This window comes from Hoplias malabaricus, chromosome 15 (genome assembly GCF_029633855.1).
Source record: "Hoplias malabaricus isolate fHopMal1 chromosome 15, fHopMal1.hap1, whole genome shotgun sequence".
NCBI classification, from domain to species: domain Eukaryota; kingdom Metazoa; phylum Chordata; class Actinopteri; order Characiformes; family Erythrinidae; genus Hoplias; species Hoplias malabaricus.
The window spans coordinates 24,604,091-25,544,090 of NC_089814.1; the positions used below are offsets into that span (position 1 = coordinate 24,604,091).

At 46.1% G+C, this 940,000-nt stretch overlaps 21 protein-coding genes and 950 non-coding genes across 991 annotated transcripts in view; 332 read left to right on the top strand and 639 right to left on the bottom strand.

Moving 5' to 3' along the window:
- ntng2b (netrin g2b) overlaps positions 1-44,873 on the top strand; it is an 83,916-nt gene extending 39,043 nt beyond the window's left edge. The window contains exons 4-8 of the mRNA XM_066645564.1: positions 6,371-6,543; positions 9,626-9,655; positions 30,879-31,046; positions 38,214-38,348; positions 44,524-44,873. Of these exons, the coding sequence (XP_066501661.1) occupies positions 6,371-6,543; positions 9,626-9,655; positions 30,879-31,046; positions 38,214-38,348; positions 44,524-44,768 (751 nt within the window). The 3' untranslated portion in view covers positions 44,769-44,873. The remainder of the gene's footprint in view (positions 1-6,370; positions 6,544-9,625; positions 9,656-30,878; positions 31,047-38,213; positions 38,349-44,523) is intronic.
- Positions 44,874-55,432: 10,559 nt separating this feature from the next.
- setx (senataxin) lies at positions 55,433-81,011 on the bottom strand. Of its 4 annotated transcripts, none has more exons than XM_066645557.1 (25): positions 80,847-81,011; positions 77,501-77,689; positions 75,072-75,279; positions 74,728-74,837; positions 74,179-74,395; positions 73,831-73,950; positions 73,391-73,565; positions 73,136-73,229; positions 68,505-71,987; positions 68,319-68,415; positions 66,295-66,468; positions 65,975-66,204; positions 65,370-65,522; positions 65,125-65,275; positions 63,683-63,775; positions 63,081-63,193; positions 62,869-62,940; positions 62,591-62,740; positions 60,742-60,849; positions 60,337-60,524; positions 59,140-59,232; positions 58,583-58,726; positions 57,803-57,913; positions 57,292-57,379; positions 55,433-57,217 (listed from the first exon to the last, which is right to left on the bottom strand). In XM_066645557.1, exons 2-25 carry the CDS (start codon positions 77,684-77,686, stop codon positions 56,753-56,755), a joined length of 7,023 nt encoding a protein of 2,340 aa, XP_066501654.1. In that variant the 5' UTR covers positions 77,687-77,689; positions 80,847-81,011; the 3' UTR covers positions 55,433-56,752. The 4 variants fall into 4 exon arrangements, with proteins under 4 accessions (XP_066501654.1, XP_066501655.1, XP_066501656.1 ...); XM_066645558.1 differs by having other exon boundaries at positions 55,434-57,217; positions 60,349-60,524; XM_066645559.1 differs by lacking the exons at positions 77,501-77,689; positions 80,847-81,011 and having other exon boundaries at positions 55,434-57,217; positions 75,112-75,198.
- Positions 81,012-86,650: 5,639 nt separating this feature from the next.
- Positions 86,651-86,723, bottom strand: trnav-cac (transfer RNA valine (anticodon CAC)). The gene has a single exon. It is a non-coding gene; the product is annotated as a tRNA-Val (tRNA).
- Positions 86,724-87,053: 330 nt separating this feature from the next.
- trnad-guc (transfer RNA aspartic acid (anticodon GUC)) lies at positions 87,054-87,125 on the bottom strand. Its single transcript has one exon. It is a non-coding gene; the product is annotated as a tRNA-Asp (tRNA).
- An 893-nt stretch (positions 87,126-88,018) lies between these two features.
- Positions 88,019-88,091, bottom strand: trnav-cac (transfer RNA valine (anticodon CAC)). The gene has a single exon. It is a non-coding gene; the product is annotated as a tRNA-Val (tRNA).
- A 453-nt stretch (positions 88,092-88,544) lies between these two features.
- On the top strand, positions 88,545-88,616 carry trnag-ucc (transfer RNA glycine (anticodon UCC)). The gene has a single exon. It is a non-coding gene; the product is annotated as a tRNA-Gly (tRNA).
- A 370-nt stretch (positions 88,617-88,986) lies between these two features.
- Positions 88,987-89,059, bottom strand: trnav-cac (transfer RNA valine (anticodon CAC)). The gene has a single exon. It is a non-coding gene; the product is annotated as a tRNA-Val (tRNA).
- A 453-nt stretch (positions 89,060-89,512) lies between these two features.
- Positions 89,513-89,584, top strand: trnag-ucc (transfer RNA glycine (anticodon UCC)). The gene has a single exon. It is a non-coding gene; the product is annotated as a tRNA-Gly (tRNA).
- A 370-nt stretch (positions 89,585-89,954) lies between these two features.
- trnav-cac (transfer RNA valine (anticodon CAC)) lies at positions 89,955-90,027 on the bottom strand. Its single transcript has one exon. It is a non-coding gene; the product is annotated as a tRNA-Val (tRNA).
- A 180-nt stretch (positions 90,028-90,207) lies between these two features.
- On the top strand, positions 90,208-90,279 carry trnag-ucc (transfer RNA glycine (anticodon UCC)). Its single transcript has one exon. It is a non-coding gene; the product is annotated as a tRNA-Gly (tRNA).
- A 1,169-nt stretch (positions 90,280-91,448) lies between these two features.
- On the top strand, positions 91,449-91,520 carry trnag-ucc (transfer RNA glycine (anticodon UCC)). The gene has a single exon. It is a non-coding gene; the product is annotated as a tRNA-Gly (tRNA).
- A 370-nt stretch (positions 91,521-91,890) lies between these two features.
- Positions 91,891-91,963, bottom strand: trnav-cac (transfer RNA valine (anticodon CAC)). Its single transcript has one exon. It is a non-coding gene; the product is annotated as a tRNA-Val (tRNA).
- A 453-nt stretch (positions 91,964-92,416) lies between these two features.
- trnag-ucc (transfer RNA glycine (anticodon UCC)) lies at positions 92,417-92,488 on the top strand. Its single transcript has one exon. It is a non-coding gene; the product is annotated as a tRNA-Gly (tRNA).
- A 370-nt stretch (positions 92,489-92,858) lies between these two features.
- Positions 92,859-92,931, bottom strand: trnav-cac (transfer RNA valine (anticodon CAC)). The gene has a single exon. It is a non-coding gene; the product is annotated as a tRNA-Val (tRNA).
- Positions 92,932-93,384: 453 nt separating this feature from the next.
- On the top strand, positions 93,385-93,456 carry trnag-ucc (transfer RNA glycine (anticodon UCC)). Its single transcript has one exon. It is a non-coding gene; the product is annotated as a tRNA-Gly (tRNA).
- A 370-nt stretch (positions 93,457-93,826) lies between these two features.
- trnav-cac (transfer RNA valine (anticodon CAC)) lies at positions 93,827-93,899 on the bottom strand. The gene has a single exon. It is a non-coding gene; the product is annotated as a tRNA-Val (tRNA).
- Positions 93,900-94,079: 180 nt separating this feature from the next.
- trnag-ucc (transfer RNA glycine (anticodon UCC)) lies at positions 94,080-94,151 on the top strand. Its single transcript has one exon. It is a non-coding gene; the product is annotated as a tRNA-Gly (tRNA).
- A 1,169-nt stretch (positions 94,152-95,320) lies between these two features.
- Positions 95,321-95,392, top strand: trnag-ucc (transfer RNA glycine (anticodon UCC)). Its single transcript has one exon. It is a non-coding gene; the product is annotated as a tRNA-Gly (tRNA).
- Positions 95,393-95,762: 370 nt separating this feature from the next.
- trnav-cac (transfer RNA valine (anticodon CAC)) lies at positions 95,763-95,835 on the bottom strand. The gene has a single exon. It is a non-coding gene; the product is annotated as a tRNA-Val (tRNA).
- A 453-nt stretch (positions 95,836-96,288) lies between these two features.
- trnag-ucc (transfer RNA glycine (anticodon UCC)) lies at positions 96,289-96,360 on the top strand. The gene has a single exon. It is a non-coding gene; the product is annotated as a tRNA-Gly (tRNA).
- Positions 96,361-96,730: 370 nt separating this feature from the next.
- On the bottom strand, positions 96,731-96,803 carry trnav-cac (transfer RNA valine (anticodon CAC)). Its single transcript has one exon. It is a non-coding gene; the product is annotated as a tRNA-Val (tRNA).
- A 453-nt stretch (positions 96,804-97,256) lies between these two features.
- Positions 97,257-97,328, top strand: trnag-ucc (transfer RNA glycine (anticodon UCC)). The gene has a single exon. It is a non-coding gene; the product is annotated as a tRNA-Gly (tRNA).
- A 623-nt stretch (positions 97,329-97,951) lies between these two features.
- On the top strand, positions 97,952-98,023 carry trnag-ucc (transfer RNA glycine (anticodon UCC)). The gene has a single exon. It is a non-coding gene; the product is annotated as a tRNA-Gly (tRNA).
- An 89-nt stretch (positions 98,024-98,112) lies between these two features.
- On the bottom strand, positions 98,113-98,184 carry trnad-guc (transfer RNA aspartic acid (anticodon GUC)). The gene has a single exon. It is a non-coding gene; the product is annotated as a tRNA-Asp (tRNA).
- Positions 98,185-99,090: 906 nt separating this feature from the next.
- On the bottom strand, positions 99,091-99,163 carry trnav-cac (transfer RNA valine (anticodon CAC)). Its single transcript has one exon. It is a non-coding gene; the product is annotated as a tRNA-Val (tRNA).
- A 614-nt stretch (positions 99,164-99,777) lies between these two features.
- trnad-guc (transfer RNA aspartic acid (anticodon GUC)) lies at positions 99,778-99,849 on the bottom strand. Its single transcript has one exon. It is a non-coding gene; the product is annotated as a tRNA-Asp (tRNA).
- A 210-nt stretch (positions 99,850-100,059) lies between these two features.
- Positions 100,060-100,132, bottom strand: trnav-cac (transfer RNA valine (anticodon CAC)). Its single transcript has one exon. It is a non-coding gene; the product is annotated as a tRNA-Val (tRNA).
- Positions 100,133-100,585: 453 nt separating this feature from the next.
- On the top strand, positions 100,586-100,657 carry trnag-ucc (transfer RNA glycine (anticodon UCC)). Its single transcript has one exon. It is a non-coding gene; the product is annotated as a tRNA-Gly (tRNA).
- Positions 100,658-100,746: 89 nt separating this feature from the next.
- trnad-guc (transfer RNA aspartic acid (anticodon GUC)) lies at positions 100,747-100,818 on the bottom strand. Its single transcript has one exon. It is a non-coding gene; the product is annotated as a tRNA-Asp (tRNA).
- A 906-nt stretch (positions 100,819-101,724) lies between these two features.
- On the bottom strand, positions 101,725-101,797 carry trnav-cac (transfer RNA valine (anticodon CAC)). The gene has a single exon. It is a non-coding gene; the product is annotated as a tRNA-Val (tRNA).
- Positions 101,798-102,411: 614 nt separating this feature from the next.
- On the bottom strand, positions 102,412-102,483 carry trnad-guc (transfer RNA aspartic acid (anticodon GUC)). The gene has a single exon. It is a non-coding gene; the product is annotated as a tRNA-Asp (tRNA).
- A 209-nt stretch (positions 102,484-102,692) lies between these two features.
- Positions 102,693-102,765, bottom strand: trnav-cac (transfer RNA valine (anticodon CAC)). The gene has a single exon. It is a non-coding gene; the product is annotated as a tRNA-Val (tRNA).
- Positions 102,766-103,218: 453 nt separating this feature from the next.
- On the top strand, positions 103,219-103,290 carry trnag-ucc (transfer RNA glycine (anticodon UCC)). Its single transcript has one exon. It is a non-coding gene; the product is annotated as a tRNA-Gly (tRNA).
- Positions 103,291-103,379: 89 nt separating this feature from the next.
- trnad-guc (transfer RNA aspartic acid (anticodon GUC)) lies at positions 103,380-103,451 on the bottom strand. Its single transcript has one exon. It is a non-coding gene; the product is annotated as a tRNA-Asp (tRNA).
- A 210-nt stretch (positions 103,452-103,661) lies between these two features.
- On the bottom strand, positions 103,662-103,734 carry trnav-cac (transfer RNA valine (anticodon CAC)). Its single transcript has one exon. It is a non-coding gene; the product is annotated as a tRNA-Val (tRNA).
- A 453-nt stretch (positions 103,735-104,187) lies between these two features.
- trnag-ucc (transfer RNA glycine (anticodon UCC)) lies at positions 104,188-104,259 on the top strand. The gene has a single exon. It is a non-coding gene; the product is annotated as a tRNA-Gly (tRNA).
- An 89-nt stretch (positions 104,260-104,348) lies between these two features.
- On the bottom strand, positions 104,349-104,420 carry trnad-guc (transfer RNA aspartic acid (anticodon GUC)). Its single transcript has one exon. It is a non-coding gene; the product is annotated as a tRNA-Asp (tRNA).
- A 209-nt stretch (positions 104,421-104,629) lies between these two features.
- On the bottom strand, positions 104,630-104,702 carry trnav-cac (transfer RNA valine (anticodon CAC)). Its single transcript has one exon. It is a non-coding gene; the product is annotated as a tRNA-Val (tRNA).
- A 453-nt stretch (positions 104,703-105,155) lies between these two features.
- Positions 105,156-105,227, top strand: trnag-ucc (transfer RNA glycine (anticodon UCC)). Its single transcript has one exon. It is a non-coding gene; the product is annotated as a tRNA-Gly (tRNA).
- An 89-nt stretch (positions 105,228-105,316) lies between these two features.
- On the bottom strand, positions 105,317-105,388 carry trnad-guc (transfer RNA aspartic acid (anticodon GUC)). The gene has a single exon. It is a non-coding gene; the product is annotated as a tRNA-Asp (tRNA).
- Positions 105,389-105,597: 209 nt separating this feature from the next.
- trnav-cac (transfer RNA valine (anticodon CAC)) lies at positions 105,598-105,670 on the bottom strand. The gene has a single exon. It is a non-coding gene; the product is annotated as a tRNA-Val (tRNA).
- Positions 105,671-106,123: 453 nt separating this feature from the next.
- Positions 106,124-106,195, top strand: trnag-ucc (transfer RNA glycine (anticodon UCC)). The gene has a single exon. It is a non-coding gene; the product is annotated as a tRNA-Gly (tRNA).
- Positions 106,196-106,284: 89 nt separating this feature from the next.
- trnad-guc (transfer RNA aspartic acid (anticodon GUC)) lies at positions 106,285-106,356 on the bottom strand. The gene has a single exon. It is a non-coding gene; the product is annotated as a tRNA-Asp (tRNA).
- A 209-nt stretch (positions 106,357-106,565) lies between these two features.
- On the bottom strand, positions 106,566-106,638 carry trnav-cac (transfer RNA valine (anticodon CAC)). Its single transcript has one exon. It is a non-coding gene; the product is annotated as a tRNA-Val (tRNA).
- A 453-nt stretch (positions 106,639-107,091) lies between these two features.
- Positions 107,092-107,163, top strand: trnag-ucc (transfer RNA glycine (anticodon UCC)). The gene has a single exon. It is a non-coding gene; the product is annotated as a tRNA-Gly (tRNA).
- An 89-nt stretch (positions 107,164-107,252) lies between these two features.
- Positions 107,253-107,324, bottom strand: trnad-guc (transfer RNA aspartic acid (anticodon GUC)). Its single transcript has one exon. It is a non-coding gene; the product is annotated as a tRNA-Asp (tRNA).
- A 209-nt stretch (positions 107,325-107,533) lies between these two features.
- On the bottom strand, positions 107,534-107,606 carry trnav-cac (transfer RNA valine (anticodon CAC)). The gene has a single exon. It is a non-coding gene; the product is annotated as a tRNA-Val (tRNA).
- A 453-nt stretch (positions 107,607-108,059) lies between these two features.
- Positions 108,060-108,131, top strand: trnag-ucc (transfer RNA glycine (anticodon UCC)). Its single transcript has one exon. It is a non-coding gene; the product is annotated as a tRNA-Gly (tRNA).
- Positions 108,132-108,220: 89 nt separating this feature from the next.
- On the bottom strand, positions 108,221-108,292 carry trnad-guc (transfer RNA aspartic acid (anticodon GUC)). Its single transcript has one exon. It is a non-coding gene; the product is annotated as a tRNA-Asp (tRNA).
- A 209-nt stretch (positions 108,293-108,501) lies between these two features.
- On the bottom strand, positions 108,502-108,574 carry trnav-cac (transfer RNA valine (anticodon CAC)). The gene has a single exon. It is a non-coding gene; the product is annotated as a tRNA-Val (tRNA).
- Positions 108,575-109,027: 453 nt separating this feature from the next.
- On the top strand, positions 109,028-109,099 carry trnag-ucc (transfer RNA glycine (anticodon UCC)). The gene has a single exon. It is a non-coding gene; the product is annotated as a tRNA-Gly (tRNA).
- An 89-nt stretch (positions 109,100-109,188) lies between these two features.
- trnad-guc (transfer RNA aspartic acid (anticodon GUC)) lies at positions 109,189-109,260 on the bottom strand. Its single transcript has one exon. It is a non-coding gene; the product is annotated as a tRNA-Asp (tRNA).
- Positions 109,261-109,469: 209 nt separating this feature from the next.
- On the bottom strand, positions 109,470-109,542 carry trnav-cac (transfer RNA valine (anticodon CAC)). Its single transcript has one exon. It is a non-coding gene; the product is annotated as a tRNA-Val (tRNA).
- Positions 109,543-109,995: 453 nt separating this feature from the next.
- Positions 109,996-110,067, top strand: trnag-ucc (transfer RNA glycine (anticodon UCC)). The gene has a single exon. It is a non-coding gene; the product is annotated as a tRNA-Gly (tRNA).
- Positions 110,068-110,156: 89 nt separating this feature from the next.
- On the bottom strand, positions 110,157-110,228 carry trnad-guc (transfer RNA aspartic acid (anticodon GUC)). The gene has a single exon. It is a non-coding gene; the product is annotated as a tRNA-Asp (tRNA).
- A 209-nt stretch (positions 110,229-110,437) lies between these two features.
- On the bottom strand, positions 110,438-110,510 carry trnav-cac (transfer RNA valine (anticodon CAC)). The gene has a single exon. It is a non-coding gene; the product is annotated as a tRNA-Val (tRNA).
- A 453-nt stretch (positions 110,511-110,963) lies between these two features.
- trnag-ucc (transfer RNA glycine (anticodon UCC)) lies at positions 110,964-111,035 on the top strand. Its single transcript has one exon. It is a non-coding gene; the product is annotated as a tRNA-Gly (tRNA).
- An 89-nt stretch (positions 111,036-111,124) lies between these two features.
- On the bottom strand, positions 111,125-111,196 carry trnad-guc (transfer RNA aspartic acid (anticodon GUC)). Its single transcript has one exon. It is a non-coding gene; the product is annotated as a tRNA-Asp (tRNA).
- A 209-nt stretch (positions 111,197-111,405) lies between these two features.
- trnav-cac (transfer RNA valine (anticodon CAC)) lies at positions 111,406-111,478 on the bottom strand. The gene has a single exon. It is a non-coding gene; the product is annotated as a tRNA-Val (tRNA).
- Positions 111,479-111,931: 453 nt separating this feature from the next.
- On the top strand, positions 111,932-112,003 carry trnag-ucc (transfer RNA glycine (anticodon UCC)). Its single transcript has one exon. It is a non-coding gene; the product is annotated as a tRNA-Gly (tRNA).
- An 89-nt stretch (positions 112,004-112,092) lies between these two features.
- Positions 112,093-112,164, bottom strand: trnad-guc (transfer RNA aspartic acid (anticodon GUC)). The gene has a single exon. It is a non-coding gene; the product is annotated as a tRNA-Asp (tRNA).
- Positions 112,165-112,373: 209 nt separating this feature from the next.
- Positions 112,374-112,446, bottom strand: trnav-cac (transfer RNA valine (anticodon CAC)). The gene has a single exon. It is a non-coding gene; the product is annotated as a tRNA-Val (tRNA).
- Positions 112,447-112,899: 453 nt separating this feature from the next.
- trnag-ucc (transfer RNA glycine (anticodon UCC)) lies at positions 112,900-112,971 on the top strand. The gene has a single exon. It is a non-coding gene; the product is annotated as a tRNA-Gly (tRNA).
- Positions 112,972-113,060: 89 nt separating this feature from the next.
- On the bottom strand, positions 113,061-113,132 carry trnad-guc (transfer RNA aspartic acid (anticodon GUC)). The gene has a single exon. It is a non-coding gene; the product is annotated as a tRNA-Asp (tRNA).
- Positions 113,133-113,341: 209 nt separating this feature from the next.
- trnav-cac (transfer RNA valine (anticodon CAC)) lies at positions 113,342-113,414 on the bottom strand. The gene has a single exon. It is a non-coding gene; the product is annotated as a tRNA-Val (tRNA).
- A 453-nt stretch (positions 113,415-113,867) lies between these two features.
- On the top strand, positions 113,868-113,939 carry trnag-ucc (transfer RNA glycine (anticodon UCC)). The gene has a single exon. It is a non-coding gene; the product is annotated as a tRNA-Gly (tRNA).
- A 370-nt stretch (positions 113,940-114,309) lies between these two features.
- On the bottom strand, positions 114,310-114,382 carry trnav-cac (transfer RNA valine (anticodon CAC)). Its single transcript has one exon. It is a non-coding gene; the product is annotated as a tRNA-Val (tRNA).
- A 453-nt stretch (positions 114,383-114,835) lies between these two features.
- trnag-ucc (transfer RNA glycine (anticodon UCC)) lies at positions 114,836-114,907 on the top strand. Its single transcript has one exon. It is a non-coding gene; the product is annotated as a tRNA-Gly (tRNA).
- An 89-nt stretch (positions 114,908-114,996) lies between these two features.
- On the bottom strand, positions 114,997-115,068 carry trnad-guc (transfer RNA aspartic acid (anticodon GUC)). The gene has a single exon. It is a non-coding gene; the product is annotated as a tRNA-Asp (tRNA).
- Positions 115,069-115,277: 209 nt separating this feature from the next.
- On the bottom strand, positions 115,278-115,350 carry trnav-cac (transfer RNA valine (anticodon CAC)). Its single transcript has one exon. It is a non-coding gene; the product is annotated as a tRNA-Val (tRNA).
- Positions 115,351-115,803: 453 nt separating this feature from the next.
- trnag-ucc (transfer RNA glycine (anticodon UCC)) lies at positions 115,804-115,875 on the top strand. Its single transcript has one exon. It is a non-coding gene; the product is annotated as a tRNA-Gly (tRNA).
- Positions 115,876-115,964: 89 nt separating this feature from the next.
- On the bottom strand, positions 115,965-116,036 carry trnad-guc (transfer RNA aspartic acid (anticodon GUC)). The gene has a single exon. It is a non-coding gene; the product is annotated as a tRNA-Asp (tRNA).
- Positions 116,037-116,245: 209 nt separating this feature from the next.
- Positions 116,246-116,318, bottom strand: trnav-cac (transfer RNA valine (anticodon CAC)). The gene has a single exon. It is a non-coding gene; the product is annotated as a tRNA-Val (tRNA).
- Positions 116,319-116,771: 453 nt separating this feature from the next.
- On the top strand, positions 116,772-116,843 carry trnag-ucc (transfer RNA glycine (anticodon UCC)). Its single transcript has one exon. It is a non-coding gene; the product is annotated as a tRNA-Gly (tRNA).
- Positions 116,844-116,932: 89 nt separating this feature from the next.
- trnad-guc (transfer RNA aspartic acid (anticodon GUC)) lies at positions 116,933-117,004 on the bottom strand. Its single transcript has one exon. It is a non-coding gene; the product is annotated as a tRNA-Asp (tRNA).
- Positions 117,005-117,213: 209 nt separating this feature from the next.
- On the bottom strand, positions 117,214-117,286 carry trnav-cac (transfer RNA valine (anticodon CAC)). Its single transcript has one exon. It is a non-coding gene; the product is annotated as a tRNA-Val (tRNA).
- Positions 117,287-117,739: 453 nt separating this feature from the next.
- Positions 117,740-117,811, top strand: trnag-ucc (transfer RNA glycine (anticodon UCC)). The gene has a single exon. It is a non-coding gene; the product is annotated as a tRNA-Gly (tRNA).
- A 370-nt stretch (positions 117,812-118,181) lies between these two features.
- On the bottom strand, positions 118,182-118,254 carry trnav-cac (transfer RNA valine (anticodon CAC)). The gene has a single exon. It is a non-coding gene; the product is annotated as a tRNA-Val (tRNA).
- A 453-nt stretch (positions 118,255-118,707) lies between these two features.
- trnag-ucc (transfer RNA glycine (anticodon UCC)) lies at positions 118,708-118,779 on the top strand. The gene has a single exon. It is a non-coding gene; the product is annotated as a tRNA-Gly (tRNA).
- An 89-nt stretch (positions 118,780-118,868) lies between these two features.
- On the bottom strand, positions 118,869-118,940 carry trnad-guc (transfer RNA aspartic acid (anticodon GUC)). The gene has a single exon. It is a non-coding gene; the product is annotated as a tRNA-Asp (tRNA).
- Positions 118,941-119,149: 209 nt separating this feature from the next.
- trnav-cac (transfer RNA valine (anticodon CAC)) lies at positions 119,150-119,222 on the bottom strand. Its single transcript has one exon. It is a non-coding gene; the product is annotated as a tRNA-Val (tRNA).
- Positions 119,223-119,675: 453 nt separating this feature from the next.
- trnag-ucc (transfer RNA glycine (anticodon UCC)) lies at positions 119,676-119,747 on the top strand. Its single transcript has one exon. It is a non-coding gene; the product is annotated as a tRNA-Gly (tRNA).
- An 89-nt stretch (positions 119,748-119,836) lies between these two features.
- On the bottom strand, positions 119,837-119,908 carry trnad-guc (transfer RNA aspartic acid (anticodon GUC)). The gene has a single exon. It is a non-coding gene; the product is annotated as a tRNA-Asp (tRNA).
- A 209-nt stretch (positions 119,909-120,117) lies between these two features.
- On the bottom strand, positions 120,118-120,190 carry trnav-cac (transfer RNA valine (anticodon CAC)). The gene has a single exon. It is a non-coding gene; the product is annotated as a tRNA-Val (tRNA).
- Positions 120,191-120,643: 453 nt separating this feature from the next.
- On the top strand, positions 120,644-120,715 carry trnag-ucc (transfer RNA glycine (anticodon UCC)). Its single transcript has one exon. It is a non-coding gene; the product is annotated as a tRNA-Gly (tRNA).
- Positions 120,716-121,085: 370 nt separating this feature from the next.
- trnav-cac (transfer RNA valine (anticodon CAC)) lies at positions 121,086-121,158 on the bottom strand. The gene has a single exon. It is a non-coding gene; the product is annotated as a tRNA-Val (tRNA).
- Positions 121,159-121,611: 453 nt separating this feature from the next.
- trnag-ucc (transfer RNA glycine (anticodon UCC)) lies at positions 121,612-121,683 on the top strand. The gene has a single exon. It is a non-coding gene; the product is annotated as a tRNA-Gly (tRNA).
- Positions 121,684-122,053: 370 nt separating this feature from the next.
- trnav-cac (transfer RNA valine (anticodon CAC)) lies at positions 122,054-122,126 on the bottom strand. The gene has a single exon. It is a non-coding gene; the product is annotated as a tRNA-Val (tRNA).
- Positions 122,127-122,579: 453 nt separating this feature from the next.
- On the top strand, positions 122,580-122,651 carry trnag-ucc (transfer RNA glycine (anticodon UCC)). Its single transcript has one exon. It is a non-coding gene; the product is annotated as a tRNA-Gly (tRNA).
- A 370-nt stretch (positions 122,652-123,021) lies between these two features.
- Positions 123,022-123,094, bottom strand: trnav-cac (transfer RNA valine (anticodon CAC)). Its single transcript has one exon. It is a non-coding gene; the product is annotated as a tRNA-Val (tRNA).
- A 453-nt stretch (positions 123,095-123,547) lies between these two features.
- Positions 123,548-123,619, top strand: trnag-ucc (transfer RNA glycine (anticodon UCC)). Its single transcript has one exon. It is a non-coding gene; the product is annotated as a tRNA-Gly (tRNA).
- Positions 123,620-123,989: 370 nt separating this feature from the next.
- trnav-cac (transfer RNA valine (anticodon CAC)) lies at positions 123,990-124,062 on the bottom strand. The gene has a single exon. It is a non-coding gene; the product is annotated as a tRNA-Val (tRNA).
- A 453-nt stretch (positions 124,063-124,515) lies between these two features.
- trnag-ucc (transfer RNA glycine (anticodon UCC)) lies at positions 124,516-124,587 on the top strand. Its single transcript has one exon. It is a non-coding gene; the product is annotated as a tRNA-Gly (tRNA).
- Positions 124,588-124,676: 89 nt separating this feature from the next.
- On the bottom strand, positions 124,677-124,748 carry trnad-guc (transfer RNA aspartic acid (anticodon GUC)). Its single transcript has one exon. It is a non-coding gene; the product is annotated as a tRNA-Asp (tRNA).
- Positions 124,749-124,957: 209 nt separating this feature from the next.
- On the bottom strand, positions 124,958-125,030 carry trnav-cac (transfer RNA valine (anticodon CAC)). Its single transcript has one exon. It is a non-coding gene; the product is annotated as a tRNA-Val (tRNA).
- A 453-nt stretch (positions 125,031-125,483) lies between these two features.
- Positions 125,484-125,555, top strand: trnag-ucc (transfer RNA glycine (anticodon UCC)). The gene has a single exon. It is a non-coding gene; the product is annotated as a tRNA-Gly (tRNA).
- Positions 125,556-125,644: 89 nt separating this feature from the next.
- Positions 125,645-125,716, bottom strand: trnad-guc (transfer RNA aspartic acid (anticodon GUC)). Its single transcript has one exon. It is a non-coding gene; the product is annotated as a tRNA-Asp (tRNA).
- A 209-nt stretch (positions 125,717-125,925) lies between these two features.
- trnav-cac (transfer RNA valine (anticodon CAC)) lies at positions 125,926-125,998 on the bottom strand. The gene has a single exon. It is a non-coding gene; the product is annotated as a tRNA-Val (tRNA).
- A 453-nt stretch (positions 125,999-126,451) lies between these two features.
- trnag-ucc (transfer RNA glycine (anticodon UCC)) lies at positions 126,452-126,523 on the top strand. Its single transcript has one exon. It is a non-coding gene; the product is annotated as a tRNA-Gly (tRNA).
- Positions 126,524-126,612: 89 nt separating this feature from the next.
- Positions 126,613-126,684, bottom strand: trnad-guc (transfer RNA aspartic acid (anticodon GUC)). Its single transcript has one exon. It is a non-coding gene; the product is annotated as a tRNA-Asp (tRNA).
- A 209-nt stretch (positions 126,685-126,893) lies between these two features.
- trnav-cac (transfer RNA valine (anticodon CAC)) lies at positions 126,894-126,966 on the bottom strand. The gene has a single exon. It is a non-coding gene; the product is annotated as a tRNA-Val (tRNA).
- A 614-nt stretch (positions 126,967-127,580) lies between these two features.
- trnad-guc (transfer RNA aspartic acid (anticodon GUC)) lies at positions 127,581-127,652 on the bottom strand. Its single transcript has one exon. It is a non-coding gene; the product is annotated as a tRNA-Asp (tRNA).
- Positions 127,653-127,861: 209 nt separating this feature from the next.
- On the bottom strand, positions 127,862-127,934 carry trnav-cac (transfer RNA valine (anticodon CAC)). Its single transcript has one exon. It is a non-coding gene; the product is annotated as a tRNA-Val (tRNA).
- A 453-nt stretch (positions 127,935-128,387) lies between these two features.
- Positions 128,388-128,459, top strand: trnag-ucc (transfer RNA glycine (anticodon UCC)). The gene has a single exon. It is a non-coding gene; the product is annotated as a tRNA-Gly (tRNA).
- Positions 128,460-128,548: 89 nt separating this feature from the next.
- Positions 128,549-128,620, bottom strand: trnad-guc (transfer RNA aspartic acid (anticodon GUC)). Its single transcript has one exon. It is a non-coding gene; the product is annotated as a tRNA-Asp (tRNA).
- A 209-nt stretch (positions 128,621-128,829) lies between these two features.
- trnav-cac (transfer RNA valine (anticodon CAC)) lies at positions 128,830-128,902 on the bottom strand. Its single transcript has one exon. It is a non-coding gene; the product is annotated as a tRNA-Val (tRNA).
- A 453-nt stretch (positions 128,903-129,355) lies between these two features.
- trnag-ucc (transfer RNA glycine (anticodon UCC)) lies at positions 129,356-129,427 on the top strand. The gene has a single exon. It is a non-coding gene; the product is annotated as a tRNA-Gly (tRNA).
- Positions 129,428-129,797: 370 nt separating this feature from the next.
- On the bottom strand, positions 129,798-129,870 carry trnav-cac (transfer RNA valine (anticodon CAC)). The gene has a single exon. It is a non-coding gene; the product is annotated as a tRNA-Val (tRNA).
- Positions 129,871-130,323: 453 nt separating this feature from the next.
- Positions 130,324-130,395, top strand: trnag-ucc (transfer RNA glycine (anticodon UCC)). Its single transcript has one exon. It is a non-coding gene; the product is annotated as a tRNA-Gly (tRNA).
- An 89-nt stretch (positions 130,396-130,484) lies between these two features.
- trnad-guc (transfer RNA aspartic acid (anticodon GUC)) lies at positions 130,485-130,556 on the bottom strand. Its single transcript has one exon. It is a non-coding gene; the product is annotated as a tRNA-Asp (tRNA).
- Positions 130,557-130,765: 209 nt separating this feature from the next.
- On the bottom strand, positions 130,766-130,838 carry trnav-cac (transfer RNA valine (anticodon CAC)). Its single transcript has one exon. It is a non-coding gene; the product is annotated as a tRNA-Val (tRNA).
- Positions 130,839-131,291: 453 nt separating this feature from the next.
- trnag-ucc (transfer RNA glycine (anticodon UCC)) lies at positions 131,292-131,363 on the top strand. The gene has a single exon. It is a non-coding gene; the product is annotated as a tRNA-Gly (tRNA).
- Positions 131,364-131,733: 370 nt separating this feature from the next.
- Positions 131,734-131,806, bottom strand: trnav-cac (transfer RNA valine (anticodon CAC)). Its single transcript has one exon. It is a non-coding gene; the product is annotated as a tRNA-Val (tRNA).
- Positions 131,807-132,259: 453 nt separating this feature from the next.
- Positions 132,260-132,331, top strand: trnag-ucc (transfer RNA glycine (anticodon UCC)). Its single transcript has one exon. It is a non-coding gene; the product is annotated as a tRNA-Gly (tRNA).
- An 89-nt stretch (positions 132,332-132,420) lies between these two features.
- On the bottom strand, positions 132,421-132,492 carry trnad-guc (transfer RNA aspartic acid (anticodon GUC)). The gene has a single exon. It is a non-coding gene; the product is annotated as a tRNA-Asp (tRNA).
- Positions 132,493-132,701: 209 nt separating this feature from the next.
- On the bottom strand, positions 132,702-132,774 carry trnav-cac (transfer RNA valine (anticodon CAC)). The gene has a single exon. It is a non-coding gene; the product is annotated as a tRNA-Val (tRNA).
- Positions 132,775-133,227: 453 nt separating this feature from the next.
- trnag-ucc (transfer RNA glycine (anticodon UCC)) lies at positions 133,228-133,299 on the top strand. Its single transcript has one exon. It is a non-coding gene; the product is annotated as a tRNA-Gly (tRNA).
- An 89-nt stretch (positions 133,300-133,388) lies between these two features.
- trnad-guc (transfer RNA aspartic acid (anticodon GUC)) lies at positions 133,389-133,460 on the bottom strand. The gene has a single exon. It is a non-coding gene; the product is annotated as a tRNA-Asp (tRNA).
- Positions 133,461-133,669: 209 nt separating this feature from the next.
- Positions 133,670-133,742, bottom strand: trnav-cac (transfer RNA valine (anticodon CAC)). The gene has a single exon. It is a non-coding gene; the product is annotated as a tRNA-Val (tRNA).
- A 453-nt stretch (positions 133,743-134,195) lies between these two features.
- trnag-ucc (transfer RNA glycine (anticodon UCC)) lies at positions 134,196-134,267 on the top strand. Its single transcript has one exon. It is a non-coding gene; the product is annotated as a tRNA-Gly (tRNA).
- Positions 134,268-134,637: 370 nt separating this feature from the next.
- trnav-cac (transfer RNA valine (anticodon CAC)) lies at positions 134,638-134,710 on the bottom strand. The gene has a single exon. It is a non-coding gene; the product is annotated as a tRNA-Val (tRNA).
- A 453-nt stretch (positions 134,711-135,163) lies between these two features.
- trnag-ucc (transfer RNA glycine (anticodon UCC)) lies at positions 135,164-135,235 on the top strand. The gene has a single exon. It is a non-coding gene; the product is annotated as a tRNA-Gly (tRNA).
- Positions 135,236-135,605: 370 nt separating this feature from the next.
- On the bottom strand, positions 135,606-135,678 carry trnav-cac (transfer RNA valine (anticodon CAC)). Its single transcript has one exon. It is a non-coding gene; the product is annotated as a tRNA-Val (tRNA).
- Positions 135,679-136,131: 453 nt separating this feature from the next.
- Positions 136,132-136,203, top strand: trnag-ucc (transfer RNA glycine (anticodon UCC)). Its single transcript has one exon. It is a non-coding gene; the product is annotated as a tRNA-Gly (tRNA).
- An 89-nt stretch (positions 136,204-136,292) lies between these two features.
- On the bottom strand, positions 136,293-136,364 carry trnad-guc (transfer RNA aspartic acid (anticodon GUC)). The gene has a single exon. It is a non-coding gene; the product is annotated as a tRNA-Asp (tRNA).
- Positions 136,365-136,573: 209 nt separating this feature from the next.
- On the bottom strand, positions 136,574-136,646 carry trnav-cac (transfer RNA valine (anticodon CAC)). Its single transcript has one exon. It is a non-coding gene; the product is annotated as a tRNA-Val (tRNA).
- A 614-nt stretch (positions 136,647-137,260) lies between these two features.
- Positions 137,261-137,332, bottom strand: trnad-guc (transfer RNA aspartic acid (anticodon GUC)). Its single transcript has one exon. It is a non-coding gene; the product is annotated as a tRNA-Asp (tRNA).
- A 209-nt stretch (positions 137,333-137,541) lies between these two features.
- On the bottom strand, positions 137,542-137,614 carry trnav-cac (transfer RNA valine (anticodon CAC)). The gene has a single exon. It is a non-coding gene; the product is annotated as a tRNA-Val (tRNA).
- Positions 137,615-138,067: 453 nt separating this feature from the next.
- trnag-ucc (transfer RNA glycine (anticodon UCC)) lies at positions 138,068-138,139 on the top strand. The gene has a single exon. It is a non-coding gene; the product is annotated as a tRNA-Gly (tRNA).
- Positions 138,140-138,228: 89 nt separating this feature from the next.
- Positions 138,229-138,300, bottom strand: trnad-guc (transfer RNA aspartic acid (anticodon GUC)). Its single transcript has one exon. It is a non-coding gene; the product is annotated as a tRNA-Asp (tRNA).
- A 735-nt stretch (positions 138,301-139,035) lies between these two features.
- Positions 139,036-139,107, top strand: trnag-ucc (transfer RNA glycine (anticodon UCC)). The gene has a single exon. It is a non-coding gene; the product is annotated as a tRNA-Gly (tRNA).
- An 89-nt stretch (positions 139,108-139,196) lies between these two features.
- On the bottom strand, positions 139,197-139,268 carry trnad-guc (transfer RNA aspartic acid (anticodon GUC)). The gene has a single exon. It is a non-coding gene; the product is annotated as a tRNA-Asp (tRNA).
- Positions 139,269-139,477: 209 nt separating this feature from the next.
- Positions 139,478-139,550, bottom strand: trnav-cac (transfer RNA valine (anticodon CAC)). The gene has a single exon. It is a non-coding gene; the product is annotated as a tRNA-Val (tRNA).
- Positions 139,551-140,003: 453 nt separating this feature from the next.
- Positions 140,004-140,075, top strand: trnag-ucc (transfer RNA glycine (anticodon UCC)). The gene has a single exon. It is a non-coding gene; the product is annotated as a tRNA-Gly (tRNA).
- An 89-nt stretch (positions 140,076-140,164) lies between these two features.
- trnad-guc (transfer RNA aspartic acid (anticodon GUC)) lies at positions 140,165-140,236 on the bottom strand. The gene has a single exon. It is a non-coding gene; the product is annotated as a tRNA-Asp (tRNA).
- A 209-nt stretch (positions 140,237-140,445) lies between these two features.
- trnav-cac (transfer RNA valine (anticodon CAC)) lies at positions 140,446-140,518 on the bottom strand. The gene has a single exon. It is a non-coding gene; the product is annotated as a tRNA-Val (tRNA).
- A 453-nt stretch (positions 140,519-140,971) lies between these two features.
- On the top strand, positions 140,972-141,043 carry trnag-ccc (transfer RNA glycine (anticodon CCC)). Its single transcript has one exon. It is a non-coding gene; the product is annotated as a tRNA-Gly (tRNA).
- An 89-nt stretch (positions 141,044-141,132) lies between these two features.
- Positions 141,133-141,204, bottom strand: trnad-guc (transfer RNA aspartic acid (anticodon GUC)). The gene has a single exon. It is a non-coding gene; the product is annotated as a tRNA-Asp (tRNA).
- Positions 141,205-141,684: 480 nt separating this feature from the next.
- trnag-ucc (transfer RNA glycine (anticodon UCC)) lies at positions 141,685-141,756 on the top strand. The gene has a single exon. It is a non-coding gene; the product is annotated as a tRNA-Gly (tRNA).
- Positions 141,757-142,126: 370 nt separating this feature from the next.
- trnav-cac (transfer RNA valine (anticodon CAC)) lies at positions 142,127-142,199 on the bottom strand. The gene has a single exon. It is a non-coding gene; the product is annotated as a tRNA-Val (tRNA).
- Positions 142,200-142,652: 453 nt separating this feature from the next.
- On the top strand, positions 142,653-142,724 carry trnag-ccc (transfer RNA glycine (anticodon CCC)). Its single transcript has one exon. It is a non-coding gene; the product is annotated as a tRNA-Gly (tRNA).
- An 89-nt stretch (positions 142,725-142,813) lies between these two features.
- Positions 142,814-142,885, bottom strand: trnad-guc (transfer RNA aspartic acid (anticodon GUC)). Its single transcript has one exon. It is a non-coding gene; the product is annotated as a tRNA-Asp (tRNA).
- Positions 142,886-143,638: 753 nt separating this feature from the next.
- On the top strand, positions 143,639-143,710 carry trnag-ucc (transfer RNA glycine (anticodon UCC)). The gene has a single exon. It is a non-coding gene; the product is annotated as a tRNA-Gly (tRNA).
- Positions 143,711-143,799: 89 nt separating this feature from the next.
- Positions 143,800-143,871, bottom strand: trnad-guc (transfer RNA aspartic acid (anticodon GUC)). The gene has a single exon. It is a non-coding gene; the product is annotated as a tRNA-Asp (tRNA).
- Positions 143,872-144,079: 208 nt separating this feature from the next.
- On the bottom strand, positions 144,080-144,152 carry trnav-cac (transfer RNA valine (anticodon CAC)). The gene has a single exon. It is a non-coding gene; the product is annotated as a tRNA-Val (tRNA).
- A 453-nt stretch (positions 144,153-144,605) lies between these two features.
- On the top strand, positions 144,606-144,677 carry trnag-ucc (transfer RNA glycine (anticodon UCC)). The gene has a single exon. It is a non-coding gene; the product is annotated as a tRNA-Gly (tRNA).
- A 369-nt stretch (positions 144,678-145,046) lies between these two features.
- Positions 145,047-145,119, bottom strand: trnav-cac (transfer RNA valine (anticodon CAC)). Its single transcript has one exon. It is a non-coding gene; the product is annotated as a tRNA-Val (tRNA).
- A 453-nt stretch (positions 145,120-145,572) lies between these two features.
- On the top strand, positions 145,573-145,644 carry trnag-ucc (transfer RNA glycine (anticodon UCC)). Its single transcript has one exon. It is a non-coding gene; the product is annotated as a tRNA-Gly (tRNA).
- A 370-nt stretch (positions 145,645-146,014) lies between these two features.
- trnav-cac (transfer RNA valine (anticodon CAC)) lies at positions 146,015-146,087 on the bottom strand. The gene has a single exon. It is a non-coding gene; the product is annotated as a tRNA-Val (tRNA).
- A 999-nt stretch (positions 146,088-147,086) lies between these two features.
- trnag-ucc (transfer RNA glycine (anticodon UCC)) lies at positions 147,087-147,158 on the top strand. Its single transcript has one exon. It is a non-coding gene; the product is annotated as a tRNA-Gly (tRNA).
- An 89-nt stretch (positions 147,159-147,247) lies between these two features.
- trnad-guc (transfer RNA aspartic acid (anticodon GUC)) lies at positions 147,248-147,319 on the bottom strand. The gene has a single exon. It is a non-coding gene; the product is annotated as a tRNA-Asp (tRNA).
- A 209-nt stretch (positions 147,320-147,528) lies between these two features.
- On the bottom strand, positions 147,529-147,601 carry trnav-cac (transfer RNA valine (anticodon CAC)). The gene has a single exon. It is a non-coding gene; the product is annotated as a tRNA-Val (tRNA).
- A 453-nt stretch (positions 147,602-148,054) lies between these two features.
- On the top strand, positions 148,055-148,126 carry trnag-ucc (transfer RNA glycine (anticodon UCC)). Its single transcript has one exon. It is a non-coding gene; the product is annotated as a tRNA-Gly (tRNA).
- An 89-nt stretch (positions 148,127-148,215) lies between these two features.
- trnad-guc (transfer RNA aspartic acid (anticodon GUC)) lies at positions 148,216-148,287 on the bottom strand. Its single transcript has one exon. It is a non-coding gene; the product is annotated as a tRNA-Asp (tRNA).
- Positions 148,288-148,496: 209 nt separating this feature from the next.
- trnav-cac (transfer RNA valine (anticodon CAC)) lies at positions 148,497-148,569 on the bottom strand. The gene has a single exon. It is a non-coding gene; the product is annotated as a tRNA-Val (tRNA).
- A 453-nt stretch (positions 148,570-149,022) lies between these two features.
- On the top strand, positions 149,023-149,094 carry trnag-ucc (transfer RNA glycine (anticodon UCC)). Its single transcript has one exon. It is a non-coding gene; the product is annotated as a tRNA-Gly (tRNA).
- Positions 149,095-149,183: 89 nt separating this feature from the next.
- Positions 149,184-149,255, bottom strand: trnad-guc (transfer RNA aspartic acid (anticodon GUC)). The gene has a single exon. It is a non-coding gene; the product is annotated as a tRNA-Asp (tRNA).
- Positions 149,256-149,990: 735 nt separating this feature from the next.
- On the top strand, positions 149,991-150,062 carry trnag-ucc (transfer RNA glycine (anticodon UCC)). Its single transcript has one exon. It is a non-coding gene; the product is annotated as a tRNA-Gly (tRNA).
- An 89-nt stretch (positions 150,063-150,151) lies between these two features.
- On the bottom strand, positions 150,152-150,223 carry trnad-guc (transfer RNA aspartic acid (anticodon GUC)). Its single transcript has one exon. It is a non-coding gene; the product is annotated as a tRNA-Asp (tRNA).
- Positions 150,224-150,432: 209 nt separating this feature from the next.
- On the bottom strand, positions 150,433-150,505 carry trnav-cac (transfer RNA valine (anticodon CAC)). Its single transcript has one exon. It is a non-coding gene; the product is annotated as a tRNA-Val (tRNA).
- A 453-nt stretch (positions 150,506-150,958) lies between these two features.
- trnag-ucc (transfer RNA glycine (anticodon UCC)) lies at positions 150,959-151,030 on the top strand. The gene has a single exon. It is a non-coding gene; the product is annotated as a tRNA-Gly (tRNA).
- Positions 151,031-151,119: 89 nt separating this feature from the next.
- trnad-guc (transfer RNA aspartic acid (anticodon GUC)) lies at positions 151,120-151,191 on the bottom strand. The gene has a single exon. It is a non-coding gene; the product is annotated as a tRNA-Asp (tRNA).
- A 209-nt stretch (positions 151,192-151,400) lies between these two features.
- trnav-cac (transfer RNA valine (anticodon CAC)) lies at positions 151,401-151,473 on the bottom strand. Its single transcript has one exon. It is a non-coding gene; the product is annotated as a tRNA-Val (tRNA).
- Positions 151,474-151,926: 453 nt separating this feature from the next.
- On the top strand, positions 151,927-151,998 carry trnag-ucc (transfer RNA glycine (anticodon UCC)). The gene has a single exon. It is a non-coding gene; the product is annotated as a tRNA-Gly (tRNA).
- Positions 151,999-152,368: 370 nt separating this feature from the next.
- trnav-cac (transfer RNA valine (anticodon CAC)) lies at positions 152,369-152,441 on the bottom strand. Its single transcript has one exon. It is a non-coding gene; the product is annotated as a tRNA-Val (tRNA).
- Positions 152,442-152,894: 453 nt separating this feature from the next.
- Positions 152,895-152,966, top strand: trnag-ucc (transfer RNA glycine (anticodon UCC)). The gene has a single exon. It is a non-coding gene; the product is annotated as a tRNA-Gly (tRNA).
- Positions 152,967-153,055: 89 nt separating this feature from the next.
- On the bottom strand, positions 153,056-153,127 carry trnad-guc (transfer RNA aspartic acid (anticodon GUC)). The gene has a single exon. It is a non-coding gene; the product is annotated as a tRNA-Asp (tRNA).
- A 209-nt stretch (positions 153,128-153,336) lies between these two features.
- Positions 153,337-153,409, bottom strand: trnav-cac (transfer RNA valine (anticodon CAC)). The gene has a single exon. It is a non-coding gene; the product is annotated as a tRNA-Val (tRNA).
- Positions 153,410-153,862: 453 nt separating this feature from the next.
- On the top strand, positions 153,863-153,934 carry trnag-ucc (transfer RNA glycine (anticodon UCC)). The gene has a single exon. It is a non-coding gene; the product is annotated as a tRNA-Gly (tRNA).
- An 896-nt stretch (positions 153,935-154,830) lies between these two features.
- trnag-ucc (transfer RNA glycine (anticodon UCC)) lies at positions 154,831-154,902 on the top strand. Its single transcript has one exon. It is a non-coding gene; the product is annotated as a tRNA-Gly (tRNA).
- A 370-nt stretch (positions 154,903-155,272) lies between these two features.
- On the bottom strand, positions 155,273-155,345 carry trnav-cac (transfer RNA valine (anticodon CAC)). Its single transcript has one exon. It is a non-coding gene; the product is annotated as a tRNA-Val (tRNA).
- A 453-nt stretch (positions 155,346-155,798) lies between these two features.
- trnag-ucc (transfer RNA glycine (anticodon UCC)) lies at positions 155,799-155,870 on the top strand. Its single transcript has one exon. It is a non-coding gene; the product is annotated as a tRNA-Gly (tRNA).
- A 370-nt stretch (positions 155,871-156,240) lies between these two features.
- Positions 156,241-156,313, bottom strand: trnav-cac (transfer RNA valine (anticodon CAC)). The gene has a single exon. It is a non-coding gene; the product is annotated as a tRNA-Val (tRNA).
- A 453-nt stretch (positions 156,314-156,766) lies between these two features.
- On the top strand, positions 156,767-156,838 carry trnag-ccc (transfer RNA glycine (anticodon CCC)). Its single transcript has one exon. It is a non-coding gene; the product is annotated as a tRNA-Gly (tRNA).
- Positions 156,839-156,927: 89 nt separating this feature from the next.
- trnad-guc (transfer RNA aspartic acid (anticodon GUC)) lies at positions 156,928-156,999 on the bottom strand. The gene has a single exon. It is a non-coding gene; the product is annotated as a tRNA-Asp (tRNA).
- A 480-nt stretch (positions 157,000-157,479) lies between these two features.
- trnag-ucc (transfer RNA glycine (anticodon UCC)) lies at positions 157,480-157,551 on the top strand. Its single transcript has one exon. It is a non-coding gene; the product is annotated as a tRNA-Gly (tRNA).
- A 370-nt stretch (positions 157,552-157,921) lies between these two features.
- Positions 157,922-157,994, bottom strand: trnav-cac (transfer RNA valine (anticodon CAC)). Its single transcript has one exon. It is a non-coding gene; the product is annotated as a tRNA-Val (tRNA).
- A 453-nt stretch (positions 157,995-158,447) lies between these two features.
- trnag-ccc (transfer RNA glycine (anticodon CCC)) lies at positions 158,448-158,519 on the top strand. Its single transcript has one exon. It is a non-coding gene; the product is annotated as a tRNA-Gly (tRNA).
- Positions 158,520-158,608: 89 nt separating this feature from the next.
- trnad-guc (transfer RNA aspartic acid (anticodon GUC)) lies at positions 158,609-158,680 on the bottom strand. Its single transcript has one exon. It is a non-coding gene; the product is annotated as a tRNA-Asp (tRNA).
- Positions 158,681-159,415: 735 nt separating this feature from the next.
- On the top strand, positions 159,416-159,487 carry trnag-ucc (transfer RNA glycine (anticodon UCC)). The gene has a single exon. It is a non-coding gene; the product is annotated as a tRNA-Gly (tRNA).
- Positions 159,488-159,576: 89 nt separating this feature from the next.
- trnad-guc (transfer RNA aspartic acid (anticodon GUC)) lies at positions 159,577-159,648 on the bottom strand. Its single transcript has one exon. It is a non-coding gene; the product is annotated as a tRNA-Asp (tRNA).
- Positions 159,649-159,857: 209 nt separating this feature from the next.
- trnav-cac (transfer RNA valine (anticodon CAC)) lies at positions 159,858-159,930 on the bottom strand. Its single transcript has one exon. It is a non-coding gene; the product is annotated as a tRNA-Val (tRNA).
- A 453-nt stretch (positions 159,931-160,383) lies between these two features.
- trnag-ucc (transfer RNA glycine (anticodon UCC)) lies at positions 160,384-160,455 on the top strand. Its single transcript has one exon. It is a non-coding gene; the product is annotated as a tRNA-Gly (tRNA).
- Positions 160,456-160,544: 89 nt separating this feature from the next.
- On the bottom strand, positions 160,545-160,616 carry trnad-guc (transfer RNA aspartic acid (anticodon GUC)). The gene has a single exon. It is a non-coding gene; the product is annotated as a tRNA-Asp (tRNA).
- Positions 160,617-160,825: 209 nt separating this feature from the next.
- Positions 160,826-160,898, bottom strand: trnav-cac (transfer RNA valine (anticodon CAC)). Its single transcript has one exon. It is a non-coding gene; the product is annotated as a tRNA-Val (tRNA).
- A 453-nt stretch (positions 160,899-161,351) lies between these two features.
- Positions 161,352-161,423, top strand: trnag-ucc (transfer RNA glycine (anticodon UCC)). The gene has a single exon. It is a non-coding gene; the product is annotated as a tRNA-Gly (tRNA).
- An 89-nt stretch (positions 161,424-161,512) lies between these two features.
- trnad-guc (transfer RNA aspartic acid (anticodon GUC)) lies at positions 161,513-161,584 on the bottom strand. Its single transcript has one exon. It is a non-coding gene; the product is annotated as a tRNA-Asp (tRNA).
- A 209-nt stretch (positions 161,585-161,793) lies between these two features.
- On the bottom strand, positions 161,794-161,866 carry trnav-cac (transfer RNA valine (anticodon CAC)). Its single transcript has one exon. It is a non-coding gene; the product is annotated as a tRNA-Val (tRNA).
- Positions 161,867-162,319: 453 nt separating this feature from the next.
- Positions 162,320-162,391, top strand: trnag-ucc (transfer RNA glycine (anticodon UCC)). Its single transcript has one exon. It is a non-coding gene; the product is annotated as a tRNA-Gly (tRNA).
- An 89-nt stretch (positions 162,392-162,480) lies between these two features.
- Positions 162,481-162,552, bottom strand: trnad-guc (transfer RNA aspartic acid (anticodon GUC)). The gene has a single exon. It is a non-coding gene; the product is annotated as a tRNA-Asp (tRNA).
- Positions 162,553-162,761: 209 nt separating this feature from the next.
- On the bottom strand, positions 162,762-162,834 carry trnav-cac (transfer RNA valine (anticodon CAC)). Its single transcript has one exon. It is a non-coding gene; the product is annotated as a tRNA-Val (tRNA).
- A 453-nt stretch (positions 162,835-163,287) lies between these two features.
- Positions 163,288-163,359, top strand: trnag-ucc (transfer RNA glycine (anticodon UCC)). The gene has a single exon. It is a non-coding gene; the product is annotated as a tRNA-Gly (tRNA).
- Positions 163,360-163,448: 89 nt separating this feature from the next.
- On the bottom strand, positions 163,449-163,520 carry trnad-guc (transfer RNA aspartic acid (anticodon GUC)). The gene has a single exon. It is a non-coding gene; the product is annotated as a tRNA-Asp (tRNA).
- Positions 163,521-163,729: 209 nt separating this feature from the next.
- Positions 163,730-163,802, bottom strand: trnav-cac (transfer RNA valine (anticodon CAC)). Its single transcript has one exon. It is a non-coding gene; the product is annotated as a tRNA-Val (tRNA).
- Positions 163,803-164,255: 453 nt separating this feature from the next.
- On the top strand, positions 164,256-164,327 carry trnag-ucc (transfer RNA glycine (anticodon UCC)). The gene has a single exon. It is a non-coding gene; the product is annotated as a tRNA-Gly (tRNA).
- Positions 164,328-164,697: 370 nt separating this feature from the next.
- trnav-cac (transfer RNA valine (anticodon CAC)) lies at positions 164,698-164,770 on the bottom strand. Its single transcript has one exon. It is a non-coding gene; the product is annotated as a tRNA-Val (tRNA).
- A 453-nt stretch (positions 164,771-165,223) lies between these two features.
- Positions 165,224-165,295, top strand: trnag-ucc (transfer RNA glycine (anticodon UCC)). Its single transcript has one exon. It is a non-coding gene; the product is annotated as a tRNA-Gly (tRNA).
- An 89-nt stretch (positions 165,296-165,384) lies between these two features.
- Positions 165,385-165,456, bottom strand: trnad-guc (transfer RNA aspartic acid (anticodon GUC)). The gene has a single exon. It is a non-coding gene; the product is annotated as a tRNA-Asp (tRNA).
- A 209-nt stretch (positions 165,457-165,665) lies between these two features.
- On the bottom strand, positions 165,666-165,738 carry trnav-cac (transfer RNA valine (anticodon CAC)). The gene has a single exon. It is a non-coding gene; the product is annotated as a tRNA-Val (tRNA).
- Positions 165,739-166,191: 453 nt separating this feature from the next.
- Positions 166,192-166,263, top strand: trnag-ucc (transfer RNA glycine (anticodon UCC)). Its single transcript has one exon. It is a non-coding gene; the product is annotated as a tRNA-Gly (tRNA).
- An 89-nt stretch (positions 166,264-166,352) lies between these two features.
- On the bottom strand, positions 166,353-166,424 carry trnad-guc (transfer RNA aspartic acid (anticodon GUC)). The gene has a single exon. It is a non-coding gene; the product is annotated as a tRNA-Asp (tRNA).
- Positions 166,425-166,633: 209 nt separating this feature from the next.
- On the bottom strand, positions 166,634-166,706 carry trnav-cac (transfer RNA valine (anticodon CAC)). The gene has a single exon. It is a non-coding gene; the product is annotated as a tRNA-Val (tRNA).
- Positions 166,707-167,159: 453 nt separating this feature from the next.
- On the top strand, positions 167,160-167,231 carry trnag-ucc (transfer RNA glycine (anticodon UCC)). Its single transcript has one exon. It is a non-coding gene; the product is annotated as a tRNA-Gly (tRNA).
- An 89-nt stretch (positions 167,232-167,320) lies between these two features.
- Positions 167,321-167,392, bottom strand: trnad-guc (transfer RNA aspartic acid (anticodon GUC)). Its single transcript has one exon. It is a non-coding gene; the product is annotated as a tRNA-Asp (tRNA).
- A 209-nt stretch (positions 167,393-167,601) lies between these two features.
- On the bottom strand, positions 167,602-167,674 carry trnav-cac (transfer RNA valine (anticodon CAC)). The gene has a single exon. It is a non-coding gene; the product is annotated as a tRNA-Val (tRNA).
- A 453-nt stretch (positions 167,675-168,127) lies between these two features.
- Positions 168,128-168,199, top strand: trnag-ucc (transfer RNA glycine (anticodon UCC)). The gene has a single exon. It is a non-coding gene; the product is annotated as a tRNA-Gly (tRNA).
- An 89-nt stretch (positions 168,200-168,288) lies between these two features.
- Positions 168,289-168,360, bottom strand: trnad-guc (transfer RNA aspartic acid (anticodon GUC)). The gene has a single exon. It is a non-coding gene; the product is annotated as a tRNA-Asp (tRNA).
- A 209-nt stretch (positions 168,361-168,569) lies between these two features.
- trnav-cac (transfer RNA valine (anticodon CAC)) lies at positions 168,570-168,642 on the bottom strand. Its single transcript has one exon. It is a non-coding gene; the product is annotated as a tRNA-Val (tRNA).
- A 453-nt stretch (positions 168,643-169,095) lies between these two features.
- Positions 169,096-169,167, top strand: trnag-ucc (transfer RNA glycine (anticodon UCC)). The gene has a single exon. It is a non-coding gene; the product is annotated as a tRNA-Gly (tRNA).
- An 89-nt stretch (positions 169,168-169,256) lies between these two features.
- On the bottom strand, positions 169,257-169,328 carry trnad-guc (transfer RNA aspartic acid (anticodon GUC)). Its single transcript has one exon. It is a non-coding gene; the product is annotated as a tRNA-Asp (tRNA).
- A 209-nt stretch (positions 169,329-169,537) lies between these two features.
- trnav-cac (transfer RNA valine (anticodon CAC)) lies at positions 169,538-169,610 on the bottom strand. The gene has a single exon. It is a non-coding gene; the product is annotated as a tRNA-Val (tRNA).
- Positions 169,611-170,063: 453 nt separating this feature from the next.
- Positions 170,064-170,135, top strand: trnag-ucc (transfer RNA glycine (anticodon UCC)). The gene has a single exon. It is a non-coding gene; the product is annotated as a tRNA-Gly (tRNA).
- Positions 170,136-170,224: 89 nt separating this feature from the next.
- Positions 170,225-170,296, bottom strand: trnad-guc (transfer RNA aspartic acid (anticodon GUC)). The gene has a single exon. It is a non-coding gene; the product is annotated as a tRNA-Asp (tRNA).
- Positions 170,297-170,505: 209 nt separating this feature from the next.
- trnav-cac (transfer RNA valine (anticodon CAC)) lies at positions 170,506-170,578 on the bottom strand. Its single transcript has one exon. It is a non-coding gene; the product is annotated as a tRNA-Val (tRNA).
- Positions 170,579-171,031: 453 nt separating this feature from the next.
- On the top strand, positions 171,032-171,103 carry trnag-ucc (transfer RNA glycine (anticodon UCC)). The gene has a single exon. It is a non-coding gene; the product is annotated as a tRNA-Gly (tRNA).
- An 89-nt stretch (positions 171,104-171,192) lies between these two features.
- trnad-guc (transfer RNA aspartic acid (anticodon GUC)) lies at positions 171,193-171,264 on the bottom strand. The gene has a single exon. It is a non-coding gene; the product is annotated as a tRNA-Asp (tRNA).
- Positions 171,265-171,473: 209 nt separating this feature from the next.
- trnav-cac (transfer RNA valine (anticodon CAC)) lies at positions 171,474-171,546 on the bottom strand. The gene has a single exon. It is a non-coding gene; the product is annotated as a tRNA-Val (tRNA).
- A 453-nt stretch (positions 171,547-171,999) lies between these two features.
- Positions 172,000-172,071, top strand: trnag-ucc (transfer RNA glycine (anticodon UCC)). The gene has a single exon. It is a non-coding gene; the product is annotated as a tRNA-Gly (tRNA).
- Positions 172,072-172,160: 89 nt separating this feature from the next.
- Positions 172,161-172,232, bottom strand: trnad-guc (transfer RNA aspartic acid (anticodon GUC)). Its single transcript has one exon. It is a non-coding gene; the product is annotated as a tRNA-Asp (tRNA).
- Positions 172,233-172,441: 209 nt separating this feature from the next.
- trnav-cac (transfer RNA valine (anticodon CAC)) lies at positions 172,442-172,514 on the bottom strand. The gene has a single exon. It is a non-coding gene; the product is annotated as a tRNA-Val (tRNA).
- Positions 172,515-172,967: 453 nt separating this feature from the next.
- Positions 172,968-173,039, top strand: trnag-ucc (transfer RNA glycine (anticodon UCC)). The gene has a single exon. It is a non-coding gene; the product is annotated as a tRNA-Gly (tRNA).
- An 89-nt stretch (positions 173,040-173,128) lies between these two features.
- On the bottom strand, positions 173,129-173,200 carry trnad-guc (transfer RNA aspartic acid (anticodon GUC)). The gene has a single exon. It is a non-coding gene; the product is annotated as a tRNA-Asp (tRNA).
- Positions 173,201-173,409: 209 nt separating this feature from the next.
- Positions 173,410-173,482, bottom strand: trnav-cac (transfer RNA valine (anticodon CAC)). Its single transcript has one exon. It is a non-coding gene; the product is annotated as a tRNA-Val (tRNA).
- A 453-nt stretch (positions 173,483-173,935) lies between these two features.
- On the top strand, positions 173,936-174,007 carry trnag-ucc (transfer RNA glycine (anticodon UCC)). The gene has a single exon. It is a non-coding gene; the product is annotated as a tRNA-Gly (tRNA).
- An 89-nt stretch (positions 174,008-174,096) lies between these two features.
- trnad-guc (transfer RNA aspartic acid (anticodon GUC)) lies at positions 174,097-174,168 on the bottom strand. Its single transcript has one exon. It is a non-coding gene; the product is annotated as a tRNA-Asp (tRNA).
- Positions 174,169-174,377: 209 nt separating this feature from the next.
- Positions 174,378-174,450, bottom strand: trnav-cac (transfer RNA valine (anticodon CAC)). Its single transcript has one exon. It is a non-coding gene; the product is annotated as a tRNA-Val (tRNA).
- A 453-nt stretch (positions 174,451-174,903) lies between these two features.
- trnag-ucc (transfer RNA glycine (anticodon UCC)) lies at positions 174,904-174,975 on the top strand. Its single transcript has one exon. It is a non-coding gene; the product is annotated as a tRNA-Gly (tRNA).
- Positions 174,976-177,166: 2,191 nt separating this feature from the next.
- trnad-guc (transfer RNA aspartic acid (anticodon GUC)) lies at positions 177,167-177,238 on the bottom strand. The gene has a single exon. It is a non-coding gene; the product is annotated as a tRNA-Asp (tRNA).
- A 735-nt stretch (positions 177,239-177,973) lies between these two features.
- On the top strand, positions 177,974-178,045 carry trnag-ucc (transfer RNA glycine (anticodon UCC)). The gene has a single exon. It is a non-coding gene; the product is annotated as a tRNA-Gly (tRNA).
- An 89-nt stretch (positions 178,046-178,134) lies between these two features.
- trnad-guc (transfer RNA aspartic acid (anticodon GUC)) lies at positions 178,135-178,206 on the bottom strand. The gene has a single exon. It is a non-coding gene; the product is annotated as a tRNA-Asp (tRNA).
- Positions 178,207-178,415: 209 nt separating this feature from the next.
- Positions 178,416-178,488, bottom strand: trnav-cac (transfer RNA valine (anticodon CAC)). Its single transcript has one exon. It is a non-coding gene; the product is annotated as a tRNA-Val (tRNA).
- A 453-nt stretch (positions 178,489-178,941) lies between these two features.
- On the top strand, positions 178,942-179,013 carry trnag-ucc (transfer RNA glycine (anticodon UCC)). Its single transcript has one exon. It is a non-coding gene; the product is annotated as a tRNA-Gly (tRNA).
- An 89-nt stretch (positions 179,014-179,102) lies between these two features.
- Positions 179,103-179,174, bottom strand: trnad-guc (transfer RNA aspartic acid (anticodon GUC)). Its single transcript has one exon. It is a non-coding gene; the product is annotated as a tRNA-Asp (tRNA).
- Positions 179,175-179,383: 209 nt separating this feature from the next.
- On the bottom strand, positions 179,384-179,456 carry trnav-cac (transfer RNA valine (anticodon CAC)). Its single transcript has one exon. It is a non-coding gene; the product is annotated as a tRNA-Val (tRNA).
- A 453-nt stretch (positions 179,457-179,909) lies between these two features.
- Positions 179,910-179,981, top strand: trnag-ucc (transfer RNA glycine (anticodon UCC)). Its single transcript has one exon. It is a non-coding gene; the product is annotated as a tRNA-Gly (tRNA).
- A 2,191-nt stretch (positions 179,982-182,172) lies between these two features.
- trnad-guc (transfer RNA aspartic acid (anticodon GUC)) lies at positions 182,173-182,244 on the bottom strand. The gene has a single exon. It is a non-coding gene; the product is annotated as a tRNA-Asp (tRNA).
- A 735-nt stretch (positions 182,245-182,979) lies between these two features.
- On the top strand, positions 182,980-183,051 carry trnag-ucc (transfer RNA glycine (anticodon UCC)). The gene has a single exon. It is a non-coding gene; the product is annotated as a tRNA-Gly (tRNA).
- An 89-nt stretch (positions 183,052-183,140) lies between these two features.
- trnad-guc (transfer RNA aspartic acid (anticodon GUC)) lies at positions 183,141-183,212 on the bottom strand. The gene has a single exon. It is a non-coding gene; the product is annotated as a tRNA-Asp (tRNA).
- Positions 183,213-183,421: 209 nt separating this feature from the next.
- Positions 183,422-183,494, bottom strand: trnav-cac (transfer RNA valine (anticodon CAC)). Its single transcript has one exon. It is a non-coding gene; the product is annotated as a tRNA-Val (tRNA).
- Positions 183,495-183,947: 453 nt separating this feature from the next.
- trnag-ucc (transfer RNA glycine (anticodon UCC)) lies at positions 183,948-184,019 on the top strand. Its single transcript has one exon. It is a non-coding gene; the product is annotated as a tRNA-Gly (tRNA).
- Positions 184,020-186,210: 2,191 nt separating this feature from the next.
- On the bottom strand, positions 186,211-186,282 carry trnad-guc (transfer RNA aspartic acid (anticodon GUC)). The gene has a single exon. It is a non-coding gene; the product is annotated as a tRNA-Asp (tRNA).
- Positions 186,283-187,017: 735 nt separating this feature from the next.
- trnag-ucc (transfer RNA glycine (anticodon UCC)) lies at positions 187,018-187,089 on the top strand. Its single transcript has one exon. It is a non-coding gene; the product is annotated as a tRNA-Gly (tRNA).
- Positions 187,090-187,178: 89 nt separating this feature from the next.
- Positions 187,179-187,250, bottom strand: trnad-guc (transfer RNA aspartic acid (anticodon GUC)). Its single transcript has one exon. It is a non-coding gene; the product is annotated as a tRNA-Asp (tRNA).
- Positions 187,251-187,459: 209 nt separating this feature from the next.
- On the bottom strand, positions 187,460-187,532 carry trnav-cac (transfer RNA valine (anticodon CAC)). The gene has a single exon. It is a non-coding gene; the product is annotated as a tRNA-Val (tRNA).
- Positions 187,533-188,427: 895 nt separating this feature from the next.
- On the bottom strand, positions 188,428-188,500 carry trnav-cac (transfer RNA valine (anticodon CAC)). Its single transcript has one exon. It is a non-coding gene; the product is annotated as a tRNA-Val (tRNA).
- Positions 188,501-189,114: 614 nt separating this feature from the next.
- On the bottom strand, positions 189,115-189,186 carry trnad-guc (transfer RNA aspartic acid (anticodon GUC)). The gene has a single exon. It is a non-coding gene; the product is annotated as a tRNA-Asp (tRNA).
- A 209-nt stretch (positions 189,187-189,395) lies between these two features.
- Positions 189,396-189,468, bottom strand: trnav-cac (transfer RNA valine (anticodon CAC)). The gene has a single exon. It is a non-coding gene; the product is annotated as a tRNA-Val (tRNA).
- Positions 189,469-190,082: 614 nt separating this feature from the next.
- trnad-guc (transfer RNA aspartic acid (anticodon GUC)) lies at positions 190,083-190,154 on the bottom strand. The gene has a single exon. It is a non-coding gene; the product is annotated as a tRNA-Asp (tRNA).
- A 209-nt stretch (positions 190,155-190,363) lies between these two features.
- On the bottom strand, positions 190,364-190,436 carry trnav-cac (transfer RNA valine (anticodon CAC)). Its single transcript has one exon. It is a non-coding gene; the product is annotated as a tRNA-Val (tRNA).
- Positions 190,437-191,050: 614 nt separating this feature from the next.
- On the bottom strand, positions 191,051-191,122 carry trnad-guc (transfer RNA aspartic acid (anticodon GUC)). Its single transcript has one exon. It is a non-coding gene; the product is annotated as a tRNA-Asp (tRNA).
- A 209-nt stretch (positions 191,123-191,331) lies between these two features.
- Positions 191,332-191,404, bottom strand: trnav-cac (transfer RNA valine (anticodon CAC)). The gene has a single exon. It is a non-coding gene; the product is annotated as a tRNA-Val (tRNA).
- Positions 191,405-192,018: 614 nt separating this feature from the next.
- trnad-guc (transfer RNA aspartic acid (anticodon GUC)) lies at positions 192,019-192,090 on the bottom strand. Its single transcript has one exon. It is a non-coding gene; the product is annotated as a tRNA-Asp (tRNA).
- A 209-nt stretch (positions 192,091-192,299) lies between these two features.
- Positions 192,300-192,372, bottom strand: trnav-cac (transfer RNA valine (anticodon CAC)). Its single transcript has one exon. It is a non-coding gene; the product is annotated as a tRNA-Val (tRNA).
- A 614-nt stretch (positions 192,373-192,986) lies between these two features.
- Positions 192,987-193,058, bottom strand: trnad-guc (transfer RNA aspartic acid (anticodon GUC)). The gene has a single exon. It is a non-coding gene; the product is annotated as a tRNA-Asp (tRNA).
- A 209-nt stretch (positions 193,059-193,267) lies between these two features.
- On the bottom strand, positions 193,268-193,340 carry trnav-cac (transfer RNA valine (anticodon CAC)). Its single transcript has one exon. It is a non-coding gene; the product is annotated as a tRNA-Val (tRNA).
- Positions 193,341-193,954: 614 nt separating this feature from the next.
- Positions 193,955-194,026, bottom strand: trnad-guc (transfer RNA aspartic acid (anticodon GUC)). The gene has a single exon. It is a non-coding gene; the product is annotated as a tRNA-Asp (tRNA).
- Positions 194,027-194,235: 209 nt separating this feature from the next.
- Positions 194,236-194,308, bottom strand: trnav-cac (transfer RNA valine (anticodon CAC)). The gene has a single exon. It is a non-coding gene; the product is annotated as a tRNA-Val (tRNA).
- Positions 194,309-194,922: 614 nt separating this feature from the next.
- On the bottom strand, positions 194,923-194,994 carry trnad-guc (transfer RNA aspartic acid (anticodon GUC)). Its single transcript has one exon. It is a non-coding gene; the product is annotated as a tRNA-Asp (tRNA).
- A 209-nt stretch (positions 194,995-195,203) lies between these two features.
- On the bottom strand, positions 195,204-195,276 carry trnav-cac (transfer RNA valine (anticodon CAC)). The gene has a single exon. It is a non-coding gene; the product is annotated as a tRNA-Val (tRNA).
- A 614-nt stretch (positions 195,277-195,890) lies between these two features.
- trnad-guc (transfer RNA aspartic acid (anticodon GUC)) lies at positions 195,891-195,962 on the bottom strand. The gene has a single exon. It is a non-coding gene; the product is annotated as a tRNA-Asp (tRNA).
- A 210-nt stretch (positions 195,963-196,172) lies between these two features.
- trnav-cac (transfer RNA valine (anticodon CAC)) lies at positions 196,173-196,245 on the bottom strand. Its single transcript has one exon. It is a non-coding gene; the product is annotated as a tRNA-Val (tRNA).
- A 614-nt stretch (positions 196,246-196,859) lies between these two features.
- On the bottom strand, positions 196,860-196,931 carry trnad-guc (transfer RNA aspartic acid (anticodon GUC)). The gene has a single exon. It is a non-coding gene; the product is annotated as a tRNA-Asp (tRNA).
- A 209-nt stretch (positions 196,932-197,140) lies between these two features.
- Positions 197,141-197,213, bottom strand: trnav-cac (transfer RNA valine (anticodon CAC)). The gene has a single exon. It is a non-coding gene; the product is annotated as a tRNA-Val (tRNA).
- A 453-nt stretch (positions 197,214-197,666) lies between these two features.
- trnag-ucc (transfer RNA glycine (anticodon UCC)) lies at positions 197,667-197,738 on the top strand. The gene has a single exon. It is a non-coding gene; the product is annotated as a tRNA-Gly (tRNA).
- Positions 197,739-197,827: 89 nt separating this feature from the next.
- Positions 197,828-197,899, bottom strand: trnad-guc (transfer RNA aspartic acid (anticodon GUC)). The gene has a single exon. It is a non-coding gene; the product is annotated as a tRNA-Asp (tRNA).
- A 736-nt stretch (positions 197,900-198,635) lies between these two features.
- Positions 198,636-198,707, top strand: trnag-ucc (transfer RNA glycine (anticodon UCC)). The gene has a single exon. It is a non-coding gene; the product is annotated as a tRNA-Gly (tRNA).
- An 89-nt stretch (positions 198,708-198,796) lies between these two features.
- Positions 198,797-198,868, bottom strand: trnad-guc (transfer RNA aspartic acid (anticodon GUC)). Its single transcript has one exon. It is a non-coding gene; the product is annotated as a tRNA-Asp (tRNA).
- Positions 198,869-199,603: 735 nt separating this feature from the next.
- On the top strand, positions 199,604-199,675 carry trnag-ucc (transfer RNA glycine (anticodon UCC)). The gene has a single exon. It is a non-coding gene; the product is annotated as a tRNA-Gly (tRNA).
- An 89-nt stretch (positions 199,676-199,764) lies between these two features.
- trnad-guc (transfer RNA aspartic acid (anticodon GUC)) lies at positions 199,765-199,836 on the bottom strand. The gene has a single exon. It is a non-coding gene; the product is annotated as a tRNA-Asp (tRNA).
- A 735-nt stretch (positions 199,837-200,571) lies between these two features.
- On the top strand, positions 200,572-200,643 carry trnag-ucc (transfer RNA glycine (anticodon UCC)). The gene has a single exon. It is a non-coding gene; the product is annotated as a tRNA-Gly (tRNA).
- Positions 200,644-200,732: 89 nt separating this feature from the next.
- On the bottom strand, positions 200,733-200,804 carry trnad-guc (transfer RNA aspartic acid (anticodon GUC)). Its single transcript has one exon. It is a non-coding gene; the product is annotated as a tRNA-Asp (tRNA).
- A 736-nt stretch (positions 200,805-201,540) lies between these two features.
- On the top strand, positions 201,541-201,612 carry trnag-ucc (transfer RNA glycine (anticodon UCC)). The gene has a single exon. It is a non-coding gene; the product is annotated as a tRNA-Gly (tRNA).
- An 89-nt stretch (positions 201,613-201,701) lies between these two features.
- On the bottom strand, positions 201,702-201,773 carry trnad-guc (transfer RNA aspartic acid (anticodon GUC)). The gene has a single exon. It is a non-coding gene; the product is annotated as a tRNA-Asp (tRNA).
- A 735-nt stretch (positions 201,774-202,508) lies between these two features.
- On the top strand, positions 202,509-202,580 carry trnag-ucc (transfer RNA glycine (anticodon UCC)). Its single transcript has one exon. It is a non-coding gene; the product is annotated as a tRNA-Gly (tRNA).
- Positions 202,581-202,669: 89 nt separating this feature from the next.
- On the bottom strand, positions 202,670-202,741 carry trnad-guc (transfer RNA aspartic acid (anticodon GUC)). Its single transcript has one exon. It is a non-coding gene; the product is annotated as a tRNA-Asp (tRNA).
- Positions 202,742-203,637: 896 nt separating this feature from the next.
- On the bottom strand, positions 203,638-203,709 carry trnad-guc (transfer RNA aspartic acid (anticodon GUC)). Its single transcript has one exon. It is a non-coding gene; the product is annotated as a tRNA-Asp (tRNA).
- A 209-nt stretch (positions 203,710-203,918) lies between these two features.
- Positions 203,919-203,991, bottom strand: trnav-cac (transfer RNA valine (anticodon CAC)). The gene has a single exon. It is a non-coding gene; the product is annotated as a tRNA-Val (tRNA).
- Positions 203,992-204,444: 453 nt separating this feature from the next.
- On the top strand, positions 204,445-204,516 carry trnag-ucc (transfer RNA glycine (anticodon UCC)). Its single transcript has one exon. It is a non-coding gene; the product is annotated as a tRNA-Gly (tRNA).
- Positions 204,517-204,605: 89 nt separating this feature from the next.
- Positions 204,606-204,677, bottom strand: trnad-guc (transfer RNA aspartic acid (anticodon GUC)). The gene has a single exon. It is a non-coding gene; the product is annotated as a tRNA-Asp (tRNA).
- A 209-nt stretch (positions 204,678-204,886) lies between these two features.
- Positions 204,887-204,959, bottom strand: trnav-cac (transfer RNA valine (anticodon CAC)). Its single transcript has one exon. It is a non-coding gene; the product is annotated as a tRNA-Val (tRNA).
- A 453-nt stretch (positions 204,960-205,412) lies between these two features.
- Positions 205,413-205,484, top strand: trnag-ucc (transfer RNA glycine (anticodon UCC)). Its single transcript has one exon. It is a non-coding gene; the product is annotated as a tRNA-Gly (tRNA).
- An 89-nt stretch (positions 205,485-205,573) lies between these two features.
- On the bottom strand, positions 205,574-205,645 carry trnad-guc (transfer RNA aspartic acid (anticodon GUC)). Its single transcript has one exon. It is a non-coding gene; the product is annotated as a tRNA-Asp (tRNA).
- Positions 205,646-206,541: 896 nt separating this feature from the next.
- On the bottom strand, positions 206,542-206,613 carry trnad-guc (transfer RNA aspartic acid (anticodon GUC)). The gene has a single exon. It is a non-coding gene; the product is annotated as a tRNA-Asp (tRNA).
- Positions 206,614-206,822: 209 nt separating this feature from the next.
- trnav-cac (transfer RNA valine (anticodon CAC)) lies at positions 206,823-206,895 on the bottom strand. The gene has a single exon. It is a non-coding gene; the product is annotated as a tRNA-Val (tRNA).
- A 453-nt stretch (positions 206,896-207,348) lies between these two features.
- trnag-ucc (transfer RNA glycine (anticodon UCC)) lies at positions 207,349-207,420 on the top strand. Its single transcript has one exon. It is a non-coding gene; the product is annotated as a tRNA-Gly (tRNA).
- Positions 207,421-207,509: 89 nt separating this feature from the next.
- On the bottom strand, positions 207,510-207,581 carry trnad-guc (transfer RNA aspartic acid (anticodon GUC)). The gene has a single exon. It is a non-coding gene; the product is annotated as a tRNA-Asp (tRNA).
- Positions 207,582-207,790: 209 nt separating this feature from the next.
- On the bottom strand, positions 207,791-207,863 carry trnav-cac (transfer RNA valine (anticodon CAC)). Its single transcript has one exon. It is a non-coding gene; the product is annotated as a tRNA-Val (tRNA).
- Positions 207,864-208,316: 453 nt separating this feature from the next.
- Positions 208,317-208,388, top strand: trnag-ucc (transfer RNA glycine (anticodon UCC)). The gene has a single exon. It is a non-coding gene; the product is annotated as a tRNA-Gly (tRNA).
- An 89-nt stretch (positions 208,389-208,477) lies between these two features.
- trnad-guc (transfer RNA aspartic acid (anticodon GUC)) lies at positions 208,478-208,549 on the bottom strand. The gene has a single exon. It is a non-coding gene; the product is annotated as a tRNA-Asp (tRNA).
- Positions 208,550-209,445: 896 nt separating this feature from the next.
- trnad-guc (transfer RNA aspartic acid (anticodon GUC)) lies at positions 209,446-209,517 on the bottom strand. Its single transcript has one exon. It is a non-coding gene; the product is annotated as a tRNA-Asp (tRNA).
- A 209-nt stretch (positions 209,518-209,726) lies between these two features.
- Positions 209,727-209,799, bottom strand: trnav-cac (transfer RNA valine (anticodon CAC)). The gene has a single exon. It is a non-coding gene; the product is annotated as a tRNA-Val (tRNA).
- Positions 209,800-210,252: 453 nt separating this feature from the next.
- trnag-ucc (transfer RNA glycine (anticodon UCC)) lies at positions 210,253-210,324 on the top strand. Its single transcript has one exon. It is a non-coding gene; the product is annotated as a tRNA-Gly (tRNA).
- An 89-nt stretch (positions 210,325-210,413) lies between these two features.
- On the bottom strand, positions 210,414-210,485 carry trnad-guc (transfer RNA aspartic acid (anticodon GUC)). Its single transcript has one exon. It is a non-coding gene; the product is annotated as a tRNA-Asp (tRNA).
- Positions 210,486-210,694: 209 nt separating this feature from the next.
- Positions 210,695-210,767, bottom strand: trnav-cac (transfer RNA valine (anticodon CAC)). The gene has a single exon. It is a non-coding gene; the product is annotated as a tRNA-Val (tRNA).
- A 453-nt stretch (positions 210,768-211,220) lies between these two features.
- Positions 211,221-211,292, top strand: trnag-ucc (transfer RNA glycine (anticodon UCC)). Its single transcript has one exon. It is a non-coding gene; the product is annotated as a tRNA-Gly (tRNA).
- An 89-nt stretch (positions 211,293-211,381) lies between these two features.
- trnad-guc (transfer RNA aspartic acid (anticodon GUC)) lies at positions 211,382-211,453 on the bottom strand. Its single transcript has one exon. It is a non-coding gene; the product is annotated as a tRNA-Asp (tRNA).
- Positions 211,454-211,662: 209 nt separating this feature from the next.
- trnav-cac (transfer RNA valine (anticodon CAC)) lies at positions 211,663-211,735 on the bottom strand. The gene has a single exon. It is a non-coding gene; the product is annotated as a tRNA-Val (tRNA).
- A 453-nt stretch (positions 211,736-212,188) lies between these two features.
- Positions 212,189-212,260, top strand: trnag-ucc (transfer RNA glycine (anticodon UCC)). Its single transcript has one exon. It is a non-coding gene; the product is annotated as a tRNA-Gly (tRNA).
- An 89-nt stretch (positions 212,261-212,349) lies between these two features.
- trnad-guc (transfer RNA aspartic acid (anticodon GUC)) lies at positions 212,350-212,421 on the bottom strand. Its single transcript has one exon. It is a non-coding gene; the product is annotated as a tRNA-Asp (tRNA).
- Positions 212,422-213,317: 896 nt separating this feature from the next.
- Positions 213,318-213,389, bottom strand: trnad-guc (transfer RNA aspartic acid (anticodon GUC)). The gene has a single exon. It is a non-coding gene; the product is annotated as a tRNA-Asp (tRNA).
- A 209-nt stretch (positions 213,390-213,598) lies between these two features.
- Positions 213,599-213,671, bottom strand: trnav-cac (transfer RNA valine (anticodon CAC)). Its single transcript has one exon. It is a non-coding gene; the product is annotated as a tRNA-Val (tRNA).
- A 453-nt stretch (positions 213,672-214,124) lies between these two features.
- On the top strand, positions 214,125-214,196 carry trnag-ucc (transfer RNA glycine (anticodon UCC)). Its single transcript has one exon. It is a non-coding gene; the product is annotated as a tRNA-Gly (tRNA).
- An 89-nt stretch (positions 214,197-214,285) lies between these two features.
- trnad-guc (transfer RNA aspartic acid (anticodon GUC)) lies at positions 214,286-214,357 on the bottom strand. The gene has a single exon. It is a non-coding gene; the product is annotated as a tRNA-Asp (tRNA).
- A 209-nt stretch (positions 214,358-214,566) lies between these two features.
- On the bottom strand, positions 214,567-214,639 carry trnav-cac (transfer RNA valine (anticodon CAC)). Its single transcript has one exon. It is a non-coding gene; the product is annotated as a tRNA-Val (tRNA).
- Positions 214,640-215,092: 453 nt separating this feature from the next.
- On the top strand, positions 215,093-215,164 carry trnag-ucc (transfer RNA glycine (anticodon UCC)). The gene has a single exon. It is a non-coding gene; the product is annotated as a tRNA-Gly (tRNA).
- An 89-nt stretch (positions 215,165-215,253) lies between these two features.
- Positions 215,254-215,325, bottom strand: trnad-guc (transfer RNA aspartic acid (anticodon GUC)). The gene has a single exon. It is a non-coding gene; the product is annotated as a tRNA-Asp (tRNA).
- Positions 215,326-215,534: 209 nt separating this feature from the next.
- Positions 215,535-215,607, bottom strand: trnav-cac (transfer RNA valine (anticodon CAC)). The gene has a single exon. It is a non-coding gene; the product is annotated as a tRNA-Val (tRNA).
- A 453-nt stretch (positions 215,608-216,060) lies between these two features.
- trnag-ucc (transfer RNA glycine (anticodon UCC)) lies at positions 216,061-216,132 on the top strand. Its single transcript has one exon. It is a non-coding gene; the product is annotated as a tRNA-Gly (tRNA).
- Positions 216,133-216,221: 89 nt separating this feature from the next.
- On the bottom strand, positions 216,222-216,293 carry trnad-guc (transfer RNA aspartic acid (anticodon GUC)). Its single transcript has one exon. It is a non-coding gene; the product is annotated as a tRNA-Asp (tRNA).
- Positions 216,294-216,503: 210 nt separating this feature from the next.
- trnav-cac (transfer RNA valine (anticodon CAC)) lies at positions 216,504-216,576 on the bottom strand. The gene has a single exon. It is a non-coding gene; the product is annotated as a tRNA-Val (tRNA).
- Positions 216,577-217,029: 453 nt separating this feature from the next.
- trnag-ucc (transfer RNA glycine (anticodon UCC)) lies at positions 217,030-217,101 on the top strand. Its single transcript has one exon. It is a non-coding gene; the product is annotated as a tRNA-Gly (tRNA).
- A 370-nt stretch (positions 217,102-217,471) lies between these two features.
- On the bottom strand, positions 217,472-217,544 carry trnav-cac (transfer RNA valine (anticodon CAC)). Its single transcript has one exon. It is a non-coding gene; the product is annotated as a tRNA-Val (tRNA).
- Positions 217,545-217,997: 453 nt separating this feature from the next.
- trnag-ucc (transfer RNA glycine (anticodon UCC)) lies at positions 217,998-218,069 on the top strand. The gene has a single exon. It is a non-coding gene; the product is annotated as a tRNA-Gly (tRNA).
- Positions 218,070-218,158: 89 nt separating this feature from the next.
- On the bottom strand, positions 218,159-218,230 carry trnad-guc (transfer RNA aspartic acid (anticodon GUC)). The gene has a single exon. It is a non-coding gene; the product is annotated as a tRNA-Asp (tRNA).
- Positions 218,231-219,126: 896 nt separating this feature from the next.
- Positions 219,127-219,198, bottom strand: trnad-guc (transfer RNA aspartic acid (anticodon GUC)). The gene has a single exon. It is a non-coding gene; the product is annotated as a tRNA-Asp (tRNA).
- A 209-nt stretch (positions 219,199-219,407) lies between these two features.
- trnav-cac (transfer RNA valine (anticodon CAC)) lies at positions 219,408-219,480 on the bottom strand. Its single transcript has one exon. It is a non-coding gene; the product is annotated as a tRNA-Val (tRNA).
- Positions 219,481-219,933: 453 nt separating this feature from the next.
- Positions 219,934-220,005, top strand: trnag-ucc (transfer RNA glycine (anticodon UCC)). Its single transcript has one exon. It is a non-coding gene; the product is annotated as a tRNA-Gly (tRNA).
- An 89-nt stretch (positions 220,006-220,094) lies between these two features.
- Positions 220,095-220,166, bottom strand: trnad-guc (transfer RNA aspartic acid (anticodon GUC)). Its single transcript has one exon. It is a non-coding gene; the product is annotated as a tRNA-Asp (tRNA).
- Positions 220,167-220,375: 209 nt separating this feature from the next.
- trnav-cac (transfer RNA valine (anticodon CAC)) lies at positions 220,376-220,448 on the bottom strand. Its single transcript has one exon. It is a non-coding gene; the product is annotated as a tRNA-Val (tRNA).
- Positions 220,449-220,901: 453 nt separating this feature from the next.
- Positions 220,902-220,973, top strand: trnag-ucc (transfer RNA glycine (anticodon UCC)). The gene has a single exon. It is a non-coding gene; the product is annotated as a tRNA-Gly (tRNA).
- Positions 220,974-221,062: 89 nt separating this feature from the next.
- On the bottom strand, positions 221,063-221,134 carry trnad-guc (transfer RNA aspartic acid (anticodon GUC)). Its single transcript has one exon. It is a non-coding gene; the product is annotated as a tRNA-Asp (tRNA).
- A 209-nt stretch (positions 221,135-221,343) lies between these two features.
- trnav-cac (transfer RNA valine (anticodon CAC)) lies at positions 221,344-221,416 on the bottom strand. Its single transcript has one exon. It is a non-coding gene; the product is annotated as a tRNA-Val (tRNA).
- Positions 221,417-221,869: 453 nt separating this feature from the next.
- Positions 221,870-221,941, top strand: trnag-ucc (transfer RNA glycine (anticodon UCC)). The gene has a single exon. It is a non-coding gene; the product is annotated as a tRNA-Gly (tRNA).
- An 89-nt stretch (positions 221,942-222,030) lies between these two features.
- On the bottom strand, positions 222,031-222,102 carry trnad-guc (transfer RNA aspartic acid (anticodon GUC)). Its single transcript has one exon. It is a non-coding gene; the product is annotated as a tRNA-Asp (tRNA).
- A 210-nt stretch (positions 222,103-222,312) lies between these two features.
- Positions 222,313-222,385, bottom strand: trnav-cac (transfer RNA valine (anticodon CAC)). The gene has a single exon. It is a non-coding gene; the product is annotated as a tRNA-Val (tRNA).
- A 453-nt stretch (positions 222,386-222,838) lies between these two features.
- On the top strand, positions 222,839-222,910 carry trnag-ucc (transfer RNA glycine (anticodon UCC)). The gene has a single exon. It is a non-coding gene; the product is annotated as a tRNA-Gly (tRNA).
- Positions 222,911-223,280: 370 nt separating this feature from the next.
- On the bottom strand, positions 223,281-223,353 carry trnav-cac (transfer RNA valine (anticodon CAC)). The gene has a single exon. It is a non-coding gene; the product is annotated as a tRNA-Val (tRNA).
- Positions 223,354-223,806: 453 nt separating this feature from the next.
- trnag-ucc (transfer RNA glycine (anticodon UCC)) lies at positions 223,807-223,878 on the top strand. The gene has a single exon. It is a non-coding gene; the product is annotated as a tRNA-Gly (tRNA).
- Positions 223,879-223,967: 89 nt separating this feature from the next.
- trnad-guc (transfer RNA aspartic acid (anticodon GUC)) lies at positions 223,968-224,039 on the bottom strand. The gene has a single exon. It is a non-coding gene; the product is annotated as a tRNA-Asp (tRNA).
- A 209-nt stretch (positions 224,040-224,248) lies between these two features.
- trnav-cac (transfer RNA valine (anticodon CAC)) lies at positions 224,249-224,321 on the bottom strand. Its single transcript has one exon. It is a non-coding gene; the product is annotated as a tRNA-Val (tRNA).
- A 453-nt stretch (positions 224,322-224,774) lies between these two features.
- Positions 224,775-224,846, top strand: trnag-ucc (transfer RNA glycine (anticodon UCC)). The gene has a single exon. It is a non-coding gene; the product is annotated as a tRNA-Gly (tRNA).
- Positions 224,847-225,216: 370 nt separating this feature from the next.
- trnav-cac (transfer RNA valine (anticodon CAC)) lies at positions 225,217-225,289 on the bottom strand. Its single transcript has one exon. It is a non-coding gene; the product is annotated as a tRNA-Val (tRNA).
- A 453-nt stretch (positions 225,290-225,742) lies between these two features.
- Positions 225,743-225,814, top strand: trnag-ucc (transfer RNA glycine (anticodon UCC)). The gene has a single exon. It is a non-coding gene; the product is annotated as a tRNA-Gly (tRNA).
- Positions 225,815-225,903: 89 nt separating this feature from the next.
- On the bottom strand, positions 225,904-225,975 carry trnad-guc (transfer RNA aspartic acid (anticodon GUC)). Its single transcript has one exon. It is a non-coding gene; the product is annotated as a tRNA-Asp (tRNA).
- A 209-nt stretch (positions 225,976-226,184) lies between these two features.
- Positions 226,185-226,257, bottom strand: trnav-cac (transfer RNA valine (anticodon CAC)). The gene has a single exon. It is a non-coding gene; the product is annotated as a tRNA-Val (tRNA).
- A 614-nt stretch (positions 226,258-226,871) lies between these two features.
- trnad-guc (transfer RNA aspartic acid (anticodon GUC)) lies at positions 226,872-226,943 on the bottom strand. The gene has a single exon. It is a non-coding gene; the product is annotated as a tRNA-Asp (tRNA).
- A 735-nt stretch (positions 226,944-227,678) lies between these two features.
- Positions 227,679-227,750, top strand: trnag-ucc (transfer RNA glycine (anticodon UCC)). Its single transcript has one exon. It is a non-coding gene; the product is annotated as a tRNA-Gly (tRNA).
- An 89-nt stretch (positions 227,751-227,839) lies between these two features.
- Positions 227,840-227,911, bottom strand: trnad-guc (transfer RNA aspartic acid (anticodon GUC)). Its single transcript has one exon. It is a non-coding gene; the product is annotated as a tRNA-Asp (tRNA).
- A 209-nt stretch (positions 227,912-228,120) lies between these two features.
- trnav-cac (transfer RNA valine (anticodon CAC)) lies at positions 228,121-228,193 on the bottom strand. Its single transcript has one exon. It is a non-coding gene; the product is annotated as a tRNA-Val (tRNA).
- Positions 228,194-228,807: 614 nt separating this feature from the next.
- Positions 228,808-228,879, bottom strand: trnad-guc (transfer RNA aspartic acid (anticodon GUC)). Its single transcript has one exon. It is a non-coding gene; the product is annotated as a tRNA-Asp (tRNA).
- Positions 228,880-229,614: 735 nt separating this feature from the next.
- On the top strand, positions 229,615-229,686 carry trnag-ucc (transfer RNA glycine (anticodon UCC)). Its single transcript has one exon. It is a non-coding gene; the product is annotated as a tRNA-Gly (tRNA).
- Positions 229,687-229,775: 89 nt separating this feature from the next.
- Positions 229,776-229,847, bottom strand: trnad-guc (transfer RNA aspartic acid (anticodon GUC)). Its single transcript has one exon. It is a non-coding gene; the product is annotated as a tRNA-Asp (tRNA).
- Positions 229,848-230,582: 735 nt separating this feature from the next.
- On the top strand, positions 230,583-230,654 carry trnag-ucc (transfer RNA glycine (anticodon UCC)). Its single transcript has one exon. It is a non-coding gene; the product is annotated as a tRNA-Gly (tRNA).
- An 89-nt stretch (positions 230,655-230,743) lies between these two features.
- trnad-guc (transfer RNA aspartic acid (anticodon GUC)) lies at positions 230,744-230,815 on the bottom strand. The gene has a single exon. It is a non-coding gene; the product is annotated as a tRNA-Asp (tRNA).
- A 209-nt stretch (positions 230,816-231,024) lies between these two features.
- On the bottom strand, positions 231,025-231,097 carry trnav-cac (transfer RNA valine (anticodon CAC)). Its single transcript has one exon. It is a non-coding gene; the product is annotated as a tRNA-Val (tRNA).
- A 453-nt stretch (positions 231,098-231,550) lies between these two features.
- trnag-ucc (transfer RNA glycine (anticodon UCC)) lies at positions 231,551-231,622 on the top strand. Its single transcript has one exon. It is a non-coding gene; the product is annotated as a tRNA-Gly (tRNA).
- Positions 231,623-231,711: 89 nt separating this feature from the next.
- trnad-guc (transfer RNA aspartic acid (anticodon GUC)) lies at positions 231,712-231,783 on the bottom strand. The gene has a single exon. It is a non-coding gene; the product is annotated as a tRNA-Asp (tRNA).
- A 209-nt stretch (positions 231,784-231,992) lies between these two features.
- trnav-cac (transfer RNA valine (anticodon CAC)) lies at positions 231,993-232,065 on the bottom strand. The gene has a single exon. It is a non-coding gene; the product is annotated as a tRNA-Val (tRNA).
- Positions 232,066-232,518: 453 nt separating this feature from the next.
- On the top strand, positions 232,519-232,590 carry trnag-ucc (transfer RNA glycine (anticodon UCC)). The gene has a single exon. It is a non-coding gene; the product is annotated as a tRNA-Gly (tRNA).
- An 89-nt stretch (positions 232,591-232,679) lies between these two features.
- On the bottom strand, positions 232,680-232,751 carry trnad-guc (transfer RNA aspartic acid (anticodon GUC)). Its single transcript has one exon. It is a non-coding gene; the product is annotated as a tRNA-Asp (tRNA).
- Positions 232,752-232,960: 209 nt separating this feature from the next.
- On the bottom strand, positions 232,961-233,033 carry trnav-cac (transfer RNA valine (anticodon CAC)). The gene has a single exon. It is a non-coding gene; the product is annotated as a tRNA-Val (tRNA).
- Positions 233,034-233,486: 453 nt separating this feature from the next.
- On the top strand, positions 233,487-233,558 carry trnag-ucc (transfer RNA glycine (anticodon UCC)). The gene has a single exon. It is a non-coding gene; the product is annotated as a tRNA-Gly (tRNA).
- An 89-nt stretch (positions 233,559-233,647) lies between these two features.
- trnad-guc (transfer RNA aspartic acid (anticodon GUC)) lies at positions 233,648-233,719 on the bottom strand. Its single transcript has one exon. It is a non-coding gene; the product is annotated as a tRNA-Asp (tRNA).
- A 209-nt stretch (positions 233,720-233,928) lies between these two features.
- trnav-cac (transfer RNA valine (anticodon CAC)) lies at positions 233,929-234,001 on the bottom strand. Its single transcript has one exon. It is a non-coding gene; the product is annotated as a tRNA-Val (tRNA).
- Positions 234,002-234,454: 453 nt separating this feature from the next.
- Positions 234,455-234,526, top strand: trnag-ucc (transfer RNA glycine (anticodon UCC)). The gene has a single exon. It is a non-coding gene; the product is annotated as a tRNA-Gly (tRNA).
- A 370-nt stretch (positions 234,527-234,896) lies between these two features.
- trnav-cac (transfer RNA valine (anticodon CAC)) lies at positions 234,897-234,969 on the bottom strand. Its single transcript has one exon. It is a non-coding gene; the product is annotated as a tRNA-Val (tRNA).
- A 453-nt stretch (positions 234,970-235,422) lies between these two features.
- trnag-ucc (transfer RNA glycine (anticodon UCC)) lies at positions 235,423-235,494 on the top strand. The gene has a single exon. It is a non-coding gene; the product is annotated as a tRNA-Gly (tRNA).
- A 370-nt stretch (positions 235,495-235,864) lies between these two features.
- Positions 235,865-235,937, bottom strand: trnav-cac (transfer RNA valine (anticodon CAC)). The gene has a single exon. It is a non-coding gene; the product is annotated as a tRNA-Val (tRNA).
- Positions 235,938-237,358: 1,421 nt separating this feature from the next.
- On the top strand, positions 237,359-237,430 carry trnag-ucc (transfer RNA glycine (anticodon UCC)). Its single transcript has one exon. It is a non-coding gene; the product is annotated as a tRNA-Gly (tRNA).
- Positions 237,431-237,519: 89 nt separating this feature from the next.
- Positions 237,520-237,591, bottom strand: trnad-guc (transfer RNA aspartic acid (anticodon GUC)). Its single transcript has one exon. It is a non-coding gene; the product is annotated as a tRNA-Asp (tRNA).
- A 209-nt stretch (positions 237,592-237,800) lies between these two features.
- On the bottom strand, positions 237,801-237,873 carry trnav-cac (transfer RNA valine (anticodon CAC)). The gene has a single exon. It is a non-coding gene; the product is annotated as a tRNA-Val (tRNA).
- Positions 237,874-238,326: 453 nt separating this feature from the next.
- Positions 238,327-238,398, top strand: trnag-ucc (transfer RNA glycine (anticodon UCC)). The gene has a single exon. It is a non-coding gene; the product is annotated as a tRNA-Gly (tRNA).
- Positions 238,399-238,487: 89 nt separating this feature from the next.
- Positions 238,488-238,559, bottom strand: trnad-guc (transfer RNA aspartic acid (anticodon GUC)). Its single transcript has one exon. It is a non-coding gene; the product is annotated as a tRNA-Asp (tRNA).
- A 209-nt stretch (positions 238,560-238,768) lies between these two features.
- Positions 238,769-238,841, bottom strand: trnav-cac (transfer RNA valine (anticodon CAC)). The gene has a single exon. It is a non-coding gene; the product is annotated as a tRNA-Val (tRNA).
- Positions 238,842-239,294: 453 nt separating this feature from the next.
- Positions 239,295-239,366, top strand: trnag-ucc (transfer RNA glycine (anticodon UCC)). The gene has a single exon. It is a non-coding gene; the product is annotated as a tRNA-Gly (tRNA).
- A 370-nt stretch (positions 239,367-239,736) lies between these two features.
- Positions 239,737-239,809, bottom strand: trnav-cac (transfer RNA valine (anticodon CAC)). Its single transcript has one exon. It is a non-coding gene; the product is annotated as a tRNA-Val (tRNA).
- Positions 239,810-240,262: 453 nt separating this feature from the next.
- On the top strand, positions 240,263-240,334 carry trnag-ucc (transfer RNA glycine (anticodon UCC)). The gene has a single exon. It is a non-coding gene; the product is annotated as a tRNA-Gly (tRNA).
- A 370-nt stretch (positions 240,335-240,704) lies between these two features.
- trnav-cac (transfer RNA valine (anticodon CAC)) lies at positions 240,705-240,777 on the bottom strand. The gene has a single exon. It is a non-coding gene; the product is annotated as a tRNA-Val (tRNA).
- A 1,421-nt stretch (positions 240,778-242,198) lies between these two features.
- trnag-ucc (transfer RNA glycine (anticodon UCC)) lies at positions 242,199-242,270 on the top strand. The gene has a single exon. It is a non-coding gene; the product is annotated as a tRNA-Gly (tRNA).
- Positions 242,271-242,359: 89 nt separating this feature from the next.
- trnad-guc (transfer RNA aspartic acid (anticodon GUC)) lies at positions 242,360-242,431 on the bottom strand. Its single transcript has one exon. It is a non-coding gene; the product is annotated as a tRNA-Asp (tRNA).
- A 209-nt stretch (positions 242,432-242,640) lies between these two features.
- trnav-cac (transfer RNA valine (anticodon CAC)) lies at positions 242,641-242,713 on the bottom strand. The gene has a single exon. It is a non-coding gene; the product is annotated as a tRNA-Val (tRNA).
- A 453-nt stretch (positions 242,714-243,166) lies between these two features.
- trnag-ucc (transfer RNA glycine (anticodon UCC)) lies at positions 243,167-243,238 on the top strand. The gene has a single exon. It is a non-coding gene; the product is annotated as a tRNA-Gly (tRNA).
- An 89-nt stretch (positions 243,239-243,327) lies between these two features.
- trnad-guc (transfer RNA aspartic acid (anticodon GUC)) lies at positions 243,328-243,399 on the bottom strand. The gene has a single exon. It is a non-coding gene; the product is annotated as a tRNA-Asp (tRNA).
- Positions 243,400-243,608: 209 nt separating this feature from the next.
- Positions 243,609-243,681, bottom strand: trnav-cac (transfer RNA valine (anticodon CAC)). The gene has a single exon. It is a non-coding gene; the product is annotated as a tRNA-Val (tRNA).
- A 453-nt stretch (positions 243,682-244,134) lies between these two features.
- On the top strand, positions 244,135-244,206 carry trnag-ucc (transfer RNA glycine (anticodon UCC)). Its single transcript has one exon. It is a non-coding gene; the product is annotated as a tRNA-Gly (tRNA).
- Positions 244,207-244,576: 370 nt separating this feature from the next.
- trnav-cac (transfer RNA valine (anticodon CAC)) lies at positions 244,577-244,649 on the bottom strand. The gene has a single exon. It is a non-coding gene; the product is annotated as a tRNA-Val (tRNA).
- Positions 244,650-245,102: 453 nt separating this feature from the next.
- Positions 245,103-245,174, top strand: trnag-ucc (transfer RNA glycine (anticodon UCC)). Its single transcript has one exon. It is a non-coding gene; the product is annotated as a tRNA-Gly (tRNA).
- A 370-nt stretch (positions 245,175-245,544) lies between these two features.
- trnav-cac (transfer RNA valine (anticodon CAC)) lies at positions 245,545-245,617 on the bottom strand. Its single transcript has one exon. It is a non-coding gene; the product is annotated as a tRNA-Val (tRNA).
- Positions 245,618-247,038: 1,421 nt separating this feature from the next.
- On the top strand, positions 247,039-247,110 carry trnag-ucc (transfer RNA glycine (anticodon UCC)). The gene has a single exon. It is a non-coding gene; the product is annotated as a tRNA-Gly (tRNA).
- An 89-nt stretch (positions 247,111-247,199) lies between these two features.
- On the bottom strand, positions 247,200-247,271 carry trnad-guc (transfer RNA aspartic acid (anticodon GUC)). The gene has a single exon. It is a non-coding gene; the product is annotated as a tRNA-Asp (tRNA).
- A 209-nt stretch (positions 247,272-247,480) lies between these two features.
- Positions 247,481-247,553, bottom strand: trnav-cac (transfer RNA valine (anticodon CAC)). The gene has a single exon. It is a non-coding gene; the product is annotated as a tRNA-Val (tRNA).
- Positions 247,554-248,006: 453 nt separating this feature from the next.
- On the top strand, positions 248,007-248,078 carry trnag-ucc (transfer RNA glycine (anticodon UCC)). Its single transcript has one exon. It is a non-coding gene; the product is annotated as a tRNA-Gly (tRNA).
- Positions 248,079-248,975: 897 nt separating this feature from the next.
- On the top strand, positions 248,976-249,047 carry trnag-ucc (transfer RNA glycine (anticodon UCC)). The gene has a single exon. It is a non-coding gene; the product is annotated as a tRNA-Gly (tRNA).
- An 89-nt stretch (positions 249,048-249,136) lies between these two features.
- Positions 249,137-249,208, bottom strand: trnad-guc (transfer RNA aspartic acid (anticodon GUC)). Its single transcript has one exon. It is a non-coding gene; the product is annotated as a tRNA-Asp (tRNA).
- Positions 249,209-249,417: 209 nt separating this feature from the next.
- Positions 249,418-249,490, bottom strand: trnav-cac (transfer RNA valine (anticodon CAC)). The gene has a single exon. It is a non-coding gene; the product is annotated as a tRNA-Val (tRNA).
- A 453-nt stretch (positions 249,491-249,943) lies between these two features.
- trnag-ucc (transfer RNA glycine (anticodon UCC)) lies at positions 249,944-250,015 on the top strand. The gene has a single exon. It is a non-coding gene; the product is annotated as a tRNA-Gly (tRNA).
- Positions 250,016-250,104: 89 nt separating this feature from the next.
- Positions 250,105-250,176, bottom strand: trnad-guc (transfer RNA aspartic acid (anticodon GUC)). The gene has a single exon. It is a non-coding gene; the product is annotated as a tRNA-Asp (tRNA).
- Positions 250,177-250,385: 209 nt separating this feature from the next.
- On the bottom strand, positions 250,386-250,458 carry trnav-cac (transfer RNA valine (anticodon CAC)). Its single transcript has one exon. It is a non-coding gene; the product is annotated as a tRNA-Val (tRNA).
- Positions 250,459-250,911: 453 nt separating this feature from the next.
- On the top strand, positions 250,912-250,983 carry trnag-ucc (transfer RNA glycine (anticodon UCC)). The gene has a single exon. It is a non-coding gene; the product is annotated as a tRNA-Gly (tRNA).
- Positions 250,984-251,072: 89 nt separating this feature from the next.
- trnad-guc (transfer RNA aspartic acid (anticodon GUC)) lies at positions 251,073-251,144 on the bottom strand. Its single transcript has one exon. It is a non-coding gene; the product is annotated as a tRNA-Asp (tRNA).
- Positions 251,145-251,353: 209 nt separating this feature from the next.
- On the bottom strand, positions 251,354-251,426 carry trnav-cac (transfer RNA valine (anticodon CAC)). The gene has a single exon. It is a non-coding gene; the product is annotated as a tRNA-Val (tRNA).
- A 453-nt stretch (positions 251,427-251,879) lies between these two features.
- trnag-ucc (transfer RNA glycine (anticodon UCC)) lies at positions 251,880-251,951 on the top strand. The gene has a single exon. It is a non-coding gene; the product is annotated as a tRNA-Gly (tRNA).
- An 89-nt stretch (positions 251,952-252,040) lies between these two features.
- On the bottom strand, positions 252,041-252,112 carry trnad-guc (transfer RNA aspartic acid (anticodon GUC)). The gene has a single exon. It is a non-coding gene; the product is annotated as a tRNA-Asp (tRNA).
- Positions 252,113-252,321: 209 nt separating this feature from the next.
- On the bottom strand, positions 252,322-252,394 carry trnav-cac (transfer RNA valine (anticodon CAC)). The gene has a single exon. It is a non-coding gene; the product is annotated as a tRNA-Val (tRNA).
- A 453-nt stretch (positions 252,395-252,847) lies between these two features.
- Positions 252,848-252,919, top strand: trnag-ucc (transfer RNA glycine (anticodon UCC)). The gene has a single exon. It is a non-coding gene; the product is annotated as a tRNA-Gly (tRNA).
- Positions 252,920-253,289: 370 nt separating this feature from the next.
- Positions 253,290-253,362, bottom strand: trnav-cac (transfer RNA valine (anticodon CAC)). Its single transcript has one exon. It is a non-coding gene; the product is annotated as a tRNA-Val (tRNA).
- Positions 253,363-253,815: 453 nt separating this feature from the next.
- trnag-ucc (transfer RNA glycine (anticodon UCC)) lies at positions 253,816-253,887 on the top strand. Its single transcript has one exon. It is a non-coding gene; the product is annotated as a tRNA-Gly (tRNA).
- A 370-nt stretch (positions 253,888-254,257) lies between these two features.
- Positions 254,258-254,330, bottom strand: trnav-cac (transfer RNA valine (anticodon CAC)). Its single transcript has one exon. It is a non-coding gene; the product is annotated as a tRNA-Val (tRNA).
- A 1,421-nt stretch (positions 254,331-255,751) lies between these two features.
- Positions 255,752-255,823, top strand: trnag-ucc (transfer RNA glycine (anticodon UCC)). The gene has a single exon. It is a non-coding gene; the product is annotated as a tRNA-Gly (tRNA).
- An 89-nt stretch (positions 255,824-255,912) lies between these two features.
- On the bottom strand, positions 255,913-255,984 carry trnad-guc (transfer RNA aspartic acid (anticodon GUC)). Its single transcript has one exon. It is a non-coding gene; the product is annotated as a tRNA-Asp (tRNA).
- Positions 255,985-256,193: 209 nt separating this feature from the next.
- trnav-cac (transfer RNA valine (anticodon CAC)) lies at positions 256,194-256,266 on the bottom strand. The gene has a single exon. It is a non-coding gene; the product is annotated as a tRNA-Val (tRNA).
- A 453-nt stretch (positions 256,267-256,719) lies between these two features.
- Positions 256,720-256,791, top strand: trnag-ucc (transfer RNA glycine (anticodon UCC)). The gene has a single exon. It is a non-coding gene; the product is annotated as a tRNA-Gly (tRNA).
- Positions 256,792-257,849: 1,058 nt separating this feature from the next.
- trnad-guc (transfer RNA aspartic acid (anticodon GUC)) lies at positions 257,850-257,921 on the bottom strand. Its single transcript has one exon. It is a non-coding gene; the product is annotated as a tRNA-Asp (tRNA).
- Positions 257,922-258,130: 209 nt separating this feature from the next.
- Positions 258,131-258,203, bottom strand: trnav-cac (transfer RNA valine (anticodon CAC)). Its single transcript has one exon. It is a non-coding gene; the product is annotated as a tRNA-Val (tRNA).
- A 453-nt stretch (positions 258,204-258,656) lies between these two features.
- Positions 258,657-258,728, top strand: trnag-ucc (transfer RNA glycine (anticodon UCC)). Its single transcript has one exon. It is a non-coding gene; the product is annotated as a tRNA-Gly (tRNA).
- An 897-nt stretch (positions 258,729-259,625) lies between these two features.
- Positions 259,626-259,697, top strand: trnag-ucc (transfer RNA glycine (anticodon UCC)). Its single transcript has one exon. It is a non-coding gene; the product is annotated as a tRNA-Gly (tRNA).
- Positions 259,698-260,594: 897 nt separating this feature from the next.
- trnag-ucc (transfer RNA glycine (anticodon UCC)) lies at positions 260,595-260,666 on the top strand. The gene has a single exon. It is a non-coding gene; the product is annotated as a tRNA-Gly (tRNA).
- A 370-nt stretch (positions 260,667-261,036) lies between these two features.
- trnav-cac (transfer RNA valine (anticodon CAC)) lies at positions 261,037-261,109 on the bottom strand. The gene has a single exon. It is a non-coding gene; the product is annotated as a tRNA-Val (tRNA).
- Positions 261,110-261,562: 453 nt separating this feature from the next.
- On the top strand, positions 261,563-261,634 carry trnag-ucc (transfer RNA glycine (anticodon UCC)). Its single transcript has one exon. It is a non-coding gene; the product is annotated as a tRNA-Gly (tRNA).
- Positions 261,635-261,723: 89 nt separating this feature from the next.
- trnad-guc (transfer RNA aspartic acid (anticodon GUC)) lies at positions 261,724-261,795 on the bottom strand. The gene has a single exon. It is a non-coding gene; the product is annotated as a tRNA-Asp (tRNA).
- Positions 261,796-262,007: 212 nt separating this feature from the next.
- Positions 262,008-262,080, bottom strand: trnav-cac (transfer RNA valine (anticodon CAC)). Its single transcript has one exon. It is a non-coding gene; the product is annotated as a tRNA-Val (tRNA).
- Positions 262,081-262,534: 454 nt separating this feature from the next.
- Positions 262,535-262,606, top strand: trnag-ucc (transfer RNA glycine (anticodon UCC)). The gene has a single exon. It is a non-coding gene; the product is annotated as a tRNA-Gly (tRNA).
- Positions 262,607-263,511: 905 nt separating this feature from the next.
- On the top strand, positions 263,512-263,585 carry trnag-ucc (transfer RNA glycine (anticodon UCC)). The gene has a single exon. It is a non-coding gene; the product is annotated as a tRNA-Gly (tRNA).
- Positions 263,586-264,485: 900 nt separating this feature from the next.
- On the top strand, positions 264,486-264,557 carry trnag-ucc (transfer RNA glycine (anticodon UCC)). Its single transcript has one exon. It is a non-coding gene; the product is annotated as a tRNA-Gly (tRNA).
- A 371-nt stretch (positions 264,558-264,928) lies between these two features.
- Positions 264,929-265,001, bottom strand: trnav-cac (transfer RNA valine (anticodon CAC)). The gene has a single exon. It is a non-coding gene; the product is annotated as a tRNA-Val (tRNA).
- A 453-nt stretch (positions 265,002-265,454) lies between these two features.
- trnag-ucc (transfer RNA glycine (anticodon UCC)) lies at positions 265,455-265,526 on the top strand. Its single transcript has one exon. It is a non-coding gene; the product is annotated as a tRNA-Gly (tRNA).
- Positions 265,527-265,615: 89 nt separating this feature from the next.
- trnad-guc (transfer RNA aspartic acid (anticodon GUC)) lies at positions 265,616-265,687 on the bottom strand. The gene has a single exon. It is a non-coding gene; the product is annotated as a tRNA-Asp (tRNA).
- Positions 265,688-265,896: 209 nt separating this feature from the next.
- Positions 265,897-265,969, bottom strand: trnav-cac (transfer RNA valine (anticodon CAC)). Its single transcript has one exon. It is a non-coding gene; the product is annotated as a tRNA-Val (tRNA).
- Positions 265,970-266,422: 453 nt separating this feature from the next.
- Positions 266,423-266,494, top strand: trnag-ucc (transfer RNA glycine (anticodon UCC)). Its single transcript has one exon. It is a non-coding gene; the product is annotated as a tRNA-Gly (tRNA).
- An 89-nt stretch (positions 266,495-266,583) lies between these two features.
- Positions 266,584-266,655, bottom strand: trnad-guc (transfer RNA aspartic acid (anticodon GUC)). The gene has a single exon. It is a non-coding gene; the product is annotated as a tRNA-Asp (tRNA).
- Positions 266,656-266,864: 209 nt separating this feature from the next.
- On the bottom strand, positions 266,865-266,937 carry trnav-cac (transfer RNA valine (anticodon CAC)). The gene has a single exon. It is a non-coding gene; the product is annotated as a tRNA-Val (tRNA).
- A 453-nt stretch (positions 266,938-267,390) lies between these two features.
- Positions 267,391-267,462, top strand: trnag-ucc (transfer RNA glycine (anticodon UCC)). Its single transcript has one exon. It is a non-coding gene; the product is annotated as a tRNA-Gly (tRNA).
- Positions 267,463-267,551: 89 nt separating this feature from the next.
- On the bottom strand, positions 267,552-267,623 carry trnad-guc (transfer RNA aspartic acid (anticodon GUC)). Its single transcript has one exon. It is a non-coding gene; the product is annotated as a tRNA-Asp (tRNA).
- A 64-nt stretch (positions 267,624-267,687) lies between these two features.
- trnav-cac (transfer RNA valine (anticodon CAC)) lies at positions 267,688-267,760 on the bottom strand. The gene has a single exon. It is a non-coding gene; the product is annotated as a tRNA-Val (tRNA).
- Positions 267,761-268,213: 453 nt separating this feature from the next.
- On the top strand, positions 268,214-268,285 carry trnag-ucc (transfer RNA glycine (anticodon UCC)). Its single transcript has one exon. It is a non-coding gene; the product is annotated as a tRNA-Gly (tRNA).
- An 89-nt stretch (positions 268,286-268,374) lies between these two features.
- Positions 268,375-268,446, bottom strand: trnad-guc (transfer RNA aspartic acid (anticodon GUC)). Its single transcript has one exon. It is a non-coding gene; the product is annotated as a tRNA-Asp (tRNA).
- A 735-nt stretch (positions 268,447-269,181) lies between these two features.
- Positions 269,182-269,253, top strand: trnag-ucc (transfer RNA glycine (anticodon UCC)). Its single transcript has one exon. It is a non-coding gene; the product is annotated as a tRNA-Gly (tRNA).
- Positions 269,254-269,342: 89 nt separating this feature from the next.
- trnad-guc (transfer RNA aspartic acid (anticodon GUC)) lies at positions 269,343-269,414 on the bottom strand. Its single transcript has one exon. It is a non-coding gene; the product is annotated as a tRNA-Asp (tRNA).
- Positions 269,415-269,623: 209 nt separating this feature from the next.
- trnav-cac (transfer RNA valine (anticodon CAC)) lies at positions 269,624-269,696 on the bottom strand. The gene has a single exon. It is a non-coding gene; the product is annotated as a tRNA-Val (tRNA).
- Positions 269,697-270,149: 453 nt separating this feature from the next.
- trnag-ucc (transfer RNA glycine (anticodon UCC)) lies at positions 270,150-270,221 on the top strand. The gene has a single exon. It is a non-coding gene; the product is annotated as a tRNA-Gly (tRNA).
- An 89-nt stretch (positions 270,222-270,310) lies between these two features.
- trnad-guc (transfer RNA aspartic acid (anticodon GUC)) lies at positions 270,311-270,382 on the bottom strand. Its single transcript has one exon. It is a non-coding gene; the product is annotated as a tRNA-Asp (tRNA).
- A 209-nt stretch (positions 270,383-270,591) lies between these two features.
- On the bottom strand, positions 270,592-270,664 carry trnav-cac (transfer RNA valine (anticodon CAC)). Its single transcript has one exon. It is a non-coding gene; the product is annotated as a tRNA-Val (tRNA).
- A 453-nt stretch (positions 270,665-271,117) lies between these two features.
- On the top strand, positions 271,118-271,189 carry trnag-ucc (transfer RNA glycine (anticodon UCC)). Its single transcript has one exon. It is a non-coding gene; the product is annotated as a tRNA-Gly (tRNA).
- Positions 271,190-271,278: 89 nt separating this feature from the next.
- Positions 271,279-271,350, bottom strand: trnad-guc (transfer RNA aspartic acid (anticodon GUC)). Its single transcript has one exon. It is a non-coding gene; the product is annotated as a tRNA-Asp (tRNA).
- Positions 271,351-271,559: 209 nt separating this feature from the next.
- Positions 271,560-271,632, bottom strand: trnav-cac (transfer RNA valine (anticodon CAC)). The gene has a single exon. It is a non-coding gene; the product is annotated as a tRNA-Val (tRNA).
- Positions 271,633-272,085: 453 nt separating this feature from the next.
- On the top strand, positions 272,086-272,157 carry trnag-ucc (transfer RNA glycine (anticodon UCC)). The gene has a single exon. It is a non-coding gene; the product is annotated as a tRNA-Gly (tRNA).
- An 89-nt stretch (positions 272,158-272,246) lies between these two features.
- On the bottom strand, positions 272,247-272,318 carry trnad-guc (transfer RNA aspartic acid (anticodon GUC)). Its single transcript has one exon. It is a non-coding gene; the product is annotated as a tRNA-Asp (tRNA).
- Positions 272,319-272,527: 209 nt separating this feature from the next.
- Positions 272,528-272,600, bottom strand: trnav-cac (transfer RNA valine (anticodon CAC)). The gene has a single exon. It is a non-coding gene; the product is annotated as a tRNA-Val (tRNA).
- Positions 272,601-273,053: 453 nt separating this feature from the next.
- trnag-ucc (transfer RNA glycine (anticodon UCC)) lies at positions 273,054-273,125 on the top strand. The gene has a single exon. It is a non-coding gene; the product is annotated as a tRNA-Gly (tRNA).
- Positions 273,126-273,214: 89 nt separating this feature from the next.
- On the bottom strand, positions 273,215-273,286 carry trnad-guc (transfer RNA aspartic acid (anticodon GUC)). Its single transcript has one exon. It is a non-coding gene; the product is annotated as a tRNA-Asp (tRNA).
- A 209-nt stretch (positions 273,287-273,495) lies between these two features.
- Positions 273,496-273,568, bottom strand: trnav-cac (transfer RNA valine (anticodon CAC)). Its single transcript has one exon. It is a non-coding gene; the product is annotated as a tRNA-Val (tRNA).
- A 453-nt stretch (positions 273,569-274,021) lies between these two features.
- On the top strand, positions 274,022-274,093 carry trnag-ucc (transfer RNA glycine (anticodon UCC)). Its single transcript has one exon. It is a non-coding gene; the product is annotated as a tRNA-Gly (tRNA).
- A 371-nt stretch (positions 274,094-274,464) lies between these two features.
- trnav-cac (transfer RNA valine (anticodon CAC)) lies at positions 274,465-274,537 on the bottom strand. The gene has a single exon. It is a non-coding gene; the product is annotated as a tRNA-Val (tRNA).
- A 726-nt stretch (positions 274,538-275,263) lies between these two features.
- On the top strand, positions 275,264-275,335 carry trnag-ucc (transfer RNA glycine (anticodon UCC)). The gene has a single exon. It is a non-coding gene; the product is annotated as a tRNA-Gly (tRNA).
- Positions 275,336-275,424: 89 nt separating this feature from the next.
- trnad-guc (transfer RNA aspartic acid (anticodon GUC)) lies at positions 275,425-275,496 on the bottom strand. The gene has a single exon. It is a non-coding gene; the product is annotated as a tRNA-Asp (tRNA).
- Positions 275,497-275,705: 209 nt separating this feature from the next.
- On the bottom strand, positions 275,706-275,778 carry trnav-cac (transfer RNA valine (anticodon CAC)). Its single transcript has one exon. It is a non-coding gene; the product is annotated as a tRNA-Val (tRNA).
- Positions 275,779-276,231: 453 nt separating this feature from the next.
- trnag-ucc (transfer RNA glycine (anticodon UCC)) lies at positions 276,232-276,303 on the top strand. The gene has a single exon. It is a non-coding gene; the product is annotated as a tRNA-Gly (tRNA).
- Positions 276,304-276,392: 89 nt separating this feature from the next.
- On the bottom strand, positions 276,393-276,464 carry trnad-guc (transfer RNA aspartic acid (anticodon GUC)). Its single transcript has one exon. It is a non-coding gene; the product is annotated as a tRNA-Asp (tRNA).
- A 209-nt stretch (positions 276,465-276,673) lies between these two features.
- trnav-cac (transfer RNA valine (anticodon CAC)) lies at positions 276,674-276,746 on the bottom strand. Its single transcript has one exon. It is a non-coding gene; the product is annotated as a tRNA-Val (tRNA).
- A 453-nt stretch (positions 276,747-277,199) lies between these two features.
- trnag-ucc (transfer RNA glycine (anticodon UCC)) lies at positions 277,200-277,271 on the top strand. Its single transcript has one exon. It is a non-coding gene; the product is annotated as a tRNA-Gly (tRNA).
- An 89-nt stretch (positions 277,272-277,360) lies between these two features.
- trnad-guc (transfer RNA aspartic acid (anticodon GUC)) lies at positions 277,361-277,432 on the bottom strand. The gene has a single exon. It is a non-coding gene; the product is annotated as a tRNA-Asp (tRNA).
- A 209-nt stretch (positions 277,433-277,641) lies between these two features.
- trnav-cac (transfer RNA valine (anticodon CAC)) lies at positions 277,642-277,714 on the bottom strand. Its single transcript has one exon. It is a non-coding gene; the product is annotated as a tRNA-Val (tRNA).
- A 453-nt stretch (positions 277,715-278,167) lies between these two features.
- Positions 278,168-278,239, top strand: trnag-ucc (transfer RNA glycine (anticodon UCC)). The gene has a single exon. It is a non-coding gene; the product is annotated as a tRNA-Gly (tRNA).
- Positions 278,240-278,610: 371 nt separating this feature from the next.
- Positions 278,611-278,683, bottom strand: trnav-cac (transfer RNA valine (anticodon CAC)). Its single transcript has one exon. It is a non-coding gene; the product is annotated as a tRNA-Val (tRNA).
- Positions 278,684-279,409: 726 nt separating this feature from the next.
- On the top strand, positions 279,410-279,481 carry trnag-ucc (transfer RNA glycine (anticodon UCC)). Its single transcript has one exon. It is a non-coding gene; the product is annotated as a tRNA-Gly (tRNA).
- An 89-nt stretch (positions 279,482-279,570) lies between these two features.
- trnad-guc (transfer RNA aspartic acid (anticodon GUC)) lies at positions 279,571-279,642 on the bottom strand. The gene has a single exon. It is a non-coding gene; the product is annotated as a tRNA-Asp (tRNA).
- Positions 279,643-279,851: 209 nt separating this feature from the next.
- On the bottom strand, positions 279,852-279,924 carry trnav-cac (transfer RNA valine (anticodon CAC)). Its single transcript has one exon. It is a non-coding gene; the product is annotated as a tRNA-Val (tRNA).
- A 453-nt stretch (positions 279,925-280,377) lies between these two features.
- trnag-ucc (transfer RNA glycine (anticodon UCC)) lies at positions 280,378-280,449 on the top strand. Its single transcript has one exon. It is a non-coding gene; the product is annotated as a tRNA-Gly (tRNA).
- Positions 280,450-280,538: 89 nt separating this feature from the next.
- On the bottom strand, positions 280,539-280,610 carry trnad-guc (transfer RNA aspartic acid (anticodon GUC)). Its single transcript has one exon. It is a non-coding gene; the product is annotated as a tRNA-Asp (tRNA).
- Positions 280,611-280,819: 209 nt separating this feature from the next.
- Positions 280,820-280,892, bottom strand: trnav-cac (transfer RNA valine (anticodon CAC)). The gene has a single exon. It is a non-coding gene; the product is annotated as a tRNA-Val (tRNA).
- A 453-nt stretch (positions 280,893-281,345) lies between these two features.
- trnag-ucc (transfer RNA glycine (anticodon UCC)) lies at positions 281,346-281,417 on the top strand. The gene has a single exon. It is a non-coding gene; the product is annotated as a tRNA-Gly (tRNA).
- Positions 281,418-281,506: 89 nt separating this feature from the next.
- On the bottom strand, positions 281,507-281,578 carry trnad-guc (transfer RNA aspartic acid (anticodon GUC)). The gene has a single exon. It is a non-coding gene; the product is annotated as a tRNA-Asp (tRNA).
- A 209-nt stretch (positions 281,579-281,787) lies between these two features.
- Positions 281,788-281,860, bottom strand: trnav-cac (transfer RNA valine (anticodon CAC)). Its single transcript has one exon. It is a non-coding gene; the product is annotated as a tRNA-Val (tRNA).
- A 453-nt stretch (positions 281,861-282,313) lies between these two features.
- trnag-ucc (transfer RNA glycine (anticodon UCC)) lies at positions 282,314-282,385 on the top strand. Its single transcript has one exon. It is a non-coding gene; the product is annotated as a tRNA-Gly (tRNA).
- Positions 282,386-282,756: 371 nt separating this feature from the next.
- Positions 282,757-282,829, bottom strand: trnav-cac (transfer RNA valine (anticodon CAC)). Its single transcript has one exon. It is a non-coding gene; the product is annotated as a tRNA-Val (tRNA).
- Positions 282,830-283,443: 614 nt separating this feature from the next.
- trnad-guc (transfer RNA aspartic acid (anticodon GUC)) lies at positions 283,444-283,515 on the bottom strand. The gene has a single exon. It is a non-coding gene; the product is annotated as a tRNA-Asp (tRNA).
- Positions 283,516-284,250: 735 nt separating this feature from the next.
- trnag-ucc (transfer RNA glycine (anticodon UCC)) lies at positions 284,251-284,322 on the top strand. Its single transcript has one exon. It is a non-coding gene; the product is annotated as a tRNA-Gly (tRNA).
- An 89-nt stretch (positions 284,323-284,411) lies between these two features.
- trnad-guc (transfer RNA aspartic acid (anticodon GUC)) lies at positions 284,412-284,483 on the bottom strand. The gene has a single exon. It is a non-coding gene; the product is annotated as a tRNA-Asp (tRNA).
- A 209-nt stretch (positions 284,484-284,692) lies between these two features.
- On the bottom strand, positions 284,693-284,765 carry trnav-cac (transfer RNA valine (anticodon CAC)). Its single transcript has one exon. It is a non-coding gene; the product is annotated as a tRNA-Val (tRNA).
- Positions 284,766-285,218: 453 nt separating this feature from the next.
- On the top strand, positions 285,219-285,290 carry trnag-ucc (transfer RNA glycine (anticodon UCC)). Its single transcript has one exon. It is a non-coding gene; the product is annotated as a tRNA-Gly (tRNA).
- Positions 285,291-285,379: 89 nt separating this feature from the next.
- On the bottom strand, positions 285,380-285,451 carry trnad-guc (transfer RNA aspartic acid (anticodon GUC)). The gene has a single exon. It is a non-coding gene; the product is annotated as a tRNA-Asp (tRNA).
- Positions 285,452-285,660: 209 nt separating this feature from the next.
- Positions 285,661-285,733, bottom strand: trnav-cac (transfer RNA valine (anticodon CAC)). Its single transcript has one exon. It is a non-coding gene; the product is annotated as a tRNA-Val (tRNA).
- Positions 285,734-286,186: 453 nt separating this feature from the next.
- Positions 286,187-286,258, top strand: trnag-ucc (transfer RNA glycine (anticodon UCC)). The gene has a single exon. It is a non-coding gene; the product is annotated as a tRNA-Gly (tRNA).
- Positions 286,259-286,629: 371 nt separating this feature from the next.
- On the bottom strand, positions 286,630-286,702 carry trnav-cac (transfer RNA valine (anticodon CAC)). Its single transcript has one exon. It is a non-coding gene; the product is annotated as a tRNA-Val (tRNA).
- Positions 286,703-287,155: 453 nt separating this feature from the next.
- On the top strand, positions 287,156-287,227 carry trnag-ucc (transfer RNA glycine (anticodon UCC)). Its single transcript has one exon. It is a non-coding gene; the product is annotated as a tRNA-Gly (tRNA).
- An 89-nt stretch (positions 287,228-287,316) lies between these two features.
- trnad-guc (transfer RNA aspartic acid (anticodon GUC)) lies at positions 287,317-287,388 on the bottom strand. Its single transcript has one exon. It is a non-coding gene; the product is annotated as a tRNA-Asp (tRNA).
- A 209-nt stretch (positions 287,389-287,597) lies between these two features.
- trnav-cac (transfer RNA valine (anticodon CAC)) lies at positions 287,598-287,670 on the bottom strand. The gene has a single exon. It is a non-coding gene; the product is annotated as a tRNA-Val (tRNA).
- A 453-nt stretch (positions 287,671-288,123) lies between these two features.
- Positions 288,124-288,195, top strand: trnag-ucc (transfer RNA glycine (anticodon UCC)). Its single transcript has one exon. It is a non-coding gene; the product is annotated as a tRNA-Gly (tRNA).
- Positions 288,196-288,284: 89 nt separating this feature from the next.
- On the bottom strand, positions 288,285-288,356 carry trnad-guc (transfer RNA aspartic acid (anticodon GUC)). Its single transcript has one exon. It is a non-coding gene; the product is annotated as a tRNA-Asp (tRNA).
- A 209-nt stretch (positions 288,357-288,565) lies between these two features.
- Positions 288,566-288,638, bottom strand: trnav-cac (transfer RNA valine (anticodon CAC)). Its single transcript has one exon. It is a non-coding gene; the product is annotated as a tRNA-Val (tRNA).
- A 453-nt stretch (positions 288,639-289,091) lies between these two features.
- trnag-ucc (transfer RNA glycine (anticodon UCC)) lies at positions 289,092-289,163 on the top strand. Its single transcript has one exon. It is a non-coding gene; the product is annotated as a tRNA-Gly (tRNA).
- A 371-nt stretch (positions 289,164-289,534) lies between these two features.
- On the bottom strand, positions 289,535-289,607 carry trnav-cac (transfer RNA valine (anticodon CAC)). The gene has a single exon. It is a non-coding gene; the product is annotated as a tRNA-Val (tRNA).
- Positions 289,608-290,060: 453 nt separating this feature from the next.
- On the top strand, positions 290,061-290,132 carry trnag-ucc (transfer RNA glycine (anticodon UCC)). Its single transcript has one exon. It is a non-coding gene; the product is annotated as a tRNA-Gly (tRNA).
- Positions 290,133-290,221: 89 nt separating this feature from the next.
- trnad-guc (transfer RNA aspartic acid (anticodon GUC)) lies at positions 290,222-290,293 on the bottom strand. The gene has a single exon. It is a non-coding gene; the product is annotated as a tRNA-Asp (tRNA).
- Positions 290,294-290,502: 209 nt separating this feature from the next.
- On the bottom strand, positions 290,503-290,575 carry trnav-cac (transfer RNA valine (anticodon CAC)). Its single transcript has one exon. It is a non-coding gene; the product is annotated as a tRNA-Val (tRNA).
- A 449-nt stretch (positions 290,576-291,024) lies between these two features.
- Positions 291,025-291,096, top strand: trnag-ucc (transfer RNA glycine (anticodon UCC)). The gene has a single exon. It is a non-coding gene; the product is annotated as a tRNA-Gly (tRNA).
- Positions 291,097-291,467: 371 nt separating this feature from the next.
- Positions 291,468-291,540, bottom strand: trnav-cac (transfer RNA valine (anticodon CAC)). Its single transcript has one exon. It is a non-coding gene; the product is annotated as a tRNA-Val (tRNA).
- A 1,309-nt stretch (positions 291,541-292,849) lies between these two features.
- On the bottom strand, positions 292,850-292,921 carry trnad-guc (transfer RNA aspartic acid (anticodon GUC)). Its single transcript has one exon. It is a non-coding gene; the product is annotated as a tRNA-Asp (tRNA).
- A 209-nt stretch (positions 292,922-293,130) lies between these two features.
- Positions 293,131-293,203, bottom strand: trnav-cac (transfer RNA valine (anticodon CAC)). Its single transcript has one exon. It is a non-coding gene; the product is annotated as a tRNA-Val (tRNA).
- A 1,309-nt stretch (positions 293,204-294,512) lies between these two features.
- trnad-guc (transfer RNA aspartic acid (anticodon GUC)) lies at positions 294,513-294,584 on the bottom strand. The gene has a single exon. It is a non-coding gene; the product is annotated as a tRNA-Asp (tRNA).
- An 896-nt stretch (positions 294,585-295,480) lies between these two features.
- On the bottom strand, positions 295,481-295,552 carry trnad-guc (transfer RNA aspartic acid (anticodon GUC)). Its single transcript has one exon. It is a non-coding gene; the product is annotated as a tRNA-Asp (tRNA).
- A 735-nt stretch (positions 295,553-296,287) lies between these two features.
- On the top strand, positions 296,288-296,359 carry trnag-ucc (transfer RNA glycine (anticodon UCC)). The gene has a single exon. It is a non-coding gene; the product is annotated as a tRNA-Gly (tRNA).
- A 2,306-nt stretch (positions 296,360-298,665) lies between these two features.
- Positions 298,666-298,738, bottom strand: trnav-cac (transfer RNA valine (anticodon CAC)). Its single transcript has one exon. It is a non-coding gene; the product is annotated as a tRNA-Val (tRNA).
- A 1,309-nt stretch (positions 298,739-300,047) lies between these two features.
- trnad-guc (transfer RNA aspartic acid (anticodon GUC)) lies at positions 300,048-300,119 on the bottom strand. The gene has a single exon. It is a non-coding gene; the product is annotated as a tRNA-Asp (tRNA).
- Positions 300,120-301,015: 896 nt separating this feature from the next.
- trnad-guc (transfer RNA aspartic acid (anticodon GUC)) lies at positions 301,016-301,087 on the bottom strand. Its single transcript has one exon. It is a non-coding gene; the product is annotated as a tRNA-Asp (tRNA).
- An 896-nt stretch (positions 301,088-301,983) lies between these two features.
- Positions 301,984-302,055, bottom strand: trnad-guc (transfer RNA aspartic acid (anticodon GUC)). Its single transcript has one exon. It is a non-coding gene; the product is annotated as a tRNA-Asp (tRNA).
- A 1,864-nt stretch (positions 302,056-303,919) lies between these two features.
- trnad-guc (transfer RNA aspartic acid (anticodon GUC)) lies at positions 303,920-303,991 on the bottom strand. Its single transcript has one exon. It is a non-coding gene; the product is annotated as a tRNA-Asp (tRNA).
- A 209-nt stretch (positions 303,992-304,200) lies between these two features.
- trnav-cac (transfer RNA valine (anticodon CAC)) lies at positions 304,201-304,273 on the bottom strand. The gene has a single exon. It is a non-coding gene; the product is annotated as a tRNA-Val (tRNA).
- Positions 304,274-304,726: 453 nt separating this feature from the next.
- On the top strand, positions 304,727-304,798 carry trnag-ucc (transfer RNA glycine (anticodon UCC)). Its single transcript has one exon. It is a non-coding gene; the product is annotated as a tRNA-Gly (tRNA).
- Positions 304,799-304,887: 89 nt separating this feature from the next.
- Positions 304,888-304,959, bottom strand: trnad-guc (transfer RNA aspartic acid (anticodon GUC)). The gene has a single exon. It is a non-coding gene; the product is annotated as a tRNA-Asp (tRNA).
- Positions 304,960-305,855: 896 nt separating this feature from the next.
- On the bottom strand, positions 305,856-305,927 carry trnad-guc (transfer RNA aspartic acid (anticodon GUC)). Its single transcript has one exon. It is a non-coding gene; the product is annotated as a tRNA-Asp (tRNA).
- Positions 305,928-307,791: 1,864 nt separating this feature from the next.
- Positions 307,792-307,863, bottom strand: trnad-guc (transfer RNA aspartic acid (anticodon GUC)). The gene has a single exon. It is a non-coding gene; the product is annotated as a tRNA-Asp (tRNA).
- Positions 307,864-308,598: 735 nt separating this feature from the next.
- trnag-ucc (transfer RNA glycine (anticodon UCC)) lies at positions 308,599-308,670 on the top strand. Its single transcript has one exon. It is a non-coding gene; the product is annotated as a tRNA-Gly (tRNA).
- An 89-nt stretch (positions 308,671-308,759) lies between these two features.
- trnad-guc (transfer RNA aspartic acid (anticodon GUC)) lies at positions 308,760-308,831 on the bottom strand. Its single transcript has one exon. It is a non-coding gene; the product is annotated as a tRNA-Asp (tRNA).
- Positions 308,832-309,727: 896 nt separating this feature from the next.
- trnad-guc (transfer RNA aspartic acid (anticodon GUC)) lies at positions 309,728-309,799 on the bottom strand. The gene has a single exon. It is a non-coding gene; the product is annotated as a tRNA-Asp (tRNA).
- Positions 309,800-310,008: 209 nt separating this feature from the next.
- Positions 310,009-310,081, bottom strand: trnav-cac (transfer RNA valine (anticodon CAC)). Its single transcript has one exon. It is a non-coding gene; the product is annotated as a tRNA-Val (tRNA).
- A 1,421-nt stretch (positions 310,082-311,502) lies between these two features.
- Positions 311,503-311,574, top strand: trnar-ucg (transfer RNA arginine (anticodon UCG)). The gene has a single exon. It is a non-coding gene; the product is annotated as a tRNA-Arg (tRNA).
- Positions 311,575-311,663: 89 nt separating this feature from the next.
- Positions 311,664-311,735, bottom strand: trnad-guc (transfer RNA aspartic acid (anticodon GUC)). The gene has a single exon. It is a non-coding gene; the product is annotated as a tRNA-Asp (tRNA).
- A 735-nt stretch (positions 311,736-312,470) lies between these two features.
- On the top strand, positions 312,471-312,542 carry trnag-ucc (transfer RNA glycine (anticodon UCC)). The gene has a single exon. It is a non-coding gene; the product is annotated as a tRNA-Gly (tRNA).
- An 896-nt stretch (positions 312,543-313,438) lies between these two features.
- trnar-ucg (transfer RNA arginine (anticodon UCG)) lies at positions 313,439-313,510 on the top strand. Its single transcript has one exon. It is a non-coding gene; the product is annotated as a tRNA-Arg (tRNA).
- Positions 313,511-313,599: 89 nt separating this feature from the next.
- Positions 313,600-313,671, bottom strand: trnad-guc (transfer RNA aspartic acid (anticodon GUC)). The gene has a single exon. It is a non-coding gene; the product is annotated as a tRNA-Asp (tRNA).
- Positions 313,672-314,406: 735 nt separating this feature from the next.
- Positions 314,407-314,478, top strand: trnag-ucc (transfer RNA glycine (anticodon UCC)). The gene has a single exon. It is a non-coding gene; the product is annotated as a tRNA-Gly (tRNA).
- A 370-nt stretch (positions 314,479-314,848) lies between these two features.
- trnav-cac (transfer RNA valine (anticodon CAC)) lies at positions 314,849-314,921 on the bottom strand. Its single transcript has one exon. It is a non-coding gene; the product is annotated as a tRNA-Val (tRNA).
- A 453-nt stretch (positions 314,922-315,374) lies between these two features.
- On the top strand, positions 315,375-315,446 carry trnag-ucc (transfer RNA glycine (anticodon UCC)). Its single transcript has one exon. It is a non-coding gene; the product is annotated as a tRNA-Gly (tRNA).
- Positions 315,447-315,816: 370 nt separating this feature from the next.
- On the bottom strand, positions 315,817-315,889 carry trnav-cac (transfer RNA valine (anticodon CAC)). Its single transcript has one exon. It is a non-coding gene; the product is annotated as a tRNA-Val (tRNA).
- Positions 315,890-316,784: 895 nt separating this feature from the next.
- On the bottom strand, positions 316,785-316,857 carry trnav-cac (transfer RNA valine (anticodon CAC)). The gene has a single exon. It is a non-coding gene; the product is annotated as a tRNA-Val (tRNA).
- A 453-nt stretch (positions 316,858-317,310) lies between these two features.
- trnag-ucc (transfer RNA glycine (anticodon UCC)) lies at positions 317,311-317,382 on the top strand. The gene has a single exon. It is a non-coding gene; the product is annotated as a tRNA-Gly (tRNA).
- A 370-nt stretch (positions 317,383-317,752) lies between these two features.
- Positions 317,753-317,825, bottom strand: trnav-cac (transfer RNA valine (anticodon CAC)). The gene has a single exon. It is a non-coding gene; the product is annotated as a tRNA-Val (tRNA).
- A 453-nt stretch (positions 317,826-318,278) lies between these two features.
- trnag-ucc (transfer RNA glycine (anticodon UCC)) lies at positions 318,279-318,350 on the top strand. Its single transcript has one exon. It is a non-coding gene; the product is annotated as a tRNA-Gly (tRNA).
- Positions 318,351-318,720: 370 nt separating this feature from the next.
- On the bottom strand, positions 318,721-318,793 carry trnav-cac (transfer RNA valine (anticodon CAC)). The gene has a single exon. It is a non-coding gene; the product is annotated as a tRNA-Val (tRNA).
- A 453-nt stretch (positions 318,794-319,246) lies between these two features.
- Positions 319,247-319,318, top strand: trnag-ucc (transfer RNA glycine (anticodon UCC)). The gene has a single exon. It is a non-coding gene; the product is annotated as a tRNA-Gly (tRNA).
- A 370-nt stretch (positions 319,319-319,688) lies between these two features.
- On the bottom strand, positions 319,689-319,761 carry trnav-cac (transfer RNA valine (anticodon CAC)). Its single transcript has one exon. It is a non-coding gene; the product is annotated as a tRNA-Val (tRNA).
- An 895-nt stretch (positions 319,762-320,656) lies between these two features.
- Positions 320,657-320,729, bottom strand: trnav-cac (transfer RNA valine (anticodon CAC)). Its single transcript has one exon. It is a non-coding gene; the product is annotated as a tRNA-Val (tRNA).
- Positions 320,730-321,624: 895 nt separating this feature from the next.
- trnav-cac (transfer RNA valine (anticodon CAC)) lies at positions 321,625-321,697 on the bottom strand. Its single transcript has one exon. It is a non-coding gene; the product is annotated as a tRNA-Val (tRNA).
- A 453-nt stretch (positions 321,698-322,150) lies between these two features.
- Positions 322,151-322,222, top strand: trnag-ucc (transfer RNA glycine (anticodon UCC)). The gene has a single exon. It is a non-coding gene; the product is annotated as a tRNA-Gly (tRNA).
- A 370-nt stretch (positions 322,223-322,592) lies between these two features.
- trnav-cac (transfer RNA valine (anticodon CAC)) lies at positions 322,593-322,665 on the bottom strand. The gene has a single exon. It is a non-coding gene; the product is annotated as a tRNA-Val (tRNA).
- Positions 322,666-323,118: 453 nt separating this feature from the next.
- Positions 323,119-323,190, top strand: trnag-ucc (transfer RNA glycine (anticodon UCC)). The gene has a single exon. It is a non-coding gene; the product is annotated as a tRNA-Gly (tRNA).
- A 370-nt stretch (positions 323,191-323,560) lies between these two features.
- trnav-cac (transfer RNA valine (anticodon CAC)) lies at positions 323,561-323,633 on the bottom strand. Its single transcript has one exon. It is a non-coding gene; the product is annotated as a tRNA-Val (tRNA).
- An 895-nt stretch (positions 323,634-324,528) lies between these two features.
- trnav-cac (transfer RNA valine (anticodon CAC)) lies at positions 324,529-324,601 on the bottom strand. Its single transcript has one exon. It is a non-coding gene; the product is annotated as a tRNA-Val (tRNA).
- A 453-nt stretch (positions 324,602-325,054) lies between these two features.
- Positions 325,055-325,126, top strand: trnag-ucc (transfer RNA glycine (anticodon UCC)). Its single transcript has one exon. It is a non-coding gene; the product is annotated as a tRNA-Gly (tRNA).
- Positions 325,127-326,022: 896 nt separating this feature from the next.
- trnag-ucc (transfer RNA glycine (anticodon UCC)) lies at positions 326,023-326,094 on the top strand. Its single transcript has one exon. It is a non-coding gene; the product is annotated as a tRNA-Gly (tRNA).
- An 896-nt stretch (positions 326,095-326,990) lies between these two features.
- Positions 326,991-327,062, top strand: trnag-ucc (transfer RNA glycine (anticodon UCC)). Its single transcript has one exon. It is a non-coding gene; the product is annotated as a tRNA-Gly (tRNA).
- Positions 327,063-327,958: 896 nt separating this feature from the next.
- Positions 327,959-328,030, top strand: trnag-ucc (transfer RNA glycine (anticodon UCC)). The gene has a single exon. It is a non-coding gene; the product is annotated as a tRNA-Gly (tRNA).
- An 896-nt stretch (positions 328,031-328,926) lies between these two features.
- On the top strand, positions 328,927-328,998 carry trnag-ucc (transfer RNA glycine (anticodon UCC)). The gene has a single exon. It is a non-coding gene; the product is annotated as a tRNA-Gly (tRNA).
- A 370-nt stretch (positions 328,999-329,368) lies between these two features.
- On the bottom strand, positions 329,369-329,441 carry trnav-cac (transfer RNA valine (anticodon CAC)). The gene has a single exon. It is a non-coding gene; the product is annotated as a tRNA-Val (tRNA).
- A 453-nt stretch (positions 329,442-329,894) lies between these two features.
- Positions 329,895-329,966, top strand: trnag-ucc (transfer RNA glycine (anticodon UCC)). Its single transcript has one exon. It is a non-coding gene; the product is annotated as a tRNA-Gly (tRNA).
- An 896-nt stretch (positions 329,967-330,862) lies between these two features.
- On the top strand, positions 330,863-330,934 carry trnag-ucc (transfer RNA glycine (anticodon UCC)). The gene has a single exon. It is a non-coding gene; the product is annotated as a tRNA-Gly (tRNA).
- Positions 330,935-331,830: 896 nt separating this feature from the next.
- Positions 331,831-331,902, top strand: trnag-ucc (transfer RNA glycine (anticodon UCC)). Its single transcript has one exon. It is a non-coding gene; the product is annotated as a tRNA-Gly (tRNA).
- Positions 331,903-332,272: 370 nt separating this feature from the next.
- On the bottom strand, positions 332,273-332,345 carry trnav-cac (transfer RNA valine (anticodon CAC)). The gene has a single exon. It is a non-coding gene; the product is annotated as a tRNA-Val (tRNA).
- A 453-nt stretch (positions 332,346-332,798) lies between these two features.
- On the top strand, positions 332,799-332,870 carry trnag-ucc (transfer RNA glycine (anticodon UCC)). The gene has a single exon. It is a non-coding gene; the product is annotated as a tRNA-Gly (tRNA).
- Positions 332,871-333,766: 896 nt separating this feature from the next.
- Positions 333,767-333,838, top strand: trnag-ucc (transfer RNA glycine (anticodon UCC)). The gene has a single exon. It is a non-coding gene; the product is annotated as a tRNA-Gly (tRNA).
- Positions 333,839-334,734: 896 nt separating this feature from the next.
- trnag-ucc (transfer RNA glycine (anticodon UCC)) lies at positions 334,735-334,806 on the top strand. Its single transcript has one exon. It is a non-coding gene; the product is annotated as a tRNA-Gly (tRNA).
- A 1,057-nt stretch (positions 334,807-335,863) lies between these two features.
- Positions 335,864-335,935, bottom strand: trnad-guc (transfer RNA aspartic acid (anticodon GUC)). Its single transcript has one exon. It is a non-coding gene; the product is annotated as a tRNA-Asp (tRNA).
- An 896-nt stretch (positions 335,936-336,831) lies between these two features.
- Positions 336,832-336,903, bottom strand: trnad-guc (transfer RNA aspartic acid (anticodon GUC)). Its single transcript has one exon. It is a non-coding gene; the product is annotated as a tRNA-Asp (tRNA).
- A 209-nt stretch (positions 336,904-337,112) lies between these two features.
- Positions 337,113-337,185, bottom strand: trnav-cac (transfer RNA valine (anticodon CAC)). The gene has a single exon. It is a non-coding gene; the product is annotated as a tRNA-Val (tRNA).
- A 1,582-nt stretch (positions 337,186-338,767) lies between these two features.
- Positions 338,768-338,839, bottom strand: trnad-guc (transfer RNA aspartic acid (anticodon GUC)). The gene has a single exon. It is a non-coding gene; the product is annotated as a tRNA-Asp (tRNA).
- Positions 338,840-339,048: 209 nt separating this feature from the next.
- Positions 339,049-339,121, bottom strand: trnav-cac (transfer RNA valine (anticodon CAC)). The gene has a single exon. It is a non-coding gene; the product is annotated as a tRNA-Val (tRNA).
- Positions 339,122-339,735: 614 nt separating this feature from the next.
- On the bottom strand, positions 339,736-339,807 carry trnad-guc (transfer RNA aspartic acid (anticodon GUC)). The gene has a single exon. It is a non-coding gene; the product is annotated as a tRNA-Asp (tRNA).
- A 209-nt stretch (positions 339,808-340,016) lies between these two features.
- trnav-cac (transfer RNA valine (anticodon CAC)) lies at positions 340,017-340,089 on the bottom strand. Its single transcript has one exon. It is a non-coding gene; the product is annotated as a tRNA-Val (tRNA).
- Positions 340,090-340,703: 614 nt separating this feature from the next.
- trnad-guc (transfer RNA aspartic acid (anticodon GUC)) lies at positions 340,704-340,775 on the bottom strand. The gene has a single exon. It is a non-coding gene; the product is annotated as a tRNA-Asp (tRNA).
- Positions 340,776-340,984: 209 nt separating this feature from the next.
- Positions 340,985-341,057, bottom strand: trnav-cac (transfer RNA valine (anticodon CAC)). The gene has a single exon. It is a non-coding gene; the product is annotated as a tRNA-Val (tRNA).
- Positions 341,058-341,510: 453 nt separating this feature from the next.
- On the top strand, positions 341,511-341,582 carry trnag-ucc (transfer RNA glycine (anticodon UCC)). The gene has a single exon. It is a non-coding gene; the product is annotated as a tRNA-Gly (tRNA).
- Positions 341,583-341,671: 89 nt separating this feature from the next.
- trnad-guc (transfer RNA aspartic acid (anticodon GUC)) lies at positions 341,672-341,743 on the bottom strand. Its single transcript has one exon. It is a non-coding gene; the product is annotated as a tRNA-Asp (tRNA).
- Positions 341,744-341,952: 209 nt separating this feature from the next.
- Positions 341,953-342,025, bottom strand: trnav-cac (transfer RNA valine (anticodon CAC)). The gene has a single exon. It is a non-coding gene; the product is annotated as a tRNA-Val (tRNA).
- A 453-nt stretch (positions 342,026-342,478) lies between these two features.
- Positions 342,479-342,550, top strand: trnag-ucc (transfer RNA glycine (anticodon UCC)). Its single transcript has one exon. It is a non-coding gene; the product is annotated as a tRNA-Gly (tRNA).
- An 89-nt stretch (positions 342,551-342,639) lies between these two features.
- trnad-guc (transfer RNA aspartic acid (anticodon GUC)) lies at positions 342,640-342,711 on the bottom strand. Its single transcript has one exon. It is a non-coding gene; the product is annotated as a tRNA-Asp (tRNA).
- A 209-nt stretch (positions 342,712-342,920) lies between these two features.
- Positions 342,921-342,993, bottom strand: trnav-cac (transfer RNA valine (anticodon CAC)). The gene has a single exon. It is a non-coding gene; the product is annotated as a tRNA-Val (tRNA).
- A 614-nt stretch (positions 342,994-343,607) lies between these two features.
- Positions 343,608-343,679, bottom strand: trnad-guc (transfer RNA aspartic acid (anticodon GUC)). The gene has a single exon. It is a non-coding gene; the product is annotated as a tRNA-Asp (tRNA).
- A 209-nt stretch (positions 343,680-343,888) lies between these two features.
- On the bottom strand, positions 343,889-343,961 carry trnav-cac (transfer RNA valine (anticodon CAC)). The gene has a single exon. It is a non-coding gene; the product is annotated as a tRNA-Val (tRNA).
- A 453-nt stretch (positions 343,962-344,414) lies between these two features.
- Positions 344,415-344,486, top strand: trnag-ucc (transfer RNA glycine (anticodon UCC)). The gene has a single exon. It is a non-coding gene; the product is annotated as a tRNA-Gly (tRNA).
- An 89-nt stretch (positions 344,487-344,575) lies between these two features.
- On the bottom strand, positions 344,576-344,647 carry trnad-guc (transfer RNA aspartic acid (anticodon GUC)). Its single transcript has one exon. It is a non-coding gene; the product is annotated as a tRNA-Asp (tRNA).
- A 209-nt stretch (positions 344,648-344,856) lies between these two features.
- On the bottom strand, positions 344,857-344,929 carry trnav-cac (transfer RNA valine (anticodon CAC)). Its single transcript has one exon. It is a non-coding gene; the product is annotated as a tRNA-Val (tRNA).
- A 453-nt stretch (positions 344,930-345,382) lies between these two features.
- trnag-ucc (transfer RNA glycine (anticodon UCC)) lies at positions 345,383-345,454 on the top strand. The gene has a single exon. It is a non-coding gene; the product is annotated as a tRNA-Gly (tRNA).
- Positions 345,455-345,543: 89 nt separating this feature from the next.
- Positions 345,544-345,615, bottom strand: trnad-guc (transfer RNA aspartic acid (anticodon GUC)). Its single transcript has one exon. It is a non-coding gene; the product is annotated as a tRNA-Asp (tRNA).
- Positions 345,616-345,824: 209 nt separating this feature from the next.
- Positions 345,825-345,897, bottom strand: trnav-cac (transfer RNA valine (anticodon CAC)). The gene has a single exon. It is a non-coding gene; the product is annotated as a tRNA-Val (tRNA).
- A 614-nt stretch (positions 345,898-346,511) lies between these two features.
- On the bottom strand, positions 346,512-346,583 carry trnad-guc (transfer RNA aspartic acid (anticodon GUC)). Its single transcript has one exon. It is a non-coding gene; the product is annotated as a tRNA-Asp (tRNA).
- A 209-nt stretch (positions 346,584-346,792) lies between these two features.
- Positions 346,793-346,865, bottom strand: trnav-cac (transfer RNA valine (anticodon CAC)). The gene has a single exon. It is a non-coding gene; the product is annotated as a tRNA-Val (tRNA).
- A 453-nt stretch (positions 346,866-347,318) lies between these two features.
- On the top strand, positions 347,319-347,390 carry trnag-ucc (transfer RNA glycine (anticodon UCC)). The gene has a single exon. It is a non-coding gene; the product is annotated as a tRNA-Gly (tRNA).
- Positions 347,391-347,479: 89 nt separating this feature from the next.
- Positions 347,480-347,551, bottom strand: trnad-guc (transfer RNA aspartic acid (anticodon GUC)). Its single transcript has one exon. It is a non-coding gene; the product is annotated as a tRNA-Asp (tRNA).
- Positions 347,552-347,760: 209 nt separating this feature from the next.
- On the bottom strand, positions 347,761-347,833 carry trnav-cac (transfer RNA valine (anticodon CAC)). The gene has a single exon. It is a non-coding gene; the product is annotated as a tRNA-Val (tRNA).
- A 453-nt stretch (positions 347,834-348,286) lies between these two features.
- On the top strand, positions 348,287-348,358 carry trnag-ucc (transfer RNA glycine (anticodon UCC)). The gene has a single exon. It is a non-coding gene; the product is annotated as a tRNA-Gly (tRNA).
- An 89-nt stretch (positions 348,359-348,447) lies between these two features.
- Positions 348,448-348,519, bottom strand: trnad-guc (transfer RNA aspartic acid (anticodon GUC)). The gene has a single exon. It is a non-coding gene; the product is annotated as a tRNA-Asp (tRNA).
- Positions 348,520-348,728: 209 nt separating this feature from the next.
- On the bottom strand, positions 348,729-348,801 carry trnav-cac (transfer RNA valine (anticodon CAC)). The gene has a single exon. It is a non-coding gene; the product is annotated as a tRNA-Val (tRNA).
- Positions 348,802-349,254: 453 nt separating this feature from the next.
- trnag-ucc (transfer RNA glycine (anticodon UCC)) lies at positions 349,255-349,326 on the top strand. Its single transcript has one exon. It is a non-coding gene; the product is annotated as a tRNA-Gly (tRNA).
- An 89-nt stretch (positions 349,327-349,415) lies between these two features.
- trnad-guc (transfer RNA aspartic acid (anticodon GUC)) lies at positions 349,416-349,487 on the bottom strand. The gene has a single exon. It is a non-coding gene; the product is annotated as a tRNA-Asp (tRNA).
- A 209-nt stretch (positions 349,488-349,696) lies between these two features.
- On the bottom strand, positions 349,697-349,769 carry trnav-cac (transfer RNA valine (anticodon CAC)). The gene has a single exon. It is a non-coding gene; the product is annotated as a tRNA-Val (tRNA).
- A 614-nt stretch (positions 349,770-350,383) lies between these two features.
- trnad-guc (transfer RNA aspartic acid (anticodon GUC)) lies at positions 350,384-350,455 on the bottom strand. Its single transcript has one exon. It is a non-coding gene; the product is annotated as a tRNA-Asp (tRNA).
- A 209-nt stretch (positions 350,456-350,664) lies between these two features.
- On the bottom strand, positions 350,665-350,737 carry trnav-cac (transfer RNA valine (anticodon CAC)). The gene has a single exon. It is a non-coding gene; the product is annotated as a tRNA-Val (tRNA).
- A 614-nt stretch (positions 350,738-351,351) lies between these two features.
- On the bottom strand, positions 351,352-351,423 carry trnad-guc (transfer RNA aspartic acid (anticodon GUC)). Its single transcript has one exon. It is a non-coding gene; the product is annotated as a tRNA-Asp (tRNA).
- Positions 351,424-351,632: 209 nt separating this feature from the next.
- trnav-cac (transfer RNA valine (anticodon CAC)) lies at positions 351,633-351,705 on the bottom strand. Its single transcript has one exon. It is a non-coding gene; the product is annotated as a tRNA-Val (tRNA).
- Positions 351,706-352,158: 453 nt separating this feature from the next.
- On the top strand, positions 352,159-352,230 carry trnag-ucc (transfer RNA glycine (anticodon UCC)). Its single transcript has one exon. It is a non-coding gene; the product is annotated as a tRNA-Gly (tRNA).
- Positions 352,231-352,319: 89 nt separating this feature from the next.
- Positions 352,320-352,391, bottom strand: trnad-guc (transfer RNA aspartic acid (anticodon GUC)). The gene has a single exon. It is a non-coding gene; the product is annotated as a tRNA-Asp (tRNA).
- A 209-nt stretch (positions 352,392-352,600) lies between these two features.
- On the bottom strand, positions 352,601-352,673 carry trnav-cac (transfer RNA valine (anticodon CAC)). The gene has a single exon. It is a non-coding gene; the product is annotated as a tRNA-Val (tRNA).
- A 614-nt stretch (positions 352,674-353,287) lies between these two features.
- Positions 353,288-353,359, bottom strand: trnad-guc (transfer RNA aspartic acid (anticodon GUC)). Its single transcript has one exon. It is a non-coding gene; the product is annotated as a tRNA-Asp (tRNA).
- Positions 353,360-353,568: 209 nt separating this feature from the next.
- On the bottom strand, positions 353,569-353,641 carry trnav-cac (transfer RNA valine (anticodon CAC)). The gene has a single exon. It is a non-coding gene; the product is annotated as a tRNA-Val (tRNA).
- Positions 353,642-354,255: 614 nt separating this feature from the next.
- trnad-guc (transfer RNA aspartic acid (anticodon GUC)) lies at positions 354,256-354,327 on the bottom strand. Its single transcript has one exon. It is a non-coding gene; the product is annotated as a tRNA-Asp (tRNA).
- Positions 354,328-354,536: 209 nt separating this feature from the next.
- trnav-cac (transfer RNA valine (anticodon CAC)) lies at positions 354,537-354,609 on the bottom strand. Its single transcript has one exon. It is a non-coding gene; the product is annotated as a tRNA-Val (tRNA).
- A 453-nt stretch (positions 354,610-355,062) lies between these two features.
- Positions 355,063-355,134, top strand: trnag-ucc (transfer RNA glycine (anticodon UCC)). The gene has a single exon. It is a non-coding gene; the product is annotated as a tRNA-Gly (tRNA).
- An 89-nt stretch (positions 355,135-355,223) lies between these two features.
- trnad-guc (transfer RNA aspartic acid (anticodon GUC)) lies at positions 355,224-355,295 on the bottom strand. The gene has a single exon. It is a non-coding gene; the product is annotated as a tRNA-Asp (tRNA).
- Positions 355,296-355,504: 209 nt separating this feature from the next.
- Positions 355,505-355,577, bottom strand: trnav-cac (transfer RNA valine (anticodon CAC)). The gene has a single exon. It is a non-coding gene; the product is annotated as a tRNA-Val (tRNA).
- A 614-nt stretch (positions 355,578-356,191) lies between these two features.
- Positions 356,192-356,263, bottom strand: trnad-guc (transfer RNA aspartic acid (anticodon GUC)). The gene has a single exon. It is a non-coding gene; the product is annotated as a tRNA-Asp (tRNA).
- Positions 356,264-356,472: 209 nt separating this feature from the next.
- Positions 356,473-356,545, bottom strand: trnav-cac (transfer RNA valine (anticodon CAC)). The gene has a single exon. It is a non-coding gene; the product is annotated as a tRNA-Val (tRNA).
- A 614-nt stretch (positions 356,546-357,159) lies between these two features.
- On the bottom strand, positions 357,160-357,231 carry trnad-guc (transfer RNA aspartic acid (anticodon GUC)). Its single transcript has one exon. It is a non-coding gene; the product is annotated as a tRNA-Asp (tRNA).
- A 209-nt stretch (positions 357,232-357,440) lies between these two features.
- trnav-cac (transfer RNA valine (anticodon CAC)) lies at positions 357,441-357,513 on the bottom strand. The gene has a single exon. It is a non-coding gene; the product is annotated as a tRNA-Val (tRNA).
- Positions 357,514-358,127: 614 nt separating this feature from the next.
- On the bottom strand, positions 358,128-358,199 carry trnad-guc (transfer RNA aspartic acid (anticodon GUC)). Its single transcript has one exon. It is a non-coding gene; the product is annotated as a tRNA-Asp (tRNA).
- Positions 358,200-358,408: 209 nt separating this feature from the next.
- trnav-cac (transfer RNA valine (anticodon CAC)) lies at positions 358,409-358,481 on the bottom strand. The gene has a single exon. It is a non-coding gene; the product is annotated as a tRNA-Val (tRNA).
- A 614-nt stretch (positions 358,482-359,095) lies between these two features.
- On the bottom strand, positions 359,096-359,167 carry trnad-guc (transfer RNA aspartic acid (anticodon GUC)). Its single transcript has one exon. It is a non-coding gene; the product is annotated as a tRNA-Asp (tRNA).
- Positions 359,168-359,376: 209 nt separating this feature from the next.
- On the bottom strand, positions 359,377-359,449 carry trnav-cac (transfer RNA valine (anticodon CAC)). The gene has a single exon. It is a non-coding gene; the product is annotated as a tRNA-Val (tRNA).
- A 453-nt stretch (positions 359,450-359,902) lies between these two features.
- trnag-ucc (transfer RNA glycine (anticodon UCC)) lies at positions 359,903-359,974 on the top strand. Its single transcript has one exon. It is a non-coding gene; the product is annotated as a tRNA-Gly (tRNA).
- Positions 359,975-360,063: 89 nt separating this feature from the next.
- On the bottom strand, positions 360,064-360,135 carry trnad-guc (transfer RNA aspartic acid (anticodon GUC)). Its single transcript has one exon. It is a non-coding gene; the product is annotated as a tRNA-Asp (tRNA).
- An 897-nt stretch (positions 360,136-361,032) lies between these two features.
- Positions 361,033-361,104, bottom strand: trnad-guc (transfer RNA aspartic acid (anticodon GUC)). The gene has a single exon. It is a non-coding gene; the product is annotated as a tRNA-Asp (tRNA).
- A 209-nt stretch (positions 361,105-361,313) lies between these two features.
- trnav-cac (transfer RNA valine (anticodon CAC)) lies at positions 361,314-361,386 on the bottom strand. The gene has a single exon. It is a non-coding gene; the product is annotated as a tRNA-Val (tRNA).
- Positions 361,387-362,000: 614 nt separating this feature from the next.
- trnad-guc (transfer RNA aspartic acid (anticodon GUC)) lies at positions 362,001-362,072 on the bottom strand. Its single transcript has one exon. It is a non-coding gene; the product is annotated as a tRNA-Asp (tRNA).
- A 209-nt stretch (positions 362,073-362,281) lies between these two features.
- trnav-cac (transfer RNA valine (anticodon CAC)) lies at positions 362,282-362,354 on the bottom strand. Its single transcript has one exon. It is a non-coding gene; the product is annotated as a tRNA-Val (tRNA).
- Positions 362,355-362,968: 614 nt separating this feature from the next.
- On the bottom strand, positions 362,969-363,040 carry trnad-guc (transfer RNA aspartic acid (anticodon GUC)). Its single transcript has one exon. It is a non-coding gene; the product is annotated as a tRNA-Asp (tRNA).
- A 209-nt stretch (positions 363,041-363,249) lies between these two features.
- Positions 363,250-363,322, bottom strand: trnav-cac (transfer RNA valine (anticodon CAC)). The gene has a single exon. It is a non-coding gene; the product is annotated as a tRNA-Val (tRNA).
- Positions 363,323-363,936: 614 nt separating this feature from the next.
- On the bottom strand, positions 363,937-364,008 carry trnad-guc (transfer RNA aspartic acid (anticodon GUC)). Its single transcript has one exon. It is a non-coding gene; the product is annotated as a tRNA-Asp (tRNA).
- A 209-nt stretch (positions 364,009-364,217) lies between these two features.
- Positions 364,218-364,290, bottom strand: trnav-cac (transfer RNA valine (anticodon CAC)). Its single transcript has one exon. It is a non-coding gene; the product is annotated as a tRNA-Val (tRNA).
- Positions 364,291-364,743: 453 nt separating this feature from the next.
- trnag-ucc (transfer RNA glycine (anticodon UCC)) lies at positions 364,744-364,815 on the top strand. Its single transcript has one exon. It is a non-coding gene; the product is annotated as a tRNA-Gly (tRNA).
- Positions 364,816-364,904: 89 nt separating this feature from the next.
- On the bottom strand, positions 364,905-364,976 carry trnad-guc (transfer RNA aspartic acid (anticodon GUC)). Its single transcript has one exon. It is a non-coding gene; the product is annotated as a tRNA-Asp (tRNA).
- A 209-nt stretch (positions 364,977-365,185) lies between these two features.
- Positions 365,186-365,258, bottom strand: trnav-cac (transfer RNA valine (anticodon CAC)). The gene has a single exon. It is a non-coding gene; the product is annotated as a tRNA-Val (tRNA).
- Positions 365,259-366,679: 1,421 nt separating this feature from the next.
- On the top strand, positions 366,680-366,751 carry trnag-ucc (transfer RNA glycine (anticodon UCC)). Its single transcript has one exon. It is a non-coding gene; the product is annotated as a tRNA-Gly (tRNA).
- Positions 366,752-366,840: 89 nt separating this feature from the next.
- Positions 366,841-366,912, bottom strand: trnad-guc (transfer RNA aspartic acid (anticodon GUC)). Its single transcript has one exon. It is a non-coding gene; the product is annotated as a tRNA-Asp (tRNA).
- Positions 366,913-369,009: 2,097 nt separating this feature from the next.
- On the bottom strand, positions 369,010-369,082 carry trnav-cac (transfer RNA valine (anticodon CAC)). The gene has a single exon. It is a non-coding gene; the product is annotated as a tRNA-Val (tRNA).
- A 614-nt stretch (positions 369,083-369,696) lies between these two features.
- On the bottom strand, positions 369,697-369,768 carry trnad-guc (transfer RNA aspartic acid (anticodon GUC)). Its single transcript has one exon. It is a non-coding gene; the product is annotated as a tRNA-Asp (tRNA).
- Positions 369,769-369,977: 209 nt separating this feature from the next.
- Positions 369,978-370,050, bottom strand: trnav-cac (transfer RNA valine (anticodon CAC)). Its single transcript has one exon. It is a non-coding gene; the product is annotated as a tRNA-Val (tRNA).
- A 614-nt stretch (positions 370,051-370,664) lies between these two features.
- trnad-guc (transfer RNA aspartic acid (anticodon GUC)) lies at positions 370,665-370,736 on the bottom strand. Its single transcript has one exon. It is a non-coding gene; the product is annotated as a tRNA-Asp (tRNA).
- A 209-nt stretch (positions 370,737-370,945) lies between these two features.
- Positions 370,946-371,018, bottom strand: trnav-cac (transfer RNA valine (anticodon CAC)). Its single transcript has one exon. It is a non-coding gene; the product is annotated as a tRNA-Val (tRNA).
- Positions 371,019-371,632: 614 nt separating this feature from the next.
- Positions 371,633-371,704, bottom strand: trnad-guc (transfer RNA aspartic acid (anticodon GUC)). The gene has a single exon. It is a non-coding gene; the product is annotated as a tRNA-Asp (tRNA).
- A 209-nt stretch (positions 371,705-371,913) lies between these two features.
- On the bottom strand, positions 371,914-371,986 carry trnav-cac (transfer RNA valine (anticodon CAC)). The gene has a single exon. It is a non-coding gene; the product is annotated as a tRNA-Val (tRNA).
- Positions 371,987-372,881: 895 nt separating this feature from the next.
- On the bottom strand, positions 372,882-372,954 carry trnav-cac (transfer RNA valine (anticodon CAC)). The gene has a single exon. It is a non-coding gene; the product is annotated as a tRNA-Val (tRNA).
- A 614-nt stretch (positions 372,955-373,568) lies between these two features.
- trnad-guc (transfer RNA aspartic acid (anticodon GUC)) lies at positions 373,569-373,640 on the bottom strand. Its single transcript has one exon. It is a non-coding gene; the product is annotated as a tRNA-Asp (tRNA).
- Positions 373,641-373,849: 209 nt separating this feature from the next.
- trnav-cac (transfer RNA valine (anticodon CAC)) lies at positions 373,850-373,922 on the bottom strand. Its single transcript has one exon. It is a non-coding gene; the product is annotated as a tRNA-Val (tRNA).
- An 895-nt stretch (positions 373,923-374,817) lies between these two features.
- Positions 374,818-374,890, bottom strand: trnav-cac (transfer RNA valine (anticodon CAC)). Its single transcript has one exon. It is a non-coding gene; the product is annotated as a tRNA-Val (tRNA).
- Positions 374,891-375,504: 614 nt separating this feature from the next.
- trnad-guc (transfer RNA aspartic acid (anticodon GUC)) lies at positions 375,505-375,576 on the bottom strand. Its single transcript has one exon. It is a non-coding gene; the product is annotated as a tRNA-Asp (tRNA).
- A 209-nt stretch (positions 375,577-375,785) lies between these two features.
- On the bottom strand, positions 375,786-375,858 carry trnav-cac (transfer RNA valine (anticodon CAC)). Its single transcript has one exon. It is a non-coding gene; the product is annotated as a tRNA-Val (tRNA).
- A 614-nt stretch (positions 375,859-376,472) lies between these two features.
- trnad-guc (transfer RNA aspartic acid (anticodon GUC)) lies at positions 376,473-376,544 on the bottom strand. The gene has a single exon. It is a non-coding gene; the product is annotated as a tRNA-Asp (tRNA).
- A 209-nt stretch (positions 376,545-376,753) lies between these two features.
- Positions 376,754-376,826, bottom strand: trnav-cac (transfer RNA valine (anticodon CAC)). The gene has a single exon. It is a non-coding gene; the product is annotated as a tRNA-Val (tRNA).
- A 614-nt stretch (positions 376,827-377,440) lies between these two features.
- trnad-guc (transfer RNA aspartic acid (anticodon GUC)) lies at positions 377,441-377,512 on the bottom strand. Its single transcript has one exon. It is a non-coding gene; the product is annotated as a tRNA-Asp (tRNA).
- A 209-nt stretch (positions 377,513-377,721) lies between these two features.
- On the bottom strand, positions 377,722-377,794 carry trnav-cac (transfer RNA valine (anticodon CAC)). Its single transcript has one exon. It is a non-coding gene; the product is annotated as a tRNA-Val (tRNA).
- Positions 377,795-378,408: 614 nt separating this feature from the next.
- On the bottom strand, positions 378,409-378,480 carry trnad-guc (transfer RNA aspartic acid (anticodon GUC)). Its single transcript has one exon. It is a non-coding gene; the product is annotated as a tRNA-Asp (tRNA).
- Positions 378,481-378,689: 209 nt separating this feature from the next.
- On the bottom strand, positions 378,690-378,762 carry trnav-cac (transfer RNA valine (anticodon CAC)). The gene has a single exon. It is a non-coding gene; the product is annotated as a tRNA-Val (tRNA).
- Positions 378,763-379,657: 895 nt separating this feature from the next.
- trnav-cac (transfer RNA valine (anticodon CAC)) lies at positions 379,658-379,730 on the bottom strand. The gene has a single exon. It is a non-coding gene; the product is annotated as a tRNA-Val (tRNA).
- Positions 379,731-380,183: 453 nt separating this feature from the next.
- On the top strand, positions 380,184-380,255 carry trnag-ucc (transfer RNA glycine (anticodon UCC)). The gene has a single exon. It is a non-coding gene; the product is annotated as a tRNA-Gly (tRNA).
- Positions 380,256-380,344: 89 nt separating this feature from the next.
- Positions 380,345-380,416, bottom strand: trnad-guc (transfer RNA aspartic acid (anticodon GUC)). Its single transcript has one exon. It is a non-coding gene; the product is annotated as a tRNA-Asp (tRNA).
- Positions 380,417-381,312: 896 nt separating this feature from the next.
- Positions 381,313-381,384, bottom strand: trnad-guc (transfer RNA aspartic acid (anticodon GUC)). The gene has a single exon. It is a non-coding gene; the product is annotated as a tRNA-Asp (tRNA).
- A 2,556-nt stretch (positions 381,385-383,940) lies between these two features.
- trnad-guc (transfer RNA aspartic acid (anticodon GUC)) lies at positions 383,941-384,012 on the bottom strand. The gene has a single exon. It is a non-coding gene; the product is annotated as a tRNA-Asp (tRNA).
- Positions 384,013-384,907: 895 nt separating this feature from the next.
- trnad-guc (transfer RNA aspartic acid (anticodon GUC)) lies at positions 384,908-384,979 on the bottom strand. Its single transcript has one exon. It is a non-coding gene; the product is annotated as a tRNA-Asp (tRNA).
- A 1,864-nt stretch (positions 384,980-386,843) lies between these two features.
- trnad-guc (transfer RNA aspartic acid (anticodon GUC)) lies at positions 386,844-386,915 on the bottom strand. Its single transcript has one exon. It is a non-coding gene; the product is annotated as a tRNA-Asp (tRNA).
- Positions 386,916-387,124: 209 nt separating this feature from the next.
- trnav-cac (transfer RNA valine (anticodon CAC)) lies at positions 387,125-387,197 on the bottom strand. The gene has a single exon. It is a non-coding gene; the product is annotated as a tRNA-Val (tRNA).
- Positions 387,198-387,811: 614 nt separating this feature from the next.
- Positions 387,812-387,883, bottom strand: trnad-guc (transfer RNA aspartic acid (anticodon GUC)). Its single transcript has one exon. It is a non-coding gene; the product is annotated as a tRNA-Asp (tRNA).
- Positions 387,884-388,618: 735 nt separating this feature from the next.
- trnag-ucc (transfer RNA glycine (anticodon UCC)) lies at positions 388,619-388,690 on the top strand. The gene has a single exon. It is a non-coding gene; the product is annotated as a tRNA-Gly (tRNA).
- An 89-nt stretch (positions 388,691-388,779) lies between these two features.
- Positions 388,780-388,851, bottom strand: trnad-guc (transfer RNA aspartic acid (anticodon GUC)). Its single transcript has one exon. It is a non-coding gene; the product is annotated as a tRNA-Asp (tRNA).
- Positions 388,852-389,060: 209 nt separating this feature from the next.
- On the bottom strand, positions 389,061-389,133 carry trnav-cac (transfer RNA valine (anticodon CAC)). Its single transcript has one exon. It is a non-coding gene; the product is annotated as a tRNA-Val (tRNA).
- A 453-nt stretch (positions 389,134-389,586) lies between these two features.
- trnag-ucc (transfer RNA glycine (anticodon UCC)) lies at positions 389,587-389,658 on the top strand. The gene has a single exon. It is a non-coding gene; the product is annotated as a tRNA-Gly (tRNA).
- Positions 389,659-389,747: 89 nt separating this feature from the next.
- trnad-guc (transfer RNA aspartic acid (anticodon GUC)) lies at positions 389,748-389,819 on the bottom strand. Its single transcript has one exon. It is a non-coding gene; the product is annotated as a tRNA-Asp (tRNA).
- Positions 389,820-390,028: 209 nt separating this feature from the next.
- trnav-cac (transfer RNA valine (anticodon CAC)) lies at positions 390,029-390,101 on the bottom strand. Its single transcript has one exon. It is a non-coding gene; the product is annotated as a tRNA-Val (tRNA).
- Positions 390,102-390,554: 453 nt separating this feature from the next.
- trnag-ucc (transfer RNA glycine (anticodon UCC)) lies at positions 390,555-390,626 on the top strand. Its single transcript has one exon. It is a non-coding gene; the product is annotated as a tRNA-Gly (tRNA).
- A 2,025-nt stretch (positions 390,627-392,651) lies between these two features.
- On the bottom strand, positions 392,652-392,723 carry trnad-guc (transfer RNA aspartic acid (anticodon GUC)). Its single transcript has one exon. It is a non-coding gene; the product is annotated as a tRNA-Asp (tRNA).
- Positions 392,724-393,458: 735 nt separating this feature from the next.
- On the top strand, positions 393,459-393,530 carry trnag-ucc (transfer RNA glycine (anticodon UCC)). The gene has a single exon. It is a non-coding gene; the product is annotated as a tRNA-Gly (tRNA).
- An 89-nt stretch (positions 393,531-393,619) lies between these two features.
- Positions 393,620-393,691, bottom strand: trnad-guc (transfer RNA aspartic acid (anticodon GUC)). The gene has a single exon. It is a non-coding gene; the product is annotated as a tRNA-Asp (tRNA).
- A 209-nt stretch (positions 393,692-393,900) lies between these two features.
- On the bottom strand, positions 393,901-393,973 carry trnav-cac (transfer RNA valine (anticodon CAC)). The gene has a single exon. It is a non-coding gene; the product is annotated as a tRNA-Val (tRNA).
- A 614-nt stretch (positions 393,974-394,587) lies between these two features.
- On the bottom strand, positions 394,588-394,659 carry trnad-guc (transfer RNA aspartic acid (anticodon GUC)). The gene has a single exon. It is a non-coding gene; the product is annotated as a tRNA-Asp (tRNA).
- Positions 394,660-395,391: 732 nt separating this feature from the next.
- Positions 395,392-395,463, top strand: trnag-ucc (transfer RNA glycine (anticodon UCC)). Its single transcript has one exon. It is a non-coding gene; the product is annotated as a tRNA-Gly (tRNA).
- Positions 395,464-395,552: 89 nt separating this feature from the next.
- On the bottom strand, positions 395,553-395,624 carry trnad-guc (transfer RNA aspartic acid (anticodon GUC)). Its single transcript has one exon. It is a non-coding gene; the product is annotated as a tRNA-Asp (tRNA).
- A 209-nt stretch (positions 395,625-395,833) lies between these two features.
- On the bottom strand, positions 395,834-395,906 carry trnav-cac (transfer RNA valine (anticodon CAC)). Its single transcript has one exon. It is a non-coding gene; the product is annotated as a tRNA-Val (tRNA).
- A 453-nt stretch (positions 395,907-396,359) lies between these two features.
- Positions 396,360-396,431, top strand: trnag-ucc (transfer RNA glycine (anticodon UCC)). Its single transcript has one exon. It is a non-coding gene; the product is annotated as a tRNA-Gly (tRNA).
- Positions 396,432-398,456: 2,025 nt separating this feature from the next.
- On the bottom strand, positions 398,457-398,528 carry trnad-guc (transfer RNA aspartic acid (anticodon GUC)). The gene has a single exon. It is a non-coding gene; the product is annotated as a tRNA-Asp (tRNA).
- Positions 398,529-400,392: 1,864 nt separating this feature from the next.
- Positions 400,393-400,464, bottom strand: trnad-guc (transfer RNA aspartic acid (anticodon GUC)). The gene has a single exon. It is a non-coding gene; the product is annotated as a tRNA-Asp (tRNA).
- A 735-nt stretch (positions 400,465-401,199) lies between these two features.
- trnag-ucc (transfer RNA glycine (anticodon UCC)) lies at positions 401,200-401,271 on the top strand. Its single transcript has one exon. It is a non-coding gene; the product is annotated as a tRNA-Gly (tRNA).
- An 89-nt stretch (positions 401,272-401,360) lies between these two features.
- trnad-guc (transfer RNA aspartic acid (anticodon GUC)) lies at positions 401,361-401,432 on the bottom strand. Its single transcript has one exon. It is a non-coding gene; the product is annotated as a tRNA-Asp (tRNA).
- Positions 401,433-401,641: 209 nt separating this feature from the next.
- trnav-cac (transfer RNA valine (anticodon CAC)) lies at positions 401,642-401,714 on the bottom strand. The gene has a single exon. It is a non-coding gene; the product is annotated as a tRNA-Val (tRNA).
- A 614-nt stretch (positions 401,715-402,328) lies between these two features.
- On the bottom strand, positions 402,329-402,400 carry trnad-guc (transfer RNA aspartic acid (anticodon GUC)). Its single transcript has one exon. It is a non-coding gene; the product is annotated as a tRNA-Asp (tRNA).
- A 1,700-nt stretch (positions 402,401-404,100) lies between these two features.
- Positions 404,101-404,172, top strand: trnag-ucc (transfer RNA glycine (anticodon UCC)). Its single transcript has one exon. It is a non-coding gene; the product is annotated as a tRNA-Gly (tRNA).
- An 89-nt stretch (positions 404,173-404,261) lies between these two features.
- Positions 404,262-404,333, bottom strand: trnad-guc (transfer RNA aspartic acid (anticodon GUC)). Its single transcript has one exon. It is a non-coding gene; the product is annotated as a tRNA-Asp (tRNA).
- Positions 404,334-404,542: 209 nt separating this feature from the next.
- trnav-cac (transfer RNA valine (anticodon CAC)) lies at positions 404,543-404,615 on the bottom strand. Its single transcript has one exon. It is a non-coding gene; the product is annotated as a tRNA-Val (tRNA).
- A 453-nt stretch (positions 404,616-405,068) lies between these two features.
- trnag-ucc (transfer RNA glycine (anticodon UCC)) lies at positions 405,069-405,140 on the top strand. Its single transcript has one exon. It is a non-coding gene; the product is annotated as a tRNA-Gly (tRNA).
- Positions 405,141-405,229: 89 nt separating this feature from the next.
- trnad-guc (transfer RNA aspartic acid (anticodon GUC)) lies at positions 405,230-405,301 on the bottom strand. The gene has a single exon. It is a non-coding gene; the product is annotated as a tRNA-Asp (tRNA).
- Positions 405,302-405,510: 209 nt separating this feature from the next.
- Positions 405,511-405,583, bottom strand: trnav-cac (transfer RNA valine (anticodon CAC)). Its single transcript has one exon. It is a non-coding gene; the product is annotated as a tRNA-Val (tRNA).
- A 614-nt stretch (positions 405,584-406,197) lies between these two features.
- Positions 406,198-406,269, bottom strand: trnad-guc (transfer RNA aspartic acid (anticodon GUC)). The gene has a single exon. It is a non-coding gene; the product is annotated as a tRNA-Asp (tRNA).
- Positions 406,270-407,004: 735 nt separating this feature from the next.
- Positions 407,005-407,076, top strand: trnag-ucc (transfer RNA glycine (anticodon UCC)). The gene has a single exon. It is a non-coding gene; the product is annotated as a tRNA-Gly (tRNA).
- Positions 407,077-407,446: 370 nt separating this feature from the next.
- Positions 407,447-407,519, bottom strand: trnav-cac (transfer RNA valine (anticodon CAC)). The gene has a single exon. It is a non-coding gene; the product is annotated as a tRNA-Val (tRNA).
- Positions 407,520-407,972: 453 nt separating this feature from the next.
- trnag-ucc (transfer RNA glycine (anticodon UCC)) lies at positions 407,973-408,044 on the top strand. The gene has a single exon. It is a non-coding gene; the product is annotated as a tRNA-Gly (tRNA).
- An 89-nt stretch (positions 408,045-408,133) lies between these two features.
- Positions 408,134-408,205, bottom strand: trnad-guc (transfer RNA aspartic acid (anticodon GUC)). Its single transcript has one exon. It is a non-coding gene; the product is annotated as a tRNA-Asp (tRNA).
- A 209-nt stretch (positions 408,206-408,414) lies between these two features.
- Positions 408,415-408,487, bottom strand: trnav-cac (transfer RNA valine (anticodon CAC)). The gene has a single exon. It is a non-coding gene; the product is annotated as a tRNA-Val (tRNA).
- Positions 408,488-409,101: 614 nt separating this feature from the next.
- On the bottom strand, positions 409,102-409,173 carry trnad-guc (transfer RNA aspartic acid (anticodon GUC)). Its single transcript has one exon. It is a non-coding gene; the product is annotated as a tRNA-Asp (tRNA).
- Positions 409,174-410,069: 896 nt separating this feature from the next.
- Positions 410,070-410,141, bottom strand: trnad-guc (transfer RNA aspartic acid (anticodon GUC)). The gene has a single exon. It is a non-coding gene; the product is annotated as a tRNA-Asp (tRNA).
- A 209-nt stretch (positions 410,142-410,350) lies between these two features.
- On the bottom strand, positions 410,351-410,423 carry trnav-cac (transfer RNA valine (anticodon CAC)). The gene has a single exon. It is a non-coding gene; the product is annotated as a tRNA-Val (tRNA).
- A 614-nt stretch (positions 410,424-411,037) lies between these two features.
- On the bottom strand, positions 411,038-411,109 carry trnad-guc (transfer RNA aspartic acid (anticodon GUC)). The gene has a single exon. It is a non-coding gene; the product is annotated as a tRNA-Asp (tRNA).
- Positions 411,110-411,318: 209 nt separating this feature from the next.
- Positions 411,319-411,391, bottom strand: trnav-cac (transfer RNA valine (anticodon CAC)). Its single transcript has one exon. It is a non-coding gene; the product is annotated as a tRNA-Val (tRNA).
- A 614-nt stretch (positions 411,392-412,005) lies between these two features.
- trnad-guc (transfer RNA aspartic acid (anticodon GUC)) lies at positions 412,006-412,077 on the bottom strand. The gene has a single exon. It is a non-coding gene; the product is annotated as a tRNA-Asp (tRNA).
- Positions 412,078-412,286: 209 nt separating this feature from the next.
- trnav-cac (transfer RNA valine (anticodon CAC)) lies at positions 412,287-412,359 on the bottom strand. The gene has a single exon. It is a non-coding gene; the product is annotated as a tRNA-Val (tRNA).
- A 614-nt stretch (positions 412,360-412,973) lies between these two features.
- Positions 412,974-413,045, bottom strand: trnad-guc (transfer RNA aspartic acid (anticodon GUC)). Its single transcript has one exon. It is a non-coding gene; the product is annotated as a tRNA-Asp (tRNA).
- A 209-nt stretch (positions 413,046-413,254) lies between these two features.
- Positions 413,255-413,327, bottom strand: trnav-cac (transfer RNA valine (anticodon CAC)). Its single transcript has one exon. It is a non-coding gene; the product is annotated as a tRNA-Val (tRNA).
- Positions 413,328-413,941: 614 nt separating this feature from the next.
- trnad-guc (transfer RNA aspartic acid (anticodon GUC)) lies at positions 413,942-414,013 on the bottom strand. The gene has a single exon. It is a non-coding gene; the product is annotated as a tRNA-Asp (tRNA).
- Positions 414,014-414,222: 209 nt separating this feature from the next.
- trnav-cac (transfer RNA valine (anticodon CAC)) lies at positions 414,223-414,295 on the bottom strand. The gene has a single exon. It is a non-coding gene; the product is annotated as a tRNA-Val (tRNA).
- Positions 414,296-414,909: 614 nt separating this feature from the next.
- On the bottom strand, positions 414,910-414,981 carry trnad-guc (transfer RNA aspartic acid (anticodon GUC)). Its single transcript has one exon. It is a non-coding gene; the product is annotated as a tRNA-Asp (tRNA).
- A 209-nt stretch (positions 414,982-415,190) lies between these two features.
- trnav-cac (transfer RNA valine (anticodon CAC)) lies at positions 415,191-415,263 on the bottom strand. The gene has a single exon. It is a non-coding gene; the product is annotated as a tRNA-Val (tRNA).
- Positions 415,264-416,158: 895 nt separating this feature from the next.
- Positions 416,159-416,231, bottom strand: trnav-cac (transfer RNA valine (anticodon CAC)). The gene has a single exon. It is a non-coding gene; the product is annotated as a tRNA-Val (tRNA).
- Positions 416,232-416,845: 614 nt separating this feature from the next.
- On the bottom strand, positions 416,846-416,917 carry trnad-guc (transfer RNA aspartic acid (anticodon GUC)). Its single transcript has one exon. It is a non-coding gene; the product is annotated as a tRNA-Asp (tRNA).
- Positions 416,918-418,094: 1,177 nt separating this feature from the next.
- Positions 418,095-418,167, bottom strand: trnav-cac (transfer RNA valine (anticodon CAC)). The gene has a single exon. It is a non-coding gene; the product is annotated as a tRNA-Val (tRNA).
- Positions 418,168-418,781: 614 nt separating this feature from the next.
- Positions 418,782-418,853, bottom strand: trnad-guc (transfer RNA aspartic acid (anticodon GUC)). The gene has a single exon. It is a non-coding gene; the product is annotated as a tRNA-Asp (tRNA).
- Positions 418,854-419,062: 209 nt separating this feature from the next.
- On the bottom strand, positions 419,063-419,135 carry trnav-cac (transfer RNA valine (anticodon CAC)). The gene has a single exon. It is a non-coding gene; the product is annotated as a tRNA-Val (tRNA).
- A 614-nt stretch (positions 419,136-419,749) lies between these two features.
- Positions 419,750-419,821, bottom strand: trnad-guc (transfer RNA aspartic acid (anticodon GUC)). The gene has a single exon. It is a non-coding gene; the product is annotated as a tRNA-Asp (tRNA).
- Positions 419,822-420,030: 209 nt separating this feature from the next.
- On the bottom strand, positions 420,031-420,103 carry trnav-cac (transfer RNA valine (anticodon CAC)). The gene has a single exon. It is a non-coding gene; the product is annotated as a tRNA-Val (tRNA).
- A 614-nt stretch (positions 420,104-420,717) lies between these two features.
- trnad-guc (transfer RNA aspartic acid (anticodon GUC)) lies at positions 420,718-420,789 on the bottom strand. The gene has a single exon. It is a non-coding gene; the product is annotated as a tRNA-Asp (tRNA).
- An 896-nt stretch (positions 420,790-421,685) lies between these two features.
- trnad-guc (transfer RNA aspartic acid (anticodon GUC)) lies at positions 421,686-421,757 on the bottom strand. The gene has a single exon. It is a non-coding gene; the product is annotated as a tRNA-Asp (tRNA).
- A 209-nt stretch (positions 421,758-421,966) lies between these two features.
- Positions 421,967-422,039, bottom strand: trnav-cac (transfer RNA valine (anticodon CAC)). Its single transcript has one exon. It is a non-coding gene; the product is annotated as a tRNA-Val (tRNA).
- A 614-nt stretch (positions 422,040-422,653) lies between these two features.
- On the bottom strand, positions 422,654-422,725 carry trnad-guc (transfer RNA aspartic acid (anticodon GUC)). The gene has a single exon. It is a non-coding gene; the product is annotated as a tRNA-Asp (tRNA).
- Positions 422,726-422,934: 209 nt separating this feature from the next.
- On the bottom strand, positions 422,935-423,007 carry trnav-cac (transfer RNA valine (anticodon CAC)). Its single transcript has one exon. It is a non-coding gene; the product is annotated as a tRNA-Val (tRNA).
- Positions 423,008-423,621: 614 nt separating this feature from the next.
- trnad-guc (transfer RNA aspartic acid (anticodon GUC)) lies at positions 423,622-423,693 on the bottom strand. Its single transcript has one exon. It is a non-coding gene; the product is annotated as a tRNA-Asp (tRNA).
- Positions 423,694-424,589: 896 nt separating this feature from the next.
- On the bottom strand, positions 424,590-424,661 carry trnad-guc (transfer RNA aspartic acid (anticodon GUC)). Its single transcript has one exon. It is a non-coding gene; the product is annotated as a tRNA-Asp (tRNA).
- Positions 424,662-425,557: 896 nt separating this feature from the next.
- Positions 425,558-425,629, bottom strand: trnad-guc (transfer RNA aspartic acid (anticodon GUC)). The gene has a single exon. It is a non-coding gene; the product is annotated as a tRNA-Asp (tRNA).
- A 209-nt stretch (positions 425,630-425,838) lies between these two features.
- On the bottom strand, positions 425,839-425,911 carry trnav-cac (transfer RNA valine (anticodon CAC)). The gene has a single exon. It is a non-coding gene; the product is annotated as a tRNA-Val (tRNA).
- A 614-nt stretch (positions 425,912-426,525) lies between these two features.
- trnad-guc (transfer RNA aspartic acid (anticodon GUC)) lies at positions 426,526-426,597 on the bottom strand. Its single transcript has one exon. It is a non-coding gene; the product is annotated as a tRNA-Asp (tRNA).
- A 209-nt stretch (positions 426,598-426,806) lies between these two features.
- trnav-cac (transfer RNA valine (anticodon CAC)) lies at positions 426,807-426,879 on the bottom strand. Its single transcript has one exon. It is a non-coding gene; the product is annotated as a tRNA-Val (tRNA).
- Positions 426,880-427,774: 895 nt separating this feature from the next.
- On the bottom strand, positions 427,775-427,847 carry trnav-cac (transfer RNA valine (anticodon CAC)). Its single transcript has one exon. It is a non-coding gene; the product is annotated as a tRNA-Val (tRNA).
- An 895-nt stretch (positions 427,848-428,742) lies between these two features.
- On the bottom strand, positions 428,743-428,815 carry trnav-cac (transfer RNA valine (anticodon CAC)). Its single transcript has one exon. It is a non-coding gene; the product is annotated as a tRNA-Val (tRNA).
- Positions 428,816-429,710: 895 nt separating this feature from the next.
- On the bottom strand, positions 429,711-429,783 carry trnav-cac (transfer RNA valine (anticodon CAC)). Its single transcript has one exon. It is a non-coding gene; the product is annotated as a tRNA-Val (tRNA).
- Positions 429,784-430,397: 614 nt separating this feature from the next.
- Positions 430,398-430,469, bottom strand: trnad-guc (transfer RNA aspartic acid (anticodon GUC)). The gene has a single exon. It is a non-coding gene; the product is annotated as a tRNA-Asp (tRNA).
- A 209-nt stretch (positions 430,470-430,678) lies between these two features.
- trnav-cac (transfer RNA valine (anticodon CAC)) lies at positions 430,679-430,751 on the bottom strand. The gene has a single exon. It is a non-coding gene; the product is annotated as a tRNA-Val (tRNA).
- Positions 430,752-431,365: 614 nt separating this feature from the next.
- trnad-guc (transfer RNA aspartic acid (anticodon GUC)) lies at positions 431,366-431,437 on the bottom strand. The gene has a single exon. It is a non-coding gene; the product is annotated as a tRNA-Asp (tRNA).
- A 209-nt stretch (positions 431,438-431,646) lies between these two features.
- trnav-cac (transfer RNA valine (anticodon CAC)) lies at positions 431,647-431,719 on the bottom strand. The gene has a single exon. It is a non-coding gene; the product is annotated as a tRNA-Val (tRNA).
- Positions 431,720-433,028: 1,309 nt separating this feature from the next.
- On the bottom strand, positions 433,029-433,100 carry trnad-guc (transfer RNA aspartic acid (anticodon GUC)). Its single transcript has one exon. It is a non-coding gene; the product is annotated as a tRNA-Asp (tRNA).
- Positions 433,101-433,309: 209 nt separating this feature from the next.
- trnav-cac (transfer RNA valine (anticodon CAC)) lies at positions 433,310-433,382 on the bottom strand. The gene has a single exon. It is a non-coding gene; the product is annotated as a tRNA-Val (tRNA).
- An 895-nt stretch (positions 433,383-434,277) lies between these two features.
- Positions 434,278-434,350, bottom strand: trnav-cac (transfer RNA valine (anticodon CAC)). Its single transcript has one exon. It is a non-coding gene; the product is annotated as a tRNA-Val (tRNA).
- Positions 434,351-434,964: 614 nt separating this feature from the next.
- On the bottom strand, positions 434,965-435,036 carry trnad-guc (transfer RNA aspartic acid (anticodon GUC)). The gene has a single exon. It is a non-coding gene; the product is annotated as a tRNA-Asp (tRNA).
- A 209-nt stretch (positions 435,037-435,245) lies between these two features.
- On the bottom strand, positions 435,246-435,318 carry trnav-cac (transfer RNA valine (anticodon CAC)). The gene has a single exon. It is a non-coding gene; the product is annotated as a tRNA-Val (tRNA).
- Positions 435,319-435,932: 614 nt separating this feature from the next.
- Positions 435,933-436,004, bottom strand: trnad-guc (transfer RNA aspartic acid (anticodon GUC)). Its single transcript has one exon. It is a non-coding gene; the product is annotated as a tRNA-Asp (tRNA).
- Positions 436,005-436,213: 209 nt separating this feature from the next.
- trnav-cac (transfer RNA valine (anticodon CAC)) lies at positions 436,214-436,286 on the bottom strand. The gene has a single exon. It is a non-coding gene; the product is annotated as a tRNA-Val (tRNA).
- A 614-nt stretch (positions 436,287-436,900) lies between these two features.
- On the bottom strand, positions 436,901-436,972 carry trnad-guc (transfer RNA aspartic acid (anticodon GUC)). Its single transcript has one exon. It is a non-coding gene; the product is annotated as a tRNA-Asp (tRNA).
- A 209-nt stretch (positions 436,973-437,181) lies between these two features.
- Positions 437,182-437,254, bottom strand: trnav-cac (transfer RNA valine (anticodon CAC)). The gene has a single exon. It is a non-coding gene; the product is annotated as a tRNA-Val (tRNA).
- Positions 437,255-438,563: 1,309 nt separating this feature from the next.
- On the bottom strand, positions 438,564-438,635 carry trnad-guc (transfer RNA aspartic acid (anticodon GUC)). The gene has a single exon. It is a non-coding gene; the product is annotated as a tRNA-Asp (tRNA).
- A 209-nt stretch (positions 438,636-438,844) lies between these two features.
- On the bottom strand, positions 438,845-438,917 carry trnav-cac (transfer RNA valine (anticodon CAC)). The gene has a single exon. It is a non-coding gene; the product is annotated as a tRNA-Val (tRNA).
- An 895-nt stretch (positions 438,918-439,812) lies between these two features.
- On the bottom strand, positions 439,813-439,885 carry trnav-cac (transfer RNA valine (anticodon CAC)). The gene has a single exon. It is a non-coding gene; the product is annotated as a tRNA-Val (tRNA).
- Positions 439,886-440,499: 614 nt separating this feature from the next.
- Positions 440,500-440,571, bottom strand: trnad-guc (transfer RNA aspartic acid (anticodon GUC)). Its single transcript has one exon. It is a non-coding gene; the product is annotated as a tRNA-Asp (tRNA).
- Positions 440,572-440,780: 209 nt separating this feature from the next.
- Positions 440,781-440,853, bottom strand: trnav-cac (transfer RNA valine (anticodon CAC)). Its single transcript has one exon. It is a non-coding gene; the product is annotated as a tRNA-Val (tRNA).
- Positions 440,854-442,162: 1,309 nt separating this feature from the next.
- On the bottom strand, positions 442,163-442,234 carry trnad-guc (transfer RNA aspartic acid (anticodon GUC)). The gene has a single exon. It is a non-coding gene; the product is annotated as a tRNA-Asp (tRNA).
- A 209-nt stretch (positions 442,235-442,443) lies between these two features.
- On the bottom strand, positions 442,444-442,516 carry trnav-cac (transfer RNA valine (anticodon CAC)). The gene has a single exon. It is a non-coding gene; the product is annotated as a tRNA-Val (tRNA).
- Positions 442,517-443,411: 895 nt separating this feature from the next.
- trnav-cac (transfer RNA valine (anticodon CAC)) lies at positions 443,412-443,484 on the bottom strand. Its single transcript has one exon. It is a non-coding gene; the product is annotated as a tRNA-Val (tRNA).
- Positions 443,485-444,098: 614 nt separating this feature from the next.
- Positions 444,099-444,170, bottom strand: trnad-guc (transfer RNA aspartic acid (anticodon GUC)). Its single transcript has one exon. It is a non-coding gene; the product is annotated as a tRNA-Asp (tRNA).
- Positions 444,171-444,379: 209 nt separating this feature from the next.
- trnav-cac (transfer RNA valine (anticodon CAC)) lies at positions 444,380-444,452 on the bottom strand. The gene has a single exon. It is a non-coding gene; the product is annotated as a tRNA-Val (tRNA).
- A 453-nt stretch (positions 444,453-444,905) lies between these two features.
- On the top strand, positions 444,906-444,977 carry trnag-ucc (transfer RNA glycine (anticodon UCC)). The gene has a single exon. It is a non-coding gene; the product is annotated as a tRNA-Gly (tRNA).
- An 89-nt stretch (positions 444,978-445,066) lies between these two features.
- trnad-guc (transfer RNA aspartic acid (anticodon GUC)) lies at positions 445,067-445,138 on the bottom strand. The gene has a single exon. It is a non-coding gene; the product is annotated as a tRNA-Asp (tRNA).
- A 209-nt stretch (positions 445,139-445,347) lies between these two features.
- Positions 445,348-445,420, bottom strand: trnav-cac (transfer RNA valine (anticodon CAC)). The gene has a single exon. It is a non-coding gene; the product is annotated as a tRNA-Val (tRNA).
- A 453-nt stretch (positions 445,421-445,873) lies between these two features.
- On the top strand, positions 445,874-445,945 carry trnag-ucc (transfer RNA glycine (anticodon UCC)). The gene has a single exon. It is a non-coding gene; the product is annotated as a tRNA-Gly (tRNA).
- An 89-nt stretch (positions 445,946-446,034) lies between these two features.
- On the bottom strand, positions 446,035-446,106 carry trnad-guc (transfer RNA aspartic acid (anticodon GUC)). Its single transcript has one exon. It is a non-coding gene; the product is annotated as a tRNA-Asp (tRNA).
- A 209-nt stretch (positions 446,107-446,315) lies between these two features.
- trnav-cac (transfer RNA valine (anticodon CAC)) lies at positions 446,316-446,388 on the bottom strand. Its single transcript has one exon. It is a non-coding gene; the product is annotated as a tRNA-Val (tRNA).
- A 453-nt stretch (positions 446,389-446,841) lies between these two features.
- On the top strand, positions 446,842-446,913 carry trnag-ucc (transfer RNA glycine (anticodon UCC)). Its single transcript has one exon. It is a non-coding gene; the product is annotated as a tRNA-Gly (tRNA).
- An 89-nt stretch (positions 446,914-447,002) lies between these two features.
- On the bottom strand, positions 447,003-447,074 carry trnad-guc (transfer RNA aspartic acid (anticodon GUC)). The gene has a single exon. It is a non-coding gene; the product is annotated as a tRNA-Asp (tRNA).
- A 209-nt stretch (positions 447,075-447,283) lies between these two features.
- trnav-cac (transfer RNA valine (anticodon CAC)) lies at positions 447,284-447,356 on the bottom strand. The gene has a single exon. It is a non-coding gene; the product is annotated as a tRNA-Val (tRNA).
- Positions 447,357-447,809: 453 nt separating this feature from the next.
- On the top strand, positions 447,810-447,881 carry trnag-ucc (transfer RNA glycine (anticodon UCC)). The gene has a single exon. It is a non-coding gene; the product is annotated as a tRNA-Gly (tRNA).
- An 89-nt stretch (positions 447,882-447,970) lies between these two features.
- On the bottom strand, positions 447,971-448,042 carry trnad-guc (transfer RNA aspartic acid (anticodon GUC)). Its single transcript has one exon. It is a non-coding gene; the product is annotated as a tRNA-Asp (tRNA).
- A 209-nt stretch (positions 448,043-448,251) lies between these two features.
- trnav-cac (transfer RNA valine (anticodon CAC)) lies at positions 448,252-448,324 on the bottom strand. The gene has a single exon. It is a non-coding gene; the product is annotated as a tRNA-Val (tRNA).
- A 453-nt stretch (positions 448,325-448,777) lies between these two features.
- trnag-ucc (transfer RNA glycine (anticodon UCC)) lies at positions 448,778-448,849 on the top strand. Its single transcript has one exon. It is a non-coding gene; the product is annotated as a tRNA-Gly (tRNA).
- An 89-nt stretch (positions 448,850-448,938) lies between these two features.
- On the bottom strand, positions 448,939-449,010 carry trnad-guc (transfer RNA aspartic acid (anticodon GUC)). Its single transcript has one exon. It is a non-coding gene; the product is annotated as a tRNA-Asp (tRNA).
- Positions 449,011-449,219: 209 nt separating this feature from the next.
- Positions 449,220-449,292, bottom strand: trnav-cac (transfer RNA valine (anticodon CAC)). Its single transcript has one exon. It is a non-coding gene; the product is annotated as a tRNA-Val (tRNA).
- A 453-nt stretch (positions 449,293-449,745) lies between these two features.
- On the top strand, positions 449,746-449,817 carry trnag-ucc (transfer RNA glycine (anticodon UCC)). The gene has a single exon. It is a non-coding gene; the product is annotated as a tRNA-Gly (tRNA).
- An 89-nt stretch (positions 449,818-449,906) lies between these two features.
- trnad-guc (transfer RNA aspartic acid (anticodon GUC)) lies at positions 449,907-449,978 on the bottom strand. Its single transcript has one exon. It is a non-coding gene; the product is annotated as a tRNA-Asp (tRNA).
- Positions 449,979-450,187: 209 nt separating this feature from the next.
- trnav-cac (transfer RNA valine (anticodon CAC)) lies at positions 450,188-450,260 on the bottom strand. The gene has a single exon. It is a non-coding gene; the product is annotated as a tRNA-Val (tRNA).
- A 614-nt stretch (positions 450,261-450,874) lies between these two features.
- On the bottom strand, positions 450,875-450,946 carry trnad-guc (transfer RNA aspartic acid (anticodon GUC)). Its single transcript has one exon. It is a non-coding gene; the product is annotated as a tRNA-Asp (tRNA).
- Positions 450,947-451,155: 209 nt separating this feature from the next.
- Positions 451,156-451,228, bottom strand: trnav-cac (transfer RNA valine (anticodon CAC)). Its single transcript has one exon. It is a non-coding gene; the product is annotated as a tRNA-Val (tRNA).
- A 622-nt stretch (positions 451,229-451,850) lies between these two features.
- Positions 451,851-451,923, bottom strand: trnav-cac (transfer RNA valine (anticodon CAC)). Its single transcript has one exon. It is a non-coding gene; the product is annotated as a tRNA-Val (tRNA).
- Positions 451,924-452,537: 614 nt separating this feature from the next.
- On the bottom strand, positions 452,538-452,609 carry trnad-guc (transfer RNA aspartic acid (anticodon GUC)). Its single transcript has one exon. It is a non-coding gene; the product is annotated as a tRNA-Asp (tRNA).
- A 209-nt stretch (positions 452,610-452,818) lies between these two features.
- trnav-cac (transfer RNA valine (anticodon CAC)) lies at positions 452,819-452,891 on the bottom strand. Its single transcript has one exon. It is a non-coding gene; the product is annotated as a tRNA-Val (tRNA).
- Positions 452,892-454,200: 1,309 nt separating this feature from the next.
- Positions 454,201-454,272, bottom strand: trnad-guc (transfer RNA aspartic acid (anticodon GUC)). Its single transcript has one exon. It is a non-coding gene; the product is annotated as a tRNA-Asp (tRNA).
- Positions 454,273-454,481: 209 nt separating this feature from the next.
- On the bottom strand, positions 454,482-454,554 carry trnav-cac (transfer RNA valine (anticodon CAC)). Its single transcript has one exon. It is a non-coding gene; the product is annotated as a tRNA-Val (tRNA).
- Positions 454,555-455,449: 895 nt separating this feature from the next.
- On the bottom strand, positions 455,450-455,522 carry trnav-cac (transfer RNA valine (anticodon CAC)). The gene has a single exon. It is a non-coding gene; the product is annotated as a tRNA-Val (tRNA).
- A 614-nt stretch (positions 455,523-456,136) lies between these two features.
- Positions 456,137-456,208, bottom strand: trnad-guc (transfer RNA aspartic acid (anticodon GUC)). Its single transcript has one exon. It is a non-coding gene; the product is annotated as a tRNA-Asp (tRNA).
- A 209-nt stretch (positions 456,209-456,417) lies between these two features.
- On the bottom strand, positions 456,418-456,490 carry trnav-cac (transfer RNA valine (anticodon CAC)). The gene has a single exon. It is a non-coding gene; the product is annotated as a tRNA-Val (tRNA).
- Positions 456,491-456,943: 453 nt separating this feature from the next.
- Positions 456,944-457,015, top strand: trnag-ucc (transfer RNA glycine (anticodon UCC)). Its single transcript has one exon. It is a non-coding gene; the product is annotated as a tRNA-Gly (tRNA).
- An 89-nt stretch (positions 457,016-457,104) lies between these two features.
- Positions 457,105-457,176, bottom strand: trnad-guc (transfer RNA aspartic acid (anticodon GUC)). The gene has a single exon. It is a non-coding gene; the product is annotated as a tRNA-Asp (tRNA).
- A 209-nt stretch (positions 457,177-457,385) lies between these two features.
- trnav-cac (transfer RNA valine (anticodon CAC)) lies at positions 457,386-457,458 on the bottom strand. The gene has a single exon. It is a non-coding gene; the product is annotated as a tRNA-Val (tRNA).
- Positions 457,459-457,911: 453 nt separating this feature from the next.
- Positions 457,912-457,983, top strand: trnag-ucc (transfer RNA glycine (anticodon UCC)). Its single transcript has one exon. It is a non-coding gene; the product is annotated as a tRNA-Gly (tRNA).
- Positions 457,984-458,072: 89 nt separating this feature from the next.
- Positions 458,073-458,144, bottom strand: trnad-guc (transfer RNA aspartic acid (anticodon GUC)). Its single transcript has one exon. It is a non-coding gene; the product is annotated as a tRNA-Asp (tRNA).
- Positions 458,145-458,353: 209 nt separating this feature from the next.
- On the bottom strand, positions 458,354-458,426 carry trnav-cac (transfer RNA valine (anticodon CAC)). Its single transcript has one exon. It is a non-coding gene; the product is annotated as a tRNA-Val (tRNA).
- Positions 458,427-458,879: 453 nt separating this feature from the next.
- Positions 458,880-458,951, top strand: trnag-ucc (transfer RNA glycine (anticodon UCC)). Its single transcript has one exon. It is a non-coding gene; the product is annotated as a tRNA-Gly (tRNA).
- Positions 458,952-459,040: 89 nt separating this feature from the next.
- trnad-guc (transfer RNA aspartic acid (anticodon GUC)) lies at positions 459,041-459,112 on the bottom strand. The gene has a single exon. It is a non-coding gene; the product is annotated as a tRNA-Asp (tRNA).
- Positions 459,113-459,321: 209 nt separating this feature from the next.
- On the bottom strand, positions 459,322-459,394 carry trnav-cac (transfer RNA valine (anticodon CAC)). Its single transcript has one exon. It is a non-coding gene; the product is annotated as a tRNA-Val (tRNA).
- Positions 459,395-459,847: 453 nt separating this feature from the next.
- Positions 459,848-459,919, top strand: trnag-ucc (transfer RNA glycine (anticodon UCC)). The gene has a single exon. It is a non-coding gene; the product is annotated as a tRNA-Gly (tRNA).
- An 89-nt stretch (positions 459,920-460,008) lies between these two features.
- On the bottom strand, positions 460,009-460,080 carry trnad-guc (transfer RNA aspartic acid (anticodon GUC)). The gene has a single exon. It is a non-coding gene; the product is annotated as a tRNA-Asp (tRNA).
- A 209-nt stretch (positions 460,081-460,289) lies between these two features.
- trnav-cac (transfer RNA valine (anticodon CAC)) lies at positions 460,290-460,362 on the bottom strand. The gene has a single exon. It is a non-coding gene; the product is annotated as a tRNA-Val (tRNA).
- Positions 460,363-460,815: 453 nt separating this feature from the next.
- trnag-ucc (transfer RNA glycine (anticodon UCC)) lies at positions 460,816-460,887 on the top strand. The gene has a single exon. It is a non-coding gene; the product is annotated as a tRNA-Gly (tRNA).
- An 89-nt stretch (positions 460,888-460,976) lies between these two features.
- Positions 460,977-461,048, bottom strand: trnad-guc (transfer RNA aspartic acid (anticodon GUC)). Its single transcript has one exon. It is a non-coding gene; the product is annotated as a tRNA-Asp (tRNA).
- A 209-nt stretch (positions 461,049-461,257) lies between these two features.
- On the bottom strand, positions 461,258-461,330 carry trnav-cac (transfer RNA valine (anticodon CAC)). Its single transcript has one exon. It is a non-coding gene; the product is annotated as a tRNA-Val (tRNA).
- Positions 461,331-461,783: 453 nt separating this feature from the next.
- On the top strand, positions 461,784-461,855 carry trnag-ucc (transfer RNA glycine (anticodon UCC)). Its single transcript has one exon. It is a non-coding gene; the product is annotated as a tRNA-Gly (tRNA).
- An 89-nt stretch (positions 461,856-461,944) lies between these two features.
- trnad-guc (transfer RNA aspartic acid (anticodon GUC)) lies at positions 461,945-462,016 on the bottom strand. Its single transcript has one exon. It is a non-coding gene; the product is annotated as a tRNA-Asp (tRNA).
- A 209-nt stretch (positions 462,017-462,225) lies between these two features.
- Positions 462,226-462,298, bottom strand: trnav-cac (transfer RNA valine (anticodon CAC)). Its single transcript has one exon. It is a non-coding gene; the product is annotated as a tRNA-Val (tRNA).
- A 614-nt stretch (positions 462,299-462,912) lies between these two features.
- On the bottom strand, positions 462,913-462,984 carry trnad-guc (transfer RNA aspartic acid (anticodon GUC)). The gene has a single exon. It is a non-coding gene; the product is annotated as a tRNA-Asp (tRNA).
- Positions 462,985-463,193: 209 nt separating this feature from the next.
- Positions 463,194-463,266, bottom strand: trnav-cac (transfer RNA valine (anticodon CAC)). The gene has a single exon. It is a non-coding gene; the product is annotated as a tRNA-Val (tRNA).
- Positions 463,267-463,719: 453 nt separating this feature from the next.
- Positions 463,720-463,791, top strand: trnag-ucc (transfer RNA glycine (anticodon UCC)). Its single transcript has one exon. It is a non-coding gene; the product is annotated as a tRNA-Gly (tRNA).
- Positions 463,792-464,161: 370 nt separating this feature from the next.
- Positions 464,162-464,234, bottom strand: trnav-cac (transfer RNA valine (anticodon CAC)). The gene has a single exon. It is a non-coding gene; the product is annotated as a tRNA-Val (tRNA).
- A 453-nt stretch (positions 464,235-464,687) lies between these two features.
- On the top strand, positions 464,688-464,759 carry trnag-ucc (transfer RNA glycine (anticodon UCC)). The gene has a single exon. It is a non-coding gene; the product is annotated as a tRNA-Gly (tRNA).
- An 89-nt stretch (positions 464,760-464,848) lies between these two features.
- On the bottom strand, positions 464,849-464,920 carry trnad-guc (transfer RNA aspartic acid (anticodon GUC)). Its single transcript has one exon. It is a non-coding gene; the product is annotated as a tRNA-Asp (tRNA).
- A 209-nt stretch (positions 464,921-465,129) lies between these two features.
- On the bottom strand, positions 465,130-465,202 carry trnav-cac (transfer RNA valine (anticodon CAC)). The gene has a single exon. It is a non-coding gene; the product is annotated as a tRNA-Val (tRNA).
- A 453-nt stretch (positions 465,203-465,655) lies between these two features.
- trnag-ucc (transfer RNA glycine (anticodon UCC)) lies at positions 465,656-465,727 on the top strand. The gene has a single exon. It is a non-coding gene; the product is annotated as a tRNA-Gly (tRNA).
- Positions 465,728-466,097: 370 nt separating this feature from the next.
- On the bottom strand, positions 466,098-466,170 carry trnav-cac (transfer RNA valine (anticodon CAC)). Its single transcript has one exon. It is a non-coding gene; the product is annotated as a tRNA-Val (tRNA).
- A 453-nt stretch (positions 466,171-466,623) lies between these two features.
- trnag-ucc (transfer RNA glycine (anticodon UCC)) lies at positions 466,624-466,695 on the top strand. The gene has a single exon. It is a non-coding gene; the product is annotated as a tRNA-Gly (tRNA).
- Positions 466,696-466,784: 89 nt separating this feature from the next.
- On the bottom strand, positions 466,785-466,856 carry trnad-guc (transfer RNA aspartic acid (anticodon GUC)). The gene has a single exon. It is a non-coding gene; the product is annotated as a tRNA-Asp (tRNA).
- Positions 466,857-467,065: 209 nt separating this feature from the next.
- Positions 467,066-467,138, bottom strand: trnav-cac (transfer RNA valine (anticodon CAC)). Its single transcript has one exon. It is a non-coding gene; the product is annotated as a tRNA-Val (tRNA).
- A 453-nt stretch (positions 467,139-467,591) lies between these two features.
- On the top strand, positions 467,592-467,663 carry trnag-ucc (transfer RNA glycine (anticodon UCC)). Its single transcript has one exon. It is a non-coding gene; the product is annotated as a tRNA-Gly (tRNA).
- An 89-nt stretch (positions 467,664-467,752) lies between these two features.
- On the bottom strand, positions 467,753-467,824 carry trnad-guc (transfer RNA aspartic acid (anticodon GUC)). The gene has a single exon. It is a non-coding gene; the product is annotated as a tRNA-Asp (tRNA).
- A 209-nt stretch (positions 467,825-468,033) lies between these two features.
- Positions 468,034-468,106, bottom strand: trnav-cac (transfer RNA valine (anticodon CAC)). Its single transcript has one exon. It is a non-coding gene; the product is annotated as a tRNA-Val (tRNA).
- Positions 468,107-468,559: 453 nt separating this feature from the next.
- Positions 468,560-468,631, top strand: trnag-ucc (transfer RNA glycine (anticodon UCC)). The gene has a single exon. It is a non-coding gene; the product is annotated as a tRNA-Gly (tRNA).
- Positions 468,632-469,001: 370 nt separating this feature from the next.
- On the bottom strand, positions 469,002-469,074 carry trnav-cac (transfer RNA valine (anticodon CAC)). The gene has a single exon. It is a non-coding gene; the product is annotated as a tRNA-Val (tRNA).
- A 453-nt stretch (positions 469,075-469,527) lies between these two features.
- trnag-ucc (transfer RNA glycine (anticodon UCC)) lies at positions 469,528-469,599 on the top strand. Its single transcript has one exon. It is a non-coding gene; the product is annotated as a tRNA-Gly (tRNA).
- An 89-nt stretch (positions 469,600-469,688) lies between these two features.
- On the bottom strand, positions 469,689-469,760 carry trnad-guc (transfer RNA aspartic acid (anticodon GUC)). The gene has a single exon. It is a non-coding gene; the product is annotated as a tRNA-Asp (tRNA).
- Positions 469,761-469,969: 209 nt separating this feature from the next.
- trnav-cac (transfer RNA valine (anticodon CAC)) lies at positions 469,970-470,042 on the bottom strand. Its single transcript has one exon. It is a non-coding gene; the product is annotated as a tRNA-Val (tRNA).
- Positions 470,043-470,495: 453 nt separating this feature from the next.
- On the top strand, positions 470,496-470,567 carry trnag-ucc (transfer RNA glycine (anticodon UCC)). The gene has a single exon. It is a non-coding gene; the product is annotated as a tRNA-Gly (tRNA).
- An 89-nt stretch (positions 470,568-470,656) lies between these two features.
- On the bottom strand, positions 470,657-470,728 carry trnad-guc (transfer RNA aspartic acid (anticodon GUC)). The gene has a single exon. It is a non-coding gene; the product is annotated as a tRNA-Asp (tRNA).
- Positions 470,729-470,937: 209 nt separating this feature from the next.
- Positions 470,938-471,010, bottom strand: trnav-cac (transfer RNA valine (anticodon CAC)). The gene has a single exon. It is a non-coding gene; the product is annotated as a tRNA-Val (tRNA).
- A 453-nt stretch (positions 471,011-471,463) lies between these two features.
- On the top strand, positions 471,464-471,535 carry trnag-ucc (transfer RNA glycine (anticodon UCC)). The gene has a single exon. It is a non-coding gene; the product is annotated as a tRNA-Gly (tRNA).
- An 89-nt stretch (positions 471,536-471,624) lies between these two features.
- trnad-guc (transfer RNA aspartic acid (anticodon GUC)) lies at positions 471,625-471,696 on the bottom strand. The gene has a single exon. It is a non-coding gene; the product is annotated as a tRNA-Asp (tRNA).
- Positions 471,697-471,905: 209 nt separating this feature from the next.
- On the bottom strand, positions 471,906-471,978 carry trnav-cac (transfer RNA valine (anticodon CAC)). The gene has a single exon. It is a non-coding gene; the product is annotated as a tRNA-Val (tRNA).
- A 453-nt stretch (positions 471,979-472,431) lies between these two features.
- On the top strand, positions 472,432-472,503 carry trnag-ucc (transfer RNA glycine (anticodon UCC)). The gene has a single exon. It is a non-coding gene; the product is annotated as a tRNA-Gly (tRNA).
- Positions 472,504-472,864: 361 nt separating this feature from the next.
- trnav-cac (transfer RNA valine (anticodon CAC)) lies at positions 472,865-472,937 on the bottom strand. The gene has a single exon. It is a non-coding gene; the product is annotated as a tRNA-Val (tRNA).
- A 453-nt stretch (positions 472,938-473,390) lies between these two features.
- On the top strand, positions 473,391-473,462 carry trnag-ucc (transfer RNA glycine (anticodon UCC)). The gene has a single exon. It is a non-coding gene; the product is annotated as a tRNA-Gly (tRNA).
- An 89-nt stretch (positions 473,463-473,551) lies between these two features.
- Positions 473,552-473,623, bottom strand: trnad-guc (transfer RNA aspartic acid (anticodon GUC)). Its single transcript has one exon. It is a non-coding gene; the product is annotated as a tRNA-Asp (tRNA).
- Positions 473,624-473,832: 209 nt separating this feature from the next.
- trnav-cac (transfer RNA valine (anticodon CAC)) lies at positions 473,833-473,905 on the bottom strand. Its single transcript has one exon. It is a non-coding gene; the product is annotated as a tRNA-Val (tRNA).
- Positions 473,906-474,358: 453 nt separating this feature from the next.
- Positions 474,359-474,430, top strand: trnag-ucc (transfer RNA glycine (anticodon UCC)). Its single transcript has one exon. It is a non-coding gene; the product is annotated as a tRNA-Gly (tRNA).
- A 370-nt stretch (positions 474,431-474,800) lies between these two features.
- On the bottom strand, positions 474,801-474,873 carry trnav-cac (transfer RNA valine (anticodon CAC)). Its single transcript has one exon. It is a non-coding gene; the product is annotated as a tRNA-Val (tRNA).
- Positions 474,874-475,326: 453 nt separating this feature from the next.
- Positions 475,327-475,398, top strand: trnag-ucc (transfer RNA glycine (anticodon UCC)). Its single transcript has one exon. It is a non-coding gene; the product is annotated as a tRNA-Gly (tRNA).
- An 89-nt stretch (positions 475,399-475,487) lies between these two features.
- trnad-guc (transfer RNA aspartic acid (anticodon GUC)) lies at positions 475,488-475,559 on the bottom strand. Its single transcript has one exon. It is a non-coding gene; the product is annotated as a tRNA-Asp (tRNA).
- Positions 475,560-475,768: 209 nt separating this feature from the next.
- trnav-cac (transfer RNA valine (anticodon CAC)) lies at positions 475,769-475,841 on the bottom strand. Its single transcript has one exon. It is a non-coding gene; the product is annotated as a tRNA-Val (tRNA).
- A 453-nt stretch (positions 475,842-476,294) lies between these two features.
- trnag-ucc (transfer RNA glycine (anticodon UCC)) lies at positions 476,295-476,366 on the top strand. Its single transcript has one exon. It is a non-coding gene; the product is annotated as a tRNA-Gly (tRNA).
- Positions 476,367-476,455: 89 nt separating this feature from the next.
- On the bottom strand, positions 476,456-476,527 carry trnad-guc (transfer RNA aspartic acid (anticodon GUC)). Its single transcript has one exon. It is a non-coding gene; the product is annotated as a tRNA-Asp (tRNA).
- A 209-nt stretch (positions 476,528-476,736) lies between these two features.
- trnav-cac (transfer RNA valine (anticodon CAC)) lies at positions 476,737-476,809 on the bottom strand. Its single transcript has one exon. It is a non-coding gene; the product is annotated as a tRNA-Val (tRNA).
- Positions 476,810-477,262: 453 nt separating this feature from the next.
- Positions 477,263-477,334, top strand: trnag-ucc (transfer RNA glycine (anticodon UCC)). The gene has a single exon. It is a non-coding gene; the product is annotated as a tRNA-Gly (tRNA).
- A 370-nt stretch (positions 477,335-477,704) lies between these two features.
- trnav-cac (transfer RNA valine (anticodon CAC)) lies at positions 477,705-477,777 on the bottom strand. Its single transcript has one exon. It is a non-coding gene; the product is annotated as a tRNA-Val (tRNA).
- A 453-nt stretch (positions 477,778-478,230) lies between these two features.
- trnag-ucc (transfer RNA glycine (anticodon UCC)) lies at positions 478,231-478,302 on the top strand. The gene has a single exon. It is a non-coding gene; the product is annotated as a tRNA-Gly (tRNA).
- Positions 478,303-478,391: 89 nt separating this feature from the next.
- Positions 478,392-478,463, bottom strand: trnad-guc (transfer RNA aspartic acid (anticodon GUC)). The gene has a single exon. It is a non-coding gene; the product is annotated as a tRNA-Asp (tRNA).
- A 209-nt stretch (positions 478,464-478,672) lies between these two features.
- On the bottom strand, positions 478,673-478,745 carry trnav-cac (transfer RNA valine (anticodon CAC)). Its single transcript has one exon. It is a non-coding gene; the product is annotated as a tRNA-Val (tRNA).
- A 453-nt stretch (positions 478,746-479,198) lies between these two features.
- trnag-ucc (transfer RNA glycine (anticodon UCC)) lies at positions 479,199-479,270 on the top strand. Its single transcript has one exon. It is a non-coding gene; the product is annotated as a tRNA-Gly (tRNA).
- A 370-nt stretch (positions 479,271-479,640) lies between these two features.
- On the bottom strand, positions 479,641-479,713 carry trnav-cac (transfer RNA valine (anticodon CAC)). Its single transcript has one exon. It is a non-coding gene; the product is annotated as a tRNA-Val (tRNA).
- A 453-nt stretch (positions 479,714-480,166) lies between these two features.
- On the top strand, positions 480,167-480,238 carry trnag-ucc (transfer RNA glycine (anticodon UCC)). Its single transcript has one exon. It is a non-coding gene; the product is annotated as a tRNA-Gly (tRNA).
- An 89-nt stretch (positions 480,239-480,327) lies between these two features.
- trnad-guc (transfer RNA aspartic acid (anticodon GUC)) lies at positions 480,328-480,399 on the bottom strand. The gene has a single exon. It is a non-coding gene; the product is annotated as a tRNA-Asp (tRNA).
- Positions 480,400-480,608: 209 nt separating this feature from the next.
- trnav-cac (transfer RNA valine (anticodon CAC)) lies at positions 480,609-480,681 on the bottom strand. Its single transcript has one exon. It is a non-coding gene; the product is annotated as a tRNA-Val (tRNA).
- A 453-nt stretch (positions 480,682-481,134) lies between these two features.
- On the top strand, positions 481,135-481,206 carry trnag-ucc (transfer RNA glycine (anticodon UCC)). Its single transcript has one exon. It is a non-coding gene; the product is annotated as a tRNA-Gly (tRNA).
- Positions 481,207-481,295: 89 nt separating this feature from the next.
- On the bottom strand, positions 481,296-481,367 carry trnad-guc (transfer RNA aspartic acid (anticodon GUC)). Its single transcript has one exon. It is a non-coding gene; the product is annotated as a tRNA-Asp (tRNA).
- Positions 481,368-481,576: 209 nt separating this feature from the next.
- trnav-cac (transfer RNA valine (anticodon CAC)) lies at positions 481,577-481,649 on the bottom strand. Its single transcript has one exon. It is a non-coding gene; the product is annotated as a tRNA-Val (tRNA).
- A 453-nt stretch (positions 481,650-482,102) lies between these two features.
- On the top strand, positions 482,103-482,174 carry trnag-ucc (transfer RNA glycine (anticodon UCC)). Its single transcript has one exon. It is a non-coding gene; the product is annotated as a tRNA-Gly (tRNA).
- Positions 482,175-482,544: 370 nt separating this feature from the next.
- Positions 482,545-482,617, bottom strand: trnav-cac (transfer RNA valine (anticodon CAC)). The gene has a single exon. It is a non-coding gene; the product is annotated as a tRNA-Val (tRNA).
- Positions 482,618-483,070: 453 nt separating this feature from the next.
- Positions 483,071-483,142, top strand: trnag-ucc (transfer RNA glycine (anticodon UCC)). The gene has a single exon. It is a non-coding gene; the product is annotated as a tRNA-Gly (tRNA).
- An 89-nt stretch (positions 483,143-483,231) lies between these two features.
- On the bottom strand, positions 483,232-483,303 carry trnad-guc (transfer RNA aspartic acid (anticodon GUC)). The gene has a single exon. It is a non-coding gene; the product is annotated as a tRNA-Asp (tRNA).
- A 209-nt stretch (positions 483,304-483,512) lies between these two features.
- trnav-cac (transfer RNA valine (anticodon CAC)) lies at positions 483,513-483,585 on the bottom strand. The gene has a single exon. It is a non-coding gene; the product is annotated as a tRNA-Val (tRNA).
- Positions 483,586-484,038: 453 nt separating this feature from the next.
- On the top strand, positions 484,039-484,110 carry trnag-ucc (transfer RNA glycine (anticodon UCC)). The gene has a single exon. It is a non-coding gene; the product is annotated as a tRNA-Gly (tRNA).
- Positions 484,111-484,199: 89 nt separating this feature from the next.
- Positions 484,200-484,271, bottom strand: trnad-guc (transfer RNA aspartic acid (anticodon GUC)). The gene has a single exon. It is a non-coding gene; the product is annotated as a tRNA-Asp (tRNA).
- Positions 484,272-484,480: 209 nt separating this feature from the next.
- trnav-cac (transfer RNA valine (anticodon CAC)) lies at positions 484,481-484,553 on the bottom strand. The gene has a single exon. It is a non-coding gene; the product is annotated as a tRNA-Val (tRNA).
- A 453-nt stretch (positions 484,554-485,006) lies between these two features.
- Positions 485,007-485,078, top strand: trnag-ucc (transfer RNA glycine (anticodon UCC)). The gene has a single exon. It is a non-coding gene; the product is annotated as a tRNA-Gly (tRNA).
- An 89-nt stretch (positions 485,079-485,167) lies between these two features.
- trnad-guc (transfer RNA aspartic acid (anticodon GUC)) lies at positions 485,168-485,239 on the bottom strand. Its single transcript has one exon. It is a non-coding gene; the product is annotated as a tRNA-Asp (tRNA).
- Positions 485,240-485,448: 209 nt separating this feature from the next.
- Positions 485,449-485,521, bottom strand: trnav-cac (transfer RNA valine (anticodon CAC)). The gene has a single exon. It is a non-coding gene; the product is annotated as a tRNA-Val (tRNA).
- Positions 485,522-485,974: 453 nt separating this feature from the next.
- Positions 485,975-486,046, top strand: trnag-ucc (transfer RNA glycine (anticodon UCC)). Its single transcript has one exon. It is a non-coding gene; the product is annotated as a tRNA-Gly (tRNA).
- An 89-nt stretch (positions 486,047-486,135) lies between these two features.
- trnad-guc (transfer RNA aspartic acid (anticodon GUC)) lies at positions 486,136-486,207 on the bottom strand. The gene has a single exon. It is a non-coding gene; the product is annotated as a tRNA-Asp (tRNA).
- Positions 486,208-486,416: 209 nt separating this feature from the next.
- On the bottom strand, positions 486,417-486,489 carry trnav-cac (transfer RNA valine (anticodon CAC)). Its single transcript has one exon. It is a non-coding gene; the product is annotated as a tRNA-Val (tRNA).
- A 453-nt stretch (positions 486,490-486,942) lies between these two features.
- On the top strand, positions 486,943-487,014 carry trnag-ucc (transfer RNA glycine (anticodon UCC)). The gene has a single exon. It is a non-coding gene; the product is annotated as a tRNA-Gly (tRNA).
- Positions 487,015-487,103: 89 nt separating this feature from the next.
- trnad-guc (transfer RNA aspartic acid (anticodon GUC)) lies at positions 487,104-487,175 on the bottom strand. The gene has a single exon. It is a non-coding gene; the product is annotated as a tRNA-Asp (tRNA).
- A 209-nt stretch (positions 487,176-487,384) lies between these two features.
- Positions 487,385-487,457, bottom strand: trnav-cac (transfer RNA valine (anticodon CAC)). Its single transcript has one exon. It is a non-coding gene; the product is annotated as a tRNA-Val (tRNA).
- A 453-nt stretch (positions 487,458-487,910) lies between these two features.
- On the top strand, positions 487,911-487,982 carry trnag-ucc (transfer RNA glycine (anticodon UCC)). The gene has a single exon. It is a non-coding gene; the product is annotated as a tRNA-Gly (tRNA).
- An 89-nt stretch (positions 487,983-488,071) lies between these two features.
- trnad-guc (transfer RNA aspartic acid (anticodon GUC)) lies at positions 488,072-488,143 on the bottom strand. The gene has a single exon. It is a non-coding gene; the product is annotated as a tRNA-Asp (tRNA).
- Positions 488,144-488,352: 209 nt separating this feature from the next.
- Positions 488,353-488,425, bottom strand: trnav-cac (transfer RNA valine (anticodon CAC)). The gene has a single exon. It is a non-coding gene; the product is annotated as a tRNA-Val (tRNA).
- A 453-nt stretch (positions 488,426-488,878) lies between these two features.
- trnag-ucc (transfer RNA glycine (anticodon UCC)) lies at positions 488,879-488,950 on the top strand. The gene has a single exon. It is a non-coding gene; the product is annotated as a tRNA-Gly (tRNA).
- Positions 488,951-489,039: 89 nt separating this feature from the next.
- Positions 489,040-489,111, bottom strand: trnad-guc (transfer RNA aspartic acid (anticodon GUC)). Its single transcript has one exon. It is a non-coding gene; the product is annotated as a tRNA-Asp (tRNA).
- Positions 489,112-489,320: 209 nt separating this feature from the next.
- On the bottom strand, positions 489,321-489,393 carry trnav-cac (transfer RNA valine (anticodon CAC)). The gene has a single exon. It is a non-coding gene; the product is annotated as a tRNA-Val (tRNA).
- Positions 489,394-489,846: 453 nt separating this feature from the next.
- trnag-ucc (transfer RNA glycine (anticodon UCC)) lies at positions 489,847-489,918 on the top strand. Its single transcript has one exon. It is a non-coding gene; the product is annotated as a tRNA-Gly (tRNA).
- Positions 489,919-490,007: 89 nt separating this feature from the next.
- Positions 490,008-490,079, bottom strand: trnad-guc (transfer RNA aspartic acid (anticodon GUC)). Its single transcript has one exon. It is a non-coding gene; the product is annotated as a tRNA-Asp (tRNA).
- A 209-nt stretch (positions 490,080-490,288) lies between these two features.
- Positions 490,289-490,361, bottom strand: trnav-cac (transfer RNA valine (anticodon CAC)). Its single transcript has one exon. It is a non-coding gene; the product is annotated as a tRNA-Val (tRNA).
- A 453-nt stretch (positions 490,362-490,814) lies between these two features.
- trnag-ucc (transfer RNA glycine (anticodon UCC)) lies at positions 490,815-490,886 on the top strand. The gene has a single exon. It is a non-coding gene; the product is annotated as a tRNA-Gly (tRNA).
- Positions 490,887-490,975: 89 nt separating this feature from the next.
- Positions 490,976-491,047, bottom strand: trnad-guc (transfer RNA aspartic acid (anticodon GUC)). The gene has a single exon. It is a non-coding gene; the product is annotated as a tRNA-Asp (tRNA).
- Positions 491,048-491,782: 735 nt separating this feature from the next.
- On the top strand, positions 491,783-491,854 carry trnag-ucc (transfer RNA glycine (anticodon UCC)). The gene has a single exon. It is a non-coding gene; the product is annotated as a tRNA-Gly (tRNA).
- Positions 491,855-491,943: 89 nt separating this feature from the next.
- Positions 491,944-492,015, bottom strand: trnad-guc (transfer RNA aspartic acid (anticodon GUC)). The gene has a single exon. It is a non-coding gene; the product is annotated as a tRNA-Asp (tRNA).
- A 735-nt stretch (positions 492,016-492,750) lies between these two features.
- Positions 492,751-492,822, top strand: trnag-ucc (transfer RNA glycine (anticodon UCC)). Its single transcript has one exon. It is a non-coding gene; the product is annotated as a tRNA-Gly (tRNA).
- Positions 492,823-492,911: 89 nt separating this feature from the next.
- Positions 492,912-492,983, bottom strand: trnad-guc (transfer RNA aspartic acid (anticodon GUC)). The gene has a single exon. It is a non-coding gene; the product is annotated as a tRNA-Asp (tRNA).
- Positions 492,984-493,718: 735 nt separating this feature from the next.
- Positions 493,719-493,790, top strand: trnag-ucc (transfer RNA glycine (anticodon UCC)). Its single transcript has one exon. It is a non-coding gene; the product is annotated as a tRNA-Gly (tRNA).
- An 89-nt stretch (positions 493,791-493,879) lies between these two features.
- Positions 493,880-493,951, bottom strand: trnad-guc (transfer RNA aspartic acid (anticodon GUC)). The gene has a single exon. It is a non-coding gene; the product is annotated as a tRNA-Asp (tRNA).
- Positions 493,952-494,686: 735 nt separating this feature from the next.
- Positions 494,687-494,758, top strand: trnag-ucc (transfer RNA glycine (anticodon UCC)). The gene has a single exon. It is a non-coding gene; the product is annotated as a tRNA-Gly (tRNA).
- Positions 494,759-494,847: 89 nt separating this feature from the next.
- Positions 494,848-494,919, bottom strand: trnad-guc (transfer RNA aspartic acid (anticodon GUC)). Its single transcript has one exon. It is a non-coding gene; the product is annotated as a tRNA-Asp (tRNA).
- A 735-nt stretch (positions 494,920-495,654) lies between these two features.
- On the top strand, positions 495,655-495,726 carry trnag-ucc (transfer RNA glycine (anticodon UCC)). The gene has a single exon. It is a non-coding gene; the product is annotated as a tRNA-Gly (tRNA).
- An 89-nt stretch (positions 495,727-495,815) lies between these two features.
- Positions 495,816-495,887, bottom strand: trnad-guc (transfer RNA aspartic acid (anticodon GUC)). Its single transcript has one exon. It is a non-coding gene; the product is annotated as a tRNA-Asp (tRNA).
- A 735-nt stretch (positions 495,888-496,622) lies between these two features.
- On the top strand, positions 496,623-496,694 carry trnag-ucc (transfer RNA glycine (anticodon UCC)). Its single transcript has one exon. It is a non-coding gene; the product is annotated as a tRNA-Gly (tRNA).
- A 90-nt stretch (positions 496,695-496,784) lies between these two features.
- On the bottom strand, positions 496,785-496,856 carry trnad-guc (transfer RNA aspartic acid (anticodon GUC)). The gene has a single exon. It is a non-coding gene; the product is annotated as a tRNA-Asp (tRNA).
- A 735-nt stretch (positions 496,857-497,591) lies between these two features.
- trnag-ucc (transfer RNA glycine (anticodon UCC)) lies at positions 497,592-497,663 on the top strand. The gene has a single exon. It is a non-coding gene; the product is annotated as a tRNA-Gly (tRNA).
- Positions 497,664-497,753: 90 nt separating this feature from the next.
- Positions 497,754-497,825, bottom strand: trnad-guc (transfer RNA aspartic acid (anticodon GUC)). Its single transcript has one exon. It is a non-coding gene; the product is annotated as a tRNA-Asp (tRNA).
- A 735-nt stretch (positions 497,826-498,560) lies between these two features.
- On the top strand, positions 498,561-498,632 carry trnag-ucc (transfer RNA glycine (anticodon UCC)). The gene has a single exon. It is a non-coding gene; the product is annotated as a tRNA-Gly (tRNA).
- Positions 498,633-498,721: 89 nt separating this feature from the next.
- On the bottom strand, positions 498,722-498,793 carry trnad-guc (transfer RNA aspartic acid (anticodon GUC)). The gene has a single exon. It is a non-coding gene; the product is annotated as a tRNA-Asp (tRNA).
- Positions 498,794-499,528: 735 nt separating this feature from the next.
- Positions 499,529-499,600, top strand: trnag-ucc (transfer RNA glycine (anticodon UCC)). Its single transcript has one exon. It is a non-coding gene; the product is annotated as a tRNA-Gly (tRNA).
- Positions 499,601-499,690: 90 nt separating this feature from the next.
- trnad-guc (transfer RNA aspartic acid (anticodon GUC)) lies at positions 499,691-499,762 on the bottom strand. The gene has a single exon. It is a non-coding gene; the product is annotated as a tRNA-Asp (tRNA).
- A 735-nt stretch (positions 499,763-500,497) lies between these two features.
- Positions 500,498-500,569, top strand: trnag-ucc (transfer RNA glycine (anticodon UCC)). The gene has a single exon. It is a non-coding gene; the product is annotated as a tRNA-Gly (tRNA).
- Positions 500,570-500,659: 90 nt separating this feature from the next.
- trnad-guc (transfer RNA aspartic acid (anticodon GUC)) lies at positions 500,660-500,731 on the bottom strand. The gene has a single exon. It is a non-coding gene; the product is annotated as a tRNA-Asp (tRNA).
- A 735-nt stretch (positions 500,732-501,466) lies between these two features.
- trnag-ucc (transfer RNA glycine (anticodon UCC)) lies at positions 501,467-501,538 on the top strand. Its single transcript has one exon. It is a non-coding gene; the product is annotated as a tRNA-Gly (tRNA).
- A 90-nt stretch (positions 501,539-501,628) lies between these two features.
- Positions 501,629-501,700, bottom strand: trnad-guc (transfer RNA aspartic acid (anticodon GUC)). Its single transcript has one exon. It is a non-coding gene; the product is annotated as a tRNA-Asp (tRNA).
- A 735-nt stretch (positions 501,701-502,435) lies between these two features.
- On the top strand, positions 502,436-502,507 carry trnag-ucc (transfer RNA glycine (anticodon UCC)). The gene has a single exon. It is a non-coding gene; the product is annotated as a tRNA-Gly (tRNA).
- Positions 502,508-502,597: 90 nt separating this feature from the next.
- trnad-guc (transfer RNA aspartic acid (anticodon GUC)) lies at positions 502,598-502,669 on the bottom strand. The gene has a single exon. It is a non-coding gene; the product is annotated as a tRNA-Asp (tRNA).
- A 735-nt stretch (positions 502,670-503,404) lies between these two features.
- On the top strand, positions 503,405-503,476 carry trnag-ucc (transfer RNA glycine (anticodon UCC)). Its single transcript has one exon. It is a non-coding gene; the product is annotated as a tRNA-Gly (tRNA).
- A 90-nt stretch (positions 503,477-503,566) lies between these two features.
- On the bottom strand, positions 503,567-503,638 carry trnad-guc (transfer RNA aspartic acid (anticodon GUC)). Its single transcript has one exon. It is a non-coding gene; the product is annotated as a tRNA-Asp (tRNA).
- Positions 503,639-504,373: 735 nt separating this feature from the next.
- On the top strand, positions 504,374-504,445 carry trnag-ucc (transfer RNA glycine (anticodon UCC)). Its single transcript has one exon. It is a non-coding gene; the product is annotated as a tRNA-Gly (tRNA).
- Positions 504,446-504,535: 90 nt separating this feature from the next.
- On the bottom strand, positions 504,536-504,607 carry trnad-guc (transfer RNA aspartic acid (anticodon GUC)). Its single transcript has one exon. It is a non-coding gene; the product is annotated as a tRNA-Asp (tRNA).
- Positions 504,608-505,342: 735 nt separating this feature from the next.
- On the top strand, positions 505,343-505,414 carry trnag-ucc (transfer RNA glycine (anticodon UCC)). The gene has a single exon. It is a non-coding gene; the product is annotated as a tRNA-Gly (tRNA).
- Positions 505,415-505,504: 90 nt separating this feature from the next.
- Positions 505,505-505,576, bottom strand: trnad-guc (transfer RNA aspartic acid (anticodon GUC)). Its single transcript has one exon. It is a non-coding gene; the product is annotated as a tRNA-Asp (tRNA).
- Positions 505,577-506,311: 735 nt separating this feature from the next.
- Positions 506,312-506,383, top strand: trnag-ucc (transfer RNA glycine (anticodon UCC)). The gene has a single exon. It is a non-coding gene; the product is annotated as a tRNA-Gly (tRNA).
- A 90-nt stretch (positions 506,384-506,473) lies between these two features.
- On the bottom strand, positions 506,474-506,545 carry trnad-guc (transfer RNA aspartic acid (anticodon GUC)). The gene has a single exon. It is a non-coding gene; the product is annotated as a tRNA-Asp (tRNA).
- A 735-nt stretch (positions 506,546-507,280) lies between these two features.
- On the top strand, positions 507,281-507,352 carry trnag-ucc (transfer RNA glycine (anticodon UCC)). Its single transcript has one exon. It is a non-coding gene; the product is annotated as a tRNA-Gly (tRNA).
- Positions 507,353-507,442: 90 nt separating this feature from the next.
- On the bottom strand, positions 507,443-507,514 carry trnad-guc (transfer RNA aspartic acid (anticodon GUC)). The gene has a single exon. It is a non-coding gene; the product is annotated as a tRNA-Asp (tRNA).
- Positions 507,515-508,249: 735 nt separating this feature from the next.
- On the top strand, positions 508,250-508,321 carry trnag-ucc (transfer RNA glycine (anticodon UCC)). The gene has a single exon. It is a non-coding gene; the product is annotated as a tRNA-Gly (tRNA).
- A 90-nt stretch (positions 508,322-508,411) lies between these two features.
- On the bottom strand, positions 508,412-508,483 carry trnad-guc (transfer RNA aspartic acid (anticodon GUC)). Its single transcript has one exon. It is a non-coding gene; the product is annotated as a tRNA-Asp (tRNA).
- Positions 508,484-509,218: 735 nt separating this feature from the next.
- Positions 509,219-509,290, top strand: trnag-ucc (transfer RNA glycine (anticodon UCC)). Its single transcript has one exon. It is a non-coding gene; the product is annotated as a tRNA-Gly (tRNA).
- A 90-nt stretch (positions 509,291-509,380) lies between these two features.
- trnad-guc (transfer RNA aspartic acid (anticodon GUC)) lies at positions 509,381-509,452 on the bottom strand. Its single transcript has one exon. It is a non-coding gene; the product is annotated as a tRNA-Asp (tRNA).
- A 735-nt stretch (positions 509,453-510,187) lies between these two features.
- trnag-ucc (transfer RNA glycine (anticodon UCC)) lies at positions 510,188-510,259 on the top strand. The gene has a single exon. It is a non-coding gene; the product is annotated as a tRNA-Gly (tRNA).
- Positions 510,260-511,317: 1,058 nt separating this feature from the next.
- On the bottom strand, positions 511,318-511,389 carry trnad-auc (transfer RNA aspartic acid (anticodon AUC)). The gene has a single exon. It is a non-coding gene; the product is annotated as a tRNA-Asp (tRNA).
- A 735-nt stretch (positions 511,390-512,124) lies between these two features.
- Positions 512,125-512,196, top strand: trnag-ucc (transfer RNA glycine (anticodon UCC)). Its single transcript has one exon. It is a non-coding gene; the product is annotated as a tRNA-Gly (tRNA).
- A 1,058-nt stretch (positions 512,197-513,254) lies between these two features.
- trnad-auc (transfer RNA aspartic acid (anticodon AUC)) lies at positions 513,255-513,326 on the bottom strand. Its single transcript has one exon. It is a non-coding gene; the product is annotated as a tRNA-Asp (tRNA).
- A 735-nt stretch (positions 513,327-514,061) lies between these two features.
- On the top strand, positions 514,062-514,133 carry trnag-ucc (transfer RNA glycine (anticodon UCC)). Its single transcript has one exon. It is a non-coding gene; the product is annotated as a tRNA-Gly (tRNA).
- Positions 514,134-514,223: 90 nt separating this feature from the next.
- On the bottom strand, positions 514,224-514,295 carry trnad-guc (transfer RNA aspartic acid (anticodon GUC)). Its single transcript has one exon. It is a non-coding gene; the product is annotated as a tRNA-Asp (tRNA).
- A 735-nt stretch (positions 514,296-515,030) lies between these two features.
- Positions 515,031-515,102, top strand: trnag-ucc (transfer RNA glycine (anticodon UCC)). Its single transcript has one exon. It is a non-coding gene; the product is annotated as a tRNA-Gly (tRNA).
- An 89-nt stretch (positions 515,103-515,191) lies between these two features.
- Positions 515,192-515,263, bottom strand: trnad-guc (transfer RNA aspartic acid (anticodon GUC)). The gene has a single exon. It is a non-coding gene; the product is annotated as a tRNA-Asp (tRNA).
- A 735-nt stretch (positions 515,264-515,998) lies between these two features.
- trnag-ucc (transfer RNA glycine (anticodon UCC)) lies at positions 515,999-516,070 on the top strand. The gene has a single exon. It is a non-coding gene; the product is annotated as a tRNA-Gly (tRNA).
- Positions 516,071-517,128: 1,058 nt separating this feature from the next.
- Positions 517,129-517,200, bottom strand: trnad-auc (transfer RNA aspartic acid (anticodon AUC)). The gene has a single exon. It is a non-coding gene; the product is annotated as a tRNA-Asp (tRNA).
- Positions 517,201-517,935: 735 nt separating this feature from the next.
- On the top strand, positions 517,936-518,007 carry trnag-ucc (transfer RNA glycine (anticodon UCC)). The gene has a single exon. It is a non-coding gene; the product is annotated as a tRNA-Gly (tRNA).
- Positions 518,008-518,097: 90 nt separating this feature from the next.
- trnad-guc (transfer RNA aspartic acid (anticodon GUC)) lies at positions 518,098-518,169 on the bottom strand. Its single transcript has one exon. It is a non-coding gene; the product is annotated as a tRNA-Asp (tRNA).
- Positions 518,170-518,904: 735 nt separating this feature from the next.
- trnag-ucc (transfer RNA glycine (anticodon UCC)) lies at positions 518,905-518,976 on the top strand. The gene has a single exon. It is a non-coding gene; the product is annotated as a tRNA-Gly (tRNA).
- An 89-nt stretch (positions 518,977-519,065) lies between these two features.
- Positions 519,066-519,137, bottom strand: trnad-guc (transfer RNA aspartic acid (anticodon GUC)). Its single transcript has one exon. It is a non-coding gene; the product is annotated as a tRNA-Asp (tRNA).
- Positions 519,138-519,872: 735 nt separating this feature from the next.
- On the top strand, positions 519,873-519,944 carry trnag-ucc (transfer RNA glycine (anticodon UCC)). The gene has a single exon. It is a non-coding gene; the product is annotated as a tRNA-Gly (tRNA).
- Positions 519,945-520,034: 90 nt separating this feature from the next.
- trnad-guc (transfer RNA aspartic acid (anticodon GUC)) lies at positions 520,035-520,106 on the bottom strand. The gene has a single exon. It is a non-coding gene; the product is annotated as a tRNA-Asp (tRNA).
- A 735-nt stretch (positions 520,107-520,841) lies between these two features.
- trnag-ucc (transfer RNA glycine (anticodon UCC)) lies at positions 520,842-520,913 on the top strand. The gene has a single exon. It is a non-coding gene; the product is annotated as a tRNA-Gly (tRNA).
- An 89-nt stretch (positions 520,914-521,002) lies between these two features.
- On the bottom strand, positions 521,003-521,074 carry trnad-guc (transfer RNA aspartic acid (anticodon GUC)). Its single transcript has one exon. It is a non-coding gene; the product is annotated as a tRNA-Asp (tRNA).
- Positions 521,075-521,809: 735 nt separating this feature from the next.
- Positions 521,810-521,881, top strand: trnag-ucc (transfer RNA glycine (anticodon UCC)). Its single transcript has one exon. It is a non-coding gene; the product is annotated as a tRNA-Gly (tRNA).
- A 90-nt stretch (positions 521,882-521,971) lies between these two features.
- trnad-guc (transfer RNA aspartic acid (anticodon GUC)) lies at positions 521,972-522,043 on the bottom strand. The gene has a single exon. It is a non-coding gene; the product is annotated as a tRNA-Asp (tRNA).
- A 735-nt stretch (positions 522,044-522,778) lies between these two features.
- trnag-ucc (transfer RNA glycine (anticodon UCC)) lies at positions 522,779-522,850 on the top strand. Its single transcript has one exon. It is a non-coding gene; the product is annotated as a tRNA-Gly (tRNA).
- A 90-nt stretch (positions 522,851-522,940) lies between these two features.
- On the bottom strand, positions 522,941-523,012 carry trnad-guc (transfer RNA aspartic acid (anticodon GUC)). Its single transcript has one exon. It is a non-coding gene; the product is annotated as a tRNA-Asp (tRNA).
- Positions 523,013-523,747: 735 nt separating this feature from the next.
- Positions 523,748-523,819, top strand: trnag-ucc (transfer RNA glycine (anticodon UCC)). The gene has a single exon. It is a non-coding gene; the product is annotated as a tRNA-Gly (tRNA).
- Positions 523,820-523,908: 89 nt separating this feature from the next.
- trnad-guc (transfer RNA aspartic acid (anticodon GUC)) lies at positions 523,909-523,980 on the bottom strand. Its single transcript has one exon. It is a non-coding gene; the product is annotated as a tRNA-Asp (tRNA).
- A 735-nt stretch (positions 523,981-524,715) lies between these two features.
- trnag-ucc (transfer RNA glycine (anticodon UCC)) lies at positions 524,716-524,787 on the top strand. The gene has a single exon. It is a non-coding gene; the product is annotated as a tRNA-Gly (tRNA).
- An 89-nt stretch (positions 524,788-524,876) lies between these two features.
- trnad-guc (transfer RNA aspartic acid (anticodon GUC)) lies at positions 524,877-524,948 on the bottom strand. The gene has a single exon. It is a non-coding gene; the product is annotated as a tRNA-Asp (tRNA).
- Positions 524,949-525,683: 735 nt separating this feature from the next.
- Positions 525,684-525,755, top strand: trnag-ucc (transfer RNA glycine (anticodon UCC)). Its single transcript has one exon. It is a non-coding gene; the product is annotated as a tRNA-Gly (tRNA).
- A 90-nt stretch (positions 525,756-525,845) lies between these two features.
- Positions 525,846-525,917, bottom strand: trnad-guc (transfer RNA aspartic acid (anticodon GUC)). Its single transcript has one exon. It is a non-coding gene; the product is annotated as a tRNA-Asp (tRNA).
- Positions 525,918-526,652: 735 nt separating this feature from the next.
- trnag-ucc (transfer RNA glycine (anticodon UCC)) lies at positions 526,653-526,724 on the top strand. Its single transcript has one exon. It is a non-coding gene; the product is annotated as a tRNA-Gly (tRNA).
- Positions 526,725-526,814: 90 nt separating this feature from the next.
- On the bottom strand, positions 526,815-526,886 carry trnad-guc (transfer RNA aspartic acid (anticodon GUC)). Its single transcript has one exon. It is a non-coding gene; the product is annotated as a tRNA-Asp (tRNA).
- A 735-nt stretch (positions 526,887-527,621) lies between these two features.
- Positions 527,622-527,693, top strand: trnag-ucc (transfer RNA glycine (anticodon UCC)). The gene has a single exon. It is a non-coding gene; the product is annotated as a tRNA-Gly (tRNA).
- An 89-nt stretch (positions 527,694-527,782) lies between these two features.
- trnad-guc (transfer RNA aspartic acid (anticodon GUC)) lies at positions 527,783-527,854 on the bottom strand. The gene has a single exon. It is a non-coding gene; the product is annotated as a tRNA-Asp (tRNA).
- Positions 527,855-528,589: 735 nt separating this feature from the next.
- Positions 528,590-528,661, top strand: trnag-ucc (transfer RNA glycine (anticodon UCC)). The gene has a single exon. It is a non-coding gene; the product is annotated as a tRNA-Gly (tRNA).
- An 89-nt stretch (positions 528,662-528,750) lies between these two features.
- On the bottom strand, positions 528,751-528,822 carry trnad-guc (transfer RNA aspartic acid (anticodon GUC)). The gene has a single exon. It is a non-coding gene; the product is annotated as a tRNA-Asp (tRNA).
- Positions 528,823-529,557: 735 nt separating this feature from the next.
- Positions 529,558-529,629, top strand: trnag-ucc (transfer RNA glycine (anticodon UCC)). The gene has a single exon. It is a non-coding gene; the product is annotated as a tRNA-Gly (tRNA).
- A 90-nt stretch (positions 529,630-529,719) lies between these two features.
- trnad-auc (transfer RNA aspartic acid (anticodon AUC)) lies at positions 529,720-529,791 on the bottom strand. The gene has a single exon. It is a non-coding gene; the product is annotated as a tRNA-Asp (tRNA).
- Positions 529,792-530,526: 735 nt separating this feature from the next.
- Positions 530,527-530,598, top strand: trnag-ucc (transfer RNA glycine (anticodon UCC)). The gene has a single exon. It is a non-coding gene; the product is annotated as a tRNA-Gly (tRNA).
- An 896-nt stretch (positions 530,599-531,494) lies between these two features.
- On the top strand, positions 531,495-531,566 carry trnag-ucc (transfer RNA glycine (anticodon UCC)). Its single transcript has one exon. It is a non-coding gene; the product is annotated as a tRNA-Gly (tRNA).
- An 896-nt stretch (positions 531,567-532,462) lies between these two features.
- trnag-ucc (transfer RNA glycine (anticodon UCC)) lies at positions 532,463-532,534 on the top strand. The gene has a single exon. It is a non-coding gene; the product is annotated as a tRNA-Gly (tRNA).
- Positions 532,535-533,426: 892 nt separating this feature from the next.
- trnag-ucc (transfer RNA glycine (anticodon UCC)) lies at positions 533,427-533,498 on the top strand. Its single transcript has one exon. It is a non-coding gene; the product is annotated as a tRNA-Gly (tRNA).
- Positions 533,499-533,587: 89 nt separating this feature from the next.
- Positions 533,588-533,659, bottom strand: trnad-auc (transfer RNA aspartic acid (anticodon AUC)). The gene has a single exon. It is a non-coding gene; the product is annotated as a tRNA-Asp (tRNA).
- A 735-nt stretch (positions 533,660-534,394) lies between these two features.
- trnag-ucc (transfer RNA glycine (anticodon UCC)) lies at positions 534,395-534,466 on the top strand. Its single transcript has one exon. It is a non-coding gene; the product is annotated as a tRNA-Gly (tRNA).
- A 90-nt stretch (positions 534,467-534,556) lies between these two features.
- On the bottom strand, positions 534,557-534,628 carry trnad-auc (transfer RNA aspartic acid (anticodon AUC)). The gene has a single exon. It is a non-coding gene; the product is annotated as a tRNA-Asp (tRNA).
- Positions 534,629-535,363: 735 nt separating this feature from the next.
- trnag-ucc (transfer RNA glycine (anticodon UCC)) lies at positions 535,364-535,435 on the top strand. The gene has a single exon. It is a non-coding gene; the product is annotated as a tRNA-Gly (tRNA).
- Positions 535,436-535,524: 89 nt separating this feature from the next.
- trnad-auc (transfer RNA aspartic acid (anticodon AUC)) lies at positions 535,525-535,596 on the bottom strand. Its single transcript has one exon. It is a non-coding gene; the product is annotated as a tRNA-Asp (tRNA).
- Positions 535,597-536,331: 735 nt separating this feature from the next.
- trnag-ucc (transfer RNA glycine (anticodon UCC)) lies at positions 536,332-536,403 on the top strand. Its single transcript has one exon. It is a non-coding gene; the product is annotated as a tRNA-Gly (tRNA).
- Positions 536,404-536,493: 90 nt separating this feature from the next.
- Positions 536,494-536,565, bottom strand: trnad-auc (transfer RNA aspartic acid (anticodon AUC)). The gene has a single exon. It is a non-coding gene; the product is annotated as a tRNA-Asp (tRNA).
- A 735-nt stretch (positions 536,566-537,300) lies between these two features.
- Positions 537,301-537,372, top strand: trnag-ucc (transfer RNA glycine (anticodon UCC)). Its single transcript has one exon. It is a non-coding gene; the product is annotated as a tRNA-Gly (tRNA).
- Positions 537,373-538,269: 897 nt separating this feature from the next.
- On the top strand, positions 538,270-538,341 carry trnag-ucc (transfer RNA glycine (anticodon UCC)). The gene has a single exon. It is a non-coding gene; the product is annotated as a tRNA-Gly (tRNA).
- Positions 538,342-539,238: 897 nt separating this feature from the next.
- On the top strand, positions 539,239-539,310 carry trnag-ucc (transfer RNA glycine (anticodon UCC)). Its single transcript has one exon. It is a non-coding gene; the product is annotated as a tRNA-Gly (tRNA).
- Positions 539,311-540,207: 897 nt separating this feature from the next.
- On the top strand, positions 540,208-540,279 carry trnag-ucc (transfer RNA glycine (anticodon UCC)). Its single transcript has one exon. It is a non-coding gene; the product is annotated as a tRNA-Gly (tRNA).
- Positions 540,280-541,176: 897 nt separating this feature from the next.
- trnag-ucc (transfer RNA glycine (anticodon UCC)) lies at positions 541,177-541,248 on the top strand. The gene has a single exon. It is a non-coding gene; the product is annotated as a tRNA-Gly (tRNA).
- An 896-nt stretch (positions 541,249-542,144) lies between these two features.
- On the top strand, positions 542,145-542,216 carry trnag-ucc (transfer RNA glycine (anticodon UCC)). Its single transcript has one exon. It is a non-coding gene; the product is annotated as a tRNA-Gly (tRNA).
- Positions 542,217-543,112: 896 nt separating this feature from the next.
- Positions 543,113-543,184, top strand: trnag-ucc (transfer RNA glycine (anticodon UCC)). Its single transcript has one exon. It is a non-coding gene; the product is annotated as a tRNA-Gly (tRNA).
- Positions 543,185-544,076: 892 nt separating this feature from the next.
- trnag-ucc (transfer RNA glycine (anticodon UCC)) lies at positions 544,077-544,148 on the top strand. Its single transcript has one exon. It is a non-coding gene; the product is annotated as a tRNA-Gly (tRNA).
- An 89-nt stretch (positions 544,149-544,237) lies between these two features.
- trnad-auc (transfer RNA aspartic acid (anticodon AUC)) lies at positions 544,238-544,309 on the bottom strand. The gene has a single exon. It is a non-coding gene; the product is annotated as a tRNA-Asp (tRNA).
- Positions 544,310-551,990: 7,681 nt separating this feature from the next.
- On the bottom strand, positions 551,991-571,523 carry dolpp1 (dolichyldiphosphatase 1). 4 transcript variants are annotated; one of them, XR_010795481.1, is made up of 9 exons: positions 571,420-571,523; positions 566,496-566,596; positions 565,683-565,767; positions 565,428-565,527; positions 561,599-561,697; positions 561,388-561,516; positions 560,578-560,667; positions 558,885-559,053; positions 551,991-554,882 (listed from the first exon to the last, which is right to left on the bottom strand). XR_010795481.1 is itself a non-coding variant. In XM_066645580.1 (8 exons), exons 1-8 carry the CDS (start codon positions 571,496-571,498, stop codon positions 554,846-554,848), a joined length of 720 nt encoding a protein of 239 aa, XP_066501677.1. In that variant the 5' UTR covers positions 571,499-571,523; the 3' UTR covers positions 551,991-554,845. The 4 variants fall into 4 exon arrangements, 2 of the variants coding, with proteins under 2 accessions (XP_066501677.1, XP_066501676.1); XR_010795482.1 differs by lacking the exon at positions 571,420-571,523 and adding an exon at positions 569,137-569,488; XM_066645580.1 differs by lacking the exon at positions 558,885-559,053.
- Positions 571,524-577,147: 5,624 nt separating this feature from the next.
- On the bottom strand, positions 577,148-595,521 carry miga2 (mitoguardin 2). Of its 3 annotated transcripts, none has more exons than XM_066645563.1 (16): positions 595,384-595,521; positions 593,287-593,780; positions 591,857-592,064; positions 590,712-590,827; positions 590,216-590,336; positions 589,798-589,916; positions 589,502-589,619; positions 589,270-589,346; positions 588,996-589,108; positions 588,733-588,805; positions 588,376-588,462; positions 586,467-586,565; positions 586,038-586,172; positions 585,184-585,237; positions 584,656-584,772; positions 577,148-583,258 (listed from the first exon to the last, which is right to left on the bottom strand). In XM_066645563.1, exons 2-16 carry the CDS (start codon positions 593,380-593,382, stop codon positions 583,040-583,042), a joined length of 1,752 nt encoding a protein of 583 aa, XP_066501660.1. In that variant the 5' UTR covers positions 593,383-593,780; positions 595,384-595,521; the 3' UTR covers positions 577,148-583,039. The 3 variants fall into 3 exon arrangements, with proteins under 3 accessions (XP_066501660.1, XP_066501658.1, XP_066501659.1); XM_066645561.1 differs by having other exon boundaries at positions 589,270-589,376; XM_066645562.1 differs by lacking the exon at positions 595,384-595,521 and adding an exon at positions 594,714-594,820 and having other exon boundaries at positions 589,270-589,376.
- Positions 595,288-602,726, top strand: st6galnac4 (ST6 (alpha-N-acetyl-neuraminyl-2,3-beta-galactosyl-1,3)-N-acetylgalactosaminide alpha-2,6-sialyltransferase 4). Of its 2 annotated transcripts, none has more exons than XM_066645575.1 (7): positions 595,288-595,365; positions 596,237-596,369; positions 597,076-597,124; positions 597,321-597,464; positions 597,844-598,253; positions 598,525-598,632; positions 599,281-602,726. In XM_066645575.1, the coding sequence occupies exons 3-7, from the start codon at positions 597,113-597,115 to the stop codon at positions 599,477-599,479; spliced, it is 873 nt and encodes a 290-aa protein (XP_066501672.1). In that variant the 5' UTR covers positions 595,288-595,365; positions 596,237-596,369; positions 597,076-597,112; the 3' UTR covers positions 599,480-602,726. The 2 variants fall into 2 exon arrangements, with proteins under 2 accessions (XP_066501672.1, XP_066501674.1); XM_066645577.1 differs by having other exon boundaries at positions 595,298-595,365; positions 596,242-596,369.
- A 17,832-nt stretch (positions 602,727-620,558) lies between these two features.
- On the top strand, positions 620,559-632,001 carry st6galnac6 (ST6 (alpha-N-acetyl-neuraminyl-2,3-beta-galactosyl-1,3)-N-acetylgalactosaminide alpha-2,6-sialyltransferase 6). Of its 2 annotated transcripts, none has more exons than XM_066645573.1 (6): positions 620,559-620,647; positions 622,589-622,655; positions 623,235-623,429; positions 628,198-628,607; positions 629,687-629,794; positions 631,815-632,001. In XM_066645573.1, exons 2-6 carry the CDS (start codon positions 622,632-622,634, stop codon positions 631,999-632,001), a joined length of 924 nt encoding a protein of 307 aa, XP_066501670.1. In that variant the 5' UTR covers positions 620,559-620,647; positions 622,589-622,631. The 2 variants fall into 2 exon arrangements, with proteins under 2 accessions (XP_066501670.1, XP_066501671.1); XM_066645574.1 differs by having other exon boundaries at positions 620,608-620,647; positions 623,306-623,429.
- Positions 632,002-633,430: 1,429 nt separating this feature from the next.
- Positions 633,431-640,001, bottom strand: spout1 (SPOUT domain containing methyltransferase 1). The gene is made up of 12 exons (XM_066645569.1): positions 639,748-640,001; positions 639,560-639,599; positions 639,057-639,164; positions 638,237-638,396; positions 637,853-637,942; positions 637,527-637,576; positions 637,308-637,438; positions 637,069-637,141; positions 636,853-636,951; positions 636,224-636,326; positions 635,928-636,075; positions 633,431-635,532 (listed from the first exon to the last, which is right to left on the bottom strand). The coding sequence occupies exons 1-12, from the start codon at positions 639,793-639,795 to the stop codon at positions 635,458-635,460; spliced, it is 1,125 nt and encodes a 374-aa protein (XP_066501666.1). The 5' UTR covers positions 639,796-640,001; the 3' UTR covers positions 633,431-635,457.
- Positions 640,002-640,923: 922 nt separating this feature from the next.
- nsa2 (NSA2 ribosome biogenesis homolog (S. cerevisiae)) lies at positions 640,924-644,283 on the top strand. The gene is made up of 6 exons (XM_066645578.1): positions 640,924-641,082; positions 641,909-642,096; positions 642,391-642,541; positions 642,641-642,820; positions 643,353-643,545; positions 643,644-644,283. Exons 1-6 carry the CDS (start codon positions 641,080-641,082, stop codon positions 643,709-643,711), a joined length of 783 nt encoding a protein of 260 aa, XP_066501675.1. The 5' UTR covers positions 640,924-641,079; the 3' UTR covers positions 643,712-644,283.
- A 125-nt stretch (positions 644,284-644,408) lies between these two features.
- tor1 (torsin family 1) lies at positions 644,409-651,988 on the bottom strand. 2 transcript variants are annotated; one of them, XM_066645571.1, is made up of 5 exons: positions 651,647-651,988; positions 648,576-648,841; positions 647,387-647,562; positions 646,502-646,629; positions 644,409-645,663 (listed from the first exon to the last, which is right to left on the bottom strand). In XM_066645571.1, exons 1-5 carry the CDS (start codon positions 651,834-651,836, stop codon positions 645,419-645,421), a joined length of 1,005 nt encoding a protein of 334 aa, XP_066501668.1. In that variant the 5' UTR covers positions 651,837-651,988; the 3' UTR covers positions 644,409-645,418. The 2 variants fall into 2 exon arrangements, with proteins under 2 accessions (XP_066501668.1, XP_066501669.1); XM_066645572.1 differs by lacking the exon at positions 651,647-651,988 and adding an exon at positions 650,549-651,117.
- Positions 651,989-653,864: 1,876 nt separating this feature from the next.
- On the top strand, positions 653,865-680,026 carry scamp1 (secretory carrier membrane protein 1). The gene is made up of 9 exons (XM_066645570.1): positions 653,865-654,070; positions 666,774-666,851; positions 667,600-667,710; positions 671,806-671,917; positions 672,186-672,314; positions 674,864-675,023; positions 675,295-675,396; positions 675,803-675,920; positions 676,120-680,026. The coding sequence occupies exons 1-9, from the start codon at positions 654,014-654,016 to the stop codon at positions 676,267-676,269; spliced, it is 1,017 nt and encodes a 338-aa protein (XP_066501667.1). The 5' UTR covers positions 653,865-654,013; the 3' UTR covers positions 676,270-680,026.
- Positions 680,027-681,470: 1,444 nt separating this feature from the next.
- On the top strand, positions 681,471-684,957 carry chchd10 (coiled-coil-helix-coiled-coil-helix domain containing 10). Its single transcript, XM_066645582.1, has 4 exons — positions 681,471-681,629; positions 682,898-683,126; positions 684,098-684,239; positions 684,558-684,957. Exons 1-4 carry the CDS (start codon positions 681,592-681,594, stop codon positions 684,575-684,577), a joined length of 429 nt encoding a protein of 142 aa, XP_066501679.1. The 5' UTR covers positions 681,471-681,591; the 3' UTR covers positions 684,578-684,957.
- A 426-nt stretch (positions 684,958-685,383) lies between these two features.
- On the top strand, positions 685,384-687,467 carry ddt (D-dopachrome tautomerase). The gene is made up of 3 exons (XM_066645583.1): positions 685,384-685,565; positions 686,136-686,311; positions 687,079-687,467. The coding sequence occupies exons 1-3, from the start codon at positions 685,458-685,460 to the stop codon at positions 687,149-687,151; spliced, it is 357 nt and encodes a 118-aa protein (XP_066501680.1). The 5' UTR covers positions 685,384-685,457; the 3' UTR covers positions 687,152-687,467.
- A 358-nt stretch (positions 687,468-687,825) lies between these two features.
- gstt1b (glutathione S-transferase theta 1b) lies at positions 687,826-691,288 on the top strand. Its single transcript, XM_066645581.1, has 5 exons — positions 687,826-687,987; positions 688,365-688,452; positions 688,718-688,868; positions 689,050-689,226; positions 690,304-691,288. Exons 1-5 carry the CDS (start codon positions 687,876-687,878, stop codon positions 690,499-690,501), a joined length of 726 nt encoding a protein of 241 aa, XP_066501678.1. The 5' UTR covers positions 687,826-687,875; the 3' UTR covers positions 690,502-691,288.
- Positions 691,289-693,013: 1,725 nt separating this feature from the next.
- p2rx4a (purinergic receptor P2X, ligand-gated ion channel, 4a) lies at positions 693,014-702,844 on the top strand. 3 transcript variants are annotated; one of them, XM_066645567.1, is made up of 13 exons: positions 693,679-693,686; positions 693,773-693,874; positions 695,553-695,727; positions 697,481-697,552; positions 697,852-697,924; positions 698,027-698,123; positions 698,327-698,407; positions 698,527-698,668; positions 699,606-699,742; positions 700,641-700,734; positions 700,832-700,897; positions 701,063-701,158; positions 702,709-702,844. In XM_066645567.1, exons 2-13 carry the CDS (start codon positions 693,804-693,806, stop codon positions 702,724-702,726), a joined length of 1,122 nt encoding a protein of 373 aa, XP_066501664.1. In that variant the 5' UTR covers positions 693,679-693,686; positions 693,773-693,803; the 3' UTR covers positions 702,727-702,844. The 3 variants fall into 3 exon arrangements, with proteins under 3 accessions (XP_066501662.1, XP_066501663.1, XP_066501664.1); XM_066645565.1 differs by lacking the exons at positions 693,679-693,686; positions 693,773-693,874 and adding an exon at positions 693,014-693,329; XM_066645566.1 differs by lacking the exons at positions 693,679-693,686; positions 693,773-693,874 and adding an exon at positions 693,014-693,329 and having other exon boundaries at positions 695,553-695,700.
- A 1,267-nt stretch (positions 702,845-704,111) lies between these two features.
- idh3b (isocitrate dehydrogenase (NAD(+)) 3 non-catalytic subunit beta) lies at positions 704,112-714,034 on the top strand. Of its 2 annotated transcripts, XM_066645729.1 has the most exons (12): positions 704,112-704,171; positions 705,090-705,263; positions 705,437-705,557; positions 705,931-705,991; positions 706,186-706,318; positions 708,704-708,837; positions 709,120-709,222; positions 709,309-709,455; positions 709,658-709,752; positions 710,866-710,926; positions 711,204-711,318; positions 713,636-714,034. In XM_066645729.1, the coding sequence occupies exons 1-11, from the start codon at positions 704,127-704,129 to the stop codon at positions 711,291-711,293; spliced, it is 1,164 nt and encodes a 387-aa protein (XP_066501826.1). In that variant the 5' UTR covers positions 704,112-704,126; the 3' UTR covers positions 711,294-711,318; positions 713,636-714,034. The 2 variants fall into 2 exon arrangements, with proteins under 2 accessions (XP_066501826.1, XP_066501827.1); XM_066645730.1 differs by lacking the exon at positions 711,204-711,318.
- Positions 714,035-714,803: 769 nt separating this feature from the next.
- ptpra (protein tyrosine phosphatase receptor type A) lies at positions 714,804-743,528 on the top strand. 2 transcript variants are annotated; one of them, XM_066645359.1, is made up of 23 exons: positions 714,804-715,579; positions 727,538-727,584; positions 728,437-728,523; positions 730,075-730,398; positions 731,004-731,042; positions 731,285-731,369; positions 732,186-732,259; positions 732,815-732,951; positions 733,669-733,759; positions 734,170-734,246; positions 734,347-734,383; positions 734,550-734,647; positions 734,939-735,058; positions 735,204-735,370; positions 735,896-736,031; positions 736,168-736,317; positions 736,530-736,623; positions 737,803-737,879; positions 738,774-738,908; positions 739,073-739,198; positions 739,670-739,821; positions 740,145-740,280; positions 740,509-743,528. In XM_066645359.1, the coding sequence occupies exons 3-23, from the start codon at positions 728,445-728,447 to the stop codon at positions 740,581-740,583; spliced, it is 2,409 nt and encodes an 802-aa protein (XP_066501456.1). In that variant the 5' UTR covers positions 714,804-715,579; positions 727,538-727,584; positions 728,437-728,444; the 3' UTR covers positions 740,584-743,528. The 2 variants fall into 2 exon arrangements, with proteins under 2 accessions (XP_066501456.1, XP_066501457.1); XM_066645360.1 differs by lacking the exon at positions 714,804-715,579 and adding an exon at positions 716,254-716,302.
- Positions 743,529-750,141: 6,613 nt separating this feature from the next.
- On the top strand, positions 750,142-751,696 carry gnrh2 (gonadotropin-releasing hormone 2). Its single transcript, XM_066645702.1, has 3 exons — positions 750,142-750,279; positions 751,332-751,415; positions 751,658-751,696. The coding sequence occupies exons 1-3, from the start codon at positions 750,142-750,144 to the stop codon at positions 751,694-751,696; spliced, it is 261 nt and encodes an 86-aa protein (XP_066501799.1).
- An 8,139-nt stretch (positions 751,697-759,835) lies between these two features.
- LOC136668565 (beta-1,3-galactosyl-O-glycosyl-glycoprotein beta-1,6-N-acetylglucosaminyltransferase 4-like) lies at positions 759,836-768,742 on the top strand. Its single transcript, XM_066646166.1, has 3 exons — positions 759,836-760,017; positions 766,236-766,370; positions 766,875-768,742. Exon 3 carries the CDS (start codon positions 766,876-766,878, stop codon positions 768,160-768,162), a length of 1,287 nt encoding a protein of 428 aa, XP_066502263.1. The 5' UTR covers positions 759,836-760,017; positions 766,236-766,370; position 766,875; the 3' UTR covers positions 768,163-768,742.
- A 12,236-nt stretch (positions 768,743-780,978) lies between these two features.
- Positions 780,979-799,634, top strand: fam169ab (family with sequence similarity 169 member Ab). Of its 5 annotated transcripts, none has more exons than XM_066646693.1 (12): positions 780,979-781,274; positions 786,664-786,827; positions 787,211-787,310; positions 787,484-787,569; positions 790,637-790,808; positions 792,157-792,336; positions 792,836-792,958; positions 793,693-793,787; positions 794,559-794,601; positions 794,719-794,833; positions 795,016-795,160; positions 796,411-799,634. In XM_066646693.1, the coding sequence occupies exons 2-12, from the start codon at positions 786,693-786,695 to the stop codon at positions 798,028-798,030; spliced, it is 2,814 nt and encodes a 937-aa protein (XP_066502790.1). In that variant the 5' UTR covers positions 780,979-781,274; positions 786,664-786,692; the 3' UTR covers positions 798,031-799,634. The 5 variants fall into 5 exon arrangements, with proteins under 5 accessions (XP_066502790.1, XP_066502794.1, XP_066502791.1 ...); XM_066646697.1 differs by having other exon boundaries at positions 793,714-793,787; XM_066646694.1 differs by having other exon boundaries at positions 786,691-786,827.
- Positions 799,635-804,716: 5,082 nt separating this feature from the next.
- On the top strand, positions 804,717-842,543 carry pof1b (POF1B actin binding protein). Of its 2 annotated transcripts, none has more exons than XM_066645676.1 (13): positions 804,717-805,227; positions 806,552-806,623; positions 823,672-823,877; positions 825,167-825,200; positions 825,833-825,913; positions 826,161-826,253; positions 828,950-829,063; positions 830,488-830,640; positions 832,541-832,660; positions 833,577-833,705; positions 834,390-834,460; positions 834,676-834,790; positions 835,971-842,543. In XM_066645676.1, the coding sequence occupies exons 1-13, from the start codon at positions 804,847-804,849 to the stop codon at positions 835,989-835,991; spliced, it is 1,590 nt and encodes a 529-aa protein (XP_066501773.1). In that variant the 5' UTR covers positions 804,717-804,846; the 3' UTR covers positions 835,992-842,543. The 2 variants fall into 2 exon arrangements, with proteins under 2 accessions (XP_066501773.1, XP_066501774.1); XM_066645677.1 differs by having other exon boundaries at positions 836,014-842,543.
- A 23,823-nt stretch (positions 842,544-866,366) lies between these two features.
- Positions 866,367-873,699, top strand: LOC136668833 (protein sprouty homolog 3). The gene is made up of 2 exons (XM_066646557.1): positions 866,367-866,833; positions 871,885-873,699. The coding sequence occupies exon 2, from the start codon at positions 871,905-871,907 to the stop codon at positions 872,793-872,795; it is 891 nt and encodes a 296-aa protein (XP_066502654.1). The 5' UTR covers positions 866,367-866,833; positions 871,885-871,904; the 3' UTR covers positions 872,796-873,699.
- Positions 873,700-940,000: the final 66,301 nt, after the last annotated feature.

The window sequence follows — 940,000 nt, forward strand, 5'->3', positions numbered from 1 at the left end:
CAACTCCAGAATGTCTCGTCCATAGCCAGCGCCCTCACAACACCTCCACCCTTGCTGGAGGGACGAAGAGAGGGACAGTGGGACATAGAGAGGGACAGAGGGATGGAGGGGTGGAAACTTGGATGGAGGGTTGGATTAAGGAATAGACAGAGAAGGGTGGATGGAGGTTTGGAGAGAGGGATGTAGATGTAGATGGAGATATATATTGAAGTTTGTATAGGGATGTATGAATGGAAGGTGTGTGTGTGTGTGTGTGTGTGCGGTGTGTGTGTGAAAAACACACCTTTTTGCTGCAGTGTTTGTAAATTATTCACCTTGCGTGATGCAGTACAGTAACACACCCAACTGACAGCTGCAACAGACGCACTCTCTCTCTCTCTCTCTCTCTCTCTCTCTCTGTATTTGTGTGTGTGTGTCTCAAACACTTGGGTCTAGACATTTCTTGTGGCCCCTGTGGTCAGATGTCCTGCTGTTGGGCTCCTGCATGGTGCCGGGGTCTAGGTGCTGACCTCTCCAGACTCTTGGGAGAACTCCGGACTAATTCCTGGCATCCAAGAAACCAGGAATCGTAATGAGCTCAGGTGGGCTTGCTCTCTGAGTGCATGGGATGGCCCTCCCTTTCCCACATCGTTCAGCTAATGTGACAGATGTTGGCAGTTTGTGTTAACGTGTGTGCAAGTGTATGTGTGTGTGTGTGTGTGTGTGTGTGTGTGTGTGTGTGTGTGAGAGAGAGAGAGAGAGAAAGAGAGAGCGGCTGCAGGAAGTCTCTCTACTGTTGACACAGAGGCTTCCTGCGCTGCTTTCCGTGTGGACTCTGAGTTAAGTGGCTCAACCGATGGGATTAAATTGCTCCTTCAATCCCTATTGTTTCATTAGAGAACAGAAGGAGAGCCTCAGAGATGTCCACTCTCTGAAACTTCACTGTCTTTAATGTGGCGGCAGAACCTCACCGGGCTCTTGTCCAAAATAAGGTTCTGTAGAAGCAGGAGGAGGACACAGACCTTGAGACAATACCAAAACCACATGAAACAACAGACCCCTAACCCCAACCCAACAGGTGTGTCTGATTCTGGAGATGAGGTATGTGGACATGGACGTCCACCAAGGACACATGTCAGAAGGGTCACCAATTAAAGCATATCAATGACACAGACGCATATACAGGGGGGACACACCTGCCATAAGGTTCTGAGGTCTTCAGCTGCACCAGTGATAGTTTTGATTTAGTTTAAAACTGGTCCCTCACTGGGCACTATTTTGGGTTTCCGCCATTCTGTAGTATAGTCCAAAAACATAGTGGACAACATTCTGTGCACTCAAACAATCCCACAGTGCACAGCAAAAGATGTACGCTAACTGACACTAGTGGATATCAGATACCCACAGTGCACTTTGTTGTTTAAAAACCTGCAAAGTGTTTGGTGGCACGGTGTGACAAGTAGTCACACTAAATAAATAAACACTGTCACACAGCTCCGGGGAGCAGGAATTGTGTGTTGGGGGGCTCCAGGTTCCTCCCACAGTCCAAAAACACATATTGGTAACTTGATTGGCTACTCTAAATTGTCCATAGGTGTGAGTGTGTGTCGCCCTGTGAAGGATTGCCCCCGCCCTTCAGGAATTTTAGGTAGGCCCTGGACCCACTGCAACCCTGAAATGGAAATTGGCTCTAAACCAGAGCCAATATTCAACCTAAATGTATATTTAAAAAACAGTATTGTGGCATCTTAATGAAACAGCTCAGCTTTTGGCAAGGTACTAAAGTAAACAAGAAATATTCAAGATTTTTTATGGTATTATTTTGTATATTAGCTCTTTAGGAGATATTAACAAAAGTTTTTAAAAATATTTAAAATCTTCCAGTAACATCTTTACATTTATTTATTGTGGGATTTAGTCCTGAAATCTTGCACACAATGCAATCATATTTTTTCACTAGTAATAGGAAATGAGCAAAAGAATATTCTCAGAGTTTAATAGTTCCAGTACAGCCTTGGCTACGGTTGACTGCCAAAATGGCGGCAACAACAAACTTCTCGTCCGTGATATGTCATTTGTCAATGACGGTGCTTAAATGGGCCCAGAATCACGAAAGGATTGATTAATTGTGAGTTGACTCCACTTGACTCCACCCACCCTGGAATAGTAACCCTGTCTCGTTACCGTGGCAACAATAAATAGTCGGATAATTTTCTTATTTAACGTTATATTTTTTGTTCCCAAATCAGAAATATCAGGTCATTTATCAGTCTTTCCAATCTTCGTTTAGGATTTTCATTGCCAAAAAGTGCAAAATATTTTGTCAAATTTCTCCTCTTTAATATATTATTTCATTTTAGTTAGTTTCATATATATATATATATATATATATATATATATATATATATATGTAGTAGTTGTTTTCATGAAATTAACAATGGCTATTTGTTAATTTGTTAAATTAACCACAATCAAAACAGACAAACTGCAATATTATATGGATATGTTAGAATGGAAGGACAAGTTGAGAGACTGGATGATTGGATAGATTAATTAATTAATGGATGGGTGGTTGGAGGAAGGGCTGGCTGCAGGGGAAAATGTGACGTGTGCTGAGTTTGTTGTGTTGTTGTGTAACAGTGTTTACAGCTTATTGTGTGTCTGGGACTTTTCAGAAAACTACATTGGAGACCTCTGTTTAGTGCCCCCTTGTGGCTAATATTTATTAAGACAGATTTACAAATTCAGGTTTGGTCGGCATGCAACAGCACATTTGGCCAGAAAAAGACAGAGACAGAGACATAGAGAGAGAGAGAGAGAGAGAGAGAGAGAGAGAGAGAGAGAGAGAGAGAGAGAGAGAGAGCTCTATAATCCATGGAAGCAGACTGGTGAGGTTGTTTGAAGGTCGTCTCTAAACGCAGCCAATGAACTCATGACCTACTGAGCATGCTCAGTGACCGCTTGACCACCACAGTGTGTAATCCACTAAGGATTAGGCCTACAGACTTTGTTTAGTCTCCAGGAGCTCTCTCTCTCTCTCTCTCTCTCTCTCTCTCTCTCTCTCTCTCTCTCTCTCTTTCCTTTTTGATGAAATAGATGAGTGGCTAATAGAAGGAGAGCAGGTGAGGTCAGAGTGATGAACAGTGAGAGTGTGTGAGGTGGGAGTGGAGATAAGACCCCTGACTCGCTGGATGTTGTGAAGAGCATCAGTTGCTTTCAGGAGAGAGAACAGGAGGAACCTGACTTGTGAAAATTTGAACAGCGTGGTGTGTGTGTGTGTGTGTGTGTGTGTGAGGTAAAGCAGTGGTGGTCTGGGTAAAGGAAATCAATATCCTCCTTCACCCAGAACGTATTTATGAAGCTGCAACACAAACGCAGTCATGTCCAATTAGAGCAAATTTACCATCTACCATCTACCACCTCTCTCTCTCTCTCTCTCTCTCTCTCTCTCTCTCTCTCTCTCACACACACACACACACACACACTATGAGCTCACTATGAGCAATGATTCTTGCTCTGCATTCAGCCCCCTTTCACATGTTTTCTTACTTTCATCATCTCTCTCTCTCTCTCTCTCTCTCTCTCTCTCTGTGAATTGGCCTCTGAGGAAATGAATTCTTAATTAAATCCCTAGAAAGAGAGTGGGAGAGAGAGAGAGAGAGAGAGAGAGAGAGAGAGAGAGAGAGAGTTAGGGTTGGGAAAGAAAGTAAAGCAAGAGATTAAACGTGAGAAGAAAGAATCTGCTAAAAAGAAAGACAAAAGGTGGAGACTGAAATCAGAAAAGGAAGAGGGAGATAACAGTAAGAGAGAGAGAGTATGAGAGGAAAGAAGAGTGAAGAGTTAACTTGGTGCTGAAAATATGTGTGTGTGTGTGTGTGTGCTTGTGTGTGTGTGTGTGCAAGAGAGAGGAGAGAGAGAGAGAGAGAGAGAGAGAGAGAGAGAGAGAGAGAAGATGGAGTGAACAGGGTGATGGAGTGATAGAAGGAATGACAGAAGGAAAAACAGAGATAGAGTCATTAAGTGCTCCTCCAGCTGCTCCTCGTCTCCAGAGTCTCTGCACTGATGTTTGTTTTTCTCTTCTTTATTTATTCCTCTAAACACCACTCTCTCCATCCCTCCGTCAACTGCAGCACCAACATCTAATACCCAGAGAGAGAGAAAGTGAGGATTATTTATTTTTATTTATTTTTGAGAGCTTTGAGGGAGCTTTATTTTAATCAAGTGAGAGCATTCAGGAATCACTCAAAGTCATTTCAGCCAATAAATATGATAAAAACCATACAAATATATTAATAAGAAACAATTATAAAACCTGGGTCTGTTCAAAACATAGCCCCACACCAGGGTGTGTTCTGTTGAGAGAGAAAGAGATTGACAGAGAGAGAGAGAGAGAGAGAGAGAGAGAGAGAGAGAGAGAGAGTGAGAGAGAGAGATGATGTGATAGTGTTCCGTGTATAATAACAATACATTCTTCTGAAATGAGAAGTTATTGTGTGTGTGTGTGTGTGTGAGACTGAATGCCTCTGTGGAGTTTCACTTTAAAGATATAAGCAAATGTTTGTGTTGGTGAGAAATTACAGGGATGACGTGTCTGTGTGTGTGTGTGGGTTGGTGAGAGGTCATGGAGGTGCCAGATGGTCAAGGTGGATTTTGCTGACCCAGCTGCCCTCTGGGCTGTGCTCCAGTACCAGCAGGATCCTGACTTCCCTCAAGAGAAGAGCCCTACAGAGGGATCGACATGGCCTCTGGACTGTAGGGCTGTAATCAGGCCTGGAATTTCAAACCCAACCTGAATACAGTCCTAGAAACTTCCGCCTGAGACCTACCCACCCACAGCAACCGCCCTAATAAAAAAAAAAACAAACAAAAAAAAACATGTTACCACAGTAATAGGTGGTATGAATAGTAAAGATATTAATATTAATGATGTCAACGTTAATATGTATAGCATTAAACCAATGAAAGTTTGGCAGAATTTTTTCTATGAACCCTCCGTAGTTCCAGGATAAAAGTGTAAGTTAGAAAAGACGCAGATGCCTCCACCCGACCACACCCCACCACCAAACACATGCAGCAGTGAATCTAAAGGAAAATAATAAAAACCTGGGTGTTCCCTAATGTGTTCCCTAATGTCCGGTCTGCTCTTTTCTATAAGAGAACAGTGTTCCTGTCAGTCTTCACTGTGACATGACCACTAAGAATGCAGAGTGGCCTTCGTTCTTCTCACTGCAGAGCTCAGAGAACCTGTCAGACCAGGATGAGAGAGAGAGAGAGAGAGAGAGAGAGAGAGAGAGAGACGGAAAGATATAGAGGGAGGAGAGGTGTGTGTACAGTGTGAGAGTAACAATAGGTTTATTGGCAGAATTTATACAAAACGGCCACAGGATCAGAGAAAAAACAGAGAGCTCCAGCTGTCTGACCCGACTCTGCTCCAGTGCTTGGTTTACATCTTTACCTGTTGATTTCTATTTAAATGAGATTTGTTTAACCTGCATTACTTTGGCAACATAGGCATTTAACCTGACATGCTAATAAAGCACATCTGAATCTGAATCTGAGTAATGACAAGAGAAAAGAACGTACAGTGAGAGAGTACAGTGAGAACAAGTGCAAAGAAGAGGAAAAGAAGGGAGAGTGAGTATACATAAAGAGTACAGACAGAGAGTGAGGGAGGGGAAAGAGAGAGGGATGGAGGGAAGGGATGAAGGCTGGTCAGATGTACAGAAGCAGGTTGTGAATATTTGATGCTGATGGATCTGTACTCACTCCAGCAGAACAAACTGGACTGGAGCAACGTGCCCTCCTCATCTCTCTCTCTCTCTCTCTATCTCATACACACACGCACACACACACACACACACACACACACACACACACACACACACACACACACACACACAGCTGCTCAGGTGGAAAGGGTTCGTTTAAAACGAGGCCTAGTTGGTCTTACACAAAACCCTCATTTCTATGCAGGCGAACCCAATATACCAAACAACAACAGCACACCTGAGCTCCCTCCTCACACACACACACACACACACACACACACACTGGTGTAATAAGTATTTCTGAAATCCATCAGCAGAATTTGGTGGGATATGAGACGACGAGGGGCCGTGTTTGTCAGGTGTTTATCGTTTATGTATTTATAGATTTCTAAACGATGCTGCATGATTTAATCTTCTCTCTCTCAGACACACACACGCACACACACACACACACACACATGAAGAGCACACATATCAATCTTTCCACAGCAGTTATCTAATATCTCTCTCACACACACTCCCTCGTCTCTCTCTCTCTCTCTCTCTCTCTCTCTCTCTCTCTCTCTCTCTCTCTCGCTCTCTCTCTCTCTCTGTCTTTCTCTCTCTCTCTCTCCTCTCTCCAGGTGTAAATGTAACCTGCATGCAGGGCAGTGTGTGTTTGTGGACGGTAACCTGCAGTGTGTCTGTGACCACAACACCACAGGGCAGGATTGTCAGCGCTGCAAGAAGGGCTTCAAAGCCAAGAGCTGGAAAGCAGGGTCTTACCTGCCAACACCTAATGGCTCCCCCAACATATGTGAGCATCACAAACACACACACACACATGCACACAGATACATATGCAATAGTCTTATTCATGCTCCTCCAAGCATTGTGTAACTACACAACAACGTTGTTACATTGTAATACACAACATATATTCGTATAAACACCTTGAAACACATGTATTAATAGGAAATCCTATTACACAGACACCCAGATGTTTCAGACTTGCCCAGATGCAGAGGGGTGGTCTGCCATGTGTATCCTCCGCTGAACCATACTATTATATGAGGTAGTTTCACTACTTCACTGATATAGCAACATTGTAGTAACATGCTAGTAACAACTGGTCTTTAACATCTGCGCACCGCCTAAACCAGGTTAATGTCACACTCGGATATGATTCCAATTCCCAGAGATGCCATGATGTGTTCCCTTTAGAGCACGTCTTTAATAATTCCAGAGAAGCGTTCACCAGCGCCAACAGAACAAAGAGGCAAACACCGACAGCCGATCACGTCTGCCTGACATTCCGAGGAAGGAGTGATGGGAAAGGAGGGAAAGACTGGTGCAATAGAGAACCAGAGAGTGAAATTAGAGTCTGGAGAATGAGAGGATGACGAGAGAGAATAAGAGGACGGAGATAGCAGAGAGGAAGGTGGGAGCGGAATATACGTATGGGATGTCTTTTCGGATTGGATCAGACACCGATATGAAGACTAGCTCGTATTTTGCAGCAGCAGAGAGTATTTGGAACCACAGCTTTGACTTTCAGAAGTTTGAGTGGAGCTCTTTAAGCTGCTTGAAGAAGACAGGCTGGAGCCTCTGAAGCATTCCTCCATCAGGGAGTGTGAGAGAGGCTGTTGTTTTCACTCTAATACGTCTTCCCATCCCCTCAGTTTTAAATACAGGGGACAGTCCCCATCAGGCCCAAATGATAGGGGTCTAAGTCCATGCTGACCCCTCCACAGACAATAGCAGGGCTACCCAGTAGGGGATGCCTTTTGAAACCTTCCAGATGTTTTTCTTTATGTAGTGTTCTAAGGAGAAGCATGCGCATTGACTTTAAGTTGACATTCATAATTTTATCCAAATTCTGATGATGTGTCCTCACCATTTGCTACTGGAGACTGTAGCTACTACTACTCTCTCTCTATTGCGTTTACAATACCCCTGGTGTCAATAAATGGCTAAAAAAAACAAATGGTTTTGGTCTGGTAGGCTAGGCTCCCTCTCTCTCGCAGCTCACAGCAGTGAAAAGGCATCTGGAGTTAATTAGACAACAGAGAGAACTCCAAATGTTGAAAAGCATGAACCAAGATGACAGTATTTCTTTATTCCTGCTCCATATGTGGGTAATATTGAATATTTTTGCTGTTTCAGATTACTTAAGGTGGAATTAATGTCAAATTTGAGAGATCGCTAACTGCATGAAAGTAAACACAGACTGTTCTACAAAACTAAACTTGAGTTACAAACAAGTTTCTGTTCTAACTCAAACAGTGAATAAAAATGTACACACTAGTTAAACTTCAGCCACGTACAAACAACAGTCATTTTTTCCCCCTCGATCATATCATTCCACTTTAAAAGGCATGGAGTTTCATTTAGAAGCTCTGCATCTTTTGTGGAGGAATGGTACATTTGTATTAGAAGCTGACTGTGACGTGTCGCCTTGAAGGGCTCTTCCTCTGCTTTCACTCCAAGAGCCCTGAAAGACCGTCATATGCCATCCACCACAGACCAATCAGGATAGAGAATGCCTCGGATTACCACTGTAAAATCTTCAGAGTCACTCTCCACTGATCTCAGGGGCAGTACCAGCATACAATGACTTTAATACTCTTCAGCAAGGCCACACCAAGAGGACAATAGAGGGAAAGGGAGAGGATGAGTGAGGAATAATGAGAGAGTGAGAGAGAGAGAGAGAGAGAGAAGGAAAGAATGAAAGAAAGAAGGAAAGTTGGGTATATGAAGAGGGAAATCCTCTTAAAGACAAGAAGGAACCTTCCATCTATCCTGCAGATTCTGTGATCAAATAATGATCTAGGACACACACACACACACACACACAAACACACACACTTGCGCGCACACACACACACGCTTCAAGCAAATTGCAGCCGCAACTCACTGCAACACTCTGAATCCTGCATCCTGCAAATCTGCACTACACCAACACTCACTCTCTCACTTTCACATACTGTATCTCTCTCTCTCTCTCTCTCTCTCTCTCTCTTTCTCTCTCTCTCTCTCTCGCTTGCTCTTTCTCTTTGGAGCCGCAGTGCCTTTTAGCTTGCACAGATCTGTCAGTTCACAGCAAGATCAAGACCGCTGGTGTGGAGGCCCAATTCCCAAAGAGCGCGCGCACACACACACACACACACACACTGATCCTGGCCTAGAACAGCCCATTTCCAGCAGGTAGAGGAGAAACACAACCTGTTATTTTTATCTCCTCCTCTGTTTATCATAACAGAGTTATAGTTATACACCCACCAGCCATAATATTAAAACCAGTCCTTCACTCCTACTCTCAGTCTCTATTCTATGAGCTTCACTGTCCATACAGGTGCACTGTGTTGTTCTGCACTTACAGGCTGTAGCCCATCTGCTGTCCTTGTCTGTTACTTTTTCCCCTTTCACCCTGTTTTTCAGTGGTCAGGACCCTCACAGGAGCATGTATGATTTAGGTGATGGATCATTCTCAACGCTTTACTGACATTGATGAGGTGGTGATATGTTACTCTGTGTTGGGCTAGTATAAATGGATCAGACACTGCAGTGCTGCTTGAGTTTTTAAACTCCTCAGTTCCACTGCTGGACTGAGAATAGTCCACTGACCAAACATATCCAGCCAACAGCATCCTGTGGGTAGCGTCCTGTGTCCACTGATGAAAGACAATGACCATAAACTGTGCAGTGATTACATTCTGTGTGGTCAGTGGAGCTGAGAGGGTGGATAATGAGTGTTATAAATAAGGAGGTGGCTTTAATGTTATGGCTGATATTTGTACAATGTAAAAAATAATTCACTTGCCTAAAAATAATCTCTCTCTCTCTCTCTCTCTCTCTCTCTCTCTCTCTCTCTCTCTCTCTCTCTCTCGCTTTCCCAGGTGCTCAGGCTGGTACCTCCTCTGGTTCCAGTAAGTAGAGATGTTCTGCTCCCAACCACCACTCTCTCTCTCTCTCTCTCTCTCTCTCTCTCTCTCTCTCTTCTCCCTCCAGCCCCATATGTCAATCATTCCTTCTTTTCTCCCTCTCTTTCTCTCATTCTGTTGTTCCATGTTCTTTCCCCGGTTCTAGCTGCTTCATTTTTAATAGGCCGACTGTCCCAGGCCTTTCATCATCGTCACAGCAACACAAAGTGCAGGAATACTAAGAGAAAGAAAGAGTGAGAGAGAGCGAGAGTGAAAGAGAATGAGAGAGAGAGAGAGTGAGGGAGAGAGAGAGAGAGAGGGAGAGAGAGAGAGAAGAGAGAGAGAGAGAGAGAGAGAGAGAGAGAGAGAGAGAGAGAGAGAGAGGAAGGATGTAGTGATTCCCGGAGGGGTGGAACAGAAGGAGTGTGATTAGAGATTCTCTCTGAGGACACGCCCCCAGCTCAGCTCCACACACTTTTAAAGAAAGCTCTGGAAACAACACTCTCTCGCTTGTTCTCTCTGCCTCTCTCTCTCTCTCTCTCTCTCTCCAGCTGCTGTGGTTTCTCCAGGGGAGAGTGGGAGTTTGTGGTTTGACTGCATGACCATCACAATCACGACTCGCACCGGAGCTCCATCACAGAATCCCTCACCACAAGCTCCTCACTTCTGTTTGAACCTCCACTCGGGTTCACAAAGCACACAATCTCACCTTCACAGACTTCATACCAGATAATTCATATTGGATAATGCATGTTTTATACCAGTTACCCAAGGATTCTCATAGAATAATGAACTGTTTATAACAGTTAATAAGTTACTGAGCGGTTTGTTATAGATATTGAAAAATTCATATTGGATAATGAGCTGTTTTAACAGATAGTAAAAAAAATCATACTAGATACTGAACTGTTTATAACAGATTGTGAATAAATCATACTGGATATCAAACTGAGCAGTATATTGTAGACACTGAATAATCTATACTGGATACTGTATAATTATCTGTATAACTGTATTAATACAGTAAAATTCCTAGTAGTTACTAAATATGTATGTATATATATATATATATATATATATATATAATATACTAATGTTAGTTCATGGTAGTCATTGCATAAACATGCAGTAGTAGTATGCAGTAGTTCTGCATATTTAGTAATTAGGAGTTATGGCATAATCTATAATTATTGGTATTTACTACAAAGTAATTTGTAGTAGTTACTGCATAATAAGTAATCAATAGTAGATGCTTCATAATCAATAATCAACAGTAGTTACTGCATAATTAATAATCATTAGTATGTACTTCATGATTAAAAATTTATAATCAAAAGAGTTAATGTAGTTATAGCAGACTAAAAGTGCCTGTGCCTAAAACGTTCAAATGAATTTGATTTTTTTATAACTCCATTGTACAAATAGTATACAATAGAATTAATATAATAGAAGTAAATACATTCCAATCTTGATCAGAAAGCAGTGTCTGTTCTACAGGAATTAGGCGAAAAGGTCCAAAAAATTTGAACATGCTAGATTTTTCATCAAGGTTTCGTGGGGCGGCCCAGACGCCACATCGCTGATCTTTGGTTATGTCACACCACAAGACTGTTATTCACACTCGGCACTCATATTCGGTTCAGACACTGGAAATTTGTTGAATAAGATTTGGATTTACTCTGACTCCCTTTTCTTCAGAGTCTTGGACTCTGGTTTTCCCTCAGTCTCCCCTCTATCTAGGAGTAAATTACATCAATCCTTCTCTCCTCTGGATTATAGTACACACCAGGCAGAAACATGGAGTAACGATCTTAACTGTACTTGGTGTGTGTGTGTGTGTGTGTGTGTGTGTGTGTGTGTGTGATTGTGTGCTTGTGTGTGTGTGTGTGTGTGTGCTTGTGTGTCTGTGTGTGTCTGTGTATGAGGGTCAAACTGATCCAAAAACCATGTGAAGGATATAAAAGGGTATAGCAGCACGTGTGCTCAATTATTATTTTTGTTTCTAAAAGTTTATCACAGAAAATAAGCTGAGGCTATTGAGATTCAGGTAGAAATAAAAATTACTTTTACCACTTTTATTCTTGTAAAATTAGAAACGGGTCAATTTGATCTGAATACCATACAAGGGTTAAAAAACTTCTACCACGACAGAGAAAACTAATTCCACAGATTTATTATCAGCAGAGACCGTAGACTGTCATTCAGTGGGAACAGACGTGTGTGGACTCTGCCCAGTGGAAGGCGACGTGTAGACTGTTGTATGGTTGGTTGAGCCAGGTGGTTTCTCATCAGAATTGATGTTACGACTGTTATCAATTCAATTTTACATGTATCACAAATAGGTACACTTAAACAATTAGACATACCTTATTTAGACTGTTGTTCAGTGGGAGGAATATTTGTTTTTAATTAGAATAACTTATGAATTCAGTTTCTTCTAAGGCTTGAAAAAAAAAGTTTATATATAGTCTGTAAAGGTAACATGAAATAATTTTGAGTGATTTCAGAATAAACAACTTTTCTGATACTTGGCATGCTGTTTTGTTGCTTTTGCATTGTTTTCCATTGAATTTTACTTCAAAGTAACTGGCAAAAATGTCTTTGTCTTTAATACATTTAATACATTTTGCTTGTGAAAATCCCCCGAATATGAAAAGTTTTTTTCTTTTTTTTTATCTTATCTCAATCCTATCCTATCCACAGTCTAATGGGGAAAAATGCAGCAAACATGCTAAAACCTTGAGATTGCTTGCTTTTAAAAGGGGAAAAAAAAGCTAAAACAAATTCTCATCAGAAAAATGTATGACTGCAACCGCAATTGTTATTAATGTTTTACATTTGTGTCTTGGCAGAATATTTTTTTAAGTATACACTGTTTAATATTTAGAACGGTGAGTACTTCAGTAAATATAAATGATAAATTATTTAATTTAAGCCCTGTGAAGGACTGGCGCCCCCCCAGGGTGTATTCCCCGCCTTGTGCCCAATGATTCCAGGTAGGTTCTGGACCCACCGTGACCCTGAATTGGATAAGCGGTTACAGATAATGAATGAATGAATGAATGAATGAATGAATGAATGAATATTTAATTTAAAGTTCCCAGTTTTGCTCTGCTTCTTGAGCCCATGTGTAATATGGTTTTATATTGTGAACCTGTTGACTTATTATTTTAAATATTATATATTGTCATGCTTAGCTGATGATTGTTATGCAATATATTTCAGACAATATATATTCTCTACTATGACTGCAGTTTTATAGTTATACACCAATATCCATAGTTACATTTAACATAAAATTAAAAACTGACGTAATGCTGTCAGAGACGAGATAAAAGTCAACTGTCGCTGTTTCATTCACATTAGTGTTGCATGCCTCTCACAAAATATTACTTTTGTATGTCATGTGTTGTAGGTATAGTGTATATGCGAGCAGTTATTAAAAATAAATAAAAATGATTGATGACAGATTGGTTAAAACAATAAAATTGTAGTCATATTTGACAGGCAAATTATATGTCCTTTAATGCCTGGCTTGTCCTCTTAAGACAGTATCTGTTCGTGTTTGTGTGTTGTGTATGGTATGGAGTCAAAAAATGGTCAAAAAGATTTTGGGTTTGTAAAACAATACTCACAAATGTAACAGACCTTGAACTGCGTTTGAGCCACAACATACACATAAAACGAAATCTGTAACTGCGTTTGAGCAACTACATACACATAAAACGAAATCTGTAACTGCGTTTGAGCAACTACATACACATAAAACTAAAATCCACAGATGTACTGGAATGCACAAATTTAAAACAACAACAATAATAATAACTTAAAATCACAAATGTGTAAAAAAAAAGATTTGCATTTGTAAATCAAATGTCGTGAATCTGTGAATCAGTACCTTCTCAAATGGCTTAAAATGTGCAAGAGCAAACCTTTATAAGGTTCCAAATGTGACAGTGGGAGTTTTTGAATGAGGTGGAAAAAATTCACACATTCGCCTTCTCTGCTGCGTGTGCGAATCTCTTTTTGCAGTTGTGGATTTAAGACCCTGTTTTGACGGCCAATTGATGGACCAATAGGAAAGCTTTAGCTGGACCAATCAGATCGCGAGGTTTGTTTAACCAATCAGAACACTGATTTGTTGCTGTCAACCATAGCGCTTTTCCACCAAAAGAACTCTGGTTCTTGAACAGGTTCTATTCCTGATTCTTGAAACCTTGGTTCTTTCCAGTGAACTGCCGCGTTTCTACGGACAGCGGAGAAACATAACCAAGAGCACATGGCATGGCATTGCACCTAACTGCACCAGAGACACAAAAACGGAGCATGTTCCTGTTTTTTTCCTATTATTTATTTATATGAAATGTTGTAAATGACCCTATGAAGCTCCCCTGGGCGATAACGCTGTATTTAAAGCTCTGAGCTTCTGTTAACATTTCTCCGCTGTTCACAAGATCAGCAGGACGGTTCTGAACTCTGCCACAGCGTTCTCCGCTCATGACGTATTCCTGGTCCCCCTCTAAACGTGTAGAAATGCTGTGGTTCAGTGGAAAGAACCAAGGTTCCCAGAATCAGGAACAGAATCGGTTCAAGAACTGATTCCAATACATTTGTGGATTTTAGTTTTACGTGTATGTAGTTGCTCAAACTCAGTTACAAAGTCCGTTACATTAGTGAGTATTGCTTAACTCAAAATTTTTGACCCTATTTTGACTTCATATGTATGAGGTCTGTGCTTATAAACCATCCTTGTTAACACTATTCGGGTCATATCCCAATAAGATTGTAAAATGTCAGGTACGTGGTTTTCTATGATTTTAAAATAATAATAATGATTTTAAGTGGGATATATCATTAGAAGGTTTAAAAATGTTTTTGGAGATACTTGCACATCCCTAACATAAGTGGAAGGTGGTGTCCCTATAATGCCCAATAAAGGTATTGAATCAGGTGTCCCCATACACCATAGTTACCAGTATATGTGTATATGTGTGTGTGTGTGTGTGTGTGTGTGATTGTGTGTGTGTGTGTGTGTGTGTGTTGCACGTATTTCTGTAAAGTCAAACTCAAACCCATAAATCATCCTGTACTTCTTCCCATGTGGTCTAGAGATCCACATACTTTCCTTCACCAAACACACACACACACACACACACACACACCACGGTACTGTAATTAATAAATATGAGTAACCTAAAAGAGGTTTTTAAAAAGTGTGTGCGTGTGTGTGCAGTTTTAATACACAGGCGCTTGTGTGTGTGTGATATGTGTTCTAACACAGACAAGGATTATCAGGTCAGTGTTTCTTTATCCCCATTCACCACACAACCATCTGCCCAACACACACACACACGCACACACACACACACACTCTGACACTATAATCCCTGACTGTACTCTCTCTCTCTCTCTCTCTCTCTCTCTCTCTCACACATACACACACACACACACACACAGACAATTTATCTCAGCCTATTTCACTGTGTGCGCGCACGTGTGTGTGTGTGTGTGTGTGTGTTATATTTAAACACTAACTTCAGCCTCTGAGATTCACTAAAACTACTGTTGTCTCTCTTAATTGACCACAGTGGGTGATTTCCTGGAGTTCAGCGAATCCACCTCCCTCTTCCCAGGTCAGTGAGGATGACCCCTGCACAGAAAATAGAAAATATTTCTCACTCACACTCCGTATGAAATGATACAAAGGAGTAAAAATCAGACGTACTGATGAATAATATTCTTTTATTACAAAAAGCAGCATGGTGGCACTGCAGGTCCTGTCCACACTGCCACACAGCTCTAGGGTCTCGGGGTCCTGGGTAGGCTGGTTTCCTCTCACAGTGTCCATATGTGTGAGTGTGTGAATGACTGGGTGAGTGTGTGTTGCCCTTTGATGCACTGGCGCCCTTTCCAGTGTGGGTTACTGCTTTGCATCCATTGATTCCAGGTGGGCTCCAGACCAACCACCACCCTGATCAGGATAAAGTGCTTACTGAAGATACATGGATTCGCTTTTTACAGTCCCCCCAACTCCATGTATACTTTCATACGGAATTGCGGTTGTGAGAAGCTTAGGAGAGCTGACCTTGCTAAGTGTAAGTGGTTCTTAGTCCACGTAGTTACGGTGAAGAATGTAGGCTTTAGCTGTAAAGAAGTGATGTATTTCGAGTAGTGTTCTAGATCTAGATCTAGTTTGTACTCCCCATCCTCAAGCCCTCTATATGTGGCCAATTGCTGACCACACAGGTTCTCTTATCCAGATATTTTTGGATGGTGGACCACTCTCAATGTAACAGAAATCTAAAAACACTGTGGTGCCTCTTACACTCAGTGAAGCTTATAAAGAGGACAGTGAGTATTTGGCCCCCAAGTGGCTATTAGTGGCACTGCAATAGAGTAAGGCACAAATTCTTTCTTCCTCAACAAAGCTCACTAACTGCCCTCATCTTTCCCTCAACTCACCTCAGAGGAGGCCATGCCCACAGAACCCTCCCTTACAGATCTGCAGTCAATCACAATAGCAGACATGTCCACCTCCACTCAGTCTTCAGCTGCTGTGCTGTCCTCAGATGGGGAGCATCCTGTAATGGAGAGGGAAGGTAAGACACCGTTACGCAAGTTATTCAGATACACTACTCAGCCAAAACATTAAGCTATCTCACTGTCTTTTCTATCAGTTCCACTGACCACACAGGTGGACGCTGTAATTCAACAGTAACAGACTGTAGTCCATCTCTGCAAATTTAGTTAGTCCCCTTTCCCAATTGTTCAGTGGTCAGAAACCCAACTGGGCAAGCGTGATTTGGGTGGATCATTCACACTGCTGCAGTGACACAGACCCCTTGGTATTGTATTCATGTGCGTTATGCTGGATTTAATAGCTCCCAGGTCGTTTTCAATGTTTTGGCTGATATGTGTACAATGGTAGTTTGAGTTATACAGTACAGGTAAAATTTGCAGAATATAGTATACACTGGCAGTGTGCATTTTACACTCAAAGTATGTAGTATGTAGTTTTAGTGTGCAGAATACACTGGACATGTGAAGTATACTGTATACACTAGCAGTGTGCATTATATTTAGTATGCACTGTTAGCATGCAGTATAAAAATATACATGGGTAGTGTGCAATATACAGTGGTCGTGTATAATATAAACTGCTATTGTGTTGTATACAGTATAAAATGTCCATGTGCAGTATGTACTGGTAGTGTAAATTATACAGTATACACTGCAAATGTGCATTATACAGTATAAACTGGTAGTATGTTGTGTACACTGGCACAGTGCAGTATGTAGTATACTCTGATACTGGTAGTGTGGACTATATTCTTGTATTATGCGGTTTTAATCGTAGTGTGTTGTGTACACTGGCGGTGTGCAGCATACAGAATACATTACATGGTAATGTGAACTATACACTTGTAGTATGCAGTATGCAGTGGTATTGTGCAGTATGTAGTATACAGTGGTAGTATGCAGTATGCAGTATACACTGGTAGTGTGCAGTATACACGGGTTGTGTGCAGTATACACTGATAATTGCTATACTGAACACAGCCCAAGTTATAAACAGCCGATCTCAGCACAGCTGATGTTAATGAGCTTCCTCTCTGGGGTACTGTGGGGAGCCGCAGTGCCTTGTGGGAAATGAGTGCATACTTTCAGCTGGTTAAACTGCGAATGTCTGGTCTGAGCATTGAGTGATCCTGGATTGGAGGGGCAAAGTGCTCTGTATAATAAAGTATGCAGAAAAATTTGAACATATGCAAGACCAAGATGTGTCAGAGTACACACGCAAATACACACGCACACAAACACTGTAGCACACAAACTCACAAGTATAAACCCACTGACTAAAGCTGAGGCGCTTGTGAGATAATGAATCCTTCATGAAGCGAAATGAGTCGGATGGGAGGGGGGAAGGAAGGGCATGAAAAATGGACAAGTGGAGGGACAGTGGGACTCTGGGTCAGAGACACAGCAGCCCTTCAGCTGGAAATGAAAAAAGCATAAAGTCACATGGCATGTATGTGGCTTTCTGTGTGTGTCACAGCTGTATAAATTGCTGATATGCAGTTAATTTGGTGATGGTTATTTGCAAACTGCTTTAGAGTCAGAGTGCTTTAGAGTCTCAGATGTGCAAGTTAACTCTTGACTCTCTGGGACCTGGAGATTGTGGGTTCGATTCCCGCTCCGGGTGACTGTCTGTGAGGAGTTTGGTGTGTTCTCCTCGTGTCTGCGTGGGTTTCCTCCGGGTACTCCGGTTTCCTCCCACAGTCCAGAAAAACCACACGTAGGTAGGTGGATGGGCACTCAAAAGTGTGTGTGTGTGTGTGTGTTGCCCTGTGAAGGACTGGCGCCCCCTCCAGTGTGTATTCCTGCTTTGCGCCCAATGATTCCAGGTAGGCTCTGTTCACACCGTGACCCTGAACTGGATAAGCGCTTACAGATAATGAATGAATGAAAGTTCTCTGATGAAGTATCTTTTGAGACGCGTTCCCATGGATCAGTTTATTTTTTTTAAGGTATTTGTCTGCGTTTTTGCTTCCTGTCCACATGAAAACTGTATTTAAGGTCACTAAGAACGTTCTCCAAGGTGGGTATATTTGAAAATGTTGTTGTCACTGTTCTCGTGTGGACGAGAAATATGGATATTTTTGGAAATGCTGACGTCACACAGCATGCCTGTCTCTGGCTTCAATTCAAACAGCTCCTCACTCCCTACAGAGTGAAGTACATAAGTCATACATCTATAGTGTACACACACAGATAGAACTAGACTTCAGATACCCACAATCTGAGAAAATAAATATACTACTGAATAAATATAAATGGTGCTATATTAGAAATATTTAATGAATTACTATGATCTAGATTCAGTAATTTAATGATTTGCCTAGTGCACTAAATAGGCAGTATGGAATGATATGGGATTAAATCTGTGTTTTTCTAATGGTTCAAGGTGATTTGATATCTAAAGTGGCACTATGGACCCTACTGAACAGGCATGACAATGCAACCATTTTTATATTTGTCTAGACAGGGTTATTTTCCAAAATGGAGAGAGGAGAATCTCAGTTTTAAAAACAAATGGATCCATTTGGAAGGGACCTAAAGCTTGAGTCTACTATTTTGTGGTAGTGATATAAAGCTGGGGTTACACTACATGACTCTTAGCTTGATTTTGAGCCTAATTTCCTGTCGATCCAGGTCTGACCTAGTTGGGTCTAGTCTGTAGACTCTGGTGCAATCTGAGTTGTCAGTGGGAGGGACAGTCATGTTATGTACGAGGGTACCTGACTTTGGATGTAATCTCATAGTGTAAACTCTTAATCACTCTTAAGTCTGAATGACTAACAGCCAATGAGAAAAGAGCATAGAAATCTGGCAAAATGCCCATGTGTGCAGTGGAGATTTATAGTGGAGAATGGATTTAACTGTCCAACCATTGAAAACTACACAACATTACATAGTGCTAGATGCACATGTCCCCCAACAATCTATTTTATCTGTAAAAGAAACAACAGCGAGCCACAGAACACATAGTTACAGTCTTTATTCCTACTTTATTCTTGTTTTCAATTCCACCTTCAACTACGCAGCATTGTAAAGTATGCTACAGCTGCAGGTGTGACAACTCTGAAGCATTTGAGGTGGAACGTAGCCTCCAGTATATGCTATACTACTTATACCCAGCTCCCTCTGCAGTGGGTAGTAACTGTGCTGATGATGTCTTCCAGTCCACTACCCAAAAATATATATTTTTTTATTTAAATCTACTTAAATAGCAATGCAGACAATAACTGCTTGAGATGTTGCACGTCCATGTTTATAGGGGTCTTCTAGAAAACGCAAGTCATGTGTTCGGATCGGAAGTTTGGAGTCATGTAGTATATTATCCCCAGTCGTGTAGTTTGGTCTGGGTCAAGTCCTGAGTCTTGGAGGTTTGAATATGGGTCGAGTCTTGAGTCTCAGGAGTTGAGTCTGGGTCAAGTCTCTGGACTTGAGTGCAGTGTTTAGTTCTCTGTCAGTGCCAGTGTGGCTGTGATCTTTTAATGAATAATCCTCATTTTCTGCATATGATCCATTATTCATAAGCATTATTCATTAGAATATTCATGAAGTGTCAGATAAGGATAATTCCTGTCCCTCTGTCCCAGGGTCATCCAGACTCGACCCTAAAGGCCTTCACACACTGAACGTGTGGAGAATAAACAACACGGAGTCCAAATATTCAGAAACTAGCTACACTCAGAGCTACACGCAGTGGAGGCATATAGGTTAGTCCAAAAACAAGCCCAGCAATGCTGTGATCTCGACAGTCTGTGGTTCTGAGAAAAAACATGCCGTGGTTGATTATCTGTTAGATCTGTGAATATTCTTCTTTTGTATCTATTTCCTTTTCTCTATGAGGGTTTCCTTACTCCACATCCTTTCAGACACACAGTGCTGATCTGTTCTTCTCACAGCTGAAGTGAGAGTTGAGCTGGATGTTCCTCTCTTAAAGATAGACATCATAGGAGCTGTTTTTCTGAGAGAGAAGGTCTGAGTGAAGATCCCATGACCTCTCTAGGTTTTAGCTGTATTTGGAGTTCTCACTGTGAGACAGTGTGAGACAGTGAGATCACTGAAGGTGGTCTCACTGTCTCTCTCTCTCTAGAAATAATAAGCATCAAAAAGCTAATGGCTGCAGACACCATCCTTACATTGAGAGAGAGAGAGAGAGAGAGAGTGCGCGGATACGTCCTGTCCCAAATCTTGCTGACACACACACACACACACACACACTGAATTCGATCGTAGAGCCCCTGTGAGTGTGCAAGACTTTACTGGACCTGAATAACAAGTGGTGTCCAGTGTGTATCACCTCAAATTTTTGAGGTGGGAATCGCTTGAGTGGTCAATAAACGCTTCCCGAATGGCGAGCACTCCGTTAGGATCACAGGACGCTGTAATAGACATTCGATTAGAGGACCTGGGGGAACATGACACTCAGGTCAGAGCAGAAACGGCTGTGTTTGCTGCTGTATGAATTAAAAAGAGACACAGAAAAAGAGACAGTGGAGAGAGAGAAAGAGAGAGAGAGAGAGAGAGAGCATAAGTGAATGCAAACGGCACTTCCCTCCAGCAACCCCCAAAATATAACCTGAAGGATCAAATGAGAAAGAGACAGAAGAGTGATAGGTAATAGAGTGAATTGGGAGAGATAGCATTTACATGTTTCTGCTGAACCTTGTATGTTATAGGTCATTACAGTGGTAGAATCTGATGAGTCATTATAATACTAAATGCCCTTTCACACATGCATCGCATCCCAGATTTTCCAGACTTTACCTGAAGGAGCTTTATATGTGAATGCAAATGTCTAAAGCCTTTGTACTGGACATTACCCAGACTTATCCTGCCAGCCCTCGTACAAATCCGAGTAATGTCCGAGTGAGCCCATGGGGGTTATTCTGGAGAATAACAATGAACTCATCATGTCTCTTGCATGCGCCACCCCATTCCTGAGCAATGCAGAACATTTCCAGCTAGGAGAATGGACACATAAGCTCTGGCTGTGCACTACATGTGTGAAAGGACAACTCCGGAAAAAGTCTTGATTCTTTGGACATTTTCTGGAGTTCATATATGAAAATGGCTTAACACAGTTCCTGACCCCCCCCAATCCTTTGCTGTGATCTGAAACCTTCAGAGGACAAGAGGGTAAAACCAGAGGAAGAAAAGCAAGAAGGAGAAGAGGAGAAAGAATTCCTTACCCAAAAAGCAATGGAGAGTGCGAGAGAAAGAAAGGAGAGAGACAAAACCTCAGTCAAACCAGAAAGTGAGGAAGAAACAGAAAGATTATCTGAAAAACAGGGGAGAGAACAAACTTCAGATAGAGAAGAAGGAAGAGATAGATTGCTGGCTAATAAAGGAACAGAGAGAGCTACAGGACAAGAGGAAGAACACAATAGATTCTTGGAAAAAGAGAAGATAGAGAGACCTATAATGAATCAGGAAGAAAGAGAGAGACCATCTGAAAGAGAAATTGGAGGGAATGTTGGAGGTGGAGATGGTAAAGAGAGACACCATGAAGGAGAAGGACATGGTGAAGACAATAGACATAATAAAGAAGAGAGATATAGTGGTGGAGCAGGAAAGGGATTTGATGGAGGACAGGGACATGATGGAGGTGGAAGAGAGAAACATGGCAGAGTGGAGTTACATGGTGGAGGAGAAGGACAAGACAGAGCTGGAGGGGACAGACAAGGCATAACGGAGAGACATGGTGGGGGAAGAAGAGACAGAGTTGAAGAGGGAATTGTTGGTGGGGATAGAGAGACACATGGTGCAGCAGAAGGACATGGTGGGGTAGAGGTATATAGTATAAGAGCAGCACATGGAAATGTAGGTCATGGTGGACAAAATGGTCATGGAGGAGGAGAGGGACATGACAGAGAAGACAGACATAGTGTAGAAGACAGATATGGCGTAGATGGAGAAGAGAGACATGGTGGAAAAGAGGGACATAATGGTGCTGGAGGACGATTATATGGTGGGGATGGATTAGAGGGACATGGTGAAGTAGAGGGTCATGACAAATATGAGAGACAAGGTAAAGTAGAGGTACATAGTATGGGAGAGAGACATGAAGGAGGGAATGGACATGGTGGAGGTGGAGAAGAAATACATGGTGGAGGAGATGGATATGGCAGAGGAGTGGGACATAGTGGAGGAGAGGGATATGGCAGAGGTCCAGGAGAAAAACAGAGAGGAGTGGGACATGGTGCAGGAGAGGGACATAGTGGGGTTGGAGTAGAGGGACATGGCATAGGTGCAGAACAGAGACACAGTGGAGATAGAGGAGAGGCACATGGTGTAGGAGAGGGACATATCAGAAGTAGAGAAGTAGTACATGGTGGACAAGGAGTCAAGAAACATGGCAGAAGAGGAGAGGGACAGGGTGGTGGAGAGGGACAAGGTGGAGGGCAGGAACATGGCATAGGTGAAGGGAAACACGGTGAAAGAGAGGGACATATAGGAAGAGAAGTAAATGGTGAAGGAGGGGGACATGGAAGAAGAGTAATTCATGGCACGGCCACAGGAAAGGGTCATGGTGTAGTAGAGGGACATATAGCAGGACAGGGACATGGCAGAGGAGAGGTACATGCTGAAGGAGAAGGACATGGCAGAGGCAGACCATATGGACATGGAGGAGGCACAGAAGAGGGACATAGTTTATTAGAAGGACATGGCGCAGGGGAGGCATATAGCAAACTTGGAGCAGTGGGCCATGTAAGACGTGGAGGAGAGGGACATGGCAGAGTAAGAGTAGAGGGACATGGAGGAGGCGAAAGAGAGGGGCATGGTGTGGTAGAGGGACATGCAGCAGCAGTGGGACATGTCAGAAATGGTGGAGAAGGACATGACACTGGTGAAGGACAGGGACATGCAGGAGGCAAAAGAGATGCACATCGTGTGGTAGAGGAACATGCAGCAACAGTAGGACATGTCAGAAGTGGAGAAGATGGTTATGGTGGAGGAGGATATGGCAGAGGTGGAGGACAGGGATATGTTAGAGGAGAGGGGCATGGCAGGGGTGGAGAAGATATACATGGTGGAGGAGAAGGACATGGAGGAAAACAGGAACTTGGCAGAAGTGGAGGAAATGTACATAGTGGTGCAGAGGGACATGGCACTGGTAGAGGAGAGGGGCATTTTGGAAAAGAGGTACATGACAGAGTTGGAAGAGAGGGACATGACAGAGAAGACGTACATGGAGGAGAGGAACATGGCAGAGTAGATGTACATGGTGGAGAAGAAGGACATGGTGAAGGAGGTGTACATGGTAGAGCAGAGGGACATAGTGGAAGAGAAGTACATGGCAGAGGTGGAGGAGAAGTGTATGGCAGAGATGGAAGAGAGGGACATGGAGCAACAGAGGCTCATAGAAGAGGTGGAGAAGAGGTACATGGTGGAGGAGAAGGACATGGTGGAAGAGAGGGAAATGACAAAGTTGGAGCAGAAGGACATGGTGGAAGAGAGGGAAATGACAAAGTTGGAGCAGAAGGACATGACAGAGGTGAAAGAGAGGAACATGGTGGAGGAGAGGGACATGATGCAGGAGAGAGACATAAAGTTGGAGGAGATGTACATGGTGGAGGAGAGGGAAATGGGAGAGGTGGAGGAGATGTACATGGTGGAGGAGAGGGACATGGAGGAAGAGAGGGAATTGGAGGAGGTGGAGGAGAAAGACATGACAGAGGTGGAGGGGAAGGACATGGTGGAGGAGAGGGACATGACAGAGGTGTAGGAGAGGGACATGGTGGAAGAGAGGGAAATGACAGAAGTGGAGGAGAAGGATATGGTGAAGGAGAGGGACATGGTGCAGGAGAGAGACATGACAGAGGTGGAGGAGAAGAAAATGGCAGAGACAAAGGAGATGTACATGGCAAAGTAGTTGTACATGGTGGAGGAGAAGAACATGATGGAAAAGATGGACATGGAGGAAGAGAGGGAATTGAGGGAACAATTGGGCATGTAGGAGAAGGACATGGCAGAGGTGGAGGAGAGGGACATAACAGAGGTGGAGAAGATGTACATTTTGGAGGAGAGGGACATGGTGAAAAAGATGGACATGGCAGAGGTGGAAAAGAAGGACATGGCAGAGGTGGAGGAGATATACATGGTGGAGAACAGGGACATGACAGAGGTGGAGGAGAGGGACATGGCAGAGACATAGGAGAGGGACATGATGGAAGAGAAGGACATAGCAGAGGTGTAGGAGAGGGACATGTTGGAAGAGATGGACATGGCAGAGGTGGAGAAGATGTACATGGCAAAGTAGATGTACATGGTGGAGGAGAAGGACATGGTGGAGGAGATGGACATGGAGGAAGAGAGGGAATTGGCAGAAGTGGAGGAGAAGGACATGGCAGAGGTGGAGGAGAGGGACATAGCAGAAGTCAAGTGTATTTTGGAGGAGAGGGACATGGGGGCAGAGGTGGACGAGAAGGACATGGCAAAACTGGAGGAGATGTACATGGTGGAGGAGAGGGACATGACAAAGGTGGAGGAGAGGGACATGGCAGAGACAAAGGGGAGGGACATGGTGGAAGAGAAGGACATAGCAGAGGTGTAGGAGAGGGACATGTTGGAAGAGATGGACATGGCAGAGGTGGAGAAGATGTACATGGTAGAGGAGAAGGACATGGCAGAGGTGGAAGAGAAGGACATGACAGAGGTGGAGGAGATGTACATGGTGGAGGAGAGGGACATGGCAGAGGTGGAATAGGATTACATGGTGGAGGAGAGGGACATGGCAGAGGTGTAGGAGAGGGACATGGCAGAGATGGAGTAGAAGGACATGGCAGAAGTGCAGGAGAGGGACATGTTGGAACACATGGACATGGCAGAGGTGGAGAAGATGTACATGGTGGAGGAGAAGGACATGGTGGAGGAGATGTACAAGGTGGAGGAGAGGGACATGGAGGAATAGAGGGAATTGGCAGAAGTGGAGAAGAAGGACATGGCAGAGGTGGAAGAGAAGGATATGACAGAGGTGGAGGAGATGTACAAAGTGGAGGGGATGGATATGCTCAGGGAGGACATGGTACTGGAGCAGGAGATGTACATGGTGGAGGACAGGGACATGGCAGAGTTAGAGGAGATACACATGGTGGAGGAGAGGGACATGGCAGAGGTGGAGGAGAAGGACATGGTGGAGAACAGGGACATGGCAGAGGTGGAGGAGATGTATATGATGGAGGAGAAGGACATGGCAGAGTTGGAAATGAACGACATGTTGGAGGAGAGGGACATGGCAGAGGTGGAGGAGATGTATATAGTGGAAGAGAAGGACATGGCCGAGGTGGAGGTGAACAACATGGTGAAGGAGAGGGACATGGCAGAGGTAGAGGAGATACACATGGTGGAGGAGAGGGACATGGCAGAGGTGGAGGAGAAGGACATGGTGGAGAACAGGGACATGGCAGAGCTGGAGGAGATGTATATGGTGGAGGAGAAGGACATGGCAGAGTTGGAAGTGAACGACATGTTGGAGGAGAGGGACATGGCAGAGGTGCAGGAGAAAGACATGGTGGAGAACAGGGACATGGCAGAGGTGGAGGAGATGTATATAGTGGAAGAGAAGGACATGGCCGTGGTGGAGGTGAACAACATGGTGGAGGAGAGGGACATGGCAGAGGAGGAGGAGAAGAACATAGTGGAGAACAGGGACATGGCAGAGGTGGAGGAGATGTACATGGTGGAGGAGAGGGTCATGGCCGAGGTGGAGGAGAAGGACATGGTGAAGGAGAGGGACATGGCAGAGATGGAGGAGAAGGACATGGTTTAGAACAGGGACATGGCAGAGGTGGAGTAGATGTATATGTTGGAGTAGAAGGACATGGCCGAGGTGGAAGAGAAGGACATGGTGGAGGTGAGGGACATGGCAGAGGTGGAGGAGAAGGACATGGTGGAGAACAGGGACATGGCAGAGGTGGAGGAGAGGGACATGGCAGAAGTGGAGCAGATGTACGTGGTGGAGAAGAGGGGCATGGCAGAGGTGAAGGAGAGGGACATGGCAGAGATGGAGGAGAAGGACATGGTGGAGAACAGGGACATGGCAGAGGTGGAGGAGATGTATATGTTGGAGTAGAAGGACATGGCCGAGGTGGAAGAGAAGGACATGGTGGAGGTGAGGGACATGGCAGAGGTGGAGGAGAAGGACATGGTGGAGAACAGGGACATGGCAGAGGTGGAGGAGAGGGACATGGCAGAAGTGGAGCAGATGTACGTGGTGTAGAAGAGGGGCATGGCCGAGGTGGAGGAGAGGGACATGGCGGTAGATCTTATGAGAAATCTGGCAGAGGGAAGGGTGAAGCAGAAGGGCGGAGACAGCATTCCGAAGATGGAAGATGGCATGGAAGCTGGTCTGAAAGAGAAGAGCAAGAGAACCTCTTTGAGACAGAGCGGGAAAAGACAGACCACAGGAATAATAAAGGTAACAGCCTGATAGATTCGCAGTGCACTCTAGGTAGTGTAGTATTAGTACTGGGGTGTAATAGTCTTGTAGAGTAGTGCTATAGGATTGAGGGTAATGTAGTTGAGCTCTGTAGCCTGGTTATGGGCCTGAACTCTTGGAATGTGTTACTCACTATACAATGCACTTAATGTGTGTATCCGCTATCCAGCAGTGTACATGGGTTTGGATTACATTGTGGGATTGTTTGATGCATTGAAATTTGTCCACTAGGTTTTTAGACAGTACTACAAAATGGCAGAACCCTAATATAGTGCACTATATAGTGAATAGGGCACAGTTGGTCAAAGCTGGTTTATAGTTTTGAAGAACCTCATACATGTCTCTGTATCCAACATGGGCACCACACAGAGACGCTTCCATAATTGTCAGCCTACTTTAACGTAACAAGCTGGTTTCCACTGTCTGTGCTACAAACTGGACATGAACCAAAGAGGGTCACCATATTAAAAACACCCATTTGGCCACACACTCCAAAGCAGATCTGACCAAGATATAGCTGCGCTGACTCTGGCAAACTTGACATGGCCCAAACAGTTATTCTGGCAACATGTGGCCCTGGCCTAGTGTTTATGTCGCTCATCGTGGGGCAGTCTGCTCAAATGCTGTATGCCATGAGTGTGCCATGAACTTGGGACCAGAGTCAGAATCATTTTGCCATTTGGGGTAGAAGGCAAAATGGACAGCAGTGTTTCTGGTTAGAAATACCTGATGTGGTTGAAGCCTGTCCCCTGCTGGCAGTCATGGGTTAGTAGGATGTCGGGAGTGTCTGCTTCTGTCTGACAACCATTAACTCTGTTTTTGAAGTTCTGCTGAAGTTTCTGCTGTCTGGAGGACCTCAGCCTCAGAGGCTAAAGGGGATCATATATGACGACTTTAAAGGTGAGAACAGTGGAAAGATGGATGGATGGATGCATAGATCAGTAGATGTGAGGATAAATAGATTTCAGCATTGTGGATGAGTACATTTAAATGAAAACATTGATGTATGGATGGATGCATAGATGTCTAGTAGTAGACAAAAGTATGGATGGATAAATACATAAATGGGTGAGTGTAGGATAAAGCCATGCTTATTCATATTGGATGAAGGATAAGATAAGATGTAAAATACCCAATCCATTAGAGCTTCACATAGGGCCCACCCCACCCTCTTCCTACTGGCAGCCATACAATTGTTCCAATCCTACAGCTACGCCCTAAGGTTGCTTTGGGTGTTTATGATCTGATCATCAACTAGCTACCCTTAACATTCGCTGAATTAAGCCAATGACACCTCCAGAAGGCTCAACAGTGTAGTATGGCATCCCAGACCCACCCCCCTCCAAGCTAGCTTTATAGTCCTACCTTACCCTCAAGCATCAACAATCATAAATCGTCACTGGCCTTCCTGGTGAGTAGGGCTTTATCTGGCCCCACTTGCACTATTAATTCATGCTCAGTGACACCAGATCCATGTGACCATTACGTGCTACATCACCAACCACCACAACAGCACATCTTCAGTGCATTTCCCCAACAAGTCTGTGCTCTTCTTATCCATAACCACTGACTAGACCTTTCAGCTGTTTCTGATAACTCCTTCACAGCTGCCCTTATTTTCCAGCCCATGATGCCATACTGCACAAGCAGGGATGTGGCCAATTTGGCTACAAATCCTCTAACATGTATCTCCACTGGTCTTACATGTGCCTGCCACATGTTCCCTCACCTCAGCCACCAAGTCTGCATATTTCACCTTGCTCCTTTCAAATGCTTTGTCTACTGCATCGTCAAATGGAACTGTTAACTCTATGAAATAAACTATCCGTGTACTTTCAGAGTATAGCACCATAGCTGGCCTCATTGTAGTTAATGCAATACACTCTGGGACCTGCAGTTTTTTACCTATGTCCTGTCATGTGCTTCACCCCTTCTATTTATAGATGTGCATGCTCTCAAATACATTCCCCCTCATGCACAAACCTAATCACTTTATTAGTACAGCCACTCATCAATGCATTTACCTTTAAGCGTTTGCTGTCCAACAAACATGCTAAAACCCTTAGCACCTGATTATGTCTCCATGTATACTTCCCCTGTCACACATTAACCTTTCAAGCTGATAGAATATTCTTCAGCATGCCAACCCCTGTACATAATCTACAGCTGGATACCCAGACCCATTGTCCAAAAACTTAATACGACTTGCCTCCATCGCCCACAATTCTTGCCAAGTAATATTCTGCTTCTCTAGATTCTCCCAGTGAAGCCACTGGCCTTGTTTTGCCTGTGAGGCTGCTGTTGTACACCATGCCTCCTCTTCCTGATTGCGAGTAAATCTAGTCATCATTTGCCTTCTCTGTGGTGATGTGGCCCTCCTCAAAGCTTTCCACGAATCACCTGACCCAAGGCCCACTCTTCTGCATTGCACTTGGCCAATGAATGGATGCTTAGATGGATGGCTAAAGAACAGAGTGTCAGTGAGTTGGTTAAAGTGAATACTTACTCAGGTCTATCCTCTTAATGGATAATGAAGCCTCTACATTAAAGACTGTGTTTATCATCTGACATTCTAATTCTGTATTTCCTTTCTTCCTTGTCCCTGATCTCTCATTCCTGTGTGTGTGTAGTTCTGAGTGTGAACAGATGTAGGTGCACACATAAAAGTGCATGCTTAAAGGTGACAACATGTGTGTGTGAGTTTGTGTGTGTCTGTGTGTGTGCATGTGCATGTATGTGTGTGCGTGTGTGTTTAGTAATTTATATTTAATAACCTCTCCTGTTAGTGTGTGCTGAGATAGGCCCTTTACCAAATCCTCCTTCTAGAACAGCACATAAATATTTCACACAAACCCTCATACACATACACACTCACACACACACACACAGTTCTGACGATTAAACTAATTAAGGACTAAAGTTTTTCTCCAGTGGAAAATCTCTCCCACATCCAGAGATAAACACTGAGCTGACCAAAATATGCATGGGTGTGAGTATGAATGCACGTGTAGGCATGGGTGTGGGTGTGTACAGATGTGAATGTGTATATGGGGTGGCTGTGATTATGGTTGTGTGTGTGGGTATGGGTCTGGTAACAGGTGCAAGTACTGACTAGCTGTATGGATGTGTATACGGGTACAAGTGTAGGTACCGGTGTGAGTATGGGTATGGATGTGGATATAGGTGTGAGTGTGGCTACAGTGTGGGTATGGATCTAGATATTGGTATAGGTGTGAGTATGGTTAGTGGGTGTGGATGTAGATACGAGTGTGTATGCAGGTCTGAGTGTGTGTAGGGTATGGGTGTGAGTGTGGGCACAACTTGGTTATGGTTGTGGGTATAGGTGTGGAGGTGGGTATTAATGTGAATGTATCCTGTCAGGGTTTGGGTACAGGGGTGGGTATGGGAATGGGATGTGGGTGTGGGTGTGAATATGGGTACAGGAGTTTAAATGAGTGTGGGATCAGGTATGAGTGTGAGTTTGGATATGGGTGTGGGTACAGTTATGGTTGAGGCTATGAGGGTGGGTGTGGGTACAGGTATGGGAGTGAGTATGGTATGAGTGTGGGGTTAAATGTGGGTATGGGTTAGGGTACAGGTGTGGGTGTGACTACAGGTAAGATTGTGGGGTTAAGTGTGGGTGTGGTTTTGGGCACAGGTGTGGGTGTGGATGTGAGCGTGAAAATGTGTGTGAATATGGGTATGAGTGTGGGTTTGAGTGTGCTTCACCTTCAGAGAAACCTTCACACAAACACACTTTCTTTCACCTTCTACACACATTTAGGCTCTTTTAATATCGAGCATCTTATCCCTGAGGGACTCCAGCAGAGGCTACACGAAAGTGACTTCCACTCCGCTCTGGTCAATACAGTAGCTGCAATTAGAGATTTACTTCCATCAGCTGATCACATCCACCAATCAACGCTCTCGATTCACAAAAGTGTAGGGAAAGGGGAAGGATTCCATCAATTCAGAGGGGGAATCACTATAATTCCAACAATCTCTCTCTCTCTCTCTCTCTCTCTCTCTCACACACACACACACACACACACACACACACACAGCTCATTATTGTTCCCTTCCCTTTAACTTTCCTCTTTCATGTTGTCTTTTCCTCCTCTGTCACTCTCTTCCTTTAAATGAAAATGAAACATCTATTTGATCTCTCTCTCTCTCTCTCTCTCTCTCTCTCTCTCTCTCTCTCTCTCTCTCTCTCAGACTGTGAGTGTTATGGTCACTCAAACCGCTGCAGCTACATCGACTACCTGAACATTGTCACCTGTGTGAGCTGCAAACACAACACTCGAGGTCAGAACTGCCAGCACTGCCGCATGGGCTACTACAGGAACATATCTGCTGAGCTGGACGACGAAAGTGTGTGTGTCGGTGAGCACAACTCATGTGTATATATGTGTGTGTCTGTGTGTGTGACAGTGTTTCTCAACCCTGGTCCTAGAGACACCCTACTCTGCACATTCTAGTGGTGTCCCTGCTTTAACACAAACTCACTGCAACTCTGTAAAAATTTGTTCATTTACTGATTAGTTGAATGTGATGTGTTAGGACAGCGGAAATCTTTAAACATGCAGAGCAGTGTGCCTCCAGGACAAAGGTTTGTCCTGTTGTCTAAAGTTTTTTGAAGGCAGAGACTGACTGCTTAAACAAGTGGAATCATGTGTGCTGCCCTTGTCTGTAGTGAAAACGTGAATTCACACCAGTCATCCGCAGATATGTTTGGGCACTTCTGTGAAACAACTCAACGTTTGGCAGAGTACAAAAGTAAACCAGAAAATATTCTAGATTCTTTTGGTATAATTCCGCATATTAACTTCTTACAGAGGGTGGCGCAGCGGCGCAGCAGGTAGTGTCGCAGTCACACAGCTCCAGGACCTGGAGGTTGTGGGTTCGATTCCTGCTCTGGGTGACTGTCTGTGAGGAGTTGATGTGTTCTCCCCATGTCCGCATGGGTTTCCTCTGGGTGCTCCGGTTTCCTCCCACAGTCCAAAAAAATATGTTGGTAGGTGGATTGGTGACTCAAAAAGTGTCTGTAGGTGTGTATCTGTGTGTCTGTGTTGCCCTGTGAAGGACTGGCGCCCCTCCAGGGTGTATTCCTGCCTTGTGCCCAATGATTCCAGGTAGGCTCTGGACCCACCGCAACCCTGAACTGGATAAGTGGTTACAGATAATGAATGAATGAATGAACTTCTTACAGCCCTAAGGATAAGGCAGAAAATAACAAAGCATTTATAAGATTTGAAATCTTCCCTAGTCATTAATTTTGTCATTGTCAGACTACTGCAATCTTACACACAACACAATTGTATTTTTTTTTACTGGTATAAGGAAATGCTCCATTTTTAATAGTTCCAGTACAACCCTGGCCACAGTTGACTGCCAAAATGGCAGAGACAGATTTCTCATCCATGATATGTCATCTTTCAGTAACTGATTGAGGCTCTGCTTCTGCGTGTTGCTCCTCTCAATAAAGCTATATTTTCTTTTTTTTTTCTTTTAGTAGTCAGCGTGTTGCTTGTTCTTTAACCTTTTGTGTTCTTCTACAAACAAGGAGAGCTGTTCAGCTGCCATCGTCCTGCTCATTTGTTTGGCCTGTAACAATAAGAAGGGAGCCTTTATTGGTCAGCATGATTTTAAAGCATCCGTAAACATAGAACTTCAACAGACACTAAAAAACACAACGTCCACCTGTCAACAGACACAAGCTTGTCACATCTACTGCCAATAATCCTCCACACCAACAGAGGTCGCGCTCACCTGAATTTTAGAACTGGTCACATGTTTCCTGTGTCAGCCATTTTGCCTCTTCTGCCTCTCTCTGTGTCTAACTGGTGGATTCGCTTGTTTTTAAGACTCTGATAAAACTATTTCAATCACCAAAACTATTCATACACATGAGTAAAGGGATGTTTTCACAAGAAATATAAAGATTTTCTAAAATCAGATTAAAGTTTTTCAGGGTTAGAGACAGATTATCTCTTCATAAAAGAAGTAGATTGAGAGGTAGAGTGGCTAAAGGTAAATGCTTGAGAGAGCTGAGATTGTTCTGAACATTTTGATATAAAACATGTGGGCAATATATTATAATACAAGTACTTTAAAGGCGATTTTAAGAAAATTGAGAAAATGTCCTTAGACCCCAAAGGGTTAAACCTGCACTTGGTTCTAACTCCTTTTTGGAAGTCCTTCACCACAGAACTAAGGCATTCATGTTTGTTTGCGTCTGTTCGTCTTCGTTCAGTCAATGTGCTCTGGCCTTCACAGGCCCTAGTCAGAATGGCTGCCTTATGGGCCGATCCCTATTTTCGCCTTTCTGTTCTCTGTGCTGTTTAGAGTGACTCTGTTTGTTCAGAGCGAGTGAGGGAGGAGGCGACAGAATAGAGAGGTGCAGTGACCAAACATTTTCTGGCCCCTGCAGTCAGTAGAACGCTTCCTGAATCTCAATAGAATCACACAGGGCAAGGATACAAACCTGAGGTCCAGAGCCGCATGAGGAGGCCTTGAATATCTGACTCTGTTGAAGTTTCAGCGCCATGTATTTTGCTAGAGAATAAGAATTCAAGATGATGATGAGCATGCCTCAAGGAAAAGAGAGAGAGAGTTAGAAAGAGCAGGAGCATATTAAAGCGAGCTTGTTTCTGCTGTATGAACTCTGTAGACAGCAGTGATGAGCAAAGCTCACTGTCAGCGTGCATCATCAAAGAGATCTTCTGGCCAAGTAACAGCAGCAGCCTGGAAAGCCTGGAGCCCCCAGCTCCAACACAACACAGCCACAGATGACTGGTACATGAGGCAGTGGAAAGGATGGGAGCTTAGAGAGGCATAGGGAAAGAAGGAAAGTAAGGGGATATTGCAGTAACCGTATGGCAACTCTCTGAAATCTGCAAAGCCCTCAGTACAGACCCTCAGGCACAGTCTTTGTTTGTCTATTCACCTGGAGAAGTAGAGTGGCTAAAGGTAAACACTTGGCTTGACCAGCAGTAACAGGACAGTCTTCAATCATAAGCCCTGGGCACCACTCTCCTGGTACACTTCCAAAGCCAGAGCTCCAGAGTGGTCTGGATCCAACAGGGAGAACGCTCCAATAGAACCGAGGAATGCCGTTCACTTTCACCTTGAGTCTGGAGTCACACCTGGTGCCAGAACACAGAGCCCATCTCTTCATATTTACTTCCAATGATCAGAACACAGAGCCCATCTCTTCATATTTACTTCCAATGATCGCAAACAAGGCATGCTTGTTTTACTGCCCAGTGCTGTCCAAGGTGAGGAATATTGACCACCACAGGCAGGCAAACAGCCAGTGGGCTCAGAGTTCAGAGGAGCTGAAGGAGCTAAAATGCTAACTCTCCCAAGTGAGTGGACTGGGTGGCTGCAGTAGAGTCACACTGAACCCAGAACAGAGGAGGAGGATGTGAAAGTGAACGGAGGGAAGGTGCATGAATGGTCAGCGGTCAGGAAACAGCAGGTGTTTATTTCATTTCCAGCTCAAACAGCAGATGTCCCTCCCTTCACAACGAGAGAAGATAATCCACTTGCACAAGGAAGTGTAAAGAAATCAACCACTTTTCAAACCTGGAGTTCAAACATCAATAAAGCTCCAGAGAAAGTGGGACCCATCACAGCCCAATAGTGCACTACACATTAAGACAGGAAGGTGTGCCTCAATTGTGCAATTGATACCTATTCTAACTACATTCTAAATACAAGTGCATCTCAATCGATTAGAATTTCATCAAAAAAGTTAATTTATTTCAGCAATTCAATTACAAAAGTAAAATTCATATTATATAGAATTCATGTATATACATTACAAACAGAGTGATCTATTTCAAGTGTTTGTTTCTTTTAATGTTGAAGATTGTGTCTTACAGAAAGACCCAAAAGTCATTATCTCAGAAAATTAGAATATTATATAAGACCAATAAAAGATAATAATACAGATATGTTGTCCTACTGAAAAGTAGGTAATGTATATGCACTCAGTACTTGGTCTGGGCTCCTTTTGCATAAATTACTGCATCAATGCGGTGTGGAATGGAGGATCACCCTGTGGCACTGCTGAGGTTTTATGGAAACCCATGTTGATAGCTAGCTTCAGCTTGACTGCATTGTTGGGTCTGGTGTCACTCATCTTCCTCTTGACAGTGCCCCATAGATTCTCTGTGAGTTATAGGTCAGGCGAGTTTGCTGGCCAATCAAGCAGCTTTTTCTACCACGCTTTTTCCTTCCACTCAACTTTCCATTAATATGCTTGGACACAGCAGGAGGGTGCCAATAACTGCCGTCTGAAAATCTGTCAAGTCACCAGTATTCCCATGATTGTGTAGTCTCCTGAACCAGACCAAAATCTTTTGGGTTTTCATTGGTTGTAAACTATAATCATCAACATTTAAAAGAAATAAATGCTTAAAATAGATCACTCTGTTTATATGAGTTTCAATTTTTGAATTGAATTACTGAAATAAATTAACTTTTTAATTATATTATAATTTATTGAGATGTACCTGTATGTACAAGCATGAAAGTTGAACATACTACAAAAATCCTTAGATCCAGTTGATTTTATTGTCCGATGGTAATGATGGACTCTATTGTCCCACAATCCAACAGGAAACAGAAAAAGAGGAACTTGTCTGGGGAATTTTGGTTCTGTTCCAGATAGTGCCCTACTCCCTTTACTGTGCACTTCACAATTATAAGTCTAATACTCCTACAGCTAGGAAGTGCAGTAAATGTTAGACAGAGGTACGTGAAGCTTCATTAATTGAGACTAATATGTCCTCTACAAAATTTCTTTATAGATTGTGTATTTATTAATTTTTTATAACGTCTGGTTTTACACATGTATACCCCCTACCCATTGAATGTAATGTAACGTAAACCCGGCCGTCCCATTGCCCACTCCCAAATAAAGAACACAGCGCACAAACCCAAAGCACACATGCAGTGATTTAATAGACATGCCACAAGTTTGTTTTGTTGTTAAGATAAGTACTCGGAGAGACAGAGGTAAACACAAGGAAGGTATTTATAACTGGAAAAGGACACAGGAGGAAACAAACAAACCAACTACAAACAACTAATAAACAGAATGTGAAACTTTATAGCAAAACACTAGACACAGGTCTGAACAAACACTCAGAAATTACCTGACAAAACCTAAACAGAGACCCAGAATGCTAAACTAAACACAGCGAGCTAAACCTAAACAAAGAGAGCTACTTGGACAGCGACCTGGCATGTGGTCTCTGGTGGACAAACACTGAGACTCATGACAGAGCTTATAAATTTATAAACTATAGCACAGACAAGGAACACCTGGGAGGGGAGACAAGAGGGCAGAGACACAAAGAGACCCAGGTGGAGACAATGATGAAAGGCTGGATCTAAGGACCAAGGTGGGGCTAAGCTAGAGAAAAGGGAGGAGCCAAGCACAAAACAAAAAGCCATGTGCTCCTTTAGCACATGTCAAAAAAGGAAACAAAAGCAAAGCAGGAGTACACTAAACAGGACAATTCATGACATTTATTTATATGTATTTTGTTTATATGTATTGTTTTAAACCCCAGTGAAATGACGCTGATTAATAGACTTAACTGTTAACCTCCTGTGCAGTCCGAATTCCCTGTATAATCCTGGTAAAATGATTGGAATACACCTAGAATATAAAAATCATCTGGTTGTTATGCACTGTGATAAGTGACCTTCAGGGGACCACACCCGGATGTCCTCAAATGTTCTCTAAAAGTAATAAAATAACATTACCCAAGAGATGTTCCAGGAACGGCTCTTTGGGAATATTCAATTAGTTCTAGAATAGGATGTGTTGCAGATGTCCATTTAAAAGTCCTAGAAACATACTTCAGTGAACATTACAAGGGTACTGAAATAGGGACGCTGGTGAACATCCCAAGGACGTTCGTCATTTACTGGGTATATTTTGCATAAATGGTTTTATTATCCGACATTCAATGCACTATTTTAGTGCAGGAACCATTCTTTAATGACCTACACTGTGCATTACGCAGTATGGAGGGAGATATATATTGTTTTACCTTTATTTCACCAGGCAAGTCAATAAGAACAACTTCTTATTTGCAATGGCAGCCTGGCAAAAAATGTGAAGATTTTGGAGCAGCAGATATTAAAATGCATCCTTCAAAGGATGCAGATGTAGGCTGAATGTGTTGCGACTTGTCTGTTCCATTTTTGAAGCGGCCGAATATGCGGCCGACAAATGCTTTCTTTTCTCAAGAAAGGAAGGATGCAACAGGGCTATCCTTCACCAGCCAAGATATGCCATGCAATGAGCCATGGGATTTCAGAATTTTGCAACATCAGCAGAGAAGCAAACTGTGTTTTAAACATATCTTACATATCATCAAATTATTATGACACGTATATAAAAAAGGAAAATACTCAAATTTACTCAATACTCAAATACTCATGATAACTGACTTAAATGATATCTGTTTGTATTAAATATTGCCATTAAGAGAATGACAGTTATATACATTTCAATAAAACTACTCCAGAATCTACTGTCATCATTGGGTTTTTGTGAAAAAAATTATTACTATAAAAATAACCTAAAACAAGCATATAAAACCACAAAGGTGTTATAACAGCATTAAGTCAAAAGGGAAGTATCAGTTTGATTTTTTTTATGATTATGATTTTTTTCACAATAAAATAAAAAATAAAACTGTAACCAGCATTTAAAAATACGGTCTAAATTAACTTTTTAGAATTTAAATAACCCGACTCTTTTCAGTGAAATAAACTATAATAAAACACTTTCATCTCCAGCTTAAATAAATGGGCACATATAATGAAATTAAAGGTTCAGACTCCGCATTTAAAGTGCAGGTGATGTCAGGAGCAAACAGGAGTGGTGTTTAATGACAGTAACTGCAGCCAAAAGGGAAACCTGGAATAGTGTAGACTGTCCCATTTCGGTTTGGCCTCCGTAGACTGAATCTTTCAAAGAATGCAGCCCTTGTATTAAAACGCATCTAATGTTGCAACTTTGTCTGATATGTGTTGTCATAGCAACTATTCATCATGTCCTTTGTAAGGAACAGTGTAGTATGTTAAAACATTGTGTACGAGCCTGCCGAATGCATATTATTAAGATTACTTGATAGTATACACTGTAAAGTATTAGTGTGTAGTACATAATTAGGATGCAGATCTAGTCTTAGTTGTATGGGTTTGGCAGTTAAGTAACTATACACTACAGACTCGGCAGTTAGCTAGTGTGTAAAGAACACAAGTGGGACCCTCCCTGGTGTTGCATTATAATAATCCACATCAGATAAACAGATCTAAATGCATTTATGTGGGATCCATTCTCACTTCATGGGCGTGGAAGTGGTGTATGGCTTCTGTACGATTTGTAGCTGTATAGAGATCAAATGGCTTTCTGTTAACTAATAATTAACTGTAAATAATGACATATTTTGAAGATTCTTAAACATGAAAACCTCTCTCTCTCTCTCTCTCTCTCTCTCTCTCTCTCTCTCTCTCTCTCAGAGTGTGGCTGTAACCAGATGGGGTCACTTCATGATCGCTGTAACGGTACTGGGTTCTGTCAATGTAAAGAAGGTACCACAGGAGCCAAGTGTGATGAGTGTTTGCCGGGTTACTACTGGAAACAGGGCTGCTTCTGTAAGTAGGACACACACACACACACACACACACACACACACAAAGTCAGACAGATGCAGTTATGTTAAAATCCTCTGCAGCAAAATAACCAGATATTGTAAAATTTCATTTAACAGGTTAATTTTATTTATTTTTATTTTTTGTTAAAATAAGTAAAGGGAGAGTGACTGCCATGTGAGGGTGTGAGTGACGAGTTTGTGAGTCTACTCGTGTATGTGCGTGTGTGTGTGTGAGAGAGAGAGTCTGTGTGAGAGAGAGAGAGAGAGAGAGAGAGAGAGAGAGAGAGTGACAGGGTGAGTGTGTGAAATTGTCCACAGGTGTATGTGTGTAAACAGACTGTGTGAAACTGTCCACAGATGTGCATGTGTGACTGGGTGTGTGACTAATTTTCCAAAGGGGATATTCATCTTAGGCCCTGGCTACAGTGCTTATTTATTGACACCTTAAAGGAAAATCCAGGTCATGGTAGCATGTGCAGGCAGTAAGCGTCTCAGCTCTGCTTGGCTCGGACTGGTGTGGGAAGCCTTTATTTATGGGATGCTTTGTTTGTAGGTTAATGATCCCATTTGTAGTCTATCCCCTGCTGCTTAAAGAACTCCTACCTGTGCACTTTCCCTGTGATCCATCTTCCGCATGAGACAGGCCCAGAGTGGGAGACTGTGGCCCAAACGAAATGTGAGGACTACTTTACTCATGCCCTGTCTCTCAGAAACTTGAGTGGGAATATGGGAATATGTTTTGCCATCCATTTACTTTTGTCTTTTCTGTTACTGCACTGTACCCTTAACAGGCCTTTTCTGATTGGTGTGTTCTTGGTCTACCCCGGGGCCTCCTCCCCGTTGGACATGCCCAGGAACATCACCAGGAAGGCGTCCAGGAGGCATCTGAACCAGATACCCGAACCACCTCAACTGGCTCCTCTCGACGTGGAGGAGCAGCGGCTCCACTCCAAGTCTCTCCCGGATGTCTGAGCTCCTAACCCTGTCTTTAAGGGAGAGTCCAGACACCCTGCGGAGAAAACTCATTTCAGCCGCTTGTACCTGTGATCTCGTTCTTTCTACCCAAAGCTCGTGACCATAGGTGAGGGTTGGGACGTAGACTGAACGGTAAATTGAGAGCTTTGCTTTTCTGCTCAGCTCTCTCTTCACCACAACGGACCGGTACAGAGCCCGCATTACTGCTGACGCTGCACCGATCCACCTATCAATCTCACGCTCCATATTTCCCTTACTCGTGAACAAGACCCCAAGGTATTTAAACTCCTCCACTTGAGGCAGGATCTCACGTCTAACCTGGAGAGAGCACTCCACCCTTTTCCGACTGAGTACCATGGACTCGGACTTGGAGGTGCTGATCCTCATCCCTACCGCTTCACACTCAGCTGCAAACTGGTCCAGCAAGAGCTGGAGATCCCGGCTCAATGAAGCCAACAAGACCACACCATCCGCAAAAAGCAGACATGGAATCCTGAGACCACCAAACCGGATACCCTCCACCACTTGGCTACGCCAAGAAATTAAAAATTATGAACAGAACCGGTGACAACGGGCAGCCCTGACAGAGTCCAACTCCAACTGGAAACCAGTCGGACTCACTGCCAGCCATAGGAACCAGACTCCTGCTCTGTTTATACAGGGACTGGATGGCTCGTAGCAAAGAGCCCAGTACCCCATACTCCCCGAGCACCCCCCACAGAATACCCCAAGGGACACGGTCGAATGCCTTCTCCAGATCCACAAAACACATGTGTCTGGTTGGGCAAACTCCCATGCACCCTCCAGGATCCTAGCAAGGGTAAAGAGCTGGTCCTGTGTTCCACGACCGGGGGCGGAATCTGCATTGTTCCTCCTGGATCCGAAGTTCAACTATCGGTCGGACCCTCTTCTTCACTGCCCCCGCATAGACCTTACCAGGGAGGCTGAGGAGTGTGATCCCCCTATAGTTGGAACCCTCCGATCCCCCTTTTTAAAAAGGGGAACCACCACCCCAGTCTGCCAGTCCAGAGGCACTGCCCCCGATGTCCACGCGATGTTGCAAAGATGTGTCAGCCAGGACAGCCCCACAACATCCAGAGCCTTGAGGAACCCAGGGCGAACTTCATCCACCCCCGGGGCCCTACCGCCTCGGCCACATCAGCCCCAGTGATAGACGAGCCCCCCACAGGGTCCCCCAACTCTGCTTCCTCTGCGGAAGACGTGCTGGTGGGATTGAGAAGATCATCGAAGTATTCCTTCCACCGCCTAATGACATCCCCAGTCGAGGTCAACAGTTCCCCACCCCCACCATATACAGTGTTATACTCCTCTGTACCTGTCGGCTGCCTCCGGAGTCCCCTGAGCCAACCAGGCTTGATAGGACTCTTTCTTCAGCTTGACAGCCTCCCTCACCCGGGGTGTCCACCACCTAGTGCGGGGATTGCCACCCTGACAGGCACTGACAACCTTGCAGCCACAACTCCGTTCAGCCACTTCAACAATGGAGGTCCAGAATATGGCCCACTCAGACTCAATGTCACCAGCCTCCCCCAGAATGCAGTTGAAGCTCTGCCGGATGTGGGAGTTGAAGATCTTTCTGACAGGTTCCTCTGCCAAACATTCCCAGCAAACCCTCAACATACGTTTGGGCCTGCCAGGTCTGTCCGGCATCCTCCCCCGCCATCTGATCAAACTCACCACAAGGTGGTGATCAGTTGACAGCTCAGCGCCTCTCTTCACCCGAGTGTCCAGAACTTTTATACAACTATAAAGTCGATCATCGAAATGCGGCCTAGGTTATCCTGATGCTAGGTGTACTTGTGGACACCCTTATGCTCGAACATGGTGTTCGTAATGGACAAACTGTGATGGGCACAGAAATCCAATAACTGAACACCACACGGGTTCAGATCAGCGTGTTCTCCAGCACCCCCTCTAGGGTCCCCAAGAAGGCATGGTACTCTGAACTGCTGTTCGGTGCATAAGCACAAACAACAGTCAGAGCCAACCCGAAGGCGCAGGGAAATTACCCTCTCGTCCATTGGGGTAAACCCCAACGTACAGGCGCTAAGCCGGGGGGCTATGAGTAAGCCCAATACTGCCTTACGCCTCTCACCCTGGGCAACTCCGGAGTGAAAGAGCATCCAGCCCTTCTCAAGGAGATTAGTTACAGAGCCCATACTGTGTGTTGAGGTGAGCCCAACTATATCTAGCCGGTACCTCAACCTCGCGCAACAGCTCAGGCTCTTTTCCCACCAGAGAGGTTATGTACCATATTCCAAAAGCCAGTTTCAGTAACCGAGGATCAGAACACCGGGGCCCCCGACCCCGAATGCCACCCGATCCACAATGCACCAGACCCGGATTACTACCTCTCCCACAGGTGGTGGGCCCATGGGAGAGTGGACCCATGTAACTCCTTCGGGCTAAGCCCAGCCAGACCCCATGAGTGAAAGTCTGGCCACCAGGTGATCGCCAAGGAGCCCCTCCCCCAGGCCTGGCTCAAGGGGTAAGGCCGTGGTAACCATACTCTGGGCAAGGGAGGCTGTGTCCATGTTCTTGACTTATTCATCCTTGTCTTTATGGATCACTCTTCATTTTGGCACATCACCTAGGACCATTTTGCCTTGGGAGACCCTACCAGGGGCTATTGCCCACGACAACATAGCTCCTAGGCTCAGGCAGGCACGCAAACCCCTCCACCATGTTAAGGTGGTGATCCAAGGAGGAGCACACAGACACACTGCTTATTTCATACACTTTCAGTGTGAGGCAGTCTGAGGACAAGTAAATGATGCAGATCCTGCTTTGGTTAACAGTTGCAGCAGGCAGTGACTCTTTATTGCTTTTTAATGACATTTACCTTGTGTGCTAAGTGTGGTGGTCTGCAACCTGCTGGACGTCATCCACCTCACACACACCTCCCAAAAGTTCTGACTGACATAAACCACAGACACACACACACAAACAAAACAAAACAAAACAAAACAAAAACACACTGACCTGCAGATGGAGAGACCATGCATAAAGCAGACATGGGGAGAATGGTCAGGATATCTTAGTTTACACTTATATTCAAGCCACCGGTTTGTAAGTGTCATTACAACCCCGGTTATAGAGATTCCCTTATTTTATGGGACTTTTCCACTGCATGGAACCTACATGACCCTACTCTACTCAGCACGATTCTTTTGCTTTTCCACTGGCCAAATCTGGTGCCTGGTACCTGGAACTGTGTAGGTTTTCTGTCCCAGCTTGCTATGGAGTTCCAACAGTACTTAACTTGATGGAGCTATATATATATAGCTATTTTGCTATTCCGTTTTTTGTCAGTGCCTCTTTCAGTTGCATTTAATCAGTAATTATGTGACATAGCCATATTCAATATGTTGTTTTATTTTCTAAAGAACCTTTGCTACTCAAATATGTAATCACTTGAGGTTTTCATGCTGACCGATAAATCAATTTTTCTACAAATTTGTCATGTTTTGACCAAAATTTTACTTAGCGCCTGCTTTTTTTTTTTTCATATTTCTCAATGTACATCCTTGAAATCATATTTCCACATCGGATATCTTCACACAGATTGTTAGTGTGAGGTGTCTGTTAGTTGAAAACATAAGCATTTTTGATGCTAATTTATTACATGTCATATTACTGTGACAAAATAAATTTGTAGCATCAGACGGACATATTTTTCTTGATATTCTAAGCTCCAGGAATTTAGTTCAGGGCAAATATGGACAATATCCCAACAAATAAAAAACATTTTGGTACTTTGGCAGTTTTCTCAGATGCTGATAATATTTACAATTATTATTATTATTATAATAATCTTTTTAAAAAATGATGAAATAATACTTGTTTATTTAGAAAACACAAAATAAAGAATTATTTAAGCTTTTTAGTTTATATTTGTTGATCTAATGCAGTGTTATTTGATGTGAAACCTACAAAAACCTTGAAAAATTATAAATCAATAATAAGAATATGTTTTTGCTGATGACTCATATTTTTCTGCCCAGAGACAGTGGGTTGACGTTATGTGAGTCAAAACGAAACTGAAAGTAAACACCGTCTTTCTTGTCCCTTTGCAGCGTCTTTTTTTCTGATTATAGCGAATATCGTTAGAATCTTTCTTGACAAGGACATAAGACAAAAATTTTGAAGGAGCCCCTTGATTTTTAGGTGGTTTTTCACACTGGATTACTCCCAGAGGCTTCACAGCACCGCGATGAGAGTGCTATTTTTAGAAACGGCAGGATCTGCGCTTTCTAACGGTATACGGAGCTCACAGAAGCATTCAGACATTCAAGACTTACAAAGCTGATTATATAAGGTGTGTTTTTCACCCCGCAAAATGCGGCATTCGGTCCATGGTGATGTATAAACCGTGCAGAGCACTGACTGGCCAGAGCCATGTCAATCACCATGAAATGCATAGCCCATTCAAATCCAACAGAAACCGCCATTTGTAAAAGCTCTTAAGTTACCGCAGCTTTCACATTTATTTTTATCTGACTTAAAATGGCAGCTTGCCTTGAGGTGTTTTGAAGAGGTTTATATGCTCTTTGTGCCAATGGCGGACGAAAATTTCCAGTGAAAGTCAAATGTGCAATTAGTCCAAAAAAATGAAAACAACATGCGAATACACAGTGTGTAAACAGCGCCTTACTTTACCGGCACCGTTGTTGTGGTTTTCAAAGACGGCGATTGCTGTAAGAGGTGTGATTTATCGATGTTAATGACGTTTCGTGGGAGTGCCCTGCCAGTGGAAATGCGACAAGATTTAGGCGTGCGGGGCCGAGCCGTGTAGAGCCATACCCATGCAGTGGAAAAGCACTAATAGATGTGTCATGTTTTTATTATACACCAATAATCAAAAAAACATTATTGATAGTGACATGAATAAATAATGAGACAGCAATGAGACATCCTCCACATCGTGTTCATGAAGCTCTCCTTCAGCAATACAGTACAGCAAAGTGATTGAGAATGTGTATTTGTGTGTTTTCCCTTCTGAGGATCAAAGAATGATAAAGAAAATATGAGTGCGTGCGCAATAATCCTCGAGTCTGAGAGTGTACAAATGGGAGTTATAAACAGGTGGAACTCAGAGCTGCTGTTTCTTACAGCTGTCAGTGGACATCTCTGTCACAGTGTTGGTGTATTTTACAATCAGAATCTGTCTGTCTCTCTAGTGAACGTGTGTGATGAGGAGCTGCTGGTGTGTCAGAATGGAGGGACGTGCGTTCAGAACCAGCGCTGTGTCTGCACTCCTGATTTTAAAGGTGTGTTGTGTCAGCAGTCCCGCTGTGACGGGGGGAAAACCGAGGGCAAGTTCTGCAGCCATGCCGGTGTTGCTACAGTAGAGCTGAGCCTGAGCCTGCTGCTGTCCAGCATCCTGACCAGTCTGACGACTGTACTGCTGACCACCTCACCCTGAGACCCTGATGCTGTCCAGCCTCCTCCTCCTCCTCCTCAGAGAGAGAGAGAGAGAGAGAGAGAAAGAGAGAGAGAGAGAGAGAGAGATAGAGAGAGACCTGGACTTATGCAGGACAAACACACATAAAAACAGACTTTTTTAATCACAAAGCTGAAGGAGAATCATGCAAAAAAAAAAAAAAAAAAGATAAATAAATAAATAAAATAATGTACACACACTCACACAAACAAACCCACAACCCACACCTTGACTATCCAGCAAAAGGCTGCTTTTGAGCGCTGTAGCAGGCATCTCAACAATGCTGCACTTCCATGCACTTCTACAGGCTCTAGAGAGAGCAGATATATTGTGATGTGTGTCTTATTGGATTTAGAACCTACAACCAGAGGTGCTGTTTCCATGGAAATGGAGGAAAGCTCCACCCCACGAGGTCAACCTGCTCTGCTGCTTTTTTTTTTTATAGTAATGATAATGATATTGATTATGTTCATTATATCTCCATGTAAAAGCAAAAAGACCCAAACAAACAACCCCCAGTATCCCCGAGCAAGAGGAAACAGGTTGAGACACTGTTCTGCTGTTAAGAAATCTCCACCAATAGAGACACACCCTAGATGCAGGAAGAACACGCGCTGTAACTAATCTTGACACTTGAGGGTCTCATCCTTCTGCTGGTTTGGGTAGATGTTATTTTATTCAGATTTAAAGTTATATCCTTAAAGGGGAGGTTTTATTCCACTGTAACTACAGTGAACCTTATAGCACACGGCGTTGCCCACAGTGAAGAGTTTTATCACCGACGTCTATTGCACTGTAAATTTATCATTTTTCAGAGATTACAGATTATTCTATAAAAAGAGCTCAGATTATATACCCCTCCTAACAAAAGAGGAGTATAAAGAGAACATATCTTCGTCTCCAGATTCCTCCAGGTCGTAGTGGGCGGAATGGAAAAGATGTAAATGCAGTATATAGAACACCAAGACAGGAATTGGCTGTGCACTGTATGCATTACCAGAGATTCTATGACACTGTAAACTTTACAGTAAACCTGACTGTTACTTGGACAAGATCTCCATGTGTTGGTGTGTTATTGACTTATTCTTTTGATTGAGCGAGAGTGAGAAGTATATTTTATATTTGCTATGTGCTGTGTTAATTCTCTTGAACTTTATTTAATGACAAAAGCACAGACTACAAGTGTTGTTTGGGTCCAAATAAAGTCCCCAGTTAACGTTAAAGTCCCCATCACAGTCGGCTCTCATATAAGGGGCTGACCAGTCCACTACACAGCAGAAGGTAATATTTTCCAACTTGGGTGTCTTTAACTGCAGAAAGATGGACAGTTGGAGCTTGGAGGTATGGTGACAGTATTTCAGCAACAGCTACACTTGTGGGCTGTTCCTGTACCACAGTATTATGGGTATACCAAGAGTAGAGGACCCATCACCTAACATCCAGCCAGAGGTCACACTGTGGCTGGCCACAGGTAAGAGAGAGTCATGTGACTGGTATCACAGCAACCATATACCACAGCAAAGCAGCTCAGCCAGCAGTACAACAGAGGGCCAGCAAGACCAGTTTCGGCCATGACCATGCAACATAACCTGCATCAACTGCGGTACGTCTGGTATCCCACTTGTCATTGCAAACAACGTCTCACATATGCCAACTAAATCAAATCAAATCAAATCAAATTTATTTATATAGCGCTTTTCACAACTGATGTTGTCACAAAGCAGCTTCACAGAATTCCAGTAAGACAAGATTTGACATGAAATGTAAAGACAAATGTAAAACCCTCAAGTGAGCAAGCCAGGGGCGACAGTGGCAAGGAAAAACTCCCCCAGCTGAGGAAGAAACCTTGGGAGGAACCAAGGCTCACAAGGGGTGACCCATCCTCCTCTGGTCAATCTACTGGTGATGATAGTTAGTAGTCCATGAGAACTTCAGTGTAGGGACAGCTTCAAGGCACTTGGTGGTTGCTGGAGCGTGGGCAGCTGGTCTGAAGCGTGGAGGAGGATCTCGACAGTCATCCATCAGTGTCCAGACAGACAGGTGGGCAGTCGTTTACTCGGAAAGATGTAAAGGGATGGAATTAGTTTTGAACTGTTTTGTGTTTGTAAAGTAGAAAATATGAAAATTTCCAGAGTGTGGCTAATGACTCCGGCAGATCTGACTATGACAGCATTAACTAAAAGGAGAGAACCAGGAGGACACACAGACACGGGAGCATCCTGAAACACTGGCATCCCTCCGCTCCACCGTCAACAAACCTGAGTGATCGCGAGAAGCGGCGGGACGACAGCACCAGCGTCTCAGTTTACTATAATTCCCTGTGTGCATGGACCCCCCGGATCTGCCGCCTTTATCTATGGGGGAGCATTAGCTACCAAATGATAAACTAAACAAATGAGTTTTTAGCCTACATTTGAAGATTGCGACTGTGTCTGAGTCCCGAACATTTTCTGGAAGATCATTCCAGAGTTGGGGGGCTTTATAAGAAAAGGCTCTTCCCCCAGCTGAGGCCTTCTGAATTCTGGGAACATTTAAAAATCCAGTATTCTGTGATCTGAGTGAACGTGGGGGCTCATAATAGGAAATTGTATCTTGAAGATATTCAGGAGCAAGCCCATGTAGAGCTTTATATGTTAATAACAAAATTTTGTAGTCAATGCGGAATTTAACAGGCAGCCAATGAAGTGATGATAAAACTGGGCTGATATGTTCAAATTTTCTAGTTTTAGTGAGGACCCTAGCTGCAGCATTTTGAACTAGTTGAAGTTTTCTTAAATTGCTGCTGGTGCATCCTGACAGTAGTGCGTTACAGTAGTCAAGCCTTGAAGTAATAAAGGCATGTACTAATGTTTCTGCGTCCTGGAGGGATAAGGCATTTCTAATCTTAGCAATATTGCGAAGATGTAAAAAAGCTGTCCTAGTAATACTACCTATGTGTTGATCAAATGATAAATCCGGGTCAATTATGACACCAAGATTTTTTGCTGCTGAACCAGGTTTAACTGGAAAGTTAGCTAGATTTAAAATTAAGTCTGATAATTTATTTCTTGTCACTTTTGGACCCAAAAGCAGGACCTCTGTTTTGTTGCTGTTTAGGAGGAGGAAATTACGCAACATCCAGCCTTTCACGTCTTTTACACAGTCCTCTATTTTCTTTAATCTGTGTTTGTCATCGGGCTTGGCTGAAATATACAATTGTGTGTCGTCTGCGTAACAGTGAAAGTTAATGTCATGGTTTCTTATAACTGTGCCTAGCGGTAACATGTATAATGTAAATAATAATGGTCCTAAAATAGAGCCTTGTGGAATTCCAAATCTTACTTTAGAATAATTTGAATTTAGATTGTTTACTTTTACGAATTGATAACGTTCCGTTAAGTAAGATTTGAACCATAATAGGGCTGTCCCTGTGATTCCAACCATGTTTTCTAACCTTTCTATGAGAATATTGTGGTCTATTGTATCGAAGGCTGTGCTTAGGTCAAGAAGCACCAACAGGGATACGTGGCCTTGATCAGAGGCAAGAAGAAGATCATTTGTTATCTTGACTAGAGCTGTCTCTGTACTATGATGTTGCCTGAATCCAGATTGGAATTTTTCATATATATGATTCTTATGTAGATATGAACTAAGTTGTTGGGCCACAGCTTTTTCTAAGATCTTAGACAGAAATGGCAAATTAGAAATAGGCCTGTAATTAGACAGTGTACTAGCATCAAGATTTGGTTTCTTGATCATAGGTTTAATAACTGCTAGTTTAAAAGCTTTGGGTACATGGCCCAGACTAAGCGATGAGTTTACTATAGTTAAAAGAGGATCAATAATAGCTGGTAGTACTTCTTTGAGCAACTTTGTGGGAATTGCATCAAGTGTGCAAGTTGTACAGTTTGCGGAGGTGATAATCTTCTCTAGTTCTAATTGTGGGAGTGGGCAAAAGGTTTCAAGTCTTTCTTTTACAGTTATATTATGTTTTATTTCATTCACATCAGGTGGCAGCCAGGATGGATTTGATCCTGTGGCTAGAGTTTGTTGTCTAATATTCTCAATTTTATTATTAAAAAAGTCCATAAAATCTTTACTGGTGAGAGTTGCTGGAATTAGTTGTTCAGAACCTGCTTGATTTTTTGTAATTCTAGAAAACACACTAAACAGTGCTCTCGGATTATTTTTATTATGGGAGATCAGCGAGGCCAGATATGCTGAGCGAGCTTTAGTGAGGGCATTTCTATACTCTATAAGGCTGTCCTTCCAGGCAGAATGGAACACTTCAAGCTTGGTTGATCGCCATTTCCGCTCTAGTTTTCGTAATGTTTGTTTTAAAGTACGGGTCTTATCGTTATACCATGGTGCGAGCTTTTTCTGTCTTATACTTTTATGTTTAAGTGGTGCTACCTTTTCTAAAGTAGATCGACAGGTATTTTCTAGGTAATCAGTTAGTACATCTAGGTCCATTGGGTCTGATGGAGTTGGAACTGGGGTCGATAGTTCTGGTAGGTTTTCTATAAATTGTAGGGCGGTAGATGGTTTTATTATACGCCTTGTAGAATAGCGAGGGTTCTTACATATATTATGGATAAAACGTAGCTCATATGAAATTAAGTAATGATCGGAGATTGCTGAGGACTGCGGTAAGATATTAATTTTGTCAATGTTAAGACCTAGTGTCAGAACTAAGTCTAAAGTGTGGCTGCAGTAGTGTGTAGGCCCTGTTACATTTTGAGTAATACCAATAGAGTCTAAGATTGAGGTAAATGCCTTTTTTAGTGGGTCACTTTCCTTCTCAAAATGGATATTGAAATCTCCTACAATTATAACTTTATGATTGCACACCGCTAGGTTTGTAGCAAAATCGCTGAATTCTTTCAGAAATTCTAAGTAAGGCCCTGGTGGTCTGTAAATGTTGCATAATAAAAATGCGTCCTTTTTTGTGACCGGATTTGTAATAATAGTGGAGAGAACCTCAAAAGAAGAGAAGGTGTCACATTGTTTAAGACTAATTTCTAGGGTATTTTGGTAAATTACACATACTCCACCTCCTTTGCCTGATATTCTTGGGCTATGTGCATAATTATAGCCTAGGGGGGTGGCTTCATTTAGTGCTAAATATTCATTTGGTTTAACCCACGTTTCCGTGAGACAGAAAACATTGAATTTATGATCACTTATAATATCATTTACGATGAGTGCTTTTGAGTTTAGTGATCTTATGTTGAGTAACCCAAATTTTAGTTCTGAGGTGTTGCTGCTAGGTGTTGTGTATGATTTAATATTGATTAGGTTGCTGAAACAGGCTGATTTTGTTTTTCTACTTTTACATTTAGTTCGGGGGAAAGACACAGTCTCAATACAGTTGAACCTGGGTAACGTCTCAAGACAGTTCGCAGACGGTCGGTTTAGCCTGTCTGTCTGCGGCCTGGTCCCGGCTCTGGATTGTCAGCAGCTATCTACACTACTCTGCTGACTAACTAAAAGACTATGTGCTATACTGCAAGAAAGTAAGGCAGCACCCTCCCGCGTGGGGTGGATACCATCCCTACCTATAAGACCAGGCTTGCCCTCAAAACGTAACCAATTGTCTATAAAGCCCACTTGATTTTCGGAACACCACTTGGACATCCAGCAGTTTAACGCCCAAAGTCTGCTGTAAGCTTCGTCGCCACGCCGCATTGGTATGGGGCCAGAGCAGATTACGGCATCGGACATCGTCTGGGCCAGTTTAATCACCTCTCTAATATTACCCTTAGTTACCTCAGACTGCCGCAGACGAATATCATTGGCCCCTACATGAATGACTACCCTCGAATATCTCCTATTAGCTAACAGTCTAAGGTTGCCACTAATATCCGGCGCTCTGGCTCCCGATAAACAGCTAACTGTTACTGCCGGCGCCCCTAAAGGAGTAGCTAATTTCACGTGTCGAACAATAGAGTCTCCTATAACCAGAGCACTCTTAACAGGCTCCTCAGCGGGTGCTTCGCTGAGCAGGGCAAACCTGTTTGACACGCGAATCGGAGGAGCGTGGTGTCCCGGTGGGCTAGCTTTGGCCTCAGCGTTAGCATCAGCCTTAGCTTTCCGGCTATGACGCCGAGACGTCACCCATTCACCCCGCTGTGAGGGCTCTAACGCCGGAGTCGTGGGGGTGCTAACTCTCCCTAAGGCACCCGGAGTTGCTAACACTGAATCTCGCTGTTTATCCCTCAACAATAATAAGCTCCGGATGCGCACTTCTAGCTGGTCCACTTTATCCACCAGAGAGCTAACTAGCTGACACTTACTACAAATACAACCACTATATTTATCGCTAGAGGTGGAAAAGGGCGTTAAACTAAACATGCCACACTCTGAGCAGGCAAAACAGCCAGTAGTAGCCATGGAATTGCAGGTACTTACCGCTTTTAGTGAATTTTAGTAACTTACACCAAGAACGTTACTCCAGGGTCCGGTGGCAGTTTTAGTGCCTCTGTAATGAATATTCCTGCGGAGACAATCTAAAAGATAGATCTATGGATGGTTAGTAGGTTATAAAAACAGATATAAATATAGAAATAACAATGGAAACGAGTAAACAGGAAAACCCGAGCGATCAAAACAGCTTCCAAACGGGTACAGAAACAGCCAAACGGGTTGCCAGATCTCCACTCCCTAGTCAGCACTCTAGTCAGCAGTGGTCCTGTGGTGGTCCTCAAGACATCTAACTAAAGACATCAATGGACATTGGACACAGTGGAAGGTTGTCAACTGGATTGATGAGTCCAATTTCCTGTTGTGTCATGCAGATGCATGTATCTGCATCTGGTGGAAACCCAGTGAACCAATGTCTCCTGGTTGCAATGCTGGAGTGCTACAGGATGTTGGTGGTGCAATGCTCTTGGGAGTATTCTGCAACATTACTTTTTTACAGTACAGTTTAAAAAATGTGCATTATGTTTAATAATTAATATTTACATATTAAATACATATTTATTAAAATACATATTTAATAAATGTGCATTACTAGCTATAACTTTTCTAACTTTCCACACAAGTCCTCCTGTTGGCCCCATATATTCTGCAAGTGTCCACAGGTAATCACCTTCTTTTTGCCGTCTTTGTTTGGTAATCATAGTGTAGGCTTTGCTGCTTTGCACACACACACACACACACACACACACACAAAACATACAAAAACAATCTAGCTCTGCTTTTATTTAGCATGTCAACTTGCATAATTACTATGAGCCACCATGCGTTTAAGTAATGGGGGAAAAAAATGTAACCAATCTAACCCTGCAGTGATAAAAACTTGGTATGTCCTAGGATTGTTAGTCATCCTACCACAATCCTTGAACTCTACATGGACCTGTTCGCTGACCATCATCTGAAACCACACATTCAGGAGTTCTTTCCCAATAACAGTGTAATTTTTGACAGAACAATGCCTTGTATCATCAGGTTTGGACTACTCAGGAATTGTTGGAGGAATGACAATGGTCCCCAAACTCGCCAAACTGCAATCACGTGCAACAGGTTCAATCCACTCAAACTCCTCTCACAAAACAGAAGTGCCATGGTGGGCATGGTCTAGTTGTATATGGAGGATGTTTATTAGGAAGGTGTTCCTAATCCAGTGTTGGTTCACTGCAGCATGACAGTCATGAATTGCCATCTGAGGACCAGAAGGTCAAGCACATTCAGCAAGCATCCAGGCTTTACCTACATTGACTGAGATTTCTCCAGAGTTTCTGAATGTTCCATGATGTTATGGACATTAGACATTGAAGAACTCTCTGTGAATGGAGAAATGTTCTTTTTGAACTGTTTCATTCTCATGCGTAATTAAACCCAAAGTTGTGATGACACCCCCAACTTTGCTGCAGAGACTAACCCTTTGTAGACACTCCTTTTACCCCTTTTATATTCTTCTGCTTATAATCAAATGCTTCAAAAAGTTGAATCTAGAATATTCTATAATTGCTTTACTGTGAAAACCTGATGATGATGATGATGAAGGAGGTAAAATATTTCTTCAAAAACCTGTTCTTAAAATTGTTTGAAAAAGAAGTGACAAGGTTACGAATAACTGGATTATTTGTGTGTGTGTGTGTAAAAGCAGAAGATGGACCCATAAAGCACTGGAGCGAATTTTCTGCTCCATGGGCACTAAGCTTATGAAGGTTTTTAGAAAATGGCCCACCAGACATTTCAGAACAATGATAGGAAAACCTAAATAATGGCCAGACAGAGCTGCAGATGAGAAGCCGGAACTGTGTTCTGGCCAAGTCAGCCAGTTTATGAATAGAAACAGTAATGAGGGGCGGGTGGGGGGTGGGGGTTAAAATAAAAATGCTATGTCACAGTGACTCAGAAACAGCCAATACACCTGAGGAAACGAAAATCACCTCAAGCAGTGGGAATGGATTAATTTAGACAGGTGATGTGAACATGCCACAACATCAGGATTCTCTTCATTAAAGAAAACTATTCATTGATGACATTTCAATTCCACAATAAAAAGTAGATGAAAACTAAGGACTCCATTTAAATGTCAGTGAATGCAAACAATAATGTGAAAGTCTGTAATGACCCCTAATTTCTGAATTGAAACCGTAAAACGGCAAGGAAATAAAAGCAGGAAAATTGCTGTTAGTTGTTGTCAGGGCAACAGCAGCTCTCTGTTCCGAACTGCTACCCAGACAACTCTGAACCACATTTTGAAAAAAAATAAAAACACACACACACACAGATTATGGGAAAGAAGTGAGCAGCAGGATAGTCACAGTAAATCTAGTTAGTGCAGAGGAGTTGACTCCCGAAGAATGGAATGATTAAGCACCAAAGTGTTGCTTATGTCTACTGTTGGACAATGATGAATAGAGCTGAAAATATCGATTTGCAAATGCCTGACACCCCCTCCAGAGTGTGTTCCTGCCTTGTGCCCAATGATTCCCATTAGGCTCCGGACGCACCGTAACCCTGAACTGGATAAGTGGTTACAGATAATGAATGAATATTGTTTACAAAAAGTACTAGTAAATGCCTCAAATTAGCTTTAGAAAGGCATGATTTAAATTAAACTACATTAACATTTAATAGACTAAAACTAAACGAAAATGTTTTGTTCGACTAAATCGTGATTAAAACTAACAATAATTCATAATCCTTGTATTAAAATACACATTTTAGTCACAAGTTACAGACTAAAACTAAATAAAAATCAGCTGTTTTCCTGTGAGCTGTCAGCTCTGCATTGCTCCAGGAATCTATCATCAGGCCACACATACTAAAGCACAAATAATGTCACATACAACCAGTCCTGTCTTATCCCAACTGTTCCTGTCCAACAGAGGACATCATCCCACCCCAATTATTGTTTTATAAATTTGTCACTTACTTTAAACTGTTGGAGATGGAGGAGCATATGGTTGAGGGCTGAGTGACATATTCAGGACACTGGTTTTACTGTGGAGCTCTAGCAGCTTCTCCTGGATGTGCACTGTATTACAGTCTATATGGCTGCATCTATAAACATTTGCTAACTATTTTCCTCCTGCCCTAAAGAACATAGAGCTGTTGAGAGGAAAGTGGATACAGTGGAGTGGATCAGGCAGCTGTGGAGAATCAGGAATACTGGATCATTTCAGCATCAAAAGCGATGCTGACTAGAAGTAAGCTCAGTTGAACACACTGCACCCACAAGCCAATCGCTGGAGTAGCTCTACCACTTAAATGTCATAAATGCAGATGTACACAATTGCTGGTCATAATATTTATGGTCAAAATATATGGTCATATTTCAGTAATTACCTTAAAAAAGTGAAACTTGTATATTATACTCATTAATTACACACAGACTGATATATTTCAAGTGTTTATTTCTTTTAACTTGATGAATATAATTGACTAATGAAAACCCCAAATTCATTATCTCAGAAAATTAGAATTTTACCTAAGACCAATACAAAAAATATTTTAAGAAATGCCAGTCAACTGAAAAATATGAGCATGTACAGCACTCAATACTTAGTTGGGGCTCCTTTTGCCTGAATTAATGCAGCAATGCGGCGTGGCATGGAGTTGATCAATCTGTGGCACTGCTCAGGTGTTATGAGATCCTAGGTTGCTCTGATAGTGGCCTTCAGCTCTTCTGCATTGCTGGGTCTGGCGTATTGCATCTTCCTCCACGCAAAGGTCAGATGAATGAATAACTTTAGACCGCTCAGCAGCAGTCCAGTCTTTTTTGGAAGTGAGGCACTTTTGTTCAAGAGTGGCTTGACACAAGGAGAGCTCCAGCTACCTTTTCACAATATGCGGTTTTCATTGGTTGTTATATATAATCACTTTCTGTGTAATGAATGAGTATAATATACAAGTTTCACTTTTTGAACGGAATTACTGAAATAAATCAACTTTTTCATAATATTCTAACTTTTTGACTAGCACCTGTACATCTGTCTCACACCATGCTGCAGGTTTTATACTGAACAGAGAGGCAGAATACATGGACAATGTTATCCACCTGCTGTCACCGTTCTTGTCCGTACACTAATGCTGTGATGTCATTCAAAAACTTCTGAAGACTTGGGTCCTGGGTGGTGACATTCTGGTATTCTTCTATGAACCTGTAGGAAAAGCCTGAAATGTTACAGGAGCTGGAGGGAGCAGCTTCTGAAATTATCCCCTATTTTTATTTTTTTTACACAAAATAGAGATGCAATGAAACAAAGCTCTGTACAGAATAGTAAAAATTGCACACACACTTTTTTTTTTTTTTTTTTTTTTTTTTAAATATAAAAGGGGAGATTATGTACATCAAACTCCTTTTCTCAATAAGAAAACAGAAATAAGCTCCTTCCAGTCACTGTACAAGTCTTTATAATTCCATATACGGAAAATGAGCTGTTAAGCACATCAGCTGAAATTAAACCATGGCCAAAGCACCACATCCCAAATGAGAATATTAAAATACACAGACATCAAACGAAGAAAACATCTATTAGCACTTGGTGTAGTCAAGAGTGAGACTCGCAGAACAAACTCTGCCCATAAAATCTTGAAACGTTTAAACCTTCAAAACAGAGACATCAGCTACATTTAAAAAGAAAAGGGGAGGAAAAAAAACCAAACAAACAAGATAAAGAACAGCAAGTGTCACCATAGTAGTTTTTTACAAACAAGCAGCATCTGTTAAAAATGTACCGATGGAACACAGGCTGTATTCTAACACCAGTTAGCATCTGGATAAGTTTAACACAGAAGATGCCAGCTAGAAGTAAATGCTAATCTGTAGTTAGGGAAGCCTTTACCAAGCTAACCCTTTATCATTCAAGTAGAAATTTTTCTACTAAACTGATTTGTACATTTTTTAAGCCAACATTACCTTTTATTTGCTACTCAACACCACTGACTGGAAGAGCAGCAGATCTTCCATTTTGTCCACGTTTTTTTTGCAAAATTAAAGGGTATATATGTAAACAAATGTCACTGAGAGTGGTTTAGTTAAGTGATAGATGCACTGCTCTAGAAAAAGGGGGGGGGTCATAACTGTACACAGAAGTGGTGAATGGTACCCTGTGAAGGGTTTCATGGCTAATCTAACAGAAAACGGCAGAATTTGTTTGGTTCAACATTTTTATAAAGATATAAAGAGGGCATCTGCTGATGAAAGTACGCAAATATCCTTCCCAATTTTCTCCATCATAATTCCACATAAAACTTTTCTGGTCACTGGTGGTGGTGATGGAATAAGGTGCTGGGTGTGTGAGAGACAGGGTGTTGCTTCCATTCCCCACCACTGGAGAGAAATTAGAATCTCTATAATACACCATTTAATGTCTAAAGGACATTAGTTATGCAGAAACTGGTGGAACTTCCCCTGATGCAGTCACTTTCTTGCAGGCTATTTACACCCAACACTGTCTCTGTCATGAGGACTGGGTCCGCACTCAGAAGGCAAACTGAGCTTCTAAAAACAAAGGAAGGGCTGGGTGCTATCTTCTGTCTCTCCTCTCTGGGGATGAAGAGGAGGACCAGTGGTGATTGGGTCTCTGTGGTGACCGTGAGGAGTGTGGCAGTGTACTACGGCGGGCAGTCTCTCTACGTATGCGTTGTGGCTGTGGCCTGTGCCCAGTGGGGGCCCACCTCCCTCGGTCATGCATCTGCTCTCTGACTGGCTCCTGTAAATGGGAGTCTAAAGGTCTGGGCTTCAGTCGGGGGTCTCGTGGTCCACTTGTCGTCGGGGATATAGAGGAGGCAGAGGTTGTTTCCATGTTAGTGTGTGCAAGAGGCAGGGGGGAGGTAGGTTTATTGTGGCGTTGGGCCACTGGAGCAAAAGGACGGCTGCGGTCAGGCTTTAGGACTTTGGTGACAGCCTTGTGAAAATCACGCTCCTGTGTCTTTATTATAGTCCCCCTACTCCCAGCATCATTGATCAGAGCCCCCCAATCACTGTGCTCCTACAGAGAGAGACAGATTTAATCCAAAATATGGACATAATACATAAATATGTATGTGTGCATTCCTGTTTTACCCTGAGAGTGCGGAGATGTCCCAGGATGAAGAGGCTGAATTTGGCTCTTGTGATCGTAACATTCATCCTCTGACGATTTCCAACAAAACTACAGAGGAAAAGAAACATTCAAATGTTGGTAAACAAAATTTCAAACTCAGACCTATCACATTAATGTAGCTCAGATGTGCAGTAATTTTCTTATTGTGGTTTAAAAAAAAGAAGAAGAGGAAGACCAGTCTGGATGTATTGTTTAAGTAGTTAATAGTTTGAGCGCTGGGGTTCCAGAATGAAGTCTGAAAGTTTCAGGTCAGAATTTAGAACTGAGAGGCACACACTTGCACCCTAATACATGGGCTCTTCATTATCTACTAGAAACATCATTTGAGTTCCTGGTGCAAAAAAATGACCATCTTTGTCTAACAGACTGAGCTTATCAGATGACACCTGTGACCCTGAAAAGTTTAAATGTTAAGTGAAGTGATATAATTCTACTAAAAGATTATACAACCCCAATGTACAAACACATTACCCAATAGAGCCCATTTCACTGCTGGCTCTGACACAGGACACAATAATGCAGTCCATCTCACGGCCCTGGAACCCATCCACTGTGTCCACATCCACTGATCTGAGAGAGAAACTGCCACACAGGTCGACAGTCAAACAGATTTCCACACAAACACTTTAAACACCAAAAAACAAATCTTCCACAAAATTTAGCGGAACATTTTCTCACCATTTGCTACTCTCCAGTTTGTTTGCATGCTGGAAACCATTCTAATATGTTTATGAAGCCTCAGTGTTAGCAAGTGGGTTAAAATAAATGAAGTGTCCGAAACGGGTATCTATGCAAGCATGTCTCTCGTTTAAACAACTCCAGATTCCTTTTCTGTTAGAAAGGAGAGAAAGCGCTCCAAACATTGAAAAGCATGAGCTGAGGATGTTGCGCTATTCCTGCTCCATAGGTGGGTAGTAATGACTTGTTTTTGGGTGTTAGATGGTGGAACTGACTTGAAATTCTGGAGACCACTATTAGCATGAACATAAACACAATAAAACTAAACTCAAGTTACAAATGAGTTTCTCTGGCAATTCAAACAGTGAATAAAAAACAGTAACAGAAAAAAGTTTGTCTTTTTTCCTTCAAAACAACCTGTCCCACCTTAAAAGTGGCAGAACTTCCAAATGTAAACAAACCAGAGAGAACAGCACTTTCCCATAATAGTCAACATTGCCAACATGCCAACACCATGAACCATTTTTCCATCGGACTAGCATCCATTTGAATTTATGACATCAGTGGCCTTACCTGGCCTCCTTTTTGATCGCCTGCAGGATTTTCTGTTTCTGTGCATTATATGGGGTGATGACCCCAACACGCATGCTAGGCTTCTCCCAGATCCGCTTCAGCAGCATCAAAACCAGTTTCACCTCCTTCACATTACTGTAGGAGCTGAGAGGAAAAGGTCATACACACCGACACAACAGCATATAAACTTGTTACGGAGTGGTCACTTAGCCCATGCCAGGCTACTTAGTCTAGCAGTGCAGTGTGTGTACATGATGCTTGGGAAGTTGCCTCTTGTTATAATTAACGTTGTATTTATAATAATTTTAGCTTGTAAATGCAGCTTGTGATGTACACATGCCATAACATTAAAATTACCTTGTTTCTACACTTGCTGCCCACACGTAGAACAGAGACCTTTATGTTCAGTGGACTGGATAGAATGGACAGTGAGCGTAGAAGCAAGGAGGTGGCTTTAATAATTTGAATTTGTGTACATTTCAGTCTAAAAAGCAAATACAGATGTTATTCAATTGCTCTACCCCTCCACCCTGTGTACCACCATCTAATCAGCTTACTCATTCTCTCTGCTCTCTTGTCCATCTGTGACATCAAACACTCTGTAGGCCTCCAGCGGCCAGCGTACTGCACACCTCTTCTGAGCTGTCTCCCTGAGAAAGAGAAGCAAATTAATGTAAATACAGGAAAGAGTGCCTTTACTAAGCCTAACAAAGCCAACCAACAAGCTCTGGTTAGTACCATGGGATTTTGAGAATAGCATGAGCAGTGTGTGTTGCATCATATAAATAAAGCAGGGCTCTTTTCTCAATTTGCAAGAAAATGCATACTTTAGCAGCAGAAATATACTTAGTGAGGTGGGCAATGTCTGGTCAATAATATGCAAACAAAAAGTTCTGTTGCTTGCATGTTTTACACTTTGATTGGGTTTTGCCAGTTTGTGTTGCATGTAAAGAGTGCAAGTCTACAACACAAGAACAAAAAGCGTTTAAAGCACTGTGCTTCCGCAGCATGAAGCTTCATCCTAAACCTGCCCATGCCACAAGCATGATGCAGTGACCACATGGGCCTGGGATTTGTTCAGCATGTAATCCTCATTAATTATTTAAGACTGGAGTAAACCCAACCCCTCTAATAGAGTGATGGGGCAACTGCAAGTTTGATGGCAAAAATCCCAAATCTTTAATTTGTGCTTTGGATTACCCATGGACCATAATCAAGAAAATCAAGAATACAAGGTCCAAAAAAGTTGTGGAATGGGGTTTTATTGCTTCTTAACTACCAGTTGTGTGGTCTTAAATTGACAGAAAGTGGGGTGATCACCCAATACTATTGCTATAAATGCTTAGAGGAGGACACTATGGCTAGCATCTTGCTGAGACCACTGGAACCCACTGTGTTTTAATAGCTGCGATTCTAAAGCACTTACTAGTTTCTCTGTTCTATCAGTGGGTTTTGAACAGGAGTAACAGAAGTCTCTGCTGAGCGGTAGATGCCTGAACTGCACAGACTCCCCAGCACTGAGCAGTGCAATGCCACAAAACATGGCTCAGAAAGACATGGGCCTGCTCAGAACCCCAGATTCTGGCAATCCTGTTGGGAGTGCCCTGGCCAAATGACAGGACTAGTGTCTTAAATGAAAGCATACGCTATAGATTAGCCCCACCCTTATGGTTAATATCAATAGCAGTGATAAAGGGTACAGTGTGCAGAAGCATATTCTCTGTCATATCACTCAAGAAATCAACAAGACTTGCATGAAGACATACGGGTCATTCTTCAGGTTTCTGTTGTAGATGTATTTGGAGGGGAACTCGCAGATGTCCGGGTGCATACGGTACTGGACACTAAGGAAAATGCTGTGTGATTCATGGGGGTTTGACTGACGCAGACTCTTCGATAACCGGGCCATCAGGGACTGGTCATAACCCAGGTCTTTAGCTTTCTGACAACACACAGTAACAACCAATGAAAATACAAAGTGTACTCTAAGCTTGTTATTAACACTTGTTAAAATAACTAAAAGAGAATTTATATTTTAGCAAAAATTACAATAGTCATTCTAACATATTACCATGACGGCAATTGTGAATACGCTACCTGACACTTGTTTTATGGCAGTTTTAACATAAAAAGTTTAAAAGCAAGCTATGATGTGTTACCATTGACACGACAGTGGGTGGAAGCTGCTCAGGGTCACCCACTAGGATCAAGTTGGGGCATCGATAGAGCAAAGGAATCAGGGTCTCTGTCTCTTTAGCTTGGCCTGCCTGTGAGCACCAAAAAGAACAAAATCCAATTTAATTTTGGACCCAGCAAGAAGCATTCCAGCACAGGCAGGAACTCCCCAGCTGTAGCTTATTTGTACATGTGATGTAACCAGCGTTGGAAGGGTTACTTTAAAAATGTATTATTTTATCCATTACAGAATACAATGCAATATGTTAACAGTGCATGTGTTAATTTAATCCTAAGACAAAATCAATGCCTCAAAAGACTGCCAACAGTAGCAGTATTAAATAATTCTTGCTATAATTGCAAAAGTTAATTTATTTTTCCACAGTAATTCAATAAGCCTGAAGCTTTGCTAAACCCAATACCCATTCCAGGGATGATTCAGAATCAGAAGCAAAGGCCGCTATGTTTCCCAATGCCTGGTTCGCCAACACTTTGCTCTGAATTGAGTTCCTTGTCTTTTAGATATCTTAGAATCCTTATTTTTGAGATCATTCATGTAAACAGCTATTTAAAAATCAGTGGCATACTCTAGGGTGGCATATTGGCACAGCAGGTTGCGTTGCTGTCACACAGCTTAAGGGACCTGGGGTTGTGCGTTCCAGCCCCATTCTGGATGATTGATTGGTAGGCATTCTTTAAGGTCTCCCCATGTTCCTGTGGGTTTCCTCCTGGTGCTCCACAGTCCAAAAACAGGTAGGCGGAATGGCTACTGAAAAGTGTGCATATGAGAGAGTGTTGCCCTGCAAATGACTGTGGATCCAGACCCTGGGGGTTGTGTCAGAGACCCTGAACTGAATATGCGGTCATAAATTGTCCATTCACTTCAAATCTCATAGCAATGAAAACATCTTATTGGTCAATAATATTCCCATCACTTACACACTCAAAAGAGGTCTAAAAGTGAATCTCATCCTCATTTCATTACCACACTTAAGTTATGTCTAGTAAATATGCCATATAATGTTAGAAAGTCATTTTAAGCCATTTGCTGCCATAGTTTGTCACTGTGCTAGTCTGCTTATTAAATTCCTGTGTTTTACACTCTAAGAATAATTTGCTAATGTTACTGTTAAGCTTACATGAAATTATCTAATGTGATTATGTATAAAGAATAACTTTGATTCTAAAATTCAGCCAGCTTGGTCATCATAGATGTGTTGACATAGAATGAAATGTTCTCCAAGACAAAGTGCTAACATTAGTTCTAAAAGTTCTAGTATCTAAAAGCAGACTCCACTGGCCGAAACACCAAGTTATGGATAGCAAACTCTACGCTGTCTTAATTAAATTGATGATCAATGAGATGCATGTTTCTGTTTAGGAGCCATGGAGTATCTGTCCCCTTCTCATGCCGAGGGAGAGCTGCAGAGCTTGTGCCCATCTTAAACAAATTGTCTTAACAGTAAACCCATTTCAATATAGAACACAGCTTTTGGTATCCATTTGGTTGGCAACCTCTGTGCAGCTGAATGTTCATCTTAATAGTGGCAGACTCTGCTGTGGTGTGTTTAATGACTAACAGTGACAAAAATCCACCGCAGCAATGGAGAACTTTATCTATTTAACAAAGGGTTAAATACTTTAACGTAATCTATTAATTTCACAAATGTAACCATTTTGAATACTGTCTTTTCACTGTAACAATACAGTTACTTATATTTTGTGTTCTAAATACATAACACTGTTACATGTATTCCCTTACTACCCAACACGTTCCTTAAAACACAGCATTTCTTTTAATACTCAGCCAAGATTTGTTTGAGTGGATCAGACCTCGTCAATGATGACACAACTGAAGGGCTCATGTCCTAGTCGGCGGAATGCAGACTCCAGTGTGCCACGGCTGCTGTTGCTCAGTGTGCAGCAGATCACGTGAGCGTCTCTAAGAATACCAGCCTGGATCTCCTGCCTTTTACTGCCAAACTACAGATAGAGGTGTAATACAAGGGATGAAGGAATGATACATTTAATTTGCATCAGAGAACAGGTGGCAACAGGGCAAAAATATCAGTAATAGAACTGTCAAAAATGCCTCCGGATTAAGCACATACTTCTTTAAGCTGTCTGCTGAGTTTCTCACGTTCTGATAGATAATGCTGTTTCCTCTGCATCAGCTGCTTAAACTGCAGATCGTCCACCAGAGAACAAAAGGTGATGGTGACATAAGGGTGAGAGGAATGAAAAGGGGAGTAAGATTTTTGCTCTGGGGTCACAGATACACAGGCAGCAGATACTGCCCTTTGCTGTGAAGAGAAATCATTACCTCAGGGGACTGTTTATGAGTTACAGCACACTGTCGAGAGAGACTGTCAATAGCCTGGTCCAGTTTCTCCTTCTGCCTCTGCACATCAGCGTCCAAACGTATTTGGATTTTTTCTGCACAAACAAAACCACCACCAAACAAGTACTCAGTATTCAGAGAGGGGCTGTAATACAGAAGAACATTTATGCAGACATTTGGATGTCAAATAAGCCAGTTGTGCTCCTGATTCTTGAAACCTTGGTTATTTCCAGTGAACCAGACCTTGTTTCTACAACTTTAGATGGGACACACACGTTCTGTTTATTTTCTATTTTTATGAAACACAGGTTACTGAACCTCAACACATCCACAAATGACATCACCATTCGAGATAAAAACTAACTCTTTTGGTTACAACTGGGACTTTTCTGGTTCATGTCAGTAGAAACAAGCTGAACGGTCCCACATTTAGTTTGCAAACTGGAACGGTGGATAAGCACTGTGAAATTTAGTCACATCATTCATTTCAGAGGCACAGCTGACCAGGTGTCTCTAGAGTGAATAAAAACTGTCCAACCTGAAAGAGACAGGATATTTAAGACAAGTTGCTGTCCTGTACTCACTAGATGCCTGGCTTTCGAGGCTGAAGAGTATGAGATCTCTACAAATGGTCTTCTCATTGCCCAGTCTCACCAGGTTAATGTCCCCACAGTTTCCTAAAGATACAAAGAGCATCATCAACTTCACTCAAACAAACACAGAAGCAAATATAGCTAGTAGCAGTAGCTCATCTGTTGCTGCAGAGTTTGTGTTGGTCATCCTCTAGTGGACACAGGACTGTTAGCTGGATTTTTTGGTTGGTGGACTTAAAGCCTTCAGTGTCACTGCTGAACTGAACTCCTTGAGCAGCCCTCATGTCTGATCAAGTCCTGCCAGTAAAACACACTAACAGATCAATATTACTGTCACTGCCGTGCTGAGAATGATCCATGAGCCAAATCATATCTGCTCTGCAGTTGTATTGTAGTGTAGTGTAACCATTGAAGAGCAGGGTGAAACAGAGAAGAATGTAAAATAAATAAAAGCTGAGAAACAGGTTTACAGACTAGTATACCCGTTTCTCTTCTTGTATTTCTCTGCTCTGAGATTTCTTAGCACTGAGATTGGGTTAAAAGAAAGGAATTAATCTGAATACAGACAAAATACACAGAAGAACCGTGTTCTTTGGACAACTTCTACAAACGTGTTAGTAGGTATGAGGCTTTATCTTGTAAATGTGTGTGATTTGAAATGGAGTTGATGTGGTGTGCTAAACCACAAGTGCCCATTAGCTGGACAGCTGTTTTCTAAGCCCCCCCTCCCCCCCCCCCCTTTTTTAAACTTTTCTGTTCCTCCAGAACTAGTCACTGAAATGTCCTCTCAGAAACTACTTATCAGCAACATGCAGGTCAGTGCACTGTCGGGCTGAACTGCACAGTGCAAAAACCCTTCACTTAGCTTGTCATACCATATTCTGTGATGGTATTTTCTGAAAAATGGATACTGTATATCCCCAATATATTTTATATAAAAAAAAATAATAATTAAAATAAACCCAACCCACACACCTATATGGTGTCTTTAGTCTAGGCAAGCAGTTCAGCTAATATTCAAGGCTTAATTGTGTTTGTGGCGTTTGGCGTGTTCTGTGTCCACGTGGGTTTCCTCCAGGTGCTCTGGTTTCCTAATATATATATATATATATATATATATATATATATATATATATATATATATATATATATATATATATATATATATATATATATATATATATATATATATAAATGGCAAATGAACTAGCCAAGTGTCCATATGTACGTGTGTCTAAGTAGATATACTAGTGGAATGCCCTGCGAAGGACTGGTGCCTTGTCCAAAATGCATTGTGCCTTTGATTCTGTGTAGGCTCCAGGCCCTCATGACCCTGAACTGGATTAGCAGTTTCAGACTGAGTGAATGTTTACGACAGACCTGGAAGAGCAATCTTTAAAAACTCTGGGATGTGTGCACCTGTATGAGAGTACCTTGTGGGGTGAGGATGTTTCTGCACTTCTCTTTGAAGACTACAATGACCTTCTTCATCAAGCTGTCAATTGCAGCGTTGGACGGAGCACAGAGCAGAACTCTCATCCTGCGGGATCTATTTTGGTGATTAACTGAGGGATTCATATGATGCTACAATGACCCAAAAAAAAAAACCCACACACAAATGAGGAAATGCTACCAGAACACTAAAAATGACAGTGACAGACATAGCATTTTAACCTACATCAGAGAACAGCCTCTGCAGAAGGCCAACTATAGTCTTGCTTTTGCCAGTTCCTGGAGGGCCATGAATCAATATGATTTTTGGAGACCTCTCCTGCCTCTTCACCATTGCAAGACCACAGGTAATGGCCTTTGCCTGGTCTTCATTATACTCCTACAAAAGTGAAGGTTTAAAAAAAAAAACCCACAGTTATGACCTTAACAAATGCTTTCCAACAAGAAATTATGTATCATTTATAATCAATTTAGGTTTTAGTAGCACCGTTTTCATGTACAGTCTTAGGCATGGAGATAACATTTTTCAGCATATGTGCACATTTAATAAGAGACCCCTCATAAACAGAAAAAAGGTTCTTAGTGACCATTTTATTTATCCTCTTTCAAAATAAGTTTGCTCTGTGTATTTATTTCAATCCTGTTGGTTGGCAAAAAGAATATTTATGGAAAAGGTGAGAGGACAGGGACGGGGTGAAGGTGCACCTGGATTACACTAACATGACGTAATAAATGGAATTTGTTGCTGTTCAAAAACTGTCCGTCACTGTATTAAGTTCATATCAGCATGGTGCATCGGATCTATTCTTAAGGAGAAATATTCTGACTTACGGGCATGTCGAGGTCCAGCAGACCCATTTGGCAGGATGTGAAAACAGAGATGTGTGGAGTGAGGAGAATCTGAGGATGACCCATTATCCCACTTCTTAGCAGACACAGAGCTCTGAACTCCCGCATTGTGGTTACAAGAGAGCTGATCACCTCACAATGCACAGACTGAGAATCAACTGAAGACACATTTCCTCTAGTCTGAATAGTCAAGAGCAAAGTTGAGGGCTGACCTACAAACAAAGAAACGCTGACTATTCCATTAGGGTGTTACCAATTTCATCTGCTGCTGGTCACCATATTTTCACAATGTAAAAACTCACCTGCACCGTTGTTAATTACAGTTGACCGTGATACACATCCAAAAACTTTGCCAAAGCGGTCAATGGCAGACTCATATTTGGAATATGCTCCAGTGTTCTCAGGCAGCCAAAGCAGGACAAGATCATCTTCTTTTGGATACAACTGCCTCATCTCCTGCTGGGAGTTCAGGCTTGCTGCACAGACAAAACAGGAGGGAACAACTAAACACTACTTCTGACTACAATTATCATCATCCTCATCAACAACCAAGATTAGGGTTTTAGGTAAATCAATTAAATAAAAACAATAAATATATAATAAAAAAAATAAATAAATGCAGAGGCAAGGTGTACCCACAATACTAAACATGTCAAACTATATTCATGCACCATGCCACATATAACCATTTCTGCTGTTTTGTGTGCCAATAGTGTTTTAAAGAATATGCATTTGAATGGCTTTTTTACTATTGTTCACCTATGTGCATTTAATGTTTTTTTTTAATCTATGAAATAAAAGTGGCCATAAGTGTACATAACTGCATATGTTTATGCAGTATGATTTATGTACATTTCACTCCTTTGTATATTTCCCTTTCTGGCAACGGCATCTGTTTCTTGCTAGGCTACCATTATAAATAAGAACTTGTTCCTTAATGACTTGCCTGGTTAAATTAAAGGTTAAAATACCAGGAAAAAGGGCATCAAAACAATGCTAACAGCAGTAGCTTTAGCATTCTTGCTGAACGCAAAATTGTTTGTTTTCTTCTTTTTGGCAGTAAAATTATGAGCCTAAAACTAACGCGCTGAAATTCAGAGTTGTTTGTGTTTAGTAGCTATATTTCCAGAAGTAGAGGATGTGATGTCTCACTAGAAGAGCCAAGCTCCAGTCATGTAACTGCAACAACACTCCTTTCATGAATTTTCCCCAGACCTGACCTTTATATAGCTTAGGATCATATGAAGGTTAGTTTCAATCAATTTCACTATCAGAGATTTCTTCTGAATTTCAAAGCTGCAATTCTCCTTTCTGACAGCAGAGGTCAGAACTATCCACTTGTTCTAATCCTCTGAATTCAGACATACGATTAAGGTATTAAGCACACTGCACAACAACACCGCAACCTGTGCCTGGCTGTGATGTGTTTTTGTATAGCGCTGTTTACAACTGATGTCACAAAGCAGCTTCACAGAATTTCAGTAAAAGACAGAAGGTTTTGAGGAAAAAAAATAAAAAAAATAAAAAAAAGCCACCCCCCCCCCCCCCCAAAAGTGACAGTGACAAGGAAAAACTCCCTCAGAACTGAGAAAGAAACCTTGAGAGGAGCCACAAATTAATCACAAATATAAAAATAAATCCCTGATAACAGAGGTTCTCTGATAGTAATCCATATTTACCGATGTTAGGTTTATAGAAAAACTGCCCATGTTTGTGAAAATACAGCCCTTTTTTTTTTTTTTTTTTGCTAGGCATATTTGGTACCTGGCATTGATAGATTCTGTGGTCCTTGCTTGTGGTTCCAAGTGAGCAGATTAGGGACTAAACGTGATGTGCGAATCTTGAAGAACATTGATTGGCCAGAGACAACACCAATCATCCCCCAACATAAATTCTAAACTACAGCAGAGAATTGTTTTTAAACGGCAGTTCATAAAAGTAAACCATAGTCTTTTGAAGAGGTTCTAAGGCTCCTTGTGTTGGTGGACAACAAAAAACTCCTGTAAAAGCTGAATGTGCAACAAGGAACAGAAAAACTCTACTGATCTGTGAGAACTGGTGTGGAGGCATGTTCAGTTCCAAACAACAATACCACACGAAGGCAGCCTAAACATTACTGCTGTTGCCACTGAGGTTTTCAAAGCCTATGGTTCCTGCTAGATTTGGGGTTTTGCAACAGCAGCTACATTTCATGGGGCAGCTATGCTAAATGGATATGCGACCAAGGACCTGGAACTAAAACGTGTCGAGCTGTGCCAAATTTAGCAAGTACCATGCAATGAAGTACACCCCAAACTTACAAGACAATAACAATGGTAGAAATTACCTTGAAATCTGGCAATGGCAGTGTGACAACTGTACTCCAATCCTTGAACTTTGAGTTCAAGTTCAATCCTCCCACGCCTTTGCCATTCACTGGCCATCTGTGTGACAAAAACCCAAAGTGAAATGAAACTAGAGGTTTTACAGATCTATTTACAGATCTATTGCAGCTTGATAAAAACAACCCTACCTCCTCAAACGCATTGATAAGCAGAAGGGGATACATGATGCTGAAGTACTCTTCAAAGCTAGAGAACCTTGTTGGCACTTCCTTCAGGGGTAAGGAACACAAGTCTTGTGGTGGTCCAAAATTTTCATAGATCTGAAACATGTGGTACTCCCACTTCAGAATGGCTTGTGTTAAAAAGGACTGATCATAACATTGAGGCTGGCTCTGTTTCTTGACTGCTGCCCTGGCCACCGAAACAGGATCTTCTGGTCTGGAGTAGGTTTTATAGGAAGGAGGATGACGGGCTACATTATTATTAGGAACAACTGACATGGGTGGCTGTTTTTCAGGACATGGAGTATGTTGAAGAAGTTGATGGAATGCAGGTTTTAACACAGAGCGTGTAGGTGGTGGCGGCGGTGGCATTGGTTGTTGTCGCTGTGCTGGTTGTACTGCTGCTTGTTGTTTTACTGGTGGCTGCATGGCCGTTTGTGGTGGTGGCATTGCTCGCTGTTGTGGTGGACGCACAGCCTTAGCCTTACAGGCATTAGAAACAGGCAGAGGCTTGGCTGCCCTTTCCATCTCTACAACTAATGAGGCACTGCGGGAATTGGCAGCATAGATTTTTGTTGTGGAAGGCTTTGCTTTTTTCTGAGACATCTGTGACATTCCAGGCTTTAGGAATATCTCTCTGCCTTTCACAGAATTTGGAGCAAGAGGACATCTGTTTTGGGAGCCTAAGACATACAAAGGTTTAGCTAGAAGATCTGTTTCAGCCGAAGATGTACCCAGCTGGATATCCATGTCCACATCCACAGGTTCCCTTTGTGCGTTAAGGTCATGATATGCTTCCATTTGCTCCATTTGAGAACATAGCTCCATGTCTGTGGGTTCATTCTGAGTATACTGCATCCACTCATCATCATCCTCCTTTCCTGTTTCTGCAAGTTCATTTGCAGAAGCACAAGTTCCATCACCAACCTTACTATCCTGACAGGAATCAACATCTTTGTCATCAAATGTTACATGTTTTTGTTTAGGTTCTTTTGCAGGAATATTGGCTTGTTCTGTAGTCTGCGCTGTCTTTAGCGCAGGGTCAGGTTGAGAGCAGGGAAGGAAACTCAAATAATCATCTTCCTCTTCCATCTCGTCTTCTGGTTCCTCCACGGCACATTTTAGTTTGGGAGGAGGCAGTGGCACAGGCGCCCTGACTGGTTTGGCTAGTGTAGGAGATGCTTGCGTCTTATGAAGCATTCCACGGCTTTGCATGAAATACTGCATGTCTTGAGATGCAAGCAACTTCTTTCCACCTTTTGCTGTAAGCTTTGTTTGCGGTTTGAGTTGCTGAGGGACCCTTCTTTTCCTTTTCCTTGGCTGGTCAACGTGCACATTCTGGCCATGGGTCCGAAGCTCCCCCAAAGTATCCAAGGAGCGTTGTGAGAGATCAAGTGCTTTTCGCACTCTCTTTTTCAGGCCCATACTCTCTGCTACTGATTCAGGCTCAACAGGTTTGCGGACCTTCTTTGGTGGAACTATGGTAGGGGTCCCACGTGTGTGTGTGCCAGAGGCAGCAGAAGAGGAAGGTTTCTCTGACATGGTGTTGAGGGAGATATGGCATTTGTTTTTTTGTTTCAGCGGTTCAATAAGTACAGATTTTTTACCTTTGCATTGCTGCCCTTTATCAGCCAGGCCAGATTTCTTAGAGGAAATTTGAGACAACAGCACAGACTTTGGCTGGATAAAACCATCCCACTTCTCTGAGTGGTTATTTAGCTTGGGTGGCACAGGTGCACGTGGATCCTGTGACTGCTGTTTACTAATCTGCTCTTCTGCTTGCTGACAGGCTTTCTCAATGTCTTCATCTGAAACAGGCTGTGTCTCCTCAACCCAGCCCGATGCTGGTGGCAAACAGACAAAACTTGTAGATGCTTTGGCTGCATTGACCCGTTTGCACTTGATATCCAGGGAACAAAAGTCCGGGTCACCCCAGGCGGACGGCATGTTTTCTTGTGTCTCAAACTCAAATACCTGAGATTCACTCAAGTCCCCATCATAATCTAGACCTGGACTCTTCAAGTCAGAGCTCAAAGAGGGTTCACTTGTTCTGCTTTTGGCTGTATTTCCTGAACAGCTTTTATCCTCTTTATGCAGCATTTTGTGATTTGTAGCAACCTCATCATCCAAGATTATTATTGCATTATGATTTTCACCCATTGTTTTGCTATATGTCTGCACTGGTGTTTGTCTGGCATCTGTTACATCAGTGTCTGATTCACTGGAAGACCATTTGTAGGATTTTTTCAGGAGGCTCCTCCGGACATCATTCGATTCCACTTTAGAGGACTTGTGCATGCTTGCAGAGATTGTAGCCTGTGAACTTGAATCCCTGGAGCTTAAACATGGTAATTGTCCTGCATCTTTGACATCACTACATCCATTCTGCTTTTCTGCTTTCTCCTCAGGTTTTCCTGTAACAATAGCTTGTAATTTCTGATTCTCACTCAAGATGGATCTGATTTCCTGAATTTTTTCCAAGTCTGGTTTCATGCAACTTAACCCTGGAGCAGGACCACAATTTGAAATCAGGACTGGGCTCTGAGGCTCCTTCTTTGCTGTTACAATATCTTCAAGGTTGTCAAACCAGGGATCTTGATCGTTTTCATAATTCCAGAAAGGTTCCTCTTTAATTTTAGCACCACTTGGACCTGCCGCCGAGTCTCTATATTGTGGCTTCTGAAGTGTGTTTGTCAAAGTGAAATTTGGGTCAGAAATGATATCTTCTGGAGGATCTGCTGGAGGTGTTGGTGGAGCAGATGAGGCTACAGCCCTTTCCAGTAATGCCTCCACAAGCTTAGTTAAACATTTCACCAGTTTCTTGGAATCGGATAGCACAAGATCCCATGTTCTGGGTAAGCCCTCACGTAGGTGTCTGTTAAGGAGGTTATAAAAGTATGCAGCATCTGTGAATTTTCCCATTTGCCTCTCTTCTTTTAACAAACAGCAGATCAGCTTCATGCAATCCTGACCTATTCCACCAACTGCTGTAGCAGAATTTCTGTTCCCTCGACTGAAACTCACACCCATCTGACCTGGGACTGAGTTACTGCAGGTTTTGAGCGTAGAACACTGCACCACCAACTCCACCCATGTATGAGCACAGTAATTAAGAGTTCTCATGGAACCATCATGGAAAAGCAGTTTAATTATATCCACAATAATGCGTATGAAGAACTCTGTCACCTTATCACAGGTGAGTGTTTTTCCAGACAGCACATCCTTGTCCACTTCTTCATACAGATAGTGGATAACCTTATCCACAAAAGTGTCACCATATGTGCCCAGTTCCATAACAGAGCGGACAAAAGGGATGAACCAAAGGAAGGTGCTACCATACACTCGCATGCCTTGCCCCATCTCTGACTGCAAGGAATTGACAAGACAGCTCATCTCTTCAAACATCTCATTGACATAGTTCTCACCAGTGTTGCTTGACCAAACAGATGTCTACAGAAGGAAACAAATGACAACATACAGTATATGGTTTATATGCTTTCCAGCAAATACATACAAAGTAACTAGCTCTCTATATTTAGAAATTATAAAAACTTGCATGCAGTGTCTGTAATACAAGTGAAGCAGAATAGGCTACTGTCACTACAAACCCATATATCCATAAGGGATTAACCCATATCCATTTAAGGGATTAAACAAACACTGATAGGCTACTGGATTAGGAACTCCTACCTTGTATCTAAAACCTCTGTCCATTTTATCAGCTCCACTGACCACAGGAGCATTTTGTAGTTCTACAATTACAAGCTGCAGCCAGTTTAGCTGCAAAAGTTGACTTTTGACCTTGGAGTTGCGTGGCTCAGGTACAGTAACAAAGCAGACCATGTACTGCAAACTCTGTTCAAAAGCAAGCAAAGATGTTGCTTGACAGACATACTCTGTAACAAGAAAAACCCCACTGCTTATTTAAAAAAAAATAAGTAAATAAATCTATTGGCACTTTTTTTCTCACCCATTTAGGAGCCAGTAGCTCCTGAAGCAATTTTTTTTATTTTTTTTGCTGGAGCCGTTTTTAAACACTGTATCCACTCTGACACTCCTTCCTTTTTGGTCTACATTGAAGAGGTAAAGTCTGAGACAAAACCACATCCATAGCAATCCTCTAATCAGCGGTTAAAATATGCTGACTGCTGGATGTTTTTCCATTAGTGGATTATTCCCAGTCCAGCAGTGACACTGATGGGGTTTAAAAACTCCAGCAGCACTGCTGTGACTTTTGTGGTGAGCTGGTACACGTGGATAACACCACCTCCATGTCAGTGTCACAGCAGTGCTGAGAATGACCCACCAGCCAAATTATACCTGCTATGTTGGGGATCATGACTATTGAAAAACAGCATGAAAGGGCCTAACAAAAGTATGCAGAGTAACATTTGACTAGAGTCTAATTTTAGGAGTATGAAGTGATTCTCTATGGTAAGTGGGGTTGATAAAATGAACAATAAGAGTAGATACAAGGTAGGTGTTCCTAATCCAGTGACTGTTCCGTTATTTGGTTCTAATAGCTTCACTTTAAATTGCATTAATTGACCAAATCATGCTGTCCTTGTTCATATTATTCACCAGCCACTTTGCCTTACTCGGGTTGTTCGCTCTGTAGGGAAGCAGTTATACACAATCTGACTGCATGCTACCATGTCGTCGTCACTTTTAGGCTCCACTTTCACTCTTGTCCTGATGAGCACAAAATTAGGACATCCATTTATTTCCATATTAAACTCACATTACCAAATATTCACAAACACTACCTACTAGAAACCACAATAACCTCTGTATAACTCACATATTACACTGTGGTTAGAAGTCCACAAAATTGCAAGAGATTGGTCTCATACCCTGAAGTTTGTTGCCGTATCGTTTCAATTTCTGCTCTGTAACTCGCTGCCTTGGTGATCGCATCAAAAGCATCCGATGGCTCTATCTGACACCAAATCTTGGAGCCCAGTCGATCTAGAATGACCATGAAACAGTGTAGAGCTGGCCAAAACGGATCAGAGCTTGTGTTTCCCACTGAAAACAAACACATTGTTTAAAGAGGGAGATTCATGTATTTTACAGCAGGAATTTAGTCAGAGATGCTTTAGCATCACAAAGCCATTTCACAAAGTTACTTATAACTTTAGAACGCAATGACTTGTCTATGCTACTAACTAACCAACACTGACTTGGTCACCAGTTGACCAACCAAAAGATCCATTTACCAGGCTGAAAATTCTTCAAAAGGGCAAGATGCAGCATTCAGTGTGTACATAACATCATACAAGGCAGACTATACCTTCTCTGCTTTCAGTCATAGTATTCATGATGCACTGGGGAATGCTGCCCTCCTGTACTAGGCCTGTGAACAATGAATCCATGGCCTGCGAGTCCAGCTGCATCAGTAACATACAGATACCTGGAACAAGTGTGAAGAATTCAGACCACTGGTGAAAAATTTCAAAGGCTAGAAACACCACCTCAGGTTTTTAAAATCCAAACTACATCACCAAATGGACCATGATAAGTTAACATGAATGAAATTTTACCAAGATAAACATCTTGATGTTTGCAACTTAAATCTAAAGGCTGTTTTTATCCTTTCTGGTAAAGTCTTATGAAAAAAGGACACATTCAGAAATCAAACCTAGCCAATAATTCTTCTCGTTGTTGGAGTCATAGAGATGCGAAGGGATCAACTGTATCTTGCCAGAGGAGTAGGCAGTGTCTTGATCCGGAATGCCCAGAGAGATTCCTAGCTCCAGGACCAAGAACATGCGGGAGAAAACCTCCTTGAGGTCGTAATAACGGTCTCTGTCCACTCTGCCATACGATCTGGCAGTGTCTATGGCCCAGCGACGCACCTGAGAAAATGCACAAACAAAAAGCCATTACAACCCAACTCACAGAAAGGTCATGCATATTAGCAATATGCACACATTAGTAGAGATCTTGCATCAAGACATTTCCCAGGTCTGTTATCTGATATAATGATGGAAGGTAAACCCTGATGGTTCCTTAAATATATTGTGAATTTAAAAATGTACACTGGTGATTACATTTTGCAATAAATTACCTATTCCACACGTTTCTTGTATTAAGCAGTCATTAAATGTTTGACATTATTTCACTGTTGGTTTGCGTTCCCTATAAATGTAGAAGACTGAAATCATCCAAAGCAAGCACACAGACATACCGTATCATTTGGGTGAACCATGAGGAGATAAGTTCCCTGATATTTTTCGTGCACCTCAAATGGGCTGTTCATCTCATCCAGTTTACCCATCACCCTCACTACCAAGTCACCTGTAGACGAACAAAGAAAGAAAACCCAGAAGAGTTGGTACTGTTAGGCACTTAACAGGAGTGGGCTTCTTTAAGATATATTCCTGCACTCTGCTTTCTAAATTAATGTAAACATCAATTTCAGATATTCTGTGTAAAAGACATTTAAATATTTTCACCAACATATTCACACGTTTAAGACAAGCAGGAAGATAGGCAGCGTTCGAGAGCTGCTATTAAGCCGATTGGCCTTACAGAGTTCCTGGTGGCACAGCAGGTAAGGGTACTTCAGCACCTCTTCAAGGGGGTATCTGAGCCGGTTGTGAAACTCTGCACGGCTAGATTGATATACAGGCTGCTCTTGGCCATCTTCCACAATGCACAGATCATCCTCCTCCTTCATAGTCTTCAACACTTCCCGGAAAACATCACAGAGCCGCGTCGTCTCCAGCTCCCAGAGACGCTAAGATTTAAATAATAATTAAAAAAAAAAAAAAAAAGTAGGCAAATGAGTCTTGAACATATACAGTCACTGGTGGTAATATTACACTGAACAGAGGAATACAAAGAGCAACAGTGGAACATTCATAAAAACTGGAGTGTTATTATGCTACCACCTAAGCAGCCATGTGGTAAACATTGGGCCTCATTCATAAAAATAGCACGCAGAAAGTATAAGAGCATAAATTGTTAGTAAAACAATATTTCATAAATGCACAGATTAGTGTCCGTAGTGTTTGTAAGCATGAACAAAATTTACACCTGCTGCAGACCATGCATAAAGTGTGTAACATCAGTATTATTTGACATTAAGGCACTTTAAAATGAATTCAAAATTAAGATAATAAAATTCTCTTTTTAAATAAAAGGAAAATGAAATAAGCCAAATCTGTTAACATGCTTTTTTATCCGCCTCTCCCCCCCCCCCCCCCCCAACCCACAATAAAACGGTATAGGGCCTGTAAAGGCCACCTATGTAAATGGCTTGCACAGAGCTTCGCAAAGAGAAAACATTAACATAAAAATAAATGTTTATTAACAAAGTGTGGCATGAGGACTCACTGGTTTGACTATTCATTCATTATGGCTTATCCAGTTCAGGGTGCCAACAGGTCCGGAGCCTACTTGGAATCACTGGGCACAAGGTGGAATACACACCCTGGAGGGTGTGCCAGTCCTTCACAGAGCAGAACAGACACACATGCACGCCTATGGACACTTCAGTTGCCAATCCACCTACCAACATGTGTTTTCGGACCGTAGGAGAAAACCGGAGCACCCGGAGGAGACCCACGCGGACACGGGGAGAAAATACAACTCCTCACAGAGGATCACCCAGAGTGGAACCCACAACTTTCAGGATCCTGGAGCTGTGAGACTGCGTCACTACCTGCTGCCAGACCGTACAACCCGGTTTGACTACTGAGATCCATCTTAAAATATATGCAATGTTTTAGAGCCAGATTTGAGAAGGAAGTCCAACAGACCTGTACAGGTGATGTCTGTGCTTGGCTCCTTAGACCCTAGAACATTTAAACCCCTTTTATACCTGGCATTAATATCAGGCTTGGGTGATCTGATCACAAAAGTCTGCCAGGACACATAGCCATTCACAACTGGGTCTTCTGTGACCTATTGTGATTAGATTTCTCACATAATTAATACTGGAGCAGGAGCATGGTGGAGTTGTGCTCCCTTGGAAGAATTTCATAAATTTCTCAAAAACTCCCAAATAAAGCAGCAAGTTGTTTTCCTAGAATAATAACACACCTTAAAGTCTTGGTGCATGCATATTTTGCTTTTCTGTAGAGACATTGAAATCTTTGTGTTGTGATTCCGCAGTCCAAAGGCTTCCTCATATGGTGGTCATTTGAAATTGATGGGTGTGAACTATAGTAATGGTATTGTAATTGTAATGAAAAGTGCACATGCCCAATTTGCAAACATATTCTCTAATACACATTCTAAATCAGGTGTTTCTGCCAGATTTACATAAGCTGCATAACGTTTTCAGGAAAGTTAATTTATTTGTTAGTGTGGACCAAAAATGGTAAACTGTTTAACACAGACATTTTGTTTGATTATGGTCTCATGTGAAATTGTGCTTGGTAGCTTACTGAGAATTGGTTGGGTATCCTGTAGTCTTTCTCACGGTGTAAATATGTTTAGAGTTTCTTTAAAAATGTTATAAAATATTCAGTGTCAAAATAGTATTTCATCAGTAAAAAGTCCAGCATGTGTGCAAAAAACAGCTTTTTGCTAACAAATCTTCAGACCTCAGCACGAGGCTGAAGACAACTGAAGTGCCTGCAGTTGTCCATCTTAATAATTTTGATTTGCTCTGGAAAAAGTAGAACCATGCATCCTCACTACATATCATGGTGGACAGAGAGATGGGGGAGTGCAATCCTACACCCAGAAAGTGAGGCCAATGGTACTCTAGGTTTCCCAGCCTCAGATAGAAGAGGCATGATTTTGATTCAAATCTGGTATCTTCAGATGTTATGGCCAGTGCTTAGACAGCTATACCACTCAAATCCACAAAATTTAGCATTTTATTTTTTCACATTGTGAGCTTAACAGCCTTATTTACCCAGAGCAACAAGAGGTCACACTTTTACCCACAGTTCTCAAAACAGTCAACTAATTTCAGAAATATATTTTGGCTTGTAGAAAATGTGTACCTTGTGCAGGGAGGGCAGTCTATCTCTTGCTTGGTGGTATGTCGCCACACACTCATTGCAGAAGCAGAGATCATCATTGGCTTCCTGTACTTCCTTTGTTGTCAAGCCACTAGTGCAGTACTGCTTCAGGATTGCAGTGGCAGCCTCAATGCCTTCCGTTCTACACCACCGACACGTCTCCTCCATAACCTGCCCCCGACAAACACACACAATTTCATCCTGCTACATCAATAGCATTCTAACATTTGATTCATCATTCATATACTGAACAAAAATATAAAATGCAACAATTATATTTGCTCCCATTTTTCATGAGCTGCCCTCAAAGATCTAAGACTTTGTACACAAAATGCTTTTGTTCCTCCTAATTTGTCTAAATCTGTGTTAGCGAGCACTTCTCCTTTTCCGGGATAACCCATCCACCTTACAGGTGTGGCATGCTTATCAGAGATGCTGATCAGACAGCAAGATTATTGCACAGGTGTGCCTTGGTCTGGCCACAATAAAAGGACACTCTAAAATGTGCAGTTTACTTTTACTGTATTTCTGTCTTTGGAGGGGGGGGGGTGGCAGCTGGGGTAATAGAAAACTTGTCAGTAACACAGAGTTGATCAGATTGTTGATTGTAGCCTGTGTAATGTTGGTCTACACTTCAATGGCTGTGCGAAGATCATGCAGCAACATGAGTTGATGATTGTGGACAAATGGCACAACAATGGGCCTCAGGATCTCATCACGGTATGTCTGTGCATTAAAAATGCCATAAACAAAATGAACCTATGCACATTGTCCATAACATAACCTGTCCACACCATAACTAGTGTTACACGGTATACTGACTCTTTTCTAGTATCTCAATACCTTGTCAATAAAAATCGTACAACACCCCATATAATGAGTACCGGTACTACTAGAGTAATATTATGAGTGGTGTTTCCAATGAGTGGCGGGGGGGGACACTTTGCCTCCTCTGCTTCCCTTAATGATTTTGCCTCTAGTTTTAGAGACTTCAGACCTTCTAGCAAGTTATATATGGGTTTTTTTATTTATTTAAAAAAGACTAGCATCAGCGACTTTCCATACAAACAATAACTACTTTACATAGAAGAGAATCGCTGGTAGCACAACTTGTTAGAATGGGACTGATTGAGCAGGAGAGATGTCTGATTCTCTACGCGACTTCTATGCTCGCGGAGACGGAGCTCCAGAAGACAGCTTGTCAGCTCCAGAGACATAGCAGTACAGTACGCCCGCACAACAGCTCACAGATCAGAATAAGCTGCGAATGTACAAAAAGTGTTGCTACTTTTATTTTGAATGTATTGCTTTTTCTGAACTGAGATAACCATTGATTGAGGAATTCAGTTAAATTCAAACAGTAAACAAGTCTTATGAATGTATGACATGGGATCAAAAGTGCGATTGGACCCAGAAATGCAGTTAATAAATCAGTTCTCTTCTCACTTACTACCTAAGATGAAGGAAGGCTGGTTAAATGCTATAAAGAAGAATTGACCGGCTGAAAACATGCTATTCTGAAAATCAGAAGCAAATCAGAAAAAAAAAAAAAATCAGAAGCAAAAGAAAGCTATAGAAGCTAAAGAAAGTGCCTAAAATAAAAGCGGCATTAGGCAATGAAGCAGGACATTTTAAATGTGTACACACCTGTGTGTGCACCTGCTTTGGATTCTTTTCCTCGCTGTTCACAAGCTCTGCAGGATGGCTCAGAATTATGTATGATTCACAAACATGCATCAGAATGCTCTATATACCATGGATAAAGGCCTTTTCATATAGGGTCTGAAAATGCCCGACTGACTGTCAGATTTTGAAATAGAACTTTCAAAACAGGTAGTTCCATTTTCTGTGTTGACGGATGCATTAAAACTTAGGCCGACCAATCAGAGTGCCGTTGTCATGGTTACAGACCAATCAAATAAGCAGGATGACAAAGGTACTCCCAACCACCAGTGCAGGAGTTCTTCATATATAAAACACAAGAACATCGATACGGAGTCATACAGATTCTGAATTTATTACTGAAAGACACCATGGTGGGAGAGAGAAAAATAAAAAATAAAATTGCACACTCGCTAATACACACACACTTCCTCGATCAGACCCACCTCATGCTGCTCTCCAAAACAAACCCAGTGCTGCACTAATTAGCGCCCCTCTAGGAACAATTCATGCGGAACCCTTCATGAAGAACCAGCAGTAAATCTTTGATAAAAAACATAATTTGAAATGCAACTAAAATTTGAAAGAAAAGTACTTCATACAAATACTGAACTTAACTTTTTTTTTTTTGCTTTAATCCAATGTGAAATTGAATTTAAAAAGTTACAATTATCTAAGTAGTATCAGTATTGGCTACTCCAAGGTGCTATTATTGGTTATGGTATTGACACAAAAAAATTCTACATCAGTGCATCCCTAGATAGAACTGAGCTGAGACTCATCAGGGGGTACTGTTTCAGATCTGGAGAACAAAGCAAAAGGAGTTAATTTCGGAAACCTGAGACATTCACTTCGCAGTTTTAGGTCTACTCACTCCATAAGAAGTGTCCTGAAAAGGGTTGGCCAGTATAATTGTAATGCATGCCGCTGTAATAAGTAGTGTCTTTATCTTGTAAATATGGGAATCCCGCTTAAGTCAGTTACTTTGTTTACACCTGGTGGCCTGATGCGTGTTGAGTATCAGGATTATGCATAGACATTATTCAAATCACAACACGCGTGTAAGCACATCCAAGGGGATTTACACACAAATGCACATCCAAATTCAATCACTCACTCTGGTCATGTTATGAAGTTTGGGTTCATCTCTGGAAATTAAGATATGCAAATTGACAGAAAACAGATAACCTGAAAGACGGAAATCAAAAGTCTCTAATGTGGAACCCTGTGGAATTCCTCAAGCAACGTTTGGGTAAATGTCTGATTTTCTAGAGAAACTACGAAGAATACAGGAGCGAAACTGTTGTCGAACTGCGCCTTGGGGTCCTGTACGCGTTTTCAGGACGTTTTCTAATCTGCACTTAGACCCAGAAAGGTCAGTATGAGCATTTAGCACCACGGCCAACCCAGTACTGCGCATCAGCCCCTGCGGTTAGAGGACTGTTAGCCTAGCAGATCTCGAGGCGGATTAACGACTCATACTCGTCCTTGCGAGAAATAATCAGCCATTAAGCGAGGAGTCTCGTCCCGAGAACGGGCTCTGGACCTATACCCCGCTGTGAAATAACTGCGTTGTAGTTCGAGGTCCGCCCGTGTGTATTGGAACAAGTTTTTACGAGCACACGTTCATACACAAACAACAAGTAGACAGCAGTAAAAGTCTTACCGACTCCCAGCGTCTCCTCTTCAGTCCCGTAGGTTCACAGCGTTCTCACAAACGCCGACATTTTACCACTGTGTATTTTGGCTTATCGAGAACTTCTCTCTCACACACTCTCTCCCCGCTCTATGTCTGCACTTGGTTCTGCCCACGCAGCACAATGACGTCACGTCCAAATCCCGCTTCTGCGCAAAACGACACAACCCTTCGGATTTGTACACGCGAGGAACGGGGGGGGGGGGGGGTGATTGGTGGGGTTAACGACCAATCAATCAGCGAACAACCAATCAGCATCCAATTATGGAGAGAGATTAGTCTCAAAATACATTGCAAATGCGCAAATGTTAATCCACAAATTAAACACAAGTCACAAATATGTTTCACTATTCACAAATGAATACATCACAAACTGTCTCACTGGCTGCAATTTGTGCAAATTCAAAATAAATTTCATAAATACATGTTTTTGATTTTTATAGATATATCATAATTTTATGCGAAAATAAATTTGTTTAAATTTACATTCCCTATGTTTTGAGGGAAGTCTTGAGTTTAAAATGTATTTGTAAATTGTAGAATCTGCATTTGTGGAGCAAGTCACTGACTTTTTTCGTGACGTGTATTTGTTCAATTCCTCTCACAGGTTTTTGGATTATGAGACTTTCCTTTCACATTTCACCTGATCCAAATACCATGTGGTGCCAAAAGTGTCAAATTAATTTCTATGCCTTCACTCCCTCATGGCACTGAATGTCTGCCTTTTTAGTCTATAGAATGTGTTCATAACGTGTAAGGAATCGACATAAACACGCTTGTCCTAACGCATGACTTAATAAATGATCAAACGTGTAATAATGAGTGACAAAACGTGTCACTGTGTCCTCTGTTTTTCACCCTTTATTGTTTTTTAAGGACACACCATGGAAATACTATAAAGGCTTATTATCAATTGAATATCATTAATATTCAAATAACACTGTAGTACTTTTGTACAATAGTTATAATCATTACAAAGCAATGCAATGTTACATTTTAACACTTCATTTAATACTCTGTGTTGATCTGACACTGGTGAAATTGCTGTGATAGCTGATGCCTTTTTTGCCCACAATCCTTCAGCTGTGAAGTTCACACATACACCCATTGATCACAATGACCTTTAAATAATAATGCAGTGTTTTTTTTTTTAAATATATATAACATTTTTCTAAAGCAGATTTGTAGGCAAAGTAATTTTGTTGCAATTATTTTTGTATTATTGTTTTCATTTATATGGCTAGTGTTGTTCAGTGTGATCCTGGCTGGAAGAAAAAAATCTATACAATCCACTATGCACGTTTTATTGTATTTAAAATCTCTATTATAATCTCTAACTATAATACTTGAAAGAATAAGTTCATATAAAAGTTAAAAAAAAAAATACTTGAAAGACGACCTCTTGGAAGATCAGCTGGTTTTTTATTTGGGGAGCAATCTCAGAAGGCCTTCAGAGCACTCACTCACAAAGACACACAAGGAAAAAACACAGTTTACATAGGCAACTTTTGGGATGAGATCATCTTGCTTCTCCTATTTTTTTTAATTAAGTTGCATTCCATAGGACCCCAATTAAAATGGTACCCATATCTCCTAAGGATGTAGTATATCATAGGAGCCCAATTAAAAAGGTATCCATATCTCCTAAGGATGTCTTTGATATTATTTGTGTGTGAGGAAAGTCCCATGCCTGACCTATGAATAAGTAGATTCATATGTTTTTCATATGCTCACAACTATTGATCTTTTTCCTAATTTTCCATCATGTGTTTCCCTGTCTCTCTGTTTTTAGTTTATCTGCGTGTGAAATGGATGTTAAAATTGAAGCGTGGAGGGTGCGGCTGAAGAATTGTGGGTTCACTCAGCAAGGAGCAGGCAGGACTCAAAATAACTCTTTCCGTGAGAATTTATTCAAACGTAGCACACGTGATGACGTCACAATAAGAGAGGTACCCATAAATAAAAAAAAACAACAACAAAAAAAACAGCGAGTTAGAACTAAACAGACCTAGATTGTCCGTACTGCAGTTCCTTCTACCTTCCCTGTAGTGATGTGTCGGTCGCGAACGAACCGGTTCAAAGAGCCGGCTCTTGTAAGTGAACGATGAGATCCGGTTCCCGTCTAAGACCGAGCCATTTTTTTCTAAGGCTTGTCATTCAACCAATTAGATAACAACAAGCAAGCTCCAACACTCCAAACCTCCAAGCAGAGACACTTGGTTTTCCTGAATGCCAATCTGCCTTCCAAAAAATAGTTGAAGAAAATGTCAGTAAATCAGTTTAATGTTTAAAATCAGTCAAATGTTTGTTGACAGTTTTGCCCTTTGTATTTGTTTATTTTATTACCCAGAAATGGATGATTATTTAATTTAATAAGCTATTTTGTAATACCTACCTTTTGGGTTCCATTGGCTATATTTCAAAGTTTACAAGTAATTTTTTATTAAGGTGTTTAAATAAAAATCCAGTTATTTATACAATAGAATGTGTGAGTGCAATCAGTGAGTTATTACAAGACAGCCATAAAAACAATTGGCCATTGCAACACTATTTATTATTTTTAATATTGAACAATAATATTTTGTCCATATAGTCATGTAAAATGTAGGTAATATTCTTCTGTACCAGTGGAAATAAGTGGTAAAACAAAGAGCCGAAAGAGCCGGCTCTTTATGAAGAGCCAAGCCAAAACAGCCGGCTCCCCAAAAAGAGCCGAAATTCCCATAACTACTTCACTGGCTACCGCAGCCAAATCCCCCTCCTTTTAGGAACTTAGCCCCACCCCTCTCTTAATTGGACTAACCCAACTCTTACAGGAAGATATTTATTCCCTACAATATAACAAATAATTGATATCCCCAGCACATCTTATTCCAGCTTCACTGGTAAGTATTTATCTATGTACATAGTTTGTTAGTATTTTTACTTATTTGCTTTTTCCCTTTCACAGGTTCCCAAATCCAGCTCTTCCCTCCCCCTCTCTATACCTCACCGTGGGCCCTTCGGCTAGCACAAAGAGAGACAGGAAATTCGCCGCCATTCCTCTAGGAACAGGACCTGAAACACAAGGTAAGTAATAATACCGGCATACATTCCTTAATGTATATTCCAGTCTTGGTGATGGGGCCAATTCACTGACCTCATCACACTGCGTCTACCCTGGTTCACGGCTGTTTATTGTCTGTTCCTGTTCAATTTAATGTACTTGGCTTTCTGTTCAAATTTGCTCCTATTTTGTTTTAGTTTTGTTTTGGTCTTTCACTTTTTGATTTGGTTTTTCACTTTTTTCACTTTGGTCTTAATCATTTTACTTAAATAAAGTGATTCCTTGCGTGTACGTCCATCAGTAGCATCATCCATGCCCAGCCGTGACACTTCTCATTGAAATCATTTTGTTTACTTTTTAAAAGTCTTATAAGAAATCACTGAGAAATTTCACTTGTAATAGTGTTCTTGATTTAACTGGGCGCTAGGGGGCACTTGGTGCATCTTACATGTCAAAAACTAGATAGCCTTGAACCCAGAGATATCTATGACAGAGAATTGCTCTTATAATTTTTTATGTTCAAAATAGGTATTTATTCCTGAAATCTATATGATAGTATGACTTCAACAATACACAACATTACTCATTTTCACTGCAAAGGGATGTCTGACACATTTTAAAGATAGCACATAAAGTATGGAAATCTGTGTTTGGTAGATTATTTCTTTGTTGTAACAATGCTTCTTGTCAAAAGCCTTTTAAATTACCTTACCTTTTAAATGGTGCCATATTCATAAGGAACATGCATTTGTGGGATGAGAAGTAGAGCTGTGTATGTGGGTTGTGCCCATAAAAAGATTGCCAAATCCTCTCTGCCAATTCCAAACAGCTTATTTTTTGTGATGGTGTGGGGCGGCATCTCCCTCACTGAAAAACAAGGCTTGGATAATCGCAATGCAGAGAGATATCGAGTTGAAATTCTGCAACCAGTAGCAATCCCATATCTCCACAGTCTGGGACCAAGCTCTATCTTCCAAGATGACTACGCTCACTCACACAAAGCGGAGTTTATCAGAGAATTCCTCTAATTTGTGAGGGGAGAAGATGGAATGGCCTGCCAGCAGTCCTGACCGCAACCCTATTGAACACTTGTGGAATCATCTTGGAGGAGCTTTTTGTGTCACATCACCCCAAGCTGTTTCTCTTCCTAGTCACCAGAGGTCTCTCTCTCTTCAGCCCAAGCTTGTTCTCCTCCAGACCACCAGAAGTCATACTCACTTGAATTCTAGCTTGGGTTGCTCACCTGTCTCTGATTGGTCAGATTATTTGTAGAACATTTAAGCTCATTGTTTTGTTCTACAACTTGCAAAGTATTGTTCAATTTAGGTCTGCAATACTGAGTATAAGTTTATTTATAGTTTTCCTGTTTATTTGTATATTTATTTATTTATTTATTACTTTATTATTATTTTTTTAATTTTGGCTTTGGACTCGGTTCTCTCCTTTGATCAGTTTTCCCTTTGGATTATGGTTTACTCGAAAGATCTTCAAGCTCTGTTGACTCCTTTTTCCCCTTGGTTTTTGTCTCTTAAATGACAAAATCAAATGTTTAGCATTGGCCGAAAGGATTTACCAACATTTTCAAGGGTGCAACCCACATACTCAGCTCTGCTGTTCATCTGGCTATAGGGGTGAGCATAGCTGCCTTCCAAGCAGTTGACCCGGGTTCGATTCCCGGCCAACGCATTCACTTTAAAACACGTTTCTCCAACAGCAGCCACGGTTTGCGAAGCGAATCTACGTAGCGCAAGAAAATCACCTTTCTCCCCGTCGGGGAATCGAACCCCGGTCTTCCGCGTGACAGGCGGGGATACTGTCCACTATAATAACGAGGACGACTGCGCAAGGCCAGTGGGGCTGTGGGAGAACCACCACTACGAAAGCATGGACGACACTTTGAACGAATTCCTTTAGGCTGCACTTAGTCCTGTTTTTTTTCTTTTGATATCAGCTAAAATTGGCCAAATCCTAGGACCTTGAAAAAAAAAACAACAGAAGTCAAGACGAGGATTAAACAGGTAGCAAAGAGAAGAGACGCGCCTTGTGTTTCTGCCCGGCATCGATACGGGGACCTTTCGCGTGTGAGGCGAACGTGATAACCACTACACTACAGAAACCAGCCGCTGAGCAAACAGACACGCTGCCGTTCGGGTCATGGTGGACAGTGACATGGCACTTCGACATTCCGGAGAACCCAAACAGCCTGGAGGGGCAGCCACGGCTTAACGCGGATCATAATAGGACTTCAAGCAATGACGTTCGTGCAAACGGCCTAGGTCCAGCTTCCGCCCGCTGTGGCGTTGGTGAGCATAGCTGCCTTCCAAGCAGTTGACCCGGGTTCGATTCCCGGCCAACGCATTCACTTTAAAACACGTTTCTCCAACAGCTGCCACGATTTGCGAAGCGATTTGTTTTGCAAATCTACATGGCGCAAGAAAATCAACTTTCTCCCCGTCGGGGAACCGAACCCCGGTCTTCCGCGTGACAGGCGGAGATACTGTCCACTATACTAACGAGGACGACTGCGCAAGGCCAGTGGGGCTGTGGGAGAACCACCACTACGAAAGCATGGACGACACTTTGAACGAATTCCTTTAGGCTGCACTTAGTCCTGTTTTTTTTCTTTTGATATCAGCTAAAATTGGCCAAATCCTAAGACCTTGAAAATAAAAGCCACAGAAGTCAAGACGAGGATTAAACGGGTAGCAAAGAGAAGAGACGCGCCTTGTGTTTCTGCCCGGCATCGATCCGGGGACCTTTCGCGTGTGAGGCGAACGTGATAACCACTACACTACAGAAACCAGCCGTTGAGCAAACAGACAGTCTGCCGTTCGGGTCATGGTGGACAATGACATGGCACTTCGACATTCCGGAGAACCCAAACAGCCTGGAGGGGCAGCCACGGCTTAACGCGGATCATAACAGGACTTCAAGCAATGACGTTCGTGCAATCGGCCTAGGTCCAGCTTCCGCCCGCTGTGGCGTTGGTGAGCATAGCTGCCTTCCAAGCAGTTGACCCGGGTTCGATTCCCGGCCAACGCATTCACTTTAAAACACGTTTCTCCAACAGCTGCCACGGTTTGCGAAGCGAATTGTTTTGCAAATCTACATAGCGCAAGAAAATCACCTTTCTCCCCGTCGGGGAATCGAACCCCGGTCTTCCGCGTGACAGGCGGAGATACTGTCCACTATACTAACGAGGACGACTGCGCAGGGCCAGTGGGGCTGTGGGAGAACCACCACTACGAAAGCATGGACGACACTTTGAACGAATTCCTTTAGGCTGCACTTAGTCCTGTTTTTTTTCTTTTGATATCAGCTAAAATTGGCCAAATCCTAGGACCTTGAAAATAAAAGCCACAGAAGTCAAGACGAGGATTAAACGGGTAGCAAAGAGAAGAGACGCGCCTTGTGTTTCTGCCCGGCATCGATACGGGGACCTTTCGCGTGTGAGGCGAACGTGATAACCACTACACTACAGAAACCAGCCGCTGAGCAAACAGACACGCTGCCGTTCGGGTCATGGTGGACAGTGACATGGCACTTCGACATTCCGGAGAACCCAAACAGCCTGGAGGGGCAGCCACGGCTTAACGCGGATCATAATAGGACTTCAAGCAATGACGTTCGTGCAAACGGCCTAGGTCCAGCTTCCGCCCGCTGTGGCGTTGGTGAGCATAGCTGCCTTCCAAGCAGTTGACCCGGGTTCGATTCCCGGCCAACGCATTCACTTTAAAACACGTTTCTCCAACAGCTGCCACGGTTTGCGAAGCGAATTGTTTTGCAAATCTACATAGCGCAAGAAAATCAACTTTCTCCCCGTCGGGGAACCGAACCCCGGTCTTCCGCGTGACAGGCGGAGATACTGTCCACTATACTAACGAGGATTACTGCGCAAGGCCAGTGGGGCTGTGGGAGAACCACCACTACGAAAGCATGGACGACACTTTGAACGAATTCCTTTAGGCTGCACTTAGTCCTGTTTTTTTTCTTTTGATATCAGCTAAAATTGGCCAAATCCTAAGACCTTGAAAATAAAAGCCACAGAAGTCAAGACGAGGATTAAACGGCTAGCAAAGAGAAGAGACGCGCCTTGTGTTTCTGCCCGGCATCGATCCGGGGACCTTTCGCGTGTGAGGCGAACGTGATAACCACTACACTACAGAAACCAGCCGTTGAGCAAACAGACAGTCTGCCGTTCGGGTCATGGTGGACAGTCACATGGCACTTCGACATTCCGGAGAACCCAAACAGACTGGAGGGGCAGCCGCATTGCTTTTATTTGGAAAATAAAAGCCACACAAGTCAAGACGAGGATTAAACAGGTGGCAAAGAGAAGAGACGCTAATCCTGGCTTTAGTAAGCCTTGCGTTTCCGCCCGGCATCGATCCGGGGACCTTTCGCGTGTTAGGCAAACGTGATAACCACTACACTACAGAAACCAGCCGCTGGCCAAACAGACAGTCTGCCGTTCGGGTCATGGTGGACAGTGACATGGCACTTCGACATTACGGAGAACCCAAACAGCCTGGAGGGGCAGCCACGGCTTAACGCGGATCATAATAGGACTTCAAGCAATGACGTTCGTGCAAACGGCCTAGATCCAGCTTCCGCCCGCTGTGGCGTTGGTGGTATAGTGGTGAGCATAGCTGCCTTCCAAGCAGTTGACCCGGGTTCGATTCCCGGCCAACGCATTCACTTTAAAACACGTTTCTCCAACAGCTGCCACGGTTTGCGAAGCGAATTGTTTTGCAAATCTACATAGCGCAAGAAAATCACCTTTCTCCCCGTCGGGGAATCGAACCCCGGTCTTCCGCGTAACAGGCGGAGATATTGTCCACTATACTAACGAGGACGACTGCGCAGGGCCAGTGGGGCTGTGGGAGAACCACCACTACGAAAGCATGGACGACACTTTGAACGAATTCCTTTAGGCTGCACTTAGTCCTGTTTTTTTTCTTTTGATATCAGCTAAAATTGGCCAAATCCTAAGACCTTGAAAATAAAAGCCACAGAGGTCAAGACGAGGATTAAACGGCTAGCAAAGAGAAGAGAGGCGCCTTGTGTTTCTGCCCGGCATCGATCCGGGGACCTTTCGCGTGTGAGGCGAACGTGATAACCACTACACTACAGAAACCAGCCGCTGAGCAAACAGACAGTCTCCCGTTCGGCTCATGGTGGACAGTCACATGGCACTTCGACATTCCGGAGAACCCAAACAGACTGGAGGGGCAGCCGCATTGCTTTTATTTGGAAAATAAAAGCCACACAAGTCAAGACGAGGATTAAACAGGTAGCAAAGAGAAGAGACGCTAATCCTGGCTTTAGTAAGCCTTGCGTTTCCGCCCGGCATCGATCCGGGGACCTTTCGCGTGTTAGGCAAACGTGATAACCACTACACTATAGAAACGAGCCGCTGGCCAAACAGACAGTCTGCCGTTCGGGTCATGGTGGAAAGTGACATGGCACTTCGACATTACGGAGAACCCAAACAGCCTGGAGGGGCAGCCACGGCTTAACGCGGATCATAATAGGACTTCAAGCAATGACGTTCGTGCAAACGGCCTAGGTCCAGCTTCTGCCCGCTGTGGCGTTGGTGGTATAGTGGTGAGCATAGCTGCCTTCCAAGCAGTTGACCCGGGTTCGATTCCCGGCCAACGCATTCACTTTAAAACACGTTTCTCCAACAGCTGCAACGGTTTGCGAAGCGAATTGTTTTGCAAATCTACATAGCGCAAGAAAATCACCTTTCTCCCAGTCGGGGAATCGAACCCCGGTCTTCCGCGTGACAGGCTGAGATACTGTCCACTATACTAACGAGGACGACTGCGCTGGGCCAGTGGGGCTGTGGGAGAACCACCACTACGAAAGCATGGACGACACTTTGAACGAATTCCTTTAGGCTGCACTTAGTCCTGTTTTTTTTCTTTTGATATCAGCTAAAATTGGCCAAATCCTAAGACCTTGAAAATAAAAGCCACAGAGGTCAAGACGAGGATTAAACGGCTAGCAAAGAGAAGAGACGCGCCTTGTGTTTCTGCCCGGCATCGATCCGGGGACCTTTCGCGTGTGAGGCGAACGTGATAACCACTACACTACAGAAACCAGCCGCTGGCCAAACAGACAGTCTGCCGTTCGGGTCATGGTGGACAGTGACATGGCACTTCGACATTACGGAGAACCCAAACAGCCTGGAGGGGCAGCCACGGCTTAACGCGGATCATAATAGGACTTCAAGCAATGACGTTCGTGCAAACGGCCTAGGTCCAGCTTCCGCCCGCTGTGGCGTTGGTGGTATAGTGGTGAGCATAGCTGCCTTCCAAGCAGTTGACCCGGGTTCGATTCCCGGCCAACGCATTCACTTTAAAACACGTTTCTCCAACAGCTGCCACGGTTTGCGAAGCGAATTGTTTTGCAAATCTACATAGCGCAAGAAAATCACCTTTCTCCCCGTCGGGGAATCGAACCCCGGTCTTCCGCGTGACAGGCGGAGATACTGTCCACTATACTAATGAGGACGACTGCGCAGGGCCAGTGGGGCTGTGGGAGAACCACCACTACGAAAGCATGGACGACACTTTGAACGAATTCCTTTAGGCTGCACTTAGTCCTGTTTTTTTTCTTTTGATATCAGCTAAAATTGGCCAAATCCTAAGACCTTGAAAATAAAAGCCACAGAGGTCAAGACGAGGATTAAACGGCTAGCAAAGAGAAGAGACGCGCCTTGTATTTCTGCCCAGCATCGATCCGGGGACCTTTCGCGTGTGAGGCGAACGTGATAACCACTACACTACAGAAACCAGCCGCTGGCCAAACAGACAGTCTCCCGTTCGGCTCATGGTGGACAGTCACATGGCACTTCGACATTCCGGAGAACCCAAACAGACTGGAGGGGCAGCCGCATTGCTTTTATTTGGAAAATAAAAGCCACACAAGTCAAGACGAGGATTAAACAGGTAGCAAAGAGAAGAGACGCTAATCCTGGCTTTAGTAAGCCTTGCGTTTCCGCCCGGCATCGATCCGGGGACCTTTCGCGTGTTAGGCAAACGTGATAACCACTACACTACAGAAACCAGCCGCTGGCCAAACAGACAGTCTGCCGTTCGGGTCATGGTGGACAGTGACATGGCACTTCGACATTCCGGAGAACCCAAACAGACTGGAGGGGCAGCCGCATTGCTTTTATTTGGAAAATAAAAGCCACACAAGTCAAGACGAGGATTAAACAGGTAGCAAAGAGAAGAGACTCTAATCCTGGCTTAAGTAAGCCTTGCGTTTCCGCCCGGCATCGTTCCGGGGACCTTTCGCGTATTAGGCAAACGTGATAACCACTACACTACAGAAACCAGCCGCTGGCCAAACAGACAGTCTGCCGTTCGGGTCATGGTGGACAGTGACATGGCACTTCGACATTACGGAGAACCCAAACAGCCTGGAGGGGCAGCCACGGCTTAACGCGGATCATAATAGGACTTCAAGCAATGACGTTCGTGCAAACGGCCTAGATCCAGCTTCCGCCCGCTGTGGCGTTGGTGGTATAGTGGTGAGCATAGCTGCCTTCCAAGCAGTTGACCCGGGTTCGATTCCCGGCCAACGCATTCACTTTAAAACACGTTTCTCCAACAGCTGCCACGGTTTGCGAAGCGAATTGTTTTGCAAATCTACATAGCGCAAGAAAATCACCTTTCTCCCCGTCGGGGAATCGAACCCCGGTCTTCCGCGTAACAGGCGGAGATACTGTCCACTATACTAACGAGGACGACTGCGCAGGGCCAGTGGGGCTGTGGGAGAACCACCACTACGAAAGCATGGACGACACTTTGAACGAATTCCTTTAGGCTGCACTTAGTCCTGTTTTTTTTCTTTTGATATCAGCTAAAATTGGCCAAATCCTAAGACCTTGAAAATAAAAGCCACAGAGGTCAAGACGAGGATTAAACGGCTAGCAAAGAGAAGAGAGGCGCCTTGTGTTTCTGCCCGGCATCGATCCGGGGACCTTTCGCGTGTGAGGCGAACGTGATAACCACTACACTACAGAAACCAGCCGCTGAGCAAACAGACAGTCTCCCGTTCGGCTCATGGTGGACAGTCACATGGCACTTCGACATTCCGGAGAACCCAAACAGACTGGAGGGGCAGCCGCATTGCTTTTATTTGGAAAATAAAAGCCACACAAGTCAAGACGAGGATTAAACAGGTAGCAAAGAGAAGAGACGCTAATCCTGGCTTTAGTAAGCCTTGCGTTTCCGCCCGGCATCGATCCGGGGACCTTTCGCGTGTTAGGCAAACGTGATAACCACTACACTACAGAAACCAGCCGCTGGCCAAACAGACAGTCTGCCGTTCGGGTCATGGTGGACAGTGACATGGCACTTCGACATTACGGAGAACCCAAACAGCCTGGAGGGGCAGCCACGGCTTAACGCGGATCATAATAGGACTTCAAGCAATGACGTTCGTGCAAACGGCCTAGGTCCAGCTTCTGCCCGCTGTGGCGTTGGTGGTATAGTGGTGAGCATAGCTGCCTTCCAAGCAGTTGACCCGGGTTTGATTCCCGGCCAACGCATTCACTTTAAAACACGTTTCTCCAACAGCTGCAACGGTTTGCGAAGCGAATTGTTTTGCAAATCTACATAGCGCAAGAAAATCACCTTTCTCCCAGTCGGGGAATCGAACCCCGGTCTTCCGCGTGACAGGCGGAGATACTGTCCACTATACTAACGAGGACGACTGCGCTGGGCCAGTGGGGCTGTGGGAGAACCACCACTACGAAAGCATGGACGACACTTTGAACGAATTCCTTTAGGCTGCACTTAGTCCTGTTTTTTTTCTTTTGATATCAGCTAAAATTGGCCAAATCCTAAGACCTTGAAAATAAAAGCCACAGAGGTCAAGACGAGGATTAAACGGCTAGCAAAGAGAAGAGAGGCGCCTTGTGTTTCTGCCCGGCATCGATCCGGGGACCTTTCGCGTGTGAGGCGAACGTGATAACCACTACACTACAGAAACCAGCCGCTGAGCAAACAGACAGTCTCCCGTTCGGCTCATGGTGGACAGTCACATGGCACTTCGACATTCCGGAGAACCCAAACAGACTGGAGGGGCAGCCGCATTGCTTTTATTTGGAAAATAAAAGCCACACAAGTCAAGACGAGGATTAAACAGGTAGCAAAGAGAAGAGACGCTAATCCTGGCTTTAGTAAGCCTTGCGTTTCCGCCCGGCATCGATCCGGGGACCTTTCGCGTGTTAGGCAAACGTGATAACCACTACACTATAGAAACGAGCCGCTGGCCAAACAGACAGTCTGCCGTTCGGGTCATGGTGGAAAGTGACATGGCACTTCGACATTACGGAGAACCCAAACAGCCTGGAGGGGCAGCCACGGCTTAACGCGGATCATAATAGGACTTCAAGCAATGACGTTCGTGCAAACGGCCTAGGTCCAGCTTCTGCCCGCTGTGGCGTTGGTGGTATAGTGGTGAGCATAGCTGCCTTCCAAGCAGTTGACCCGGGTTCGATTCCCGGCCAACGCATTCACTTTAAAACACGTTTCTCCAACAGCTGCAACGGTTTGCGAAGCGAATTGTTTTGCAAATCTACATAGCGCAAGAAAATCACCTTTCTCCCAGTCGGGGAATCGAACCCCGGTCTTCCGCGTGACAGGCTGAGATACTGTCCACTATACTAACGAGGACGACTGCGCTGGGCCAGTGGGGCTGTGGGAGAACCACCACTACGAAAGCATGGACGACACTTTGAACGAATTCCTTTAGGCTGCACTTAGTCCTGTTTTTTTTCTTTTGATATCAGCTAAAATTGGCCAAATCCTAAGACCTTGAAAATAAAAGCCACAGAGGTCAAGACGAGGATTAAACGGCTAGCAAAGAGAAGAGACGCGCCTTGTGTTTCTGCCCGGCATCGATCCGGGGACCTTTCGCGTGTGAGGCGAACGTGATAACCACTACACTACAGAAACCAGCCGCTGGCCAAACAGACAGTCTGCCGTTCGGGTCATGGTGGACAGTGACATGGCACTTCGACATTACGGAGAACCCAAACAGCCTGGAGGGGCAGCCACGGCTTAACGCGGATCATAATAGGACTTCAAGCAATGACGTTCGTGCAAACGGCCTAGGTCCAGCTTCCGCCCGCTGTGGCGTTGGTGGTATAGTGGTGAGCATAGCTGCCTTCCAAGCAGTTGACCCGGGTTCGATTCCCGGCCAACGCATTCACTTTAAAACACGTTTCTCCAACAGCTGCCACGGTTTGCGAAGCGAATTGTTTTGCAAATCTACATAGCGCAAGAAAATCACCTTTCTCCCCGTCGGGGAATCGAACCCCGGTCTTCCGCGTGACAGGCGGAGATACTGTCCACTATACTAATGAGGACGACTGCGCAGGGCCAGTGGGGCTGTGGGAGAACCACCACTACGAAAGCATGGACGACACTTTGAACGAATTCCTTTAGGCTGCACTTAGTCCTGTTTTTTTTCTTTTGATATCAGCTAAAATTGGCCAAATCCTAAGACCTTGAAAATAAAAGCCACAGAGGTCAAGACGAGGATTAAACGGCTAGCAAAGAGAAGAGACGCGCCTTGTATTTCTGCCCAGCATCGATCCGGGGACCTTTCGCGTGTGAGGCGAACGTGATAACCACTACACTACAGAAACCAGCCGCTGGCCAAACAGACAGTCTCCCGTTCGGCTCATGGTGGACAGTCACATGGCACTTCGACATTCCGGAGAACCCAAACAGACTGGAGGGGCAGCCGCATTGCTTTTATTTGGAAAATAAAAGCCACACAAGTCAAGACGAGGATTAAACAGGTAGCAAAGAGAAGAGACGCTAATCCTGGCTTTAGTAAGCCTTGCGTTTCCGCCCGGCATCGATCCGGGGACCTTTCGCGTGTTAGGCAAACGTGATAACCACTACACTACAGAAACCAGCCGCTGGCCAAACAGACAGTCTGCCGTTCGGGTCATGGTGGACAGTGACATGGCACTTCGACATTCCGGAGAACCCAAACAGACTGGAGGGGCAGCCGCATTGCTTTTATTTGGAAAATAAAAGCCACACAAGTCAAGACGAGGATTAAACAGGTAGCAAAGAGAAGAGACTCTAATCCTGGCTTAAGTAAGCCTTGCGTTTCCGCCCGGCATCGTTCCGGGGACCTTTCGCGTATTAGGCAAACGTGATAACCACTACACTACAGAAACCAGCCGCTGGCCAAACAGACAGTCTGCCGTTCGGGTCATGGTGGACAGTGACATGGCACTTCGACATTACGGAGAACCCAAACAGCCTGGAGGGGCAGCCACGGCTTAACGCGGATCATAATAGGACTTCAAGCAATGACGTTCGTGCAAACGGCCTAGATCCAGCTTCCGCCCGCTGTGGCGTTGGTGGTATAGTGGTGAGCATAGCTGCCTTCCAAGCAGTTGACCCGGGTTCGATTCCCGGCCAACGCATTCACTTTAAAACACGTTTCTCCAACAGCTGCCACGGTTTGCGAAGCGAATTGTTTTGCAAATCTACATAGCGCAAGAAAATCACCTTTCTCCCCGTCGGGGAATCGAACCCCGGTCTTCCGCGTAACAGGCGGAGATACTGTCCACTATACTAACGAGGACGACTGCGCAGGGCCAGTGGGGCTGTGGGAGAACCACCACTACGAAAGCATGGACGACACTTTGAACGAATTCCTTTAGGCTGCACTTAGTCCTGTTTTTTTTCTTTTGATATCAGCTAAAATTGGCCAAATCCTAAGACCTTGAAAATAAAAGCCACAGAGGTCAAGACGAGGATTAAACGGCTAGCAAAGAGAAGAGAGGCGCCTTGTGTTTCTGCCCGGCATCGATCCGGGGACCTTTCGCGTGTGAGGCGAACGTGATAACCACTACACTACAGAAACCAGCCGCTGAGCAAACAGACAGTCTCCCGTTCGGCTCATGGTGGACAGTCACATGGCACTTCGACATTCCGGAGAACCCAAACAGACTGGAGGGGCAGCCGCATTGCTTTTATTTGGAAAATAAAAGCCACACAAGTCAAGACGAGGATTAAACAGGTAGCAAAGAGAAGAGACGCTAATCCTGGCTTTAGTAAGCCTTGCGTTTCCGCCCGGCATCGATCCGGGGACCTTTCGCGTGTTAGGCAAACGTGATAACCACTACACTACAGAAACCAGCCGCTGGCCAAACAGACAGTCTGCCGTTCGGGTCATGGTGGACAGTGACATGGCACTTCGACATTACGGAGAACCCAAACAGCCTGGAGGGGCAGCCACGGCTTAACGCGGATCATAATAGGACTTCAAGCAATGACGTTCGTGCAAACGGCCTAGGTCCAGCTTCTGCCCGCTGTGGCGTTGGTGGTATAGTGGTGAGCATAGCTGCCTTCCAAGCAGTTGACCCGGGTTTGATTCCCGGCCAACGCATTCACTTTAAAACACGTTTCTCCAACAGCTGCAACGGTTTGCGAAGCGAATTGTTTTGCAAATCTACATAGCGCAAGAAAATCACCTTTCTCCCAGTCGGGGAATCGAACCCCGGTCTTCCGCGTGACAGGCGGAGATACTGTCCACTATACTAATGAGGACGACTGCGCAGGGCCAGTGGGGCTGTGGGAGAACCACCACTACGAAAGCATGGACGACACTTTGAACGAATTCCTTTAGGCTGCACTTAGTCCTGTTTTTTTTCTTTTGATATCAGCTAAAATTGGCCAAATCCTAAGACCTTGAAAATAAAAGCCACAGAGGTCAAGACGAGGATTAAACGGCTAGCAAAGAGAAGAGAGGCGCCTTGTGTTTCTGCCCGGCATCGATCCGGGGACCTTTCGCGTGTGAGGCGAACGTGATAACCACTACACTACAGAAACCAGCCGCTGAGCAAACAGACAGTCTCCCGTTCGGCTCATGGTGGACAGTCACATGGCACTTCGACATTCCGGAGAACCCAAACAGACTGGAGGGGCAGCCGCATTGCTTTTATTTGGAAAATAAAAGCCACACAAGTCAAGACGAGGATTAAACAGGTAGCAAAGAGAAGAGACGCTAATCCTGGCTTTAGTAAGCCTTGCGTTTCCGCCCGGCATCGATCCGGGGACCTTTCGCGTGTTAGGCAAACGTGATAACCACTACACTACAGAAACCAGCCGCTGGCCAAACAGACAGTCTGCCGTTCGGGTCATGGTGGACAGTGACATGGCACTTCGACATTACGGAGAACCCAAACAGCCTGGAGGGGCAGCCACGGCTTAACGCGGATCATAATAGGACTTCAAGCAATGACGTTCGTGCAAACGGCCTAGGTCCAGCTTCTGCCCGCTGTGGCGTTGGTGGTATAGTGGTGAGCATAGCTGCCTTCCAAGCAGTTGACCCGGGTTTGATTCCCGGCCAACGCATTCACTTTAAAACACGTTTCTCCAACAGCTGCAACGGTTTGCGAAGCGAATTGTTTTGCAAATCTACATAGCGCAAGAAAATCACCTTTCTCCCAGTCGGGGAATCGAACCCCGGTCTTCCGCGTGACAGGCGGAGATACTGTCCACTATACTAACGAGGACGACTGCGCTGGGCCAGTGGGGCTGTGGGAGAACCACCACTACGAAAGCATGGACGACACTTTGAACGAATTCCTTTAGGCTGCACTTAGTCCTGTTTTTTTTCTTTTGATATCAGCTAAAATTGGCCAGATCCTAAGACCTTGAAAATAAAAGCCACAGAGGTCAAGACGAGGATTAAACGGCTAGCAAAGAGAAGAGACGCGCCTTGTGTTTCTGCCCGGCATCGATCCAGGGACCTTTCGCGTGTGAGGCGAACGTGATAACCACTACACTACAGAAACCAGCCGCTGGCCAAACAGACAGTCTGCCGTTCGGGTCATGGTGGACAGTGACATGGCACTTCGACATTACGGAGAACCTAAACAGCCTGGAGGGGCAGCCACGGCTTAACGCGGATCATAATAGGACTTCAAGCAATGACGTTCGTGCAAACGGCCTAGGTCCAGCTTCCGCCCGCTGTGGCGTTGGTGGTATAGTGGTGAGCATAGCTGCCTTCCAAGCAGTTGACCCGGGTTCGATTCCCGGCCAACGCATTCACTTTAAAACACGTTTCTCCAACAGCTGCCACGGTTTGCGAAGCGAATTGTTTTGCAAATCTACATAGCGCAAGAAAATCACCTTTCTCCCCGTCGGGGAATCGAACCCCGGTCTTCCGCGTGACAGGCGGAGATACTGTCCACTATACTAACGAGGACGACTGCGCAGGGCCAGTGGGGCTGTGGGAGAACCACCACTACGAAAGCATGGACGACACTTTGAACGAATTCCTTTAGGCTGCACTTAGTCCTGTTTTTTTTTCTTTTGATATCAGCTAAAATTGGCCAAATCCTAAGACCTTGAAAATAAAAGCCACAGAGGTCAAGACGAGGATTAAACGGCTAGCAAAGAGAAGAGACGCGCCTTGTGTTTCTGCCCAGCATCGATCCGGGGACCTTTCGCGTGTGTGGCGAACGTGATAACCACTACACTACAGAAACCAGCCGCTGGCCAAACAGACAGTCTGCCGTTCGGGTCATGGTGGACAGTGACATGGCACTTCGACATTACGGAGAACCCAAACAGCCTGGAGGGGCAGCCACGGCTTAACGCGGATCATAATAGGACTTCAAGCAATGACGTTCGTGCAAACGGCCTAGGTCCAGCTTCCGCCCGCTGTGGCGTTGGTGGTATAGTGTTGAGCATAGCTGCCTTCCAAGCAGTTGACCCGGGTTCGATTCCCGGCCAACGCATTCACTTTAAAACACGTTTCTCCAACAGCTGCAACGGTTTGCGAAGCGAATTGTTTTGCAAATCTACATAGCGCAAGAAAATCACCTTTCTCCCCGTCGGGGAAACGAACCCCGGTCTTCCGCGTGACAGGCGGAGATACTGTCCACTATACTAACGAGGACGACTGCGCTGGGCCAGTGGGGCTGTGGGAGAACCACCACTACGAAAGCATGGACGACACTTTGAACGAATTCCTTTAGGCTGCACTTAGTCCTGTTTTTTTTTCTTTTGATATCAGCTAAAATTGGCCAAATCCTAAGACCTTGAAAATAAAAGCCACAGAGGTCAAGACGAGGATTAAACGGCTAGCAAAGAGAAGAGACGCGCCTTGTGTTTCTGCCCGGCATCGATCCGGGGACCTTTCGCGTGTGAGGCGAACGTGATAACCACTACACTACAGAAACCAGCCGCTGAGCAATCAGACAGTCTCCCGTTCGGCTCATGGTGGACAGTCACATGGCACTTCGACATTCCGGAGAACCCAAACAGACTGGAGGGGCAGCCGCATTGCTTTTATTTGGAAAATAAAAGCCACACAAGTCAAGACGAGGATTAAACAGGTAGCAAAGAGAAGAGACGCTAATCCTGGCTTTAGTAAGCCTTGCGTTTCCGCCCGGCATCGATCCGGGGACCTTTCGCGTGTTAGGCAAACGTGATAACCACTACACTACAGAAACCAGCCGCTGGCCAAACAGACAGTCTGCCGTTCGGGTCATGGTGGACAGTGACATGGCACTTCGACATTACGGAGAACCCAAACAGCCTGGAGGGGCAGCCACGGCTTAACGCGGATCATAATAGGACTTCAAGCAATGACGTTCGTGCAAACGGCCTAGGTCCAGCTTCCGCCCGCTGTGGCGTTGGTGGTATAGTGGTGAGCATAGCTGCCTTCCAAGCAGTTGACCCGGGTTCGATTCCCGTCCAACGCATTCACTTTAAAACACGTTTCTCCAACAGCTGCCACGGTTTGCGAAGCGAATTGTTTTGCAAATCTACATAGCGCAAGAAAATCACCTTTCTCCCCGTCGGGGAATCGAACCCCGGTCTTCCGCGTGACAGGCGGAGATACTGTCCACTATACTAACGAGGACGACTGCGCAGGGCCAGTGGGGCTGTGGGAGAACCACCACTACGAAAGCATGGACGACACTTTGAACGAATTCCTTTAGGCTGCACTTAGTCCTGTTTTTTTTTCTTTTGATATCAGCTAAAATTGGCCAAATCCTAAGACCTTGAAAATAAAAGCCACAGAGGTCAAGACGAGGATTAAACGGCTAGCAAAGAGAAGAGACGCGCCTTGTGTTTCTGCCCGGCATCGATCCGGGGACCTTTCGCGTGTGAGGCGAACGTGATAACCACTACACTACAGAAACCAGCCGCTGAGCAATCAGACAGTCTCCCGTTCGGCTCATGGTGGACAGTCACATGGCACTTCGACATTCCGGAGAACCCAAACAGACTGGAGGGGCAGCCGCATTGCTTTTATTTGGAAAATAAAAGCCACACAAGTCAAGACGAGGATTAAACAGGTAGCAAAGAGAAGAGACGCTAATCCTGGCTTTAGTAAGCCTTGTGTTTCCGCCCGGCATCGATCCGGGGACCTTTCGCGTGTTAGGCAAACGTGATAACCACTACACTACAGAAACCAGCCGCTGGCCAAACAGACAGTCTGCCGTTCGGGTCATGGTGGACAGTGACATGGCACTTCGACATTACGGAGAACCCAAACAGCCTGGAGGGGCAGCCACAGCTTAACGCGGATCATAATAGGACTTCAAGCAATGACGTTCGTGCAAACGGCCTAGGTCCAGCTTCTGCCCGCTGTGGCGTTGGTGGTATAGTGGTGAGCATAGCTGCCTTCCAAGCAGTTGACCCGGGTTCGATTCCCGGCCAACGCATTCACTTTAAAACACGTTTCTCCAACAGCTGCCACGGTTTGCGAAGCGAATTGTTTTGCAAATCTACATAGCGCAAGAAAATCACCTTTCTCCCCGTCGGGGAATCGAACCCCGGTCTTCCGCGTGACAGGCGGAGATACTGTCCACTATACTAACGAGGACGACTGCGCTGGGCCAGTGGGGCTGTGGGAGAACCACCACTACGAAAGCATGGACGACACTTTGAACGAATTCCTTTAGGCTGCACTTAGTCCTGTTTTTTTTTCTTTTGATATCAGCTAAAATTGGCCAAATCCTAAGACCTTGAAAATAAAAGCCACAGAGGTCAAGACGAGGATTAAACGGCTAGCAAAGAGAAGAGACGCGCCTTGTGTTTCTGCCCAGCATCGATCCGGGGACCTTTCGCGTGTGAGGCGAACGTGATAACCACTACACTACAGAAACCAGCCGCTGACCAAACAGACAGTCTGCCGTTCGGGTCATGGTGGACAGTGACATGGCACTTCGACATTACGGAGAACCCAAACAGCCTGGAGGGGCAGCCACGGCTTAACGCAGATCATGATAGGACTTCAAGCAATGACGTTCGTGCAAACGGCCTAGGTCCAGCTTCCGCCCGCTGTGGCGTTGGTGGTATAGTGTTGAGCATAGCTGCCTTCCAAGCAGTTGACCCGGGTTCGATTCCCGGCCAACGCATTCACTTTAAAACACGTTTCTCCAACAGCTGCAACGGTTTGCGAAGCGAATTGTTTTGCAAATCTACATAGCGCAAGAAAATCACCTTTCTCCCCGTCGGGGAAACGAACCCCGGTCTTCCGCGTGACAGGCGGAGATACTGTCCACTATACTAACGAGGACGACTGCGCTGGGCCAGTGGGGCTGTGGGAGAACCACCACTACGAAAGCATGGACGACACTTTGAACGAATTCCTTTAGGCTGCACTTAGTCCTGTTTTTTTTTCTTTTGATATCAGCTAAAATTGGCCAAATCCTAAGACCTTGAAAATAAAAGCCACAGAGGTCAAGACGAGGATTAAACGGCTAGCAAAGAGAAGAGACGCGCCTTGTGTTTCTGCCCGGCATCGATCCGGGGACCTTTCGCGTGTGAGGCGAACGTGATAACCACTACACTACAGAAACCAGCCGCTGAGCAATCAGACAGTCTCCCGTTCGGCTCATGGTGGACAGTCACATGGCACTTCGACATTCCGGAGAACCCAAACAGACTGGAGGGGCAGCCGCATTGCTTTTATTTGGAAAATAAAAGCCACACAAGTCAAGACGAGGATTAAACAGGTAGCAAAGAGAAGAGACGCTAATCCTGGCTTTAGTAAGCCTTGCGTTTCCGCCCGGCATCGATCCGGGGACCTTTCGCGTGTTAGGCAAACGTGATAACCACTACACTACAGAAACCAGCCGCTGGCCAAACAGACAGTCTGCCGTTCGGGTCATGGTGGACAGTGACATGGCACTTCGACATTACGGAGAACCCAAACAGCCTGGAGGGGCAGCCACGGCTTAACGCGGATCATAATAGGACTTCAAGCAATGACGTTCGTGCAAACGGCCTAGGTCCAGCTTCCGCCCGCTGTGGCGTTGGTGGTATAGTGGTGAGCATAGCTGCCTTCCAAGCAGTTGACCCGGGTTCGATTCCCGTCCAACGCATTCACTTTAAAACACGTTTCTCCAACAGCTGCCACGGTTTGCGAAGCGAATTGTTTTGCAAATCTACATAGCGCAAGAAAATCACCTTTCTCCCCGTCGGGGAATCGAACCCCGGTCTTCCGCGTGACAGGCGGAGATACTGTCCACTATACTAACGAGGACGACTGCGCAGGGCCAGTGGGGCTGTGGGAGAACCACCACTACGAAAGCATGGACGACACTTTGAACGAATTCCTTTAGGCTGCACTTAGTCCTGTTTTTTTTCTTTTGATATCAGCTAAAATTGGCCAAATCCTAAGACCTTGAAAATAAAAGCCACAGAGGTCAAGACGAGGATTAAACGGCTAGCAAAGAGAAGAGACGCGCCTTGTGTTTCTGCCCGGCATCGATCCGGGGACCTTTCGCGTGTGAGGCGAACGTGATAACCACTACACTACAGAAACCAGCCGCTGAGCAAACAGACAGTCTCCCGTTCGGCTCATGGTGGACAGTCACATGGCACTTCGACATTCCGGAGAACCCAAACAGACTGGAGGGGCAGCCGCATTGCTTTTATTTGGAAAATAAAAGCCACACAAGTCAAGACGAGGATTAAACAGGTAGCAAAGAGAAGAGACGCTAATCCTGGCTTTAGTAAGCCTTGCGTTTCCGCCCGCCATCGATCCGGGGACCTTTCGCGTGTTAGGCAAACGTGATAACCACTACACTACAGAAACGAGCCGCTGGCCAAACAGACAGTCTGCCGTTCGGGTCATGGTGGACAGTGACATGGCACTTCGACATTACGGAGAACCCAAACAGCCTGGAGGGGCAGCCACAGCTTAACGCGGATCATAATAGGACTTCAAGCAATGACGTTCGTGCAAACGGCCTAGGTCCAGCTTCTGCCCGCTGTGGCGTTGGTGGTATAGTGGTGAGCATAGCTGCCTTCCAAGCAGTTGACCCGGGTTCGATTCCCGGCCAACGCATTCACTTTAAAACACGTTTCTCCAACAGCTGCCACGGTTTGCGAAGCGAATTGTTTTGCAAATCTACATAGCGCAAGAAAATCACCTTTCTCCCCGTCGGGGAATCGAACCCCGGTCTTCCGCGTGACAGGCGGAGATACTGTCCACTATACTAACGAGGACGACTGCGCAGGGCCAGTGGGGCTGTGGGAGAACCACCACTACGAAAGCATGGACGACACTTTGAACGAATTCCTTTAGGCTGCACTTAGTCCTGTTTTTTTTTCTTTTGATATCAGCTAAAATTGGCCAAATCCTAAGACCTTGAAAATAAAAGCCACAGAGGTCAAGACGAGGATTAAACGGCTAGCAAAGAGAAGAGACGCGCCTTGTGTTTCTGCCCGGCATCGATCCGGGGACCTTTCGCGTGTGAGGCGAACGTGATAACCACTACACTACAGAAACCAGCCGCTGAGCAAACAGACAGTCTCCCGTTCGGCTCATGGTGGACAGTCACACGGCACTTCGACATTCCGGAGAACCCAAACAGACTGGAGGGGCAGCCGCATTGCTTTTATTTGGAAAATAAAAGCCACACAAGTCAAGACGAGGATTAAACAGGTAGCAAAGAGAAGAGACGCTAATCCTGGCTTTAGTAAGCCTTGCGTTTCCGCCCGGCATCGATACGGGGACCTTTCGCGTGTTAGGCAAACGTGATAACCACTACACTACAGAAACCAGCCGCTGGCCAAACAGACAGTCTGCCGTTCGGGTCATGGTGGACAGTGACATGGCACTTCGACATTACGGAGAACCCAAACAGCCTGGAGGGGCAGCCACGGCTTAACGCGGATCATAATAGGACTTCAAGCAATGACGTTCGTGCAAACGGCCTAGGTCCAGCTTCCGCCCGCTGTGGCGTTGGTGGTATAGTGGTGAGCATAGCTGCCTTCCAAGCAGTTGACCCGGGTTCGATTCCCGGCCAACGCATTCACTTTAAAACACGTTTCTCCAACAGCTGCCACGGTTTGCGAAGCGAATTGTTTTGCAAATCTACATAGCGCAAGAAAATCACCTTTCTCCCCGTCGGGGAATCGAACCCCGGTCTTCCGCGTGACAGGCGGAGATACTGTCCACTATACTAACGAGGACGACTGCACAGGGCCAGTGGGGCTGTGGGAGAACCACCACTACGAAAGCATGGACGACACTTTGAACGAATCCCTTTAGGCTGCACTTAGTCCTGTTTTTTTTCTTTTGATATCAGCTAAAATTGGCCAAATCCTAAGACCTTGAAAATAAAAGCCACAGAGGTCAAGACGAGGGTTAAACGGCTAGCAAAGAGAAGAGACGCGCCTTGTGTTTCTGCCCGGCATCGATCCGGGGACCTTTCGCGTGTGAGGCGAACGTGATAACCACTACACTACAGAAACCAGCCGCTGAGCAAACAGACAGTCTCCCGTTCGGCTCATGGTGGACAGTCACATGGCACTTCGACATTCCGGAGAACCCAAACAGACTGGAGGGGCAGCCGCATTGCTTTTATTTGGAAAATAAAAGCCACACAAGTCAAGACGAGGATTAAACAGGTAGCAAAGAGAAGAGACGCTAATCCTGGCTTTAGTAAGCCTTGCGTTTCCGCCCGGCATCGATCCGGGGACCTTTCGCGTGTTAGGCAAACGTGATAACCACTACACTACAGAAACCAGCCGCTGGCCAAACAGACAGTCTGCCGTTCGGGTCATGGTGGACAGTGACATGGCACTTCGACATTACGGAGAACCCAAACAGCCTGGAGGGGCAGCCACGGCTTAACGCGGATCATAATAGGACTTCAAGCAATGACGTTCGTGCAAACGGCCTAGGTCCAGCTTCCGCCCGCTGTGGCGTTGGTGGTATAGTGGTGAGCATAGCTGCCTTCCAAGCAGTTGACCCGGGTTCGATTCCCGGCCAATGCATTCACTTTAAAACACGTTTCTCCAACAGCTGCCACGGTTTGCGAAGCGAATTGTTTTGCAAATCTACATAGCGCAAGAAAATCACCTTTCTCCCCGTCGGGGAATCGAACCCCGGTCTTCCGCGTGACAGGCGGAGATACTGTCCACTATACTAACGAGGACGACTGCGCAGGGCCAGTGGGGCTGTGGGAGAACCACCACTACGAAAGCATGGACGACACTTTGAACGAATTCCTTTAGGCTGCACTTAGTCCTGTTTTTTTTCTTTTGATATCAGCTAAAATTGGCCAAATCCTAAGACCTTGAAAATAAAAGCCACAGAGGTCAAGACGAGGATTAAACGGCTAGCAAAGAGAAGAGACGCGCCTTGTGTTTCTGCCCGGCATCGATCCGGGGACCTTTCGCGTGTGAGGCGAACGTGATAACCACTACACTACAGAAACCAGCCGCTGAGCAAACAGACAGTCTCCCGTTCGGCTCATGGTGGACAGTCACATGGCACTTCGACATTCCGGAGAACCCAAACAGACTGGAGGGGCAGCCGCATTGCTTTTATTTGGAAAATAAAAGCCACACAAGTCAAGACGAGGATTAAACAGGTAGCAAAGAGAAGAGACGCTAATCCTGGCTTTAGTAAGCCTTGCGTTTCCGCCCGGCATCGATACGGGGACCTTTCGCGTGTTAGGCAAACGTGATAACCACTACACTACAGAAACCAGCCGCTGGCCAAACAGACAGTCTGCCGTTCGGGTCATGGTGGACAGTGACATGGCACTTCGACATTACGGAGAACCCAAACAGCCTGGAGGGGCAGCCACGGCTTAACGCGGATCATAATAGGACTTCAAGCAATGACGTTCGTGCAAACGGCCTAGGTCCAGCTTCCGCCCGCTGTGGCGTTGGTGGTATAGTGGTGAGCATAGCTGCCTTCCAAGCAGTTGACCCGGGTTCGATTCCCGGCCAACGCATTCACTTTAAAACACGTTTCTCCAACAGCTGCCACGGTTTGCGAAGCGAATTGTTTTGCAAATCTACATAGCGCAAGAAAATCACCTTTCTCCCCGTCGGGGAATCGAACCCCGGTCTTCCGCGTGACAGGCGGAGATACTGTCCACTATACTAACGAGGACGACTGCACAGGGCCAGTGGGGCTGTGGGAGAACCACCACTACGAAAGCATGGACGACACTTTGAACGAATCCCTTTAGGCTGCACTTAGTCCTGTTTTTTTTCTTTTGATATCAGCTAAAATTGGCCAAATCCTAAGACCTTGAAAATAAAAGCCACAGAGGTCAAGACGAGGATTAAACGGCTAGCAAAGAGAAGAGACGCGCCTTGTGTTTCTGCCCGGCATCGATCCGGGGACCTTTCGCGTGTGAGGCGAACGTGATAACCACTACACTACAGAAACCAGCCGCTGAGCAAACAGACAGTCTCCCGTTCGGCTCATGGTGGACAGTCACATGGCACTTCGACATTCCGGAGAACCCAAACAGACTGGAGGGGCAGCCGCATTGCTTTTATTTGGAAAATAAAAGCCACACAAGTCAAGACGAGGATTAAACAGGTAGCAAAGAGAAGAGACGCTAATCCTGGCTTTAGTAAGCCTTGCGTTTCCGCCCGGCATCGATCCGGGGACCTTTCGCGTGTTAGGCAAACGTGATAACCACTACACTACAGAAACCAGCCGCTGGCCAAACAGACAGTCTGCCGTTCGGGTCATGGTGGACAGTGACATGGCACTTCGACATTACGGAGAACCCAAACAGCCTGGAGGGGCAGCCACGGCTTAACGCGGATCATAATAGGACTTCAAGCAATGACGTTCGTGCAAACGGCCTAGGTCCAGCTTCCGCCCGCTGTGGCGTTGGTGGTATAGTGGTGAGCATAGCTGCCTTCCAAGCAGTTGACCCGGGTTCGATTCCCGGCCAACGCATTCACTTTAAAACACGTTTCTCCAACAGCTGCCACGGTTTGCGAAGCGAATTGTTTTGCAAATCTACATAGCGCAAGAAAATCACCTTTCTCCCCGTCGGGGAATCGAACCCCGGTCTTCCGCGTGACAGGCGGAGATACTGTCCACTATACTAACGAGGACGACTGCGCAGGGCCAGTGGGGCTGTGGGAGAACCACCACTACGAAAGCATGGACGACACTTTGAACGAATTCCTTTAGGCTGCACTTAGTCCTGTTTTTTTTCTTTTGATATCAGCTAAAATTGGCCAAATCCTAAGACCTTGAAAATAAAAGCCACAGAGGTCAAGACGAGGATTAAACGGCTAGCAAAGAGAAGAGACGCGCCTTGTGTTTCTGCCCGGCATCGATCCGGGGACCTTTCGCGTGTGAGGCGAACGTGATAACCACTACACTACAGAAACCAGCCGCTGAGCAAACAGACAGTCTCCCGTTCGGCTCATGGTGGACAGTCACATGGCACTTCGACATTCCGGAGAACCCAAACAGACTGGAGGGGCAGCCGCATTGCTTTTATTTGGAAAATAAAAGCCACACAAGTCAAGACGAGGATTAAACAGGTAGCAAAGAGAAGAGACGCTAATCCTGGCTTTAGTAAGCCTTGCGTTTCCGCCCGGCATCGATCCGGGGACCTTTCGCGTGTTAGGCAAACGTGATAACCACTACACTACAGAAACCAGCCGCTGGCAAAACAGACAGTCTGCCGTTCGGGTCATGGTGGACAGTGACATGGCACTTCGACATTACGGAGAACCCAAACAGCCTGGAGGGGCAGCCACGGCTTAACGCGGATCATAATAGGACTTCAAGCAATGACGTTCGTGCAAACGGCCTAGGTCCAGCTTCCGCCCGCTGTGGCGTTGGTGGTATAGTGGTGAGCATAGCTGCCTTCCAAGCAGTTGACCCGGGTTCGATTCCCGGCCAACGCATTCACTTTAAAACACGTTTCTCCAACAGCTGCCACGGTTTGCGAAGCGAATTGTTTTGCAAATCTACATAGCGCAAGAAAATCACCTTTCTCCCCGTCGGGGAATCGAACCCCGGTCTTCCGCGTGACAGGCGGAGATACTGTCCACTATACTAACGAGGACGACTGCGCAGGGCCAGTGGGGCTGTGGGAGAACCACCACTACGAAAGCATGGACGACACTTTGAACGAATTCCTTTAGGCTGCACTTAGTCCTGTTTTTTTTCTTTTGATATCAGCTAAAATTGGCCAAATCCTAAGACCTTGAAAATAAAAGCCACAGAGGTCAAGACGAGGATTAAACGGCTAGCAAAGAGAAGAGACGCGCCTTGTGTTTCTGCCCGGCATCGATCCGGGGACCTTTCGCGTGTGAGGCGAACGTGATAACCACTACACTACAGAAACCAGCCGCTGAGCAAACAGACAGTCTCCCGTTCGGCTCATGGTGGACAGTCACATGGCACTTCGACATTCCGGAGAACCCAAACAGACTGGAGGGGCAGCCGCATTGCTTTTATTTGGAAAATAAAAGCCACACAAGTCAAGACGAGGATTAAACAGGTAGCAAAGAGAAGAGACGCTAATCCTGGCTTTAGTAAGCCTTGCGTTTCCGCCCGGCATCGATCCGGGGACCTTTCGCGTGTTAGGCAAACGTGATAACCACTACACTACAGAAACCAGCCGCTGGCCAAACAGACAGTCTGCCGTTCGGGTCATGGTGGACAGTGACATGGCACTTCGACATTACGGAGAACCCAAACAGCCTGGAGGGGCAGCCACGGCTTAACGCGGATCATAATAGGACTTCAAGCAATGACGTTCGTGCAAACGGCCTAGGTCCAGCTTCCGCCCGCTGTGGCGTTGGTGGTATAGTGGTGAGCATAGCTGCCTTCCAAGCAGTTGACCCGGGTTCGATTCCCGGCCAACGCATTCACTTTAAAACACGTTTCTCCAACAGCTGCCACGGTTTGCGAAGCGAATTGTTTTGCAAATCTACATAGCGCAAGAAAATCACCTTTCTCCCCGTCGGGGAATCGAACCCCGGTCTTCCGCGTGACAGGCGGAGATACTGTCCACTATACTAACGAGGACGACTGCGCAGGGCCAGTGGGGCTGTGGGAGAACCACCACTACGAAAGCATGGACGACACTTTGAACGAATTCCTTTAGGCTGCACTTAGTCCTGTTTTTTTTCTTTTGATATCAGCTAAAATTGGCCAAATCCTAAGACCTTGAAAATAAAAGCCACAGAGGTCAAGACGAGGATTAAACGGCTAGCAAAGAGAAGAGACGCGCCTTGTGTTTCTGCCCGGCATCGATCCGGGGACCTTTCGCGTGTGAGGCGAACGTGATAACCACTACACTACAGAAACCAGCCGCTGAGCAAACAGACAGTCTCCCGTTCGGCTCATGGTGGACAGTCACATGGCACTTCGACATTCCGGAGAACCCAAACAGACTGGAGGGGCAGCCGCATTGCTTTTATTTGGAAAATAAAAGCCACACAAGTCAAGACGAGGATTAAACAGGTAGCAAAGAGAAGAGACGCTAATCCTGGCTTTAGTAAGCCTTGCGTTTCCGCCCGGCATCGATCCGGGGACCTTTCGCGTGTTAGGCAAACGTGATAACCACTACACTACAGAAACCAGCCGCTGGCCAAACAGACAGTCTGCCGTTCGGGTCATGGTGGACAGTGACATGGCACTTCGACATTACGGAGAACCCAAACAGCCTGGAGGGGCAGCCACGGCTTAACGCGGATCATAATAGGACTTCAAGCAATGACGTTCGTGCAAACGGCCTAGGTCCAGCTTCCGCCCGCTGTGGCGTTGGTGGTATAGTGGTGAGCATAGCTGCCTTCCAAGCAGTTGACCCGGGTTCGATTCCCGGCCAACGCATTCACTTTAAAACACGTTTCTCCAACAGCTGCCACGGTTTGCGAAGCGAATTGTTTTGCAAATCTACATAGCGCAAGAAAATCACCTTTCTCCCCGTCGGGGAATCGAACCCCGGTCTTCCGCGTGACAGGCGGAGATACTGTCCACTATACTAACGAGGACGACTGCGCAGGGCCAGTGGGGCTGTGGGAGAACCACCACTACGAAAGCATGGACGACACTTTGAACGAATCCCTTTAGGCTGCACTTAGTCCTGTTTTTTTTCTTTTGATATCAGCTAAAATTGGCCAAATCCTAAGACCTTGAAAATAAAAGCCACAGAGGTCAAGACGAGGGTTAAACGGCTAGCAAAGAGAAGAGACGCGCCTTGTGTTTCTGCCCGGCATCGATCCGGGGACCTTTCGCGTGTGAGGCGAACGTGATAACCACTACACTACAGAAACCAGCCGCTGAGCAAACAGACAGTCTCCCGTTCGGCTCATGGTGGACAGTCACATGGCACTTCGACATTCCGGAGAACCCAAACAGACTGGAGGGGCAGCCGCATTGCTTTTATTTGGAAAATAAAAGCCACACAAGTCAAGACGAGGATTAAACAGGTAGCAAAGAGAAGAGACGCTAATCCTGGCTTTAGTAAGCCTTGCGTTTCCGCCCGGCATCGATCCGGGGACCTTTCGCGTGTTAGGCAAACGTGATAACCACTACACTACAGAAACCAGCCGCTGGCCAAACAGACAGTCTGCCGTTCGGGTCATGGTGGACAGTGACATGGCACTTCGACATTACGGAGAACCCAAACAGCCTGGAGGGGCAGCCACGGCTTAACGCGGATCATAATAGGACTTCAAGCAATGACGTTCGTGCAAACGGCCTAGGTCCAGCTTCCGCCCGCTGTGGCGTTGGTGGTATAGTGGTGAGCATAGCTGCCTTCCAAGCAGTTGACCCGGGTTCGATTCCCGGCCAACGCATTCACTTTAAAACACGTTTCTCCAACAGCTGCCACGGTTTGCGAAGCGAATTGTTTTGCAAATCTACATAGCGCAAGAAAATCACCTTTCTCCCCGTCGGGGAATCGAACCCCGGTCTTCCGCGTGACAGGCGGAGATACTGTCCACTATACTAACGAGGACGACTGCGCAGGGCCAGTGGGGCTGTGGGAGAACCACCACTACGAAAGCATGGACGACACTTTGAACGAATTCCTTTAGGCTGCACTTAGTCCTGTTTTTTTTCTTTTGATATCAGCTAAAATTGGCCAAATCCTAAGACCTTGAAAATAAAAGCCACAGAGGTCAAGACGAGGATTAAACGGCTAGCAAAGAGAAGAGACGCGCCTTGTGTTTCTGCCCGGCATCGATCCGGGGACCTTTCGCGTGTGAGGCGAACGTGATAACCACTACACTACAGAAACCAGCCGCTGAGCAAACAGACAGTCTCCCGTTCGGCTCATGGTGGACAGTCACATGGCACTTCGACATTCCGGAGAACCCAAACAGACTGGAGGGGCAGCCGCATTGCTTTTATTTGGAAAATAAAAGCCACACAAGTCAAGACGAGGATTAAACAGGTAGCAAAGAGAAGAGACGCTAATCCTGGCTTTAGTAAGCCTTGCGTTTCCGCCCGGCATCGATCCGGGGACCTTTCGCGTGTTAGGCAAACGTGATAACCACTACACTACAGAAACCAGCCGCTGGCCAAACAGACAGTCTGCCGTTCGGGTCATGGTGGACAGTGACATGGCACTTCGACATTACGGAGAACCCAAACAGCCTGGAGGGGCAGCCACGGCTTAACGCGGATCATAATAGGACTTCAAGCAATGACGTTCGTGCAAACGGCCTAGGTCCAGCTTCCGCCCGCTGTGGCGTTGGTGGTATAGTGGTGAGCATAGCTGCCTTCCAAGCAGTTGACCCGGGTTCGATTCCCGGCCAACGCATTCACTTTAAAACACGTTTCTCCAACAGCTGCCACGGTTTGCGAAGCGAATTGTTTTGCAAATCTACATAGCGCAAGAAAATCACCTTTCTCCCCGTCGGGGAATCGAACCCCGGTCTTCCGCGTGACAGGCGGAGATACTGTCCACTATACTAACGAGGACGACTGCGCAGGGCCAGTGGGGCTGTGGGAGAACCACCACTACGAAAGCATGGACGACACTTTGAACGAATCCCTTTAGGCTGCACTTAGTCCTGTTTTTTTTCTTTTGATATCAGCTAAAATTGGCCAAATCCTAAGACCTTGAAAATAAAAGCCACAGAGGTCAAGACGAGGGTTAAACGGCTAGCAAAGAGAAGAGACGCGCCTTGTGTTTCTGCCCGGCATCGATCCGGGGACCTTTCGCGTGTGAGGCGAACGTGATAACCACTACACTACAGAAACCAGCCGCTGAGCAAACAGACAGTCTCCCGTTCGGCTCATGGTGGACAGTCACATGGCACTTCGACATTCCGGAGAACCCAAACAGACTGGAGGGGCAGCCGCATTGCTTTTATTTGGAAAATAAAAGCCACACAAGTCAAGACGAGGATTAAACAGGTAGCAAAGAGAAGAGACGCTAATCCTGGCTTTAGTAAGCCTTGCGTTTCCGCCCGGCATCGATCCGGGGACCTTTCGCGTGTTAGGCAAACGTGATAACCACTACACTACAGAAACCAGCCGCTGGCCAAACAGACAGTCTGCCGTTCGGGTCATGGTGGACAGTGACATGGCACTTCGACATTACGGAGAACCCAAACAGCCTGGAGGGGCAGCCACGGCTTAACGCGGATCATAATAGGACTTCAAGCAATGACGTTCGTGCAAACGGCCTAGGTCCAGCTTCCGCCCGCTGTGGCGTTGGTGGTATAGTGGTGAGCATAGCTGCCTTCCAAGCAGTTGACCCGGGTTCGATTCCCGGCCAACGCATTCACTTTAAAACACGTTTCTCCAACAGCTGCCACGCTTTGCGAAGCGAATTGTTTTGCAAATCTACATAGCGCAAGAAAATCACCTTTCTCCCCGTCGGGGAATCGAACCCCGGTCTTCCGCGTGACAGGCGGAGATACTGTCCACTATACTAACGAGGACGACTGCGCAGGGCCAGTGGGGCTGTGGGAGAACCACCACTACGAAAGCATGGACGACACTTTGAACGAATTCCTTTAGGCTGCACTTAGTCCTGTTTTTTTTCTTTTGATATCAGCTAAAATTGGCCAAATCCTAAGACCTTGAAAATAAAAGCCACAGAGGTCAAGACGAGGATTAAACGGCTAGCAAAGAGAAGAGACGCGCCTTGTGTTTCTGCCCGGCATCGATCCGGGGACCTTTCGCGTGTGAGGCGAACGTGATAACCACTACACTACAGAAACCAGCCGCTGAGCAAACAGACAGTCTCCCGTTCGGCTCATGGTGGACAGTCACATGGCACTTCGACATTCCGGAGAACCCAAACAGACTGGAGGGGCAGCCGCATTGCTTTTATTTGGAAAATAAAAGCCACACAAGTCAAGACGAGGATTAAACAGGTAGCAAAGAGAAGAGACGCTAATCCTGGCTTTAGTAAGCCTTGCGTTTCCGCCCGGCATCGATCCGGGGACCTTTCGCGTGTTAGGCAAACGTGATAACCACTACACTACAGAAACCAGCCGCTGGCCAAACAGACAGTCTGCCGTTCGGGTCATGGTGGACAGTGACATGGCACTTCGACATTACGGAGAACCCAAACAGCCTGGAGGGGCAGCCACGGCTTAACGCGGATCATAATAGGACTTCAAGCAATGACGTTCGTGCAAACGGCCTAGGTCCAGCTTCCGCCCGCTGTGGCGTTGGTGGTATAGTGGTGAGCATAGCTGCCTTCCAAGCAGTTGACCCGGGTTCGATTCCCGGCCAACGCATTCACTTTAAAACACGTTTCTCCAACAGCTGCCACGCTTTGCGAAGCGAATTGTTTTGCAAATCTACATAGCGCAAGAAAATCACCTTTCTTCCCGTCGGGGAATCGAACCCCGGTCTTCCGCGTGACAGGCGGAGATACTGTCCACTATACTAACGAGGACGACTGCGCAGGGCCAGTGGGGCTGTGGGAGAACCACCACTACGAAAGCATGGACGACACTTTGAACGAATTCCTTTAGGCTGCACTTAGTCCTGTTTTTTTTCTTTTGATATCAGCTAAAATTGGCCAAATCCTAAGACCTTGAAAATAAAAGCCACAGAGGTCAAGACGAGGATTAAACGGCTAGCAAAGAGAAGAGACGCGCCTTGTGTTTCTGCCCGGCATCGATCCGGGGACCTTTCGCGTGTGAGGCGAACGTGATAACCACTACACTACAGAAACCAGCCGCTGAGCAAACAGACAGTCTCCCGTTCGGCTCATGGTGGACAGTCACATGGCACTTCGACATTCCGGAGAACCCAAACAGACTGGAGGGGCAGCCGCATTGCTTTTATTTGGAAAATAAAAGCCACACAAGTCAAGACGAGGATTAAACAGGTAGCAAAGAGAAGAGACGCTAATCCTGGCTTTAGTAAGCCTTGCGTTTCCGCCCGGCATCGATCCGGGGACCTTTCGCGTGTTAGGCAAACGTGATAACCACTACACTACAGAAACCAGCCGCTGGCCAAACAGACAGTCTGCCGTTCGGGTCATGGTGGACAGTGACATGGCACTTCGACATTACGGAGAACCCAAACAGCCTGGAGGGGCAGCCACGGCTTGACGCGGATCATAATAGGACTTCAAGCAATGACGTTCGTGCAAACGGCCTAGGTCCAGCTTCCGCCCGCTGTGGCGTTGGTGGTATAGTGGTGAGCATAGCTGCCTTCCAAGCAGTTGACCCGGGTTCGATTCCCGGCCAACGCATTCACTTTAAAACACGTTTCTCCAACAGCTGCCACGCTTTGCGAAGCGAATTGTTTTGCAAATCTACATAGCGCAAGAAAATCACCTTTCTCCCCGTCGGGGAATCGAACCCCGGTCTTCCGCGTGACAGGCGGAGATACTGTCCACTATACTAACGAGGACGACTGCGCAGGGCCAGTGGGGCTGTGGGAGAACCACCACTACGAAAGCATGGACGACACTTTGAACGAATTCCTTTAGGCTGCACTTAGTCCTGTTTCTTTTCTTTTGATATCAGCTAAAATTGGCCAAATCCTAAGACCTTGAAAATAAAAGCCACAGAGGTCAAGACGAGGATTAAACGGCTAGCAAAGAGAAGAGACGCGCCTTGTGTTTCTGCCCGGCATCGATCCGGGGACCTTTCGCGTGTGAGGCGAACGTGATAACCACTACACTACAGAAACCAGCCGCTGAGCAAACAGACAGTCTCCCGTTCGGCTCATGGTGGACAGTCACATGGCACTTCGACATTCCGGAGAACCCAAACAGACTGGAGGGGCAGCCGCATTGCTTTTATTTGGAAAATAAAAGCCACACAAGTCAAGACGAGGATTAAACAGGTAGCAAAGAGAAGAGACGCTAATCCTGGCTTTAGTAAGCCTTGCGTTTCCGCCCGGAATCGATCCGGGGACCTTTCGCGTGTTAGGCAAACGTGATAACCACTACACTACAGAAACCAGCCGCTGGCCAAACAGACAGTCTGCCGTTCGGGTCATGGTGGACAGTGACATGGCACTTCGACATTACGGAGAACCCAAACAGCCTGGAGGGGCAGCCACGGCTTGACGCGGATCATAATAGGACTTCAAGCAATGACGTTCGTGCAAACGGCCTAGGTCCAGCTTCCGCCCGCTGTGGCGTTGGTGGTATAGTGGTGAGCATAGCTGCCTTCCAAGCAGTTGACCCGGGTTCGATTCCCGGCCAACGCATTCACTTTAAAACACGTTTCTCCAACAGCTGCCACGGTTTGCGAAGCGAATTGTTTTGCAAATCTACATAGCGCAAGAAAATCACCTTTCTCCCCGTCGGGGAATCGAACCCCGGTCTTCCGCGTGACAGGCGGAGATACTGTCCACTATACTAACGAGGACGACTGCGCAGGGCCAGTGGGGCTGTGGGAGAACCACCACTACGAAAGCATGGACGACACTTTGAACGAATTCCTTTAGGCTGCACTTAGTCCTGTTTTTTTTCTTTTGATATCAGCTAAAATTGGCCAAATCCTAAGACCTTGAAAATAAAAGCCACAGAGGTCAAGACGAGGATTAAACGGCTAGCAAAGAGAAGAGACGCGCCTTATGTTTCTGCCCGGCATCGATCCGGGGACCTTTCGCGTGTGAGGCGAACGTGATAACCACTACACTACAGAAACCAGCCGCTGAGCAAACAGACAGTCTCCCGTTCGGCTCATGGTGGACAGTCACATGGCACTTCGACATTCCGGAGAACCCAAACAGACTGGAGGGGCAGCCGCATTGCTTTTATTTGGAAAATAAAAGCCACACAAGTCAAGACGAGGATTAAACAGGTAGCAAAGAGAAGAGACGCTAATCCTGGCTTTAGTAAGCCTTGCGTTTCCGCCCGGCATCGATCCGGGGACCTTTCGCGTGTTAGGCAAACGTGATAACCACTACACTACAGAAACCAGCCGCTGGCCAAACAGACAGTCTGCCGTTCGGGTCATGGTGGACAGTGACATGGCACTTCGACATTACGGAGAACCCAAACAGCCTGGAGGGGCAGCCACGGCTTAACGCGGATCATAATAGGACTTCAAGCAATGACGTTCGTGCAAACGGCCTAGGTCCAGCTTCCGCCCGCTGTGGCGTTGGTGGTATAGTGGTGAGCATAGCTGCCTTCCAAGCAGTTGACCCGGGTTCGATTCCCGGCCAACGCATTCACTTTAAAACACGTTTCTCCAACAGCTGCCACGCTTTGCGAAGCGAATTGTTTTGCAAATCTACATAGCGCAAGAAAATCACCTTTCTCCCCGTCGGGGAATCGAACCCCGGTCTTCCGCGTGACAGGCGGAGATACTGTCCACTATACTAACGAGGACGACTGCGCAGGGCCAGTGGGGCTGTGGGAGAACCACCACTACGAAAGCATGGACGACACTTTGAACGAATTCCTTTAGGCTGCACTTAGTCCTGTTTTTTTTCTTTTGATATCAGCTAAAATTGGCCAAATCCTAAGACCTTGAAAATAAAAGCCACAGAGGTCAAGACGAGGATTAAACGGCTAGCAAAGAGAAGAGACGCGCCTTGTGTTTCTGCCCGGCATCGATCCGGGGACCTTTCGCGTGTGAGGCGAACGTGATAACCACTACACTACAGAAACCAGCCGCTGAGCAAACAGACAGTCTCCCGTTCGGCTCATGGTGGACAGTCACATGGCACTTCGACATTCCGGAGAACCCAAACAGACTGGAGGGGCAGCCGCATTGCTTTTATTTGGAAAATAAAAGCCACACAAGTCAAGACGAGGATTAAACAGGTAGCAAAGAGAAGAGACGCTAATCCTGGCTTTAGTAAGCCTTGCGTTTCCGCCCGGCATCGATCCGGGGACCTTTCGCGTGTTAGGCAAACGTGATAACCACTACACTACAGAAACCAGCCGCTGGCCAAACAGACAGTCTGCCGTTCGGGTCATGGTGGACAGTGACATGGCACTTCGACATTACGGAGAACCCAAACAGCCTGGAGGGGCAGCCACGGCTTAACGCGGATCATAATAGGACTTCAAGCAATGACGTTCGTGCAAACGGCCTAGGTCCAGCTTCCGCCCGCTGTGGCGTTGGTGGTATAGTGGTGAGCATAGCTGCCTTCCAAGCAGTTGACCCGGGTTCGATTCCCGGCCAACGCATTCACTTTAAAACACGTTTCTCCAACAGCTGCCACGCTTTGCGAAGCGAATTGTTTTGCAAATCTACATAGCGCAAGAAAATCACCTTTCTTCCCGTCGGGGAATCGAACCCCGGTCTTCCGCGTGACAGGCGGAGATACTGTCCACTATACTAACGAGGACGACTGCGCAGGGCCAGTGGGGCTGTGGGAGAACCACCACTACGAAAGCATGGACGACACTTTGAACGAATTCCTTTAGGCTGCACTTAGTCCTGTTTTTTTTCTTTTGATATCAGCTAAAATTGGCCAAATCCTAAGACCTTGAAAATAAAAGCCACAGAGGTCAAGACGAGGATTAAACGGCTAGCAAAGAGAAGAGACGCGCCTTGTGTTTCTGCCCGGCATCGATCCGGGGACCTTTCGCGTGTGAGGCGAACGTGATAACCACTACACTACAGAAACCAGCCGCTGAGCAAACAGACAGTCTCCCGTTCGGCTCATGGTGGACAGTCACATGGCACTTCGACATTCCGGAGAACCCAAACAGACTGGAGGGGCAGCCGCATTGCTTTTATTTGGAAAATAAAAGCCACACAAGTCAAGACGAGGATTAAACAGGTAGCAAAGAGAAGAGACGCTAATCCTGGCTTTAGTAAGCCTTGCGTTTCCGCCCGGCATCGATCCGGGGACCTTTCGCGTGTTAGGCAAACGTGATAACCACTACACTACAGAAACCAGCCGCTGGCCAAACAGACAGTCTGCCGTTCGGGTCATGGTGGACAGTGACATGGCACTTCGACATTACGGAGAACCCAAACAGCCTGGAGGGGCAGCCACGGCTTGACGCGGATCATAATAGGACTTCAAGCAATGACGTTCGTGCAAACGGCCTAGGTCCAGCTTCCGCCCGCTGTGGCGTTGGTGGTATAGTGGTGAGCATAGCTGCCTTCCAAGCAGTTGACCCGGGTTCGATTCCCGGCCAACGCATTCACTTTAAAACACGTTTCTCCAACAGCTGCCACGCTTTGCGAAGCGAATTGTTTTGCAAATCTACATAGCGCAAGAAAATCACCTTTCTCCCCGTCGGGGAATCGAACCCCGGTCTTCCGCGTGACAGGCGGAGATACTGTCCACTATACTAACGAGGACGACTGCGCAGGGCCAGTGGGGCTGTGGGAGAACCACCACTACGAAAGCATGGACGACACTTTGAACGAATTCCTTTAGGCTGCACTTAGTCCTGTTTCTTTTCTTTTGATATCAGCTAAAATTGGCCAAATCCTAAGACCTTGAAAATAAAAGCCACAGAGGTCAAGACGAGGATTAAACGGCTAGCAAAGAGAAGAGACGCGCCTTGTGTTTCTGCCCGGCATCGATCCGGGGACCTTTCGCGTGTGAGGCGAACGTGATAACCACTACACTACAGAAACCAGCCGCTGAGCAAACAGACAGTCTCCCGTTCGGCTCATGGTGGACAGTCACATGGCACTTCGACATTCCGGAGAACCCAAACAGACTGGAGGGGCAGCCGCATTGCTTTTATTTGGAAAATAAAAGCCACACAAGTCAAGACGAGGATTAAACAGGTAGCAAAGAGAAGAGACGCTAATCCTGGCTTTAGTAAGCCTTGCGTTTCCGCCCGGAATCGATCCGGGGACCTTTCGCGTGTTAGGCAAACGTGATAACCACTACACTACAGAAACCAGCCGCTGGCCAAACAGACAGTCTGCCGTTCGGGTCATGGTGGACAGTGACATGGCACTTCGACATTACGGAGAACCCAAACAGCCTGGAGGGGCAGCCACGGCTTGACGCGGATCATAATAGGACTTCAAGCAATGACGTTCGTGCAAACGGCCTAGGTCCAGCTTCCGCCCGCTGTGGCGTTGGTGGTATAGTGGTGAGCATAGCTGCCTTCCAAGCAGTTGACCCGGGTTCGATTCCCGGCCAACGCATTCACTTTAAAACACGTTTCTCCAACAGCTGCCACGGTTTGCGAAGCGAATTGTTTTGCAAATCTACATAGCGCAAGAAAATCACCTTTCTCCCCGTCGGGGAATCGAACCCCGGTCTTCCGCGTGACAGGCGGAGATACTGTCCACTATACTAACGAGGACGACTGCGCAGGGCCAGTGGGGCTGTGGGAGAACCACCACTACGAAAGCATGGACGACACTTTGAACGAATTCCTTTAGGCTGCACTTAGTCCTGTTTTTTTTCTTTTGATATCAGCTAAAATTGGCCAAATCCTAAGACCTTGAAAATAAAAGCCACAGAGGTCAAGACGAGGATTAAACGGCTAGCAAAGAGAAGAGACGCGCCTTATGTTTCTGCCCGGCATCGATCCGGGGACCTTTCGCGTGTGAGGCGAACGTGATAACCACTACACTACAGAAACCAGCCGCTGAGCAAACAGACAGTCTCCCGTTCGGCTCATGGTGGACAGTCACATGGCACTTCGACATTCCGGAGAACCCAAACAGACTGGAGGGGCAGCCGCATTGCTTTTATTTGGAAAATAAAAGCCACACAAGTCAAGACGAGGATTAAACAGGTAGCAAAGAGAAGAGACGCTAATCCTGGCTTTAGTAAGCCTTGCGTTTCCGCCCGGCATCGATCCGGGGACCTTTCGCGTGTTAGGCAAACGTGATAACCACTACACTACAGAAACCAGCCGCTGGCCAAACAGACAGTCTGCCGTTCGGGTCATGGTGGACAGTGACATGGCACTTCGACATTACGGAGAACCCAAACAGCCTGGAGGGGCAGCCACGGCTTAACGCGGATCATAATAGGACTTCAAGCAATGACGTTCGTGCAAACAGCCTAGGTCCAGCTTCCGCCCGCTGTGGCGTTGGTGGTATAGTGGTGAGCATAGCTGCCTTCCAAGCAGTTGACCCGGGTTCGATTCCCGGCCAACGCATTCACTTTAAAACACGTTTCTCCAACAGCTGCCACGGTTTGCGAAGCGAATTGTTTTGCAAATCTACATAGCGCAAGAAAATCACCTTTCTCCCCGTCGGGGAATCGAACCCCGGTCTTCTGCGTGACAGGCGGAGATACTGTCCACTATACTAACGAGGACGACTGCGCAGGGCCAGTGGGGCTGTGGGAGAACCACCACTACGAAAGCATGGACGACACTTTGAACGAATTCCTTTAGGCTGCACTTAGTCCTGTTTTTTTTCTTTTGATATCAGCTAAAATTGGCCAAATCCTAAGACCTTGAAAATAAAAGCCACAGAGGTCAAGACGAGGATTAAACGGCTAGCAAAGAGAAGAGACGCGCCTTGTGTTTCTGCCCGGCATCGATCCGGGGACCTTTCGCGTGTGAGGCGAACGTGATAACCACTACACTACAGAAACCAGCCGCTGAGCAAACAGACAGTCTCCCGTTCGGCTCATGGTGGACAGTCACATGGCACTTCGACATTCCGGAGAACCCAAACAGACTGGAGGGGCAGCCGCATTGCTTTTATTTGGAAAATAAAAGCCACACAAGTCAAGACGAGGATTAAACAGGTAGCAAAGAGAAGAGACGCTAATCCTGGCTTTAGTAAGCCTTGCGTTTCCGCCCGGCATCGATCCGGGGACCTTTCGCGTGTTAGGCAAATGTGATAACCACTACACTACAGAAACCAGCCGCTGGCCAAACAGACAGTCTGCCGTTCGGGTCATGGTGGACAGTGACATGGCACTTCGACATTACGGAGAACCCAAACAGCCTGGAGGGGCAGCCACGGCTTAACGCGGATCATAATAGGACTTCAAGCAATGACGTTCGTGCAAACGGCCTAGGTCCAGCTTCCGCCCGCTGTGGCGTTGGTGGTATAGTGGTGAGCATAGCTGCCTTCCAAGCAGTTGACCCGGGTTCGATTCCCGGCCAACGCATTCACTTTAAAACACGTTTCTCCAACAGCTGCCACGGTTTGCGAAGCGAATTGTTTTGCAAATCTACATAGCGCAAGAAAATCACCTTTCTCCCCGTCGGGGAATCGAACCCCGGTCTTCTGCGTGACAGGCGGAGATACTGTCCACTATACTAACGAGGACGACTGCGCAGGGCCAGTGGGGCTGTGGGAGAACCACCACTACGAAAGCATGGACGACACTTTGAACGAATTCCTTTAGGCTGCACTTAGTCCTGTTTTTTTTCTTTTGATATCAGCTAAAATTGGCCAAATCCTAAGACCTTGAAAATAAAAGCCACAGAGGTCAAGACGAGGATTAAACGGCTAGCAAAGAGAAGAGACGCGCCTTGTGTTTCTGCCCGGCATCGATCCGGGGACCTTTCGCGTGTGAGGCGAACGTGATAACCACTACACTACAGAAACCAGCCGCTGAACAAACAGACAGTCTCCCGTTCGGCTCATGGTGGACAGTCACATGGCACTTCGACATTCCGGAGAACCCAAACAGACTGGAGGGGCAGCCGCATTGCTTTTATTTGGAAAATAAAAGCCACACAAGTCAAGACGAGGATTAAACAGGTAGCAAAGAGAAGAGACGCTAATCCTGGCTTTAGTAAGCCTTGCGTTTCCGCCCGGCATCGATCCGGGGACCTTTCGCGTGTTAGGCAAACGTGATAACCACTACACTACAGAAACCAGCCGCTGGCCAAACAGACAGTCTGCCGTTCGGGTCATGGTGGACAGTGACATGGCACTTCGACATTACGGAGAACCCAAACAGCCTGGAGGGGCAGCCACGGCTTAACGCGGATCATAATAGGACTTCAAGCAATGACGTTCGTGCAAACGGCCTAGGTCCAGCTTCCGCCCGCTGTGGCGTTGGTGGTATAGTGGTGAGCATAGCTGCCTTCCAAGCAGTTGACCCGGGTTCGATTCCCGGCCAACGCATTCACTTTAAAACACGTTTCTCCAACAGCTGCCACGCTTTGCGAAGCGAATTGTTTTGCAAATCTACATAGCGCAAGAAAATCACCTTTCTTCCCGTCGGGGAATCGAACCCCGGTCTTCCGCGTGACAGGCGGAGATACTGTCCACTATACTAACGAGGACGACTGCGCAGGGCCAGTGGGGCTGTGGGAGAACCACCACTACGAAAGCATGGACGACACTTTGAACGAATTCCTTTAGGCTGCACTTAGTCCTGTTTTTTTTCTTTTGATATCAGCTAAAATTGGCCAAATCCTAAGACCTTGAAAATAAAAGCCACAGAGGTCAAGACGAGGATTAAACGGCTAGCAAAGAGAAGAGACGCGCCTTGTGTTTCTGCCCGGCATCGATCCGGGGACCTTTCGCGTGTGAGGCGAACGTGATAACCACTACACTACAGAAACCAGCCGCTGAGCAAACAGACAGTCTCCCGTTCGGCTCATGGTGGACAGTCACATGGCACTTCGACATTCCGGAGAACCCAAACAGACTGGAGGGGCAGCCGCATTGCTTTTATTTGGAAAATAAAAGCCACACAAGTCAAGACGAGGATTAAACAGGTAGCAAAGAGAAGAGACGCTAATCCTGGCTTTAGTAAGCCTTGCGTTTCCGCCCGGCATCGATCCGGGGACCTTTCGCGTGTTAGGCAAACGTGATAACCACTACACTACAGAAACCAGCCGCTGGCCAAACATACAGTCTGCCGTTCGGGTCATGGTGGACAGTGACATGGCACTTCGACATTACGGAGAACCCAAACAGCCTGGAGGGGCAGCCACGGCTTGACGCGGATCATAATAGGACTTCAAGCAATGACGTTCGTGCAAACGGCCTAGGTCCAGCTTCCGCCCGCTGTGGCGTTGGTGGTATAGTGGTGAGCATAGCTGCCTTCCAAGCAGTTGACCCGGGTTCGATTCCCGGCCAACGCATTCACTTTAAAACACGTTTCTCCAACAGCTGCCACGCTTTGCGAAGCGAATTGTTTTGCAAATCTACATAGCGCAAGAAAATCACCTTTCTCCCCGTCGGGGAATCGAACCCCGGTCTTCCGCGTGACAGGCGGAGATACTGTCCACTACACTAACGAGGACGACTGCGCAGGGCCAGTGGGGCTGTGGGAGAACCACCACTACGAAAGCATGGACGACACTTTGAACGAATTCCTTTAGGCTGCACTTAGTCCTGTTTCTTTTCTTTTGATATCAGCTAAAATTGGCCAAATCCTAAGACCTTGAAAATAAAAGCCACAGAGGTCAAGACGAGGATTAAACGGCTAGCAAAGAGAAGAGACGCGCCTTGTGTTTCTGCCCGGCATCGATCCGGGGACCTTTCGCGTGTGAGGCGAACGTGATAACCACTACACTACAGAAACCAGCCGCTGAGCAAACAGACAGTCTCCCGTTCGGCTCATGGTGGACAGTCACATGGCACTTCGACATTCCGGAGAACCCAAACAGACTGGAGGGGCAGCCGCATTGCTTTTATTTGGAAAATAAAAGCCACACAAGTCAAGACGAGGATTAAACAGGTAGCAAAGAGAAGAGACGCTAATCCTGGCTTTAGTAAGCCTTGCGTTTCCGCCCGGAATCGATCCGGGGACCTTTCGCGTGTTAGGCAAACGTGATAACCACTACACTACAGAAACCAGCCGCTGGCCAAACAGACAGTCTGCCGTTCGGGTCATGGTGGACAGTGACATGGCACTTCGACATTACGGAGAACCCAAACAGCCTGGAGGGGCAGCCACGGCTTGACGCGGATCATAATAGGACTTCAAGCAATGACGTTCGTGCAAACGGCCTAGGTCCAGCTTCCGCCCGCTGTGGCGTTGGTGGTATAGTGGTGAGCATAGCTGCCTTCCAAGCAGTTGACCCGGGTTCGATTCCCGGCCAACGCATTCACTTTAAAACACGTTTCTCCAACAGCTGCCACGGTTTGCGAAGCGAATTGTTTTGCAAATCTACATAGCGCAAGAAAATCACCTTTCTCCCCGTCGGGGAATCGAACCCCGGTCTTCCGCGTGACAGGCGGAGATACTGTCCACTATACTAACGAGGACGACTGCGCAGGGCCAGTGGGGCTGTGGGAGAACCACCACTACGAAAGCATGGACGACACTTTGAACGAATTCCTTTAGGCTGCACTTAGTCCTGTTTTTTTTCTTTTGATATCAGCTAAAATTGGCCAAATCCTAAGACCTTGAAAATAAAAGCCACAGAGGTCAAGACGAGGATTAAACGGCTAGCAAAGAGAAGAGACGCGCCTTGTGTTTCTGCCCGGCATCGATCCGGGGACCTTTCGCGTGTGAGGCGAACGTGATAACCACTACACTACAGAAACCAGCCGCTGAGCAAACAGACAGTCTCCCGTTCGGCTCATGGTGGACAGTCACATGGCACTTCGACATTCCGGAGAACCCAAACAGACTGGAGGGGCAGCCGCATTGCTTTTATTTGGAAAATAAAAGCCACACAAGTCAAGACGAGGATTAAACAGGTAGCAAAGAGAAGAGACGCTAATCCTGGCTTTAGTAAGCCTTGCGTTTCCGCCCGGAATCGATCCGGGGACCTTTCGCGTGTTAGGCAAACGTGATAACCACTACACTACAGAAACCAGCCGCTGGCCAAACAGACAGTCTGCCGTTCGGGTCATGGTGGACAGTGACATGGCACTTCGACATTACGGAGAACCCAAACAGCCTGGAGGGGCAGCCACGGCTTGACGCGGATCATAATAGGACTTCAAGCAATGACGTTCGTGCAAACGGCCTAGGTCCAGCTTCCGCCCGCTGTGGCGTTGGTGGTATAGTGGTGAGCATAGCTGCCTTCCAAGCAGTTGACCCGGGTTCGATTCCCGGCCAACGCATTCACTTTAAAACACGTTTCTCCAACAGCTGCCACGGTTTGCGAAGCGAATTGTTTTGCAAATCTACATAGCGCAAGAAAATCACCTTTCTCCCCGTCGGGGAATCGAACCCCGGTCTTCCGCGTGACAGGCGGAGATACTGTCCACTATACTAACGAGGACGACTGCGCAGGGCCAGTGGGGCTGTGGGAGAACCACCACTACGAAAGCATGGACGACACTTTGAACGAATTCCTTTAGGCTGCACTTAGTCCTGTTTTTTTTCTTTTGATATCAGCTAAAATTGGCCAAATCCTAAGACCTTGAAAATAAAAGCCACAGAGGTCAAGACGAGGATTAAACGGCTAGCAAAGAGAAGAGACGCGCCTTGTGTTTCTGCCCGGCATCGATCCGGGGACCTTTCGCGTGTGAGGCGAACGTGATAACCACTACACTACAGAAACCAGCCGCTGAGCAAACAGACAGTCTCCCGTTCGGCTCATGGTGGACAGTCACATGGCACTTCGACATTCCGGAGAACCCAAACAGACTGGAGGGGCAGCCGCATTGCTTTTATTTGGAAAATAAAAGCCACACAAGTCAAGACGAGGATTAAACAGGTAGCAAAGAGAAGAGACGCTAATCCTGGCTTTAGTAAGCCTTGCGTTTCCGCCCGGCATCGATCCGGGGACCTTTCGCGTGTTAGGCAAACGTGATAACCACTACACTACAGAAACCAGCCGCTGGCCAAACAGACAGTCTGCCGTTCGGGTCATGGTGGACAGTGACATGGCACTTCGACATTACGGAGAACCCAAACAGCCTGGAGGGGCAGCCACGGCTTAACGCGGATCATAATAGGACTTCAAGCAATGACGTTCGTGCAAACAGCCTAGGTCCAGCTTCCGCCCGCTGTGGCGTTGGTGGTATAGTGGTGAGCATAGCTGCCTTCCAAGCAGTTGACCCGGGTTCGATTCCCGGCCAACGCATTCACTTTAAAACACGTTTCTCCAACAGCTGCCACGGTTTGCGAAGCGAATTGTTTTGCAAATCTACATAGCGCAAGAAAATCACCTTTCTCCCCGTCGGGGAATCGAACCCCGGTCTTCCGCGTGACAGGCGGAGATACTGTCCACTATACTAACGAGGACGACTGCGCAGGGCCAGTGGGGCTGTGGGAGAACCACCACTACGAAAGCATGGACGACACTTTGAACGAATTCCTTTAGGCTGCACTTAGTCCTGTTTCTTTTCTTTTGATATCAGCTAAAATTGGCCAAATCCTAAGACCTTGAAAATAAAAGCCACAGAGGTCAAGACGAGGATTAAACGGCTAGCAAAGAGAAGAGACGCGCCTTGTGTTTCTGCCCGGCATCGATCCGGGGACCTTTCGCGTGTGAGGCGAACGTGATAACCACTACACTACAGAAACCAGCCGCTGAGCAAACAGACAGTCTCCCGTTCGGCTCATGGTGGACAGTCACATGGCACTTCGACATTCCGGAGAACCCAAACAGACTGGAGGGGCAGCCGCATTGCTTTTATTTGGAAAATAAAAGCCACACAAGTCAAGACGAGGATTAAACAGGTAGCAAAGAGAAGAGACGCTAATCCTGGCTTTAGTAAGCCTTGCGTTTCCGCCCGGAATCGATCCGGGGACCTTTCGCGTGTTAGGCAAACGTGATAACCACTACACTACAGAAACCAGCCGCTGGCCAAACAGACAGTCTGCCGTTCGGGTCATGGTGGACAGTGACATGGCACTTCGACATTACGGAGAACCCAAACAGCCTGGAGGGGCAGCCACGGCTTGACGCGGATCATAATAGGACTTCAAGCAATGACGTTCGTGCAAACGGCCTAGGTCCAGCTTCCGCCCGCTGTGGCGTTGGTGGTATAGTGGTGAGCATAGCTGCCTTCCAAGCAGTTGACCCGGGTTCGATTCGCGGCCAACGCATTCACTTTAAAACACGTTTCTCCAACAGCTGCCACGGTTTGCGAAGCGAATTGTTTTGCAAATCTACATAGCGCAAGAAAATCACCTTTCTCCCCGTCGGGGAATCGAACCCCGGTCTTCCGCGTGACAGGCGGAGATACTGTCCACTATACTAACGAGGACGACTGCGCAGGGCCAGTGGGGCTGTGGGAGAACCACCACTACGAAAGCATGGACGACACTTTGAACGAATTCCTTTAGGCTGCACTTAGTCCTGTTTTTTTTCTTTTGATATCAGCTAAAATTGGCCAAATCCTAAGACCTTGAAAATAAAAGCCACAGAGGTCAAGACGAGGATTAAACGGCTAGCAAAGAGAAGAGACGCGCCTTGTGTTTCTGCCCGGCATCGATCCGGGGACCTTTCGCGTGTGAGGCGAACGTGATAACCACTACACTACAGAAACCAGCCGCTGAGCAAACAGACAGTCTCCCGTTCGGCTCATGGTGGACAGTCACATGGCACTTCGACATTCCGGAGAACCCAAACAGACTGGAGGGGCAGCCGCATTGCTTTTATTTGGAAAATAAAAGCCACACAAGTCAAGACGAGGATTAAACAGGTAGCAAAGAGAAGAGACGCTAATCCTGGCTTTAGTAAGCCTTGCGTTTCCGCCCGGAATCGATCCGGGGACCTTTCGCGTGTTAGGCAAACGTGATAACCACTACACTACAGAAACCAGCCGCTGGCCAAACAGACAGTCTGCCGTTCGGGTCATGGTGGACAGTGACATGGCACTTCGACATTACGGAGAACCCAAACAGCCTGGAGGGGCAGCCACGGCTTGACGCGGATCATAATAGGACTTCAAGCAATGACGTTCGTGCAAACGGCCTAGGTCCAGCTTCCGCCCGCTGTGGCGTTGGTGGTATAGTGGTGAGCATAGCTGCCTTCCAAGCAGTTGACCCGGGTTCGATTCCCGGCCAACGCATTCACTTTAAAACACGTTTCTCCAACAGCTGCCACGGTTTGCGAAGCGAATTGTTTTGCAAATCTACATAGCGCAAGAAAATCACCTTTCTCCCCGTCGGGGAATCGAACCCCGGTCTTCCGCGTGACAGGCGGAGATACTGTCCACTATACTAACGAGGACGACTGCGCAGGGCCAGTGGGGCTGTGGGAGAACCACCACTACGAAAGCATGGACGACACTTTGAACGAATTCCTTTAGGCTGCACTTAGTCCTGTTTTTTTTCTTTTGATATCAGCTAAAATTGGCCAAATCCTAAGACCTTGAAAATAAAAGCCACAGAGGTCAAGACGAGGATTAAACGGCTAGCAAAGAGAAGAGACGCGCCTTGTGTTTCTGCCCGGCATCGATCCGGGGACCTTTCGCGTGTGAGGCGAACGTGATAACCACTACACTACAGAAACCAGCCGCTGAGCAAACAGACAGTCTCCCGTTCGGCTCATGGTGGACAGTCACATGGCACTTCGACATTCCGGAGAACCCAAACAGACTGGAGGGGCAGCCGCATTGCTTTTATTTGGAAAATAAAAGCCACACAAGTCAAGACGAGGATTAAACAGGTAGCAAAGAGAAGAGACGCTAATCCTGGCTTTAGTAAGCCTTGCGTTTCCGCCCGGCATCGATCCGGGGACCTTTCGCGTGTTAGGCAAACGTGATAACCACTACACTACAGAAACCAGCCGCTGGCCAAACAGACAGTCTGCCGTTCGGGTCATGGTGGACAGTGACATGGCACTTCGACATTACGGAGAACCCAAACAGCCTGGAGGGGCAGCCACGGCTTAACGCGGATCATAATAGGACTTCAAGCAATGACGTTCGTGCAAACAGCCTAGGTCCAGCTTCCGCCCGCTGTGGCGTTGGTGGTATAGTGGTGAGCATAGCTGCCTTCCAAGCAGTTTACCCGGGTTCGATTCCCGGCCAACGCATTCACTTTAAAACACGTTTCTCCAACAGCTGCCACGGTTTGCGAAGCGAATTGTTTTGCAAATCTACATAGCGCAAGAAAATCACCTTTCTCCCCGTCGGGGAATCGAACCCCGGTCTTCTGCGTGACAGGCGGAGATACTGTCCACTATACTAACGAGGACGACTGCGCAGGGCCAGTGGGGCTGTGGGAGAACCACCACTACGAAAGCATGGACGACACTTTGAACGAATTCCTTTAGGCTGCACTTAGTCCTGTTTTTTTTCTTTTGATATCAGCTAAAATTGGCCAAATCCTAAGACCTTGAAAATAAAAGCCACAGAGGTCAAGACGAGGATTAAACGGCTAGCAAAGAGAAGAGACGCGCCTTGTGTTTCTGCCCGGCATCGATCCGGGGACCTTTCGCGTGTGAGGCGAACGTGATAACCACTACACTACAGAAACCAGCCGCTGAACAAACAGACAGTCTCCCGTTCGGCTCATGGTGGACAGTCACATGGCACTTCGACATTCCGGAGAACCCAAACAGACTGGAGGGGCAGCCGCATTGCTTTTATTTGGAAAATAAAAGCCACACAAGTCAAGACGAGGATTAAACAGGTAGCAAAGAGAAGAGACGCTAATCCTGGCTTTAGTAAGCCTTGCGTTTCCGCCCGGCATCGATCCGGGGACCTTTCGCGTGTTAGGCAAACGTGATAACCACTACACTACAGAAACCAGCCGCTGGCCAAACAGACAGTCTGCCGTTCGGGTCATGGTGGACAGTGACATGGCACTTCGACATTACGGAGAACCCAAACAGCCTGGAGGGGCAGCCACGGCTTGACGCGGATCATAATAGGACTTCAAGCAATGACGTTCGTGCAAACGGCCTAGGTCCAGCTTCCGCCCGCTGTGGCGTTGGTGGTATAGTGGTGAGCATAGCTGCCTTCCAAGCAGTTGACCCGGGTTCGATTCCCGGCCAACGCATTCACTTTAAAACACGTTTCTCCAACAGCTGCCACGCTTTGCGAAGCGAATTGTTTTGCAAATCTACATAGCGCAAGAAAATCACCTTTCTCCCCGTCGGGGAATCGAACCCCGGTCTTCCGCGTGACAGGCGGAGATACTGTCCACTATACTAACGAGGACGACTGCGCAGGGCCAGTGGGGCTGTGGGAGAACCACCACTACGAAAGCATGGACGACACTTTGAACGAATTCCTTTAGGCTGCACTTAGTCCTGTTTCTTTTCTTTTGATATCAGCTAAAATTGGCCAAATCCTAAGACCTTGAAAATAAAAGCCACAGAGGTCAAGACGAGGATTAAACGGCTAGCAAAGAGAAGAGACGCGCCTTGTGTTTCTGCCCGGCATCGATCCGGGGACCTTTCGCGTGTGAGGCGAACGTGATAACCACTACACTACAGAAACCAGCCGCTGAACAAACAGACAGTCTCCCGTTCGGCTCATGGTGGACAGTCACATGGCACTTCGACATTCCGGAGAACCCAAACAGACTGGAGGGGCAGCCGCATTGCTTTTATTTGGAAAATAAAAGCCACACAAGTCAAGACGAGGATTAAACAGGTAGCAAAGAGAAGAGACGCTAATCCTGGCTTTAGTAAGCCTTGCGTTTCCGCCCGGCATCGATCCGGGGACCTTTCGCGTGTTAGGCAAACGTGATAACCACTACACTACAGAAACCAGCCGCTGGCCAAACAGACAGTCTGCCGTTCGGGTCATGGTGGACAGTGACATGGCACTTCGACATTACGGAGAACCCAAACAGCCTGGAGGGGCAGCCACGGCTTAACGCGGATCATAATAGGACTTCAAGCAATGACGTTCGTGCAAACGGCCTAGGTCCAGCTTCCGCCCGCTGTGGCGTTGGTGGTATAGTGGTGAGCATAGCTGCCTTCCAAGCAGTTGACCCGGGTTCGATTCCCGGCCAACGCATTCACTTTAAAACACGTTTCTCCAACAGCTGCCACGCTTTGCGAAGCGAATTGTTTTGCAAATCTACATAGCGCAAGAAAATCACCTTTCTTCCCGTCGGGGAATCGAACCCCGGTCTTCCGCGTGACAGGCGGAGATACTGTCCACTATACTAACGAGGACGACTGCGCAGGGCCAGTGGGGCTGTGGGAGAACCACCACTACGAAAGCATGGACGACACTTTGAACGAATTCCTTTAGGCTGCACTTAGTCCTGTTTTTTTTCTTTTGATATCAGCTAAAATTGGCCAAATCCTAAGACCTTGAAAATAAAAGCCACAGAGGTCAAGACGAGGATTAAACGGCTAGCAAAGAGAAGAGACGCGCCTTGTGTTTCTGCCCGGCATCGATCCGGGGACCTTTCGCGTGTGAGGCGAACGTGATAACCACTACACTACAGAAACCAGCCGCTGAGCAAACAGACAGTCTCCCGTTCGGCTCATGGTGGACAGTCACATGGCACTTCGACATTCCGGAGAACCCAAACAGACTGGAGGGGCAGCCGCATTGCTTTTATTTGGAAAATAAAAGCCACACAAGTCAAGACGAGGATTAAACAGGTAGCAAAGAGAAGAGACGCTAATCCTGGCTTTAGTAAGCCTTGCGTTTCCGCCCGGCATCGATCCGGGGACCTTTCGCGTGTTAGGCAAACGTGATAACCACTACACTACAGAAACCAGCCGCTGGCCAAACAGACAGTCTGCCGTTCGGGTCATGGTGGACAGTGACATGGCACTTCGACATTACGGAGAACCCAAACAGCCTGGAGGGGCAGCCACGGCTTGACGCGGATCATAATAGGACTTCAAGCAATGACGTTCGTGCAAACGGCCTAGGTCCAGCTTCTGCCCGCTGTGGCGTTGGTGGTATAGTGGTGAGCATAGCTGCCTTCCAAGCAGTTGACCCGGGTTCGATTCCCGGCCAACGCATTCACTTTAAAACACGTTTCTCCAACAGCTGCCACGCTTTGCGAAGCGAATTGTTTTGCAAATCTACATAGCGCAAGAAAATCACCTTTCTCCCCGTCGGGGAATCGAACCCCGGTCTTCCGCGTGACAGGCGGAGATACTGTCCACTATACTAACGAGGACGACTGCGCAGGGCCAGTGGGGCTGTGGGAGAACCACCACTACGAAAGCATGGACGACACTTTGAACGAATTCCTTTAGGCTGCACTTAGTCCTGTTTCTTTTCTTTTGATATCAGCTAAAATTGGCCAAATCCTAAGACCTTGAAAATAAAAGCCACAGAGGTCAAGACGAGGATTAAACGGCTAGCAAAGAGAAGAGACGCGCCTTGTGTTTCTGCCCGGCATCGATCCGGGGACCTTTCGCGTGTGAGGCGAACGTGATAACCACTACACTACAGAAACCAGCCGCTGAGCAAACAGACAGTCTCCCGTTCGGCTCATGGTGGACAGTCACATGGCACTTCGACATTCCGGAGAACCCAAACAGACTGGAGGGGCAGCCGCATTGCTTTTATTTGGAAAATAAAAGCCACACAAGTCAAGACGAGGATTAAACAGGTAGCAAAGAGAAGAGACGCTAATCCTGGCTTTAGTAAGCCTTGCGTTTCCGCCCGGCATCGATCCGGGGACCTTTCGCGTGTTAGGCAAACGTGATAACCACTACACTACAGAAACCAGCCGCTGGCCAAACAGACAGTCTGCCGTTCGGGTCATGGTGGACAGTGACATGGCACTTCGACATTACGGAGAACCCAAACAGCCTGGAGGGGCAGCCACGGCTTGACGCGGATCATAATAGGACTTCAAGCAATGACGTTCGTGCAAACGGCCTAGGTCCAGCTTCCGCCCGCTGTGGCGTTGGTGGTATAGTGGTGAGCATAGCTGCCTTCCAAGCAGTTGACCCGGGTTCGATTCCCGGCCAACGCATTCACTTTAAAACACGTTTCTCCAACAGCTGCCACGGTTTGCGAAGCGAATTGTTTTGCAAATCTACATAGCGCAAGAAAATCACCTTTCTCCCCGTCGGGGAATCGAACCCCGGTCTTCCGCGTGACAGGCGGAGATACTGTCCACTATACTAACGAGGACGACTGCGCAGGGCCAGTGGGGCTGTGGGAGAACCACCACTACGAAAGCATGGACGACACTTTGAACGAATTCCTTTAGGCTGCACTTAGTCCTGTTTTTTTTCTTTTGATATCAGCTAAAATTGGCCAAATCCTAAGACCTTGAAAATAAAAGCCACAGAGGTCAAGACGAGGATTAAACGGCTAGCAAAGAGAAGAGACGCGCCTTGTGTTTCTGCCCGGCATCGATCCGGGGACCTTTCGCGTGTGAGGCGAACGTGATAACCACTACACTACAGAAACCAGCCGCTGAGCAAACAGACAGTCTCCCGTTCGGCTCATGGTGGACAGTCACATGGCACTTCGACATTCCGGAGAACCCAAACAGACTGGAGGGGCAGCCGCATTGCTTTTATTTGGAAAATAAAAGCCACACAAGTCAAGACGAGGATTAAACAGGTAGCAAAGAGAAGAGACGCTAATCCTGGCTTTAGTAAGCCTTGCGTTTCCGCCCGGCATCGATCCGGGGACCTTTCGCGTGTTAGGCAAACGTGATAACCACTACACTACAGAAACCAGCCGCTGGCCAAACAGACAGTCTGCCGTTCGGGTCATGGTGGACAGTGACATGGCACTTCGACATTACGGAGAACCCAAACAGCCTGGAGGGGCAGCCACGGCTTAACGCGGATCATAATAGGACTTCAAGCAATGACGTTCGTGCAAACGGCCTAGGTCCAGCTTCCGCCCGCTGTGGCGTTGGTGGTATAGTGGTGAGCATAGCTGCCTTCCAAGCAGTTGACCCGGGTTCGATTCCCGGCCAACGCATTCACTTTAAAACACGTTTCTCCAACAGCTGCCACGGTTTGCGAAGCGAATTGTTTTGCAAATCTACATAGCGCAAGAAAATCACCTTTCTCCCCGTCGGGGAATCGAACCCCGGTCTTCTGCGTGACAGGCGGAGATACTGTCCACTATACTAACGAGGACGACTGCGCAGGGCCAGTGGGGCTGTGGGAGAACCACCACTACGAAAGCATGGACGACACTTTGAACGAATTCCTTTAGGCTGCACTTAGTCCTGTTTTTTTTCTTTTGATATCAGCTAAAATTGGCCAAATCCTAAGACCTTGAAAATAAAAGCCACAGAGGTCAAGACGAGGATTAAACGGCTAGCAAAGAGAAGAGACGCGCCTTGTGTTTCTGCCCGGCATCGATCCGGGGACCTTTCGCGTGTGAGGCGAACGTGATAACCACTACACTACAGAAACCAGCCGCTGAACAAACAGACAGTCTCCCATTCGGCTCATGGTGGACAGTCACATGGCACTTCGACATTCCGGAGAACCCAAACAGACTGGAGGGGCAGCCGCATTGCTTTTATTTGGAAAATAAAAGCCACACAAGTCAAGACGAGGATTAAACAGGTAGCAAAGAGAAGAGACGCTAATCCTGGCTTTAGTAAGCCTTGCGTTTCCGCCCGGCATCGATCCGGGGACCTTTCGCGTGTTAGGCAAACGTGATAACCACTACACTACAGAAACCAGCCGCTGGCCAAACAGACAGTCTGCCGTTCGGGTCATGGTGGACAGTGACATGGCACTTCGACATTACGGAGAACCCAAACAGCCTGGAGGGGCAGCCACGGCTTAACGCGGATCATAATAGGACTTCAAGCAATGACGTTCGTGCAAACGGCCTAGGTCCAGCTTCCGCCCGCTGTGGCGTTGGTGGTATAGTGGTGAGCATAGCTGCCTTCCAAGCAGTTGACCCGGGTTCGATTCCCGGCCAACGCATTCACTTTAAAACACGTTTCTCCAACAGCTGCCACGCTTTGCGAAGCGAATTGTTTTGCAAATCTACATAGCGCAAGAAAATCACCTTTCTTCCCGTCGGGGAATCGAACCCCGGTCTTCCGCGTGACAGGCGGAGATACTGTCCACTATACTAACGAGGACGACTGCGCAGGGCCAGTGGGGCTGTGGGAGAACCACCACTACGAAAGCATGGACGACACTTTGAACGAATTCCTTTAGGCTGCACTTAGTCCTGTTTTTTTTCTTTTGATATCAGCTAAAATTGGCCAAATCCTAAGACCTTGAAAATAAAAGCCACAGAGGTCAAGACGAGGATTAAACGGCTAGCAAAGAGAAGAGACGCGCCTTGTGTTTCTGCCCGGCATCGATCCGGGGACCTTTCGCGTGTGAGGCGAACGTGATAACCACTACACTACAGAAACCAGCCGCTGAGCAAACAGACAGTCTCCCGTTCGGCTCATGGTGGACAGTCACATGGCACTTCGACATTCCGGAGAACCCAAACAGACTGGAGGGGCAGCCGCATTGCTTTTATTTGGAAAATAAAAGCCACACAAGTCAAGACGAGGATTAAACAGGTAGCAAAGAGAAGAGACGCTAATCCTGGCTTTAGTAAGCCTTGCGTTTCCGCCCGGCATCGATCCGGGGACCTTTCGCGTGTTAGGCAAACGTGATAACCACTACACTACAGAAACCAGCCGCTGGCCAAACAGACAGTCTGCCGTTCGGGTCATGGTGGACAGTGACATGGCACTTCGACATTACGGAGAACCCAAACAGCCTGGAGGGGCAGCCACGGCTTGACGCGGATCATAATAGGACTTCAAGCAATGACGTTCGTGCAAACGGCCTAGGTCCAGCTTCCGCCCGCTGTGGCGTTGGTGGTATAGTGGTGAGCATAGCTGCCTTCCAAGCAGTTGACCCGGGTTCGATTCCCGGCCAACGCATTCACTTTAAAACACGTTTCTCCAACAGCTGCCACGCTTTGCGAAGCGAATTGTTTTGCAAATCTACATAGCGCAAGAAAATCACCTTTCTCCCCGTCGGGGAATCGAACCCCGGTCTTCCGCGTGACAGGCGGAGATACTGTCCACTATACTAACGAGGACGACTGCGCAGGGCCAGTGGGGCTGTGGGAGAACCACCACTACGAAAGCATGGACGACACTTTGAACGAATTCCTTTAGGCTGCACTTAGTCCTGTTTCTTTTCTTTTGATATCAGCTAAAATTGGCCAAATCCTAAGACCTTGAAAATAAAAGCCACAGAGGTCAAGACGAGGATTAAACGGCTAGCAAAGAGAAGAGACGCGCCTTGTGTTTCTGCCCGGCATCGATCCGGGGACCTTTCGCGTGTGAGGCGAACGTGATAACCACTACACTACAGAAACCAGCCGCTGAGCAAACAGACAGTCTCCCGTTCGGCTCATGGTGGACAGTCACATGGCACTTCGACATTCCGGAGAACCCAAACAGACTGGAGGGGCAGCCGCATTGCTTTTATTTGGAAAATAAAAGCCACACAAGTCAAGACGAGGATTAAACAGGTAGCAAAGAGAAGAGACGCTAATCCTGGCTTTAGTAAGCCTTGCGTTTCCGCCCGGAATCGATCCGGGGACCTTTCGCGTGTTAGGCAAACGTGATAACCACTACACTACAGAAACCAGCCGCTGGCCAAACAGACAGTCTGCCGTTCGGGTCATGGTGGACAGTGACATGGCACTTCGACATTACGGAGAACCCAAACAGCCTGGAGGGGCAGCCACGGCTTGACGCGGATCATAATAGGACTTCAAGCAATGACGTTCGTGCAAACGGCCTAGGTCCAGCTTCCGCCCGCTGTGGCGTTTGTGGTATAGTGGTGAGCATAGCTGCCTTCCAAGCAGTTGACCCGGGTTCGATTCCCGGCCAACGCATTCACTTTAAAACACGTTTCTCCAACAGCTGCCACGGTTTGCGAAGCGAATTGTTTTGCAAATCTACATAGCGCAAGAAAATCACCTTTCTCCCCGTCGGGGAATCGAACCCCGGTCTTCCGCGTGACAGGCGGAGATACTGTCCACTATACTAACGAGGACGACTGCGCAGGGCCAGTGGGGCTGTGGGAGAACCACCACTACGAAAGCATGGACGACACTTTGAACGAATTCCTTTAGGCTGCACTTAGTCCTGTTTTTTTTCTTTTGATATCAGCTAAAATTGGCCAAATCCTAAGACCTTGAAAATAAAAGCCACAGAGGTCAAGACGAGGATTAAACGGCTAGCAAAGAGAAGAGACGCGCCTTGTGTTTCTGCCCGGCATCGATCCGGGGACCTTTCGCGTGTGAGGCGAACGTGATAACCACTACACTACAGAAACCAGCCGCTGAGCAAACAGACAGTCTCCCGTTCGGCTCATGGTGGACAGTCACATGGCACTTCGACATTCCGGAGAACCCAAACAGACTGGAGGGGCAGCCGCATTGCTTTTATTTGGAAAATAAAAGCCACACAAGTCAAGACGAGGATTAAACAGGTAGCAAAGAGAAGAGACGCTAATCCTGGCTTTAGTAAGCCTTGCGTTTCCGCCCGGCATCGATCCGGGGACCTTTCGCGTGTTAGGCAAACGTGATAACCACTACACTACAGAAACCAGCCGCTGGCCAAACAGACAGTCTGCCGTTCGGGTCATGGTGGACAGTGACATGGCACTTCGACATTACGGAGAACCCAAACAGCCTGGAGGGGCAGCCACGGCTTAACGCGGATCATAATAGGACTTCAAGCAATGACGTTCGTGCAAACGGCCTAGGTCCAGCTTCCGCCCGCTGTGGCGTTGGTGGTATAGTGGTGAGCATAGCTGCCTTCCAAGCAGTTGACCCGGGTTCGATTCCCGGCCAACGCATTCACTTTAAAACACGTTTCTCCAACAGCTGCCACGCTTTGCGAAGCGAATTGTTTTGCAAATCTACATAGCGCAAGAAAATCACCTTTCTCCCCGTCGGGGAATCGAACCCCGGTCTTCCGCGTGACAGGCGGAGATACTGTCCACTATACTAACGAGGACGACTGCGCAGGGCCAGTGGGGCTGTGGGAGAACCACCACTACGAAAGCATGGACGACACTTTGAACGAATTCCTTTAGGCTGCACTTAGTCCTGTTTTTTTTCTTTTGATATCAGCTAAAATTGGCCAAATCCTAAGACCTTGAAAATAAAAGCCACAGAGGTCAAGACGAGGATTAAACGGCTAGCAAAGAGAAGAGACGCGCCTTGTGTTTCTGCCCGGCATCGATCCGGGGACTTTTCGCGTGTGAGGCGAACGTGATAACCACTACACTACAGAAACCAGCCGCTGAGCAAACAGACAGTCTCCCGTTCGGCTCATGGTGGACAGTCACATGGCACTTCGACATTCCGGAGAACCCAAACAGACTGGAGGGGCAGCCGCATTGCTTTTATTTGGAAAATAAAAGCCACACAAGTCAAGACGAGGATTAAACAGGTAGCAAAGAGAAGAGACGCTAATCCTGGCTTTAGTAAGCCTTGCGTTTCCGCCCGGCATCGATCCGGGGACCTTTCGCGTGTTAGGCAAACGTGATAACCACTACACTACAGAAACCAGCCGCTGGCCAAACAGACAGTCTGCCGTTCGGGTCATGGTGGACAGTGACATGGCACTTCGACATTACGGAGAACCCAAACAGCCTGGAGGGGCAGCCACGGCTTAACGCGGATCATAATAGGACTTCAAGCAATGGCGTTCGTGCAAACGGCCTAGGTCCAGCTTCCGCCCGCTGTGGCGTTGGTGGTATAGTGGTGAGCATAGCTGCCTTCCAAGCAGTTGACCCGGGTTCGATTCCCGGCCAACGCATTCACTTTAAAACACGTTTCTCCAACAGCTGCCACGGTTTGCGAAGCGAATTGTTTTGCAAATCTACATAGCGCAAGAAAATCACCTTTCTCCCCGTCGGGGAATCGAACCCCGGTCTTCCGCGTGACAGGCGGAGATACTGTCCACTATACTAACGAGGACGACTGCGCAGGGCCAGTGGGGCTGTGGGAGAACCACCACTACGAAAGCATGGACGACACTTTGAACGAATTCCTTTAGGCTGCACTTAGTCCTGTTTTTTTTCTTTTGATATCAGCTAAAATTGGCCAAATCCTAAGACCTTGAAAATAAAAGCCACAGAGGTCAAGACGAGGATTAAACGGCTAGCAAAGAGAAGAGACGCGCCTTGTGTTTCTGCCCGGCATCGATCCGGGGACCTTTCGCGTGTGAGGCGAACGTGATAACCACTACACTACAGAAACCAGCCGCTGAGCAAACAGACAGTCTCCCGTTCGGCTCATGGTGGACAGTCACATGGCACTTCGACATTCCGGAGAACCCAAACAGACTGGAGGGGCAGCCGCATTGCTTTTATTTGGAAAATAAAAGCCACACAAGTCAAGACGAGGATTAAACAGGTAGCAAAGAGAAGAGACGCTAATCCTGGCTTTAGTAAGCCTTGCGTTTCCGCCCGGCATCGATCCGGGGACCTTTCGCGTGTTAGGCAAACGTGATAACCACTACACTACAGAAACCAGCCGCTGGCCAAACAGACAGTCTGCCGTTCGGGTCATGGTGGACAGTGACATGGCACTTCGACATTACGGAGAACCCAAACAGCCTGGAGGGGCAGCCACGGCTTAACGCGGATCATAATAGGACTTCAAGCAATGACGTTCGTGCAAACGGCCTAGGTCCAGCTTCCGCCCGCTGTGGCGTTGGTGGTATAGTGGTGAGCATAGCTGCCTTCCAAGCAGTTGACCCGGGTTCGATTCCCGGCCAACGCATTCACTTTAAAACACGTTTCTCCAACAGCTGCCACGGTTTGCGAAGCGAATTGTTTTGCAAATCTACATAGCGCAAGAAAATCACCTTTCTCCCCGTCGGGGAATCGAACCCCGGTCTTCCGCGTGACAGGCGGAGATACTGTCCACTATACTAACGAGGACGACTGTGCAGGGCCAGTGGGGCTGTGGGAGAACCACCACTACGAAAGCATGGACGACACTTTGAACGAATTCCTTTAGGCTGCACTTAGTCCTGTTTTTTTTCTTTTGATATCAGCTAAAATTGGCCAAATCCTAAGACCTTGAAAATAAAAGCCACAGAGGTCAAGACGAGGATTAAACGGCTAGCAAAGAGAAGAGACGCGCCTTGTGTTTCTGCCCGGCATCGATCCGGGGACCTTTCGCGTGTGAGGCGAACGTGATAACCACTACACTACAGAAACCAGCCGCTGAGCAAGCAGACAGTCTCCCATTCGGCTCATGGTGGACAGTCACATGGCACTTCGACATTCCGGAGAACCCAAACAGACTGGAGGGGCAGCCGCATTGCTTTTATTTGGAAAATAAAAGCCACACAAGTCAAGACGAGGATTAAACAGGTAGCAAAGAGAAGAGACGCTAATCCTGGCTTTAGTAAGCCTTGCGTTTCCGCCCGGCATCGATCCGGGGACCTTTCGCGTGTTAGGCAAACGTGATAACCACTACACTACAGAAACCAGCCGCTGGCCAAGCAGACAGTCTGCCGTTCGGCTCATGGTGGACAGTGACATGGCACTTCGACATTACGGAGAACCCAAACAGCCTGGAGGGGCAGCCACGGCTTAACGCGGATCATAATAGGACTTCAAGCAATGACGTTCGTGCAAACGGCCTAGGTCCAGCTTCCGCCCGCCGTGGCGTTGGTGGTATAGTGGTGAGCATAGCTGCCTCCCAAGCAGTTGACCCGGGTTCGATTCCCGGCCAACGCATTCACTTTAAAACACGTTTCTCCAACAGCTGCCACGCTTTGCGAAGCGAATTGTTTTGCAAATCTACATAGCGCAAGAAAATCACCTTTCTCCCCGTCGGGGAATCGAACCCCGGTCTTCCGCGTGACAGGCGGAGATACTGTCCACTATACTAACGAGGACGACTGCGCAGGGCCAGTGGGGCTGTGGGAGAACCACCACTACGAAAGCATGGACGACACTTTGAACGAATTCCTTTAGGCTGCACTTAGTCCTGTTTTTTTTCTTTTGATATCAGCTAAAATTGGCCAAATCCTAAGACCTTGAAAATAAAAGCCACAGAGGTCAAGACGAGGATTAAACGGCTAGCAAAGAGAAGAGACGCTAATCCTGGCTTTAGTAAGCCTTGCGTTTCCGCCCGGCATCGATCCGGGGATCTTTCGCGTGTTAGGCAAACGTGATAACCACTACACTACAGAAACCAGCCGCTGGCCAAACAGACAGTCTGCCGTTCGGGTCATGGTGGACAGTGACATGGCACTTCGACATTACGGAGAGCCCAAACAGCCTGGAGGGGCAGCCACGGCATAACGCGGATCATAATAGGACTTCAAGCAATGACGTTCGTGCAAACGGCCTAGGTCCAGCTTCCGCCCACTGTGGCGTTGGTGGTATAGTGGTGAGCATAGCTGCCTTCCAAGCAGTTGACCCGGGTTCGATTCCCGGCCAACGCATTCACTTTAAAACACGTTTCTCCAACAGCTGCCACGGTTTGTGAAGCGAATTGTTTTGCAAATCTACATAGCGCAAGAAAATCACCTTTCTCCCCGTCGGGGAATCGAACCCCGGTCTTCCGCATGACAGGCGGAGACACTGTCCACTACACTAACGAGGACGACTGCGCAGGGCCAGTGGGGCTGTGGGAGAACCACCACTACGAAAGCATGGACGACACTTTGAACGAATTCCTTTAGGCTGCACTTAGTCCTGTTTTTTTTCTTTTGATATCAGCTAAAATTGGCCAAATCCTAAGACCTTGAAAATAAAAGCCACAGAGGTCAAGACGAGGATTAAACGGCTAGCAAAGAGAAGAGACGCGCCTTGTGTTTCTGCCCGGCATCGATCCGGGGACCTTTCGCGTGTGAGGCGAACGTGATAACCACTACACTACAGAAACCAGCCGCTGAGCAAGCAGACAGTCTCCCATTCGGCTCATGGTGGACAGTCACATGGCACTTCGACATTCCGGAGAACCCAAACAGACTGGAGGGGCAGCCGCATTGCTTTTATTTGGAAAATAAAAGCCACACAAGTCAAGACGAGGATTAAACAGGTAGCAAAGAGAAGAGACGCTAATCCTGGCTTTAGTAAGCCTTGCGTTTCCGCCCGGCATCGATCCGGGGACCTTTCGCGTGTTAGGCAAACGTGATAACCACTACACTACAGAAACCAGCCGCTGGCCAAGCAGACAGTCTGCCGTTCGGCTCATGGTGGACAGTGACATGGCACTTCGACATTACGGAGAACCCAAACAGCCTGGAGGGGCAGCCACGGCTTAACGCGGATCATAATAGGACTTCAAGCAATGACGTTCGTGCAAACGGCCTAGGTCCAGCTTCCGCCCGCCGTGGCGTTGGTGGTATAGTGGTGAGCATAGCTGCCTCCCAAGCAGTTGACCCGGGTTCGATTCCCGGCCAACGCATTCACTTTAAAACACGTTTCTCCAACAGCTGCCACGCTTTGCGAAGCGAATTGTTTTGCAAATCTACATAGCGCAAGAAAATCACCTTTCTCCCCGTCGGGGAATCGAACCCCGGTCTTCCGCGTGACAGGCGGAGATACTGTCCACTATACTAACGAGGACGACTGCGCAGGGCCAGTGGGGCTGTGGGAGAACCACCACTACGAAAGCATGGACGACACTTTGAACGAATTCCTTTAGGCTGCACTTAGTCCTGTTTTTTTTCTTTTGATATCAGCTAAAATTGGCCAAATCCTAAGACCTTGAAAATAAAAGCCACAGAGGTCAAGACGAGGATTAAACGGCTAGCAAAGAGAAGAGACGCTAATCCTGGCTTTAGTAAGCCTTGCGTTTCCGCCCGGCATCGATCCGGGGACCTTTCGCGTGTGAGGCGAACGTGATAACCACTACACTACAGAAACCAGCCGCTGAGCAAACAGACAGTCTCCCGTTCGGCTCATGGTGGACAGTCACATGGCACTTCGACATTCCGGAGAACCCAAACAGACTGGAGGGGCAGCCGCATTGCTTTTATTTGGAAAATAAAAGCCACACAAGTCAAGACGAGGATTAAACAGGTAGCAAAGAGAAGAGACGCTAATCCTGGCTTTAGTAAGCCTTGCGTTTCCGCCCGGCATCGATCCGGGGACCTTTCGCGTGTTAGGCAAACGTGATAACCACTACACTACAGAAACCAGCCGCTGGCCAAACAGACAGTCTGCCGTTCGGGTCATGGTGGACAGTGACATGGCACTTCGACATTACGGAGAACCCAAACAGCCTGGAGGGGCAGCCACGGCATAACGCGGATCATAATAGGACTTCAAGCAATGACGTTCGTGCAAACGGCCTAGGTCCAGCTTCCGCCCACTGTGGCGTTGGTGGTATAGTGGTGAGCATAGCTGCCTTCCAAGCAGTTGACCCGGGTTCGATTCCCGGCCAACGCATTCACTTTAAAACACGTTTCTCCAACAGCTGCCACGGTTTGCGAAGCGAATTGTTTTGCAAATCTACATAGCGCAAGAAAATCACCTTTCTCCCCGTCGGGGAATCGAACCCCGGTCTTCCGCGTGACAGGCGGAGATACTGTCCACTATACTAACGAGGACGACTGCGCAGGGCCAGTGGGGCTGTGGGAGAACCACCACTACGAAAGCATGGACGACACTTTGAACGAATTCTTTAGGCTGCACTTAGTCCTGTTTTTTTTCTTTTGATATCAGCTAAAATTGGCCAAATCCTAAGACCTTGAAAATAAAAGCCACAGAGGTCAAGACGAGGATTAAACGGCTAGCAAAGAGAAGAGATGCGCCTTGTGTTTCTGCCCGGCATCGATCCGGGGACCTTTCGCGTGTGAGGCGAACGTGATAACCACTACACTACAGAAACCAGCCGCTGAGCAAACAGACAGTCTCCCATTCGGCTCATGGTGGACAGTCACATGGCACTTCGACATTCCGGAGAACCCAAACAGACTGGAGGGGCAGCCGCATTGCTTTTATTTGGAAAATAAAAGCCACACAAGTCAAGACGAGGATTAAACAGGTAGCAAAGAGAAGAGACGCTAATCCTGGCTTTAGTAAGCCTTGCGTTTCCGCCCGGCATCGATCCGGGGACCTTTCGCGTGTTAGGCAAACGTGATAACCACTACACTACAGAAACCAGCCGCTGGCCAAACAGACAGTCTGCCGTTCGGGTCATGGTGGACAGTGACATGGCACTTCGACATTACGGAGAACCCAAACAGCCTGGAGGGGCAGCCACAGCTTGACGCGGATCATAATAGGACTTCAAGCAATGACGTTCGTGCAAACGGCCTAGGTCCAGCTTCCGCCCGCTGTGGCGTTGGTGGTATAGTGGTGAGCATAGCTGCCTTCCAAGCAGTTGACCCGGGTTCGATTCCCGGCCAACGCATTCACTTTAAAACACGTTTCTCCAACAGCTGCCACGGTTTGCGAAGCGAATTGTTTTGCAAATCTACATAGCGCAAGAAAATCACCTTTCTCCCCGTCGGGGAATCGAACCCCGGTCTTCCGCGTGACAGGCGGAGATACTGTCCACTAAACTAACGAGGACAACTGCGCAGGGCCAGTGGGGCTGTGGGAGAACCACCACTACGAAAGCATGGACGACACTTTGAACGAATTCTTTAGGCTGCACTTAGTCCTGTTTTTTTTCTTTTGATATCAGCTAAAATTGGCCAAATCCTAAGACCTTGAAAATAAAAGCCACAGAGGTCAAGACGAGGATTAAACGGCTAGCAAAGAGAAGAGACGCGCCTTGTGTTTCTGCCCGGCATCGATCCGGGGACCTTTCGCGTGTGAGGCGAACGTGATAACCACTACACTACAGAAACCAGCCGCTGAGCAAACAGACAGTCTCCCGTTCGGCTCATGGTGGACAGTCACATGGCACTTCGACATTCCGGAGAACCCAAACAGACTGGAGGGGCAGCCGCATTGCTTTTATTTGGAAAATAAAAGCCACACAAGTCAAGACGAGGATTAAACAGGTAGCAAAGAGAAGAGACGCTAATCCTGGCTTTAGTAAGCCTTGCGTTTCCGCCCGGCATCGATCCGGGGACCTTTCGCGTGTTAGGCAAACGTGATAACCACTACACTACAGAAACCAGCCGCTGGCCAAACAGACAGTCTGCCGTTCGGGTCATGGTGGACAGTGACATGGCACTTCGACATTACGGAGAACCCAAACAGCCTGGAGGGGCAGCCACGGCATAACGCGGATCATAATAGGACTTCAAGCAATGACGTTCGTGCAAACGGCCTAGGTCCAGCTTCCGCCCACTGTGGCGTTGGTGGTATAGTGGTGAGCATAGCTGCCTTCCAAGCAGTTGACCCGGGTTCGATTCCCGGCCAACGCATTCACTTTAAAACACGTTTCTCCAACAGCTGCCACGGTTTGCGAAGCGAATTGTTTTGCAAATCTACATAGCGCAAGAAAATCACCTTTCTCCCCGTCGGGGAATCGAACCCCGGTCTTCCGCATGACAGGCGGAGACACTGTCCACTACACTAACGAGGACGACTGCGCAGGGCCAGTGGGGCTGTGGGAGAACCACCACTACGAAAGCATGGACGACACTTTGAACGAATTCCTTTAGGCTGCACTTAGTCCTGTTTTTTTTCTTTTGATATCAGCTAAAATTGGCCAAATCCTAAGACCTTGAAAATAAAAGCCACAGAGGTCAAGACGAGGATTAAACGGCTAGCAAAGAGAAGAGACGCGCCTTGTGTTTCTGCCCGGCATCGATCCGGGGACCTTTCGCGTGTGAGGCGAACGTGATAACCACTACACTACAGAAACCAGCCGCTGAGCAAGCAGACAGTCTCCCATTCGGCTCATGGTGGACAGTCACATGGCACTTCGACATTCCGGAGAACCCAAACAGACTGGAAGGGCAGCCGCATTGCTTTTATTTGGAAAATAAAAGCCACACAAGTCAAGACGAGGATTAAACAGGTAGCAAAGAGAAGAGACGCTAATCCTGGCTTTAGTAAGCCTTGCGTTTCCGCCCGGCATCGATCCGGGGACCTTTCGCGTGTTAGGCAAACGTGATAACCACTACACTACAGAAACCAGCCGCTGGCCAAGCAGACAGTCTGCCGTTCGGCTCATGGTGGACAGTGACATGGCACTTCGACATTCCGGAGAACCCAAACAGACTGGAGGGGCAGCCGCATTGCTTTTATTTGGAAAATAAAAGCCACACAAGTCAAGACGAGGATTAAACAGGTAGCAAAGAGAAGAGACGCTAATCCTGGCTTTAGTAAGCCTTGCGTTTCCGCCCGGCATCGATCCGGGGACCTTTCGCGTGTGAGGCGAACGTGATAACCACTACACTACAGAAACCAGCCGCTGAGCAAACAGACAGTCTCCCGTTCGGCTCATGGTGGACAGTCACATGGCACTTCGACATTCCGGAGAACCCAAACAGACTGGAGGGGCAGCCGCATTGCTTTTATTTGGAAAATAAAAGCCACACAAGTCAAGACGAGGATTAAACAGGTAGCAAAGAGAAGAGACGCTAATCCTGGCTTTAATAAGCCTTGCGTTTCCGCCCGGCATCGATCCGGGGACCTTTCGCGTGTTAGGCAAACGTGATAACCACTACACTACAGAAACCAGCCGCTGGCCAAACAGACAGTCTGCCGTTCGGGTCATGGTGGACAGTGACATGGCACTTCGACATTACGGAGAACCCAAACAGCCTGGAGGGGCAGCCATGGCTTGACGCGGATCATAATAGGACTTCAAGCAATGACGTTCGTGCAAACGGCCTAGGTCCAGCTTCCGCCCGCTGTGGCGTTGGTGGTATAGTGGTGAGCATAGCTGCCTTCCAAGCAGTTGACCCGGGTTCGATTCCCGGCCAACGCATTCACTTTAAAACATGTTTCTCCAACAGCTGCCACGGTTTGCGAAGCGAATTGTTTTGCAAATCTACATAGCGCAAGAAAATCACCTTTCTCCCCGTCGGGGAATCGAACCCCGGTCTTCCGCGTGACAGGCGGAGATACTGTCCACTATACTAACGAGGACGACTGCGCAGGGCCAGTGGGGCTGTGGGAGAACCACCACTACGAAAGCATGGACGACACTTTGAACGAATTCCTTTAGGCTGCACTTAGTCCTGTTTTTTTTCTTTTGATATCAGCTAAAATTGGCCAAATCCTAAGACCTTGAAAATAAAAGCCACAGAGGTCAAGACGAGGATTAAACGGCTAGCAAAGAGAAGAGACGCGCCTTGTGTTTCTGCCCGGCATCGATCCGGGGACCTTTCGCGTGTGAGGCGAACGTGATAACCACTACACTACAGAAACCAGCCACTGAGCAAACAGACAGTCTCCCGTTCGGCTCATGGTGGACAGTCACATGGCACTTCGACATTCCGGAGAACCCAAACAGACTGGAGGGGCAGCCGCATTGCTTTTATTTGGAAAATAAAAGCCACACAAGTCAAGACGAGGATTAAACAGGTAGCAAAGAGAAGAGACGCTAATCCTGGCTTTAGTAAGCCTTGCGTTTCCGCCCGGCATCGATCCGGGGACCTTTCGCGTGTTAGGCAAACGTGATAACCACTACACTACAGAAACCAGCCGCTGGCCAAACAGACAGTCTGCCGTTCGGGTCATGGTGGACAGTGACATGGCACTTCGACATTACGGAGAACCCAAACAGCCTGGAGGGGCAGCCACGGCTTGACGCGGATCATAATAGGACTTCAAGCAATGACGTTCGTGCAAACGGCCTAGGTCCAGCTTCCGCCCGCTGTGGCGTTGGTGGTATAGTGGTGAGCATAGCTGCCTTCCAAGCAGTTGCCCCGGGTTCGATTCCCGGCCAACGCATTCACTTTAAAACACGTTTCTCCAACAGCTGCCACGCTTTGCGAAGCGAATTGTTTTGCAAATCTACATAGCGCAAGAAAATCACCTTTCTCCCCGTCGGGGAATCGAACCCCGGTCTTCCGCGTGACAGGCGGAGATACTGTCCACTATACTAACGAGGACGACTGCGCAGGGCCAGTGGGGCTGTGGGAGAACCACCACTACGAAAGCATGGACGACACTTTGAACGAATTCCTTTAGGCTGCACTTAGTCCTGTTTTTTTTCTTTTGATATCAGCTAAAATTGGCCAAATCCTAAGACCTTGAAAATAAAAGCCACAGAGGTCAAGACGAGGATTAAACGGCTAGCAAAGAGAAGAGACGCGCCTTGTGTTTCTGCCCGGCATCGATCCGGGGACCTTTCGCGTGTGAGGCGAACGTGATAACCACTACACTACAGAAACCAGCCGCTGAGCAAACAGACAGTCTCCCGTTCGGCTCATGGTGGACAGTCACATGGCACTTCGACATTCCGGAGAACCCAAACAGACTGGAGGGGCAGCCGCATTGCTTTTATTTGGAAAATAAAAGCCACACAAGTCAAGACGAGGATTAAACAGGTAGCAAAGAGAAGAGACGCTAATCCTGGCTTTAGTAAGCCTTGCGTTTCCGCCCGGCATCGATCCGGGGACCTTTCGCGTGTTAGGCAAACGTGATAACCACTACACTACAGAAACCAGCCGCTGGCCAAACAGACAGTCTGCCGTTCGGGTCATGGTGGACAGTGACATGGCACTTCGACATTACGGAGAACCCAAACAGCCTGGAGGGGCAGCCACGGCTTAACGCGGATCATAATAGGACTTCAAGCAATGACGTTCGTGCAAACGGCCTAGGTCCAGCTTCCGCCCGCTGTGGCGTTGGTGGTATAGTGGTGAGCATAGCTGCCTTCCAAGCAGTTGACCCGGGTTCGATTCCCGGCCAACGCATTCACTTTAAAACACGTTTCTCCAACAGCTGCCACGCTTTGCGAAGCGAATTGTTTTGCAAATCTACATAGCGCAAGAAAATCACCTTTCTCCCCGTCGGGGAATCGAACCCCGGTCTTCCGCGTGACAGGCGGAGATACTGTCCACTATACTAACGAGGACGACTGCGCAGGGCCAGTGGGGCTGTGGGAGAACCACCACTACGAAAGCATGGACGACACTTTGAACGAATTCCTTTAGGCTGCACTTAGTCCTGTTTTTTTTCTTTTGATATCAGCTAAAATTGGCCAAATCCTAAGACCTTGAAAATAAAAGCCACAGAGGTCAAGACGAGGATTAAACGGCTAGCAAAGAGAAGAGACGCGCCTTGTGTTTCTGCCCGGCATCGATCCGGGGACTTTTCGCGTGTGAGGCGAACGTGATAACCACTACACTACAGAAACCAGCCGCTGAGCAAACAGACAGTCTCCCGTTCGGCTCATGGTGGACAGTCACATGGCACTTCGACATTCCGGAGAACCCAAACAGACTGGAGGGGCAGCCGCATTGCTTTTATTTGGAAAATAAAAGCCACACAAGTCAAGACGAGGATTAAACAGGTAGCAAAGAGAAGAGACGCTAATCCTGGCTTTAGTAAGCCTTGCGTTTCCGCCCGGCATCGATCCGGGGACCTTTCGCGTGTTAGGCAAACGTGATAACCACTACACTACAGAAACCAGCCGCTGGCCAAACAGACAGTCTGCCGTTCGGGTCATGGTGGACAGTGACATGGCACTTCGACATTACGGAGAACCCAAACAGCCTGGAGGGGCAGCCACGGCTTAACGCGGATCATAATAGGACTTCAAGCAATGGCGTTCGTGCAAACGGCCTAGGTCCAGCTTCCGCCCGCTGTGGCGTTGGTGGTATAGTGGTGAGCATAGCTGCCTTCCAAGCAGTTGACCCGGGTTCGATTCCCGGCCAACGCATTCACTTTAAAACACGTTTCTCCAACAGCTGCCACGGTTTGCGAAGCTAATTGTTTTGCAAATCTACATAGCGCAAGAAAATCACCTTTCTCCCCGTCGGGGAATCGAACCCCGGTCTTCCGCGTGACAGGCGGAGATACTGTCCACTATACTAACGAGGACGACTGCGCAGGGCCAGTGGGGCTGTGGGAGAACCACCACTACGAAAGCATGGACGACACTTTGAACGAATTCCTTTAGGCTGCACTTAGTCCTGTTTTTTTTCTTTTGATATCAGCTAAAATTGGCCAAATCCTAAGACCTTGAAAATAAAAGCCACAGAGGTCAAGACGAGGATTAAACGGCTAGCAAAGAGAAGAGACGCGCCTTGTGTTTCTGCCCGGCATCGATCCGGGGACCTTTCGCGTGTGAGGCGAACGTGATAACCACTACACTACAGAAACCAGCCGCTGAGCAAACAGACAGTCTCCCGTTCGGCTCATGGTGGACAGTCACATGGCACTTCGACATTCCGGAGAACCCAAACAGACTGGAGGGGCAGCCGCATTGCTTTTATTTGGAAAATAAAAGCCACACAAGTCAAGACGAGGATTAAACAGGTAGCAAAGAGAAGAGACGCTAATCCTGGCTTTAGTAAGCCTTGCGTTTCCGCCCGGCATCGATCCGGGGACCTTTCGCGTGTTAGGCAAACGTGATAACCACTACACTACAGAAACCAGCCGCTGGCCAAACAGACAGTCTGCCGTTCGGGTCATGGTGGACAGTGACATGGCACTTCGACATTACGGAGAACCCAAACAGCCTGGAGGGGCAGCCACGGCTTAACGCGGATCATAATAGGACTTCAAGCAATGACGTTCGTGCAAACGGCCTAGGTCCAGCTTCCGCCCGCTGTGGCGTTGGTGGTATAGTGGTGAGCATAGCTGCCTTCCAAGCAGTTGACCCGGGTTCGATTCCCGGCCAACGCATTCACTTTAAAACACGTTTCTCCAACAGCTGCCACGGTTTGCGAAGCGAATTGTTTTGCAAATCTACATAGCGCAAGAAAATCACCTTTCTCCCCGTCGGGGAATCGAACCCCGGTCTTCCGCGTGACAGGCGGAGATACTGTCCACTATACTAACGAGGACGACTGCGCAGGGCCAGTGGGGCTGTGGGAGAACCACCACTACGAAAGCATGGACGACACTTTGAACGAATTCCTTTAGGCTGCACTTAGTCCTGTTTTTTTTCTTTTGATATCAGCTAAAATTGGCCAAATCCTAAGACCTTGAAAATAAAAGCCACAGAGGTCAAGACGAGGATTAAACGGCTAGCAAAGAGAAGAGACGCGCCTTGTGTTTCTGCCCGGCATCGATCCGGGGACCTTTCGCGTGTGAGGCGAACGTGATAACCACTACACTACAGAAACCAGCCGCTGAGCAAACAGACAGTCTCCCATTCGGCTCATGGTGGACAGTCACATGGCACTTCGACATTCCGGAGAACCCAAACAGACTGGAGGGGCAGCCGCATTGCTTTTATTTGGAAAATAAAAGCCACACAAGTCAAGACGAGGATTAAACAGGTAGCAAAGAGAAGAGACGCTAATCCTGGCTTTAGTAAGCCTTGCGTTTCCGCCCGGCATCGATCCGGGGACCTTTCGCGTGTTAGGCAAACGTGATAACCACTACACTACAGAAACCAGCCGCTGGCCAAACAGACAGTCTGCCGTTCGGGTCATGGTGGACAGTGACATGGCACTTCGACATTACGGAGAACCCAAACAGCCTGGAGGGGCAGCCACGGCTTAACGCGGATCATAATAGGACTTCAAGCAATGACGTTCGTGCAAACGGCCTAGGTCCAGCTTCCGCCCGCTGTGGCGTTGGTGGTATAGTGGTGAGCATAGCTGCCTTCCAAGCAGTTGACCCGGGTTCGATTCCCGGCCAACGCATTCACTTTAAAACACGTTTCTCCAACAGCTGCCGCGGTTTGCGAAGCGAATTGTTTTGCAATTCTACATAGCGCAAGAAAATCACCTTTCTCCCCGTCGGGGAATCGAACCGCGGTCTTCCGCGTGACAGGCGGAGATACTGTCCACCATACTAACGAGGACGACTGCGCAGGGCCAGTGGGGCTGTGGGAGAACCACCACTACGAAAGCATGGACGACACTTTGAACGAATTCCTTTAGGCTGCACTTAGTCCTGTTTTTTTTCTTTTGATATCAGCTAAAATTGGCCAAATCCTAAGACCTTGAAAATAAAAGCCACAGAGGTCAAGACGAGGATTAAACGGCTAGCAAAGAGAAGAGACGCGCCTTGTGTTTCTGCCCGGCATCGATCCGGGGACCTTTCGCGTGTGAGGCGAACGTGATAACCACTACACTACAGAAACCAGCCGCTGAGCAAACAGACAGTCTCCCGTTCGGCTCATGGTGGACAGTCACATGGCACTTCGACATTCCGGAGAACCCAAACAGACTGGAGGGGCAGCCGCATTGCTTTTATTTGGAAAATAAAAGCCACACAAGTCAAGACGAGGATTAAACAGGTAGCAAAGAGAAGAGACGCTAATCCTGGCTTTAGTAAGCCTTGCGTTTCCGCCCGGCATCGATCCGGGGACCTTTCGCGTGTTAGGCAAACGTGATAACCACTACACTACAGAAACCAGCCGCTGGCCAAACAGACAGTCTGCCGTTCGGGTCATGGTGGACAGTGACATGGCACTTCGACATTACGGAGAACCCAAACAGCCTGGAGGGGCAGCCACGGCTTAACGCGGATCATAATAGGACTTCAAGCAATGACGTTCGTGCAAACGGCCTAGGTCCAGCTTCCGCCCGCTGTGGCGTTGGTGGTATAGTGGTGAGCATAGCTGCCTTCCAAGCAGTTGACCCGGGTTCGATTCCCGGCCAACGCATTCACTTTAAAACACATTTCTCCAACAGCTGCCACGGTTTGCGAAGCGAATTGTTTTGCAAATCTACATAGCGCAAGAAAATCACCTTTCTCCCCGTCGGGGAATCGAACCCCGGTCTTCCGCGTGACAGGCGGAGATACTGTCCACTATACTAACGAGGACGACTGCGCAGGGCCAGTGGGGCTGTGGGAGAACCACCACTACGAAAGCATGGACGACACTTTGAACGAATTCCTTTAGGCTGCACTTAGTCCTGTTTTTTTTCTTTTGATATCAGCTAAAATTGGCCAAATCCTAAGACCTTGAAAATAAAAGCCACAGAGGTCAAGACGAGGATTAAACGGCTAGCAAAGAGAAGAGACGCGCCTTGTGTTTCTGCCCGGCATCGATCCGGGGACCTTTCGCGTGTGAGGCGAACGTGATAACCACTACACTACAGAAACCAGCCGCTGAGCAAACAGACAGTCTCCCGTTCGGCTCATGGTGGACAGTCACATGGCACTTCGACATTCCGGAGAACCCAAACAGACTGGAGGGGCAGCCGCATTGCTTTTATTTGGAAAATAAAAGCCACACAAGTCAAGACGAGGATTAAACAGGTAGCAAAGAGAAGAGACGCTAATCCTGGCTGTAGTAAGCCTTGCGTTTCCGCCCGGCATCGATCCGGGGACCTTTCGCGTGTTAGGCAAACGTGATAACCACTACACTACAGAAACCAGCCGCTGGCCAAACAGACAGTCTGCCGTTCGGGTCATGGTGGACAGTGACATGGCACTTCGACATTACGGAGAACCCAAACAGCCTGGAGGGGCAGCCACGGCTTAACGCGGATCATAATAGGACTTCAAGCAATGACGTTCGTGCAAACGGCCTAGGTCCAGCTTCCGCCCGCTGTGGCGTTGGTGGTATAGTGGTGAGCATAGCTGCCTTCCAAGCAGTTGACCCGGGTTCGATTCCCGGCCAACGCATTCACTTTAAAACACGTTTCTCCAACAGCTGCCACGGTTTGCGAAGCGAATTGTTTTGCAATTCTACATAGCGCAAGAAAATCACCTTTCTCCCCGTCGGGGAATCGAACCCCGGTCTTCCGCGTGACAGGCGGAGATACTGTCCACCATACTAACGAGGACGACTGCGCAGGGCCAGTGGGGCTGTGGGAGAACCACCACTACGAAAGCATGGACGACACTTTAAACGAATTCCTTTAGGCTGCACTTAGTCCTGTTTTTTTTCTTTTGATATCAGCTAAAATTGGCCAAATCCTAAGACCTTGAAAATAAAAGCCACAGAGGTCAAGACGAGGATTAAACGGCTAGCAAAGAGAAGAGACGCGCCTTGTGTTTCTGCCCGGCATCGATACGGGGACCTTTCACGTGTGAGGCGAACGTGATAACCACTACACTACAGAAACCAGCCGCTGAGCAAACAGACAGTCTCCCGTTCGGCTCATGGTGGACAGTCACATGGCACTTCGACATTCCGGAGAACCCAAACAGACTGGAGGGGCAGCCGCATTGCTTTTATTTGGAAAATAAAAGCCACACAAGTCAAGACGAGGATTAAACAGGTAGCAAAGAGAAGAGACGCTAATCCTGGCTTTAGTAAGCCTTGCGTTTCCGCCCGGCATCGATCCGGGGACCTTTCGCGTGTTAGGCAAACGTGATAACCACTACACTACAGAAACCAGCCGCTGGCCAAACAGACAGTCTGCCGTTCGGGTCATGGTGGACAGTGACATGGCACTTCGACATTACGGAGAACCCAAACAGCCTGGAGGGGCAGCCACGGCTTGACGCGGATCATAATAGGACTTCAAGCAATGACGTTCGTGCAAACGGCCTAGGTCCAGCTTCCGCCCGCTGTGGCGTTGGTGGTATAGTGGTGAGCATAGCTGCCTTCCAAGCAGTTGACCCGGGTTCGATTCCCGGCCAACGCATTCACTTTAAAACACGTTTCTCCAACAGCTGCCTCGGTTTGCGAAGCGAATTGTTTTGCAAATCTACATAGCGCAAGAAAATCACCTTTCTCCCCGTCGGGGAATCGAACCCCGGTCTTCCGCGTGACAGGCGGAGATACTGTCCACTAAACTAACGAGGACAACTGCGCAGGGCCAGTGGGGCTGTGGGAGAACCACCACTACGAAAGCATGGACGACACTTTGAACGAATTCCTTTAGGCTGCACTTAGTCCTGTTTTTTTTCTTTTGATATCAGCTAAAATTGGCCAAATCCTAAGACCTTGAAAATAAAAGCCACAGAGGTCAAGACGAGGATTAAACGGCTAGCAAAGAGAAGAGACGCGCCTTGTGTTTCTGCCCGGCATCGATCCGGGGACCTTTCGCGTGTGAGGCGAACGTGATAACCACTACACTACAGAAACCAGCCGCTGAGCAAACAGACAGTCTCCCGTTCGGCTCATGGTGGACAGTCACATGGCACTTCGACATTCCGGAGAACCCAAACAGACTGGAGGGGCAGCCGCATTGCTTTTATTTGGAAAATAAAAGCCACACAAGTCAAGACGAGGATTAAACAGGTAGCAAAGAGAAGAGACGCTAATCCTGGCTTTAGTAAGCCTTGCGTTTCCGCCCGGCATCGATCCGGGGACCTTTCGCGTGTTAGGCAAACGTGATAACCACTACACTACAGAAACCAGCCACTGGCCAAACAGACAGTCTGCCGTTCGGGTCATGGTGGACAGTGACATGGCACTTCGACATTACGGAGAACCCAAACAGCCTGGAGGGGCAGCCACGGCATAACGCGGATCATAATAGGACTTCAAGCAATGACGTTCGTGCAAACGGCCTAGGTCCAGCTTCCGCCCACTGTGGCGTTGGTGGTATAGTGGTGAGCATAGCTGCCTTCCAAGCAGTTGACCCGGGTTCGATTCCCGGCCAACGCATTCACTTTAAAACACGTTTCTCCAACAGCTGCCACGGTTTGCGAAGCGAATTGTTTTGCAAATCTACATAGCGCAAGAAAATCACCTTTCTCCCCGTCGGGGAATCGAACCCCGGTCTTCCGCATGACAGGTGGAGACACTGTCCACTACACTAACGAGGACGACTGCGCAGGGCCAGTGGGGCTGTGGGAGAACCACCACTACGAAAGCATGGACGACACTTTGAACGAATTCCTTTAGGCTGCACTTAGTCCTGTTTTTTTTCTTTTGATATCAGCTAAAATTGGCCAAATCCTAAGACCTTGAAAATAAAAGCCACAGAGGTCAAGACGAGGATTAAACGGCTAGCAAAGAGAAGAGACGCGCCTTGTGTTTCTGCCCGGCATCGATCCGGGGACCTTTCGCGTGTGAGGCGAACGTGATAACCACTACACTACAGAAACCAGCCGCTGAGCAAGCAGACAGTCTCCCATTCGGCTCATGGTGGACAGTCACATGGCACTTCGACATTCCGGAGAACCCAAACAGACTGGAGGGGCAGCCGCATTGCTTTTATTTGGAAAATAAAAGCCACACAAGTCAAGACGAGGATTAAACAGGTAGCAAAGAGAAGAGACGCTAATCCTGGCTTTAGTAAGCCTTGCGTTTCCGCCCGGCATCGATCCGGGGACCTTTCGCGTGTTAGGCAAACGTGATAACCACTACACTACAGAAACCAGCCGCTGGCCAAGCAGACAGTCTGCCGTTCGGCTCATGGTGGACAGTGACATGGCACTTCGACATTACGGAGAACCCAAACAGCCTGGAGGGGCAGCCACGGCTTAACGCGGATCATAATAGGACTTCAAGCAATGACGTTCGTGCAAACGGCCTAGGTCCAGCTTCCGCCCGCCGTGGCGTTGGTGGTATAGTGGTGAGCATAGCTGCCTCCCAAGCAGTTGACCCGGGTTCGATTCCCGGCCAACGCATTCACTTTAAAACACGTTTCTCCAACAGCTGCCACGCTTTGCGAAGCGAATTGTTTTGCAAATCTACATAGCGCAAGAAAATCACCTTTCTCCCCGTCGGGGAATCGAACCCCGGTCTTCCGCGTGACAGGCGGAGATACTGTCCACTATACTAACGAGGACGACTGCGCAGGGCCAGTGGGGCTGTGGGAGAACCACCACTACGAAAGCATGGACGACACTTTGAACGAATTCCTTTAGGCTGCACTTAGTCCTGTTTTTTTTCTTTTGATATCAGCTAAAATTGGCCAAATCCTAAGACCTTGAAAATAAAAGCCACAGAGGTCAAGACGAGGATTAAACGGCTAGCAAAGAGAAGAGACGCTAATCCTGGCTTTAGTAAGCCTTGCGTTTCCGCCCGGCATCGATCCGGGGATCTTTCGCGTGTTAGGCAAACGTGATAACCACTACACTACAGAAACCAGCCGCTGGCCAAACAGACAGTCTGCCGTTCGGGTCATGGTGGACAGTGACATGGCACTTCGACATTACGGAGAGCCCAAACAGCCTGGAGGGGCAGCCACGGCATAACGCGGATCATAATAGGACTTCAAGCAATGACGTTCGTGCAAACGGCCTAGGTCCAGCTTCCGCCCACTGTGGCGTTGGTGGTATAGTGGTGAGCATAGCTGCCTTCCAAGCAGTTGACCCGGGTTCGATTCCCGGCCAACGCATTCACTTTAAAACACGTTTCTCCAACAGCTGCCACGGTTTGTGAAGCGAATTGTTTTGCAAATCTACATAGCGCAAGAAAATCACCTTTCTCCCCGTCGGGGAATCGAACCCCGGTCTTCCGCATGACAGGCGGAGACACTGTCCACTACACTAACGAGGACGACTGCGCAGGGCCAGTGGGGCTGTGGGAGAACCACCACTACGAAAGCATGGACGACACTTTGAACGAATTCCTTTAGGCTGCACTTAGTCCTGTTTTTTTTCTTTTGATATCAGCTAAAATTGGCCAAATCCTAAGACCTTGAAAATAAAAGCCACAGAGGTCAAGACGAGGATTAAACGGCTAGCAAAGAGAAGAGACGCGCCTTGTGTTTCTGCCCGGCATCGATCCGGGGACCTTTCGCGTGTGAGGCGAACGTGATAACCACTACACTACAGAAACCAGCCGCTGAGCAAGCAGACAGTCTCCCATTCGGCTCATGGTGGACAGTCACATGGCACTTCGACATTCCGGAGAACCCAAACAGACTGGAGGGGCAGCCGCATTGCTTTTATTTGGAAAATAAAAGCCACACAAGTCAAGACGAGGATTAAACAGGTAGCAAAGAGAAGAGACGCTAATCCTGGCTTTAGTAAGCCTTGCGTTTCCGCCCGGCATCGATCCGGGGACCTTTCGCGTGTTAGGCAAACGTGATAACCACTACACTACAGAAACCAGCCGCTGGCCAAGCAGACAGTCTGCCGTTCGGCTCATGGTGGACAGTGACATGGCACTTCGACATTACGGAGAACCCAAACAGCCTGGAGGGGCAGCCACGGCTTAACGCGGATCATAATAGGACTTCAAGCAATGACGTTCGTGCAAACGGCCTAGGTCCAGCTTCCGCCCGCCGTGGCGTTGGTGGTATAGTGGTGAGCATAGCTGCCTCCCAAGCAGTTGACCCGGGTTCGATTCCCGGCCAACGCATTCACTTTAAAACACGTTTCTCCAACAGCTGCCACGCTTTGCGAAGCGAATTGTTTTGCAAATCTACATAGCGCAAGAAAATCACCTTTCTCCCCGTCGGGGAATCGAACCCCGGTCTTCCGCGTGACAGGCGGAGATACTGTCCACTATACTAACGAGGACGACTGCGCAGGGCCAGTGGGGCTGTGGGAGAACCACCACTACGAAAGCATGGACGACACTTTGAACGAATTCCTTTAGGCTGCACTTAGTCCTGTTTTTTTTCTTTTGATATCAGCTAAAATTGGCCAAATCCTAAGACCTTGAAAATAAAAGCCACAGAGGTCAAGACGAGGATTAAACGGCTAGCAAAGAGAAGAGACGCGCCTTGTGTTTCTGCCCGGCATCGATCCGGGGACCTTTCGCGTGTGAGGCGAACGTGACAACCACTACACTACAGAAACCAGCCGCTGAGCAAACAGACAGTCTCCCGTTCGGCTCATGGTGGACAGTCACATGGCACTTCGACATTCCGGAGAACCCAAACAGACTGGAGGGGCAGCCGCATTGCTTTTATTTGGAGAATAAAAGCCACACAAGTCAAGACGAGGATTAAACAGGTAGCAAAGAGAAGAGACGCTAATCCTGGCTTTAGTAAGCCTTGCGTTTCCGCCCGGCATCGATCCGGGGACCTTTCGCGTGTTAGGCAAACGTGATAACCACTACACTACAGAAACCAGCCGCTGGCCAAACAGACAGTCTGCCGTTCGGGTCATGGTGGACAGTGACATGGCACTTCGACATTACGGAGAACCCAAACAGCCTGGAGGGGCAGCCACGGCATAACGCGGATCATAATAGGACTTCAAGCAATGACGTTCGTGCAAACGGCCTAGGTCCAGCTTCCGCCCACTGTGGCGTTGGTGGTATAGTGGTGAGCATAGCTGCCTTCCAAGCAGTTGACCCGGGTTCGATTCCCGGCCAACGCATTCACTTTAAAACACGTTTCTCCAACAGCTGCCACGCTTTGCGAAGCGAATTGTTTTGCAAATCTACATAGCGCAAGAAAATCACCTTTCTCCCCGTCGGGGAATCGAACCCCGGTCTTCCGCGTGACAGGCGGAGATACTGTCCACTATACTAACGAGGACGACTGCGCAGGGCCAGTGGGGCTGTGGGAGAACCACCACTACGAAAGCATGGACGACACTTTGAACGAATTCCTTTAGGCTGCACTTAGTCCTGTTTTTTTTCTTTTGATATCAGCTAAAATTGGCCAAATCCTAAGACCTTGAAAATAAAAGCCACAGAGGTCAAGACGAGGATTAAACGGCTAGCAAAGAGAAGAGACGCGCCTTGTGTTTCTGCCCGGCATCGATCCGGGGACCTTTCGCGTGTGAGGCGAACGTGATAACCACTACACTACAGAAACCAGCCGCTGAGCAAACAGACAGTCTCCCGTTCGGCTCATGGTGGACAGTCACATGGCACTTCGACATTCCGGAGAACCCAAACAGACTGGAGGGGCAGCCGCATTGCTTTTATTTGGAGAATAAAAGCCACACAAGTCAAGACGAGGATTAAACAGGTAGCAAAGAGAAGAGACGCTAATCCTGGCTTTAGTAAGCCTTTCGTTTCCGCCCGGCATCGATCCGGGGACCTTTCGCGTGTTAGGCAAACGTGATAACCACTACACTACAGAAACCAGCCGCTGGCCAAACAGACAGTCTGCCGTTCGGGTCATGGTGGACAGTGACATGGCACTTCGACATTACGGAGAACCCAAACAGCCTGGAGGGGCAGCCACGGCTTGACGCGGATCATAATAGGACTTCAAGCAATGACGTTCGTGCAAACGGCCTAGGTCCAGCTTCCGCCCGCTGTGGCGTTGGTGGTATAGTGGTGAGCATAGCTGCCTTCCAAGCAGTTGACCCGGGTTCGATTCCCGGCCAACGCATTCACTTTAAAACACGTTTCTCCAACAGCTGCCACGCTTTGCGAAGCGAATTGTTTTGCAAATCTACACAGCGCAAGAAAATCACCTTTCTCCCCGTCGGGGAATCGAACCCCGGTCTTCCGCGTGACAGGCGGAGATACTGTCCACTATACTAACGAGGACGACTGCGCAGGGCCAGTGGGGCTGTGGGAGAACCACCACTATGAAAGCATGGACGACACTTTGAACGAATTCCTTTAGGCTGCACTTAGTCCTGTTTTTTTTCTTTTGATATCAGCTAAAATTGGCCAAATCCTAAGACCTTGAAAATAAAAGCCACAGAGGTCAAGACGAGGATTAAACGGCTAGCAAAGAGAAGAGACGCGCCTTGTGTTTCTGCCCGGCATCGATCCGGGGACCTTTCGCGTGTGAGGCGAACGTGATAACCACTACACTACAGAAACCAGCCGCTGAGCAAACAGACAGTCTCCCGTTCGGCTCATGGTGGACAGTCACATGGCACTTCGACATTCCGGAGAACCCAAACAGACTGGAGGGGCAGCCGCATTGCTTTTATTTGGAAAATAAAAGCCACACAAGTCAAGACGAGGATTAAACAGGTAGCAAAGAGAAGAGACGCTAATCCTGGCTGTAGTAAGCCTTGCGTTTCCGCCCGGCATCGATCCGGGGACCTTTCGCGTGTTAGGCAAACGTGATAACCACTACACTACAGAAACCAGCCGCTGGCCAAACAGACAGTCTGCCGTTCGGGTCATGGTGGACAGTGACATGGCACTTCGACATTACGGAGAACCCAAACAGCCTGGAGGGGCAGCCACGGCTTGACGCGGATCATAATAGGACTTCAAGCAATGACGTTCGTGCAAACGGCCTAGGTCCAGCTTCCGCCCGCTGTGGCGTTGGTGGTATAGTGGTGAGCATAGCTGCCTTCCAAGCAGTTGACCCGGGTTCGATTCCCGGCCAACGCATTCACTTTAAAACACGTTTCTCCAACAGCTGCCACGCTTTGCGAAGCGAATTGTTTTGCAAATCTACATAGCGCAAGATAATCACCTTTCTCCCCGTCGGGGAATCGAACCCCGGTCTTCCGCGTGACAGGCGGAGATACTGTCCACTATACTAACGAGGACGACTGCGCAGGGCCAGTGGGGCTGTGGGAGAACCACCACTACGAAAGCATGGACGACACTTTGAACGAATTCCTTTAGGCTGCACTTAGTCCTGTTTTTTTTCTTTTGATATCAGCTAAAATTGGCCAAATCCTAAGACCTTGAAAATAAAAGCCACAGAGGTCAAGACGAGGATTAAACGGCTAGCAAAGAGAAGAGACGCGCCTTGTGTTTCTGCCCGGCATCGATCCGGGGACCTTTCGCGTGTGAGGCGAACGTGATAACCACTACACTACAGAAACCAGCCGCTGAGCAAACAGACAGTCTCCCGTTCGGCTCATGGTGGACAGTCACATGGCACTTCGACATTCCGGAGAACCCAAACAGACTGGAGGGGCAGCCGCATTGCTTTTATTTGGAAAATAAAAGCCACACAAGTCAAGACGAGGATTAAACAGGTAGCAAAGAGAAGAGACGCTAATCCTGGCTGTAGTAAGCCTTGCGTTTCCGCCCGGCATCGATCCGGGGACCTTTCGCGTGTTAGGCAAACGTGATAACCACTACACTACAGAAACCAGCCGCTGGCCAAACAGACAGTCTGCCGTTCGGGTCATGGTGGACAGTGACATGGCACTTCGACATTACGGAGAACCCAAACAGCCTGGAGGGGCAGCCACGGCTTGACGCGGATCATAATAGGACTTCAAGCAATGACGTTCGTGCAAACGGCCTAGGTCCAGCTTCCGCCCGCTGTGGCGTTGGTGGTATAGTGGTGAGCATAGCTGCCTTCCAAGCAGTTGACCCGGGTTCGATTCCCGGCCAACGCATTCACTTTAAAACACGTTTCTCCAACAGCTGCCACGCTTTGCGAAGCGAATTGTTTTGCAAATCTACATAGCGCAAGATAATCACCTTTCTCCCCGTCGGGGAATCGAACCCCGGTCTTCCGCGTGACAGGCGGAGATACTGTCCACTATACTAACGAGGACGACTGCGCAGGGCCGGTGGGGCTGTGGGAGAACCACCACTACGAAAGCATGGACGACACTTTGAACGAATTCCTTTAGGCTGCACTTAGTCCTGTTTTTTTTCTTTTGATATCAGCTAAAATTGGCCAAATCCTAAGACCTTGAAAATAAAAGCCACAGAGGTCAAGACGAGGATTAAACGGCTAGCAAAGAGAAGAGACGCGCCTTGTGTTTCTGCCCGGCATCGATCCGGGGACCTTTCGCGTGTGAGGCGAACGTGATAACCACTACACTACAGAAACCAGCCGCTGAGCAAACAGACAGTCTCCCGTTCGGCTCATGGTGGACAGTCACATGGCACTTCGACATTCCGGAGAACCCAAACAGACTGGAGGGGCAGCCGCATTGCTTTTATTTGGAAAATAAAAGCCACACAAGTCAAGACGAGGATTAAACAGGTAGCAAAGAGAAGAGACGCTAATCCTGGCTGTAGTAAGCCTTGCGTTTCCGCCCGGCATCGATCCGGGGACCTTTCGCGTGTTAGGCAAACGTGATAACCACTACACTACAGAAACCAGCCGCTGGCCAAACAGACAGTCTGCCGTTCGGGTCATGGTGGACAGTGACATGGCACTTCGACATTACGGAGAACCCAAACAGCCTGGAGGGGCAGCCACGGCTTGACGCGGATCATAATAGGACTTCAAGCAATGACGTTCGTGCAAACGGCCTAGGTCCAGCTTCCGCCCGCTGTGGCGTTGGTGGTATAGTGGTGAGCATAGCTGCCTTCCAAGCAGTTGACCCGGGTTCGATTCCCGGCCAACGCATTCACTTTAAAACACGTTTCTCCAACAGCTGCCACGCTTTGCGAAGCGAATTGTTTTGCAAATCTACATAGCGCAAGATAATCACCTTTCTCCCCGTCGGGGAATCGAACCCCGGTCTTCCGCGTGACAGGCGGAGATACTGTCCACTATACTAACGAGGACGACTGCGCAGGGCCAGTGGGGCTGTGGGAGAACCACCACTACGAAAGCATGGACGACACTTTGAACGAATTCCTTTAGGCTGCACTTAGTCCTGTTTTTTTTCTTTTGATATCAGCTAAAATTGGCCAAATCCTAAGACCTTGAAAATAAAAGCCACAGAGGTCAAGACGAGGATTAAACGGCTAGCAAAGAGAAGAGACGCGCCTTGTGTTTCTGCCCGGCATCGATCCGGGGACCTTTCGCGTGTGAGGCGAACGTGATAACCACTACACTACAGAAACCAGCCGCTGAGCAAACAGACAGTCTCCCGTTCGGCTCATGGTGGACAGTCACATGGCACTTCGACATTCCGGAGAACCCAAACAGACTGGAGGGGCAGCCGCATTGCTTTTATTTGGAAAATAAAAGCCACACAAGTCAAGACGAGGATTAAACAGGTAGCAAAGAGAAGAGACGCTAATCCTGGCTGTAGTAAGCCTTGCGTTTCCGCCCGGCATCGATCCGGGGACCTTTCGCGTCTTAGGCAAACGTGATAACCACTACACTACAGAAACCAGCCGCTGGCCAAACAGACAGTCTGCCGTTCGGGTCATGGTGGACAGTGACATGGCACTTCGACATTACGGAGAACCCAAACAGCCTGGAGGGGCAGCCACGGCTTGACGCGGATCATAATAGGACTTCAAGCAATGACGTTCGTGCAAACGGCCTAGGTCCAGCTTCCGCCCGCTGTGGCGTTGGTGGTATAGTGGTGAGCATAGCTGCCTTCCAAGCAGTTGACCCGGGTTCGATTCCCGGCCAACGCATTCACTTTAAAACACGTTTCTCCAACAGCTGCCACGCTTTGCGAAGCGAATTGTTTTGCAAATCTACATAGCGCAAGAAAATCACCTTTCTCCCCGTCGGGGAATCGAACCCCGGTCTTCCACGTGACAGGCGGAGATACTGTCCACTATACTAACGAGGACGACTGCGCAGGGCCAGTGGGGCTGTGGGAGAACCACCACTACGAAAGCATGGACGACACTTTGAACGAATTCCTTTAGGCTGCACTTAGTCCTGTTTTTTTTCTTTTGATATCAGCTAAAATTGGCCAAATCCTAAGACCTTGAAAATAAAAGCCACAGAGGTCAAGACGAGGATTAAACGGCTAGCAAAGAGAAGAGACGCGCCTTGTGTTTCTGCCCGGCATCGATCCGGGGACCTTTCGCGTGTGAGGCGAACGTGATAACCACTACACTACAGAAACCAGCCGCTGAGCAAACAGACAGTCTCCCGTTCGGCTCATGGTGGACAGTCACATGGCACTTCGACATTCCGGAGAACCCAAACAGACTGGAGGGGCAGCCGCATTGCTTTTATTTGGAAAATAAAAGCCACACAAGTCAAGACGAGGATTAAACAGGTAGCAAAGAGAAGAGACGCTAATCCTGGCTTTAGTAAGCCTTGCGTTTCCGCCCGGCATCGATCCGGGGACCTTTCGCGTGTTAGGCAAACGTGATAACCACTACACTACAGAAACCAGCCGCTGGCCAAACAGACAGTCTGCCGTTCGGGTCATGGTGGACAGTGACATGGCACTTCGACATTACGGAGAACCCAAACAGCCTGGAGGGGCAGCCACGGCTTGACGCGGATCATAATAGGACTTCAAGCAATGACGTTCGTGCAAACGGCCTAGGTCCAGCTTCCGCCCGCTGTGGCGTTGGTGGTATAGTGGTGAGCATAGCTGCCTTCCAAGCAGTTGACCCGGGTTCGATTCCCGGCCAACGCATTCACTTTAAAACACGTTTCTCCAACAGCTGCCACGCTTTGCGAAGCGAATTGTTTTGCAAATCTACATAGCGCAAGATAATCACCTTTCTCCCCGTCGGGGAATCGAACCCCGGTCTTCCGCGTGACAGGCGGAGATACTGTCCACTATACTAACGAGGACGACTGCGCAGGGCCAGTGGGGCTGTGGAAGAACCACCACTACGAAAGCATGGACGACACTTTGAACGAATTCCTTTAGGCTGCACTTAGTCCTGTTTTTTTTCTTTTGATATCAGCTAAAATTGGCCAAATCCTAAGACCTTGAAAATAAAAGCCACAGAGGTCAAGACGAGGATTAAACGGCTAGCAAAGAGAAGAGACGCGCCTTGTGTTTCTGCCCGGCATCGATCCGGGGACCTTTCGCGTGTGAGGCGAACGTGATAACCACTACACTACAGAAACCAGCCGCTGAGCAAACAGACAGTCTCCCGTTCGGCTCATGGTGGACAGTCACATGGCACTTCGACATTCCGGAGAACCCAAACAGACTGGAGGGGCAGCCGCATTGCTTTTATTTGGAAAATAAAAGCCACACAAGTCAAGACGAGGATTAAACAGGTAGCAAAGAGAAGAGACGCTAATCCTGGCTGTAGTAAGCCTTGCGTTTCCGCCCGGCATCGATCCGGGGACCTTTCGCGTCTTAGGCAAACGTGATAACCACTACACTACAGAAACCAGCCGCTGGCCAAACAGACAGTCTGCCGTTCGGGTCATGGTGGACAGTGACATGGCACTTCGACATTACGGAGAACCCAAACAGCCTGGAGGGGCAGCCACGGCTTGACGCGGATCATAATAGGACTTCAAGCAATGACGTTCGTGCAAACGGCCTAGGTCCAGCTTCCGCCCGCTGTGGCGTTGGTGGTATAGTGGTGAGCATAGCTGCCTTCCAAGCAGTTGACCCGGGTTCGATTCCCGGCCAACGCATTCACTTTAAAACACGTTTCTCCAACAGCTGCCACGCTTTGCGAAGCGAATTGTTTTGCAAATCTACATAGCGCAAGAAAATCACCTTTCTCCCCGTCGGGGAATCGAACCCCGGTCTTCCGCGTGACAGGCGGAGATACTGTCCACTATACTAACGAGGACGACTGCGCAGGGCCAGTGGGGCTGTGGGAGAACCACCACTACGAAAGCATGGACGACACTTTGAACGAATTCCTTTAGGCTGCACTTAGTCCTGTTTTTTTTCTTTTGATATCAGCTAAAATTGGCCAAATCCTAAGACCTTGAAAATAAAAGCCACAGAGGTCAAGACGAGGATTAAACGGCTAGCAAAGAGAAGAGACGCGCCTTGTGTTTCTGCCCGGCATCGATCCGGGGACCTTTCGCGTGTGAGGCGAACGTGATAACCACTACACTACAGAAACCAGCCGCTGAGCAAACAGACAGTCTCCCGTTCGGCTCATGGTGGACAGTCACATGGCACTTCGACATTCCGGAGAACCCAAACAGACTGGAGGGGCAGCCGCATTGCTTTTATTTGGAAAATAAAAGCCACACAAGTCAAGACGAGGATTAAACAGGTAGCAAAGAGAAGAGACGCTAATCCTGGCTTTAGTAAGCCTTGCGTTTCCGCCCGGCATCGATCCGGGGACCTTTCGCGTGTTAGGCAAACGTGATAACCACTACACTACAGAAACCAGCCGCTGGCCAAACAGACAGTCTGCCGTTCGGGTCATGGTGGACAGTGACATGGCACTTCGACATTACGGAGAACCCAAACAGCCTGGAGGGGCAGCCACGGCTTGACGCGGATCATAATAGGACTTCAAGCAATGACGTTCGTGCAAACGGCCTAGGTCCAGCTTCCGCCCGCTGTGGCGTTGGTGGTATAGTGGTGAGCATAGCTGCCTTCCAAGCAGTTGACCCGGGTTCGATTCCCGGCCAACGCATTCACTTTAAAACACGTTTCTCCAACAGCTGCCACGCTTTGCGAAGCGAATTGTTTTGCAAATCTACATAGCGCAAGAAAATCACCTTTCTCCCCGTCGGGGAATCGAACCCCGGTCTTCCGCGTGACAGGCGGAGATACTGTCCACTATACTAACGAGGACGACTGCGCAGGGCCAGTGGGGCTGTGGGAGAACCACCACTACGAAAGCATGGACGACACTTTGAACGAATTCCTTTAGGCTGCACTTAGTCCTGTTTTTTTTCTTTTGATATCAGCTAAAATTGGCCAAATCCTAAGACCTTGAAAATAAAAGCCACAGAGGTCAAGACGAGGATTAAACGGCTAGCAAAGAGAAGAGACGCGCCTTGTGTTTCTGCCCGGCATCGATCCGGGGACCTTTCGCGTGTGAGGCGAACGTGATAACCACTACACTACAGAAACCAGCCGCTGAGCAAACAGACAGTCTCCCGTTCGGCTCATGGTGGACAGTCACATGGCACTTCGACATTCCGGAGAACCCAAACAGACTGGAGGGGCAGCCGCATTGCTTTTATTTGGAAAATAAAAGCCACACAAGTCAAGACGAGGATTAAACAGGTAGCAAAGAGAAGAGACGCTAATCCTGGCTTTAGTAAGCCTTGCGTTTCCGCCCGGCATCGATCCGGGGACCTTTCGCGTCTTAGGCAAACGTGATAACCACTACACTACAGAAACCAGCCGCTGGCCAAACAGACAGTCTGCCGTTCGGGTCATGGTGGACAGTGACATGGCACTTCGACATTACGGAGAACCCAAACAGCCTGGAGGGGCAGCCACGGCTTGACGCGGATCATAATAGGACTTCAAGCAATGACGTTCGTGCAAATGGCCTAGGTCCAGCTTCCGCCTGCTGTGGCGTTGGTGGTATAGTGGTGAGCATAGCTGCCTTCCAAGCAGTTGACCCGGGTTCGATTCCCGGCCAACGCATTCACTTTAAAACACGTTTCTCCAACAGCTGCCACGCTTTGCGAAGCGAATTGTTTTGCAAATCTACATAGCGCAAGAAAATCACCTTTCTCCCCGTCGGGGAATCGAACCCCGGTCTTCCGCGTGACAGGCGGAGATACTGTCCACTATACTAACGAGGACGACTGCGCAGGGCCAGTGGGGCTGTGGGAGAACCACCACTACGAAAGCATGGACGACACTTTGAAAGAATTCCTTTAGGCTGCACTTAGTCCTGTTTTTTTTCTTTTGATATCAGCTAAAATTGGCCAAATCCTAAGACCTTGAAAATAAAAGCCACAGAGGTCAAGACGAGGATTAAACGGCTAGCAAAGAGAAGAGACGCGCCTTGTGTTTCTGCCCGGCATCGATCCGGGGACCTTTCGCGTGTGAGGCGAACGTGATAACCACTACACTACAGAAACCAGCCGCTGAGCAAACAGACAGTCTCCCGTTCGGCTCATGGTGGACAGTCACATGGCACTTCGACATTCCGGAGAACCCAAACAGACTGGAGGGGCAGCCGCATTGCTTTTATTTGGAAAATAAAAGCCACACAAGTCAAGACGAGGATTAAACAGGTAGCAAAGAGAAGAGACGCTAATCCTGGCTTTAGTAAGCCTTGCGTTTCCGCCCGGCATCGATCCGGGGACCTTTCGCGTGTTAGGCAAACGTGATAACCACTACACTACAGAAACCAGCCGCTGGCCAAACAGACAGTCTGCCGTTCGGGTCATGGTGGACAGTGACATGGCACTTCGACATTACGGAGAACCCAAACAGCCTGGAGGGGCAGCCACGGCTTGACGCGGATCATAATAGGACTTCAAGCAATGACGTTCGTGCAAACGGCCTAGGTCCAGCTTCCGCCCGCTGTGGCGTTGGTGGTATAGTGGTGAGCATAGCTGCCTTCCAAGCAGTTGACCCGGGTTCGATTCCCGGCCAACGCATTCACTTTAAAACACGTTTCTCCAACAGCTGCCACGCTTTGCGAAGCGAATTGTTTTGCAAATCTACATAGCGCAAGATAATCACCTTTCTCCCCGTCGGGGAATCGAACCCCGGTCTTCCGCGTGACAGGCGGAGATACTGTCCACTATACTAACGAGGACGACTGCGCAGGGCCAGTGGGGCTGTGGGAGAACCACCACTACGAAAGCATGGACGACACTTTGAACGAATTCCTTTAGGCTGCACTTAGTCCTGTTTTTTTTCTTTTGATATCAGCTAAAATTGGCCAAATCCTAAGACCTTGAAAATAAAAGCCACAGAGGTCAAGACGAGGATTAAACGGCTAGCAAAGAGAAGAGACGCGCCTTGTGTTTCTGCCCGGCATCGATCCGGGGACCTTTCGCGTGTGAGGCGAACGTGATAACCACTACACTACAGAAACCAGCCGCTGAGCAAACAGACAGTCTCCCGTTCGGCTCATGGTGGACAGTCACATGGCACTTCGACATTCCGGAGAACCCAAACAGACTGGAGGGGCAGCCGCATTGCTTTTATTTGGAAAATAAAAGCCACACAAGTCAAGACGAGGATTAAACAGGTAGCAAAGAGAAGAGACGCTAATCCTGGCTGTAGTAAGCCTTGCGTTTCCGCCCGGCATCGATCCGGGGACCTTTCGCGTGTTAGGCAAACGTGATAACCACTACACTACAGAAACCAGCCGCTGGCCAAACAGACAGTCTGCCGTTCGGGTCATGGTGGACAGTGACATGGCACTTCGACATTACGGAGAACCCAAACAGCCTGGAGGGGCAGCCACGGCTTGACGCGGATCATAATAGGACTTCAAGCAATGACGTTCGTGCAAACGGCCTAGGTCCAGCTTCCGCCCGCTGTGGCGTTGGTGGTATAGTGGTGAGCATAGCTGCCTTCCAAGCAGTTGACCCGGGTTCGATTCCCGGCCAACGCATTCACTTTAAAACACGTTTCTCCAACAGCTGCCACGCTTTGCGAAGCGAATTGTTTTGCAAATCTACATAGCGCAAGAAAATCACCTTTCTCCCCGTCGGGGAATCGAACCCCGGTCTTCCGCGTGACAGGCGGAGATACTGTCCACTATACTAACGAGGACGACTGCGCAGGGCCAGTGGGGCTGTGGGAGAACCACCACTACGAAAGCATGGACGACACTTTGAACGAATTCCTTTAGGCTGCACTTAGTCCTGTTTTTTTTCTTTTGATATCAGCTAAAATTGGCCAAATCCTAAGACCTTGAAAATAAAAGCCACAGAGGTCAAGACGAGGATTAAACGGCTAGCAAAGAGAAGAGACGCGCCTTGTGTTTCTGCCCGGCATCGATCCGGGGACCTTTCGCGTGTGAGGCGAACGTGATAACCACTACACTACAGAAACCAGCCGCTGAGCAAACAGACAGTCTCCCGTTCGGCTCATGGTGGACAGTCACATGGCACTTCGACATTCCGGAGAACCCAAACAGACTGGAGGGGCAGCCGCATTGCTTTTATTTGGAAAATAAAAGCCACACAAGTCAAGACGAGGATTAAACAGGTAGCAAAGAGAAGAGACGCTAATCCTGGCTGTAGTAAGCCTTGCGTTTCCGCCCGGCATCGATCCGGGGACCTTTCGCGTGTTAGGCAAACGTGATAACCACTACACTACAGAAACCAGCCGCTGGCCAAACAGACAGTCTGCCGTTCGGGTCATGGTGGACAGTGACATGGCACTTCGACATTACGGAGAACCCAAACAGCCTGGAGGGGCAGCCACGGCTTAACGCGGATCATAATAGGACTTCAAGCAATGACGTTCGTGCAAACGGCCTAGGTCCAGCTTCCGCCCGCTGTGGCGTTGGTGGTATAGTGGTGAGCATAGCTGCCTTCCAAGCAGTTGACCCGGGTTCGATTCCCGGCCAACGCATTCACTTTAAAACACGTTTCTCCAACAGCTGCCACGCTTTGCGAAGGGAATTGTTTTGCAAATCTACATAGCGCAAGAAAATCACCTTTCTCCCCGTCGGGGAATCGAACCCCGGTCTTCCGCGTGACAGGCGGAGATACTGTCCACTATACTAACGAGGACGAATGCGCAGGGCCAGTGGGGCTGTGGGAGAACCACCACTACGAAAGCATGGACGACACTTTGAACGAATTCCTTTAGGCTGCACTTAGTCCTGTTTTTTTTCTTTTGATATCAGCTAAAATTGGCCAAATCCTAAGACCTTGAAAATAAAAGCCACAGAGGTCAAGACGAGGATTAAACGGCTAGCAAAGAGAAGAGACGCGCCTTGTGTTTCTGCCCGGCATCGATCCGGGGACCTTTCGCGTGTGAGGCGAACGTGATAACCACTACACTACAGAAACCAGCCGCTGAGCAAACAGACAGTCTCCCGTTCGGCTCATGGTGGACAGTCACATGGCACTTCGACATTCCGGAGAACCCAAACAGACTGGAGGGGCAGCCGCATTGCTTTTATTTGGAAAATAAAAGCCACACAAGTCAAGACGAGGATTAAACAGGTAGCAAAGAGAAGAGACGCTAATCCTGGCTTTAGTAAGCCTTGCGTTTCCGCCCGGCATCGATCCGGGGACCTTTCGCGTGTTAGGCAAACGTGATAACCACTACACTACAGAAACCAGCCGCTGGCCAAACAGACAGTCTGCCGTTCGGGTCATGGTGGACAGTGACATGGCACTTCGACATTACGGAGAACCCAAACAGCCTGGAGGGGCAGCCACGGCTTGACGCGGATCATAATAGGACTTCAAGCAATGACGTTCGTGCAAACGGCCTAGGTCCAGCTTCCACCCGCTGTGGCGTTGGTGGTATAGTGGTGAGCATAGCTGCCTTCCAAGCAGTTGACCCGGGTTCGATTCCCGGCCAACGCATTCACTTTAAAACACGTTTCTCCAACAGCTGCCACGGTTTGCGAAGCGAATTGTTTTGCAAATCTACATAGCGCAAGAAAATCACCTTTCTCCCCGTCGGGGAATCGAACCCCGGTCTTCCGCGTGACAGGCGGAGATACTGTCCACTATACTAACGAGGACGACTGCGCAGGGCCAGTGGGGCTGTGGGAGAACCACCACTACGAAAGCATGGACGACACTTTGAACGAATTCCTTTAGGCTGCACTTAGTCCTGTTTTTTTTCTTTTGATATCAGCTAAAATTGGCCAAATCCTAAGACCTTGAAAATAAAAGCCACAGAGGTCAAGACGAGGATTAAACGGCTAGCAAAGAGAAGAGACGCGCCTTGTGTTTCTGCCCGGCATCGATCCGGGGACCTTTCGCGTGTGAGGCGAACGTGATAACCACTACACTACAGAAACCAGCCGCTGAGCAAACAGACAGTCTCCCATTCGGCTCATGGTGGACAGTCACATGGCACTTCGACATTCCGGAGAACCCAAACAGACTGGAGGGGCAGCCGCATTGCTTTTATTTGGAAAATAAAAGCCACACAAGTCAAGACGAGGATTAAACAGGTAGCAAAGAGAAGAGACGCTAATCCTGGCTTTAGTAAGCCTTGCGTTTCCGCCCGGCATCGATCCGGGGACCTTTCGCGTGTTAGGCAAACGTGATAACCACTACACTACAGAAACCAGCCGCTGGCCAAACAGACAGTCTGCCGTTCGGGTCATGGTGGACAGTGACATGGCACTTCGACATTACGGAGAACCCAAACAGCCTGGAGGGGCAGCCACGGCTTGACGCGGATCATAATAGGACTTCAAGCAATGACGTTCGTGCAAACGGCCTAGGTCCAGCTTCCACCCGCTGTGGCGTTGGTGGTATAGTGGTGAGCATAGCTGCCTTCCAAGCAGTTGACCCGGGTTCGATTCCCGGCCAACGCATTCACTTTAAAACACGTTTCTCCAACAGCTGCCACGGTTTGCGAAGCGAATTGTTTTGCAAATCTACATAGCGCAAGAAAATCACCTTTCTCCCCGTCGGGGAATCGAACCCCGGTCTTCCGCGTGACAGGCGGAGATACTGTCCACTATACTAACGAGGACGACTGCGCAGGGCCAGTGGGGCTGTGGGAGAACCACCACTACGAAAGCATGGACGACACTTTGAACGAATTCCTTTAGGCTGCACTTAGTCCTGTTTTTTTTCTTCTGATATCAGCTAAAATTGGCCAAATCCTAAGACCTTGAAAATAAAAGCCACAGAGGTCAAGACGAGGATTAAACGGCTAGCAAAGAGAAGAGACGCGCCTTGTGTTTCTGCCCGGCATCGATCCGGGGACCTTTCGCGTGTGAGGCGAACGTGATAACCACTACACTACAGAAACCAGCCGCTGAGCAAACAGACAGTCTCCCGTTCGGCTCATGGTGGACAGTCACATGGCACTTCGACATTCCGGAGAACCCAAACAGACTGGAGGGGCAGCCGCATTGCTTTTATTTGGAAAATAAAAGCCACACAAGTCAAGACGAGGATTAAACAGGTAGCAAAGAGAAGAGACGCTAATCCTGGCTGTAGTAAGCCTTGCGTTTCCGCCCGGCATCGATCCGGGGACCTTTCGCGTGTTAGGCAAACGTGATAACCACTACACTACAGAAACCAGCCGCTGGCCAAACAGACAGTCTGCCGTTCGGGTCATGGTGGACAGTGACATGGCACTTCGACATTACGGAGAACCCAAACAGCCTGGAGGGGCAGCCACGGCTTAACGCGGATCATAATAGGACTTCAAGCAATGACGTTCGTGCAAACGGCCTAGGTCCAGCTTCCGCCCGCTGTGGCGTTGGTGGTATAGTGGTGAGCATAGCTGCCTTCCAAGCAGTTGACCCGGGTTCGATTCCCGGCCAACGCATTCACTTTAAAACACGTTTCTCCAACAGCTGCCACGGTTTGCGAAGGGAATTGTTTTGCAAATCTACATAGCGCAAGAAAATCTCCTTTCTCCCCGTCGGGGAATCGAACCCCGGTCTTCCGCGTGACAGGCGGAGATACTGTCCACTATACTAACGAGGACGACTGCGCAGGGCCAGTGGGGCTGTGGGAGAACCACCACTACGAAAGCATGGACGACACTTTGAAAGAATTCCTTTAGGCTGCACTTAGTCCTGTTTTTTTTCTTTTGATATCAGCTAAAATTGGCCAAATCCTAAGACCTTGAAAATAAAAGCCACAGAGGTCAAGACGAGGATTAAACGGCTAGCAAAGAGAAGAGACGCGCCTTGTGTTTCTGCCCGGCATCGATCCGGGGACCTTTCGCGTGTGAGGCGAACGTGATAACCACTACACTACAGAAACCAGCCGCTGAGCAAACAGACAGTCTCCCGTTCGGCTCATGGTGGACAGTCACATGGCACTTCGACATTCCGGAGAACCCAAACAGACTGGAGGGGCAGCCGCATTGCTTTTATTTGGAAAATAAAAGCCACACAAGTCAAGACGAGGATTAAACAGGTAGCAAAGAGAAGAGACGCTAATCCTGGCTTTAGTAAGCCTTGCGTTTCCGCCCGGCATCGATCCGGGGACCTTTCGCGTGTTAGGCAAACGTGATAACCACTACACTACAGAAACCAGCCGCTGGCCAAACAGACAGTCTGCCGTTCGGGTCATGGTGGACAGTGACATGGCACTTCGACATTACGGAGAACCCAAACAGCCTGGAGGGGCAGCCACGGCTTAACGCGGATCATAATAGGACTTCAAGCAATGACGTTCGTGCAAACGGCCTAGGTCCAGCTTCCGCCCGCTGTGGCGTTGGTGGTATAGTGGTGAGCATAGCTGCCTTCCAAGCAGTTGACCCGGGTTCGATTCCCGGCCAACGCATTCACTTTGACCCTTTGAGGTCGGCTATGCCGCCGGCGGGATAAAATTGAAATTCCACATAAACACGTATATAACTCTGCGAGATTTTATCCTAAAAAAAAATACAACATACCTCGGAAACCTTGAAGGGTCTACTTTCCAACTATATATAGGATGAAACGATATATATATTTATATTCTTGTGAGAGAAGCGTAAACAACAACCGGCACATTTTTGAGGCACAAGCTTTTTTGTTCCGCCCATAGACGCGTTCTGCCATTCATATGTTGACACTATGGTAATTCGGCAGCTACTAGTGGAGGATCATTGGCTGATAATTTGCATGAAAACGCCCAAACACAGAGCCACATGTCGCGGAATTGTTTACGTGGAGCTTCGTCATGTCGCACTCACGGGAGCTGGAGCCACTGCGGAGGAGAGCTTTGTTCTGGAAAATGAAGAGAATTTCAGCTCATCTGACGAAAGCGGGGAGGACAGTGACGAAGAAAGATTTATTTTGAGATGCGGATTGATCCGAAGGAGGGTTTTTGTGATAGGTAAGTGAAATATTTCCTTTCAAATGAAACAAACCCACGCTTCGCGCTCACTGTGTACACTCCGCGAATTCCGGATAAATTAAAATAAAGAATAAATTAAATAAGTATTACTTTGTATATGAAAGCATAAATGAATGTAAAAAAAAACCTGCTGTTGTGTAAACGGGACATTCAAGTGTAGCCTGTTGCTAATCTGAGTGTGCATGCTGAGAGTGCTAACACTACCATGCGAGGCTCCAGTACCATAAGTGTGGCTTATGGCTGTATATGTTTAGCCTAGTGTGTTAATGTCATGTGTAAATGGCCTGTGTGAATGTAATAGTGTCATCCTATGTAGCTTGTTATGCTATGTACTGCTATACATAGGTCATATGTAAGTACTGTATTTGAAATACAAGAAATTATTAGTTGTAGTGACTGTTGGCATGTATAGCTAATCTTTGTAACTGCTCAGAAGACAGTTGCTCACATTTCTTATTATTTTTCTTTCAGAAATGTGGAAAATACTCCACCTCCAAGCAAAGACGACGGCGTCAACCAAGTCTGCAACCACCAACGTGTAAACACATGGTCCTTCCACATCTGCTCTGTAAGTTTAGCATTTTGCAGTACACAACTCAGCACAAAACTTTGAAGTGGTACAGAAAACTGTTTCTTCACTTCTTGGACATTGCTGCTACCAATGCCTACATTCTCCACAACAACTTATGCAACAGGACAGCCTGACCCACAAGGCATTCATGGAAGAGCTTGTTGAACAGCTGTGTGCTATGCAAAAACCCCATGGAAGTGTGAACAGTGTGATGTCTACCTTTGCATGCAGCCAGACAGAAACTGTTTTAGAGACTGGCATCTTTTGTTGAACTGACTCATACATATATACACACACAAGGATATACAGTATGACTATCTTTAGTATATTATCACTATGTTTACATGTGAACACATTTTCCATTTATTTTAATTCATGCCAGTTATTTATTTTTTTGTTTTTATTGCTTGTTTAGTTCTCTTTTTTTGAAATAAACTGTGATAAACTCTGCCTCTGGTCTCTTCTCTTTTGACAGCTGTGGCAGTGACAGCTAATGGGCCATTCATTAGGCAGTGGGGTGGGGACCTCGCACCTCGGTTTTCGCACCTATCTTCATACATATGCAACGTAGGAGCCAGTGACTGAGAAAAACAGAGTGTCACCTCACATTTGTTATGTCCTAAGTATAAAATTACATACAATTTATGAAAAGTAGAATCAGCAGTGTGTTGCCAAGACCCGTGTTCACAAAGTTTTGACCTCAAAGGTCCCGGTGAGGAATGTTTAGAATGTGTTTTTTCACAGTATATCAGCACTTCTGAAAATAGGTTTTTGGAAAGTCTAAGTTTAGAGTAAATTTAATCAAAATGTAGATGTATGACACTCTTACTGATTCAACACTGTTGTTGCAGAGATAGTTCTGAAAAATGCATGTGTAACACTTTGAAATGATTTTTTCTCAGATGCGTACAATTTGTAAAACAATCAAGGCATGTCAGACTACACCAGGGTGTCTGAAAACCCCTCAGACTCCAGGGGGTTAAAACACGTTTCTCCAACAGCTGCCACGGTTTGCGAAGGGAATTGTTTTGCAAATCTACATAGCGCAAGAAAATCACCTTTCTCCCCGTCGGGGAATCGAACCCCGGTCTTCCGCGTGACAGGCGGAGATACTGTCCACTATACTAACGAGGACGACTGCGCAGGGCCAGTGGGGCTGTGGGAGAACCACCACTACGAAAGCATGGACGACACTTTGAACGAATTCCTTTAGGCTGCACTTAGTCCTGTTTTTTTTCTTTTGATATCAGCTAAAACTGGCCAAATCCTAAGACCTTGAAAATAAAAGCCACAGAGGTCAAGACGAGGATTAAACGGCTAGCAAAGAGAAGAGACGCGCCTTGTGTTTCTGCCCGGCATCGATCCGGGGACCTTTCGCGTGTGAGGCAAACGTGATAACCACTACACTACAGAAACCAGCCGCTGAGCAAACAGACAGTCTCCCGTTCGGCTCATGGTGGACAGTCACATGGCACTTCGACATTCCGGAGAACCCAAACAGACTGGAGGGGCAGCCGCATTGCTTTTATTTGGAAAATAAAAGCCACACAAGTCAAGACGAGGATTAAACAGGTAGCAAAGAGAAGAGACGCTAATCCTGGCTTTAGTAAGCCTTGCGTTTCCGCCCGGCATCGATCCGGGGACCTTTCGCGTGTTAGGCAAACGTGATAACCACTACACTACAGAAACCAGCCGCTGGCCAAACAGACAGTCTGCCGTTCGGGTCATGGTGGACAGTGACATGGCACTTCGACATTACGGAGAACCCAAACAGCCTGGAGGGGCAGCCACGGCTTAACGCGGATCATAATAGGACTTCAAGCAATGACGTTCGTGCAAACGGCCTAGGTCCAGCTTCCGCCCGCTGTGGCGTTGGTGGTATAGTGGTGAGCATAGCTGCCTTCCAAGCAGTTGACCCGGGTTCGATTCCCGGCCAACGCATTCACTTTAAAACACGTTTCTCCAACAGCTGCCACGGTTTGCGAAGCGAATTGTTTTGCAAATCTACATAGCGCAAGAAAATCACCTTTCTCCCCGTCGGGGAATCGAACCCCGGTCTTCCGCGTGACAGGCGGAGATACTGTCCACTATACTAACGAGGACGACTGCGCAGGGCCAGTGGGGCTGTGGGAGAACCACCACTACGAAAGCATGGACGACACTTTGAACTAATTCCTTTAGGCTGCACTTAGTCCTGTTTTTTTTCTTTTGATATCAGCTAAAATTGGCCAAATCCTAAGACCTTGAAAATAAAAGCCACAGAGGTCAAGACGAGGATTAAACGGCTAGCAAAGAGAAGAGACGCGCCTTGTGTTTCTGCCCGGCATCGATCCGGGGACCTTTCGCGTGTGAGGCGAACGTGATAACCACTACACTACAGAAACCAGCCGCTGAGCAAACAGACAGTCTCCCGTTCGGCTCATGGTGGACAGTCACATGGCACTTCGACATTCCGGAGAACCCAAACAGACTGGAGGGGCAGCCGCATTGCTTTTATTTGGAAAATAAAAGCCACACAAGTCAAGACGAGGATTAAACAGGTAGCAAAGAGAAGAGACGCTAATCCTGGCTTTAGTAAGCCTTGCGTTTCCGCCCGGCATCGATCCGGGGACCTTTCGCGTGTTAGGCAAACGTGATAACCACTACACTACAGAAACCAGCCGCTGGCCAAACAGACAGTCTGCCGTTCGGGTCATGGTGGACAGTGACATGGCACTTCGACATTACGGAGAACCCAAACAGCCTGGAGGGGCAGCCACGGCTTAACGCGGATCATAATAGGACTTCAAGCAATGACGTTCGTGCAAACGGCCTAGGTCCAGCTTCCGCCCGCTGTGGCGTTGGTGGTATAGTGGTGAGCATAGCTGCCTTCCAAGCAGTTGACCCGGGTTCGATTCCCGGCCAACGCATTCACTTTAAAACACGTTTCTCCAACAGCTGCCACGGTTTGCGAAGGGAATTGTTTTGCAAATCTACATAGCGCAAGAAAATCTCCTTTCTCCCCGTCGGGGAATCGAACCCCGGTCTTCCGCGTGACAGGCGGAGATACTGTCCACTATACTAACGAGGACGACTGCGCAGGGCCAGTGGGGCTGTGGGAGAACCACCACTACGAAAGCATGGACGACACTTTGAAAGAATTCCTTTAGGCTGCACTTAGTCCTGTTTTTTTTCTTTTGATATCAGCTAAAATTGGCCAAATCCTAAGACCTTGAAAATAAAAGCCACAGAGGTCAAGACGAGGATTAAACGGCTAGCAAAGAGAAGAGACGCGCCTTGTGTTTCTGCCCGGCATCGATCCGGGGACCTTTCGCGTGTGAGGCGAACGTGATAACCACTACACTACAGAAACCAGCCGCTGAGCAAACAGACAGTCTCCCGTTCGGCTCATGGTGGACAGTCACATGGCACTTCGACATTCCGGAGAACCCAAACAGACTGGAGGGGCAGCCGCATTGCTTTTATTTGGAAAATAAAAGCCACACAAGTCAAGACGAGGATTAAACAGGTAGCAAAGAGAAGAGACGCTAATCCTGGCTTTAGTAAGCCTTGCGTTTCCGCCCGGCATCGATCCGGGGACCTTTCGCGTGTTAGGCAAACGTGATAACCACTACACTACAGAAACCAGCCGCTGGCCAAACAGACAGTCTGCCGTTCGGGTCATGGTGGACAGTGACATGGCACTTCGACATTACGGAGAACCCAAACAGCCTGGAGGGGCAGCCACGGCTTAACGCGGATCATAATAGGACTTCAAGCAATGACGTTCGTGCAAACGGCCTAGGTCCAGCTTCCGCCCGCTGTGGCGTTGGTGGTATAGTGGTGAGCATAGCTGCCTTCCAAGCAGTTGACCCGGGTTCGATTCCCGGCCAACGCATTCACTTTGACCCTTTGAGGTCGGCTATGCCGCCGGCGGGATAAAATTGAAATTCCACATAAACACGTATATAACTCTGCGAGATTTTATCCTAAAAAAAAATACAACATACCTCGGAAACCTTGAAGGGTCTACTTTCCAACTATATATAGGATGAAACGATATATATATTTATATTCTTGTGAGAGAAGCGTAAACAACAACCGGCACATTTTTGAGGCACAAGCTTTTTTGTTCCGCCCATAGACGCGTTCTGCCATTCATATGTTGACACTATGGTAATTCGGCAGCTACTAGTGGAGGATCATTGGCTGATAATTTGCATGAAAACGCCCAAACACAGAGCCACATGTCGCGGAATTGTTTACGTGGAGCTTCGTCATGTCGCACTCACGGGAGCTGGAGCCACTGCGGAGGAGAGCTTTGTTCTGGAAAATGAAGAGAATTTCAGCTCATCTGACGAAAGCGGGGAGGACAGTGACGAAGAAAGATTTATTTTGAGATGCGGATTGATCCGAAGGAGGGTTTTTGTGATAGGTAAGTGAAATATTTCCTTTCAAATGAAACAAACCCACGCTTCGCGCTCACTGTGTACACTCCGCGAATTCCGGATAAATTAAAATAAAGAATAAATTAAATAAGTATTACTTTGTATATGAAAGCATAAATGAATGTAAAAAAAAACCTGCTGTTGTGTAAACGGGACATTCAAGTGTAGCCTGTTGCTAATCTGAGTGTGCATGCTGAGAGTGCTAACACTACCATGCGAGGCTCCAGTACCATAAGTGTGGCTTATGGCTGTATATGTTTAGCCTAGTGTGTTAATGTCATGTGTAAATGGCCTGTGTGAATGTAATAGTGTCATCCTATGTAGCTTGTTATGCTATGTACTGCTATACATAGGTCATATGTAAGTACTGTATTTGAAATACAAGAAATTATTAGTTGTAGTGACTGTTGGCATGTATAGCTAATCTTTGTAACTGCTCAGAAGACAGTTGCTCACATTTCTTATTATTTTTCTTTCAGAAATGTGGAAAATACTCCACCTCCAAGCAAAGACGACGGCGTCAACCAAGTCTGCAACCACCAACGTGTAAACACATGGTCCTTCCACATCTGCTCTGTAAGTTTAGCATTTTGCAGTACACAACTCAGCACAAAACTTTGAAGTGGTACAGAAAACTGTTTCTTCACTTCTTGGACATTGCTGCTACCAATGCCTACATTCTCCACAACAACTTATGCAACAGGACAGCCTGACCCACAAGGCATTCATGGAAGAGCTTGTTGAACAGCTGTGTGCTATGCAAAAACCCCATGGAAGTGTGAACAGTGTGATGTCTACCTTTGCATGCAGCCAGACAGAAACTGTTTTAGAGACTGGCATCTTTTGTTGAACTGACTCATACATATATACACACACAAGGATATACAGTATGACTATCTTTAGTATATTATCACTATGTTTACATGTGAACACATTTTCCATTTATTTTAATTCATGCCAGTTATTTATTTTTTTGTTTTTATTGCTTGTTTAGTTCTCTTTTTTTGAAATAAACTGTGATAAACTCTGCCTCTGGTCTCTTCTCTTTTGACAGCTGTGGCAGTGACAGCTAATGGGCCATTCATTAGGCAGTGGGGTGGGGACCTCGCACCTCGGTTTTCGCACCTATCTTCATACATATGCAACGTAGGAGCCAGTGACTGAGAAAAACAGAGTGTCACCTCACATTTGTTATGTCCTAAGTATAAAATTACATACAATTTATGAAAAGTAGAATCAGCAGTGTGTTGCCAAGACCCGTGTTCACAAAGTTTTGACCTCAAAGGTCCCGGTGAGGAATGTTTAGAATGTGTTTTTTCACAGTATATCAGCACTTCTGAAAATAGGTTTTTGGAAAGTCTAAGTTTAGAGTAAATTTAATCAAAATGTAGATGTATGACACTCTTACTGATTCAACACTGTTGTTGCAGAGATAGTTCTGAAAAATGCATGTGTAACACTTTGAAATGATTTTTTCTCAGATGCGTACAATTTGTAAAACAATCAAGGCATGTCAGACTACACCAGGGTGTCTGAAAACCCCTCAGACTCCAGGGGGTTAAAACACGTTTCTCCAACAGCTGCCACGGTTTGCGAAGGGAATTGTTTTGCAAATCTACATAGCGCAAGAAAATCACCTTTCTCCCCGTCGGGGAATCGAACCCCGGTCTTCCGCGTGACAGGCGGAGATACTGTCCACTATACTAACGAGGACGACTGCGCAGGGCCAGTGGGGCTGTGGGAGAACCACCACTACGAAAGCATGGACGACACTTTGAACGAATTCCTTTAGGCTGCACTTAGTCCTGTTTTTTTTCTTTTGATATCAGCTAAAACTGGCCAAATCCTAAGACCTTGAAAATAAAAGCCACAGAGGTCAAGACGAGGATTAAACGGCTAGCAAAGAGAAGAGACGCGCCTTGTGTTTCTGCCCGGCATCGATCCGGGGACCTTTCGCGTGTGAGGCAAACGTGATAACCACTACACTACAGAAACCAGCCGCTGAGCAAACAGACAGTCTCCCGTTCGGCTCATGGTGGACAGTCACATGGCACTTCGACATTCCGGAGAACCCAAACAGACTGGAGGGGCAGCCGCATTGCTTTTATTTGGAAAATAAAAGCCACACAAGTCAAGACGAGGATTAAACAGGTAGCAAAGAGAAGAGACGCTAATCCTGGCTTTAGTAAGCCTTGCGTTTCCGCCCGGCATCGATCCGGGGACCTTTCGCGTGTTAGGCAAACGTGATAACCACTACACTACAGAAACCAGCCGCTGGCCAAACAGACAGTCTGCCGTTCGGGTCATGGTGGACAGTGACATGGCACTTCGACATTACGGAGAACCCAAACAGCCTGGAGGGGCAGCCACGGCTTAACGCGGATCATAATAGGACTTCAAGCAATGACGTTCGTGCAAACGGCCTAGGTCCAGCTTCCGCCCGCTGTGGCGTTGGTGGTATAGTGGTGAGCATAGCTGCCTTCCAAGCAGTTGACCCGGGTTCGATTCCCGGCCAACGCATTCACTTTAAAACACGTTTCTCCAACAGCTGCCACGGTTTGCGAAGCGAATTGTTTTGCAAATCTACATAGCGCAAGAAAATCACCTTTCTCCCCGTCGGGGAATCGAACCCCGGTCTTCCGCGTGACAGGCGGAGATACTGTCCACTATACTAACGAGGACGACTGCGCAGGGCCAGTGGGGCTGTGGGAGAACCACCACTACGAAAGCATGGACGACACTTTGAACTAATTCCTTTAGGCTGCACTTAGTCCTGTTTTTTTTCTTTTGATATCAGCTAAAATTGGCCAAATCCTAAGACCTTGAAAATAAAAGCCACAGAGGTCAAGACGAGGATTAAACGGCTAGCAAAGAGAAGAGACGCGCCTTGTGTTTCTGCCCGGCATCGATCCGGGGACCTTTCGCGTGTGAGGCGAACGTGATAACCACTACACTACAGAAACCAGCCGCTGAGCAAACAGACAGTCTCCCGTTCGGCTCATGGTGGACAGTCACATGGCACTTCGACATTCCGGAGAACCCAAACAGACTGGAGGGGCAGCCGCATTGCTTTTATTTGGAAAATAAAAGCCACACAAGTCAAGACGAGGATTAAACAGGTAGCAAAGAGAAGAGACGCTAATCCTGGCTTTAGTAAGCCTTGCGTTTCCGCCCGGCATCGATCCGGGGACCTTTCGCGTGTTAGGCAAACGTGATAACCACTACACTACAGAAACCAGCCGCTGGCCAAACAGACAGTCTGCCGTTCGGGTCATGGTGGACAGTGACATGGCACTTCGACATTACGGAGAACCCAAACAGCCTGGAGGGGCAGCCACGGCTTAACGCGGATCATAATAGGACTTCAAGCAATGACGTTCGTGCAAACGGCCTAGGTCCAGCTTCCGCCCGCTGTGGCGTTGGTGGTATAGTGGTGAGCATAGCTGCCTTCCAAGCAGTTGACCCGGGTTCGATTCCCGGCCAACGCATTCACTTTGACCCTTTGAGGTCGGCTATGCCGCCGGCGGGATAAAATTGAAATTCCACATAAACACGTATATAACTCTGCGAGATTTTATCCTAAAAAAAAATACAACATACCTCGGAAACCTTGAAGGGTCTACTTTCCAACTATATATAGGATGAAACGATATATATATTTATATTCTTGTGAGAGAAGCGTAAACAACAACCGGCACATTTTTGAGGCACAAGCTTTTTTGTTCCGCCCATAGACGCGTTCTGCCATTCATATGTTGACACTATGGTAATTCGGCAGCTACTAGTGGAGGATCATTGGCTGATAATTTGCATGAAAACGCCCAAACACAGAGCCACATGTCGCGGAATTGTTTACGTGGAGCTTCGTCATGTCGCACTCACGGGAGCTGGAGCCACTGCGGAGGAGAGCTTTGTTCTGGAAAATGAAGAGAATTTCAGCTCATCTGACGAAAGCGGGGAGGACAGTGACGAAGAAAGATTTATTTTGAGATGCGGATTGATCCGAAGGAGGGTTTTTGTGATAGGTAAGTGAAATATTTCCTTTCAAATGAAACAAACCCACGCTTCGCGCTCACTGTGTACACTCCGCGAATTCCGGATAAATTAAAATAAAGAATAAATTAAATAAGTATTACTTTGTATATGAAAGCATAAATGAATGTAAAAAAAAACCTGCTGTTGTGTAAACGGGACATTCAAGTGTAGCCTGTTGCTAATCTGAGTGTGCATGCTGAGAGTGCTAACACTACCATGCGAGGCTCCAGTACCATAAGTGTGGCTTATGGCTGTATATGTTTAGCCTAGTGTGTTAATGTCATGTGTAAATGGCCTGTGTGAATGTAATAGTGTCATCCTATGTAGCTTGTTATGCTATGTACTGCTATACATAGGTCATATGTAAGTACTGTATTTGAAATACAAGAAATTATTAGTTGTAGTGACTGTTGGCATGTATAGCTAATCTTTGTAACTGCTCAGAAGACAGTTGCTCACATTTCTTATTATTTTTCTTTCAGAAATGTGGAAAATACTCCACCTCCAAGCAAAGACGACGGCGTCAACCAAGTCTGCAACCACCAACGTGTAAACACATGGTCCTTCCACATCTGCTCTGTAAGTTTAGCATTTTGCAGTACACAACTCAGCACAAAACTTTGAAGTGGTACAGAAAACTGTTTCTTCACTTCTTGGACATTGCTGCTACCAATGCCTACATTCTCCACAACAACTTATGCAACAGGACAGCCTGACCCACAAGGCATTCATGGAAGAGCTTGTTGAACAGCTGTGTGCTATGCAAAAACCCCATGGAAGTGTGAACAGTGTGATGTCTACCTTTGCATGCAGCCAGACAGAAACTGTTTTAGAGACTGGCATCTTTTGTTGAACTGACTCATACATATATACACACACAAGGATATACAGTATGACTATCTTTAGTATATTATCACTATGTTTACATGTGAACACATTTTCCATTTATTTTAATTCATGCCAGTTATTTATTTTTTTGTTTTTATTGCTTGTTTAGTTCTCTTTTTTTGAAATAAACTGTGATAAACTCTGCCTCTGGTCTCTTCTCTTTTGACAGCTGTGGCAGTGACAGCTAATGGGCCATTCATTAGGCAGTGGGGTGGGGACCTCGCACCTCGGTTTTCGCACCTATCTTCATACATATGCAACGTAGGAGCCAGTGACTGAGAAAAACAGAGTGTCACCTCACATTTGTTATGTCCTAAGTATAAAATTACATACAATTTATGAAAAGTAGAATCAGCAGTGTGTTGCCAAGACCCGTGTTCACAAAGTTTTGACCTCAAAGGTCCCGGTGAGGAATGTTTAGAATGTGTTTTTTCACAGTATATCAGCACTTCTGAAAATAGGTTTTTGGAAAGTCTAAGTTTAGAGTAAATTTAATCAAAATGTAGATGTATGACACTCTTACTGATTCAACACTGTTGTTGCAGAGATAGTTCTGAAAAATGCATGTGTAACACTTTGAAATGATTTTTTCTCAGATGCGTACAATTTGTAAAACAATCAAGGCATGTCAGACTACACCAGGGTGTCTGAAAACCCCTCAGACTCCAGGGGGTTAAAACACGTTTCTCCAACAGCTGCCACGGTTTGCGAAGGGAATTGTTTTGCAAATCTACATAGCGCAAGAAAATCACCTTTCTCCCCGTCGGGGAATCGAACCCCGGTCTTCCGCGTGACAGGCGGAGATACTGTCCACTATACTAACGAGGACGACTGCGCAGGGCCAGTGGGGCTGTGGGAGAACCACCACTACGAAAGCATGGACGACACTTTGAACGAATTCCTTTAGGCTGCACTTAGTCCTGTTTTTTTTCTTTTGATATCAGCTAAAACTGGCCAAATCCTAAGACCTTGAAAATAAAAGCCACAGAGGTCAAGACGAGGATTAAACGGCTAGCAAAGAGAAGAGACGCGCCTTGTGTTTCTGCCCGGCATCGATCCGGGGACCTTTCGCGTGTGAGGCAAACGTGATAACCACTACACTACAGAAACCAGCCGCTGAGCAAACAGACAGTCTCCCGTTCGGCTCATGGTGGACAGTCACATGGCACTTCGACATTCCGGAGAACCCAAACAGACTGGAGGGGCAGCCGCATTGCTTTTATTTGGAAAATAAAAGCCACACAAGTCAAGACGAGGATTAAACAGGTAGCAAAGAGAAGAGACGCTAATCCTGGCTTTAGTAAGCCTTGCGTTTCCGCCCGGCATCGATCCGGGGACCTTTCGCGTGTTAGGCAAACGTGATAACCACTACACTACAGAAACCAGCCGCTGGCCAAACAGACAGTCTGCCGTTCGGGTCATGGTGGACAGTGACATGGCACTTCGACATTACGGAGAACCCAAACAGCCTGGAGGGGCAGCCACGGCTTAACGCGGATCATAATAGGACTTCAAGCAATGACGTTCGTGCAAACGGCCTAGGTCCAGCTTCCGCCCGCTGTGGCGTTGGTGGTATAGTGGTGAGCATAGCTGCCTTCCAAGCAGTTGACCCGGGTTCGATTCCCGGCCAACGCATTCACTTTAAAACACGTTTCTCCAACAGCTGCCACGGTTTGCGAAGCGAATTGTTTTGCAAATCTACATAGCGCAAGAAAATCACCTTTCTCCCCGTCGGGGAATCGAACCCCGGTCTTCCGCGTGACAGGCGGAGATACTGTCCACTATACTAACGAGGACGACTGCGCAGGGCCAGTGGGGCTGTGGGAGAACCACCACTACGAAAGCATGGACGACACTTTGAACTAATTCCTTTAGGCTGCACTTAGTCCTGTTTTTTTTCTTTTGATATCAGCTAAAATTGGCCAAATCCTAAGACCTTGAAAATAAAAGCCACAGAGGTCAAGACGAGGATTAAACGGCTAGCAAAGAGAAGAGACGCGCCTTGTGTTTCTGCCCGGCATCGATCCGGGGACCTTTCGCGTGTGAGGCGAACGTGATAACCACTACACTACAGAAACCAGCCGCTGAGCAAACAGACAGTCTCCCGTTCGGCTCATGGTGGACAGTCACATGGCACTTCGACATTCCGGAGAACCCAAACAGACTGGAGGGGCAGCCGCATTGCTTTTATTTGGAAAATAAAAGCCACACAAGTCAAGACGAGGATTAAACAGGTAGCAAAGAGAAGAGACGCTAATCCTGGCTTTAGTAAGCCTTGCGTTTCCGCCCGGCATCGATCCGGGGACCTTTCGCGTGTTAGGCAAACGTGATAACCACTACACTACAGAAACCAGCCGCTGGCCAAACAGACAGTCTGCCGTTCGGGTCATGGTGGACAGTGACATGGCACTTCGACATTACGGAGAACCCAAACAGCCTGGAGGGGCAGCCACGGCTTAACGCGGATCATAATAGGACTTCAAGCAATGACGTTCGTGCAAACGGCCTAGGTCCAGCTTCCGCCCGCTGTGGCGTTGGTGGTATAGTGGTGAGCATAGCTGCCTTCCAAGCAGTTGACCCGGGTTCGATTCCCGTCCAACGCATTCACTTTAAAACACGTTTCTCCAACAGCTGCCACGGTTTGCGAAGCGAATTGTTTTGCAAATCTACATAGCGCAAGAAAATCACCTTTCTCCCCGTCGGGGAATCGAACCCCGGTCTTCCGCATGACAGGCGGAGATACTGTCCACTATACTAACGAGGACGACTGCGCAGGGCCAGTGGGGCTGTGGGAGAACCACCACTACGAAAGCATGGACGACACTTTGAACGAATTCCTTTAGGCTGCACTTAGTCCTGTTTTTTTTCTTTTGATATCAGCTAAAATTGGCCAAATCCTAAGACCTTGAAAATAAAAGCCACAGAGGTCAAGACGAGGATTAAACGGCTAGCAAAGAGAAGAGACGCGCCTTGTGTTTCTGCCCGGCATCGATCCGGGGACCTTTCGCGTGTGAGGCGAACGTGATAACCACTACACTACAGAAACCAGCCGCTGAGCAAACAGACAGTCTCCCGTTCGGCTCATGGTGGACAGTCACATGGCACTTCGACATTCCGGAGAACCCAAACAGACTGGAGGGGCAGCCGCATTGCTTTTATTTGGAAAATAAAAGCCACACAAGTCAAGACGAGGATTAAACAGGTAGCAAAGAGAAGAGACGCTAATCCTGGCTTTAGTAAGCCTTGCGTTTCCGCCCGGCATCGATCCGGGGACCTTTCGCGTGTTAGGCAAACGTGATAACCACTACACTACAGAAACCAGCCGCTGGCCAAACAGACAGTCTGCCGTTCGGGTCATGGTGGACAGTGACATGGCACTTCGACATTACGGAGAACCCAAACAGCCTGGAGGGGCAGCCACGGCTTAACGCGGATCATAATAGGACTTCAAGCAATGACGTTCGTGCAAACGGCCTAGGTCCAGCTTCCGCCCGCTGTGGCGTTGGTGGTATAGTGGTGAGCATAGCTGCCTTCCAAGCAGTTGACCCGGGTTCGATTCCCGTCCAACGCATTCACTTTAAAACACGTTTCTCCAACAGCTGCCGCGGTTTGCGAAGCGAATTGTTTTGCAAATCTACATAGCGCAAGAAAATCACCTTTCTCCCCGTCGGGGAATCGAACCCCGGTCTTCCGCGTGACAGGCGGAGATACTGTCCACTATACTAACGAGGACGACTGCGCAGGGCCAGTGGGGCTGTGGGAGAACCACCACTACGAAAGCATGGACGACACTTTGAACGAATTCCTTTAGGCTGCACTTAGTCCTGTTTTTTTTCTTTTGATATCAGCTAAAATTGGCCAAATCCTAAGACCTTGAAAATAAAAGCCACAGAGGTCAAGACGAGGATTAAACGGCTAGCAAAGAGAAGAGACGCGCCTTGTGTTTCTGCCCGGCATCGATCCGGGGACCTTTCGCGTGTGAGGCGAACGTGATAACCACTACACTACAGAAACCAGCCGCTGAGCAAGCAGACAGTCTCCCGTTCGGCTCATGGTGGACAGTCACATGGCACTTCGACATTCCGGAGAACCCAAACAGACTGGAGGGGCAGCCGCATTGCTTTTATTTGGAAAATAAAAGCCACACAAGTCAAGACGAGGATTAAACAGGTAGCAAAGAGAAGAGACGCTAATCCTGGCTTTAGTAAGCCTTGCGTTTCCGCCCGGCATCGATCCGGGGACCTTTCGCGTGTTAGGCAAACGTGATAACCACTACACTACAGAAACCAGCCGCTGGCCAAACAGACAGTCTGCCGTTCGGGTCATGGTGGACAGTGACATGGCACTTCGACATTACGGAGAACCCAAACAGCCTGGAGGGGCAGCCACGGCTTAACGCGGATCATAATAGGACTTCAAGCAATGACGTTCGTGCAAACGGCCTAGGTCCAGCTTCCGCCCGCTGTGGCGTTGGTGGTATAGTGGTGAGCATAGCTGCCTTCCAAGCAGTTGACCCGGGTTCGATTCCCGTCCAACGCATTCACTTTAAAACACGTTTCTCCAACAGCTGCCACGGTTTGCGAAGCGAATTGTTTTGCAAATCTACATAGCGCAAGAAAATCACCTTTCTCCCCGTCGGGGAATCGAACCCCGGTCTTCCGCGTGACAGGCGGAGATACTGTCCACTATACTAACGAGGACGACTGCGCAGGGCCAGTGGGGCTGTGGGAGAACCACCACTACGAAAGCATGGACGACACTTTGAACGAATTCCTTTAGGCTGCACTTAGTCCTGTTTTTTTTCTTTTGATATCAGCTAAAATTGGCCAAATCCTAAGACCTTGAAAATAAAAGCCACAGAGGTCAAGACGAGGATTAAACGGCTAGCAAAGAGAAGAGACGCGCCTTGTGTTTCTGCCCGGCATCGATCCGGGGACCTTTCGCGTGTGAGGCGAACGTGATAACCACTACACTACAGAAACCAGCCGCTGAGCAAGCAGACAGTCTCCCGTTCGGCTCATGGTGGACAGTCACATGGCACTTCGACATTCCGGAGAACCCAAACAGACTGGAGGGGCAGCCGCATTGCTTTTATTTGGAAAATAAAAGCCACACAAGTCAAGACGAGGATTAAACAGGTAGCAAAGAGAAGAGACGCTAATCCTGGCTTTAGTAAGCCTTGCGTTTCCGCCCGGCATCGATCCGGGGACCTTTCGCGTGTTAGGCAAACGTGATAACCACTACACTACAGAAACCAGCCGCTGGCCAAACAGACAGTCTGCCGTTCGGGTCATGGTGGACAGTGACATGGCACTTCGACATTACGGAGAACCCAAACAGCCTGGAGGGGCAGCCACGGCTTAACGCGGATCATAATAGGACTTCAAGCAATGACGTTCGTGCAAACGGCCTAGGTCCAGCTTCCGCCCGCTGTGGCGTTGGTGGTATAGTGGTGAGCATAGCTGCCTTCCAAGCAGTTGACCCGGGTTCGATTCCCGTCCAACGCATTCACTTTAAAACACGTTTCTCCAACAGCTGCCACGGTTTGCGAAGCGAATTGTTTTGCAAATCTACATAGCGCAAGAAAATCACCTTTCTCCCCGTCGGGGAATCGAACCCCGGTCTTCCGCGTGACAGGCGGAGATACTGTCCACTATACTAACGAGGACGACTGCGCAGGGCCAGTGGGGCTGTGGGAGAACCACCACTACGAAAGCATGGACGACACTTTGAACGAATTCCTTTAGGCTGCACTTAGTCCTGTTTTTTTTCTTTTGATATCAGCTAAAATTGGCCAAATCCTAAGACCTTGAAAATAAAAGCCACAGAGGTCAAGACGAGGATTAAACGGCTAGCAAAGAGAAGAGACGCGCCTTGTGTTTCTGCCCGGCATCGATCCGGGGACCTTTCGCGTGTGAGGCGAACGTGATAACCACTACACTACAGAAACCAGCCGCTGAGCAAACAGACAGTCTCCCGTTCGGCTCATGGTGGACAGTCACATGGCACTTCGACATTCCGGAGAACCCAAACAGACTGGAGGGGCAGCCGCATTGCTTTTATTTGGAAAATAAAAGCCACACAAGTCAAGACGAGGATTAAACAGGTAGCAAAGAGAAGAGACGCTAATCCTGGCTTTAGTAAGCCTTGCGTTTCCGCCCGGCATCGATCCGGGGACCTTTCGCGTGTTAGGCAAACGTGATAACCACTACACTACAGAAACCAGCCGCTGGCCAAACAGACAGTCTGCCGTTCGGGTCATGGTGGACAGTGACATGGCACTTCGACATTACGGAGAACCCAAACAGCCTGGAGGGGCAGCCACGGCTTAACGCGGATCATAATAGGACTTCAAGCAATGACGTTCGTGCAAACGGCCTAGGTCCAGCTTCCGCCCGCTGTGGCGTTGGTGGTATAGTGGTGAGCATAGCTGCCTTCCAAGCAGTTGACCCGGGTTCGATTCCCGTCCAACGCATTCACTTTAAAACACGTTTCTCCAACAGCTGCCACGGTTTGCGAAGCGAATTGTTTTGCAAATCTACATAGCGCAAGAAAATCACCTTTCTCCCCGTCGGGGAATCGAACCCCGGTCTTCCGCGTGACAGGCGGAGATACTGTCCACTATACTAACGAGGACGACTGCGCAGGGCCAGTGGGGCTGTGGGAGAACCACCACTACGAAAGCATGGACGACACTTTGAACGAATTCCTTTAGGCTGCACTTAGTCCTGTTTTTTTTCTTTTGATATCAGCTAAAATTGGCCAAATCCTAAGACCTTGAAAATAAAAGCCACAGAGGTCAAGACGAGGATTAAACGGCTAGCAAAGAGAAGAGACGCGCCTTGTGTTTCTGCCCGGCATCGATCCGGGGACCTTTCGCGTGTGAGGCGAACGTGATAACCACTACACTACAGAAACCAGCCGCTGAGCAAGCAGACAGTCTCCCGTTCGGCTCATGGTGGACAGTCACATGGCACTTCGACATTCCGGAGAACCCAAACAGACTGGAGGGGCAGCCGCATTGCTTTTATTTGGAAAATAAAAGCCACACAAGTCAAGACGAGGATTAAACAGGTAGCAAAGAGAAGAGACGCTAATCCTGGCTTTAGTAAGCCTTGCGTTTCCGCCCGGCATCGATCCGGGGACCTTTCGCGTGTTAGGCAAACGTGATAACCACTACACTACAGAAACCAGCCGCTGGCCAAACAGACAGTCTGCTGTTCGGGTCATGGTGGACAGTGACATGGCACTTCGACATTACGGAGAACCCAAACAGCCTGGAGGGGCAGCCACGGCTTAACGCGGATCATAATAGGACTTCAAGCAATGACGTTCGTGCAAACGGCCTAGGTCCAGCTTCCGCCCGCTGTGGCGTTGGTGGTATAGTGGTGAGCATAGCTGCCTTCCAAGCAGTTGACCCGGGTTCGATTCCCGTCCAACGCATTCACTTTAAAACACGTTTCTCCAACAGCTGCCACGGTTTGCGAAGCGAATTGTTTTGCAAATCTACATAGCGCAAGAAAATCACCTTTCTCCCCGTCGGGGAATCGAACCCCGGTCTTCCGCGTGACAGGCGGAGATACTGTCCACTATACTAACGAGGACGACTGCGCAGGGCCAGTGGGGCTGTGGGAGAACCACCACTACGAAAGCATGGACGACACTTTGAACGAATTCCTTTAGGCTGCACTTAGTCCTGTTTTTTTTCTTTTGATATCAGCTAAAATTGGCCAAATCCTAAGACCTTGAAAATAAAAGCCACAGAGGTCAAGACGAGGATTAAACGGCTAGCAAAGAGAAGAGACGCGCCTTGTGTTTCTGCCCGGCATCGATCCGGGGACCTTTCGCGTGTGAGGCGAACGTGATAACCACTACACTACAGAAACCAGCCGCTGAGCAAGCAGACAGTCTCCCGTTCGGCTCATGGTGGACAGTCACATGGCACTTCGACATTCCGGAGAACCCAAACAGACTGGAGGGGCAGCCGCATTGCTTTTATTTGGAAAATAAAAGCCACACAAGTCAAGACGAGGATTAAACAGGTAGCAAAGAGAAGAGACGCTAATCCTGGCTTTAGTAAGCCTTGCGTTTCCGCCCGGCATCGATCCGGGGACCTTTCGCGTGTTAGGCAAACGTGATAACCACTACACTACAGAAACCAGCCGCTGGCCAAACAGACAGTCTGCCGTTCGGGTCATGGTGGACAGTGACATGGCACTTCGACATTACGGAGAACCCAAACAGCCTGGAGGGGCAGCCACGGCTTAACGCGGATCATAATAGGACTTCAAGCAATGACGTTCGTGCAAACGGCCTAGGTCCAGCTTCCGCCCGCTGTGGCGTTGGTGGTATAGTGGTGAGCATAGCTGCCTTCCAAGCAGTTGACCCGGGTTCGATTCCCGTCCAACGCATTCACTTTAAAACACGTTTCTCCAACAGCTGCCACGGTTTGCGAAGCGAATTGTTTTGCAAATCTACATAGCGCAAGAAAATCACCTTTCTCCCCGTCGGGGAATCGAACCCCGGTCTTCCGCGTGACAGGCGGAGATACTGTCCACTATACTAACGAGGACGACTGCGCAGGGCCAGTGGGGCTGTGGGAGAACCACCACTACGAAAGCATGGACGACACTTTGAACGAATTCCTTTAGGCTGCACTTAGTCCTGTTTTTTTTCTTTTGATATCAGCTAAAATTGGCCAAATCCTAAGACCTTGAAAATAAAAGCCACAGAGGTCAAGACGAGGATTAAACGGCTAGCAAAGAGAAGAGACGCGCCTTGTGTTTCTGCCCGGCATCGATCCGGGGACCTTTCGCGTGTGAGGCGAACGTGATAACCACTACACTACAGAAACCAGCCGCTGAGCAAGCAGACAGTCTCCCGTTCGGCTCATGGTGGACAGTCACATGGCACTTCGACATTCCGGAGAACCCAAACAGACTGGAGGGGCAGCCGCATTGCTTTTATTTGGAAAATAAAAGCCACACAAGTCAAGACGAGGATTAAACAGGTAGCAAAGAGAAGAGACGCCAATCCTGGCTTTAGTAAGCCTTGCGTTTCCGCCCGGCATCGATCCGGGGACCTTTCGCGTGTTAGGCAAACGTGATAACCACTACACTACAGAAACCAGCCGCTGGCCAAACAGACAGTCTGCCGTTCGGGTCATGGTGGACAGTGACATGGCACTTCGACATTACGGAGAACCCAAACAGCCTGGAGGGGCAGCCACGGCTTAACGCGGATCATAATAGGACTTCAAGCAATGACGTTCGTGCAAACGGCCTAGGTCCAGCTTCCGCCCGCTGTGGCGTTGGTGGTATAGTGGTGAGCATAGCTGCCTTCCAAGCAGTTGACCCGGGTTCGATTCCCGTCCAACGCATTCACTTTAAAACACGTTTCTCCAACAGCTGCCACGGTTTGCGAAGCGAATTGTTTTGCAAATCTACATAGCGCAAGAAAATCACCTTTCTCCCCGTCGGGGAATCGAACCCCGGTCTTCCGCGTGACAGGCGGAGATACTGTCCACTATACTAACGAGGACGACTGCGCAGGGCCAGTGGGGCTGTGGGAGAACCACCACTACGAAAGCATGGACGACACTTTGAACGAATTCCTTTAGGCTGCACTTAGTCCTGTTTTTTTTCTTTTGATATCAGCTAAAATTGGCCAAATCCTAAGACCTTGAAAATAAAAGCCACAGAGGTCAAGACGAGGATTAAACGGCTAGCAAAGAGAAGAGACGCGCCTTGTGTTTCTGCCCGGCATCGATCCGGGGACCTTTCGCGTGTGAGGCGAACGTGATAACCACTACACTACAGAAACCAGCCGCTGAGCAAGCAGACAGTCTCCCGTTCGGCTCATGGTGGACAGTCACATGGCACTTCGACATTCCGGAGAACCCAAACAGACTGGAGGGGCAGCCGCATTGCTTTTATTTGGAAAATAAAAGCCACACAAGTCAAGACGAGGATTAAACAGGTAGCAAAGAGAAGAGACGCTAATCCTGGCTTTAGTAAGCCTTGCGTTTCCGCCCGGCATCGATCCGGGGACCTTTCGCGTGTTAGGCAAACGTGATAACCACTACACTACAGAAACCAGCCGCTGGCCAAACAGACAGTCTGCCGTTCGGGTCATGGTGGACAGTGACATGGCACTTCGACATTACGGAGAACCCAAACAGCCTGGAGGGGCAGCCACGGCTTAACGCGGATCATAATAGGACTTCAAGCAATGACGTTCGTGCAAACGGCCTAGGTCCAGCTTCCGCCCGCTGTGGCGTTGGTGGTATAGTGGTGAGCATAGCTGCCTTCCAAGCAGTTGACCCGGGTTCGATTCCCGTCCAACGCATTCACTTTAAAACACGTTTCTCCAACAGCTGCCACGGTTTGCGAAGCGAATTGTTTTGCAAATCTACATAGCGCAAGAAAATCACCTTTCTCCCCGTCGGGGAATCGAACCCCGGTCTTCCGCGTGACAGGCGGAGATACTGTCCACTATACTAACGAGGACGACTGCGCAGGGCCAGTGGGGCTGTGGGAGAACCACCACTACGAAAGCATGGACGACACTTTGAACGAATTCCTTTAGGCTGCACTTAGTCCTGTTTTTTTTTCTTTTGATATCAGCTAAAATTGGCCAAATCCTAAGACCTTGAAAATAAAAGCCACAGAGGTCAAGACGAGGATTAAACGGCTAGCAAAGAGAAGAGACGCGCCTTGTGTTTCTGCCCGGCATCGATCCGGGGACCTTTCGCGTGTGAGGCGAACGTGATAACCACTACACTACAGAAACCAGCCGCTGAGCAAGCAGACAGTCTCCCGTTCGGCTCATGGTGGACAGTCACATGGCACTTCGACATTCCGGAGAACCCAAACAGACTGGAGGGGCAGCCGCATTGCTTTTATTTGGAAAATAAAAGCCACACAAGTCAAGACGAGGATTAAACAGGTAGCAAAGAGAAGAGACGCTAATCCTGGCTTTAGTAAGCCTTGCGTTTCCGCCCGGCATCGATCCGGGGACCTTTCGCGTGTTAGGCAAACGTGATAACCACTACACTACAGAAACCAGCCGCTGGCCAAACAGACAGTCTGCCGTTCGGGTCATGGTGGACAGTGACATGGCACTTCGACATTACGGAGAACCCAAACAGCCTGGAGGGGCAGCCACGGCTTAACGCGGATCATAATAGGACTTCAAGCAATGACGTTCGTGCAAACGGCCTAGGTCCAGCTTCCGCCCGCTGTGGCGTTGGTGGTATAGTGGTGAGCATAGCTGCCTTCCAAGCAGTTGACCCGGGTTCGATTCCCGTCCAACGCATTCACTTTAAAACACGTTTCTCCAACAGCTGCCACGGTTTGCGAAGCGAATTGTTTTGCAAATCTACATAGCGCAAGAAAATCACCTTTCTCCCCGTCGGGGAATCGAACCCCGGTCTTCCGCGTGACAGGCGGAGATACTGTCCACTATACTAACGAGGACGACTGCGCAGGGCCAGTGGGGCTGTGGGAGAACCACCACTACGAAAGCATGGACGACACTTTGAACGAATTCCTTTAGGCTGCACTTAGTCCTGTTTTTTTTCTTTTGATATCAGCTAAAATTGGCCAAATCCTAAGACCTTGAAAATAAAAGCCACAGAGGTCAAGACGAGGATTAAACGGCTAGCAAAGAGAAGAGACGCGCCTTGTGTTTCTGCCCGGCATCGATCCGGGGACCTTTCGCGTGTGAGGCGAACGTGATAACCACTACACTACAGAAACCAGTCGCTGAGCAAGCAGACAGTCTCCCGTTCGGCTCATGGTGGACAGTCACATGGCACTTCGACATTCCGGAGAACCCAAACAGACTGGAGGGGCAGCCGCATTGCTTTTATTTGGAAAATAAAAGCCACACAAGTCAAGACGAGGATTAAACAGGTAGCAAAGAGAAGAGACGCTAATCCTGGCTTTAGTAAGCCTTGCGTTTCCGCCCGTCATCGATCCGGGGACCTTTCGCGTGTTAGGCAAACGTGATAACCACTACACTACAGAAACCAGCCGCTGGCCAAACAGACAGTCTGCCGTTCGGGTCATGGTGGACAGTGACATGGCACTTCGACATTACGGAGAACCCAAACAGCCTGGAGGGGCAGCCACGGCTTAACGCGGATCATAATAGGACTTCAAGCAATGACGTTCGTGCAAACGGCCTAGGTCCAGCTTCCGCCCGCTGTGGCGTTGGTGGTATAGTGGTGAGCATAGCTGCCTTCCAAGCAGTTGACCCGGGTTCGATTCCCGGCCAACGCATTCACTTTAAAACACGTTTCTCCAACAGCTGCCACGGTTTGCGAAGCGAATTGTTTTGCAAATCTACATAGCGCAAGAAAATCACCTTTCTCCCCGTCGGGGAATCGAACCCCGGTCTTCCGCGTGACAGGCGGAGATACTGTCCACTATACTAACGAGGACGACTGCGCAGGGCCAGTGGGGCTGTGGGAGAACCACCACTACGAAAGCATGGACGACACTTTGAACGAATTCCTTTAGGCTGCACTTAGTCCTGTTGTTTTTTCTTTTGATATCAGCTAAAATTGGCCAAATCCTAAGACCTTGAAAATAAAAGCAACAGAGGTCAAGACGAGGATTAAACGGTTAGCGAAGAGAAGAGACGCGCCTTGTGTTTCTGCCCGGCATCGATCCGGGGACCTTTCACGTGTGAGGCGAACGTGATAACCACTACACTACAGAAACCAGCCGCTGAGCAAACAGACAGTCTCCCGTTCGGCTCATGGTGGACAGTCACATGGCACTTCGACATTCCGGAGAACCCAAACAGACTGGAGGGGCAGCCGCATTGCTTTTATTTGGAAAATAAAAGCCACACAAGTCAAGACGAGGATTAAACAGGTAGCAAAGAGAAGAGACGCTAATCCTGGCTTTAGTAAGCCTTGCGTTTCCGCCCGGCATCGATCCGGGGACCTTTCGCGTGTTAGGCAAACGTGATAACCACTACACTACAGAAACCAGCCGCTGGCCAAACAGACAGTCTGCCGTTCGGGTCATGGTGGACAGTGACATGGCACTTCGACATTACGGAGAACCCAAACAGCCTGGAGGGGCAGCCACGGCTTAACGCGGATCATAATAGGACTTCAAGCAATGACGTTCGTGCAAACGGCCTAGGTCCAGCTTCCGCCCGCTGTGGCGTTGGTGGTATAGTGGTGAGCATAGCTGCCTTCCAAGCAGTTGACCCGGGTTCGATTCCCGGCCAACGCATTCACTTTAAAACACGTTTCTCCAACAGCTGCCACGGTTTGCGAAGCGAATTGTTTTGCAAATCTACATAGCGCAAGAAAATCACCTTTCTCCCCGTCGGGGAATCGAACCCCGGTCTTCCGCGTGACAGGCGGAGATACTGTCCACTATACTAACGAGGACGACTGCGCAGGGCCAGTGGGGCTGTGGGAGAACCACCACTACGAAAGCATGGACGACACTTTGAACGAATTCCTTTAGGCTGCACTTAGTCCTGTTTTTTTTCTTTTGATATCAGCTAAAATTGGCCAAATCCTAAGACCTTGAAAATAAAAGCAACAGAGGTCAAGACGAGGATTAAACGGTTAGCGAAGAGAAGAGACGCGCCTTGTGTTTCTGCCCGGCATCGATCCGGGGACCTTTCACGTGTGAGGCGAACGTGATAACCACTACACTACAGAAACCAGCCGCTGAGCAAACAGACAGTCTCCCGTTCGGCTCATGGTGGACAGTCACATGGCACTTCGACATTCCGGAGAACCCAAACAGACTGGAGGGGCAGCCGCATTGCTTTTATTTGGAAAATAAAAGCCACACAAGTCAAGACGAGGATTAAACAGGTAGCAAAGAGAAGAGACGCTAATCCTGGCTTTAGTAAGCCTTGCGTTTCCGCCCGGCATCGATCCGGGGACCTTTCGCGTGTTAGGCAAACGTGATAACCACTACACTACAGAAACCAGCCGCTGGCCAAACAGACAGTCTGCCGTTCGGGTCATGGTGGACAGTGACATGGCACTTCGACATTACGGAGAACCCAAACAGCCTGGAGGGGCAGCCACGGCTTAACGCGGATCATAATAGGACTTCAAGCAATGACGTTCGTGCAAACGGCCTAGGTCCAGCTTCCGCCCGCTGTGGCGTTGGTGGTATAGTGGTGAGCATAGCTGCCTTCCAAGCAGTTGACCCGGGTTCGATTCCCGGCCAACGCATTCACTTTAAAACACGTTTCTCCAACAGCTGCCACGGTTTGCGAAGCGAATTGTTTTGCAAATCTACATAGCGCAAGAAAATCACCTTTCTCCCCGTCGGGGAATCGAACCCCGGTCTTCCGCGTGACAGGCGGAGATACTGTCCACTATACTAACGAGGACGACTGCGCAGGGCCAGTGGGGCTGTGGGAGAACCACCACTACGAAAGCATGGACGACACTTTGAACGAATTCCTTTAGGCTGCACTTAGTCCTGTTTTTTTTCTTTTGATATCAGCTAAAATTGGCCAAATCCTAAGACCTTGAAAATAAAAGCAACAGAGGTCAAGACGAGGATTAAACGGTTAGCGAAGAGAAGAGACGCGCCTTGTGTTTCTGCCCGGCATCGATCCGGGGACCTTTCACGTGTGAGGCGAACGTGATAACCACTACACTACAGAAACCAGCCGCTGAGCAAACAGACAGTCTCCCGTTCGGCTCATGGTGGACAGTCACATGGCACTTCGACATTCCGGAGAACCCAAACAGACTGGAGGGGCAGCCGCATTGCTTTTATTTGGAAAATAAAAGCCACACAAGTCAAGACGAGGATTAAACAGGTAGCAAAGAGAAGAGACGCTAATCCTGGCTTTAGTAAGCCTTGCGTTTCCGCCCGGCATCGATCCGGGGACCTTTCGCGTGTTAGGCAAACGTGATAACCACTACACTACAGAAACCAGCCGCTGGCCAAACAGACAGTCTGCCGTTCGGGTCATGGTGGACAGTGACATGGCACTTCGACATTACGGAGAACCCAAACAGCCTGGAGGGGCAGCCACGGCTTAACGCGGATCATAATAGGACTTCAAGCAATGACGTTCGTGCAAACGGCCTAGGTCCAGCTTCCGCCCGCTGTGGCGTTGGTGGTATAGTGGTGAGCATAGCTGCCTTCCAAGCAGTTGACCCGGGTTCGATTCCCGGCCAACGCATTCACTTTAAAACACGTTTCTCCAACAGCTGCCACGGTTTGCGAAGCGAATTGTTTTGCAAATCTACATAGCGCAAGAAAATCACCTTTCTCCCCGTCGGGGAATCGAACCCCGGTCTTCCGCGTGACAGGCGGAGATACTGTCCACTATACTAACGAGGACGACTGCGCAGGGCCAGTGGGGCTGTGGGAGAACCACCACTACGAAAGCATGGACGACACTTTGAACGAATTCCTTTAGGCTGCACTTAGTCCTGTTGTTTTTTCTTTTGATATCAGCTAAAATTGGCCAAATCCTAAGACCTTGAAAATAAAAGCAACAGAGGTCAAGACGAGGATTAAACGGTTAGCGAAGAGAAGAGACGCGCCTTGTGTTTCTGCCCGGCATCGATCCGGGGACCTTTCACGTGTGAGGCGAACGTGATAACCACTACACTACAGAAACCAGCCGCTGAGCAAACAGACAGTCTCCCGTTCGGCTCATGGTGGACAGTCACATGGCACTTCGACATTCCGGAGAACCCAAACAGACTGGAGGGGCAGCCGCATTGCTTTTATTTGGAAAATAAAAGCCACACAAGTCAAGACGAGGATTAAACAGGTAGCAAAGAGAAGAGACGCTAATCCTGGCTTTAGTAAGCCTTGCGTTTCCGCCCGGCATCGATCCGGGGACCTTTCGCGTGTTAGGCAAACGTGATAACCACTACACTACAGAAACCAGCCGCTGGCCAAACAGACAGTCTGCCGTTCGGGTCATGGTGGACAGTGACATGGCACTTCGACATTACGGAGAACCCAAACAGCCTGGAGGGGCAGCCACGGCTTAACGCGGATCATAATAGGACTTCAAGCAATGACGTTCGTGCAAACGGCCTAGGTCCAGCTTCCACCCGCTGTGGCGTTGGTGGTATAGTGGTGAGCATAGCTGCCTTCCAAGCAGTTGACCCGGGTTCGATTCCCGGCCAACGCATTCACTTTAAAACACGTTTCTCCAACAGCTGCCACGGTTTGCGAAGCGAATTGTTTTGCAAATCTACATAGCGCAAGAAAATCACCTTTCTCCCCGTCGGGGAATCGAACCCCGGTCTTCCGCGTGACAGGCGGAGATACTGTCCACTATACTAACGAGGACGACTGCGCAGGGCCAGTGGGGCTGTGGGAGAACCACCACTACGAAAGCATGGACGACACTTTGAACGAATTCCTTTAGGCTGCACTTAGTCCTGTTTTTTTTCTTTTGATATCAGCTAAAATTGGCCAAATCCTAAGACCTTGAAAATAAAAGCAACAGAGGTCAAGACGAGGATTAAACGGTTAGCGAAGAGAAGAGACGCGCCTTGTGTTTCTGCCCGGCATCGATCCGGGGACCTTTCACGTGTGAGGCGAACGTGATAACCACTACACTACAGAAACCAGCCGCTGAGCAAACAGACAGTCTCCCGTTCGGCTCATGGTGGACAGTCACATGGCACTTCGACATTCCGGAGAACCCAAACAGACTGGAGGGGCAGCCGCATTGCTTTTATTTGGAAAATAAAAGCCACACAAGTCAAGACGAGGATTAAACAGGTAGCAAAGAGAAGAGACGCTAATCCTGGCTTTAGTAAGCCTTGCGTTTCCGCCCGGCATCGATCCGGGGACCTTTCGCGTGTTAGGCAAACGTGATAACCACTACACTACAGAAACCAGCCGCTGGCCAAACAGACAGTCTGCCGTTCGGGTCATGGTGGACAGTGACATGGCACTTCGACATTACGGAGAACCCAAACAGCCTGGAGGGGCAGCCACGGCTTAACGCGGATCATAATAGGACTTCAAGCAATGACGTTCGTGCAAACGGCCTAGGTCCAGCTTCCGCCCGCTGTGGCGTTGGTGGTATAGTGGTGAGCATAGCTGCCTTCCAAGCAGTTGACCCGGGTTCGATTCCCGGCCAACGCATTCACTTTAAAACACGTTTCTCCAACAGCTGCCACGGTTTGCGAAGCGAATTGTTTTGCAAATCTACATAGCGCAAGAAAATCACCTTTCTCCCCGTCGGGGAATCGAACCCCGGTCTTCCGCGTGACAGGCGGAGATACTGTCCACTATACTAACGAGGACGACTGCGCAGGGCCAGTGGGGCTGTGGGAGAACCACCACTACGAAAGCATGGACGACACTTTGAACGAATTCCTTTAGGCTGCACTTAGTCCTGTTTTTTTTCTTTTGATATCAGCTAAAATTGGCCAAATCCTAAGACCTTGAAAATAAAAGCCACAGAGGTCAAGACGAGGATTAAACGGCTAGCGAAGAGAAGAGACGCGCCTTGTGTTTCTGCCCGGCATCGATCCGGGGACCTTTCACGTGTGAGGCGAACGTGATAACCACTACACAACAGAAACCAGCCGCTGAGCAAACAGACAGTCTCCCGTTCGGCTCATGGTGGACAGTCACATGACACTTCGACATTCCGGAGAACCCAAACAGACTGGAGGGGCAGCCGCATTGCTTTTATTTGGAAAATAAAAGCCACACAAGTCAAGACGAGGATTAAACAGGTAGCAAAGAGAAGAGACGCTAATCCTGGCTTTAGTAAGCCTTGCGTTTCCGCCCGGCATCGATCCGGGGACCTTTCGCGTGTTAGGCAAACATGATAACCACTACACTACAGAAACCAGCCGCTGGCCAAACAGACAGTCTGCCGTTTGGGTCATGGTGGACAGTGACATGGCACTTCGACATTACGGTGAACCCAAACAGCCTGGAGGGGCAGCCACGGCTTAACGCGGATCATAATAGGACTTCAAGCAATGACGTTCGTGCAAACGGCCTAGGTCCAGCTTCCGCCAGCTGTGGCGTTGGTGGTATAGTGGTGAGCATAGCTGCCTTCCAAGCAGTTGACCCGGGTTCGATTCCCGTCCAACGCATTCACTTTAAAACACGTTTCTCCAACAGCTGCCACGGTTTGCGAAGCGAATTGTTTTGCAAATCTACATAGCGCAAGAAAATCACCTTTCTCCCCGTCGGGGAATCGAACCCCGGTCTTCCGCGTGACAGGCGGAGATACTGTCCACTATACTAACGAGGACGACTGCACAGGGCCAGTGGGGCTGTGGGAGAACCACCACTACGAAAGCATGGACGACACTTTGAACGAATTCCTTTAGGCTGCACTTAGTCCTGTTTTTTTTCTTTTGATATCAGCTAAAATTGGCCAAATCCTAAGACCTTGAAAATAAAAGCCACAGAGGTCAAGACGAGGATTAAACGGCTAGCAAAGAGAAGAGACGCGCCTTGTGTTTCTGCCCGGCATCGATCCGGGGACCTTTCGCGTGTGAGGCGAACGTGATAACCACTACACTACAGAAACCAGCCGCTGAGCAAACAGACAGTCTCCCGTTCGGCTCATGGTGGACAGTCACATGGCACTTCGACATTCCGGAGAACCCAAACAGACTGGAAGGGCAGCCGCATTGCTTTTATTTGGAAAATAAAAGCCACACAAGTCAAGACGAGGATTAAACAGGTAGCAAAGAGAAGAGACGCTAATCCTGGCTTTAGTAAGCCTTGCGTTTCCGCCCGGCATCGATCCGGGGAGCTTTCGCGTGTTAGGCAAACGTGATAACCACTACACTACAGAAACCAGCCGCTGGCCAAACAGACAGTCTGCCGTTCGGGTCATGGTGGACAGTGACATGGCACTTCGACATTACGGAGAACCCAAACAGCCTGGAGGGGCAGCCACGGATTAACGCGGATCATAATAGGACTTCAAGCAATGACTTTCGTGCAAACGGCCTAGGTCCAGCTTCCGCCCGCTGTGGCGTTGGTGGTATAGTGGTGAGCATAGCTGCCTTCCAAGCAGTTGACCCGGGTTCGATTCCCGGCCAACGCATTCACTTTAAAACACGTTTCTCCAACAGCTGCCACGGTTTGCGAAGCGAATTGTTTTGCAAATCTACATAGCGCAAGAAAATCACCTTTCTCCCCGTCGGGGAATCGAACCCCGGTCTTCCGCGTGACAGGCGGAGATACTGTCCACTATACTAACGAGGACGACTGCGCAGGGCCAGTGGGGCTGTGGGAGAACCACCACTACGAAAGCATGGACGACACTTTGAACGAATTCCTTTAGGCTGCACTTAGTCCTGTTTTTTTTCTTTTGATATCAGCTAAAATTGGCCAAATCCTAAGACCTTGAAAATAAAAGCCACAGAGGTCAAGACGAGGATTAAACGGCTAGCAAAGAGAAGAGACGCGCCTTGTGTTTCTGCCCGGCATCGATCCGGGGACCTTTCGCGTGTGAGGCGAACGTGATAACCACTACACTACAGAAACCAGCCGCTGAGCAAACAGACAGTCTCCCGTTCGGCTCATGGTGGACAGTCACATGGCACTTCGACATTCCGGAGAACCCAAACAGACTGGAGGGGCAGCCGCATTGCTTTTATTTGGAAAATAAAAGCCACACAAGTCAAGACGAGGATTAAACAGGTAGCAAAGAGAAGAGACGCTAATCCTGGCTTTAGTAAGCCTTGCGTTTCCGCCCGGCATCGATCCGGGGAGCTTTCGCGTGTTAGGCAAACGTGATAACCACTACACTACAGAAACCAGCCGCTGGCCAAACAGACAGTCTGCCGTTCGGGTCATGGTGGACAGTGACATGGCACTTCGACATTACGGAGAACCCAAACAGCCTGGAGGGGCAGCCACGGATTAACGCGGATCATAATAGGACTTCAAGCAATGACTTTCGTGCAAACGGCCTAGGTCCAGCTTCCGCCTGCTGTGGCGTTGGTGGTATAGTGGTGAGCATAGCTGCCTTCCAAGCAGTTGACCCGGGTTCGATTCCCGGCCAACGCATTCACTTTAAAACACGTTTCTCCAACAGCTGCCACGGTTTGCGAAGCGAATTGTTTTGCAAATCTACATAGCGCAAGAAAATCACCTTTCTCCCCGTCGGGGAATCGAACCCCGGTCTTCCGCGTGACAGGCGGAGATACTGTCCACTATACTAACGAGGACGACTGCGCAGGGCCAGTGGGGCTGTGGGAGAACCACCACTACGAAAGCATGGACGACACTTTGAACGAATTCCTTTAGGCTGCACTTAGTCCTGTTTTTTTTCTTTTGATATCAGCTAAAATTGGCCAAATCCTAAGACCTTGAAAATAAAAGCCACAGAGGTCAAGACGAGGATTAAACGGCTAGCGAAGAGAAGAGACGCGCCTTGTGTTTCTGCCCGGCATCGATCCGGGGACCTTTCACGTGTGAGGCGAACGTGATAACCACTACACAACAGAAACCAGCCGCTGAGCAAACAGACAGTCTCCCGTTCGGCTCATGGTGGACAGTCACATGACACTTCGACATTCCGGAGAACCCAAACAGACTGGAGGGGCAGCCGCATTGCTTTTATTTGGAAAATAAAAGCCACACAAGTCAAGACGAGGATTAAACAGGTAGCAAAGAGAAGAGACGCTAATCCTGGCTTTAGTAAGCCTTGCGTTTCCGCCCGGCATCGATCCGGGGACCTTTCGCGTGTTAGGCAAACATGATAACCACTACACTACAGAAACCAGCCGCTGGCCAAACAGACAGTCTGCCGTTTGGGTCATGGTGGACAGTGACATGGCACTTCGACATTACGGTGAACCCAAACAGCCTGGAGGGGCAGCCACGGCTTAACGCGGATCATAATAGGACTTCAAGCAATGACGTTCGTGCAAACGGCCTAGGTCCAGCTTCCGCCAGCTGTGGCGTTGGTGGTATAGTGGTGAGCATAGCTGCCTTCCAAGCAGTTGACCCGGGTTCGATTCCCGTCCAACGCATTCACTTTAAAACACGTTTCTCCAACAGCTGCCACGGTTTGCGAAGCGAATTGTTTTGCAAATCTACATAGCGCAAGAAAATCACCTTTCTCCCCGTCGGGGAATCGAACCCCGGTCTTCCGCGTGACAGGCGGAGATACTGTCCACTATACTAACGAGGACGACTGCACAGGGCCAGTGGGGCTGTGGGAGAACCACCACTACGAAAGCATGGACGACACTTTGAACGAATTCCTTTAGGCTGCACTTAGTCCTGTTTTTTTTCTTTTGATATCAGCTAAAATTGGCCAAATCCTAAGACCTTGAAAATAAAAGCCACAGAGGTCAAGACGAGGATTAAACGGCTAGCAAAGAGAAGAGACGCGCCTTGTGTTTCTGCCCGGCATCGATCCGGGGACCTTTCGCGTGTGAGGCGAACGTGATAACCACTACACTACAGAAACCAGCCGCTGAGCAAACAGACAGTCTCCCGTTCGGCTCATGGTGGACAGTCACATGGCACTTCGACATTCCGGAGAACCCAAACAGACTGGAAGGGCAGCCGCATTGCTTTTATTTGGAAAATAAAAGCCACACAAGTCAAGACGAGGATTAAACAGGTAGCAAAGAGAAGAGACGCTAATCCTGGCTTTAGTAAGCCTTGCGTTTCCGCCCGGCATCGATCCGGGGAGCTTTCGCGTGTTAGGCAAACGTGATAACCACTACACTACAGAAACCAGCCGCTGGCCAAACAGACAGTCTGCCGTTCGGGTCATGGTGGACAGTGACATGGCACTTCGACATTACGGAGAACCCAAACAGCCTGGAGGGGCAGCCACGGATTAACGCGGATCATAATAGGACTTCAAGCAATGACTTTCGTGCAAACGGCCTAGGTCCAGCTTCCGCCCGCTGTGGCGTTGGTGGTATAGTGGTGAGCATAGCTGCCTTCCAAGCAGTTGACCCGGGTTCGATTCCCGGCCAACGCATTCACTTTAAAACACGTTTCTCCAACAGCTGCCACGGTTTGCGAAGCGAATTGTTTTGCAAATCTACATAGCGCAAGAAAATCACCTTTCTCCCCGTCGGGGAATCGAACCCCGGTCTTCCGCGTGACAGGCGGAGATACTGTCCACTATACTAACGAGGACGACTGCGCAGGGCCAGTGGGGCTGTGGGAGAACCACCACTACGAAAGCATGGACGACACTTTGAACGAATTCCTTTAGGCTGCACTTAGTCCTGTTTTTTTTCTTTTGATATCAGCTAAAATTGGCCAAATCCTAAGACCTTGAAAATAAAAGCCACAGAGGTCAAGACGAGGATTAAACGGCTAGCAAAGAGAAGAGACGCGCCTTGTGTTTCTGCCCGGCATCGATCCGGGGACCTTTCGCGTGTGAGGCGAACGTGATAACCACTACACTACAGAAACCAGCCGCTGAGCAAACAGACAGTCTCCCGTTCGGCTCATGGTGGACAGTCACATGGCACTTCGACATTCCGGAGAACCCAAACAGACTGGAGGGGCAGCCGCATTGCTTTTATTTGGAAAATAAAAGCCACACAAGTCAAGACGAGGATTAAACAGGTAGCAAAGAGAAGAGACGCTAATCCTGGCTTTAGTAAGCCTTGCGTTTCCGCCCGGCATCGATCCGGGGAGCTTTCGCGTGTTAGGCAAACGTGATAACCACTACACTACAGAAACCAGCCGCTGGCCAAACAGACAGTCTGCCGTTCGGGTCATGGTGGACAGTGACATGGCACTTCGACATTACGGAGAACCCAAACAGCCTGGAGGGGCAGCCACGGATTAACGCGGATCATAATAGGACTTCAAGCAATGACTTTCGTGCAAACGGCCTAGGTCCAGCTTCCGCCTGCTGTGGCGTTGGTGGTATAGTGGTGAGCATAGCTGCCTTCCAAGCAGTTGACCCGGGTTCGATTCCCGGCCAACGCATTCACTTTAAAACACGTTTCTCCAACAGCTGCCACGGTTTGCGAAGCGAATTGTTTTGCAAATCTACATAGCGCAAGAAAATCACCTTTCTCCCCGTCGGGGAATCGAACCCCGGTCTTCCGCGTGACAGGCGGAGATACTGTCCACTATACTAACGAGGACGACTGCGCAGGGCCAGTGGGGCTGTGGGAGAACCACCACTACGAAAGCATGGACGACACTTTGAACGAATTCCTTTAGGCTGCACTTAGTCCTGTTTTTTTTCTTTTGATATCAGCTAAAATTGGCCAAATCCTAAGACCTTGAAAATAAAAGCCACAGAGGTCAAGACGAGGATTAAACGGCTAGCGAAGAGAAGAGACGCGCCTTGTGTTTCTGCCCGGCATCGATCCGGGGACCTTTCACGTGTGAGGCGAACGTGATAACCACTACACAACAGAAACCAGCCGCTGAGCAAACAGACAGTCTCCCGTTCGGCTCATGGTGGACAGTCACATGACACTTCGACATTCCGGAGAACCCAAACAGACTGGAGGGGCAGCCGCATTGCTTTTATTTGGAAAATAAAAGCCACACAAGTCAAGACGAGGATTAAACAGGTAGCAAAGAGAAGAGACGCTAATCCTGGCTTTAGTAAGCCTTGCGTTTCCGCCCGGCATCGATCCGGGGACCTTTCGCGTGTTAGGCAAACATGATAACCACTACACTACAGAAACCAGCCGCTGGCCAAACAGACAGTCTGCCGTTTGGGTCATGGTGGACAGTGACATGGCACTTCGACATTACGGTGAACCCAAACAGCCTGGAGGGGCAGCCACGGCTTAACGCGGATCATAATAGGACTTCAAGCAATGACGTTCGTGCAAACGGCCTAGGTCCAGCTTCCGCCAGCTGTGGCGTTGGTGGTATAGTGGTGAGCATAGCTGCCTTCCAAGCAGTTGACCCGGGTTCGATTCCCGTCCAACGCATTCACTTTAAAACACGTTTCTCCAACAGCTGCCACGGTTTGCGAAGCGAATTGTTTTGCAAATCTACATAGCGCAAGAAAATCACCTTTCTCCCCGTCGGGGAATCGAACCCCGGTCTTCCGCGTGACAGGCGGAGATACTGTCCACTATACTAACGAGGACGACTGCACAGGGCCAGTGGGGCTGTGGGAGAACCACCACTACGAAAGCATGGACGACACTTTGAACGAATTCCTTTAGGCTGCACTTAGTCCTGTTTTTTTTCTTTTGATATCAGCTAAAATTGGCCAAATCCTAAGACCTTGAAAATAAAAGCCACAGAGGTCAAGACGAGGATTAAACGGCTAGCAAAGAGAAGAGACGCGCCTTGTGTTTCTGCCCGGCATCGATCCGGGGACCTTTCGCGTGTGAGGCGAACGTGATAACCACTACACTACAGAAACCAGCCGCTGAGCAAACAGACAGTCTCCCGTTCGGCTCATGGTGGACAGTCACATGGCACTTCGACATTCCGGAGAACCCAAACAGACTGGAAGGGCAGCCGCATTGCTTTTATTTGGAAAATAAAAGCCACACAAGTCAAGACGAGGATTAAACAGGTAGCAAAGAGAAGAGACGCTAATCCTGGCTTAAGTAAGCCTTGCGTTTCCGCCCGGCATCGATCCGGGGAGCTTTCGCGTGTTAGGCAAACGTGATAACCACTACACTACAGAAACCAGCCGCTGGCCAAACAGACAGTCTGCCGTTCGGGTCATGGTGGACAGTGACATGGCACTTCGACATTACGGAGAACCCAAACAGCCTGGAGGGGCAGCCACGGATTAACGCGGATCATAATAGGACTTCAAGCAATGACTTTCGTGCAAACGGCCTAGGTCCAGCTTCCGCCCGCTGTGGCGTTGGTGGTATAGTGGTGAGCATAGCTGCCTTCCAAGCAGTTGACCCGGGTTCGATTCCCGGCCAACGCATTCACTTTAAAACACGTTTCTCCAACAGCTGCCACGGTTTGCGAAGCGAATTGTTTTGCAAATCTACATAGCGCAAGAAAATCACCTTTCTCCCCGTCGGGGAATCGAACCCCGGTCTTCCGCGTGACAGGCGGAGATACTGTCCACTATACTAACGAGGACGACTGCGCAGGGCCAGTGGGGCTGTGGGAGAACCACCACTACGAAAGCATGGACGACACTTTGAACGAATTCCTTTAGGCTGCACTTAGTCCTGTTTTTTTTCTTTTGATATCAGCTAAAATTGGCCAAATCCTAAGACCTTGAAAATAAAAGCCACAGAGGTCAAGACGAGGATTAAACGGCTAGCAAAGAGAAGAGACGCGCCTTGTGTTTCTGCCCGGCATCGATCCGGGGACCTTTCGCGTGTGAGGCGAACGTGATAACCACTACACTACAGAAACCAGCCGCTGAGCAAACAGACAGTCTCCCGTTCGGCTCATGGTGGACAGTCACATGGCACTTCGACATTCCGGAGAACCCAAACAGACTGGAGGGGCAGCCGCATTGCTTTTATTTGGAAAATAAAAGCCACACAAGTCAAGACGAGGATTAAACAGGTAGCAAAGAGAAGAGACGCTAATCCTGGCTTTAGTAAGCCTTGCGTTTCCGCCCGGCATCGATCCGGGGAGCTTTCGCGTGTTAGGCAAACGTGATAACCACTACACTACAGAAACCAGCCGCTGGCCAAACAGACAGTCTGCCGTTCGGGTCATGGTGGACAGTGACATGGCACTTCGACATTACGGAGAACCCAAACAGCCTGGAGGGGCAGCCACGGATTAACGCGGATCATAATAGGACTTCAAGCAATGACTTTCGTGCAAACGGCCTAGGTCCAGCTTCCGCCTGCTGTGGCGTTGGTGGTATAGTGGTGAGCATAGCTGCCTTCCAAGCAGTTGACCCGGGTTCGATTCCCGGCCAACGCATTCACTTTAAAACACGTTTCTCCAACAGCTGCCACGGTTTGCGAAGCGAATTGTTTTGCAAATCTACATAGCGCAAGAAAATCACCTTTCTCCCCGTCGGGGAATCGAACCCCGGTCTTCCGCGTGACAGGCGGAGATACTGTCCACTATACTAACGAGGACGACTGCGCAGGGCCAGTGGGGCTGTGGGAGAACCACCACTACGAAAGCATGGACGACACTTTGAACGAATTCCTTTAGGCTGCACTTAGTCCTGTTTTTTTTCTTTTGATATCAGCTAAAATTGGCCAAATCCTAAGACCTTGAAAATAAAAGCCACAGAGGTCAAGACGAGGATTAAACGGCTAGCAAAGAGAAGAGACGCGCCTTGTGTTTCTGCCCGGCATCGATCCGGGGACCTTTCGCGTGTGAGGCGAACGTGATAACCACTACACTACAGAAACCAGCCGCTGAGCAAACAGACAGTCTCCCGTTCGGCTCATGGTGGACAGTCACATGGCACTTCGACATTCCGGAGAACCCAAACAGACTGGAGGGGCAGCCGCATTGCTTTTATTTGGAAAATAAAAGCCACACAAGTCAAGACGAGGATTAAACAGGTAGCAAAGAGAAGAGACGCTAATCCTGGCTTTAGTAAGCCTTGCGTTTCCGCCCGGCATCGATCCGGGGAGCTTTCGCGTGTTAGGCAAACGTGATAACCACTACACTACAGAAACCAGCCGCTGGCCAAACAGACAGTCTGCCGTTCGGGTCATGGTGGACAGTGACATGGCACTTCGACATTACGGAGAACCCAAACAGCCTGGAGGGGCAGCCACGGATTAACGCGGATCATAATAGGACTTCAAGCAATGACTTTCGTGCAAACGGCCTAGGTCCAGCTTCCGCCTGCTGTGGCGTTGGTGGTATAGTGGTGAGCATAGCTGCCTTCCAAGCAGTTGACCCGGGTTCGATTCCCGGCCAACGCATTCACTTTAAAACACGTTTCTCCAACAGCTGCCACGGTTTGCGAAGCGAATTGTTTTGCAAATCTACATAGCGCAAGAAAATCACCTTTCTCCCCGTCGGGGAATCGAACCCCGGTCTTCCGCGTGACAGGCGGAGATACTGTCCACTATACTAACGAGGACGACTGCGCAGGGCCAGTGGGGCTGTGGGAGAACCACCACTACGAAAGCATGGACGACACTTTGAACGAATTCCTTTAGGCTGCACTTAGTCCTGTTTTTTTTCTTTTGATATCAGCTAAAATTGGCCAAATCCTAAGACCTTGAAAATAAAAGCCACAGAGGTCAAGACGAGGATTAAACGGCTAGCGAAGAGAAGAGACGCGCCTTGTGTTTCTGCCCGGCATCGATCCGGGGACCTTTCACGTGTGAGGCGAACGTGATAACCACTACACAACAGAAACCAGCCGCTGAGCAAACAGACAGTCTCCCGTTCGGCTCATGGTGGACAGTCACATGACACTTCGACATTCCGGAGAACCCAAACAGACTGGAGGGGCAGCCGCATTGCTTTTATTTGGAAAATAAAAGCCACACAAGTCAAGACGAGGATTAAACAGGTAGCAAAGAGAAGAGACGCTAATCCTGGCTTTAGTAAGCCTTGCGTTTCCGCCCGGCATCGATCCGGGGACCTTTCGCGTGTTAGGCAAACATGATAACCACTACACTACAGAAACCAGCCGCTGGCCAAACAGACAGTCTGCCGTTTGGGTCATGGTGGACAGTGACATGGCACTTCGACATTACGGTGAACCCAAACAGCCTGGAGGGGCAGCCACGGCTTAACGCGGATCATAATAGGACTTCAAGCAATGACGTTCGTGCAAACGGCCTAGGTCCAGCTTCCGCCAGCTGTGGCGTTGGTGGTATAGTGGTGAGCATAGCTGCCTTCCAAGCAGTTGACCAGGGTTCGATTCCCGTCCAACGCATTCACTTTAAAACACGTTTCTCCAACAGCTGCCACGGTTTGCGAAGCGAATTGTTTTGCAAATCTACATAGCGCAAGAAAATCACCTTTCTCCCCGTCGGGGAATCGAACCCCGGTCTTCCGCGTGACAGGCGGAGATACTGTCCACTATACTAACGAGGACGACTGCACAGGGCCAGTGGGGCTGTGGGAGAACCACCACTACGAAAGCATGGACGACACTTTGAACGAATTCCTTTAGGCTGCACTTAGTCCTGTTTTTTTTCTTTTGATATCAGCTAAAATTGGCCAAATCCTAAGACCTTGAAAATAAAAGCCACAGAGGTCAAGACGAGGATTAAACGGCTAGCAAAGAGAAGAGACGCGCCTTGTGTTTCTGCCCGGCATCGATCCGGGGACCTTTCGCGTGTGAGGCGAACGTGATAACCACTACACTACAGAAACCAGCCGCTGAGCAAACAGACAGTCTCCCGTTCGGCTCATGGTGGACAGTCACATGGCACTTCGACATTCCGGAGAACCCAAACAGACTGGAAGGGCAGCCGCATTGCTTTTATTTGGAAAATAAAAGCCACACAAGTCAAGACGAGGATTAAACAGGTAGCAAAGAGAAGAGACGCTAATCCTGGCTTAAGTAAGCCTTGCGTTTCCGCCCGGCATCGATCCGGGGAGCTTTCGCGTGTTAGGCAAACGTGATAACCACTACACTACAGAAACCAGCCGCTGGCCAAACAGACAGTCTGCCGTTCGGGTCATGGTGGACAGTGACATGGCACTTCGACATTACGGAGAACCCAAACAGCCTGGAGGGGCAGCCACGGATTAACGCGGATCATAATAGGACTTCAAGCAATGACTTTCGTGCAAACGGCCTAGGTCCAGCTTCCGCCCGCTGTGGCGTTGGTGGTATAGTGGTGAGCATAGCTGCCTTCCAAGCAGTTGACCCGGGTTCGATTCCCGGCCAACGCATTCACTTTAAAACACGTTTCTCCAACAGCTGCCACGGTTTGCGAAGCGAATTGTTTTGCAAATCTACATAGCGCAAGAAAATCACCTTTCTCCCCGTCGGGGAATCGAACCCCGGTCTTCCGCGTGACAGGCGGAGATACTGTCCACTATACTAACGAGGACGACTGCGCAGGGCCAGTGGGGCTGTGGGAGAACCACCACTACGAAAGCATGGACGACACTTTGAACGAATTCCTTTAGGCTGCACTTAGTCCTGTTTTTTTTCTTTTGATATCAGCTAAAATTGGCCAAATCCTAAGACCTTGAAAATAAAAGCCACAGAGGTCAAGACGAGGATTAAACGGCTAGCAAAGAGAAGAGACGCGCCTTGTGTTTCTGCCCGGCATCGATCCGGGGACCTTTCGCGTGTGAGGCGAACGTGATAACCACTACACTACAGAAACCAGCCGCTGAGCAAACAGACAGTCTCCCGTTCGGCTCATGGTGGACAGTCACATGGCACTTCGACATTCCGGAGAACCCAAACAGACTGGAGGGGCAGCCGCATTGCTTTTATTTGGAAAATAAAAGCCACACAAGTCAAGACGAGGATTAAACAGGTAGCAAAGAGAAGAGACGCTAATCCTGGCTTTAGTAAGCCTTGCGTTTCCGCCCGGCATCGATCCGGGGAGCTTTCGCGTGTTAGGCAAACGTGATAACCACTACACTACAGAAACCAGCCGCTGGCCAAACAGACAGTCTGCCGTTCGGGTCATGGTGGACAGTGACATGGCACTTCGACATTACGGAGAACCCAAACAGCCTGGAGGGGCAGCCACGGATTAACGCGGATCATAATAGGACTTCAAGCAATGACTTTCGTGCAAACGGCCTAGGTCCAGCTTCCGCCTGCTGTGGCGTTGGTGGTATAGTGGTGAGCATAGCTGCCTTCCAAGCAGTTGACCCGGGTTCGATTCCCGGCCAACGCATTCACTTTAAAACACGTTTCTCCAACAGCTGCCACGGTTTGCGAAGCGAATTGTTTTGCAAATCTACATAGCGCAAGAAAATCACCTTTCTCCCCGTCGGGGAATCGAACCCCGGTCTTCCGCGTGACAGGCGGAGATACTGTCCACTATACTAACGAGGACGACTGCGCAGGGCCAGTGGGGCTGTGGGAGAACCACCACTACGAAAGCATGGACGACACTTTGAACGAATTCCTTTAGGCTGCACTTAGTCTTGTTTTTTTTCTTTTGATATCAGCTAAAATTGGCCAAATCCTAAGACCTTGAAAATAAAAGCCACAGAGGTCAAGACGAGGATTAAACGGCTAGCAAAGAGAAGAGACGCGCCTTGTGTTTCTGCCCGGCATCGATCCGGGGACCTTTCGCGTGTGAGGCGAACGTGATAACCACTACACTACAGAAACCAGCCGCTGAGCAAACAGACAGTCTCCCGTTCGGCTCATGGTGGACAGTCACATGGCACTTCGACATTCCGGAGAACCCAAACAGACTGGAGGGGCAGCCGCATTGCTTTTATTTGGAAAATAAAAGCCACACAAGTCAAGACGAGGATTAAACAGGTAGCAAAGAGAAGAGACGCTAATCCTGGCTTTAGTAAGCCTTGCGTTTCCGCCCGGCATCGATCCGGGGACCTTTCGCGTGTTAGGCAAACGTGATAACCACTACACTACAGAAACCAGCCGCTGGCTAAACAGACAGTCTGCCGTTCGGGTCATGGTGGACAGTGACAAGGCACTTCGACATTACGGAGAACCCAAACAGCCTGGAGGGGCAGCCACGGCTTAACGCGGATCATAATAGGACTTCAAGCAATGACGTTCGTGCAAACGGCCTAGGTCCAGCTTCCGCCCGCTGTGGCGTTGGTGGTATAGTGGTGAGCATAGCTGCCTTCCAAGCAGTTGACCCGGGTTCGATTCCCGGCCAACGCATTCACTTTAAAACACGTTTCTCCAACAGCTGCCACGGTTTGCGAAGCGAATTGTTTTGCAAATCTACATAGCGCAAGAAAATCACCTTTCTCCCCGTCGGGGAATCGAACCCCGGTCTTCCGCGTGACAGGCGGAGATACTGTCCACTATACTAACGAGGACGACTGCGCAGGGCCAGTGGGGCTGTGGGAGAACCACCACTACGAAAGCATGGACGACACTTTGAACGAATTCCTTTAGGCTGCACTTAGTCCTGTTTTTTTTTCTTTTGATATCAGCTAAAATTGGCCAAATCCTAAGACCTTGAAAATAAAAGCCACAGAGGTCAAGACGAGGATTAAACGGCTAGCAAAGAGAAGAGACGCGCCTTGTGTTTCTGCCCGGCATCGATCCGGGGACCTTTCGCGTGTGAGGCGAACGTGATAACCACTACACTACAGAAACCAGCCGCTGAGCAAACAGACAGTCTCCCGTTCGGCTCATGGTGGACAGTCACATGGCACTTCGACATTCCGGAGAACCCAAACAGACTGGAGGGGCAGCCGCATTGCTTTTATTTGGAAAATAAAAGCCACACAAGTCAAGACGAGGATTAAACAGGTAGCAAAGAGAAGAGACGCTAATCCTGGCTTTAGTAAGCCTTGCGTTTCCGCCCGGCATCGATCCGGGGACCTTTCGCGTGTTAGGCAAACGTGATAACCACTACACTACAGAAACCAGCCGCTGGCCAAACAGACAGTCTGCCGTTCGGGTCATGGTGGACAGTGACATGGCACTTCGACATTACGGAGAACCCAAACAGCCTGGAGGGGCAGCCACGGCTTAACGCGGATCATAATAGGACTTCAAGCAATGACGTTCGTGCAAACGGCCTAGGTCCAGCTTCCGCCCGCTGTGGCGTTGGTGGTATAGTGGTGAGCATAGCTGCCTTCCAAGCAGTTGACCCGGGTTCGATTCCCGGCCAACGCATTCACTTTAAAACACGTTTCTCCAACAGCTGCCACGGTTTGCGAAGCGAATTGTTTTGCAAATCTACATAGCGCAAGAAAATCAACTTTCTCCCCATCGGGGAATCGAACCCCGGTCTTCCGCGTGACAGGCGGAGATACTGTCCACTATACTAACGAGGACGACTGCGCAGGGCCAGTGGGGCTGTGGGAGAACAACCACTACGAAAGCATGGACGACACTTTGAACGAATTCCTTTAGGCTGCACTTAGTCCTGTTTTTTTTCTTTTGATATCAGCTAAAATTGGCCAAATCCTAAGACCTTGAAAATAAAAGCCACAGAGGTCAAGACCAGGATTAAACGGCTAGCAAAGAGAAGAGACGCGCCTTGTGTTTCTGCCCGGCATCGATCCGGGGACCTTTCGCGTGTGAGGCGAACGTGATAACCACTACACTACAGAAACCAGCCGCTGAGCAAACAGACAGTCTCCCGTTCGGCTCATGGTGGACAGTCACATGGCACTTCGACATTCCGGAGAACCCAAACAGACTGGAGGGGCAGCCGCATTGCTTTTATTTGGAAAATAAAAGCCACACAAGTCAAGACGAGGATTAAACAGGTAGCAAAGAGAAGAGACGCTAATCCTGGCTTTAGTAAGCCTTGCGTTTCCGCCCGGCATCGATCCGGGGAGCTTTCGCGTGTTAGGCAAACGTGATAACCACTACACTACAGAAACCAGCCGCTGGCCAAACAGACAGTCTGCCGTTCGGGTCATGGTGGACAGTGACATGGCACTTCGACATTACGGAGAACCCAAACAGCCTGGAGGGGCAGCCACGGATTAACGCGGATCATAATAGGACTTCAAGCAATGACTTTCGTGCAAACGGCCTAGGTCCAGCTTCCGCCTGCTGTGGCGTTGGTGGTATAGTGGTGAGCATAGCTGCCTTCCAAGCAGTTGACCCGGGTTCGATTCCCGGCCAACGCATTCACTTTAAAACACGTTTCTCCAACAGCTGCCACGGTTTGCGAAGCGAATTGTTTTGCAAATCTACATAGCGCAAGAAAATCACCTTTCTCCCCGTCGGGGAATCGAACCCCGGTCTTCCGCGTGACAGGCGGAGATACTGTCCACTATACTAACGAGGACGACTGCGCAGGGCCAGTGGGGCTGTGGGAGAACCACCACTACGAAAGCATGGACGACACTTTGAACGAATTCCTTTAGGCTGCACTTAGTCCTGTTTTTTTTCTTTTGATATCAGCTAAAATTGGCCAAATCCTAAGACCTTGAAAATAAAAGCCACAGAGGTCAAGACGAGGATTAAACGGCTAGCGAAGAGAAGAGACGCGCCTTGTGTTTCTGCCCGGCATCGATCCGGGGACCTTTCACGTGTGAGGCGAACGTGATAACCACTACACAACAGAAACCAGCCGCTGAGCAAACAGACAGTCTCCCGTTCGGCTCATGGTGGACAGTCACATGACACTTCGACATTCCGGAGAACCCAAACAGACTGGAGGGGCAGCCGCATTGCTTTTATTTGGAAAATAAAAGCCACACAAGTCAAGACGAGGATTAAACAGGTAGCAAAGAGAAGAGACGCTAATCCTGGCTTTAGTAAGCCTTGCGTTTCCGCCCGGCATCGATCCGGGGACCTTTCGCGTGTTAGGCAAACATGATAACCACTACACTACAGAAACCAGCCGCTGGCCAAACAGACAGTCTGCCGTTTGGGTCATGGTGGACAGTGACATGGCACTTCGACATTACGGTGAACCCAAACAGCCTGGAGGGGCAGCCACGGCTTAACGCGGATCATAATAGGACTTCAAGCAATGACGTTCGTGCAAACGGCCTAGGTCCAGCTTCCGCCAGCTGTGGCGTTGGTGGTATAGTGGTGAGCATAGCTGCCTTCCAAGCAGTTGACCCGGGTTCGATTCCCGTCCAACGCATTCACTTTAAAACACGTTTCTCCAACAGCTGCCACGGTTTGCGAAGCGAATTGTTTTGCAAATCTACATAGCGCAAGAAAATCACCTTTCTCCCCGTCGGGGAATCGAACCCCGGTCTTCCGCGTGACAGGCGGAGATACTGTCCACTATACTAACGAGGACGACTGCACAGGGCCAGTGGGGCTGTGGGAGAACCACCACTACGAAAGCATGGACGACACTTTGAACGAATTCCTTTAGGCTGCACTTAGTCCTGTTTTTTTTCTTTTGATATCAGCTAAAATTGGCCAAATCCTAAGACCTTGAAAATAAAAGCCACAGAGGTCAAGACGAGGATTAAACGGCTAGCAAAGAGAAGAGACGCGCCTTGTGTTTCTGCCCGGCATCGATCCGGGGACCTTTCGCGTGTGAGGCGAACGTGATAACCACTACACTACAGAAACCAGCCGCTGAGCAAACAGACAGTCTCCCGTTCGGCTCATGGTGGACAGTCACATGGCACTTCGACATTCCGGAGAACCCAAACAGACTGGAAGGGCAGCCGCATTGCTTTTATTTGGAAAATAAAAGCCACACAAGTCAAGACGAGGATTAAACAGGTAGCAAAGAGAAGAGACGCTAATCCTGGCTTTAGTAAGCCTTGCGTTTCCGCCCGGCATCGATCCGGGGAGCTTTCGCGTGTTAGGCAAACGTGATAACCACTACACTACAGAAACCAGCCGCTGGCCAAACAGACAGTCTGCCGTTCGGGTCATGGTGGACAGTGACATGGCACTTCGACATTACGGAGAACCCAAACAGCCTGGAGGGGCAGCCACGGATTAACGCGGATCATAATAGGACTTCAAGCAATGACTTTCGTGCAAACGGCCTAGGTCCAGCTTCCGCCCGCTGTGGCGTTGGTGGTATAGTGGTGAGCATAGCTGCCTTCCAAGCAGTTGACCCGGGTTCGATTCCCGGCCAACGCATTCACTTTAAAACACGTTTCTCCAACAGCTGCCACGGTTTGCGAAGCGAATTGTTTTGCAAATCTACATAGCGCAAGAAAATCACCTTTCTCCCCGTCGGGGAATCGAACCCCGGTCTTCCGCGTGACAGGCGGAGATACTGTCCACTATACTAACGAGGACGACTGCGCAGGGCCAGTGGGGCTGTGGGAGAACCACCACTACGAAAGCATGGACGACACTTTGAACGAATTCCTTTAGGCTGCACTTAGTCCTGTTTTTTTTCTTTTGATATCAGCTAAAATTGGCCAAATCCTAAGACCTTGAAAATAAAAGCCACAGAGGTCAAGACGAGGATTAAACGGCTAGCAAAGAGAAGAGACGCGCCTTGTGTTTCTGCCCGGCATCGATCCGGGGACCTTTCGCGTGTGAGGCGAACGTGATAACCACTACACTACAGAAACCAGCCGCTGAGCAAACAGACAGTCTCCCGTTCGGCTCATGGTGGACAGTCACATGGCACTTCGACATTCCGGAGAACCCAAACAGACTGGAGGGGCAGCCGCATTGCTTTTATTTGGAAAATAAAAGCCACACAAGTCAAGACGAGGATTAAACAGGTAGCAAAGAGAAGAGACGCTAATCCTGGCTTTAGTAAGCCTTGCGTTTCCGCCCGGCATCGATCCGGGGAGCTTTCGCGTGTTAGGCAAACGTGATAACCACTACACTACAGAAACCAGCCGCTGGCCAAACAGACAGTCTGCCGTTCGGGTCATGGTGGACAGTGACATGGCACTTCGACATTACGGAGAACCCAAACAGCCTGGAGGGGCAGCCACGGATTAACGCGGATCATAATAGGACTTCAAGCAATGACTTTCGTGCAAACGGCCTAGGTCCAGCTTCCGCCTGCTGTGGCGTTGGTGGTATAGTGGTGAGCATAGCTGCCTTCCAAGCAGTTGACCCGGGTTCGATTCCCGGCCAACGCATTCACTTTAAAACACGTTTCTCCAACAGCTGCCACGGTTTGCGAAGCGAATTGTTTTGCAAATCTACATAGCGCAAGAAAATCACCTTTCTCCCCGTCGGGGAATCGAACCCCGGTCTTCCGCGTGACAGGCGGAGATACTGTCCACTATACTAACGAGGACGACTGCGCAGGGCCAGTGGGGCTGTGGGAGAACCACCACTACGAAAGCATGGACGACACTTTGAACGAATTCCTTTAGGCTGCACTTAGTCTTGTTTTTTTTCTTTTGATATCAGCTAAAATTGGCCAAATCCTAAGACCTTGAAAATAAAAGCCACAGAGGTCAAGACGAGGATTAAACGGCTAGCAAAGAGAAGAGACGCGCCTTGTGTTTCTGCCCGGCATCGATCCGGGGACCTTTCGCGTGTGAGGCGAACGTGATAACCACTACACTACAGAAACCAGCCGCTGAGCAAACAGACAGTCTCCCGTTCGGCTCATGGTGGACAGTCACATGGCACTTCGACATTCCGGAGAACCCAAACAGACTGGAGGGGCAGCCGCATTGCTTTTATTTGGAAAATAAAAGCCACACAAGTCAAGACGAGGATTAAACAGGTAGCAAAGAGAAGAGACGCTAATCCTGGCTTTAGTAAGCCTTGCGTTTCCGCCCGGCATCGATCCGGGGACCTTTCGCGTGTTAGGCAAACGTGATAACCACTACACTACAGAAACCAGCCGCTGGCTAAACAGACAGTCTGCCGTTCGGGTCATGGTGGACAGTGACAAGGCACTTCGACATTACGGAGAACCCAAACAGCCTGGAGGGGCAGCCACGGCTTAACGCGGATCATAATAGGACTTCAAGCAATGACGTTCGTGCAAACGGCCTAGGTCCAGCTTCCGCCCGCTGTGGCGTTGGTGGTATAGTGGTGAGCATAGCTGCCTTCCAAGCAGTTGACCCGGGTTCGATTCCCGGCCAACGCATTCACTTTAAAACACGTTTCTCCAACAGCTGCCACGGTTTGCGAAGCGAATTGTTTTGCAAATCTACATAGCGCAAGAAAATTACCTTTCTCCCCGTCGGGGAATCGAACCCCGGTCTTCCGCGTGACAGGCGGAGATACTGTCCACTATACTAACGAGGACGACTGCGCAGGGCCAGTGGGGCTGTGGGAGAACCACCACTACGAAAGCATGGACGACACTTTGAACGAATTCCTTTAGGCTGCACTTAGTCCTGTTTTTTTTTCTTTTGATATCAGCTAAAATTGGCCAAATCCTAAGACCTTGAAAATAAAAGCCACAGAGGTCAAGACGAGGATTAAACGGCTAGCAAAGAGAAGAGACGCGCCTTGTGTTTCTGCCCGGCATCGATCCGGGGACCTTTCGCGTGTGAGGCGAACGTGATAACCACTACACTACAGAAACCAGCCGCTGAGCAAACAGACAGTCTCCCGTTCGGCTCATGGTGGACAGTCACATGGCACTTCGACATTCCGGAGAACCCAAACAGACTGGAGGGGCAGCCGCATTGCTTTTATTTGGAAAATAAAAGCCACACAAGTCAAGACGAGGATTAAACAGGTAGCAAAGAGAAGAGACGCTAATCCTGGCTTTAGTAAGCCTTGCGTTTCCGCCCGGCATCGATCCGGGGACCTTTCGCGTGTTAGGCAAACGTGATAACCACTACACTACAGAAACCAGCCGCTGGCCAAACAGACAGTCTGCCGTTCGGGTCATGGTGGACAGTGACATGGCACTTCGACATTACGGAGAACCCAAACAGCCTGGAGGGGCAGCCACGGCTTAACGCGGATCATAATAGGACTTCAAGCAATGACGTTCGTGCAAACGGCCTAGGTCCAGCTTCCGCCCGCTGTGGCGTTGGTGGTATAGTGGTGAGCATAGCTGCCTTCCAAGCAGTTGACCCGGGTTCGATTCCCGGCCAACGCATTCACTTTAAAACACGTTTCTCCAACAGCTGCCACGGTTTGCGAAGCGAATTGTTTTGCAAATCTACATAGCGCAAGAAAATCAACTTTCTCCCCATCGGGGAATCGAACCCCGGTCTTCCGCGTGACAGGCGGAGATACTGTCCACTATACTAACGAGGACGACTGCGCAGGGCCAGTGGGGCTGTGGGAGAACAACCACTACGAAAGCATGGACGACACTTTGAACGAATTCCTTTAGGCTGCACTTAGTCCTGTTTTTTTTCTTTTGATATCAGCTAAAATTGGCCAAATCCTAAGACCTTGAAAATAAAAGCCACAGAGGTCAAGACCAGGATTAAACGGCTAGCAAAGAGAAGAGACGCGCCTTGTGTTTCTGCCCGGCATCGATCCGGGGACCTTTCGCGTGTGAGGCGAACGTGATAACCACTACACTACAGAAACCAGCCGCTGAGCAAACAGACAGTCTCCCGTTCGGCTCATGGTGGACAGTCACATGGCACTTCGACATTCCGGAGAACCCAAACAGACTGGAGGGGCAGCCGCATTGCTTTTATTTGGAAAATAAAAGCCACACAAGTCAAGACGAGGATTAAACAGGTAGCAAAGAGAAGAGACGCTAATCCTGGCTTTAGTAAGCCTTGCGTTTCCGCCCGGCATCGATCCGGGGACCTTTCGCGTGTTAGGCAAACGTGATAACCACTACACTACAGAAACCAGCCGCTGGCCAAACAGACAGTCTGCCGTTCGGGTCATGGTGGACAGTGACATGGCACTTCGACATTACGGAGAACCCAAACAGCCTGGAGGGGCAGCCACGGATTAACGCGGATCATAATAGGACTTCAAGCAATGACTTTCGTGCAAACGGCCTAGGTCCAGCTTCCGCCTGCTGTGGCGTTGGTGGTATAGTGGTGAGCATAGCTGCCTTCCAAGCAGTTGACCCGGGTTCGATTCCCGGCCAACGCATTCACTTTAAAACACGTTTCTCCAACAGCTGCCACGGTTTGCGAAGCGAATTGTTTTGCAAATCTACATAGCGCAAGAAAATCACCTTTCTCCCCGTCGGGGAATCGAACCCCGGTCTTCCGCGTGACAGGCGGAGATACTGTCCACTATACTAACGAGGACGACTGCGCAGGGCCAGTGGGGCTGTGGGAGAACCACCACTACGAAAGCATGGACGACACTTTGAACGAATTCCTTTAGGCTGCACTTAGTCCTGTTTTTTTTCTTTTGATATCAGCTAAAATTGGCCAAATCCTAAGACCTTGAAAATAAAAGCCACAGAGGTCAAGACGAGGATTAAACGGCTAGCAAAGAGAAGAGACGCGCCTTGTGTTTCTGCCCGGCATCGATCCGGGGACCTTTCGCGTGTGAGGCGAACGTGATAACCACTACACTACAGAAACCAGCCGCTGAGCAAACAGACAGTCTCCCGTTCGGCTCATGGTGGACAGTCACATGGCACTTCGACATTCCGGAGAACCCAAACAGACTGGAGGGGCAGCCGCATTGCTTTTATTTGGAAAATAAAAGCCACACAAGTCAAGACGAGGATTAAACAGGTAGCAAAGAGAAGAGACGCTAATCCTGGCTTTAGTAAGCCTTGCGTTTCCGCCCGGCATCGATCCGGGGACCTTTCGCGTGTTAGGCAAACGTGATAACCACTACACTACAGAAACCAGCCGCTGGCCAAACAGACAGTCTGCCGTTCGGGTCATGGTGGACAGTGACAAGGCACTTCGACATTACGGAGAACCCAAACAGCCTGGAGGGGCAGCCACGGCTTAACGCGGATCATAATAGGACTTCAAGCAATGACGTTCGTGCAAACGGCCTAGGTCCACCTTCCGCCCGCTGTGGCGTTGGTGGTATAGTGGTGAGCATAGCTGCCTTCCAAGCAGTTGACCCGGGTTCGATTCCCGGCCAACGCATTCACTTTAAAACACGTTTCTCCAACAGCTGCCACGGTTTGCGAAGCGAATTGTTTTGCAAATCTACATAGCGCAAGAAAATCACCTTTCTCCCCATCGGGGAATCGAACCCCGGTCTTCCGCGTGACAGGCGGAGATACTGTCCACTATACTAACGAGGACGACTGCGCAGGGCCAGTGGGGCTGTGGGAGAACAACCACTACGAAAGCATGGACGACACTTTGAACGAATTCCTTTAGGCTGCACTTAGTCCTGTTTTTTTTCTTTTGATATCAGCTAAAATTGGCCAAATCCTAAGACCTTGAAAATAAAAGCCACAGAGGTCAAGACCAGGATTAAACGGCTAGCAAAGAGAAGAGACGCGCCTTGTGTTTCTGCCCGGCATCGATCCGGGGACCTTTCGCGTGTGAGGCGAACGTGATAACCACTACACTACAGAAACCAGCCGCTGAGCAAACAGACAGTCTCCCATTCGGCTCATGGTGGACAGTCACATGGCACTTCGACATTCCGGAGAACCCAAACAGACTGGAGGGGCAGCCGCATTGCTTTTATTTGGAAAATAAAAGCCACACAAGTCAAGACGAGGATTAAACAGGTAGCAAAGAGAAGAGACGCTAATCCTGGCTTTAGTAAGCCTTGCGTTTCCGCCCGGCATCGATCCGGGGACCTTTCGCGTGTTAGGCAAACGTGATAACCACTACACTACAGAAACCAGCCGCTGGCCAAACAGACAGTCTGCCGTTCGGGTCATGGTGGACAGTGACATGGCACTTCGACATTACGGAGAACCCAAACAGCCTGGAGGGGCAGCCACGGATTAACGCGGATCATAATAGGACTTCAAGCAATGACTTTCGTGCAAACGGCCTAGGTCCAGCTTCCGCCCGCTGTGGCGTTGGTGGTATAGTGGTGAGCATAGCTGCCTTCCAAGCAGTTGACCCGGGTTCGATTCCCGGCCAACGCATTCACTTTAAAACACGTTTCTCCAACAGCTGCCACGGTTTGCGAAGCGAATTGTTTTGCAAATCTACATAGCGCAAGAAAATCACCTTTCTCCCCGTCGGGGAATCGAACCCCGGTCTTCCGCGTGACAGGCGGAGATACTGTCCACTATACTAACGAGGACGACTGCGCAGGGCCAGTGGGGCTGTGGGAGAACCACCACTACGAAAGCATGGACGACACTTTGAACGAATTCCTTTAGGCTGCACTTAGTCCTGTTTTTTTTCTTTTGATATCAGCTAAAATTGGCCAAATCCTAAGACCTTGAAAATAAAAGCCACAGAGGTCAAGACGAGGATTAAACGGCTAGCAAAGAGAAGAGACGCGCCTTGTGTTTCTGCCCGGCATCGATCCGGGGACCTTTCGCGTGTGAGGCGAACGTGATAACCACTACACTACAGAAACCAGCCGCTGAGCAAACAGACAGTCTCCCGTTCGGCTCATGGTGGACAGTCACATGGCACTTCGACATTCCGGAGAACCCAAACAGACTGGAGGGGCAGCCGCATTGCTTTTATTTGGAAAATAAAAGCCACACAAGTCAAGACGAGGATTAAACAGGTAGCAAAGAGAAGAGACGCTAATCCTGGCTTTAGTAAGCCTTGCGTTTCCGCCCGGCATCGATCCGGGGAGCTTTCGCGTGTTAGGCAAACGTGATAACCACTACACTACAGAAACCAGCCGCTGGCCAAACAGACAGTCTGCCGTTCGGGTCATGGTGGACAGTGACATGGCACTTCGACATTACGGAGAACCCAAACAGCCTGGAGGGGCAGCCACGGATTAACGCGGATCATAATAGGACTTCAAGCAATGACTTTCGTGCAAACGGCCTAGGTCCAGCTTCCGCCTGCTGTGGCATTGGTGGTATAGTGGTGAGCATAGCTGCCTTCCAAGCATTTGACCCGGGTTCGATTCCCGGCCAACGCATTCACTTTAAAACACGTTTCTCCAACAGCTGCCACGGTTTGCGAAGCGAATTGTTTTGCAAATCTACATAGCGCAAGAAAATCACCTTTCTCCCCGTCGGGGAATCGAACCCCGGTCTTCCGCGTGACAGGCGGAGATACTGTCCACTATACTAACGAGGACGACTGCGCAGGGCCAGTGGGGCTGTGGGAGAACCACCACTACGAAAGCATGGACGACACTTTGAACGAATTCCTTTAGGCTGCACTTAGTCCTGTTTTTTTTCTTTTGATATCAGCTAAAATTGGCCAAATCCTAAGACCTTGAAAATAAAAGCCACAGAGGTCAAGACGAGGATTAAACGGCTAGCAAAGAGAAGAGACGCGCCTTGTGTTTCTGCCCGGCATCGATCCGGGGACCTTTCGCGTGTGAGGCGAACGTGACAACCACTACACTACAGAAACCAGCCGCTGAGCAAACAGACAGTCTCCCGTTCGGCTCATGGTGGACAGTCACATGGCACTTCGACATTCCGGAGAACCCAAACAGACTGGAGGGGCAGCCGCATTGCTTTTATTTGGAAAATAAAAGCCACACAAGTCAAGACGAGGATTAAACAGGTAGCAAAGAGAAGAGACGCTAATCCTGGCTTTAGTAAGCCTTGCGTTTCCGCCCGGCATCGATCCGGGGACCTTTCGCGTGTTAGGCAAACGTGATAACCACTACACTACAGAAACCAGCCGCTGGCCAAACAGACAGTCTGCCGTTCGGGTCATGGTGGACAGTGACATGGCACTTCGACATTACGGAGAACCCAAACAGCCTGGAGGGGCAGCCACGGATTAACGCGGATCATAATAGGACTTCAAGCAATGACGTTCGTGCAAACGGCCTAGGTCCAGCTTCCGCCCGCTGTGGCGTTGGTGGTATAGTGGTGAGCATAGCTGCCTTCCAAGCAGTTGACCCGGGTTCGATTCCCGGCCAACGCATTCACTTTAAAACACGTTTCTCCAACAGCTGCCACGGTTTGCGAAGCGAATTGTTTTGCAAATCTACATAGCGCAAGAAAATCACCTTTCTCCCCGTCGGGGAATCGAACCCCGGTCTTCCGCGTGACAGGCGGAGATACTGTCCACTATACTAACGAGGACGACTGCGCAGGGCCAGTGGGGCTGTGGGAGAACCACCACTACGAAAGCATGGACGACACTTTGAACGAATTCCTTTAGGCTGCACTTAGTCCTGTTTTTTTTCTTTTGATATCAGCTAAAATTGGCCAAATCCTAAGACCTTGAAAATAAAAGCCACAGAGGTCAAGACGAGGATTAAACGGCTAGCAAAGAGAAGAGACGCGCCTTGTGTTTCTGCCCGGCATCGATCCGGGGACCTTTCGCGTGTGAGGCGAACGTGATAACCACTACACTACAGAAACCAGCCGCTGAGCAAACAGACAGTCTCCCGTTCGGCTCATGGTGGACAGTCACATGGCACTTCGACATTCCGGAGAACCCAAACAGACTGGAGGGGCAGCCGCATTGCTTTTATTTGGAAAATAAAAGCCACACAAGTCAAGACGAGGATTAAACAGGTAGCAAAGAGAAGAGACGCTAATCCTGGCTTTAGTAAGCCTTGCGTTTCCGCCCGGCATCGATCCGGGGAGCTTTCGCGTGTTAGGCAAACGTGATAACCACTACACTACAGAAACCAGCCGCTGGCCAAACAGACAGTCTGCCGTTCGGGTCATGGTGGACAGTGACATGGCACTTCGACATTACGGAGAACCCAAACAGCCTGGAGGGGCAGCCACGGATTAACGCGGATCATAATAGGACTTCAAGCAATGACTTTCGTGCAAACGGCCTAGGTCCAGCTTCCGCCTGCTGTGGCATTGGTGGTATAGTGGTGAGCATAGCTGCCTTCCAAGCATTTGACCCGGGTTCGATTCCCGGCCAACGCATTCACTTTAAAACACGTTTCTCCAACAGCTGCCACGGTTTGCGAAGCGAATTGTTTTGCAAATCTACATAGCGCAAGAAAATCACCTTTCTCCCCGTCGGGGAATCGAACCCCGGTCTTCCGCGTGACAGGCGGAGATACTGTCCACTATACTAACGAGGACGACTGCGCAGGGCCAGTGGGGCTGTGGGAGAACCACCACTACGAAAGCATGGACGACACTTTGAACGAATTCCTTTAGGCTGCACTTAGTCCTGTTTTTTTTCTTTTGATATCAGCTAAAATTGGCCAAATCCTAAGACCTTGAAAATAAAAGCCACAGAGGTCAAGACGAGGATTAAACGGCTAGCAAAGAGAAGAGACGCGCCTTGTGTTTCTGCCCGGCATCGATCCGGGGACCTTTCGCGTGTGAGGCGAACGTGACAACCACTACACTACAGAAACCAGCCGCTGAGCAAACAGACAGTCTCCCGTTCGGCTCATGGTGGACAGTCACATGGCACTTCGACATTCCGGAGAACCCAAACAGACTGGAGGGGCAGCCGCATTGCTTTTATTTGGAAAATAAAAGCCACACAAGTCAAGACGAGGATTAAACAGGTAGCAAAGAGAAGAGACGCTAATCCTGGCTTTAGTAAGCCTTGCGTTTCCGCCCGGCATCGATCCGGGGACCTTTCGCGTGTTAGGCAAACGTGATAACCACTACACTACAGAAACCAGCCGCTGGCCAAACAGACAGTCTGCCGTTCGGGTCATGGTGGACAGTGACATGGCACTTCGACATTACGGAGAACCCAAACAGCCTGGAGGGGCAGCCACGGATTAACGCGGATCATAATAGGACTTCAAGCAATGACGTTCGTGCAAACGGCCTAGGTCCAGCTTCCGCCCGCTGTGGCGTTGGTGGTATAGTGGTGAGCATAGCTGCCTTCCAAGCAGTTGACCCGGGTTCGATTCCCGGCCAACGCATTCACTTTAAAACACGTTTCTCCAACAGCTGCCACGGTTTGCGAAGCGAATTGTTTTGCAAATCTACATAGCGCAAGAAAATCACCTTTCTCCCCGTCGGGGAATCGAACCCCGGTCTTCCGCGTGACAGGCGGAGATACTGTCCACTATACTAACGAGGACGACTGCGCAGGGCCAGTGGGGCTGTGGGAGAACCACCACTACGAAAGCATGGACGACACTTTGAACGAATTCCTTTAGGCTGCACTTAGTCCTGTTTTTTTTCTTTTGATATCAGCTAAAATTGGCCAAATCCTAAGACCTTGAAAATAAAAGCCACAGAGGTCAAGACGAGGATTAAACGGCTAGCAAAGAGAAGAGACGCGCCTTGTGTTTCTGCCCGGCATCGATCCGGGGACCTTTCGCGTGTGAGGCGAACGTGACAACCACTACACTACAGAAACCAGCCGCTGAGCAAACAGACAGTCTCCCGTTCGGCTCATGGTGGACAGTCACATGGCACTTCGACATTCCGGAGAACCCAAACAGACTGGAGGGGCAGCCGCATTGCTTTTATTTGGAAAATAAAAGCCACACAAGTCAAGACGAGGATTAAACAGGTAGCAAAGAGAAGAGACGCTAATCCTGGCTTTAGTAAGCCTTGCGTTTCCGCCCGGCATCGATCCGGGGACCTTTCGCGTGTTAGGCAAACGTGATAACCACTACACTACAGAAACCAGCCGCTGGCCAAACAGACAGTCTGCCGTTCGGGTCATGGTGGACAGTGACATGGCACTTCGACATTACGGAGAACCCAAACAGCCTGGAGGGGCAGCCACGGATTAACGCGGATCATAATAGGACTTCAAGCAATGACGTTCGTGCAAACGGCCTAGGTCCAGCTTCCGCCCGCTGTGGCGTTGGTGGTATAGTGGTGAGCATAGCTGCCTTCCAAGCAGTTGACCCGGGTTCGATTCCCGGCCAACGCATTCACTTTAAAACACGTTTCTCCAACAGCTGCCACGGTTTGCGAAGCGAATTGTTTTGCAAATCTACATAGCGCAAGAAAATCACCTTTCTCCCCGTCGGGGAATCGAACCCCGGTCTTCCGCGTGACAGGCGGAGATACTGTCCACTATACTAACGAGGACGACTGCGCAGGACCAGTGGGGCTGTGGGAGAACCACCACTACGAAAGCATGGACGACACTTTGAACGAATTCCTTTAGGCTGCACTTAGTCCTGTTTTTTTTCTTTTGATATCAGCTAAAATTGGCCAAATCCTAAGACCTTGAAAATAAAAGCCACAGAGGTCAAGACGAGGATTAAACGGCTAGCAAAGAGAAGAGACGCGCCTTGTGTTTCTGCCCGGCATCGATCCGGGGACCTTTCGCGTGTGAGGCGAACGTGATAACCACTACACTACAGAAACCAGCCGCTGAGCAAACAGACAGTCTCCCGTTCGGCTCATGGTGGACAGTCACATGGCACTTCGACATTCCGGAGAACCCAAACAGACTGGAGGGGCAGCCGCATTGCTTTTATTTGGAAAATAAAAGCCACACAAGTCAAGACGAGGATTAAACAGGTAGCAAAGAAAAGAGACACTAATCCTGGCTTTAGTAAGCCTTGCGTTTCCGCCCGGCATCGATCCGGGGACCTTTCGCGTGTTAGGCAAACGTGATAACCACTACACTACAGAAACCAGCCGCTGGCCAAACAGACAGTCTGCCGTTCGGGTCATGGTGGACAGTGACATGGCACTTCGACATTACGGAGAACCCAAACAGCCTGGAGGGGCAGCCACGGATTAACGCGGATCATAATAGGACTTCAAGCAATGACGTTCGTGCAAACGGCCTAGGTCCAGCTTCCGCCCGCTGTGGCGTTGGTGGTATAGTGGTGAGCATAGCTGCCTTCCAAGCAGTTGACCCGGGTTCGATTCCCGGCCAACGCATTCACTTTAAAACACGTTTCTCCAACAGCTGCCACGGTTTGCGAAGCGACTTGTTTTGCAAATCTACATAGCGCAAGAAAATCACCTTTCTCCCCGTCGGGGAATCGAACCCCGGTCTTCCGCGTGACAGGCGGAGATACTGTCCACTATACTAACGAGGACGACTGCGCAGGGCCAGTTGGGCTGTGGGAGAACCACCACTACGAAAGCATGGACGACACTTTGAACGAATTCCTTTAGGCTGCACTTAGTCCTGTTTTTTTTCTTTTGATATCAGCTAAAATTGGCCAAATCCTAAGACCTTGAAAATAAAAGCCACAGAGGTCAAGACGAGGATTAAACGGCTAGCAAAGAGAAGAGACGCGCCTTGTGTTTCTGCCCGGCATCGATCCGGGGACCTTTCGCGTGTGAGGCGAACGTGATAACCACTACACTACAGAAACCAGCCGCTGAGCAAACAGACAGTCTCCCGTTCGGCTCATGGTGGACAGTCACATGGCACTTCGACATTCCGGAGAACCCAAACAGACTGGAGGGGCAGCCGCATTGCTTTTATTTGGAAAATAAAAGCCACACAAGTCAAGACGAGGATTAAACAGGTAGCAAAGAAAAGAGACACTAATCCTGGCTTTAGTAAGCCTTGCGTTTCCGCCCGGCATCGATCCGGGGACCTTTCGCGTGTTAGGCAAACGTGATAACCACTACACTACAGAAACCAGCCGCTGGCCAAACAGACAGTCTGCCGTTCGGGTCATGGTGGACAGTGACATGGCACTTCGACATTACGGAGAACCCAAACAGCCTGGAGGGGCAGCCACGGATTAACGCGGATCATAATAGGACTTCAAGCAATGACGTTCGTGCAAACGGCCTAGGTCCAGCTTCCGCCCGCTGTGGCGTTGGTGGTATAGTGGTGAGCATAGCTGCCTTCCAAGCAGTTGACCCGGGTTCGATTCCCGGCCAACGCATTCACTTTAAAACACGTTTCTCCAACAGCTGCCACGGTTTGCGAAGCGAATTGTTTTGCAAATCTACATAGCGCAAGAAAATCACCTTTCTCCCCGTCGGGGAATCGAACCCCGGTCTTCCGCGTGACAGGCGGAGATACTGTCCACTATACTAACGAGGACGACTGCGCAGGGCAAGTGGGGCTGTGGGAGAACCACCACTACGAAAGCATGGACGACACTTTGAACGAATTCCTTTAGGCTGCACTTAGTCCTGTTTTTTTTCTTTTGATATCAGCTAAAATTGGCCAAATCCTAAGACCTTGAAAATAAAAGCCACAGAGGTCAAGACGAGGATTAAACGGCTAGCAAAGAGAAGAGACGCGCCTTGTGTTTCTGCCCGGCATCGATCCGGGGACCTTTCGCGTGTGAGGCGAACGTGATAACCACTACACTACAGAAACCAGCCGCTGAGCAAACAGACAGTCTCCCGTTCGGCTCATGGTGGACAGTCACATGGCACTTCGACATTCCGGAGAACCCAAACAGACTGGAGGGGCAGCCGCATTGCTTTTATTTGGAAAATAAAAGCCACACAAGTCAAGACGAGGATTAAACAGGTAGCAAAGAAAAGAGACACTAATCCTGGCTTTAGTAAGCCTTGCGTTTCCGCCCGGCATCGATCCGGGGACCTTTCGCGTGTTAGGCAAACGTGATAACCACTACACTACAGAAACCAGCCGCTGGCCAAACAGACAGTCTGCCGTTCGGGTCATGGTGGACAGTGACATGGCACTTCGACATTACGGAGAACCCAAACAGCCTGGAGGGGCAGCCACGGATTAACGCGGATCATAATAGGACTTCAAGCAATGACGTTCGTGCAAACGGCCTAGGTCCAGCTTCCGCCCGCTGTGGCGTTGGTGGTATAGTGGTGAGCATAGCTGCCTTCCAAGCAGTTGACCCGGGTTCGATTCCCGGCCAACGCATTCACTTTAAAACACGTTTCTCCAACAGCTGCCACGGTTTGCGAAGCGAATTGTTTTGCAAATCTACATAGCGCAAGAAAATCACCTTTCTCCCCGTCGGGGAATCGAACCCCGGTCTTCCGCGTGACAGGCGGAGATACTGTCCACTATACTAACGAGGACGACTGCGCAGGGCCAGTGGGGCTGTGGGAGAACCACCACTACGAAAGCATGGACGACACTTTGAACGAATTCCTTTAGGCTGCACTTAGTCCTGTTTTTTTTCTTTTGATATCAGCTAAAATTGGCCAAATCCTAAGACCTTGAAAATAAAAGCCACAGAGGTCAAGACGAGGATTAAACGGCTAGCAAAGAGAAGAGACGCGCCTTGTGTTTCTGCCCGGCATCGATCCGGGGACCTTTCGCGTGTGAGGCGAACGTGATAACCACTACACTACAGAAACCAGCCGCTGAGCAAACAGACAGTCTCCCGTTCCGCTCATGGTGGACAGTCACATGGCACTTCGACATTCCGGAGAACTCAAACAGACTGGAGGGGCAGCCGCATTGCTTTTATTTGGAAAATAAAAGCCACACAAGTCAAGACGAGGATTAAACAGGTAGCAAAGAGAAGAGACGCTAATCCTGGCTTTAGTAAGCCTTGCGTTTCCGCCCGGCATCGATCCGGGGACCTTTCGCGTGTTAGGCAAACGTGATAACCACTACACTACAGAAACCAGCTGCTGGCCAAACAGACAGTCTGCCGTTCGGGTCATGGTGGACAGTGACATGGCACTTCGACATTACGGAGAACCCAAACAGCCTGGAGGGGCAGCCACGGCTTAACGCGGATCATAATAGGACTTCAAGCAATGACGTTCGTGCAAACGGCCTAGGTCCAGCTTCCGCCTGCTGTGGCGTTGGTGGTATAGTGGTGAGCATAGCTGCCTTCCAAGCAGTTGACCCGGGTTCGATTCCCGGCCAACGCATTCACTTTAAAACACGTTTCTCCAACAGCTGCCACGGTTTGCGAAGAGAATTGTTTTGCAAATCTACATAGCGCAAGAAAATCACCTTTCTCCCCGTCGGGGAATCGAACCCCGGTCTTCCGCGTGACAGGGGGAGATACTGTCCACTATACTAACGAGGACGACTGTGCAGGGCCAGTGGGGCTGTGGGAGAACCACCACTACGAAAGCATGGACGACACTTTGAACGAATTCCTTTAGGCTGCACTTAGTCCTGTTTTTTTTCTTTTGATATCAGCTAAAATTGGCCAAATCCTAAGACCTTGAAAATAAAAGCCACAGAGGTCAAGACCAGGATTAAACGGCTAGCAAAGAGAAGAGACGCGCCTTGTGTTTCTGCCCGGCATCGATCCGGGGACCTTTCGCGTGTGAGGCGAACGTGATAACCACTACACTACAGAAACCAGCCGCTGAGCAAACAGACAGTCTCCCGTTCGGCTCATGGTGGACAGTCACATGGCACTTCGACATTCCGGAGAACCCAAACAGACTGGAGGGGCAGCCGCATTGCTTTTATTTGGAAAATAAAAGCCACACAAGTCAAGACGAGGATTAAACAGGTAGCAAAGAGAAGAGACGCTAATCCTGGCTTTAGTAAGCCTTGCGTTTCCGCCCGGCATCGATCCGGGGACCTTTCGCGTGTTAGGCAAACGTGATAACCACTACACTACAGAAACCAGCCGCTGGCCAAACAGACAGTCTGCCGTTCGGGTCATGGTGGACAGTGACATGGCACTTCGACATTACGGAGAACCCAAACAGCCTGGAGGGGCAGCCACGGCTTAACGCGGATCATAATAGGACTTCAAGCAATGACGTTCGTGCAAACGGCCTAGGTCCAGCTTCCGCCTGCTGTGGCGTTGGTGGTATAGTGGTGAGCATAGCTGCCTTCCAAGCAGTTGACCCGGGTTCGATTCCCGGCCAACGCATTCACTTTAAAACACGTTTCTCCAACAGCTGCCACGGTTTGCGAAGAGAATTGTTTTGCAAATCTACATAGCGCAAGAAAATCACCTTTCTCCCCGTCAGGGAATCGAACCCCGGTCTTCCGCATGACAGGGGGAGATACTGTCCACTATACTAACGAGGACGACTGTGCAGGGCCAGTGGGGCTGTGGGAGAACCACCACTACGAAAGCATGGACGACACTTTGAACGAATTCCTTTAGGCTGCACTTAGTCCTGTTTTTTTTCTTTTGATATCAGCTAAAATTGGCCAAATCCTAAGACCTTGAAAATAAAAGCCACAGAGGTCAAGACCAGGATTAAACGGCTAGCAAAGAGAAGAGACGCGCCTTGTGTTTCTGCCCGGCATCGATCCGGGGACCTTTCGCGTGTGAGGCGAACGTGATAACCACTACACTACAGAAACCAGCCGCTGAGCAAACAGACAGTCTCCCGTTCGGCTCATGGTGGACAGTCACATGGCACTTCGACATTCCGGAGAACCCAAACAGACTGGAGGGGCAGCCGCATTGCTTTTATTTGGAAAATAAAAGCCACACAAGTCAAGACGAGGATTAAACAGGTAGCAAAGAGAAGAGACGCTAATCCTGGCTTTAGTAAGCCTTGCGTTTCCGCCCGGCATCGATCCGGGGACCTTTCGCGTGTTAGGCAAACGTGATAACCACTACACTACAGAAACCAGCCGCTGGCCAAACAGACAGTCTGCCGTTCGGGTCATGGTGGACAGTGACATGGCACTTCGACATTACGGAGAACCCAAACAGCCTGGAGGGGCAGCCACGGCTTAACGCGGATCATAATAGGACTTCAAGCAATGACGTTCGTGCAAATGGCCTAGGTCCAGCTTCCTCCTGCTGTGGCGTTGGTGGTATAGTGGTGAGCATAGCTGCCTTCCAAGCAGTTGACCCAGGTTCGATTCCCGGCCAAAGCATTCACTTTAAAACACGTTTCTCCAACAGCTGCCACGGTTTGCGAAGCGAATTGTTTTGCAAATCTACATAGCGCAAGAAAATCACCTTTCTCCCCGTCGGGGAATCGAACCCCGGTCTTCCGCGTGACAGGCGGAGATACTGTCCACTACACTAACGAGGACGACTGCGCAGGGCCAGTGGGGCTGTGAGAGAACCACCATTACGAAAGCATGGACGACACTTTGAACGAATTCCTTTAGGCTGCACTTAGTCCTGTTTTTTTTCTTTTGATATCAGCTAAAATTGGCCAAATCCTAAGACCTTGAAAATAAAAGCCACAGAGGTCAAGACGAGGATTAAACGGCTAGCAAAGAGAAGAGACGCGCCTTGTGTTTCTGCCCGGCATCGATCCGGGGACCTTTCGCGTGTGAGGCGAGCGTGATAACCACTACACTACAGAAACCAGCCGCTGAGCAAACAGACAGTCTCCCGTTCGGCTCATGGTGGACAGTCACATGGCACTTCGACATTCCGGAGAACCCAAACAGACTGGAGGGGCAGCCGCATTGCTTTTATTTGGAAAATAAAAGCCACACAAGTCAAGACGAGGATTAAACAGGTAGCAAAGAGAAGAGACGCTAATCCTGGCTTTAGTAAGCCTTGCGTTTCCGCCCGGCATCGATCCGGGGACCTTTCGCGTGTTAGGCAAACGTGATAACCACTACACTACAGAAACCAGCCGCTGGCCAAACAGACAGTCTGCCGTTCGGGTCATGGTGGACAGTGACATGGCACTTCGACATTACGGAGAACCCAAACAGCCTGGAGGGGCAGCCACGGCTTAACGCGGATCATAATAGGACTTCAAGCAATGACGTTCGTGCAAACGGCCTAGGTCCAGCTTCCGCCCGCTGTGGCGTTGGTGGTATAGTGGTGAGCATAGCTGCCTTCCAAGCAGTTGACCCGGGTTCGATTCCCGGCCAACGCATTCACTTTAAAACACGTTTCTCCAACAGCTGCCACGGTTTGCGAAGCGAATTGTTTTGCAAATCTACATAGCGCAAGAAAATCACCTTCCTCCCCGTCGGGGAATCGAACCCCGGTCTTCCGCGTGACAGGCGGAGATACTGTCCACTATACTAACGAGGACGACTGCGCAGGGCCAGTGGGGCTGTGGGAGAACCACCACTACGAAAGCATGGACGACACTTTGAACGAATTCCTTTAGGCTGCACTTAGTCCTGTTTTTTTTCTTTTGATATCAGCTAAAATTGGCCAAATCCTAAGACCTTGAAAATAAAAGCCACAGAGGTCAAGACGAGGATTAAACGGCTAGCAAAGAGAAGAGACGCGCCTTGTGTTTCTGCCCGGCATCGATCCGGGGACCTTTCGCGTGTGAGGCGAACGTGATAACCACTACACTACAGAAACCAGCCGCTGAGCAAACAGACAGTCTCCCGTTCGGCTCATGGTGGACAGTCACATGGCACTTCGACATTCCGGAGAACCCAAACAGACTGGAGGGGCAGCCGCATTGCTTTTATTTGGAAAATAAAAGCCACACAAGTCAAGACGAGGATTAAACAGGTAGCAAAGAAAAGAGACGCTAATCCTGGCTTTAGTAAGCCTTGCGTTTCCGCCCGGCATCGATCCGGGGACCTTTCGCGTGTTAGGCAAACGTGGTAACCACTACACTACAGAAACCAGCCGCTGGCCAAACAGACAGTCTGCCGTTCGGGTCATGGTGGACAGTGACATGGCACTTCGACATTACAGAGAACCCAAACAGCCTGGAGGGGCAGCCACGGATTAACGCGGATCATAATAGGACTTCAAGCAATGACGTTCGTGCAAACGGCCTAGGTCCAGCTTCCGCCCGCTGTGGCGTTGGTGGTATAGTGGTGAGCATAGCTGCCTTCCAAGCAGTTGACCCGGGTTCGATTCCCGGCCAACGCATTCACTTTAAAACACGTTTCTCCAACAGCTGCCACGGTTTGCGAAGCGAATTGTTTTGCAAATCTACATAGCGCAAGAAAATCACCTTTCTCCCCGTCGGGGAATCGAACCCCGGTCTTCCGCGTGACAGGCGGAGATACTGTCCACTATACTAACGAGGACGACTGCGCAGGGCCAGTGGGGCTGTGGGAGAACCACCACTACGAAAGCATGGACGACACTTTGAACGAATTCCTTTAGGCTGCACTTAGTCCTGTTTTTTTTCTTTTGATATCAGCTAAAATTGGCCAAATCCTAAGACCTTGAAAATAAAAGCCACAGAGGTCAAGACGAGGATTAAACGGCTAGCAAAGAGAAGAGACGCGCCTTGTGTTTCTGCCCGGCATCGATCCGGGGACCTTTCGCGTGTGAGGCGAACGTGATAACCACTACACTACAGAAACCAGCCGCTGAGCAAACAGACAGTCTCCCGTTCCGCTCATGGTGGACAGTCACATGGCACTTCGACATTCCGGAGAACTCAAACAGACTGGAGGGGCAGCCGCATTGCTTTTATTTGGAAAATAAAAGCCACACAAGTCAAGACGAGGATTAAACAGGTAGCAAAGAGAAGAGACGCTAATCCTGGCTTTAGTAAGCCTTGCGTTTCCGCCCGGCATCGATCCGGGGACCTTTCGCGTGTTAGGCAAACGTGATAACCACTACACTACAGAAACCAGCTGCTGGCCAAACAGACAGTCTGCCGTTCGGGTCATGGTGGACAGTGACATGGCACTTCGACATTACGGAGAACCCAAACAGCCTGGAGGGGCAGCCACGGCTTAACGCGGATCATAATAGGACTTCAAGCAATGACGTTCGTGCAAACGGCCTAGGTCCAGCTTCCGCCTGCTGTGGCGTTGGTGGTATAGTGGTGAGCATAGCTGCCTTCCAAGCAGTTGACCCGGGTTCGATTCCCGGCCAACGCATTCACTTTAAAACACGTTTCTCCAACAGCTGCCACGGTTTGCGAAGAGAATTGTTTTGCAAATCTACATAGCGCAAGAAAATCACCTTTCTCCCCGTCGGGGAATCGAACCCCGGTCTTCCGCGTGACAGGGGGAGATACTGTCCACTATACTAACGAGGACGACTGTGCAGGGCCAGTGGGGCTGTGGGAGAACCACCACTACGAAAGCATGGACGACACTTTGAACGAATTCCTTTAGGCTGCACTTAGTCCTGTTTTTTTTCTTTTGATATCAGCTAAAATTGGCCAAATCCTAAGACCTTGAAAATAAAAGCCACAGAGGTCAAGACCAGGATTAAACGGCTAGCAAAGAGAAGAGACGCGCCTTGTGTTTCTGCCCGGCATCGATCCGGGGACCTTTCGCGTGTGAGGCGAACGTGATAACCACTACACTACAGAAACCAGCCGCTGAGCAAACAGACAGTCTCCCGTTCGGCTCATGGTGGACAGTCACATGGCACTTCGACATTCCGGAGAACCCAAACAGACTGGAGGGGCAGCCGCATTGCTTTTATTTGGAAAATAAAAGCCACACAAGTCAAGACGAGGATTAAACAGGTAGCAAAGAGAAGAGACGCTAATCCTGGCTTTAGTAAGCCTTGCGTTTCCGCCCGGCATCGATCCGGGGACCTTTCGCGTGTTAGGCAAACGTGATAACCACTACACTACAGAAACCAGCCGCTGGCCAAACAGACAGTCTGCCGTTCGGGTCATGGTGGACAGTGACATGGCACTTCGACATTACGGAGAACCCAAACAGCCTGGAGGGGCAGCCACGGCTTAACGCGGATCATAATAGGACTTCAAGCAATGACGTTCGTGCAAACGGCCTAGGTCCAGCTTCCGCCTGCTGTGGCGTTGGTGGTATAGTGGTGAGCATAGCTGCCTTCCAAGCAGTTGACCCGGGTTCGATTCCCGGCCAACGCATTCACTTTAAAACACGTTTCTCCAACAGCTGCCACGGTTTGCGAAGAGAATTGTTTTGCAAATCTACATAGCGCAAGAAAATCACCTTTCTCCCCGTCAGGGAATCGAACCCCGGTCTTCCGCATGACAGGGGGAGATACTGTCCACTATACTAACGAGGACGACTGTGCAGGGCCAGTGGGGCTGTGGGAGAACCACCACTACGAAAGCATGGACGACACTTTGAACGAATTCCTTTAGGCTGCACTTAGTCCTGTTTTTTTTCTTTTGATATCAGCTAAAATTGGCCAAATCCTAAGACCTTGAAAATAAAAGCCACAGAGGTCAAGACCAGGATTAAACGGCTAGCAAAGAGAAGAGACGCGCCTTGTGTTTCTGCCCGGCATCGATCCGGGGACCTTTCGCGTGTGAGGCGAACGTGATAACCACTACACTACAGAAACCAGCCGCTGAGCAAACAGACAGTCTCCCGTTCGGCTCATGGTGGACAGTCACATGGCACTTCGACATTCCGGAGAACCCAAACAGACTGGAGGGGCAGCCGCATTGCTTTTATTTGGAAAATAAAAGCCACACAAGTCAAGACGAGGATTAAACAGGTAGCAAAGAGAAGAGACGCTAATCCTGGCTTTAGTAAGCCTTGCGTTTCCGCCCGGCATCGATCCGGGGACCTTTCGCGTGTTAGGCAAACGTGATAACCACTACACTACAGAAACCAGCCGCTGGCCAAACAGACAGTCTGCCGTTCGGGTCATGGTGGACAGTGACATGGCACTTCGACATTACGGAGAACCCAAACAGCCTGGAGGGGCAGCCACGGCTTAACGCGGATCATAATAGGACTTCAAGCAATGACGTTCGTGCAAATGGCCTAGGTCCAGCTTCCTCCTGCTGTGGCGTTGGTGGTATAGTGGTGAGCATAGCTGCCTTCCAAGCAGTTGACCCAGGTTCGATTCCCGGCCAAAGCATTCACTTTAAAACACGTTTCTCCAACAGCTGCCACGGTTTGCGAAGCGAATTGTTTTGCAAATCTACATAGCGCAAGAAAATCACCTTTCTCCCCGTCGGGGAATCGAACCCCGGTCTTCCGCGTGACAGGCGGAGATACTGTCCACTACACTAACGAGGACGACTGCGCAGGGCCAGTGGGGCTGTGAGAGAACCACCATTACGAAAGCATGGACGACACTTTGAACGAATTCCTTTAGGCTGCACTTAGTCCTGTTTTTTTTCTTTTGATATCAGCTAAAATTGGCCAAATCCTAAGACCTTGAAAATAAAAGCCACAGAGGTCAAGACGAGGATTAAACGGCTAGCAAAGAGAAGAGACGCGCCTTGTGTTTCTGCCCGGCATCGATCCGGGGACCTTTCGCGTGTGAGGCGAGCGTGATAACCACTACACTACAGAAACCAGCCGCTGAGCAAACAGACAGTCTCCCGTTCGGCTCATGGTGGACAGTCACATGGCACTTCGACATTCCGGAGAACCCAAACAGACTGGAGGGGCAGCCGCATTGCTTTTATTTGGAAAATAAAAGCCACACAAGTCAAGACGAGGATTAAACAGGTAGCAAAGAGAAGAGACGCTAATCCTGGCTTTAGTAAGCCTTGCGTTTCCGCCCGGCATCGATCCGGGGACCTTTCGCGTGTTAGGCAAACGTGATAACCACTACACTACAGAAACCAGCCGCTGGCCAAACAGACAGTCTGCCGTTCGGGTCATGGTGGACAGTGACATGGCACTTCGACATTACGGAGAACCCAAACAGCCTGGAGGGGCAGCCACGGCTTAACGCGGATCATAATAGGACTTCAAGCAATGACGTTCGTGCAAACGGCCTAGGTCCAGCTTCCGCCCGCTGTGGCGTTGGTGGTATAGTGGTGAGCATAGCTGCCTTCCAAGCAGTTGACCCGGGTTCGATTCCCGGCCAACGCATTCACTTTAAAACACGTTTCTCCAACAGCTGCCACGGTTTGCGAAGCGAATTGTTTTGCAAATCTACATAGCGCAAGAAAATCACCTTCCTCCCCGTCGGGGAATCGAACCCCGGTCTTCCGCGTGACAGGCGGAGATACTGTCCACTATACTAACGAGGACGACTGCGCAGGGCCAGTGGGGCTGTGGGAGAACCACCACTACGAAAGCATGGACGACACTTTGAACGAATTCCTTTAGGCTGCACTTAGTCCTGTTTTTTTTCTTTTGATATCAGCTAAAATTGGCCAAATCCTAAGACCTTGAAAATAAAAGCCACAGAGGTCAAGACGAGGATTAAACGGCTAGCAAAGAGAAGAGACGCGCCTTGTGTTTCTGCCCGGCATCGATCCGGGGACCTTTCGCGTGTGAGGCGAACGTGATAACCACTACACTACAGAAACCAGCCGCTGAGCAAACAGACAGTCTCCCGTTCGGCTCATGGTGGACAGTCACATGGCACTTCGACATTCCGGAGAACCCAAACAGACTGGAGGGGCAGCCGCATTGCTTTTATTTGGAAAATAAAAGCCACACAAGTCAAGACGAGGATTAAACAGGTAGCAAAGAAAAGAGACGCTAATCCTGGCTTTAGTAAGCCTTGCGTTTCCGCCCGGCATCGATCCGGGGACCTTTCGCGTGTTAGGCAAACGTGGTAACCACTACACTACAGAAACCAGCCGCTGGCCAAACAGACAGTCTGCCGTTCGGGTCATGGTGGACAGTGACATGGCACTTCGACATTACAGAGAACCCAAACAGCCTGGAGGGGCAGCCACGGATTAACGCGGATCATAATAGGACTTCAAGCAATGACGTTCGTGCAAACGGCCTAGGTCCAGCTTCCGCCCGCTGTGGCGTTGGTGGTATAGTGGTGAGCATAGCTGCCTTCCAAGCAGTTGACCCGGGTTCGATTCCCGGCCAACGCATTCACTTTAAAACACGTTTCTCCAACAGCTGCCACGGTTTGCGAAGCGAATTGTTTTGCAAATCTACATAGCGCAAGAAAATCACCTTTCTCCCCGTCGGGGAATCGAACCCCGGTCTTCCGCGTGACAGGCGGAGATACTGTCCACTATACTAACGAGGACGACTGCGCAGGGCCAGTGGGGCTGTGGGAGAACCACCACTACGAAAGCATGGACGACACTTTGAACGAATTCCTTTAGGCTGCACTTAGTCCTGTTTTTTTTCTTTTGATATCAGCTAAAATTGGCCAAATCCTAAGACCTTGAAAATAAAAGCCACAGAGGTCAAGACGAGGATTAAACGGCTAGCAAAGAGAAGAGACGCGCCTTGTGTTTCTGCCCGGCATCGATCCGGGGACCTTTCGCGTGTGAGGCGAACGTGATAACCACTACACTACAGAAACCAGCCGCTGAGCAAACAGACAGTCTCCCGTTCCGCTCATGGTGGACAGTCACATGGCACTTCGACATTCCGGAGAACTCAAACAGACTGGAGGGGCAGCCGCATTGCTTTTATTTGGAAAATAAAAGCCACACAAGTCAAGACGAGGATTAAACAGGTAGCAAAGAGAAGAGACGCTAATCCTGGCTTTAGTAAGCCTTGCGTTTCCGCCCGGCATCGATCCGGGGACCTTTCGCGTGTTAGGCAAACGTGATAACCACTACACTACAGAAACCAGCTGCTGGCCAAACAGACAGTCTGCCGTTCGGGTCATGGTGGACAGTGACATGGCACTTCGACATTACGGAGAACCCAAACAGCCTGGAGGGGCAGCCACGGCTTAACGCGGATCATAATAGGACTTCAAGCAATGACGTTCGTGCAAACGGCCTAGGTCCAGCTTCCGCCTGCTGTGGCGTTGGTGGTATAGTGGTGAGCATAGCTGCCTTCCAAGCAGTTGACCCGGGTTCGATTCCCGGCCAACGCATTCACTTTAAAACACGTTTCTCCAACAGCTGCCACGGTTTGCGAAGAGAATTGTTTTGCAAATCTACATAGCGCAAGAAAATCACCTTTCTCCCCGTCGGGGAATCGAACCCCGGTCTTCCGCGTGACAGGGGGAGATACTGTCCACTATACTAACGAGGACGACTGTGCAGGGCCAGTGGGGCTGTGGGAGAACCACCACTACGAAAGCATGGACGACACTTTGAACGAATTCCTTTAGGCTGCACTTAGTCCTGTTTTTTTTCTTTTGATATCAGCTAAAATTGGCCAAATCCTAAGACCTTGAAAATAAAAGCCACAGAGGTCAAGACCAGGATTAAACGGCTAGCAAAGAGAAGAGACGCGCCTTGTGTTTCTGCCCGGCATCGATCCGGGGACCTTTCGCGTGTGAGGCGAACGTGATAACCACTACACTACAGAAACCAGCCGCTGAGCAAACAGACAGTCTCCCGTTCGGCTCATGGTGGACAGTCACATGGCACTTCGACATTCCGGAGAACCCAAACAGACTGGAGGGGCAGCCGCATTGCTTTTATTTGGAAAATAAAAGCCACACAAGTCAAGACGAGGATTAAACAGGTAGCAAAGAGAAGAGACGCTAATCCTGGCTTTAGTAAGCCTTGCGTTTCCGCCCGGCATCGATCCGGGGACCTTTCGCGTGTTAGGCAAACGTGATAACCACTACACTACAGAAACCAGCCGCTGGCCAAACAGACAGTCTGCCGTTCGGGTCATGGTGGACAGTGACATGGCACTTCGACATTACGGAGAACCCAAACAGCCTGGAGGGGCAGCCACGGCTTAACGCGGATCATAATAGGACTTCAAGCAATGACGTTCGTGCAAACGGCCTAGGTCCAGCTTCCGCCTGCTGTGGCGTTGGTGGTATAGTGGTGAGCATAGCTGCCTTCCAAGCAGTTGACCCGGGTTCGATTCCCGGCCAACGCATTCACTTTAAAACACGTTTCTCCAACAGCTGCCACGGTTTGCGAAGAGAATTGTTTTGCAAATCTACATAGCGCAAGAAAATCACCTTTCTCCCCGTCAGGGAATCGAACCCCGGTCTTCCGCATGACAGGGGGAGATACTGTCCACTATACTAACGAGGACGACTGTGCAGGGCCAGTGGGGCTGTGGGAGAACCACCACTACGAAAGCATGGACGACACTTTGAACGAATTCCTTTAGGCTGCACTTAGTCCTGTTTTTTTTCTTTTGATATCAGCTAAAATTGGCCAAATCCTAAGACCTTGAAAATAAAAGCCACAGAGGTCAAGACCAGGATTAAACGGCTAGCAAAGAGAAGAGACGCGCCTTGTGTTTCTGCCCGGCATCGATCCGGGGACCTTTCGCGTGTGAGGCGAACGTGATAACCACTACACTACAGAAACCAGCCGCTGAGCAAACAGACAGTCTCCCGTTCGGCTCATGGTGGACAGTCACATGGCACTTCGACATTCCGGAGAACCCAAACAGACTGGAGGGGCAGCCGCATTGCTTTTATTTGGAAAATAAAAGCCACACAAGTCAAGACGAGGATTAAACAGGTAGCAAAGAGAAGAGACGCTAATCCTGGCTTTAGTAAGCCTTGCGTTTCCGCCCGGCATCGATCCGGGGACCTTTCGCGTGTTAGGCAAACGTGATAACCACTACACTACAGAAACCAGCCGCTGGCCAAACAGACAGTCTGCCGTTCGGGTCATGGTGGACAGTGACATGGCACTTCGACATTACGGAGAACCCAAACAGCCTGGAGGGGCAGCCACGGCTTAACGCGGATCATAATAGGACTTCAAGCAATGACGTTCGTGCAAATGGCCTAGGTCCAGCTTCCTCCTGCTGTGGCGTTGGTGGTATAGTGGTGAGCATAGCTGCCTTCCAAGCAGTTGACCCAGGTTCGATTCCCGGCCAAAGCATTCACTTTAAAACACGTTTCTCCAACAGCTGCCACGGTTTGCGAAGCGAATTGTTTTGCAAATCTACATAGCGCAAGAAAATCACCTTTCTCCCCGTCGGGGAATCGAACCCCGGTCTTCCGCGTGACAGGCGGAGATACTGTCCACTACACTAACGAGGACGACTGCGCAGGGCCAGTGGGGCTGTGAGAGAACCACCATTACGAAAGCATGGACGACACTTTGAACGAATTCCTTTAGGCTGCACTTAGTCCTGTTTTTTTTCTTTTGATATCAGCTAAAATTGGCCAAATCCTAAGACCTTGAAAATAAAAGCCACAGAGGTCAAGACGAGGATTAAACGGCTAGCAAAGAGAAGAGACGCGCCTTGTGTTTCTGCCCGGCATCGATCCGGGGACCTTTCGCGTGTGAGGCGAGCGTGATAACCACTACACTACAGAAACCAGCCGCTGAGCAAACAGACAGTCTCCCGTTCGGCTCATGGTGGACAGTCACATGGCACTTCGACATTCCGGAGAACCCAAACAGACTGGAGGGGCAGCCGCATTGCTTTTATTTGGAAAATAAAAGCCACACAAGTCAAGACGAGGATTAAACAGGTAGCAAAGAGAAGAGACGCTAATCCTGGCTTTAGTAAGCCTTGCGTTTCCGCCCGGCATCGATCCGGGGACCTTTCGCGTGTTAGGCAAACGTGATAACCACTACACTACAGAAACCAGCCGCTGGCCAAACAGACAGTCTGCCGTTCGGGTCATGGTGGACAGTGACATGGCACTTCGACATTACGGAGAACCCAAACAGCCTGGAGGGGCAGCCACGGCTTAACGCGGATCATAATAGGACTTCAAGCAATGACGTTCGTGCAAACGGCCTAGGTCCAGCTTCCGCCCGCTGTGGCGTTGGTGGTATAGTGGTGAGCATAGCTGCCTTCCAAGCAGTTGACCCGGGTTCGATTCCCGGCCAACGCATTCACTTTAAAACACGTTTCTCCAACAGCTGCCACGGTTTGCGAAGCGAATTGTTTTGCAAATCTACATAGCGCAAGAAAATCACCTTCCTCCCCGTCGGGGAATCGAACCCCGGTCTTCCGCGTGACAGGCGGAGATACTGTCCACTATACTAACGAGGACGACTGCGCAGGGCCAGTGGGGCTGTGGGAGAACCACCACTACGAAAGCATGGACGACACTTTGAACGAATTCCTTTAGGCTGCACTTAGTCCTGTTTTTTTTCTTTTGATATCAGCTAAAATTGGCCAAATCCTAAGACCTTGAAAATAAAAGCCACAGAGGTCAAGACGAGGATTAAACGGCTAGCAAAGAGAAGAGACGCGCCTTGTGTTTCTGCCCGGCATCGATCCGGGGACCTTTCGCGTGTGAGGCGAACGTGATAACCACTACACTACAGAAACCAGCCGCTGAGCAAACAGACAGTCTCCCGTTCGGCTCATGGTGGACAGTCACATGGCACTTCGACATTCCGGAGAACCCAAACAGACTGGAGGGGCAGCCGCATTGCTTTTATTTGGAAAATAAAAGCCACACAAGTCAAGACGAGGATTAAACAGGTAGCAAAGAGAAGAGACGCTAATCCTGGCTTTAGTAAGCCTTGCGTTTCCGCCCGGCATCGATCCGGGGACCTTTCGCGTGTTAGGCAAACGTGATAACCACTACACTACAGAAACCAGCCGCTGGCCAAACAGACAGTCTGCCGTTCGGGTCATGGTGGACAGTGACATGGCACTTCGACATTACGGAGAACTCAAACAGCCTGGAGGGGCAGCCACGGCTTAACGCGGATCATAATAGGACTTCAAGCAATGACGTTCGTGCAAACGGCCTAGGTCCAGCTTCCGCCCGCTGTGGCGTTGGTGGTATAGTGGTGAGCATAGCTGCCTTCCAAGCAGTTGACCCGGGTTCGATTCCCGGCCAACGCATTCACTTTAAAACACGTTTCTCCAACAGCTGCCACGGTTTGCGAAGCGAATTGTTTTGCAAATCTACATAGCGCAAGAAAATCACCTTTCTCCCCGTCGGGGAATCGAACGGCGAATCTTCCGCGTGACAGGCGGAGATACTGTCCACTATACTAACGAGGACGACTGCGCAGGGCCAGTGGGGCTGTGCGAGAACCACCACTACGAAAGCATGGACGACACTTTGAACGAATTCCTTTAGGCTGCACTTAGTCCTGTTTTTTTTCTTTTGATATCAGCTAAAATTGGCCAAATCCTAAGACCTTGAAAATAAAAGCCACAGAGGTCAAGACGAGGATTAAACGGCTAGCAAAGAGAAGAGACGCGCCTTGTGTTTCTGCCCGGCATCGATCCGGGGACCTTTCGCGTGTGAGGCGAGCGTGATAACCACTACACTACAGAAACCAGCCGCTGAGCAAACAGACAGTCTCCCGTTCGGCTCATGGTGGACAGTCACATGGCACTTCGACATTCCGGAGAACCCAAACAGACTGGAGGGGCAGCCGCATTGCTTTTATTTGGAAAATAAAAGCCACACAAGTCAAGACGAGGATTAAACAGGTAGCAAAGAGAAGAGACGCTAATCCTGGCTTTAGTAAGCCTTGCGTTTCCGCCCGGCATCGATCCGGGGACCTTTCGCGTGTTAGGCAAACGTGATAACCACTACACTACAGAAACCAGCCGCTGGCCAAACAGACAGTCTGCCGTTCGGGTCATGGTGGACAGTGACATGGCACTTCGACATTACGGAGAACCCAAACAGCCTGGAGGGGCAGCCACGGCTTAACGCGGATCATAATAGGACTTCAAGCAATGACGTTCGTGCAAACGGCCTAGGTCCAGCTTCCGCCCGCTGTGGCGTTGGTGGTATAGTGGTGAGCATAGCTGCCTTCCAAGCAGTTGACCCGGGTTCGATTCCCGGCCAACGCATTCACTTTAAAACACGTTTCTCCAACAGCTGCCACGGTTTGCGAAGCGAATTGTTTTGCAAATCTACATAGCGCAAGAAAATCACCTTTCTCCCCGTCGGGGAATCGAACCCCGGTCTTCCGCGTGACAGGCGGAGATACTGTCCACTATACTAACGAGGACGACTGCGCAGGGCCAGTGGGGCTGTGGGAGAACCACCACTACGAAAGCATGGACGACACTTTGAACGAATTCCTTTAGGCTGCACTTAGTCCTGTTTTTTTTCTTTTGATATCAGCTAAAATTGGCCAAATCCTAAGACCTTGAAAATAAAAGCCACAGAGGTCAAGACCAGGATTAAACGGCTAGCAAAGAGAAGAGACGCGCCTTGTGTTTCTGCCCGGCATCGATCCGGGGACCTTTCGCGTGTGAGGCGAACGTGATAACCACTACACTACAGAAACCAGCCGCTGAGCAAACAGACAGTCTCCCGTTCGGCTCATGGTGGACAGTCACATGGCACTTCGACATTCCGGAGAACCCAAACAGACTGGAGGGGCAGCCGCATTGCTTTTATTTGGAAAATAAAAGCCACACAAGTCAAGACGAGGATTAAACAGGTAGCAAAGAGAAGAGACGCTAATCCTGGCTTTAGTAAGCCTTGCGTTTCCGCCCGGCATCGATCCGGGGACCTTTCGCGTGTTAGGCAAACGTGATAACCACTACACTACAGAAACCAGCCGCTGGCCAAACAGACAGTCTGCCGTTCGGGTCATGGTGGACAGTGACATGGCACTTCGACATTACGGAGAACCCAAACAGCCTGGAGGGGCAGCCACGGATTAACGCGGATCATAATAGGACTTCAAGCAATGACGTTCGTGCAAACGGCCTAGGTCCAGCTTCCGCCCGCTGTGGCGTTGGTGGTATAGTGGTGAGCATAGCTGCCTTCCAAGCAGTTGACCCGGGTTCGATTCCCGGCCAACGCATTCACTTTAAAACACGTTTCTCCAACAGCTGCCACGGTTTGCGAAGCGAATTGTTTTGCAAATCTACATAGCGCAAGAAAATCACCTTTCTCCCCGTCGGGGAATCGAACCCCGGTCTTCCGCGTGACAGGCGGAGATACTGTCCACTATACTAACGAGGACGACTGCGCAGGGCCAGTGGGGCTGTGGGAGAACCACCACTACGAAAGCATGGACGACACTTTGAACGAATTCCTTTAGGCTGCACTTAGTCCTGTTTTTTTTCTTTTGATATCAGCTAAAATTGGCCAAATCCTAAGACCTTGAAAATAAAAGCCACAGAGGTCAAGACGAGGATTAAACGGCTAGCAAAGAGAAGAGACGCGCCTTGTGTTTCTGCCCGGCATCGATCCGGGGACCTTTCGCGTGTGAGGCGAACGTGATAACCACTACACTACAGAAACCAGCCGCTGAGCAAACAGACAGTCTCCCGTTCGGCTCATGGTGGACAGTCACATGGCACTTCGACATTCCGGAGAACCCAAACAGACTGGAGGGGCAGCCGCATTGCTTTTATTTGGAAAATAAAAGCCACACAAGTCAAGACGAGGATTAAACAGGTAGCAAAGAGAAGAGACGCTAATCCTGGCTTTAGTAAGCCTTGCGTTTCCGCCCGGCATCGATCCGGGGACCTTTCGCGTGTTAGGCAAACGTGATAACCACTACACTACAGAAACCAGCCGCTGGCCAAACAGACAGTCTGCCGTTCGGGTCATGGTGGACAGTGACATGGCACTTCGACATTACGGAGAACCCAAACAGCCTGGAGGGGCAGCCACGGATTAACGCGGATCATAATAGGACTTCAAGCAATGACGTTCGTGCAAACGGCCTAGGTCCAGCTTCCGCCCGCTGTGGCGTTGGTGGTATAGTGGTGAGCATAGCTGCCTTCCAAGCAGTTGACCCGGGTTCGATTCCCGGCCAACGCATTCACTTTAAAACACGTTTCTCCAACAGCTGCCACGGTTTGCGAAGCGAATTGTTTTGCAAATCTACATAGCGCAAGAAAATCACCTTTCTCCCCGTCGGGGAATCGAACCCCGGTCTTCCGCGTGACAGGCGGAGATACTGTCCACTATACTAACGAGGACGACTGCGCAGGGCCAGTGGGGCTGTGGGAGAACCACCACTACGAAAGCATGGACGACACTTTGAACGAATTCCTTTAGGCTGCACTTAGTCCTGTTTTTTTTCTTTTGATATCAGCTAAAATTGGCCAAATCCTAAGACCTTGAAAATAAAAGCCACAGAGGTCAAGACGAGGATTAAACGGCTAGCAAAGAGAAGAGACGCGCCTTGTGTTTCTGCCCGGCATCGATCCGGGGACCTTTCGCGTGTGAGGCGAACGTGATAACCACTACACTACAGAAACCAGCCGCTGAGCAAACAGACAGTCTCCCGTTCGGCTCATGGTGGACAGTCACATGGCACTTCGACATTCCGGAGAACCCAAACAGACTGGAGGGGCAGCCGCATTGCTTTTATTTGGAAAATAAAAGCCACACAAGTCAAGACGAGGATTAAACAGGTAGCAAAGAAAAGAGACGCTAATCCTGGCTTTAGTAAGCCTTGCGTTTCCGCCCGGCATCGATCCGGGGACCTTTCGCGTGTTAGGCAAACGTGGTAACCACTACACTACAGAAACCAGCCGCTGGCCAAACAGACAGTCTGCCGTTCGGGTCATGGTGGACAGTGACATGGCACTTCGACATTACAGAGAACCCAAACAGCCTGGAGGGGCAGCCACGGATTAACGCGGATCATAATAGGACTTCAAGCAATGACGTTCGTGCAAACGGCCTAGGTCCAGCTTCCGCCCGCTGTGGCGTTGGTGGTATAGTGGTGAGCATAGCTGCCTTCCAAGCAGTTGACCCGGGTTCGATTCCCGGCCAACGCATTCACTTTAAAACACGTTTCTCCAACAGCTGCCACGGTTTGCGAAGCGAATTGTTTTGCAAATCTACATAGCGCAAGAAAATCACCTTTCTCCCCGTCGGGGAATCGAACCCCGGTCTTCCGCGTGACAGGCGGAGATACTGTCCACTATACTAACGAGGACGACTGCGCAGGGCCAGTGGGGCTGTGGGAGAACCACCACTACGAAAGCATGGACGACACTTTGAACGAATTCCTTTAGGCTGCACTTAGTCCTGTTTTTTTTCTTTTGATATCAGCTAAAATTGGCCAAATCCTAAGACCTTGAAAATAAAAGCCACAGAGGTCAAGACGAGGATTAAACGGCTAGCAAAGAGAAGAGACGCGCCTTGTGTTTCTGCCCGGCATCGATCCGGGGACCTTTCGCGTGTGAGGCGAACGTGATAACCACTACACTACAGAAACCAGCCGCTGAGCAAACAGACAGTCTCCCGTTCCGCTCATGGTGGACAGTCACATGGCACTTCGACATTCCGGAGAACTCAAACAGACTGGAGGGGCAGCCGCATTGCTTTTATTTGGAAAATAAAAGCCACACAAGTCAAGACGAGGATTAAACAGGTAGCAAAGAGAAGAGACGCTAATCCTGGCTTTAGTAAGCCTTGCGTTTCCGCCCGGCATCGATCCGGGGACCTTTCGCGTGTTAGGCAAACGTGATAACCACTACACTACAGAAACCAGCTGCTGGCCAAACAGACAGTCTGCCGTTCGGGTCATGGTGGACAGTGACATGGCACTTCGACATTACGGAGAACCCAAACAGCCTGGAGGGGCAGCCACGGCTTAACGCGGATCATAATAGGACTTCAAGCAATGACGTTCGTGCAAACGATCTAGGTCCAGCTTCCGCCTGCTGTGGCGTTGGTGGTATAGTGGTGAGCATAGCTGCCTTCCAAGCAGTTGACCCGGGTTCGATTCCCGGCCAACGCATTCACTTTAAAACACGTTTCTCCAACAGCTGCCACGGTTTGCGAAGAGAATTGTTTTGCAAATCTACATAGCGCAAGAAAATCACCTTTCTCCCCGTCGGGGAATCGAACCCCGGTCTTCCGCGTGACAGGGGGAGATACTGTCCACTATACTAACGAGGACGACTGTGCAGGGCCAGTGGGGCTGTGGGAGAACCACCACTACGAAAGCATGGACGACACTTTGAACGAATTCCTTTAGGCTGCACTTAGTCCTGTTTTTTTTCTTTTGATATCAGCTAAAATTGGCCAAATCCTAAGACCTTGAAAATAAAAGCCACAGAGGTCAAGACCAGGATTAAACGGCTAGCAAAGAGAAGAGACGCGCCTTGTGTTTCTGCCCGGCATCGATCCGGGGACCTTTCGCGTGTGAGGCGAACGTGATAACCACTACACTACAGAAACCAGCCGCTGAGCAAACAGACAGTCTCCCGTTCGGCTCATGGTGGACAGTCACATGGCACTTCGACATTCCGGAGAACCCAAACAGACTGGAGGGGCAGCCGCATTGCTTTTATTTGGAAAATAAAAGCCACACAAGTCAAGACGAGGATTAAACAGGTAGCAAAGAGAAGAGACGCTAATCCTGGCTTTAGTAAGCCTTGCGTTTCCGCCCGGCATCGATCCGGGGACCTTTCGCGTGTTAGGCAAACGTGATAACCACTACACTACAGAAACCAGCCGCTGGCCAAACAGACAGTCTGCCGTTCGGGTCATGGTGGACAGTGACATGGCACTTCGACATTACGGAGAACCCAAACAGCCTGGAGGGGCAGCCACGGCTTAACGCGGATCATAATAGGACTTCAAGCAATGACGTTCGTGCAAACGGCCTAGGTCCAGCTTCCGCCTGCTGTGGCGTTGGTGGTATAGTGGTGAGCATAGCTGCCTTCCAAGCAGTTGACCCGGGTTCGATTCCCGGCCAACGCATTCACTTTAAAACACGTTTCTCCAACAGCTGCCACGGTTTGCGAAGAGAATTGTTTTGCAAATCTACATAGCGCAAGAAAATCACCTTTCTCCCCGTCAGGGAATCGAACCCCGGTCTTCCGCATGACAGGGGGAGATACTGTCCACTATACTAACGAGGACGACTGTGCAGGGCCAGTGGGGCTGTGGGAGAACCACCACTACGAAAGCATGGACGACACTTTGAACGAATTCCTTTAGGCTGCACTTAGTCCTGTTTTTTTTCTTTTGATATCAGCTAAAATTGGCCAAATCCTAAGACCTTGAAAATAAAAGCCACAGAGGTCAAGACCAGGATTAAACGGCTAGCAAAGAGAAGAGACGCGCCTTGTGTTTCTGCCCGGCATCGATCCGGGGACCTTTCGCGTGTGAGGCGAACGTGATAACCACTACACTACAGAAACCAGCTGCTGAGCAAACAGACAGTCTCCCGTTCGGCTCATGGTGGACAGTCACATGGCACTTCGACATTCCGGAGAACCCAAACAGACTGGAGGGGCAGCCGCATTGCTTTTATTTGGAAAATAAAAGCCACACAAGTCAAGACGAGGATTAAACAGGTAGCAAAGAGAAGAGACGCTAATCCTGGCTTTAGTAAGCCTTGCGTTTCCGCCCGGCATCGATCCGGGGACCTTTCGCGTGTTAGGCAAACGTGATAACCACTACACTACAGAAACCAGCCGCTGGCCAAACAGACAGTCTGCCGTTCGGGTCATGGTGGACAGTGACATGGCACTTCGACATTACGGAGAACCCAAACAGCCTGGAGGGGCAGCCACGGCTTAACGCGGATCATAATAGGACTTCAAGCAATGACGTTCGTGCAAATGGCCTAGGTCCAGCTTCCTCCTGCTGTGGCGTTGGTGGTATAGTGGTGAGCATAGCTGCCTTCCAAGCAGTTGACCCAGGTTCGATTCCCGGCCAAAGCATTCACTTTAAAACACGTTTCTCCAACAGCTGCCACGGTTTGCGAAGCGAATTGTTTTGCAAATCTACATAGCGCAAGAAAATCACCTTTCTCCCCGTCGGGGAATCGAACCCCGGTCTTCCGCGTGACAGGCGGAGATACTGTCCACTACACTAACGAGGACGACTGCGCAGGGCCAGTGGGGCTGTGAGAGAACCACCATTACGAAAGCATGGACGACACTTTGAACGAATTCCTTTAGGCTGCACTTAGTCCTGTTTTTTTTCTTTTGATATCAGCTAAAATTGGCCAAATCCTAAGACCTTGAAAATAAAAGCCACAGAGGTCAAGACGAGGATTAAACGGCTAGCAAAGAGAAGAGACGCGCCTTGTGTTTCTGCCCGGCATCGATCCGGGGACCTTTCGCGTGTGAGGCGAGCGTGATAACCACTACACTACAGAAACCAGCCGCTGAGCAAACAGACAGTCTCCCGTTCGGCTCATGGTGGACAGTCACATGGCACTTCGACATTCCGGAGAACCCAAACAGACTGGAGGGGCAGCCGCATTGCTTTTATTTGGAAAATAAAAGCCACACAAGTCAAGACGAGGATTAAACAGGTAGCAAAGAGAAGAGACGCTAATCCTGGCTTTAGTAAGCCTTGCGTTTCCGCCCGGCATCGATCCGGGGACCTTTCGCGTGTTAGGCAAACGTGATAACCACTACACTACAGAAACCAGCCGCTGGCCAAACAGACAGTCTGCCGTTCGGGTCATGGTGGACAGTGACATGGCACTTCGACATTACGGAGAACCCAAACAGCCTGGAGGGGCAGCCACGGCTTAACGCGGATCATAATAGGACTTCAAGCAATGACGTTCGTGCAAACGGCCTAGGTCCAGCTTCCGCCCGCTGTGGCGTTGGTGGTATAGTGGTGAGCATAGCTGCCTTCCAAGCAGTTGACCCGGGTTCGATTCCCGGCCAACGCATTCACTTTAAAACACGTTTCTCCAACAGCTGCCACGGTTTGCGAAGCGAATTGTTTTGCAAATCTACATAGCGCAAGAAAATCACCTTCCTCCCCGTCGGGGAATCGAACCCCGGTCTTCCGCGTGACAGGCGGAGATACTGTCCACTATACTAACGAGGACGACTGCGCAGGGCCAGTGGGGCTGTGGGAGAACCACCACTACGAAAGCATGGACGACACTTTGAACGAATTCCTTTAGGCTGCACTTAGTCCTGTTTTTTTTCTTTTGATATCAGCTAAAATTGGCCAAATCCTAAGACCTTGAAAATAAAAGCCACAGAGGTCAAGACGAGGATTAAACGGCTAGCAAAGAGAAGAGACGCGCCTTGTGTTTCTGCCCGGCATCGATCCGGGGACCTTTCGCGTGTGAGGCGAACGTGATAACCACTACACTACAGAAACCAGCCGCTGAGCAAACAGACAGTCTCCCGTTCGGCTCATGGTGGACAGTCACATGGCACTTCGACATTCCGGAGAACCCAAACAGACTGGAGGGGCAGCCGCATTGCTTTTATTTGGAAAATAAAAGCCACACAAGTCAAGACGAGGATTAAACAGGTAGCAAAGAGAAGAGACGCTAATCCTGGCTTTAGTAAGCCTTGCATTTCCGCCCGGCATCGATCCGGGGACCTTTCGCGTGTTAGGCAAACGTGATAACCACTACACTACAGAAACCAGCCGCTGGCCAAACAGACAGTCTGCCGTTCGGGTCATGGTGGACAGTGACATGGCACTTCGACATTACGGAGAACTCAAACAGCCTGGAGGGGCAGCCACGGCTTAACGCGGATCATAATAGGACTTCAAGCAATGACGTTCGTGCAAACGGCCTAGGTCCAGCTTCCGCCCGCTGTGGCGTTGGTGGTATAGTGGTGAGCATAGCTGCCTTCCAAGCAGTTGACCCGGGTTCGATTCCCGGCCAACGCATTCACTTTAAAACACGTTTCTCCAACAGCTGCCACGGTTTGCGAAGCGAATTGTTTTGCAAATCTACATAGCGCAAGAAAATCACCTTTCTCCCCGTCGGGGAATCGAACGGCGAATCTTCCGCGTGACAGGCGGAGATACTGTCCACTATACTAACGAGGACGACTGCGCAGGGCCAGTGGGGCTGTGGGAGAACCACCACTACGAAAGCATGGACGACACTTTGAACGAATTCCTTTAGGCTGCACTTAGTCCTGTTTTTTTTCTTTTGATATCAGCTAAAATTGGCCAAATCCTAAGACCTTGAAAATAAAAGCCACAGAGGTCAAGACGAGGATTAAACGGCTAGCAAAGAGAAGAGACGCGCCTTGTGTTTCTGCCCGGCATCGATCCGGGGACCTTTCGCGTGTGAGGCGAGCGTGATAACCACTACACTACAGAAACCAGCCGCTGAGCAAACAGACAGTCTCCCGTTCGGCTCATGGTGGACAGTCACATGGCACTTCGACATTCCGGAGAACCCAAACAGACTGGAGGGGCAGCCGCATTGCTTTTATTTGGAAAATAAAAGCCACACAAGTCAAGACGAGGATTAAACAGGTAGCAAAGAGAAGAGACGCTAATCCTGGCTTTAGTAAGCCTTGCGTTTCCGCCCGGCATCGATCCGGGGACCTTTCGCGTGTTAGGCAAACGTGATAACCACTACACTACAGAAACCAGCCGCTGGCCAAACAGACAGTCTGCCGTTCGGGTCATGGTGGACAGTGACATGGCACTTCGACATTACGGAGAACCCAAACAGCCTGGAGGGGCAGCCACGGCTTAACGCGGATCATAATAGGACTTCAAGCAATGACGTTCGTGCAAACGGCCTAGGTCCAGCTTCCGCCCGCTGTGGCGTTGGTGGTATAGTGGTGAGCATAGCTGCCTTCCAAGCAGTTGACCGGGGTTCGATTCCCGGCCAACGCATTCACTTTAAAACACGTTTCTCCAACAGCTGCCACGGTTTGCGAAGCGAATTGTTTTGCAAATCTACATAGCGCAAGAAAATCACCTTTCTCCCCGTCGGGGAATCGAACCCCGGTCTTCCGCGTGACAGGCGGAGATACTGTCCACTATACTAACGAGGACGACTGCGCAGGGCCAGTGGGGCTGTGGGAGAACCACCACTACGAAAGCATGGACGACACTTTGAACGAATTCCTTTAGGCTGCACTTAGTCCTGTTTTTTTTCTTTTGATATCAGCTAAAATTGGCCAAATCCTAAGACCTTGAAAATAAAAGCCACAGAGGTCAAGACCAGGATTAAACGGCTAGCAAAGAGAAGAGACGCGCCTTGTGTTTCTGCCCGGCATCGATCCGGGGACCTTTCGCGTGTGAGGCGAACGTGATAACCACTACACTACAGAAACCAGCCGCTGAGCAAACAGACAGTCTCCCGTTCGGCTCATGGTGGACAGTCACATGGCACTTCGACATTCCGGAGAACCCAAACAGACTGGAGGGGCAGCCGCATTGCTTTTATTTGGAAAATAAAAGCCACACAAGTCAAGACGAGGATTAAACAGGTAGCAAAGAGAAGAGACGCTAATCCTGGCTTTAGTAAGCCTTGCGTTTCCGCCCGGCATCGATCCGGGGACCTTTCGCGTGTTAGGCAAACGTGATAACCACTACACTACAGAAACCAGCCGCTGGCCAAACAGACAGTCTGCCGTTCGGGTCATGGTGGACAGTGACATGGCACTTCGACATTACGGAGAACTCAAACAGCCTGGAGGGGCAGCCACGGCTTAACGCGGATCATAATAGGACTTCAAGCAATGACGTTCGTGCAAACGGCCTAGGTCCAGCTTCCGCCCGCTGTGGCGTTGGTGGTATAGTGGTGAGCATAGCTGCCTTCCAAGCAGTTGACCCGGGTTCGATTCCCGGCCAACGCATTCACTTTAAAACACGTTTCTCCAACAGCTGCCACGGTTTGCGAAGCGAATTGTTTTGCAAATCTACATAGCGCAAGAAAATCACCTTTCTCCCCGTCGGGGAATCGAACGGCGAATCTTCCGCGTGACAGGCGGAGATACTGTCCACTATACTAACGAGGACGACTGCGCAGGGCCAGTGGGGCTGTGGGAGAACCACCACTACGAAAGCATGGACGACACTTTGAACGAATTCCTTTAGGCTGCACTTAGTCCTGTTTTTTTTCTTTTGATATCAGCTAAAATTGGCCAAATCCTAAGACCTTGAAAATAAAAGCCACAGAGGTCAAGACGAGGATTAAACGGCTAGCAAAGAGAAGAGACGCGCCTTGTGTTTCTGCCCGGCATCGATCCGGGGACCTTTCGCGTGTGAGGCGAGCGTGATAACCACTACACTACAGAAACCAGCCGCTGAGCAAACAGACAGTCTCCCGTTCGGCTCATGGTGGACAGTCACATGGCACTTCGACATTCCGGAGAACCCAAACAGACTGGAGGGGCAGCCGCATTGCTTTTATTTGGAAAATAAAAGCCACACAAGTCAAGACGAGGATTAAACAGGTAGCAAAGAGAAGAGACGCTAATCCTGGCTTTAGTAAGCCTTGCGTTTCCGCCCGGCATCGATCCGGGGACCTTTCGCGTGTTAGGCAAACGTGATAACCACTACACTACAGAAACCAGCCGCTGGCCAAACAGACAGTCTGCCGTTCGGGTCATGGTGGACAGTGACATGGCACTTCGACATTACGGAGAACTCAAACAGCCTGGAGGGGCAGCCACGGCTTAACGCGGATCATAATAGGACTTCAAGCAATGACGTTCGTGCAAACGGCCTAGGTCCAGCTTCCGCCCGCTGTGGCGTTGGTGGTATAGTGGTGAGCATAGCTGCCTTCCAAGCAGTTGACCCGGGTTCGATTCCCGGCCAACGCATTCACTTTAAAACACGTTTCTCCAACAGCTGCCACGGTTTGCGAAGCGAATTGTTTTGCAAATCTACATAGCGCAAGAAAATCACCTTTCTCCCCGTCGGGGAATCGAACGGCGAATCTTCCGCGTGACAGGCGGAGATACTGTCCACTATACTAACGAGGACGACTGCGCAGGGCCAGTGGGGCTGTGGGAGAACCACCACTACGAAAGCATGGACGACACTTTGAACGAATTCCTTTAGGCTGCACTTAGTCCTGTTTTTTTTCTTTTGATATCAGCTAAAATTGGCCAAATCCTAAGACCTTGAAAATAAAAGCCACAGAGGTCAAGACGAGGATTAAACGGCTAGCAAAGAGAAGAGACGCGCCTTGTGTTTCTGCCCGGCATCGATCCGGGGACCTTTCGCGTGTGAGGCGAGCGTGATAACCACTACACTACAGAAACCAGCCGCTGAGCAAACAGACAGTCTCCCGTTCGGCTCATGGTGGACAGTCACATGGCACTTCGACATTCCGGAGAACCCAAACAGACTGGAGGGGCAGCCGCATTGCTTTTATTTGGAAAATAAAAGCCACACAAGTCAAGACGAGGATTAAACAGGTAGCAAAGAGAAGAGACGCTAATCCTGGCTTTAGTAAGCCTTGCGTTTCCGCCCGGCATCGATCCGGGGACCTTTCGCGTGTTAGGCAAACGTGATAACCACTACACTACAGAAACCAGCCGCTGGCCAAACAGACAGTCTGCCGTTCGGGTCATGGTGGACAGTGACATGGCACTTCGACATTACGGAGAACCCAAACAGCCTGGAGGGGCAGCCACGGCTTAACGCGGATCATAATAGGACTTCAAGCAATGACGTTCGTGCAAACGGCCTAGGTCCAGCTTCCGCCCGCTGTGGCGTTGGTGGTATAGTGGTGAGCATAGCTGCCTTCCAAGCAGTTGACCCGGGTTCGATTCCCGGCCAACGCATTCACTTTAAAACACGTTTCTCCAACAGCTGCCACGGTTTGCGAAGCGAATTGTTTTGCAAATCTACATAGCGCAAGAAAATCACCTTTCTCCCCATCGGGGAATCGAACCCCGGTCTTCCGCGTGACAGGCGGAGATACTGTCCACTATACTAACGAGGACGACTGCGCAGGGCCAGTGGGGCTGTGGGAGAACCACCACTACGAAAGCATGGACGACACTTTGAACGAATTCCTTTAGGCTGCACTTAGTCCTGTTTTTTTTCTTTTGATATCAGCTAAAATTGGCCAAATCCTAAGACCTTGAAAATAAAAGCCACAGAGGTCAAGACCAGGATTAAACGGCTAGCAAAGAGAAGAGACGCGCCTTGTGTTTCTGCCCGGCATCGATCCGGGGACCTTTCGCGTGTGAGGCGAACGTGATAACCACTACACTACAGAAACCAGCCGCTGAGCAAACAGACAGTCTCCCGTTCGGCTCATGGTGGACAGTCACATGGCACTTCGACATTCCGGAGAACCCAAACAGACTGGAGGGGCAGCCGCATTGCTTTTATTTGGAAAATAAAAGCCACACAAGTCAAGACGAGGATTAAACAGGTAGCAAAGAGAAGAGACGCTAATCCTGGCTTTAGTAAGCCTTGCGTTTCCGCCCGGCATCGATCCGGGGACCTTTCGCGTGTTAGGCAAACGTGATAACCACTACACTACAGAAACCAGCCGCTGGCCAAACAGACAGTCTGCCGTTCGGGTCATGGTGGACAGTGACAAGGCACTTCGACATTACGGAGAACCCAAACAGCCTGGAGGGGCAGCCACGGATTAACGCGGATCATAATAGGACTTCAAGCAATGACGTTCGTGCAAACGGCCTAGGTCCAGCTTCCGCCCACTGTGGCGTTGGTGGTATAGTGGTGAGCATAGCTGCCTTCCAAGCAGTTGACCCGGGTTCGATTCCCGGCCAACGCATTTACTTTAAAACACGTTTCTCCAACAGCTGCAACGGTTTGCGAAGCGAATTGTTTTGCAAATCTACATAGCGCAAGAAAATCACCCTTCTCCCCGTCGGGGAATCGAACCCCGGTCTTCCGCGTGACAGGCGGAGATACTGTCCACTATACTAACGAGGACGACTGCGCAGGGCCAGTGGGGCTGTGGGAGAACCACCACTACGAAAGCATGGACGACACTTTGAACGAATTCCTTTAGGCTGCACTTAGTCCTGTTTTTTTTCTTTTGATATCAGCTAAAAATGGGCCCAAATCCTAAGACCTTGAAAATAAAAGCCACAGAGGTCAAGACGAGGATTAGAACGGCTAGCAAAGAGAAGAGACGCGCCTTGTGTTTCTGCCCGGCATCGATCCGGGGACCTTTCGCGTGTGAGGCGAACGTGATAACCACTACACTACAGAAACCAGCCGCTGAGCAAACAGACAGTCTCCCGTTCGGCTCATGGTGGACAGTCACATGGCACTTCGACATTCCGGAGAACCCAAACAGACTGGAGGGGCAGCCGCATTGCTTTTATTTGGAAAATAAAAGCCACACAAGTCAAGACGAGGATTAAACAGGTAGCAAAGAGAAGAGACGCTAATCCTGGCTTTAGTAAGCCTTGCGTTTCCGCCCGGCATCGATCCGGGGACCTTTCGTGTGTTAGGCAAACGTGATAACCACTACACTACAGAAACCAGCCGCTGGCCAAACAGACAGTCTGCCGTTCGGGTCATGGTGGACAGTGACAAGGCACTTCGACATTACGGAGAACCCAAACAGCCTGGAGGGGCAGCCACGGCTTAACGCGGATCATAATAGGACTTCAAGCAATGACGTTCGTGCAAACGGCCTAGGGTCCAGCTTCCGCCCACTGTGGCGTTGGTGGTATAGTGGTGAGCATAGCTGCCTTCCAAGCAGTTGACCCGGGTTCGATTCCCGGCCAACGCATTCACTTTAAAACACGTTTCTCCAACAGCTGCAACGGTTTGCGAAGCGAATTGTTTTGCAAATCTACATAGCGCAAGAAAATCACCTTTCTCCCCGTCGGGGAATCGAACCCCGGTCTTCCGCGTGACAGGCGGAGATACTGTCCACTATACTAACCGAGGATGACTGCGCAAGGGCCAGTGGGGCTGTGGGGACCCACCACTACGAAAGCATGGACGACACTTTGAACGAATTCCTTTAGGCTGCACTTAGTCCTGTTTTTTTTCTTTTGATATCAGCTAAAATTGGCCAAATCCTAAGACCTTGAAATAAAAGCCACAGAGGTCAAGACGAGGATTAAACGGCCCTAGCAAAGAGAAGAGACGCGCCTTGTGTTTCTGCCCGGCATCGATCCGGGACCTTTCGCGTGTGAGGCGAACGTGATAACCACTACACTACAGAAACCAGCCGCTGAGCAAACAGACAGTCTCCCGTTCGGCTCATGGTGGACAGTCACATGGCACTTCGACATTCCGGAGAACCCAAACAGACTGGGAGGGGCAGCCGCATTGCTTTTATTTGGAAAATAAAAGCCACACAAGTCAAGACCGAGGATTAAACAGGTAGCAAAGAGAAGAGACGCTAATCCTGGCTTTAGTAAGCCTTGCGTTTCCGCCCGGCATCGATCCGGGGACCCTTTCGCGTGTTAGGCAAACGTAGATAACCACTACACTACAGAAACCAGCCGCTGGCCAAACCAGACAGTCTGCCGTTCGGGTCATGGTGGACCAGTGACATGGCACTTCGACATTACGGAGAACCCAAACAGCCTGGAGGGGCCAGCCACGGATTAACGCGGATCATAATAGGACTTCAAGCAATGACTTTCGTGCAAACGGCCTAGGTCCAGCTTCCGCCCACTGGTGGCGTTGGTGGTGTATAGTGGTGAGCATAGCTGCCTTCCAAGCAGTTGACCCGGGTTCGATTCCCGGCCAACGCATTCACTTTAAAACACGTTTCTCCAACAGCTGCCACGGTTTGCGAAGCGAATTGTTTTGCAAATCTACATAGCGCAAGAAAATCACCTTTCTCCCCGTCGGGGAATCGAACCCCCGGTCTTCCGCGTGACAGGCGGAGATACTGTCCACTATACTAACGAGGACGACTGCGCAGGGCCAGTGGGGCTGTGGTGAGAACCACCACCTACGAAAGCATGGACGACACTTTGAACGAATTCCTTTAGGCTGCACTTAGTCCTGTTTTTTTTCTTTTGATATCAGCTAAAATTGGCCAAATCCTAAGACCTTGAAAATAAAAGCCACAGAGGTCAAGACGAGGATTAAACGGCTAGCAAAGAGAAGAGACGCGCCTTGTGTTTCTGCCCGGCATCGATCCGGGGACCTTTCGCGTGTGAGGCGAACGTGATAACCACCTACACTACAGAAACCAGCCGCTGAGCAAACAGACAGTCTCCCGTTCGGCTCATGGTGGACAGTCACATGGCACTTCGACATTCCGGAGAACCCAAACAGACTGGAGGGGGCAGCCGCATTGCTTTATTTGGAAACTAAAAGAGCCACACAAGTCAAGACGAGGATTAAACAGGTAGCAAAGAGAAGAGACGCTAATCCTGGCTTTAGTAAGCCTTGCGTTTCCGCCCGGTCGATCCGGGGACCTTTCGCGTGTTAGGCAAACGTGATAACCACTACACTACAGAAACCAGCCGCTGGCCAAACAGACAGTCTGCCGTTCGGGTCATGGTGGACAGTGACATGGCACTTCGACATTACGGAGAACCCAAACAGCCTGGAGGGGCAGCCACGGATTAACGCGGATCATAATAGGACTTCAAGCAATGACTTTCGTGCAAACGGCCTAGGTCCAGCTTCCGCCCGCTGTGGCGTTGGTGGTATAGTGGTGAGCATAGCTGCCTTCCAAGCAGTTGACCCGGGTTCGATTCCCGGCCAACGCATTCACTTTAAAACACGTTTCTCCAACAGCTGCCACGGTTTGCGAAGCGAATTGTTTTGCAAATCTACATAGCGCAAGAAAATCACCTTTCTCCCCCGTCGGGGAATCGAACCCCGGTCTTCCGCGTGACAGGCGGAGATACTGTCCACTATACTAACGAGGACGACTGCGCAGGGCCAGTGGGGCTTTGGGAGAACCACCACTACGAAAGCATGGACGACACTTTGAACGAATTCCTTTAGGCTGCACTTAGTCCTGTTTTTTTTCTTTTGATATCAGCTAAAATTGGCCAAATCCTAAAACCTTGAAAATAAAAGCCACAGAGGTCAAGACGAGGATTAAACGGCTAGCAAAGAGAAGAGACGCGCCTTGTGTTTCTGCCCGGCATCGATCCGGGGACCTTTCGCGTGTGAGGCGAACGTGATAACCACTACACTACAGAAACCAGCCGCTGAGCAAACAGACAGTCTCCCGTTCGGCTCATGGTGGACAGTCACATGGCACTTCGACATTCCGGAGAACCCAAACAGACTGGAGGGGCAGCCGCATTGCTTTTATTTGGAAAATAAAAGCCACACAAGTCAAGACGAGGATTAAACAGGTAGCAAAGAGAAGAGACGCTAATCCTGGCTTTAGTAAGCCTTGCGTTTCCGCCCGGCATCGATCCGGGGACCTTTCGCGTGTTAGGCAAACGTGATAACCACTACACTACAGAAACCAGCCGCTGGCCAAACAGACAGTCTGCCGTTCGGGTCATGGTGGACAGTGACATGGCACTTCGACATTACGGAGAACCCAAACAGCCTGGAGGGGCAGCCACGGATTAACGCGGATCATAATAGGACTTCAAGCAATGACTTTCGTGCAAACGGCCTAGGTCCAGCTTCCGCCCACTGTGGCGTTGGTGGTATAGTGGTGAGCATAGCTGCCTTCCAAGCAGTTGACCCGGGTTCGATTCCCGGCCAACGCATTCACTTTAAAACACGTTTCTCCAACAGCTGCAACGGTTTGCGAAGCGAATTGTTTTGCAAATCTACATAGCGCAAGAAAATCACCTTTCTCCCCGTCGGGGAATCGAACCCCGGTCTTCCGCGTGACAGGCGGAGATACTGTCCACTATACTAACGAGGACGACTGCGCAGGGCCAGTGGGGCTGTGGGAGAACCACCACTACGAAAGCATGGACGACACTTTGAACGAATTCCTTTAGGCTGCACTTAGTCCTGTTTTTTTTCTTTTGATATCAGCTAAAATTGGCCAAATCCTAAGACCTTGAAAATAAAAGCCACAGAGGTCAAGACGAGGATTAAACGGCTAGCAAAGAGAAGAGACGCGCCTTGTGTTTCTGCCCGGCATCGATCCGGGGACCTTTCGCGTGTGAGGCGAACGTGATAACCACTACACTACAGAAACCAGCCGCTGAGCAAACAGACAGTCTCCCGTTCGGCTCATGGTGGACAGTCACATGGCACTTCGACATTCCGGAGAACCCAAACAGACTGGAGGGGCAGCCGCATTGCTTTTATTTGGAAAATAAAAGCCACACAAGTCAAGACGAGGATTAAACAGGTAGCAAAGAGAAGAGACGCTAATCCTGGCTTTAGTAAGCCTTGCGTTTCCGCCCGGCATCGATCCGGGGACCTTTCGCGTGTTAGGCAAACGTGATAACCACTACACTACAGAAACCAGCCGCTGGCCAAACAGACAGTCTGCCGTTCGGGTCATGGTGGACAGTGACATGGCACTTCGACATTACGGAGAACCCAAACAGCCTGGAGGGGCAGCCACGGATTAACGCGGATCATAATAGGACTTCAAGCAATGACTTTCGTGCAAACGGCCTAGGTCCAGCTTCCGCCCGCTGTGGCGTTGGTGGTATAGTGGTGAGCATAGCTGCCTTCCAAGCAGTTGACCCGGGTTCGATTCCCGGCCAACGCATTCACTTTAAAACACGTTTCTCCAACAGCTGCCACGGTTTGCGAAGCGAATTGTTTTGCAAATCTACATAGCGCAAGAAAATCACCTTTCTCCCCGTCGGGGAATCGAACCCCGGTCTTCCGCGTGACAGGCGGAGATACTGTCCACTATACTAACGAGGACGACTGCGCAGGGCCAGTGGGGCTTTGGGAGAACCACCACTACGAAAGCATGGACGACACTTTGAACGAATTCCTTTAGGCTGCACTTAGTCCTGTTTTTTTTCTTTTGATATCAGCTAAAATTGGCCAAATCCTAAAACCTTGAAAATAAAAGCCACAGAGGTCAAGACGAGGATTAAACGGCTAGCAAAGAGAAGAGACGCGCCTTGTGTTTCTGCCCGGCATCGATCCGGGGACCTTTCGCGTGTGAGGCGAACGTGATAACCACTACACTACAGAAACCAGCCGCTGAGCAAACAGACAGTCTCCCGTTCGGCTCATGGTGGACAGTCACATGGCACTTCGACATTCCGGAGAACCCAAACAGACTGGAGGGGCAGCCGCATTGCTTTTATTTGGAAAATAAAAGCCACACAAGTCAAGACGAGGATTAAACAGGTAGCAAAGAGAAGAGACGCTAATCCTGGCTTTAGTAAGCCTTGCATTTCCGCCCGGCATCGATCCGGGGACCTTTCGCGTGTTAGGCAAACGTGATAACCACTACACTACAGAAACCAGCCGCTGGCCAAACAGACAGTCTGCCGTTCGGGTCATGGTGGACAGTGACAAGGCACTTCGACATTACGGAGAACCCAAACAGCCTGGAGGGGCAGCCACGGCTTAACGCGGATCATAATAGGACTTCAAGCAATGACGTTCGTGCAAACGGCCTAGGTCCAGCTTCCGCCCGCTGTGGCGTTGGTGGTATAGTGGTGAGCATAGCTGCCTTCCAAGCAGTTGACCCGGGTTCGATTCCCGGCCAACGCATTCACTTTAAAACACGTTTCTCCAACAGCTGCCACGGTTTGCGAAGCGAATTGTTTTGCAAATCTACATAGCGCAAGAAAATCACCTTTCTCCCCGTCGGGGAATCGAACCCCGGTCTTCCGCGTGACAGGCGGAGATACTGTCCACTATACTAACGAGGACGAAAAAAGCCACAGAGGTCAAGACGAGGATTAAACGGCTAGCAAAGAGAAGAGACGCGCCTTGTGTTTCTGCCCGGCATCGATCCGGGGACCTTTCGCGTGTGAGGCGAACGTGATAACCACTACACTACAGAAACCAGCCGCTGAGCAAACAGACAGTCTCCCGTTCGGCTCATGGTGGACAGTCACATGGCACTTCGACATTCCGGAGAACCCAAACAGACTGGAGGGGCAGCCGCATTGCTTTTATTTGGAAAATAAAAGCCACACAAGTCAAGACGAGGATTAAACAGGTAGCAAAGAGAAGAGACGCTAATCCTGGCTTTAGTAAGCCTTGCGTTTCCGCCCGGCATCGATCCGGGGACCTTTCGCGTGTTAGGCAAACGTGATAACCACTACACTACAGAAACCAGCCGCTGGCCAAACAGACAGTCTGCCGTTCGGGTCATGGTGGACAGTGACATGGCACTTCGACATTACGGAGAACCCAAACAGCCTGGAGGGGCAGCCACGGCTTAACGCGGATCATAATAGGACTTCAAGCAATGACGTTCGTGCAAACGGCCTAGGTCCAGCTTCCGCCCGCTGTGGCGTTGGTGGTATAGTGGTGAGCATAGCTGCCTTCCAAGCAGTTGACCCGGGTTCGATTCCCGGCCAACGCATTCACTTTAAAACACGTTTCTCCAACAGCTGCCACGGTTTGCGAAGCGAATTGTTTTGCAAATCTACATAGCGCAAGAAAATCACCTTCCTCCCCGTCGGGGAATCGAACCCCGGTCTTCCGCGTGACAGGCGGAGATACTGTCCACTATACTAACGAGGACGACTGCGCAGGGCCAGTGGGGCTGTGGGAGAACCACCACTACGAAAGCATGGACGACACTTTGAACGAATTCCTTTAGGCTGCACTTAGTCCTGTTTTTTTTCTTTTGATATCAGCTAAAATTGGCCAAATCCTAAGACCTTGAAAATAAAAGCCACAGAGGTCAAGACGAGGATTAAACGGCTAGCAAAGAGAAGAGACGCGCCTTGTGTTTCTGCCCGGCATCGATCCGGGGACCTTTCGCGTGTGAGGCGAGCGTGATAACCACTACACTACAGAAACCAGCCGCTGAGCAAACAGACAGTCTCCCGTTCGGCTCATGGTGGACAGTCACATGGCACTTCGACATTCCGGAGAACCCAAACAGACTGGAGGGGCAGCCGCATTGCTTTTATTTGGAAAATAAAAGCCACACAAGTCAAGACGAGGATTAAACAGGTAGCAAAGAGAAGAGACGCTAATCCTGGCTTTAGTAAGCCTTGCGTTTCCGCCCGGCATCGATCCGGGGACCTTTCGCGTGTTAGGCAAACGTGATAACCACTACACTACAGAAACCAGCCGCTGGCCAAACAGACAGTCTGCCGTTCGGGTCATGGTGGACAGTGACATGGCACTTCGACATTACGGAGAACCCAAACAGCCTGGAGGGGCAGCCACGGCTTAACGCGGATCATAATAGGACTTCAAGCAATGACGTTCGTGCAAACGGCCTAGGTCCAGCTTCCGCCCGCTGTGGCGTTGGTGGTATAGTGGTGAGCATAGCTGCCTTCCAAGCAGTTGACCCGGGTTCGATTCCCGGCCAACGCATTCACTTTAAAACACGTTTCTCCAACAGCTGCCACGGTTTGCGAAGCGAATTGTTTTGCAAATCTACATAGCGCAAGAAAATCACCTTTCTCCCCGTCGGGGAATCGAACCCCGGTCTTCCGCGTGACAGGCGGAGATACTGTCCACTATACTAACGAGGACGACTGCGCAGGGCCAGTGGGGCTGTGGGAGAACCACCACTACGAAAGCATGGACGACACTTTGAACGAATTCCTTTAGGCTGCACTTAGTCCTGTTTTTTTTCTTTTGATATCAGCTAAAATTGGCCAAATCCTAAGACCTTGAAAATAAAAGCCACAGAGGTCAAGACCAGGATTAAACGGCTAGCAAAGAGAAGAGACGCGCCTTGTGTTTCTGCCCGGCATCGATCCGGGGACCTTTCGCGTGTGAGGCGAACGTGATAACCACTACACTACAGAAACCAGCCGCTGAGCAAACAGACAGTCTCCCGTTCGGCTCATGGTGGACAGTCACATGGCACTTCGACATTCCGGAGAACCCAAACAGACTGGAGGGGCAGCCGCATTGCTTTTATTTGGAAAATAAAAGCCACACAAGTCAAGACGAGGATTAAACAGGTAGCAAAGAGAAGAGACGCTAATCCTGGCTTTAGTAAGCCTTGCGTTTCCGCCCGGCATCGATCCGGGGACCTTTCGCGTGTTAGGCAAACGTGATAACCACTACACTACAGAAACCAGCCGCTGGCCAAACAGACAGTCTGCCGTTCGGGTCATGGTGGACAGTGACAAGGCACTTCGACATTACGGAGAACCCAAACAGCCTGGAGGGGCAGCCACGGATTAACGCGGATCATAATAGGACTTCAAGCAATGACGTTCGTGCAAACGGCCTAGGTCCAGCTTCCACCCACTGTGGCGTTGGTGGTATAGTGGTGAGCATAGCTGCCTTCCAAGCAGTTGACCCGGGTTCGATTCCCGGCCAACGCATTTACTTTAAAACACGTTTCTCCAACAGCTGCAACGGTTTGCGAAGCGAATTGTTTTGCAAATCTACATAGCGCAAGAAAATCACCTTTCTCCCCGTCGGGGAATCGAACCCCGGTCTTCCGCGTGACAGGCGGAGATACTGTCCACTATACTAACGAGGACGACTGCGCAGGGCCAGTGGGGCTGTGGGAGAACCACCACTACGAAAGCATGGACGACACTTTGAACGAATTCCTTTAGGCTGCACTTAGTCCTGTTTTTTTTCTTTTGATATCAGCTAAAATTGGCCAAATCCTAAGACCTTGAAAATAAAAGCCACAGAGGTCAAGACGAGGATTAAACGGCTAGCAAAGAGAAGAGACGCGCCTTGTGTTTCTGCCCGGCATCGATCCGGGGACCTTTCGCGTGTGAGGCGAACGTGATAACCACTACACTACAGAAACCAGCCGCTGAGCAAACAGACAGTCTCCCGTTCGGCTCATGGTGGACAGTCACATGGCACTTCGACATTCCGGAGAACCCAAACAGACTGGAGGGGCAGCCGCATTGCTTTTATTTGGAAAATAAAAGCCACACAAGTCAAGACGAGGATTAAACAGGTAGCAAAGAGAAGAGACGCTAATCCTGGCTTTAGTAAGCCTTGCGTTTCCGCCCGGCATCGATCTGGGGACCTTTCGTGTGTTAGGCAAACGTGATAACCACTACACTACAGAAACCAGCCGCTGGCCAAACAGACAGTCTGCCGTTCGGGTCATGGTGGACAGTGACAAGGCACTTCGACATTACGGAGAACCCAAACAGCCTGGAGGGGCAGCCACGGCTTAACGCGGATCATAATAGGACTTCAAGCAATGACGTTCGTGCAAACGGCCTAGGTCCAGCTTCCGCCCACTGTGGCGTTGGTGGTATAGTGGTGAGCATAGCTGCCTTCCAAGCAGTTGACCCGGGTTCGATTCCCGGCCAACGCATTCACTTTAAAACACGTTTCTCCAACAGCTGCAACGGTTTGCGAAGCGAATTGTTTTGCAAATCTACATAGCGCAAGAAAATCACCTTTCTCCCCGTCGGGGAATCGAACCCCGGTCTTCCGCGTGACAGGCGGAGATACTGTCCACTATACTAACGAGGACGACTGCGCAGGGCCAGTGGGGCTGTGGGAGAACCACCACTACGAAAGCATGGACGACACTTTGAACGAATTCCTTTAGGCTGCACTTAGTCCTGTTTTTTTTCTTTTGATATCAGCTAAAATTGGCCAAATCCTAAGACCTTGAAAATAAAAGCCACAGAGGTCAAGACGAGGATTAAACGGCTAGCAAAGAGAAGAGACGCGCCTTGTGTTTCTGCCCGGCATCGATCCGGGGACCTTTCGCGTGTGAGGCGAACGTGATAACCACTACACTACAGAAACCAGCCGCTGAGCAAACAGACAGTCTCCCGTTCGGCTCATGGTGGACAGTCACATGGCACTTCGACATTCCGGAGAACCCAAACAGACTGGAGGGGCAGCCGCATTGCTTTTATTTGGAAAATAAAAGCCACACAAGTCAAGACGAGGATTAAACAGGTAGCAAAGAGAAGAGACGCTAATCCTGGCTTTAGTAAGCCTTGCGTTTCCGCCCGGCATCGATCCGGGGACCTTTCGCGTGTTAGGCAAACGTGATAACCACTACACTACAGAAACCAGCCGCTGGCCAAACAGACAGTCTGCCGTTCGGGTCATGGTGGACAGTGACATGGCACTTCGACATTACGGAGAACCCAAACAGCCTGGAGGGGCAGCCACGGATTAACGCGGATCATAATAGGACTTCAAGCAATGACTTTCGTGCAAACGGCCTAGGTCCAGCTTCCGCCCACTGTGGCGTTGGTGGTATAGTGGTGAGCATAGCTGCCTTCCAAGCAGTTGACCCGGGTTCGATTCCCGGCCAACGCATTCACTTTAAAACACGTTTCTCCAACAGCTGCAACGGTTTGCGAAGCGAATTGTTTTGCAAATCTACATAGCGCAAGAAAATCACCTTTCTCCCCGTCGGGGAATCGAACCCCGGTCTTCCGCGTGACAGGCGGAGATACTGTCCACTATACTAACGAGGACGACTGCGCAGGGCCAGTGGGGCTGTGGGAGAACCACCACTACGAAAGCATGGACGACACTTTGAACGAATTCCTTTAGGCTGCACTTAGTCCTGTTTTTTTTCTTTTGATATCAGCTAAAATTGGCCAAATCCTAAGACCTTGAAAATAAAAGCCACAGAGGTCAAGACGAGGATTAAACGGCTAGCAAAGAGAAGAGACGCGCCTTGTGTTTCTGCCCGGCATCGATCCGGGGACCTTTCGCGTGTGAGGCGAACGTGATAACCACTACACTACAGAAACCAGCCGCTGAGCAAACAGACAGTCTCCCGTTCGGCTCATGGTGGACAGTCACATGGCACTTCGACATTCCGGAGAACCCAAACAGACTGGAGGGGCAGCCGCATTGCTTTTATTTGGAAAATAAAAGCCACACAAGTCAAGACGAGGATTAAACAGGTAGCAAAGAGAAGAGACGCTAATCCTGGCTTTAGTAAGCCTTGCGTTTCCGCCCGGCATCGATCCGGGGACCTTTCGCGTGTTAGGCAAACGTGATAACCACTACACTACAGAAACCAGCCGCTGGCCAAACAGACAGTCTGCCGTTCGGGTCATGGTGGACAGTGACATGGCACTTCGACATTACGGAGAACCCAAACAGCCTGGAGGGGCAGCCACGGATTAACGCGGATCATAATAGGACTTCAAGCAATGACTTTCGTGCAAACGGCCTAGGTCCAGCTTCCGCCCGCTGTGGCGTTGGTGGTATAGTGGTGAGCATAGCTGCCTTCCAAGCAGTTGACCCGGGTTCGATTCCCGGCCAACGCATTCACTTTAAAACACGTTTCTCCAACAGCTGCCACGGTTTGCGAAGCGAATTGTTTTGCAAATCTACATAGCGCAAGAAAATCACCTTTCTCCCCGTCGGGGAATCGAACCCCGGTCTTCCGCGTGACAGGCGGAGATACTGTCCACTATACTAACGAGGACGACTGCGCAGGGCCAGTGGGGCTTTGGGAGAACCACCACTACGAAAGCATGGACGACACTTTGAACGAATTCCTTTAGGCTGCACTTAGTCCTGTTTTTTTTCTTTTGATATCAGCTAAAATTGGCCAAATCCTAAGACCTTGAAAATAAAAGCCACAGAGGTCAAGACGAGGATTAAACGGCTAGCAAAGAGAAGAGACGCGCCTTGTGTTTCTGCCCGGCATCGATCCGGGGACCTTTCGCGTGTGAGGCGAACGTGATAACCACTACACTACAGAAACCAGCCGCTGAGCAAACAGACAGTCTCCCGTTCGGCTCATGGTGGACAGTCACATGGCACTTCGACATTCCGGAGAACCCAAACAGACTGGAGGGGCAGCCGCATTGCTTTTATTTGGAAAATAAAAGCCACACAAGTCAAGACGAGGATTAAACAGGTAGCAAAGAGAAGAGACGCTAATCCTGGCTTTAGTAAGCCTTGCGTTTCCGCCCGGCATCGATCCGGGGACCTTTCGCGTGTTAGGCAAACGTGATAACCACTACACTACAGAAACCAGCCGCTGGCCAAACAGACAGTCTGCCGTTCGGGTCATGGTGGACAGTGACATGGCACTTCGACATTACGGAGAACTCAAACAGCCTGGAGGGGCAGCCACGGCTTAACGCGGATCATAATAGGACTTCAAGCAATGACGTTCGTGCAAACGGCCTAGGTCCAGCTTCTGCCCGCTGTGGCGTTGGTGGTATAGTGGTGAGCATAGCTGCCTTCCAAGCAGTTGACCCGGGTTCGATTCCCGGCCAACGCATTCACTTTAAAACACGTTTCTCCAACAGCTGCCACGGTTTGCGAAGCGAATTGTTTTGCAAATCTACATAGCGCAAGAAAATCACCTTTCTCCCCGTCGGGGAATCGAACGGCGAATCTTCCGCGTGACAGGCGGAGATACTGTCCACTATACTAACGAGGACGACTGCGCAGGGCCAGTGGGGCTGTGGGAGAACCACCACTACGAAAGCATGGACGACACTTTGAACGAATTCCTTTAGGCTGCACTTAGTCCTGTTTTTTTTCTTTTGATATCAGCTAAAATTGGCCAAATCCTAAGACCTTGAAAATAAAAGCCACAGAGGTCAAGACGAGGATTAAACGGCTAGCAAAGAGAAGAGACGCGCCTTGTGTTTCTGCCCGGCATCGATCCGGGGACCTTTCGCGTGTGAGGCGAACGTGATAACCACTACACTACAGAAACCAGCCGCTGAGCAAACAGACAGTCTCCCGTTCGGCTCATGGTGGACAGTCACATGGCACTTCGACATTCCGGAGAACCCAAACAGACTGGAGGGGCAGCCGCATTGCTTTTATTTGGAAAATAAAAGCCACACAAGTCAAGACGAGGATTAAACAGGTAGCAAAGAGAAGAGACGCTAATCCTGGCTTTAGTAAGCCTTGCGTTTCCGCCCGGCATCGATCCGGGGACCTTTCGCGTGTTAGGCAAACGTGATAACCACTACACTACAGAAACCAGCCGCTGAGCAAACAGACAGTCTCCCGTTCGGCTCATGGTGGACAGTCACATGGCACTTCGACATTCCGGAGAACCCAAACAGACTGGAGGGGCAGCCGCATTGCTTTTATTTGGAAAATAAAAGCCACACAAGTCAAGACGAGGATTAAACAGGTAGCAAAGAGAAGAGACGCTAATCCTGGCTTTAGTAAGCCTTGCGTTTCCGCCCGGCATCGATCTGGGGACCTTTCGTGTGTTAGGCAAACGTGATAACCACTACACTACAGAAACCAGCCGCTGGCCAAACAGACAGTCTGCCGTTCGGGTCATGGTGGACAGTGACAAGGCACTTCGACATTACGGAGAACCCAAACAGCCTGGAGGGGCAGCCACGGCTTAACGCGGATCATAATAGGACTTCAAGCAATGACGTTCGTGCAAACGGCCTAGGTCCAGCTTCCGCCCACTGTGGCGTTGGTGGTATAGTGGTGAGCATAGCTGCCTTCCAAGCAGTTGACCCGGGTTCGATTCCCGGCCAACGCATTCACTTTAAAACACGTTTCTCCAACAGCTGCAACGGTTTGCGAAGCGAATTGTTTTGCAAATCTACATAGCGCAAGAAAATCACCTTTCTCCCCGTCGGGGAATCGAACCCCGGTCTTCCGCGTGACAGGCGGAGATACTGTCCACTATACTAACGAGGACGACTGCGCAGGGCCAGTGGGGCTGTGGGAGAACCACCACTACGAAAGCATGGACGACACTTTGAACGAATTCCTTTAGGCTGCACTTAGTCCTGTTTTTTTTCTTTTGATATCAGCTAAAATTGGCCAAATCCTAAGACCTTGAAAATAAAAGCCACAGAGGTCAAGACGAGGATTAAACGGCTAGCAAAGAGAAGAGACGCGCCTTGTGTTTCTGCCCGGCATCGATCCGGGGACCTTTCGCGTGTGAGGCGAACGTGATAACCACTACACTACAGAAACCAGCCGCTGAGCAAACAGACAGTCTCCCGTTCGGCTCATGGTGGACAGTCACATGGCACTTCGACATTCCGGAGAACCCAAACAGACTGGAGGGGCAGCCGCATTGCTTTTATTTGGAAAATAAAAGCCACACAAGTCAAGACGAGGATTAAACAGGTAGCAAAGAGAAGAGACGCTAATCCTGGCTTTAGTAAGCCTTGCGTTTCCGCCCGGCATCGATCCGGGGACCTTTCGCGTGTTAGGCAAACGTGATAACCACTACACTACAGAAACCAGCCGCTGGCCAAACAGACAGTCTGCCGTTCGGGTCATGGTGGACAGTGACATGGCACTTCGACATTACGGAGAACCCAAACAGCCTGGAGGGGCAGCCACGGATTAACGCGGATCATAATAGGACTTCAAGCAATGACTTTCGTGCAAACGGCCTAGGTCCAGCTTCCGCCCACTGTGGCGTTGGTGGTATAGTGGTGAGCATAGCTGCCTTCCAAGCAGTTGACCCGGGTTCGATTCCCGGCCAACGCATTCACTTTAAAACACGTTTCTCCAACAGCTGCAACGGTTTGCGAAGCGAATTGTTTTGCAAATCTACATAGCGCAAGAAAATCACCTTTCTCCCCGTCGGGGAATCGAACCCCGGTCTTCCGCGTGACAGGCGGAGATACTGTCCACTATACTAACGAGGACGACTGCGCAGGGCCAGTGGGGCTGTGGGAGAACCACCACTACGAAAGCATGGACGACACTTTGAACGAATTCCTTTAGGCTGCACTTAGTCCTGTTTTTTTTCTTTTGATATCAGCTAAAATTGGCCAAATCCTAAGACCTTGAAAATAAAAGCCACAGAGGTCAAGACGAGGATTAAACGGCTAGCAAAGAGAAGAGACGCGCCTTGTGTTTCTGCCCGGCATCGATCCGGGGACCTTTCGCGTGTGAGGCGAACGTGATAACCACTACACTACAGAAACCAGCCGCTGAGCAAACAGACAGTCTCCCGTTCGGCTCATGGTGGACAGTCACATGGCACTTCGACATTCCGGAGAACCCAAACAGACTGGAGGGGCAGCCGCATTGCTTTTATTTGGAAAATAAAAGCCACACAAGTCAAGACGAGGATTAAACAGGTAGCAAAGAGAAGAGACGCTAATCCTGGCTTTAGTAAGCCTTGCGTTTCCGCCCGGCATCGATCCGGGGACCTTTCGCGTGTTAGGCAAACGTGATAACCACTACACTACAGAAACCAGCCGCTGGCCAAACAGACAGTCTGCCGTTCGGGTCATGGTGGACAGTGACATGGCACTTCGACATTACGGAGAACCCAAACAGCCTGGAGGGGCAGCCACGGATTAACGCGGATCATAATAGGACTTCAAGCAATGACTTTCGTGCAAACGGCCTAGGTCCAGCTTCCGCCCGCTGTGGCGTTGGTGGTATAGTGGTGAGCATAGCTGCCTTCCAAGCAGTTGACCCGGGTTCGATTCCCGGCCAACGCATTCACTTTAAAACACGTTTCTCCAACAGCTGCCACGGTTTGCGAAGCGAATTGTTTTGCAAATCTACATAGCGCAAGAAAATCACCTTTCTCCCCGTCGGGGAATCGAACCCCGGTCTTCCGCGTGACAGGCGGAGATACTGTCCACTATACTAACGAGGACGACTGCGCAGGGCCAGTGGGGCTTTGGGAGAACCACCACTACGAAAGCATGGACGACACTTTGAACGAATTCCTTTAGGCTGCACTTAGTCCTGTTTTTTTTCTTTTGATATCAGCTAAAATTGGCCAAATCCTAAGACCTTGAAAATAAAAGCCACAGAGGTCAAGACGAGGATTAAACGGCTAGCAAAGAGAAGAGACGCGCCTTGTGTTTCTGCCCGGCATCGATCCGGGGACCTTTCGCGTGTGAGGCGAACGTGATAACCACTACACTACAGAAACCAGCCGCTGAGCAAACAGACAGTCTCCCGTTCGGCTCATGGTGGACAGTCACATGGCACTTCGACATTCCGGAGAACCCAAACAGACTGGAGGGGCAGCCGCATTGCTTTTATTTGGAAAATAAAAGCCACACAAGTCAAGACGAGGATTAAACAGGTAGCAAAGAGAAGAGACGCTAATCCTGGCTTTAGTAAGCCTTGCGTTTCCGCCCGGCATCGATCCGGGGACCTTTCGCGTGTTAGGCAAACGTGATAACCACTACACTACAGAAACCAGCCGCTGGCCAAACAGACAGTCTGCCGTTCGGGTCATGGTGGACAGTGACATGGCACTTCGACATTACGGAGAACTCAAACAGCCTGGAGGGGCAGCCACGGCTTAACGCGGATCATAATAGGACTTCAAGCAATGACGTTCGTGCAAACGGCCTAGGTCCAGCTTCTGCCCGCTGTGGCGTTGGTGGTATAGTGGTGAGCATAGCTGCCTTCCAAGCAGTTGACCCGGGTTCGATTCCCGGCCAACGCATTCACTTTAAAACACGTTTCTCCAACAGCTGCCACGGTTTGCGAAGCGAATTGTTTTGCAAATCTACATAGCGCAAGAAAATCACCTTTCTCCCCGTCGGGGAATCGAACGGCGAATCTTCCGCGTGACAGGCGGAGATACTGTCCACTATACTAACGAGGACGACTGCGCAGGGCCAGTGGGGCTGTGGGAGAACCACCACTACGAAAGCATGGACGACACTTTGAACGAATTCCTTTAGGCTGCACTTAGTCCTGTTTTTTTTCTTTTGATATCAGCTAAAATTGGCCAAATCCTAAGACCTTGAAAATAAAAGCCACAGAGGTCAAGACGAGGATTAAACGGCTAGCAAAGAGAAGAGACGCGCCTTGTGTTTCTGCCCGGCATCGATCCGGGGACCTTTCGCGTGTGAGGCGAACGTGATAACCACTACACTACAGAAACCAGCCGCTGAGCAAACAGACAGTCTCCCGTTCGGCTCATGGTGGACAGTCACATGGCACTTCGACATTCCGGAGAACCCAAACAGACTGGAGGGGCAGCCGCATTGCTTTTATTTGGAAAATAAAAGCCACACAAGTCAAGACGAGGATTAAACAGGTAGCAAAGAGAAGAGACGCTAATCCTGGCTTTAGTAAGCCTTGCGTTTCCGCCCGGCATCGATCCGGGGACCTTTCGCGTGTTAGGCAAACGTGATAACCACTACACTACAGAAACCAGCCGCTGAGCAAACAGACAGTCTCCCGTTCGGCTCATGGTGGACAGTCACATGGCACTTCGACATTCCGGAGAACCCAAACAGACTGGAGGGGCAGCCGCATTGCTTTTATTTGGAAAATAAAAGCCACACAAGTCAAGACGAGGATTAAACAGGTAGCAAAGAGAAGAGACGCTAATCCTGGCTTTAGTAAGCCTTGCGTTTCCGCCCGGCATCGATCTGGGGACCTTTCGTGTGTTAGGCAAACGTGATAACCACTACACTACAGAAACCAGCCGCTGGCCAAACAGACAGTCTGCCGTTCGGGTCATGGTGGACAGTGACAAGGCACTTCGACATTACGGAGAACCCAAACAGCCTGGAGGGGCAGCCACGGCTTAACGCGGATCATAATAGGACTTCAAGCAATGACGTTCGTGCAAACGGCCTAGGTCCAGCTTCCGCCCACTGTGGCGTTGGTGGTATAGTGGTGAGCATAGCTGCCTTCCAAGCAGTTGACCCGGGTTCGATTCCCGGCCAACGCATTCACTTTAAAACACGTTTCTCCAACAGCTGCAACGGTTTGCGAAGCGAATTGTTTTGCAAATCTACATAGCGCAAGAAAATCACCTTTCTCCCCGTCGGGGAATCGAACCCCGGTCTTCCGCGTGACAGGCGGAGATACTGTCCACTATACTAACGAGGACGACTGCGCAGGGCCAGTGGGGCTGTGGGAGAACCACCACTACGAAAGCATGGACGACACTTTGAACGAATTCCTTTAGGCTGCACTTAGTCCTGTTTTTTTTCTTTTGATATCAGCTAAAATTGGCCAAATCCTAAGACCTTGAAAATAAAAGCCACAGAGGTCAAGACGAGGATTAAACGGCTAGCAAAGAGAAGAGACGCGCCTTGTGTTTCTGCCCGGCATCGATCCGGGGACCTTTCGCGTGTGAGGCGAACGTGATAACCACTACACTACAGAAACCAGCCGCTGAGCAAACAGACAGTCTCCCGTTCGGCTCATGGTGGACAGTCACATGGCACTTCGACATTCCGGAGAACCCAAACAGACTGGAGGGGCAGCCGCATTGCTTTTATTTGGAAAATAAAAGCCACACAAGTCAAGACGAGGATTAAACAGGTAGCAAAGAGAAGAGACGCTAATCCTGGCTTTAGTAAGCCTTGCGTTTCCGCCCGGCATCGATCCGGGGACCTTTCGCGTGTTAGGCAAACGTGATAACCACTACACTACAGAAACCAGCCGCTGGCCAAACAGACAGTCTGCCGTTCGGGTCATGGTGGACAGTGACATGGCACTTCGACATTACGGAGAACCCAAACAGCCTGGAGGGGCAGCCACGGATTAACGCGGATCATAATAGGACTTCAAGCAATGACTTTCGTGCAAACGGCCTAGGTCCAGCTTCCGCCCACTGTGGCGTTGGTGGTATAGTGGTGAGCATAGCTGCCTTCCAAGCAGTTGACCCGGGTTCGATTCCCGGCCAACGCATTCACTTTAAAACACGTTTCTCCAACAGCTGCAACGGTTTGCGAAGCGAATTGTTTTGCAAATCTACATAGCGCAAGAAAATCACCTTTCTCCCCGTCGGGGAATCGAACCCCGGTCTTCCGCGTGACAGGCGGAGATACTGTCCACTATACTAACGAGGACGACTGCGCAGGGCCAGTGGGGCTGTGGGAGAACCACCACTACGAAAGCATGGACGACACTTTGAACGAATTCCTTTAGGCTGCACTTAGTCCTGTTTTTTTTCTTTTGATATCAGCTAAAATTGGCCAAATCCTAAGACCTTGAAAATAAAAGCCACAGAGGTCAAGACGAGGATTAAACGGCTAGCAAAGAGAAGAGACGCGCCTTGTGTTTCTGCCCGGCATCGATCCGGGGACCTTTCGCGTGTGAGGCGAACGTGATAACCACTACACTACAGAAACCAGCCGCTGAGCAAACAGACAGTCTCCCGTTCGGCTCATGGTGGACAGTCACATGGCACTTCGACATTCCGGAGAACCCAAACAGACTGGAGGGGCAGCCGCATTGCTTTTATTTGGAAAATAAAAGCCACACAAGTCAAGACGAGGATTAAACAGGTAGCAAAGAGAAGAGACGCTAATCCTGGCTTTAGTAAGCCTTGCGTTTCCGCCCGGCATCGATCCGGGGACCTTTCGCGTGTTAGGCAAACGTGATAACCACTACACTACAGAAACCAGCCGCTGGCCAAACAGACAGTCTGCCGTTCGGGTCATGGTGGACAGTGACATGGCACTTCGACATTACGGAGAACCCAAACAGCCTGGAGGGGCAGCCACGGATTAACGCGGATCATAATAGGACTTCAAGCAATGACTTTCGTGCAAACGGCCTAGGTCCAGCTTCCGCCCGCTGTGGCGTTGGTGGTATAGTGGTGAGCATAGCTGCCTTCCAAGCAGTTGACCCGGGTTCGATTCCCGGCCAACGCATTCACTTTAAAACACGTTTCTCCAACAGCTGCCACGGTTTGCGAAGCGAATTGTTTTGCAAATCTACATAGCGCAAGAAAATCACCTTTCTCCCCGTCGGGGAATCGAACCCCGGTCTTCCGCGTGACAGGCGGAGATACTGTCCACTATACTAACGAGGACGACTGCGCAGGGCCAGTGGGGCTTTGGGAGAACCACCACTACGAAAGCATGGACGACACTTTGAACGAATTCCTTTAGGCTGCACTTAGTCCTGTTTTTTTTCTTTTGATATCAGCTAAAATTGGCCAAATCCTAAGACCTTGAAAATAAAAGCCACAGAGGTCAAGACGAGGATTAAACGGCTAGCAAAGAGAAGAGACGCGCCTTGTGTTTCTGCCCGGCATCGATCCGGGGACCTTTCGCGTGTGAGGCGAACGTGATAACCACTACACTACAGAAACCAGCCGCTGAGCAAACAGACAGTCTCCCGTTCGGCTCATGGTGGACAGTCACATGGCACTTCGACATTCCGGAGAACCCAAACAGACTGGAGGGGCAGCCGCATTGCTTTTATTTGGAAAATAAAAGCCACACAAGTCAAGACGAGGATTAAACAGGTAGCAAAGAGAAGAGACGCTAATCCTGGCTTTAGTAAGCCTTGCGTTTCCGCCCGGCATCGATCCGGGGACCTTTCGCGTGTTAGGCAAACGTGATAACCACTACACTACAGAAACCAGCCGCTGGCCAAACAGACAGTCTGCCGTTCGGGTCATGGTGGACAGTGACATGGCACTTCGACATTACGGAGAACTCAAACAGCCTGGAGGGGCAGCCACGGCTTAACGCGGATCATAATAGGACTTCAAGCAATGACGTTCGTGCAAACGGCCTAGGTCCAGCTTCTGCCCGCTGTGGCGTTGGTGGTATAGTGGTGAGCATAGCTGCCTTCCAAGCAGTTGACCCGGGTTCGATTCCCGGCCAACGCATTCACTTTAAAACACGTTTCTCCAACAGCTGCCACGGTTTGCGAAGCGAATTGTTTTGCAAATCTACATAGCGCAAGAAAATCACCTTTCTCCCCGTCGGGGAATCGAACGGCGAATCTTCCGCGTGACAGGCGGAGATACTGTCCACTATACTAACGAGGACGACTGCGCAGGGCCAGTGGGGCTGTGGGAGAACCACCACTACGAAAGCATGGACGACACTTTGAACGAATTCCTTTAGGCTGCACTTAGTCCTGTTTTTTTTCTTTTGATATCAGCTAAAATTGGCCAAATCCTAAGACCTTGAAAATAAAAGCCACAGAGGTCAAGACGAGGATTAAACGGCTAGCAAAGAGAAGAGACGCGCCTTGTGTTTCTGCCCGGCATCGATCCGGGGACCTTTCGCGTGTGAGGCGAACGTGATAACCACTACACTACAGAAACCAGCCGCTGAGCAAACAGACAGTCTCCCGTTCGGCTCATGGTGGACAGTCACATGGCACTTCGACATTCCGGAGAACCCAAACAGACTGGAGGGGCAGCCGCATTGCTTTTATTTGGAAAATAAAAGCCACACAAGTCAAGACGAGGATTAAACAGGTAGCAAAGAGAAGAGACGCTAATCCTGGCTTTAGTAAGCCTTGCGTTTCCGCCCGGCATCGATCCGGGGACCTTTCGCGTGTTAGGCAAACGTGATAACCACTACACTACAGAAACCAGCCGCTGGCCAAACAGACAGTCTGCCGTTCGGGTCATGGTGGACAGTGACATGGCACTTCGACATTACGGAGAACCCAAACAGCCTGGAGGGGCAGCCACGGCTTAACGCGGATCATAATAGGACTTCAAGCAATGACGTTCGTGCAAACGGCCTAGGTCCAGCTTCCGCCCGCTGTGGCGTTGGTGGTATAGTGGTGAGCATAGCTTTCTTCCAAGCAGTTGACCCGGGTTCGATTCCCGGCCAACGCATTCACTTTAAAACACGTTTCTCCAACAGCTGCCACGGTTTGCAAAGCGAATTGTTTTGCAAATCTACATAGCGCAAGAAAATCACCTTTCTCCCCGTCGGGGAATCGAACCCCGGTCTTCCGCGTGACAGGCGGAGATACTGTCCACTATACTAACGAGGACGACTGCGCAGGGCCAGTGGGGCTGTGGGAGAACCACCACTACGAAAGCATGGACGACACTTTGAACGAATTCCTTTAGGCTGCACTTAGTCCTGTTTTTTTTCTTTTGATATCAGCTAAAATTGGCCAAATCCTAAGACCTTGAAAATAAAAGCCACAGAGGTCAAGACGAGGATTAAACGGCTAGCAAAGAGAAGAGAAGCGCCTTGTGTTTCTGCCCGGCATCGATCCGGGGAACTTTCGCGTGTGAGGCGAACGTGATAACCACTACACTACAGAAACCAGCCGCTGAGCAAACAGACAGTCTCCCGTTCGGCTCATGGTGGACAGTCACATGGCACTTCGACATTCCGGAGAACCCAAACAGACTGGAGGGGCAGCCGCATTGCTTTTATTTGGAAAATAAAAGCCACACAAGTCAAGACGAGGATTAAACAGGTAGCAAAGAGAAGAGACGCTAATCCTGGCTTTAGTAAGCCTTGCGTTTCCGCCCGGCATCGATCCGGGGACCTTTCGCGTGTTAGGCAAACGTGATAACCACTACACTACAGAAACCAGCCGCTGGCCAAACAGACAGTCTGCCGTTCGGGTCATGGTGGACAGTGACATGGCACTTCGACATTACGGAGAACCCAAACAGCCTGGAGGGGCAGCCACGGCTTAACGCGGATCATAATAGGACTTCAAGCAATGACGTTCGTGCAAACAGCCTAGGTCCAGCTTCCACCCGCTGTGGCGTTGGTGGTATAGTGGTGAGCATAGCTGCCTTCCAAGCAGTTGACCCGGGTTCGATTCCCGGCCAACGCATTCACTTTAAAACACGTTTCTCCAACAGCTGCCACGGTTTGCGAAGCGAATTGTTTTGCAAATCTACATAGCGCAAGAAAATCACCTTTCTCCCCGTCGGGGAATCGAACCCCGGTCTTCCGCGTGACAGGCGGAGATACTGTCCACTATACTAACGAGGACGACTGCGCAGGGCCAGTGGGGCTGTGGGAGAACCACCACTACGAAAGCATGGACGACACTTTGAACAAATTCCTTTAGGCTGCACTTAGTCCTGTTTTTTTTCTTTTGATATCAGCTAAAATTGGCCAAATCCTAAGACCTTGAAAATAAAAGCCACAGAGGTCAAGGCGAGGATTAAACGGCTAGCAAAGAGAAGAGACGCGCCTTGTGTTTCTGCCCGGCATCGATCCGGGGACCTTTCGCGTGTGAGGCGAACGTGATAACCACTACACTACAGAAACCAGCCGCTGAGCAAACAGACAGTCTCCCGTTCGGCTCATGGTGGACAGTCACATGGCACTTCAACATTCCGGAGAACCCAAACAGACTGGAGGGGCAGCCGCATTGCTTTTATTTGGAAAATAAAAGCCACACAAGTCAAGACGAGGATTAAACAGGTAGCAAAGAGAAGAGACGCTAATCCTGGCTTTAGTAAGCCTTGCGTTTCCGCCCGGCATCGATCCAGGGACCTTTCGCGTGTTAGGCAAACGTGATAACCACTACACTACAGAAACCAGCCGCTGGCCAAACAGACAGTCTGCCGTTCGGGTCATGGTGGACAGTGACATGGCACTTCGACATTACGGAGAACCCAAACAGCCTGGAGGGGCAGCCACGGCTTAACGCGGATCATAATAGGACTTCAAGCAATGACGTTCGTGCAAACAGCCTAGGTCCAGCTTCCGCCCGCTGTGGCGTTGGTGGTATAGTGGTGAGCATAGCTGCCTTCCAAGCAGTTGACCCGGGTTCGATTCCCGGCCAACGCATTCACTTTAAAACACGTTTCTCCAACAGCTGCCACGGTTTGCGAAGCGAATTGTTTTGCAAATCTACATAGCGCAAGAAAATCACCTTTCTCCCCGTCGGGGAATCGAACCCCGGTCTTCCGCGTGACAGGCGGAGATACTGTCCACTATACTAACGAGGACGACTGCGCAGGGCCAGTGGGGCTGTGGGAGAACCACCACTACGAAAGCATGGACGACACTTTGAACGAATTCCTTTAGGCTGCACTTAGTCCTGTTTTTTTTCTTTTGATATCAGCTAAAATTGGCCAAATCCTAAGACCTTGAAAATAAAAGCCACAGAGGTCAAGGCGAGGATTAAACGGCTAGCAAAGAGAAGAGACGCGCCTTGTGTTTCTGCCCGGCATCGATCCGGGGACCTTTCGCGTGTGAGGCGAACGTGATAACCACTACACTACAGAAACCAGCCGCTGAGCAAACAGACAGTCTCCCGTTCGGCTCATGGTGGACAGTCACATGGCACTTCAACATTCCGGAGAACCCAAACAGACTGGAGGGGCAGCCGCATTGCTTTTATTTGGAAAATAAAAGCCACACAAGTCAAGACGAGGATTAAACAGGTAGCAAAGAGAAGAGACGCTAATCCTGGCTTTAGTAAGCCTTGCGTTTCCGCCCGGCATCGATCCAGGGACCTTTCGCGTGTTAGGCAAACGTGATAACCACTACACTACAGAAACCAGCCGCTGGCCAAACAGACAGTCTGCCGTTCGGGTCATGGTGGACAGTGACATGGCACTTCGACATTACGGAGAACCCAAACAGCCTGGAGGGGCAGCCACGGCTTAACGCGGATCATAATAGGACTTCAAGCAATGACGTTCGTGCAAACAGCCTAGGTCCAGCTTCCGCCCGCTGTGGCGTTGGTGGTATAGTGGTGAGCATAGCTGCCTTCCAAGCAGTTGACCCGGGTTCGATTCCCGGCCAACGCATTCACTTTAAAACACGTTTCTCCAACAGCTGCCACGGTTTGCGAAGCGAATTGTTTTGCAAATCTACATAGCGCAAGAAAATCACCTTTCTCCCCGTCGGGGAATCGAACGGCGAATCTTCCGCGTGACAGGCGGAGATACTGTCCACTATACTAACGAGGACGACTGCGCAGGGCCAGTGGGGCTGTGGGAGAACCACCACTACGAAAGCATGGACGACACTTTGAACAAATTCCTTTAGGCTGCACTTAGTCCTGTTTTTTTTCTTTTGATATCAGCTAAAATTGGCCAAATCCTAAGACCTTGAAAATAAAAGCCACAGAGGTCAAGGCGAGGATTAAACGGCTAGCAAAGAGAAGAGACGCGCCTTGTGTTTCTGCCCGGCATCGATCCGGGGACCTTTCGCGTGTGAGGCGAACGTGATAACCACTACACTACAGAAACCAGCCGCTGAGCAAACAGACAGTCTCCCGTTCGGCTCATGGTGGACAGTCACATGGCACTTCGACATTCCGGAGAACCCAAACAGACTGGAGGGGCAGCCGCATTGCTTTTATTTGGAAAATAAAAGCCACACAAGTCAAGACGAGGATTAAACAGGTAGCAAAGAGAAGAGACGCTAATCCTGGCTTTAGTAAGCCTTGCGTTTCCGCCCGGCATCGATCCAGGGACCTTTCGCGTGTTAGGCAAACGTGATAACCACTACACTACAGAAACCAGCCGCTGGCCAAACAGACAGTCTGCCGTTCGGGTCATGGTGGACAGTGACATGGCACTTCGACATTACGGAGAACCCAAACAGCCTGGAGGGGCAGCCACGGCTTAACGCGGATCATAATAGGACTTCAAGCAATGACGTTCGTGCAAACAGCCTAGGTCCAGCTTCCGCCCGCTGTGGCGTTGGTGGTATAGTGGTGAGCATAGCTGCCTTCCAAGCAGTTGACCCGGGTTCGATTCCCGGCCAACGCATTCACTTTAAAACACGTTTCTCCAACAGCTGCCACGGTTTGCGAAGCGAATTGTTTTGCAAATCTACATAGCGCAAGAAAATCACCTTTCTCCCCGTCGGGGAATCGAACCCCGGTCTTCCGCGTGACAGGCGGAGATACTGTCCACTATACTAACGAGGACGACTGCGCAGGGCCAGTGGGGCTGTGGGAGAACCACCACTACGAAAGCATGGACGACACTTTGAACAAATTCCTTTAGGCTGCACTTAGTCCTGTTTTTTTTCTTTTGATATCAGCTAAAATTGGCCAAATCCTAAGACCTTGAAAATAAAAGCCACAGAGGTCAAGGCGAGGATTAAACGGCTAGCAAAGAGAAGAGACGCGCCTTGTGTTTCTGCCCGGCATCGATCCGGGGACCTTTCGCGTGTGAGGCGAACGTGATAACCACTACACTACAGAAACCAGCCGCTGAGCAAACAGACAGTCTCCCGTTCGGCTCATGGTGGACAGTCACATGGCACTTCAACATTCCGGAGAACCCAAACAGACTGGAGGGGCAGCCGCATTGCTTTTATTTGGAAAATAAAAGCCACACAAGTCAAGACGAGGATTAAACAGGTAGCAAAGAGAAGAGACGCTAATCCTGGCTTTAGTAAGCCTTGCGTTTCCGCCCGGCATCGATCCAGGGACCTTTCGCGTGTTAGGCAAACGTGATAACCACTACACTACAGAAACCAGCCGCTGGCCAAACAGACAGTCTGCCGTTCGGGTCATGGTGGACAGTGACATGGCACTTCGACATTACGGAGAACCCAAACAGCCTGGAGGGGCAGCCACGGCTTAACGCGGATCATAATAGGACTTCAAGCAATGACGTTCGTGCAAACAGCCTAGGTCCAGCTTCCGCCCGCTGTGGCGTTGGTGGTATAGTGGTGAGCATAGCTGCCTTCCAAGCAGTTGACCCGGGTTCGATTCCCGGCCAACGCATTCACTTTAAAACACGTTTCTCCAACAGCTGCCACGGTTTGCGAAGCGAATTGTTTTGCAAATCTACATAGCGCAAGAAAATCACCTTTCTCCCCGTCGGGGAATCGAACCCCGGTCTTCCGCGTGACAGGCGGAGATACTGTCCACTATACTAACGAGGACGACTGCGCAGGGCCAGTGGGGCTGTGGGAGAACCACCACTACGAAAGCATGGACGACACTTTGAACGAATTCCTTTAGGCTGCACTTAGTCCTGTTTTTTTTCTTTTGATATCAGCTAAAATTGGCCAAATCCTAAGACCTTGAAAATAAAAGCCACAGAGGTCAAGGCGAGGATTAAACGGCTAGCAAAGAGAAGAGACGCGCCTTGTGTTTCTGCCCGGCATCGATCCGGGGACCTTTCGCGTGTGAGGCGAACGTGATAACCACTACACTACAGAAACCAGCCGCTGAGCAAACAGACAGTCTCCCGTTCGGCTCATGGTGGACAGTCACATGGCACTTCGACATTCCGGAGAACCCAAACAGACTGGAGGGGCAGCCGCATTGCTTTTATTTGGAAAATAAAAGCCACACAAGTCAAGACGAGGATTAAACAGGTAGCAAAGAGAAGAGACGCTAATCCTGGCTTTAGTAAGCCTTGCGTTTCCGCCCGGCATCGATCCGGGGACCTTTCGCGTGTTAGGCAAACGTGATAACCACTACACTACAGAAACCAGCCGCTGGCCAAACAGACAGTCTGCCGTTCGGGTCATGGTGGACAGTGACATGGCACTTCGACATTACGGAGAACTCAAACAGCCTGGAGGGGCAGCCACGGCTTAACGCGGATCATAATAGGACTTCAAGCAATGACGTTCGTGCAAACGGCCTAGGTCCAGCTTCCACCTGCTGTGGCGTTGGTGGTATAGTGGTGAGCATAGCTGCCTTCCAAGCAGTTGACCCGGGTTCGATTCCCGGCCAACGCATTCACTTTAAAACACGTTTCTCCAACAGCTGCCACGGTTTGCGAAGCGAATTGTTTTGCAAATCTACATAGCGCCAGAAAATCACCTTTCTCCCCGTCGGGGAATCGAACGGCGAATCTTCCGCGTGACAGGCGGAGATACTGTCCACTATACTAACGAGGACGACTGCGCAGGGCCAGTGGGGCTGTGGGAGAACCACCACTACGAAAGCATGGACGACACTTTGAACGAATTCCTTTAGGCTGCACTTAGTCCTGTTTTTTTTCTTTTGATATCAGCTAAAATTGGCCAAATCCTAAGACCTTGAAAATAAAAGCCACAGAGGTCAAGGCGAGGATTAAACGGCTAGCAAAGAGAAGAGACGCGCCTTGTGTTTCTGCCCGGCATCGATCCGGGGACCTTTCGCGTGTGAGGCGAACGTGATAACCACTACACTACAGAAACCAGCCGCTGAGCAAACAGACAGTCTCCCGTTCGGCTCATGGTGGACAGTCACATGGCACTTCGACATTCCGGAGAACCCAAACAGACTGGAGGGGCAGCCGCATTGCTTTTATTTGGAAAATAAAAGCCACACAAGTCAAGACGAGGATTAAACAGGTAGCAAAGAGAAGAGACGCTAATCCTGGCTTTAGTAAGCCTTGCGTTTCCGCCCGGCATCGATCCAGGGACCTTTCGCGTGTTAGGCAAACGTGATAACCACTACACTACAGAAACCAGCCGCTGGCCAAACAGACAGTCTGCCGTTCGGGTCATGGTGGACAGTGACATGGCACTTCGACATTACGGAGAACCCAAACAGCCTGGAGGGGCAGCCACGGCTTAACGCGGATCATAATAGGACTTCAAGCAATGACGTTCGTGCAAACAGCCTAGGTCCAGCTTCCGCCCGCTGTGGCGTTGGTGGTATAGTGGTGAGCATAGCTGCCTTCCAAGCAGTTGACCCGGGTTCGATTCCCGGCCAACGCATTCACTTTAAAACACGTTTCTCCAACAGCTGCCACGGTTTGCGAAGCGAATTGTTTTGCAAATCTACATAGCGCAAGAAAATCACCTTTCTCCCCGTCGGGGAATCGAACCCCGGTCTTCCGCGTGACAGGCGGAGATACTGTCCACTATACTAACGAGGACGACTGCGCAGGGCCAGTGGGGCTGTGGGAGAACCACCACTACGAAAGCATGGACGACACTTTGAACGAATTCCTTTAGGCTGCACTTAGTCCTGTTTTTTTTCTTTTGATATCAGCTAAAATTGGCCAAATCCTAAGACCTTGAAAATAAAAGCCACAGAGGTCAAGACGAGGATTAAACGGCTAGCAAAGAGAAGAGACGCGCCTTGTGTTTCTGCCCGGCATCGATCCGGGGACCTTTCGCGTGTGAGGCGAACGTGATAACCACTACACTACAGAAACCAGCCGCTGAGCAAACAGACAGTCTCCCGTTCGGCTCATGGTGGACAGTCACATGGCACTTCGACATTCCGGAGAACCCAAACAGACTGGAGGGGCAGCCGCATTGCTTTTATTTGGAAAATAAAAGCCACACAAGTCAAGACGAGGATTAAACAGGTAGCAAAGAGAAGAGACGCTAATCCTGGCTTTAGTAAGCCTTGCGTTTCCGCCCGGCATCGATCCGGGGACCTTTCGCGTGTTAGGCAAACGTGATAACCACTACACTACAGAAACCAGCCGCTGGCCAAACAGTCTGCCGTTCGGGTCATGGTGGACAGTGACATGGCACTTCGACATTACGGAGAACTCAAACAGCCTGGAGGGGCAGCCACGGCTTAACGCGGATCATAATAGGACTTCAAGCAATGACGTTCGTGCAAACGGCCTAGGTCCAGCTTCCGCCTGCTGTGGCGTTGGTGGTATAGTGGTGAGCATAGCTGCCTTCCAAGCAGTTGACCCGGGTTCGATTCCCGGCCAACGCATTCACTTTAAAACACGTTTCTCCAACAGCTGCCACGGTTTGCGAAGCGAATTGTTTTGCAAATCTACATAGCGCAAGAAAATCACCTTTCTCCCCGTCGGGGAATCGAACGGCGAATCTTCCGCGTGACAGGCGGAGATACTGTCCACTACACTAACGAGGATGACTGCGCAGGGCCAGTGGGGCTGTGGGAGAACCACCACTACGAAAGCATGGACGACACTTTGAACGAATTCCTTTAGGCTGCACTTAGTCCTGTTTTTTTTCTTTTGATATCAGCTAAAATTGGCCAAATCCTAAGACCTTGAAAATAAAAGCCACAGAGGTCAAGGCGAGGATTAAACGGCTAGCAAAGAGAAGAGACGCGCCTTGTGTTTCTGCCCGGCATCGATCCGGGGACCTTTCGCGTGTGAGGCGAACGTGATAACCACTACACTACAGAAACCAGCCGCTGAGCAAACAGACAGTCTCCCGTTCGGCTCATGGTGGACAGTCACATGGCACTTCGACATTCCGGAGAACCCAAACAGACTGGAGGGGCAGCCGCATTGCTTTTATTTGGAAAATAAAAGCCACACAAGTCAAGACGAGGATTAAACAGGTAGCAAAGAGAAGAGACGCTAATCCTGGCTTTAGTAAGCCTTGCGTTTCCGCCCGGCATCGATCCGGGGACCTTTCGCGTGTTAGGCAAACGTGATAACCACTGCACCACAGAAACCAGCCGCTGGCCAAACAGACAGTCTGCCGTTCGGGTCATGGTGGACAGTGACATGGCACTTCGACATTACGGAGAACTCAAACAGCCTGGAGGGGCAGCCACGGCTTAACGCGGATCATAATAGGACTTCAAGCAATGACGTTCGTGCAAACGGCCTAGGTCCAGCTTCCGCCCACTGTGGCGTTGGTGGTATAGTGGTGAGCATAGCTGCCTTCCAAGCAGTTGACCCTGGTTCGATTCCCAGCCAACGCATTCACTTTAAAACACGTTTCTCCAACAGCTGCCACGGTTTGCGAAGCGAATTGTTTTGCAAATCTACATAGCGCAAGAAAATCACCTTTCTCCCCGTCGGGGAATCGAACCCCGGTCTTCCGCGTGACAGGCGGAGATACTGTTCACTATACTAACGAGGACGACTGCGCAGGGCCAGTGGGGCTGTGGGAGAACCACCACTACGAAAGCATGGACGACACTTTGAACGAATTCCTTTAGGCTGCACTTAGTCCTGTTTTTTTTATTTTGATATCAGCTAAAATTGGCCAAATCCTAAGACCTTGAAAATAAAAGCCACAGAGGTCAAGACGAGGATTAAACGGCTAGCAAAGAGAAGAGACGCGCCTTGTGTTTCTGCCCGGCATCGATCAGGGGAACTTTCGCGTGTGAGGCGAACGTGATAACCACTACACTACAGAAACCAGCCGCTGAGCAAACAGACAGTCTCCCGTTCGGGTCATGGTGGACAGTGACATGGCACTTCGACATTACGGAGAACCCAAACAGCCTGGAGGGGCAGCCACGGCTTAACGCGGATCATAATAGGACTTCAAGCAATGACGTTCGTGCAAACGGCCTAGGTCCAGCTTCCACCCGCTGTGGCGTTGGTGGTATAGTGGTGAGCATAGCTTTCTTCCAAGCAGTTGACCCGGGTTCGATTCCCGGCCAACGCATTCACTTTAAAACACGTTTCTCCAACAGCTGCCACGGTTTGCGAAGCGAATTGTTTTGCAAATCTACATAGCGCAAGAAAATCACCTTTCTCCCCGTCGGGGAATCGAACCCCGGTCTTCCGCGTGACAGGCGGAGATACTGTCCACTATACTAACGAGGACGACTGCGCAGGGCCAGTGGGGCTGTGGGAGAACCACCACTACGAAAGCATGGACGACACTTTGAACGAATTCCTTTAGGCTGCACTTAGTCCTGTTTTTTTTCTTTTGATATCAGCTAAAATTGGCCAAATCTTAAGACCTTGAAAATAAAAGCCACAGAGGTCAAGACGAGGATTAAACGGCTAGCAAAGAGAAGAGACGCGCCTTGTGTTTCTGCCCGGCATCGATCCGGGGACCTTTCGCGTGTGAGGCGAACGTGATAACCACTACACTACAGAAACCAGCCGCTGAGCAAACAGACAGTCTCCCATTCGGCTCATGGTGGACAGTCACATGGCACTTCGACATTCCGGAGAACCCAAACAGACTGGAGGGGCAGCCGCATTGCTTTTATTTGGAAAATAAAAGCCACACAAGTCAAGACGAGGATTAAACAAGTAGCAAAGAGAAGAGACGCTAATCCTGGCTTTAGTAAGCCTTGCGTTTCCGCCCGGCATCGATCCGGGGACCTTTCGCGTGTTAGGCAAACGTGATAACCACTACACTACAGAAACCAGCCGCTGGCCAAACAGACAGTCTGCCGTTCGGGTCATGGTGGACAGTGACATGGCACTTCGACATTACGGAGAACCCAAACAGCCTGGAGGGGCAGCCACGGCTTAACGCGGATCATAATAGGACTTCAAGCAATGACGTTCGTGCAAACGGCCTAGGTCCAGCTTCCGCCCGCTGTGGCGTTGGTGGTATAGTGGTGAGCATAGCTGCCTTCCAAGCAGTTGACCCGGGTTCGATTCCCAGCCAATGCTTTCACTTTAAAACACGTTTCTCCAACAGCTGCCACGGTTTGCGAAGCGAATTGTTTTGCAAATCTACATAGCGCAAGAAAATCACCTTTCTCCCCGTCGGGGAATTGAACCCCGGTCTTCCGCGTGACAGGCAGAGATACTGTCCACTATACTAACGAGGACGACTGCGCAGGGCCAGTGGGGCTGTGGGAGAACCACCACTACGAAAGCATGGACGACACTTTGAACGAATTCCTTTAGGCTGCACTTAGTCCTGTTTTTTTTATTTTGATATCAGCTAAAATTGGCCAAATCCTAAGACCTTGAAAATAAAAGCCACAGAGGTCAAGACGAGGATTAAACGGCTAGCAAAGAGAAGAGACGCGCCTTGTGTTTCTGCCCGGCATCGATCCGGGGAACTTTCGCGTGTGAGGCGAACGTGATAACCACTACACTACAGAAACCAGCCGCTGAGCAAACAGACAGTCTCCCATTCGGGTCATGGTGGACAGTGACATGGCACTTCGACATTACGGAGAACCCAAACAGCCTGGAGGGGCAGCCACGGCTTAACGCGGATCATAATAGGACTTCAAGCAATGACGTTCGTGCAAACGGCCTAGGTCCAGCTTCCGCCTGCTGTGGCGTTGGTGGTATAGTGGTGAGCATAGCTTTCTTCCAAGCAGTTGACCCGGGTTCGATTCCCGGCCAACGCATTCACTTTAAAACACGTTTCTCCAACAGCTGCCACGGTTTGCGAAGCGAATTGTTTTGCAAATCTACATAGCGCAAGAAAATCACCTTTCTCCCCGTCGGGGAATCGAACCCCGGTCTTCCGCGTGACAGGCGGAGATACTGTCCACTATACTAACGAGGACGACTGCGCAGGGCCAGTGGGGCTGTGGGAGAACCACCACTACGAAAGCATGGACGACACTTTGAACGAATTCCTTTAGGCTGCACTTAGTCCTGTTTTTTTTCTTTTGATATCAGCTAAAATTGGCCAAATCCTAAGACCTTGAAAATAAAAGCCACAGAGGTCAAGACGAGGATTAAACGGCTAGCAAAGAGAAGAGACGCGCCTTGTGTTTCTGCCCGGCATCGATCCGGGGAACTTTCGCGTGTGAGGCGAACGTGATAACCACTACACTACAGAAACCAGCCGCTGAGCAAACAGACAGTCTCCCGTTCGGCTCATGGTGGACAGTCACATGGCACTTCGACATTCCGGAGAACCCAAACAGACTGGAGGGGCAGCCGCATTGCTTTTATTTGGAAAATAAAAGCCACACAAGTCAAGACGAGGATTAAACAGGTAGCAAAGAGAAGAGACGCTAATCCTGGCTTTAGTAAGCCTTGCGTTTCCGCCCGGCATCGATCCGGGGACCTTTCGCGTGTTAGGCAAACGTGATAACCACTACACTACAGAAACCAGCCGCTGGCCAAACAGACAGTCTGCCGTTCGGGTCATGGTGGACAGTGACATGGCACTTCGACATTACGGAGAACCCAAACAGCCTGGAGGGGCAGCCACGGCTTAACGCGGATCATAATAGGACTTCAAGCAATGACGTTCGTGCAAACGGCCTAGGTCCAGCTTCTGCCAGCTGTGGCGTTGGTGGTATAGTGGTGAGCATAGCTGCCTTCCAAGCAGTTGACCCGGGTTCGATTGCCGGCCAACGCATTCACTTTAAAACACGTTTCTCCAACAGCTGCCACGGTTTGCGAAGCGAATTGTTTTGCAAATCTACATAGCGCAAGAAAATCACCTTTCTCCCCGTCGGGGAATCGAACCCCGGTCTTCCGCGTGACAGGCGGAGATACTGTCCACTATACTAACGAGGACGACTGCGCAGGGCCAGTGGGGCTGTGGGAGAACCACCACTACGAAAGCATGGACGACACTTTGAACGAATTCCTTTAGGCTGCACTTAGTCCTGTTTTTTTTCTTTTGATATCAGCTAAAATTGGCCAAATCCTAAGACCTTGAAAATAAAAGCCACAGAGGTCAAGACGAGGATTAAACGGCTAGCAAAGAGAAGAGACGCGCCTTGTGTTTCTGCCCGGCATCGATCCGGGGAACTTTCGCGTGTGAGGCGAACGTGATAACCACTACACTACAGAAACCAGCCGCTGAGCAAACAGACAGTCTCCCGTTCGGCTCATGGTGGACAGTCACATGGCACTTCGACATTCCGGAGAACCCAAACAGACTGGAGGGGCAGCCGCATTGCTTTTATTTGGAAAATAAAAGCCACACAAGTCAAGACGAGGATTAAACAGGTAGCAAAGAGAAGAGACGCTAATCCTGGCTTTAGTAAGCCTTGCGTTTCCGCCCGGCATCGATCCGGGGACCTTTCGCGTGTTAGGCAAACGTGATAACCACTACACTACAGAAACCAGCCGCTGGCCAAACAGACAGTCTGCCGTTCGGGTCATGGTGGACAGTGACATGGCACTTCGACATTACGGAGAACCCAAACAGCCTGGAGGGGCAGCCACGGCTTAACGCGGATCATAATAGGACTTCAAGCAATGACGTTCGTGCAATCGGCCTAGGTCCAGCTTCCGCCCGCTGTGGCGTTGGTGGTATAGTGGTGAGCATAGCTGCCTTCCAAGCAGTTGACCCGGGTTCGATTCCCGGCCAACGCATTCACTTTAAAACACGTTTCTCCAACAGCTGCCACGGTTTGCGAAGCGAATTGTTTTGCAAATCTACATAGCGCAAGAAAATCACCTTTCTCCCCATCGGGGAATCGAACCCCGGTCTTCCGCGTGACAGGCGGAGATACTGTCCACTATACTAACGAGGACGACTGCGCAGGGCCAGTGGGGCTGTGGGAGAACCACCACTACGAAAGCATGGACGACACTTTGAACGAATTCCTTTAGGCTGCACTTAGTCCTGTTTTTTTTCTTTTGATATCAGCTAAAATTGGCCAAATCCTAAGACCTTGAAAATAAAAGCCACAGAGGTCAAGACGAGGATTAAACGGCTAGCAAAGAGAAGAGACGCGCCTTGTGTTTCTGCCCGGCATCGATCCGGGGAACTTTCGCGTGTGAGGCGAACGTGATAACCACTACACTACAGAAACCAGCCGCTGAGTAAACAGACAGTCTCCCGTTCGGCTCATGGTGGACAGTCACATGGCACTTCGACAATTCGGAGAACCCAAACAGACTGGAGGGGCAGCCGCATTGCTTTTATTTGGAAAATAAAAGCCACACAAGTCAAGACGAGGATTAAACAGGTAGCAAAGAGAAGAGACGCTAATCCTGGCTTTAGTAAGCCTTGCGTTTCCGCCCAGCATCGATCCGGGGACCTTTCGCGTGTTAGGCAAACGTGATAACCACTACACTACAGAAACCAGCCGCTGGCCAAACAGACAGTCTGCCGTTCGGGTCATGGTGGACAGTGACATGGCACTTCGACATTACGGAGAACCCAAACAGCCTGGAGGGGCAGCCACGGCTTAACGCGGATCATAATAGGACTTCAAGCAATGACGTTCGTGCAAACGGCCTAGGTCCAGCTTCCGCCCGCTGTGGCGTTGGTGGTATAGTGGTGAGCATAGCTTTCTTCCAAGCAGTTGACCCGGGTTCGATTCCCGGCCAACGCATTCACTTTAAAACACGTTTCTCCAACAGCTGCCACGGTTTGCGAAGCGAATTGTTTTGCAAATCTACATAGCGCAAGAAAATCACCTTTCTCCCCGTCGGGGAATCGAACCCCGGTCTTCCGCATGACAGGCGGAGATACTGTCCACTATACTAACGAGGACGACTGCGCAGGGCCAGTGGGGCTGTGGTAGAACCACCACTACGAAAGCATGGACGACACTTTGAACGAATTCCTTTAGGCTGCACTTAGTCCTGTTTTTTTTCTTTTGATATCAGCTAAAATTGGCCAAATCCTAAGACCTTGAAAATAAAAGCCACAGAGGTCAAGACGAGGATTAAACGGCTAGCAAAGAGAAGAGACGCGCCTTGTGTTTCTGCCCGGCATCGATCCGGGGAACTTTCGCGTGTGAGGCGAACGTGATAACCACTACACTACAGAAACCAGCCGCTGAGCAAACAGACAGTCTCCCGTTCGGCTCATGGTGGACAGTCACATGGCACTTCGACAATTCGGAGAACCCAAACAGACTGGAGGGGCAGCCGCATTGCTTTTATTTGGAAAATAAAAGCCACACAAGTCAAGACTAGGATTAAACAGGTAGCAAAGAGAAGAGACGCTAATCCTGGCTTTAGTAAGCCTTGCGTTTCCGCCCAGCATCGATCCGGGGACCTTTCGCGTGTTAGGCAAACGTGATAACCACTACACTACAGAAACCAGCCGCTGGCCAAACAGACAGTCTGCCGTTCGGGTCATGGTGGACAGTGACATGGCACTTCGACATTACGGAGAACCCAAACAGCCTGGAGGGGCAGCCACGGCTTAACGCGGATCATAATAGGACTTCAAGCAATGACGTTCGTGCAAACGGCCTAGGTCCAGCTTCCGCCCGCTGTGGCGTTGGTGGTATAGTGGTGAGCATAGCTTTCTTCCAAGCAGTTGACCCGGGTTCGATTCCCGGCCAACGCATTCACTTTAAAACACGTTTCTCCAACAGCTGCCACGGTTTGCGAAGCGAATTGTTTTGCAAATCTACATAGCGCAAGAAAATCACCTTTCTCCCCGTCGGGGAATCGAACCCCGGTCTTCCGCATGACAGGCGGAGATACTGTCCACTATACTAACGAGGACGACTGCGCAGGGCCAGTGGGGCTGTGGGAGAACCACCACTACGAAAGCATGGACGACACTTTGAACGAATTCCTTTAGGCTGCACTTAGTCCTGTTTTTTTTCTTTTGATATCAGCTAAAATTGGCCAAATCTTAAGACCTTGAAAATAAAAGCCACAGAGGTCAAGACGAGGATTAAACGGCTAGCAAAGAGAAGAGACGCGCCTTGTGTTTCTGCCCGGCATCGATCCGGGGACCTTTCGCGTGTGAGGCGAACGTGATAACCACTACACTACAGAAACCAGCCGCTGAGCAAACAGACAGTCTCCCGTTCGGCTCATGGTGGACAGTCACATGGCACTTCGACATTCCGGAGAACCCAAACAGACTGGAGGGGCAGCCGCATTGCTTTTATTTGGAAAATAAAAGCCACACAAGTCAAGACGAGGATTAAACAAGTAGCAAAGAGAAGAGACGCTAATGCTGGCTTTAGTAAGCCTTGCGTTTCCGCCCGGCATCGATCCGGGGACCTTTCGCGTGTTAGGCAAACGTGATAACCACTACACTACAGAAACCAGCCGCTGGCCAAACAGACAGTCTGCCGTTCGGGTCATGGTGGACAGTGACATGGCACTTCGACATTACGGAGAACCCAAACAGCCTGGAGGGGCAGCCACGGCTTAACCCGGATCATAATAGGACTTCAAGCAATGACGTTCGTGCAAACGGCCTAGGTCCAGCTTCCGCCCGCTGTGGCGTTGGTGGTATAGTGGTGAGCATAGCTGCCTTCCAAGCAGTTGACCCGGGTTCGATTCCCAGCCAATGCATTCACTTTAAAACACGTTTCTCCAACAGCTGCCACGGTTTGCGAAGCGAATTGTTTTGCAAATCTACATAGCGCAAGAAAATCACCTTTCTCCCCGTCGGGGAATCGAACCCCGGTCTTCCGCGTGACAGGCGGAGATACTGTTCACTATACTAACGAGGACGACTGCGCAGGGCCAGTGGGGCTGTGGGAGAACCACCACTACGAAAGCATGGACGACACTTTGAACGAATTCCTTTAGGCTGCACTTAGTCCTGTTTTTTTTCTTTTGATATCAGCTAAAATTGGCCAAATCCTAAGACCTTGAAAATAAAAGCCACAGAGGTCAAGACGAGGATTAAACGGCTAGCAAAGAGAAGAGACGCGCCTTGTGTTTCTGCCCGGCATCGATCCGGGGAACTTTCGCGTGTGAGGCGAACGTGATAACCACTACACTACAGAAACCAGCCGCTGAGCAAACAGACAGTCTCCCATTCGGGTCATGGTGGACAGTGACATGGCACTTCGACATTACGGAGAACCCAAACAGCCTGGAGGGGCAGCCACGGCTTAACGCGGATCATAATAGGACTTCAAGCAATGACGTTCGTGCAAACGGCCTAGGTCCAGCTTCCGCCTGCTGTGGCGTTGGTGGTATAGTGGTGAGCATAGCTTTCTTCCAAGCAGTTGACCCGGGTTCGATTCCCGGCCAACGCATTCACTTTAAAACACGTTTCTCCAACAGCTGCCACGGTTTGCGAAGCGAATTGTTTTGCAAATCTACATAGCGCAAGAAAATCACCTTTCTCCCCGTCGGGGAATCGAACCCCGGTCTTCCGCGTGACAGGCGGAGATACTGTCCACTATACTAACGAGGACGACTGCGCAGGGCCAGTGGGGCTGTGGGAGAACCACCACTACGAAAGCATGGACGACACTTTGAACGAATTCCTTTAGGCTGCACTTAGTCCTGTTTTTTTCCTTTTGATATCAGCTAAAATTGGCCAAATCCTAAGACCTTGAAAATAAAAGCCACAGAGGTCAAGACGAGGATTAAACGGCTAGCAAAGAGAAGAGACGCGCCTTGTGTTTCTGCCCGGCATCGATCCGGGGAACTTTCGCGTGTGAGGCGAACGTGATAACCACTACACTACAGAAACCAGCCGCTGAGCAAACAGACAGTCTCCCGTTCGGCTCATGGTGGACAGTCACATGGCACTTCGACATTCCGGAGAACCCAAACAGACTGGAGGGGCAGCCGCATTGCTTTTATTTGGAAAATAAAAGCCACACAAGTCAAGACGAGGATTAAACAGGTAGCAAAGAGAAGAGACGCTAATCCTGGCTTTAGTAAGCCTTGCGTTTCCGCCCGGCATCGATCCGGGGACCTTTCGCGTGTTAGGCAAACGTGATAACCACTACACTACAGAAACCAGCCGCTGGCCAAACAGACAGTCTGCCGTTCGGGTCATGGTGGACAGTGACATGGCACTTCGACATTACGGAGAACCCAAACAGCCTGGAGGGGCAGCCACGGCTTAACGCGGATCATAATAGGACTTCAAGCAATGACGTTCGTGCAAACGGCCTAGGTCCAGCTTCAGCCCGCTGTGGCGTTGGTGGTATAGTGGTGAGCATAGCTGCCTTCCAAGCAGTTGACCCGGGTTCGATTGCCGGCCAACGCATTCACTTTAAAACACGTTTCTCCAACAGCTGCCACGGTTTGCGAAGCGAATTGTTTTGCAAATCTACATAGCGCAAGAAAATCACCTTTCTCCCCGTCGGGGAATCGAACCCCGGTCTTCCGCGTGACAGGCGGAGATACTGTCCACTATACTAACGAGGACGACTGCGCAGGGCCAGTGGGGCTGTGGGAGAACCACCACTACGAAAGCATGGACGACACTTTGAACGAATTCCTTTAGGCTGCACTTAGTCCTGTTTTTTTTCTTTTGATATCAGCTAAAATTGGCCAAATCCTAAGACCTTGAAAATAAAAGCCACAGAGGTCAAGACGAGGATTAAACGGCTAGCAAAGAGAAGAGACGCGCCTTGTGTTTCTGCCCGGCATCGATCCGGGGAACTTTCGCGTGTGAGGCGAACGTGATAACCACTACACTACAGAAACCAGCCGCTGAGCAAACAGACAGTCTCCCGTTCGGCTCATGGTGGACAGTCACATGGCACTTCGACATTCCGGAGAACCCAAACAGACTGGAGGGGCAGCCGCATTGCTTTTATTTGGAAAATAAAAGCCACACAAGTCAAGACGAGGATTAAACAGGTAGCAAAGAGAAGAGACGCTAATCCTGGCTTTAGTAAGCCTTGCGTTTCCGCCCGGCATCGATCCGGGGACCTTTCGCGTGTTAGGCAAACGTGATAACCACTACACTACAGAAACCAGCCGCTGGCCAAACAGACAGTCTGCCGTTCGGGTCATGGTGGACAGTGACATGGCACTTCGACATTACGGAGAACCCAAACAGCCTGGAGGGGCAGCCACGGCTTAACGCGGATCATAATAGGACTTCAAGCAATGACGTTCGTGCAAACGGCCTAGGTCCAGCTTCAGCCCGCTGTGGCGTTGGTGGTATAGTGGTGAGCATAGCTGCCTTCCAAGCAGTTGACCCGGGTTCGATTGCCGGCCAACGCATTCACTTTAAAACACGTTTCTCCAACAGCTGCCACGGTTTGCGAAGCGAATTGTTTTGCAAATCTACATAGCGCAAGAAAATCACCTTTCTCCCCGTCGGGGAATCGAACCCCGGTCTTCCGCGTGACAGGCGGAGATACTGTCCACTATACTAACGAGGACGACTGCGCAGGGCCAGTGGGGCTGTGGGAGAACCACCACTACGAAAGCATGGACGACACTTTGAACGAATTCCTTTAGGCTGCACTTAGTCCTGTTTTTTTTCTTTTGATATCAGCTAAAATTGGCCAAATCCTAAGACCTTGAAAATAAAAGCCACAGAGGTCAAGACGAGGATTAAACGGCTAGCAAAGAGAAGAGACGCGCCTTGTGTTTCTGCCCGGCATCGATCCGGGGAACTTTCGCGTGTGAGGCGAACGTGATAACCACTACACTACAGAAACCAGCCGCTGAGCAAACAGACAGTCTCCCGTTCGGCTCATGGTGGACAGTCACATGGCACTTCGACATTCCGGAGAACCCAAACAGACTGGAGGGGCAGCCGCATTGCTTTTATTTGGAAAATAAAAGCCACACAAGTCAAGACGAGGATTAAACAGGTAGCAAAGAGAAGAGACGCTAATCCTGGCTTTAGTAAGCCTTGCGTTTCCGCCCGGCATCGATCCGGGGACCTTTCGCGTGTTAGGCAAACGTGATAACCACTACACTACAGAAACCAGCCGCTGGCCAAACAGACAGTCTGCCGTTCGGGTCATGGTGGACAGTGACATGGCACTTCGACATTACGGAGAACCCAAACAGCCTGGAGGGGCAGCCACGGCTTAACGCGGATCATAATAGGACTTCAAGCAATGACGTTCGTGCAAATGGCCTAGGTCCAGCTTCTGCCAGCTGTGGCGTTGGTGGTATAGTGGTGAGCATAGCTGCCTTCCAAGCAGTTGACCCGGGTTCGATTGCCGGCCAACGCATTCACTTTAAAACACGTTTCTCCAACAGCTGCCACGGTTTGCGAAGCGAATTGTTTTGCAAATCTACATAGCGCAAGAAAATCACCTTTCTCCCCGTCGGGGAATCGAACCCCGGTCTTCCGCGTGACAGGCGGAGATACCGTCCACTATACTAACGAGGACGACTGCGCAGGGCCAGTGGGGCTGTGGGAGAACCACCACTACGAAAGCATGGACGACACTTTGAACGAATTCCTTTAGGCTGCACTTAGTCCTGTTTTTTTTCTTTTGATATCAGCTAAAATTGGCCAAATCCTAAGACCTTGAAAATAAAAGCCACAGAGGTCAAGACGAGGATTAAACGGCTAGCAAAGAGAAGAGACGCGCCTTGTGTTTCTGCCCGGCATCGATCCGGGGAACTTTCGCGTGTGAGGCGAACGTGATAACCACTACACTACAGAAACCAGCCGCTGAGCAAACAGACAGTCTCCCGTTCGGCTCATGGTGGACAGTCACATGGCACTTCGACATTCCGGAGAACCCAAACAGACTGGAGGGGCAGCCGCATTGCTTTTATTTGGAAAATAAAAGCCACACAAGTCAAGACGAGGATTAAACAGGTAGCAAAGAGAAGAGACGCTAATCCTGGCTTTAGTAAGCCTTGCGTTTCCGCCCGGCATCGATCCGGGGACCTTTCGCGTGTTAGGCAAACGTGATAACCACTACACTACAGAAACCAGCCGCTGGCCAAACAGACAGTCTGCCGTTCGGGTCATGGTGGACAGTGACATGGCACTTCGACATTACGGAGAACCCAAACAGCCTGGAGGGGCAGCCACGGCTTAACGCGGATCATAATAGGACTTCAAGCAATGACGTTCGTGCAAATGGCCTAGGTCCAGCTTCCGCCAGCTGTGGCGTTGGTGGTATAGTGGTGAGCATAGCTGCCTTCCAAGCAGTTGACCCGGGTTCGATTGCCGGCCAACGCATTCACTTTAAAACACGTTTCTCCAACAGCTGCCACGGTTTGCGAAGCGAATTGTTTTGCAAATCTACATAGCGCAAGAAAATCACCTTTCTCCCCGTCGGGGAATCGAACCCCGGTCTTCCGCGTGACAGGCGGAGATACTGTCCACTATACTAACGAGGACGACTGCGCAGGGCCAGTGGGGCTGTGGGAGAACCACCACTACGAAAGCATGGACGACACTTTGAACGAATTCCTTTAGGCTGCACTTAGTCCTGTTTTTTTTCTTTTGATATCAGCTAAAACTGGCCAAATCCTAAGACCTTGAAAATAAAAGCCACAGAGGTCAAGACGAGGATTAAACGGCTAGCAAAGAGAAGAGACGCGCCTTGTGTTTCTGCCCGGCATCGATCCGGGGACCTTTCGCGTGTGAGGCGAACGTGATAACCACTACACTACAGAAACCAGCCGCTGAGCAAACAGACAGTCTCCCGTTCGGCTCATGGTGGACAGTCACATGGCACTTCGACATTCCGGAGAACCCAAACAGACTGGAGGGGCAGCCGCATTGCTTTTATTTGGAAAATAAAAGCCACACAAGTCAAGACGAGGATTAAACAGGTAGCAAAGAGAAGAGACGCTAATCCTGGCTTTAGTAAGCCTTGCGTTTCCGCCCGGCATCGATCCGGGGACCTTTCGCGTGTTAGGCAAACGTGATAACCACTACACTACAGAAACCAGCCGCTGGCCAAACAGACAGTCTGCCGTTCGGGTCATGGTGGACAGTGACATGGCACTTCGACATTACGGAGAACCCAAACAGCCTGGAGGGGCAGCCACGGCTTAACGCGGATCATAATAGGACTTCAAGCAATGACGTTCGTGCAAACGGCCTAGGTCCAGCTTCCGCCAGCTGTGGTGTTGGTGGTATAGTGGTGAGCATAGCTGCCTTCCAAGCAGTTGACCCGGGTTCGATTCCCGGCCAACGCATTCACTTTAAAACACGTTTCTCCAACAGCTGCCACGGTTTGCGAAGCGAATTGTTTTGCAAATCTACATAGCGCAAGAAAATCACCTTTCTCCCCGTCGGGGAATCGAACCCCGGTCTTCCGCGTGACAGGCGGAGATACTGTCCACTATACTAACGAGGACGACTGCGCAGGGCCAGTGGGGCTGTGGGAGAACCACCACTACGAAAGCATGGACGACACTTTGAACGAATTCCTTTAGGCTGCACTTAGTCCTGTTTTTTTTCTTTTGATATCAGCTAAAATTGGCCAAATCCTAAGACCTTGAAAATAAAAGCCACAGAGGTCAAGACGAGGATTAAACGGCTAGCAAAGAGAAGAGACGCGCCTTGTGTTTCTGCCCGGCATCGATCCGGGGACCTTTCGCGTGTGAGGTAAACGTGATAACCACTACACTACAGAAACCAGCCGCTGAGCAAACAGACAGTCTCCCGTTCGGCTCATGGTGGACAGTCACATGGCACTTCGACATTCCGGAGAACCCAAACAGACTGGAGGGGCAGCCGCATTGCTTTTATTTGGAAAATAAAAGCCACACAAGTCAAGACGAGGATTAAACAGGTAGCAAAGAGAAGAGACGCTAATCCTGGCTTTAGTAAGCCTTGCGTTTCCGCCTGGCATCGATCCGGGGACCTTTCGCGTGTTAGGCAAACGTGATAACCACTACACTACAGAAACCAGCCGCTGGCCAAACAGACAGTCTGCCGTTCGGGTCATGGTGGACAGTGACATGGCACTTCGACATTACGGAGAACCCAAACAGCCTGGAGGGGCAGCCACGGCTTAACGCGGATCATAATAGGACTTCAAGCAATGACGTTCGTGCAAACGGCCTAGGTCCAGCTTCAGCCCGCTGTGGCGTTGGTGGTATAGTGGTGAGCATAGCTGCCTTCCAAGCAGTTGACCCGGGTTCGATTGCCGGCCAACGCATTCACTTTAAAACACGTTTCTCCAACAGCTGCCACGGTTTGCGAAGCGAATTGTTTTGCAAATCTACATAGCGCAAGAAAATCACCTTTCTCCCCGTCGGGGAATCGAACCCCGGTCTTCCGCGTGACAGGCGGAGATACTGTCCACTATACTAACGAGGACGACTGCGCAGGGCCAGTGGGGCTGTGGGAGAACCACCACTACGAAAGCATGGACGACACTTTGAACGAATTCCTTTAGGCTGCACTTAGTCCTGTTTTTTTTCTTTTGATATCAGCTAAAATTGGCCAAATCCTAAGACCTTGAAAATAAAAGCCACAGAGGTCAAGACGAGGATTAAACGGCTAGCAAAGAGAAGAGACGCGCCTTGTGTTTCTGCCCGGCATCGATCCGGGGAACTTTCGCGTGTGAGGCGAACGTGATAACCACTACACTACAGAAACCAGCCGCTGAGCAAACAGACAGTCTCCCGTTCGGCTCATGGTGGACAGTCACATGGCACTTCGACATTCCGGAGAACCCAAACAGACTGGAGGGGCAGCCGCATTGCTTTTATTTGGAAAATAAAAGCCACACAAGTCAAGACGAGGATTAAACAGGTAGCAAAGAGAAGAGACGCTAATCCTGGCTTTAGTAAGCCTTGCGTTTCCGCCCGGCATCGATCCGGGGACCTTTCGCGTGTTAGGCAAACGTGATAACCACTACACTACAGAAACCAGCCGCTGGCCAAACAGACAGTCTGCCGTTCGGGTCATGGTGGACAGTGACATGGCACTTCGACATTACGGAGAACCCAAACAGCCTGGAGGGGCAGCCACGGCTTAACGCGGATCATAATAGGACTTCAAGCAATGACGTTCGTGCAAACGGCCTAGGTCCAGCTTCAGCCCGCTGTGGCGTTGGTGGTATAGTGGTGAGCATAGCTGCCTTCCAAGCAGTTGACCCGGGTTCGATTGCCGGCCAACGCATTCACTTTAAAACACGTTTCTCCAACAGCTGCCACGGTTTGCGAAGCGAATTGTTTTGCAAATCTACATAGCGCAAGAAAATCACCTTTCTCCCCGTCGGGGAATCGAACCCCGGTCTTCCGCGTGACAGGCGGAGATACTGTCCACTATATTAACGAGGACGACTGCGCAGGGCCAGTGGGGCTGTGGGAGAACCACCACTACGAAAGCATGGACGACACTTTGAACGAATTCCTTTAGGCTGCACTTAGTCCTGTTTTTTTTCTTTTGATATCAGCTAAAATTGGCCAAATCCTAAGACCTTGAAAATAAAAGCCACAGAGGTCAAGACGAGGATTAAACGGCTAGCAAAGAGAAGAGACGCGCCTTGTGTTTCTGCCCGGCATCGATCCGGGGAACTTTCGCGTGTGAGGCGAACGTGATAACCACTACACTACAGAAACCAGCCGCTGAGCAAACAGACAGTCTCCCGTTCGGCTCATGGTGGACAGTCACATGGCACTTCGACATTCCGGAGAACCCAAACAGACTGGAGGGGCAGCCGCATTGCTTTTATTTGGAAAATAAAAGCCACACAAGTCAAGACGAGGATTAAACAGGTAGCAAAGAGAAGAGACGCTAATCCTGGCTTTAGTAAGCCTTGCGTTTCCGCCCGGCATCGATCCGGGGACCTTTCGCGTGTTAGGCAAACGTGATAACCACTACACTACAGAAACCAGCCGCTGGCCAAACAGACAGTCTGCCGTTCGGGTCATGGTGGACAGTGACATGGCACTTCGACATTACGGAGAACCCAAACAGCCTGGAGGGGCAGCCACGGCTTAACGCGGATCATAATAGGACTTCAAGCAATGACGTTCGTGCAAATGGCCTAGGTCCAGCTTCTGCCAGCTGTGGCGTTGGTGGTATAGTGGTGAGCATAGCTGCCTTCCAAGCAGTTGACCCGGGTTCGATTGCCGGCCAACGCATTCACTTTAAAACACGTTTCTCCAACAGCTGCCACGGTTTGCGAAGCGAATTGTTTTGCAAATCTACATAGCGCAAGAAAATCACCTTTCTCCCCGTCGGGGAATCGAACCCCGGTCTTCCGCGTGACAGGCGGAGATACTGTCCACTATACTAACGAGGACGACTGCGCAGGGCCAGTGGGGCTGTGGGAGAACCACCACTACGAAAGCATGGACGACACTTTGAACGAATTCCTTTAGGCTGCACTTAGTCCTGTTTTTTTTCTTTTGATATCAGCTAAAACTGGCCAAATCCTAAGACCTTGAAAATAAAAGCCACAGAGGTCAAGACGAGGATTAAACGGCTAGCAAAGAGAAGAGACGCGCCTTGTGTTTCTGCCCGGCATCGATCCTGGGACCTTTCGCGTGTGAGGCGAACGTGATAACCACTACACTACAGAAACCAGCCGCTGAGCAAACAGACAGTCTCCCGTTCGGCTCATGGTGGACAGTCACATGGCACTTCGACATTCCGGAGAACCCAAACAGACTGGAGGGGCAGCCGCATTGCTTTTATTTGGAAAATAAAAGCCACACAAGTCAAGACGAGGATTAAACAGGTAGCAAAGAGAAGAGACGCTAATCCTGGCTTTAGTAAGCCTTGCGTTTCCGCCCGGCATCGATCCGGGGACCTTTCGCGTGTTAGGCAAACGTGATAACCACTACACTACAGAAACCAGCCGCTGGCCAAACAGACAGTCTGCCGTTCGGGTCATGGTGGACAGTGACATGGCACTTCGACATTACGGAGAACCCAAACAGCCTGGAGGGGCAGCCACGGCTTAACGCGGATCATAATAGGACTTCAAGCAATGACGTTCGTGCAAACGGCCTAGGTCCAGCTTCCGCCAGCTGTGGTGTTGGTGGTATAGTGGTGAGCATAGCTGCCTTCCAAGCAGTTGACCCGGGTTCGATTCCCGGCCAACGCATTCACTTTAAAACACGTTTCTCCAACAGCTGCCACGGTTTGCGAAGCGAATTGTTTTGCAAATCTACATAGCGCAAGAAAATCACCTTTCTCCCCGTCGGGGAATCGAACCCCGGTCTTCCGCGTGACAGGCGGAGATACTGTCCACTATACTAACGAGGACGACTGCGCAGGGCCAGTGGGGCTGTGGGAGAACCACCACTACGAAAGCATGGACGACACTTTGAACGAATTCCTTTAGGCTGCACTTAGTCCTGTTTTTTTTCTTTTGATATCAGCTAAAATTGGCCAAATCCTAAGACCTTGAAAATAAAAGCCACAGAGGTCAAGACGAGGATTAAACGGCTAGCAAAGAGAAGAGACGCGCCTTGTGTTTCTGCCCGGCATCGATCCGGGGACCTTTCGCGTGTGAGGTAAACGTGATAACCACTACACTACAGAAACCAGCCGCTGAGCAAACAGACAGTCTCCCGTTCGGCTCATGGTGGACAGTCACATGGCACTTCGACATTCCGGAGAACCCAAACAGACTGGAGGGGCAGCCGCATTGCTTTTATTTGGAAAATAAAAGCCACACAAGTCAAGACGAGGATTAAACAGGTAGCAAAGAGAAGAGACGCTAATCCTGGCTTTAGTAAGCCTTGCGTTTCCGCCTGGCATCGATCCGGGGACCTTTCGCGTGTTAGGCAAACGTGATAACCACTACACTACAGAAACCAGCCGCTGGCCAAACAGACAGTCTGCCGTTCGGGTCATGGTGGACAGTGACATGGCACTTCGACATTACGGAGAACCCAAACAGCCTGGAGGGGCAGCCACGGCTTAACGCGGATCATAATAGGACTTCAAGCAATGACGTTCGTGCAAACGGCCTAGGTCCAGCTTCAGCCCGCTGTGGCGTTGGTGGTATAGTGGTGAGCATAGCTGCCTTCCAAGCAGTTGACCCGGGTTCGATTGCCGGCCAACGCATTCACTTTAAAACACGTTTCTCCAACAGCTGCCACGGTTTGCGAAGCGAATTGTTTTGCAAATCTACATAGCGCAAGAAAATCACCTTTCTCCCCGTCGGGGAATCGAACCCCGGTCTTCCGCGTGACAGGCGGAGATACTGTCCACTATACTAACGAGGACGACTGCGCAGGGCCAGTGGGGCTGTGGGAGAACCACCACTACGAAAGCATGGACGACACTTTGAACGAATTCCTTTAGGCTGCACTTAGTCCTGTTTTTTTTCTTTTGATATCAGCTAAAATTGGCCAAATCCTAAGACCTTGAAAATAAAAGCCACAGAGGTCAAGACGAGGATTAAACGGCTAGCAAAGAGAAGAGACGCGCCTTGTGTTTCTGCCCGGCATCGATCCGGGGACCTTTCGCGTGTGAGGCGAACGTGATAACCACTACACTACAGAAACCAGCCGCTGAGCAAACAGACAGTCTCCCGTTCGGCTCATGGTGGACAGTCACATGGCACTTCGACATTCCGGAGAACCCAAACAGACTGGAGGGGCAGCCGCATTGCTTTTATTTGGAAAATAAAAGCCACACAAGTCAAGACGAGGATTAAACAGGTAGCAAAGAGAAGAGACGCTAATCCTGGCTTTAGTAAGCCTTGCGTTTCCGCCCGGCATCGATCCGGGGACCTTTCGCGTGTTAGGCAAACGTGATAACCACTACACTACAGAAACCAGCCGCTGGCCAAACAGACAGTCTGCCGTTCGGGTCATGGTGGACAGTGACATGGCACTTCGACATTACGGAGAACCCAAACAGCCTGGAGGGGCAGCCACGGCTTAACGCGGATCATAATAGGACTTCAAGCAATGACGTTCGTGCAAACGGCCTAGGTCCAGCTTCAGCCCGCTGTGGCGTTGGTGGTATAGTGGTGAGCATAGCTGCCTTCCAAGCAGTTGACCCGGGTTCGATTGCCGGCCAACGCATTCACTTTAAAACACGTTTCTCCAACAGCTGCCACGGTTTGCGAAGCGAATTGTTTTGCAAATCTACATAGCGCAAGAAAATCACCTTTCTCCCCGTCGGGGAATCGAACCCCGGTCTTCCGCGTGACAGGCGGAGATACTGTCCACTATATTAACGAGGACGACTGCGCAGGGCCAGTGGGGCTGTGGGAGAACCACCACTACGAAAGCATGGACGACACTTTGAACGAATTCCTTTAGGCTGCACTTAGTCCTGTTTTTTTTCTTTTGATATCAGCTAAAATTGGCCAAATCCTAAGACCTTGAAAATAAAAGCCACAGAGGTCAAGACGAGGATTAAACGGCTAGCAAAGAGAAGAGACGCGCCTTGTGTTTCTGCCCGGCATCGATCCGGGGAACTTTCGCGTGTGAGGCGAACGTGATAACCACTACACTACAGAAACCAGCCGCTGAGCAAACAGACAGTCTCCCGTTCGGCTCATGGTGGACAGTCACATGGCACTTCGACATTCCGGAGAACCCAAACAGACTGGAGGGGCAGCCGCATTGCTTTTATTTGGAAAATAAAAGCCACACAAGTCAAGACGAGGATTAAACAGGTAGCAAAGAGAAGAGACGCTAATCCTGGCTTTAGTAAGCCTTGCGTTTCCGCCCGGCATCGATCCGGGGACCTTTCGCGTGTTAGGCAAACGTGATAACCACTACACTACAGAAACCAGCCGCTGGCCAAACAGACAGTCTGCCGTTCGGGTCATGGTGGACAGTGACATGGCACTTCGACATTACGGAGAACCCAAACAGCCTGGAGGGGCAGCCACGGCTTAACGCGGATCATAATAGGACTTCAAGCAATGATGTTCGTGCAAACGGCCTAGGTCCAGCTTCCGCCAGCTGTGGTGTTGGTGGTATAGTGGTGAGCATAGCTGCCTTCGAAGCAGTTGACCCGGGTTCGATTCCCGGCCAACGCATTCACTTTAAAACACGTTTCTCCAACAGCTGCCACGGTTTGCGAAGCGAATTGTTTTGCAAATCTACATAGCGCAAGAAAATCACCTTTCTCCCCGTCGGGGAATCGAACCCCGGTCTTCCGCGTGACAGGCGGAGATACTGTCCACTATACTAACGAGGACGACTGCGCAGGGCCAGTGGGGCTGTGGGAGAACCACCACTACGAAAGCATGGACGACACTTTGAACGAATTCCTTTAGGCTGCACTTAGTCCTGTTTTTTTTCTTTTGATATCAGCTAAAATTGGCCAAATCCTAAGACCTTGAAAATAAAAGCCACAGAGGTCAAGACGAGGATTAAACGGCTAGCAAAGAGAAGAGACGCGCCTTGTGTTTCTGCCCGGCATCGATCCGGGGAACTTTCGCGTGTGAGGCGAACGTGATAACCACTACACTACAGAAACCAGCCGCTGAGCAAACAGACAGTCTCCCGTTCGGCTCATGGTGGACAGTCACATGGCACTTCGACAATTCGGAGAACCCAAACAGACTGGAGGGGCAGCCGCATTGCTTTTATTTGGAAAATAAAAGCCACACAAGTCAAGACGAGGATTAAACAGGTAGCAAAGAGAAGAGACGCTAATCCTGGCTTTAGTAAGCCTTGCGTTTCCGCCCGGCATCGATCCGGGGACCTTTCGCGTGTTAGGCAAACGTGATAACCACTACACTACAGAAACCAGCCGCTGGCCAAAGAGACAGTCTGCCGTTCGGGTCATGGTGGACAGTGACATGGCACTTCGACATTACGGAGAACCCAAACAGCCTGGAGGGGCAGCCACGGCTTAACGCGGATCATAATAGGACTTCAAGCAATGACGTTCGTGCAATCGGCCTAGGTCCAGCTTCCGCCCGCTGTGGCGTTGGTGGTATAGTGGTGAGCATAGCTGCCTTCCAAGCAGTTGACCCGGGTTCGATTCCCGGCCAACGCATTCACTTTAAAACACGTTTCTCCAACAGCTGCCACGGTTTGCGAAGCGAATTGTTTTGCAAATCTACATAGCGCAAGAAAATCACCTTTCTCCCCATCGGGGAATCGAACCCCGGTCTTCCGCGTGACAGGCGGAGATACTGTCCACTATACTAACGAGGACGACTGCGCAGGGCCAGTGGGGCTGTGGGAGAACCACCACTACGAAAGCATGGACGACACTTTGAACGAATTCCTTTAGGCTGCACTTAGTCCTGTTTTTTTTCTTTTGATATCAGCTAAAATTGGCCAAATCCTAAGACCTTGAAAATAAAAGCCACAGAGGTCAAGACGAGGATTAAACGGCTAGCAAAGAGAAGAGACGCGCCTTGTGTTTCTGCCCGGCATCGATCCGGGGAACTTTCGCGTGTGAGGCGAACGTGATAACCACTACACTACAGAAACCAGCCGCTGAGCAAACAGACAGTCTCCCGTTCGGCTCATGGTGGACAGTCACATGGCACTTCGACATTCCGGAGAACCCAAACAGACTGGAGGGGCAGCCGCATTGCTTTTATTTGGAAAATAAAAGCCACACAAGTCAAGACGAGGATTAAACAGGTAGCAAAGAGAAGAGACGCTAATCCTGGCTTTAGTAAGCCTTGCGTTTCCGCCCGGCATCGATCCGGGGACCTTTCGCGTGTTAGGCAAACGTGATAACCACTACACTACAGAAACCAGCCGCTGGCCAAACAGACAGTCTGCCGTTCGGGTCATGGTGGACAGTGACATGGCACTTCGACATTACGGAGAACCCAAACAGCCTGGAGGGGCAGCCACGGCTTAACGCGGATCATAATAGGACTTCAAGCAATGATGTTCGTGCAAACGGCCTAGGTCCAGCTTCCGCCAGCTGTGGTGTTGGTGGTATAGTGGTGAGCATAGCTGCCTTCGAAGCAGTTGACCCGGGTTCGATTCCCGGCCAACGCATTCACTTTAAAACACGTTTCTCCAACAGCTGCCACGGTTTGCGAAGCGAATTGTTTTGCAAATCTACATAGCGCAAGAAAATCACCTTTCTCCCCGTCGGGGAATCGAACCCCGGTCTTCCGCGTGACAGGCGGAGATACTGTCCACTATACTAACGAGGACGACTGCGCAGGGCCAGTGGGGCTGTGGGAGAACCACCACTACGAAAGCATGGACGACACTTTGAACGAATTCCTTTAGGCTGCACTTAGTCCTGTTTTTTTTCTTTTGATATCAGCTAAAATTGGCCAAATCCTAAGACCTTGAAAATAAAAGCCACAGAGGTCAAGACGAGGATTAAACGGCTAGCAAAGAGAAGAGACGCGCCTTGTGTTTCTGCCCGGCATCGATCCGGGGAACTTTCGCGTGTGAGGCGAACGTGATAACCACTACACTACAGAAACCAGCCGCTGAGCAAACAGACAGTCTCCCGTTCGGCTCATGGTGGACAGTCACATGGCACTTCGACAATTCGGAGAACCCAAACAGACTGGAGGGGCAGCCGCATTGCTTTTATTTGGAAAATAAAAGCCACACAAGTCAAGACGAGGATTAAACAGGTAGCAAAGAGAAGAGACGCTAATCCTGGCTTTAGTAAGCCTTGCGTTTCCGCCCGGCATCGATCCGGGGACCTTTCGCGTGTTAGGCAAACGTGATAACCACTACACTACAGAAACCAGCCGCTGGCCAAAGAGACAGTCTGCCGTTCGGGTCATGGTGGACAGTGACATGGCACTTCGACATTACGGAGAACCCAAACAGCCTGGAGGGGCAGCCACGGCTTAACGCGGATCATAATAGGACTTCAAGCAATGACGTTCGTGCAATCGGCCTAGGTCCAGCTTCCGCCCGCTGTGGCGTTGGTGGTATAGTGGTGAGCATAGCTGCCTTCCAAGCAGTTGACCCGGGTTCGATTCCCGGCCAACGCATTCACTTTAAAACACGTTTCTCCAACAGCTGCCACGGTTTGCAAAGCGAATTGTTTTGCAAATCTACATAGCGCAAGAAAATCACCTTTCTCCCCATCGGGGAATCGAACCCCGGTCTTCCGCGTGACAGGCGGAGATACTGTCCACTATACTAACGAGGACGACTGCGCAGGGCCAGTGGGGCTGTGGGAGAACCACCACTACGAAAGCATGGACGACACTTTGAACGAATTCCTTTAGGCTGCACTTAGTCCTGTTTTTTTTCTTTTGATATCAGCTAAAATTGGCCAAATCCTAAGACCTTGAAAATAAAAGCCACAGAGGTCAAGACGAGGATTAAACGGCTAGCAAAGAGAAGAGACGCGCCTTGTGTTTCTGCCCGGCATCGATCCGGGGACCTTTCGCGTGTGAGGCGAACGTGATAACCACTACACTACAGAAACCAGCCGCTGAGCAAACAGACAGTCTCCCGTTCGGCTCATGGTGGACAGTCACATGGCACTTCGACATTCCGGAGAACCCAAACAGACTGGAGGGGCAGCCGCATTGCTTTTATTTGGAAAATAAAAGCCACACAAGTCAAGACGAGGATTAAACAGGTAGCAAAGAGAAGAGACGCTAATCCTGGCTTTAGTAAGCCTTGCGTTTCCGCCCGGCATCGATCCGGGGACCTTTCGCGTGTTAGGCAAACGTGATAACCACTACACTACAGAAACCAGCCGCTGGCCAAACAGACAGTCTGCCGTTCGGGTCATGGTGGACAGTGACATGGCACTTCGACATTACGGAGAACCCAAACAGCCTGGAGGGGCAGCCACGGCTTAACGCGGATCATAATAGGACTTCAAGCAATGACGTTCGTGCAAACGGCCTAGGTCCAGCTTCCGCCAGCTGTGGCGTTGGTGGTATAGTGGTGAGCATAGCTGCCTTCCAAGCAGTTGACCCGGGTTCGATTCCCGGCCAACGCATTCACTTTAAAACACGTTTCTCCAACAGCTGCCACGGTTTGCGAAGCGAATTGTTTTGCAAATCTACATAGCGCAAGAAAATCACCTTTCTCCCCGTCGGGGAATCGAACCCCGGTCTTCCGCATGACAGGCGGAGATACTGTCCACTATACTAACGAGGACGACTGCGCAGGGCCAGTCGGGCTGTGGGAGAACCACCACTACGAAAGCATGGACGACACTTTGAACGAATTCCTTTAGGCTGCACTTAGTCCTGTTTTTTTTCTTTTGATATCAGCTACAATTGGCCAAATCCTAAGACCTTGAAAATAAAAGCCACAGAGGTCAAGACGAGGATTAAACGGCTAGCAAAGAGAAGAGACGCGCCTTGTGTTTCTGCCCGGCATCGATCCGGGGACCTTTCGCGTGTGAGGCGAACGTGATAACCACTACACTACAGAAACCAGCCGCTGAGCAAACAGACAGTCTCCCGTTCGGCTCATGGTGGACAGTCACATGGCACTTCGACATTCCGGAGAACCCAAACAGACTGGAGGGGCAGCCGCATTGCTTTTATTTGGAAAATAAAAGCCACACAAGTCAAGACGAGGATTAAACAGGTAGCAAAGAGAAGAGACGCTAATCCTGGCTTTAGTAAGCCTTGCGTTTCCGCCCGGCATCGATCCGGGGACCTTTCGCGTGTTAGGCAAACGTGATAACCACTACACTACAGAAACCAGCCGCTGGCCAAAGAGACAGTCTGCCGTTCGGGTCATGGTGGACAGTGACATGGCACTTCGACATTACGGAGAACCCAAACAGCCTGGAGGGGCAGCCACGGCTTAACGCGGATCATAATAGGACTTCAAGCAATGACGTTCGTGCAATCGGCCTAGGTCCAGCTTCCGCCCGCTGTGGCGTTGGTGGTATAGTGGTGAGCATAGCTGCCTTCCAAGCAGTTGACCCGGGTTCGATTGCCGGCCAACGCATTCACTTTAAAACACGTTTCTCCAACAGCTGCCACGGTTTGCGAAGCGAATTGTTTTGCAAATCTACATAGCGCAAGAAAATCACCTTTCTCCCCATCGGGGAATCGAACCCCGGTCTTCCGCGTGACAGGCGGAGATACTGTCCACTATACTAACGAGGACGACTGCGCAGGGCCAGTGGGGCTGTGGGAGAACCACCACTACGAAAGCATGGACGACACTTTGAACGAATTCCTTTAGGCTGCACTTAGTCCTGTTTTTTTTCTTTTGATATCAGCTAAAATTGGCCAAATCCTAAGACCTTGAAAATAAAAGCCACAGAGGTCAAGACGAGGATTAAACGGCTAGCAAAGAGAAGAGACGCGCCTTGTGTTTCTGCCCGGCATCGATCCGGGGACCTTTCGCGTGTGAGGCGAACGTGATAACCACTACACTACAGAAACCAGCCGCTGAGCAAACAGACAGTCTCCCGTTCGGCTCATGGTGGACAGTCACATGGCACTTCGACATTCCGGAGAACCCAAACAGACTGGAGGGGCAGCCGCATTGCTTTTATTTGGAAAATAAAAGCCACACAAGTCAAGACGAGGATTAAACAGGTAGCAAAGAGAAGAGACGCTAATCCTGGCTTTAGTAAGCCTTGCGTTTCCGCCCGGCATCGATCCGGGGACCTTTCGCGTGTTAGGCAAACGTGATAACCACTACACTACAGAAACCAGCCGCTGGCCAAACAGACAGTCTGCCGTTCGGGTCATGGTGGACAGTGACATGGCACTTCGACATTACGGAGAACCCAAACAGCCTGGAGGGGCAGCCACGGCTTAACGCGGATCATAATAGGACTTCAAGCAATGACGTTCGTGCAAACGGCCTAGGTCCAGCTTCCGCCAGCTGTGGCGTTGGTGGTATAGTGGTGAGCATAGCTGCCTTCCAAGCAGTTGACCCGGGTTCGATTCCCGGCCAACGCATTCACTTTAAAACACGTTTCTCCAACAGCTGCCACGGTTTGCGAAGCGAATTGTTTTGCAAATCTACATAGCGCAAGAAAATCACCTTTCTCCCCGTCGGGGAATCGAACCCCGGTCTTCCGCATGACAGGCGGAGATACTGTCCACTATACTAACGAGGACGACTGCGCAGGGCCAGTCGGGCTGTGGGAGAACCACCACTACGAAAGCATGGACGACACTTTGAACGAATTCCTTTAGGCTGCACTTAGTCCTGTTTTTTTTCTTTTGATATCAGCTACAATTGGCCAAATCCTAAGACCTTGAAAATAAAAGCCACAGAGGTCAAGACGAGGATTAAACGGCTAGCAAAGAGAAGAGACGCGCCTTGTGTTTCTGCCCGGCATCGATCCGGGGACCTTTCGCGTGTGAGGCGAACGTGATAACCACTACACTACAGAAACCAGCCGCTGAGCAAACAGACAGTCTCCCGTTCGGCTCATGGTGGACAGTCACATGGCACTTCGACAATTCGGAGAACCCAAACAGACTGGAGGGGCAGCCGCATTGCTTTTATTTGGAAAATAAAAGCCACACAAGTCAAGACGAGGATTAAACAGGTAGCAAAGAGAAGAGACGCTAATCCTGGCTTTAGTAAGCCTTGCGTTTCCGCCCGGCATCGATCCGGGGACCTTTCGCGTGTTAGGCAAACGTGATAACCACTACACTACAGAAACCAGCCGCTGGCCAAAGAGACAGTCTGCCGTTCGGGTCATGGTGGACAGTGACATGGCACTTCGACATTACGGAGAACCCAAACAGCCTGGAGGGGCAGCCACGGCTTAACGCGGATCATAATAGGACTTCAAGCAATGACGTTCGTGCAATCGGCCTAGGTCCAGCTTCCGCCCGCTGTGGCGTTGGTGGTATAGTGGTGAGCATAGCTGCCTTCCAAGCAGTTGACCCGGGTTCGATTCCCGGCCAACGCATTCACTTTAAAACACGTTTCTCCAACAGCTGCCACGGTTTGCGAAGCGAATTGTTTTGCAAATCTACATAGCGCAAGAAAATCACCTTTCTCCCCATCGGGGAATCGAACCCCGGTCTTCCGCGTGACAGGCGGAGATACTGTCCACTATACTAACGAGGACGACTGCGCAGGGCCAGTGGGGCTGTGGGAGAACCACCACTACGAAAGCATGGACGACACTTTGAACGAATTCCTTTAGGCTGCACTTAGTCCTGTTTTTTTTCTTTTGATATCAGCTAAAATTGGCCAAATCCTAAGACCTTGAAAATAAAAGCCACAGAGGTCAAGACGAGGATTAAACGGCTAGCAAAGAGAAGAGACGCGCCTTGTGTTTCTGCCCGGCATCGATCCGGGGACCTTTCGCGTGTGAGGCGAACGTGATAACCACTACACTACAGAAACCAGCCGCTGAGCAAACAGACAGTCTCCCGTTCGGCTCATGGTGGACAGTCACATGGCACTTCGACATTCCGGAGAACCCAAACAGACTGGAGGGGCAGCCGCATTGCTTTTATTTGGAAAATAAAAGCCACACAAGTCAAGACGAGGATTAAACAGGTAGCAAAGAGAAGAGACGCTAATCCTGGCTTTAGTAAGCCTTGCGTTTCCGCCCGGCATCGATCCGGGGACCTTTCGCGTGTTAGGCAAACGTGATAACCACTACACTACAGAAACCAGCCGCTGGCCAAACAGACAGTCTGCCGTTCGGGTCATGGTGGACAGTGACATGGCACTTCGACATTACGGAGAACCCAAACAGCCTGGAGGGGCAGCCACGGCTTAACGCGGATCATAATAGGACTTCAAGCAATGACGTTCGTGCAAACGGCCTAGGTCCAGCTTCCGCCAGCTGTGGCGTTGGTGGTATAGTGGTGAGCATAGCTGCCTTCCAAGCAGTTGACCCGGGTTCGATTCCCGGCCAACGCATTCACTTTAAAACACGTTTCTCCAACAGCTGCCACGGTTTGCGAAGCGAATTGTTTTGCAAATCTACATAGCGCAAGAAAATCACCTTTCTCCCCGTCGGGGAATCGAACCCCGGTCTTCCGCATGACAGGCGGAGATACTGTCCACTATACTAACGAGGACGACTGCGCAGGGCCAGTCGGGCTGTGGGAGAACCACCACTACGAAAGCATGGACGACACTTTGAACGAATTCCTTTAGGCTGCACTTAGTCCTGTTTTTTTTCTTTTGATATCAGCTACAATTGGCCAAATCCTAAGACCTTGAAAATAAAAGCCACAGAGGTCAAGACGAGGATTAAACGGCTAGCAAAGAGAAGAGACGCGCCTTGTGTTTCTGCCCGGCATCGATCCGGGGACCTTTCGCGTGTGAGGCGAACGTGATAACCACTACACTACAGAAACCAGCCGCTGAGGAAACAGACAGTCTCCCGTTCGGCTCATGGTGGACAGTCACATGGCACTTCGACATTCCGGAGAACCCAAACAGACTGGAGGGGCAGCCGCATTGCTTTTATTTGGAAAATAAAAGCCACACAAGTCAAGACGAGGATTAAACAGGTAGCAAAGAGAAGAGACGCTAATCCTGGCTTTAGTAAGCCTTGCGTTTCCGCCCGGCATCGATCCGGGGACCTTTCGCGTGTTAGGCAAACGTGATAACCACTACACTACAGAAACCAGCCGCTGGCCAAAGAGACAGTCTGCCGTTCGGGTCATGGTGGACAGTGACATGGCACTTCGACATTACGGAGAACCCAAACAGCCTGGAGGGGCAGCCACGGCTTAACGCGGATCATAATAGGACTTCAAGCAATGACGTTCGTGCAATCGGCCTAGGTCCAGCTTTCGCCCGCTGTGGCGTTGGTGGTATAGTGGTGAGCATAGCTGCCTTCCAAGCAGTTGACCCGGGTTCGATTGCCGGCCAACGCATTCACTTTAAAACACGTTTCTCCAACAGCTGCCACGGTTTGCGAAGCGAATTGTTTTGCAAATCTACATAGCGCAAGAAAATCACCTTTCTCCCCATCGGGGAATCGAACCCCGGTCTTCCGCGTGACAGGCGGAGATACTGTCCACTATACTAACAAGGACGACTGCGCAGGGCCAGTGGGGCTGTGGGAGAACCACCACTACGAAAGCATGGACGACACTTTGAACGAATTCCTTTAGGCTGCACTTAGTCCTGTTTTTTTTCTTTTGATATCAGCTAAAATTGGCCAAATCCTAAGACCTTGAAAATAAAAGCCACAGAGGTCAAGACGAGGATTAAACGGCTAGCAAAGAGAAGAGACGCGCCTTGTGTTTCTGCCCGGCATCGATCCGGGGACCTTTCGCGTGTGAGGCGAACGTGATAACCACTACACTACAGAAACCAGCCGCTGAGCAAACAGACAGTCTCCCGTTCGGCTCATGGTGGACAGTCACATGGCACTTCGACATTCCGGAGAACCCAAACAGACTGGAGGGGCAGCCGCATTGCTTTTATTTGGAAAATAAAAGCCACACAAGTCAAGACGAGGATTAAACAGGTAGCAAAGAGAAGAGACGCTAATCCTGGCTTTAGTAAGCCTTGCGTTTCCGCCCGGCATCGATCCGGGGACCTTTCGCGTGTTAGGCAAACGTGATAACCACTACACTACAGAAACCAGCCGCTGGCCAAACAGACAGTCTGCCGTTCGGGTCATGGTGGACAGTGACATGGCACTTCGACATTACGGAGAACCCAAACAGCCTGGAGGGGCAGCCACGGCTTAACGCGGATCATAATAGGACTTCAAGCAATGACGTTCGTGCAAATGGCCTAGGTCCAGCTTCCGCCAGCTGTGGCGTTGGTGGTATAGTGGTGAGCATAGCTGCCTTCCAAGCAGTTGACCCGGGTTCGATTGCCGGCCAACGCATTCACTTTAAAACACGTTTCTCCAACAGCTGCCACGGTTTGCGAAGCGAATTGTTTTGCAAATCTACATAGCGCAAGAAAATCACCTTTCTCCCCATCGGGGAATCGAACCCCGGTCTTCCGCGTGACAGGCGGAGATACTGTCCACTATACTAACGAGGACGACTGCGCAGGGCCAGTGGGGCTGTGGGAGAACCACCACTACGAAAGCATGGACGACACTTTGAACGAATTCCTTTAGGCTGCACTTAGTCCTGTTTTTTTTCTTTTGATATCAGCTAAAATTGGCCAAATCCTAAGACCTTGAAAATAAAAGCCACAGAGGTCAAGACGAGGATTAAACGGCTAGCAAAGAGAAGAGACGCGCCTTGTGTTTCTGCCCGGCATCGATCCGGGGACCTTTCGCGTGTGAGGCGAACGTGATAACCACTACACTACAGAAACCAGCCGCTGAGCAAACAGACAGTCTCCCGTTCGGCTCATGGTGGACAGTCACATGGCACTTCGACATTCCGGAGAACCCAAACAGACTGGAGGGGCAGCCGCATTGCTTTTATTTGGAAAATAAAAGCCACACAAGTCAAGACGAGGATTAAACAGGTAGCAAAGAGAAGAGACGCTAATCCTGGCTTTAGTAAGCCTTGCGTTTCCGCCCGGCATCGATCCGGGGACCTTTCGCGTGTTAGGCAAACGTGATAACCACTACACTACAGAAACCAGCCGCTGGCCAAAGAGACAGTCTGCCGTTCGGGTCATGGTGGACAGTGACATGGCACTTCGACATTACGGAGAACCCAAACAGCCTGGAGGGGCAGCCACGGCTTAACGCGGATCATAATAGGACTTCAAGCAATGACGTTCGTGCAATCGGCCTAGGTCCAGCTTCCGCCCGCTGTGGCGTTGGTGGTATAGTGGTGAGCATAGCTGCCTTCCAAGCAGTTGACCCGGGTTCGATTCCCGGCCAACGCATTCACTTTAAAACACGTTTCTCCAACAGCTGCCACGGTTTGCGAAGCGAATTGTTTTGCAAATCTACATAGCGCAAGAAAATCACCTTTCTCCCCATCGGGGAATCGAACCCCGGTCTTCCGCGTGACAGGCGGAGATACTGTCCACTATACTAACGAGGACGACTGCGCAGGGCCAGTGGGGCTGTGGGAGAACCACCACTACGAAAGCATGGACGACACTTTGAACGAATTCCTTTAGGCTGCACTTAGTCCTGTTTTTTTTCTTTTGATATCAGCTAAAATTGGCCAAATCCTAAGACCTTGAAAATAAAAGCCACAGAGGTCAAGACGAGGATTAAACGGCTAGCAAAGAGAAGAGACGCGCCTTGTGTTTCTGCCCGGCATCGATCCGGGGACCTTTCGCGTGTGAGGCGAACGTGATAACCACTACACTACAGAAACCAGCCGCTGAGCAAACAGACAGTCTCCCGTTCGGCTCATGGTGGACAGTCACATGGCACTTCGACATTCCGGAGAACCCAAACAGACTGGAGGGGCAGCCGCATTGCTTTTATTTGGAAAATAAAAGCCACACAAGTCAAGACGAGGATTAAACAGGTAGCAAAGAGAAGAGACGCTAATCCTGGCTTTAGTAAGCCTTGCGTTTCCGCCCGGCATCGATCCGGGGACCTTTCGCGTGTTAGGCAAACGTGATAACCACTACACTACAGAAACCAGCCGCTGGCCAAACAGACAGTCTGCCGTTCGGGTCATGGTGGACAGTGACATGGCACTTCGACATTACGGAGAACCCAAACAGCCTGGAGGGGCAGCCACGGCTTAACGCGGATCATAATAGGACTTCAAGCAATGACGTTCGTGCAAACGGCCTAGGTCCAGCTTCCGCCAGCTGTGGCGTTGGTGGTATAGTGGTGAGCATAGCTGCCTTCCAAGCAGTTGACCCGGGTTCGATTCCCGGCCAACGCATTCACTTTAAAACACGTTTCTCCAACAGCTGCCACGGTTTGCGAAGCGAATTGTTTTGCAAATCTACATAGCGCAAGAAAATCACCTTTCTCCCCGTCGGGGAATCGAACCCCGGTCTTCCGCATGACAGGCGGAGATACTGTCCACTATACTAACGAGGACGACTGCGCAGGGCCAGTCGGGCTGTGGGAGAACCACCACTACGAAAGCATGGACGACACTTTGAACGAATTCCTTTAGGCTGCACTTAGTCCTGTTTTTTTTCTTTTGATATCAGCTACAATTGGCCAAATCCTAAGACCTTGAAAATAAAAGCCACAGAGGTCAAGACGAGGATTAAACGGCTAGCAAAGAGAAGAGACGCGCCTTGTGTTTCTGCCCGGCATCGATCCGGGGACCTTTCGCGTGTGAGGCGAACGTGATAACCACTACACTACAGAAACCAGCCGCTGAGCAAACAGACAGTCTCCCGTTCGGCTCATGGTGGACAGTCACATGGCACTTCGACATTCCGGAGAACCCAAACAGACTGGAGGGGCAGCCGCATTGCTTTTATTTGGAAAATAAAAGCCACACAAGTCAAGACGAGGATTAAACAGGTAGCAAAGAGAAGAGACGCTAATCCTGGCTTTAGTAAGCCTTGCGTTTCCGCCCGGCATCGATCCGGGGACCTTTCGCGTGTTAGGCAAACGTGATAACCACTACACTACAGAAACCAGCCGCTGGCCAAAGAGACAGTCTGCCGTTCGGGTCATGGTGGACAGTGACATGGCACTTCGACATTACGGAGAACCCAAACAGCCTGGAGGGGCAGCCACGGCTTAACGCGGATCATAATAGGACTTCAAGCAATGACGTTCGTGCAATCGGCCTAGGTCCAGCTTCCGCCCGCTGTGGCGTTGGTGGTATAGTGGTGAGCATAGCTGCCTTCCAAGCAGTTGACCCGGGTTCGATTGCCGGCCAACGCATTCACTTTAAAACACGTTTCTCCAACAGCTGCCACGGTTTGCGAAGCGAATTGTTTTGCAAATCTACATAGCGCAAGAAAATCACCTTTCTCCCCATCGGGGAATCGAACCCCGGTCTTCCGCGTGACAGGCGGAGATACTGTCCACTATACTAACGAGGACGACTGCGCAGGGCCAGTGGGGCTGTGGGAGAACCACCACTACGAAAGCATGGACGACACTTTGAACGAATTCCTTTAGGCTGCACTTAGTCCTGTTTTTTTTCTTTTGATATCAGCTAAAATTGGCCAAATCCTAAGACCTTGAAAATAAAAGCCACAGAGGTCAAGACGAGGATTAAACGGCTAGCAAAGAGAAGAGACGCGCCTTGTGTTTCTGCCCGGCATCGATCCGGGGACCTTTCGCGTGTGAGGCGAACGTGATAACCACTACACTACAGAAACCAGCCGCTGAGCAAACAGACAGTCTCCCGTTCGGCTCATGGTGGACAGTCACATGGCACTTCGACATTCCGGAGAACCCAAACAGACTGGAGGGGCAGCCGCATTGCTTTTATTTGGAAAATAAAAGCCACACAAGTCAAGACGAGGATTAAACAGGTAGCAAAGAGAAGAGACGCTAATCCTGGCTTTAGTAAGCCTTGCGTTTCCGCCCGGCATCGATCCGGGGACCTTTCGCGTGTTAGGCAAACGTGATAACCACTACACTACAGAAACCAGCCGCTGGCCAAACAGACAGTCTGCCGTTCGGGTCATGGTGGACAGTGACATGGCACTTCGACATTACGGAGAACCCAAACAGCCTGGAGGGGCAGCCACGGCTTAACGCGGATCATAATAGGACTTCAAGCAATGACGTTCGTGCAAACGGCCTAGGTCCAGCTTCCGCCAGCTGTGGCGTTGGTGGTATAGTGGTGAGCATAGCTGCCTTCCAAGCAGTTGACCCGGGTTCGATTCCCGGCCAACGCATTCACTTTAAAACACGTTTCTCCAACAGCTGCCACGGTTTGCGAAGCGAATTGTTTTGCAAATCTACATAGCGCAAGAAAATCACCTTTCTCCCCGTCGGGGAATCGAACCCCGGTCTTCCGCATGACAGGCGGAGATACTGTCCACTATACTAACGAGGACGACTGCGCAGGGCCAGTCGGGCTGTGGGAGAACCACCACTACGAAAGCATGGACGACACTTTGAACGAATTCCTTTAGGCTGCACTTAGTCCTGTTTTTTTTCTTTTGATATCAGCTACAATTGGCCAAATCCTAAGACCTTGAAAATAAAAGCCACAGAGGTCAAGACGAGGATTAAACGGCTAGCAAAGAGAAGAGACGCGCCTTGTGTTTCTGCCCGGCATCGATCCGGGGACTTTTCGCGTGTGAGGCGAACGTGATAACCACTACACTACAGAAACCAGCCGCTGAGCAAACAGACAGTCTCCCGTTCGGCTCATGGTGGACAGTCACATGGCACTTCGACATTCCGGAGAACCCAAACAGACTGGAGGGGCAGCCGCATTGCTTTTATTTGGAAAATAAAAGCCACACAAGTCAAGACGAGGATTAAACAGGTAGCAAAGAGAAGAGACGCTAATCCTGGCTTTAGTAAGCCTTGCGTTTCCGCCCGGCATCGATCCGGGGACCTTTCGCGTGTTAGGCAAACGTGATAACCACTACACTACAGAAACCAGCCGCTGGCCAAAGAGACAGTCTGCCGTTCGGGTCATGGTGGACAGTGACATGGCACTTCGACATTACGGAGAACCCAAACAGCCTGGAGGGGCAGCCACGGCTTAACGCGGATCATAATAGGACTTCAAGCAATGACGTTCGTGCAATCGGCCTAGGTCCAGCTTCCGCCCGCTGTGGCGTTGGTGGTATAGTGGTGAGCATAGCTGCCTTCCAAGCAGTTGACCCGGGTTCGATTCCCGGCCAACGCATTCACTTTAAAACACGTTTCTCCAACAGCTGCCACGGTTTGCGAAGCGAATTGTTTTGCAAATCTACATAGCGCAAGAAAATCACCTTTCTCCCCATCGGGGAATCGAACCCCGGTCTTCCGCGTGACAGGCGGAGATACTGTCCACTATACTAACGAGGACGACTGCGCAGGGCCAGTGGGGCTGTGGGAGAACCACCACTACGAAAGCATGGACGACACTTTGAACGAATTCCTTTAGGCTGCACTTAGTCCTGTTTTTTTTCTTTTGATATCAGCTAAAATTGGCCAAATCCTAAGACCTTGAAAATAAAAGCCACAGAGGTCAAGACGAGGATTAAACGGCTAGCAAAGAGAAGAGACGCGCCTTGTGTTTCTGCCCGGCATCGATCCGGGGACCTTTCGCGTGTGAGGCGAAAGTGATAACCACTACACTACAGAAACCAGCCGCTGAGCAAACAGACAGTCTCCCGTTCGGCTCATGGTGGACAGTCACATGGCACTTCGACATTCCGGAGAACCCAAACAGACTGGAGGGGCAGCCGCATTGCTTTTATTTGGAAAATAAAAGCCACACAAGTCAAGACGAGGATTAAACAGGTAGCAAAGAGAAGAGACGCTAATCCTGGCTTTAGTAAGCCTTGCGTTTCCGCCCGGCATCGATCCGGGGACCTTTCGCGTGTTAGGCAAACGTGATAACCACTACACTACAGAAACCAGCCGCTGGCCAAACAGACAGTCTGCCGTTCGGGTCATGGTGGACAGTGACATGGCACTTCGACATTACGGAGAACCCAAACAGCCTGGAGGGGCAGCCACGGCTTAACGCGGATCATAATAGGACTTCAAGCAATGACGTTCGTGCAAACGGCCTAGGTCCAGCTTCCGCCAGCTGTGGCGCTGGTGGTATAGTGGTGAGCATAGCTGCCTTCCAAGCAGTTGACCCGGGTTCGATTCCCGGCCAACGCATTCACTTTAAAACACGTTTCTCCAACAGCTGCCACGGTTTGCGAAGCGAATTGTTTTGCAAATCTACATAGCGCAAGAAAATCACCTTTCTCCCCGTCGGGGAATCGAACCCCGGTCTTCCGCATGACAGGCGGAGATACTGTCCACTATACTAACGAGGACGACTGCGCAGGGCCAGTCGGGCTGTGGGAGAACCACCACTACGAAAGCATGGACGACACTTTGAACGAATTCCTTTAGGCTGCACTTAGTCCTGTTTTTTTTCTTTTGATATCAGCTACAATTGGCCAAATCCTAAGACCTTGAAAATAAAAGCCACAGAGGTCAAGACGAGGATTAAACGGCTAGCAAAGAGAAGAGACGCGCCTTGTGTTTCTGCCCGGCATCGATCCGGGGACTTTTCGCGTGTGAGGCGAACGTGATAACCACTACACTACAGAAACCAGCCGCTGAGCAAACAGACAGTCTCCCGTTCGGCTCATGGTGGACAGTCACATGGCACTTCGACATTCCGGAGAACCCAAACAGACTGGAGGGGCAGCCGCATTGCTTTTATTTGGAAAATAAAAGCCACACAAGTCAAGACGAGGATTAAACAGGTAGCAAAGAGAAGAGACGCTAATCCTGGCTTTAGTAAGCCTTGCGTTTCCGCCCGGCATCGATCCGGGGACCTTTCGCGTGTTAGGCAAACGTGATAACCACTACACTACAGAAACCAGCCGCTGGCCAAAGAGACAGTCTGCCGTTCGGGTCATGGTGGACAGTGACATGGCACTTCGACATTACGGAGAACCCAAACAGCCTGGAGGGGCAGCCACGGCTTAACGCGGATCATAATAGGACTTCAAGCAATGACGTTCGTGCAATCGGCCTAGGTCCAGCTTCCGCCCGCTGTGGCGTTGGTGGTATAGTGGTGAGCATAGCTGCCTTCCAAGCAGTTGACCCGGGTTCGATTCCCGGCCAACGCATTCACTTTAAAACACGTTTCTCCAACAGCTGCCACGGTTTGCGAAGCGAATTGTTTTGCAAATCTACATAGCGCAAGAAAATCACCTTTCTCCCCGTCGGGGAATCGAACCCCGGTCTTCCGCATGACAGGCGGAGATACTGTCCACTATACTAACGAGGACGACTGCGCAGGGCCAGTCGGGCTGTGGGAGAACCACCACTACGAAAGCATGGACGACACTTTGAACGAATTCCTTTAGGCTGCACTTAGTCCTGTTTTTTTTCTTTTGATATCAGCTACAATTGGCCAAATCCTAAGACCTTGAAAATAAAAGCCACAGAGGTCAAGACGAGGATTAAACGGCTAGCAAAGAGAAGAGACGCGCCTTGTGTTTCTGCCCGGCATCGATCCGGGGACTTTTCGCGTGTGAGGCGAACGTGATAACCACTACACTACAGAAACCAGCCGCTGAGCAAACAGACAGTCTCCCGTTCGGCTCATGGTGGACAGTCACATGGCACTTCGACATTCCGGAGAACCCAAACAGACTGGAGGGGCAGCCGCATTGCTTTTATTTGGAAAATAAAAGCCACACAAGTCAAGACGAGGATTAAACAGGTAGCAAAGAGAAGAGACGCTAATCCTGGCTTTAGTAAGCCTTGCGTTTCCGCCCGGCATCGATCCGGGGACCTTTCGCGTGTTAGGCAAACGTGATAACCACTACACTACAGAAACCAGCCGCTGGCCAAAGAGACAGTCTGCCGTTCGGGTCATGGTGGACAGTGACATGGCACTTCGACATTACGGAGAACCCAAACAGCCTGGAGGGGCAGCCACGGCTTAACGCGGATCATAATAGGACTTCAAGCAATGACGTTCGTGCAATCGGCCTAGGTCCAGCTTCCGCCCGCTGTGGCGTTGGTGGTATAGTGGTGAGCATAGCTGCCTTCCAAGCAGTTGACCCGGGTTCGATTCCCGGCCAACGCATTCACTTTAAAACACGTTTCTCCAACAGCTGCCACGGTTTGCGAAGCGAATTGTTTTGCAAATCTACATAGCGCAAGAAAATCACCTTTCTCCCCATCGGGGAATCGAACCCCGGTCTTCCGCGTGACAGGCGGAGATACTGTCCACTATACTAACGAGGACGACTGCGCAGGGCCAGTGGGGCTGTGGGAGAACCACCACTACGAAAGCATGGACGACACTTTGAACGAATTCCTTTAGGCTGCACTTAGTCCTGTTTTTTTTCTTTTGATATCAGCTAAAATTGGCCAAATCCTAAGACCTTGAAAATAAAAGCCACAGAGGTCAAGACGAGGATTAAACGGCTAGCAAAGAGAAGAGACGCGCCTTGTGTTTCTGCCCGGCATCGATCCGGGGACCTTTCGCGTGTGAGGCGAACGTGATAACCACTACACTACAGAAACCAGCCGCTGAGCAAACAGACAGTCTCCCGTTCGGCTCATGGTGGACAGTCACATGGCACTTCGACATTCCGGAGAACCCAAACAGACTGGAGGGGCAGCCGCATTGCTTTTATTTGGAAAATAAAAGCCACACAAGTCAAGACGAGGATTAAACAGGTAGCAAAGAGAAGAGACGCTAATCCTGGCTTTAGTAAGCCTTGCGTTTCCGCCCGGCATCGATCCGGGGACCTTTCGCGTGTTAGGCAAACGTGATAACCACTACACTACAGAAACCAGCCGCTGGCCAAACAGACAGTCTGCCGTTCGGGTCATGGTGGACAGTGACATGGCACTTCGACATTACGGAGAACCCAAACAGCCTGGAGGGGCAGCCACGGCTTAACGCGGATCATAATAGGACTTCAAGCAATGACGTTCGTGCAAACGGCCTAGGTCCAGCTTCCGCCAGCTGTGGCGTTGGTGGTATAGTGGTGAGCATAGCTGCCTTCCAAGCAGTTGACCCGGGTTCGATTCCCGGCCAACGCATTCACTTTAAAACACGTTTCTCCAACAGCTGCCACGGTTTGCGAAGCGAATTGTTTTGCAAATCTACATAGCGCAAGAAAATCACCTTTCTCCCCGTCGGGGAATCGAACCCCGGTCTTCCGCATGACAGGCGGAGATACTGTCCACTATACTAACGAGGACGACTGCGCAGGGCCAGTCGGGCTGTGGGAGAACCACCACTACGAAAGCATGGACGACACTTTGAACGAATTCCTTTAGGCTGCACTTAGTCCTGTTTTTTTTCTTTTGATATCAGCTACAATTGGCCAAATCCTAAGACCTTGAAAATAAAAGCCACAGAGGTCAAGACGAGGATTAAACGGCTAGCAAAGAGAAGAGACGCGCCTTGTGTTTCTGCCCGGCATCGATCCGGGGACTTTTCGCGTGTGAGGCGAACGTGATAACCACTACACTACAGAAACCAGCCGCTGAGCAAACAGACAGTCTCCCGTTCGGCTCATGGTGGACAGTCACATGGCACTTCGACATTCCGGAGAACCCAAACAGACTGGAGGGGCAGCCGCATTGCTTTTATTTGGAAAATAAAAGCCACACAAGTCAAGACGAGGATTAAACAGGTAGCAAAGAGAAGAGACGCTAATCCTGGCTTTAGTAAGCCTTGCGTTTCCGCCCGGCATCGATCCGGGGACCTTTCGCGTGTTAGGCAAACGTGATAACCACTACACTACAGAAACCAGCCGCTGGCCAAAGAGACAGTCTGCCGTTCGGGTCATGGTGGACAGTGACATGGCACTTCGACATTACGGAGAACCCAAACAGCCTGGAGGGGCAGCCACGGCTTAACGCGGATCATAATAGGACTTCAAGCAATGACGTTCGTGCAATCGGCCTAGGTCCAGCTTCCGCCCGCTGTGGCGTTGGTGGTATAGTGGTGAGCATAGCTGCCTTCCAAGCAGTTGACCCGGGTTCGATTCCCGGCCAACGCATTCACTTTAAAACACGTTTCTCCAACAGCTGCCACGGTTTGCGAAGCGAATTGTTTTGCAAATCTACATAGCGCAAGAAAATCACCTTTCTCCCCGTCGGGGAATCGAACCCCGGTCTTCCGCATGACAGGCGGAGATACTGTCCACTATACTAACGAGGACGACTGCGCAGGGCCAGTCGGGCTGTGGGAGAACCACCACTACGAAAGCATGGACGACACTTTGAACGAATTCCTTTAGGCTGCACTTAGTCCTGTTTTTTTTCTTTTGATATCAGCTACAATTGGCCAAATCCTAAGACCTTGAAAATAAAAGCCACAGAGGTCAAGACGAGGATTAAACGGCTAGCAAAGAGAAGAGACGCGCCTTGTGTTTCTGCCCGGCATCGATCCGGGGACTTTTCGCGTGTGAGGCGAACGTGATAACCACTACACTACAGAAACCAGCCGCTGAGCAAACAGACAGTCTCCCGTTCGGCTCATGGTGGACAGTCACATGGCACTTCGACATTCCGGAGAACCCAAACAGACTGGAGGGGCAGCCGCATTGCTTTTATTTGGAAAATAAAAGCCACACAAGTCAAGACGAGGATTAAACAGGTAGCAAAGAGAAGAGACGCTAATCCTGGCTTTAGTAAGCCTTGCGTTTCCGCCCGGCATCGATCCGGGGACCTTTCGCGTGTTAGGCAAACGTGATAACCACTACACTACAGAAACCAGCCGCTGGCCAAAGAGACAGTCTGCCGTTCGGGTCATGGTGGACAGTGACATGGCACTTCGACATTACGGAGAACCCAAACAGCCTGGAGGGGCAGCCACGGCTTAACGCGGATCATAATAGGACTTCAAGCAATGACGTTCGTGCAATCGGCCTAGGTCCAGCTTCCGCCCGCTGTGGCGTTGGTGGTATAGTGGTGAGCATAGCTGCCTTCCAAGCAGTTGACCCGGGTTCGATTCCCGGCCAACGCATTCACTTTAAAACACGTTTCTCCAACAGCTGCCACGGTTTGCGAAGCGAATTGTTTTGCAAATCTACATAGCGCAAGAAAATCACCTTTCTCCCCATCGGGGAATCGAACCCCGGTCTTCCGCGTGACAGGCGGAGATACTGTCCACTATACTAACGAGGACGACTGCGCAGGGCCAGTGGGGCTGTGGGAGAACCACCACTACGAAAGCATGGACGACACTTTGAACGAATTCCTTTAGGCTGCACTTAGTCCTGTTTTTTTTCTTTTGATATCAGCTAAAATTGGCCAAATCCTAAGACCTTGAAAATAAAAGCCACAGAGGTCAAGACGAGGATTAAACGGCTAGCAAAGAGAAGAGACGCGCCTTGTGTTTCTGCCCGGCATCGATCCGGGGACCTTTCGCGTGTGAGGCGAACGTGATAACCACTACACTACAGAAACCAGCCGCTGAGCAAACAGACAGTCTCCCGTTCGGCTCATGGTGGACAGTCACATGGCACTTCGACATTCCGGAGAACCCAAACAGACTGGAGGGGCAGCCGCATTGCTTTTATTTGGAAAATAAAAGCCACACAAGTCAAGACGAGGATTAAACAGGTAGCAAAGAGAAGAGACGCTAATCCTGGCTTTAGTAAGCCTTGCGTTTCCGCCCGGCATCGATCCGGGGACCTTTCGCGTGTTAGGCAAACGTGATAACCACTACACTACAGAAACCAGCCGCTGGCCAAACAGACAGTCTGCCGTTCGGGTCATGGTGGACAGTGACATGGCACTTCGACATTACGGAGAACCCAAACAGCCTGGAGGGGCAGCCACGGCTTAACGCGGATCATAATAGGACTTCAAGCAATGACGTTCGTGCAAACGGCCTAGGTCCAGCTTCCGCCAGCTGTGGCGTTGGTGGTATAGTGGTGAGCATAGCTGCCTTCCAAGCAGTTGACCCGGGTTCGATTCCCGGCCAACGCATTCACTTTAAAACACGTTTCTCCAACAGCTGCCACGGTTTGCGAAGCGAATTGTTTTGCAAATCTACATAGCGCAAGAAAATCACCTTTCTCCCCGTCGGGGAATCGAACCCCGGTCTTCCGCGTGACAGGTGGAGATACAGTCCACTATACTAACGAGGACGACTGCGCAGGGCCAGTGGGGCTGTGGGAGAACCACCACTACGAAAGCATGGACGACACTTTGAACGAATTCCTTTAGGCTGCACTTAGTCCTGTTTTTTTTCTTTTGATATCAGCTAAAATTGGCCAAATCCTAAGACCTTGAAAATAAAAGCCACAGAGGTCAAGACGAGGATTAAACGGCTAGCAAAGAGAAGAGACGCGCCTTGTGTTTCTGCCCGGCATCGATCCGGGGACCTTTCGCGTGTGAGGCGAGCGTGATAACCACTACACTACAGAAACCAGCCGCTGAGTAAACAGACAGTCTCCCGTTCGGCTCATGGTGGACAGTCACATGGCACTTCGACATTCCGGAGAACCCAAACAGACTGGAGGGGCAGCCGCATTGCTTTTATTTGGAAAATAAAAGCCACACAAGTCAAGACGAGGATTAAACAGGTAGCAAAGAGAAGAGACGCTAATCCTGGCTTTAGTAAGCCTTGCGTTTCCGCCCGGCATCGATCCGGGGACCTTTCGCGTGTTAGGCAAACGTGATAACCACTACACTACAGAAACCAGCCGCTGGCCAAAGAGACAGTCTGCCGTTCGGGTCATGGTGGACAGTGACATGGCACTTCGACATTACGGAGAACCCAAACAGCCTGGAGGGGCAGCCACGGCTTAACGCGGATCATAATAGGACTTCAAGCAATGACGTTCGTGCAATCGGCCTAGGTCCAGCTTCCGCCCGCTGTGGCGTTGGTGGTATAATGGTGAGCATAGCTGCCTTCCAAGCATTTGACCCGGGTTCGATTCCCGGCCAACGCATTCACTTTAAAACACGTTTCTCCAACAGCTGCCACGGTTTGCGAAGCGAATTGTTTTGCAAATCTACATAGCGCAAGAAAATCACCTTTCTCCCCATCGGGGAATCGAACCCCGGTCTTCCGCGTGACAGGCGGAGATACTGTCCACTATACTAACGAGGACGACTGCGCAGGGCCAGTGGGGCTGTGGGAGAACCACCACTACGAAAGCATGGACGACACTTTGAACGAATTCCTTTAGGCTGCACTTAGTCCTGTTTTTTTTCTTTTGATATCAGCTAAAATTGGCCAAATCCTAAGACCTTGAAAATAAAAGCCACAGAGGTCAAGACGAGGATTAAACGGCTAGCAAAGAGAAGAGACGCGCCTTGTGTTTCTGCCTGGCATCGATCCGGGGACCTTTCGCGTGTGAGGCGAACGTGATAACCACTACACTACAGAAACCAGCCACTGAGCAAACAGACAGTCTCCCGTTCGGCTCATGGTGGACAGTCACATGGCACTTCGACATTCCGGAGAACCCAAACAGACTGGAGGGGCAGCCGCATTGCTTTTATTTGGAAAATAAAAGCCACACAAGTCAATACGAGGATTAAACAGGTAGCAAAGAGAAGAGACGCTAATCCTGGCTTTAGTAAGCCTTGCGTTTCCGCCCGGCATCGATCCGGGGACCTTTCGCGTGTTAGGCAAACGTGATAACCACTACACTACAGAAACCAGCCGCTGGCCAAACAGACAGTCTGCCGTTCGGGTCATGGTGGACAGTGACATGGCACTTCGACATTACGGAGAACCCAAACAGCCTGGAGGGGCAGCCACGGCTTAACGCGGATCATAATAGGACTTCAAGCAATGACGTTCGTGCAAACGGCCTAGGTCCAGCTTCCGCCTGCTGTGGCGTTGGTGGTATAGTGGTGAGCATAGCTGCCTTCCAAGCAGTTGACCCGGGTTCGATTCCCGGCCAACGCATTCACTTTAAAACACGTTTCTCCAACAGCTGCCACGGTTTGCAAAGCGAATTGTTTTGCAAATCTACATAGCGCAAGAAAATCACCTTTCTCCCCGTCGGGGAATCGAACCCCGGTCTTCCGCGTGACAGGTGGAGATACAGTCCACTATACTAACGAGGACGACTGCGCAGGGCCAGTGGGGCTGTGGGAGAACCACCACTACGAAAGCATGGACGACACTTTGAACGAATTCCTTTAGGCTGCACTTAGTCCTGTTTTTTTTCTTTTGATATCAGCTAAAATTGGCCAAATCCTAAGACCTTGAAAATAAAAGCCACAGAGGTCAAGACGAGGATTAAACGGCTAGCAAAGAGAAGAGACGCGCCTTGTGTTTCTGCCCGGCATCGATCCGGGGACCTTTCGCGTGTGAGGCGAGCGTGATAACCACTACACTACAGAAACCAGCCGCTGAGCAAACAGACAGTCTCCCGTTCGGCTCATGGTGGACAGTCACATGGCACTTCGACATTCCGGAGAACCCAAACAGACTGGAGGGGCAGCCGCATTGCTTTTATTTGGAAAATAAAAGCCACACAAGTCAAGACGAGGATTAAACAGGTAGCAAAGAGAAGAGACGCTAATCCTGGCTTTAGTAAGCCTTGCGTTTCCGCCCGGCATCGATCCGGGGACCTTTCGCGTGTTAGGCAAACGTGATAACAACTACACTACAGAAACCAGCCGCTGGCCAAACAGACAGTCTGCCGTTCGGGTCATGGTGGACAGTGACATGGCACTTCGACATTACGGAGAACCCAAACAGCCTGGAGGGGCAGCCACGGCTTAACGCGGATCATAATAGGACTTCAAGCAATGACGTTCGTGCAAACGGCCTAGGTCCAGCTTCCGCCCGCTGTGGCGTTGGTGGTATAGTGGTGAGCATAGCTGCCTTCCAAGCAGTTGACCCGGGTTCGATTGCCGGCCAACGCATTCACTTTAAAACACGTTTCTCCAACAGCTGCCACGGTTTGCGAAGCGAATTGTTTTGCAAATCTACATAGCGCAAGAAAATCACCTTTCTCCCCGTCGGGGAATCGAACCCCGGTCTTCCGCGTGACAGGCGGAGATACTGTCCACTATACTAACGAGGACGACTGCGCAGGGCCAGTGGGGCTGTGGGAGAACCACCACTACGAAAGCATGGACGACACTTTGAACGAATTCCTTTAGGCTGCACTTAGTCCTGTTTTTTTTCTTTTGATATCAGCTAAAATTGGCCAAATCCTAAGACCTTGAAAATAAAAGCCACAGAGGTCAAGATGAGGATTAAACGGCTAGCAAAGAGAAGAGACGCGCCTTGTGTTTCTGCCCGGCATCGATCCGGGGACCTTTCGCGTGTGAGGCGAGCGTGATAACCACTACACTACAGAAACCAGCCGCTGAGCAAACAGACAGTCTCCCATTCGGCTCATGGTGGACAGTCACATGGCACTTCGACATTCCGGAGAACCCAAACAGACTGGAGGGGCAGCCGCATTGCTTTTATTTGGAAAATAAAAGCCACACAAGTCAAGACGAGGATTAAACAGGTAGCAAAGAGAAGAGACGCTAATCCTGGCTTTAGTAAGCCTTGCGTTTCCGCCCGGCATCGATCCGGGGACCTTTCGCGTGTTAGGCAAACGTGATAACAACTACACTACAGAAACCAGCCGCTGGCCAAACAGACAGTCTGCCGTTCGGGTCATGGTGGACAGTGACATGGCACTTCGACATTACGGAGAACCCAAACAGCCTGGAGGGGCAGCCACGGCTTAACGCGGATCATAATAGGACTTCAAGCAATGACGTTCGTGCAAACGGCCTAGGTCCAGCTTCCGCCCGCTGTGGCGTTGGTGGTATAGTGGTGAGCATAGCTGCCTTCCAAGCAGTTGACCCGGGTTCGATTGCCGGCCAACGCATTCACTTTAAAACACGTTTCTCCAACAGCTGCCACGGTTTGCGAAGCGAATTGTTTTGCAAATCTACATAGCGCAAGAAAATCACCTTTCTCCCCGTCGGGGAATCGAACCCCGGTCTTCCGCGTGACAGGCGGAGATACTGTCCACTATACTAACGAGGACGACGGCGCAGGGCCAGTGGGGCTGTGGGAGAACCACCACTACGAAAGCATGGACGACACTTTGAACGAATTCCTTTAGGCTGCACTTAGTCCTGTTTTTTTTCTTTTGATATCAGCTAAAATTGGCCAAATCCTAAGACCTTGAAAATAAAAGCCACAGAGGTCAAGACGAGGATTAAACGGCTAGCAAAGAGAAGAGACGCGCCTTGTGTTTCTGCCCGGCATCGATCCGGGGACCTTTCGCGTGTGAGGCGAACGTGATAACCACTACACTACAGAAACCAGCCGCTGAGCAAACAGACAGTCTCCCGTTCGGCTCATGGTGGACAGTCACATGGCACTTCGACATTCCGGAGAACCCAAACAGACTGGAGGGGCAGCCGCATTGCTTTTATTTGGAAAATAAAAGCCACACAAGTCAAGACGAGGATTAAACAGGTAGCAAAGAGAAGAGACGCTAATCCTGGCTTTAGTAAGCCTTGCGTTTCCGCCCGGCATCGATCCGGGGACCTTTCGCGTGTTAGGCAAACGTGATAACAACTACACTACAGAAACCAGCCGCTGGCCAAACAGACAGTCTGCCGTTCGGGTCATGGTGGACAGTGACATGGCACTTCGACATTACGGAGAACCCAAACAGCCTGGAGGGGCAGCCACGGCTTAACGCGGATCATAATAGGACTTCAAGCAATGACGTTCGTGCAAACGGCCTAGGTCCAGCTTCCGCCCGCTGTGGCGTTGGTGGTATAGTGGTGAGCATAGCTGCCTTCCAAGCAGTTGACCCGGGTTCGATTGCCGGCCAACGCATTCACTTTAAAACACGTTTCTCCAACAGCTGCCACGGTTTGCGAAGCGAATTGTTTTGCAAATCTACATAGCGCAAGAAAATCAACTTTCTCCCCGTCGGGGAATCGAACCCCGGTCTTCCGCGTGACAGGTGGAGATACTGTCCACTATACTAACGAGGACGACTGCGCAGGGCCAGTGGGGCTGTGGGAGAACCACCACTACGAAAGCATGGACGACACTTTGAACGAATTCCTTTAGGCTGCACTTAGTCCTGTTTTTTTTCTTTTGATATCAGCTAAAATTGGCCAAATCCTAAGACTTTGAAAATAAAAGCCACAGAGGTCAAGACGAGGATTAAACGGCTAGCAAAGAGAAGAGACGCGCCTTGTGTTTCTGCCCGGCATCGATCCGGGGACCTTTCGCGTGTGAGGCGAGCGTGATAACCACTACACTACAGAAACCAGCCGCTGAGCAAACAGACAGTCTCCCATTCGGCTCATGGTGGACAGTCACATGGCACTTCGACATTCCGGAGAACCCAAACAGACTGGAGGGGCAGCCGCATTGCTTTTATTTGGAAAATAAAAGCCACACAAGTCAAGACGAGGATTAAACAGGTAGCAAAGAGAAGAGACGCTAATCCTGGCTTTAGTAAGCCTTGCGTTTCCGCCCGGCATCGATCCGGGGACCTTTCGCGTGTTAGGCAAACGTGATAACAACTACACTACAGAAACCAGCCGCTGGCCAAACAGACAGTCTGCCGTTCGGGTCATGGTGGACAGTGACATGGCACTTCGACATTACGGAGAACCCAAACAGCCTGGAGGGGCAGCCACGGCTTAACGCGGATCATAATAGGACTTCAAGCAATGACGTTCGTGCAAACGGCCTAGGTCCAGCTTCCGCCCGCTGTGGCGTTGGTGGTATAGTGGTGAGCATAGCTGCCTTCCAAGCAGTTGACCCGGGTTCGATTGCCGGCCAACGCATTCACTTTAAAACACGTTTCTCCAACAGCTGCCACGGTTTGCGAAGCGAATTGTTTTGCAAATCTACATAGCGCAAGAAAATCACCTTTCTCCCCGTCGGGGAATCGAACCCCGGTCTTCCGCGTGACAGGCGGAGATACTGTCCACTATACTAACGAGGACGACTGCGCAGGGCCAGTGGGGCTGTGGGAGAACCACCACTACGAAAGCATGGACGACACTTTGAACGAATTCCTTTAGGCTGCACTTAGTCCTGTTTTTTTTCTTTTGATATCAGCTAAAATTGGCCAAATCCTAAGACCTTGAAAATAAAAGCCACAGAGGTCAAGACGAGGATTAAACGGCTAGCAAAGAGAAGAGACGCGCCTTGTGTTTCTGCCCGGCATCGATCCGGGGACCTTTCGCGTGTGAGGCGAACGTGATAACCACTACACTACAGAAACCAGCCGCTGAGCAAACAGACAGTCTCCCGTTCGGCTCATGGTGGACAGTCACATGGCACTTCGACATTCCGGAGAACCCAAACAGACTGGAGGGGCAGCCGCATTGCTTTTATTTGGAAAATAAAAGCCACACAAGTCAAGACGAGGATTAAACAGGTAGCAAAGAGAAGAGACGCTAATCCTGGCTTTAGTAAGCCTTGCGTTTCCGCCCGGCATCGATCCGGGGACCTTTCGCGTGTTAGGCAAACGTGATAACCACTACACTACAGAAACCAGCCGCTGGCCAAACAGACAGTCTGCCGTTCGGGTCATGGTGGACAGTGACATGGCACTTCGACATTACGGAGAACCCAAACAGCCTGGAGGGGCAGCCACGGCTTAACGCGGATCATAATAGGACTTCAAGCAATGACGTTCGTGCCAACGGCCTAGGTCCAGCTTCAGCCCGCTGTGGCGTTGGTGGTATAGTGGTGAGCATAGCTGCCTTCCAAGCAGTTGACCCGGGTTCGTTTGCCGGCCAACGCATTCACTTTAAAACACGTTTCTCCAACAGCTGCCACGGTTTGCGAAGCGAATTGTTTTGCAAATCTACATAGCGCAAGAAAATCACCTTTCTCCCCGTCGGGGAATCGAACCCCGGTCTTCCGCGTGACAGGCGGAGATACTGTCCACTATACTAACGAGGACGACTGCGCAGGGCCAGTGGGGCTGTGGGAGAACCACCACTACGAAAGCATGGACGACACTTTGAACGAATTCCTTTAGGCTGCACTTAGTCCTGTTTTTTTTCTTTTGATATCAGCTAAAATTGGCCAAATCCTAAGACCTTGAAAATAAAAGCCACAGAGGTCAAGACGAGGATTAAACGGCTAGCAAAGAGAAGAGACGCGCCTTGTGTTTCTGCCCGGCATCGATCCGGGGACCTTTCGCGTGTGAGGCGAACGTGATAACCACTACACTACAGAAACCAGCCGCTGAGCAAACAGACAGTCTCCCGATCGGCTCATGGTGGACAGTCACATGGCACTTCGACATTCCGGAGAACCCAAACAGACTGGAGGGGCAGCCGCATTGCTTTTATTTGGAAAATAAAAGCCACACAAGTCAAGACGAGGATTAAACAGGTAGCAAAGAGAAGAGACGCTAATCCTGGATTTAGTAAGCCTTGCGTTTCCGCCCGGCATCGATCCGGGGACCTTTCGCGTGTTAGGCAAACGTGATAACCACTACACTACAGAAACCAGCCGCTGGCCAAACAGACAGTCTGCCGTTCGGGTCATGGTGGACAGTGACATGGCACTTCGACATTACGGAGAACCCAAACAGCCTGGAGGGGCAGCCACGGCTTAACGCGGATCATAATAGGACTTCAAGCAATGACGTTCGTGCAAACGGCCTAGGTCCAGCTTCAGCCCGCTGTGGCGTTGGTGGTATAGTGGTGAGCATAGCTGCCTTCCAAGCAGTTGACCCGGGTTCGATTGCCGGCCAACGCATTCACTTTAAAACACGTTTCTCCAACAGCTGCCACGGTTTGCGAAGCGAATTGTTTTGCAAATCTACATAGCGCAAGAAAATCACCTTTCTCCCCGTCGGGGAATCGAACCCCGGTCTTCCGCGTGACAGGCGGAGATACTGTCCACTATACTAACGAGGACGACTGCGCAGGGCCAGTGGGGCTGTGGGAGAACCACCACTACGAAAGCATGGACGACACTTTGAACGAATTCCTTTAGGCTGCACTTAGTCCTGTTTTTTTTCTTTTGATATCAGCTAAAATTGGCCAAATCCTAAGACCTTGAAAATAAAAGCCACAGAGGTCAAGACGAGGATTAAACGGCTAGCAAAGAGAAGAGACGCGCCTTGTGTTTCTGCCCGGCATCGATCCGGGGACCTTTCGCGTGTGAGGCGAACGTGATAACCACTACACTACAGAAACCAGCCGCTGAGCAAACAGACAGTCTCCCGTTCGGCTCATGGTGGACAGTCACATGGCACTTCGACATTCCGGAGAACCCAAACAGACTGGAGGGGCAGCCGCATTGCTTTTATTTGGAAAATAAAAGCCACACAAGTCAAGACGAGGATTAAACAGGTAGCAAAGAGAAGAGACGCTAATCCTGGCTTTAGTAAGCCTTGCGTTTCCGCCCGGCATCGATCCGGGGACCTTTCGCGTGTTAGGCAAACGTGATAACCACTACACTACAGAAACCAGCCGCTGGCCAAACAGACAGTCTGCCGTTCGGGTCATGGTGGACAGTGACATGGCACTTCGACATTACGGAGAACCCAAACAGCCTGGAGGGGCAGCCACGGCTTAACGCGGATCATAATAGGACTTCAAGCAATGACGTTCGTGCAAACGGCCTAGGTCCAGCTTCAGCCCGCTGTGGCGTTGGTGGTATAGTGGTGAGCATAGCTGCCTTCCAAGCAGTTGACCCGGGTTCGATTCCCGGCCAACGCATTCACTTTAAAACACGTTTCTCCAACAGCTGACACGGTTTGCGAAGCGAATTGTTTTGCAAATCTACATAGCGCAAGAAAATCACCTTTCTCCCCGTCGGGGAATCGAACCCCGGTCTTCCGCGTGACAGGCGGAGATACTGTCCACTATACTAACGAGGACGACTGCGCAGGGCCAGTGGGGCTGTGGGAGAACCACCACTACGAAAGCATGGACGACACTTTGAACGAATTCCTTTAGGCTGCACTTAGTCCTGTTTTTTTTCTTTTGATATCAGCTAAAATTGGCCAAATCCTAAGACCTTGAAAATAAAAGCCACAGAGGTCAAGACGAGGATTAAACGGCTAGCAAAGAGAAGAGACGCGCCTTGTGTTTCTGCCCGGCATCGATCCGGGGACCTTTCGCGTGTGAGGCGAACGTGATAACCACTACACTACAGAAACCAGCCGCTGAGCAAACAGACAGTCTCCCGTTCGGCTCATGGTGGACAGTCACATGGCACTTCGACATTCCGGAGAACCCAAACAGACTGGAGGGGCAGCCGCATTGCTTTTATTTGGAAAATAAAAGCCACACAAGTCAAGACGAGGATTAAACAGGTAGCAAAGAGAAGAGACGCTAATCCTGGCTTTAGTAAGCCTTGCGTTTCCGCCCGGCATCGATCCGGGGACCTTTCGCGTGTTAGGCAAACGTGATAACCACTACACTACAGAAACCAGCCGCTGGCCAAACAGACAGTCTGCCGTTCGGGTCATGGTGGACAGTGACATGGCACTTCGACATTACGGAGAACCCAAACAGCCTGGAGGGGCAGCCACGGCTTAACGCGGATCATAATAGGACTTCAAGCAATGACGTTCGTGCAAACGGCCTAGGTCCAGCTTCAGCCCGCTGTGGCGTTGGTGGTATAGTGGTGAGCATAGCTGCCTTCCAAGCAGTTGACCCGGGTTCGATTCCCGGCCAACGCATTCACTTTAAAACACGTTTCTCCAACAGCTGACACGGTTTGCGAAGCGAATTGTTTTGCAAATCTACATAGCGCAAGAAAATCACCTTTCTCCCCGTCGGGGAATCGAACCCCGGTCTTCCGCGTGACAGGCGGAGATACTGTCCACTATACTAACGAGGACGACTGCGCAGGGCCAGTGGGGCTGTGGGAGAACCACCACTACGAAAGCATGGACGACACTTTGAACGAATTCCTTTAGGCTGCACTTAGTCCTGTTTTTTTTCTTTTGATATCAGCTAAAATTGGCCAAATCCTAAGACCTTGAAAATAAAAGCCACAGAGGTCAAGACGAGGATTAAACGGCTAGCAAAGAGAAGAGACGCGCCTTGTGTTTCTGCCCGGCATCGATCCGGGGACCTTTCGCGTGTGAGGCGAACGTGATAACCACTACACTACAGAAACCAGCCGCTGAGCAAACAGACAGTCTCCCGTTCGGCTCATGGTGGACAGTCACATGGCACTTCGACATTCCGGAGAACCCAAACAGACTGGAGGGGCAGCCGCATTGCTTTTATTTGGAAAATAAAAGCCACACAAGTCAAGACGAGGATTAAACAGGTAGCAAAGAGAAGAGACGCTAATCCTGGCTTTAGTAAGCCTTGCGTTTCCGCCCGGCATCGATCCGGGGACCTTTCGCGTGTTAGGCAAACGTGATAACCACTACACTACAGAAACCAGCCGCTGGCCAAACAGACAGTCTGCCGTTCGGGTCATGGTGGACAGTGACATGGCACTTCGACATTACGGAGAACCCAAACAGCCTGGAGGGGCAGCCACGGCTTAACGCGGATCATAATAGGACTTCAAGCAATGACGTTCGTGCAAACGGCCTAGGTCCAGCTTCCGCCCGCTGTGGCGTTGGTGGTATAGTGGTGAGCATAGCTGCCTTCCAAGCAGTTGACCCGGGTTCGATTGCCGGCCAACGCATTCACTTTAAAACACGTTTCTCCAACAGCTGCCACGGTTTGCGAAGCGAATTGTTTTGCAAATCTACATAGCGCAAGAAAATCACCTTTCTCCCCGTCGGGGAATCGAACCCCGGTCTTCCGCGTGACAGGCGGAGATACTGTCCACTATACTAACGAGGACGACTGCGCAGGGCCAGTGGGGCTGTGGGAGAACCACCACTACGAAAGCATGGACGACACTTTGAACGAATTCCTTTAGGCTGCACTTAGTCCTGTTTTTTTTCTTTTGATATCAGCTAAAATTGGCCAAATCCTAAGACCTTGAAAATAAAAGCCACAGAGGTCAAGACGAGGATTAAACGGCTAGCAAAGAGAAGAGACGCGCCTTGTGTTTCTGCCCGGCATCGATCCGGGGACCTTTCGCGTGTGAGGCGAACGTGATAACCACTACACTACAGAAACCAGCCGCTGAGCAAACAGACAGTCTCCCGTTCGGCTCATGGTGGACAGTCACATGGCACTTCGACATTCCGGAGAACCCAAACAGACTGGAGGGGCAGCCGCATTGCTTTTATTTGGAAAATAAAAGCCACACAAGTCAAGACGAGGATTAAACAGGTAGCAAAGAGAAGAGACGCTAATCCTGGCTTTAGTAAGCCTTGCGTTTCCGCCCGGCATCGATCCGGGGACCTTTCGCGTGTTAGGCAAACGTGATAACAACTACACTACAGAAACCAGCCGCTGGCCAAACAGACAGTCTGCCGTTCGGGTCATGGTGGACAGTGACATGGCACTTCGACATTACGGAGAACCCAAACAGCCTGGAGGGGCAGCCACGGCTTAACGCGGATCATAATAGGACTTCAAGCAATGACGTTCGTGCAAACGGCCTAGGTCCAGCTTCAGCCCGCTGTGGCGTTGGTGGTATAGTGGTGAGCATAGCTGCCTTCCAAGCAGTTGACCCGGGTTCGATTCCCGGCCAACGCATTCACTTTAAAACACGTTTCTCCAACAGCTGACACGGTTTGCGAAGCGAATTGTTTTGCAAATCTACATAGCGCAAGAAAATCACCTTTCTCCCCGTCGGGGAATCGAACCCCGGTCTTCCGCGTGACAGGCGGAGATACTGTCCACTATACTAACGAGGACGACTGCGCAGGGCCAGTGGGGCTGTGGGAGAACCACCACTACGAAAGCATGGACGACACTTTGAACGAATTCCTTTAGGCTGCACTTAGTCCTGTTTTTTTTCTTTTGATATCAGCTAAAATTGGCCAAATCCTAAGACCTTGAAAATAAAAGCCACAGAGGTCAAGACGAGGATTAAACGGCTAGCAAAGAGAAGAGACGCGCCTTGTGTTTCTGCCCGGCATCGATCCGGGGACCTTTCGCGTGTGAGGCGAACGTGATAACCACTACACTACAGAAACCAGCCGCTGAGCAAACAGACAGTCTCCCGTTCGGCTCATGGTGGACAGTCACATGGCACTTCGACATTCCGGAGAACCCAAACAGACTGGAGGGGCAGCCGCATTGCTTTTATTTGGAAAATAAAAGCCACACAAGTCAAGACGAGGATTAAACAGGTAGCAAAGAGAAGAGACGCTAATCCTGGCTTTAGTAAGCCTTGCGTTTCCGCCCGGCATCGATCCGGGGACCTTTCGCGTGTTAGGCAAACGTGATAACCACTACACTACAGAAACCAGCCGCTGGCCAAACAGACAGTCTGCCGTTCGGGTCATGGTGGACAGTGACATGGCACTTCGACATTACGGAGAACCCAAACAGCCTGGAGGGGCAGCCACGGCTTAACGCGGATCATAATAGGACTTCAAGCAATGACGTTCGTGCAAACGGCCTAGGTCCAGCTTCAGCCCGCTGTGGCGTTGGTGGTATAGTGGTGAGCATAGCTGCCTTCCAAGCAGTTGACCCGGGTTCGATTCCCGGCCAACGCATTCACTTTAAAACACGTTTCTCCAACAGCTGACACGGTTTGCGAAGCGAATTGTTTTGCAAATCTACATAGCGCAAGAAAATCACCTTTCTCCCCGTCGGGGAATCGAACCCCGGTCTTCCGCGTGACAGGCGGAGATACTGTCCACTATACTAACGAGGACGACTGCGCAGGGCCAGTGGGGCTGTGGGAGAACCACCACTACGAAAGCATGGACGACACTTTGAACGAATTCCTTTAGGCTGCACTTAGTCCTGTTTTTTTTCTTTTGATATCAGCTAAAATTGGCCAAATCCTAAGACCTTGAAAATAAAAGCCACAGAGGTCAAGACGAGGATTAAACGGCTAGCAAAGAGAAGAGACGTGCCTTGTGTTTCTGCCCGGCATCGATCCGGGGACCTTTCGCGTGTGAGGCGAACGTGATAACCACTACACTACAGAAACCAGCCGCTGAGCAAACAGACAGTCTCCCGTTCGGCTCATGGTGGACAGTCACATGGCACTTCGACATTCCGGAGAACCCAAACAGACTGGAGGGGCAGCCGCATTGCTTTTATTTGGAAAATAAAAGCCACACAAGTCAAGACGAGGATTAAACAGGTAGCAAAGAGAAGAGACGCTAATCCTGGCTTTAGTAAGCCTTGCGTTTCCGCCCGGCATCGATCCGGGGACCTTTCGCGTGTTAGGCAAACGTGATAACCACTACACTACAGAAACCAGCCGCTGGCCAAACAGACAGTCTGCCGTTCGGGTCATGGTGGACAGTGACATGGCACTTCGACATTACGGAGAACCCAAACAGCCTGGAGGGGCAGCCACGGCTTAACGCGGATCATAATAGGACTTCAAGCAATGACGTTCGTGCAAACGGCCTAGGTCCAGCTTCCGCCCGCTGTGGCGTTGGTGGTATAGTGGTGAGCATAGCTGCCTTCCAAGCAGTTGACCCGGGTTCGATTGCCGGCCAACGCATTCACTTTAAAACACGTTTCTCCAACAGCTGCCACGGTTTGCGAAGCGAATTGTTTTGCAAATCTACATAGCGCAAGAAAATCACCTTTCTCCCCGTCGGGGAATCGAACCCCGGTCTTCCGCGTGACAGGCGGAGATACTGTCCACTATACTAACGAGGACGACTGCGCAGGGCCAGTGGGGCTGTGGGAGAACCACCACTACGAAAGCATGGACGACACTTTGAACGAATTCCTTTAGGCTGCACTTAGTCCTGTTTTTTTTCTTTTGATATCAGCTAAAATTGGCCAAATCCTAAGACCTTGAAAATAAAAGCCACAGAGGTCAAGACGAGGATTAAACGGCTAGCAAAGAGAAGAGACGCGCCTTGTGTTTCTGCCCGGCATCGATCCGGGGACCTTTCGCGTGTGAGGCGAACGTGATAACCACTACACTACAGAAACCAGCCGCTGAGCAAACAGACAGTCTCCCGTTCGGCTCATGGTGGACAGTCACATGGCACTTCGACATTCCGGAGAACCCAAACAGACTGGAGGGGCAGCCGCATTGCTTTTATTTGGAAAATAAAAGCCACACAAGTCAAGACGAGGATTAAACAGGTAGCAAAGAGAAGAGACGCTAATCCTGGCTTTAGTAAGCCTTGCGTTTCCGCCCGGCATCGATCCGGGGACCTTTCGCGTGTTAGGCAAACGTGATAACCACTACACTACAGAAACCAGCCGCTGGCCAAACAGACAGTCTGCCGTTCGGGTCATGGTGGACAGTGACATGGCACTTCGACATTACGGAGAACCCAAACAGCCTGGAGGGGCAGCCACGGCTTAACGCGGATCATAATAGGACTTCAAGCAATGACGTTCGTGCAAACGGCCTAGGTCCAGCTTCAGCCCGCTGTGGCGTTGGTGGTATAGTGGTGAGCATAGCTGCCTTCCAAGCAGTTGACCCGGGTTCGATTCCCGGCCAACGCATTCACTTTAAAACACGTTTCTCCAACAGCTGCCACGGTTTGCGAAGCGAATTGTTTTGCAAATCTACATAGCGCAAGAAAATCACCTTTCTCCCCGTCGGGGAATCGAACCCCGGTCTTCCGCGTGACAGGCGGAGATACTGTCCACTATACTAACGAGGACGACTGCGCAGGGCCAGTGGGGCTGTGGGAGAACCACCACTACGAAAGCATGGACGACACTTTGAACGAATTCCTTTAGGCTGCACTTAGTCCTGTTTTTTTTCTTTTGATATCAGCTAAAATTGGCCAAATCCTAAGACCTTGAAAATAAAAGCCACAGAGGTCAAGACGAGGATTAAACGGCTAGCAAAGAGAAGAGACGCGCCTTGTGTTTCTGCCCGGCATCGATCCGGGGACCTTTCGCGTGTGAGGCGAACGTGATAACCACTACACTACAGAAACCAGCCGCTGAGCAAACAGACAGTCTCCCGTTCGGCTCATGGTGGACAGTCACATGGCACTTCGACATTCCGGAGAACCCAAACAGACTGGAGGGGCAGCCGCATTGCTTTTATTTGGAAAATAAAAGCCACACAAGTCAAGACGAGGATTAAACAGGTAGCAAAGAGAAGAGACGCTAATCCTGGCTTTAGTAAGCCTTGCGTTTCCGCCCGGCATCGATCCGGGGACCTTTCGCGTGTTAGGCAAACGTGATAACAACTACACTACAGAAACCAGCCGCTGGCCAAACAGACAGTCTGCCGTTCGGGTCATGGTGGACAGTGACATGGCACTTCGACATTACGGAGAACCCAAACAGCCTGGAGGGGCAGCCACGGCTTAACGCGGATCATAATAGGACTTCAAGCAATGACGTTCGTGCAAACGGCCTAGGTCCAGCTTCAGCCCGCTGTGGCGTTGGTGGTATAGTGGTGAGCATAGCTGCCTTCCAAGCAGTTGACCCGGGTTCGATTCCCGGCCAACGCATTCACTTTAAAACACGTTTCTCCAACAGCTGACACGGTTTGCGAAGCGAATTGTTTTGCAAATCTACATAGCGCAAGAAAATCACCTTTCTCCCCGTCGGGGAATCGAACCCCGGTCTTCCGCGTGACAGGCGGAGATACTGTCCACTATACTAACGAGGACGACTGCGCAGGGCCAGTGGGGCTGTGGGAGAACCACCACTACGAAAGCATGGACGACACTTTGAACGAATTCCTTTAGGCTGCACTTAGTCCTGTTTTTTTTCTTTTGATATCAGCTAAAATTGGCCAAATCCTAAGACCTTGAAAATAAAAGCCACAGAGGTCAAGACGAGGATTAAACGGCTAGCAAAGAGAAGAGACGCGCCTTGTGTTTCTGCCCGGCATCGATCCGGGGACCTTTCGCGTGTGAGGCGAACGTGATAACCACTACACTACAGAAACCAGCCGCTGAGCAAACAGACAGTCTCCCGTTCGGCTCATGGTGGACAGTCACATGGCACTTCGACATTCCGGAGAACCCAAACAGACTGGAGGGGCAGCCGCATTGCTTTTATTTGGAAAATAAAAGCCACACAAGTCAAGACGAGGATTAAACAGGTAGCAAAGAGAAGAGACGCTAATCCTGGCTTTAGTAAGCCTTGCGTTTCCGCCCGGCATCGATCCGGGGACCTTTCGCGTGTTAGGCAAACGTGATAACCACTACACTACAGAAACCAGCCGCTGGCCAAACAGACAGTCTGCCGTTCGGGTCATGGTGGACAGTGACATGGCACTTCGACATTACGGAGAACCCAAACAGCCTGGAGGGGCAGCCACGGCTTAACGCGGATCATAATAGGACTTCAAGCAATGACGTTCGTGCAAACGGCCTAGGTCCAGCTTCAGCCCGCTGTGGCGTTGGTGGTATAGTGGTGAGCATAGCTGCCTTCCAAGCAGTTGACCCGGGTTCGATTCCCGGCCAACGCATTCACTTTAAAACACGTTTCTCCAACAGCTGACACGGTTTGCGAAGCGAATTGTTTTGCAAATCTACATAGCGCAAGAAAATCACCTTTCTCCCCGTCGGGGAATCGAACCCCGGTCTTCCGCGTGACAGGCGGAGATACTGTCCACTATACTAACGAGGACGACTGCGCAGGGCCAGTGGGGCTGTGGGAGAACCACCACTACGAAAGCATGGACGACACTTTGAACGAATTCCTTTAGGCTGCACTTAGTCCTGTTTTTTTTCTTTTGATATCAGCTAAAATTGGCCAAATCCTAAGACCTTGAAAATAAAAGCCACAGAGGTCAAGACGAGGATTAAACGGCTAGCAAAGAGAAGAGACGCGCCTTGTGTTTCTGCCCGGCATCGATCCGGGGACCTTTCGCGTGTGAGGCGAACGTGATAACCACTACACTACAGAAACCAGCCGCTGAGCAAACAGACAGTCTCCCGTTCGGCTCATGGTGGACAGTCACATGGCACTTCGACATTCCGGAGAACCCAAACAGACTGGAGGGGCAGCCGCATTGCTTTTATTTGGAAAATAAAAGCCACACAAGTCAAGACGAGGATTAAACAGGTAGCAAAGAGAAGAGACGCTAATCCTGGCTTTAGTAAGCCTTGCGTTTCCGCCCGGCATCGATCCGGGGACCTTTCGCGTGTTAGGCAAACGTGATAACCACTACACTACAGAAACCAGCCGCTGGCCAAACAGACAGTCTGCCGTTCGGGTCATGGTGGACAGTGACATGGCACTTCGACATTACGGAGAACCCAAACAGCCTGGAGGGGCAGCCACGGCTTAACGCGGATCATAATAGGACTTCAAGCAATGACGTTCGTGCAAACGGCCTAGGTCCAGCTTCCGCCCGCTGTGGCGTTGGTGGTATAGTGGTGAGCATAGCTGCCTTCCAAGCAGTTGACCCGGGTTCGATTGCCGGCCAACGCATTCACTTTAAAACACGTTTCTCCAACAGCTGCCACGGTTTGCGAAGCGAATTGTTTTGCAAATCTACATAGCGCAAGAAAATCACCTTTCTCCCCGTCGGGGAATCGAACCCCGGTCTTCCGCGTGACAGGCGGAGATACTGTCCACTATACTAACGAGGACGACTGCGCAGGGCCAGTGGGGCTGTGGGAGAACCACCACTACGAAAGCATGGACGACACTTTGAACGAATTCCTTTAGGCTGCACTTAGTCCTGTTTTTTTTCTTTTGATATCAGCTAAAATTGGCCAAATCCTAAGACCTTGAAAATAAAAGCCACAGAGGTCAAGACGAGGATTAAACGGCTAGCAAAGAGAAGAGACGCGCCTTGTGTTTCTGCCCGGCATCGATCCGGGGACCTTTCGCGTGTGAGGCGAACGTGATAACCACTACACTACAGAAACCAGCCGCTGAGCAAACAGACAGTCTCCCGTTCGGCTCATGGTGGACAGTCACATGGCACTTCGACATTCCGGAGAACCCAAACAGACTGGAGGGGCAGCCGCATTGCTTTTATTTGGAAAATAAAAGCCACACAAGTCAAGACGAGGATTAAACAGGTAGCAAAGAGAAGAGACGCTAATCCTGGCTTTAGTAAGCCTTGCGTTTCCGCCCGGCATCGATCCGGGGACCTTTCGCGTGTTAGGCAAACGTGATAACAACTACACTACAGAAACCAGCCGCTGGCCAAACAGACAGTCTGCCGTTCGGGTCATGGTGGACAGTGACATGGCACTTCGACATTACGGAGAACCCAAACAGCCTGGAGGGGCAGCCACGGCTTAACGCGGATCATAATAGGACTTCAAGCAATGACGTTCGTGCAAACGGCCTAGGTCCAGCTTCCGCCCGCTGTGGCGTTGGTGGTATAGTGGTGAGCATAGCTGCCTTCCAAGCAGTTGACCCGGGTTCGATTGCCGGCCAACGCATTCACTTTAAAACACGTTTCTCCAACAGCTGCCACGGTTTGCGAAGCGAATTGTTTTGCAAATCTACATAGCGCAAGAAAATCACCTTTCTCCCCGTCGGGGAATCGAACCCCGGTCTTCCGCGTGACAGGCGGAGATACTGTCCACTATACTAACGAGGACGACTGCGCAGGGCCAGTGGGGCTGTGGGAGAACCACCACTACGAAAGCATGGACGACACTTTGAACGAATTCCTTTAGGCTGCACTTAGTCCTGTTTTTTTTCTTTTGATATCAGCTAAAATTGGCCAAATCCTAAGACCTTGAAAATAAAAGCCACAGAGGTCAAGACGAGGATTAAACGGCTAGCAAAGAGAAGAGACGCGCCTTGTGTTTCTGCCCGGCATCGATCCGGGGACCTTTCGCGTGTGAGGCGAACGTGATAACCACTACACTACAGAAACCAGCCGCTGAGCAAACAGACAGTCTCCCGTTCGGCTCATGGTGGACAGTCACATGGCACTTCGACATTCCGGAGAACCCAAACAGACTGGAGGGGCAGCCGCATTGCTTTTATTTGGAAAATAAAAGCCACACAAGTCAAGACAAGGATTAAACAGGTAGCAAAGAGAAGAGACGCTAATCCTGGCTTTAGTAAGCCTTGCGTTTCCGCCCGGCATCGATCCGGGGACCTTTCGCGTGTTAGGCAAACGTGATAACCACTACACTACAGAAACCAGCCGCTGGCCAAACAGACAGTCTGCCGTTCGGGTCATGGTGGACAGTGACATGGCACTTCGACATTACGGAGAACCCAAACAGCCTGGAGGGGCAGCCACGGCTTAACGCGGATCATAATAGGACTTCAAGCAATGACGTTCGTGCAAACGGCCTACGTCCAGCTTCCGCCCGCTGTGGCGTTGGTGGTATAGTGGTGAGCATAGCTGCCTTCCAAGCAGTTGACCCGGGTTCGATTCCCGGCCAACGCATTCACTTTAAAACACGTTTCTCCAACAGCTGACACGGTTTGCGAAGCGAATTGTTTTGCAAATCTACATAGCGCAAGAAAATCACCTTTCTCCCCGTCGGGGAATCGAACCCCGGTCTTCCGCGTGACAGGCGGAGATACTGTCCACTATACTAACGAGGACGACTGCGCAGGGCCAGTGGGGCTGTGGGAGAACCACCACTACGAAAGCATGGACGACACTTTGAACGAATTCCTTTAGGCTGCACTTAGTCCTGTTTTTTTTCTTTTGATATCAGCTAAAATTGGCCAAATCCTAAGACCTTGAAAATAAAAGCCACAGAGGTCAAGACGAGGATTAAACGGCTAGCAAAGAGAAGAGACGCGCCTTGTGTTTCTGCCCGGCATCGATCCGGGGACCTTTCGCGTGTGAGGCGAACGTGATAACCACTACACTACAGAAACCAGCCGCTGAGCAAACAGACAGTCTCCCGTTCGGCTCATGGTGGACAGTCACATGGCACTTCGACATTCCGGAGAACCCAAACAGACTGGAGGGGCAGCCGCATTGCTTTTATTTGGAAAATAAAAGCCACACAAGTCAAGACAAGGATTAAACAGGTAGCAAAGAGAAGAGACGCTAATCCTGGCTTTAGTAAGCCTTGCGTTTCCGCCCGGCATCGATCCGGGGACCTTTCGCGTGTTAGGCAAACGTGATAACCACTACACTACAGAAACCAGCCGCTGGCCAAACAGACAGTCTGCCGTTCGGGTCATGGTGGACAGTGACATGGCACTTCGACATTACGGAGAACCCAAACAGCCTGGAGGGGCAGCCACGGCTTAACGCGGATCATAATAGGACTTCAAGCAATGACGTTCGTGCAAACGGCCTACGTCCAGCTTCCGCCCGCTGTGGCGTTGGTGGTATAGTGGTGAGCATAGCTGCCTTCCAAGCAGTTGACCCGGGTTCGATTGCCGGCCAACGCATTCACTTTAAAACACGTTTCTCCAACAGCTGCCACGGTTTGCGAAGCGAATTGTTTTGCAAATCTACATAGCGCAAGAAAATCACCTTTCTCCCCGTCGGGGAATCGAACCCCGGTCTTCCGCGTGACAGGCGGAGATACTGTCCACTATACTAACGAGGACGACTGCGCAGGGCCAGTGGGGCTGTGGGAGAACCACCACTACGAAAGCATGGACGACACTTTGAACGAATTCCTTTAGGCTGCACTTAGTCCTGTTTTTTTTCTTTTGATATCAGCTAAAATTGGCCAAATCCTAAGACCTTGAAAATAAAAGCCACAGAGGTCAAGACGAGGATTAAACGGCTAGCAAAGAGAAGAGACGCGCCTTGTGTTTCTGCCCGGCATCGATCCGGGGACCTTTCGCGTGTGAGGCGAACGTGATAACCACTACACTACAGAAACCAGCCGCTGAGCAAACAGACAGTCTCCCGTTCGGCTCATGGTGGACAGTCACATGGCACTTCGACATTCCGGAGAACCCAAACAGACTGGAGGGGCAGCCGCATTGCTTTTATTTGGAAAATAAAAGCCACACAAGTCAAGACAAGGATTAAACAGGTAGCAAAGAGAAGAGACGCTAATCCTGGCTTTAGTAAGCCTTGCGTTTCCGCCCGGCATCGATCCGGGGACCTTTCGCGTGTTAGGCAAACGTGATAACCACTACACTACAGAAACCAGCCGCTGGCCAAACAGACAGTCTGCCGTTCGGGTCATGGTGGACAGTGACATGGCACTTCGACATTACGGAGAACCCAAACAGCCTGGAGGGGCAGCCACGGCTTAACGCGGATCATAATAGGACTTCAAGCAATGACGTTCGTGCAAACGGCCTACGTCCAGCTTCCGCCCGCTGTGGCGTTGGTGGTATAGTGGTGAGCATAGCTGCCTTCCAAGCAGTTGACCCGGGTTCGATTGCCGGCCAACGCATTCACTTTAAAACACGTTTCTCCAACAGCTGCCACGGTTTGCGAAGCGAATTGTTTTGCAAATCTACATAGCGCAAGAAAATCACCTTTCTCCCCGTCGGGGAATCGAACCCCGGTCTTCCGCGTGACAGGCGGAGATACTGTCCACTATACTAACGAGGACGACTGCGCAGGGCCAGTGGGGCTGTGGGAGAACCACCACTACGAAAGCATGGACGACACTTTGAACGAATTCCTTTAGGCTGCACTTAGTCCTGTTTTTTTTCTTTTGATATCAGCTAAAATTGGCCAAATCCTAAGACCTTGAAAATAAAAGCCACAGAGGTCAAGACGAGGATTAAACGGCTAGCAAAGAGAAGAGACGCGCCTTGTGTTTCTGCCCGGCATCGATCCGGGGACCTTTCGCGTGTGAGGCGAACGTGATAACCACTACACTACAGAAACCAGCCGCTGAGCAAACAGACAGTCTCCCGTTCGGCTCATGGTGGACAGTCACATGGCACTTCGACATTCCGGAGAACCCAAACAGACTGGAGGGGCAGCCGCATTGCTTTTATTTGGAAAATAAAAGCCACACAAGTCAAGACGAGGATTAAACAGGTAGCAAAGAGAAGAGACGCTAATCCTGGCTTTAGTAAGCCTTGCGTTTCCGCCCGGCATCGATCCGGGGACCTTTCGCGTGTTAGGCAAACGTGATAACCACTACACTACAGAAACCAGCCGCTGGCCAAACAGACAGTCTGCCGTTCGGGTCATGGTGGACAGTGACATGGCACTTCGACATTACGGAGAACCCAAACAGCCTGGAGGGGCAGCCACGGCTTAACGCGGATCATAATAGGACTTCAAGCAATGACGTTCGTGCAAACGGCCTAGGTCCAGCTTCAGCCCGCTGTGGCGTTGGTGGTATAGTGGTGAGCATAGCTGCCTTCCAAGCAGTTGACCCGGGTTCGATTCCCGGCCAACGCATTCACTTTAAAACACGTTTCTCCAACAGCTGACACGGTTTGCGAAGCGAATTGTTTTGCAAATCTACATAGCGCAAGAAAATCACCTTTCTCCCCGTCGGGGAATCGAACCCCGGTCTTCCGCGTGACAGGCGGAGATACTGTCCACTATACTAACGAGGACGACTGCGCAGGGCCAGTGGGGCTGTGGGAGAACCACCACTACGAAAGCATGGACGACACTTTGAACGAATTCCTTTAGGCTGCACTTAGTCCTGTTTTTTTTCTTTTGATATCAGCTAAAATTGGCCAAATCCTAAGACCTTGAAAATAAAAGCCACAGAGGTCAAGACGAGGATTAAACGGCTAGCAAAGAGAAGAGACGCGCCTTGTGTTTCTGCCCGGCATCGATCCGGGGACCTTTCGCGTGTGAGGCGAACGTGATAACCACTACACTACAGAAACCAGCCGCTGAGCAAACAGACAGTCTCCCATTCGGCTCATGGTGGACAGTCACATGGCACTTCGACATTCCGGAGAACCCAAACAGACTGGAGGGGCAGCCGCATTGCTTTTATTTGGAAAATAAAAGCCACACAAGTCAAGACGAGGATTAAACAGGTAGCAAAGAGAAGAGACGCTAATCCTGGCTTTAGTAAGCCTTGCGTTTCCGCCCGGCATCGATCCGGGGACCTTTCGCGTGTTAGGCAAACGTGATAACCACTACACTACAGAAACCAGCCGCTGGCCAAACAGACAGTCTGCCGTTCGGGTCATGGTGGACAGTGACATGGCACTTCGACATTACGGAGAACCCAAACAGCCTGGAGGGGCAGCCACGGCTTAACGCGGATCATAATAGGACTTCAAGCAATGACGTTCGTGCAAACGGCCTAGGTCCAGCTTCCGCCCGCTGTGGCGTTGGTGGTATAGTGGTGAGCATAGCTGCCTTCCAAGCAGTTGACCCGGGTTCGATTGCCGGCCAACGCATTCACTTTAAAACACGTTTCTCCAACAGCTGCCACGGTTTGCGAAGCGAATTGTTTTGCAAATCTACATAGCGCAAGAAAATCACCTTTCTCCCCGTCGGGGAATCGAACCCCGGTCTTCCGCGTGACAGGCGGAGATACTGTCCACTATACTAACGAGGATGACTGCGCAGGGCCAGTGGGGCTGTGGGAGAACCACCACTACGAAAGCATGGACGACACTTTGAACGAATTCCTTTAGGCTGCACTTAGTCCTGTTTTTTTTCTTTTGATATCAGCTAAAATTGGCCAAATCCTAAGACCTTGAAAATAAAAGCCACAGAGGTCAAGATGAGGATTAAACAGCTAGCAAAGAGAAGAGACGCGCCTTGTGTTTCTGCCCGGCATCGATCCGGGGACCTTTCGCGTGTGAGGCGAACGTGATAACCACTACACTACAGAAACCAGCCGCTGAGCAAACAGACAGTCTCCCGTTCGGCTCATGGTGGACAATCACATGGCACTTCGACATTCCGGAGAACCCAAACAGACTGGAGGGGCAGCCGCATTGCTTTTATTTGGAAAATAAAAGCCACACAAGTCAAGACGAGGATTAAACAGGTAGCAAAGAGAAGAGACGCTAATCCTGGCTTTAGTAAGCCTTGCGTTTCCGCCCGGCATCGATCCGGGGACCTTTCGCGTGTTAGGCAAACGTGATAACCACTACACTACAGAAACCAGCCGCTGGCCAAACAGACAGTCTGCCGTTCGGGTCATGGTGGACAGTGACATGGCACTTCGACATTACGGAGAACCCAAACAGCCTGGAGGGGCAGCCACGGCTTAACGCGGATCATAATAGGACTTCAAGCAATGACGTTCGTGCAAACGGCCTAGGTCCAGCTTCCGCCCGCTGTGGCGTTGGTGGTATAGTGGTGAGCATAGCTGCCTTCCAAGCAGTTGACCCGGGTTCGATTGCCGGCCAACGCATTCACTTTAAAACACGTTTCTCCAACAGCTGCCACGGTTTGCGAAGCGAATTGTTTTGCAAATCTACATAGCGCAAGAAAATCACCTTTCTCCCCGTCGGGGAATCGAACCCCGGTCTTCCGCGTGACAGGCGGAGATACTGTCCACTATACTAACGAGGACGACTGCGCAGGGCCAGTGGGGCTGTGGGAGAACCACCACTACGAAAGCATGGACGACACTTTGAACGAATTCCTTTAGGCTGCACTTAGTCCTGTTTTTTTTCTTTTGATATCAGCTAAAATTGGCCAAATCCTAAGACCTTGAAAATAAAAGCCACAGAGGTCAAGATGAGGATTAAACGGCTAGCAAAGAGAAGAGACGCGCCTTGTGTTTCTGCCCGGCATCGATCCGGGGACCTTTCGCGTGTGAGGCGAACGTGATAACCACTACACTACAGAAACCAGCCGCTGAGCAAACAGACAGTCTCCCGTTCGGCTCATGGTGGACAGTCACATGGCACTTCGACATTCCGGAGAACCCAAACAGACTGGAGGGGCAGCCGCATTGCTTTTATTTGGAAAATAAAAGCCACACAAGTCAAGACGAGGATTAAACAGGTAGCAAAGAGAAGAGACGCTAATCCTGGCTTTAGTAAGCCTTGCGTTTCCGCCCGGCATCGATCCGGGGACCTTTCGCGTGTTAGGCAAACGTGATAACCACTACACTACAGAAACCAGCCGCTGGCCAAACAGACAGTCTGCCGTTCGGGTCATGGTGGACAGTGACATGGCACTTCGACATTACGGAGAACCCAAACAGCCTGGAGGGGCAGCCACGGCTTAACGCGGATCATAATAGGACTTCAAGCAATGACGTTCGTGCAAACGGCCTAGGTCCAGCTTCCGCCCGCTGTGGCGTTGGTGGTATAGTGGTGAGCATAGCTGCCTTCCAAGCAGTTGACCCGGGTTCGATTGCCGGCCAACGCATTCACTTTAAAACACGTTTCTCCAACAGCTGCCACGGTTTGCGAAGCGAATTGTTTTGCAAATCTACATAGCGCAAGAAAATCACCTTTCTCCCCGTCGGGGAATCGAACCCCGGTCTTCCGCGTGACAGGCGGAGATACTGTCCACTATACTAACGAGGACGACTGCGCAGGGCCAGTGGGGCTGTGGGAGAACCACCACTACGAAAGCATGGACGACACTTTGAACGAATTCCTTTAGGCTGCACTTAGTCCTGTTTTTTTTCTTTTGATATCAGCTAAAATTGGCCAAATCCTAAGACCTTGAAAATAAAAGCCACAGAGGTCAAGATGAGGATTAAACGGCTAGCAAAGAGAAGAGACGCGCCTTGTGTTTCTGCCCGGCATCGATCCGGGGACCTTTCGCGTGTGAGGCGAACGTGATAACCACTACACTACAGAAACCAGCCGCTGAGCAAACAGACAGTCTCCCGTTCGGCTCATGGTGGACAGTCACATGGCACTTCGACATTCCGGAGAACCCAAACAGACTGGAGGGGCAGCCGCATTGCTTTTATTTGGAAAATAAAAGCCACACAAGTCAAGACGAGGATTAAACAGGTAGCAAAGAGAAGAGACGCTAATCCTGGCTTTAGTAAGCCTTGCGTTTCCGCCCGGCATCGATCCGGGGACCTTTCGCGTGTTAGGCAAACGTGATAACCACTACACTACAGAAACCAGCCGCTGGCCAAACAGACAGTCTGCCGTTCGGGTCATGGTGGACAGTGACATGGCACTTCGACATTACGGAGAACCCAAACAGCCTGGAGGGGCAGCCACGGCTTAACGCGGATCATAATAGGACTTCAAGCAATGACGTTCGTGCAAACGGCCTAGGTCCAGCTTCAGCCCGCTGTGGCGTTGGTGGTATAGTGGTGAGCATAGCTGCCTTCCAAGCAGTTGACCCGGGTTCGATTGCCGGCCAACGCATTCACTTTAAAACACGTTTCTCCAACAGCTGCCACGGTTTGCGAAGCGAATTGTTTTGCAAATCTACATAGCGCAAGAAAATCACCTTTCTCCCCGTCGGGGAATCGAACCCCGGTCTTCCGCGTGACAGGCGGAGATACTGTCCACTATACTAACGAGGACGACTGCGCAGGGCCAGTGGGGCTGTGGGAGAACCACCACTACGAAAGCATGGACGACACTTTGAACGAATTCCTTTAGGCTGCACTTAGTCCTGTTTTTTTTCTTTTGATATCAGCTAAAATTGGCCAAATCCTAAGACCTTGAAAATAAAAGCCACAGAGGTCAAGACGAGGATTAAACGGCTAGCAAAGAGAAGAGACGCGCCTTGTGTTTCTGCCCGGCATCGATCCGGGGACCTTTCGCGTGTGAGGCGAACGTGATAACCACTACACTACAGAAACCAGCCGCTGAGCAAACAGACAGTCTCCCGTTCGGCTCATGGTGGACAGTCACATGGCACTTCGACATTCCGGAGAACCCAAACAGACTGGAGGGGCAGCCGCATTGCTTTTATTTGGAAAATAAAAGCCACACAAGTCAAGACGAGGATTAAACAGGTAGCAAAGAGAAGAGACGCTAATCCTGGCTTTAGTAAGCCTTGCGTTTCCGCCCGGCATCGATCCGGGGACCTTTCGCGTGTTAGGCAAACGTGATAACCACTACACTACAGAAACCAGCCGCTGGCCAAACAGACAGTCTGCCGTTCGGGTCATGGTGGACAGTGACATGGCACTTCGACATTACGGAGAACCCAAACAGCCTGGAGGGGCAGCCACGGCTTAACGCGGATCATAATAGGACTTCAAGCAATGACGTTCGTGCAAACGGCCTAGGTCCAGCTTCAGCCCGCTGTGGCGTTGGTGGTATAGTGGTGAGCATAGCTGCCTTCCAAGCAGTTGACCCGGGTTCGATTCCCGGCCAACGCATTCACTTTAAAACACGTTTCTCCAACAGCTGACACGGTTTGCGAAGCGAATTGTTTTGCAAATCTACATAGCGCAAGAAAATCACCTTTCTCCCCGTCGGGGAATCGAACCCCGGTCTTCCGCGTGACAGGCGGAGATACTGTCCACTATACTAACGAGGACGACTGCGCAGGGCCAGTGGGGCTGTGGGAGAACCACCACTACGAAAGCATGGACGACACTTTGAACGAATTCCTTTAGGCTGCACTTAGTCCTGTTTTTTTTCTTTTGATATCAGCTAAAATTGGCCAAATCCTAAGACCTTGAAAATAAAAGCCACAGAGGTCAAGACGAGGATTAAACGGCTAGCAAAGAGAAGAGACGCGCCTTGTGTTTCTGCCCGGCATCGATCCGGGGACCTTTCGCGTGTGAGGCGAACGTGATAACCACTACACTACACTAAACCAGCCGCTGAGCAAACAGACAGTCTCCCATTCGGCTCATGGTGGACAGTCACATGGCACTTCGACATTCCGGAGAACCCAAACAGACTGGAGGGGCAGCCGCATTGCTTTTATTTGGAAAATAAAAGCCACACAAGTCAAGACGAGGATTAAACAGGTAGCAAAGAGAAGAGACGCTAATCCTGGCTTTAGTAAGCCTTGCGTTTCCGCCCGGCATCGATCCGGGGACCTTTCGCGTGTTAGGCAAACGTGATAACCACTACACTACAGAATCCAGCCGCTGGCCAAACAGACAGTCTGCCGTTCGGGTCATGGTGGACAGTGACATGGCACTTCGACATTACGGAGAACCCAAACAGCCTGGAGGGGCAGCCACGGCTTAACGCGGATCATAATAGGACTTCAAGCAATGACGTTCGTGCAAACGGCCTAGGTCCAGCTTCAGCCCGCTGTGGCGTTGGTGGTATAGTGGTGAGCATAGCTGCCTTCCAAGCAGTTGACCCGGGTTCGATTGCCGGCCAACGCATTCACTTTAAAACACGTTTCTCCAACAGCTGCCACGGTTTGCGAAGCGAATTGTTTTGCAAATCTACATAGCGCAAGAAAATCACCTTTCTCCCCGTCGGGGAATCGAACCCCGGTCTTCCGCGTGACAGGCGGAGATACTGTCCACTATACTAACGAGGACGACTGCGCAGGGCCAGTGGGGCTGTGGGAGAACCACCACTACGAAAGCATGGACGACACTTTGAACGAATTCCTTTAGGCTGCACTTAGTCCTGTTTTTTTTCTTTTGATATCAGCTAAAATTGGCCAAATCCTAAGACCTTGAAAATAAAAGCCACAGAGGTCAAGACGAGGATTAAACGGCTAGCAAAGAGAAGAGACGCGCCTTGTGTTTCTGCCCGGCATCGATCCGGGGACCTTTCGCGTGTGAGGCGAACGTGATAACCACTACACTACAGAAACCAGCTGCTGAGCAAACAGACAGTCTCCCATTCGGCTCATGGTGGACAGTCACATGGCACTTCGACATTCCGGAGAACCCAAACAGACTGGAGGGGCAGCCGCATTGCTTTTATTTGGAAAATAAAAGCCACACAAGTCAAGACGAGGATTAAACAGGTAGCAAAGAGAAGAGACGCTAATCCTGGCTTTAGTAAGCCTTGCGTTTCCGCCCGGCATCGATCCGGGGACCTTTCGCGTGTTAGGCAAACGTGATAACCACTACACTACAGAAACCAGCTGCTGGCCAAACAGACAGTCTGCCGTTCGGGTCATGGTGGACAGTGACATGGCACTTCGATATTACGGAGAACCCAAACAGCCTGGAGGGGCAGCCACGGCTTAACGCGGATCATAATAGGACTTCAAGCAATGACGTTCGTGCAAACGGCCTAGGTCCAGCTTCCGCCCGCTGTGGCGTTGGTGGTATAGTGGTGAGCATAGCTGCCTTCCAAGCAGTTGACCCGGGTTCGATTGCCGGCCAATGCATTCACTTTAAAACACGTTTCTCCAACAGCTGCCACGGTTTGCGAAGCGAATTGTTTTGCAAATCTACATAGCGCAAGAAAATCACCTTTCTCCCCGTCGGGGAATCGAACCCCGGTCTTCCGCGTGACAGGCGGAGATACTGTCCACTATACTAACGAGGACGACTGCGCAGGGCCAGTGGGGCTGTGGGAGAACCACCACTACGAAAGCATGGACGACACTTTGAACGAATTCCTTTAGGCTGCACTTAGTCCTGTTTTTTTTCTTTTGATATCAGCTAAAATTGGCCAAATCCTAAGACCTTGAAAATAAAAGCCACAGAGGTCAAGACGAGGATTAAACGGCTAGCAAAGAGAAGAGACGCGCCTTGTGTTTCTGCCCGGCATCGATCCGGGGACCTTTCGCGTGTGAGGCGAACGTGATAACCACTACACTACAGAAACCAGCCGCTGAGCAAACAGACAGTCTCCCATTCGGCTCATGGTGGACAGTCACATGGCACTTCGACATTCCGGAGAACCCAAACAGACTGGAGGGGCAGCCGCATTGCTTTTATTTGGAAAATAAAAGCCACACAAGTCAAGACGAGGATTAAACAGGTAGCAAAGAGAAGAGACGCTAATCCTGGCTTTAGTAAGCCTTGCGTTTCCGCCCGGCATCGATCCGGGGACCTTTCGCGTGTTAGGCAAACGTGATTACCACTACACTACAGAAACCAGCTGCTGGCCAAACAGACAGTCTGCCGTTCGGGTCATGGTGGACAGTGACATGGCACTTCGATATTACGGAGAACCCAAACAGCCTGGAGGGGCAGCCACGGCTTAACGCGGATCATAATAGGACTTCAAGCAATGACGTTCGTGCAAACGGCCTAGGTCCAGCTTCAGCCCGCTGTGGCGTTGGTGGTATAGTGGTGAGCATAGCTGCCTTCCAAGCAGTTGACCCGGGTTCGATTGCCGGCCAACGCATTCACTTTAAAACACGTTTCTCCAACAGCTGCCACGGTTTGCGAAGCGAATTGTTTTGCAAATCTACATAGCGCAAGAAAATCACCTTTCTCCCCGTCGGGGAATCGAACCCCGGTCTTCCGCGTGACAGGCGGAGATACTGTCCACTATACTAACGAGGACGACTGCGCAGGGCCAGTGGGGCTGTGGGAGAACCACCACTACGAAAGCATGGACGACACTTTGAACGAATTCCTTTAGGCTGCACTTAGTCCTGTTTTTTTTCTTTTGATATCAGCTAAAATTGGCCAAATCCTAAGACCTTGAAAATAAAAGCCACAGAGGTCAAGACGAGGATTAAACGGCTAGCAAAGAGAAGAGACGCGCCTTGTGTTTCTGCCCGGCATCGATCCGGGGACCTTTCGCGTGTGAGGCGAACGTGATAACCACTACACTACAGAAACCAGCCGCTGAGCAAACAGACAGTCTCCCATTCGGCTCATGGTGGACAGTCACATGGCACTTCGACATTCCGGAGAACCCAAACAGACTGGAGGGGCAGCCGCATTGCTTTTATTTGGAAAATAAAAGCCACACAAGTCAAGACGAGGATTAAACAGGTAGCAAAGAGAAGAGACGCTAATCCTGGCTTTAGTAAGCCTTGCGTTTCCGCCCGGCATCGATCCGGGGACCTTTCGCGTGTTAGGCAAACGTGATAACAACTACACTACAGAAACCAGCCGCTGGCCAAACAGACAGTCTGCCGTTCGGGTCATGGTGGACAGTGACATGGCACTTCGACATTACGGAGAACCCAAACAGCCTGGAGGGGCAGCCACGGCTTAACGCGGATCATAATAGGACTTCAAGCAATGACGTTCGTGCAAACGGCCTAGGTCCAGCTTCCGCCCGCTGTGGCGTTGGTGGTATAGTGGTGAGCATAGCTGCCTTCCAAGCAGTTGACCCGGGTTCGATTGCCGGCCAATGCATTCACTTTAAAACACGTTTCTCCAACAGCTGCCACGGTTTGCGAAGCGAATTGTTTTGCAAATCTACATAGCGCAAGAAAATCACCTTTCTCCCCGTCGGGGAATCGAACCCCGGTCTTCCGCGTGACAGGCGGAGATACTGTCCACTATACTAACGAGGACGACTGCGCAGGGCCAGTGGGGCTGTGGGAGAACCACCACTACGAAAGCATGGACGACACTTTGAACGAATTCCTTTAGGCTGCACTTAGTCCTGTTTTTTTTCTTTTGATATCAGCTAAAATTGGCCAAATCCTAAGACCTTGAAAATAAAAGCCACAGAGGTCAAGACGAGGATTAAACGGCTAGCAAAGAGAAGAGACGCGCCTTGTGTTTCTGCCCGGCATCGATCCGGGGACCTTTCGCGTGTGAGGCGAACGTGATAACCACTACACTACAGAAACCAGCCGCTGAGCAAACAGACAGTCTCCCGTTCGGCTCATGGTGGACAGTCACATGGCACTTCGACATTCCGGAGAACCCAAACAGACTGGAGGGGCAGCCGCATTGCTTTTATTTGGAAAATAAAAGCCACACAAGTCAAGACGAGGATTAAACAGGTAGCAAAGAGAAGAGACGCTAATCCTGGCTTTAGTAAGCCTTGCGTTTCCGCCCGGCATCGATCCGGGGACCTTTCGCGTGTTAGGCAAACGTGATAACCACTACACTACAGAAACCAGCCGCTGGCCAAACAGACAGTCTGCCGTTCGGGTCATGGTGGACAGTGACATGGCACTTCGACATTACGGAGAACCCAAACAGCCTGGAGGGGCAGCCACGGCTTAACGCGGATCATAATAGGACTTCAAGCAATGACGTTCGTGCAAACGGCCTAGGTCCAGCTTCAGCCCGCTGTGGCGTTGGTGGTATAGTGGTGAGCATAGCTGCCTTCCAAGCAGTTGACCCGGGTTCGATTCCCGGCCAACGCATTCACTTTAAAACACGTTTCTCCAACAGCTGACACGGTTTGCGAAGCGAATTGTTTTGCAAATCTACATAGCGCAAGAAAATCACCTTTCTCCCCGTCGGGGAATCGAACCCCGGTCTTCCGCGTGACAGGCGGAGATACTGTCCACTATACTAACGAGGACGACTGCGCAGGGCCAGTGGGGCTGTGGGAGAACCACCACTACGAAAGCATGGACGACACTTTGAACGAATTGCTTTAGGCTGCACTTAGTCCTGTTTTTTTTCTTTTGATATCAGCTAAAATTGGCCAAATCCTAAGACCTTGAAAATAAAAGCCACAGAGGTCAAGACGAGGATTAAACGGCTAGCAAAGAGAAGAGACGCGCCTTGTGTTTCTGCCCGGCATCGATCCGGGGACCTTTCGCGTGTGAGGCGAACGTGATAACCACTACACTACAGAAACCAGCCGCTGAGCAAACAGACAGTCTCCCATTCGGCTCATGGTGGACAGTCACATGGCACTTCGACATTCCGGAGAACCCAAACAGACTGGAGGGGCAGCCGCATTGCTTTTATTTGGAAAATAAAAGCCACACAAGTCAAGACGAGGATTAAACAGGTAGCAAAGAGAAGAGACGCTAATCCTGGCTTTAGTAAGCCTTGCGTTTCCGCCCGGCATCGATCCGGGGACCTTTCGCGTGTTAGGCAAACGTGATTACCACTACACTACAGAAACCAGCTGCTGGCCAAACAGACAGTCTGCCGTTCGGGTCATGGTGGACAGTGACATGGCACTTCGATATTACGGAGAACCCAAACAGCCTGGAGGGGCAGCCACGGCTTAACGCGGATCATAATAGGACTTCAAGCAATGACGTTCGTGCAAACGGCCTAGGTCCAGCTTCAGCCCGCTGTGGCGTTGGTGGTATAGTGGTGAGCATAGCTGCCTTCCAAGCAGTTGACCCGGGTTCGATTGCCGGCCAACGCATTCACTTTAAAACACGTTTCTCCAACAGCTGCCACGGTTTGCGAAGCGAATTGTTTTGCAAATCTACATAGCGCAAGAAAATCACCTTTCTACCCGTCGGGGAATCGAACCCCGGTCATCCACGTGACAGGCGGAGATACTGTCCACTACACTAACGAGGACGACTGCGCAGGGCCAGTGGGGCTGTGGGAGAACCACCACTACGAAAGCATGGACGACACTTTGAACGAATTCCTTTAGGCTGCACTTAGTCCTGTTTTTTTTCTTTTGATATCAGCTAAAATTGGCCAAATCCTAAGACCTTGAAAATAAAAGCCACAGAGGTCAAGACGAGGATTAAACGGCTAGCAAAGAGAAGAGACGCGCCTTGTGTTTCTGCCCGGCATCGATCCGGGGACCTATCGCGTGTGAGGCGAACGTGATAACCACTACACTACAGAAACCAGCCGCTGAGCAAACAGACAGTCTCCCGTTCGGCTCATGGTGGACAGTCGCATGGCACTTCGACATTCCGGAGAACCCAAACAGACTGGAGGGGCAGCCGCATTGCTTTTATTTGGAAAATAAAAGCCACACAAGTCAAGACGAGGATTAAACAGGTAGCAAAGAGAAGAGACGCTAATCCTGGCTTTAGTAAGCCTTGCGTTTCCGCCCGGCATCGATCCGGGGACCTTTCGCGTGTTAGGTAAACGTGATAACCACTACACTACAGAAACCACCCGCTGGCCAAACAGACAGTCTGCCGTTCGGGTCATGGTGGACAGTGACATGGCACTTCGACATTACGGAGAACCCAAACAGCCTGGAGGGGCAGCCACGGCTTGACGCGGATCATAATAGGACTTCAAGCAATGACGTTCGTGCAAACGGCCTAGGTCCAGCTTCCGCCCGCTGTGGCGTTGGTGGTATAGTGGTGAGCATAGCTGCCTTCCAAGCAGTTGACCCGGGTTCGATTCCCGGCCAACGCATTCACTTTAAAACACGTTTCTCCAACAGCTGCCACGCTTTGCGAAGCGAATTGTTTTGCAAATCTACATAGCGCAAGATAATCACCTTTCTCCCCGTCGGGGAATCGAACCCCGGTCTTCCGCGTGACAGGCGGAGATACTGTCCACTATACTAACGAGGACGACTGCGCAGGGCCAGTGGGGCTGTGGGAGAACCACCACTACGAAAGCATGGACGACACTTTGAACGAATTCCTTTAGGCTGCACTTAGTCCTGTTTTTTTTCTTTTGATATCAGCTAAAATTGGCCAAATCCTAAGACCTTGAAAATAAAAGCCACAGAGGTCAAGACGAGGATTAAACGGCTAGCAAAGAGAAGAGACGCGCCTTGTGTTTCTGCCCGGCATCGATCCGGGGACCTTTTGCGTGTGAGGCGAACGTGATAACCACTACACTACAGAAACCAGCCGCTGAGCAAACAGACAGTCTCCCGTTCGGCTCATGGTGGACAGTCACATGGCACTTCGACATTCCGGAGAACCCAAACAGACTGGAGGGGCAGCCGCATTGCTTTTATTTGGAAAATAAAAGCCACACAAGTCAAGACGAGGATTAAACAGGTAGCAAAGAGAAGAGACGCTAATCCTGGCTTTAGTAAGCCTTGCGTTTCCGCCCGGCATCGATCCGGGGACCTTTCGCGTGTTAGGCAAACGTGATAACCACTACACTACAGAAACCAGCTGCTGGCCAAACAGACAGTCTGCCATTCGGGTCATGGTGGACAGTGACATGGCACTTCGATATTACGGAGAACCCAAACAGCCTGGAGGGGCAGCCACGGCTTAACGCGGATCATAATAGGACTTCAAGCAATGACGTTCGTGCAAACGGCCTAGGTCCAGCTTCAGCCCGCTGTGGCGTTGGTGGTATAGTGGTGAGCATAGCTGCCTTCCAAGCAGTTGACCCGGGTTCGATTGCCGGCCAACGCATTCACTTTAAAACACGTTTCTCCAACAGCTGCCACGGTTTGCGAAGCGAATTGTTTTGCAAATCTACATAGCGCAAGAAAATCACCTTTCTACCCGTCGGGGAATCGAACCCCGGTCATCCACGTGACAGGCGGAGATACTGTCCACTATACTAACGAGGACGACTGCGCAGGGCCAGTGGGGCTGTGGGAGAACCACCACTACGAAAGCATGGACGACACTTTGAACGAATTCCTTTAGGCTGCACTTAGTCCTGTTTTTTTTCTTTTGATATCAGCTAAAATTGGCCAAATCCTAAGACCTTGAAAATAAAAGCCACAGAGGTCAAGACGAGGATTAAACGGCTAGCAAAGAGAAGAGACGCGCCTTGTGTTTCTGCCCGGCATCGATCCGGGGACCTTTCGCGTGTGAGGCGAACGTGATAACCAATACACTACAGAAACCAGCCGCTGAGCAAACAGACAGTCTCCCGTTCGGCTCATGGTGGACAGTCACATGGCACTTCGACATTCCGGAGAACCCAAACAGACTGGAGGGGCAGCCGCATTGCTTTTATTTGGAAAATAAAAGCCACACAAGTCAAGACGAGGATTAAACAGGTAGCAAAGAGAAGAGACGCTAATCCTGGCTTTAGTAAGCCTTGCGTTTCCGCTCGGCATCGATCCGGGGACCTTTCGCGTGTTAGGCAAACGTGATAACCACTACACTACAGAAACCAGCTGCTGGCCAAACAGACAGTCTGCCGTTCGGGTCATGGTGGACAGTGACATGGCACTTCGATATTACGGAGAACCCAAACAGCCTGGAGGGGCAGCCACGGCTTAACGCGGATCATAATAGGACTTCAAGCAATGACGTTCGTGCAAACGGCCTAGGTCCAGCTTCAGCCCGCTGTGGCGTTGGTGGTATAGTGGTGAGCATAGCTGCCTTCCAAGCAGTTGACCCGGGTTCGATTGCCGGCCAACGCATTCACTTTAAAACACGTTTCTCCAACAGCTGCCACGGTTTGCGAAGCGAATTGTTTTGCAAATCTACATAGCGCAAGAAAATCACCTTTCTACCCGTCGGGGAATCGAACCCCGGTCATCCACGTGACAGGCGGAGATACTGTCCACTACACTAACGAGGACGACTGCGCAGGGCCAGTGGGGCTGTGGGAGAACCACCACTACGAAAGCATGGACGACACTTTGAACGAATTCCTTTAGGCTGCACTTAGACCTTGAAAATAAAAGCCACAGAGGTCAAGACGAGGATTAAACGGCTAGCAAAGAGAAGAGACGCGCCTTGTGTTTCTGCCCGGCATCGATCCGGGGACCTTTCGCGTGTGAGGCGAACGTGATAACCACTACACTACAGAAACCAGCCGCTGAGCAAACAGACAGTCTCCCGTTCGGCTCATGGTGGACAGTCACATGGCACTTCGACATTCCGGAGAACCCAAACAGACTGGAGGGGCAGCCGCATTGCTTTTATTTGGAAAATAAAAGCCACACAAGTCAAGACGAGGATTAAACAGGTAGCAAAGAGAAGAGACGCTAATCCTGGCTTTAGTAAGCCTTGCGTTTCCGCCCGGCATCGATCCGGGGACCTTTCGCGTGTTAGGCAAACGTGATAACCACTACACTACAGAAACCAGCCGCTGGCCAAACAGACAGTCTGCCGTTCGGGTCATGGTGGACAGTGACATGGCACTTCGACATTACGGAGAACCCAAACAGCCTGGAGGGGCAGCCACGGCTTAACGCGGATCATAATAGGACTTCAAGCAATGACGTTCGTGCAAACGGCCTAGGTCCAGCTTCCGCCCGCTGTGGCGTTGGTGGTATAGTGGTGAGCATAGCTGCCTTCCAAGCAGTTGACCCGGGTTCGATTGCCGGCCAACGCATTCACTTTAAAACACGTTTCTCCAACAGCTGCCACGGTTTGCGAAGCGAATTGTTTTGCAAATCTACATAGCGCAAGAAAATCACCTTTCTCCCCGTCGGGGAATCGAACCCCGGTCTTCCGCGTGACAGGCGGAGATACTGTCCACTATACTAACGAGGACGACTGCACAGGGCCAGTGGGGCTGTGGGAGAACCACCACTACGAAAGCATGGACGACACTTTGAACGAATTCCTTTAGGCTGCACTTAGTCCTGTTTTTTTTCTTTTGATATCAGCTAAAATTGGCCAAATCCTAAGACCTTGAAAATAAAAGCCACAGAGGTCAAGACGAGGATTAAACGGCTAGCAAAGAGAAGAGACGCGCCTTGTGTTTCTGCCCGGCATCGATCCGGGGACCTTTCGCGTGTGAGGCGAACGTGATAACCACTACACTACAGAAACCAGCCGCTGAGCAAACAGACAGTCTCCCGTTCGGCTCATGGTGGACAGTCACATGGCACTTCGACATTCCGGAGAACCCAAACAGACTGGAGGGGCAGCCGCATTGCTTTTATTTGGAAAATAAAAGCCACACAAGTCAAGACGAGGATTAAACAGGTAGCAAAGAGAAGAGACGCTAATCCTGGCTTTAGTAAGCCTTGCGTTTCCGCCCGGCATCGATCCGGGGACCTTTCGCGTGTTAGGCAAACGTGATAACCACTACACTACAGAAACCAGCCGCTGGCCAAACAGACAGTCTGCCGTTCGGGTCATGGTGGACAGTGACATGGCACTTCGACATTACGGAGAACCCAAACAGCCTGGAGGGGCAGCCACGGCTTAACGCGGATCATAATAGGACTTCAAGCAATGACGTTCGTGCAAACGGCCTAGGTCCAGCTTCAGCCCGCTGTGGCGTTGGTGGTATAGTGGTGAGCATAGCTGCCTTCCAAGCAGTTGACCCGGGTTCGATTGCCGGCCAACGCATTCACTTTAAAACACGTTTCTCCAACAGCTGCCACGGTTTGCGAAGCGAATTGTTTTGCAAATCTACATAGCGCAAGAAAATCACCTTTCTCCCCGTCGGGGAATCGAACCCCGGTCTTCCGCGTGACAGGCGGAGATACTGTCCACTATACTAACGAGGACGACTGCGCAGGGCCAGTGGGGCTGTGGGAGAACCACCACTACGAAAGCATGGACGACACTTTGAACGAATTCCTTTAGGCTGCACTTAGTCCTGTTTTTTTTCTTTTGATATCAGCTAAAATTGGCCAAATCCTAAGACCTTGAAAATAAAAGCCACAGAGGTCAAGACGAGGATTAAACGGCTAGCAAAGAGAAGAGACGCGCCTTGTGTTTCTGCCCGGCATCGATCCGGGGACCTTTCGCGTGTGAGGCGAACGTGATAACCACTACACTACAGAAACCAGCCGCTGAGCAAACAGACAGTCTCCCGTTCGGCTCATGGTGGACAGTCACATGGCACTTCGACATTCCGGAGAACCCAAACAGACTGGAGGGGCAGCCGCATTGCTTTTATTTGGAAAATAAAAGCCACACAAGTCAAGACGAGGATTAAACAGGTAGCAAAGAGAAGAGACGCTAATCCTGGCTTTAGTAAGCCTTGCGTTTCCGCCCGGCATCGATCCGGGGACCTTTCGCGTGTTAGGCAAACGTGATAACCACTACACTACAGAAACCAGCCGCTGGCCAAACAGACAGTCTGCCGTTCGGGTCATGGTGGACAGTGACATGGCACTTCGACATTACGGAGAACCCAAACAGCCTGGAGGGGCAGCCACGGCTTAACGCGGATCATAATAGGACTTCAAGCAATGACGTTCGTGCAAACGGCCTAGGTCCAGCTTCAGCCCGCTGTGGCGTTGGTGGTATAGTGGTGAGCATAGCTGCCTTCCAAGCAGTTGACCCGGGTTCGATTGCCGGCCAACGCATTCACTTTAAAACACGTTTCTCCAACAGCTGCCACGGTTTGCGAAGCGAATTGTTTTGCAAATCTACATAGCGCAAGAAAATCACCTTTCTCCCCGTCGGGGAATCGAACCCCGGTCTTCCGCGTGACAGGCGGAGATACTGTCCACTATACTAACGAGGACGACTGCGCAGGGCCAGTGGGGCTGTGGGAGAACCACCACTACGAAAGCATGGACGACACTTTGAACGAATTCCTTTAGGCTGCACTTAGTCCTGTTTTTTTTCTTTTGATATCAGCTAAAATTGGCCAAATCCTAAGACCTTGAAAATAAAAGCCACAGAGGTCAAGACGAGGATTAAACGGCTAGCAAAGAGAAGAGACGCGCCTTGTGTTTCTGCCCGGCATCGATCCGGGGACCTTTCGCGTGTGAGGCGAACGTGATAACCACTACACTACAGAAACCAGCCGCTGAGCAAACAGACAGTCTCCCGTTCGGCTCATGGTGGACAGTCACATGGCACTTCGACATTCCGGAGAACCCAAACAGACTGGAGGGGCAGCCGCATTGCTTTTATTTGGAAAATAAAAGCCACACAAGTCAAGACGAGGATTAAACAGGTAGCAAAGAGAAGAGACGCTAATCCTGGCTTTAGTAAGCCTTGCGTTTCCGCCCGGCATCGATCCGGGGACCTTTCGCGTGTTAGGCAAACGTGATAACCACTACACTACAGAAACCAGCCGCTGGCCAAACAGACAGTCTGCCGTTCGGGTCATGGTGGACAGTGACATGGCACTTCGATATTACGGAGAACCCAAACAGCCTGGAGGGGCAGCCACGGCTTAACGCGGATCATAATAGGACTTCAAGCAATGACGTTCGTGCAAACGGCCTAGGTCCAGCTTCAGCCCGCTGTGGCGTTGGTGGTATAGTGGTGAGCATAGCTGCCTTCCAAGCAGTTGACCCGGGTTCGATTGCCGGCCAACGCATTCACTTTAAAACACGTTTCTCCAACAGCTGCCACGGTTTGCGAAGCGAATTGTTTTGCAAATCTACATAGCGCAAGAAAATCACCTTTCTACCCATCGGGGAATCGAACTCCGGTCATCCACGTGACAGGCGGAGATACTGTCCACTACACTAACGAGGACGACTGCGCAGGGCCAGTGGGGCTGTGGGAGAACCACCACTACGAAAGCATGGACGACACTTTGAACGAATTCCTTTAGGCTGCACTTAGTCCTGTTTTTTTTCTTTTGATATCAGCTAAAATTGGCCAAATCCTAAGACCTTGAAAATAAAAGCCACAGAGGTCAAGACGAGGATTTAACGGCTAGAAAAGAGAAGAGACGCGCCTTGTGTTTCTGCCCGGCATCGATCCGGGGACCTTTCGCGTGTGAGGCGAACGTGATAACCACTACACTACAGAAACCAGCCGCTGAGCAAACAGACAGTCTCCCGTTCGGCTCATGGTGGACAGTCACATGGCACTTCGACATTCCGGAGAACCCAAACAGACTGGAGGGGCAGCCGCATTGCTTTTATTTGGAAAATAAAAGCCACACAAGTCAAGACGAGGATTAAACAGGTAGCAAAGAGAAGAGACGCTAATCCTGGCTTTAGTAAGCCTTGCGTTTCCGCCCGGCATCGATCCAGGGACCTTTCGTGTGTTAGGCAAACGTGATAACCACTACACTACAGAAACCAGCCGCTGGCCAAACAAACAGTCTGCCATTCGGGTCATGGTGGACAGTGACATGGCACTTCGACATTACGGAGAACGCAAACAGCCTGGAGGGGCAGCCACGGCTTAACGCGGATCATAATAGGACTTCAAGCAATGACGTTCGTGCAAACGGCCTAGGTCCAGCTTCTGCCCGCTGTGGTGTTGGTTGTATAGTGGTGAGCATAGCTGCCTTCCAAGCAGTTGACCCGGGTTCGATTCCCGGCCAACGCATTCACTTTAAAACACGTTTCTCCAACAGCTGCGACGCTTTGCGAAGCGAATTGTTTTGCAAATCTACATAGCGCAAGATAATCACCTTTCTCCCCGTCGGGGAATCGAACCCCGGTCTTCCGCGTGACAGGCGGAGATACTGTCCACTATACTAACGAGGACGACTGCGCAGGGCCAGTGGGGCTGTGGGAGAACCACCACTACGAAAGCATGGACGACACTTTGAACGAATTCCTTTAGGCTGCACTTAGTCCTGTTTTTTTTCTTTTGATATCAGCTAAAATTGGCCAAATCCTAAGACCTTGAAAATAAAAGCCAGAGAGGACAAGACGAGGATTAAACGGCTAGCAAAGAGAAGAGACGCGCCTTGTGTTTCTGCCCGGCATCGATCCGGGGACCTTTCGCGTGTGAGGCGAACGTGATAACCACTACACTACAGAAACCAGCCGCTGAGCAAACAGACAGTCTCCCGTTCGGCTCATGGTGGACAGTCACATGGCACTTCGACATTCCGGAGAACCCAAACAGACTGGAGGGGCAGCCGCATTGCTTTTATTTGGAAAATAAAAGCCACACAAGTCAAGACGAGGATTAAACAGGTAGCAAAGAGAAGAGACGCGAATCCTGGCTTTAGTAAGCCTTGCGTTTCCGCCCGGCATCGATCCGGGGACCTTTCGCGTCTTAGGCAAACGTGATAACCACTACACTACAGAAACCAGCCGCTGGCCAAACAGACAGTCTGCCGTTCGGGTCATGGTGGACAGTGACATGGCACTTCGATATTACGGAGAACCCAAACAGCCTGGAGGGGCAGCCACGGCTTAACGCGGATCATAATAGGACTTCAAGCAATGACGTTCGTGCAAACGGCCTAGGTCCAGCTTCAGCCCGCTGTGGCGTTGGTGGTATAGTGGTGAGCATAGCTGCCTTCCAAGCAGTTGACCCGGGTTCGATTGCCGGCCAACGCTTTCACTTTAAAACACGTTTCTCCAACAGCTGCCACGGTTTGCGAAGCGAATTGTTTTGCAAATCTACATAGCGCAAGAAAATCACCTTTCTACCCGTCGGGGAATCGAACCCCGGTCTTCCACGTGACAGGCGGAGATACTGTCCACTACACTAACGAGGACGACTGCGCAGGGCCAGTGGGGCTGTGGGAGAACCACCACTACGAAAGCATGTACGACACTTAGAACGAATTCCTTTAGGCTGCACTTAGTCCTGTTTTTTTTCTTTTGATATCAGCTAAAATTGGCCAAATCCTAAGACCTTGAAAATAAAAGCCACAGAGGTCAAGACGAGGATTAAACGGCTAGAAAAGAGAAGAGACGCGCCTTGTGTTTCTGCCCGGCATCGATCCGGGGACCTTTCGCGTGTGAGGCGAACGTGATAACCACTACACTACAGAAACCAGCCGCTGAGCAAACAGACAGTCTCCCGTTCGGCTCATGGTGGACAGTCACATGGCACTTCGACATTCCGGAGAACCCAAACAGACTGGAGGGGCAGCCGCATTGCTTTTATTTGGAAAATAAAAGCCACACAAGTCAAGACGAGGATTAAACAGGTAGCAAAGAGAAGAGACGCTAATCCTGGCTTTAGTAAGCCTTGCGTTTCCGCCCGGCATCGATCCGGGGACCTTTCGCGTGTTAGGCAAACGTGATAACCACTACACTACAGAAACCAGCCGCTGGCCAAACAGACAGTCTGCCGTTCGGGTCATGGTGGACAGTGACATGGCACTTCGACATTACGGAGAACCCAAACAGCCTGGAGGGGCAGCCACGGCTTAACGCGGATCATAATAGGACTTCAAGCAATGACGTTCGTGCAAACGGCCTAGGTCCAGCTTCCGCCCGCTGTGGCGTTGGTGGTATAGTGGTGAGCATAGCTGCCTTCCAAGCAGTTGACCCGGGTTCGATTGCCGGCCAACGCATTCACTTTAAAACACGTTTCTCCAACAGCTGCCACGGTTTGCGAAGCGAATTGTTTTGCAAATCTACATAGCGCAAGAAAATCACCTTTCTCCCCGTCGGGGAATCGAACCCCGGTCTTCCGCGTGACAGGCGGAGATACTGTCCACTATACTAACGAGGACGACTGCACAGGGCCAGTGGGGCTGTGGGAGAACCACCACTACGAAAGCATGGACGACACTTTGAACGAATTCCTTTAGGCTGCACTTAGTCCTGTTTTTTTTCTTTTGATATCAGCTAAAATTGGCCAAATCCTAAGACCTTGAAAATAAAAGCCACAGAGGTCAAGACGAGGATTAAACGGCTAGCAAAGAGAAGAGACGCGCCTTGTGTTTCTGCCCGGCATCGATCCGGGGACCTTTCGCGTGTGAGGCGAACGTGATAACCACTACACTACAGAAACCAGCCGCTGAGCAAACAGACAGTCTCCCGTTCGGCTCATGGTGGACAGTCGCATGGCACTTCGACATTCCGGAGAACCCAAACAGACTGGAGGGGCAGCCGCATTGCTTTTATTTGGAAAATAAAAGCCACACAAGTCAAGACGAGGATTAAACAGGTAGCAAAGAGAAGAGACGCTAATCCTGGCTTTAGTAAGCCTTGCGTTTCCGCCCGGCATCGATCCGGGGACCTTTCGCGTGTTAGGCAAACGTGATAACCACTACACTACAGAAACCAGCCGCTGGCCAAACAGACAGTCTGCCGTTCGAGTCATGGTGGACAGTGACATGGCACTTCGACATTACGGAGAACCCAAACAGCCTGGAGGGGCAGCCACGGCTTAACGCGGATCATAATAGGACTTCAAGCAATGACGTTCGTGCAAACGGCCTAGGTCCAGCTTCAGCCCGCTGTGGCGTTGGTGGTATAGTGGTGAGCATAGCTGCCTTCCAAGCAGTTGACCCGGGTTCGATTGCCGGCCAACGCATTCACTTTAAAACACGTTTCTCCAACAGCTGCCACGGTTTGCGAAGCGAATTGTTTTGCAAATCTACATAGCGCAAGAAAATCACCTTTCTCCCCGTCGGGGAATCGAACCCCGGTCTTCCGCGTGACAGGCGGAGATACTGTCCACTATACTAACGAGGACGACTGCGCAGGGCCAGTGGGGCTGTGGGAGAACCACCACTACGAAAGCATGGACGACACTTTGAACGAATTCCTTTAGGCTGCACTTAGTCCTGTTTTTTTTCTTTTGATATCAGCTAAAATTGGCCAAATCCTAAGACCTTGAAAATAAAAGCCACAGAGGTCAAGACGAGGATTAAACGGCTAGCAAAGAGAAGAGACGCGCCTTGTGTTTCTGCCCGGCATCGATCCGGGGACCTTTCGCGTGTGAGGCGAACGTGATAACCACTACACTACAGAAACCAGCCGCTGAGCAAACAGACAGTCTCCCGTTCGGCTCATGGTGGACAGTCACATGGCACTTCGACATTCCGGAGAACCCAAACAGACTGGAGGGGCAGCCGCATTGCTTTTATTTGGAAAATAAAAGCCACACAAGTCAAGACGAGGATTAAACAGGTAGCAAAGAGAAGAGACGCTAATCCTGGCTTTAGTAAGCCTTGCGTTTCCGCCCGGCATCGATCCGGGGACCTTTCGCGTGTTAGGCAAACGTGATAACCACTACACTACAGAAACCAGCCGCTGGCCAAACAGACAGTCTGCCGTTCGGGTCATGGTGGACAGTGACATGGCACTTCGACATTACGGAGAACCCAAACAGCCTGGAGGGGCAGCCACGGCTTAACGCGGATCATAATAGGACTTCAAGCAATGACGTTCGTGCAAACGGCCTAGGTCCAGCTTCAGCCCGCTGTGGCGTTGGTGGTATAGTGGTGAGCATAGCTGCCTTCCAAGCAGTTGACCCGGGTTCGATTGCCGGCCAACGCATTCACTTTAAAACACGTTTCTCCAACAGCTGCCACGGTTTGCGAAGCGAATTGTTTTGCAAATCTACATAGCGCAAGAAAATCACCTTTCTCCCCGTCGGGGAATCGAACCCCGGTCTTCCGCGTGACAGGCGGAGATACTGTCCACTATACTAACGAGGACGACTGCGCAGGGCCAGTGGGGCTGTGGGAGAACCACCACTACGAAAGCATGGACGACACTTTGAACGAATTCCTTTAGGCTGCACTTAGTCCTGTTTTTTTTCTTTTGATATCAGCTAAAATTGGCCAAATCCTAAGACCTTGAAAATAAAAGCCACAGAGGTCAAGACGAGGATTAAACGGCTAGCAAAGAGAAGAGACGCGCCTTGTGTTTCTGCCCGGCATCGATCCGGGGACCTTTCGCGTGTGAGGCGAACGTGATAACCACTACACTACAGAAACCAGCCGCTGAGCAAACAGACAGTCTCCCGTTCGGCTCATGGTGGACAGTCACATGGCACTTCGACATTCCGGAGAACCCAAACAGACTGGAGGGGCAGCCGCATTGCTTTTATTTGGAAAATAAAAGCCACACAAGTCAAGACGAGGATTAAACAGGTAGCAAAGAGAAGAGACGCTAATCCTGGCTTTAGTAAGCCTTGCATTTCCGCCCGGCATCGATCCGGGGACCTTTCGCGTGTTAGGCAAACGTGATAACCACTACACTACAGAAACCAGCCGCTGGCCAAACAGACAGTCTGCCGTTCGGGTCATGGTGGACAGTGACATGGCACTTCGACATTACGGAGAACCCAAACAGCCTGGAGGGGCAGCCACGGCTTAACGCGGATCATAATAGGACTTCAAGCAATGACGTTCGTGCAAACGGCCTAGGTCCAGCTTCAGCCCGCTGTGGCGTTGGTGGTATAGTGGTGAGCATAGCTGTCTTCCAAGCAGTTGACCCGGGTTCGATTGCCGGCCAACGCATTCACTTTAAAACACGTTTCTCCAACAGCTGCCACGGTTTGCGAAGCGAATTGTTTTGCAAATCTACATAGCGCAAGAAAATCACCTTTCTCCCCGTCGGGGAATCGAACCCCGGTCTTCCGCGTGACAGGCGGAGATACTGTCCACTATACTAACGAGGACGACTGCGCAGGGCCAGTGGGGCTGTGGGAGAACCACCACTACGAAAGCATGGACGACACTTTGAACGAATTCCTTTAGGCTGCACTTAGTCCTGTTTTTTTTCTTTTGATATCAGCTAAAATTGGCCAAATCCTAAGACCTTGAAAATAAAAGCCACAGAGGTCAAGACGAGGATTAAACGGCTAGCAAAGAGAAGAGACGCGCCTTGTGTTTCTGCCCGGCATCGATCCGGGGACCTTTCGCGTGTGAGGCGAACGTGATAACCACTACACTACAGAAACCAGCCGCTGAGCAAACAGACAGTCTCCCGTTCGGCTCATGGTGGACAGTCACATGGCACTTCGACATTCCGGAGAACCCAAACAGACTGGAGGGGCAGCCGCATTGCTTTTATTTGGAAAATAAAAGCCACACAAGTCAAGACGAGGATTAAACAGGTAGCAAAGAGAAGAGACGCTAATCCTGGCTTTAGTAAGCCTTGCGTTTCCGCCCGGCATCGATCCGGGGACCTTTCGCGTGTTAGGCAAACGTGATAACCACTACACTACAGAAACCAGCCGCTGGCCAAACAGACAGTCTGCCGTTCGGGTCATGGTGGACAGTGACATGGCACTTCGACATTACGGAGAACCCAAACAGCCTGGAGGGGCAGCCACGGCTTAACGCGGATCATAATAGGACTTCAAGCAATGACGTTCGTGCAAACGGCCTAGGTCCAGCTTCTGCCAGCTGTGGCGTTGGTGGTATAGTGGTGAGCATAGCTGCCTTCCAAGCAGTTGACCCGGGTTCGATTGCCGGCCAACGCATTCACTTTAAAACACGTTTCTCCAACAGCTGCCACGGTTTGCGAAGCGAATTGTTTTGCAAATCTACATAGCGCAAGAAAATCACCTTTCTCCCCGTCGGGGAATCGAACCCCGGTCTTCCGCGTGACAGGCGGAGATACTGTCCACTATACTAACAAGGACGACTGCGCAGGGCCAGTGGGGCTGTGGGAGAACCACCACTACGAAAGCATGGACGACACTTTGAACGAATTCCTTTAGGCTGCACTTAGTCCTGTTTTTTTTCTTTTGATATCAGCTAAAATTGGCCAAATCCTAAGACCTTGAAAATAAAAGCCACAGAGGTCAAGACGAGGATTAAACGGCTAGCAAAGAGAAGAGACGCGCCTTGTGTTTCTGCCCGGCATCGATCCGGGGACCTTTCGCGTGTGAGGCGAACGTGATAACCACTACACTACAGAAACCAGCCGCTGAGCAAACAGACAGTCTCCCGTTCGGCTCATGGTGGACAGTCACATGGCACTTCGACATTCCGGAGAACCCAAACAGACTGGAGGGGCAGCCGCATTGCTTTTATTTGGAAAATAAAAGCCACACAAGTCAAGACGAGGATTAAACAGGTAGCAAAGAGAAGAGACGCTAATCCTGGCTTTAGTAAGCCTTGCGTTTCCGCCCGGCATCGATCCGGGGACCTTTCGCGTGTTAGGCAAACGTGATAACCACTACACTACAGAAACCAGCCGCTGGCCAAACAGACAGTCTGCCGTTCGGGTCATGGTGGACAGTGACATGGCACTTCGACATTACGGAGAACCCAAACAGCCTGGAGGGGCAGCCACGGCTTAACGCGGATCATAATAGGACTTCAAGCAATGACGTTCGTGCAAATGGCCTAGGTCCAGCTTCCGCCAGCTGTGGTGTTGGTGGTATAGTGGTGAGCATAGCTGCCTTCCAAGCAGTTGACCCGGGTTCGATTCCCGGCCAACGCATTCACTTTAAAACACGTTTCTCCAACAGCTGCCACGGTTTGCGAAGCGAATTGTTTTGCAAATCTACATAGCGCAAGAAAATCACCTTTCTCCCCGTCGGGGAATCGAACCCCGGTCTTCCGCGTGACAGGCGGAGATACTGTCCACTATACTAACGAGGACGACTGCGCAGGGCCAGTGGGGCTGTGGGAGAACCACCACTACGAAAGCATGGACGACACTTTGAACGAATTCCTTTAGGCTGCACTTAGTCCTGTTTTTTTTCTTTTGATATCAGCTAAAATTGGCCAAATCCTAAGACCTTGAAAATAAAAGCCACAGAGGTCAAGACGAGGATTAAACGGCTAGCAAAGAGAAGAGACGCGCCTTGTGTTTCTGCCCGGCATCGATCCGGGGAACTTTCGCGTGTGAGGCGAACGTGATAACCACTACACTACAGAAACCAGCCGCTGAGCAAACAGACAGTCTCCCGTTCGGCTCATGGTGGACAGTCACATGGCACTTCGACATTCCGGAGAACCCAAACAGACTGGAGGGGCAGCCGCATTGCTTTTATTTGGAAAATAAAAGCCACACAAGTCAAGACGAGGATTAAACAGGTAGCAAAGAGAAGAGACGCTAATCCTGGCTTTAGTAAGCCTTGCGTTTCCGCCCGGCATCGATCCGGGGACCTTTCGCGTGTTAGGCAAACGTGATAACCACTACACTACAGAAACCAGCCGCTGGCCAAACAGACAGTCTGCCGTTCGGGTCATGGTGGACAGTGACATGGCACTTCGACATTACGGAGAACCCAAACAGCCTGGAGGGGCAGCCACGGCTTAACGCGGATCATAATAGGACTTCAAGCAATGACGTTCGTGCAAACGGCCTAGGTCCAGCTTCAGCCCGCTGTGGCGTTGGTGGTATAGTGGTGAGCATAGCTGCCTTCCAAGCAGTTGACCCGGGTTCGATTGCCGGCCAACGCATTCACTTTAAAACACGTTTCTCCAACAGCTGCCACGGTTTGCGAAGCGAATTGTTTTGCAAATCTACATAGCGCAAGAAAATCACCTTTCTCCCCGTCGGGGAATCGAACCCCGGTCTTCCGCGTGACAGGCGGAGATACTGTCCACTATACTAACGAGGACGACTGCGCAGGGCCAGTGGGGCTGTGGGAGAACCACCACTACGAAAGCATGGACGACACTTTGAACGAATTCCTTTAGGCTGCACTTAGTCCTGTTTTTTTTCTTTTGATATCAGCTAAAATTGGCCAAATCCTAAGACCTTGAAAATAAAAGCCACAGAGGTCAAGACGAGGATTAAACGGCTAGCAAAGAGAAGAGCGCCTTGTGTTTCTGCCCGGCATCGATCCGGGGAACTTTCGCGTGTGAGGCGAACGTGATAACCACTACACTACAGAAACCAGCCGCTGAGCAAACAGACAGTCTCCCGTTCGGCTCATGGTGGACAGTCACATGGCACTTCGACAATTCGGAGAACCCAAACAGACTGGAGGGGCAGCCGCATTGCTTTTATTTGGAAAATAAAAGCCACACAAGTCAAGACGAGGATTAAACAGGTAGCAAAGAGAAGAGACGCTAATCCTGGCTTTAGTAAGCCTTGCGTTTCCGCCCGGCATCGATCCGGGGACCTTTCGCGTGTTAGGCAAACGTGATAACCACTACACTACAGAAACCAGCCGCTGGCCAAACAGACAGTCTGCCGTTCGGGTCATGGTGGACAGTGACATGGCACTTCGACATTACGGAGAACCCAAACAGCCTGGAGGGGCAGCCACGGCTTAACGCGGATCATAATAGGACTTCAAGCAATGACGTTCGTGCAAACGGCCTAGGTCCAGCTTCCGCCCGCTGTGGCGTTGGTGGTATAGTGGTGAGCATAGCTTTCTTCCAAGCAGTTGACCCGGGTTCGATTCCCGGCCAACGCATTCACTTTAAAACACGTTTCTCCAACAGCTGCCACGGTTTGCGAAGCGAATTGTTTTGCAAATCTACATAGCGCAAGAAAATCACCTTTCTCCCCGTCGGGGAATCGAACCCCGGTCTTCCGCATGACAGGCGGAGATACTGTCCACTATACTAACGAGGACGACTGCGCACGGCCAGTGGGGCTGTGGGAGAACCACCACTACGAAAGCATGGACGACACTTTGAACGAATTCCTTTAGGCTGCACTTAGTCCTGTTTTTTTTCTTTTGATATCAGCTAAAATTGGCCAAATCCTAAGACCTTGAAAATAAAAGCCACAGAGGTCAAGACGAGGATTAAACGGCTAGCAAAGAGAAGAGACGCGCCTTGTGTTTCTGCCCGGCATCGATCCGGGGAACTTTCGCGTGTGAGGCGAACGTGATAACCACTACACTACAGAAACCAGCCGCTGAGCAAACAGACAGTCTCCCGTTCAGCTCATGGTGGACAGTCACATGGCACTTCGACAATTCGGAGAACCCAAACAGACTGGAGGGGCAGCCGCATTGCTTTTATTTGGAAAATAAAAGCCACACAAGTCAAGACGAGGATTAAACAGGTAGCAAAGAGAAGAGACGCTAATCCTGGCTTTAGTAAGCCTTGCGTTTCCGCCCAGCATCGATCCGGGGACCTTTCGCGTGTTAGGCAAACGTGATAACCACTACACTACAGAAACCAGCCGCTGGCCAAACAGACAGTCTGCCGTTCGGGTCATGGTGGACAGTGACATGGCACTTCGACATTACGGAGAACCCAAACAGCCTGGAGGGGCAGCCACGGCTTAACGCGGATCATAATAGGACTTCAAGCAATGACGTTCGTGCAAATGGCCTAGGTCCAGCTTCCGCCCGCTGTGGCGTTGGTGGTATAGTGGTGAGCATAGCTTTCTTCCAAGCAGTTGACCCGGGTTCGATTCCCGGCCAACGCATTCACTTTAAAACACGTTTCTCCAACAGCTGCCACGGTTTGCGAAGCGAATTGTTTTGCAAATCTACATAGCGCAAGAAAATCACCTTTCTCCCCGTCGGGGAATCGAACCCCGGTCTTCCGCGTGACAGGCGGAGATACTGTTCACTATACTAACGAGGACGACTGCGCAGGGCCAGTGGGGCTGTGGGAGAACCACCACTACGAAAGCATGGACGACACTTTGAACGAATTCCTTTAGGCTGCACTTAGTCCTGTTTTTTTTCTTTTGATATCAGCTAAAATTGGCCAAATCCTAAGACCTTGAAAATAAAAGCCACAGAGGTCAAGACGAGGATTAAACGGCTAGCAAAGAGAAGAGACGCGCCTTGTGTTTCTGCCCGGCATCGATCCGGGGAACTTTCGCGTGTGAGGCGAACGTGATAACCACTACACTACAGAAACCAGCCGCTGAGCGAACAGACAGTCTCCCATTCGGGTCATGGTGGACAGTGACATGGCACTTCGACATTACGGAGAACCCAAACAGCCTGGAGGGGCAGCCACGGCTTAACGCGGATCATAATAGGACTTCAAGCAATGACGTTCGTGCAAACGGCCTAGGTCCAGCTTCCGCCTGCTGTGGCGTTGGTGGTATAGTGGTGAGCATAGCTTTCTTCCAAGCAGTTGACCCGGGTTCGATTCCCGGCCAACGCATTCACTTTAAAACACGTTTCTCCAACAGCTGCCACGGTTTGCGAAGCGAATTGTTTTGCAAATCTACATAGCGCAAGAAAATCACCTTTCTCCCCGTCGGGGAATCGAACCCCGGTCTTCCGCGTGACAGGCGGAGATACTGTCCACTATACTAACGAGGACGACTGCGCAGGGCCAGTGGGGCTGTGGGAGAACCACCACTACGAAAGCATGGACGACACTTTGAACGAATTCCTTTAGGCTGCACTTAGTCCTGTTTTTTTCTTTTGATATCAGCTAAAATTGGCCAAATCCTAAGACCTTGAAAATAAAAGCCACAGAGGTCAAGACGAGGATTAAACGGCTAGCAAAGAGAAGAGACGCGCCTTGTGTTTCTGCCCGGCATCGATCCGGGGAACTTTCGCGTGTGAGGCGAACGTGATAACCACTACACTACAGAAACCAGCCGCTGAGCAAACAGACAGTCTCCCGTTCGGCTCATGGTGGACAGTCACATGGCACTTCGACATTCCGGAGAACCCAAACAGACTGGAGGGGCAGCCGCATTGCTTTTATTTGGAAAATAAAAGCCACACAAGTCAAGACGAGGATTAAACAGGTAGCAAAGAGAAGAGACGCTAATCCTGGCTTTAGTAAGCCTTGCGTTTCCGCCCGGCATCGATCCGGGGACCTTTCGCGTGTTAGGCAAACGTGATAACCACTACACTACAGAAACCAGCCGCTGGCCAAACAGACAGTCTGCCGTTCGGGTCATGGTGGACAGTGACATGGCACTTCGACATTACGGAGAACCCAAACAGCCTGGAGGGGCAGCCACGGCTTAACGCGGATCATAATAGGACTTCAAGCAATGACGTTCGTGCAAACGGCCTAGGTCCAGCTTCTGCCAGCTGTGGCGTTGGTGGTATAGTGGTGAGCATAGCTGCCTTCCAAGCAGTTGACCCGGGTTCGATTGCCGGCCAACGCATTCACTTTAAAACACGTTTCTCCAACAGCTGCCACGGTTTGCGAAGCGAATTGTTTTGCAAATCTACATAGCGCAAGAAAATCACCTTTCTCCCCGTCGGGGAATCGAACCCCGGTCTTCCGCGTGACAGGCGGAGATACTGTCCACTATACTAACGAGGACGACTGCGCAGGGCCAGTGGGGCTGTGGGAGAACCACCACTACGAAAGCATGGACGACACTTTGAACGAATTCCTTTAGGCTGCACTTAGTCCTGTTTTTTTTCTTTTGATATCAGCTAAAATTGGCCAAATCCTAAGACCTTGAAAATAAAAGCCACAGAGGTCAAGACGAGGATTAAACGGCTAGCAAAGAGAAGAGACGCGCCTTGTGTTTCTGCCCGGCATCGATCCGGGGACCTTTCGCGTGTGAGGCGAACGTGACAACCACTACACTACAGAAACCAGCCGCTGAGCAAACAGACAGTCTCCCGTTCGGCTCATGGTGGACAGTCACATGGCACTTCGACATTCCGGAGAACCCAAACAGACTGGAGGGGCAGCCGCATTGCTTTTATTTGGAAAATAAAAGCCACACAAGTCAAGACGAGGATTAAACAGGTAGCAAAGAGAAGAGACGCTAATCCTGGCTTTAGTAAGCCTTGCGTTTCCGCCCGGCATCGATCCGGGGACCTTTCGCGTGTTAGGCAAACGTGATAACCACTACACTACAGAAACCAGCCGCTGGCCAAACAGACAGTCTGCCGTTCGGGTCATGGTGGACAGTGACATGGCACTTCGACATTACGGAGAACCCAAACAGCCTGGAGGGGCAGCCACGGCTTAACGCGGATCATAATAGGACTTCAAGCAATGACGTTCGTGCAAATGGCCTAGGTCCAGCTTCTGCCAGCTGTGGCGTTGGTGGTATAGTGGTGAGCATAGCTGCCTTCCAAGCAGTTGACCCGGGTTCGATTGCCGGCCAACGCATTCACTTTAAAACACGTTTCTCCAACAGCTGCCACGGTTTGCGAAGCGAATTGTTTTGCAAATCTACATAGCGCAAGAAAATCACCTTTCTCCCCGTCGGGGAATCGAACCCCGGTCTTCCGCGTGACAGGCGGAGATACTGTCCACTATACGAACGAGGACGACTGCGCAGGGCCAGTGGGGCTGTGGGAGAACCACCACTACGAAAGCATGGACGACACTTTGAACGAATTCCTTTAGGCTGCACTTAGTCCTGTTTTTTTTCTTTTGATATCAGCTAAAATTGGCCAAATCCTAAGACCTTGAAAATAAAAGCCACAGAGGTCAAGACGAGGATTAAACGGCTAGCAAAGAGAAGAGACGCGCCTTGTGTTTCTGCCCGGCATCGATCCGGGTACCTTTCGCGTGTGAGGCGAACGTGATAACCACTACACTACAGAAACCAGCCGCTGAGCAAACAGACAGTCTCCCGTTCGGCTCATGGTGGACAGTCACATGGCACTTCGACATTCCGGAGAACCCAAACAGACTGGAGGGGCAGCCGCATTGCTTTTATTTGGAAAATAAAAGCCACACAAGTCAAGACGAGGATTAAACAGGTAGCAAAGAGAAGAGACGCTAATCCTGGCTTTAGTAAGCCTTGCGTTTCCGCCCGGCATCGATCCGGGGACCTTTCGCGTGTTAGGCAAACGTGATAACCACTACACTACAGAAACCAGCCGCTGGCCAAACAGACAGTCTGCCGTTCGGGTCATGGTGGACAGTGACATGGCACTTCGACATTACGGAGAACCCAAACAGCCTGGAGGGGCAGCCACGGCTTAACGCGGATCATAATAGGACTTCAAGCAATGACGTTCGTGGAAACGGCCTAGGTCCAGCTTCCGCCAGCTGTGGTGTTGGTGGTATAGTGGTGAGCATAGCTGCCTTCCAAGCAGTTGACCAGGGTTCGATTCCCGGCCAACGCATTCACTTTAAAACACGTTTCTCCAACAGCTGCCACGGTTTGCGAAGCGAATTGTTTTGCAAATCTACATAGCGCAAGAAAATCACCTTTCTCCCCGTCGGGGAATCGAACCCCGGTCTTCCGCGTGACAGGCGGAGATACTGTCCACTATACTAACGAGGACGACTGCGCAGGGCCAGTGGGGCTGTGGGAGAACCACCACTACGAAAGCATGGACGACACTTTGAACGAATTCCTTTAGGCTGCACTTAGTCCTGTTTTTTTTCTTTTGATATCAGCTAAAATTGGCCAAATCCTAAGACCTTGAAAATAAAAGCCACAGAGGTCAAGACGAGGATTAAACGGCTAGCAAAGAGAAGAGACGCGCCTTGTGTTTCTGCCCGGCATCGATCCGGGGACCTTTCGCGTGTGAGGCGAACGTGATAACCACTACACTACAGAAACCAGCCGCTGAGCAAACAGACAGTCTCCCGTTCGGCTCATGGTGGACAGTCACATGGCACTTCGACATTCCGGAGAACCCAAACAGACTGGAGGGGCAGCCGCATTGCTTTTATTTGGAAAATAAAAGCCACACAAGTCAAGACGAGGATTAAACAGGTAGCAAAGAGAAGAGACGCTAATCCTGGCTTTAGTAAGCCTTGCGTTTCCGCCTGGCATCGATCCGGGGACCTTTCGCGTGTTAGGCAAACGTGATAACCACTACACTACAGAAACCAGCCGCTGGCCAAACAGACAGTCTGCCGTTCGGGTCATGGTGGACAGTGACATGGCACTTCGACATTACGGAGAACCCAAACAGCCTGGAGGGGCAGCCACGGCTTAACGCGGATCATAATAGGACTTCAAGCAATGACGTTCGTGCAAACGGCCTAGGTCCAGCTTCAGCCCGCTGTGGCGTTGGTGGTATAGTGGTGAGCATAGCTGCCTTCCAAGCAGTTGACCCGGGTTCGATTGCCGGCCAACGCATTCACTTTAAAACACGTTTCTCCAACAGCTGCCACGGTTTGCGAAGCGAATTGTTTTGCAAATCTACATAGCGCAAGAAAATCACCTTTCTCCCCGTCGGGGAATCGAACCCCGGTCTTCCGCGTGACAGGCGGAGATACTGTCCACTATACTAACGAGGACGACTGCGCAGGGCCAGTGGGGCTGTGGGAGAACCACCACTATGAAAGCATGGACGACACTTTGAACAAATTCCTTTAGGCTGCACTTAGTCCTGTTTTTTTTCTTTTGATATCAGCTAAAATTGGCCAAATCCTAAGACCTTGAAAATAAAAGCCACAGAGGTCAAGACGAGGATTAAACGGCTAGCAAAGAGAAGAGACGCGCCTTGTGTTTCTGCCCGGCATCGATCCGGGGAACTTTCGCGTGTGAGGCGAACGTGATAACCACTACACTACAGAAACCAGCCGCTGAGCAAACAGACAGTCTCCCGTTCGGCTCATGGTGGACAGTCACATGGCACTTCGACATTCCGGAGAACCCAAACAGACTGGAGGGGCAGCCGCATTGCTTTTATTTGGAAAATAAAAGCCACACAAGTCAAGACGAGGATTAAACAGGTAGCAAAGAGAAGAGACGCTAATCCTGGCTTTAGTAAGCCTTGCGTTTCCGCCCGGCATCGATCCGGGGACCTTTCGCGTGTTAGGCAAACGTGATAACCACTACACTACAGAAACCAGCCGCTGGCCAAACAGACAGTCTGCCGTTCGGGTCATGGTGGACAGTGACATGGCACTTCGACATTACGGAGAACCCAAACAGCCTGGAGGGGCAGCCACGGCTTAACGCGGATCATAATAGGACTTCAAGCAATGACGTTCGTGCAAACGGCCTAGGTCCAGCTTCCGCCAGCTGTGGTGTTGGTGGTATAGTGGTGAGCATAGCTGCCTTCCAAGCAGTTGACCCGGGTTCGATTCCCGGCCAACGCATTCACTTTAAAACACGTTTCTCCAACAGCTGCCACGGTTTGCGAAGCGAATTGTTTTGCAAATCTACATAGCGCAAGAAAATCACCTTTCTCCCCGTCGGGGAATCGAACCCCGGTCTTCCGCGTGACAGGCGGAGATACTGTCCACTATACTAACGAGGACGACTGCGCAGGGCCAGTGGGGCTGTGGGAGAACCACCACTACGAAAGCATGGACGACACTTTGAACGAATTCCTTTAGGCTGCACTTAGTCCTGTTTTTTTTCTTTTGATATCAGCTAAAATTGGCCAAATCCTAAGACCTTGAAAATAAAAGCCACAGAGGTCAAGACGAGGATTAAACGGCTAGCAAAGAGAAGAGACGCGCCTTGTGTTTCTGCCCGGCATCGATCCGGGGACCTTTCGCGTGTGAGGCGAACGTGATAACCACTACACTACAGAAACCAGCCGCTGAGCAAACAGACAGTCTCCCGTTCGGCTCATGGTGGACAGTCACATGGCACTTCGACATTCCGGAGAACCCAAACAGACTGGAGGGGCAGCCGCATTGCTTTTATTTGGAAAATAAAAGCCACACAAGTCAAGACGAGGATTAAACAGGTAGCAAAGAGAAGAGACGCTAATCCTGGCTTTAGTAAGCCTTGCGTTTCCGCCCGGCATCGATCCGGGGACCTTTCGCGTGTTAGGCAAACGTGATAACAACTACACTACAGAAACCAGCCGCTGGCCAAACAGACAGTCTGCCGTTCGGGTCATGGTGGACAGTGACATGGCACTTCGACATTACGGAGAACCCAAACAGCCTGGAGGGGCAGCCACGGCTTAACGCGGATCATAATAGGACTTCAAGCAATGACGTTCGTGCAAACGGCCTAGGTCCAGCTTCCGCCCGCTGTGGCGTTGGTGGTATAGTGGTGAGCATAGCTGCCTTCCAAGCAGTTGACCCGGGTTCGATTCCCGGCCAACGCATTCACTTTAAAACACGTTTCTCCAACAGCTGCCACGGTTTGCGAAGCGAATTGTTTTGCAAATCTACATAGCGCAAGAAAATCACCTTTCTCCCCGTCGGGGAATCGAACCCCGGTCTTCCGCGTGACAGGCGGAGATACTGTCCACTATACTAACGAGGACGACTGCGCAGGGCCAGTGGGGCTGTGGGAGAACCACCACTACGAAAGCATGGACGACACTTTGAACGAATTCCTTTAGGCTGCACTTAGTCCTGTTTTTTTTCTTTTGATATCAGCTAAAATTGGCCAAATCCTAAGACCTTGAAAATAAAAGCCACAGAGGTCAAGACGAGGATTAAACGGCTAGCAAAGAGAAGAGACGCGCCTTGTGTTTCTGCCCGGCATCGATCCGGGGACCTTTCGCGTGTGAGGCGAACGTGATAACCACTACACTACAGAAACCAGCCGCTGAGCAAACAGACAGTCTCCCATTCGGCTCATGGTGGACAGTCACATGGCACTTCGACATTCCGGAGAACCCAAACAGACTGGAGGGGCAGCCGCATTGCTTTTATTTGGAAAATAAAAGCCACACAAGTCAAGACGAGGATTAAACAGGTAGCAAAGAGAAGAGACGCTAATCCTGGCTTTAGTAAGCCTTGCGTTTCCGCCCGGCATCGATCCGGGGACCTTTCGCGTGTTAGGCAAACGTGATAACAACTACACTACAGAAACCAGCCGCTGGCCAAACAGACAGTCTGCCGTTCGGGTCATGGTGGACAGTGACATGGCACTTCGACATTACGGAGAACCCAAACAGCCTGGAGGGGCAGCCACGGCTTAACGCGGATCATAATAGGACTTCAAGCAATGACGTTCGTGCAAACGGCCTAGGTCCAGCTTCCGCCAGCTGTGGCGTTGGTGGTATAGTGGTGAGCATAGCTGCCTTCCAAGCAGTTGACCCGGGTTCGATTCCCGGCCAACGCATTCACTTTAAAACACGTTTCTCCAACAGCTGCCACGGTTTGCGAAGCGAATTGTTTTGCAAATCTACATAGCGCAAGAAAATCACCTTTCTCCCCGTCGGGGAATCGAACCCCAGTCTTCCGCGTGACAGGTGGAGATACAGTCCACTATACTAACGAGGACGACTGCGCAGGGCCAGTGGGGCTGTGGGAGAACCACCACTACGAAAGCATGGACGACACTTTGAACGAATTCCTTTAGGCTGCACTTAGTCCTGTTTTTTTTCTTTTGATATCAGCTAAAATTGGCCAAATCCTAAGACCTTGAAAATAAAAGCCACAGAGGTCAAGACGAGGATTAAACGGCTAGCAAAGAGAAGAGACGCGCCTTGTGTTTCTGCCCGGCATCGATCCGGGGACCTTTCGCGTGTGAGGCGAGCGTGATAACCACTACACTACAGAAACCAGCCGCTGAGCAAACAGACAGTCTCCCATTCGGCTCATGGTGGACAGTCACATGGCACTTCGACATTCCGGAGAACCCAAACAGACTGGAGGGGCAGCCGCATTGCTTTTATTTGGAAAATAAAAGCCACACAAGTCAAGACGAGGATTAAACAGGTAGCAAAGAGAAGAGACGCTAATCCTGGCTTTAGTAAGCCTTGCGTTTCCGCCCGGCATCGATCCGGGGACCTTTCGCGTGTTAGGCAAACGTGATAACAACTACACTACAGAAACCAGCCGCTGGCCAAACAGACAGTCTGCCGTTCGGGTCATGGTGGACAGTGACATGGCACTTCGACATTACGGAGAACCCAAACAGCCTGGAGGGGCAGCCACGGCTTAACGCGGATCATAATAGGACTTCAAGCAATGACGTTCGTGCAAACGGCCTAGGTCCAGCTTCCGCCCGCTGTGGCGTTGGTGGTATAGTGGTGAGCATAGCTGCCTTCCAAGCAGTTGACCCGGGTTCGATTGCCGGCCAACGCATTCACTTTAAAACACGTTTCTCCAACAGCTGCCACGGTTTGCGAAGCGAATTGTTTTGCAAATCTACATAGCGCAAGAAAATCACCTTTCTCCCCGTCGGGGAATCGAACCCCGGTCTTCCGCGTGACAGGTGGAGATACTGTCCACTATACTAACGAGGACGACTGCGCAGGGCCAGTGGGGCTGTGGGAGAACCACCACTACGAAAGCATGGACGACACTTTGAACGAATTCCTTTAGGCTGCACTTAGTCCTGTTTTTTTTCTTTTGATATCAGCTAAAATTGGCCAAATCCTAAGACCTTGAAAATAAAAGCCACAGAGGTCAAGACGAGGATTAAACGGCTAGCAAAGAGAAGAGACGCGCCTTGTGTTTCTGCCCGGCATCGATCCGGGGACCTTTCGCGTGTGAGGCGAGCGTGATAACCACTACACTACAGAAACCAGCCGCTGAGCAAACAGACAGTCTCCCATTCGGCTCATGGTGGACAGTCACATGGCACTTCGACATTCCGGAGAACCCAAACAGACTGGAGGGGCAGCCGCATTGCTTTTATTTGGAAAATAAAAGCCACACAAGTCAAGACGAGGATTAAACAGGTAGCAAAGAGAAGAGACGCTAATCCTGGCTTTAGTAAGCCTTGCGTTTCCGCCCGGCATCGATCCGGGGACCTTTCGCGTGTTAGGCAAACGTGATAACAACTACACTACAGAAACCAGCCGCTGGCCAAACAGACAGTCTGCCGTTCGGGTCATGGTGGACAGTGACATGGCACTTCGACATTACGGAGAACCCAAACAGCCTGGAGGGGCAGCCACGGCTTAACTCGGATCATAATAGGACTTCAAGCAATGACGTTCGTGCAAACGGCCTAGGTCCAGCTTCCGCCCGCTGTGGCGTTGGTGGTATAGTGGTGAGCATAGCTGCCTTCCAAGCAGTTGACCCGGGTTCGATTGCCGGCCAACGCATTCACTTTAAAACACGTTTCTCCAACAGCTGCCACGGTTTGCGAAGCGAATTGTTTTGCAAATCTACATAGCGCAAGAAAATCACCTTTCTCCCCGTCGGGGAATCGAACCCCGGTCTTCCGCGTGACAGGCGGAGATACTGTCCACTATACTAACGAGGACGACTGCGCAGGGCCAGTGGGGCTGTGGGAGAACCACCACTACGAAAGCATGGACGACACTTTGAACGAATTCCTTTAGGCTGCACTTAGTCCTGTTTTTTTTCTTTTGATATCAGCTAAAATTGGCCAAATCCTAAGACCTTGAAAATAAAAGCCACAGAGGTCAAGACGAGGATTAAACGGCTAGCAAAGAGAAGAGACGCGCCTTGTGTTTCTGCCCGGCATCGATCCGGGGACCTTTCGCGTGTGAGGCGAGCGTGATAACCACTACACTACAGAAACCAGCCGCTGAGCAAACAGACAGTCTCCCATTCGGCTCATGGTGGACAGTCACATGGCACTTCGACATTCCGGAGAACCCAAACAGACTGGAGGGGCAGCCGCATTGCTTTTATTTGGAAAATAAAAGCCACACAAGTCAAGACGAGGATTAAACAGGTAGCAAAGAGAAGAGACGCTAATCCTGGCTTTAGTAAGCCTTGCGTTTCCGCCCGGCATCGATCCGGGGACCTTTCGCGTGTTAGGCAAACGTGATAACAACTACACTACAGAAACCAGCCGCTGGCCAAACAGACAGTCTGCCGTTCGGGTCATGGTGGACAGTGACATGGCACTTCGACATTACGGAGAACCCAAACAGCCTGGAGGGGCAGCCACGGCTTAACTCGGATCAAAATAGGACTTCAAGCAATGACGTTCGTGCAAACGGCCTAGGTCCAGCTTCCGCCCGCTGTGGCGTTGGTGGTATAGTGGTGAGCATAGCTGCCTTCCAAGCAGTTGACCCGGGTTCGATTCCCGGCCAACGCATTCACTTTAAAACACGTTTCTCCAACAGCTGCCACGGTTTGCGAAGCGAATTGTTTTGCAAATCTACATAGCGCAAGAAAATCACCTTTCTCCCCGTCGGGGAATCGAACCCCGGTCTTCCGCGTGACAGGCGGAGATACTGTCCACTATACTAACGAGGACGACTGCGCAGGGCCAGTGGGGCTGTGGGAGAACCACCACTACGAAAGCATGGACGACACTTTGAACGAATTCCTTTAGGCTGCACTTAGTCCTGTTTTTTTTCTTTTGATATCAGCTAAAATTGGCCAAATCCTAAGACCTTGAAAATAAAAGCCACAGAGGTCAAGACGAGGATTAAACGGCTAGCAAAGAGAAGAGACGCGCCTTGTGTTTCTGCCCGGCATCGATCCGGGGACCTTTCGCGTGTGAGGCGAACGTGATAACCACTACACTACAGAAACCAGCCGCTGAGCAAACAGACAGTCTCCCATTCGGCTCATGGTGGACAGTCACATGGCACTTCGACATTCCGGAGAACCCAAACAGACTGGAGGGGCAGCCGCATTGCTTTTATTTGGAAAATAAAAGCCACACAAGTCAAGACGAGGATTAAACAGGTAGCAAAGAGAAGAGACGCTAATCCTGGCTTTAGTAAGCCTTGCGTTTCCGCCCGGCATCGATCCGGGGACCTTTCGCGTGTTAGGCAAACGTGATAACCACTACACTACAGAAACCAGCCGCTGGCCAAACAGACAGTCTGCCGTTCGGGTCATGGTGGACAGTGACATGGCACTTCGACATTACGGAGAACCCAAACAGCCTGGAGGGGCAGCCACGGCTTAACGCGGATCATAATAGGACTTCAAGCAATGACGTTCGTGCAAACGGCCTAGGTCCAGCTTCCGCCCGCTGTGGCGTTGGTGGTATAGTGGTGAGCATAGCTGCCTTCCAAGCAGTTGACCCGGGTTCGATTGCCGGCCAACGCATTCACTTTAAAACACGTTTCTCCAACAGCTGCCACGGTTTGCGAAGCGAATTGTTTTGCAAATCTACATAGCGCAAAAAAATCACCTTTCTCCCCGTCGGGGAATCGAACCCCGGTCTTCCGCGTGACAGGCGGAGATACTGTCCACTATACTAACGAGGACGACTGCGCAGGGCCAGTGGGGCTGTGGGAGAACCACCACTACGAAAGCATGGACGACACTTTGAACGAATTCCTTTAGGCTGCACTTAGTCCTGTTTTTTTTCTTTTGATATCAGCTAAAATTGGCCAAATCCTAAGACCTTGAAAATAAAAGCCACAGAGGTCAAGACGAGGATTAAACTGCTAGCAAAGAGAAGAGCGCCTTGTGTTTCTGCCCGGCATCGATCCGGGGAACTTTCGCGTGTGAGGCGAACGTGATAACCACTACACTACAGAAACCAGCCGCTGAGCAAACAGACAGTCTCCCGTTCGGCTCATGGTGGACAGTCACATGGCACTTCGACAATTCGGAGAACCCAAACAGACTGGAGGGGCAGCCGCATTGCTTTTATTTGGAAAATAAAAGCCACACAAGTCAAGACGAGGATTAAACAGGTAGCAAAGAGAAGAGACGCTAATCCTGGCTTTAGTAAGCCTTGCGTTTCCGCCCGGCATCGATCCGGGGACCTTTCGCGTGTTAGGCAAACGTGATAACCACTACACTACAGAAACCAGCCGCTGGCCAAACAGACAGTCTGCCGTTCGGGTCATGGTGGACAGTGACATGGCACTTCGACATTACGGAGAACCCAAACAGCCTGGAGGGGCAGCCACGGCTTAACGCGGATCATAATAGGACTTCAAGCAATGACGTTCGTGCAAACGGCCTAGGTCCAGCTTCCGCCCGCTGTGGCGTTGGTGGTATAGTGGTGAGCATAGCTGCCTTCCAAGCAGTTGACCCGGGTTCGATTCCCGGCCAACGCATTCACTTTAAAACACGTTTCTCCAACAGCTGCCACGGTTTGCGAAGCGAATTGTTTTGCAAATCTACATAGCGCAAGAAAATCACCTTTCTCCCCGTCGGGGAATCGAACCCCGGTCTTCCGCGTGACAGGCGGAGATACTGTCCACTATACTAACGAGGACGACTGCGCAGGGCCAGTGGGGCTGTGGGAGAACCACCACTACGAAAGCATGGACGACACTTTGAACGAATTCCTTTAGGCTGCACTTAGTCCTGTTTTTTTTCTTTTGATATCAGCTAAAATTGGCCAAATCCTAAGACCTTGAAAATAAAAGCCACAGAGGTCAAGACGAGGATTAAACGGCTAGCAAAGAGAAGAGACGCGCCTTGTGTTTCTGCCCGGCATCGATCCGGGGACCTTTCGCGTGTGAGGCGAACGTGATAACCACTACACTACAGAAACCAGCCGCTGAGCAAACAGACAGTCTCCCATTCGGCTCATGGTGGACAGTCACATGGCACTTCGACATTCCGGAGAACCCAAACAGACTGGAGGGGCAGCCGCATTGCTTTTATTTGGAAAATAAAAGCCACACAAGTCAAGACGAGGATTAAACAGGTAGCAAAGAGAAGAGACGCTAATCCTGGCTTTAGTAAGCCTTGCGTTTCCGCCCGGCATCGATCCGGGGACCTTTCGCGTGTTAGGCAAACGTGATAACAACTACACTACAGAAACCAGCCGCTGGCCAAACAGACAGTCTGCCGTTCGGGTCATGGTGGACAGTGACATGGCACTTCGACATTACGGAGAACCCAAACAGCCTGGAGGGGCAGCCACGGCTTAACGCGGATCATAATAGGACTTCAAGCAATGACGTTCGTGCAAACGGCCTAGGTCCAGCTTCCGCCAGCTGTGGCGTTGGTGGTATAGTGGTGAGCATAGCTGCCTTCCAAGCAGTTGACCCGGGTTCGATTCCCGGCCAACGCATTCACTTTAAAACACGTTTCTCCAACAGCTGCCACGGTTTGCGAAGCGAATTGTTTTGCAAATCTACATAGCGCAAGAAAATCACCTTTCTCCCCGTCGGGGAATCGAACCCCAGTCTTCCGCGTGACAGGTGGAGATACAGTCCACTATACTAACGAGGACGACTGCGCAGGGCCAGTGGGGCTGTGGGAGAACCACCACTACGAAAGCATGGACGACACTTTGAACGAATTCCTTTAGGCTGCACTTAGTCCTGTTTTTTTTCTTTTGATATCAGCTAAAATTGGCCAAATCCTAAGACCTTGAAAATAAAAGCCACAGAGGTCAAGACGAGGATTAAACGGCTAGCAAAGAGAAGAGACGCGCCTTGTGTTTCTGCCCGGCATCGATCCGGGGACCTTTCGCGTGTGAGGCGAGCGTGATAACCACTACACTACAGAAACCAGCCGCTGAGCAAACAGACAGTCTCCCATTCGGCTCATGGTGGACAGTCACATGGCACTTCGACATTCCGGAGAACCCAAACAGACTGGAGGGGCAGCCGCATTGCTTTTATTTGGAAAATAAAAGCCACACAAGTCAAGACGAGGATTAAACAGGTAGCAAAGAGAAGAGACGCTAATCCTGGCTTTAGTAAGCCTTGCGTTTCCGCCCGGCATCGATCCGGGGACCTTTCGCGTGTTAGGCAAACGTGATAACAACTACACTACAGAAACCAGCCGCTGGCCAAACAGACAGTCTGCCGTTCGGGTCATGGTGGACAGTGACATGGCACTTCGACATTACGGAGAACCCAAACAGCCTGGAGGGGCAGCCACGGCTTAACGCGGATCATAATAGGACTTCAAGCAATGACGTTCGTGCAAACGGCCTAGGTCCAGCTTCCGCCCGCTGTGGCGTTGGTGGTATAGTGGTGAGCATAGCTGCCTTCCAAGCAGTTGACCCGGGTTCGATTGCCGGCCAACGCATTCACTTTAAAACACGTTTCTCCAACAGCTGCCACGGTTTGCGAAGCGAATTGTTTTGCAAATCTACATAGCGCAAGAAAATCACCTTTCTCCCCGTCGGGGAATCGAACCCCGGTCTTCCGCGTGACAGGTGGAGATACTGTCCACTATACTAACGAGGACGACTGCGCAGGGCCAGTGGGGCTGTGGGAGAACCACCACTACGAAAGCATGGACGACACTTTGAACGAATTCCTTTAGGCTGCACTTAGTCCTGTTTTTTTTCTTTTGATATCAGCTAAAATTGGCCAAATCCTAAGACCTTGAAAATAAAAGCCACAGAGGTCAAGACGAGGATTAAACGGCTAGCAAAGAGAAGAGACGCGCCTTGTGTTTCTGCCCGGCATCGATCCGGGGACCTTTCGCGTGTGAGGCGAGCGTGATAACCACTACACTACAGAAACCAGCCGCTGAGCAAACAGACAGTCTCCCATTCGGCTCATGGTGGACAGTCACATGGCACTTCGACATTCCGGAGAACCCAAACAGACTGGAGGGGCAGCCGCATTGCTTTTATTTGGAAAATAAAAGCCACACAAGTCAAGACGAGGATTAAACAGGTAGCAAAGAGAAGAGACGCTAATCCTGGCTTTAGTAAGCCTTGCGTTTCCGCCCGGCATCGATCCGGGGACCTTTCGCGTGTTAGGCAAACGTGATAACAACTACACTACAGAAACCAGCCGCTGGCCAAACAGACAGTCTGCCGTTCGGGTCATGGTGGACAGTGACATGGCACTTCGACATTACGGAGAACCCAAACAGCCTGGAGGGGCAGCCACGGCTTAACTCGGATCATAATAGGACTTCAAGCAATGACGTTCGTGCAAACGGCCTAGGTCCAGCTTCCGCCCGCTGTGGCGTTGGTGGTATAGTGGTGAGCATAGCTGCCTTCCAAGCAGTTGACCCGGGTTCGATTGCCGGCCAACGCATTCACTTTAAAACACGTTTCTCCAACAGCTGCCACGGTTTGCGAAGCGAATTGTTTTGCAAATCTACATAGCGCAAGAAAATCACCTTTCTCCCCGTCGGGGAATCGAACCCCGGTCTTCCGCGTGACAGGCGGAGATACTGTCCACTATACTAACGAGGACGACTGCGCAGGGCCAGTGGGGCTGTGGGAGAACCACCACTACGAAAGCATGGACGACACTTTGAACGAATTCCTTTAGGCTGCACTTAGTCCTGTTTTTTTTCTTTTGATATCAGCTAAAATTGGCCAAATCCTAAGACCTTGAAAATAAAAGCCACAGAGGTCAAGACGAGGATTAAACGGCTAGCAAAGAGAAGAGACGCGCCTTGTGTTTCTGCCCGGCATCGATCCGGGGACCTTTCGCGTGTGAGGCGAGCGTGATAACCACTACACTACAGAAACCAGCCGCTGAGCAAACAGACAGTCTCCCATTCGGCTCATGGTGGACAGTCACATGGCACTTCGACATTCCGGAGAACCCAAACAGACTGGAGGGGCAGCCGCATTGCTTTTATTTGGAAAATAAAAGCCACACAAGTCAAGACGAGGATTAAACAGGTAGCAAAGAGAAGAGACGCTAATCCTGGCTTTAGTAAGCCTTGCGTTTCCGCCCGGCATCGATCCGGGGACCTTTCGCGTGTTAGGCAAACGTGATAACAACTACACTACAGAAACCAGCCGCTGGCCAAACAGACAGTCTGCCGTTCGGGTCATGGTGGACAGTGACATGGCACTTCGACATTACGGAGAACCCAAACAGCCTGGAGGGGCAGCCACGGCTTAACGCGGATCATAATAGGACTTCAAGCAATGACGTTCGTGCAAACGGCCTAGGTCCAGCTTCCGCCCGCTGTGGCGTTGGTGGTATAGTGGTGAGCATAGCTGCCTTCCAAGCAGTTGACCCGGGTTCGATTGCCGGCCAACGCATTCACTTTAAAACACGTTTCTCCAACAGCTGCCACGGTTTGCGAAGCGAATTGTTTTGCAAATCTACATAGCGCAAGAAAATCACCTTTCTCCCCGTCGGGGAATCGAACCCCGGTCTTCCGCGTGACAGGTGGAGATACTGTCCACTATACTAACGAGGACGACTGCGCAGGGCCAGTGGGGCTGTGGGAGAACCACCACTACGAAAGCATGGACGACACTTTGAACGAATTCCTTTAGGCTGCACTTAGTCCTGTTTTTTTTCTTTTGATATCAGCTAAAATTGGCCAAATCCTAAGACCTTGAAAATAAAAGCCACAGAGGTCAAGACGAGGATTAAACGGCTAGCAAAGAGAAGAGACGCGCCTTGTGTTTCTGCCCGGCATCGATCCGGGGACCTTTCGCGTGTGAGGCGAGCGTGATAACCACTACACTACAGAAACCAGCCGCTGAGCAAACAGACAGTCTCCCATTCGGCTCATGGTGGACAGTCACATGGCACTTCGACATTCCGGAGAACCCAAACAGACTGGAGGGGCAGCCGCATTGCTTTTATTTGGAAAATAAAAGCCACACAAGTCAAGACGAGGATTAAACAGGTAGCAAAGAGAAGAGACGCTAATCCTGGCTTTAGTAAGCCTTGCGTTTCCGCCCGGCATCGATCCGGGGACCTTTCGCGTGTTAGGCAAACGTGATAACAACTACACTACAGAAACCAGCCGCTGGCCAAACAGACAGTCTGCCGTTCGGGTCATGGTGGACAGTGACATGGCACTTCGACATTACGGAGAACCCAAACAGCCTGGAGGGGCAGCCACGGCTTAACTCGGATCATAATAGGACTTCAAGCAATGACGTTCGTGCAAACGGCCTAGGTCCAGCTTCCGCCCGCTGTGGCGTTGGTGGTATAGTGGTGAGCATAGCTGCCTTCCAAGCAGTTGACCCGGGTTCGATTGCCGGCCAACGCATTCACTTTAAAACACGTTTCTCCAACAGCTGCCACGGTTTGCGAAGCGAATTGTTTTGCAAATCTACATAGCGCAAGAAAATCACCTTTCTCCCCGTCGGGGAATCGAACCCCGGTCTTCCGCGTGACAGGCGGAGATACTGTCCACTATACTAACGAGGACGACTGCGCAGGGCCAGTGGGGCTGTGGGAGAACCACCACTACGAAAGCATGGACGACACTTTGAACGAATTCCTTTAGGCTGCACTTAGTCCTGTTTTTTTTCTTTTGATATCAGCTAAAATTGGCCAAATCCTAAGACCTTGAAAATAAAAGCCACAGAGGTCAAGACGAGGATTAAACGGCTAGCAAAGAGAAGAGACGCGCCTTGTGTTTCTGCCCGGCATCGATCCGGGGACCTTTCGCGTGTGAGGCGAGCGTGATAACCACTACACTACAGAAACCAGCCGCTGAGCAAACAGACAGTCTCCCATTCGGCTCATGGTGGACAGTCACATGGCACTTCGACATTCCGGAGAACCCAAACAGACTGGAGGGGCAGCCGCATTGCTTTTATTTGGAAAATAAAAGCCACACAAGTCAAGACGAGGATTAAACAGGTAGCAAAGAGAAGAGACGCTAATCCTGGCTTTAGTAAGCCTTGCGTTTCCGCCCGGCATCGATCCGGGGACCTTTCGCGTGTTAGGCAAACGTGATAACAACTACACTACAGAAACCAGCCGCTGGCCAAACAGACAGTCTGCCGTTCGGGTCATGGTGGACAGTGACATGGCACTTCGACATTACGGAGAACCCAAACAGCCTGGAGGGGCAGCCACGGCTTAACTCGGATCAAAATAGGACTTCAAGCAATGACGTTCGTGCAAACGGCCTAGGTCCAGCTTCCGCCCGCTGTGGCGTTGGTGGTATAGTGGTGAGCATAGCTGCCTTCCAAGCAGTTGACCCGGGTTCGATTCCCGGCCAACGCATTCACTTTAAAACACGTTTCTCCAACAGCTGCCACGGTTTGCGAAGCGAATTGTTTTGCAAATCTACATAGCGCAAGAAAATCACCTTTCTCCCCGTCGGGGAATCGAACCCCGGTCTTCCGCGTGACAGGCGGAGATACTGTCCACTATACTAACGAGGACGACTGCGCAGGGCCAGTGGGGCTGTGGGAGAACCACCACTACGAAAGCATGGACGACACTTTGAACGAATTCCTTTAGGCTGCACTTAGTCCTGTTTTTTTTCTTTTGATATCAGCTAAAATTGGCCAAATCCTAAGACCTTGAAAATAAAAGCCACAGAGGTCAAGACGAGGATTAAACGGCTAGCAAAGAGAAGAGACGCGCCTTGTGTTTCTGCCCGGCATCGATCCGGGGACCTTTCGCGTGTGAGGCGAACGTGATAACCACTACACTACAGAAACCAGCCGCTGAGCAAACAGACAGTCTCCCATTCGGCTCATGGTGGACAGTCACATGGCACTTCGACATTCCGGAGAACCCAAACAGACTGGAGGGGCAGCCGCATTGCTTTTATTTGGAAAATAAAAGCCACACAAGTCAAGACGAGGATTAAACAGGTAGCAAAGAGAAGAGACGCTAATCCTGGCTTTAGTAAGCCTTGCGTTTCCGCCCGGCATCGATCCGGGGACCTTTCGCGTGTTAGGCAAACGTGATAACCACTACACTACAGAAACCAGCCGCTGGCCAAACAGACAGTCTGCCGTTCGGGTCATGGTGGACAGTGACATGGCACTTCGACATTACGGAGAACCCAAACAGCCTGGAGGGGCAGCCACGGCTTAACGCGGATCATAATAGGACTTCAAGCAATGACGTTCGTGCAAACGGCCTAGGTCCAGCTTCCGCCCGCTGTGGCGTTGGTGGTATAGTGGTGAGCATAGCTGCCTTCCAAGCAGTTGACCCGGGTTCGATTGCCGGCCAACGCATTCACTTTAAAACACGTTTCTCCAACAGCTGCCACGGTTTGCGAAGCGAATTGTTTTGCAAATCTACATAGCGCAAGAAAATCACCTTTCTCCCCGTCGGGGAATCGAACCCCGGTCTTCCGCGTGACAGGCGGAGATACTGTCCACTATACTAACGAGGACGACTGCGCAGGGCCAGTGGGGCTGTGGGAGAACCACCACTACGAAAGCATGGACGACACTTTGAACGAATTCCTTTAGGCTGCACTTAGTCCTGTTTTTTTTCTTTTGATATCAGCTAAAATTGGCCAAATCCTAAGACCTTGAAAATAAAAGCCACAGAGGTCAAGACGAGGATTAAACTGCTAGCAAAGAGAAGAGCGCCTTGTGTTTCTGCCCGGCATCGATCCGGGGAACTTTCGCGTGTGAGGCGAACGTGATAACCACTACACTACAGAAACCAGCCGCTGAGCAAACAGACAGTCTCCCGTTCGGCTCATGGTGGACAGTCACATGGCACTTCGACAATTCGGAGAACCCAAACAGACTGGAGGGGCAGCCGCATTGCTTTTATTTGGAAAATAAAAGCCACACAAGTCAAGACGAGGATTAAACAGGTAGCAAAGAGAAGAGACGCTAATCCTGGCTTTAGTAAGCCTTGCGTTTCCGCCCGGCATCGATCCGGGGACCTTTCGCGTGTTAGGCAAACGTGATAACCACTACACTACAGAAACCAGCCGCTGGCCAAACAGACAGTCTGCCGTTCGGGTCATGGTGGACAGTGACATGGCACTTCGACATTACGGAGAACCCAAACAGCCTGGAGGGGCAGCCACGGCTTAACGCGGATCATAATAGGACTTCAAGCAATGACGTTCGTGCAAACGGCCTAGGTCCAGCTTCCGCCCGCTGTGGCGTTGGTGGTATAGTGGTGAGCATAGCTTTCTTCCAAGCAGTTGACCCGGGTTCGATTCCCGGCCAACGCATTCACTTTAAAACACGTTTCTCCAACAGCTGCCACGGTTTGCGAAGCGAATTGTTTTGCAAATCTACATAGCGCAAGAAAATCACCTTTCTCCCCGTCGGGGAATCGAACCCCGGTCTTCCGCATGACAGGCGGAGATACTGTCCACTATACTAACGAGGACGACTGCGCACGGCCAGTGGGGCTGTGGGAGAACCACCACTACGAAAGCATGGACGACACTTTGAACGAATTCCTTTAGGCTGCACTTAGTCCTGTTTTTTTTCTTTTGATATCAGCTAAAATTGGCCAAATCCTAAGACCTTGAAAATAAAAGCCACAGAGGTCAAGACGAGGATTAAACGGCTAGCAAAGAGAAGAGACGCGCCTTGTGTTTCTGCCCGGCATCGATCCGGGGAACTTTCGCGTGTGAGGCGAACGTGATAACCACTACACTACAGAAACCAGCCGCTGAGCAAACAGACAGTCTCCCATTCGGCTCATGGTGGACAGTCACATGGCACTTCGACATTCCGGAGAACCCAAACAGACTGGAGGGGCAGCCGCATTGCTTTTATTTGGAAAATAAAAGCCACACAAGTCAAGACGAGGATTAAACAGGTAGCAAAGAGAAGAGACGCTAATCCTGGCTTTAGTAAGCCTTGCGTTTCCGCCCGGCATCGATCCGGGGACCTTTCGCGTGTTAGGCAAACGTGATAACAACTACACTACAGAAACCAGCCGCTGGCCAAACAGACAGTCTGCCGTTCGGGTCATGGTGGACAGTGACATGGCACTTCGACATTACGGAGAACCCAAACAGCCTGGAGGGGCAGCCACGGCTTAACGCGGATCATAATAGGACTTCAAGCAATGACGTTCGTGCAAACGGCCTAGGTCCAGCTTCCGCCCGCTGTGGCGTTGGTGGTATAGTGGTGAGCATAGCTGCCTTCCAAGCAGTTGACCCGGGTTCGATTCCCGGCCAACGCATTCACTTTAAAACACGTTTCTCCAACAGCTGCCACGGTTTGCGAAGCGAATTGTTTTGCAAATCTACATAGCGCAAGAAAATCACCTTTCTCCCCGTCGGGGAATCGAACCCCGGTCTTCCGCGTGACAGGCGGAGATACTGTCCACTATACTAACGAGGACGACTGCGCAGGGCCAGTGGGGCTGTGGGAGAACCACCACTATGAAAGCATGGACGACACTTTGAACGAATTCCTTTAGGCTGCACTTAGTCCTGTTTTTTTTCTTTTGATATCAGCTAAAATTGGCCAAATCCTAAGACCTTGAAAATAAAAGCCACAGAGGTCAAGACGAGGATTAAACGGCTAGCAAAGAGAAGAGACGCGCCTTGTGTTTCTGCCCGGCATCGATCCGGGGACCTTTCGCGTGTGAGGCGAACGTGATAACCACTACACTACAGAAACCAGCCGCTGAGCAAACAGACAGTCTCCCATTCGGCTCATGGTGGACAGTCACATGGCACTTCGACATTCCGGAGAACCCAAACAGACTGGAGGGGCAGCCGCATTGCTTTTATTTGGAAAATAAAAGCCACACAAGTCAAGACGAGGATTAAACAGGTAGCAAAGAGAAGAGACGCTAATCCTGGCTTTAGTAAGCCTTGCGTTTCCGCCCGGCATCGATCCGGGGACCTTTCGCGTGTTAGGCAAACGTGATAACAACTACACTACAGAAACCAGCCGCTGGCCAAACAGACAGTCTGCCGTTCGGGTCATGGTGGACAGTGACATGGCACTTCGACATTACGGAGAACCCAAACAGCCTGGAGGGGCAGCCACGGCTTAACTCGGATCAAAATAGGACTTCAAGCAATGACGTTCGTGCAAACGGCCTAGGTCCAGCTTCCGCCCGCTGTGGCGTTGGTGGTATAGTGGTGAGCATAGCTGCCTTCCAAGCAGTTGACCCGGGTTCGATTCCCGGCCAACGCATTCACTTTAAAACACGTTTCTCCAACAGCTGCCACGGTTTGCGAAGCGAATTGTTTTGCAAATCTACATAGCGCAAGAAAATCACCTTTCTCCCCGTCGGGGAATCGAACCCCGGTCTTCCGCGTGACAGGCGGAGATACTGTCCACTATACTAACGAGGACGACTGCGCAGGGCCAGTGGGGCTGTGGGAGAACCACCACTACGAAAGCATGGACGACACTTTGAACGAATTCCTTTAGGCTGCACTTAGTCCTGTTTTTTTTCTTTTGATATCAGCTAAAATTGGCCAAATCCTAAGACCTTGAAAATAAAAGCCACAGAGGTCAAGACGAGGATTAAACGGCTAGCAAAGAGAAGAGACGCGCCTTGTGTTTCTGCCCGGCATCGATCCGGGGACCTTTCGCGTGTGAGGCGAACGTGATAACCACTACACTACAGAAACCAGCCGCTGAGCAAACAGACAGTCTCCCATTCGGCTCATGGTGGACAGTCACATGGCACTTCGACATTCCGGAGAACCCAAACAGACTGGAGGGGCAGCCGCATTGCTTTTATTTGGAAAATAAAAGCCACACAAGTCAAGACGAGGATTAAACAGGTAGCAAAGAGAAGAGACGCTAATCCTGGCTTTAGTAAGCCTTGCGTTTCCGCCCGGCATCGATCCGGGGACCTTTCGCGTGTTAGGCAAACGTGATAACCACTACACTACAGAAACCAGCCGCTGGCCAAACAGACAGTCTGCCGTTCGGGTCATGGTGGACAGTGACATGGCACTTCGACATTACGGAGAACCCAAACAGCCTGGAGGGGCAGCCACGGCTTAACGCGGATCATAATAGGACTTCAAGCAATGACGTTCGTGCAAACGGCCTAGGTCCAGCTTCCGCCCGCTGTGGCGTTGGTGGTATAGTGGTGAGCATAGCTGCCTTCCAAGCAGTTGACCCGGGTTCGATTGCCGGCCAACGCATTCACTTTAAAACACGTTTCTCCAACAGCTGCCACGGTTTGCGAAGCGAATTGTTTTGCAAATCTACATAGCGCAAGAAAATCACCTTTCTCCCCGTCGGGGAATCGAACCCCGGTCTTCCGCGTGACAGGCGGAGATACTGTCCACTATACTAACGAGGACGACTGCGCAGGGCCAGTGGGGCTGTGGGAGAACCACCACTACGAAAGCATGGACGACACTTTGAACGAATTCCTTTAGGCTGCACTTAGTCCTGTTTTTTTTCTTTTGATATCAGCTAAAATTGGCCAAATCCTAAGACCTTGAAAATAAAAGCCACAGAGGTCAAGACGAGGATTAAACGGCTAGCAAAGAGAAGAGACGCGCCTTGTGTTTCTGCCCGGCATCGATCCGGGGACCTTTCGCGTGTGAGGCGAGCGTGATAACCACTACACTACAGAAACCAGCCGCTGAGCAAACAGACAGTCTCCCATTCGGCTCATGGTGGACAGTCACATGGCACTTCGACATTCCGGAGAACCCAAACAGACTGGAGGGGCAGCCGCATTGCTTTTATTTGGAAAATAAAAGCCACACAAGTCAAGACGAGGATTAAACAGGTAGCAAAGAGAAGAGACGCTAATCCTGGCTTTAGTAAGCCTTGCGTTTCCGCCCGGCATCGATCCGGGGACCTTTCGCGTGTTAGGCAAACGTGATAACAACTACACTACAGAAACCAGCCGCTGGCCAAACAGACAGTCTGCCGTTCGGGTCATGGTGGACAGTGACATGGCACTTCGACATTACGGAGAACCCAAACAGCCTGGAGGGGCAGCCACGGCTTAACTCGGATCATAATAGGACTTCAAGCAATGACGTTCGTGCAAACGGCCTAGGTCCAGCTTCCGCCCACTGTGGCGTTGGTGGTATAGTGGTGAGCATAGCTGCCTTCCAAGCAGTTGACCCGGGTTCGATTCCCGGCCAACGCATTCACTTTAAAACACGTTTCTCCAACAGCTGCCACGGTTTGCGAAGCGAATTGTTTTGCAAATCTACATAGCGCAAGAAAATCACCTTTCTCCCCGTCGGGGAATCGAACCCCAGTCTTCCGCGTGACAGGCGGAGATACTGTCCACTATACTAACGAGGACGACTGCGCAGGGCCAGTGGGGCTGTGGGAGAACCACCACTACGAAAGCATGGACGACACTTTGAACGAATTCCTTTAGGCTGCACTTAGTCCTGTTTTTTTTCTTTTGATATCAGCTAAAATTGGCCAAATCCTAAGACCTTGAAAATAAAAGCCACAGAGGTCAAGACGAGGATTAAACGGCTAGCAAAGAGAAGAGACGCGCCTTGTGTTTCTGCCCGGCATCGATCCGGGGACCTTTCGCGTGTGAGGCGAACGTGATAACCACTACACTACAGAAACCAGCCGCTGAGCAAACAGACAGTCTCCCGTTCGGCTCATGGTGGACAGTCACATGGCACTTCGACATTCCGGAGAACCCAAACAGACTGGAGGGGCAGCCGCATTGCTTTTATTTGGAAAATAAAAGCCACACAAGTCAAGACGAGGATTAAACAGGTAGCAAAGAGAAGAGACGCTAATCCTGGCTTTAGTAAGCCTTGCGTTTCCGCCCGGCATCGATCCGGGGACCTTTCGCGTGTTAGGCAAACGTGATAACAACTACACTACAGAAACCAGCCGCTGGCCAAACAGACAGTCTGCCGTTCGGGTCATGGTGGACAGTGACATGGCACTTCGACATTACGGAGAACCCAAACAGCCTGGAGGGGCAGCCACGGCTTAACTCGGATCATAATAGGACTTCAAGCAATGACGTTCGTGCAAACGGCCTAGGTCCAGCTTCCGCCCGCTGTGGCGTTGGTGGTATAGTGGTGAGCATAGCTGCCTTCCAAGCAGTTGACCCGGGTTCGATTCCCGGCCAACGCATTCACTTTAAAACACGTTTCTCCAACAGCTGCCACGGTTTGCGAAGCGAATTGTTTTGCAAATCTACATAGCGCAAGAAAATCACCTTTCTCCCCGTCGGGGAATCGAACCCCGGTCTTCCGCGTGACAGGCGGAGATACTGTCCACTATACTAACGAGGACGACTGCGCAGGGCCAGTGGGGCTGTGGGAGAACCACCACTACGAAAGCATGGACGACACTTTGAACGAATTCCTTTAGGCTGCACTTAGTCCTGTTTTTTTTCTTTTGATATCAGCTAAAATTGGCCAAATCCTAAGACCTTGAAAATAAAAGCCACAGAGGTCAAGACGAGGATTAAACGGCTAGCAAAGAGAAGAGACGCGCCTTGTGTTTCTGCCCGGCATCGATCCGGGGACCTTTCGCGTGTGAGGCGAACGTGATAACCACTACACTACAGAAACCAGCCGCTGAGCAAACAGACAGTCTCCCGTTCGGCTCATGGTGGACAGTCACATGGCACTTCGACATTCCGGAGAACCCAAACAGACTGGAGGGGCAGCCGCATTGCTTTTATTTGGAAAATAAAAGCCACACAAGTCAAGACGAGGATTAAACAGGTAGCAAAGAGAAGAGACGCTAATCCTGGCTTTAGTAAGCCTTGCGTTTCCGCCCGGCATCGATCCGGGGACCTTTCGCGTGTTAGGCAAACGTGATAACCACTACACTACAGAAACCAGCCGCTGGCCAAACAGACAGTCTGCCGTTCGGGTCATGGTGGACAGTGACATGGCACTTCGACATTACGGAGAACCCAAACAGCCTGGAGGGGCAGCCACGGCTTAACGCGGATCATAATAGGACTTCAAGCAATGACGTTCGTGCAAACGGCCTAGGTCCAGCTTCCGCCCGCTGTGGCGTTGGTGGTATAGTGGTGAGCATAGCTGCCTTCCAAGCAGTTGACCCGGGTTCGATTGCCGGCCAACGCATTCACTTTAAAACACGTTTCTCCAACAGCTGCCACGGTTTGCGAAGCGAATTGTTTTGCAAATCTACATAGCGCAAGAAAATCACCTTTCTCCCCGTCGGGGAATCGAACCCCGGTCTTCCGCGTGACAGGCGGAGATACTGTCCACTATACTAACGAGGACGACTGCGCAGGGCCAGTGGGGCTGTGGGAGAACCACCAGTACGAAAGCATGGACGACACTTTGAACGAATTCCTTTAGGCTGCACTTAGTCCTGTTTTTTTTCTTTTGATATCAGCTAAAATTGGCCAAATCCTAAGACCTTGAAAATAAAAGCCACAGAGGTCAAGACGAGGATTAAACGGCTAGCAAAGAGAAGAGACGCGCCTTGTGTTTCTGCCCGGCATCGATCCGGGGACCTTTCGCGTGTGAGGCGAGCGTGATAACCACTACACTACAGAAACCAGCCGCTGAGCAAACAGACAGTCTCCCATTCGGCTCATGGTGGACAGTCACATGGCACTTCGACATTCCGGAGAACCCAAACAGACTGGAGGGGCAGCCGCATTGCTTTTATTTGGAAAATAAAAGCCACACAAGTCAAGACGAGGATTAAACAGGTAGCAAAGAGAAGAGACGCTAATCCTGGCTTTAGTAAGCCTTGCGTTTCCGCCCGGCATCGATCCGGGGACCTTTCGCGTGTTAGGCAAACGTGATAACAACTACACTACAGAAACCAGCCGCTGGCCAAACAGACAGTCTGCCGTTCGGGTCATGGTGGACAGTGACATGGCACTTCGACATTACGGAGAACCCAAACAGCCTGGAGGGGCAGCCACGGCTTAACTCGGATCATAATAGGACTTCAAGCAATGACGTTCGTGCAAACGGCCTAGGTCCAGCTTCCGCCCGCTGTGGCGTTGGTGGTATAGTGGTGAGCATAGCTTCCTTCCAAGCAGTTGACCCGGGTTCGATTCCCGGCCAACGCATTCACTTTAAAACACGTTTCTCCAACAGCTGCCACGGTTTGCGAAGCGAATTGTTTTGCAAATCTACATAGCGCAAGAAAATCACCTTTCTCCCCGTCGGGGAATCGAACCCCGGTCTTCCGCGTGACAGGCGGAGATACTGTCCACTATACTAACGAGGACGACTGCGCAGGGCCAGTGGGGCTGTGGGAGAACCACCACTACGAAAGCATGGACGACACTTTGAACGAATTCCTTTAGGCTGCACTTAGTCCTGTTTTTTTTCTTTTGATATCAGCTAAAATTGGCCAAATCCTAAGACCTTGAAAATAAAAGCCACAGAGGTCAAGACGAGGATTAAACGGCTAGCAAAGAGAAGAGACGCGCCTTGTGTTTCTGCCCGGCATCGATCCGGGGACCTTTCGCGTGTGAGGCGAACGTGATAACCACTACACTACAGAAACCAGCCGCTGAGCAAACAGACAGTCTCCCGTTCGGCTCATGGTGGACAGTCACATGGCACTTCGACATTCCGGAGAACCCAAACAGACTGGAGGGGCAGCCGCATTGCTTTTATTTGGAAAATAAAAGCCACACAAGTCAAGACGAGGATTAAACAGGTAGCAAAGAGAAGAGACGCTAATCCTGGCTTTAGTAAGCCTTGCGTTTCCGCCCGGCATCGATCCGGGGACCTTTCGCGTGTTAGGCAAACGTGATAACCACTACACTACAGAAACCAGCCGCTGGCCAAACAGACAGTCTGCCGTTCGGGTCATGGTGGACAGTGACATGGCACTTCGACATTACGGAGAACCCAAACAGCCTGGAGGGGCAGCCACGGCTTAACGCGGATCATAATAGGACTTCAAGCAATGACGTTCGTGCAAACGGCCTAGGTCCAGCTTCCGCCCGCTGTGGCGTTGGTGGTATAGTGGTGAGCATAGCTGCCTTCCAAGCAGTTGACCCGGGTTCGATTGCCGGCCAACGCATTCACTTTAAAACACGTTTCTCCAACAGCTGCCACGGTTTGCGAAGCGAATTGTTTTGCAAATCTACATAGCGCAAGAAAATCACCTTTCTCCCCGTCGGGGAATCGAACCCCGGTCTTCCGCGTGACAGGCGGAGATACTGTCCACTATACTAACGAGGACGACTGCGCAGGGCCAGTGGGGCTGTGGGAGAACCACCACTACGAAAGCATGGACGACACTTTGAACGAATTCCTTTAGGCTGCACTTAGTCCTGTTTTTTTTCTTTTGATATCAGCTAAAATTGGCCAAATCCTAAGACCTTGAAAATAAAAGCCACAGAGGTCAAGACGAGGATTAAACGGCTAGCAAAGAGAAGAGACGCGCCTTGTGTTTCTGCCCGGCATCGATCCGGGGACCTTTCGCGTGTGAGGCGAACGTGATAACCACTACACTACAGAAACCAGCCGCTGAGCAAACAGACAGTCTCCCGTTCGGCTCATGGTGGACAGTCACATGGCACTTCGACATTCCGGAGAACCCAAACAGACTGGAGGGGCAGCCGCATTGCTTTTATTTGGAAAATAAAAGCCACACAAGTCAAGACGAGGATTAAACAGGTAGCAAAGAGAAGAGACGCTAATCCTGGCTTTAGTAAGCCTTGCGTTTCCGCCCGGCATCGATCCGGGGACCTTTCGCGTGTTAGGCAAACGTGATAACCACTACACTACAGAAACCAGCCGCTGGCCAAACAGACAGTCTGCCGTTCGGGTCATGGTGGACAGTGACATGGCACTTCGACATTACGGAGAACCCAAACAGCCTGGAGGGGCAGCCACGGCTTAACGCGGATCATAATAGGACTTCAAGCAATGACGTTCGTGCAAACGGCCTAGGTCCAGCTTCAGCCCGCTGTGGCGTTGGTGGTATAGTGGTGAGCATAGCTGCCTTCCAAGCAGTTGACCCGGGTTCGATTGCCGGCCAACGCATTCACTTTAAAACACGTTTCTCCAACAGCTGCCACGGTTTGCGAAGCGAATTGTTTTGCAAATCTACATAGCGCAAGAAAATCACCTTTCTCCCCGTCGGGGAATCGAACCCCGGTCTTCCGCGTGACAGGCGGAGATACTGTCCACTATACTAACGAGGACGACTGCGCAGGGCCAGTGGGGCTGTGGGAGAACCACCACTACGAAAGCATGGACGACACTTTGAACGAATTCCTTTAGGCTGCACTTAGTCCTGTTTTTTTTCTTTTGATATCAGCTAAAATTGGCCAAATCCTAAGACCTTGAAAATAAAAGCCACAGAGGTCAAGACGAGGATTAAACGGCTAGCAAAGAGAAGAGACGCGCCTTGTGTTTCTGCCCGGCATCGATCCGGGGACCTTTCGCGTGTGAGGCGAACGTGATAACCACTACACTACAGAAACCAGCCGCTGAGCAAACAGACAGTCTCCCGTTCGGCTCATGGTGGACAGTCACATGGCACTTCGACATTCCGGAGAACCCAAACAGACTGGAGGGGCAGCCGCATTGCTTTTATTTGGAAAATAAAAGCCACACAAGTCAAGACGAGGATTAAACAGGTAGCAAAGAGAAGAGACGCTAATCCTGGCTTTAGTAAGCCTTGCGTTTCCGCCCGGCATCGATCCGGGGACCTTTCGCGTGTTAGGCAAACGTGATAACCACTACACTACAGAAACCAGCCGCTGGCCAAACAGACAGTCTGCCGTTCGGGTCATGGTGGACAGTGACATGGCACTTCGACATTACGGAGAACCCAAACAGCCTGGAGGGGCAGCCACGGCTTAACGCGGATCATAATAGGACTTCAAGCAATGACGTTCGTGCAAACGGCCTAGGTCCAGCTTCAGCCCGCTGTGGCGTTGGTGGTATAGTGGTGAGCATAGCTGCCTTCCAAGCAGTTGACCCGGGTTCGATTGCCGGCCAACGCATTCACTTTAAAACACGTTTCTCCAACAGCTGCCACGGTTTGCGAAGCGAATTGTTTTGCAAATCTACATAGCGCAAGAAAATCACCTTTCTCCCCGTCGGGGAATCGAACCCCGGTCTTCCGCGTGACAGGCGGAGATACTGTCCACTATACTAACGAGGACGACTGCGCAGGGCCAGTGGGGCTGTGGGAGAACCACCACTACGAAAGCATGGACGACACTTTGAACGAATTCCTTTAGGCTGCACTTAGTCCTGTTTTTTTTCTTTTGATATCAGCTAAAATTGGCCAAATCCTAAGACCTTGAAAATAAAAGCCACAGAGGTCAAGACGAGGATTAAACGGCTAGCAAAGAGAAGAGACGCGCCTTGTGTTTCTGCCCGGCATCGATCCGGGGACCTTTCGCGTGTGAGGCGAACGTGATAACCACTACACTACAGAAACCAGCCGCTGAGCAAACAGACAGTCTCCCGTTCGGCTCATGGTGGACAGTCACATGGCACTTCGACATTCCGGAGAACCCAAACAGACTGGAGGGGCAGCCGCATTGCTTTTATTTGGAAAATAAAAGCCACACAAGTCAAGACGAGGATTAAACAGGTAGCAAAGAGAAGAGACGCTAATCCTGGCTTTAGTAAGCCTTGCGTTTCCGCCCGGCATCGATCCGGGGACCTTTCGCGTGTTAGGCAAACGTGATAACCACTACACTACAGAAACCAGCCGCTGGCCAAACAGACAGTCTGCCGTTCGGGTCATGGTGGACAGTGACATGGCACTTCGACATTACGGAGAACCCAAACAGCCTGGAGGGGCAGCCACGGCTTAACGCGGATCATAATAGGACTTCAAGCAATGACGTTCGTGCAAACGGCCTAGGTCCAGCTTCAGCCCGCTGTGGCGTTGGTGGTATAGTGGTGAGCATAGCTGCCTTCCAAGCAGTTGACCCGGGTTCGATTGCCGGCCAACGCATTCACTTTAAAACACGTTTCTCCAACAGCTGCCACGGTTTGCGAAGCGAATTGTTTTGCAAATCTACATAGCGCAAGAAAATCACCTTTCTCCCCGTCGGGGAATCGAACCCCGGTCTTCCGCGTGACAGGCGGAGATACTGTCCACTATACTAACGAGGACGACTGCGCAGGGCCAGTGGGGCTGTGGGAGAACCACCACTACGAAAGCATGGACGACACTTTGAACGAATTCCTTTAGGCTGCACTTAGTCCTGTTTTTTTTCTTTTGATATCAGCTAAAATTGGCCAAATCCTAAGACCTTGAAAATAAAAGCCACAGAGGTCAAGACGAGGATTAAACGGCTAGCAAAGAGAAGAGACGCGCCTTGTGTTTCTGCCCGGCATCGATCCGGGGACCTTTCGCGTGTGAGGCGAACGTGATAACCACTACACTACAGAAACCAGCCGCTGAGCAAACAGACAGTCTCCCGTTCGGCTCATGGTGGACAGTCACATGGCACTTCGACATTCCGGAGAACCCAAACAGACTGGAGGGGCAGCCGCATTGCTTTTATTTGGAAAATAAAAGCCACACAAGTCAAGACGAGGATTAAACAGGTAGCAAAGAGAAGAGACGCTAATCCTGGCTTTAGTAAGCCTTGCGTTTCCGCCCGGCATCGATCCGGGGACCTTTCGCGTGTTAGGCAAACGTGATAACCACTACACTACAGAAACCAGCCGCTGGCCAAACAGACAGTCTGCCGTTCGGGTCATGGTGGACAGTGACATGGCACTTCGACATTACGGAGAACCCAAACAGCCTGGAGGGGCAGCCACGGCTTAACGCGGATCATAATAGGACTTCAAGCAATGACGTTCGTGCAAACGGCCTAGGTCCAGCTTCAGCCCGCTGTGGCGTTGGTGGTATAGTGGTGAGCATAGCTGCCTTCCAAGCAGTTGACCCGGGTTCGATTGCCGGCCAACGCATTCACTTTAAAACACGTTTCTCCAACAGCTGCCACGGTTTGCGAAGCGAATTGTTTTGCAAATCTACATAGCGCAAGAAAATCACCTTTCTCCCCGTCGGGGAATCGAACCCCGGTCTTCCGCGTGACAGGCGGAGATACTGTCCACTATACTAACGAGGACGACTGCGCAGGGCCAGTGGGGCTGTGGGAGAACCACCACTACGAAAGCATGGACGACACTTTGAACGAATTCCTTTAGGCTGCACTTAGTCCTGTTTTTTTTCTTTTGATATCAGCTAAAATTGGCCAAATCCTAAGACCTTGAAAATAAAAGCCACAGAGGTCAAGACGAGGATTAAACGGCTAGCAAAGAGAAGAGACGCGCCTTGTGTTTCTGCCCGGCATCGATCCGGGGACCTTTCGCGTGTGAGGCGAACGTGATAACCACTACACTACAGAAACCAGCCGCTGAGCAAACAGACAGTCTCCCGTTCGGCTCATGGTGGACAGTCACATGGCACTTCGACATTCCGGAGAACCCAAACAGACTGGAGGGGCAGCCGCATTGCTTTTATTTGGAAAATAAAAGCCACACAAGTCAAGACGAGGATTAAACAGGTAGCAAAGAGAAGAGACGCTAATCCTGGCTTTAGTAAGCCTTGCGTTTCCGCCCGGCATCGATCCGGGGACCTTTCGCGTGTTAGGCAAACGTGATAACCACTACACTACAGAAACCAGCCGCTGGCCAAACAGACAGTCTGCCGTTCGGGTCATGGTGGACAGTGACATGGCACTTCGACATTACGGAGAACCCAAACACCCTGGAGGGGCAGCCACGGCTTAACGCGGATCATAATAGGACTTCAAGCAATGACGTTCGTGCAAACGGCCTAGGTCCAGCTTCCGCCCGCTGTGGCGTTGGTGGTATAGTGGTGAGCATAGCTGCCTTCCAAGCAGTTGACCCGGGTTCGATTGCCGGCCAACGCATTCACTTTAAAACACGTTTCTCCAACAGCTGCCACGGTTTACGAAGCGAATTGTTTTGCAAATCTACATAGCGCAAGAAAATCACCTTTCTCCCCGTCGGGGAATCGAACCCCTGTCTTCCGCGTGACAGGCGGAGATACTGTCCACTATACTAACGAGGACGACTGCGCAGGGCAAGTGGGGCTGTGGGAGAACCACCACTACGAAAGCATGGACGACACTTTGAACGAATTCCTTTAGGCTGCACTTAGTCCTGTTTTTTTTCTTTTGATATCAGCTAAAATTGGCCAAATCCTAAGACCTTGAAAATAAAAGCCACAGAGGTCAAGACGAGGATTAAACGGCTAGCAAAGAGAAGAGACGCGCCTTGTGTTTCTGCCCGGCATCGATCCGGGGACCTTTCGCGTGTGAGGCGAACGTGATAACCACTACACTACAGAAACCAGCCGCTGAGCAAACAGACAGTCTCCCGTTCGGCTCATGGTGGACAGTCACATGGCACTTCGACATTCCGGAGAACCCAAACAGACTGGAGGGGCAGCCGCATTGCTTTTATTTGGAAAATAAAAGCCACACAAGTCAAGACGAGGATTAAACAGGTAGCAAAGAGAAGAGACGCTAATCCTGGCTTTAGTAAGCCTTGCGTTTCCGCCCGGCATCGATCCGGGGACCTTTCGCGTGTTAGGCAAACGTGATAACCACTACACTACAGAAACCAGCCGCTGGCCAAACAGACAGTCTGCCGTTCGGGTCATGGTGGACAGTGACATGGCACTTCGACATTACGGAGAACCCAAACAGCCTGGAGGGGCAGCCACGGCTTAACGCGGATCATAATAGGACTTCAAGCAATGACGTTCGTGCAAACGGCCTAGGTCCAGCTTCAGCCCGCTGTGGCGTTGGTGGTATAGTGGTGAGCATAGCTGCCTTCCAAGCAGTTGACCCGGGTTCGATTGCCGGCCAACGCATTCACTTTAAAACACGTTTCTCCAACAGCTGCCACGGTTTGCGAAGCGAATTGTTTTGCAAATCTACATAGCGCAAGAAAATCACCTTTCTCCCCGTCGGGGAATCGAACCCCGGTCTTCCGCGTGACAGGCGGAGATACTGTCCACTATACTAACGAGGACGACTGCGCAGGGCCAGTGGGGCTGTGGGAGAACCACCACTACGAAAGCATGGACGACACTTTGAACGAATTCCTTTAGGCTGCACTTAGTCCTGTTTTTTTTCTTTTGATATCAGCTAAAATTGGCCAAATCCTAAGACCTTGAAAATAAAAGCCACAGAGGTCAAGACGAGGATTAAACGGCTAGCAAAGAGAAGAGACGCGCCTTGTGTATCTGCCCGGCATCGATCCGGGGACCTTTCGCGTGTGAGGCGAACGTGATAACCACTACACTACAGAAACCAGCCGCTGAGCAAACAGACAGTCTCCCGTTCGGCTCATGGTGGACAGTCACATGGCACTTCGACATTCCGGAGAACCCAAACAGACTGGAGGGGCAGCCGCATTGCTTTTATTTGGAAAATAAAAGCCACACAAGTCAAGACGAGGATTAAACAGGTAGCAAAGAGAAGAGACGCTAATCCTGGCTTTAGTAAGCCTTGCGTTTCCGCCCGGCATCGATCCGGGGACCTTTCGCGTGTTAGGCAAACGTGATAACAACTACACTACAGAAACCAGCCGCTGGCCAAACAGACAGTCTGCCGTTCGGGTCATGGTGGACAGTGACATGGCACTTCGACATTACGGAGAACCCAAACAGCCTGGAGGGGCAGCCACGGCTTAACGCGGATCATAATAGGACTTCAAGCAATGACGTTCGTGCAAACGGCCTAGGTCCAGCTTCCGCCCGCTGTGGCGTTGGTGGTATAGTGGTGAGCATAGCTGCCTTCCAAGCAGTTGACCCGGGTTCGATTGCCGGCCAACGCATTCACTTTAAAACACGTTTCTCCAACAGCTGCCACGGTTTGCGAAGCGAATTGTTTTGCAAATCTACATAGCGCAAGAAAATCACCTTTCTCCCCGTCGGGGAATCGAACCCCGGTCTTCCGCGTGACAGGCGAAGATACTGTCCACTATACTAACGAGGACGACTGCGCAGGGCCAGTGGGGCTGTGGGAGAACCACCACTACGAAAGCATGGACGACACTTTGAACGAATTCCTTTAGGCTGCACTTAGTCCTGTTTTTTTTCTTTTGATATCAGCTAAAATTGGCCAAATCCTAAGACCTTGAAAATAAAAGCCACAGAGGTCAAGACGAGGATTAAACGGCTAGCAAAGAGAAGAGACGCGCCTTGTGTTTCTGCCCGGCATCGATCCGGGGACCTTTCGCGTGTGAGGCGAACGTGATAACCACTACACTACAGAAACCAGCCGCTGAGCAAACAGACAGTCTCCCGTTCGGCTCATGGTGGACAGTCACATGGCACTTCGACATTCCGGAGAACCCAAACAGACTGGAGGGGCAGCCGCATTGCTTTTATTTGGAAAATAAAAGCCACACAAGTCAAGACGAGGATTAAACAGGTAGCAAAGAGAAGAGACGCTAATCCTGGCTTTAGTAAGCCTTGCGTTTCCGCCCGGCATCGATCCGGGGACCTTTCGCGTGTTAGGCAAACGTGATAACCACTACACTACAGAAACCAGCCGCTGGCCAAACAGACAGTCTGCCGTTCGGGTCATGGTGGACAGTGACATGGCACTTCGACATTACGGAGAACCCAAACAGCCTGGAGGGGCAGCCACGGCTTAACGCGGATCATAATAGGACTTCAAGCAATGACGTTCGTGCAAACGGCCTAGGTCCAGCTTCCGCCCGCTGTGGCGTTGGTGGTATAGTGGTGAGCATAGCTGCCTTCCAAGCAGTTGACCCGGGTTCGATTGCCGGCCAACGCATTCACTTTAAAACACGTTTCTCCAACAGCTGCCACGGTTTGCGAAGCGAATTGTTTTGCAAATCTACATAGCGCAAGAAAATCACCTTTCTCCCCGTCGGGGAATCGAACCCCGGTCTTCCGCGTGACAGGCGGAGATACTGTCCACTATACTAACGAGGACGACTGCGCAGGGCCAGTGGGGCTGTGGGAGAACCACCACTACGAAAGCATGGACGACACTTTGAACGAATTCCTTTAGGCTGCACTTAGTCCTGTTTTTTTTCTTTTGATATCAGCTAAAATTGGCCAAATCCTAAGACCTTGAAAATAAAAGCCACAGAGGTCAAGACGAGGATTAAACGGCTAGCAAAGAGAAGAGACGCGCCTTGTGTTTCTGCCCGGCATCGATCCGGGGACCTTTCGCGTGTGAGGCGAACGTGATAACCACTACACTACAGAAACCAGCCGCTGAGCAAACAGACAGTCTCCCGTTCGGCTCATGGTGGACAGTCACATGGCACTTCGACATTCCGGAGAACCCAAACAGACTGGAGGGGCAGCCGCATTGCTTTTATTTGGAAAATAAAAGCCACACAAGTCAAGACGAGGATTAAACAGGTAGCAAAGAGAAGAGACGCTAATCCTGGCTTTAGTAAGCCTTGCGTTTCCGCCCGGCATCGATCCGGGGACCTTTCGCGTGTTAGGCAAACGTGATAACCACTACACTACAGAAACCAGCCGCTGGCCAAACAGACAGTCTGCCGTTCGGGTCATGGTGGACAGTGACATGGCACTTCGACATTACGGAGAACCCAAACAGCCTGGAGGGGCAGCCACGGCTTAACGCGGATCATAATAGGACTTCAAGCAATGACGTTCGTGCAAACGGCCTAGGTCCAGCTTCCGCCCGCTGTGGCGTTGGTGGTATAGTGGTGAGCATAGCTGCCTTCCAAGCAGTTGACCCGGGTTCGATTGCCGGCCAACGCATTCACTTTAAAACACGTTTCTCCAACAGCTGCCACGGTTTGCGAAGCGAATTGTTTTGCAAATCTACATAGCGCAAGAAAATCACCTTTCTCCCCGTCGGGGAATCGAACCCCGGTCTTCCGCGTGACAGGCGGAGATACTGTCCACTATACTAACGAGGACGACTGCGCAGGGCCAGTGGGGCTGTGGGAGAACCACCACTACGAAAGCATGGACGACACTTTGAACGAATTCCTTTAGGCTGCACTTAGTCCTGTTTTTTTTCTTTTGATATCAGCTAAAATTGGCCAAATCCTAAGACCTTGAAAATAAAAGCCACAGAGGTCAAGACGAGGATTAAACGGCTAGCAAAGAGAAGAGACGCGCCTTGTGTTTCTGCCCGGCATCGATCCGGGGACCTTTCGCGTGTGAGGCGAACGTGATAACCACTACACTACAGAAACCAGCCGCTGAGCAAACAGACAGTCTCCCGTTCGGCTCATGGTGGACAGTCACATGGCACTTCGACATTCCGGAGAACCCAAACAGACTGGAGGGGCAGCCGCATTGCTTTTATTTGGAAAATAAAAGCCACACAAGTCAAGACGAGGATTAAACAGGTAGCAAAGAGAAGAGACGCTAATCCTGGCTTTAGTAAGCCTTGCGTTTCCGCCCGGCATCGATCCGGGGACCTTTCGCGTGTTAGGCAAACGTGATAACAACTACACTACAGAAACCAGCCGCTGGCCAAACAGACAGTCTGCCGTTCGGGTCATGGTGGACAGTGACATGGCACTTCGACATTACGGAGAACCCAAACAGCCTGGAGGGGCAGCCATGGCTTAACGCGGATCATAATAGGACTTCAAGCAATGACGTTCGTGCAAACGGCCTAGGTCCAGCTTCCGCCCGCTGTGGCGTTGGTGGTATAGTGGTGAGCATAGCTGCCTTCCAAGCAGTTGACCCGGGTTCGATTGCCGGCCAACGCATTCACTTTAAAACACGTTTCTCCAACAGCTGCCACGGTTTGCGAAGCGAATTGTTTTGCAAATCTACATAGCGCAAGAAAATCACCTTTCTCCCCGTCGGGGAATCGAACCCCGGTCTTCCGCGTGACAGGCGGAGATACTGTCCACTATACTAACGAGGACGACTGCGCAGGGCCAGTGGGGCTGTGGGAGAACCACCACTACGAAAGCATGGACGACACTTTGAACGAATTCCTTTAGGCTGCACTTAGTCCTGTTTTTTTTCTTTTGATATCAGCTAAAATTGGCCAAATCCTAAGACCTTGAAAATAAAAGCCACAGAGGTCAAGACGAGGATTAAACGGCTAGCAAAGAGAAGAGACGCGCCTTGTGTTTCTGCCCGGCATCAATCCGGGGACCTTTCGCGTGTGAGGCGAACGTGATAACCACTACACTACAGAAACCAGCCGCTGAGCAAACAGACAGTCTCCCGTTCGGCTCATGGTGGACAGTCACATGGCACTTCGACATTCCGGAGAACCCAAACAGACTGGAGGGGCAGCCGCATTGCTTTTATTTGGAAAATAAAAGCCACACAAGTCAAGACGAGGATTAAACAGGTAGCAAAGAGAAGAGACGCTAATCCTGGCTTTAGTAAGCCTTGCGTTTCCGCCCGGCATCGATCCGGGGACCTTTCGCGTGTTAGGCAAACGTGATAACCACTACACTACAGAAACCAGCCGCTGGCCAAACAGACAGTCTGCCGTTCGGGTCATGGTGGACAGTGACATGGCACTTCGACATTACGGAGAACCCAAACAGCCTGGAGGGGCAGCCACGGCTTAACGCGGATCATAATAGGACTTCAAGCAATGACGTTCGTGCAAACGGCCTAGGTCCAGCTTCCGCCCGCTGTGGCGTTGGTGGTATAGTGGTGAGCATAGCTGCCTTCCAAGCAGTTGACCCGGGTTCGATTGCCGGCCAACGCATTCACTTTAAAACACGTTTCTCCAACAGCTGCCACGGTTTGCGAAGCGAATTGTTTTGCAAATCTACATAGCGCAAGAAAATCACCTTTCTCCCCGTCGGGGAATCGAACCCCGGTCTTCCGCGTGACAGGCGGAGATACTGTCCACTATACTAACGAGGACGACTGCGCAGGGCCAGTGGGGCTGTGGGAGAACCACCACTACGAAAGCATGGACGACACTTTGAACGAATTCCTTTAGGCTGCACTTAGTCCTGTTTTTTTTCTTTTGATATCAGCTAAAATTGGCCAAATCCTAAGACCTTGAAAATAAAAGCCACAGAGGTCAAGACGAGGATTAAACGGCTAGCAAAGAGAAGAGACGCGCCTTGTGTTTCTGCCCGGCATCGATCCGGGGACCTTTCGCGTGTGAGGCGAACGTGATAACCACTACACTACAGAAACCAGCCGCTGAGCAAACAGACAGTCTCCCGTTCGGCTCATGGTGGACAGTCACATGGCACTTCGACATTCCGGAGAACCCAAACAGACTGGAGGGGCAGCCGCATTGCTTTTATTTGGAAAATAAAAGCCACACAAGTCAAGACGAGGATTAAACAGGTAGCAAAGAGAAGAGACGCTAATCCTGGCTTTAGTAAGCCTTGCGTTTCCGCCCGGCATCGATCCGGGGACCTTTCGCGTGTTAGGCAAACGTGATAACCACTACACTACAGAAACCAGCCGCTGGCCAAACAGACAGTCTGCCGTTCGGGTCATGGTGGACAGTGACATGGCACTTCGACATTACGGAGAACCCAAACAGCCTGGAGGGGCAGCCACGGCTTAACGCGGATCATAATAGGACTTCAAGCAATGACGTTCGTGCAAACGGCCTAGGTCCAGCTTCAGCCCGCTGTGGCGTTGGTGGTATAGTGGTGAGCATAGCTGCCTTCCAAGCAGTTGACCCGGGTTCGATTGCCGGCCAACGCATTCACTTTAAAACACGTTTCTCCAACAGCTGCCACGGTTTGCGAAGCGAATTGTTTTGCAAATCTACATAGCGCAAGAAAATCACCTTTCTCCCCGTCGGGGAATCGAACCCCGGTCTTCCGCGTGACAGGCGGAGATACTGTCCACTATACTAACGAGGACGACTGCGCAGGGCCAGTGGGGCTGTGGGAGAACCACCACTACGAAAGCATGGACGACACTTTGAACGAATTCCTTTAGGCTGCACTTAGTCCTGTTTTTTTTCTTTTGATATCAGCTAAAATTGGCCAAATCCTAAGACCTTGAAAATAAAAGCCACAGAGGTCAAGACGAGGATTAAACGGCTAGCAAAGAGAAGAGACGCGCCTTGTGTTTCTGCCCGGCATCGATCCGGGGACCTTTCGCGTGTGAGGCGAACGTGATAACCACTACACTACAGAAACCAGCCGCTGAGCAAACAGACAGTCTCCCGTTCGGCTCATGGTGGACAGTCACATGGCACTTCGACATTCCGGAGAACCCAAACAGACTGGAGGGGCAGCCGCATTGCTTTTATTTGGAAAATAAAAGCCACACAAGTCAAGACGAGGATTAAACAGGTAGCAAAGAGAAGAGACGCTAATCCTGGCTTTAGTAAGCCTTGCGTTTCCGCCCGGCATCGATCCGGGGACCTTTCGCGTGTTAGGCAAACGTGATAACCACTACACTACAGAAACCAGCCGCTGGCCAAACAGACAGTCTGCCGTTCGGGTCATGGTGGACAGTGACATGGCACTTCGACATTACGGAGAACCCAAACAGCCTGGAGGGGCAGCCACGGCTTAACGCGGATCATAATAGGACTTCAAGCAATGACGTTCGTGCAAACGGCCTAGGTCCAGCTTCCGCCCGCTGTGGCGTTGGTGGTATAGTGGTGAGCATAGCTGCCTTCCAAGCAGTTGACCCGGGTTCGATTGCCGGCCAACGCATTCACTTTAAAACACGTTTCTCCAACAGCTGCCACGGTTTGCGAAGCGAATTGTTTTGCAAATCTACATAGCGCAAGAAAATCACCTTTCTCCCCGTCGGGGAATCGAACCCCGGTCTTCCGCGTGACAGGCGGAGATACTGTCCACTATACTAACGAGGACGACTGCGCAGGGCCAGTGGGGCTGTGGGAGAACCACCACTACGAAAGCATGGACGACACTTTGAACGAATTCCTTTAGGCTGCACTTAGTCCTGTTTTTTTTCTTTTGATATCAGCTAAAATTGGCCAAATCCTAAGACCTTGAAAATAAAAGCCACAGAGGTCAAGACGAGGATTAAACGGCTAGCAAAGAGAAGAGACGCGCCTTGTGTTTCTGCCCGGCATCAATCCGGGGACCTTTCGCGTGTGAGGCGAACGTGATAACCACTACACTACAGAAACCAGCCGCTGAGCAAACAGACAGTCTCCCGTTCGGCTCATGGTGGACAGTCACATGGCACTTCGACATTCCGGAGAACCCAAACAGACTGGAGGGGCAGCCGCATTGCTTTTATTTGGAAAATAAAAGCCACACAAGTCAAGACGAGGATTAAACAGGTAGCAAAGAGAAGAGACGCTAATCCTGGCTTTAGTAAGCCTTGCGTTTCCGCCCGGCATCGATCCGGGGACCTTTCGCGTGTTAGGCAAACGTGATAACCACTACACTACAGAAACCAGCCGCTGGCCAAACAGACAGTCTGCCGTTCGGGTCATGGTGGACAGTGACATGGCACTTCGACATTACGGAGAACCCAAACAGCCTGGAGGGGCAGCCACGGCTTAACGCGGATCATAATAGGACTTCAAGCAATGACGTTCGTGCAAACGGCCTAGGTCCAGCTTCCGCCCGCTGTGGCGTTGGTGGTATAGTGGTGAGCATAGCTGCCTTCCAAGCAGTTGACCCGGGTTCGATTGCCGGCCAACGCATTCACTTTAAAACACGTTTCTCCAACAGCTGCCACGGTTTGCGAAGCGAATTGTTTTGCAAATCTACATAGCGCAAGAAAATCACCTTTCTCCCCGTCGGGGAATCGAACCCCGGTCTTCCGCGTGACAGGCGGAGATACTGTCCACTATACTAACGAGGACGACTGCGCAGGGCCAGTGGGGCTGTGGGAGAACCACCACTACGAAAGCATGGACGACACTTTGAACGAATTCCTTTAGGCTGCACTTAGTCCTGTTTTTTTTCTTTTGATATCAGCTAAAATTGGCCAAATCCTAAGACCTTGAAAATAAAAGCCACAGAGGTCAAGACGAGGATTAAACGGCTAGCAAAGAGAAGAGACGCGCCTTGTGTTTCTGCCCGGCATCAATCCGGGGACCTTTCGCGTGTGAGGCGAACGTGATAACCACTACACTACAGAAACCAGCCGCTGAGCAAACAGACAGTCTCCCGTTCGGCTCATGGTGGACAGTCACATGGCACTTCGACATTCCGGAGAACCCAAACAGACTGGAGGGGCAGCCGCATTGCTTTTATTTGGAAAATAAAAGCCACACAAGTCAAGACGAGGATTAAACAGGTAGCAAAGAGAAGAGACGCTAATCCTGGCTTTAGTAAGCCTTGCGTTTCCGCCCGGCATCGATCCGGGGACCTTTCGCGTGTTAGGCAAACGTGATAACCACTACACTACAGAAACCAGCCGCTGGCCAAACAGACAGTCTGCCGTTCGGGTCATGGTGGACAGTGACATGGCACTTCGACATTACGGAGAACCCAAACAGCCTGGAGGGGCAGCCACGGCTTAACGCGGATCATAATAGGACTTCAAGCAATGACGTTCGTGCAAACGGCCTAGGTCCAGCTTCCGCCCGCTGTGGCGTTGGTGGTATAGTGGTGAGCATAGCTGCCTTCCAAGCAGTTGACCCGGGTTCGATTGCCGGCCAACGCATTCACTTTAAAACACGTTTCTCCAACAGCTGCCACGGTTTGCGAAGCGAATTGTTTTGCAAATCTACATAGCGCAAGAAAATCACCTTTCTCCCCGTCGGGGAATCGAACCCCGGTCTTCCGCGTGACAGGCGGAGATACTGTCCACTATACTAACGAGGACGACTGCGCAGGGCCAGTGGGGCTGTGGGAGAACCACCACTACGAAAGCATGGACGACACTTTGAACGAATTCCTTTAGGCTGCACTTAGTCCTGTTTTTTTTCTTTTGATATCAGCTAAAATTGGCCAAATCCTAAGACCTTGAAAATAAAAGCCACAGAGGTCAAGACGAGGATTAAACGGCTAGCAAAGAGAAGAGACGCGCCTTGTGTTTCTGCCCGGCATCGATCCGGGGACCTTTCGCGTGTGAGGCGAACGTGATAACCACTACACTACAGAAACCAGCCGCTGAGCAAACAGACAGTCTCCCGTTCGGCTCATGGTGGACAGTCACATGGCACTTCGACATTCCGGAGAACCCAAACAGACTGGAGGGGCAGCCGCATTGCTTTTATTTGGAAAATAAAAGCCACACAAGTCAAGACGAGGATTAAACAGGTAGCAAAGAGAAGAGACGCTAATCCTGGCTTTAGTAAGCCTTGCGTTTCCGCCCGGCATCGATCCGGGGACCTTTCGCGTGTTAGGCAAACGTGATAACCACTACACTACAGAAACCAGCCGCTGGCCAAACAGACAGTCTGCCGTTCGGGTCATGGTGGACAGTGACATGGCACTTCGACATTACGGAGAACCCAAACAGCCTGGAGGGGCAGCCACGGCTTAACGCGGATCATAATAGGACTTCAAGCAATGACGTTCGTGCAAACGGCCTAGGTCCAGCTTCAGCCCGCTGTGGCGTTGGTGGTATAGTGGTGAGCATAGCTGCCTTCCAAGCAGTTGACCCGGGTTCGATTGCCGGCCAACGCATTCACTTTAAAACACGTTTCTCCAACAGCTGCCACGGTTTGCGAAGCGAATTGTTTTGCAAATCTACATAGCGCAAGAAAATCACCTTTCTCCCCGTCGGGGAATCGAACCCCGGTCTTCCGCGTGACAGGCGGAGATACTGTCCACTATACTAACGAGGACGACTGCGCAGGGCCAGTGGGGCTGTGGGAGAACCACCACTACGAAAGCATGGACGACACTTTGAACGAATTCCTTTAGGCTGCACTTAGTCCTGTTTTTTTTCTTTTGATATCAGCTAAAATTGGCCAAATCCTAAGACCTTGAAAATAAAAGCCACAGAGGTCAAGACGAGGATTAAACGGCTAGCAAAGAGAAGAGACGCGCCTTGTGTTTCTGCCCGGCATCGATCCGGGGACCTTTCGCGTGTGAGGCGAACGTGATAACCACTACACTACAGAAACCAGCCGCTGAGCAAACAGACAGTCTCCCGTTCGGCTCATGGTGGACAGTCACATGGCACTTCGACATTCCGGAGAACCCAAACAGACTGGAGGGGCAGCCGCATTGCTTTTATTTGGAAAATAAAAGCCACACAAGTCAAGACGAGGATTAAACAGGTAGCAAAGAGAAGAGACGCTAATCCTGGCTTTAGTAAGCCTTGCGTTTCCGCCCGGCATCGATCCGGGGACCTTTCGCGTGTTAGGCAAACGTGATAACCACTACACTACAGAAACCAGCCGCTGGCCAAACAGACAGTCTGCCGTTCGGGTCATGGTGGACAGTGACATGGCACTTCGACATTACGGAGAACCCAAACAGCCTGGAGGGGCAGCCACGGCTTAACGCGGATCATAATAGGACTTCAAGCAATGACGTTCGTGCAAACGGCCTAGGTCCAGCTTCCGCCCGCTGTGGCGTTGGTGGTATAGTGGTGAGCATAGCTGCCTTCCAAGCAGTTGACCCGGGTTCGATTGCCGGCCAACGCATTCACTTTAAAACACGTTTCTCCAACAGCTGCCACGGTTTGCGAAGCGAATTGTTTTGCAAATCTACATAGCGCAAGAAAATCACCTTTCTCCCCGTCGGGGAATCGAACCCCGGTCTTCCGCGTGACAGGCGGAGATACTGACCACCATACTAACGAGGACGACTGCGCAGGGCCAGTGGGGCTGTGGGAGAACCACCACTACGAAAGCATGGACGACACTTTGAACGAATTCCTTTAGGCTGCACTTAGTCCTGTTTTTTTTCTTTTGATATCAGCTAAAATTGGCCAAATCCTAAGACCTTGAAAATAAAAGCCACAGAGGTCAAGACGAGGATTAAACGGCTAGCAAAGAGAAGAGACGCGCCTTGTGTTTCTGCCCGGCATCGATCCGGGGACCTTTCGCGTGTGAGGCGAACGTGATAACCACTACACTACAGAAACCAGCCGCTGAGCAAACAGACAGTCTCCCGTTCGGCTCATGGTGGACAGTCACATGGCACTTCGACATTCCGGAGAACCCAAACAGACTGGAGGGGCAGCCGCATTGCTTTTATTTGGAAAATAAAAGCCACACAAGTCAAGACGAGGATTAAACAGGTAGCAAAGAGAAGAGACGCTAATCCTGGCTTTAGTAAGCCTTGCGTTTCCGCCCGGCATCGATCCGGGGACCTTTCGCGTGTTAGGCAAACGTGATAACCACTACACTACAGAAACCAGCCGCTGGCCAAACAGACAGTCTGCCGTTCGGGTCATGGTGGACAGTGACATGGCACTTCGACATTATGGAGAACCCAAACAGCCTGGAGGGGCAGCCACGGCTTAACGCGGATCATAATAGGACTTCAAGCAATGACGTTCGTGCAAACGGCCTAGGTCCAGCTTCCGCCCGCTGTGGCGTTGGTGGTATAGTGGTGAGCATAGCTGCCTTCCAAGCAGTTGACCCGGGTTCGATTGCCGGCCAACGCATTCACTTTAAAACACGTTTCTCCAACAGCTGCCACGGTTTGCGAAGCGAATTGTTTTGCAAATCTACATAGCGCAAGAAAATCACCTTTCTCCCCGTCGGGGAATCGAACCCCGGTATTCCGCGTGACAGGCGGAGATACTGTCCACTATACTAACGAGGACGACTGCGCAGGGCCAGTGGGGCTGTGGGAGAACCACCACTACGAAAGCATGGACGACACTTTGAACGAATTCCTTTAGGCTGCACTTAGTCCTGTTTTTTTTCTTTTGATATCAGCTAAAATTGGCCAAATCCTAAGACCTTGAAAATAAAAGCCACAGAGGTCAAGACGAGGATTAAACGGCTAGCAAAGAGAAGAGACGCGCCTTGTGTTTCTGCCCGGCATCGATCCGGGGACCTTTCGCGTGTGAGGCGAACGTGATAACCACTACACTACAGAAACCAGCCGCTGAGCAAACAGACAGTCTCCCGTTCGGCTCATGGTGGACAGTCACATGGCACTTCGACATTCCGGAGAACCCAAACAGACTGGAGGGGCAGCCGCATTGCTTTTATTTGGAAAATAAAAGCCACACAAGTCAAGACGAGGATTAAACAGGTAGCAAAGAGAAGAGACGCTAATCCTGGCTTTAGTAAGCCTTGCGTTTCCGCCCGGCATCGATCCGGGGACCTTTCGCGTGTTAGGCAAACGTGATAACAACTACACTACAGAAACCAGCCGCTGGCCAAACAGACAGTCTGCCGTTCGGGTCATGGTGGACAGTGACATGGCACTTCGACATTACGGAGAACCCAAACAGTCTGGAGGGGCAGCCACGGCTTAACGCGGATCATAATAGGACTTCAAGCAATGACGTTCGTGCAAACGGCCTAGGTCCAGCTTCCGCCCGCTGTGGCGTTGGTGGTATAGTGGTGAGCATAGCTGCCTTCCAAGCAGTTGACCCGGGTTCGATTGCCGGCCAACGCATTCACTTTAAAACACGTTTCTCCAACAGCTGCCACGGTTTGCGAAGCGAATTGTTTTGCAAATCTACATAGCGCAAGAAAATCACCTTTCTCCCCGTCGGGGAATCAAACCCCGGTCTTCCGCGTGACAGGCGGAGATACTGTCCACTATACTAACGAGGACGACTGCGCAGGGCCAGTGGGGCTGTGGGAGAACCACCACTACGAAAGCATGGACGACACTTTGAACGAATTCCTTTAGGCTGCACTTAGTCCTGTTTTTTTTCTTTTGATATCAGCTAAAATTGGCCAAATCCTAAGACCTTGAAAATAAAAGCCACAGAGGTCAAGACGAGGATTAAACGGCTAGCAAAGAGAAGAGACGCGCCTTGTGTTTCTGCCCGGCATCGATCCGGGGACCTTTCGCGTGTGAGGCGAACGTGATAACCACTACACTACAGAAACCAGCCGCTGAGCAAACAGACAGTCTCCCGTTCGGCTCATGGTGGACAGTCACATGGCACTTCGACATTCCGGAGAACCCAAACAGACTGGAGGGGCAGCCGCATTGCTTTTATTTGGAAAATAAAAGCCACACAAGTCAAGACGAGGATTAAACAGGTAGCAAAGAGAAGAGACGCTAATCCTGGCTTTAGTAAGCCTTGCGTTTCCGCCCGGCATCGATCCGGGGACCTTTCGCGTGTTAGGCAAACGTGATAACCACTACACTACAGAAACCAGCCGCTGGCCAAACAGACAGTCTGCCGTTCGGGTCATGGTGGACAGTGACATGGCACTTCGATATTACGGAGAACCCAAACAGCCTGGAGGGGCAGCCACGGCTTAACGCGGATCATAATAGGACTTCAAGCAATGACGTTCGTGCAAACGGCCTAGGTCCAGCTTCAGCCCGCTGTGGCGTTGGTGGTATAGTGGTGAGCATAGCTGCCTTCCAAGCAGTTGACCCGGGTTCGATTGCCGGCCAACGCATTCACTTTAAAACACGTTTCTCCAACAGCTGCCACGGTTTGCGAAGCGAATTGTTTTGCAAATCTACATAGCGCAAGAAAATCACCTTTCTCCCCGTCGGGGAATCGAACCCCGGTCTTCCGCGTGACAGGCGGAGATACTGTCCACTATACTAACGAGGACGACTGCGCAGGGCCAGTGGGGCTGTGGGAGAACCACCACTACGAAAGCATGGACGACACTTTGAACGAATTCCTTTAGGCTGCACTTAGTCCTGTTTTTTTTCTTTTGATATCAGCTAAAATTGGCCAAATCCTAAGACCTTGAAAATAAAAGCCACAGAGGTCAAGACGAGGATTAAACGGCTAGCAAAGAGAAGAGACGCGCCTTGTGTTTCTGCCCGGCATCGATCCGGGGACCTTTCGCGTGTGAGGCGAACGTGATAACCACTACACTACAGAAACCAGCCGCTGAGCAAACAGACAGTCTCCCGTTCGGCTCATGGTGGACAGTCACATGGCACTTCGACATTCCGGAGAACCCAAACAGACTGGAGGGGCAGCCGCATTGCTTTTATTTGGAAAATAAAAGCCACACAAGTCAAGACGAGGATTAAACAGGTAGCAAAGAGAAGAGACGCTAATCCTGGCTTTAGTAAGCCTTGCGTTTCCGCCCGGCATCGATCCGGGGACCTTTCGCGTGTTAGGCAAACGTGATAACCACTACACTACAGAAACCAGCCGCTGGCCAAACAGACAGTCTGCCGTTCGGGTCATGGTGGACAGTGACATGGCACTTCGACATTACGGAGAACCCAAACAGCCTGGAGGGGCAGCCACGGCTTAACGCGGATCATAATAGGACTTCAAGCAATGACGTTCGTGCAAACGGCCTAGGTCCAGCTTCCGCCCGCTGTGGCGTTGGTGGTATAGTGGTGAGCATAGCTGCCTTCCAAGCAGTTGACCCGGGTTCGATTACCGGCCAACGCATTCACTTTAAAACACGTTTCTCCAACAGCTGCCACGGTTTGCGAAGCGAATTGTTTTGCAAATCTACATAGCGCAAGAAAATCACCTTTCTCCCCGTCGGGGAATCGAACCCCGGTCTTCCGCGTGACAGGCGGAGATACTGTCCACTATACTAACGAGGACGACTGCGCAGGGCCAGTGGGGCTGTGGGAGAACCACCACTACGAAAGCATGGACGACACTTTGAACGAATTCCTTTAGGCTGCACTTAGTCCTGTTTTTTTTCTTTTGATATCAGCTAAAATTGGCCAAATCCTAAGACCTTGAAAATAAAAGCCACAGAGGTCAAGACGAGGATTAAACGGCTAGCAAAGAGAAGAGACGCGCCTTGTGTTTCTGCCCGGCATCGATCCGGGGACCTTTCGCGTGTGAGGCGAACGTGATAACCACTACACTACAGAAACCAGCCGCTGGCCAAACAGACAGTCTGCCGTTCGGGTCATGGTGGACAGTGACATGGCACTTCGATATTACGGAGAACCCAAACAGCCTGGAGGGGCAGCCACGGCTTAACGCGGATCATAATAGGACTTCAAGCAATGACGTTCGTGCAAACGGCCTAGGTCCAGCTTCAGCCCGCTGTGGCGTTGGTGGTATAGTGGTGAGCATAGCTGCCTTCCAAGCAGTTGACCCGGGTTCGATTGCCGGCCAACGCATTCACTTTAAAACACGTTTCTCCAACAGCTGCCACGGTTTGCGAAGCGAATTGTTTTGCAAATCTACATAGCGCAAGAAAATCACCTTTCTACCCGTCGGGGAATCGAACCCCGGTCATCCACGTGACAGGCGGAGATACTGTCCACTACACTAACGAGGACGACTGCGCAGGGCCAGTGGGGCTGTGGGAGAACCACCACTACGAAAGCATGGACGACACTTTGAACGAATTCCTTTAGGCTGCACTTAGTCCTGTTTTTTTTCTTTTGATATCAGCTAAAATTGGCCAAATCCTAAGACCTTGAAAATAAAAGCCACAGAGGTCAAGACGAGGATTAAACGGCTAGAAAAGAGAAGAGACGCACCTTGTGTTTCTGCCCGGCATCGATCCGGGGAGCTTTCGCGTGTGAGGCGAACGTGATAACCACTACACTACAGAAACCAGCCGCTGAGCAAACAGACAGTCTCCCGTTCGGCTCATGGTGGACAGTCACATGGCACTTCGACATTCCGGAGAACCCAAACAGACTGGAGGGGCAGCCGCATTGCTTTTATTTGGAAAATAAAAGCCACACAAGTCAAGACGAGGATTAAACAGGTAGCAAAGAGAAGAGACGCTAATCCTGGCTTTAGTAAGCCTTGCGTTTCCGCCCGGCATCGATCCAGGGACCTTTCGTGTGTTAGGCAAACGTGATAACCACTACACTACAGAAACCAGCCGCTGGCCAAACAAACAGTCTGCCATTCGGGTCATGGTGGACAGTGACATGGCACTTCGACATTACGGAGAACGCAAACAGCCTGGAGGGGCAGCCACGGCTTAACGCGGATCATAATAGGACTTCAAGCAATGACGTTCGTGCAAACGGCCTAGGTCCAGCTTCCGCCCGCTGTGGTGTTGGTTGTATAGTGGTGAGCATAGCTGCCTTCCAAGCAGTTGACCCGGGTTCGATTCCCGGCCAACGCATTCACTTTAAAACACGTTTCTCCAACAGCTGCCACGGTTTGCGAAGCGAATTGTTTTGCAAATCTACATAGCGCAAGAAAATCACCTTTCTCCCCGTCGGGGAATCGAACCCCGGTCTTCCGCGTGACAGGCGGAGATACTGTCCACTATACTAACGAGGACGACTGCGCAGGGCCAGTGGGGCTGTGGGAGAACCACCACTACGAAAGCATGGACGACACTTTGAACGAATTCCTTTAGGCTGCACTTAGTCCTGTTTTTTTTCTTTTGATATCAGCTAAAATTGGCCAAATCCTAAGACCTTGAAAATAAAAGCCACAGAGGTCAAGACGAGGATTAAACGGCTAGCAAAGAGAAGAGACGCGCCTTGTGTTTCTGCCCGGCATCGATCCGGGGACCTTTCGCGTGTGAGGCGAACGTGATAACCACTACACTACAGAAACCAGCCGCTGAGCAAACAGACAGTCTCCCGTTCGGCTCATGGTGGACAGTCGCATGGCACTTCGACATTCCGGAGAACCCAAACAGACTGGAGGGGCAGCCGCATTGCTTTTATTTGGAAAATAAAAGCCACACAAGTCAAGACGAGGATTAAACAGGTAGCAAAGAGAAGAGACGCTAATCCTGGCTTTAGTAAGCCTTGCGTTTCCGCCCGGCATCGATCCGGGGACCTTTCGCGTGTTAGGCAAACGTGATAACCACTACACTACAGAAACCAGCCGCTGGCCAAACAGACAGTCTGCCGTTCGGGTCATGGTGGACAGTGACATGGCACTTCGATATTACGGAGAACCCAAACAGCCTGGAGGGGCAGCCACGGCTTAACGCGGATCATAATAGGACTTCAAGCAATGACGTTCGTGCAAACGGCCTAGGTCCAGCTTCAGCCTGCTGTGGCGTTGGTGGTATAGTGGTGAGCATAGCTGCCTTCCAAGCAGTTGACCCGGGTTCGATTGCCGGCCAACGCATTCACTTTAAAACACGTTTCTCCAACAGCTGCCACGGTTTGCGAAGCGAATTGTTTTGCAAATCTACATAGCGCAAGAAAATCACCTTTCTACCCGTCGGGGAATCGAACCCCGGTCATCCACGTGACAGGCGGAGATACTGTCCACTACACTAACGAGGACGACTGCGCAGGGCCAGTGGGGCTGTGGGAGAACCACCACTACGAAAGCATGGACGACACTTTGAACGAATTCCTTTAGGCTGCACTTAGTCCTGTTTTTTTTCTTTTGATATCAGCTAAAATTGGCCAAATCCTAAGACCTTGAAAATAAAAGCCACAGAGGTCAAGACGAGGATTAAACGGCTAGAAAAGAGAAGAGACGCGCCTTGTGTTTCTGCCCGGCATCGATCCGGGGACCTTTCGCGTGTGAGGCGAACGTGATAACCACTACACTACAGAAACCAGCCGCTGAGCAAACAGACAGTCTCCCGTTCGGCTCATGGTGGACAGTCACATGGCACTTCGACATTCCGGAGAACCCAAACAGACTGGAGGGGCAGCCGCATTGCTTTTATTTGGAAAATAAAAGCCACACAAGTCAAGACGAGGATTAAACAGGTAGCAAAGAGAAGAGACGCTAATCCTGGCTTTAGTAAGCCTTGCGTTTCCGCCCGGCATCGATCCAGGGACCTTTCGTGTGTTAGGCAAACGTGATAACCACTACACTACAGAAACCAGCCGCTGGCCAAACAAACAGTCTGCCATTCGGGTCATGGTGGACAGTGACATGGCACTTCGACATTACGGAGAACGCAAACAGCCTGGAGGGGCAGCCACGGCTTAACGCGGATCATAATAGGACTTCAAGCAATGACGTTCGTGCAAACGGCCTAGGTCCAGCTTCCGCCCGCTGTGGTGTTGGTTGTATAGTGGTGAGCATAGCTGCCTTCCAAGCAGTTGACCCGGGTTCGATTCCCGGCCAACGCATTCACTTTAAAACACGTTTCTCCAACAGCTGCCACGGTTTGCGAAGCGAATTGTTTTGCAAATCTACATAGCGCAAGAAAATCACCTTTCTCCCCGTCGGGGAATCGAACCCCGGTCTTCCGCGTGACAGGCGGAGATACTGTCCACTATACTAACGAGGACGACTGCGCAGGGCCAGTGGGGCTGTGGGAGAACCACCACTACGAAAGCATGGACGACACTTTGAACGAATTCCTTTAGGCTGCATTTAGTCCTGTTTTTTTTCTTTTGATATCAGCTAAAATTGGCCAAATCCTAAGACCTTGAAAATAAAAGCCACAGAGGTCAAGACGAGGATTAAACGGCTAGCAAAGAGAAGAGACGCGCCTTGTGTTTCTGCCCGGCATCGATCCGGGGACCTTTCGCGTGTGAGGCGAACGTGATAACCACTACACTACAGAAACCAGCCGCTGAGCAAACAGACAGTCTCCCGTTCGGCTCATGGTGGACAGTCACATGGCACTTCGACATTCCGGAGAACCCAAACAGACTGGAGGGGCAGCCGCATTGCTTTTATTTGGAAAATAAAAGCCACACAAGTCAAGACGAGGATTAAACAGGTAGCAAAGAGAAGAGACGCTAATCCTGGCTTTAGTAAGCCTTGCGTTTCCGCCCGGCATCGATCCAGGGACCTTTCGTGTGTTAGGCAAACGTGATAACCACTACACTACAGAAACCAGCCGCTGGCCAAACAAACAGTCTGCCATTCGGGTCATGGTGGACAGTGACATGGCACTTCGACATTACGGAGAACGCAAACAGCCTGGAGGGGCAGCCACGGCTTAACGCGGATCATAATAGGACTTCAAGCAATGACGTTCGTGCAAACGGCCTAGGTCCAGCTTCCGCCCGCTGTGGTGTTGGTTGTATAGTGGTGAGCATAGCTGCCTTCCAAGCAGTTGACCCGGGTTCGATTCCCGGCCAACGCATTCACTTTAAAACACGTTTCTCCAACAGCTGCCACGGTTTGCGAAGCGAATTGTTTTGCAAATCTACATAGCGCAAGAAAATCACCTTTCTCCCCGTCGGGGAATCGAACCCCGGTCTTCCGCGTGACAGGCGGAGATACTGTCCACTATACTAACGAGGACGACTGCGCAGGGCCAGTGGGGCTGTGGGAGAACCACCACTACGAAAGCATGGACGACACTTTGAACGAATTCCTTTAGGCTGCATTTAGTCCTGTTTTTTTTCTTTTGATATCAGCTAAAATTGGCCAAATCCTAAGACCTTGAAAATAAAAGCCACAGAGGTCAAGACGAGGATTAAACGGCTAGCAAAGAGAAGAGACGCGCCTTGTGTTTCTGCCCGGCATCGATCCGGGGACCTTTCGCGTGTGAGGCGAACGTGATAACCACTACACTACAGAAACCAGCCGCTGGCCAAACAGACAGTCTGCCGTTCGGCTCATGGTGGACAGTCACATGGCACTTCGACATTCCGGAGAACCCAAACAGACTGGAGGGGCAGCCGCATTGCTTTTATTTGGAAAATAAAAGCCACACAAGTCAAGACGAGGATTAAACAGGTAGCAAAGAGAAGAGACGCTAATCCTGGCTTTAGTAAGCCTTGCGTTTCCGCCCGGCATCGATCCGGGGACCTTTCGCGTGTTAGGCAAACGTGATAACCACTACACTACAGAAACCAGCCGCTGGCCAAACAGACAGTCTGCCGTTCGGGTCATGGTGGACAGTGACATGGCACTTCGACATTACGGAGAACCCAAACAGCCTGGAGGGGCAGCCACGGCTTAACGCGGATCATAATAGGACTTCAAGCAATGACGTTCGTGCAAACGGCCTAGGTCCAGCTTCCGCCCGCTGTGGCGTTGGTGGTATAGTGGTGAGCATAGCTGCCTTCCAAGCAGTTGACCCGGGTTCGATTACCGGCCAACGCATTCACTTTAAAACACGTTTCTCCAACAGCTGCCACGGTTTGCGAAGCGAATTGTTTTGCAAATCTACATAGCGCAAGAAAATCACCTTTCTCCCCGTCGGGGAATCGAACCCCGGTCTTCCGCGTGACAGGCGGAGATACTGTCCACTATACTAACGAGGACGACTGCGCAGGGCCAGTGGGGCTGTGGGAGAACCACCACTACGAAAGCATGGACGACACTTTGAACGAATTCCTTTAGGCTGCACTTAGTCCTGTTTTTTTTCTTTTGATATCAGCTAAAATTGGCCAAATCCTAAGACCTTGAAAATAAAAGCCACAGAGGTCAAGACGAGGATTAAACGGCTAGCAAAGAGAAGAGACGCGCCTTGTGTTTCTGCCCGGCATCGATCCGGGGACCTTTCGCGTGTGAGGCGAACGTGATAACCACTACACTACAGAAACCAGCCGCTGGCCAAACAGACAGTCTGCCGTTCGGGTCATGGTGGACAGTGACATGGCACTTCGATATTACGGAGAACCCAAACAGCCTGGAGGGGCAGCCACGGCTTAACGCGGATCATAATAGGACTTCAAGCAATGACGTTCGTGCAAACGGCCTAGGTCCAGCTTCAGCCCGCTGTGGCGTTGGTGGAATAGTGGTGAGCATAGCTGCCTTCCAAGCAGTTGACCCGGGTTCGATTGCCGGCCAACGCATTCACTTTAAAACACGTTTCTCCAACAGCTGCCACGGTTTGCGAAGCGAATTGTTTTGCAAATCTACATAGCGCAAGAAAATCACCTTTCTACCCGTCGGGGAATCGAACCCCGGTCATCCACGTGACAGGCGGAGATACTGTCCACTACACTAACGAGGACGACTGCGCAGGGCCAGTGGGGCTGTGGGAGAACCACCACTACGAAAGCATGGACGACACTTTGAACGAATTCCTTTAGGCTGCACTTAGTCCTGTTTTTTTTCTTTTGATATCAGCTAAAATTGGCCAAATCCTAAGACCTTGAAAATAAAAGCCACAGAGGTCAAGACGAGGATTAAACGGCTAGAAAAGAGAAGAGACGCACCTTGTGTTTCTGCCCGGCATCGATCCGGGGAGCTTTCGCGTGTGAGGCGAACGTGATAACCACTACACTACAGAAACCAGCCGCTGAGCAAACAGACAGTCTCCCGTTCGGCTCATGGTGGACAGTCACATGGCACTTCGACATTCCGGAGAACCCAAACAGACTGGAGGGGCAGCCGCATTGCTTTTATTTGGAAAATAAAAGCCACACAAGTCAAGACGAGGATTAAACAGGTAGCAAAGAGAAGAGACGCTAATCCTGGCTTTAGTAAGCCTTGCGTTTCCGCCCGGCATCGATCCAGGGACCTTTCGTGTGTTAGGCAAACGTGATAACCACTACACTACAGAAACCAGCCGCTGGCCAAACAAACAGTCTGCCATTCGGGTCATGGTGGACAGTGACATGGCACTTCGACATTACGGAGAACGCAAACAGCCTGGAGGGGCAGCCACGGCTTAACGCGGATCATAATAGGACTTCAAGCAATGACGTTCGTGCAAACGGCCTAGGTCCAGCTTCCGCCCGCTGTGGTGTTGGTTGTATAGTGGTGAGCATAGCTGCCTTCCAAGCAGTTGACCCGGGTTCGATTCCCGGCCAACGCATTCACTTTAAAACACGTTTCTCCAACAGCTGCCACGGTTTGCGAAGCGAATTGTTTTGCAAATCTACATAGCGCAAGAAAATCACCTTTCTCCCCGTCGGGGAATCGAACCCCGGTCTTCCGCGTGACAGGCGGAGATACTGTCCACTATACTAACGAGGACGACTGCGCAGGGCCAGTGGGGCTGTGGGAGAACCACCACTACGAAAGCATGGACGACACTTTGAACGAATTCCTTTAGGCTGCACTTAGTCCTGTTTTTTTTCTTTTGATATCAGCTAAAATTGGCCAAATCCTAAGACCTTGAAAATAAAAGCCACAGAGGTCAAGACGAGGATTAAACGGCTAGCAAAGAGAAGAGACGCGCCTTGTGTTTCTGCCCGGCATCGATCCGGGGACCTTTCGCGTGTGAGGCGAACGTGATAACCACTACACTACAGAAACCAGCCGCTGAGCAAACAGACAGTCTCCCGTTCGGCTCATGGTGGACAGTCGCATGGCACTTCGACATTCCGGAGAACCCAAACAGACTGGAGGGGCAGCCGCATTGCTTTTATTTGGAAAATAAAAGCCACACAAGTCAAGACGAGGATTAAACAGGTAGCAAAGAGAAGAGACGCTAATCCTGGCTTTAGTAAGCCTTGCGTTTCCGCCCGGCATCGATCCGGGGACCTTTCGCGTGTTAGGCAAACGTGATAACCACTACACTACAGAAACCAGCCGCTGGCCAAACAGACAGTCTGCCGTTCGGGTCATGGTGGACAGTGACATGGCACTTCGATATTACGGAGAACCCAAACAGCCTGGAGGGGCAGCCACGGCTTAACGCGGATCATAATAGGACTTCAAGCAATGACGTTCGTGCAAACGGCCTAGGTCCAGCTTCAGCCCGCTGTGGCGTTGGTGGTATAGTGGTGAGCATAGCTGCCTTCCAAGCAGTTGACCCGGGTTCGATTGCCGGCCAACGCATTCACTTTAAAACACGTTTCTCCAACAGCTGCCACGGTTTGCGAAGCGAATTGTTTTGCAAATCTACATAGCGCAAGAAAATCACCTTTCTACCCGTCGGGGAATCGAACCCCGGTCATCCACGTGACAGGCGGAGATACTGTCCACTACACTAACGAGGACGACTGCGCAGGGCCAGTGGGGCTGTGGGAGAACCACCACTACGAAAGCATGGACGACACTTTGAACGAATTCCTTTAGGCTGCACTTAGTCCTGTTTTTTTTCTTTTCATATCAGCTAAAATTGGCCAAATCCTAAGACCTTGAAAATAAAAGCCACAGAGGTCAAGACGAGGATTAAACGGCTAGAAAAGAGAAGAGACGCGCCTTGTGTTTCTGCCCGGCATCGATCCGGGGACCTTTCGCGTGTGAGGCGAACGTGATAACCACTACACTACAGAAACCAGCCGCTGAGCAAACAGACAGTCTCCCGTTCGGCTCATGGTGGACAGTCACATGGCACTTCGACATTCCGGAGAACCCAAACAGACTGGAGGGGCAGCCGCATTGCTTTTATTTGGAAAATAAAAGCCACACAAGTCAAGACGAGGATTAAACAGGTAGCAAAGAGAAGAGACGCTAATCCTGGCTTTAGTAAGCCTTGCGTTTCCGCCCGGCATCGATCCGGGGACCTTTCGCGTGTTAGGCAAACGTGATAACCACTACACTACAGAAACCAGCCGCTGGCCAAACAGACAGTCTGCCGTTCGGGTCATGGTGGACAGTGACATGGCACTTCGACATTACGGAGAACCCAAACAGCCTGGAGGGGCAGCCACGGCTTAACGCGGATCATAATAGGACTTCAAGCAATGACGTTCGTGCAAACGGCCTAGGTCCAGCTTCCGCCCGCTGTGGCGTTGGTGGTATAGTGGTGAGCATAGCTGCCTTCCAAGCAGTTGACCCGGGTTCGATTACCGGCCAACGCATTCACTTTAAAACACGTTTCTCCAACAGCTGCCACGGTTTGCGAAGCGAATTGTTTTGCAAATCTACATAGCGCAAGAAAATCACCTTTCTCCCCGTCGGGGAATCGAACCCCGGTCTTCCGCGTGACAGGCGGAGATACTGTCCACTATACTAACGAGGACGACTGCGCAGGGCCAGTGGGGCTGTGGGAGAACCACCACTACGAAAGCATGGACGACACTTTGAACGAATTCCTTTAGGCTGCACTTAGTCCTGTTTTTTTTCTTTTGATATCAGCTAAAATTGGCCAAATCCTAAGACCTTGAAAATAAAAGCCACAGAGGTCAAGACGAGGATTAAACGGCTAGCAAAGAGAAGAGACGCGCCTTGTGTTTCTGCCCGGCATCGATCCGGGGACCTTTCGCGTGTGAGGCGAACGTGATAACCACTACACTACAGAAACCAGCCGCTGGCCAAACAGACAGTCTGCCGTTCGGGTCATGGTGGACAGTGACATGGCACTTCGATATTACGGAGAACCCAAACAGCCTGGAGGGGCAGCCACGGCTTAACGCGGATCATAATAGGACTTCAAGCAATGACGTTCGTGCAAACGGCCTAGGTCCAGCTTCAGCCCGCTGTGGCGTTGGTGGAATAGTGGTGAGCATAGCTGCCTTCCAAGCAGTTGACCCGGGTTCGATTGCCGGCCAACGCATTCACTTTAAAACACGTTTCTCCAACAGCTGCCACGGTTTGCGAAGCGAATTGTTTTGCAAATCTACATAGCGCAAGAAAATCACCTTTCTACCCGTCGGGGAATCGAACCCCGGTCATCCACGTGACAGGCGGAGATACTGTCCACTACACTAACGAGGACGACTGCGCAGGGCCAGTGGGGCTGTGGGAGAACCACCACTACGAAAGCATGGACGACACTTTGAACGAATTCCTTTAGGCTGCACTTAGTCCTGTTTTTTTTCTTTTGATATCAGCTAAAATTGGCCAAATCCTAAGACCTTGAAAATAAAAGCCACAGAGGTCAAGACGAGGATTAAACGGCTAGAAAAGAGAAGAGACGCACCTTGTGTTTCTGCCCGGCATCGATCCGGGGAGCTTTCGCGTGTGAGGCGAACGTGATAACCACTACACTACAGAAACCAGCCGCTGAGCAAACAGACAGTCTCCCGTTCGGCTCATGGTGGACAGTCACATGGCACTTCGACATTCCGGAGAACCCAAACAGACTGGAGGGGCAGCCGCATTGCTTTTATTTGGAAAATAAAAGCCACACAAGTCAAGACGAGGATTAAACAGGTAGCAAAGAGAAGAGACGCTAATCCTGGCTTTAGTAAGCCTTGCGTTTCCGCCCGGCATCGATCCAGGGACCTTTCGTGTGTTAGGCAAACGTGATAACCACTACACTACAGAAACCAGCCGCTGGCCAAACAAACAGTCTGCCATTCGGGTCATGGTGGACAGTGACATGGCACTTCGACATTACGGAGAACGCAAACAGCCTGGAGGGGCAGCCACGGCTTAACGCGGATCATAATAGGACTTCAAGCAATGACGTTCGTGCAAACGGCCTAGGTCCAGCTTCCGCCCGCTGTGGTGTTGGTTGTATAGTGGTGAGCATAGCTGCCTTCCAAGCAGTTGACCCGGGTTCGATTCCCGGCCAACGCATTCACTTTAAAACACGTTTCTCCAACAGCTGCCACGGTTTGCGAAGCGAATTGTTTTGCAAATCTACATAGCGCAAGAAAATCACCTTTCTCCCCGTCGGGGAATCGAACCCCGGTCTTCCGCGTGACAGGCGGAGATACTGTCCACTATACTAACGAGGACGACTGCGCAGGGCCAGTAGGGCTGTGGGAGAACCACCACTACGAAAGCATGGACGACACTTTGAACGAATTCCTTTAGGCTGCACTTAGTCCTGTTTTTTTTCTTTTGATATCAGCTAAAATTGGCCAAATCCTAAGACCTTGAAAATAAAAGCCACAGAGGTCAAGACGAGGATTAAACGGCTAGCAAAGAGAAGAGACGCGCCTTGTGTTTCTGCCCGGCATCGATCCGGGGACCTTTCGCGTGTGAGGCGAACGTGATAACCACTACACTACAGAAACCAGCCGCTGAGCAAACAGACAGTCTCCCGTTCGGCTCATGGTGGACAGTCGCATGGCACTTCGACATTCCGGAGAACCCAAACAGACTGGAGGGGCAGCCGCATTGCTTTTATTTGGAAAATAAAAGCCACACAAGTCAAGACGAGGATTAAACAGGTAGCAAAGAGAAGAGACGCTAATCCTGGCTTTAGTAAGCCTTGCGTTTCCGCCCGGCATCGATCCGGGGACCTTTCGCGTGTTAGGCAAACGTGATAACCACTACACTACAGAAACCAGCCGCTGGCCAAACAGACAGTCTGCCGTTCGGGTCATGGTGGACAGTGACATGGCACTTCGATATTACGGAGAACCCAAACAGCCTGGAGGGGCAGCCACGGCTTAACGCGGATCATAATAGGACTTCAAGCAATGACGTTCGTGCAAACGGCCTAGGTCCAGCTTCAGCCCGCTGTGGCGTTGGTGGTATAGTGGTGAGCATAGCTGCCTTCCAAGCAGTTGACCCGGGTTCGATTGCCGGCCAACGCATTCACTTTAAAACACGTTTCTCCAACAGCTGCCACGGTTTGCGAAGCGAATTGTTTTGCAAATCTACATAGCGCAAGAAAATCACCTTTCTACCCGTCGGGGAATCGAACCCCGGTCATCCACGTGACAGGCGGAGATACTGTCCACTACACTAACGAGGACGACTGCGCAGGGCCAGTGGGGCTGTGGGAGAACCACCACTACGAAAGCATGGACGACACTTTGAACGAATTCCTTTAGGCTGCACTTAGTCCTGTTTTTTTTCTTTTCATATCAGCTAAAATTGGCCAAATCCTAAGACCTTGAAAATAAAAGCCACAGAGGTCAAGACGAGGATTAAACGGCTAGAAAAGAGAAGAGACGCGCCTTGTGTTTCTGCCCGGCATCGATCCGGGGACCTTTCGCGTGTGAGGCGAACGTGATAACCACTACACTACAGAAACCAGCCGCTGAGCAAACAGACAGTCTCCCGTTCGGCTCATGGTGGACAGTCACATGGCACTTCGACATTCCGGAGAACCCAAACAGACTGGAGGGGCAGCCGCATTGCTTTTATTTGGAAAATAAAAGCCACACAAGTCAAGACGAGGATTAAACAGGTAGCAAAGAGAAGAGACGCTAATCCTGGCTTTAGTAAGCCTTGCGTTTCCGCCCGGCATCGATCCAGGGACCTTTCGTGTGTTAGGCAAACGTGATAACCACTACACTACAGAAACCAGCCGCTGGCCAAACAAACAGTCTGCCATTCGGGTCATGGTGGACAGTGACATGGCACTTCGACATTACGGAGAACGCAAACAGCCTGGAGGGGCAGCCACGGCTTAACGCGGATCATAATAGGACTTCAAGCAATGACGTTCGTGCAAACGGCCTAGGTCCAGCTTCCGCCCGCTGTGGTGTTGGTTGTATAGTGGTGAGCATAGCTGCCTTCCAAGCAGTTGACCCGGGTTCGATTCCCGGCCAACGCATTCACTTTAAAACACGTTTCTCCAACAGCTGCCACGGTTTGCGAAGCGAATTGTTTTGCAAATCTACATAGCGCAAGAAAATCACCTTTCTCCCCGTCGGGGAATCGAACCCCGGTCTTCCGCGTGACAGGCGGAGATACTGTCCACTATACTAACGAGGACGACTGCGCAGGGCCAGTGGGGCTGTGGGAGAACCACCACTACGAAAGCATGGACGACACTTTGAACGAATTCCTTTAGGCTGCACTTAGTCCTGTTTTTTTTCTTTTGATATCAGCTAAAATTGGCCAAATCCTAAGACCTTGAAAATAAAAGCCACAGAGGTCAAGACGAGGATTAAACGGCTAGCAAAGAGAAGAGACGCGCCTTGTGTTTCTGCCCGGCATCGATCCGGGGACCTTTCGCGTGTGAGGCGAACGTGATAACCACTACACTACAGAAACCAGCCGCTGAGCAAACAGACAGTCTCCCGTTCGGCTCATGGTGGACAGTCGCATGGCACTTCGACATTCCGGAGAACCCAAACAGACTGGAGGGGCAGCCGCATTGCTTTTATTTGGAAAATAAAAGCCACACAAGTCAAGACGAGGATTAAACAGGTAGCAAAGAGAAGAGACGCTAATCCTGGCTTTAGTAAGCCTTGCGTTTCCGCCCGGCATCGATCCGGGGAGCTTTCGCGTGTTAGGCAAACGTGATAACCACTACACTACAGAAACCAGCCGCTGGCCAAACAGACAGTCTGCCGTTCGGGTCATGGTGGACAGTGACATGGCACTTCGACATTACGGAGAACCCAAACAGCCTGGAGGGGCAGCCACGGCTTGACGCGGATCATAATAGGACTTCAAGCAATGACGTTCGTGCAAACGGCCTAGGTCCAGCTTCCGCCCGCTGTGGCGTTGGTGGTATAGTGGTGAGCATAGCTGCCTTCCAAGCAGTTGACCCGGGTTCGATTCCCGGCCAACGCATTCACTTTAAAACACGTTTCTCCAACAGCTGCCACGGTTTGCGAAGCGAATTGTTTTGCAAATCTACATAGCGCAAGAAAATCACCTTTCTCCCCGTCGGGGAATCGAACCCCGGTCTTCCGCGTGACAGGCGGAGATACTGTCCACTATACTAACGAGGACGACTGCGCAGGGCCAGTGGGGCTGTGGGAGAACCACCACTACGAAAGCATGGACGACACTTTGAACGAATTCCTTTAGGCTGCACTTAGTCCTGTTTTTTTTCTTTTGATATCAGCTAAAATTGGCCAAATCCTAAGACCTTGAAAATAAAAGCCACAGAGGTCAAGACGAGGATTAAACGGCTAGCAAAGAGAAGAGACGCGCCTTGTGTTTCTGCCCGGCATCGATCCGGGGACCTTTCGCGTGTGAGGCGAACGTGATAACCACTACACTACAGAAACCAGCCGCTGAGCAAACAGACAGTCTCCCGTTCGGCTCATGGTGGACAGTCGCATGGCACTTCGACATTCCGGAGAACCCAAACAGACTGGAGGGGCAGCCGCATTGCTTTTATTTGGAAAATAAAAGCCACACAAGTCAAGACGAGGATTAAACAGGTAGCAAAGAGAAGAGACGCTAATCCTGGCTTTAGTAAGCCTTGCGTTTCCGCCCGGCATCGATCCGGGGAGCTTTCGCGTGTTAGGCAAACGTGATAACCACTACACTACAGAAACCAGCCGCTGGCCAAACAGACAGTCTGCCGTTCGGGTCATGGTGGACAGTGACATGGCACTTCGACATTACGGAGAACCCAAACAGCCTGGAGGGGCAGCCACGGCTTGACGCGGATCATAATAGGACTTCAAGCAATGACGTTCGTGCAAACGGCCTAGGTCCAGCTTCCGCCCGCTGTGGCGTTGGTGGTATAGTGGTGAGCATAGCTGCCTTCCAAGCAGTTGACCCGGGTTCGATTCCCGGCCAACGCATTCACTTTAAAACACGTTTCTCCAACAGCTGCCACGGTTTGCGAAGCGAATTGTTTTGCAAATCTACATAGCGCAAGAAAATCACCTTTCTCCCCGTCGGGGAATCGAACCCCGGTCTTCCGCGTGACAGGCGGAGATACTGTCCACTATACTAACGAGGACGACTGCGCAGGGCCAGTGGGGCTGTGGGAGAACCACCACTACGAAAGCATGGACGACACTTTGAACGAATTCCTTTAGGCTGCACTTAGTCCTGTTTTTTTTCTTTTGATATCAGCTAAAATTGGCCAAATCCTAAGACCTTGAAAATAAAAGCCACAGAGGTCAAGACGAGGATTAAACGGCTAGCAAAGAGAAGAGACGCGCCTTGTGTTTCTGCCCGGCATCGATCCGGGGACCTTTCGCGTGTGAGGCGAACGTGATAACCACTACACTACAGAAACCAGCCGCTGAGCAAACAGACAGTCTCCCGTTCGGCTCATGGTGGACAGTCGCATGGCACTTCGACATTCCGGAGAACCCAAACAGACTGGAGGGGCAGCCGCATTGCTTTTATTTGGAAAATAAAAGCCACACAAGTCAAGACGAGGATTAAACAGGTAGCAAAGAGAAGAGACGCTAATCCTGGCTTTAGTAAGCCTTGCGTTTCCGCCCGGCATCGATCCGGGGAGCTTTCGCGTGTTAGGCAAACGTGATAACCACTACACTACAGAAACCAGCCGCTGGCCAAACAGACAGTCTGCCGTTCGGGTCATGGTGGACAGTGACATGGCACTTCGACATTACGGAGAACCCAAACAGCCTGGAGGGGCAGCCACGGCTTGACGCGGATCATAATAGGACTTCAAGCAATGACGTTCGTGCAAACGGCCTAGGTCCAGCTTCCGCCCGCTGTGGCGTTGGTGGTATAGTGGTGAGCATAGCTGCCTTCCAAGCAGTTGACCCGGGTTCGATTCCCGGCCAACGCATTCACTTTAAAACACGTTTCTCCAACAGCTGCCACGGTTTGCGAAGCGAATTGTTTTGCAAATCTACATAGCGCAAGAAAATCACCTTTCTCCCCGTCGGGGAATCGAACCCCGGTCTTCCGCGTGACAGGCGGAGATACTGTCCACTATACTAACGAGGACGACTGCGCAGGGCCAGTGGGGCTGTGGGAGAACCACCACTACGAAAGCATGGACGACACTTTGAACGAATTCCTTTAGGCTGCACTTAGTCCTGTTTTTTTTCTTTTGATATCAGCTAAAATTGGCCAAATCCTAAGACCTTGAAAATAAAAGCCACAGAGGTCAAGACGAGGATTAAACGGCTAGCAAAGAGAAGAGACGCGCCTTGTGTTTCTGCCCGGCATCGATCCGGGGACCTTTCGCGTGTGAGGCGAACGTGATAACCACTACACTACAGAAACCAGCCGCTGAGCAAACAGACAGTCTCCCGTTCGGCTCATGGTGGACAGTCGCATGGCACTTCGACATTCCGGAGAACCCAAACAGACTGGAGGGGCAGCCGCATTGCTTTTATTTGGAAAATAAAAGCCACACAAGTCAAGACGAGGATTAAACAGGTAGCAAAGAGAAGAGACGCTAATCCTGGCTTTAGTAAGCCTTGCGTTTCCGCCCGGCATCGATCCGGGGAGCTTTCGCGTGTTAGGCAAACGTGATAACCACTACACTACAGAAACCAGCCGCTGGCCAAACAGACAGTCTGCCGTTCGGGTCATGGTGGACAGTGACATGGCACTTCGACATTACGGAGAACCCAAACAGCCTGGAGGGGCAGCCACGGCTTGACGCGGATCATAATAGGACTTCAAGCAATGACGTTCGTGCAAACGGCCTAGGTCCAGCTTCCGCCCGCTGTGGCGTTGGTGGTATAGTGGTGAGCATAGCTGCCTTCCAAGCAGTTGACCCGGGTTCGATTCCCGGCCAACGCATTCACTTTAAAACACGTTTCTCCAACAGCTGCCACGGTTTGCGAAGCGAATTGTTTTGCAAATCTACATAGCGCAAGAAAATCACCTTTCTCCCCGTCGGGGAATCGAACCCCGGTCTTCCGCGTGACAGGCGGAGATACTGTCCACTATACTAACGAGGATGACTGCGCAGGGCCAGTGGGGCTGTGGGAGAACCACCACTACGAAAGCATGGACGACACTTTGAACGAATTCCTTTAGGCTGCACTTAGTCCTGTTTTTTTTCTTTTGATATCAGCTAAAATTGGCCAAATCCTAAGACCTTGAAAATAAAAGCCACAGAGGTCAAGACGAGGATTAAACGGCTAGCAAAGAGAAGAGACGCGCCTTGTGTTTCTGCCCGGCATCGATCCGGGGACCTTTCGCGTGTGAGGCGAACGTGATAACCACTACACTACAGAAACCAGCCGCTGAGCAAACAGACAGTCTCCCGTTCGGCTCATGGTGGACAGTCACATGGCACTTCGACATTCCGGAGAACCCAAACAGACTGGAGGGGCAGCCGCATTGCTTTTATTTGGAAAATAAAAGCCACACAAGTCAAGACGAGGATTAAACAGGTAGCAAAGAGAAGAGACGCTAATCCTGGCTTTAGTAAGCCTTGCGTTTCCGCCCGGCATCGATCCGGGGAGCTTTCGCGTGTTAGGCAAACGTGATAACCACTACACTACAGAAACCAGCCGCTGGCCAAACAGACAGTCTGCCGTTCGGGTCATGGTGGACAGTGACATGGCACTTCGACATTACGGAGAACCCAAACAGCCTGGAGGGGCAGCCACGGCTTGACGCGGATCATAATAGGACTTCAAGCAATGACGTTCGTGCAAACGGCCTAGGTCCAGCTTCCGCCTGCTGTGGCGTTGGTGGTATAGTGGTGAGCATAGCTGCCTTCCAAGCAGTTGACCCGGGTTTGATTCCCGGCCAACGCATTCACTTTAAAACACGTTTCTCCAACAGCTGCCACGGTTTGCGAAGCGAATTGTTTTGCAAATCTACATAGCGCAAGAAAATCACCTTTCTCCCCGTCGGGGAATCGAACCCCGGTCTTCCGCGTGACAGGCGGAGATACTGTCCACTATACTAACGAGGATGACTGCGCAGGGCCAGTGGGGCTGTGGGAGAACCACCACTACGAAAGCATGGACGACACTTTGAACGAATTCCTTTAGGCTGCACTTAGTCCTGTTTTTTTTCTTTTGATATCAGCTAAAATTGGCCAAATCCTAAGACCTTGAAAATAAAAGCCACAGAGGTCAAGACGAGGATTAAACGGCTAGCAAAGAGAAGAGACGCGCCTTGTGTTTCTGCCCGGCATCGATCCGGGGACCTTTCGCGTGTGAGGCGAACGTGATAACCACTACACTACAGAAACCAGCCGCTGAGCAAACAGACAGTCTCCCGTTCGGCTCATGGTGGACAGTCACATGGCACTTCGACATTCCGGAGAACCCAAACAGACTGGAGGGGCAGCCGCATTGCTTTTATTTGGAAAATAAAAGCCACACAAGTCAAGACGAGGATTAAACAGGTAGCAAAGAGAAGAGACGCTAATCCTGGCTTTAGTAAGCCTTGCGTTTCCGCCCGGCATCGATCCGGGGAGCTTTCGTGTGTTAGGCAAACGTGATAACCACTACACTACAGAAACCAGCCGCTGGCCAAACAGACAGTCTGCCGTTCGGGTCATGGTGGACAGTGACATGGCACTTCGACATTACGGAGAACCCAAACAGCCTGGAGGGGCAGCCACGGCTTGACGCGGATCATAATAGGACTTCAAGCAATGACGTTCGTGCAAACGGTCTAGGTCCAGCTTCCGCCCGCTGTGGCGTTGGTGGTATAGTGGTGAGCATAGCTGCCTTCCAAGCAGTTGACCCGGGTTCGATTCCCGGCCAACGCATTCACTTTAAAACACGTTTCTCCAACAGCTGCCATGGTTTGCGAAGCGAATTGTTTTGCAAATCTACATAGCGCAAGAAAATCACCTTTCTCCCCGTCGGGGAATCGAACCCCGGTCTTCCGCGTGACAGGCGGAGATACTGTCCACTATACTAACGAGGATGACTGCGCAGGGCCAGTGGGGCTGTGGGAGAACCACCACTACGAAAGCATGGACGACACTTTGAACGAATTCCTTTAGGCTGCACTTAGTCCTGTTTTTTTTCTTTTGATATCAGTTAAAATTGGCCAAATCCTAAGACCTTGAAAATAAAAGCCACAGAGGTCAAGACGAGGATTAAACGGCTAGCAAAGAGAAGAGACGCGCCTTGTGTTTCTGCCCGGCATCGATCCGGGGACCTTTCGCGTGTGAGGCGAACGTGATAACCACTACACTACAGAAACCAGCCGCTGAGCAAACAGACAGTCTCCCGTTCGGCTCATGGTGGACAGTCACATGGCACTTCGACATTCCGGAGAACCCAAACAGACTGGAGGGGCAGCCGCATTGCTTTTATTTGGAAAATAAAAGCCACACAAGTCAAGACGAGGATTAAACAGGTAGCAAAGAGAAGAGACGCTAATCCTGGCTTTAGTAAGCCTTGCGTTTCCGCCCGGCATCGATCCGGGGACCTTTCGCGTGTTAGGCAAACGTGATAACCACTACACTACAGAAACCAGCCGCTGGCCAAACAGACAGTCTGCCGTTCGGGTCATGGTGGACAGTGACATGGCACTTCGACATTACGGAGAACCCAAACAGCCTGGAGGGGCAGCCACGGCTTAACGCGGATCATAATAGGACTTCAAGCAATGACGTTCGTGCAAACGGCCTAGGTCCAGCTTCCGCCCGCTGTGGCGTTGGTGGTATAGTGGTGAGCATAGCTGCCTTCCAAGCAGTTGACCCGGGTTCGATTACCGGCCAACGCATTCACTTTAAAACACGTTTCTCCAACAGCTGCCACGGTTTGCGAAGCGAATTGTTTTGCAAATCTACATAGCGCAAGAAAATCACCTTTCTCCCCGTCGGGGAATCGAACCCCGGTCTTCCGCGTGACAGGCGGAGATACTGTCCACTATACTAACGAGGACGACTGCGCAGGGCCAGTGGGGCTGTGGGAGAACCACCACTACGAAAGCATGGACGACACTTTGAACGAATTCCTTTAGGCTGCACTTAGTCCTGTTTTTTTTCTTTTGATATCAGCTAAAATTGGCCAAATCCTAAGACCTTGAAAATAAAAGCCACAGAGGTCAAGACGAGGATTAAACGGCTAGCAAAGAGAAGAGACGCGCCTTGTGTTTCTGCCCGGCATCGATCCGGGGACCTTTCGCGTGTGAGGCGAACGTGATAACCACTACACTACAGAAACCAGCCGCTGGCCAAACAGACAGTCTGCCGTTCGGGTCATGGTGGACAGTGACATGGCACTTCGATATTACGGAGAACCCAAACAGCCTGGAGGGGCAGCCACGGCTTAACGCGGATCATAATAGGACTTCAAGCAATGACGTTCGTGCAAACGGCCTAGGTCCAGCTTCAGCCCGCTGTGGCGTTGGTGGAATAGTGGTGAGCATAGCTGCCTTCCAAGCAGTTGACCCGGGTTCGATTGCCGGCCAACGCATTCACTTTAAAACACGTTTCTCCAACAGCTGCCACGGTTTGCGAAGCGAATTGTTTTGCAAATCTACATAGCGCAAGAAAATCACCTTTCTACCCGTCGGGGAATCGAACCCCGGTCATCCACGTGACAGGCGGAGATACTGTCCACTATACTAACGAGGATGACTGCGCAGGGCCAGTGGGGCTGTGGGAGAACCACCACTACGAAAGCATGGACGACACTTTGAACGAATTCCTTTAGGCTGCACTTAGTCCTGTTTTTTTTCTTTTGATATCAGTTAAAATTGGCCAAATCCTAAGACCTTGAAAATAAAAGCCACAGAGGTCAAGACGAGGATTAAACGGCTAGCAAAGAGAAGAGACGCGCCTTGTGTTTCTGCCCGGCATCGATCCGGGGACCTTTCGCGTGTGAGGCGAACGTGATAACCACTACACTACAGAAACCAGCCGCTGAGCAAACAGACAGTCTCCCGTTCGGCTCATGGTGGACAGTCACATGGCACTTCGACATTCCGGAGAACCCAAACAGACTGGAGGGGCAGCCGCATTGCTTTTATTTGGAAAATAAAAGCCACACAAGTCAAGACGAGGATTAAACAGGTAGCAAAGAGAAGAGACGCTAATCCTGGCTTTAGTAAGCCTTGCGTTTCCGCCCGGCATCGATCCGGGGACCTTTCGCGTGTTAGGCAAACGTGATAACCACTACACTACAGAAACCAGCCGCTGGCCAAACAGACAGTCTGCCGTTCGGGTCATGGTGGACAGTGACATGGCACTTCGACATTACGGAGAACCCAAACAGCCTGGAGGGGCAGCCACGGCTTAACGCGGATCATAATAGGACTTCAAGCAATGACGTTCGTGCAAACGGCCTAGGTCCAGCTTCCGCCCGCTGTGGCGTTGGTGGTATAGTGGTGAGCATAGCTGCCTTCCAAGCAGTTGACCCGGGTTCGATTACCGGCCAACGCATTCACTTTAAAACACGTTTCTCCAACAGCTGCCACGGTTTGCGAAGCGAATTGTTTTGCAAATCTACATAGCGCAAGAAAATCACCTTTCTCCCCGTCGGGGAATCGAACCCCGGTCTTCCGCGTGACAGGCGGAGATACTGTCCACTATACTAACGAGGACGACTGCGCAGGGCCAGTGGGGCTGTGGGAGAACCACCACTACGAAAGCATGGACGACACTTTGCACGAATTCCTTTAGGCTGCACTTAGTCCTGTTTTTTTTCTTTTGATATCAGCTAAAATTGGCCAAATCCTAAGACCTTGAAAATAAAAGCCACAGAGGTCAAGACGAGGATTAAACGGCTAGCAAAGAGAAGAGACGCGCCTTGTGTTTCTGCCCGGCATCGATCCGGGGACCTTTCGCGTGTGAGGCGAACGTGATAACCACTACACTACAGAAACCAGCCGCTGGCCAAACAGACAGTCTGCCGTTCGGGTCATGGTGGACAGTGACATGGCACTTCGATATTACGGAGAACCCAAACAGCCTGGAGGGGCAGCCACGGCTTAACGCGGATCATAATAGGACTTCAAGCAATGACGTTCGTGCAAACGGCCTAGGTCCAGCTTCAGCCCGCTGTGGCGTTGGTGGAATAGTGGTGAGCATAGCTGCCTTCCAAGCAGTTGACCCGGGTTCGATTGCCGGCCAACGCATTCACTTTAAAACACGTTTCTCCAACAGCTGCCACGGTTTGCGAAGCGAATTGTTTTGCAAATCTACATAGCGCAAGAAAATCACCTTTCTACCCGTCGGGGAATCGAACCCCGGTCATCCACGTGACAGGCGGAGATACTGTCCACTACACTAACGAGGACGACTGCGCAGGGCCAGTGGGGCTGTGGGAGAACCACCACTACGAAAGCATGGACGACACTTTGAACGAATTCCTTTAGGCTGCACTTAGTCCTGTTTTTTTTCTTTTGATATCAGCTAAAATTGGCCAAATCCTAAGACCTTGAAAATAAAAGCCACAGAGGTCAAGACGAGGATTAAACGGCTAGAAAAGAGAAGAGACGCACCTTGTGTTTCTGCCCGGCATCGATCCGGGGAGCTTTCGCGTGTGAGGCGAACGTGATAACCACTACACTACAGAAACCAGCCGCTGAGCAAACAGACAGTCTCCCGTTCGGCTCATGGTGGACAGTCACATGGCACTTCGACATTCCGGAGAACCCAAACAGACTGGAGGGGCAGCCGCATTGCTTTTATTTGGAAAATAAAAGCCACACAAGTCAAGACGAGGATTAAACAGGTAGCAAAGAGAAGAGACGCTAATCCTGGCTTTAGTAAGCCTTGCGTTTCCGCCCGGCATCGATCCAGGGACCTTTCGTGTGTTAGGCAAACGTGATAACCACTACACTACAGAAACCAGCCGCTGGCCAAACAAACAGTCTGCCATTCGGGTCATGGTGGACAGTGACATGGCACTTCGACATTACGGAGAACGCAAACAGCCTGGAGGGGCAGCCACGGCTTAACGCGGATCATAATAGGACTTCAAGCAATGACGTTCGTGCAAACGGCCTAGGTCCAGCTTCCGCCCGCTGTGGTGTTGGTTGTATAGTGGTGAGCATAGCTGCCTTCCAAGCAGTTGACCCGGGTTCGATTCCCGGCCAACGCATTCACTTTAAAACACGTTTCTCCAACAGCTGCCACGGTTTGCGAAGCGAATTGTTTTGCAAATCTACATAGCGCAAGAAAATCACCTTTCTCCCCGTCGGGGAATCGAACCCCGGTCTTCCGCGTGACAGGCGGAGATACTGTCCACTATACTAACGAGGACGACTGCGCAGGGCCAGTGGGGCTGTGGGAGAACCACCACTACGAAAGCATGGACGACACTTTGAACGAATTCCTTTAGGCTGCACTTAGTCCTGTTTTTTTTCTTTTGATATCAGCTAAAATTGGCCAAATCCTAAGACCTTGAAAATAAAAGCCACAGAGGTCAAGACGAGGATTAAACGGCTAGCAAAGAGAAGAGACGCGCCTTGTGTTTCTGCCCGGCATCGATCCGGGGACCTTTCGCGTGTGAGGCGAACGTGATAACCACTACACTACAGAAACCAGCCGCTGAGCAAACAGACAGTCTCCCGTTCGGCTCATGGTGGACAGTCGCATGGCACTTCGACATTCCGGAGAACCCAAACAGACTGGAGGGGCAGCCGCATTGCTTTTATTTGGAAAATAAAAGCCACACAAGTCAAGACGAGGATTAAACAGGTAGCAAAGAGAAGAGACGCTAATCCTGGCTTTAGTAAGCCTTGCGTTTCCGCCCGGCATCGATCCGGGGACCTTTCGCGTGTTAGGCAAACGTGATAACCACTACACTACAGAAACCAGCCGCTGGCCAAACAGACAGTCTGCCGTTCGGGTCATGGTGGACAGTGACATGGCACTTCGATATTACGGAGAACCCAAACAGCCTGGAGGGGCAGCCACGGCTTAACGCGGATCATAATAGGACTTCAAGCAATGACGTTCGTGCAAACGGCCTAGGTCCAGCTTCAGCCCGCTGTGGCGTTGGTGGTATAGTGGTGAGCATAGCTGCCTTCCAAGCAGTTGACCCGGGTTCGATTGCCGGCCAACGCATTCACTTTAAAACACGTTTCTCCAACAGCTGCCACGGTTTGCGAAGCGAATTGTTTTGCAAATCTACATAGCGCAAGAAAATCACCTTTCTACCCGTCGGGGAATCGAACCCCGGTCATCCACGTGACAGGCGGAGATACTGTCCACTACACTAACGAGGACGACTGCGCAGGGCCAGTGGGGCTGTGGGAGAACCACCACTACGAAAGCATGGACGACACTTTGAACGAATTCCTTTAGGCTGCACTTAGTCCTGTTTTTTTTCTTTTCATATCAGCTAAAATTGGCCAAATCCTAAGACCTTGAAAATAAAAGCCACAGAGGTCAAGACGAGGATTAAACGGCTAGAAAAGAGAAGAGACGCGCCTTGTGTTTCTGCCCGGCATCGATCCGGGGACCTTTCGCGTGTGAGGCGAACGTGATAACCACTACACTACAGAAACCAGCCGCTGAGCAAACAGACAGTCTCCCGTTCGGCTCATGGTGGACAGTCACATGGCACTTCGACATTCCGGAGAACCCAAACAGACTGGAGGGGCAGCCGCATTGCTTTTATTTGGAAAATAAAAGCCACACAAGTCAAGACGAGGATTAAACAGGTAGCAAAGAGAAGAGACGCTAATCCTGGCTTTAGTAAGCCTTGCGTTTCCGCCCGGCATCGATCCAGGGACCTTTCGTGTGTTAGGCAAACGTGATAACCACTACACTACAGAAACCAGCCGCTGGCCAAACAAACAGTCTGCCATTCGGGTCATGGTGGACAGTGACATGGCACTTCGACATTACGGAGAACGCAAACAGCCTGGAGGGGCAGCCACGGCTTAACGCGGATCATAATAGGACTTCAAGCAATGACGTTCGTGCAAACGGCCTAGGTCCAGCTTCCGCCCGCTGTGGTGTTGGTTGTATAGTGGTGAGCATAGCTGCCTTCCAAGCAGTTGACCCGGGTTCGATTCCCGGCCAACGCATTCACTTTAAAACACGTTTCTCCAACAGCTGCCACGGTTTGCGAAGCGAATTGTTTTGCAAATCTACATAGCGCAAGAAAATCACCTTTCTCCCCGTCGGGGAATCGAACCCCGGTCTTCCGCGTGACAGGCGGAGATACTGTCCACTATACTAACGAGGACGACTGCGCAGGGCCAGTGGGGCTGTGGGAGAACCACCACTACGAAAGCATGGACGACACTTTGAACGAATTCCTTTAGGCTGCACTTAGTCCTGTTTTTTTTCTTTTGATATCAGCTAAAATTGGCCAAATCCTAAGACCTTGAAAATAAAAGCCACAGAGGTCAAGACGAGGATTAAACGGCTAGCAAAGAGAAGAGACGCGCCTTGTGTTTCTGCCCGGCATCGATCCGGGGACCTTTCGCGTGTGAGGCGAACGTGATAACCACTACACTACAGAAACCAGCCGCTGAGCAAACAGACAGTCTCCCGTTCGGCTCATGGTGGACAGTCGCATGGCACTTCGACATTCCGGAGAACCCAAACAGACTGGAGGGGCAGCCGCATTGCTTTTATTTGGAAAATAAAAGCCACACAAGTCAAGACGAGGATTAAACAGGTAGCAAAGAGAAGAGACGCTAATCCTGGCTTTAGTAAGCCTTGCGTTTCCGCCCGGCATCGATCCGGGGAGCTTTCGCGTGTTAGGCAAACGTGATAACCACTACACTACAGAAACCAGCCGCTGGCCAAACAGACAGTCTGCCGTTCGGGTCATGGTGGACAGTGACATGGCACTTCGACATTACGGAGAACCCAAACAGCCTGGAGGGGCAGCCACGGCTTGACGCGGATCATAATAGGACTTCAAGCAATGACGTTCGTGCAAACGGCCTAGGTCCAGCTTCCGCCCGCTGTGGCGTTGGTGGTATAGTGGTGAGCATAGCTGCCTTCCAAGCAGTTGACCCGGGTTCGATTCCCGGCCAACGCATTCACTTTAAAACACGTTTCTCCAACAGCTGCCACGGTTTGCGAAGCGAATTGTTTTGCAAATCTACATAGCGCAAGAAAATCACCTTTCTCCCCGTCGGGGAATCGAACCCCGGTCTTCCGCGTGACAGGCGGAGATACTGTCCACTATACTAACGAGGACGACTGCGCAGGGCCAGTGGGGCTGTGGGAGAACCACCACTACGAAAGCATGGACGACACTTTGAACGAATTCCTTTAGGCTGCACTTAGTCCTGTTTTTTTTCTTTTGATATCAGCTAAAATTGGCCAAATCCTAAGACCTTGAAAATAAAAGCCACAGAGGTCAAGACGAGGATTAAACGGCTAGCAAAGAGAAGAGACGCGCCTTGTGTTTCTGCCCGGCATCGATCCGGGGACCTTTCGCGTGTGAGGCGAACGTGATAACCACTACACTACAGAAACCAGCCGCTGAGCAAACAGACAGTCTCCCGTTCGGCTCATGGTGGACAGTCGCATGGCACTTCGACATTCCGGAGAACCCAAACAGACTGGAGGGGCAGCCGCATTGCTTTTATTTGGAAAATAAAAGCCACACAAGTCAAGACGAGGATTAAACAGGTAGCAAAGAGAAGAGACGCTAATCCTGGCTTTAGTAAGCCTTGCGTTTCCGCCCGGCATCGATCCGGGGAGCTTTCGCGTGTTAGGCAAACGTGATAACCACTACACTACAGAAACCAGCCGCTGGCCAAACAGACAGTCTGCCGTTCGGGTCATGGTGGACAGTGACATGGCACTTCGACATTACGGAGAACCCAAACAGCCTGGAGGGGCAGCCACGGCTTGACGCGGATCATAATAGGACTTCAAGCAATGACGTTCGTGCAAACGGCCTAGGTCCAGCTTCCGCCCGCTGTGGCGTTGGTGGTATAGTGGTGAGCATAGCTGCCTTCCAAGCAGTTGACCCGGGTTCGATTCCCGGCCAACGCATTCACTTTAAAACACGTTTCTCCAACAGCTGCCACGGTTTGCGAAGCGAATTGTTTTGCAAATCTACATAGCGCAAGAAAATCACCTTTCTCCCCGTCGGGGAATCGAACCCCGGTCTTCCGCGTGACAGGCGGAGATACTGTCCACTATACTAACGAGGACGACTGCGCAGGGCCAGTGGGGCTGTGGGAGAACCACCACTACGAAAGCATGGACGACACTTTGAACGAATTCCTTTAGGCTGCACTTAGTCCTGTTTTTTTTCTTTTGATATCAGCTAAAATTGGCCAAATCCTAAGACCTTGAAAATAAAAGCCACAGAGGTCAAGACGAGGATTAAACGGCTAGCAAAGAGAAGAGACGCGCCTTGTGTTTCTGCCCGGCATCGATCCGGGGACCTTTCGCGTGTGAGGCGAACGTGATAACCACTACACTACAGAAACCAGCCGCTGAGCAAACAGACAGTCTCCCGTTCGGCTCATGGTGGACAGTCGCATGGCACTTCGACATTCCGGAGAACCCAAACAGACTGGAGGGGCAGCCGCATTGCTTTTATTTGGAAAATAAAAGCCACACAAGTCAAGACGAGGATTAAACAGGTAGCAAAGAGAAGAGATGCTAATCCTGGCTTTAGTAAGCCTTGCGTTTCCGCCCGGCATCGATCCGGGGAGCTTTCGCGTGTTAGGCAAACGTGATAACCACTACACTACAGAAACCAGCCGCTGGCCAAACAGACAGTCTGCCGTTCGGGTCATGGTGGACAGTGACATGGCACTTCGACATTACGGAGAACCCAAACAGCCTGGAGGGGCAGCCACGGCTTGACGCGGATCATAATAGGACTTCAAGCAATGACGTTCGTGCAAACGGCCTAGGTCCAGCTTCCGCCCGCTGTGGCGTTGGTGGTATAGTGGTGAGCATAGCTGCCTTCCAAGCAGTTGACCCGGGTTCGATTCCCGGCCAACGCATTCACTTTAAAACACGTTTCTCCAACAGCTGCCACGGTTTGCGAAGCGAATTGTTTTGCAAATCTACATAGCGCAAGAAAATCACCTTTCTCCCCGTCGGGGAATCGAACCCCGGTCTTCCGCGTGACAGGCGGAGATACTGTCCACTATACTAACGAGGATGACTGCGCAGGGCCAGTGGGGCTGTGGGAGAACCACCACTACGAAAGCATGGACGACACTTTGAACGAATTCCTTTAGGCTGCACTTAGTCCTGTTTTTTTTCTTTTGATATCAGCTAAAATTGGCCAAATCCTAAGACCTTGAAAATAAAAGCCACAGAGGTCAAGACGAGGATTAAACGGCTAGCAAAGAGAAGAGACGCGCCTTGTGTTTCTGCCCGGCATCGATCCGGGGACCTTTCGCGTGTGAGGCGAACGTGATAACCACTACACTACAGAAACCAGCCGCTGAGCAAACAGACAGTCTCCCGTTCGGCTCATGGTGGACAGTCACATGGCACTTCGACATTCCGGAGAACCCAAACAGACTGGAGGGGCAGCCGCATTGCTTTTATTTGGAAAATAAAAGCCACACAAGTCAAGACGAGGATTAAACAGGTAGCAAAGAGAAGAGACGCTAATCCTGGCTTTAGTAAGCCTTGCGTTTCCGCCCGGCATCGATCCGGGGAGCTTTCGCGTGTTAGGCAAACGTGATAACCACTACACTACAGAAACCAGCCGCTGGCCAAACAGACAGTCTGCCGTTCGGGTCATGGTGGACAGTGACATGGCACTTCGACATTACGGAGAACCCAAACAGCCTGGAGGGGCAGCCACGGCTTGACGCGGATCATAATAGGACTTCAAGCAATGACGTTCGTGCAAACGGCCTAGGTCCAGCTTCCGCCTGCTGTGGCGTTGGTGGTATAGTGGTGAGCATAGCTGCCTTCCAAGCAGTTGACCCGGGTTTGATTCCCGGCCAACGCATTCACTTTAAAACACGTTTCTCCAACAGCTGCCACGGTTTGCGAAGCGAATTGTTTTGCAAATCTACATAGCGCAAGAAAATCACCTTTCTCCCCGTCGGGGAATCGAACCCCGGTCTTCCGCGTGACAGGCGGAGATACTGTCCACTATACTAACGAGGATGACTGCGCAGGGCCAGTGGGGCTGTGGGAGAACCACCACTACGAAAGCATGGACGACACTTTGAACGAATTCCTTTAGGCTGCACTTAGTCCTGTTTTTTTTCTTTTGATATCAGCTAAAATTGGCCAAATCCTAAGACCTTGAAAATAAAAGCCACAGAGGTCAAGACGAGGATTAAACGGCTAGCAAAGAGAAGAGACGCGCCTTGTGTTTCTGCCCGGCATCGATCCGGGGACCTTTCGCGTGTGAGGCGAACGTGATAACCACTACACTACAGAAACCAGCCGCTGAGCAAACAGACAGTCTCCCGTTCGGCTCATGGTGGACAGTCACATGGCACTTCGACATTCCGGAGAACCCAAACAGACTGGAGGGGCAGCCGCATTGCTTTTATTTGGAAAATAAAAGCCACACAAGTCAAGACGAGGATTAAACAGGTAGCAAAGAGAAGAGACGCTAATCCTGGCTTTAGTAAGCCTTGCGTTTCCGCCCGGCATCGATCCGGGGAGCTTTCGTGTGTTAGGCAAACGTGATAACCACTACACTACAGAAACCAGCCGCTGGCCAAACAGACAGTCTGCCGTTCGGGTCATGGTGGACAGTGACATGGCACTTCGACATTACGGAGAACCCAAACAGCCTGGAGGGGCAGCCACGGCTTGACGCGGATCATAATAGGACTTCAAGCAATGACGTTCGTGCAAACGGTCTAGGTCCAGCTTCCGCCCGCTGTGGCGTTGGTGGTATAGTGGTGAGCATAGCTGCCTTCCAAGCAGTTGACCCGGGTTCGATTCCCGGCCAACGCATTCACTTTAAAACACGTTTCTCCAACAGCTGCCATGGTTTGCGAAGCGAATTGTTTTGCAAATCTACATAGCGCAAGAAAATCACCTTTCTCCCCGTCGGGGAATCGAACCCCGGTCTTCCGCGTGACAGGCGGAGATACTGTCCACTATACTAACGAGGATGACTGTGCAGGGCCAGTGGGGCTGTGGGAGAACCACCACTACGAAAGCATGGACGACACTTTGAACGAATTCCTTTAGGCTGCACTTAGTCCTGTTTTTTTTCTTTTGATATCAGTTAAAATTGGCCAAATCCTAAGACCTTGAAAATAAAAGCCACAGAGGTCAAGACGAGGATTAAACGGCTAGCAAAGAGAAGAGACGCGCCTTGTGTTTCTGCCCGGCATCGATCCGGGGACCTTTCGCGTGTGAGGCGAACGTGATAACCACTACACTACAGAAACCAGCCGCTGAGCAAACAGACAGTCTCCCGTTCGGCTCATGGTGGACAGTCACATGGCACTTCGACATTCCGGAGAACCCAAACAGACTGGAGGGGCAGCCGCATTGCTTTTATTTGGAAAATAAAAGCCACACAAGTCAAGACGAGGATTAAACAGGTAGCAAAGAGAAGAGACGCTAATCCTGGCTTTAGTAAGCCTTGCGTTTCCGCCCGGCATCGATCCGGGGAGCTTTCGCGTGTTAGGCAAACGTGATAACCACTACACTACAGAAACCAGCCGCTGGCCAAACAGACAGTCTGCCGTTCGGGTCATGGTGGACAGTGACATGGCACTTCGACATTACGGAGAACCCAAACAGCCTGGAGGGGCAGCCACGGCTTGACGCGGATCATAATAGGACTTCAAGCAATGACGTTCGTGCAAACGGCCTAGGTCCAGCTTCCGCCCGCTGTGGCGTTGGTGGTATAGTGGTGAGCATAGCTGCCTTCCAAGCAGTTGACCCGGGTTCGATTCCCGGCCAACGCATTCACTTTAAAACACGTTTCTCCAACAGCTGCCACGGTTTGCGAAGCGAATTGTTTTGCAAATCTACATAGCGCAAGAAAAACACCTTTCTCCCCGTCGGGGAATCGAACCCCGGTCTTCCGCGTGACAGGCGGAGATACTGTCCACTATACTAACGAGGATGACTGCGCAGGGCCAGTGGGGCTGTGGGAGAACCACCACTACGAAAGCATGGACGACACTTTGAACGAATTCCTTTAGGCTGCACTTAGTCCTGTTTTTTTTCTTTTGATATCAGCTAAAATTGGCCAAATCCTAAGACCTTGAAAATAAAAGCCACAGAGGTCAAGACGAGGATTAAACGGCTAGCAAAGAGAAGAGACGCGCCTTGTGTTTCTGCCCGGCATCGATCCGGGGACCTTTCGCGTGTGAGGCGAACGTGATAACCACTACACTACAGAAACCAGCCGCTGAGCAAACAGACAGTCTCCCGTTCGGCTCATGGTGGACAGTCACATGGCACTTCGACATTCCGGAGAACCCAAACAGACTGGAGGGGCAGCCGCATTGCTTTTATTTGGAAAATAAAAGCCACACAAGTCAAGACGAGGATTAAACAGGTAGCAAAGAGAAGAGACGCTAATCCTGGCTTTAGTAAGCCTTGCGTTTCCGCCCGGCATCGATCCGGGGAGCTTTCGCGTGTTAGGCAAACGTGATAACCACTACACTACAGAAACCAGCCGCTGGCCAAACAGACAGTCTGCCGTTCGGGTCATGGTGGACAGTGACATGGCACTTCGACATTACGGAGAACCCAAACAGCCTGGAGGGGCAGCCACGGCTTGACGCGGATCATAATAGGACTTCAAGCAATGACGTTCGTGCAAACGGCCTAGGTCCAGCTTCCGCCCGCTGTGGCGTTGGTGGTATAGTGGTGAGCATAGCTGCCTTCCAAGCAGTTGACCTGGGTTCGATTCCCGGCCAAGGCATTCACTTTAAAACACGTTTCTCCAACAGCTGCCACGGTTTGCGAAGCGAATTGTTTTGCAAATCTACATAGCGCAAGAAAATCACCTTTCTCCCCGTCGGGGAATCGAACCCCGGTCTTCCGCGTGACAGGCGGAGATACTGTCCACTATACTAACGAGGACGACTGCGCAGGGCCAGTGGGGCTGTGGGAGAACCACCACTACGAAAGCATGGACGACACTTTGAACGAATTCCTTTAGGCTGCACTTAGTCCTGTTTTTTTTCTTCTGATATCAGCTAAAATTGGCCAAATCCTAAGACCTTGAAAATAAAAGCCACAGAGGTCAAGACGAGGATTAAACGGCTAGCAAAGAGAAGAGACGCGCCTTGTGTTTCTGCCCGGCATCGATCCGGGGACCTTTCGCGTGTGAGGCGAACGTGATAACCACTACACTACAGAAACCAGCCGCTGAGCAAACAGACAGTCTCCCGTTCGGCTCATGGTGGACAGTCACATGGCACTTCGACATTCCGGAGAACCCAAACAGACTGGAGGGGCAGCCGCATTGCTTTTATTTGGAAAATAAAAGCCACACAAGTCAAGACGAGGATTAAACAGGTAGCAAAGAGAAGAGACGCTAATCCTGGCTTTAGTAAGCCTTGCGTTTCCGCCCGGCATCGATCCGGGGAGCTTTCGCGTGTTAGGCAAACGTGATAACCACTACACTACAGAAACCAGCCGCTGGCCAAACAGACAGTCTGCCGTTCGGGTCATGGTGGACAGTGACATGGCACTTCGACATTACGGAGAACCCAAACAGCCTGGAGGGGCAGCCACGGCTTGACGCGGATCATAATAGGACTTCAAGCAATGACGTTCGTGCAAACGGCCTAGGTCCAGCTTCCGCTCGCTGTGGCGTTGGTGGTATAGTGGTGAGCATAGCTGCCTTCCAAGCAGTTGACCCGGGTTCGATTCCCGGCCAACGCATTCACTTTAAAACACGTTTCTCCAACAGCTGCCACGGTTTGCGAAGCGAATTGTTTTGCAAATCTACATAGCGCAAGAAAATCACCTTTCTCCCTGTCGGGGAATCGAACCCCGGTCTTCCGCGTGACAGGCGGAGATACTGTCCACTATACTAACGAGGACGACTGCGCAGGGCCAGTGGGGCTGTGGGAGAACCACCACTACGAAAGCATGGACGACACTTTGAACGAATTCCTTTAGGCTGCACTTAGTCCTGTTTTTTTTCTTTTGATATCAGCTAAAATTGGCCAAATCCTAAGACCTTGAAAATAAAAGCCACAGAGGTCAAGACGAGGATTAAACGGCTAGCAAAGAGAAGAGACGCGCCTTGTGTTTCTGCCCGGCATCGATCCGGGGACCTTTCGCGTGTGAGGCGAACGTGATAACCACTACACTACAGAAACCAGCCGCTGAGCAAACAGACAGTCTCCCGTTCGGCTCATGGTGGACAGTCACATGGCACTTCGACATTCCGGAGAACCCAAACAGACTGGAGGGGCAGCCGCATTGCTTTTATTTGGAAAATAAAAGCCACACAAGTCAAGACGAGGATTAAACAGGTAGCAAAGAGAAGAGACGCTAATCCTGGCTTTAGTAAGCCTTGCGTTTCCGCCCGGCATCGATCCGGGGAGCTTTCGCGTGTTAGGCAAACGTGATAACCACTACACTACAGAAACCAGCCGCTGGCCAAACAGACAGTCTGCCGTTCGGGTCATGGTGGACAGTGACATGGCACTTCGACATTACGGAGAACCCAAACAGCCTGGAGGGGCAGCCACGGCTTGACGCGGATCATAATAGGACTTCAAGCAATGACGTTCGTGCAAACGGCCTAGGTCCAGCTTCCGCCCGCTGTGGCGTTGGTGGTATAGTGGTGAGCATAGCTGCCTTCCAAGCAGTTGACCCGGGTTCGATTCCCGGCCAACGCATTCACTTTAAAACACGTTTCTCCAACAGCTGCCACGGTTTGCGAAGCGAATTGTTTTGCAAATCTACATAGCGCAAGAAAATCACCTTTCTCCCCGTCGGGGAATCGAACCCCGGTCTTCCGCGTGACAGGCGGAGATACTGTCCACTATACTAACGAGGACGACTGCGCAGGGCCAGTGGGGCTGTGGGAGAACCACCACTACGAAAGCATGGACGACACTTTGAACGAATTCCTTTAGGTTGCACTTAGTCCTGTTTTTTTTCTTTTGATATCAGCTAAAATTGGCCAAATCCTAAGACCTTGAAAATAAAAGCCACAGAGGTCAAGACGAGGATTAAACGGCTAGCAAAGAGAAGAGACGCGCCTTGTGTTTCTGCCCGGCATCGATCCGGGGACCTTTCGCGTGTGAGGCGAACGTGATAACCACTACACTACAGAAACCAGCCGCTGAGCAAACAGACAGTCTCCCGTTCGGCTCATGGTGGACAGTCACATGGCACTTCGACATTCCGGAGAACCCAAACAGACTGGAGGGGCAGCCGCATTGCTTTTATTTGGAAAATAAAAGCCACACAAGTCAAGACGAGGATTAAACAGGTAGCAAAGAGAAGAGACGCTAATCCTGGCTTTAGTAAACCTTGCGTTTCCGCCCGGCATCGATCCGGGGAGCTTTCGCGTGTTAGGCAAACGTGATAACCACTACACTACAGAAACCAGCCGCTGGCCAAACAGACAGTCTGCCGTTCGGGTCATGGTGGACAGTGACATGGCACTTCGACATTACGGAGAACCCAAACAGCCTGGAGGGGCAGCCACGGCTTGACGCGGATCATAATAGGACTTCAAGCAATGACGTTCGTGCAAATGGCCTAGGTCCAGCTTCCACCCGCTGTGGCGTTGGTGGTATAGTGGTGAGCATAGCTGCCTTCCAAGCAGTTGACCCGGGTTCGATTCCCGGCCAACGCATTCACTTTAAAACACGTTTCTCCAACAGCTGCCACGGTTTGCGAAGCGAATTGTTTTGCAAATCTACATAGCGCAAGAAAATCACCTTTCTCCCCGTCGGGGAATCGAACCCCGGTCTTCCGCGTGACAGGCAGAGATACTGTCCACTATACTAACGAGGATGACTGCGCAGGGCCAGTGGGGCTGTGGGAGAACCACCACTACGAAAGCATGGACGACACTTTGAACGAATTCCTTTAGGCTGCACTTAGTCCTGTTTTTTTTCTTTTGATATCAGCTAAAATTGGCCAAATCCTAAGACCTTGAAAATAAAAGCCACAGAGGTCAAGACGAGGATTAAACGGCTAGCAAAGAGAAGAGACGAGCCTTGTGTTTCTGCCCGGCATCGATCCGGGGACCTTTCGCGTGTGAGGCGAACGTGATAACCACTACACTACAGAAACCAGCCGCTGAGCAAACAGACAGTCTCCCGTTCGGCTCATGGTGGACAGTCACATGGCACTTCGACATTCCGGAGAACCCAAACAGACTGGAGGGGCAGCCGCATTGCTTTTATTTGGAAAATAAAAGCCACACAAGTCAAGACGAGGATTAAACAGGTAGCAAAGAGAAGAGACGCTAATCCTGGCTTTAGTAAGCCTTGCGTTTCCGCCCGGCATCGATCCGGGGAGCTTTCGCGTGTTAGGCAAACGTGATAACCACTACACTACAGAAACCAGCCGCTGGCCAAACAGACAGTCTGCCGTTCGGGTCATGGTGGACAGTGACATGGCACTTCGACATTACGGAGAACCCAAACAGCCTGGAGGGGCAGCCACGGCTTGACGCGGATCATAATAGGACTTCAAGCAATGACGTTCGTGCAAACGGCCTAGGTCCAGCTTCCGCCCGCTGTGGCGTTGGTGGTATAGTGGTGAGCATAGCTGCCTTCCAAGCAGTTGACCCGGGTTCGATTCCCGGCCAACGCATTCACTTTAAAACACGTTTCTCCAACAGCTGCCACGGTTTGCGAAGCGAATTGTTTTGCAAATCTACATAGCGCAAGAAAATCACCTTTCTCCCCGTCGGGGAATCGAACCCCGGTCTTCCGCGTGACAGGCGGAGATACTGTCCACTATACTAACGAGGATGACTGCGCAGGGCCAGTGGGGCTGTGGGAGAACCACCACTACGAAAGCATGGACGACACTTTGAACGAATTCCTTTAGGCTGCACTTAGTCCTGTTTTTTTTCTTTTGATATCAGCTAAAATTGGCCAAATCCTAAGACCTTGAAAATAAAAGCCACAGAGGTCAAGACGAGGATTAAACGGCTAGCAAAGAGAAGAGACGCGCCTTGTGTTTCTGCCCGGCATCGATCCGGGGACCTTTCGCGTGTGAGGCGAACGTGATAACCACTACACTACAGAAACCAGCCGCTGAGCAAACAGACAGTCTCCCGTTCGGCTCATGGTGGACAGTCACATGGCACTTCGACATTCCGGAGAACCCAAACAGACTGGAGGGGCAGCCGCATTGCTTTTATTTGGAAAATAAAAGCCACACAAGTCAAGACGAGGATTAAACAGGTAGCAAAGAGAAGAGACGCTAATCCTGGCTTTAGTAAGCCTTGCGTTTCCGCCCGGCATCGATCCGGGGAGCTTTCGTGTGTTAGGCAAACGTGATAACCACTACACTACAGAAACCAGCCGCTGGCCAAACAGACAGTCTGCCGTTCGGGTCATGGTGGACAGTGACATGGCACTTCGACATTACGGAGAACCCAAACAGCCTGGAGGGGCAGCCACGGCTTGACGCGGATCATAATAGGACTTCAAGCAATGACGTTCGTGCAAACGGTCTAGGTCCAGCTTCCGCCCGCTGTGGCGTTGGTGGTATAGTGGTGAGCATAGCTGCCTTCCAAGCAGTTGACCCGGGTTCGATTCCCGGCCAACGCATTCACTTTAAAACACGTTTCTCCAACAGCTGCCACGGTTTTCGAAGCGAATTGTTTTGCAAATCTACATAGCGCAAGAAAATCACCTTTCTCCCCGTCGGGGAATCGAACCCCGGTCTTCCGCGTGACAGGCGGAGATACTGTCCACTATACTAACGAGGACGACTGCGCAGGGCCAGTGGGGCTGTGGGAGAACCACCACTACGAAAGCATGGACGACACTTTGAACGAATTCCTTTAGGCTGCACTTAGTCCTGTTTTTTTTCTTCTGATATCAGCTAAAATTGGCCAAATCCTAAGACCTTGAAAATAAAAGCCACAGAGGTCAAGACGAGGATTAAACGGCTAGCAAAGAGAAGAGACGCGCCTTGTGTTTCTGCCCGGCATCGATCCGGGGACCTTTCGCGTGTGAGGCGAACGTGATAACCACTACACTACAGAAACCAGCCGCTGAGCAAACAGACAGTCTCCCGTTCGGCTCATGGTGGACAGTCACATGGCACTTCGACATTCCGGAGAACCCAAACAGACTGGAGGGGCAGCCGCATTGCTTTTATTTGGAAAATAAAAGCCACACAAGTCAAGACGAGGATTAAACAGGTAGCAAAGAGAAGAGACGCTAATCCTGGCTTTAGTAAGCCTTGCGTTTCCGCCCGGCATCGATCCGGGGAGCTTTCGCGTGTTAGGCAAACGTGATAACCACTACACTACAGAAACCAGCCGCTGGCCAAACAGACAGTCTGCCGTTCGGGTCATGGTGGACAGTGACATGGCACTTCGACATTCCGGAGAACCCAAACAGCCTGGAGGGGCAGCCACGGCTTGACGCGGATCATAATAGGACTTCAAGCAATGACGTTCGTGCAAATGGCCTAGGTCCAGCTTCCACCCGCTGTGGCGTTGGTGGTATAGTGGTGAGCATAGCTGCCTTCCAAGCAGTTGACCCGGGTTCGATTCCCGGCCAACGCATTCACTTTAAAACACGTTTCTCCAACAGCTGCCACGGTTTGCGAAGCGAATTGTTTTGCAAATCTACATAGCGCAAGAAAATCACCTTTCTCCCCGTCGGGGAATCGAACCCCGGTCTTCCGCGTGACAGGCAGAGATACTGTCCACTATACTAACGAGGATGACTGCGCAGGGCCAGTGGGGCTGTGGGAGAACCACCACTACGAAAGCATGGACGACACTTTGAACGAATTCCTTTAGGCTGCACTTAGTCCTGTTTTTTTTCTTTTGATATCAGCTAAAATTGGCCAAATCCTAAGACCTTGAAAATAAAAGCCACAGAGGTCAAGACGAGGATTAAACGGCTAGCAAAGAGAAGAGACGTGCCTTGTGTTTCTGCCCGGCATCGATCCGGGGACCTTTCGCGTGTGAGGCGAACGTGATAACCACTACACTACAGAAACCAGCCGCTGAGCAAACAGACAGTCTCCCGTTCGGCTCATGGTGGACAGTCACATGGCACTTCGACATTCCGGAGAACCCAAACAGACTGGAGGGGCAGCCGCATTGCTTTTATTTGGAAAATAAAAGCCACACAAGTCAAGACGAGGATTAAACAGGTAGCAAAGAGAAGAGACGCTAATCCTGGCTTTAGTAAGCCTTGCGTTTCCGCCCGGCATCGATCCGGGGAGCTTTCGCGTGTTAGGCAAACGTGATAACCACTACACTACAGAAACCAGCCGCTGGCCAAACAGACAGTCTGCCGTTCGGGTCATGGTGGACAGTGACATGGCACTTCGACATTACGGAGAACCCAAACAGCCTGGAGGGGCAGCCACGGCTTGACGCGGATCATAATAGGACTTCAAGCAATGACGTTCGTGCAAACGGCCTAGGTCCAGCTTCTGCCCGCTGTGGCGTTGGTGGTATAGTGGTGAGCATAGCTGCCTTCCAAGCAGTTGACCCGGGTTCGATTCCCGGCCAACGCATTCACTTTAAAACACGTTTCTCCAACAGCTGCCACGGTTTGCGAAGCGAATTGTTTTGCAAATCTACATAGCGCAAGAAAATCACCTTTCTCCCCGTCGGGGAATCGAACCCCGGTCTTCCGCGTGACAGGCGGAGATACTGTCCACTATACTAACGAGGATGACTGCGCAGGGCCAGTGGGGCTGTGGGAGAACCACCACTACGAAAGCATGGACGACACTTTGAACGAATTCCTTTAGGCTGCACTTAGTCCTGTTTTTTTTCTTTTGATATCAGCTAAAATTGGCCAAATCCTAAGACCTTGAAAATAAAAGCCACAGAGGTCAAGACGAGGATTAAACGGCTAGCAAAGAGAAGAGACGCGCCTTGTGTTTCTGCCCGGCATCGATCCGGGGACCTTTCGCGTGTGAGGCGAACGTGATAACCACTACACTACAGAAACCAGCCGCTGAGCAAACAGACAGTCTCCCGTTCGGCTCATGGTGGACAGTCACATGGCACTTCGACATTCCGGAGAACCCAAACAGACTGGAGGGGCAGCCGCATTGCTTTTATTTGGAAAATAAAAGCCACACAAGTCAAGACGAGGATTAAACAGGTAGCAAAGAGAAGAGACGCTAATCCTGGCTTTAGTAAGCCTTGCGTTTCCGCCCGGCATCGATCCGGGGAGCTTTCGTGTGTTAGGCAAACGTGATAACCACTACACTACAGAAACCAGCCGCTGGCCAAACAGACAGTCTGCCGTTCGGGTCATGGTGGACAGTGACATGGCACTTCGACATTACGGAGAACCCAAACAGCCTGGAGGGGCAGCCACGGCTTGACGCGGATCATAATAGGACTTCAAGCAATGACATTCGTGCAAACGGCCTAGGTCCAGCTTCCGCCCGCTGTGGCGTTGGTGGTATAGTGGTGAGCATAGCTGCCTTCCAAGCAGTTGACCCGGGTTCGATTCCCGGCCAACGCATTCACTTTAAAACACGTTTCTCCAACAGCTGCCACGGTTTGCGAAGCGAATTGTTTTGCAAATCTACATAGCGCAAGAAAATCACCTTTCTCCCCGTCGGGGAATCGAACCCCGGTCTTCCGCGTGACAGGCGGAGATACTGTCCACTATACTAACGAGGATGACTGCGCAGGGCCAGTGGGGCTGTGGGAGAACCACCACTACGAAAGCATGGACGACACTTTGAACGAATTCCTTTAGGCTGCACTTAGTCCTGTTTTTTTTCTTTTGATATCAGCTAAAATTGGCCAAATCCTAAGACCTTGAAAATAAAAGCCACAGAGGTCAAGACGAGGATTAAACGGCTAGCAAAGAGAAGAGACGCGCCTTGTGTTTCTGCCCGGCATCGATCCGGGGACCTTTCGCGTGTGAGGCGAACGTGATAACCACTACACTACAGAAACCAGCCGCTGAGCAAACAGACAGTCTCCCGTTCGGCTCATGGTGGACAGTCACATGGCACTTCGACATTCCGGAGAACCCAAACAGACTGGAGGGGCAGCCGCATTGCTTTTATTTGGAAAATAAAAGCCACACAAGTCAAGACGAGGATTAAACAGGTAGCAAAGAGAAGAGACGCTAATCCTGGCTTTAGTAAGCCTTGCGTTTCCGCCCGGCATCGATCCGGGGAGCTTTCGCGTGTTAGGCAAACGTGATAACCACTACACTACAGAAACCAGCCGCTGGCCAAACAGACAGTCTGCCGTTCGGGTCATGGTGGACAGTGACATGGCACTTCGACATTACGGAGAACCCAAACAGCCTGGAGGGGCAGCCACGGCTTGACGCGGATCATAATAGGACTTCAAGCAATGACGTTCGTGCAAACGGCCTAGGTCCAGCTTCCACCCGCTGTGGCGTTGGTGGTATAGTGGTGAGCATAGCTGCCTTCCAAGCAGTTGACCCGGGTTCGATTCCCGGCCAACGCATTCACTTTAAAACACGTTTCTCCAACAGCTGCCACGGTTTGCGAAGCGAATTGTTTTGCAAATCTACATAGCGCAAGAAAATCACCTTTCTCCCCGTCGGGGAATCGAACCCCGGTCTTCCGCGTGACAGGCGGAGATACTGTCCACTATACTAACGAGGACGACTGCGCAGGGCCAGTGGGGCTGTGGGAGAACCACCACTACGAAAGCATGGACGACACTTTGAACGAATTCCTTTAGGCTGCACTTAGTCCTGTTTTTTTTCCTCTGATATCAGCTAAAATTGGCCAAATCCTAAGACCTTGAAAATAAAAGCCACAGAGGTCAAGACGAGGATTAAACGGCTAGCAAAGAGAAGAGACGCGCCTTGTGTTTCTGCCCGGCATCGATCCGGGGACCTTTCGCGTGTGAGGCGAACGTGATAACCACTACACTACAGAAACCAGCCGCTGAGCAAACAGACAGTCTCCCGTTCGGCTCATGGTGGACAGTCACATGGCACTTCGACATTCCGGAGAACCCAAACAGACTGGAGGGGCAGCCGCATTGCTTTTATTTGGAAAATAAAAGCCACACAAGTCAAGACGAGGATTAAACAGGTAGCAAAGAGAAGAGACGCTAATCCTGGCTTTAGTAAGCCTTGCGTTTCCGCCCGGCATCGATCCGGGGAGCTTTCGCGTGTTAGGCAAACGTGATAACCACTACACTACAGAAACCAGCCGCTGGCCAAACAGACAGTCTGCCGTTCGGGTCATGGTGGACAGTGACATGGCACTTCGACATTACGGAGAACCCAAACAGCCTGGAGGGGCAGCCACGGCTTGACGCGGATCATAATAGGACTTCAAGCAATGACGTTCGTGCAAACGGCCTAGGTCCAGCTTCCGCTCACTGTGGCGTTGGTGGTATAGTGGTGAGCATAGCTGCCTTCCAAGCAGTTGACCCGGGTTCGATTCCCGGCCAACGCATTCACTTTAAAACACGTTTCTCCAACAGCTGCCACGGTTTGCGAAGCGAATTGTTTTGCAAATCTACATAGCGCAAGAAAATCACCTTTCTCCCTGTCGGGGAATCGAACCCCGGTCTTCCGCGTGACAGGCGGAGATACTGTCCACTATACTAACGAGGACGACTCAGTGGGGCTGTGGGAGAACCACCACTACGAAAGCATGGACGACACTTTGAACGAATTCCTTTAGGCTGCACTTAGTCCTGTTTTTTTTCTTTTGATATCAGCTAAAATTGGCCAAATCCTAAGACCTTGAAAATAAAAGCCACAGAGGTCAAGACGAGGATTAAACGGCTAGCAAAGAGAAGAGACGCGCCTTGTGTTTCTGCCCGGCATCGATCCGGGGACCTTTCGCGTGTGAGGCGAACGTGATAACCACTACACTACAGAAACCAGCCGCTGAGCAAACAGACAGTCTCCCGTTCGGCTCATGGTGGACAGTCACATGGCACTTCGACATTCCGGAGAACCCAAACAGACTGGAGGGGCAGCCGCATTGCTTTTATTTGGAAAATAAAAGCCACACAAGTCAAGACGAGGATTAAACAGGTAGCAAAGAGAAGAGACGCTAATCCTGGCTTTAGTAAGCCTTGCGTTTCCGCCCGGCATCGATCCGGGGAGCTTTCGTGTGTTAGGCAAACGTGATAACCACTACACTACAGAAACCAGCCGCTGGCCAAACAGACAGTCTGCCGTTCGGGTCATGGTGGACAGTGACATGGCACTTCGACATTACGGAGAACCCAAACAGCCTGGAGGGGCAGCCACGGCTTGACGCGGATCATAATAGGACTTCAAGCAATGACGTTCGTGCAAACGGTCTAGGTCCAGCTTCCGCCCGCTGTGGCGTTGGTGGTATAGTGGTGAGCATAGCTGCCTTCCAAGCAGTTGACCCGGGTTCGATTCCCGGCCAACGCATTCACTTTAAAACACGTTTCTCCAACAGCTGCCACGGTTTTCGAAGCGAATTGTTTTGCAAATCTACATAGCGCAAGAAAATCACCTTTCTCCCCGTCGGGGAATCGAACCCCGGTCTTCCGCGTGACAGGCGGAGATACTGTCCACTATACTAACGAGGACGACTGCGCAGGGCCAGTGGGGCTGTGGGAGAACCACCACTACGAAAGCATGGACGACACTTTGAACGAATTCCTTTAGGCTGCACTTAGTCCTGTTTTTTTTCTTCTGATATCAGCTAAAATTGGCCAAATCCTAAGACCTTGAAAATAAAAGCCACAGAGGTCAAGACGAGGATTAAACGGCTAGCAAAGAGAAGAGACGCGCCTTGTGTTTCTGCCCGGCATCGATCCGGGGACCTTTCGCGTGTGAGGCGAACGTGATAACCACTACACTACAGAAACCAGCCGCTGAGCAAACAGACAGTCTCCCGTTCGGCTCATGGTGGACAGTCACATGGCACTTCGACATTCCGGAGAACCCAAACAGACTGGAGGGGCAGCCGCATTGCTTTTATTTGGAAAATAAAAGCCACACAAGTCAAGACGAGGATTAAACAGGTAGCAAAGAGAAGAGACGCTAATCCTGGCTTTAGTAAGCCTTGCGTTTCCGCCCGGCATCGATCCGGGGAGCTTTCGCGTGTTAGGCAAACGTGATAACCACTACACTACAGAAACCAGCCGCTGGCCAAACAGACAGTCTGCCGTTCGGGTCATGGTGGACAGTGACATGGCACTTCGACATTACGGAGAACCCAAACAGCCTGGAGGGGCAGCCACGGCTTGACGCGGATCATAATAGGACTTCAAGCAATGACGTTCGTGCAAATGGCCTAGGTCCAGCTTCCACCCGCTGTGGCGTTGGTGGTATAGTGGTGAGCATAGCTGCCTTCCAAGCAGTTGACCCGGGTTCGATTCCCGGCCAACGCATTCACTTTAAAACACGTTTCTCCAACAGCTGCCACGGTTTGCGAAGCGAATTGTTTTGCAAATCTACATAGCGCAAGAAAATCACCTTTCTCCCCGTCGGGGAATCGAACCCCGGTCTTCCGCGTGACAGGCAGAGATACTGTCCACTATACTAACGAGGATGACTGCGCAGGGCCAGTGGGGCTGTGGGAGAACCACCACTACGAAAGCATGGACGACACTTTGAACGAATTCCTTTAGGCTGCACTTAGTCCTGTTTTTTTTCTTTTGATATCAGCTAAAATTGGCCAAATCCTAAGACCTTGAAAATAAAAGCCACAGAGGTCAAGACGAGGATTAAACGGCTAGCAAAGAGAAGAGACGCGCCTTGTGTTTCTGCCCGGCATCGATCCGGGGACCTTTCGCGTGTGAGGCGAACGTGATAACCACTACACTACAGAAACCAGCCGCTGAGCAAACAGACAGTCTCCCGTTCGGCTCATGGTGGACAGTCACATGGCACTTCGACATTCCGGAGAACCCAAACAGACTGGAGGGGCAGCCGCATTGCTTTTATTTGGAAAATAAAAGCCACACAAGTCAAGACGAGGATTAAACAGGTAGCAAAGAGAAGAGACGCTAATCCTGGCTTTAGTAAGCCTTGCGTTTCCGCCCGGCATCGATCCGGGGAGCTTTCGCGTGTTAGGCAAACGTGATAACCACTACACTACAGAAACCAGCCGCTGGCCAAACAGACAGTCTGCCGTTCGGGTCATGGTGGACAGTGACATGGCACTTCGACATTACGGAGAACCCAAACAGCCTGGAGGGGCAGCCACGGCTTGACGCGGATCATAATAGGACTTCAAGCAATGACGTTCGTGCAAACGGCCTAGGTCCAGCTTCTGCCCGCTGTGGCGTTGGTGGTATAGTGGTGAGCATAGCTGCCTTCCAAGCAGTTGACCCGGGTTCGATTCCCGGCCAACGCATTCACTTTAAAACACGTTTCTCCAACAGCTGCCACGGTTTGCGAAGCGAATTGTTTTGCAAATCTACATAGCGCAAGAAAATCACCTTTCTCCCCGTCGGGGAATCGAACCCCGGTCTTCCGCGTGACAGGCGGAGATACTGTCCACTATACTAACGAGGATGACTGCGCAGGGCCAGTGGGGCTGTGGGAGAACCACCACTACGAAAGCATGGACGACACTTTGAACGAATTCCTTTAGGCTGCACTTAGTCCTGTTTTTTTTCTTTTGATATCAGCTAAAATTGGCCAAATCCTAAGACCTTGAAAATAAAAGCCACAGAGGTCAAGACGAGGATTAAACGGCTAGCAAAGAGAAGAGACGCGCCTTGTGTTTCTGCCCGGCATCGATCCGGGGACCTTTCGCGTGTGAGGCGAACGTGATAACCACTACACTACAGAAACCAGCCGCTGAGCAAACAGACAGTCTCCCGTTCGGCTCATGGTGGACAGTCACATGGCACTTCGACATTCCGGAGAACCCAAACAGACTGGAGGGGCAGCCGCATTGCTTTTATTTGGAAAATAAAAGCCACACAAGTCAAGACGAGGATTAAACAGGTAGCAAAGAGAAGAGACGCTAATCCTGGCTTTAGTAAGCCTTGCGTTTCCGCCCGGCATCGATCCGGGGAGCTTTCGCGTGTTAGGCAAACGTGATAACCACTACACTACAGAAACCAGCCGCTGGCCAAACAGACAGTCTGCCGTTCGGGTCATGGTGGACAGTGACATGGCACTTCGACATTACGGAGAACCCAAACAGCCTGGAGGGGCAGCCACGGCTTGACGCGGATCATAATAGGACTTCAAGCAATGACGTTCGTGCAAACGGCCTAGGTCCAGCTTCCGCCCGCTGTGGCGTTGGTGGTATAGTGGTGAGCATAGCTGCCTTCCAAGCAGTTGACCCGGGTTCGATTCCCGGCCAACGCATTCACTTTAAAACACGTTTCTCCAACAGCTGCCACGGTTTGCGAAGCGAATTGTTTTGCAAATCTACATAGCGCAAGAAAATCACCTTTCTCCCCGTCGGGGAATCGAACCCCGGTCTTCCGCGTGACAGGCGGAGATACTGTCCACTATACTAACGAGGACGACTGCGCAGGGCCAGTGGGGCTGTGGGAGAACCACCACTACGAAAGCATGGACGACACTTTGAACGAATTCCTTTAGGCTGCACTTAGTCCTGTTTTTTTTCCTCTGATATCAGCTAAAATTGGCCAAATCCTAAGACCTTGAAAATAAAAGCCACAGAGGTCAAGACGAGGATTAAACGGCTAGCAAAGAGAAGAGACGCGCCTTGTGTTTCTGCCCGGCATCGATCCGGGGACCTTTCGCGTGTGAGGCGAACGTGATAACCACTACACTACAGAAACCAGCCGCTGAGCAAACAGACAGTCTCCCGTTCGGCTCATGGTGGACAGTCACATGGCACTTCGACATTCCGGAGAACCCAAACAGACTGGAGGGGCAGCCGCATTGCTTTTATTTGGAAAATAAAAGCCACACAAGTCAAGACGAGGATTAAACAGGTAGCAAAGAGAAGAGACGCTAATCCTGGCTTTAGTAAGCCTTGCGTTTCCGCCCGGCATCGATCCGGGGAGCTTTCGCGTGTTAGGCAAACGTGATAACCACTACACTACAGAAACCAGCCGCTGGCCAAACAGACAGTCTGCCGTTCGGGTCATGGTGGACAGTGACATGGCACTTCGACATTACGGAGAACCCAAACAGCCTGGAGGGGCAGCCACGGCTTGACGCGGATCATAATAGGACTTCAAGCAATGACGTTCGTGCACACGGCCTAGGTCCAGCTTCCGCTCACTGTGGCGTTGGTGGTATAGTGGTGAGCATAGCTGCCTTCCAAGCAGTTGACCCGGGTTCGATTCCCGGCCAACGCATTCACTTTAAAACACGTTTCTCCAACAGCTGCCACGGTTTGCGAAGCGAATTGTTTTGCAAATCTACATAGCGCAAGAAAATCACCTTTCTCCCTGTCGGGGAATCGAACCCCGGTCTTCCGCGTGACAGGCGGAGATACTGTCCACTATACTAACGAGGACGACTGCGCAGGGCCAGTGGGGCTGTGGGAGAACCACCACTACGAAAGCATGGACGACACTTTGAACGAATTCCTTTAGGCTGCACTTAGTCCTGTTTTTTTTCTTTTGATATCAGCTAAAATTGGCCAAATCCTAAGACCTTGAAAATAAAAGCCACAGAGGTCAAGACGAGGATTAAACGGCTAGCAAAGAGAAGAGACGCGCCTTGTGTTTCTGCCCGGCATCGATCCGGGGACCTTTCGCGTGTGAGGCGAACGTGATAACCACTACACTACAGAAACCAGCCGCTGAGCAAACAGACAGTCTCCCGTTCGGCTCATGGTGGACAGTCACATGGCACTTCGACATTCCGGAGAACCCAAACAGACTGGAGGGGCAGCCGCATTGCTTTTATTTGGAAAATAAAAGCCACACAAGTCAAGACGAGGATTAAACAGGTAGCAAAGAGAAGAGACGCTAATCCTGGCTTTAGTAAGCCTTGCGTTTCCGCCCGGCATCGATCCGGGGAGCTTTCGCGTGTTAGGCAAACGTGATAACCACTACACTACAGAAACCAGCCGCTGGCCAAACAGACAGTCTGCCGTTCGGGTCATGGTGGACAGTGACATGGCACTTCGACATTACGGAGAACCCAAACAGCCTGGAGGGGCAGCCACGGCTTGACGCGGATCATAATAGGACTTCAAGCAATGACGTTCGTGCAAACGGCCTAGGTCCAGCTTCCGCCCGCTGTGGCGTTGGTGGTATAGTGGTGAGCATAGCTGCCTTCCAAGCAGTTGACCCGGGTTCGATTCCCGGCCAACGCATTCACTTTAAAACACGTTTCTCCAACAGCTGCCACGGTTTGCGAAGCGAATTGTTTTGCAAATCTACATAGCGCAAGAAAATCACCTTTCTCCCCGTCGGGGAATCGAACCCCGGTCTTCCGCGTGACAGGCGGAGATACTGTCCACTATACTAACGAGGACGACTGCGCAGGGCCAGTGGGGCTGTGGGAGAACCACCACTACGAAAGCATGGACGACACTTTGAACGAATTCCTTTAGGCTGCACTTAGTCCTGTTTTTTTTCCTCTGATATCAGCTAAAATTGGCCAAATCCTAAGACCTTGAAAATAAAAGCCACAGAGGTCAAGACGAGGATTAAACGGCTAGCAAAGAGAAGAGACGCGCCTTGTGTTTCTGCCCGGCATCGATCCGGGGACCTTTCGCGTGTGAGGCGAACGTGATAACCACTACACTACAGAAACCAGCCGCTGAGCAAACAGACAGTCTCCCGTTCGGCTCATGGTGGACAGTCACATGGCACTTCGACATTCCGGAGAACCCAAACAGACTGGAGGGGCAGCCGCATTGCTTTTATTTGGAAAATAAAAGCCACACAAGTCAAGACGAGGATTAAACAGGTAGCAAAGAGAAGAGACGCTAATCCTGGCTTTAGTAAGCCTTGCGTTTCCGCCCGGCATCGATCCGGGGAGCTTTCGCGTGTTAGGCAAACGTGATAACCACTACACTACAGAAACCAGCCGCTGGCCAAACAGACAGTCTGCCGTTCGGGTCATGGTGGACAGTGACATGGCACTTCGACATTACGGAGAACCCAAACAGCCTGGAGGGGCAGCCACGGCTTGACGCGGATCATAATAGGACTTCAAGCAATGACGTTCGTGCAAACGGCCTAGGTCCAGCTTCCGCTCACTGTGGCGTTGGTGGTATAGTGGTGAGCATAGCTGCCTTCCAAGCAGTTGACCCGGGTTCGATTCCCGGCCAACGCATTCACTTTAAAACACGTTTCTCCAACAGCTGCCACGGTTTGCGAAGCGAATTGTTTTGCAAATCTACAAAGCGCAAGAAAATCACCTTTCTCCCTGTCGGGGAATCGAACCCCGGTCTTCCGCGTGACAGGCGGAGATACTGTCCACTATACTAACGAGGACGACTGCGCAGGGCCAGTGGGGCTGTGGGAGAACCACCACTACGAAAGCATGGACGACACTTTGAACGAATTCCTTTAGGCTGCACTTAGTCCTGTTTTTTTTCTTTTGATATCAGCTAAAATTGGCCAAATCCTAAGACCTTGAAAATAAAAGCCACAGAGGTCAAGACGAGGATTAAACGGCTAGCAAAGAGAAGAGACGCGCCTTGTGTTTCTGCCCGGCATCGATCCGGGGACCTTTCGCGTGTGAGGCGAACGTGATAACCACTACACTACAGAAACCAGCCGCTGAGCAAACAGACAGTCTCCCGTTCGGCTCATGGTGGACAGTCACATGGCACTTCGACATTCCGGAGAACCCAAACAGACTGGAGGGGCAGCCGCATTGCTTTTATTTGGAAAATAAAAGCCACACAAGTCAAGACGAGGATTAAACAGGTAGCAAAGAGAAGAGACGCTAATCCTGGCTTTAGTAAGCCTTGCGTTTCCGCCCGGCATCGATCCGGGGAGCTTTCGTGTGTTAGGCAAACGTGATAACCACTACACTACAGAAACCAGCCGCTGGCCAAACAGACAGTCTGCCGTTCGGGTCATGGTGGACAGTGACATGGCACTTCGACATTACGGAGAACCCAAACAGCCTGGAGGGGCAGCCACGGCTTGACGCGGATCATAATAGGACTTCAAGCAATGACGTTCGTGCAAACGGCCTAGGTCCAGCTTCCGCCCGCTGTGGCGTTGGTGGTATAGTGGTGAGCATAGCTGCCTTCCAAGCAGTTGACCCGGGTTCGATTCCCGGCCAACGCATTCACTTTAAAACACGTTTCTCCAACAGCTGCCACGGTTTGCGAAGCGAATTGTTTTGCAAATCTACATAGCGCAAGAAAATCACCTTTCTCCCCGTCGGGGAATCGAACCCCGGTCTTCCGCGTGACAGGCGGAGATACTGTCCACTATACTAACGAGGACGACTGCGCAGGGCCAGTGGGGCTGTGGGAGAACCACCACTACGAAAGCATGGACGACACTTTGAACGAATTCCTTTAGGCTGCACTTAGTCCTGTTTTTTTTCTTCTGATATCAGCTAAAATTGGCCAAATCCTAAGACCTTGAAAATAAAAGCCACAGAGGTCAAGACGAGGATTAAACGGCTAGCAAAGAGAAGAGACGCGCCTTGTGTTTCTGCCCGGCATCGATCCGGGGACCTTTCGCGTGTGAGGCGAACGTGATAACCACTACACTACAGAAACCAGCCGCTGAGCAAACAGACAGTCTCCCGTTCGGCTCATGGTGGACAGTCACATGGCACTTCGACATTCCGGAGAACCCAAACAGACTGGAGGGGCAGCCGCATTGCTTTTATTTGGAAAATAAAAGCCACACAAGTCAAGACGAGGATTAAACAGGTAGCAAAGAGAAGAGACGCTAATCCTGGCTTTAGTAAGCCTTGCGTTTCCGCCCGGCATCGATCCGGGGAGCTTTCGCGTGTTAGGCAAACGTGATAACCACTACACTACAGAAACCAGCCGCTGGCCAAACAGACAGTCTGCCGTTCGGGTCATGGTGGACAGTGACATGGCACTTCGACATTACGGAGAACCCAAACAGCCTGGAGGGGCAGCCACGGCTTGACGCGGATCATAATAGGACTTCAAGCAATGACGTTCGTGCAAACGGCCTAGGTCCAGCTTCCGCTCGCTGTGGCGTTGGTGGTATAGTGGTGAGCATAGCTGCCTTCCAAGCAGTTGACCCGGGTTCGATTCCCGGCCAACGCATTCACTTTAAAACACGTTTCTCCAACAGCTGCCACGGTTTGCGAAGCGAATTGTTTTGCAAATCTACATAGCGCAAGAAAATCACCTTTCTCCCCGTCGGGGAATCGAACCCCGGTCTTCCGCGTGACAGGCGGAGATACTGTCCACTATACTAACGAGGACGACTGCGCAGGGCCAGTGGGGCTGTGGGAGAACCACCACTACGAAAGCATGGACGACACTTTGAACGAATTCCTTTAGGCTGCACTTAGTCCTGTTTTTTTTCCTCTGATATCAGCTAAAATTGGCCAAATCCTAAGACCTTGAAAATAAAAGCCACAGAGGTCAAGACGAGGATTAAACGGCTAGCAAAGAGAAGAGACGCGCCTTGTGTTTCTGCCCGGCATCGATCCGGGGACCTTTCGCGTGTGAGGCGAACGTGATAACCACTACACTACAGAAACCAGCCGCTGAGCAAACAGACAGTCTCCCGTTCGGCTCATGGTGGACAGTCACATGGCACTTCGACATTCCGGAGAACCCAAACAGACTGGAGGGGCAGCCGCATTGCTTTTATTTGGAAAATAAAAGCCACACAAGTCAAGACGAGGATTAAACAGGTAGCAAAGAGAAGAGACGCTAATCCTGGCTTTAGTAAGCCTTGCGTTTCCGCCCGGCATCGATCCGGGGAGCTTTCGCGTGTTAGGCAAACGTGATAACCACTACACTACAGAAACCAGCCGCTGGCCAAACAGACAGTCTGCCGTTCGGGTCATGGTGGACAGTGACATGGCACTTCGACATTACGGAGAACCCAAACAGCCTGGAGGGGCAGCCACGGCTTGACGCGGATCATAATAGGACTTCAAGCAATGACGTTCGTGCAAACGGCCTAGGTCCAGCTTCCGTTCGCTGTGGCGTTGGTGGTATAGTGGTGAGCATAGCTGCCTTCCAAGCAGTTGACCCGGGTTCGATTCCCGGCCAACGCATTCACTTTAAAACACGTTTCTCCAACAGCTGCCACGGTTTGCGAAGCGAATTGTTTTGCAAATCTACATAGCGCAAGAAAATCACCTTTCTCCCTGTCGGGGAATCGAACCCTGGTCTTCCGCGTGACAGGCGGAGATACTGTCCACTATACTAACGAGGACGACTGCGCAGGGCCAGTGGGGCTGTGGGAGAACCACCACTACGAAAGCATGGACGACACTTTGAACGAATTCCTTTAGGCTGCACTTAGTCCTGTTTTTTTTCTTTTGATATCAGCTAAAATTGGCCAAATCCTAAGACCTTGAAAATAAAAGCCACAGAGGTCAAGACGAGGATTAAACGGCTAGCAAAGAGAAGAGACGCGCCTTGTGTTTCTGCCCGGCATCGATCCGGGGACCTTTCGCGTGTGAGGCGAACGTGATAACCACTACACTACAGAAACCAGCCGCTGAGCAAACAGACAGTCTCCCATTCGGCTCATGGTGGACAGTCACATGGCACTTCGACATTCCGGAGAACCCAAACAGACTGGAGGGGCAGCCGCATTGCTTTTATTTGGAAAATAAAAGCCACACAAGTCAAGACGAGGATTAAACAGGTAGCAAAGAGAAGAGACGCTAATCCTGGCTTTAGTAAGCCTTGCGTTTCCGCCCGGCATCGATCCGGGGAGCTTTCGCGTGTTAGGCAAACGTGATAACCACTACACTACAGAAACCAGCCGCTGGCCAAACAGACAGTCTGCCGTTCGGGTCATGGTGGACAGTGACATGGCACTTCGACATTACGGAGAACCCAAACAGCCTGGAGGGGCAGCCACGGCTTGACGCGGATCATAATAGGACTTCAAGCAATGACGTTCGTGCAAACGGCCTAGGTCCAGCTTCCGCCCGCTGTGGCGTTGGTGGTATAGTGGTGAGCATAGCTGCCTTCCAAGCAGTTGACCCGGGTTCGATTCCCGGCCAACGCATTCACTTTAAAACACGTTTCTCCAACAGCTGCCACGGTTTGCGAAGCGAATTGTTTTGCAAATCTACATAGCGCAAGAAAATCACCTTTCTCCCCGTCGGGGAATCGAACCCCGGTCTTCCGCGTGACAGGCGGAGATACTGTCCACTATACTAACGAGGACGACTGCGCAGGGCCAGTGGGGCTGTGGGAGAACCACCACTACGAAAGCATGGACGACACTTTGAACGAATTCCTTTAGGCTGCACTTAGTCCTGTTTTTTTTCTTTTGATATCAGCTAAAATTGGCCAAATCCTAAGACCTTGAAAATAAAAGCCACAGAGGTCAAGACGAGGATTAAACGGCTAGCAAAGAGAAGAGACGCGCCTTGTGTTTCTGCCCGGCATCGATCCGGGGACCTTTCGCGTGTGAGGCGAACGTGATAACCACTACACTACAGAAACCAGCCGCTGAGCAAACAGACAGTCTCCCGTTCGGCTCATGGTGGACAGTCACATGGCACTTCGACATTCCGGAGAACCCAAACAGACTGGAGGGGCAGCCGCATTGCTTTTATTTGGAAAATAAAAGCCACACAAGTCAAGACGAGGATTAAACAGGTAGCAAAGAGAAGAGACGCTAATCCTGGCTTTAGTAAGCCTTGCGTTTCCGCCCGGCATCGATCCGGGGAGCTTTCGCGTGTTAGGCAAACGTGATAACCACTACACTACAGAAACCAGCCGCTGGCCAAACAGACAGTCTGCCGTTCGGGTCATGGTGGACAGTGACATGGCACTTCGACATTACGGAGAACCCAAACAGCCTGGAGGGGCAGCCACGGCTTGACGCGGATCATAATAGGACTTCAAGCAATGACGTTCGTGCAAACGGCCTAGGTCCAGCTTCCGCCCGCTGTGGCGTTGGTGGTATAGTGGTGAGCATAGCTGCCTTCCAAGCAGTTGACCCGGGTTCGATTCCCGGCCAACGCATTCACTTTAAAACACGTTTCTCCAACAGCTGCCACGGTTTGCGAAGCGAATTGTTTTGCAAATCTACATAGCGCAAGAAAATCACCTTTCTCCCCGTCGGGGAATCGAACCCCGGTCTTCCGCGTGACAGGCGGAGATACTGTCCACTATACTAACGAGGACGACTGCGCAGGGCCAGTGGGGCTGTGGGAGAACCACCACTACGAAAGCATGGACGACACTTTGAACGAATTCCTTTAGGCTGCACTTAGTCCTGTTTTTTTTCTTTTGATATCAGCTAAAATTGGCCAAATCCTAAGACCTTGAAAATAAAAGCCACAGAGGTCAAGACGAGGATTAAACGGCTAGCAAAGAGAAGAGACGCGCCTTGTGTTTCTGCCCGGCATCGATCCGGGGACCTTTCGCGTGTGAGGCGAACGTGATAACCACTACACTACAGAAACCAGCCGCTGAGCAAACAGACAGTCTCCCGTTCGGCTCATGGTGGACAGTCACATGGCACTTCGACATTCCGGAGAACCCAAACAGACTGGAGGGGCAGCCGCATTGCTTTTATTTGGAAAATAAAAGCCACACAAGTCAAGACGAGGATTAAACAGGTAGCAAAGAGAAGAGACGCTAATCCTGGCTTTAGTAAGCCTTGCGTTTCCGCCCGGCATCGATCCGGGGAGCTTTCGCGTGTTAGGCAAACGTGATAACCACTACACTACAGAAACCAGCCGCTGGCCAAACAGACAGTCTGCCGTTCGGGTCATGGTGGACAGTGACATGGCACTTCGACATTACGGAGAACCCAAACAGCCTGGAGGGGCAGCCACGGCTTGACGCGGATCATAATAGGACTTCAAGCAATGACGTTCATGCAAACGGCCTAGGTCCAGCTTCCGCCCGCTGTGGCGTTGGTGGTATAGTGGTGAGCATAGCTGCCTTCCAAGCAGTTGACCCGGGTTCGATTCCCGGCCAACGCATTCACTTTAAAACACGTTTCTCCAACAGCTGCCACGGTTTGCGAAGCGAATTGTTTTGCAAATCTACATAGCGCAAGAAAATCACCTTTCTCCCCGTCGGGGAATCGAACCCCGGTCTTCCGCGTGACAGGCGGAGATACTGTCCACTATACTAACGAGGACGACTGCGCAGGGCCAGTGGGGCTGTGGGAGAACCACCACTACGAAAGCATGGACGACACTTTGAACGAATTCCTTTAGGCTGCACTTAGTCCTGTTTTTTTTCTTCTGATATCAGCTAAAATTGGCCAAATCCTAAGACCTTGAAAATAAAAGCCACAGAGGTCAAGACGAGGATTAAACGGCTAGCAAAGAGAAGAGACGCGCCTTGTGTTTCTGCCCGGCATCGATCCGGGGACCTTTCGCGTGTGAGGCGAACGTGATAACCACTACACTACAGAAACCAGCCGCTGAGCAAACAGACAGTCTCCCGTTCGGCTCATGGTGGACAGTCACATGGCACTTCGACATTCCGGAGAACCCAAACAGACTGGAGGGGCAGCCGCATTGCTTTTATTTGGAAAATAAAAGCCACACAAGTCAAGACGAGGATTAAACAGGTAGCAAAGAGAAGAGACGCTAATCCTGGCTTTAGTAAGCCTTGCGTTTCCGCCCGGCATCGATCCGGGGAGCTTTCGCGTGTTAGGCAAACGTGATAACCACTACACTACAGAAACCAGCCGCTGGCCAAACAGACAGTCTGCCGTTCGGGTCATGGTGGACAGTGACATGGCACTTCGACATTACGGAGAACCCAAACAGCCTGGAGGGGCAGCCACGGCTTGACGCGGATCATATTAGGACTTCAAGCAATGACGTTCGTGCAAACGGCCTAGGTCCAGCTTCCGCCCGCTGTGGCGTTGGTGGTATAGTGGTGAGCATAGCTGCCTTCCAAGCAGTTGACCCGGGTTCGATTCCCGGCCAACGCATTCACTTTAAAACACGTTTCTCCAACAGCTGCCACGGTTTGCGAAGCGAATTGTTTTGCAAATCTACATAGCGCAAGAAAATCACCTTTCTCCCCGTCGGGGAATCGAACCCCGGTCTTCCGCGTGACAGGCGGAGATACTGTCCACTATACTAACGAGGACGACTGCGCAGGGCCAGTGGGGCTGTGGGAGAACCACCACTACGAAAGCATGGACGACACTTTGAACGAATTCCTTTAGGCTGCACTTAGTCCTGTTTTTTTTCTTTTGATATCAGCTAAAATTGGCCAAATCCTAAGACCTTGAAAATAAAAGCCACAGAGGTCAAGACGAGGATTAAACGGCTAGCAAAGAGAAGAGACGCGCCTTGTGTTTCTGCCCGGCATCGATCCGGGGACCTTTCGCGTGTGAGGCGAACGTGATAACCACTACACTACAGAAACCAGCCGCTGAGCAAACAGACAGTCTCCCGTTCGGCTCATGGTGGACAGTCACATGGCACTTCGACATTCCGGAGAACCCAAACAGACTGGAGGGGCAGCCGCATTGCTTTTATTTGGAAAATAAAAGCCACACAAGTCAAGACGAGGATTAAACAGGTAGCAAAGAGAAGAGACGCTAATCCTGGCTTTAGTAAGCCTTGCGTTTCCGCCCGGCATCGATCCGGGGAGCTTTCGCGTGTTAGGCAAACGTGATAACCACTACACTACAGAAACCAGCCGCTGGCCAAACAGACAGTCTGCCGTTCGGGTCATGGTGGACAGTGACATGGCACTTCGACATTACGGAGAACCCAAACAGCCTGGAGGGGCAGCCACGGCTTGACGCGGATCATAATAGGACTTCAAGCAATGACGTTCGTGCAAACGGCCTAGGTCCAGCTTCCGCCCGCTGTGGCGTTGGTGGTATAGTGGTGAGCATAGCTGCCTTCCAAGCAGTTGACCCGGGTTCGATTCCCGGCCAACGCATTCACTTTAAAACACGTTTCTCCAACAGCTGCCACGGTTTGCGAAGCGAATTGTTTTGCAAATCTACATAGCGCAAGAAAATCACCTTTCTCCCCGTCGGGGAATCGAACCCCGGTCTTCCGCGTGACAGGCGGAGATACTGTCCACTATACTAACGAGGACGACTGCGCAGGGCCAGTGGGGCTGTGGGAGAACCACCACTACGAAAGCATGGACGACACTTTGAACGAATTCCTTTAGGCTGCACTTAGTCCTGTTTTTTTTCTTTTGATATCAGCTAAAATTGGCCAAATCCTAAGACCTTGAAAATAAAAGCCACAGAGGTCAAGACGAGGATTAAACGGCTAGCAAAGAGAAGAGACGCGCCTTGTGTTTCTGCCCGGCATCGATCCGGGGACCTTTCGCGTGTGAGGCGAACGTGATAACCACTACACTACAGAAACCAGCCGCTGAGCAAACAGACAGTCTCCCGTTCGGCTCATGGTGGACAGTCACATGGCACTTCGACATTCCGGAGAACCCAAACAGACTGGAGGGGCAGCCGCATTGCTTTTATTTGGAAAATAAAAGCCACACAAGTCAAGACGAGGATTAAACAGGTAGCAAAGAGAAGAGACGCTAATCCTGGCTTTAGTAAGCCTTGCGTTTCCGCCCGGCATCGATCCGGGGAGCTTTCGCGTGTTAGGCAAACGTGATAACCACTACACTACAGAAACCAGCCGCTGGCCAAACAGACAGTCTGCCGTTCGGGTCATGGTGGACAGTGACATGGCACTTCGACATTACGGAGAACCCAAACAGCCTGGAGGGGCAGCCACGGCTTGACGCGGATCATAATAGGACTTCAAGCAATGACGTTCGTGCAAACGGCCTAGGTCCAGCTTCCGCCCGCTGTGGCGTTGGTGGTATAGTGGTGAGCATAGCTGCCTTCCAAGCAGTTGACCCGGGTTCGATTCCCGGCCAACGCATTCACTTTAAAACACGTTTCTCCAACAGCTGCCACGGTTTGCGAAGCGAATTGTTTTGCAAATCTACATAGCGCAAGAAAATCACCTTTCTCCCCGTCGGGGAATCGAACCCCGGTCTTCCGCGTGACAGGCGGAGATACTGTCCACTATACTAACGAGGACGACTGCGCAGGGCCAGTGGGGCTGTGGGAGAACCACCACTACGAAAGCATGGACGACACTTTGAACGAATTCCTTTAGGCTGCACTTAGTCCTGTTTTTTTTCTTCTGATATCAGCTAAAATTGGCCAAATCCTAAGACCTTGAAAATAAAAGCCACAGAGGTCAAGACGAGGATTAAACGGCTAGCAAAGAGAAGAGACGCGCCTTGTGTTTCTGCCCGGCATCGATCCGGGGACCTTTCGCGTGTGAGGCGAACGTGATAACCACTACACTACAGAAACCAGCCGCTGAGCAAACAGACAGTCTCCCGTTCGGCTCATGGTGGACAGTCACATGGCACTTCGACATTCCGGAGAACCCAAACAGACTGGAGGGGCAGCCGCATTGCTTTTATTTGGAAAATAAAAGCCACACAAGTCAAGACGAGGATTAAACAGGTAGCAAAGAGAAGAGACGCTAATCCTGGCTTTAGTAAGCCTTGCGTTTCCGCCCGGCATCGATCCGGGGAGCTTTCGCGTGTTAGGCAAACGTGATAACCACTACACTACAGAAACCAGCCGCTGGCCAAACAGACAGTCTGCCGTTCGGGTCATGGTGGACAGTGACATGGCACTTCGACATTACGGAGAACCCAAACAGCCTGGAGGGGCAGCCACGGCTTGACGAGGATCATAATAGGACTTCAAGCAATGACGTTCGTGCAAACGGCCTAGGTCCAGCTTCCGCCCGCTGTGGCGTTGGTGGTATAGTGGTGAGCATAGCTGCCTTCCAAGCAGTTGACCCGGGTTCGATTCCCGGCCAACGCATTCACTTTAAAACACGTTTCTCCAACAGCTGCCACGGTTTGCGAAGCGAATTGTTTTGCAAATCTACATAGCGCAAGAAAATCACCTTTCTCCCCGTCGGGGAATCGAACCCCGGTCTTCCGCGTGACAGGCGGAGATACTGTCCACTATACTAACGAGGACGACTGCGCAGGGCCAGTGGGGCTGTGGGAGAACCACCACTACGAAAGCATGGACGACACTTTGAACGAATTCCTTTAGGCTGCACTTAGTCCTGTTTTTTTTCTTTTGATATCAGCTAAAATTGGCCAAATCCTAAGACCTTGAAAATAAAAGCCACAGAGGTCAAGACGAGGATTAAACGGCTAGCAAAGAGAAGAGACGCGCCTTGTGTTTCTGCCCGGCATCGATCCGGGGACCTTTCGCGTGTGAGGCGAACGTGATAACCACTACACTACAGAAACCAGCCGCTGAGCAAACAGACAGTCTCCCGTTCGGCTCATGGTGGACAGTCACATGGCACTTCGACATTCCGGAGAACCCAAACAGACTGGAGGGGCAGCCGCATTGCTTTTATTTGGAAAATAAAAGCCACACAAGTCAAGACGAGGATTAAACAGGTAGCAAAGAGAAGAGACGCTAATCCTGGCTTTAGTAAGCCTTGCGTTTCCGCCCGGCATCGATCCGGGGAGCTTTCGCGTGTTAGGCAAACGTGATAACCACTACACTACAGAAACCAGCCGCTGGCCAAACAGACAGTCTGCCGTTCGGGTCATGGTGGACAGTGACATGGCACTTCGACATTACGGAGAACCCAAACAGCCTGGAGGGGCAGCCACGGCTTGACGCGGATCATAATAGGACTTCAAGCAATGACGTTCGTGCAAACGGCCTAGGTCCAGCTTCCGCCCGCTGTGGCGTTGGTGGTATAGTGGTGAGCATAGCTGCCTTCCAAGCAGTTGACCCGGGTTCGATTCCCGGCCAACGCATTCACTTTAAAACACGTTTCTCCAACAGCTGCCACGGTTTGCGAAGCGAATTGTTTTGCAAATCTACATAGCGCAAGAAAATCACCTTTCTCCCCGTCGGGGAATCGAACCCCGGTCTTCCGCGTGACAGGCGGAGATACTGTCCACTATACTAACGAGGACGACTGCGCAGGGCCAGTGGGGCTGTGGGAGAACCACCACTACGAAAGCATGGACGACACTTTGAACGAATTCCTTTAGGCTGCACTTAGTCCTGTTTTTTTTCTTCTGATATCAGCTAAAATTGGCCAAATCCTAAGACCTTGAAAATAAAAGCCACAGAGGTCAAGACGAGGATTAAACGGCTAGCAAAGAGAAGAGACGCGCCTTGTGTTTCTGCCCGGCATCGATCCGGGGACCTTTCGCGTGTGAGGCGAACGTGATAACCACTACACTACAGAAACCAGCCGCTGAGCAAACAGACAGTCTCCCGTTCGGCTCATGGTGGACAGTCACATGGCACTTCGACATTCCGGAGAACCCAAACAGACTGGAGGGGCAGCCGCATTGCTTTTATTTGGAAAATAAAAGCCACACAAGTCAAGACGAGGATTAAACAGGTAGCAAAGAGAAGAGACGCTAATCCTGGCTTTAGTAAGCCTTGCGTTTCCGCCCGGCATCGATCCGGGGAGCTTTCGCGTGTTAGGCAAACGTGATAACCACTACACTACAGAAACCAGCCGCTGGCCAAACAGACAGTCTGCCGTTCGGGTCATGGTGGACAGTGACATGGCACTTCGACATTACGGAGAACCCAAACAGCCTGGAGGGGCAGCCACGGCTTGACGCGGATCATATTAGGACTTCAAGCAATGACGTTCGTGCAAACGGCCTAGGTCCAGCTTCCGCCCGCTGTGGCGTTGGTGGTATAGTGGTGAGCATAGCTGCCTTCCAAGCAGTTGACCCGGGTTCGATTCCCGGCCAACGCATTCACTTTAAAACACGTTTCTCCAACAGCTGCCACGGTTTGCGAAGCGAATTGTTTTGCAAATCTACATAGCGCAAGAAAATCACCTTTCTCCCCGTCGGGGAATCGAACCCCGGTCTTCCGCGTGACAGGCGGAGATACTGTCCACTATACTAACGAGGACGACTGCGCAGGGCCAGTGGGGCTGTGGGAGAACCACCACTACGAAAGCATGGACGACACTTTGAACGAATTCCTTTAGGCTGCACTTAGTCCTGTTTTTTTTCTTTTGATATCAGCTAAAATTGGCCAAATCCTAAGACCTTGAAAATAAAAGCCACAGAGGTCAAGACGAGGATTAAACGGCTAGCAAAGAGAAGAGACGCGCCTTGTGTTTCTGCCCGGCATCGATCCGGGGACCTTTCGCGTGTGAGGCGAACGTGATAACCACTACACTACAGAAACCAGCCGCTGAGCAAACAGACAGTCTCCCGTTCGGCTCATGGTGGACAGTCACATGGCACTTCGACATTCCGGAGAACCCAAACAGACTGGAGGGGCAGCCGCATTGCTTTTATTTGGAAAATAAAAGCCACACAAGTCAAGACGAGGATTAAACAGGTAGCAAAGAGAAGAGACGCTAATCCTGGCTTTAGTAAGCCTTGCGTTTCCGCCCGGCATCGATCCGGGGAGCTTTCGCGTGTTAGGCAAACGTGATAACCACTACACTACAGAAACCAGCCGCTGGCCAAACAGACAGTCTGCCGTTCGGGTCATGGTGGACAGTGACATGGCACTTCGACATTACGGAGAACCCAAACAGCCTGGAGGGGCAGCCACGGCTTGACGCGGATCATAATAGGACTTCAAGCAATGACGTTCGTGCAAACGGCCTAGGTCCAGCTTCCGCCCGCTGTGGCGTTGGTGGTATAGTGGTGAGCATAGCTGCCTTCCAAGCAGTTGACCCGGGTTCGATTCCCGGCCAACGCATTCACTTTAAAACACGTTTCTCCAACAGCTGCCACGGTTTGCGAAGCGAATTGTTTTGCAAATCTACATAGCGCAAGAAAATCACCTTTCTCCCCGTCGGGGAATCGAACCCCGGTCTTCCGCGTGACAGGCGGAGATACTGTCCACTATACTAACGAGGACGACTGCGCAGGGCCAGTGGGGCTGTGGGAGAACCACCACTACGAAAGCATGGACGACACTTTGAACGAATTCCTTTAGGCTGCACTTAGTCCTGTTTTTTTTCTTTTGATATCAGCTAAAATTGGCCAAATCCTAAGACCTTGAAAATAAAAGCCACAGAGGTCAAGACGAGGATTAAACGGCTAGCAAAGAGAAGAGACGCGCCTTGTGTTTCTGCCCGGCATCGATCCGGGGACCTTTCGCGTGTGAGGCGAACGTGATAACCACTACACTACAGAAACCAGCCGCTGAGCAAACAGACAGTCTCCCGTTCGGCTCATGGTGGACAGTCACATGGCACTTCGACATTCCGGAGAACCCAAACAGACTGGAGGGGCAGCCGCATTGCTTTTATTTGGAAAATAAAAGCCACACAAGTCAAGACGAGGATTAAACAGGTAGCAAAGAGAAGAGACGCTAATCCTGGCTTTAGTAAGCCTTGCGTTTCCGCCCGGCATCGATCCGGGGAGCTTTCGCGTGTTAGGCAAACGTGATAACCACTACACTACAGAAACCAGCCGCTGGCCAAACAGACAGTCTGCCGTTCGGGTCATGGTGGACAGTGACATGGCACTTCGACATTACGGAGAACCCAAACAGCCTGGAGGGGCAGCCACGGCTTGACGCGGATCATAATAGGACTTCAAGCAATGACGTTCGTGCAAACGGCCTAGGTCCAGCTTCCGCCCGCTGTGGCGTTGGTGGTATAGTGGTGAGCATAGCTGCCTTCCAAGCAGTTGACCCGGGTTCGATTCCCGGCCAACGCATTCACTTTAAAACACGTTTCTCCAACAGCTGCCACGGTTTGCGAAGCGAATTGTTTTGCAAATCTACATAGCGCAAGAAAATCACCTTTCTCCCCGTCGGGGAATCGAACCCCGGTCTTCCGCGTGACAGGCGGAGATACTGTCCACTATACTAACGAGGACGACTGCGCAGGGCCAGTGGGGCTGTGGGAGAACCACCACTACGAAAGCATGGACGACACTTTGAACGAATTCCTTTAGGCTGCACTTAGTCCTGTTTTTTTTCTTCTGATATCAGCTAAAATTGGCCAAATCCTAAGACCTTGAAAATAAAAGCCACAGAGGTCAAGACGAGGATTAAACGGCTAGCAAAGAGAAGAGACGCGCCTTGTGTTTCTGCCCGGCATCGATCCGGGGACCTTTCGCGTGTGAGGCGAACGTGATAACCACTACACTACAGAAACCAGCCGCTGAGCAAACAGACAGTCTCCCGTTCGGCTCATGGTGGACAGTCACATGGCACTTCGACATTCCGGAGAACCCAAACAGACTGGAGGGGCAGCCGCATTGCTTTTATTTGGAAAATAAAAGCCACACAAGTCAAGACGAGGATTAAACAGGTAGCAAAGAGAAGAGACGCTAATCCTGGCTTTAGTAAGCCTTGCGTTTCCGCCCGGCATCGATCCGGGGAGCTTTCGCGTGTTAGGCAAACGTGATAACCACTACACTACAGAAACCAGCCGCTGGCCAAACAGACAGTCTGCCGTTCGGGTCATGGTGGACAGTGACATGGCACTTCGACATTACGGAGAACCCAAACAGCCTGGAGGGGCAGCCACGGCTTGACGAGGATCATAATAGGACTTCAAGCAATGACGTTCGTGCAAACGGCCTAGGTCCAGCTTCCGCCCGCTGTGGCGTTGGTGGTATAGTGGTGAGCGTAGCTGCCTTCCAAGCAGTTGACCCGGGTTCGATTCCCGGCCAACGCATTCACTTTAAAACACGTTTCTCCAACAGCTGCCACGGTTTGCGAAGCGAATTGTTTTGCAAATCTACATAGCGCAAGAAAATCACCTTTCTCCCCGTCGGGGAATCGAACCCCGGTCTTCCGCGTGACAGGCGGAGATACTGTCCACTATACTAACGAGGACGACTGCGCAGGGCCAGTGGGGCTGTGGGAGAACCACCACTACGAAAGCATGGACGACACTTTGAACGAATTCCTTTAGGCTGCACTTAGTCCTGTTTTTTTTCTTTTGATATCAGCTAAAATTGGCCAAATCCTAAGACCTTGAAAATAAAAGCCACAGAGGTCAAGACGAGGATTAAACGGCTAGCAAAGAGAAGAGACGCGCCTTGTGTTTCTGCCCGGCATCGATCCGGGGACCTTTCGCGTGTGAGGCGAACGTGATAACCACTACACTACAGAAACCAGCCGCTGAGCAAACAGACAGTCTCCCGTTCGGCTCATGGTGGACAGTCACATGGCACTTCGACATTCCGGAGAACCCAAACAGACTGGAGGGGCAGCCGCATTGCTTTTATTTGGAAAATAAAAGCCACACAAGTCAAGACGAGGATTAAACAGGTAGCAAAGAGAAGAGACGCTAATCCTGGCTTTAGTAAGCCTTGCGTTTCCGCCCGGCATCGATCCGGGGAGCTTTCGCGTGTTAGGCAAACGTGATAACCACTACACTACAGAAACCAGCCGCTGGCCAAACAGACAGTCTGCCGTTCGGGTCATGGTGGACAGTGACATGGCACTTCGACATTACGGAGAACCCAAACAGCCTGGAGGGGCAGCCACGGCTTGACGCGGATCATAATAGGACTTCAAGCAATGACGTTCGTGCAAACGGCCTAGGTCCAGCTTCCGCCCGCTGTGGCGTTGGTGGTATAGTGGTGAGCATAGCTGCCTTCCAAGCAGTTGACCCGGGTTCGATTCCCGGCCAACGCATTCACTTTAAAACACGTTTCTCCAACAGCTGCCACGGTTTGCGAAGCGAATTGTTTTGCAAATCTACATAGCGCAAGAAAATCACCTTTCTCCCCGTCGGGGAATCGAACCCCGGTCTTCCGCGTGACAGGCGGAGATACTGTCCACTATACTAACGAGGACGACTGCGCAGGGCCAGTGGGGCTGTGGGAGAACCACCACTACGAAAGCATGGACGACACTTTGAACGAATTCCTTTAGGCTGCACTTAGTCCTGTTTTTTTTCTTCTGATATCAGCTAAAATTGGCCAAATCCTAAGACCTTGAAAATAAAAGCCACAGAGGTCAAGACGAGGATTAAACGGCTAGCAAAGAGAAGAGACGCGCCTTGTGTTTCTGCCTGGCATCGATCCGGGGACCTTTCGCGTGTGAGGCGAACGTGATAACCACTACACTACAGAAACCAGCCGCTGAGCAAACAGACAGTCTCCCGTTCGGCTCATGGTGGACAGTCACATGGCACTTCGACATTCCGGAGAACCCAAACAGACTGGAGGGGCAGCCGCATTGCTTTTATTTGGAAAATAAAAGCCACACAAGTCAAGACGAGGATTAAACAGGTAGCAAAGAGAAGAGACGCTAATCCTGGCTTTAGTAAGCCTTGCGTTTCCGCCCGGCATCGATCCGGGGAGCTTTCGCGTGTTAGGCAAACGTGATAACCACTACACTACAGAAACCAGCCGCTGGCCAAACAGACAGTCTGCCGTTCGGGTCATGGTGGACAGTGACATGGCACTTCGACATTACGGAGAACCCAAACAGCCTGGAGGGGCAGCCACGGCTTGACGCGGATCATAATAGGACTTCAAGCAATGACGTTCGTGCAAACGGCCTAGGTCCAGCTTCCGCCCGCTGTGGCGTTGGTGGTATAGTGGTGAGCATAGCTGCCTTCCAAGCAGTTGACCCGGGTTCGATTCCCGGCCAACGCATTCACTTTAAAACACGTTTCTCCAACAGCTGCCACGGTTTGCGAAGCGAATTGTTTTGCAAATCTACATAGCGCAAGAAAATCACCTTTCTCCCCGTCGGGGAATCGAACCCCGGTCTTCCGCGTGACAGGCGGAGATACTGTCCACTATACTAACGAGGACGACTGCGCAGGGCCAGTGGGGCTGTGGGAGAACCACCACTACGAAAGCATGGACGACACTTTGAACGAATTCCTTTAGGCTGCACTTAGTCCTGTTTTTTTTCTTCTGATATCAGCTAAAATTGGCCAAATCCTAAGACCTTGAAAATAAAAGCCACAGAGGTCAAGACGAGGATTAAACGGCTAGCAAAGAGAAGAGACGCGCCTTGTGTTTCTGCCCGGCATCGATCCGGGGACCTTTCGCGTGTGAGGCGAACGTGATAACCACTACACTACAGAAACCAGCCGCTGAGCAAACAGACAGTCTCCCGTTCGGCTCATGGTGGACAGTCACATGGCACTTCGACATTCCGGAGAACCCAAACAGACTGGAGGGGCAGCCGCATTGCTTTTATTTGGAAAATAAAAGCCACACAAGTCAAGACGAGGATTAAACAGGTAGCAAAGAGAAGAGACGCTAATCCTGGCTTTAGTAAGCCTTGCGTTTCCGCCCGGCATCGATCCGGGGAGCTTTCGCGTGTTAGGCAAACGTGATAACCACTACACTACAGAAACCAGCCGCTGGCCAGACAGACAGTCTGCCGTTCGGGTCATGGTGGACAGTGACATGGCACTTCGACATTACGGAGAACCCAAACAGCCTGGAGGGGCAGCCACGGCTTGACGCGGATCATAATAGGACTTCAAGCAATGACGTTCGTGCAAACGGCCTAGGTCCAGCTTCCGCCCGCTGTGGCGTTGGTGGTATAGTGGTGAGCGTAGCTGCCTTCCAAGCAGTTGACCCGGGTTCGATTCCCGGCCAACGCATTCACTTTAAAACACGTTTCTCCAACAGCTGCCACGGTTTGCGAAGCGAATTGTTTTGCAAATCTACATAGCGCAAGAAAATCACCCTTTCTCCCCGTCGGGGAATCGAACCCCGGTCTTCCGCGTGACAGGCGGAGATACTGTCCACTATACTAACGAGGACGACTGCGCAGGGCCAGTGGGGCTGTGGGAGAACCACCACTACGAAAGCATGGACGACACTTTGAACGAATTCCTTTAGGCTGCACTTAGTCCTGTTTTTTTTCTTTTGATATCAGCTAAAATTGGCCAAATCCTAAGACCTTGAAAATAAAAGCCACAGAGGTCAAGACGAGGATTAAACGGCTAGCAAAGAGAAGAGACGCGCCTTGTGTTTCTGCCCGGCATCGATCCGGGGACCTTTCGCGTGTGAGGCGAACGTGATAACCACTACACTACAGAAACCAGCCGCTGAGCAAACAGACAGTCTCCCGTTCGGCTCATGGTGGACAGTCACATGGCACTTCGACATTCCGGAGAACCCAAACAGACTGGAGGGGCAGCCGCATTGCTTTTATTTGGAAAATAAAAGCCACACAAGTCAAGACGAGGATTAAACAGGTAGCAAAGAGAAGAGACGCTAATCCTGGCTTTAGTAAGCCTTGCGTTTCCGCCCGGCATCGATCCGGGGAGCTTTCGCGTGTTAGGCAAACGTGATAACCACTACACTACAGAAACCAGCCGCTGGCCAGACAGACAGTCTGCCGTTCGGGTCATGGTGGACAGTGACATGGCACTTCGACATTACGGAGAACCCAAACAGCCTGGAGGGGCAGCCACGGCTTGACGCGGATCATAATAGGACTTCAAGCAATGACGTTCGTGCAAACGGCCTAGGTCCAGCTTCCGCCCGCTGTGGCGTTGGTGGTATAGTGGTGAGCGTAGCTGCCTTCCAAGCAGTTGACCCGGGTTCGATTCCCGGCCAACGCATTCACTTTAAAACACGTTTCTCCAACAGCTGCCACGGTTTGCGAAGCGAATTGTTTTGCAAATCTACATAGCGCAAGAAAATCACCCTTTCTCCCCGTCGGGGAATCGAACCCCGGTCTTCCGCGTGACAGGCGGAGATACTGTCCACTATACTAACGAGGACGACTGCGCAGGGCCAGTGGGGCTGTGGGAGAACCACCACTACGAAAGCATGGACGACACTTTGAACGAATTCCTTTAGGCTGCACTTAGTCCTGTTTTTTTTCTTCTGATATCAGCTAAAATTGGCCAAATCCTAAGACCTTGAAAATAAAAGCCACAGAGGTCAAGACGAGGATTAAACGGCTAGCAAAGAGAAGAGAGGCGCCTTGTGTTTCTGCCCGGCATCGATCCGGGGACCTTTCGCGTGTGAGGCGAACGTGATAACCACTACACTACAGAAACCAGCCGCTGAGCAAACAGACAGTCTCCCGTTCGGCTCATGGTGGACAGTCACATGGCACTTCGACATTCCGGAGAACCCAAACAGACTGGAGGGGCAGCCGCATTGCTTTTATTTGGAAAATAAAAGCCACACAAGTCAAGACGAGGATTAAACAGGTAGCAAAGAGAAGAGACGCTAATCCTGGCTTTAGTAAGCCTTGCGTTTCCGCCCGGCATCGATCCGGGGAGCTTTCGCGTGTTAGGCAAACGTGATAACCACTACACTACAGAAACCAGCCGCTGGCCAGACAGACAGTCTGCCGTTCGGGTCATGGTGGACAGTGACATGGCACTTCGACATTACGGAGAACCCAAACAGCCTGGAGGGGCAGCCACGGCTTGACGCGGATCATAATAGGACTTCAAGCAATGACGTTCGTGCAAACGGCCTAGGTCCAGCTTCCGCCCGCTGTGGCGTTGGTGGTATAGTGGTGAGCATAGCTGCCTTCCAAGCAGTTGACCCGGGTTCGATTCCCGGCCAACGCATTCACTTTAAAACACGTTTCTCCAACAGCTGCCACGGTTTGCGAAGCGAATTGTTTTGCAAATCTACATAGCGCAAGAAAATCACCTTTCTCCCCGTCGGGGAATCGAACCCCGGTCTTCCGCGTGACAGGCGGAGATACTGTCCACTATACTAACGAGGACGACTGCGCAGGGCCAGTGGGGCTGTGGGAGAACCACCACTACGAAAGCATGGACGACACTTTGAACGAATTCCTTTAGGCTGCACTTAGTCCTGTTTTTTTTCTTCTGATATCAGCTAAAATTGGCCAAATCCTAAGACCTTGAAAATAAAAGCCACAGAGGTCAAGACGAGGATTAAACGGCTAGCAAAGAGAAGAGACGCGCCTTGTGTTTCTGCCCGGCATCGATCCGGGGACCTTTCGCGTGTGAGGCGAACGTGATAACCACTACACTACAGAAACCAGCCGCTGAGCAAACAGACAGTCTCCCGTTCGGCTCATGGTGGACAGTCACATGGCACTTCGACATTCCGGAGAACCCAAACAGACTGGAGGGGCAGCCGCATTGCTTTTATTTGGAAAATAAAAGCCACACAAGTCAAGACGAGGATTAAACAGGTAGCAAAGAGAAGAGACGCTAATCCTGGCTTTAGTAAGCCTTGCGTTTCCGCCCGGCATCGATCCGGGGAGCTTTCGCGTGTTAGGCAAACGTGATAACCACTACACTACAGAAACCAGCCGCTGGCCAGACAGACAGTCTGCCGTTCGGGTCATGGTGGACAGTGACATGGCACTTCGACATTACGGAGAACCCAAACAGCCTGGAGGGGCAGCCACGGCTTGACGCGGATCATAATAGGACTTCAAGCAATGACGTTCGTGCAAACGGCCTAGGTCCAGCTTCCGCCCGCTGTGGCGTTGGTGGTATAGTGGTGAGCGTAGCTGCCTTCCAAGCAGTTGACCCGGGTTCGATTCCCGGCCAACGCATTCACTTTAAAACACGTTTCTCCAACAGCTGCCACGGTTTGCGAAGCGAATTGTTTTGCAAATCTACATAGCGCAAGAAAATCACCCTTTCTCCCCGTCGGGGAATCGAACCCCGGTCTTCCGCGTGACAGGCGGAGATACTGTCCACTATACTAACGAGGACGACTGCGCAGGGCCAGTAGGGCTGTGGGAGAACCACCACTACGAAAGCATGGACGACACTTTGAACGAATTCCTTTAGGCTGCACTTAGTCCTGTTTTTTTTCTTTTGATATCAGCTAAAATTGGCCAAATCCTAAGACCTTGAAAATAAAAGCCACAGAGGTCAAGACGAGGATTAAACGGCTAGCAAAGAGAAGAGACGCGCCTTGTGTTTCTGCCCGGCATCGATCCGGGGACCTTTCGCGTGTGAGGCGAACGTGATAACCACTACACTACAGAAACCAGCCGCTGAGCAAACAGACAGTCTCCCGTTCGGCTCATGGTGGACAGTCACATGGCACTTCGACATTCCGGAGAACCCAAACAGACTGGAGGGGCAGCCGCATTGCTTTTATTTGGAAAATAAAAGCCACACAAGTCAAGACGAGGATTAAACAGGTAGCAAAGAGAAGAGACGCTAATCCTGGCTTTAGTAAGCCTTGCGTTTCCGCCCGGCATCGATCCGGGGAGCTTTCGCGTGTTAGGCAAACGTGATAACCACTACACTACAGAAACCAGCCGCTGGCCAGACAGACAGTCTGCCGTTCGGGTCATGGTGGACAGTGACATGGCACTTCGACATTACGGAGAACCCAAACAGCCTGGAGGGGCAGCCACGGCTTGACGCGGATCATAATAGGACTTCAAGCAATGACGTTCGTGCAAACGGCCTAGGTCCAGCTTCCGCCCGCTGTGGCGTTGGTGGTATAGTGGTGAGCGTAGCTGCCTTCCAAGCAGTTGACCCGGGTTCGATTCCCGGCCAACGCATTCACTTTAAAACACGTTTCTCCAACAGCTGCCACGGTTTGCGAAGCGAATTGTTTTGCAAATCTACATAGCGCAAGAAAATCACCCTTTCTCCCCGTCGGGGAATCGAACCCCGGTCTTCCGCGTGACAGGCGGAGATACTGTCCACTATACTAACGAGGACGACTGCGCAGGGCCAGTGGGGCTGTGGGAGAACCACCACTACGAAAGCATGGACGACACTTTGAACGAATTCCTTTAGGCTGCACTTAGTCCTGTTTTTTTTCTTCTGATATCAGCTAAAATTGGCCAAATCCTAAGACCTTGAAAATAAAAGCCACAGAGGTCAAGACGAGGATTAAACGGCTAGCAAAGAGAAGAGAGGCGCCTTGTGTTTCTGCCCGGCATCGATCCGGGGACCTTTCGCGTGTGAGGCGAACGTGATAACCACTACACTACAGAAACCAGCCGCTGAGCAAACAGACAGTCTCCCGTTCGGCTCATGGTGGACAGTCACATGGCACTTCGACATTCCGGAGAACCCAAACAGACTGGAGGGGCAGCCGCATTGCTTTTATTTGGAAAATAAAAGCCACACAAGTCAAGACGAGGATTAAACAGGTAGCAAAGAGAAGAGACGCTAATCCTGGCTTTAGTAAGCCTTGCGTTTCCGCCCGGCATCGATCCGGGGAGCTTTCGCGTGTTAGGCAAACGTGATAACCACTACACTACAGAAACCAGCCGCTGGCCAGACAGACAGTCTGCCGTTCGGGTCATGGTGGACAGTGACATGGCACTTCGACATTACGGAGAACCCAAACAGCCTGGAGGGGCAGCCACGGCTTGACGCGGATCATAATAGGACTTCAAGCAATGACGTTCGTGCAAACGGCCTAGGTCCAGCTTCCGCCCGCTGTGGCGTTGGTGGTATAGTGGTGAGCGTAGCTGCCTTCCAAGCAGTTGACCCGGGTTCGATTCCCGGCCAACGCATTCACTTTAAAACACGTTTCTCCAACAGCTGCCACGGTTTGCGAAGCGAATTGTTTTGCAAATCTACATAGCGCAAGAAAATCACCCTTTCTCCCCGTCGGGGAATCGAACCCCGGTCTTCCGCGTGACAGGCGGAGATACTGTCCACTATACTAACGAGGACGACTGCGCAGGGCCAGTGGGGCTGTGGGAGAACCACCACTACGAAAGCATGGACGACACTTTGAACGAATTCCTTTAGGCTGCACTTAGTCCTGTTTTTTTTCTTTTGATATCAGCTAAAATTGGCCAAATCCTAAGACCTTGAAAATAAAAGCCACAGAGGTCAAGACGAGGATTAAACGGCTAGCAAAGAGAAGAGACGCGCCTTGTGTTTCTGCCCGGCATCGATCCGGGGACCTTTCGCGTGTGAGGCGAACGTGATAACCACTACACTACAGAAACCAGCCGCTGAGCAAACAGACAGTCTCCCGTTCGGCTCATGGTGGACAGTCACATGGCACTTCGACATTCCGGAGAACCCAAACAGACTGGAGGGGCAGCCGCATTGCTTTTATTTGGAAAATAAAAGCCACACAAGTCAAGACGAGGATTAAACAGGTAGCAAAGAGAAGAGACGCTAATCCTGGCTTTAGTAAGCCTTGCGTTTCCGCCCGGCATCGATCCGGGGAGCTTTCGCGTGTTAGGCAAACGTGATAACCACTACACTACAGAAACCAGCCGCTGGCCAGACAGACAGTCTGCCGTTCGGGTCATGGTGGACAGTGACATGGCACTTCGACATTACGGAGAACCCAAACAGCCTGGAGGGGCAGCCACGGCTTGACGCGGATCATAATAGGACTTCAAGCAATGACGTTCGTGCAAACGGCCTAGGTCCAGCTTCCGCCCGCTGTGGCGTTGGTGGTATAGTGGTGAGCGTAGCTGCCTTCCAAGCAGTTGACCCGGGTTCGATTCCCGGCCAACGCATTCACTTTAAAACACGTTTCTCCAACAGCTGCCACGGTTTGCGAAGCGAATTGTTTTGCAAATCTACATAGCGCAAGAAAATCACCCTTTCTCCCCGTCGGGGAATCGAACCCCGGTCTTCCGCGTGACAGGCGGAGATACTGTCCACTATACTAACGAGGACGACTGCGCAGGGCCAGTGGGGCTGTGGGAGAACCACCACTACGAAAGCATGGACGACACTTTGAACGAATTCCTTTAGGCTGCACTTAGTCCTGTTTTTTTTCTTTTGATATCAGCTAAAATTGGCCAAATCCTAAGACCTTGAAAATAAAAGCCACAGAGGTCAAGACGAGGATTAAACGGCTAGCAAAGAGAAGAGACGCGCCTTGTGTTTCTGCCCGGCATCGATCCGGGGACCTTTCGCGTGTGAGGCGAACGTGATAACCACTACACTACAGAAACCAGCCGCTGAGCAAACAGACAGTCTCCCGTTCGGCTCATGGTGGACAGTCACATGGCACTTCGACATTCCGGAGAACCCAAACAGACTGGAGGGGCAGCCGCATTGCTTTTATTTGGAAAATAAAAGCCACACAAGTCAAGACGAGGATTAAACAGGTAGCAAAGAGAAGAGACGCTAATCCTGGCTTTAGTAAGCCTTGCGTTTCCGCCCGGCATCGATCCGGGGAGCTTTCGCGTGTTAGGCAAACGTGATAACCACTACACTACAGAAACCAGCCGCTGGCCAGACAGACAGTCTGCCGTTCGGGTCATGGTGGACAGTGACATGGCACTTCGACATTACGGAGAACCCAAACAGCCTGGAGGGGCAGCCACGGCTTGACGCGGATCATAATAGGACTTCAAGCAATGACGTTCGTGCAAACGGCCTAGGTCCAGCTTCCGCCCGCTGTGGCGTTGGTGGTATAGTGGTGAGCGTAGCTGCCTTCCAAGCAGTTGACCCGGGTTCGATTCCCGGCCAACGCATTCACTTTAAAACACGTTTCTCCAACAGCTGCCACGGTTTGCGAAGCGAATTGTTTTGCAAATCTACATAGCGCAAGAAAATCACCCTTTCTCCCCGTCGGGGAATCGAACCCCGGTCTTCCGCGTGACAGGCGGAGATACTGTCCACTATACTAACGAGGACGACTGCGCAGGGCCAGTGGGGCTGTGGGAGAACCACCACTACGAAAGCATGGACGACACTTTGAACGAATTCCTTTAGGCTGCACTTAGTCCTGTTTTTTTTCTTCTGATATCAGCTAAAATTGGCCAAATCCTAAGACCTTGAAAATAAAAGCCACAGAGGTCAAGACGAGGATTAAACGGCTAGCAAAGAGAAGAGAGGCGCCTTGTGTTTCTGCCCGGCATCGATCCGGGGACCTTTCGCGTGTGAGGCGAACGTGATAACCACTACACTACAGAAACCAGCCGCTGAGCAAACAGACAGTCTCCCGTTCGGCTCATGGTGGACAGTCACATGGCACTTCGACATTCCGGAGAACCCAAACAGACTGGAGGGGCAGCCGCATTGCTTTTATTTGGAAAATAAAAGCCACACAAGTCAAGACGAGGATTAAACAGGTAGCAAAGAGAAGAGACGCTAATCCTGGCTTTAGTAAGCCTTGCGTTTCCGCCCGGCATCGATCCGGGGAGCTTTCGCGTGTTAGGCAAACGTGATAACCACTACACTACAGAAACCAGCCGCTGGCCAGACAGACAGTCTGCCGTTCGGGTCATGGTGGACAGTGACATGGCACTTCGACATTACGGAGAACCCAAACAGCCTGGAGGGGCAGCCACGGCTTGACGCGGATCATAATAGGACTTCAAGCAATGACGTTCGTGCAAACGGCCTAGGTCCAGCTTCCGCCCGCTGTGGCGTTGGTGGTATAGTGGTGAGCGTAGCTGCCTTCCAAGCAGTTGACCCGGGTTCGATTCCCGGCCAACGCATTCACTTTAAAACACGTTTCTCCAACAGCTGCCACGGTTTGCGAAGCGAATTGTTTTGCAAATCTACATAGCGCAAGAAAATCACCCTTTCTCCCCGTCGGGGAATCGAACCCCGGTCTTCCGCGTGACAGGCGGAGATACTGTCCACTATACTAACGAGGACGACTGCGCAGGGCCAGTGGGGCTGTGGGAGAACCACCACTACGAAAGCATGGACGACACTTTGAACGAATTCCTTTAGGCTGCACTTAGTCCTGTTTTTTTTCTTTTGATATCAGCTAAAATTGGCCAAATCCTAAGACCTTGAAAATAAAAGCCACAGAGGTCAAGACGAGGATTAAACGGCTAGCAAAGAGAAGAGACGCGCCTTGTGTTTCTGCCCGGCATCGATCCGGGGACCTTTCGCGTGTGAGGCGAACGTGATAACCACTACACTACAGAAACCAGCCGCTGAGCAAACAGACAGTCTCCCGTTCGGCTCATGGTGGACAGTCACATGGCACTTCGACATTCCGGAGAACCCAAACAGACTGGAGGGGCAGCCGCATTGCTTTTATTTGGAAAATAAAAGCCACACAAGTCAAGACGAGGATTAAACAGGTAGCAAAGAGAAGAGACGCTAATCCTGGCTTTAGTAAGCCTTGCGTTTCCGCCCGGCATCGATCCGGGGAGCTTTCGCGTGTTAGGCAAACGTGATAACCACTACACTACAGAAACCAGCCGCTGGCCAGACAGACAGTCTGCCGTTCGGGTCATGGTGGACAGTGACATGGCACTTCGACATTACGGAGAACCCAAACAGCCTGGAGGGGCAGCCACGGCTTGACGCGGATCATAATAGGACTTCAAGCAATGACGTTCGTGCAAACGGCCTAGGTCCAGCTTCCGCCCGCTGTGGCGTTGGTGGTATAGTGGTGAGCGTAGCTGCCTTCCAAGCAGTTGACCCGGGTTCGATTCCCGGCCAACGCATTCACTTTAAAACACGTTTCTCCAACAGCTGCCACGGTTTGCGAAGCGAATTGTTTTGCAAATCTACATAGCGCAAGAAAATCACCCTTTCTCCCCGTCGGGGAATCGAACCCCGGTCTTCCGCGTGACAGGCGGAGATACTGTCCACTATACTAACGAGGACGACTGCGCAGGGCCAGTGGGGCTGTGGGAGAACCACCACTACGAAAGCATGGACGACACTTTGAACGAATTCCTTTAGGCTGCACTTAGTCCTGTTTTTTTTCTTTTGATATCAGCTAAAATTGGCCAAATCCTAAGACCTTGAAAATAAAAGCCACAGAGGTCAAGACGAGGATTAAACGGCTAGCAAAGAGAAGAGACGCGCCTTGTGTTTCTGCCCGGCATCGATCCGGGGACCTTTCGCGTGTGAGGCGAACGTGATAACCACTACACTACAGAAACCAGCCGCTGAGCAAACAGACAGTCTCCCGTTCGGCTCATGGTGGACAGTCACATGGCACTTCGACATTCCGGAGAACCCAAACAGACTGGAGGGGCAGCCGCATTGCTTTTATTTGGAAAATAAAAGCCACACAAGTCAAGACGAGGATTAAACAGGTAGCAAAGAGAAGAGACGCTAATCCTGGCTTTAGTAAGCCTTGCGTTTCCGCCCGGCATCGATCCGGGGAGCTTTCGCGTGTTAGGCAAACGTGATAACCACTACACTACAGAAACCAGCCGCTGGCCAGACAGACAGTCTGCCGTTCGGGTCATGGTGGACAGTGACATGGCACTTCGACATTACGGAGAACCCAAACAGCCTGGAGGGGCAGCCACGGCTTGACGCGGATCATAATAGGACTTCAAGCAATGACGTTCGTGCAAACGGCCTAGGTCCAGCTTCCGCCCGCTGTGGCGTTGGTGGTATAGTGGTGAGCGTAGCTGCCTTCCAAGCAGTTGACCCGGGTTCGATTCCCGGCCAACGCATTCACTTTAAAACACGTTTCTCCAACAGCTGCCACGGTTTGCGAAGCGAATTGTTTTGCAAATCTACATAGCGCAAGAAAATCACCCTTTCTCCCCGTCGGGGAATCGAACCCCGGTCTTCCGCGTGACAGGCGGAGATACTGTCCACTATACTAACGAGGACGACTGCGCAGGGCCAGTGGGGCTGTGGGAGAACCACCACTACGAAAGCATGGACGACACTTTGAACGAATTCCTTTAGGCTGCACTTAGTCCTGTTTTTTTTCTTTTGATATCAGCTAAAATTGGCCAAATCCTAAGACCTTGAAAATAAAAGCCACAGAGGTCAAGACGAGGATTAAACGGCTAGCAAAGAGAAGAGACGCGCCTTGTGTTTCTGCCCGGCATCGATCCGGGGACCTTTCGCGTGTGAGGCGAACGTGATAACCACTACACTACAGAAACCAGCCGCTGAGCAAACAGACAGTCTCCCGTTCGGCTCATGGTGGACAGTCACATGGCACTTCGACATTCCGGAGAACCCAAACAGACTGGAGGGGCAGCCGCATTGCTTTTATTTGGAAAATAAAAGCCACACAAGTCAAGACGAGGATTAAACAGGTAGCAAAGAGAAGAGACGCTAATCCTGGCTTTAGTAAGCCTTGCGTTTCCGCCCGGCATCGATCCGGGGAGCTTTCGCGTGTTAGGCAAACGTGATAACCACTACACTACAGAAACCAGCCGCTGGCCAGACAGACAGTCTGCCGTTCGGGTCATGGTGGACAGTGACATGGCACTTCGACATTACGGAGAACCCAAACAGCCTGGAGGGGCAGCCACGGCTTGACGCGGATCATAATAGGACTTCAAGCAATGACGTTCGTGCAAACGGCCTAGGTCCAGCTTCCGCCCGCTGTGGCGTTGGTGGTATAGTGGTGAGCGTAGCTGCCTTCCAAGCAGTTGACCCGGGTTCGATTCCCGGCCAACGCATTCACTTTAAAACACGTTTCTCCAACAGCTGCCACGGTTTGCGAAGCGAATTGTTTTGCAAATCTACATAGCGCAAGAAAATCACCCTTTCTCCCCGTCGGGGAATCGAACCCCGGTCTTCCGCGTGACAGGCGGAGATACTGTCCACTATACTAACGAGGACGACTGCGCAGGGCCAGTGGGGCTGTGGGAGAACCACCACTACGAAAGCATGGACGACACTTTGAACGAATTCCTTTAGGCTGCACTTAGTCCTGTTTTTTTTCTTCTGATATCAGCTAAAATTGGCCAAATCCTAAGACCTTGAAAATAAAAGCCACAGAGGTCAAGACGAGGATTAAACGGCTAGCAAAGAGAAGAGAGGCGCCTTGTGTTTCTGCCCGGCATCGATCCGGGGACCTTTCGCGTGTGAGGCGAACGTGATAACCACTACACTACAGAAACCAGCCGCTGAGCAAACAGACAGTCTCCCGTTCGGCTCATGGTGGACAGTCACATGGCACTTCGACATTCCGGAGAACCCAAACAGACTGGAGGGGCAGCCGCATTGCTTTTATTTGGAAAATAAAAGCCACACAAGTCAAGACGAGGATTAAACAGGTAGCAAAGAGAAGAGACGCTAATCCTGGCTTTAGTAAGCCTTGCGTTTCCGCCCGGCATCGATCCGGGGAGCTTTCGCGTGTTAGGCAAACGTGATAACCACTACACTACAGAAACCAGCCGCTGGCCAGACAGACAGTCTGCCGTTCGGGTCATGGTGGACAGTGACATGGCACTTCGACATTACGGAGAACCCAAACAGCCTGGAGGGGCAGCCACGGCTTGACGCGGATCATAATAGGACTTCAAGCAATGACGTTCGTGCAAACGGCCTAGGTCCAGCTTCCGCCCGCTGTGGCGTTGGTGGTATAGTGGTGAGCGTAGCTGCCTTCCAAGCAGTTGACCCGGGTTCGATTCCCGGCCAACGCATTCACTTTAAAACACGTTTCTCCAACAGCTGCCACGGTTTGCGAAGCGAATTGTTTTGCAAATCTACATAGCGCAAGAAAATCACCCTTTCTCCCCGTCGGGGAATCGAACCCCGGTCTTCCGCGTGACAGGCGGAGATACTGTCCACTATACTAACGAGGACGACTGCGCAGGGCCAGTGGGGCTGTGGGAGAACCACCACTACGAAAGCATGGACGACACTTTGAACGAATTCCTTTAGGCTGCACTTAGTCCTGTTTTTTTTCTTTTGATATCAGCTAAAATTGGCCAAATCCTAAGACCTTGAAAATAAAAGCCACAGAGGTCAAGACGAGGATTAAACGGCTAGCAAAGAGAAGAGACGCGCCTTGTGTTTCTGCCCGGCATCGATCCGGGGACCTTTCGCGTGTGAGGCGAACGTGATAACCACTACACTACAGAAACCAGCCGCTGAGCAAACAGACAGTCTCCCGTTCGGCTCATGGTGGACAGTCACATGGCACTTCGACATTCCGGAGAACCCAAACAGACTGGAGGGGCAGCCGCATTGCTTTTATTTGGAAAATAAAAGCCACACAAGTCAAGACGAGGATTAAACAGGTAGCAAAGAGAAGAGACGCTAATCCTGGCTTTAGTAAGCCTTGCGTTTCCGCCCGGCATCGATCCGGGGAGCTTTCGCGTGTTAGGCAAACGTGATAACCACTACACTACAGAAACCAGCCGCTGGCCAGACAGACAGTCTGCCGTTCGGGTCATGGTGGACAGTGACATGGCACTTCGACATTACGGAGAACCCAAACAGCCTGGAGGGGCAGCCACGGCTTGACGCGGATCATAATAGGACTTCAAGCAATGACGTTCGTGCAAACGGCCTAGGTCCAGCTTCCGCCCGCTGTGGCGTTGGTGGTATAGTGGTGAGCGTAGCTGCCTTCCAAGCAGTTGACCCGGGTTCGATTCCCGGCCAACGCATTCACTTTAAAACACGTTTCTCCAACAGCTGCCACGGTTTGCGAAGCGAATTGTTTTGCAAATCTACATAGCGCAAGAAAATCACCCTTTCTCCCCGTCGGGGAATCGAACCCCGGTCTTCCGCGTGACAGGCGGAGATACTGTCCACTATACTAACGAGGACGACTGCGCAGGGCCAGTGGGGCTGTGGGAGAACCACCACTACGAAAGCATGGACGACACTTTGAACGAATTCCTTTAGGCTGCACTTAGTCCTGTTTTTTTTCTTCTGATATCAGCTAAAATTGGCCAAATCCTAAGACCTTGAAAATAAAAGCCACAGAGGTCAAGACGAGGATTAAACGGCTAGCAAAGAGAAGAGAGGCGCCTTGTGTTTCTGCCCGGCATCGATCCGGGGACCTTTCGCGTGTGAGGCGAACGTGATAACCACTACACTACAGAAACCAGCCGCTGAGCAAACAGACAGTCTCCCGTTCGGCTCATGGTGGACAGTCACATGGCACTTCGACATTCCGGAGAACCCAAACAGACTGGAGGGGCAGCCGCATTGCTTTTATTTGGAAAATAAAAGCCACACAAGTCAAGACGAGGATTAAACAGGTAGCAAAGAGAAGAGACGCTAATCCTGGCTTTAGTAAGCCTTGCGTTTCCGCCCGGCATCGATCCGGGGAGCTTTCGCGTGTTAGGCAAACGTGATAACCACTACACTACAGAAACCAGCCGCTGGCCAAACAGACAGTCTGCCGTTCGGGTCATGGTGGACAGTGACATGGCACTTCGACATTACGGAGAACCCAAACAGCCTGGAGGGGCAGCCACGGCTTGACGCGGATCATAATAGGACTTCAAGCAATGACGTTCGTGCAAACGGCCTAGGTCCAGCTTCCGCCCGCTGTGGCGTTGGTGGTATAGTGGTGAGCATAGCTGCCTTCCAAGCAGTTGACCCGGGTTCGATTCCCGGCCAACGCATTCACTTTAAAACACGTTTCTCCAACAGCTGCCACGGTTTGCGAAGCGAATTGTTTTGCAAATCTACATAGCGCAAGAAAATCACCTTTCTCCCCGTCAGGGAATCGAACCCCAGTCTTCCGCGTGACAGGCGGAGATACTGTCCACTATACTAACGAGGACGACTGCGCAGGGCCAGTGGGGCTGTGGGAGAACCACCACTACGAAAGCATGGACGACACTTTGAACGAATTCCTTTAGGCTGCACTTAGTCCTGTTTTTTTTCTTTTGATATCAGCTAAAATTGGTCAAATCCTAAGACCTTGAAAATAAAAGCCACAGAGGTCAAGACGAGGATTAAACGGCTAGCAAAGAGAAGAGACGCGCCTTGTGTTTCTGCCCGGCATCGATCCGGGGACCTTTCGCGTGTGAGGCGAACGTGATAACCACTACACTACAGAAACCAGCCGCTGAGCAAACAGACAGTCTCCCGTTCGGCTCATGGTGGACAGTCACATGGCACTTCGACATTCCGGAGAACCCAAACAGACTGGAGGGGCAGCCGCATTGCTTTTATTTGGAAAATAAAAGCCACACAAGTCAAGACGAGGATTAAACAGGTAGCAAAGAGAAGAGACGCTAATCCTGGCTTTAGTAAGCCTTGCGTTTCCGCCCGGCATCGATCCGGGGAGCTTTCGCGTGTTAGGCAAACGTGATAACCACTACACTACAGAAACCAGCCGCTGGCCAGACAGACAGTCTGCCGTTCGGGTCATGGTGGACAGTGACATGGCACTTCGACATTACGGAGAACCCAAACAGCCTGGAGGGGCAGCCACGGCTTGACGCGGATCATAATAGGACTTCAAGCAATGACGTTGGTGCAAACGGCCTAGGTCCAGCTTCCGCCCGCTGTGGCGTTGGTGGTATAGTGGTGAGCGTAGCTGCCTTCCAAGCAGTTGACCTGGGTTCGATTCCCGGCCAACGCATTCACTTTAAAACACGTTTCTCCAACAGCTGCCACGGTTTGCGAAGCGAATTGTTTTGCAAATCTACATAGCGCAAGAAAATCACCCTTTCTCCCCGTCGGGGAATCGAACCCCGGTCTTCCGCGTGATAGGCGGAGATACTGTCCACTATACTAACGAGGACGACTGCGCAGGGCCAGTGGGGCTGTGGGAGAACCACCACTACGAAAGCATGGACGACACTTTGAACGAATTCCTTTAGGCTGCACTTAGTCCTGTTTTTTTTCTTTTGATATCAGCTAAAATTGGCCAAATCCTAAGACCTTGAAAATAAAAGCCACAGAGGTCAAGACGAGGATTAAACGGCTAGCAAAGAGAAGAGACGCGCCTTGTGTTTCTGCCCGGCATCGATCCGGGGACCTTTCGCGTGTGAGGCGAACGTGATAACCACTACACTACAGAAACCAGCCGCTGAGCAAACAGACAGTCTCCCGTTCGGCTCATGGTGGACAGTCACATGGCACTTCGACATTCCGGAGAACCCAAACAGACTGGAGGGGCAGCCGCATTGCTTTTATTTGGAAAATAAAAGCCACACAAGTCAAGACGAGGATTAAACAGGTAGCAAAGAGAAGAGACGCTAATCCTGGCTTTAGTAAGCCTTGCGTTTCCGCCCGGCATCGATCCGGGGAGCTTTCGCGTGTTAGGCAAACGTGATAACCACTACACTACAGAAACCAGCCGCTGGCCAAACAGACAGTCTGCCGTTCGGGTCATGGTGGACAGTGACATGGCACTTCGACATTACGGAGAACCCAAACAGCCTGGAGGGGCAGCCACGGCTTGACGCGGATCATAATAGGACTTCAAGCAATGACGTTCGTGCAAACGGCCTAGGTCCAGCTTCCGCCCGCTGTGGCGTTGGTGGTATAGTGGTGAGCATAGCTGCCTTCCAAGCAGTTGACCCGGGTTCGATTCCCGGCCAACGCATTCACTTTAAAACACGTTTCTCCAACAGCTGCCACGGTTTGCGAAGCGAATTGTTTTGCAAATCTACATAGCGCAAGAAAATCACCTTTCTCCCCGTCAGGGAATCGAACCCCAGTCTTCCGCGTGACAGGCGGAGATACTGTCCACTATACTAACGAGGACGACTGCGCAGGGCCAGTGGGGCTGTGGGAGAACCACCACTACGAAAGCATGGACGACACTTTGAACGAATTCCTTTAGGCTGCACTTAGTCCTGTTTTTTTTCTTTTGATATCAGCTAAAATTGGTCAAATCCTAAGACCTTGAAAATAAAAGCCACAGAGGTCAAGACGAGGATTAAACGGCTAGCAAAGAGAAGAGACGCGCCTTGTGTTTCTGCCCGGCATCGATCCGGGGACCTTTCGCGTGTGAGGCGAACGTGATAACCACTACACTACAGAAACCAGCCGCTGAGCAAACAGACAGTCTCCCGTTCGGCTCATGGTGGACAGTCACATGGCACTTCGACATTCCGGAGAACCCAAACAGACTGGAGGGGCAGCCGCATTGCTTTTATTTGGAAAATAAAAGCCACACAAGTCAAGACGAGGATTAAACAGGTAGCAAAGAGAAGAGACGCTAATCCTGGCTTTAGTAAGCCTTGCGTTTCCGCCCGGCATCGATCCGGGGAGCTTTCGCGTGTTAGGCAAACGTGATAACCACTACACTACAGAAACCAGCCGCTGGCCAGACAGACAGTCTGCCGTTCGGGTCATGGTGGACAGTGACATGGCACTTCGACATTACGGAGAACCCAAACAGCCTGGAGGGGCAGCCACGGCTTGACGCGGATCATAATAGGACTTCAAGCAATGACGTTGGTGCAAACGGCCTAGGTCCAGCTTCCGCCCGCTGTGGCGTTGGTGGTATAGTGGTGAGCGTAGCTGCCTTCCAAGCAGTTGACCTGGGTTCGATTCCCGGCCAACGCATTCACTTTAAAACACGTTTCTCCAACAGCTGCCACGGTTTGCGAAGCGAATTGTTTTGCAAATCTACATAGCGCAAGAAAATCACCCTTTCTCCCCGTCGGGGAATCGAACCCCGGTCTTCCGCGTGATAGGCGGAGATACTGTCCACTATACTAACGAGGACGACTGCGCAGGGCCAGTGGGGCTGTGGGAGAACCACCACTACGAAAGCATGGACGACACTTTGAACGAATTCCTTTAGGCTGCACTTAGTCCTGTTTTTTTTCTTTTGATATCAGCTAAAATTGGCCAAATCCTAAGACCTTGAAAATAAAAGCCACAGAGGTCAAGACGAGGATTAAACGGCTAGCAAAGAGAAGAGACGCGCCTTGTGTTTCTGCCCGGCATCGATCCGGGGACCTTTCGCGTGTGAGGCGAACGTGATAACCACTACACTACAGAAACCAGCCGCTGAGCAAACAGACAGTCTCCCGTTCGGCTCATGGTGGACAGTCACATGGCACTTCGACATTCCGGAGAACCCAAACAGACTGGAGGGGCAGCCGCATTGCTTTTATTTGGAAAATAAAAGCCACACAAGTCAAGACGAGGATTAAACAGGTAGCAAAGAGAAGAGACGCTAATCCTGGCTTTAGTAAGCCTTGCGTTTCCGCCCGGCATCGATCCGGGGAGCTTTCGCGTGTTAGGCAAACGTGATAACCACTACACTACAGAAACCAGCCGCTGGCCAGACAGACAGTCTGCCGTTCGGGTCATGGTGGACAGTGACATGGCACTTCGACATTACGGAGAACCCAAACAGCCTGGAGGGGCAGCCACGGCTTGACGCGGATCATAATAGGACTTCAAGCAATGACGTTCGTGCAAACGGCCTAGGTCCAGCTTCCGCCCGCTGTGGCGTTGGTGGTATAGTGGTGAGCGTAGCTGCCTTCCAAGCAGTTGACCCGGGTTCGATTCCCGGCCAACGCATTCACTTTAAAACACGTTTCTCCAACAGCTGCCACGGTTTGCGAAGCGAATTGTTTTGCAAATCTACATAGCGCAAGAAAATCACCCTTTCTCCCCGTCGGGGAATCGAACCCCGGTCTTCCGCGTGACAGGCGGAGATACTGTCCACTATACTAACGAGGACGACTGCGCAGGGCCAGTGGGGCTGTGGGAGAACCACCACTACGAAAGCATGGACGACACTTTGAACGAATTCCTTTAGGCTGCACTTAGTCCTGTTTTTTTTCTTCTGATATCAGCTAAAATTGGCCAAATCCTAAGACCTTGAAAATAAAAGCCACAGAGGTCAAGACGAGGATTAAACGGCTAGCAAAGAGAAGAGAGGCGCCTTGTGTTTCTGCCCGGCATCGATCCGGGGACCTTTCGCGTGTGAGGCGAACGTGATAACCACTACACTACAGAAACCAGCCGCTGAGCAAACAGACAGTCTCCCGTTCGGCTCATGGTGGACAGTCACATGGCACTTCGACATTCCGGAGAACCCAAACAGACTGGAGGGGCAGCCGCATTGCTTTTATTTGGAAAATAAAAGCCACACAAGTCAAGACGAGGATTAAACAGGTAGCAAAGAGAAGAGACGCTAATCCTGGCTTTAGTAAGCCTTGCGTTTCCGCCCGGCATCGATCCGGGGAGCTTTCGCGTGTTAGGCAAACGTGATAACCACTACACTACAGAAACCAGCCGCTGGCCAAACAGACAGTCTGCCGTTCGGGTCATGGTGGACAGTGACATGGCACTTCGACATTACGGAGAACCCAAACAGCCTGGAGGGGCAGCCACGGCTTGACGCGGATCATAATAGGACTTCAAGCAATGACGTTCGTGCAAACGGCCTAGGTCCAGCTTCCGCCCGCTGTGGCGTTGGTGGTATAGTGGTGAGCATAGCTGCCTTCCAAGCAGTTGACCCGGGTTCGATTCCCGGCCAACGCATTCACTTTAAAACACGTTTCTCCAACAGCTGCCACGGTTTGCGAAGCGAATTGTTTTGCAAATCTACATAGCGCAAGAAAATCACCTTTCTCCCCGTCGGGGAATCGAACCCCGGTCTTCCGCGTGACAGGCGGAGATACTGTCCACTATACTAACGAGGACGACTGCGCAGGGCCAGTGGGGCTGTGGGAGAACCACCACTACGAAAGCATGGACGACACTTTGAACGAATTCCTTTAGGCTGCACTTAGTCCTGTTTTTTTTCTTCTGATATCAGCTAAAATTGGCCAAATCCTAAGACCTTGAAAATAAAAGCCACAGAGGTCAAGACGAGGATTAAACGGCTAGCAAAGAGAAGAGAGGCGCCTTGTGTTTCTGCCCGGCATCGATCCGGGGACCTTTCGCGTGTGAGGCGAACGTGATAACCACTACACTACAGAAACCAGCCGCTGAGCAAACAGACAGTCTCCCGTTCGGCTCATGGTGGACAGTCACATGGCACTTCGACATTCCGGAGAACCCAAACAGACTGGAGGGGCAGCCGCATTGCTTTTATTTGGAAAATAAAAGCCACACAAGTCAAGACGAGGATTAAACAGGTAGCAAAGAGAAGAGACGCTAATCCTGGCTTTAGTAAGCCTTGCGTTTCCGCCCGGCATCGATCCGGGGAGCTTTCGCGTGTTAGGCAAACGTGATAACCACTACACTACAGAAACCAGCCGCTGGCCAAACAGACAGTCTGCCGTTCGGGTCATGGTGGACAGTGACATGGCACTTCGACATTACGGAGAACCCAAACAGCCTGGAGGGGCAGCCACGGCTTGACGCGGATCATAATAGGACTTCAAGCAATGACGTTCGTGCAAACGGCCTAGGTCCAGCTTCCGCCCGCTGTGGCGTTGGTGGTATAGTGGTGAGCATAGCTGCCTTCCAAGCAGTTGACCCGGGTTCGATTCCCGGCCAACGCATTCACTTTAAAACACGTTTCTCCAACAGCTGCCACGGTTTGCGAAGCGAATTGTTTTGCAAATCTACATAGCGCAAGAAAATCACCTTTCTCCCCGTCAGGGAATCGAACCCCAGTCTTCCGCGTGACAGGCGGAGATACTGTCCACTATACTAACGAGGACGACTGCGCAGGGCCAGTGGGGCTGTGGGAGAACCACCACTACGAAAGCATGGACGACACTTTGAACGAATTCCTTTAGGCTGCACTTAGTCCTGTTTTTTTTCTTTTGATATCAGCTAAAATTGGCCAAATCCTAAGACCTTGAAAATAAAAGCCACAGAGGTCAAGACGAGGATTAAACGGCTAGCAAAGAGAAGAGACGCGCCTTGTGTTTCTGCCCGGCATCGATCCGGGGACCTTTCGCGTGTGAGGCGAACGTGATAACCACTACACTACAGAAACCAGCCGCTGAGCAAACAGACAGTCTCCCGTTCGGCTCATGGTGGACAGTCACATGGCACTTCGACATTCCGGAGAACCCAAACAGACTGGAGGGGCAGCCGCATTGCTTTTATTTGGAAAATAAAAGCCACACAAGTCAAGACGAGGATTAAACAGGTAGCAAAGAGAAGAGACGCTAATCCTGGCTTTAGTAAGCCTTGCGTTTCCGCCCGGCATCGATCCGGGGAGCTTTCGCGTGTTAGGCAAACGTGATAACCACTACACTACAGAAACCAGCCGCTGGCCAGACAGACAGTCTGCCGTTCGGGTCATGGTGGACAGTGACATGGCACTTCGACATTACGGAGAACCCAAACAGCCTGGAGGGGCAGCCACGGCTTGACGCGGATCATAATAGGACTTCAAGCAATGACGTTGGTGCAAACGGCCTAGGTCCAGCTTCCGCCCGCTGTGGCGTTGGTGGTATAGTGGTGAGCGTAGCTGCCTTCCAAGCAGTTGACCTGGGTTCGATTCCCGGCCAACGCATTCACTTTAAAACACGTTTCTCCAACAGCTGCCACGGTTTGCGAAGCGAATTGTTTTGCAAATCTACATAGCGCAAGAAAATCACCCTTTCTCCCCGTCGGGGAATCGAACCCCGGTCTTCCGCGTGATAGGCGGAGATACTGTCCACTATACTAACGAGGACGACTGCGCAGGGCCAGTGGGGCTGTGGGAGAACCACCACTACGAAAGCATGGACGACACTTTGAACGAATTCCTTTAGGCTGCACTTAGTCCTGTTTTTTTTCTTTTGATATCAGCTAAAATTGGCCAAATCCTAAGACCTTGAAAATAAAAGCCACAGAGGTCAAGACGAGGATTAAACGGCTAGCAAAGAGAAGAGACGCGCCTTGTGTTTCTGCCCGGCATCGATCCGGGGACCTTTCGCGTGTGAGGCGAACGTGATAACCACTACACTACAGAAACCAGCCGCTGAGCAAACAGACAGTCTCCCGTTCGGCTCATGGTGGACAGTCACATGGCACTTCGACATTCCGGAGAACCCAAACAGACTGGAGGGGCAGCCGCATTGCTTTTATTTGGAAAATAAAAGCCACACAAGTCAAGACGAGGATTAAACAGGTAGCAAAGAGAAGAGACGCTAATCCTGGCTTTAGTAAGCCTTGCGTTTCCGCCCGGCATCGATCCGGGGAGCTTTCGCGTGTTAGGCAAACGTGATAACCACTACACTACAGAAACCAGCCGCTGGCCAGACAGACAGTCTGCCGTTCGGGTCATGGTGGACAGTGACATGGCACTTCGACATTACGGAGAACCCAAACAGCCTGGAGGGGCAGCCACGGCTTGACGCGGATCATAATAGGACTTCAAGCAATGACGTTCGTGCAAACGGCCTAGGTCCAGCTTCCGCCCGCTGTGGCGTTGGTGGTATAGTGGTGAGCGTAGCTGCCTTCCAAGCAGTTGACCCGGGTTCGATTCCCGGCCAACGCATTCACTTTAAAACACGTTTCTCCAACAGCTGCCACGGTTTGCGAAGCGAATTGTTTTGCAAATCTACATAGCGCAAGAAAATCACCCTTTCTCCCCGTCGGGGAATCGAACCCCGGTCTTCCGCGTGACAGGCGGAGATACTGTCCACTATACTAACGAGGACGACTGCGCAGGGCCAGTGGGGCTGTGGGAGAACCACCACTACGAAAGCATGGACGACACTTTGAACGAATTCCTTTAGGCTGCACTTAGTCCTGTTTTTTTTCTTCTGATATCAGCTAAAATTGGCCAAATCCTAAGACCTTGAAAATAAAAGCCACAGAGGTCAAGACGAGGATTAAACGGCTAGCAAAGAGAAGAGAGGCGCCTTGTGTTTCTGCCCGGCATCGATCCGGGGACCTTTCGCGTGTGAGGCGAACGTGATAACCACTACACTACAGAAACCAGCCGCTGAGCAAACAGACAGTCTCCCGTTCGGCTCATGGTGGACAGTCACATGGCACTTCGACATTCCGGAGAACCCAAACAGACTGGAGGGGCAGCCGCATTGCTTTTATTTGGAAAATAAAAGCCACACAAGTCAAGACGAGGATTAAACAGGTAGCAAAGAGAAGAGACGCTAATCCTGGCTTTAGTAAGCCTTGCGTTTCCGCCCGGCATCGATCCGGGGAGCTTTCGCGTGTTAGGCAAACGTGATAACCACTACACTACAGAAACCAGCCGCTGGCCAAACAGACAGTCTGCCGTTCGGGTCATGGTGGACAGTGACATGGCACTTCGACATTACGGAGAACCCAAACAGCCTGGAGGGGCAGCCACGGCTTGACGCGGATCATAATAGGACTTCAAGCAATGACGTTCGTGCAAACGGCCTAGGTCCAGCTTCCGCCCGCTGTGGCGTTGGTGGTATAGTGGTGAGCATAGCTGCCTTCCAAGCAGTTGACCCGGGTTCGATTCCCGGCCAACGCATTCACTTTAAAACACGTTTCTCCAACAGCTGCCACGGTTTGCGAAGCGAATTGTTTTGCAAATCTACATAGCGCAAGAAAATCACCTTTCTCCCCGTCGGGGAATCGAACCCCGGTCTTCCGCGTGACAGGCGGAGATACTGTCCACTATACTAACGAGGACGACTGCGCAGGGCCAGTGGGGCTGTGGGAGAACCACCACTACGAAAGCATGGACGACACTTTGAACGAATTCCTTTAGGCTGCACTTAGTCCTGTTTTTTTTCTTCTGATATCAGCTAAAATTGGCCAAATCCTAAGACCTTGAAAATAAAAGCCACAGAGGTCAAGACGAGGATTAAACGGCTAGCAAAGAGAAGAGACGCGCCTTGTGTTTCTGCCCGGCATCGATCCGGGGACCTTTCGCGTGTGAGGCGAACGTGATAACCACTACACTACAGAAACCAGCCGCTGAGCAAACAGACAGTCTCCCGTTCGGCTCATGGTGGACAGTCACATGGCACTTCGACATTCCGGAGAACCCAAACAGACTGGAGGGGCAGCCGCATTGCTTTTATTTGGAAAATAAAAGCCACACAAGTCAAGACGAGGATTAAACAGGTAGCAAAGAGAAGAGACGCTAATCCTGGCTTTAGTAAGCCTTGCGTTTCCGCCCGGCATCGATCCGGGGAGCTTTCGCGTGTTAGGCAAACGTGATAACCACTACACTACAGAAACCAGCCGCTGGCCAGACAGACAGTCTGCCGTTCGGGTCATGGTGGACAGTGACATGGCACTTCGACATTACGGAGAACCCAAACAGCCTGGAGGGGCAGCCACGGCTTGACGCGGATCATAATAGGACTTCAAGCAATGACGTTCGTGCAAACGGCCTAGGTCCAGCTTCCGCCCGCTGTGGCGTTGGTGGTATAGTGGTGAGCGTAGCTGCCTTCCAAGCAGTTGACCCGGGTTCGATTCCCGGCCAACGCATTCACTTTAAAACACGTTTCTCCAACAGCTGCCACGGTTTGCGAAGCGAATTGTTTTGCAAATCTACATAGCGCAAGAAAATCACCCTTTCTCCCCGTCGGGGAATCGAACCCCGGTCTTCCGCGTGACAGGCGGAGATACTGTCCACTATACTAACGAGGACGACTGCGCAGGGCCAGTGGGGCTGTGGGAGAACCACCACTACGAAAGCATGGACGACACTTTGAACGAATTCCTTTAGGCTGCACTTAGTCCTGTTTTTTTTCTTCTGATATCAGCTAAAATTGGCCAAATCCTAAGACCTTGAAAATAAAAGCCACAGAGGTCAAGACGAGGATTAAACGGCTAGCAAAGAGAAGAGACGCGCCTTGTGTTTCTGCCCGGCATCGATCCGGGGACCTTTCGCGTGTGAGGCGAACGTGATAACCACTACACTACAGAAACCAGCCGCTGAGCAAACAGACAGTCTCCCGTTCGGCTCATGGTGGACAGTCACATGGCACTTCGACATTCCGGAGAACCCAAACAGACTGGAGGGGCAGCCGCATTGCTTTTATTTGGAAAATAAAAGCCACACAAGTCAAGACGAGGATTAAACAGGTAGCAAAGAGAAGAGACGCTAATCCTGGCTTTAGTAAGCCTTGCGTTTCCGCCCGGCATCGATCCGGGGAGCTTTCGCGTGTTAGGCAAACGTGATAACCACTACACTACAGAAACCAGCCGCTGGCCAAACAGACAGTCTGCCGTTCGGGTCATGGTGGACAGTGACATGGCACTTCGACATTACGGAGAACCCAAACAGCCTGGAGGGGCAGCCACGGCTTGACGCGGATCATAATAGGACTTCAAGCAATGACGTTCGTGCAAACGGCCTAGGTCCAGCTTCCGCCCGCTGTGGCGTTGGTGGTATAGTGGTGAGCATAGCTGCCTTCCAAGCAGTTGACCCGGGTTCGATTCCCGGCCAACGCATTCACTTTAAAACACGTTTCTCCAACAGCTGCCACGGTTTGCGAAGCGAATTGTTTTGCAAATCTACATAGCGCAAGAAAATCACCTTTCTCCCCGTCGGGGAATCGAACCCCGGTCTTCCGCGTGACAGGCGGAGATACTGTCCACTATACTAACGAGGACGACTGCGCAGGGCCAGTGGGGCTGTGGGAGAACCACCACTACGAAAGCATGGACGACACTTTGAACGAATTCCTTTAGGCTGCACTTAGTCCTGTTTTTTTTCTTCTGATATCAGCTAAAATTGGCCAAATCCTAAGACCTTGAAAATAAAAGCCACAGAGGTCAAGACGAGGATTAAACGGCTAGCAAAGAGAAGAGACGCGCCTTGTGTTTCTGCCCGGCATCGATCCGGGGACCTTTCGCGTGTGAGGCGAACGTGATAACCACTACACTACAGAAACCAGCCGCTGAGCAAACAGACAGTCTCCCGTTCGGCTCATGGTGGACAGTCACATGGCACTTCGACATTCCGGAGAACCCAAACAGACTGGAGGGGCAGCCGCATTGCTTTTATTTGGAAAATAAAAGCCACACAAGTCAAGACGAGGATTAAACAGGTAGCAAAGAGAAGAGACGCTAATCCTGGCTTTAGTAAGCCTTGCGTTTCCGCCCGGCATCGATCCGGGGAGCTTTCGCGTGTTAGGCAAACGTGATAACCACTACACTACAGAAACCAGCCGCTGGCCAGACAGACAGTCTGCCGTTCGGGTCATGGTGGACAGTGACATGGCACTTCGACATTACGGAGAACCCAAACAGCCTGGAGGGGCAGCCACGGCTTGACGCGGATCATAATAGGACTTCAAGCAATGACGTTCGTGCAAACGGCCTAGGTCCAGCTTCCGCCCGCTGTGGCGTTGGTGGTATAGTGGTGAGCGTAGCTGCCTTCCAAGCAGTTGACCCGGGTTCGATTCCCGGCCAACGCATTCACTTTAAAACACGTTTCTCCAACAGCTGCCACGGTTTGCGAAGCGAATTGTTTTGCAAATCTACATAGCGCAAGAAAATCACCCTTTCTCCCCGTCGGGGAATCGAACCCCGGTCTTCCGCGTGACAGGCGGAGATACTGTCCACTATACTAACGAGGACGACTGCGCAGGGCCAGTGGGGCTGTGGGAGAACCACCACTACGAAAGCATGGACGACACTTTGAACGAATTCCTTTAGGCTGCACTTAGTCCTGTTTTTTTTCTTCTGATATCAGCTAAAATTGGCCAAATCCTAAGACCTTGAAAATAAAAGCCACAGAGGTCAAGACGAGGATTAAACGGCTAGCAAAGAGAAGAGAGGCGCCTTGTGTTTCTGCCCGGCATCGATCCGGGGACCTTTCGCGTGTGAGGCGAACGTGATAACCACTACACTACAGAAACCAGCCGCTGAGCAAACAGACAGTCTCCCGTTCGGCTCATGGTGGACAGTCACATGGCACTTCGACATTCCGGAGAACCCAAACAGACTGGAGGGGCAGCCGCATTGCTTTTATTTGGAAAATAAAAGCCACACAAGTCAAGACGAGGATTAAACAGGTAGCAAAGAGAAGAGACGCTAATCCTGGCTTTAGTAAGCCTTGCGTTTCCGCCCGGCATCGATCCGGGGAGCTTTCGCGTGTTAGGCAAACGTGATAACCACTACACTACAGAAACCAGCCGCTGGCCAGACAGACAGTCTGCCGTTCGGGTCATGGTGGACAGTGACATGGCACTTCGACATTACGGAGAACCCAAACAGCCTGGAGGGGCAGCCACGGCTTGACGCGGATCATAATAGGACTTCAAGCAATGACGTTCGTGCAAACGGCCTAGGTCCAGCTTCCGCCCGCTGTGGCGTTGGTGGTATAGTGGTGAGCGTAGCTGCCTTCCAAGCAGTTGACCCGGGTTCGATTCCCGGCCAACGCATTCACTTTAAAACACGTTTCTCCAACAGCTGCCACGGTTTGCGAAGCGAATTGTTTTGCAAATCTACATAGCGCAAGAAAATCACCCTTTCTCCCCGTCGGGGAATCGAACCCCGGTCTTCCGCGTGACAGGCGGAGATACTGTCCACTATACTAACGAGGACGACTGCGCAGGGCCAGTGGGGCTGTGGGAGAACCACCACTACGAAAGCATGGACGACACTTTGAACGAATTCCTTTAGGCTGCACTTAGTCCTGTTTTTTTTCTTCTGATATCAGCTAAAATTGGCCAAATCCTAAGACCTTGAAAATAAAAGCCACAGAGGTCAAGACGAGGATTAAACGGCTAGCAAAGAGAAGAGAGGCGCCTTGTGTTTCTGCCCGGCATCGATCCGGGGACCTTTCGCGTGTGAGGCGAACGTGATAACCACTACACTACAGAAACCAGCCGCTGAGCAAACAGACAGTCTCCCGTTCGGCTCATGGTGGACAGTCACATGGCACTTCGACATTCCGGAGAACCCAAACAGACTGGAGGGGCAGCCGCATTGCTTTTATTTGGAAAATAAAAGCCACACAAGTCAAGACGAGGATTAAACAGGTAGCAAAGAGAAGAGACGCTAATCCTGGCTTTAGTAAGCCTTGCGTTTCCGCCCGGCATCGATCCGGGGAGCTTTCGCGTGTTAGGCAAACGTGATAACCACTACACTACAGAAACCAGCCGCTGGCCAAACAGACAGTCTGCCGTTCGGGTCATGGTGGACAGTGACATGGCACTTCGACATTACGGAGAACCCAAACAGCCTGGAGGGGCAGCCACAGCTTGACGCGGATCATAATAGGACTTCAAGCAATGACGTTCGTGCAAACGGCCTAGGTCCAGCTTCCCCCCGCTGTGGCGTTGGTGGTATAGTGGTGAGCATAGCTGCCTTCCAAGCAGTTGACCCGGGTTCGATTCCCGGCCAACGCATTCACTTTAAAACACGTTTCTCCAACAGCTGCCACGGTTTGCGAAGCGAATTGTTTTGCAAATCTACATAGCGCAAGAAAATCACCTTTCTCCCCGTCGGGGAATCGAACCCCGGTCTTCCGCGTGACAGGCGGAGATACTGTCCACTATACTAACGAGGACGACTGCGCAGGGCCAGTGGGGCTGTGGGAGAACCACCACTACGAAAGCATGGACGACACTTTGAACGAATTCCTTTAGGCTGCACTTAGTCCTGTTTTTTTTCTTCTGATATCAGCTAAAATTGGCCAAATCCTAAGACCTTGAAAATAAAAGCCACAGAGGTCAAGACGAGGATTAAACGGCTAGCAAAGAGAAGAGACGCGCCTTGTGTTTCTGCCCGGCATCGATCCGGGGACCTTTCGCGTGTGAGGCGAACGTGATTACCACTACACTACAGAAACCAGCCGCTGAGCAAACAGACAGTCTCCCGTTCGGCTCATGGTGGACAGTCACATGGCACTTCGACATTCCGGAGAACCCAAACAGACTGGAGGGGCAGCCGCATTGCTTTTATTTGGAAAATAAAAGCCACACAAGTCAAGACAAGGATTAAACAGGTAGCAAAGAGAAGAGACGCTAATCCTGGCTTTAGTAAGCCTTGCGTTTCCGCCCGGCATCGATCCGGGGAGCTTTCGCGTGTTAGGCAAACGTGATAACCACTACACTACAGAAACCAGCCGCTGGCCAAACAGACAGTCTGCCGTTCGGGTCATGGTGGACAGTGACATGGCACTTCGACATTACGGAGAACCCAAACAGCCTGGAGGGGCAGCCACGGCTTGACGCGGATCATAATAGGACTTCAAGCAATGACGTTCGTGCAAACGGCCTAGGTCCAGCTTCCGCCCGCTGTGGCGTTGGTGGTATAGTGGTGAGCATAGCTGCCTTCCAAGCAGTTGACCCGGGTTCGATTCCCGGCCAAGGCATTCACTTTAAAACACGTTTCTCCAACAGCTGCCACGGTTTGCGAAGCGAATTGTTTTGCAAATCTACATAGCGCAAGAAAATCACCTTTCTCCCCGTCGGGGAATCGAACCCCGGTCTTCCGCGTGACAGGCGGAGATACTGTCCACTATACTAACGAGGACGACTGCGCAGGGCCAGTGGGGCTGTGGGAGAACCACCACTACGAAAGCATGGACGACACTTTGAACGAATTCCTTTAGGCTGCACTTAGTCCTGTTTTTTTTCTTCTGATATCAGCTAAAATTGGCCAAATCCTAAGACCTTGAAAATAAAAGCCACAGAGGTCAAGACGAGGATTAAACGGCTAGCAAAGAGAAGAGACGCGCCTTGTGTTTCTGCCCGGCATCGATCCGGGGACCTTTCGCGTGTGAGGCGAACGTGATAACCACTACACTACAGAAACCAGCCGCTGAGCAAACAGACAGTCTCCCGTTCGGCTCATGGTGGACAGTCACATGGCACTTCGACATTCCGGAGAACCCAAACAGACTGGAGGGGCAGCCGCATTGCTTTTATTTGGAAAATAAAAGCCACACAAGTCAAGACGAGGATTAAACAGGTAGCAAAGAGAAGAGACGCTAATCCTGGCTTTAGTAAGCCTTGCGTTTCCGCCCGGCATCGATCCGGGGAGCTTTCGCGTGTTAGGCAAACGTGATAACCACTACACTACAGAAACCAGCCGCTGGCCAGACAGACAGTCTGCCGTTCGGGTCATGGTGGACAGTGACATGGCACTTCGACATTACGGAGAACCCAAACAGCCTGGAGGGGCAGCCACGGCTTGACGCGGATCATAATAGGACTTCAAGCAATGACGTTCGTGCAAACGGCCTAGGTCCAGCTTCCGCCCGCTGTGGCGTTGGTGGTATAGTGGTGAGCGTAGCTGCCTTCCAAGCAGTTGACCCGGGTTCGATTCCCGGCCAACGCATTCACTTTAAAACACGTTTCTCCAACAGCTGCCACGGTTTGCGAAGCGAATTGTTTTGCAAATCTACATAGCGCAAGAAAATCACCCTTTCTCCCCGTCGGGGAATCGAACCCCGGTCTTCCGCGTGACAGGCGGAGATACTGTCCACTATACTAACGAGGACGACTGCGCAGGGCCAGTGGGGCTGTGGGAGAACCACCACTACGAAAGCATGGACGACACTTTGAACGAATTCCTTTAGGCTGCACTTAGTCCTGTTTTTTTTCTTCTGATATCAGCTAAAATTGGCCAAATCCTAAGACCTTGAAAATAAAAGCCACAGAGGTCAAGACGAGGATTAAACGGCTAGCAAAGAGAAGAGAGGCGCCTTGTGTTTCTGCCCGGCATCGATCCGGGGACCTTTCGCGTGTGAGGCGAACGTGATAACCACTACACTACAGAAACCAGCCGCTGAGCAAACAGACAGTCTCCCGTTCGGCTCATGGTGGACAGTCACATGGCACTTCGACATTCCGGAGAACCCAAACAGACTGGAGGGGCAGCCGCATTGCTTTTATTTGGAAAATAAAAGCCACACAAGTCAAGACGAGGATTAAACAGGTAGCAAAGAGAAGAGACGCTAATCCTGGCTTTAGTAAGCCTTGCGTTTCCGCCCGGCATCGATCCGGGGAGCTTTCGCGTGTTAGGCAAACGTGATAACCACTACACTACAGAAACCAGCCGCTGGCCAGACAGACAGTCTGCCGTTCGGGTCATGGTGGACAGTGACATGGCACTTCGACATTACGGAGAACCCAAACAGCCTGGAGGGGCAGCCACGGCTTGACGCGGATCATAATAGGACTTCAAGCAATGACGTTCGTGCAAACGGCCTAGGTCCAGCTTCCGCCCGCTGTGGCGTTGGTGGTATAGTGGTGAGCGTAGCTGCCTTCCAAGCAGTTGACCCGGGTTCGATTCCCGGCCAACGCATTCACTTTAAAACACGTTTCTCCAACAGCTGCCACGGTTTGCGAAGCGAATTGTTTTGCAAATCTACATAGCGCAAGAAAATCACCCTTTCTCCCCGTCGGGGAATCGAACCCCGGTCTTCCGCGTGACAGGCGGAGATACTGTCCACTATACTAACGAGGACGACTGCGCAGGGCCAGTGGGGCTGTGGGAGAACCACCACTACGAAAGCATGGACGACACTTTGAACGAATTCCTTTAGGCTGCACTTAGTCCTGTTTTTTTTCTTCTGATATCAGCTAAAATTGGCCAAATCCTAAGACCTTGAAAATAAAAGCCACAGAGGTCAAGACGAGGATTAAACGGCTAGCAAAGAGAAGAGAGGCGCCTTGTGTTTCTGCCCGGCATCGATCCGGGGACCTTTCGCGTGTGAGGCGAACGTGATAACCACTACACTACAGAAACCAGCCGCTGAGCAAACAGACAGTCTCCCGTTCGGCTCATGGTGGACAGTCACATGGCACTTCGACATTCCGGAGAACCCAAACAGACTGGAGGGGCAGCCGCATTGCTTTTATTTGGAAAATAAAAGCCACACAAGTCAAGACGAGGATTAAACAGGTAGCAAAGAGAAGAGACGCTAATCCTGGCTTTAGTAAGCCTTGCGTTTCCGCCCGGCATCGATCCGGGGAGCTTTCGCGTGTTAGGCAAACGTGATAACCACTACACTACAGAAACCAGCCGCTGGCCAAACAGACAGTCTGCCGTTCGGGTCATGGTGGACAGTGACATGGCACTTCGACATTACGGAGAACCCAAACAGCCTGGAGGGGCAGCCACAGCTTGACGCGGATCATAATAGGACTTCAAGCAATGACGTTCGTGCAAACGGCCTAGGTCCAGCTTCCCCCCGCTGTGGCGTTGGTGGTATAGTGGTGAGCATAGCTGCCTTCCAAGCAGTTGACCCGGGTTCGATTCCCGGCCAACGCATTCACTTTAAAACACGTTTCTCCAACAGCTGCCACGGTTTGCGAAGCGAATTGTTTTGCAAATCTACATAGCGCAAGAAAATCACCTTTCTCCCCGTCGGGGAATCGAACCCCGGTCTTCCGCGTGACAGGCGGAGATACTGTCCACTATACTAACGAGGACGACTGCGCAGGGCCAGTGGGGCTGTGGGAGAACCACCACTACGAAAGCATGGACGACACTTTGAACGAATTCCTTTAGGCTGCACTTAGTCCTGTTTTTTTTCTTCTGATATCAGCTAAAATTGGCCAAATCCTAAGACCTTGAAAATAAAAGCCACAGAGGTCAAGACGAGGATTAAACGGCTAGCAAAGAGAAGAGACGCGCCTTGTGTTTCTGCCCGGCATCGATCCGGGGACCTTTCGCGTGTGAGGCGAACGTGATTACCACTACACTACAGAAACCAGCCGCTGAGCAAACAGACAGTCTCCCGTTCGGCTCATGGTGGACAGTCACATGGCACTTCGACATTCCGGAGAACCCAAACAGACTGGAGGGGCAGCCGCATTGCTTTTATTTGGAAAATAAAAGCCACACAAGTCAAGACAAGGATTAAACAGGTAGCAAAGAGAAGAGACGCTAATCCTGGCTTTAGTAAGCCTTGCGTTTCCGCCCGGCATCGATCCGGGGAGCTTTCGCGTGTTAGGCAAACGTGATAACCACTACACTACAGAAACCAGCCGCTGGCCAAACAGACAGTCTGCCGTTCGGGTCATGGTGGACAGTGACATGGCACTTCGACATTACGGAGAACCCAAACAGCCTGGAGGGGCAGCCACGGCTTGACGCGGATCATAATAGGACTTCAAGCAATGACGTTCGTGCAAACGGCCTAGGTCCAGCTTCCGCCCGCTGTGGCGTTGGTGGTATAGTGGTGAGCATAGCTGCCTTCCAAGCAGTTGACCCGGGTTCGATTCCCGGCCAAGGCATTCACTTTAAAACACGTTTCTCCAACAGCTGCCACGGTTTGCGAAGCGAATTGTTTTGCAAATCTACATAGCGCAAGAAAATCACCTTTCTCCCCGTCGGGGAATCGAACCCCGGTCTTCCGCGTGACAGGCGGAGATACTGTCCACTATACTAACGAGGACGACTGCGCAGGGCCAGTGGGGCTGTGGGAGAACCACCACTACGAAAGCATGGACGACACTTTGAACGAATTCCTTTAGGCTGCACTTAGTCCTGTTTTTTTTCTTCTGATATCAGCTAAAATTGGCCAAATCCTAAGACCTTGAAAATAAAAGCCACAGAGGTCAAGACGAGGATTAAACGGCTAGCAAAGAGAAGAGACGCGCCTTGTGTTTCTGCCCGGCATCGATCCGGGGACCTTTCGCGTGTGAGGCGAACGTGATAACCACTACACTACAGAAACCAGCCGCTGAGCAAACAGACAGTCTCCCGTTCGGCTCATGGTGGACAGTCACATGGCACTTCGACATTCCGGAGAACCCAAACAGACTGGAGGGGCAGCCGCATTGCTTTTATTTGGAAAATAAAAGCCACACAAGTCAAGACGAGGATTAAACAGGTAGCAAAGAGAAGAGACGCTAATCCTGGCTTTAGTAAGCCTTGCGTTTCCGCCCGGCATCGATCCGGGGAGCTTTCGCGTGTTAGGCAAACGTGATAACCACTACACTACAGAAACCAGCCGCTGGCCAGACAGACAGTCTGCCGTTCGGGTCATGGTGGACAGTGACATGGCACTTCGACATTACGGAGAACCCAAACAGCCTGGAGGGGCAGCCACGGCTTGACGCGGATCATAATAGGACTTCAAGCAATGACGTTCGTGCAAACGGCCTAGGTCCAGCTTCCGCCCGCTGTGGCGTTGGTGGTATAGTGGTGAGCGTAGCTGCCTTCCAAGCAGTTGACCTGGGTTCGATTCCCGGCCAACGCATTCACTTTAAAACACGTTTCTCCAACAGCTGCCACGGTTTGCGAAGCGAATTGTTTTGCAAATCTACATAGCGCAAGAAAATCACCCTTTCTCCCCGTCGGGGAATCGAACCCCGGTCTTCCGCGTGATAGGCGGAGATACTGTCCACTATACTAACGAGGACGACTGCGCAGGGCCAGTGGGGCTGTGGGAGAACCACCACTACGAAAGCATGGACGACACTTTGAACGAATTCCTTTAGGCTGCACTTAGTCCTGTTTTTTTTCTTCTGATATCAGCTAAAATTGGCCAAATCCTAAGACCTTGAAAATAAAAGCCACAGAGGTCAAGACGAGGATTAAACGGCTAGCAAAGAGAAGAGACGCGCCTTGTGTTTCTGCCCGGCATCGATCCGGGGACCTTTCGCGTGTGAGGCGAACGTGATAACCACTACACTACAGAAACCAGCCGCTGAGCAAACAGACAGTCTCCCGTTCGGCTCATGGTGGACAGTCACATGGCACTTCGACATTCCGGAGAACCCAAACAGACTGGAGGGGCAGCCGCATTGCTTTTATTTGGAAAATAAAAGCCACACAAGTCAAGACGAGGATTAAACAGGTAGCAAAGAGAAGAGACGCTAATCCTGGCTTTAGTAAGCCTTGCGTTTCCGCCCGGCATCGATCCGGGGAGCTTTCGCGTGTTAGGCAAACGTGATAACCACTACACTACAGAAACCAGCCGCTGGCCAGACAGACAGTCTGCCGTTCGGGTCATGGTGGACAGTGACATGGCACTTCGACATTACGGAGAACCCAAACAGCCTGGAGGGGCAGCCACGGCTTGACGCGGATCATAATAGGACTTCAAGCAATGACGTTCGTGCAAACGGCCTAGGTCCAGCTTCCGCCCGCTGTGGCGTTGGTGGTATAGTGGTGAGCGTAGCTGCCTTCCAAGCAGTTGACCCGGGTTCGATTCCCGGCCAACGCATTCACTTTAAAACACGTTTCTCCAACAGCTGCCACGGTTTGCGAAGCGAATTGTTTTGCAAATCTACATAGCGCAAGAAAATCACCTTTCTCCCCGTCGGGGAATCGAACCCCGGTCTTCCGCGTGACAGGCGGAGATACTGTCCACTATACTAACGAGGACGACTGCGCAGGGCCAGTGGGGCTGTGGGAGAACCACCACTACGAAAGCATGGACGACACTTTGAACGAATTCCTTTAGGCTGCACTTAGTCCTGTTTTTTTTCTTCTGATATCAGCTAAAATTGGCCAAATCCTAAGACCTTGAAAATAAAAGCCACAGAGGTCAAGACGAGGATTAAACGGCTAGCAAAGAGAAGAGACGCGCCTTGTGTTTCTGCCCGGCATCGATCCGGGGACCTTTCGCGTGTGAGGCGAACGTGATTACCACTACACTACAGAAACCAGCCGCTGAGCAAACAGACAGTCTCCCGTTCGGCTCATGGTGGACAGTCACATGGCACTTCGACATTCCGGAGAACCCAAACAGACTGGAGGGGCAGCCGCATTGCTTTTATTTGGAAAATAAAAGCCACACAAGTCAAGACAAGGATTAAACAGGTAGCAAAGAGAAGAGACGCTAATCCTGGCTTTAGTAAGCCTTGCGTTTCCGCCCGGCATCGATCCGGGGAGCTTTCGCGTGTTAGGCAAACGTGATAACCACTACACTACAGAAACCAGCCGCTGGCCAAACAGACAGTCTGCCGTTCGGGTCATGGTGGACAGTGACATGGCACTTCGACATTACGGAGAACCCAAACAGCCTGGAGGGGCAGCCACGGCTTGACGCGGATCATAATAGGACTTCAAGCAATGACGTTCGTGCAAACGGCCTAGGTCCAGTTTCCGCCCGCTGTGGCGTTGGTGGTATAGTGGTGAGCATAGCTGCCTTCCAAGCAGTTGACCCGGGTTCGATTCCCGGCCAAGGCATTCACTTTAAAACACGTTTCTCCAACAGCTGCCACGGTTTGCGAAGCGAATTGTTTTGCAAATCTACATAGCGCAAGAAAATCACCTTTCTCCCCGTCGGGGAATCGAACCCCGGTCTTCCGCGTGACAGGCGGAGATACTGTCCACTATACTAACGAGGACGACTGCGCAGGGCCAGTGGGGCTGTGGGAGAACCACCACTACGAAAGCATGGACGACACTTTGAACGAATTCCTTTAGGCTGCACTTAGTCCTGTTTTTTTTCTTCTGATATCAGCTAAAATTGGCCAAATCCTAAGACCTTGAAAATAAAAGCCACAGAGGTCAAGACGAGGATTAAACGGCTAGCAAAGAGAAGAGACGCGCCTTGTGTTTCTGCCCGGCATCGATCCGGGGACCTTTCGCGTGTGAGGCGAACGTGATAACCACTACACTACAGAAACCAGCCGCTGAGCAAACAGACAGTCTCCCGTTCGGCTCATGGTGGACAGTCACATGGCACTTCGACATTCCGGAGAGCCCAAACAGACTGGAGGGGCAGCCGCATTGCTTTTATTTGGAAAATAAAAGCCACACAAGTCAAGACGAGGATTAAACAGGTAGCAAAGAGAAGAGACGCTAATCCTGGCTTTAGTAAGCCTTGCGTTTCCGCCCGGCATCGATCCGGGGAGCTTTCGCGTGTTAGGCAAACGTGATAACCACTACACTACAGAAACCAGCCGCTGGCCAAACAGACAGTCTGCCGTTCGGGTCATGGTGGACAGTGACATGGCACTTCGACATTACGGAGAACCCAAACAGCCTGGAGGGGCAGCCACGGCTTGACGCGGATCATAATAGGACTTCAAGCAATGACGTTCGTGCAAACGGCCTAGGTCCAGCTTCCGCCCGCTGTGGCGTTGGTGGTATAGTGGTGAGCATAGCTGCCTTCCAAGCAGTTGACCCGGGTTCGATTCCCGGCCAAGGCATTCACTTTAAAACACGTTTCTCCAACAGCTGCCACGGTTTGCGAAGCGAATTGTTTTGCAAATCTACATAGCGCAAGAAAATCACCTTTCTCCCCGTCGGGGAATCGAACCCCGGTCTTCCGCGTGACAGGCGGAGATACTGTCCACTATACTAACGAGGACGACTGCGCAGGGCCAGTGGGGCTGTGGGAGAACCACCACTACGAAAGCATGGACGACACTTTGAACGAATTCCTTTAGGCTGCACTTAGTCCTGTTTTTTTTCTTCTGATATCAGCTAAAATTGGCCAAATCCTAAGACCTTGAAAATAAAAGCCACAGAGGTCAAGACGAGGATTAAACGGCTAGCAAAGAGAAGAGACGCGCCTTGTGTTTCTGCCCGGCATCGATCCGGGGACCTTTCGCGTGTGAGGCGAACGTGATAACCACTACACTACAGAAACCAGCCGCTGAGCAAACAGTCTCCCGTTCGGCTCATGGTGGACAGTCACATGGCACTTCGACATTCCGGAGAACCCAAACAGACTGGAGGGGCAGCCGCATTGCTTTTATTTGGAAAATAAAAGCCACACAAGTCAAGACGAGGATTAAACAGGTAGCAAAGAGAAGAGACGCTAATCCTGGCTTTAGTAAGCCTTGCGTTTCCGCCCGGCATCGATCCGGGGAGCTTTCGCGTGTTAGGCAAACGTGATAACCACTACACTACAGAAACCAGCCGCTGGCCAAACAGACAGTCTGCCGTTCGGGTCATGGTGGACAGTGACATGGCACTTCGAAATTACGGAGAACCCAAACAGCCTGGAGGGGCAGCCACGGCTTGACGCGGATCATAATAGGACTTCAAGCAATGACGTTCGTGCAAACGGCCTAGGTCCAGCTTCCGCCCGCTGTGGCATTGGTGGTATAGTGGTGAGCATAGCTGCCTTCCAAGCAGTTGACCCGGGTTCGATTCCCGGCCAACGCATTCACTTTAAAACACGTTTCTCCAACAGCTGCCACGGTTTGCGAAGCGAATTGTTTTGCAAATCTACATAGCGCAAGAAAATCACCTTTTTCCCCGTCGGGGAATCGAACCCCGGTCTTCCGCGTGATAGGCGGAGATACTGTCCACTATACTAACGAGGACGACTGCGCAGGGCCAGTGGGGCTGTGGGAGAACCACCACTACGAAAGCATGGACGACACTTTGAACGAATTCCTTTAGGCTGCACTTAGTCCTGTTTTTTTTCTTTTGATATCAGCTAAAATTGGCCAAATCCTAAGACCTTGAAAATAAAAGCCACAGAGGTCAAGACGAGGATTAAACGGCTAGCAAAGAGAAGAGACGCGCCTTGTGTTTCTGCCCGGCATCGATCCGGGGACCTTTCGCGTGTGAGGCGAACGTGATAACCACTACACTACAGAAACCAGCCGCTGAGCAAACAGACAGTCTCCCGTTCGGCTCATGGTGGACAGTCACATGGCACTTCGACATTCCGGAGAACCCAAACAGACTGGAGGGGCAGCCGCATTGCTTTTATTTGGAAAATAAAAGCCACACAAGTCAAGACGAGGATTAAACAGGTAGCAAAGAGAAGAGACGCTAATCCTGGCTTTAGTAAGCCTTGCGTTTCCGCCCGGCATCGATCCGGGGAGCTTTCGCGTGTTAGGCAAACGTGATAACCACTACACTACAGAAACCAGCCGCTGGCCAGACAGACAGTCTGCCGTTCGGGTCATGGTGGACAGTGACATGGCACTTCGACATTACGGAGAACCCAAACAGCCTGGAGGGGCAGCCACGGCTTGACGCGGATCATAATAGGACTTCAAGCAATGACGTTCGTGCAAACGGCCTAGGTCCAGCTTCTGCCCGCTGTGGCGTTGGTGGTATAGTGGTGAGCGTAGCTGCCTTCCAAGCAGTTGACCTGGGTTCGATTCCCGGCCAACGCATTCACTTTAAAACACGTTTCTCCAACAGCTGCCACGGTTTGCGAAGCGAATTGTTTTGCAAATCTACATAGCGCAAGAAAATCACCCTTTCTCCCCGTCGGGGAATCGAACCCCGGTCTTCCGCGTGATAGGCGGAGATACTGTCCACTATACTAACGAGGACGACTGCGCAGGGCCAGTGGGGCTGTGGGAGAACCACCACTACGAAAGCATGGACGACACTTTGAACGAATTCCTTTAGGCTGCACTTAGTCCTGTTTTTTTTCTTCTGATATCAGCTAAAATTGGCCAAATCCTAAGACCTTGAAAATAAAAGCCACAGAGGTCAAGACGAGGATTAAACGGCTAGCAAAGAGAAGAGACGCGCCTTGTGTTTCTGCCCGGCATCGATCCGGGGACCTTTCGCGTGTGAGGCGAACGTGATAACCACTACACTACAGAAACCAGCCGCTGAGCAAACAGACAGTCTCCCGTTCGGCTCATGGTGGACAGTCACATGGCACTTCGACATTCCGGAGAACCCAAACAGACTGGAGGGGCAGCCGCATTGCTTTTATTTGGAAAATAAAAGCCACACAAGTCAAGACGAGGATTAAACAGGTAGCAAAGAGAAGAGACGCTAATCCTGGCTTTAGTAAGCCTTGCGTTTCCGCCCGGCATCGATCCGGGGAGCTTTCGCGTGTTAGGCAAACGTGATAACCACTACACTACAGAAACCAGCCGCTGGCCAAACAGACAGTCTGCCGTTCGGGTCATGGTGGACAGTGACATGGCACTTCGAAATTACGGAGAACCCAAACAGCCTGGAGGGGCAGCCACGGCTTGACGCGGATCATAATAGGACTTCAAGCAATGACGTTCGTGCAAACGGCCTAGGTCCAGCTTCCGCCCGCTGTGGTGTTGGTGGTATAGTGGTGAGCATAGCTGCCTTCCAAGCAGTTGACCCGGGTTCGATTCCCGGCCAACGCATTCACTTTAAAACACGTTTCTCCAACAGCTGCCACGGTTTGCGAAGCGAATTGTTTTGCAAATCTACATAGCGCAAGAAAATCACCTTTTTCCCCGTCGGGGAATCGAACCCCGGTCTTCCGCGTGATAGGCGGAGATACTGTCCACTATACTAACGAGGACGACTGCGCAGGGCCAGTGGGGCTGTGGGAGAACCACCACTACGAAAGCATGGACGACACTTTGAACGAATTCCTTTAGGCTGCACTTAGTCCTGTTTTTTTTCTTTTGATATCAGCTAAAATTGGCCAAATCCTAAGACCTTGAAAATAAAAGCCACAGAGGTCAAGACGAGGATTAAACGGCTAGCAAAGAGAAGAGACGCGCCTTGTGTTTCTGCCCGGCATCGATCCGGGGACCTTTCGCGTGTGAGGCGAACGTGATAACCACTACACTACAGAAACCAGCCGCTGAGCAAACAGACAGTCTCCCGTTCGGCTCATGGTGGACAGTCACATGGCACTTCGACATTCCGGAGAACCCAAACAGACTGGAGGGGCAGCCGCATTGCTTTTATTTGGAAAATAAAAGCCACACAAGTCAAGACGAGGATTAAACAGGTAGCAAAGAGAAGAGACGCTAATCCTGGCTTTAGTAAGCCTTGCGTTTCCGCCCGGCATCGATCCGGGGAGCTTTCGCGTGTTAGGCAAACGTGATAACCACTACACTACAGAAACCAGCCGCTGGCCAGACAGACAGTCTGCCGTTCGGGTCATGGTGGACAGTGACATGGCACTTCGACATTACGGAGAACCCAAACAGCCTGGAGGGGCAGCCACGGCTTGACGCGGATCATAATAGGACTTCAAGCAATGACGTTCGTGCAAACGGCCTAGGTCCAGCTTCTGCCCGCTGTGGCGTTGGTGGTATAGTGGTGAGCGTAGCTGCCTTCCAAGCAGTTGACCTGGGTTCGATTCCCGGCCAACGCATTCACTTTAAAACACGTTTCTCCAACAGCTGCCACGGTTTGCGAAGCGAATTGTTTTGCAAATCTACATAGCGCAAGAAAATCACCCTTTCTCCCCGTCGGGGAATCGAACCCCGGTCTTCCGCGTGATAGGCGGAGATACTGTCCACTATACTAACGAGGACGACTGCGCAGGGCCAGTGGGGCTGTGGGAGAACCACCACTACGAAAGCATGGACGACACTTTGAACGAATTCCTTTAGGCTGCACTTAGTCCTGTTTTTTTTCTTCTGATATCAGCTAAAATTGGCCAAATCCTAAGACCTTGAAAATAAAAGCCACAGAGGTCAAGACGAGGATTAAACGGCTAGCAAAGAGAAGAGACGCGCCTTGTGTTTCTGCCCGGCATCGATCCGGGGACCTTTCGCGTGTGAGGCGAACGTGATAACCACTACACTACAGAAACCAGCCGCTGAGCAAACAGACAGTCTCCCGTTCGGCTCATGGTGGACAGTCACATGGCACTTCGACATTCCGGAGAACCCAAACAGACTGGAGGGGCAGCCGCATTGCTTTTATTTGGAAAATAAAAGCCACACAAGTCAAGACGAGGATTAAACAGGTAGCAAAGAGAAGAGACGCTAATCCTGGCTTTAGTAAGCCTTGCGTTTCCGCCCGGCATCGATCCGGGGAGCTTTCGCGTGTTAGGCAAACGTGATAACCACTACACTACAGAAACCAGCCGCTGGCCAGACAGACAGTCTGCCGTTCGGGTCATGGTGGACAGTGACATGGCACTTCGACATTACGGAGAACCCAAACAGCCTGGAGGGGCAGCCACGGCTTGACGCGGATCATAATAGGACTTCAAGCAATGACGTTCGTGCAAACGGCCTAGGTCCAGCTTCCGCCCGCTGTGGCGTTGGTGGTATAGTGGTGAGCGTAGCTGCCTTCCAAGCAGTTGACCCGGGTTCGATTCCCGGCCAACGCATTCACTTTAAAACACGTTTCTCCAACAGCTGCCACGGTTTGCGAAGCAAATTGTTTTGCAAATCTACATAGCGCAAGAAAATCACCCTTTCTCCCCGTCGGGGAATCGAACCCCGGTCTTCCGCGTGACAGGCGGAGATACTGTCCACTATACTAACGAGGACGACTGCGCAGGGCCAGTGGGGCTGTGGGAGAACCACCACTACGAAAGCATGGACGACACTTTGAACGAATTCCTTTAGGCTGCACTTAGTCCTGTTTTTTTTCTTCTGATATCAGCTAAAATTGGCCAAATCCTAAGACCTTGAAAATAAAAGCCACAGAGGTCAAGACGAGGATTAAACGGCTAGCAAAGAGAAGAGACGCGCCTTGTGTTTCTGCCCGGCATCGATCCGGGGACCTTTCGCGTGTGAGGCGAACGTGATAACCACTACACTACAGAAACCAGCCGCTGAGCAAACAGACAGTCTCCCGTTCGGCTCATGGTGGACAGTCACATGGCACTTCGACATTCCGGAGAACCCAAACAGACTGGAGGGGCAGCCGCATTGCTTTTATTTGGAAAATAAAAGCCACACAAGTCAAGACGAGGATTAAACAGGTAGCAAAGAGAAGAGACGCTAATCCTGGCTTTAGTAAGCCTTGCGTTTCCGCCCGGCATCGATCCGGGGAGCTTTCGCGTGTTAGGCAAACGTGATAACCACTACACTACAGAAACCAGCCGCTGGCCAGACAGACAGTCTGCCGTTCGGGTCATGGTGGACAGTGACATGGCACTTCGACATTACGGAGAACCCAAACAGCCTGGAGGGGCAGCCACGGCTTGACGCGGATCATAATAGGACTTCAAGCAATGACGTTCGTGCAAACGGCCTAGGTCCAGCTTCCGCCCGCTGTGGCGTTGGTGGTATAGTGGTGAGCGTAGCTGCCTTCCAAGCAGTTGACCCGGGTTCGATTCCCGGCCAACGCATTCACTTTAAAACACGTTTCTCCAACAGCTGCCACGGTTTGCGAAGCAAATTGTTTTGCAAATCTACATAGCGCAAGAAAATCACCCTTTCTCCCCGTCGGGGAATCGAACCCCGGTCTTCCGCGTGACAGGCGGAGATACTGTCCACTATACTAACGAGGACGACTGCGCAGGGCCAGTGGGGCTGTGGGAGAACCACCACTACGAAAGCATGGACGACACTTTGAACGAATTCCTTTAGGCTGCACTTAGTCCTGTTTTTTTTCTTCTGATATCAGCTAAAATTGGCCAAATCCTAAGACCTTGAAAATAAAAGCCACAGAGGTCAAGACGAGGATTAAACGGCTAGCAAAGAGAAGAGAGGCGCCTTGTGTTTCTGCCCGGCATCGATCCGGGGACCTTTCGCGTGTGAGGCGAACGTGATAACCACTACACTACAGAAACCAGCCGCTGAGCAAACAGACAGTCTCCCGTTCGGCTCATGGTGGACAGTCACATGGCACTTCGACATTCCGGAGAACCCAAACAGACTGGAGGGGCAGCCGCATTGCTTTTATTTGGAAAATAAAAGCCACACAAGTCAAGACGAGGATTAAACAGGTAGCAAAGAGAAGAGACGCTAATCCTGGCTTTAGTAAGCCTTGCGTTTCCGCCCGGCATCGATCCGGGGAGCTTTCGCGTGTTAGGCAAACGTGATAACCACTACACTACAGAAACCAGCCGCTGGCCAGACAGACAGTCTGCCGTTCGGGTCATGGTGGACAGTGACATGGCACTTCGACATTACGGAGAACCCAAACAGCCTGGAGGGGCAGCCACGGCTTGACGCGGATCATAATAGGACTTCAAGCAATGACGTTCGTGCAAACGGCCTAGGTCCAGCTTCCGCCCGCTGTGGCGTTGGTGGTATAGTGGTGAGCGTAGCTGCCTTCCAAGCAGTTGACCCGGGTTCGATTCCCGGCCAACGCATTCACTTTAAAACACGTTTCTCCAACAGCTGCCACGGTTTGCGAAGCAAATTGTTTTGCAAATCTACATAGCGCAAGAAAATCACCCTTTCTCCCCGTCGGGGAATCGAACCCCGGTCTTCCGCGTGACAGGCGGAGATACTGTCCACTATACTAACGAGGACGACTGCGCAGGGCCAGTGGGGCTGTGGGAGAACCACCACTACGAAAGCATGGACGACACTTTGAACGAATTCCTTTAGGCTGCACTTAGTCCTGTTTTTTTTCTTCTGATATCAGCTAAAATTGGCCAAATCCTAAGACCTTGAAAATAAAAGCCACAGAGGTCAAGACGAGGATTAAACGGCTAGCAAAGAGAAGAGACGCGCCTTGTGTTTCTGCCCGGCATCGATCCGGGGACCTTTCGCGTGTGAGGCGAACGTGATAACCACTACACTACAGAAACCAGCCGCTGAGCAAACAGACAGTCTCCCGTTCGGCTCATGGTGGACAGTCACATGGCACTTCGACATTCCGGAGAACCCAAACAGACTGGAGGGGCAGCCGCATTGCTTTTATTTGGAAAATAAAAGCCACACAAGTCAAGACGAGGATTAAACAGGTAGCAAAGAGAAGAGACGCTAATCCTGGCTTTAGTAAGCCTTGCGTTTCCGCCCGGCATCGATCCGGGGAGCTTTCGCGTGTTAGGCAAACGTGATAACCACTACACTACAGAAACCAGCCGCTGGCCAGACAGACAGTCTGCCGTTCGGGTCATGGTGGACAGTGACATGGCACTTCGACATTACGGAGAACCCAAACAGCCTGGAGGGGCAGCCACGGCTTGACGCGGATCATAATAGGACTTCAAGCAATGACGTTCGTGCAAACGGCCTAGGTCCAGCTTCCGCCCGCTGTGGCGTTGGTGGTATAGTGGTGAGCGTAGCTGCCTTCCAAGCAGTTGACCCGGGTTCGATTCCCGGCCAACGCATTCACTTTAAAACACGTTTCTCCAACAGCTGCCACGGTTTGCGAAGCAAATTGTTTTGCAAATCTACATAGCGCAAGAAAATCACCCTTTCTCCCCGTCGGGGAATCGAACCCCGGTCTTCCGCGTGACAGGCGGAGATACTGTCCACTATACTAACGAGGACGACTGCGCAGGGCCAGTGGGGCTGTGGGAGAACCACCACTACGAAAGCATGGACGACACTTTGAACGAATTCCTTTAGGCTGCACTTAGTCCTGTTTTTTTTCTTCTGATATCAGCTAAAATTGGCCAAATCCTAAGACCTTGAAAATAAAAGCCACAGAGGTCAAGACGAGGATTAAACGGCTAGCAAAGAGAAGAGAGGCGCCTTGTGTTTCTGCCCGGCATCGATCCGGGGACCTTTCGCGTGTGAGGCGAACGTGATAACCACTACACTACAGAAACCAGCCGCTGAGCAAACAGACAGTCTCCCGTTCGGCTCATGGTGGACAGTCACATGGCACTTCGACATTCCGGAGAACCCAAACAGACTGGAGGGGCAGCCGCATTGCTTTTATTTGGAAAATAAAAGCCACACAAGTCAAGACGAGGATTAAACAGGTAGCAAAGAGAAGAGACGCTAATCCTGGCTTTAGTAAGCCTTGCGTTTCCGCCCGGCATCGATCCGGGGAGCTTTCGCGTGTTAGGCAAACGTGATAACCACTACACTACAGAAACCAGCCGCTGGCCAAACAGACAGTCTGCCGTTCGGGTCATGGTGGACAGTGACATGGCACTTCGACATTACGGAGAACCCAAACAGCCTGGAGGGGCAGCCACAGCTTGACGCGGATCATAATAGGACTTCAAGCAATGACGTTCGTGCAAACGGCCTAGGTCCAGCTTCCCCCCGCTGTGGCGTTGGTGGTATAGTGGTGAGCATAGCTGCCTTCCAAGCAGTTGACCCGGGTTCGATTCCCGGCCAACGCATTCACTTTAAAACACGTTTCTCCAACAGCTGCCACGGTTTGCGAAGCGAATTGTTTTGCAAATCTACATAGCGCCAGAAAATCACCTTTCTCCCCGTCGGGGAATCGAACCCCGGTCTTCCGCGTGACAGGCGGAGATACTGTCCACTATACTAACGAGGACGACTGCGCAGGGCCAGTGGGGCTGTGGGAGAACCACCACTACGAAAGCATGGACGACACTTTGAACGAATTCCTTTAGGCTGCACTTAGTCCTGTTTTTTTTCTTCTGATATCAGCTAAAATTGGCCAAATCCTAAGACCTTGAAAATAAAAGCCACAGAGGTCAAGACGAGGATTAAACGGCTAGCAAAGAGAAGAGACGCGCCTTGTGTTTCTGCCCGGCATCGATCCGGGGACCTTTCGCGTGTGAGGCGAACGTGATTACCACTACACTACAGAAACCAGCCGCTGAGCAAACAGACAGTCTCCCGTTCGGCTCATGGTGGACAGTCACATGGCACTTCGACATTCCGGAGAACCCAAACAGACTGGAGGGGCAGCCGCATTGCTTTTATTTGGAAAATAAAAGCCACACAAGTCAAGACAAGGATTAAACAGGTAGCAAAGAGAAGAGACGCTAATCCTGGCTTTAGTAAGCCTTGCGTTTCCGCCCGGCATCGATCCGGGGAGCTTTCGCGTGTTAGGCAAACGTGATAACCACTACACTACAGAAACCAGCCGCTGGCCAAACAGACAGTCTGCCGTTCGGGTCATGGTGGACAGTGACATGGCACTTCGACATTACGGAGAACCCAAACAGCCTGGAGGGGCAGCCACGGCTTGACGCGGATCATAATAGGACTTCAAGCAATGACGTTCGTGCAAACGGCCTAGGTCCAGCTTCTGCCCGCTGTGGCGTTGGTGGTATAGTGGTGAGCATAGCTGCCTTCCAAGCAGTTGACCCGGGTTCGATTCCCGGCCAAGGCATTCACTTTAAAACACGTTTCTCCAACAGCTGCCACGGTTTGCGAAGCGAATTGTTTTGCAAATCTACATAGCGCAAGAAAATCACCTTTCTCCCCGTCGGGGAATCGAACCCCGGTCTTCCGCGTGACAGGCGGAGATACTGTCCACTATACTAACGAGGACGACTGCGCAGGGCCAGTGGGGCTGTGGGAGAACCACCACTACGAAAGCATGGACGACACTTTGAACGAATTCCTTTAGGCTGCACTTAGTCCTGTTTTTTTTCTTCTGATATCAGCTAAAATTGGCCAAATCCTAAGACCTTGAAAATAAAAGCCACAGAGGTCAAGACGAGGATTAAACGGCTAGCAAAGAGAAGAGACGCGCCTTGTGTTTCTGCCCGGCATCGATCCGGGGACCTTTCGCGTGTGAGGCGAACGTGATAACCACTACACTACAGAAACCAGCCGCTGAGCAAACAGACAGTCTCCCGTTCGGCTCATGGTGGACAGTCACATGGCACTTCGACATTCCGGAGAACCCAAACAGACTGGAGGGGCAGCCGCATTGCTTTTATTTGGAAAATAAAAGCCACACAAGTCAAGACGAGGATTAAACAGGTAGCAAAGAGAAGAGACGCTAATCCTGGCTTTAGTAAGCCTTGCGTTTCCGCCCGGCATCGATCCGGGGAGCTTTCGCGTGTTAGGCAAACGTGATAACCACTACACTACAGAAACCAGCCGCTGGCCAAACAGACAGTCTGCCGTTCGGGTCATGGTGGACAGTGACATGGCACTTCGACATTACGGAGAACCCAAACAGCCTGGAGGGGCAGCCACGGCTTGACGCGGATCATAATAGGACTTCAAGCAATGACGTTCGTGCAAACGGCCTAGGTCCAGCTTCCGCCCGCTGTGGCGTTGGTGGTATAGTGGTGAGCATAGCTGCCTTCCAAGCAGTTGACCCGGGTTCGATTCCCGGCCAAGGCATTCACTTTAAAACACGTTTCTCCAACAGCTGCCACGGTTTGCGAAGCGAATTGTTTTGCAAATCTACATAGCGCAAGAAAATCACCTTTCTCCCCGTCGGGGAATCGAACCCCGGTCTTCCGCGTGACAGGCGGAGATACTGTCCACTATACTAACGAGGACGACTGCGCAGGGCCAGTGGGGCTGTGGGAGAACCACCACTACGAAAGCATGGACGACACTTTGAACGAATTCCTTTAGGCTGCACTTAGTCCTGTTTTTTTTCTTCTGATATCAGCTAAAATTGGCCAAATCCTAAGACCTTGAAAATAAAAGCCACAGAGGTCAAGACGAGGATTAAACGGCTAGCAAAGAGAAGAGACGCGCCTTGTGTTTCTGCCCGGCATCGATCCGGGGACCTTTCGCGTGTGAGGCGAACGTGATAACCACTACACTACAGAAACCAGCCGCTGAGCAAACAGTCTCCCGTTCGGCTCATGGTGGACAGTCACATGGCACTTCGACATTCCGGAGAACCCAAACAGACTGGAGGGGCAGCCGCATTGCTTTTATTTGGAAAATAAAAGCCACACAAGTCAAGACGAGGATTAAACAGGTAGCAAAGAGAAGAGACGCTAATCCTGGCTTTAGTAAGCCTTGCGTTTCCGCCCGGCATCGATCCGGGGAGCTTTCGCGTGTTAGGCAAACGTGATAACCACTACACTACAGAAACCAGCCGCTGGCCAAACAGACAGTCTGCCGTTCGGGTCATGGTGGACAGTGACATGGCACTTCGAAATTACGGAGAACCCAAACAGCCTGGAGGGGCAGCCACGGCTTGACGCGGATCATAATAGGACTTCAAGCAATGACGTTCGTGCAAACGGCCTAGGTCCAGCTTCCGCCCGCTGTGGCGTTGGTGGTATAGTGGTGAGCATAGCTGCCTTCCAAGCAGTTGACCCGGGTTCGATTCCCGGCCAACGCATTCACTTTAAAACACGTTTCTCCAACAGCTGCCACGGTTTGCGAAGCGAATTGTTTTGCAAATCTACATAGCGCAAGAAAATCACCTTTTTCCCCGTCGGGGAATCGAACCCCGGTCTTCCGCGTGATAGGCGGAGATACTGTCCACTATACTAACGAGGACGACTGCGCAGGGCCAGTGGGGCTGTGGGAGAACCACCACTACGAAAGCATGGACGACACTTTGAACGAATTCCTTTAGGCTGCACTTAGTCCTGTTTTTTTTCTTTTGATATCAGCTAAAATTGGCCAAATCCTAAGACCTTGAAAATAAAAGCCACAGAGGTCAAGACGACACTTTCTCCATATTAACCCTATTAATCATAATCATTTCTGTCGTTCGTGTCTCAGACATTACATCATTTTTTTAAATAAAAGTGCCAACGTGCAGCCGGAATTCGGCCAGATACATGGTGCTGCATTCATGCCGAGACGGCAGCCAGCCAACAGTGCCAAACCTGAGCCAGAATTGTCCCAGATCTATCTTGCTAGCTGGGTAATTGCATACTGCAGTTGAAAATGAAAATCTAAATACATCTAATTTTGGGTGGCACATTGGTGCAGCAGGTAGTGTTGCAGTCACACAGCTCCAGAGACCTGGAGGTTGTGGGTTCAAGACCCATTCCAGGTGACTGTCTGGGAGGAGTTTGGTGTGTTCTCCCCGTCGGTGTGGGTTTCCTTCAAAGGTCCAAAAACCTTTGTGGATTGGCAACTCAAAATGTTTGTCTGGCGCCCTCTCCAGGGTTTATTCCTGCCTCGTGCCCAGTGATTACAGCTAGGCTCTGCACCCACCGTGACCCGCTTGAACTGGATAAGCAGTTACAGATAATGAATGAGAAATTTTCATTTTAATTTCATGAAGAAAAAAATAAAGCCAAGGTTTTTTTCATTTTCTTTTTCTTTTTAGCTTTTTTTTTATTTTAGATTTGACCAGGCATAATTTTGAAAATGAAATGACAAAAAGATTTTTAATTTAAATTTTTCATTTACTCAGTTCTGCTTGAATGAATATTTGGCGCAGCAGGTAGTGTCGCAGTCACACAGCTCCAGGGGCCTGGAGATTGTGGGTTCGATTCCAGCTCCGGGTGACTGTCTGTGAGGAGTTGGTGTGTTCTCCCCGTGTCCGCGTGGGTTTCCTCCGGGTGCTCCGGTTTCCTTGCACAGTCCAAAAACACACGTTGCAGGTGGATTGGCGACTTGAAAGTGTCCGTAGGTGTGTGTGTGTCTGTGTTGCCCTGTGAAGGACTGGCGTCCCCTCCAGGGTGTATTCCTGCCTTGCGCCCGATGATTCCAGGTAGGCTCTGGACCCCCCGCGACCCTAAATTGGACAAGTGGTTACAGATAATGGATGGTATTTGGATTTTTATTTGATTGTTTTCATTTGTTTTAATTTTGGCGGGATTTGCCTCCCATATACTCCCTCCTGAACGCTTGGCTCACATCTGTACAGAATGCCGCACGCCACACTTATGACACATCGGCTCGCATCCGACCCAGACAGCTTTTGTTTTTTGGTCTGATCCTGCTCCAAATGCACAGCTCGCATTCAGACTGAATGCCACACTCCACAATTTTCATCATTTCGGCCTACGTCCAGCCCATACTGCTTTAAGTTTTTAAGCTGTGCACTAATAATTATCCCAATTAAAAGTGTATTTTTCTTAGCTTCAAAGTGTAAAACATCTTTATTCTGTAACACATTTACATGAAAACATTTTACTGTTCACTGAGTTGCCAACAAAAAGCATGAATAACCACATCACAAAAATATATTTTTTACATTTATTTAAGAACATAAGAATGTAAAAACACGAATAGAGCAGTCTAATGCTTATTCTGATTTGTTGCTGCTTGGTGACTTTAATATTCATATCAATTCTGGTAACTGTTTGTTTGCTAAAGAATTTCTTAATGTTTTATAGAGCTTTGATATTTCTCAGCACGTTGATTTTCCTACTCATAACAAGAGCCACACCTTGGACATTGTTTGCTCTATGGGTAAAACCCCTTTTAATGTGAAAGGCATTGATCTATGTATATCTGACCATAAAGCTGTGTTCTTAGATTTTTCACTATCATGTCAACAGCGAGGGCAGCGTCAATCATGCCAGTTTACATTCCGGAGCCTCTAAAATATTTATATATTTTAAAGCAACTGGCACCTCTAAGAACACGCTTGGTTACATTTGCTCAGCCTGCTCCCTGGTATACTGCTGAGCCGCGCAAGCTGAAAGCTGTTGGTCGTCAGCTTGAACGTCTTTCAACAGAACTGGCCTGACTGTGCATACCCTTGCTTACAGTGATCATGTCTTGTTTTATAAGGAAAAACTACAGGAAGCTAAAACACTTTATTATTCAGATGTTATTCATGGTGCCCACTGTAACCCTAGAGCTCTCTTTCTACTGTCAATAAGCTATTAAGTCCTGTGAAAAGTTTTCCTATGGTTCCTTCAGCTGAACTCAAATGCTCTCGGTTCATGGACTTTTTCAATCATAAAATACATACAATTTACTCACAGTTTAAGCCTACTGCACCTAGGCTAAACATTCCACAACTATTTTCTCAGTTCAGAAGCAGCTATTTTTCTACCTTCAATACTGTAAACCAACAGTATGTTTCACAGATCATTAATCTCTCAAGGGCAACTTCATGTCAATTAGACCCTTTTCCAACACAGCAGGTGAATGCCTGTTCTCCATTTATCTGTCCTCTTATTACCAAGGTTATCAATGCTTCACTTAGTTCATGAATGGTCCCAGCTTCTTCGAAACTGGCAGCTATTACTCCAGTTCTCAGGAAGCCTGGCTTAGATCCTGAGAACCTCACAAATTATAGGCCCATCTCTAATCTCCCTTTCCTTTCTAAACTGTTGGAGAGAACAGTAGCTGCTCAGTTAACAGAACATATTCAATCATGTGATCTGTTTGAGGTCTTCCAATCAGGATTTAGGAGGAATCACAGCACTGAAACTGCTTGTTAGGTTTGTCAATGATTTGCTGGTGTCAGCTGACCAAGGACTGCTGAGTCTTCTTGTCCTATTGGACCTTACTGCAGCATTTGATACAGTGTGTCTTACATAGCCTTTTACTAACGCGTCTCAAAAATGTTTGCTGAGTCTGCTGAGTCTTCTTGTACTATTGGACCTTACTGCAGCATTTGATACAGTGTGTCATAGCCTTTTACTAACTCGTCTCAAAAATGTTTGGCATAACTGGTACTGCATTAGCTTGGTTTCAATCGTATCTTTCTGGTAGGCAGCAGTTTGTTTCAATGGTAAGTTTTCGATCTGACATGCTCCTTGTCACATGGTATCCCCCAGGGCTGTGTTCTTGGGCCCCTGCTTTTTATTTTGTACATCCTTCCACTTGGTGACATCATTAGACATCATGGGCTGCAGTTTCAGTTTTGCTGATGATGTCCAGATATACATTTGTACAAAACCTTCTCACAGCTTGCCGCCTAGTGCCTTGCTGAATTGCTTAACTAATGTGAGGACTTGGATGATGGAGAACTTCCTGAGCCTAAATAATAAAAAATCTGAAGCCATCATAATTGCTTCTCCTGCAACAGTCAAGAGGTTTAGTGACACTACTGTTTGTATCCCTGGTTTTGTTGTCTCTACCTCAACACTAGTGAGAAATCTCAGAGTAATTTTTGATTCTACATTATCATTTGAATCACCTATTAACAACACATGTAGGACAGCCTTCTACCATCTTAAAAATATTTCTAGGATTCGCCCTTTTCTCTTTCACTGCTGCTGAGACCATAGTCCATGCATTTGTAACTTCCAGACTCGACTACTGCAATGCTCTGTTGTGTGGCCTCCCTGCTCGGGCTTTGAGCAGGTTGCAGTATGTGCAGAATTCTGCTGCTAGTGTGCTGACCCATACAAGATTATGGGGGCATATTACTCCAGTCCTAAGTCATCTTCATTGGCTTCCAGTAAAGTTCCGTATACAGTACAAATTGCTTGTGTTGGTGTTTAAATCCCTGCATGACCTTGCCCCTTCTTACCTAAGTAGTTTAATTCAAGCATACACTCCAGTGCGTACTCTTCGGTCCTCAAGCTTCCATTTGCTTGAGGTCCCACATTTTAAGCTAACCACCATTGAAAATAGAGCATTTTGTGTTGCAGGTCCAAAGCTGTGGAATAGTCTTCCTGATGAACTGCGAGCTTGTTCATCTGTAGATGTTTTTAAAACCAGACTCAAAACTCATCTTTTTAAACTAGCATATGAATGATATGTGTATGTCTTTATGGTTATGTATATATGTATGTGCATTTACCTTTTATTTTTTTTTTTTATTATTAGTACAGTGTCCTTGGGTTTCTTGAAAGGCACTTTCAAATAAAAAGGCACTTGAAAGGCACTTTCAAATAAAATTTGATTATTATTATTATTATTAATGTTACAGTGTGAGCTGAATGAGTTGGAGTGGGAGAAGCTAAGCTAATGTGTGCATTGTTGTACACAGTTTTAACTTTTAACACTATTCAGTGTCATATTACAACCTTGTTTCTAAAATATTTTGCAATGTTTTTAAAAAATCGTTTTCTTTGTTACTTACAAAGAAAGAATTTCCAGTCTCTGACCAATTTGACTGTAAATTTAAACTTAAATAAATATAAACCTAATTGATGGCAAACATTTGGGAGAGATTGAAAGTAATTTTACTTTATTTTACTATATATAGTTCAGGTATGCTCTATTCAAAGTACTTCTGAACAAATACAGCATAGATTCTTGTCCATCTGTTTGTCTGAATCCTATGTCCAAGTCTGTTGATCTGTTCTGACCAGCCGCACATTAATTTTTAATATTGTACACACATGCAATTTCAAAAAGGTGCAGACTATTGCTGACTTGTTGCAAGGTCCATCCATCCATCCATCCATCCATTATCTGTAACCGCTTATCCAATTTTTAGGGTCGCGGGGGGTCCAGAGCCTACCTGGAATCATCGGGCGCAAGGCGGGAATACACCCTGGAGGGGACGCCAGTCCTTCACAGGGCAACACAGACACACACACATTCACTCACACCTACGGACACTTTCGAGTCGCCGATCCACCTGCAACGTGTGTTTTTGGACTGTGGGAGGAAACCGGAGCACCCGGAGGAAACCCACGCGGACACGGGGAGAACACACCAACTCCTCACAGACAGTAACCCGGAGCTGGAATCAAACCCACAACCTCCAGGCCCCTGGAGCTGTGTGACTGCGACACTACCTGAAGGTCCATCCAGTCTGAGCATTATTTTGTTAATTGTGTCAGTATGTTACTTTTTTGGAAATCCAATCTGTGATTAATGAAACAGGGTTTCACATGCATGTGAAAGCATGTGTTCTTATTGCCACAGATAGGTTAAATGCAGACTTTAAATTTTATTTTAAGTATGATTTTGATTTTGAGTGTATTAGTTCTGGTGTAGCAGAAGCTTGTATAACTGTGTTGTAACAATATAATTTACTGAGCTAGTTTAACCCATTGAACACACACACACACACACACACACACAGAGCGATGGACACTCAGGGCAATGGGCAGCCAACCCCAGTACCCAGGGAGTTTTTGTGTGTTAGGTGGCTTGCTCAAGGGCTCATCAACCAGGGAAGGTGACTGTGCAGTTCCTTCACTCGTCTTACCCTAATTTCCTGCTGAGTGTGGGGATCGAATAAGAGACTTTCTCGACCTAAGCCTGCTTTTCTAACCATTTGGTCACAGCTGCCCCCGCCAAAAGTAACGCATTTAATATTGCATTTTAATGCTTCATTACACTGGAAAGTGCATCTGTTTATTTGTTTCATTGTGCGTTAACTACAGATTGTCCAAGCAGACACGAATGCGTCACTGCACCGTATTCAGTTCTGATTCAGATTACATCCATATATTGAATAGAACACAATTCAATATGACTTCAGTTATTGCAAGGCTTTGATAACCACTCATCATGTCAGAACATGTTTAAACACAAATGATAACAACACAACTTCTTACCCATAGAATATCAGCAATAGTCAGCAACTCTGACATACTTGGGCAAGTCATGTTTCTTACACATGCCATTTTCTTTGAACATTTCTTCTGGATTAATTTAATCTTATTTTAAATATGAACATTTTGGAAAATCACTGTACAAAATGAATGTACAGTACCCCATCTTGGTGTTATTTAGATTTTTAATTTGTATGTGTATAAAACAGCACAGTACAGTAGAAAAAACTGTAATTTTAACCGATTTATCAATTTAACTGATATCTTTAGGAGAACTGTACATTTCTTACTCTGGATTTCATTCATGTATTCTTTTTCTCTTTCAGTGAATCCATGCATGCTATTTAATACAAATGTTAATTTCACATAAACTAGTTAACAGAAATTGTAGAAAGAGAATTTGTTCTGTAAAAATTATTTAAATACATATTTTAAAATAGAAGATAATCAGAGAATGTTAATTAGTTATTAATTGCATTCGAAACTCAAGCATCTATTTTTTATTGCATTAGAAACTCAAGCATCTATTTTTATATGAGTTAGCTCATATATTTTTTTATTTTCTGAAGGTTTCATTGTTACAAACACTTGATAATGCAAGATGGTTAGAAGCCCACTTCAGACCAACATCAAACATTGCTTGACACCTAACACCATGCAAATGTAGGGCCAACATCAAACATTGGCTGACAGCCAACGTCAGGCCAAAGTAGGAACACTGGCCAAAACGTCATTGGCCCAACCTGATTTGCCGGTGTTATGCCATACAAAACCGTGATTCTTCAGCTTTTAATTGGTCATTTTGGTATTAGATGCTATGAACAGATTAATGCCCACATTTTACACATGTAAAAAAGTGAAAGCCGTTAAAAATGGAGATACGCGTTTTTAATCAGACAGCGATATACAACAACAAACGCTATAAAATACACTACAACATAAAAACTAAAGAAACAAGCGAGGACATCTTAAGGATAAGGGTTGATGAGCGCTAGGCGGAAGTAACAAGACGTGTCATCCGGAAAGAGAACATACATCGTTGTACATTGTGCAAATGGTCTGTAGGGTTTACACATCACAATTTAGTACCTACAGACTCAGATGGAACCGTAACCAAGCAGGGACTGAAAAAGTACCTGGTTCTAGAGACCTTGTACCAGAAAAGAGTCGAGTCGGGTTGTGTAAGCTCCATGCAGTGTAAAGGCTCCAATAGAGCCAGATAGATCTTGACCAACCCATCACTAGTTTAGAGTGCTCTACTTGTACCCTGGTGTACTCTACATGTACTCTACTATACTCTAGTGTACCCAACCTGTATTCTATACTTTGAGGTACCATATCTTTATTCTGCTGTAATATGGGGTACACTACCTTTACTCTGCTGTATTTTGAGCTACCCTTCCTGTACTCTACTGTACATTGGTGTCCTCTACCTGAATACTATAGTACACTGGTGTACTCTACACTCTGGGAAAAAAGGTATGGTAAAAGGTACATTACTGTCACTAAAGGTACAAACAGTTTAAATGTACCTTTAAAAGGTACTACAGTGTTTAAAAATCCAGTTGTGTTCCCTAAAGGTACTTTACATTCTCTTCCATAAGGAGAGGTGAATATTTGTAAGTTTCCCTTTATAGAACTCTGTCAAATAAAAAAAAAAACATTAAAAGTCCTGGGGATGAAACTGAATATATGAAATCAATACAATTTAAAAATCTAGACATAATAGAATAAGGTACAATATTGTTCCCTAATTAAAGGTAAAAATATGTACCCTTAAGGGTACCACCATAGTGACCGAATTTCAGACTGCGTACCTGTACTCCACTATACATTGTGGTAACCTACATGTATTCTACAAGTACAATACCAGTACTCTGGTGCACCCTACTTATACTGTACTGTGAAAGTTAAAAAAAAATTCAAGTTAAGGTTTTTTTTATTTTTTTTTTTTTTCTGAGATTCACTGATCAACCTGATCATAGAAATGTTATAACAGGTGACAGGCAGTTCAATTGCTGTGTTTATTACATGTTATAAATGTTTTACTAATTGTGGCTTTTAAACATACATTATTTCCCATTGTCTGTGTAAACACCCCACACTGAGACATGAGCAGCCATGTTTATCTTTTTATTCAGGCTGATATGAATAACACAATAAAATAAAAAGAGAAAAAACAAAACAAATAAAAATCTAAGAGAGCTATGCTAACATGTCCCTTCCCTTTTGTGGACATCCCATCACAAGCACACTCTCCATTGGCATGGTAACACAAGATAAGCTTCATCAGCGTCATTGTTGTCGTTGTTGATGTGGTCATCAGCACATGCTAAATGTTCACCTGAGGTTTGGGTTCAGTGTTTGGTTTAGTTTTACTGTATGTTCGCTCCTGTGATGCTACCAGCTGCAGTCAGATGTTTGGGAGTAGAGGGTTAAAGAGATAGTTGGTGTTAGAGCAGGGTCTGGGATGTGTAAACAGAATGTACCAAGACATAAGAAAGACATAAGAAACAGACAAAGAAAGTCCCCTTTAAATCACGCAGATGTCCAGTCCCAGTCCTCGTGTTTACGCTACTACAGTGTCATGAGTAATACTTAGGTCCAGTTAGGTGAAGTATTTGGTGACCCTTTCTAGTATTGTACAGATCCTTTACCCACATTTAAATAATCATTATGCATCACATCATTATTTAAGCTGGGTTTTTAAAACAATAATATTAATAATAAAACCATTTTACCCACAGATTTCTACCTTTATCTGATTGTAGTCAATGAGTGTGTCCTTTGGGTCTGTTCACTCATGAGGAAATCCCAGGACAAGCCAGGGTGGACACTGTCAACACACATTTTGTTCCCGAAGTTAACAATGTTGCTATCAATCAGTAAAGGTCAACTGACCCAAATCTTCCCCTTAAATAGATCCCTAAAACTCTACCTATGCATCCAGGTCTCCACTGAGGTGGAGCAGACTTTAAGGTTTAGGACACTGTGCTAGCTAACGCTGTGAGAAATGAGATGGGGAGAGGGAGGGCAATTTTACCCACAGAGAGCAAGCCCTGCAGTGCTCTCTCTGCCTTAAACAGCTAGGGAATTACCAGGATCTGGCTGAAGTCTAAAAAGGCTGACTGAAGCGTTCAGCTACACAGTGATATTTGTTTGTGCTGTTTCACAGTGAATTTACGCTATGCCCTTAACCACATCAAAAAGTCTGAGTGACCATAACAGAGATCTGGCCAGAGTAAGAGTGTCAGGCATGTATTTACACATACGGTTTGGGTGATAAATTACTTTTTTAGTTAGCACTCTGAGCTTCAAAGGACCTGATTTAAAGAAGTTAAACTGGAACAGCAAACATGGTTTGGCGAATCAGCAGACACTAGGAAATTGCATAATTTTAATTATTAGCCAAACCACACCTCCAAGAGGAGCTACTATGTTCCCTTCAAGGCGTAAAACAAATGTATTTAGATCAGGAAAACAACACAATCTCAATCAATGTATTAACACAGGTTTTTTTGTTTTGTTTTGATTTGTTTAAACACATCCATTCAAGAGAGTAGCCCTGGAACAGAGCTGTTAACCTAGCACACAGGAACAGCTCCAAGGTTTTCTCTGCTAAAACACATCTACTGACCAAACCCCAGTCTATATGAGTAAAAGCAGAGAAAACGCAGAGCAATGCCAGGGGCCCAAGCACTGTAATAGTACTGCCAGCAAAGCACAGGACATCATTCTGTCCAGACTGCTCATCCTCTGAAGCTGGTTGTCAAACAGAGCCAGGATAATGAAGGGACACCCAGCCGAGAGAATGAAAGAAAGTTCTTGTTCTCTGATGTAACTAGACTAGTGTTAATAGTGTATATTATATATATATATATATATATATATATATATATATATATATATATATAATAAAAAATCCTTGTATTTTTTTTTAATTCACAATGTGCAAATGACTCATTTTATATTACACACCAGAGTACAGGAAATCTCCCTTCTCTCACAATTTGACTGAATAGATCTCCTACCCACCCCCAAGATTTCTATCCCTGCTGCCACATACCCCTGTAAAACCTGAACCCTAATCCACATTCCAAACACCCATAGAATTAAACCCCTTACACTGTTATTAAATGTTATTAAAAAGAAAAGAAAGAGCAGTCAATAATATCATGCTGCAGCAATGCCAGCCATTATGTGACACACTAAACAATCCTCTTTTTTTCACCCTCTCTCACCCTGTTTGTCAGGTCCAGGGGATGGTTCACCAATGTGCGTTAATGGTTAAAATATATTACATTTCTCATTAAATAGCTTTGCCTCTTGCACTGTCAGCATGCATTAGAAACACAGGGACAATCTGGGGGAGGGCAATGAATAGGAGGGGTAGGGGAGTCAAGAAGAGAGAGGAGAGATGGAGAGAGGTGGTCCATCCACTGCACACGCTCTGGTCAGTTCAACATTGACGCACTCCCGTTTGTGGTCCAAATGAAAATGGTGCTGCCCTCAAACCTCAACCAGAACAGTGCAGATAATTCTCCAGTGTGTTCAAGAATATAGGAGCATGTATGTATGTGATAGACAATGTGAGTGTGTTTGTGTGGGTGTGTGTGTGCGTGGTCCTTTTCATCAGTTTGAATCAATGAAGAGCAGATCACTGAAGCTTTGTACCCAGCTTTCGTTGTCTGTTTCTGCAGAGAGAGGAACAGAACAGTCAGTTGTTAACGGTTTACATGCTCATTAAGGAAACAGGTGTTAAACATACAGGGTGGGCCATTTATATGGATACACCTTAATAAATGGGAATGGTTGGTGATATTAACTTCCTGTGTGCGGCGCCTGAAACTACGGACACTGGAAGCCTGTGCTAGCATTTCTCCTGCTGTGTGGTTATCAGTGTGTGAAGAGTGGGAAAAGAGGGTTGCACTGACAATCCAACACAATGGGTAGCACTTTGAACACATTTTATAGGTTAAATAAACTCATGAGAGAATAACTCATGAAAGCACCCCGTTGTTTTTCTTGTGAAATTCCCAATAAGTTTGATGTGTCACCCTCTTCCCATTGAAAAAACAAAAAGTTGGATCCAAAATGGCCAACTTCAAAATGGCTGCCATGGTCACCACCCATCTTGAAATGTTTCCCCCCTCCCATATACTAATGTGCCACAAAGTGGAAATTAATATCACCAATCATTCCCGTTTTATTAAGGTGTATCCTTATACATGGCCCACCCTCTAGTTTATAATCTGCATTACATAAAAATCAGGCAGCATGTAAAAGATTAATAGAATACGAAAATGGAAGTGTTATCCTGAATAACTTCACAGCTGAGATTTGACTGCATGCACAAGCCAAAGCCAAGTCACATCTGGGCTTCTACTTTTGTCCTGCTTGTTAAAGCTCAAAATGCCCTCTTAAAGAACACCACGTAGAATTTTTACCTAAAAATGACAGCTTCAAAAAGATTGTGAGGCTCCTCCAACCTGTAAAAGGGAGCATAGTGCCTCTCTCACTGCTCTTGGGGCCTCTCTAAAAAACTTGGTCATGCAACTTCAAAACCAAGGAGCGGAGATCTCTCACAAGAAATGCCTACCGCTTTACGGCACATAACTCACGGGAGTTCAACTTGCTACATGAACAATCTAGCTCAATTTTCCCCGGTACAGATATCATGGCAGAGAGCACAAGGAGGGGACAGAGAGAATGACAGCAGCTGTTCAAGAGTTAACATTGATCTGACTTTACTCAGTATATATAGTGAGCTAAAACAGACATGAAGACATAAATTGCAGTAGTAAGCATCTGTTGCCCTTATGTGTTGCTGTGGCGCCCAATGATTCCAGGTAGGCTCTGGACCCACCGCACCGTGAATATACATCAGCTCAGATGTTTTTCACGGCAGGACTGTAAACATGAATTAAACTCAGCAACAGGTAGCGGTGGAGACAAAAAAAAAAGAAGCAATTTCTTACATAATATTCCTTTAAATAAACGGCAGAAGCACATTTTATCACCCTGCAGATCTCATATTGACTGCTGTGGATTTTCGTGGAACACCCATAAACACCTCCACATCCCATAAAAATCTGCTCCACTCCTTCTCCACTTGCAAAATCAGTCACAGACAGCTTGCAGAATTCTAAATCAATGACATAAGTATTTGAATTATATGTCTGAATGTTTTATATGAATTATTTTGTATAGCATTTGATAACAAAATTGAGGTAGTAAAATATTAATATTTGAATTTCAGAGAAAAAAAATAATGCTAAAACACCGACCCATTCAAGTCTAAAAACTTCAGATAGCAAAAACATACATCTAGGCCAGTGATCAACCAGCAGACTTTTGAGGAAAGTCAAAAAGCATTAACCACTCCCAGTGCCCTCTTCTCAAAGACACAAATCACAGAGCACTCTCACACTGATGTGATGATAGGGTCTGAGAGTAGAAGTGGGAAACACTTCTCCTCATCTCTTTGTTTCAATCACCAAGCTAAAAAATGTTAACGTTGTGTTTAGCCGACGAGTTTACTCAACTTTACGGTGTTTTACTGGACGCTCAGACAGAAAAGTGTTCACAGTTGTTGATATTTTATCATAATCTCTTATTCATATGTGGAGGTGTTTCTGTGACATGAGCCTTTCAATTTCCGACTGAAATTCTGCTCTTCCGTCTGTATCCAACACTGGACACAGACTGTCACTGCCTTTCTGACCAGTTCACTGCAGTTTTTCTCTTTAACTTTAATAGTTTTGAGATTTAGTCTGTTTTTTGCATAAAGCCACAACACCAGAGAGCGAGTGGTTTGACCAATATTTTAACAAGACATGAATCTCCAATCAGAACTTTATAGAAATGTAAAAATTTCTACACAACCAGCCCTGGTACTTCGCAACTTATATATTTTTCTGGTTAATTAAATGTAAATGTGTTTGCGCCACCATGATCATAAGTCTTGAACTGCATGTTTATATCTGCTTGTTAAACTGTGATGTATCGACCTTGTGAAACATCACATCCAGGTCCAACTGATTTTTGCCATTAGATTTAGTGACTTTACAGACCTTCTGCTGAATTAAAAATAAATAACCAGACTGGCACCAAATCTATCTTTCTCTACAAATATTTGTAGTAAACCATGGTTCCCTTTGTGCCCCCTCTGCTCCCAGAGACTGAGCAGAGCAGCGAGAGACACAGCTCTCCCTATGCAAGTCCTCAGCTCCCAGAGACAGAACTGCAGGAGACACAGCTCTCTCTCTCCCTCTGGTTTCTCTGCTCCTTAGAGACAGAGCAGCTGGAGCTCTCTCCGCGGCTCCTGCGCTCCCAGAGACGGAGCAGCCCAGTCAGTCCTCCCGGCAGCTCACACAAAAATGAGCCGTGAATGTACAAATTGTGTGGCCAAAGACAAACCTTTGCTCTTGTTTACGTTCCATTTATTTCTTTTTCTGAACAGAGATCACAGAATTGATTGAGATATTCAGCTGTATTCAAACAGTAAACACACATCTTATGAATGTATGACAAGGGACCTTAGGCATGATTGGACACAGAATCAGTTAAACATCACGCGTGGCGTCACACTTGACAAGCAGATTATATCACTACCACAAGTAAAACAGATTTTTCCTGGACATCAGCATATCTTTTAAAAAGATGCTATATAGAAATGACACCCATTTAAACAGGAAACCGTCAGATCATTAATATATTTTATTTAAACTGTGATATTTTTAACATTACTAAACACAAATAGCTTTATATATTTTTTAACCAAAATAATATAGTATAGGTATAGGGCATAGCAGGGAACTCATAATTTGTGTAGAAATATTTACATTTCTGTAAACCTCTGAATACCCCACTATAAAACAGTTTTCTCTGTTGTGAAGGTCCAGTCCAACAGAAAGGGGGGGGGGAGGGGAAAAAAAAAAAAAAAAAAAAAAAAAAAAAAACCCACACAACAACACTCAGTGTCTCTGTTTAAATTTAACTTTACACCAAAATCGGTGTTATAAAGCATTGAGTAGATAAACTGCTCAGAATGAAGTTTAGTTAGTATTTATACAGTTAAACATTGCTATCGATCTGGAAGTTTACTTTTTCCTGAGAAGCCCATTGGTTGACCTCCGGCCTAGAGTCATATTTTTGCAATCTGAAATTATTTAATTCATTCTCTGTAACCGCTTATCCAATTCAGGGTTGCTGGGGTCCAGAGCCTACCTGGAATCATTGGGCGCAAGGCAGGAATACACCCTGGAGGTTGCCTTCACAGGGCAACACAGACAAACATACACATTCACTCACGCCTACGGACACTTTTGAGTCGCCAATCCACCCACCAACGTGTGTTTTTGGACTGTGGGAGGAAACCGGAGCACCCCGGAGGAAACCCACACGGGGAGAACACACCAACTCCTCACAGAAAGTCACCCGGAGCGGGACTCGAACCCACAACCTCCAGGTCCCTGGAGCTGTGTGACTGCGAAACTACCTGCTGTGCCATGTTAATTTTTCAAATCTGAATATTTGAAATATCACTTCAACATTTCAAGTTTATCAAATTCCATATAAAAAAATATTTCAAATAATTAATATTCAGACAAATATTATTAAATTGATATTATCCAATATTATTATTAAAATGTATACAAATATAATTAAAATAATCAATATTCAGATTTACATACTATGTCACTGATTTAGCTGCATAGAATCCTCCGACATCTGAACGCAGCTTCACTGATCACTGAATTCATTCAACTTGCCCATATCAGGAACTCTCTCAACCATAAAGTTTCAAATTCATTACATTTTCCACTCAGTGCCAATACCAATTTATTACGTGGTCTGTCATATCTAAAAACAAAATGCAAAAATGGGTTTGGGGCAGTGTCACTAGAACTTTTCAAGTTCAGGAAATGGCAGATACCTATTTAACATGTAGATAAATAACTACCACAAGTACTTGAACTTTGTATGTATGCATTATCTTTAAGAGGTCAGACAGCTGAGCGTAGAATTGGGACTTATTTTGCATTGACGCCTTCTGCTGGTTACATCACTACAGCTTAAACACCATTCACCATGGCGTGCATGGTGTTTTACTGCATGCTCAGACAGAAATGTGTTGAAAGTTGTTGCGATAATTTAGCATAACTTAATGTATGGAGGTGTTTTTGTGACCCATGAGCCCTTCACTTTCAGATACGTTACAAAACTGAAAGCTTATATGTCCATACAAAACACACTGGAAATATCTCACTGTTACTGTGTTTCTGACAAGTTTACCACAGCTTTTCTGTTTAACTTTACCAGAAAACATGTGAAATCGCTGGAAATTTCCAGGGTGCAAGTGATGTGACTAATATAAGTTCAGATATTTCTAGCTATAGACATTTGATTTCTACATAAAAGCCCTGTTCCTGTATCAAATATATTTTACTTCTGTATGATAAAATTTAAAGTGTCCTTTGTTGAGTAATTAAAAAAAAATGTAAACATAATGTAGTCAGTTCCTACAAGTTTTCTTGTGTAAGTACTTATTTGAAAGTTTGCTATGAATAGACAATAAAAGCTTTCCATAATCATACATTGTTCTGATATTCCTGATATTTATAAATTTTAATTTCAATATGGCAAATAAAAAACAGGGTTTTGCACCCAACTTCAGCACCTTTTTAAATAAGACACTGTACTGAAATGACACTCTTGCTGACATGTTTAAATTTTTAACTGATGTTTTTTTAAATTAATGAACGCAATCCTCTTTATATTATATTAAACAGAAAAACATATACTTAAAAAGGAAGGCATTGCTGAGACAGTCATTAATGCAGAAATACTTACATTCCTGTATTAATGTCAGATTAATAAAACAGTGATGTATGTAATGAAGCTCCAGTCACCTTGGATAAATTATAAAAATCACTCACCCTGTGGTGCTGTAGCTTTAATAATATGGAGATTTTGCCTGTTTTGTTGTAAAGTTAAATGTAAACAGAATAGCTGTGCAATAACTGGTTAGTGGTGCATAACAGTCAGATTTGCAGCCTTCAACACTAAGAAAGTTAATTTTTCCCCAAGAAAACTGGATGTTTCAATTCTGGCCAAGATTCAAAATTTTGAGATCTGAAATTGAAAGATTTGAATTTACAAATCACATACCACATTTGGTAAAAATACAAATGCATTAATTTGCCATTGAATATTTTAATTTTATCAAATGGCATACAAATATAAAATATATAAAATTCAGACAACTATAATTTGAATATATACAAAACTCAGATTCAAATACTTGTGGAAGTTATTTAGCTCCACAGTGTAAGAATTTTCAAATAATCTTTTAAAACTGTGAAAGAAAAGGCAGGTGAATTTTACCTTGCTTCTGATCTGGTGACAGTGTACTCAAACCATAAAATATTAGGAATGAGACTTGTATCCCTCACCAGGAAAAACTCTGATATAGGCCTGAGAGAGAGAAAGAGGGGGAGAGTTAATGTTAATTATGCAATATATATTTAAAATAATTAAAATTGCTATATCATTAATTTGATGTGGTGAAAGATGAACCTGCACTCCTACCAACATGACCCACAGTGAAATAAGAGAGGCTGATATATTTTCAGTGGCCGCAGCTTACATTAGATACTTTTAGTGGCTTCAGGTGTCTGGTTCCATTCACCTCCACTGTGAACATTTTTAGCTCTGTAAGTTTCCCCAGAAAGAGGTGTTTCACACCAAACCCACTCTCAATCACTTTGGCCCTGTTCACACTTGGAATTAATATGTGTCTCAGGTGATCCGATCACATATGACAGGTCCTGTGACTGCTTCTGATCTGATTTCACACATTTCTGCTGGAGCAGCAGCATGTCATTGCTTATTGTTAAAACCCTGGCTTAACAATGACATGATTGAAGTGGGCAGTATTGCTGTCAGAGACACATGACGTGTTGGCATTCTCACTACAAGAATAATATGGTCATAAGCATCTCTGACCACCATTGAATGTCGTTTGATTGATCGGATGCAACCTTGATTCTTGAGATGCATTCACACCTGAACTTTTGAGCTGGCCACTTACATTTAAATCACTCAAGACACATGTTAATACCAGGTGTGAATGGGGTCTTAGTTCACACTTCAAACATCCTTAGATATATATGTGTGTGTGTGTGAGAGAGTTACCAGGCTGCTATCTTGGGGAAGATGGGGGTCAGCACCTCCTGTGTGATGAAAAACCACAAAATTCCCACCATGGTTCCAGCCACTCCCCCATAGATCACCTGACTCCAGGTGTGATACAGAAGGTAAACTCTGTCAAAAGAAGCCAAAATTAACCACTGACACATTTCTAAAAGGCACGCCCCTGTAAAAAAAAATAAAAAATAAATTATACCTGCTGTATGACACAGACAATGCCACACCCAGCAGAACAATGGAGAGCACATGTCTCCATAACAACTCCACACACCTGGCATTGTTTGTCTGATGCATTCTGTGGAATAAATAATGTTTTTTTCAGCACTTTTTCCAAATGCAACTATTCTCAGCCAAAAGAGAAAAAAAAACTTTAAATATATATTAGACTCATTATGAATCAGTTCAGAGTATGAGTGTGTGTACATGCACTTAATAATCCATTCTTAATAGAATTTCTGCAGTTATCAGATTATTGAAACGATCATGTAAACCACATGCACTGATTTCTTGAGATTCAGAAATCAGATTAAGAAATACATTTAGGCAAAGGCAAGGACTCCAGATGTCACACCCTGGCCCTGTCCTGTCTTTTTTTCCCCACCATGTGCTTACTTAGCACATGGCTGTTATTGTTGTTGCTGTTTTCTCTGCCCTAGTCCTGCCTTCGCTCCACCCTCTCGTCAGTGCCCCATTTGTAATCCTGCCCCCCTCGATATCTGTCTCAGGTGCCCTCAGAGTGTATTTAAGTTCCTTTGTGTCAGATTTTTTTGTTGGACATTCCTCCTTCCCATTCTCTCTCTAGTCTGTTTCCTGTTCCACGTTCCCTTCGTATGCCTGTGTTTCCTTTCATGTGCTCTGTGTGCTTGGTTTGTCTGTTTCTCTCATTGGTCTGATAGTGTTTTCCTTCCTTGTGCCTGTTTGGTTAGTCTGTCTCTAGTCTGTTAGCATTTCCCTGTCTCTAGTCAGTAAGTAATTCCTTATCCTGGTCTGTCTGTATTTATCTCCCAGTCTAGGTTTCTTATGTATCTGTCTCTCTAGTCTAGGTTTCTGTTTAGCTCTCCCTGTCTAGGTTTAGTTTGTTTCTTTTGCTCACTCTCCAAGTTTTCTTTCTAGTTATAAGTCTGTCTGTCTGTGTGTTTTGTTATCTTTTGTTTAAATAAAAGTCTCCTGTGTTATTGCATTTGCGTCCGCCTCCGTCAGTCCGCCTGGTCCTGACGCCAGAGGACTCCAAACATTTAAAGACATGAACTGAATTGAGGATATTGCTCCATTACCCACATGTGGGTAATACTGACTTATGTTAATTGTTTTGGATTACTTAAAATGTAAACAAATTCAAGAGATGGATTACCGCACAATGCTACGAAACTAAACAATTCGAGTTACAAATGAATTTCAGTGGTAATTCAAACAGTGAATAAAAAATAAAAACCCTTACAGAGCAGTTCAAATTCAGTACAAACAACATTTGTTGCAATGACAACAAAAACAAGTCATTTTTCCCCCCCATCAAACATTTTCCACATTCAAAATTGTGGAACTTCTAAATGTAAACAAACCACAGAACAGCATATCCCACAATCATATATATCTCCTTTAAGAGAGCTGGATTTTAGCTCAGTAATATCATTTCTTAGTGCATGTATACTCACAATCTTTCCAATATCTCACCACAATATTTCATAATTCTCTCTCCACATGAACAGAAACTAGTGGTGTCAATCAAAAAAAAAATGTTACTGATGATGACATTCTCTGCTTAATCATGATTAATTACAAGTAATTTTCTTTTTTTTTTTGGGAAGGGCAATAAAACAAAAAATGCTGAAGTGTTGTGCATGACAAACCTGTTAGAGGAAACCATTATTTCTACTTTATAATAACATTTGAGTTTAATGATATTTGTATTAGAATCTCTTATTTTGCTGAGCAAAAGTTGCAGGAAGAGAGTTTACTGTATACACAACGAAGCTTGTTAAGCTTGTCTCAATTAAGCCACAAGCTTAATTGAGAAGGTCTCAGAATCAGCAGCAGCATAAAGCTGTGAAAAGGGCAGCACTGCATAATATTCAAAATCATAAGAAAAGAAGATCCATATTTGTGGGTAAATTGGGTCCCTGTTCACAAAATGTGCAGCAGGAAGTTTATGCCACATTCATTATCTGTAACCACTTATCCAGTTCAGGGCTGCGGTGGGTCCAGAGCCTACATGAAAACATTGGAAGCAAGACAGGAATACACCCTCAGGGCAACACACACATTCACATCTACGGATACTTCTGAGCCTCCAATCCACCTACCAACATGTGTTTTTGGACCATGGGAGGAAACCAGAGCACCCGGAGGAAACCCACAGGGACACGGGCAGAACACACCTCATAGACACTCAAACCCACAACTGCCAGGTCCCTGGTACTGTGTGACTGCGGCACTACCTGCTGCGCCACCGTGCTGCCCAGGTACACACCAAACTCTTTTTATGCCACATTTTCTGCAATATTACTGACTGTTGTAAAGCAGATTTCAGATATTTGCCAGCCTCATGTAAACTCTAGAGTTTTAACAATTATCCGATTTCCCCAGTGCATGTAAAAGTGTTGATCAGATTACTCACAAAGTCTGATGTTTTGCAGGTATTGGATTATTAAGTGCATGTAAACACACTCAATGGGCCTCATTCATGAAACCTTTGTAAAAATACGAGCAAACAGTGTGTAATGTACGAAAAAATTGACATTCCCAAAAACATTCCATCAGATTCATAAATAACACATTTTTTAAAACAACGTGTATGTTTTCTTCACACTGGCTCTCAACTCAAATACTAGAAAATAAAATCCTATTTTGTATTTAAAATTATATATAATTGTAAGGACCACTCTTATTTAGAAGATGCATTATTTTAAATAATGATATTTTTACTACTGCACATTCACTGAAGTTACACTACACAGTTCTGCTTAAGGTGGAGAAGCTGCATGGAAGCTAAAGGCGTTTATTCTTGACACAAGCTCCTTTTATGCGTTTTAGCCCATTTGACTCTCTCCGTAGTCTCTCGTAGAGGGATAAATGTCAGTGGAATTGTTCCTGATTTGCAAGAGTTCCTTTAAATGTGTTTGTTTTAATAAAGCATGTTATAAAACATTGGAGGTGCATGACCACATGTAGAGGAAACTCACAAGGCTCAAATACTGCGATTGTATCATTTTGGCGCAAATACCCTGGCGCCAGTTACAATGCGTCAAGTATAACATAGCTTAAATTTCCTCGGATGATGCCTTAAAAATTAATGCTTTAAATGGTCCAGTCTCCAAGGAGCCAAAAACGGACAGCCCCGGCAGAGGTTCGGGAATACGGGGTTCTAAAATGATGCACAAATACAAAAAAATGGATCTCGATAGTGAACTGACCAGAAAGACATCACTCAGCTAATAAACGAGTAGCATCTCCAAAGACTTTAAAGTTCTCTGTGCAGAGCTGTCTGTTAATTAGCAGTAGTGCAACATCAGCTATTGACACAGGTTACAGACGTGTGTTTTTTATATTATATGGCAGTGATTATTTTATATTGCATGGATCCACATTAAGTAACTCTGACTACACAAGCAACAAAATAATTCAGCAAGCAACTGCTTTTTAGCTACGGTAAGGTGCTGTTAATGACAAGCTGTTATTCATTTATTGTTTATTTATTTAGTCTGTGCATTTTAATTATATTTTATTAACTTTTATGTAAAGTTCATATCTTGTCAGATGATACTTTCAGCACCTTTCGGACACACACACACACACACTTTGTGCCTTTTCAGGAACAGGTGTAAATTTAATTTGTACCTATGAACATTTTGATGAACCTGGATATTTACAAAAAAAAGTGATTTACAAACAATTTAATTATTTTTTACACTGCCATTATCATTAATTTTCTCGTGTTTTATGAATGAGGCCCAATATCTCATGCCTCTCATATTCTGAAGCTTCCTAAATTTCAAATAGCCTCGAAAGCAGGTCATTATGAAACTTACCTTAAATATAGAAATAGGAAAAAGTAAACAACAAAGAACCAGATGAACTGTGAGTGGCTGGAAGGCATGCCATATTCTGTTGTTACAGTGCTGTGGCCTCCTGTGGAATAACACACACAAACACTCATTCAAAAACACTTCAGAAACGTCAGCTGGAGCCAAAACAAATCTCTGTTTAGTAGAAGCAAGAAGTGTCCTAGAAATATCTCAGCTGCTTCTCTGATCGCAGCTCACAGTGCCTGGGATTAGTCTTACCTCCACATGGGCGGGGCTCCTGCAGGATGTGCTTCAATAGCCAGTTCAGCCCTTCGTTTATCAACAAACCTCCAAAGAATGAGATCTGAGTAAGAGACAGATTTTATTTATAGTGATAACATAATATTAAGAATCTAAAACCAGACATTCACATTGCCTGCTCTGTGACCTGAGCTTAGGTCAGTTCACACATTCTCAAATCTATAAAAAGAACAAGCCACAACTGTCAGGAGTCTAATACATGAAATTACTCAAGCCCATTTATCGCTAAAGATCACACTGGTTAAACTGTGATATCAGTCTCAACCTCAGCTTAGTCAGATTAAAACATGTGACACCTGTCCAGCAGCAGAGCACAGTTCCAGCTGTAATCCCACACAGATGGATCTAATCTTCTGCTCCTACATGGATGGATTGGGAAAAGAATGTGTGTTTTCTGGGTCTGTGGTCAATGTAACACATGGTGGGTTGGATGCATATCTCTGCAGCTCTTACTGTTCACAAACTCAGCAGGATAGCTCGGAACTTAGTATCACTTACACATGTGCTGGAGCTCTGGCATGGAATTCAGCAACACTGCAACCAAGCAACACATTGGTGACACATCTTTGGTTCCCTTCAGAATTGGTTGAAAGTCTGAACATTTTGCTGGAGAGCACCAAGGTTCCAAGAATCCCAAACAGAACCAGTTCAAGAACCTTTTGGTGGGAAAGGGCTTTACGAGACCTGGTTGGTATGTTAAAGACAAACCTGAAGCTTTGAGATTCTCAAGACACTTATCCTGATTCAGAAGTCAGATGTAAAATAACTCACCGTGTGCAGCTCTCTCTTAAAGATGATGAGTGTGACAAAGCCCACCAGGATGGCCATGGGCAGCAAGGTGGTGTAGGCCAGAATCTGACCCGTCATATCATCTGCACACACAAACACATACACAAAATTTACAAATTACAACAAGTCTTCATTGTAAATAACTTGATAATTGTTATCAAGTTGTTGTAATTGTTGTACCGATATTGTAGCAGGCCATGATATACAAAGTGATTTATTTTTTATCAATAAAAATATATTTTGGACCTGTCCTGCATTTGGTGCATTATTTGTGCCCTCCGATGACTAACTCTGGAACTCAGACAACCATTTCCAGCTGCAGCAGTGAGAAGAATTTAGTTGTCACCAAATATTGCAAATATCAATTACAAAAAAAAGCATTGACCCTGGCAATATAAGGTGTCCCACAGATTAATCAACAAGCAACAAACAAAACGAAAAGCAAATAGAGCTCCTGTTCCCAGTTAAATGAGATGCAGTGTAACATCAAAAACTACAAGTGGCTACAACTTCAGTAGAGATGAAACGTGAGTTAATGTTTCTCATGGCCCATCAGTGATGAACAAATGTTTTACATCTATTATTAATCTATAAATAAATGTATATTAATAATATAATATAAATTATATCTACTATTAATGCCATTAGTCTAGTATAAATATTATTACTTTTAGGACAGAGCCCTGATATAAACTCGATTTCCAGTGTCAGCATGCATTCTGAGCTAGGATTAATCCTAGAGGACATCCATCAGCAATAATACATTTAAGGATTGACTTTGTAAAATATGCCCATAAAATGGACATTTTGGATTGATAATAATTATTTAAGAAAATACTCAGACATTCAAACAATTCCTGGGTAACTACAGTATGAATGATTTTGAATTTAGGTATCAGACAGGATAGGTAACTGAAGAATTTCAGAGCAACGTAGGGAGTTTATAGCAAAAAGAGATTCTGCTGTAATTTTCCTAGGGCTGCAAAATATGTCCTCAGGGACACTGTGCTATAAGGTTCTGAGCTCAGAGTGGCACACAGCACAGCTGAACCTCACACCTGAATCCCTGCTGCATTACATGTATCTGTGTATCTGTTACATGTATCTCCCAGAATGTGCCACAGACAACATGCCTAGTGAAGGGTGCTCTGTAACCAGCAGCTCATAGTTTCTCATACTCTCCAGCCTGATCCACAAACCACGACTGAAAACCACTCTCAGAGTTAGGATGGATTAAACTAGAGGTGGCGTTTGAGTAAGCACTATGCTTTGTGTCCTGATTTTTAGTCCCACGATACTCAGACTTCACAAAGAGTGGGAGGAATTCTCTCCCTTTCTATTTCAGTGAGAAAGAAGTGTGGCTTAATATAGCCATCCTGCAAATAATTAGGACGGCACAAACGCTATGTCTTGGATGGATATTTCCCCTCCAACGCAGTGTAGTAGTAACCCTATAAAGAATTCACTGCCCACAAGGTGAGGAATTCCCACTGTCTCCCACAGATTCGCATCAGCGCTCAGGGGGAGACTGGTGATGGGAATAGCAATTCTGTATATCAGATCAGTCGGATTAAACAATTCATTTTAGTTTTAGACACTGGACCCACATATTATTCTAGTCAAACTTATTTTCCAAAGAGTCATTTTGTTTCAGTGAGTCAGAAACAAACTCTTGCAATCAGTCTACAAGAGAAGGGATAGACACACTGATTAAGCCTCTTTCAGATATGCACTGTCCGAATATTCTCTGAACATTACCCAGAGAAGCTGTGTGAAACCAAATGTCTGTATAATTTGTATCAGACATTACCCAGATGTTAACGTTCCAGCCCTTTAGTACATGCCTGGGTAAAATCAGTGTGAGCCCATGTGTAAATAGAGCTGGTGAGGTTTTGAAGAATCATAATAAATTGATGCCTTACCTCCTGCACTCACTACATAGACACAGTCCCATGCCTAAACCAAGCAAAACATTTCCTGTAGTAAGAATATCTGCCACAGAAATCATCTGGCAGTTTGCTACATGCATGAAAGGGAATTCCAGAAAATGTCCAGTAAGGATTCTCAGATTTTCCAGAGTTCATATGTGAACATAACAGTTCAGTGTAAAGCAGACACTGTGAAAAATAAACTAGTGAACTGCTGGAGTCATTAAGGGCAATCATGATAGTCTCTGTTTGGTGTCATGAATTCAAATGTAGCTTAAAGTCCTGATAACAAAAGATGATAAACATGTGCTGGTCAGGAAATGGGTCAGAAAATGTTAAGTACACATTTTGCAATTCTTTTTAACATTAGTATCTTAACAGTCAAAACATGAGTCTCTGAGCCCATCACCAAAAAAAAAACAACAACAACAAAAAAAACATGCCTTTGCCATTCAAGCTTTCTCAGTCTGTAAGAATAGACATATTCTGTCCTTTTAAGTATATATTTTAAATTGCACTAATGGCCTACACCAATGTTTAGTCTTGTCAGCATGTGTGTGGTGATATTTAGCCTTGTTAGGATGTGATTGTGGTGGTATGTATAAGAGGATGCCTATCCTGAGTGAATACGTTTTAAGTTCCAAGGGAAGTGTACAGTCTTAGAAACACAGATTCAAACAACCAGGGTTTCATACCTCACAGACCTAAAGAATCAATCCTGTAAACTTGCAGGACAGGGATTTCCAGCTGCAGGCAAGTGGTGGAGGGGTTGATAGAGGCAAGGTGTTAGGCTATATCACCTTACTACTCGTAAGGTGGACTTTTAATCTAGAAATAACTTCTACTTCTGTAACTCTGAACAGATATAAGTTTTAAACATTATTGTGGAAATGACTAGTTGATCTATTTGGCCATTGTTTCCACAAGATAGATGTTATCATTATTATTTCACATAGCAAAGTTTAATCAGTTAAATCGTTTAGCCAACAACTTAAAATCTGCCCAATGGCAATCAACTCGTTTTACAGGACAGACTTGACTTTAGGCTTAACTAGTCTGGATAAACTGAAAATTCCTTCTTTGTTAAAAACCCTCAGCTTTAGGAAGACTATAATATTGAGCAACGGCCACTGGACGCAGTTATTGTTAATATAGCTATAAAATATAAAACTCTTTTACAGGGGTTTGATTTTGTGAGAGGACAATTAAACACCGCAATTGAGCCAACTTAACTGAGCCAAATTAAGCTATATTGTATTTTAAAACGAATCCAGTGTGAATTAATAGAGGTCCTTGGCACAGAACAGATGAATAAATATTAAGAATTATTTAAAAGTGCTGCAACATTATTTAAGAGCTAGATGTATACAGTAAGGTTAAGGCTAATGCTAACCAAGTTAGCTAATGACCATTCTGAAGGGAGCTAGCTAGCTATTTAGCCGCTAACTCGGAGACAACGTTCACGACGTCCTTTAAAAATAATTAACTTTCAAAACAGATCACAGAAACAACGTGAAGTTAAGGTCAATTTAAGTTAAAGTCACGGCGATTTGCGCCGTGAAAACCTGCTGAACAGTTTAATGCTGTACCATTTAAGGTGGAACGGATCATTCTTTTAAGGCGGAATTAACCTCCTGATATGTTCTCAACCACTCTTCTCTGGTTCAATTCCGCTTTATGTTCCAGGCATTATTAACAGAGATCAACTAAATATAAATTTCAACCCTTCTAAATTTCCCACATGAGCTTTAATACTCTTAGATTAAAATTTTGTCTGTTTAATTTGCTCTTAAAGGGAAAGTTCACAAAAATTCCAAAATTTGTGTTACATCCCAATCGCTGATATGTAAACACAGAGCTACAGTGGTAAAATGAGATATGGGTCGCAACCTACAGATAAGTTAATATTATTATATTAATACACACACCATAGATTTTTACATATAAAAACGCCAGCCAGCACACCGATGTGGAGCTCACTTGAGCAGTCCAACTGGATACCAGCAAGTTTGTACAAGGGTTAAATGTTGACCCCACACACCGATGATCGCTAGGTTCAGTAATGGGACAAGAATGGATTTAAAAATAGGGTCCATCTGGATTTTACACTGAAAACACATCTCTACAAAAGAAAACTACCATGTAGACCCCATATACAGAGTTAGTGGGCTGCCCACATTTTTGCAATACAGACAGCCCACCTGGTTCCCAGTAATAGCCCATGTACCAACACACCAGAGCCCATGCCCATCTTGAATCTAGCCAGCCTATGTTCAACCCACACAGGTCTTCTAAGGTAAGTTGGCTGGGGTTGATAAAAGTAAACTAATGGTAGCTTAAAACAAATATATTGTAGTATGGTAGACTATTAGTATGCAGTTAGGGGGCTTTGGATTCTCAGTTGGGGGCATATCCTGTAAATAGCTCAAATAACGACTTTCTTGTATTGTAATTTGTGTGTATTTAAATTAATGAGACTTATGTTAATTTACATGCAGTACGTGTTTTCTAATAGAACACAATAGGCTTTGTTTCAGTAACACAAAGAACAATTTTTGAAGACAGGAAGAAAACTCAACCAGAACCCCCTGGACCTCGAGAGCCCACTCACAACCCCTAGCCTGAACCTAAAGTCAGCTGCCTCACTCTCTGAACATGGACCTGTTTTCGCTCGGTCTCAGTGGCCGGTTTCATAGAAGGAATAGCCCTCTTGTTTACGACCTGCTATCGCGAATGCCTGCGAATTCGTAAGCAGAAGCACGTGAACTTATAAGAGCTGTGAGGGGATGACCGATTCCGCTTCGTCTCAGTAGTTGGTTTAACATCTCCCCCACCCCCCTCTCCTCCTCCTCTAGCCGCGCGCCCATTCACCCGTACGTGTTCACGGGGAGATCCCGGGCCGCGCGGAGAAAGAATGCGCTCTCCGCGGGCCGAGGGGTTCTCTCCGCGGGGAGAGCGACTCTCTGAGCGGGACTCACCGGCCGGATACTCCGCATGTGTTAGAGACACAGACTGCCATCGCGGTGGAGGCGCCGAGCACTGCTCCTCCGACGCCATCTTACCCGGACACCGGGCACCAGGCCTTATCCAATCAGCGCTCACCGCCCCGCGGCGTTCAGCCAATCAGTGCCCAGCGCCCCGCGCCGCTCAGCCAACCAGAATGACCGGGCGCTGCCGCCAAGCTCGGCCATTCACAGCGTGTGTTTCTCTGTCCGTTATTAGAAGAGCAGAAAACACAAATAGTCGGCAGGAGCTCTACAGTCGTACACACGAACAGTCGCCAGGACGAGTCACGCAGTCCTGTATGAATAATTGCCAAGACGACTCTTAGCCATACACACAAAAGTCGGCAGGACAATTTGCAAGAGTTTTAAGTAAAGAGTTGGACAAGAAATGCTTATGCATTTCTTCTGTTCCATAAAATTATTATTCACAAAAATAACAATAATTCAAACAATAATTCACAGAAAGCGAGCATATATCGGTCCACTGGCATAAAAAGGCTGGCACACCATTGACTGTAGACCACTGCTGGTCCTTCATCGGACCACTCCGATTACTGTCCTGTGTACAGGATATAGTACATCTCCTCAAACAGATTTTAAATTCACAGAGATTTTATTCAGGAAAACAAACTAATACAAATATTACCAACAACTATGAGGGATATAATAATGTGCGTGATTATGCTAAAAATGTTGACACTGTGCTGGAATAAAATTATTTACTAATCTTATTTATAAAGCATAACAAAATAACCTAATGAAGGGGGAAAAATGTACATTTGACTGTGAATGGAAAAGTGCTAAAATGTGGCATTTTGTCTAAAATTCTGTTTAACCACTAGCGGTTTGCCCAGAAAACGCTGTGCAAAAAACTAATGGACCTCTAACTTATTCTCTGAATTATTCAGAGTTTTTTTCTCAGAATTATTCTGAGAATATACTCCGAATTTTTTTTTTTCAACACCATAGCCCTAAAACTCTGTCGTAGGTGCCTGGTCCTTGGAACCAGACGTTTTTAGTTTCTGCTCATGCCTGGACGGAGGTGACGTGTCCCCACCAGTGTCCCCATCCAGTGATTATTGAATTGCCCCACCAATAATTTGATCCCCTCCAAAAAATAAAAACAAATGATCTGTCAACGTCTCATTAACCTAGAGGTGCAGAAAGGGTTAAATCGTGATCTCTACTTGAGTCTTGCCTTCCAGTAACACATATGGCCAGTGTGATTGGCTGTGCCTTTCCCTGCTGTCACGTGAGTCTCTGTAGTTTGAATGTGAGCAGCGCCAAAACTGGAAGGAAAACTTTCAAGTCATAAGCAAGTATTACTGTGCAAGACTCTGGTGCATCGTGGGTGACACATGGGTGTCAAAAGTGAGTGATGATGGCAAAAAAAGAAGGTGGACATAAGGAGTTATATTTCAGAGAAACGTGTTAGTAACTTAAAGTCAAGTTTGCTAATGAAATGAGTCTTTTATTATAACAGCTGGCTAAAATTGTCTGTAGCTATGAATAACATGATTTGTAAATTAACTGCACAACAAAGGTAGGTTCATAGGTCCCCACCAATGTCAAGAGCAAATTAACTCCATTGATGTGATGTGTTCACCTTGCATAGCACTGATTGGCCAGAGAGACCTGTCAATCTCTACAAAATGTAGACCTCCAGTACAAACTAAGCACTTGTAAAATCTCTCAGTTTTACAACGCTCAGATTTGTTTTTATCTGATTCCTAACAGAAGCTCGTAGCATTACCCTGTGATGTTTTGAAGAGGTTCAAAGGCTCCTTGGATCAGTGGCCGCAGACTCCAGTGAAAGTTGGACGTGCAACAAGGTAAACTCTGATGATTTGTGAGAACTGGGGCATGGATTTGCATTCAGTCCTAAAAAAAAGTAGTTGTAGTTTTCAAAGCCGAGTCAATTTGAGCGGCGTCGAGCCACTTTGTGGCGTGTCGAGTCAATTTGAGCGGCATTGAGCTGATCTCATTGAGTGGCAATCCCACACCATAGTCACGCTCCACCAAACTTTACACTTAGTGCAACACAGTAAGATATGTACTCTTCTCCTGGCATCCGCCAAACCCAAATTTGTACATTGGATTGACAGACAAAGAAGCGTGATTCATTACTCCAGGGAACACGGCTTCACTGCTCTAGAGTCCAGGGACAGCATGCTTTATAACATTGCATTTGACAATTTGCATTGCGATTGGTTATGTAAGGCCTGTGGTGCCGGCACCAGACCTAGGGGATATGCGGATAGGCTGCAAGTAATACACAGGATGGGCAGCACTGTGGACCACCCTGTGGGTCAATGAAGACACAAGACCAAAGTTAGTGTCTCTGCAAACTCAACGCCAGTTTATTTTTGAACTGTGCACACTCCAATAGCTGAAAGTCATTGGCTGTTCCTCAGCATGCGTTCTTGTGTGTTCTTACGTCCTTGTGTTCTTGGGAAATGTCATCAGTCGCAGCTCTCTGTTTAAAAGTCAATAACTAGCCAAGTACTGTCCAAATATCCGGATGTGTTCTTATTCCGCCTGGATAATTGAGGATGCACTGGGACAAGACTTCTGTAGACTGGAGAGAGTCAGATATCCCAGATAGCATTTCACAGCAATCTCAGTGCAATGGCTTTTTTCCCCTCCATTGAGACCACTGATGACATCCATGATTCATAAAGTATGCTGGCATTCCTATTACAGAACTACCATACAGCATCCTCCCATCTTTGGGAGTTTGTACTCACAAGTCGAACTCGCCAAGTTTGCACTACCAAGTATGGCAGTTTAAACTTGACATACTTTTTATTGAGAAACAAGCATTTCTCCAACAGATCCATGTCGATACAATAGTTCTACCCTCTGATTGAATGGGGGAACACCACAAAAATTGCCAGAGATTCCAGAGAGAAAACGTTTTTTATTCAAACTTTTAAGTAAAGCAACGTCCCACTGCGGGGCGGCATGGTGGCTCAGCAGGTAGCTTTGCAGTCACAAAGCTCCAGGGACCTGGAGGTTGTGGGTTCGATTCCTGCTCTGGGTGACTGTCTGTTAGGAGTTGGTGTGTTCTCCCCATGTCCGCATGGGTTTCCTCTGGGTGCTCTGGTTTCCTCCCACAGTCCAAAAACACACGTTGTTAGGTGGATTGGCAACTCAAAAAAAAAAAGTGTCCATAGGTGTGAGTTGCCCTGTGAAGGACTGGTACCCCCTCCAGGGTGTATTCCTGCCTTGCGCCCAATAATTCCAGGTAGGCTCTGGACCCACCGCAACCCTGAACTGGATAAGCGGTTACCGATAATGAATGAATGAACTTCCTACTCAACTTGGGGCAATGCCTTGACCCTCCACACATGGATGCAGCTGCTTAGCCATGGAAATCCATTCCATAAAGTTGCTCTACGCACTGTTCTTGAGCTAAACTGAAGGCTACATGTGGAGGTCTGTAGCAACTGTTGGCGACCATCTGCTGACCCTGCTGTGTCATTTTACTTGGCCTACCACTTTGTGGCTGAGTTGCTGTCTTTCTCAATCTCCTCCACTTTGTTATAATGCCATTGACATTTGACTGTGAAATATTTAGTAGTGAGGAAATTTCACAACCAGACTGATTGCACAGGTGACATTCTATCATGGTACCACACTGGAATTGACTAAGCTCCTGAGAGCAACCCATTTTTAAAAAGAATTTTTGCAGTCTGCATTGGTACTTGGTTTTAAACACCACTGCACAAAAAGAAAGCTTCTGCAGGTCATTTCTCCCTTTGGCAATCAGACTGTACAACTATGGACTCTAATTTATTAAGTTAGACATTCATGCACATTTTGAAGACCATGCTTCCCTCATACACACACAACACTGCAGTAAATCTAATGTCACTTGGGAGTCTGTTCCAGAGTGTGTCTGAATGAGTGTTAAAAAACCTAGCAATATTGCTGTTTCTAGTGGGGCTGGGGTGTTCAGAAAGCAGAAGCTGGCCTATGGCAAGCCGTTAATTTGTAAGCAACCTTACAGGAAAAGAAGCCAAAAAAATCAGTTAAAATGAACACCCCTGGAACTGTGGCAGTACATGGGGGACAGATGCATGCAATGGCTAAAATTCATATATCTGAAAATGTCTTTTTGACTAGTCGAATTTAAATTTAAGAATTTAAATAAGATATCTTTAATAATAATTCAGGATTTATGTCTCGCTGGCATCATTTGAGATAGCTAGTCAACTAATCATAATATAATTGTAGATATCTTAAATTACTGTTCTTATTAGTCAAATTGAAAATGCAGATAGAGTAATACCTTTACTTACAAGTTTAATTTGTACTGTGCCCGAGCTCGTAACTCAGTTTGCTCGTATCTCAAATTAAATTTCCCCATTAAAATGAACTGAAATGCTATTAATCTGTTCCAGCCCCCCCCAGAGGAAGATGCTGGCAGAAGTGGAGGAAGTTTTTCTTTCGTGCTCTATCACTTAACTTACTCGCTATACACTTGATGATGCGATACGACAGAAATGCACGGCAAGACAACCACATGAACTGAACGCTCACTGGGCCACCTCAGCGGCCACCCCATTAGTACCTGCTCTGTGGTGTTATTTTTGGGGTTTTAATCGTTGAAGGTTACGGTGAAAGGGAGCAAGGCTATCAGAGATACAGAGCAATAGTTAAACTTCAGTCTGTAATTGTAGAATTATAAAGTACACTGATACTGTCAGTGGAGTTAATAAAATGGACAGAGCGCTGAAACAGATATTTTAATTTTATGGCAACCGACAAAACCAAAATGAAGACATGTCTAGGGTTTTCACTGACAAACTCAACTGTATACTGTAAATATAGACTAATTCAAATTTAAATGACTGCAACGCACAAAAAAATTGGGACACAGGCGGAATACGAGTGAAATGTTTATATAACATACCATAATTAACTGGTAACTGTTCCAGAATTTCGTGATTCTCTGTTTCCCTTTGCCAATCCACCTACCAATGTGTTTTTGGACTGTGGGAGGAAACCGGAGCCCCCAGAGGAAACCCAGAACAGACAGCACACAGCTAATCTCATTGGGCTGCCATGAGGCCTGCCATGACTGCTCTTTACCATCAGGCCCATTTGTGATGGTGTTGGAAACACATGCACTGGAGCCTAAACATGTGGAAGAACATTATGTGGAAGTCCAGATTCTGCCACGGCAGTTGGATTGTAGGGTCTAAGTGTGGAGAACACTATGCTGATTGCTGCACCGTTGGAGGCAGTGTGATGGTGTGGGGCGGCATCTCCCTCACTGGAAAAACAAAGCTTGTCATCATTGGAGGTAATCTTAATGCAGAGAGATATTGAGATGAAATCCTGCAACCAGTGGCAATCCCGTATCTCCACACTCTGGGATCGAACTCTATCCTCCAAGATAATAAAACTCGCAACGTTATGACCACCACCTACTTATTTGTATGATTTTCAGAGTGGATCATTCTCAGAGCTGCAGAGATTGGTGTGTGTTGTGCACCAATCAGATATCCACTCAACAGCATCCTGTGTCCAGGGACTTGAGGAAGACCAACACAAACTGTGCAGCAACAGATGAGCTAATGACTCTGACTTTATATCTACTAGAGTGGACAGTGTTTAAAAACTCCATCAGTACTGCTGTGATTGTTTTTTTTAATTATTATTTATTTTCATTTAGAAAAACAACAAATTGTGAAATTTGATGAAGGGGTGTAACAGAGACCTGTCCGTCTGCTGGAAATGACGAGACGGGCAACAACAACAACAATCAGAGAAGTTCATGTTCAGGGGTGGGTGGGAAACATTATATATACAGAGGACTTTATTTAAAAAGAAATATACAAAGATTAAAATAAAACAGGTTGTGCTGGCATCAGCAATTCATCTTCAAACCAAGACCATACACTGAAGGCAATTACAATAAGACAGAAAGAACAAAACAGACCCTGATGCCTCCTCTTTGGCCACGCTCAAACACCTTTATCATCGGGACAAGCTTAGTCCAAGCCAATGTCTCTAGTATCCATAGTCCATTAATAGATCACAAACAATACAAAGAAATATAGAGTGCACTTCATGAGGGCCAGTGTTGCTAAACATGTTCGTCAATTCAGGTTCACTGAAGGCTGGGCGTAGCTCTAGTATGTAAGACTGTGTTACGGCCAGGCACTATATGTCCAAAAGTATGCAGACATGGCTGATGAATTGCTGGCATGTGTATATTCTCCCCTAAAAGAGCAATGAATGTAGAATGGGATGTTCTAGAGTAGCCTAAAGTCACCATGCTCAAGTCCAAGGGTTAGTTAGATAGGGGGAACGCCCACAACAACGGGCTGTGGGGCAGTGGGGGTGACCAAACTCTTGTATTCCCAGAAAAGCATATGCTGTTTCTGCACTAGACTGGGGGGCCGCACCTGATTAATACAGTAGACATGTTAGATAAGAAGCTCTCTACAGATCTTTTGGACATAGACTGCCTCAAATATAGTAGATTTCTTCAAAAGGTTTAATGGGAAAATATCCGTTTAAGATAGAACAACTGTAGGCACACAGTACACAAGACACTGATCACTGCTAGACACAGGCAAAGCATCAGAGGACAACGTGACTACCTTATCATCTCTTTAGATTATACACATCATTTTCTCATTTCTGTGAAAACTGTGACTGCATATGTGTAAAATATGTTCTGTATGTTGCAATGCCCTGTGAAGGACTGGCGCCCCCTCCAGGGTGTGTTCCTGCCTTGTACCCAGTGATTCTGCACTCACTACAACCCTGAACTGGATAAGTGGTTACATACAATGAATGAACATATGTATGTTGTGAAAGAGGGATGCTCCATGATATAGGAGTCACGAAAGAAGTATATAAAATAAAATAAATTCAGCATTAGACAGATGCCTAGACCTGATTTAAAGCTGTGATTGGATGCCGTATTAAACCCTCTGTTCTGGTAATCCACACTTCATAAATATGTGATATTATGTGAATGTGTCCCCACTCAAAAAAAAAAATCATTATAATGAAACACACTTCCTGACAATTAGTAAAAGACCATAACCCTCAGGGTAATATCCCAAAAAAGCCTGTTCCATCCATGTTATGGCTGATTTGTTTATAGCCCAAGAACTGACAGTGGACACAGTGGACTCAGTTAGTGCGCAAATGCAATAACGACAGGATTATATAAAAATAAAATAATGAATCCCTGACGATTTACTCCATCCTTTTTCACATACTCATCCCAACGTAGTGGACTTCACATCTGAGGAAGTAACATCAACACCGAAAGATTGCTTTAAATTCCTTTAGTCTCTCTCAGTCCAAAAACACAGATTAAAAGACCTAGTTGTGATCTCATTGATTCCATGATAATGTGCAAATGTTGCAAAAACAATGGCGATCCTCTGAGGTCCATGACACCTGGGCTAAACCTTCAACTGTGAAGCTCAGAACACAAGGTTCTTTCTTGTGAATTTGTGTCATAACTACTCACAAACATCTCTTCATCCCAGTACAACAGAGTTGTAGTTAAAGCTTCAGGAATAAGTATGACATCATCTACCTTTTTTCTTTCTTCACAGTTTAGCAGCTGAGATGTAAACACAGATCTCAATCATAAATGAGTTTTAAAAATCCCACTTTTGGCCACAACTCTAGGACTGTGTCAGAGAGGTGGGGTTTTAAATTTTGGGAATCCCTGCCTTTATGTGTCGCACTAAATGCTCTGCAGGTCTGGAGCATCAGCAACTATTGTTGACATTAGGTTTGTTTTCCTAAACAGTAAGGCCCACAAGGAAATAGCTTTTTTGGATGTACAATAAGGTTAAGCATGAAGTGACCATCCAGGTGGATAAAAGACCACACACCTACTATCGGTGTAAATATACAAATTGAGTAATTAGCCTCATGCAAAACAATGACTGCTAGATTAGTTATGCACTTTTCAAATTAAATTAATATCATTGTACATTCTGTATAATGACAATAAAGATAATCTTATCTTAACAGTGATGACTACATCTGAATTTTCAAAATTTAGAAAATCAAATTGTAGACATGTCTGAACTCTACGGTCCACTAGAGTGTGCATACAGACTACTGCAACCAGCTACAAACACCATAACAATGGTGGACAAACAGTGCAAAGCACAAACACAGAATATTAAAAATAAATAAATAAAAAATAGCTCTGATAAAGAAGACAGTTCAGTAAATTTTTAACTCTACTCTCATACAGACTTAATGGAATAATGCTGTTAGCAGCTATTACAGAAACGAGCAGGATTGGTAACAGCTAGCTAATGTCACACACTGTGGTGAAATACAATGAGAAAAGTGTTGTTCACTGAGCTGAATATAGACAATAAGCACTTGTATATTAATTCTGAACTATGAATACACAAATTTCTCAAAACTCTCAAACCACACACACATATCTAACACAGCCTGGTTTTGAAACAGTATGATAACAATAAAATGACGATTTTGTGGTCTCTGGTGAAACCTGGTGGTGTGCGGTAGCCTGTAGCATTAAACAGATTTTTTCCTTTTTCGAATGGTGACTGAGACTTGAATAAAGCCCAAAGAGCTGAGGGATATTTATTTAGTTCTTCACTAACAGTACTGTTCATAGATCTTTATGAAGTAGGGAAAACACAAGACTAAAATGTGGATAACTAAACATAAGAGAAAGAACAAAATGGTTCCCTCTGAGGTTTTCAACATTCTTTACATACTTCACCCTAACACTATGTTAGCGAGTATAAATATTCAGAGATTTCCTGAGCCCTACAGAATTTAAGACCATACTTTTACTGTCACTCAGGGGTAATAATGATTAAAGGCCAATATACAAGTCCCTCATTTTTTTAGTTCCTGATTCCTTGTGTTCAGTCTCTGTAGGTTTAGATGATTTGTGATTAGGTCACATCATTGATTCTGGAGCTTTAGATTTTTGTTTTAGACCAGAAAGCCCCAGAAATTGAAGATAAGTGTTGCGCACACTCCAGTTCCTCTGCTGAGAGATACTGGAAGTTCTGAGAATGTTCCACCAACCACAGCTGACTTTCTCAGGACTGAGGGAGCTTCATAATATCAGTTTTGATATTTACATATTTCTTTCCTTTTTTCTCCCAATTTAGTCTCCATCAATTCCACCCAATAACTATAGTACTCCCCCAGTTTCACACACTGCCCTCAGTCTGGGAGAATGCAGACACATGCAGCCTTCCTCCAAGACACTTATTTGCAAATGGCTGATAACAAAACACCACTGGAAAGATAAACGCCTCAGAGAGGTACATTAGCTGACTGACCCCTTGCACTGACCATCACATTTTGTGATGATAGGGGGAGAGGAGAGTCTGTGCTCCACACTCAGAGGTTTAAAAAATCATCAGAGCCCAAACTGGCTATGTTCAGGTGATAGGGACAAAATAGCTGACCACCAAGGAACCACTGAGACACCATATATCAAAGTACCAACACTTTTCCTTGGTTACAGACACAGACACTGTTCTCACCTCTGACAACTGTAATAAGCACTATGCAAATACCCCTGCTGCAGATATTCAAATCACACAACCTTTGGCAGCACAGGTCCTCGTGTTTGGCAACAAAGCCTGCCAGCACTCACAACACTTTCACATAACCAGGGACACTGACAGTGGGAGAAAAGCTAAGGACCATTCTAAAGGGCCTGGCACTAACAGGGGGCCCCTACACACGAGGGGTGCACAGATCCCCTGAGGCAGCAAAGGTATGGCAGTCCCATAATACAAGACAAGATGTGAACATGGCTGTTTTTAAAAATGTGTAACTAGTGTTTAGAACAAAGCAGAGCAACAAACTAGAATCTGGTCTACAGAGCATTATTTTGGAATCTACATAATTCCCTATTAATTCCTTTAGCTTCTGAACCTGTCTAGACAGTTTCTATTGTGATCCCAGACCAAAGCAGTAGTGTTCTCCAGCCTTTCTCCAGAGCCAGACAGGACACCCAGTATCTCAGCCGCATCCCACTCTGCAGTCAGCTCTTAAAAAAAAAAATCATGCTTGAACCGCAGCTGTAGAGATCCAGTGATGTGATCCTTGAGTCCTACTGAAAGTGGAAGGTTATTCCCAGCCCTGTTAAAACCTGAAAGGTATTCCCAGTCCTGCTGAAAGCCAAAAGGTATTCCAAAGTGAGCTGCATGCCTGACAACAAACAGACCCCTGAATCGATATCTCAGATATCACTTAGTAGTTGGTGACGTGCACGAAAAGAATTCCAGGCCTCAGTTGTTATTTATGAGGAAAATCACTTGAAAATGGTCCCATTTGCAAAAGTTTCCAAATAGATATCTTTTGTCCTGGGTACAATTTGGTCCTCATGGTCTCATGGTATCTTGGAAAGTCTTAAGTTATTTAGCAACCAAAAGTATTTGTATTAATATTCTGTGTCATTTAAGATGTCATAATTACTGATAAAAAAATGCACATTTGATCAGCATCACAACATTTTACCACAGGAATTCAAAAGTGATTTTTTTTTTCCAAAATGCTGCTTTTCCAAACACTTTACCAACATTTAATCAATTGGTTTAGACCTGGAATTCTTAATACAACAGGGCATCCACTACAAATTGAACATGACTTCAGAGACCTGTGATAACTGATGGGTTTACAGGAGCTGGCACTTTTGCTGCCTACTGTCTCTATCATCAGAGCGAAAATCTTAAAAAGTGAAAGGACCATGACTCCTAGAACTGAAGAAATCTCTGCATGTATTTTGGGATCAAACTGACTCTAGGTTTCTATTTTTCAAGCAGTGAAAAAGAACCATGGGTCACATGCATAAATCAAAAATGAAGGTTTGCTCCTTTAACGTAAGCTCCATAAAATCTCTTCCATATTAGGGTCTTTACACACTGAGTGTGATTGGATTATCACATCTGATGGATTTGGTTTATCAGCTGAGGGATTGCTCACGTAGGTGTGGTTAGTTTGCGATCTGCTGATGTTATCCAAAACCAGCAGGAACATGGCCACAAACATCTGAGTTCCATACGAAAGATTCAGACTCAACAAGCTAAAGCTGTTAAAATTGTCCGTGTTCTGTTGACCTTTCCAGAATGAAAAATAGCTTAATCAATGTTTTTGTGATGTCATCTGGGTTGTTTTAGCATTTGGAGACACTTGGGCCATGCTTTTTTTTGTCACAGTATGCACACCTGTGTGTGTCATTTGCGTTCTGTGTGTAGCACCCTTTAAAAGTTACACTGCCAGTTTTTGACTGGTCTAAAGATTTATGGGCTTGTTCCCTGGACAGGGGAAAAGGACAGTCATGGACTATGACTAGGCTTAAACCCTGTCTGGAAATCTGGTCATAAATATATCCCTTGGGCATTTAAATACTTAAGCAGCTGCTTTTCTGGACATGGATTGGACCTACTCTGCACCCGTGATGAACTCCCATGGGAAATTCCTGTAAGATTCCTGCAGATCTAGGCTTCGCCTAGGTCTGTGAAACTATCCCTAGATCTTTTATGCACCTGGCCAAACATTTCCAAACTGCAGTGGTTTGACTGTTATATACTGGAGCTCAGTCCTGTTGATCACTGAGCAGATGGTGCTCTGCTTGGACAGGGCTTGTAGGCAGTGCGCCGTTGGCCTCAGGGAGGACGTTGATGCCCAGGTAACCTAGTAGGATGTCGGAGCGTCTGTGGGACAAACTCAAAATGTCCTCAGCCAGGGACTGTGTGGAAGTGAAGCGCACTTTATCATGGTCAAACATGTCCTTCAGGTACTGCACTATCTGTTGCTGAAGACAGAAGACAGATGAACTCATCAGAAAATGCATTCACAATCATCACAAATCAAATTCTAATAAATAAAGTATTCATGGAATGAAAGTTAAATAAAAAAAAAAAATTTAATATAATAAAAAGTTATATTTGACAGTGATTCCTGACTTAATATTATAATAATCGTTTGTTCAATCTGCACATACAGATCAGTGGAATTACACTATCATTCTATTGCAAATGAATTTCTGTGAAGAGAGAGAGAGATTACAACACTGAAGGAGATTAGAAAATGAGGTGGATTATGAGGTGATTTGGATCTAGACTTCGCTCTGATTACAAAAGTTATAATATCAGGTGTGCTGCTGGATGTGTGCTGCTCTTTTTTGTTCCAGGTGCTCCCACTAGAGGGTGCCTCAGTGGATTATTTAGATCTGCACATTCAAGATGGCAAAGGTTTTTACTATGGATGTGCACCAGCACATGCAGTGGCCAGAACACTAGAGGACCAACGTTTGGACTGTGGGAGGAAACTGGAACTCCCGAAGGAAATGAATGAAGGAAAGCATGGGTCCCCCTTTTGAATAAAAGTTCCTTCCAAGGTTTCTTCCTCCGGCTTTGAAGGTTTTTTTCTTGCAACGTTTGCCTTGGGCTTGCTCACCTGGGTTTATTAATTTAAATTTTGTTATAACTCTCAATTTCTGTAAAGCTGCTTTGTGACACCATCAGGTTGTAAAAAGCACTATAAAAATAAATTTGAATTGACAGCAAGAACACACCACACTAAAACACTGGCACAAGTAGAAGCTTCCACCAAGGACCCTGAGGCCCTGCAGTTGTGTGGTAACAACACCATCTGCACTGCCTTGCTGCCCAAAAGGGAATGTAATTTTTCTGTAGTTGTACAGCTTGACAAGGGGGTTGGTAACATTAGTAGATTACTACTACTACTACTACTCCTATTATTATTATCATCATCATCATTGCTTTCATTGTCTACTATTACTACTATGATTATATTAGTATGCGTAATCATAACAGCAGACTTATGTGATAGTACAGGGACCTTTGATCAATAATTTGAAGTTTGACCAGAGGAGGGTAGGTTCCCCTTTGTGAACTTTGGCTCCTCCCATGGTTTCTTACTTAGCTCTGAGGGAGCTTTACCTTGCCACTGTAGCCTCTAGCTTGCTCACTTGTGGGTTTTATGTTTCATATTAAAAAGCTTTTGTCTTTACAAGACAAAAGTTTGTATATGAAGTAATTTTGCAAGGCTGCTTTGTGACATCAGCTGTAAAATGTGCTATACAAATAAATTTAATTTGATTTGAATATTTTACCTTACATATTAACATATTAATAAAAAAATAGGCAGCAGATTTGTGCAGAATAAACTCAAAGGTGCGTGTCTTACCTTGAAAATGGTGCATACTTCACTGAGGTGCTGCCTGGGACCCAGAAATCCAAATGCCAGAACTGGACTCACATGCTCCGAAATGGCGTAGAAATGAGAAATGAAGCCATCTGGTACCTGAAAGAGACGAGGAACCACTTAACATTCAACGTGTGTTTTCTCTTCAGCGAAATCTGAAACAAGCATTGATAGATGTTAAATGTATTAAGAAAACTGAAGCAAAATCCTGAAACAAATTCAGATCGATACAGAAAGAACAAATATGTAAGAAAATATCCAAATTCTTATTTTGAAAGTGCTCATCTTAGGGTGTACAAATTCAAAAAATTCATCAAATTTATTTATTAAATTAACACTTAAAAAGAACAAAGCATTTGATAAAGAAATGTAATCAAATAAAATGTAACTATTAATATCAGAAATTATTCCGAACTCTTGAAAAGTAATGTACAGTGTGTGAGCCAATGAAAGGCAGTGATTTATTTATTTATTTTTCCAATGTAAAAAAACAAAACAAAACAAACTTACAAGCAGTAATCTTCTTTTAGCTTTCAGTACTGACCAACATGCTGTGGCTAAGGCCTGTGAGGGGAGATAGCAAAAAGGTATAGTTATTAGAGCCAAACAAAATAAAGCTGTGTAAGTAAGTAAACATTAATGGTTCATTAGTTCATAGATAGTGATCTGATTGGACGAGATGTCCCCTGAATGTTGATAAGGGAGGAAAACATCACTGGGTTCTTTTAACAAATTTGCACTGGGTAATGTTAAGAGTCTTGTCTGAGGACTTTTATTGGGGTAATGTATTGTGCTTTCCAGTAGGGAATTCTTCACAGAGAGCAGAAGTTCTACCCACTAAACTACCCTTTTACAACAGGGAACCAGTTCAGATCCCGCACCTTATTTTGAAATGTTCATCATACTAGAACCCGAAAGCTTCATTCCCAGCTGGAACCAAAGAATAGCAGGTTCTTCAACACAAACTGTGACAGAAGTCCATGGGGGTCTCAAGATAAAGCACTCCAGAGAGTACAGAGATTATTAAGAATTGGAGCAGCAGAGCTGGACAGTATAATTTATCAGCAGACACGTAATCCACTTTTCATTTTGAAAGAAGAAAAGAAAGAAATTCTAAAGGTTTATATATAAAAAAAAAAAACAGGAAATTGCTCAGTCAGTCAAACATGGGCTGGTTAGCTGAATAGCACAAAGGATCTAAGAATTCTGAAAAGTGCCAATTGAACAACCAGAGTTAATTTGGTTGGAAAGGGCTACCGCTACCAAGGGCGGACCACTCTCTGTACAGCATAGAGTCTCAAATACACTCCAGATTCAGAACCACTGTACTAAGTTGATTTAAATAAAGAGATATATCAGTTCACCGTCTCTTTAAAACTGTCAGATAGCCATCGGTTCCGCAGCACAGCGACCACCGAAGTCGGCGGGTTCTCCAGGTCCTCAAAAGCATCCATCAGAATAAAGTCCAGTACTATGTCAAAGAAGTTCATACACACCACCTGCACACAGATAACAAACATTAAAACACAAAGAACAGGTTGAACAGACAAAAGGCTTCAAACATGATAAAGAATTAATATATAACAAATACAATATATAAAAAAATAAGATTAAAAAGCATGTGTTATTTTTTTACGAATCACAGAATCTTCCATGTGTTACAAACACATGACCAGTTGAGAAAACTCAGTAATTCTTTATGAAAGTACAACAGCTAAACAAATTAAATACTGTACTGTCTCCATGAAGAAGTGTTATGAAAAGGAAAAAAAAATAAAAATAAACAGACAGACCCCTCGTCCCTCCAGCTCCATTTTAGTGGTAGGCCACGTCTCCTCTCTCTGGGTGTACAGCAACATATCCTGATAACTCTCGAGAAATGCCTTCGGACTCTAAACACACACATCGACAGTCATTAAAGGAGAAACAGTTTGTAATTCATTCAGAAAAAATCTCAGAGGTAAATTATTCTTTACAGTGCAGTATAAACAGCAAATGGCAGCAGCAGTAACTAAGGAAAGCAGTTTGAACACCATCATCTAGCGTTTCATTTTGCAGCTCATTTCCTATAAACGCTGATGCTCCTGCTAGGTTATGTTTAAAAAAACAAAATATCAAATTTTTACAGATCATCAAATAACCCAGAGATAAGAATTTTGTTTCTTTAATTTAGCACTGGAGTTCAAAATCTCCTGTTTCAAACAGACAAGTCAGGAGTAAATACATCTCTTCTGTAAATACAGTCCCACTCAGTCAACATCCAGGTCTCCTTTCTTGGCCACCTTAGCCAAGAGCTGTATGTGGCCTGAGTAAACGTGTGGAGATGTATTTACAGACAAAAATCTTAAGCTACATTTTAATTCTGATTTGCCCACACCAACATCCACTGACCACTCAGAAATGTGCAGCACCTAGGTCACACAAATGGCCACTCACGGTACTAGGGGCAACTAGGAGCAGGTTTTTCAATTGGAAAACACTCACCATTGGCAACAAATGCCAACATGAGTCTGTAGAACTGAATTCTTTGATGATTTTCATATTAGCGAGGAACTGTCTGTTTTTGTCATATCAAAGAAAAGGCATACATGTTAGTAAGTGATCACAAGAGCTGAACGTGTATTGATGAGTATTTTATATATAAATGAGTACTTTTCCTCAGTGTTTATAACCTTACCATAAGGTAAAACATTCATTCATTAATTCATTTTCTGTAACCGCTTATCCAGTTCAGGGTCGCGGTGAGTCCAGAGTCTACCTGGAATCATTGGGCGCAAGCCAGGAACACAACCTGGAGGGGGAGTCAGTCCTTCACATTCACTCACACACTCACATTTATAGACACATTTTGAGTCACCAATTCACCTACCAACTGTTTTTGGACTGTGGGAGGAAACCGGAGCACATGGATGAAATTCACATGGACACAGGGAGAACATATCAAGGCGGGAATACACCCTGGAAGGGGCACCAGTCCTTCACAGGGCTAAGGTAAAACATGTCAAATATTATTATTATTTTTTTTTATTTCAAAACATTCATTCATTGTCTGAAACTGCTTATCCATTTCAGGGTCACAGTGGGTGCAGAGCCTCCCTGGAATCACTGGGCGCAAGCCAGGAACACAACCTGGAGGGGGAGTCAGTCCTTAACATTCACTCACACACTCACATTTATAGACACATTTTGAGTCACCAATTCACCTACCAACTGTTTTTGGACTGTGGGAGGAAACCGGAGCACATGGATGAAATCCACGTGAACACAGGGAGAACACAATCTCCTCACAGACAGTCACCTGGAGCAGGGCTCAAACCCCCAATCCCAGAAGCTGTGTGACAGCAACACTACATGTCGCACCAATGAAAGACATGCTTCTTTTTTTTTCAGCTTAAATTGCAGCTTAAATTGTTCTGCCCAATATTGCTTTTTGCCACTGCAGCTGGTTAAGTCCTGCTTCTTGTTTCCTTGCCCTTGTAAGGGCTTATTTAACACACGTCATTTCAGTTCAAATTTAAATGTAACGGCCTTTAAGATGGAGCCAGAGGTTCCACTGAGGGGAATTGGCAAAGCGTGTGAAGGCAAGGTAAAAACCGAAATGACATGCAGGGTTACTGTTAGCCTCAGTCACTCGCACTCGTCTCGGCTGCAGGTGTGCTTGTCAAGAGGATGTAAACTGATCAAAAGTGTGCAGGTGTTTACCTTGTTGGCTTTGATCATGAGTCCACTGATCATCTGTTTCCCTGTCTCCATGAAGAAAGTCCTGTGTGTTTCATCCAACAGTAAGACCTACGCACAAACACACACACACACATTCAACAGAACTTATTGTCTGACACAAAAATGTACTTGTAATCACTGTGATTATATTGAACATTTATCAGGATGGAGTAGCAGCAGAGTGGGCAAAGCCTAGGCAAGCAGAGGTATTCACTTTATAAAAACAACCTCAACTGTGTACTTAAAATGTACATATGTCCCATGTGTTAATGTGTTAAGAGCAGATATATCTAACAAGCAAATGTTACTCTGTGTGTGTGTGTGTGTTTGTGTACTGACATGGAAAGCCTGTCGCACGCAGTGTAGCTTGGCCAGGAAGTCCTGATCACTGTAACACTCCAGCATCTCCGTCCTGTAGAGCACCCACAAAATACACACCCACACACAGTTTCAATATACTCCGACAAGAAAAAACATAACCTATTTAGTATTTACTATAACTTTTTGTCCACCCTTCAGTGATTTCATAAATATGTCCAATATGTGAGAATTTGACAGGGCAATGCTGTGTAGAATGTTAGTGTGTGTTAGATGTACACTACCTGAATGATCTACAGGCTACTTTCCCTTCCCTCACTGAACTCAGAGCCTCTTCATACAGAGCTGCAGGCCTAAGTGGCTGATACACCTCCTCCTGAGAGAATGCATCAAACAGCTGTGATAGAGAGAGAGAGAGAGAGAGAGAGAGAGAGAGAGAGAGAGAGAGAGAGAGAGAGAGAGAGAGAGAGACAAAGAAGAAAAGTGAGGTGGAGTAAGAGTGACTGGGGGAAAGGTGTGTGTGTGTGTGTGTGTGTGTGTGCATGCACGTATCCTGACCTCAGCCGCGGAGAAGAAAGAGTCTTCTGACGTTATGGTTATGGCATCATCGTCTTGAATGTGATGGGAGCTGCCCACTGTGGGAAGGATCAGTGTAGCTTCACTTTCTAAACCCATACCACAAGGACCAGGCATTAAACTCTGTCTCCCTTCATCTCCACTCAGTCAATAAATGTGTATTTGGACAGGCATATAAACTTTTACACAAGACCATATGCACATGTAAACTCACCCAAGTCAGCCAGTAGACTGTCTGGGGGGATAGTGCTGCCAAAATCCTCCTGCAGATGGTAAGCACGGTGAAGGAGTGTCTCCAGCTTCTCTGCAAATTTCCGATTATGAGTTTCCGGCTGCAGAAATCCCAGACACCTCAATTACTCACTTTAACTTGAACAAAAATGCTTGTTGTGAGAAACAGAATCTCCAGAGTATGATTATGTTGCACATACAGGAACCCAAGGCAGGAATGCCAGTCAATTTCACACATTCACCTAATGTAACGTGTGCTTATTTTTTGATGTGTTTTACCGTGAGTGTTGCCCCCTGCAGGGCAAGGCTGTTGCTGGCAGAAGCATCTGTCTGACCTCTGTGTCTGATGTTGAGAGCCAGCTCCCACTTCTGCAGCGCCTCTTCAAACAGCTCCATACCTGCACATTACAAACACAGCCTAATTTCACACATTCCTCTGTTATGTTAATCTATTTTACAAAAGTAAAACGGTGATATTTTACACTAAATTAACACTACATAACTATCAACATGCCCCTGGGCTAGAAGGGGGTGACATGACAGATGAGTAATTGAGTTCTAAAATTTTTCTGAGGTCCGGTTTTTAATTGCAGGAAAAATTACACAAGTTGAAAGAAACAGACTTGATCCTTTATGAAAACTCACTAGAATGTTGCCTTTAAATCTCAAACTGTAAACACTGAAGAGTTAAAGTTACCCATGATATACAGGCTTTCTGCGTTTGCGTCCTCTATGACCCCGGACTCCTCAGCCACAGGTTCTGTCTCCCATGCGGTCGCTGCAGCAGCTGGCTGATTTGGAGAGGACGGGAGTCGAGCCTGCAAATAAAAACAGGGTCAGTGACAGAACTAAATTTGTCAGAGCACTGAGTTTAGTGAAAGACAGCAGATATGTAGGCCTGCAATTTTCTCTGGGAAGGAGGGAGGATGGAAATATAAATCACAGTGGGCAATCACAATATAAAGTCAGGTGTCTCCTCATCATGGATGTGGAGCTGAACTTGGCCATGGTCCGGTTGACTCGTCACTGGTTTCTAAAATTAGACTGTTCCATGAGCCAGGGGACTACACGTCCCACTCAGGGGTGTTGTCTCCCTGCCAGCTAGGGAACTGTCTGTGTGTGTTGTGGAAGTCATAAAGAGTCCCTGTTTTGTTAAAAGAATTACTGTTACAGTGATATATATGTTATCATACTGAAGTGATGCTGTGCGAAGAGCTAGAGTGTTTGCTGGCGGCAAGTGATGAGATTCCACTCATCGTGTCATTGCTGCGAGTGCTGGGGCTCATCATCTGGCGTCCCGGAAATGGACCTGAAAAGACAAACCCACAAAGAGATTAATCTTACCCTGATAACAAAATCAGTCCTGAACAGGGTGTACTTTCCTATGGTGTTAGAGAACAAGAGCCCCAGCGCTTAGGCTCTGCTCTGATCCAAGTGCAAGTCTACCTTAAAGTATTATTTAAAGACATGATAACCAAAGATCACACTCTTGCATGAAACCAGGCTGCTGAGTAATCACAGAAAGAGACTTAGGATGAATTAAAAGGGCATTGTGTTGTTTTATCGCACAGCTGTTCTGTGTATTTTAATATTTTTCCCCCATCTCTAATACTCATCTTTTAACCAGAAACTCTTGCACAGCAGACTGCTGCAGCATGGCTGTAGAAGGTGAAAGTTCACAACACTATTAATGGTTACACCTTAAATTCAGGCAGAAGTTTCCTTTAACACAATGACAGAGACTGAGGTCTGTGTGAAAATCTAGACATACAGTATATTCAGGGAAAGTAGGTAAAAGCTTAAATGGGATTTCTCCACCAAACTATGTTTTAACAACTGTTTTCTGCTGCAGAGCAGGTTCGAGCAGGACCTGTGCAATGCAGAGTTGAGACAAAATCAGCTTGATTCGAAAAGTCCCCTGAATTAAAGTGCCTGGGGGTCACTAAATAGGTGGTCTTCTCAAGGGGGCAGTTGGTGGCATGGGCTGACATCCAGTTCTGGTGATGAGTTGGGCATAGTGAATGGAATCAGGTAAACACTGGAGATAGATTACTGAGGGACTCCTTTGGCGAGACAACATTTCTCTTCTTCTGACTCTCATTTTGGTTTGTTCACATCATTTGCGTCTCCTGTCCGTGGCTACACATTCAGCAAAAATCAGTGTTTACACAACGCACATCTCTGCAGAGCCGCAGAACACATGTCTGGGATTCTGAGAGACATTTACATGGATTCAGACATGTGAGGGATGTATGATAATGTGGAGGGCCTGGAGTTGGAGCCCCCTACCGATGGAGGGACTGGAGGCAGTGATGGAAGTAGAAGTGTGTGTCCTCACCCCTCTTCAGTGAAGCTGGTCTTCCGGTGCGGAGCAGATGTTCAGGAATGCCCACAGTTTTCACCTCACTCTTCTCTGCAACCTGTTTCCTTTTCCGCCCACGTCGCTTCAGCTGGTGAGCTGTCAGTGCCAGAGCGACACTGCCCAGAGCTGTCGCAAACAAGACCTTCTTCAGACTGGGAGTCAACCGCAGCTGAGAGAAGATAGACTGAGACACAGTGAGAGGGGAGACAGTGAAACAATGAGAAATATCAGGATCAGGGAGGGGGTGTTCCTCATTGGCTGCAGTAAAACCCTCTGCTCTACATGTAGGAACTTTACTCTATATGTAGGAACATTGTTGTGAGGATAGCAGAGGTACTGAGGTGGAGTACCATCACCCCTTGGTACTAGTTCTGCACACCCTAATGCCAGGGGGGTCTCTAGCACCCATCTAGCTTGGTACTGAGCATGTTGACCTTAGCTTGACTGTACCTTTCAAGGTGTTAATGCTTTCCAGTGGAGGTTATAGAAGCTGTGTGAAAACCTTAACAGTGGGTTCACTAAAAATAAACACTGATTTAAACTTATTAAGAAGGGCTGTCTGGATATTTTTGGATAAACAGTGGATATAAAAACACTCTAATTAAACCAAATTCTATATATCATATAAATGATCTCCTGTGGACACAAAGGAATGACAGCCAGTAAAAATATACTGAGTATATAGAGATGGGAGAAATATAGACATATTCACAATTTTAGACTCACAAGACTGAATTTAAAACTATTTAATAACTTAATAACAATGAACAAGTGTGGGTAAGCATTACATTACAGCTACGAGGCTGATAATATCTGACATATTGAGGGCTGACATAATTGCTTGTTTCTGATCAATGATGAGATAGTTTAAATAACAATGATTATTTTCTATAAATGAAGGTTCATGCCTTTGCTTATAAGCAAGACAACGACATTCTCGCTTTATTTCTGAGCACTGAATAGTTTTGTTCATGGTCATGTCCAATTAACACAGGTCCCCCTGACCCTCATAATGTGACCATTAACCTTCAGCTAAGTTTCAAAAGTGTTTACAAAAAATTGGGCAAGTTTGTAATCAATATTGCATGACAGAAAATTTGTTTGCAGTAGGCGTTCTCTAGTGTGTGTGTGTGTGTGTGTGTGTGTGTGTGTTAGTTATGGTAAGATAAGGCGAGGTTAGATGAGGCAAAGTTAAGGTGAAGAGTGTGTTCACTACGATTGTCATGACCCTGCTGAGACAACCCTTACACCCCCAGGTGTAAGGAGCCTTCATATATTCAAAGCCTAAATAATTCTTTTGACCTCTGAACATACACCATTTTATTTTTAAAGGCAGTATTTCTGACCATTGCAATGTAGCTGTGTTACTGTATGTTGAGTGTGTTTCAATTTTAATTGTGTAATACCTGGCCAAAGGTGGAGTAGAGGAACACAGGTATCTCAGCCACGGTCATGGCTAAGGCCTGCATGATGGACATGCCTTCTGAGCTTCTGATGGACATCTCAGCTCTGCCCCTCCCCAACTCCACACATCCACAGTCCTTTACTTCAGTCCAGGATCCAACAGAGACCAGGTTCAGATAGCCCTGAGCTCACCTTCAGGGTCAGCTAGAGTCCCTTACACCATTCCAGGATCCATCACAGTTCTGCACCACCATCCAGGGTCTGCCACAGTTCTGAAATCCAGTCCACAATCGGGGGAGACCTGAAATCTGGTCCAGGATCAGTTAGTTGCAACCATCCACGTCCAGGATCAGTCAGAGTTCTCTTCTCCAGTCCAGGATTTGCCAGCTCCAGCCACTCACATAACAATGGATTGGTCTCAACACAGTTGGGGTTAAAACTGACCCAGAGTCAAGTCTCCAGCTTCTTGCAGCTCACTGCTGGTCAGCGTTGTTCCCTGGGAAACAAGAGCATGAGGTTTATCAGACTGACCGGCTCTTTTGACACCTTTGCTTAAACAAACAGTGCAGAATGCTCACATTTCAACACAAAGGAAACATTGCTCAGCGAGAGTGTTCCTCTAAAGTTTCTCAGTACAATCTGACCTTCACTCTTGAAGAACACAGAAGCTTGGCCTGCACAAAAGAATTTCCCTAATTCCAATTACAATTAAATTTTTTTATATAGTGTGTGTAAATCCTTGATTTGAGTGGAGAGTGAAAAATACATGTTAGGCGGTGGAACGTCAGCAGTGCTGCAGGGACTCTAAGCCTTATTCTAACCATGAACTGCTTGTGGCAGAGCGAGGCACCCCCAGGCCTGTAGATACCGCTACCTTCCCCATTTCCTGTTCCTCCTGCTGTGAATCCTGTTGCTACCAGAAACAGAGAAGAAGGTGTTTGAAGGGGACATTCCAATAGAATATAAGGAACAATCCAGGATATGAGTCCTTTAATATAGTGAGGGTGCAAATCTACCCAGTTTTAGTCTGACCAAATTAATGCTCACCTTATCTCTTATCTAAATGAGTAGAGCTAAATCATGGTAAAGATGTGATCAGTGCAAGTGTCCACAGACTAAAATCCTATGTAGGAATGTAGAGGAACAGGCCAGCCAGGCTCGTCCAGGTGCAGAAAGTATTTGTCTCTGTGTCGCTAACAGAGCAAGCTCATGACTTACAGCCACCAGGGTCCTCTAAAAGCTAAAAGGACTGTTTTTGCACAGGGTCAGCTCTTCTGCCGCACTCCATGTCAGAAAGAAACATTGACATCCTCCTCTGCCCCTGGTGCTGTGTCCAAATTTTTAGTATTCTGTCTACTATATAGGCAGCACTCAGTTTCCATTCAGCAAGCCTTAAAATTCAGGGTTCCCCTTAAGCAAAGAAACTAACCGTGTGCCCCCTGTGAAGAAAGTAGGGCACATTGAAGATGACTGTGTACCCCGTGTAAGCAAAAGGTCCCTGGAAGCACACTATGTTCCCTTTGTGTAGGCAAGAGCCCAGGAATCAGTCTGTGTTGCCGCTGGGTAGGCAGGTAGGCAGAGAAGCATACTGTGTGCACCCGTTTAGGCAAAAGGGCCTAGGAAGTGGACAAGGGCTCAGGAGACTTAGCCAGTAAGGCGCAGAAAGTGGACTGTATACTCCCTGTCTAAACAGCTGGACACATGGAAGCAGATTTTGTGCTTCCAGTGTAGGCAGCAGGGGCTTGGAATCTGACATGTGTGCCCCTAATGAAGGCAAGAGGATGCATGCAGCAGACTGTGTGACCCCTGTATAGGCAGTAGGGCGTAGGACGTGGATGGTGTGGCCCCTGTGTATGCAGTTGGGCCCAGGAAGCTGCTACAGAGGCAGTAGGGCGCAGTGCTCTCATTGAGGACTGGGACGAACCCCTTGTCTTTATACAGCCAGCTAGCCAGATAGCAACATACAGCCTAGTCCACATTACTTGTGGTCGTTAAAACATAAGGGCTATTGAGCAGGATACAAAAACACTGCAGAACATTTAACTGTTCCCGAGAGTAAGAACAGAACTAAATCCACGGGGGTAAGTGTTTATACTCACTGTAGTCTTCCTCCGCTGCTGCTGCTCCAGAAGGACGTTCCCAGAGACGCCGCAGTACACACCACACCGTCACTTTCGATATGGGCTGTGCTATGCGCGACTGACAAGCATAACCGACCAATAGCGACGCTATCTCTGTACAAATGTCCCTATCGCATTCCTGATCGAGTGGGCGGGATGAATCAACTGTCCAATGTCATAAACCATACGGGGATGGAACTTTGATTCCGAATCGATTCTTTCGAATTTTCAGTTTCTACGAACAACCGACCCATTGAATCACTAAAAATTATTCTCATTCTCTCATACATTGGTGCAAAATCACAAAAATTTTGTGGAGACCTGTTCCTCCAGCATTTCTCCTGCAACTCAGGGCATTAACACAGAGTTTGTCCTTAGATGCAAGAAAACTGCCTTTTCTTCTGGGAAGGCTTTACACTCCTTTTGGAATGTTGCTATGGAGACATGTGCAGGTGCACAAGAGTCTTTTATGTTCATTTCATACTATTCTTCTGGATAATATACAAATAGTGCATGTGTCGAACATCTGTGTCGTGTCATCATCTCAGACCACAAAGTAGTTTCATCCTGATAGGATCTCCATGCTCATATTTGGCGCATGTGCCAAAATACACTTTGACTTTTGAACGTGAACGGTGAAATATTTATTTTATTCCCCAAAGCACTATGGAGACTTGAAAAAATCCTGTTAAGCTATTGATTCAGAGGAACCGATTCTTTCCAGAATCAAAAGCCATGCTTTTTTGAGTTTTTTCAAAAATTTTAACAATGTAAAGCCTACCTAAATACATGTTTGTTCACACTAATCTATTAAACGGTTTATTCTTGTTAGAACAGGCAATAAACGGCGAATATCGCCTGTTTCCATGTTTTCTCCCTGTGTTGCTGTTTTCCCGCTTATGCCGGAACTGAGGTTATGGACAGTGTGTTTTCACGGAGTGTAAACAGCAGCGCGCCGAGGCTGTGTAAGTATGGGGACCGTGCTTTTAAAGAGTTTATTCTTATTAGTGTTTTAGTGTGGTGTGTGTGGCTGCGTTGCGATGTTTGAGAGCGCAGTGTGTTTACTGCTGGATTGCGCTGGTGCTGCTACTGTTACGTTTGATGCAGCAGCAGCACTTTTCAGCACGGACACTGTATACACTCTATAGTCACAGTAATACATTATTATAGCGCTCTATATACACCGCATTATATTATTTTACAGTCCGTATACACGACATGACCATTACACTATACACATTGTTACATTATAGAGTATGCATTACACTCTAATACTCTATTATTCTGCTGAGCTATTCTATACACACAAAAAACGTACTGTACTACACTATTGCTTTCTATTACAGTCTCTCTCTCTCTCGATATATATATATATATATATATATATATATATATATATATATATATATATTACTGTACTACTCTAGTACTCTACTGTACTACCCCCTTTTACACTATTAGACACTATTTGCATGCTACATAAATTCTGATATACTATTAAAACACTAATAGTACAAACCTAATTGCTAGGACAGTTGTTATCAGACATTATCATGCATTGTCTTGTTTTCCTTTACCTGTTGTTACATTTCTATATGTTACTTTGTTTTTATTTTGTTTTATGTCATTGTATCTTGTTTGTCTCTGATGTTGGTCTGGTCTTTTTTGTAGGAGGGAGCCATGGTCATGCTGCAGGTTTCGGCAGGACATGAAGTCTCTGGTAAGATGCTCTTACTCTTAAAAAGCTTTGCTCTGATCGAACCTCAGGTCATCTCTGGATGTTGACAGATGTGAACAGTTGTGGTGCTCTGCCAGGGTTTTTGTGTTTTTTTGGACTTTTTGGGATTCTCCCAACATTAGTGAGCAGGTTTGCTATGAAAACTAGAAAGGGTTCTCTCTGTCCTCTCTTCTTGCAGAAGCTCCGCTGGCTCTGTGTCATCCTCCTCACCCTTTTTGTGATACTGTGGTACAGTCACATAACCAGAACAGGAGATGTTTCTTTCAAACATGGTCTCCATGGGTATGAGAGGGTTCCAGCTTCTGTGACCTCAGGTCTGCAGGTATGTTGTCTTTAATCCAGATTTCCCCAGAACTGTAGTTTTTGTTCTGGACCTACGAGGCTAATGAAGATAAAAATAGTCCACATTAATGTTTATGTTTGCAGTTATGACATTTAGAATATGCTGGTATCCGGGGCTACTTATACAAGGAGAGGATACTTGATCGTCATTCATTATACCATTGGTTGTCTATTTAAATCGATTAAAGTCTTTCTGTAATTACAGTAGTAGCTGCTTTATTGAATTGATGCTGAGCATGATGATAATTAGCAGTGTATAAGTTGCAGCATTGGCTTCAGAAATTTCCAGTGTTAAAATAAAGCTTAATATTTGGATAAATAACATTACTCTTTTAATGGTGGTTGTGTTGTGTTTACAGCACCTGGCGCTCCACTGTGGCCACTGTGCCGTGGTGTCCAGTTCCGGACACATGCGCGGTGGTGGGCGAGGTCATGAAATTGACGGACATGAGTGTGTGATCCGCATGAATGCGGCACCCACATGGGGCTTTGAGTTTGATGTGGGGAATCGGACGACCGTGCGCGTGGTCTCTCACACCAGCGTCCCACACCTGCTGCGAAATGAGGACACCTTCTTCACAAGAGAGGGTGCCACCAAGTATGTGGTGTGGGGTCCAGAGAGAAATATGAGGAAGGACGGAAAAGGCAAGGTGTTCAACGCACTGGTTAGAATTGCCCGGAAATTCCCCCACACACACATCTACATGGTCAGCAGGAAGAAGGTTCTGGACTGTGACCGTGTGTTCCAGGACGAGACAGGCAAAGACAGGTAAAACCACACGCAGATCTGGCAGGACTGCAGTTCTGAATGTTGAGGGAGGAGAATGTGCTGTTCCTTCACTCTCCCCACTCCTATTTCTCCTGCCAGTCCAAGGGTTCAGCCAGCTGACCTTCCAGTCTTAAGCCTGCTAACAGACAGCATCATACTGTTTGTTTGATATTAAAAGCTTTTGACTGTTAATGCAAATCAGCTCTCTGTCTCTGTGTGCCTCTATGTCTCTCATTCACTCTCTCTCTTTCTTTCTCTCTCTCTCTATCAGAATGAAGTCGGGTGCTTTTCTCAGTACAGGGTTTTTCACGATGATCCTGGCCATGGAGTTGTGTGATAGCATTAATGTTTACGGGATGATAGATGGTTCTTACTGTAGGTGAGTGGACAAAATCTAGTGCTAAAATATAATTAACCACATGTGTTTTACTCCAGACATAGTGCTAATGTAGCAGATAAGAGGTAGGAGTGATTCCTACATGTTTAACAATCATACAAAAAAAAAAAAGATGGTTCTACATGTGTTTTTGGTAAAGAAAATGGTTCTGTATAGAAACCTGAATATTTGAAGGACCTTTTGCATGATTAAAGGGTCCTTTGCATTGTGAAAGATTGACGTGGGAGGTGCTATAAATGATTCTATATAGCACCTTTTAGAAATTTGGTTCTACCCAAAAGAAGTTCCTCTATTGTTACATGCCTGAAATACTCAAATGAAGGTCATTTTTAAGTATGTGGTAATAGCAGCATGCTAATCACCACACTTGCCTCTAACAGCTGCTGTTCAGTAATCTCTAAAAGCCCTGGTTTCATTGTCACTGCCGCTGTATTTTACATCAATGAATGGGTGTTCAGACAGAATTCTTAGTAAAGGCTTCCTCACAGATCCACATCCTTTCAGACCCATGTGTATTGAATGGAGTTAAGTGTCTTCTCATAGTTCAATTATGGACACAAAACCTGTGAACAGGTGTGTTTAGGTGTGGATCCTCTTTCTATCCTCTCATATCTGTGTGTTTGTGTGCAGTACTCTGAACCACACCTCTGTGCCGTATCACTATTATGAGGCCTATCGTCTGGATGAGTGTGGGATGTACAGAGTGCATGAAAGAGCGCGGAAAGGCGGACACCGCTTCATCACAGAGAAAAACATCTACAGACGCTGGGCCTCACAGGGAAAGCTGAGCTTTACATACCCCACCTGGGTGCCACAGCAACAAGCCTGAGAGGTCTCACCTGGCACTTGATGCTTTAACCCTACATGGTTGCTATGGTAACACCCTCTGAACCCATCCCCCTACTGTTCTTGATCTCCACAAACTGGAATTAAATCAAGAGTCCTGTTGGATTTCGGTGATCGTCGTTAATGTTAGTCTGCATTAATGAGTTGTTTTGCGGCAGTGCTCCTGCGCCATGTTGATTTGCCAATGACCAGCTGCAGGCCATGCTTCGTGGTCAACAGCTATTGCCTTTTCTGCTTCTTTATTTGCACATTATTTAATTTTATTTTGCCTATTTTTTTCTTTCTACACTGTCAGAAAAGCTATCACTGTGGTGGTACCATCAAGGGTACACTCTCAGTACCTTAATTTGGGATCATAATTGTAACATATTTTATTATAATTTTAGATCTTAAAACTGTGTTGATTTCATACGCCCCATTTCACAATCAGGACTTAAGTTCTGTTTTTAACACAGATCTATAATTAAAGATTATGTTGTACCTTTAAAGGTACACTTAAACAGTTTGTACGTTTAGTGACAATAATGTACTTCCACCATACTTTTTTTTTTCTGAGAGTGTAAAGCCTTGCATCCTTCTTTGCTGCTGCTGTCACATTTTGTTCTGTTTTATAGTGATGCTTTTCTGTTTTAAATTCATTCTCTCAGGGCCAAGCACTGTCTTAGGCAGGAGATTAGGCCCCGAACATATGACATGGTTTTCTTTTAGAAATAAGTGAAAACACAGTCTACATTTGGATGTACATAATTGCTGTTTGCACAGTGCTGTGGAGGTAGAATACAGACTATATGAGGTTACATAAGGTTGCTCTCTATTGTCTGTGTTGGAGGCTAGGTTTTATTATTTATATGAGGTTACATGCATTACTAAGACATTACATGTGGCTGTGCAAGACTCTGGGGGGGTTGTATGACTCTTTGTGGAGCTATACATCAACATGAGAGGCGTTATTAGGTGCCAATGTGAGTGCGCATGGGGTTATGTGATTTTACAGGGGGCTGTGTGATAAATATATATATATAAACTAACATCACTACACTGGAAAGACTTTCTATTAAGAGGAGTGTCCAGCAATACTGACACAAAGTTCCTGTCCTCTATCAATGTAATGTATGGTTGATGACATTCATATAAAAATTGTATAACAGGTTGTTTATTGATACTATGATTAAGCACCCCAGGGGTCAGCTCTAACCACTACAAACTCTGCTCTGAATAAGCCCTCACACTCAAAAAAAACAAACAAACACTGCCCCCAACCAGAGAGAAAATCTTGTGCATCATTTCTACAGTGATATGAGAAATGGAGTGCACAGAGAGCTCTGATTATATTCTGATTTCACTCTGCAGCATGAATATACACATGCTGTGACTCCTCTATTACCAGTGTCTCACCAGTGGCTGGATTCACAACAGTGTCTTAAGAAAGATCTTAAATGTTTCTTATGCCTCTTTCATACAGTGCAGACTGGGAGATTTTCTACATCAAATCCTCTTAGAGCAGAAATGGAGCACATACTTTAGGCATTGTTTTCTGCTGGCTGTTTCCTTCACCTTCACTTCGTATTCTTATTTACTTACATTTTTTTACAATAATTGGATTCTTTTTATTCATTCATGTTGCTCTCAGCTGCTCTCGTAGCATGTATTTTAGGACACTTCATACATTTTTTAGGAAAGCCTTTGTGAATCCAGCTGTGATCAATTTCAATCAACTTTCAATTTTATTCCCACTCCACCACCACGAGTGAACGCCACCCTTCTAAAGAGCTTTATATGGAATGAAGATGATGAATATTATGTTGGAGTGTTGGGGCTTTTAGACTAATTTACCTAACAATACCCTTCAGAACTTCAGACGTTCACTTCCTATCACTAGAGTGTGACTTCAAAAAATGTCTCCAGGCCAGAGCCTTTAACACAAATCAATCCCTTACTAAAATTTAGGAAGACATTGGAATTCCTCTGTAAATGTAAATGTTAATCTGTATGTTTCATGTTTAAAGCTTCAGAACAATTCATTAATTTAATAAACGCCCTCTTTACTTCAGCAGGGTATTTCTGTAAGCCGTTTACATCTGTTGTCTGTAATTAACTTTCTTCTGTCAATTAAGCTGTGGTGTTCTCAGCTGTGTGTATACATACTCCAATCTGCCATAACATACATGGCCACCTCTTTGTTTCTCTATACACTGTTCTTTCTGTCAGCTCCACTTACCGTACAGGTGGACTCTGTAGTTCTACAATTACTGTAGTCTAGCTGTTGTTCTGCATATTATTTTGAGCCCATTTTTTTCTGCATTTTAATGGCCAGGACCACCACAGAACCAACGAGGTATTTGTGTTTAATAGAGTGGACATGAGATCTTTAATATTATAGCTAATGGGAGTATGTATAAAAATGTATATATGGTTTCAGGTGACTGAGTAGGCTTTGTGTAATGACTGCTCTGTAACTTTAATTTTATATACAGCCATCATTTGCTGGTGTCGTGGAATACTCCAGCGTTGTGACCTGTCTGTCTGCTGCCTCTGTGTTATAGAGTAAAGCAGTAATGCAGTTTTCAGTACCTGCCAAAAGTGTTTCCAGAAAGGATCTCCAGTGACAAACCACAAATGAAGAATCTCAGTGAGCCCTGGGCATTCATGACCCTGTCACCAGTCCACTGGTCATCCTTCAAAGGACAACTTTGGTCTGTACTGAAAACCGCTCACTTGGAACCCTACAAAAAGACTGTAACCAGATCATCAGTGATATTCTGTAATCTTGGGCTGATCGGCCTAATGCATATACGTAGCAGATGGACATTATTTTTAAAGTTGGTTGAATATTCAGTCATCAGTGATTGTACTTTCGCATGTTGCCAAGCTCTGTGCTTTGAGGAATTCTGTATTCCATGTTTCCAAATTTCTGTGGTGCCTAAATGCTGCCATTTAAAGTGCTTTAAGCTGCTGTTGTGTTTTATTATTTAAGCTCATCTTAATTTGCCATGAATTGAAATCAGATCTGTATTATGGATGAGTGTCTGGGGATTTGCTCTGAACTGTGTGTACGCTTTCACCTCTGTGTTCTGCAGTTATGATTTAATCTGAGGTGCATCTGCTGATCTGAGCTCTATGTTTCCCAATGGCTGCTGTACAGAGATGCTTGTGGGACCCTACATACAGAAACTCAGTTTTGAATTGTCTGAAATGGCATCTTTAAGCAGTGAACTGAATAAATTCTGGTTATAAGGATGTTTCTGTTGTCATTTTATTTGTGGCTGCAATTTCCTCAACCAACACATTTGTTGAAAAATGGAGAACTTTCACCCAACAGAGAAAATACTTGTGATTCAACACTATGGATGAATGGTATTATTGCAGAGTTAAAACACCAATAAACAACAGATTATATGAATATTGATTAAGTAGGTTGGAAATGCCTTCTTTCAGCCACTCCGTCAACATACAAAGGGTCTGGGTGTTGGGGCCTTTGATGCCATAAACCACATCTTATCACTGAGAGCTGGTCAGAGGAGCTGGAAGTAAGGATACATTTCATTACAGGAGTCCACAGGACTCCCATCTCCAGAACTGAGTGAGTCAACTGCATTCCAGAGAACAATGCAATGTTTGTATGTTTGTATATGGAGTGACTGTGGAACTGTCTCATTCACCTGCCCCTCCAGTCCTCAATTAAATGCTAAAATCTCCTCTATCTCTCTTTAGAGATATGGACATAGAAGTTATTCCCAGAATTAAAGTCCTTAGCGTATTAAAATTGTCTTCGCTGTAGCTCTATGCCTTTATTCCCCGTCAATCAGTATGCATGCATCAATGACTATGCAATTATTCTCCAAATTTATCTACACGCACTCATATGCCACTACCCTGCAGTTGGAAAGCCCCTCCTGAGTGGATGGAGTTGGTTACTTAGGCTGTCTGAATCCATGTTTCAGACTGAGTCTGGAATGCTGTAGTTTTAAAGCAGAAATAGCACAGATCATATTTTCCACTGAGGATACCTTTAAAAAAAAGCTGTAAAAAAATTTCAGATGTCTAAATAAATTCACTAATGTGAAAAATTCTCACTGAATTAATTTCTCCAGATTGGGGCAACAGACTCTCACACAATATGTTAATATGTATTGTTTATAGTGTTGAAAATTGTTTGTGAAATTTCTAATCTACAGAAACGCAGAGGGCACTTTACAAGCTCTTGGCCCAATCAGACTGCTTAATTGATATTAATGAGCTTCTCCATAGTGCACACAAGTTTGAAAAGGCCTCTACTCACTATATAGTGCATTATTATAGGGAACTTAATACAGGAGGGAAGTGAACGATTATCTTACTGTACGACAGCAAATTGTGTCTCATAAAGACTACTGGGTCCACTAACCTGAGACTAAATGCACACATGATAAGAGCTTTCACATGTTGTTTCACAAAATACCTATTAAATATTTATTGACTTTAAAAATATTCTTCTAGTGAGTGATGTGGGTTGTTGTGTTCTGAATACTACTTACCTGAACAAGCTACTGCAAATGTTCCTGTCTCACGAAACAAATTTGTCTCAGACTAAATATATTAATTCAAAACGTCGAAAAGATTTCTAGATAGGGCTGCTCTACTGACAAGGTAAGAAGTGAGGAATTAAATATATTTTTTGATATTATTACCTGTTATATAAGCTTTGTGTGAGGTTTGTAAAGCATTACAATACATACATACATACATTTTCTTTTCCGCTTCTCCATTTCAGGGTCGCGGTGCATTACAATACAACCAACCTTTAATTAGCTAATTGATTTTAGTTACCAGAGCAAACTGTGCATTACTTGTGAGGTAAAGCTGATTGTATAGGCTCCTATATATTAGGTTATCTCACTAATGTTAATGAATAAGTTATTCATTTTCAAGCTGTTTTCTACAATGTGGCACTGTTTCTCTACTTAACACGGCAGTGCCCAGCAGCGGGCAAAAAACACTCATTGCTTGTAACCGTCAGTATATCTCAAGTATTACAGGTCTAATATCGACAGTCAAGGTAGCTACCAAATTAAAGCTTTAAGTCTTTGCTTTTTTGCTTTTCATAGATTTTGCCATTTTCCATTATACATACATACATACATACAGGGGTTGGACAATGAAACTGAAACCTGACACCTGGTTTTAGACCACAATAATTTATTAGCATGGTGTAGGTCCTCCTTTTGCGGCCAATACAGCGTCAATTCGTCTTGGGAATGACATATACAAGTCCTGCACAATGGTCAGAGGGATTTTAAGCCATTCTTCTTGCAGGATAGTGGCCAGGTCACTACGTGATGCTGGTGGATGAAAACAGCTCGAGCTCAGTGAGGTTGGATGGAGAGCATTTGTGAACAGCAGTCTTCAGCTCTTTCCACCGATTCTTTCCACAATTGGCCATTCCAGCACCTGGATACGTTTATTGGTGAACCATTCCATTGTAGATTTGGCTTTATGTTTTGGCTCATTGTCTTGTTTGAACATAAATCTCCGTCCCATTCTCAGGTCTCTTGCAGACTCCAACAGGTTTTCTTCCAGAATGGTCCTATATTTGGCCCCATCCAACTTCCCATCAATTTTGACCATCTTCCCTGTCCCTGCTGACGAAAAGCAGGCCCAAACCATGACGCTGCCACCACCATGTTTGACAGTGGGGATGGTGTGTTCAGGGTGATGAGCTGTGTTGCTTTTACGCCAAACATATCGTTTTGCATTGTGACCAAACTTCAACTTTAAATGAGACTTTTTATTGATATTTTTGAGAAATGGCTTTCTTCTTGCCACTCTTCCATAAAGGCCAGATTTGTGCAGTGTACGAATTTTTGTCCTATGGACAGACTGTCCCACCTCAGCTGTAGATCTCTGCAGTTCATCCAGAGTGATCATGGGCCTCTTGGCTGCATCTCTGATCAGTCTTCTCCTTGTTTGAGATTAAAGTTTAGAGGGACGGCCGGGTCTTGTGAGATTTGCAGTGGTGTTATACTCCTTCCATTTCAATATGATTGCTTGCACAGTGCTCCTTGGGATGTTTAAAGCTTGGGAAATCTTTTTGCTGCACTGAAAGTAAAGGGGCCGAATAATATTGCACGCCCCACTTTTCAGTTTTTTATTTGTTAAAAAAGTTGACACATTCAATAAATTTCATTCCACTTCACGATTCTGTCCCACTTGTTGTTGATTCTTCACAAAAAATTTAAATTATATATCTTTATGTTTGAAGCCTGAAATGTGGCAAAAGGTTGAAAAGTTCAAGGGGGCCGAATACTTTCGTAAGGCACTGTACACACACACACACACACACATATACACATATATATCTATATATACACATATCAGTGGCGATTGCTCTAAGACTGCAAGGGAAGCTCAGCTTCCCCTACAATGTCAAAAAATAAGTGATCAAATATATACTGTTGTTGTGTGTACATGTCATTGAATAAATATGCACTACAATGCGATTAACTTTTGTTCAGAATCAGCTTCTTATCACGCGGCTTTCTTCTCAATCATTCGCGCAGATTCACAGTGACTTAAACAGAGCTCAATAGCGAAGCAGCGAAGGGCGGCGAAACGAGACGAGTCATTGGATAAATGCTGGCTTTTGTCCCGCCCATCGGACGCTCAGCGTCTCTGGGGGTCTATGGGGAAGTGGGCTGGCCTCGGCTGGCTCGGACGCTCATCTTCTGCATGAGGATTGGATGATCTGTCTGAGGCTGAATCCCTTTTTGATTGACAGCGAAATCAGCGAATCAGCGATCCCTCTTTCTGACTTCTATCGCAGTTTCTAGCGGGTGCTGCTGAGCCCCTCCACCGTCACAAAGCACTAACAGGTGGACACACTTCACATGGGCCAAGGCCGTTTAAGCAGCCTAGCTCTGCTGGCCATTGAGAGGACACTAGTCAAGTCCCTGGAAAAGACGCCTTGTTGGTTCGACAGGATCACAGATCATTTTCTTGAAAAGGAACGGAGGGTAGAATTTACGTATAAATAAACCGAAACATTTTATGATGTAGGCCGATATTCAGCTTCCCCTCTTTGAAAGACCAGCATCCGCCACTGATATATATATATATACACACACACACACACACACACACACACACACATATATATATATATATATATAAAGTATACATTTTTGGTATAAATATACCTTGCCAGTAAAGTTATGAAAAAATATTTCATATTTCATTTAATATAGTATAGACATTCAGATCTATCACTGAGCCAGATTTGAGTCAATGTGTACTTATAAATAATGTGTAATTATTTGTCATTGTATAACTTACAACAAAATGTGTCCTCATTTAACCCGTTTGTAGCAGTACCTTCCAGTACCAAGCCTGGTCCTCTAACCATTAGGCCAAGGTTACCCCTTATTATACATCAGTGAACAGGCAGACTCTCGGGATTACAAGCATATAAGCCATTATACTCTAAAATTACTAAGGAAATAAATGTGATAGAAAACGTTTTTTCCAAACTTCAGATAAACTATCAAAAGGACACAAAAAGTGCTACCAGATTATGTTTGGCTAAATTTGTCGGTAATGTCATTGGAATTGCTCTTGAAAATTCTGTACAGTGCCAACTTATCACAATGGACAAGACCCAAAAGTAGAGTGCTCAACTGATGGATTTTCATGATGGAAAATACACTGACATAGAGTGAAATAACAAGGAAAAAAAGCATTTACACATTTAGACATCAGACTTGGACTATTATACATTTACTCCACCCAATTACTCTAACACTAAGGAGGGCTAGTGTTCTCCTCTGCCAAACAGTGTCATGGGAACAACCAAAAACATTAACCTTTATTCCTTGGGAAATCTTTAAATCTTGAAGTCCTGCCCTCAGAATTGTCATCACTGAGGTTGGGTCAACATGGTCTAAACATCATATATTTTAATACAATATACACAACTAGGACAATTATTTGATTACCGGTAAATATTTCATCATTATGACCATTCAATTAAATTATAAAAACGTATTGTTTTCTCTTCACACGTTACTCAAAGAAGAACGGACCCCCCTTTCATTTCTTCATCGGTGGATCCTCCTGACAAGGATAAGGTAAGTAGGTCTCTATGTTGCCCCCCTTTTGCTATTTCTACTTCACAGGTGAAGTCAGGTAAGTACATTGACATACACATATATACACTTAGCCCTTGGGTCAATGAACTGGTGATGGGAGTAGCCTTGCCACATCACAAGGACCTTTGGGAACAGAACTTGACTTTAAAACCACTGCAGCACATTTAAAAGAACATTTACACTGTGTGTAACTTTCATGACAATAATGTACCTCTACAGTACTTTGTTTTTCTAACATGGGTTGGATCTCTGCGCCGAGTGACAAGCTGAACCACTACTCCACCGCCACATATTAGTGATCACCGTTACACAGTCAATTTTATTAATTGCCACTTCCACATTCTCACTGCCAACTTTTCAAATACAGCCAATAGAATCTGGCTGCAGACATGCACTCCCTGCCTCCGCTACATCACATGCACTCTCTACTACAATGACAGAAACTGCACAGCAGAACCGTTCTGTTTGACTGTTTCTGCTTTACGAGTTGATGGATATCTTAATATGGTGTAATCTTTGTAGAGTTCTGGTGCTATATATGACGACCATATCATTAGTGTAGTGATTTCTGGTGCTATATATGATGACAGCTTCCACTAAATGTGCTTCATGCAGCTGAGCAATTGCTTTCTGTTTCTGCTAATAAAACAGACCTTATCGTCGTTTCAGGGTTGTTTATTTTTATTTATTTATTTATTTTTTTAAAAAAAGGTACCATAATCCCTATTTCTTCCCATTATTATTAGTGTAGAGTAACGGTATATCATACATTTATAAGACGTGCATGTGAAAATGTTGGTTGTACAATAACTGGCAGAAGTACAGTCACTGCAGGGTAGGGTTTTTTTGTTTGTTTTATTGGGTAAGATTACCAGTAAACAAAGACAAAACACCCCAACTCAACTTTCCTCCTCAAACCCCATGCTTAAATACCTTCCACTCATTAACACTACCTGGGATATACCATTCATGAAGGTACAGTTAACCAGGAACATGCAGTTTCTAGAGGAACAAAAATTACTCTTCATCCCTTTAAAATGACACCAAGCACCAAAACACAGCCAATTATTCATAATATTTAACTGGCACTGTATGGACACCAGTAATGTTCATATGGCACGGCGAAACCTGAAGTGACTATTGGTCCAATGCACTCTGTGTGAAATAAGGTGAGTTCTGGCAAGTGTTTAACAAAGATATTATTGAACAAACCAATGTTTATACATGAATGGTGTGTGTGCATATTGTTTCAGTTCTCACAAGCATATGTCCAGGCTCATGGGGCAGTGAGCAAGTGAGAGGGTTTCTTCACCCCTTTCACATTTCCTGCCCCTTCTAAGGCTCACCACCAAGGTGGTGAGATAAGAAGCCACTGCATTCTGCGTTCTCACACGATACCATACCTGGAACTGGTACGTTGCAGTGCTAAAATCCAGTGAGTAATTTAGGCATTTGAGACTTTCATTTTGTCCAGCCACTGAAGTGCTCGGTAGTCTGTTTCCAACCTAAAAGTTCTTCCCAACAAATAGTACCAGAAGGTATCCAGTGTCCACTTGATGGCCAAGCACTCCAGCTCCATGTCAGCATACCTGGTTTCCCTGGGAAAGAATTTGCGACTGATGTAGGCCACCGGCTTCTGGTCCACTCCTTCTCCTTGGTGCAAAACTACCCCAGAGGCATCAGTCTGTACCAAGAAGGGTCGGCTGATGTCTGGGCTTTGCAAGACAGGGCCCTTGCATAACATGTCCTGCAGATCATGAAAGGCTTTTTCTTGTTCAGCACCCCAAGTAATCTGATTCGACACAGACTTCCAGGTCAAGCCCATGAGAGTGGCAGCTCGAGTTGCAAATCCCGAAGTGAACCTTCGGTACCAGCCTACCAAACTCAGAAAGGATTGGAGATCCTTTTTTGTTTGAGGCTGTGGACAGGACTGTATGGCCTCTACTTTATCCATCTGTGGACGAATCACTCCTCAACCCAAGACGTGTCCCAGATACCTCACCTCCTGACGGGCCAGAGCACATTTGTGAGGACGGACAATCAGACCTGCTTGATGGAACCACTTCAACACTTCCTTCAGATGATGAAGATACTCCTTCCAGGTGGAGCTGTACACCACAATATCATCAAGGTACGCAGCAGCAAATGCCTCCATACCTGCCAGGACACAATCCATCAATCTCTAAAAAGTGTCCGGGGACCCTTGGAGGCCAAAGAGCATCACTGTAAATTGGAAGAGCCCCTGTGCTATCCAGAAGGCTGTGTATGGCCGACATTCTTTTGCCAGGGGTACCAGCCAGTAGTCCTTACTCAAGTCCAGTGTGCTGATGTAGTGCACTTTCCCTAGGTGCTCGATCCGATCCTCTATCCAAGGCATCGTATATGCATCGAAGAGGGATGGAGCAGTTAGCCGACAGAAATCAATACAGAAGCGGATTGAGCTTCTGTATTGCTCCTTCTTTGGCACAAGCACCACCAGACTACTGCATTCACTGTACGACCTTTCAATCACTCCAAGACCCTGCATCACCTCTAACTCATCTTTGAGGGATGGGAGTAGGCACTCAGGTACCCTGTACATCCTCTGCCAGAATGTAGTAGGATCTCTCAGGGAAATGGAGTGCTCCACCATTGTCGTAGCCCCAGGCTGGCACAATTCTGCCGGGAAGACTGCTGCAAGTTCTTTCTGCTGATGCAGGGGAAGATGGGAGAGGTTCAATGATGCTGATTTCGGATGGATTGGGAAAAACTGCTCAGGACAGTCCTCCTCCTCCTCCACAGCTTGTACTAAGAGCTGTAAGCTGGGCGGCCCCTCCTTGTCTGTCCATTCTTTCCGTAGGTTGACATGGAAGATGGTCCTTGCCACCATACCAGCAGTTTGTTCTCTGTGGTGGGTAGCAAAAGCACTTTCTGTCCTGACTGGAAAGTCCTTTGTCTGGCTGTTTTGTCATACCAGATTTTCTGCCACTTTTGAGCATTCTCCCAGACCAAGTCTGCCATTTCTTCCAATTACTCCCTCATTTTTAAAACATGGGAGATAATACTGTCTTTCTGGGCTATATGTGGCTCTTCCCAGGCCTCTTTCAAAATGTCCAGTGGACCTCTAACCTGGCATCCGTAAAGAAGTTCAAAAGGAGAAAATCCCGTTGAGGCTTGGGGTACATCCTGGTAGGCGAACAGTAAGTATGGTAGCCAGCAATCCCAGTCCTTGCCATTGGTAGCCACAAATTTTTGGAGAATACCCTTGAAAGTCTGGTTGTACATCACTGTACACTCTTGGCCAAAAGAATCTATGGCTGATCCTCTCCCAGGTCTTGACACTCCCCAAATGGCCTGCCCACGGAATACTGTGTCCCATTGATAACACCTGCTCTCTCATTTCCCTAGGTACAACCAATTGCTCCGGACGGTCCCCCTCAGGTTGGTGATAAAGCAGGCCCCTTTTTATTGAATCATTCTCCCACAACAGTGCCACTGCCACCCTGGTTGAAACTTCCTCTACCTGGGCAACTTTGAAGTAAGCCGCAGAGGTCTTGTTTCTGCAGATGCTCTGAGAGGGACCTACTTCTCCTACCTTCTCTCCCTTGATCTCGGAGCGCCCTAACCTGCTGTATTTTTAATAAGGAACCAACAAGCTTCTCCCTCTTTCCTTGGCTGTGAGACTTCCTCTGTTTCCCTTGGCCTTCTCTACCCAGCTTCACCCCACTGCCAGACCTCAGAACTATCACCCTCACCCTTTTGCTTTTCCTGGACTTTAGCCTGGGAACAGGTGAATGCCATCTGGACGGGCTTAGTTGTTTTTACTAACTCCGGTAAAACTAAAACATCCTGCCTCAGTATCACGGCGGCACGGTGGCTTGGTGGTTAGCACGTTCGCCTCCCAGCACTGGGATCTTGGGTTCAAGTCCCATCTGGGTGGAGTTTCCATGTTCTCCCTGTGTCTGCGTGGGTTTCCTCGGGGTCTCCGGTTTCCTCCCACAGTCCAAAAACATGGAGGGTAGGTGAATTGGCTTCTGTAATAACTGTCCTGGTTTGTGAGTTAATGAGTGTGTATGTGTGAGTGAATGTTTGTGCCCAGATATGGATTGGCGCTCTGTCCTGGGTGAAATCCTAGTGCCCAATGCAGTCCTCCAGGTGGACGGTTGTTTCTGGTTGAGAGTATGCTGTGTGCGTTTGGCTGCCGCTTCTCGCCAGTGTGTGTGAATTGAGCGTTCTGAGCAGTGTAGATTGTTAAGCGTCCATGGGTATCTAGAAAGGCGCTATATAAGTGTAACGATAACTAACTAACTATCACAGGATGACTCAAGCTGTTGACCACCCCCACCGGGAGCAGAAATATGTGTCCTCCCACCACCAGGTAGACTTCTGCTGTAGGGTACTTGTTCTTATCCCCATTAACACACAGTACGTCAAGCCGTTTATCTCCCACCTGATCTTTCCCATCGACCAAAGCTGGCTGCACTAGGGCTTGGGTTGCCTTGCCATTGATTCTCACACTCACTGTCTGCAACCTCCCCATAAGCTCAGACTCCTCCCCCTCAGGTCTTGGAAGACAACAACGACTGGCTGCTTTTGCTTTTCTTACTGAGCAGTCAGGTTTGATATGTCCTTTCTAACCACACACATAACACACCACCTTTGCTCTGTATCCTAATGAGTTGCTAGACCTTGTGTGTGAGTGTACTGTGGGCACTGTATCCAGTGCCTTACCCAACTCTCCCAGGACCACATCCATCAGACTTACCCCTGGTTGTCATCTTTAGGGTTGATTCATAACGGAAGCTCCTTGTGCCTTGATGTGCAGCCATGAAGGACTTCACCAGCTGTGCAGCACTCTGACCAATTTGAGGGCCATGCTCCTTGACCCATACTCTGACCTCAGGGCCCAGGATACGAAGGAACTCTTCCAGAATCAGGATCTCTCCCATCTGTTCCACCGTCTTATCAGCTGGTCAAATCCACTTCCAGAATAAATCTTTCAGGCGGTGGTTTAACTCACGGGGGGTCTCACCAGGCCTTATGTCTGGGTCCCAAAACCTCTGCCTATAAAGTTCTTCATTAATTACATATATTTAAATAAATACATTTCCAAAGGATGGCATCTTTTACCTTGTCATAATCCATTGATACATACATACATACATACATACATACATACATGCATGCTTTATTGGTCCCCAGGGGAAATTCAAGGTCTCAGTAGCTTACAGACATCACATACAACAATCACTAACAGCAAAGGACTAATATAAAAAAAAAGTTCCACTGTACATAAGAGACAGTAGAAGATAGAACATGATACTAAATGTTAAAGCACACTATGTTAATGTTTTGGTATTTGATTTTTTTATATTTTGATATATGACTCTACATAGTATAGTATAGCCTACATAGTATATTGAAGTACTCTATGTTGATTTTGATATTTGTTTTAGGTTAAAAAGTATTTTTAACATTTAGTATCATGTTCTATCTTCTACTGTCTCTTATGTACAGTGGAACTTTTTTTTTATATTAGTCCTTTGCTGTTAGTGATTGTTGTATGTGATGTCTGTAAGCTACTGAGACCTTGAATTTCCCCTGGGTATCAATAAAGCATGCATGTCCCGTAGCTGGTTCAGCCGGCCCTGCACACTCTTCCATTGCTGCTCCTGCTTGAATGCCTCCCTTTCTTGAGACTTGACAGGTTTTGCAGCAGGGCTCCCTCCTCTGGGATCCGCTTCTCCACTACCATCTCCATCTCAGGTACCTCCATATTTGTCAAATGTAACAACTAGACAGGTAATACAAAGACAGGCAGGAGGGAAGTTTTTGAATGAGAGCCCTAAACTATTTAAATATAAAAATTAATAATTTTAATAATAATAACAAAATGTATATATATTTGTAGTGGAAACAGCATGCACACGTTGAGGAGGCATAAGCATTACATAGCGGAGTCAATGATAATTAATTATTATTTTATTCATGATTAATTATTTAATTAATTTTGATAAGCTCCATGTTTGGGAGTCATTAAATAATATGTATTGTGTTTACCTGGAGAATGGAGATAGCTGGGATCATGTCGCTGACGCACTGTGCTTTCGGGCGCGGGCCTTGTATCGTTGCAGTCGCGGGCATTGTAGCGGTAGCCGCTGGCGTTCCTTTTCTCCCCCTTCTCAGACACGGCGACCCCTCCGTTTTCTGTGGGGATTCTCTGTCATCGCTGATCTGCCGCCTTGTGGGAGACGTCCATGCAGGTCTCTCCTAGGCCTCCTCTCAGAAATGTCATTCTGAGGATGCATGTGCCCCTCTTCTCCGTCATTTGGCGCCACTAGGCTTTTTAACCAGAATTTAGAAAGCCCGCCTTTAAGACCTGATTGGAGCATCTCTTGCTCCTGATTGGTTGTTTCCTGTACCTTGGCAGTGACATCACCTACAATTTATGACCCTTAACAAGACAAAGGCTTGAAGAGCATCCCTTTTTGAATGAATGTCCCAGGATTCTGAATCATAATTTGCAATATAAAAGGTTAAATGTTAACACGAAGTAATATCATTAAGACAACCATGTTTCATAATTATTAAGCAAATACACCCATAATATGTGACTACCTTGGTTCTACATAAATTCATATAAAACAAATATGACTTTAAACACATGTAAATTAATCCCACCTACTTTGATTGTCCAAATGGAATTAATTTCAAACAATTGTGCCCATAGGCAAATTGTTGTTTTAAACCAATGGGAATTAAGGTTTAATACTACAGTTTGAGAAGTGCTTCATTAAGCAGTTGTATACAGAGCATAAACTGATCCTCAGGAGTGTCTCCCAAAAGATTCTTCTCTTGACCCTGTGTGGCCTTGGGTCATAAAAAGGGTCCCTGGAGAGTGGTTTTTATGACTCTGCTCTGTGTTATCTCAAATTCCATCTGCTGGTGCAACGAGGGGATGTCTCTGAGAGCCAGCTAAAGTTTGGGTGTTAGAATCAAATCTCAGAAAGTCAAATTTCTTATTAGAAATTAATACACATTCATCATATCACACTACATATTTCAATGTGTATAAATAATTATAAATAACAAATGTAAATAAAATATCATTTTCTTAGTTCCTGGTGCTTTCAAATCCTGTTTAGTTAATGATCAATCCATGTTTAAGGTTGTAAAATGGGGTATAAAGATGTGTGCCTCTTACAGCCCATCAGATCAGTCTGAAGTTCAACCAGAGCGCTCAATAAACGGCATTATTATCCAGACTGGTCGCCTCTCTTCACTTTGAAACCACCAGAAGACAAGTTTACAGCAGTTGGTGTTTCTGCCTAGTTCTGATGGTTTCAGGTGGTTTCTGAACACTCCTGGTGGCTCTTCATGACGGTTTTGACTGCTCACCAAGAAGACAACTGAAGTTGTGCTGCAGATCATCCCAGAAGCAGAATCAGCTCCCTATATCCAGATGGGGTGGTGATTCTCCATCTGACGACAACAAACTACATGCAAGCGGTGAGCCTACTAGAACCTTATGAGTCCATTATGGAGAAAAAGAGCTGTTAAATTAAGAGAGTCTATGTTTTGTCTTTGTATTGTTTTTGGCTTCTTAGTACTAGTCTAAGAAGTGAGGCAGGGTGTTTTCCTGGCCTTAGCACACAGTCGTTCCTAATTGGGTTTATTAGGATTTAGTGGGATTTGAATGTGATCAAATCCAGTTTCCGGTCTTTGCTACGCGCAGGTATTTTTCATAATTGTGTTTCATTAGGACAACAGGTGCAGGAATTATTTGCCTAAGGTCTGTTGCAACACTGCAATATTCTTCAGTGTGTTTCCTTAAGACAGAAGACACGGTGGGGCAGAGTGTTTCTCGTGCCCATAGAAGTGTGCTTAAACTTTCCCTAGTTGAAAGGGTGAACTAGAATGGAATTTTCTCTAGGTTGTGTTTAATTTGTGTTTTGTGTTAAAATATGTACATCAGATGTTAACATGGCAACAGCATAAGCAGACAGAGCTTCATTTGAGGCTGGTCTGACAAAAATGTTAGACAAATTATGCTCCAAAAGGAAGGCTAAGCTATGTAAGAAATTTTATATTCCAGTAGAGTTGGACTGGAATCAGGAGCAGTGTTTTATAGTCTTAGGCAAATGTATGAAAAAGAAGGACCTTGAGGGGTGTGTTCAGGTGTTCAAACAGTGGCATTCTTTACTAATGAATGAAAAGAAGGAACAAAATGCAGAACTGTTACAAGAGTGTGCTAATCATAAACATGCAGCCATTAGTGCACAGAACACATGTGAACACACTCAATGCAGTCTCATTGCACTACAAGTTAAAGTAGATACACTTGTAAAAGAGAAAAGGGACCTTCAGGAATTAGCTGCAAAAAGGTGGAGAAGCTGTATCTATCTCTTACAAAACTCCAGAAGAGAAGTCTTCCAGCTCAGATTCTAGTGACAGCACTGATGACGAAAGTTATGATCTAACAATGTTAGAAACTGCTCCAGTTGTAGTTAAACAAGTAAAATCTAGAGAGGGGGAGGATACAATTTCAATGAAAAGCAACACACTAAATCCAGAACAGATAGACCGCCTGTTTAAAGAGTTTAAGCATCCAAAGGAAATGGGCATTGGCCCGTTCTTAATTCAAATGACACATAAAATCAAATTATATTCTCTCCATCCATTAGACATCATATCTGTGTGCTCTCAAATACTCCTACCAGTTGAGATTGAAGTCATGGAGGAATATTATGAGACACAGATAGATAAGTTGAAATCTAGAAAAGCAGTGCAGGAATGTAATTTAGGGTCTATGGTTTGATGGCCAAAGGTTGTGGAATGTCATCTGGGGAGAAATGAACCTGTGAGTCAGTACGCACAGAGGTTTGCTGAGGTGTTTTTGCTCAACCATATAAATGAAACTGAAACAAATTTCCTTACCACTTGGTTTGGATCATGGTGGAGGTTATTTTATTAATATATGTGATAATTAATATATGTTGTTGTATTATTTGTGTCACTAACAAAAATTACACATTACATGTAGCGCAAATTAAAATAGAATCAATGTTGTTGCATCCTATGTTAATATCAACTAACAAGTATATCTAATGTAAGATACATTCATTCATTATCTGTAACCGCTTATCCAGTTCAGGGTCGTGGTGGGTCCAGAGCCTACCTGGAATCATTGGGCGCAAGGAATACACCCTGGAGGGGGCGCCAGTCCTTCACAGGGAAACGCAGACACACACACACTCACACATACAGACACTTATGAGTTGCCAATCCACCTACCAACGTGTGTTTTTGGACTGTGGGAGGAAACCCACGCGGACACGAGGAGAACACACCAAACTCCTCACAGACAGTCACCCGGAGCAGGAATCGAACCCACAACCTCCAGGCCCCTGTAGCGGTGTGCCTGCGACACTACCTGCTACGCCACCATGCCACCCATGTAAGATACATTAGGAAAGAAATAAGGCCTATTCCACTTAGGAATGTGAAAAAAGTTTTTGTTTTGTTTATTTTTGTTTTATTTTTTATTTAGTTTATTGTGTGTAGATTTTTTTTTACGTAGAAGAGGGAGGAAATTTGTATTGTTTTTTCCTTTTTCCTGAATTGTACAATTTCTCCTGTAACATTTGAACTGTTTTAGACATCACACAGTCCCTGGCTTTAACACCTCTGATAAGAACATCTGTTAACTTTATGACAGTGCACCAGGAACAGATAATATTTATGGCCTAGGTTCAGTCTGAAGTTCAACTAGAGCGCTCAATAAACAGCATAATTATCCAGACTGGTCTCCTCTCTTCACTTTGAAACCACCAGAAGACAAGTTTACAACACATCTCATTGGCTCTTGAAGGGCAGGACTTCATCTGTTCACAGGAAGCTGACTGACTCTTTATGCTTAAGTACGGAACATTATCTGTAAACAGAATCCATGTTCAGTGTTATGCGAAATTCAACCGGTAATCATTTCCTCCTAATTAAAATTTCTGGTTTTAGAGTGATAGTGATGAATCCCCTAATGCACAAGGAAAATGTACTGCGTCACAGATATCCAAACACTCATCTTCCTTCAGGCTATGCAGAGAATCATATGGGCTTCTCATTGCTGTCCACAAATCACATTATAGTTGCTCAATACAAAGTGAAAATATTTTAACATGTATTGGTTAGAATGCATGGCACATTGATATTTAAGTTGCTGTCACAAAAATACCTTGTATGCAACAAATACCTTTATATGTGTCATTCGCGGAGGGCGGACTGACGGAGATGGACGCACATGCTAAAACACAGTACTTTTAATTAAACAAAAGATAACAAAATAAAGACAGGCAACTACGGAAACAACAAGACATATGAAATGAAACGAGGAAAATGACAGAGACAGACAGACCGAACTAAGAAACAAGACACGGAAACACTAGAGGCTAAACAACAAGACAACAAGAGGAAAGAAACGACATGGCTTGGGGAGAGAAACGAAATGACATGACTAGGAATGAGAATAACACAAACCGACATGACTAGGAAACAAAACGACTTGACTAGGAGTGGGAAAGAAACAAAACGACATGACTAGGAATAAGAAAGAATCAACACGACATGACTGGGAAAGAGAAAGACACAAAACGAATGACCGACACACGGAAGTGACACCAGGGAGCTTAAATACATGAATAGACGAGACACACCTGAAACAGATAATGAGGACGGCAGACAAGGAGGCAGAACAAAGGCGGGACATGGGCGGAGACAAGGACAATAACAGACAGACCCATGTGCAGAGAGAGCACATGGCGGGGAAAACAGGCATGACAGGACGAAGGCGTGACAATATGTTAACATAATTATTCGTACTAATAGCCTGGCTTATTCAGCTTAAATTTGGTTGGGCATGCTTTTTCCAGAGAGGAATCTTAACCAAATTTGAGCACCCTTAGTGAACATGAAATAAGCAATATCAGGCTTCCCTGGTCGTTGATTCACACAAACTCTTGACAGAAAAGAAAGAAAAAAGTGTAAAGTTGAAAGGATAAAGTTGTAATACATTTTCTAATGAAATTACCTTGAAACAAACAATTTCTCTCAATAGAGCTTATAAAATACTACTCCTCTTGAAAAGCAATTAATGGCCCCAAAATTGTTTATACATATATGCGAGAGTGTCAACTTTTGTTTTAATTACTAAAATACAATTTTTCTGCCTGTAGAGTAGTACAACAGTACATTCCTCCTGCCCTTAGAGAAGTACTACACATACAATCGCTACATCACTTCTGCCCTCATTTCTGCATTCACCCTGCCCTCAGAACATCCCCTCTGCACCAGAGCAGTAGCTACATTCTTCCTTCCCTCAAAGCAGTACCGCACTACATTAGCTACCTTGCCCCTGCCCTCAGAGCTGTAGGTACGTTCTTCTGCCCTCAGAGCAGTAGCTACATTTTTCCTGCCCTCAGAGCAGTACCACACTACGCTAGCTATATTCCCCCTGCCCTCAGAGCAGAAGCTACATTCCCCTTCTGTCAGAACAGTACCACACTACACTAGTTTCATGCCCCCGGCCCTCAGAGCAGTAGCTACATTCCCCCTGCCCTCAGACCAGTAGCTACATTCCTTCTGTCTTCAGAGCTGTAGCTAAATTGCTCCTGCCCTTAGAGCAGCAATACAGTAGATTTCCCCTCTTATTAGAGCAGCACTATTACATTGCATAGTACATTTATGCTTTAAGCGCAGCTTTAATCAGTAAAATATTCATTAAAACATTGTTTAAGTAGGCATAAATTACCCCAAAATACACAGTACTCCTGCCCCAAGAACAACATTTCTCTCACATTTCTCTCTATGCATCCTTCTAATAGCAGCACACTTGCTCCAAAAGCAAGCCCCCACCACCAACACCACCCCCCACCCCACGCTGTGTAGTATGATATGGGCTAATGAGCTAAGTTAGATAACTAGGTTTGCTATGGCCCACAATACTCAGTTAAACTCAGTCACAAACATATAAGGATGCCTAGCATGGGCCTGCATCTAAACATGTAACTACATAGCTACCAGTCAACATTATGTGATATTTCACTGTCATTACAATTAGCTAATTTTGCTACAGCTAACTATCTCTCAACTAGCTCTCAAATGCAAGTTTCACTTCTTGGTTCTCCACCAAATCATGTTAGTAAAGTTATATTTGTCTGTGAAATGTTACCAAAGGGACAAAATTCAGCAGTGAAAACTATTGTTAACTATAAGGTAAATCAGGTAACTTGCACTCTCTTAGTTGAAGTTTGCTAAATAAAATAAGCTCAAATAACTAAATAATACAAATAACATTTGGATAATTTGTCTTTTTTATGAGAGTTTGCTCCAATTTTCTCAGCACAGGAGCTGCTGTGCTCCTGAGTGTACCTGTACAGGAGCCGCTGCTCTGCTGTGTGTACCGGCACAGGAGCCGCTGTTCTGCTGTGTGTACCGGCACAGAAGCCGCTGTGCTGCCGAGTTTACCGGCACAGGAGCCGCTGCTCTGCTGTGTGTACCGGCACAGGAGCCGCTGTTCTTCTGTGTGTACCGGCACAAGAGCCGCTGTTCTGCTGTGTGTACCGGCACAGGAGCCGCTGCTCTGCTGTGTGTACCGGCACAGGAGCCGCTGTTCTTCTGTGTGTACCGGCACAAGAGCCGCTGTTCTGCTGTGTGTACCGGCACAGGAGCCACTGTGCCATATTTCCGGTATTAGTGTGACGGGACAAAAGGAGACTGCTCAGTAACATCTCCGCTACAGCTCCTGCTGGGTAACACCGCACTGACGCTAGCGTTATTTCTGTACGCACATTTTAACACAAGCTCCGCTCCATGCTAGGATTGGACAATCCGATTGGTCGTGAAGCTGATAAATAACATTAGATGTCCTATCATAGTAAGGGGGGCGGGACGTGTCTGAAAACGGGTGGGACTAGAAAACCAACCGTAGACGGATGTAGGCAGCTGTACCGCAGAAGAAGGGCGATGATCGGCGGAATAAACGGCATGATAACGGCTTGGTAAGTGGAGAGAACAGAGAAACTGGGTTTTCGGAGTGTAACTGGATGTAGGTGTACGGGGCAGGTTTAAGATTGTTTTATGGCTGGATTTTGGCGTGTTATGGAAGGGCTTTGTTGTTACGGGGGTCTGGTGCTGAGGCAGTTATTTTAGGCTGTGTGTTAGGCTCTCTCTCTCTCTCGCTCTCTGTGTTTGTGTGTTGGGGCGTTTTGGGTTGAGGGTCTCAGTGTTTACTAAGGGGCTGTGACTGAATACGGCGTCCACAGCCTTATATTATTCCACGGATGAGAGAAGCAGGTACGTTATTTCACATTAACCCTTAAAACCCTCAGGCCTTGACATATTCTTTCATACATTTTCAGAGAAGAATAAAAGTCCCTCTGTGTGCGTGCATACATTACATGAATGTAACTTAATAATAATATTCTGTATAAATAATAGTTATAATAATTATAATAATAATACATTTTATTTGTAATGCACTTTAAATTTCAAGGAAATCTCAGAATCATTATCAATGTATCAAAATCAATGTAATCATTATTAATAGGCCTCTAATGTTAATAATTTTTAGCCCTATATTGTATTTAATTTTGTGCTTTAAATACTGTAAATATTACTATAATATTATGACTATTGTCTATTAAAATATTTATTACATGCTTATTATATTATTGTTATTACATATTCTTGCTTTTAATATGACACAGGTGGGGCAGCACAGCAGGTAGTGTCTGTGAAGTGTTTATTGTGTTCTCCCCGTGTCCACGTGGGTTTCCTCCGGGTGCACTGGTTTCCTCCCACGGTAAAAAAAAACAACACGTTGGTAGGTGGATTGGCGACTCAAAAGTGTCCGTAGGTATGAGTGTGTGAGTGAATGTGTGTGTGTGTCTGTGTTGCCCTGTGAGGGACTGGCACACCCTCTGGGGTGTATTCCCGCCTTGCCCCCAATGATTCCAGGTGGGCTCTGGACCCCCACACGACCCTGAACTGGATAAGTGGTTACAGATAATGAATGAATGAATGAATGAATAATGTGACTTGTAAAGATAATGAAACCCTGTTGCTGTGAAGACTACATGATGCTTTACCCACAGGAAGAGTACTTTTGGCTGTCTCACTGGGGCCTGGGGTTAAGTACATGCCTAAAGTCACATATTGTCACGTAAGTCTGTGGGGAGTTGTGGCTTGGCTGGTCCTCTGTAGTGCTCTCTCACTGCAGAAGTCAGGTATTAAACAAGCGCGACAGAGAAGGAATACAGAACCAGATGAGGAACCATGGGTTCTACAGAGAAGGCTTGTTATTCAGAGAGCAGTATTAATAAGATTGGCCTATCATAATTATCTAAGTCTTGTTTTTAGTGGGCTGGGAATGCGTGGCCTAAGACAGATCCGTGTTGTGTTAGAAGGCCTGTTTGCTCCTCTGGAGCCGGTTCCAAGATTAATCCGGCTCTGATTGGATTACGCTCAGCTGAATCGCATCAGTGAGGTAGCACTAAGTGGTTTGATCCTTCTTAAACAAGGCTCAGATTCACAAGGAAACAGAGCATTTCTGAAACGTTCATTAGTCACTGGTCTTTATTTACAGTTGTGCACAGATGTTTGAAACCCAAAACCCTGGTCATATGACAGGTTTTGCAAATGTATCATTTATACCTCAAATATTTACCTCAGATGTCTGCAAATATCTTACTAGAAAATTCAAAACAGTAAAGCATAAAAAGTGCTGTAATTTTGGCAGAGGTTTTGTTTCCTCCTCCACGTTCTTCAGGTCAGGGAACACACTGTCTTTAAAGCACAGAAAGATGAGATGACACCTGAGACCCCTCCACTCTGAAACACCAGCCACAATATCAGAGAGCACATTCTTAATACAGGCTCAGCTGTAGTCCTGTATTAGAGACATGTGTGGGTGATCTGTGGGGGTCTCTCTCTCTCCCCAGGCGTGAAGTCTGCATTATGTGATGGTGGCTGGGAGCCAGGAGAATGGGGCTGCGCTTGGTGGAAAAGGTGAGATACACAATCACAAAGCTGCATTGTCTTTGATGAAGAGCTGCGTGGTGGACAGAGCTTAGACTCAGAGTTGGTCAAAGAGATTCATGGATGAGGACATTACCTGATTGAAGTTCTAATGAATCAGTACATTAATCTGCTTATTAAATTAGGTAGTCTACAGGTCCAATGACTGTATAATTGAGTAATCTCCTCATATGATGATGATAATTGATTATTTATTGATTACTTTGTTGTTTACCTCATCATTTATTGATTTATTAATGATCGATGAGGGGTCTGAATATTCAAATTGCAAACCGAAAAAGGGTTGAAGCCGAACCTTTGCTCAGTTTCCATCACTGTGTTTTATGCACATGTAAGTATCTCAAATAAAAATTAGTTGAATTAAAAATACTTTAGTAGTTTGTCTGCTGAGCTGAGGGTGGTCCTCCAATCAGCGATCCTGTAGTCGGACACTGATCAGTGATCATTAGCAGGTGTGGGGTTATTAATTGTATGTGGATTTCAGAAAGAGGACACTTTGTGTAACTGTAAGATCAAGGTTTTTACAAGTTTACTGTTTTTCTGACACAGGGACATCACAGCCAGCGGATGGCTGTCTTTGGGGCAGTCTTCATCATCACAACCCTCCTTATCCTTTACAGCTCCAACACCGGTAATGAGCCTTACTGGACAATGAAAATGAGCAGGTTCCACACCTCCATCAATGCCACAAACCTGAAGAAATGGGCCAGAAAAGAAGGCTACATCCCTGTCTACGGCAACAAGGTATACACTAGAGACTTTATAAAGGAGGAGGAGATTGCTCCCTAAAATATGAAAAGGATAGATTTCTACACTGCAAAAAAATGAAATCTAAGCAAGTAAAATTGGCTTAAACCTAGTCTATATATCTAGTATTACTCATTTGGAAATTGTTGTAAGAATATAATAAGATTATTCAACTTATTTCTAGCTTATTTTTACCATTGGCAGATATTTTTTCTTAATTCAAGAAATAACGTAAAATGATGCTTAAAAGAAGCAAAAGTATTTGCCAATGGAATAAGACACTTTCTGTAGATAAAATGATTGAAAACAAGTAAAAATAAGCTAGAAATAAGTTGAATTATCTTATTACATTCTTACGACAATTTCCAAATAAGTAATACTAGATATATAGACTAGGTTTAAGTCAATTTTACTTTATTTTTTATTTCATTTATTTATTTATATTCATTTATTTATACATTTATTTCATTTTTTGCAGTGTATGTTTCTTTACAGTAAAGGTCTAAAGGGCATGGGTTGTGTGCATGTTATTTGAGCTAGGTTTCCCCTCTCATTTCCTCTTTTCTTGATTTAGTTCTCTCAGATCCTCAAACCAAAAAGATGTATAGAGTTGTTGGTCATAAAATTAGAATATCATGAAAATGTTTATCTGATATATTTCAGTAATTCCTTTCAAAAAGTGAAACTTGTGTATTATACTCATTCATTACAAACAGACTGATATATTTATTTCTTTTAATTTGATGATTATAACTGACAACAAATAAACCCCAAATACAGTATCTTAGAAAATTTGAATATTATTTAAGACCAATAAAAAAATATTTTTAGAAAAACTGGCCAACTGAAAAGTATGAACATGAAAAGTATGAGCATGTACAGCACTCAATACTTAGTTGGGGTTCCTTTTGCCTGAATTACTGCAGTAATGGGGTGTGGCATGGAGTCCATCAGTCTGTGGCACTGCTCAGGTGTTATGAGAGCCCAAGTTGCTCTGATAATGGCCTTCAGCTCTTCTGCATTGTTGGGTCTGGTGTATTGCATCTTCTTCTTCAAAAGGTCAGACGAGTTTGCTGGCCAATTAAGAACAGGGATACCATGGTCCTTAAACCAGGTACTGGCAGCTTTGGCACTGTGTGCCAAATCCTGTTGGAAAATAAAATCTGCATCGCCATAAAGTTAGTCAGCAACAGGAAGCATGAAGTGCTCTAAAACTTCCTGGTAGACGACTGACTTGACCTTGGACCTCAGTAAACACAGTGGAACAACTCCACCAGATGACATGGCATATCAAACCATCACTGACTGAGGAAACTTTACACTGGACCTCAAGCAACGTGGATTCTATGCCACTCCTTCCAGACTCTGGGACCTTGATTTCCAAAGGAAATGCAAAATTTAGTTTCATCTTTTATTATTTACAGACCTAAATGTTCCCATTCTTGATTGTATTGTTTGAGCTCTTGACTTCCGGGTTGCGAGAGATACGCTGGCGCGTTTGGCTGCCGCTTCTCTCCCCGTGACAAAGTTTTTTATAGTTTTAAAGTTTGTATTCGGTTTTTCTGCCCGCTGTGTGCAAAAGGGCTGTGGAACCCAACATGCTGTATCAAACTTTGTACTGGATTTACTGTAATATGAGCCTTGGATTTCTCCTTGTGGCTCTGAGCTCTCTTAGAGTTTAGCGTCCGTGACTGTGCTTAACATCTGCCGCAAGAGTACCTGTGTTGCCCGTGCTATGTGGATTATTTCGGGTTTATTTCTCTGGCTTCTACTGGGCTGTTACGGCTGCAACTTCCATTGTGGCCTTATCATGACGACAAGGAGGATAAGGTACTCTTTTGGTGAACTTTTTATGCTCCGAAATGCACAGTGTAAAACTCCTGCCCCTCTATTGATCCATCATCCCCTTGGTATTTTGCGACAACCTAAATATTGTCATCAGGGTCTTGGTTGGACTTATAACTACTACCAGCACCCCAAAAATATTACCTCGCTCTGGTCATCGTGTCGCCGTAAATCTTCCCAGGCGACGGCAGGCTCATCTGATCACGCAAATAAGCGGAACCTATGTTATGTGTTTACAACATCTCTACACGCTCCGAGCACTGATCATAATCTTAAATGTGCTCTGTTTAATGTTCGTTCCTTAAATAATAAGGCAACGTTTGCCGCAGATATTATCCAGGAACATGACATTGACCTGCTCTGTCTCACGGAAACCTGGCAGCGGCCCAATGAGTATTTCGCGCTCAATCAGACTCTGCCTCCACATTATCAATACGTGGATAAATTTCGTTTAACTGGACGAGGAGGAGGACTTGCAGTGGTGTACAGCCCTGGCCTCAAAGTTAAAACAGTTTTAATCCCAAATATGACATCGTTTGAGTGTTTGGCACTGTTGGTCTCTGCTGTTAAACCTGTATTGTTTCTGCTTATCTATCGCCCCCCAAAAACCTCATCTGTTTTTTGAGTTTTCTGAGCTAATCTCCACACTTATTCCTGTTTATTCTGATTTGTTGCTGCTTGGTGACTTTAATATTCATATCAATTCTGGTAACTGTTTGTTTGCTAAAGAATTTCTTGATGTTTTACAGAGCTTTGATATTTCTCAGCACGTTGATTTTCCTACACATAAAAAGGGCCACGCCTTGGACATTGTTTGCTCTATGGGTAAAACCCCTTTTAATGTGAGAGGCTCTGTTCTTGGGCCCCTGCTTTTTATTTTGTACATCCTTCCTCTTGGTGACATCATTAGACATCATGGGCTGCAGTTTCAGTTTTGCTGATGATGTCCAGATATATATTTGTACAAAACCTTCTCACAGCTTGCCACCTAGTGCCTTGCTGAGATGCTTAACTCATGATCGAGAACGTCCTGAGCTTAAATAATAAAAAATCTAAAGCCATCATTATTGCTTCTCCTGCAACAGTCAGGAGGCTTAGTGACACTACTGTTTGTATCCCTGGTTTTGTTGTCTCTACCTCAACACTAGTGAGAAATCTTGGAGTAATTTTTGATTCTACATAATCATTTGAATCACATATTAACAAAACATGTAGGACAGCCTTCTACCATCTTAAAAATATCTCTAGGATTCACCCTTTTCTCTCTTTCACTGCTGCCAAGACCATAGTCCATGCATTTGTAACTTCCAGACTCAACTAATGCAATGCTCTGTTGTGTGGCCTCCCTGCTCAGGCTTTGAGCAGGTTGCAGTATGTGCAGAATTCTGCTGCTAGGGTGCTGACCCATACAAGATCTTGGGAGCATATTACTCCAGTCCTAAGTCGTCTTCATTGGCTTCCAGTGAAGTTTCGTATACAGTACAAATTGCTTGTGTTGGTGTTTAAATCCTTGCATGACCTTGCCCCTTCTTACCTAAGTAGTTTACTTCAACCTCTCCAGTGCGTACTCTTCGGTCCTCAAGCTTCCATTTGCTTGAGGTCCCACATTTTAAGCTAAGCACCATTGGAAATAGAGCATATTGTGTTGCGGGTCCAAAGCTGTGGAATAGTCTTCCTGATGAACTGCGAGCTTATTCATCTTTAGATGTTTTAAAACCAGACTCAAAACTCATCTTTTTAAACTAGCATATGGATGATACTATGTATATGTCTCTATGGTTATTTTGTGTTTGTATGTGCATTTACCTTTTATTGACTTTTTTAACTTTTTATTTTTATTTATTTATTTATTTAATTTTATTTTATTTTCTATTGTACAGTGTCCTTGGGTCACTTGAAAGGCGCTTTCAAATAAAAAATTATTATTATTATTATTATTTACTTTGGACCAATCAGCAGCAGTCCAGTCTTTTTTGGAAGCGAGACGCTTCTGACACTGTCTCTTGTTCAAGAGTGGCTTGACATAAGGAATGCGACAGCTGAAACCCATGTCTTGCATAAGTCTGTGCATGGCGGTTCTTAAAGCACTGACTCCAGCTGCAGTCCAGTCTTTGTGAATCTCCCCCACATTTTTGAATGGGTTTTTCTTCACAATCCTCTTCAGGGTGCGGTTATCCCTATTTCTTGTACAATTTTTTCTACCATATCTTTTCCTTCCCTTCGCCTCTCTATTAATGTGCATGGACACAGAGCTCTGTGAACAGCCAGTCTCTTTAGCAATGACCTTTTCTGTCTTGCCCTGCTTGTGTAAGTTGTCAATGGTCATCTATTGGACAACTGTTAAGTCAGCATTCTTCCCCATGATTGTGTAGCCTACAGAGCTAGACTGAGAGACCATTTAAAGGCCTTTGCAGTTCTTTTAGTTAATTAGCTGATTAGAGAGTGGCACTAGGTGTCTTCAATATTGAATCTATTCAAAATATTCTAATTTTCTGAGATACTGAATTTAAGGTTTTCATTAATCATCAAATGAAAAGAAATAAACACTTGAAATATATCAGTCTGTGTGTAATGAATGAGTATAACATACATGTTTCACTTTTTGAATGGAATTACTGAAATAAAAACATTATCAGGATATTCTAATTTTATGCCCAGCACCTGTATATTCTGCTTTCTGTGAGGTAATGTCTAGTCATTGGTCTGTTCAGAAGCTCAGCTGTGGAACAACATCTCTCGGTGAATAATTAAGTGGAAATGAGCATAAACTGGGGGTCAGGGTTGTTGGTTTAGTTGCAGATCAGAATGTGAGATCAGTGGACTGGAAAATGAGGTTAAGACCAGGTATGAGAAGAGCTTGTGTAGCCTATGAAGTGTAGCAGTGTTTATTCTCATGGTAATGTGTGTGTTTTTATCTTAGAGTTTGACCCTGCACTGTCAGCAATGTGCTATGGTGACGAGTTCCAGCCATGTGCTGGGTAGTAATGCTGGGGAGGAGATTGATCGTGCCGAGTGTGTGATCCGCATGAATGATGCCCCTGTCTCTGGGTTTGAGTCAGACGTTGGGAACCGCACCAGCCTTCGTGTGGTGGCCCACTCCAGTGTGTTCCGGGTGATTCGCAAGCCACAGGAGTTCCTCAACCGTTCTGAAAACCTGTCCATCATCTTCTGGGGCCCACCGTCCAAGATCAGCCGGGATGCCAAAGGAACTCTGTACAGGCTGATCCAGAAGGTCAGCACGACCTACAGCAACCTGTCCACCTTCACCATCTCCCCTAGCAAGATGCGCAAGTTCGACATGCTCTTTCAGGAGGAGACCGGCAGAGACAGGTACTCAATGACACGGACAAGAGGCAGCAGTCCAGACATGGACTTTAGACAAAGTTTGGCTTTTGTTCTGCGCTGAAAAATCATCTTCCAAGCCAAAGCACAGGTGTGCATAAAATCTGATGTTTGAGTTTGGGAACAGACTTGCCATAAAAAGTTAGCCCAGTGCTTAACCTAAGTGCAGCTGAAGGCTGAATGCCTAGGGGGCAGCCAACTTGAAGACTGAACATCTAAATCTGCACTGTGTTTCCAAAGAAAGACTAACATTTAGCCAGAGGGGCCCAGAAACCTCCTGAGCACATCTGCTTGAGAATAGCTGATAGACACATCTTAAACCATATCCAGATTAACTTTTCTTGAGGTCTTGGGGTAATTATCTCTTTTATGGGGATCGTCTGTAATTTTATTTCCATCTGAATTGACTATGTTTATTAATTCATCTGCAACGAAAATTACAGGCTGAATTACCTAGTGTTTTTCACTGTACTCAGCTGTCATCTGATCATTTTAATCCTGTCCTGATGCAAATCACAAATCTCTGAATTCAAAAGGCAGATCTTTTCTTGCATTTGATAAAATAGGGGTTTGAGCACTGCCATGCACTGTATTTGGCCTTTGCAGCCACGTTTCCATAGATACTCCCAATAAATATATTCTGAGCAGTGAAACAATATGAAAACGTAAGAGTTATCAAAGATGGACAAAAATAATTAAATCAATAGGAAACATGAGATCATGCAGGATTTTGAAAGGAGCGATTAAATTTCCATCTGTATTTATATAGCAGTAATTTACTATTCATATAATATATTCAGAGAATTGTAACCTCGCTCATGATTACATGACAATGCAATATTATTTGGGAGCTAGAAATTCTGAGATCCTCTAGATTTTCACTGCTTTCCGGATGTAAGAGTTTTATTACAGAGGTAGCATGCAAAAGTTTTATTACAAGCACCCTCTTAAAAATGTATCCAATCTGAATAGGGCTTTAGAAGGACAAACAGGTCTGCAGAGTTTAATCTTTACAGTGATGAATACACTGGCCATGTCATTATGCTCTGTTATCCCTGTATTTTCAGACAGAAGTCTCATTCGTGGCTGAGTACTGGATGGTTCACCATGGTCATTGCCATCGAGATCTGTGACAGCATTAAGGTTTATGGGATGGTGCCTCCCAACTACTGTGGGTAAGACTTACTTTCATTCTCCCTAAAACTAAAACTAAAATGAATGTCAAACGCAGGGGCTCATAACAAGCTGATCTAAAAACAGCTTGTTCTTTAAAATTTAACCACACCTGAAAGCGGAAGAGTGTGTTCGGAGTGTAACTTATGGAATATCGACCGATATATCAATTTTTGGCATTTTTTATATAATCGGCATTGGCCGATATATTAGCGCAAGAGTCCAATATTTACACAAGGCACACAGGCAATGCTGTGGGCAGCTCCGTCATTCTGGCTGTTAGAGCGCCCCTTGCGTCCATTTTGCCATCTTACAGGCAGACATCATTGAGCACAAGTACAGGAGTACAAGCCTCCAACCAGTAGCTGCATGCCGTCTCATCAGAGAAAATGGTATGAATTATTTTCTCTTCTTCAGCTCTCACTATTTGTTACTGGCTGCTCTTTGTAACCTACACTCAATAATCTGCTCACATAAATGACTGAGTTGATAGTTGTAACCTAGAAACCCAGCATTATTTAGCCTCTTATTTTGCACATTGGTCGGCGGCGCCTATATAAAAATCACTCATTCTTATATCCGTCAGTATATCTCAAGTACTACAGGTCCAAAGTCGACAATCCATGTACCAAATTAAAGCTTAAAGTCACTGATTTTCATTGATTTAATCATTTTATATATAATCCCACTCGATAAATAAGTATTTTTGCTGTTATTGGAAATTGTTATGAAAAAATATTAGTGACCGTACAGATTTTCAGATTTTTCACGGCGCCATATTTGAGTCAATGTGTACATATCATACACCAATCGAATGGTCAGACTCTCAGGATCACGAGGATATACGCTTTGAGATATTCTGAACTTCAGGTTTCTTCCTCATCAATGACAAAACTGCTGCTTCTAAAAGCCTGAAGAGCTCGCAAACAAAGTTAGCACAGCAGCACTTACCTTAGATAGTCCCCTTCAAAATGAGACTAAATCTGAGCCTCTCTGTCAAACCGTAATTGTCAAACAGTAATTCTCATGTGTGTGTCAAGAGCACTGTCCGAAAAAATAGTACACATGTTCAAAATATAATTAAAATATGATCCCTGTGTCTGAGGCTCTCAGCTTTCCTACGACATGTCAATCAAGTCTGTAGACCAATCAGGGGCAGAGTTATGGCGATGCGCACCCAAGGAGGAGGGACAAATACACAAGAGAGGGCATATGTTTTCAGCGCCTAACAGACCCAGACATCACGAGAGAGACTCAAACGGTTCTATTTGGCAGCCACAAGCTCCACAAACAATAATCAAGTCAATAAACATGTTTCAAAGCTTAGATGTCTTTTACTAGTTACATTTCCCCCACTGAGGACATTTAAATGCAGCAGGGGGTGTGGGGAAGGTTGCCTTGCTGTACAGCCAATCAGAGTGCAGCTCTCACCTTTTAACACGTCAGTCATTTAAAGGAACACTGTCCTCTGTGAGAAACAAGTGAAACATCGGAAATAAACTCAGTACATCAGAATAAAACACACCATAACTAAGGGTTTTTACTGTTTGGTAGGGGTAAATGGCCACTTGGTGAGGGACAGGAGACGAGTTTCTCATAGAAAGTAAAGAAAAACACTACGATGTTGAAATTAGGTCTAGACAAGATATAAACACTGTATTTTTGCAGTAAAAGTAATCATTTTCCTTATGGAGAGCTTGGGGTCTAAAGAGACACTGCTCCAGCTTGAATGAACTCATGAACTCTTCAGTTTATAGTCACTAACATTTTTTTTTCAAAAATAAGACAAGCACCTACATTTTTTTGTGATTTTAATAAGCTTTTGACCACTTCATATATATTTCAGGACCACTAAATGGTTTCTTTTACAAATTTGAAGGGTTTTCTGTAAAAATAAATCATGATAATGCCTCTAGTTTATTCACTGCTTGAGGAATGGGAATATTGGCTTTACATATTGGCCATGGGCCAATACTGCTGTCCCATATCGGTTGATCACTACTATGGATGCTTGTTCTGTAGGAGACACCCTCAGCCCAAACGGATGCCATACCACTACTACAAACCGCGAGGGCCGGACGAGTGTTTGACATACCTGCAGAACGAGAGGGGGCACCGTGGAAACCACCATCGCTTCATCACAGAGAAACAGGTGTTTTCTCACTGGGCCAAGCTCTACAACATCACCTTCAAAAACCCAACCTGGTGAGAGGCTGCCCATTATCTGTTCCTCTGTCATCAGCCTGCCCTTCCTTTCTCTCTCTCTCTCTCTCAATGTATCACTCCAAGCCTGAACTGAGATTAATCCAAAATGGCTGCCCATGACACTCCCAGCTGGGGAAACGCACTGAGCCGAAAGACATCTCAAGAGTGGTGTGCAGAGGAAGAAGCCGGCTGATGTAACTCTTAAAAAAAACTAGCCAAGGCTCAGACCCCGCTCTTATTTTAAATTTCCTCCATACTAGACCTGCGTGCTCAATCACAGGGAATGTTTCAGTGGCATAACCCGGTGTGTATTTCAGTGGTAATATAATTATTTTATGTTTAATGTATTGAAATTAGAACTGTAATATTGTTGAAAGAAGTAAGTTATGACAAAGATTTTATGACAAATTTTGCAATAATCTTTAAAGTGTTGCTGAGCCTCTTATATTTTGTAAAAACTGAGATTATTTAATGAAGAATATTTTTAAACATTTATAATATTTTGAAAAATCCCTGATTAACAAAAAAAAGCAGACACCAAGAAAAAGTGTGTGATAACTCCAACTGCTAAAGAAGAGCCTCCTGTGGACACACCTGTGCCATCCTCCTGTACTTACGCTTTCCAACATCATTGGGGTCACATCTTACAGACAGAGGATACATTTCCACTGACACACGGAAAGCTGCAGATGATTCATCTATCAGCCAAGGTGTATTTGAAAATTACAACAAAGTGCTGTCTGTCCACCCGTCCTGCGCGAAACCTCCCAGACCAAATGTCCCAGCCCAATCACAGACCTAGAGTCTTATTCAACAAGAAACTGTTCAGCCATTCTTGAACTCAGAACTCCAGCCCTTACTCTTTCAGCGAAATCAGCGGTGCCCAGAACTTTTGGATGTTCAATCCAGATCTCAGTGCAGGAAAGAAAATGGAATGCAACATCCAAGCAAAAGCCAAAAGTGTGGAAGGGGAAATTCTAAAAGTGTAAAAGCCTTAACTTCTGTTGCTGACAGACAGCTGTGTTTATACAGATGATGCTTTGTACAGTTGAAGTTGCAAAGGCTGTCATTACTGGCAAAATTATTACAGAGTTCTTATTGTCCAGTTCAGGGCCTTGATGGTCAGACACAGGTATATAGATATATTTATTATGTTGTTAACTGCTTCAAGATTTCTTGCTGCTCATGTGACTGGATACAGGATGCTCCCAGCATGCTCTGGGTTGACTGATATAAATGTGACACCCAGCTTTGATAAGAGGTGTGAATGACCTGTTATTAGAGTTTTTAGTTTGAACTGCGAATACTTGCATCTGATCTGATTAGCAGAACAGCTCTGGGCACATTAACAGATCCAGTCCATCTTAAAGGGATAGTTTTAAATCAAATTTCTTTAAAGTGTTGTCGATCCAAGTATGTGCTTTCTGCACAGTTTATGGTTGTGATAATTCAAATGGACTCAATCTGACTTTTTAAACTGGAATTTAAGAAAATGTATGAACTGAAAAATTCTATAAGCTAATTTTCCATTGAACTAGAGCTTTAAGGTGCTCGACATGGCCATTTCAGAGTTGTCCGGCACCACTGATATGCCAGACCTAAAACACCTGATACACAGCAACCTCAGACACAAACGCCTGGCCTCTCAGTGAATGCATAATAATTAAAAACTGCTGTTCAGTTCATACTGCATCCCAGAGGCCATGTCCAGAACCCCTCCCTGCATCTTTCCTCCTGCACCCTAGGTATGCCGACCTTACTCCCAGCCTAGAGGGTTAAATATGGGCTACAGATGTGCCAAACATATATAAGTCTAATGTTTTTGATAGGATGTAACAAGTGTGCGCTGCTTGTTTTCACAAGCTTGAGAAACGGTCTAATGGCAGATTCTTTTGCTTCAGGTTATAATCCTGATCTCATTCTCACACAAATTCACATACCCACTCATTTACATGTTTCTCATGTATTCACCCACATTTAGGGATTGCTGTTCAGTGCTTTTCAGTGGCTCTGCTTCTAGCTTTTCAATTAGGCAAATCCAGTGCCTGGGCAGCACGGTGGCGCAGCAGGTAGTGCTGCAGTCACACAGCTCCAGGGACCTGGAGGTTGTGGGTTCGAGTGATTGTCTGTGAGGAGTTTGGTGTGTTCTCCCTGTGTTTGAATGGGTTTCCTCTAGGTGCTCCGGTTTCCTCCCACGGTCCAAAAACACACATTGGTAGGTGGATTGGCGGCTCAAATGTGTGACTGACTGAGTGTGTGTTGCCCTGTGAAGGACTGGTGCCCCCTCCAGGGTGTGTTCCTGCCTTCTGCCCAATGTTTACAGGGAGGCTCTGGACCCACCTAAACTGGATAAGTGGTGGTGTAAAAATGTCTCAAACGTCAATCAAGCCATTTTGGAGATAACAGGAATTTATGCACAGAATTGTTTTAAAGTCAAACCCATCTGAAAACTTTGGGCTTCTCCGGCTTCTGTATATTTTTCTTCTCTGACGAACAGTATGTTCACATCAAATTGTGGGAAAATAAACAAAGGAAAGGATACAAGGGCAATCCTGTAAATCTCTCAGAATAAAGGCTGAATTTCTCAGCTCTATATAAAAGGATCCTTCAAAACAGAATTTGTTCAGTGACGTAACAGTCGAGAAATACAGCATTCTAAGGCAGCAGCCCAGGTTGTTTCCTTGTAGCAATGTAGAGCTGTGTGATACAGAGGTCAAACAAAGGTCATGTAATCATACTGGGATTGTTAAATGCTGTAAACTAAAGCACTGCTGACTGTCTTAGAGACAGACTGGACCTGCTGGGAACAATGTTTCATTAGCACTCTCATATGGAGCTGATACCGGTCAGGATGCCTTCAGTAAAAACACTGTGTTTGGTTAGAAGGCTCAGTTGTACATTGCTGCTCTCTGGTTATGTTTTGCCAAATCCAATATCACATTAATTATTTACACAAATAGTGCAGATTCTGGAGTTTGGTGGAGCTCTGTACGGAGTTTAACACTGGTTCTGGGCTCAGGGAAGATGGGAGCAGGGATTTATTCTGGACGAAGTTGGGAGACAGACGCAATAGAGAATGAATGTAATAAGGTTCATATGATTATTAATATTCTGCAGTAATTTTGACATCACCTTTGATTGTGTTCTGGTATTAGTCACTCTTGATGAATGTTCTGTACATAATGTGTCTTAAAAATATATGTTTGAGAAAACACTCCTGAGTTTGGTCTTTTTCTTCTTCTTCTACCGAAAAACGTAGCACTGTCCAGGAAAATTTACAGCAAGAAACATAAAATATATAAAATGACTCAACACTGAGAAATGATTCTGGGTGAAAATTGTTCTGTTCGGTTTCTCTGGGTCCTCTGACTGTGTCCAAACTCATAACATAATGGTTTCATGTCCTTGAGCAATTGGCTTATGTGTAACTATGTGAGGGGAGGCTGATGTCAACATGTGGTTATCCTTTAGCCTGGTCTGATGGTACAGCAGCAATCTTTTGCCGTAGTGAGGACAGGGAGATCAGTATGGCCTCCTGTGGAGGGAAAGAAGACAACATCGGCTTAAACACAGCTGGAGACACGGGGTTCGATACAGAGAGACAGAGACAAAATAAACCACTTTAAAAAGCCCCCTTTTCACCATTTCCCAATGTGTGTCTGTGTGTCCTTGAAATTGACTACCACAAATGGACTGCTCCTGAGCTTTCTCCATCTAAACCTGATCTGTCTTCATGAAGCTACACCTCTGTCCACTTATTGATTAGGAAATGAAAGTCACATCTATATTTAAACATTTAAAGTATAACTGCACCCCACTGTTTTTTAGCCACCACTCAACCCCCAGCCCAACTTTGAAAAACGCTCATAAATGGTAGAAATGTTCTGGGGTGGATTACCGGGCCCCTCCACTTAATTTAATCCCCCTCACCTCAGTGCGGATGGTGCGGCTGCCTTGTCTTGGGCAGGTATTGAGGTAGAGGTCAAATAGCAGGCTGGGGTCATTCACATCCAGATTGGGATCTGCCTCCACACTCGCCTCGAGACCCTGGAGCCCCCCAAACACCACCAACATGTGTCTGAGAGAGGGGTGGGTAATTTAATGGTTAAAAAAAAAAAAAGGAATTTCACACTTATACCAAGGCTTAGTTCCAGCAATAAAAGGTGATGTGTGTGTGTGAGATTCCACATAATGACAATTTAGCCCACTTCCTGATTATTACACACCTGAAGGAAGACAGAGAAATGTGGTCAACATCACTGCCCTTCTCTGAAGTCCCAATTGTCAGATCATATCCATCTTTAAACGGACACTCTGTCATCACAGCACCTGCAAACACACACACACAAAATAAATCAATCTGCCATAACATTAAAGCTCTACCTTGTTCCAACACATCATGTTTGTTGCATCAAAAGCACTCTTTAGTTCTACATTAACAGAGTGTAGTCCATCTGTGGCTCTGCATAATTTACTTGCCCCATTCACACAGTTCTTCTGTGGCTAGGATCCCCACAGGACCACCAGAAGGCAGGTATGATTTGGGTGGTGGATAATTCTCAGTGCTGCAGTTACAATGATGTGGTGGTGATGTGTTAGTGTGTGGATCAGACACATGAGTGCTGCTGGAGTTTTTAAAGCTCTCAATGTCTACTGATCTGCGAATAGTCCACCAGACAAACATATTCAGCCAGGAGCATCATGTGGACAGGGTCCTGTGGGGGGAGCTTCTAGTGACTACTGAAGGGTGACTATCACAAACTGTGCAGCAACAGATGAGCTACTGTCTCTGACTTTAAATCTACAAGATGGACCAATGAGGTAGACGTAAAATAATTTTGGACTGGTAACTCACTAAGGCAAGAGGCCAGACGGACGCTGTAGCCCCAGTACAGTCCACCTTCTGTTCTGGGAACATGAGGAGCCACAACCACTCCCTTGTATACCTTGCTGTCTGTATATACACACAAAACACACACACACACACAGAGTTAGGCTGAAGAGGCACTTATTCTAATTGATCACATCATTGATGTTCTCAATGTATGCGCATGTTTGTGTATGCATTGACCTGTGTTCTGGCTCTTATGAAGTTGTACAGTCACTCTCAGTCCAGGCTGAAGCTGTTTATCAATCTGAACTTCCTGGGAATGTATAAGGTTCTTATAAATGTTGCTGTGAGATGTAGCTCAAAATAGGTTTATCATTTACTGTAATGTAGATCAGAAAATGGTATAAACAAAGTGAAAGGTCTTCACTGAAATTAATTTGTAAACTCTCACAAACACAAGTGTACACACATACACAAACCTTCCTCATTCCACAGTTGACAAAAGATCCCTTTCCTGCTTTACATGGTCTGTCCACCACCACTCCCTCTCGATATTCCGCTTCCTCATCGACCCTCATGTGATGGGGGCTGTCCAGAGGATTCAGCAATCCTGAAAACAGACAGTAGCACAAACGAGTCAGAGGTGTCCGCTGCTCAGAGCTGTATTAGTCTGGGTAAAGAAACGGCGTAGCACCCACCAGCGAACTGCAGGTCAGGGTGTTTGGGAAAGAACACTTTCCTCAAGTACCTACAGAGACAGAAAAACAAAACCACAACTGAATCAGGAGATATACCTCAGTTCACCCAGAACAAAGGGTTCATTTAAAAGAATGGACCACAATGGAGCTGAGTGATTGGGGGTTAGAGAGGGCAATCTCACCTACGCAGAAAGACAGGGCACCGAGTGTATGGTTTTTGTCTCAGACAGACAAGAATGTAAATGTTTTCTTGAACTAAATTTAGGCATTTGGGCAACAACACAATAAAACCACTGCCAAAGTGAACGAATAAAAACAGCACTCACTGTGGACACTCCAGGTACTGCAGAATCCTGGCCAGTTGAACACAGGCATGACCTTTCTTGCCCACACCTGTAAACTCCCCCTCCACTGTCCTAAAACACAGAAACAATTATAACATAAGGAACTAACACAAACTTACACTGTGAGCTTCTGTCAGAACACAACTTTGTATCTCCAAAATTAAGTAATGTAAATAGATCGTTATATTTATGATCATTTCTATGGATCTGTATTGTCACAACCTCTCAACAGAGTAGTGGGCTTGCAGAGATATGAAATCTATAAGCCAGCAGTGATATACAGTGAATGAAATACTAAATGACTGAAAGACTGATTCATTTGTCTGCCAGTTTAACAGAACACAGTGCTGGAGCTCTCATGTTTACCTGTTATCCTCCCCCTCCTCATCAAATATGACCACCTCGTCCACACAGAACACAGCACAGGCCCGAGCAATCTGTCCGGCCAGGTATGTCCTCAGCTCGGGAGACTGGGCGTTGTCCAACACAGAGCCAGGCAGAGCGACACTCACAGTGTACAGACGACCTGCCAGTGACCACAGTGGACAATACTCATAATCACACTTCACTCCTTCACTTTCACCACTACACTAACTTTTATTATTCCTGCTGTACAGTTATAACAGATATTAATGTTCCTGGTGACCTTATGATTGGTGATGCACCGATTTTGAATTTATTGGGCCGATATGATAACTGATATTTAGCACCTTGGAGTAGCCAATACCGATATTAATAACTGAATTTTTTTTCTTTTTGTAATTAAAGAAAATTCACTTTGGATTAAAACAAAACAAATTATTTTTATTGTGGGTTGTCATAGGACATGCCTTTTCTTCTGTATTTGTACATTTCTGTATTTTTTAATGTTATCTTTTAAGTTTATTAGTGGTAGTTAATTTATATATTGATACTTTAAATCAGATTTCACCACGGTGAAATTTAATCCCAGAAACTGTTCTCTGCCGAAACTGTGAAAAACGTCCACATGGAAGACATTAGTTGTGTATTTTAAGGCGTGAGTGCACATATGCTAACACAAAAAATGTGCCAATTTATTGGTTGTAATATCAGCTAAAATTCCAATATCGAGCCAATAAAAATAATAAAATAAATTTTAAAAAATCCCCATATCTGCAAATTATATATTGGCAGCTGATATATTATGACTTACTACTTATCATACCTTGATCTTTCTGCTCCTGTGGCTTTTCCTTTACCTCCTTCACCACAGAGTGTTTCTCCAACTGCTGGATCAGCTTCTTCTCCTTCAACATCTTCTTCTGTTCCTTCTCTATGAGTTAAAGAGCAGAAGAATAAATGAGAACAGCACATTGACTGTTGCATACAGCCACAATTAATCCCTTATAACAAGCCCAGTGTCCAATGTATACAAAACGTAGCACAAAAGTTGTTGCAATGCCCCTGGTTCTGCAGCTGGTTCTGATCCAGGAGGAGAAGAACACATAATAGGAACAATCAGGGTTCTTTATATAGTATATATATGAGTGATAAATGCTGACTGATTAATTCAGTCATTACAGAGCATCTCACCTCATCAGAAGGACCAGAGATTTTATCTATGAACTCAGTAACTAACTAACTCAGATTTAGCTAATAAACCCATCTCACACACTGCACATTTAACTACAGCCTCAGCTTTACAGAAAGAACCTCAGTGTTTCTTACTTTCTGCTTTCAGCTTCCTCCAGTTCACTTTATTTTCGCCCTGGAAGCGCAAATGACAAATTTAAGACACACATATTAATAAGATTTCTGTGGTAATGATTAAGGAAATGCCAAAGTTCCAGTGTTGCACTGCTACCGCTCTCAAATGTATTAGAATCGTCCTTTTAAAACTAAAACAGGGTACAAACTTCTCCCGAGGACATTTTCTGCTTCTTCTTCTCAGGTCCCTCAGACATGCTGCTCTCTTTCTGACCGCGTCCTAATTAATCCAGTCCAGTCCAGTCCACTTCTACTACGTACTCGTAACACAGATTCAACACATACAAACTACAACTCACCCTCAGACACAACACACATACACACTTATATTTAAAATCGAAAATTAACGGCGTGTGTAGACACAACAGCTTGCACTGCATATGTTATGTCCAAATCAGTGAAGTGTCGTTTGGCAATGAGTCGACTCTTTAAACAAACTCTGAATCTGATTCAAATGATTCTTCTGATGAATTCCATTTTTTTTTTCATAAAAAAGTCACATAATGCATATTCCACATTTTGTGATGATAATAATAAAATGTAATATATAATAAAATAATATTAAAAATATAATTTATAAAATACTGCATTAAGCCTAGTTCTCTGAACATAATTCTCCCTCAAAAAAAAAATTCAAAGACAAAGACAATATTATTATAAAATAATATTATTATTTTGTGCCTACTCAATCTTATTTTCTTTATACATTTTCCTCAACACGCCTTATTTATTAAACAATAATATTAAGTGGTTATATTAGAAGGTGGAGGGCTGATATATCTTGAAAATGTTTTGTTTATGAGCTGAGTCGATTCATCAGTGATTCACTTAAAAGAGACGGAAGAAATTTTAAACTAATTATTATTATTATTAATATACAATGTTGCTTAACAGAAGAAAAATATAATAAATAATTGTTTCGAATTAGTATTAATACTAAAGTGTAGGCATTGTTTGAAGGATGTTAGCTTTATGTTATGTTAGGTTATGTTATGTTTATGTTATTTATTTTAGTATTTTTCTTTGCTCATACTTTATGTTTTTTTTAAAAAAACCATTACATGTATTAATATATAATGAAATTCAGATAAAAAATGTCTATAGAAAATACAAATAAACACTGCTAGGTGTTAACATTTTTCAAATTATAGTAATATATGTTTAAGAGGTTCCGGTGATTTTGTTGTTGCTTAAAACAGAAATAAAATGTAGATATTTTTACATTTCTTGTTGAAGAAAAGAAGTAGCGGGTTGTTACATTTATTTTTGTTTACGAGAAATGTCACTCAAAGGACTTTTAAAATGAAAGACCATGTGAAAGCCTCCTGGTGATGCGCTTCCTTTCTAGCTCGGCGTGCGGGGAGAGTAAAGGCGAGGGCCGAAGACCGCCGAGAAACCAACAAAACAGCCTTTATTTCCCCCAAAGTCAACAGAGTCCCGCAAGATAAACTCCTCCACACACCGAACCACGCCGCAGGACCATGGTGAGGACGAGCAACTCCGTCCCTGTTCGGGGTTAAAGCGTTTTGTGCGTGCGCGTGTGTATACGTTCGTTCGTTGGTGTTCGGTCTCTGAAACGCGTTTAGAAACATCCGTCAAAAACGTACAAGCTTTTCCTTTAACACTTAAGCTACACTCTGCTTTGGGATATGAACCGAGTCGATAAATCCGAACCAGTCTGTAGTTTAATAGTTTATGCACAGGGCTATTGTTTATACACTGTTATTGTTTATGGTGTGGATTTTCTTGTATGAGGGTTATTATTATTATTGTTCATGGTATATTAATTATTGATATTTTTAAAAATGCACTGGTGTATATTTAAAACATAATTGCAATTTATAATATTGTTAGTTATATAGTTGTAATCATTTTTATGTGTGTTTAAATATAATTAAAACGTTGTGTAATAGGCAAATGCTACAGTTTAATTTTGAGAAATATAATGACATTCAATTTACATTTACAGCATTAGAAATTAAGCTGTTTAGTTTTTAATAATATAATATATTAATAATGCTTTGTTCCAGATACTAATTTGCCCGAATTTCTAATTCCGTCGCCACCAGGCAAAACACCTCTACCTTGTCTAGGACATTTTGTGGAATTCACCCACTCATCTGACCCTTCTAATTAAAATCTATTCTGGAATATGTTTATAATTCTTATTACTATTCATTAATAAGTCAGAGGCTATGCTCGATTTCTCTAGAGTTCAGATGTGTCTCCCTGTGTCAGATGAATTTTTTTATAATTAGATTAGTTTTGTGTGAAGCTGAAATGTTCTGTTTTTCTGGATGTGTTCCACAGCCTCAAAACGAGCACATTGAGCTACACCGTAAACGCCATGGCTACCGGCTGGACCACCATGAGAAGAAGAGGAAGAAGGAGAGCCGTGAGGCACATGAGCGCTCACACAAAGCCAAGAAGCTGATTGGTCTGAAAGCCAAGCTCTACCACAAACAGAGACATGCCGAGAAGATTCAGATGAAGAAAACGTGAGTGGGAAGTGGGACCTGCACTATAAACACTCCTCTGACAATAGATTTCTCACACACATTCTTCCAGGAGCTCAGAGGTTTTCAGCTGGATTTTTGTGTTCCCTCCCTTACCTGACATTTTAATCATGAATACAGAGGATACTGTGCATAATCAGTGTTTTATCACATGTTCGGATTCTATTGACACAAAGCTTGGGCTGACTGAGTGGACTACTTGACCAGTGAGACGTAGAGTCCAGGTGTATCTCTGTGTATGTGCTGTTTTTGTTAATTAATGTTTGTGTGTTTTAGCATTAAGATGCACGAAAAGAGACGAAGCAAACAGAAAGATGATGAAAAGACTCCAGAGGGGGCAGTGCCAGCTTACTTGCTGGACAGAGAGGGCCAGTCTCGGGCTAAAGTTCTCTCCAACATGATCAAACAGAAGAGGAAGGAGAAGGCTGTAAGTGCGGTTCAGTCATTAACCACCATTCTGTCCTAAATATTCCTGTTAGGGCAGACGTGTGTACCGATATTAAATGAGACGTGTATTTGGTTGTAGGGAAAATGGGAAGTGCCGCTGCCAAAGGTTCGAGCTCAGGGTGAGACAGAAGTTCTGAAAGTGGTCCGCACTGGAAAGCGACAGAAGAAAGCCTGGAAGAGGATGGTCACCAAAGTCTGCTTCGTAGGAGATGGCTTCACTCGCAAACCGCCAAAATACGAGCGCTTCATCAGGCCCATGGTGAGTCTGCACAAAGATACCTTCTTCCATGGCATTTGATTTGAAATCTTTAACATCATTAGAGATGGAAATGTTTTACCCGCGAGGTGTTTATAAAAGCGCCTGAGCAGGTGATCAACCACATTACAAAACAATCATGACAACAGCACACCACACAGCTGTATCTAATCCTGCTGTTCCACTAGTGTGAGGTGGAGTTAAACAGGATTAGGGTTAATGCTCTGGTTTCAGCCAGTTACAGATGGCCAAATGTTCCAGAAATATTCTAATACCTGGGACATTTACAGCTTAATGGTTTCCTGTGGGATTCAAGGTTTAAACCAGTATGAATTTGCCGAGCTTAAATAGCTTGCGCCTTGTTTATGGACCTCATTAGAAACCACTTTTTGTGAAAACCACTTATCTTTTTCTTCTGGTGATAATCTACTTTGGAATAGAGAGGGGGGGATCTGAACTGGCTGGAGTCCCCACACTGTGTTTGGAACCTCCACCCTGACCTGAACTCATTCTCACCCTTTTTTGCCATCTGCAGGGTTTGAGGTTTAAGAAAGCTCATGTCACTCACCCAGAGCTAAAAGCCACATTCTGTCTGCCCATCTTGGGAGTGAAGAAGAACCCTTCCTCACCTCTTTACACCACCCTTGGGGTCATCACAAAGGGAACAGTCATCGAAGTCAACGTCAGCGAGCTTGGGCTGGTCACACAGGGCGGGAAGGTCATCTGGGGTAAGTGTTTCAAACCAGAAATATCAAGTTGTCTCAAAACTAGGACTGAGCACAGGTTTAATGTTGTTTTCGTTTTCCCTTTCTCTCCCCACCCCCAGGTAAATACGCTCAGGTGACTAACAACCCGGAAAACGACGGCTGCATCAATGCTGTGCTGCTGGTGTAACACAACTCAGAACTATTGAATAAACTATGCCTTTGAGTGCAATCTTTGGACTAAACCCAAGATGGAACATCATTTCTGTCCAGAACTCTGAAGTATCACATTCCTGAGTGTGCAGGAGTTGAGCCATAGAAAACCGGCATTAAAAAAAAATCATCCGAGGTTTCCCACTCCAACCTAGAGAACACCACCTCAAGCCAGCGTCCTTGACAGGGATTGAGCCTAGGCCTGGACTGCTCAGGATTTAGAATGTAAATTTATTCCACGCCTCAGTTATAACCCTGCTGAAACACAGTTAATTTCCATAGGCCTCTATTCCCTGAGTGAATACTAACCATCGCTGTGGTCCTCCAGGCCTTTCCTTTTAAGAATCCTGCAATTGAGGAATTTGTGGATTGTATAAAAGTGTCTTTTGAAATAATTGTTTGACTGGTTGGGTTTTGTCATCTGTGCACAGCCCCTACAGACTGATGGAAAACTTCTGGAAGTCTAAATCTGTAGAGGACATAGCTGTGTGTGAGATTGACATGTAAATTTAAAGACACATTTTCTTTAATAAAAGATGCAGAATTTGATGAGAGGGCCTCATACATCTAATTTAAAACACATTGAAATAGTTTTAAGATGTTTAACTAGACCCTAATCTTAATTATGATGTCCAAAAAATGAACACCTGTCCAAACTATGATCTGCTGTGGACATTCACAGAAATATCTCGGTAAGCCTAAGGCTGAACAATGAATTACAAAAGGGGATCAGTCATTGGTCAGAGAAGACCACAGGGCTCAGCTCCAGCAAAAAAAAAAACTGATTTACAGGTGAGGTAATCACTTATGAGAAATAACAGACCAAAATTAATTTAAACGCATGGATTAGACGGGGCAATCCCATTAACAAATGAAGAGTTTAGTCTGAAGCACATTCCTTCTTTAAACAACTTCATTTCAAAGTTCTTTTGCATCTGACACTTGAAGATCATATTTTTATACAGAAATAAGAGTTGCATTTCAACAAACATGGTCTGTGCAACAAAAAAGTCTGAGTGTTTTGCTCCAGGGAAGAAATCAGTGCAGTCCACAGCGCAGTTTGTAGTGCTGTGAGTAGTGCTTTCCTCTTTCAGTCTGAGTCTAACTTACTACTAGAAATGTACTGGTGTACATCTGTGTGAGATCACTGCTTGTGATGTACCAAATGTTTACGAGCGAATATATAAACGAAAGAGGTATCAAAAGTGCTGTGATATGACGAAGTTAAGGCTTGCTTTTTTTTTTTTTTTTTTTTTTTTTTTTTTTAATTCCCATTTATACAAACAAACGATGGCAATGGCAATCTCAAAGTTAATTAAAAAATTACTATGGCATAAGAATGCACAATCCCAGGCCTTAAAATGATAATCTAAGAATTTATCTCCCATGTATGCTTCCACAAATCAGACATTCAACCGTGAGCATCCTTAAAAACAAGGAGTTAATACACGGTTCGGAATCAACACGATTTTTTAAAAAAGGGTCCAAATGTCTTGAATAAAAATACTCCCATCCCACCATGTTCTTTAAGCATGAGTGCCATCAAACCATCACATAAGGGCAGCACAATCTCTCCAGGAGGCCCATAGTGTCAGACAGACACCCCCTCTCGGTTCCATTCATTTTTTTAAGGAAAGTCCACACAGTGGAGCATTGCAGAGTCATATCTTTCTCTTTAGTGTCTCTACATGTAGAAGTCCAGTCTGCTGGAGATGATCTTGCAGCCCTGCATGGAGAACACTCGCTCCTCTTTGGGGAAGTAGTTCAGGTCATGAGCCATGAGGTCCACCACTTCTCTGTCGGGAGTCCGGCCTTTAGCGGCCATTTCAGCCAGGCCGCACTGCACTACGTGCTTGTACTCCAGAGGAAGGAAGGGCACAAAGAAATCCACAAGGTTCTTGTCTATTAAACTAGTGTGCCAGAAACCACCTATAGTGATATGAGAAGAGTACAGGACAGCATGAGAAACTGATTCAGACATTAACACATCCTATTTTACACTTGCAGTTTTACAGTAAGAAAAACTGTCACTAAGGTGGTACCCTCATATTCTGTTACTTTAATTTTAATAACAATAATTATCAGTTTTATTTAGCGCTTTTCATACAACTCAAAGCCGCTTTACAAAAAATAAAACACAACAAGACAAACTATAACAGAAAGGATGGATGTTAGTGGAGGCTGAAAGCTTGCTTAAAGAGATACGTTTTTAATTGTTTTTTTAAATGTTTGTAATGAGCCTGAAGCACAGATGTGTGAAGGAAGAGAATTCCAGAGGGTGTGAGCAGCTATGGCAAAGGCCCTGTCCCCCGAGGTACAGTGTTTAGCTTTGGTGATGGGAGTGAGGAGATTGGAGTCAGATGATCGAAATGGGGAACATAACTGTGCCTTATTCTATTATAATTGTTGGTTTTAGAATTGTCTTGATTTCATACACCCAATTTTATCCATGACTAATATTTTGTTATTTGACAGAGTTCTAAAGAAATAGACATTATTCTATATTCACCTCTCCTTCTGTAGAATGTAATGTACTTTAGGGAACACACAGCTGGATTCTAAAACTTTTAAAATGTACATTTACACTGTTTGAAGCTTTAGTGACAATAATTTACCTTTATCATACCTGTACTTCTGCATAAATTTGAGCTTTGCTGTTTGAAATCCAGAGAGGAAAAATAAAAGGATCATGCAAAACAAAAAGAGATGCTACAGCAGAAGAGCCTGATTATAAAGCCTAAGCTGATTCCTTAATTCCTCAACTTACTGTTCTTGTTGTTAAAGACAGAAAGTGACAAGGCCGTCTCCAAATGCTTCAGCTCAATCTCCTCTCGATCTCGTCCTCTTGTCCAGAAATCCAAAGCCACCTGCACTATGTTCTCCCCTCCTGCATTACTATAGATAAAAACACACACACAAATGAAGGCTAACTGACTGTAGTGTAGTGCAAGAGACTGAGCTTGTCACTGTTGGAGTGATTTGTAAGGCTGCTGCTGTCAGAGTGTGGAGTGAAAGACTGTGTTGATGCCCAAAACCTCCAGAAACTACTTTTGCCTAGTAATAATAATACATTTTATTAGAAAAAGCACCTTTCAAGAGACCCAAGCACACTGTACAATAGACAATAAAGTGATTCCTTATTGAAGTTATATAATACAATTTTGTAAGTGGGACCACACCATACCCTCATGTCATTTCCGTGACGGACAAACTCACTCCCACCCTCCAGCCTTCGCTTCTTTTACATTTACCCAATCAACTGTGAGACTCTACTTCATGCACATTCCTAAGATACCCTAAACTGCCCAAAAACATACTGAAGTTCCTCTGCCCGTTTCTGCCTTAATTGGTGTGGTCCATAATAACAAAGTGACCTGTAAAGAGATTTCATTTAATCTAAGCTACACCTCAACTCATCATTTTAAACAATCAATTGCACAGGGCTTAGACTTGAAATACACAGACTTAATTATTTTCTTTCTGAACAATGGCAGATGCCACTTAACTGACATGCTACAGTCCCGGACTGCATGGGTCCAAGTATGTGGCTAGGAATTACACACAGCTGGCTGAAGCTGATGGCAGCGACTGGACCACACACCCCAGCCCCTTAAAACTAGAGTATCTCCTCTCACCTCTCACTCCCACTCACCTGAGGAAGATGAAGATGGCCTGTCTGTAGGAAACACCATCCAGGGTTTCATAGAAGTCTAGGTACGGCTTTATGCTGTCAATCAGACCGGGGTGCATCTTATCCATCTCATCAAATATGAACATGGAGCGAGGGCAGTTTGTGACATTACCCTTTATCCACTGCTGCAGCTGTGTCTGTGCATGCGCACACACAGAGAGAGAGAGAGAGAGAGAGAGAGAGAACATGCTGTTGACAACTGGTAGCCTTACATCTTTAATAAGAATAAATCAGCTGTACATCTCATCACTAGATTTATTTTATAAAGTTATACCTCAGCAGTGGCAAAGTGGCCAGCAGTGATAGTGTTTTGACTCTTGACTAGTGTTGTCACGATACCAAAATTATGACTTTCGATATGATACCTGCCTAAATATATCAATACCAATATTGAAACTATACCATCGAAAAACCTAAAATATCAGGAAAAGTAATGTACTTTCTCTACAAGCTGAGGGCGGTCAGCAAAATCGCTGGTATCTGTTTGTTAAGTGTGATGCCACATTTCGCTATTTCTGGGTCCAATCTCACCTTCAGTCCTGTGTCATACATTCATAAGGCAGGTTTAAGGCATTCAGCTTTATTCAAACAGTAATCGATTATGTGATCTCAGTTCAGGAGTTCAGAAAAAGAAATAAATTCAACATAGAAGGAAGCAAACGTGTCTTTGGCAGCACATTTTGCTTTGTGAGCTGCCATGAGGACCAAAGGTGACGCTCCTTCTCTGGAGCAGATGCGCCGCTTCGAGGGAGCTCTGTCTCCGGAAGCAGAGAAGCTGTGGAGAGAGAGCTGTTTCTCACGCTCACGGTCAGGTCTGGTATTCTAACAAGTTGTGCTACCGAAAAAACTTTCTACTATAAAAAGTAGCTAACGTTTGTACAGAAAGCCACTGGTTTTAGATTTTGTTGTTTTAAATAACTTGCTAGAAGGTCTAAAAAGTCACTAAAACCAGTGGCGGCAGAGAGCACACTGCCCCCTGTTGCACACGAAATACCGCTCTTATTTTAAAACACTCCTTCTTAAAGTACCTGTACTCAATACATGGGGTATTGTACCATTTTTAATGACAACTTACTAAGATACTTTTCTAGTATTGATATACTGTGCAACAATACTCTTGACCTGTAGTGTATTTTACTGCAGAGCTCACCTTGTACAGCTCCAGGTTCATCTCGTGAGGAAAGTGCGCTGTGGCTGTGAACAAATGCACAAATCCGCTGGACATTCCTTGGCGGTAAATGCTCTCTGCGATCAGCTGACTTACAAAGTTCTTGCCGGTACCAGTCCAGCCATGCAGGGACAAGACCAGCGGCTTCTTCGGGTTCGTGTTGTTCATGAAACCCGTCACGGCCTTCAGAACGACCCGAGAAGCCACATGCTGCCCAAACAGCTTCGTCTGCAGGGCCTCCTCAAAGCCTGCAATATGCACACACACAAAAACATGATTACAGGCCATCTCAGTGTACTCTTCCCAATGAACTGTGGGATTTTCTTTAAAAGGAATATGTTTTGTTTTTTTTAATGGAGGAAATATGAGGCTAAAGACAACCCAAACTACATACAACTCAATAGAGCCAGTCACACAGAAAACAACACAAAAAAACACTTTAGTCAAGGACTGAGGAAAATTCACATTAGGGGGTCTATTTAAAAGAATAATTTAGGCCTCTTACTGTTCAAGATTTTTCTATTTTCTTAACCCTTGGTTTTATGTATAAACCTAAATAAGTCTTTTATTCTGATGCTCTCAAACATGCAAGAATTAAATAGGCAAACACTCATGTACTTCACCCCATACGGAAGTGGAATCAAGGATCAAGGATCACCACATGCAGTAATGAGTACACACACAATATTGTAAACATGTGGCTCACTTCCACAGTTTCACCACCACCATATACAACACAAATATTATTAGATTATTAAATAAAACTTACAACACCTGCAGCTTTGTAGATTTAGATTTCATAAACCCTGATTCTAAATCTACACAGTGTTAAAAAAAATCTACACTGAATAGCCGTTTACACTTCCATCACAGAATTCTGCATGGTTTTGGAAAATATTTGGAATTCCCTGAAGGACACACCCACAGAGTAAAGCAGGCGAGGGTGTGGTAATGAAATGTCAGTCATACTGCTTGATTTTCATAACTCAAAGTGAACTGAAATCTGAATGAAACAGTTAAAGATCTAAAATAGAAAAAGCTGAAGTTGGCTTCCCGTTCACCCGCTGTTAAGAATATTTTTTGCACCTTAAAACTTTATTCACCATTTGCTAGCTGTCAGGTAGCAAACCAGTCTAACTTGTTACAGTAAAAGGCAAAAAAAAGTCTAGGCTTTCTCACAGCAGGGAAAGGGCATTTTGGAGTTTAGGCAACAGAAAGAAATCCAAATGCTGAAAAGCACAAACCGAGATGAGGATATTGCTATATTCCTGATCCATAGGTGGGTAATATTGACTTATTTACGCTGTTCCCGATTACTTGAGGTCTAAGTGTACTTAACAACTTAAAAATGTTTTTCTGTCACTGTTCAATGAGTGATTATATCTTTAAAGACAAGTTAAACTTCAGCCACATACAAACATACCGTTTCACCTTAAAAGACACGGAGCTTCTGAACGTAAACAAATGAGAGAGAACAGTATCTACCCACAATTGTAGACATTCCCTTTAAACAGCATAGCAGGTGCAGTCATATTATTTATTAAAATGTCCTCAAAAAAATCCTTTACAGGACTTTAAAATTTTTTAAAGCAATTTCACTGGTGTGGTTTCTATTATTGTAGTTCACCTATCTCACCACATAATGTCATGTATCTTGACCAGTGCCTTAGTCAAGCTGACCACCAGCTGGCAAGAACAAACATCCTGTTAGAACACTTATCCACAGGGTTTTCATGCGCGCAATGCACTTGTGCTGCTGTTGCTGAAATAAATATTTTAATCAGGTTCTTCATATTTTACAGCACATTTGTACTATTAAGACAGTTTAAATATCGCTTAGTGCACCTTTAACTACAACAGCTCGGAAATCAGACCCGTTTCTGGTCGCAGATCGCGATGGAGCTCTCTCCTCTGTGTTATTCACGCTGAGAGTAATGCCGTGTTTTTATTCTCACCGGAGGAGTTGAAGGAGACCCAGGTCTGGTCGCAGGTCTCGTACAAATACTGGTAGAGCTTCCTCCCGAGAGCCGCGGCTCCCATCCCCGCCACGACGGCGGTGCTCACCGGCTCAAAGGCCTCCACCGCGGCGCCCGACAGCGCTAGGCAGCGCAGGAACAGCCACCAGCGCGCCGCTCTCATTCTCTCTAACGCGGTCTAACTCATATATTCACTCACACATATAAACATTCATATATAAGCCTCCACTCCATAAACTCTCCCCGCGGCTCAAGCTCAGCGCCTCCACCTACAATCACACCAACAATGACTGAACTCTCGCGGGAACGAGACAAGCTCACTTTCCCGTTCCCGCGCGCGAGGTCATTTTAAAGCTGCAGTGTCTCCCCTTATATCCGGCTGTCAGCTTATACACACACTGAACAATTACTGGATCATTTGTCGGCTCCACTAAGCTTACAAGAGCATTTTGTAGTTCAATTAGACTGTAGTCCACCTACAATCCGCCCTAGAGGACGACCAGCACAAACAGTGCTGCAACTGTCTTTGACTTTACATCTACAATGTGGACCAACATTGAAGGAGAATTTTATCGAGTGGGCAGTGTGTCGACACAGAGGCTTATAAACGTCCGCAGCAATGCTGTCTGAGATCCACTCGTATCAGCACAATACACACTACCACCACCACCTTCATGTCAGCGTCAATGCAGTAAGGTGAATGACCCACCAACCATGGTACAAGTGATTAATTCGGCCAGCTTTTTAAATTAAAGTGTAAACTTTACAGTAGAAGCAGTCAAATTAAGCTTCACACATGTTAAATATTTTACAATTCTTTCTTCATCAAATCAACAGAGGTTTAACTAGTGAAACTTTTCCCGTTACACTTTAAATGCTGGCGCTGCTGCGGCTTTTTAAGGTGGAACGGGTAATTCAATTAAAAAAGCTAGCTCAATTGAAACTAATATTCAGAGTTAAAATGCATTCAAAGAAGCAGAAACACCGCAGTATGCCGTGCAACAGAAGAATATGCTCAAATTTTACTTTAGAAACATTCAATTTAAGGCTCGTTTATCCATAGCAGCCGGGTCAGACCTGTTCTGTTATACGAGATCCACTCTGGTCTGCAACACTCGTGAAAGTAGTACAGCACGTTCTGATACCGAGCCAGGAAGCCGGTAACGGCGGCCGCTATCCCCACGGCGATGCTGGTGGAGATGGGCTCTATGGCTCCGGCGATCAGGCAGCCCCAGAGCAGCAGGGTCAGGCTCCAGGTTAGCCGCATCCTGATAGCTTCAGTGTCAAACGGAAGACGCGGTCCTCCCGGCGTCCGCTTCCGCACCGACTTCTCTAAACTCTATGGTTCTGAACGGTCATGAGTGGGAGCTGTACTCTCCCATTGTTCCGTACTGTGACGTCAGAAGTTAAATTATTACGAAGACAAGAATATTGCTCATCTATTGGTAATAATTCAGCCAGCTGTTTATCAGAGGCCTAGATTTTCCTCCAGTGTGGAATGAGGTCACTTCAGTTTCACAGCCAGTCCTGTTAATGTTTGACCAGAACAGCCGTATTTAACCCAACATCTAAAGCATATCAATGTGACAAAACAATACAAACATGAGAAGGAGAACGCAAAAGACTGCAGGTGAAACTGTGTATTAATGTATAATATATAAGTCAATTTAAATGCATTTTAAATATCTGCTCACTTTGTTCAGTCCCCAATGCAGTCAGCCCATGCTCGACTCATGCGGTCCCCACTAAGGTGTGCTTGCTGGGTCAGCAAGGAGTTTATTTACAATAAAGTTCATATTGTCAGTGTATGAATAAAATGACATCAAGCTGCACACCTCTGTCACTGCAGATTCATAACCCATTCTGTTAATGTTTGATTGGATTTAAGTCTGTTTGATAGAACACCCAGAATAATACCACAGTGCACTTTGGCTCTTGTTATTCAGTGACTGATAATCAATATCAGACCTCAGATCACAGGCAGGGGTTTTTAGAGTGGACTGCTTGAGCATCACACATTAATTATTGGTGATGTTGCTGCTGCTGTTATCATTAAACGCAATCACTGTCTATTTTACACTGTCACTGTCTATTTTATCATATAGACTACAGATGGTCTACATTCCAAATAATGCCTGCTCTACAATAGTTTTGTGGGGTCCTGAACCCGAGGAACAGGATAAAAGAATATTTTGTTATTATAGAATTTTGTTATAGATTTTTTAGAATTAATAAGTGCTTTTTATAATTATGAACCTGATAAATCCACAAAGATTGGTAGGTATACTTAATAAAGTAACCGCCTTTGGCCAATATGTTTGTATGTAATTATTCATTTACTAATGATAATAGTAGTGATCAAGGTAGTTGCTGTGCTTGGATCCCATAGAACAGTGTTTCCCCATCCCTGGTTCTGGTCTCCAGGAGATCTCCAGGAGCAGGGTCAGGGAGATCCCCTGTCCAGAAATCTGCTGAACAGCTGGATTATTTACTGCAGTTTGTTATGCCTTGCAGCATTTTGGAATCTAAACTGACACATGGGAATCTTCTGACAGTAGATGGCAGCAATGTACCTGGTATCTCATTCTGTCCTCATGTCCAACTTTACACAATGAAAATGTAAAAGAAAAGCAAATTATTGACGGATATATATATATATATATATATATATATATATATATATATATATATATATGAGGTATATGAGGGAAGATATGATGATGATGAAGATAATGTATATGTTTATGGACTGGAATGTCAAAGGAAAATAAGTGTTTACAAATCTGGTGTTATATCAATAATTAAAAAAAATAGAAAAATCAGAAATCAGCAACAGAGTAAGATCTGAACACAGACAGAGACAGTATGGGTTTGAAAGGACATAGAGCTGGCAGAAGCTCATGTAATAATACAATTTTTAAAAAATAAATAGACATACACACACACAAAAAAAAAAAAAATTCTGAACAAACTGCTGGTGTTGATAGTCTCTCTGCAGCTGAAAAAAGCTCCGCTCAGCAAGATGAGATGATTGGTTCCTTAGGTGTGTGAGGTATGAAACCCTGGCTGCCTGAATTCATGTTTCTGAGACTGTGTTTGGAGCGCTGCAGTTTCAAAGCAGAAATGCTCAACAATGGCTCAGTGGCTTTATTCACTTAGAATTTGTCTCCTAGCATAAAAAGCAGACACACCAAGTGAAAAACAAAAAGGTCTCACCTACTGCGGCTTTAATCTGTGTACTGTGGTCTAACGGTACACAGTCGTCATTTCCTCTGCTGCCATTTTGCAGTAGAGCTCTGAGTGAGAGAGAGAGAGAGAGAGAGAGAGAGAGAGAATTGTGGTCTGTGGTATCTCAGGGTGTATTATTTAAGTGGTTGTGTTTTAAAATTGTATTATTGGAGGTATTTTCGCTCCTGGGCGGTGAACGCAGCTACTTCTCGGATCATGTCGGATTTCGACAGTAACCCGTTCGCGGACCCGGACTTCAGTAACCCGTTCCAGGTAAAGCTGAGGGCTGGTGATTGCTGTTTATCTGTCTGCCAACGCTAGCCTTCTTCTTCACCAGAATTTTCCTTTCCACCTTAAATCTCACAGCAGCTACTGGGCTCCAGGGCACATCTTCTGCACCGTTTAAGGTGGAACAGAAAATTACAAGAAGAGGCTAACATTAATTCGAGCCTTGTTGTTTCTTTCTCTGTGTGCCCCTTTCTCGGAGTCTGTCTCTTTTTGTCTGTTTCTCTGGCTTTGAGAGGATTAGGTTTGTTCCAAGTGTCACATGTTATATTTTGAGAGGTGTAACTGTGGATAAATACCAGACTCTCCCGGTCTAAAGGCCCTGTGTGTCATATTGCTGTATTGTTTTACTACAAAGGCGGTGATGTGTTTATGAACCAACGAGTCTTTATACTTTAGAGTCACAGAGGCCTTGTCTTTGGGGTTGTTATGTTAAAATGAGATCTGAGCAATTTAGTTGTCTGCTACTGTACATCATAAACAACAGTGCAGTCCGTAATACTGCCATGAACCGAATCTACACCCACTGGTGCCCTTTGTACTTATATAATTACAGATTGTTGTCTGTCAGTGGCGCTGCGCTTGCCCTCATTCGGTCTGTTCTTCAGTGGTCAGTATCCCCACACTTTGGGTGGTGGAACATTCTTAGCGCCGCAGTGATACTGACGTGGAAGTGGTGTTAGTGTGTGTGTGTGTGTGTTGCTGATACGAGTGGCTCAGACACAGCACCGTTGCTGGAGTTTTAGAAAACCTCAGTATCACTGCTGGACTGAGAATAGTTCAGCACCTAAAAATATCTAGCCAAAAGCATCTTGTGATTACTGGCATAGGACTAGGGAATGATCAACACCGATTGGTCTGTGGGGAGAGTGGGTGCAGAAACAAGCAGATGGCTTTAATTTGATAGATATTGATCAGAGATCCTGCAGGTCCTCGGATTCATGGGCTCTGGCAGGAGGAAGCAGGGGTTTGAAATGTGTTTTACAGGATGAAAATAGGTGAATTTTCAAAAGTGTGCAGGAACTCAATGCTGCACTGAGGGGTTTATGGTAATACAGGTGACAGCTGCTTTTTGTGTGTCTGACAAAACCCAGTGGGCCCGGCGAATGGTGATTGTACCAGAATGGACTGAATGTGTCCAGGCTGTGCTGAGCTGTCATGTCCATGATGGTGCAATATTAAAAGTGATCTTCCGGAACATCAGCTCAGAAAGATCTGAGATGGTGCACCTCCTGTTGTTTCATCTGGTCTTGATTATGTTGTGTAAGTGCAGAAGACAAAGGCTTGTTCTGTGGACAGTGTCAGACTGATCTCATGCTGATCTCAGGTTGCTCTTAGTGTTGTGGACTCGGGCGGTGGACTTGGATTGTTTCGGCATGTTGCCTCTGTCTGTCTGTAGCGTGGGGCTGCTTTCCATTTTGTGACAGCTGAAACATTATGATCACCGCAGTTAGGATATTCACTTCTCGTTTATTTTCGTGTTTTAGCAGATCATCTGTGGCAGAGATCTTTTCTGTGGGCAATCTGCCTATGCCAGCTCCTCGAAGTGGAGGAGGGGGGGTGCAGGTTTTTGGGTGGTGGTTATGGGCGGGGATTTCGACACCATGTCACATCACATAAAACAAACATGGACAGAAGACAGAAGTTAGCCTTTACTGCACTTTTCTTTTACTGAAGGAGCGAAAGGCCACCTGGTTCATCTGAATCCATATTTACTTCAGAGGATATCACCAACTCGTGGAGCATTCAAAGTGAAGCAAGAAATTTGACTAAGAAGCCAACTTGAGCTTTGTTTATAATACAGAGTCTACAGCAAGCTAACTGCATAAGATTAACTTTTAGAGCAGTTCTGGTACAGCATTTATGTTCTGAATTTAGCCACTACCATCTTAAGAACATGCTCATATCTTACAAATATTCTGTGCCTGTAGTTCTGTACATTCTTGAATTTGCCATTCCAGCTAATATGCCTGGTTCATTGTGCTTTCCCATAGGTGCAAAACAACACACTTCCCTCTTCTGATTTGATAAAAGTGAAACATGAAAGTGCAGCTTGCACTTATGGAATTGTGTCCTGCCATGGGTTATGCACTCCACCACCTGAACATAGCCTAAGGATGCAATGGGCATCATTAGTTCTAATTTGTGTTCAGTAACCACACAGTAATAAGCAGTCTACATAGTGTTATGACACTGTCATATTGTAATTGCTATGTTTTAATTCATTTTATTTACTGCTAAACCTCAGATCATGTGCAGCTGATTAGTCAGTCATTAATCTAGATGCAGACTGGCTGGGCTCCAATGGCATGTTATTAATGTCATTAGGCTACTTCTCCATCTTGTCTTGCATTCGCCACACGCTTCCATCGCCAGCAACACCCACTCATATGAGGTTTAAATCAAGTCTTCTCAGCTCTTGTCCAGATCACTACAGGTCGTCTGCCTGAGAAACCATGTGCAGGACACACCTGAAGTCCAGTCAGGGTAAACACACTCAGCGCTGAGACGATGCAGATGCCCTCAGACAGCAGCAGCTCTGACGCATACAAATGTACAGGCTTTACACCTGGAGGCACCCTGTTCACTCTCTGCACCATAGCAACAGTGCAGCAACATGTATAGCCTGACCATTATCCAGTGGCCCGGCCTGGTCTGGTGCCCTGAGGATTTGAGTCCATGTACAGATTCTGATTTCTGTCACTTCATCTCACATTCAAACTATGAGATGAACAATGTAAAAATAATATATAAACAAGGGATTGACATTTCCTACTGCATGGTGCCCTTGGTCAGGCACCAAAAGCCTTTCATACTTCCACAGATTCACAAACACACAATAATAATCAAACATGCCTCCACTGTGATCTTGCGCCAGAGCCATTGCCTGTTTGATTGCACACAGACCTAATCGGATAAACTCATTAAGGAATTCTCAGACTGTAAATTTCCAGCGCATGACGTCAGCTCAGTCAAACTCAGAGTGTTCAGAGTGTGTCTCCAGCGCTCATCGTGATGGCTACTTCAGTACAGCAGGGCTTTATGGTCTGTGGCAATGAAGATCGTAAAAATCCAGTTGGAGAACAATGATAAGTGAAGCTTAAGGTTGAGGGTGAAATAGAGGGAAGGACATGGGAGGGTGAAGTGGGATTTTGAGAAGGGTGTGGTGTTGGGTGAATCTTGGCCCAGGTTTCTACATCAGGCTGACAGTGTGAACTTATTTTTCACTGGGAAGAGCTCATTTAGGAAACACAGTGGTTACATCACTGTTGCAGCTCATGTTAGTTATCTTCCTAGCTATACATGAAGATGGAGTAGTGTCAGTGAGGTGGAGTGATAAAGATCCTCAGTGTGGCATACTGTACAGGGGGAAAGCACATACTCCAGGGTTTGGGACAGAGGTGTGTTTGTTAATTGAGGATGCTCTATGTTTTGCATATCACATCAAAACATGTGGCCCACCTATCAGATACAATGGCTACGTTCACACAGCAAGTAAAAGTGGCCCAAAAGTGTCTGAACAGCCAGATCAGAATTCATGTGATGTTTACATCATTCGGCACAGTGAACCAGTCAGGTCCCATTCTTTCAATTTATAATGAAATTGTTTTGTATGAAGCAAACAGACATTTCCTTCTCATCATCACCTGAAGCACTGTCCATCCCCTGAAGCACAATGTTTTGTGCATGTGGGTCAATTTAGGAGCGTAACCTGTTCAGACTGATGTCAGATATAGGTCTCATTATATAGACAGTGTGAACAGCAGAACAAAATAAATTTCAGATTTGGGCCACTTTTACTGTGTAAATGTAGCCCAGGGCAGCGTTTCATGCCCTTACGCCTCCCATCATGTCCCCTCATGTTCTGGCTCTTACTCCAACTCACACAGGGGAATTAGCTCTGGCTGAATGGGTGGGCCTTGGTCCCTCACATGTGGCTATGACCCTGATACACACGTTTAATCCTGCCACCAGTTTTGTGTAATAGCCTAGCCTAAGAACCATTCCTCATTTAAAAATAAAATAAAAAATTAACATTAAATAAAATTCAGGGTCGCAGTGGGTCCAGAGCCTACCTGAAAGGCAGGAATACACCCTGGAGGGGGCTACATGAGAACATTCAGAAGGCAATTCCACTTCCACTTCCTGTCATTCATTCTCTTGCATTGTCTTTAACACCATCTCGCTGTCTTGCACTTTCTCTTTTTCATTCTGGTGTTCCCTCCCCCTCTCGGTTCCATCCTCTGTGTTTTCACATGCTCTCAGTCTCTGTCGTTCTTTCTGTTTCTGTCTTTCTCACTTCTCTTGCCTCGCTCTTTTTTCGGCCTTTCTCTCCCATCCTCATGTTCTCTCAGTTTCTCTATATCTATATGTCTCTCTCTTACACTCTTTCTCTGTCTCACTCTCTCTCTCTCTCTCTCTCTCTCACCCATCCCCCCTTTAAAAACAGAGCATTTGTTTAACGGAGCTTTAATCATGGCCTGCCGTTTCCCCCACTCTGTCAGGTTGCCCACGCAAACTTACTCCCGCGCCGCCACCGTGCTGCACCAAGGGATGCTGAGAGAAAAGGAACACTAGTATCTCTGCTTTTACTCACTCCATCCTGAACACAACTCTCAGAGTACACACCTGTCACCACCGGTCATTCATATTGTATTTGAATATAACGTTAAGTACATAAATAATATATAATATATAAAAATGGAAAGGACCAACAGTACTGAGAGTACTGGCCAATTTTTCCCCCTTAGCCCACTCCATGAGATGATCAGTTATCCTTGTTTCACTGCTTCACAAGCTGACGGTTTTAACTGAGGCAGTTCACCAGGTTCATGTTGGAGGCTTCCTTTAAAGCCCTCAGGTTCACTGCTGGACTGAGAATAGTGTCCTGTGTCCACTAATAAAGGACTAGAGGAAGAACAACACAAAGTGTGCAGTAACATTTGACCTACTGCCGTTGCGTCTATTGCGCACACCTAACCCCTGTTTGGATGAGTGGACAGACGGAAATGTAATTTCGCTGCAAGTTGTACTTATATAACTTTGTATGTGACAATATTCATTCATTCATTCATTCATTCATTCATTCATTCATACTGTCCCTGAATTTACATATACAAGGTGGACCAAAGAAGTAGGTGTGGACAGTGAGTGGACACAGGATTTAAAACTCCCACCACTTTTACCAGCGCAACACACAGACACACCACCACTACGCCTGTGTCATTTATCTATGTATATAATAGCATTAAATGATGTCATTTGTTTTCATTGTGGAAGCAAACAGAGCTGTGACTTGGTGTGTTTGGTAGAAGCTGTGTTCTCTGTGTCGTGGAATGGGATTCAGTTGTTGAAGACGAATAGCTGAGAGGTTTCCGATACTGTGATGGCATTCACTGGGCCATGGAGCGTTCCTCTGTAACCTGACTCTGGAGCGCAGGTTTGGCTCTCAGACCTGAGCACTAGACACATCAATAATTCACCTGCCTCAGACCAGCTGTATGCTCGTTAGAGTTAGCATTAGCATTAAGGCTCTTCAGTAGGTGCATATGTTCACAGTGTTAAACAAGGTCTCAGATATGCTTCCCTGTAGGCAAACACAGCCTTAATTGAGAGGTCAGCATACTATTATTCCCTTTGTGAACATCTTTATTGTTCCCATCTGGAGCCCAAGTACTAAACTAAACCCTGGATCAGTTTATCACACCCTTGTGAAGCATGTTTCGTTTACCTTCATAAACCAGGGCGTGTTATTGTTTTGAGTGTTGAACCCTATTCGGATAGGATTCATTTTACGAATGAGCTTTTACTTAAACTGCATATTTCATCACTAAACACGTCCTCCAGCTCCTCCTTTCTCAAGAAAACCTTCAAAAATATAATTTTCCCTGGGATATGATGTAACATTCCCTCACGTGTCAATTTGGATGGGATTAATATAACCTGGGGTTATTTTTACTACTCGTTTTACAGTAGATAAAAGGCTCAGGGATCTTTCCTGAAATGAGAGTTAGCACTCCAGGAAAATGACTGAAATGTCTGGCACAGTGTGTCTGTGTATTCAGGTTTGTCTGGTTTTTGACGGTCCATATTTTCTTCCTGTTTTAATATGTGTTGTTTCCCGCTGAAATTTCAAGCTACAAAACCGCACCAATGCTCCAGCCAAGTATACACCTTCTAGACGGACGAGCGCTGCATGCGTATGCATCTACCACATTGTCTAGTATGTAGGCACCCTTAACTGCACCACACACAAAACAATCACACAAAATAATAATAATAATAATAATAATAATAGGAAGAAAAATCCTAACAATTACAATAGGGTCCTACACTATGTGTTAGGACCCTAATAATGTAATACATCACAGTAAATGTAGAACAGTAAAACAGGTGTAGTTGTGTGGCATATGCTCAGCTATGTCGAAACTTTCATTAGAAGCTGCTGGGTTTGTCTTCAAAAAGTATGAATGCTGGTCACATTGTGGATTCAGAAAGAACATTTAAATTTGTTTTCCTCAGCTCAGAGTCTGGTCTGAATTGCATGTCTGTATAAAACACTGCCCGCTAATGTTCCTCTGTTTGGCTGATGTCTGAAGGCAGTGTAGATGTATTACATCTGCCTTAATCTCCCATAGGCCTGTATGTGAGTGTCAGATGAAAACTACAAGAATAGCAGCGACAAGTGGGAGTTAGATCTATTTCTGAGTAGAATTAGTCAAGTCACCACAGACCAATTCTGTTATATTTAATTTAAGGATCTGCAGGGTACTATTGTCTCATCATGCTACCTGTAAGCAAACAGATCCCTCGGTCCTGCTCTGTCTTTCTGCCTTTAACTGCCTCTTTTAACCATGAGGTGTTGCCCAATAGCTGCAGCTCTAGCAGTGCTGATTTGGTTGCATGTGGCTACTGTGCAGCACAGATGATGCTGCAGTTTGCAGTTGGTTTTTCTTCACTCCCCCCAGCTGCTGCTGTGATAGCTGTGAGCACGAGTCAGCAGCATTGATAACAGGCCTGAGACAAAGGAGAAACAAACAGGATATGTCTTAATAAGAGACATCACAATGCATTGAGTTTGCACTGCTTCTGCAACCTTCTCCTCAATACAGCAAAATAATGAGCTCCAGGGTTATAATGAGGAGAGAGAGAGAGAAGAAGATGGACAGGAAAGAAAGGGAGAGGGAGGAGGGAGTGTGTAGGAAAATGAAGGAAACGAGGATGCATTGGGAGCAAGAGCTGTGTGCCTATTGTTGCCTATCCTTGACAAGTGTTATAGAAGCTTCTATTTCTACACGTGTTTGAGTTGAGATACAGATGGGCAGGTTAATCATAAAAAAAAAATCGGCACAGAGTTTGCAGTGTCTTCTTTGTTGGAGATGTCTTGCTGTGTTCCTCTGAGGACAGGCTGCTGTTGCTGTGGATACGCTCACCCTCAGTGACTATGTTCTTGCCTCGAGCTCAGAGAAACAAAGCGGTTTGTGAAGTTCAGTAACTGCCTGGGTCCAACCGAGCCATGATGCAGCCTGCTGGAGGTTTCTGAGGTTTTTTTTATGATGTATTTCTCAGCCAATAAATAACACACAGACAAGCAGCTTGTCTGAAACCCACTTGTCTTCAGCAGGTTTGTTCAGCACAGTGATAATCTGACATAACATCCTGCTGGCGGTCAGATTAGAGGCCTCCATGTCTGATGTGAAATGGTTTATTGTAGAGGAACTTGCTGGCTTACCAATGGTGGCTTTACATCTCTATGACTGTGGTCATCAGGAGGAGGTATCTACTCAATTTAATCAGTAATCACTCACATTCTTCCACAGGGTGTTAGTATCCTCTCAGACTGTTTGAGCAGTCTTACTTACAGCAGTGGTGAGGACAAAATCCACCCTTTTTTTAGAAAAGGTTTTCTTTCCCAGGCATTAGCAGTGCAGTGTTCTTCATCGTATCTGGACCTTAATCTCACTCTCATTTGAGAATCTGTGCAGAACGACCAGGGGAGGTGATTATACCTGGAATGCCGGCTCAATAACCATGTTCATTTTAGTTCTTTGAGATTTATAATGTTAAAAAGTCTGGTTTATGTTCAGAGAATGTTTCAGTTTGGGTATTTACCACCTCTTCTATTCTAAACTACAAAGCAAGTCTATTACCTTAAAGAATGGATATTATTCACTGTTTTTCCCAGTGTCCCTACATCATTTCTGTTAAAAAGTAACTGAAAAGCAGTGATAAATTGTCTATTCATGTGTCCCTGTATCAGTCCCAATTACAAATCAGGTGTGATATTATCCCACTCCATAACCCTCAAAGTGGTACAGAATTGACTTGGTGTCTTATAACGTGACTTTGAGTCTGCAATGCAACAGGTACAGCTCCCGAGATCTGTGTATGTTATGAAGAACTGCCAGATTATTGTGAAACTTGTTTAAGAGCACAGTTTGCTGTGTATATATATATATGTGTGTGTGTGTGTGTGTGTGTGTACACACAATTGGCCCATGAAACATTCATTGCTGCACTGTGTGAAATATTTATGGTGTTGGTCTCCTGACAGCTAGCCAACCTCTTCGAGTTCAAACCAGAGATGCCTCAGGTATACAGACCTCTTCTTTGCACCAGCAGTGGAAAATGAGCAGTGCGTGTGTGTGTTTGTGTGTGGCCGGACAGTATGTTGAGTACGGGTCCAGGGATTATTAACCGCAATATTAATTAAGAGGTCTCATATTCCTCATTGTTTGATAATGAACAGTCTTGCTGTTGGAGAGAGCTACACCTCCTTCCCTCAGTGCTCTTCTCATCGGTTGCACTCTTGGATTCTTGGTTTTCCTATTTATAGCCTGCAAAATTATTGGAATCATGGCTTCCCTGCCAGCTTGAAATTACAGTGTGCATCTCCATCCCGTATCCCCTCTCTGCTCTGGAATCAGAAATGAAAACAGCCTTGTAATATTCGTTTAGCCACAAAACAACCCGACCCATCTGTTTCTTTCTTACATTTTTTCTTAATCTCACACACACACACACACACACACACACACACACACACACACACACAGACCCCCAGAGGGTAAAAGCCATCACACTGGAGGCTACCTGTGTACTGTATCTAATATTTTGGAAGTATTTCTCTATGGCAAGCCGTTTTTAGCTTAAAATGACACCAGCGATAAAAGTTCTAATTCCGATTTTACTAGTAAATATATAGTTGTTACTAGTACAAATTGTATTCTGCCTAGTAAAAAGGAGAATCATAGATATCTATAATTCAGTTCTCATTAGTAAAAATTGTATTTTCACAATATATACAATTGAAATTGTATGTCTTCAAAAAAGATAGTTTTACCATTAAGAATTTAATTAGAGAGCTCTGTAATGTAATTAGCGATATCAACAATGACATTTTTTACTAGTAAAAATGAACATTACAGAGATCTGTTATGAAATCGTTACTTTCATAAGTTTTTTTTAACTTATTACTAGTAAAAATGGATTTACTAGTAATAAATGCAGTTTGAGACCTCTACAACTGAAAATGTTTTTTTATATAATTTAGTTTCTGAGCTAATCTGTGTAGCAGCCTGTTGTTTAGCAGGTGCTGCGTGTTCCCAGAGCGTTCTACCCATTCACGTACAACAGTAACGTCATTTAGAACCCTGGCGAAAGGGTCAGAAACTTCCCAACACTTGTCTCACACGGACACCACCAGAATTTTCCCGCCTGTGTCCCTGACATAAATAAGATGCAAATATATAATGAACCCTCAATGATAGAGAGATCTTAACCGTAATTCTGACTAGTACAAATCCGAACTGTAGATCTCTTAAACTACATTTTAGGGCTCCATAATATAATTTGAGATCTGTAGAAATATTATGACTAGTCAGAACTATAATTGTTGATATCACAATCTAAATTATTACTAGTTATTACTAGTCAAAACAGCATTGAATTGAATTGTAGATATCTAAATTTACGTTTTAGAGCTCTAAATCCTTACATATCTCTAATGTATATTTTTACTAGTAAAAACTTAGAAAGATCTTGAATAAGAATTTTTACTAGTCAGAATTCAATTATGGATATGTGGACCAGGACTTTTTATTAGGCAGAATTGCATTGTAGATATTTGTACTAGTAAATATATAATTGCAGAAATCTCTAATTGGAGTTTTTACTAGTAAAAATGTAATTACGGATATGAGAGGGTGAAATTCAATGTAAATCAATGGAGAATTATGACTAGTCAGAATTACATTAAAGATATGTCTTCTGGCAATGTGACTAGTCAGAATTTCTTTATGGATATGCAGCTCTAAAGGGTTGGACAATGAAACTGAAACACCTGGTTTTAGACCACAATAAATTATTAGTATGGTGTAGGGCCTCCTTTTGCCACCAATACAGCATCAATCCGTCTTGGGAATGACATATACAAGTCCTGCACAGGGATTTTAAGCAATTTCTTCTTGCAGGATAGTGGCCAGGTCACTACATGATGCTGGTGGAGTAAAACGTTTCCTGACTCACTCCTCCAAAACACCCCAAAGTGGCTCAATAATATTTAGATCTGGTGACTGTGCAGGCCATGGGAGATGTTCAACTTCACTTTCATGTTCATCAAACCAATCTTTCACCAGTCTTGCTGTGTGTATTGGTGCATTGTCATCCTGATACACGGCACCGCCTTCAGGATACAATGTTTGAACCATTGGATGCACATGGTCTTACTGGTACAATGTGCAATTAATGAAGATTGGCCTCCAGGCTGGTCCTATTTAGCCATGAAACCTCCCACACTAGGTAGGACAGGTGACAGGTGTTTCAGTTTCATTGTATAACCCCTGTATATTCTTACTAGTAAAAATGTCATAGTTGATATCTGAAATGGATGAATCTCTTGAATCTGAGTTGTTACTGGTAAAAATGGAGTTAGGACTTGTATCATAGGTGTCATTTTAGGCTAAAACAGCTTGCCATATTTTGCTGTCAATTAGGAAAGCAAAGTTGCTTAGAGAGGTTCTCCAGAACCACAGTACACACATCTTGATGTGTATCTGTTAACACATCGTGGCTTAGGCTCAGTTCGGTCTATGGTATACATGTCTATGATGAGATAGGCTCTATTTTATTTATTTATTTAGTATATTGTTTTTGCATTGTTATTATTTATGGTTTAATTGGCGAAACAACAAAAAACAGTATAAACATACATATAGCTTAAAATATAATTAGGTATACATAAAAACATGAATAATAATATAGGAAAGAGTGACAGATTCATTATTATTATTAGTATTGTTTACAATCAAATTAGAAGTATCTATATATTTATAATTATAGAGAAGGTTGTAGTTGGCTCTTCTCAGTTTGGATAATCCTTCAAGAATCAAGATGTACTTTCATTTCAATCAGGAAGACAGATAGAGATGGTTGGGAGTCAGAAAAATTGCATGTATAAAGTATTTTGCATATAAAAATGGAAATTAGTAACGTATTCTGGGTTTTATTATATGAGTTATTAGTAGGAACCATAGTGTGTTCTCTAGTTCAGCCCGTTTTTACCTTACGGCTGTTTACAGACCGGGGTGTGACCTAAAAGCACTGCCTTGACTGCCCTGCTGCCTGTTTGTCTGAACCGCACCCTACGGTGGGGAATCTTGATCACTGTAACAGTAACTACAGTGTAGTTATAGGGCACAGTGTTAGTGAATGTCGGGAATGATTTTGGGACAATACCTAATACGAGTTTGGTCTGTATCGTGCAGAAGTAGATCACATCACAAAAGTGATCTGAAAGGCCTCTGTCATGGTTGGCGTAGCAGCACATTCACATGACCTTTTAAGCTTATGTGTTCGTTCAATGCTCGTGGTACGTCTTTGTTTTTGTCATATGCAGTTATACCTGCAGTTCAACAGTGGGGTCTTCTGTGAAGACCCTCAGCTCAGAACGACTGCAGTCATCAGCTCAGCGAGCCTCATTTCTCCAGACCCTGTAAAATTAGATATTTTTCAGCATTCAAATTCAAAGGCCTTTCCTGAATGCCTTGAAAGCCACAAGGGGTCTCTTCAGGGGGTTCGGAGGAAGACAGCTGTCATTATTACACAGAGTCAGGAAGGCACAGATTGAGTGGTGGGTGATAACTTTGACAGGAATAAAAAGGAGCACAGACAGAGGAAGAAAGATGGAGGAAAATGGAGGAAAGAAGACTCTCTGTTTTCAGATCTGTTAATAATGTTTGCTTTTTTATGTCTCAGAAGGTCTGACAGATTGTTGTATGAAATGTTCCAGAAGTGAAGCCCAGACACACTAAAGCAAAAGCAGCCGCCTGTTACTGCGCAGGAAGGATACTGAGATTTTTCAGCTGTTAATGTTTGCCAGCTCTCATCATTAGTTTAGCCTGGTGTTAGCACTTGTTGAACTCTTCCTTATGTTATATACACCAATCTACTATGGTAACGTTATGACCATCTCCTTGTTTCTACACTCATAATGGAGTGTAAAAACAAGGAGGTGGTCATAATGTTATGGTTGATCTGTGTATGTACTGTTTTAGGCCCTTTTGTCATGAGATTGTCTGTAGGGCACTAAAGTCTAAGTGCCTTAGTTATATGTGTGTACACTGCAGCTGTGAAGGACAGTATAGTCTCTGTAGTGACCATTTTTTCTGTGTTCTTCTCTCTTCCTCCCCAGGATCCCTCAGTGACGCAAGTAACGCGAAACGCCCCCCCTGGCCTGGAGGAGTATAACCCTTTCACAGACACAAAACCTGTGAGTCAAAGCTCTGACTTGTATTCCCCTGAATCTGCTCTGGACCTTGTTTGGGTTAGACATATTGTGCCTTAGTGGTTTAACTGCAGAGACTAGCACTCCAGTGTCACTGCAGAATTTTTACCACAAAATAACATGTACAAAACTAGGAATATTAAGCTAGCACTACCAACTTCAGGTCATTAAAGTGTTAAACATTTTCCACTGTTCCATGGATGAATTTTATGCTGCAGTCCATTCTACTGCAGCCAGAGTGGCGAGAGGTTGACTACGGCTTCAAAAATATGCCTTTCACTGTGGAAAACTCTTTCTCTGATGGACAGAATGAAGCTGTGTATGCTGTAAATGCAATGAAGGTTGATAAATAGAGTTGTAGGTAATTTAGCTGAAATGCAGTGGCTCTATGAGCAATAAGTTCTGTAAATAACAGTCTGCTTGGGGAAATGGTTCTTCAGACTGATGTAGAATGTGTTTATGGGCCTATATACAACATCTTATTGAAAATAGTTCTACAAATCCTCATAAATGGTTCATCTGCTGTAAAAAGCTGGATAGTGTAACAATGCAGTGTATAACGCAATAATCATCACATTCGAACTATTGAAGAACCATTTCACCATGCAGATGATGCTCCCTTTTGTTCAGAGAGAGAGAGTGTGTCTGTTTTGTTGGTATCAGTTTGGACATGTGGGTTTGTCTGGGTCATATACATGTGCTGTGAGAGTGTAAACTTTTATTTGTGTTTCAGGTTCCACCTGGCTCCGCCCCCAAATCCATGCCTCCCACCACCAACACACAGCCGGCCATCATGAAGCCTACTGAGGAGCCACCGGCTTACTCTCAGCCTCAGCAAACACAGGTATGATTCCTGTATTTTTAGGCACATATTCTACATAACCAGTAAACACAGGTTACACAGGTGCACACCATACATACACACACACACACACACACACACACACTAAACAGCATTAAACAAACAGCAGATTTCCTGTTCCTAGCAGACTCCCTGTGAGTGTGAAGTCTGCACAGGGACAGGCTGGGTCAGTCTGCTGGGCGAAAAAAAAAATCTTCAGAAACTGAGGGCAGGAGCAGAGCCAGGGATATGAGAGAGAGAGAGAGAGAGAGAGAGAGAGAGAGAGAGAGAGAGAGAGAGAGAGAGACGTGAAATAAGAAGAATGGAATTACTGTCTGGGAGCAGTGCCTACAGTTTGGCAAGTCTGTTTCTGTAGGTGGTTCCTTAAGATGGTGCAGAGGCAGAAGACTTACTCAGTCTGGGTCTGTAGCCGGCTCTCAGGAGGTCGTAGCTGATTCAGAGGAATTCTCCGTGTCACTCTGTTTAAACATGGACAAGGAGAAGTAGGCGGCCTTTTTTCATCTCTTGTGAAACCCAAAATCCATTAGGATGAAATAACCAGTGGCCCTCAGCTTTGGCTTGGAGTCCACAGTTCCAACAGGGTTCAGGTTTGGTCTTGACAATGGGAATGAGAAGATTTTGTGCAGGGTTATTGGTCTGGGTGGGCAGTGTGATGGCGAGTGCCTCTCTTGTGGATGTAACCTGTTCATTAAGAGTCCTAGCTGACTTCATACTCCACCAAAAAGAGTGTGTGTATTTTGGCTTGTTTAACTGGGTGTAGTACATACAGCGTGTGCATATTACGTCTGTGTCAGAAGGTTGTGAAATGCGCTCCTGAGTACTGAGGTATTAACCCTATCATCAGGACATGGTTCAAGTCCTGGTGAGGCTCTTGCGGAGCATAACTGTCCTCACTCTCTCTGAGTGGGTGGGAAGGCTTTCATACTCCCCTATCACACAAGTACAGTGTTGGCCAGCACAGTCAACTGTAGGGCTGGACGATATGGCCAAAATTTGTATCATGATATATTTCAAGAATTTTAGTCGAGATGGTATAATTCTGATATTGATATAAACAACATAAAGGCCACAGAAAATCTGCAAAGAACAAACAAGACACAAGACATTACAGTCAAACATAAACCTCTTGGCTTTATCAGTGTTTATATTGTGAAGCTAACTTTTAAAATTGAGGGCAGTGAACTGGGCAGCGCCCTTTAATGACCGTCAGTAAGGCCAGCCGCTGCTTAATTTTTGCCGCCACTTCATCAGAATTGAACTAATTACATGGAACAGCAATTACAAATGAAGAGGGCTTTTATTTTGGCATGAGGAATACAGAAAGTGGTAAAAATGATGCTTCTATATCTACACATCTGACAAGCGAGCGAGAGATAGAGGGAGAAATATAAAATAAATAAAGAAATATAGATTAAACTAGCTAACATTACATTAGATAGTTTAATCTACATTTTTCTTTAATCATACGACCAAGTTAGTAAATTAAGAAATCATTCAAACTACACTAAAATAATTATAATAAAGAAAAAAGATCCTCTGTCCAGTTTGTCATGTATACTACACAAACTTACACATTTATTTATTTTATTCCTCCCCTTCCCATACACAGAATTACTAGTATTTTAACTTGTGTGTGTGTGTGTGTGTGTGTGTGTATATGTATATATATATATATATACAATGAACCAAAAATAGCAGGCTTGGTTGTTGCCTCCTAAAGTTAGTTTTCAGTGTTTTGAAGATCAGTTAAACAGTGACTGGACCTCCACTGTGTTCATGTTAGGAGTCTGTATAACCTTTTAGATGGAAAAAGGCTTTAAAATGAGATAAACTTTTAAAACACTTTGTAAAGAATTTTTGCCATATGTTCTGCTCCCCCTTCAGCCATGAGAGACATATGGGAAGCGTGGAGCTCCGTATTGGTGGAATGTTTAATTCAGCATAGCCTTAAGGGGGTCTCGTGCAGAACAGAAAAAGGGGGACACCCAACAAATAGGTTAATAATGGTTATAATGTTCTGATCTCCACAGATGAATAACTTGATTGAAAATGTCAGTTTGTTTTATTTTGTATGTGTGTGGGTGTCTATGTATGTGTTTTAAGTGTAAATGTGGGCTTTTGTGACAATGAAACTTGAACATATCTATAAGGAAGTAACAGAAAAATGCAGTAACCAGCCAAGAGCAGGAAACTGTGGCATGATCACATGAGCAGTCATACCCTTTGGAGCATCTTGATCCCTCAGCTGACCCACTAACACACTCTGGCCTCCTCACAGAAGCCTCAGAAACAGGACAGAAGTGCAGCTTATGCATTTGATCATGACCAGTGTTTAAAACATGGCACGGCTGATATTTCAAATTGTGACACCTGATGGTGTGCATTGTAGATTTTTCCATGGTCGTGATTTACCATTTTTATATAATTTCAATTAAAATGGAATCATTCAGAAGGGATTCAACTCTAACACACTACTAACAATAAAACTTAAAAACACAGAGTAGTGTTTTATCTGATACATATACATTTTGGACTTTAATGGCACCCCCAGCTGGTCTGGAATGTATATCTGAGTGTTTTTGTGTAGATCAGAGATGTTTCAAAATGCTGTTGGTGCAGTTGTTTTGAGAACTGTCCTGATGCATGTGGATGAGGGCTGAGAGAAGGCTCTGCAGCATGGTCATTCAGGCACTGCTTTCACACATTCATTCATTGTCTGTAACCGCTTATCCAGTTCAGGGTCGCGGTGGGTCCAGAGCCTACACAGAATCACTGGGCGCAAGACAGGAACACACTCTGGAGGGGGTGCCAGTCCTTCACAGGGCGACACACACTCACACACCTACGGACACTTTTGATTTTCCAGTCCACCTACCGAAGTGTTTTTTGGACTGTGGGAGGAAACCGGAGCACCCGGAGGAAGCCCAGACATCCTCACCAGGAGTGGGATTGGAACCCACAACCCCAGGATCCTGGAGCTGTGTTCCTTTGACACTACCTGCTGTGCCACCATGCTGCCCTGCTTTCACGCAATACTTGGCTTTATGTTTTTTAGCTGCTGTTGGCAGCAGTTCTCTCATGCACAAAGAGTTCACTCTAACAGCTCTTTCTCTCTTTCACTCACTCTGTCTGAGAACACACATTACCCCAAACCAATACACACAGAACACACTTTGAAAGTGACATCACCAGTCCTGTAGATGGTGGTCACATTATCATATCACACATGCCCGGACAACACTCTTTTTAATTAAAGGTCTGGAACTTGTGAACAGTGAAACTACATCATGAATTTGTGAAAACAAATTCTTCCATCCAGTCCTGGTCCTGCCTGCAAACTCTGTGGATCCAGCTCACTGCCGCTCAAGGTTAAACACAAACCTCATCTCTGAGCTCAAACTCCAACAGTCTGCCAAGGACCTGCACGACCCGATGTCTACAGCTATTCAGAGCTACAATCTGTTTTCACTCACAACAGGGGATAGAGATAGAGGGAAAAGAAGGTGGAGTCCCTAGGAGGGAGAGTTTATTGAATGAGTGAGGGAGGAGACAATTAGGCAGACAGAGGCAGAGGTGTAGAATGTAGTGTGGTGCGAAAGAGAGCAGGATGAATGTCCACGTCAGTCTGCAAATAACTGGACAGCTCCCTGTGGAGAGCTAATGATGCAATTATGCACAGCTGGCCGATAGACAAACGAACTGTCAATTGTCCACATTCTTCATCAGGACCGTGTATAAAACCAGCTGAGCTCCTTACATGACAAGCCTAGGGTAGGTGGAGACACCTTCCAATCAGAGCTAACCACTCTGCACTGCAACCTTGTGGTCATTCTTTCATTTCATTGCACTAGAATCAAAATATAAACAGTCACTGCCCAAGTTGCAGGACAGTAACCTCTGGAAACACAAACAGTCAACTTCAATCATCACACATCCTTATTCACTTTCTACACACCTTCCTCTTTACAATAAACACATATCAATAGATTTGTTTAATACAGCACCTGGATGCGTAAAGGTGATGACTATTTGTATGTAGGTCTGCTGCTTCACTTTGTGTGTGTGTGTGTGTTTCAGGACCAGGCGCGAGCTCAGGCTGAGCTGATGAGGAGGCAGGAGGAGCTGGAGAGGAAGGCTGCAGAACTGGACCGCAGAGAGAGAGAGATGCAGTCCCTCAGTGCATCAGGAGGTAAGAGAGGAACTACATTACCCACAAAATTATTTTATTTGTTGCATTCTGTAGCAGTGAACACACACAAACTTTCACACAAACATGGCCCCCACACATATTTGCTGGCTGCAGAATCATATTTTACTAACAGGAGTGTCCTGAATCACAGCCTACAGCAACAGAGCATACTTTTTAACACCTACATTGATTTAACACAACTCTATCCTGGTTAAATTGGTATTGATAGCTCTCTCTCTCTCTCTCTCTCTCTCTCTCTCTCTCTCAGGGAGGAAAAACAATTGGCCTCCACTTCCTGAGAATTTTCCCGTTGGTCCATGTTTTTACCATGACATATCTGTGGACATCCCTGTGGAGTTTCAGAAAACGGTCAAGATCATGTACTACCTGTGGATGTGTGAGTCCCTTCTGTCTTCTTACAGTCCACGCAGTCCACTTATCATCTTTCCTACAATTTGTTCTCCTCCCTAAGACAGTTGCTTGTTTTTGTTTTATCTCAAAAGATCTCAGAAAGTGGGACAAGTGACTCGGGGCTGTTTGTAATAGTTCCCAGAAACTGAAGCGATATATGACTCTCACGCACCATGGTACATGTGTTTTAGTTTTTCCTTCTGTACACTGCAGACTCTCCGAGTATAACTGGAATATATACTCCAGAAAGATCTTAAATGATCTTAAATACCAGTAGTTGTTTTTTTTATTCAGTAGCAGCCACAGCATCTGAACATCAGGACACCTAGATCCACTGAAGCTCTGCGGGTCTGGGTCAGGCCAAGTAGGGTGGGGCCAACATGGGGCACTGTGGTCAATCTGGATCCTACTGAGTGCAGAAACAGACACTGAACAAATGGTGTTATACTTTGGGTGAGACGTAAATCTGAGTTCCTTACCCTCCAAGATCCCTGGGCATTATCAATGGTGCAACTATCAATGGTGGTGTTGGCGATGACCCCTATTTTCTTAAAGAATGTAAAGCTCTTGGGGGGGAAAAGCAGATGTGGAAATATCTTCAAATATTACATCCAAATACATTAAGGCCTGGGCTCTGGGACGGCCAGTGAGTTGTTATGAGAAACACCAACAGGTTCTTTGTTTTTTTTCTCCTGTGGCTGTTTGCTTTCCTTTTTGAGGTCTTCTTTCCATCTTCACATTTGTCCAGTGGATGCTTTTAGATGTAAAGCAAAAGTAGATCTTGAATTTCTTCTTTCTTTTTTATAGATGAAAGTTCTCCGTTTTTATGTGTTGTGAATGGATTTGTTGCGATGCCAGGTCTTTCACCTTTGTTAGGAGTCTCACATTTTTTTCTCTCCCTTTTTCCTCTATGTGCCAAACAGAGAGAATTTGTCTGTAGTTCATTGGGTTCTTCCTGATGTCCAGCACCAAATTATATCTGTTCTAACTCAGCCCCCACTACAGCACACCTTCTTCATTACCAGGCCTAAAAATGAACAGCTGTCTCTTTCTCTCTGGGAAACCCAGTGTGTATGTGGTATGAGACAGGGCTACAGACCACTTCTAGTAATACATTTCACATCTCTTAATGATCCAGACCGAGGCAGGGCAGCCCAGACACGGCTAAAGCTGAACAGTCAAACAGCACAAAGGCAACTCTCTGTGGAAAATCCTTCTTACTGCAGGCTTGGATTAATGTCTGTTTGAAGGAAAAGACTTGTTCTCACGAGCCCAGTTCATGGGACTGATTTGCTTACTCCCTCCACAAGCAAGCACAAGCTCAGGCTCAGGCTGCAGATCAGTGCTCCCTGGGCTAAAGGCCTAACACAATCCCACATCATCTACCAACATGTAGTAGTCAAATCAGAGGACACTGCGAGAACTCAGCACACTCCATGTAAACAGTGACCAGAGGAGACGATTCCACCCCGGACTTGTTACAGATATAACACCAGACAAAACTAGAGCAAATAACTGTGGAAAATACAGATCCCTATCCGGACTCTATAGTGACCAGAGCTGAGGAAAATACTGAGCTGTGCATGTGTGTAGTTCACAGAAACAGGGAGGGTGGATTTTGTTGGAAAAGAGTATGCCATATTAGTCGCTGTGTTTGCTTGGTTAGTGGACTGATTCTGGACACACAGTATTAGCCTTTATTCCTCACATTAAAGCTGCATTCCTCCCAGGGAAGGGCGCAGTTTGCTGGGGTCATGTGCTGAAGGTAGTGACTGGTACTGAAGTTTCAGCAGATCATTCTTCCAGAATGAGGGGGTGTGGTTGTTTGAGTCAAATGGCTGAGACATTTAAATCCATCTTGATGATTAATCTGCCTGATTTAGACGCCTCTGACCTGAGGGAGTTAATTCTATAAATAAGCTATTATTGCATGTCATTTTCTGTGTTATTTTTATTTTTTTAGGACACATTCTGCTATAGGGTTTTGGGAGATTGTGGCTAAAAAAGGCACTAAATATCCACAGTATTTTCCCAGATTAGCTGCATCTATATCAGCTGATGGTATCAGCTGACAGATATATCCATCTGGCACATGTCTCATTGAGAATACCGCCTTGTGGAGTTAAAGAATGAGCAGAGGCTGCCGTCAGACACTTTACATTAAAAATAAACTCAGTATAATTCCGGTGTGTATCACACATAATGTGTGTTAGGGCTTCAGCGGAGTCCCCGCTCGGAATGCAGTGTGAAAACTCGCAGCTGATCTGTCATCCTGCCACAGTTCGCTAAAGCAGCAGCTATACTCAGCTGTGTATCCCATCCTCCTGCATGCACTTCCTGCTTCATTTCACCTGCGGCAAGTTGTTCACTCATCTTCCTCCTATTAATGCCAATGGAGTCAGGAGTAATAAACTCTTGTGGCCATAAGCAGAGGAGGCTTTATTGAATGATTCACACACACAGCTCAGAAATGCTCACAGGTGTGTGTGTGTGTGTGTGTGTGTGTGTGTGTGCGTGTGTGCTGTTCCCCTGCAGTCCACACGGCGTCACTGTTTCTGAACATATTCGGCTGCTTGGCTTGGTTCTGTGTGGATCCTAGTCGTGGAGTGGACTTTGGTTTGGCCATGCTGTGGTTCATGCTCTTCACTCCCTGTTCTTTTGTCTGCTGGTACAGACCTCTCTACGGAGCATTCAGGTACCCACACACACACTGTTTCAGATTCCAGAACTGTAGTACCTTCAGTCCCAAGCAGGTTTATTCATAGGAAAACAACCTGTGCCGTTATCAGTTACTGCCCCCTAGAGGAGTTGGATATGTCAGAAAAATAGTATTACATTACACGTGTCAACTTATATTTTCCTTTACAGCTAACACATTGGAACAAAGAGTAAAAGAGTATTTACAACCTCTCTCTCTCTCTCTCTCTCTCTCTCTCTCTCTCTCTCTCTCTCTCTCTCATGCACAGGAGTGACAGCTCTTTCCGGTTCTTTGTGTTCTTTTTCGTGTATATCTGCCAGTTTGGAGTTCATGTGATGCAGGCTATAGGCATCACTGGCTGGGGGGTTAGGTAGGAACACACACACATGCATGAATAGTTCAACTATATCAAAATTGTCTTTGCAGCTTATGTTTTGGGTCTCCAGAAAAATAACTGCTGGGATTACAAGGGATAGCTACTGGATCATTTCTGTACTTAACCCAGCACGGGTGTTTCAGCACTACTTTAATTTTAAAGTGATTTATTTGAAAAATACCTGTTTCTTAATACAAAAATTGGGGTTTGCCTCCAGTAGAAATCAGCTGGAAGGTTTGGATCAATGTTTACTGACAAATCAAGGAGTGGTAACGTCATTCACAAACATCAATAAGTCCATATTTTAGAAGAAATACTAGCACATGGACACGAAAGCTGATTTGTTAGGCATTGATGGACAGCCTTGTTCAAATATGTGTGTGTGTGTGTGTGCACGCAGTGGTTGGATCTCAGCACTGACAGGCCTGAATAAGAGCATTCCTGTTGGAATCATCATGATCCTCATCGCTGCCCTCTTCACGGCCTCTGCAGTCATCTCTCTCATCATGTTTAAAAAGGTAAATTCATTGTTCTGAGCTGTAGACGGTCAGCTGAGATGTGGAGTGTGACATTTGTTTGCTGCTTTATCTGAGGTGTAGAATTTGCACTGTGCAGTGTCTGCTCATAATTTGCTTTCACTTTTTCACTGTCGTACTGCCCAGAGCTTCTGAAAATACTGTGATGTTTCCTGGGGTAATCCAAACCTTGTGTGTGCAGGTCCATGGTCTGTACCGGACCACCGGCGCCAGCTTCGAGAAGGCTCAGCAAGAGTTTGCCACCGGCGTCATGTCCAACAAGACAGTCCAGACGGCTGCAGCCAATGCAGCCTCCACTGCTGCCCGGGGAGCCTTCAAAGAGCAGTTCTGATTGGCCCAGAGAGCAGAGCCCCGCCCTTTCCATCCACATTTCTCCTCCTCCTTTTCTTCCCCGTCTTTTATTCCTCCTAAACGTACTCACATGACTTGGCAGTCATCCACAAGTCCCGCCCATTTCCGACGTGGAGGCTTCCAGACTCCACCCTCTCCATTGACTTGCTGCACTGCAGTGGCTGGCTGAGACTCTGCCCCTTTTCTGTTCTCCTCATGTCACTCGGCAGGTGTGCTCACCTGTGTTTGTCAGTGTGTGTGAGTATGAGTGTGTGCGTGTGTGTGTGTTTTAGGAGTGTATCTCTTTGCTGCGTCCACCACATTATGAGCGTGTTCGGCTCGCCTTTTCTCACTTAAAAAAAAAAAAAAAACGGGGAGGTGACGTTAAAGTTTTGTTTGCTTCTTGTACAGACAGCAAAATAATCCTGACACATGAGCTCCTTCACTCCTGCAGCAATCTCCTTGGCTGACAGGAATGTCCGTTGCCGAATGCGTGCTGAATGCATCTGATAGGAGATATGGGAGACCTTCTGTCTCTTGTTGTCTCTGATTCCGCCTTACACCCACTTCCTCTTCACCTCTTCCCCCAGGAACACCTCACCTGCCTCTCAGACTTGAGCTGACGCTCCTCAGCCCCTTCGCGGCTGCGTCTGAGGCCTGTTCAATGCTATCAGAGAGACCGTGGTCATTTTGCCTGGCCCAGAATGACCACCCTTCCGAGCATTGAAGGGCTTTTATGCTGTTCCCCATGCCCATGTATATAAACCCCCGTATGCTTACAACAGTGTGACCAATCCTGGTCCTGGAGCACTCCTGTCGCGTATATTTTAGTGTTTTAGCTTTTGATCGCTGTTTTAAGCAGGAAATGCTGAAAAGTGCAGCTTGGGGGTCCTCCAAGAGCAGGGTTGGGGTAAAGCCTGGCTGATATCAGACTTGTGAAAAGTTCCCGAGAGCTTCCGGCCTTCTGTTAACGTTTTAGATGATCATCAGCACTCCTTCAGGAATGGAATCCGTGTCTTGGGAGGGGGCAGGAGAAGCGTGTGGAATCCTCAGGATATTGCTCGCAAACGTGCATGCGAAGCTTGCTAAGTCCGCCTCCGCTGCCCGGTCGAGCTTTTAGGAGTACAGGAGACGAGAACGGGCCGGTGAGAGATAAACACTGACTGTAATACAAAAATACAACCTCGCTAGCCTGAGTAAAAATTGCTTTAAAGAAATGAAGAGCACATAAGGTTGTGTTTGTGTGTGTGTGTGTGTGTGTGTGTGTGTGTGTGTGTGTATGTATGTGTGTGTGAGAGAGAGAGAGAGATGTTAAAGGTGGTAAAGGAATACAGTGTTTTTTCCAGTCTATATGTCCCTCTCACTGCTGCTTCTCACAAATAAAAAAGTGGGACAAAAACTTGCAGATTATAACAATAGAAAATGCAGATGCTCCATCAGTGTGTTTAGAGTAAACTGTGTGTAGAGGAAGAGAAATGATTGGTTATGGTGATTATCTTTGTGGCAGAGGGAGGTAAACTTGCCAGTTAAGTATTTGAGTAAGTGTTTAGCTGTTTTAAGGGGAATTCCTCCAATTTGGCCTATTTTTCAATGGCTGAGACATAAATGCTGTCACTCAGAGACATCTGGTGTGAACTGATTCATTTTAAAGGGTCTCAATGGGTTTATTTACAGTGGTCCTTATAGGAGCAAGGGGTAATAAAAGGTCTATTACATTTATTTACTGTCCACAAGTGGTTATCTCTGTACATTTACTTACAGACTGTTTAACCCCTTAACCTCTCTGCTCTGAATTAAATATAATTTCCTTCATACATGTATTTCAAAATCATTATAAAGCATCAAGTAGCATGTTCCAAACTCTGTCCTGTAGTATCTTGCTGTGAAGAGCTTTAAAGAAATGCTAAATAATATTTGATATTTTTGCTCATGGGCTCCCCCTAGAGTTGCAGATTGTAATTCACTTTTACAGCACTGTTTTAAAGTCATGAGAGAGGAAGGGGGTTTGGTTACCTGCCCACCTCCAGTTTGCATAGTTACGTTTTCTGCAGTGCTGAGCCCAGAGAAGCAACAACAGAGGTTCCTCTCCCCATTATCGGTCAGTGAAGCATCACAGTGGTTTTGAAGCTGTGATTTTAAGATAATATCTCTGTCCTGGGGTTGTTTTAAGAGGCTTCAGACATCTGGTTTCTTTCACCACCACTGTGAACAACTCTGACTGAATGTGTTTCTCTACAGCCGAGCATTTCACACCAAACCCAGTCTCAGTGACTTCATTAACATCTCTACTATTAAACTGTTATTCTCCCTTTAAATGTCACTGAAGTGAGTTTCAGCTGATTAGGGTTCTGGGTCACTGTTAGATTTCCGAACCGATCAGTGTCCGTTATTGTAGCCTTACATGCTGTGAGTTTTGAAGGTGTTTACAGCTGTTTTTCTGCTTTTACACTCTTTGCTTGGAGCCTTGGTCCCAAACTCTCAGAATCAGCCACGTCGCACCATCATGAGCTGCATTTGTATCAGGACGGCTTTAAATGTATGACTCTGTTAACTGTGTGTGTGTGTGTGTGTGTGTGTTTAATGAATCTAAAAAATATTTGGTCGACTGTAGTCCTTTGTGGCCTGATGTGAGCTTGTTGCTAGAAATACACATCTGGGGACAATATCTGAAGCTTCTACTGCTTGATTTGTCCACTGCTACCAGGTGATCACCTGCCCTATGAAAAACCCACTCACAAATTCCTCCCATCTGGCTGAGGTCTCTCCTCATCCAGCAGACCAGTGACCCATCCTCAGTGTTTATCACTGACCTGGTGACGTCGTCTGCAACTGATTGTGACACTCCTGCAGAAGGTCATAGTTCCTCTGCGTAACTGGTTTAAAAATATCACGTTGATCCCTGAACACAGACCTTATGAACTTCTGCTGTCCATCTGTCATCACTCTCATGTCCACGAAAAGTAAACTAGTCTAAACTCTTTTGGTCTGTGAGGATAAACCACCCGAAACATCCGAATTATGGGTGGTAAAATCGCCCCAGATTTTCTTAAGGCAGTCTGCAGCTGTGTCCAGCCACAGAAAACCAGCCGAACTGATGAGTCTAGTTTAAAGATTTCTCCATCAAAGCCTGAAATCTCAGTTTTTGGGTGTGTCTTTCTGTCTGTCTTGGAGTTTTCTTAGACCCCCAAGCCCAATGTCCTGTGAACGTGGCGTGTGAGAGAGCGTTTGTGTGAGAGGGATGGGTGCAAGTGTGTTCTTCGTTCTTCCTTTTATAAATAAATCTCAACAAATGGCACCTGGATGTTTCTTTTATATTTTGTTTTTCGTTTTGAAACACTTTCATTAAAAATAAAGAGAAGAAAAAAAGAAGAATCGTGTTAGGGCATCTGGAGGCAGATGATGTGAAGTGAACAGTAACAGTGTGGGTGTGGGTGGGTGTGTGTAGGATTGTGGCTTTAAGTTGTAATTTTTTAAATGGACGACACTAGAAGCGTAGCTGAAACACTGAGGAGAAGGTGGCGAGGGCGAAGTAAGGGTGGCAAAAGAGAGGCATGGAGTGATGAAGACGAGGAAGAAGGGTGGAGGGAAACCTAAGGGATATTTGTATATTTTGTAAAGTGGACGAGTGGTTGCCTGTTGTCCTGAAGTTCATTGTACTGTACAGATGCACTCCTGTCTCCCTGCAGTCGCATGTTGAGTAGTTTGAGTTTTGTATATTTATTGTATTAACACGAGAATAAAACAATAAAAAAAATTCAACTACTTCACCTGCGTTAGTGGTGTTTCATTATCTAACAGAGGGGTTAGAAGGGCACTCAGACCAACACCCTCACAGCAGACACAACACTTAAACATCACAGCATGCAAAACTACTAATTCTCAGCGAGTTTGGGTGGGTTCTTCACAGATGTCCATGAAGAGGAACTGTTCCTGTCGTCTGTGTGGATCCTGTTGCCTGTGTGTAGTGAAAGGGACATTCATTAATACAAGGTGAGACGTAAAACCAAGGTCTTTACTCTGAGGTCATTAAGGGCCCCTGGGTATTTCCTGGGATATTTCCAGATTAATCTCACCCTGTGGTCACTTCAGATCATCTCCTGCCTAATAGCTAATATGTATTGCATGTACTGGCCCAACTGCTGGCAGATTGCCCATGTGAAGGCTGCAAATTGGTAGAGGTGACTCTCTACAGTCCCAGAGAATGTAAAGGCCACTGGAAGTCTAGAATAGAGCTGGAGAAGTGTATCACTCATTACTCAATTGAAAACTGAACAGCTTGCTCTCATCCTAAAGTGGTCTCAGTCTAAAACCCCTCTTCTGATTACGTATCCTGAAGATCGCAGGTGCTAGCTCTTTGGCATAGATCCTTCAGGCCAGAGCCAAGACATGTTTACACTCTGTGTGTGTGTGGGCGAGAGAGAGGGAGTGTGTGTGTGTGTGGGGGAGAGAGAGAGAGGGAGTGTTTCTACATATTTTTTGTTCTCAGCTGTGACCAGCTGGATTGAACATATCACCACAGAGACTACACAGCTTAATATCAAAAACAGTTATTGTACAGACTGAAGGCAACCCTTCTCTTGTCCTTTTACCTGTGGATCAGGTGCTGAACACCAAGGAGGGAATTGATTTGAACTGAAAAGTTGGATGGGATCCTCTCCCCTGGGTCACAGTCTATGAGGAATGTGGTGTGTTTCCTCCCGTGTCTACATGACCCACCTTGACTCTGATCAGAAATTAAGCACACACAGAATATTAAAGAATGTGAAATGAAAGCTTCTGCATATTTTCATTACATTTCTCTTTAATAAACATGGTATTCCTGACCTCAGACAGTAATGTTATGTTATACTTTACTTAAATGTCCAGCAGAAGTGTAATTCTAGTCCTGAACTACTCTGAGCAGTCAGATAAGGCTGTACAGGTTAACCAGCTTTTACTGTGTGGTGTTGCTTCTTTGTGCCGTTAATCTCATTATGCAGGAATGTGCGCGTGTCTCAGAAGGTGTTGGGAAGTCTCTAGAAAGTCAAAAATCTTTTATTTCAAATAGGGTATTTAATAATAATTTAATAACAATAATTATTGTTGTTGTTGGTGGTGGTTATTATAATGTTTACTGGGCTGAACTAAATGTCAGGGCAAGTTAGAAATCACCTGGCCACAGGTTCGAAAACTGTAATGAGAACTTTTTCTAGAAGGGTTTTGCGCATGCGCAGTACGCTCTATCCACACAAGGTCATCGCCATGTGCAGTGTGTAGTGGAAAGCCGCTGCTTTACAGAGCACAGACCACACTTTCTCTCCCCGTTACTAACACCGCCCGGGACATGGCGAGAGGAAGCCGCAGTCGTCCAGCCGCCGCCAGGTAAGACCCGGACCCGACCTGCGGCTTAAGAGTGTTTATTTCTCCAATTCTCTCTCTCACGGAGTGATAATGTTGTTCCCAGCGTTTCAGAGCTGTGCTTCCAGCTACACAGGGTGCAATATCCAGTCCACCCCTTTACATTCCGGATAATTAATTAATACATTATAGCTGCATTGTTCCTATGTCAAATTAAGTTGTTTCCTTTAATGAGTCCTTTTAATTTACCAAGAGTTGGAAGGTGGGGGCTGTTTTTTTATTTATTTATTTATTTATTTATAACTTTGAAGGCATGTTGTTCTAAACTCCAGTAATACCTCGTCTCGTCCTCTGCCCTTTTCCTCAGATCTATGGGACAATCGCTTGGTCTGTCCCATCCTGCCGTGATCAGACCCTGTGACTGTGCTTTAATCACTGTTCCTGACGCGGTTTCTCTGACTTAGCTAGTTCCTTCAGTTTCTACGACTGTTTTCGTAGCTCAGCCCGTGAGTGGTAAACACAGAGTTCCACTGTTAAATGGCTAACTAGAACTGTGGGAAAATAACCTGTAGGGGAACGGTAAAATAATTGTAGAAGAGCGTTTGTCAACTTATAAAATCTTATCATAGAGCCACAAAACAAAAACACGTTACTATCACAAGATAGAGTCCCAATATGTGTATTTACTAAGTGTACACAACTGCCATTCTAGAGCAACCGCAATTTCTTATAAACTATAAACAGAGGCGAGTATCCAGACGGTGCAAGAATCGAATCTTTGGGAGTCGACTCTTTCATTATTTCTGTTAACATTGACTTTGTTCCGCAGCTCTCGCTGTGAAGAGAGACGCTGGATATTTCGGAGAAATATCTGCCCTATGTCCCAGGGCTGTGATAAATACTGTTGGTGCTTCTTTTTTTGTGTTTAAATTGGTTTCAAAATGTGATTCTGGGGCTGTCCTGCTGAGAAAGAGATCAGTGGGAAAAGCTGAAAGTTAACAAGGTTCAGGTCGCCCTGACCAAAGAAATATTAAAACATTTTCCTGTTGTATTTCCTTGATTTCAGTAATCAGTTGTTTCTAATTTCTAAATGAAAATCCCCAAAGTACACAGACTAAACAGATATTTCTTTTTGTAGATGTGTTGGGGATCATTTATTAAGCAGCTCTGTCATGTCATGAAAATAGCTGCTTTGTGGTTCTGAGTGAGTGCGGGACAGAAATGTGAAAAGTATGTGAAGGTCTTGTGGCTAGAATTTATCTTCATGAATATTTCTATTCTCTGTTTTTTAGTGCTCCAACTCCATCCCACACTCCAGCTCCTGCTCCTCCACCTCCAGCCGCTCTGGCTCCAGTGCAGACTCAGCCAAAACAGCCGGGTCTGATGGCTCAGGTGGCCACCACAGCGGCCGGAGTGGCAGTGGGCTCGGCAGTTGGACACGTGATGGGCAGCGCAATCACAGGAGCTTTCAGTGGAGGCAGCAGCAGTTCAGACGCAGCAAAGCCTGCTCCAGCTTATCAGGTAATGACTCAGGACGTCAGACTAGCTCAGGGGCGGTCAGTTCCAGATCCTGGAGGACTCGAGTCCAGATTAGCTTCATGATTTATCTGCTCATGCAACCTATCAGTTGGTTCCAAGGCTTAATAGGATTGTTAGTGTGGGGAAATAACCAAATTACTTTGGACTTTGGCCAAACAGTGGAACCAGAAACAACTGAATTAGCCCCATATTTTAGGGAGTCCTGGGTAAGTGTAGTCAGACTAAGGATACAATGATTTTTCATTTGATCCTGTAACAAATTATAATGTTGATATGATCCACAAGGTGGTTCTGACAGATTGTAATATACTACAGGAAGTGTAGGGGGCGATATGGCTTTTTTGTGTTATGGAAAGGTGTTTTGTTGAGAAACTAAATCATGAGCTTGCATGTATTCCCATATCACACACTTCATGGCCTCCTGCTGAGGTGACTCCAGTGGGTTAGAGCAGGACAAGCACAGACCAGCGCAGTGGACAAGTCTCCCCTGTCCTAATGAATACGATTACTTGGACAAGAAGGTGTCAATCCTCCATGTTTAGTCTTTCTCTGTGGCCCTTTGCCAGCAGTACAGCGTTTGAAACAGTCTGTGAGGCTGGGATTCAGTAAGCCTTTCAGAATAAAAGTTTCCTGGAGCTCAAATTTCTTCCACAGTGTGTTCTTGCTGAAGTAAATATAAATAAAGAACAAGCCTTGTGTGCTTGTTTAAAGCCTCACTGTTTTAAAACTAGGGTGGATCATGATTATTGTGCAATCTCTCTCTTTCTCTCTCTCTCTCTAACAACATCAGCCACTCCAGCTTCCAGCTTGAATCATGTGGATTTAGTTATTAAGTCAAACATTAGATGAATCTTCCCAGGCGAAGCTCCTTTGTGTTACAGCCACTAATCAGATAAGTTAAAAGACCTTCAGTGACGATGCAGGTGATATGATATTTCTCTCTTTTCCATTAGGAACCCCCCCGAGCTGCTCCATCTCAGACTGGACCATGTCTCTTTGAAGTCAGGCAGTTCCTAGACTGTGCCACTACTCAGACAGACCTCAGCTTGTGTGAAGGCTTCAACGAGGCCCTGAAACAGTGCAAGATTTCTCATGGTAAGATGTGACATACAGTAACATCTCCGCTGGCTTTGACAGAATTCAATTCTCTTCAGTAAACTTTATGCATTTTTAAATTCCTCATAGTTTTTTGGTCACTGATGTAAAGCATAATAAATAGATGTGTGGCCCTGTAGCACTGTGTTCTGACTACACTTTGCCTATTACACATGAGGCTGTATGTTACTGAATGAAGGATTGTGGGATGTACTTGTTCAGAATGTTTAAAGTGTAAAAGTCCTGGCTGTTAATTGTAATAATCTGGCTTTTGGTTATTAAAACTGTAATAATCTGAAATTGGGTTATGATACACAGGTGTTTCCTCTCTGGTTTGATGAAGAAGAAGAGGGGCGTATTCTCAATAAACACTCAGCATAGACCGTGACCTTCAGGACATCTAGAACTCTCCTGCACTCGGACTGTATCAGTTTGATTCTTCATTGTGAAATATTTCTGGGTGTATGACTTGTGTGAGATATGACAATAAACAGAGCTGCTATTAAATTATTATTGCTGTTTTCCTTATCTACCTTTTAACATAACAATCTGAGACGTTGGTGATAGCCAATGTGGCTAATGCTGAATTATAAGAAGGGTTACCCTTACATGAACAAAGCGTTAGAGAAATGTCTCAGGTGGAGCAGCACTGCTGGAGTTTATTAACACATCAGTGTTGCTTCAACGTTGAGAATGATCCCCACCCAAAGTCTGTTAGCGACCTGACTGAAGAACAGGGTGAAAAGGGGGCTAACAGTGTACGCAGAATAACGGATGGACTACATTCTGTGATTGTAGAAGTACAGAATATGTATATGCATGATAGTTGTGTACATCTGTTTAAATAAATCTGTTTAACTCTCGAAGTGTGCAAAATGTGATGTTAAATGTTGACTCTTAGTTCATAAACCCAAAAAATTAAAATAGGAAAAAAACACACCGCCAAAACATTAGGAACAGTACGGTGTACTTTTCCGTCTTCAGCGTACAATACGTAAACTACGCAGCGGGTCAGCTGACGCAATCACGTGGTGTGATTCCACCTTTAGAGAGAGCTTGGCTCTCACCAGCGCAACCAATCACAGAGCGCGCCACGCAGGCGTTGCTTGGATTCGTCCAATGAACGGAGAATATGGGCGGGGGCTTTAGCGAAGTGTTTCAAAGTTAAGGTGAGTTGTGAGACCTAGGGGTGAGCGAGAAATTCGGAGCAGGACCACCATGCCGTTCATCGATTTAGAGACCAATCTTCCCAAGGGGCGGTTTACGGAGGATTTTCTCCAGAAGCTGGTGTCCGCCACTGCTGCAGCCCTCGGGAAACCAGAGGACGTGAGTTCTGCTCTTCACTTCACTTTTAACCACAGTATGAGACATGAGCCGCGGGGTCAGGGTTTTCCCGAGTGGGAAAGTTAACTTTTTATTGTATCTCTGACCTCGTGGAGACTTTACACTGTTAAACAAAAAGACATGTTGTCATTCATAGTCATTGAAGTCCCCATCCGGTCATTGATTAACCCCTAAAGTTCATTTCTGTTCAGAGTTAAAGGTGTAGTAGTTAGTTTAAGAATAAAAGTACTCTAATGCTTTTAAAGTGTCTACGCTCTAACTCTGCACCTTCATACGCATTCATTCATTCAGTACGAGGATAGCACAGCAACACCATAGCAACCACTGGAGATCCCATAGCAACGACCTGGAACACTTAGCCACCAAGAACACTTAAACCATTTAGCACCACCTTCATTCATTAGAGTATCCAGCAACACAATAAAATTTGGCTGGAATAAAATAGTAAAGCACCACCCATGCAACTGTATAAACTATGGATCTAGCCCACTCGAGCGGCATGGATGTTCAGTCAGACCCTTTGTCCTAATGGTTCTTGATTGTGTTTTGTAGCGGATGATGATCCTGGTGAAACCTGACCTCCCGTTGATCATTGCTGGCTCCAGTGCCCCCGGAGTGGTGCTGTCAGTGGCTGGACTTGGGGTGACTGATACAGCTGAGAAGAACAGGGAGAACAGCTCTAAAATCTTCCCTTTCCTCACCCAGGAGCTGGGACTTGGGGAGGACCGGTAAGTGTTGCACAGTTTCAGTCAAACTGCATATTTAATACAGCTTAGGGCTGGCCGATATGGCCAAAATATATATCACAATGTATTTCTTAATATTGGTCGATCTGATATAATACCAGTATCGATATGAACAATATGAAAGCCACAAAAAAACTGCCAAGAACTGAACTCAGCATCGCATCAGCCCCAACCTAAACTTCTTTCATTCATTCATTCATTATCTGTAACCGCTTATCCAATTCAGGGTCGTGGTGGGTCCAGAGCCTACCTGGAATCATTGGGCGCAAGGCGGGAATACACCCTGGAGGGGGCGCCAGTCCTTCACAGGGCAACACACACACCCATTCACTTTTGAGTTGCCAATCCACCTACCAAGATGTGTTTTTGGATTGTGGGAGGAAACCGGAGAACCCGGACGAAACCCACTGGTAGAACACACCAACTCCTCACAGACAGTCACCCGGAGTGGGAATCGAACCCACAACCTCCAGGTCTCTGGAGCTGTGTGATTGCGACACTACCTGCTGCACCACCCCTAAACTGCCCTATAATGACCTTCAGTCAGTGAAAATGTGTGTAAAAATATTGTTGTTATTGAAACATTTTACATTGTGATATTGATATTGAATTATTGACCAGCCCTAATACAGCTCCTATACTTTACCCACAATCTGGGTGTGACAAGTCATTCAGCTAAAACCATGGAAGTGTTCTAATAACTAGGCCTGTGTAGGTAATCTTGCATTTTTGTTTGTTTGTGTGTGTAGTATTGTGATCAGATTCAGCCCCCTGGAGCCCTGGCAGGTGGGAAAGAAAGGCACAGTTCTGACCTACCTGTAGGAAGACACCCAGCACAAAGAGACAGTGTCCTTCGTGAAGAATTCAAGACCTGTCTGTAGACCACGTCACTCTTGATCATCAGAAAAACTCACCTATAACATCCACCTACCTACACCTCTTTTAAATGACCTAAGGCCTGTCAGGCGTATTGTTGGTGGCATGCCTCATGTTCCTGTCACTGTTTGGAAGGTTCTGAAGAATGACAGAAAGGGATGCTGCAATGTTTGTTGTTGTCAGAGATGTGTCTGTACTTTATTCTGTAAAGTATGTGTAAATTAAATCCAGGAATAAAACATAGCGTGGCTTTTCTTAATCAAATTGTTTTACATGGTATACAGATGGAATATATCCTACATTTCATCCTTTTGGAATAACAAAATTATAGTGTGTCATAGGAACATATTTTCATCCTGAGGAGCGAATATAACCTGTGTTTTTTTTATTATTATTATTTTTTTAATTTATAAAACAGTAATACTTCCTAAACCTCATAAATGGGTCTTAATTTTCATTCAGAAAAAAAACGTGTACGCTCAAAGCAACCAACAGGTGGCGCAGGCGTTACATAAGCAAAACGGCCTCAGTCCATCAATCAAGGAATTGTAGCCAATCAGAATGGAGGACGCTGCAGGGGGTGGAGCCGGAGACCATCGCTAAATATACACAGCTGTGGAGGAGACCACGGTTAGTTCTATAACATTGTTCTAGGGACGAACTGGGGAAAATGGTGCTGGAGATCTACTTGGACCTGTTCTCTCAGCCTTGCCGTTCAGTTTATATCTTCGCCAAGAAGAACAACATCCAGTTCGACTTCAAGAAGCTTTCCTTGATGTCAGGTGAGACTCTCAGTCTGTCTACTTCACAGGGGGTAGACTGGTGTATTATTTGATCTCTTTTCAAAGTCAATGCTTGCATGAGGAACAAACTCCCTGGGAGTGGTTTAAGGATAATAAAATAGGGTTTTTCAGTTCCTAAAGCCTGCTCTTCCTCAACATCTTGTATTTCTAAGGTCTTCAGGACGGTTCAAGTGTAAAAAAAAAGTTTAAAAAGTATAGCTTTCAGTGTCACCGGGTGTGCAATAGTTTGGTGGTATTAGTATTAGAGATAATAGTACCAGTTGTTAGTAGTTGTAGCTAAAGCAGGAATAGTAATTGTATCAGTAGTATAATGAATGATGCGTTCTGAAACACTGACTGTAAGTTTTAATCCCCAGGTGAGCAGTATGGAGAAGAATTTGGTAAGATCAACATTCTGAGGAAAGCCCCTGCGATCCGTGATGGAGATTTCTGCCTTGCGGAGAGGTGTGGACCAGGCTGTAATTGAGTTCCACCTAATAGTGTGTGTGTGTGTGTTCCACTGCTGTACTTTCACTAAAGAATTGAAAATACCAAGTAAAATATTCAAGTTTTATTACAGTTTTAACATGTCTTTGAAAGGGAATCCTTCCCTATTGGACCTTTTAATCCACACTTTAATTTCTGGTACATTTTGGGAAACTGCTGCATGGACCTGATGAATATTCTAAAAAGGTCCAGAGGAGTAAGATTTCAGTGCTGTCTCATGCAGTGTGGCCATTATGATGTATCTGGTGGAGAAGTACAAGACCCCAGATCACTGGTACCCTGCTGACCTGCAGAAGAGGGCACGGGTGAACGAATATCTCTCCTGGCAGCATTCAGCCCTACGTCCACATGGGTCAAAGATATTCTGGCTGAAGGTGAGGAGACGTCTGCAAATACAGACCAGGGTTCAGTGAAATTGCTGTGAGTCAAGGAGCGTCCCACTTACATTTCTCACATTCTTCACAGTATCATTTTCCTGTGCTCTGAAGTGATTATTGTTATATAGACTTGGAACCCATAATAGCGTCATTGTTATGAAACTCTGTTTGTCTCCAGCTCATGATTCCAAAGGTTATGGGTGTGGAGGTTCCTCAAGAGAAGATGGACGCAGCTTTAGAGGATCTGGATGGCTCCCTGAAGCTTGTAGAGGAGAAGTTTCTTCAGGATAGGCCCTTCATCATTGGAGACCAAATCTCTCTGGCCGATCTTGTCGCAATTGTGGAAATCATGCAGGTACTCTGAGGTTTCAAATCCCAGATTGACATAAGAAACAGACTCTGTCTTTATGGAAATCATTTCCATAAACACATAGCGTCTCTTTCAAACTTCATCCAGGTCTTCGTAAGTTCATTTTGATTTAGGAGACACATCAGGTCTGCTCCACTCTAAATAATGTCTAGCTGTAGTGGTAGGAGTTGAGAACTCCTTTTATCACTTTTATTAATCCCCTAGGAAAATTGATTCTCTGCATTTAACACACCCATGGTTGTGAACACAAACACACACCAGTGAGCAATTATTCACACAAACTATGGGCAGTGAACACACACACACATGACCACATTGGTGCCTAGGAAGCAGTTTGTGGGCTAGGTGCCTTGCTCTAGGTGCGTTTTCCTGCAGTTCCTGGGAATTGAACCAGCAACCCTTGGGTTACAAGCTCGTTTCTCTAACTTTAAGACCATGGAACTGAAGTTGAGCCCTGTAAGATCCTTTAGTTTTATATATATATATATATATATATATATATATATATATATATATATATATATATATATATATATATATATATATATATTATTATTATTATATATTTTTTTTTACCAAATTCTGTTTACAATTATTTCCATTATCAATTTTTAAAAATGATATATTTGGATATATACCTTTTCACCCTTCATATAATTAGGTTTTTGAACATTGTATTTCTTTAAGGAAATACCTACAATTAAACAAAGAATAACATTGAAATTGCTGTTATAATTTAGAACCATTTGTATTTAAGAAACATTGTCCAGGACGGCCAAACACTACTAGACCAAAGTCAGTACTGTAAAGTTTAAACATTCAGCCTAATGTTTGCTGATTCCACTCATTGGGTATTGTTTGCCCCAGAGGTCTGCAGAGAACCACTGTTCGACGGGGGCTAACTTCTATTTTATTTATTAATTCTTAAATCATAAGACTTTACAGAAGTGATTGTTAGCATCATTAGCTTTGTAGCTCCTGTGATAAACTAAGAAAACCCTGGTCCTTTCCTAAACCCTAATTAATACTGGCCCTGGTTATTTCTTATGCTGTGCCTTTTAGCCTGTAGGTGCAGGTCTGGATGTGTTTGAAACAAGGCCCAAGCTGAGTGCCTGGAGGGACCGCGTTCGAGATGCCATCGGCTCTGATCTCTTTGATGAATCCCACCAGGGCATTCTCTCTGCTCAGGAAATGGCTAAAAGTATGGATGGCAGCAAACTTCAGCACTTCAAATCCAAGATCATGAAACGGTTCCTCTGAAATTGAGACTATATCTGACTATAGACAATATGGTCTCCAAATACAGTTAGAATGACTGTTCTCTGTGATAGTTTTACACAAGTTTTCATGTGAGCCTTGTTGAGGTAGCGTTTTTTTTTGTTTTGTTTTGTTTTTTTATAAACTATTATGGTTCTCTCCTTGACCTTACACTGTTACAGTTCTGTAATAAAGAGCTTGTGTAACTAGGGCTCCAGTGTTTTCTCAAATGATTAACTCCTCTCAAATTTCAAATTCCTGAGCCCTTATCTTCCCCCTTCTCATGTGCAGAGGCCTCAAAACATTGTTCCAGAACGTTCTATAATGCTCCAGGGAAAGAGCTGAGTGGCGGGAGGCGTCTTTGCCCTGTGTGGACAGATGGCGTGATTTTAACTGACTTCCTGTCAAACCCAGGCTGCAGTGTTAAATTGGGACTGTTTTCCTGTGAGGGAAAGCGAAATGACACAGCTGCGATTTCTGCTCTGAAATATGCAGAGATTTGCTGCAGAATCCTCTCCAAGTGAACATCTTGGATTAGCTCCAGCAGTTCCCCTTAGAATGGCCTGAATTCTCTGTTTAGAACTTTGTCCATTGTTGTCTTAGACCTGTTCTGGAACACTGGTATTCAGGCTGGGTGCCTTTAGAGACTCGGTTCAAGCTTGATACAGAAGTAAACTATGTGGAATTCTCTGCAGTCCTCCAGGTTTTCAGCACATTCTCAATCTGCAGCCAGTATAAATACCAACACATCTCCCTGTACTCTAAAGAATTACCCCTTGTCACACAGAAAACTAAATCCAGAAATAAAGCGCTGTATTTTACTGTTTGTTTTAAGTCCTGGGGTTGTAGGGTTGAATGGTGTTTTGTGAAAGAGTGCATTCCATTTACCGCCTAAATTAGATGTCAGAGCTGGGAATGAAATCACACCCAAGCTGACTGCATTCAGTTAACCTAGGTGATATTTTGCGCATGACACCATGGAAGCACATTCACATATAGCAGTTGGACAGTACTGTGCATACAACTGATTTAATGAGTCAAATAGAAGTACTAATAAACTGTATATTACTACACTGTGGATAGCCATCTTGGATTCTGAATTTGGGGTTGGTGGGGCTCTCCTGACTTTCCAAGTAGGGAATCTGATTTTGGGGGCATTCCACTTTAAATTCTGTACTTGGAATTCAAACATACAAGTTAAAATGGAATGCACCATAAGACAGCTGGAGTTTGGATCCACGGGAAGCTTAAGCAACACCAACAGGAATTGAAACATGATCTTATTCAGTTCCCCATGAAAACACTGTACATGTAAATGCACATTAATTTTTAAAGCTTGTTTTTCACGCAGTAACAGGAGGCGTCACAAGGGTGTGTCCGGTGAAACCCTCTGAACTGGGTGGGGCCTTTCTGAGAGTTTCAACAGCTTTCCAAATCCATGAAAAACCTGATGTCTTTTATATTTGCAGATATGACTGAAACTGGATCAATAGTTATCAAACCAAAAAGCAAAAGTAAAACGAACAAATAGGAATAGATGTTGTACAGGTGATATCAAATACAAAACAGTAAGGAATTCATATTAGCCTAGTGACAAATACGGAATGGACTATCATCATGACAGAAGTGTGTGGAGCTCTCCGTGAGCCCTGGGTCTGTGCTGGAGGTCCTCCAGTCATTGGATCACCTCCTCTGTACATGGAGCAGGTCACTCATGCACTGTGGACTGTTGTCTCACTGGTGTAATAGAACAGTACAACACTGCTTAGGATATTTAGTACAACTATGTTTTAAAAACCAAACCACATGCAGTATTGAATTAGCTTGTGTCCCAGCCTGCAAAGCGGGTCTGTTATATAAAACAGTAATGTGCAGATATACATGGTAATCACAACTGGATCTGTACCAGCACAGTGGCCTTCCAGCCAAGACGAGGCAGACATCATAATCATGGGAGGGGAAGAGACGTGTAAAAGGAACGTGTAGCATATCTGGTGGCACAGTGCCAGGACAACAATCTTCTCTTAGATGACTGGGGAAATGGATGTTTATCCAAGGAAGAGAAGGGAGAAGCGTCCAGAAACTGATATGGCGACTGACAGCAGAGCGTTACTGAAGTGCTTCTCTTTTTGTTTTCTGATGACCTATCCGACCCTTGAAAGGTCATCCCATTTCTTAGGGAAAGATTTTAACCACTAAACCTTGTAACTCAGCTCCAATGGGAAGAATAACAATAAAAAAACATGGTGTAGGGGTAAAATTAAGGAATGGGATTCACCCTCAGAAAAGTGAAGGCTCTTCTTTAACATGACCCGCCTCAGAGTGTTGGATATCCCACCCCCAAAAACGAGTAATGACAGTAATTAATTGAACAGACAAGGATGTAGAGGACCCAGGGTCTCGTTTTAGCCATGTGTACCCTGGACTAGTGAGTAAAGCTACTGAGCCGTGAGCGACGTTTTGTGGCATAAGAAGTGGAGTGACTGGCGCTGTGTGACTTCCTGTAGAGGTGTGTTTTGATGGGAAAAGAGAAAGAGCACGCGCGCGCGTGATAGAGAGAGAGTCGGTTAGTTAGTTAGTTAATATCTGACTGACCGTGTGACGAGCACTGAGGGAAGCACGCAGGCTCTGAGAGACAAAGATGGAGCTGCTCTAGTTGAAAGAGAGCGAGAGAGAGAGAGAGAAACCATGTCGTCTGATAAGAGCTGCTGCGTTTCCTTCTCGCAGTGCTTCTTTGACTACTCCACTCCGAAGAGCTTGGTGATCCGGAGTAAGAGGGTGGGGGCACTGAATCGACTCTTCCAGGCTCTGGTCATAGCTTATATCATAGGGTAAGTCCTGGGATGACACTGTCCTCAGATTTACACAGGTTTTAATTTGATTAATTATAGGGTCCCGAGGATGTTTCGCTTGAACCAAGTCAAGACCCTTAGTCCCTTTCAACTCAGCTCAGATCTAATGATAATAGCTCTGATGCTGTTCCTTAAGGAAGTAATGATTTCCTTCAACTTCTGATTAACTACTTCACATTCAGGTGCTCGATGTTGTAGTTGAATTTCATTCTTCTCTTCTAGTTCTGTCTACTCTTTTAAAAGGTGGTTCGTTCCTCTCAGGTTCAGCTTTAGTGCCTTAGCTCAGAGCTTAAGGAAAAGAGAAGATCCCAGTAAGCTCAGCTTCTTTACTGAAAGGTATTTAGTCTTCCACTGTAGTTCTGTACAGTCTTTTTTTAAACCTGAAGACTTATTTAGTTTGCTCACAGTTATTTTCCCTCTAGGTTTAGGGTGACTAACTTCAAATTTGTGGAGATGCTGAGTTGTGGATTACTCTGGTCTGATGAAGGTGATGAAAGGGACGATTTTCTAGTGTGTTTCTCCAGGTCTGAAGAAGTCTAAAGTTTGTATTTAATTAAGAGTCATAAACGATGAGGTTAATATTTTTAGGGTTTGTTTTCAATGTACAGGGATTAAGCTGAGTTGTGGACCAGAGAGTGCTCTGAATGGAATCTTCACTGGAAGAAGAATATAATCCAGGACTAGATTTAAACCCAGTCTGGGAATCCCACCTCTGTGTACTCCTTGTTTAAATTATTAAGGTGTCTGATTTCTGACTGAATGGCAGTTATTTTAACCAGATCTTTAGACAAAGGCTCTACAGAAAAACCACATTGATCAGATGAGACATTCACTCTTCAAACCACTTCTCAAATTAGCCTACAGTGGTCTGGGGGTGGTCAGGTCTGAGGGTTAGTAGGCTGCTTGCTGTTGAGTCATCATTGAATTGAAGATGTTTTAGTTTAGGACATTTTATTACATTTTACATTTTATTGCTTGAAAGAAGCCTAGGTGAACCCAGCTTCACAGAACCACTATTGGCTTTGAAGACTTTGTCATTTGTCTTTGTCACAAGCCTCCCCAATATTTCATGTGGATCCAAAATTCACATCCATTTTATTAGGGCTCTGAAAATTATGTTGATTCGTGGGCTACATTCTGTATTTCCAACATGCCATAAAGTGTGTGACCGCTACTATCGATGCTTTTCCTCGGCACAGCTTCACATGCTTTTTAGTCACTGGACCCTAGTCCCTTTTCCATTAGCACAAGTCCCCCTCTGAAAGGTAGCTGGTGACGTTGCAAAACCCAGTCTCTAAAGGAAACCATGGGCTTTGAAAACCACAACAACGGTTGTGGTGAGGTCAAGAGCAATTTCCTTTTTTTTTTGTTTTTGTTTTTTTTTTTCTCTTGGCTCCATGGGCGATTTTGGAGTGATCCATGGGAGTTTTTCATCAACCACTAATACAAGGAGTTTTTAAACCTCTTCAAAAGATGTAAAATGATATTTTACAAGCTGCTGTTAAACAAATGTGAGCGTATATAAACAAACGTGATCACTGCTAGAACATGTGCATTTTGGGGTGATTAATAAGCATGGCCTAAAAAGTACTGGTTCCATGTACCAGGTACCAGATTTGCCTAGTGGAAAAGCAAAAAAGCAGAGCCAAGCAAAGCCAAGTAGTTACCATGCAGTGGAAAAGTGCCATAGGTTTCATGCAACATTTTATTTGACCCAGCATCATAAAGGACACAGGCTTTTCATCAGAGAAAATAGAGCATAGATTTAAACTCACCAGGAAGAAATATACAGTCAATTAAAGTTCTTGTTTATAGTCAATGAAACTGTAAAACTGTTAAAAAAAATGTACTATGACAGTCATTAGGCATGCCCTTGTATAAAGTAAACCTGTCACTCTGGCTCAAATAGCTAAGTCACTTCTAAAAGCATTTCAGAGACTTTCTTCATATGAGCCAGGTGGACTTTAAAAGACCACCTTTGAACATTTGGATTTATACTTGGCATATTTGTGTTATGTGTGATAAAAAGAAAATAAATAAATTCCGAAAATAGAACTGTAGTCTGGTCAGCATAAGGAAAGGAAATGGAAGAAGGAAGATGTTAGGCTTTTCTGATTTGTTGAGTGTCTTTGCTGAGTCAGATTGATGACGAAATAATCTTCATTGGAGAGTCTTTGTTTTCTGTTCCTGATCTGTGTGTAGGTACGTCTGTATTCTGAAGAAAGGCTACCAGGACACAGACTCCGTCATCAGCTCGGTCACCACCAAGGTGAAGGGCATCGCTCTAACCAACAACTCTGACCTGGGCACGCGGATTTGGGACGTGGCCGATTACATCATCCCCCCTCAGGTACCCTCCCGATACAAGGAGGACAAGGTACAGGCTGGAGTTATCTCACTCCACCAAATCACCACTGGGACTTCTGTGACCATCCACCCTGATCCCTGTTCACCACAACTTGCACTTGTTAACGGTCAAACTGGACATTACTTATGCACACACACTGGATATGTTCAGCAGAGAGATGCTACAGGACTGTGCAGGCAGAGTTGGTGGAGCAGCTGTAATACTGCTGTTAACTTTCCACGTAATCTCTTTGTCTAAAAGTTTTTTCCTCTAATTATTTATTTCAGCTCTGAGTTGCATCAGTTGCATTGGAACAAGCATTTGGAATTGCACACGTGGCATGAAGCACTACTGACAGAATGGTGTGGTCTGGAGCAGCTGCTCATGACCCTTAATCTGTATTTCTGTCTCACCTGCTGAACATGACAATGGGGTTGTACAGTTCACTCCGAGCGATGGGGTGTGTGGGATACAAACATTGTTCAAAATAGTCTAAAGCCATAAAGCATTTCTACACTGTCAGACATCTTATAGAGACAAAGCAAGTGCTGTTCACACCAAAGCTTGGGGTTGCTCAAAACTCTGCTTTAAATATCAGTGCTAGAGCCTCAAACTCTGTCACGCAGTTCATCTTCTGTGTGTGTTTGGCCTGGGCCCAGTGTCCACATATTTAAGCAAGTGTTTATACTTGTACCAAGAGGGCAATACCATGCCGACTGACAAATTTACAATCAACCCACAATAAGTAAAAAATGATGAATGATGTACGTATAACATATAATTTGGGAGCCATTTCTCTGAACAATGCAAAACAGACTCTGAAATTCTTTGCTGCACAAACCAAAGAAGGTATATTGCTTTTTTTCCAAGACTCTCATTGCATGTTTAGTGCCGCATCTTGCGATTCACTTCCTGTGTTTTGCTGGTCTAGTGGTCTGTGGTCCGTTTTGTGTTCATAATTGAAACAAACCGCACCAGGATTCTTTCTTTAGATACGGACAGAGACACACCTACTTAGCAGAATTCACAATGATGTGTTCAAACTTGCTTGAAACCACACTAACAGAGCAGTCTCAAGTAGTGTTTGATTAAATCAAACCAAAGTTAATTATCGCATCAAAGTGAAGTCAGTTTGAAATTAGGCATGGTATATCTTATGGACCCACCAGCTCCAAATGACGGGGCCTAATTTCTAAAAGCATCTGAGTGTTTTTATTTTTCTAAAATCTATTCCGAACATAATCTGAAAGTCTGTGCAGTGATGGACCAGTGATGGACCAAGTATAAACTGTACGTTGTGATAAATGTGCCATAATGACTTGTCATGTGACTGGCTCTATGCTTGGAGAGCTACCTTTCATGTGTACTGCAATAAAATGAGAAACCCTGCAGTATCACTTACAATTCCTGTATTTATAATCTTGGTGAAACAGGCTGCTATCCATGCCATTATTTTAGGAGTGCAGTGCATTTTTCAGGTGAAACTGGTTGCTCCTCATGCCACTGCATGTTTGGACAGCATCTTAATAGTAGATAAGATGCTCCCTGGGTGGTTTGGCTTCGGGTGGAGCCAGACCCAAATCATGATGCGTGAGTTTGACCATAAAAGAAATGTTTATCAGCATACATTCAAAAGAACTCCTGCCTAGATCTGGACTGCTCCCAATACTTGATCAAACTCCTCAGTTCTCAGATCTGCAGGACAGGGCCTACTTCAGGAGCAAGGAAGAAAACATGAACTATGGTGTAATTGTGTGAATGTTTGTGTGTGTTCTTGTGACAGGAGGAGAACTCATTCTTCGTGCTTACGAACCTGAACATCACACCTAACCAAACACAGTCACACTGTGCGGAGGTGAGTCTGCTGCACCCACTGCTTTAGACTGTCAATTCTGCCTTTCAGACCCACCCCACACACAAACCCAAACAGATGAGCTGCAGTCTCTAATTTTGTTGAACCTGCAGAGGGAAAACTAGACCCTGCAGTTCTGTGCTGTACAATCTTTATATTGGGAAGGTAGAGGACTCGTGTCCACTGTAAAAATGACATCTGATCGCTCTGGATCTGTATATTTATTTCCTTCACCAGTGTAAGGTGTGTTTGCGTACGTGTGTTGTTTTCGATGAAGTTCTTCACCCTGTTGTTTCTTGCAGAACCCTGGACCCAAGTCCTCATGTTCGTCAGATCAGGACTGTCAGAGGGGGTTCCGGGATAGCCGTGTGAATGGTGAAGTCCAGCCCTCGCTCCCTGACAAAAGATCTCTATAATTCTTTCTTAGTTTGTTTAATGCAAACCATTAGATCACACTGATGTTTATCTGCTTTCCAGGTGTGCGGACAGGCAGGTGTGTGCATTATTCGGAGCTGAATAAGACGTGTGAGGTCTTGGCGTGGTGTCCACTTGAGAAAGATGGTGAACCTCCTGAGTAAATGTCACTAGCATGATCATATGTGTTCATATGTGTAAGGTTTAGGGAGATGTGTCTGGTGTCTGAAGTTTTGCATTTGAGCTTGGAGACCAATAAATCATAGTCTCTTCATTATCTCCCAGTCATTTGTCTCTGTTCCTTTGTTCCTTGTCAGCTATTCAACTCTTCACCTTCTCATCTGATTTCTTCTCCCTCTACAGTCCTCCAGTGCTGGCAGAAGCAGAAAACTTTACAGTTCTGATAAAGAATAGCATCCGATATCCCAAGTTCAACTTCAACAAGTGAGTATTTAAAGCTGTAATACAGTTTTCTACATCTAACCATGGCTGAAACAGTTCTACAACACCAGCAGTATCTACACCATCAGTAATTTCATAATAAGTCATTTTTGTTTCTATAGACGGAACATCTTGCCCCACATTAACAGCAGCTACCTATCCCAGTGTGTGTTCCACCGTAAGACCGATCCAGACTGTCCGATATTCAGACTCAAGGACATTGTGGCTGAAGCCGAGGAGGACTTCCAGGCCATGGCCGTTCATGTACGGGAGCAAGCAAACTTTGGGTGAACATGGCAGAAAGGTGTCTACAGGGTGGACAGTTTGTATGGTCAACACTTCAGGAATGATGAGCAGATGTAAATCGCATTAAGCTGTTTCACGTGGCACTGCTGTTCAGCTTATTATGTGTCTGATTCTTATGACCCATAATGCACTGCTCAACGGTACTGAACAATAGTAGGAGAGAAGCTGCATCAGATAAAATCTTTTTGCATTCTCCATTCTGTTGAATCCACTGTTCAGAACCATTGGCTTTGATTAAGAACTGGTTTTGGACTTTTTCTCTTACCAAATTTGATAGGAGAAACTTTTACTTGGCAACAGTGTCCAGGACTAGGGTTAAAGACTCTGTGACTGTGTTTAATGGTGCACTGGTTCCAGAACATCACTCTCAGAAGTGCTGATGCCATTTTATTGTACTTTGTCCTGAAACGTTATGTAACCAGACGTTGTGCAATTTACACCCTGTCCTACCTTCACTGACCCTTGTTCTAGTTCCAGATGTAAGTTTCACAAAGTGGGATTTTTCATTCAGCCCTAAAACAGTGGTGTATTCTGTTTTTATTATTTTTTTTTTGACGGTGCTAACTTCCCCTTTTACATCAGGAGGGTTCAGTAGGAATGTCCATCTGTTGTAGGCTAAACTGAGAAAGCTTAGCTAGAGCTGGCGCACACGTTTAGTATAAACGTAGTATAAAGTTCAGTATAACCTCAGAACTTGTCTACCTTAGTGTAAATGTATTAGGGTTCAAAGCAAAAAAACAGTGAACATGATGCATCGTCGTGGCACAGATGATCCTCAGTAATTTTCATTCAAAAAGTAGCTGGATATGCCAGAAATCATGCTTTATGAGGCAGAACCTTGGTGATGGATAATCATCCTCTGTGTGTGTTTATCGTTCTCTGTGTGTGTCCATAGGGGGGAGTAATGGGTGTGCAGATCCGGTGGGACTGTAATCTGGACATTCCTGAAAATTGGTGTGTCCCCCGCTACACCTTCCGTAGACTTGACAACAAAGATCCGGATAACAACGTGGCTCCAGGATACAACTTCAGGTTCATTTTCCAGATTGATATAAATACTTGTAGGAATGACGAAAAGACTTTACTGGAATAGGTAGCTATGAATTATTCAGGACCCTCTGTCAGAGGACATACATTTAGTTAATTTCCCATCAAAATGGTTATTCAGAGAACACCTCTTTCTGCTAAAATAATGGAATGTGTTTCCATGGCCGAGCAGCTGCATCCAACCTAACCTCACCAAGCACAGTGCAAATTCGTTGGATGAAGGGGTGTAAAGAATGCCACCACTGGACTCTAGAGCAGTGGAGATGTGTTCTCTGGAGTGATAAATCATGCTTCTCTGCCTGGTAATCTGATAGACGAGTCTGGGTTTTGTGGTTGCCAGGAGAACGGTACTTATCTGACTATTTTGTTTTGTGGAGGTGGGATCATGGTGTGTTGTTGTTTTTCATGAGTTGGGCTCAGCCCTTTAGTTCTAGAGAAAGGAACACTCAATGCTTCAGCATACCAAGAGACTTTGGACAATTTCTTGCCCCAAACTTTGTGGGAACAGTTAAGGGACAGCCACTTCCTGGTCCAATATGACTGTGCACCAGTGCACAAAGCAAGGTCCATAAAGACATGGATAAATGAGTCTGGTGTAGAAGATACTGACAGGCCTGCACAAAGTCCTAACCTCAACCCAATAGATCACCTTTGGGATGAATTGGAGTGGAAACTGCGAGTAAGGCCGTCTCATCCAATATCAGTCCTAAACTTTATTCATATTAGTCTTTTCCTCTAATAAATCCCACCTGGCCATTTGCAGGTCATTCCCTATGAACCAGCCTTCTGGACTTTGTTGTACTGTGAGCTTGTTGATCAGTAATATAGAAGTTGTTGCTAATTGTGAAGCCCCTGTCCTGATGTTTGTGTGAAATATTTTCAGGTTTGCAAAGTATTACAAAAACGTGGATGGTGAAGAGGTCAGGACCTTAATCAAAGGGTATGGCATTCGCTTTGACATCATGGTGTTTGGAAAGGTGCGTGTGCCATTCAGCATCTATAATATATAAACCTTCTTTAAGAACAGTATCATTTGACGTTTTCATCTTAGTAACAATCTCTCCTGTGCTAAAGGCTGGGAAGTTCAACATTGTACCCACACTCCTCAACATTGGTGCTGGCCTGGGGCTGATGGGGCTGGTAAGTGCTCATCCAGAAGAGGAAATGTAACGGAAATGACCTAGTGTTGCCCTCTATTGTCCTCCAGCACCCAGATTTGTGAAGCTGATGCTAAATCAGATACTTTAAGTTCATTGCAGAGAAACGTGTAGCAGAATTAAACCTTGTGTTTGTGGTTCTCCGAAGGTCACTGTGGTGTGTGACTGGTTCGTTCTGGTTGTAATGTCCAGAAGACACCTATACAGGGAACACAAGTACTCCTATGTTGAGGACATGAGGCTTGTAAGTATTTTTCAGATTTGGATCATTTTGAAAGTGAGTACTGACCTTACTTTTAAACAGTTTATATTTATTGTGCATTTCAAAATACATAAAAGGTCTAATACATTATTAAATAAAACTGACTCTATTTCAGTTTCTATTCCTCTTTATATATAAACACCCACCACCCCCTTGGTTTAAGCCTCATTTATGCATTAAATATGGATTCACACTGAGGCATCTGTCTGTACTCTGTGTTCATTTCATTCATACATGTGCACTGTCTGTCTGAAAGCGTGTGTATATGAGCAGAACCGCGTAATAGCACAGGAAACCATGATGCAGTGTAGCCAATAGTTCAAGCTGAACATGAACATTGATAAAATAAGTGAAAATAATTCTCAGCCCACAAGTATTTAAGACCACTGCTGTTTATACTGATTGCTCTTTTGTCTTGAATGTAGTAAGTAAAAATACATTATTACCATCTCCTCCATTCATACATTGCCTGTAACTGTTTATCCAGTTCAGGGACACGGTGGGTTCAGAGCCTGCAAGGAATCACTGGGTGCTAGGCAGGAACACACCCTGGAGGGGGTGACACACTCACAGACACTTTTGGAGACACTTTTTACCACCGTGTGTTTTTGGACTATGGGAGGAAACCCATGCAGACATGGGGAGAATACACCAAACTTCTCACAGACAGTCACCTGGAGCAGGACTTGAAGCCACAACTTCCAGGTCCCTGGAGCTGTGTGACTGTGACGCTACCTGCTGCGCCACTGTGCCTCCTAGCCATCTCTTCCATCAGTTTGTATTTGGCAGAAATGTTATACTCTGAACTGCTCTCAAACTCTATTGGATTTATCACTTAATATCAATGCCTAGATGTATGTGGGTTTGAAACAGACATTAATTTACGTACATAAGGGGAGTATGAATAAGAATGTGTATTTGGTGTTTTTAGCCTTGTTAGAGTGTGCGTGTGATTATGTTTATGTTAGAAGAGGTATCCTGAGTGAAGAAGCAGCCAGCTTTCCAGCTGCAGGCGAGAAATAGATGCAGGGACTATTTAGACAGTCACAGATCCGAATGGACTGGAATAATGCATATGACGTTGTCACAGAAAAGATGGTGATGGGGGATTTTTATCATGGAAATAATATTTTTATGTAGTTCGTGGGTTCGTGGATTGCCTATTCAAAAGTGTCCATAGGGGTTGTCTGTGTGACTGTGAGTGTTGACCTGTGATGGACTGGTGCCACATCCAGTATGTGCTCCTGCCTTGTGCCCAGTGACTCTGGGTAGGCACCGGCCTCACGGCACCCCTGAACTGGATTAACGGTTACAGATGATGAATGAATGAGTTAATAACTCTAAACAGAGAGGAGTTTTGGGTGTTTAAAATATAGATTTGCGCAAAGGATTTCAATTTGTTTCTGAATTATGCAAAATACATTACTATAAAGTCAGCGGAGCTCCTCTTTGGGATGAAAGGTAAAACGTAGTTTCATGCAGAATGATGAGGCTGAGAATGAGGCTTATATATTTGTTTCTTTGTTCCTTAGCTGTCCAATGAGGTGTGAAGATATGAAGATAAGATGACTGCACCCACCTGCAAACACTGAGCTATTAATACTTTGTTGATTGCACTGAACTTTTTTTAAAATTGTATTTGTTGTTAAATAAACTCAAATTAAAATCAGTCTGTGGCCATTATTGCTGTGTTTACTATTAAATCTAGACACATCTGGATGAGTGTGGAAAGGATTTAAGTGGTGTGTGTTAGGAATATCAGCTTGTTGGCTGGAGTGAATGTTCCTGTGGAGTGTTTCACTTCCTAAATGGTGGCTGCTGGTAACGGTCTTTTCTTCACAGAAAGTTCTGGATTTTGCTGTTGTTCAACGCAGCTTCTGCTTCTTGTTTGTATTTCCCAGACGTGTTTATGGGAGAACACAGACCTGATTTGCAGATGCCTCAGTTCATGTCACTGTGTGGTTTTTGTTCTGGAAGTAGCAGCACCAAGCCCATACTCGCATTCTGGACCTGCCCCCCTCAGCTGATCTGCAGCTCTTTACTGGACCTCAGAAATATCCTGCAACTGCATTGAAATAGTGGTCACACTGCTATGTTCTGTTGATAGAGTGAGGACGCTGAGCAGGCCCGCAGTGAATTCCCTTGGGTTCAAATACATCTGCTGGATATTTATTAACTTGGCATGGTTTTATTTACACAATGTCAAATTCCATTCTGCCTTTTTTAATCCACAGAATAAGATATCATGTTTGTGGTACTGTGCCTTTAAGACTAAAATGAGCTCATTTCAGGCCTTTATTGTGCTACATACAGAAAGCAGTCTGGTACAAGTCTAGGCAAAACACATTGTGGGTGTATTTCAACTGTCCAATCAAAGTGGACAGTCAGCAAAACAGACAATTTGCTGACACCTAGTGGCGTACATGTGTCAGGATTTTTGTATTAAACGCACACCAAACATGGCCACTCCCTTGTGTGGAAGACCAATGTTTGGAGTATAAATAGGTTAATTAATGGAAGGCAGAGGAGTTTGATCCATTCAAAATAGTCATGAGTTATAAAAGAAATGTTGTAAAAATAATAAACACTTTATTAAACATTTAATGAGCTCTGACTTTAAAGGAACACTAGGTTTAGTTATATATTTATTTATTTATTTAACCCCTGGGGCTCCCTCTTGTGTAATTCATGTTTACAGCACTGTACTGAAATCAGTGGGGAGGGATAGGGGTGGTTAGCTACGCTTCTTCTAGTGTTACAGTGCAGTTTCTGAAGTGCTGAGCCCAAAGTCGCAAAGACAGAGACCCTAATCTCCCTGTTACATGTCATGGAAACATCATAATGATTCTGAAGCTGTAATTTTTAGGTAAATATTACGTACTGTTCCTTTAAAGTGATCAGAGAACAGCGCCCTCTCGTGTTTGTTTTCTCTCTCTCTCAGTTTCAGTGAATGATGGCGGCCGCCTTGAGGGGAAGAGTTGGAGCCTTGGTGAAGGTGAGTGCGGAGTGTCGACGTTGACATCGTGGGGTGTTTTAACGTAGAGTAGTCCAACGGCCGGCCCGGGGTGACCCTCTGTCTCGGATAAACACCGCGGGTGGTGTTTATATGTAGGGTTTTGTGGGGAGCATTAGCGGATGAAGCTAATTCACTTTCCAAAGAGGAGCACTAAGCTGGACAGGTCAAACCCTCACTCTCAAATCACAATGCTTTATTCTTTTGGTTATACTAGTGTCTACCGATTAGCAATAACATTAAAACACTTCTTAAACGAGTAACTTGTTTTTATCCACTGACCATCCGAGAGCACATTAAAGTTACTACAGTTACAGCCTTTAACCTGTCTGTTGCTCTGTATAATTTGTAAGTCCCCGTTAATGTAGTGAAATGGGGCCAACAAAGTATGCAGATGACCAACTGGATAACATTCTGCGTTTATTGAATTGTTTGTATTTAAGAGGCCCATTTGTAATGGTGTATTTTCTGTGTACCTCGTCTCTTGAGATAATCTGTATATCTGCCTGTCTTCTCTGAGTCTTCAACCTCTGCATCCTCTGTCATCCACAGGTCTTTTAGAGCTGTCTGACCAAATCTGATAAGTCTGACCCCTCTCTTATGGTTTGTTAGGGAGTCTGTAGCCTACAATTAATAGAATTTCTTTCTGCTTTCATCCATAATTTCAATCCCTGGCCACTTTCTGAACTTCTGACCAACAGGAGATCGACAGTCAAATGTAAAGTAGTAGTTTAAAGAATTTTCAAATATCCCTGTGATACAGCGCAGAGATATGGAACAGAGTAAGACCAACTGGAATTAGGGCTATCGTCATATAGGTTACATGATCTAATGTTAAAGTAGTTTGCAACCTTTCCGCTTTTACCATTGTAGTGACCGTTTCTGTTTTGCCGGACGCAGGGTCTGAGTGGGGTTCGCTTGCAACCACTTGGTGTGCGCTCTCTGAGTCTGACGGCCAACCAGAATGCCCTGGAGTCTCCACCAGCACGAGCCGACAGCACCTTCAAGGTCACCATGTTGCCAGGCGATGGGGTCGGACCTGAGCTCATGACTGCAGTCAAAGAAGTTTTTAAGGTGGGAAGCACACACTTGTTCAACTCAGGAGGCTGCTGCTGAGAGGCTTTGCATGAAACACAGTTACTGCTTCTTGAGATGAGGAGATGATAGCCTAACGTTTCAATGCCTGTTTTTCTAACCTGGACTCTGGACTCTGTTACGATGTGTGACTCCTCTTTCACTTACCTCAGGCAGGTGATGTACCTGTGGAGTTTGAGGAGTTTCACCTGAGCGAGGTGCAGAATATGGCCAGCGAGGAGAAGCTGAATGAGGTGCTCAGCTCCATGAAGAGCAACAGGGTGGCAATCAAAGGTAAAGAGCACAGCAGCTGGAAACTGGAGGCTGTTTCATTAATGTCCTGCGGTTTCCATTGATATCTGCATTTGAATGGAGAAGAGTATGTTAACTGAAACCACTAATGGTCACAACAAAGGGAATCATCCCTAGAACAGACGTTTCATGCAGCTGTGCTGTACTGAGCATAGGATGAACTTTGTCCCAAACACAGAACATTAAACTGGATCTGCTTTGTATCAGTGAATTGTTTTTCTGAATGGCTGCCAGCTCTGTCCAACTGCTGTGTTGTCCATATTCTGGTGTTAAACGTATCACATGGTTAACTATATATCCCCTTTCAGATTCGCTATTAGCTGTCAAATGATTCATGTTTGTGTTTTTACCGCAGGGAAGATTCACACCCCAATGGAGTACAAAGGGGAACTGGCATCGTACGAGATGAGACTAAGGTCCTGCTTCATGCACCACATGTTATGCTTTGAGAAAAGGGATCAGGGAGAGAGATGAACTGTGATAACACACTTGGATGAACCCTCTTTTAAAGACATGATTTTACTAAATTACAGATCACATAGTCTTCTTGTTGGATGATTGTGCATTCAATTTTGGTTCTGATTGGTTGGCTATCTGGTGTTTCTTACAGGAGGAAACTGGACCTGTTTGCCAACGTGGTGCACGTGAGCAGCCTGCCTGGCTACAGCACACGGCACAATAATCTGGACCTTGTGATCATCCGTGAACAGACTGAGGGAGAATACAGTTCCCTGGAGCATGAGGTAGCACACTGGATGAATCAGGAGATTAGTCAGAGGATAAAAGTGCATAATGTTGTTAATGCTAGATGATGATGTAGGGCTGGTCAACATCATCTTTTATGCTTATCCATTTCAGGGATGCGGTTAGGGCTGGGCAATTAATTGAAAATTAATCGAAATGTACATTCAGAACTTCTAATCGACATAATCTTGTCTATATCGATTTATATCAATTATCTGCCACATGAAACAACCTAAACGAAAAGGCCAACCAAGTGCCTCAAGCAGCTCATACCAAAGAAAAACACAGTGTCTGTGGTGTGGACGTGCTGTGTTTTGACTATAATTAAGACGACACTGAACAATAAAAAAGTGAATGCTGTATGTAAGCGCTGAGACCAAAGCACAATCACACACCAAATATAAACAGTGCTCAGAACACAAGAGAGGAATAAGCTCCCAGCAACATTAGAAAAATATCCCAGCTTTAATAGTGGAGCATATTTACAGTACAAGCCTCGTCACTGAACTATGAGGGTCGAAAATACAAAAACAAAATAATCATTCATTAATCATGATTGTCGTAAAATGTACAATTAATCATGATATTGATTTGCGCTCATATTGCCTAGCACTATGATGATGTAAGATTAGCTTGAACCAGATCTGGTTTTTGTTCCTAGTCCATGAGAATACAGGTGTTTTTCAAACGACCCACATTTTGTCCATTGATTTTTATCGTGACCCCAGCAACACAAACACTATAACTATATTATTTAAAAAAAAAAGTGAAGTTGGTTTATTTGTTTCTTGATGCCACTATTAACGATATTCAGAATTTGGGTGAATCCTATTTCTCTCTTTTGGCTAGGGTAGGGGTCTGAGTTCCTGTTGGGAAATAAACAAATGTCAACATTTTCCCCTTTTGAAGTTTATGATAACAATTGTATACTCTTAGTGTAGTTTTAATTTTATTACGACCCGTTATGTAATAACAAGCATACATCATTAGTAGTACAGTGGAACCTCTACCTACGAACTTGATCCGTTCCAAGACCCGGTTCGTAAGTAGAAATGTTCGTTTCTCGAGTCAACTTTCCCCATTTAAAATAATGCAAAAGCAATTAATATGTTCCAGCCCACCCGGAAATTCACCCTTTTTACACTGATATATGTTTACAAAACTCTCAAATTAGTAAAAAAAAATACATGTAGCACTACTAAAAATAAAAAAGAAATACAGTGGTAACAATAATAAATGACTGGCTGGAGGAGTAACACAGGCACTGGCTGTGGGGAGACTAAGCGTAGATACGGCTTAACTTAGCACAAATTTCGATGTCTGCTATTTACACTAATGCTAAATTGCTAAAGCTACAATTTGCTAATCTTAAAAGCTCACTCAAGTCTGGGCGCGCTGGGAGACTCGCCTATTGGGGCCAGTGGCCATTTCCAGCCGTCGGCTCGTTGGAGGCTCAGGTTCGTTTCTAGAGTCATGGTTCATTGGTGGAGGCAAAAATATTGAAATGCCCGGTTCGTATCTTGGAAAGTTTGTTAGCATAGGCGTTTGTAAGTAGAGGTTCCACTGTATGTTGATGTCACAGTGGCTAATTTCCATTTTCACCTAGAAAAAAAAGTTGCAGATTAAGAAGGTGAATTCAGATTTTGAACACAACTCCGTGTAACTTTGTTCCAAAGGTGACACTCAAAAACAAGGTGTAGGCGTAAATATAACAAATGGGATTCATCCTTGAAGTTAGAAGAGCAGCAGCTGGACTAACTAGACGGTGTTGCAGCATAATGTACAGTTTGCTAAAGGATTCCAATTATGCACCTGTTCATTTTGTGTTTATATGCCTGTAAAAAAATAATTCATTCATTATCTGTAACCGCTTATCCAATTCAGGGTCGCGGGGGGTCCAGAGCCTACCTGGAATCATTGGGCGCAAGGCAGGAGTACACCCTGGACGGGGCGCCAGTCCTTCACAGGGCAACACAGACACACACACACATTCACTCACACACTCACACCTACGGACACTTTTGAGTTGCCAATCTACCTACCAACGTGTGTTTTTGGACTGTGGGAGGAAACCGGAGCACCCAGAGGAAACCCACACGGACACGGGGAGAACACACCAAGTCCTCACAGACAGTCACCCGGAGCGGGAATTGAACCCACAAAAAAAAAAATCAGTTACTAGTAATATTTTTCTCTGCGACCCATTTTTTTTGGCTTGTGACACAGCATTTGATAAACCCTGGAATACAGCACACATCCTCATGCAATTAAAACATTGACATTATTATAATATAGTATTATATAGTATAAAAGCACAGTTGCAGAATTGTGTGTTAAATGGTCTGCAGACAGTGGTCTAATAATGACTGGCATGTGGTTTACAGAGTGTCTCTGGTGTTGTGGAGTGCCTTAAGATCATCACCAGAGAGAAATCTCGCCGCATCGCCAAGTTTGCCTTCGACTATGCCACCAAGAAGGGACGCAGCAAAGTAACAGCAGTTCACAAGGCCAACATCATGTGAGTAGAAAATAGCCTGAGCTTAGCATATCCACAGGATTGTACTTAGCATATATACAGGACACTTTCACATCAGAGGTTTCAGAAACCATTTAAAAAATCATAGATTCAAGTTTTCATTTTTGAAATGCTTTTCAGCATTAAGCTCTCCTCTTTCTTATCTTGTGTTTGACTTTCTGAATTAATTTTCTAGGTCTGTTCTGGACTTACTCTACCTGTGGTAGGTCTTTGTGTGAGAACCTTCTGTACTAACACTTGCCTCCTTCATTCTGAACTTAACAGGAAGCTTGGAGACGGGCTCTTCCTGCAGAGTTGTGCTGAAGTTGCTGAGCTTTACCCCAAGATCAAATACGAGAACATCATCATCGATAACTGCTGTATGCAGGTAGAAAAATCCCTCGCAGCACTCGGCAGCCTTTGGATTTATTCATCCGGTGTAGATGGTTTCACATTGAGTTTTTTGATTTGCAGTTAGTCCAGAACCCGTATCAGTTTGATGTCCTGGTGATGCCTAACCTCTATGGGAACATTATTGATAACCTGGCAGCAGGCTTGGTTGGTGGAGCCGGGGTGGTTCCGGGAGAGAGCTACAGTGCAGAGTATGCTGTGTTTGAGACGGTCAGTACCTAAGCTTCACCATCTATTGCACTGTGACTGCAGTGTCCAGATCCAGGCTGTAGCTAAGATCCAAGCTGCTTCTAATCTGTGCCGATTTTACTAAACCAAGTCTTTAACCAGTTCTACTTCTCTACTGCATTGTTGGAGAGGGGACAACAGGAAAATGCAAAAAACTCATTCTTTGTCTCTGTCTGTCAATTAGGGGGCCAGGCACCCGTTTGCACAAGCTGTAGGAAGGAATATTGCTAACCCCACTGCAATGCTCCTGAGTGCTGCAAACATGCTCCGACATCTAAAGTAAGTTTCTGATAACTGTGTATTAGCCACTGAAAACTAAATGGTCTGTCATTTTTACAGTTTTCTCTGTAGTTTAAACTGGCTGTATTGGCCACTGCATTTGAGGCTGATGTTTTTGAGATTGGTTCCTGTTCTGATAAAATAGATTTGGGACATTATAAACCTTGCGTGTTTTGCAGCTTGGTTTCTTTTGGAACTCTGTATGAAGAAGGGCTGTACAATCTGGAGCACTGTTCACTGACAGCACCTCTAAGACATGGACATTAAAGATGGTCACATAGAAAATGGCAGATCTAGTCCTTTTAATGCCCACTAAACAAGATTTTAGACTATAAAACACACACCATGTATGTCTAGGGCAGGGGTCGGCAACCCGCGGCTCCAGAGATGCATGCGGCTCTTTGATCCCTCTGATGCGGCTCAGCTTTTGAAAATAATTAATGATTTTTTAATTAAAATGTGTTTTATATTAATGCGTTACATTTTGAAAATTAATTCTATGAAGATTATGGCGATCTTGTAACATCTAAAATATTTTGTCGCTCTTAATACTCGTCACAACTTCCAATGTGCATAACCCGCCAGTGTGCGGTTTCTTGAACTTTTTGACAGCTGACTGCACGGTGCCAGTAAAATGATGACGACACGCAGAGAGGACAGTATTTTTGTTTACTGCCAGTGGATAATTTAAGTTCGGCGTTTTTTTTTTCCATTACTACAAGGACTCAAATAGACATTGAGTATTTTACTAACCTTCAACCCAACGTCTTTATTTCGGAGTTAAAAATGTTTTGTTGCATGCAGAAATGTTATTTCATTTTCTCCGCAGTCGTTCATTGATTTCATAAATGTAACACAGTATTGTTTGTTTATACATAGTACAAAGGCAAAAAAAAAAACCTGTTATGCGCAGTGTTATTTCATTTAGAATTTCAAAAGTGTTTTGTGGTTCCCACTGTTTTCTTTACTGTGTGAAATGGGTCCAAATGGCTCTTTGAGTGGTAAAGGTTGCCGACCCCTGGTCTAGGGCTAATCCTAATATCCTCAGATCATCAACACTGAAAGACTTCAGTTAAACAAAACAATCAGCTCTGGCTTATTTTTGTGTTTCAGTTTGGAGTACCACTCTAACATGGTGTCCGAAGCGGTCAGAAAAGTAATCAAGCAGGGCAAGGTAAGATAATACAGCTCTGTGTGTGTATATATGTGGATGTTTGTTGTGTGAAAATGACTAGTGGGGGGTGTGTTTGGGTGTGTGTGTTGATAAGTCAGCCTGGGTAGAGACATCATGTTACTATTTCACTAACACACTCCAAACTCTGTTAATGCCCCGTGCAGTCGGCAGGCAGTGGACAGGTGTCGTCCTATTTATTTACTATTTATTTAAACCTGTTAGGGATGTGGAGCGTTCCTCTCCACTCACAGTCTGTGTGTGTGTGTTTGTGTCTCAGGTGCGGACGCGAGATCTTGGTGGTTACAGCACTACGGGTGATTTTGTCCGTGCAGTTGTTTCCAACCTGCGTCACCTGCCCAATTACTGAGGACCCCACTGTGTGATCCTACTCGGTGACCCACCACCCCCTACCCCCCGCCCCTGGTTTTAAGGAGTTCTTTTGTGAATCTGGTCTCTGGTCCTTGCCCCCGATTCTCCCTCTGATCACTTCAACTGCTTCTGCTTTGCATCATATCGTCTGCTGAAGAGCCTTCTCTATTCCTCTCTGCTTTTCAGCTTTTTGGATTTTTGAAGGCTCGCTTATCCCACATCCACCCAAACTTCCCCAACATTCCCAATATCCCCCAGCAAATTCAAATTTCGGTGGAGGGGTGTCACACCCTCCATGATCCACAGTGATCTGCACGTGGAGACTAGATTATAAATGTGACAATGTTCTATTGTCTGGTCACTGTCCCAGCAGACAAGCAACATGACAGCAGTGCATCACTGCGCTATATTTTCACAATTAAGAATCAAAATATTCACCTGCTGCATCCAGCAGATCCAATCACACGGGACTGGGCTCTTTTGTAAATGAAAGTGAAGTTGGTCAGTGTTAAATTATGAAATTTGGAGCTGGAGACAGAGTCCAGCAAGATGGCCTCTATATGCCTAGTGCTTGACAGCCTTGGGTGAGGCCAGTCCCATTTGAGCAGTTTAAACATATGACAGTCCAACAACATTTCTATCAAACAGAGTGAGAAGATGCTCAGGAATGTGTCTGGGATTATGTAATGACTTAATTGTTGCCCTTTTTTCATGGCGCTGACTGCTGAGGAGTGAGCTGTCGATGCAGTCAACGTGGAGAAGGGATGTGTTGTTGTTTGGAGCTGAACTCTTGTTTAAACTGTCCCAGCAGTGTTCGGCCTATGACTGAGTCATCTTCGCTCTTTGAACTATTATTATCTCCAGCCAGACTTTATAATGTTTAACCAAACCTGAGGTGACGAGTCTTTCTTTAAATGTGCTGTTAAAACACAGAGCCCCTCATGGTTTTGATCTGTAACTCACTCACTCATGTTTAGCAGGTTGAGGATTCTCCACAATGAGGTCTTTTTTTTTTCTTTTTTACTCTGGAATGGCTATCCACTGATGTATAACATTCCATTGCTCACAGCATTGAATAACCTCAATAGAAAGGCTCTGAGCAGTTGCACCTGAGTCTGAGGTCACATTGTCTAATGCTATGCATTGGCTAGAGGGTTATCCTAGCATTTCAGTCACATGATTTATTTTATTTTATTTTTTTGCGCTGCCGTCACCATTTAGGGTCTAGCTTGGCAGCAGAGTACCAATGCAAATAATGTGAAAGCTGGATATATTTATCTCATACACAGCCCTTCTCCCTGTGCTGTAGAGTGTCTTGCAACTTTTAAAAGCACAGAAGTCCACTGCCTCTTCATGTCAGAGGGTTAAAGGGTACCATTGTGTTTCATAAAGAGTGGGGGGAAGCTATTATCAGCAAGATCTAAAGGAAACCTGTTAGTTTGGTTGTCTTCAATGCATTTCTTGGGCACTTATGACAAAATATGACAGCTTATACATACAAATATTTTATTTGTCTCATTTGTTTCAGGGAAAAGATTGTTGGACAATAATGATTTATCACAACTGTCTGCCTAAATTACTTCTCTGCTGTCGATTCAATTTGAATAAATTAGTTCTCCTTGCCTGAAAATGGGAGATTATTAGTGTTTTTTCCACACCACTGTGAAACCAAAAGTGAACCTCAAATGTCATACACACTGTGTTACACGGTGTATGTTATAAATAATGATTTCTCCATTCACATAGTGTGTTGTAGATCTGATTATAAAACCATTTATATTTGGCTATAAGCTTCAGGTCCCCCTGTTGAACTAGTGTATTTTTGAGTGTCATTTTTATCTGTGGATTGTACTATGTAGAGAGTACGTCACTATTTGTGCTCAAATCTGAGCTCCTCTGTACTGACTTGAGTTGCGCAGAACAGACCTGATTACAAATGTGAATTTAATGTTTTGGAAGAAAGAATAACTCAATGTAAACAGCTCAGTATGTGAGAGTTGGGAGTTAGTCCTCAAAATGGCAGCTACTGTAAACAAAGGTATCATGTGAAATGCAAGGATAAATCCCCCTGGTTCTGAACAGTGGAGCTGGGTTCTCTGAAGAGATCGAGCTCCTTCCAGCACATGTAGGATGATTGTGATTCAGAAATAATCCACCATCATCAGCACCTGACCTCTCTGATGTTTGTGGCAGAATGCCATCAGTCCCACACAGCAATGATTCCAGAAGGGCAGAGGCTGTTCCTGCAGCGAAGAGGAAAACGTTCTGGAGCGGGTCTAATGTGTTTCCCTGGTTCTGGTCAGTGTGTGGTGGTAACCTGTGTGTGTGTGTTTGGTTCAGGTTCGAACAGCAGATCTGGGAGGTTACGCTACGAGTGCGGAGTTCACAAGAGCAGTCATCACTAATCTGTCTGCGTGAAGGAACTTCACCAAGACCCTACACTCCACACCTGCTCCGAACCTTCAACAAAACTCTTCGTCCTCCACATCTGCTCAGAGCATCTTCACGATTAAAGCATGACTTGGATGAAACAGAAATTATAGTTTGATGGAGGACATGAATTACCAGAGCATTTACAGTTAATAAAAAAACACTGGCCTACATCAGTCACGTTGCTGTCCACAGACTGGATAAGAGGAGCCTGGAAAGAACTGACAGGGTGCTGTGTTATATGTATTCTCTGCTTATATGGAATGTTTGTTTGCTGCTTATTTATTCGTTGACATCAATAAATTTCAAAAGCTCAAAATTATCAATCACTGCTTCATTTTTTAAACTGAAGATAGCACACTCATTCTTAATGTTATTAACAAACACACTTGCTCACTCATTCACCTTTTTCTGGTTAAAGTCTAAACACTTAGTGTGGTTGTTTGACACTGGGTGCTCAAATGTGATGGCTTAGTTTGATGCCATTTTTAATGAGAAACAAGATGCAGCATACAGAAAACGCGTTCTAGCTAGAGTTTCAAACCTATATTTCAGCCCAGTAAATTCACTACAAATAGTTTGTCTAAAATGTTTCACCCTTAACAGTTATGTGAATTGTCATAGGAATATTGTTTTCTTACCAGACAATTAATTTCATACCTTTTGTGTTTACATACTCCTAATGTTATATTCATCCAGGTAATCTCTAATACATTCAGCTACTCGCTACAGCAGGTGACCACTGAATATTATTCTGAGGCTGTAATTGCTGCATTCACACTGCTGTAAAAATATAAGAAAATGTTGAAGTAGTCGAAGGTATTTTTAAGTATTCAAAATACGTTACTCATACTGAGTAATGGAACAGAATACGTTACAAAATACATTTGAAAAGTAAGCAGCTAGCGTCGCAGTCACTCAGCTCCAGGGGCCTGGAGGTTGTGGGTTCGAGTCCCACTCCGGGTGACTGTCTGTGAGGAGTGAGGTGTGTTCTCCCCGTGTCCGCGTGGGTTTCCTCCGGGTACTCCGGTTTTCTCACACGGTCCAAAAACATACGTTGATAGGTGAATTGGCGACTCAAAAGTGTCCGAATGTGTGTGTGTGTCTGTGTTGCCCTGTGAAGGGCCCCCTCCAGGGTGTATTCCCGCCTTGCGCCCAATGATTCCAGGTAGTCTCTGGACCCACCGCGACCCTGAACTGGATAAGAGCTTACAGATAATGAATGAAAAACTTTAATCTCGAACAAACCTATTATTAGACACATTAACCAGATGGAGTTGTGTATTTATCCAGCTTCTGAATTATGAGGTGCATCCACCAGTTGGCGCTGTGTAATTCAGTTTTTTCATTATAATATTCTTTCACCAGGTGTCGCTATTTATCCAGGTTGTGAATATTTGGTTCATCCACCAGATGGTGCTCTGTATTTATCCCGTGTTTCATTATTCGTTTAACCCACTAGGGGGCGCACTGTAGTTTTTCCCGGGAATCCGGCGCTCCTCACCACGGAGCCACGACATGGCGGAGTAGGAGCGGCGGACAACAGCGAGCAAGTCGTGGAGTAAGCGGGATAAAGCGGATAAACGACGCTGCGGAGAAAACGGGAACGCAGACCCGGGGCCTCAGCGGACACTGGGAGTGAGAGTGGGAGCTTTTCGGCGCTTCTCTGGAGATGTAAGTCGGGTCGGATCTCCGGTTCTGAGCGGCGCTGCGCTGCGGCCCCTCGCCCCGAACACGGCTCTGATCCCGGGCAAAGCAGTCTGGGGGCCACCGGGTGCGGGAAACCCCCCAAAACCACAGAAGCCTGCCCGCAGCGGCTTTATCCACACCGGCCACGGGTCCGCAGGGCGGAAGGTGAGTTCTCCGCGACGGATTTCAGCCAAAACAAACTTCTGCCTCAATTTTTTTTGAGCCAGTTTTCCTTTTTTCCCGGGACGCGTCCCATTCACAGACGCGCCCCTTAGTTAGGGTACCTCGCTGCTCCGCCCCTAGATCTCCCAGAAACTAATCAGATCAACGAGAAGGCGACGTTTATGTGAATCCAAAACCCTCAGAAGACTCGCCCCTTCCTTCTCGTCGGGGCTGAGACTGAAACGTCTCTGTCACCATCCGTTTGTGGCAGCAGTGTAATTTTAGATTTATGATCTGCTTCATGATTGTCAGTGATATGTTGTTTTTTTTTTTATACCTGGCCCCTGGGTCAGCCGCTTGATGTTACACTGAGCTAAGATTAGACCTTGTCCGATTTCGTGTAACTTTCTGGGATCTGTTATTAGAAATTCAGGATAGAGTTTGTGGAAAACTGAGAAGTGTCATTAAAATGAATGTGGATTAGACACAAGGGTAAGTTTGTTCTTGCCACACACACTGGGACCTGTACAGTACACTATGTAGGGAACATGTAGGAAGCATATAGGGAATGTGCAGGTCATTTGGGACACGACCCTCTGTTACTCGAGCAGTGTGCTGTCTTGTTAGGAAGGAGAGGAAGGCTGAAGTGGCTGGGAGGGAAAAACTGAAAGGGGGAAGAGGAGGAGGAGGAGAGGAAGAAAGACCCGGCCCAGGGCTTTTCTCACAGTAAATACACACTGTACAATACACCAGAGGACAATGGGACTCCAGTGTGTTCGCGCTCCGTGAAAAGTACACATATTGATCAGCGCTTTGTGGGCTCTCTGTTTGTATGTGTGTAGTCAGGGGAGGGGGCCTGGTGTGGCCTGGTCTGATCTGTGGAGGGGATATATGGAGGGGGGCTTTGTGTAACACAAGGCCAGATATTAGGTTGATCACACTACCTCAGTAAAGTTGAACCCCAGAAGTCCAGCCTGCCTCCGCTGTCCCGCTCCCAGGTTCTCTGTCTGTGTCCCATTCAGCTCGAGATGGCTTTTATTTTCTAGTTTCACTCCTGACTGACTGCAGAACTTCTGCTTGGAATGTAGGTTCAGGACTAGTGTACGCAGCTCTGAATCAGGACTTCAGACTTTTCTGTGGCTGAGGTCTAGACTTCTTTAAAATATCATCTCTCATCATTTACTGCATGAGACATAAACAAAGTCTTGGAGAGGGAATTGCACTGAAGAGTCATAGTCAGTGGTGATAGTAACCAAATGTCTACCTTTTAAAAGAGTCTAGTGGGAATTATTTGGGTTGGGTTGGCTGGGGGTGTATCTGAGGAACCTTTCTAAAGTTCCCTGTACAAATGTAGAAACTTTAGATGTGGAAATGTCAAACCCCACCTTCAAACTAGTCACGAATTCTGGTGTGAGTTCAGACTGTTGTTGAAACAGGGTGAAGCTTATATCAGAGATGAAGTGGGAGTGATGATTGATGAGAGTGATGGATTGATTATTGATAAACTACAGGCGCTATGATGTTAAAGGGGGGCTTGGTCCAGGATCTCACACTGCAGAGTTGGATGGCATGTGATGTGATGGTCTATATCAGAAGTGCATTCTTTCTGGTAAATAGCCGAGCTGTGTGGTATGGGATGCAACCGATGTGTGTGGGAACATCAGTTAGGTCAGGGCTGGTGCTGGCTGATTAATTCTGGATCACAAACACCACTCAGACTCATCCATTTATGTACTGAATGGAGCTCTGTCATTCCAGAGAACACAGTTCCTCAGCTCCACAGCTCAGGCTTTAAACTCAACAGGAGTATACCTGGGAGCTGTTGCACCTCTGAGCTGATTGTGTGCTGTGTTTAATTGCAGTTGTAATTGTTGTCGCTCCTGTTGCTTATTGCACCTTTAATGACTGCCTTGGCTGATGCCAGGCTGGTTCTGAAGCTCGTGGCACTGGGCCATGTTCCGGAGGGAAGTTGTTTGAGGCCAAGTGTAATTTCCCACTGTTTGATTGCTCTGGTCTGGAGCGTCTGGGCTCGAGTTCCTGCTGGATCAGCTCGTCGTGTCTGCTCCTGTCCCCCTGGAAGCCATTAGGTTACGAAACACACCTTGCAGCCTGGCAGCTGGTGCTGCAGGAGGTGGAGCTCAGGGTGGTTTCCCTCACAACAGATTTCCCCCACACACACAGTGTATGGTTTGCCGTGGTCAGGCTCGGTACATGTTTACTTGTTTGAGTGTTTGTTTGACAGGAGCAGTCAGCAGGTCATTACCTCACCTGCAGCAATGCTGTTCCAGCTGATTGTGGTGTTTTTAAGTGGAGAGCAGACCCTGTGTTGGTTTTCCTGGCCAAGTTTGGGTTCATTTTTGTGTTGTGTTGGGTGTTGTTGGGTAATTCTTCTCGTCCATGCCGTGACACAAGACAAACAAACATACAAACACAAATTTGGGCAGCTTGGGTTGATGGGTGTTTCCGGAAACTGAAGATTGCTTTGTGTGTGTGCGCGTTTTGGCAGGACTGGATTTAGCAATGATTGTGTCACATTATGCATCATCAGTGTGACCACATGGACATGTGCTAATGCGTTAAATGTCAGGGGTAGGGTGCGTCTGACTGGGCATTTCTAGTTATAGCCACAAACCCTGAGATATTTGTTTGTTTATAATGTCTAGCATTGGCTGTCGCTCAGGACCTTTAATATAAGTGTTGTTCTGTACTGAATACTGCATTACAAACAGATAGATGTGCCTCAGGGCAGAGTGTAGAGGCGATGGCACTTTGCTAGGTGTTTGTTTAAGAGTCTAAATCGGAGTTTGCTTTATTTCATATGTTCTTAAGTCTATTAAACGTCTGCTGTATTTCACAGTATTGCTCTCCTCTCGATGTAGACTTGGCAGTCCTAAAATGGGTAAAGCTTACATCAGCTCTGTTCGTGTTTGAGCTCGCAGTCACTCTGAGCCTCACACAAGACGTGCCCTGAGTAAAACTTGGTCTCATTTATGAGGCACACACGGAGTAAAACTTGCGCTTGCTTTGAGGCTCACCCAAAGTAAAACTTTCACTCGTTTTGAGGTTCACACTGAGTAGTGTTGTCATGATGCCAAAATTATGACTTTCAATACAATACCTGCCAAAATATCTCAATACCGATACTGAAACGGTACCATGGCAAAAACCTGAAACATCAGGAAAAGTAATGTTCGTTCTCTACAAGCTGATCGCTGTAGGCAAAATTGCTCGTATCCGCTTGTTAAGTGTGAGGCCACAAGTGCCGTTTTGCGGATTCCGGGTCCAATTGCACATTCAGCCCAGTGTCATACATTCATAAGACATGGTTTTACTGTTTGGATAAAGCTGAATGTCTCAATCAATTACGTGATCTCAGTTCAGGAGTTTAGAAAAAGGAATAAATTCAACATAAAAGAAGCAAACCTGTCTTTGGAAGCACATTCTGATCTGAGTGATCTGCCGTACGGACTGAAAAGTGCTGCTTCATCTCTGGGAACAGAGGAGCTGTGTAGAGAGACCTCTGTCTCCCGCTGCTATGTCTCTGGGAACAGAATAACCACAGAGAGAGCTGTATCTCCAAATCACGGTCAGTCCCAGTGTTCTAACGGGTTGTGCTACCGGCGATTCTCTTCTATAAAAAGTAGCTAAAGTTTGTACAGAACGTTGCTAGTCAAGTCTTTTCTGGTTGTTTTTTAATATCTCACTAGAAGGTCTGAAATGTCACTAAAACTAGCAGCAAAATCATTGAGGAGATAGGAGGCAAAATGCTGTGGGTGCACACTGCCCCCCCGGTCGAATATTAAGACCATGCCTACACAGTCTCTAGAGAGGTGTGATGAGGGCATTTTGGTGATATGAGGAATGTTTTATAATATTTTTGCTTTTAGATTTCTATTTAAACTTTATTGAACACTTTGCATAACATTCAAGTTTGGCATTATACGTAAAATATATCAAAATATTTTCAGAGGATGCACACAGGCCACTTGAGTCATTCACATTTTTACAGTACATATTCAAACCCTACTGAGAATTGCCAAGCTAAAATAATTTCCCTCTTAATGTGATATTTGAATTGCTTAAACAGCAACACCAGCTGCCCTTAAGCCCCGCCTCTTTTGTTCTCGCTCATTTGTGTCCTGGGGTAACAGCTGCTGTACATCGTGACATAATGAAGGCAGGCCATTTTATAGAACGGCCTAAACAGCATAACATAAATTTGCACAGATAATGTTCCTGTACAGTGAGAAACTTGGTGTAGTTTAATAGACTTTCTGATCTTGACATTCAAATATTGTCATGTGTAAAGTGAATGGACTTTGAATGATTATCTCAAAGTCCAGTTAATTGATAAATAATTAGATATTTGGGAACCCTTACCAAAATGTACTTTTTAAGGAAAAATAATCTTGTTTTTCTGTAGTATTGATCTGTATAACTTTCCTTTAGTGCTTTATTAAACTTTATGCTTGTTTAGTGACAAATGTAACTACATGTCAGAATTGTGTATAAGATTCGTAATGGGCAAGAGTAATGGGTTTATATCTGCCTCGTCACCGCCTCAGGTGAATTTTTAATAGTTAATGCTTCCACGCATAGCAACATAAATCATTCAAAATGTAAAGGTAATTGGGAAAAGAATAAGAGCACAGTTGTTGTCCCAATTGCCGTTTTCTTGTGTGAAAGACAAATGCAGAAAATTCAGATAAATAAAAAGGTGTTCTGCTCTACATAGGCTCGTGGATGTGTGTCTCACTGCTGTTTCAAATTGTGTTTAGCTCTGCCCCAAGTACTTGTCACAAACTTTTAAATGGAGTCTTCTAACATGGATTACTTGTTTGTTAGACTTTTCTCACATCAACAGTCAAAAACGACCAAAAGAATAAAAGTTTAACTTCCATATCACGTGTTTGTTAGGTATATAAAAAATCTCACTCTTTAAGATCCCTTGAGGAAAATTGTCTCAGGGTGATATCAGTCCTGAATTGGATACTGAATTGGATTTGAAAGGTGTTGAGTTTCAGTGCTCTGCTCCAGAGTCGTCTGAGGCCTTAGCACTTACCTTAGCATCATAATGAATAATGTGGTCATGTAGCGGTAAAATGATTATAGCCCATCAGGCTCTGAGATCAGCTGGCAGACTTGATCTGGACAGGCTCTGGTGAACTCTGGTGACCTCACCATGCTCTCTGCGGAGACGGTCTTCCTGTCACGACTTGCGGCTGATATCTCCAGCGTCCGGCTCAGCTCATCTGCGCTCTGTTTTTCTGAACAGGGACACTCAGGAAGCTCCTTCCTGAGAAAGTCTTTATCCAATTACAGATGTGGCGAGGATAAGCTGGTGGGCCAGTGGTGGGTGGGTGTGGCCTTCCTCCGATGTGCTCTAACTAGATATTTGAAGCCCACGTCTTGGTTGTGTGACCAAATGAAATGGGAGAAGGAAAAAAAAAAGTCCTCAGTTATAGTGCCTTAGTGAATTAGCATGCAAACCAATATTATGTCAGCTACATACAGTATCACATACAGTCAGCGCTGTGTATCTAGGGATTCGGCCATGGATGGAAAATATTCATATCCTGAGGTCCAGCTTTATGGATATTGTTCTGATAACTTACCAAACATCATTATATTGTTTCTGTAAAGCAAAACGAACTTTGCAGTCTGATTAAATAATTCAGACACACATGGTGCTTTTCCACTGCATGGAACCTACATAGCTCTACTCGACTCGGCACGGCTCTTACTTTTCCATTGGCCAAGTCTGGTACCTGGTTCTTGGAACTGGGAATGTTTTCAGTCCCAGCTTTCTCTGGGTTCCAGCGGTGCAGAGTAGGTACTAAACTGTGATGCGTAAAACTTGCAGAACGCTGATTGGCCAGAGAGACATGTCAATCACCACAAAATGCAGAGCTCATTCAAATCCAGCTCAATCTCATCGATTGTTAAATCAACAAGGTCTGATCTGTGAGAACTGGGGCATGGAGTTGTGTTCAGTCCAAAAAACAACAACCACACGCGAGTACGTGATTAGTAAACAGTGCCTAACTTTACTGCTGCCGTTGTTTTATTTTTCAAAGCCAGCGATTCCTGTTAAAGATGGGTTTTTTCAACGTATTCGGCTCCATTTCATGGGGGAGCCCTGCCAGTGGAAAAGCGATAAGATTTAAGCGTGCCGAGCCGTGTAGAGCCAGACCCAAGCAGTGGAAAAGCACCATAACAGTGATTGCTGTAAGAAAACTTCATGCTGAAATGGAAAACATCATCAGGAAGGAAATCACTGTTAAATGGGAACTCCACATTATTTAGAATGCTTTGCTCTGAATGGGTTTTTTTGCTGCTGTTTTATTTACAGCTAACACTCTTTAGTCTGTGATGTAGCTTTCAGAGGCATTAGCCTCTTCACTCGTTTGGTTCCATTCACCACCACTCTGAACAATTAACTTGGCAAGTTTCTCAGGAGGGAGCCTTTCACAGCAAAGCTCTAGATTACTGTTTACATCGTAACCCCTTAATTATTTAGAAATGTTGTAAAACTGGTCTTGTTACCTTTTATTGTAATGTATCTACAGTAAAAGCTCAATGATCTTCTGGTGCTGCTCAAATGCTGAAGATCAGCTGGTTTTTCCAAGCCCTGGAGTCTGATGACACTAGTGTGAGATTCTGATATTCTGAGATGTTCCAGGAGCTGTGACAGCGTGCTGCACTGGAGTTGTAGCGAGGTGTGGAAAGATGCTTTATCTAAATATGGAGATGTGGAGACAGCGGTGATGAACTTGTAGAGGCACGTCTGTGTGATGTCATCCCTGCTCTCTGCGAGCATTCGTATCATCATTGACCAAGTTCACATTCTTCCTTATGAATTCCTTTCATGTCCCTCTGGGCTGAAACTGATGTGACCAGTTTGGCTGTGTGCAGAATGACTGAGCTGTGAACTGTCCAATCACAGCCCTAGTTTCCTCTGTCTGGAATCCTATTGGCCACCCTCCAGTTTGAGGATACTGAAAAGGGACCAATTATGGACTCACCTCCGGAGTGTATGAATGAAGGCTTGGCATGTGGGCAGTTTTTCGATCGGACGTGGAGCAGTATGTGGAGGAGACTGTGTATGTGTGTGAAGGGGAGTATAAGCTGTGGTCTGTTTGTGCAGTGGGCAGCAGTAGTGTCCGCTCACTAGCCCGGCGTGGTCCAAACGCAATGAAGTAGTGCATTGAGAAAAATTCTCTCACTCTGTCTGTCTCTCACACACACTCACACCCTCATAGTGAATGCCCCACAGGACACACACTTGGGTATTAATAAACTGTGAATGGGGACAGAAAAACAGTTGCCTATTATATCTCAGTGCACTGCCCTCCGCTCACCAAAGAGGGAATCCGAGGGGAAGACTCTTCTAACGGGGCCTGTTATTTGAAGCAGCTTCACAAATAGATGTACTGTTCTGTCGAGAAGTCAAAGATCACTCTTGATTTCTTGCTATACGATATTACCTTATGTGTGGGGGCACTCTTGGGCTGTGTGAACCTCATGAGTGAAGGGTTTTCTGCGCTGTGCAGTTCGGCACAGTGCACACAGACACACGTTAATAAAAAAAGGTTTTTGCTGGAGGAAGAGACCATTTAAAAATCAACGAAATAAGACTCTACACTGTTTAGAAACATGGCTGGCCAGCTAACAGGCACTTGTGGTTTAGTACACCACAGCAAACCTCAACGGGAGCTTGGTGTCCAGTTTATCAGCAGAAAAGGTTGGACTAAGATCGTGTTCAGAGTTATCAACTTCGGTTCAAATAAAATGAACCCTGGTGCTATTGCTCTGTTAGTGTGGTTCATTGGAGTAAGTGTGAACACTTATTTTCGAAGTGTGCTGTGCACCAAACAAGCGGACTGAGACCATCTGAGGTGGGTTTCAGTCTGTTTGTAAACAAACTTTGGTAAGGTTCATTTCAAGTATGAATACTACATGAACCAAAGGCGTCTGTACGAACCAAACACAGTAATCCACGTCCCAGGATTTAATAATAAATCTGTGAGGGAACAGAGTGCGATTAAAAACAAATAATGCACAGAGAACAGACCTAACCACTTCTCTCTGTAGTGAAGCTGCATTGCTTCGTGCAGTGAATAAATTTAGGCTGTTCTGACTCCTTTTATCCATTTTATCGCCTCTCGCTGTGTTTATAGATTGTAAAACGAGCCCAGCTGAAGGCTCGCAAAATAAAAGTCATACTTGCATCACATGTCACTTTTTTTTTTATAGCTTACTTTGGTTTGATTGTAAACATGTTGGTGTGAACTCAAACCAAACCAGGTGTAAAATGTAACAATGTGTCATTTTCTTGTTTGGCCTGGGCCAAGGGAACAAAAAAGTCTGAACACCCTGAATTACTAGAAACAGACTAAGCTTGATTTGGTCAAGGAACATTTTCCCAACTGCTAAACCGAGCTGATTCCAATCTAAAGAAGTTGTTGTGTTGTATAGTGGTGCAGTGCTGTAACTCTGGTTGTAGACATCATCTCTGAACAATCAAGGCCCTGGAACCCTCCTTTTTTTTTGACTCGACTGCTATTAGAGTAGCTAGGAATAAGTGACACACCCCACCCCAGTCAGACCCACTGTAGCTGTCTGTGCAAACCCTGCGGACACAGAGTTGCTGAGCTTGGTTCCTCTGGGACAGTTGACTCACAACAGCCCCGATCTCAGACCAGCCTTTGTTTAAGTGCGTACGTAGATCTGTTCTGCTGGGGCGCCTCTTCAACCGAGCAGTTTCCAGAAGGATCTATCACAAACAATGCACCTGTTGAAGGCTGTGCAGGTTCACAGCTCAGTTGAAATAGTTCTGGTATTGTGTATTGTGTTGTGTGAGAGAGGAACCTGAGAGGAACTTGGTCGTCCTGTGACTGTGGGCTGATTTCACCCTGATTAGGTTTTGGCTTCAGGCAGGCAGAGGTGTGTGTGTGAGAGAGAGAAAACACTGTGTGTGTGTATATATATATATGTATATGTATGTATGTATATGTGTGTGTGTGAGCACACTGTCTCTCTCTCTCTGTCTGTTAATAGGTTGTTGCTCATGAATCCCTCTGACTAGAGACCATGCAGCTATCTGGAGCCTGTTAAGGGGGTCTGCTCACTTGTGATCATATCTGAAGTTATCATATCTGATGAACTGCATGTAGCCTGCTGAGATTTCCATTCTCTCTCTCTCTCTCTCTCTCTCTCTCTCTCTCTCTCAAAGCAGACATTGCTCACAACAGGAACTGTTTGAGCAATAGGTTATGGTTGCTGCCTCTGCATAGGTGCATTGTCATGCTGAAAAGCATGTTCTCTGTTCACCTCATGAAGTGCCTCCTTAAAAACTTATGAAACTGACTCCCACTCTCTCTAGCTGTTCTGCTGCCTATTGTACAGGCAGGACAAAGCCCACACTCAAATCAGGGATGCTCTGCAACTTGGCATTGTGCAGACGTCAGATAGAGTTGGGTTGTTTTTGGTTTGGTTTAGTTGGTATTGTTTATATAGGAATACATTTTAATTGGAATTTTCTGAAAACTCTTACCCCTGTTGATCTGCACATAGAACACCTTTGTCTTTTACTCACCTGATGATTATGTGGTGAGGTAAATATTCAGCAGTTGCGGTTACCTATGTATTACCTATGTAATGTTAGGCCAGGTAAAGCATGGATTAGCCACGCTTATCCACTGCTGCTTCCTCTGCGGAGGCTGCTCACAGGCCTTGAAGCTTTCTTCATGTCTGCAAACACTGATGAGTGACAGAAGGGCAGAGTTACACTGAGCGAAAACCAACGTGGCCCACGGATTAGGACTGGGATTATGACAGCCCACTGTGAGGGACAGCTCTGAGAGAAATGCAGGGATTACAGCTGAGAATCATCAAGTGACACAAAACCAAGTAACTGAGCCATCTCCAGCGTTCAGTCTAATCCTGTCTGCAACTGATACGGGCGGTCCCTCGAAGAACTATATAAACATGCCTGTGCCGTGTGTGTGTTTGTGTGACACAAGGTGATATGCTGGTGGTAGACAGTGTGTGGGATTTCAGAGCTGAAGTACCCTGCCGTTCTCAGCAGTGATGGAATTAAGTTCAGAAACACTGATTTAGATATTAATTCTGAAAATCTTGAATATTAAATTATTATTATTAAAAATTAGTTTACTGTTCTGCTAACGGTCCTCGTACTTTGGTCACAGTGATCTATCCAAAAAATGTGAGGGGCCACGAGATGAAATTCTGTTCCGTCTGTATATATGTATGTGATTTATTATTTGTTTTATTATTATATTATTAACATTTTAAATCTCATTTTTACTAAAACTGTTCTGCAGGGCAGAGACGCACAGCTTAGTGGTTCCTTATACTGTTCAAAATAAAGTGATGGATCTGCAGCTCTGTCTGCGCAGACTCTGACCTTTCCCACTTAATCAAAGAAAAAAAAAAGCTGAAAGAAACGAGCTGATGCTTGAGTTGGCGATGCTTCCAGACATTGGCACTATCAGAAAGAACATACCAGTGTCCGGATTCATGGGCCAAGTTAGAAATGTAATGGAGGACCCACAATGTGCGCTTTGCGATGATCTTCTATCAAGAGTTTAAATTGTTTAAAAATGAAGAGGCATCTTAAAACAAGACATCACAGTCAAGTATTTGTGCGTGGGTGTGTGTGCGCACACACCTCTCCTTCTGTTTCCTCTGACGTGCCTGTGGCCTATGTAAGATCTGAATGTCTGATTGAATTTCTTTACTTATTTATTGAATTGTGCTTGTTGTTGAAAAGAAGGCTTTACAGTTGTTGCTTCTTAGTTTTTGTATTCTGTTCTATGGTGTTGTTAATGCTGGAGGGGTGTGTGTGTGGGGTCACAAATAGAGATGCATGAATACTGATACTGGTATCAGGTATTTACCCAATAGTACGTTAATTTACTCCTCCTCATAATCACAAACGAGGCTCTGATACCTTGTGTTTAGTGCACGTTGCTGCGCTAATGAGCAGACATCTCAAAATGTCCGCAATCTGGAATTATTTCACAATCAGTGACGGCAACCCAAGCAAAGCAGACTGCAGGGAGAACCCAAGAGCAGTGAGTATGCTGCGTTCGATCAAAGTGTATTTTCCTCCTGGGAAATGTTTTCCCGTTTGTGAGAGCACTGTTCATTCAAATTTTCTCTGCTTGCGAATTTTGAATTGGATCCAAAACCATAGATCAGGCTGCTGCACTGAAAAAAAGTGCTTAAACATAAACACTCACAGGTTGGCGCTTCCCAGCCGTTATCATCTAACAATAAACTGTCTTCCCAAAGGTGCACAACACTGTGCAAAGGCATATCAAGGGCTTGTTGCATCTCATGTTATTAATATAGATAAATACTTTATTGATCCCAGAGGCAAATTCAAATTATTGGTGGTGTAAATGTGGGGAAATGAAAAATAAAGAGGGACAGTTCCAGAAATGAACAAAATTCCAGAATGAAAAATGTTTTAATAATAACTACACTAATACACATCAGTAGTCCTGATTGCTTAATTCTAAGTAAGTATTGGCATTGGTATCAGCAAGTCCAAAAATACACATACTAATACTAGAAAAAATGGTATTTATGCATCCCTAGTCACAGGAATAAAAGGTTAAAATCCACTGCTGTAGTCATTGATTTTGTTTACAGAAATCCTTGATGGTTTAGGACAGAGCTGTGTGATTTCAGACATGTTATTTGTCCCAGAGATGGTTGTGATGAGAGAGTCTGTGTTAAACGGTGTCCTGCAGCAGCTCGTCACCCTGTAAAGCTCTGTTGGAAATGAGTGGGACGAGTCGCCACATGTCAGCAATGTGGTGGAAGTTAGCAAATTCATCCGTTTCAACAAAACATGCCTTCAGGGCTGAGCAAATTAAAGAAATGCTCTGCAAAGTTGTGTAATCTCTCTCTCTCTCTCTCTCTCTCTAGGTCATCATTGTGCGAATGAGTGAGTGATGCACAAAGCTTTTTTCCAGGTAAGTGAGCTGTCCTAAAAGAAACAGAGTAGCACTGATGAATCTGGCTGATGGGGAGCAGATACAAGTGAGGAAAGAGTTGCAGCTCTAAATACGTTATGGGTTTTACTTTTTACTGAAACTAGCAGCACAAAGGGCCCATCAAAGGATTCTGTTCTGATTTTTAATATTACATATCTACTACTACCTGCTTGTGTGAGATGTTTTCCATCCTCTTTGCATGTTTTGCAGAACCATGCTTCTGGCGATTAGCCAGGGTTTATTCCAGTAACCAGTCAACAATGTACGTCTGTTTAGTTCAGCTGCTTTAAGTTTCACCCATTGTGGTTCAGCTATCCACACAGATTGTTTAACCTACGTAGAAAAGCATGAAATGAATAGGAACACACTGGAGCTGCAGCAGCACATGAACCTAAAATCACTGCCGCCCCCAAGCACTTTGGACTATGTCCTCTGGCATGATGGGGCTCCATCCAAACATTTAGCTTGGAGTTATGGTGCTTTTCCACTGCATGGAACCTACATGACTCTACTTGACTCAGCACGGCTCTTTTGCTTCTCCACTGGCCAAATCTGGTTCCTTTTCCCTGGAACCTGGTAGGCTTTCGGTGCAGAGTAGGTACTAAATGGTGACGTGTAAACCCTGCAGAACACTGGCAAGAGCCATGTCAGTCACCACGAAATGCAGAGATCATTCAAATCCAGCACAAACTCGGCTCTTGTAAAATCTCTCATGTTACAGCAGCTTTCACATTTTTTTATCGGACTCACAACAGCAGCTCAAGTACAGCCAAGTACATTACAGCTAGATTAACATAATATATTCTCTTTCTCTCTCTCTCTCACTTTCAGAGGGTAGTATGGATTTGTGTCCCCTGCTCCTGTTTTTGGCTGGGGCCTTGGTGGCCCTTAACTTGGCCCAAACAACCGAATCCTCAAGTAAGGTTTATTTATTTATTTATTTTCCTTCCTTTTCCATGCAGCAGCCTCTGTGATCTGTCTGTGCTATAACTAGTGCCTCAGGGACTGGAATCCTAGATTTGCCACAACCACAAGGAACAAACACTTTCTGAAGAAGTTAGCCTTTTTTTAAACACCAGTAAAACTAATGTTTGCTTTGTGAATTTTCCTGAAACATTATTTAACTGACTGTTATATATTTACTAATTTCAATTGTTCAGAAAGAGCATTGAATATCTTTTGAGATATTGGCGATAACCATGTTCTTAAATAATGAAAAATACTTTTATTAATTTCAAGAACATATCATTTCATCTGTCTGTCTATCTATTGTTATTTTCATTTGATTATATGTATATATTATATGAAATAAAGTTAAGTAGGACAAATATAACATTTTCAGACATTCAGAAGAAACTACAAAACAAGTGTTTATTTTGTACACAACCGTAAATTACAAAGATTTTGACATTGTATAAATTGTGTATACATCTACCCTACAACTAAAGTGCAGAAAATTTAGTTTGTGCAAATAAACAGCAAACAAAAACAATTATACAAAAATACCCTTAAAGTTTTACAGTAAGGAACTAAACAAGTACAGAATAGTTGCGATGCTGAGTCAATGTTAGAGCACACATTGTCTGTTGAACTCTCCTCGTGCCTTTTTTTTTTTTTTTTTTTTCTAAACTTTCCACCCCTCAACTGGGTGCTTCTGCTTGAGGTGGTGAAACATATTAGTTGTGTTTCCTCATTTTGTTGTTTACAGGCTTTTCTATCTTACAATTACAATGGTATGTTATATATCTGATATTTTGTAACCAGACCATCTCCACACTACTGAAGTCATTCCCCTTTTGGAGCAAATTCTTCCACCACCGAGCAACTTTCTAACATACTAGTCGCTGTGCCTAAATGACTCGTGTAATGAACGTAGACCATATTACAAATAGCTGGATGACATCATTACATCCGAATTTCACTATTATTACAATGTTAAAAATGATTACAAATTATAGTGGTAGTATTGTGAACGATGTGATAAGGCACAGCCCTAGTTTATTATGTCTGTATTTTTTCAGATGCAAAGTTTGTAGATGATTTTAGCTGTAATCAGTGTAACTAGAGCTGGATGATATGGGCAAAATTTATATCACAATATATTTCTTAATTTGGGTCAATACGATATAATTCAGATATCGATACGGACAATAAAAAAGCCATAGAAAAACTGCCAAGAACTAAAAGCAACATGACATCACCATCAGACAACAACCTCTTGGCTTTGTCCACATTAATATTCTTAAACTAACTTTAAAATGTGTGCAGTGAACTGACGACAGTGCCCTGTAATGTAGTGACAGATGCTGTAAATAATGTATATTGAAAATGTGTATAAAAATCATATCATTTTTATTGAAAAATTGAATAATTGTCCAGCCCTAAGTGGAACTGAATGTTGTTTATTGTACAGTGAAAGTACAGAACATGCAAATGATGCTAATCTACTTGTATCACTTTCACAAACAGCCTCCAAACCCCCAGATGCACCCGGACATGGCGCCACTACACCCTCTGCTATCTCCACCAAAGCAAACTTGGACAATGTGACCAATACAGACTCCACAATATTCTACCTCACTTCAACTCTGGCTCCATCTACAGTTTCAGAGCCCACGTCTACTACGTCTGCACCAGTAGAGAACACCCCCACCAGCGAGAGCGAGGTTCAGGGTAATAATGTCACTTCTACAGCTACTCCTACATCTGGGACTACCACACCAACAGCCGTGTCCACTGAGACTATCTTCGAACCTTTGTCCACTCAGTCCACTGACTCCATCACCACAACAGGTACGGTGCAGGTCTTCACACACCAGGAGGCCTCTGTAAAACTTCCCACATAAAAATAAGTGAACACATCTCTATAGAGTTCCAGAGGGAACTGCTAATTTTAGTGCTCAATTTCTGATGTGCCACAACTTTTCCCACATTTTGTGTTTTTTCATTTTGTTAAATTCAGCAGATCTATGTTACACTGAGCTGATCCACATCTGCGCTCTTCCCAATCAAATGATTTTTCTTTTTCTATTTGGTCAGTACTTGTATGAATTATGATTGTGGGGAAACACTGTTTTTTCTGTTTTGTTTATGATCAGAAGCTCTACATCTTTTATGGTGGAATAGTATGTTTGAGGATAAAAACAACTGTTTGTACGTGGGTGAAGTTGAAAGTTTTTATTCACTCTTTGAATTCCCACAGAAAGTCATTTGTACCTCAAGTTGTTTAGTTTTGTAGCAGTTTAGCGGTCTGTGTTTACTTTCATGCAGTTAGCTCTCTGATGCTTTGGCATCAGTTCCACCTTAAATAATCAGAAACAGCACTAATAAGTCAATATTATCCACCTAGGGAGCAGGATTAGAGCAATATCTTCATCTCTGTTCATGCTTTTACACAGGTGGAAATACTGTTGATGGAGGAAATGGAGTTGGAGAAGGTAAGACTTCTCATATTTCATGTAAATATTGTTTTTAATATGTTCCCTTTTCTCTGCAGGCTCACTGAGTGTGATGTGTGTTTATTAGCAGGGGGTGTTTTATGGCTGTTTATTCATTTGTACAAGACTCATTACCTGTTTCCTGTTTTATAATTTCCTCCAATTCATCAAAATCAGAAATATACAGATGTTCATTAAAACATACAGGAGTGTGTTTGACTTTTGTTTGGTCTCACATGCAGACGACACTGCAGTCATCGCTGTGATGGTGGCTTTATCTTCCCTGCTGGTCATAGTCTTCATCATCATCGTCCTCTACATGCTCAGGTCAGAACGGGAGCATGAACAAACTTCAGTTGTCCTTCACTCAGTCTCTCTCTCTCTACCTCCACACAGCCATACACACATTTCACACTTGGCTGGGATGACACTTTACGAATTTTGCCCGATTTTGACACGATTTTCTTGTAGCCTACAATGTTCCAGTATCGGAATCGAATATGAGGAACGGTCGTGTAGTGTGACATTATCAAAGATCAGCGATGTAGCATTTGTGGTGTTCCTTGATGATGACCAATAGGAAGACAGAGCACTGTCTGGCACACACATGTAAACGTGGAGAAGAGAAAGGGAGGCTGCTGGTGCAGCTGTCAGGTGGGAAAATAAAAACAAAACTGAGCAAATGCTCTTGACATGTAGCACATTACCTCAAGTATTTGCAGGATAAACAAGTGCATACTGTTTTCTTCCTAACACCCAGTAACGGGTTCACAATCGTTTTTTTTTCCCCTTCTTTTTGGAACACAAAACCACCAACATAACACGCCGCTCTTCTGTAGCCATGATTGATAGTTTCTTGACCCGCCTATGTGGCGAGATCTGACCTCGTGCAATGATGTGGATTGAAGAATGGTCCATGTTAAATGTGTAGTGTTGCCAGTCTCCGAAACAAAACATGGCACTAATTTACAGTACTAATCTGACATGGTGAACGCAGTGAAAGTTTGTGTAGTATGATCCCAGCATTAGGAACTCTCTCTGCTGGAGCCAGAACTCATCCTCCGGTGGGTTGTGCAGCAGGGGGCTGGTTCTCAGACTTAAGCCTGGCTCTCACCGTGTGGTTATTGTGTTCTTGTGTGACAGGTTTAAGAAATACAAGCAGGCAGGAAGCCACTCCAACTCCTTCAGACTGACCAATGGCAGGACGGACGACACAGGTGCCAGAGAGGGGATTGTGGGTGGGGTTGAGGGAGTCCTGTGTGTGTGTGTGTGTCTGTCCCCTTCATTCAGTCAGAGACCACACTTCATTCATTTCCTTTCTAGTCAAACAATGTCTGGAAATCTGGTCACATACTGCTCCACTCTGTTCAGAATGACAGATACAGTAGAAGTTTTTTTTTTTTTTTGGAACACTGCAGTTTGAAAGTGGAAATGCTCAACCAATGACCATGACAGGCTGTTCAGTCAGGACATACCCTCTAACATAAACACCAAACACTTTAAAGTTGGGTTTTTTACAATTGGTCTGCCAAATTGAAAACTTCTTAGTTGCCCAAGAGTTTTGTGTTTGTGTTTTTTAAGCCTAGCACATTACAGCTAGATTAACATATTTTCTCTCTCTCTCTCTCTTTCTCTCCCCCCTCCCTGGCCACCTTACCTTTTTTTGTATACTCACCCATTCATCTGCTGAATGGTATCGGCTCTCTCTCTCCCTCTCTCCTCCCATTCCTTCCCTTTTTTCCTCGTCGCTCCCTTCCTGTTGAACCTCTCAGAGCTTCAAAGTGTGCCACTATTGGCCCGCTCCCCAAGCACTAACCGGAAGTACCCGCCTCTTCCTGTGGACAAGCTGGAGGAGGAAATGAACCGCCGTATGGCTGACGACAATAAACTCTTCCGGGAGGAATTCAATGTAGGCACAAACTCTCGCGCGCACAAACACTACTCACTGTGATCACACATGACCCATAGACCAGGTTCAGCCTTTGCCTCTGCTTGTTTACATCATGACCCACTCCTCAGTGCTGCGTTAATTTGCAACAGCATCCTTTCCCTGAAGATTCAACCATCTGAATCATTCCAGAAATCTGCTCTGACTGCGGAATACACACTGCATGGGAATTTTCCTTTTCTACTGAGTTCTCCTAGATTCATGTAGTTATAGAGCTCCACAGAGTTAAAGTGAGCTCCTCAGAACCTAACAGCTCCACAGAGTTCAACAGAGCTTCGCTTTCACAGAGCTCCCCAGAGTTAAATTGAACAGAGCTTTTTAGAGTTTCTCTGTTTCAAGGAGCTCCACAGTGTTTGAGTTTAAGAACTACTCAGTGTTAAACAGAGCTTCTCAAAGTTTCATTATTTCACAGAGCTCAAGAGTTTGAGATTCTCAGAGCTCCCCCGGCCTTCATGTGCATGTTCAACCAAATGCAGGCATTTTGAGTGAAAATGAGTGAAACAGTTTGTACAGAAAACACTTCTGCAGGTTTAATAAACTATTAATTGTTATAAAAATTTTAAATATGACTTGGGTTTATGCAAAAGCTGAAAATTACAGAGTTTTGTGGTTGGTGATTCCCCTAACACCACCTCTACAGTGAAATCTGATTGGTCTGATCTCTCTCTATCGCTGCAGGCTCTGCCAGTGTGCCCCATCCAAGCTTCCTGTGACGCTGCCTCCAAGGAGGAGAACAAGGAGAAGAACCGTTATGTCAACATCCTGCCTTGTGAGCGCACACACTCACACACAATCACACAGGCAGAGATGACTCATCCTTTACTTCTTTGTAAAGCTCACATCAGCTGCACAACTGTAAATTGATGTAAATAAATGTGATGTGAGGAGCAAATGTGGAAAATCTGAACAGATATTTAAACAAGTATCAATATTGCTATTTTTTCCAAAGTGTGTGTTACAGTGTAGTATACTGTTATATACACAGTGTAACTGGGACAGGATCTGATCCTTCAGAAGAGGCACAAACCATTAAGTCTCTTCTGGCCTTCTTTCATTATTGATAATTAAGTGCTCCCAGCGTTTACATGCTACATGAACGTGAGTGTAACAGCAGTCGTGTAAATGATTTAGGAGAATAATGAAATTAATTCTTCACCTCACTCTTTCTCATTTTCTCAGACGATCACTCCAGGGTGCACCTCTCGTCTCTGGAGGGTGTTCCAGATTCAGATTACATCAACGCCTCCTATATTAATGTGAGTTAGAGTTCAGGCCAGCTATTACCCATCACAGACCTCATCATAGAGAGACCTAATTTCTACTCTTCAAACCCCCACCCCTTTTGTCTCTTAACAGGGCTATCAAGAGAAGAACAAATTCATAGCTGCCCAAGGTAAACCTTTCAAAACAAATCTTTGACGATCAAAAGGATGCTTTGATATGCTGAATGATATTTATCTCTTTTTTTTTTTTTACGTGAAGTACTGGGACACTTGGAAGCATGCAGATTCTCCATCCTAGTCACTTGTTTATGTCTGTGTTTGCTTTGTTTTTGTCAGGGCCAAAGGAGGAAACTGTGAATGACTTCTGGAGAATGATCTGGGAGCAGAACACTGCCACCATTGTGATGGTAACCAACCTGAAGGAGAGGAAAGAGGTATTCTGCCTTAATTTTAGAACAAGTATGTTGCAAAAATTCTAGCTAGCTCTCTCCATGGCAATCCCATCGGAAGCTAAGAAGCTCAGTCCTGTGCTGAGGAGCTGCTAACAAAATGGCTGCACCATTCTGATGCATTCTCTTGATTTTTCGGTCAGTGGAATGTTTGTGTAGGAAAAAAAATAATAATGAATTTAAGTGAACACTTTGCTCACTGAAGGGGGCCGAGTGTAAACTCAGAGGAGATGTGTGTGAAGGTGATGATGATGATGGCGATATTGTGTGTTGCAGTGCAAATGTGCACAGTACTGGCCGGACCAGGGATGCTGGACATACGGGAATATTCGTGTATCCGTGGAGGACGTGATGGTGCTGGTTGACTACACTATCCGCAAATTCTGCATTCAGCAGGTACTGTAGCTCCTCCAAGCATTTTCTTGTACATCTGAAGCCTACCATCTATAACCCAGCGCACCCAGGGTTCACTGACATTGTATTGGTCTGGAAGCTGGGAGGAACTTCATGCCCCAATTTACTGTGCTCCCCTCCCCTCCAGGTGGGCGATGTATCAGGGAAGAAGCCCCAGAGGTTGGTCACTCAGTTCCATTTCACCAGCTGGCCCGACTTTGGCGTCCCTTTCACGCCTATTGGGATGCTTAAGTTTTTGAAAAAGGTGAAGACGTGTAACCCGCAGTATGCCGGACCCATAGTGGTGCACTGCAGGTAAATAAAACCAATATCCTCTCCGAATCACCAGGCTGCCCACTTTTAATTTCAGTTCCTGTTTCATTAAGTACTGAAACCTAAATCTTTAAACCCACCAACAGTAGTGGCCCTTGAGTAAGTCTTTATCAACCACCGATACTGTTTTTGCACCATGACAGTTATCACCAGATTCATTGTAGATGTTTGGACAAACAGGGTTTGAGTCTAATTCAGTCATTCTGTAGAGCCTTTGAGAATAGCACAAAATGCACAGAGAGACTGAAATTAAAGCAGACGAACAAGGATCAGGTAGTATGATTGTGCAGACAATATCATGGGTGAGGGCCCTTAAATATGAGGACACCTCCTGCGTCAATTGTGGAGTGCCCTCTTGTGGTCAGATAGTAAAATGCAGATTTTGAAAGGAAAGCAGTCAGGCCGCTGGGTATTTACTTATTTATTTATTAATTAGACGTGCCTCAAATTTACTTTCATTTCTAATATAACTTTGTCTTTCTCTCTCTCTCTCTCTCTATCTCTCAGTGCGGGTGTGGGCAGGACGGGCACCTTCATTGTTATTGATGCTATGTTGGACATGATGGGTGCTGAGAGGAAGGTGGATGTGTTTGGCTTTGTGACACGGATCAGGGCTCAACGCTGCCAGATGGTCCAGACAGATGTCAGTCCACAAACACACTTACACTCTGTAGTTCACACACCCCTCCACAGTTTGGTTTACTCACCCCAACACTGAGGAGTTAAACCGGTTCCTTTTTTTAACCTGAGATTTTCTCTCCTGTCCCACTTTCCCACAGATGCAGTACGTTTTCATTTTCCAGGCGTTGTTGGAGCACTATCTGTATGGAGACACAGAGCTGGAGGTGACTTCTCTGGAGTCTCACCTGGCCAAGCTCTACGCACCCTTACCTGGAGCTGGTTGTGGGGGCCTGGAAGCTGAGTTCAAGGTAGGGCTTATCAAACAGGGAGCCTCCTTTTGTCCTCTGAGATAGGAACAGGAGCTAGCTGTTTCTCAGCTGTTTGCCTGGATATTGACCCCTGGTAATGTCTAGGACTTATTTACTCACAACATGGGTGTGCTGTACAGAAAATAGTTGATTGTTAAAATGAAGGCTCTGCTGCAGAGATCAAGATAACTCTCGCTCTCCATTTTCTGCAGAAACTTACCTCTATAAAGATCCAGAACGATAAGATGAGAACAGGGAACCTTCCTGCGAACATGAAGAAGAACCGAGTGCTGCAGATCATTCCATGTGAGCTGTGTGTGTGTGTAGATTTATGTAAGGTATATGTGCGTGTATTGGTGGTGTGTGTGTGTGTGTGTGTGTGTTTTGAAGAGCATCAGTTTTCAATGTCTGATGTTATGATGCCCTGAATTGGACATTTCTGGACACACTTGGCCAGAATGACATGCTCAGATACCTATTTTCTGCCACTGCTTGTAGGTTGCTCAGATCAGCGTTAAAATGGTGGGACTATAATTTAATGCTTTTCTTCAAATGTCTGAAGATGAATTTGTGGCCCTTTTACATTAATGTCATCAAGTGCTTTTTCTGCATACTATTTTACATACCATTTCCAACACAGATGTTCTCAACCCTGGGTCTGACGTATTGATGTACGATATGATCAGTATCTCGATTAATTGAACATTTTAACTCGATTACAATTAATGATCCATTATATTATTGTTAGACTTTGCCCTTATATTTCACTGACAAGGCTACTGTAAATGTGCTCAAGTATATATAATGGATACATTTTTTTCATCTTCACTACATTCAAAATCCGAACAAACAGCAAACACCGTATTTTTCTTAGTCAGCTTCTGTGTTTAGGTTCTCCTCTATGTTGCTTCCATGTGGTTGAATCATGTTACTACATTGTTCAAGAACATACAGTGGGGGACATATTAATAAATAAATAAAAAACGTAAATTAAAAGTAAAATCAATATAGGCAGGATTACGTCAATTAGAAGATCTGAATGTCGGTTGTGATTAATTGTCTATTAATGGTCCAGTCTGGAGAGCCACTACCCTGCTTTTTGTAATATTCTCACACACTATAGTAGTAAAGCACATACTGTAATTCCGTAAGGGCTGCTGAAATACTGAGCTGCTTGTATCAGGTATGCAGGGGAGCTCTTGAATGCTCTGGACAGTGGTAAACAGAACCAGGATTGAGTTCTCAAGAAAATTTGTGCGCTGATTTGTTTAAAGGGGAAAATAAAGTGTTTTAATCTTGATTAATGGTTCCTATTGTCGTTGACATGATGAATGTAGATTTGAACACTTTGTTGAAAATGTGTTTAAACCTTTCTTCTTGAATACTATGGCTTTAGTAACGCTAACCATTTCTGCATCCAGATTGAAATATTCTCTCTCTCTCTCTCTCTCTCTCTCTCTCTCTCTCTCTCTCTCTCTCTCTCAGATGAGTTTAACAGAGTAATCATCCCAGTGAAACGTGGAGAAGAGAACACAGACTATATCAACGCCTCCTTTATCGACGTAAGTCCGAGCAGGATCCGCATGCTGCTCTGTTGGTTAGAACAGGCTCTGATTTTTACATCATTTGCACATGAAGTATTATACAGTAGCGCAGTTACTTCAGGAAATTAAGCTGAATTAAATAACTGCACTGATTTAATGCATTCCATGTGCTCATATGAAAATGAATCAAGCACTGTATTTCTCAGGGTATTGGTCAGCACTCAGATGCCTCACACTCCTCCAACAGACCACACATGGTGGGCTGGTGCTGGAGCCCTTCTGAAAAGGTTTGAGAGAGTGCATTTTTTAGTGCTGAGGTTGTGTTACAGCGTGTGGAGAGAAGCGAGTGAGAGGAGATGATAAACATGTGTGGTTCTTTTTTTTTTTTGGTATTTCCCCCTCATTTTCATTGATGGCTCACTAGCTGAATCAGCTCTCCCCTGCAGCTGTAGAGGGGTTGGGGTACGTTTTGGCTAGTGTGTTACCCTAGCAGTGCTACAAACACCGATTACTTTTAGTGTAATAGGAACCATACTTTATTCTCACCCAGGGTGTTTTTGTGCAAAGAGGAACACTCTGTATAATCCCCTTTGGTTTACTGCACCCTGAACCATCGATCAGGAATCACACAAGGAATTACATCACTGAGAATTAGTGGGGGGTATACAACAGCCTCCTATGATCAGGAGATGTTGATGTGATGCCTCAGCTGTCTGTAACATGGAGTCCAACAGAGCAGAATCATCCATTATTTATCTTAACATAATTTTGGGCTGTTTGTGTCCTGCAGGTTTATTAAGTGAACCAGAAACTCACTGAGGGCTGTATTGAAAAAGACGGAGCTTGCTCTGTGCAGAGAAAGGAAGTACTGCCTTCAGCCTTGTTTGTTTGTGTGTGTGTATGAATGTGTAGGGCTACAGACAGAAGGACTCGTATATGGCGTGTCAAGGACCTCTCCAGCACACTATTGAGGACTTCTGGAGGATGATCTGGGAGTGGAGGAGCTGCTCCATTGTTATGCTGACGGAGCTAGAGGAGAGAGGACAGGTAAAGGGAAGCACACTTGACACACAGGTGTTACTCAAGTGAAGACAAAACGTTTTTATTATCTTTAGTAAATCTTTGTAGTCATTTGTGTTGTGGCAATGACAGTTGTTTTAACACTTGTGTATTCACTGTCTCTCTCTCTCACGCCGTCCCTCTCTCTGTAGGAGAAGTGCGCTCAGTATTGGTCCAGTGATGGGGTGATGGTGTGTGGGGACATGTCAATTGAGTTGAAGAGAGAGGAGGAGTGTGAGAGCTACACTGTGAGAGATCTTTTTGTGACTAACAACAGAGTGAGTGAATACACACCACAATACTGCCACACAGAAACATGTTAGTCCAGCCAGAGTTCTCCTGTCTTGTTCATTTAATCGTTCTTCTTGCTCTTACACTTACAACTGCTTCAAGAAACTGTCAGTAACAAAAAAAGGCACTGAGGAGTAAACCTAACCTTCACTCAGAACTTGCAGAGAACGCCTGGCAAATGCTAGGAATCACAGCTCCAGCTTTTTAAAGACCTGTGGAGACATGACCCCATTACAAGCCTTATTACTCAATACAGATTTTTACTCAGACCGTATTGGACTCTCTTGACGGTTCACGTTCGTTAATGCAGGCAGGAAAACGCATCACACTCACACTGCATGCCCATGAATCAAATACTTATAAATCCGATCTTTACAGATATGTCCACACTGCATTAAGGCGAAAAAAACAGATTTGAGTCGCTTTAAGCTGCTAACTCTCACTCTTGTTTTCTATAGGAGAACAAGACACGGGCGGTTCGTCAGTTCCATTTTCACGGCTGGCCAGAGGTAGGCATCCCTACAGACGGCAAAGGGATGATCAACATCATCGCTGCGGTCCAGAAGCAGCAGCAACAGTCTGGAAACCATCCAATCACTGTGCACTGCAGGTGAGCCAAGCACACTCCTTCATTCTCAGCTCATTCTATGCATCCGTCCAAATGGAAAGAGCACCGTGGGCCTGTGAAAGGAATCTTTTGACAAGTCTTTTAATGTGGAGAGTCGAGGTCTGTAGTCCTGTGGCACTCACGGACCTTGGAACAATATCTTGCAGCGCAGGACTAAATCCCAGTGTCCTGCGTGGGAGCAGGCGGTTAACCAGTCCAGTGACCGCGAGAGCGGGACATAAACATGTAGAAAAATCTGGCAAGAAATTAATAAACACTCTGTTTTTGTATATTTACCTCTAAGTGTGTGTTTGTGTGTGTTGCAGCGCGGGGGCAGGTCGCACAGGGACGTTTTGTGCTCTGAGTACAGTTCTGGAGCGGGTTAAAGCGGAGGGCATTCTGGACGTCTTTCAGACAGTGAAGAGTCTCCGACTGCAGAGACCCCATATGGTGCAGACACTGGTGAGCACACGTACAAACACTGACTAGCCACGGCAGGATAGGGATAGACTGGTCTGTGATTTGGGGTAAAGGCCAGTCGTTCCACAAAACGTAAAACTGTTCAATAGAATAGAGGTGACTATTCCTGCTGAAATACCCTAATATTAAATTATGTTTAGTAATGCATCCCATTATCCTTCCCTCACACCCTGAGGACTGAAGACTACTGTCTGTGTCATCTTTTTGCAGGAGCAGTATGAATTCTGCTACAAAGTGGTCCAGGAATACATCGATGCCTTCTCTGACTACGCCAACTTCAAGTAGGGATCCTATGGAGTCGTGACCCTACTGAGTGGCAGATGTCTCTCTCTCTCTTTCTTTCTTTCTCTCTCTCTCTCTCTCTCTCTCTCTAAAATAAATAAGAAATACACACACAAACACAGCACAGCAGTGGGAGATGCTTCAAATGTGATCATGGAAAAGGGAACAGAACCAATGGGTCCGAAGAGGATGAGAGAAGAGATTTGTTTTTGTTCAGACAAGGACAAAGGAAAACAAGTCAGAGATGCCTTCTTGAGTATTTTGTACTATGGTTCTTGTTAATAAGCCCCTCATCCTTTGCCTCTCCAGATGTAAATACACATGTCCCTTTTATTATTTCAGCCGCAGCTCTGGCTGCCATTTTAGAGTGACTTTCTGCTCTGGTTCGCACATGGAAATCTCCATGAGCCCAGGTTGGGGTTTGAGTGGACCATGAATCGTGGGGTTTCTTCTGCGTGTTTAGGACTTGACCTTCCTCTCATTCTGCGGTTGAGTGACGGACACTTTTTGACCGCTAAATGCTGTTTTGCTGTTGCTTGCAGCCATGTTTTCGTGTGCAGGCTTGATGGGCATCTAAGCAACAGCACGCACACACAAACACTCACACATTCTTACTTAAACATATAAGCAACTCATTAGAACTTGTTTTATTTTGTTGTATTTTGGATGGAGGGTCCGTTGATCAGAGACCATCTGCCAGCACCCCCCTACCCCACCCTTGCCCCATGGAACCGCAGCACTTTGTAGTGGAGGGACTTTTTTTTTCTGCCTGTGATCCTTGTTGGAGGCCTTAGATCTGAAGAACCAATACCAGTGTGCGCCTGCTGTCTGTCTGGTAAAACTGCATCCTCTGATCACTGACCTCCATGATGTGCTAGCACAGTTTGAGTTCTGGAGAAGAAGAAGCAAATGAGCAGAGCTCAGAAGATTGCTTCTGTGTTTGTTTTTTGCGGTGGATGAGATGCTGTTTGCGTCATTACCCCGTGGTCAAAACTAATCTTGGAGGATGTACACCAGAGGGGGTCTTGACACTCAAGGCTAACCAGTTAGCCAAGGAACCTCAATCTTTCACTGCAATGTCTATACGCTGCAGGCCTGGACACATTCAGATTTATTTCAGAAAAAAAAAACAGCCATGCTGATGCACATCAACACAAGTCCAGCCACAGACCTGGAGCCTCTGAAGGCAAAGAAATCACTGTACAAATCTAAAGTCAGAACAATCCCATCAGTTTAATGCTAATAATTAGTTGGGCTTCAGTAGCCTTTTGACAGTTCACTGAGCCACTCAAAGCTGCCTCCCCTCCCCTCTCCTCCACTTGGACACCAGTCATTGTTTGCTCGTTTACTTGTTTACTCGTTTACCTGTTTGTTTGCGACTCGGCCCAAGGCTACGAGGTAATGGAAGAAGCTGAAGCTCCGGAGGGAACAACTGTAGGTTTAGGTCACACCAAATGTTTGTCCAGTGCTGAGACGCCGGGAACGTGGTGGTATCTCAGGTGTGTGTATTTGATTGTACACAGATAGAATGTTGTACACAGTAGTGCCCAATAACCAGACAAGTTTAAAATTAGAAGCACTGTGGCCAATCTCTGACCTCTTCAGATTAGTGGTCAGTGAATGCTTGATATTAGCGCTGTATTTAAAAACCCCACAGACATTAAACGATGCAGAATTTGCATGTTACTGATGAATGAGGTGGTGTAACATTGTAAATGTCTTGGAGACAGATTTGGTCACTCCATGTTGGTGGTCAATGTGATTAGATTTTTTTTTCTTTCTTTTTTTCTTCCAAACACAGGGCTCCATTTGTGTTTAAAGGCAAAAGGTTTTTTTTTTTGTTTTTTTTTTTTTAAATAATTTTACTAACTAGAATTTTCTGAACTCTATCTGTATGCAAGACCATTGATCCCTTACCACACCCTTAAATGTAAAACACTGTGCCAACAACATTCTCTAGGGACTGTCCCATTCCCCACACAGCCACTTGTAGCAAGCTCTATATATAGTCGCCTCTATATTCATTTATGTCCATTTTTACTTAATCATTTGAACAAAGCAGCTGTCTTTCACTTTGTGGGTAATTTTCTTGATGACGTGACCAATAGAAATGCTCAAATTTTTTGGAACAAAATCTTTTTTTAATTTACTTCCATTTAGGTAAGTTAAGAAGATTTTGTCCTTCTCCCGTAATCTTACTGTTTTGGAGATAAACTCTTTCCTTTGACAGTGACTGATATATCATTTTATTATTACCCCTCCACCCCAAACACAAAACAGGTGGTGCCCGCCCAGTGGCCCACAACCACAGTCTGGAGCAAGTGCCTCATTGTTTCACTGTTTAACCCGCCGCTGTTCGACTGTTTACAGCCTCCATTCCACTGGTCCCAGTTCTCAGAGGCACATTCACACGTGTTCACATCTACAGAACCACTCCCAAAATCCCCTGTTCACCCTGGAAGCTTCCGCTGCGGCGAGAGAGAAATCCGATGTCCTGTGAAGCATCCGTTCCTGTCACTGTCTTTTCCAGTGTGGTGCTTTCTCAGTTCCCAGGACTCGTCTCCCCAATTCCCCGTTCTCCCGACATTTAAATTTTTTTAAAAGGACAGCCCTTATATATAATTCCTGTTTATGCATCATCCTGTGTACATAACCATGTTATTTATATGTCCCCACCCCCAACTCTGCTGCGTGCTCTTACTCCTTCGTTAGCTAACCTTTAGGAAACCATTCCGGGACCATTCTCAACTTGTAGTGTTTTGTTTTTATTGTTATTATTTTTTTTTTAATTCAATAATGTCTTAAAATTGTTTTTTAAATTTTCATCTGTTTGTATTTCTAGTGTTTTTGTTTTTCAGAATTTGAATATATATGTATATAATTATATATATATTATAAAATGATATATAATTATATAAAGCCAAATGGCCTTTCTACGCAACTGTTCAAACCCAATAAAAAGTGCTTGAGATTTTAGCACGGTGTGTCTGGTCTGGGTCCGGGTTTGGTTTTATTGGGCCTTAGGTTTGGATTTGTGGTTTATGTGTTGGGGATCTGGGTTTGTTTCTGTGGGTCTGAGTCCAGGCTTAAGGTTTCTGGGTTTTTGTTTGTGGTTCTTGTTTGTATCTATGGTTTTAGGTTTATGGGTCTGTGGGTTTGGTATTGTCTGGGATAGTGTTTAGGGGTCTGGGATTGAGGTTTGGGTTTATGGGTCTGGGGTTTGAGCTTATAGATACAAGTGTGAAACATCAACCAGATGTGCATATAGTAGCATTGTGCAAAGAGTATAGGAGCCAGAATGTGCAATAAATATCAAATCCAATGTAAATGTCTATGACATTATAATAATTATATATATTTGGGGTTGTATGGTGGCACCACAGGTAGTGTCGCTGTCACAAGGCTCCAGTGTCCTGGTATTGTGGGTTTGAGCCCAGCTCCAGGAGCCTGTTTATGACAAGTTAGGTGTGTTCTCAAACAACACATGCTGGTAGGTGAATTGGCTACTCAAGTGACCCTAGGTGTGAATTTGAGTGTGTTGCCCTGCAAAGGACTGGCGCATATATAGTGAACACACTACAAAGACAAGATATTTAATGTTCAATCGGATAAACTTTGTGTTTTTGCAAATATTCACTCATTTTGAATTTGATGCCTGCAACACATTCCAAAAGACTTGGGACAGGGTCAACAAAAGACTGGGAAAGGTGAGGAATACTCAGAAAACACCCGTTTCCACAGGTGAACAGGTTAATTGGAAACAGGGAAGTGTCATGATTGAGTATAAAGGGAGCATCCCCCAAGGGCTCAGTCGTTCACAAGCAAGGATGGAGCATGGTCCAACAGTTTAAGAACAACGTTTCTCAACGTACAGTTGTAAGAAATTTAGGGATTTCATCATCTACAGTCCATAATATCATCAAAAGATTCAGAGAATCTGGGGAAATCTCTGCAAGTAAGCAGCAAGGCCGAAAACCAACATTAATTGCCGGTGACCTTTGATCCCTCAGGTGGCACTGCATTAAAAACTGACATCACGGATATTACCACATGGGCTCAGGAACACCTCAGAAAATCATTGTCAGTGAACACAGTTCGTCGCTCCATTTACTAGTGCAAGTTAAAACTCTACCATGCAAAGTGAAAGCCATATATCAACAACACCCAGAAACGCCACCGGCTTCTCTGGGCCCGAGCTCATCTGAGATGGAATGACGCAAAGTGGGAAAGTGTCCTGTGGTCTGACGAGTCCACATTTCAAATTGTTTTTGGAAATCATGGATGTCGTGTCCTCCGGGCCAAAGAGGAAAAGGATTGTCTGGATTGTTATCAGCACAAGTTCAAAAGCCAGCATCTCTGATGGTATAGGGGTGTGCTGGTGTCCATGGCACATCTGTGAAGGTACAATTAATGCTGAAAGGTACATACAGGTTTTAGAGCAGCATATACTACCATCCAAGCAACATCTTTTTTCAGGGACATCCTTGCTTTTCAGCAAGACGATGCCAAGCCACATTCTGCACATGTTACAACAGTGTGGCTTTGTATTAAAAGAGTGCAGGTACTAGACTGACCTGCCTACAGTCCAGACCTGTCTCCCTTTGAAAATGTGTGGCACGTTATAAAGCGCAAAATACGACAATGGAGACCACGGACTGTTCAGCAACTGAAGTTGTACATCAAGCAAGAATGGGAAATTCCACCTACAAAGCTTCAACAGTTAATGTCCTCAGGGCCCCAGTGCTTATTGAGTGTTGTTAAAAGGAAAGGTGATGTAACACAGTGTTAAACTTGCCTCTGTCCCAACTCTTTTGGAACATGTTGCAGGCCTCAAATTCAAAATGAGTGAATATTTGCAAAAACAATAAATAAAGTTTATCTGTTTGAACATTAAATATCTTGTCTTTGTAGTGAATTCAATTGAGTAAATGTTGAAAAGGATTTGCAATCATATTCTGTTTTAAATTATGTTTTGCACAACGTGCCAACTTCATTGGAATTGGGGTTGTAAGTAGTAAAATTGTATAATATAAAATATAATGATATAAATCTCAAAGTGCAAGTTTGTATATAATCATAATATTCATAGTAGATTATACAGAGTGAGTCAAAAGTTGCAGGGAACCTTTTATCTGAATACCCCAGCAAGTAATGGGTGAGCCATGTTCAGAACATGGCTGCCATCTTGAAAGCCGCCATATTGGATCAAGGGCATGTTTTTTCAATGAGAAGGTGGTCATGTAGCATATCAAAGAAATAAAAGAATGTCCTGTGACTTTTGACACATCCTGTATAATAAACCTGTATAGAATATTGTGATTATTTTCATATATAGAATATATATTATAAACATGTGCAATGGGGTTCACTGTGCACAGTTCATTCCTATTGTGCATAGGCAGAAGATGTAAATGCCAGGTATAAATCTACACATACAGTTAGTCAGGATACTCTCAAAAGGATTTAATGCCCCACTCTGTGGGGGTATTTTGCCTGTGTTCATGTGCCACAGGTTAATCTGCCTGTCACTCTGCTTGTTGTCAGTGCTGAGAGGTTTGTCTCAGACATTTCCTGAGCTGATGAGGCTGTAATGGGAAAGTGCTGAGGAGCTTTATTCTGTTGCTGTCAGTAGTGAGCTAAGTTAATTTGACCTGGTAACAGGAAATTAGACCCTGTCAACAGTTCAACACGGTCATTGTCTGTAAGCGCCACGGTGTGTCTGGAGCCTACCCGGAATCACTGGGCGCAAGGCAGGAACACACCCTGGAGAGGGCGCCAGTCCTTCACAGGGCAACACACACTCACACCTATGGACACTTTTGAGTCGCCAATCCACCTACCAACATGTGATTTTGGACCATGGGAGGAAACCGGAGCACCTGGAGTTGTGTTGGAAAACACACCAAACTCCTCACAGACAGTCACCTGGAGCCGGACTTAAACCCACAACCTCCAGTTAACTAGAGCTGTGTCACTGCGACACTACCTGCTGCACCACCGTGCCAACCAGTGGCACACCCTGGGCCTGACCACTGCACACTCTTGGGTAGTGTTGGAGGTTGATGGTCATTTCTATGTCCCCTACACAGCTCAGTACAGCTCTCCATTCTATGGCCCCTTTATTCATTCATTTATTCACCTTCTGTAAGCACTTTATGCTTCAAAGGTCCAGAGCACAACAGGCATCACACTAAAATTGTAACAGAATTGAGAAGAAGAACACTGAGATTCCTCAGTCTAAGGGGAGACTTTTTTATATAAAGTGGGTGCCATTTTTATATAATGCTTCTCAGATTTAAATTAGCACTACATAATAGTTTTATCTTGGAATTACAGCTTCAAAATTATTGTGATGCTTCACTGACCTGTAATAGAGCTTCTGTTGTTGTTCAGCACTGCAGAAACTACATTATGTACCTTGTTTATCTTGGAGGGGAGGAAACCACCTCTCCACCCCCACTGTAATTACATAAGGGGGAGCCCCAGGAAAAAAAAAATCTTACCTAGTATTCCTCTAAGGAAAAAAGTTAAGTGAGGAAAGAACTAATAAATCCTTCCAGTTTCCACCTGACGTAATATATATGTGTGTGTGTGTGTGTCAGCAGCAGGAGATTAGATCAAACACAGGTGTCTGTGGTGTTTAAACACAGAGACAGGAACTCGATCGGTGTCTCACACACAGCAATTAATCTGAGACACATTAGCACACACAGCGTCCTTCACAGTGGTCAGAGGGGTCACTCCACAGAGCCAAGGTCTTACAGCAGAGAGGAAATGAGAGGTGAGTTTAATTAGGGTGATGTGCTGGTCAGACCACCAGAGGGAGACACCTCACACATTAATTACACAAGGAACCCCGAAACCATTCCAAAAACTACAGCTGTCCACTTCAGCAGAGATCACATCTGGCCATGCTCCTTCATTCACTTACTAGCTTCAGTAAGATTAATAATAATACTATGGTGCCAGCTGTGTCTTTTGTGCACTAACACACCACCTCCATTAGTAACTGTCCACTTGGCAGGAGGGCAAACCAATATGAAGCAGCAAGTTTACTGGGTTCCCACAAGATGATGGGGAGCTCCTAGGGTGTCTGGTTTGTGGGAGCACGTCCTCCCTGGAAGAACTTGGTCCTCATTCAGGACTAGACAAAGAATTTCCCTAGAGACCCCCCTCACTCACACAATCACTAATGCACACACACACAAATTAATTAATAAATATATATACTCCCACACTCACAAACATTCATATATACATTCATTCTCACATTACATACATACTTAATCACACATTAATACTGGCAAACTCTATATGGCCAACAGTATTTAATCATTGAATTCAGGTGTTCCACTCACTTCCACAGCCACAGGTTCATAAAATCAAGCATCTAGGCATGGAGACAGCATCTACAAACATTTGTGAAATAATGAGTCGCTCTCAGAAGCTCTGTGAATTCCAGTGATAGGATGCCACCTGGACAACAAGTCCAGTCGTGAAACTTCCTCGCTACTAAATATTCCACAGTAAACTCTCAGTGGTATTATAACAAAGTGGAAGCAATTAGGAACAACAGCAACTCAGCCATAAAGTAGTAGGATGCGTAAAATAACAGTGCCGGGTCAGAGAATCCTGAGGCACATAGCACACAGAGGTTGCCTACTTTCTCCAGAGTCAGTTGCTACACTAAACTTCATATGGCCTTCAGATCAGTTAAAGAACAGTGCATAGAGAGCGCCATGGAATGGGTTTCCATTGCCATGTTGCGTTCATGTGGTTGTTTGGCAAGGTAAAACAATAAAATGGATACTCTCAAGATGTCATGTTCACCTCCATTTGAAAGCAGAGTTTTTCGATGTGTCCTACTTCAGCTTCCAACTTCAGAGGATGTTCCTGCGGTGCCTCCTAGTGGGAAACATGTTTTTCTGATAAAACCACCTCCACTTTAATGCAGCATTACATCACCAATGGACTCTAGAGGAGTGGAGACATGTTTTCTTTGTTTGACAATTGCCAGGAGAATGGTACTTTTCTGTGCCAAGTGTAAAATTATGGTGTGGGGTAGTTTTTAAGGAGCTGGGCTTGGCCCCTTAGTTGCAATGAAAGGAACTCTTAATGCCTCCGCTTACCAAGAGATTTTGGAGACTGTGAGCCAGGCTTCTCATCCAATATCAGTGTCTTCAGTGTATCAGTATCAAAAATTCCCATAAACACACCCCTAAACCTTGTGGAAAGCCTTCCCAGAAGAGTTGAAGCTGCAAAGGCTGGGCCAACATTATATTAAACAATATATATTGAAATGGGATGTTCATATGCGTTCAAAGGCAGATGAATGATAACGTTTGGCAATTAAGTTTACATACTCACTCATTCAATCTCAGGTAGGAGCTTCTCCACAGGGGGCGCTGTTCAGTGTCATTGTTTTAATTATGGTAGAGATTCTCTTTTTGGATGTTTCCATCAATGACTCACAGCTAAAATTCACACGTCTCTACACGTCATTCACTTAGTGAGTGTGTGTGTGTGTGTGAAAGGTCAGGACAAGAGGTCTCATGGGAGTGAGCAATGTTTGAAGATGATAATTGGAATTGAACGTATGTTACGCACTCAGATCCCATCCCAGAGGAGCTTCTCACGTGTTGTGTGTGTGTTGTGCATTATAAATAAGGAGGAGGGATTCAGGGAAGAAGTGTTGAGCTTCACTTCGACCTTTCACATCTCCAACCCAAAAAGGCTACAGATAAAAACCTGAAGCACCAGGAGGGAAGCTCTGTCAGACCTGCAGCTCTCTGAGAATCAACCACTTACACCTGATCAAACCCACCTGCACAGGACCACCGGATTGACAGGTTAACACCTCCGGCTGTAAGTCTCAATCCTATTCCTCTGTATACAATGCAGGAGTGTTTACAAATGATGAAAGGGTTAACAGCGTAGGGAAGTTGTCTGGCTGTTGTTTGGGCATTTAAAAACTTGTATCTCCTGGCTCTGAGAAATGTACACTGACATTAAAATATTTTAGTAAAAAAGATAAATATTGAATCTTAAATTACGTTGGAAATAACTTATTTAAAAACAGTTAAATGAAAGCCTTCCTCCCCGCTGTTGCCCCTTGTCCCCTTGCTCAGTTCACCCCAACGGAGCTCTGTGTGATGAGTAGATTCCTTTCTTCGATTGTATGGTGTGAACATGTGTATGCGTGTGTATGTTTGTGTGTGTGTTCTAGAATGATCCTTGATCTGTGAAGAGAAATACTGCTGCCGCAAAACACACAAATCAGAGGGAAAATGTTTCAGGAGCCATTCATTCGTTTGTTCATTAATTCATTCATTCATTCATCTCCTGTAAGCACTTCATCCTGAATGTGTCATAGTGTGCCTGAATCTCACCCAGAATGCCCATTAACTTTAATTATTAGCATGATTAGTGTCAGTTAAACAACACTGCAGTATTTATTCATTTAACCCCTCTCTCTCTCTCTCTTTCTCTCTCCCCATCAAACTTTCTCCCTCACTCTTCCAGTATCTCTCTTTCTCTCTCTCACTCTCTCCATCTTTAGTGATGGTGTGTGTGTGCAGATTGGTGCTGGTGGTCTCTCTGGTGCTGTGTTTGGGGGTGCATTTGTCAGTCTCTCAGCACTGGTCTCATGGCTGGTATCCCGGAGGAAAGAGAGAGATCGACTCCTACAGCTCCTCAGAGGTAAGGCAGCTTGAATAATTCCTTAGGGTCTGAACCCCATTCAGTGACCACAGGCGTCCACACAGCTCACAGTTACTCCGTCGCTTCCATCCCCAGCCGTTTAGCCCGAATCCTAAGGAACATGTGAGACCTGGTCTCCTCAAGACCCTCCCCATCAAAAAAACAACAAACAGCTTCCGTCTCTGAGAGAGAAGAGCACCAGCTCCACTCTCTCTTCAGTTCTGACCACATTCACTGCTGTCTGTGTCCATCTGTCCACTGTGAGAATAACAGATCAGCACTGTGGGCCTGAAAGGACAAGGAGCAGAAGAAAAGAAACCCTCAATGATAAAACACAAATCAAATAAGCTGCTGTTGTTCCTTAGAAAAATGGACTGACCTCAGCATCACGGGTTTGGAATTCACTCAGAGCAAAAATTGTTATTTCAACTTTTATTATTTCACAGTAAACTCTGAAAAGCAAAATTGTATTAGTTTCTGGGGATTGTGAGTGATGTTTGTTTAGATAAAAAAAAAAAATCAGCTTTGTTTTCGGATGCTGGTTAGCGTTCCTCTTATTTGTAACTGTACTTTCGCCTGGAGTTGTCATCAGTGGATGATCTCTGAATTTCAGGCGGGACTCACTGTTAATAAAGCGTTTATCTTACTGTGGTTACAGACTACGGATGAGCACCTGGACAAATACTTACAGTGAGACACTGCTGAATAAAAATGTCAGGGTTTATGTTTACTTACATATTAAATAAACACCAACCTAATCCAAAATTCACAAGTAAAAGCCAGAGACTTCCGGACCACACTGAGAAACAGAACCATAATTGCTGTCCTTTGGTCAGACTTTGACCTTAACTGTAAACACACAGTGACTGTGAAGGGGTTTCGGATAAAGTGGCCAGTGAGTGGAGGTAGAAGGGGTGTTTCGCATAAAGTGGTCAGAGGGTGAATCTTAACGGCAGGTGTTTCTGATAGAGTGGCCAATGAGTGGAATTAGAAGGTTTTTTTTAAAAAAGTAGCCAGTTAGTGTAATTCATGATCTCTCTGTGTTTGGTCAGATGTCAGGGGAGATTAAACTGTGTGAAGCAGGAGAATGCAGCTATCTGAGACCCCTGAGGACCAACGTCCTGAAGAGCATCCTGGTGAGAACTCACTTTTTATTTCTTCATCTCATGTTTATTTTAAAGGAGGCGTAATCTTTAATGTTTTACTTGAGGCATTTTTTTGCTCTGTGTTTTCAGCTTGATGTATTCTCTTAGTGTTGTTTCTGGTTTTGACCCAAAACACACATTACACAACCTCCAGAGAAACACAGCAGAGTTAAATATCCTTTGATTCCTGTTGTATATCAGTGGACCTATTGTTTATCTGCTTGCTTCAACAGCTGGATGCCCTGATGAGGGAACTTCAAAAAAGGAAGTGACATCACACTATGCCGCGTCTGCCTTTATCTCTGTAGTGCAGTGTTACCAAGGAAGGCTCTTTGTTTTTACATTTATGTTGTAATACTCCTCCTGAGCTCTCTGTTACGTCTGGTGTGAATCTCCTCTGTTCAAGAATTGTGTGACCCTTCAGCACTTCAATAAAAACTTTATTTTGGTACTCTGTCTCTGTGAAATTAAGACCTGTGGGTCTAAGGAAAGTTTTTTAAGAGATGTCATCTGAGCTAATGACTGATCTCTGGGGGCAAACACAACTGAGTTAAGGTTAGTTTAAACTGTGATGCAGAAACAAGTTTTTCATTTTTCTACTTACTTGGACCTACACACTACTGCTTTAACGTAAACTCAAGGCCCTAGGCACAGATTAGCAGCTATGCTAGGCCAGTTATAGAAACAACTTGTGAACAAAGGCAGAGGACAGCATGATGTTTCGATCTATGACACAATATATGCCCCTGAAACTAAAGTCAAGGTTAGTTGGCCCTGCTCAGGGCTCTATATAATTTCAGAAATACCAGGTTACTGCCACCAAACAAGTCTAACAAACAAGTGTTAATATGTAGCTAGCTGTGGCTAAATTGCAGCATTATAGCTAAAAAAAAATCTTAATACACAAATAAAGCAAGGGGAAAAAATAAACTCATTATAATAAGCTCACACAGCCGCCATAATGTGACAGTAATTAAATCAAATTTATTTACAGAAAAAAACAGCACCCTCCTCTCCCCAGACCAAGCAAAACCAGTTTAGGCAATTTATTCCCTCCGAACAGGAGGTGGCGCTGTGTTAAATCAGAAATCTGATTTTTCTTCTCCCACTTAATTCTAATATTCATGTACACTCAACCACCAATGATGATATATGAATTTCTGACCACGAGGGGGCATCACACACCAGTCTCAGTGCGCCAAGAAATTCATGTCCTCCATAACCTATATACTTGTAACAATTCTTCACTCAGGTGCTCCTCTTTCAGTTGGAGATATCACCCCCACACACTTACTAGGTCAACGTTTAGGGTCTCAGAGGACTCCTCCGTTCGTAATGCCACTTTACTCTAGAGAAAAAGACAGTGTCCTCCCTCCATTTTTCCCACATTTTTTTGTGATGGAGTGATGGAGCCATAACGGACGATGCAAACTGAGCTCCTGGTTATGAAGAAACTCATTTGATCTTTGACTGAATACAAAGATCTTATCTTCTCATGCTGAAGGAACAACTTAAAAAAATACATTGTATTTTCAGGCTCAGTCATATCCCCCTAGGAGTCTCTGGAAGATGTGCCCTATTTTTTTTTTTTATTCAGATACTATCAAGTGCTCAACAACTACCGGATACTACTATGCAAGGACAAGGCACTATCACATAAGCCCTGGAAACCACCCTGATGGAAACCACAGCTTACATTCTAAGCTTGCCAAGTTGCATTTTCCTTTGAACAGCAGATGTTAGCTTAGGTAAAGTGTTAGATGAACAACAAGAACTGATAGTATTTGGTGCTAACAAAATATGCTTTCACACAGCTCCAGGGGGTTCTAGTCTGGGCCTGTGGTTGTATGTTTGAGTCCCTCTCCGGGTGACTGTCTGTGAGGAGTTTGGTGTGTTCTCCCTGTGTCTGTGTGGGCTTCCTCCCACGGTCCAAAAACAGGCTGGTAGGTGGATTGATGACTCAAAAGTGTCCGTAGGTGTGACTGTGTGTCATCTTATGGAGGACTGGTACCCCCTCCAGAGTGTGTTCCCGCCTTGGGCCCAATGATTCTGTGTAGGCTCCAGACATACCGTGACCCTCAACTGGATAAGTGGTTAGAGAAAGTGAGTGAATGGGTAAATATCATCTGGTGTTCAACTGTTGTCTGGTGCTCACACAGCAAAATCACACATTCTGTGTGCCATTTTCAGTGTGTTACAAACATATCTCCCTCATGAAGGCCTCTGTTTCCTGTAGTTCTGGCTGCAGTAAGTCTGCCCTCTGCCAGTGTTCAATGATCTAATGCATCTCCCCAAATGACCTTCCACAGCTCAGACCCAGCTGCTGTCGCTCTCTCACGCTTCCTGCTCTTACCTAGTCATTAATGGTCATGGAAAACTGATGTGTATAAGTGTGTGTATGATGTATGTGTGTGTGTGTGTGTGTGTGTGTGTGTGTGTGTCTTCAAGCAAATCCTGAAGCAAACTGTGCTTTTGTGTAAAAGCTTCTCCAGCTGGGACTTCTCCATTTTGTGGATATGTGACTGTGAGTTTCCACCCCAATCTCCACTACTCATTGCTCACTAACAGCTCAACACACAAATTAACAGAGAGCCAAGGGAGCTCTAACTAATCTAATAGCATAATGTTTTTGAATCATTTTTTGTTAGACTCTCAGAGTCCGTTTTAATTCCAAGGGCAGAATGGCTACTAAAAATGGGCACAAAGACTCTAGGTCTTATTCTTGACATTTATTACCTTAATATCTTCTGAAAACAATAAACTACTGAAAAAACAATGTGCACACACTCTGTCAGTATATAACATGCTGTGGAGGGTTTGAATGCTGAAGTATGCCTTATTTGAACAGAGGTGAAAGACCTAATTTACCCAGTTAGCTGGAGCCAGAGCGGCAGGCTATAAATAAATATACCAAATTCCACAAGCCACGACTCTCCCTCATCTCGCATTTCACTCAGCGATGAAACATTTGAGAGCCTGAGAAAAACACCAGCATTAAGTTCATGGGCTTCCTCCTTTTTCATAGATGTTATTAATTTTGTGTTGTGACATCAGAAGCTTGCACAGTGCTGCAGATATGAAGATGGAGATTAGTTGCATTAATGTCAAAGTGAAGTCTCATGAATGTTCAGTTAAATGTTGTACATTAAAAACCTTTAAAAAATCATAATGGTAATATGTAATTGAACAGTACAGTGGAGTGCTGGAGAACATTGTATGTATATAGTAAACAGAGAAAGGACATCAATAAAATTCATCACTAGTTACAATATGCAAATTTGCTCTTTCTTTATCTTTCACTCTCTCTTTCTCTTTCTCTCTCTCTTTCATCCCCCACCCCACCCCACACACACACACACACCCACAGTTGTTTCTCAGAGGTTTCCAATAAGCTCTTGCGTAAAACCAGACCTACAGTGAGACCCATACAGACCAGGCAGAAAGCCAGAACAGCTCACTCTGTGTCAGTGTTTCTGCTTCAGACATGTCCTGTTGGAGGAAGGACAGAAACTGTGTTGTTTCTGTACACATTTACACAATTGGCAGGTGTCCATGAATCTCCCTGAAGCCAGTGACCACCAGCTGAAACAGATTTCTCACCACAGCTGGAGACACCGTGGCTAGAGCTCGCGCTGAAAGACTCTTTATCCTAAATCGTTATTTTAATGTTTTTCTCATCATCCACAACATCTATAATTCTGTAACCCTGTATCAATATACATTCATATATCAGAAACACTGATTTTGTACCTTCTGAAAAACTGCTTCCTCCTTCTCCAACTGAACTTTAGAGGTATGGAAAACGTTATTACCACCAAGACTGAAAATGAATACTAAATAAATAAAGAGGAAGTATGGACACAGGAAATACAATGACACACTGGTCAGTTCAGTTGTTGCTGCATAATTGTCTACACTCTTAAAAAAATGTGTTTTGTTTACTTTGCAGTTAATTATTGGTGGGGGTGGGGGGGGGGGGGGGTAGGCGGTGTGGCAGTGATGCTATAACATTTGCTGTTATTTGTTTACATCGAAATATACTGGCACCACTCCTCAGCCTGTGGTAGAGAATTGTCTGAGGTTATCAAATATTGCTTCAAGCCTGAGCTTGTTCAGGGTCGTGAGTGTCTGATGATGAAAGCAGTAACCTCAGCAACATTCCATCTCTCCATTAAGCTGCATGACAGGAAACACCAACTTTCCATGATGCCTTCCACTGTTTATTCAAGCAGTTTTTCAAAGAGAAAAGGAAAGAACATACATTTTCTTTTTAATTGATGATAAAGTGTTGTTACAAGTAATTGTAAAGTGTTGTTCAGTAGTTTTGATTAATTTTTCTATAATATAGCACAATAAAAAATTTATAAACTTTTCATATATATATATATAAATAAAAATTTATATTTGCAATGCAAATGGGGTGTCTGTCATTAGTCCTGATAAGCCCAGACCCCCAAAATCTTAGCCGAGGCCACAATATATTATGCAGCAAAATATATAATATTATAATACTGTGAATTATTTACTCAATCTGTAATAAACACTTAATTACAGACTTAATTCATGGCTGCCTACTTTGATAGGGTGTAAATTATCTGTGGTCAGACACCAGAGCTGAGCACCATTTAATGAGTTTCTGAAGAAAAGTTTCCTCTTCTCTACTTTAACTGACTCTGAGCAGATGACCGCACTGACCAAGTGCTACTGTCTGCAGCAGGCTGCTTTTAATCCAGATCAAATTACAAGCAGCACAGCTATTTTCCACAGCAGCAAGTATCTGCTCAGGAATCCTTCAGAGCTCAGGCCTCTGTGAGGGCTCAGATGTGTGCAAGCAGAGCTGGGCCCTCAAAACACCCAGGGTCCGCTCCAGTCCACTTAAGCTCCGTGTGGCAATAGTTATGCTTATTTAGTATTTCACATAAAACGTCTTAAGTTACAGAGAAGCTATCTGTGTGTGCGTTTTCTGACAAGTACAAAATTGGTACAAAATAATGTATTATTATAACTAATGTTATTAATAATAAAAATTTAGAAATTTATGAGAATATATATTCATTCATTATCTGTAACCGCTTATCCAATTCATGGTCGCAGTGGGTCCAGATCCTACCTGGAATCATTGGGTGCAAGGCAGGGAATACACCCTGGAGGGGGTGCCAGTCCTTCACAGGGCAACACAGACACACACACACACTCACGGACACTTTGGAGTCACCAATCCACCTACCAACGTGTGTTTTTGGACCATGGGAGGAAACCGGAGCACCCGGAGGAAACCCACACAGACACAGGGAGAACACACCAACTCCTTACAGACAGTCACCCGGAGCGGGAATGGAACTGTGTGACTGCGACACACTACCTGCTGCGCCACCGTGCGAATATATATATATATATATATATATATATATATATATATATATATATATATATATATATATAAATATACTTCTTGAACATGCTACCTATATATATATATACTTCCAGAAAGGCTCATAATGATCATTTGTATGTTGCTGTCAACAGTGCACTGACAACAAGAATAAGAATAAATGTTTGAACAACATGATCCAGAGGACACACAACCCAGACTTCGGGTTACTGCAATGTAGAGATTAACTCAGATAAGGCTCTTTCTATTGTCTCAGACTTGTCTTAAACTAGGATGTGAATGTCTTAACTGGACTTCACAGTATTTAACTAAAACATCAAAAAAAATTTGAACCTGAAGTTGTTCCAGCTATATATATAAGCTTTTATATATATATATATATATATATATATATATATATATATATATATATATATATATATATATATAAAAGCTTCACTGAACACACAGGTGTAATCTGTAATTATAAATGTTGCTCTGCATACTTTTGCCCAATTTTAACCCTTCTTCATTGGTCAGGACCACTATAGGTGTGATTTGGGTGGGGGGTCATTACAAGAATCAGGTTCACTTTGTTAAAGATTCGTTCCATAAAGGACCAAAAGACACTTTGAAAAGAGCTTTAGCCACTGCTGGACCAAACTCAATTTAGCTTAGCGTGCTGGCACACAACATTTCCTCTGAGCTTTCAGAGCCTCATTTTACTGTTTCTTTTGTGAACAGGATGTGAACATATGACTTTTTTTTTTTTGACCTGTTGACAATCGAAACTATAATGCAGTAGTAGGTAGCATGTTTGTCAAAATTCCTCTGATTGTGTCAAGGTTTTTTTTATTTGATGGCAGTATTTATTATGAAGCTTTTCACCCTGAGCTGAGCAGATGTGTTTAGTGTATGAAATTAAGAAGTGATCAAGAAACTTCTTGGCAGGGGGACGTGGGGAATGATTTAGCATTAGCTGCTACTCTGTTAATTACTCATAAAGCTATTAGTTATTTATTCACTTTTACTGTGAGAAATGCAGTGTGTGTTTTCTCCTACCTAATGAATAATATTGAGCCTTAAAGTTACAGTGTGTATATGTATCTTTGGAACAGTTCATTTTCTGCACTTATCTTGTGCTTCTTGAGGATCCAAGTTCAAATTCAAACCCAAATCCAGATGATAAGGTGGGCTATGTTGAGGATGTCCGTTAAAGGAGGTAGGTAGAAGCAGCCCTGGAGTCTGTATGAGTTGTGAAGGCCTTTAGCAAAGGTCTGTGCTGAATATATGCCATCATGTTGGTGCATCAGTATGACATATGCCAGAGATATTAAGCTACAAGTGTGGGGTGAAAAAGTGGATTGTATGTAATGGAGGGATAATGAACGGAGGGCAGATAACGGGGGGCAGGTCTTGAGGCAGGTGAGCAGGGGACCCTGAGTGGCAGACATGACATGTAAACATCATAAATATATATTAGGTTTGATAGTATATCTCCAATTCTTCTTAAAGATACTAATATACAATGGTCGGAAAGCTTAGAATCTACATTTCACACAATTACAATCTCTCCACAATGAGCTTTCAGACAGAAATCGGTTGTATACATTTTCAACATGCTTATAAAATAAATTGTGGACTCTGTGTTGTAGTTCTGCTTATTCAGGTTGGAACACATTCCTAAATGTGCTTTAGTGTAGGAGTTTTTCATAAACAGTTAAGACCAGCTTAACTGGTCTTAAAAACTGGTGAAAAAAAAAGAAAAAAAAGAAAAAAAAAAAAAAAAAAAGAAGGTGGAATGTGTCCAGCTTTGGTTTATCCAAACGACAGGCAGCAGACTCAGAAATGAAAGGACATTTTGTTTGGTCCAGGGGCCTCGAGTTGGTGAAGAAAACTGACATGAACTACATAACATGTTGGGTTCAGGAGAAACAAAATAACCCCTGCAGCAAACCAGGAGCAAAGTCTGCAGAGTGACCCCCAATATCAAGTCTAGAAACAGAGCTAAACTTATCGAGGTGTTGAGTGATTACATTTGTAAGGTTATGATTTTCATTTGAAAATGAAAAACACTTTTTTACTTCCTGAAAGGCTCATAAGGATCATCTGTATGTTGCTGTCAACAGTGCACTGACAACAAGAATAAGAATAAATGTTTGAACAACATGATCCAGAGGACACACAACCCAGACTTCGGGTTACTGCAATGTAGAGCTTAACTCAGATAAGGCTCTTTATAAAGCGAGCTCGATTTTTGGGGTCTTAATCTTGATTTGTTTTCATTTGAACTTAGTCTTGTCTCTTCATCTTGACTTGAATTTCACACAGTTCATTACAGGGGAGACTGGCACTACCAATGAAGACAAATGGAAAGTGGCCCGACACACGTGTGTCATCAGAAATTCTGAGAGGGAAGGCAAATTAATAATAAAACAACCCTCCACCAATGGTTGTCAACAAGCTAGGTCGCTAATTGCTAGCACCTTTACCTTGAACCACAGTTCTTCCCTAAGGACCTCCTGCAGAACTGTCTCTGTACCCTCCGTAAAGACTTTAGGACTCTAATGCACATAAGTCCACTTGTCAGCTCAATGCTGGATCTGTTAGACCTGGTGAATCAACAAAACGGTCTGGACATTGGTTTCTTTGTTCCACAGACAGCACTGAAACCTGTAACAAATGGTCCTTACATACTTTTTGCTATATTTGCCTCTGATTTTAAGCAGTTTAAGTAGTTTAAAACTACTTCACATGGGATGAATGGGATCTGGACTGAGCCAGGGTGGATTTAATATTTAACCCAAAGTTAGGTTCACACACATTTTAAAACTGTTGTCTTGCTTTGATATTCTTATGTACGGTGACCTTGAGAGTCTTGAAAGGCGCCAAAAATAATATGTATTATTATTATTATTATTATTAAAACAGAGGAAATATAACTACAACATTAGTATATTAACTATAGTAAACTACAAATACATACATGTATGGGAATATGATTCCCCGTGTTACATACCCGTAGACAAGCCCCTCCTCAAATGTAACACGCGGAGAGTAGACACCCGTGTTACATTTCCTCCACAGGGACTTACTCAGCCCTCTCACTCGTGCACCAGTTGGAGCTGCTTTTCCAGTCACACATTCAAAGAGGGAGGAGAGAGAGAGAGAAAGAAAGACAGAATAGAGACTTCGCTGGACTCTCCGATCCGCATGTTTCAGGTAATTTCTATCACTTTTGGTCAGTTTTGCCGCGCGAAAGTCTCGAGGAGAAAATGCGCTGGAACGCTGCCTGTTGCTTTGTTTGCTTGCGAAATCTGTTGTACGTCTGCAGGACGAACTGTCCTTTAAGTCTACACACGAGACAATATATGGATTTGTACTTTTAGGATTTTTGAAAACTCAGATATCCTTTTGATATCAGTGACTCTCATCCCTCCTCAGCTCCATCTCCTTCACATTCAGACATCATCTTCCTGTGTGTATTTTTATTTTATCATGGGTGTTTGTGTAATGTGATGGTTTGTGGTGTGTAGAGCAGTATGGTGAGGGGATATATATATATATATATATATATATATATATATATACAGGCACATCTCAATAAATTAGAATATCATCAACATGTTTGTTTATTTCAGTAATTCAGTTTAAAAAGTGAAACGTATTAAATAGATTAGTTACAAACAAAATGATCTATTTAAAGCATTAATTAATTTTTCTGTTGATGATTATGGCTTACAGCCAATGAAATCCCAAATGTCATTATCTCAGAAAATTAGAATATTATATACGACCAGTTAAAAAATTATTTTTCATACAGAAATATTGTCTTACTAAAAAGTGTAGTGCACTGAGTACTTGGTCTGGACCCCTTTTGCATATATTACTGCATCAAAGTGGCGTGGCACGGAGGCAATCGGCCTGTGGGACTGCTGGGTGTTATGGAAGCCCAGGTTCCTTTGATAGTGGTCTTCAACTCATCTGCATTGTTGGGTCTGGTTCTTCTCATCTTCCGAAATGGCCCTTTAGGTCAGACGAGTTTGCTGGCCAATGAAGCACAGTGATACTGTGGTTATTAAACCAGGTACTGGTACTTTTGACAGTGTGGACTGGTGCCAAGTCCTGCTGGAAAATGAAATCTGAATTCCATAAAGTTTGTCAGCAGAGGGAAGCATGAATTGCTCTAAAATGTCCAGGTAGACGGCTGCGCTGACTTTGGACTTGATATAACACAGTGGACCAACAGCAGATGATGACATAGCTCCGCAGACCATCACTGATTGTGGAAACTCAAGTAGCGTGGATTGTGTACTTCTCCACTCTTCCTCTGGACCTTGATTTCCAAATGAAATGCAAAATTTACTTTCATCTGGAAACAAAACTTTGGACCACTGAGCAACAGTCCAGTCCTTTTTCTCCTTGGCCCAGGTAAGACGCTTCTGGCATTGTCTCTGGGTCATGAGTGGCTTGACACAAGGAATGTGGCAGTTGTAGCACATGTCCTGGATACATCTGTGGGGGTGGCTCTTGAAACACTGACACCAGCATAAACCGTAATCATCAGCATTAAAAGAAATAAACGCTTGAAAATATCACTTTGTTACTAATGCATCTATATAATATATAGATGTACCTGTAGTATTCTGTGAGCCAAAGTGTAGAGTAGTGCAGTGTGATGTGTATGGGAGTGTTCTGTGAGCCGAAGTGTATTTTAGTGTGATGATGTGTATGTGTGTATGGGAGTATTCTGTGAGCCGAAGTGTATTTTAGTGTGATGATGTGTATGTGTGTATGGGAGTATTCTGTGAGCCCAAGTGTATTTTAGCGTGATGATGTGTATGGGAGTATTCTGTGAGCCGAAGTGTATTTTTAGCGTGATGATGTGTATGTGTGTATGGGAGTATTCTGTGAGCCGAAGTGTATTTTTAGCGTGATGATGTGTATGTGTGTTTGGGAGTATTCTGTGAGCCAAAGTGTATTTTAGCGTGATGATGTGTATGGGAGTATTCTGTGAGCCGAAGTGTATTTTTAGCGTGATGATGTGTATGTGTGTATGGGAGTATTCTGTGAGCCGAAGTGTATTTTTAGCGTGATGATGTGTATGTGTGTTTGGGAGTATTCTGTGAGCCAAAGTGTATTTTAGCGTGATGATGTGTATTGTGTGTATGGGAGTATTCTTTGAGCCGAAGTGTATTTTAGTGTGATGTGTAGTATGTGTGTATGGGAGTATTATTTGAGCCGAAGTGTATTTTAGTGTGATGATGTGTATGTGTGTATGGGAGTATTCTGTGAGCCAAAGTGTATTTTAGCGTGATGATGTGTATTGTGTGTATGGGAGTATTATATGAGCCGAAGTGTATTTTAGTGTGATGATGTGTATGTGTATATGGGAGTATTCTTTGAGACGAAGTGTATTTTAGTGTGATGATGTGTATATGGGAGTATTCTTTGAGCCAGAATGTATTTTAGTGTGATGATGTGTATGGAAGTGTTCTTTGAACCGAAGTGTATTTTAGTGTGATGATGTGTATGTGTGTATGGGAGTATTCTGTGAGCCGAAGTGTGTTTTAGTGTGATGATGTGTATTGTGTGTATGGGAGTATTCTGTGAGCCCAAGTGTATTTTAGCGTGATGATGTGTATGGGAGTATTCTGTGAGCCGAAGTGTATTTTTAGCGTGATGATGTGTATGTGTGTATGGGAGTATTCTGTGAGCCGAAGTGTATTTTTAGCGTGATGATGTGTATGTGTGTTTGGGAGTATTCTGTGAGCCAAAGTGTATTTTAGCGTGATGATGTGTATGGGAGTATTCTGTGAGCCGAAGTGTATTTTTAGCGTGATGATGTGTATTGTGTGTATGGGAGTATTCTGTGAGCCGAAGTGTATTTTAGTGTGATGATGTGTATTGTGTGTATGGGAGTATTCTGTGAGCCAAAGTGTATTTTAGTGTGATGATGTGTATTGTGTATGGGAGTATTCTGTGAGCCCAAGTGTATTTTAGCGTGATGATGTGTATGGGAGTATTCTGTGAGCCGAAGTGTATTTTTAGCGTGATGATGTGTATGTGTGTATGGGAGTATTCTGTGAGCCGAAGTGTATTTTTAGCGTGATGATGTGTATGTGTGTATGGGAGTATTCTGTGAGCCGAAGTGTATTTTTAGCGTGATGATGTGTATGTGTGTTTGGGAGTATTCTGTGAGCCAAAGTGTATTTTAGCGTGATGATGTGTATGGGAGTATTCTGTGAGCCGAAGTGTATTTTTAGCGTGATGATGTGTATGTGTGTATGGGAGTATTCTGTGAGCCGAAGTGTATTTTTAGCGTGATGATGTGTATGTGTGTTTGGGAGTATTCTGTGAGCCAAAGTGTATTTTAGCGTGATGATGTGTATTGTGTGTATGGGAGTATTCTTTGAGCCGAAGTGTATTTTAGTGTGATGTGTAGTATGTGTGTATGGGAGTATTATTTGAGCCGAAGTGTATTTTAGTGTGATGATGTGTATGTGTGTATGGGAGTATTCTGTGAGCCAAAGTGTATTTTAGCGTGATGATGTGTATTGTGTGTATGGGAGTATTATATGAGCCGAAGTGTATTTTAGTGTGATGATGTGTATGTGTATATGGGAGTATTCTTTGAGACGAAGTGTATTTTAGTGTGATGATGTGTATATGGGAGTATTCTTTGAGCCAGAATGTATTTTAGTGTGATGATGTGTATGGAAGTGTTCTTTGAACCGAAGTGTATTTTAGTGTGATGATGTGTATGTGTGTATGGGAGTATTCTGTGAGCCCAAGTGTATTTTAGTGTGATGATGTGTATTGTGTGTATGGGAGTATTCTGTGAGCCGAAGTGTATTTTAGTGTGATGATGTGTATAGTGTGTATGGGAGTATTCTGTGAGCCCAAGTGTATTTTAGTGTGATGATGTGTATTGTGTGTATGGGAGTATTCTGTGAGCCCAAGTGTATTTTAGTGTGATGATGTGTATTGTGTGTATGGGAGTATTCTGTGAGCCCAAGTGTATTTTAGCGTGATGATGTGTATGGGAGTGTTCTTTAAACCGAAGTGTATTTTAGTGTGATGATGTTTATTATGTGTATGGGAGTATTCTGTGAGCCCAAGTGTATTTTAGTGTGATGATGTGTATTGTGTGTATGGGAGTATTCTGTGAGCCCAAGTGTATTTTAGTGTGATGATGTGTATTGTGTGTATGGGAGTATTCTGTGAGCCGAAGTGTATTTTTAGCGTGATGATGTGTATGTGTGTATGGGAGTATTCTGTGAGCCGAAGTGTATTTTTAGCGTGATGATGTGTATGTGTGTTTGGGAGTATTCTGTGAGCCAAAGTGTATTTTAGCGTGATGATGTGTATTGTGTGTATGGGAGTATTCTTTGAGCCGAAGTGTATTTTAGTGGGATGATGTGTATGTGTGTATGGGAGTATTCTTTGAGCCGAGGTGTATTTTAGTGGGATGATGTGTATGTGTGTATGGGATTATTCTGTGAGCCAAAGTGTATTTTAGTGTGATGTGTAGTATGTGTGTATGGGAGTATTCTGTGAGCCAAAGTGTATTTTAGTGTGATGTGTAGTATGTGTGTATGGGAGTATTCTGTGAGCCGAAGTGTATTTTAGTGTGATGATGTGTATGTGTGTATGGGAGTATTCTGTGAGCCGAAGTGTATTTTAGTGTGATGATGTGTATTGTGTGTATGAGAGTATTCTGTGAGCCAAAGTGTATTTTAGTGTGATGATGTGTATGGGAGTGTTCTTTGAACCGAAGTGTATTTTAGTGTGATGATGTTTATTATGTGTATGGGAGCATTCTGTGAGCCCAAGTGTATTTTAGCGTGATGATGTGTATTGTGTGTATGGGAGTATTCTGTGAGCCGAAGTGTATTTTAGTGTGATGATGTGTATTGTGTGTATGGGAGTATTCTGTGAGCCCAAGTGTATTTTAGTGTGATGATGTGTATTGTGTGTATGGGAGTATTCTGTGAGCCCAAGTGTATTTTTAGCGTGATGATGTGTATGTGTGTATGGGAGTATTCTGTGAGCCGAAGTGTATTTTTAGCGTGATGATGTGTATGTGTGTATGGGAGTATTCTGTGAGCCGAAGTGTATTTTTAGCGTGATGATGTGTATGTGTGTTTGGGAGTATTCTGTGAGCCAAAGTGTATTTTAGCGTGATGATGTGTATTGTGTGTATGGGAGTATTCTGTGAGCCAAAGTGTATTTTAGTGTGATGATGTGTATTGTGTGTATGGGAGTATTCTGTGAGCCAAAGTGTATTTTAGTGTGATGATGTTTATTGTGTGTATGGGAGTATTCTGTGAGCCAAAGTGTATTTTAGTGTGATGATGTGTATTGTGTGTATGGGAGTATTCTGTGAGCCGAAGTGCATTTTAGTGTGATGATGTGTATTGTGTGTATGGGAGTATTCTGTGAGCCAAAGTGTATTTTAGTGTGATGATGTGTATGTGTGTATGGGAGTATTCTGTGAGCCAAAGTGTATTTTAGCGTGATGATGTGTATTGTGTGTATGGGAGTATTCTGTGAGCCGAAGTGTATTTTAGTGTGATGATGTGTATTGTGTGTATGGGAGTATTCTGTGAGCCAAAGTGTATTTTAGTGTGATGATGTGTATTGTGTATGGGAGTATTCTGTGAGCCAAAGTGTATTTTAGTGTGATGATGTGTATTGTGTGTATGGGAGTATTCTGTGAGCCGAAGTGTATTTTAGTGTGATGATGTGTATTGTGTGTATGGGAGTATTCTGTGAGCCGAAGTGTATTTTAGTGTGATGATGTGTATGTGTGTATGGGAGTATTCTTTGAGCCAAAGTGTATTTTAGTGTGATGATGTGTATGTGACACAGCTCCAGGGGCCTGGAGGTTGTGGGTTAGATTCCCACTCCGGGTGACTGTCTGTGAGGAGTTGGTGTGGTCTCCCCGTGTCTGCGTGGGTTTCCTCCGGGTGCTCTGGTTTCCTTCCACAGTCCAAAAAGACACGTTGCAGGTTGATTGGCAACTCAAAAGTGTCCGTAGGTGTGAGTGAATGTGTGTGTCTGTGTTGCCCTGTGAAGGACTGGCGCCCTCTCCAGGGTGTATTCCCTGCCTTGCGCCCAATGATTCCAGGTAGGCTCTGGACCCACCGCGACCCTGAATTGGATAAGCGGTTACAGATAATGAATAAATGAATGAATGAAAGAATGTGTATTTGTGTATGGGAGTAATCTTTGAGCCGAAGTGTATTTTAGTGTGATGATGTGTATGTGTGTATGGGAGTATTCTGTGAGTGAAAACTGCTGGAGTGAAGAGAGCTTCTCTGAAAAAAAATAAACTTTGAATTAAGTTAAATACTTAAAATGTTTGAAGTTTTGAGTGAAGTTTTGAAAAACCTGCTGAACATAATTGTTGACCTCATGGCTCTTCCTTTTTTCAGGGTGGTGAAGTCATCTCCACAGTAAAGGCATCTGTAATGTAGAGAAGCTTTCAGTTACACTGTGTGGCTGTCGATGTCAGCACTAAGAAGCCTCTGATGGACTCTCCGCAGGCGAGTGCCCGACAGTGGAGCAAGGTAATACAAACAACTTGAAGTGTCCCAGCTTTTGAAGTGTGCTTTGGCTCTGTGAGAGGTTTGTGTTTTTAGGGTGTTACTTTGTTCAGTTCTAAATTCAAACCTTGTGCTCTATTGAAGAGGAACCCCACACCTTTTTCAAAAGTTTCTCATAATCACCTGTGTGAGTGGTGGACACAGTGTTGGACAGTGTTCTGGTGGGTAGTGGTAGATAGTAGAGACTCCATATCTCCAATACACACCCACCATTTTGTTTCCTCTCCATTACCCCTTTTTCTTAGGGGATTTTTTTTGCTTTGAAACTGTATAGGAGTTATATAATAAGGAGTGCATATCTTGTCACTTCCTGGTGTAACTTCCCTTGACACGCTTTTAAATGTTTAAACCCTTTAGACATCTGTTTCCTATGATCATCTCAACAGGAAAAAGCCACCAGTTCAGGGGTACACAAATATTTCAATTGGACTCTTATGGCTTTCTTTTGACTGTTGTTTCTTTTTACAGAATGAGAAGATGTGTTGGCCGAAAGTGGAGAAAGTCTCGATTATTCATCTTCATGTCAGCACTAGCATTTTTTTGTTTGGTAATTAGATATGCAAAGGTTTGTGAGAACATCTGCTTGAGCACTACTGAACCTAGTGCTCCACAGACGAACAGGCAGAGACTCACCGAGCAGCATGGCATCAACTGTTCTGACATATATGACATGGACCCTGTGGCGTTGGGAAAGTCTTTATCCCTCAGAAGGCGAGCTGTACCTGTGCTGGACGACGAGGACATAGCCAACGCTACCTCTGACTGTGGACTCTACCTGGCATCTAAGGGCTATAGAAGTGTTCATACATCTGCAGCAGAGCAGGAGTTCCCTCTGGCCTACTCCTTGGTTGTCCACAAAGATGCAGCCATGGTGGAGAGGATCCTGAGGGCCATCTATGTTCCCCAAAACATCTACTGCATTCACTATGACCTGAAGTCTTCTCCTCACTTCATAGCAGCCATGAAAGGGCTAGCCCACTGTCTGCCTAATGTCTTTATCTCCTCCAGGCTAGAAAGGGTGCAGTATGCTAGCATCACTCGCCTATTGGCTGACCTCAACTGCCTCTCTGATCTCATGGAGTCGCCGGTCAAATGGAAGTACGCCATCAACCTGTGTGGCCAGGACTTCCCCCTGCGCTCCAATGCAGAGTTGGTGGAGGAGCTGAAGGCTCTGAAAGGCGCTAGCATGCTGGAGTCAGTTCGCCCTAGCGAGCTGAAGAAGCAGCGATACAGTTACCGATATGAACTGAAAAATGCCCAGTCTCAGTACCACCAAATTCCTGTTAAAACTGACCAGGCCAAGCCCCCACCGCCACACAACATTCAAATGTTTGTGGGCAGTGCCTATTTCACTCTGTCCAGGGAGTTTGTTAGCTTTGTCCAGTCAAGCCCCTTAGTGAAAGATTTCCTCTCCTGGTCAGAAGACACGTATTCACCGGATGAGCATTTCTGGGCCACTTTGATTCGATTTCCTGGCATCCCAAGTGAAGTATTGCCTTCCCATCCAGATATTTCAGATATGTTGAGTAAGACGCGCTTGGTCAAGTGGCAGTATATGGAGGGCTCACTTTACCCTTCATGCACTGGAATACATGTACGTAGTGTGTGCATTTATGGTGCGGCCGAGCTGCGGTGGCTCCTGAATGAAGGTCACTGGTTCGCCAATAAACTGGACCCCAGAGTGGATCCAGTGCTGGTGGAGTGTCTGGAGGAGAAGCTGGAGGAGAGACAGAGAGGAATGTCCACTGCTCACTAACCGCTGCCAAAGATTTACTCTGTGATTGGCCTGAATTGTATCTGGCTTCTGAATGACTTTGCTGACAGATGTTTTAGATTTTTAAACAGAAACTATTTTCTAAAATTAAATATTTCATTTGTTAAGAAATTCTTTTGGTGTATAAGGCTCCATTTCAGAGAATTTAATGATGCTTTTCCATTACATGGTACCTACTCAGCTCAGCTTGTCTCTGCTTTTTTGCTTTTCAACTAGGCCAATCAACTTGTATTTTTGTTTAGTCCTTGCTTGCTAGTAGTTCCAAGCCGTGTAAACCTTGCACAGCAAGGACATTCAATGAAGTATGTTAAACATTACTGATCTGTGAGAACTGGTGCACAGGGCCATGTTCAATGCCAAGGAACTAAAAAGCATGTTGAGTCGTGATGAGCTGAGTAGGTACAATGCAGTGGAAAACACAATTGCTGCACTTTCCATGAGCCCTGATCCCTGTCCATGTCACTGTCTCACATTACACCACTTTGAAAGACTTTGTTTACAACCTGGTTTTTGAAATGTGAAAAACTGCTGGTATTCTCTGTAAAAAAATAATAATAAAGAACTGTGCCTTAATTATTCAATTCAAAGATGAATGCATTTGAATTCAGTTATTATGAAGAGGAAAATGAAGTTGGTGCTTTGAGTGCCGTAAGGACTAGAAACTCTCACTTGTTAAGACATGGTTTACCCACTCTCCTTTCACCCCAGGGAGGAGTTAGCACAGTTCTTTATAGCAATCTTTGCGTTGTACTGTCTGCAGTCAGTTTTCATTGGGCTGGGCAAGTCTGAATCTAAAATCTGATTGGCTGGGACATGCTCAAAACATTATAAAATACTACACACTCTGAAAAACAGACACAGTCACAGTCATTACATGGCAATATTCCAGTCTGCATCACTGTAGTAATGCTAATGCTGATTTTAATATTACTGTGATAATGCTAATGCTAATTTACTGTGTTATATTGCTGATGGGTTCATGTTTGTACTTTTAAATTCAGTAAATTCCATTATCTGTTCACTTAATAACTTTCAACATGTAGCTTTTGGAAGCGCCTGCCTCCAATGTTTACAGCTCTTTAAAAGTTAGATGGAATTCCCTTTGGACAGAATCAGTCCCAGAATCCAAGCAGAAACGTTTCCATGCCTGGGCTAGCGCTGGACTAAGTGTCTCCAGTGATCACTTGCTACAGTTTCATTTGTAGTCTATGATAATACCAATGTGGCCAGACCCTGCTTGGACACTGTTTTTTTTGCACTGCAAACTTTGAAGGCAGAGAATGTAAATTAATTTCTTTAGTTTAATATAATTAAAGGTTAGAGCTTCTTTCTCAAGGTTTATGGATAGTATATGTTTGTCCACATTCTCATCTGCTGTATGAGCTCCAGATGTGTGCTTCCTGTTACATGGGGATTGTGCTGATCTTTATTAATGTTTTGGGCTGTCGGTTGTAGTGTTGCTGACATTTCTAGTATCACATTTTTTTCGGGTACTGCTGGTGGTTCAGAAGCTTTTAGAAATACTTGCTGACGATCGTCATTGCCAGTAATGGGCGGCAACCTATTACTTTTTGGAATGAAGCTGCACCACACTTCTGATGCCATCCAACATTATGTAATAATGTTGGATGGCATCATTATATAATTTTTTTTTTTTACCAAGTTTATTTGGAATTACACACTGAATTATGCAGTCATTTACACAGTTAATTACAGAGTAAATCAGTCTTTGAGGCTTTTATTAAAACTTAGATTTAGGGGTATGAAAAATTTGTGGACATTTATTTACAAAGACTATTTGGGTGACTTGATTTCCAGTGTGTGTTAGCCACAGTAGCTTCATAGTTCCAGCTTTAACCTGTAACAGGCACATATAATTTCTACTCAGACTGTACCTTTAACCAGAGTAAGAATATAAGACTGTCTAATTTAGAGTGTGCTTCTGACAGTGAGAGTGACAAAGTGCATCTGAAACAGTGGGTGTGAGAGATTGCGACACTGAAATTGTGTCTGAGAGAATAAGATGGTGAGGATAATAGCAAGACTATCTGAGACAAGATTAGAATTAGAGAAGTTGTTTTTGGAGAGAAAGGCTCGTAACATCAGTTAAATGATTTTGTAAAGCCAGAGATAAAGCCCTGACCCAAGCTTTGACCCTAACCCTGACCCCAGCCCTAATCTTAGCACCAACCACAGACCTATCCACAGCCTTAACCGACAATAACACCCTCAGCTTCTTATAATATGTCTGACCTCACAGCTGCCTCATGATTTAAAAGATATTGTGGACCACCTTTTTCTGAGTGAATTTGGCTGCTTTTAAGCTCACCGTTCTCAGCGCCGTTAATCCCCCCCAGCACTGGGCTAAGAAATCAGCATTGGTCATATTCCCAGCAGTAAGTCTGGGTAGTGTAGTGAGAGAATATTAATGCTCTATAAATGTGAATTGTGTCAGTGATGGGACTGAAAGCTCTAATGCGGAGCAACAGAATACTCAAGGAGTGCGTCAGTTTCTTCTCTTTTTACTCTCCAATCGGCCTTAGCCACATTCTGAATTATTTACACTGCTGACCACAGCTGTCTGTAGTGCTGTGAATAATACGCTGTTTCTCTGCTGCACAGTCACTGTACAGAGTCAATGCATGCACTGCACACAGTGTATGCACACTGTTGCTGAGCCCATTCACAACACAGTTGGCACACAGTGGCTCACACAGTTACTGCACACATTCGTTGCATGGTGGCTCCATGCAGTCGCACATTACATCTGCTTTTGATCAAGTTCATTTTAATCTGGAATTCTTGTCTTATTAAAGTTTGAGTCATGAAGCTTGTTGTGGGCATTCCCATCCACAAACCCTTCCCTAAAAGAACCACACACCCCCTAGGAATAAACATGTCTCCTGTGTCTCTCTCTCGCTCTCTCTCTCTTTTTCTAAAGAATCCTTTCTTTTGTTTCGTGTCCTGTATTTCACACTGATCTGGCTCTGTGTGTCAGTGAAAAATCAGGCAGATGGGCCCAAACATTGTGGTGCTCTGCTGACTTTATAAATCCAAAATGGAAAAATGCTGACAGGAAAAAGGAAACAGTGATATAGTTGTTATCAATTTATTTATTTATTTTGTTCCAGACACTTTTTTCCTGTCTCATGAGTGTTGAAATGAAAAGCTAGAATGGACTAGCAGGCAGGACTGGTTGGTATCACAGGATTTCCTGTATGTATCCTGTGTGTTTGTGTGTGTGTAACCTAGGGGTTTGTAATGAGAGCACAGGGCTAAGGACACCTCTTTAAACAAAAGTGTAAGTGTCGAGTGTGTAGGGGTGAGTATGTATGTGTGAGTGTGTGGGTGTGTAAGAATCTGCAATAATGTGTGATTGCATGTATGGGTATCTGTGTGTGTGTGTGTGTGTGTGTGTGTGTGTGATGGATTGGTAAAAGTAAATGAATCTGCTTTGAGTACTCTTGTTCTAACCTGCTGTGGTCAGTGGAAAAATGGTGCACAGCAGGACACTCCGTTTGAGCAGCCTCACATACCCTCATTTTAGTTTATTTAAAGCTTTTTTTTATAACAATCTGTAAATTCAGCACAGAGTCCTCCAAACTCTTTCATTTATCTAAACCCTAGCCCTCCCACCCCATTAGTCATCAGCAGCTCTTGTCAGCATCTTTTCTCTCTCTCTCTCTCTCTCTCTCTCTCTCTCTCTCACACACACACACACACACACACAGTCTCAGAGAGTGAGAGTCAGAGGTGTCAATGTAGACGCCAGTGTAAGCACATTGTCAGAACTTTGTTGTGTAACGTAAATGAATTTAGTCAATGACCATATTGTGCACCACATTTCTGATTTACACTGTCTCCAAATATCATGCAAGGCATTCAACACCATTTCTGAAATGACCACATCCACACATGACACTCTGAGTTTAAATGTCTGTATATACTCTGTAGTTTAAAAGAATCTCTAGTGCTTCAGCACGCTTCACTCAGAACTGCTGAGATTTCTCAACCTAAAAACTCCCAGCTTGAACTTGAACCCTCTTCCATTAAGTGAGCTTAACAGGACATTATACCAGCTCTCAGTCTTCAGACCAGTGTTTGGTCAAATCTGCATGCTGATTCCTTGACTCCTCTGATCTTGATCAAGCTCATTTTTTATTCAACCTGTCAGTTGCGAGAGCGAACAACACACTATGGAACTATGGAACACACTATTCATTGCAGCAGTGTTTAGTTTGGAACACAGCCAGGGACTAAAATTAACTTGAACACAGCTAATATTAATACTCACTAACCCACAGATCCTCCTCTGTTTCCCTAACAGTTATATACAAGCTGCTTTCATAACTATAATTAGCCACCATTGTTATCTGTTGTGCTCTCATTAGTGACCTCAAGCCCAGGTGTATCAGAGGACAGTCAAGGTGATGATTGGAACAGCTTTATATATTCACAGGCGCCGTAACGAAGGCTGAAAGAAGGCCCAGCTTGTCTGACTCGCTGCCAAAACGCGTTAATCTCTGTGGCACACTTTCAAAATAAAAGTTTGGGAAAATAAAGCATATTTTTCTCTCAGTGATATATTTTTGATGGGGGGCGACACAAATGCAGCTGTATCCAATTTTGCAGGGGACACGTCCCCCACATCCCTGCGGTTCCTTTGCCAAGTAAATTATTCTGTTATAACTGGAGGTTTTAAAGTTGTATTTATTGCATACGCCCAATGTAATCTTGGGAATGATTGTGTTCTTTTATTTTACACTGTTCTATAATGAAATCTTACAAATATCCTACTGGAGAAGAGAGTGTAATGGACCTTTAGCTACAAATAATGTACCTGTACCATACCTATTTTTCTGAGAGGGCAGGGTAGGGCAATTCCCTCTGTTTGGCCTTGATCCATCCCTGTATTCTTTGCACATCTGAGGCTTGTTTATTTAAAAAACGGTTCCTGATTCAACAGGTCATTGTTAATCTCTTTCCCTGTTTGCTGGAGCAGGTGTGGTGGATTCATAGCAAAGCAGACAAGAGTACGCTTTGTGTGTGTGTTTGCGTGTGTGCGTGAGTGTGTGATGTGGGAAGAGTCATGGGTGTTGGTGAAGCAACATACCCTGGCTGCAGCAGAACATCTAGGCACATTCAGTCGAGTGAAACGCTAAATAACTGACGTAAAAATAAATTCAGAGCGAAGGTCCAGAGTGCGGCTGTTTGCTCAGCTCATACACATTTGGCAAAGTGTGTTTGAAGAGATTACTGCAATTATTTAAGGTCACAGTGAGAATAAAGAAACAAAGTAGTATTCAGAAACTTTTCTTGCTCTTTGTTTAGTACATGTTTCACTTTGAAAGTTGAAGCTTTGTGCGTTTTGTTCATAGAAATATTAATCCAACAGATATTCATTCAGTCATTCATTCAATGTCTGTAAGCACTTCATCCTGTTCAGGGTGTTTTTGGGAATGGAGCCTGCCAAATTATACAAAGAAAATTCCCCAGTGTATAAATCAACACTATCAGTAAAATGTAAACACTCTGTCACCCTCAGTGTTAATTTAACACTAATATTGTTGATTTAACACTGATGAATATGCTATTTGTGCAAAGGTATCACACACTCACACCTATGAATACTTTTAAACCACCATTCCATATATCAACATATGTGTCATGAATAGGTGGCAAACCTATGCAAACACAGGGAGGACATACCAAACCCCTCTCTGACATTAGCGTAGGGATTATGAACAAAGGGACTTTTTCATGATATTCTCATATTTGTAGATGCACTTGTGTCATTCATGCGTTCATTCATTCGTTTTCAGTAACAGATTTAATCCTGTGCACCATTGCAATGTATTCCGGAGCCTACCAAAAATCACTGGGCACAAGGCAGAAGCTCACTCGGAACAGGGAGTCACCGGGCATCACACACACTCTCGGCCACTCACACCTAAGGACACGTTTAAATAGCCAATCCACCTAGTAACGTGTGATTTTGGATTGTGTGAAATGGCCAGAGCAGCCAGAGAAAGCCCACACAGATATGGGGTGAACGTACCAAATTCTCACAGACAGTAACACAAGGTGGGGACTGAGCCCACAACCGTGGCAAGCAGAAATGTGTTCATAATCATGGTAAAACAAAGCTATACAGAACATCACATTCACAGTGAGGTATGGTGCTAGAGTATCATGACATGGGGCTCAGGGGTGTCACTAGATCCAATTTACTGGGGCAAGAAATTCAGGGTTGTTAGAATTAAATTTGATCCAGAATTACTGAGCAGATCTACGGAACACGCAGCGTTAATTCACTATAGGTGCTACATTTCCCATAATGCCCCCGCACTATTCCAAGAGCTTGTGCAGCGAAGGTTTTCAATCAGAGACGAGGTAATGGATATTAGCTAGACAACAGACGAGGTAATTATTGTTCATAGTGATATATTTTGGTAGCCACATACAAATGTATAATCTGAGTCCATATCCTCAGAAAATATAAGAGCATGTAATACAACCCAACATAACTACTCTTGAGCATGTTCTTTTTTAAGGACTGTTGTTTATGAATCGCTTGGTTCTAGATTTAATAAATTATTATTATTAAATTAGGATCTGCAGAACATGAGCAATCCTCTAATATTTTAACTATTTCCCCATGTAACATAGATGCAAATATTTATACCATTTCTAGTTTATTGGTTCAATAAAGTGCGCAGAAACAGAATGAATACAATTAATACAAATTTAGTGTTCGTTTGTTCATCATTTCTCACTCATAAATGATTCTGGTGCATCATAAGTCATCAAAAGTAACAGAGTTTGAATATAATCTGCAACTGAATCTGGGAGGAAGACATTTCAGCGAGATATATCACAAACATACAATATATCTAGACAACACAGGGAACGTAGGCCATGTTGTAAGCTTCAGTAAAAACAGGAGTTTGTGATAATTCTTATGAAATTTTATTTAAATGACACCAGCACAGCCTATTATTGCAGTGATCTGTTATAGAATATAGCTGTTGCTGTAAAACTGAAGGAGAGCTTTATTAATATTTAAGGTATACAATAATAAAAATATGGCATGGTGGCGCAGCAGGTAGTGTTGCAGTCACACAGCTCCAGGGGCCTGGAGGTTGTGGTTTCGATTCCCGCTCCGGGTGACTGTCTGTGAGGAGTTGGTGTGTTCTTACTGTGTCCGCATGGGTTTCCTCCGGGGGCTCCGGTTTCCTCCCACGGTCCAAAAACACGCATTGGTAGATGGATTGGCGACTCCAAAGTGTCCGTAGGTGTGAGTGTGTGAGTGAATGTGTGTGTGTCTGTGTTGCCCTGTGAAGGACTGGCGCCCCCTCCAGGGTGTATTCCTGCCTTGCGCCCAATGATTCCAAATAGGCTCTGGACTCACGGCGACCCTGAACTGGATAAGCGGTTACAGATAATGAATGAATAAATAATAAAAATCTGACTTCAAGCAATAGCCCAGCAATCATCATCCAGCACAGTGCTCCTGTACATACAAATCTTTCTCTCATAGCTGTTAATCAGTGTGTGTATATGTGTGTGTGTATTATGGAGTGAAAGAATTCTTGCACTTCAAGTTTGTTCTTCTGAATCATATGCACAGACACATCCCCAAACACACGTCAATGACATTTCTGTAAATATCCCAGACATGTGTGATCCCATAGTTACAGGGGATAGGGATTATTACTTTCAAAAGCTACAGTCCATAACACTAAGTAGAGGGTGTTTCCACAGGGTGTGGTCCCTTGTCCGGAAATAAACCTGAAATAATGAGTCTAGCTTATAGCTGAAATAACCAGAAACTGAAACAGAATCAGTCCTCAGACAGGTTTTAATGACGATTGTGATGAATCAGATCATGCTAGACGTCTTGCTGGATTTCTAAAGAAACCCACTTCAAAGTCGTTCACTGGAATGAATGACCTTACTGACCGCTCTGCTATGACTTGTCACTGGGCAAGTCTGGCCTATGCTCCACAACGTGTATTTCATTATTTCTTTTCCAAGTGTTACATTTCCTTGTATAATCGCAACAATCGGTCCAGAAAGTGGTAAGCAATACCCTGGTTAGACTGCGATAGTGCATAGTGTAATAGTGAGCTGGACCACCACAGACCCATACGCCCCCCTCCACATACACACACACACACACACACATACATTTCCACACACTGAGCCGTTTGTTAGTGCACCGGTATCATGTTTAAAGTTTGATTAAGTCTTCATGAGGGAATGCTGAGACCCTGTGAGGTGATTAAGGAGCGTGGCATGCTCCCAGGTCACTCCCCGACCCCCACCCCACCCCCATACTCACGCCCTGGTTAAATTTCACTTAATAATTCATTACAGGGCTAGTCTTCTCTGTGTGTAATTAGCTGGCATGCTAACAATGTGCGTGTTCTGTTGTGGTGCCTTTTCTTGTGCCTGTGCTTGATGTGGGTCCAGATTCTTTCAGCTGAAAATTTATTATCATGTAATTATTTACAAATAAGTTTAATGATCTAATATGTGACTAAAGATCAGCACTGTGGCACAACAATGGAGGTCCAAACTTGCCAATATTAAAAATTAATTAATTAATTAGTGAAACTGGAATTAAAAAAGAAAAAAGAAACGAGGAACGTAAAATAAATAAATAAATAAATAAATAAATAAATGGCTTAGTATGTGACATATAATGGGATTATTTAATATATTTATTAATTCCTATGTATATATTTCCCCTGTATTTATATTTTAACTTTTGTTTGATTTACTTATTTATTTATTTATTATTTCATGTATTTATTTATTTATTTATTCCTGTATCATCATCATCATCATCATTGTCATCATCATCATAGTTTATTCCTGTATTTCCTCCTCAATATATTTTAATGAAGTGGGGAGTGTTTTTCACATCCAGGCTCAAGTCCAGAACAGAGCAATTGATTCTAAGAGAAGTACTCTAATAGAGCACCAGTGTCAGGGCAAAGGTTGGTGTTGGATCTGCTCAGAGAAGTAGGTGCTCGCCTCAGTGAAATGGATCAACGTATGTATTCGCTTGTTAAGTGTGATGCCACGCCATTTCATGGGTCCAATCATAACTTCGGTCCCGTGTCGTACATTCATAGACATGTGTTTACTGTATGAATAAAGCTGGATACCTTAATGAATCGTTTGATCTCAGTTCAGGAGTTCAGAATGAATACATTTGACGGAAAAGGAAGCAAACATTTGCTATACATTTGCAGCTCATTCTGATGTTTGTGAGCTGCAGGGCAGACTGACTGTGCTGCTCCATCTTTGGGAGCAGAGGTGCCACATAGGGGGAGCAGTGTCTCCCGCAGCTCCTTTTCTGGGAGCAGAATAACCATGGGGAGAGAGCTGTACCTCCCGCTCACAGTCAGTCCCAGTGCCAGCCGCCATTACTATACTATACTATACTGCCGAATACCGCTGATGGAGCAAGACATGTACAGTTGATCTATGGCATCGGGCATTGATCAACCAATAAGAATTTTTAGATTCTGTGACATAATGTATTGACAGCCCCCTTATGATCATTTATTAATTATATGTAACCGCTTATTCAGTTATAGGGTCCCAGTGGGTCCAGAGTGGGAATACACCTTGGAGGGGACACCAGTCCTTTACAGGGCAACATAGACTCACACATATTCACTCACACACTCACACTTTTCAGTCGCCAATCCACCTATAAATGTGTGTTTTTGGAACATGGGAGGAAACCAGAGCACCCACAGGAAGCCCACACGGACACGGGGAGAACACACCAAACTCCTCACAGACAGTCACCCGAAGCAGGACTCAGACCCACAAACTCCAGGTCCCTGGAGCTGTGTAACTGTGACACTACCTGCTGCGCCACCATGCTGCCCCCCTTATGATTATATTATCATTTATTTATTATTATAAATAATGGAATTAACAATAAAATTAATACATTAATATATACAAACAAAGCAAAATCCAATAATAAAAATAAATAACAACAATATATTTTACAAAATGTAGATGTCAATTTGGATATGTGGATTGACTACTCAAAAGTACCCATACCTATATATATATATATATATATATATATACATATGTGTGTGTGTGTGTGTGTTGTGCGCCCCCTCTAGGGTGTGTTCCTGGTTTCCGCCCAGTGATTCTGGGAAGACTCCAGCCCACTGCAACCCTGAACTAAATAAGCAGTTACCAACAATGAATGAATGAATGAATATCTGCCCTCTCAAGGGGTAACCAAAAATAACACATCAGTGTGTCGAGAAATTAAAGGCCAATGGCTGGATTTTGAGAAATTAAAAAGGGACCTGCATGCATCTTTCTACATTTCTGTGCATTTCAGTCCAGTGTTTTGGAGTGTGTGTTTATGCTCTGTGGTCTGGGTTTGGGGCTGTGCAATTTGTGCCCTGTGCCGTGCACTCTGTGATCTGTGCTCTCTGGCCTGAGTTCTGTGGTCTGCAATGTGGGCTATGTGCTGTCCTGTCTGCGGTCTGTGCCCTATGGTGTGCACTCTGCTCTCTGTATTCTATTTTCTGAACTTTGCCCCATATGCACCTCTTTTCACACTGAGAACCATGCTTGGGTAAGGCTGGTATAAGAGCTGTGTCTGGGGCATCAGCAGCATATTCAAGATTGCTTCCTGTAACTCCCTCCTTACTGCTTCAGAATTTCTGAAAAGCTGCAGTAGACTTGTCTGAAGGCAGGTAAATGATATGACCAAATGTATGTGGACACTTGTTCATCCAGCATTGCTTCTGAGGATGGGGGTGTTATAAAGATATCCAGTGAGAGAGAGTTGAAGGGACTATTTCTGATAAAGTGCCCTGTTGATTGGAGTAGGGGGTGGTGGGCTATAAGTGCCTAAATAACATCATCATGATTTCACTTTCAGGCAGCGTTGTAGTTCCTACTAAATTTTAGACAAGAGCGCCATCAAGTGGCACAGTTGCCATTCAGTAAGCAGCAGGATTAGAAACTTAACTGTGGCTTTTTTATGTGCAGTTTTACCACGGTGTCCACTGCTCTGATTCTAGAAGGTTCCGGTCACGTGGAAGACATCCTGCATCGTTCCAGTTCCCAAGAAGGCACACACGAAGGAGCTGAATGACTACAGGACTGTGGGGTGGTGCGAATCCAACAATCTTCATCTGATGTGAAAACAAAAGAGATGCTATTGGACAACAGAAGATTGATGCCTCCTCTGCAGCCAATCTCTATCGAGGGGGTGGATGTGGAGGTGGTCAGGACCTACAATTTTCTCTAAGCTTTTCTGGACAACAAGCTGGACTGATCAAGGAATACTGACACCCTCTACAGGAAGGGACAGAACAGGCTTTACTTCCTGAGGGGTTCACCTGTTTTCACATCTGAATCTCATGTAATGGGATTTATTGGCATCTCAGAGAGAGTATATAGGCTTTGCCTAAATAATTTTAAAAAATAATTTAAAAAATTCACCTCTCCCTCCATTAAACTGCGGACTACATGTTCATACAGGGGTTTCCTCCACTATATCAGAGGGCAAGGGGGCACATCCTGACCATTAATAGTTAATTTGCTAAAGGGCGCTAATTTGCTAACTGGCCAAATATTTTGGTTCCCAGTGTTTTCCAGTGACAGACATTTCTGTTCAGTAACCAATTAAACACTAGAACAGTTTGTCCCCTCTCCATCACCCAAAAGTACAGGAATACACTGACAACAAAAATAGGGCTTATTTATGTCTTTAAAAACTTATGTTTTTGGAAACTGATGGCAAAGGTTCTGCTCTGTTCTTGCATTTAATGATCATCTGTGGAGAAAAGACACTTTAAACTGGAAGAATTAAAAGGTTCTCATTAACCACATTTTACACATTTAGAGACAGTCTGTGAAAATAGCAGTAAAACATCAGCTCTGCTGTTTTCTTTCTATGGCATGTGAAATGTCTTACAGTATACTGAACATGTATCTATTAACCCCTCTGTGTGATGTGGTCACTGATTGAACAGAGTCCCAGTATCAGGCTCCCAGAAAGTGCAGTGGTCTAAGCTTTGGAATCTGAGGCTGGGAGTCCAAGAGAGCACAATCTGTACATAGTAATTGGTACTGAATCCTACAGGTCCTCTAAATACACAACCACACTCCTCTTTGCTGAGGATTAACTATGCTGCTCTTCAACAAACCTCTGATCTACTTAATTAATCAGGAGATCAGTGGAGGAGCCCTGCATGGACTGGTGCCAAATCCAGGGTGTGGTTCTACCTTGTGCCCAATGACTCTGGGTATGCCCCCCTGATCAAGATGCAGAAAGTGAATGAATGAATGAATGAATGAATGAATGGATGGATGGATGGAATCAAACCTGCTTGTCTTGTTCCTATTTGTCTCTCTGTCTGAGGTGAACAGATAATAAAATATTGATTTGTTATTTACTCTGATGATTATCCTTTGAGCACTTGGGGTAGGGTTAGGTTTAGTGTTAGGGATAAGGCATGGGTTAGGTTTAAAATAAAGGTTACGATTAATTAATCCAAGAGTGTTTGGCCCTTAGTTTTATTGTGTATTAAATTCGCTCGTGCTCCATGATTGGTTAGTGGAGTCCCTGTTGGGCCGTGATTGGATAGTAGATCTCCATCGAACTGTTTTCTAGTTTGTGTTACTTTCCAATCATAGTGCAGGAGAAACATTAATAGCCAATCACAACGCAGAAAAGACACTAATAGCCAGCCAGAGCGCAGGAGGGAATCTATAGCCAATCCAAACAGGGAAGGCGGTGCTTGTCCTAATACAGGTGGGGAAAAGTAATTTTTCAAGTAAAGTTCAGATTTCTGATGGGGTCCATAAATATTTGAAGGCAGGTCAGTGTCAGAGCCCTGTTGAAATAGACATTTATATGTGAAGAAGGAGTATCTATATTTCTATAGGTGTATATATGCATCAGTCAAGTGGTCCGACAGAGCAAGCGCGCAAAGGCCCATACACACGCGCACAACATCCCTAACACCCCCACCACAACAGTGCTGTACCCCATCGGCAGAGACGGACAGAGCCTCGACTGCAATAAGAAGGTGAGTAAACAATTAGCATAAGATCGTAAAAGTGGTGCAACGCGAAGCAGGTTCTGGTAATCTGCCAAGGGCTCGGTTCGCTTTGGGTAAAGCCGGTTCTGCTAAAAGCTCGGTTCTGCTAAAAGCTCGGTTCTTTTGGGTGAAGCCGGTACTGCTGAGCTGCTGATGTCTCGGTTCGCTTTGGTTGAAAACAGTACTGCTAAGGGCTCGGCTCGCTTTGTGGAGTAATGGATGTCATGTTTGTATGTTTCTCTGTTTAATAAAGACCTGCTAGGGATTAACCGCCGGATCAGAATCCTGAATCAGTTCATTCGATTCGGACCCAAAAAGAGTCATAGTTCCAAATGATACATTTTCCTTCAGAGCAAATCTCTCAGCTTTCCACTTTCTCCATCCATCCAGAGCTCGTAAAACATCCCAGCTGGCTTTTTACATATTTATTTATTATTTAAAGTTGTATTTATTCATTTAAAATGTGAAATATATGTCGTAGTGCCACATGTACTGTGCTGTTCCAGTGTCCTGATGTTTTGGATTGGATCTCCATCTCGGGTCACAGTCTGTGAGGAGTTGGGTGGGTTTCCTCTGAGTCCTCCGGTTTCCTCCACAGTCCAAAACAAACGTTGGTAGGTGGATTGGCAATGTAAAATTGGTCAAAGCTGTGAATGTGTAAGTTTGTGGTGATGGACTGGCGCCATGTCCAGAGTGTGTTTATATCTTGCACCAAGTGATTATTTCTGTTTTGATTGGCAGCACTTTACCGTGCATCCTTCAAAAAATAGTGAGATGAAACACTTTTTATGACTTCAATAAAGGATTCACTGCAAGGTTCATTAAGGGGTTCACTGCATGATTCTTCATGGTTTACTTGGCACTTAAGTGAAGGGTTCACTATGTTGTTCACTGCGGGTTTCAATATAGGGTTTACTACAGGGTTCATTATGCAGTTCATTGAGGCATTCACTATGGGGTTCACTACAAGTTTAAATATGAGGTTCTACAGACTACAGAGTTCGTGCTAGGTTCTGCGCAGTGTTTAATTTTGGGTTCACTGTGGTGTTCATTGTAAGTTTCACTGGGTGTTTACTGCAGAGTGCACTATAGCGTTCATTGTGGGGTTCACTAAGCCTTCAGTAAACCAGTGGAATACAGCTGTTTCTTTTGTAGCTTTGTTCACATATATAAACTGTATCAACTGGGCTGCTTTATGAATCTTTGTTTACTTTAGGCTACAGCATAATCTTTGCATCTTAAGGTGAGGTTTTTGGTTTATATATTTTCACTATATGAAATAAATATTTTTTGACAAAATAAAAGATGAAGCTCTAAGCTTATTATTGAGTTTTTGTGTGGGTGTGAGAGCAGAAGTAGCAGGATATCTTTGAATCATTAAATCGGACAATCGACTCGTTTAAACGGACTTATCGGCAGAGTCGGTTCAGTAGAGGACTCGTTTTCAGTCTTTAATAACGGAGGGATTTAGAAGTGAAGAGCTCTTATCTGAGATGAACATGGGCAGTTAACGCTTTTTCACAGTGGAGTTTGTAGTTTATAAAATGGTTTCTGACTCTGATTTTAGGGCTACCACAGCTTCTCGGCTCTGCTAAGTCCATTTTAATAATAATCTCATTTTACTCTGAAATCCTTTTAGAACAGAGCTAGCATGCTAGCTGTTGGTACTGAGTTTTATTTTGAGTCATCTTCTGATACCAGGCTTTTCTAATTGTTAGGCCAGACCTGCACCAATACAGCATACTACAGAGTGATTAGGTTCTATGGCATGTTTTTCCTGGAAAAAGTGCAGTAATACATATAAAAAGCCCATAAAAATACATAAAAAAAAACCTGTTTCTGTATTAATAATAAACTCTCCACATTTCCTTTAGTGGTGTCCTTATAAAAGGAGGGACAAGACAATACTATAAAACTTTTTGTACAAATTGTTGTTTGGTAGAGATTTATGCTGCAATGCATATTGCGTTTTTGGCTTATTGTGAAGTCAAGGATATAGCCCCACTCCTCCAGCCACTATCACCCTAACCTGAGTCTTCCTGGCCCTTTGGCAACATTTATTGGGTCAGTTATATTTCACAGCAGTTAGGCAGCAGCAATTAGGTCATGTCCGATTCCTGACATTCACTTCATTGTTTTTTCAGTCTTCTCCTCTTCTAGGAAAGTTCTGGAGTTCAAACACGTTTATCTTGTTGAGGGGGCTGCTACTGATCCAAAGGAACACTGTTCTTTTTTGTGACAAAACAGGAGAGGGGATACACCAGGTTCAATATTCTGGAACCTTTAAACCCCAGTAGAAGGTGTGTTGTACTTAACCAGAAACTTTTGACACAACTGTGCACTTGCACTCAGCAATTCACACTAAATCTATACTAAATTTAAACTTATGGCCTAAATGTTTTGTGCTTGTCCCAAACTGGTTCCACTCAGCACTATTCTTCTTGCGTTCCTCTGAAAGACTACCCTCACAACCAACCCGTGCTTCAGACTCCCCTTCACCTCGCACTGTTTGCCTGTCACTAGGCTAAAAATTTTAACCTTATGACAAAAGCTTGTCCTGAAATTGAATTAAATCTGTAGTTTATCTCCTTAATACAGTCACAGCTTCCACTGGGATGGCTTAAGACTAAATACTGTAACATTTGAGTGAGGATTTGATTGCATTAGACTTTAAGATCTTGTTCCAGAGAGCACAGTTCCACTGCTCAACATCACAGTGCTGGATGGGTTTAAACCCTGTATCCCCTGCTTGACATTGAGCATGATGATCTTGGTCTCATTAATAGAATAACTAGACTTAAAATTACTCCAGGATCATTTGACCTACTACAGTTTAAAACATGGCATAATCTCACAACATGGATTAGATGCTGCATCCTGGATTCGTTTGGTTTTTCTGGGAGTGCATGAAAAGGGCAGCAAATGGATTTGTGTCTGAAGTTATCTGATGGTGTTCTGGGTTTTCTCTTTGAAAGGGCACAATGGCTCTGGTGCCTTCCTAATGGGATTACAGCGGAATCACACTTAAGAGGGCAAATGAAACTTCCTCCCTGGTAAATGGGGATTAGCCTGATGGTAAAGTGCTGTGTGTGTGCGCCTTCACCTGTGACATCAGCTTTAATAGTGCATGGAAGTGGAGAGATGATTTTGGTGGAGCTTGATAAATGTGACCCAGATACAGGAAGCTTAGCTTAGCTTTTTCACATGTGATTCCAGTGCCATCAAATGACGGGTTGCTCCCAATATATAAAACACAGGGAGTTGCATCTGTAGAAATGGCCTCACTAATATACACACGTGACCTCTGGCATTTGACCCCTTCCACCATCTTGTTTTCCTTCTGCTCTTGGAGGAGACCTGAGACCCTCAGCCCACACATTTCTTCCAGGGTTTCTTCGGTGTGCACTCTTAAAAATAAAGGTGCTACAAAAGGTTCTTTGAGCGATGCTATAGAAGAACCACTTTTGACTCCATAAAGAACCATATTTGTATGTGTATGTGAATCCATCCCTCTGACTTAAAATTCTTTACCCATTTAAACATGATGAAATGGATATGGATGGAGGGTCTAGACCTGAGCTTGATAGCTGGTCACAGAAGTGCTCTGAAACATCAATTGGGCCAAGCACAGGAATGCAGCTGGAATGTGTCTGTGTCTCTCTGTGTGTGGGGCTGTAGTATTTATAGGGGGTTCTGCTGAGGCCTGAGGGCATATGTGTGTTCTGAATGTAGTGACTTTACTCAGAAACAGGGCTACACTCATTATTTAGTTTTATTGGAGGTTTCTCTTTCTTTGCAGTTCAATGGAACAATAATCCATTTATTAATTCATGTAACAGGTGCAGTAGCACTGTTTAATGCCACTCCAGTGAGGTTGCCTTGGTAACAACATCCAGGATTTGTAAATATTAAAAAATATTTGTATTTGTATTTTATTTTATTTATTTCTTGAAGATTATTTTTTTTTTTTTTTTTAATTTTTTATTTTTATTGGAAGCATGAAAGCGGAGCTCTCTCAGTTGTGTGTGTGCGCACGCACATACATACGCGCTCTGATTGGCAGTGAGATACAGATGGTTTGTGACAGTTTGAGATTGAGTCAGGAGTGAGGCTGGGAGAGCAGCCAGTGAGTGTGTGTGTGTATAAACCCTGTCTAAAGCGGGCTGTGTAAGACTGTTTCTGTCGGATCGTTCATTGTTTGTGAAATGTCAGTGGGTTCATCTGTTGCAGGCTGGAATCTAGGGTTTGGCGTCTAGGGCTCTAGGATCTACAGTGATTTACAGCGTAGGGCTTAGAATCCTGGTTCTTGGGTGCAGGGTTTAGAGTTCGGGGTCTTGGCTCTAAGGTGTAGAGTTAATAACCTAAGATCTAGAGGAAATTGTGGAGTCAAAGCTTGTTCTAATTAGACAAGATGTGTTAGGAACTCCAAGATGTGAACCCCTTAGAGAACACACAAATATACATACTTGCACACACTTACGACTTTCACACAGGCATGCTGAACATTCATATCACAGTTTCTACAGTAGCTAACAGTAAAAGCAACTCCTGAAATTTAATTGGAATTTAATTAGTGCTGGGCGATTTATGAGCACAAATCAATATCACGATTTCATTAATTGTACATTTTACCATGATTATGATTAATAAACGATTATTTTGTTTTTGTATTTTTGACCCTCATAGTTCAAGGCTTGTACTGTAAATGTGCTCCAGTGTTAAATGTGCGATATTTTTTGTAATGTTGCTGGGATGTAATGTTGTCCCTCTCTTGTTTTTTGAGCACTGTTTATATTTGGTGTGTGATTGTGCTTTGGTCACTGAAACTGTTATTTCTCAGTGTTTACATTTGACATTTATTTTTGTTCAGTGTCATCTTAATTAAAGTCAACGCAAAACACATCCATACCACAGACGTTGTGTTTTTATTTGGTACTAGCAGCTTGAGTTGCTTTGTCAGCCTCAGAGTTTACCTTGCTTCCATGTGGCAGATGGGGGCAGAATCATGTGACTACAGTGTGGTAGCATGGTTTTAAAGGGGCAGTACATGAACACACAGTGGGGACATAACAGAATAATAATAAGCTATATAATTGTTATACACAACATTATGTTGATTATAAATACTGAATGTAATTTTCGGTTCATTTTCAATTAATACCTAAATTTAATGTACACTTTTTTAATTCCATGTGGAATATTTTCAGTTCATTCTTCAGGAAAGTTTCATACAGTGTGAAAGCCAGCTGGTTTTCTGGGACACTCATATCAGAGAGGCAATGACACCTCCAGGCCACTATCTGTCAGCATAATTGCTGTTTCAAAATATTAAAATGATGGAAAATGCTAGGTGATGAATAAACATACTGCTTCCTAGGTGACTGCCGACCCTTGCTCTCTGTAGGGATGACGTTCCCTGTGGATGTGCTGGTGTCCGTTAGTCTTGAAGATCTGGAGAGATCCGGCCAAAGCTGCATGTCTAATCTCCTGTACAGTGACCCGGCGCATGGTCAGTTTTTCACGCTGACCAATGGGAGAAAGGTATAAACACACACACAAACAAAATCTTTGTGTAAGCCAAACATTTACCGTCTCCTACACGCCTCACTCAGAGTGCAGGTACAATTTTTAGAATTGCATTTTAAGAGCTAATTAAAACTATTTAAGTACTTACACTGCCCCCTTTTGGAGAATCTAAAGCCTACTAAATATAAGTGAGGAAGTAACGAATATGTCTTTTAATTATGGATGTTAAAACTGAATATTTTTCTTTTCAGCAGTTTAATAAAACAAGCTTTTTCAGGCCTGTGCTTAGAGTAAAAAAAAACATGTAATGGAAAAAAGGAATTTATGGGATGCAAAAGACCATGTTTATTAAATGACTGTTCACTACCTGCTCTGTGTAACTAATTAAACTGTTTCAGATTCTCATCGCTCTCTCCAATGTGGGCTTTGTTCCCCTGTATGGAGCAAATCTCAAACACAAAATCCTGGCTCTCTTTGCCCCAGACGACCAGTTCACAGGTAATCCTAAGCTCTAATAACTTGGGATGGGTAGTATTTCCTAAATATAAATATTGCTATGTGGATAAAATAATGAGTTTAGTTAGTGTCTTCCCAAAAAAATCAACTTGATTTGAAAAAACAAAAATGCTCTGCTGTTCCTACATATTTTTCTGCATTTCCTCTCTCTCTAGCTTTGGCTTTATATCTGGGCAATCAGTGGTATTCTGTGGATGACATCTTGAAAACAGCAGACCCTGAAAGAGAAGGACTCATTGAGGTACCACATAACTGTTTGACTTTGGAAAACAGAAATGACTTTCCTTTATCTGCATGCTGAATTGCCCTGTGAATCGCCCCCTCCAGGGTGTATTCCCACCTTGCGCTCAATGATTCCAGGTAGGCTCTGGACCCACCGCGACCCTGAACTGGTTGGCTGGGCTTGGGGTTTGTATGAGCGCATGTCACTGATATGTTTCCGCAAAGAGGTATTTGGACTCTGAACCATTATTCTCAGCCTTGTCTTGGTCTCGCCAATTTTTAGTTATTTATTTTTCAGCAATAATTTTAAGAGCAATATTTATTTGTAATTTACTTCGCTTATTATGATTCATGTCTTTTGTCTGAAACCAGTGCCAAATAAATGGGTATTTAGAGCAAAAATGTACAAAATCCCATCCCTTTATATTTTATAGTAGGGATGCACCGATACCACTTTTTCCCTTCTGATACCGATAAAGATATTTCATGTTCAAGTATCTGCCGATACCGAGTACTGATACCAACTCTATTTAGAGTTTAAAGCAGTGTTCTGTATTGCTAATAAGATATAATAAGTGTGAATGAACAACACTTACTTCTTTATTAACTGCACATTAAAACAATTTAAGTTTCAGAGCCATGAAAAAAAAAAATATTTTCGCAATGCAGTAACAAGTACAAATAGGAAGACGGTCTAGCCTGACTGAACAGCTTGTTACACTGTCATGAGGATATTTATCACGACTGTGAAATGCACTTTCTAAGGACTGCTCCTGACCGCAACTATGTGCTATTCTACTAATTTCCAGCTCCCGCTGCAGTGTGTAGACACCACGCTGAACATGTTTTCCTATCCATGACCCAAAGATATTTTTACTTGTTTTTTTGTTTTTTCTTTGTGGATCTTCACAAATAGCAGCACAAACAATAACCGCAGCTTGTTGCACGTCCGTATTTATCTATGTCTCCAAAGAAATGCGTTTGGTTGTTTGTGTTACATTTTTCCAGTCTCTGTAAAAATGGGCAAAAACAGTCGTGTAGTGTAAAATACCCAGCTTGTTTATAATCTGCCACAACTTTAATTTTGAGCTGCATCTAGTGTTCAGTATCTGCTTCATGGGGTGTTTCCTTAAAAGTGCCCTGTGTAATACATGTAGGGAATAGTGAGTAATGGGCCATTTCCAACACACCTATGGTATCGTTGCTCTCTGTAACTGATACTGTGTTTAAGTGCCAGTGCAACACTTTTTTTTTTTTTATGAGTTGATGTGCTATTGTACAACGCTGCAATGGGGGGTTTCAGGATGTAATGATACTGGTGATGTATTGCTTTAACACTGAACACATTACTCATGCATGAGTGCAAGAAACTAAAAAGAAACAAAGGGTATGTGTATATTTGTGAATGTAAAAGAGAGAGGGGCATGGCGATGTTGTGTGTGTGTGTGTGTGTTAGGTAATTTGTTAACAGAGGCTGTTTTATGGAAATGGACAGAAGGCCATAGTTTGACACTGAGTTGTTTCTTTGTTTTTGATGCAGCATTTTGCATAAGCAGGCCTGGTTTTATTTTACTCTGGAACACAGTCCTAAACCACATTCATACACACACACACACACACACACACACACACACACACAAACACACACTCTCTCTGTGGGGTTCAAGAAACAGCTGTGCATTAAGAGGGTATAGGCATGTCCGCCATGTTGTTTATTGCATCACTGTGCTCTTTTCTTTTAGTATAGAGTGTAAAAATCAGAATCAAAAAATGTGAATAATTTTGTTCCATAAAGCCAAATTAGTACGACTAACCGAATGACCATTCTATTTACAGTTTGGTGTTTGCTTTGGCAGCTTTTTGGGCCAAAGTTCACATGAAAATTAAAACAAAGTAAAATCCAAAAGGAGATCTCATTAATGTCTCTCACATTTCTTCTAGACAACAATGAGATCGGATGGAAAAACAAAGGAGACTTTAGCATACATTTCCTGCTGCTCAGTTGTGTCTCCTGAGATAAAGGCTTCAGTAACCTCCCACTTCTCCTGTTGAGTTTCAGTGGAGAGTTCAGTAATGTCGTAAACTGTGCTCAGATACAGTACTAGTCAAATGTCCACTCAGGGAGGGTTTCCTATGTTTTGGGCAATTTTCCAAATTGAAAATGAATAGTGAAGACATTACAATTATGAAGGAACACATATGGAATTATGTAATAAACAAAAAAGTGTTAAACAATCCAGAATATGTTTTATACTTTAGATTCTTCAAAGTAGCATCCTTTTGCTGTGATGGCAGCGTTGTGCGTTCTCTAAATCAGCTTCATGAGGTCGTCACCTGGAATGGTGTTCGGTGAACAGCTGTAGTCTTATCAAGAATTGATTGGTAGAAATGCTCGACTTCTTAATGTGTTTGAGACCATAACTTGGTTTGTGCAGAGGTAGGGGCTTGTACACAGTTCTACAGTGAATAGCCCTATTCCACCAATGACTAATGGGAAGATGTGTCCAAACTTTGGACAGGTACTGTATGCCAGATGAACTAAAACCTACTCTTTCCTCATTATTTTTCTCCTACAGAATTTTATGAGAGTCACCCTTATGTCTCCTGGGCCATTAAAGAGCAACATATGAGCAATAAAACTTTCCTCTGGGAAGTCTGCACGGTTAATTTGTCTGATCAAGCCAAGATTGGTCAGGACTTTTTCTGCCAGAGTCTGAATTTTACAAGGCTAACGTGGCTAAAACTCAGCTGAAGCATATGTACAAAAAGATCATTGTGCAAACACCTGTCTATGTTAAAACATAGATTAGCTCCTCTACATACCCACTCTAACAACCTACATGTGCTTTCTGACACAGCTGGGCATGCTGTTATCTAAAAATGTACTGCATCATTTAAAAATAGAAAATATCCATCTCTGAGGTTTTATTTTTGTTCATAATTTTGCTCATTTTTATCTGACATTTTGAGGATTGACTGCATTTGGGGAAAAGTCTAACATTAGAAATTAGCATAGAAATTGATGCTGCATTTGTAAAGTTTCTCTTTGAATGTGTGGCGGTTTCTTGTTATTGTTTACATGGCAGGTGAGGTCTGTTGGTGAAAGAATTGTGCTGTATGTGCTGAATCGAATCGTGTACCGCACTTGTGAGATGGACACCGGAGAAATGCCCTTTCTGTGTCATGGTGAAAACGACTTTGCCAAAATCCTGTGGAAGAGCGGAGAGGCGGTGAGCTTCTACTCAGTCAAACTCAAAGGTCTGTTTACCCCTAAATGGACTGATCAGTAATTTGCATGCCGAAGCCATTTAAAAGGGCTGTCTACAACTGTGGGGAAACACTGTTCTCTCTGGTTTGTTTACGTTCAGAAGCTCTGCACCAAGAACCCCCCCCCTAACTGTTTGTACATAGGTAAAGTTCAAGTTTTTATTCACTGTTTGAATTACCGCAGAAACTCATTTGTTACTTGAGTTAGTTTGGTAGTTAGCGGTACTACTGACACCAGGGTATCGTAAACACATTAAACTGGTTTGAGCAGGCAAACATACTGGAGAGCTAGAAAATGCTGAGGAAACTTCCTCAGAATTTGCTAAAAAATGTTTTTTAATTTACATTTTGACCATCACCTTTAATATATGTTATATTATGTTGATTGTGACATCACAAATGATCAAAAAGAAAATATCGCCTTTAACACATCTAGAACCCAGGCTTCTATTCTCTCTGCATTGTTTTCCATGTAAACACTGAACAGGAACATTGAACATATTTACAGGCGCAAGTGTCCAGCCCTGTGTGTTACCATCTAGTGAGCGTAGGATTCTTACATGTAATCACCAGGTCATCAGATACTATCAATTGAGCACCAGATATTATCAAATGGAAACTAGAAATAGTCAGGTGACCTCCAGATAACACAAACATTTGCATACCATTGGACTTTTTTTTATTTATTTATTTAATTTTTTTTTTTTATAATTGTTATAGGTATTAACAATGCTTGGGTATTTTTATATCTGCAACAATGATTAATTTTTTCATGTCATGTGAAAGGTCAAGATGCTTCTCAGAATCAGAGCTTTAGACTTTCTGCCTCTGCCTTGAAGATATTTATGACACTTTTTTAAATAAAAGCATGTTCACTGAGTTCCCTGAAGCCTTTAGAATAAAGCTAAAGTCCTGTAGAGTCAATGCACACGCCAGAGGAATGCACAGATGTCTCATAGAGTTTCATAGAATCCATCAAGATCAGAGAAATTTACACATTCTGATAATAAGCATGTTCTCATTTTCTCCTTACTTCCTCTTCAAATTCTCCACATGTTCTCCTCACGTTCTCACAAATAGGGAATTTTAAAGGGATTAGTTTCTGCTGGTTTAACATCTCTTATATTAAAACCACATGGAGACTGGAAGGAGGCCATTAATTCTTTTCCCATTATGCATGAGTGCACAGACAAACACCTCTCTTCAGACTCTCACAATCCATTTTGCACTTTCTCTAATGTTACTCTGAAACAAAAGAATTGATAAACATTCAAATAAGTTTGTTTAGCTGACTGAAATGTTTACTGAAGCCCTGTGTCCTCTCTTGCACCTCCTGCAGGGAGCAGGTGTAATAACTCTGAGAGCCAGCGCTACCTCCTGCCAGTCATGAACTCCATATTTGTGAGGAAGAGTTGCCGTGGAAATGGGTGTGGGCTCCAGATGCTGGAAGATTTTGTTAGTAGTTTTAAAGAAGATGAACTCGGTCTGAAGTATCCTCTGTCACCGGCCATGTCCCAGGGTAAGAGAACCACAATATGTAATTACTACCCACGTTCAGTATATTAATGATCCTTAATTATGTTCATGTTTTCAGCACTGCACTGTGCTCAATTACCTTTCCTTTCAGTTACCGTTTATAGGCAACCTCAACAATTCTGGGGAAGTGCTGATTTCTCTAGATTGTTTATATTTAGAATCTGAGTCTTTTAATGAACTTTTAAGGTGGGGCATAGGAGGAGGGGGGGGGGGGGGGTTGAATTAAAGTTTCATAGACATTCCAGACTTGTTTGTAGTGCACAAACAGACTGGAGAGCTAATAGGTGGTGGTGGACAGGGTATTCAGAGGGACCTTTTTTTAAAAATATTTTTTCAGAAGAATCAAGGATTATATTTGAAAATAAAAGAACAGAATCCCAGTAAAAATCACCAGTGTATAAAGTTTTGATGCAGAAAATAAAGTTGCATTGCTGCATAGGGTACAGTAAGTTTGTGAACCTGTTTCCTGTGTTTCTCTGAAGTGTGCAGGCATTACCTGAGCAGGTATCCGGCCGATGTGGACCTTCTGTGGGAGGTGGAGGGTGTGGGTGGTCCATATCAGAAGACCAGAGTGGCCAGCAAACTCCACACTCTCTCACTCAGAGGTATAAGCACTACACTAAACTCAAATTTAGCAGCCTACTTTTTATTGCTGTTGTCAGAGAGATGATGTCCTTCTAATATACGGTGTGTGTTACTTATGAAATGGATTTGGCGTTTAATGGGCACAACCCATATACTCAGCTCTAATTCTCAACACACGAATGCATGTTCCTTACAAATGTGGCACCATTTAAAATGGATATTAACAGGCTTTCCAACAGTATAAGATTTATTGCCAGGAAGCATTGTTACAATAAAGAAATAATCTACCAATCACAAATTTCCTATGTTTGTTATCAGAGCTTGACATGGTTTTAACCAGACCCACTGTTCAAACTACATATGTTTGTTTGAAAACTGTGATGTCTTAATGAAACAAGTCAACGTTTTGCATAGATCTAAAGTAAACTAGAAAATATTCCAGATTCTTATGGTACTATTTCGTATATTAGAACTTTACAAACCTATCGATGAAGAAGAAAATAACAAAGCATTTTAAAGGATTTCTAATCTTCCCTAGTGGTAACATTTTTAATTTTTTCATTATGGGACCTAGTGCTGCAATCTTACACATAATACAATCATATTTTTTTTTATTGGTAAAAGGAAACAAAAATGCTCAGAGTTTAATAGTGTCAGTACAGTCCTGGATACAGTTGACTGACCTGCGCTCAGTTCATAATGAATTTGTTTGTTAATTGCTTAATAATCTTATACTCATCTGATACTCATAAAGAAGGGCTCCCCTCTTGGACAGTTGATGACAGCAATAATGGAGAGATGGAGAAGGACAAAATGGAGATGACAGAGGAAACCAGGCTGGATTTTATGGTAATTATTATTTTGTCACTGTCCAATTTATAAAAAAAAAAAAAAAAGAGAAGGAATATACATTCTTAACTTTCAGGGGAAGTTCATTTAAAAAAAGATTATATTCCAAAGACTTTTATAGCATTTCAATTGGTCCATTTGTCATGACATTTAGCTCCTGTGTTCAAATTGTGGAGACAAAAGTGGAAATGATGTTTTTTTTTTTTTTTTATAAATTGGAGAGTGAAGATTTGTTTATTTATTTTCTTTTTGAAATTAACATACTAATTTATCATGAAGGCTGATGTTGGAGCAGCTGCACTCATGTCTATTATTAACATTTAATAAATGGGAACAGAAATCACAACAAATTAAAAAAAAACCATGATGGAAACAAAAGAGTGAAGAGTTGATACAGTATATCAGTTTCGCTAGTTTGAAGCCTTGCACTGTAAGCAGGAGAATATTCATACATTCATTGTCTGCAACCACTTATTCAGTTCAGGGTTCCTGTGTGTCCGGAGCCTACCCGGAATCATTGGGCAGGAACACACCCGGAGTGGGTTTTGAACCCACAATCTCCAGGTCCCTGGAGCTGTGTGACTGCAACACTACTTGCTGCACTAACCTGCCGCTAAAATAAAACTGTATTACTAAATTAATAACATCTTACTAACTTTCTTGCTGTGAATGTGGCCCTATGGGAAGATATGGCATTAACAAACTATCTAACCTGATACCAGTTTCTGAAATGTCAGAGATAATGGATGTCATGTGTTTGCTTTCCTTCAGGAGGAAATCACTATCGTCAACAAGTGTCTGAATGTGGCCGAAGGTAAATATAACTGTAAAATATCTCTGTATGTTTTGTCCATTTTTGTTTTTTACTTCTCTCTCTCTCTCTCTCTCTCTCTCTCTCTCTCTCTCTCTCTCTCTCTCTCTCTCTCTCTAGAGATGGAAGATACACCAATCTCCACACGCACCCGGAGCAGTGAGCATAAGCGGAAGAAAAGAGTAAGGGAGGAAAAAGAGCTTGTGGTGGAGAGTCAGCCAGAGAAAATCAGCAGGTTTTTAACTTCTTCTATTTCATTCCACTGTCCCCAGAGGCTACACGTATTGGCTAGAAATGATTGATTTATTGGTTGTCATTAGCTAATTGAACCATTTTGCATTTCAGTATGTCAAAGCAAAGAGTATATTAACTTTATGCATTAACAGGCTGAACTGAGTTTTATGGATGTGTGTTCAGGTTGGAAGAGACGGGAGCTGTAACTGTTGCTGTGGAGATGGAGCAAGAAGAGGATAGAGAGAATATGGGGCAGTTTGCTGATGGAGCAGGAAAAGAACCAGAGATCCCTGAGTCTGCTACAGTAGACCATGAGCCTGAGGAACAGGTGAGAAACCGGCCATGTTTGTTCTGACAGTTGGTTTCCTGTCTGTAATCCTGAATAGAAAACAACCACTGTGTAAATATGTTGTAATGTTGTAAATATTCCTTAATTAATGAAAACAAGACTATTAGCAAAACCATGAATAAATAAGTACATACAGTCATGTGAAAAAGTTAGCTTTGTCTTTTTTAATATTTTAAATATATGAGCTTCATTTGAACTCTATTGAGAGATGGAGCTTATAAAATGTATAAATATGTTCAAAAAGACAAAGATTATCATGGAGTGTCCTAACGTTTTTACATGACTGTACATACATACCACAGAAATAAGGTTTTCAGCCACAGGGAGAGAGGGTGTACACGCCATTATTTATTTCCTTGTGAGTTACTTTTGTTTACATATCAGAAAGTGGGTAACAGTGTACCATAACTCTTTAATCACTTCACAACAAGGTGCATGAAATGAAACGGAACTGGTTCCCTTTATGTGGAAGAAGTCTAGGCTCCCCACCACTCTCTTCCAAGCGTTGGTGTTGTTGCTAGGTTACGTTGCTGATTACTATTTTGCTGAGTAATCAGCTTGTTAAATATGACACCATGCATGATGTTTTGCCATTTCCGGTCCAATCATGCCTTCTGTTCCTTGTCATACATTCATAAGGCGTGTTTAAATAAAGATCAATCAATTATGAGCTCTCTGAAAAAGGAATAAATTAAACGTAAAAAAGAAGCAAACGTGTTATTGGCAACACAATTTGTACATTCGCAGCTGTGTGTGAGCTGCTGTACGGACTAACTGGGCTGCTACGTCTCTGGATCCTGACGTGATGTTTCACAGGGTCAGTATGTCACTACGTAACAAGTGGATGCAAAAAAAAAAAAAAGCTTTGGTCATAGTGCCATTATTTTGCAATGTCTCTTGATGGGTAAAGCTTGAACAACACAGGTGCTGGTCATAAAATTAGAATATCACGAAAAAGTTGATTTATTTTAGGAATTCCATTCAAAAAGTGAAACTTGTATATTATACTCATTCATTACACACAGACTGAAATTTCAAGTGTTTATTTCTTTTAACTTGATGATTATAACATCCTGTGCAAAAGTTAAAATACATTTTAGATTTTTAGGGTTCATTATATTTGATATTTTCCAATTCCTTAACTCAGTAGCTCATTACAAACTGGATTCTAAAGACATTTGCTGTAACTTTCTTCAAATATTGATGGCTCCTTCATTTTGTGCTCTTAGGATGGCATAGATGCTATGTCTGTTTCTGAAGAAGCAGCTGAGGGGGAGTGGAAAGAAGCAGAGGAGAAACTGGAAGAGGAGATGGCCCCTTCAGTTGCAGAGCAGCAAGATGTTTCTCCTGTGGAAGAGGACCAAGAAGAAGAAGCTTCTCCTGAGGAGGAAGGGGTTGCAGGTGACAAAGTAGAAGTGGAAGCCCCTCCTTCATCTGAGGAGGAACAGCAGGAGGATGTAGTGGTTAAAGAACTTGAGAAAGGGAAGGTGCCTCCTGAAGCTGAGGAGGAAAAACTGGAGAAGATATCTGAGGAAAAAGAGGCAGATCCTTCAAAAGAGGAACTGGAGGCAAATTATGAACCTGAGATGAAACTGCAGGTTGCAACTGAAGCTGAGGAAACCCAAAGAGTTTTTAAAGCTGAGGAGAACCAGGAGGATCCTCCCGAAGCTGAGAAGAACCAGGAGGAGCCTCCCGAAGCTGAGGAGAACCAAGAGGAGCCTCCTGAAGCTGAGGAGAACCAAGAGGAGCCTCCTGAAGCTGAGGAGAACCAAGAGGAGCCTCCTGAAGCTGAGGAGAACCAAGAGGAGCCTCCTGAAGCTGAGGAGAACCAAGAGGAGCCTCCTGAAGCTGAGGAGAACCAAGAGGAGCCTCCTGAAGCTGAGGAGAACCAAGAGAAGCCTCCTGAAGCTGAGGAGAACCAAGAGAAGCCTCCTGAAGCTGAGGAGAACCAAGAGAAGCCTCCTGAAGCTGAGGAAGACCCGGAGGAGCCTCCTGAAGCTGAGGAAGACCCGGAGGAACCTACTGAAGCTGAGGAGGACCTCAAGGAACCTACTGAAGCTGAGGAGAACCAGGAAGTGCCTCTTGAAGCTGAGAGGAAACTGGAAGTTGCTTCTGAAGATGTGGATAATCAAGAGGTACCTTCAGAGGTTGAGGGGAAACTGGAAGTGCTCCCTGAAACTGAGGAAAAACAACAACAAACTCTTGTAAATAAGATGTGCAAACCTGTGGAATGTTTTGAGACACCTTATGCACCTTCTGAGGGGGAAAAGCATCAAGAGAAAGCAATGGAAGTAGAGGAATCTCCTTTGGAGCCAGAGAGAGTGACAGAAGAGGAGAACCAGTTGGATGCAGAGAAACATAATGACAACAACATGGACAGATTAGAGCTTGATGAGGAGGAGGCTGAAGAAGAGAAGGAGAAGGATCTGCAGAAGAAGGAGCCAGAAGGAGATGAAGAGAATGCTGTGGATGGATATGAAGAGAATGATGGGAAAAGCTCAGATGAATCTCCTGCTCCAGACGTCCATGTCCTCAGAGGAGGAAGAACCAAGGCAGTGCCTCCAACACCCAAACTTTCCTCCACACAACTGAGTAAGGAGGGAGCCGAAGAGCAGGAGAAGGAGGAGGTGATGGAAGAAGAGGAAAAGATGACGGTAGAAAAACAAATGGCATGCATGGAAGGGGAAATGGTGACAACAGAAGAAGAGAAAATGACAACAGAGGAGGAGAAGGCAGGGCATAGCTCGGAGGAGGAGCCACCAGTGATTTACAGGAGAGTCCTGAGACGCAAGACCACAGCTGCCAAGCCCACAGCACACCCAACAGCCAAGCGACGTAGCAGAACATAAACACCCTCACTCACTCACTTTCTCTCTCTCTCTCTCTCGATACACACACACTTACTTCCCAGAGTATTATCAAGTTCTGTACTTGTTCCGGCTCTATAATGGGTCACTGTCTCTCTTTTTTTGTGAAGGTGTGTGCGATGTTGAGCTCCGTTCAGTAACGCCCACACTAGACTAACAGGACACATCAATCAATTTCTTCCAGAGACCACAGCAGTGGCAAAATATACACTGTTTCCAAATGTCTGATCTTGGTGAGGAAGTAGTTCCCAGGCTTAAAGGCAATGTTCACAGTTATTTTAAAATTCTGATGTTATTTCCTCGCCATTAACTAACTCTATCAGTTCCCATGCAGGGAAATCCTCAGGTGTTTGTACATATCCCTAACTCTCTAAATGGGGGGAAAACAAACAAAGTGGCTCTGACATGGCTCTCTGTGTGTCGCTGGCTGAGCCAGGAGAAATGGTATCTGTGTGCATTTGAATGGAACTTTAAACTTCAGAACCTCAGAACTATAAAAAGCATGAAAAGGCATGAGAATGTTGCTCTATTCCTGCTCCATATGTGGGTAATTTTGACTTATTTTGCTGTAGTTGTTAGTTAAGTTGAATCTGACTCTAAATCCAGGAGACCACTAACAGCATGCAATTAGACACAGACCAAAATTACAGATAATTCAAACAGTGAATTAATACTTACAGACAAGTTAAACTTAAGCCAAACAACACTTGTTTTATCTACCTTCCACTTTAAACGATGTAGAGCTTCTGAACGTAAACACACTAGAGAACAGCAGTTCCACAGTATTGTCTATATTGTCTTTAACGCCAGTCAATACTGATTGCAGTGAGAATGTTCCCAGTTTATGATAGTATGGTGAAAAGGCCCCCAACTTGGAGCCTGTTAACTCAGATGCTTTGGTGACAATGTCCCAATATTGCGGGACACATCTACTTGCAGATATTATGACCAAAACAGTATAATCATCACAATGTGGCCAATTGTTACACTGATCCAGATTCTTACTCTGACCATTTCTCCTGCTTCCAACATCAACTTCTAGAGCTGACCGTTCACTTGCTCCCTGACATACACCCACACCCACCAAAGTGGTGACACTGTAAACAGATCAGTATTTTTCACTTGGTTTTAAGCTTGTGGCTGACCTTGATCATACTTGGAAGCAGCACACTGTACATAGAAAGCCTTTGAGGGCTAGTAACTATACGCCTTAGCTTTCCTCTTAAAGGAATAGTGGAACACAGTTCTGATGTCTTGCTGACATTGAGGTTCTTGTTATTCCCAAATGAGGAAATCTGGGTGTGAGCACTCTGTTCAGTTGTGACTTGACACTTAGACTCAACATTAAAATAAGACTTCCTCTTCTCTCTCTTCCAATATTGGTGTCCATTTTTGTGGGATTCTTAATTCAACGTCCTTTATGTCCCATGGTTAACACTTTTTGGCAATTTTATGCTGCTCAGAATCTCAAGCAGAAATCCCTCTCCTCTGGACACTATTCTGAGAATTCCAGCTGCTCTGGCTGTTCTGCTGTTTCTGTAGCATCTCACTGAAGACTTTATATTTTTCTAGCTGTATTTGTTCCTTTAACCAATAAATATATTTTCTTGATAAATAGTTTGTTCAGAGTATGTCTTCTTTTCTTTGAAATATACAGGTGCTTTTCAGATAATTTAAAAAGTAATGATTAAGTTGAAATATAAACCATATATTTTGCATTCATTACACATTAAGTGGCATTTTTCAAGCCTTTTTTTATTTATACTTCAACTCATGAAAATCAGAATGAAGTACAATACAAAAATGCCTTGTGACAAATATAATTCATACACTCATTTCTGGCCTGGTTTGGCGGGGCATGGAGGCACTGCAGAGACATTGAAGTCCAGGTTGTTTTGATAGTGATCATCAGCTCATCTGTATTGCTGGATTGGATGTTTCTTCTCTTCCTCTTGGCAATAACCCAGAGAGGAACTACAGGGTTCAGGTCTGGAGAGTTGGCTGGCCAATCAAGCACAGAAATAGTTCTGTCTCTGTCACAGGTGCCAGTTCCTGGAAAAGGGAAATCGGAACTAGACCAACAGGTAAATGGCATTCATATTGTTTGAATTTTAATTTGTTTAAATTCTAAATTACAAAAAAATAAAAGCTTGAAATATGTTTTCATATTTTTGTAATGAAAATTAAATATTTGAGTTTTTTTTTTCAATCTTCTTCAATCTTCTGTAACCAGTTTCACCCTGTTCAGTGTTGCAGAGAGTACAGGGCTTATGCAGAATCATTGGGAACAAAGCAGGAACACACTGGACGTCATAAAGCATCACAAACCCACATAGTCACTCACACCTATGGACACTTTTGAATGGACAAGCTACCTCCCAGTATTCTGGACTGTGGGAGGAAACCCACGCAGACACAAGGAAAACACATCACTCAGACAGTGACCCGAGGTGGGGATTGAACCCATAACCCCAGGACCCTGGAGCTGTGAGACAGTGACATGACCTGCTGAATCACTGTGCTGCCCCTCACCCGTAAAAACTGATTAGACAAAACATTAAAAAGGTCTTGTTTCTGTGCTCCTCTGATCATACAGAGTGGCCTGCTCACCAGCATGGTTCAGTATGTTCGGATGGGGCATTCTGAGCACACAGAAACGGGGCAGACCTAGCAGAAGCATGTATGAATTATGTAATGACAGTATCATGAGAATGCAGGATGTGGCATGCACTTCAGAAAGAGTAGCAACAAAAGCACTTCATATTAGAGCAAGCAGTAGTCAAATCAGCACTCTTATCAGGATTATCATCAATGCAGTAAACGGCTTCAGAAGGCATAAATGTATCCCCAGACACGGTCCTGTGAGGGTCGGGGCAATTGAAGAAAAGGGTGAAATGGGGCAAATAATGTAATGTAAACAAATGCACTACAGTTTGCAACTGCAGAACTACAAAATGCTCCCGTGGAAGGTGGAACTCTGGAGAGTGAATTTAGAAACAAGGAGGTGGCCATAATATGGTCGATTAGTGTGAATGTAAGAGGTCAGGCAGTAGCTGGACTGATTGCTAGGCTAACTTTGACCACTGGAGGGAAGCAAAGGGTCACTCTCGAGTAATTAAGTCAATCATGCACACCTGTTCACCACAATACTTAAGAGCTGCTCACAAGTTTTGCTGTGCTTAGTCTGTTTCAGAGTTCTGGTACAAGACTTGGCTAGTAATTTGGTGAAGGGCTCTAGAGCTTTCCCTTGAGCCTCTTCTGTCTCTTCAGTTTTTACTTCTTTCAAAGTCAAAATTCCTCCTTAAGAGAACAAAACAAATACATTATGAAAGTTTCTAGGTTTATTCTTCTCTTATTTATTTGGTGAAGTCCTTTTTTTGCTCTTCTGTTTCAAGGCAGTCAGTTTGTTTTCTCAGCTTTATTCTCAGTTGGGCTTTAGTTCTGTTGGATATCTTATGGTCAACTTGGGCTGCAGTTCAGTTTGGCCCCGGCCCTTAGTGGCTCGCCCTGTTTGCTTCGGTCACAATGTTTCAGGACCTCTTGAATACATATGCTGTAATCCAGACGAAGTAAGCTACAGGCCTAGCATATAATCATACACAGGATAAGATGTAAAATGTTCTATTAGGGCTTCACATAGGGCCCACCCCACTCTCCTCCCACCTGCAGCCACACGATTTCTGTTGTTTAAATCCTGCACCTACTCACGAAGGTTGTTGTGGCCGTTTATGAACAAATCAGCAACCAGCTACATCTATATTTTTTCTTAAGTTTCTTAATTTACCCAGTAATTTTGGATACACTAACATGTCTCTGCGCTGGATAAGCAGTTACAGACGAATGAATAATAAATGAACAAATTACCTTCGTGTTGGACTAATCTTGCTATGTATTTATGTCAGTTTAAACAGTGACTGGCATTCCATATATGTAGTTGTGAAATGTGTGACGTGTATACAGGGGCAGGGAGTGTTTTTCAATTTGCCTATATTGTGATTCAGCGTCAGTCAGTGCTCAGGATGCAAATGCTATAGGCTTGCGGTGTTGCCACGTTATGATGTGTTAGATGACAGCACAACTGATTGCTGAACGTATGCGTCCTTCTGGAGAAGCTGGCATGGTTGACCAGTCGTATCACTCTGGTTTGGAATGAAATTAGAAAGTTAGCTTACCAGTTCTAATGTCTGAATATGTATGTATTCATTTTCTGTAACCGCTTTTCCAGTTCAGGGTTGCGGTGGGTCCGGTACATACCCAGAATCACTGGGAGCAAGGCAGGAGCACACCCTGAAGGGGGTGCCCAACCTTAACAGGGTGACACACACATTCATTCACACACTCACACCTATGAACACTTTTGAGTAGCCGATCCACCTACCAACGTGTGTTTTTGGACCGTGGGAGGAAACCCACGCAGACACAGGGAAAACACACTCCTCACAGCTACACTGCTTATTGAGCAACCATGCTGCCATGACTGAATATTCTATTGCTAAAAATTAATTGCGCCTTGCACAAAATACATCAGAGTTTATTTTGAAGGAATTGTTATGGTATTATTATGTGGCATAAAATGGCCTTAATATGACAATATCATTTATTGCATTTATTCTGGGGTAGGATGTCAACCAGAAAAAAAAGCTATCATGACAGGCCTACAGTTGATGCAGTCATATGGGTGGTGCCCATCATAGTTAAAACATTGTGGGAGGTGAAGTGAAAATACCTCAGTTTCTGTACACAGTGCTTTATCGTCTTTCTCGGACTGCTCATGCAACATGCTGAGACTAACAGCTAATTCCAATGTTATGTTGTCAGAGAAGTCAAGGATTGTCATTAATTCCATATATCAGGTGATCTCTAAATAGCTTGTGAGTCAGGGCTTCAGATTAACAGTGCCCTGTGAGCAGCTTCAAAGTGGATAGATAATCCTGAATAGATGTATCTGTCTTCTGGTTATATGTATTAAATGTGTATCTATCCATGATAAAACACTTGGCTGGCAGACATACCTTGTCAAATTCTTTTATCAGCATGTTGTTTTTTCTCTTTGTCCTCACCCTCTTTGAAAGTGAAACTTTCAAACTTGTTCAGCACATCAGAACCTGTGAGTTTCAGCAATACATCGGCTTGAACTTATAGCAAGCTGGCAGACAAACCCATGTTGCAGTAAACAATTCACCAATGCTTCAACCCAGCCAGTTATCAGCAACGTGTTCAATAAAAATCAATGGCTCAACATGCCAGAGAACAAATGCCATAATTGTCAAAATTCTCATGCCACGTGTGGCAGATGATGGGTGCTTTTTGTAAAGAGTGTCATATTTTATTTCCAGAGCCTTGTGCAACACTTCAAAGCCCCGACTTACAAAAACCACACCCCTAACCAAGCTGTTTGAACTGCCATATCAGCATTCTAGAGTCTGTGGTATTTTACTTTGATAAAAATACCACAAAGATCAAACAAAACAACTCTATTTTCACCCTGTCTATATGGTTCTGTTCATAACAATAATTTCAGCACCTGTTCTTTTAAATGAGAATGAGCCACAGATCAGTTCACCGTGAGTGCCCAGGAATGAGGAATCAGAAGCCCTTTCTTTTTAGTCATTTTCATATTAGTCTCTTAATTATTTTGCCATATTTGTCCAGTACATCTAATGTTTCCACACTTGTAAGTTTTACTCTGTTTAATCTCCTCTGGGTGCTCTCACAAACTTGGGTACAGCACTAAAGAATTTCAGATGAGGAGAGTAACTGCACACATATCCCAGTTTACACAAAGGAGCTGTATGTGTTAATGCAAACATCTGCAACATTTTCCCAGACTCTTTGCAGCTACCGGCTACCCCTCTAGTAGAGCTGCTAATATCCCGGAATATTTCCTACACGCACTTTACAGGTGTTGCCCCAGCAAAAGCACACAGAGTATTTCCCACTTGTGAGAATGTGTCTGCAGGTGAGAATGTGTCTGCAGGTGTGAAAGGACCACTCTGACATCTCTGGACCTGATGCTATGGAGTGTCTCTGGAATTCACATGTGAAAGGGGCTTATGTAGTCAGTAAGTCAAAATGTAGTCAAAATCAGTAAAGTTTACTTTTCCCCTTGTTTTCAGACTTAGACGACACTTGACTGTCTGGTTGGGTTTATTTCACATTTTGTGGGTCGTAAAGCATTACACATAGCAAATTTAATGTGCATTCATTGAATATGTTTGTTTTTCATACAATGTTGCTTTTAATTTTTAATTAGGAGTCAGGCGAGCTACTCTATATCACATGGCATTAGCGTGGTAAAGATGTCTTCGCGCCATTTTGAGACCCCATAGTGCAAAGTTCAAAATCACAGAGAGGGTATGACCCAACCTCCGTTGCTATTGGTAGGAGATCAGTTGTCCGGGTTTTACATAATAGACCCTAGTCTCTTTCTATGTAATATTCATATGTTTAAATGGGTAGTCATTGTTAGTTTTGAGTAAACGTAACAATCCCTGAGCTGTCTTCTATATTTTCTCACCCTGGCTTCGGCCCTGGTCTGTGCTACTGTTTACGGTAGACTTCAGCCTCTTTCTTCTGCTCTCCTCCAATCAGGCGCCAGCTCTCGAGCGCTTGGGAGAAACAGGAGAGTTTTAAACTCCGCCCATAAAACGAAGTTGGGAGAGCGCAGTCGCTGAGGTAGAGCTGCGCGGCTTTCATTGTCGGTTTCTTCGACCCAGACGCCGCGGTTCCGCGCTCTGTCTTCTCCTCGTGTCTCAGTGAAAAGTGAGGTTTCACTGTGGAGTTTAGTTGCTTGTGAAGATGAGCATTCCTCCTGTCCATAGCACCGTGAGCGTAAGCTCGGAGCCGGTCATGTCCGCGATGATCTCACCTACGCAGTTCGGTATAAACGGAGCCGCGGGGCTGCGCACGGTGAGCGTTGCGGCTGGAGCCCCGCTGCAGTCCATACAGCTGGTGAACGGCGCCATGGACACAACGCTGCAAAGAAATATCCGCTACCTGGTACCCGTTCAGACCGTCCAGAGAGCTTCCGACTCGTACATGTTCATCAACCAGGCACCCAGCATGGTGAACCCGGTTTATTTACAGGCGGTTCAGGGCGTCCAGGGTGTTCAGACCATGCAGGGCATACAGAGGCTCAGTGTGAGCAGCGCGGACGAAACGGACACTTATCGGCAGCTGGTGAGAGCTTCACCTCTCCTCTTTACATTCACCTGTTAACTGAAGGAAGTAAATGCTTGAGGAATTATCACGGACGAGTTAAAATGTGAAACAGGCTCCCAGTGAGCGACAAAGACACGATGTCAAATAGTGCGCGAAATATGTGCAAAAATGTATACAAGTTTGGCTGGAGGAAAAATATTTTAGCAGTGTTTGATTATGGAAGTTATTATATTAACTGCATACTCTGCAAGGTGTGGGGAATAATCTTTGGAGTAATGTGCCTGTGTGGGGGTGTGTATAGCACGTACAATATTGTGCATTTCAGTGTTTAGAAAGACATCTCAAAGAAAATTCCTAAAAAAATAAATTCATTTGTCTCATATATATATACAACTTTCCCCCTTCAAGCCAATTCTAACACAGATTTCTATATTTGTAAGTAATTATGGAGCATTTCTACTGGTCCATTCGTCATGGAAATTTTGATGTGTACCAAAATTTGACAAAAATGGAGGTGCATGATGTTTCTTTGGACAGTGACGACAGACGTACAGTTGAACTAAAGCTAGCAGGTTTCATAAACTATAATTTGCAATATCTGACAAATCCATTAATGCTTAACCTACTCAGACGGGTTCAGACTAGATTCAGGTAAATTAAAACAACTGTGAAATTGTCACTATACCCTTAAATAAACAGCACTTTTGGTTATTATTTGCACTAATGTGAACAGTACTTGCTCCCATCAACATTATTCTTTTTCAGTTTACATCTGCAGACATGGTCATAAATAATATTTGTTCATGCGGCGAAAATGCACATATTTAAATAAGCTTTTGTCACGAATCATTCAGTTTTCATGCCTTTTGAAATGTTAAGGCTGAGGTTTTATCTTATTACAGTCTATGTCCAGTTCAAACCAGTTTGGATAAGGTTTGAGAAAAGAGTGTGTCTTGCATCACGTTATAATTACTGGTCAAACCCTACCATAACAATCACAATGGCTGCTTTTAACCCTGTCTTGCTAGACCAAATGTGATATGAGATCCCGTATTTACAATCTGAGTTTTTCATGCTTTTGTTTGACCGTCAGATGCAGGATGAAAGATTATGTACCGACACATGGCTGCACCAAAAAGACATGTTCTTTTTATAGCTTGTCTCCACAAATGATTAGTTTGCTGAAGGCTACCTTGCTTGTTTACTTTCCTCATGTTTGAGTCAGGAAGCTGTGTTCTGTAGGTCATCTGAATGATTTATGCACTCTTTTCACACGCGCTCTGGTGCCTGTCCCATGATGAAATGTTAATGTTAATATACTTGTGCTTCTTCTTTCATTTAGAATGTTAATGGCCAAGCTTCATCTGTGTTCAGCCAAACGTCAAGCCCGACCAAGACTCCTGAACCCACAGAGGTAAGTCCTTCTACCATAAAACAATGATGTTTTGACAGTCACCTGGACTTCATACACAGTAATGAGTCCAGCCACAGAAACCCACACATATTTCCGCATTGAGACCTACAGTTGTCTTCCTCTTTTCATTCTGCACAGTGTTTATTTAAACATATTCTGACTCTTTATGGCAGGAGATGCCATACTGACTTACTGATGAACACTATTCTATATATTGTGACTTTGTGAATAGGCTTTAGTGTGTGTGTGTGTCTCTCATTGGGGTTTATGGGTTAATCAACAGTGCAGTACCTGCAGGGTGTGTGATGGGTGTGTCAGCCAGAAGGATTGGTTGCATTCATTCCCAGATGACATTGTGTGGGAACGCCCTAATCTGGCTTTGACAGTAATAAAGCTGCTGGTGAAACAGTTTTGATCACTGCTTTTTGAAGTACTAACCCAGACCAAAGTGATGAATGTTCCACACTTAGAGGACGTTGAGCAAGCTTTTGTATCTAATGAGTAAATCACACATATGAAACCAATCATTGTCTACAGCTGAAAACACTGGCTTTGTAAAACAGACCTCATACATGGTACGTTATTCTAAATAATGGCATTTTCCCCCAGAACTAGTAGAGGAACGATATTATGGAATCACTCAATATTAAGGAAAGTTAAAGATAAAAAAATTTCACAGCTAGGGCTTGAATTCTTTGAGGCCTAGACTTCTCTCTTTAAAAATAAATTATTCATAAAGTTATTTCCAACTTCCTCAAATCCTGATTAACAGGCCGTCTTTGCAGTGTCATGTTCCAGTTGTTTTAATATCCACAAATTTACAGACAAATTGAGATCTGGATGTTTGTTGGTCAAGTCATTGCACTGATATGAATTTCCAACACTCTTTTGCTCTTTGTAAAGATGCAATATCATTTAGACCGATGACTTCATCACAGAACCTGTTAAGGAAATGACTAACATCTAACTTGCAAACCCATATCATAAGCAAATAAGGAAATTTGATTGTTTTGTCAGGCAGTGTGTCACAGTCACACAGTTCCAGGGTCCTGGAGGTTGTGGGTTCAAGTCCCGCTCCGGGTGACTGTCAGTGAGGAGTTTGGTGTGTTCTCCCTGTGTCCGCGTGGGTTTCCTCCAGGTTTTCTCCCACAGTCCAAAAACACACATTGGTAGGTGGATTGGTGACTCAGAATTGTCCGTAGGTGTGAGTGTGTGTTACCCTGTGAAGGACTGGCACCCCCTCCAGTGTGTGTTCCTTGCCTTGCGCCCAATGATTCCGGGTTGGCTCCAGACCCACTGCGACCCTGCACTGAATAAGCAGTTATAGACAATGAATGAATGAGTCGCTCTGTTTAAGAGTGTTTGCCAAATAAGTTACAGTCATTTCACTTTCACCCAGTCATTCATTTTGTTGTTCCATAGAGAAGCATGAAATAAAATGGGACATACATCACATGAGCTTAGGGTCAATGTGCTCAATGCTAAGTATCATACAGTAAAGCTTAAGAAAACCAGTGTCAACACCTTAACAGAAGAAAACAAAGCAACACTAGACTGATGCCCCATCCACACGGACCGGTTTATTTTTAAAAAAAGATTTTCCTCTCTCCGTTTTTGAAAATATTCCTGTACAGGCAAACACGAAAACAAATTTCCATTAGGGGGCCATAGTATCACTTAAAAAGAGGCATCAAAACATTACGACGCATGAGAAAAACACAGTGGTTTTTATCTCAAATCACTTCATAGTGCCTATGGTAGTAGTAGACTTTGGTAGTGCACTTCCAAAGTCATGAAAATACAGAATCTAGAGCTTAATAGTGCATTATATATTTCTAATAGCACGATTTATGTTTATTCACATGTGGGAATCTGTAAACTAGTGCTAGCTGCATGTACATTGTTATTTAAATGTTTACATACTTCGCTATAGGAGGTGAGGAGGTATTTACATTTCAGCCAGAGACGGGCATACCGTGTGATAACTGTGTTCAAAAATTTCTCCAGCGTTTTTGAAAACCTCAGTTTTCAGTGACCTAAAATGCAGTTTTCTTTCGAACGGGAGGCCAAACCGCAGACACTAAATTCTGTTTTCAAAAATAAGAGGATCCTTGTGGATGGGGACAAAAGCAAAATAAATCATTTCAATATCATATTTGATATTTAGGGATGAATCACCAAGCTTCCACTGGCCGGGGAGGTGATGAAGGGACATTTTGTCTCAACTTTGAAATTTAAAGGTGACTGCCTGAAAACACAGCCACATTTCCTTATTTTCAGTAGCTGAATGCACTAACTTAAGCATGTTCACAAACCATTGGACATGTATGCGTGGTTTTCCAGACAGGGGTTAAGTCTAGTTCTGGACTGCATTCTGAGTTATGTATGTGTATATATTTTGTTTAATGCCTCAGCATACTTCTTGGGGAGACAACATTCGCTTAGCTCCGGGGAATACTATGATGTAATCGAGGAGAGAAAACAAACAACCACATTGTTGCACAGAGGCTCAGTTCCCTGTGTTGTGCACATGGCAGCTGAGCAAACTCCTCAGACGAATGCAACACATGACCAAGCCTGTGGCTGTTTTACTGGCAGAATCATACTGTAGAAAGTATGCAAGTCTTGTAAGATCCTGAAGCTGCATTCAGCTTTGCAAAACTCTTGTAAATTTTTTCTGTGCCAGAATTATCCGGAGGCATTTAGAGTCCTTCTGTCAGCCACTGTAATTACAGGTGACATATGAAAATATCTATTTTTTCAGTGCATTTGCACATTAATTTGTGTAGCTGAATACCCACACACAGACTGTGAAATAAGACCACCCAGTCTGTTTTTGAAGTCAGAATTATTCAGAAAACAAAGGATAAAACAAGTCATTCTGATTTTCCTCAGCTTCCTACGTAGAGAGCAGACTTTCCAGATTGGCCCACCTCCTCATCTCATTCTGGGCTTTCATATTTTAATTAACTTTGCTATTGGTAATTGACATTTAAAGAACACATGCTGAAACCGGTTGGTCTGAACAGGGCTGTTTCGGACAGTTAAGAAAGGTGCTGTTTGATTCTTGTGGTATTTTGACTAAAGCATGTCACGCACATTTCATTAAGAACCCAGTGTTCTTGCTGAAAATGTGTATACTATTTCACATTTAATACTATTGGAATCTCTCTCTCTCTCTCTCTCTCTCTCTCTCTCTCTCTCTCGCAACTTTTAAATAGTTTATAGAACAGTGAAGAAATCCTTAAAACAACCTTGTCTTACAGTCATTGTCAGTTCTCTCCATGCCACCTCAGGCCAAGCACTAGGAGGAAAAAGGCAAATGCATTTCAGAAGCAGCACTTTCTGGCACATGTCACAACAATGGTAAATATGCAAAATAGCCCTGGGCTGATAATTAGTATTGAATATTGTGAGCATTTGAACAAGTGTAGGCAAATCTATAGATAATTGTTATTTCTAAGGAAATATATTTATCTCCAAAAAAAGGTCCTTTATACAGGAGAAGAATAAAATTTTAATTTTCAATGGAAGTCATTATAAAGATTTTATTCAGAGTAATTTTGGAGCATTTCTATTGGAGCAATTCATCATGAAATGTTCAGTGTGAAGGACAGCCAGTTATTCACCTCATACAGACTGCATACTTTTAAAGGCTCTTGTAATGATTACAACACAGATTTTCGGTCTGATGAGAACTGGATAAACAAAGGGACCCTCTTAGATGATATCTCCTCTCTGACAGAAATCGCTCGAGTGCAGATGTATTTGTTCGGCTACATTTTGCCTTCTAACCAAATGAACACATAAACCACTGGCGATCATCTAATATTACATAGTAATTCAAAATATGTTATAACTACACTGTGCATAGAGGTTAGGCCTGGTTGAAGTTATATTGCAATTATGTAACAGGGAAAATGCAAGCGAAGACTCTGTAACACTCCAGAGTAGTGCATTGTAATTACAATTGGATCAGGATAGCATTGAATGTAGGCATAATCCTGCAGACAATATTTTAAGCTTAATACAGAGACGGTCAGGGCTTTTAGAAGGGAAAAGAATGACTTCATGACATACGGTCATGAGCATCCATTCATATATTACTTAAGACCTGCAAATTAGGATTGGTGTTCAACACACGTTGGTAGGTGGATTGGTGACTCCAAAGTGTCCGTAGGTGTGAATGTGTGTGTGTCTGTGTTGCCCTGTGAAGGACTGGCGCCCCCTCCAGGGTGTATTCCCCGCCTTGCGCCCAATGATTCCAGGTAGGCTCTGTACCCACCGCAACCCTGAATTGGATAAGCGGTTACAGATAATGAATGAATGAAATTAGGTTTGGGACAGTTCTGTTTTCTTAAATTACCATGGTATAAGACAAAATTTGATAATTTAATAATTGTTATTCTTGAACAAAGTAGGACCAGACGGGCTGATAAACCCAAGTATTATGTGTGATTATTAAAAATATATGCTTATCAATTTGGTTAAGTACAAAGCACAGTATCGGCCTGAGCTATGCATTACAACATTTTCACAACTCTATTTTATTTCTCAGTATGTACATTCTGGGGGAAAACTAAAGCTCAAGCTATTGAAGCAGTGTGAGGATTTTACAGACCTTACAGGACTTCAGATACCCCTTTCTGACTGGCCTTTTGCCAAAATACAGAGTTCATGAACACAACTTTGATTTTACTTGAGCCACTGGCTGTCAAGTAGGCCCTGTTTTCTCTCTTTGACAAAGGGTAAGTTCAAGTAAAATAGCCAAGACCAAATTAATTCCCTTGTCTGAACAAATATGGGTACGGAAAAAAAAAATTGTGTCCATGTATGACTTTCAGCAGGACAATGATCCTAAACATTTCTCCATAGAAACAAATGGCTTCAGGACAAGAATGTGAATGTATGGCTGTTGACAATCTATAAAAAGTATGTTAACGGCAAAAAATTTAAAAGGGTATGGCATAATCATGTTCAGTTTTAATACCCCTAAAAAGAGGTTCTGTTCAGCCTGTCAGGAGTATTAGGCAGTTTTCAGAAAACTGTGGATTATGGAATTGGGATGGATTTGGTCACTGATATTCAGAGGATATGGACTAGTCAAATCCATATTTAAGGATGAGCAAATAATGATTTTGATAATGAAAAAGCAGCCAAGAAAAAGAAAAACTAACTTAGTATGGAGTTCCTTCTAGAACTTTAATGCATCTAGCTTCATCATCGAAGGTCAAGGATGTATGACTCTAAAATGTGCTTTTTTGATGCGGTGGTGTTGGGTTGCCCCCTCCAGGGTGTGTTCTGCCTTGCGGCAAATGATTCCGGGTAGGCTCCGGACTCACCGCGACCCTGAACTGGATAAGAGCTTACAGACAATGAATGAATGAATGGTGTTGGGTTTTTTGTGATAAACCTCACCAGGCCACAAAGCAAGATGAATGCTAACAGAAAAAAAAATTAAACACAAACTAAGAATCGGAAATAAACTGTTTTTTGCTGAAAATTTAATTTTGTTTAAATATATTATTTAAACGTACTACAATTTGAAATGTTCACACATGAATACAAGGATATGACCAAAGACACAACACTGAATCCTGGTTATATGATGCACTTATGATGCATTCTTATCTGCTCTCTAAGTTTCCAGGTGTCTCTCAAGTAACTGGACCTATGAAAACCCTGCACAGACATGTTTCACATGTGCAGAAAATAGCTGATGCTGAAGCGTGCTGATAGTTAATCTTGTGGACGCAGTTTTCCTCAGGCGTAAACCTATCATACTGTAAATTTGGTCTGTACATGTGGAATTCGACTGTTACCCCATTCCCAGCTTTGCACACATAAAATTCTAAGAAATGGAGGAGCTGCTCATCCACCATTTCATGTGAAATAAAAGGATATCAGTATTGAGTTGGTCTTCCTGTTGCTGCTGCTGCTTGTCTTCTTGGTAGGTTTATATTAGATATCAGAACCTTTAGCTGTGATGGTTTAAGGGCAGTTAATCACAAATGATTATTGGTGAAATGAGGTCCTGATGTTGGATGATGAGTCCTGGACCACAGAAGCCACTTCAGCTCATTCCAAAGGTGATGACCAACGTGTGTTTTTGGACCGTGGGAGTAAACCGGAGCACCTGGAGGAAACCCACATGGGGAGAACACTCTAAACTCCTCACAGACAGTCACCCGGAGCAGGACTGGAGCTGAGTGACTAGTTGTAAGCCGGCTAGCTGTTTGTCAATGCACATGGTGACTTTAGACTCACCTATAATGGCTTCACCTTAGTGTCAGAATTCATTAATTATAAAGGGAGTCTACAATTAGGATATACAATGTAGGATAGAGTAAATGTATTTGGAGAAGAAATGCTCCATTTTCACATTAGACTTTCTAATGCAGCATGGTTAGAAGTACCTTTTTATTTACAATAAATGAGAACATTAAGTCAACTATTCTCACATGTTGGCAGATGTCATGTGCATTGTTCATTTGTTTGAATTTGGGCAAAGAGGCAAACCAGTCTTCAAAGATGCCATTAGCTACACTGTAATTTACTTAAAATAATTATCTCAGAGCTATAATCCTCAGGCACGCTAAGGTAGTCAGGTACAGTTTCACTTACATAAGATGGATTTGGTCTGTCCTGTTGAGGTAGAGGTATGTAGTATTTTATTTTCTCCTTCAAACTAAATATTATACAGCATTTCTTAATACTTAGTATTTATTTTTCCTCAAGTGATTGTTTTTCATGCTATGAAATAAATATTACTGTCACCTAGGGGCCTGTATGTAACTATACTAAATCTTTATTTTGAAATATGGCTGCTCCCATCAGGGAGACCCAATCTGTGGGGTATAAACTTTTTCACTTAGGGACAACAAAGCAAACTGATTGTTGTGATGGAATCACTTTACTTTTGTTTTGTTTAATAAAGTTGTAAGTGGTTTTGGTAGTAAACATTTCTTATTGCTCTTTTAAATGGCATGTACTGTACCCATATCTGTTGAACAAGCTTTTTTAATGCATAATGCAAGTAATTTATTACATTAATTAAGAATGAACAATGCTCACAGAATGGAAAAAATAGTTACATTCTTTAAACGTCTATAACTCAACATTTATTGCCATTTATGAGAGAATATTGCCAGCTGTCAAGTGCACTTAATTTTTATTTGGTTATTGTTGTGAAACAGTAGTGGTATTTAATAGCTAGTTTTTTAATAGTGTGAGCAGAAGCTGTAAACACGGGCTCATGATTTGCTTCAAGGGAAATAACAAATAGACTTGTTTTTATTGCATTTTACACAACATTTTTCAGAAATGAGGATTGTAATATGGCAGTCCCATAAATGTTATCATTATAGTCTGTTGTAATCATTAATTTCAACACAGAAATATAATTAATCTAGCAAATGTAACTGTTCATTGCCTTGCTATCTGTAGCTTGGCCTGATTGAAACATGAAGACCCGATGCCATTTTGTCTGTCTGAAACCTGATGCTGAGGTTTGAGGATATCCTAAAGTGTACACCATAACATGGGTGCCTTTTTGCAAAAGCATGTCAGCACTGAGCATGTTCAACCAGTGCAGCTCAACAGCCGTGATTTTTGAACAGTTTCCTCTGTATAAGCTACGATAATGTAACTTATCACATATCACACCAAGGATGTTTGCATCAGGTGACTGTCTGTGAGGAGTTCGGTGTATTCTCACCCTGTCTGAGCGAGGTTTCTTCCCACACTTCTTTTTATTGAAATAAGTAAATGATCCCTAAATTATTACCATTTTTGCTTTTTTTTGTCTTTTACTTTTAACCGGCACAAGAATGCTTTAGCCTCTTATATTCATGTCAATTTTTGAAATACCAGTGTTTTTCTTTCACGTCTGACTTGGCTTGAGACATGTCTGTTGCTATTCTCAGGAATACTGTGACTAAAACACTTAGAGGGTCAACAGATAAGCACCTGAGTCTAGGTAGATTGTAAGCTGTGTTTTGAACAAAAAAAAAAAAAACTTTGCTCATAAAATAAGTAGGGCCCTAGTCTGAGGGTTTAACCACAGGCTTTTTGCAATTTATGAGCACATTCTTTCAACACTTCCAAGTACTACATGTCATCTGCTCTGTTAAGAGATCCCATTTCTAAAAATGTTGGTATGTTGAAAAGTGAAAAGTATGCAAATGTAGCATTACCTATCCTTTTAACAACACGCATTTGGGAACGGAGGAGACCAGTTGCTGTAGTTTTGTAGTTTATATTTTGTAGTTTTCCAAAACTTTTTATAGGATTTCAGCTGCTCAACTGGCCGGGTCTCCATTCACTTCATTTCATAATGCAGCAGCTGTTTTTCAATTTGTGACTGGTCTGGATTACTTTAGCACCTGGACCCTTATTAAGGAGCCATGCTATTGTAATCTAGGCTGAATGTGGATTGGACTTGTCTAATAAATAAGGCCTTCTCAGAGAAAGATATTGTCTTGATGGCAGCATATTCAGATTTAACCATGCCTTCACAGATGTGCCGTGTGCATTATTACACCCCCGTACCATCATGCAGGCTTCTGGACTGTGAACTTATAAAAATCCGGATAAATGCTTCCATCCTTAACCCAGATGATGCAGAATCCACAAAATTTCAAATTTTGAACGCAGCGTCATTTATTTATCCTGTTTAAATAGGGTTTCTTCTTTGCATTTGTAAGTTTTAACTTGAATGTAGATGCAGTGACAAACTGTCTTCACATAAAGTGGCTTCCATAAGTGTTTAATGTAGTACATTATGCATTATATGTGAAGAAATCCCCACGTTCTTTGCTAATTTACTTTGAGAAACATTGTTCTTTAATTGTTTCACTTTTTGTCTACTCCCCTCCCCCTCAGTACCTCTGGAAGTCTGTCTCTTTGTGATGAGTTAAAAAAAAAAGCGTACTGGTTAAAACTGTGTGTCTTACACATGATAATGGTTGACTTGGTTTAATGTGAAATCAATGAAGCACAGTGTTTGAAAAAAATCATGTTAGGAACTAAACAGCAGCCAAAAGGAGGATTGTATTTTGCCACCACATTCAGCAAAAAGATCATGCCACATAATGAAAGCAGATTTGAGTTCACTGTGGAATCTGCCGTGAACTTATCACATCAAATGTAGCTTAATCACGCCTACAGTCTCCAACAGTTTTGATCTCGACACACTCTCGTTCCTTATCAGTCATGCTTTGGTAGAGATTCTCAGTGCTGAATCTGTTAACTCAGGCGTCACAAGGCCTGGCACAGCTTCAGTTTGAAAAAAGAGCTTTCTGCCTCTTGCTCTTTCTCTCTATTCATTCTGTAGGCCACAGTGATGGACCTCCATTCTTACTTTGTAACAGAAAACCCTTTGCATCATGCACTGACCTATTTCTGCCTGTTCAACTGACACAGGAAAGCCTTGTGCTCAGAAAAAATTCTGAGAGGCATTGCACATTTAAAGGCTTAGTAGTTTTGTACACCTCTACAATCTGTGTATTTTATGAATGCAAGGAATAGCATTCCAAACAATTTTGAACAGCATTACATGGAATTATCTAGGAGAGGAGATGGACATTCTTCTTGGGTCACATACTTTACTGTAGCTTTTATACTGTGATCTAATACCTGTGCAGTAGGATATGACATTCCTGTCTGTATGTCATTTAAGCTCCAACTACAGAACCACATTTGTACCAGTTTAATAAAAATTAGAAACATGGCTTATGTGTAGTGTTCTTATGAGTAACATAGAATATTACAGGACTCTGTGTAAAACTTTGAGATGCAGATGAAGACTCATATTTGTACCATTCTGTGGAAAACAAGCAACACCTTGGAGGTAGGGTTTATTGTAAACTTAGACATTATCACTGCATCAAATTAATATGTTATGCAAACGATAATATAATGAGCTAGAATTATAGAATTAAAGTAGTGTCTGACAGTTTTGTTTTGCAGACCTATGAAAATAAATAAAAATGTAAAATACGCATTGTCATAGAAACCGTCCTTATAGTGCTTTTTGTGACAGTAGTGTAGTTGTTCAGCTGTGCATAGGAGTGCGGTTCATATTTGGCTGCATAGTTGACAGTTGTGTAGCTGTACAGAATAGCTGGCTTCTGAAAGTATGTATCCGATCAAGCAGTTGACCGTTTGCTAAGCTTCACTTCTGTTTTGGTTACTGCTGCCACATCTGACAAATGATCAAACCTGCCATGTATGGTGTTCTTGACATTTTTATTCCATTCTGATATGGAACGTTTCTGTTTTATTTCTTATTTTAATATTTTGTTTTTCCTCCATGAGAACAATTACATTAGAAATAACGTATGTCAGCCATATACAACAGTGTGTTTACTGTCCATTAAGAAACTGTATGACATTATTTGATTTCTATAAATGCTAAAAAATTTGCATCACTCTCATCATGTTTGTTTGTCATAACAAGCACGTAATGGAAATCTGTCACATGACACTACGTTTGTGTGTAAACAAATACTCTGTGTTTAAAGTGGTTCTTGTGCAGTTGTTTGTAATATTTCCGGTCAGCAAAATTTATCTCTTCTGGTTAAACAGGAAAGTTTAGCTGACTTTCATGAAATTCAATAATGTATAAAAAAGTTTATTCATGTATCTAAAAACTGCTTATAATTTAATAACTACTACTAATAAAAATAATTAATTAAGATTTACTGTAATGGTGTCCTACAAGAAAAGAGATATATTATGGTCTTAGAAGTGTTTCATCATAGTCATTATCGAATCCACTGTATAAAATATGGATGTAGTGAGAATATCGAGACCAAATATAGGTGCTTCTGTTGTAAAGAGGCTGCATATAAATATTTGAAATCTGGAAGTACCGTATGCTCGGCAGATGCTGGGCTGAGCTGAGACTCATGGGGGAGCTTCAATCATGAAACACGTCTCCCCCTGTTTGCTGTTTAGGGGTTTATTTAGGGGTCTAGGGTTTGTTCATGTTAAGGAGGCCTTATATTTATGTTTTTTATCTGGCGCTTGATACATTTCTGCCAGTTATCATCATAAACTAAGCCCAAATACTGCCTGCTCCTTGCTTTCTTTCTTCATAATTAAAGTTAGCTTTTTTTACAGTATGGCTACATGGCTGCATCTCAATACCTGTCTTTCAAGGCCATTAGAGTAATTTCACATGGAAATGTATTTTGGAGTGAAACTCAGAACAGGTTTAAATGTGGGAATTGAGTACTGCTGTCAGAGTCAGTGAACATATTTTGAGCAATCCAAATTTGCATGTAGTGGATGAGATAATAATCATGGGTAGACATTTCAGGCATGTTGCCTATGACTTCATGCAAAACACTAAGCACAAGCTGAATATTGAAATGGAAGTGTGTTGCTATGTGCTTGTGCACGTGCATAAAGGCTACACATTATTTGAAAATGAACTATGTTAATCGCATTTGCACTTATTACTATACAGTATCCGATTTCAAAGCTGAAGAGGTGGGGCAAGCGTCTAAAGTACATGTTATGACTCATTACGTTTTATCTAGTGAGATGGAGGGCAGGGCTCTGCTGTCAGTTCTTCATACAGTGTTCACTCGCTGATTTTATTTAGTTTAATCTATCATCATCTGCCTCCATACACTTCCTGTCCTGCAAAGTTAAGTGAAATAATGAGTCCAGATTTTAGTGGACTGCTTGGCAATGACCAATATTTGTTGCCTAATAATGTTTCCTTTTTTTGGATTCTCATACTTTACCTTTTTTTTTTTTTCACACCTCCATAGTTCTTTGCACTTTTTCATTGTCCAGCTAACCACAAACCCTCAGATCCATAGAGAGTTCTCATCTTCACAATGAGAGGAACTACAATACCTGTAATTATTTTACACCCCTCCCAATCTGAACGATGAAATCTCTCAAAGATTAAGCTTTTAGTGTAGTATCTGATGGTGGAAGTTTTGGTGGCTTTCCAGGTCTTGGCACACACAAGTGTTTGAGTGTACCAAACTCTCCTAAGTTAACAATGCCAATGTAAAGACACTTAATTGTTGGGCACTGATTTGAAGGCTACATGACAAGTACATAAGGCTTTCATGATGGTTTACACAAACATTTCTAAGTGCTTCCACAGGTGTTCCAAAATTTCATGAATGCTGCTTTTGTCAACTTAAATATCAAGTTGACATAACGACAATGCCCAGTGTCCGATTTCTCTTGACATAAAGTTGTCTCGTGACATCTTTTAGGGTGAAATGACAGCATGTTATGACCAGAGTGATATGTTTTTACTGGCCCTTAAAAAGTAAAATGGGTTCCAGAGCTGCAAAGCCAGTTGTCATAAAGTGCTATGTCATTTCACTGCAGAATATATCATGACACCACCTATTGCCAAATCTATGCCACTCAACATGGATGTCTTTCACTTTTATACAGTGTACTAAGTGCAAAAATCTTTAAGACATACTGCTTAGAAAAATGTCCTGTACGCTTCAGTTCTCATCTTAGCTTTGACTTTTGTTATGACAAACCAGTTTAGGTACAGTCTGATTGGGAATAAATCCACACAACCTGCTGTCAGTCCTTCCCGTTCTGCTGCAGAATGACAGGAATGTTCTCCTGACACGCCCAGTGTGTAAGACACCCACCTCTACAGCTGCAAAACATACATGCGCTTAAGCTGACAATGAGAACAAGAAAAATAATATGAACTTGTTTTAGTACTAACTGTAACTACGAAATGCAATTTTTTAAGAAATTCTAAGTAGGGCTATGAGAAATTATTTCAGAAAGGATCAGAACAGTGAGGGAGTCTGACACAGTTTGTGTTTTAACTAACAATTGTTCATTGTTCCCAACTCACCTGCAAGTTCAATAAATGATCAAAGTCCAACAGATTATAAAAAGATAGGTTTCCAAATGAAGCTATATGCAATGATAACCTACTTATAAAGAGCTACCTTCAAAAAAAAATTATTTTGAGTTGACATTGGTCTGCTAAATAAGGTTTTGGTGTGTGTGTGTGTGTGTGTGTGTGTTGGGCCAATTTACAATGCTTTTACCTTAACCTGGTCCTAAAGGAAGGTTCTCACTTCTACAGATGTCAGACTCTCCACTCTGAATCATCTTGACCCTGGTCTGCTGTGTCAACTCTTCGTAAAACACTCAGTTTCTGTTTTTGTGCTCATAAGCCACTCAAATCATTTTTCTAATAAACACTGAAAACTCTCAGCAATGTCAAAGCTGCCTCAAGTTGTGTGTTCATTTACTGTCGCCAGCACCAAGTTTCTGAAAAGTTCTTACAAGGCTTGTGCAATTTAAGAAGAAAACAAAAACTTGCAGTGCCACATTTAAAAACACTTTTAAAGCTGAGTACATTGATTGTTGTTCAGATATTTTACAGAGACTGTTAATTTCAGTTAGTTATCGTTGTTTTTCACAAGTTGGTCTCTTCAACTTGGTCTCTGGTGGAGTCAGAGTCGTTTCTTGAGTGGTTAGCAAAAAGTCGTAATTTAATTTTGTTGTTATTATCCCAGGACTTATATAATTATTGTCATCAATTTGTAGCTGAAAAAACAATATCTGAAGGACACAACATAATATTTAATATATATTAATATAGCTAATGTAAGCCGTAACCTTAGTTAGATTAGCTGTTTTGCTCATTCCTCTACTTGCTAGCCAGATGTTTCTAGTTTCTAGCCAGATTTAGTTTTTGTATTTACTGCATGTAATACGTAATACGATCTACCACAAATCTAAAGTGTAGAAAATGTTGTGGATGCATATAAACAGTAACCATGAACAATTATACAGTGTAGTCTGTCTGCTTGGGTTAGAGTTCACATTGGCTGTTGAACTTTTTTGAATTTTCATTGTACTTATTGGGGTATTTCTGCTTGAGGTGGTGAAACAGATGTTGTGTTTCCCCATTTTGCTGTTACAGACTTCTTCCATATCTTACAGTGGTTTATTGTACATCTGATATTTTGTAACCAAACCACCTCCACACTACTGAAGTGACTCCCCTTTTTTTGGAATAAATTCCTCCACCACTGAGAGACTTTCCTTCATATTTTTGCTGTGCTTCAATGTCTGACATAATGAATGTATACAGCATGGAATCATTATGTAAACAAGTCTGAATACTACTATAACCACCATATGTTTTTATTGTTTTAAAAATTATACCAATATTATTGCAAACGATACACACCACCCTACTGGGGGGACTTTTATTTTGACGGCTTTAACCTCAAGGCCTCTGTTGCCAGAGCTACCAGGACACATTGGCCTCATTGGTTTTGTTTGGAATTTGTGGGCAGTATAAGTATGATCTTGAGTAATACTTTTGGTAAGATTAGTAGTGAAGGAATTTTTATTGCTTAAATGTTTTGAAAAAGGGTTAATATTAGCAAATATTAGCATATAGCTAAGGAGTTGACCTTCATAACTACATTTAAGATAATGTTTATTGCATAATTTTGTAGACAATAATCATTTTTGAAAATTTATATTATCACCTAAGATTAGTCTCTGCAGTTATGTGATTGTATCCCATTTGCATGTTCAGGCTGAAGTAACTTTGCTTGCAATGCAGACGTTAATAACACACCATCCCCAAACACCAAATACAAACAAACTAAAACCCCACATGAAATCCAATCTGTCTTGCATGTTCAGATCTCAGATTTGTATCAGCTTTCAAACCACCAAAAAGTGTGGATAGAATGTTTTTGTTTCTACCTTTTTGCTGTTCAGACTGCAGACAAGTTGTCCTGCCAATTTGCATATACTGGAGTTGAGGTACCCTTAAAAAACAAGGCCTTAGACAGTCTATACCCAGCTGGAGTACTGCATTATCATTGTCACTCTTGTCGTGTCTCACATTGCGGCATATTGTTTTAGATGGTTATTCATTCTAAAAAATATGTTGGCTGTGCTTTATGGTACAGGTATGCTATTGTAAGTAATTAGATTCTAATCTGATCACAGATAAGGGGTGGAGCTCGTTTAAGCAAGTTACCACTAGCTACAGAAATGAAGTGTTCTTGAGTCAGGTCTGTCCTGCTCAGCTTAGACCCTGTGTGAACCTGTTGCGTCTGTTTGACTCTCACGGCTCAGCGGAATCCGGTCTGACTACTTTGACACACCCCGGTGTTCAGCGGCATAAAGCTAAGCAAAAAAAAAAAAAAACGTTTTGCGTGCAACATCTGCCCACATTGACATTCCTCAAAGTTAAATGTGACAGCCAGAGCATAACAACAACACTTGTGCTTCTCGGCATATCAGAGAGATAGTAGGCCAATCTCATTTTCAGATGCATTCTGTTTTTCAGGAAAAAGAGCACCCTGTAATTAATTTATTTAATAGTGATTAAAGATGAACTTCACTGATATTCAGAGTTTATATTCAGTGAAATTAAGATATAATTCGTTTTATCTTACGAAACATACTACCTATTTTATATATATATATATATATATATATATATATATATATATATATATATATATATATATATAAAAACAAAAACAAACAAAAAAACTTTTTCAGAGCTGAGTTCCCACAGTCTATTAAAATCCTTAGTTGGTAGTTTAAAAAAAACATTGTTGTTCTGTGTTTTATTACTTTACTCCACACCCTTATTGGCTTAAATCCAAAGGTGGAGTTCAACCGTGTAAACATCTCCATAGTGACAGCATCTGTTGAATCTTTGGTGGTCGCTATTAGAAGTGGATCAGATATGCAAAAAAAAAAATGCTTTAGGTTAGTCAGGCAACTATTTTTCATAAGAAAGGAGGTAAGAAAGATGGGTTCTTGGCTTTTATTTGAGTTAAAGCTCTGCGTAGTACAAATCGCATATCTAAATAGTCAGTCAAACTTGCGTCAGACAGTGCCGGGTTGTGCCAGTACATTTGACAAACACAAACACACCCACACACGCACATGTTTTTTTGGTTCTTGTTTGGGGGTATGTGGGTGGGTGGGGGGTAAGTGGACCTAAGCTTGCAGCTACAATAACTGGGGCTGTTAATCCTGGTATTACAATTTTAACTCTAACTTACATGATTATTTTATTTAATATTTCATGTCATTTTACTGAACTGTTTTATTCATTTTACTGAATGCTTTATTGGGAGCTGAAATACCTACAACCTCTTACTTTGGTGAGCTATGTTCTTAGTCATCAGAAAATGATGGGACTTCCTCTGGGACTGTGGCTATTTCTTGAACTAACGTTGTGCATTTTAGGAGTTAGTTGCTGGGCTGAGGCCAACTTTGTCAGGTTAAGCAGAAGAAACACTGCCTGTACCTAATGAACTTCCTGTGCTTTCTGCTATTAGCGTGTGCTTTATATAGATGACACATATATTGCAGGTTTGGGCCACTTCAAGCTCCTGTTTTCTAAGAGAAATGGGTCAGAAGTTGCCTGCCATCTCTTTCTCAGCTCCTTACATGATGGAAAGTCTGATTTTGGTTTCATTTTAGCCTTTAACTCAATACCTACTAAGGATTTTTTGACCTTCCAGAATAGCTTGGCTTGACCCATCATATTTCAATATGCACGGAACACAAGCATCCACCCTTTTTTAGGTCCTGGCACCAAAGTGGTGCACTTAACTTCATCTGGGTGTCTGAACAAGAGGTCCTCAAACGGCAACTGAAGACCCATCCCTTTCAAGAGTACATAAATGAGTACTTATTTTACACTGATTAAAACTTAAGTTTTAAGTCTACTCATCTCTTACTTAATTTGACATTCAGGTAAAGTGTAGTATGAGAGCATTGTGTATCTAGGTGTCCATATTGACATTTTTATTTGACAGCATCTAAGTTTGAGGTATGTTTTGGATTCTAGTCTATACAAATTAGCTAAGGATATTTTTTGGGTGAAGAGTGAAGCATTTTTTAAGTCTTTCTGAATAAGAGCATCTGCTAAATGTCTGAAACGTAAATGTCGTGTATCTAATTCTGCATTCTCTATTCAATTTATAACAGCTGTTCCATAGTGCATTATCATTTTTTTTCTATCTTTTTCTTACTGGAAGGTGGTGGAGAGCCCTATAACACATTCAGAAGTGAATTTGGATCTGAAGAATGAACTGAAGTATGAATTGAAGACAGAGGTAGTGGAGCCCGAGCCACTGGCAAAGCTAGACATACGCTTCTTTGGCGAGCTCCTCGCCGAAGTGTACCGCAAGAACAGTGACATCTACAGCTGCATCTCTGAACATGTGGCCAAAATCCGTGGACGGTATGAGTGCTACAATATTTCACATTTTTCAAGCAAAGGCTAATTTTGGCTGTTCAACTACTTTGGTTATGAAATGTTTGACAATATATGTCCATATATTCTTAATTATTTCATCTTTCTTAATCTACTATTAGCAGCCCTTAGCCCTTATGAGTAAATTTAGAAATTATTAGGTGCATCCATTATGGACACCCATGTTTATTTGTGCATATCAAGGTTTTTTTAAACTCTACAGAGAAGCATTGAATGATTTGAAATATATTGGGGCCACTTTGGTGTATGAATGCAATCATATCTTGACATTTTCTAACTTCTAATGTCAGGCATTCCCGGAAAAGAAGAAGCTGGAATTTAATCACACCATGGTAGCTTTTGAAGGTGGTGCAGCATGATTTAGTTGCATGGAATTTGAAAGCAAATCTTTGATAGCAGTTTTGTGCTATGTCTGTGTGACATTGTGCAGTGTTTGTGCTGTAGTTGTTCCAGTTCCAAGAACTACACTCTGATGTGGCTGAGGTTAGTTCACACATTGATTTTGGGGTTGGTTGGCACTGGCACATGTGCCAGCTTGTCTAATTACAGGAACTTGTTAAAGTTGTAAGGGCTTTGTCAAGCTTGAAACTAGTGTAGCTTTCCACCAAAGCTGTAGAAGTATTATGTGCTGTTGTTACATACTGAATTTGCTTGAATTTGATTGATTGGACCATTAATCTATTTCATTCTTTGAAGCTGTGTAATTTTATAACTGTGTCAGCCTTCCACCAAGCACATATTTAAACTGGTTGTCATGAGGCCATGAATTTAGATATGAGTGCACAGATTCAAGCATGTATTAAGGGACAGATTGATGATTAAGTGAAATCATAATATAGTAATTTTATCACAATATGTCGTAATAGCCAGTTACGTCACCTCTTTTCTCATCAAGATCACCTGGTATAATCAGTCAGTCACTGAAAATGAAATGACAGAATCTCTGAGGAAATACTTGCCATTATCTCACTGATACTGCTATCTCTGTTAGCCGAAAATGTCTTATCTCTAACCTGGAAATAAATGATTCAGACATGATTTTAATCTTTAAACAGCCACAGCTCACAAAACCGAAACCCTTCCCTTTTCCTGACCCTGTTGGGAGTAATGACACAAGTGTGTGATTCACTGAATAAACCCAAGCTTCTTTTTTTTCCCCTCTCACTGTACTGGCTGCTTTGCAAAGCTCCTGGTTTTTGTTCTCTTTTGACTGTAAGTGTCACACTACTCATGCTCTGTCTTGTTCTCCCCCTCAGAAAACACCTGCTGGACTCCACCATTGATTACAAGGTAAGGAGTGGCAACTCAGTCAGGCTTAGCAACACCTATGTTTTAGGTAATGAGAGTTTCACAGTTAAGGGCTAGGTTAGTCATGATGTTGTGGGGTTACAGACAATGAACAAATGAACGACATTGTGAGGCTGTGTATTTATTTACATAAGCAATGAAATAATAAGAATGCATTTAATACTGTGAAAGGGAATGAAAGAATGCCTAGAAGTCATCACTGGGAAAAAAATATATGGAGTATATGATGAAGTGGTAACCTCAGAGCCCAGACCTCAACATCATTGAATGTAGAGGTTGTATGGATCATGAGTAGCCAATTTCAAAGACTTACTGGAAAATATATCTGCAGATTTTTTTAAAGGATTAAAAGTTTTCAGAGAAGAATAAATACTTTTATAATGGTAAATGGTAAACACTGGAATATCTGATATTAACTTTAATTGTTATGTGTGATATGTGTGAATGTCTTTTTCAGTGCTTTCCACTTTTTCCTGATGCTGAAAATTAACATTTATCTAGAAATTAATAAAAAAAATGCTGCAAATAAGCTTATCAGTTGCTGAGAATAAAATGACATCAGAGAATGCATTACTTAAACTTTGTGTGTGGGTGTGTGCATCTATGTGGGACAGGTGGAGAAAGAAGAGATAGAAGCCCTCATTCCTAAAGGCTTGTCTGAGCTGACCAAGCAGCAAATCCGCTACCTCCTACAGGTGTGTCTTTTGGCTGGTGTGTGTTGGAGTGTGATCATATGCCTGTCACAGACTTGTGGAAACAGTCAACAAACCATTTCGACCACTCCCTATTGTCAGTCAGCCCTACATTTAGTCTGCTGTGGATTAATCATAGTAACATGTTTGGTCTTTGCAACCTTTTTTCCTTAACAAAACACTAGTTCTGCAGATATTGATCTATTTCTCTCCCTAATTATCTCTTTTGTGTCTCCTCTGTTCTATTCAGACACGTCTGACAGCTGATAAGACCATGCGGGTTCTTCTGACCACCTTTAGCAGCCTGAGGGAAGAGCTGGTGCACCTGCAGGAGGATTTGAGGGTAAGCATGCACCCTCTTTTTGTCTGTTTACTGTCATGTTTGCCCAAAAAATTTACCCTTTATATCAATGCAGGCCAAAAGGAATGTCCAAATCCAAATATAGCCTGTGTGAAATCAGATTGACCTTTAAGTCAGAAGGCAAATGTTGCTAGACTATGACTAAACTACAAATATAATGAAAATAACATGACCAGAAATAATGAATGATGCTTAATATGATGTGGGCATGAACTTAAAAAGGATATTTAATCTAGTTTTTTTTTTACTTAAAGGTACATTTAAAGGTGAGATTTGTTGGCATAAAAAATAGATGTTTAAGCTCTCCCATTCAAACCTCTGTCATTTTGACTGCAAAATTAAATTATTTCATATTCAGAGGCAAAAAAGCAGGTTTGTGTTCCAAAGCATCACTAAACAAGGTGTGTTGTCTTAAAGGAAGCATCTACAACTGTTCCCTTGTTTGTTTACATTCAGAAGCTTTGCAACTTTTAAGGTGAAACGGTATGTTTGAGGAGAAAAAATGACTGTTGTTTGCACGTGGCTTAAGTTAAACTTGCCTGGAAGTTTTATTCACTGTTTGAATTACCACAGAAGCTAATTTGTTACTCGAGTTGTTTCGTTTTTTTGCAGTTTCATGCAGTTAGCACTCTCCTGAATTTAGAGCCAGTTCCATCTACAGCAAAAATAAATCAATATTACCTACCCATGGAGCAGGAATAGAGCAATATCCCCATCTCGGTTCATGCTTTTCAACGTTTGGAGTCCTCTTTGTCATGAAGAAGCCTAACCGAGCAACTTTGTATTTTTACTCCTTTACTGGGGGTTTGCAAGAGAAAGACTGTTTGTAAATATATGTCCGGCTTATGAACTAAATAGAGTTAGCGAATGGTGAGGAGACTTCTTAATTTTATAAAAAAGGGTTTTTTATTACATAAACAATATGATTATAATGTGATTATAATGAGAAGCTCCTGTTGTTACAAACCTAATTATTACATCAGCAGCCATTAAAAATTTTAAACACAACCATTTCAATTCAAGGTCAATTTTTGTGCAAGGTCAGCATTTTGGTACCCACACAATCACATATATGCCATCACCATATTATGCACTGGTATGATTTATGTTGCAGGAAACTCCCAAGCATTTAATTTGCCGTCTGATCTACCGTAAGCCGTTAGTAAACCAACACGAATACCTAAAGTTTCTATTCAGTGATGTGTGTGGCAGTACGTCTAAACATGTGCTTACATGTCAGGTGGAATATCTAGTTCCAGAATATCCAAAGATTTACAGTTACACGAGAAGTGTTGTTCTCATTTTCTGTGTTGTTGTCCAGATATGTCACCTCTCTTGCTCTAAGCTAAAGGTGTTCACTACCCACATTGGTATGTACTGAAGACAAACAGTTTAACTCATTGTCAACTCAGTTCTCAAATATTTGGAAAATGCCTAGTCAGTTAAGTCTGTGGTCATTTAATCATAGGTACACAGTGAGTTTCATTTTTACTTAATTTTGAAAGCAGTGCAGCATTCTTAGTCGTTTTTAACCTTCCACAGATCTGCTCATCATTTCCTAAACATCTAACATTCCTGCAGTTTTTTAAATTGAATGAATATATATTATTATTATAATGAATGAATATATATATTCAGTGGCACGGTAGTGCAGCAGGTAGTGTTGCAGTCACACAGCTCCAGGGACCTGGAGATTGTGGGTTCGATTCCGCTCCGAGTGACTGTCTGTGAGTGAATGTGTGTGTGTATGTCTGTGTTGCCCTGTGAAGGACTGGCGCCCCCTCTAGGGTGGATTCCTGCCTTGCGCACAATAATTCCGCGTAGGCTCTGGACCCACTGTGACCCTGAATTGGATAAGCGGTTACAGATGAATGAATGAATGAATGAATGAATATATATATATATATATATATATGGTAGTGTTACTCTCACAGAGCTCCAGGGTCCTGTGTTTGTAAGTTTGAGCCGTTCCTTGCATGACAGTGTGTATAAAATCGGTGTGTTTTCCCTGCATCATCTTAGGTTTCCTTTGGGTGCTGCGGTCTGCTCCCACAGGCCAAAAGCAAACATTGATAGGTTGACTGGTTATGCAACAGTATCCATAGGTGTGAATGTGAGTGTGTGTGATACCCTGTGATGGCGCCCCCTCCAGGGTGTGATTCCACTTTGCGCCCAGAGATTCTGAGTAGGTTCTTGACACACTGCGACCCTGAACTGGATAAGCAGTTACAGAAATGAATACATGAAAGAATGAATATTATGTACTGAGGATGTAACACTACATAATACTGTCATATAATGTAATGTCTTGTAGTTTATTATTTATTGGGGCTGTAACGTAATTCCTCTCAGTTATTTAAAAAAAAAGATTTTTTGTTAAGATTTCCAAAAAAAAAAAGATTTGTTAAGATTTACAAAACTGAAATTAGATTTTCAGTTTTTCATTTTGTAGAAATGAGTGGGGCAGTTTTGATTAATCAGCGAGGAACATGGAAACAAGCTCAGGCACTAGCTTCTTTTTTTTGCATACAATGTTCAAGCAATGCACCTTTATTTACGTATAATTTACAACCAACATATCCTAATACATAAGCCAGTTGTTGACCTTCAAAAAAAAAATTATTTTCCATTTGAATAAGAGCCAGCTTAATGGACTTTATGTCTTTGTGTGTGTACAGCGTCTGGAGAGTGAAAAAGAAGAGCTGCAGAGGGACCTGAGCTTTAAGGCTGAGCAGGCAAAACAGTATGACAGATTATTGGATGCTGTACGTGAAAACAACCGACAACTACAGGTACAAGTGAAATATTCATTTCAGTCTGCATCATTTAAATACCTCAGAGGCTGTTTATACAGTGTCGATATTTAATTATAGATACACCAATAGAAATGCTCCAAAATGACTTATTTATTTATTGATTGATTGATTGATTGCTCTGTACTCAAATCAGTGAGGAGAAGGTGGTTTCCTACCCTCCTCCAAATGTTACATAGTGCAGTTCATATTATTCAACCCAGAGTAGCAACAACAGAGCCTCTTTTCTCCCTATTACAAGGCAATGGATCATCATAATAATTTTAAATTGTTATTTTAAGGCCAAAATATTATGCATTGTTTCTTTTGAGACCATTTTGGCCTACTGTTGATTTAGTGTTTGGTGTTTGAAGAGCTGGAAAATACATGTTGTATTGGCAGTGATGACATAGGACAGGGCTCACGAATATGCAGCTCTCGGTCCGATTCTGGACCCAGATGCTGTCTAATCCGGACCTGGACCTGTAACTGAGTTATTAAGAGCTGTTTCATTTTGAACAGAGTGTTTTTTAAGAGGTATGACTCTTCTAGTCATTAGGGACTTTATTTAATATATGCGTTTTTTGTTTTTTTTTCAAAATTATTGTTTTTTTTGTCACAATTTTACTTGAAATGAAAAGAGGACATTTTTAAATAATACATTTTAATTAATTAGGAGTTCTGCTAAACTGTATACCTGTTTACCAAAAATATTTAATGTGTTTAGTACTTGGAGCTCTTGAATTTTACTTCTAAACTAAAGTGTTATCTGACTTGAGTTCACCACACATTGCTAAAAGGTTTTATTTGTGCAATACAGATTAATACTGGTAGACATTTTGCCTCATTTTTTCTTTTTGGCAAAAATCATAGGCAGAGGTTGCAAATGTAAAGGTAAAAACTCTCTCCAGGAATTCTTTCTATTCTAATCATCTGTATCCATGCTCAGAGGTGGCAATTTAACAAAATTCTGTGAAAGGTGTTTCCTTTCTGGACCTGATTTTGCCACCTGTTAATGGGAAATTTCATATTTAATGGCGTTCCCAACTTCCTATGCTGTTAGGAAGACTAGAACATTTCTGTGACGATCTCTCTCTTTGCATTCAGCCACAAGAACTTTCATAAGATTAACTAATAGCGTGGGATTATAAATCGTGGATCAAACATTACTCACATTCGACCCAGAAGAAAGAAGTCTTCATCCCTCGAGAACACAGTGTTAATGCTTCATGGCCGTATACTCTCAGCGCTTGGCACTGAGCTCTGTCTGCATATTTGAAAACCTGGGGGATTGAACTTTTCTGTACATGAGTCAATTTAACTGTGCTAAAATTTGTTATAACTATATATATTTAAGGTATATAATGTGGATGGTCATACTAATATACACACACTAATATACTTCTATCCCTTCAATCCTTCAGAGCACTTTGAAAGAGAGCCACACTAGCCAGCGCACCCTCGAGACTCAGCTCATGAGCAACCGCAGCACAGACTCCAGTAAAGACTTCCGCTTGAAGGAGCTGGAGGGCAGCAAGAGGGCTCTGGAGCAGGAGAACGAGCTGCTGCGCAAGAAGGTAGGAACTCCACTGCAGGAAAATAAAAAGAAATAAGCTGACAGTAAACACATAAAATTAATTCAGACAACTAAACTTAACTCTTAATAGCTCTGTTTATTCTGCCTATAATTGCCCAGCAGATATGTTCTAAGCTGCTTATTTGAATTTTCTGTCCACCTTAGTTTGCAGCAGTTGCAGTCTACACTGTCAGAAAACTTGTCACTGTGGTGGTACCTCAAGGGAACATATCTCTACCTTTAATTAGGGAACATAATTGTACCTTAGTTTATTACAATTGTAGGTTTAAAAATTGTAGTGTGTGTACCTAGACACTGGAATGCATTGCGTCGCAGTGCCGGTCCCAAAGCCTGGATAAAATAGGGAGGGTTACATCAGGCACGGCATCCGGCGTAAAAACTGTGCCAGATCGGTGGGCAGATTGCGGTTGGTCCGCTGTGGCAACCCCGGATGGGAACAGCCAAAAGATGAAGAAGAAGAGGAATAAGTAGAATAAATAAAAATTGTCATATTAAAAAACATAATAAAGTCCTGGAGATGAAATGCGGAGTATGATATCAACACACAGTTCTTTAATGAAAGATTACAAACATTTATCTCTCCTTCTGGAGAAGAGAATGTAATGTACCTTTTAAGGAACAAAACTGGACTTTTAAACAGTGTTGTACCTTTAAAGGTACATTTACACTGTTTTCACTGTACCTTTAGTGACCAAACTTTTACCATTACTGTACGTTTTTCTGAGAGTGTAGCAGATGGGGGCTTGAGAATGTAACCACTGCATCATTAAAGGACGAACAGAACATTTTAAACATAGTGTCAAACATAAAACCAGTTAAACATAAACTCAGTCAAGTCAAATCTATTTATATAGTGCTTTTTACAACCCGATGGTGTCACAAAGCTGCTTGAATAACCCCACTTGAACAAGCCAAAGGAGAAAGTGGCAAGGAAAGTCTCCCTGGCAGCCGGAGGGAGAAACTTTTTGAGGAATGAAGACTCAAAGTAGGGACCCATCCACCTCTGGTCAAATCAATTTTAAACCGTTTTTATTTAAAGCTGTACAAGTAGAAACAGCCTTGTGGGTGAGTAGTGGAGGCCTTAAGTAAAGATCTATGCTGAATCAGTTCCATCACATATACTTAGAACTTTGGGTATCATTTTGAAATTTGTCATCGTTATAAAGCATATCCTTTCTGTTGTGCTGTGTAGGATGTAGTGTTACGGTTATTTAAGGTACTTTAAAACTGTTTATATATGGATTACAGGTATGATGACAAAGAATGTATTAACTATGCCGTTTATACCAGGAAGATCACCAACAAAACCACACTTAAAATCACTAAAACCAGCCCTGAAAGGCCTATTGTATTTTTTGTTACTGGTCTCTCAAGCATATTTTTACACTTTTAGTTGCAAATATTTGGAGTAAATTTTGATGTTTCTAAACTATTTCATATTTAAATTTTACAGTGTTAGATCTTTATAAAAATTGCCTGTATTTATTTTCTGACTGTGTTATGAAGAACATAAGCAAAAACAGGAAAGTAAGGAATTGTATGGTGGAAAGCCACAAGATGGTAGTCTGTCTTTATAGTCTGTTTTGGAGTGTGAATTTTGTGAAAATATTTCTTTTTTGAAACTGAATTGAGGCTAAGGGTTAGATTTTGGGGATGTGTCATTGGGACACATTGTTATTTATTATAGATGCGTACATCTATACAATTATGTGAATTTTAGCACAATTTCTATTTATTTTCTGAGTTGAACGTTTCAAACATTTGTAACATATCTGTATAACATATATGTTCATGTCATATTTTTATTTTCATATATATGAACATACATATGATCTCACATCCTGACAACTGATAACAAGGTGTGTGTATGTGTGTTTCAGTTGGAGGGTCAGTGCAGTACTTCCACTCTGAACACTAAGACACAAGAGCTGTCCAGACACTATGAGCAGATGCTGAAATCTCTAAGGGAGGAGAAGGAGAAAGAAGTAAAAAGTCTGCAGGTGAGACCACACAAGAAATTCTGCACCCTGAGACATTTATTTGGGCATCTCAATGTAGTAAGGAAAATGAGTTTATCAGAACAGTGTTTGAAGTGTAGAACATATACATTTCTCATTAGAAGTGTTTGTGTTTTACTTACTGCCAGTTTCTCTTTATTAAATTCTGTACATTCAAGCCAACTGTGACCACTGCGATTTTGAGCTGTACTTTACACAGTGTCATTAGATGACTGTGCACATTTGGAGAAAACTAGATCTGCCTAAATCTGCTTAAGGGTCTAAACCTACATAAGTTAACTGACGCCTGCTTTGTGCTGATGTGTTGCTTGAGGAGGGTAAAAGAAGGGTCATGATCTGCCATGGTATATCGACTTGTGCCACACTGACTATTTCTATGTTTGCTTTTTTGTATTGTTATTTTTTTTTCCCTCCCTAAAATGCTTTAGAGCTTTCAGAGACAAACTGAGGCAGTATTTCTCTAATCAACCTCTAGTCAATTGTAAGCCATGGCCACAACCACAAACCCTTAATGAGGACTTGTGGACAGTTGTGGTTACTGATGAGAGGGTGAGAGGCTGTGAAGTCATATCCAAGTTCCAGTGGTGACAAAGCAAGAGCCAGAGTGCTCAGAAAATTAACAGTAAACAAGGCTGGAACACACCCTGGAGGGGGCGCCAGTTCTTCACAGGGCAATAAACACTCTCTCTCTCACACACACACACACACACACACACACACACACATACAGGAATGTTGAAATAGAGTCAACACAAAAGTCAAGGGCCTGTGCTTGACTGTCATATTTGGTAATAAACAGTGGTAGTGCTCTGTTGCTGCATTGTAAAGACACTGGTTCAGATGTGCACAGATATTTTGGAAAGATTCTACCCAATATCTCCTTGTTTTTGTGAGACAGAGTCAAATGGTGAGGATCCAGACAGAGTATACTACAGAGCGTTCCAGTGACAAGAGCCTGCAGCTGAGGATTACAGAGCTGCTAACCAAATTGGAGCAGCGTGAGTCTGTCATCAAACGCCAGGAGGAGGTCAGAGGCATATCCTATTAAAAGTTATGCACATTATACTGTGACAATGAGGGGTTTACAAACTCTGGCAGCACTGCTGTGTCTGATCCACATCATACCAAATCACCCAAATCATGGGGCCCTGAAGATTTGAAGAAGTGAGTCAAAGAGGGCTAACTAAATGTATGCAGAGCAGCAGATCTAATAGTCTTTATTTGTAGCAATATAAAGTGAACCTATACCTTCGGTGGAGCTGATTAAATGTATAAAAATAATAATAATAATAATTTGTGTGTATAATCCCTCCCATATATATAATGCAGCTCAAAATACTTAGAAGTAGGATACTTAGTACAAGGATAAAAATGCATAAAATCAGAAGGAATATGATATAATATTACAAAAATCAGAAACATGAAACTATAAAATAATCCACAATAAATGAAAAGGTAACATGATATAAAAATAATAACCAGTATATAATAACAATGTAAAACAATACAGTTAATATTATATAGTAAATTAAAGAATTAATTAAATACACGTCTAAACATTTTCAGAATATAACAACTTTTCACACATCATATCCCCATAATTATTTACTTTAACAAAGGTCAGTTTTTGACAGCTCTTCCCCTTTTAGAAGGGGAGTGCCTCTTTTATCTTATCGCTTCTGACCTTTGAAGCCCCGTTGTGTGCCCACAGGAGATCAGACGGCTTCAGCAGGAGAAGAGTGAAAGTTCCAAGAATGTCACCAAGACCACTATCACCAAAAGGTGAGCAGGAGTGTGTGTGTGTGTGTGTGTGGGGGGGGCTAGGGGTTCAGGATATGTGGGTGTACGAGGTTAGTACATTGGAGGATGTCATGTTTGGATGGAAGATATTAAATCCTTTTAGCTTTCTTTTGAACTAACCTTACTAAATTTAATATAGCTCAGACTCTGTCAGTGATCCACTTTAAGCTTCGGCCTCTCTCTAATCACTAATCCAGATACAGGAACCAGTATCCTATACTAGGCCTTCTGAGTGATGACTACCAGATCACGTCACCTGTGAAGGAGGCCAAGACCATCATCATTGAGAGGACAGGAGAGATGATTAAACAGGTACTGGGCACTGTCACTGGACATGCATTTTGAAATACTCTGAATCTCCCTGGGCCAAAATGATCTTAGAGATATTAGTAGCTTTGGCAGCCAGATCATTATTCAATACTTTCATTAAATAGGGTCATGGGTTCCAAACTGAAAATATGTTAGTTTTCCATTGGGGATGTATATCTATCAGGATAATATAAGTGTCGGTAAAAGTTTGCTTAAAAAATACAGCAGTATAGGACACATTCAGTCTTATATTTTTAAACCTGTAGTTTAGGGTGCAATTATTATATTCCAGAAAAACACAAACTTTAGGCTAAAAGGTTCCTAAACATTTTGTTCAAATGACCCCTAAGGACAATAAAAATGTTCTGTGCCCCATGTACTTTCTCCCTCTTTTTGATGGTAATTCAAACAGAAGCATATTGGAGTTTGTTGTCGTTAGAGTATGACTTAATTCCACTTACAGAATACATTGTTTGACCAGGAATGACAAATCTTTGTATTGCACTGTACTGAGAATGTGCTGAAGTATTAACATGTTATATTTTTGCCTTATAGTCCTCCATTATCAACAGATATAGAGTAGCTTTTCAAACTTATTTTGCAGATCCATTTTACTCAACACTAGAGGGCAAGGTTTGCCCACCTATAGCAAGCAAAGGCAACCTAAGTCTATGTGGATATATAAACTGTTTTCAGCTCAGTCCTTGGGCGCATCGAGAGAATGCACATTATACCACAGTCCTATGATCAGTTTGTAGAATGTAATGTGTAAGAAATGGATCACAACAAGTATTTGGTCTGTAAACTGAAAAGCCGTTTTAGGCTTTTAGAGTTTATATGTAATAAACATAATCTAGATGAAAAACAGCAACATTTAACTTAATGCCAATTTTCCTGGCCTATCTCAGAGTGTGTGGATTATTAAACAAAGTATGCTTTTCACCTTTAGAAAATGCTGCTTGACAACATTGTGGCACAGTGTCTAAATAATGTAACTCATAAGTTAATGAGTAGACCAACATTTCAGGCTTTTAAAGCATTTTTGTTTTTAAATTCACCACAGTGATACCTGGATACCTAAAGGACATGAGATACGAATTTTAAGTTTTTTTTTTCCAGAACTCAAATGCTGCAGTTCTGTTAAAACTGTTATGAACACTGTGTTCTGTTCTGTTTTGGGCAGGAAATCATTACCACACCCTAAAGAAAATGCTTCTCTCTGACAGGAATGAACACGAAGATGATCCAGAGGCCTCTCCCCACCTTTCTAACCATTCCCACCGCTCACTCTCTCCTTCATACCTCCTCCCCGTTCCCTGCATGCGCTCCTTCCCGTTAGTCCAGGGCTCTGTAGAGTGGTGGTGGTTCCATCCTTATTGTGGCGATTGTGGTATTAAGGGTGTGGAGGCCCAGATTGTTTCAACAACAGCATCATCTAAAAATGTATTTAAGCACATGCACTGCTTAACGCTGATTAGAGAGCTGCTAATGCGTTTAGCTGCACAATGGCTAAGCTAAGTTGTTATAGCTCAGTAGGAAACTGGATTGGGGTTTTTAAAGACAGTCTTGGTAGTGATTATACTGCTTTGGCCTCCTTGAATGCTTTGAGCCACCACAACCCTAGTAGCCTCTGGTCAGCACTGCTGTAAGCATGTATGTAAGCACAGACAGTGTGCACTGTAATGTGACAGTATATGGTGATATTGGTAATGTGACATGTAAGGATGAACGGACTATGGTTAACTGCCTTGGTTACTGTCCTTCGGTTATGAACCATTGTGCCTTGTTTTTACTGTGTATTTTGTTTTAGTTTGTTCTTTCTGTTTCAGAAAATACTGCTGTAGAATGGGGTGTGTAGGTATAGGTTAATGTAAGCTGGTGATGGGGAATGTTATGCAGCAATGGACTGTTATTTTATTTTTGGTGGTTAAAGTTGCATGTGGCACTGAATTGGCTTTCCTTTCACAGAATTAAAATTGAAACATTGGGTTGAGGAAAACCACTAGTGTTTTTAACAGTAACACAGCGAGAGGGGTGTTTTGGCTTCAGAATTTCACCGGCTGCAGTTATTGGCATCTAATATCTTGGTTGAGGTATTTTTTTATTTTTATTTTATTATTTTTTTTTATACAGAGACATCTAACTGAATTAAAACCATCTTATTCCAGCAATCTGGCAGCTAAAGCAAATTTCTGACCATCCCTCCAAGTAAAGTACAAATCAAAAATCACATTATACAATTTACAGATCTTTAAATCATATTCATGCTGAATTATCTCTGCCGTAGTTGTTCAAACACAGTACTTACCAATGATAAAGGTGTTAGATTGCTGTGCGATTCCTGAAATGCATAGTAATAAAGTTTTACACTGATTTACTAAGACGTTAACTTATTGTTTGTAACCGCATTTGGATGGTGAATGGCCACGTCCAAGGTTCTTTTTCTGTCAAAAATGTAATAAGATTCTTGTGTGACAATGACACATCCCTGCAGTGTTATCAGAGATTAAGAAGAATTAGCAAGTAATAGCCATAAAAGGAACATATATAAATCCAGATGTTCCTCGCTTTAATGAGTTTGATGAAGAGTTTGATGTAGCATGAACACAGTTAAAACTTCCAAATGTATTAATCATCCCCTCCCAAATGTACATATATATAAAATGTGTATGCAGCTATTTTATATTATTGTTTGTTTTTTTTTCATATCACAAAAACCAACTTATTTTACATAGCCTCATATTCAGCCTTTACCCCACCCACTCACATTGAAGTTAATTGTAGCGTTTCTGTTCAGACTACTTTCTGAACAAAGTACATACAGAACAGATCTGATTGTCTTAAAGGTGTATTAACAAAAGATGCTTATTTCATATTTTATTTCAGGAAATAATTCAAAAGGTTAAAGAGAAATTGAAAAATGGTAATCAAAACAAAACAAAAGGCTGGAAGGGGATAAAGCCCCAATACACTAGCCTGTGGAGTGTTATTGTTCATCCAAAACTCATCATCCAACATCAGTAAGTGTCTGTTCTAACATCTAAAGTAAGCCCTCTGTTTCTGCAGGTTCAGAATCTACAGATTTATTCAACTGCAGATAGAAAATATTCCTGAATGCATTATGTTGAACCCATGTGAAAAAAGTAGGCAGATAGCTGCTGTGTCTCTCTCAGGCACTAGTTTTTTCAGTATGTCCATTGTTATGTGTAGCTAAGCTTATAATGTTTGCATCTTTACTGAATATGTACAGACATTCTTCTTGTAAAATTGTGTAATTATTCCCTAAACAAAACAGTATAACATCTATGAAAGTATATATATATTTACAGAAAATGCGGGACATGATTTAAAATGCGGTAAAAACAAGAATCTTGTAGGGACTACTGAACACTCATGAACAATATTCACACACAGACACGGGCCCTTTAAGTTGGACCGAATAGAGGACTCTGAGGTTCACTGATAGCGGTGAGTCGGCTCCCTGTCGGCTCTTTAGAGTGGAGAGTGGTGATTCTTTTTGGCGGTAAAAAAATAAAGTTTTCCTCTGGATTTTTGGTTAAAAATCAACTTCGCCTCGTTCTCATTTGAACTCCCACAATCTATTATTTTAAAATATTCTCTTGAAGCTTTATTTAAAGTCAACATCAGCGATTCTGGGAAAGTGCTGTTCTCTGTGGTTTGCTTACATTCAGGATCTCAGTGTGTTTTAAGGTGTGATGGTATGACTGAGAAAACAATTACTGTTTGTATGTGGTTGAAGTCTAACTTATCTGAAAGCTTTTATTCACTGTTTGAATTACCACAGAAACTCATTTGTTACTTGAGTTGTTTAGTTTTGTAGCATGTTTGGTCTGTGTTTACTCTCATGTTATTAACATGCTCCCAATTTTAGAGTCAGCTCCACTTTAAGTAATCTGAAAGAACGAAAATAGGTCACTATTACCCACCTATGGGGCAGGAATAGAGCAGTGTCTTCATCTTCATTCATGCTTTTCAGTTTGGAGGTCTCTCTGTTGTCGAAACAACTCCAGATGCATTTTTTTCAGTGAACAGAACAGAGAGAAAAAGCCTAGCATATCGGACCAAGTCCCTTTCTTTAAATTTTTTAACAGACACTAGGGCTTTGTAAACACATTAGACCGGCTTTGAGCACGTAAACAGACTGGAGAGCTAGCAGATTGTGATGAAACATCCTCAGGAATTTATAAAAAGTGAATATATTTAGAATTTGAGACTTTCTGTGTTCCCTGAATCTGTTAACCATGTTATGATTCATGTTTTTATTGTATTTTAGAAAAATGTCCCATTTTTTTCTGGACAGGGGGTTTGACTTTACATAGAATTTACAGTTTATTTGCTATTATAAATAATACAGAGACGTTAAAAGTATGTGGGTGCATATGCGTTGGTTTTATCTGAACACATTTTATATAAGGGACTTGTGCATTTGGGTATCCACAGGGGGTCTTGGAACCAAGCAATGACTTTATTAAAAGCCTTGTCAGAAGAATAGAAGCTGTTACAAAGTACTTTTTGTAATACCTTTAATTTCAGAATAAAGGCTGAAAGAACATGTATGTGAAATGCATTTTTCTCAGCCTATTTTATCTTTTAAATTGCTTTTAAAGAACAATAACACCACTATCACTGGGGATCCAGAGTTTTAGGTCACTTTCCCCTTCTGTAATACCAAAGACTTACAGGGAATGTCATTTTCACGGGAAGAAGCACAGATAGATTTCTCAGTAAAATGAACCATACTTTGGCTATTTGCCATTCACAACCACAGATCATCATTGACTGCATGTATTTTGTGTTAGAAAGTGTCCTATTTTTATGACAGTGTGTACTTAAAATGAAAACGTTGGGCATGCGTGAATCAATTTTAATGATTTTTATTGTTGTTCCATGATCCATTTGCAAAGGACTGATTGAAACCATGTCTTGGTTTAAAGGAGCGATAAGTCATTTTCTAAATATGTTTGCTTTTGTGTTATGATAAAACTTTCATAATGTAGAGATACTGTCCTTTTAAAAAATATTTTTATTTATATATTTATTTTTAAACAAAGTACTACCCCAAGGTGGAAATCCCACTCTATGGAACAACAAAAATTGATTCATTCAGGGACAGTAAATGCAATAAATCACTTTTATAAATATTTCCTCCTACATTTTTGTTGGTACAAATGACTAACTGACTCTAAGCTCTTTGATTTCAGCACGTAGCTTAATGCCTGGTAAGTTATGTTACTCCTGGCCACCAAGTGGCGCCAGAACTTCATACATTCTTTTTCATAGGCCAATAAGTGAGCTGGCTTTTTATCTGTATGAATGAGGTCATTATAACTGGTAAGGACATGTTTGGCTGGCCACCATTTTGATTCATTCACATCCTGGGATCAGTCGGCTGTCCTGCCACTCCCATCTTGAGACAATAACTGTCTGTATGCAGGATAACTTTAACATGCACAAGACTGTATTTTGTAATTTATTGAGAAAGAGTTGGTAGCAAACCGATGTGTATGTACAGTCTTTTTGCAGTTTTTTTGTATAATTATAGTAACAACTGTAACAGTTTGTTTCAGTGTATGTTCCATGAGAAGCATTACTTAGCTGAGACGCATTACTGATGACATTTGCCCACTTTTTTTTTTTTTTTTTTAATCAGTTCTGCAAGAATTGAGATTTTTTTGCCCAAATTATGAACATTCTAATTCATATGCAGTTTCCCTTTATTAAAAATGCAGTCAACGCTACCAGTGTCAATCAGAACTTAAGAAAGTTTCTGTCCATGCTGTGATGTACTGTAGATGTTTAAAAGTTTGGAGACACATTTGCCCAATATATCTTTCAAAAACCCATTAACAGGCAGTGCCCACAGCGCTGTTGTAACAGCTGCTACATTTGTGAATACGTCATATACTGGAACATTTGCTATTAAGGTTTCATTACCTTCAGCCCTTAAGGGTATCAGGTACTGATGTTGAATAATTACACACCGCTTCCAGAAAAATTGGGATTTTTGTTGTTGAATGTTTATGGGTTTTGAGCCTTCAGACAGCATTAAATGAGAAACCATTGTGCAACTGTGTTAAAGGTAGTCACATAATCTTAGGAGTAATTTAGAAAAATGTTCTGGCTTCACACGGTCTCTGCAGTAGATGCAACCTCAAACTATTATGTCATGGTAATACCATACATTTAATTCCATGCAGAAACATTGGACTATTGTCATATTTTTTGGCTATTGTCCTGAAAGACAGTGGAAATGTGTGCTGTTGTCAGTGGAGTCCTTGTTTCAGCTTGTTTTCATGAAAAGCAGATTTTGAGCTTTCAGAGAAGAAAAGGATCATAAGGGCTACTATCAGTGGCAGATGCAAAGGCCAAAATTTGTCATGGTATTGGGGTGCATCAGTACCAGTGTGACTTGCATACATGTGAAGATACCACTGATATGAAGGAGAATACTGGAATTTGTAGACACATGTATTACCATCAAGTTGACATCCTTTTTTGTGACGGATGTCGTTTCAGCAACACAATGCCAGGCATGATTCTGCATGTGCTACAACAGCATGTTGTAGAGTGTGTCAGCTCGACTGGGCTGACAGCATATCAGTCTTTTATGGTGTATCCTCAGTTCCCTAACTTTAAACATTATAATTAAAAGAAAACGTGATGTAACAAAGTGGTAAACCGGCATCTGTTGCAACTTTGAGAATTTTGAGTGAAAACACTGAAATTTCCTTTGTAATTTTTTTCCAGTTAAATATAAATTTTAATTTCAATTTCAAATTTTAAAATCAATAATTAAATCAGATTCTTGCATTTTTTTTATTGCATTTTACACCAAATACTAAATTTTCTGTAGATTGGTAAATCCCGCCTTGCACCCAGTTATTCTGGGTAGGCTCCGGACACACCCCTACCCTGAGTTGGATAAGTGGTTACAGACAATGAATGAATATATAAGAAAGCATTATTCTGTCAAAATCATTACTTGGCTGTAGAAAATAAAGAAAAATAATAAGTTCTTGAGAAAATCTGCAGGGAGAGGACAATTTGCAATAAACCAGTCAATATCTACTAATTTACAGAAATTCGGATGGTTAAAAGAACACTACGTACTATTTTTACCTTAAAATTACAGCTTTAAAATTACTGTGATTCTCTGCTGATCTGTAATAGGGAGAATGGACCCTCTGTTGTTGCGTTTGGAGGAGTGTAGGAACCCCACACCAACCCCCTATCAATACTCCAAACTTTCCCTTAATTTCAGGACAGCGCTGTAGTGGGGGCAGCACGGTGGCGCAGCAGGCAGTCTCGCAGTCACACAGCTCCAGGGACCTGGAGGTTGTGGGTTCGATTCCCGCTCTGGGTGACTGTCTGTGAGAAGTTGGTGTGTTCTCCCCCTGTCTGCGTGGGTTTCCTCCGGGTGCTCCGGTTTCCTCCCAGATAATGAATGAATGAATGCTGTAGTGGGGAGCCCAGGACCAAAAATACTAAATCTTAACTAGCTAATTAACTCTCCTGTAATATACAGCAGTTTCTAATGCGCCAGTACAGATTGATACACAAAAACTTTTTTTTATTAATCCAATAAAGAACACATTTGAACCAGCAGCATTTTGTTTCTTTTTGATTTCTGTCTCTTGTCTCAACAGAAATGTGTGCTAGGACACTCACCCAGTCACTCACCCACACATACACCAGTGAGCTGTTTCACACAGCCAAACCTACACAAAGGGAGAACACTAAACACTAAAGTAGTCTGCATGCCTAGGTGTGCCTGAATTCAATGATTAGGATGGATGAGTGAATACTTTTGGCAATATAGTGTATCTACTAATTTTTAGAAAACAAAAAGGCTTTTTGTACTTACTGAATTATAAGTAATTTTATTCAGGCACCATGTTTATTGAGAAGATAAATGCCCTAAAAGATCTTTGATCGATTTTTAGTCATTGGAATATCACAGTGTTGCTGGGTAACCAACAAATGTTTGCTAGCTAGAATAATTACATTTTTTAAAAATTAACTGAGCATTTTACAGGAACATAGCACAACATAGCTGATACCTCTGCCATTTTCTTTTGACAAGTACTGCCGACCATGCCGACACACAGGAGTATGAGAAATGCAAGGCAGCAAAGCATCTCCTTCCTCACAATACTGCCTCAGTAGACCGCATTTAGGATGTTTCAGAAATTAAGTACATTGGGAATATCTCTTGTCCAGTCAAATTAATTTATGCTAACTCACTGTTTTTTAATAGCAGTTAAATTTCTTGTTAACGTGTGTTTAGTTTGAATTATTTTTACTGCTTTTGACTGTTACTTATTTGTATTTAGCCTCACACTGGACATTTCTTGGCAGACTGACCACCTTTGGAATAAGGAGGGATGCTGTTGATTTGTGACTTTTTTTTTTCTTTCAAATAATTCACTAACATTCATTATCATTCACTCTCAACTCAATATAATCCATAAATGGAAATGAAACTGCAAAACAGCTCGCATTTATTGTTTGAATTTGTGATGTCACAACCGACATAACTTATATTAAAGCTGATGTTTGCAATTTTAATAACACTTTTTAATAAAATCTGAAGTATCATTTGCTAGCTCTCTAGTCTGTGCAGTAAAAACAGGTCTGATGTGTTTATGAAGCCCAAGTGTCTTTAAAAAAACAAAGGGTCTAGGCCTGGAAGGCTAGGCTTTTTCCTCTCTCTCTGCTCGCATAAGAGAAACAGCAAAGAGAGACCTCCAAATGTTGAACATTATGAAAATTTTCTTTGCTCTATTGCTACTCCATAGGTGTTAATATTGGCTGTTTCAGATTACTTAAGGTGGAACGGACTCCTAAAAGTGCTACAAAACCAAACAACGGAAGTTACAAATGAGTTTTTGTGGTAATTTAAACTGTGAAAAACTTTAAGCGACATTAAACGTACAAACTCCTCAAATAAGCTCAAAAGACGCAGAACTTCTGAACGTACACAAACAAGAAAAGAGTAGTTCCCAGTATTGTGCTGCCTTTAACCCGCTACTAACAACAGTTTAGCCCATTAACAGTTTAACCATCAACACTAAAGTTACAAGGAGTATTGCAGACCAGAATTCCTATCAGACCAGAACACACTATCCTGTGATAGAGGTTGGGAAATTTTCACATAAGGACCCATTATTTTTGCAGCAAAAACTCATGCACACTTTATAAGTCGACCTCAGGGGGAAAGTACAAACAATGCAAGAAAACTATATGATATGGGCTCTTTAATCCACTGTGAATGGCTTACATATAATGATGTCGTGTTTCTGGTTCTCAGCTGTAATAGGTCAACAAGACCCAAAAAGAGGGAAATATTATAGGGCTTGAGTTTGCTTAGTCAAAGTGTCTCTCTCTTTCCCTCTCTCTCTCTCTCTCTCTAGCTGTCTCTCTCTCTTTCTCTCTCTCAGTGTATGAGTTGAGAGGCGAGCAGGCTTAGTAATGGGAAGGCATTGATTATGGCTGATAATTCAGGGCTTTGATGTGGATAATGCAGCCTCTCTCTTCCTGCACTGGTCATGCACTCCCTGCCCCTGGGGCCACAGAGGATATTGGGTTTACAGACACAGCTCTCTCTCTCTCTCTCTCTCTCTCTCTCTCTCTCTCTCTTCATCTCCCTGTCTCTCACACTTGTGTAGTGTTGTGACAATCATCCATCATGTATATCCACCACTCCACTGCTCAATACGCCTAAATATTCTTGCCCAGGAGGATGTCATGAACTTATTCCTGTTACACTTAACTGCTGGGCTATAGGGCTATACAACACCTTCATACACCTTTAAAGACAATAGACATAGACCTACGTAAACATTTTTCAACACCTATAGTAACAGACCTGAAGATTACATTTGCCAACTTTGTCATGTCTGTCAGTTTAATACGTAACTCTATAAAGTCAGGTAGGGTTTATAATGCTACATAATACTTTACAAAAACCACTCATGACACACGACCCTGAACTGGTTACAGATAATAAATGAAAGAATTAACCCACTTACGACAAATGACATGGGCATAACCATTTCCACCTATTCCTGTGGGTCATAAATTATGATGTTAACATTTCTGGTTTGTGTATGATTTTGGTTACACTTTACAGTGGGGCAACCTGCATAAACCCTTCATGGTAACAGACAATCATTTAATATTACTCATTCCAACACGCCAGCAGGAGTCTTTTGTAATGTCAACTTGTCAGATGACAGGTTAATTTTTGATCTAGAGCATACATATTGCTAGCTGACAACTACATAAGCCCTTTAAAGATGACATATTTTGGAAAACCTGTGCACATCAACATTTATATAAACTGACATAAATGCTCATTATACAGGGTGGGCCATTTATATGGATACACCTTAATCAAATGGGAATGGTTGGTGGTATTAACTTCCTGTTTGTGGCACATTAGTATATGGGAGGGGGGAAACATTTCAAGATGGGTGGTGACCATTTTCAAGTCGGCCATTTTGGATCCAACTTTGGTTTTTTTCAATGGGAAGATGGTCATGTGACACATCAAACATATTCCTGTCTTATTAAGGTGTATTCATATAAATGGCCTTCCCTGTAGTATTCAAAGCAGCCATTGTAATGAATGTTAAATTTGCCAACTTTGACTTACTGAAATAACATTTGACAGATGTTAGGTAACAAAGGCAATCTTTTATAAAAATCAGAGAGTATTTCCTCACCATTTGCTAGCTATCTTGTCTGTTAGTTCACTGGGAAAGGTCCAGTGTTTGTACGCAGCAGTGGCTTTGTAAGTGGGAAAGAAACGTAGGGTCTTGGTCTGAAATGGCTCAGGCTTTTTCTTTGTACAGTCTCAGAAAAAAGGTACAAACTGGGTAAATGTACCTTTAAAGGTACAACACAGTTTAAAAGTCCAGTTTTGTTTCTTAAATGTACATTACATTCTCTTCTTCAGAAGGATAGGTATATGTTTGTAATCTTTCATTATAGAAATATGTCATATAAAAATGTAATAAAAGTCCTGGAGATAAAAAGGGGCATATGAAATCAACACAAATTTTAAGTCTACAATTATAATAGAATAAGGCACAAATTATGCTCCCTAATTTAAGTTACTGAAATGTACCCTTGAGGGTACCACCACAGAGACAGCAAAAGGTACCACTACAGTGACAAATTTTCTGACAGTGTACGTCGCTGGCTGAGCCACAGCAGAGAAACTGAATCTGGAGATGTTTGGACGGTGAAGAGATCTCTGAAATTTGAAAAGCATGAAAACAGTTGAGGATGTTGCTACTGCACCATAGGTGGGTAATACTGGCTTATTTTTTTGCCATTTCTGATATATTACTTAAGGTGGAACTGACTGCTCGCTTTCCATAAAGGAAATGCACACTAAAAGCGCTACAAAACTGAACAGCTTAAGTTACAAATGAATTTCTTTGTTAATAAAAACAGTGTAAAAACTTACAGACAAGTTAAACTTCCACTGCAAACAAGGTACAGTTGGCTTTTTACTCAAACATAGACTACGTAAAACCTACATAAGCTAAACATATCACAGTATGAGTTATTTTGTCCTGAAAGTTAAATTTACAAACTTTGGCATTGACCACCTATTTCAAGCAGATAACCCTACTTATTGCAGGGTAATATTCGTAAAGCTACATAACACCCACATCGGCCATTCAAAACCACAGACATGCAATTTAAACTTTTAACACTTCTTAACTTCTTAACTTAGTTGCCTGCGGTCAAACATATATTGTCCTTAAAAAATAAAAGTGCTACACAAGGTTATTTGAGCCATAGCACCGAGGAACCATGTTTGTCTAAGAGATTTATGATTGTATGAAAAAAAGATGTTAAGCAATATTGGTTTTTCATGGACTCAAAAGTGGTTCTTCTATGGCATCACTCAAATAACCTTTTGTAGCACCTTAATTTTTAAGAATGTATGTTATATGTAGCCTTAAGAACATTGCCCAACAGTAACGTTTAGTCATCCACTGGGTTCTGTGTAAATCTGCCTCTCTCTCTCTCTCTCTCTCTCTCTCTCTCTCTCTCTCTGTGTGTGTGTGTGTATGTGTATGTGGGCTCCCCCTCTTTTCTACCAGTGTCTTCCCTGTATTTATTTAGTTGTGTCTGTTTGTATCAAGAATCTTCTCTCTCTCTCTCTCTCTCTCTGGCTGTTTTTCCCATTTCCCACTAATATTGATTCATGGGACATGCAGGCCAGCTGGGTCAAACCTACAGAGATGATATATTTCCCTTCTCCCTCTCTTTTCTCTTCCAAAGAAGAGAATGCTTAAAAACCAGAATTGCATATAATTTAATGTAAACCTCCACCACTATGCTTTTCTAATTTTTGAGGGTTAGAATAATCGATGAACAAGATCACACAAAGAAAACTAGGTTGTGTACAGCTACTATTGTGTTTATCTGTGGTACTATGCAAAAGTCACAGACTACACTGTATTTCTTTAATAACCAGTCAAAATGAAATAAAAGCTAAACAGGAACCACATTTAACAGAGGATTTCACAAACATCAGCTGCTTTGACTTCCTAATTTTCATCTGTGCCTATTCTCTTTTTGTCAGGAATGACTCCTTAAAAGCTATAGTTCTAGTTATTCTCCCACTTTCACTTTTGAAATATATATTTTTTAAAATTTTTTTGAAATTATGGTTGATAAATGAGTATTCAGAAATATAATAAATAATTAGAATTTATTGTTAAGCATTTCGTACACAATCTGACATACTGACTAAACTACCCAGCCTACCCAGAATCACTAGGCACAAGGCAGAGACACACTTTGGATGGGGTGCCAGTCCTTCACAGGGCGACACACCGTCACACATTCACTTGCAGCTGATGACACTTCTGAGTCGCCAATCCACCTATGAACATGTGTCTTTGGACTGTGGGGGGAAACCAGAGCACCCGGAGGGAACCCATGTGGACACAGGGAGAACACACCAAGCAAGGCCCGAACCCCAATATCCTGGAACTATATGAGAGTTACACTACTTTTGTGCCCCTATTAATGTTATTATTTATAGTATATTTCTTACACTTATTTATATTGCTATATGCTATATACATGCTATATTTTGAGACAGACATCTGATGATTATATCAAAGCTATAAACCTCCCATTACTCTGTTCGCTAGTCAAGTTAGATCCATTTGCAGACTAATTTAAATAGAGCAATCCAAAATTCAGAGTAAAAGGTTCAACACAAATGATCCTTTCAAACACAAGCAAAAGTACCAAGGGAAACAAAAGAGCAAAACAGAGTCCAAAAGTTCAACACACTAGAGGGTCTAGAACAGTAGACATGCTACTACAAATGCTTTGCACAGGTCTGCTGTGTTTGGTGAGAATATGAGGGGAGTCCGAAAAAACGTAGGTGGAGGGAGAAGAAGAGTTAGCATAGAAACAGCTGAAGTACTCGGGAGGCAGACCTCTGCTGGCCAGGTGAGGGATTGCTGACAATGGTGTAGTTCTAATGCAAACAAACCTAGGACTAGTGTGACTTAGCTAACTGACTGTATTTTGGGTAATGTTAGTATTATGTCTATTGCAAATTAAAAATATATATTTCTTTAAAAATTACAATTGCATAGGCAGCACGGTGGCACAGCAGGTAGTGTCACAGTCACACAGCTCCAGGGACCTGGAGGTTGTGGGTTTAAGTCCCGCTCTGGGTGACTGTCTGTGAAGATTTTGGTGTGCTCTCCCTGTGTCAGTGTGGGTTTCCTCCCATGGTCCAAAAACACACGTTGGTAGGTAGATGCATTACAAGTGCATAAGAGCAATTTAAATCACCAAATTTGATGATCATTCACTCACACACACATTCACTCACTCATATTTAACAACAGGCTCCACAGGGGATGCTTTCATCAACAATATTGAGTCACTTTTTTATAATTTCCATCTACATGCTTCACGCTTTAATGCATTAAAACTCCACACCATGTACTTTTGACTGAGGCACTAGTGCTGTATGGAACACTTGGTCCTAGCACTAAGGCCTTTTGGGTGAGAGAAGCAGAGGTATCTGACAATTTAAAAGCTCTGAGTCAGCTTTTGGGCCTGTCGCCTTGTCTATACCATGTTTACTGAGAGGGGGGAACGAGTGAGAGAGAAAGTGGGAGAGTGAGTGAGAGAGATTGTGAGTGGTTGGATAGAAGTGCTGGCTCTCCAGGTTCATATTTCCTCACTCTGCACTGCACTTCAATAATTAATATTCATAATTGCATATCATGTCAGCAGAACACCCACGGCTTCCTCTCGGAGAGGCCTGATCGGATCACCTACATCAGATTCCGCAGACTCACATCAGCATATATTCATCTCATTAGATTACACTGCTCACGCTCTGGCGGCTTCACTAGCTCTACAGCATCATGCCACCTCCGTCCAGCACTGGAACTCTAATCATTCCATTGTGCATGCATCTCCTTCTCTTTCTGTACTTTCTCTCTCTGTACTGTTGGCAAATCAGGGAGATTGTAGTGGTGTAGTTCATATATATATACATCAGATAGTGGACAATTTTGTCTATATTTTTTTATACTATATTATTATTATTTTAATGTCTTTATCTGAGACATGAAACCGACAAACATTTCTATTTGAACAGCTGCTAATTTCCCTGGACAACTCATCACATTTGGGGAGAACATCAACTGTCCAGATCAGTTAGGCCAGCCAAAATATGCCTGCACTGGCTAAAATTTTTCTTCTAATAAGCGCTAGGTGGGGGCATCCTACATATTTACCCTCAGAGAGTAAGGCCAGTTATGCTTGTTTGAGGCCTCACAAAGGGATCCACCACTTAAATTAAAGGAAAGGTTGTGAGGTGAGCTCAATGAACAGTATGAGATGCAATATATGGAGTTTAACTGTCCTACACCTCTTGTAAACCTCTTGAATCGTACCAGCAAAAGTTTTTGGGGAAGACTCCTAACACTTTGTTCACCTATGTGTGTAAAATGATTAAAATTGTATGCTGCAATGCTCCATAATTTACACTTTCCTACATCCTTGGGTAAAACTAATCCAGCTCTAGCAATGTTTAAAATGAAATAATGAATTGTCAAACTAAAGCATTAAACCATCGCTACATCTGATTTAAATATATCTCCTTGCTCCCTGCAGCACTACAATATAAAAAAACAATTATGTCTAGGGTGTTTGTTCCCGTTTGCTGCTGTAACAGCTTCTTTTTCAAAGGCTTAACAGTAGCTGCTCCAAAATGTCCCATTATATAAGTCAGTGTTTTTATGGAGATTATACTAGTAACATGTGTCTCTGAAACTGAACACGTGTCAGCAACATGTGCAAATTAAAACATCTGAAGTCACTCTTTAAAAGGGTTGTCTGCAAACTTTGGGACATATATAAATAACTGAGGAGGCCAATTTAACATGAAAGTCTTTGATACGCTTTTATTATTAAACATAAGTTAAACAAACAAGTTAAACATACCATTTCACATTAAAAGATGCAGCACTTCTGAATATAAACAAACCAGAGAGAACTGCAGTCCCCCATAATATTAGGCATCCCCTTTAATGTGGCCAAGTACCACCTACTACTGCAGGACAAGAAATTTGACTGACATGCAGAAGGACCAATCACAAGTCTGCTAATTTGGCAGTGAATTCATGTTGGACCAGTAACAGAACCCGTACAAAAAGGAAATGTGTATACGTGGAAGTACAGAGCGCTCAGGTTAGATTTTTGCCAGGCTTAATGCACTGAAGGTATCAGAGTCTCTGTCTACTTGTAGGCTGAGTATCTGTGGCTGAAACTATAATTAACTAAGGTAATTAGTCAATATTAGCTAGGTCCAGAAACTGTAAAAAACAAACAAAACAAGAAAAACCTTTACCGATCCTGAAGCAATTTGTAGAATTCATCCATATGTAAGACGAAAGTGACCAATGTGATACAGATTCCATGCTGTGAAACAATTTATTTAAGCATTATACACTCGAGGTTTGTGCTATAACGTGAGATACTGGTACTGGTGTGCTGAGTGCCGAACCTCAAGTGTATTATTGCGATTATACCACAGATAAAGAAGATAAAGAAGACTGAAAAATTACTTGTTTGTTTATCAACCTTCCGCAAGGGAGAATAGTTCCATTCTGTCAGACATTCCAAACGAGACTACATTGTTCAGACCTGCTCTCTGTCTATATCAGGACAGAAGCAGAGATAAATGCATCAAGTCAATAAAATGCCATTGTTTAGAGCGGATTCAGATAATTTTGATATAATCTAAACGATGCCAAGTTCTCTCTATTTAAGTTAAAAGTGAGTATTTTGGAGCTCCAGAGACGCGCCTCGACTCTAGTTAAACACAATCACAAAAACCATGTAGACGTAGCAATATACTTTTTATTTATTTCCGATATTCTTTTGTTTACAAATTAAAAAGCAAATGGTCCACTGTGCCATAACCCTTTATTCTGATTAAAACTAAGGTGCGCAAATGGAAAATGAACCGGATACCCGTTGGGTGAAAAAGCCCAAGCACAGCACTGTCTTGCAAGCACTGGCGCCATTGCTAGGTTACATGTATTTTGCGGAGTGATACTTGAAAAGCTTCAGTCAGAGTGCTATTATCATGTAATATTGGGACTCCTGGAATGTCTCTCAGCCAATCACATCGCAGGGTCAGAACTAACGGTGGTATAATTTTAATTATACAACAGTTATTTCTGGTCGCACACTCTGATTGGTTGAGAAGCTTTCTAAAGTATGCTTTATTTCTCAATACCAACACAGTTTTTTCACCACTGTATTAGTCCTCTGAACGCCATTGCTAAAATTCTATGCTGCAGATCAGCTGTCATTATCAAATTTTTCACCATTAAATTAGCTTCAGGTCATGTTTCATACCAATAAACCTTCTTCAATTTACTTTGAGAATTCTAATACCGATAAAAACCACATGCCAATTAAATAAAAATTATCAATCACTGTTATTAACGCAATTTAATACTTTAAGTTTAACTTGAAATAAATGCAGACTGATGGCAGTGACTAGCACTAATGACCGTTTAATTCAACACAAATGCAAAATAAAAAATTAAGTAAATGAATTCATACAAAGCCAGATTAAGAACACCAAAACCAGAAAAAACAAAGACAGAAAATGCATAGTATTTACCTGTTTGATTGCATTAAGTGATGGCATTAATTTTCTCCTTTGCAGGTAATTACTTAAATTTTCCACTCATTAACACTTACAAATACATCATCATTATAATTCATAGGAAGCCAGCCTTACTGTATAATACTGTATCACATGACAAATAATAATGTCAGCTGTAGGCCAGAAAGCCCCAGTGCGGCAGGAGTAGCTCAAGTTCTGGAGGGCCACTATTTAATCATTTCCTTGCTCAGACCTAATTCAGCTCAGTAGTAATGCCTTGTTCAGATGGGCATCTCAAATCAGATTTCCGGCATATCGGATCTGAGCTGGAAAGGTTTCAGCCTGCAGCCTGAACCATAAAAAATGAAAACCATATAATTCTGACTATTTCACATTAGAAGACAAGTTTGTAGCTGGATGCAAATATGAGCATGTGAACATGTGACATGTCAGACTGGATTTCTTGTGTCATTGTTTTTATTTTTAAACTATTAATATTATTATTATTATTATTATTATTATTATTATTATTATTATTGTTTTATTATTATTATAGCCTTACCTCCACCACATCAGTTACACGTGTTTTACTATGTCTGCATACAAATTGGATTTGTTAACTTGCAGTGTGGGAACTCAGTACCTAGTGTGTTTCCCTGCTTTTCAACATCCACAACATCATTCATTTTCATGTTACCTCTTCCACTTCTTCCAATTTATAAGACTGTGAGCATAATATTCAGAAAGAAGATTGTTACAGATGAGATCATGCTAACAAGGTCATAAGTAAGTCAGCTGGTTGAAACAATACTTTGAGTCAGGAAAGCTAGCATGCTAGTCAGTTTTCTGTAGACTTTCTATGCCAGAAAACTCTGCACTGAGCTGTGGCTCAGAGAATGTTGCTGTGGCAATTGTGAGAAATGCATGTCACAGACATTTTATAGCGATCACAAAAAGTGATATTAATTTTAATCCAAAATCACTCATTATAAAATTCACAAGTTGTTTCCTGACCATGTGCTAGCTGTCTGATTTGTTCACACACTGGGCAATGATCAGGTGATAGAACACAATACTAGCTCAATAAATCTGTTAAAACTAAGGTCCTTGGTATGGAGTAGTTTTTCTGTGCATGAAAAGAGATGCGAACCTTGCTCTATTTCGACTCTAGAGGTGGGTAATCTTGACTTCTTTTCACTTGTAAGTTATATTACTTAAGATTAAACACACACCAAATTTGTGAGAGCATTAACTGCATGAAAGTAGACAGAAGTGCTACAAAACTAAACAACACAAATGAGTTACAGATGAGTTTCTGTGGTAATTCAAATCATGAATAAAAACAAACAGACAAGTTAGACATTAGACCAGTTCAGCCACATAAAACAACAGTAATTTTTTCTCCTCAAACATAGTGTTCCACATTAAAAGATGCTGAAAATCTTAACAAAAACTAACTGTGAGAACAGTAGCTCTACAGAATCACTGACATTGCCTTTAAGAAGACTAACTTCCCTCCAGGAAAGTGCAGTGTATCTTGTAACTAGCATGTCCTGATCTCATCGGTTGGCTCACTCTCCCATTCTTTTATACGCATGCTACCCCGCCCAGCCAGCCCTCTCCAAAGAAAGCTAACCATCAATCAATCTCCACTTTTGACAGGTGGGCATGGCTCGCTTTGACATGTCCCATGTGTCAGTCCTTGGCTGCTTGTCTTTTTCCACTCGGCAACCTTTGACCTGTGGAGTGGGTGTAGTTCCATATCTTATCTCCTGCACTCTTCACACTGCTGCAGGGTTGTGATTGCTGAGGATGAAGTGACTGGACAAGAGGGTGAAACAATTCACTGTTTATTGGCAGATGCTGTGTTATTATTGGAAATGCTGCAGTCTCGAGGTGCTTCCTCTGTTCCTCTCTTGCTGTCTCAGTCCTTTGCTTTATCCTGCCATCTCTTCCTCCTCTTCCACTTTATCTGATTGTGAGATAACGATGTATAACCCAGTCTGCTGTTTTAAAAAGATGTGCTTAAAAGGTCTCTCTCTCTCTCTCTCTCTCTCTCTCTCTCTCTCTCTCTCTTTCACTTCTCCACTTGCTTTTTTCCCTCATTCGGTGTCCCTGTATCTACTATCCTCTCTATATGTCTTCTTTCCTCCCTCTTTTTTTACTCCCTCTCAGACTCTCAAAACTCTGTAGGTCTTCCATACTCTTTCTGTCTTGTTCTCTCTGTGTATCAGGACAAAATCATACTTAATGCTGTCTGTCCCCCAACTTTACCCTGCCCCCCCCCCACCCCCACCCCCCCACACACTCTCTCCTCCACTGGGCCCTTGCTGATGCACTCCTGGCCATTAATAAAAATTTTATACATAGTCAGGAAGTGCATTTGCAGTGGGAGCGGCTGGAGGCTCTCAGGCCGGCAGGAAATGAGCTGCTGGCCGGCGGCCAGGGCAGCTATTGTGAGGGCCAATCAGCTGCAGCAGCTCTCTTTCTTAATGGAACAGGAATACTTCGGCCCCAAACTATCAGCCACAATTACGGCAGGATGTGAAGGTTGGAGGAGAAGCTGTGTATTGTTACTGTTGAAGCAGAACTTTATCATTTGAAAATATAAGCACTGTGTCAAAATGTCATGGCAAACAGTAAAAAAAAGGGTCCAAACCATTTAAATAATCATCCAATAATCTATTACTAACTTACATTGAAAGTGAAGCCGTTTTTGCTTCTCCTGAATAGGTATATATTTGGAGATACAAGGTTTTTGTTTACTTCAGTGATATTGTGTTCTGAGGATGTGTAAGAGAAATAGGAATTATTGTTCACATCACAATGTTTCAATAAGTCTGATGCGACAGTCAGAGCCCTGCCACCATTTAGATTTGAAAGTCCTGACCCTAGAGTCAGTCCAGACTTTCCTGGGGTCCTAAGCAAAAATTCTGATAAAGGGCCTCCCTACCTGAACTCTGTGATCCAGATTGTGACCATTTTTTGACAGTTGCGCCTGATACTATATTTTTGCTTCTTTGTTGTCTTAAGCATAAACATAGGTATGATATTGTTAGAGGTGCAAACAATATTTATTAGACATACTTTATAAATAAACAATATTTATTGAAAATCATATATTTCTTATAGTATCTAAGCATTAACTTTGTGGTCAACCCAGACAGCATCAGTCTGAGCTTGTGAGAGGCAGAAGGATTGAAATTGGATGAATGATTGATTAGCACACACTGGGCAGAGATTTTTCAAATACTGCACCTTAACACTTCACCTAGAATGTGGTTTGTGTTTTGACTGCCAAAAATGACTTTGGAAAAAATAAATATGCAATATGTATTTATTTTTTGTTACTAAAGACATAGTTCTTTTTCATAATTTGTTAGAAGTGTTGCAACATTTTGGTATTTCGTGTTGTTTGAATGCATCTGAGGAAGCTGCAGGATGTTAAATTTTGGCTGGTAAGCAATTATATTCCTTTTGCCTTCTGCCTTCAGGAGTGATTTTGCTGTTGAGTGAGGTGTGAGCAAGATCGATTTTTCCAGATTAGCACTGGAAAGTAACCACTTCACTTTTTAATGTGGATTGTAATAGTAAGGAACTTTCAGAGTGTATTGTTCACTGTTTAGTTTTCTGCTTCATGTTCATGCATGTTTGCTGTGCCTCTTTGAAGGTTATAGCAAGTCCAAAGCTCCATGAGACAAAAGGGAGACGGGGGGCTTTAATTATGTAAATATTCCTCAGCTCAGAATGTGTGTGTGTGTGTGTGTGTGTGTGTGTGTGAGAGAGAGAGAGAGAGAGAGAGAGAGAGAGAGAGAGAGAAATGTATGAGAGTTTGTCTGTGTAAGAGAGAGACACAGAGAGTGCGTTTATCAGCAAAAGCTCAAGCCTCAAGAGACGGTTGTGACCGATGTGAATATCCCTCGGGTCAGAATGTGTGTCTACAAGTGCATCAAGTGCATGTGTGTGAGTGAGTGAGAGAGAGAGAGGGAGAGGGGGGGAGAGAAAGAGAGAGAGAGAGAGAGAGATGTATGAGTAAGTAAGAGACACAGAGAGTGTGTTTATCACCAAAAGCCTCAAGAGACGGTTGTGACCGATGTGAATATCCCTCGGGTCAGAATGTGTACAAGTGCATGTGTGTGAGTGAGTAAGAGAGAGAGAGAGAGAGAGAGAGAGAGAGAGAGAGAGAGAGAGAGAGAGAGAGAGAGAGAACGAACACAACTAGGTGTTGGGTTTGTGTGAGAGAGAGACTTGATTTCTTGACTGTACTGTAAGCGTAATTTACACTCAGAAATGGGTAGGGGGAGCTCAGGAGACAAAAAAGACAAATTTTACATAATATTCCTTTAATGGCTTCATTTACAGCTCAACAATTTTCTTCATGTTTGGCTTTATACTGACACCTAGTGGCCTGGATGTGTCAGAGATTTAGTAAACATGGACTTGCTCTGTGTGACAGAAGCAATTTGATTCTTCCTCTTAAATCAGTTGCATGTCATAAAACAAAATATAAGCAAAAATGAATAAAAATTTTCATAATCATTCTGGTGTAAAACAACACCATAAAGAGGTGTAAAGAATGTTTGTAACTTAAGAGGAATAGGGAATGGTGGAGGGTGAGTGAGGAAGTGAGGAGAGAGAGTGAGGCCCTGAAGGAGGGTGGCTGGCGTTAATTCTGATCAGATGCAGATGGTGGTGTTTATGTAGCTCAGTGGTACAGAGGGAGAGGATGAAGTAGGGCTTGACTGCTTGTTTGGAGGAATAAAGCAGCCAGAGGGTGTGTGTGGGGGGTGGTTTGGGGCGGTTATGTCCAGTTTCTTATAGGGATTATGTAAAATGAGAGACTACACAGAACGAACTTCCTCTCTCTCTCTCTCTCTCTCTCTCTCTCTCTCTCTCTCTCTCTCTCTCTCTCTTCTCTCTCTCTCTCTCTTTCTCTAGCGTCAATAACAAGAAAAATACTAATATTAATAAAAACAATATTAATAATATACTTATAAAAATAACATTATTACAGGGTGGCATGGTGAAGTAATATGTATTGTTGCTGTCAATCAGCTCCAGAATCCCGGGGTTGTGGGTTTGAACCCCTCCTCGTCCCACTGTCTGTAAGGAGTTTGGTGTGTTCTCCCTGTATCTGCATGGGTTTCCTCCGGGTGCTCCGGTTTCTTCCCACAGTACAAACACTTATGGACACTTTTGTATAGCCAATTTACCTACCAGCATAAGTGTGTGTGAGTGACTGTGTGAGTGTGTGATGACCTGTAATGGACTGGCGCCCATCCAGGGTGTGTTCCTGTCTTGCCCCAAGTGATTCCGGGTAGGCTCTGGATGCATTGCAACTCAGAACTGGATATGCGTTTACACACAATGAATAAATGAAAGAATGAGTTAAGTATAGAAAACAAAAATTGAAAATTAGTTTCCTTTTAGCCATGTAATCATATAAAAATATTTTTGGCTGAATACCAGTTGAGGATGTCATCAAATTAAAAAATGTGCACTGTAGTGCTGCCCTTTGCCAGCTGGATTCAAAACCCTGAGAAGCAGGATGAACTACTGCTAATTGACAAATTTTCATGTCTCTACAGTTCATTGTTCTAACTGATTCATGTTAGTGACATCTGTAATATGGTTTCATATAAGAGTTGTGTAGTATTAAAATTGACAATGGTCATTTTATAAAGAAAAAAAACCCTAAAAGTTATGTATTATGTTATGTTCACTATGCAAAATCAACACTTTATAAATACATTTAAATTGGAGAGTACAACATAAATTGAAGCAAAACCATTTGTTTTCACATAAAAATGAAGATATATCTATGAGATTCAACTGTATTTGTACAAATTGCAGACCTTGAGACACAGACTGGAAAATATTTATTTGTGAATAGTGAAACATATTTGTGATTTGTGACAAACTGGAATATGATTCACAAATGTGTCAAGAATTTTGAGACCATGGTATGGAATATGTTAGTAAAATATTTATGCTCCTGGTGTAAACAGTTGACAGATGCAACCATAACCATGCAACTATGCTGCTGAACTTTAAAACACAAACACATATTCTCTAACAGGACAACTAACAAATGCCTTAATGGCCATATTCCTCTCCATTTAACATTTGGCCCTAAATAATAATTAATTCATTGTCTGTAACTGTTTATCCAGTTCAGGGTTGTGGTGGGTCTTACCTAGAAGCCTACCTGGAATCACTGGGCTCAGGGCGGAAACACTCCCTGGAGGGGGCACCAGTCCTTCGCAGGGTGACACTCACTCAGACATTTACTCTCACACTCAGACCTATGAACACTTTTGAGCATGCAATCCACCTACCAACCTGAGTTTATGGACTGTGGTTAGAAACTGGAGCACCTGGAGGAAACCCACGCAGACACAGGGAGAACATGCCAAACACCTCACAGACAGTCACCTGGAGTGGGACATGAACCCACAACCTCCAGGTCCATGGAGCTGTATGACTGCGACAACTACCTGTTCCTAACTATTAATAACAAATAAATTATAAAAATAATTTGTCAGTTCCTGACAGTTATATTCATGGAACGCCTGTAATTTTCTGTTCATACCAAACTAAAAAATTGAATCTCTGTACTGAAATGACATTCAAGTGACTCATTTACACAAAAAATCTCCTGATCGTGACAGAAACTGACAAGATTATCTTTTACTGGTTGTTTCTTAATGTCAGTAAAATCAAGAACTATATTTTATCAACCAAAAGTAATATATACCTGATAAAGGAAGAGGGCATCGCTGGGAATCTGATATTTATTTAGAAATTCTCCCATTTTGTAGAAAGGTCTGATTGATAAAATGATGAGATATGTAATATAATTCATAAAATTATTCCTCAATCTTGTTTCTGCCTTTAATAATCCAGAGATTGTGCCTCAGAGACTGATGCATGTTCAACCATAAGCTGCTTTTTAAAATTATTACATTAGTAACACATAAATATGAACCAAATGCCTTAAATCAATTATTGTATTAATGTTAGATTATATATATTTTTCATTACTTGATTTTACTTCATCTATCTGATAAAAACAACATAAAATCTTTATGGGTTTATTTTCTTTCACACAGACACAAACACACAGTAGCATTTATATTAATACCAGTATTTTTTATATACTTTCTATCTGATAAAAATGTTATTGCCTGTTTTTTTTTTAAGCTGAAACTGAAACTGCAAATCCACCCACACACAAGAACATGCACACACACACACACACACACACACACACACACACACACACACATACATACACACACACACGCACACACACACACACACACACACATTCATACATAGGGTACACAACGCCGGCAGAAATGAATGACTTTGTCAGCTGTGTGCTGATCATTAACCAGGCCATTTAACATTGATCGTGCCATAGTCCAGCACAGCCTCCTCCTTCCTCTCTCCTCTCCACAGCTATTCAGGGGATGCACTATCATTCAGTACAGTACATTCATACAGAGCATTTATTTTTATTTATTTACTTATTTGTTTTTTTTTTTATATATGTATATATTTTATTGCATCTTCTCTTATAAATACTCAGAGATACAGAAAGACTAGTGTCAGGCCTCGCGTTCTGATTGGTCCAGCTAAAGTTTTCCTATTGTTCCATAAATTGGCCGTCAAAACAGGGTCAAAAATCCACAACTACAAAAAGAGATTCACACACACAGCAGAGAAGGTGAATGTGTGTTTTTTTCCACCACACTGAAAAACTCCCACATTCAAAAAATTTGGTTTACAAATGCAAATCTTTTCTACACATTTAAAAATTATTTCTATTCTTTACAAATTTGTGAATTTAAATTATTATTATTATTGTTGTTGTTATGACAACTTAGTTAGTTGCAACTATAAACAGACAGTATGACAGTATAGTAGTATCTATCTATCTATCTATCTATCTATCTATCTATCTATCTATCTATCTATCTATCTATCTATCTACCTTCACAAGCATAGACAAAAAAGAGGTTTCACACTAGCGAATGCAGCTACTTAAACCATCCAATTTCTACAGTAAGTGACAAGATGAGAAATAAAAATTGAGCCTTAAGTAAAGAATTTACTTAATTTACTTAAACTAGCCTATGTGTAGCCACAGTGTTAGTCAGTGAAGCAAGAGATAGATAGGTAGATAATATAATAATAATAATAATAATAATAATAATAATAATAATAATACATTATATTTATATAGCTCTTTTCAAGAACTCAAAGACACTTAGGAAAGGTAATTTAGCTTAGAGAGAGAGCATTGGATGATGGTGAGAGGGAGTCAAACAGATACAGACAAGGTGAAGGTAAATGTCTCTGCTGTATTTGCTGTCTGCTCCGGAAACAAATGCAGGAGGGAAAAAAAGTAAATTATTACAGTCGAGACACTGTGGTGGAAAAGAGAGAGAGAGAGAGAGTAAGAGAGGGAGAGCGAGAGAGAGAGAGAGAGAGAGAGAGAGAGAGAGAGAGAGAGAGAGAGAGAGAGAGAGAGAGAGAATGAAAAACACTGAACACATTATTTATACAATTGAGAGGACACACACACACACACACACACACACACACACACACACACACACACACACACGCAGAGTGCATCTCAGAGGCAGGGGAACAGGAAAAGGTATTTTGTCTCTAGCGCTCAATCTGTAGTCTAGACTGACATCTCCACTTGATATTAAACACAGCATTGGACTAAAGTTTCTGGACACCTGCTCATCCAATTAAGTTTTTGTATGGAATATTTTAGACACATTGTCCCTCCAAACAGTCTCTACTCTTCCAGGAAGGCTTACATTACGTGCTGGATCATTGCTGTTAGGATTTCATGGCATTTAACAATGAGGCCATTAATGAGGTCAGATGATGACGATGGTTGATTGGATTATTTTTGGATCACAAATCTCACTTTAACCCAACTGGAAGGTGCTCCAACTCTGCTCCTCCCACCGCCCAGTGCCTGGGGATTTATAACCTTCTAGATCAGGATGGGAATTAATTGTCCACAGAAATTGCTGAATTCACTGTTTACACTCATTGTCCAAAAATAGTTGCACCCGAAAGGAATTGTCGGATTGCAGTGATATCTTGAAGGAAGATAAAGGTTATCGATGAACGATTAAAACATTACATTTATTATGTGGCACAGCAGGTAGCGTCACAGTCACACAGCTCCAGGGACCTGGAAGTTCACACAGTTCCAGGGACTTGGGTTCGATTCCCTCTCCGGGTGACTGACTGTGAGGAGTTTGGTGTGTTCTCCCTGTGTCCACGTGGGTTTCCTCTGGGTGCTCCGGTTTTCCTCCCACAGTCCAAAAACACATGTTGGTAGGTGGATTGGCGACTCAAAAGTGTCCATAGGTGTGAGTGTGTGTGTTGCCCTGTGAAGGACTGCCGCCCCCTTCAGGGTGTATTCCCGCCTTGCGCCCAAATATTCCAGGTAGGCTCTGGACCCACCACGACCCTGAACTGGATAAGCGCTTACAGATAATGTATGAATGAATATTTATTGAGAAGCAGTGTCTCTCAGTATGGCATTGGGCTGCTGTGTTTCCCAACACAGTATACTAGACGTCTCTGCATGTAGTTCTAGAGGTCAGTCATAATGGTGTCTTGCGATAATCCATCCCACATCTGTAATAAAGACCAAAGGTAATCTAGCATCATTTGAAATGCAGTAACTGTAATGTTCCACGTGCATGTAGTCCTGCATTTTGCAGCCGTATGTGGCTGCTAGGTCACTCAATGCATGTTGGAAAATCTGTCCGTTCTCTCTTTCTGTGGTTCATGTAGATCCTTCATGTCACTGGTGCCTGCCTTCTTCAATTCGCTGCTGCAAACAGAGTGCTCTAATAATATCAGCACAACCGATGCAGCGCATAATACATCAATAAGATCATCCTGCTTCCTGGAGCCTAAGTCTAGCTCTATGATGCGACCCCTCTCAAACCCTTCCAACTGCTTGAATTGCTTTCAAACTCTTCTCAAAGGCGTACTTCACTTGTAAATTACTCTACCAACACAAAAGCATGAGTCAGAACAGAAAACATGCGCAACAGGACGACCTTGTTAACATTACATGCGTAGAAGAGTGTGAAATTATTCATGTCTCACAATGTCAGACCTACCCACCAAGTTTCATATTTGTCGGTTGATTCCTTCTGGGTGCGAAGACTTTTTAAGGGGTGTCTAGACCTTCAGACATATTAGGTCTGTCTCATAACCTAGTGAGCTGTCTACATAGAGAGCACGTTACATCATAGTGCGCATGCTCTTGACATGTAGGCTGTCCCAATTCTTAGATACCATAAATATGCTGCCTACTGAGGTACCTTAATCTGTCTGATTTTTAAGGCAGCATCCAACAGTTCGTCAGCCACAAAGGCAATCCCATGATGCAACACAAGCACAACACTTTATTTAATTTCTTTTTTTATTATTTAAACATAATTAAAATTGTGATAAATATGGGAAGAGCAGAATCCATGGTGCTAACAGCTGAGGTTCCGATGCTGCCAGCTGAGGTAAGGGCCAAAACATGCTTCACGCAAGAGCACAAACACAAATGGCAACTCCAATGCTCTGCAAACACATAAAGGTCCTTCTGTACAAACTCAATGTGTGCTCTAATGTTACTGTGGAAGTTAATACACGTTTTCAATAGAGAACAAACCATAGCATCTGTCAACAGAATAGGGCTATGTCTACAGTATAGGTGCATTTTCTGCTTTAGCTGTTGCATAATCGAAAAAAAAATTGCTCTCGGTGGCATATATCTTTGTATGAGGAACCAATTCTTAGAGTGACTTCATGACACTTGACTAGACAATATGACTCTTGCGGTAGCGCCCCCTGCAGCAACCCTCAGAATGCAGCTCACATTATGTAATGTGTCATGACACATTTAGTACCTCACTAGACACTTAGGCAGCTCAGTAGACTCATTGTGTACATATTTTTAAACAAGCAAATTAATGCTGTGGTCAACTACTTTTTTGACTTAATTTAAAAAGTTAAATCCTGTTCCAGTATATATATATATGTTCATGACATTAATGTTCTTTGTACATAAAAGGCAGCTGGTATTTTCAAATTATGTAAACAACGATAAAGGCACAAATGTACAAATATACAAAAATACATAAAACATATTTTAAAAATATGAAGTACCTCAGTTCTAGATTATTGAGACATGATCTGGGCTTTAACAACTGTGTTCTACTGCCATGCTGAGTTTGCCCGGGACAGAGAAACCTGATTCACTCTACAGCTCACTGCTCTGTTTGGCCGTCCCAGCTATTTCCCTCCACAGGAAGCCAGGAAGTACCCCTCTTCCTGCCCTCTTTTACACACACACACACACACACACACACACACACACACACACACACACACACACACACACACACGTCCTGTTACCTTGGAGATCTTAACCCTGCACTGTCAATAATAAGAGGACATAAGTAAAAGCAGCAATGCAAATTCAGTGGGAGGTGCGTTCCGTTTGATGCCGTGTATTGTACCCATTTAAGGGTCTGTCATGTCAGCACATGTGAGTGCTTTCACCTCTGTGTTTGCTTTCCTGCATCACGCCACAAAATAGTTATTTCTATCAATTGACTAATTCTGAGATTTCATCCTGTTGTCGCAGGGGGATGTGTACAGAGTCATGCCACTCAATAGTCACTAATCTCACCACAAGCGTGTTTCCATTATAATAATGTCTCCTGGTATCTGTTGGCAACAACAGAAGTAAATAGGATAGGAAACATGGGCTGTGTTCCAATCTGACGCGCACTCGAATACCATGCCTCTGAATTATTCAGTGGGGTTAGGATGTGATCCACTCTAGGACAGCTGCTAGTCGGCACATACACAAACAGCAGAATGTGATATCAAATGAACATGCTATAACTGGAGTTAAATACTAAAAATGTTCAAGTTACCAACACTCTTTTCTGAAAAGTTTGGACATTTTGTAACAGGGTGTTACTTTTTTATTCTCTTATCACAGAACAAAATTCTATTCATTTTATTTAAAATAATAATAATAAAAAGATTTCCAGTTATTTCACTGAACAACTGTATTTTAGTATTCAAATTTAAACAAATTTAGAATTTGATGCCTGAAACATGCTCAAACATTTTTGCAATTTTAGAATAGTCAAGATATATATAGTCGTTGTCCAGTTAAAAACATGTATCTCCATTTTTGTTGCTTTTTAGTTTACTGCATCTTTTCACACTTTGTAAAAATTTCATGACAAATGAACCAATAGAAATGCTCCAAAATGGAATAAATGCTTTTTACATTCGCTTCCATTGAAAGTTAAGGTGTTTACCTCCTGTAAAATTGCTGTTTTGTGAAATACATATATTTAATTAAACAGTGCCGATATGAAACTTTAAACATCCCATAATATGTGGGTGAACTGGTAACAGGCAAGAGTGTAATGATTTGGGTGCAAAAGAAGCTTCCACAAAAGGCTCACGCTTTGCAAGCAAAGACGCACCGCTTTGTGCCAAACAGTGTGTGGTGGGTCCAGGGCCTTCCCGGAATCACTGGGCACAAGGTGGGAACACACTCATACATTCACTCACACCTAGGGACATTTTTCAGTTGCCATACCACCTACCATCGTGTGTTTCTGGACCATGGGAGGAAACCGGGGCACCCGGAGGAAACCCATGCGGACACAGGGAGAACACACCAAACTCCTCACAGTCAGTCACCCGGAGTGGGACTCGAACCCACAACCTCCAGGTCCCTGGAGCTGTGTGACTGCGACACTACGAATAAGATTTTAATATATTTCACTATCTACTGTACATACAGTTTAAGAAGTTTAAATAATATAGAGAAATCTACATTGTTTTGGTGGGCAAAACTGTAGAAGTGCATGACCTTTGAGCCCTCAAACGAAGCGAAACCATGTGATTCTCTCATGAGAAATATAGCCAAATCTGACCCCTTTCACGTTACACAGTTCAGCACTACATCAGTGTTTCAACCATATTTTCATGAAAAATGGAAATGGTAATTAAAAGGAAAGGTGAAAGCACAGTGACCTGTTTTTGTCCGTAAGCTTTTTTTCATTGTTTGAATTACCACAGACACTCACTTGTAACTCGGGTTGTTAGTTTTGTATCTCTTGAATTCGGAGACATTTCCACATTAAGTAATGCAAAACAGCAAAGATAAGTCTATATTAACCATCTATGGAGCAGGAAAAGAGCAATATCTTCATCTCAGTTCATGCTTTTAAACCTTTGGAGTTCTCTCTGTTGTCTAAAAAAATCCAGATGCTTTTTCTCTGCCCTTAACAGAGAGAGAGAGGAAACCTAGCACACTGGACCGAGACACTTTGTTTTTGTAGCCATTTAAAGACACTTGGGCTTCGTAATCACAATACACTGGTTTTGAACATACAAACAAACTGGAAAGCTGCAAATGGTGAAACATCCTCAGAAGTTTTTAATATGGTGCTTTTTATTAAACAAAATTGAAGGTCGCCTTTAAATATCACCTGTAGAACTAGCACCACGGGGCTCCTGAAAGACACACTGGCGTTAGCACAGGCTGTATAATTGGAAAGGATGCTTCATCCCTTGTGATGACTTAACCAGCTGAGCCTGGGGGTCCTATAGGGCACAACTGAGCATGCATGGTAAGTTTTTTGACTAACCTTGCAAAGGTCTTGGCACTAGCCTGTTTGCTGGTTATTAGGGAACTTTGCCTCCTAGTTTGATACCAAAGGATAATTTTTAATCCTATTAAAGCTGACCGTTATCTCTTGTTCTTTGGCATTCTGTGTGCCCTCTCTTAACTTGCTTGTATCTTCTTTATCGCTCTCTCTCTCTCTCTCTCTCTCTCTCTCTCTCTCTCTCTCTCTCTCACACACACACACAGACACTCTCCCTCTCTCTCACTCCATCGCTCACTCTCTTTCCCTGCTTGAGGCAAAGCTCAGGGAATCATATGGAACAGTGCCTGAGGGGGAGCAAATGAGAGATTGAGTTTCAGCCTGATGATGCCACTTAGCCATTAACTATCTCCAGCCCCCCTCCCACCCCCACAGCTCTCTCTATCTACCATTCATATCCGACAACCCCTCCCCCCTCCCTCCACCAGTCCCTCCCTCCCTTCCTTCCTCCCTCTGTTTCCCACCCTCTGTCTCTCTCTCTCCCTCCACCTCCCTCCCTCTCTCTCTCTCTCTTTTTGTCTGTGTCATCCTCGCTCACTCACACACAGACACATAGCCCTCTGAGAGCAAATGGATGAGCATTGACCAGAGAGAGAGAGAGAGAGAGAGAGAGAGAAAATCCAGTGCTCACACTTTCAGCTCATTCTGAAACTAGACAAACCACAGATCAACTACTGCTCTCCAACTGTATGTGGAAGTGTCTGCTGAGCCTTGCCTCTACCACTCACTTCCCTCCAGGACCTTTTTTTTACTCTCTGTGTGTGTCAGTGTGGTTTGTTTGTTTTTTTCTTTCTGTAGTTGTTGACTGGGATATTTTGCATATGTTGCCCTCGTTCCTAAACGAGATTCCTCACTTTCCTTTGGAGTGTTGCATTTTTCCTTTGGCTCTGGAATGTTTTAAGCTTTGAGAAAAGGGAGGACAGCCTGCCTGCACGCTTGGGACTTTTTGTGAAAGTGTCCGAAGGGACAAAGCTGATCGAGTGGCCCCAGCACATAGAGGAGAGACAGAGAGAGCGAGAGAGAGACCACCAAGAAACATTAAGAGCACTTTCCTGTGTTTCACAATGGATCTCCCTCCATTTAGAGGTGAGTACTCTGTTCATGTGTCTTCCTTCTGTCTAATCTTTACCACACTTTTAAACCTCTAAATGATTCTCTGGTCTGACTTGGGCACTGTCAATGGTTCGCCAACCCCCCCACAAACCATGCATTATGAATGGCTTGCCGATCCGACTCGTGCACTTTGGATGGGCTCCTTGACGTCTATCAGTGACTTTCTGTGAGAAGCATGTTTAGCGCAGTGTCTCCAACACAGTTCCCTCTTTCAACCAGCCTCCACACTGGATTCAGGGCATGCAGGGATGACATTGATTGTCCTCAAGGTCGGAGTTGTCAATACAGCCAATTTGTGCTGGCAGAGACTGGGAGAGAGGTTGATAACGACTGGGAAAGCTCTGATACCTGAAAATGTTTTTTTACACACTGGGAGCTTTGTGAACACTGCACACTTGGCTGTGCTGGTCCTTTAGACTAAGACTAAACTTTACACTTAAAAAAAATATACTGTTTTTTCCCCTTGTCTTACTTTACAGTGATTTTAAATATTTTTATTTATTTATTTTTTGGGAAATAGAACATTTATATTTTCCCAAATAATTCTAAGATATGTCTATACTTTTAACCTTTCTAGTGTGTGACATGCCTAGTTGTGTTCTCTCTCTCTCTCTCTCTTGCCCGAACTGGTCTGCAGTGTCTATTTCAGTCCTTCCTGGGGGTCGGATTCAGCACATCCGGAATCTCATACAGTTTATTGTCATTCAGTCCTGCTGTGTTCCCAGAGGGTCCAGAGGGGCTGACCCAGGGTCCTTGTGACTGACAACTCATGGCCAGCAGGAGAATTTGGAGAAAAATCCTGGCCTCTTCTGACCCTTTCCTCAAATCCCAGGCCTAGAACATCCAGCAGCTAATCAGTTTCCATCCAGAAAACACCAATCTGCCACTCTACCTCAGTAGATACAGTGAAATAAATAGAAACACAAGGCCAGAAAAGTTTAGTGTCTGCTTAGCATGCTGGACAGTTATCAGCTGCAGCATCAGCGCCAGGGGTCAGTGAGAGACGATTTGAAAATAGGATTGTGTTATGATGTCACTGGCCCAGAGCCCTTGTTGCCCACCCACCAACCCACCCCTCAGTGACCGATATCTTTCTACTGCCATCACTTGTGGAATGGACTGCCTTCCATTTTACATTCGCCACAACATTGTTGGGTGATCCTAGGACTGTTTTCCCCTCTTTTTCTTCCTCTCCTCGTTCACCTCTCTTCTTTTCCCTGCTCCAGGGTGTTGGGTTACTCCCAGCTAGTGGATGTGTGGCGATTGTTATGAATAATATGCGCTCTTCATCCTCTTCCTGTCCAGGATTGGGTTACCCTGGCCAAGGATGTGTGCAAGGTACCGGGCCCAAGGAGCCCAGGGGCAGAGCCGTGAGGCACAGCTCACTCAGCACTGATACTCCCAGAGCGCTGGGGCCTGTCTTCAGGTTACCCCTCTCGGCAGGCGGGACTGAGTAAACACTCTTTCTCTCTTTCTCTCTCCATCTTTCCACACACAGCTCTTTCTTTTCCTGTTCCTAGGTGCCCAGGCCTGTGCCTGCCTAGATGGCTTAACCTGAGACAGGTGCTGGCTTTGATGCCCACGTTTCCAGCATTTGCTTTTGCCAAAAGCATGCTTCACAACGTAACATGACCATTTCTCACTACCGTCTCATAAACGCTTAGCCTTACTCCATAATGGTTATGGCAGGTCTTTCATTCTGTGCCCCATACTCAAGGCTTTTTACTATACTGTAATAATCACAGCAGTAGTGGTGGTAGTGGCAGGGGCTTTCAGGAGTGATGCTATTTTGATCTGTTTGACCTGTCGACATGACTTGGTTCGCACTGGAGTTTACAGTCCTCCACAGCCCAAATGATAAAACCATGAACAGACAAATAGAAGGCTCTTCTAGGTCAGAAGAGAAACTCAAGCAGGAAGCAATGCTTTGGCTGCATGCTGGATTGCAGAAACAGATCCCCAAACATCCTGAGGAACTACGCTCAGCTGTTCTGACTTTCAGAGAAAGGTGTTTAAAGGAACAGTAGGTAGTATTTTACCTTAACTTTACAGCTTCAAAACCTTCCTGATGATCCACTGACCTGTAATAGAGAAGATGTTGTGGCTAATTCATGCTCAGCACTGCAGAAACTGCACTATGTAACTTTTGGGGGAGGGTAGGAATCCCCCCTCCCAAAAATAGATTTTGGTGCAGTGTTGTAAAAATGAATTACACAAGAGAGTGCCTCAGAAGTAAAAATAATAATACAAAAAAATATGAAAATATTTTAAAAAGTGAACCTATAGTTCCTTTAAGATATGAAGTAATGCTGTACTCTAACCTAACATACAGCTATTTTTCCCTGGTCCTCATGTTTGCTGCTTACGTATATACACCTCACTCACCGTACTAGAGTCCATTTGCTCTGATGCTTTCACCTCATTGAATAGGAGCTCTTTTAGAGGTCGTGGTTAGAGTTTGGGATTGAGAAGATGTAACCCGAGTCCAGCAATCGATAGTTCAGCACACATTGTTAAAATGCAAGTGGACCATTCCTGGTCCACTGGTGAATCAACATTTTTTGCTGCCTGTTGAACAATGAAGCAGGCTGGTAGCAGTCAGGATACTGGGGTTGTGTCATTTTTTCAGCTCAGTGTTCAGACACCAGTAAAGCATCTTCATTCGGCCTCACCCCAGTGTGCGGTCCTGGGGATGTGGAGCTGATGAGTGCTCTGGGACCGGAGAGGGAGTGGTAGAGTGCTCTTTGCGGGGAGTGAGGAGGGGGTTCTTCAGGCTTCCTGATGTCAACGCCTCGTCTGCATTGCTGCTGGAGTGTTGCTTATCGATCCATTGGCACCCTGGCTACTAGGATGAGGTCTGGGGCTGGGTAAGGGGTAACGAGGCTGCTGCTGTGTTATTGCTTCTAAACTAGTTTATTTCTTTTACACATCTACCAAGCAGCTGAAAAAGGACAGATGAAATATAGAGGAGTAGAGGTATTTATGGGTGATAGTAATTTATATGCAATTTACATTAAAGGTGGAAAAATGTATAACATTCAGAAAGTATATCCTTACCATTTGCTAGCTCTCCAGTCTGTTTGCGTGTTTAAAACTGTAATGAGTATACAAAATCCCAGTTTCAGTAAATGGCTAATAAAAGGTCTCTGTCTGATATACTAGGGTAAGGCATCTGGAGTAATTTAGACAATGGAGAGACCTCTATACATTGAAAAGCATGAATCAAGATTAGGATATTGCTCTATTCCTTATTTGGGGGGTGGGGGTTTAGTGGACAGTGACCTATTTCTGCTGTTCTGATCGCTTAAGGTGGAACTTACTCTAAATTCAGGAGCACTAACTGCATGTTACTGCATGAAAGTGCTACAACACTAAACAGCTTGAGTTACAAATTAGTTTCTGTGGTAATTCAAACAGTGAATAAAAACTTACAGACAAGTTCAATTTTTCCCCTCAAAAAGACCATTCCACCTTAAAAGACGCTGAGCTTCTGAACGTAAACAAACCAGAGAGAAAAGCACTTCCAAGAATCGTCAACATTGCCTTTAATGATTGCTTAATGTCTCCCTGCAAAAGTGTAAATTGAACAGCACTAATAGCGCAAGAATGGATTTAAAAAAAAAATGTTGCCCCAGGGCATTTGATGTTTTGTGCTGGAGTTTAACTGGAGAATGAAGCTCATTGCAAAGTTTCAAATAAACTTCAGCCTAGCCCCGAGTGATAAATGCTCCCAAGCGCCGACACAGTTGAGGAAAACCACATGGAGAGGACATGTGCAAATGCTCTCGCAAATATGCAACCTAAAAAGTGGCTGACATGACACAGATGAGCAAACCCAAAACTTCCTCTCTGGCTTTGTCTGCAGATGCGCCGTTGGCTGGAAGTCCAATGTTGTTTGCGAAATCGGGCCCTGAATAATGAGCTCATGGAAATGAACAGCAGGCCCCTCTAAACAATTAGATGGACTGATAGGACCTGACTGCAGCTCTCTGCTGGGTTTGATGTAATTATTCTCCAGGACTTCTCTTTCCTCCTCCGCGTAATTCGCAAATGCATTTTGTACTTCCGACCTGGGCCTCCTTATCTCGACTTTATGGTTGGGTGGTGGTGGTGGGGGCGGCAGGGGATGGATGCTATCTTACCTTTTTGCGAGAGCATCCAGGGCTCTTGCCAGGAATTCAGCTGACTGTGCCCCGGATACTTGGCGGACTGGAAGCAGACACTGCTTCCTCTAATTGCTGCCCTTGCGTATGGATTTCCGTTCCTGGTTATGTCAGGCACGGCTCTCCTCTCCTGTCTAATCTCATCATCGAGCCTGCCTTAAAACGCACCTCCATTCATTCAGAATCCTTCCTTGTGAAAAATGACCCCCTTAGGAGAGGTCTGAGTTTGTTCATGCAAACGAATGGTTGTGTAACACAAAATCTGTGCAGAAAAACACAGACAACCCAGGAGGTTTGTCGAATCTGTACAATTAGTTTATTTCCAGTTGTGAATACACCAAACTCCACCGCAGTCCAAGATCTTGTTGGGGCATGACATCAAATAATGGAAGCAGCATGTTTCTCAATTCCAGGATGCTGATGTTTTCGATGTACATTCCACTAGCCATGTTGTTCCTGTTTATGGAGGATAAGGCTTAACAAAAGAAAAGCTGCAGGGAGGGGCTTTTGGATTCCTCTCAGCAGCTGGAAAAAAAATGATGCCTCAGGACACTGACACTAAGTCATTTGGGTCCCCCTGTTTCCCACAATTCATCGCTGTCAATTTCTCTGCTCAGATTCCCTTCCCTTGTGTCAACAGCTGTGTTCTCCAGATGCTAAATTACAGTGTGATGTCAATGGGTTTTATCTCTCCATTCTCTGGGTCTAATAATAGCTGACGCCTCAGCAGTCGACTATCTAAGTGGTGTGAACAAGGGTTATGTGCTCTTGTGATTCTGCTGTTCCCTTCAGTGACAGTTACTAACAGTTTGAAATGTTTTGTGTTATAATAACGAAATCTCTCACTATTGTGCCTTTCAGGTTTGTCGGATGTCCCCTGAATGGATCCAAGTCTCTCCCTTGGTGGCCCTAGCGACGTTATGGATCCAGCACCTCCTCTTAGGATGGACCGGGATGGTTTGGACCTCCAGCAGATCTCTGTACTGTCTATAGAACAGATCCGTTCAATAAGGGCCAGCAATGACTACGTGGATCGACCTGTGACGCTAGAGCCTGCTACTCAGGTGGGTGTCTTCTATTCGCACGATGAGAGGCACCCTCACATGCCTCGCAGTCAGAGTCAGCACCAACATTCCCATCTGGCCCACCTGAGCCGCTCTAGCACCATCAGCTCTATGTCCCGCGGCAGCGCTGCGTCTGACCAGAGACTTCTTTTGGGATTAACGCCCTCCCATTCCGGCCTGGGCGCGGTGGTGCGCTCTCAGCCCAAGGGGGAACTGAAACCAGACTCGTTAGCTAAAGGCTTGGCCGATGGAGAGGATTTAGGCTTGCATCTGTTCATCTGTGAACGCTGTAGCCGCTGCAAGTGCCAGGAGTGTTGTGCCCCTCGGAGCTTGCCCTCCTGCTGGGCCTGTGGCCAGCGCTGTCTGTGCTCAGCAGAGACAGCAGTGGAATACGGCACCTGCCTGTGCTGTGTGAAGGGCCTCTTCTACCACTGCTCGGGAGATGATGAGGACAACTGCGCAGACCGACCCTGCTCCTGTGCCCCAGCTCATGCCTGCGCTCGCTGGAGCACCATGGCCCTCCTGGCCCTTTGCCTGCCCTGCCTCTGCTGCTACCCTCCTGCAAAGCTGTGCCTCACCCTGTGCCAGCGAGGCTACGACCGCGCCAAGCGGCCCGGCTGCCGCTGCAGCAACACCAACACCGTGTGCCGTAAGATCTCGGCCTCCAACCCCACGCCTTTCCGCAAGACCATGGAGAAACCTGTATGACACCGAGATGCCCCAAATACTCATTGCGAATATGCATTTGTCGCTTTCACAGTTCCCCGAGAAGACACTTTGGATCATGAAGCAGGCAAACAATTCTATCGAACTTACTGACCTCCACACGACCAAAACAGGCCTGCCCCGCATCCAGTCCAACAAAGAAAGCTCTAGTTGCTTGTTTTTTTTTCTTTTTTTTTTTTAATACAAAGTTTAGAATATTTATTTATTTATTTGATTTTTTCTTTTCTGGGTAAGACCCTTTTGATTCAAACGCCATTTTTACAAGAAGTAAGCTAAGCTATCAGAACAACAACAATAACAACAACAACAACAACAAAAAATGAAATTTGGTGCTGTGTTGGTTGAAGAATTTCCAAGTGTATAAAAGTCCTGGTGGTCTATGGGGAGTCTGCCATGCTGGAAAATCAGCCGAAAAATGGATGGACAAAGCAGTAGTTGACATTTAATCTTATGCAGAACAAGGCGCCCTATCAGAAGGGGACACAAACAGCCTAACAAAAAAAAAGAAAAAAAAAGAGAACAGTGACTACATGAATCAAAACTATTTGGGACACCAAAAAGGGACCATTAAATACAGATTAGGCTTATTCAGGAAGAAAATGTGAGATGTGAGATTCTTTAAAAGAAATGAAATGGGTGCGTGAAAATGAATGTTGGAGAAAAGTAATGTGTGTGTGTGTGTGTGCTTGTGTATTTGAGAGAGAAGTGAGGCGTGTCTGCATGGGTGCAGTCTCAGGCTTGTGTCTGTTGTCAACAGAAGCCTTCCTTTTTTTATTTTTAGAGAAGCTGCTCTGAAAGACAAAGTGTCTGGTCAGGTTTCCAGTCCAGGGCAGCCTGACGCCAGTCTCTCCTGAGCGTGCTCGCGACCTCACCATTCCCCTCCCCCTCCCCCCACCTCCCTCCCACTTCTGCCCTCTACTCCCTCTTTCTGATTTCCAGTAGCAGGATCCTTGCCTTGTGCTATCTCCAACTGTGCTATGGGACCAAATGCAAATGAACCACCATTACATTCCCAGGAACAAAGCCTCTGTCATGGATGGTCCTCACCAAAGACAGAATACAAGACTCTTCTCTCTTGTTTTCCCGCTGCTTTCAGGGTGACGTGTTATGTAAGGCCTTACTAGGAGAACTCCCAAATGTCCAGGAAATGTGCAGGAACCACATAAGGTCATAGTACAAAGGAGGGGCTTCGGTTCAAAGAAAGATAGATATTCTGAGGATATCCTATGTTCTGCGGTCATCTATTTCTAAGCACAGACTGAGACCAATTGGCTCCTAAGCCCCACGACATTGTCTCTGAACAGCTCTGAGCAGGAGATGTGGACCTGTAGAAGAACTTTATAGCTATATAGAATTGCCTTGAATGATACATCCCACAGGAAGAGGGAGCTGCATTGAGACAGGGGCTCAATCACCTGACCACAATGCAACAGAGCACCGTACATGGGAACAAGATGAAACAGATGCACTGATAATCCAAAACTGAGATGAGATATTGAAATCGAATCTGTTTCAAGAAGCGAGTGTGCTCTCCCCACTTATATGCACACTGATCCTTGTTAGAGTTCCTTTGCTATATTTTTGTATGTACGTAGGATTGTTACTGTATTTGTATTTTTATTCTATTGGTTCTAATCTGATTATTTTTATTGTTATTATTAATTATAATTATTATTTTCTATTACCATCAGAAATTAACTTTGAATCAGAGGCCTGGCTAACACTTCAGAAACTAACCTTAAAGTTGGCTTTGTATTGTGGGGGAGAGGTCCTTAGTGGTTAACATTCGCTTTACATTACAGTGCAATGATTGCCCTATAAAGATCTTAATAATTACTGTGTAATTGGCTTGTATTTTCTTCACTGTATAAACAATTGCATACCCTCAGCGACTTTGCCCCCACTGTGACCTTCCAAACACCATCCAAACTCCACGGCAAGTAAGGGTGGGACTACCATTCAGAGTGCAACCGTGATTAAATTCAGCGCTCATTACACTGTATTTATACAAGAGGGATGTGATAGCAGTGTAATGGAAGATCCTCTTTTGGGATTTCACATTGTGTGCTCATTTCTAAGGTGCAGAGGCTCTGTTAACATCATAACATTATACTCCTGAAGTCATTATCCTCCTGAAAATAGAATATTTATTCAACAAACCTCTATGTGTTTCAGTGTATTTAGCTGTTGGCTTTCATTCTGCGTTTGAGTAAAGTGCTACTCTTATACTTACTGGATCAGAGCCAAAAAAGTGCACCTTAAAAATGTCACATTCAGCTGGTTCAGTCCCTAGAGACAGTCTCTCCTATGAGAGGGTCATACTGTAGGGATGAGTGCAGGGTAAAGGTACAAGCATCTTACAGGAATGCCTAACTGGTGCTGACCGCAGCCTCAGAGTTAGTTAACCACTAATGTTTTCCCCCATATTGTAATCATGAGTATTGCTTTGGTACAATTGGCATCTTGTAAGTTGTGAATGAGTTAAAGAATATATATATATATATATATATATATATATATATATATATATATATATATATATATATATATATATATATATATATATATTACACACAAAAGAATATATATATATATTACACTTTTTTTTTTCTCTCCGAGCAAGTTATCAACAAGTCACAGATATTTATTTAAATGGTTGCAAGGAAATATATGTATTTATTTATGGTGAATGGCGAGATGAAATGACCCTTGTCATGATTTCAACTCTTAAGTTGGAGTGGCGTGTTGGGTGTGGCCTCATGGCCAAGGATAATAAATAAAAGGAGTTTTCGAAAGCTGGGCTTCTGTGTGGCTTTTTCTTAATTGTTAAATCGCTAGGTAATCTGTTTTTTTTATATTTTATTTTATTTTATTGGTGCACACATATAGCTTTAGCATTAAAAATATTGTTCATTAAATATAAAAATGTTAATTAAAGGACCAGAAGGTTCCTAGTTTTAGTTGTTTGATGAACTAAATCCCATTATGTATGGGCTATGATTAATCATACATTCTCCAATATACAGAAACACACACACACACACACACACACACACACACACACACACACACACACACACACATATATATATATATATATATATATATATATATAAATCTTCCTTCTTCCTTACAATGGCAGTTAAAAAATACAAAAAACTGTGATGATGACACAGTGTGTACAACCCAAATACTGACATTGAAATGGTGTCTTCTGAATAATACTGATAATAATTAGGGTTTCTAAGGAGCTTAAATCTCTTTCCTATGCACATTGTAAAAACACATTGTAAAAGGCCAACTATTAAAAAGAATATCTCATGCATCAGGCAGTGTATTCACAACTATTTCATGCCATATGTTTGTATATGGTAGCTTTTAGAGGCATTTAGACACTTCAGAAGTCTGGTTCCTATCACTATCACTGTGAACAATCTTGACCGTGTCAGTTTGCCTTAAATTTGTGCAAGTCTCTTTTAAAGGCCCATTTGGTATGCACTTATGTCCAAGCAGCATTATCAGCTTCCAGAAGTATGCAAGGAAGGATCTGTGTGCTTTGTATGAATTGTGGAAGCTAATTTGTGGAGATTAAGGGAGCATGTGTGTGTGTGTGTGTGTGTGTGTGTGTGTGTGTGTGTGTGTGTGTGTGTGTGTGTGGTGTGGCTGTGTGTTTGGGATGCAGTGCTATGCAGTTCCAGTCTTTGTCTCTTTACTTGGCTCTGCGCATTTCAGCCTGTTTGTCTCATAAATAAATAATCAAGGCCAGCTCGTGCTAATGGCTTCTGAGAAAAGTGAATACAGATGTGTGAGTGTGTGTATGTGTGTGTATATGTGCCCGTGTGTGCATCTGTGTGTACATGTGCACTCTAGAGAGACTCTTTCTGTTCATCATCCCACTAAAGGAGAGCTCTGCTGCTCTGAAACTCTCCAAGCCCGCCTGATTTTCCCAGAACTTCCAGAGACTTCAAGGAAAACTCCACCCATTTTTCAAATTTCTACATCATTCTGGTTTTTTTTACATCATCAAATGTAAACCAAGATTTTTTGAATTATTATTATTTTAAAATACTTATTTCTAAAGCAGCTTCAGAATGGACTGTGAATTCTTCACAGTGGTGATGATAGGAACGACACATATGAATTAATGCCTTTAAGGACCATGGTGAATTTATTGAGGTAGCACCAAATACTGCAATACTTGCCAAAAACATTGTTATCTAATATTTATAAGCTTTGATCTATGGTACAGATACATTATTATCACTATAGGTGCAAACAATTTAAAAGTACATTTAAAGGTACAGCAATGGTTTTAAAGTCCAGTTGTGCTCCCTAAAGATACATTACATTTTCTCCTGCAGAAGGAGAGGTGTATATTTGTTATCTTTCATTATACAACTGTGTAAAACAGAAGAACATGGAGATGAAATGGGGTATATGGAATCAACAAAATTTTAAATATATACAAAAAACACACTATTGTGTGATATACTACTATTTTAACAAGATTTAACAAAAATGGTCACTGTGGTGGTACCATCAAGGGAACATTCATTCATTCCTTCATTGTCTAAGCGCCTATCCAGATCAGCTGGGTCTGGAGACAACCGGAATCATTGGCCGCAAGGTGGGGCCAGTCCTTCGCAAGGTGACACACTCACACCCACCTATGGATACTTTTGAGTCACCAATCCACCTACCAACATGTGTTTTTGGACCGTGGGAGGAAACCAGAGCCCCCAAAGGAAACCCACACAGACACAAGGAGAACACATCTCACAGACAGTCACCCGGAGCAGGACTTGAACACACAACCTCCAGGTCCCTGGAGCTGTGTGACTGCTGAGCCACCGTGCCGTCCCAAGGGTACATATTCGTAGCTTAATACCATTAGTACCATAAATATACCTTATTCTATTACAATGGTAATAGTTTAATAGTTTAAAATAGTTCTATTACAATTTTAAAGTTGTGTTGATTTCATACGCCCCATTTCATCTCCAGGACTTATTTTATGTTCTCTTATTTTACACAGTTCTATAATGAAAGATTCCAAATATTCGCCTCTCCTTCTAGAGAAGACAATGTAATGTATCTTTATGAACACAACTGGATGCTAAAACAACTGTTGTACCTTTGAAGGTATATTTACACTCTTTGTACCTTAAGTGATCAATAATGTACCTCTACTGTACCCTTTGGTCTGAGAGTGTATACAATGCACTTTCCCATGTCTAGCCACATCATGCAGACATTTTAAAACATCAGTATAATTCCCTAATTCTACATCTCCATAAATCCTCATTCAATGCATTTATGTGTGTGCATATGTGTGTATAAGTGTGTGTGTGTGTGTGTGTGTGTGTGTGTGAGAAGAGGAAACCACATGAATAATGCACATACTGCCCCAGCACTGAAGCTTTTACATCTCTTCCCATGTGTGTTCCTCTGTACATAGAACCCTCCACATTGCAATGTTCAGACGGTCTGTGGTCAAATGAAAGCTCATAGAAAGTCCTGCTCGACACAGTAACTCTATCAAACAGGATGCTCGGTGGGCAAACCCATAATATGTCTTTTACTTTAAATTTTACAGCATGCTACATGGTGTACTTGTAGTATTTTCCTAATTACACAGGATAGTCATTGCATATCTTATACTGATTATGTTTGAATTCTGAAAAATAAAAAAATTTACACAAATAAACCTGGGGTCCAAATTCCAATTGCCCCAATTCCCATTTGGCAGCTATAATTTTTCAGTGTAATGTTTTACTTCATATTTTTTATTCTTATCTAATGCACTATGCCACACTAAAGACTAGGAACACTGAACAATAAACAAACAAAATAAAACATTAATAATTGATATGATGATGCTTGCATATAAATGGGTCTTTGAGGAAAGGTTCAAGAACAATGTTTCTCAAAGATACAGCAACAAACTTTGATAAATTGTTAATAAACTTACTTCTTGCTTTATCTACAGATTCACATAATATGCACAGATGAAGCCATATGCCATATGGGTCCATAGACACCATTGGTTCTGTTATCATGGCTGTCGTATGAAAAACTACAGGAGAAAGAAAAAACTAAAATGTTTTAACTTTCAATAGAAGTTAGTGTAAAAAGTTATTTTCTTATATACCAAATTTGAGAGCATTTCTATTTATCTATTCATCATGAAATTTTCACAGAATGTGAAGGACAGCTGCTGTGATGTAATATACAAAAAATCCATAAAAATGGAGATGTTTTTGACTGGACGGCAATGATATATAGATGTGTGTATTAGCCAATATATTAAGTATTTACTCACTACTTAAACACACAACTTAAATAAAAACTGTAATGTTTAAATGGTTTTATCATATCTTTCAACATTTTACCCCAAATTTTAACATTAAAATTAAAGAAATATAAGTATGGATGCCTGACACATTTATCTGCATCACTAAAACTCAGGAATGTGTCGGAAATTGTACCATATTTCTCCCTACATAGTGCACATTACAGATAACAAATCTAAAAATATTGCATCCAGACCATAATTAGACATCAATTTGACAGGGAAACATGAACTTTCAGCCAAAATATATTTTCAACATACAAGCCCTTATTTTATGACACTGTGTAATAGACATTTGGGATTCAGCCTCGACTTCGCTGGAGTATGTGTGGAAACATCTCTCATTGATACTCTCACATTTTCGAACAAAGACTACTTTATTAAACTTTAAGCCAAATCAGTGATATAATTTAAGCAGACAGTCGCAATAAAATATTATCCTCCAAAAATCTTACACTCTCAGTACACAGGGACAGCGAGATGAGATTATTTACCTTTATTAGATTATTAGTCTCTTGAACACTAAAACAAAATATGAGTGAAATAAGATGATTAGCTTGTGAAGGGTCTGTGTATGAATAACTTGGTAACACGAGCAGAGAAATAAACTGGAGTCTGACATGCTTCAGGATCCAATTATATCCTATAACAAAAATGCTAATATGGCTAACAGAATATAATTGTTTTTCTCCTTATTATGCAACACCGTGGGATCCTTTACTCCCTGACACAAAGAGGTGCTGGACGAGTGTTGTGAGACTCTCTCCATCACAGGGAGAAGAGCTGTGTATTAGATAAATGTACTCATTTCCCCCATCTGTGCTCTGAAATCAGAAAACTGGTACCCAATATAGCACACACGTCTGAAAAATCACATGACTGCAACTCATGGATCGCATGAACCCAACGTGCTTACAAAACAAGTTCAAAGACCTTGATAGATATGTATAGGGACAGAGAGAGAGAGATTAAGGGAGATCCCATGTAACGAAATAAAAAAAGTGCCTGCCACCAGCCAGAAAGTCAGTGTGGACTCTTTTTTAGCCATTAACAAATCTAACCCTACAGGAATGCTTCTTGCTTACTTAACCTTTAACCTGGCCAATAAAGGACAAGGAGAGAAGGGGGTCAGTTGATCTTCTACCGTCTTGACCCCATTGCCCTCTGCTTCCAGCCAACTCCCCAATGTGACCCTTGTCCAGCAGGGACAGGCAGTGTATGGGACACCCCAGGGGTTAGCCTCAAAGCCATAGTGAGTGGGATGACCACAATAGTGGCTGTCAGTCAGCCTTCCATACACGTCAATCACTGTGAAAAGAGTCTGAAAGCAGACTTTCTCTTAGCCGTGCTAATTCCACTGTAAGAACACCCTGTTCTAAAAGCTGCACTCTCACAGTTTACAAATTGCTTGCTTAACTGGCTGTTATGGCCAATGATATTATATGTACATATATGATATTTGGAAGAAAATATGATGGCTTTATGTATATATATATATATATATAAATCCACTCAATTCTTCAATGGTCAGGACCCCCACAGGACCACCACAGAGCAGGTATGATTTGGGTGGTGGATCATTCTCAGCACTGCAGTGACACTAATGTGGTGGTGTGTGTTTTGGTAGTACTGGTGGATCAGACAAAGCAGCGCTGCAGTGTCCTGTAGGCAGCGTCCTGTGACCAGAACCTTCACTTTCATCTGCTGCAGCCAGACGGTTGCCTGATGTTTGTATCATTGTCATGTTGGAAAGCCCAAATGCAGCCCAGGTGCATTATTCTGGTTGATTAAAACAAATTCTCTCCCAGTGTTGGATAGCCAACTTTATGCTTTTTCTCTTCTTCATAGGCTTTCTTAACATCTCTCCAAACGTAGCATTAATTTTTGGTCACATCAACAAATTGTTTTTTTTTTAATGATTATTTATTATTTTTGTTTTGTGGCATGGGTATAGCAAAGGGTGTTTTTCTGGAATCCCTACTACACCGCTAATTTTGTCACTGTGCATGCTAATATAGCCTTTTTCAGAGAAATCTGTATTTCTGTAGGTGTTGCTTAATTAATACATAATTAATTACATTTGCACATATTTGAGCCTAAAGTACAAATAGCTGATAGAGCTTCATCAGCATTGATTTGTTACTTTCAGAGTAGAGCTTTGGAGCTTTTAACTATTTACAGAACAATGCTTTACTGGAAATAATGATTCATTTCTGCCTTCATAACACACTGAAACACTGATATACACAAGTTAAATGCATTTACTCTTACATACAGTAAGTATGTACACTACAAAGACATTAAAAAGATATTCTTAGTCACTCCCTCTGTTACTTTGTGCATTGGATTGTGTTAGAATGAATGTAACTTTTTGTATCCAAAAAAATATATATAATGTATTATAAAATAATTAAATGAGCAGAAAATTAGCTGCAATTAGTCTAATAAAACATTCCAGTCATGGGCTAATGTCGTAAAAAAAGACACAAAACATATTATTACCCCTTATTTTACTTTAAACAAAAGTTTAAAGGTATTTGATAGTAAACAATAAATATTATTATACACATTTACACAACATGTTGTTTTTATACCATTGACAAGTATTTACTTCTGTCATCAGACTAAACGAAGATATAGTCTTTACTTGGAAAAGAGACTATTCTCATGTCAGCAGAGGAAAAAAAAAGGGATACAAGGTGAACAAATACACAGTGGGCTTTTTTGCATTAGTTTTTTTTTTTTAGTTAGTTATTTTTTTATCTTTATTTAACAGGCATTGCTCTTTTAACTCAAACAAACAAAACTATCACAGAATTATATCAATCTGAATTTGTTCCTAGTAGCGTATGAATATGTTTTCACTTAGAAAAAAATAAAATAGGGGCCTGTATGTGGCACCACACTTGGCTTTTTCCCATGGTGACCACAAACTGTTGAACAGCTCTTGTATGGTCTTGTATGCAGCAAGAATGGGCCAAAATTCCACTTGCAAAACTGCAACACTTAGTATCTTCTCTTCCCACATGATTAGGTGTAATTAAAAGAAAGTGCTATGTGACTGTTATGTGGAAATCATGTAATCTTTTTAGTGTTTTGCAGGCATCGATTTCAATAATTTGTTTACATTTAAAAAAAACAATTTATCCTTAAATACAATGAAAACATTTTCTTTCTGTCTGTTAAGTAAAGGTTCAGGTGAATTAACAAATTACAGATTAAAATTTTTATTTCACTTTACGAATGTGTCTCAACTTTTCTGGAAATTGAGTTTGTATGTTAGTTTGCCAGTCTCCTCTGTCTGGTTCTGTTTTTATTTAGAATGTAGACATTTATATATATTTTTTTTTATCTATGATAAAACTAGTTGGAATAAAAAGTTGGACATATATTAGAAAGTAAGTCTTAGAAAGAATAATGATTATTATGAAAGGCCATTGTTTAGAGAATTTGCTAAATTTTCATTTTAAACAAACTTTTACTATTCCTATGATGTGTCCCATCACAGATTTGTTTATAATGGTTAGATTTGCCAGTATTTCAGGGCCATTGGTCATTGAAACTTGTGGTGTCTGTGTGTGTGTGTGGAGGTGAGTGGGGGCTGTTGACAGTGTGAGGTGTGATGAAGAACCCGGTGCCACAGAGGCCTAAGGAGGTAAGAGGAGGTCAGGGTGGAACTGACCTTTAGGGTCCACTGGCAGGGGACTTGGAGACATCTTAGAGTGGACACCTCTGGACATGTAATTATATTTGTTCGGCCTCCAAGGCAGCATCGTCTCCAAAACCATTTTCAGAAGTAATTTTGCACATGAGCCGTGGGCCAAAAACTTTTGAACAATCCTCTGAAAAATGGATTATTACAGTTTCACAGTTGTTTACACACAAATAATGGTACTTGTGACACAAATTACCACAAAATGTAGCTCATGCACCAACCCCCTGAACCAATTCTGCTACACTACAAGCACAATTCCTGCTTTACTCTCAAATTTCAGTTCTAAAACACATTTTAAAACACTACACATACTTTCCTGCAATTGGCCCAATTTTCATGAAGAAAATCTCTTGTTTTCACAGGGAACACACTGTTATCCAAAATGCTAAAGTTAATTGCCCTACTATGCACACTGACTCATCACATGGGAAAACACCTGTGACACAGTTTTACAGTTAGCAATCAGAGCTTTAGCATAAAAGGGTAACAGGTGAGCTTTTCTGTTTTGGAACAATGGATGCCAACATTGGAAACAGCGGGCAGAGCCAGAGGAATGAGAATAAGAGGAAGAGGATGGGGAGGACGAGGATGGGGAGGCAGAGGAAGGCCAAGAACCATAATCTCTGATGAGATCCAAGCTGCTTGGGCTAGCGATGAGGGAGGCTGGGCAAAGAATACAGCCAAATTTGAGCAGGTACACTGTAGCATCCATCATCCGGACTTTCTGAAATGAGAATAGGTAAGAAATCTACTCTCACTAGAAAAGTGCAGTACTGTGGACGGGAACATCTTCTGTTCACAGTGTATTTGTGAATTCGTGTATACCCCTTCTCCAAGCTATGGAAGATGCATGTGGAGATATAGCAGTTGATGCTTTTCATGGCTGGATTCATCATGCTAGGAGATATATCCCATGCTGCTTGGCCAAACATTGCTTGTGATGTGGATAAGGGTGCTGTGGCGAGACTGAAACAGAAGAGAGAGTTATGTAGACCACTGTATGTGCAACTTTATGTTGGTTGGGATGTATAGTGTGCAGTTTTTGTGGGAAAAATAAAATATATGTGTATTTGTGTGTTCTGAGTATGAAAACAATATTCTAAAATATTTTACAACACACTTATTACTGTCTGTATTAAGTTTAATACTGAACAAATAATGGCCTAAGTCATTATGTCATCATAATGTTTTAGACTGAGTGTTCAACTGGCCCTTATAAATGTCTATTCATATGATGATTTGTGTGTGTCATCTAAAAACAAAACACCATTTTGAAAAAAGATACCATTGTTTTGAATGTAAAGTTTCATTTCACAAGAGAATTGAGGGGTTTTGTGTGTGTTTTCTTATTTGTGTGTAAAGTTCTGAGAGTGTGAGGCTTGCTTTCAGAAAATGTGTGTAAACAATCGAGAAAAACTGTAATAAGCAGTTTGCCCCCCCCCCCCAAGTATCTGTGAAAATTTTATTGCATTCAGCCGGAAGAATATTGTTACGGTCATGTTGGATGATACCTTACAAAGTCGTTCTGGATTAAAATCACAGATCCTGATTGGTAGAGATCTTAAATGGTAGAGTGAGCATCACACAGAATGCTCTCTCTACAGTGAAGATGTCATAGAGATGCCTTTGACAAACTGGGCCTCTCTGTGCAATTAGTAATTTTACTGCACCTCCCCAGGTAAAAGCAATTCCGTTAGAGAGGGCCCCAAAACCTTGCAGCTGAATGAAGAGCAAAGGCTGTGTATCAGCAAAGCCAAAGCGACCAGTCTCCAGCGTGGAATAATGAGACCTCAGAGAAGTGCTGGGAATTTGGGAGTTGAGTTCACTGTGGCACATGCAGTGTCCCGCCCCCCCCTGCCCGGTCTGGGAGAGGACCCATCTGCGTTGTGGTGAGTGGTCTGGAGCCAGCCGTGCTGGTGTCTTAAAAGTGTGTGAAGTGTGTTTAAAAGTAGGGGCGTGTGTGAGGCTGAGGAGGATCTGTGGATCCTGCTCCTCTCATGTGGCCAATGGAACCTGGGAAAGAGGAAATTTGGGGGAAATTGGAGATTTCCTCCACTCTGAAACTGTTCCTACTAAATTGCTTTCAAACATGTGGGTCTCTTTTTGAGAGAAAGAGAGAGAGTGACTGAGAGAGAGAGAGAGAGAGAGAGAGAGAGAGAGAGAGAGAGAGCGAGAGAGCGAGAGAAAGTGAGAGAGAATGAGAGAGAGAGAGAGAGAGAGAGAGAGAGAGAGATTGTGACACAGAATCTGAAAATAGGAGAAAGTGAGAATGAGTGAGAGAGAGAGCAATAGAATGAGAGAAAGGCAGATGACAGAAATTAGTGAGAGTGGGTGAGAGAAATTAAGTGAGAAATAAAAATTGAAAAAGTAAGAGTGAGAGAAAGAACGCAAGTGTGTGTGTGTGTGTGTGTGAGAGAGAGAGAGAGAGAGAGAGAGAGAGAGAGAGAGAGTGAGAGAGAGAGAAGTGGGAGGTGAGAGAAAGTAAGGGTGAGCGATTAAGAATAAAAAAAAAAAGTATGTGAGATGCAGAGAGAGAGAGAGAGAGAGAGAGAAAGAGAGAAGGAGGGAGGGAGGGAGGAGAGGAGGAGGTTTGTTTGCTGGCCTGCTGTGTGGCTGAGTGTGGACAGCTGGAGGAGGAGTTGATGGGAATGGTATCTGCGGGGTCAGGGGTCAGCGCAGAGAGCTTTAACACACTTCCGCTGGCAGCCCCTTGGCCCTGCGCTCTCTGGAATTCCGCTCTCCTCCGCGCCACCTCCCACTCACACTGCACGCGTCTTACTCTTACACCTCACACTCTCAGCAAGCCTAGCTCTGGATTCATAAAAATCCTCCAGGATTGGATTCCTCTCTTATTCACTATGGGCTTTATCAGTATAACAGGAACACACCCTGCAACAGACTGGCCTGTTTATAAAAACATCATTTTGGTAAAGATATTTATAGCTTTGGGGTTTTATTCGATCCAGAATCATGAATAGATGTGAAAAAAATTTTAAAATACGTACATCGTGTACTTATAAAAATGTCCAAAACTCAAAATGTCTGACAGTGTAAGGCAGAGGTAATCAAACTGTTCTTCTGGAGGCCCACACTTACCACACTTCTGGAGAATACCACACTTACTGGAATACTGTTTTATTCTAATATTGGGTACTATTTATTGTTTGTTTGTTACAAGAACAGACCAAAACAATGAATATACATTTGGAGTGCTTTTCCCTTGTCATTTTTAATATAATGTTTAATATATCTAATATGTGGAATAGACAGACAGATAATCCAAACATTTCTTTTGGTCCGGAGAGGGAGGTTAGAGTCCTGTCTCTTATACAGAAAAGGAATATGTTTATTAACGTAATTAGACCATTTGATTTACTCCAGTTTTAACTGACAAACAATATAAAATAAAAAAGCAACACATAACTATAAGAGCTCCTGCTCTTTTCTGCACATAACACATACTTTTCCTCTCCCAAAGGCATTCAAAATTCCATGATGCTAAATACAACCCCTAACACTACTTTTGACTATTTATCATTAGAGCGAAAAACCCTCACTGAACAAATGCTACTAAAACATAAGCTTTTACGAAAGAGACATTTAAATAATATTTATGTTTTGAAAAGTACCCAAAATGAAAGGTACATGGACCCAGATGGTTAGAGGACAAGGTAAAATAAAATAGATTTCCTGCTTTTCCACTGAATTCCATTGCATTGGCCATTTTTGCAAAAGCATAATGACAGACTTTGTGTTTCACAGAGTTAGCTCAGCAGCTGTCTCCACCTATCATAATATTTATGTTTTGTTGGTACCCAAATTTAAATTAGTTACCGTTGGTGGTAAATCATTCAGTGTTATGGCACCCAAGCTCTGGAATTCTTTACAGTAAAGTCTTCATCTCTGCTCTTTCTTTTTTTTCCCCTCATCTTTGTGTAAAGCAACCATGGGTATTAGAAAGACGCTACATAAATGTAACATATTATTATTATTATTATTATTATTATATTGTTGTAGTCTTATCTGTGCCCCACCCCTCTGCAATTCCTTTTGGCCCAGTTCCGGGGCTGGGGGGTGGTGGGTGTACCCCAAACTTTGAATACATATTTGGCCACAGGAGGGAGACACAATGCATCTCCCTGGAGACATCAAGACCAGCACTTCACACCTGGGTGTGAGACTTTATAAGGAGGAGAAGCAGAGGGACATATCTTGAACTGGTTATTTGACAAGCCAGTAATCTTGGGTAGACTCTTTATGTCATGGTCCATCAATAGTTGGCTCTGGGGCCTAATTCTGTTCACAAGAGTTAAATTGTTGTAGGCTGGCTGAAACTATGGCTTACGTCGCAACTAACTAAATAAATGGCTAAATAGAGTGCTGGAGACAGCTGCTGAGCTAACTCTGTGAAACACGAAGTCTGTGATTTTGCTTTTGCAAAAATGGCCAATGCAATGAAATGCAGTGGAAATGCAGGACATTTGTTTTATTTTACCTTGTCCTCTAACCATCTGGGACCGTGTACCTTTCATTAATTGGTTTTCCATTTCTAATCCTTCAATAGTAGTCACATAAACGTCACTGTTCTGCTGCAGTTTCTTACTTAGCTAAATTAGCCTTAGAACACCCTCTCTGAACACCCATGTTCTCAATGTGCATAGAAATCTCAGCTTATGTTGCTCCGTCCTTGACCATATTTCACATTAAATCGTGAATTGGTTCAAGTATGTTCACCTTTTGTTGTATTTAGTTTCATTATTTTGTAGAAAACTGTTTGGACTGGCGTCCCCTCCAGGGTGTATTCCCGCCTTGCGCCCGATGATTCCAGGTAGGCTCTGGACCCCCCGTGACCCTAAATTGGATAAGCGGTTACAGATAATGGATGGATGGATGTTTGTTTTCCTTATATCAATGATATTTATATCATTCAAAACAGGGAAATTGGCCATTCTCCATTCTTCTATTGCAGGATTAGAAATGGAAAACCTATTAATGAAAGGTACACAGAGTGATCTGCAAAGATACAAATATAAATTGGCATTTTGTCACATTTATTTTTAATATAAATTAGATCTTTTAGGGACCTTTGTTGTTTGCTTTCCTTACTCAAGTGCATGAATTGAAATAAAAATCACTTGCCACCGCCTTGTGCCCAATGATTCCGGGTAGGCTCCGGACCCCCCGCAACCCTGAACTGGACAAGCGGTTACAGATAATAAAATGAATCAATGAAACTGACCTACTGCTTTGAAAAATACAAAAAAAAAAACCAAAACTTTTATTAGTAAACATTTGTTCCCACTGATGCTGCTACACGGTTTGACATAACAGAGGGTAACTGCTGTTAATCCTGGGCTATGTCACTGAAATATTTACACATTTGTGCTGTTCCCCAAACAGTCTGAAAAATGAGACACCATGGCTCTAGAGATGAAGCATGTGATCTTCATTCATGAGACTTCAAGCAATATTTCCTTCCACCTCTTTTTATGAATTGTCACATTCTAGGGACGTTCTCTCTAGTGCACACCTGAATCAGTGTCTTCACAATGCAGCAAGAGAGCACTACCACTGTTTATTACCAAATATGACAGTCAAGCACAGGCCCTTGACTTTTGTGTTGACTCCATTTCAACATTCCTGTGTGTATGTATGTATATGTGTGTGTGTGCGTGTGTGCGACAGCACTGCCCCCTTTCAATCAATGGTGTCATGGATCCAGTGCTCGCACTTCAGTATAGATCTGACTCGACAGATCCATGCAGGGCCTGTTGTTTCAGGGGCCGAACTGCTGAGAGCCTGCCTATCGAATGTCTATGTTTCTCCCTCTCTCTCCCTTTTCTGAAGGCCATAGCCACAGCCTGGCGCAGAGAGACCAAACTATGATGGGGATAATATCTGTTATTTGGCTTCAGCCAGAGCTGTGGTCCACACTGCACTGCCATTAAAGGACATTAGTGCGTATGTGGGAGAGTGCATGTGTGTGTGTATGGGAGAGAGAGAGAGAGAGAGAGAGAGAGAGAGAGTGAGAGAGAGAGAGAAAGAATGAGAACTGGATGGATGGTTGGATGGTCTGGTGAAGCTTGTGTGTCCAGTGAGAGTGCACAGAGACACTGGGGGCTGGGGAAAGAGCAGGGCTTGAAAATCGCCCTGCAGATGTTGTTGATTGTGGTGATCCAATTTCCTCTTGTGTTCCGCTGTTTAAAAAAAAGGAGAGGGCTGTTTAGTGGCTCCCCTGGGAGAGGCATGCACACTGAGATTCTCAGTGTTACAGCTCTGCCAAGTCCTCCAGGGGTTACCCTGAATTGTTTTGGACTGAGTCTGCTTCCCTCTGGGCAGGTCATGTGACTGACGGTGTATTATTATACGCGGTTTGGAGTCGTTCATATCAACTGTAGTTCTGTATAAGCCCTTTAGGTTATAAAAATTAAAATAAAAATAAAAACTCAAAGCTCCCACCATTTAATGAATTGTGATCTGTCATTAAGTACAAGTCATTCATTTTCAACATCACAAAATGGCAGACAAAATTTATTTAATAGAGAATTACAGAGAAGCCTCAAAACTAAAATACAATATTAATATATTGAATATTACAATTGTTCACCCTTTTATAGGACATTCCTTTCTTTCAATGGTACTTGTTTTAGTTAGGGTGACCATATTTTGGATTTCCATGGCAAATGCAACTATGTGGTTGAACAGATGTTAAACAGATACTCTTTAACAAGACAACTAATAAATGCCTTTACGGACATATAATATTCCTTTCCAATCAATGTTTGGCCCTGAACAATAATAACAATAAATAAATTATAACAAAGTATAAACATATTTTAGCTTCTCAGTTCTTAACAGAGTTTGATCATGGAAAGCTTGTTGTTTTATGTCCATATGTCACGGTTGTAGGGGAGGATGATGAGGCAGACGTACATGCAAGGAATCTTTATTATAAAAAAAGTAAACAACAAACAGAAAATAAACATGAGCAAGACAGACGGAAAACAAACTAGACTAAATCTGAAGTTCTAGACAGAACTACACAGGAACAAATTAGGACGGGAACAAAACAGAAAAACGTGTATCGGTGTAGACACGAATGCTGTTTATTTATCATGCATTTGCATGCTGTTTTAGTTTTTTGGTCTAAACATGGCTCCGTGCCCCAATTCTCATAGATCAGTTTAACTTGTTGCACGTTCGGCTTCCACTGGAAACCTTTGTCGGTCATCAGTCCAAGGAGCACTTAAACATCTTAACAACACCTCAAGGTAAAGTTACGAGCTGCCGTTGTGAGTCTGATAAAAATAAATGTGAAAGTTGCTGTAAACTAAGAGGATTTACAACGGTGAGTTTGTGCTGGATTTGAATCTCTCCAAGGTTTACCAATCACCATTTAGTACCTAGTCGGCACAGTTGGAACATGGAGTGAGCTGGGATTGAAAACTTACCCGGTTCCAGGGACAATGTACCAGATTTGGACAGTGGAAAAGCAAAAGAGCCGTGCTGAGTCGAGTAGAACTGTGTAGGTTCCATGCAGTGTAATAGTGCTATTAGTCACCAGGAAGTCCAGTGTGAATCTACATAGAAAGTGTATGATGGGGCTGTAAAGCTAGCATGGAGAGGCTGGGTCTAGGATGCCAGACTGTTGACCCTTCCAGAGGTGTGAAGGGCTTAATTCACCATTGCTGTTAAAATGCTGTTCTTTGGGCAGGAGTGCTATGTTTTTTGAGGTAAATCATGCTTACATAAACATTATTTTAATGACTATTTTACTCCATAATGCTGTACTGTGTAGTGTTAAAGTGTTGCTCTAATTGCAGAGGAAATGTACTGTTTTGCTGCTCTAAGAACAGGGCAAATGTACCGTATAGTGTATTGCTGCTCTAATAGCAGGACTAATTCATTGTTTAATGTGGTACTGCTCTAAGACCAGGAGAAATGTAATGACTGTATAGTGTAGTACTGCTATGAGGGCAAAGGGAATGTAGCTAATGTATAGTGCGATACTGCTCTGAGGGCAGGAGGAATGTAGCTACTGTATAGTGTGCCACTGGTCTGAGGGCAGGAGGAGTGTAGCTACTGTAGAGTGTGGTACTGCTTTGAGTGCAGGAGTAATGTAGCTATTGCATCTGAAGTACTTCTCTAAGGGCAGGAGGAATGCACTGTTGCACTGCTCTATGGGCAGGAGAAATGTACTTTAGTATTGAAAACAAAAGTTGACTCTTTTCCAAATAAGCATAAAATATTCTGTGGCCATTAATGGCTTTTTAAGAGAGGTAGTATTTTGTGTTTAGATAATGTATTTAAATACTACCAACAAAAATGCATTTACTGGTTTCACATATTTTGAGCTGTATTGAGAGAAATGGTTTGCCTTTAATGTAATTTAAGTTAGAAAATGTATTAAAACTTCATCCTTAAAACTTTATTTTTTTCTTTTCTTTCAAGAGTCTGTGAATCTAGGACCAGAGAAGCCTGAGATTTCACATGTTCCCTATGGGTGTTCAAATTGGGAAAGGTTCATCTCTGGAAAAGGCATGCACAGCCAAAGTTAACCTGAAGTAATTAGTACAAGTAATTCTGTTAAAGTAAAGGTATTTGTTTCATACAATATATTGTTGTGACATCAACTTAAACATATCATGTATTCTAACCAATAAATATTAAAATATTTTCATTTTATAGAATTGAGCAACTATTGTGTGATTTGTGGATAACAATGAGGAGTGCATATGATGCTCTGCATAGCCCAGAGGAAGATGGGTGTACATATTCCTTGTGAACCAGATATTTTGCCTTTATCTCCACAAAGAGCATCAGACCTTTGCTGAGGGTTGTAGTCATCCCCTCTCCGCACCTAGTGTTTTTAATTGTTTATTCTCCTGCAAGATTGCATTTCTCTTATGTTTTCATTGAACATTTTTTTTTACCTGTTCCCTGAATGTGGAATGGGGAACATGACTAGTCCAGTGATGAACCTGAATATGTGACATTTATTTACATGTATTGCCAAAATATAGGCAAGACATGAAAAAGGAGGCCCCCAAGCTAAAGACTATCCAAGTTTGGAATAGGGGAAGTGAAGAGAAGCTGATGTGCTGTTTTGCATTTATGAACAGGCAAATGTTTTTTTATGTCTGTGAGGATCCTCATGAACTAACAGACTGTATCACCTTATATATAAAGTTCTGCGAAGAGTCTGTAATTGAGACAAAGCATATCAAAATCTTTCCTAACAATAGGCCATGGTAAACTGTTAAAAAGACCTTAAAATGTGTTTTAATGCCAGAAAGCTTTCTTTTCTCAAAGGTGATACAGAAGAGGCTAAAAATAAAAGGAAAGAGCTTAGAACAAGGATTCTGAAGGCTAAAATGATTTTTAAGGATAATGTTGAGAGTCTGTTTTATACTAGAAACCCAAGGCAAGCCTGGGAGGGACTCAACACAATGATGGATAGGACCTCTAACAGATGATATTGTGGCTAGTCTTTCTGTTGCAGATGATTTTAATCAGTTTAATAGTAGATTTGATACTGTAGTTATACTCTGATACTTAAGGATCAGAGTAGTGCCATATGTGCCAGGGTACCCAAGCATTCCATAATTCAGTTATCAGAAGGAGAACTTGGCACCTCCCTATGACAGGTTGGATTACATAAAGCATGTGGACCAGATGGCCTTTGTAGACGTGTTCTTAAGGTGTGTTATATTGAATAAAAGTTAAGTAAGTTGTTTCAGTTTTTACTTGATACATGTAATATTTCCATAGGTATCAATTTTAACCCACTACAATTTGCTTATAAAGATGCCATACTCACCATGGAGAACAGGGTAGCTAGTCATGTACAGAAGACCAGGGCCTACGTATGAATATTATATGGCACATAAGGTGCCATATTTATACAGGGGTCTTGGCACCTCAAGGATGTGTTTTACCTTTTCTGTGTATACTAATGAGATGAAATTGCAGGAGAGTAATTTTAGGTTAATAAAATATGCAGATGATATGGCTCTAGCTGGACTGTTTTATAAGGATAGTGATATTACTGATTATTTTGCTCATGTCCTAAAAGTGGTGTAAATCCAGTTTTTTTACAACAATGTTGGAAAAGCAAATGAGCTTATTTTATATAACACACATTGTCTCCCACCACTGATACTGTGTAACCAATCTATGGAAAGTGTGAGATGTTTTAGGTATTTGGGAATACATTTGGATCACCAGTTGAGTTTTACAGACCATGTTGACAGTGTATGTAAGAAAGCCAGTCAGAGCTTGTATCTAATCAAGAATCTGAAGTAGTTTGTGGTTGACAGTAAAATCATGGAAAGGATGTATGTTAGCCTGATAGAGAGTGTACTGGTGTTTAATATATCTGCCTGATATGGACATTATTTGACATCACTAAGTAAAAGTAAACTGGCTAGAATTGTAAAGGTGGCAGGGAAAATAATTGGCCAGCAACAAAAGTCGCTAGATATTCTTTATAACAGAGCATTACTTAGAAAAGCCACAGCAATAATTACTGACCCGATGCATCCTGTTCACGTTGCATTTAGGCTACTTCCTTCGGGCCAATGCAATAGAGTGCCTCTGATGAATAAATAGGTGTATATATGTGCTTTTGTTCCTAAAGATATCAAATATATTAATTGTATTTTTATTTATTTATTTATTTATTTTTAATTTATTCTGTTGTCAGGATCGTGGAGGTGGACTGACGGAGGTGGACACTCTCGCTAAAAAGAGTGAACTTTATTTACAAAAAAGGATAACAAAACAAAGACAGACTAGGACTACAAAACAAAGGTGGACTAAATGAAGAACATCAGATATAGTCAGACTAGACTGGGAGACGATGACAGAGTAAATGAATGACAGAAAACGAGTAACAGCAGAGACAGACAGACTAGACCAAGGAACACGACATGGAAAACAAAACGAATCGAGGACCAAGGAAACGACAGGACAACAGTACGAAACGAATGACCGACAAGAGGAAGTGAGACAAGGGAACTTAAATACATTACATAGACAAGAGACATCTGAGACAGATAAAGAGGGGGCAGGATTACAAATGACACTGACGAGGAGGAGGAACAAAGGCGGGACAATGGCGGAGACATGAACAATAACAATCAGAGCCATGTGCTAAGAGAGCACATAGCGGGGAAAACAGACACGACAGGACAAAGGCATGACATCTATAATATTATGCCTTTTCTGATGGCAAAATTTGCTTCTCTAGTTAAACTATCTTATGCTTCCATCATGACCAGTTTCTGTAAATTAAAATGTTTAATTGGGAGTGTAACTCTGGTGGATCATGCTACCACAGTTAAATAACATATTCTGTGTTCACAGTCTGTGTCACAGTGATAATTAAATTTAAATCCTATTCTCAAATTTGCCTTCTCCAAATCCCTATCCTTTCTCTCACTGAAGTAATAGGCAGCATATTATATATATATATATATCTACAACATGCATCGCTTAAGCATCTTCCAGCATTTGTGCCTCCTCATTGAATCAACCAGCTTTTCCAGATCTGTGTCTATCATTACTGATTTTGAACATCCCTTGTGAGCATCCCTGTCAACCTTTTTCATTTCCAATTTAGCCTAGACATGATTCTCTCACCTTGGAGCAAATGTTCACAAAAGTTAAGCATTTATTTTATTTGTATTATGTAGTTATCTTGTTTAGCAAACTTCAAATAAGTGAGTACAAGTTAGACATATTTCTGCATAGTTAACAGTATTTCCACTGATATCAGCAAGCCATTTGAATTATGTCCCTTTGGTAACACTTTGCAGAAAAATATAACATTACTAGCTTGATCTGGTGGAGAACCAAGAAGTAAATCTTGCATTTGAGATCTTAGCTGTAACAAGATTAGCTAATTGTAATTACAGTGAAATATCACATAATGTTGACTGGTAGCTATGTTTGGGGCAGCTTCAAGGCAGTTGGTGGTTGCTGGAGTGTGGGTAGCTGGTCTAAAGTGTGGAGGAGGATTTTGACAGTCATCCATCAGTGTCCAGACGGACAGGTGGGCAGTCGTTTACTCAGAAAAAGGTAAAGGAATGGAATTAATTTTGAACTGTTTGGTGTTTGTAAAGCAGAAAATGTGAACATTTACAGAGTGTGGCTAATGACTCCGGCAAATCTGACTATGATAGCTTTAACTAAAAGGAGATAACCAGAAGGACACACAGACACGGGAGCATCCTGAAACACTGGCATACCTCCGCTCCACTGTCAACAAACCTGAGTGATTGCGTGAAGCGGCGGGATGACAGCACCAGCGTCTCAGTTTACTGTAATTCCCTGTGTCCATGGACACCCTGGATCTGCCACCTTTATCTATGGGGGAGCATTAACTGCCAAAAGATAAACTAAACAAATGAGTTTTTAGCCTAGAATTGAAGATTGCGACTGTGTCTGAGTCCCGGACATTTTCTGGAAGATCATTCCAGAGTTGGGGGGCTTTATAAGAAAAGGCTCTTCCCCCAGCTGAGGCCTTCTGAATTCTGGGAACAATTAAAAAACCAGTATTCTGTGATCTGAATAATAGGAGCTCATAATAGGAAATAGTATCTTGAAGGTATTCAGGAGTGAGCCCATATAGAGCTTTATATGTGAGTAACAGAATTTTGTAGTCGATGTGGAATTTTACAGGCAGCCAATGAAGTGATGATAGAACTGGGCTGATATGTTCAAATTTAAATTGTTTACTTTTACAAACTGATAACGTTTCGTTAAATAAGATTTGAACCATAATAGGGCTGTCCCTGTAATTCCAACCATGTTTTCTTAACCTTTCTAGCAATATATTGTGGTCTATTGTATTGAAGGCTGCACTGAGGTCAAGAAGCACCAACAGGGATAGATGGCGTTGATCAGAGGCAAAATAAGATCATTTCTTATCTTGACTAGAGCTGTCTCTGTACTATGATGTGGCCTTAATCCAGATTGGAATTTTTCATATATATGATTCTTATGTAGATATGAACTAAGTTGTTGGGCAACGGCTTTTTCTAATATCTTGGATAGAAATGGCAGATTAGAAATAGGCCTGTAATTAGACAGTGTACTAGAATCAAGATTTGGTTTCTTGATCATAGGTTTAATAATTGCTAGTTTAAAAGCTTTGGGTACATGGCCCAGGCTAAGGGATGAGTTTACTATATTTAAAAGAGGATTGATAACAGCTGGTAGTACTTCTTTGAGTAAATTTGTGGGAATTGCATCAAGTGTGTGCGGCACGGTGGTGCAGCAGGTAGTGTCGCAGTCACACAGCTCCAGGGACCTGGAGGTTGTGGGTTCGATTCCTGCTCCGAGTGACTGTCTGTGAGGAGTTGGTGTGTTCTCCCCGTGTCTGCGTGGGTTTGCTCCGGTTTCCTCCCATGGTCCAAAAAACACACATTGGTAGGTGGATTGGCGACTGCAAAGTGTCCAAATGGGTGTGTGTGTGTTGCCCTGTGAAGGACTGGTGCCCCCTCCAGGGTGTATTCCTGCCTTGCACCCAATGATTCCGGGTAGACTCTGGACCCACTGCGACCCTGACTTGGATAAGCGGTTACAGATAATGAATGCATCAAGTGTGCAAGTTGTGCTGTTTGCGGAGGTGATAATCTTCTCTAGTTCTAACTGTGGGTAAAAGGTTTCAAGTCCTTCTTTTACAATTGCATTATGTTTTATATCAGTCATATTGGGTGGCAGCCAGGTCGGATTTAATACTGCAGCTTGAGTTTATTGTCTAATATTCTCAATTTTATAATTAAAAAACTCCATAAAATCTTTACTGGTGAGAGTTGCTGGAATTAGTTGTTCAGAGCCTGCTTGATTTTTTGTAATTCTGGAAAACACACTAAACAGTACTCTCGGATTATTTTTATTAATTGAGATCAGCGAGGCCAGATATGCTGAGCGAGCTTTAGTGAGGGCATTTCTATACTCTATAAGGCTGTCCTTCCAGGCAGAGTGGAACACTTCCAGCTTGGTTGATCGCCATATCCCCTCTAGTTTCCGTGATGTTTGTTTTAAAGTACGGGTTTTATCATTATACCATGGGGCAAACTTTTTCTGTCTGATAATTTTTCTTTTAAGTGGTGCTACATTTTCTAAAGTAGATCGACATGTATTTTCTAAGTAGTCAGTTAGTACATCTAGGTCCATTGGGTCTGATGGAGTGGGAACTGGTGTTGATATTTCTGGGAGGTTTTCTATAAATTGTAGATGGTTTTATTATGTGCTTTGTAGAATAGCGAGGGGACTTACATATATTATGGCTAAGACGTAGCTCATATAAAATTAGGTAATGGTCGGAGATTGCGGTAAGATTTTAATTTTGTCAATGTTAAGACCTAGTGTCAGAACTAAGTCTAAAGTTTGACTGCAGTAGTGTGTAGGCCCTATTACATTCTGAGTAATACCAACAGAGTCTAATATTGAGGTAAATGCCTTTTTTAGAGGGTCACTTTCCTTCTCAAAATGGATATTGAAATCTCCTACAATTATAACTTTATGATTGCACACCTAGGGCATTTCGGTAAATTACACATACTCCTTTGCCTGATAATCTTGGGCTATGTACATAATTATAGTCTAGGGGGTGGCTTCATTTAGTGCTGAATATTCATTTGATCTAACCCACATTTCCGTGACACAGAAAATGTTGAATTTATGATGACTTATGATATAATTTACGATGACTGCTTTTGAGTTTAGTGGTCTTATGTTTAGTAACCCAAATTTCAGTTCTGAGGTGTTGCTGCTATCATATGTGTATGATTTAATATTGATTAGGTTGCTGAAACAGGCTGATTTTGTTTTTCTACTTTTACATTTAGTTCGGGGGAAAGACAGTCTCAGTACAGTTGAACCTAGGTGACGCCTCAAGCCAGTTCGCAGGTTTAGCCTGTCTGTCTGCGGCCTGGTCCCGGCTCTGGATTGTCAGCAGCTGTCTACACTACACTGCTGACTAACTAAAAGACTATGTGCTATGCTGCAAGAAAGTAAGGCAGCACCCTCCCTTTTCGGAACACCACTTGTACATCCAGCAATTTAATGCCGAAAGTCTGCTGTAAGCTTCAGCGCCGTGACACATTGGGATGGGACCAGAGCAGATTATGGCATCGGACATCGTCTGGGCCAGTTTTATCACCTCTCTTATATTACCCTTAGTTACCGCAGACTGCCACAGATGAATATCATTGGCCCCTACATGAATGACTATCCTCGAATATCTCCTATTAGCTAACAGTCTAAGGTTGCCACTAATATCCGGCGCTCTGGCTCCCGATAAACAGCTAACTCTTACTGCCGGCGCCCCTAAAGGAGCCCCTAGCTAATTTCACGTGTCGAACAACAGAGTCTCCTATAACCAGAGCACTCTTAACAGGCTCCTCAGCGGGTGCTTCGCTGAGCAGGGCAAACCTGTTTGACACACGAATCGGAGGAGCATGGTGTCCTGGTGGGCAAGCTTTGGCCTCAGTGTTAGCATCAGCCTTAGGTTTCCGGCTATGTCGCTGAGACGTCACCCATTCACCCCGCTGTGAGGGCTCTAACACCAGAGTCAAGGGGGTGCTAACTCTCCCTAAGGAGTTCAAGAGATGTGCGAATTAAGTTCATTATATCTTTGGACAATTTCAGCTGCATAAATGGTCTCAGCCACTTCTTTGCACTCAGAGGCCCTGCCAAACTGCTCAGTTGCAATTGAGGCACTAAATTTATTGCAGAGGTTTCTCTGTGACCAGGGATGCAGCTGTGAGTTAAATTCACTACGTGTCTCTCATTTTGGTGGGTCTTAGGAGCACATGATCATTGCTAGTATTCATAGCTAGGAGAATACTTTATTTAGTATTTAGAAATCTGGCGATTTCTCAGACAAAGACGTGTTCACAAAGCAATGGTCACAAGTCCAGGTTCTCGAAAACCAATTTTGGGTTCGCTGGAGTCATGAATACTTACCATACAGACCAAAGTGGACAGTGCAATGCAGGAATCTTGAAGTTGATGACATAGGTCTGCTCAAAGATGAGCAGACAACTCAGAACTGCAGGTCTATGGCCAAGATAACAACAATGTTTCCTGGAAAGGATGAACAGGTTAGGAAGGCTGAAGTAAAGACCACTGACCAGGGCAACATAAAAACGTTTCTTAGGCCAATCACAGGTATTGTTCTGCTTATACCTAAGGTCTGATCTAGACCCTTGCAAGTTCTGCGTGACCTCATATCAGTCAGGCAGGGGGTGGCTTAAGCCATTTAGTTAATTTTCTAATTTTGTCCCTTCTGTTAGGAAAAATTTATATAACTAGATAATATTTTTTTGTTTGTTTCACAATTGTCATGCCCTGGGCCTGTCATGTCTGTTTTCCAGGCCATGTGCAAGTTCTGCTTGTTATTGTTCATGTCTCTGCCCTAGTTTGTTGGACATTCCACCTTCGTTTCACTCTCTCTAGTCTGTCTGTCTCATCGGTTCCTTGATTCGCTTCTCTTCCCTTTGTTTGTCAGTCTTGTATGTCTGTTCCTTCTTTGTGCTTCTCAAATTGTCTGTCAGTACCATTTAGTCTCTGTTTTAGTCTGTTTAGGTCTATGTTTAGCTCTCTCTGTCTAGGTTTCTCTGTCCAGTTCCCTGTCTGTCCAGTTCTCTTGCTATCTGTCCAAGTCTCTATGTCTCGGTCTTTCTTTGTTTAAGTATCCTGTCGCGTTCTCCAAGTCTGTCTGTCTCTGTTTTGCTATCTTTTGTTTAAATAAAAATCTCTGTGTTATAGCGTGTCAGTCCTCCCCAGTCCTGACAACAATCTTGTGTGTACCATGTGATGATGTCATTTCTATTTTTTATACATCTGTTTTTTTTTCAGGTTCAGCAGCAAAAATGAGGGGGCTGTCTTGACCATACTATTGAAAGAAATTTGTTCGCATCCATGCGGCAATACTGTAAATGAATATATATATATATATATATATATATATATATATATATATATATATATATATATATATATATTCATGAATAAAGTTTCATGGTTTAGTTGTGATGTTTTTTAAAAGAAAATTCTGTTTTTAAAGTTAGTAAAAATGGTTTATTTACAGTCACGTACAAGCTAATAGCAACTTTAGCAACCATGGTAACTGCTATCAGTAGTACAGGACTGTAATATATTTACGTACAATATATTGTATAAATAAGAACACAGACACTGAATATTTGTTGGTATTGTTTTACAGTTTTCACCTGAATGTTAATGAGGAAGAGTGACAGTAAATTATCAACCTTACTACAACTCTGATGATGCAACAAGTTAAACCACAGCCAGTGAAGACAGAGTTATGACACACTACACAAGAACTTCACAGGGATGGTCAGTCATGCCTGGACACAGGGCAAATCAGAAATACAGTTTGTTTGAAAAGCCTTAATGCTTCAAATAAAGCTTGAAGTCTGTGCCATTTTAACCCAAAGCTTATGTTTGTAAAATCTTTTAAAGAATTCTTTTTTAAATTAGGCAAGATAAGTCAGACATTTAGAACAAAATGCATTTTCAATCTAACAAAGGCTACCAATGTAGAGGGGTTTAGAGTACTAAATGGGCTGGGCCGAATTAGTAATATTATTTGTTAGGTGTTCCTGGTTAAATCATAAAAACAGCCTGCCACAGCAGTCTCAGTGTTCAGGTATAGGCTTAAAATGTTCAAAGTTATGGGAACAGAAATGTTGTGGTTGCAAATAGAAAGAGAGTGAGCTGGGCCCTATGTGAAGCTCTTATTGACAGGCATAGGATATTTTACATATTACCCTGTCTATAATTACAATCAGTTGTATATGTTAGGCTCTGTACGCTAAATCCCCCTCTAGCTGGTGTTTAGTTTTTAAAAAATTAGTACTATTCCCAAAATAAAGACTAATATATAGATTTAATAAAACAGCTTAAATAAATAGTGACAACATATAACAAAAGACCTGTTGCCTATTGCAATAATATCTTAATTAAAGTGTCTATTTGTACTAATTGAAAATAGCATGCCCTCTATAGCCTGGCTATTTGAACTAAACCTCCATTACCCTGTGACTATGGGACAACAAAAGAAACAAATTTCCATTTGGTGCCAGAATATACCTAAAACCTTGGGTACACTACATGGCTTTTAAAATCAGAGCAGATTATAAACAGGCTGGGTAGCTCACATTACACAATTGTTTTTTTGCTGATTGTTATGAAGACTGGGAATATGTTGTGCACACATTACACCGGGGACAATACATTACATGACCAGAGGTGGAAAGAGTACTAAAATATTCTACTCAAGTAAAAGTAAAAAATTGTGAATTTTAAATGTACTCAGAGTAAAAGTTACTTCATTACTTTTTTTTACAGTGTGGGGTGGGGGAGCGGGTCTCTCTTGTGTAGCGCAAAAATGACAAGAGTATATAAATTTCAAACCAGTTGGTTTTAGTTAAAGGAATAATTTTACAAACTAAATAAATTGCTTATGGAAATGGCTGAAGATATGAACATGACTATTAAAATACTATTAAAATAGTTGAAAGAATATGCTACATTCAACATCATATTCCTATAAAAGGGATATTTCTGTTTTGAAGTGGGTATGTATGAGGTACTTATGCCTAGTCATTTTGTTATCCATAGTAGACAGCATTCAGCTTTCGTCCAGATCACAGTCTTCCAGTATGGTCCTGTGAACTGGAAGACTGCTGAGTGCAGTCTACTAATACACTGAATTAGAATATATATTGTACCTCATATATATTTATATTTTTTTGAAGTGTCATTTCTATTTACATTGTTTTTGATCAGGTCAAAACAGCATTTGCCTAATTAATAACTAGTTACCAGTAGGTTGCTAGCTAGCCAGATAAATTTTTTTATATTGTTATTAAGTTGTCTTAGCAGACATAATACCTAGAATAGAAAAATGTGGAAAGATTCAGTTAAGTATGTTAATACACACTTAGAATACATAACAGTAATGTGTGTAATTTGCTACTTTCCACCTCTGTACATGACCTCGAACTTAAAACCCAACTTGCATTCTATAGGAAATGCAGATAAACACGTACCTACAACAGTGCTGCTATTTGTGTAGATCCACAAAGAAATAGAAAAAATGTCTTTGGGTCGTGGATGGGAAGATAGAGCCAGCACAGTCTCTACACCCTGCAGGGGGAGCTGGAGATTAATAAAATAGCACATAGTTGAGGGTACATTCCAGCGTAAATGTTTCATAAACATTAGCAGTAGCAGTACTCCACAATGCTGCATCATTTAAGGTGGAATGGAAGATTATAATTAAGTTGGAATAAAGGATGTAGCTACTTGTTATTTACTTGTTGCACATGCCCCAGAAAATTGGGTTTAATCATGCCTCTGATTACAGGGATAATGTTATTACTTAGCTGACACAGCTACTAACCTTAAACATGATTAAAATTGTGTAATCGTCAGATCAATGGTCTGCAAGGCACTATAAAGCAGATTTCTTGTGGCCAAAAAATCTTAGTAAATAAAATGAAAGGATAAACAATCTTGTGTTTTTAAGTAGCCTCTAAATGACTTATTGAAATGGCCCTGCTCACACTGGTTGATGATATGTCAGAAAAATATCAGCCAAAATTTGGCTCATGGACATCAAAAATATATTTTCATGTTTAAAGTGTGTGTTAAATAATTTAGTTTTACAAAATGAGTCTGTTTATATATAGAATTCTGAAGTGAATTACACCCAGTTTGAAGGGAAAATGTATTTTTATCTTTCTCTATCTCTCTCACATTTTTTCCATTTTTGTAGGTCTTTAATTCCCAGCTGCATAGCTAATTTTTAACTGCTTGAAACCCTTGTATTTTGAAGGAATTACTAACATTCCGGGAATATGTGACATCACAAGGACTGTGAATCTAAATCTGGCTGTTTTTACAGTTTTGTTTCCATATATGGACTCTGGGACAGGGAAGTGAGGAGTATGATGTTGTTCTGTAAAATTATGATAGAGTACTTCAGAAGAACACCATCCTGTATAACTCATAAGGTGAGGATGCTGACAGCATTACTGGCCTATTTACACTGTGTTTGGGAGGTTTGAGAGGATATGGGAAGAATAGATTGGAAGTGCTTTAGTCACCAGTGCTTTAGTCACCGGAGCCTTGAAGATTAGTCAGCTCCTGTAGCTCAGACTGAATGAGGCTAATAATGCAACTCAGATACAGGAAGCAAGGAAGGGGCAAAAAAAAAAAAAAAAAACTAAACAAAACAAAAAAACAAAAAACAAAGAAAGAATAGACATTGTCACTTCCACCCGGAGAGGAGTGAGTTGAGATGAATGTGTGTCCAGTTCAGGCAGGATGGCCATCATGTCCAGAGCATGCTTGTTGGAGTAGTGGTGTGTTCACTGTGTTTGCGCATGAATGCTCGACTGGTGTGCAAGTGGAGGAAGAACAAGTTTGGTCCACTAAGTCTGGAACACCGTCCATCTCATGGAGAAATAGGTCTGAGGTGAATTATTTAGCATGCTCCAGTCTTAGTCAGTCGTTTTTCAGTACTTGCTTATCCCACTGAGGTTAAGTGCAGCACTTCGTTCAGTTTTTAGAGGCCAGTCTATGGGCAGAAGTATGAATAGTAGTGACGCTGTAGTGGCCAGAAAGAAAAGGATGGAAATTTTAGATGAGTGTGCAGTGACACACTTCTTAAAATTAGCTACATATAGTTTTCAAAAGGGTTGGGAGACATGGCCAAAAAAGAAAAAGTAAAAATAAATTAAAAAAAAGCACTACATAATCAAATTTTTTTTACCGTGCTTCATTATTTTTTTGTTTTGATGGTGTAAACTTTCCTCCCATGGCCCAAAAGTGTACACCGACCCCACGCCACCACACCGCCCTGGTACCAGTGTATTAAAAACAAACCAAAAACTGTATGGAATTAAACTGATTTGTATCACTCAAACGACAGGTCATAAGATTATAAGACCCTAAAACTCCAGCCTAACCTCCCTGGATTGCAGGTGCCATACCGGTGTAGAGTAGCTGCAATATTGGAGACCTACTCATTACTCAAACACACAACTCATCTAAAAACTGTGATATTTATTAAATTGTTTTGTCATTTCTCTCAACACTACAGTCCACCTTTAGACATTAAAATAAAAGAAACAAAAGTAAGGATCATGGACCCCAAGGATTATGTTCCCTACAAAGTGCACATCGCAGATAATAAAACAAAAAATACTGCACCCAGACAGTAGTTAGGCATTAATTCAACAGGAAAACTTGAATCTTGTATCTTACTAAAATTATTTTTGACATATAGTATACTAGGTAAGAGCAATAACCATTATTTTCCAACCAGCACTGTGCCCTACAAAGTGTGTAGGGAGACATTTTGGGATTCAGCATCAGCTTTGCTGCAGTGTGGAAACTTCACTCACATTTTCAGACAAGTAGAACACTTTTATTAAACGTTTACAATTTAACAACAGTTACAGTGAAAATTTATCCTCCAGGAATCTGTTCCACTCTCAGAGTGCATTGATAGTAGCATGAGATATTTTTACCTTGTACACAGGTGGAAACAGTAGATAAAAGAATATATGGCTAATGTCTGTAGTAAAGTATCAAAGTGCAAACTGATAAAGTTAAATAATGAATGCCCATGTGTTTGACAGGTAACATACTAAACAAACAATTTAGAGTCCATTCATTCATTCAAGTCTGTAATGCCACTGCCCCCAAAAACATAGACTAGGTTTCAGTTCCCAGCTTCGACAGGAACACCACACTACACCATACTATACACTGTCAGAAAAACCGTCACTCTCACATATTCTGTACCTTTAAGTAAGTGGGGTGGCACTGTGGAGCAGCAGGTAGCGTTGCAGTCACACAGCTCCAGGGAACTGGAGGTTGTGGGTTCAAGTTCTGCTGCGGATGACTGGCTGTGAGGAGTTTGGTGTGTTCTCCCCTTGTCCATGTGGGTGCTCTGGTTTTCTCCCATGGTCCAAAAACACATATTGGTAGGTGGATTGGCGACTCAAAAAGTGTCCGTGAGTGAATGTGTGTTCCCACCCTGTGTCCAATGATTCCGGGTACGCTCCGGACCCATCGCAACCCTGAACTGGATAAACGGTTACAGACAATGAATGAATAATTAGGCAACATAATTGTACCTTGTTCTATTATAATTGTAGGTTTTTATGTTGTGTTTATTCCATACGTCCCATTTAATCTCTGGGACTTGTTGTTTTGTTTTACAGAGTTCTATATTGAAAGACTACCAATATTCACTTCTCTTTCTGGAGAAGGTTCTCTTTCCTATTTTTGAGGAACACAACCAGACTCTAAAACCTCTGTGGTACCCTTTAAAGGTATATTTACACTATTTATACTTTTAGTGACAATAATGTTGTTGATATGTTGCACCATACCTTTTTTCTGAGTGTGTATTTCCTTGAACAAGTCTTCTAACACTGCATTGACCTGAAAATATTAACACTGTGTTTGACAGAGGGCATACACATATAACTGTAAAAGAGCTATAGAAGGTGAATGAATGCAGGACAAATGGCAGGTTTTGAGAAAGAATAATTTTTCCCCATATATTACAGAATATATTTTGTGATTATTTTAATGTGATATGCACATTTATGTAGAGAAGTGGAGACTGTGGTACACTGTAGTATTAAATGATGTGTGCAAAATGCATGATAAATTATGTAGCATGTGCTGACACAGTGCTCTTCTTATTACCTGTATCTGCAGCTTATATTTTGCTCACTTCCTCATGCTTCATGCTGTCCAGGAAAGAAGTGACCACTGCCAAGAGGGAAGAGCGTCAGTGGCTGAAAAAAAAGCCACCGGGAGGAAGTTGGAAAGAACACGTTTGATGTCAGCGCCAGTGTATTTTTGGGCCCGGCGAGGAACAACAAAAGGGCCGATATATTTAGCGGTGGTCAGGAAGCAGGGCCGAGAGCAGGGTGAGGGGGGCTTCAGCCAAGACCTCTCTGATTTTTCCCACACTCCCCCGGCCGGAAATTGCCCCCTGACAGCTGCTCTACCAAGAGGCCCCAGGTCGCCTGTTAGGGGAACCATGAAGCTCAGAGGAAGGAAGGTTATATACACCCCTGCCACCCTCCCCATCAACAAACTAGCTTTCTCAGAGTGACCAGCTCTACAACTTCCCCATGATGCATTGCTGCAGAGCTGAAAGAGGACTGTGGGAATGTTATGCACATTTTTGTGGAAGATGAAGGACAAAGGCCAGGGCTGCAGTTCAGCAGAGTCCCAGAGTTTGCTATTACTGGGGCTGTTACGATACACACAACTTTTGATAAGTCTTACGCTGTCAGAAAAACTGTCACTGAGGTGGTACCTTTTGCTGTCACTGCCATGGTACACTTAAGGGTACATATTCGTACCTTTAGTTAGGGAACATAATTGTACCTTTTTCTATTATAATTGTAGTTTTTAAAATTGTGTTAATTTTACACGCCCCATTTCATCTCTATATTTGAAGGAGAGTGAATGTTTGTAATCTTTTATTATAGAACTGTGTAAAATAAAACAACTTAATTTAAGTCCTGGAGGTTGAATTGGGTTTATGAAATCGCTCATTCTCTCTGCGTCAAAAGCTAAAATCTAGCTAGTGCAAGCATCTGTTGGCTGGTATAACAGACCTGGACAGTATGTGTTCTCCTCCAAGCATGTTGAGATGTGCAGTGGCTATGTATAGAATATTCTTGCCCTCAGCCTCCCAGGCTGGTGCCATTGTATGGGATTGTGGGGTTTGAAGCCAACAGGTGAAATTGGCAATTAATAAATTGAGTAGACAACTGGATATGAATTAAATGAATTTTAAAAAATGAAGTCTGAAAAACGTTCAAAATGCAAACTATACTATGAAAATTAAGTGGCGTCTCATATGTTTAAAGACACTGAAGTTTAATTCGTGCCCTTGTACAGGGACCTCTGTCTATATGTTCTTGAACCTGAGCTGAGGCTCTGGCTTAACATAATTTAACAGCAGTTTTTTCCAGACACATTTCCTCTGTAATAGGAAGCTCTGTATTGGGTTGCTGCTTCATTTATTTATTTCATTATGAAAGCTGAAGTTCAGCAAGATGATAATGGTTGCAGAAACATTTCCTGTGCATTCTTCCTTTGATGATGATGTTTATGTATATGTTCAACCCAAATACATTGATGGTGCTCCTTTTTCAAAAGTCATTCCTGTTATTCAAGGAAACTCAAGTAAGAAAATGAATGAAATAGAATCAGCTCCTGAATAACCTCTGGGGAAAATACAAAAGTCAGACACCAGCATAAAATATAGACAGGACTTTTAAATTAGTATGTATAATATGGCTAAACATGTGGCACAGCTGGTAATGTCTCAGTCACACAACTCTAGGGACCTGGAGGTTGTGGGTTGGAGTCCTGCTCCAGGTGACTGTCTGTGAGGAGTTTGGTGTGTTTTCCCTGTGTCTGTGTGGGTTTCCTCCCATGGTCCAAAAACACACACACATTGGTAGGTGGATTGGTGACTCAAAAGTGTGTGTGTCACCCTGTGAAGGACTGGCGCCCCCTCCAGGGTGTGTTCCCACCTTGTGCCCAGTGATTCTGGGTAGGCTCCCGACCCACCACAACCCTTTGTAAACACACCAAACCCATTTCCAGCATGCAAACAGATTAGAGCGCTAACAAATATTGAGGAAACGTCATCATGAATGTCGCCTATAAGGGTGATTTTATTCCCCACCCATTTACTCTAGAAATATACTCTTCTAGGAAGGCTTTACACTAGATACTAGAACATGGCTGTGTGGATTTCATTGCTTTCAGCCTTCACTTTACTGTAGTCCAGTGCTGGATGGTGGATAATTTTATTTTTTGTGTTTGTTGATGGGTCTAGCTGATGATTTTAATGGGGCATGGGACCCTAAGCTCATGTGTGGCCCGTTTTTATTTCATGCTTATCTATGGCGATGATTCAAGCTGTGTGGGCACCTCTGAGTGTCTGCATCCAAAGTGGCTGTGCCTTAAAAAAATCTGAATTCACTAGCTAAAATGAGTGTCCACAATACTTTGGCCATATAGTGTACCTGTGCTAATGCATATTCCAAATTATGCTTTGCATCTTGCAATTTTTCCCACAGTGAAGATTTTAAAAGTCTTTCTAGTAAAGTACTTTTACTAAAACATTGAAAGGCTATGCATCAATATGAATTATTCATTGAATTCATCTCATCTCATCTCATCTCATCATCTTTGCCGCTTAATCTACTTCAAGGACATGGTGGCAATAGGGTGAGTAAAGAAGCCCAGGTATCTCTGTCCCTTGCAGCTTCCACCAGATCCTCCTAGAGGATCCACATGCGTTCCCAGGCCAGCCGGGAGATATAATCCCTCCCGTGTGTACTAGGTCTACCCCGGGGCCTCCTTCCAGTTGGACATGTCTGATATACCTCCAGTGGGAGGCGTCCAGGAGGCATCTTCATTAGATGTACGAACAACCTCACTATGTACGGTCAACCTCACTATCCCTTTTCCTATCGCTCCTGAACAAAATCCTGAGATACTTGAACTCCTTCACCTGGTGGTAGGTTCTCATCCCCTACCTGAAAGGAGCATGCCACCTGTTTCCAGGAGATAACCATGGCCTCAGGAGGTGCTGATGCGCATACCAACTTCTTTGGCTGCAAACTGCCCAAGTGAATGCTGGAGGCCTCTGTGTGAAGAAGCCAGAAGAACAACATCGTCCGCAAATAGCAGAGATGCTACCTCCTGAGCCCCTTGATGAAAGCCCTCCTGTCCCAGGCTACGCCTCGCCGCCCTGTCCAAGAATATCAGGAACAGGAGTGGAGATAAGGCACAGCCCTGATGGAGTCCAATGCCCACATTGAACCAACTTGACTTACTGCTGAGGATGCAAACACATCTCAAACTCTGAGAGTACAAGGACTGTATGGCTTGCTGAAGCGACCCTGGCACCCCATACTCTTGGAGCACCTCCCGCAGAATCTCTCGGGGAACATTGTCATACGCCTTCTCCAAAAACACAAGCATGTGTAGAGTGGAGTATCAAACTCCCATGACCCCTCAATCATCTGTGATAAAGTGAAGAGTTGGTTTTGGCTGATACATACATGACAAATACTATATGTTGGCTCGCTCTCAGTTCTCATATTGGAGTATTCCCACTATAAAATCACATTAGATATTTCATGTTGTAAACAAGATGTGAATGTCAAGAGACTTTTAAAGATGAAAGAATCACTGCATGATGTAAATACTCGAGGAAGAACCATTAAATTGTTACAGAAGCCTTACATGTACACATAGAGTTTATTTTTAAATCCTAATAGATGCTTCACAAATTTTAACAATCAAAATATTCAGCCAATCAGCCCTGTTACATTGATGAAGGCCTAGTTGTGCTTAACAGAGAAGACAGCAACTGGATTACAGTGCTTAAAAACTCCAGCAGCACTGCTGTATCTGATCCACTCATACCAGTGCAACACATACTAACACATCACAACCACCACGTCAGTGTTACAGCAGGGCTGTGAACAAAGTATGCAGAGCAACAGCTGAACTACAGTCTGTAAATGTAGGCGCGAAAAACAAAAGAAGAGCTAAGAAATGAAAGACCCAATATCCAGACTTTTAAGGGGACTTCTGAACGATTGTGTTCAGAAGGATGAAGTTGCTTTGTCATGTCCCTCTTTGAGACCATGACTGAAGCATGCACTGGATTTTGTCTCCATCATGTGGTGATGTGTGTCAGTTAGCACACACGCACATGCACACGCGCACACACACACTGCCTTCCCTGGTTGGAGACTCTGGGTGTGGAGGTTTTTTATATATTAGTTGAGGAATATTGTATTTATTTATATCTTTATTATATATTTCTTTTCAGCGTGCTATTGAAAGGCCAGCAATAGTGAATGAAATTAATGGGGTGCCAGCAAATTATGCAAACTGTTGCCCACTGGTTAATTTGCCTCCTCAGCATTTTTGGGTGAAGTTTCTTGAACATGCAATAAGGCTGGCTGCCTCATCATTAAAGCTATAGCTCGGAGCATATGAGCTTATTAATTGGCTTAGCCAACATTGTCTGTCATAATATCAAAACCTAAACTCTTCTCTTATCTGTAGTTAATTTAATAACAAACATATATGAAATATCAAAAATAAGGAAATCTGCTTTGGTAATATCTCACTTGCACATGGTATAGCCGTGTGTAAATAAATGCAGTCACCCACTGTATATATACAAATTTTCTTACCCCTTTCAACCTGTTTTTAATGGTCAGGTATAATTTGGGCAGTGGATCATTCTCAGTTACCTTGATGTCTTGGTGGTTCGCTAGGGTATGTTGCGCTTGTACGAGTGGATCAGACACAACAGTACTGCTGAAGTTTTTAAACACTTTGTCCATTCTGTTAGACACTCCTACCTCTTTAGTCCACCTTGTAGAGTCAGTGAAGTCAAGAGATAGTAGCTCATCTGTTGTTGCACAGTTTGTGTTGGTCGTCCTCTAGTCCTTCATCAGTGGACTCAGGAGGCTGTTGGTTGGTGGACTATTCTCAGTCCTGCAGTGACAATGAGGGGTCTAAAAAACTCCAGCAGCACTGCTGTGTCTGATCCACTCATACCAGCACTACTAACCCACCGCTGCCACGTCAGTGTCATTGCAGCATCCACCACCCAAAATATACCAGCTCTGCTGGGGTCCTGTCCATTGAAGAGCAGGGTGAAATGGGGATAAATTATGCAAAGAAACATACTATATTGTTGAATCTCTCTCCCCCTCTCTCTCTAAACCCCATTTAAATGGTCTTACCTGTATATTCAATTCATTATTGTAAATGTAATATCATTGGGCTACAAATGGCACCCCATTTCTTAATCTGGAATTCATGCACATGCTCTCCTTAAAACAGCATATTTATTTTGTTTGCACAGTGGATGGAACGTCTACCATGCGAGTCCTAATGCCTCAGAGCAGTTTTATCCTTAGAGCAATATCCTACATCAAGCTTAAGTGCAAAGATGCAAAGACATCTCCTTCATTCACTAAAGGCCAGAGAAATGAATTATTTAACATTGCTCCACTTTCCTAAAGGCTCAGCAAGGCGAGTGCTCTTGTGGTGTGCCGCTAGCAATTTTGCCCCTGTATGAAGACCTAAAGATGGCAGTGTTGCCATATTCTCTGCAAAAAATGTCAACCAGCTTCCAAAGAGACAGAGCACTGTATCGCAGTCCTTCAGACATGACCTGTCTCGACAGTGGGAGCGCTTGGGTGTATTTTATTATTTGCTGTATTTCACTCTCTATACTTCTCCTACCTCTGTAGATGTTTGATCATACACTGCAGGGGAAGAGTCAGAGACTGGCTTTGTTTAGTGCTTTTGGTTTTAGGGAATGTAGGTATCGGGTACAAGAGATTGATTTCTTAATGTTAAGAAAATGCAAAATAATGTACATAAGAGAAAAATACACAAAACTCTGACTGGCCAAATTATATAATGTCAAACAGCTGCTATTAAATATGTTCACACTGCTTTTATTTCACTGAGTAGTTTCAGTCATAGTCTTGTTTTCTGCTCCTCACAGTCCAAGTAAAAACTGATGCTCTGTAATTGTGAGAAAACCAAAGGTCTTTTTTTTTATTATTATTAATTTTTTCATTCATTTTTCTTTGTGTCTAACATGAAGGCTTTAAAAGTAAAAAGTAAAGTTTTATTTAAATCCAATACACTTTTTAATATATAAAATTCAGGGAATAACTCTTTTTACCAGTTGAGACATGGACTCCACAAGATCATGGATGGTGTCCTGTGCTGTGTGGAACCGAGATGTTAGCAAAAGATCCTGTACGGTGCGCCCTCAATGAGCCAGACTTGTTTGTCCACCTCATCCTGGAGATGCTTCAATGGACTGAGAGACGGAGAGTTTGAAGACCAAGTCAAAAACTTTCTTTTCTCAAAAACTTGCTCTTCTAATCGCTCCTGAACAAAAATGAAGCCACTGACGTTAGGGAATACTGCTGCCATGTAGGATCCTTGGAGTCCAGCAATGTTTACATAGAGGATAAGTGTCAAAGTAATGCCAGGACCCGACTTTACCTTGCAGAACTTTGCCCAAAATATCACACTGCCTTCGTTGGCTTGTCAACTATCCACAGTCCATCCTGGTGGCATTTTTTCCCATGTTAGTGAGGCACACCCCACCCATTCACATGATGTAAAGAAAAGACTTCTTCTATAGTTCCATCGTCCAGTTCTGAGGTTTATATCTAGTGTAGGCATATTCATTATTGGACAGTGGTCAGCATGTGCACTCTGACCACATTTGGAGCCCAAAACACTGTTGCTGGTTCATAGGGTGTCCTTCCGTGGATAGCTTTTGGTAGGTTCTAGCCAATGCAGTCCTCAAATACCCTATAAGAGCTGCCATACTGCTCTGACTCAGGCCTCTAGCCATCGCAATGTGGACTTTGTCAAGGTGTTTTTCCTGCTTCCAACTTCAAATTTAAGAAGTTGTGCCACTGTACCAAGATCATAAATGTTATTCACTTAACCTGTCATTGTCTGTAATATTGTGGCCAATTGGTTTGGTACATGTGTTTACAGTGTGTAAACAGGGAGGTTAAAGCATTACTGTCAGACACTCAAAAAAAAAAACAAAAAAAAAAAAACAATTCAGCAGAAAGAGAAACATTTTTCATTTTTATACAAGATAAAATAAAATTATTTTATTCCAGGCAATCTTGGATAATAATAATAATGAGTTATAATGAATTAAAATGAAAAACAATATACAGTATAAAGGGAATATTGATATTCCTATAAGATAAAAAATATTACAAAATTGTAGATACAAGGTTTTGTTTCAAAAATAATATATTTCAATAGCATTAGGGAAAACAAGAACCCCCGAAATAAATAAATAAATAATATATTTAAATTATTAATTTAATATAAGGAACTTTTAGTCCATTTACTATATATTCATACAGTGTAAAGAGCAACTTGTGTTAAAAAAGATATAGACAAAAAAAACTACTTATATTAAAATGAATATGTACGTTCTGCAGTGAGAAGATTTTAAGGGTTAAAACATGGGTTGCATCTGAAACTCACAGTGAGAAATTCTGAAAGGGGTGCTGACCCTTAGACAAAATCATGCGCTACAAGAATCATTGACTGATCAATAAAGATCGCAGCGGGAGGCCAGCTGTCACTCACAGAGTGCATGACATTCCTCAAGAGTAATAGACAGGGTGGGATATCTTTACAGTGTGTGTGTGTGTGTGTGTCCCAGGTTCTGATAACGGTTCTGATATCTGCAGAGGTTTTGTAATACAATCTGAAATAAATGAGGCAGTAAGGATTAAGAATGTAATTTAATATGTACATTTATGACACCTGACAGAGGGACTTGGGTGGTGGGGCAGTGGTGCTGGTTCTCAGATATGAATTTTAGATGTCCACTTACTGAATTTCTACAGAATTGAGAGATGTCAAATGGGTGTGCCCCGTGAACCCTTATTTTTCAGTCCATTCATTATTAAATGAGCAGTTTTCATTGTTGACTTTTCACTCCTTTGTACAGAAACATTTAGTTAGTTAGTTTGTTTGTTTATTTATTTGCCTTAACTTTGTGGATTTGCTAAGCTTTTGAGGAGCACTATTTGACAAATTAACCAATGTCATTCTTTTCATAGAAATTGTTTTATCAAAGTTTGATGACTAATGGACCAAAAGAAAATGGTCTAAAATAAATTGGGGAAAAAAAATGTTTCATTAACTTGCATCTGAGATTAAGAATGTTTATCCCCCCTTCTGAAAAGTGAATTTTCAGGAGTAGGTTTTTGAAAATGTAGTTTACTACAAAATTTGAACACAGCAGCTGTCCTTTATATTGTGTGAAAATATCATGATGAATATATTAATAGAAATGCTTTTCCACTGACATCCATCAAAAGTTAAGAAGGTTATTTAAGAGATACTGTTTTTCAATAGACAATGAAAATGATTTATCATTTTAAACTGCGCAACACATATTCAAATTTTATTACAGTCATTGCACACAGAGCAAATGTAAAAAAAAATGGCAAAATGTCACTTTGTTCCGTTTAAATGTTTCATCCCACTCAGTACAAAGAATTGTTTCAGAAAAACGATTTGCTCATGCATTGAACATAAGTATGGATTAAAATAAAAATAGCTGCTTAATTTGCATTAAAACTGGCAATTTTATTAAAATGACGGAAAACCCGAGCTCGCTACGGAAATTCTTGAACGCAACCGTGACGTCACTGGTGGACAACAGCTGACCAACGCCGCGGTAAAACACCGTTATGACTGACTGTTATGACAGTATCTAGCTAAATAACCAACATTATTCATGACAATAGCCTAGCAATAAGCTAAACTCAAATTTAGAGGTATTCTTGTAAATGTGATCGAAGTCGAACTCGAATTCATCCGACACTATAAACCTCCGTAATGCAGCTACGTAGCCGAGTATAATCTGAGCCACCGTGTTTTGCAAGTCAAGCTAACGTTAACTAACACCAGCTAAAACAGGCGAAGTAAGTGTACTTACCCTGTTTACCTCCATGTATACAGAGGCTCTTGAACGCCTTTCGTTGGTTTCCTTACATGCCCATATTGTTGGAAAAGCGCCAGTGAAATGAGCACTACAGATAATGGAGTGAGTGGATGTTCCTTTCCAAAGTGCCCGTTTAAAGTTGACAAATGTAGTCAATTTTCTGGATATTTTGGGATCTTTGGGTCATTTGTGCACAGATGTCCCACTGTACATTGAATTATTGCAGCCAAAAACAACACACCTTTTCGTCACTTTGCATTAAATTAAGTGCAACTTCTAGAGTTGTTGTCCACCGTCTACGTCACAGGCAAGACGCCTATTAGAGTTTCCGAACACCGTTATGGGGGGGACCAACGGTCTTTTAAACCTTATTCCTTGAATTAGTAAGAAATAACATGTTTACTGACTATCAATAAACACAAGTTAGGAACTCAAATTCCAATGCATTTATTTGTTTGACACTTTCATATAGCTGGTGGTTAGTCTTTAAATATAAGGTTTTATTACATATAATTACTTATAACATGCTAAAATGAAGTGCCACAGGAAAAAAGTCTTACAGTGTGAGAGGTGTGAAACTGTGCAGCTGCAGACTTTTAAAGGTAGGCTGTTAAAGTAACTTAATAGTTTAAGATTATTTACCCCACATGAAATATTCTGCAGTTTATAATCCAAACCCATTGATTAATATCCACTGAAATGGTAATTACAACATTAAAATATGGTAAAACCACTTAAACTGGTCATGAAAGTAAGTCCTCCTCAACTCATTAACTTAACAGTGCTTAACCACTCTTCCGTCTGTGCTGTGCTGCCACACTTCTAGGCTGTGCTGGGGGACTGGAACTGTTTTCATGGACTTGATGCCCCTCCATAGCCTCATGTATGGCAGCCCACTGTAGGAAGTCTGGAATAATATAACCAACCTTTAATATTGATAGAATTAAGCAATAGTTTAAGTTTTGAGGTTTGGAATTTTAAAAAGTACTAGTAGGTGTTACATTTCTCATTTTTTCTGATGGCAAGAACAAATAGGAAAGTGGTTAGAATATGAAAAAACTGTACAAGAAGTAGAATATTTAAGACCATTATTCAGTGACAAAGATACATTTGGGAATGAATGAATGAATGAATGCTGTTTTTTGATGGAGTTAATACAGTGGGTTATAAGGAGAGAAAAAAATTTAATAGCAATGTAGTTTAATTCAGCTACCTGCTACAATGCCAGTGAACGCATAGTTAGATATTAAATATAGTTAACATAGTTAGATATTAACTGTGTGTGTGTGTGTGTGTGTGTGTATGGGTGGGTGTGTTGCAAAAGAAAAATATTTAGTAACAAATTTGCTGGGAGATGTGAGGGTCTAGAGAAGTTTGCATAAATACAAAAGGTTTCTTTATAAATATTTATGCCGGTATACTTAATAATCTTCATGTAGAGGCTGTTTTTATTATATTTATTTAAATTATACTCAACAATATATATAAATAAAAAAAAAACAACAAAAAACAAACCCTTGATACCTTAAAGGTGAGCTTTACTATTGGAAACTAACGTTTTCCGATAATTAATTCCCCACCTAAATTGATCAGCAGTTGTGATGTCATAATAGAACAGAACATGAGCATTTATGAATTTAGATGAGAATTAAATGCATTGTCACTCAGGCAAAGGTATAATCCAAAGGAAAGACCATGTTCTTGGATGGCCCAATTTTCTCCCCAGTCTAGTCATCACAAGTTCCACCTGTTGGCTCAGACTCCCCCATCACACACACTGCCACGAGCCTGGGAGTGAGAGGCAAACACACACTTCCTCTGAGACATGTGAAGCAAACTGGATCTTCTGTTCATAGTGCTGCTAACATAATATCACTGGGCACCTCAGAACGCTTGGAGGAGAACACTAACTCTCCAGATCTGTCATGTCAACTACTAGACACCTGTGCTTGTGATGCTCCACTGGATGGTGTCTGGTAGGACTCTCAGCTCCCGAGGGCTGAGGCCTCGGAACAGGTTACGCTGAGCTTAACCCACAATTCCGCTCCTGTGCTGAACCTTCAGCAGAAAAGTTTATAGGAAAGAATCCACATAAGCTAACAGTTGTTCTATTTTAAGCCTCTTGAGCTGGGCCTTGATTATTGGCCTCAACAGGGTGTACATTCTTTATAACCCCATAAATATGTCTCAGCCCGGGATCTAAAGTGCTTTTATTGACTGTTTACAGGCAAAATACAGGGAAAATAGAAAACCTTGGAGATGGAGCGAATGAGGGGAACATAATAAAGAGGTATCTGAAAGGCGATATCTAAGGGATTTATTTATTTTCCAGCGAAGGAGGAGGCTTGCGAGAAATTGTTCGGGGAGTTAAAGAGTCGAGGTACTGAGGGAGTTCAAGGCCAATAAATTTAGAGAGCACAAAAGTCCAGGAGTTAAAAAGGGGGAGTCTCTTTTCATTATTAGTCTTCAAAATGAATTAGAATTTTTTGAGTGTGTATGTTTGTGTGTGTGTGTGTGTGTGTGTGTGGAAGGGGGTGGGGTGGGGGTTGTAGTGTGAAGCGCTCGAAAGAGTTGATTTTTCCCCCTTTTTTCTTTTCTACCACCCCCCCCCCCCCCCCCCACCTTATTTTTCAACAGATGTAGAAATGATTGAAATCCCAGCAGGCCTCATTATCCGAATCCTCCCGACACCCAGGGAGGGCTTAAGGTCTTAACGTAACGATTCAAACATGATTTGTATTAAAGCCAACAATCTCCCGCACTGGAACATCAAATTACTGAAAAACTCGGAACACTGAAAAAGGGAAGGGGTGGTGGTGGGGGGGCTGGTTAAAGAAATTTGAATTGTGTCTGACTCAGTGAATCTTGGCTAAGATCTTAACATCACTGTGTGGATAAGGGGATGCTATTGTTGTGATTTCTGTGTGTAGCTTGTCAGTGTGAGTTTTTTTTGCCTTAATGTGACTCAGATCTGATCCAGTCAAGGCTGTGTGTATATATCAATTAAGGTGTGAGTTATTGGTAGTCCAAGATCGAATATATATATTATTAGTGCACGGCAAATTCATCGATGTTAAACTAAAAGTGTTAATCTATTTTCACATTACAAACCTCATTCATCAGATTTTTTGGTCAGGTCAGATTTGGCTGTTCACATTCAGAAATGTAAGAGGCCTGTATCAGTCTTTAATGTGAACAAATACCTGCAAAGGTATGTATGCGCACATTGATATGTTTATGTACATGGCCTCCTTCACCAACAACAAAAACATCATGTTTGTTAGACAACTTATATAACATGTAGCTTATTATCTGCTATAAGCATCACATATTTGAGTTGAACTTGTGCCCTGACTGTGTGTAGTTTTTTTTTTTTTTATAATCCATGAAGTGTGCTATTTAGGGAGTTTGACTCTATTTGGGACAGAGATCAAGCCTCTGATCCATTGTTGTGCTGTGCTGCGAGTACTGGCTGAGGTGACAGTTCTAGATACATATGTTCAGGCAAAAAGACACATGAAATCTGGCTGTTCACATTCATGTTGCATGCCCACCGGATATGAATCTGATCTAGGACCACACATGTAAGTGAATCAAATCTGATTTGACAAAATTGTATTTGACATGTCCACAAACAGCCGTGACAGCCCTGAAAAGATTAGACTTGACTGACTTAACTCAAAAAATCTGATTTGAGTCACCTCAACCTAGTTATGTGAACGTAGCCTTACATTTGTGGCCCTAGATCGAATACATTTCAGAATTCTGAGCATGAGACATGAATGTGAACACTCAGATTTCTTCCAACTTTTTTGTACGTTTTCTGTACGTATGTGTCTAGAGCTTTTACCTCAGCCAGCACTGGAAGCCCAGCAAAAGGACTACGGAGGAGAGGCTCGAGCTGCATTCTCTCCCTACATAATGTACTCCACGGATTATTAAAAAACATCACACAGACAGAGCGCTAGTTTGACTGGAAGATGTGAAGCATATAGCCGAATAAGCATATAACGTACTTGTGCAGGAGTTGTTATTTTATGACATACAATGTGCTCTATTTAGGGTGTAGGGAAACATTTGACACTGAAATGATCTTTTGGTGGCTGGCACGGTGGCTCAGCAGGTAGTGTCGCAGTCACACAGCTCCAGGGGCCTGGAGGTCGTGGGTTCGATTCCCACTCCGGTTGACTGTTTGTGAGGAGTTGGTGTGTTCTCCCCCTGTTCGTGTCGGTTTCCTCCTACGGTCCAAAAACACATATTGGTAGGTGGATTGGCGACTCAAAAGTGTGTGTCTGTGTTGCCCTGTAAAGGACTGGCGCCCCCACCAGGGTGTATTCCTTCCTTGTGCCCAATGATTCCAGGTAGGCTCTGGACCCACCGTGACCCTGAATTGGATAAGCGGTTACAGATAATGAATGAATGATCATTTGATGCAGCAGTAAAAGAAACTGGCTTTTATTTTGTCTTCTCAACCTAATCATATACGGTCAAAAATACGCTATACACACATGAACTACTAATGCGCCAGCTTTTCCAGGTTGAAAAGAAAGTGTCGTCTCACAAATATGTTTTTGTTGTTAGTGAAGGACGCTTCATGTATAAACATATAAATGTACACATGCCTGCCCTTTCAGAGACAGAGTAGTTCACATTAAAGACAGATATAGGCCACTTACGTTTATGAATGTGAACAGTCAACGCAGCCAAATCCAATCTGAGCCAAGAAACTGATGAATGAGGCCTGTAATGTGAACATAGCCAAATGCATATGTAGATAAAGGGGAAACAAGCTCCTTGACTTGTGCCTCTCAGCAGGAGGGAAAGGAAGAAAGAAAGAAAGAAAAAGAAGGAAGGATGGGCTTTAGTAGAGGAGCATGGGGATATGGCTTGATCATAATGCATACGCTGCCTTGCTAATGACTTTTAAAGCTGGGCTCGTGGGAACCTTCCCCATCCAATGTATGTGTTAATTAGAGCCTTGTTTGTTCTGTTTATTAATGGCTAGGTTTTAACCTTACAAATCCATCTCCGCCAAAGTCAGAGAGCCTGAGCCAGGCCTTCTGTTTGTTTTGTTGCTTTCCATGCCATTAGTAAGTGCTACAGAAAGTCAGTGAACTCTAAAATGGACATGATATGGGTGCTTCTCACCTCTGGAGCACTGTTTGATCACAAATCTTGTCCTGCTGCTTGTCTGAACCATGAGAGAGAGAGAGAGAGAGAGAGAGAGAGAGAGAGAGAGAGAGAGAGAGAGAGAGAGAGTTTTTTTTTTGATAGCCTGCCCTGGAATGAAGGTGGAGTTAAGCAAGGATTCCCCAGCAAATTGACATCATTTGCAGTGAGTGAGGCATGTAAACAACAAATGCATGCTCAAAAGAGGGGTGGGAAAGGGCCATGGGCTACTAGGTGACCCGCACTGAGCTCCACTGAATAGAAGCCCACCTCCAGAGTGCCACCCACACCCTCTCTTCAATAATCTTCCGCTGTTAGAACCTAGCAGGATTGTAGAAATTCTTTTATTCCTGATTTGATATTCCTAGCATTCTGAAAGCCTTTTTCCCTGTAAGACCCTGTGCTGAAATGCACCTTGCCAGGGCCTTGTGATGCTCCTCACCCTCTCCTCTTGTCTCCTCTCGTCTCCTCTCGTCTCCTCTACTCTCCTCTCTCTAGTCTTCCCCTCTCTGTTTGTTGCACTCAATACAGTTCTTTGAAGGGGGAGAGGGAGAGAGAGAGAGAGACAGAAAGAGGAGGGATCGATCCTTCCCTCTGAAAAGATGCAGGCTTGAACAGGGCCCCGACTGCATTGTGAGTGCGGCCCCCTCGCCAATCAATAGCTGAGTTCGAACTGAGTGTGTGTGTGTGTGTGGGTGTATTAAATCCCCTGCCAGTTTGAAGCGCCGCTAAATAAAACACCAGAGGAAAAGCCGGGATGTTGAGAGGAAAGTCGGCTGACAGGCAGACAGATTGATAGATAATCTCAATTCAGATTGGGATCAGGAAGCAAAGAAAGAGGTGAGGGCTTCTCAGAGTCTGCAAAGTCATCACACACCTTTATGAAATTTACACGGCTTATATTTAGATAAGGCTACACTTGAAATCTCTGAAATGGGCATAATGACTGAAATACAGAAGCCCAATATCAGACACATGCACTGTACCACATTAAATGAACTGTGAAACCAGTTGAGTTTCTTTATAAACAGACACTAAATGTCAGGAGCGAGGGGCGGATTGAGGAAGGCGGACGCATTCGCTAAAACACGGGTTCTTTTAATTAAACAGCGGCAACAAGACAAACAGAGATGAACCTAGACATATTAAGCTAAACAACAAGACAGAGAACTGGAATATAACGAAAAGGAGAATAACACTAAACGACAGGACCTCACGGAGAACACGACAAAACAAACGAGAAAGGAGAAACTGTGGAGACAGACGGACAGACTTGAAAACACGACTGACTAAACATGACAAACGAGAATGTGAATCAAAATGTACGACAAACAGGACGTGACACAATAGGGCTTAAATACAGAGACAAACGAGACACACCTGGACAGATAACGAGGACGGGTAACACATGACACGGACGAGGAGGCGGAACAAAGGCGGAGACTCGAACATAAACAAAACGGAGCCATGTGCAAATAAAGCACATGGCGGGGACAACAAACTGACAGGACGAAGGCGTGACAGATGCCCCCCCCAAGAACGCGCAACTCCTGGGCGCGTACTCCTAAACCCCCCAGGAGCTGGCACAGGAGAGGGCACGGAAAACAAGACAGGACAACAAACCAACGGGTGACAGGACTCAGGACAGGACGGGAACAGACACAGGAGCTGGGGACACGACAGGACCGAATATACTAGACGGGACATGGGACATGACAGGAGACTGACAAAGGGGGGCCACAAGAGACGAGAACGGACTGGACAGGACAGGAGTGGACACATGGGAATTGACGGGAGACTGGACTGGAGACAAGACAGGGGACTGAACGTGGGACGGATACGGAAACTGGACACATTTGGGGACAGAAGACTGGACATGAACAGGGGACTGGAATGGAGACGGGACTGATGACAGGACCGGGTGCTGGGACTGGACGGGAGCAGAGACTGGTGACAAGACACTGGACAGGATAGGAACATTAGACTGGACAGGGGTATGTGACTGGACAGAAGACAGGACAGGTGACATGACACTAGACGGATACGGAGACTGGACATGAGACAGGACAGAGGGTTGAAACGGGGACTGGACAGGACTAATAGGGGACTGGACATGAGACTGGACAGGGGTCTGAAACAGAGACTGGACAGGACTAACAGGGGACTGGACATGAGACTGGACAGGAGACGGGACAGGTGACTGAACGCGGGAAGGATACCGTGACTTGACATGTTTGGGGACAGTGGACTGGACAGGAGACGAGACAGAGGGTTGAAACAAGGACTGGACAGGAGACGGGACATAGGGTTGAAATGGGGCCTGGACAGGACTAACAGGGGACTGGACATGTTTGGGGACCAAAGACTGGACATGGGCAGGAGACAGGACAGGGGACTGGAATGGAGACGAGACTTGAGACTGGACAGGGGGTTGAAACATAGACTGGACAGGGCTGACAGGGAACTGGACAGGACTCACAGGAAACTGGACTGGACTAGGTAGGGGAACAGGGACCAAGACATTCAGGGGGACAGACACAAACACAGTGACAGGGACCGGGACAGACACAAAGGCAGAAACGGGTACAGGGACAAGGACAGAGACGGGAACCAGGACAGGGACAGACAATGGAACCAAAGTAACAGGGGGGTGCCCAGGACTGGCTAATGTCTGTGTGGCAGTCTGAGGAACCAGCCTGGGCACAGTTCTGGGGATCGGCCCTGAAGTCCTTCGGGCCGACCTACGGACATGGACAGGGGAGGCCGTAGCCACAGTCACGGGGACAGGAGCGGCCGTAGCCACAGTCACGGGTACAGGAGAGGCCGTAGCCACAGTCACGGGTACAGGAGAGGCCGTAGCCACAGTCACGGGTACAGGAGAGGCCGTAGCCACAGTCACGGGGACAGGAGAGGCCGTAGCCACAGTCACGGGGACAGGAGAGGCCGTAGCCACAGTCACGGGGACAGGAGAGGCCGTAGCCACAGTCACGGGGACAGGAGAGGCCGTAGCCACAGTCACGGGGACAGGAGAGGCCGTAGCCACAGTCACGGGGACAGGAGAGGCCGTAGCCACAGTCACGGGGACAGGAGAGGCCGTAGCCACAGTCACGGGGACAGGAGAGGCCGTAGCCACAGTCACGGGGACAGGAGAGGCCGTAGCCACCATAGTCACGGGGACAGGAGCGGCGGGAGCCGCCATAGTCACGGGGACAGGAGCGGCGGGAGCCGCCATAGTCACGGGGACAGGAGCGGCGGGAGCCGCCATAGTCACGGGGACAGGAGCGGCGGGAGCCGCCATAGTCACGGGGACAGGAGCGGCGGGAGCCGCCATAGTCACGGGGACAGGAGCGGCGGGAGCCGCCATAGTCACGGGGACAGGAGCGGCGGGAGCCGCCATAGTCACGGGGACAGGAGCGGCGGGAGCCGCCATCACAGACACTGGAGCGGCGGGTGCCGCCATCACCGAGACAGGGGAACCTGCAGCGACGTCGTCCTCGGAGGCAGGGGAACCTGCAGCGACGTCGTCCTCGGAGGCAGGGGAACCTGCAGCGACGTCGTCCTCGGAGGCAGGGGAACCTGCAGCGACGTCGTCCTCGGAGGCAGGGGAACCTGCAGCGACGTCGTCCTCGGAGGCAGGGGAACCTGCAGCGACGTCGTCCTCGGAGGCAGGGGAACCTGCAGCGACGTCGTCCTCGGAGGCAGGGGAACCTGCAGCGACGTCGTCCTCGGAGGCAGGGGAACCTGCAGCGACGTCGTCCTCGGAGGCAGGGGAACCTGCAGCGACGTCGTCCTCGGAGGCAGGGGAACCTGCAGCGACGTCGTCCTCGGAGGCAGGGGAACCTGCAGCGACGTCGTCCTCGGAGGCAGGGGAACCTGCAGCGACGTCGTCCTCGGAGGCAGGGGAACCTGCAGCGACGTCGTCCTCGGAGGCAGGGGAACCTGCAGCGACGTCGTCCTCGGAGGCAGGGGAACCTGCAGCGACGTCGTCCTCGGAGGCAGGGGAACCTGCAGCGACGTCGTCCTCGGAGGCAGGGGAACCTGCAGCGACGTCGTCCTCGGAGGCAGGGGAACCTGCAGCGACGTCGTCCTCGGAGGCAGGAGAGGCGCGCGCCGCGCTCACGAAGACAGGCGCGGCAGGAGGCCCCGCGTTCACGAAGACAGGCGCGGCTGGAGGCGCCGCGCTCACGAAGATAGGCGCGGCTGGAGGTGCCGCGCTCTCGAGGACTGGAGCTGTGGAAGGGTTAGGAGGTCTGGTGGGCGCACACTTGTGGGGCTTTCTGAAGGCGCCCCTGTTAGCCTCATCTCCTTTGTCTTGAGGGACGAGGCCAACAGTACCAGCCCTTAACCCCCCCCCAAAAATTTCCCCGGACCTGAGGGGGTAGTCCTCGGGAGCAGGGGTTCCTGCAGAGACGTCCTCGGGAGCTGGTTGTGAGAATCGTCTTTTTAGAAGTTCACAAAATGAGTCAACAGTAAGGGTTGAGGCTTTTTCTTTTAGTAGTTCCTCTGCCCACTTCAACGCTTCTCCTCTAAGGAGGGATTTAAGGAACATGACCTGGATCAGGTCGGGAGGAGCAGGACAGGTTAAAAACTGAAAATAAAGTTTGCACTGCAAAATAAATCCATCACACTTGGGACCGCCTTCGAATTCGGCAGGAACTCCCATAACAGACTGTAAAACAGCGGGTTGATCACCCACCGTTCTGGCCAGTAATTTCTCCCCTTGTTTAAGGATTTCGTCCAATATTTCGGCTGTGTTAGCTGCGTCCTGGGGGTCGTACATTCTGTCAGGAGCGAGGGGCGGATTGAGGAAGGCGGACGCATTCGCTAAAACACGGGTTCTTTTAATTAAACAGCGGCAACAAGACAAACAGAGATGAACCTAGACATATTAAGCTAAACAACAAGACAGAGAACTGGAATATAACGAAAAGGAGAATAACACTAAACGACAGGACCTCACGGAGAACACGACAAAACAAACGAGAAAGGAGAAACTGTGGAGACAGACGGACAGACTTGAAAACACGACTGACTAAACATGACAAACGAGAATGTGAATCAAAATGTACGACAAACAGGACGTGACACAATAGGGCTTAAATACAGAGACAAACGAGACACACCTGGACAGATAACGAGGACGGGTAACACATGACACGGACGAGGAGGCGGAACAAAGGCGGAGACTCGAACATAAACAAAACGGAGCCATGTGCAAATAAAGCACATGGCGGGGACAACAAACTGACAGGACGAAGGCGTGACACTAAAATACTTGATCACTGTCACAGAGTAGAAAAGTATAATTTACTTGGTTTTAATAGTTTTTAGTTAAGTGTTTTGTTGATTCTTATCATATTTTTAAGGTTTTACATGTACCCTCGGCCTATGAGTCAGGTCATAAAACAGGAGGATCATAGTGAAAGGGCAACAAGAGCTTCTACAAGAGAGGACAGTGTTGTAAAATATGTACATGGTCATTTTGGGTAAACAAGTTTCTCTCATTGCTTTCCACTCATTACTGGAGTAGTTCACCAACAGAGTTAAGAAAGAGCACTAATTATTCATTTATTATCTGTAACTGCTTATCCAGTTCAGGGTCGTGGTGGGTCCGGAGCCTACCTGGAATCATTGGGCGCAAGGCGGGAATACGCCCTGGAGGGAGCACCAGTCCTTCACATGGCAACGCACACACTCACACCTACGAACACTTTTGAGTCGCCAATCCACCTACCAACATGTGTTTGTGGACTGTGGGAGGAAATTGGAGCACCTGGAGGAAACCCACGCGGACACAGGGCGAACACACCAACTCCTCACAGAGAGTCACCCGGACTCAAACCCACAACCTCCAGGTCCCTGGAGCTGTGTGACTGCGACACTACCTGCTGCACCACCCAGCACTAATTAGCAAAGTTTTAAATGTAAACGTATATGTGACATTCAAGATTTTAATCAAAAAAAACATTTTATAAAATTCTGAGGATGGAAGATGTTTCCTCATGATTTGCTTCTCTCCAGTCTGTCTGTGAGTTTGAAATACCATTAATGTTTTTAACAAATGTGTCTCAGTCCAGTATGCTATGCTTTGTCTGTTCATGGCAGGAAATACAAAAAAAAATCTGGAGGTTTTTTGAGACAATGGAGAGAACTCTATACATTGAAATGAGTATATTGCTCTAGGCCTGCTCCATAGGTGGATAACATTTAATTATTTCTGCTGTTTCTGATTATTTAAAGTGGAAATATCTCTAAATTTAAGAGGCCGCTAATTGCATGAAACTAAATGCTACAAAACGAAACAACTCAAGTTACAAAGGAGTTTCTGTGGTAATTCAAACAGTGAATAAAAACTTACAATTTAAACTTCAGTAGAATACAAACAAGAATTTTTTTCCACCGTCAAACACGGTGTTCCACATTAAAGACATGCTCCTAAACGTAAACAAACATACATCTTTTTGTGAAAGATGAAAATTCCACTGAAGTGGAAAATGTTCATGTTTGTGTATTGTCCCTGACAATAAATAAGTAAATAATAATATATCTGATATTTTTGTCTAATATTTGTCATTGTGATACTGAGTTAGAATACTGTAAGGCTATTCAGCTTATGTCTAAACAGTTTTACTTGTTTTGAACGATTCAATGTAGAGAAAGTGTCTTATTCCTTTGACATTTTATTTGACATTTTTTTTCTAAATAAATACATATAAAATAAGCAAATTATAGAAATAGATTAAATACTCAAATAATATAAATCCATGTATTTATTTAAAACTGTACTTGCTATAATAATGTCAACATATCAACAAATACAACTGGGCGTTAATCCACACAGAGAAAGATGGCCGCTGGTCTGGTGGATCATGACTTCATCCGCTGCTAATGAGGGCCAGATTTCCATTTTTCTTTAAATCAATAACCAGAACACAAAAGCTTAAGGACAGCATCAGCGTGACTTGACTTTCATGAGGACACAACAAAGCTGCTCAACATTATCATAGATAAGAGGAACAGAGCAGGCCCGTGGGGATTGTTCTTCATTTGTGCCTAGAAGCATTTTTTTCTCTGTCATAGCGGTGGTCTGGAAGCAGTCTTGTAGTACCAAACATGGTACCAAAGTAGTTTGTTATACAAATATATTTTCCAGAAGAATTTAGATTTTTTTTGTAAAAGTATTCTATGATTTCTTTATTCACTTGAATATTCATTTAACAAAAACAAGAGACACTCAAGAGAGATAAGGCAAAATAACAGAAATGTTTAGAGAATTCAAGAGAAAATCAAATGTAAACATGCAGAAATGCTGCCAAGTTCTCTGGCCCTGACCACATATCAGATGATGAAAAATACAGTTGAAATTTGTGCTGTGGTCAGATCAGTTCACATTTCAGCTTTCCTTATATAAAATTTGGACAGCGAGCTCACTCTGCCAAAAAAAGGGGCCATCCCGAGTTTTATTAGCTGTTGTAGATGTATGCATTGGAAATTTAGAGAGACTTATGCCACCATTAAGACATTTTTCCCAGGAAGCTCATGGTTATTTCAGCAAGACAATCCCAGGCATTGTTCCAAACTTTCATAGACAGTGTGTGTGGGCTTGACTGGCTGCCCTGCCATCCAGATCTGACTGCTATGATCATCATGAAGAGTAGAATGAGAACTGTATCATAATCTTGTATCAAGCCAAAATTTACATAAATTCCACTCGCAAAATGAATATTATTAATAATACTAATAATATAATTAATATTCTCAGTTCCCACTCAATTTAGAAATGTAACACAGTGGTAAATATGCCTTTGTACCAACATGCATACATACATACATACATACATTTAAGCAATAGAACACGAGGGGCAATGTGTTATCATGTAATAATAGAATGGCAGTGATGCGGCGCAAGCATGGGTCAAAGGCTCATTTTGTTTTAGTTTGTTAGTTCAGTTTCTTGTTTCATGCTCTTAAAGATTAAGGATAATTTGGTTCATTGTATTTTTGCATTTAAAACTAAACTGATTAATATCTTATTTTGTATTTGTGTTGAATTAAACTTTCTTTAGTGCTAGTCACTGCCATCCGTCTCCATATATTACAAGAAATAAGTTAAATGTACATGTTTATAACAGTCATACGGTTAGAAATCTTCTCAACCAGCCAGAATGCATGACCAAGAAATACCAACTTTCCTAGAAGCAGGTATTAAAATGTAATTTAACTGAAGTTTGAAAGTATAATTTGTAATCACATTACAATTATTAGGGCGGCACAGTGGCGCAGCAGGTAGTGTCGCAGCCACACAGCTCCAGGGACCTTGAGGTTGTGGGTTTGATTCCCGCTCCGGGTGACCGTCTGTGAGGAGTTGGTGTGTTGTCCGCGTGGGTTTCCTCTGGGTGCTCCGGTTTCCTCCCACTGTCCAAAAACACACGTTGGTAGGTGGATTTGCGGCTCAAAAGTGTGAATGTGCGTGTGTCTATGTTGCCCTGTGATGGCCTGGACCCCCTCCAGGGTGTATTCCCACTTTGCGCCCAATGATTCCAGGTAGGCTCTGGACCCTGAATTGGATAAGCGGTTACAGATAATGAATGAATTACAATTATTGATATGAACTATACTTCTATTTAAACTTAATTTCATATGGTTAATTTAAAGCATAAAATTTACTTTTTTTTAATAAATATCCCATGTTATTCCATTGCTACAGCTTTAATTGGTAATATGACCAGTGTAAGCATCACATTCATCATGAAAAATCCATCCATCCATCTTATGTTGTAAATATGACATTGAACGATTAAAGATACAGATTGAAAAAGATGCAGATACAGAAGGAAAGGCAGCTCCAAACTGGCAACATTGATTTTAAAACTTTATTTTTAAAACTTCAATTTCGAAGTTTTAAACCTCACATTATTTCAATGAAGCATGACATTCTTCAGGGCAAAAGACAGAGAAAAAAATAGTGATATATTTTACAATTGATTTGGAATTGACAAGGAATGTCTCTTTCTTTCTAAATTATATACCCAAATAATTTTGAAAATGTTTTGTAAAATTGAAACAAAACAAAACATGAATAAAGATTAAATAAATAGATAATGCAGCAGATGAAATGATATGTGTGAGTTTTAGAGTGTGTGTAAATAATTATATACAAAGGTGAACACATTTAAAGTTTAGGATTAGGTTTAGGATTAGGGTTAGGGTTTGGCAAGTTTTAGTCAGGGAACATAATGGTACCATGTTCATTATTGGAGAGTTTTAAATTGTGTTAATTTTATATGCCCAATTTCATCCCAAGTCTTTGTATAATGTACCTTTATTTTTGACAGTGAACTCAAAATATTTTAATTCTGTGCTGTCTGCTGCAGGAGAATGATAGAAGCTAAGAAAATTTTAATCACTATTTCTTATTTTCATCACCTTTAAAGTGATCTGTCCTTAAATAAGATTAAATTCTGTTATTAAAATGACTTTTTTCACTGTTAATTTCTTTCATGCAAAGTCGCTTTTACCATTTTACCGAATATTTTCAGTGGTAAATGGTGAAATGGTGGTAAAATTTTAAATGAAAAGAATAATTTACATTATGAATATATATTTATATAAATAAAATACGTTTTTTTCATGATTGCATATGAATTTAAATATAAATAAACTCCTGATCTTATGATCACAATGGCACTTTTTTGAAAGTAAAGATGCTCTCTGAAGACACTCTGAAGACTAAACAGGCGTGATTATGTTGTCCAAGTTCTGCCTATGGAAAATTACACCATTTATCCATAACAAAACAGGCAGGTTTAAAGGATCTGCCACTTGACCTGAAAAACGAGGGGATATCTATTCAATGCAAACACTACCTTTCATTTTTTTTTTGCATCAGCTCTAGGTATTTGCTTTGCATTTGCACGTTTGCATCTCTGCGCTCGAGGAAACACTTCTCCCTGGATCTCTGATAGACCGGTCAATCCCTTTCTGTCTCTGGGGAACTGTTCCTTGATAACCCATTAATCTGGCCAGGCATTCCCTCTGCCTGGGCAAACACCATTTCTATGCGGTAAACACCCTCCTCTCTCCCCTCTGCCAGCTCTGGAGTCTGGGCCCTGGATCCTGGGTGCTGTGGGGTTAAATTCTTTCAGATCATGTACACATAATAGGCCTGGTTAATATTCATGACGTGGGCCAGGTACGGCGAAGGTTAAATTTGACTTACTTTTCAAAAGCTTATCACTAATGCATGACGGCAATAAGAATATTCAAAGCGGCTGGGTGACCAAAGGTTGATGAGATCCTTACCTCTCCGCTGACATTTTAAACACATTACCATGTGGGCACCCTGCCTCTCAATCGCAGGCAGGGAATAAATTGTGGGCTAATCATGGCTTGGCCCCTCCGGTCCGAGCGCAGACCTGAATGATGATATTGTAGGTGAGAGGGCCCCATTAGGGCACCTTGGTTACGTGGCTTTCGCCAGGGAGACGGGTCAGTGTAAGAGCTGGGAGAAATCTTAATAAATTTCTTTACCTGGGTGTGCAGTGTCCAGATTGCAGTAACCATCAAAGTCCAAGGACTGATGTGTTTTAATTATCGTGATTCTAATTTAGGCTCAGGCAGATGCAAACATGGCAAGACAGAATAGTACACGACTGCATAACGTTATGATCAAACTAATAACTATTTTTATTTCCCACAGTTTTTATGGATGAGGCATTGCAGTGATCACTTGCAAGCAGGCAATAACAATTACAGTCAGACTCCTAGCTCCTAACCTGGTCACCTGCAGCCATTTGATGGACAAAGCGGCGGTGTTTGAAAACAAATAGAGGGCGAACATTCATCTTTCAAGCTCGATTAACATCAGGGCCTGCTGAAATGGAGCTGTCTGTAGCCCTCAGGCACTGTGGGAGCACACTTTGTTGCAATATGCAGCAGTGGCACAGGCGGCCTGCAGGTGACATGGATGCTCTCACTGGGTTGGCTTTAATTTTTTTCCCTCTCTCCATTGCCTTGCCTTTTTCTTCAAATGATTCCTGACATGTCACATTTAGGAGAATATGAAAAATATGCCAACTTGTGTTAGTTTGCTTACACTGAAAAAAATCTGATCAGTCGCATAATTAAATCTGTGATAGTAAAAATAGCTAAAGTTTGCACCTTTACATAAAATGTATCTAGTTAATCTGTATTTGTTTAAAACACAGGATATTGAGCATTTTTCCTTGACAAGATGTTTTTATTTAATCTCAGACGAGATTCTTAGGTGCACATGCAACACTTTTTTGTTAGGGACCGATTGTGGTTTCACAGAGCAGCATTAATGTAAATGGATGGAACACATACTGATACATTTATACAAGCCCACTGCTTCTCTGTGTTAGAGGGTAAAGGATCATACCGTGTTGCATAATGAGGACTTAAAAAAACATTTATATTCTGTTAGCCACATTCATCATAGGATCTAAAGTTTAATTAAGAAGTTCTTGTTTGGAAACATGAGATGATCAGTAAGAGATTTCCACACTCCGTTCTCCCAACAATTGCAAGAGGTCCCTGGTTTAAGGTGACCATTAACGATTTTCATTCCAGATTATCCTGTAGTGTGGCAAGTCTTAAAATCCAATCTTTACTCCTTCGATCTTCTCCCAGAATAGTCAAGGCCTATGGAGGTATATTTGGTGAGCACGTGTGACAGTGAGATTTGTAGTTGTAGAAAATAGTCACACGTGTATCAGTAAATTTGAAGTCACAGAAAAAATCACTTCAGGAGTTGCAAACCTGTAGATTTTTTCCCCTCTCCCACAAGTACAGCTTAACAGTTATACCTTCACAAACTGCAGCTGGACAAATCCAGTTCTACACACACAAGTACAAATATCTCACAGTTTTGCTCCATTTGTAGCGGTATATATGGTGCATAACACATTTGCACACTTGTATAAAACTTGCACATTCGCAAACCAACATGTGAATCTATGCAGTGCGAGTTACACACCTGTAGAAAGTCTCCTCAGAAATATATATATATTTTAGTTATTTCGAGGTGAACAGAAGTCAGTGACTGCACCTGCTTGTATCTGTGGCTACGAGTCTCAGATGCGCTCTTCCTCGCTCACACGTGACTACTTTTGCGTGCTCTCACATTTGCACCAAATATATCAGATGGAGCGCGGTGCAGAACTAATCTGTACCTGTAGAACTGTTCGGAGATGAACCCTTCTGACCAATCAGAGGAGTTGTTTGTGCACATGCACCTTGGCGCCAAATATAGAGGGGGAAAAAGTCATTCGGCATTGCTGCTGACACCTACGACTGAGTTAGGGCCATGGCATTGAAAAAAAAAAACAAGATATATCAGACACAACAGTGCTGCTTGAGTTTTAAACCCTGTGTCCACTCTGTTAGACACACCTACCTCACTGGTCCACCTTGTAGATGTAAAGTCAGAGACAGTAGCTCATCTTTTGCTGCACAGTTTGTGTTGGTCGTCTTCTAGTCGGTGGACACAGGATGCTGTTGGCTGGGTACATTTGGTTGGTTCTCAGTCCAGTGCTGACACTGAGGTGTTTTTGAAACTATTAGCAGTCCTGCTGTTTGTCATACCAGCATGTCACTGGTGGTCCTGACCATTGAAATTCACAATGAAATGAGGATAAGAAAGTATGAAGAGGTACAGATGGTCTGTCTGGTCAGTGCAGCTGATGTGTGTAGACAGGTGTTCCTAATCCAGTGATTGTTCAGTGTATATTTGGGTTCAGTCCTTTGGGTTCACTGTCATAGAACAATTTTCCAAGTGTGACTTGGGCTTCTGTAAGATTGATAGACATAACACATGTCCCCTTTTTGGGACAGCAAGCTCACATTCTGATCATCAAAGTGAGGCTGCATCGTTTTCAGGCATCAAGGGAATGTCATGTCTTGCTTCCTCCTCCCACCTCTGCTGTTTGTCACAGACTCACAGGCCAGGTCTTTAAGTCTTTAAAAAGAACTACCAGTAGATGAATTTTTCATCTTTTCTTTTCTGTAAATGATCCTTTCTCTCTGTCCTCCCAGGCTCCGGTCCCTCTGGGTGTCTCCTTAGACTCGGGCCCTGCTTCCCTCCTAAATGGTGGTAAATGGCTCTCAGCACAAATAATGCATAAACAGCTGTTTTGCCCAAGTAAGTTATCCTCTTAAAAGATTTAGAAGCCTCTCCCGCACACTCTCCCACACACACACTCTCTCTCTCTCTCGGTTAATTCATCAATTTCTTATGATAGCAACAGTTCGGCATGCCGCGAGTGTTTAAGTACCAATTAGGGGCCTGGTTCCCTTGGTCCTTGCTGCCACACCTCTGTTCCTCCCCTCTTTTCTCCTCCTCTTCCTCCTCCTCCCCCCTCTCTTTCTCTGTCCAGCTACCTTTTCACCTCCTGTCTCGTCCTGTCCAATCATCCCTTCATCTCTCTCTCTCTCTCTCTCTCTCTCTCTCTCTCTCTCTCTCTCTCTCTCTCTCTCTCTCTCTCTTCCTAGTACCCCCCACCCTCTCCCATAAGATGTCTTCTCCTTAAATGATGAGCTTCATCGTATTTTTCTTTATTAACTTTTTAGTACCCTGAATTATTTATCCTAGATAATCACTGATCAGAAGCGTGAAATAAGAGCACATCAATCAAAAGGAGGGTTTTTTAAGAGCTTCTTTTCCCTTGGCCGGGGACATTTTTGCCGCCCCTTGTAAACAGCATGCCATGTGGCAGTGTCCTAAGCTGCCTCACTTAAGAGACGAGGAGACCCCTCCGGAGCACATCCAGACCTTAAGCAGGACACACACACTTCAACCCTGCAAAATAGCAGCCCGGAGACAGATGGTGTTCATCTCTTCCATGTCAGAGGATCTTGGGTTGCCTCCCGAGAGGTGGACTTGACAGCCGTAGCTGAGTTTATAATTAGCTGGTCATCATTTCCAATTCTGAAGTCTTGCCCACTTCTTGGAAGGCGGTTCAGAACTGACATGCTCCGTGTCTGCATTAGCCGAGGAGGAGGAGGAGGATTCTCTTTTTTCTTTTTGGACACCGCGTGCTGGGCACTGGGCTCTGATACTCTGGTCTTGCATTCTGTTACAGTGTTGTGTCCTTTCATTCAAGGCCAGAGCACAAGCCCAGACTTCTGTGTCTCCTGAAGAAAGGTTCTGATAACAGATGACAACTGCAATGAAACTCTCAGGAGATAAGCCTTTGGGGACCTACTCTCAATCAATTCATTGTGATATTCTTGGCATATTTGTTTGTAGAATATGGGAATATGGGAAGAGGTGGTATAGTATAATTAATTTTCCCAGGAGGACAGGTTCCAAACCTTCAAAGCTGTATCGGCCAGACATGAATGAGTGAAAGAATCAATCCCATTCAGATCGTATTGGTTTTTCATTTCTAATAAAGTTTTACATGCCCCCTCTGATCAAACTAGAAGATGTCCAAGTAATTAGTTCCTAAATTGCAATGCATTGTCACATGATCACTAGTGAGTTTCTGCTTCTCTAAATATATTAAATGAATATAAAACTAAAGCTGTATGTCTGCAGCTGCAAGTATAATCACTCCTTTTATCAGCTTGCATGATCTCCCAATTCAATTGATTATTTTTTCCTTCATCTGAAAACACTCTCCCAGCTGAAGTCTGGAGAACTTTTTAACACATACAATTAGTACTTGGTTCAGTAACTCTGCCATTTTCATATTGTTTTGCTGCTATGAAAATATTTCCTGGGAGTATCTATAGAAACTGTGAATAGAGGCTAAATAAAATCATGGCTGAAATTTTTCCAGAAAATGAAGTATATCTCCCAGAACATTATTGCAATTACATGTTTTGTTATATGCATGTTTATTATCATAAAATACAGAGAAGTTTTTTTTTAAATTGGCTCAGGAGCATTAGGACTGTACTGAAACCAAGTGTTATGATCGGCTCAGTTTGTCAGTACATCATATTTGAACGGGGAGACCTGTCAAATTTCCCCAATTACTGCTCATTGTCTCCATTGTTCCTCCTTCTTTCCTCTCTTCATTTCCTCCATCTCCTTCCTGGACAGGAGAGGAGCAGTAGGAGGGGAGTGGGAGGAGAGGAATAGCAAAAATTTTTTGAAGCACCCTAGGTAAGATTTGGGACTTTTGCTCCAGGGGCTCCCTATCGTAATTCATTTTTTTCAGCACCATACTGCAATATAGGGATGGGTAGTGTGTGTGTGTTACATATTGCAGTTTCTGCTGATCCCAGAGTAGCAATGACATAGAATCTATTCTCCCTATTACAGGTCAGCGACGCATAAAAGTGAATTTTAAGCTGTAATTTGTATTGTTTTTTTAACGCACAGTTAATCATGGTGCTTTTCCACTGCATGGTAAATATTCTAAGTTATTCTACTTGCTTCTACAATGGCTCCCTTTGGCAATGTAACCAATGACATTGGTTGAAACTGCAAGCTTTGGAAACCACAGCAATGGTGGTGGTAACATTTAAGCATTGTTTACACGTCATATATTCATGTGCTTTTGTTTTTTTGGGACTGGACATGTTTCCACGCATGAGTTCAGACTGATCTGTAGAGATTTTTCTCTACAGAAAGAGACTGTTAATTGGCCACGGATCCAAGGAGAGTTTGAACCTGTTAAAAAGACCACTGGGTGCTGCTGTGATTCAGATATAAACAGATGTACTCTCTACTGTGGCTTAGTGCTTTTACAAATGCTGAGCTTATCCTAGATATCTGCATTCTGTCGTGATTGACAAGTCTCTCTGGCCAATTGATGCTCTGCAAGGTCTACATGTCATGGTTTAGTCCCTACTCGGCTGGTTTTGAACTACGAGTGAACCAGGGACCACATTTGCCTAATGGATAAGCAAAAAAGCAGAGTAGAGCCAAGCAAAGTCAAGTAGATGCCATGCAGTGGCAAAGCACCATTAGTCATGGCAGCCTTCAGATCTGAGAATAAGAATTGAAAATACCATAGTGAAGTGAAGTCTCTCTGTAGTGCTTTAAACAGACCCCTTGTGCATATCAGACCCCCAGTAACTCCACAGTGGGAATACAGGAGACATAACCTGTTCCTCCTCTACAGCAGCTGCCCAGCTGGAGCTAAACAGGCTTGCGTCTCTTTCCACAACTTCTGCTGGTGCCCTCATCTTAAAAACTTTGTCTCTTTATATTGCTTTATGATTATTTCATTTTCCCCCTGCTTTGATCTGACTTACTCGCCATGGGACACGTCAGTTTTTCCCTTCGTTCAAAGATGTTTCGGAGCCAACTAACTTTCTGTTTTCTGTTTCCCTGCTCATCCCACCTCCTCTTTTTTTTTTTTTCCTGGAGTGCAGGAGAAAGGAGCTTCACTCATATTTGCCACTCTGGGTCTGTGATTACTTCTTCTTCTTCTTTTTTTCTCTCCCTCGCTCTCTCACTCTCTCTCCCACATCAGTTGCACTGTGAAGAGAAAGAATAAAAGATCATCTTGGAGAGCTGCCCGAGATTCCCAGGGCACTTTCAAGCGGCCTTTCTCGATTCATTTACTTGGCTTTCATGTGAAAAACTCGGTTTCATTACGGCAATTAGCCACTTTATCTCCAAACCAATTACCGCATTGAAATACTCCTTTTCTTCTTCTTCTCCTTCTTCTTCTAAAGAATAAGGCACAATTACTCTTGCTCTAATTGACTTATGTGGATAACATTCTTTCTGCTACAGATTGTAGTTTGTTGTTGTACCTCATTTGAGCCCCCCCCCCCCTCTCTCTCTCATTAGTTGTAGCATATTAAATTTCACGGCTGTGATTGCACCACATTTTTTCCCCTCTCCCTGCTGCCAAATCAGCAGTAGCAGGACTGTTAAGTAATTTGTCTGATAATGGGGCTACACTAAGAAAACCACAAATGGGCGACACTCATTCTTTTGTTGTTGCTAGAAAGAGAAAGCATAATATGGTGGTGTATATGTGTGTAATAATAATAGTAAAAAAAAAAAAATTATATATATATATATGTATAAGTGTGTGTGTGTATGTGTGCGTGTGTGTGTGCGTGCATTGGAGGGTGTGCACACTATATGCATAATTCATGAGGGTTCACGGAGAAAGGGAGCATGGAGAAAAAGAAACAGAGAAGGAGGCGGCTTCAAAGGGGGAGCGCTGTTGATTTTTCTGCTCCGTCCAGAAATCCAGGAGGTCGGGCAGAAGAGGGAGCCCAGGGGAGCGCCTCCTCTGCTGCTTGCTCGGCCCGAGCCCCCCACCCTCTATCTCTCTCTCTCTTTCTTGCTCGCATGCCCAAACCCCCCCTACACCCTGCAGCAGCCGGGGTCAGCCTCTGGCTCTCTCTAATGAAGCCCCTGGCTCCCGGCCCCCAGCCCCCTCGCCAGCGGACTGAGTGGCATGCCTTCGTTTCGACAGCTCCCCCACCCTCCCTGCAAGCCGTCCCTGTGCGCCCACTCCAGGCTAGCATTATCCACATGTGTGCACACACACATACAGACACACACATTACACCAGCAAACTCAAACCTTTGATTTCTGCATTCACAAGCAATGAGGAGAAGCACACCACCCCCCCTCCGTCCCCCGTCCCCAATCCACCCCACCATAGCCAGTCAAGCTGCCCAATCATACACCAGAAAATGCAGATGAAGGCATAAATAATCATTGTCCTAATCATAGACACCCCACCCCCTTTCCCAACCAGTGCTAGTGAAGTTGCCAGATCATACACCAGAACGTGCAAATGAGGGCATAAATAATCATTTTTGGGATCATTATTAATACCTTCTGCTTATTAGCTTTCACGCTATGTAAGGATCAAAGTTACGGACATTGTCCTGACATTTTAGACTCTCCCCTGCGTGACAGTTGAGCCCTGAGAAGGAGAACTAGGATAGGACATCATCCTCCACATGCATCTATAGTTCACACTGTATGCTAATTACCTTCCTTGTCCTAACACATAATTATATATATATATATATATATATATATATATATATATATATATATATATATATATATATATATATATATATATATATTTCTATTTGTATATATATGTTTTTTACATTCCTTTTCCTTTTCTTAAAACTGCCTCTAAACTCCATGCCCTCCCACATTCCTTCTCTCTCCTCTGAGTAGATCACTTCTGGGAGGCTTGGGTGAGGGGGGCGGCTTTGCAGCTAATTAAATTAGCAGCTAAATTAAAACTTGATTATCCCCCTGGCGTCAGCACTGAAATCTATTTGCACAGTAGCATTTAGCTTTTAAAACAAGAGATCTAGTCTTTTTCCACTACGGTGGCGCGCGTCTTCGAGGCCGCGTCTTGGGGGGATCGTTTCCAGTGCTGAGAGCTTCTGCTCGCTGCTAATTACACTAATCCAAACACTTTCAAAGTCCTTCTGATGAGCCTAATTGCGTCTTCTCTGGAGCGCTCGGAATGGGAAGGTTTGGTTCTGTGCTGCCAGAGACTGATGCCACAGGCACTGAGAACTCTCAGAGGGACTTCTAGCTCTTTTCCTGCTGCTGTTTGTCAGGAGGAATTCCCCCCACCCCAGGGGTTGGAGCCCTTGTCTAATTTGATAACCCTGATGTTTGAGACGTGACCTTAAGTCTGTGGGCTTCCACACCATGGCTGTTTCTGAGCCTTGTGAACCACTAATGGTAGATTTGTTGTTACAAGTAAACAGCAATGACTGAGATGAAGGAACATGCTCCTCATGAAGCAAAAAACAATAGTTAGCTTATTAGGAGCTCATTAGTATACATTTGATTAGTGTAAAGTACACTTTACTTCAGGCCTGGTATTTGAATCATATCCAAATCTCTAAGGTTTAAATCACACGAGTCTGTAGTTTTTAATCTCACATGATTGCAGTGCTGGCAGAAGAGAACAGACGGGGCCTGAGCTGTAAAGTGTGATCGGATGAGCTCAGGATCTGTAGTTAATATTTACTGTGACTGAACTTACGTTTTATCTGTGGACGTTTGATGGGACACAAAAAGGTTGTTTGATTGAAGAGTCAATTCCAAAAGAATCAGTTCTTTGACTCTAAAGCATTTGGGAGTCAGGATCAACTAACAGGATCACAATCTAGAGCTACCACTGGTCTAGGAGATGGGGAAAATCCGATAAATTCATGACAATGTTTATCTGATACAGGGAAGAATTTATTGATCCTCAAACAAATGCATTTTAATAAAATAAAATCTCTATGTGCTAGCTTTTTATTGTCCTAAAACTGAACCTAGGAAACTTAAGAAATTCCCTGACATATTTACGCATCCTCTTTCCAATCATCATAATTAACTTGCATTATTTTTTTTTTGAGTGGCCAGCAGTGATGGGCCACTTTTTTCAGTTCAGTTCCAATCCGATTCAGATACAAATCCGCAGATACCAATACAAGAGCACATTTTACTTTAATATTATTGCTATTGTTGTTGGTTTTGTGGTAGGGTAAATCATGAGGCTGAAATTGACCTCACTGCACATATTATTAGGACAGCAAGAAATATAAGCTGGTGTCTGTTTGCGTTTTACAAAATAGCTTCAACCACATCAACAGCATTTTCAAAAATTCACACATCTACACAAGAAAAATGTTTTTCTTTCTCTTCATTTTCTCTTTTTAATTGCTCTTATGTGTTCTCTTTCTCATTCTCTCTGTATGACCTTTACTTGCTCCCTTGCACTCTCTCTCTCTCTCTCTCTCTCTCTCTCTCTCTCTCTCTCTCTCTCTCTCACACACACACACACACACACACACACACACACACACACAGACACAGACACAGACACACGGTTTTCCAAAAGCTCTGTTTTGCCTGTAAACTTAGCCATACTTACAACAGAGCTTTCAAAAATCTCCCCCTTGGAGTGTGTTTTCCAAACCCTCTGTTTTAGTGACACAAAATGCACAGTCCTATTTGTCCAATATCTGATAGATGACTTCAATATCAGACTCGATACCTATATAGGATCGGCTCAGGCCCATCTCTAGTGGCCAGCAGACAAGGGCTTGGAAAACCAGACCCCCATTCATAATTTAAAAGTAGAGCATGGTGCCCCATGCATTAATGGTGTAATGTGGTACCGCCTTCCCAGGAAACATTTCTGGAGTATGGACTACAGGGAATCTAAGGTGCTTTGTCTTTTCATTGAGATCACTGTTAGTGTGGTCAGATGAGTTCATTGGAGTGTGTTCACTGACCATGTGTGGTTTGCTTAATGATATTTGCCACAGGGCATGTTATGTGAATACTATGCTCACCTGCGCTGATTGAAAAATATGTGATCAGA

What these genes read in the sequence shown, in the direction of transcription:
- st6galnac4 (XM_066645575.1), top strand. An exon ending in GACGAGACAGGCAAAGACAG is followed by an intron (nt 598,254 to 598,524) that starts GTAAAACCACAC and finishes TCTCTCTATCAG; the next exon opens with AATGAAGTCGGGTGCTTTTC. An exon ending in ATAGATGGTTCTTACTGTAG is followed by an intron (nt 598,633 to 599,280) that starts GTGAGTGGACAA and finishes GTTTGTGTGCAG; the next exon opens with TACTCTGAACCACACCTCTG.
- pof1b (XM_066645676.1), top strand. Translation starts at nt 804,847, where the DNA reads ATGAGCATTCCTCCTGTCCATAGCACCGTGAGCGTAAGCTCGGAGCCG. An exon ending in GTGGCCAAAATCCGTGGACG is followed by an intron (nt 823,878 to 825,166) that starts GTATGAGTGCTA and finishes TCTCCCCCTCAG; the next exon opens with AAAACACCTGCTGGACTCCA. An exon ending in ACCTGCAGGAGGATTTGAGG is followed by an intron (nt 826,254 to 828,949) that starts GTAAGCATGCAC and finishes GTGTGTGTACAG; the next exon opens with CGTCTGGAGAGTGAAAAAGA.
- fam169ab (XM_066646693.1), top strand. Translation starts at nt 786,693, where the DNA reads ATGACGTTCCCTGTGGATGTGCTGGTGTCCGTTAGTCTTGAAGATCTG. An exon ending in GTCACCGGCCATGTCCCAGG is followed by an intron (nt 792,337 to 792,835) that starts GTAAGAGAACCA and finishes GTTTCTCTGAAG; the next exon opens with TGTGCAGGCATTACCTGAGC. An exon ending in CCACACTCTCTCACTCAGAG is followed by an intron (nt 792,959 to 793,692) that starts GTATAAGCACTA and finishes ATACTCATAAAG; the next exon opens with AAGGGCTCCCCTCTTGGACA.
- gnrh2 (XM_066645702.1), top strand. Translation starts at nt 750,142, where the DNA reads ATGGTGTGTGTGTGCAGATTGGTGCTGGTGGTCTCTCTGGTGCTGTGT. An exon ending in ACTCCTACAGCTCCTCAGAG is followed by an intron (nt 750,280 to 751,331) that starts GTAAGGCAGCTT and finishes GTGTTTGGTCAG; the next exon opens with ATGTCAGGGGAGATTAAACT. An exon ending in ACGTCCTGAAGAGCATCCTG is followed by an intron (nt 751,416 to 751,657) that starts GTGAGAACTCAC and finishes TTGCTTCAACAG; the next exon opens with CTGGATGCCCTGATGAGGGA.
- LOC136668833 (XM_066646557.1), top strand. Translation starts at nt 871,905, where the DNA reads ATGGATCCAAGTCTCTCCCTTGGTGGCCCTAGCGACGTTATGGATCCA.
- p2rx4a (XM_066645565.1), top strand. Translation starts at nt 693,187, where the DNA reads ATGTCGTCTGATAAGAGCTGCTGCGTTTCCTTCTCGCAGTGCTTCTTT. An exon ending in AAAGATGGTGAACCTCCTGA is followed by an intron (nt 698,124 to 698,326) that starts GTAAATGTCACT and finishes CTCCCTCTACAG; the next exon opens with TCCTCCAGTGCTGGCAGAAG. An exon ending in CCCAAGTTCAACTTCAACAA is followed by an intron (nt 698,408 to 698,526) that starts GTGAGTATTTAA and finishes TTGTTTCTATAG; the next exon opens with ACGGAACATCTTGCCCCACA.
- dolpp1 (XM_066645579.1), bottom strand. Translation starts at nt 571,498, where the DNA reads ATGGCGTCGGAGGAGCAGTGCTCGGCGCCTCCACCGCGATGGCAGTCT. An exon ending in GGAGCCCCGCCCATGTGGAG is followed by an intron (nt 565,528 to 565,682) that starts GTAAGACTAATC and finishes GTTATTCCACAG; the next exon opens with GAGGCCACAGCACTGTAACA. An exon ending in TTCCCCAAGATAGCAGCCTG is followed by an intron (nt 560,668 to 561,387) that starts GTAACTCTCTCA and finishes TCTCTCTCTCAG; the next exon opens with GCCTATATCAGAGTTTTTCC.
- st6galnac6 (XM_066645573.1), top strand. Translation starts at nt 622,632, where the DNA reads ATGGGGCTGCGCTTGGTGGAAAAG. An exon ending in TCCCTGTCTACGGCAACAAG is followed by an intron (nt 623,430 to 628,197) that starts GTATACACTAGA and finishes TTTTTATCTTAG; the next exon opens with AGTTTGACCCTGCACTGTCA. An exon ending in GTGCCTCCCAACTACTGTGG is followed by an intron (nt 629,795 to 631,814) that starts GTAAGACTTACT and finishes CTTGTTCTGTAG; the next exon opens with GAGACACCCTCAGCCCAAAC.
- chchd10 (XM_066645582.1), top strand. Translation starts at nt 681,592, where the DNA reads ATGGCGAGAGGAAGCCGCAGTCGTCCAGCCGCCGCCAG. An exon ending in AGTCGTCCAGCCGCCGCCAG is followed by an intron (nt 681,630 to 682,897) that starts GTAAGACCCGGA and finishes TCTGTTTTTTAG; the next exon opens with TGCTCCAACTCCATCCCACA. An exon ending in ACAGTGCAAGATTTCTCATG is followed by an intron (nt 684,240 to 684,557) that starts GTAAGATGTGAC and finishes TATGATACACAG; the next exon opens with GTGTTTCCTCTCTGGTTTGA.
- tor1 (XM_066645571.1), bottom strand. Translation starts at nt 651,836, where the DNA reads ATGCGGCTAACCTGGAGCCTGACCCTGCTGCTCTGGGGCTGCCTGATC. An exon ending in GCCATCTTCATCTTCCTCAG is followed by an intron (nt 646,630 to 647,386) that starts GTGAGTGGGAGT and finishes TTTTATCTATAG; the next exon opens with TAATGCAGGAGGGGAGAACA. An exon ending in TGTCTTTAACAACAAGAACA is followed by an intron (nt 645,664 to 646,501) that starts GTAAGTTGAGGA and finishes ATATCACTATAG; the next exon opens with GTGGTTTCTGGCACACTAGT.
- nsa2 (XM_066645578.1), top strand. An exon ending in AGCGCTTCATCAGGCCCATG is followed by an intron (nt 642,821 to 643,352) that starts GTGAGTCTGCAC and finishes TGCCATCTGCAG; the next exon opens with GGTTTGAGGTTTAAGAAAGC. An exon ending in GGGCGGGAAGGTCATCTGGG is followed by an intron (nt 643,546 to 643,643) that starts GTAAGTGTTTCA and finishes CCCCACCCCCAG; the next exon opens with GTAAATACGCTCAGGTGACT.
- gstt1b (XM_066645581.1), top strand. Translation starts at nt 687,876, where the DNA reads ATGGTGCTGGAGATCTACTTGGACCTGTTCTCTCAGCCTTGCCGTTCA. An exon ending in GATTTCTGCCTTGCGGAGAG is followed by an intron (nt 688,453 to 688,717) that starts GTGTGGACCAGG and finishes TGTCTCATGCAG; the next exon opens with TGTGGCCATTATGATGTATC. An exon ending in CAAAGATATTCTGGCTGAAG is followed by an intron (nt 688,869 to 689,049) that starts GTGAGGAGACGT and finishes GTTTGTCTCCAG; the next exon opens with CTCATGATTCCAAAGGTTAT.
- miga2 (XM_066645561.1), bottom strand. Translation starts at nt 593,382, where the DNA reads ATGTCCATCAGAAGCTCAGAAGGCATGTCCATCATGCAGGCCTTAGCC. An exon ending in ACCAGCTTCACTGAAGAGGG is followed by an intron (nt 590,828 to 591,856) that starts GTGAGGACACAC and finishes TTGTCTTTTCAG; the next exon opens with GTCCATTTCCGGGACGCCAG. An exon ending in GTAGCCTGTAGATCATTCAG is followed by an intron (nt 588,806 to 588,995) that starts GTAGTGTACATC and finishes GGTGCTCTACAG; the next exon opens with GACGGAGATGCTGGAGTGTT.
- setx (XM_066645557.1), bottom strand. Translation starts at nt 77,686, where the DNA reads ATGGAGGAGACGTGTCGGTGGTGTAGAACGGAAGGCATTGAGGCTGCC. An exon ending in TATGACTGAAAGCAGAGAAG is followed by an intron (nt 73,566 to 73,830) that starts GTATAGTCTGCC and finishes GTTTGTTTTCAG; the next exon opens with TGGGAAACACAAGCTCTGAT. An exon ending in AATGACCCGTATGTCTTCAT is followed by an intron (nt 59,233 to 60,336) that starts GCAAGTCTTGTT and finishes TCTCTTTCTCAG; the next exon opens with GGAGACAGCTCAGAAGAGGT.
- LOC136668565 (XM_066646166.1), top strand. Translation starts at nt 766,876, where the DNA reads ATGAGAAGATGTGTTGGCCGAAAGTGGAGAAAGTCTCGATTATTCATC.
- idh3b (XM_066645729.1), top strand. Translation starts at nt 704,127, where the DNA reads ATGATGGCGGCCGCCTTGAGGGGAAGAGTTGGAGCCTTGGTGAAG. An exon ending in TCGTACGAGATGAGACTAAG is followed by an intron (nt 705,992 to 706,185) that starts GTCCTGCTTCAT and finishes TGTTTCTTACAG; the next exon opens with GAGGAAACTGGACCTGTTTG. An exon ending in ACAGTTCCCTGGAGCATGAG is followed by an intron (nt 706,319 to 708,703) that starts GTAGCACACTGG and finishes TGTGGTTTACAG; the next exon opens with AGTGTCTCTGGTGTTGTGGA.
- ptpra (XM_066645359.1), top strand. Translation starts at nt 728,445, where the DNA reads ATGGATTTGTGTCCCCTGCTCCTGTTTTTGGCTGGGGCCTTGGTGGCC. An exon ending in GCAAATTCTGCATTCAGCAG is followed by an intron (nt 735,059 to 735,203) that starts GTACTGTAGCTC and finishes CCTCCCCTCCAG; the next exon opens with GTGGGCGATGTATCAGGGAA. An exon ending in GCCTGGAAGCTGAGTTCAAG is followed by an intron (nt 736,318 to 736,529) that starts GTAGGGCTTATC and finishes CATTTTCTGCAG; the next exon opens with AAACTTACCTCTATAAAGAT.
- spout1 (XM_066645569.1), bottom strand. Translation starts at nt 639,795, where the DNA reads ATGTCTGAGGGACCTGAGAAGAAGAAGCAGAAAATGTCCTCGGGAGAA. An exon ending in GAGGAAGCTGAAAGCAGAAA is followed by an intron (nt 639,165 to 639,559) that starts GTAAGAAACACT and finishes TTTAACTCATAG; the next exon opens with AGAAGGAACAGAAGAAGATG. An exon ending in ATTTCTCTGTCTTCCTTCAG is followed by an intron (nt 636,076 to 636,223) that starts GTGTGTAATAAT and finishes CCCCTCTCTCAG; the next exon opens with ACACATGTTGGTGGTGTTTG.
- ddt (XM_066645583.1), top strand. Translation starts at nt 685,458, where the DNA reads ATGCCGTTCATCGATTTAGAGACCAATCTTCCCAAGGGGCGGTTTACG. An exon ending in CCCTCGGGAAACCAGAGGAC is followed by an intron (nt 685,566 to 686,135) that starts GTGAGTTCTGCT and finishes TGTGTTTTGTAG; the next exon opens with CGGATGATGATCCTGGTGAA. An exon ending in CTGGGACTTGGGGAGGACCG is followed by an intron (nt 686,312 to 687,078) that starts GTAAGTGTTGCA and finishes TTGTGTGTGTAG; the next exon opens with TATTGTGATCAGATTCAGCC.
- scamp1 (XM_066645570.1), top strand. Translation starts at nt 654,014, where the DNA reads ATGTCGGATTTCGACAGTAACCCGTTCGCGGACCCGGACTTCAGTAAC. An exon ending in CCTCTCTACGGAGCATTCAG is followed by an intron (nt 675,024 to 675,294) that starts GTACCCACACAC and finishes TCTCATGCACAG; the next exon opens with GAGTGACAGCTCTTTCCGGT. An exon ending in ATCACTGGCTGGGGGGTTAG is followed by an intron (nt 675,397 to 675,802) that starts GTAGGAACACAC and finishes GTGTGCACGCAG; the next exon opens with TGGTTGGATCTCAGCACTGA.